We start from the raw sequence: 1,130,534 nt of genomic DNA, 5'->3' as shown, positions 1-1,130,534 counted from the left end.
CGCTGGGCGCCTCCAAGAGGCAATACTTCCCCTCTCGCAAGCACATAGTCTGAGTGTAGCAAAAAGCCTTTTAATAACAGAGAGAAACCATGTGGCATTATGTTGGGGAAACACCACCAACAGGATTCATAACACAACCCATGAGCAAAAAACCCACCCCAAGCAAATTGGGGCATGTCCTTTCCCTTTAGCTCTTGAGTCCAGCAACCCAAAATCACCCAAAGTCCCAAAAGTCCAACGCCTCAAAAGTCTCTGTCCCTGGTCAGGGCAGCCCCAGAGTTCAAAAGTTTATCTGCGGAGTTTTACCTCCCAACCTGGGTGGAGATGGGGGAGGGGTTAAGGGGCACCTTACGTGGTCCAAAGCTGATGGCCCCACCTCTCCATGGGGTTCTGCTCTGCCAGCCACCCCATGGGCTGCTCTAGGCATCCAACAAACTGCTCTGCTCCACCAGCCGCTCCGCTCGCCGTCCCACGCTCTGCTCCACCATATATCTTCAGGCTCCCCCACTACTTAACACAACACTCAGTGATTTCAGCTCTTAGTAAATTTAGCTCTTTTGTGATTTCAGCTTGTAGTAGGGGAGCCTCAGTGCTGGTGCACCATTAGCCCAAAGTGAATTCAGCACAGCAGCCTGTAACTAGACTCCTAATGGAATCAGAATTAGCTCTGCTATTCCACAGTGGAGAGAGGAGGAAGTGCAATTAGCATGTAAGGCCCTCACCAGAGAGCCCATGACACCAACCATCAATACTTGTTCCTAGCCTCTCTCAATTAACAGAGTTTTGGAACCCATGTCCCTTGCCTAGAGAGTGCTACTTAGTTGATGGCGAGTCCCTCCATCATAACAAAAGGCCAAGTACAGTTCCACTGTCCATGATTCCCATAATCAGGGTAATAACAATTTATTCTTCCTGCCCCAATAACAGAGACACTGGGGATCCCACAGCAGCCAAAGTGACCATTTGGGCAGCTATGGCCTCGTTCTAGGTGGGGTGAGTGTGCCTGTGCAAATGAGATCGGCCCCTGAAGTTCATTTCCACAACTTGCCACACCTCACCACCAGATGTCAGGGTGGAGCTCATCCTGACTCTGCTTACATCCCCAATCAGTGCCTGCACCATGACTAAATGTTCCCTGGGCCCTGTCTCTCCGTTCACACTGACTCAACATCCACCCGTGAGGTCTCTCCTGGGGTTGAGAAGGAGCAGACAGATTCTAAACTTTTCTGGGTCGATTCTTGCTCTGCGCTCATCACCATAGTATCTGAGCGCCTTCCAGTAGCGCATTAAGCGATTCGACTAGCATCTGTCGCATGTTTTCTCAGTCCTCTCCCAGCGGAAGAAGTGGAGTTCTTTCCCTTCCCTACAGTGAGCATGTCACAACCCCTTTTTGCTTTTTAGCCAGGAAGGAGATCCAGCTCCCCTTCCTCCTGAACTATTCAAGGTAACTCAGGAGAGGGCAGGAAAATCCCCAACAACCCAGGAGGGTCTCCACAAACAGAGTTTTTTGAGAAGTTCCCTTCCCACCTCAGGAATTGTCAAAACAGCTTAAAACACAAAAGGCCCAGACTCTGTTAGATACAAGTACCCATCCCTTGCCTTGTTCCTGGAGAAGAATAGCTTTAAATATAATAAATTAATGCATCCACCACTTTCCTTGGGAAACTATTGTATAGGTCAATAGGACTCACTATAAAGAAGGCGCCTTTTCTCTTTATATTCAATGTAAATTATCCCTTAATTTCATCCAGTTGTTTCTAATTATACCCCTTTTGTATGCTAAATAAATCCCCCCTGTTTCAGGTTGCTTATCCTGCTACAACCCTTTCTTTTGTCCCTTGATGTGTAAGTTAGAGCAATTTACACTCATTTAAGCAACATATAACATATAAAACAGTTAAGTCACCTCTTAATTTTCCCCCTTTCATTTAGTTATTTATGGATCATCTGAAGGGTAAATTCACACTGAACTTTAAAAATAAGTAAATAATTTTCCAGACTTTAGGTTGTAACCATAGGAACATAGGAATTGCCAGATTGGATCAGACCCAAGGTCTATCTGGTCCAGTGTCCCATCTCTGACAGTGACCAACATCTGTCAGACAGGATACTTCAGGGGAAGGTGCGATAACCCCAAAATCAGCAGATCTGGGATAATCTTCTCCTCCCTGCAACTCCACAGGTCTCATTCTGGTCTCTGATAGAGAGTGGCTTAAACCCTGACGCATGAGAGTTGAAGCTATGAAGCATGAGGTTCATGAGTACATACTGAGACGAGACCACCAGCATTCGCTATCATATGCAGAAAACTACTATTTCCATTGGCAGAAGTTTTCACTCGGCCTGTAGAGCACAGGAAAAGACTGAGCCAGCCAGTTAAACACAGGAAAATTATGCAACAAGTGCCTACAGCTCTTCTGAACTCTTTCTGTTAATTATAGAAGACCAAGAATGCTTTAAAATTGGAAAGTAAAATGCATCTGTTTTCTATTTCCCAAGGGTAGCTGTTTTTCCTCTTTGGCAGATTACTTCATAGCATGTGCTTCCCCTTTGATCTCTGGCATCCCAGCATGGCAGACTTCCTGCATCTTGATCATATTGGGTGTGTGGCTGATCTCAGACACACCTTACTACCTATTTCAAATGGAGGAATAAAACCTAGTACAGCCACGTGTAGGAAACAAATGCAAACCTCTTAACCCTGAAAGAGAAGAAAAATGCCAGGCTCTGGTCTAGCAGTAAATGGGAATTTGGACCCATCACTCATATCTATTAGTAGGATTTAGAAGCCAGAGGGTGGGGTTCTCAAAAGGGCTCAATGTTGGTTTTAGCTCTATTCCCATTTAAGTCAACGGTGTAAAACTCCCATTGGCCTCACTTGGAGCAGAGTTAAGCCACGGCTGAACTTAATTGTCTTCACCGTTGAAAATCCCATGTAAATGGGCTCATAAATCTATTGGGAATATTGTTACTGTAGAGGATCACTGAGGAGTATTTGCTTGAAATTTCGCACAGGATACATTGCTCAGCAGCTTCTTTAAATATCAATCAGATACAAGCTTTTAATCGGTTTGTCAGGCGCTGGCCTATCTTATTTCAGTGGCAGAGAGACGAAGTATTCAGCAGAGACACACACACACACACCTCCCATACACATATTTAAAGTGTTATATTTATGGCTTATTTTTTAAGCCCTTTGCTTCTTTTGCCTGCTCTTCTTCTGTATTTTGCTGAGCACCTTCAGAGCTCAGATCTGCATTAAGATCTACATATCCTTTGTAAATCCAGAAAGAGACCATATCTGCTGGTCTATTTGTAACATGTCAGACAACATCATCCCTCTGTGCAGTAGTTTGATCGTCAGTCATCAAAAAGGAACTGCAATGCAACAGCTGAGGAGTGTGAATTAAATGCAGTGGTGGTGGGTGAAAAAATTGCCACCAGAGGGCAGCATTGCATGTCATTTTAGCTGGTTGCTTTTGAAACTCATCCTTTTGAGAATCCAGGCTTGAGTGCAATTAAGTAGGGCAGCAGCAGTCATGCAGGTTTAGCCGTGCAAATATTCAGAGCACCAGTAAGGAAAAGGCTGTGTTAAAGTCCTTTTAAAATGTTTATTCTTGAACAATGAACATCCCTTTGTGCTTGCAGCCTGTGTCACTGGGCTATGTGCAGGGAACTAGCAAAGGTCTGAGGGATGGATTTTTACCCTCTCAATCCATAGGCAGATTGCAAGGCTTCACTGCAGCCCTTCTTCCACGCTATAAGCTGAAGCACCAGCTACTGCCTCTCTGCCTCCCCGTTTCAGGGAGTCCCCAGGGTCTCATCCCCAGCAGCTCTCTACACTGGCCTATTCAGAGCCAGTACCAAGATAATCTCTTGGTACCCCACAAGGGTTACAGAGACTTAAATGGGTCAACACTATCCCATGCTTCTCCGCACTCCAACCATCTCATGGCTCTCTACACCAGTGATGAGGCACCTTTGCAACCCCTGTGTCCATCTGTTCAGCCTTTGTTTTACAGTACATCCGAAAAATGAAAACTAATGGAATTTTTGAAAACTTAAAATAATGAAATCCTAAGGATAAAACGGGGGTGAGGGGAGCTGGTTCTCTCAGCAGTGAGGAGGCATGGGTGAGTTGGGGGGACACGGTTCTCTCAGCGGCAAGGAATATGTGTGTGCAGGGCAGCGTGGGTCTCTCAGCATGGTTCCATGTTCACAGCCCCAAGTTCCTAAATGACTAATCTCCCTGTAGTGTTTCCTTATCTCTGAATAGCCATTTAGGGAAAAAATGGCACATAATAAAAATAAGTGTTACTGCTTTAAAAAAAACACAAGAATCTTTTCTTAGTGCAGGGGTGGTCAAACTACAGCCCATGAGCCACCTCTGGCCTGTCAGACCATTTAATCCAGCCTTCAGCTCCCACTGGGGCAAGGGGTTGGGGGTTTGCCCCGCTCCGCGCAGCTCCCAGGAAGCAGCCGGGATGAATCCCCTCCAGCTCCTACGTAGTACACGGAGGCGTGGCTAAGCAGCTCTGCGTGCTGCCCCATCTGCAGGCACGGCCCCTCAGTTCCCATTGGCCATGGTTCCTGGCCCCATTGGTACCAGCCCAGAGCACCCTCCTCCACCCCAAACCCCTCATTCCTGGCCCCACCCCACAGCCCACACCCCTTTCCCATACCCCAACCCCTGCCCCAGCCCTAATCCTCCTCCCACCCTCTGAACCCTTCAGTCCCAGACTGGAGCCCCCTCCTGGACCCCAAACCCCTCAGCCCCAACCCCGAGCCTCTTCCCGTACCCTGAACTCCTCATTTCTGGCCCCACCCCGGAGCCCTCACCCCCTTCTGCACCCCTACCCCCAATTGTGTGAGCATTCATGGCCCACTGTACAATTTCCATACCCCGATGTGGCCCTCAGGCCAAAAAGTTTGCCCACCCCTGTCTTAGTGTATATGGACTAAAGGGCTGAGATTTTCAAAGCTGCCTAAGGGATTTGGCTGTCTGATTCCCACTGGAAATACTGGAAAATGGTGGTTCTAATCTTCTCAACACCTTTGGAAATGACAGGTGTAAAACTGTAAAACTTTTTTAAAAGTCATGGAAACATAGAAATTTAGGGCTGGAAGGCACCTTGAGAGGTCATCTAGTCCACTCCTCCTGTGCTGAAGCAGGATCAAATAGACCTAGACCATCCCTGACTGATTTTCCAACCTGTTCTTAAAACCTCCAATGATGGGGATTCCACACCCTCCCTTGGAAGCCTACTCTACAGCTTAAGTAAACTTATAGTTAGAAAAATTTTCCTAACATCTAACCTAAATCTCCATTGCTGCAGGTTAAGACCTTTTACTACTTGTCCTACCTTCTGTGGACATGGAAAATAACTGATCACTGTCCTCTTTGTAACAGCCCTTAACATATTTGAAGACTTATCAGGTCCTCCCTCACTCTTCTTTTCTCAAATCTAAACATGTCCTGGTTTTTTAACCTTTCCTCATAGGTCAGGTTTTCTAAGCTATCTCTTTTGTTGCTTTCCTCTGGTATGGCTCCAATTTGTCCACCTCTTCCCTAAAAACTGGTGCCCAGAACTGAACACTGTTCTCCAGCTGTGGCGTCACCAGCACTGAATAGAGCAGGAGATTTACTTTCTAAGTCTTATAGATAACACTCCTGTTAATAATATATGATATATTTTTTTTACAACTGCATGGGCTTGTTGACTCATTCATTTTGTGATCCACTGTAACCCCCAGACCCCTTTCAGCAGTATTATTGCCTAGCCAGTTATTCCCCATTTTGTAGCTGTGCGTTTGTTTTTCCTTGCTAAGGGTAGTACGTTGCACTTACCTTTATTGAATTTCACCTTGTTGAATTCAGACCAATTCTCCAATATGTCAAGGTCTTTTTGAATTCTAATCCTGTCCTCCAAAGTGCTAGCAACAGTCAGTTCAATACTAATAAACTCAGCAAACCCATAACAACAACATAAAATAAAATAGATTTAATAACACAGGTGTCAGCCAAAACTATAGCAGAAAATCATGTCCAAGCAGCTATTCAGAATACTGATGATGTAGTTGTTGACTTGTCCAGCAACAATCGTATCAAGTTCGAGAATGACTTCAGCAACTCATACGTAGTCCTTTGTAATGGCTTGATCCAAGATGTCCCATCAGAAAAGCTTCACTTTCCTTACAATATTACATTCCAAAACATGGGAGGTGGTAAACCGGTTCCTGACGCATTTTACGGAGTATGGACATATCTTAGTCCCATCACTGTTGATTTTCATTCATGCAGTGTGCCCCGCCACCAATCCACAGCATTGGATATTATTTTCTGAGATCTTGTATATCAATCACAGGATCTGCCATCTTTTGACCTTTTATTTCAGCTAATATTTTCCTTGTTACGGCAGCATATTCTCAGCCATTGTCATTCCAACCTGTGTTTCCAATCTTCCAATTTTGGCCAGGTCACCAGGTATCTCACTCCTGTACACACCAATGTGTGATGGAATCCATTGACAAGTCAGTATAATGACTCACTGTTTGATCCTTTGAGCCTCCTTATGAATTATATTCTATTGATAGCATTCTGGTTTCTTCTAAAGGAACCAAAGATCATTGCCTGGGAGTCAACAAACATCACACCATCCACCTCTTTCTGCTCTGTGTACTTCTTGCAGAGTAGTGAGAATAGCTTTCAGTTTGGCCATACAGATCAAACTGACATAGCCTGAACTAGGGCCCTTTCTTGTTCTTGCTCTATTAAGCCACAGGATGAAGACACCACAATCACCATTCTTGAAGGATTTGTTTGATGAACCATCCGTGGACACAAGAATCTGTAACACATACTGGTGTACTGATCCCACATTAGGTCTGTAATGGTGGTGGACCAGGTGCCAGCTCATGTCAAAGTCCCCAATTCTCAACTGAACACTGGCAAATACATAGCTGGGATCAGTCTTGCTCAGAGGTGGGTTAGTATTGTTAAAATAAGTAGTAGAATGATAAGAATATGTTTAGTGTTTAGACTCTATTGAATGCTCGTGAGTTGCTTCATTCATTAATCTCCCTTGTAATCTCACTGTATCCCATATGATGAGGTAACATTCGAGAGGTTGTATTTTGAGTCTCTGTGACTGTAAGTCAGGAGAGAGACATTAACTAGTGTGACGTGCTCATTGCCAACAAAAGCTGTTACATTTGTTTCTTGCCCTCCCCCTGTGAAGATGAGTCATGCAAGTGGATTCTTCCCAACAGCTGAGTTTACAGCCCAGATTGCAGGGTTAGTGGGGGATAAAACCCTCAAACAAAAGGAACTGATTACCTCTATGCTGCTTGGACTTTGGGCATGGGTAAGGTTTCTAGGCATAAGCAAGAGATCCCAGCTGCTTAGCCTGCATTATCCCTAAGAGACAGATGGAGCTTGTTTATTATAGAAGCTTCTATTTCCTTTTGAAACTTAAGATAGAAACTCATTTGTGTATGTATGTTTACCTGTTTTAACCTTGTAAATAACTCTTATTTCCTTTTCCTATTTAATAAATCTACACATAGTTTATTATAGGATTAGCTACATTGTCTTTGGTGTGAGATCTAAGGTGCAATCTACCTGGCATAAGTGACTGGTCCTTTGGGGCTGGGAGTAACCTGAATATTGCTGTGATTCTTAGTGTAAGAGACCATGTATTACAAAGGTACACTCCTGTGGGTGGCAAGATAGATCGGTATACCCAAGAGGATGGTCTGTGACTCCATGTTAAGGCTGTTATAATGCCTCAGGCATTTACACTTGAAAGCTGGTTGGTGAAATCAAAGCCTAGAACTCACACCTAAGTTGGGATTTCTGCCCTGCTTCTTCAGTCTCCCCATGAGGTTGGTATTTGTGCTCTTGAGCCACTGCAGGCAGCATTACATGGTCTTAACCTTCCAGCCAGCCATGCCAAGAACCAGGTGTCTTGTATTTAACTGAAGAAGGTCTAAATTGATGTTCATCCCAGTATCTACGCAGGGAGCAGATTTAAGCTTCCAATTGCTCAGAATTAGCCTTTGGGTCTTCCTGGCTCATCCCTTTTCCAAATGGCCAGGTATGGGCAATAATAGAGTATTTCTAAAATAAGTGTCATTGAGTCCCAAAAGTCATGGTGGTTCTTCTCCATAAAGCTCTTTGGGATGTTCCAGCTTGTTGTTTTTGGTTTATATTATAGCAGTGCCTACAGGCTCCCACTGAGATTGTAGAAAAATGCTTCTCTGAGCACTTCAGAACCTTCCAGCAAAGGTTATTATCATGATTATTTGTATTAGAGTAGTAACCTACAGGATCATTCTCCATCATGCTGTCCAAGAGACTTTACAATCTAAATAGACAAGTCAGACAAAGGGTGGGAGGGAAAACAGGTACAGAGAGGGGATACTGACTTGCCCAGTATCCATCACACAGCAGCTCAGTGGCAGATAAAGGAGTAGAACTTGGTTCTCCTGATGCCTAGGTCAGTGCGCTATCCACGAATCCACCCTCATTTCCCTGACAATAATGCGGCCACACTTACTCATCCTGGGACCCCCATCGAGGGTGACTAGATGTCCTGATATTATCGGCTTTGTCGTAGATAGGCAACTATTACCCCTCTCCCCATCCTGATTTATCACACTTGCTATCTGGTCACTGTGACATTGCACCCCACAATACTTTATAGAAATATGCTTATGAGTGTACATATGACATAACTGGAATATGTTTTATGCTAGATATGCCATGTAACATATCTTTGCAAAGGCTATGTTCTACTGCATGTATTCATCCTATTCATATGCATGTATCACCTTTATATCTGGAGTTATACGCGTTGGCTCTATGCTTGTATTTAAAGCGTTTGCTGTAGAAAGCACCTAAGGCAGATTTGGTCAACATAGTGTGAAGGGGTTATTCAAGTAATTGGGAGTACTTGGCTAACAATGGACCTTGATAGATGCCAATCCACATCTGAGCTTTTCTGGGAATGTTTGGGCTAATGTGGGCAATGGCATCTGCCTGTAGAGAACTGAGTCATGCATGGACATGTGACTTGCCCATTTGACTCCGAAACTCCATCTTGTAGCTGTGATTCTACACAGGGGGAGAGAGGGGTTTCCACCCACAAGAGACAGACTATATAAGCCCCTGGAAACCCCTCCATTTTGTCTTCAGCTGGCTCAAGAGATAGCCTCTCCACCCCAAAGAGATGCCTGAAAGAAACTGGAACAAAGGACAGTAACTACAAGGGTGTGAGTGATTGCCGGACCCAGACTAGGAAGGAGTCTAGTCTGTCAAAGAAGCTTATTGGAACATCTCTGAGGGTGAGAATTACCTGCATTTAGTTTCCTACTGTATTAGGCTTAGACTTGCATGTTTTTGTTTTATTTTGCTTGGTAATTTGCTTTGTTCTGTCTGTTATTACTTAGAACCACTTAAATCCTACTTTTTATACTTAATAAAATCACTCTTTACTTATTAATTAACCCAGAGTAAGTAATTAATTCCTGGGAGAGCAAACAGCGGTGCATATCTCTCTCTATCAGTGTTATAGAGGGCGAACAATTTATGAGTTTACCCTGTATAAGCTTTATACAGAGTAAACCGGATTTATTTGGGATTTGGATCCCATTGGGAACTGGGTATCTGGGTGTTGGAGACAAGAGCACTTCTTAAGCTGTTTTCAGTTAAGCCTGTGGCTTTTGAGGGACATGGTTCAGACTTGGGTCTGTGTTTGTAGCAGGCTAGTGTGTCAGGCACAACCAGGCAGGGTTCTGAAGTCCCAAGTTGCCAGGGAAAACGGGCTCAGAGGTAGTCCCAGCACATCAGGTGGCAGTCCCAAGGGGGTTTCTGTGACACAACCCATCACAGTCACTGTAACCCCATCCCACCTCTCTCAAAGCATTACACTTCTGTCCAGCTGTTTATGATAAGGACACCCGTGGCCTGTCAGTAACTTTTACTAAAAATATACATAACAAAATGGGGAGCTCAGCTGCAGAGCAACTGTGAGGGCCCGCTCCATGCTCTGGGGGTCCCTACCCCGCTGTGAGGGCTTGGAGCTTCAGAGTCCCCCACCACTGGCGGCAGCCAGGAGCTGTAGGGCGCCGCCTGGCAGCCAGTAGTGGCTTGGAGCCCGTGGTGGACCAGAGCTTTGGGGGTACCCCCTGCCTGCAGTGGCTTGGAGCTCCGGGAGGTCCCAGGGGGTCCTGCTGCCCACAGCAACCAGGAGCTGCACCACTGCCACCCCCGGCCGCTGGGGCTGAATTCACGGAGGTCGCTGGAAGTCATGGATTCTGTGACTTCTGTGAAAAAATGGTAGCCTTAATGATAAGTTGTCTCTCGTTTTCCTTCATTTTAAGATTTGGAGCCTGATCCAAAGCCCACTGAGGTCAATGGAAGTCTTTCCACGGCACAGGCCCCAAACTAATCTCCATGCATGAACTGGGTCTCATCTCATTGTCAGGATAGATTCTTGACTTTAGGTAAGTGCTGGAATGAGAGGCTGAGATTGTAGAAAAGTTTATGGACCTTTAAATGATTCAATCCAATATTCTTCCAAGGTTTCTTCTCAAGCATCTTTTATAACCAGTCTTTCATTTGTAATACTTATCCTACCTTTTAATAGTTAGGGAGGCAGATTAAAAGTTTTGGGCCTTGTCTTGGCTGCTTTTCCACACTCTTGTCTGACTCCGTATCTGATTTCCATGGTAGAAAGTCGTATTAGCTCATTCCCTAACTGATGAATTCCTGTCCTACAGCTCTGTTTATTAGAGAGACAAGCAAACTATTAAGAAAATTGGTAAGTCCTTTTCCAGTGCAGGTTTTATTGAAAGGTGCAGTGCCATTATTGTCATTTGCAGTGAGGAATTTATTTTGTAAAATCAAATTAACGGGAAGCAGTTTCATTAGTGAGTATTGCCGCTTAATGAATTATTTTGATTTCAGGCTTTTTTTTTTAAGTGTCCTTAAAAGCTATTTGGAACAGCCTGAAGAGTCGTCGTTTATTCAACTAAAATTGCTTTAATTAGATAACTGAGACCAGAATGTCTGATAACACCATAAATATATTTAAAATGCCACAGAGGCATCTTAAGTTGGGGTGATGGTTCTCCATCAGGACGTGGGTTGGATTCCACTTAGCCCAGAGTGAGTGATTTGAACAGTGCAGTGAGGGTGAATATAGTACAAATACCCTTTCAGCTGCCCCTCGTTACAAGAAAGCCCTCATGTTAGATGCATTTTCAGCTTCACCCAAACCTGAGGTTATCCCACTCCTATTATTGTAGATTTGCGTCAGAAATACTGATGCATGAAACTGAGGGTGCAGGCAAGATTAGTTATACGAAATAAAATGACTGCCCTAGCATGTGATGCTTCCTGTACTAGTCTTTTTATTTTCCTGTCCCTCTTCTTGGGCCTTTGTCACATACTGGGCCTGATTGTTAAAATTTGCCTTCCCTATTTCTGCAAATACAATTTGGTGTGGAGCAAATGAGGACCCAGAGGCCTTTAGTTACCAGATTCTGGCCACAGCTAGGGCTATATTTCCTAATTTGATCTTGTAGATAACTCTGCCCTTAACATTGTTCCCATTATTGTTTGCAGGCTTAAAAAAGAGCTGGCTGAGTGTTAAAGATCAGCCCTTGGGGATCACATTGAGAAGGCTACGTTTACTCTAGATGGTAAGAATGGTTTTGTGGTGAAAGCAAACGCCTACATGCAAGAGACATGACATCTATTCTCACTTCTGCTACTCGCCTCCTTTGTGACCTTGGGGACATTAACATCTCTGTTGAATTTTTAATCTGTAAAATGGGAATATTTCACCATCATCCTAGGGGTGATGTCAGGTTGGTCATTAATGTTTCCAAAATGTCTGTGGATAGAAAGTTGATTAGAAGTATTAAGGCATGATTCACAAATGCAAGCTGTATTATCCTTGCAAGCCAAATTGTCCTTGTTGCATGATCACAGTCTTTATGATGTTGAAATACCCAAACTGCATGTGTGTGCTTTAGAGGCTGAGTGTAGATTAGATGCTGTGTCAGGGAAAGCTGCAGGAACCAGGAGTCCAATAGTCCCCAATCAGTACGATATCTTTCTTCATGCATTTAAAGCCAGAGTTTTGTTTTGTGAAAGGAAAATTGAATCTCCTGAAAAGCCAGTGCTAGCAAAGAATGATCAGGATGTTAAAAATCCAAGCGGGTATTGAACCCTCTGACTGAGTCAGATTCCTGGGGAGAACACAAGTGATCTTTGTAAATATCCTTCCCTATCTGTTGGGGATGCTATAAAAGGAAAAAGGAATGATAGTTCTATTGTGGATGTTTCATACATTAGTGTCACATTAATTATAATGTTGCCCCTTTGGTCTAAGTGGTTAGCAAAAATACGGGTCTTAGCTGGGTTGTTTCTGTTTGGATGAGAAATTAGTGATACACATTGGGTATATGTCTGGTATAATCTTGTTTGCTTACCCAAAAAAGTACACAAATTTCTGTTTCCCAGAGCACACTAGAAACAGAGAACAGGATGAGGTTTTCTTGGTCAGAAATCCCCAGATGTACCACTGCAGCAAGCTCTGTGCCTGAGAAGTTGTGTCTCTTTACTTCTTTTCAGGGTCATGCTGAGAACTCCTTCTGCTTTGACATGCTCCTTCCAACACCCATAGCCTGTAACCAGTATCCTGTGTTTGGAGCTTGGAAAAACCCCTATTAATGCACAAGGTTTAGCTCTGGCTTGGCCATGTGACTTAGTCCTTGGGTGGTAGCTCCTATCATCTGCAGCTGGTTTACTTCATAAAAGGGCTAGGCTGCACATTCTGTTGAGCCAGAAAGTGTTTAGTATATCTGTTGGGTCTAATGAGGTCTGTGATTGTCTTTGGATCCTAGACACACACTCCTCATGGCAGCGATTATAGCATATTATTATTATTAGCTAGCTATTAATAGCTATTATTCAGCATAACAATATTTTGGATCTATATAGCAGTTGTTCATCTGTAGATCTCTACACGTTTTACGAAGGTGGGAAAGCATCATTATCTCCTTGGTATAGAGGTAGCTGAGGCTAAGACTTGCCAAGAATTGGGACTAGAACACCAGGTTTCCTGATTCCAAGCCTCATGCTTAGTCTACTAGATGTCACTTGCCCTTGCCCAGTTTGGAAAATGTGTGCAATAACCCCACTATCTCTTGCTTGCTAAGAAAGCTCTCTAACTACTCCGCACAGCAGTGGGATGCAGAGTCCTGATTGATAAAGGCCTCAGTCCAGAAAAGCATTAAAGCACATAGTTAACTTGAAGCTCATGAGTCGTCCCAGATCCAGGGGCTATAGACAGGAGATGCACTGTACAAGGAAAATAGTTGAGACTTGAGCCTGGAGCACCAGCCCAACAGATTGAATGCTTCACGATGAAAGAAGCATTTAGGGGAGGGTAGTGTTTTTAACAGGTACAGGCATTCTGTGGCCTGCCACGAGCTTACCTGTATAATGCTTGGTCTCCTCTGAAATGGAAATCAACAGGCTTTGAGGTGTATAAGGCCAATAAGACCATGGAAGATGCTTAGAGTGAGGAGGCTAATGGCTGAACCATGGTTTGTTGGTAAAGCCTGTACCTGTGACATGCTTCTACGTCACTGACATTATTTCCATATGGATATTGCCACTTTCCCTTTTCATTGGGATTTCTGGTTTATTTTTCTCTCATCTCATATACAGGAGAACCCAGGGGAAGGAAGGTCTTGTGCACACACGTGCTCAATCATGCATTCAGACAGAATAGGAAGTCTATGTGGTCCATTAGGCAACTCATATAAGGCATTTTTCTTAAATTATCTTGTCTATTTTTCTTAGATCCTTGGGGAACTGATTCAATTTTCTGCCAGCCAATAATTTATTTGTTGTGATGTCCATGCTCTAGGTAAGCCCCCAACAGCTGAGAGGAGAGGGAGAAACAGAGGCGGGTTGCTGTTGCAGTGAGGTTGTGGCTTTTAATGTCAACTATTCATCCAAGTCTTTTCCCCTTCCTTTCCTTAGGGAGTTAGAGTTTTATTAATGACTGTGGTCTCCTGCAGCTGTTAAAAGGAAACGAGATGTTCTGTGTTGGGATAATGTTTGAAATCTATTCACTCTCACCTCTGAACTCTTTTCCTAGCAGATGTTAGACAATAGGTTTGCTTGATACGTTTCCTGTTTTACATACAACTTCCTAGTGAGTAATTGCTTTTCTTATTGCTCAGCTGCAGCAAAGTACCTAATGTGCCCTCCTGGTGTTTAATGTGGAGTATATGCTACATCAAGGCAAAGCATTATTGGCTGCACTGATTTTTTTTTTAATTAGATATACTGCACATACATGATAGGGAAGGAGTAGGAATAAGGCTAGCTAACCTAGGGATATGTTCTAAATGCTTATACAGGAGCATGAGAATAGATGCCAACTACCCAAAAGTGTGAGCTGAGGGTGAGGGAAAGAAAGGTTTGTTAATGAATGGAAAAAGAAGGGAATGCATTTTTGCGTTAATAAATTATACTCTGCACATACGATACGTCAGTGCATTTGTCAAGGGATCTCAGAGCATTTAACATCCATGCATACTTCTCAATGCTCCTGTGAGGTAGATGAACATTCTTGAACCCCTTTTGCACATTGGTACACTAACACAGTTGCCCCAGGTCACAGAGTGAGTCAGCAACAAAGCAGAGAGAATACTGACCATGAGTTTTCATTCATTCATTTGGCCACTAGACAGACTCCGTGCCATTTAGTAGCATTAGTAACATGAAAATTAGGATCATGTATAATATTTAAAACCAAATCAGAATCAGTCGTGTAATTTACAAAATCAGCTCCTACCCCTGGAGCTATCTTGTTTTCCATTTCCCAGGTTGTCTGTTATTGACTATTTTGGGAGTGGTGCATTGGTGCTTCTTTATTCAATATGCTTATTTCCTCCAGATCTGCTGAGAAACTATCACTGTACAAAAGAACTGTCGGTCTAAGTTTGAGTTTCATTCACCGAGAGCATTCAACCAAAATATTTTCTAATTTTCTGCTGGAAAGCAAGTCTCAATCAGATTTTACTGGGAAGAATTAGTAATTGCTTATTACACTGGAAGAATATCACAGTTTTATGTGTTTGAGGAAAAGTCAAGAATTGCCTCTCCAAAGTAAATCTGAAAAGGAAGATTAATCCTCCTTAAAGCACAAAGGGGGAATAGTGCTAATTTAACAGATGGTGTTGGCTAGAAAAGTCTGTTTCCTGCTTGCTATTAAAAATAAACTTCGAGATGTGAACAAAACTATTCCTGACAGTTGACAATACATCTAACACCTGCTTTTCTGCTTTCCCTTTCTTCCTCCTCCCCCAAATTACTGCTCTGCTCAGTGGGGCTCCTGTAAAGGTTTGCAAGAAATATTGGTAAGGGGTCATTCAGTAATTTATCAGGAGTATAAAGTACTCCAGGAAGGGAGGCGGAGGAAACAGCATTAGAGCTCAGTGTACCCTGCTAGGATACACAGTGCTGAAAATCCCTCCTTGCCTTTGCTGGTTGTGTTTGATTCATGGACTATTGGAGGGGAAAAAGAATACTTCCTCCTCTTCTAAACCCTGTGGCAGAGATGGGTGGGTGCCCCTCTAAGGGGAAGAAGGACTCATCCAGCCTGCTGTGACTGTTTGTTCAACACAGGCATCAATTGCGGGGAGAGGCCTCATAAGGGAGTTGGACCTAGGAAGGGGTTAATGGGGGTAGCTGTTACACCTGGTGGGCGGGGGATGGGGGTGGGTCAGGCAGGGTGGAAGTGAGAGGTGGGGGAAGGGAGCACATACAGGTTTCTCCTCCTTGTTGGAGCAAGAGGGAGTGCTGAGGAAGGCTGTGGGAAGCAGGACAGCCAGCTGCAGTAGCGGTCTTTAGGGAGGGGAAAGGAACTGACAAGGACTGCCGGAGAGGAGGTTCTCTTGGCAGTGCGCCCTGGAGAGGGGCAGAGGACAAAATAAGAATCCAGAGCAGACTAAGGCTTTCAGTCTGCTAGCACAGAACATGCTGGAGTCAATTTACTTAATTACTTACATTTTGAGGGGCCTCAGGGGTCCTGGCCTAGGAAAGAGGGGCTGAATATCCATTTGTGGTATGTTGTGTTTTCAAATCTGGATGCTGGGACACTGTTACCCTGGAAGGGGTGAGGCTATACGTGACATGGCTGGAGGGCAGAGTCACTATAAGAACTGGACCACCAGAGCCTGAACGGCTATCTGAAGGAGGTGACCTAGGGGAAGGTCCTGAAATTCCACACCTTGGCCACAAGGGGGTGTGCCAACGGGTGAGTCACACTTCTACACCCTGATTCAGGAAAGCACATAGGGCACCTGCTTTACTTTGGGAAAGCACATGCCTTACGACTGTTTTGCTAGCTCTTGTGATTTTATCTCGGCTGTCATATCTTGAGTGTTTCTTAAAGCCTCAGCTCCAGGAAGCAGGTGATGATGTGAGACTCTCCGCTTTCGTTTAAAAAATGAAGTACGTTTCTCAGCCTCACAATTGCGGAGAAAAGACTGGCAATCAAAAGAACCCAACACTTACTCTTTTTTTAAATAATTCATTATTTTGCAGGGAGCAGGCTCCTGATTTTTGAGTGCTTGGGGTCGGCAGTCCTGTTAAGTGCTTTCCCGAATAATGGCCATAAAGCTACAGAATGGCTCCACACCTCTTCCCCAGCTCAGTTTGAATCAGCCTTGTGAACAAACAATGGAGAATGATCCTTTGTGTTTGTTGGAATCTTCCACTAGAGGTGGGTTAGCAACAGCCCTTTATCCTTGTCCTGCGTTAGGTGACCTAACAGCTCTTTCCCAACTTTAAGTTCGGTGATTCTTTGAAACATTTATGCCATATCTGATTTTCTTTGTTGTCCTCTAGTTATTTTCTCTTTTCTTTCTTGTCTGTCAAGCAAATGGCCTGGTGATTTATTTTGTTACATTTACTTTTGATAGAAACAGGGAATGCAGCTCTGGTCATCCAGGAAGTTGGTTTCTGTCTATTGAGTACAATGGTGACATGAGTTAACTTTTTTCAGTTACCCCAGGATGTACCACAAGACATAGCATAGTATAATGCAGGGGTGGGCAAACTACGGCTCGCGGCCTGGGTCCGGCCCCTCAGGGGTTTGGATCTGGCCCGTGGGATTGCCCCCCGTGGTGCCGCAGGCCCCGTGCCACTCTCAGAAGTGACCGGCACCACGTCCCTGGGGCCCCAGGGGAGGGGGGGGGCAGAGGGCTCTGTGTGTTGCCCTTGCCTCCAGGCACTGCCCCCCCAGCTCCCATTGGCTGGGAACGGGGAACTGCGGCCAATGGGAGCTTTGGGGAAGGTACCTGGAGGCGAGGCAAGGACAGCGCGCGTAGCCCTGTGCCGCCGCCCCCGTCCCCCACAGGCCACGCAGGGACGTGGTGCCGGTTGCTTCCCGGAGCAGCGCTTTGTGGGGCCAGGGCAGCCATGAAGGGAGCCTGCCCTGGCCATGGTGCGCGCCGCTGCCACCCCGGAGCTGCTATAGGCAAGCGGCACTGGGCCGGAACTCGAACCCCTCCTGCACCCGGCCCCCCAACTCCCTGCCCTAAGCCCCCTGCCGGACCCCGCACCCCACCCCCCTCCTGCACCCCACCCCCCTGCCCTCAGCCCCTGCCACACCCCTCCTGCACCACAACCCCCTGCCCTGAGCCCCCTCCTGCACCCTGAGCCCCCTCATACACCCCGCACCCCTCCTCTGACCCAAGCCCTTGCCCTGAGCACGTTCCTGCACACTGCACCCCCTCCCACACCCCGCACCGCAACCCCCTGCCCCGTCCCTGCGTACAATTTCCCCACCCAGATGTGGCACTCAGCCCCAAAAGTTTGCCCACCCCTGGTATAATGTAACAACTAGTGTGTTACTGCTGCCCTCTGCTGGATGGAATATCACTCTGCTCTGGTCCTGTGTGTTTGAGAGACTTCGGCTGAGATTTTTAAAGGAATTGAGGTATTGCTAAGCTCAGTGTTGATTCACCTAACTGATTTAGGAGTCGAACTCATTTTTGAAAGGGATTTAGGCACTTGAGACCCTAAATCCTATTGACAGCAATCCCTATCTGGCTTTAAAAATCTGGGCCTTTGTCGCAAATATTTTTACAACCTTGGATGAAAAGTGCTGTATAAGTGCTAAATATTATTATTATTAATTATTTCTGTGTCCAAGGAGGATTCTGGTTTAATCCAAGTTCAGGATCCCTGAGCTTTTTGAAGTGGAAGGTCCTGAGTTCTGTTCACACTGGGAGTTTGACAGCCAGGGTATCACCATTAAAGGAGAGCATGAACTGTATTTTTGGAAAATGACCGGATGTTTTCCGTAAAGGGGCAATGTCTTTCCTCCTCAGTTCTTGCCCCAGCTCATCCTTCGATGGTCCACACAGAGCTTGGTGGATGGTGTCAGGGAATAAGAAACCACCTTTCTTTACCTGCTATTGAATGCTTCTCCTGGGGGTAAATAGAAGACCTTTTTTTTTTTTTTTTTTTTTACTGCCCTGCCAGTTCCTTTGCTTCTGGAAGCCTAGAAAGAATTTTTTTATTTGTTTGAGATGCATGCTAAACAGGTTCCACAAACATTTCAGTTCAATTCAGTACATTCATTAGACGAGTAGAGTAATTACCAGTATGACAAGTCTGTAGGTCAATCTTGGCTTTGGAGATAAGAGGAAAAATGATAACTCAATTTCAAATGTAGATCTAGTTGCATTTAACATTTATGAGTGGCAATAAAAGTGAAGGTTGCAATTGTATCTGCAGCATCAAGCCACACAACCTAATTTTACACACTCAAACATCTGTTTCAGGATCATAGCTGAGAGTGTCAGATAATTGGCTTTTTTTTTAGACCTATCAGTTAGGCACCATCGAGTTTATTATAAATTCAAACTAATTTATTAGTAAACAACACTTGTGTTGAACAATGTTACAGTATAATAGTCATGGGAATTGTAAGTATGCAAGACATTTGGAGCAAGAAATTTACATGCTGCCAGTTCAGGATGATGTTGATACATGATGGAATTAACTATTCTGCGAAGAGGGGTCAGTTGGCAATGCTAATGCTGTGTAAGGATGCTCCAAGGAAGATGCCAATGATTTACCAGCTTTCCATTAATTCCTGCCAATTAGCATCTGGGAAGCATGGCAATGAATAACAGTGAAAAGATGTTTCAGCTTCCTTGAAAATAAAAGCTAGATTGAGCCCTCCTGCCTTTGTATCCTTTGTAGGGATACTGTGTGCACCATATCTGTATGTCAGTGTTATATTTTTGAGATTGTACAGTAATACAGTATTCCTGTGCTAGGTAAATAGCTGATCCCCCTATGAAGGACTAGCAACCTAAGATCACAGGCTGGGATGGCACAAAACAGTAAAATATGATACCAAAACAGGTACAGAAAGAGAGTGGCAGGTAAGGTGTGTCATAGAACAGGGGAGTTTTAATTATGCATTTCACCTTGTGCACAAATATTGCTACTAACCTATCAGAGTCCAAAGAACAGTGAAATGAAAGATGAGAACTCTTTGCATACCCTTCCCCGCTGATTACCAGTTCACCTTGCTCAGTAAGAAAAAGTGTTGCATGAGTCTGGAATTTCTAGCATCATTTCCATCACAGTGAGTTGTTAACACATCAAGAAATTAGAGGCAACCCACTTCTGTAAAATAAACATCAAATATGGCACCCACCACATTCAAGCACTACTTTGCTTCTTCCTCCACTTAACTTCCTTTTAACTTCATCTATGCCATTACCTCTTTCCTTTCCACCTGTTCTCCACATTGGGGCAATACGGTTGGGTCATGAAATAGAGACCAAGGAGGGTTTAGGATGGGAGTTGTAGATGAAGACCTCGGTTTTCCTCTCAGTAACCTCTGTGACATTCTGGGTTGCAATCCATACCAATCAGGGGTTGTCACAACCTGCCCTGCAATCTTGGGTGCCTCACAATACTTTACTGGTGTAGCTCCCACCCCGGCCTCTCACAAACAGCCTGCCAGCATGCAGATCACATGCTGAGTGTCTGTGTACAGCTGCAGCCTGCCAGCCACACATCAGTCACACTGGTTTCCACCAGCCTGGGTTACTATTTTCAGGGCAACCACAACACACTCCCAGTCTCGTATTTCCCCCCAAAATGTGTTTTCTTCACTGTCCGGCCCTCTCTTGGATAGCCCAGATATTGTAGGTCTGTTGTCACTGATAGGGGTCAATGTACAACAGTTTGCTACTTTAAATTGAGTTACCCACACAATTCAGTTTAAAGACAATACTGGATTAGTTTTGATTAAAGAATAAAATGAGTTAATTTAACTACAAAGAGAGAGATGTTAAGTGAGTACAAGTATAAAACATTAAAGTCAGCAATGGTCACAAGAGAAATAAAGATAAAACACTTTCTAGTAACTAAAATTTAACAAACTTGATTTGATTCAAGGTGAAATTCTTACCACAGGTCCCCAGCAACATTGCTGACCAGATTCTTAAATCAGGATCTGTCCCAAAGTCCAAAGGGCTGGTTTCTGTTGTCTTCTTCAACGAAATAGAGATGGATAGGGAGAGATACCATGGGTAGAGTTGCCAACTGTCTAATCACATGAACACCCTTACACCGCCCCCTTCCCTGAGGCCCCGTGCCTTCTCTGCCCCTTCTCTGAGGCCCCGCATGACTCACTCCATCCCCTCTCCCTCTTTTGCTCACTGTTCTCCACCCTCACTCACTTTCACTGGGCTGGGGTAGGGGGTGGGGGTGTGGGCTCTAGGCTGGGACTGAGGGATTTGGAGTGTGGGAGGGGGCTCAGGGATGAGCCTGGGGCTAGGGGTTGGGATGCAGGGGGCATGTGGGGTGAAAGCTCTGGGAGGGAGCTTGGGTGATGGAGAGAGCTAGGGCCTGGGGGAGGGGCGTCAGGGTGCAGGGGGAGATGTGGGGTGCAGGCTCTGGGAGGGGGCTCAGGGTTTGGCACAGGAATTGGGGTGTGGGAGGGGGTGAGGGGTTCAGGCTCTGGGAGGGAGTTTGGGTGCAGGAGGGGGCTCTGGGCTGGGGCGGGGGTTGCGGTGGAGGAGGGGACTCAGAGCTGGGGCATAGGATTGGAGTGTGGGAGGGGGTGAGAGGTGCAGGTTCCAGCCAGGCGATGCTTATCTCTGATGGCTCCTGGTCGGCGGTGCAGTGGGGCTAAGACAGGCTCCCTGCCTGCCCTGGCCCTGTGCCGCTCCTGGAAGCGGCCAGCACATCCCTATGGCTGCTGGTGGGGTCAGGGGTCTCCACACACTGCCTGAGCACTGACTCTGCAGCTCCCATTGGCTGGGAATTGTGGCCAATGGGAGCTGTGGGGGCAGAGCCTGCCTTAGCCCCACTGCGCTGCTGACCAGGCAGCTCCACGTGCTGCTCCCAGAAGTGGTCAGCACATCCCTATGGCCCCAGGGACTGTGGAGTTGGCACTCGGGGCAGGTGCAGAGACCCCCTGCACCTTCCCGGGGGCGCAAGTCATGCTGGGCGCTTCCAGGAGTGGGGCCAGGGAACACAGGAAGCCTGCCTTAGCCCTGCTGCGCCACCAGATTTTTAGCTCCCTAAAATCTCCTAGTTTGGCTTCAGTAGCCTCCAGGAGATCGAGCCCGATTTTGGGAGACTCCTGACGAAACCGGGAGGGTTGGCAACCCTAACCATGGGGTGTTTTTGCCCCTCACTTTTATGGGCTAATCACCCTTTTTCCTGAGGGTTATCCCTAGATAAAGTTCATTCTCGCTATGAGGATAGAGGCAAGGAGGCTCATGGTGAAAGTGGTTCCATGCAGTTGGTTGCTAAAATGCAGACTGGTCTGTTCCTGCCCCCTTGCTGTCTCAAGGACGTTGTTTACTACTTACATGTAAACTAGGTAAACACACACTCCTTTGCTTAAAATAGACCTACTTGACCCTTCCAGCCTAAGGCTACAGGGTTTGGACATGTGCTATCAGGGCTACAGGGTTTGGACATGTGCCACCAACATCATTCGGGGGAAATCATAACATTACATATAATATTGCTATACATTTTGCCATAATATATGTGTGTATACAGGGATGCATTTGGTTACAATCTCACCATCTCTTTGTCCACCAGGACTGATTGAACTGCAGTACAGTAGAACCTCAGAATTATGAACACCCTAGGGAATGGAGGTTGTTTGTAACTCTGAAATGTTCGTAACTCTGAACAAAACATTACAGTTCTTTCAAAACTTTATAACTGAACACTGACTTAATACAGCTTTGAAACTTTACTATGCAAGAGAAAAATGCTACTTTCCTTTTATTAGTAGTAGTTTGGTTAACACAGCACTGTACTGTATCTGCTGGGTTTTTTTTTTTTTTTTTTGGTCTCTGCTGCTGCCTGATTGTGTACTTCTGGTTTCAAATGATGTGTGTGGTTGATTGATCAGTTCGTAACTCTGGTGTTCATAACTCTGAGGTTTGAATGTAAATTTTTTTCTGTTTCTTCTCTGTATATTGCTGTTGCAGAAATTGTTTACAACTTGTCTGTGCAGTCTTTGCCATTCTGCTGATACATAGGTGATTTTGTGTGTGATATTTCTGAGTTAATCCGCAGTGGAGTTTTGGAATCTGGAATCTGTTCTTAACTCTTTTATTGGATTTAGATCAGGCAGTTTTCAACAAAGCTGTGCAGCTGGCTAATTATTGAGCCTCTGTATGTTACTGGCCTAGTGGATGCAAGCCGTAGATGTGATATAACTTGGTTTTAGTAAGGCTTTTGACACAGCTCCACATGACATTCTCATATGCAAACTAGGAAATGTGGTCTACGTGAATTTACTATCAGGTGGGTGCAGAACTGGTCGAAAGACTTTATTCGAAGAATAGGTCTCAATGGTTTGCTGTCAAGCTGGGAAGGTGTATCTAGAGTCCCACGGGGGGTCAGTACTGGGCCTGGTACTATTCAATATTTTCATTAATGACTTGGATAATGGAGTGGAGAGTATGCTTATAAAATTTGCAGATGACACTAATTGGGGAGGGCTTGAAAGCCCTTGGGAAGACAGGATTAGATTCAAAAGGACCTTGACAAATTGGAGAATTGGTCTGAATTCAACAAGATGAAATTCAATAGAGCAGGGGTCAGCAACCTGTGGCATGCATGCCAAAGATGGCACGCAAGCCGATTTTTACTGGCACGCTGCTGCCAGCCGGGGTCCCAGCTGCCGGCCCAGCTCAGTCCACTGCCTGCCTGGGTGAACGGAACCCCAGGCTGGCAGCAGGCTGAGTGGAGCCAGCGGCCGGGATCCCGGGAGGCAGGAGCCGGTGGACAGAACCTCAGACCAGCAGTGGGCTGAGTTGCTCAGCCCGCCGCCAGTCTGGGGTTCTGTCCGCTGGACCCGCTCAGCCCGCTGACAGTCTGGAGTTCTGGCCACCGGCCGCTTGCCAGCCTGGGTCCCAGCCATCTGCCCCGCTCAGCCTGCTGCCAGCCTGGGATACCAGCCGTCAGCCCCGCTCGCCTCGCTGCTGGTCTGGGGTTCCAGCCGCCCAGCCCCCTGCCAGCCGGGGTCTGGGCATCCGACCCTGCTCAGTCCTCCTGCCGGCTTGGGGTACTGGCAGCCAGCCCAGGGCTTTGCTCCTGGCCTGGGCCCAGTGCTCTGCAGACCTTATCAAAAATTACACTACAATTAGCTTGAAAACTTGAAAACTTAAAAACTTAGTATATTACAGTAATCATTAAAAAATGTATAATGTTAATAAATACATAGGTTTGATGAAACAAAGTAGCTGTACTTATGTGCCTGTGCTTAATTTGTGGTTTTGATGATTTACCTTCTAAAAAAATCTCATGTCTCGCACCCCCAGAAAGGGCATCTCACACCCCCAGGGGGTGCATGCACCCCAGGTTAAGAACCACTGCACTAAACTGATAAGATCTGCATTTTAATTTAATTTTAAATGAAGCTTCTTAAACGTTTTAAAAACCTTGCTTACTTTTGTAGGGAGCCAGGGTGGCTCCCCTCCGAACCAGAGGGTAAATAGCCACCCTCTGAGCCTGAGTGGGTGGGGCCAGGCCAAGCTTCCGCCAATCCCCGGAAGGGGAAGGGTGGGACAGGAAGTACAAAGGGCGGGGCCCTCTGCCCAGTGAGAAGAGCACCAGGGAGGGAGACAGAAACAGGCTGCTGGCTGCTCCCTCGAGATCCTGCTGTTGACCCAGGCGAAGCCTGTGGCAACCAGGGCTGCCGGCCGCTGAATACCCAGAGGACCTGGAGGGGCCTGACTGCAGCCCAGGCCAGCGTGAGTCTGATACCAAGGGAGAGAGGGGGTGGCCCGCAGCGGAATACCCGGAGGAACCGGAGCTGCCCGCAGCGGATTACCCGGAGGAGATGGAGGATCCGGAGCTGCCTGCAGCGGAACACCCGGAGGAGATGGAGAGACCGGAGCGACCCGCCTGAGAGAGACCAGGTAGGAAGTAGTCCAGGAGCCCAGCTACACTGTGGGCTGGGTGTGTTTGGTCAGCGGGTGCAGGACCTTCGCCTCCCGCCACTGTCAGGGCCCTGGGCTGGAACGCAGTGGAGTTCGGTGGGCCTGCTTTCCCCTACCCCGGCGCTCCCCGGCCGGAGGGGCGTGCTACTGACTCTGGCCGGCACTCCCCAGCCGGAGGGGCGTGCTACTGACTCTGGCCGGCGCTCCCCTGCCGGAGGGGTGCGCTATTGACTCCGGCCGGCACACCTTCCCGCTAATTCCCCAATGCCCAGGAGGTGGGGCCGAGGCCTGCCACGGAGACCATTGCTCTCCATCGCCCCTAGGGGCTCGGAGGACCGACCGACGCCTGTCACAACTTTACATACAATAGTTTAGTTATATAATATATAGACTTATAGTGAGAGGCCTTCTAAAAACGTTAAAATGTATTACTGGCGCGCAAAACCTTAAATTAGAGTGAATAATTGAAGACTCGTAACACCAATTCTGAAAGGTTGCCGACCCCTGCAATAGAGATAAGTGGAAAGTACTTCACTTCAGAAGGAAAAATCAGATGCACAACTACAAAATGGGGAATAACTTTCTAGGTGCTAGTACTGTTGAAAAGGATCTGGAGGTTATAGTGGATCACAAATTGAATATGGGTCAACAGTGTGATGCAGTTGCAAAAAAGGCTAATATTCTGGGGTGTATTAACAGGAGTGTCATATGTAAGACATGGAGGTAATTGTCCCACTCTACTTGGCACTAGTGAGGCCTCAGCAGGAGTCCTGTGTCCAGCTTTGGGCTCCACATTTTAAGAATGTGGACAAATTGGAGAGAGTCCAGAGGAGAGCAACAAAATTGATAAAAGGTTTAGAAAACCTGACCTATCAGGAAAGGTTAAAAAAACAACAACTGGGCAGGTTTAGGCTTGAGAAAAGAAGACTGAGGTGGGGGGACCTGGTAAGAGTCTTCAAATAATGGAAGGGCTGTTATAAGAAGGACTGTGATCAATTGTCCTTCATGCCCACTGAAGGAAGGATTAGAGGTAATGGGCTTAATTTACAGCAAGGGAGATTTTCCCCTCATATCTAACCTAACTTTCTAACTATAAGGAAAGTTAAGCACTGGAAGAGGCTTCCAAGGGAGGTTGTGGAATCCCCATAATTAGAGGTTTTTCAGAGCAGGTTGGACAAACACCTTCCCAGGTATAGTCAGGACCGTCTTTAGGCATACGCAGAATACAAGGCTCCGTAGGGAACCTGAAAATTTGGGGCACCACTGGGTCTTAGTGTCCACCCTCCTGACTTTCCTATCCCTCTTCTGACCCTTCCTGCAGGCTCCCACAGTTAGCTGCTGCAGCCTGGTGACTCTTACTCCGGTGGGGATCTAGTAACTTAAAAGTGAAAAAGCCTGCCAGACCTATTAGCACAACATTGAAACTGGTAAAGAGCCATTCAAGTGGTAAAGAAGCCATTTAGCAGGCATTTGCCAAACTGCAAGTATACACTGTCAGTTTCTGAATTTACTGACAAAAACAGTTGTGCATTACTGTAATATTTACTCAGAACATGTTAGTCTACAGGACCTTAGTTTAAAATTTGCTTTAAAAATATTTCATTAGTGAGTTGGTGAAGTTTATAAAATCACATCCAAAAAATCCTTGCATAGATTTTTAGGTGCAGAATCATCTTTAGCCTTAAATGCTTGGATCTTCAGACATATAGTTTTTTAAATAAATCCTTCAAAAGATCACCCTTAAATAAAATACACATTTTAATTTTAATTACTATAGTAAAAAAAACTTGCTTCCAAAGTCTTCCTGTCCTTTCTGTCCATCCCTTTCTCCTTTCATCCCCCACCCACCCCTTGAAGAGAGCCCTTAAAGGGAAAACACCCCCTTCCTTCCAGATAGCTGGACAAAGAGTTTCCCTTTCTTTACTTCTGACTATCTGATGAATTACTTTTAAGAGAACCCTCCAGCAAAATCAGTACCTTAGTAAGATACAAAATCCTTTGTTATGCCTAAAATCTTTGGAAACATATTTTTTAAAGTTGGTGGGTTTCAGAGTAACAGCCGTGTTAGTCTGTATTCGCAAAAAGAAAAGGAGTACTTGTGGCACCTTAGAGACTAACTAATTTATTTGAGCATAAGCTTTCGTGAGCTACAGCTCACTTCATCGGATGGATTTAAAGTTCGTGAAGTTTCATAAACATGTCTATTGTTATGGAGATCACAAAAAGTAAATTAGTGTTCCCTTTTTCTATAAGCAATGAACATTGTTATGAACACACTAAACCTCTGTGACTGATTAATTTAAAATAATGTCTTATTTCAGTGAGTTAAATATGTAGTAATCTGGAATGATTACTTTATGAAGGCTTAAGAGTAATTTAAAATATAAAATCAGCTTAGAGATACTGATTAAGAAAATGTAAAACAGAGAAGAGCTGCATCATGTGTTCCATAATATTTAATGTTGTATTCAGCAAGACAGCTGACTCGCCCTTACTACAAAGTTTTTGCAAATAAATTTCTGACAAACTTCAGGGCATATCAAAAAACCTGTGATTGACATTTTTTATTCCCAAGTTTAGTGCTTTTATTTAGGTACGTTCTGCATATTCATTCTGTGTGAGGAGTGGGTACGCAGGTCTCTGCGGGGAACTGGGACTCTCCGCCACTGTGAGGTGGGCCGGGCGTCTCGCTATCCTTTTGTCAAGGTTCCTCCCCCACTCTGAACTCTAGGGTACAGATGTGGGGACCTGCATGAAAAACCTCCTAAGCTTATCTTTACCAGCTTAGGTCAAAACTTCCCCAAGGTACAAAATATTACACCCGTTATCCTTGGAATGGCCGCTACCACCACCAAACTAATACTGGTTACTGGGGAAGAGCTGTTTGGACACGTCTGTCCCCCCAAAATACTTCCCAAAACCTTGCACCCCACTTCCTGGACAAGGTTTGGTAAAAAGCCTCACCAATTTGCCTAGGTGACTACAGACCCAGACCCTTGGATCTTAAGAACAATGAACAATCCTCCCAACACTTGCACCCCCCCTTTCCTGGGAAATGTTGGATAAAAAGCCTCACCAATTTTCATAGGTGACCACAGACCCAAACCCTTGGATCTGAGAACAATGAAAAAGCATTCAGTTTTTACAAGAAGACTTTTAATAAAAAATAGAAGTAAATAGAAATAAAGAAATCCCCCCTGTAAAATCAGGATGGTAGATATCTTACAGGGTAATTAGATTCAAAAACATAGAGAACCCCTCTAGGCAAAACCTTAAGTTACAAAAAAGATACACAGACAGAAATAGTTATTCTATTCAGCACAATTCTTTTCTCAGCCATTTAAAGAAATCATAATCTAACACATACCTAGCTAGATTACTTACTAAAAGTTCTAAGACTCCATTCCTGTTCTGTCTCTGGCAAGAGCAGCACACAGACAGACACAAACCCTTTGTTTGTCTCCCTCCTCCCAGCTTTTGAAAGTATCTTGTCTCCTCATTGGTCATTTTGGTCAGGTGCCAGCGAGGTTACCTTTAGCTTCTTAACCCTTTACAGGTGAGAGGAGCTTTCCCCTGGCCAGGAGGGATTTCAAAGGGGTTTACCCTTCCCTTTATATTTATGACACCTTTGATGCCCCATCCCCCACCCCGCCTCCCGGGGCTGCTGTCAGGCATAGGGGCACAAGTTTAATAATACAGCATAGGGCCCCATAAATCCTAAGGACGGCCCTGGGTATGGTCTAGGTTTACTTGGTCTTGCTATAGTGCAGGGAGCTGGACTTGATGACTTCTTGAGGTCCCTTCCAAACCTTACATTTCTATGATTCTGTGTTCTCTCAAATTGATTTTCACCATATATCATTATTACATTGTATTTATTATGTACAGTATTTCCTCGCTTAACGTTGTAGTTCTGTTCCTGAAAAATGCGACTTTAAGCGAAATGATGTTAAGTGAATCCAATTTCCCCATAAGAATTAATGTAAATTGGGGGGGGGGGGGGTTAGGTTCCAGAGGAATTTTTTTCACCAGACAAAAAACTATATTTTACACACACACACACACACACACACACACACACAGTATAAGTTTTAAACAATTTAATATAGTACACAGCAATGATGATTGTGGAGCTCAGTTGAGGTAGTGAAGATAGATGGTGGGATATTTCCCAGGGAATGCCTTACTGCTGAATGATGAACTAGCATTTGGCTGAGCCCTCAAAAGTTAACACATTGTTAATGTAGCCTCACACTCTACAAGGCAGCAGGAATGGAGAGAGGGGAGACAGCATGGCAGACAGAGACACACACCCTGTGTGTGGGAGGGAGAGAGAGAGATGCGCATTTCCCCTTTAAGTATGCTGACCCCACTCTAAGTACACTGCCTTTAAAAAGATCAGGAAGTTGAGGCAGCAGCTGCGGCCAGCAAGCTCCCTCTGTCCTGATCCCTGTCCTGTCCCCACCCTGCTCTCTATGGAGAAGGGGTAAGCGGGGGGGTGGAGAGGAGTCAGGAGTGGGGAGGGACACCCTGACATTAGCCCCCCTCTTCCCCCCTCCCCCCCTCAGCAAGCAGGAGGCTCCGGGACCAGCTCCAAGGCAGAGGGCAGGAGCAGCACATGGCAGTGGGGGGAGGGACAGCTGAACTGCCAGCGACTGGTAGCCTGCTGGGCGGCTGCTGCACAGGGAACTTAGAGGAACGGGGAGCTGATCGGGGGGCTGCCAGTCCCCCCTGGTTCCAAGCCCCCACCAGCTCGCTGCAACGGGCTGCTCTTCCTGCAAGCAGTGGACAAAGCAGGTGGCTGCCAAACAAACTTATAAGGGAGCATTGCACAACTTTAAACGAGCATGTTCCCTAATGGATCAGCAACGTAACAATGAAACTATTTTACATTTGGGGACAATGTATACCTTCAAATCAGTGGCACTGCTATGGGTACCCACATGGCCCCACAGTATGCCAACATTTTTATGGCTGACTTAGAACAACGCTTCCTCAGCTCTCGTCCCCAACGCCCCTACTCTACTTGCGCTATATTGAGGACATCTTCATCATCTGGACCCATGGAAAAGAAGCACTTGAGGAATTCCACCACGATTTCAACAATTTCCATCCCACCATCAACCTCAGCCTGGTCCAGTCCACACAAGAGATCCACTTCCTGGACACTACAGTACTAATAAATGATGGTCACATAAACACCACCCTATACCAGAAACCTACTGACAGCTATTCCTACCTACATGCCTCCAGCTTTCACCCTGACCACACCACACGATCCATTGTCTACAGCCAAGCTCTGCGATACAACCGCATTTGCTCCAACCCCTCAGACAGAGACAAACACCTACAAGATCTCTATCAAGCATTCTTACAACTACAATACCCACCTGCAGAAGTGAAGAAACAGATTGACAGAGCCAGAAGAGTTCCCAGAAGTCACCTACTACAGGACAGGCCTAACAAAGAAAATAACAGAACGCCACTAGCCGTCACCTTCAGCCCCCAACTAAAACCCCTCCAACGCATTATTAAGGATCTACAACCTATCCTGAAGGATGACCCAACACTCCCACAAATCTTGGGAGACAGGCCAGTCCTTGCCTACAGACAGCCCCCCAACCTGAAGTGAATACTCACCAGCAACCACATACCACACAACAGAACCACTAACCCAGGAACCTATCCTTGCAACAAAGCCCGTTGCCAACTGTGCCCACATATCTATTCAGGGGACACCATCATAGGGCCTAATAACATCAGCCACACTATCAGAGGCTCGTTCACCTGCACATCCACCAGTGTGATATATGCCATCATGTGCCAGCAATGGCCCTCTGCCATGTACATTGGTCAAACTGGACAGTCTCTACGTAAAAGAATAAATGGACACAAATCAGATGTCAAGAATTATAACATTCATAAACCAGTCGGAGAACACTTCAATCTCTCTGGTCACGCGATTACAGATATGAAAGTTGCGATATTACAACAGAAAAACTTCAAAACCAGACTCCAGCGAGAGACTGTTGAATTGGAATTCATTTGCAAATTGGATACAATTAACTTAGGCTTGAATAGAGACTGGGAGTGGCTAAGTCATTATGCAAGGTAACCTATTTCCCCTTGTTTTTTCCTAACCCCCCCCAGACGTTCTTGTTAAACCCTGGATTTGTGATGGAAATGGCCCACCTTGATTATCATACACATTGTAAGGAGAGTGGTCACTTTAGATAAGCTATTACCAGCAGGAGAGTGGGGTGGGGGGAGAGAACCTTTTGTAGTGGTAAACACCCATTTTTTCATGGTTTGTGTGTATAAAAAGATCTTCTGTACTTTCCACAGTATGCATCTGATGAAGTGAGCTGTAGCTCACGAAAGCTTATGCTCAAATAAATTGGTTAGTCTCTAAGGTGCCACAAGTACTCCTTTTCTTTTTGCGAATACAGACTAAGACGGCTGTTACTCTGAAACATTAACCAGGATGACTTTAAGTGAGGAGTTCCTGTGTGCATATCCCCATCAAGTGCCAGTGTCTCTGAACTATGCTCAACTACAAGAGGTATTCGTTTTATGCTGTTTCTTCAGTGTATCTCTGCTTGGAAGTCACCCTCATTTAGTAACTCTGTGTTTAGTAGTCACACCTTTGACATCTGCAGAAGAAATTAATTAAATTTAATAGAAGTCGCCCTCAGTTTTACACTGGTGGGGGAAGTAATTAAATGTAATTGAAGATGTGACTTCTAAACAAGGACATATGGCTTCCAACCATAGAGTTGACATCAGAAGGAACAAACAATTAATTAACAACAATTAAAATTAACAACAATTAAAAACAATGTTGTGGGCTAAAGGCATTATTTCTTGCTTGCGCTTTTCATTGCACTGGTAGGGCAATAGCCTCTTTGCTTAATTGAAAGCTACTACAAGCCAAAAGGGGGGAAATCCATTGGTATTAGAATAGTCTGTATGGTTGTAGGTAAGTGTTGTGCACGCTGGCCAGTACCCATGTAATGACTTTATTTATTTATTTCATAGTAGCACTATAAGCTTGGGAGATTCTTGAATTTCTGCTATCCTTGTTTCCTGAAATAGAATGTTTAACTGCAGTTCTCTATGCAAAAAAGATTTGAGGAGGAAGGTGATTAGTCTGTTGCTACAGACATATGTTTTGCCGACAGATGTAGCAGCATTGCTAGTTTGAAAAGCCCTTAATGACCGAATCATATATTTAAAAAAAAAATCATTGTCATCCAGTTATAAAGTGTAAAACTTAAAAGCTGATCTTTGTGAAGCCATAGGCTTACAGATCTCGAGAGCCTGGTCAATGAAAAATTAGCCAATTATATTATTAAATGCAGCGTTGACTGTTATTTTGTTAAAACACTCCTCTTCAAATCCAGTAAAAATACTCAGTAACTGCCACTTGGCTTAATAATATGCTCTCCCACCGTGTAGAAATGACATCTTACGTTGAAGAGAAGTTGACATCTCCCATCAAGAATACCAAAGTGTGCTAGGGAAAGAAAAAAGAAAACTCCTGCCAAGTCCACTATGACATTAAATAGTTGTCAGGCAACGTGCTTTATTATTTACAACAATTATTATTACTACAATAGAATCCAGAGACTCCTAACTAGGATCTGGGCCTTGTTGTGCTAGGCATTGTAAAAAACAAACACACACATTAAGAAACTGTCCTGCCCTAAACAGTTAAAGACAAAGTATGGGAAAAAGGAAGTATGGGGACTTCCATGCTACAGATGGTGACCAGAGACCCTGAAGAGTCTGTGACTTGCGTAAGCTCACCTAGTGGTAGAAACAAGAATTGAACGCACATTTCATGAATCCCAGGCCTTAACCACAAAACCGTTTTGCCTCTGCAGCAGTTGAGCTGTAAGTAGTCCAAAGACAGTAGCTTTACCAAGTGGGCTAAAGTGGTAGGATTTTGTGAAGCTTGTCTTCCTTCCATTTTAATGAGATACATGAGAGAGCCCATCTCATATTTGTCACCAGTTCTTATCTAGTGGCCGGAAATAAGAGGTCTGATTTTCTGTGCCCTACTTCGTAGAACAAGCAAATCCCTCAGTTTGCCCGTGCCTCTCTGTGTATGTGCACAATTTACACAATTTACACATGTGCTTGTTTGTGCAGAGGAGGCACATGTTTGTGTGCGCTAAAGTACAAACACACACCTATTGGGGCAGTGAGAAGTATTCTGGCTGCATTATCTTTTGAAGAGAGAAATACTTCACAGTTAAGAGTAATTCAGCTGTGTGACCTATGTTCATATACTTGATTCCCTCCTTTTACGTGCAGTGTGTAGACTAGATAAGTGGTGCAAAGAACTAGCTGCAAAAATATTCCAAACACTAAATATATTTGTCCAAATACCTGTTTATTGGATCTTGTCGAGCAATGGTACTGGCCGAAACACAGCTTTCGGGAGTTTGTGTTGAGAGGTCTTGTTGTTCAGTGGATACTGCACTGGATTCATCTTCAGGAGACCTGGGTTCTATTCCTAGTGCCGTCACTGCCACCTTAGGTATCCCACGTCTTCACCTTGTGCTTAAGTATCCTGATCCTTAATGTGGGGATAGTGATTCCTTCGTAAAGCACCTTTGCGCTGGATGGATGACAAGGGCTGTATATCAGAGAAAGGGAGTTGAAGTGAGGAGGCATGGGTCCTATTCCTGATTCTGCCTCTTATGTAATCTGGAACAGGTCATTTAACCTCGCTGTGCTTCCTTTTCTCTGTGGATTACAGGGTGGGGACTCCTTTTGTAAAACTCTTTGATATCTTCACTTGGAAAGTGTCATGTGTGTGTGATTATTATTATGATATTCTCATAATTAGCGTTTAAGTGGGAAACATAAATCTTAACAATCCAAAAACAGAGTGGGGAAACTCTCTAGAGTCAGTTGCATTGCGTTTCTCTTTAATTTATTATATATTTCTCTTTTTCTTTCTCAACCCTCCTTAGGCTATAGGAAAAACTATTTTAAACGTACTTTGCTTAAATAATTTGAGTACACTGCTCATTTAAGTTTCTGATGAGTATGCAAGCTGTTTCCATGAGATGGTTGAACCAGATTCCTTCCTCTCATCATACAGCAGTAAGCATATTTACTTGATCTTGTTGAAGAATATACTTTGTCCTGGATAGTATAGATGGTTCTCTGCTGTCTTCCATCCTTGGACCTTGTCTCATAGTTTGGGATGCAAACATGATCTCTTTTAGCAGCAGAGGACTTCAGTTCATAGCACAGAATAGAAGAATATCACAGTCCCAGAAACTGTATGTATCCTCTGTTTGTTAACCAAAACCACGCTACAAAGCCAGGAATTCTAGCTGATCATCCTTGGATTTCCTTCTTCCTTGTACTACATGTTTTGAAATACCTAACAAAACCATGAACACATCTTGTTCTGTTCTGTGCTCTAAACAGCAGTGTCTCAGTTATCTTGCAGATGTTTGTTCTGTGCCTACCGATGGCTGTGACAGCAAGAAGTACTGCATTCTGTGAGTGTCAATAGTGTGCCAGGTTTTTTCAATGGGCAAATGATGTGTGGCCAACTAGAATTCTTCAGATCAATAATTCAGTGACAGACAGCTAGAATGGAAAATAACAGTAGTTCTGTGTAGCATAGTTCTGTATAGCGCAAAGAATGAAGAGACACATAGCTGGATTCTATCCACATGTCAGTTCTGCCAGCGAATATTAAGTAGTATGAATAAATGTTGTATATTTCTCTTTATAGATTAACATGAGTTGGCTTGCATAGCTGTGTAGGCCAGTAATATACAAGAGTTCTGAGACACATCTGCTGGAGAGGGAAAATTGCACAAGTTAACCAGCTCCCAGAATGAATTAATTTTCATTACCAGGCAATGACGGAGCTAGTTTGCCCTCAATAGAACTTTAGAGCTGTCAATCATTTCTCGAACAGCCCATTTCACCAGGGCTGAGCTTTTTTTAATGTACAAATAACAGCTCTAAAAACATAGTGTCACTTGCAAATGCACCTTTAAAGATATGTTAGGCCCAAATCCTGCAATTCGATGCCCCTAGGAAGCCGTGTTGAAGCTAGTGGATCTCCACAGGGGTTTGCCTGCAAGGATCCAGTGGAAGGATACACGTACAGTGGAAAGTACATTCCTGGCCCTTTAAAATTCCTCCTGTCCTTCATTGGGTTTTCTATCCCACGGCACAGGGTGTTTCTGTTGAGTTCCTGTTAATAATACACTTCTTTCCTGTTGTACGTGAGGAGCTATAAAGTTCTAGGACTGTGGTTTTTACGTCCGTTCCAATATTCTTTATGCTCTAGCAAACCTCCCCATTGTGTCCACCAGATATCACTAGAGTATCTTACTTGGGCAGTATGCATTTTAGCAGCATTTAGCTGCCTGATGGCATGGCTTCTTCTTCCCTTCCAGAGACTGGGGTCACCACCTCCACAACACAATTAACCTCTACCGGCCTAACAAAGGGTCCCGCCTCTTTTCCTTCACTTGGTCTTTGGCCGGGGGAATTGTTCTGCATGGAATTGCTAAGAGCTTTTACTGTGTTCACTACTTTAATGTTAGCCTGACCTTGCCTTTGTGCCCTGAATTACCTTCCTATTACTATCCTAACTCTTTCTTTGTATTTCAAGCCTAGGATTGCTTTATGGTGAATTTTGAGAATGATTAAAATATCTTTAATTGTGAGGTTTTTGGTGATTCAAAGCCATCGAGAAATTCAGACCCCACTCCACCACTCCTTCCATTCTATGTCCCTGACCATTGTGAGAGCCTTTTAAAAACATCCCAATGGTCTGAATCATTCAGCTGCTATTTTCTTGTAACTTCATCCTTCTGACTGCATTGTATGGTTTCATGCTCCACCAACTTTGATCACAATGCTGTCAATGCCTCGTGAATCCATCACCAGAAGAGAGCACAGATACGATGAATATAGAGTATCACTTTGAAAGCATTCCCAGTATTTGTCAATACACTCGACTTTTTAAGGTGGAAGTCCACAGAGAAAAATTGTGATGTGGCCTTTTGGCCCATCACTTATTCTGCCTATGTGTTGACTAACTGTCTTGCATCCCTGAGCCTCACTTTATTATGTGGGTGATCTTTCTGCCTCAGTAAAAGGCTGCTGTTGCAATATCAATTGAGCTGCCATTTTTGGCTCTTGCAGAGAGTCCTATGATGGATTTATACCATTTCTAACAAAATTAGGAGAACTCTAATGCTTGGCTTTTTTTTTTCCTTTTCCTCATCAATTTGCATCTTTTTGAAGAACTGTGACTTCCCCCAGTGGACTGGCTTGTTGAGTGAATTTACTCCAGCTGCACTGCAAGTTAAGCTGATGTTCAACAGCAAACCACACAACATGGGGTGTGATTGTGAGAGGATTTTCCTCATTTAGTTATGCTACGAAGCATGTGTGTGTGTGTGGGGGGGGGGGGTGGGGCGGGCAGGGAGTGACCTGAGTTGTACACTCCAGTCTCTGGTGAAGATTATAATATGCTTCACTAAACTGTCAAGGAGAATTAGTTGGAAGTTGAACATCTACTGAGGAGTATCCTCAAATCCTGTTTTCGGTTCTCACAAAAATCTAGTGTTTCCATGGCAAAGTAAAATCCATTTTGACATGCTTCATGTTTTTTTTTCCTCCTCATTTGGTTTTGTCATCTCTATTTCAGACATAAGTAAGGCAAGCTGACAAGACAATAAACCATGTAGCTTAATAGCTGCTTCTTGTTCGTCACATTTTACGTCTTCATGGGATTTTTGCAATTGGTAGAGCTAATCCTGAACTGACTTCGCTTTAGTGTAAAGATGGGCCAAGGCCATTTATTTGAACCTGCTTAGGCTCTGGTTAGAAATAAAATGGGACCTAAATATGGAAAACCTCCTATAGTTTTCCCAAACTTTTGCATTTTCTCTGTGTCCTTAGTTAGTGGTCTGTCCAAGATGGTGTTCCACAACTATTCTCATGTTGCCCCAATGAACTTCAGCCTAGAAGCAATGATTGCTCGTCAGTAAGCTCGTCAGTACCCAGTACTTGTATTGCTTTATTGCTGTGGGATTAAATGTTACCATTTTCGCTACAAAAAGCCATCTCACTGGTGAAAATGGACAATATTCAAAATTTGTTGTGAACGCTGACATTTTTTTGTAAAAAATAGATACCACTGGTCCAAGAAACAGCTCCATGCAGCTGATCAGTTTGGAGTGGCGCAGATACCAGGCAAAATGTTTAAAACCAGTCTGTGCCATTGGCTTTCAGTGTGATGTAGGCTTCAAAGAGCCAAATTTTCATAGTATTTTTTCATAGTTACTTAGGTGCCTAAAGATTGCAGATAGGCACCTACTGGGATTTCAAAAACAGGCATCTAATGTCCGCTGATTTCAGTGAGACTTAGGTGCCTGACTTAGGAACTTTTGAAAATCCTACTTGGTGCCTATCTGCATCTTTAGGTGCTCCAATGCCATTGAACAATGAGCCATATGTTCAAGGCCATCAACTAACTGGTAACAGACTTCTTGGGCATGGTGCTGCAGGAGCAGAGGCTTACAAAAAACTAGGCAGCGACTTTCCAAGGAGCCGACTTCCTTTGGGCAGGTAGGTAAGTGCTGAAACTGAGATCTGAAAGTGGTAGAAATCTCTGAAGCTATTAACAGTCGCTTTTCTATTTCTAGGACAGTAAGCCTTGGATAGAGAAGGCAGTCCTTTTAGGATGCAATATCAGTTGTGCACTTCGGGCAGTTTGCCTTGTGGACAAGATCCTCAGTAAGCTCCTTTCCCACTTAGAGGATAATATTTGTCATTCCTCAGAGCATTTTTTGACACTCATCTGTGGCTTTTCAAGGGTTCCCACCAACACCAATCGCACCACTTAAGTTTACATAAGTGAAATTCAAATGAGCTATGAGCCAAGCACAACAAATATTGTGCTATGAAGTTTGGGTGTGAGTTACAGGGGAATAATCTACTCTTTTAGTTCCAGTTCTTTAAAAAAAGAAAAAACTCTTCCAGATGCAGCATTTAATCCAGTGTAGCTGGTACTTAAATGCCGCTGTTCTGAAGGACCAACTGAAAAGAGTTTTTAGATTTTTGACAGTTTGTAGCTTAAAAAAGCATGTAATGATTAAAATGGTATTCTGCCGGCAGCTCGGTTTCTGCTCCTTTTTTGATATTTTAGATTAACTGATTTCTGATATTTTGTTACCAAGTAGCTTTTAAGAACCCCAAAACAGTTAACTTTTATTCCTTGTGCATTTGATTTTCACTGTCATGGATTTTTTTTAGTTGTCAGTGAAGTGGAGTTGAGACCACGATGTAACAGATGTAACTGGCAACAGATGAGTCATTATGAAAGTGTAAATGTGATACCAGTGGAGATGGTTTCCCATGCACTTTATCATTGTTGCAACAGATGTGAAAACTGGAGTACTCTTCTATGAAGAACAATCTACGTGCCTGTTCCAAAGCCCATTGAAGCCAATGGAATGAATCAATGGCTCCCGTTGATTTCTAGGTCTCGGAGAAGGCCCTAGATTATTGCTAATCCCATTCATAATATCTTCAAGCTCAAAGGAAATTTCCCATACAGGTTCCGCTTCTGCAAGAAAAGCCAACCAAAACACCATGCACACAAAAATAATATATACAAATCCATATGAAAAACCCCAGTAAGAATCTGATGTTGAAACTGAGAAGAACAAAGAGAAGTGGAAGGAGAGGTTGACTTTCCATCTTTAACTCATCCCTTTGGGCCTGGGCACTGCAGAACTTGGTCCACTGGACCAGTGAAACTTATTTTCAGAGTCAAACTGCTTTTGTAATTCTAAAATTCCAGCCCTGGAGAGGCCATAGAGAGGTAAAGTAAACCTGAATTAGAGCAACATCAAACTCACACACAGTGCTTTTTGGGAAAGGCCATGTGAGGCTAACGTTGGGTTAGGGAACTGGCCCTATGTATTCATGAGTTCTACAAAAGAACAGTGTAGTGGTTAGAGAAAGAACAAGAGAGTAAGGACTTCTGAGTTGAAATCCTGCCCCACTGAAGTCAAAAAGTTCCGGTGCTGCATACCCTCTTTTTCCTGGATGACCTTGTGTATGACTAAAGAAGTGGCAGGATTATAAGATGCAAGGGAAAATTAAATGGGTGAATGATTTTTTTATTCAAACTGGTTAAGAAACTGTTGTTGTTGTAAAAAACCTCATTGATGAAAACCTCTGCATAACTCTTGAGAGAGAAGTAGTTTTGTTAAAGTTTCAATTAACTTCAATTAAGTACTGGGATCTCACACGATCCATATCACTGGGACTTCCATGTCCTCTAGTAAACACCAGGAAAGATATTTCTGACACTGCTAATCAGGCATGAGAAGGAGAGTTAGGGACGGAGTCCAGACACTATAGCCTAAATATCCTTTCATTTGTAGAATTAAATTAGACCCAGAAATTATTTGTGGGCTTTGGTAAAATTAAGGCTCTTCAGGCCTACATCTGGCTAGCGCTGCATTCGTATTTGTATGTATAAGGCGACAAACTATTTACTGTGTATAGTCAACCAGTTACTGTTCTGAAATAGGTCTTTAGTCCAAAAGATGGCAGTGTTTTTCTATTTCCGTGTGAAGCAAATTCCCTTTCACAAATGAGCTTTGTTCACTATTGAACTTCTCCCCAATGCATTATTTTCCAGGGCTTTACGTACAGTAAAGCCCATTATTGTGAAGGCCAAATCAGTGCCTAAAATAAAGTCTGTCTGTCTATCTATCTATCAAATAATATCACAACATTCTGATGAAAAATAACACAGGGAAGGAGCTTTCCTCAGTTATTAATGGCCAGTATTTGTAATATTATTGTGTTTCATTCTGGAAGCCTTGGTGGAGAGATGCAGCTTCACAGAGTGAATGTCACTTCAGCTGGTATTTTATACATTTTACAAAGAAAACCCAAGCATATTTTTAAAATTTAATATTAAAAAAGGGAAGACATGTTTCCTTCAGTCCTGTTGGCCTTGTAACAAAGAGGCTAGGTCCCTGGCAGCGTAAAGCGGCCTTCAAGCCATCTGAACTAGCTTTCTGAGGATTTCCCCAGGCTAGGGAGAATCCCTCGGTGGCCCAGAGCTGGTATAATTCTTTCTGCAACCATGGTAAGGTGATGAAGTGAAGCCTGGCTTCTGGCATGCCCCCCTGGAGCCATAGACAGCTAGGAGTAACTGGGAGTAGCACTGAGGCTGCTCTAAGTCGTGCTAGGGAGAAAGCCAGCCCATGCTTGGTCCCAGGATCAGGAAGCTACAAAAGGGGCATTAAGTAACCTTTCCTCCTCCCCTATCCAGCCCCCTGAGCCTGCACTGAATGCAGCTTGGGTGGGCCTGAGGATATGGTTACATGATCAGGTATTCAATGGTCACCCACATACCTGTTACCTCAAGGCTAGATTACTATGGTACACTCCACCTGAGGCGAGCCTCAAAAGCCTGCAGCTAGTGCAGAATGTGGCTGCCAGCTGGCATCTATATAGGGAAGGGGGATGGGTGCAACCTTGTAGGAGTGGGCCCTCCCTTCTCTCTCAGTGGATCCTCGTGCTCAATCTGACCACTTTTAAAATGAGATGTAAAAGAGCACTTTGTGCAGGGTTTCCCCTGCCTGTAGATCTTGGATTTGTTGGACACTTAGGTCCAGATCCTGAGCCCCACTACAATTGCTTTGTGCTGCCAGAGTGGCGTAAAGCTGTCTGAAAGGGATAGCTGAGGGATCCCAAAGCATGGAGGAAACCTGGGTCGGAGTAAAGCTGGGATTGCTGCCATTGCACTAGCCCTTCCTACCCCTGCCTCCCCACTCCTTAACATGAAAGGACAAGACTGGAGCCAGAGGACTGGGGAAATGACATTCTAGAGAGGGAAAGGGCTACGTGACATAGTAGCAGGAAATGAAAATAGTTCCGACCCCTTCTTTAGCCAGGTGAATATCAGCTGGTAATGACCGCAGAGCAGTCATGGCAGAAATAAGCAGAATATTACTGCAAGCAGCTTGCCACTGCATCATGCTTCCTTTACAAGCTAATAATATTGCTCCCCGACAATATGCTTCTCCCATCTTCTGTATGGGACTGACTGGCTGTGACCAGCTTAGTTGCACCTAGGGTGACCAGATATCCCGATTTTATAGGGACAGTTCCGATGTTTGGGTCTTTTTCTTATATAGGTTCTTATTATTCCCCCACTCTCTGTCCTGATTTTTCACATTTGCTGTCTGGTCACCACCACTTTCTCTATTCCTGAGACCTATTGTCACTAGTCCATTAGGTACACATCCCATATCTTAAACAAGGGGAGGCTGTGATTTACTAATGCAATGCAAGCTCAGTGCTGCTAATACAAAACTCTGCAGTTTTAAAAGGCATAAAAATAAGATGGAGTGGTAGAAGGTGGGATGAAAGTAGCTGCTTGTGTAGTATAGTTATTTTCCAGCAAGAAGCTAAGACATACTGTAGGCTACCTCCATAATAGCCAGTCAGGTCTTGCTGTGTTGTTACATTTTTCCCCCTCCCTCCTGGGAACTCTATAGGATAACTGATGGCAGTATTTCAGTCCCCGCATAATGTCCATATAACTGCCTGTGGCAACCCAAGAAATGAAAATATAAAACTACAGGGAGTTTAAAAACAGGTTGAGTGATCTAAATGCACCTCCATCCCCTGGTGAATTCACTTAGTCGGATTGCTTAATTGGAGGTGATAATGCAGGATTATTTGATTGGCAACATCTATACTGCAGTTTATGAGACAGGAATAGTCAAGCAAAGATCCCAGCAAGGGAGAGAGAGTGAGAACAAATTGTTTTACTTCAGTAAGAAAATGCAAATAGAAAAAGATGAGAACTTTTAAGGCCATCTTCAAATAGAAACCTCCACAAATCCGTGAAGTTGTGTTTTATTAAGTGTAATACTCCTAAGAACAAGAAATAACCTCCTATAATAGACACACAGAAACAGGACTAAATAAAGAACGAGTGAAGCCGTTTTCTAAGTTCAAAGATACTCCTTGAACACAAGTCAATGGGATCTCTGGATACGTACCCCTTTAAAAATTAAGCCATTTATTTAGTGGCTTAAATCTGTGTTCAGATGGCTAACTTTAGGCACCCTTGTTTGAAAATGTTGGCCAAAACACTTGGGCAATTTTAATAACCTCAGAATAATGTGGACAGTAAGAAATATTTTCTATTAATACATTGCTGCTGAGAGATTCACACATGGGTGTTTTTTAAAAACTAATTTGCAATGGTGCTTCCTGAAACATATACAAGTGCATACATATTGATTCTATTAATGAAAATTAAGCATATACAAATCTGCTTCAATGGAGACTGCGGGATATGGAAATGGAAAGTTAATCATACTTAGCATTTATATAGTGTCCATTGTCAACATTCCTTACACATATCCAGTCAGTGTCAGACCCTTAATTGGAATGCTGGAGTTACCAGCTGCCAGGCCTTTACTTATATATGCAGACCATGATACTCAGTATGAGGGAGAGAAAATGGAAATATTAAGTGTCAGAAATAAAGATCTAAAATCCAGCTGATCTTGACATTAGATCAAAGTGGTTTGGGCCCAAAAGTCAGATACAGAAATATTGTGAAGCTTTTCTATTTTTAAAAGTGAAAATAGTTTTTAGCTTGGATTTGAACATTCCGCTGTGGGGTTAGCAATCCAGACAATGCAGCGTTGTGCTAATGCACAAAGACCAGGAAACAAAACTGACCAGAAAATAAATGTGATGTTGGCTAGTCTATTTTCAATGCTTAAACTTGGCTAAATTGGTGACATGTAAATCAGTTTTTTTTAAATAAATCACTGTTTTAATAATCTAAAGCTTTATTGGTTATGCAGGCAAGGAATTTTATTTTTAATATGCTTTTTAAGTGAGTGTCTCGTTAAATGCTTGAATACAATGGCAATGAATAACTTACAGATTGATGAATGGAGCTATGTCCTGCACCAGGGCCTACCGCCGTAGTAGTGTTTGCAGGATTAGCACAAGTACACTTCCTGCAGACACTTAGCGCCAGGTTTTCAAAGGTATTTAAATGCATAAAGATACAGATAGGCACCCAGCAGGATTTTCAAAAGTATCTATGCAAGTTCAGGGCCTAACTCCCATTGGTTGCTAATCCTACTAGGTGCCTAGCTGCATCTTTAGCCACCGAAATACCTTTAAACATCTGGCCCTTAGTGCTTGTCTGAAATGAGCCGGCAACGCATTTGATGCTTTAGTCTTCAGATAAAACAGAGGGATGCTATAGGTTCCGATGGTTGATAATTAAACAGTTTCGGAGAAGTAACTGAATGATAGGACTTTTCAGACCTATGATGAGTTCAAAATTGCTCAAGCCAATGAGAAAATAATTGCTGCAGATGTGCTGGTTCTTTTATGCAGGAGGCATGCTTCAAAGGCCTTTAGCTGTTGTTGTTTTTCATTTATGCTGGAGTCAGAGCAGGAGAGACTGCTATTGGCAGCAGTACATGAAGCATATTGGGAATTGCCTGGGTCAAATAATTCCGCACTCTCTTATCAAATGGTACTTTTAGGAATATTATTCCATATATTGGTTATATTAGTGATCTGGTTCATCCAGTAACTGAAAGGCAAGTGTAGCCTGTCTGTATTGCAAGAAGACAACCTCCCTTGACAGAGACAGAGTGGAGTGGGTTTATTCAATTCTGCATATAAATTACTTACTTATTTTGATAAGACTGTATTGAAATCCAGAAGAGAGATTTGAGCTATAACTGTAAAATGTCTATCACCATAAAATAATGCCTGCATTTTATGCTTTTTGTGCTGAATAGCTTATATGTTACATTAAATAGATAGATGCCATAGATGGGTAATATATATTATCCTTTGTGTCTACATATATACTGATAACCTTAAAGGATCAAGGCCTTTTCTTCCTAGTCAGACTGGACATAAACAGAGAAAATTGCCTGGTGGATCAGCCAGCTAAAAGCGTGCACACATTGCAAGTCATTGTTTTTCCTTTTGACGTTGATACTATTAGTTCATGTGATATTAGGGGTGCTGGAACAATTTTTATAGTGGGGGTGCTGATGAGGGAAACTGTGTATTTGGTGTTTGTTATTATTACTTCAAGCCGGGGCTGCAGCAGGACCTCTAGTTCCAGCACCATTGTGTGATATTCTTTATTTGTAAGAAAAGGCAACTCTCTTTTTTTTTTTTTGGTATGTATTTTGTATTTTTTATGGGTCTGTATATAGAAGAGAAAATGAGTCACAGTCATTAGGGTTCCCCACAGCAGAACTGGCTTTTCTCCTGTGGAGGGTTTATGGCTCATTGGTGTCTGTACTAGCTAATAGCAAAAATTAAGGATTGGAACAGACATAAGTTGTTTACAGAATGACATTCATATCTAGAGGAAGTAGCTGCAAAAACAGGGTTAAACTCGGAGTTATGCCTTTTCAAAACACTTTTGAAGTGTGCTGCTATGAAATGGTCTGTACTTTTAAAAAAGGAAAAGAAAACAACCCTGTGTCTTTCAAACAACTAATTAGCAGGCTTCCGAAAAATATATTACTCAAATGTTTGGTACTTCAAGCCTGAGAGAATGTTGCGTGAGGTTGCCCAGTATTAGCTCTGCTCACTTAATGACTAGCTGGGAATCAGTCTCACTAAAGACAAGCAGACAAAAGCTTGAGTTTAAAGAAGGGATGCATGGGGTCTTCCAGCTGGATTTGATTTGCACATGGGGCAATTTAGAATTTGACATAATTGGAAAAAAATTCCTATCCTCTCCCATCTGTTTACTATCCTAATGATATCCCCTTAGTGATTCATGCTTCCTCAGGTCATATCCTCCTTGGCCTTCTTTTTAAAAAATGTGGTTCCATTTGAGTAAATCAAATAGTTATATGATCCTCATCTATTTCCCGGCCAGGTCACCTGCCCTGATTGCTGAGTGTTCTAATTATTCAGTCCAGGTTTAAAATCAGCCAAAGTGAGCTCATCTGGTATGAGCTTTCCAGTTTGAATCTTTGTAGGCAGGAAGAATCAGAAAAAGGGAAGATCTGCCTCAAAGTTTTCCCAAGTCAGTCAGGTAACTTGTTAAAGTTGACTAAAGTCAGTAAAGTCAACATTTTAGAGGCATTGGGCTTATACTCAAATAAATTGGTTAGTCTCTAAGGTGCCACAAGTACTCCTTTTCTTATTGTTATCACTGACTACTCTACATCTGTTGTAAGAAAGCAGATTGAAACCAAGTACCTAGAAACTTATGCAAGCGTTAATTAGAGCTTTCCACAAAACCCACCTGTGAAGGACATCTGTTTGTTTGTTATTGTGTTTTTTGTTATTGTGCAGAGAACCAACTCCTTTCAAGTCTATCCCCAACCCCAGTGGTGGTTCAAGAGATACAGGGAGACAAAGAGCTTGGGATTGATAAATGGACACCCCTGAAATTCAGGTTAGAGAGACGGAGGCTGTGGAGGTGCCAGCCACACTCACTTACACAGTCCTGGAGCTGGAGTTGTCTGGATAAACTAGACCTGCCTAATCTTTAGATAAGTCAATCATACATATACACTATTGGGTTATCCCCTCCCTCCCTTTGCTCTTGTTATGCTTTGTTCCTAGTCCTGAGATTAGACAATACTTTGTTTTCGAAAGACTGTTTTTATATTGTGTTCACAGCTCCCAGGTGGCAGATTCACAAGGCTTGAGCCTACTCAGGCCTGCTGAGGAATCACGGTTGGTACACAGGATGCGGTATGTTGGGGCTCTGTCTGAGAGTGGGAGAATCACAGGATTCCATCCTGAGAGGTGAAGTTGCAAGGTCAGTCACCTAAAGAGGATGCTCCCGGATGAGGAGCCAAAGGTGAAAATATCCCCAAACGGTCCCACCACAGGCAGCAGGGAGCCTCACAGAGAGCTACAGAGCAGTGCACAGCCCAGGAGAGGCCATGGAAAGCAGTTTTTCTGCAGACATGTACCATAATAAAGCAACATTTTCATACAATTTGCAACACTGCAAACTGCTTCTCTCAGCACAGATCCAGAATACTTGAGTTCTGATCCAGTGAAGTATAGGAGGAGCTATCTTGGTGTCCAAGGTCTGCACCAATGAGCTGCCTCTGTGGGCCCAGATGGGCATGGTTAAACCAAAAGTCAGATTCTAGGCTGGTGGATTGACTGTGTATGAGAATACCCTACACAGGGAGCAGTTGGCCCCTTAGTCTCACAGAAAGCTAGGACAGCACTTGGCCTGCATGTCTTTCTGATACACTGTAGAGATTTTAAAAAAACATTCCATTTTAATAGAATGAAAAGGATGATTTCTTCACAAATTGATGCTTTGCCATGTTTTATTAAATTAATCCATTCTGCATTGGGTATTATCTGAGTTTGTATTCAGTAGCCACCCTTTTTTGGAGTCAAATAAGTGACTAACAACTAAAAACCAAAATAGATCCATCCCAGCTCTTGTATAACATCCACAAAACGTGCTTTCCTCTAGTATCCCAAGCCATGTTCTTTGACTTAGTTTGCGAGGGTGCAGTGCATGGTGTGCATTTACTCAGTAGTGGTTGGCATTCGCCCTAAAGCCAGTTAAAGAGAACTGACATGAGAGTACAGCAGGAAATCCAAATTATGTGCAATGTCATTACATTTGTGGGGCTTTTTACTGCTTCATGTCATGTGGTGCCAGACCACCTGTTTGCTTCCAATTGCACATTTGGACTTTTTTTTTTAAATGATTACACTGGCGTAGTCAGTGCTGGGGACTTTTTGCCTTTCAGAAGGGTAGCTATATAGAGCACCAACAGAAATATACACAGATGTTGGGCTCGTTTTTATGTGTCTGTGTTGCTCCCAGAAGTACCACCTTGAAAGGACAGTACTTTGGGGACAGCATATGCCAGTTAATTGTTGGGTGCTTTTGGTAACATCATGTGTTGTGGTAACTGCTTCAAAGCGGGTGAATTAGGAAAACTGACCTTCTCGCAGAACTCGACATGCTCTTTTTATCTCTTCAAGTGGTAGCCCTGGTGCTGAAGACATTTTAAAATGTTGATTGAACACAGCACTCAAGAATAAACTATGGGGAAAGAATCCTGCGCTGGCAGAGGGTGGAATAACATTGTTTTTCACATCTAATTTTTGTGGTTTACTTCTGCCCTCAGGAGTAGTTTAAAATAGTCTCTCCCCTCTTTGTATTTCCAGGGTGGGACCATTCAGTGGTGAACATTTTCCATGCTCTAATGATGTATGAAGAAACACTTATTTACAGGTGTCCTGATCTTGCAGAGGCATCATTCCCATCAGTAATGCCTGGGCCCTTTGGTTTGCTTAACATGAAAGCTTTGGTGGTGGTCTGGTATGATTCCTCAGACTGTGTACGTCTGGGGCTGTAAAGATGCTCAGGTGTGTCTTTGTCTTGAAGTTATTCTATGGACCTTTCTGGCCATTGCTGGTGTGTGTGAATGGTTTAGTAAATGAAGGCACATTTTGAGTAGTTCTTGGTCCAAATTCTATTCCATGAGTATAGGTCCCTAGAATATCTAATGATTTCAATGGAGTTACTTTATATTTATATTCATAACTGAAAGCAGAATTTGACAGCAGCGTATATAATTTTTGGCTGCATTATTCAGCAGCATGAATAGCTTCAGTCACATCAGTATTCGCAAAAAGAAAAGGAGGACTTGTGGCACCTTAGAGACTAACAAATTTATTTGAGCATAAGCTTTCTTCATAAGCTCACTGCATTGGATGCATTCAGTGGAAAATACAGTGGGGAGATTTATATACATAGAGAACATGAAACAATGGGTGTTACCATACACACTGTGACGAGAGTGATCACTTAAGGTGAGCTATTACCAGCAGGAGAGCGGGGGCGGGGGGAAACCTTTTGTAGTGATAATCAAGGTGGACCATTTCCAGCAGTTGACAAGAACATCTGAGGAACAGTGGGAGGTGGAGGGGGGGAATAAACATGGGGAAATAGTTTTACTTTGTGTAATGACCCATCCACTCCCTGTCTCTATTCAAGCCTAAGTTAATTGTATCCAGTTTGCAAATTAATTCCAATTCAGCAGTCTCTCATTGGAGTCTGTTTTTGAAGTTTTTTTGTTGAAGAATTGCAACTTTTAGGTCTGTAATCGAGTGACCAAAGAGATTGAAGTGTTCTCCAACTGGTTTTTGAATGTTATAATTCTTGACGTCTGATTTGTGTCCATTTATTGTGTTCTATTTATTCTTACCCAAGATCCATAAACCTGGAAATCCTGGATGCCCCATCATCTCAGGCATTGGCACCCTGACAGCAGGATTGTCTGGCTATGTAGACTCCCTCCTCAGGCCCTACGCTACCAGCACTCCTAGCTATCTTCGAGACACCACTGACTTCCTGAGGAAATTACAATCCATCGGTGATCTTCCTGAAAACACCATCCTGGCCACTATGGATGTAGAAGCCCTCTACACCAACATTCCACACAAAGATGGACTACAGGCCGTCAGGAACAGTATCCCCAATAATGTCACGGCAAACCTGGTGGCTGAACTTTGTGACTTTGTCCTCACCCACAACTATTTCACATCTGGGGACAATGTATACCTTCAAATCAGCGGCACTGCTATGGATACCCGCATGGCCCCAAAGTATGCCAACATTTTTATGGCTGACTTAGAACAACGCTTCCTCAGCTCTCGTCCCCTAATGCCCCTACTCTACTTGCGCTACACTGATGACATCTTCATCATCTGGACCCATGGAAAAGAAGCCCTTGAGGAATTCCACCATGATTTCAACAATTTCCATCCCACCATCAACCTCAGCCTGGACCAGTCCACACAAGAGATCCACTTCCTGGACACTACGGTGCTAATAAGCGATGGTCACATAAACAACAACCTACACCAGAAACCTACTGACCGCTATTCCTACCTACATGCCTCCAGCTTTCATCCAGACCATACCACAGGATCCATTGTCGACAGCCAAGTTCTACGATACAACCGCATTTGCTCCAACCCCTCAGACAGAGACAAACACCTACAAGATCTCTATCAAGCATTCTTACAACTACAATACCCACCTGCTGAAGTGCAGAAACAGATTGACAGAGCCAGAAGAGTACCCAGAAGTCACCTACTACAGGACAGGCCCAACAAAGAAAATAACAGAACGCCACTAGCCTTCACCTTCAGCCCCCAACTAAAACCTCTCCAACGCATCGTCAAGGATCTACAACCTATCCTGAAGGACGACCCATCACTCTCACAGATCTTGGGAGACAGGCCAGTCCTTGCTTACAGATAGCCCCGCAACCTGAAGCAAATACTCACCAGCAACCACACACCACACAACAGAACCACTAACCCAGGAACCTATCCTTGCAACAAAGCCCGTTGCCAACTATGTCCACATATCTATTCAGGGGACACGGTCATAGGGCCTAATCACATCAGCCACACTATCAGAGGCTCGTTCGCCTGCACATCTACCAATGTGATATATGCCATCATGTGCCAGCAATGCACCTCTGCCATGTACATTGGCCAAACCAGACAGTCTCCATGTAAAAGAATAAATGGACACAAATCAGACGTCAAGAATTATAACATTCAAAAAACCAGTTGGAGAACATTTCAATCTCTTTGGTCACTCGATTACAGACCTAAAAGTTGCAATTCTTCAACAAAAAAACTTCAAAAACAGACTCCAATGAGAGACTGCTGAATTGGAATTAATTTGCAAACTGGATACAATTAACTTAGGCTTGAATAGAGACAGGGAGTGGATGGGTCATTACACAAAGTAAAACTATTTCCCCATGTTTATTTCCCCCCTCCACCTCCCACTGTTCCTCAGATGTTCTTGTCAACTGCTGGAAATGGCCCAACTTGATTATCCCTACAAAAGTTTCCTCTACCACCCTCCACTCTCCTGCTGGTAATAGCTCACCTTAACTGATCACTCTTGTTACAGTGTGTATGGTAACACCCATTGTTTCATGTTCTCTATGTATATAAATCTCCCCACTGTATTTTCCACTGAATGCATCCGATGAAGTGAGCTGTAGCTCACGAAAGCTTATGCTCAAATAAATTTGTTAAGTCTCTAAGGTGCCACAAGTCCTCCTTTTCTTTTTGCGAATACAGACTAACACGGGTGCTACTCTGAAATCTGTCACATCAGTATTGTGAGGGGATTCATTGGTACCTCTGTCTGTGTGACTTGGGCTTGTGAGGCTATAAAATTGCAGAGGAGATGTCCAGGCTGGGGCTGGCACCTGAGCTCTGGCGATAGCATGACTAGAAGTATTCCCCACTCTTGGTAGGATGCTCTAAGCTCTCAAGTCAGTCATTGGAAGATGCTACAAATATTTTTTAAAGATCTGCATTTACTTTAACTGTTGCAGAATACTCTGCATGTTTCTGGAAGCAATGGTTAACAATATCTTAGTTTTGGCTTCGGAAAAAATTCTTCCAGAGAATGAAAAATTGCTTAAAATATACTTTCAAAATAGCAGTGCCATAATGCCACGTCTGCAATAACACCCGTCGTGCATGAATGATGAGACTTCTGGATATGAGAGAGTTGCCCTTAGTTTAAAGTACAATTTTTTCTCACTTTACAATGATCAAGATCAGCTATAATGTATCATAAAAAGATCACAATTCTTAACTATAATATAGGTTGAACATTGATACATAAGCAGCAGCATGAGTAATACTTCAGAATATTCAGAATTGACGGGTATTCTATTAGTCAGATGGTTTAACAGAGGCAGTAATTTAGGGAGCAGGCTTAGAATAAATGCCAAGGATCCCACTATGTTTTGATGATCATCTTTGAGGAGCTGAGCAGTTGAAAGATAAGTCGGAGTAGTACAGGGCAGGGGTTTAAATGCATGCTTTTCAAGCACTCTCTGTTTTTTAATAAACTAGGAAGATGCTGTACTATAGTATATGGAATTTCTGTGAGGCAAACTTGCAGCCAAGCCAGGGCTGCTCGCTCAGCGAGCAGAGTTTCTCCAGGCTGTATCCACTGCTTTCCTGGATGCTTTCAAGGAGCAGTGGGCGCTGTCCAGGGTTCTCTGCTCAGTGTCCCCTCTGCATCTCTGGGTCCATCACTCCTGTCCCAGTTTTTCATTTGTTGTCCCCTGAAATTATTTGATGTCTGGGTTCAGTGGCTCCTCCCCTTAAGATGGGTTGGGCTTTAGATATGAGCAGGCTTATGCCCACGTGACCCCAGTGCTTCAACAGGTGCCCCTCCACCGAAGCTGCAGTGAGTCAGGATCCAGGCAGCAACACTGACTTACCACTCCAGCAGAGCTTGCAGTGACTCAGCCCTCCAGCATGCATCAGCAACCTATCGCTAAGCAGAGTCTGGGTCAGCTGATTCCCAGAGTCAGGTACTTCCACAACCCCACCAGAACTGCAGATCAGTCTGAGCAACAGCGCTACCCAGCCAGGAACCTTCCTGTTGCCTTGCTGCACACCAGACTCTTGTTTGCTCCTGTTTCTGGTCCTTCCCAAGGCTTGCCTGAGACCTGTCCCAGTATTGTCTTTGCCCTACGCCAGCCTCACTCCAGACCCTTTCCAGCCTTGCCTCCACCTTCTGCAGACCCTCGGACTCTGACTACCTGGCTTTGACCTTTAGCCTGTATCTGAACACTGGCTTTGATATCAACTTGGCTTATCTTTGGACCCTGACTACCCAGCTTCGATTTCTGGCCTGCACCTGGACTCTGCCTATGGCTCTGATTCTGGTTTATCTATGGACTCTGATCTCGGTTTTGACCTCAGCCTACACTTGGCCAAGGCCCAACCTTATGCCTAGCTGCAACCTGTGCTCCAACCAATAGACCTGACTATCGGAGGCAGCGCCTGACAGTTTCTGCCAACTGGCCAGCTGATCATGGAAGAAACTACATAAACATGTAGAAATCTAGTTATACTACAGTATGTGATACATAAAAGGTATATGCTATTTTAAGCAGAAGTCTAGGAGCTTGAGTTGGCTTTAACCAAGCTACTTGATCTCAGTTTGTGCCTCACTTTACTCCTCTGTAAAATGGGTATAAAAATAACTCGTGGTTTTTGAGACTTCCTGTTTGTAGAGAACTTTGAGAGCCTCCTATGAAAGGCACTGTGTGAATCATAGAATCTCAGGGTTGGAAGGGACCCCTGAAGGTCATCTAGTCCAACCCCCTGCTCGAAGCAGGACCAATTCCCAGTTAAATCATCCCAGCCAGGGCTTTGTCAAGCCTGACCTTAAAAACCTCTAAGGAAGGAGATTCTACCACCTCCCTAGGTAACGCATTCCAGTGTTTCACCACCCTCTTAGTGAAAAAGTTTTTCCTAATATCCAATCTAAACCTCCCCCACTGCAACTTGAGACCATTACTCCTCGTTCTGTCATCTGCTACCATTGAGAACAGTCTAGAGCCATCCTCTTTGGAACCCCCTTTCAGGTAGTTGAAAGCAGCTATCAAATCCCCCCTCATTCTTCTCTTCTGCAGGCTAAACAATCCCAGCTCCCTCAGCCTCTCCTCATAACTCATGTGTTCCAGACCCCTAATCATTTTTGTTGCCCTTCGCTGGACTCTCTCCAATTTATCCACATCCTTCTTGAAGTGTGGGGCCCAAAACTGGACACAGTACTCCAGATGAGGCCTCACCAATGTCGAATAGAGGGGAACGATCACGTCCCTCGATCTGCTCGCTATGCCCCTACTTATACATCCCAAAATGCCATTGGCCTTCTTGGCAACAAGGGCACACTGCTGACTCATATCCAGCTTCTCGTCCACTGTCACCCCTAGGTCCTTTTCCGCAGAACTGCTGCCTAGCCATTCGGTCCCTAGTCTGTAGCGGTGCATTGGGTTCTTCCATCCTAAGTGCAGGACCCTGCACTTATCCTTATTGAACCTCATCAGATTTCTTTTGGCCCAATCCTCCAATTTGTCTAGGTCCTTCTGTATCCTATCCCTCCCCTCCAGCGTATCTACCACTCCTCCCAGTTTAGTATCATCCGCAAATTTGCTGAGAGTGCAATCCACACCATCCTCCAGATCATTTATGAAGATACTGAACAAAACCGGCTCCAGGACCGACCCTTGGGGCACTCCACTTGATACCGACTGCCAACTAGACATGGAGCCATTGATCACTACCCGTTGAGCCCGACAATCTAGCCAGCTAGAAGTACGCAGTATCATTATAAAACTCCTTTTAAATACTGCTGTGTATGAGCCTTTTTGCATTAGCTTTTGTCTGGAGTGTATTTACAGCTCATGTCCCTCAGACTGCAATGTGAAATCTTAAAGATCAATGTCTATAATAAAAACAATTAAATTCAGAAAATAATTGTTCAGGATAAGCACTGATTTCTTCTACTGTGCCCACTGGCATGTGGATCTGACAGTCTTTCGCTTTTTGTTATTCTAAGGAGCGCCACTTAGCGATCTCAGATATTCTACATTCAGTGTTTGTGCACTTTAAGTGGATTAATGTAGTCAATTCTGTACTGTGCAATCAAGAAGCCATTACACAGCATTCAGAATTGCAGTGCTGCAGTCATCATAAATCTCTGTTTTTGTTTTTGTGTACAGCAGCTTGGTTGTTCAGAATGTTTGCAGTAGGCACAACTCATTCAGCCTCTCACTGAAAGATACTGATTTGTTTTTATTCCCCCTTTCCACAAACTGCTAAACAAAAATGTTCAGGTTAATTGAAGAGCCATACACAGAGGAGGAACACAGCATGGACTTTTTAATTATTAACAGAGAAGCCAGTATTTTGAGTAATATATATACTGGAAATTTTGTACGGTCATAGGACAAAATTCAGCTGTTGTCACATGCTAAAGCAATATAGATATCTGTGTCTGTCTATTTTATCTAGTCTAATCTATACATCCATGGAAATAATAATTACATGATGATGGCAGAGCCATGATAAATTCCTTTATCATGCACTCTTGACCTATCTCACATGCATTGTGGCTTTTGTAGCTTGATGGAGTTCATTGAGGCTTCCCACTCAGTTATTAAACCCTGCAGTCTTCTCCTGGCAGACTCCTCAGCCCACCTGGAGCTAGGGGCTATCTGGGTGTATCTGCACTGCAGAGTTTCCTGGGTCTGGGCACCTGGGTAAATCAAACCTGCCTGCAAACATCCGCACTTAGGCCTAGGTGGTGGTGTCCACACTGGTGCTGCCGTAGCCCAGGTTCAGCACTTGGATTTCTGGAGACAGACCCCAATGTTCTTAGCACCTGACTAAGACTGAGATGTTTTAGGAATTGTTTTGTGGTATATTGTGGGACAACTTCTTTGTCCTCCCCAAGCCCTTGCATGGCAGTGTCCTTAGCTCACCTACGCAGTAGCATAAACTGTCTCTGGCTCAGCATGTTCCTCACCTCTGTCTATTCCAGCTTTTGTTAAGGCATGAATCCAGGACAGGTGAATGAACTGTTCCTTGCTTTTGGCTTTGGAGTTGTTGCAACAGGATGCAGACCGAGAGAATGGGACATGGTGGAAGGCATTTTAGCAGTGACTTGTGACCCTCCGAAGGTGGTGGCGGGTCTTGGCCAGGAGATCATGCAGCCTGGATGCTGCCATGGTGGAGCGGGAAGCAGCTTATGCATGCTACCATTGCTGCAGATTCCCCTTATGCAGACTGGCACTTCTGATACAGGAAAACTAGCACAGAATGGTGGGATCACCTCTTCATGCAGACCTGGGAGGGCTACAGAACTTCCTCATGAGGAAGGCCACCTTCATGGAGCTCTGTGAGGAACTTGGCCTGACTCTTCAGCACCAGGCCATGCAAATACAGGATGCCATATCAGTGCAGAAATGGGTAGCTATTGCCATCTGGAAGTTGACTACCCCAGACTGTTACAGGTCAGTGGACGACCAGTTTGGTAGAGGGCAAACAGGCCAGAGTGTGGTTACCAATATTGGTTTTAATCCTCTTTCAGGTTGGAGAAGTCTTCAAGGATGTTAATGTACTGGATATCCCTGATTAAAAGAGGGATCAATTTTTCCATGCCTGTGGTAGAAGACCATTTATATGCAAAGAAAATATTTTATCTCTTGTTGCCTGATCAATGAATGGAAAAGACTAGTAAGCTTGGCCATTGGAAGTTTGCCCAGGCCAGGAACCTCACTCATCGTGTTGTGTTTCTCTTGCATGAAAAATTCTCAAGCATCCCCTGAAAAATTCAGGGAAAAATTCAGAAGAATATTAACAGGAACCTAAACTAGGATGAAGACGCTTGATAAGAACAGAACTGCCTTTTCCCCTGACCCTCACCCACCTGGAGAGAGTGCCAAGAGGTCAAGTACCACTGTCACCAAGGGACTTTTTCACTTAGTACAGCCACTGGGACGTATAAAGCAGGCTGTCTGGAACAATGCTGTAATGCTACTATTGTATGACACAATAGCGGTACACAGGTATGATGGACTGACTGCTCTTTTTATAACTCTGTATGGAAATATGCACTCGTGATTGCAATCCCAGCTTTGATTCTCTTTGTCTCCAGTAATCAGTTCAAATGTAGCTAGAATAAATCAATGGCTGCATGTTTAAATCCCTCCCTCACCCCACCCCCCCCCACACTTGGAATCATGTTGGGAGAAAGGAGGGGGCAGGGAAATGGCCAACTGAAGGTTACCCCAAACTACACAATATCCTCTACAATATTTGCATTGCGGGGAAACCCTCCCATTTATGCTGCAATTTCCCCAATAATAACAACAAAGATGGCAATTTCCCACATAATAACAACTTTTGTGGCTGCGATTCTGGCTCTGATTCAACTTCCTCTGCAACCCATTCCTGGATAGATCCTCGGAATATGGCCCTTAGGACATCACCCAACTCAGATGGTCACATGGTCAGTTCTGTAGTCTGTTTCTGTTCTTCTGCTCCCTCTGCCAGGGTTTTTTTCTTTGGTTTGCAGTTTTGACACCCCACTCATAAGTTGTACAAGAACAATGTATGTTCCACATTTAACTTGCCTGCAGAATGCACTCATAAAACCCCCCCAAATGGGTGAAGATGGAAGGATGTTGATGGTATATGGCACTTTATCAGAATAACGACTTTTCTAATTTTAAGGACCAAATAAAATGCCCTTTACCGAAAAAGTAACACCTTTACAAAGTACAACAGAAAGGAAAATGGGGAGGCTAGCACTGTAATGGGGACAGAGTTAAGGGTGTTTGGCAGCCTTATCTGTCCATTTCAATACTTTCAAATGTTTATGGAGTCGTTCTTTTAAGATTAACATAACTCTGAATTTCCTGTGTTTATAAAGGTGATTTGTTTGACAACTACAATCATCTTGTTAGATAATACTTTACCCTTGAGTTAGGGATATATCATGATGAACACAAACACACACACACCACGCACATTTTAGAGATATGGTAACAGGAGAATTTGAAGTGTCTATGAAGAGTTTTGGTACCTACACTGGTGGTACGTCATATTATTTATGCCTTGCCAGTTTTATAGTCCCATTCTGATGGCATCAGAGCAGGCTTGGCCATCTGTATATAATTGAAGGCATGATTTGTCCCCTGTAGGAAATTTGGGTCAGATGCTTGATCTTGTATAAAACTAGCAGGCCTGTGACAGAAACAGCAAAAATCTATACTCCCCTGCTACATAGACTCTAAACTGAGAGTTTATGCTCACTCAGGCCATTGCTTGGTATATAGCTGCACCACCATAAGAGCAGACCAAGGGATGAATTGTGACACACAGTCACAGTTTGTTCGCTGGTTCACCCCTTACTCCAAGGTCTATGTAAACTGCTGCTGGTCTACACCAGAAAGAGATTGTTTCACTCTCTCTATCAGCTGAGCTCTGCCAGCCAGTGCATTAGGACGGGATGGAGCTTTTGGGTCCCCCTTTCCCTGCCCCTGCACACCCACTCCTTTATGTTTGCACTAGAGTGTACTGCTTTCCCTGCTGCATTACATAAGGGAATAAGGGCACCCTATACCACTTTACTTCTCTGCATACTCCTCTGGGATAGCTCAGTGGTTTGAGCATTGGCCTGCTAAACCCAGGGTTGTGAGTTCAATCCTTGAGGGGGCCATTTAGGGATCTGGGACAAAAATCGGGGATTGGTCCTGATTTGAGCAGGGGGTTGGACTAGATGACTGAGGTCCCTTCCAACCCTGATATTCTATGATAAACCAAATCTTGTAAAACATCATACCATGGTTGTTATGGAATAAGCATTTCTCAGTAATTTACAAATAGTATAGCATAGTACAAGTGCCTCTTAACTTTATTTTCCTAGGTACATGTATGAGTGTCTGTCTAAGTGAAAATTAGGTGCTTCTTTTGTCTACATCATCAGTGGTTGCAGTTCTGTACCACAGAATAAAGGCAGATTGCACTTGGAAAAATCACACCTAATCATAGCACACAATGTCTTGAAAAGGAAAGGAAGGAGAAATGCTCTAATCTAGTAGTTGATCATATTTTTTTCTGCTGTACTGTCAGAGGTGGGGATGGTAGTTAAGGTTTCTGGATTCTATTCCCAGCTCTACCCCTGCCAAGTGATCTTAATCTTTTGTCAGGCCTCTGGCGAATCACTTCACCATTTTGTGCCTCCAGTTTTCATTTGTAAAATAGGTATAGTGAAACCTACCTGCATTACATAGGTGTTGTGAGGTTTAGTTAATTAAGGGCACTTTGGAATCTGCAACTGAATGATACAACGTCAGCGTTAACTAGTATTGGTTATGGGTTTAAATCAAGTACTTTCATTAATATGATGAACCTATACTGAAAATATTAGCTGATCACATGAAGCTATAAACTAGTAACGGATAACAAAAAGTGAGCGAGTTAACTATACTACAAATATTTTGGGGTGAAAACAATGGCTTAACACAAAGTAAAGTATATTTTCAAAGTGCTAACCAATGACTTGCCAGAATTCTGTGGGAAATAACATCACAGAGTTCGTTTATTGTTTTGAAAGATAGGTTTTGAGTGCTAATAACAATCCACCCATGCTTTATTTTTTACTCTCCATCCACAGCCATCCACAAATTCCTGTTTAGGATTCTGGCTGGTGTAATTCAAGAGGTGTTTCCTTACTAAGAAATACTAAAATTACGACTACCACTAGACAGCATTTTAAACTATGCACCAATTAGTACATTGTGGAACTGATTCTTCCCTCAGACTAGTTTTCCCCCATTCTATCTCCATTGACTTCAACAGAGTGATCCTTTATTTATGTGAGCGCAGCTAAAAGAATCAGGGCTACAGGTTCAGTCACTGTGTGCACAGAATACTTACACCCACTTAGTGACTATTGTCTAACACTGGTACCTTGAAACCTCCCTCTCTAAAAAGAAGGAATTGAAAAGCCAGTGCACTGTTCTGAATAAATAACCCAATCTAACTTTTGTTCATTAACATTGACTCCCGCCTTCCCCCCAAAAAAAGAAAAGTACTGTTTTAATGTGGTAACCAAACAGAATATTTGCTAACACTGGGTCTCACTACCCATCTGGGCTTTCCCATGATCATCCAAGGAGATTTGGGCAGGGGACAGCACTTACCTCAGGTGGTGTGGCTCCCAAAGCGACCGGCACCCCCCCCCCTCCAGCAGCGGCTCCTAGGCAGGGGGGAGGGGGTCTCTGCACGTCATTGCCTGCAGGCTCTGCCACCCTCCTGCAGCTCCCATTGGCCGCAGTTCCTGGCCAATGGGAGCTGCGGAGTTGGTGCTCAGGGTGGGGGTCAGCGTGCAGAGACATCCCTGCCCCTTCAGGGACATGCCAGCTGCTTCTGGGAGTGAAGAGGCATGGAGGGAGGGAGGCAGAATGGGCAGGGAGCTGACTTAGCCCTGCTGCGTGGCTGCTGGCATGTCTCTGTGCGCCCCTTGGTCGGGGGGGGGCAGCGGGTCTCCGTGCGCTTCCCGGAGTGGGGGCAGCGTGTAGAGCCACCTCCCCCCTGCCAGGGGCACACAGAGACGTGCCAGCAGCCGTCCGCTACTGGGAGCGGCGTGGGGCCACTGGCCACGGCATGCAGGCAGCCTGCCTGCCTGAACCCTGCTGCGCCTCGGCTGGGACTCGGGGCAGGTTGTCAGATATTTCTCCTGCATTTTGGGGGGCCCTGTTGTTGGAGGCTCCTTGCTACCACACGGTTTGTTTTATGGTAAATCCGCTCCTGTGTTACAGTAATTTCATAATGCCTTTCTTTTTAGGCAGGGAGATCCTAGATCAGAGGTGGTCAAACTGTGGCCCGCAGGCCACTTCCAACCCAGTCCCTGAGCTCCTGGCCTGGGAGGCTAGCTCCCGACCCCTTCCCTGCTGTTCCCTCTCCCCTGCAGCCTCAGCTCACTGCATGGCTGGCACAATGCTCTGGGCGGTGGGGCTGCGAGTTCTTGCCGGGCAGCGCAGCTGCAGAGCTGCGGCCTGAGCCTGTGCTTGGTGGTGTGGCTGGCTCCAGCCGGGCAGCACGGCCGCCTGTTCTGGTGCTCTGAGTGGCACGGCTGTAACGCCACCAGCCACCGGTGCTCCAGGCAACGCGGTAAGGGGGCAGGGAGCGGGGGGGGGGGGGGGTTAGATAGAGGGCAGGGGAGTTTGGGGTGGTGGTCAGGGGGCGGGGGTGTGGATGGGGTCAGGGCGGTCAGAGGGTGGGGAACAGGGGGTTTGAATGGGGGCAGGGGTCCCAGGGGAGCAGTCAGGAAGGAGGGGGGGTTGGATGGGGCAGCGGGGAGCAGTCACGGGCAGGAGTTCTGGAGGCAGTCAGGGGACAGGGAGGGGTGGATGGGGAAGGGGTCCTGGGGGGGCCGTCAGGGGATAGGGATCGGGGGGGTTGGATGGGGCAGGAGTCAGGGGTCGAGAAGCAGGCGGGGTCAGATGGGGAGGGCAGGGCCATGCCTGGCTGTTTGGGGAGGCACAGCCTCCCCTAACTGGCCCTCCATACAATTTCAGAAGCCCGATGTGGCCCTCAGTCCAAAAAGTTTTCCCGCCCCTGTCCTAGATGCAGCGACAGAAGAGCAGGAATGCACAGTAAAAACACTTTTTGTTCATCTTCGAAGAAAACAATATTTAAACTCACAGCTTGATATTATGGCAGAAACAGAAACAAGTGTCTGATTTATTCGCTTTAAGCTTATACATTTGTATTAGTGAATGATTCTTAGGATTAGATTTGAGTAGTTCTCACTTCTCTTTGTGCATTTTGTCTTATTTGCACCCTTAAACATTAATATTTGGATGGAAATTGCTGAGGAACAGCCTGGCCTCTATACATATGTCTATACTGCAACTGGGGGAAGTGTGATTCCCAGCATGGGTAGACAGATTGGAGCTCGTGCTAAAAATAACACTGGGGTCCATGCAACACTGGTGGCAGCTCAGGCTAGAGGCCTGAGCTCTGACCCAGGGGATTGGGGGTGTGTGCCTTGGACTTGGGCAGCTGGCCTAACTGCTGCTAATGCAGCAAAATCCACATTGTTATTTTTAGCACACTAGCTTGAGTCTGTCTACACCTCCCAGCTTCAGTGCAGACATACCGGAAAGTGTTTGTCACTTTAAGCTTGCTAAGAATCTGGCCCATTGTGTTTTTGTATGTGTGATAGGGCATGAGAATCTAGAAAAGATGTCTCTTGGGTAAGAATCATGAATTAATAGATAATGTATCCTATTGAAAATTAGGGTAATGGCTCCCACATGTATGTTAATAAGCATTACTTTATTATGGGGCCTCATACTGGTTGGAACCTATGGAAACAAAAATGCAGTTCTCCTCAATTCTTAATTGATAACAGAACCTCCTTTAACTGCTGTAAGTCTTAATACCCATCTTTAATTATATTTCTGCCTAATACTTTGAATACCAAAATGCAGAGAGTACCTGAAGCTACAATACATCTTACAATATAGCATAAGACTGGGTAAAGCACCTGTACTGGCCAGAGTGGTATGATCTCACCACTATTGCAATCCCTGAAAGAAGCTGTGAGCAAACACCAGAGTAGCTCTGTACAAGATAATGGCAAGAAAGACTCATTTTCTAACTATAGGTTTCAGAGTAGCAGCCATGTTAGTCTGTATTCGCAAAAAGAAAAGGAGGACTTGTGGAAACTTAGAGACTATCAAATTTATTTGAGCATAAGCTTTCGTGAGCTACAGCTCACTTCATCGGATGCATCCGAAAGCTTATGCTCAAATAAATTTGTTAGTCTCTAAGGTGCCACAAGTACTCCTTTTCTTTTTTCTAACTATACTATCCCTACAAACAAACACAAATGGGAAGTACCTTTGGAAAGCAGTTGCCTTAAGCAGTGATGACTAGTGACCTGCTGAAAAAACCCATCACAGCTGACCTCCACCTCGTTAGAACTTTCTGAACAGACACTCCAAATGCATAGCCGTGTGTGTGTGTGTGTGTGTGTGTGTTGACCTTGAAAGGTAAACTAGGGCCAGGATTTGTGTAAAATGATTAGTGATTTTGGATGACTAAATTTTTGAAAGTCAAACCGGGGTTTTCATAGGATTGGTGCTCAGAATTTGGCCCCTGAAGCACCCAGAATCACAAATCACTTTTGGAAATAATTTGTCTTGCCGGACAGGAATAAGCGTTCAATAGGAAACAATCCTGAACTGGCAGTAGGATGGATTTGATAGATTTAACTGGTCTTCTCTCTATGATTTTGGGTCTAAAACTAATCCTTCACAAAAGTCCCTGTGAGCTGGAAAAATACTAAGCCAAAAAAGCACTTTGAGACTGCATGAAGATTTGTAACAAATAAGCCAAGAGCCACTCTGAAAAGTAATGATTTAGGCAAGAGGTGTATCACATTTTCTATGATCATTAGCTCATCAATTGTGTTGAACTGACCAGGAAGTGCTAGAATGGAGGGAAAAAGTTGATCCTCCGTCTAAGAGACAGATTTGATTTCTCAAGTAAAAATCATATTATTAAAGATTTGGCACCTTCAGTTGATCATGTTGGATATACATTTGGTAGCACAGGCAAATACACTGGACTGCTATTTATCCCATTGACACAGTGCTACTAATTTGCTTCAGGAGCTATGCAAAATAATTACATTGTAAAAAGAGAAATGAAAGGGCAAAAATGAGTTGAGGTTTTAGGTGACTCAAACTCTCTGGGCTTTTGATGTACTTCAACATTTTATAACATCCTGCGTTACTATATCTATATTGATTCACATCATTATGCAAATACCATAAATTGCAATAAAATCAATTAATGTGCCATTAACTCTCATAAAAATGTGTAATCACCAGTTTGCTGAGACGGTATTTCTGGTTTGATTGCTGGCAGTCTAATGGCCCTGCTAGAGGAGGCCTGTGAACAGCACAGTTGCTGAATGATCAGTGAGAACGCTAGTTTCTTTGTTTCTATGCTGCAAAAACGTGGGCCAAAAATTTCAACTTCAATGTCTCAAGCCAGGCACCTAAGTTCGTATTTAAGCGCCACTAAAGAAAGGCTGGGATGAGACTGTGCCACTAAGAGCTCCGGGGGAGGAAGGACGATGCTGGCTTTTAGCTATCTTTGTAACCCCATGATTCTTGGCTGCTCCAAGAGTAATTTAGATCGGCTCTGTGGGCCTGCCTCAGTTAAGACAGCCTCCCCAGGTTACCATGGTGGGCCACAGCACAACCCCAAATTTCTGCAGCATTGCCACCCCAATGGGCTCCTCCAGATCTGCTTCAGTATGCCCCCTATGCTAAAGGCTTGTGAGCAGGCCCTCAGAAGTCAGTGGCATGGCTGTCTCCATCAGTTCCGACACTGGAAGAAATCCTCCTCTGGCTAGATAATGGGACTTTCCAGGTCCCTTTACTGCTTTGTTAACCAGTATATTGTGACTGGAGCAGGTGTGAGGCTCTCACCCCACTTTTCAGAAGTGCTGAGTGGCAGGTAGCCTGGCTTTTTAAAATTATACCATTTTTGTTTAGGCATCTAACTTTAGATGCCAAATTGGAATATTTTGGCTTGGGTTTTTAAACGTCTGAAGTTTCTGTGTGCTTGCCTGGTTTGTTCTCTTTAGGTGTAGCTATTCACAGGGACAGCTCTTTAATTTGTCTTGCATAAGAACCTGAAACAAGCCTGCCAGCAAATTGACATGTGAAACAAGTGTGACCAGGTCTTCTGAGATCATTAGTGCTGATGTGGAACTTCAAAGTGCCTTTTAAATAATAATGACATAGTACTTGGTCTAGGCTCAATCATCGAGAGGTAACAACTATTAGCAAATCCTGCTATGTCCAGATTTGGGTATCAGCAGGCTCTGACTGCTGTGAAACCATTGTAGTCCCACTGTGCATGGCAGAATGGGGCAGGATTTAGGCAGCTTGTGCAACATGGGATTTGCACCCTTTGTGAGCTGCAGAAGAGAACACCATGACTTCTTGCCTCTCAGAAGGAGATTTTTGTTTGGTGGGAGGGAAGGTGAGGATTAGTACTTCTTTGACTGATTATGCAGCTCCACGGGAGCTCCATGGGAGCTCCTTCATGCTCCCATGCACCAAAGCCATAGGCATCTTCTGCTGCTCAGCCTTGCCCTGCTAGCAGCAGGAGTCAGAAACCTGCTTGAAGAGGCTGTGCAAAATCTGCTGACTCTCATGGAGTTAATTTAACAACAATCTAGTTGTTAATTCCATCCAGCTTTTAGAAGGGTGGGTGCGACTCTGGCCAGAAACAATGAAGTTCTGTGGCAGATAGGTTTCAAAGGGTGACTGGCCCATTTAAGGAGAGATGCACCCCCCACCCCCACCATGTGATAGTCTGAAGAGCCCCTGATCCTCATAAAGACCAGGAAGAGCTTAAAGGAGCTCTAGGACTTCAGGGAGCAGAAAGTCTCCTGCAGTAGCCACTGCCTTGGGAGAAGGGAGGAACGCCTGTTAAGTGACTTCTGGGAAGATAGCTCAGGAAGCGAGAACTGCAAAGGGTATGAAGGCTCCTGCAGGAGTCCCCGGGTCAGGACATTACCTAGGAGAGATGAGGGAAAAGCCTTTGGGAACTGTAGCCCATACAGGGCCGACAAAGTTCTTAATTTTAGTATTTTGCCTAAGTTTCTGTTTAACCAGTAATTTGTTCTCTGGCTCTGAAGTAAGGTTGCCAACTTTCTAATTGCACAAAACCGAACACCCTAGCCCTGCCCCTTCCCTGAGGCCCCACCCCTGCCCTGCCCCTTCCCCAAGGCCCCGCCCCCACTCACTACATTCTCCCCCCCTCGTTGGCTTGCTCTCCCCCACTCCCACTTACTTTCACTGGGCTGGGGCAAAGGGTTGGGGTGCAGGAAGGGGTGAGGGCTCTAAATGGGGGTGTGGGCTCCTGGGTGTGGCCAGAAATGAGGGTTTCAGGGTGCAGGAAAGGGCTCCAGGCTCGGGCAGGGAGTTGGGGTGTGGGAGGGGTGAGGGGACTGGCTGGGGGTGTAGGCTCTGGAGTGGGGTTGGGGATGAGGATTTGGAGTGTAGGAGGGGGATCCAGGCTGGGGGATGGGGCCAAGGGATTCGGAATGTGGGAGGGGGCTGCGGGTTGAGGCAGGGGGTTCGGGTGTGAGGGGGTGAGGACTCGGGAGGGGGCTCTGGGTTTGGGGGCACTTGGGGGTTGGGGTACAGGAGGAGGTACAGGCTTTGGGCTGGGGGATCAGGCTCTGGAGTGGGGATGGGGATGCAGGGTTTGGGGTGGAGGAGGGGGCTCTGGGTTTGGGGGGCTCTGGGCTGGGGCAGCTGGTTGGGGCATGGGCTTACCTCAGGCAGCTCCTGGTCAGCAGTGCAGCGGGGCTAAGCTAGGCTCCCTGCTTGTCCTGGCTCTGTGCTGTGCCCCAGAAGAGGCCAGCAGGTCTGTCTCCTAGGTGTGGGGGCAGGAGACTCCATGGCACGCGTTGCTCTTGCCCGCAGGCATCGCCTCCCCCGCCCCACAGCTCCTATTGGCCAGGTGCGGAGCTGATGCTTGAGCAGCGCACAGAGCCCTGTGGCCCCCCACCTAGAAGTCGGACCTGGTGGCTGCTTCCGGGGCGCAGCACAGTGCCCCAGCAGAGGTAGGAACTTATTCCTGCAGCATGGCTCGGTTGGTGGTGCTGACCAGAGCCACCGGGGTCCCTTTTCGACCACGTGTTTCGGTCGAAAACCAGACACCTGGTCACCCTACTCTGAAGCATACTTTGGCATAGCCTCGATCCTTGCCAGGCCAGTGAGCTAGCTGAGTGGCTTGCAGAAGTCCTGCAGGAAATCCTAGCACAAGTCCTGGTTCAGTAGAAATTGTAGGCTGAATATTCCTTTTTTACCATTAAAGCTGAACCCTAAGATTTGACTTTGCCTATCAGTTTGTTCTGATGAATTCTCTGTAGTGATGTAGCATATGATTCTCGGTAGTATCTGAGTGGTTCCCGGTAAACTTAATCTTCATGGTAAGATTCCTAATGGACTCCATAGAGTTTTCCGCTCTTCATCCTTGACTGATTAAAGGAGGCTCTTCTTGGGGAATGATTTCTCAGAGAGGAGGCCCTAAAGGTAGTCAGTTTCTGCACTGGCTAAGGGAATCCTCTGTTAAGAGAACTTTATCTCCTACTCTCACAGGCTTTGTTCTGGGCTTTGAGAGCTGCTTTATCCCAGAAAAGCACAGGATTTACTCTACAATAAATAAAATAAAAAAAAAAAATCCAGAACGTCATTGTAGCTTTCAGCACTGCTCTGCTGGTTCCACGTTCCCTGGGAATGTGGCCTACGGACAAGTTATTCCTGGCAGGTGCTATTGCTCAGAGAATGGTTCTTGATTCACTGTGATTCTTGTTTGTGGTACTGCTGGTGAGCAAATTGGGTGCTGTGTCCTTCTCTGACCCATCTTCAAAACTACTGACCCTTCCCTTAGACCTTTGCACTTAAAGGGAGGAAATTCAGCAACCTGCCCTAAAAGGGGGAAGAAAAGGAACTTACGTAGTTTTTATGGGAACTTATTTTATGTCCCTAAACTGGGGAACCTAGTCACATCAGTTTGAAAACATTACTGTGAAGGATTTTTACCTGAGTGCAATACTTTTTTTTCCCCCCTGAGTGCAATATAGTATTTTATGTAACACTGAAATATCTTCATTAACTTATCGAGCCTCAACTCTCTGTTTGGCCTTAACAAGATCTTAAAGTGTGTGTCAAGGCCTGACCTATCTGAAGGGTAGTTTAGGAGAAAGTGCAATTGGCCTATAAATAATTCACTTCAGTGCCTTGGCTACCATTCACCGTAGTCCCTTTTAATACCCTATAAACTCAAATGTACCATGCTATTTCTCTGTTTCCAACAGCTCTCTGGGGGACAGAGATAGGAATAGCACCATCAGACCGTATGCTGTGGCGAGCAAAGCATATGAAATTACAGTGGCACTGACTCACACATAAGTGCTTGATTTTCTAGGTCATAAAGTTCATGCGGTAAAACATAGCTTATTTCTCTGTCCCTGTATTATATATATTATATAGATATGTTGAGAAAGTTTTAATGTCACAGGTCTTATTCAGAGTGCGATACCTTTTTAAGCATCAGACTGCGGCAGGGCGCTAAGTATGTTGTGAGGTCAATTTCAGATTGCTGTGTGTTTTGGTGAGCCGGGAGCCCACCGGAGTCTGTCTGTCTCAGGGAGTTTTCTCATACAGAGGTAATGTCACACAAAAAGGGGTGAAAGAGGAGCAAGCCTTGTTCCAAAGCAAGTAGTTTAATTTGAAACGTTAATGCAAGGTGTCTCTGTAAGGCCCCCTGCCTCTCCTGTTGAGAGTACTCTTCGGAACACTTTTCTGTGCTCCCCCCCCGAGTGACGCAAGTTACAGCAACCTAAGCGCTGTCCACACTGGTGCTATGTCGGCAGGAGGCATAGCTTCCACGCTCTTCTGTTGGCATAGGCCGTCTTCACCAGACTTGCTACAGCAGTGCAGCTGCACTGATGTAGCGCTTCTAGTGTAGACCTGCCCTATGTCAGTGTCCTATGGGAGTGGAAAATAAAATCAGGAATTGTCTCTGCTCAAGCTCGCCGAAGAATGTCTGAGCAATCTTCTGAGATCAAAATATGGGACTCCATGGAGGCACAGAGACCCAAAATGAAGCACACATCCAAAAGTAATAGTGCATTTCTCTTTCTAAATGACCTGAGCTATATCATTTCCCACAAGCACTATACTGCTTGCTTCCTACCAGGACACCAATGACTGTCACTCAGGTAATGGTCTAACACACAAGATGTTTAATATAGTACCCCTATGTAACATACATGGAGCTAACATTGAGCAAAGCAGCAAACTCTGCAATGTCCACATCCAGGGATTTTAGGTAGGGCCCACCTCTGTAGCTACACTCATGGAAATAGACATGGAGAATCCAAAGCCAGCACTTATCTAAGTGTGAATCTTTGTTTTGACGCACCATATTTGTTTTATTGTAATTGATAATCACAAAATGGTGGTTACACTGGGCTTGAGAGATCACACAGGGCATCAAGGTGCAAAGGAAGTGCTTGTCAGATTTTATCATTGGAGCCTGACTCTCCACTCACTTATACCGATATTACATCTGTGTAACTCCAAAGACTTTGGTGGAGATACTCCCGATGTACACCACTGTAAGTGTGAAGAGAATCTGGCCCTTGGGCACCTTGATTTTGTAGATAAGCCATCCCAAACTAGTCTATCTCTTTCCTTGGTTATAAAACATACATTACCTTTAAGGCAGTTGTCCCAGCTGGCATGAGACCTGGAATCTCCAGGTCTGTCTTGCACAAGGTCTTCCACTAAGCAGTACAAAATTGGTCCATTTATAATTCATTTTAAGGTCTAAATCTCAGGATGATGTTGAAATGACTACAGCTCCCTGGAAGGCAGCTAGGATTTGTTCTACCCTTCTCTTGTTCTTCAGAAAGAAATTTATTTTCAGCACAAAAACTCAATTAGAACAACAAAAGTGAGAGAGACAGCGCAGGGAACAAAAGCTTTCTCCTTGCTGTGACCTCCTTTCAAGAGCTTTTCAGACAAGGGGTCGGCTTGGGCGCTGGCATATTGGAGCTTGCTTGTAAATGTATACTGCAAAAGCTCTCCAAAGTCCTGCATGGCGGGCATGGCACTACCTGGGCTAATTGTACAGTCTACTTCCCTTACTTTAGGCTCCATCTACCGTACAAGCTAGGTGTGTGATTCTTCTGCTCTCATGCACACACTCATGTTAGTGCTCATTGAGTTAGTGAGTGTAAATAGCAGTGCAGCAGCAGTAGCACCAGACGCATGGCTTAGCTGGGTGGAGTATGTGCCCATGGGGTTCAGCTGGGATTGTGCTTGGCATAGCTAAACCATGCCGCTGCTGCCAACCCTCTTCTACCATGGCTACAGTGCTATTTATACTCTCACTGGGGAATCATACCCCTTGTCCGTAGGGTAGACATAGCACATGTTGAATTAGTTCTCCCTTCCCCACCTTGACGAGTTGTTTATTATGAGTAAAGCGGGGGTAAAGCTTTCATGTATTGATTTACCAATTCCCAGGCTGAGCCAAAGAGCCATTTCCATTCCACAAATTTCCAATGTCCAATAAGTCAGTGAATTGATAATATGACTGTGAGTAACTTGAGAGGTTTGAATCCTCCCATACCAGAATATTTTCCTTAGCTAGCCTTTCTAACTAGCCTAAGATCTGCAGGTTCTGTTTTCTGGTCTTAGTAATTCTCACCCCGCCTCTACATTATGTCCCACCACCACCAATGTGGTAACATTTCCTGAGTTCTCTCTGTAAGTATCCATTTGCATCGCTGATGACCAAATAGAAATGTTTCCTCTATAATCACCTCCTTCTCCTGTTGCCTGATTCTTTCAATAGTGTTGCAACCCAGGGATTGTGATGTGAAATATGCTGGACTGTGGCATTACTAGATGAATCTGACAGGAAGAATAGGTCAATTAGCAAGGGGAAAGCTTATGTTTACATGCAACTAACCAGGTCATTAGAACAATGGTAATGGAAACAACGTGCACAGGACGTTTAATAGGGCTTGGGGAGAAATTTAGAAAAATCATTCTCTGTTCTGCCTTAAAGATCTCTGCTGAATATTCAGCACTGGTTCCATATGTGGAATTTCAGTTGGTATCAGTAGGATTTCCATGCGTGGATTAATGTGGACTATAGACACTTACACTGGAGAAGGGAATTTTATCCTTAGGTTTTATTGATTTAGTTGGGGATTGGTCCTGCTTCGAGCAGGGGGTTGGACTAGATGACCTCCTGAGGTCCCTTCCAGCCCTGATAGTCTATGATTCTATTTCCTTTTTGTCACTAAATGACTAGTGAGAGAATACAGCCCCATTTCTACCAATAGAAAATGAGCTAATCCTTGCTCCTCTGAATCTCTGCAAAGAGAAGTGCTATGGTGTCTCCATCAACATCCTCCAGTCTGTCTGTGACACCAAAACAATCTGAACTATACCATTTCAGAAACCCAGGTACCAGCAAAGTGAATACCTGCATACTCAACTTGAAGCAGGTGTCATCACAGTCATGATTCCAGTGCTGATTTCCCTGGATTGGGAATCTAGAGGAAACAGACATTTGAGAAAAACTGACCTTTTTAAAAGCAAACCATGTCCTGGGGTGGCCAACTTTATCACAATCAACCTAGTTCAGTTGGGTGTATAGAGAAAAGGCTTTGGTTGCAACATACAAACAAGGGTGGTTTTTAATTTTGTAAAACTGACAAAATAGTCTTGTCAAGCTTCTCAATAACTGTTTTTCCTTTACTTTTTTCTAGTTGTCCTTTGAACATAGGGTTTGAATGAACCCAATATCTCAAGAGTAAATCTCAGTTGACCCAGCCAAGGTTTGCCTACATTTGCAATTGAAAAAACCAGGAATGTTGCATTATTTCAATGGAAAACAATAAATCATCTCCAGATTCTGGCTACTGGGATGTTAGGAAGATGAGATTAACTTCTTGTCATTGTTTTCACAGGTTATTTTTTATAATTTGAAGGAAGGCAGTGTTTTGATGTTTCAGCCCCAATTCAGCAGTGAGCCTCCCAGGACATGGTCTGATTTTAAAAAGGTCAGTCCTCCCCAATTAATGAAAATTAAGCAGAGAACACATTCCTTTCTTTGAGACTGACCTGTTTGCCAACCTCAGTTTAGAACATGTTAATAACATCACACAATGGAATCTTATAACTTTACATACAGTGTTGAGACACATTGGATCAGGATGCTAAAAACCAGCAAATTATGTTTTCAGATAATATATTACAAGGCATACTTTGTATAAAGATGATTACAATAGTGTGTTAGGGTGTGGACACAGGTATATACTGTCACAGCAACCCCTACATGCCTTTAAAATACAGACCTAACTCAGGTTTCCTGGATTCTGTTCTACTATTGCTTCACTCTGTGACTTCAGGGAAGTGTAACTGCTTCTGTGTGCTAGTTTATCCAACTATAAAATTGGGTATAATGACAAGACATATAGTCACAGTTTGGTGGAGGGTCCTTTAGTTTGTAAAAAGTATCTTGCCCCAAATGGAACAGAGAAGTCCAGTATCGCTAAGCAGAGCAAGATAACTACCTTGCTTGTAGAATGACATTCCAGCCAGTGAGTGAAGGGGTTAGCAGGAGAGGCCATGTAACAAAAGGACAACTATCTTCAAATACCTGGAATAAACATTGTGATGTCTCTTTATATGGCAGTTACTCATAGTGGCCAGTCCATTGTGTGGAAACCAGGTGGTCTGTTGTTAGCCATGTGCATCTATTCAAGCAAACTTGGCAGGGACATCTTGCTCAGCAAAGCGGAATACAGAATTCATCTGAGTGATGAAATGTCGCTCTTCCACCCTAAAAAGTACAGTTCCTCTTGAGACACTTGTTTTAGTTGAGCTGCCCCAGGGCTATTTTGTTTGGTTGAACTGTTCACTTGAGTAAAAGCTGTGGGAGGGTTGGGGAGGGGGGAGGGTTTTTTTTTTTAAGAGTACCAACATTAATCACCTTCACAGGATGATTTATAATATGAAGCAGTTTTAAAGAGCATGGGGTATGGTTTATCTTACCATAATATTTTCTATTTTGTGTTTCGTTTGCTGCATATAAATGCAGGTGGCTGTGCACAGCTGTGACGGGGGGCCGGGGGGGGGGCTGGTCAAAGGTTTTTCAGTTATTATTACTTATTAAATACTTATGTTCCATTTGTGCCAAGAGGCTAATCAGGGTAGGCCCTGTTGTGCTAGGTGCTATATCAACAAATACCAAAGAGCTTAGAATCTAAAAGACACAACATGGAGAATGAGATGAAAAAGCAGGTTGGAGGAGGCAGGGTAACAACACCCCCGCACCCCACCAAAACCAGCGAAAAAGAATAACTCTCAGCCAGTGAGTACCTGTGTTCACAACTTGCCACCTGCTTACCTGGATGGCGAGAAGAGAATAAGAAGGAAAAATTCCTTTCTTTTGAAGTCAATCTCTGAAAAATGTTAAGGCTAGTGACTTCTCTTAAAAAGACCAGTCGGAGAACCAACTATTAGCTGCAAAAATGCTGGAAAGAGCCCCAGTTTGCTATTAAATTTATTCACAATCTACATGTGACTTAAAAGTTTGCATAGCAAGCCCAAACACTGCCTGAAACCAGCAGCCTTAGATGAGAATTCATTGCCTAATTTAAGATGATCGTCCTTATTTGGCATTGCACAATAAGAGGTGGCATTATGATTCTATAAACTGCAACTAATTTCACCATTGAAACTAATAATTTTGCATGATTCAATGTGGTACTTAAGACCATACCAAGCATTTTAGTTCTGACAGGAAAAAAAGTTACAGATTTACAGAGTAAATTCTTCTGCACTGCAGAAGAGCTACAATTTTCTGTTTGTTTATTGTGATGAATTGCAGTTGTAGTCACTTTAATACTGAACATTGCTATAAAAATAGCAAATACAAAAATTCTTTAGGTGTGTGTTTGGTTTTAGCAAATTACAAAGTCGTGATTTTAAGTTTCTGCATTCAGGTTTACTTCTGCCTCACAGTGGGATAATGCAATTTACAAGATGTACTCTAGCTTTTGTTTTCAAGGGATGATGGATAAACTCCCCAATATGTCTTGCAGCAAGTTAAACTAAAGGTGAATTTTCTTATTTTTTGCTTCAGTAACAAACTGATACTATTTAGGATCAAGACCATAGACTAACATTCCCAAAATTGGGCATAATTTAAGGTTTAAAACTATTTTAAATTAATGGACAGCCCTCAAATTGAAGGTGGATTCCTAATTTCCCATTTTGCACATGAAGTGCCTCTGAACTGTTTAGGCTGCTAAAAAGGACATCTAAATTATTAAGTTTATGGCATGTAGCTGACCTAGGGATCAGAGAATTTGCTTGACCACATTTTAAATACATTTGATGGCCAGATGTTTGAAATCTGCTCATTAAACCAGGCAGCTGTAACTGATGCCTCTTTCTCATATCTCTGGCTGTGCTGAAATTTTCCAAGAAAGCATGGTGACAGAGCAGTGGTGTTGCCCCATATCTTCCAGATTGTGCCACATGTACTGGAACCTCTTACTCCTGGGAGGGCCTCACTAACATGTAAGTGTATTGTGGGTGAGTGTTGGAAGGATGCAGAAGCTTGGCAAGTGGCACTGAGAAGAGAAAGGAAGATAATTTAAGACTGTAGGAGGAAATGTCCTGGTATGTTAAGAGAGGTGAGACACCGGCTTTTATTCCTAACCTTGTCACTGTATCACAGTATACTTTGAGCAAGCCACTTGATCTTTGAGCCTCAATTCACTCTTAAATATGATTATACCAAGGAACTGGGAGGGAGTCTTAGAAGTAGAAGGAAGATTTTCATTTGGAAAAGGGGCTAATTTAACATTGCAGACATGCAAGAAAAGGGAGGTATCCTCTACTGAGCAGGGAGGAGCCTCTGCACCCCGCACTAGTGCTTCCACACACTCATGGGAAATGGTACATTTCTGCTACACCAGGTCCTAACTATGGCCCCAGTTCAGCAATCACACATCTCACTGTCAGCCTGTGAGCAATCCCATTGACTTCAGTGGGATTACTAAATTGCTTATAGCTAGGAATGTGCGTAAGTACCTTGCTGAATCAGAGCTATAAATGTAACCATATTGGTTTGTTTGTTGTATGAAAGTTTCCTGGGTATGCTCTTCTAAATACAGCTCTGAGAGAAGTAATCAGACAGAATAGGAATTCTCTATCCTCAGTTACTGAAATTGCTGCAAACTCAGGTATTGTTTGGTGTAAATGAAGCCTACTTCAGGCTCCCTAGGATAGCAAAATAAAAAAAAAAATTGCACTGCTCTGAATGACTGTTCAAATGCTGTTACCATATATGCAGGCTCAAGGCATTTTTGCATAGATACCAAAGCCCTTGTCAAATTTCCTGTGTGTCAGCTGCCACACAGAAAGTGGTCTCTGATTTATTTTTGTGCTGAAAATTTAATTAAGGGAAAGAGAGTCCAATTATTACAGTGCTGTCTCCCAGAGTGACCTGATTATTTTGGTTGCACCTTTTGTGACAAGCCATATTTTCTGAAGAAAAACTTTATCGATTCTAATATTTCTTGGGGCCTTCCTACAGGTAGAGTCCTCCAGCTTTATGCTGACTTCCGAACACAGCCCCACACACTGCTCCCAGGCCTCGGGAAGGCCCTGCTCTTTTTGAAGGAGCGACTCCCATTCCTCTCATCAGATAGCTTGTATAGCTATGAACATAAACACCAAATACAAACCATACAAACATAATAATAAAATACTCAAACAAAATTACTATTAAATATGTGTAACCTGATCCCATGTCTAAAACAACCTATCCCAAGCTCTTCATACTCACAGACATTTTCAGAGGAAAGCAAGAATATTATTAAGGGCTTAGTATATGTCAGTAAACAGTCCGGGCCTTGGCTGTCGAGGGGAGTGCCTGGCTTTCCAGGTGTTGTGGTCGTAGGTGATTTCAGCTGAGGCACTCAAGCTCGTACCCTCTTTTTTCAAACAAACAAACCAGCACCAGTTTGGCTGGATGTTCTCAGTGAGGGTCACCCTCAGCTTTGTAACTCGCTCCTCCGCTCTTGCTGACAGACACCGAGTTTGGTAACCTCTAGGGCATGCTGTAGAGCAGGGTTGTCAAACTGCATTGCTCCTTGGCCCCCTTCTGACAATCAAAATTACTACAGGACCCCAGGAGTGGGGACCGAAGCCTGAGCCTGCCCAAGCCCTGCCACCCTAAGAGCTTCAGTCCCAGGCAGTGGGCCTGTAACCTTAGCCCAGCAGCCCAGGGCTGAAGCGCTTGGGCTTGGGCTTTGGCCCTGAGCCCCAGCAAGTCTAAGCCAACAGTGGCTACGCCATTAAAATGGGGTTGTGACCCACTTTGGGGTCCTGACCCACAGTTTGAGAACCGCTGCTGTAAGCTTTCTTTTTTCTTCTGCGCTTTTTATTTGGAAACATAAAAGCATGAATGGATCTAGGTAGGTGAGTCTGAATCGTCCAGTGGTTTAGATGAGTGAACTCATTGTGGAGGCAGAGTAATTTGTTTTGGTCTCTTCATTTGTGGTGCTTGTTTACTTTACTGTAAATCTGTTGAGAGTTTGTTGTATTTTCAAAAAAATCAAAAGCCAAGATTTACAAAAGCATCTTGGGTGCTCAACTTGACACATCTTAAAGAGGCTGGAGTTTCAGAAAATTCTGTACATCAAAACCCCTTTTGGGAATGTCAGATTGGGCACCAAAGTACAGACACCTCCAAATCACTAGTCACTTTCACAAATCTTGGCCTAAAGAGATACATAACAGGTGAATGAGTTCAAAAACACTTCACAGTAGGTCAAGGGGCTGATCTTGTGAGGTGCTGTATGCCTTTGACTCCCAATTAGATCAACAGGAATGAAAGACACTTAGCTTCTTAAAGGAGATGCCAAGTCATTCATGGGACCAGCCCTAAAGACTGCTGTGCCCAAGAGGTATCTGAAACAAATCTCTGTAGTGTTCAGGAAATATTTGACCCTGAAACCAAATAATTATAATAAAACTTTGATCCAAGACAAACTGCTGATTTATTTTAGCTTTCATTGAATTGCCAAAGGAATCACTGAAAGTATTGATCATTGATGAAACATTCTATAGTGAATAGAGGATGCACAATGCTTGCGTATTTCTTCAGATGTGACAATGGCTTGTACCAACTCTGGAACTCCCTGATCACATGTTGCTCCATCTAATTCCCACAGATTCATTTTCTTAGCAAAGAGACGCTACAGCAATCCTGGAGTCAGCCAGCCTCACATAAATCACAGCTCGGTTTAAAAGAAATGAAATGGAGTGCACGTCTCTTGTCTCCTCTTCAGTTTCCAGGTTAGCTGAAGAGAGCAAATCCCACACACCCCTCTTTTTTTCTCCTCATGGAGGATTTGAAATTGTTTTTTCTCTATTCACTTTTCTCAAATTCTTTCTTTTTCCAAGAACTCATCCTGGACATACATTAAAATTGGTTTTCAAGCCATGAAATTGAAAATTGATATGTTCACACTCAAAATGATAAAGCAATGTTTTGTTACTTTCATCTTGTAACTTCCGTTCTTTGGTTCTTTAGATCGTCTGTGAATCTCAAAGTGTTTAATATTTTATCTGCAAAGAAACTAATCTGATTTTAAGAAGTAGAAATTTAAAAATAACTTTAGAATTTAAATCTATACAACTTAAAAAATGGCTTAAAATGACTAAGAACATCAGAATGACTATACTGGGTCAGATCAAAGGTCCATCTAGCCCAGTATCCTGTCTTCCAACAGGAACCAGTGCCAGGTGCTTCAGAGGGCATGAACAGAACTAGTTGCATGTCCTGAAATTAATAGCAAATGCCACATAGGGCACTTCTAGTTTCCATTTTCATAATAATCTAACCACTAAATACTCTTGGGGGAAAAGTAAAAACCAGGGTCCTGATTCTGTATAGCTGCTAAAGTCCTGCCACTTAATCCATAAGGACAGATCTGGGCCCAGATATGTGAATTGATCACTTGAATCTCATGTATAATTTGCATGTGGTCTTTTCTCTCTCTCTCTCTCACTCTCTCTCTCTCATATACCAGTAACCTTGGCGCAAAAGTAAAAGTAAGCTTCTCTTTTACTATAGTTTAAAAGTACAGTACTCAAAATCGTTTCTATTTGCTTGCAGAGCTTTTTTTGTAAATTGTCTCATGCTGCCAGCAACATGTCTGAAGATATCAGGGTAGACCTGTATTGCGATTAAGTAGGGCTGTCGATTTAATCACAGTTAACTCATGCAATTAACTCAAAAAAATTAATCACGATTAATCACAATTTTAATTGCACTGTTAAAGAGTAGAATACCAGTTGAAATTTATTACATATTTTGGATGTTTTTCTACATTTTCATATGTATTGTATTCTGTATTGTAAATGAAATCAAAGTGTCTATTTTTTATTACAAATATTTGCACTGTAAAAATGATAAAAGAAATAGTATTTTTCAAGTACTGTAGTGCAATCTGACGTGAAAGTGCAACTTACAAAAAAAGATTTTTTTTTATTACATAACTGCACTCAAGAACAAACCAATGTAAAACTTTAGAGTCTACAAGTCCACTCAGTCCTACTTCTCGTTCAGCCAGACATTCAGGGTATGTCTACACTATGAAATTAGGTCAAATTTATAGAAGATGATTTTTAGGAAGTGATTTTTTACAGTCAATTGTGTGTATCCCCACTAACCACATTAAGTCAGCGGAGTGCATCCACAGTACCATGGCTAGTGTCGACTTTCGGAGCGTTGCACTATGGGTAGCTATCCCACAGTTCCCACAGTCTCTGCTGCCCATTGGAATTTGGGGTTGAGCTCCCAATGACTGATGGGGCAAAAACATTGTCATGGGTGGTTTTGGGTACATGTTGTCAGTCGCCCCTCCCTCCGTGAAAGCAATGGCAGACAATTGTTTTGTGCCTTTTTTCCATGCAGACGCCATACTACTGTCAGCAGACAATGCAGTAGGACTGCTAACCATCGTCATCATCCACTGCTTCCACTGCAACTCTGCTCTCCTGGCGCCATGAATCCACCTCGCAGGTGCTTTCATCATTCTGTATAAATACCTCATGGCATCAGTCGTCATCCACCGCTTCCGCTGCAACTCTGCTCTCCTGCAGACGACATACCACAGCAAGTATGGAGCCCGCTCAGCTCATCGCTGCTGTTGTGAACATTGTAAACACTTCGTGCATTATCCTACAGTATGTGCAGAACTTGCAAAAGCAGGCGAGGAGGCGACAACAGCATGATCATGATAGTGATGAGGACATGGACACAGACTTCTCTCAAAGCACGGCCCCTGGCAATTTGGACATCATGGTGATAATAGGGCAGGTTCCTGCTGTGGAATGCCAATTCTAGGCCCGGGAAACAAGCACAGACTGGTGGGACCACATAGTGTTGCAGGTCTGGCTTGGAAACTTTTGCATGTGTAAGGGCACTTTCATGGAACTTTGTGACTTGCTTTCCCCTGCCCTGAAGCACAAGAATACCAAAATGAGAGCAGCCCTCACAGTTGAGAAGTGAGTGGCGATAGCCCTGTGGAAACTTGCAATGCCAGACAGCTACCGGTCAGTCGGGAATCAATTTGGAGTGGGCAAATCTGCTGTGGGGGTTGCTGTGATCCAAGTAGCCAACGCAATCATTGAGCTGCTGCTATCAAGGGTAGTGACCCTCGGAAATGTGCAGGTCATAGTGGATGGCTTTGCTGCAATGGGGTTCCTTAACTGTGGTGGGGTGATAGACGGAACACATATCCCTATCTTGGCACCGGAGCACCTTGGCAGCCAGTACATAAACTGCAAGGGGTACTTTTCAATGGTGCTACAAGCACTGGTGGATCACAAGGGACGTTTCACTGACATCAGTGTGGGATGGCTGGGAAAGGTGCATGACGTTCGCATCTTCAGGAACTCTGGTCTGTTTGAACAGCTGCAGGAAGGAACTCACTTCCCAGACCAGAAAATTACCATTGGGGACGTTGAAATGCCTGTAGTTATCCTTGGAGATCCAGCCTACCCCTTAATGCCATGGCTTATGAAGCCGTACACAGGCAGCCTGGACAGTAGTAAGGAGGAGTTCAACTATAGGCTGAGCAAGTGCAGAATGGTGGTAGAATGTGCATTTGGGCATTCAAAAGTACGCTGGCACAGTTTACTGACTGGGTTAGACCTCAGCAAAACCAATATTCCCATTGTTATTGCTGCTTGCTGTGGACTCCACAATATCTGTGAGAGTAAGAGTGAGACGTTTATGGCAGGGTGGGAGGTTGAGGCAAATCGCCTGGTGGCCGATTACGCACAGCCAGACACCAGGGCGATTAGAAGAGCACAGCTGGGCACCCTGTGCATCAGAGAAGCTTTGAAAACCAGTTTCATGACTGGCCAGGCTATGGTGTGACAGTTCTGTTTGTTTCTCCTTGATGAAAACCTGCCCCCTTGGTTGACTCTACTTCCCTGTAAGCCAACCGACCTCCCCCCTTTGCTCACTGCTTTCAGGGGCAATAAAGTAATTATTGTTTCAAAATCATGCGTTCTTTATTAATTCATCACACAAATAGAGAGAAAATTCGCAAGGTAGCCCGGGAGGGGTGGGTGAAGAGGGAAGCACCGGGTGGGGTGGTGGATGAGGGGAGGAGGGAAGGACAAAGCCATACTACAGTTCAAAACTTATTGAATGCCAGCTTTCTGTTGCTTGGGCAATCCTCTGGGGTGGAGTAGCTGGGTGCCCATAGCCTCCCCCCCCGCGTTCCTTATGAACCTTGGGGAGGAGGGCAGGCAATTACATACGGGCTGCAGCGGTGGTCTGTGCTCCTTCTGCCTTTCCTGCAGCTCCACCAGAAGTTGGAGCATGTCAGTTTGCTCCCCCATTAGTGTCAGCATTGCATCCTGCCTCCTCTCAGCATGCTCCTCCCTCCTCTCATCGCGTTCATTTAACGCTTTCCTGGACTCTGCCATTGTTTCCCTCCACGCATTAGAAACATTTGCAGCTGCGGGAGAAAAAAAAGGGAGACTAGTATTTAAAAAGATACATTTTAGAGAACAAAGGGAAGACTATTTCACACTGAATCAAGCGATTCACATTACATAGCACATGTGCTTTACCCCCCCCCCCGCACCGTGTGGCTAGTATCAGGGAAGATCCCTCTCAACCAATCGCAAACAGCTCAGCATGAACGGGTCTCCCCTCACCATGTCGCAAAGGCTTTTAGAGTACCTCCAGGAGAGCTTCATGGAGACGTTCCTGGAGGATTCCCGCTCCATCCCCAGACACGTTAACAGACTTTTCCAGTAGCTATACTGGCTGCAAATGCATCCCAAGTCTTCAGGGCAAATTAATCATTAAACACCCTTGCTTTTAAACCCTGTATTGTATTTACAAAGGTACACTCACCAGAGGTGCCTTCTCCGGCTTCATTGTCCGGGAGCCCACCTTGGGAGGGTATTGGCTCTAGGGTGATGAAAAGGTCCTGGCTGCCGGGGAGCAGGGATTCTCCGCTTGCCTGCTGCGCGCTATCCTCAACTTCCTCATCCACAAAATCCTCATCCCTGTTGCGTGAGACTCCCCTCTTGCAGGCTCTGACCCGGAGTGACCGTTTGCATCCTTTGTTTTTTGGTAGGCTTGCCTCAGCTCCTTAACTTTCATGCGGCACTGCTGTATGTCCCTGTTGTAGTCTCTGTCCATCATGCCCTGTGCGATTTTGGCAAATATATTGGCATTTCGTCTTTTGGAACGGAGTTCTGCCTGCATGGATTCTTCTCCCCATACAGAAAAGGAGGACTTGTGGCACCTTAGAGACTAACCAATTTATTTGAGCATAAGCTTTCGTGAGCTACAGCTCACTTCATCGGATGCATACTGTGGAAAGTGTAGAAGATCTTTTTATATACACACAAAGCATGAAAAAATACCTCCTCCCACCCCACTCTCCTGCTGGTAGTAGCTTATCTAAAGTGATCACTCTCCTTACAATGTGTATGATAATCAAGTTGGGCCATTTCCAGCACAAATCCAGCTTTTCTCCCCCTCCCCCCCCACAAACTCACTCTCCTGCTGGTAATAGCCCATCCAAAGTGACCACTCTCTTTACAATGTGTACGATAATCAAGGTGGACCATTTCCAGCACAAATCCAGCTTTCCTCCCCCTCCTCCCCCCCCCCCCCACACACACCACACACACAAACCCACTCTCCAGCTGGTAATAGCTTATCTAAAGTGACCACTCTCCTTACAATGTGTATGATAATCAAGGTGGGCAAGTCATGATGCTTGTATGTAAACTAAAAACTCCCCCAAAGCGAGAGGCAGTTTGGAGCTGGTGTTCCAGTTCAGGCCCTGCCATATTGCAAGGAGCAGAAATAATAGCAGTAAGATTCTTCAGCTGGCAGCACAACAGAATCTCATCTTTTCTGGCAAAACAGCAAAGGAAGTAAGCTCTCCAGTCCTCACAAAACTGTTCCTCCTTTCTGTATATTGCTAGGGGTTGAAGTGTCAAAGCTCTTTCTGCTCCCTGTCTGGGAGGAAGCAGCACTGCTCTATAACTTCTGCTTACTCTTGGCTGGTGTGGTGAGAGAGCTGCTTTGTTGATTCAACCTACTTTAACCATTATGAATGTTAAATGGAGTCTTAAACTCCACTTATCGTTCCAGCATCAATCTTATTTATTCAACCCAAGCCTATATCTCATTTGCAATAAAAGGAGATGCAGCAGTCCTTGCTGCTGCCATAAATAGCATGCTGCACCTCCAATTATATGATCAGGACCCCTTTTGTAGAAACTCTGGAGTCATTCTTTGTGTGAACTGCTTCATGTTGCCCTGCAGGGTCAAGCAACGTTGCAGATGAATATGTAATGATTTCACTCTGGCTATATAACATGCAGTTTCTCATCCTGCTTGAAATTGATTCTCTGCTGTGATTATGATGGCTGCCTTCTTGGCAGACACACTGGGGATAGAACTGGGGACCTCCAGAACTAAAAGCATGAGCTGCTAAAGCAAAAGAGCCCAAACTCTGTGGCTGGGGGGTTATAACAGACTCATAATTTCTGTGCACTGGTAGGGAGACCTATAACACCTGCTCACAATATTCTGCACGTGCATAAAAGGGTCTAGGTCAAATCTGGCCTTTTTCCAGTTTCATATAGCCCTGGATTGCATGCAGTTCCCATGAAAGTAATTCAAGGGAATTACTTGTATGAGGGTGACTTGCTGAAGATGCCCTCCCACAGTCACCTCAAAATGAAACTAGCATCCAGTCTGAATGGCTTCATGCATTTGATTTGACTTGATTTATTTTTTACCTAGCAACCTTTGCTGCTAGGAATTAATTGACCTCTGTAAGAATATCATTGAGTAGCTGGTGTATAGGGAGAACTCCTCTTCCTCTAGCTACTGAAAAGGAGCCTCTTTCTCTAAGTTCACCACTGAAAGTGAGAACACTCCTACTTGAGCAGTGTCCAAAGGCCCATATGAACACAGAGCTCCTCCATCAATCATATACTGGCATAAACAAGAGAATGACTGCAGCTTTCTATCATTAGTGAAACACAGTGGTGTCTGCAGGGCTGGCCTCCTTTCCCATGTTTTGCTCAAAATTTATTTTCATGCTCATCGCATGAATTTTAATGTGTGTTTCTGTGTTCTGTCTATTCCCTGCTCTGATGCTGATTCATTGTTGGGGTCTTGAATAAATTGTTTACCTTTTCTGACTCAGTTTACCAAGCTGTAAAATTTATTTAGTACCATATAGCTCTGGTGAGGTTTTCAGAGGTTTAACTTCCAGCACTGGTAGTAACTTTTGTGAAGCACTTTGATTGGCACCCTGCCAAGTTTTTTATAAGTTTTTAATAATAAAATGTGTTTCACACCAAGGAGAAAATTAATGAATACCTCCTTGTAATTGAGAGGATGCTTGTTTTGGTATTGCGATCATTCATTCAGTGAACTTACTGGAGAAATGTTTAAATTAATACAATACCTTCCAGAGAGATCAGTGTGCTTTCTGAGGGGTGTTGCTCAGAAACACGAGGTTTCTATTCCCATAGCATCTTTGACCATTTACAGTTATCTCTAATTCTATCATAATCTCTCATTAGTTTTTAACAAACAGTTCTCATTGCTATAGCAACTCTACTGAAATCTCTCTGCCTAAATAGCCATGCCAATTTCATCCGATCAAAATCTGACCTCTACATCTAATTGTCTACATTTGACTGTGGTTTTTCTTTTCTCCAAGTAGAGAATTTGCTGTAAGAGAGAGCCCAGAATTATTAATAAAGTATTTTTTCTTCCTCTTCAGCTTAAACTGTATTTTATCTTCAGTGTATTAAACTATGCATATAAAGGAAAAATAAAAACCCTCTTGAGATGTAATCATCTTGTTCCCAGGCATATTACTGGTGGCAGAGCTGTATATTACAAAATGAAATAAGTGAAAATTCATCAGCGTCATAAAAAAGATGCATAGTAGAGATTTAAAAAATAGAGTATAAAGCTATGCAGAGAACATGGAGCGTCATTGACTATAAATTATACAGCTATGAATCACTGTGTTTAAGATATGGAAGCAGTGAACTCTCTGATTGAAATGATTCATTCAATATTGAAAATCATGAACTGAATATGAAAGCAAATATTTAGGGGTAATTTTTTCTTTGTATCCCCAGAACATGTACTGCAGCAGTAGTGTTAGCAGGCTTCCCAGCACTACCCTCAAAGATGTGTCTTAGCTTGATCCTGAAGAGGTGGTAGTTTATCCGCTACGTGAATTTTTTTGTTGTTTTGCCAGAACCTGGGAATGGGCCACAGGGGATGGATCACTTGATGATTATCTGTTCTGTTCATTCCCTTGGGGCACCTGGCACTGGCCACTGTCGGAAGACAGGATACTGGGCTAGATGGACCTTTGGTCTGACCCAGTATGGCCGTTGTATGAATTCACTCCTTCTTCTAAAACTAGCCAACACAGGCTGCTAGCTGTAATGGTGGGTGATTTTTTTTGGTTTAAATTATTAGTATTTAGAACTGCACTGAGACCACCATTTCATTTCACAAAGCTGATGATGGTGTCAGAAACCATCATCCTTTTCAGATCTGGGCTGGGTGTGAGCCACCGACCTATACAAATGAATCCATGTCATGTTACCGGTGCCCTGAGGCATTCAATCTCCCCTTCATTTTTACTCTGGAAATCTAACCATGCGTATGACAGATGCTTATGTCTGTGTGCATAGCTGGATGGTGGATGGCCTCTGTTTTGCCACTTAGCTTCTGGAATAATATCTTTTGTGTAAACAGCAAATTTTCTCCCAGCTGCAGCTTATGAAAGAATTTTATAGGCAGGGTATTTTTAAAACGTGTTTAATTTTCGGGGACATGAGGCATATGATAAAAATAAGAGATCAGCAGCGCAGTATAACCCTGAATTTTGATTGGCTGGCTGAATAAAAGTGTTATACATTCCAGAACTGTGTAAAGTTGAACAACTCTGGAGGCTAAATTATCTTCTGCCTGACAAAGGTTTTCTTGCCAAATGAATGGCCTAAGTTGGGCCTGTGAATGATGGTGCTTTAATCATAAAAACCATCATATTTCACAGATTATAACCAATAGTGAAAGGAAGTTTGAATTAATTCAGAAGCAGAAATGGTCTAGCTAATGTGTATTAAGATGCTTTGCAAAAGGTATTGTGAAACTTCCATTATATCCTTCTGAACTCAGGTCTTCGAGATGGAGAGCTTGTGTTCTGTTCATCCTGTGGAGAAACATACAATATTTCCCCCTAAGATAAAGAGTCAAGATGGGTAAAAAAACTGCAATAGCTTATAGTTCCCTAAATCAGAGAAGTGCTTAATGAGCACAATACTGTGGCATTTGGGTTAATTTAATGTTTCTACCCTTGTTTTCACTTGTGACTGCTGAACCTCAAAAGTTCTGGAGTCTGATTTTCATTAGGGTTGGGATTTTCAAAGGAGTATAAATAAACTAAATGCTCGAATTTCATTGAAACCAAGTGGTTGTTGGGTGTGTCTGTTTTATTCTATACAGGTTCATGAACCATGTTCATCTCCATAGTATCTTAATGCCATCTAATAATGCATTAAGCGATGTGACTAACATCCATCATTTGTTTAGTTCTCCTTGGAGAGACATGTATGTAGTGGGGTGTTTTGTGCTTGGATGTTTTTCATTACCATGCACACACTTTGCTGTTTGTAAGTTAGAAGACAAGGTTAAAGAAATGTGCTCTCCACTTAGCCTGGAAGGTGGTGAGGTTCTTAGTTTCTGGGAGAGTTCATTCCACAGTCTTGGGCTAGGTCCTGAGAAAGCTCCATTTCCTGCATAAATGAGCTTTACCTGTACAGGGAGATTTTGGCAAACCAGTAAAGTGCCTGAAACCACGATGGCTTATTGCTAAAAGCAGTCAAGTCAGCAGGCTGTAAATTGGCCATGTCACAGCCTCGGTTTGACCAAGGCAGGAGGGGAGGGGGTTTTGGGTGCCACAGAAAGGGCAGCTTGACCCCGCATCCTTCTTGATAAGAATTGTGTTGAAGTTGCTGATACATGCACCTTAGAAGAGCAGGATGTGCCCTCAGGAATGTGTCAAACAGGGTCTCCAGGCTGCAAACTCTGGAAAAACCCACACCAAGTTAATCAGTAATCAGAAGGAACCTCTTGCTTGATCATTGAAACTGCTTGATTGACAAGTTTTCTTTAAGGGACATGTCATTCTATTACTAATGTATAAATAAGGGGAAAAGTTTGAGGCAGTGGGACTCTTCAGGACTGGACTCTCCCTCTGGATACATCTTGTGTTCCCCACCGGCAGCCACTGTGCCACTCGAGAGCCACACTCAGCTTTGGTAATTATTGAGGGTTGGGGGTGTTTTATTAACCTGTTGCAGACATGTGTAAGTGCTTGAGACTAAGTAAAGTTTAGCTTTAAGTGAAAGCATTCTTGTGTTGTCCTGTTTGCGCCAGCCATCAATTGGTCGGACAGCCGTGTCTCCCTTGATTTATTTCCTGACACCACCTCGCACAGAGTAAAAGTTACCAAGAGCTTTGCGTTGAAAAACCCCCAGGTAATATACACTTGTTGTAGAAAGTTCCCATGCACCAGAGGAGTATAGCTGTCAACCATGGTTTTCATCCTGGAGCTATAGATCTTTTAGTTGCCTTGGGTCCAGGCCATGGAGCTCCTTGAAGATAAGGACTTGGATATTCTATGGGAGATGAGGACTGGTTTAATGTGTTTTGAAGATCCCAACCATCCATCAGGATGGATGTCCCAACCTGATGAGTGTGTAAAATGGAACTTGAAAAGTCTTCAAAATCCTCTCTCATAGAATTTTTCAAGATGGTTGTTTCTGGTTGCAGCCAGAAAAGCCTCTCACACAAGACTGCTAGCTCAGGTCTAGCAGGGGGCGGGAATAGTACTTCTCTGAACATTTCATAATCCTCCAAAAAAAAGTACATTACAGTAGCCCCTGCAGGAATCATGGCCTCGTTGTGCTAGACTCTTTACAGGCACCTGAGAGGCAATCACTGCCCCAAAGACCATGCAATCAAAATAGAAAAGGCAAAGGCAAAGGCTTGGAGAGGAAATGGCGTCACAGACAGAAGAAGTGATTTGCCCAAGGTTACACTGTCAGTTGGTAGCAGAACATGGAAGAGGAAAATGCAGTTGGACAATGTGTGATTTAACTTCTGAAAATGAATGAAGATTTCAGGGAATCCAAGCTGTTTTTCAGCCCTTAGTTTGCCCTGTTACATATGCAATTATTTCTTTAGATGTTTAGGAATATAATAAGCTATCTAAATGTAGACAGCATCTTTTCTATTTAAAGATTAAATGCCTGGTCTTGCATTCTATGCACCACCACATCAAAGGGCAGTTTGGGTACACAAGGAATGTATTATTGGGCCACTAAAGGCTACCAGCCTTCATAAGTAATTGCAAACCAGAAGAAAAGCTTCTGTACGGACCTGAACAGCATGAGTACATTCACATTTGATGAGAAAGATTCTGTAAAGTAAGTCGGCAGAACTGTGGGGGTGTCTAGAATGGATACAAGAAAAACCAAACTGATAAAATGATAAAGCTGTTCTTTACAACATTAGCAGCTGTTTCCCATCATTTAGACTTTCAGATTAGATTTAAATAGCCAGACCGTATGTTTTCCATTTATATGGTACACTGAAAATATTGTCATTGTCAGTCGTGCTCAAATGTACCACACTCACATTGGGTGAATCTTTCTTTGTTTGCAAACATGTTTAAAAAAGTAAATGAAAACTGAGTTTCTAGAATGATCTCTGCTTTTTCTTTTTTTCCTATCTTTGCACATTTCTCCCTCCCTTACACCAGGAGGGCCCACTGGTTTTATAGTACTGTCACAGGTACTTGGCTAACTGCACCTCTTACTTCTCCTTTGTTTCTTTGAGTGCACCCCCTTGCAGGCAGGAGAGAGAGAGCTATGGATAAAGCCGTCTTGGTTGCAGGGCTTCTGCTATGGAACAAACTTAGAGGAGATCAGACAAATTGCAGTGTTGTTTTAAAAATTCATGACTGGTTGTATAACTCCTAACACTGTGAGACCCTGATCCTTAATCAGAGCCTCTAAAAACTACTACAATACAAATAATTACTATCTCATTTCAAGCAAACATCCCTGGAACTTTTTCTAGTGAAACACACTCTCCAATTCTTTTTTTGTTACTCTTAGTTACAAATTTTTAGAGAATGATAATTTTTATTCTGTTACATGTCCACTTGCTAAATTCATTATAACAACCTTATATCTACTCTGTTTTATGGGCATATCCTGGTCCTCTGTACACTTTTGTCTCCTTTTAAAGTTGCCTGAGCTTATTGTATATTTAGTAGATGTTGCTGTGACTAGCCAGACTCTTTTAATTCTTTCCATCTATCAAATATTCTTATGATGTAGCTTTTCTTCATCATGACAACCAAACCTTCTCAGATTACCTAGTTCAGTAATCTCATGAAATAACTCAGTAATACTTTCCAAAGCAGATAAAGAAAAAGTAATTGCTCATTTATAATTGCCATTTATAATTATAATGTTTTCTAATCAGAAACATTATTGTTCAAAAGTTTGAATCCCTGAAATAGAGAATAACAACTTCCCCTTCCATATTTTTTCAATGAAAGATAATACATGGGGAATTCAAGCATCCGTATCACTCAGGATTACATTAAAAGAAATGAATCTACAGCTAAGAAATTCCCCGAATAGCTTCCATTTGTCTAATGGGACTCTCATTTCAATCTCCAACTGCTTATTTTTCTTGAAGTTTCTCTCTCAGCTTTTGGGAAGTTGGAAATGAGGGGGAAGTGTCCTTCTAAAAATAGTCATTCCAGGAGACATGCCCCACTCTCCCCAAAAGAAATGTATCAACTCGTTTGATAAGTTTGCCTGTCTGGCTCTCTCTTTCTGAATGGCTGATTTGGAACATAGGAGCTGGGATTGAGTAACCTCAGGACAAGTTCTTCATCGTCAACATTTCAGGAAACCAGTGTTTATCTTTTTCTTTTTTTAAGGTGCTGAGCACAGATGTCTGGATTGGCAGCAATTAGCCCAGTTAATGAATGCATGGCCCTCTATGAAGTGATGGATTATTTTGTGCAAATTCTGTACAGCCACTCAACCCTATCAAATATCCTGATGGCACAGGTCAGACGAGTTGTGCTAGTAAACACCAAACGATTAGCTAATTAATTAATTGTAAGAAGACTGCATAAAAAGAGAGCTAATCTGTCTAATCTACTCTGTCCATCATCCCATGTTTGTGACTGTGTCATCTGAGCACTTGGGATAATCTCACCCCAGTACATTGACAATGATTTTGCCTGTGAATGAAAAATAAAGCATTTTCGTGGGTTAGAAACTGGAAAAGAGGGTAGGATATGGGTAATGTTCAGTATGGCAAAAGCTTAACAGTGGGGTGCCCCAAAGTTCCATACTGGGATGTGGGTAAGTTTGTGTATCTGGAGAAACGGGGTTCTTGCAAAGCCGAGGCAGTTAGGCAACAGCTCAGTCTCCAGTTGGCTCTTCAGCTCCTCCCCTATGTGCTTATTTCAGTGCCTGTTTCTATTCCAGCCAGAAGCGGGTGGAACAGGGCAACTGGAGCTACAGCTGAGAAACACTCAGCCTGCAGGCTGCTCAGCATGCAACTTCTAAACTAACTCCATTCTCATTACCTTTCTGCAGAAAGGGAGCTTAACCCAAAACCGCCTCTAATCACTGGAGGGGTTGTAACGTTCTCTGGCAAGTTAGTGGATACATGGGGTGAGGAAGCATGGATGAATTTGTTGCAGACACTGAGAGAAAGGGTGGGCAGGCATGCATGTGTGTGTTGCCAATTCACTCTTGATGGTTGACTGCTAAAACTCCAGCTTCTGGAATCAGGTGATTACCTGAGAATCTCAGCTTTCATTTTAAAAGTAAAACAAGCTTCTTGCTCTCATATTTGTAGAGAAAAGCTTGAAAATGGGAACCCTAAATGCTCCTAGGGAGTTGGTAGAATCTCCTTCCTCAGAAGTTTTTAAGGTCAGGCTTGACAAAGCCCTGGCTGGGATGATTTAATTGGGGATTGGTCCTGCTTTGACCAGGGGGTTGGACTAGATGGCCTCCTGAGGTCCCTTCCAACCCTGATATTCTATGATTCTATAATTCTCCAGACCTAGAAGTTACTGAGCCCCAACCAGCTGCACCTGGACCCCATCCTACCAAGTCCTAATCACCCAGACCCCCAGGAAGAGCCACCTGCACCCAGATTCCCCTGTCGAGCACCATCCCCGCCCACACCCAGATCATCCCGCTGAGCCCCAGTCACCTTCAGCTGGACTGCCCCCCCCACAGACTCCAACTCCCCCTGCACCTGGAACCCCCCAAACAAGCTCCTGTGCATCCAGATCCCCCTACACTGGACCCCCCCCCAGTGAGCCTCCTACATCCATATTGCCCCACACAGAACCCTCTCACCCCACACCTGGATCCTGCTTGGCTGAGCCTGCATGCCCCACACCTGGATTGGGGATCAGGGCTGGGCATGTGTGTGAGACTGTCCCTCTCACTCACTATTGTGGTGTGCCCAGCATGGAAGGCCAGGGCCTTGGGGTGTTTCTGGGGCAGGCCCAGCCCTCGCGCAGTGTCAGGGTTGGGGGCAGCCTCACCGCAGTGTCCGTGTCCTGGAGGGGAGGGGCTGCAGGGTGACCCCTTCTCCCTCTGGGCAGCCAGTGGCCTGGGCTCCCCACTGCTGTGTTGGAGCCTCCATTCCCATTGCCCTTCTAATCTATTGTCTGTAACCCTTTCACTTCTAGTCCAGTGACTGTACAATGCCAGCCAACTCGGGCTCAAGGGCTTGGGCTATTTCATTGCTGTGTAGACTTCTGGACTGGGGATGGAGCCCAGGCTCTAGGACCCTGCAGGGTGGGAAGGGCCCAGCGCTCTAGCTGTAGTCTGAGGCCGGAAGTCTGCACAGCAATGGAGCAGCCTCACAGCCTGAGCCCTGCAAGCTAGAGTCGGCTGGCATGGGTCAGCTGCAGGTTTTTCTTCACTGTGTAAATATACCCTTAAAGTCTTCTGTGCTTGACATGCATGGAAATATTAGTATTTCCGTCTGCTCTGTGAAGCCATATAGATGTACTAATATGTCTAGCAAGGAATCTATTTGCCAAAATACATTTCCTAAATCTTTTTTGTTGTCTGTATTGTAATAGACATACTTGCTGACAGGTATTTTGAAATAAATTACCAAAATAATTGAAAATTATATGATTATATTGTGTTATTTTCACAAATAAAATATGCAGAATTTTGTAGAGTTTTAAAATAGAGTGTGCAGAATTTTTAATTTTTTGGCACAGAATTTTTAATTTTGGGGCACAGAATTCCATCAGGAATAATATATAAGGAGTCTCCTTGGGGTCCTCTTTCTCTGCTGGGGGATGGAGGTAGCTGCTGTTGTACCATTAAAAAGTGTATTTTTCAATGTGAACGTAACACAATTTTTTTGAGTGTGTGTTCACCACAAAACTGGGCAATATGCTGGAGCTCTATATCTCTACCTCTCTGTCTTGATGTTGCCAGCTTGCATTAGTTCATCTCTAGTCTCATGATGTTTAGTGTTTTTCTTAAAGCTCCAGCTCCTGCATTTTCAACTTTCTTTCTTTCTTTCTTTCTTTCTTTCTTTCTTTCTTTCTTTCTTTCAAATGTCTCAACCTTGTGGTTATGGAAAGAAGCTTGAAAATGTGACAGTTAAAGGCTCAAAAACAGAAGGCAGAAAAAAAAATTATTTTTAGACTCTCATGACTTTTGCAACCAAGGCTCTGACTTTTGTGGGGAGGCAGGACTGATCTTTGTTGGGGTTGGCAGCGTGGCTTTCTCGTAACTAAAGATGAAATCCTGGCCCTACTGAAGTGTATGGCAAAACTCTCATTCTCTTCAGAGTCCAGGAATTCACTATAAAAATCTGTTACGGGTGAGTCCAGCTTTAGGAAGCAGGAGGTGGTTTGGTGCAGGAGGATTGAGCCTCCTGTAATGCATCCATAGTGAGCTGTGTCTTTGAATATTCAGGGGTTATAATCTTTTTGTTAAGATCTCGTAGTTATGCTAATTTGTGGGGTTTGTTAATTATTGAGCTTTAATGTTAATCACAGAAGCAGAACTTGCAACCTATGAATGCTTTCTAGACTCAGGAAAAATGCTGCAGCATGTAATTATAAAGTAAAGCACACAAATGTAAACATTTTGATTGTTTCTGTTATGTTGCTTAGGTAACCCCTTTCCCATGGCTGCATTATCTGCTTCACAAAGTTAGTTAGTTTTTATATTAGCACTTTTCATCAGTAGATCACAAAGTGATCTGCATTACAAAGGAGGTAGGCATCATTATCCTCATTATACAGAAGGGGAAACTGAGGGACAGAGTGGCCACGCCACAACTAGAACCTAGGTCTCCTAAGTCCCAGTGCAGTGTGCTAGCCATTAGGCTACCTTGTCTTCCATGAGTTCATCCATTTATCTGTGAATCAGGGAAGTGTCATTGTCCTGATTTTACAGATGGCTATTCTGAACATTCGTGGTTCCCTGGTAAATAGTACACAACTCACCGTCCTGAAAGTTTAGAGATAGTTGTACAGAAAGAAATTGTGAATCTGTGTTTCACTGAAATCTTTAAGGATAGCAGGATATAAAGCAATAGATAATATACTGTACTGTTACCCACTCAGAGTAAATTGAATTTAATCTTTTCCTCTGTGGCTGCACCACATAATAAATTTAAAATAAGAGATTTATTTCCCCTTGATATTCTCTTTTGCCCACTTGCTCTCCCTGCTGCTTTTAGGTTTCTGATTTTATCACAGAAAGGAAGTATTCTAGCTCAAAACTTTTAAATTCTTTTGTCGGCTCTGATGACTTGCCAGAGTAATGTTTTCTCATTTCAAGGCTCTCTCTCTTCCCCGCTGGTATTCAGATTCAAGACTTCAGGGATTCATTTTGAAGACATGCCTTAAAGGTTACTCCCTTCAGTTTCTTAATACCTATTATTTTAAGGTTAATCTGCCGTTTTTTCCTTAGAAGCCTTCAATTTTTGTTTTAAAGGACAAATGTCTTTTCTTGCTATTTTGATGGGAGCTCCTCATTTTGTACCAAGCCTCCAGCTTTTTGCCTTTGTGTTTCTCATTTTGATTCCAAGCAACTGTAATAATTCTGAAAAACTTCAGACCTCTCTCCTAGCATACCTAGCAAATGGGTAGATACCTATTAACACTGAGACAATGGAAGCAAATATTCCCCCATGCATAGTCCTTTGAATTCGTAAACAAGTGTTGATTTGACCCTGTTCATGAAATTTTTTTTAAGTTGGCTTTCTATGATCAACTGAGAAATTGAGTTTTACAGAGATAAATTCACATGAAATGTGAATTTTAAGCCAGAATGTTTAAAAAACAATCAGATTGAGTTGATGTACCACAGTGATTCTCAACCTTTTCGTATTGGGGATCCCCCCTGCTGTACCAGGACCCATCTCCCATATAGCCGAGGCCCCCACATCATTTATCATTATAGGAATGGTGGGATGGATGAGGAAACCCCCAGGCAGAGGACCCTTCGCATATCAAATTATAATATTCAAATTTCACACTCTGCTGTTTAGTTACGTAAGTCATCAAGGAACAGAAATAATATGACATCATTTATATTGCTGGCCCACATCGTGCAGATTTCAAGGTTTGAATAATGAATATTCACAACCAACTGTTCGCGAGCTATTTATATAAAAGGAGAAAATGTCGAGAATAATTTCGAGATCTCCTCTTGAACACTTTATAAGACATAGAGATGAAGCTTGATGAATAAATTATTACTTATCAATTATTCACTCAGTTTGAGAACCGAGCTAGTTTTTAAAATTATTTCTAGAATCAGCATAGTTGAGACCAACGTAACTCTTTGCTTGTTGTGTAATTTATTTATTAGCATACCGAGGACCAATTCTGTATTCCTCTTGAAGCATATACATGCATGTATGCACAGAAAAGAATTTCCAGTGTAGAGAAGGAATTAGTTATTAAAGGATAATATCTTCAAGTTCTTATTGAGGCATAGAAATGCAACTCCACTCTCCTATTCCTCTAAACAAAAAATCCTTAAGGGAATGGCAAAAACAAACCTTTCTTTGCCCTGCTAGTTTTGACAGCTCATCTTCCCTTTAGAGACTTCAAATACCTATGATTAGAGATAGCTTAGTAATAATAAATACATAACAGCTTCTTATAAAGGTAGACCACCGTGACACAGGGAGCTTTGCCAAGTAAAGAGTGCAGGCCTTTCTAGTTTTCATCATTAACTTGCCCCTGATGAGAAGCTACAGAGATTTAGTTTCCAATTCAACTATGCTTTACTAAAGATTTCTTTCTCTGAAACATGTGTCTCACTATAATAAGCAAAATTCTCAGCTCATCTCTTAAATAGTTGGCATGCAATTTTTACATATACTTCATAATGTAAGTATTCTTGCACCAAACTAAGAGCTTAAACCAAAACCTGTTGAAGTTGGTGGGAATCTTTCTATGGACTTTGTATCAGGTCCTTAAAGTCAAATATAATGATAGTGTGTATACCTTCCCAATCCTTTATTAATTTTAAGTTCATTCTATGGTAAATATTAGGAATGAAAGTTACAGTAATCGGACAAGTATTGGTGGATCTGGTTTAAATTGCCAGCTGGTGATGTCGTTTCTGGAAGGAAGACAAGTCATATCACCCCTTCCGTATGTGAAGTTCGATCCTTGAAATTAAACAAAAGCCTAACTCTTCTATTGTTTTCTCCAAGCATACAAAGAAATCCATCATATTGTGTATCTGCATGGTTATAAGGGACAAGAAAATAAAAGGAGGGGAGATGGATTTCAATCTAAGTGTCTCTTAGAGAAGCTGGTAAAGTCAAGACACATGTTCTTACTGAGTTTTGTCTTTCTCGGCATCAACTGGAAGACATATTTCCTGAGAAACTTCATAAAAAAGAAAAGAAGTAAGCACTTTCAGTGACAAGAAGGTCAGCGTGTGGGAAGATAAGCAGAGAATGATATGCAGAGAATGTTACAGAGCCATGAACAAACACAACCTTCTACCCCTGTGGGAAGGGATTCCACGCACACATTTGAAGTTCACGTGAAAGCGTTTAATGAAATAGCAGCATAGCCACGGCCTCTTTTAGGGATCAATAGGCGATTCTCTCTTTCTCTCTAAAAAGCCATTTGACTGAAGTGATTGAATCTCACAGTGACCTTATGATGAAAAAAGCCATGTAATGTGGCTGTAATCAAGTTGGTAGTTGATTCGGATGCATGCACTGTTCTATAGCAGTAGCAAAGGAGAGTTTAAAACTTAACTTCTAAAAACATAACTCAACACATTTTATGAGCTAAAAGTTCAAGATAACTTCAACACAGTAGCTGGCAAAACTGTTCCCTAATTTTGCCTTTACTATATTTGCTCATGCTTTTTGACAAACATGTTTTAACAAAGAGACTCTGTCCCAGAATCTGAACTCCTTTCTCTCTGCTATTGCTCTAACACATAATTTAACATCTAGTACCTATTGCATTATGTCCCGCATACCATGCTGTCTTTTGTTTTGTTTTTTAGTTTAACAGATTTCAATTGGGTAAGGCATCTTGAATATTAATCATTTCTATTTTCCACCATATTCATCTTTGCTTTGGTTAATATGATCTGAAAAATGTAAGGAAGTGCTAGAGACATTTTGGATTCTATTACTGAGCTGAATATGCTGTGATAAGAAAGGCTATGACAGAGATTTTCCATTCATAGTTCAGAACTGCTCTGTATAGTACAATTTAAAGATAAGCTAAGCTGCAAAGTTCTTTTTTGGAGCTAGATACTGATTTGTTGATGTTTAGGGGTTATTGGGATATAGGGGCTTGGCTTAGGACCATCTCTCTTCTGAGTGCTGCCTATAAATACTGCTGAGGGATTGCATTCCTCTGGAATCCTGGAGTTAGTAGGCAGGAAGAAATGTCTTCCACGACAATACAACTTTTCCACTTATTCTGACATTGGACATCTTGCTCAGTAATTAGCCCGCTTTCATTGTTTCCCTGTGTTATTTGATCAATCCCTCGCAGTGTTTACTGTGGGAAACAAAGTCAATACATAAGGAATATAAGAACTGTACTTGTCACTCCCCTCCGTTGGCTTGTCTGTATCCACCTGTTGTCTCTTGTTTTGTACTTGGATAGTAGACTCCTTGGAGCAAGGACTGTTTATTGGTTATATTTTTGTATCCTTTGGGGCCCTGATTTCTGATTGGGACCCCTAAGTGCTACCACAATACAAATAATAATAATGATTAATAATATAATAATGTGAAAGAAGTATAGGGGTCAGGGGAAATGTACAGTATCCCTTTAATGTATAGGCTGGGTCCTGCACCCTGGGGATAATCAAGGAGGCCTTTTTCTGCCTAGAGGCTGAGCCATATAAACAGAAAATGGAGCAAGAGAGAGGGGAGTAGAAGCCAGGCACCATTAGACACCCTAACCCGATTCAGAGACTTGGGTGTGGACTGTAAGTGTGGGAGCCCTGAACCAGTATCTTAATGAACTGTTTTTTTTTCAATTATTCCTGTCCTGAAACCTGATTAAAAAGGGGATATGGCATTTTGCTAATGTGTCAGTCTTTCCTTGCCCTGGCCGATTAAAGTAAATCTGCTGCTCCAGTGGGGAAATGAAGGGGAGGGACACATCTGCGCCACCACATAGTGCCACAAGGATGTGCTCGGGGGCTGCCTCCACCTTTACATGCAGCATCTGAATAGAGACTGAAAATCCCTCTCCCATCAAGAAGGGCCGAGAAGGCAGAGAGGTGCCTATGCTATCTGGGGCTGTGAGATGTCTGACCTCCCAGATAGGTGGAGAAACTGCAATGACCCCATAAGTTCTCATCCCAGGGCTTGGCAGGGAGCCTAGTGGCTGCATTAGGGATGGGACAGGCCACCTCTGCATGAACATCAAAAAGGAGGGGGACTGGGGACATATGGTCCTGCCAATCAGGTGTGCGGACTGTTGGCAAGAGGGGCACACTGGTTGGGTCTGCCCCTGGGCAACCAGAGATGATCTGAATTGCTGGCTGACATGGGGCTCTGAGATTCATGGGGAGGTCTGGACTATTAAGGACATTGGGACCCAGGCAGCTGCAGAAGCTGAACAAAGGAGGCGACCTGGGGACAGGGGACTAAAGGAACACAGTTTTGGGCCATGAAGAGTGGTATTCTGTGGGTAATTTGCTTTAAATATGGGGAAGAAAGGCATGTTATAAAATGCTGACCTAAAAGAACTTTGGACTGAGGGACTGTCATTATGGAAATATATGAGATTGCACTCCTGGGCTAGCCCCAGATGCTTGGGCCAGGGGGCAAGCTTCAGGGGTAGGGTCGGCCATGGGTTTTAGACTTTTCCCTGCTTGCCTGGGATGCCCTGACTCAGTCCTCGGCCACAGAGGATGAGTGTGTGAGGAGCTCAAGTAGCTTAATATAGGAACCTGAAGAGCTCTGATAGGCAGCAGGGTACCCAGGTTGGGGGAACTGGGACAAAGACTTAGAGGAAGTCAAAGGTTCATGGGGGTGACAATGGCTCTGATAGTCTTACTGAACGGGTAAGTAATTTGCAGACCCAAATGCAGGTTTTTCTACCGAAACCGGCTGAGCAACAGGAACAAATCCAGTGCCTAGAGGGCAGGCAGAAAGTACTCATCATGAAGAAGAGCAGCCAATTGATTGTGGCTAAGATGAGTGAACGAGTCCACCCACTGGCAAACAAGCATGGCGTTCATCGGAGAAAACTCCAGGTTAGCTTCCAAGAAGCCCAGCGGTTGAAGAGGGGCATCCAGTATCTGCATGAGTGCATGAAGGCTCAGCTGGAGGGGGAACTGAGCAACAATGATATTGTGAACAACCAGCTTAAGAAAACAAATCTCCATGTCAGCCAAGTAGAGACAGATTTGAAAGCCAAGTTACGGGACTTGGAAAGAATGATGACGTCCAAATACCAGTCTTCCCTTGAAGCCTTGATAACAAGGATAGCATGACTCAGTGTTTTCCCGAGGAATTGAAATGGGGGAGGGGTGTTCAAATTTACGGGTTGGGGGGGGGTCAGGGCCGATGTGGGGTGAGACCGTGAGGGTGAAGGTGGGTTGTATGGCACCAAAGTAAAAACTGAAAAATGTTCCATGACCATTTTATTAGATTTTAAAATCATCACACAAATTAAAGTTGGCTACTCAAGCCTTCTATGAAGCACTACATCTATATCCTTCTTGGTTTCTTGTTATAATTTTGCACAACTCTGTTAATGAACTTCTTGAATGCAATGCATCCATTTTTGTTGGCTTCTCATGTTTCTGTACTTCCATTCCTTCAATTGATATGCGTATTAGTTCATTCACACGATCAGGCAGAAGGCGACTTCTTTCAAAACACAAAATTCTATTCAATGATGAAAAAGAATGCTCAACTGTAGCTGTTGTGACTGGGAGTAGCAAGAGATTAACTCCTACTTCTTTCAGCCCAGGAAAGATAGCGTAAAGATTGGATCGAGCCACTAGTGATAATAAAAAAGAAGTTGAAGTCAAATCTTCATTCATTCATCGTATGATATTCCACTCTGTGTTCAAATTCTCTATTCTGTCCTGAGCACATCGCAGCCCCATTGCTGGTAGTGCCTCACTCCACTCAACTGTTAGTGTTTGATAAGACAGGGATCTGTAAAAGCTACGCAGAGATTGAGTAGAATCTAGAAGTCACTGTTGTAGATTTTTAAGAATCAAGTCTGTGTACTTTTTCAGTTGTCTTAACAAACACTTCTTGTCCTCTTCACTTAAGGATTCAGTATAAATGCCTTCTGGACTGAAATCTTTGCTTCTTCCAGTGCTTTTTCAATGGATAGCTCTCTGATTGATCCAAATGTAGCTTCTATTGCTGGACAAAGATCTACTACTGTTGTAGCAGATGCCTGGATGGCATTGTTTAATGACCCAAGTGGTTTCAACAGTAGACTTACAAGAGAGAGAATGGCAGTAGTTTTCTCTGAATGTAGTAGCAAAAGTAATCCACCAGCCTCACTACTTCGATCCATCCCATCTTGGTAGATACTTTCTAAAGCCAGTAATAATGGCTGGAGTAATTTTAAGACAACAGCCAAAGATCGCTCATGAGAAAGCCAGAGGGTTTTCCCAGACTAGACTAATTTGAACTTCAGTCCCAGTGTATCTTCTATATTTTCCAAGATATTCAGTTTTTTTGGACTCTTGCTGAAAAAAGAATGGATTGAAGACATTACATTTATAGCTTTTTTTAATGTCTTTTGAAGAGTCTGCAGTTCATACTTGCGCTAGTTGGAGTAGATGGCCTCTGCAGTGTGTATAGGAGAGACTAGGGTTACACTTTTCTAGTGCTAGTGCTCCACCATGTCTTCCAGAGAAGTTTGCAGCTCCATCAAATGCACAAGCAGCCATCTGTTTGGTGTCCAACTGACAAGCATTTAACTCTTCTAAGATGTGGGTTGTCACAGATGCAGCCAATCTGTCTTCTATAACTTGAACATCTAGAAATGCATGTACTGGCCTACTACTGACATCAAGATAATGTACACATTGACTTAATACTTGATGACCATTTGCATCGGTGCATTCATCAGCCATGTATGCAAATTTTTTGAATGTGTTGAGAGAGTTCTTCACTTTTTCAACTGTTAAATCTTTCACTGTTGCACCACACGTATCTAGCCAGTCAGTTGAGTTTCTTGCAGAAAGATAGTGAGCATTTGCTGGTCTTGTTCGGAACCAGTGTTCAACTTCAGGATGAACAAGTGACAATGCACTTAACATTGGCCTCCAGTTTGTAGTGTGTGGTATCTCTTGCCTAAATAGAAAATATGATGCCACAGCCATGTTTGTTTGCATGAACTGTGTTGTATAACAGCCTCATTAACACTCACCAGCGTTGTCCTTGGTCAGTGGAGACTTAGAGTTCAGAGGTGCTTTCACATGAGTTCACCTCCCAGGTGTGGGTGCAAGAAGACACCTTTCTCATTCCTCCAGCTGCTCACTGTTGTTTGTTGTGCCACCGTTCACTCCATTGTTCTGTTGCCAATGGCCCTGTGCCGTCACCTTCTTCTGCCACCTGCCACTGTGACCTCTGTGAGTTGGTCTCTTGAGGTTCCACCAAGCTCTCCGTGATTTCAGCTGAGCTCTCAGTGGGGGGACCTCACTGTTAGTGCAGACTGGGCCATCTCTTCCACAGAACTACTGTCCCACAGCGGGCCTAAAGCACTTAGACCTGATTATCAGTGATTTCAGCTGTAGTGGTCACATAACAGAACAAAAGACTTTCTATGGAGCCTAATTATCTCTGTCTTTAAACAGTGGAGAGGGGCAGGTCTAATAGTACTTGTGACTCAGGCAGACCATCAAGCAAAACACCTGTCCCCACCCTCTCTCTCAATGCCCTAAATCAGCACAGGCTAAGTACAGTTCTACTGCCCTTTACTCATACAATAAGAATAACAACATTTCATTACACCTCCGTCCGCCCCCCGCCCCCCGCATTCAAGTGATATGTAACCCAAACCCAGCCAAAATCTATCACTTGGGCAACACAGCTCTGTTTGCTGGATACCTACGTAGATTAGGTGTGAATGTAAATACAATCTGGTCCTGAAGCCTTTCCCCCCAGCCCCCAGCTCATCACTAGCTGTCAGGGAGAGCTCATTTAGACTTTGCTTATAAATCATAATTTGAAATTATTAGGTTGACCAACATCACCAAAATGAATGCACTGACATGGTCATAAAAACAACAGCTGTACAAGGAAGCTAGTCTATGTTAATACTTTTCAAATCTATTGTACCTTTTCAGATACATGTATTTTATCATACACTGTATATGCTTTTAAAGTGTGTATTAATGTTTCAATTTCAATTCAAATTTCCAAACAATCACTAAATTGGCAACACTGCATGTAACTAGTTCACAAAACTGGGGGCGGGAGGTGTTGGGGAAATTCAGTGTGGGTGTAGGGAAATCCCTGGCATGACTGGAGAATAGCCAATAGACTCTGAATCCAAGGAACGCCAGGTTGCCTGTCACTAGGAAACTCAAGTGGAAAAGGAGTTATGCAAAGGGAAACCTTCCCAGGAATTGGAATGGGAGAGGCTTGAGGAAACCCTACAGCTTGAGGAGCCACTCCTTAAAGGGCAGCTAGATATGATTATTGTGGTCAATGAACACCATCAACCAGCTGAAACAGGAGGTGAGGGACGCTGTGGACAGGCAGCACATCCTAGAGGAGAAAGACAGTACCATGTTGAAGGGTGTAAAGCTGCTGCCACACCAAGAACTGAAGCAAGCAGACAAGGAGCAACTACAGGAGATCCTGACCAACAGCAAGACCCAGACATCAGCACCTCCCAGGCCCAGCAGCTGCTGTCAGAAGTGGAACTAAAATGGGAGGTGGAGGAAGAGGAGACGAGTCTGCTAAAGGAACAATTGTGAAGAGGTCAAGACCTCTTGTCTCCAGGAAGAGCTGAACAATAGCTGAGAAACTGAGAAGGCAGCAAGAGTTTCCTGGGGCTACAGATGGAGAAAGAAGGTCTTTACAATGACAGCAGGACCAGAATCGAGGAGATTCAGCACAGGATGGATGAGGAGCTGAAATCTCTGCAGATCTGCAACCAGAACTGCAACAAGATATGCAATCAGCTATGCAAAGTTTCTTCAGGATGCAGAACCAGCTGCAGAGATGGCAGAAGGAGCATATGATGGCTCTGCAAGCCCTCTAGGATCGGAACATAGTGCTCAGTCTGGAGCTGCAGCAATGGCAGAGCAAGAAGGAGATGCTTGTGGGGCAACAGGATGACCAAAAAATGTTCAGCTGCAAGAGTCCTACTGAGACAAGAGCCACCTCCAGGAAAAAACTTATGTCTCAAGCCCTCTCAAGGTGGCTTGATTTCTCCGTAATGATGCCTCAAGAAAATAACTTCTGTATTATTGAATATTAATTTTTAAAACTACAGGTTTAAAGAGGTTGAGTTGTTTGATGGATGAGCACAGGACTGTGAGCTGGGATCTCCGAATGGTAAATGGGTTACTGTAGCTTGTGTAATGCTTTTAATTAGCGCATGTCATTTCTCTTATGCACGCTTGCACTTCATCCATAGGCTTTTAGTTTTAGAAAGGAAGCATAGAGTTGCTCTGTGGCCTTGCTGGATGGCTTCTACTGGCTTAGACGTTTTGTTTTATTATTGCCTTGCACTGAAATTGCAGTGACCCAGTCAAGGACTGGAGCCCCATTGTGCTAGGCACTGTGCATATACATAACAAAAGGTGGTCACACACAGTTTACAAATGAAGTCAGAAATGGTTTGCATGTGTGATTTGACATTTCTTTGGCCTGTCCAGGATGGGGATGATCATTCCTTTTTCCCATCGTTCTCCTCTTCTGTTTCCAGCATGAGGGCTGCCCTCCTGCATCCTGATTGCCTGGTTACTAGGTGACTAATCTATCTTCTTGAATAATGATGAAATGGTGCAACGGCATAAGAGAAAATATATCCTTTGAAATATTCCCCTGACTACATGCATTTTGGGGGTTCTGTTTAACATATGCAATATTAAAAAACCTTTATTTTTCAATTCTCCTTTTTCACCGGAGATGCAAAAGTTTGAGAAACTCTGCTTTTGAGCACAAAATGCCTTGTAACTGAATGACCAGCTAGAAAGCTACCATTTAATTAGTCATGAACCTGCTATATGTATTAATTTAACAATTGCTGCTTAGGGATTTGAGAATACAAATCACTGTAATAAATCCAGGGAACACTTCATTTATGTTTCACCTTTGGCTGGTGGTCTCGTAAATTATATCCTCAAATTATACCCTAGGATGTTTCCAAATTATTACTGACTTTTACTTGCTAAAAGAGTGTGGTTCTAGTCAAAACATCTCTTCACTTCGATTGTTGGGGGGAGGGGGGAATGAGAGAGCCAATAATGCTGACAATAGAAGCAGCCACATGAAGGTTAGAGGGACAGTGAGAGGCTGTCAGATATAATGTATGATGTTATTAATATGAAGTCTTTGGGATCAAAATAGGGCTCACCCTTCTTGATCATTGGGTTAGAAGGAGGAAGTGAGGGAGCAGTGATTCTTACTTCCAGAAGAACATCATTTGCTAAGACATACGCAAGTAATTCATCTTCCAGAGAGCGGAGGGGGAGGGATAGCTCAGTGGTTTGAGAATTGGCCTGCTAAACCCAGGGTTGTGAGTTCAATCCTTGAGGGGGCCATTTAGGGATCTGGGGCAAAAATTGGGGATTGGTCCTGCTTCAAGCAGGGGGTTGGACTAGATGACCTCCTGAGGTCCCTTCCAACCCTGATATTCTATGATTCTATGAGGGGAGAAGAGAATGGAAGACAGCAATACCAATATCCCAATAAAACTTAGCATTTATATAGTATATTGTATGCATAGCTCTCCAACAGCTTTACAAAGGTCTGTGGTGGTATATCCCCATTTTACAGACTGGAAAATTGAGCCACAGAACTGGTAAATGGCCACCAAAGACTATGTGGTAAGACAATGACAAAACTGGGAATAGAATCTCGATTTTGACTCCCAGTCAGGTGTCCTATTCACTGGGCCATTCTGCCTCTGAATGCGCCAAAGAACTCAGGCAGCCACACAATCTGGATTTAATTAATTATTTACTCATAATGTTTTCTCTTTCACAGTATTCTACTTACATATTTATTTAAATATTTGACTTGTCTGTTTTAGCTGTATGATCCCAACCAAGTAGCGGAACCACACAGGAGCTGTGAAGTATAATTTCCAGCTCAAATGTGTAAATCTGTTTGGAAAACAGGAAGCTCATAGAAATTTTCATAGAACAAACATTCAATGCCTTTAGAATGTGTTGCTTGTAAATCAAGGGAAAGCTGTTTGACAGTTGTAGCTACTCTTATAGTTTGTGAATTATCCACACAGGAAAGCTGTAGTTTCTATGTCTTTGGTCTAAATAATTCACCAGGTCGGTATATGGGTTGCTCAAAAAGTTTCACCGATAGATAGTCCTTTAAGTATCAAATGGACATATTGGCTACATGTCATGCTTCTGTTCCCTAATTGGATGTGCATAGCTCTTAGAAACAGATTTCTGCTGCAAATATTGTCCATTATAAATGTCTCTTCATTAATATTCTTCAATTATTGCTTAAACTTGGCTGTCTCCATGCCTATTTCTGCCAGGAAACTTGTTTGCTTGAATATTCACAGAAAATAAAGACGAAAGGGGTGTGAATACAGTGAAAGTGAAATTGTTTAAAACTTGTGGTGGATTTTCAGTCTCTTCTTTGATTGTTCCAAAGTCCTGGTCAGAAATCTGGAAGATTTATTCCTAGGGCATTACAGTTGGTATTATTCCCATTCAAAAGAAAGTGAGTCAGTGGCAATTTCTGGCATGCAGACCTGAGCTCACTTCACTAAAGTGAACACGAGAGCCATCTGAGTTTTTAAAAGCCTGAACCGTTGTGTTACTGAGGGTCTCCTGAAACGTATCCATCGTCATCCTCAGATCACTGATTTCACTGGGAGTTGAGGATACTCAGCACTTTGCAGGATTAGGCCTCTAGTCTAGTATTGGGTACTGTGTGGGGAACTTCTGCTTTGAAAAGCAACATTTGTTCTCTTGTGTAACACTGTATCGCCCAGGCTGGCCTTGTATAGTTGAGAGCTGGGTCCCAACGCTACCGCAGTCAGCCTATTTCCCTGATTTCAAGAACTATTTCCGGATAGCATCATTAGGGCCACTTGCCACCTTATTGAGGGTGGGAAAGGGCTAAGGAGATGGAGCTGTGATCCTGCCCATCCTGTGTATTGGCCAGGAGAGGGGAGAACATGCTGCAGCCCATGGAGGCGTATAGGTAGAGCTAAGCTGTCTCACATGCCTGGGAGGTCTAGAAGGCATGTTGCACAGTGCCTGCTGGCTGCCTGCTCTGGTGGTACACTTCTGTCCTCTCCCAAATTGTGGATTAAATGCCATCTCGTCCTAGGACTTCAGAGTGAATAAAGGGGGTGAATCACAAGCCATTGTGCTAATCCTGTAATTTTTAGGCTGCTCCATTTTGGATCTGTAATGATTAATCAGTTTCAAGGAAAGTTAAGAAAGGTTCCTGGGTTTTTGTATGTTACTGTGGGAGTGAATAAAAACCACTTATATAAAAGTTTATTTGGAGCAATGTATGTACTGGCTTGTTCAGACTTTTTGAAGGCAAGGTATAACTGCACCACTGTAAAAGAAAAGAAGGCAGTGCAAACGTAAATCTTTCTCCTTGATTTTTGTCTTAAGTGTAATCATAGGTTCCTTTGACTGGCCAGATTTTATTCCTGTAGTCTTACTCTCACTGCCATGGCAACATTTGTGGTGAGCACTGAGTTTATTCACTTCCATTACTGATAGGTGGGAAGGTTTTTGACAACGCTTCTGACAGGAAAAACACTTAATACTACAATACAGACTCATCATATGGTCATTGTAGCTCTTCCGTATTCTCTGCTCCGCTTATCTGTTTGAACAGTTCCCTCCCCTCTCTGTAGGATTCCCATTCCCTTTCTTTTCAGCTACATCTAAATTATTAGCTACATGCCATTTGTTTTTATCATGGGGCTACAAAATGTGCTAGGAATTATGCTTCCAGAAATGATATGGAGCTTCTTATCCTGAGGAGTCTAGGAAATAATTATTTTAATATTTGGTGTTTTATGCAGATAATATATCAACATCAAATGTGTATATGAATGTACCACTTCCTTCTCCACCCTCTTCATTATCCGGGATCAATCATAATATAAACTGGAGAATTCACTTTCTCTCTTGGGTATTTTCCAAGCTTAGTAATTGATTAACTTTCTTTCTCGGCACCATGCAATAGTTCTTCGTCAGCTCAATTCATGTTGAGCTCAATTCATGTCGAGCAATTCATTCACAAAACGAGCTGAAGGATTTTCTGTGATTTGTGCCTAGGATGTCCTTTTAATCAAAGGAAATCTATTAGTATTTAGTTCCAAGAATACTATCCCCTTCCCATCTCTGTGAACCTTTTTGGACAAGGAGGAAAAATAACCGTCCATAGGTTCATATGGTGTACGCTGCACGAGTAAACATTGTTCGTTATTTTGATGGTCTTGTTCAAAATGTCATTGCTTCTTTTCTTTAAAGACATCCAAACCTCTTAACATATGAATTGAGCTTCCAAGTACCTCTGCTTTGAGCACTTTGTGCAATAAAGTATGTTTGACAGTCATGTACTTAAAAAGGTAAAAATGAAATGTCCATGGGATAAGAGGGAAGGTTCTCTCATGGATGGGTAAATGGTTAAATAATAGGAAACAAAGGGTCGGAATAAATGGTCAAATTTCAGAATGGAGAGAGGTAAATCGTGGTGTCCCCCAGGGGTCTGTACTGGGACCAGCCCTATTCAACATATTCATAAATGATCTGGAAAAAGGGGTAAATAGTGAGGTGGCAAAATCTGCAGATGATACAAAACTATTCAAGATAGTTAAGTCCCAAGCAGGCTGCAAAGAACTACAAAGATGCAAAACTGGGTGACTGGGCAACAAAATGGCAGATGAAATTCAGTGTTGATAAATGCAAAGTAATGCACATTGGAAAACATAATACGAACTATACATATAAAATGATGGGGTCTAAATTAGGTGTTACCACTCAAGAAAGAGATCTTGAAGTCATTGTGGATAGTTCTCTGAAAACATCCACTCAATGTGCAGCGGCAGTCAAAAAATTGAATGTTGGCAATCATTAAGAAAGGGATTGATAATAAGACAGAAAATATCATATTGCCTCTATATAAATCCACGATATGCCCACATCTTGAATAACTGTGTGCAGATGTGGTTGCCCTATCTCAAAAAAGATATATTGGAATTGGAAAAGGTTCAGAAAAGGGCAAAAAATGATTAGGGGTATGGAATGGCTGCCATATGAGGAGAGATTAATAAGGCTGGGACTTTTCAGCTTGAAAAAGAGGTGATATGATTGAGGTCTATAAAATCATGACTGGTATGGAGAAAGTAAATAAGGAAGTGTTATTTACTCCTTCTCATAACATAAGATTTAGGGATCACCAAATTAAATTAATAGGCAGTATGTTTAAAACAAACAAAAGGAAGTATTTTTTTTCACACAACGCACAGTTAACCTGTGGAACTCCTTGACAGAGGATGTTGTGAAGGCCAAGACTATAAAAGGGTTCAAAAAAGAACTAGATAAATTCCTGGAGGATAGGTCCATCAATGGCTATTAGCCAGGATGGGCAGAGATGGTGTCCCTAGTCTCTGTTTGCCAGAAGCTGGGAATGTGTGACGGGATGGATCACTTGATGATTGCCTGTTCTGTTCATTCATAGAATCATAGAAACATAGAATATCAGGGTTGGAAGGGACCTCAGGAGGTCATTAGTCCAACCCCCTGCTCTAGTCCAACCCCCTGCCTTCTGGGGCACCCAGCATTGGCCACTGTTGGAAGACAGGATCCTGGGCTAGATGGACTTTTGGTCTGACACAGTAGGGCCTTCTTATGTTCTTATGTCCCTGTCCATGGCTTATACAGAGTACAAGAGAGAATTCTGCCATGTAACCAAAATACCTAGCATCCTCTACAATGTGAGAATATAATGACTAAAATGTGAGGCGAAATGAAAGATTACATTAAATTTTCTTAAGGGAAATCTACTTGGTGCATTTTTGAAGTGTTGTTTGTTTACTGTGACATTATAACATCAAAATGCTACCACCTACTGATACGCTAATGGAAAATAGACAAGCTGCCTTGTGTGGTGCAAATATTCATTGTGTGGTAATTTTAAAAACAACAACAACAACAGAAACTCTTCTAATGGCAGAAACGCCAATCCAGTGTACTTTCAGCTTGCCTTATAACTTAAGATTAAAGGAAGACTCCTAAGGAAATTCATTTATTAATGTTTGCATCCCTGAGGACTACAGTTTGAAGTGACTTGAAATTGAGAACTAACCTAGTTTGGTGATTCGTTTCATACTGAAATCAACTATTGTTTTTGTATTGTGGTAGCTTTTAGGGGTGGAGCTCCAGTCAGAGATCAAACTCTACAGGGCTAGGCTTTGTACACAAACAAGAAAAGGGTGTGACCTGCCCCAAAAAGCTTATCATCTAAGTAACTATATCCTTTCATTTTGCCTCATTTCACTCCTATACTGTATATATGTGTCTTAGTGTTTTGTACCTTACACTCAGTTCTTTAGTCAATCTGCCTTTACTGAAATGAGACACAATAAGCTATAAAAGTCTCTGTTCCTTTGGTATATTCCAACAATGCTTTCATCTGGTGCTTCTATTCTACAGTGTTTTGATGGACTCTGGTGTATCTTTATTAACCGAGTGTTTAGCACTTTGGTTAATCTTTATTATTGTATTGCTAACTGTCTCTGGATTGATGATAATTATATTGCAGTTCATTTAGGCTCCTAACCACAAAAGTACTTAGGTGCCTAATGCCCTGGTTTAGGCTCCCCTGTGAGCCACAAAACACCTGTGAATGCTGTAGGTGCCTAAACTTACTTGACGCCTATGTTTTCAGGGTAAAAGTTCCCTTGGCCCCTAAGTTTCTGCCCCTGGGCATGTGCACTGCTGCTTCATGCTCGGTGTTTGGATGCCTATACCCTGCTTAAGCCCTAGAGCGACCCACAAACTTAAGTGCTTTGTGGATCTGCGCTTAAAGCCAGGAAGTTATCATGGGCAAGATGATAACTTCACTGATTTGGGTGAAGTCCAGAATAACTCCATTGCCGTCAATGTAGTTACTACAGATTTACACCAGATGTTATATTTCAGTTCAACTGGGGCCTCATCCAACCACAGCTTTGTTGGATAGGTTGCCAGCCATCAACCTTAAGCTAACTAAGGCTCTGATCCTGCAAAGATTTATGCAGCTGACTTCAGTGGGCCTATTCACAGTGCATAAATTTAGGCACAGACTTAAATCTTTGCAGGTCAATGATTTTCCAAGTGTGTTCTGCTGCATTACTTGTGTTATTTCAGGGGCATACACAGCAAATGTGGGCCTATATTTCAGATATTCTGTTTGCTAATAAGTGAATTAAAATTTTTCAGAGCTTAATTATTGGTAAAATGATAAAAAGGGACCCAACTCTTCACATTGCACAAGTACTTTTTTTTTTAGTTTTTGCTGAAGGCCTGGTTAATTTCACTGCAGTCAGAAATCATTTTTTAGGCTCAATCCTTCCTGTAAGGTGTGTGTTTCTGTGAACTCTGGCCATTCATAACTGTGCTTCTTCATACTGTGCTACTTCCATCAGATTCTGTATTCAGCTATGTTCTCTCACTGAACAGCCGTGCGCGGGAATCTGGCTCATTGTAAAATTCGTTGGAAGAATGTATTATCAGGTTGGATCGAGTCACTGCTGTTAGCACGTTACCGCCTTTAGAAAAGGGATAAGGCTGCATTTAAAAAGAGCAGAGAAGAGATGGGAGTCCAATTTTATAATAGTACAAAGTGAGCAAACAATGGTGCAATCATTCTGACTAAATCAATGAAGCAGGATGTTGTACGAGAAGGTGGGAGAACAGTACAGAGAGCTGGAGGATCTGCTGCTAAGGAGAACTTTCCCCACATATAAGGGGTGTATTAAATCCATGGGGTCTAGTACAGCCTCAGGGTTGCAGTGGTGACTACGAAGTGACTCTGCATCTAACAACAGCTCCACAGTTGGTGACTGGGTGCAGGGAAGAGAATTCCTTGCCCTAGTGCTCAACCAAGCTATTCAGCATGGGCCCTGGGGAGTCAACTTTGCCTGAGGGCACAACAGTTTAATTAGAATTAGTTTAAGAAATGCACCTAAGGCATGTACCGTCACGTCCCTGAGAAAATTCTCATTTTGCATGTATACTTTTGCACATCTCAGTCCCTATAGAATGCTTTAGGGCTTGGAATGCCGTTGCAGATATGCTACGTGAACCAGATCTGAAGAAGAACTCTGTGTAAGCTTGAAAGCTTGTCTCTCTCACCAACAGAAGTTGGTTCAATGAAAGATATTGCCTCATCCACCTTGTAACTTGCTTTACAGTTAGTTTCACAATAAGTAGTCTTGTTTCTTATGGCAAGAGAGATGATTAGCAACATTCAAATAACCAAGTCTAGATAGTGAATAGTGTCAGATGTGTCATAGCGGAAAGCTGAGATGCCACTGGCAAATGATCAAAGCAGGCACTGATTTACAAAGTGGTCCATAGTTTGTGACTGGTGCTCACACTCACATTGTGCATTCTCTGCCATCTTCCAGAGATATAAAAGATGCCAACATCTGCCATGCAATGTTCTCAAATGGTTAAATGTGGACTATTGTTTCCTAAATAATTTGAAGCCTGGAAGTTCTTCTGTGGGGTTGGCAATCAAGTATTTGTGAGGGACATTAGCATTATCCCAGTACTCAGGATTGAATGAGGATGCTTTGAGAGCTTTAGCCTGATTCCAGAAAGGCTTATGAGATTTAGGCATGTCTTTGGAAAGTTCTGGAGGTGCTCATGAATTGGTAAAGTTTAAGTTGGCCATGGTTCAATTATGCTGATAAGCTGTATGAATGTGTCTCTGGATTTGGGGTAGGTGTACATAAGCCACAGAGGGAAACGATTGAATGGCTGTTGATATTAATGTTCCAGTTATGATTCTCCTTGCAGCAGCAAATTGCATAGCTAAAGATTCACTGAGGCAAGGTGGCAATTTTCATGTGGCGCTCCTGTTACATGTTATTGATCAACAAAATAAATAATCAAAAAGCTACTGGACATTGATTTGTCAATGTGAAATTTGTTAAGAGTCCTTGTCTGAGACAGCACAGACAAACCATAGGACCAACTCTATGTGTATATCAACTTAATGTGGAAGGTTTGTCACATGCTAAGTGTGACTGTCTTTCCAGAGTTCTCAAGGTGAACAACCTTGACGTTGCTGCTCTGCAAAGGACAAAATGTATGGCTATGAATTTGTTGTTATCGTGCATGACACAATGCACACCAGGCACAGTCTTACAGATGTCTCAGTCCTGGAGGAATCCAGGACCATGGGAATCTCTTCACAATAAATGAGACCAGGCACAACTGGTGCCTAATGGAGCAACCCTCTATAGATGAACTGCACTGACTACACAGGTTCTCATATAATTTGACATGCCTTCAAGGTGTCCATAAATTGCAGTGTGCAACTGTAGTAGGTACACAATGACTTAGTAAGAGCTCTGAAACTACATTGGGTTATGCTATGTTTGTACTTATGGCCAAATCTTGGTCCTATTCAGTCAATGATGAAAACTCCCATATGAAGTATAATTGGGCCAGGATTTCTCTCTCTCTCTCTCTCTCTCTCTCTCTCTCTCTCTCTCTCTGTGTGTGTGTGTGTGAGAGAGAGAGAGAGAGAGAGAGAACTGTGTGCAAGGAGATCATGAACCTAAGGATCTGCCCACATAGATCTCTTTGCAGGATCAGGTCATAGTTTTGATACGTCTAAAAGAAGCTTAAGGATCATCTGCTCATCATTACTTACTTTATTTTGTCTAAACTGAATTCTATTACCAATTGGCCAAATGTAAAAATGTCATAGCTTTGCAGAGGAGGTAAACATTATTTCTGACATACATACAAATTCAGACTAAGCTCTAGGAAGTGAGGAGTGGGGGGAAAGGAAAAAGCAAAACCCTAGCAGGAATGGCACAGCTTACCAATGAAGTAATCAATTTATCAGGAGCAAATGCACACCCATTGTGACTCATGTTTATAGTGGTGAGAAGAACAAAGTCCCAAAGCTGTTCTTTCCAAAACCATGTCTGCTTAATTCAGTTACTTTATAACTTCAAATTATATAGATTCCCTTCCCCCCTCCCCGTCCTTTGTGTTTGTTTAGGAGAGTGCAGAGAAACTGAGCAGTGCCGTGTGTGAAGAGACTGACGCTCCTAACTGATGGAATAAATTTAGAAAGGAGGAAGATAAATAGACAAAAACAGTCTAGGCTAAAGAGAGGGCAGGAAATAGAGAAAAATCAGTGTGATTAGAATAAGTAATAAAGAGGTGCCTCTGAGAACAACATATCAAGATGATGTGTAAGCACAGGCACAAAGAAATAGTAAAGTCTGAGGAGAATAGAATACAGTATCTCTGGAAAAGCCTTACTTACAGCTGCTTTCCAAACACCTTGCCTAGCATAGTCTGTGCACTGGGCCCAATACCTCCATGTCCTCCTTCTGGGGCAGTGCAGCTCTGCACTATCCCTTTATCAGGGGAGAAGGTTATATTAGATATCTGGCGTATAAGTCCCATATCACAGAATCATAGAGAAAAGATCAGTTAGCTATTTTGTCCATTGCTTTGCCAGCCACTGTGTTGTGGATCAGGATTTAGGTGGTCAGACCTAGAGATCAGGGCAGTGATGGTCAGGCCTAGCAGTCGGAGCTGGAGGGTCAGAGTTGGAGACAGAGTCAGGTGTCAAGCCAAAGGTCAGAGTCAGTCAGTCAGCCAGCCATGGATAGGGAGCAGGAACTGGGAACAAGGCAGGGCTCAGGAGCCAAGTGAGAAGGCAGGGTTTGATGTAGCATTCATACAAGGATTCACCTAGCTGTTCAGATAACTTTCTATGCCTCTTTCTGGTTTAAATAGAGCGTCTGAGCCAATCAGAGAGGCTGGACATCTCTTCCAATCAGCAACGTTGTGGGCTGTTCCTGTGGTGATCTTGGGTCCACCAGCCCACCCTCCCTGCTGGTACCAGTGAGCTGTCAAGTGGTAATTGTGGTTTGAGGACTGCCGAGGGACCAGGGTTTGAGACCGATGATCCCTCACATGCTGTGGGATCATTGATCTCAAACCACTGGTACCTCACATGCTGAGGGATTCTCTCTTAGTGGTTAAGAGTGGTTTTTCCACAGTCTAACAGGGAAAACTTCCTGACAGTGGAATCTGGCATTCAGCCTGAATTTTTGCTTTTAAAAATTCCATCCCTTTACAGCTAATGCCATCTCATACCACCTTAAATTATTTTCCACTCTATGTTTAAACCCTTCAGAAGCTAGAATGGGTTATCATGTCTCCTACTCCCCTGTGTCCTATAATTGTCATCAGCCAAGCTCTACGTATTTAAACCTATTAAAATTTTTCTCCCTGTGTTCTAATTTTGGAACTATAATGGTTGAAGGAGTCAGACACATAAAGACAAAGTTTTTAAAAGACAGGTTGATCTTCAGGGTCTTTCCAAGACTGGAGAATATAAACAAAGCATCTAAGTTTTCAGTTAGCAAACTGTGTGTTAGGACAGCCATCTGCACTTTACCCTTGGAGCACCACTAATGGCTTTCTTTTCTTTTCTTTTCTTTTCTTTTCTTTTCTTTTCTTTTCTTTTCTTTTCTTTTCTTTTCTTTTCTTTTCAATACAAGAACTTTATATGATATTGCAACACATCTAGTCTCCAAGGGTACACCTACACTGCGATAAAAGACCACGGCTGGCCCAGGTCAGCTGACTCGAGCTCATGGCGTTTGGGCTGCAGGGCTATAGAATTGCAGAGTACACACTGGTCTCAGGCACAGAGGTTTTCAGAGCCTATTTCCACTGTACATTTTAGCCCCGCAGCCTGAGCCCTGTGAGCCTAAGTCAACTGATATGGGCTCTGAGATGTGGGGCTGCTGCTTTTTTAATGGCAGTGTAGACATACCCCAAGTGACCAGAACAACAACTCTGTGCTTCATATTTCTGCTGACAATGAGATAATAGCTGAGTGGCTTTCAGCTTCCATTATTCTGCATAGCTTTTAAGGCCACAGAAAACAACACAGGTGTCTCCTACAGAAATACCCAGCCTTCTTAGCTATTCACAATAATAGACAAATAAATCTGGAACAAAATTTGGATACAATGGCCTGCAATCTTTTTGGTTTATGTGGCTTAATGTATGTGATGTGTGTTGTACCAGTTCTGCGTTAGGTCACCATATATTTTTTCTTGGAGAAACATATGCCAATGTGCTGCACTCTTTCCACAAATAAATGTAATTCAGCAACATCCACCTGAGGCTTTGCAACTTAAGCCTTACAGCTTGCTTTATAACAGACAAGCAAACATGGTGCAATGTGTTTTTAATTCTCTTTGGTGTTAAGGTTGAATTTTTCTGTAGCAAGTGGATCAGGTTGAAATACATGTAATGTTATGTCTAAACATAAACTCTGAAGGTACAATATGGTCATCTGCTCTCCCCATCCCTCTTCAGCTACTGCTGTCACAGTCTATTAAAAAGTCTTCTGTTCCCCCACTTTAAAAATATGTAAAATATCACTTTATTTAAGACTCAAGTCCAATATGAATATGGACTCCATTCATCCTTAGGTCACTGTTAAATTAATCTTAAATTAGAAGCAGTGTTGCCTGGTGGATCGATAACAGGAATGGGAGTCAGAAGAGCAGAGTTGTGTTCTTGGCTTTGCCACTGACTGTCTTTGTGACCTTGAGCAAGTCACTTCACCTCTCTGTGCCTCTGTTTTCCCTCCCGCCCTTTGTCTGTCTTGTCTATTTAGATTAGAAGCTCCTTAGGGCAGGGATTCTCTGTCTGTCAAACACATGTTAGTATAGCACCTATATGGGATCATGATCATGATTGGCGATGATTGGTGCTCCTATAATAACAAACTTCGCAGCACCTAATGGTGATTTGGTGATGGGAAATGATTTGGTGGCTCAGTCCGAGAGTGCTAAAGGAGTTGGCGGATGTGATTGCAGAGCCATTGGCCATTATCTTTGAAAACTCATGGTGATCCGAGGAAGTCCCGGACGACTGGAAAAAGGCTAATGTAGTGCCCATCTTTAAAAAAGGGAAGAAGGAGGATCCTGGGAACTATGGGCCAGTCAGCCCCACCTCAATCCCTGGAAAAATCATGGAGCAGGTCCTCAAGGAATCAATTCTGAAGCACTTAGAAGAGAGGAAAGTGATCAGGAACAGTCAGCATGGATTCACCAAGGGCAAGTCATGCCTGACTAATCTAATTGCCTTCTATGACGAGATCACTGGCTCTGTGGATGAGGGGAAAGCGGTGGACGTGTTGTTCTTTGACTTTAGCAAAGCTTTTGACACGGTCTCCCACAGTATTCTTGCCAGCAAGTTAAAGAAGTACGGACTGGATGAATGGACGATAAGGTGAATAGAAAGTTGGCTAGATTGTCGGGCTCAATGGGTAGTGATCAATGGCTCCATGTCTCGTTGGCAGCCGGTATCAAGTGGAGTGCCCCAAGGGTCGGTCCTAGGGCCGGTTTTGTTTAATATCTTCATAAATGATCTGGAGGATGGTGTGGATTGCACTCTCAGCAAGTTTGCAGATGACATTAAACTGGGAGGAGAGGTAGATAGGCTGGAGAGTAGGGATAGGATACAGAGGGCCCTAGAAAAATTGGAGGATTGGGCCAAAAGGAATCTGATGAGGTTCAATAAGGACAGTTGCAGAGTCCTGCATTTAGGACGGAAGAATCCCATGCGCCGCTACAGACTAGGGACCGAATGGCTCGGCAGCAGTTCTGCAGAAAAGGACCTAGGGGTTACAGTGGACGAGAAGCTGGATATGAGTCAACAGTGTGCCCTTGTTGCCAAGAAGGCCAATGGCATTTTGGGATGTATATGTAGGGACATTGCCAGCAGATTGAGGGACGTTATCGTTCCCCTCTATTCGACACTGGTGAGGCCTCATCTGGAGTACTATGTCCAGTTTTGGACACTACACTACAAGAAGGATGTGGAAAAATTGGAAAGAGTCCAGCGGAGGGCAACAAAAATGATTAGGGGACTGGAACACATGACTTATGAGGAGAGGCTGAGGGAACTGGGATTGTTTAGTCTGCAGAAGAGAAGAATGAGGGGGGATTTGATAGCTGCTTTCAACTACCTGAAAGGGGGTTCCAAAAAGGATGGATCTAGACTGTTCTCAGTGGTAGCTGATGACAGAACAAGGAGTAATGGTCTCAAGTTGCAGTGGGGGAGGTTTTGGTTGGATATTAGGAAAAACTTTTTCACTAGGAGGGTGGTGAAACACTGGAATGCGTTACCTAGGGAGGTGGTGGAATCTCCTTCCTTAGATATTTTTAAGGTTAGGCTTGACAAAGCCCTGGCTGGGATGATTTAGTTGGGGATTGGTCCTGCTTTGAGCAGGGGGTTGGACTAGATGTCCTCCTAAGGTCCCTTCCAACCCTGATATTCTATGATTCTATGAGTCTATGATTCCAACTGTTAGTGAAGAAGAGTCCAGATCCTAAAAACACCCACCACATACACACTTGCCAGTAATTTTGTTGACAGTAAAGATGCCAAAGTCTGAATGGTCACAAAGACTGACCTATCCTCTAGTCCTTGGGAGTGGGTGTGGGTGGGGTGTCCCTCAGGGTCAGGGTTATGGCACGTTGATGGAGAGGTGTGGGGAAGCTTTGCATGCTTCATTGAATAAATAGCAGGCCTGTACATCCAGCAGTTTTCCTAGGCATTAAAAAAAATCACTTTAGAAATGAATGGCCCAAGTCTCCCCTGACCAAGAAGGCTTGCGCCTCCTTCTAGAAGGTTCCAACAAAGGGGTAAAATATGCGATCTGTGTCTTTCTCTAATACCTTGCAATTAAAAACTACATATTGCCCTCCTCTCCCTGTCCATGGGGTTAACAGGCTGACTAAAGGCGTTCTGCCACCCAAAATTATTTTTTTAGGTTTGTTTGTTTTTTAATGAAGCATTAAGTACTCTTTGGAATCAATCAGCGGGTTGTAAAATTTAGCAGATGTTGCACCCAAGCCACTTGAGGGAGATTCAAATCAGTACGCTTTCAGGAGTAATGCCACGTTGTGAGTTCATACACTTGATATCTTGCGCTGGGGCTTGTGAGACAGGCACCCTTATTTATTTATTTATTTATTTATTATTTTAATCACTTTTTCTGGGTGCTGCATCTGCAGTGTTCTCTTCCCAAATGTAATGTATCTTCTTGGAGGAACAGAAGCAAATATTTATCTTTTGCAAAAATGTATATGAGTATATGAAGCTTTCTGTCTAAAATAAAACCACCAAACCCTGATCTTTTAAAAGCCCTCTGTTCTATATATAAATGTTGAGAATATGGTCTGATGTCTGAATTCTCTTTGATGCAAAGCTTTTGTGTTAGCAATTGAATCAGTTTGATAGACATTTTAATACTGTATTTCAAACATAAACTATGAAAATCAGGAAATTGTTATGTTTTCTCAAATGTTCATCTTGCCAACAGACACCCCTCCGACTTGGCAGCTAGGTGGTGGTTTTGTGTATGACAGAGAATATATACTGAAAGCAAATAAAATAATGGATTCTGTGCTCTAAACCTAACATATAAGGGCAAATTGATCCCTTGAGCAACTTCATTGATTCAGATGGAGGAATAGCAAGGGTGCATTTGGGCCATAATTCCACACATGGTTAACATATGGAGTCTGGAGCTGAGATTATGTTTTTCTAGGTAATTGTGATCAGACTTGATTGGAGCGTTCAGTCTGAGAATAGTGTTGCAAGCATTTAGAAGAGTGTGTGAAAACATAGCTATGTGTTGTTCTTACACACATACAAATAATGGTTGTGGTGTATTGAAAACTGTGTTAAAATTACAAATGATCACTTTAAGGGGCCTCCTGGTCCTGTTTGCAGGTTAGGGGGCCCTGCAGGAAAGCATGCAATATGAGCCTTAAACAGTCAGCTTGTAAAGAGACATCCTATAGCAAGATGGGATGAGTTGTGCCTCTCGGTCTTCAGGGAGCAGCCTGCTTTGTCTCTCTTTCTTTTTAGTTCTTGTGTATCAAGGATTTGGATTTTAAGAAATAAAGTAGTGTCATGTTGCAACCTTCCAAAAAGATTAAAACCATAAAATACTCTAACTTCTCTGTGTGGTATGCTGAGCTTAACTTAAGGAACGAGTAATGGTTTTCTGCTTTTTTTAAAATTATTCTTCAAAGCATCCTGGAAGTGGGGAACAAGCAGACAAATATAAGTCAATTACTGCCTTTGTAGTTGACTATGTTCTATGGTAATGGATGGGAGAGAGAGGTGTTTTCAATCCAGAGTCAAAGGATCCCATCAAGGAAAACATAACCTTTGAGCATGGCGAGCGAACCTTTAAAAGTTTTTATCCACTGCATAATAGTCAAAGCATGTACTGTAAAGAGAGAGTTCACTGATGGCAATTCTGCCAGGTCAGGAACATCCTTTGTTTGGGAATAAAAAAGACAAATTACTGGGATTTGTTTCTGATCCTTCCAATAGGTTTGTAAGAATGAACGACCTTACCTTTGTCTCTTTTGGTGTTTATGGTGTTAACGTCCTTTGTATTTCTTGAACTTGTGCATTAGTTGTGAAAGCTATTATATAAAGGAACTGAATTGTGTGTATCCAAGCAGAGGAGTTCTTCTGGTACTCCAGTGTGGACAAAGGTACTGGTCTGCAGCAAGGATTGGGGTAAATCCTCTCTTACACTTTGGGCCTATGTCATTACACAGAGGGGCAGCTGCACCCCCATAGTGGGTAAAGAAGCCATCTGAATAGGGATCTGTGCTAGGTTCTAAATCAATATCCAGTGTTGAGGATGTAGAACATCTTATGATATGAATAGAAAGGAGGAGGAGTAACCAGAACCACCTATCCTTTAAATTCTGGGGAGGGGAAAGGAATTGGATTCAAAAATCCGCAGGTAAATCCAATTTGGTTTTGGTTCCAGATCAGAGCTATTTTTTGGTTTCCATTAGGTTGTGGAAAGTGAAAATCTCCTGAGTTCAGAACAGCTTGTGAGAATCTGGTATTTTCAATCCTGACCCTTCCCCTGGTTCTGCCTCAAATCTTTATTCCAAACAGAAATCTGACCTAGATCCAGACCCAAACTTCACTGGCTCAGCCCATCTGTAAATATAGCAGTATCCTCTTGTGAGAAGTGTGCAGTGAGGCTAGGATGGGAGAGAACTTGAGGAAAACCTGCTTGGCAAGCAAACCTACTTACCTAAATAAAATAAAATGACTACAAATTGATGAAGCATATGCATCTGGGTGATTAATGGAGCCAGTGGGGAAAGAGTGCTGTTTTCCGTGTTTTTTGTACTCCCTTCTCCTCTCCTCTTCATCTCTAGTTATATAGCTAATATATCACATCTGGCTTTCATTGCCCCCTGCCCAAAAATGATATTCAGCACAAAATCAAGACTCACTAATTCATTTTCACTGAGTTAAGAAATTTCAGCCAGAAGTCACAGAAACTCTGTCCCCATCCCTCTGAACTAATAATTTAATAAACTGTTAAATCTGGCTTGCGCAAGCCAAGAAGTGGCAGTGTGCTTGGTGGGGTCAGGGTAAGAAAGGTCATGAGGAGGCAGCTGCCAATACATGGGATACCATCCAAAGAGCTTGTTGGAAGCCCTACTGAGGCGGCTGTAAAGGCAGGGTGGCTGCAGAACTTATAACATTCACAGGGGAGAAGGAAGACCGATGATCCCTGTCAGGGATGCTGTGCTAAGAATAATGGAAGGAACGCTCTCCAAGGGACAGGTAGAAAATTAGATGGAGTTGTCTTCCTGGAAGACAAGACACAAGATATGACTGAGATTGGATCTGAGGTCAGTGGGCAAGGCTCCATTGATAATGGTGCATTATTGGCACTAGTGACATTGCTTCACATGATATCTCACAGATTATAGACAACTTCAGGGAACCTGGAAGAGTGCTGAAGGAGAGAAATATTAAGTAACCTTCTTGGAGATTCGTCCTGTTCTGTGAGTGAAGAGATACGGAAGATTCTGGAAGTGAACCACTGGCTAGGTAAGTGGTGTAAAGTAAAGGGTTTTTGTTCTGTGCAACATTTAGTCTACCTTCTATGGGGAGTGGAGCTGTACAGTTTGGATGGGATCCATCTCAGTAGAACAGGAACTGATCTTCTAGGGCTATACTAGTAAGGAGGTTGTTAAACTAACAACAAAAAGAGAGGTGAAAGGGAGGAACAAATGAGTACTCATTTAGCACAAAATCAAGATGTCGAGAACAAAATTTAATCAAGGCACCAAGGGAGATGAAGAGAAGAAATTCTTTAATTGCCTATATACCAATGCTAAGAGATTGAATTTATGTTAATAAATTAGACATTTCAGTTCCTCTTGTTTAATTATTCAAACTGGTTGATATAACTGAAAGGAAGATTAGCACAATTGGAATGTTAAAATCATTGGTTATAACCTAGTTAGAAAGGCGAGGTGGCACTCTCAAAAATGTCATTACCTATTTTTGAGTTACTGGCTGTTCAGAAGTAAATGTTCTTGAGTGCTTGTGGATCAACTGTTCTAACAGATAAAGCACAATATGGGATCCTAGCCGGTGTCTGCTATAAAATGCCAAATCACACTAGAGAACAGGTTGGTTGACTCCTTAACTACCTATAATGTATAGGGGGATAAAAGCTCCCTTTTCACGGGGGATATCAATCTGTGTGACATACTGGAAGTTTCATGCTGTCAGTACTAAAACATCATAGGAATTTCTAAAAAAAAAAAAAAAAGTCTAGATGATAATTTCCTAACTCAAGAAGTGTTGCATACAGCATAGGACAATTCTGCATTAGATTTTGTCTTAACAGAATTGATCACAGGACTAAAAATTGGTGATAGCTTGGTTATATTTGTTATGTGCAAACATCATAAAGTCCAAACCAGTTAAATAAATATAATATAATATAAACTAAAACATATAAAATATATACTTGGTGCTTTAAAAGGGCCAGTTTCACAAAGATGAAAACAATTGTCAGACAAATCAGCTGGGCAAAAGCATTTAAACAAAAAACTGTGAATGATAATTGGGAATTCTCTAAGAACATTTTACTAGAGGACCAAATAGTCACAATTGAGAAAAAAGACTACACTACTAAAAAACCAGCCTGGCTTAAAGGGGAAGAGAAAGCAGCTATAATGTATTATCAAACATTATGGGGAGTCACGGCAGGGCCCAGGGCGATCCCCCATTGCAGGGAGAGGGAGAGGGGGGGAGGGAGAACCACCCAGTGCCACTCTGCCCTCAGCCCCAGCTACAGCTCCGTCCATGGCCTCGGCCCCTGTCTCCCAGCCCTGACCATGGTGCAGCTCTGCTCTCAACTCCGGCTGAGGCTTTGCTACCAGCTGCAGCCCCAGCCACAGCTCTGGCCCCCAGCCACAGCCCCCGGCTCTGGCCATGGCCCAGGGCCACCAGCGGTTCTGCTCCCAGCTCTGGCTCCTGCCCCACTTCTGGCCCCAGCTCCCCACCATGGCTCCCGGGAGGCACAGATAGATTCCATTACAGGTAAAGGGTGTGGGGCATGTTTGGGGACTACAGATATAATGTATAGAAATGGGATGGGGGAGGGAAGTTGATAGGAATAAATATAAATAAGAAGTTAGGAATGATAAGGGAAGCAGGACACAAGGAGAAATCTATGGCCAGTAGAGTTTATGGCCATAAGGAGTTTAAGTATATGGGAACAAAAGGAACCTAAACAATGGTATTGGTTCACTATTAGATGGAAATTATAGAATTATCAATAATAATGCAGAAAAAGGAGAAGTGAGCAATAAATGCTTCTGTTCTGTATTTGGGGGAAAAAGCTAGATGTATTAATCTCATATGATAATGATAAAATATTTTCTATTTCAACAGTAAATTGAGGAATTTAAAAGGTAGCTACTAAAGTAAGACCAAGAGGTCAGATAACTGAAATCTAAGACATTTAAAAGAGCTGGCTGAGGAGCTCTCTGAACCATTAATGTTGATTTTCAATAAGTCTGGGGAAAGTCCAAAGGACTAAAAAAAAAAACAACTAATGTTGTGCCAATATTTACAAAGGGTAAAAGAGGATGATCTGGCATCAATCAGCCTGACATCAGTCCCAGGAATAATAATTGAACAGCTAATATGGGACTTAATTATATTACTCTCCTTTAATTCTTTATTAATCAATATTGGTCAACATGAATTTATGGAGAGTAGACCTTGTCAGACTAATCTGACTTTTTTTTTTTTGAGATTACAGGTTTGGTTGATAAAGGAAATAGTGTTGGTGTAAGAAACTTCTGTAAGGCATTTGACTTGGTAACGGGGAATTTTGCTTAAGAAACTAGAACAATACAAAATCAACACGGCACACATTAAATGCTTTAAAAACTGGCTAACAGATACGTCTCAATATAATTGTAAATGTTAAATCATCCTTGAGCGGGTCCTGCGGAGATCAGTTATTGGCCCTATTCTCTTTAACATTTTTAATGGTGACCTGGAAGAAAATGAAATTATGGATAAAATTTGCAGATGATGTAGATTAGGGGAGTGGTAAATAATGGAGAAAACATGTCACTTGTCCAGAGCAATCTGGATTACTTGATAAACTGGGTACTAGTAAACAAAACGTGTTTCATAAGTCTAGGAACAAAGAATGTAGACCATAGTTACAGGCTGGAGGATTCTATCCAGGGAAGCAGTGACTTGAAAATAAGTTTGGTCTCACAGTGAATAATCAGCTGAAGATAAGCTCCCAGGATAGTGCTGTGGCCAAAAGGGCTAGTGTGATCTTTGTATGTATAAACAGAAATATCGTGTAGGGAGGTTATATTTAGAGGCAGTTGAAAGTTTTCTACTAGAACAGTTTTCCTTTGGAAAATGGTTTCAGAGTAGCAGCCGTGTTAGTCTGTATTCGCAAAAAAGAAAAGGAGGACTTGTGGCACCTTAGAGACTAACCAATTTATTTGAGCATAAGCTTTCGTGAGCTACCGCTTTATGCATCCGATGAAGTGAGCGGTAGCTCATGAAAGCTTATGCTCAAATAAATTTGATGTGCCTTGAATGTGCCTGCCTGGCTTCCATGCTGTCTGGACTGCCCAACTCTCCATTGGCCCTCCAGGTGGGCTTCCTGGGTGGCCAGCTCCCTGCGTTGTTCACTTCCCTGATAGCCTGGCCAGATTTCCTGGGCGCAGCGTGGCTGCTTGCCAGGCAGACTGTCCAGGTCGCTGGGGAGCGGGCCCAGAAATGTTCAAATATTTCTTTTAGTTCTTCAAAATTTGAAGGTGGATTTTTTTGAAAATTATTTTCTGTGGACTATTTCACATTTCCAGTTGTATTGTTCCAGTTTGGAATGAAGATGTTTTCTGCAGGACTGAAATTCTGTTTCCCACACAGCTTTAGTAATATTACCTACATCCTGGGTGCTCGTGCGACTGTTAGTGGACTACTGTGTCCTGTTCTGGTGTCCAGAGTTCAAGAAAGATGTTGAAAAACTGGAGAGCATTCAGAGAAGAGCCACAAGAATGACTGGATTAATACTAAACATGCCTTGTAGCAAGAGACTGAAAGTGCAATTCATTTTGCTTATCAAAGAGATGGTTAAGGGATGACTTGATGACATTTCACATGGTGAGCAGAAATTTGATAGCAGAGAGCCCTTCAGTGTCACACACAATGGACAACAAGATCCAATGGCTGGAAGTTGAAGCTGGGCAAATGTAGACTAGAAATAAGGTGGACGCTTTTTATATGGAGGGTAATTGACAATTTGTACAATTTACTTCTCCATTTCTGGAAATTTTAAAATGACGATTAGCTCTTTTTCTAATCTTTTTCTACTGGACGTGACCCAGTAATAAATTCAGAGAAGTCCTATGACCTCTGTTATGCAGGAGGTCAGACCAGACGATCATAATTGGCCTTAAAATCTATGAATCAGACATATTCCAATAATAGAAGGCATGATTTGTGGGTAAGATCTGATTTGTATATTGATCTGGGTCTGGGGCTTGGTCCTTTGGGATCAAGAGAACCTTTTTTCTTTTACTGGGGTATTGGTTTTCATAACCATTTGTCCCCATAATGAGTGGCATTGGTGGTGATACTGGGAAACTGGAGTATCTAAGGGAATTGCTTGTGTGACTTGTGGTTAGCCAGTGGGGTGAGACCAAAGTCTGATCTGTTTGGCTGGTTTGGTTTGCCTTAGAGGTGGAAAAACCCCAGCCTTGGACTGTAAACTGCCCTGCTTGAAGCAATTTGTCCAGAATTGGCACTCTTAGTTGGGTCCCGCCAGAACCTGCATTGTTACAGATGGACACCCAGCCAGTTAGCTGTAAAATTCCTCTTGGTAGCTGTTCTTTACTTGCTTTACCTGTAAAGGGTTAAAAAGTCCCCCAGGTAAAGGGGGGAAAAAAGTGGGCACCTGACCAAAATGGCCAATGGGAAGGTAGAACTTTTTAAAATGGGGAAAAAAATCTTTTCTCTTTGTCTGTTGGGCTCTGGGCTGGAGGGACATGGAGCAGCATAAATACAAATTATTTGTATAGAAAATGTTTAGTTAGACACAATCAGGTTTATTTCTTATTTTGGCTTGTGGCTCTCCTCTGTGCTAACCTGGATGCTTTTGTTTGCTTGTAACCTTCAAGCTGAACCCCCAAGAAAGCTAGTTTGGGTGTTTAATTTTTGGAATTGCTCTTTTAAAATCTAGCAAAAGCCTAAGTTCCACATGTATTTGCTTTCTTTTTGTTTTAATAACATTTACCTTTTTAAGAACAGGATTGGATTTTTGGTGTCCTAAGAGATTTGTGTATGTTGTTTGATTAGCTGGTAGCAACAGCTAATTTCCTTTGTTTTCTTTCTCAGCTCTTCCCTGGAGTGTGTGTGTGTGTGTGTGAGAGAGAGAGAGTGTGAAAGGGCTTGAGGGTACCCCCCCTCCCCCCCCCGAGGGAGGAATTTCCAAGTGTTTCTTCCTTGGGCCAAAGGTTTTGGGTTTTTTTGCATTTGGGTGGTGGCGGCGGTTACCAAGCCAAGATCAGAGAAAAGCTGTAACCTTGGGAGTTTAATACAAGCCAGAAGTGGCAAGTATTAGTTTTTAGAATCCTTGGGGGCTCCTATCTTCTGCACTAGAAGTGCCAGAGTGGGGATTCAGCCCTAACAAAGCTCTTCCCAAAAGAATCACAAAAGCTAAGTTGGTGAATGAGCAAATTCCTGTTGGGGCAATATTCCTATTCCAAATTCCTGTTGGGGCAATATTCCTATTCCAAATTCCTGTTGGGCCATTGATTACACACACAGAGCATAATTTATTGTCTCATAAGCTCTACTTCTGACTTTTATTTCTGGCAACAGGTGGCTGTTTGTCATAGTCAAGAAGTTAATTGTTATAGTGCAGATAATTAGTAACACTATCTGAAAAACAATAGATTTATGACCCACACTTTCATTATCTCACTGTGGGAAATACAAGGTACCTCCTTTAAATGGTTACAGTTGCAGGAAAAATACTGCATAGAACTGCTTGGTTCTTCAAGTTGTAAATGGATGGATATTTATCTTTACAGTATGATATTAATGTAAAAAGCAGGACAGGTTAATGGCAAGAGGCAAGGGTCACAGATAGGTCAAGATCCAGACAAATGGAAAGTTACTTGACTTCCATGTTCCTCAGTCACCTGTGCTGTAAAACCGGGTCAATAATAGGAACTTTACTGAAAATGAAGATGTATGTATTCTGGATAAAGAAATCAAAAATGTCAGAGGCCCTATCAGAGGTTCCTAGGAAAAGAGAGCATGTATTTTCATGTGTGGTACATTTTATAATGATTAATGAAAACTAATAACTTCCAGAAAAAATAGGTGGATATCCTGGGTGCTGTGCAGTACGCAGGAGGAATTGCCTTTAAAGTTAAGAATGTGATTCAGTTTCCGTGGCCATTCTCTTCTTGGCATCTCTCCACTGAGACTGCCAACAAGCATGCCAGGTGGGGAGCTGGTCTTTGTGATGTGGATTCCTGTTCAACAGGAATTTCTGCAGGTCCATTTCAGAGCTGTATGATAACTGCGTTCCGTCACTGTTAGCCTGGTTGGATTAGAACCGGCAACCAATTGATGACAGGCTCTGTACTGCATTATTGATCTCCTGAACCATCCATCCCCCTTCTCCTGTTATTGTAATGTATAGGAAATGATATTAGGCTAAATTTTTGTGTCTAGCTTTGTCACAATGTGACTACCTGAAACGACAGCCAGATTTTTAAGAAGGTCTTTTAAAAACGTTGCTTCTAAAACAGAATGAGCCTAATTTATCCCTGGTTTAACTCCATTGACTTCCATTGAGTTATACCACAGATGAATTTGGCTCATTCTCCTAGAAGCAACAATTGTAACAGGCTTCCTTTAAGGTACTCATACTGTGCTACCAGTTTAACTTTGCACTGCTAATCTATCAATGTGTTTACTGGGTCATTAGTAATGTATAGCATCAGCCACTTTTATTTAATATTTATAGATTGTTTTCTACCTCTCTTTGGCTCAAGCTAGGAGTTCACTTAAACGCTGTTTTCACTAATGCTTTGTTGCTGGGGGATTTGTGATGAACGTAGTTTACCAATCTGCATTTGTATACAAGCCTTCCTAATGAATTGGACCCTTGAAATGCAGTACTACTTCTGCTCGTAAGAAGCAATAGTAGAGAATCTTGAACCACACTTATTTAGTCTGCAATAAGTATCTAATTATTTCCCTTAAGAATAGCTGTGAAGTGTCTGAGTGAGTCAAGAATCCCTTTTTGGAGGTGGGGGTGAAGTGTGCACATTTTATGAACAGTATACAGTTGTTCAGGTTTTCTGCCCTGCATAATTTGAACATAGTGAGCCAAATTTTTCCATGAAGTAACTTTATACATGCCAGTAGGATTGGAAGATGGTGAATGTTGGAAATGGCAAATTTCTCATTCTTTTCCAAAACATAGGGGATACAACGGGATCTTATACAGACTGGAGATTGACTAACAACCACCATTCCCTAAGTAACAAATTCATTATAGAAACAAGTATGAGAAACAGTCAAGGAGCTGGTTACAGATCTAGTCGAATGGCCCTTCTTGGGCACACAGACTACAGAAATGGTACAACCACCTCTACATTGGTACCTTCTTAGTACAACTACCAACCCCCAAAACTCTTATGTTGAGACTTCTAAAGGCACCTACAGGATTTAAACATCCAACTCCCATTACCACTAATGACTTTGAACATCTCAGCCGTAGTATGTTTCTATACAGTGTGTGTAGCCATACCATGCATATGTAAAGCATGGACATGTGTGTTAAGGGCTGTTATAAAGAGGACTGTGATAAACGTCTGCTGAAAGTAGGATAAGAAGTAATGGGCTTAATCTGCCGCAAGGGAGATTTGGGTTAGTTATTGGGAAAAACTTTCTAACTGTAAGGATAGGTAAGCACTGGAATAGGCTTCCAAGGGAGGTTGTGGAATCCCCTTCATTAGAGACTTATAAGAACAGGTTGTACAAACTCCTGTCAGAATAGTCTAGATATGATTAATCCTGCCTCAGCACAGGAAGCTGGACTAGATGACTTTTTAAGTCCCTTGAAGTTCTGCATTTCTACGATTCTGTGACATGCAGTCTTGATAATTACTTATTCCATGAAAAACCAGGATATTTGGAAGCAAAAAAAACCTCATGCCCCAAAGCCTGATGTTTTGGTAAAATGTCTTTCAACAGCAATTCATCTGTTCTTTCATGAGTGATTTTTCTGGTAGTAATTCCTCCTAGAATGGCATTTTATTTTGTGTTAAGGGAGTGCATGAAATCATCCGACATAATAAAGACCCTCCGGGAGCAGAAATCACCAGTAAAATTTTCAAATACAGGAGTTTCTTCTTACCAGATATTTCATGTTATTTACAGTGCCTATCATAGACTATCTTTATAAGGGAGCCTTTATGGGCATTTTTCTGCTAACCCAGTGAAGGTGGAATATAATTGTAGTCTTGGAAATACTGATTATATTAAAGGCCCTGGTAGATCTTTTTCAAACCCAGCTGAAATATTGAACCTAACAAGATTCAAAAAAGGTATTGAATATATACATGGATATTAAGAATAGCCAGAATTATCATAATTTCTGATGACAAATTTTGGAAGAGATATTAAAAGTTGTGCTTCAGGATTTAAGGTAATCTCGAACTATTATAGATGAGGATTAGACATATGTGGGAGTTCTTACTCTGCCCTGTGAAGTGCCTGGTTCTTGCCACTGTCAAAAACAGGACATTGGACCAGATGGACCTTGGGTCTGATCCAGTCTGACAATTCATATATCATATATCCAGTATATAAAATATACTGAACCCCAACTGGCAATAAAGCTGAGTTAGATGCTGAAGAATGGAATAGTGTCATGTTTAGCCAAGGAAATATAATAATGGTCCTTGTGATGGTGGGAGAGATTCCCCACCCAGTCCAAAGTTACACATCTTCACAATGTGGGGGAAACAAGATTAGTCCAAAACACTGCGGGGTCACAGGTGACAAAATGTTCATTGTGGCAGTTGCACCGTACGATGTAGCACCCAGTGGTGTCTAGAAAGAGGGGGTTTGTATAGAGTAAATGGAAGGAAAGGAAGCTGATGACTTTGATTTCAGCTGTCATTAGGTCCAGGGTATTTCCAGGAGGGCTGTGACAGATCCTGATGGGATGATGTCAAAGCGAGGTGCTGGGCCACATGGATCACAGAGATTTTTTCATCTTTATTATAAAAGTGTCCTGATGCCACATCCCTTGAAACATGTTTCCGTTTCACTGATTCCAGCAATAGACAATAAACGCACTGTAGCAGTTATCCCTCTGACAGGGGTTTTTTAGGTCACTGTTTTGGCCTGGATGTATTTCTGTTGATTCTCTTCAGAGGGCCGGTCAGTGTAATTGAATTTCTTATGTCTATTTCTTTTGCCAATACCATGGTGGAAGAACACAGTTTTATGACTCCCTCCCATGAGCTTTTTGAGGCAAGTCTTGCACAGACAGTGATTCGTGGGCCTCTGATGGTGAAAATTGATCTTTGCTCCTGTCCTTTCTGAAGTGGTCTGTCTCATAGCACTGTAAAAAGTGTATAAAGAATTAAACATCTCCAGCATGACGCTTTCCTGCCTTTTAGGAATACAAAATTGGCTGTGGTGGGGTACAATACAGTCACTATGTACATGGGAACCTATTTCCCAACCTGCAAAGAACAAAGCCGAATATTATCTTTGAGAAACTAAATTGTGCAGCAGCCCAGAAGCTAGATACTAAATGATTACACAGGGGACAGAAAAAATTACCTGGACAATGAATAGAGCAAAGCTGAACATACCTTCCTTACTGTGGTGATTGACGGCCCCAGAGTTCGAAGTTTTCTATTTATCTGCAGAGCATGGGGAATGGTAGTACAAATTTCCACCATACCATCTACCCAAAGTGCCTCACCACTGACCTGTGTAGACCACCTTGAAGGGTCAGAGGGTAGTTCACATCTAATCACTGCTTTAGCTCTCTTATGACACTGCCACCCAGGGTGCCTATTAGTGCCACTAGAGATTTGGATACCTGTTCACTAGGTAAATAGATTGTTCTTATTTTATGTTCATTTGAGCTATGAAAGAGAGAGGTATTATTACACAGACCCTTGAACTCTCACTATCATTCTGGGCCAGATTTGAAAGGGTAACCTGTAGAGGTAAAAGGCTGTCATCTTTCATCAGTTCCCCAAGCCATCCAGTCCTCTTGCTATCTGCACCTTTGAACATTTGCATTAAGATCCAGATAGCAAATAACTGGTCTCAGAACAGCTTACGAAACAGGGATTTTAAATGTATCTGGAATGGAAAATGTGGCATTCTGGAATCTAGCTTATCTGAATGTGCAGTAAACACATCGCATGCTGTAAGCAGCTCCTAGCGCTCAAAAGGCCATGTTGCAAAACAAGCCAGGTGAATTTGTCCTAAACTGAAATGCAGGCAGCCTTTCTGCAATCTTTCCTTCATAATGTGTTTTAATCAAGTCACACTGTGGAGAGTTTGTGTTCTTCACCGTTGATCCCAGCCAGAAATCTATAATCTGATTCCGAATTTTTATATATATATATAAATAGAAACAATTTAATACTTTATAGAAAAGTTGTGCTCACCATGTAACTTGGATTTCATGTGAAATGTGTTTTCTATGCACGTCGACAGGAAGTGCTTAAATGAAAACTGCAGGAATGATTAAATTTGTATTATCATGATCACGCTGCATGTGTGTTAGTCATGATAATTTCTCAACACAAGCAAGCCAATTAATGAAGCATTTTCTCTTACGTTCTCCATAGCATAATCCCATTAGTTAAACATGGCACACAAATAGAAGCAAGTCATATGCACTGAGAAAAACAATTAGTGCAGCAGCCATTTTGATTGAACTAAGAATTACCATGAAATAGGAGTCAAGTCCACAGTGTTTTCTGACCTTCTGTTCTGACTGCCCTGGTGTTTATGCCCACAGTTTATTGTGGATGCAATAAATGTGCGTGCAGAAGTGGAAGTCACATTAAGGCCCAGTTACCCCTGAAAACTGGGCACTGACACAGGTGAAATCCAATGCAAACTGGCTAGGAAGTAAAAAAACAGTTTGATTCATGGGGAAATAAATACATCAAAATATCAATGTAAAGATATGGCTGAAAATCTATTGGTAACAAACGGTTTATAGAGGTCATAACTCACAAAGGCCTGATCATTTAGTCATTGAGAGAGAATACATAAGCTGTTCAGGGAGGCAGAAGTTTTGATCCACCAGGGGAGCATCCTAGCCTGAGTCTTCCAACAAAGGGATATCATTTTTAAAATTAATTTCTTCTCTGTTTCCTCTTTGCACACATTACAGTGAGAAATAACATTTTCAACATTACCTAGGCCCTATGTTCTGAGTGTATTTCCAAACAAGCATACAGGGAGCGGTTGGTTTCAATCCCACTGTCATGGAGTTAGTCTCCCACCGTGTGTCCTTTTGGTATGACTGGGTCCTGGACTCACCAGCCTTGGGTCCTCAGTGTGGAGGCAGTTGACAGCATGGGTCCAGCTGTGGGACACTGAGCTCTCTGACTGAATCTCATTGGAGTGCACCCCATCTGGGGCTGTCAAAGATCCAAAGGGAAAAGAAACACACGTGAACTAACACAAGCCTGTAGCCAGCCTTGCTTCCTTCAGACAGCCTCTGTCAGGCTGTGGTCCTGGTCAGCATCCACAGGTGAGTCACTGGTAATAGCTCTGAGGTAACTGATCTGCATGAGGTCCACCTTCCCCTTGGGAGGGAGGAGAGAGGGTCTGACAGGCAGCTGTCCTTCAAGTGGTTTCTGCTCTGAGTCTCTGCTAAACCCTCACCAGGAACTACGGACTGAAGGTCTGCTCTCCTCTCAAGTCTGCCTACAGCTTTGAGCTGGGCTTCTCCCCTTTGGATCCTCCCTTCAGGTCTGATGCTCCTTGCAGAAGTGGCAGGGATCATCAAACACAAAGCAGTTCATGAACCTGCGCCTGACTGATGTGGGGTTTGTACATCCCATCACACGTACATATAAGCATTTTCTTTGACTTGGACAGCTAAAACCAGACTTAATTTAATGTCTCTGCTTTGGAGTTGGAATGCAACTGCAGAAAATGAGGTAACCCGTTGTGACATTGTGACTTGTACATCCAGTCTTTCAGTTTAACAGGCATTTATCAGGCCTATGGAAACCATAAAACTAACTGATACATTGCTGCTGAGCTAAAGGTCAGAAATTAAGGCTGAGGGATTAGGCATAGAAAAATTATGGTAAATAAAAGCAGCACTGACAGCAAGGGGAAATGAATCATTTCACAAAGCCGAGATTGCTTAAAACTCTTGCATAGGACCCAGGGAGCAGAGACATAGAATTACAATGGGACTCATTTTATGCTAATTCAAAATTACAGTTTGAAGCCCTGGCAATTGCTGATAAGAATAAGATTAGCAAGAATCACTTCTACATGAATGCATTCAAAACAGGCGTAGAATAGCGAAAGGAGGAGGACACCAGCTCAGCATGTAGGACAACAGACTTTTTTCATGTCAGTTACTCTGCTACATGATCTTTGGGCTTAGCGATTTAGTTTCAAACAGGGAACCAGTTTGTCTGGTATTTCACAGGCCTATCAGAACCCTATTCACTAGATAATACACAACCTTTAAGATAAGCCAGTGGACAGTTTGGAAATTCGTTTTTCAGAAAAAATTACTTACTCCTAACATACCATCAATATTCCTGGATTTCTTAAGCAAAGGTGTATATGCGAAATATTTTCCTTTAATTCAACTGATAATTCCTGAAGTGACTAGCTCATTTCATAAACCTTTGAGACTAAATAGTAAATTTAGTCGAGTTAAGCTTACGCTTGGGCAGCAGATTTAAAAAAAAAATTAATTTCCAATACAATGCCTCCAAAATCGCTTGACTGTAAATGCAACAATTTTGCCTTTTCTGCAAGTTTCATGTTTTTATGACTCCCAGTTGTTAGTCTGAAGCTTTTGTATTAGTTTTGGAAATCTGATTCCCTGGGGAAAATTGTTAGTTTATCTCTATGTGTGACTTCTAATCCAAAATCCTAACAGAGAAGATAGCATCCCAAGATTTTATGTAATAGCCTCGCTTATTATATTTTGGGAGGCATTGTGCTAAAAAGGTTGTGGTAAAGATATAATACTTTTATAAATAATCGCTGTTGACAGAGGCGCTGAAGGACAGCTATCTCACAGTGCAGCTCTCTCGATAGGTCTTGTGGGAAGGGAGGGGTGAGCGGAAGGCATTCTGGGTCTCTGCTCAGTGCCCCCGATGCACTGCTTCATGTCCCAGCAGCCCTATTACTTCCTTATTTCTTTCGTGGCATTTTTTTAACACTCCTTGCTGTCTGGCTACTTTCCTCGCCACATCTACAAGCAGGAATGGATCCTGCACTGCAGTCCGCTACGCTGACAGCTGTCACGTGCACATCTCTTAAACTTGCAAAGAGAACTGCAGTCAGAGATGCCTGATGAGCTGCCTGAAACGGAAATAAGTAACATTCGTTTGCTTTTGGCACTAACTGAGGAGCTGTGCACTGTGCAACGGCTTTTTCGGGCTGGGGAAACTAGCTCTGAGCGGTGGGATCGTATCGTTATGCATATCTGGGATGACGATCAGTTGCTGCAAAAGTTTCGGATGCGGAAAGCCACCTTCATGTCACAAGGACACCAAACTGAGAGCTGCACTCACTGTAGAGAAGCATGTGGCAATCGCATTGTGGAAGCTGGCAACTCCAGACAGCTACCGGTTGGTAGCGAACCAGTTTGGAGTGGGGAGATCAACCGTCGGTGCCATGGAAACTCGTGTTCAAGGCCATTAATCGCATCCTACTGCGCAAGACCGTGCCTCTTGATAGTGTGCGTGACATGTTGGATGGCTTTGCAGAAATGGGCTTCCCTAACTGTGGTGGGGCGATAGATGGTACGCATATCCCTGTTGTTGCCCCAGCCCACCTTGGCACCGAGTATATAAATCATAAGGGGTACTTCTCCATGGTTTTGCAGGCGCTAGTGGATCACCATGGGCGTTTCACTGATATTAACGCTGGATGGGCCGGAAAGGTGCATGACGTATGTATCTTTAAAAACACTGGCCTCTACAGAAAGCTGGACTTTCTTTCCAGACCAGCAGATCGCTGTCAGGGAAGTGGAAATGTCCATTGTGATCCTGGAAGACCCATTAATGCAATGGCTGAGTAGGTGCTGAGTAGTTGCTGTGCATTTGGCCGTTTGAAAGCTCGCTGGAGATGTTTGTACAGTAGTGGAAATGAGTGAGGAAACTATTCCCATGGTTATTGCGGCGTGCTGTACTTTACATAACATTTGTGAGGGGAAGAGTGAAAGGTTTACTCATATGTGGAACATGGAGGCTGAATGCCTAGCTGCTGAGTTTCAGCAGCCAGACACCAGGGCTATTAGAGGGGCATAATGTCTGGCAGTTAGGATTCGGGATGCCTTGAGGGAAAAGTTTGCAAACGAAAATCCTTAAACTTTGCTGCTGTGATTGGGAAAGGAAGTGTTAACAGCATGTGCTGGGCTTCATGGCGGTTCTGTCTGTAATTTCAGTGAAGATGAAGTGTGCCTCTCGTGAACTGTGTACCTCTCGTGAACTGTGTGCCTCTCGTGAAGGTCATTTTCTTTTTGCGGTGAAAAGTCTGAGTTTCACCGCAAAAAGTCATTAACAAGTGTAGACGCTCCCATGGTTTTTACTCAAAAAAGGGATGTTTTGCACTTCAAATGGCAAGTGTAGACATGTCCTTATTCTCCCAGATTCATGACAATTTACGCAGCGGACAAGAAGGCAGGCATGATCCCTGAGCTGAATAGGAATAGGCAGGATTCTGGGGGATGAGAGATGGGGTTTCTCCCCTGAATAAGAATTAAAATTCAGGGAAAAGTATCTGGGTAAAGTTGTATTTGTTAATATGAATCCAATACAAAGCTGTATGCAAAGTGAAAAGGTAACTTACTTTCCCTGCAAAGCTGCCTTTCTGCTCATTCAAAACATAGAAGGGCTGCATCTTGTTGATCATTCAGGCTTAGGTTGCTTCTCTTCAAAGTTCCCCAGTGACCTGTAAATTGGGGCAGGAATGTGGAGAAGAGCTTTCAGTTCCTCCTCCTTAGCTCTCTTCATCCCGGTAAGCATTTTATCAGCCTATTTTCTGTTTAGTTTTCCTTGGGGCTTTTTTTGTGGCCAGTCCAAGAGGGAGCATGGACCAAAGCTCCCAAAAGCCACTTCTTTAAAAAAGTCCACAATTCAGTAATTATGGTTGTGGTTAAACATGCTCTGGTAGATAAGATTAAGCAGGATTTAATTTGATACCAGGTGGTGTCAATTCCAGGAAATACAAGGCTACCTATTGAATTATTTAATTATTTTAATTTATGGCCTTGGCCTGGGAGACCTGTTACTAAGGAACCTTAATGTGGAGAAGTTTGGGGATAATAAACCCTATAGGATTTGAATGGTGTCACCTTCCTTTTGGTTCCAGGCCCTTTATTGAAGCTCTTGTTCTTAATAATATGATTTTTGTTTCATAGATTTATAGATTCACAGGCCATAATAAACCTATGTGCTCTTCTAGTCTGACCTCCTGTACCACACAGACCATAGAACATCCTCAAAATAGTTCCTCTGATCTTGATTTAAAAACTGGCATTGAAGGAGAATCCACCATGCTCCTTGGTAAATTGTACAAATGGTTACTTACCCTCACTGTTAAAAATGTATGCCTTATTTCCACTCTGGGTGCTCCCCCGGGGTACAGAACGTCACAACCATATCAAAAGCTTTGCTAAAGTCAAGGTATATCACGTCCATCGCTTTCCCTGTATCCACAGAGCCAGTTATCTCATCATAGAAGGCAATCAGGTTGGTCAGACATGACTTGCCCTTTGTAAATCCATGTTGACTGTTCCTGATCACCTTCCTCTCTTCCAAGTGCTTCAAAATGGATTCCTTGAGGACCTGCTCCATGATTTTTCCAGGGACTGAGGTGAGGCTGACTGGTCTGTAGTTCCCTGGATTCTCCTTCCCTTTTTTAAAGATGGGCACTATATTTGCCCTTTTCCAGTCATCTGGGACCTCCCCCAATCACCACAAGTTTTCAAAGATAATGGCCAATGGCTCTGCCATCACATCAGCCAACTCCCTCAGCACCCTCGGATGCATTGCATCTGGCCGCATGAACTTGTGCATGTCCATCTTTTCTAAATTCAATGAGTGAATTTGCCAATTTAGAAAATTAGTACTGCAGACTTGATAATCTTTGTTAATTTTTAATCCCTTCTGTTCATTAAGTTTTTTACCCTTAGACTAGCTTCATTTACCTTTTTGACATAAGGTTAAAATGTGTATATATTTTTAATGGGCATAATAATGTTCTCATCACAAAACAATGTGGCAATAAGGCATAACTATTCAGAATGATCATTGCATTTGCAGCTATTAATTAGTGACTGGTTTTGAAAAAATTTTAGTAAATGTGGGAAGCATGTTAATAAGCCATTATGGTATGTGTTTGGATCAAATAATGATGTTATGTCAAACAGTGGATTTATTGCTCCATTTTAATCATTTCAAAATAATTAAGAAGTGTGTGCATTTGACTGCGCAGACATGAACTAGAAACCATATATCTAAATTATGAACTGAATGAAGCATTTCCAGCAAAAATGAGAAGCAAAATACTTTTTTTCATAGTCATTTGACAGGACCAAGTGAATGTATGGTTTCTAACACAAATGACTTTTCACTGTTCATTTGTTTTTCCTCTGTTTGAAAGTTGCTGGGGGGCAGGGCAGAGGGAGCAAAACATAAATCTAAACCATGTGGACAAAACTTCAGTGGTCATTTCAAGGTATGCACAGGCTATAGGTTGCTGAGCACCTCTGTCTCTCATTTAAAATCAATGGACGTTGAACGTGCTCTGTATCATGTTGGAGTGGGACTTAACGGAGGGTAGTATCCTCTGTGATACGTGATGTTGATATGAAACCAAACCTATTGAAGTACCTTGCTGCCGGTTTTCGGTTTTATGCATGTATGATAGCAAAGGATTACTTGGTAATTACGTTACAAGCTCTCTGAGCCACCCAGTCACTTAAAAATGAAATAATTTATTCTTCTGTTCTTAAAAAGAAAAGGAGTACTTGTGGCACCTTAGAGACTAACCAATTTATTTGAGCATGAGCTTTCGTGAGCTACAGCTCACTTCATCATCTGATGAAGTGAGCTGTAGCTCACGAAAGCTCATGCTCATGAAGTGAGCTGTAGCTCACGAAAGCTCATGCTCAAATAAATTGGTTAGTCTCTAAGGTGCCACAAGTACTCCTTTTCTTTTTGCGAATACAGACTAACACGGCTGTTCCTCTGAAACCTGTCTTCTGTTCTTATAATTCTGAAAAGGCCAAACCAAATATTATCAACGAGAGATGGAAAAATTCACAGCCGTAAATTCTGCTTAAAACACCTGGTGAAATAATGCAATGGAAATATTAGGAATGTGGGGGTGAAAATCTTATTTTTAGAATAAAAAATGTTGGCAGCAATGGGATTATGTGAAAGTTGATAATTTCGTGCAGACTTTTGATCATTTCTCTGAAGAGCTGAAATAATTAAAATCCACTCGTAACTTGAATGAGCTGACAAGTATAATCAGTTGCACTTCAATGCATTTCCCATCATCTTGCTCCAGTCAGAATATACACACATTTAAAAATAACAATGTTTACATAAACCCAGGGAGAAGAAGCTCTGGTAGAAGCAGGGCCTCAGAGAGCTCCTTTGTGGTCATGAGCTGCGATGCTTCACTCCTTTTACTAAAATGGGGGGCCTTTGCACTTCTATCTGGTGCCTTTCATCTGAGAAACAAATGATGCTTTAAAAAAGTGAATATTCCCCCCCATTTTACAAAGGGGGAAACTGAGGCACTGGGTGGAAGTGACAGCTTCAATGTTACACAGCAAGTCAGGACACATGTATTGTATAATTATTTCTTATTTGTATTGCAGTACCACAGAGGCCCCGGCCCCATTGTGGTAGGCACTGTGCAGACATATAACAGAGAAAGTCCCTGCCCCAAACAACTTCCAATGTAAGTGTAAGCTAACAGGTGGGATATAACAAGAAGAAAGGGGAGCACAAGGTAACCCTGAGATGTTGTTGTTCCCTGTTTTAACCATTATATGAAACTGCCTCAATAATAGCTCTGTTCTTGCTCGGAGAGGTTTGTGTGAGAATCCATTTGAAAACAAACCTTTTGAGATTCACCCACTGCTACTTATATCTGTTACAGATAATAATTGCAGAAAGTTTCACATTCACTTCAATTCGCAAGTTCAGTATTTTCCAGCTGTGTAGCTGAGAGATCTTTAGTTTTGTGCTTGTTAACGGATCAAAAGTCTGATACTCTTCTCTCACTGTTACTTAGTTTAACCTATTGGGGCTCTCCGGCTCTACATTTGAGATTGAAAACCAGCATGGAGAATTCTTTGCAATCTGTGTTGTTGCAGCACTGGGGGAGCTCATGCTATGAATGCTACTTGGGGAAGAGAAAATAGACAGTATGTTCTACTGAGCTGAAGGAAGGGGTAGACTTTGTGAAGGCTATCTCCTTCAGTGGCAACACTAAACCCCTTTCAGGAAGGTTTGAATGGCAATGCATATCTCTCTTTTGAATGATATCTTACTTTTCTAAGCTTTCTTTTTTTCCTGGTTAAATTCAACTATATTTGGATGGTTGACTTCCATTTATTTTTGCACTGCTTACCCTGATCAGATGCACGTAAAAAGATCCATGTACTGCTGGGATATAGCATCCTCCATGATGTTGTCAAGAATGTCACACACCAGAAATCTAAGGTGCTGTCCTCTGAATAAAGCTTCGTAAATGCTTTGACTATCTGAATCCCAGTCAGTGCTCACTAAGCTCATTAAGCTTTTCTGGGAGAGCTGTAAGTGGGGGTCTCCTGCTCTTCCCCACAGGCTTCGCTGCCACTTGTTTGGCTTTGCCTGGTAGTGCAATATTTGCTATTGCACTGGCAACAGGAAGTCCATCATGGTCAAGTGCCAGCCACTAATATCCATAATGAGAGCTCAGCACAGATCCTCTTGTTGTACTCCTCCAAAATTTGCTGTTCCAGGATGACTGTAACCTGATTGTACAGCACACAGGAATCTGTAACTGACTCCTCTTTGCTTTAATAGGGAGCTGACGCTTCTGTCTTGAGTAGTACCAAGCAGAAGAGTAATAAGGAAAACTATGTGAAATGTAGCTACACAGTGAGATCCTCTTGGTGTTCTTTCCAGGTTCAACTGTGAATATTTGGATTGGCATAATAAACCTTTTTTCTTGATCCTGTATTTTACAAACCTCTTAGAAATGGTACAGAGAGAAGGAAAAACACATTGAATTTGAATTCCTAGGGACTAATATGGGTACATTATTAAGGGAAAGTCTAAAGTTCTATCATTGGGGAAATGAATTCAAAAGCATTTCAGTGGTTAGCCAGTCTGAAGCCAATTTATGCCAAAAATATTGCAAACACCAAATAGTCAAATGCTCAGTCTATAGCACTGAAAAGTGGGCTTTTTTCTTCTGTGGCAGGTAAACTTATGTGTAAGGTGACTAGCTCTGTAGGAACCATTCTATTATAGGCTGTCAGGAATCAGAAGTGAAACATTATAGGAAGGAAATTGTAACATGGCAGGCATAATGGCTTTTGAAAGCACTTTTATCCTTCTGAAGACATGAAGAATCATTTCTAATGGCTAAAGAACTGTTTTACTTTAAAAAAAAAACCCTCCCAAATAATCCTTCAAACTGTTTCCATTTTAGGCAGGTTCAATGATGACTATAATCCCCATCAAGTGCTGACATTAAATATAAATAAGAAAAATGAGAAATGAAATGTAAGTTTTGTTAAAAGAGTTCTGGGAAGCAGAGGATGACTGCATTGTTCTAATGTCCGGAACTAGGGTGTGACACAGACAACTTGAAATGCAGCTAGTCCTGATGGAATAAGCGGCTTGTTAAAACAATGCTTCTGCTGAGATGAGTGTGTGCCAGTCTCCCTGTGTTATGTATAATGCATTCTTAAATCCTCTTCAATAAGGCTTTTGGGAGACAATAAACACATGAAATGGATCAAGCCTCATGTGTCAAATAGAGGCGTGCAGTGACTGCTAGACCAAATATATAACTAAACCTTTTCAAGGGATAAATCCGCTGCATCAGTCCATGCTGATGCTACCTACAGTGATAATCTTCTTTATAATGACTGAGCCAGGAGTGAAACTCTGGCAGAAACGTACGTTTCTATACATGGGAACTAGAGTATGTGTTCACAAAGCCATACAGACTGGCTATATGTTTTCTCTCTTTCTGTGTGCTGTCAGAGAACTCGGTGGGCCTCCCTGTCCGTGTACTCCCTCCAGAAGTGTTTGAAATACAAATATGTCCAGTCTAGTAAAATCTTATGAGATAAGGCTCTGGATACCTCAAAAGGGCAAGGGATATTTTATTTGCCAGGATTTTTACTTGCAATGAATAAATAGTGTCATTTGACGATCCACATTTGAAATTTAGAAAGACGTAGTTCATATTGGTAGGATTAAAATTTGACATCACTTTTCCTTCCGTATTCTATATGATTGTAAAGCCCATGTAACTTGGGCTATCAATTTCACACAGCCAGTTCTTAATCCCCTGGAAATACCCTGTTGACTTATTGTTGCTTATATAAATACAGTTGGAAAGCTCACTAGCTGTTGGTGGAATTGAGGTCAGGAAAATATCTTCCACATGGGGCTGCTGAATGGCTCCACAGCAGCTGAAGTAAATCCACTGTTCCTCCTCTCCAACTGGGGGATATGCATAGCAGTGGGTTCATTATTCTTTCCTGCCCTCCTCCCATGTGATCATGTGCAGGCAGATCACTGGAAAGTCAGCTGCTGCGTGCTTGAAGTTAGTGTTGGATTGTGAAGGCTTCCAAAAATTCTGCTATGGTGTTATTCAGACACGAATAGGTGGTGTGACAAAGTTCCTCCTCTGCCTTGGTGGGTCCTATGCATATTGGCGGATTTTCTCACCTCAGAGGTTCACGGCAGTCCTCAGTTTGGCCACTTTCGTGGCCCAAATCTGCCGTTCACTCAGTTAGCCTCATCACTGGCCAGCATGGGGAAAGGAAGAAGAACAATACCCGCCGTCTCTGCTGATCCACCTAGTGGATCGGGGAACAGGCCAGAGACCTTCCCCTCTGGTGGAACCCACAGTCCAGTTCAACTCCTCTGGTATCAAGTAGGGAGTTGGGGGGATGGAGGGATGGGGGGAACCCAGACCCACCCTCTACTCGGGTTCCAGCCCAGGGCCCTGTGGATTGCAGCTGTCTACAGTGGCTCCTGTAATACCTGTGTGACAGCTACAACTCCCTGAGCTACTTCCCCAGGGCCTCCTCCCAACACCTTCTTTATTCTCACCACAGGACCTTCCTCCTGATGTCTGATAATGCTTGTACTTCTCAGTCTTCCAGTAGTGTGCCTTCTCACTCTCAGCTTCTTGCTCCTCTTGCTCCCAGCTCCTTGCACGCACACCACAAACTGAAGTGAGCTCCTTTTTAAACCCAGGTGCCCTGATTAGCCTGCCTGTCGTAATTGATTCCAGAAACTTCCTGATTGTTCTGGAATCTTCCCTGTTACTTTACCCAGGGAAAAGGGACCTACTTAACCTGGGGCTAATATATCTGCCTTCTATCACTCTCCTGTAGCCATCTGGCCTGACCCTGTCACAGTGGATTTACTTACTTACTGCTTCAAATATTCCTTTAGATCACAAGTGAAATAGACTCTCTGCTCTTCCAGTGGACATACTAAAGATAGTTGATACAAAAGTAGTAAAGATAGTTAAGACCCAGGCAGACTGTGAGGAGCTACAAAAGGATCTCTCAAAACTGGGTGACTGGGAAATAAAATGGCAGATGAAATTTAATGTTGATAAATGCAAAGTAATGCACATTGGAAAGCATAATCCCAACTAAATATAAAAATGATGGAGTCTAAATTAGCTGTTACCACTCAAGAAAGAGATCTTGGAGTCATTGTGGATAGTTCTCTGAAAACATCCACTCAATGTGCAGTGGCAGTCAAAAAAGCGAACAGAATGCTGGGAATAATTAAGAAAGGAATAGATAATAGGACAGAAAATATCATGTTGCCTCCTTATAAATCCCTGGTACATCCACATCTTGAATACTGTTTGTGGATGTGGTCGCCCCATCTCAAAAAAGTTATATTGAAATTGGAAAAGGTTCAGAAAAGGGCAACAAAAATTATTAGGGGTATGGAACGGCTTCCGTATGAGGAGAGATTAATAAGACTGGGACTTTTCAGCTTGGAAAAGAGACGGCTAAGGGGAGATATGATTGAGGTCTATAAAATCATGACTGGTGTGGAGAAAGTAAATAAGGAAGTGTTATTTACTCCTTCTCATAACACAAGAACTAGGGGTCACCAAATGAAATTAATAGGCAGTAGGTTTAAAACAAATAAAAGGAAGCATTTCTTCACACAACGTCCAATCAACCTGTGGAACTCCTTGCCAGAGGATGTTGTGAAGGCCAAGACCATAACAGGGTTAAAAAAAGAACTAGATAAATTCATGGAGGATAGATCCATCAATGGTTATTAGCCAGGATTGGCAGGAATGGTGTCCTTAGCCTCTGTTCGCCAGAAGCCGGGAATGAGCGACAGGGCATGGATCACTTGATGATTACCTGTTCTGTTCATTCCCTCTGGGGGCCTGGCACTGTCCACTGTTGGAAGACAGGATATTGGGCTAGATGGACCTTTGGTCTGACCCAGTAGGGCCATTCTTATGTTCTTATGACATTGGCACAACTCACAAAATGGCAACATCTGGCATACTTAATATTTGCTCAGAATGAAATATCAGAGGCCTTCTGGCAAAGCAGTGGAGGACACTGGCAAAGTCCTGTGTGTAGACCCAGGACTGTAATAACAGGGACTAGGACTAAGATGCAAAGATCGAGCTGTGTGGGGAAGAATGCATGTTGCTTGCTTACACTGTGCCTGACTTCAGTCATTTCTACAAGTTTTGGGTTTCATGATAACCAAACTCTGCCCATTTTTCAAAAAATACTGAGAATGTGGAAAGAAATTCAAAAACAAGCAACCGATTCTAACTCATCACTGTGTATTCTGTAGGTAGCACATGCTCTTGTTACAGACAGGCCCCACCACTTTGTATATGTGTCTGGAGAAGGGAGCATTTCAAAATTCTGGTCCCAATTTCGATGTTTGGGTCCTCTTTGGTTTGCCCAATTTTTGAAAATTCCTAATTTCTGAAGCTCTGGCTTATAGCATTTTTGCTGACTTGATGGCAGTAGTTGTAGCAAACACACTATTTATTATGAGTGAGCAGTTTGTAATTGCTTTATGTTTATTTTCAGTTCTCAAATTAAAACCATTTACGGGTTGGAACAGATGTTAAATTCAGGGCTCTTGTCAATTGTTGGTGCTCCACACATGCACAAAAAGATGTTTAAAACCAGAAGCCTGATTGAATTTTAAATAAAACCACTTACTCTGGTTGGATCCAAAATAATTGAAACTGTAAACATTGCCTGCAAGAAGAAATGAGTGAGTCACGGAGCTGAAGAGAGATCCCTGATTTTTTTAAAACCTAGGATGGTGTTAAAGGGACACTAAATAATGGCTAGATTAACTAATGCTAAATTATAGGAGAAATCCTCCAGCCAAATTTAATTCGTGCTTTGCTGTATATTAGTATTGTGCCAAATACACAGAGCTTAATGGCTGTTACTTCAAAATGTTAGTAGAAAAGCTTTTAAAGATGGAAGGTATATTATTTAAATGTATGCTTCGCATTTTATCCACAAGTTGCAGGAGATTTCAACTCTTTTGGGGCAGGGGGATTATTTATTAATTGTATCCATTTTCGTTACACAAGGTGAGTGTGCGATTGGGTACCACCGTTTGTGTTTGTACATTGCTATACAGCTACCACTCTGCAACTTGCTACTTGGGTCGCTCACAGGCATTGTGTGTTCACCGACCCCTGATTATGGCCCTGGTTTAGCAAAGCATTTAAGACTGTGCTTATGCACTCTGCTTAATCAGGACTTAAGCCTCATTGAAGTCAATGGGGTTTAAGCACATGCTGAAAATTAAATATATGCTTAAGTGTTTGTCTGGATAGGACCTAGCACATTCTCATCAGGGAAGTGTGCATGCCCAACTTTAAAAATCTACTGCTGGTAATTTGTGGGTGTTGATTGTGATGAGCTTTGTTTCCTAGAGCATAACATGAAAACAAAGGTAATAATAGGAGGACTTGTGGCACCTTAGAAACTAACCAATTTATTTGAGCATAAGCTTTCGTGAGCTACAGCTCACTTCATCGGATGCATTCAGTGGAAAATATAGTGGGGAGATTTATATACATAGAGAACATGAAACAATGGGTGTTACCATACACACTGTAACGAGAGTGATCACTTAAGGTGAGCTATTACTAGCAGGAGAGCGGGGGGGGGACAACATTTGTAGTGATAATCAAGGTGGGCCATTTCCAGCAGTTGACCAGAATGTCTGAGGAACAGTGGAGGGTGGAGGGGGGGAATAAAATGGGAAAATAGTTTACTTTGTGTAATGACCCATCCACTCCCAGTCTCTATTCAAGCCTAAGTTAATTGTATCCAGTTTGCAAATTAATTCCAATTCAGCAGTCTCTCGTTGGAGTCTGTTTTTGAAGTTGGTTTTTTTTTTTGAAGAATTGCAACTTTTAGGTCTGTAATCAAGTGACCAAAGAGATTGAAATGTTCTCCAACTGGTTTTTGAATGTTATAATTCTTGATGTCTTATTTGTTTCCATTTATTCTTTTACGTAGAGACTGTCCAGTTTGACCAATGCAGAGGGGCATTGCTGGCACATGATGGCATATATCACATTGTAGATGTGCCGGTGAACGAGCCTCTGATAGTGTGGCTGTTGTGATTAGGCCCTACGATAGTGTCCCCTGAATAGATATGTGGACATAGTTGGCAATGGGCTTTGTTGCAAGGAAAGGTTCCTGGGTTAGTGGTCCTGTTGTGTGGTGTGTGGTTGCTGGTGAGTATTTGCTTCAGGTTGGGGGTCTGTCTGTAAGCAAGGACTAGCCTGTCTCCCAAGATCTGTGAGAGTCCTTCAGGATAGGTTGTAGATCCTTGATGATGCATTGGAGAGGTTTTAGTTGGGGGCTGAAGCTGATGGCTAGTGGCGTTCTGTTATTATCTTTGTTGGGCCTGTCCTGTAGTAGGTGACTTCTGGGTACTCTTCTGGCTTTGTCAATTTGTTTCTTCACTTCAGCAGGTAGGTATTGTAGTTGTAAGAATGCTTGATAGAGATCTTGTAGGTGATTTTAAACCAGTCTGCATGCATGTCTATCTGACCTAAACGTCCTGCTGAGCCTGGTGGCAACCTTGCGAGGCCTGGCTTCTCCAGACATCCCCAGCAGGATCCTGCATCTGGGCGTCAGCATTACCAACTCTCACGGTTTAGGCTGGGGCGGGAGCCGGTCTCATGATGAGGCAAAAAGTCCCAGCCCTCATGTGAATTTCAGTCTTGTCATGGCAGTGGTGGGTGAAACTGATAGGCAAGTGGGGTAGGCAGCCAACCTCCTTGGTAAGAGCAGCAAATCAGAGCTACTGCAGGAGGCAAGCAGAGCTCTCCCACTTCCCTTCAGGAGAGAGGACTTTTGGGATAGGGGAGAGGGAGCAGCTGACACCATTCTCACAGGAAGTGGGGAGAGCAGAAAGAGCCCAACAACTCAGGGTGGCCTTGCCCCTCCTGTGAACAATGGGTCAGTGTGCTCCCTGTTCCCCCTCACCTCTGCCCCCCTGCAACATCAGGCCTAGCACAGGGGAGAGGGGGGTGAAGAACCTGTGGAGCTTCCCCACTTCCCCAGGAAGGGCAGGGGGAGAAGAGCACCCAGCTTTCTTGCCTCCCCTCACACCTTAGGACAGGGTGATGAAGAATCCTGGAGCAGTGGATTGGGGGAGAAGGGGCAGGTGTGGAAGGCACAGAATTAAATAGAATTTGGGGGTTTGAGGAGAAGCTGAGAACTCTACATCATCATGAAGCAGAGAGAGCTCCTGCACTGGGGCCCAAAATCGCCTTACTCCGTAAAATTGGCAACACTAAGGCTATGTCTACGCTACCGCGGTAAGTTGACCTACGCTATGCAACTCCAGCTACGTGAATAACGTAGCTGGAGTCGACGTACCTTCGGTCTAGTTACCACGAGGTCTACACCACGGGGGTCGACGGGAGAAAATCTCCTGTTGACTTACCTTACTCTTCTTGTCGGGGGTAGAGTACAGGGATCAACTGGAGAGCGATCTGCAGTCGATTTGGTGGGTCTTTACTAGATCCGCTAAATCGACCACCAGTGGATCAATCTCAGAGCATCAATTCCCGAGTGTAGACCTGCCCTAATTTGCGTCCTCTGTCTCTCACACACGTGCAGAGAGAGACAGAGAGAGAGTCTAGTTCTGGTGTCCACAATTCAAATAAATTTGAGAGGGTTCAGAGAAGTTCCACAAAAATGATACATGGATTAGAAAACCTGTCTTATACTAGTAGCTTCAAAGAGCTCAATCTATTTAGCTCAACAGAGAGAAGGTTAAGGGTGACTGAGTGCAGTCTTTTCATACTACATGGGGACAAATACTTAATAATGGGCTCTTCAATCTAGCAGTGAAGGGTATAACATGATCCAATAGCTGGAAGCTGAGAGCTAGGCAAATTCAGAATAGAAGTAAGGCGTTAATTTTTAACAGTGAGAGTAATTGCCCACTGGAATATCTTACCAACAGGTGTGGTAGATGCTGATAATTTTAAAATCAAGAATGGAAGTTTTTCTGAAAGATCTGCTCTAGGACTTATTTTGGGGCCTGTATTATACCTGAAGTCAGACTAGATGATCACATTGGTTGTTTCTGGGCTTGGACACATTGGGAGGGGGAGTTCAAAAAACCAAGACTGATCAAAACACACCATATTATCTTTTGTTTAAGCTCTTGACATTGGCAATGCTGTGGTCTGGTCTCTGCACCAATGCAGGAGCCTTTGAACCCTGACAGAGTTCTTTGTTCTGCTGCACGTCTTGGCCATTCCTGGTCAAACTAGTTTAATAGCCTGGCTAGAAACTGGCATTGTCCCTTAATGACTCTTAAAGACTTTTAATGATTGGCTATCTTGAGCCATCCTTCTCCTTCCCGCCGGTATTACACACAGACCCCTACTGAATTTAAATCAATACATTCATATGGTAACCACCGTCCCAATAATCAGGCTGACACACAGTATTCATAAATTATTACAGGGCAGCTCCATATGTCACCACCTGATGTGAGAAACCTTTGAAAGAAGCTTGCTCCTTTTTCTGGGATCCCTGTTGTGATGTATTTCTGAATCAGGTCCCATTTTTGATGTGCTTGTTAGTAAAATGCCAGTTATTTCAAGAAAATGGATATTAATTACTGAAAGATGAGTGAAAATTATGAAGGAAGATTGGTGTGCAAGTAATTGGCATTTAAAACCATTAAAACCAAAAAAAAAAAACCAATGTCACATTCCCAAATTGTCAAATTTTATGGCAGGTTAACTCAGCAGCAGGCTGACATTGGTGAAAAAGTCCACAAGTAAAACTTTCAGAGGCAACTATGTGACTGAGGCTCCTAAGTCTGATTTTTAACAGCCACGTAAAAGGCTAACTTGGGTGAAAAAGTCAAGAGACTTAGACACTTAGGAGCCCAAGGCTCATTGACTTTTTCACCCAAGTCAGCCTGCTGAAATGATATGTGTAAAACACCTCCCCTCCTCTATATGAAACCCATGGCCAGTGATGAGCTGCCAAAATATTCACAACCGGTTCCCGATAAAAAGTTCTGATTTAAGGGATGTGTCCCAGTATGTATTTTTTGTACCAACAGGGTTACCATACGTCCGTATTTTCCCGGGAGGAATTTTTTTCCTGGACAGCAATTTAAGAACCAAAAAGCCTGACCTGTCTGGGAAAATACGGACATATGTTAACCCTGCCTAAAGTTCTTTTTTAAAAAGATGGGCCTGAACTAGAAATGAGCTCCGTTTTACGTGTGGGTCCCCGCCACTCCCTAGGGGTGTGCTAGGGTGACCAGATGTCCCGATTTTGGGGGCTTTTTCTTATATAGGCTCCTTTTATGCCCCACCCCCCATCCTGATTTTTCACACTTGCTGTCTGGTCACCCTAGGGTGTGCACATGTGTGGGTCCCAGCTGCTTCCTGCCTTCCTCATTGAAGCAGGTGTACAGGTTTACTGCCCTGGGAACTGCAGGGCACCAGTGGATGTGGGGCCAGCTGCAGACAGGGGCGTGGGGCAGGGCTAGCTGGAGGCTGGGGGTGCAGGGCTGGCTGCGGGCAGGGCAGCGGGTGCGGAGCTGGCTGGAGACAGGAGGGTGCGGGGTTGGCTGGAGGCAAGGGGCTGGCTGCAGGCAGGGCAGGGGTGTGTGCGGCAGGGGCTGGCTGCGGGCAGCGGGTGCACAGGTGGCTGGAGATGGGCTGGCTGTGGGCAGGGCAGGGGGTGGCTGGATAAAGGGGCTGGCTGGAGGCGGGGGGTGCGGGGGTGGCTGGAGGCAGGGCAGGGGGTGGGTGCGGCAGGGGCTGGCTGTGGACAGGGCAGGGGGTGCAGGGCTGGCTGGAGACAGGGCAGAGGGTCCGTGCGGCAGGGGTTGGCTGGAGGCAGGGCAGGGGATGCGGCAGGGGCTGGCTGAGGGCATGGGGTGCGGGGGTGGTTGTGGGCAGGGCAGGGGGTGCGTGCGGCAGGAGTTGGCTGGAGGCAGGGCAGAGGGTGCGTGCGGCAGGGGCTGGCTGCAGGCAGGGGGTGCAGGGCTGGCTGCGGGCAGGGCAGGGGGTGTGGCAGGGGCTGGCTGCAGGCAGGGGGTGCGGGGCCGGCTGTGGGCAGGGCAGGGGGTGGCTGGAGACGGGCTGGCTGGAGGCAGGGGGTGCGGGGGTGGCTGGAAACTGGCTGGCTGCAGGCAGGGGGTGCGGGGATGGCTGGAGACAGGGCAGGGGGTGCGTGTGGCAGGAGCTGGCTGTGGACAGGGCAGGGGGTGCGGGGCTGGCTGGAGATGGGCTGGCTGCAGGCAGGGGGTGCGGGGGTGGCTGGAGGCAGGGGCTGGTGCGGGCAGGGGGGCAGGGGTGGCTGGAGGCAGGGGCTGGCTGCAGGCAGGGTGGTGGGTGCTCACGGGGAGAGCGGCTCGGAGCAGCCCGAGCAGCAGGACGCAACCCAGGCCCAGCAGAGCAGCCAGGGACCCACCAGGCAGCAGCGGGAGCCCCAGGGTCAGGGTTGCAGCAGCAGCAACAGGGCTCGCGCCCAGGGCCAGGCGGCAGCCCAAATGGCTCCCGCAGCGCAGCGCCCCCGGTGGCCGGAGGAGGAATTACATCACTTCCCGGCCGGAGCCCATCAAAGCCTCAGCGCCCCCTGCAGGGAAGCGGGTTAACAACCGGTTCTAAAACTGCTTCAAAATTTAACCACCCGTTCGCGCAAACCGGCCCCAGCTCACCACTGCCCACGGCTGTCAAAAACCTACTGCCTTAATGAGCCGTAATGTTTAATTTTTATGCACAGACTCATAACCTGTACATTTATTTGCAGAAGGATGTAAAAGGCCAGATACAGTTGGTGTGAAAAATGCTTTATGTTGACCATGCAGCGATATCTTGTAGTACTGTATGGTCTTGTAGCACCTTATTGGTTTGAGCATGAGTCCACTGGAAAAGGAGTATTTCTAATGGTTATATTAGGGGACAGATACTCTATCTCCACCTCTGCCATGAACTTGCTGTGTGATCCTGGCTGAGTTCCATAACCTCTTAATTTTTCAGTTTAGCCGCCTGTGAAATAGAGCTGACATTATGTTCCTATCTTACAGGGGCATTAAGAGACATTAAGAGACTTAATTGTTTGTAGAACACTTTCAGGTTTTTGAATGTAAGTTGCTATTTTTTTAATAACCTAAATTTGGTTCTTTTATTTTATAAAATAAATTCAACTTTACGAAAATGAGCCAGATTGAAAATTTGAAATGTGGAGTCTAATGTACGAGCAATTACAAATATTGAAATGGAGTACTCTGAAACCTACAAATATTGAGTTGACATTGCTTTGGATATTTTTTTTTTTAAGTTTAAGAGGGAAGGAATTTTTTAAGTAGGGTCGATTTTTTTGTAGGGGGCATTTCCTTACCTAACAAATGCCCTGTCTGTAAAACCTGAAATGTTATAGCCATTAATGTGGACAAATGCCTTAGGGTAACAAAATTGTGCGGGATGCTGTGGTTTGTACTTTGTGATGAAGCATTTCACTACATATGTACTTTTTTCAAGTGCACAATATAATATACAGATTTATACCACTTGCTGTGTTTTTTTAAATCTGAAAACTCCCATTGAGACAATAGACTGTAATTGTATTATAGTAAGCGCTAGATGAAAATTTCCTATTAGTAATAGGAGATTAAATAATTTACAAGAACACAACTCTTCTTGGGCTCTCATGGTTTATTATGTTCCTAATGCATGGATTAAAGGTCACTAATACTGCACATTGATATATTGGTATGATTGCTTTGCTGTAGTAGGTCAAGTCTATCATTGTAATGATGAATGGATGAAGCTTCCTGAAGAGTTGTTAACTGGGTTATGCCGAAGCTTTTTAAATTGATTTAACGGATTGATTATTTATTTATTTAGACATTGATAAAATGCACCACTTGCATAATCTGTGGGCACCTGCCCAGAAATGAAACAGTCCATCTAATTAAGGCAGTGTGTTTGTTACAGGGCTTTCATGTCTAAAATCAGGACTTTTGAGGGTTTATTTACATAATGAGTCACGGTCTGGTTTCTTTCATCCAAGTCAGCCTGCTGCTGAGTAGGATTCTGCCATAAACTTTTCAGTTTTGCTCTAATGGAGTATGGGAGGGTGGCCTGGGGTTTTAAATATTTTTTTATTGCATATAACAGCATAATTCCCTGCAATTAATGGGACCCAGCCCGCGACAATTTGCATATTTTCCCTATAATTTGTGACACATTCTTTGTCAGGACAAAGCCATGGCTTTTCTCATTGGAGTCAATTTAAATCGACTCCCTCCTCAGTCTATTCTCTCTGAGGGCCAGGTCTGTCCCAAATCCCCAGGTACACACATCCATGACCTCTGGGAACAGAGGGCGAGGTAACTTGCACTTTCCTCAGGCTATTCAGAGCCTGAGGCTAAGTATACTACACACTTCTGCTGGCATAGCTTTGTCAGTCAGGGTATGAAGAGGGGCAATCCCTGACTGACATAGCTGTGCCAGCGGAAGTCCCTAGTATGGAGGCAGCTCTAAGGGCAATCCCAAGTACAGTCCCATCCTAGGTACAGAGTAGGGCTAGCCCAAGCCAATGCCTCTGCTGGTTCGGCCACACTGCCATTTTTAGTGCACTGGCTTGAACAGAGCTATGTGTCTATCCGAGCTGGAAATTATACCTCCCCGCCGTAGTGTAGACAAAGCCTATGTGTTGGTGACTTTCCTTGTAACCCCAGGGGAGTTCGTGCAGCTTCATTCATATCATAGTAAATAACTGCTTATAGTCAGCGGGTCTGGATATAGATTCACAGACGTAAACATCAGAAGGCACCACCAGAACATCTACTCTGACCTCCTGCATGACACAAACCATAGAATTTCACCCAGTTACTCTTGATTTCCATCCATTAATTTGTGTTTGACTAAGACATATTTAGAGTGTTGTGCACGTCAGAGTGATCTGAAGTATCCGTGTCCTTCCTCCACATATAAGCAGTATCTGTTCTGCTTCTGCAATGCTCCTACCGCCTTTCCCATTTCAATGTATTTCTAATATACTTTTCATTCCATGCCAAGCTGTTTCCAGGCCGCATCAAAGAGCGGTCAAAGACTCAGATACCGCAGGCAAGGCTTGCAGTCGTATCCAGTCATACAATAAGGACCCCCTCCGCCCTCTCAGCAGTCTCCGTGAAACAGGGGGTCTCTGTGAGACAGGGAATACAAACACTACACCAGATGAACCAGGGAAACACTTTTTTGTCACATAGCCTTTAAAAAATGGGTGCTTTACCACAGAGCCAGCATTGTTCTCTCGTATAGTTAAAAAAGAAAAAAGAAAAAAAAGGCAAAAACAGATGTTTGTTCTGCTTTCTACAGCTGGAAGGAAAAACACACACCTATCCATCTTATTATTTACTGGATAATGCAAATCATGGGGAAAAAATTCCACCCCTCAAAGGAGAAGTTAGTGTTTTGAATACCTCAGTTCTCTTCAGTTTTTTTCCCCAGCATCTGTGTTACCTAATAAAAAAGCAATAAGATGGACAGATGAATTTTCATGGTTCTTTTTTCTTCAACAGACCATGGGGGGCAACATCTGTTTCTTCCAATCTTCTCCCCCCACCCCCGTACAGGAAATTAAATACAAATTACTATGTTAAGGTGACGTAAGAATCTATCTTTATTAAAAATTAGGAAGTTTAGGCTTTAATTTAAAGTGGTGCCAAATACAGAGGACCAACTCCTCAGCTGCAGCTGAGGAAGGGAGACAAAGATGCCTTTCAACTACAAATCCTGGACCATGTATGCTTTAAGTGAAACTGGCCGCCAATGGCTCTATAGACCATAATAGCATCTGCAGGAAAAACCCCAGCAGTGGCCTCGCCTCTAGCCACACTCCCTGATATGTGTACAGGGAGGGCAGTGGTGTAGCAGCCCCGAGGGTAAGCCTCTGTGGTTGGCTTCAGGGACTATAGAACTGCTTTGGCCCAGAGGTGCAATGCAGGGCAAATGCAAAGAAGAATTTGAGCTTGTGTTTCATCTTGTAAAGCTTAAGTTTAAGCTTAAGTTTAAAGTCTAAGTCTGCAGAGCTGGTGGACTAGGTAGAAGGAAGATTTTCTAGAGTTTGAAGTATTGGCAAATTGAAAGGCTTGCATTTATTTGAAATTAAGCTGGAATTGGATAGGTGAAAGCTTTCATTACATTTGCTGTCATTTTAATGTTAATGAATTAGGCTCACATTTGTATCATATTATTTTGGAAAATACCATGTACAAGAGGGCTACTGATGGAGAGACCTTGCAGAGATCCCAGAAGTGGTGAAATGTTATGGAGGTCGAGATTCTACAAATCTCTGGAAAGTTTTTGGGGATCAGAAGAACCACTTGGAGATTGTGAACAGTTTTTATTTTGTGATTTCAATCCATGTTTTTTTGTAGGAACATTGAAAATTTTAAAACAATGTTTTTCTACCTAAAAGGAAGCATGTGCTCAGCATTAGCAATAGGAGAATCTTGCCAAAGGTTAAACTGGTATAAGTGGGTGCTACTTTGTTTCTATTCAAATTCTCCTCCCCTCCCACCCAAGCCTCCAGTTCTACGGTATCTTTGTGTTTGTTTTTAATTCTGCTTACTCTTCCATTTCTCACCTTACCTTTTTTCAAGGGATTTTTCCCTTTCTCTTCTGTGTTTGCTTCTTCATTATGGCTTTTGCCTTTGTGTAACACAAACCTAAACATTTGAACTAATAGTTAGACAAGTTCAAGCTGAGCTTTCAAATAGGCAGTGTTGAAGTGAGGTCAAAATTAGGGGTAAACAAGTTTGTCCCTTCCCTGTAACAACATCAGTCTTCCTTCAACCTCGTCCACCCACTCTGCAGACTTTACAGAGAGCTAAGCTTCAAAATGGCAAACATGATACAACCTTCTTTAAGAAGAAGGAACAGGTAAGACAAGACAAATGTAATACCTTAGCCAACAATAAAAAGACATGAAATGCTACCTGCAATCTTTACATGGTCATGGAATTTTGTCCTGATTTGCAGCAATTCTGTATAGGACTATTTAGAGCTACGCCATTTTTATTTTAAAGTATGAGATACAACTTCTGTTAAATTCCATTTAACAGTTTGCAATCTTGATTCATGTTCTGTCATATTCAAATAATAAAAGTCCTACATATAGAGCATATTGTTAGTCACTGTGATGTTTAGGCCTCTCCATACCTGCTGAACAGAGAAATGCTTTAAAATGATTGCTTTAATAGAAACAAACATATATAAAACTACACTCACACATGTACACACACCACACTTCAGGCCTGATCCAAAAATCATTGAAAAAATAAATGGGAAACCTCCCATTTAGAGTCTTTAAATCAGAGCCTGAATGACTTTTTCTTTTAGTTTTAAATTGAAGATGTCTTACTGGAACAGTCACTTTACAATGGTTGGTTCATAATTAAAGGGTATTTTCTAACAACGAGTCCCTATTTATTTTTTGTTTGTCTCGTTGTGTTCTTTTTGTGGCATGAACTGTAATAAAGCCATAGTGTTTCTATCTCTACACTGGTCAAAATTTTTTAGCTCAGATGCATATAAAAAGGTGTCATCAGGGAACAGAAAATGATACTTCTGGATTACAGGCAAAAGGTCTGGAGTCTGTGGTAGCCATGCAGGCTGACAGCGAGCAAGTTATGCAACCAGAAGAAATGGTAATTAAGTCACTGAGGCCCTGATTCAGCAAAGCACTTAGGGCCAGATTTTTAAATGTGTTTAGGTGCGTAATTGGATTTTCAAAAGCTCCTAGATGCTTACAGTACATTGATTTCAGTGAATGTTAGGTGCCAAGATGCTTTTGAAAATTCAATTAATGCCTAAATTCCTTTAAAAATCTAACCCTTAAGCATGTATCCAAGGTCCATTTAATCAATGGGACTTAAGTATGTGTTTGTGCTTTCTTAATTATACGCTTTGAAGTTAAGCACATATTTAAGTGCTTTGTTAAATTGGAGCCTGAATAAGATAGCATTGTAATTATTTACAGAGTACCATAAGTGTGAACAGTGCATTGGAGACAAACCTGCCATTTTTTTGTTGTTGCTATTTTGTGACATATTTTCTTGTCTTTACATGTTTCAGAGTAGCAGCCGTGTTAGTCTCTATTCCCAAAAAGAAAAGGAGTACTTGTGCCACCTTAGAGACGAACCAATTTATTTGCTTAGGTTTCAGAGGAACAGCCGTGTTAGTCTGTATTCGCAAAAAGAAAAGGAGTACTTGTGGCACCTTAGAGACTAACCAATTTATTTGAGCATGAGCTTTCGTGAGCCACAGCTCACTTCATCAGATGTGTAACGTGGAAACTGCAGCAGTTTCCACGGTACACATCTGATGAAGTGAGCTGTGGCTCACGAAAGCTCATGCTCAAATAAATTGGTTAGTCTCTAAGGTGCCACAAGTACTCCTTTTCTTTATTTGCTTATGCTCAGATAAATTTGTTAGTCTCTAAGGTGCCACAAGTACTCCTTTTCTTTTTGTGTTTACATGTGTCTTTCCTGGCACTGAAATGTCATCTATTCAAGTGCTGAATATTTTGTTCTGTTTCATTTCACTATAGGAGAAACTAGGGTGACCAAAAGAATTCTATTCTCTTTTTGGTGATGGTTGTGTTCTCATTAGCATTTCCTTTATTCCACTTCTCATTTCATTCACCCAGCCTGAAATTGGTACTTGATTGTCATGTAAACCACTTTGCAATTGCACTTGTGAACTGCAAAAGTACAGTACCAGGCAATACAGCAGATTTCAGTAATGTTAGTTCAAAAGATATGATTCTATGGATGTTAATAAGGTCACACTTGCCATGGCAATCCACCTGACTGATGCTTTTTTGTGAGTTGTAGAGAGTTTATAAACACCTCTAAACTCTGTTCAAAAAAAGCAATTTTGTCACAATAATCTGATTTCACTCTACCATATGGCCTTATATCACTGGCATCCTTTTTTCCCTGGACAGTTTTTCCCTGTGCTTGCTATAGCAACTTCAGAATGTATTGCAAAGCTTGAAGACTGCTCCTAGTAGAAGAAAGTGCCTTGGTCAATGATTTTGCACTACGAATAGGCATGAATCTATTGCATGAGCAAAAGACGCAAATATTTAAATAACCATGACTCTCTGTTAATGTCTGTTTGCCTATTAGAAGGTCATCGGGATAGTGAAGAATGAAAAACACTTCTGAGTTTTGCTTTGTAACTTTCTCTCTTCGAGAAGGCAAAAAAGGGACACAACCTGGTGCAATTTGCACTGTGAGTTAATTGGACCAGACATCGAAGTCTTAGATAAATCATGCACGATAGCATTTGACACACTGTGTTACTTCAATTAGTATGACTTATGCCATTATCTAGACAAAAGGAAAGATGTACCGTGCTAATCAGGATATTAAAGTGACACTACTTAACAAAATGTGCATGGTAAACCAGATCCAGAGAAAAATCTCAAGTCTGCAGAGTGTATATGGATTCATTTTTTAGGAAGTCTTGAGCATAATTCTGCTACCAGAGCTGTAGGTTATCTTTCAACTGATATCCAGCTTTTCCATCATATGCAGAGCTCCCGTTGCTGCTTACACTGGGAGTTGTGCACACTTAGGAAGCACAGAGTATGCAAGTCAAGATCTTCTGCACGTCTTGTGGGAGCAGAATTTTGCCATATTTGTCTAGCACCCTGGGATTCCATCCAGGACCTTCAGCCTGGAGTTTTATAAATGGTCTCTCTGCTAGTTGAGCTGACTACAAGTCAGTAGGCCAAAATCTGAGCTCAGCTTCATGTGTGCGAAGAAGTACTGATATAACTGAGAGCATAATTTGGCATGCTGATTATTAAGCATGTTAAAGGGTCAGTGTTAAAATAGGTAGGCCAAAGCAGCTGTGATTTGGTTTGTGGACATGTACTTGCTATTTTATTCTCTGAGGAAGAGTCTTGTACCTTTCAATACCTTGCTGCCTGTTTGAGATGGAGCAGGAAGACAGAGGGCAGCCTGACCTGCGTAGGTATGCCTGAATCCACGATAATGAAAGCATCTATCATCCTCCTGAGTGTGTGCGCAGTAAAGTAAGTTCAGTCTTTTCCACAATAACTTTTATTTTGGGGAATAAGCGCATTTTAGGGATCAGGAGAATGGCAAGGCTAAAAATATCCTCTATAGCATGTATGTTACATTTTGTCATTGGAAGGCCTAGAACTCTACATACAGAGACGTATAATTAGGATGTGCCCCTTAAAGTGCCATCTTCCCTTAATGTGGAATATGCCCTTAAATATCCTCCTAGAAAGTCTTTCAAGCACTGAAGAAATGTTTTTTTCAACCAATTTGCAGAGTATAGTAGAATACTCGGTGAACGGAGCATAGTTTGGTTCCCTGACACTTGTCATTCCTGAATAGCCTAGAATTTTTTAAAATCAACCATTCCATTGTGGGAAGAAAGCATTTTCAGGAGGCAAATAATGAATCATTTATAATAGCGCTCCACTGAGTACAGCACCTCAGTATATTAATCAGCTCTCTGCCCATACTGATATTTATCCTTCACTACTGTAACTTCAAAGGTTTCTGTGCTTCGTTTAATAATTTCTTGAAGAGCATAGAGCTTTGGTCTATGTGTACTAGGTACCTATAAGTAGACCTATAATATATTCATTATTATTTTTACAGCCATTTACGGTCTGCCCATCAATGTCTTATGTGGGCAAACTACATATAGTTCAGACTTAAGAGCAAATAACATAGCCCAGTAGCAAGGAAGTTTGATTGTATCTGACCTAGAGCACTGTATGCTCCCAGTTAGCTCCCAGTTTATTTACAATACCAATTGACTCTCTATCCTTTACATTTTCCTAGCATTATATTATGGAAACCATAATAGCAACATAGTCATGATGAGTCACTGTGTGTGTGTGTGTGTGTGTGTGTATGAGTTGGGAGTTGGTAAATAACTTGCCCAGATAGATTTTTCAGTTTGGTGCAATTTGCCAAATCTAAGGTCCCCTACAACATTTGAACAAAATTGGTTTGGTTGATTATTATTTTGTCAAGTTCAACTCCCTCCTTCCCAAAGCCACTGTCCTCCCCAGAGATCAGTGGCCACAGATGACTTTTTGCATTGCTACAACTAAACTCTGGATTTATGCTTTTGAAGTGGACATTTTCCAGGTTGGAAGCGTACGGAGTAGACTTGCTTTATTGCGTCTGTAGATGAAAACCTAACAAAACCACCCAGATGTCTTTGCTAATGTATCCAAAGAAGCGCCTACACAAAGCATCAGAATGATCAGAGACTTTTGTTGTTTTTTCCCCTCCCAAATTATAGAAAGAAAAAGCCAGGACTGGAAAGAGCTGGTTACTGTTGGTAGAAGTACAGAAAATACTGTCGCCATGACGAACCTACAACTAACTATATAGCAGTAGCACCAGCAAAGAATACCATTATAGAATCATAGAAACATAGAACTGGAAGGGACCTTAAGAGGTCATCGAGTCCAGTCCCCTCAAGGCAGAACTAAGTATTATCTAGATCATCCCTGACAGGTGTTTGTCCAACCCGCTCTTAAAAATCCCCAATGATGGAGATTCCACACCTCCCTAGGCAATTTATTCCAGTGCTTAACCACCCTGACAGTTCGGAAGTTTTTCCTAATGTCCAACCTAAACCTCCCTTGCTGCAGTTTAAGCCCATGGTACCACGATCATGGCTCTCTCCTAGTCTGGGTCTGTTTATTATCAGTGCAGACAGAATTCTGATCATCAAGATGTTCACTTATTATTTCTACCTTCTGTGACTTCTTCTCCAAATGGAGCCCTTGGAAACTAACCAACATCGTTCTGGGCTTATTCTACTGGACAGTTATGGCGGCGAGTGACATGGATCATATGGAGAGTCTGACGTGGTAGATTAGTTTATAGTAGAAATATGACTCTCAAATCAATATCATCATGACACCATCCATGCTATTCTTTCTGCCCTGAGGGACAATGAGGTTTCTGTTACTGTTCACATGCACAGTGGCATTCCTGCGTTTATGTTTGTTTTGCTATCAGTTGTTACAAATATGTTTAGCCTGTCAGTGGCAATAACAACACCCATCCTCTTAGGTGTCCTATGTTGAGCACCAAAAAAATGAAGGTACCTAAAATCACTACTCACTTTTTGGACCTTAGTGTGTCAGCACCATCTTCTTGGCACTTAACTGTAGCTCTTCCTACTGTGCCAGCAGGCAATATGTTTGCTTTTGGATATAATAGGTGGCACACTTTTAGAGCATGCAGGATGGTGCGGCCTGCTTTCCTGTCGTGTCCCCAGTCTGCTCCTTATGCCACGAAGGGGGCACAGTTATGACTCTCTCTTTTCCGTCTTTCCTTGCCTAACCCACTAGAAGTGCATGGAGGGAGCAGTTCCGGCATATTCCTGGGCACAGAAAATTCAGATTACCCTATTCTTTGTATGGGATGCTCCATGGAGAAAATTCTGCTGTATTTGTTGCAGAAGTTGGTAGGTGCATACTATTTGTAGTACTGGGCCAGGCAGGTCTAGACCCACCCATAACTAAAGGGCCCACTCCCTTCAATTAAGGGCCCACTAAACCCAGGCCACAGCTGATTTCTTGGGACAACAGATGAAAACAACAGAGCGGGAGTGGGGTCAGCACCACCTGTGCTAATGCCAACATGGAGGTTTTCGACATGGGGTGAGGCGGCCATGCCTCCTGGTTGGGGGGAGGGAGGAAGGGGCCCCAGCTGCCATTGATGGTAGGGAAGGTTGTGGTGGCAGTGGTGGGCGGAGGGGCTGTGGGCATTGGTGATGGGGTGGCAGCCATGGCCAGCTGAGCGTACTCTCTGGAGGCTGAGGAACGAGCAACCCCAGAGCTGGTGGAAGGTGGAGCTGCGGTTGATGGCAGGGTTTGCAGCAGTAGAGGCCATCGCTGCAGAGGAAGCCTTCCTGGCGGGGCTCTTGCCCTTTTTCTCCCCTGCCCCCTTCTGTTGATGGGGGCGGGGGTTCCATTGATGGTGGCAGGTTTGGCAGCAGAGTCCCTTGCTGTGCCTGCTGCTGCTGCCCCATGGGAAGGGGGGCCGGGGGGGGGAGGGGGGCTGGTGGTATCGCCGGCAGCATTGATGGTGGCAACTGCAGGGTCAGATGTGGGGGAAAGCTGGGGTGGGGCAACAATGGTGGCTGGGTCCCTGGGCAGGACAGGAGAGGCAGGTAACAAACAATAAGGGGGAAGCCTTGGGTGGGAATCAGGTAACAATCAGTGCAGAGGAGACAGGGGAGGCATGTAAATGTGTGTGTTGGGCGGGGGTGGCGGGACATCAAGAACTGCAAGGAGAAGGGGGCCATTGAGACTGGAGTTGAGGGCTGCAAACCACAAGTGGGTGGGAGTGCCTGGTGGGCAAGCAGGGGGATGAGGAGGCCCTCCAGCCCAATGCAAACTGAGTGGAAGTCGAAGGGGGTACATGCACCCAGGCGTGCTTGTGAAAGAGTCTGTGCTGAAACAGTCCCAGAGAAGGTGAGTGGAGGGAGGCAGGCAGTCCAGCAAGCAGATGGTGTTCCGCAGCAGGAGTGATGGGGGAGTGGATGGAATGGGTGAGGGCCCCACGCAACAACAGCAGCGTTGTTCTCCAGAAGGAACAGGTGTAGCAGCAGAGGCTCTGGTGTGTAGGAGCGAGGGAGGGGGTAGCAGGCAGAGAGGGAAGAATCTCATGGTTAAGGTAGTTGAATGCTGTCCTGGAAAATTCAGTTATATCCCTGCCTCTGCCATAGTGTTCCAGTGTGATGCTAATTCAGTCACTTACAACCAAACTTTTCACAGTTGGTCACTATATGTTCTGGCTGCCCAATTTGAGATGCTGAGTCTGATTTGCAGAAGTGCCGAGCACGCACAGCTGCGACTACAGGAGCAGAGTTTTGAACATATAAAGTGCAATATAATAGTAAGTATTCTGAAAAATCTGATCCTAGGAGTCTTAAATTACAATTAGCGTATACTTATGACCTTAATCTTTGTGTCTGTTCCCCATCTATAAAATGGGGATAATAACATCTTCCTGAGCTCATAGAGGTGTACTCAGAATAAATCAGTGAATATTTGTAAAGCAGTCGGATACTATAGAAATAGATGCCAGAGAAAAATCCATGAGGAAATTAATAATTCAGTTTTTGGAACAGAGATTGAATACTGTGCAGTAAATCAGGTCTGGGGCCACACATTCAACAACAAGGAGAAAACTAAATACTGAATTCCTGCTCATTAAGCAAGCACTGTCCATTCGGTGCACGGAAGGAGGCAGAACTCCTGTATAAAAAATAGCATGTGATCATGTAAGTAAAGACTGTACCATAATGCAAATGAACAAAGGGGTGGGGGTGGGGAGGGGTGTCACATTAAGGTAGCACAGGTAATCTAGATTTTGGCATTTCCTGACTTTCCTAACTTTTCCTGCTTGACTTTGCATCCTTAATATTCTTTTTAATGCACTTTTTGTATGCAATTATATTCACATGTGAGTAGAACTGATCCAACTTTCGTGATCTCTTTTACAGTTTTCATTTAAATGTTCTTAGCATTGGGCTGGGATGAATGCAAGAATAGTAGAGCACAGATTGGTTCTCATGTTTTCTTATAGACTGCAGAATATAAATCTTGAAAAATGTGCTTTGAATGGGAAAGGATACAACTTAATGATACACTTACTCTATCTGCTACCTGGGCATTCAGTGAATTGTAATGCATATTGCAAACTCTCACTTGTGACGGAAGTTTTTCTGTGCTTATAAAGTAATTTCATTGCATCAACTGCAGTAAAGCCCTGTAAGCATTGTGGTTCCCTCTTTAAAATTATCTAATTGTTATCTGATTTAATAGAATTTTGAGCCCCCAAAATTACAGTCTGCCAAAAATTACACATATATATTATAACAATAATATTGCAAGCCAGCATGGTAAAATTATTTTCTGAGCTCTAAATAGCTATAGGATATATAAGAAACTTCTTTAGATATCATATATATCTAACCAAAGAAAATTACTTGAATGGGCGTAAAATGAAAATTTTGTGGATTATAGTTTCTATTTATAAATTTTGTTTCTTGCGTCCCTGTTCCTCTTCCTTTCTGTTCATGTGGATACATTATGTGTGTTATCTGGCAGGGGGCTGAGCGGTAGAGATAATACCTCCTCTGTGACTGTTCGGATTTCTGCTCTCTGGATGGGCTTTGAGAAGGCACTTTCCAAATTTTATCATGATCCTTTGGATATACCTGGGCTCCACCAGGTCAGAACTGTAGGCTCTTCTTGAGTTTGTGTCAAGTCTCTCACAGAACCAGGAACTCGTTAGGGAAGAAGTGAGATAAATATTAAAAGCATGGTTTGAAGACCTGGACTGTTTGTAATATTAGCTGACTCAGAAGAAATTATATTTTAATTATTCATCCTTGGGTTCTCTCCATCCATATAGCCTTCTAACTGACCACCTTGCTTCCAAGTCCCCTAATCTGCCACTTCCTTCCTGAACTCCAACCACCCCAGTACTTGTCTTCCAGCCTCTCAGTTCCCATCTTCTCTCAAGCAGCAGTGTATCACCAGGAAAGCTAGAGTTTGAGAACCACTTCCCTAACCCCATTTCCCTTACTTCTTTCACAGTACAGCACAAGGTTAGAAAAGAAGAGTATCTGATTTTATTTGCTAGAAATTCTCTACCACACAGGGGGAGCTAAAAGGAACTCTTGTTTCATTTTAATGCTGGTGCATATTTTTTTATCCTGTTTCAGTCTCACACACAGTAACAAATTACTTATGCCAGTGTCACTCATTTCCCCCATAGACCTTTTAACTCCCAAATCAGCATGTAGCAGGTTGCAAATGGTATTTGAAAAGGAAAACCACAGGCATTCTGTGGATGTCATCCAAATAAAGCAGCATGGATTACAGGCAGAAATCAAATTGGAACACATGGAAAGATCCCACTGAAAGTTTCCTTACTCACTCAACATATGGTAGCCTTGTCACAGGAATCAGGATTTCCCATTTGACAACTGCAGACCACCATCAAGGGGTTAACTTTAAATGGAGCCTTCTATAAAAACTAAGAGCAGTAGCAGGAAAGCTGCATTCTCACAACATTTTGCTTGATATAGAGAGGATACCCCAGACATACATTGTGTGCTCTATTGTCGTGGAGCGTGCTTACATTTGTTCTTTCCTATTTTGGTCTCTCTGTGTAAAAGTCATTCGGACTGAAAGTATATGGTTGGTTTTGCATAATGGAGAAACACCGTAGTATCTACCTACTGACATCGTGTTAGTGTATTCTAGATCAGTGGTTCTCAAAGCCGGTCCGCTACTTGTTCAGGGAAAGCCCCTGCCGGGCTGGGCCAGGCCAGTTTGTTTACCTGCCGCGTCCGCAGGTTTCGCCGATCACGGCTCCCACTGTCAGCGGTTCGCCATTCCAGGCCAATGGGGGCTGCGGGAAGGGCGGCCAGTGCGTCCCTTGGCCCGCACCACTTCCCGCAGCCCCCATTGGCCTGGAGTGGCGAATCGCAGCCAGTGGGAGCCACAATCAGCCTAACCTGCGGACGCGGCAGGTAAACAAACCGGTCCGGCCCGCCAGGGGTTTTCCCTGAACAAGCAGCGGACCGGCTTTGAGAACCACTGTTTTAGATCATGTGTTTATGGGAAAAATTGCTTGCTTTGTCACAGTTTAGTCTAAATAAAATACATGAATAGGTTATTTGTTTTGTGGAAGCCTTGTAGTAGTGTCTTCACAGCATCATCATCGGCACATAGCTCAGTAAATATGTTTGGGCTTAGTGGTCAGAGTAGGGGGCTAGGAGTCAGGATTTCTGTATTCCCTTGTCCCATGCTTTGCCACCGACTTGCTTTGTGTCTTTGGACATGTCCATTATCTCCTGCCTCAGTTTCCCCTTCTGACAACCCATCTGTGTCAAGCACTTTCAGACCTATTATTTAAAAGTGCTATATAAATATTCAGTATTAGAAGCCAGAGTCAGGATACAATGTGATCTCTCATAATCCCAACATGTAAAACATAAGTTACTTATATAGCATTCACATGCAAACTATGTCTATTTTGGTTCCACATGGGATGTGAACATTTGATTAATTACTCAGAAGGAAAAACACCATTTATCTGTAAGATTTTATGGATTCAAAGTGCTTAGGGAAGATAGGATCCAGAGGTCACATAGGCCTTTCTTGGATAAAAATAAAATAATGGGCAATGACTGATTTGGGGGCTGGGGCCTGTCTGTAACCCTATGTGTGTGCATAGAGGATACTGCACACTGGAACTTTCAGAGTATGCCCAATATTGGACTTAACAGCAAACATTTTTTTCAGAAATATAAGGTCAGAAATGTTTATGGTAATTATCTCCCATTCCCTTTGTTAACATGTTTGCAGGCAAAGCATTATAAATAGCATTGATAATATTGCCTCACAAGCACCATATCTTGTTTGTTATAATAGAAAATGGCAGGGATGTAAAAATTGGAGGTTTTTATTAACAGGGTTAATAAAATCTTGCTTTGAGCCTAGATTAAATCACTTTGAAGTGCCAATCTTTCCTTTGCAATATTTTGCTTCTAGACAGTGACTTAGAATGGAATTCCCAAGATGTACATGTGTTAGTTATGAAAACACTTTTATAAGGTCTCTAAGTTTTAGTACAGCATCTTGCTTGCATTTGGCATAGCAAATATAGCTGTGGAAGTTTTATGGGGCTGGGCTTTTTTATATATCAGTTTGTAATTGATAACTGCTTAATGTTTTAGTCATAAATTTACTGAATTCGTTTTGAAAAGCTTCTTTTCCCAGACAGCAGAAGAGAATACAATGATAAACTAAGCTAGGTCAAAGAGAAAAAATAATTTTAAATGAATCCAAACATCTAATTTATCTGGATTTCTAATTAATTGAAAAGTCTAAGTTGCTAAAGACAACAGTATTGTAAATCCTATTTATCTCTACTAAGATTTCCTTATTTCTTCCAACTCTTTCTTTTGCACTCATACATCAAGTCAATGTAATGTGACTTGCTCTAGTAAAGTGGAACCAAAGGTCAAGGTTTTCAATCTCAGGGTACCCATGGGGACACCTTTTTGTGTAACACCTGACTGATTCAAAAATGGAATTCTGGTTACCCAATCTATCAAGGCATGGAATAGTCTAATGTTCAATCTTGGCGGGGGGGAGTTCATAGTGTACAATGGCAGAATAAACACAGCAAATGGAGTTACTCCATGGATGATTTTGGCCCACTGTGACTATTTTCATTAGTATCTATTACCTTCTGACACTTTGTAATAACAAATGTATAAAATTGTTTTACAGTTGTGTAATACTCACTTGGTTAAGACCTTTCAGAACGCATTCATAGGATATCATAATGAATTATATTCACTCCTCTGCCAAATGACAGTGTAATGTAAAACCTCAGTGGATTGCTTTGGTCGACCTTTTTATACTCAACTGTACTGGTTTTGAGGTCTTTCCAGTTAGAAGCGGGTGACCTTGCGAACAATCTTGGGGAGAATAGCTTGTGGGGGTGGGTCTTTGAACAAAGGCCTCACATGTTTGTTTGCTGCTGTTTGAATGAAGTACAAGGGCTAAAACAAGTGTGAGCTTGATTACAAAATGCTGATTAAAGAGGTTGCAAGGGACAAAATGTGCCGATAAACAGAGGAAATGACAAAGGACCCATACCAATCTATTTGCTGTGTTGGTCTGTGTGACAGGTTTCCAGAATGGAGAGACCCATGTAACCATTCATATTCCGCTCCCTCAGCCCCATTTTACTTTGCTGCCATATTTAGGAACCCTTATCTCTTAATCTTTAATAATTCTCCTGGGAAGCAAAGATCCTTTTTTCCTTATTAGCTACACAGAGAGCAAAACGGGTCTTAAACAAGTTTTTCCAGCTCTTGAACTCTCTCTAACATGTTTGTGCCATAGCAGGAACTATGAAGTGGACTGCAGAGTGATTTTTTTCCCTCTGTTACCATTATCAAAGCTGAGACAATACCGGAGTTTCTCCACCTTCTATCTGGATTGTGTCTGCGTGTAGAGGATAGTTTCCTGGGTTTATGAATGTTCGCTTCACCCGTTTTCGTGTCATTAGGGATTCTACCTGCCGAGCACATTGGGGCCCAACCGAGTTGTGGCTTTTAGGAGCTTCTGTAATATAAACATTTAATAATAATAATCATTAATAAGTAGTAGTAGTACCAACAAACACGTGTGTAAGTACATACACGTGCAAAAAAAGCAGCTTTTGGTCATGGAGTTGCAGCACTGGCCAACTGAAGTTACCTGCTTTCATTATTATTACCCACAGGATTTCAGGGAATAACAGCCACTGGATCACAGGTAGATTGAGGACAAAATATCTAATCTAACTGTGGTTCTGGGTACACATTTGTATCTGGCTCCAACGATGCTCTAATTTTTCTACAGTAACTTTCCCTGATTCAAATAGCAAAAGTGGCTCAGAACAGAATAGTTCTGTTTGTTTTGCCTTTGAACATAGTCTAATGTAATGTACTGCAAATAGCAGACAGACAGAGGATGAATATGCTCATATACTGTATAAGAACATGGACACTTCTACTTTGAAATCGGTTAGGGCCTTAGGTCAGCTATTAAAAGGCTAGGAGTATTTGTGGCACCTTAGAGACTAACCAATTTATTTGAGCATAAGCTTTCATGCGCTACAGCTCACTTCATCGGATGCAAAAGCTTATGCTCAAATAAATTGGTTAGTCTCTAAGGTGCCACAAGTATGTCTTTTCTTTTTGCAAATACAGACTAACACGGCTGTTACTCTGAAACCTATTAAAAGGCTGTTCGGGTGGATGCAGTGTTTGAGCAGAAAATGCTAAGGTATCTGTCTCAGGGTGAATGCTTCCTCAACTCAAGGGCATTTTCTTGAAGTTCACCAACTTCAGTAGACTGTAACCCACTGAATGCCAGGAACAAGGCACTGGAAACTATTCAGTTAATGCAGAATTACTTATCCAAACAAGATGATGTGTCTACAGAGTGACTAACTTCACATATTCTCACATAACATACAGGGTGAAATCCTGGCCTCATTGAAGTCAGTCACAACTGGGTCAGGATTCCATTCATGGTGTTGTTCACAGCTGTTGCAGATCTCATAGCATGAATGGGTCAGAGAGACTGAACCACTAAGCATGGCATGAGGCTATTTTGTATGGCAGTGAGGGGAATCTAGCCCTGCCACTGCCTGGGCTGGAATGGCCATGCAGATATAAATGATAGGCATATACTGAAATGTAGCTTCCAGGAGATATTTACCCAGTTAATTGGCATTGGCCCAATAATAAAGTAAGACACATAGTACACTTCTGCCAATGCAGCAGAGTTCACTCTGCATGGCCTTCAATCCACCATGTTTCCTATAAATTAAATGCAGACAAAAACAATTGTAACAGCCCTTGGCATCAGACAAAGCTTGAGATGTTCCATCATTTCCCCCAGCAAACTGCAGAATGAATTCTCATCCTATTCCCATAGATCACTCTCATTTCTCTGCCCTTTTCTTTTCTTCTATATACAAGGGACTGGGTTCATTCCCATCATTGGCCAGGAGATACAACTTTATGGAAAAACAAATCTCCCAAGAGTAGGCATCTGAGGTGATTTTTTTTTCCATCCTATTTCTGCGAGGAGGAGAGACAAAGACAAACACTGCATGTATTCATGTTTGTGTTGCGTTACCTCTGACAGACACACTCATGTTCAATTCTGATGTATTAAATTGGTCTTAGCACTTGGCTGTGAGGTTTCTGAGGAAGTGCGGAATGAGTGGTAACTTGAACACACACATGTTGTAAGAAATTCAGAAAAGCATAACTTCAGAGAAGCTCAATAGAATGTAGCATATTGGAAACAATGTACTCTAGTGCATACCTTTCATCCTTGCCTTTTGAATGTGCTTTAAAAACAATGATGTTCCCTTTAGCTGTGTCCTTTTGGTTCAGTAGGCTTCATCGCATGAGAGAGAGCAAGCCAGATATGAAAGGGCAGCAGAAGAAAGGGAGAGGAAATAAATAGCAAACCTGTATCTCTGATGATAGTTTAAAAAAAATAGAAAGGGAATCTGTATTTTGTGAAAGAGAAAACAGGACGCACTTTAAACATTGCAGAATTTAACTATTGCACATATGCACAATCTGTATGTGAAGTGACTATGATTGTGTCGGCTGCTATGGTAACTGAATGGGCAAATGCCTCGTTATACCTTTTGCAAATGGCGTGGTTCTGGTGCACACCCTTAAATGTGACCACCCCCACAAGACAAGCTTCATTGGCCCAACAGGTGCTCTGCCTTCCAGACCTGCTCATCAGAGCGAAATCATGAGCCATATAATGCTTTCCTCCCATAAAAAGAGAGCACGAGAGAGCTGCCCTTAGGACAATCCCTGTATCTTCTACCAGTGGTTTTCACACATCTTATGTGTCTTAAATAATCCCTGCCCTATTCCATCCTCCAGTGTGTAATTTCAGCCTAAAATTGATTGATCAGTTTAAGCCCCTTGGAAGGACACACACCATCTGGCTTTCAGAATAAAAAATGGTGGCAGCAACATTCAGAATCAGTGAAAACAAGAAATCAAGACTGTCTGGTAATTGAGTGCTCCCTTCTTCTTAGCATATGGGCAATGTGGCTCAGCAACGCATGACCAGGATTCATCACCGAATTTGGTCCGCTGGTTGGATTATTCACTTCCTCAGCTTGGGCCAAGTAGTGACGGGGCATGCAACATGAATGCTGATCCATGCCCCCATTCAGTACTCCCAAAACAGAAGGAGGGAAACAACTGCTGGTAATGGAATGACAGTGTCCAAGAGTTAACGTTCCTTACTGAAGAGTGCAACTTTACAGTGTCCTTGACAACTAAAACATTGCTGCAGAGACAACAGGCCCAGCCTTGTGTTCATACTCTTAGCTAAAGAGGGTGCTCTTCATTGAGCTGGGCAATCAACATCCTCAGGCAGAGTTACCGGTGCCACCATCTGCTTTGGTAACTTGGGAGTTGTGACTGACTGGATTAGTAACTGGAAACTGCTTCCGTTTCTCCCATGCATCCCTAGGCAAGTTTCCTAACATAGGAAGCAAGAGGGGAGGGGGTAGTTGCTCATTAGTTTCGCTAGCTCTGGGAGTTTTCTACAGGGTCCCAATAGTGACAGTGAACATCTGTATGAGACATCCATCCTCTGCCTAAAAAAATAGCAGGGTTTGTTGTCCATCTCTCTAGTCATAGAATTATTTTACTTCACAGAATGTTCACAACAAAAACATTTTAGATCAGAGGAAGGCACAGGTGATTAACTAAAAGAACCCACCCAATGAGGCAAGCTAAATCAATTACTTTTTCCACCCTGTGGATCTCCTGGTAAACAGGTAGGGCCAGTTTTCTCACCAGCGATGCATCAAATGTTGGATTAATCAGAAAGCCACGTTTGTGAATATTCATTAGAGGGCAGGCAAGTTTAACAAAAAGCTGTTTAGTTAAAGCTGTGTGTAGCAGCAAAATGAAAGGCCTAAAAATCATCGAACTCATAAAACATCTTAAGAAAGCCTTGAGTATTAAACTTTTCTTTTTACCCATTTATTAAAGTGTTGCAATTCTGAACTTTGAGCGTGCTGTGCATGCTACTTCACTCCACAGCCCAGAAGAAGACGGGCTATACAGCAGAAGGGGCATGTTCATTATCTAAGAGTGAGAGAGCAATTTGCATCACCTCTGAGTGGAAATTTACCTGCCTCACTGTAATTAGCTTTAATGGGCATTAAACATGTAAATCCCCATACATAGGCATGAGGATATTAGTGATTGGATTATAAATACTTAGAATAATCATCAAAGGGATGGTTCTACCTAGGGTTGCCAACTTTCTAATTTAAAAAAACTGTACACCCTTGCCTCGGCCTCTGCCCTGTGCCTTCAACAAGGCTCTGCCCCTGCTCACCCCTTTCCTGCTTCCCGCCGTCGCTTGCTCTCCCCCATCCTCGCTCGTTTTCACCAGGCTGGGTCAGGGGGTTGGAGTGCAGGAAGGAATGAGGGCACCGGCTGGGGGTATGGGCTCTGGGGTTGGGGTGAGGAATTTGGTGTGCAAGAGGGGGCTTTGGGCTAGGGCCGAGGGGTTCAGCGTGTGGGATGGGGCTCAGGGCTGGGGCAGTGAATTGGGATGTGGGATGTGTGTGTGGGCTCTGAGAGGGAGTTTGGGTGTGGGAGCAGGCTCAGGGCTGCAGGCTCCAGGTGCCGCTGACCTCAGGTGGCTCCCAACAACATGCCTCTCCGGCTCCTAGATGGAAGGGCGGCCAGAGGGCTCTGCGCACTGCCCCTACCCACAGGCTCCACTCCCGCAGCACCCATTGGTAACTGAACATGCCTGCTGCATCCCAGGAGCAGAGCACCTGGCAGCCCTACCCATCTCCCACGAAAGATTTCAAATAATGATCTATTTTTCAAGGTTGCAAAACACTATGCATTTTGCGGATATTTTATACTTAGAAAACAGTTGCTTATTCCTATTATTTTTAGTCCAGTAGCACTTGTGCAAAGTGGTGTATAAAAATACAGGACAGTTGCTGTTCTGAAATGCTTAGACTCTACATAGAAAGCCACGTGAGGAAGAAAAGGCAGCAGTACACAAGCAGGACAATTAGAGTGATGGGTGCCAAGCTTCACATCAGTCCCGTGAGTGTTGTTTTTGTTTTCAGTTTATTTATCAGCAAATGTCTCTAGGAACCAAGTGCTTGGACAAGGTGAATTATGCTTGACATGTAGGTTTCCTCTTCACTGGAGTGTTGTTTGGCTTCTTGTAATGCTTGATCCTGCTATCAATGGGAGTGTGGTTAAAGAAGCAAAACTTTCTAGGGTGGAGAAAGCCTAAGTTTGTGATTGAGTCAGGACTACCAGTCTTATCCTGTAACTACTAGTTGTTGCTTCCACCAAACATAAAAGCTCAGCATAAGATTTCTCAATAAATTGCAGAAGATCATAGAACATTTTACTTCTGATAGCAAGAATGAACTATAAATCCTCTGAAGCTGCCATATTCACTTTATGGAGTGTGCTGGAAACAAACCAGCTGTACTTAGGCACAGGTGACCTGGGATTTGTTGGTACTGAATTTTCAACACAGAGAATTTGTTCGACCTTCCCACTCTTGCTGAGCAGGTGTGAAAGTGACATTAAATCTTGTTGACTCGCATTTCCACAATGGTCTCATGGCAGTCGGTGGCAGTTTGAACGATGTATGCTACACAACGAGCATCCATTAACTGTCTTCCTAGTTTCTCCTGCAATGTAGAGAATACATTATTCCCCCCCAGTGAGCATCTCTTCCAATGCTGTATTAGTACAATTGCTACCTCATGAGCCTAATTTATTAGTATCGATAGTGCAGCTGTGGTTTCGCTCGCTGCAGATGATGATTCAGGGTTTGGTAAGATGACTTAAAGAACCAATCTAAATCAGTCTCCTGTGGCTTAGTTTTTAATAACTGGAAGCCTCAAAGTAAAAGCACATTTAACACATTCTATATGATCCCAGTTCTGATAGGCATGAGAGCGTGAGCAGCAGTCTGCCTCTGTGTTTAGGACCAGAAGTTCAGATGTTCCCAGTGTTTTTGAATCAGTTTAGATATGCAGGGCATTGGAGGACAGCTCTGATTGTGTTTCACAATACAAGCGAAGTGAAAACACCAGCCACTTTTTAGCTGATTACAGTGCTTTTCACCATGGACCCAAAGCAATGGAAAAGTATAGCTTCAGAGCTATGTGTGTTTCCTCTCTTAGGGGATGGGGGGAAAGTGAATGGCAAAAACAGTTACTTCTCTCACTTTAAAAGTGGCAAAGAGTCCTATGGCACCTTATAGGCTAACAGACAGACTGGCGCATAAACTTTCTCTCACTTTGAGCCTTACCCAAAGCCCATTGAAATCTGTGGAACTATACCCACAGACTTTGGCTCAGTGGGAGGCCATGAACATTGAGCTGTCTGCTTCTGCTTATAACCTGTCTCTCCTCGCTATTGCGTTCTATTGTTAGAGTGGTGCAACGTATTGAAGTACTGAGTCCAAGGTGTCCAGTGACATGGGGGGAGGGATAGCTCAGTGGCTGGCGGGAGGGATAGCTCAGTGGTTTGAGCATTGGCCTGATAAACCCAGGGTTGTGAGTTCAATCCTTGAGGGGGCCATTTAGGGACCTGGGCCAAAAATTGGGGATTGGCCCTGCTTTGAGCAGGGGGTTGGACTAGATGACCTCCTGAGGTCCCTTCCAACCCTGAGATTCTATGAGTGCATCCCTGCTGTAAGTTCATTGATTTCAATGTGGTCACATGGGGCTTACTGTGGCCTAGAGTATTTGCTTTAAGTCACAAGTAGTTGTTCAGGGCTGAGGATGGAAACAATGGAATGACCACTGCAAGGTAATATGGAAGGCAGTGGGTTTCCTGTCTCGATGTTCAGTCAGAACATGGAGCGTCACAGTGAAGCATCCATGAACTGAATGTGCTTGGAAACTTTAAATTCCCTTTCAGCTTTGGAGGTGAAGGGCAGGTTCCATTACCAGTGCAGTGTGGAGGAGGCTGTTCTGTGAATAACAGAGGCTTTCCATCTCCAAAGATTATCAGCCTGAATCTTTTCACTAGCATTAAGTTGAATTTATAAAGTATAAAAATACTAATTAAAAATGGCCAGCTTGGCTGTGCCATAAAGGGACCATGGAAATACTTTGAAGGGCCCCCCTCCCCTCCGGTACTGTTAAGGTCTAGTCAAAAGCGTAACCTCTGGCAACGTTTGCTGCAGTTAATATTGTTGATAAGCTAGGATGTCTGCCACCTCTCGTGTTATGTCTTAATTAAGAAGAATTTGTTTCAGCACATAATGTTTGTCAAAAGTGTGTTTTGCCTTAGGACTACTTTACAGCTGCTGTTAGAAAATAAGCTATTCAGCCATCTGTGTCTTGGTGTTGCCCCAGTTTCATGGAAAGACAGACTAATTTCCCCTCGACTAAAAGCATAAAGATTAAAACAAAAGTAACAATGCAGAAAGGGCAAAGTCAGCTTTAAATATGTGCAGAGAGTATTATGGCACACTGTGCCTGAGAAGCGCATGTCTTACTGGGCTCTAACCCAGATGGTTTTTCCAAGAACGTCTCTCTGAGGTTTCACTGCCAAATGCAAGATGGCCCTGATCCTGTCGCCTAAGGAACTCAGAGGTTATGGATGGTTCTAAGCAGGTCAGACAGAGATGTACAATTCATTTACACCCTAACCTCTCCTGTGGGGCCTTAAAGCACCTCCTACTTTAGCCTTTTGTTCAGAGAGAGCCTGAAGGTGGAGTTTGGCTCTTAAAGTGTGGCAAGAGGAGTGCAAAGGCTGAATAGGTAACACGTTACTTCCCCTCTGGAGAGCATATTATATTATATATGGAGTACCTAGCGCCTTTGAATGTAGAGTCCTCAGTTAATCTGCTTCGTTAGTCTATTCATCAGAGTTAATTACCCAGGATGGCTAAGTAGGTCCATGGCCAGGGGAGATGTCCTGTGTTTCATGTGCCTGAGCATATTAATTGTAATTTAAGATGCATTTTGCTGTTAATTATTTGCATTGTCCTAAACCACGGACCCCCTTTTTGGTTATAGATTTCAGAAGGGATGGCTTACATGGACACCTGATATCCACAGCTTCAAATGCAAGCAGAGTCAGCAAGGTCCTTTGTCCTTCCTGGTAAGATATATTTGTTCATATCCTTGGAGCTATACTGATTTACACAAGTTGAGGATCTGGCCTGTTGCTTCAATGTAATGTCTTATGTGTGTTTGTCTTTCAGAATATACCTTAAAAACCAAGATCTGTCTGTTCCACATGGACATTAAAGAGCTTCCGGTTCTTCTGGGTCCTAGAGTAGGGATTTACGCAGAAGGGTGTGGCCAAAATTTCCATACGTTCCCATTCCCATTGGATTGCCCACCTGGCTGCAGCATTCTACCAGAGGTGGGTGTATCCTAGCTAGGACACCATATTAAATATAGTTATTATTATTATCCACAGTGAAATCAAGAATCATCCTGAGGAATAATTAAAAGTGAGACAATAAAACAGGTAGCAAACAGGCAATATTAGATCTTGAAACCATTTCAGAATCTGAAGTACAGTATGCAGCCTTATAGCTTTGATGCTGAGTAGCAATTAATTAATCACATTACTGGCCCAATGCTGCTCTGTTATGCCAGTCTAAATTTGCAGTAATTCAACTGAAGACAGTGGTGTCACTCCAGATTTACCTGAGTGGCTGGGGGAGAAGATATATATTTTAAAAGGATTCTCCCTACCTTGCCTCAAAAAGAGTGAAAAGAATATTTTGAGTCAGGTATTAGCTTCCTCTGTTTTCTCTTTTAATTCCCATTAGAGTAAATGACATGTGTGTAATTAACTATGGGCAGTCACTTCTATCTAAACCCCGCCCCCAGTATGTTTTCCTCCTACAAAGTCTGCCTGCAAATCATTTGTTTTCATGGAATAGTTTTGCCGGGTATTGGAAATTGTGGAAGATATTCAGCAGGAAGGGTATTCAGCCTTTTATTTTCTAAGCCCCACAGAGCTAGATAAAGTGAAGGAGTGAGAGACTGCCTTTTGCCCATTAGCAATTACCTGAGCTTAGTGGTGACATGGGATTACAGGAAACTTGCTGAAAAGACGACAGATTTCAGTGAAACGTTTGAGAGAACAATATTAAAGTGAGATTTGTAGAAATATACTTGATGAAAAATGATGCTCTCACAGTTAACTGCTTTGATGCAAGGAAATGTACCTGGGGAGGCATCATTCCTGTTCCATTATCCAGTGGGGGCCTCTTTCATTGGCTGTCATAGGTCTTCCAGAGCAGACCGATTGACATTTCAAATGTCTGCCTCGCTTGGTGAACTAAGGGCACGCTGTACTTGCCGTTATTTCTTTAGACAAATAGGCTTGGGGAAGTGCTATTGAGTTCTATAAACGTTAATGTGAGTCTGAGCCTGGAAAGGCTGGAATGGGGAGGTGGCAGAAGCTGAGGGAGAGGAGCAGAGTTTTTGCATTTAAGGTAGAATTTTGAATAGCGGGTAATGCAGTGTTGTGCTGGGAAACATTCAGGGCCGGCTCTAGGATTTTTGCCACCCCAAGCAAAAACATTTTTGGCCGCCCCCGCTTTTTTTCCGTGCCCCCCTGTCCCCGGCTCCACCCCAACTCCGCCCCTTCCCAATCCCTTCCCCAAATCCCCAGCCCCACCTCCTCCCCTGGGCGTGCCACATTCCCCCCCCCATTGCTTCCTGCGGCTCCCCCCTGCAACCCCCCACCCTAGCTCACTTCCCCTCCGCCTGCCCCCTGAACACACCACCGCTCCGCTTCTCCCCCCTTCCTCTCAGGCGAGGGAGAGGCAGCACGTTCAGGCGAGCAGGTGGAGAGGAGGTGAGCTAGGGTGGGGGGGAGCGCAGGAAGTAACGGGGGGGTAGAGGAACCGCTCCCTGTCCCAGCTCACCTCCGCTCCACCACCGCCGCCTCCCCCGAGCGCGCCGCTGCTCGGCTTCTCCTCCCTCCCTCCCAGGGTTGCCAGGTGAAACAGCTGTTTTGTGCGGGGCAAGCCTGGGAGGCACGCTCAGGGGAGCAGGTGGAGGCGGAGCAGACGCGAGCTGGGGCGGCCTGGCCAGCGCCGGAATGCTGTCCCAAGCGCCTGCTTGTTTTCCTGGTGCCTAGAGCTGGCCCCGGAAACATTGTGCAGTCTAGAGGCACAATGCTGCCTGGTGTTGCTGTAACACCATCGGGCAACATTAGCAATGTGCAACCCTTCAGCTCAAGGGATCAAGCATGGGGCAAGTGCCACGATGCACTGGGGAAGTGGGAGCAAGTAGCTCTTCCACTTTCTCACCTCTGCATATCTGCACAGGGACCAGCCACAAGGGTGCACAAAGTTGCAGCTGAGATGCCATTATTCTTTATTCTGTCCCCAACACCCTTTTCTTATCCTCTCTTTTGCATGAATTATATTCCAATCTCTACTCTAATCCTCTCTGATGCTTCTGTCCCTGTACTGTCTTTCTCTTTCGTCTTCCACCTCTTTTCAGTTCTATTTCTAGACTCGTCTTTCCCCCAACTTTCACCTTTAAAACTTTTAATCAAGTTTCTGTTGTTTTTAAAAAAGAGGGAAAGGCTGATTTTTATGACTAAAGCCGAGGTTGGGATTCAAGTAGTCTGTGTCCTAATTCCTAGTTCCTCTGACCTAGGCAATTCACCTAGCCTCCATGGGCTTCCAGGTTTCCTACATCCAAAATGAGGACAAAGCAGTATTCTCATTTGCAAAATGGAACTATTATCCTGAGGTTTGCAATGTGAATTGGAGGAACTTTCTTTTCTCTGATACGTTCCTAGTTTGTGGTAGTGACGAGCGACTAAGTATAATTTCATTTTTAGCTCAAATTTTGTGGATTTGGACAATTTTTCCCCCCTATTTTTCATGTTCATCTGAAGTTCAGGCATGTCCATATTTCCAATGAACCGTACAGTAATGGAAATGCTAACACAAGTTAAACAGTTGGATGAGTGAATGTGAGTTTTATTTAAATTTGCCAATAGTTGGTGTTGCCACCTCATGCTATTATATCCTGAAACGTGTGATATTTGGTGGTTGTCTTGAAGTCCGAGCTGCTAGAGGGATGTGATTAGGAGACTATCTTTAGTTTGTTTGTTTTTTAAAAATAAGCTTATTGTCCTCATGATTGCAGAGAAAAGCTGGAACATATGACCCAAGTACAGCTTAGAACGCTCAGAAACCGGGAGGCAAAGAAAACTGGTTCCTTATCCCAGCATACATTTATCAGACACGTTACTCATCTCTAGGTTTCAGTCTTGTCAGATGTCACATACTGTAAAAGTGAGATGCTTCAACCTGGTGAAGTCTGAACTCAGGGACTTGAGCTTTATCAAATTTTTAAAGGGCCTCAAAAAGTTCGAGGCTGCTGTACCTGAACATGAATCGGTACTTTGCTTTTCCTCACAATTAGTACATCTCAGTCCTACGCACTGGTAGAGAATCCAATTTTTAAAATGTATTTCTACATGTTATACCTGAACATCAGCTGAACCAGCTTAATCGCATCCAATTATACATAGTTGTGTTATGTGGTCAATCATAGACACAATCAATAGTTCAGTTCTAGTTGCGGTTTCCTCCATTTATAGTTAATTTCCTACTTTGCATCCTTTTTAGGGAGTTTCAGAATGGATCTTCACACTCCTCCCATTATTCAGGATAATTTTTTTCAAATATTAGTGATGATTATTTATTAAAAAGTTGTGTCAGTGGTTTTAATAGTTGCAGGGAACTGTTCTCTATCAGAGACTCCAATAAATGGGATCGAGAGAGTACGTGGTCTTCCTCTGGCTCCCCTGTTGCGTTCTTAGCTGTGTTTATACAAATTAGCATGGAGGCAATTTTTTTATCCAGTCTAAAGATCTGTCTTCTATCAGTGCTTCTTGAATGTCGTATTGCTTGTTGGCAGTTCAGAAAGAGCATTTATGGGTCACTGGATGTAGTGCCTTTTTTCAGCCAGTGTTCCTTTAAGTACCAAAGTCAGGGGAGCAAGGCAGGGATGTTTTCTGCCTGGTTTAGCAGCCACTTATTTTGGCATGGCTAATTTAAACATTTAAATACACCCTTCTACTTTTAGATACTTGAAGGGCAGCTGCTTGCTTTTGCCTCTGCCTCCTTGCAATCTGGTAAGGGTGGTGGAGTAGAAAGACCAGGGTCTCTTCTGAGACTCTGCTTCTCAGCTTTCTGACTTCCCCTGTAAGGTAACTCCAATGTTTGCCTGCAGTAAGAGATGCACTTACTGTTCACAAAATACTGTGAGCTTGGAACCTAGCTGACGGACTGAAATAATTTTTAACTTGAGGCGCCAATCAGGACCTTTGCTTTGACTGAGATGCATGTTCTCAAACAGAAAGACATGCAGTAAGTGGACCAACTTTACCATAATGCATCTGAATCAATCACTAAGGATCAGAGTCTTCCCTGATTTCAACCCTGCACAATCCCATTAACTACAATAAGATTGTACAGGGCTTGGTCTGAGTTCTGCAGCGCTAATCAACTAGAAACGGATACCTTGGCTCTCATGCCTGTATATATTAGGCTTTATACCCTTAAAAGAAATTCACAGGTGTCCCTATACTTGACAGGTACTATGCATGCCTAGAGTCATTCGTAGGCCTTTCCACTAGACTGTCTCTAAGCCTATAGTATTTGTCCAATCTAGATTCTCAAATGAGCTTACAAAAGGAACTCGAAAGATAGGATGGGCCAAATTCTGCTCTTAGCTTGCAGTGGGAATTGCACTGGAGTAAATGTGCTCAGAAATTGGCCTGCTATACTTATGCACCTCATAAACTTACTGGGAATGTCAGTAAACTCCCTTCTTTACAGCACAGCGCCCAGATCCGCCAAGCCAATGAGCTGTTTTGTTCCTCTCTCTAGTTATGTTAGCTCAGCTTAATGTAAGGGACCTGATCCTGCAAACCCTAAGGCATGCAAGAATTCCCATTGCAGTCAAGTTCTTTGGTACTGGCACATCCTCATAGTTTTTTGGTTTGTAGAGCAACGTGAATATTTATGTCCCTGAATAATAAATAAATTGTGAAGATCTCAATCTAAATAAACGTCAAGGTTATAAAGTTGGTCATTTATGTATTATACATGTAAATACATATTCCCAAACAAATACCAGACTGCTCCCCACCCATTCTGCCACCTTTACTCATGGGGCCTAGCACCTTATTTATTGCATCTCATTGACTTCAGTGCGACTGCTGGAGGAATAAGATACTATTGCGTAGAACCCTTATTCACATGTGGGGACTCATAGTTAAAAAGAACTGGGTCCAAACTGAGTTCTGATTCACAGTTTACACCAATAGGATTGCATGGGCTGTGCTGGTAAAATGAAATGTAGGTTGTGGGAGGGCAAAAAGTGCAACTCTGTGCTGTTAACATCTAAAGGAACGTTTTGTCTTCACCAAAGAAATTCAAGACAAATACTAAAAATATAAGCACAATATCCTTGGGGGGAAATTTTCCTTCCTGCATGCTGGTTTACAAAAATTGCTTTGGATTGCTTCTGTGACCTTCCTTCTATTTTTAATGAAGTAGAAAGACAAACATTGATTAAAATCTTTTTCAAAAGTGTGTGTGGGGAACTTTGCTAGTTCAAGGAGGAACAGCCGACTTCTGTATTTAAATTAGTGAACTATCTGCAGCTTTGTTGTTGGTTCCCCGCATCCCCCCTCACGCGCTCACACAACCAGGCTTAAGGGCACAACAAAAAACAGTTTGATCTCTCTCACGCTGTAAACCTTTCAAATATATATTGCTTTGTCCATCTTACTAATAGTAAGGCATTCAGTGGCAAATAAGGTTTTTTCCTCCATTAGAGGTATATTATTTCCTTTGATTTAGGCCCACAACACTTATAATCATGTATAGGAGAGGAACAGAGTGGCTTAGGGGATTGGCAATAGGTTATTATTATTATTCTTCATACTATTTGTATTACAGTGGTGTCTTGAGGCTCCAATCAAAATTAGGGTCCCATTGTGCCAGGCACTGTACCAACATATAGTGAGAGAGAGAGAGAGTCCCTGCCCCAAAGAACGTAGTCTAAATAGACAAGCCGGACAAAAGGTGGAGGAGCAACAGAGGCACTGAGAGAGGAAGTGACTTGCCTGAGGTCGCACACAGAGAGCCAGGAGCAGCGCCTAGATCTGCCGAATACCATATGCCCTATCCACTGGCCCATACTGGCATCCCTTGTTTAGGGCTCCGGTTTTAATTGGGCCCAAGTTGGAAGTGACAAACCATGAAGCAGCTGGGTTTGCTTGTGTCTGGCCATATCAGCAAACAGCACCATGATCACTCTTTGCAGTTGATCAGTCAGGAGTCAATGCAGGCGACAACGTCATGATACAGTTATTATTGTGGTTTACGCTGTTCTCGCTAATGTGTGCATTCAGGGTTTGGGCTGTGGCTTTCGCATAGGTGCCTCAAATTATTTGTTGATGGGTACATTCAATAAATTGAAAAACAAATAAAATAGTCCAGTATATGAAGTGACAATAAATGAAATGGATCTGTCACATATTTTAGGTAGAGCTTATACAAAATCTTTTGGCTTATCCTCAGGCCAAATTGTGACTGGTACTTGCATGGGTGGATGATGCAAGGCGCTTCCCCACCAAAGCATCACACAAAAGGGGCAGGGAAAATTGCATCTCATGAGCCCAGGAATGTGGAGGAACTGCTGCCTCCTACAGGGGTAGGCATGGAGGTGCAGAAAGGAGATGTGGCTGTGAGCAGAAAGGAGATATGGCCCGGCCTCCTTCCTGGCATGTGGAGTAAGCTGGGTGCACTGGAGTGGCAGTAGGGAAGCAGGCTGTACCAGCATAAAGGTTACAGCTGGTACATTTCCTCAGCCAATACACCCAAACTCCCTTACCCCCCCTGCAGAGCCCAGCTGCAGGACCCCACCCGCCCAGATATGGGGGCCCGTCCGGCCCAGAAAGTCCCCCACTTTGCCCAGACAGCTACCCACCTTCCCTGCTCTGTACCTCAGGAATCCGGAGGGAGAAATAGCCTGATACTCGGTCCCAGGCTTGCACGGAGTTTCCTGCACACTGCTGCCCTGTCCTTCCCTCAGGGCATGCTGGGAACTCTAGCTTCCCCCCAGCAGTGTCTTCTATGTGCGAACTGGACTCTGCTGGGTCCATCAGCCCTTAGTGGTGGCTAGGAGTACTGCAGCCCATTTCTGTGGGGGAAAGGAAATTCTGCATGCACAACATTAATTTCTGCAAAATTCTGCATTGTGCAGTGGCGCAGGATTTCCCCAGGAGTAATTTTCAAAAGAGGGGTCTAAGGAAATTCAGCATCAACTCCTGTTGAAAATCTCAATCTTAAGCAAAAACTGTTTTTTGTTTGTCTTAAATGGCCCCTTTTACTGGCATTGCTGAATGGCTGTAGTGAATGAAGTACCACTGTGCACCCTTGATCATAGCTGAAGGCAGCTCAAACTACTACTATCCATGGTGTGTTACTGCTGATACTAAATACAGCAGATTTTTAAGGCTGTTGGGCACTTTTTTCACCAGTTCTATTTTTTTTGTTTGCTTTGAAAAGAGCGAGTGGGAGGCCTTACACACATCCAATGTAAAAGTGCGTATGCCAGGTTGGGAATTCCTGAGACTAAACAGGGATAAAACCGAGCTTGTCAAGATAAGTTTTTATAAGTTTTATTGTTAAAAAAATCCTCAGAAAAAGAGCATTTACGAGTACAATAATTTATAGATAGCTTTTGTGGCTCATAGACCAAGTGTTAATGCAAATACATTGTGTCATCATTACTATATAATACATCAAAGTAAACACAAATTTATTTCAAATGTCACAAACTGTTACTGTGTCGGTACAAATTGCTCTCTACTAAAGTTGATGTATTAAAAATAATGTATATTTATTTTATAAATAAATAAGGGAAAAGGTCACATGTATAGTAATTACAACCAGGAGGCTTTTTGAGCTGAAAATGACCATTTTACATTGTTTGCGTGTCACTGCTTAAAATGACAATCTGCCTGGAGACACACTAGAAATCTTGTTCATCTTTGTATGTGTGGATGCGGGCAGGGTATTCACAATATGGACCAGAGATGCTGGGTGTTACAGGACTAACTGGATCACAGAAGTTAAAATGTGAGTTGAATGAGCTAAGGGTGGGAAACCAGCCTAAGCGAAAAAACAGCCAAAGTCCTCTGAGGTGTACAGTGGATCGGTGATCTTTATATGGGTTTGTCTGTACAATGAATTCACAATCCCTGATTTACAGAGAGAGACTTTTTTCTGGAGTTAAAAGAGATTGATTATAAAGTCAAAGGCGGGACAAAATGTGCAACTGGGAGTGCTTTCCTGAGGCAAAGAGAAAAAAATGCAACATTTGAACTATCCAATGAGCAACAGTGGTGGGTTTAATTTAGGAGACATTATTTTGCTCAAGTTGTGCTGTACCTTCTCTCCAGCTGCCTCACAAGGACACATGGCAGCCTGTCCTTGAGCTCATCTCACATGCTTCAAATTAAAGTCATGGTCGCAAGGAAGTCTTGGCATTACTTTTCATTTTCATAACTGTTTGCTGCTGTGGCTGCAGCAGTGTGAATTTCCCAAGAGCTTTGTGATGCTATTTCTAGACTTGTGTTTAATGGCAAAGTTAATGGACACTCTGAAAGCCAGGATGAAGAATGAACCCACACGGGCAAATGGCAGTAAGATCGAGTGCTTCAAAGACGTTGCTTTGGCAAGCAGTCAAATGCGGTTCTATTAAAATGCAAATTAGCGTTCAAAATGAACCTATTGCCTTCTGCCCTCTGTGAGTTGAACTTTGGCTACCAGAGAAATTCTGGCTGAGATTTTTCAAAGCCAACTAATAGATTTAGTCACACAACTCCCATTCATTTCAGTCCCCTACTTGGCTTTGAAAATCTCAAGCCAGAGCTCCCTCACATTATATGCACTCAGAGTCTATTAACCATCAGGTTATTGCATAAGTCCTATCTATATAATCTTTTGCTGATGAGGGTGAATAAGGGGCAGTTGATTGTTGGGAGTGGATAAACTTCTTGCCTCGGTGGGAGTCTCATTAGTTTATTTGTTATCAATTAGTTATTCTGTTTCCATGTGCCCCCCAGAGACCCTGATGCACACATCTTCAAAATATGAAAGTAAAAAAGAAAAACCCATGGGAAACAACTCTTACTCCCATGTTATGGTCCTGCCCACCTCCCTTCTGAGGTTGAGTGCTGCTCCCTGCCTTGTCTTTCTTTGTTCTCAACTTTTCCATATAGCTTGGGTAGCTCTCCAGCTGGAGAGAAGGGAAAGGACTGCCTGGAGACAATATAGTTTAGCACTGCATCTCCCAATGCCTTTGCCTCCTTGCTTGTCAGTGCCATAATACCAAATAATCTGAATGCCTGATGTAAAATGGAAGATGAGAACACATTTTGAATTACAGAAATATAATAACCCTCAGATATATCAATGTTTATTAATTATTTGGGACACTGTGCATGTAACACCAAAGCAAGCGATTCTCATTCTTTCGAAGGGACAAATGGCCTGTATTTTTAAAACAAATGTCTCCCATGCAGTTTATTAGATTTTGCAGGACAATGAAGGTGTTTTCAGGCTAGAGTAAATTAGTTTTACTGAGTTACAAGGTGGGTTGAAGCACACATTCTATATGGAAACTGTGTGTAATTAAATAGCATCACTAGACTCAGTGTTGTATTGCACGTATTTCTTTTTGATTTGTCCCTTCCACAGGAGACTATTTGGCCTTCTAGTGCAGCAGTCTACCTTTAATAGTGGTCAATTCCTTGTGCTTTAATAAGATAGCACTACAGTGCTCCTGATGTGTAGCAGCAAACACCTAAGGAAGATGGGGAAGAAAAAGGGTGAAGTTATACTGCGGTGTTGCAGTGAGATACTGAACCCTTTAGAAATTTTGGGCATGTTTTCTGATGAATGGTCTTGAGCCAAAGCCAAGTGAAGTGAAGGATAATCCTTGCATCGACTTCAATAGGCTTTGCGTCTGGCCCTATGTTATTATGAACGAATGTGTTTTTTCAGTTCCTATTTTCTTTATTTATTATTTTAAAAATTCTGCTTCTTTGGAGATGGGAAACGCTTGGGACACCTATGGCTGAAAACCCATCCTGGTTCATCAGTGAAGGCAGCAATCAGATACTAACAAAAACACATTTAAGAAATGGAAACACAGAGGACACAGATAGAAATCCATATATATTAGAAGCTATGGATTGTAGAAAATTGTTAAGAGAAGTGAACGATATCAAGGAAAAATACACCGCTGGAAGGGCTAAGGACAATACAAAGGAGTTTTAAACTGCATTAGGAACAAAAGAAGTTTTGCTATTGGTATAGGCCCTTAACTCAGTGGAAATAGTAACATTGTTAATAATGATGAAAAAAAGGCAGAAGAGTTAACTAAGTATTTCTGTTCTGTATTTGGAAAGAAGCAGGATGGTCTACTTGTATCACACCAGGATGATTAATTCCTTTGCCATACAATTATAATCTAGGTGGATGTTAAACAACATCTATGACGGATAAACATTTCTATATCAGCTAACTTGCTCTCAAACAGTTACCAGAGGAGATCTCTAGGCCCCTAGTGTTAAATTTTAATAAACCTTAGAATACTGGATAAATTCGAGAAGATGGGAAGAGTGCTGATGTTGTGCCAATATTGAAAAAGGGGAAGCAGGATGATTCCTGTCATCAATGCTGGGCAAAATAATTGAAAAGCTAATACAGGGTTCAATTAATAAAGAATTAAAGGATAGGAATATAATTAATGCTGGTCAACATGGTTTTATGGAAAATAGTTTACTTATCAAACAGACCTAATTTCATTTTTTGAACAGATTACGTTTGGTTGATAAAGATAATGCTGTAGCTATAATATATTTTGCCTTTTTAAAGACATGTAATGTAGTAGGGCATGACATTCTGATTAAAAAATTATCACGCGGCAATACCAATAAAGCACATGTTAAATGGATTATGTATTGGGTAACTACACATCTCAAAAAGCAGTTGTCATTGGGAGTCCTCGTCTAAAGGAGTTGTTTCTAGGCACCACCATTGGGATTGGTAGCAGGCCCAATTCTATTCAACGTTTTCATCAATGATCTGGAAGTAAATATAAAATCACTGCTGATTAAAATTTGCGGATAATACAAATATTAGCAGAGTGGTAAATAATTATGAAGATGGTGTCATACCAAGTGAGCCAGATCATGCTGTAAGATGGCCCCATTAAAACAAAATGTGTTTTAATACAGCCAAATATAAAGTTATGCATCTAGGAACAAGGAATGCAGGCCATACTTATAGAATGGGAGACTGTATCTTGACTCTGAAAAGGATTTAGGGGGTCAATGTGACCCTGTGGCAAAGAGAGCTAATCTGATTTTTAGATGCAAAAATAGGGGCGTAGTGAGTAGGAGCAAGGAGCTTGATATTTATCTCTGTATCTGGCATCGGTGAGACTGATATTAGACTACTGGTGTCTTGTTTTAAGTTTCAGAGTCGCTAGAAACTGCACAGCCGTAGTATATGGATGGGTAGCCATTGGGGGTTCAGACAGTGACATGGGCATGAATAGACATGAAGTTCAGACTACAGGGATGGAACCCTGTGGTAATCCAGAAACATTCATTTGACTTGCACTTCTGAAAATGCCAGTTCTCTAACCTTTGTGAACTTGGAGTGGCTTGTTTGACTAAGTAAGTGCTCTTTTTGGTTGCTTTAGTCATCTGGTTTCCTGGCCTCTTTTGTGTTTATGGGCTTTATCCGATGGTTTCAGGCAATTGTCAAAGACATACTATATAATGAGAGAGGTTATATTGCAGGGGCAGGATTTTAGAATTGCACTATAAGAATTAATGTATAATTTGATTTCATCCTGCTAGCCACCCCATTTGAATAGCAGAAAGGAATGACCCTTTGGGATTATGAGATTCTGTTTTCCCATATGCATTACAAATTGGGCATTCTTTGTTTTAAGGTTTAGTTAGTAAGAGACAGGATTCTGTATTGTGTCTATGTTAAGTAGATTAGAGGAACACTGAAGGCCTGGGTCTCAATGTAAATTGTCTTGGTTATTGATTGTAAAACTTAGCAAGGTTTAATTTGCAATGCCTTTTTGCGCGATATTAAATACTACTGTTTGTATTCTCAAAGTCTCTGTAAAAGACTGTTTGTGTGAATGAGGAATGCATGCATCATGAAAAGATAAGGTGTGAAGGCCATTGTTAACCAGATGCTCAAGAAAGGAGGAGCGAAGACACTTATCGAGATTTGTTGACTCCAAAGAACCATCAACGCATATCCATGATTGAGGAAGGGCAAATTGACAACCCTGAGGTGAAGGCTGGCACCCCTAAAGACAGTTGATTAAATTGAAACCAGGAGAGGATGACCCTCTCAGAGGTGTTTTGGAATGTTAACACCAATCAAGGAGTAACTGGTCAGAAACTGACACTTCAACAGAGAAAAAGGACTATAAGAACAGGGTGCTTTGCCACGGGACTTTGGGTTCATCTTGCCACACTCCAGGAGCATTGGATTGCGGCCGACAGAGCCCTGCTCCCCATCTGGCTGGCCACTAGATTGATCCAGACTCTGGACTGGTAACTATAAACATCGACTCGCAGGACTGTGTGTGTGAGATTGACAAGCATATGCTAAGTGTTGTATTCTCAATAAATGCGGCGTGCTGCCTTCTTCCCTATAAAGCTCCTGTGTGCTTCTTATAACAATATGCTGAAGTTAATAATTAAGCTAGCTTCAAGGCAATGGCAGTCTGTGTGACAAAATTATCACAGTGAGAGTGATTTTTTTTAATAGCATTTTGAGCTGTTTTGAAAATGGAAAATAAATTTGCAAACTTTTAATGCAAATGTATTTTTTTCTGTTTTCCAGTATTGTCAACCCAAACATTCAAAAATCACGTGTCAGCCCCACTCAATGCCAAATCCTGAGATGGGCTTAAAAATCAGTTCTTTTTAAAAAAAAAAAAGCCACTTTGAGGAATTTAGTATTTGCCTTTAGGGTGTACTCAGGGTCAAGTTTTCAAGATCTTCTCTGCAACCAGGAGGGCTAGAAACTTACTTTTTGTTTTAAATGAAAGCTGAGCTTCATCACTGGTTTCAGTTAGCCCGGGCTCTAGTTAAAGGACCAAATGTCCGGGGACTTGTACAAAAAAAATCACACGAGTCGTTAACACTGGTGTTTGGAAGAAATTTTGAAAAATGTCCAGCTGGGTTGACTGGGGTTTGCCCTTTCTGGGCAATGCATTTCTGTGAACAGGGTGCAACTGAGGCTTGGATAGGGCAGCAGTGTAGTCTTTGATATATCTGGCAGCGATACATAGGTATGGTTAAGGAAATAACCCGCACCTCCACTGACATGTAAGGTCCACCTATTTTGAGCAGGTGAAGATGGGATTTTAATATCAAAAAATATATCAGACTAACTGTTTTGCACTGATTTCTTTTGATTCACAGGTGCTCGTGAGTAGATGGTGGCTGTAACATAGTAAAAAGAACTGCATACGCTTTATTTAGACGGCTCATTCATTTGCAAGGCTGTCTTTCAGTGGAATAAACAAAAGCTCAGGCCACTCCCTTCAATTAGCAACAGTTTTCTAGTGCAATCCCCAAAGATTTAACACCATCTTGATTTCTTAGGCACAGGCAGGGCTTCAGAGAAGTCCCCTCTTTCATTTTGGATTTTGCCTTTTTCCTACAAAATGTGAACGTGTACAAAATTCACCAGTAGGCCAGATTTAAGCCTCTTCTTCCCTAATCCCTTATCTCTCTCTATTTTTTTAAACAAAATCTTGATGTTAAAAAATGTTTTTGCAATGTCTCCACTGGCCTTCCCTTTCCCTGTGGTTTTGTTACAGTCCATCGCATAGGAAATAATGTTTAGTTGCAGCATTGGGTTATTTAAGCCAACATTTTTCTTTGCTTATGCTCAAATAAATTGGTTAGTCTCTAAGGTGCCACAAGTCCTCCTTTTCATTTTTCTTTTTAGGCATTTATATCATGCTTGCTACTGTAATAGCTGAGCACCATATAATTGCTTAAAGAAAGGCACAGGTTCTTCTTTCCCCCGCTGCAGAGATTTTTTAATGGTTTTGTTTTTGTCCGGTCATGGCTCAGAATGCTAACAGCAGCAGCAAAAACGTCCCTGTACCAAGGGGACTGGGATAGGCAATGAAGCTACTGGATGGCATGATAATTGTGGCTGACTCAGACAGGTATGATGCAGAGGTCGTTGTGTATGTGTGTGCATCCCAGAATAAGTAGTTTGAGCAGCAGCATCAGGCTATAGCGACGTAGGAGCGGGATGATGCAATTCACAGAGGACAGCCCCTGGCATTATCTATCTCAGAGGCTACTAGAAGTATAGCAAGACACGGGTTGAGGGGAGGAAGGGACGGGGTAGGCTGCATGGTGTTTGGGGTGGGGAGGGGGGAAGACAGGTTGGTAGTTAGGATGAAGAATAAACTCTTAGGAAGTGGCAGCATTGGCAGAGGGGGTGACTTTAAAATTGATCTCTGGCCTGTTTTCTATAGCTTAAAGTGCTTTGCTGCTTCTGAAAGAGAGACAGTGTCCCTTTTGCAAAACAGCGAGTCAGGAAATGCAGTAGCTTTCAGATCAGAAATAGGGTGGGATTAGTAATCCCATCTGGAAATCAGCCACCACCTACTTTCCTTTATCAGACGTTGTGTAAAAGCAAGGCAAGTGGAATTTGGCCCTTTTCTTTTCACAACATAAGAGGCAAACTATGGGGGTATAAAGTGGCATGTTCTTAGATACACAGTCCATTTAGGCCAACTTCTGACTGGCTCTGGCTGCTCTCATGTTGACATGAGAAGTCAATAAAAGTCACACACAGAATTTGGCTGTGTGGAAACCTGCTAATCAGGAAGACTTGTCCAGTCCAGTGGAGAGAATGCTAAATGAACAGAAAGCAACTGTACTCAGATCAACATATGGATATTTTTCTCATTTAAAATCCTGACAGGTATGAGACAGAGGGACATCATAGAAGAGACAGAACATTTATTTACTCCATCAAGCTGCACCCTTATTGACTAACCATGTTCTCATATAGATGTCACCCTGTACCTCTGCCCAACCTCCATCTTGTTAACGCCTTGTAAGATCATGTCTGATATTAGCATGTGAGCTCATTAGGGAACACAAATCATGGTCTTTTTACCTGTATTGGGAGACACCCAGCAGACTTTTGAGCACTGTAAGAAATAATAATCATGATATAAAGAAGATGGAGAGTTCCAGTGTAGATTTACTGCTCAGTGACCCAAACTGCCAGGTCAAGATTTTCCAACACCCCCATTTCTATTCAGACGAAATTTCTGACTCGGTTTAGTGAACAGACATGAAAGTCTCCTGCTGCCACATTTTCACGGTTACCTGTAACAAATTACAAGTGTGCACCCATCCTAAGTTTGAAGAATGTCCAAGGATATTTAGTTGATTTATGCAGTGCAGAGGTTAAAAAAATCTCAGTAATAACAGGTAATTCACAGTTTCTGGTTCTAAATCTTAGTACTCCTCCTCTTTCTTTAGCTTGTACTGTTTCAAAACCAGCTATATGCCCAAGTCTTGGACTGAATAGCTAGCACTGCTAAATAAGAGGCCTTCCATATTTAGAAAATGAAAAAGAAAGGGGAAAAATTACTGATTAGAACAGCCATGTTATTTCTTTTGTATTACCATTTAATCTAAGCAGTGAATGATCAGGGACTAGATTCTTACTGAAATCAGTGACTATTGTCTGTGATCCTAGTGTCCATCAAATAGACGCCTAAGTGATACATCAGCATATTCAAGTAACTAATTATTTGCTAATCCAATTTAAATTCATTTCACTTAATCATTGTGATTAGTAATTCATTAGCCAGGAAAAATGTGAAGTGGTGAAGCACTTGCTACTTACATACCAAAGAAATGAAAAAGAAACTGCAATCAAGGAGATTTAATATGCTTGCAATCAAAGGCAAACACAAGTTAAACCTTTTTGGTACAGAGAAATGCGTGAGCGTTGTGGCATAAGAAAAAAAATCCAGAATAACAAATGTGCAGCACTTTAATGTTAGATTGACCATGATTGGAACGGTTCACAAGTAGCGTGGACAATCTAAATTGTACTTCATTGCCTAAGTATGCTAGAACCATTAGGATAATTTAGAAAACACGTCACCAGAACTTGGGCTGTGGAAGGAAAAATGGGAGCATCTTTGGAAGGTTAAAGTGGGAGTTGGAGTGACTTCTAGTCCAATATTTTGAGACAAACAGAAAGATGTGAGGGCTATTATACATCCTTCACAGCCTATTTACACCAGTTGTAAGAATATTTACCTGAACAGATATTTACATTTTTTAAAATATTCTTAAAAAAGTAATATTTGCTTGATCTATGACACAATGAACTTCTCTACAAGGAAACTTACAATAGGCATAATAAAATATTCAAGAAGGCATAAAAGATAACACTAGCGCAGTGGTCTGGCCTAATAAAACACATTTAGGATGACTGCAATGTATGGATACAGCTTTGTTCTAGAAAGGAGTTGTGCATATTTAAAAGTACTTACAAAGTTGATCTCCTCCTTTCCTTACAGGTGTATGTTTCCTCACTAGATGAGTAGAGAATCATGAGCACCACGCATTTCTAAATGAAGGTATGTCCATGTTTTAATGATGGGACAACGTCTTCTAAACTTTATGGCTCATAAGAGAAAATATGTAGGTTTCATCCTATCGATGCTAAAGGGCAATTTAAAGGATTTCATATCTAATGAATTCATAGGATTCATTGCCTTTTTTCGTCTGTCCAAACAGATTTATAATAATCAGAGAACTAAGATGGTTATAACTTACTTGATGTCTATTGCCAGCCTATAAAATGCAATTCTTTCGGTAAAAGCTAATGCTTAAAGGAATGTTATCAGTGTTACTCTGTGTCCTTTCAATTTAAAATCCCTTTTTTATGAGGAGAGTGACAAACATCTATGTTAGAAAATAGTTACTGCACCTTTAAGTATCACCGAATATATTCAACAACTGCTTTCGTATAAACTCTGGGCAGTCAAGGTCACGCTAGAGCATAGTTATACTTTCATGTAATTCAAAAGGCCAGGTGCAATGATGTAACAGATGCTGTCCCTGGAAAAGGGAGTTTGCACTAACATCAAGATTACATTTTCAAAGCAGTTTGTGGGATTTAGCTGCTCATTTCTTACTGTTTTAATAGTACTTGTCTGGCTTGCACCACTTTGGAAAGTTACCCATAACTACTCTTGTCCTAATTAGTTCATGATGATGAACACTGACAGCTACGAAACAGAACTGGAGAAAAGCTTTTTATGTCTATAAAAGTGCAAACGGAACTTAACTTTCTCACTGCCAGCTGTTGCATTCTGGGGTAATTTATTTGATTTTTACATGAATCTAATTTCTCATAACTAAATGGTAATTGAAGATAAAAAGGTGTAATATAAATGGGAGGAAAACGGTAACACAAAAATAATCTTTTCCAGAATCTTTGAAGAGAAACATGTAAATTAAGACTAAAATTATAATGGGTGAATGGGTTGCTAAAAATATGTTACTGAAACTGGTGGAGATGGAGTTGGCTATGTAGCCATTGTTTTATGAAGAACTAAGTCGCTTCAGTGTTGGTAAATTGCTAATGAGGGAAATGAATAATTTCTAGAAATGTTTCTGCCTACATTGAGCACAAGCCTGGCTATTATGCTATCTGGCAGGCAGGAAATGATTTTTCACACTATGTCCTATCTGACTTGAGTCACATGGTGCTGAGGGAAGAGTGCTTTATCTCCTGATACGATAGATTCTGCATATCTGACTACCAGTGTTTTGTGGCTTTCAAAGTCACCTTCCCATCCCCAATTTTTCCACTAAGAATTTTCTCGAATACAAACAGACGATGTTCTTTATACACCCTGCATTCCAATAGCAAAAGAGAGAAAAGAAAAAAACAGAGAGTTGACCATAGATACTTCTGTCATGTTTGGTACTGAAATTATATCAAAGAATTCTTCTCACACCATCCCTCAAAGGAAACTGATCATTTTCCATTAAATTTATCACCTAGATGTCTGCATTTTGAAAACTGCTTTCTGTGATTTATTTTCCTTATTACAAACGTCAGTTTTAAATGTGTTTTTACTGCTTACATGTTCAGGAAATGTTAAGGGTAGTATAATCAGGGCCCTACAGTCAGAAGTACAGTTGATTTGAAGTTAGACTGACTGAAAGAAAACTGATGACTTCAACATAATGGAGAGACTCATCAGTACTGAAACTCAGAAGCTGTTTTGTTCTACAGAATCATCAAGTTATGCATCTTATTCAATACCTTGGTAGAGAAATTATTCTCTTTCCAGGTATACATTCTTTTCATAAGCCAAGCCGTAAATCATACTTCCAAAAAATATCCCAACACAACCCAATTTCTATTAGCAGATCATACCTTATACTATAAAACTTGCAAGTATACCAGTGTTGCACCATGAAGCTTATACAGGTTTTTTTCCCCAGTGAAAAAATATACAATGCGACTGCCTATTTGTTGCAGTGTAAGGTCCAATCAGTACTTGTCTGCTGCAGGCTCTAGTTTTGTGCCCTTTCATACTTCTCCAACCCAGACCACTGTGTTACCCCTCCTGATACCTGAAACCTCACAGTGTAATGTGTTTTGTCTCCCATTAATAACAAACAGTGAATTCTTAGCTGGTGTAATAAGATACTGTCCAAATAACCCACTGTCTTTCATAATTCTGGTGTAGCTGCTCCAGGGCCAGTCTTTGGACATGATAGGTTCCTTTAAATTCTTCAGTACATTCATTTTCCCTGTTGACAGCTCTACAAAAAGCACATCTGTTTGCAAATGTGACGTAGCATATATATAGTACTGATTGCCTTCAGTGAAAGAGGGTTGAAATGTCAGATCAGATACGTGTACATTTGTTTGTAAGTCATAAATCAACTTGATTTCCCCTTGGATGGTTATTGCCTGGACTTTAATCCTGCCACTGTCTTCAGCTGCACTGACCAAATAGCGTCCATCAGGGGAAATATAGGGCGTACCCGATATGTCACTGTTAGGGCCAATCACAGAATCTGTAACACTGTCAATAATGAGCTGGGGAGAGGCTATTACTGATGTATTTTTTTTACACTGGACAAAGAAGTAGCCGCCCAAATGGGTATAGGCCATGCTCTGTGGTTTGCAGCTATAGTTTCTGAAGCGGATAGTCTTGATGTGGGTCACAGTTTCCAGGTCAATTTTGTGAACTGCAGATTTCGATTTGTTAAAGATGAAACCGAACCTGAAATATAAAACATGACACTGCCATCATCTCTGGAGCTGTGGCAACATGCTTGAGAGAACACTGAAACCAGCAGAAGTGGCAGACTCCATGCTGTTGTTTTCTATTGTGTGTAATAATGTTCGCTTTTCTCTATGAAACCGCTCACGTTTTAATTCTTCTGCTATGTGCTAAAAAAAAACCCCTACATTTTTGGTTAACATGTCATTACGAATGCGGGGCATGATCCCACGAGCCGTTATACATGCAAGAATTCCTGGCTCGCATGAACAGTCCCATCAACCGTGGGAGCAGTGTGCAGGATTGGGCACTTTATGTGTTATGCTGGAGTCACTTGCGTGAGTGAAAATTAATTTTACGTGGAATATCTTTTTATCCATTCGATACAGAAAGAAGGAAATTAAGTGAGATGTTTGTCTGGTCTTTGAAAGATTAAGATTGCTTTATGAAACGTGACAAGAGACTTGTTTTCACACAGTTAAAATATATATTTTGCTTCAATCAGTGGGTTTATTTCTTTAATCTTAAACAGAATGTCAGTGAGACACTCAGCAGTGATTTCACTGCTGAAGAATTAGCCAATGTACCGTATGATCCCTTGAAAATCACTGAGCTTAGCCTTGCGTTTTCCCATTATGCTCGGATCCTTTAGAAACGTCACTTAAAATAGCTGCAGTAAAGATTTACATGGCATTAGGTGTGGAGGAAATAGGAGATGACACCAGTGTTTCTCCTGAATGAGCGCACTTGGACTATTAAAAAAAAAAAGCCTTTCTTTACAGCATTTCTTTCAAGACTCCCTTAATACTTGGCCAAGTGCCTGAATAAGAGAAAACCCAGGCTTTTATCATAAACTTTAATTTGAAAAAGTGGGTTAGAATGTATGTTACGTGCACACAGCTGCTGAAGAGGTGCTATGCCTGTGTGAAATTTGTGCTCTGAAATCTCAGTGAAAAAACTTGCTCTTCATATTCTTTTAATGGACAGCCATCGAGTCTGTAGGGCATCCTGGGAACTAGCACCCCCCCCCCCCCAAAAGAGAGAGGTGACTCACCCTGTGCAGTAACTGTAGTTCTTCAAAGATGTGCTCCTCATAGGGGCTCCACTTCTGGTGCATGTGCGCCCCATGTGCCTTTGATTGGAAATTTTCATTAGCAATGTCCGTTCAGCCCACACGTGAGGATATCAGCAGCATGTGTGATATCCTCACACATGCTGTTGATAGCCTCTCGGCTTGCACTGAGGCTTTATCAGGTTGCATGGGCACATTGCCGCTCAGTTCCTTTTTCACCACTGAGCCACAGAAGGAAACTCCAAAGCACGGGGAAGGAAGGTGGGTAACGGAGCAGTATTCCCATAACAAGGAGGGAACTTTGGAATCGATTCCAGCACAGAGGAAAAAAGTGCATTGCCAGCTGTTGCATCAGAACTAGAGGCATTGAGAAAGGCATATGTACCGAAAACCTTAGTGCAGCTCTCGGATACTGGACATTTTTAAGTACAGCCATAGATGTATGTAGATTGTGACCTCGTCAAGCAAACGGCGAGAACCCTTCAGTAGTGGTATGGCAGACTCTTAAGGCATCCAAATGAACCTTGAGAGAAATAAGTAATAGTCCTGTTTCCTTTAGCTGCAACACATATTCCAGAACAACTGGATGTAATGCAAATTTGGGGGTAGTATTTTGGAATTCACAACAGACACTAAATGTTCTCCATTTTTGAAGGTAAGTATTTCTGGATCTTTCCTATTTTTAAAATAATATCTGTTGTAACTCTGACGGACAGACCAACTAACCCCGCAAATCATTGAGGAGACACACCTTGAGGTGGAGAATGCTCACATTGGGAATACAGCATTCCACTGGCATCCTGGGATAGGAGCTGAAGAGGGATTGGAAGATTTATCTCTGGACAAAGAGCTAGGGGAAACCACACCTACCTTGACTATGTTGGGGCTATTAGGATAACTCTGTTCTTGTCCTGTCTGATTTTGTTCACCGCTTTGAGAATCAGAGGCATTGGGGAACCACATAAAACAGCTTCTTCATCCAAGTGAGGATGGATTCCTTCCCCCCAAGGAATTACGACCTAACTGAACAGAATAGATGGCATTTTTTGTTCGTAGTGGTAGTGAAGAGATCAACATCTGAAAATCCCCAAGTCTGAGCTACACCAGCAATAACTTGGGAATCCAACTCCCATTTGTAGTCTTGGGAACAAACACCTGCTAAGAGTGTTGACTTGAAATTTTGCCTGCCTGGGAGATAGGTTGAGGAAATTCTTATGCAATGTTTTGTGCTCCAGTTCCATAACCTTAATGCTTTGGTGCAGAGGGAAGGAGATCTCACTTCTCCCTGCCAATTGATAATAGAATATGCAGGCAGCATTGTCTGTCATGACTTTGCTAGACCTGTCTGAGGAGAGGCAGAAAATGAAGGGAGACATTTCTGACTGCTCTGACTCTTAACAGATTGATATGGAGGGTGGTTTCTTGGGGTGACCATCTGGGTGTGGTCTCAGAGTGAACATGTATTGTTAGGTTTCAGAGTAACAACCGTGTTAGTCTGTATTCGCAAAAAGAAAAGGAGTACTTGTGACACCTTAGAGACTCACCAATTTATTTGAGCATGAGCTCAATACTCCTTTTCTTTTCATGTATTGTTAGAGCATTGAGGTGTGCCTCCCCATTCTGACAGATGCATCTGTGGTTATGGTTAATGTTGGTGTCAGTTGGAGTAAGAGGACCCCCACCCCTACATTGCGATGAACCTTCCACCAGTCCAGGTGGCAGTTAACCTGTTGAGGAACTGACACCTGTTTGGCAAGAAAGCTGATCTGAGCCACCCCTGGAAACAGCAAAAGCATAATCTTGCATGTTCAGTCACAAAAATGCAAGCGGTTATGCGACCTAGAACTTTGTAGGGTTGCCAACCCTCCCGGTTTGGCTGGGAGTCTCCTGGAATCGATCTCGATTGCCCAGAGGCTACTGAAGCCAATCCGGGAGATTTTAGGCGGCTAAAAGTCAGCGACACACCAGGGCTAAGGCAGGCTCCCTACTTGCCCTGGCTCCATGCTGCTCGCAGAAGTGGCCAGCATGTCCCTATGGCCACTAGGCAGAGGCGCGGCCAGGAATGGGGAATGGCGGCCAATACGAGCTGCAGCGGCGTTGCCTGTTGGCGGGGTCAGCACACAGAGCTGCCTGGCCGCCCCCTGAGCCGAGGAGCTGCTGCCGGACATGCTGCCACTTCTGAAAGCCACCTCAGGTAGGCGCTGCCAGGCCGGAGCCTGCACTCCTCACTTCCTCCTACACTCCAGCCCCCTCCTGCACCCAGACTCCCTCCCAGAGCCTGCACTCCCTCCTGCACCCCAACCCCTTGCCCCAGCCCTGAACCTCCTCACAATCCAAAACTCCCTCCCGGAGCCTGCCCTCCCTCCCCCAGCACAGAGCCTCTTCCCACGTCCAAATTCCCTCCCAGAGTCTGCACCCCCTCCTGCACCCCAACCCCTTGCCCTGAGCCTCCTCACGATCCCAAACTCCCTCCCGGAGCCTGCACCCCCACCTCCAGCACAGAGTCCCTTCCCACATCCAAATTCCCTCCCAGAGTCAGCACCCCATCCTGCACCCTCAGCCCGGAGCCCCAACCCACACTCCCTCCCACACCCCAACCCCCTGCCCCAGCCTGGTGAAAGTGAGTGAGGGTGAGGGAGAGGGAGTGATGGAGGAAGGGGGGCAAGACAAGGGTGTTTGTGCAATTAGACAGTTGGCAACGATACCTAGAAGCTGAAGACCATTTCTGACTGAAGCCTGGGGGCTCCCTTGAATAATTCTGACAGAGTATGATAGTGTCATGATGTCCATGGGAAGGAAGGCCCTGGATGCGAAGGGGCACTAGAGTTTCCTCGGGACTGATGGCGAGGAGAGGGAGGTCTCCCGACCTGTCTCCAAAGTGAGGCAAAAGGAACACTCCATCATTAACAGTCACTGCTTGATTTCCTGGTTCTTCCGTGGCTTGGATTTGAGGGCTAAACAAGACGTTACACTTATGTGGCTCTCCCAGGCAACAAACACATAAAGTGTCCATTGCTGACTGGGATAGCCTCTTTACACACAAGGCAACATTTAAACCCCTGTGAACCGGGCATGCCCTATGCAGGGAAGCTTTCCCCAGAGGGAATAACACAATCTTTCAATAGCTAGTATCTAACTATTACTACTTACTAACAAACTACGTAAAAAGAACTCAGCGAGCAGCCGAGACAAGCACGATGCGGACACACTAAGCTCTGTCTCAGTCCAACACAGGAACTGAGGGCAGTTTTCTTGCACAGCCTGATATAGCCTCAGTGTGGGACACGTGGGTATCAGAAGCACCTGCATGGGCCAAATGGACACTGCTAATTAAAATCTCTGATCAAAGGTGGCTGGGGCACATGCACATCTGACGTGGAGCATCCATAGGGGCACTACTTGAAGAAGGTCTAGATATTTATCTGAATTAACAGACAGTTGGAAGTGTCAAATTACTGTTTGTTTCAGCAAGCAGAACTATTTACATTGGGTCAAAACCTGCACATAGTCACACCAATGTCAGTAATAGTGTGGCAATCATCAGTAGAACCCCAATCCAGCAACTAACTTAAAGGTAAGCATGTGCTTAAGTACTTTGTTGGATTGGGGTCTAAAAAGCAGAATATGGCACACAACTGAGCTATACTGGCTCCATAAAGTGATTAGTAGTTGTACTATAACGTGGTAGCAATAGAATCAATTACTATGTACTTACCATTGATTTCAACAGTTAACATGGAGTTGTCACATTAATGCCAGGAAATAGTGCATATTATTTTGAGTTAAGCGTGTTAGCTAAATTGTAATTCCCTTGGAAAATATTGTAATCACAATACTTGGTGCTCATTTTTTTAAAAATGCATGCACCATTTGTGCAGTTGCTGTTACTGCACACACATCTCATATTTCAGCATGCAAATGGTCAGTTATGTGTTCAACAGCCAAACTTTAGATGAGAATAAATTTTTTACCACTCAGCTCAATAAATCATAGGATATGTCTACCGAGTCCTTAGGGGCTTGTACTGGGATGGCTAGCCCATGCTGAAGCCTGTGCTGTCATGTGTTTGCTAGCTACTGTTGCAAACAGTACAAGCACACCTTAATTTGCAGTGTAGACATACCCTCAGCGGTACACTTTGAATCTTAGATTTCTTGTAGTATGGCTTTGTGGTTAAAGCATGAGCCTGAACCTCAAGTTTCTATTCCTGTCTCTACACAGACTTGCTGAATCATTTGGGGGCAATTTGCTTATCCTGTTCTTACATCAGTTTCCACATCAGGAAAATGGGGAAAATAATACTTAACCAGATCACATGTTCATTAATGTTTATATAGTACTTCAAGCTGATTAGACAGAAGGTTCCCTAGAAGCACAAAGCATGATGATGACGAGTCATTAGGACCATTCCTTACCTAATGTGATTAATAATAAGATTTGTAGGTGGTATGAAAAAATCATCCACATCTTCAAATGGCGTGCGGATGATATGCTGATTTTCCCCTGCACTTGCCTCTGATATTACCTACAATAAATAAACAAAATGTTGAGCATAGGGAAAACAAGAAGGAAGCGAGAAGTAAATACAGATTACAGAACTGCATTACACCAAAAAGATTTTTGCCATGTACCTAGGACATTCAAATTGATTAATACTTTCAAAATAGTGTTTGGAGTAGCTGTCCTGAAAAAATGTTAATTAAAATGGCATTTGAAGATTGACATTTGTAAGGTAAGTGCACAACTCTCTTTGCTGTCATATGATGATGTTTGTATCCGTAGACAAAGCAATCATGCACAAGTTGAAACACTAAACCTACAATAATGTATTCCAAACTGTTTAAAGAAAACATTTATTTCATATTTATTAACTCACTTAAATGCACAGTTTTAAGTTTTAATTCACTGGCTTGAATGGTCTAATGCTAAGTCCCACAGCAATTAATTATCACTTTGAAGGAGCAGAAATGTTCACCCATTGATTGCACCATGTAAAATACATGGAAGAGCAGAGAAAGGTACTGTCTCGAAATGCTGTCCTTCAGAACAAAGCAAACCTTCTGCTGCCATGGAAACTCTGATTTATTATCTCCCTTATAACCCCAGAAAAATGAGGAGGTAGAAATGTTCAACAATTAAAATGTTAAATACAGAAATTGTTTACTGGGATTGTTTTGATTCAAGATGGTTTAGGTCAATTCATTAGAAGTTTCTGCTAATGTAATGTGCTAACAGGAGTTCTTTTGAATGTAAGGCTAAATAATTCCTTAAAAGGTTTAGTTCAAACTTTCTGGTCATGCCATTTCGATTTCTTCCAATTAAATTGTTTGAGAAAAATGCCAATTTTTGCTGAGTGCTTTCATGAAGCCAGAAATAGTATTGTATATTTGCTTTCCCATAAACTAGTAACAACTGAACAATAGCAACCCCTTAATAGGCTGCATAACTTTGTTTAATAAACCCCTGATTTCTGAAGAGGGAGAAAATTAAGGTCAAGCTGTACAGCCGAATTTCTTTATTACAGACTGTGGGAAATCATTAAGGTTTTTGTTTGTGTGTGTGTGGGGAACCTCATCAAATTTGACACTGCAAACTTTTGGTGGAGGTGGGAGGGAGAGATCAGAAAAAACAAAGGTAGACTGCTGCTGATGTTAATCTAATGCTATCCATGCGTATCTGCACTTCACAAGATAACGGAAAGGACCATCTGAGAACTATAGCCCTATAACAAGTTTCCAGCTGTGCAGTTGGTGTTGTCTTGTTAATAATCACAAGTCTGTGCCATCTTTCCTTTAATTACAGAAACCTCTCACAGCTGGACGGAAGCTATTAAGTTCGAAGCGTAAAGAAAATCCATTTTGTCTTCCTGTATCTTGTCCAGGAACCCATGCTAGTCATCAGGAAAGTTAGCTGAGATTGCTTCTGAAACTTCTGTTTAGTTGCTGTTGTTCTGTTGCCAGAGGTTACAACGGTGCAGGAGTCCTCATTATTTAGCAGGGCCCAATTGGTTTGTAAAATCTGTATGGCAATATGGCAACTGCTGTAAAGAAGATGATTATTTATGTGTAAACGTCTGGCCTGAATAGTTTAACTGGGCACTTAGCTGCTGTGCGGGGAAGCAAGAAGAAGATCCTCCCACTCTCAAGTGCCAGCATAAGGGCTAGTGTAGACTCGAGGTGCCAGGTTCACAAGGTATTTGCGTGCCTAACTGCCTCTTTAGGCACCTAATGCCAACATTTGGTGCCACTGACATTTTCAGAACCACCGTCCAGCTGCTAGCTAACCCTGTAGGCATCTAAGTATCTGCTGGTGGGCCCACGTCACTGCTTGGAACCTGCACTCAAACTGAAACCCCAGAGCAATTCTCAGACTGGACATGCCCATATCTCTCCTAAAGCACTCAGTTGCATTAGTATGTGCTAAACATGCCTATGGGCTTGGGCCCCACACACAATCAGGGCCAAGCAAGTTGGGAATTTTTTGGCTTGTGCGTGTCCCTAGAATACTCAATAGCCCTGCCGTTAGGGCACTTGCCTGAGAAGGGGAAGACTCAAGTTCACATCCCTGCTCCAAATCAGGCATAACAGTCTGGATGGCTTCCTCTCTGGTTTTTCATGAGAAAAAGTTGACCTTGTTTTTAGGCGCCTAACTTCAGGAGAGGGTTTGTGGATAAGAATATTGGCACTTCCCTCTGGCCTGTCAGTCAGGTGTCTAAGGCCACATCAATGGGAGTTAGCTGCCTAAATACTTTTGATTGGGGTCTAAGCCCCACCCCTTTCCTTTGCATTTCAGTCCTGGTTAGGTTAGGCCATGCCCTGCTCAGCTGGCTCCCAAGAATCTCCTTCTTGGGCACCTAACTCTCTGTATGCAATGCATGGGTAGCCCAGGCAGCTAGCTCGGGGCTCAGAATTCCACTAGGTGCCTATGAGCTAGGCATTGCAACACCTAAGTACCTGTCTGTAGCTAGCCCTAGATTCATCGTGGGGAGAGGGGATTAGATCATTGAATTGGATCTCCCCTATATCACAGGCCTTAAATTTCATCCAGTTACTCCTGTACTGAACCCAACAACTTGTAAAGCATATCTATCTTCCAGAAAGGCATCTGTGATCCTTAAACTTCCTGCATCCCTATGAGGAGTGGAGGTAGGAGGTCAAGAGGATCTGTGCAATGGTAGATCTCCCAGTGCCTCACCACTTCCAGCCCACCCATCTCACTCTCTCTACATCCAGTTGATTATTTCGCTAGCCTCTTTTCACCTTGGAACTGATTTCCAGTACCTCATGGGGATTGCCCATCCCTTGCCTAGCCCTCCAGAGTCCTATACTGAATCCCTTCGTGTGGCAGAACCACAGTGGGGCCACTGCCTTGAGAGTCTCTGCAGACCAGAAAGCAAGGGCAGGAAGTGCCATTCAGGAACTTTTTTTTTTTTAATTTTGAGAGAAATAAAATCCAGTTCCTAGGACACTAGGGTTCCAATTTCAGGGGGGCTGTGCACACACACAGTGCTTACTGACGTTAGTTGTGGGTGCTCAGCATGCCTGAAAAATCAGGCCGTGTACTGTCGGCATAACTCGAGAGAGAGCAGCACAGTACTACAGCCGCTCATCCAAACAGGAGGCCGATACTGGCAACCTAATGCAGCCACATGGCTTAATTCATTTTTATGGTGGGTACCAGATGAAAAAAATAGATGTCAAAATAACAGCATGAAGCCAAATCTCTGCTCTCATGCTAAACTCCAGGTCGGGTTTTATTGCTGTATTATTGGTAAAAAGAAAAGGAGGACTTGTGGCACCTTAGAGACTAGCCAATTTATTTGAGCATAAGCTTTCGTGAGCTACAGCTCACTTCAACGGATGCATACTGTATGCTTATGCTCAAATAAATTGGTTAGTCTCGAAGGTGCCACAAGTCCTCCTTTTCTTTTTGCGAATACAGACTAACACGACTCTTACCCTGAAACCTATTGGTAAAATGTTAACTTTACATAACACTTACCTGCAGTGTTGGATGGGACTTCTGCATGTTCCCCCAGCTAAGGACCCAGACTTGGTCGTGTGATTTATCATAATGTAATTTGGCTGGTAGGGGGTGAACATCCATAGACTTCAAAGAAACAAATATTTGTATTCATATTTAGTCAAGTGAAGGTGGATTATGAACATTATTTATGTTAACATTTGTTTACAAAGATTGATGTGAACATTCCTGTAGAATCCATTATCCACCCCCCATACTTTAGGGAGATGGAGGCACAAATTTGTGTAGTTGGCTGAAAAAAATCACAGTGACAGAGCCAGAAATAGAAATTAGGTAGCCTGATTCCAGTCCTCTGATTTGGCTAATCAGACGACACTCCATCTTCCACCACAACTTCTATCTACAGGGGCCAATTTCTGATAGTGTTACACCTGGGCAATCTGGTTATAACTGAGGTCAGAAACTGACCCAGTAAGTGTAGGTCAGAAATACTTTCTAGGAAGCTGCAAACATGACTGCAGACTTATTCCTAGGACTATGAGAATCATGCCATAAAGCGGTTTTTTGAGAATGAGGTTATAGCATGGCAAATGACGCAGTATACCCCGATGAGTGAAAATAGTTTATCTGTCCGACACATGAGCTCGGTCAGAGGTTCACTGGGTAGGGACCTAATTCTTTAGCAGATCAAAACCGCTTTGCCATCATGGAATAAATAGATCTCCTGGTTAAGTACCTGCATGACTTTCTGTGTCTGGATATCAATGATGATTAGTCTGTTCTGCTTGGGCTGGGTCACATAAATATACTTGTCTCTGACATTGACAGCTGAAGCCCAGAGGCAGGACTGAACAGCGCCACCTTCAACTCTAGGACAGATCTCTTCCTGAAAGAGAGAAGAATAGGTTTAATTTGTGCAAGTTCAGGGCCATGCTCTAAGCAGCCTGCACTTTAGCCTGAAATCATAGAACAAAAATCCATGGGGACTATGGTATGCCTAAATTATCCCCCCCCCCACACTTTTTACCTGGAAAACATGAAATAATTATTGTATTAAGTAGCACACTGTAGTCTGGATCTGTCCCAATGAGATTAAGCAACTGGAGCTTGCTGCAAGCTCCCATTTATTTTCAAATAATCATGATGCTGCACAGAACAGAATCTTCTGAAGTATCCCCTGGTACAAGGGGACTTATAGTGCTCTCAACATTTATTAGCAATATAAATCTCATTTTGGGTTTAAAACACAGTGATTTATGTTTTAATGGAATTATTGCACTGCATTGTTCCTATAGCTTCATTCTCAGTTTTAGAAAATCTTGCTCTCAGGTCCTTGTGCATTTAGAGTAGCAGCAGAAGAGTCCAAAAGTCTCCTTAACTCCAACCTGGAAACATCTTGCATTTAAAAGTATCATATGCTGTGGGCTTGATCTTGTTGACCTTACTCACAGCTGGGTCATTTGTTGAAGCCAGTGGGACTAAACATCATTAGAGCCAGCAGGATTTGTCCTTTGCTATATTTTCTGTAATGCTGCTTCTCCTTTTTGGTGATAGCTTTCTCTTCATATGCCTGCTTTCCCACCTTGTGCATTATTATTGATGACCGGTAAGTTATTCCAACAGTAATGGTACTTTTCAGTTGGTACCTCTCAGGTGCCTAATAAAGTACAATATCATTTAGTTGGGGATCTAAAGCTCGGAAGGCCACATTCTTGTTGAGTTCTGGCCCCTCTTCACTACTTTGTGGGTACACAAAGGCTGGAAATCAGCTGGATTTAGCTGCTGAGAAGTCCTATGGTTTGGTGAACAGAGCTTGTGCATCTACGTCCTGGCCCACCACTCCCACCCGGTCCTGGCATAGAAGTAGGTTTGGGGGGATGGAGCTGGAGTGCACTGGGCCTTGGCTATCCTCTGGCGGCATGTGGTCCTTTGTGCACAGAGCTTTGAAAGTGAACCAGAAGGCAGAGCAAACACCACGATTTATTCTGTTCTTAAAATATCTCATAACTTTTAGGCCACTCTCATGATCTTTGAGCGTTACTTGTGATTTTCATAGGTGGGGGTTGGCAATATTCAGTAGCAAACTTGCAACCGGAGACTCAGGAAGCTATGAGTCTCCATGACAAACTTTTCCTTCCCCATTGCCCCCACTTTTGCAGCAAATGGAAACTTGGCACAGCAGAAAATCTGGGTCCAAGTGAACTGTCCAAGGTCCCGCAGCAAATCAGTGAGAGAGGTGGAAACAGAACCAAAGTCTCTAGACTCCCAGTGTGGTCTATTTTCCACCGGTCCACGCTGTGTATCTTAGAACAATAGTCTTCCTTATCTGAGATTAAGTAGAAGTGACTAGCATGTGAGAGGATACAAGCACAGCACAAAGAATAGTTTTAAGAAATGCACTAAAAATAACCTTTGGCCTGATCCTACAACCATTGAGGCCCCCAGCAAAACTTCAATGAGAGCTGTATAGCACCCTGCGTTTGCATTGTGGATGAGGCTGCAAGTCTATCACAGAGGTCACAGATTCCGGGACTTTCTGGGACCTCCATGGCTTCTGCACTCAGCAGCTGCGACCCCAGGGCTACCCAAGCATCTCAGATGGCCCTGGTGACTGACCCCAGGACAGCCTGGCAGCTTGGGTGGCGCTGGGGCCAGCTGCGGTGGCTCCCCTCCCCACAACAGTGGGCCACCAGCAGTCCCAGGCCACCAGCAGCTGCGGTGGCGGTCCCAGGCTTCCCCCTACCAGCAGCCACTGTGGCTGTCCTGGACTGGCGGGGCCACCCCGCAGCGGTAGTCGCTGTCCTGGGCTGCCCCTGCCCAGCAGCAGTGGCAGCAATCCTGGGCTGGTGGGCTGCCCCCTGCCAGTAGCAGCAGCAGTGGTCCTGGACCACCCCTCACCAGCAGCAGTGGGCACCCTCGATGAGTACCAGTGGGTGCACCAGAGCCCCCCCCTCCAGAACCTCCTAGAACACCCAAGATTTAATCAGGGGTATATAGTACAAGTCATGGACAGGTCATGGAGCCTGAATTTTTTTTATTGCCCATGACATGTCCATGACTTTTACTAAAAATACCCATGGCTAAATCTTAGTCTTCATTATGGGTCATCCTAATGGGTGAACTTGCAAAAGTTCACCTGCTAACTAGCCATTAATTACTTTTGTTTCTTAATGGCTACTTTATTTGAATGCATAGTTTTGGAGCAGATACAGGACATGGGGAGGAAATAAATGCATGTGTGTTTTTGTCAGTGCAGCTGTGGCTCTTAGGCCTTGTCTCTACACAAAAGTTGTACCACTTTAGCTATCCCAGCACAGTGAACGGGATATCCCTGCTGTGGGTTCTGTTATGGCTTATTTCTGTACGAGAAGGGGAATGAATAAGCTATAAGCACTTTTCTATCAGTACAACTTCACCCATACTAGGGATTGTACCAATATTACTATTATAGTAAAAGAATCAAACGCCTAGCACACATAGTTACACCGGTCCAGTCACTGTGTAGACCAGGCCTAAGTTTTGAAGATAAGGGGCCAGATTGTCTTGTTTGGCTGAGTTCTGATATATGCCTCCCACAGATCCTGGAGCCAGCCAGAGTCCAGTCTGGTTCCTGGTGTAAAGGCTTGTCTACACAGGGAAACCCCCCACAGCACGTGGTGCACATTAGCTACTCTACACTGACTCCCCGTGCGGATACTTACTGTATGCTAAGAATGCCTTTGTGGGCATCAGCTTAGTGCAATTTGTATTAACCTAACCTCCCTGAGGGCACTTTTAGTGCACAGTGGGTGTCCACATAGGGAACTAGTGTGAAGTACTTAGTGCACTTTAAATTCATACCCTAGCTTACTGTGCACTAACTTCCCCTGTAGACAACCTCTAAGTTGGAGCAGCTCAGAGCACATTTAATTTAAACCTGTCTACAGGCCCCAGCAACTGTATGCTACCATAGTGGTATAACTGAGCTGGAGCAGGGACCAGAATCTGTCCCTATGGGTCTAATACAGCACTCACTTCAAATTTAACACATTCAGCCTTCCCCACGCTAAATGTTCTTTTATGCCGATTGGATAGCAAATGAAGCTGTTTCTGTTGTAAACCCACCAAAGGTTGGCTTGTTTGTACAACCACATGACTGTTTACATGGCTAATGTTAAAATAATAAAAAGAAAAAAGTAATGTAAATCTAAGTTATTTAGAACTATCTGAACCAGGGTCTACTCCTGCACTCATTGAAGCCAATGGCAAAGGGCCCCAAGACTTCAGTGGGAGGCGGATCAGGTCTTTAGAGGTTTCTCTAGAGATCAGACATATAGCACTGCTAAAAGTTCCTTTTTAAACCCACCACTGTTTTCTTTAAGTGCCCTTCTTTCTTTGTTCTTTTCAATCTGAATTTCCAGTACCACCTTTCCAATATTTACAGCTCGTCAGAAAAGAAACCCAGAAGTCTGTCTTTGAGTTATAAAACCTTATTACCGCTGTTACAATATGTCCACATAGAGTGCTCAAAGGTGAGGATCAGAGTGTCGATTTATAAGGTGATATATTAAAAGGCTCAAATGAAGAGAAAATATTAATCTGAGAGTTATTGATATTTAAAAAATACTTATTTAACAGAATGATGCCCTTTCTTAGAATTATAGAATCATAGAATATTAGGGTTGGAAGAGACCTCAGGAGGTCATCTAGTCCAACCCCCTGCTCAAAGCAGGACCAATCCTCAACTAAATCATCCCAGCCAGGGCTTTGTCAAGCCTGACTTTAAAAACCTCTAAGGAAGGAGATTCCACCACCTCCCTAGGTAACCCATTCCAGTGCTTCACCACCCTCCTAGTGAAAAAGTTTTTCCTAACATCCAAACTAAACCTCCCCCATTGCAACTTGAGACCATTACTCTTCGTTCTGTCATCTGGTACCACTGAGAACAGCCTAGATCCATCCTCTTTGGAACCCCCTTTCAGGTAGTTGAAAGCAGCTATCAAATCCCCCCCCTCATTCTTGTCTTCTGCAGACTAAACAATCCCAGTTCCCTCAGCCGCTCTTCATAAGTCATGTGCTGCAGCCTCCTAATAATTTTTGTTCCCCTCCGCTGGGCGCTTTCCAATTTTTCCACATCCTTCTTGTAGTGTGGGGCATAAAACTGGACACAGTACTCCAGATGAGGCCTCATCAATGTCAAATAGAGGGGAATGATCACATCCTTCGATCTGCTTGCAGTGCCCCTACTTATACAGCCCAAAATGCCGTTAGCCTTCTTGGCAACAAGGGCACACTGTTGACTCATATCCAGCTTCTCATCCACTGTAACCCCTAGGTCTTCTTCTGCAGAACTGCTGCCTCACCAGTCGGTCCCTAGTCTGTAGCAGTACAGGGGATTCTTCCGTCCCAAATGCAGGACTCTGCACTTGTCCTTGTTGAACCTCATCAGATTTCTTTTGGCCCAATCCTCTAATATGGTAAATAAACAATCTTCAATATGGTAAATAAACAAATGACAAATGAAACATTTCTGGCCATATTTCAGTACCTGTATTTGAAGATATTTTATAGTTCAATAAGATTATACAAGCGATGCCTTATTGTGCAATAGCATGACATAAATACTGAAAAAACTTAATTCAAGGCCTTAAAGGCATGTGATATCTCGCTATTGCACTTGTCATGTTGTGTATCATTGCATTTGATCCAATACTAAAAGTTCACTGCCACTAGGACAAAATTTTCCTTTACCAGTTTTCTTTGAATTCAGATAATCCTGGATTTAAAAAAATCCCAGTGTTTGTAGAACATTCCAAATGAACAAATAGGGAGCCCAAGTTGTCTTTATTTGTAATGGAACTTACACAGAATGTTCAGTAGAGGTGTAAACTTCTCCACATCACTATCCCCACATGCTGCCACTGTATCTCAATTCTGACTTGGGAAGCCATTGCATGAAAAGCTTATATGCATGTGAATAAGGTAACCATAGTCAAAGGCTCTGTGCCACATTAATAATCCCCATGTCAGAATCATAATATGCATTATTTTTATTTTTAAAATCAGCCTTAGAAGCATAGGGATTGCCATAATGGATCAGACCTGAAGTGAAGACCAATTGCATATCTACCCTGCAGAAGAAGAGGTTACTCACTTTGTGTAGGAACTGCGGTTCTTAGAGATGTGTCCCCCTCTTGGTGCCCCTTGATCAGAGATTTTCAGTTAGCAATGTCTGTTGGGCCCATGCATGTGTCCTATGCCTCCTTGTGCCAGATATCGAGGCTATATGAACTGCCCTCAGTTCCTTATCCATCCAAACATTCCCTAAGGAACAGTCTGAAGCAGAGGGCAAGGAGGGAAGGTAGTGGAGCACCCATGGATACACATCTCAAAGAACTGCAGTTAATGTATGAAGTGAATAACCTGTATTTCTTCTTCCAGTAGTATCTTAATGGGTGCTCCACTTCAGGTGACTTCTGAGCAGCAACCCCAGGTGGAGAAGGGAACTTCGAAATAGAGTCCAGAACTGAAGATAGTACTGCAGAACCAAGTGCTGCATTGGATTTGACTGCATGGATCAGGACATAATGTTTCAAAAACATAAGGACTAAAGCCCATGTAGTGGCCCAACATTTTTCAGATACTGGCACAGTCTGTAGTAATGCCATAAATGTTGCCTCAATTTGGTTGCAGACCAGAGAGTCCCCAGACTCTTAATAAACCTACCTGATACCAGATGAGCAAATATGGAGGATCTTTCTACTAGAAGATGGAAGCCTGATATTGCAGCCAGAAGGACCTTAACTGCACTAGTTGATAACCCTAATTTCTTTAGATTCAACAAATAATCCAGGATGACTGAAAGGGGCAGCAAATCAGGCAGAAGGGAGCAACACCATCTATTTCATTTCTGCAGGTGCAGGTTGACCTCTTTCAACTGTTCAGTAATACCTGTTACACTTCCGTAGAGCAGGAGGATTCTAACCCCATGAGCCATGCCCTGAGGCGGAGAACCAATAACTTGGGAAGAAGCACATGACCTGCATCCTGTGACAGGAGATGAGGCATGGTTGCGAGTTTGAATGACGGTTGGACACACAGGTAAAGCAGGTAAAGGTACCAAGCTTGTCTTAGCCAGGTCAGCACTATTAGAATATTTCTGGCTCTGTCCTGCCTGATATTGTTTATCACCTTTAATATCAGCAACACTGGCGGAAACACACAGACCAGACAGTTCTTCCAAGATAGAAGAAAGGCATCTCCCAAGGACTGGTGGCCCAGATCCTCTCTTGAGCAGAAAAGAGTACACTGCCTGTTCCTGGAGGTGGTGAAGCGATCCACCTCTGGAAGTCCTCATTTTAGGAATATGTTGGGGAGAACTTGGGTGTCTAGCTCCCATTTGTAGACCTGCGAGAGGTGTCTGCTGAGGACATTCGTTGTGGTGCTCTGAATACCTCAGAGATAGACCACTGAGATTTGGATCTGATGAGCAATGTACCAGTTCCATAGCTTCATGACTTCAGGGCACAGAGAGGGAAATCTTCCTGCTCCCTGTATGTTGATACAGAATGTGCAGAATACGTTGTCCGTCATGACCCAGATTGATTTATCCCTTATGAGGGGTAGGAAATGAAGGCAAGCCTTGACAGCCCTGATCACCAACAGATTGATGTGGATACTGGTTTCTTGAGTTGTTCATCTGCCTTGATTTGTGCAGGTACTGAGGTGGGCTTTGCATCCCAATAGCGATGCATCTGTCGTTAAAGTCACTGATGGGGCTGACTGACAGAAAGGAATGCCTGCACAGATGTTGAGTTGGTTCTTCCATCAGTCTAAGGAGTTCATCATTTGTAGAGGAACTGTCACCTCTCTGTCCAAGATGTCTCTGACTGGACAGTAAATTGTTCTAAACCACCCATTTCCTCAGCCCTCAGCTGGGGAGACCTAGTTGCTTTGTGGCCCAGTTCTGATTTGGTAGCATTTTACATCCACTTGGCACAGCTGGAAATGACTACCCAAGGTGTTGGATATTGGCAAGCCAGGCCCGAGACACTCTGTGATTCCAAGGATAAACTTCCTTCACCTTTTGCATGGCCACAAATCCCCACCTTGCACATCCTCAACTGGACACCTTGAAAATGTAACATTTTCCTCGTACTGTATATTCTCTTCACAAGATCTAGGGAGCACAAGCTGACAGATGACTTGGATACTTTATTACAAAAAATCAAAACAAAAACTTACATAACTTGTAAAAATCCTCTCACTGGGTTTGATATGTCTTCGGATCTCACATTCGTTTGGCTGAATGATTGTGATCCCATCATTGGAAAAGACATAAAACATATTTCCCACACTTAGGCCTTTAAGAAAAGAAAAAACAAAGCTAAATAAGCAGAATTTAAAACAACAACAACAAAACCACATTTCTAGACTTTTATTTTGGAAGAACAACAAAAAAATCACTTTCCAGAAAAACTGGTAATTTGGATGCAGTTGGTGCATTCACAAAAATCAAACTTCATGTCATAACAAGGGCTTCAAGGTGTGAGGAAGGAGATACAGACACATTCAAAAACACATTGCTTTGGTGGCGGCAGTGACAAAGTTAGGGAAATATCCTGAGGTCTTCCATGATTATATCTGTGTCAGAATTTGAATGTGTGTGACATTCTAGCCTTGCCAAATCATGACTTTTTTTCTCTTTCCATTTACACTGGAAATAGTTTGCTAACTGTTATGCAACCAAGGAACTGTCAGCTAAAAACACACACACACACACACACAAAAAACCCTCAAAGTCACACAGTTACAATTAATTTGACCTTTTGCAATTTGCAAATTGTAAAGATGAATAAAAGCATTGCTTGATTATTTCATGAAATACATTTTAAAAAAATCCATCCTGTATTCTAAAACCACCTGCGTGAACCAAAAATAGCCACCAAAACAAATACATTTTTGAAATTTTGCAAACTGTAATTCACAAATGTGGAATATTTCAGCATTGCAATAGCACTCATCTATCAAAACTGGGGCATTCCAGGAGCTTTTGAAAAACTGGCTCCTTCTCAGTGGATTTCTGGTGTAAGGTTATAGTTTCATATTTCTGTTTAGCAGAAATGCCCTACAACACTGATAGTTTCTTCTTCAGCTACATGCAAATGCAGTAAATAATATCTTAGAAAATGGATTAGGGAATCTTTTCAAACACTATACTCAGAAAGATCCCAACACTCTTTAAATTTTTATACCACCCGCTAAATAAATTCTTCCAATGGCCTTTGTTATCTCAGATAATGTTGATAGTGTACTTATCTGCCAAACTTCCATGGCACTGGTGATATAGAATTTTGTCTTTAATAAAATTTGCTCCATAGAAAATAAGGTCCTGATCCTGCAAACACTTAGAAACATGAGCAACTCCACACTACTGGGACTAGGTTCTCCTTAGATTAGCATCTATAAATCCTATAGGACTACTCACATCTAAAGCGTTACTCCACATGCGTTAAGTGCTTCCAGGATTGGCGCCTGAATCATCATAGGAGATTTTTACAGCAAGAACTACGTATGATTGGGACTAACACAGTTTTAGCAAATTTCATAAAATATTTGCTGTATTTATTTAAATGAAATTTCAGCATGGGAGGGTGTTCCTTAAATCTAAACTATCTTGGTGTGAAATATCTGGCTTCAGAGTACAACTGCATGTAGAGAGACTTTTTAGCTTTTGATAGGTTTGTTGCTGAACTGAGAATCTGATGCTTTAAGATTAGCCTCTGAACCATACCAAAGAAATACCCCAGTTAAGGCATCAAGCGGATACGGGAGCTGTGATCCTTGAAGGTGATGCCACAGTGAGGGACCATGCATTCTGAAAAAAGCATAAATGTTGAATTTCTACTCAGGCTCTACCTAAGGACTAAGTAGCTTGGTAGGTGCTAAGGGCTAATTTTCCAGAAGTACATTACCAGGCCATTTTGCCCAGCCATTATAGCCAAAAATCTACCCTCACTGCATGCACATAGCTCCCACTTATTTGAATGGGAACTGAGTGTATGTATTGGAGAGCAGAATTTGGCCCTTTGTGCAATGAGTGAAGGAATTTTCATATGTAAAATAAAAGTTTCATTTTAAAAAGTGAAAACAGTCATGCAATAAATTATGACAATTGTGATAGATACATGTTATTATCTGCATGCACATTATTAGTGTTATTTTATTCAATGATTTGGTTAAGAATATGAATGCGCATTTCAGCTTTTAGTAGTCCTTAATAGCAAAAACACTGCTTGATAATGCCTTCAGTTCTGTGCAGATTTGGAGTTACTCTTCCAATTTACTTTAGTTACCTTGCAATGTTTTAACATGATGATCCTGAATCTACTTCCACTAAAGTCAGTGTGAGTTCTGTGTCTAACTTCAATGGAAGCAGGACCAGGCACTAATTAAAACATTAAGATGTTTGTTGAAGATAACACTCTTTTCAAGGTTTACAGGATATTAAATTAAAATGCCCTTATGGTTAGTAATTTTCAATCCATCTTTTGAACACAAAAGTTACTTTTCACTAGTTAACCCTTGGAGTTCGACTGTCATATCAAAAACGTGCACCTCAATCCTGACTGGTTTACACACAGGAATGGTCCAATCGGTGTCAATAGGGCAATCCATGTAATGGTTTTCCTCATTCTAATCCAAATTGATTGAAGCATTTAAATAGCTAAAACTGGTAATACAAGGCTTTCGTGTTTAAATTTATATACATCTATAATACTGATGATTATTTGCGTGCTCTCCCTGTCCTCCCTTGCCCCAGACATAATGAAAAGTATTCCAGCTTTGAAAATAGTGTGACGATTAATTCTATATCTGAGCCACCCACTCTTCCATCCACTATTTTCACTGTACAAGATATATGCACATAAAAGCATTAATTATTGCATATATTTTCAATTCTATGTGAAACTGGCTGAGAATGCTGTGTGCACTCATTATATAACTGGGTTATAGTTGTGTACATGAAAACTTTTGAAAATATAGCCCTCTTTCAATGATCAACTGTAATTATTTTAACTCTGATTTAAAGCAAAAAGCTTGCTTCATGCAGCACAACATACAGTCATTAACTCACATCATTAGTTTACTGCAATATCTAATTTATTGTAATATGACAACATGAGAATTTGATCACCTTAATGCAGCGGTTCTCAGCTTGTTCAGGGAAAGCCCCTGGAGCGCTGGGCCGGTTTGTTTACCTGCTGCGTCCGCAGGTTCGGTCGATCGCGGCTCCCACTGGCTGTGGTACGCTCTGCCCGGCCAATGGGGGCTGCGGGAAGGGCGGCCAGCACGTCCCTTGGCCCGCGCCGCTTTCTGCAGTCCCCATTAGCCTGGAGAGGTGAACCGCAGCCAGTGGGAGCTGCGATGGGCTGAACCTGTGGACGCGGCAGGTAAACAAACCGGCCTGGTGCGCCAGGGGCTTTCCCTGAACAAGCAGTGGACCACAGTTGAGAACCACTGCCTTAATGGACTCAGCTGTACCCATCCTTTTGGTTAATAATATTTATTAAATCACCAGCTTTAATTTTAACAGTGAGGAAAAATAAGTTAAATTAAATGTAAAAAAAAAAAAACCAAAAAGCCCTCTTTCTCATCCAGCCTTTTCTCTTTGCCAAGTTTTATCTCACTAAATTAGCTCCTTTCTCTACAATGAATTTGCAGATCGAATATTTTACAACTTAATTTCTAATATGGAGGGAAAGATTTATATAATCGTATTCTAAACACACAGTTATTTCAGGAACATTGATAGTAAATCTGCTATCACAAGCACTGTTTCTCCCTCTAAAATTCAGAATTTAATTTAGAAATGTGCAGGTTTGATTCTGATCAGTTTACAGTAACTACACTGTATTTAGTAGAACTATTATTCAACTTTACGTATTCCTTTAATTCCTTTATTCCTACACTTTTCTGTCTGCTTATTCTATGTAAAGTTATCTCACCCCCTCCCCTCGAGGATCTTTAAGGTAGAACATGGGATACACAGTATATAAACAACCATGCACCATTACATAGGTGACGCTTGACTGATTTAATTCAACAGCAATTTCAGATCTGAGCAAACTATACACTCGAATAGAGCAAATCTAAATGCCCACAGTGCAATTTACATGAAGCTCAGCAGTGGAGAAACAATCTCCATCATTGTGTATTACACAGTAGCTGGTGCTGAGTTGGGAATAGGGAACAACTGTCTCAGGACAATCTGCTCAAGTTAGTGATCCTGCCACTTCTAATGACCCAAAACCTAATGCTTTTACACATATGCCATCAGCACTACTGGAGAGAATGGGACAGTGGATACTTTCTGGGTGTTCATATGCAAGATGAAGAACTAGAGGTCACTGAAAACTGTCACTCTCCTTATGCCTCTAAAATCCTGAGGGCAAAGCCAAAGCAAAACAAAAAGCCCTAAGCCAAGTGAAGCAGTAAGATCCTCTCTTTGCATATGTAGAGGACCAGGTGTGAAGTGGTCCTCATACTCTCAGCTGGTAGGATGGAAATATATGCTTTGCCTGATGGCAGAAGGAAAGGATACTTGTGCCAGATACATTAAGGAAATTGCTCAAGTACAATGTATTCACTGGTGAAGTCTCGATCCATAATGCTAGTAGCCTAGTATGATCTAGGCTTCCTTGTGTGGAAGCTACACAAATTAAGCCTGCACGCAATGCAATGCCAGCTTATGACTGAACTTTAAAAAAAACCACACCATTCACATCTTTTTAGCAGGTGTTTTATAGTCCAGGGGCCAATTTTTCCAGTGCACATATGCAAGATCCATGCAAGATCCAAAAAGTGCACAGAGCCAAATGTCCACATTTGTGCATGCAGTTGCCATAACTACGTATGCAAGTGGATAAACTGTAAAATATCCAGTTGGGGCACAACTGTTTAGATACTTTTGCATATTCATTTACTGCCATAGCATATGCAAATCAGTATGTAGATATATTAATACCCATTTTTGCACATAACTACAGTACATGCACACACAAAATCAAATCAAATATTGGCCACAAGTGTCTCCTAAAGGAGTTTGAGTCCATTAGCTACTTAGGATGCTTTTTTCCTCTAATTTAGCCTTCAAGTTACAGAAATTTTGACCTTGTGCAGGACACACTATAAATCTGATCAGATTAGAGTTCTTAATTGCCAATTAAAACAAGAAGAAATGAGGCATCCTGTGCCCCGCATATCTTTAAAGGATTGGAGGGAGCAATAACTATGGTTTCACCCAACACATATGAACACAAGCAGTGGGTGTGTGTGGTTTACATAAACAGTTGTACATACTGTACTAGTAAAGAACAGGCCTAGAACAGCATGAACCACATGTTTAAAAATGGAACATACTGAATTTATATCTTACATTTGTTCATTTGCAATAAATTGAGATCATAGTTGTTCTGGAAATTCTGTTAAGCTATTGATATTTGCTAAGAATCTGACATTAAATTGCATTAGTGATTGTTTCTGCCAAATCAAGAATTTCAAATGTATCATGATCACCTATTATTTTATAGGGAAAAAAAATCAAAGGGATTATGTCCAGGATTTAGATCACGAAAGTGACATATATTATATGAAGCTTAATCAGACAACCGTGAGAGCCGATAAAGTTAGTGGCAAGTCAGTGGAGAATGGCCCATTATGGAATTATTGAAGCAGACAAGCACATTATCACTACAACAAAACAACTTTACTGCAGTACCTTCCTCTCGCCACAGTATGTTTGCAACTGCAGCATCAGAAAATTGGGAAAGCCAGAAAATAATCAAGAAAAGAAAAAAAACATACAATGTCAAAATTTTCATTGTAGCAGTTAACTGAATTAATACTTTGATTTTAAGTGAACTCTTTAATTTGTGAAAACTTCATAGCATTCATCCAGGCAAAGTATTTAATTTGAATAAAACATCAGGAAAAATAGACATTTCCAAAGTCAAACTTCTCCTTGTGGGAGAGTCCTGCAGTCCTTGCACTGGTAAAATTCCCATTACAATGAATGTGAGTTTTGCCTGCACCAAGACTGTAGGATCAAGCCTTGATGTACAAAATGTTCTCCTGAATGTAATTGTAGGTATGGTACAGACAGTGATTTCCTGTACATTTTCATTAAGCAAGTATAACATCTTTCTGAAGCCTAGAAGAGATAGTTATACCAACAAAATGCTTTCCAGTATTTCCCCTGGAAATGTTATGCAACAACAGTTAGGATTCAAACAACATCCTTAGGTATATTAATTGAATTTCAGTTTGTAATATTTCAAATTATTTCTCACCAGGATATAATTTCCCTTGCCCAAAGGTTCAAGTGAAAGTGACTGATATTTGCAAGAATACACAATTCTACTAAATGAACCAAGTATTGCCATGAGTGTGTGTATCTATTGTTAACATCTAATTCAGAATGTGGTGTATTTTTGGGAGGTGACCTAAGCAGCCCACACCTGTACAATCTGCAGAACCTTTAGAAGCGTCATTTGCAGAAGCACTCTGGAGAATTACTCCAAAGTGGCAACCAATCAGCTCTTCCGATATTGCAATTTCATGTTGGGTAGTGCCAATATAACACTGCTGCACTCTAACTGAAGACAGTGGCTAAGATTTGGATGGCAAAATATTTGTCTTTGTTATGGAAAATAATCTTAATATTTTAAAACCCATTTTGCTTCTTTTCAATGTGATACAGGAACACGAAAAAATTCAAGCAATCTGAACTGATGACATCCCTTAAAGTTAAAACAGTTTCACAGATCACTATTCTAGGCATCCAATATTTGTCTATTTTGAGTATTAATTGTCTTGAAAAAGGAAAAGTCTGTACAAACAGAACAATGAAATTTCATTTTCCAAATCAGGCAATCGTTAGAAGAAATCTCTGGGTTGTAGTCTTTTACAGCCAAAAATATTAGCAATGTGTTACTTTAGTAAAGCTATCTATGCTTATATCTCAACACAACCCTAACACACAAAAGACCCTCAACGATGTGATACAGTAAGTCGTCTATCATACCTCATGTGATATCTTCTCAAAATAGAGCCTGATTCTGTAATCACTATGTGGGCAGAATTCACCCTAGCTTCAATGGGAGTTCCACAGATTGTGTGGACTGATTCCAGGACCAAGTTGTAATTGCAAATATGTGGACTAAAGAACACAAAGCAGATTACATTCAGGTTAGGCCTCTTCCTGTAAATCCTTACTAAGGCAACATTTCCATTGAATGTGTTAAAACTGATTAAAACTAAAGAGGGGAAATGGTAACTTCAGATAAACCACATAGCATTAGAACAAAAATAAACAGTGGGTTCCTAAAAAGATAAAGGAAAAATTAAGCTTACGAGTCTTCCTGGCTGAATCTTCGATGAAGAGAGACGATATGTCCTCATCCACTCCCACTTCATTTTTAGCAATGCATGTATAGGCACCGGTGTCTTCATATCGAACACTACTGATATGAAGTTCACTTCCATTTGCTGCAACGAAGACATCCATAAACTGTTCCTCACTGTGATAACACAGCTGTTCAAATGCCCTAGCTTCCTAAAGAGGCTTGTCATTACAGGCTTGCAAAGTGACAAGTTTTTACCTGTGAATATTTTCCATGTTTAAACTGAGATTTTGAGGAGTTTGTGGATTGCTAGAAGATGGAAGTGTTTTCTTTTCCTAGTGTCAAATACAGACTTACCACAAAGAAATAAAGTGAAATTCCACACCCAAACAGAATGCAACATCTCACTTATTTGCCTCGAGTAAAAATTTGTAAAATTCCCCCTTTTTTTTGGTGCACAAAATCATACAAATACTACACATTTTTTTCATCAAACCAATGAAAAGCTGATTTTTCACCATTTTAGCAGAGGGTGTGAATGTTTTCTACACAATCCCACCTATTGTGTAGTTCTCCTATAATGCACTATCATTTAAAATACCCTTTTAACCGTGTGTTAGGTGAGGTCTCATTTCGTTATATTTCTATTGCAAGTACAATTTACACATGATCCTGCTCGCTGTTAGCTTTTGAAAATGGGGGTCTAAAATTAGCAATGAGAAATAATTTCATTTGCAGATGTTAATCTGAAAAGGGAGATACATGAGTCTGAGCCTGATTCTCAATAGACTTGCATCTTGTGTAGTCATTTACACCTGTACAAAGTGAATGTAATATATTGCCTTTCTGATTGTCCCTGATTTAAACCATGAGCGAAGCAGTGGAGAATCGGGTACATTGTGTTTTAATAGAATGCTGTTATTGTTTATACCAAGCAACATTGTACTTTATGGAAAAGTCACTGGAGAAAGAGATAGAAAAAAAGAACAGAGGTCATGGAACATAATTTTCATACTTTTGTGACAGCAAAAGAAAAAGAACATCTATTTTTAGGTACAACATAAACCATTTAATTCCTTTTTTTTTTTTTAACAGTACATAAGTTAGCCAGAATTCTGTCCTTACCTAGGAGTGTTAGTTGTTTGGATAATTTTGGCATGATATCAATGCCATTTTTTAGCCAGGTAATTCTGGGATTAGGAATGCCTTCTGCGTGACATTTGAGACTTGCGGATATGCCAGGTTCCTGTGCCTGAGTTTCGGGATATACACGAATCACTGGTGGCACTGTGGAAATAAGGAATTGGTGATCTTAAACTAACCTGTCAATTGTCATTTCTCTTTGTGCTTTGTAATCCACTGACTTTGATCTCTGTTGTAGAAAAAGCCTGATCCAAAGGATTGTGAAGTAAACAACATTCTCTTTTCCATTGTAAACTAGAGTTAAGGTTGCAGTGTAGAAAAATCATTACTGTATTCTGTTGACTGAATCAAAACAAAAATGCTCCAAAATTAACTTCAAGAGGTTATCCTTGAATCTGATTTTGTAGTCAAATCACCTTTGATTTTTTTGTTCACTAAGGCCTTAAACCAACTCCGACTGAAGTTATTGGAAAGACTCCCATCAGCTTCAATGAGAGTCGCATTGGGACCTAAGGATTACTCATGTGCTTAAAGTTAAGTATGTGCTGAAATGCTTTGCTGGCTCAGGGCCTAACGATCTTGCTCTCTAACATAAACTGGAAACATTGCCCTGAAATTGGTGGGAGCAGAATTGGATTCTCTGCCTGCACTTATTCAACAAAAGGCATGCAACTATTCAATATTTTTAATTATTAAGAATGAATTAAAATAAAATTGCTTAAATATTTACTACATAAGATTCTGAGCAAGTAGGCTATTTATAAATTATTGATTAAGTTGGAAGGTATCAAAAAATTGACAGTCTCTTGCAGGAAGCATTTGTGTACTGATTGGAAGAACTACTAATTATATTACAATTTCAAACAAGTTAATTGATTTTGAGTCATGTTGCGATCATTGCTCAATTCAACAAACCTTAGTATTACCCATTCACCATTCCTTCACTATCTACTCTGGTATGTTTAAATATTTTAAAATAATTTCATAAGTGTTTTTAAGTTTTTAATTATTTAGTTTTTCAGATAGGAAATTTTGGGAGTCAATGAAGTAACAGTTTAAAGACTCGCAATTCTGTAGGATGCATAGGCCCCAGGATGATAAAAGTACCTTCATCTAACAGCTGGTATAGAAGGAAACACCACCAAATGAACCTTATCTACGGCTTGTTAGGGTGCTTGATATCTGTCTTGGGGCAGTTCTAGTAATTAAGTTCAACAACACGCTCCTTAAAGCTTCTTTTTGATGAGCATAACTAGTGAGAGAAGATTCCATTCTCTTTCCCTTGCCTACTAGGTACCTAAAATGGGTATTGAGTTATCACCTCTGAGTAATCTTTTCAATGGAGTCAGACATGAAAGCAAGGCTTCAAGTCTGATTTTATGGATTTGAAAAAGACTGTTCAAGTGACTAGAGGCAATGAAGAAAAAAAACCACTCCAGAATTTACAACAAAGGAATGTTTTTAGAGTCTACCTATGCATTGGGTATTTAGATTCATTTTATTTCCTATTCATAAAAAAAGCACAGTGCACCATTAGTGCCCTGTCATCCATGGCAATAAGTAACACAAACCACAAGTACTTTTAACCAGACTGACAAGCTTAGTTTCTGACCCTGCCAAGTCTACTAATCATAGTCTGTCTAGAGGTATAAAATTGTTTAGATTTCATATTTCAAGAGAGCTGTGTGTAGAGGCTACTATAAAAAGCAAGCTTAGTTTTAGTCAATTAACATTAGAAGGGTGCAGTTCCTAAACAAATGGATTTATTGGCATTTGACTTAATCCTCCTCCTATTAAAATCAATGGCAAAGCTCCCATTGACTTCCGTGGGTGTAGGATCAAGCCATAGGATAGGAAAGATACATATTTTCTAATATAAATTATCCTGGGTTTTTTCAGCCCATTTCCTGCTCAAACGGCCTTTTAACTTTTGACTGCTCAAAGGACACTGTTGTGATAGGGATCTCCAAGCATGTCTGATGATTTCAGATTTTATTTTGGCATGGCAATTGCTGGATTTCTTTTGTTTAATGCAAAGCCTTAGGGTTAGATGAAGGCACACTACTTAACAAAGCTGAGACTTACTGGTCTCATCAGTAGGCTGCAAGCCAGAAACTCCTGAGCAACAACCCCAGTCTTGATATCAATTCCCCATGTAGCTTTCAACAAACCCTTTAAAGTTCTCTGATTCAGTGTTCCCACCTGTGAAATACATAATCACCTCACTGAACTTTTATGAAGACCTGGAGTGCAGTGTTTGTTTCATGGAGACACACAAAGGGTAACATTTTCGAAAGAGCCAAAGTGATTTAGGAGCTTAAATCCCATTTTCAAAAGCATCTAAGAAGCCTAAGTCCCATGACAGTCAGTGAGGTTTGTTTTGATTCCTAAGGGCTAGATTTGCTAAGATATTTAGCCTCCATGCAGATAGTTGCCTTGTCGGACTTTCAAAAGCACCTAAGCAAGTTAGACACCTGTCAACTGGCACACAAGCATTTTGAAAAGCCCACTAGGCACCAATCTTCTTTGTCAGGTGCCTAAATGCCTTTGAAAATCTGCCCTTTAGAAGCCTGAGTTTCACTGAAAGTTAACGGGATTTAAGCTCTTAAGTACCTCACTTCTGAAAACAAGACTTTCGCTCCCAAGTCAGTTAAGTGTTGCAATGCCGAGCAAAGAAACACTGAGATACCTTTAAAAATCTGGGCCTAATTCACTTTTGAAAATGGGACTTAAACTCCTAAGTCACTGAGGTGCATGTGAAAATCTTACCCTAAATCTAGTGGTGCTGTCTCAAGCAATCATTCTTTAACACATTCATAGCACTTTCTGAATATTACCCAGTTACCACTCACAAAAGCTGTGTAGATTGATTAGGTGTCATTGTACTCTATTGTACTACATCATTCGGGGATTTATCCAATTCCCATTTAAGTTAATGACAAAACTCTCACTGACTTCAAGGGTGCATGTTTAAGCCCTCTATGAACAGGGTACTAATGAACAAAGCAGAGGTTACTTGGATCTTCCTATTTCTTCACGTTGCTTACTTGGATTAAAGGCATTCACGTACTTTATTAGCAACCAGAGACTAGAACAAATTTACACTGCCAAATGTAGCCACTAGGTATCCTAGGCACTGAATCAATGTACAACACTAAAACTGGCTTAATTTGAAATTATGGCCTGCTGCACATCTTTCTCAGAATGGTTAATAAGGGAATCACATTACTCTCTCACCTTCAAAATAAAGAGCATCTACTCCTGCTTTTTCCCCACACCTTGCTTCCTCTGGCCCCATTTTAACATTTATTGCCTTTCTCGTTTCTCATCCTAATTCATTATACAGGCAAGTCATTATGTGCAACTGGTTTATGATAACCGGTAAACTACAGACTGCATTTCTATTGTCCTTGCTACAAATTAGTACTGTCCAGGTAAGCACATTTGTTCTTAAACTGGCAAAGATATCAGCGTAAGACTTTGGAATATATGGACTATAGTTTGCCATTTCCCTTTGTGAATATATATCTCCAAAATGATACTATGTCTACAGCAAAAGGCAACATAAAAATGCCATTATATTAAACAAAGTTGTAAAGGAACAGGACTCATGCAATAGAGAGATTCGCTAAATAGACTTGTCTGCAAAGGGCCTGATTCTGCCATCCTTACTCATGCCGTCTTACGTTGTGAGTAGACCCATTCATTTCTGTAGAAGAGCTCACAGTAATAAGGTGCAAGTCGCTATGAATAAGGATGACCAAATCAAGCCCCAAAGCAATACATTGCTGCTATAGTATATATGTGCTTTAGTGATTATTTTAATGAATGGATTAATCATTCCTCATATGTTTTAATTCTTTCAGTTCGCAAATGAAAAGGCTCTGCAGCCCTCTCTCTTTTCAGTTAAATGCCACACAACAAAACATTGCATTGTTCAAAACATGTCTCCACTGCTGGCAAATTTTCCTAGAGGATCCTCATAATTGAGCTGAAGAGCCAACTACCTATGGAAACTGTATTCAAGGAACACATTATTGTGAGTTATGCTGATGTTTTTCAGAGCATAGAAACAAAGGAAAATTATTCTCTACACCCAGCGGTCTCTTGATTTGCAAACTATCAGTTTTTGTAGCTGATTACAATTTTACAAGTGTCTTTATCCTCAGCAAAATCTTTTTGTTAGAAATGATAAACTGCTTTTTCTCCCACTAAACTCAACATATGCAGTACAGAATTTTCATGTGATTTCAGGAAATGGAAAAGAAAAAACATTTCCAAGTACTCTTCCTATCAAAGATCTATTTGCAAGGACAATGTGGATGGATTGGTTTTAATTTTAGATCCTTCAACATGTTCATTTCTTCATAAGACATTAGGAGCAAGCTAGTGTATGTATATTTGCTCTCTGCTTTTGCCACTGCTATACAAATCATGAGATACAGACACATCAGATCACACGTTACATGTGCCACATAGCCACTACATATGGTGTTGAGATTTTTGTGGCAGGTGCCTTTATGCTTGTGGCATAAAGGATGTTAGCTGACATAGTTTATCCAAGCCTGTATATCCTTCCTTGTACTAGCTTTCTTATGCATACACATCAAAACTAGCATCAGACTTTATTTACATTTCACTGTTAATAAACTCTTTGACCATGTCATTGGTGGTATTTCTAAGTGTGCCTTAGGTAAAATGTGACCACGATTCATCACTGAATTTGGTCTGCTGGTTGGATCATTAGCTTCCCTGGTCTGGGCTAGGTACCAATGGGGAGTGTGATGTGAATGCTGATCAGTTCCCCCCAAGCCATATTAATACTGCATATGTGGAAATGCTAACCATATACCACCCTTGATGTTCCCTATGAGAGGGGACTCACAGTCTAAACTGGAAGTCAGGAAATGCGGGTTTCATTCCCGGCTCTGCCACTGACTTTCTGCTTGACCCTGTGTCATAAATATAAAGGGAAGGGTAAACCCCTTTGAAATCCCTCCTGGCCAGGGGAAAGCTCCTCTCACCTGTAAAGGGTTAAGAAGCTAAAGGTAACCTCGCTGGCACCTGACCAAAATGACCAATGAGGAGACAAGATACTTTCAAAAGCTGGGAGGAGGGAGAGAAACAAAGGGTCTGTGTCTGTCTGTATGCTGCTTCTTGCCAGGGACAGAACAGGAATGGAGTCTTAGAACTTTTAGTAAGTAATCTAGCTAGGTATGTGTTAGATTATGATTTCTTTAAATGGCTGAGAAAAGCATTGTGCTGAATAGAATAACTATTTCTGTCTGTGTATCTTTTTTGTAACTTAAGGTTTTGCCTAGAGGGGTTCTCTATGTTTTTGAATCTAATTACCCTGTAAGATATCTACCATCCTGATTTTACAGGGGGGATTTCTTTATTTCTATTTACTTCTATTTTTTATTAAAAGTCTTCTTGTAAAAACTGAATGCTTTTTCATTGTTCTCAGATCCAAGGGTTTGGGTCTGTGGTCACCTATGCAAATTGGTGAGGCTTTTTATCCAACATTTCCCAGGAAAGGGGGGGTGCAAGTGTTGGGAGGATTGTTCATTGCCCTTAAGATCCAAGGGTCTGGGTCTGTAGTCACCTAGGCAAATTGGTGAGGCTTTTTACCAAACCTTGTCCAGGAAGTGGGGTGCAAGGTTTTGGGAAGTATTTTGGGGGGAAGGACGCGTCCAAACAGCTCTTCCCCAGTAACCAGTATTAGTTTGGTGGTGGTAGCGGCCATTCCAAGGATAACGGGTGTAATATTTTGTACCTTGGGGAAGTTTTGACCTAAGCTGGTAAAGATAAGCTTAGGAGGTTTTTCATGCAGGTCCCCACATCGGTACCCTAGAGTTCAGAGTGGGGGAGGAAACTTGACACCCTGGATAAGTCATTCAAATTGTCTGTGCCCTGTTTCTGCCTACGTAAAATGGGGACAATGCTTACTACATCATAGGTCTGAGTCTTCATTCATTAATGCCTGTGAAGTGCTCTGAGATCCTTGGGAATCATTTACAGAACTGCAAAGTTATGAAACCATTAGCCTGCACCCAGGGGCTGATGTTAAGAAAAATGCAGCTAAACATTGCACTGAGGTCCCCAAGCCTCGGATTACAAAAACAAGAAGACAAAGGCCCACATCCACCATGATCCTCAAAAGCCCGGTAGGGTGCCACCTAACCCTGGAGTTGACTACATTTCTACTGTTAAAGTTCTTGAGGTGGTTAGGGTTTCTGCCTCTGGGTATACGCACTGCTGCCTTTGTTCTGGTGCGTGAGGCCTAAGCCCCAGCAGATCCTCAAAGTAGGTATACTAGATGTTGCCCTGCCTATCTCACCTGTGGGGCCTCACCCAATAGGCGTTCTCAGAGCATGCCTAACTTCAGACAAAATGTGCTGGTGGGGGGTGCGGGTGATAGAGTAGGACTCTCTTATAGCCTTTAACCCAATGGTTAAGGCACTCATCCAGGACGTGGAACTATGGGATATTCCGAGGTGGAACTATGGGATATTCAACTCCTGTTGAAGCTGTTCCATTAATAAATAAACATGCACTGAGCCAGAGAGAGACTGAGACTGACTCATTAGTCCTGTGGCTAGGGCACTCACTGGGGAGGTAGGAAACCCAAACTGAAATCCTTTCTCCTCATCAGGCAGAGGGGGGAATTGAATTGGGGTGCCAGCATCCCAGGTGAGTGGCCTTACCTTTGGAATAAAGGTTATAAGGGAGCCCCCCCCGCTCCGCTGCCCCTTCACCCCCTCAACCAGCTAGTTTGTATGGAGTTAAGTATTGTCTCTGCTGTTCTTACAAGACACAGCTTAGGCACCAGACTTCAGGAGAGGTCCACGGCTCTGGATCTCAAGAGAAAATAGGCACTTCCCTCCAGCTCAAACTTAGGTACCTAATTTCTTAGGCATGGGGATCAGGTTTAGGAGGACACATCCCTCGCCTCAGCATTTGCTATTGGCTGTGTTAGGTTGCTCCCCATCTGAAGTGCTGGCTTTGGTGGATCCCATTCTTAGACAATTCTCTTTCCCCATGCCTCATCCAGGGTTCATGGAGTCCACGGGGTGGCTAAGCATTTAAAAGCTTGATGCTGCAATGCTGAGCATTACAGCCCCTAAGTCCCTTTGTGGATTTGTGTCAAGAACAATAACGTCTTTGAAGCATGGTTGGGTCAAAAGCAACAAAAAAAGAGCCTAACAGCATGCTACAAAGCCATAGAACCATTAATATATCTTACAGCTGAAGCTTCCTGTAATGGAAGTATATGTGTGGTGTGTCATTAGAGGCAAAACAAAATTATCTGACCTAATGAAGTAGAAAACCAATCAAATAATTGAAAGAGAGGCCTGAGGAAACATGTTTTTCTTTCTTTTGCTCATATATATTTGGATAGAAAGGGAAACATTGTGTTACAATTAGCAGTAATGTGAAACTAAACCTATGTTTATTCTAAGATTCAAATGAGATTCTGGAAAGGATCTTTGTCTTCAGACAGTGACATTCTCTCTGGAATGCAGCCATCTTCACTGTGACAAAAAGGGAACTAGTGTGAACAGTTTATTAACGTGGTTAGGTGAAATGAAACGTTTCCAGAGGTGGATTTGCAATAAATGAGATTATCCTGTAATACATTTAACTAACAGAGATCGGCCCCAAACTAAACCCTGCATTTGAACAACATTTAACTTTGGGAGATGTTTGGATCTGGATTAGGATCTGAACTTCATGATTCATGCCTATCTTTAACCTAATCAATGTGGCATCACATGGCAATGTTACATTCCTAAAAGAGACAAAGGAGATTCCTGAAGTTAATCAGAAGATTGGTGTTTCTGGTTGGATGGAGTATACACTGGGGCCAAAGGCATTTCCTTGTATAAAATTAAGTGGAGAAAAAGAACAGAGGAAACATGTTTTGAAAACTGGAACTGCGCATGCTTATTGGGTATAGTTGTAACTATGCATTTAGAACTGTTGCATATATGTGCCAGGATGTGACAGGGGATGTGTTAAATCAATACATCATTAAATAGGAAAGCAATGACTGACTGAGTGCAAAGGAAAGAAATAATACAAAAACCGGCCTGGCATGTTAATCGTGGAATGATTTAGAGTAGCAGAGCAGAACATAAGTTTGTTCCTTTCTTTGTTGCTTGCTGATATTGCCAAATGAGATCTGAAAGAGGACATGAAGGCCTGCAAATATACTAAGTACCACATGTGCCCCTGAAGAAACAACTTCATCCCCCCCTGCTTCCATCCTGCTAACAGTATTACCGGCTGCTGATTTAGGCAGGTGCTCAAGAGATTGCCGCCTTTCTTTTCATTAGGATCCTTCAGAACCTTCTGCTTTTTCACAAAAGTGTGTTGCTTTATCAATAATCCTAATCCAGACAAACAAAGACCAACCACATAGCACTATTACATTACATTTGATTATTCAGACCCCATCAACCCAGAGCGTAAATTTGAGGATATTGTTTTTCCACTTAATTTAGCTTCAGCCAAAATACTGTTTAGGATGTATCAATAATAGTCTTCGAAAATACCTTAAAAATGGTCATTAAACCTGGAAGGATGAGGAACGTTGTTTCTTTGTCTACTTACAGTTAAATGCATCTTCACTGCTTTAATAAACCAGATGTGTTGTAAAGCATTCAGTTGCAATAGACTGAGGCCAAATACACTGCAATGTTTCGATGCCCCTTTCAATCATGGTTTTCTCAAAAAGAATACACTTCATATTTCTGAGGTATTACCTCCTTGGGTATTACCGTCTGTAGGGGTTTGGGTTTTGTAACAGGAAAAATGTCAGTGGTTCAAATATTCCCTTCGGGCTGCATTGTGGTCATGAATAGAGTCAGTTGCAAATATACCAGCTAAATATTTTTCTCATTTTGAATTTGCTGATTTGTCAAAAATCAAAAAGTTCCATGGGGACAGTTTAATTTCAATTAAGTTCTTATGGAACCCAGGTTGGGTTATGGCAGAAACCAGCCTGCCAGGCTGGTTTTCCTTCTAGCTTGTCTGCCTGAGTCTTCAGCAGCCTATGATTCCTTGGAAGCCCACACTTTCAGGCTCTGAGGGTTCCCGGGTCCCATGAGGGACTGACCCAGCATCAAGGTTCCATTGCCTTTCATGGAGAAATTCCAGGATTTGGGGTTATTTTCCCAAACTGGGACAAAACCAAATTTCAGAATATCAGAATCCTCTGTGGAATGGAATTATCTTTCTCTGCCCATCTCTAGTATGCTAGAGTTGCAGTAGAAGGGTGCAGGGAGCTACCATGAAGAGTTTAAATCAGTGGTGTTCAAACTTTTTTTCTGGTGACCCAGCTGAAGAAAATTGTTGATGCCCATGACCCATTGGATGAGGATGGGGATGAGGGATTTGGGGTGTGGGAGGGGCTCTGGGCTGGGGCTGGGGGTTTGGGTGCGGGAGGGGGGTCAGGGCTCTGAACTGGGGCTGCAGCTCTGGGGTGAGGTTGGGGATAAGGAGTTTTGGGTGTAGGAGGGGGCTCCGGGTTTGGGGGTGCTCAGGGCTGGGGCAGGGGATTGGGGCCTTACCTCCAGTGGCTCCCAGTCAACGGTGCAGCAGGGCTGCAGAGGCAGGCTTCCCACCTGTACTGGCACCATGGACTGCAACAGCCAGCAGCAGGTCCGGCTCCTAGGTGGAGGTGTGCAAGCGGCTCCGTACAGCTTTCGCCCGCAGGCACCGCCCCCCAGTTCCCATTGGCTGGGAACCAAGCAATGGGAGGGCGGAGCTGGTGCTCAGGGCGGGGGCAGCACGTGGAGCTATTGAAGTCCTCAAATCATGAGGTTTAAACCACTGGTTTAAATAGGTACATATAAGACATCACTGACATATCTGACTGCTTCTAACATTCCCTCTCTGCCTATGGGCATGAGGGGTACAGCGGGTTTACCTGGTGGAGCTCCATGGCTCCAAAGGTGTGCAATCGTTTGGGTTGTGAGCACAATCAAGATTCAAGCCTCCTACCTACGTGTTTCACTGCAAGTAGCAGCAGGTGCAGGGCAGTGGGAATCACATGCTACCCTCTTCTGAAGCATTGCTGTTGCTGAGTGCAGTACCCTGGCACTCCTAAGCCATTCTGCCTGCAAGTACCCATGTAGGCAGAATGACTCATGGGATCTCAACTCAGCAGCTACAGTTCTGCTCCTTTCCTCTTCTCTGCTTCCCTGGGGAATTTCCAGAATTTCTCCCTAACTGTTAAGTAAAAAGACAAGAAATTCCTGAGATGTACTGTGTCTTGGGACACCCACAATGTCTTCTTTTGATGAAGCAGCATATTTCTGTCATCAGTTTTTGTTCCATTGCCCCAACATCAGATGCTGGAACAAGTAATCACTCAAGTATAAAAGCAGAGTTTTAATGATGTGGGAGAGTAGCCAAGCACATTAAGAACTACAACAAAGCAGCTTTGCAAAGCTCAAGAGCTCACATGGGAATACGGGACACTGCGTAAGACAAAGATTTCTACAGACTAGAGTATTACTAGGTCAAACTTGTGGTTCTCTTTGACATGAGTGCACATGACTTTAATATTAGTATTTGGGGAGGGCACTTTACAACATTACAAGGCAAACGAAGATGAAAGTTGTAATGTGAAGCCCTCCTTTCGATAAGAAAAACTTCAGAGCTAATCTGCAAAACTCTCCCCCCCCCCAGCACGTTCATCCACAAATACCACACATCCCTCCCAACAAGTTACATCTGAGAGACAAGCTTGAGTATGCCTCTCATTAGAACCACTGACTGAAAAATCCCACTTCCTTTAATCTTTGCATTTAGGTTTTAGTTTCAAAAGCCTTTGGGCCTTGAATTCTAAGTAATGACAAAGTCTACATTGTTGCCTGCCAACTAAACTCCATTCAAAGCTCATAATACATCATATAATGTACAAAAGATTACGTTGTTAGTCTGCTTTTTTCCCACCTGCCAGTCATCTCACAAGTAACATTTTGAGAAAGGAAACCTATTCTCACTCATTCTAGTTATCTTTATTCTAAGACATTGCAAGTTACCATACCAAAAGATGAGAAATTATTGTCCATAAACATTAGGATAGATTCCAGTCAAACGACCTGCAAGCTTCTTCCATTTGGCCTGCCCCTGTGCGTTGTATGATCTTGCAACAGAATGAACTGTCATTTGCAGGGGAAGGGGAGGAAGAAAAAAAAAGCACCTGAGTCCAGTTAAACAATCTTTCAGAGACGGCTGGGCCTACATAAACCAAACCAGCTCATTCTGAGAAGATGAAAGGAAGATGAGGCAACCTTCTGGAAGAATGAAGCAGTTACCCAGGGAAAAAACAGCTCCAGAAAAAGGCAGGTGAAGATACAAACAATGCTGGGAAAAATATAGACAAAGTGGTTGAGGTAATATCTTTTACTGGACCAACTTCTGTTGGTGAGAGGAACATGCTTTTAAGCTACACAGAGCTCTTCTTCAGGTTTGGAAAAGGAACTTAGGGTGTCACAGCTAAATACAAGGTGGAACAGATAATTTAGTATAAGAAGTTAGCACATATTCTAAGGGACCATTCAAGGTGAAGTGGCCTTTAACATCCTTGGAGTCATAGGACAAAAAAGAGGGTTAGTGGATTACAGATTGTTGTAATAAGCCATAAATCCACGGTCTTTATTAAGACCATGATTTTTAGTGTCTAGCAAACTTATGAATTTGAGCTCTCAGTTCATCTTCTGAAAGTGTTGTGCAGGTTTCCTTGGAGCATGGGGACTAATAGGGCAGATATAGAGTGATTGCTTTGTGAAAAGTGTTCACCCACAGGTGATAGGCTATTTTTGTCTTATTATTTTCCTGTGTGAGTTCATTTGAGAGCATAGTGGTTGTCTGGTTTCACCCACATAGTTATTATTGGGGCATTTAGTGCATTGGATGAGGTATATCACATGTTAGGCATGTGTAGGACCCACAGATCTTGAAAGGTGTGTTGTGGGGGGTGGTGATCATTGTAGCAGTGGAGATATGTTGAAGAAAAAGATACTGAGCTTGGGGACAGCTGGCTGCAGGCTGTGGCTTACCTCCCCAGAAATCTGTAGACTTGCCATAGAGAAAAGAGAACTACTCTCCTCCCCAATCCCACTTTTCTTTGTTGGTCAGGGTATCTTGACCCACCAGATGATAGCTTGGAGACAGACCTCCCTGAACTTATCCACAAGGCCCCTACCCTGATCATACTTAAGTTTCCCAAGAGCCCAACTATGGCTTTAGTTGACTTGCATAAAAATTCCTATTTATTATTTCACTTTGCTTTAACCTCCACCTACTGATTTAGAAAAGCTGGACGTGCACAAGTCCATGGGGCCGGACGAGTTGCATCCGAGAGTGCTGAAGGAATTGGCGGCTGTGATTGCAGAGCCATTGGCCATTATCTTTGAAAACTCGTGGCGAACCGGGGAAGTCCCGGATGACTGGAAAAAGGCTAATGTAGTGCCAATCTTTAAAAAAGGGAAGAAGGAGGATCCAGGGAACTACAGGCCAGTCAGCCTCACCTCAGTCCCTGGAAAAATCATGGAGCAGGTCCTCAAAGAATCAATCCTGAAGCACTTGCATGAGAGGAAAGTGATCAGGAACAGCCAGCATGGATTCACCAAGGGAAGGTCATGCCTGACTAATCTAATCGCCTTTTATGATGAGATTACTGGTTCTGTGGATGAAGGGAAAGCAGTGGATGTATTGTTTCTTGACTTTAGCAAGGCTTTTGACACGGTCTCCCACAGTATTCTTGTCAGCAAGTTAAGGAAGTATGGGCTGGATGAATGCACTATAAGGTGGGTAGAAAGCTGGCTAGATTGTCGGGCTCAATGGATAGTGATCAATGGCTCCATGTCTAGTTGGCAGCTGGTATCAAGTGGAGTGCCCCAAGGGTCGGTCCTGGGGCCGGTTTTGTTCAATATCTTCATAAATGATCTGGAGGATGGTGTGGATTGCACTCTCAGCAAATTTGCGGATGATACTAAACTGGGAGGAGTGGTAGATACGCTGGAGGGGAGGGATAGGATACAGAAGGACCTAGACAAATTGGAGGATTGGGCCAAAAGAAATCTGATGAGGTTCAATAAGGATAAGTGCAGGGTCCTGCACTTATGATGGAAGAATCCAATGCACCGCTACAGACTAGGGACCGAATGGCTAGGCAGCAGTTCTGCGGAAAAGGACCTAGGGGTGACAGTGGACGAGAAGCTGGATATGAGTCAGCAGTGTGCCCTTGTTGCCAAGAAGGCCAATGGCATTTTGGGATGTATAAGTAGGGGCATAGCAAGCAGATCGAGGGACGTGATCGTTCCCCTCTATTCGACATTGGTGAGGCCTCATCTGGAGTACTGTGTCCAGTTTTGGGCCCCACACTACAAGAAGGATGTGGATAAATTGGAGAGAGTCCAGTGAAGGGCAACAAAAATGATTAGGGGTCTAGAACACATGACTTATGAGGAGAGGCTGAGGGAGCTGGGATTGTTTAGCCTGCAGAAGAGAAGAATGAGGGGGGATTTGATAGCTGCTTTCAACTATCTGAAAGGGGGTTCCAAAGAGGATGGCTCTAGACTGTTCTCAATGGTAGCAGATGACAGAACGAGGAGTAATGGTCTCAAGTTGCAGTGGGGGAGGTTTAGATTGGATATTAGGAAAAGCTTTTTCACTAAGAGGGTGGTGAAACACTGGAATGCGTTACCTAGGGAGGTGGTAGAATCTCCTTCCTTAGAGGTTTTTAAGGTCCGGCTTGACAAAGCCCTGGCTGGGATGATTTAACTGGGAATTGGTCCTGCTTCGAGCAGGGGGTTGGACTAGATGACCTTCAGGGGTCCCTTCCAACCCTGATATTCTATGATTCTATGATCTGTCTGTATTTTTCTGTCCTTCGCTGCTCTCAGGCTATGTCTCTTTTTGAATGTCTGGAAAGTGCACAGCTCATTAAGGATGCTCCTGTAAAAATAATTTGTTGTGACAAAATATTTCCACAAAACTAAAGCCCTTAAAATATCAGACACACAAGTATTCATTCAGGTGGAGTGGAGTAAACACAGCTATATTTTGCAAAAAATTTGATTCTCTGGCCAAATTAATATATTGGCTGAAGCTAGAGTGTATCAGTCTGTGCACTAACAATGATCATTTTCAACAGTGCCAAGAGAATATGAAACGCTATCAAATCCAGACAGTAGTAGTAACATCCACTTTGCATATGGGGGAAGTAACATCCACTTTGTAAATGATGGCACAGGGGAAAGGCTCTGGAAAATCAGGCCCAGAGTGTTTAAACAAATTGTTACATTGCATGAGTTGGGGAGCTAAGGGCCTTCTAAAGGATATCCATGTGTGGGGCCAAAGTCTGAATCTGATGCTCAAGTTGAATATACCTTACTCACTGTGAATGAATGAAGTCAGTGAGCCAGATCCACCAGTTCCTCAGTAGCACCGATCAGCCAGACAGTTGCCTTAAAGGGACGGCCGAGGATTAGCCAGTGGTGAAGAGCTGACTCTTTCACTCCTCCTTCCTCCAGGTATGGGACAGTTAAGGGCAAGGAGGAATTGGGGCAGAATGCTCTTATGCTGTTTTAAACTATGCTGGGGGCCAATCCAGCCACTAGCCTTGGGAAAGCAAAAAGGTGATTCACAAGTGAATATAAGCTCTTCTCTGCTGGAGTTCTACTCCACAGCACTCTTTAAGAAGTAAGGTGCTATTACATCAGAGTAAGAATGTCAGAATCTGTCCCTACGTGATCACTCAGAAAGATGTTTATAGTTGTTGAATAGTTTCTCTTCACTGTGGAATCCAAAGAGCCAGATTCTTAGCTGACGAATACTAACATAGCACAGTATGATGATGTGAATGTGCAAACCAAGAGCTGTGTTTTTTCCTTTTACAGAGAAAATTCGACATGCTCCATTTCATAACTCTGTGAGAACAAGATTAACATTCAGCATTGCTTACAGGAACGTTTTCAGTGGATTGTCATATATGCCATTTACTAACCATTCACCTGAAGGATGTGGGTCTGATACAGCTCTTCATAGCCGTAGGCGTGACAGGTGTAATTGCCCATGTGAATAGTTGTTACCTTGGTGATGTAGAGGGAATCATCTTCTCCAAAATCCTATAGGTAACCAAAGACAAGAAAGAGGCCTTATTTAGCAAATTTATTTTAAACGTCACACAAGACTAGGCTATCTTTTTCAGCTTGTTTTGATAGGATCTCAACTTGGCAACACAACTTGAATTTTCAGTAGTAAATTTTGGAATGCATAAATCAGTATGTGGGAGGAAATGAGTGACAATTTATGAGTAAGATGATGCAACTAAAGTAATTCAATTGAGTGTGAACTTTTTTGCTTGGTGTTAAAAAGATGCTCGATGCTTGTAAAAAGATGACAGTCTCCAGCCATCTATCAGTAATTTATAGTGGAATTTAATATCTGTCTACTAAGGTTATAAAGCAATCTCTAACTTCTGGGTGAGTTAAAGACCGTTTGGATCTATGCTGATCGCTAACACAGTGCATCTTGACCTAGAGTCTCGATGAGAAAGAATTGAAACTATCAGTTATCTATAAAACACCTTATATCAAAAAGGATTTTAAAAACAGCCTAGTTAGGAGGTAAGGAGAAAGAGCATTTCTTTCAAAAATGTTTTGATATTTTTAATTGGTTATGTGCCTTTCCCTAGCTGTCATCTGCAGCAGCTTTACTTATATTTTCTCCATGTGTAAGTTAAAATGAAAGTTATTCCAGAGAATTCTCATGTCTGTGTTGCTAGGTTTGGGTATCTGGATATTTTGCCCTTGTGCTCTGCTTATCAAGTTATTGCAAGTGATCCCAAACAGGACTATATTGGGGAACAATATACACAGCAGCTTCTTTTCTCTCTTCATTAGCATTCAGACTTCTGCTGCTCTAAAATGTTTACACTTTTATGCAAAACCCAGAAGGAAACACGTAAAAAAACATAGTTAATTAGCTCAAAGAATGATTTTTCCTTAATTAGCTCAATGCATGAAGCATGCTAAATGAAATCCTTTGCAGAATTTCGCTGGAGAAGTACAGTAAAATTTCATGCTATGTAATAAGAGGAATACAAAATAAATACAACAGGATGAATAATAAACAGGGATGCAAAATTACTCCACTGGTTAAAACCCAAGAATGTTTGACCAAACTCCAAGTGTGGCTGGACGAAGGAAAGCTGCATATGCAATGTGCAACAGGAAAATCCCCACAGGAAGTTTTATCCGTTATGACAGCCTTTTTAAATACTCCCATTCAGAATAAAATACAATCCATCTGGTTTGTTTGATATGATCTTGAAAACATACAAAATTTAGTTAAGGGGCCAAATTTTGAGTTACATGTGTCAAACCCTCATAAGTGAGAACAGTGGAAATCTATGTAGGCCAAAATGTGTCTTTGTTCAGGACCAGTGGAGAAAGTTTCCATAGGGATGGGACAGATGCATCCAATGCTGCCCCCCAAACCACAGGCCTGGAGGTGCTGAGGGAAGCTAAGGTCTTGCAGTCAGCAGACTTTACCCCGAGCAAGCCCTTTATCCAGATCCTTCCAGCCACAGTTACTGGGCAGGAGGGCTCTATCATCTCCCATTGCAGGACTGCCACCCCAAGTGTTTCAAAAATTGAGTCAGGATCTCCTACCCTCCTTCAGTCATGAGATTGGTTTTAAAATAATGAGATTTATTTTGTTTTCTGGTTTATTTGTCTTTTTTTATTTGTTTTCTGGTTTCTGAGCCACTAAGGTTCCCTTCTTCATAAAGATTTTTCTCTGCAACCATGAGGGTTAGAAACTGACTTTATTACAAGGTGGAAGCTGAGATTCCCATTCAATCTCTTGATTCCAGAAGCTGGGGCTTAAAGAAAAATATTGCTAACTGACTCTTTTAAATCTCTGTCCCTGAACCACACCAGGCATCAAAGAGGGTTTACTATCAATACAGGGCAGACCATGAGTGGGTAGAAAAGGTGGCCCTGGAGCTCTGTTAGGTTTTGTACACGTTACAAGATGGAATAAGGAAGTGCGTGAAGCATGAGTGGAGCTTGCCAGTGGGACTAACATGCCCCTTCGTCCCAGATCATGCTCTTTGATGCCTACAACGTCACAGGTGGCAGAAATAACTGCGGACGTGGCTACTGTTGTTTCTGCTAGCATGACCTTAGCACATAAACTATGGTTTTGCCAATGCTTCTTTACAAAGTTGTGTGTCCCCTTCAATTTTTGGTCTGCCTTCAAACATCTACTCAGAATTTGGCCCTAAGGGTGAAATCCAAGCCACAGTGAAGTCAATGAGAGTTTTGCCATTGACTGCAATGGTGCTAGAATTTCACCCTAAGAGTTTACAATGTATAGTCTGATCTATTGGAAATAGCTAATGGAAAGTTAGGGCCTGAACTTGCAAATGCTACTAAGCATAGTGCATTGATCATTCCCATTGAGCTCAATCACTCTTCTATCATAAATCTGTATTCAGGGAAAAATGTCTGTCTAACAATATAACATGCAAGATGCAACTCAGAAAACTGTACTGCATGACTCCTGGAAACTAGGCCAGAACTTGCATTTGTATTGAAGCAAAGGTCTGTCTTGGGGCACAGCTACACTAGAGTTTACAGCAGCACAGCTGCACCGATGTACTTGAGCCGCTGTAAGATCTCTAATGTAACCGCTCTAAGCCAATGGGAAAGAGCTCTCCTGGCCTGCTCAACTACTCCAGCCTCCATGAGCGGCAGCAGCTATGTCAGTGGGAGAAGCTCTCCCACCAACATAGTGCTGTCTACACCGGCACTTATGTTGGTGTAACTTACGTCACTCGGGGGCTGATTTAGTCATAAGTTATACTGATTGTAGGGTACAATGTAGGGTAGACATAGCCTTTGGTAATCAACGTGCTGAGACTTTCTAAGGTAAAGGGCAAACTCAGGCCACAGATCTAAAAGACAGAAGTAAATCTATATAAAATAGATTCAAATTCCTCCTCTGAATGTGGCAGAAAGAAGATTTGAATCCACATCTGTTACCTCTCCCAAGTGAGTGCCCAAACCACCAGGCTTATGAGTCATTCTCTCTCTTGTTGGCTCAATGAATATTCATGTATTTATAAAAGGTAGAGCAGCTTCAACATGCGACACTGACAGCTAGCTACCTCAAAATAGACTATAGCCAGGTAGTTTGGGCCCTCACCAGAGAAGGGGGAGATCTGAGTTCAAGTCCTTGCTCCAGAGTGGGAATTCAAACCCACTTGAATCCCTTGAATCACAGGCAAGTATCTTAACCACTGGGGTAAAGGTTATAAGGACACACAGAAATACATACACCAAATATTTTCTGGTTTTTCAGATTGCTGGCCAAACCGAAAAAATCAACCATTCACTCAGCTCCAGGTGGCAACCATTGTTAATAAAAAAAAAAAATTGCACCAGATAAGCAAACTGCATATTATACAGGATATTTAACATTTTTGAAAGCTAATCCTAGATGCAGCTCAGATTGAGTTTCGATCAATAAAAGTAAGATGGCTACTTTTATGGAATGATTTATATGAAGTTATAGAAAAACAAAACAATAAAATCTTTCTTTCAAATGATGCTTCCTTATAGACATTACTGAATAATGTTTGAAACGCTTGGTTGGTGCTCTGTAATTGTCTTTTTATGGATGATATATTTTCTCTGATGCATACAAATGTATTAGTACAAGCAAAGATCCTTCCAAAAACAAACAGATGCAAGATTATACTATTATTCCTCTCCTCTAATATATTGTTCCTCTAAGAAAAGCTTTTTTCTTAAAAGCATGGTTTTGACTTTTAAAAGCTATTTTCTGATTCTTAAAAAATAAGTTTATCAAATATGATTGAGATAATACCATATTTTAATGTCAAACATAGAGGGGTAATATTTCCAGTGTGTAGGCGGTCATGCATATATAGTAAATCCCCATGACTGAAGATAAGAGCATTATTCAGGATGACCGATATCAAAACCTGGGATTATTACATTCTATCCCAATGAATTATCCCATTCTATCCCATATTGTCTACAGAAAGAACATCGTATTTTTGTAACATTAATGACTGTTTTTTCCTTTTTGCATCTTATGGTTTTCTCTGTTTTTTCCCTATGGACCTTATCAGTTAGTACATCAGAATTTTACATTTACGTATGCACATTGTAACAAACTGGGAAAATATCTGTTCCGTTTATGAATATGATGCATAAATTTGCTATGGAGTTAGACCAAAAGGGGTTGTTAAAAGAACAAAGGAAGAAAGATAAAATAATGGCCTAGATAAGGAGCATGCCCACAAACACTCTAGCCCAATAGCAGACTTACAGCCATGAAGAGGTGACTACAGCATTTTGCCAAGGCTGAGAAGAGGGAGATCAAGGGAACTAAGCCATTACAGGACCCAAGGCCTAGAAAAGGGAAGGCGTATGGGTGAGCTAAGGAAGGCTGCCCACGAACTGCCAGTGAGAGCTAGGGTGACTGTCCCGCCCAATTCGGGGCAGATGTTCCTGAAATGCAGAGTTGAAGTCCCATTCCCAAGCCGAATTACTGCAGATTTCCTGTGGCTCCACTCCATACCTGCCTGAGGCTCTTCCTGTCGTGGGGGGGCCTGAGGTGGGTCTTATTCTTTCCCCCCTCCCTCGCGAGAAGGCCTCCCCCCGCTCCTCCTCTCTCTCTGGGGCTCCATGCCCGACCAGTCCAAAAGCCGAAGCTGGGCAGTACTAAGAGACACTAAGGGAACTCCGGCTGTTGTGGGGAGCCCGGGGGGTGGGGGGGGGGGCGGATGGAGACACAGGCCAGGGGCTGCTCTTGGGCCCCCCAGCCCCCTGCCTAGGTCAGGTGGAGGGTCCAGGACTCCCCACAGAGGGACATGGTCGCTGGGTGGCTCTTAGCACGGCCTGGCTCTGGATTTCAACCTGGCCAGGGAGTGGGACCTTAGGGGGAAGAGGAGGAGCAGGGACAAAGCCTTGGGGGGAGGTGGGGGTTGGGGGCTCCAGGGGAAAGAGGAGGCGTAAGGGGGCAGGGGGTCTTGCATGTGTCCTGCTTTTGCCTTTTGAAAAAGTGGTCATTCTATTTGCGAGCACACAGCAGAAGTCACTCTTGTAGCTCGCAAGGCAACACACAGACAGAGGACATGCTGCAAGCAGGACAGTCTGCTCCTCCCAGCCAGACATGGAGTTTGGCTGACCTGAGGGGAACTTATAGAAGCTGTTAGGAAAGATTAAAGTGTAACTAAGACTCATGTATATAGATCGCTTATTGTTTTTACTCTTTGCTCTGTGTGCTTGGACCTTTTGGGGGAATGAATAAATAATGCTTTGCTTTGAAGAGACATTTTGTGAGTCACTTTAATCAGCTCACAGGTCCCCGAAGTGAAAGGGCTTACAGGTGCCTAACACAGTTGGGCCTGTTGCGTTATCATGGTTGAGAAACAGGGAGACTACTTCCCAGAGAGCCAGTCTAAAAGTGTCTGGACTGCATGGTTCCAGCAGTGAGGTACAGGAAACCAAGCACCTAATGGGGTCTAAGGTGCCATTTGCCCTAGAACGGTGATATGCATGCACCCACCCTATCTCAGAAGAACATTATGTAGGTTGAAAAGTCAAGCATTGAAAGTTAGGTAATGACAGAATTAAAGTTGCCTTTGTATGTGGTACATTCTAATAATCTCATTATAAAACAACTGTTAAATGTTTTAGTAAAAATCCTTGTTTTTCAGCAGGTTCATGACTGATAAGTTCAAGCCGTGACAGAGGGCAAACTGTCTTATTCTACAACCTGTATCACTTTTTCCCTCTTGGAAATAAAAAATGCTGTACTTCCTTGTGAGTATCATTTACATTTTGCAGGGACCCTTCAAAAAAAGGATTGATAATTCACTCTCTGGATACATTGAAACTTTGCAAAATTAAAAGCCAGTGTTTTAAATTGATCAGAGCCTGCTATTATATTTAGCAATCTTAAAGTCATGACCATACACAGTCAATTTTAAAACAAAACTACTCTAGACAAATGACACATGCCTTTTCTGTGTTCCATTTCCCTTCCATCTGTACTGATTACCAAGATTTTGCATGTTTATTTATCCTACTTCTCCTTCCCAATACATTCATTGACATCACGACCTGCTAAGGTTCTGAGACATCACATTTAAAGAAGTGTAAACTTTTGTTTGTAAATCCAGTTCACATTTTGCCACAGGTGAAACAATTTCATTCACAATTCCACCATGATTTCAACAATTTCCATCCCACCATCAACCTCAGCCTGGTCCAGTCCACACAAGAGATCCACTTCCTGGACACTACAGTGCTAATAAACAATGGTCACATAAACACCACCCTATACCGGAAACCTACTGACCGCTATTCCTACCTGCATGCCTCCAGCTTTCACCCTGACCACACCACACGATCCATCGTCTACAGCCAAGCTCTGCGATACAACCGCATTTGCTCCAACCCCTCAGACAGAGACAAACACCTACAAGATCTCTGTCAAGCTTTCTTACAACTACAATACCCACCTGCGGAAGTAAAGAAACAGATTGATAGAGCCAGAAGAGTTCCCAGAAGTTACCTACTACAGGACAGGCCTAACAAAGAAAATAACAGAACGCCACTAGCCGTCACCTTCAGCCCCCAACTAAAACCCCTCCAACGCATTATTAAGGATCTACAACCTATCCTAAAGGATGACCCAACACTCTCACAAATCTTGGGAGACAGGCCAGTCCTTGCCTACAGACAGCCCCGCAACCTGAAGCAAATACTCACCAACAACCACATACCACACAACAGAACCACTAACCCAGGAACCTATCCTTGCAACAAAGCCCGTTGCCAACTGTGCCCACATATCTATTCAGGGGACACCATCACAGGGCCTAATAACATCAGCCACACTATCAGAGGCTCGTTCACCTGCACATCCACCAATGTGATATATGACATCATGTGCCAGCAATGCCCCTCTGCCATTTACATTGGTCAAACTGGACAGTCTCTACGTAAAAGAATAAATGGACACAAATCAGATGTCAAGAATTATAACATTCATAAACCAGTCGGAGAACACTTCAATCTCTCTGGTCACACAATCACAGACATGAAGGTCGCTATCTTAAAACAAAAAAACTTCAAATCCAGACTCCAGCGAGAAACTGCTGAATTGGAATTCATTTGCAAATTGGATACTATTAAACCGATGTTCTGGTTTAACTTGGATTTAAACTTGGAGAGTGGTCAGTTTGGATGAGCTATTACCAGCAGGAGAGTGAGTTTGTGTGTGTATGGGGGTGGGGGGGTGAGAAAACCTGGATTTGTGCTGGAAATGGCCCACCTTGATTATCATGCACATTGTAGGGAGAGTGGTCACTTTGGATGAGCTATTAGCAGCAGGATAGTGAGTTTGTGTGTGTGGTTTTTGGGAGGGGGGTGAGGGGGTGAGAGAACCTGGATTTGTGCAGGAAATGGCCCAACTTGATTATCATGCACATCGTGTAGAGAGTTGTCACTTTGGATGGGCTATCACCAGCAGGAGAGTGAATTTGTGGGGGGGGGGGTGGAGGGTGAGAAAACCTGGATTTGTGCTGGAAATGGCCCAACTTGATGATCACTTCAGATAAGCTATTACCAGCAGGACAGTGGGGTGGGAGGAGGTATTGTTTCGTATTCTCTGTGTATATATAAAGTCTGCTGCAGTTTCCACGGTATGCATCCGCTGAAGTGAGCTGTAGCTCACGAAAGCTCATGCTCAAATAAATTGGTTAGTCTCTAAGGTGCCACAAGTACTCCTTTTCTTTTATTCACAACCCAATATGTGATTGTAATGTCACAAGTCCTGTACTGCTACATAAGTGAATGAAGCTGAGAGAAAGGGAATGAGTAGCAAAATTTGACTCATTGGGTTCAATCCTCAGTGTGACCCAGCTTTCTGCTTGTGCACCGAAGAGCAGGTGAAAGCTTCAAAGGAGGCATTGATGTTTTTCTGGCTTCCAGTCCTGGAAGGCAGTTTGGCCCACAGTGCATATTAGAATAGGCTCACGGCTGCTTAAAGTGTGTGTATCTCTGACACTGAGGTGGGAGAACTGGGTGACGTAGAACCAGCTACACTGACTCTATGTTACCTAAGAAAGCTTGTACAGTATACAAGGGGGAATGCCCAGCTGCCCTTCTAGGGCAGGTTTGAGGTCCCTTTGCCCTGCCAGAGTGATGCAAAGGGCAATTAGCACATATTAAGATTGTGTGTATTTTATAGAATGATTTGTAATTGTTTAAGCAAAAATAATTTGGCTTTACAAAAATAAAAAGGAAGAAATAATGGAAAAACTATAGCCCGGTGTCATGAGTGAAAGCATTCTTTCTGTGCAGGGCTAGTACCACCTAATTTTTAATTTTCAAATTTTCAAAGATAAACTTGTGCAATCCCAAGTATCTACTTTGTTGAACAAATACTCTGAGCATGTACAAACTGGTCTCTTTCTGTAAGCAAATAGCCAGGTAGACGCTAACTGCTAATCTGCCTGCACATCCATAGTATCATCATGTGCAAATGAGATGTTTGACCATATTTGAAAACCTGAGTACATTGTGTGAACAGACCAAAAATGTACATCATGTACTATTATAATTACTGAACAGTATTAGTGCTCCTAGTAGTGAACAAAGCAAACACAAACTCCTGGTTCTTTCACCCAGGTCTCTCATTTTGAGACATATAATTAATTTAATCACAGCTGCCTCAGTTCCACATACCTTTCATGTCCCCTTGCTTTTATTACTGAAAATTATTTACATCAGAAATAAAGAATCCTACAACTGTGGTTACTGAGTTATTTACACTAAAGGAATGAATCCCACAGCACTTTTCAGATTATCCTGCATGAATAATCATAGTAATGTACAGCTGGAAGGGAGCTTGAGAAGTCATGAAGTCCGACCTTTGCACTCAGAGCCAAGTAAATCTAGAGTAGACCATCCCTGACAGGTGTTTGTCCAACCTGTTCTTAAAAACCTCCAGAACTGGGGATGCCACAACCTCCCTTGGAAGCCTATTCCATGGCTTAATTACCCATCGAGTTAGAATTTTTTTCCTAATACCTAATTTAAATCTTCCTGGCTGCAGATTAAGCCTCTTTTCCTTCACAGTCTTTGTATGGTCTTCATTTTGGATCTTTCTCACACACTGTGCATCACTGGATGTGGGCTTTGGCAGGGTGAGAGGTATGCCTTTACCAAACTATTCTGTCACAGCCTTTACGCATACCATATTGTGGTCTAGCCTCACAGCAGAGAAGAATTTTATGCACATCTTTCTTTAGTGGGTTGTTGCTGAAATACTTCATAGGAAAACTGTATTAGAGATGGACTTGTATGTGGTATGGACGATCACTTGGACATATTTAGTTCTTTCCTCTGTCACTAACTCTTAGCAAAAGGAACCACTGTGATTCATCTTGAAAAAAGGGTGGGAATGGATCAGGGACATCACACTGGGAATATGCACTGTGTGGGCCACCGCCGTGCTCAAACTTCCTGTGTAACAGGGGCAGGTGCGGTGGGCCATAAGAGAGGGGACAGGAAGATCCATTGCTACATAGTGCATCATGTCAGACCTCCCTGAGTGGTGGGCACTTCTAGTGGAATATAGGGCTACTTCAGCATTTGGAATGGCTCTGCAGACTCAAGGGGACCATCCTTCTGCCTTCCTCCTACACATCTGACCAATGCCTGGCCTGGAGCTAGATGTTAGGCTAAGGTAGCAAGGACACAGAGGAAACTCCAAGTTACAAATACAGTTATGGCTTTGAATTCTGAACACCCCCAAGTTTAGTCTTTGCTGGTTTGGCCGATTGTAAAGATTTGTACACTTTCCATCAGAGTTTGAATTTTAAATTCACCCAAACTTCAGAGGAGATCAGATCTGAGGGTTTGGTTTGGGCCCAACTCTATTTATAATATTTATGTCTGAAAACATCTGGATTATCTAAAAATGCTTCTGCCTGCTGCCTTGTGTACCTAGTGAAAACATTGTGTGCCCCACACCCCTCCCATTGTGCTGACCCAGAGTTTGAAATCCTACTCATCCTTGATTTTAACTAGCATCAGCTTCCCAACGCTGATAAATACCTGTCTAAAGGGTGACTGAAAAGGCCCTGTGGATTTCTAATTCGATGATGATAAAGAGCTACCAATGCCAGTAATTACTAGCAGCTGTCAAAGGGTTGATATCAAGGCCTAGCAACATATACAACCTCAGCTAATGATATTCTTGTCATTTGAGTCCATCAGAACTTACATGATATGAAACACCCCATGTAAAAGCAAGAACAAAGGATCACCATTTGAGCTGTTAAATGCATTTCATAGACCGGATGAGACATGATCTCCTGTCCACTGTCTCTCTAGAACTGAGGTTTTTCAAACCCACTGATTACAGCATCTCAGGGCTGATTTTATGCCTCACTATGCAATGTATTTCTCACTAAAGGTAAAGAAACAGTGCCAGTATTTATTGATGACCACTATTGTGATTAAAATTTGGTGAATTCTTTTTTTTTGTATTCTGAAAATCTTGCTTGATCCTCAGAGTCCCAGAAACAGCCATCTGATAATTTTTAAAACAAAATGTACCCAGAAATTTAATGAGATTATAATTACAGTGCAAACTCTACAACATCTATCACTTTGAAAATAATTTCTCCACACTAACCAAATGTCTCATCTTTTTTACAATAGATTCATGACTGATTCATATAAAAACTAAATTAGTCATGGACTCTTAAATCATTTTCTTTTGCCCTTTTAATAATTCATTTCCAGAGACAAGCTGAGAATTTATGCTTCATTAGAATTATTTGTTCTTGATTTTAAACATGCTTATTGTGACAGATATGGCAATCTCCTAAAATATCTTTGAGAGATCTTACTATATTAACTTTATGTATCACTGTGAGCCAGGGATTGAATGTACTTTCATGGGGGAGGGTTACCACAGCCCATCAGGGACTAAGAACAGTGAAGGATGATTAGGCAAATTCACTCTGGTTGTAACATCTCCAGAGACGTATCACTACCTGGAGAGGCTCATAGACAAACACCTGTCAGGGATAGTGTGATCCGGCAAATTGACAGAACCCTCTGTCCCAGGCAGCTGGGTGGCAATCCTTCCAGATGGAAAGACTGATACCTACTAGAGCCTGAGGTTGGATTTGGCAGGGGTGATCTAATAAGCTTATTAGCATGAATATGGTTTCTTTTCTTATTTTTAATATGTTTTCTCTGTCATGCTTTAACTCTAAGAATAACTATGCTTGCTTAGAAACAGCTGTGTGGTAACTCATAACTGCTGGCAATTACATTGTTCATAGCCTTTGAAGAGTAAGCAAAGTGCAGATGCAGGCCTGTTTAGACAGTCTGGCTTGCTGGGAATAAGTGTAGACAGGGGACTGTGCAGCCTGGAAAAACCCCGGGCAAGAGGGAGAGACACGTAGGTCTCTACCCAGGAGAGGAGCTAGGAGCCTAGAATTGGGTGCCTGTGGTGGACCATGGAGGGGGAATACTGGTGCACTTGCCCTGAACTGTGACATTTATCATTTCAATAATTTAAATGGGGTTAAATTCAGCCTTTAACAAATGCAAGAAAGCTACTGCAAAGGCAGCCTGATGGAGAATTTAGTTTTTCTTTTTCTATTATTGTACTAATAAGACATTTTTTCTGATAGACACATATGGAAAGGGGGCATTTTCCGGAGCTTCTTTATTATACTGTAGATAATAACTGACTTCTACATGCTCCATGAATTTAATACATATTCAAAGTCAATACTATAATAATAATCAAGGAGCAGACTTCCTGATGAGTTACCTCGGAATGAAGGTGTTACCATATCAATAGTCTTAAGATGTAATGCCTGATGGCAGAGGGCAGGCAAGGGGGTGTTCCAGAACAGAAGTCAAGGGTGAGCAAGTGGTCAGGTAGCTGGCAGGTCAATCCGTGTCAGGGGCAATGGTCAGAATTCTCATAGAGGTGAGTAGCCAGAAGATCCAATCCAATGGGCCCAGTCAGTGGGTCTGGGGAGGTGACGTGGGGCAAGCCAGCAAGTCAACAGGGTAAGGTGGTCTAGGCAGCAACCAGCAGGCACCGATCTGTTGTTCAGACCGCTTCCTCTTCCTGTTATGGACTTTATATAGTCCAGACACCTAGTGAGAGTGCTGCCTATCCATCCAGTCAGGGGCCTGAGGTGTGGCTGCTGTGGGCTTGTAGATGTTTAGCACTAAGGCTGTTGGTCAGGGGTAGCGGTTCAGTGCATCTCCGTAACACAATGACTAAGGATGCCGCCAAAGGACCTGGCAGGACTGGAATCAATGCTGGTGTCCTGACAGATGCCTTTAATAGTTCACTGTACCAGAAATTCCAGAAGAAAGCAAATCACCAGTCCCAGATGATGCACTTGTGCAATGGTATATCATGGGAAGAGATTTCTTTTTGACTCCAACCAATAATCATCTTATACTCTGAACCATAAGAATTGACCGTCGTTGACATTTTTATTCAAGCTACTGTAACTATCTTTGTTCATTTGTGTGTGAAATCATTGAAGTCCAATGATCTCAATGGGTCAGGATTTCAACCTAAGATTGAATCAATTTTTTAATCTTATTATCCTATTTGCCTCAATACCTTGCAGCAGTGAGTTCCCTCAGTTAATTTATTTCTCCCTTTTAATTTTAGGAGATCTCTGTTGCGTTCATGGCTCTGCTTCTCTGGTATGTTGTGAAGCTTTAATAAGTAATGTTTTCAGATTAATTCAGATTCTCAGATGGAATGTGCTGTAAAAAACAAAACATGCGTGCATATTTGTATACTTACCTGTTTTTACACACACACACACACACAAAACAGAGTGTATCTGATCCATCTATAGCGGGATTACATCTGACATTCCAAATTTCTCAGAAGCTTCAAACACCTGCCATCTGTTTTTTAAACAAACCACAAGCATAATATTTTCTTCTTCCTCCCCAAATGTGGACTTTTTCTGCCCAAAATTACATAGATTTGATGTTAAGGACAGACAATAACCTGTCATTCAATCCTGCAGGTTTAAAGTCTGATATATTGTGACTCTTCTTGGCGAAAAATGTGAGTGTTCCAAATTTAGCGGCAAGTATCATATATCCCACTGGAAAGTGACACTCTTCCCATTTCAATGGCATAAACCTCTTGCGTGAAATCCTGGCCCTATTAAAGTCAATGTCAAACTCCAATTAACTTTAATAGGGCCAGATTTTCACTCAGGTAGGTCATGAAATCAGACCCTTTTAGATATTCTATCCCCCACTTTATCTACCATCTGCTTACCTAATCTAAGTGTCCACATAGCTCTATGTATTTCTAAAATTCTTATTAGTGATTTATTGTAACCGATATTTTATTACTTTCTTTGTACTCACACACTGAGCTATTTTCTCTGTAATGAATACTGGGATAATTATTTAAAAATGTGCATACAGAAAAGTCTCATGAAGAAGGAAGGGAAGAGCAATCCTAATTCACTACAAAGTCTCTGCTAATACACACCTCTGCTAACACATTCTGCTCCCTGGTTGCTCCTTTTGGGAATTACGATCAAATTATTAATGTTTAGATTGTAAAGAGGTTTGGAACAAACAAGGTATTGCTCTTATTTCCTGTAATCAGACAGTTTCTAATAATAGTTGTGATGGGAGGACTATGGATGGCAAGTGTTCAGGGATAGCATCAGGAAAAGAGATTTAACATCTGCTCACTAGTGCATTTGAAAAAAGAAAAGAGAAAAATTAAAGTCTCCTGAATAATATAAACAGTTCAGACCTCCTGGAATTGTGATGTTTCAGAATATGCAGAGATACACCTGCATCAAGTTTACCTTGTCTCAAAGATATATATTTGTTTCCCTAATGTAGTCTGGGAAAAGAACATTACAGCTGAACAACATATTCAAACAATGTGACTCACCATCTAAAAGTGCAAAACCCACAGATTCTGTTAGCTGAAATCATTAATTCAAATTGGTATTCACTCTCCTTGTCTACACTAGACATTGTGAACTTTATTCTGACATTTTATACTGACATGTACACACACCTCCCTGCCTCCCCAGCTTTGGAACGCCACAAAGGTCTCCCCACTGAGTTGACTCCAAGTTGCTCCTCATGGGGACGGCATCCTTCTCCTAAGGAACAAAGTTTCTGTTCACCTTCCAGAACCTATGGATTTCAATGGGTGTGTCTGAGGCACAGTGCAATGCTTGAAGAAACCCTTTGCCTTCCCCCTAGCTCTGTGGTCCACTGTCCCACTATTTTCCTTCCCTTTAAAGGAGGTGTGTGTGTGGGGGGGTGTATCTTCACTGCTGAGAGGGTACCTACAGCTTTATTACCTTTTCTGAATAATCTCAGGACTATGGAGGGAGTAGATGTACATCACACCATGGGCCTAGCTCTACTAGCTACTTACTTAGATTGTAGACTCTTTGAGGTAGGGAATTGGCACTACATTAGCCTGGAAAAGGGCTAATGTAGTGCCAATCTTTAAAAAAGGGAAGAAGGAAGATCCTGGGAACTACAGGCCAGTCAGCCTCACTTCAGTCCCCGGAAAAATCATGGAGCAGGTCCTCAAAGAATCAATCCTGAAGCACTTAGAGGAGAGGAAAGTGATCAGGAACAGTCAGCATAGATTCACCAAGGGAAGGTCATGCCTGACTAATCTAATCGCCTTCTATGATGAGATTACTGGTTCTGTGGATGAAGGGAAAGCAGTGGATGTATTGTTTCTTGACTTTAGCAAAGCTTTTGACACGGTCTCCCACAGTATACTTGTCAGCAAGTTAAAGAAGTACGGGCTGGATGAATGCACTATAAGGTGCGTAGAAAGTTGGCTAGATTGTCGGGCTCAACGGGTAGTGATCAATGGCTCCATGTCTAGTTGGCAGCCGGTGTCAAGTGGAGTGCCCCAGGCGTCAGTCCTGGGGCCGGTTTTGTTCAATATCTTCATAAATGATCTGGAAGATGGTGTGGATTGCACTCTCAGCAAATTTGCGGATGATACTAAACTGGGAGAAGTGGTAGATACGCTGGAGGGCAGGGATAGGATACAGAGGGACCTAGACAAATTGGAGGATTGGGCCAAAAGAAATCTGATGAGGTTCAATAAGGATAAGTGCAGGGTCCTGCACTTAGGACGGAAGAACCCAATGCACAGCTACAGACTAGGGATCGAATGGCTAGGCAGCAGTTCTGCGGAAAAGGACCTAGGGGTGACAGTGGACAAGAAGCTGGATATGAGTCAGCAGTGTGCCCTTGTTGCCAAGAAGGCCAATGGCATTTTGGGATGTATAAGTAGGGGCATAGCGAGCAGATCGAGGGACGTGATCGTCCCCCTCTATTCGACATTGGTGAGGCCTCATCTGGAGTACTGTGTCCAGTTTTGGGCCCCACACTACAAGAAGGAGGTGGATAAATTGGGAAGAGTCCAGCGAAGGGCAACAAAAATGATTAGGGGTCTGGAACACATGACTTATGAGGAGAGGCTGAGGGAGCTGGGATTGTTTAGTCTGCAGAAGAGAAGAATGAGGGGGGATTTGATAGCTGCTTTCAACTACCTGAGAGGTGGTTCCAGAGAGGATGATTCTAGACTATTTTCAGTGGTAGAAGAGGACAGGACAAGGAGTAATGGTCTCAAGTTGCAGTGGGGGAGGTTTAGGTTGGATATTAGGAAAAACTTTTTCACTAGGAGGGTGGTGAAACACTGGAATGCGTTGCCTAGGGAGGTGGTGGAATCTCCTTCCTTAGAAGTTTTTAAGGTCAGGCTTGACAAAGCCCTGGCTGGGATGATTTAATTGGGGATTGGTCCTGCTTTTGAGCAGGGGGTTGGACTAGATGACCTCCTGAGGTCCCTTCCAACCCTGATATGCTATGATTCTATGATTCTAATATCATTTTGTTCCCCATCTGTACAACACCTAGCAGAATGGAGTCCTGGTCAATGACTAGGTTTTTTAGGTCCTACCTCAATACACATAATAATATTAATTAATAGCGACCCCCCCATCCCTCATGCAATTACTGGACTCCACAGAGAACTCTCTTTGGGGTCCAAAGGACAGGGACAGTGTATGTGGCCGATCTCTATGCCTTTCCATGCAGGACACGAGAGGGGAACTGCCTGAACCAGTGATGCAATTTAGGTACCAGAAGTAGGAAGGCTCATCTTTCATTTAGGCTCAGCTCTCATCTTGAGAGCTTCTGGAACTTCTGGGGTTCTAATGCTTTGAAATAATTCCAACACCGGGCTAAACACCGTTGGGGCTAGAGTATATCTTGTTTTGCATAGACGCATGAAGTGGGGATGAGACTGGAAGGCAAGTTCTCCCCTGCCTTGCAGCACTGCAAAGGGTGAGGCACTCCTTAGCCAGGGACAACGGAAACGCAAAAGGAGAAAGGGGTGTTGAGGCATGTGCCTGTTTCTACTCAACAATGACTAGCAGGAGGCACTGAAGAGGGGAGCCTGACCTGTACTCTTTCAAAGCAGCAGAGACACTCCCAGAGACATTCTAAATAAATAACAAGGCCCCAGATTGTACTGTTCATGGTAAAGACAGAGGATGGTTCAAAACCCCTTGTTGATCTAAATTTTCATCATACATGTTGATGTTTTACAGAGAACAAAACGGTCTTACGTTCTAAGACTGTGCGCTTCAAAGGACAAAACAAACAGCCAGCTGTTTCTCATGTTGATATTTTTGTGGTTGCACTGACAACCTATTTAATTTTAGCCTCTGAACCAGAAAAGAAATATTCCATTGAAGGCACCAAATAGATACAAGATCTGTGAACCTCATTATGATGCTAGTACAAGAGATTATGTATTCTGAAAACATCATAAATATCAATTTTGCATTTAACCTTCACCATCCAGGGCCTAGAAGGACCTAATTCGCTTGCTAGGTATTGTATGACCAATTGCAATTTCTTAATCTTTGACTTTAAAGAAAGAAGCTTCTCTCAAACTGTACAACATGCCACAATTTCCTCACATCACTTGATTACTGTATAATCTAAGATGGCATGAGAGCTTGATCGTTTTAATAGCCTCTGTTCCATCAGCGAGGGTGTTCAGAAGGGTTACTCCCGTGTGACCTTTATATTAGTTAACAATGGAAACTACTTTAAGAACAAACAGGACTATTCCTCCTTCATACAGCCTGCTCCTATGAGAAGTTTAACTTAATTATCACATGGGCTGTTAACTCTAGAATGGATTTCAAAATCACACATTTAAGATGGATTTTTAAGAGCAGATTTATTATATACATCCTAAGGGGTCTGTGGATTGGATCCGGAATTAGCCAAAATAAGGTGGATGTGTATGGGGAATGGATCTTGCAAAATAGAGGGATATGCGTGGATGTGGGAGGAGAACACATATCTGAAATATGATTTTCCATCCTTGTCATCAGCAGCTGACTCAAGTGCATATCTTTAATTACTCCAGCAACAGAGTGTGAGCAACTAGTTACATGGGGAGCAGTTCCTGTGCACTTGCTACAAGGAATCCAGGTTTTGCCATGTCAAGGTTCCTTCCCCACTCTGAACGTTAGGGTACATATGTGGGGACCTGCATGAAAAACCTCCTAAGCTTATCTTTACCAGCTTAGGTCAAAACTTCCCCAAGGTACAAAATATTCCACCCGTTGTCCTTGGATTGGCCGCTACCACCACCAAACAAATACTGGTTACTGGGGAAGAGCTGTTTGGAAACGTCTTTCCCCCCAAAATACTTCCCAAAACCTTGCACCCCACTTCCTGGACAAGGTTTGGTAAAAAGCCTCACCAATTAGCCTAGGTGACTACAGACCCAGACCCTTGGATCTTAAGAACAATGAACAATCCTCCCAACACTTGCACCCCCCCTTTCCTGGGAAATGTTGGATAAAAAGCCTCACCAATTTGCATAGGTGACCACAGACCCAAACCCTTGGATCTGAGAACAATGAAAAAGCATTCAGTTTTCTTACAAGAAGACTTTTACTAGAAATAGAAGTAAATAGAAGTAAAGAAATCACCTCTGTAAAATCAGGATGGTAGATACCTTACAGGGTAATTAGATTCAAAACATAGAGAATCCTTCTAGGCAAAACCTTAAGTTACAAAAAAGATACACAGACAGAAATAGTTATTCTATTCAGCACAATTCTTTTCTCAGCCATTTAAAGAAATCATAATCTAACACGTACCTAGCTAGATTACTTACTACAAGTTCTAAAACTCCATTCCTGGTCTATCCTCGGCAGAAACAGCATATAGACAGACACAGACCTTTTGTTTCTCTCCCTCCTCCCAGCTTTTGAAAGTATCTTGTCTCCTCATTGGTCATTTTGGTCAGGTGCCAGCGAGGTTACCTTTAGCTTCTTAACCCTTTACAGGTGAGAGGAGCTTTCCCCTGGCCAGGAGGGATTTCAAAGGGGTTTACCCTTCCCTTTATATTTATGACATGCCATAAGGAGGCCTGCCCCTGCCTACTGCAGATCTGCAATTACTGCTCTCACTCTGGCCCCTTTTAGCCTAATATGTGCCAGTACACCAACTTGGGTACAGTGCAGCAGAGAGTAGCTATGTTGTGTGAAGTATTGCTTAGGATTCAGACTGAGTAGTGGGTACACAACTGTAGTGATGCACAAAACTCCTGTGGGGACTGATGCAAGGATAGTCCCTAAATATGGGTTTTTTTGGACACATACAAAACTAGAACCTACAAAGTCAATACAAGTTCCTTAAATATTGAACATTTCATCTGCAAAAGGTACAAACTGTAACTCCAGATAGTTTTCAGGATCTGCCCTCTCAGGACTCAACCTGCAGTCTTAATTCAGACAAAAATCCTACTGAGTCTTTGGAATCCAATCAAAGTTCCAGTAAAGTCCATGGAAATAACTCCATTAACTGCAGCTGGATTGTGCTCTTGGTGAGAAGTCCACAGATGTATGAGATGGTGCAATTAATTTTTTTTAACTTTCCTTTAGCCAGTTCACCAAAAAATAGTGACCAATTCATCAAAAAATATGATTGGCTTCTGCACTATTTAGAAGATGAAAATGAAGAAAATCTGAACCCAGGTAAAATTGGGAATTTGTCCAACTCAGTAGTTTGCTGTTCTGGCAGAGGAAAGAGTTTTCTGTAGCTGGAATGCTGGGAGACCAGGTGCCAGCTCTTGCCAAGCACTAACAAATTCATTGCTGGAAACCAGTCTGTTTCACGTATGTCAGGGTGGGGAACTTGTGGCCCGTGGGCCGGACCTGGCCCATTGCTTAATTTCATCCAGCCCGCGGCAAGTCTCGGGGCCCCCTTGCAGGGCTGGAGCCATGAGAGCTGGCTCGCCCTGCTGCGGGCGAGAAACCCTAAGCCTCCATGCCCTCCCCTGCCATGGGACTGGAGCTGCGAGTGCCATTTGCCCTGCCATGGGGGGAAGCCCCAAGACCCCCCCCCAGATGGATGAGTTCAACGTTTTATATTTTTCTCTCTCTCAAATCCCCCCACCCCCAAATTAAGTTGCTTTTTACTTGTGTGTGGCCCGCGATAGATTTTTTTCTGTGAGTCAATGGGCTGTGATAGAAAAAAGGTTCCCCACCCTGATGTATGTGTTAGTACAGTTAAGATGGCTATTATACTTATAACAATGTGTTTAGACTTTATGCAGTTTCCACAGTATGCATCCGATGAAGTGAGCTGTAGCTCACGAAAGCTCATGCTCAAATAAATTGGTTAGTCTCTAAGGTGCCACAAGTACTCCTTTTCTTTTTGCGAATACAGACTAACACGGCTGTTACTCTGAAACCTATGAAATCCTTGTAAATTAATGCATGTATTAATCTCACTTATGCTAACTTTATCACATGCTATAAAGTAATATTTAAGTTTTTGCTTTTTGACTGTAAAAATGTTTGCTCTGAAACCGTGAACCGAGTCAGGAGGGATCTTCTTCTAACCATCAAGAAGCCTATCAAAACTAAATGAGCCTTTGTGGGACATCACAATACACAGATGGAGAGGATACATGCAAAAGGGCTTGTCTCATCAGCTTGAATTCTGGAAGAAGGAAATAAAAATAGCTGACAAAAAACATTTCCATCTGTCTTTTGCTGTTTGGTCTCTCAAAGGGCTGGAGCTACAAAACAGAAGCACAGACCCCCAGGATCAACATGGTTAGTCCTAGTGTGACCAGATGTCCCAATTTTATAGGGACAGTCCTGATATTTGGGGCTTTGTCTTATATAAGAGCCTATTACCCCCGTCCCGATTTTTCACTTGCTGTCTGGTCACCCTATTTAGCCCTTAAAGACATTCAGAGCTGACAGAGGACTACAAGTCTGTCACCTATTAAAACCATAGACTGAAACTCATTTATGTATTTATGCTTACTGCTTTAATTTTGTAATAACTCTTTCCCAGTTAATAACTCTTTAGTTAGCCTATTACAGGACTGGCTACAAGCACTGTCTTTGGTGAGAGAAATAAAGTACAAATTGGGGTACGTGACTGGTCTCTTAGGACTGGGAGCAGCCTGAGTATTTTGAGAGCTTTGGTGTATAACAGCCAAGTGTCACTAAGTTGAGCTTGCCTGGGTGACAAGATAGACTGGAATGCCCAATGAGAGTGTCTGTGACTCCACGGTAAGACTGCTATAGTGCTTCAGGAGTTCACATTTGTTACTAGGTTGGTAAAATCTAATTATAGAACATACAACCAGGTTGAGGTCTCTGCCCTGATTCTTGACAGTTTGCCCTGAGGTTGGCACTCACGGTCATGAATCACTCCAGACAGCGTGACAGTAGCTAAAGGATGGTTTTCAATCGGCAAAAGCTTGCCTTTTTTGTTTTCATCTAGAGGGTAAGAACTTTTTACTTTGTTGTGAAGCAGTAGAAATGTGATTTCTTTTGGCTGGTTTTGCTGGCAGTGTGACTGACTATTTTTCAATCCGTTCAGTGCTGTGCTTTGCTCAAAACAGATGTTTCTTTACATGGGATTATTATTAAACCATATTCACAGCTGATGAGCACGATAGCCTGCGGTAGTCATATCACATGGCAGCATGTAATCGGAAGTGTCTTGAGTTTCTGAGGCAAAGTACCGTACCGTCTCATGATGGAATCATTACGTGCAAACACTGACCATCATTTTTAAAACTGGGTGACTAAAACTGGACATATATTTAAGCACCTAAAAAATGGCCTGATTTTCAGAGGTGCTGAGCCCACTGACTCCCACTGCAGCTGTGGGGCCATGTAAAAATCAGGCCACTTATTTATGTGCCAAATTGCGGGTTTAGGTGCCTTATTGTAGGTGAAAATAATATATTCCTCTGTTCTCAAAATTGTAGTGAAAGGTATGAGAGCTGAAGAAAGTTTGGAGAAAAGTTCAGTTATTTAATACATGGTACATAAAAATAATATTGTATCTAAAAGTCTTTGAGGCTTCTGGGTTTTCTCAACATGAACTGTTTGACCAAGTAACACTGTAGCTATTAGAAAAGGAGTACTTGTGGCACCTTAGAGACTAATCAATTTATTTGAGCATAAGCTTTCGTGAGCTACAACTCACGGAGCTGTAGCTCACGAAAGCGTATGCTCAAATAAATTGATTAGTCTCTAAGGTGCCACAAGTACTTCTTTTCTTTTTGCGAATACAGACTAACACGGCTGTTACTCTGAAAACTGTAGCTGTTCTAATATCTGTTTTACAAGGAGGGTGGTTAGAGGCTGGTCTGAAGGTCCACACATTGGATCTTTGAAGAGCTATTTTGTAAATGACTAACCAGTGAGCTGGCTGCAGCTCAACTCAGACAAAATGGAGGTGATGTTGGTGGTAAAGGGAAAACATACAGAATTGTTCCCTCTTTTGAGAGTAGTGCCTTTCTTTTGTGAAGGGGCTTCTCAGTTTTGGGGGTCTCTTGGATCCTCAATAGCTACTGGATCTCCAGTTAGCAGCGGTGACTGGAAGTATTTTTTTCACTTTGCCTGGCCAAGAGATTGAAAACTTTCCTCTCTCATCCAGACTTCATAACAGTGGTACAGTGGTAACTGGCACGCCAGTAGTGAGCAGGAATCCAAAAATTCCCAGACTGATAACCTTCTTGAGGAAGTTTAAACTACTGCAGTGCTCTCTATATGGGGCTACTGCTGAAGACAACTTAGAAAGTGCACTTATTTGATATCTCTTATTTGTCTCTTTTCTAAGGTAAACAATCCCAATCTTTTAACCTCTCTTCACATGAGAGTTATTTTCCATTATATTCCTCACCCTGGTCTAAACCGGCTCATATTCGGTAACCTCTGTTCTGAGATGAGGTGACCAGTACCGCACATAGTACTCCAGATGAGAGAGTGCCATCAATTTATATAATAGCCGTATAATCTCACAAATGTTCAGGGTAAGAAAATAAAAAAAGAGTGAAGTGTTGAATTAAGGTTTTTTCTTCTTTTAAGAAAAATTCCAATTAATAAAAATAAAAAAGCATAATGCTAGAGTGAATGTGTAGAACTGCTAGTGGACAGCTCTATAAAAGGGAAAAACTGGGGACTGTGACGGGGCAAGGCCAGATGGCTATGGAAAAGTAGTGGGAGATAGATATATTAGCTCCAGGCTAAACAAATCCCTGGTACCAGGATAAGTGAAATGGCAGCTGCTCCAGGTCAGTTAAGACACCTGGGACCAATTAAGAACTTTCCAGAAGGCAGGGAGAAGGCTAGGTTGATTGGGACACCTGAAGCCAATCAAGGGCTGGCTGAAACTAGTTAAAAGCCTCCCAGTTAGTCAGGTGGTGTGCATGTCAGGAGCTGAGGGAGGAAGTTGTGCTGTTGGAGAAGCTGAGTAGTACACACCATATCAGGCACAAGGAAGGAGGCCCTGAGGTAAGGGTGAAGTGGAGCTTGAGGAAGTGAGGGTTGCTGTGGGGGAAGTAGCCCAGGGAATTGTACATATTATGTTTCTAAAAGGTCAGCTACCATAGCTGATACTATTAGGGTCCCTGGGCTGGAGCCCGGAGTTGAGGGTGGGCCCGGGCTCCCACCCACCCCGACACACCTTTGCCCCCTGATTAATCACTGAGACTTGGAGACAACAGAAACTGTGCAAGGAAGGATAACTTCTCCTCACCTCCCTCTGGCTTATGATGAAAATGGCTCAGTAGACTGTGACCCATGTCTCTAGAGAGAGGAGGGTTATGTGCAGGGTCACAGTGAGCCTCTGAGGCTAGTGAAATCCGCCAGGAAATGCAGGATCCACGGAGGCAAGGACAGAGCTTTGTCACAGGACACAATGGAGAATTTAGCCCTACTGTGCTTGTCACAAGATAAACTAATTGATACACACAAGCTACAGAAGTAAACAAACTATATACTGCATTTTGTTAACTTCTGGGAGCACATTTTATAAGGGAAATTATTGATTTTTCATCAAACAAGTGGAAAGATGAGCCATAAACTAGCTACTAAGTACTCCTGCTTCCATGCATTTAATTGCCTGGTGTGTCTTCAGCAAGGAAGCACTTGGCTTTTGGGGTTTGCGTTTGTCACTAATCAAAACTTTAGACAGCACGTAACTTTCATCCTATCCAGCATCAGCATCAAACCTATATCTTAATGATGTGTAATAAAAAAAAACATATTTTTGGACTAATGGGGATTTAAATGAAAACTGTACAGATTAATGTGAAATGTGTAATGGAAGGCAGAGATGAATTTATGTATTAGCTATCCATGTGATACTTGGTAAGCCAAGAAGTTCTTGCTTTCTTGGATTCTGCAGTCCATTTGTTATAGTTAAATTGTAAGCCAAATTGTTTGCGTATCTGTTCTTTCCATATTTCTGGAGGAGGCACTCAGTTATTTTATGAATTTAGATAAATTCCAACATCTCTGCTGAAACATATGAGTTTAAAACCATTCTATGTGCCAGTTTTTTACACAGACCAATATGAAACAGCTCTGCAGATATTATAAATACAGTGGGATCTATAATTTGATTTATTATATTTTGGACTTAGGAGTGGTTTCCTAATTTAATATATTAGCAAATGTTCTAATTGTTCTTGGAGAGCAAAATGATACACTTTAGAAAGAAAACAATTTAATCAATTAACTCTTTATAATTAGATAACCTGTTGTCACTATCTAAAGCATCTACATTTTAACTAAGGGACAAATATAAAAAATAAATTTTCATTGTAAGAAAATGGATGTAGCTTCTACTTCATAGTCACAAAGGTTCTCCTTATGATTAAATATTATTTTGGTGTGTAAGGCAATCCTAAATGTTTTCAAGGGGAAAAAACATTTAATTACATATATCATTAGGATGGCATTTTGTAATAGCTATGTGACTGAATTCATTAACAGAGCTCTTAATAGATCAGACAAGATAAATTGTTATTGTGTTACTCATGAAAACTTCTCCTTAAATAAGCAGTGAAAAGTGATTAATATTTTGTTGCCAATCAAAATGTCTTAAAAATATTATAAATAAAAAAGGCATATAAATAACAAGGTTTTTTTAAAAAAAGAAAAGGAGTACTTGTGGCACCTTAGAGACTAACCAAGTTATCTGAGCATAAGCTTTCATGAGCTACAGCTCACTTCATCGGATGTAGCTCATGAAAGCTTATGCTCAAATAAATTGGTTAGTCTCTAAGGTGCCACACAAGTACTCCTTTTCTTTTTGCGAATACAGACTAACACGGCTGTTACTCTGAAACCTGTCATTATGCAAGGTTTTTTTAATCTTCTAGTTTTAGTGTCTGTGTAAATTCAGGATTAATCCACTCTTTTGTTGTCCATCTTTGTCAATTCCTATTTTAAGTTAGATCATATTTCTGTCTTCTCACAGTACAGTTATCAAGAGACTGAACAGAGCAGTAAAATACAGCTAAATCACTTAGTCATAGAGTATTCCTAGTTCCGTACTACAGCTTGCAGGAAGGATTCTGATTACCACTCATGGTCGGGTTTATATTTTGATCTGGTTCCCTGAATAACCATTAGCGTTTAGAGGAGGGAGAGTCTAATTGAAGTATAATATGTGGGTTTTTCTGAGTGCATGAAGATCCAGTAGGTTTGTGTGTGATTGCAACTGTGCCAGAAGCAGGGAGGATTTCCCTGAAGTTAAAAAGGTACAATTAATCTCTTGCTGCACTTCCAATTAGCCAAATTTCTAACCTTATTGTGAAAAGCAGAAATGCAATTGAGTTTCTGCTTGAGGCATACTAAAAGAAAAAACTGAAGTAATTAAATTAACTGACTTCAAGTATATTAAGAAGCATACTGTCTTTCCTTTCTTGCCCCAATGCCTTTAAATAGAACACTGAATAATGTGAATTTCAGTACTCACAAGAGACACTGCAAAGCATCACAGTCAACCTTTAAATTATCTAATGTAGCCCACATCCAACTGGAGCAATGGTACACAAATCTCTGAAAGAGTTGACACCCACATTGCAAACCTGAATGGCAAAAATTGCTAGCCTTTCCAATCCCATGTGCTCAATCACCCAAGAAATGCCTATGCATACATACCAAGATGCAACATCATCATCTCAAATGCAACTTCATGTTGCATGGGATGCAATGTTGTAAGATTGTGACAAAACAGAATGACCTTGGGAAGTGGTGTCAATGCCAGTATACCATGTTTTTGGTCCATGGCACTCATGGGCAAAGGAAGCGTTGCTGGAATTACCTGCAGAGACTCGTGCCTCATTTTCAGAACTGAGCAGCACTGACTCACTGCTGCTTCACATATTCACATCCCAGTTCCATACCTGAAGAGTGGGTTGAGAAAGACAATTGTATGGACATAAGATTCCCCCACTCAGAGGATGCTGATTTAATGATGTTTAGGGAGGGCGTGAGACATGCAGTCAGTTTCCGCAGATATTCCCTACACTTAGACCATAGTTACTGAAAGGTATCTAGTGGTAAATGATGACTTTCTAGTGGCAACCACTGTATTCATCCCTCAAATCTCCTCCTCCTGGGCACTACTTGAAACACACAGCCTCTCCCCACTTACTAGATGATGTATGTGAACCCACAGAGTCCTTTAGATTATTCTGATAAAGGGCTGGAGGTGCAAGATCATAATTCCAAAACCTACTGTGTGACATCACTAATAACAAGAAGGAATAATACAGATGCCAGTGGAGTGTCAGTAGTAGTAAAAGTCTTTGGAGATTAGTTAAAGGAAAAGATGTCAAGGTGTTTAATAGCTGTAAAAGCTGTTTACTGTAGTAACGTGTTAGATGACAAGATGAAAAAGATAGCAAACTGTAATGTGAAACATTAAAATGGAAAAACAGATATTGCTTCTCCTCCATGTAAGTCTTTGCAAGTGCCATTTTGATAAACTTTCCAGTGATGTCCCCTTAGCAAGAGGCCTAGCCAGCACGAATAACTGAGAGCAGAGACAGGTTTAAAATGTGAAGGATTGACTGAGATCATTTCAGGTCCAAAGTGAATACTAGTCAAAGGAGTGATGAGATTGTGCATAAATTATCCCATTTATGCGTTAGGACATATTTCCTCTTAACATTCAAAGACAAGTCTTGTTTATAATCAACTCACCAATACCAGGCACAGTTGTAAATCATGTAAACCAGGAGTCCACGTGTCCTAATGCTAAATTTATGTGATTTAAAAAGGAATTAAAGTGTTCTTGGTTTTGAAAGTTTTCTCTTAAAAATTCTAATTAATATAACAAAAGTTAGATTTTATCTGAAACCTCAAACCAAGCACCTTCTAATTTAAGGCTGTGTGGGAATTTAAATTCCTGGACTTTGGTTTTGGTTCCAGGTCACAAAGGGGGCCTCCAGTGTGGATGTGGACAGTATCTCCTAAGAACACCTGATCTCATGGATTTCCCCAATTTTTGGTTGAAATCTTGTTAGAACCTACTCTTGAGTGTGAAGATTCAAAGCAGTTAAACCTGAACCCTAGCCCTAGTTTAACCTTGAGCTTGACCACCAAATCCTGTCTTAAACCTAATCCAGAGCTGGGCACTAAAACAGTTTTCTCAGACCACATCTAGTGAAAATTATAGCCAAAAAATTCTGTTCCTGGACTCCTGATTAACATGACGCTGACTGACTTATGATTAGCTAAACTAAACATTTTGGTGAGATATGCCACCTTCACCAACTACAAATAACGAGCCTAGTCTGTGATTAGAAAGAGTCTAATTCCAGAAGATTATTTGTACCAAATAGTAAACACACAGTTATTTATTAACAAAACCACACAATGCATTTTGTTATGTCATTTTCCTGCTATAATTTTGAAAGCCACAATTCTGCACTTAGAATCTTGGCAAGATTCCATGCAATAATGACCCAAAAGTGGTTATTCACATCATACCATTGAAGGATATTTATAAGAAATCAGGTCAGGTATACTGGCTTCTGGCTAGCTTTGCTACCCTGCCTGTCTTCATTAAAGTTCCTCTACATTCCTATGTTAATATTATAGCAATATGTTGCTGGTTTCAAGTTGCATTTCAGTGTCATGTTCCAGATGGCAACACGAATTACACTTGAAAAGGGTAGCACTTGCTTTGATGGAAAGAACAGAATGTTTAGAAAGGTGAACATAGCCAGTTTGTGCTTGCAATAAAATAGTCTTTAGGCATACAGGTTCCCCGCATCTAGGATGCACACACACACACACACATGAACAACATTTTCATACAGTGGCAAAGAAAAATGCAATACAAAGGTGCAGCGTTCACTTATATCTTGCACTTTGTAGTTTTCACTTTTTAATGCAGACAATAAAACAATGGCTTCTCTACATTTCAGCAATCCAGATTCCACAACAATTTAGTGGGATATAATACTGTATATACCAGCTCTTAACCTAAATTAATAAATATTAGGATTAACAAGAGCTGAACAAAAATATAAATCAACTAATATTGTTCTGTAATTAAAATCTGATGTACTGCATATTTTAATGCTAAGAGACCAAGTTAATGTAAAAAAGCACAAAGAAAGAAAGCAGCTAGCCCACATATTCATAATTAGGCATCAACATAGGGTAGTAGGATGAGTTAATAGATACACTTCCTGGATGGGCATTGCCATGCCCTATAGAATGAGCTGAAACTTCAAACTTCCCAACAACCAACCAGCAGCTCATGAAAAGTTTAGCCCTGATCATCCCAAAATATAAGTGGAGAGTAGGAGAAAAGGGGGTTAAAATGTATATTATTTGACTGGATGTATAGGAGAGATTTCAGTCAACTACAGACTTGTGGTTTCTCATGATGGATAAATATGTTCCTTCTCACTGGGAATAAGATGGCTGAGAGATTCATGGCTTATGTAGCCAGTCTGCCCATGATTTTTAGGATTGGCACCCATTGGCCCTCGGTCTCATTGGACTGTCATGAACCATGAGGGATGAAATGTTGGTGGTAGGTGTACTACGTTACATGTACTACGTTGCACTACGTTATCCATGCTCCAGCTGTTTATTTTGTCTGACTCAGTTTCCTTTTCCTCCCTAGTCGTAGTCCATACTGAACAAAATATCCATCTTCCAATATTCCATTGTAATAAAACAGATCACTTAAAGGTATCATCTTTTAAATGAACAGTCATACGCAATCCACTAGAAAGCAAATTAAAATCAAAATTCAAAACTTACGTTGATATCTTCCAAATCTAAGAAGTTCAGTATGACTCCATTGCGTTTCCAAATAATTGGGGGCCTAAGGGTTCCATGGATGGCACAGGTCAATACAGCGCTCAGTCCGACTGTTACTGTGGTAATGCTAACCTTCTGTTCCTCCGGAAGAGTGAGTTGAACCACCTCTGGAAAAAGGGAGGGGAAAAAGGGAGAAATTATCAATACCAAAACGAAGCCATTATTTTCCCACTGATTCTTTGGGAAGATTTCAAGCTTTGACAAAGATATACACAGTAAAAAGGACCAGCCTAAGCAACAAAGCAAAACAGGATACATTGCAATGAAATCTTCTGTTATAACCAGCTCATGGTCTTTGGATGTCAGACAGCTTCCTTGCGAATTAAAGAAGAGCACTGATCTCAGATGTGCTCATTTCCTCCATGAAGAAGCAGAATTAAAATTACATATACTGAATCAACAAAATATTGTAACTGCATTTTTGAGTAAATCTATTTGTTTTGAATTTTTAAAGTAAAATATGGAAGCTACCAGTGATTAAAAAAAATCAACATTTGCCAAATATTACGTGGCATGTGAGGTACCACTTTTTTCCTCTATTAAGAAATTGCAACATCTTTCCTATATTTTAAATTTAAAATTTTAATTGATTTGCACCTACATCTAAAATACATGTCTAGTTCAGGCTCTAGGCACCTTTAATATTTCTTTAAAACCAAAGAAGGTCATACTGTTTTCCTGGCCAATGGTTATAAAGATGTACGGCTGTATGTATAGGTAAGACCTTTGATGTCAGAATTACTGCCAATGCAGATAGCAAGCAGCAGGGCAATCAAGCTGCAATGTCATCAAAACTGTAACCTTCACAATTTTATCTTTCCTATGATGGTTTTTTTTCACCCCCTTGTCCCTCTTCACAAGTCTCCAACAAGAAAAATCCGTGAAGCTATGTCGCATTGAAATGCTCAAAACTGGGCTTTCAAGTTAATAACCCATTAAGATAAATGTGGAAAGTTCAACACCACTTTTGGTGCTATATTGCTTCAGTCTCTGGCTGCAGAATGAACAAGACAGCAGTGCATTGATTTAGAGAGCCCCTACATCTACGGAATCCAGACATCTTCTGTGCCTGTGGATTTCTATTGCTTAATAGTTGCTGTATAATGCTAACTGAAAGGCAGCGGCCATGAGGGAAACGGCAAAACAAGATTTTTATTTTAAGCACAAACACTGACATTATGGAAATAAAAACTTGTGAAGAAACAGCAGGAGTCTCATCACGATTAAGTAACGAGAGTTATCAGACCTGGAATTTGATTCAGATAATAGCACTTCCCCCTTAAACCTGTCACTTCTCTGGAGACAATTTCAGGAATATGGAAACATTAAGTACTTTTCTTCATTTTGATAGCGATGGGGATGCTTTAAGTGAGACTGTTTAAATGGGTACACCAGACATATGACATGGGCCTGTCACTGGGCAGCTGAGTGGCCGTGAAAAACCAGTAACAATATTACAGCCACAGTGACTGTGCTTCCAGACAATCTGGAATTTGCAAGGAAGACAATAGCAGGAAAACACCCACTTCATCCTTTGTGTATGTTAGGGCTGATTAGCTTTTGTCAGAAACTCTGATTAGGGACAGAATCACTGGAACATTTGATTGCGTACCCTCTGCTGGCTGAATGTCTTTTTCCTTTATTCATAGCCACAGAAATTAACTAGCTGGTGTGAGATAAAGATCAAAGGAATTGAGACTGCCTCGGCCACACATTTTAGGAAAAACTTACTCTGACCAATGCCCAAGTTGGAATATGAAATGCTGGCGTGGGCCAATTTATTTCCCCTCAACCCTTAATTTTAATTGGCAACATAAACATCTATCCCTCTTTCCCTTTCCCCATTCCAATTAGCGAAATGGACCCCTGTGCAGAGGGCCAGCACAAGTCATCTAATAGAATTAAATTAAACTTAAGTGATACATATGCCCTCTTCTGGCCCTCTGAAGAGGGATGAATTTCATATAATCTGAACACTCATTTGTCCCATACTGATTAATGTTCTAGAAAACTGCTTGGGGGCAGGAACGTGTAATCGGTTTTCTTACTTAGAAAGCTTATGCTCAAATAAATTTGTTAGTCTCTAAGGTGCCACAAGTACTCCTTTTCTTTTTGCGAATACAGACTAACACGCTGCTACTCTGAAACCTGTACTTATTTATTGTTTGCTTACTATGTATCAGTACAAAGCCTAGCACAATGAGGCCCTGATCTTGGTTGAGGTCTCTAGGCACTACCATAATGCAAATAACAATAATAATTCAGCCGAATATAATTTTTATAGCTACTCTTTCTTGCCCAGAATTTGTGCTCTTTCTAAAGTAGCCCGAGGAATATGAAGTGGAAGAAGATCTGATCTCTTGCACACTGCACATGGAATGTTATATTGATTTTTTTACAGTCCTGAATCAGCCTAAGACCTCCAGCAGTGGACACAATTTGCAACACACTAGGCAGTAATTACCTTCTGACTTAGTTGGGGGGAATATGGACAAGAAGGATGCAGTGGTCATCTTTTCTGAGCTGCCTGTCTACTTTGATGCTGATGATTGTTTCATGCCACATGCCAGCCACCTGAAAGGCTTTTGCACACAAATGTTCACAATCATTTGATAGATTGACAAACAGTGGGAGCATATGAAGTAAATCCTTTTAGTCTTCCCAATGCTACCAGAGGGAGAAACCCACTAAACCAGAAAAGTCACCAAGTTAATTACTCAAAAGGAGCCAATGCAAATGAAAAAGTCAAAAGAAATTAAAAGACGTGGAAAATATTGTTTATGTTCATGCATAGGTTGCAACGATAGATGCTGTTTTCCTTTTAATTTAGCACATTGCATATGGTACAAGTCAAGGTAAAGGAGAACATTGTATCTTTAATACAAGCAGTGCAAAAGATATTCCTTATAAAGATTTTCATCAGAAGGGAAATCACAGCCAGTAGGGGAAATCACAACCATGTTCCTGCCCTCAAGCAGTTTACAATCTACATAGACAGGAGAGACAAAGAGTAAGAGGGGAAACAGAGGCACAGGCAGGTGAAGTGACTTGCCCAATGTCACACAGTAGAGCTGTGGCAGAGCTGGGAATAGACCTCCTGAGTCCCAGTTCAGAAAAGTTCCCTACCCACTGGATTACAATGCTTCTAAAATCCTTTTGTCCTTGTTCATGGAAAACTCCAATTGGTGTATTCATCTTAGGACTGTGCAATACGTAGCCACAGTTACTAATTATAACACCATATTCTATCACAGGAGCGGGCAAACTTTTTGGCCTGAGGGCCACATCGGGTTTCTGAAATTGTATGGAAAGCTGGTTAGGGGAGGATGTGCCTCCCCAAACAGCCAGGCATGGCCCAGCTGCCGCCCCCTATCCGACCCCCCCTGCTTCTCGCCCCTGACAGCCCCCCTGGACTCCTGCCTTATCCAACCCCCCCGTCCCCTCAGCCCCCCCCCGGGACTCCTGTCCCATCCACCCCCCGCTCCCTGTCCCCTGACTGCCCCCGGACCCCCCGCCCCGACTGCCCCCTGCTGCCCCATCCAATCCCTCTTCTCATTCCTGACTGCCCTCCTGGGACCCCTGCCCCAGTCAACCACCCCTTCTCCCTGTCCCCTGGAGCCCATGCCCCCCTGCTGCCCATCCAACCCCCCCTCTCCTTTCTGACTGCCCCCCGGAGCCCCTGCCCCCATTCAACCCCTCTGTTCCCTGCCCTCTGACCGCCCTGCCCCCTGTCCACATCCCTGCCCCCTGACCACCACCCCAAACTCCCCTGCCCTCTATCCAACCCCCTCTGCTCCCTGCCCCTCTCACCGCGCTGCCTGGAGCACCGGTGGTTGGCGGCACTACAGCCGTGCTGCCCAGAGCACCAGGACAGGCGGCCGTGCCACCCAGCTGGAGCCAGCCACGCCGCCGCACAGCACAGAGCACCGGGTCAGGCCTCAGCTCTGCAGCTGCGCGGCCATTCAGAGCATTGCGTGGGCCGTGCAGTGAGCTGAGGCTGTGGGGGAGAGGGAACAGCAGGGGAGGGGCTGAGGGCTAGCCTCCCAGTCCAGGAGCTCAGGGGCCAGGCAGGAGGGTCCCACGCGCCGTAGTTTGCCCACCTCTGATCTATCATCATTTCCTTACTTTCTGACCTGTGTATGCACGCTGGTTACATGTTTTAGTAGTGTAGCTGTTTTTGAATAAAGTACAGAGTTCCTTTTTATGCATTCTGAATGTACTTGACAGGATAACAGTTAATTAATATAATATGTAGCATGCAGTCCGGCTAATCAGGACCATCTTCCTTTAAAGATAAATGAAATAGAGGATCATTCACTAGAGAATTGGGTTTTATTTCTTGTTAAATTTTTTCCTTAATCTCATGCACTGGTTCTCACACTGCATTAAATTCTATGAAACACTCCTAAAACCTATCAACACCCTCTTCAGCAGGATTTTGTTTGAGTGATTTACCGCAATAAAAATTAGATGTCTTTGCAAATTGTAGCCAAACAGGCTTTAGTTTTGCATGTTAGAAGTGCACTAGTGGAAAACAGATCTACTTCTAGTAAAGGAGAAAACTTAATAGTTGCCAGACTTTAGTGAAATAATAGCCATGAGGTCACTTTGAGATTACAATGCATAATAAGTACAGATCAATTGAAAAACAAAAACACCATCAATTTTTGTTTTCTCACCGAGTATGTTTGAGAGCACGCGGTGAGTAGCACATTAAGTTCTAAATACTTTTACTTTAAAACAATTATAATTATTTATCATGCCTTTAATCATTGCTTTACCAAAGATTTTTATCATTATCCAAGATATGCTTATAAAATCAGGTTTATTCAGATGCAACTCTATGTTAAATGGACATAATCAACTTAAAAACCACACTTCTGTGTTAATGTATTTGTTTTTAGCTATTGTGCTTACAAGCAACAAAAGGAGTCGAGAGAAAAATTGCCGTTTGTTTGTTCATTTTGTATATTTGACAATATTTTGAGTATACTCAGTTTTACTGTATCCTCTGTTTAGGCCCTGATCCAGCAAAGCACTGAAGCTGACAATTAACTTTAAGAAAGAGGGTTGTCCCAGTGAGTATTCATGTCCACAGGACTACGCATATGCCCAAAGTTAAACATGTGCTTAACTTAGCTTTGTCGGAACAGGGCAATAGTGAGTTTCCCATGTTATTTGTGGGTCTTTCACACAACTGCTGCGGAGAAGAAAGATTTAAAAAGATAGGAACATATGTCAGTACCGGATTTACCATGGTGCCGGGCTCACGGTCCAAAGGGGGCCCAGCCTGCTCTGCTCCGCCCCCCGCTCTCTCCTGTAGGCAGTGATGAGCTGCCAAAATTTTAACAACTGGTTCCCTCCTCACCCCACAAGGGGGTCGTTGCCCACCCCTGCCCCCCGGGACTCCCGCCCCATCCAATCCTCCACGTTCCTTGATGCCTCCCCAGGCCACCGTATTGGGTCCCACCCCACCCCTGAACCAGAGGGACCTGCCGGGAGGTGAAGTGGGGAGTCCCAGAGGTGCTTACCTGGGGCAGCTCCCAGGAAGCATCTGGCAGGTCCCTCTGGCTTCTCTGGTGGGGGGGCGTAGCTAGTGGGGAAGCAGCCACTCCCCTCACTGTTCACATCAAAAGTGGCATCTTAGGTGCCGACTCTGTGGGTGCTCCAGGGCTGGGGCACCCACGAGGAAAATTTGCTCCCCACCATCAGCTCCCCACCCTGCGCCCGGCCCCAGCTCACCTCCGCTCCGCATCCGCCCCTGAACGCACTGCCCCGCTCTGCTTCTCAGCCTGCCCCGGCTTCCCGTGTGAACAGCTGATTCGCGGGAAGCCTGGGGCAGGGCGGAGAAGCAGAGCGGGGTGACACGTTCAGGGGAGGAGGTGGAGTGGAGGTGAGCTGGGGCCGGGGGTGGGTTGGGGTGGGGAGCTGCCGGTGGGTGCTTTGCACCCACCAAATTTTCCCCTTGGTTGCTCCAGCCCTGGAGCACCCATGGAATCGGCGACTTTTGGCCAGTTAAATTTAGAAGCCCTTTTAGAACCGGTTGTCCCTCGTGGAACAACTGGTTCTAAAAGGGCTTCTAAATTTAACAACCGGTTCTAGCGAACCAGTGGGAACTGGCTCCAGCTCACCACTGCCTGTAGGGGCAGAAGCTTGATGCTGCCAGCAACCAGGCTCCTCCCCGGCCTCTTCCCCCAGCGTGCTATGTTCCCTCCCCCTATCCCTGCCGCCGATCAGCTGTTTGCCGGCAGGAGGGAGGGGGAAGAGCAGATCCTCAGAGTGCTTGCAGCTCCAGGGAGGAGGCAGAGAAGAGGCAGGGACAGGGCCTTTGGGAAGGGGCTGGAATCAGGGCTTACCCCCTCCAGTGCCCTGCCATGAGCACCCCCACAACCCCAGCCCACACCCCCAGCCCTCTGCCCACCCTGACCCCTGCACCCACCTCACACACCCCCAGCCCCCTGCTCTGACCCATGCACCCCCTCACACCTCCCCAGCTCTGACTCCTGCACCCCCACACATAACCAGCCCCCCCCACACCCCATGGCCCTGACTCCTGCACTCCCCCATCCCCACCCCCATCCTGAGCACCAAACGGGAGCTCCTGAACCCCCCCCATTCCCACCTGCACCCATCACACCAAACAGGAGCTGCCCCAGGTAAGCGCTCCACACCTCAACCTTCTGCCCCAACCCTGAGCCCCTTCCTGCACCCTTCCTGCCAGACCCTGCACCCCAATAGTTTTTTTACAATATTTGGAAAGATGATTAAGTGGTCACACTTGCGGGGAGGGATAGCTCAGTGGTTTGAGCATTGGCCTGCTAAACCCAGGGTTGTGAGTTCAATCCTTGAGGGGGCCATTTAGGGATCTGGGCAAAAACTCCGGATTCGTCCTACTTTGAGCAGGGGGTTGGACTAGATGACCTCCTGAGGTCCCTTCCAACCCTGATATTCTATGGTCCGTTGAGACCCTCCGTGATTTTCAAGTGGTCTGTGGAAAAATAAGTTAGACTACAAGAACAATCAAGGTACCTCACTTTATTTTCATTTACTTGCTATTACTTATAGGAGGAGGATGAAGAAAAAAAGAATGAAAAACAGGGTCGGCGGGGAGATAAGAGAGAATGTTCTTTTTCTTGGCTGGGTCCCAAGGAGGGGCCCCAAAAATGAAGCTGAGCCAGGGGGCCCTCCTAACTCTACATCTACCACTGGTTGTCATGTCATCTGGGCTGGGGATACTGTGTTAGCTGATCCCCACAGTTTCCAACCTACCTTGGCAGGACAGCAGACATGGCCCTGCCCACTACCTCCTATCCACTCAAGGCTTAGCCCTCTCACTTTTAAAAATGATTGCTTCCCACCCCCCCACACCCTCCACCTGGCTTTTCTGGCAGCCCTGTTGCCAGGCATCCAATTTTACACTGGAAACTCCAGCAGAAAACGGGACCTGAGTGTCCGGTTAGTAGTGCTGACTGGAAACTAAAAGTCCAGTTATAGGAGTAACCACATTAGCCTCCGCTCCTCCCACTCCCAACACCCACCCGAGAGGGCTGGAAGAGAACCTGTCCTGCTGCTGTGGGAGGAGGGGCAGCTCAGTGCAGAGAGAGACGAAGATAATGGGCTAGAACCAGGGAGGTACCCGCTGTATGTGGGCAGGGGCGGGAAGGGGGGGGGGGGATTCTGTTTACCCCCTCCCCAGCCCTGGTGCGCTTGCAGTTTACCCCTGGCCCCTCCCTTGCTCCAGGGACCAACCCTAGCTCCCGCCCCACTGTGCTTTTGCTCTCAGCCCCCTTTACAATCATTCCCCAGCGGGGCCCACAAATATGTTTGGCACCGGGCCCACAAAAAGTTAATCCGGCCCTGATTGTAATACCACAAAAAGTAGATGAAGGGTCTGTTTGCCCTCTAAAATTGGTTTCTGATATCTCTTAAAGGCATCCGATGAAGTGAGCTGTCGCTCACAAAAGCTTATGCTCAAATAAATTTGTTAGTCTCTAAGGTGCCATAAGTCCTCCTGTTCTTTTTGCGGATACTGACTAACATGGCCGCTACTCTGAAACCTGTCTTAAATCACTGGCCTTGGTTAATACAGTGCCAGTAAATCAGTGCAGATTAATTTTGACTTGCCTTTTCTTTTAATTGGGTAACTTGTATTCAGAGCAAAAGTAGGATGGTTGCCTATAATCATTCTGAGCTGTGTTAAACATGCTGATTTCTATTTGCATGGTTTTGAGTGAAACTCCTGTGCATTCTAGGGAATCTGGGCACTTTCAACACGTAACCAGTGAGTTTCACCACTCTTCTTTGCAGAGATATAACAATCTCTCTAAAAGGCTGTAAGAAATAAGGAGAATTGGCACAAAAAGGAGGAGGTAAAAGGATTTAATAGTTGAGGAGAAGGGTTTATGTCTACTTAAGTCACAGACATTAAAAAAACAACAACAACAAAACTCAGCAACAATTGCACAGTTGTAAGAAGAACAGATTGAAAATTCAGCCTATATACAAGATAGGATGTTGTGATAGGATGACCTGCCAGTTGACACCCAAACTTGCTTCACTGAGTAATGCAAGTCTAGGATCCATTGCGGGCAATACAATGCAGCAGAGATAGGCCGTCATTACTTTAGACTTACCTTTAGTATTTAACTAATGAAACCTGAGCAATTGGATTGGATTTGGATCGATGTGGGTTTGGAAATGCACTGGGTGCCTTAACAGATCAATACATTAAAAAGGAAGATATTTTTTTTTCTTTACCAGAATAAGCCGAAGTATACAGTGTGGGTCCATTTCTAAAATATTTTAGTTAGTGGTCAGTGATATTCTAGATGTTTAGTATTGCTAGAGAAAAATCCACAACTGCTTTAATGATTGATATATCAGAACAAACATTTTTTAAAAATTCCATGAGTGCTTTTTTAAAAAAATATACTGACTCAGTGGCTTTCAGGTTCCTGTTTCCTTCCCAGTTGTTTGTGAATATGGTCCAGACTTTTAAATCTGGTTCCAAGCTGCCAAAAACTGCTTGTTTGCTGGAGTAGGTTCATTTTTCAGAAATGGTATGGAGTGGCTTCTAGAAGTCAACTGTACAGTACTGCCAACTCCAAGCATTGAAAAACCATGAGTCTGGTCTGCCAAAATCACAAGACTGGTTTAAATATCATGAGATTTTATATAAACAATACATATTAAAGAGGTTTTATTTGCCTTCTGGTTTTTGAGCCTTTTTTGGGGGGATGAGGGGGGGAAGAGGGGGCAGTTGGATCAGATTTTCAAACTTTTCTCTACAGTAATGGAAATACCATGAGGCTTGTGATAAAATTGTTAGTACTGGCAACACGATGAGAAGGGCAAAACAAATCCCCGAATTACTATAAAATATGCCTTGGGAGGACCCATTGTAGCTCAGCACTATGCTAAGTTATTTATTGTTATTAATATCAAGATACCTTTTCACATGTTTTCCCTATGCCTTCTCCTCTTTCCTACTTTATTTCTTAGATTGTTAAACAGGAGTTGTATTGACTTACACAGCAAGCTATGCATGCTAATGTGAGCAGGTATTACTTCTTGTGCTGTTTTATCATGGAAATCTTTCCTCTCCTCTCATCTGCAGCCCGCCAAAGGCAATCAGAATTTCACAATGAAGACATGTATAATTGAGGTCATTATAGGGAGCAACCTGGAATGAGCATCTACAGAGCAAAACTCATTGGTTTAGCATGGTTTAGACATAATTTACATAGTAAATGTGGGTTGTCAGCCCTCCTTTTCTCATGTGACACTCTATACAGAAGTTGATTCTATTTTTTAAAAATACTTTGTATCTTTAATTAGATCTTTTCAGTTTAAACCCTATAAATAAATTGTTACTACCTTTCATCATTGTTACATTTGTTCACAGATACCTTTTTCAGTGCTTGGAAAAATGAAACGGTCCACTTTATTGCTTAAGCTCTGCTTACAGGACAAAATAATTTTTATCCTATAAGTGTTCTTAATTAAGATCGGATGGATGAAAACTTAATTCTCACCTTAACGTAGGGATGGATGAACTGTTTTCCATGAGATAAGAATCAAATATAAACCTTCACCCAAAACCTCAGAATGAGCTTGAACAAACCCATGTGTTTTGGGGTGGAGATGGAACAATGGGTTGTGCAGCCCACAGGTGTAGGGCATTGTTACTCCTGTCCTGGGGGAGTTTAACATGTACTACATGGGACAAAAATTTATGCCTCTATGTACTTCACCAGTACCTGCAATTTGTTTTAGAAGATGAATACTTCACTAATAAAGTCTGTTCACTACCTTAGGGCCTGATACGGCACCACGGAATGCCATGAACATTTTGCCATTGATTTCAGTGGGAGCAGGATCTGGTCTTCTCTGTCTGAACAAGGCTCAGTTTAATAGCTATTGTCAGAAGGGAATACTAACCCAAGAAAACAAGAACATTAACTGGGGGAGGGCAGGAGATGCTGAAAATTATGGTAAGCCTTTTATCATGATTTTTCATTTTCACATGACCTCAGTGGAATTAGTCTCTGTTTCAACAGAGGCTTACCCAAGGAAAAAATGGCCCTTAGTTACATCTGGGCTGAATTTGGCTCATGGACGTTAGAATGGCAGTGGGATGTCTGACTAGGAAGAGCTGTCTGATGGTAATTGTAAACATGAGGCTGAAGAAGAGGAAAAGGACAGGCAGAAAAAGGATGAATCTACTGGCTAGAGAGACATTGGATGAGATGCTGAGGGAAGATGTGGTTATCTAATTAGACAATGTAGAGGAAGAGGAGAAGATAACCAATTCCTGTGTGTATATGCATGATGTGTTCTAGAGATAATAACTATAACTGACATAAAATCTATGGTATTAGGAAGATGTATTTGATTTTGTTCCCAGCCCCAGTGGACAGACCATGTAACAGTGTTGAGAAAAACTTTCACACATGATCTGTTTTTTGTTAAAAATTATTTGCATGTGTCATAAATATAAAGGGAAGGGTAAACACCTTCAAAATCCCCCCTGGCCAGAGGAAAAACCCTTTCACCTGTAAAGTGTTAAGAAGTTAGGATAACCTTGCTGGCACCTGACCAATGAGGAGACAAGATACTTTCAAAGCTGGAGGGGGGAGAAACAAAGGTTCTCTCTGTCTGTGTGTTGCTTTTGCCGGGAACAGAAAAGGAATGGAGTCTTAAAACTTAGTAAGTAATCTAGCTAGATATACATTAGATTCTGTTTTGTTTAAATGGCTGAGAAAATAAGTTGTGCTGAATGGAATGTATATTCCTGTTTTTGTGTCTTTTTGTAACTTAAGGTTTTGCTTAGAGGGATTCTCTATGCTTTGAATCTGATTACCCTGTAAGGTATTTACCATCCTGATTTTACAGAGGTGATTCTTTTACTTTTTCTTCAATTAAAATTCTTCTTTTAAGAACCTGATTGCTTTTTCATTGTTCTTAAGATCCAAGGGTTTGGGTCTGTGTTCACCTATGCAAATTGGTGAGGATTTTTATCAAGCCTTCCCCAGGAAAGGGGGTGTAGTGTTTGGAGAGGATTTTGTGGGGAAAGATGTTTCCAAGTGGGCTCTTTCCCTGTTATATATTTGTTAGGCACTTGGTGGTGGCAGCAATAAAGTCCAAGGGCAAAAAGTAAAATAGTTTGTACCTTGGGGAAGTTTTAACCTAAGCTGGTAAAAATAAGCTTATGGGGTTTTCATGCAGGTCCCCACATCTGTACCTAGAGTTCAGAGTGGGGAAGGAACCTTGACAGCATGGCTTCATAAAGCTGTGGAATAGACACTTTAACAATATATATTACAAGGAACATGGCCTTGCTGTCACAGGTTCTGCAGGTTGTTGAGGGTCAACAAACCAATCTTATTTAGAAGTGTTTTATCACCTCCTCAGCTGTAGACATGTCCAGAGTCAATGGAGTATCATCCATCAAACAAAAACAAACAAAACATTTCCTGAATAACAGTCTGGAAACATAGAAAAACCAGCCTTGCTACTGAACATCACCAGGGGTCTGTTTTGCTTTCTCTTCCCCCCTCCATCAATATCAGGTAAAGGATGAGCTGAAACCAGGATTTGCCAGAAAGCTGCCTTATGGAAAATCAAAAGAGTACTGAGCATCCATAATCCCTGTTCTGAGTGGAGGCAGGGGGAAGGGACCTCAGTAAGCCACTATATACTCAAAAGTAGGTGCCACTAACTGAGAGGATATTTGGCTAGGATATCTACACTAAATCAGTGGATCTCTGAGGCAGCCTCTACCAGTGGGGCTCTTATGTTTTCCCCTAGAGGAATCCTTGAGGGGGACAGCAGTTCGAACACTACAACCCTCCCCCAACAAAATTCCCCTCTTTGGTTTAGCTGCCCCATCTGGCATTAGGGGTTCTTGTTTCCACCCTTCTGTGGCAGCCAGGGAGAATCACGTCCCTTAGTAGCGATCAACCACTGTCTATTTTATTGCAACAATACATTTTCAGAGTTTGATTTCTATGGAAAGAAAATGCAGCAATGCAGTATTGAGATAAGGCTTGTAAGCTGAATTAATATATATAATAAAATGATTTCTATAGCCAAGTGAAAATAAACACACCTCAGCTTTATTTTGTAACTGCAATAATTCAAATTATTAATGTAATTTATAAATCCTCAGTATCTTGGGTATGCTACCTCAAGGAGTATTTTATTGTAAATCCTCCATTAAATTAGTAATGCTGTTTTCAGAGTCATAAAAAGGCATAACCATATTTCTAGAGGTATGAAAGAATTTAGTACCTTAAACCTTTTCTGTCATTACTCATGAAGTCCACGAGCTATGACTCTCTAAGATAGCTTTCTAATCTTGTACTGAAAATATAAAATGTATCCTGATGTGGAATTCAAAATATGAATGGGGACATAATCATCATTTTACCGAAGTGATTCTATGTACTGTTATTCTTAGAGAAGACAACTCCCTCTCTCACGCCAATCAAGTTTGGACAATTCTTCACAGTCCAGATGATAATGTATTTTAGATTAAACAAAATATGACAATGGGGGAATTTTAAAAAAAGAAACTAAACATTAAAACCCCATTTAACTGTTCTTCAGTAACTGACATAATATATGAACCCCACTTGCCCATCCATCGTGATGTGTATTAAAGTCAATTATATGGACAACAAAAATAATCAGAGTTATAGAAGTTAGTACAATCAAAGAGTTTTGAAAGGATAAAATCCTCATGCTTAAGAGTTTAAATCAAATTCTACCTATGAGGGATTCAGATGAGCTTTCATGGGGCAGATTATCCCATATCTGCCTACTGTGGGGTTTTTACACCTTCCTCTGAAACAGCTGGTGCTGCCCATTGTCAGAGGCAGGATACTGGACAAGCTGGACCACAGTCTGAGACAATATGACAAGTCCTATATTTCCATGTTCCTGATTTTTATGCTTACTGGGTAGATTAACAATATTCCAGCTAGTGAACATGTACATCTAGAAGAGCAGTGAAAGAGGAAAGTGAAGACGAATCACAACAAAGGTGATGAGAGGTCCCTCAACACATATTCCCATTAGCTTCAATGGATGTTAGAGTCAGAGATTTTCAGGCCAGAAGGGACCATTCATTTAAAAGGACATTGAGGCACTTAACTCCCATGGGAGTTAGGCATCTAAATCTTTCTTTGAGGATCTGGGTTTGAATGACTACTTAGATATTTATATGCTTTCTTAATCATATACAAATTCCTTTAAAACCATATTTTACCATTTAAATTTGGACTGACACTGTATAACTCTCCAGTTATTCACATAGTATGTACATTTGTTGATATCAATTATATTAAAGTTTAATCAAGCAAAAACTCTGTACATACATTTTTTGAAAGCTAGGTTCCCTTTTCTGTTAAAGGAGTCAGCATAACATATTTTCTATTGTAAAATCCTATCCTTCCATCCATGTTACTAATCAGAGGGAAAATATTAAGTGTACGCAGGAAGAGATCATTCATTCATTCTTGAAAGTACATGAATAAATATAAGTTGTTCACTGCTTACTTATCTAATCTCCTAAGGGTGATAAGTGAGGGATTTGTTATGTAAATAGGTGTAAGTAGACTATTTTAGAGAATGGTTTACATAAATATATTTGTTTTTATATTAAATTCCTATTTACCACAGATTCAAAGGGTGATGTTGATATGATTAATTTTTGGTGAAACATTCCCATGTTGTGTCAACAGTGCCATGCATAGACTATAAAGGCCTTACATTTTTCTAGTCAATTTATTAATGTCAAAGGTAAAATTGCTAATGGACTAATGGCTTCTCCTAATTACTCCTAACAGTCATCATGCCATTAAGACACTTGACTCGCAATTTTTGCCCATTTTAGTCAAAAAAAAAAAAAAAAGGAGGCAGAGACATACTGTAATTTCCAGCTCTGTCCTGCTCATAGAATAACATGGAGAAAGTAATTTTAAAGCTATTCTTTGAACCCAAAGCCAGGAGATTTATTTCTATGTTTTGACATTGATGAACGTGTGTTTAGTTGCTCTCCTCCAATTAATGTCAAGGACAGTTGCACTCGTAAATCTTTGAATATTGTTTTGGTAATGTAGAGGGTTAAAGTTAATGCTTCCTCTGAGTTCTTAATTCACCATGTTCTACCGGAATAAGGTTGTAGGAGTCTGTTATCTGTATATGATATTATCTACAGCTGTGTAAACTGCACAATCTCAAATAAGTCCCTTCAAGAACCAACAACAGGCCGTATTACTTTAAGCTTGTGGCTGCAATCAGAGCAAATACTATTAGACACGTGAATGTATCTGTGTTATCGCCTGATACTGGGAGTCTAAATGTAAGTCACTGATTTTGGTATAATCCATGTATTTCAGATACTATGCTGCACAATAGGAAAGTGTACTAAAAAGAAGTATGAAAACCTAACTATTGTACAGTTGCTAATTTTAAACCTTAGAATTTTCACTGTAATATTTTTGCTTTGAATTGTCTATTTTCATGGTTCTTACAATGACATCAGCCCTGTCTCTGAGTCTAGGACAGTAAACTGAACATGCCCAGAAAGTCAGCTGCAAAAGTAGCTTATTAGCTCTCCCCTAAACTGTTTTCCAACCCTTTCTTGCCTTTCCAGTTAAAAGCTGGTAGTGTAAAATAAAATTAGTTGTTTCAACGGTCTCTGTGCTTCTGTAACTCTAGAATAGCTTAGTTCAAATATATACACTTGAAATGTCCACTGCCTTTAATGCTTCTACTAGTCTTTCAGATATGCCCTATCTTTAAAATAGGAATGGAATTCAATTAGCATGGGCAGTCTTTCAAACTAAAGGAACTTTTTAAGGGCAATCACTGTATATATTTGAACTATGTTGTCTTTGAGTTATAGAAGCACCGAAAACACCTGAAAGTACTAAACTTTTTTTTAAAAACTCCTATAAGTTACAGTGGCTGAACACATTTATACCTGATTTGAGGAGAAAAAAAAATAGCTTCTAGTGTAGGACTTGGCATACCAAGTTCTCCATGGAGTGAATTTTTATGGCTGCTCTGTAAACCCCTAGGGTTTATCGTGGAAACATTGACAGACCATTAACTATAGCAGCACTTGTGGGAATTGCTATAATATGTAAGTAAATTACTTTGAAAATAGAGACAAGTCAGGCCATAGGGTATTGGGGGTTCAGCAAGCATTCAGAAATAGTTTAAAACTACTCAGATTTCACAAATAGCTCTATCAAAATGCTTCGATCCAATACCCTCCATTCCAATTTATGTTGTGACTTCCTAAAGGTTGCATCATACTGGCATCATGCAAGTAGAATAACGCATGTATGCAGAATAAAGACGACTAATAAATGATCCATGATGTTTCTAAGATTGCTGGAAAAATTCCAGGCATTTAAGTTTATATTTACACACTACTTTCAGCATCTCTAAGCATACAGTGTTAGTAAATAACCAATCTGGGATATCATATCTTTTGAGTTTGTAAATGAGCATTGCTAATATTATTCCCGGAACTTTCACTGCTGTTTCCAGGGTTGATTGTGAATTTATCCTTGATGTTTATGCTGGGTTTTGCATCCTTTCTGACTGTAACCATGCTTAGGCTACTTAATAAATACGGCGCTTCAGCTCTCTCCATGCCCACACTGACCAAAGGCAAAGCTTGAGCCTTTTCATCATTCTCCTATATGCTTGAACTTCTACTCAAGCTGTTACCCACATTGGATTCTGCCCTCACTGAAGACAGTATTTAGTTTCTCTCTAAGGCACTCAGTGATTGCCCCCACTAACAGTTTCCAAAGCCCCAGTCTAGGTGATTAAAATAAAAACAGATTTTATTGGTAAATTACAGTTATGTACAGAAAAAACAGAAAATAAAAGATAACTGAACATAAACACACATAGCTAGATACTTACAAAATGCACCCCGGGCAGGCATAGAGCTTGCATTACAATATATAGAAATATTACCTACAGCATTGCAAAACAAAACCTCTCATTTTAAAGGCTCTCAGGGTCTCAGCCTGCCACATGTCTCTAGGAAGCAGCTACTCTCCATGTCCCATGTGCAGTTCATTTTATGGTCTTCCTCTTGGCTGACAAGTGTTTAATCTAAATTAACATATGGTGTGACGTTATATCTGTGGATCCGGACCAGAATGATACAAATGGTTTGAATTCAGTTTGGATGACTACATAACTGCCACTGTCATCAAAACAAAAATCATTTGATGTTATCTGAACAAAATGGGTATAGACCTGCATACATTTGCATTAAATTTACATAAATCTGCATACCATGTCCTGGGCTCATGCTTTAGAGGAGGGAAGAGAAAGACACACACACAGATGGTAGTGGAAGGACTGGAGTGGCAAAATTGAAGGGTCTGAGGTGGAATGGGGCAAGATGGGAGAAGAGATTAGATGTTTTGTGGGTGACCAGAAATAAATTCACTAGAGGGCTGCTATATCCTCTCCACCTCTGTCTAGCTTTTGCTCTTTCCATCCCATCGTCTGCCTCTCTGTCTCATGCCATTTCCAATCCCGTCCCACCTCTCTCACTCTTTTTCTCCCTCCACCACTTCACTTTCTATCCTTCCAGCATTTCACTCTCTCTCTCTCTCTCTCTCCAACCAACCCCCCCAGCATTCATCTCTCTAATTATCTGTTACTTTCACTGAGCACCAAGTTCTCCACCCACCTCTACCTCCCAGACATGTAGTTTGGGGCAGCAGAACTTCACATCGCCTCCCAGACACTAGTGGGAGCAGCAGCTGATTTAAAGCATAACTGATATTCGTTCCTGTGACTATGGTCCCAGCTCCTGGAATACTGTGATCAGGAATCTCAGCTTTCAGTTAAAGAAAAAGTGTCAAGCCAACATTGTTGCAAAGAAAAACTTGAAAATGTGATGTCTGTCTGAGTCTGTAGAGAGCCTGAAACAATACCTAAGAGAGATGTGAATTGCTCCATAAATATCAGTGAGGTATTAATGCCCAGACTCCACTCTGGGGGGGGGGGGGGCTTCAAACACCACTTCAGCCAAAGACTGTGTGTGGCAAGAGAAGAGTGTGGGGGAAGGGGGGTGTCTGGCCTATGCACACATCCAGCTGATACACTTGGTGTCATAAATATAAAGGGAAGGGTAAACCCCTTTGAAATCCCTCCTGGCCAGGGGAAAGCTCCTCTCACCTGTAAAGGGTTAAGAAGCTAAAGGTAACCTCGCTGGCACCTGACCAAAATGACCAATGAGGAGACAAGATACTTTCAAAAGCTGGGAGGAGGGAGAGGAACAAAGGGTCTGTCTGTGTGCTGCTCTTGCCAGAGACAGAACAGGAATGGAGTCTTAGAACTTTTAGTAAGTAATCTAGCTAGGTATGTGTTAGATTATGATTCCTTTAAATGGCTGAGAAAAGCATTGTGCTGAATAGAATAACTATTTCTGTCTGTGCATCTTTTTTGTAACTTAAGGTTTTGCCTAGAGGGGTTCTCTATGTTTTTGAATCTAATTACCCTGTAAGATATCTACCATCCTGATTTTACAGGGGGGATTTCTTTATTTCTATTTACTTCTATTTTTTATTAAAAGTCTTCTTGTAAAAACTGAATGCTTTTTCATTGTTCTCAGATCCAAGGGTTTGGGTCTGTGGTCACCTATGCAAATTGGTGAGGCTTTTTATCCAACATTTCCCAGGAAAGGGGGGGTGCAAGTGTTGGGAGGATTGTTCATTGTTCTTAAGATCCAAGGGTCTGGGTCTGTAGTCACCTAGGCAAATTGGTGAGGCTTTTTACCAAACCTTGTCCAGGAAGTGGGGTGCAAGGTTTTGGGCAGTATTTTGGGGGGAAAGACGCGTCCAAACAGCTCTTCCCCAGTAACCAGTATTAGTTTGGTGGTGGTAGCGGCCATTCTAAGGATAACGGGTGTAATATTTTGTACCTTGGGGAAGTTTTGACCTAAGCTGGTAAAGATAAGCTTAGGGGGTTTTTTCATGCAGGTCCCCACATCTGTACCCTAGAGTTCAGAGTGGGGGAGGAACCTTGACATGGTGGCACAGTGGTGGGATTAACCTGAAATCATTTGAGATCCAGTTGAGATTTTTTGAACTAGAAATACAGATTTTAAAAAGGAAAATTTTTTTTTCTTTGGAAAGAAAGTCCAGAAAGCAGCTTTGAAACTGAAAGCAGCTTGGTTTCTCTCTGCTTTGTGGCCAAGCAGAGACAAAAGGGGATTATCTTGTGAATTGCAGGGTTTTTTTTGCCTGGAGGCAGGGTACTTAACTCCTGCAGGGAAATCTTCCAACCCAGAGGTTTTTTTTTCTTTTCTTCCTAAAAGTAAATAGGGGGTGTGTGTTCTACCCATTTGCTTTTTCTTTGGGCTGGGTAAGCAGGTTTCCAAGTAGTTGGAGGTTTTTTGCTTTAATTTGGGCCCAGAGCAGAGACAAGGGAATTGTCTTTTTCTGTAGGCTGACAATCACTATCAGAGAATAGGTATTCTATTGCAGCACAGCAAAATTTTACAGCCAAGTTTTGTTTGTTTATTTCTAAACCTCAGGTGTAAAGTTAGTTAAAAACAGAGAGGTTAGAATGACCAAATCCTCAGCTCAACTACAGCTGGAATTAGCCAAATTTCAGGCTGAGGAAAGACAAAGGGAACATGAAAGACAGATAGAACTCATGCGGCTGGAGAAGGAGGTACAGGAGGCTGCCCACAAGAGGGAAATGGAGGCAAGGAAGCATGTGGAGGAGGAGAAGGAAAAAGAGAGGAAGCATGTGGAGGAGGAGAAGGAAAAAGAGAGGAAGCATGTGGAGGAGGTGGAGAGGATAAAGGCCCAGCAGAATATACCAACAAACCCTAGCAATCCTTCTCCAGGTACCACTTCCCATCCCAGAAAGTTCCCCACCTACAAGGCAGGTGATGATACTGAGGCCTTCTTAGAAAACTTTGAAAGGGCCTGCCTTGGGTACAACATCTCTACTGACCAATACATGGTAGAGCTGAGGCCGCAGCTCAGTGGACCCTTAGCTGAGGTGGCAGCTGAAATGCCTAAAGAACACATGAACAAGTATGAACTGTTTAAATCCAAGGCGAGAGTCAGAATGGGGATAACACCCGAGCAGTCTCGTCGGAGGTTCAGAGCCCTAAGGTGGAAACCAGACATGTCATTTACCCGACATGCCTACCACATTGTGAAACATTGGGATGCCTGGATATCAGGAGCAAGTGTTGAATCTCCAGTAAATTTGCCCTTCCTAATGCAAATGGAACAATTCTTAGAGGGTGTTCCTGAGGAAATAGAAAGATACATCCTAGACGGGAAGCCCAAAACTGTAATCGAGGCAGGAGAGATTGGAGCCAGATGGGTGGAGGTGGCAGAGAAGAAGAAAACTGGCTGCAGTTGGAGTGGAGACCAGAAGGGACCACCCCAGACCACACCCTATTACCGGGGGCCGCCCAAAGCCCCACCTACCTCCCAAAGAGCCCTCCAGACCCCTTGTCGTCCCACCACCCCGTTCTCCAGCAGCCCTCCTCGCCCCAGTGACCCGTCAGCTGGACGATGTTTTAAATGTAACGAGCTGGGGCATGTAAAGGCCAACTGCCCCAAGAACCGCAACAGATTACAGTTCATTGCACCGGAATCACACCAGAGGTCCACAGGCCCAGATACCTCCCAGATACCCTTGGAGCGGAGGGAAACTGTGAGTGTGGGCGGGAAGAAGGTCACCGCGTGGAGGGACACCGGAGCACAAGTGTCAGCTATCCATGCTTCCTTAGTGGACCCCAATTTAATCAACCCAGAGATCCAAGTGACGATTCAACCCTTCAAGTCCAACTCTTTCAATTTGCCTACAGCCAAGTTGCCTGTCCAGTACAAGGGCTGGTCAGGAATGTGGACTTTTGCAGTCTATGATGATTATCCCATCCCCATGCTGTTGGGGGAAGACTTGGCCAATCATGTGAAGCAGGCCAAGAGGGTGGGAATGGTCACCCGCAGCCAGGCTAAACAAGCCGTGAGGCCTAGCTCTGTTCCAGAAACTTCTATCAGGACCCAGTCAGAGGTGATGGACCTGGACCCCAGGCCAATGTCTGCAACAGCAGTAGTGGATCCAGTCCCAGAGACCCAGACGGAACCAGTCCCAGAACCGGAACCAGCCGAACAACCAACACCAGACCCCGTGTCAGCACTGAATCCAGTACTTGCAACCTCAACAACAGAGGGCCCCACCGAACCTGAACTGGCAGCAGCCGATAACCCGACCCAAAAGACTCAGCCGGAGCCTGAATCCCAACATAGTGCACCAGCGGAGAGCGGTTCACAGTCAACAGAAACAGCTCCATCCCCTATATCGCTTCCAGAGGGACCAAGCCTAAGTCCACAATCCCATGAGGAACTGATGTCTCCAGCATCAAGGGAACAGTTCCAGACCGAACAGGAAGCAGATGAAAGCCTCCAGAGAGCTTGGACGGCGGCACGGAGCAACCCACCGCCTCTCAGCTCTTCTAATCGATCCAGGTTTGTTGTAGAAAGAGGACTTTTATACAAGGAAACTCTTTCTGGTGGACACCAGGAAGACTGGCATCCTCAGAGACAGTTGGTAGTTCCAACTAAATACCGGGCCAAGCTCTTGAGCTTAGCCCATGATCACCCTAGTGGCCATGCTGGGGTGAACAGGACCAAAGACCGTTTGGGGGGATCATTCCACTGGGAGGGAATGGGCAAGGATGTTTCTACCTATGTCCAGTCTTGTGAGGTGTGCCAAAGAGTGGGAAAACCCCAAGACCAGGTCAAAGCCCCTCTACAACCCCTCCCCATCATTGAAGTTCCATTTCAGCGAGTAGCTGTGGATATTCTGGGTCCTTTTCCGAAAAAGACACCCAGAGGAAAGCAGTACATACTGACTTTCATGGATTTTGCCACCCGATGGCCAGAAGCAGTAGCTCTAAGCAACACCAGGGCTAAAAGTGTGTGCCAGGCACTAGCAGACATTTTTGCCAGGGTAGGTTGGCCCTCCGACATCCTCACAGATGCAGGGACTAATTTCCTGGCAGGAACTATGAAAAACCTTTGGGAAGCTCATGGGGTAAATCACTTGGTTGCCACTCCTTACCACCATCAAACAAATGGCATGGTGGAGAAGTTTAATGGAACTTTGGGGGCCATGATACGTAAATTTGTAAATGAGCACTCCAATGATTGGGACCTAGTGTTGCAGCAGTTGCTCTTTGCCTACAGAGCTGTACCACATCCCAGTTTAGGGTTTTCCCCATTTGAACTTGTATATGGCCGTGAGGTTAAGGGGCCATTGCAGTTGGTGAAGCAGCAATGGGAGGGATTTACACCTTCTCCAGGAACTAACATTCTGGACTTTGTAACCAACCTACAGAACACCCTCCGAACCTCTTTAGCCCTTGCTAGAGAAAACTTACAGGATGCTCAAAAAGAGCAAAAAACCTGGTATGATAAACATGCCAGAGAGCGTTCCTTCAAAGTAGGAGACCAGGTCATGGTCTTAAAGGCGCTCCAGGCCCATAAAATGGAAGCATCGTGGGAAGGGCCATTCACGGTCCAGGAGCGCCTGGGAGCTGTTAATTATCTCATAGCATTCCCCACCTCCAACCGAAGGCCTAAGGTGTACCATATTAATTCTCTAAAGCCCTTTTATTCCAGAGAATTAAAGGTTTGTCAGTTTACAGCCCACGGAAGAGACGACGCTGAGTGGCCCAAAGGTGTCTACTACGAAGGGAAATGTGGTGGTGGTGTGGAAGAGGTGAACCTCTCCATGACCCTTGGGCGTATGCAGCGACAGCAGATCCAGGAGCTGTGCACTAGCTACGCGCCAACGTTCTCAGCCACCCCAGGACTGACTGAACGGGCATACCACTCCATTGACACAGGTAATGCTCACCCAATTAGGGTCCAACCTTACCGGGTGTCTCCTCAAGCTAAAACTGCTATAGAACGGGAGATCCAGGATATGTTACAGATGGGTGTAATCCGCCCCTCTGAAAGTGCATGGGCATCTCCAGTGGTTCTAGTTCCCAAACCAGATGGGGAAATACGTTTTTGCGTGGACTACCGTAAGCTAAATGCTGTAACTCGCCCAGACAACTATCCAATGCCACGCACAGATGAACTATTAGAGAAACTGGGACGGGCCCAGTTCATCTCTACCTTGGACTTAACCAAGGGGTACTGGCAGGTACCGCTAGATGAATCTGCCAAGGAAAGGTCAGCCTTCATCACACATCTCGGGCTGTATGAATTTAATGTACTCCCTTTCGGGCTGCGAAATGCACCCGCCACTTTCCAAAGACTTGTAGATGGTCTCCTAGCGGGATTAGGAGAATATGCAGTCGCCTACCTTGACGATGTGGCCATATTTTCGGATTCCTGGGCAGACCACCTGGAACATCTACAAAAAGTCCTTGAGCGCATAAGGGAGGCAGGACTAACTGTTAAGGCTAAGAAGTGTCAAATAGGCCTAAACAGAGTGACTTACCTTGGACACCAGGTGGGTCAAGGAACTATCAGCCCCCTACAGGCCAAAGTGGATGCTATCCAAAAGTGGCCTGTCCCAAAGTCAAAGAAACAGGTTCAATCCTTCTTAGGCTTGGCCGGTTATTACAGACGATTTGTACCGCACTACAGCCAAATCGCTGCCCCACTGACAGACCTAACCAAAAAGAAACAGCCAAATGCTGTTCAGTGGACCGGAAAGTGTCAGAAGGCCTTTAACAAGCTTAAAGCGACACTCATGTCTGACCCTGTACTAAGGGCCCCAGACTTTGACAAACCGTTCCTAGTAACCACAGATGCATCCGAGCGTGGTGTGGGAGCAGTTTTAATGCAGAAAGGACCTGATCAAGAATTCCACCCTGTAGTGTTTCTCAGCAAAAAACTGTCTGAGAGGGAAAGCAACTGGTCAGTCACTGAAAAAGAATGTTACGCCATTGTCTACGCGCTGGAAAAGCTACGCCCATATGTTTGGGGACGGCGTTTCCACCTGCAAACCGACCATGTTGCACTGAAGTGGCTTCACACCGTCAAAGAAACTAACAAAAAACTTCTTCGGTGGAGTTTAGCTCTCCAAGATTTTGATTTTGATTTCGACATCCAACACATCTCAGGAGCTTCTAACAAAGTGGCTGATGCACTCTCCCGTGAAAGTTTCCCAGAATCAACTGGTTAAAATCGTCCTTGAGATGTGGAAAATATTGTTAGTCTTTATGTACTTGGTAGTATATTTAGAGATGCATGTGTCTTATTAACTCTGTTTTTCCTAGAGCTCCAGGAAGAAATCCCAGCCAGTGTTTCACCCTAGCTGAGATTTGGGGGGCGTGTCATAAATATAAAGGGAAGGGTAAACCCCTTTGAAATCCCTCCTGGCCAGGGGAAAGCTCCTCTCACCTGTAAAGGGTTAAGAAGCTAAAGGTAACCTCGCTGGCACCTGACCAAAATGACCAATGAGGAGACAAGATACTTTCAAAAGCTGGGAGGAGGGAGAGGAACAAAGGGTCTGTCTGTGTGCTGCTCTTGCCAGAGACAGAACAGGAATGGAGTCTTAGAACTTTTAGTAAGTAATCTAGCTAGGTATGTGTTAGATTATGATTCCTTTAAATGGCTGAGAAAAGCATTGTGCTGAATAGAATAACTATTTCTGTCTGTGCATCTTTTTTGTAACTTAAGGTTTTGCCTAGAGGGGTTCTCTATGTTTTTGAATCTAATTACCCTGTAAGATATCTACCATCCTGATTTTACAGGGGGGATTTCTTTATTTCTATTTACTTCTATTTTTTATTAAAAGTCTTCTTGTAAAAACTGAATGCTTTTTCATTGTTCTCAGATCCAAGGGTTTGGGTCTGTGGTCACCTATGCAAATTGGTGAGGCTTTTTATCCAACATTTCCCAGGAAAGGGGGGGTGCAAGTGTTGGGAGGATTGTTCATTGTTCTTAAGATCCAAGGGTCTGGGTCTGTAGTCACCTAGGCAAATTGGTGAGGCTTTTTACCAAACCTTGTCCAGGAAGTGGGGTGCAAGGTTTTGGGCAGTATTTTGGGGGGAAGGACGCGTCCAAACAGCTCTTCCCCAGTAACCAGTATTAGTTTGGTGGTGGTAGCGGCCATTCCAAGGATAACGGGTGTAATATTTTGTACCTTGGGGAAGTTTTGACCTAAGCTGGTAAAGATAAGCTTAGGGGGTTTTTTCATGCAGGTCCCCACATCTGTACCCTAGAGTTCAGAGTGGGGGAGGAACCTTGACACTTGGTTGTTGGGGTAAGTACCAGGGGCTCCCCTCCTTGCTGCCACTTCACCTCTCCGGGGGGGAAGGGGGACCCTGTAGTCAGGATTTGGAGGAAAATATGGCCACTGCCCTTTCTCTCTGTAGGGAGAAGGGTCTCCTGCCATTGCTACTTCAAGTGGCAGATGGGGGTGGGCTTCTCAGTTTTGGATGTCCACTTTTGCTAATGTATTTTCCTGTTTCCAAACATACATGAGTACTTCGGTAATATTTTCCTTAAGCATGCATTATAAATATTGCTTTCATAGATGTTATAGGCTTTTGTTTAAATAATGACTCCAACTAAACAGGCCAAAGGCAAATCTGGGAGCTACCTAGCCAGTTAGACTCCAAGTTACTGTCAAGCAACAACACAGTTTTATTCAGATAACACGTATCTTGCATATTTTAAGAACATATTGGCTCATAATATCATAACTTATGCATCAGCTATTTCACATATGACCATACCATGTTCTAAACACAACCTGTATCTTAATAGAAACTCAGAAGAATGCAAAAATGTACAGACAAAATAAGCGTAATATTAGAAAGAAATATATTACTAAACAAAAAAACCAAAAAATACTGGAGTCAACTGAAACAAAAGAAAAAAGAATAGTAATCCCCCCAAGAGCCATTCGATTTATTTAATCAGCACATCTATTGTTTTGACCAGGTTTTCTTGCGGTTAAATCCTTTAAAATGAGAACCCCTACAGTTAAAAACCTTTTAACAGTACCACATAAACTGAACAGATAATTAATCAGCGCTCATCTCTGATTCTTGGCAGGCACCGAGAGCTTTTTACAAAATTTTGAATCAGCATTTCAAAGATACATGGCTTGGAGTTTCAGTGGGTTTAGTCTCCACAGGGAGTTCTAGTACTGACAAGCAAATCCTTGGAAGGGACCAGTAGGTAAATGGTAAGTACAGGTTTTATGTGGCCAGTGAGGCAGTTTATCCCACTGGAGCGGAAATCTCTACAGAGAATATTTCAAAGAACAGGGGAAGGAGGTTAGATGAAAAGAAATCACATTGTAGTTTTTGTATGACACATGATTGTTGTGAGTATACCTTCAAAATGGCGGTGTTGTCAACACCCATGATTTATTCATAAATGTCATATGGTTTGTTTTTTTCTTTACAGCCCTAGCTCCTGGAGTCATGATTACATGAGAATTTCAGCTTTCATTTTAAAGAAGTTTTCCAGCCCCCATGGCTGCAGAAAAAGGCTGATAAGCATGAATCCTAAAGGCTGAAAAAACAGAAGGAAAATAAAAAGACCCAAAACATTATTTTTTAAAAAAAATCTTATGATTTTTAAGGCAATCTCACTATTTTTGAATACTTGGCATTTAGAAATACAGAAATGGCTCTAAAGATTACACTGCTATAAAGTTTTAGTTGAAGCTATACTTACACTGATTGAAAATAAATATTATGGACCAAATTGTGCCCTCGGATATCCATGTGCATTTTGTAAGCTCATGGGATTTGCTTGTGGATATCTAAGGGGAAAACATGGTATTTTTTAAAGAAGAATTGTAGTGGAGAAGAGAGAATAAATGATACCTAAAGTCATCTCAAATTTAATTCATATAATAGCTTTTGGACAATGTGGTTTTATCAGTTGTAATATCCACTGGAAAAAGATTGATTTAAATTGGATCTATGATTGTGATTCCAACAGCTTTCCTCTGATAACTCTGATTTTCACCATCTTAAACAAAAACACCTCCTTTCCATCTCAATTTTTCATGTGTTGCTTCTAGCCAGAGAATAATTTATAGAGTAGGTTCTCAATTCTAGTTATGAATTTTGCCAAAATCTGGCAGCATTTATAAACTTCTTGTAAGGTCTGGTGGAATTTAGAAGCTCTGCCAACATAAAGCTGTACTAGCAGAGTTTCAAAACTATGTCAAATGACCCATCTGAATTCAAAGAGTTTGTAATTTTCATTAGCTGAAGAGGAAACCTATAAACTCTGCTGGTACAGCTGGTGGAGTTTGTATATTCCATCAGTAGAACCAATCAGGTTCAAGAAGATTACAGAATGCTGCTAGTGAAATATTGGATCCAAATCTATTTCATTGAATATTAGAAATTGTCTTTATACCACAAATGTACCTAGAACAAAATATAATGTATTAGAGAAAATGGGTGGTAATAATTTGCAGCAAGTTTTTGCATGCTGGTGTTTTAAAAAACTCTCTTAAAAATATAAGGGAATTCCCAGACGAAAATATTGCAGTTAAGGTTGTAATAGTGAGTAGACAAGAATGTACTAAAATCACTAATTATGAAAAACCAGATATTTTAAAGCCTGGAAATTTGTATGTTTGTCTTTAATTCTGGACCTGTATTAATGTTGATCCTTGACCTATCTACCTACATCTGTATTACCCCAATAACTATATAGCCACAACCTTCATAATACATCTAGGTTTACAATATGGACCACAAAACCTCTTTGCCTTGAATACAGTAAAGACAAAGAATCAGAGCCACTGATGTTACCACAATATGGAAGTCATATGCTTTTGACTAAATTTCATACTGAAAATACCAAAAACAATCATGTAAATTTATAATACACCCATTATATGTGGGGTATCCACTAGTACATTGAGTTTCCTACACTGCAACTCCTCATTGATAGTAAAACAAACAAACAAACAAACAAACCTGTTAATCTGATTCCTTATCCCTCTTTATACTATCTACTTCATGGGTTATCAGTAGGGTTGCCAACTTTCTAATTGCACAAAACTGAACACCCCTGCCCCACCCCTTCCCCGAGGCCCCACCCCCGCTCGCTCCATCCCCTACGCTCTGTCGCTCACTCTCCCCTACCCTCACTCACTTTCACGAGGCTGGGGCAGGGGTTGGGGTGTGGGATGGGGGTTGAGGACTCTGGCTGAGGGTGCGGGCTCTGGAGTGAGGCTGGGGATGAGGGGTGTGGAAGAGGGCTCTGGGCTGGGGCAGGGGGTTGGAGTGCAGGGGGGTATGGGCTCTGTGGTGGGGGTGTGGGTTTTGCGGTGGGGCCAGAAATGAGGGGTTCAGGGTGCGGGAGGGGGCTGGGGCTTGGAGGGGGATGAGCGCTCTGGCTGGGGTTGGGGATGAGAGGTTTGGGGTGCAGGAGGGATCTCAGGCTGAGGGGTTTGGATTGCAGGCTCTGGGGTGCAGGAGGGGGGCTCTGGGGTGGGGCAGAGGGTTGGGGTGCAGGGGAGGTGCAGGCTCCAGCTGGGGGTGTGAACTCTGGGGTGGGGCCTGGGATGAGAGATTTGGGGTGCAGGAGTGGGTTCAGGGCTGGGGCAGGGTGTGTGTGTGGGGTTGCAGGGTGCAGGCTCCAGGAGGGAATTTGGGTGTGGGAGGGGACTCTGGGCTGGGGCAGGAGGTTGGGGTACGGGAGGGGAAGCGGGGTCCTGATGGCGCTTACCGCAACTTCTGGAAGCGGCCGCCACATCCCTGCGGCCCCTAGGCGGAAGCACGGCCAAGAGGTTCCGTGTGCAGGCTCCCGGCCAATGGGAGCTGGGGGCACTTGGGTGGGGGCAGCGCATGGACGCAGCAGTTGGTTCCGGGAGCTGTGCAGAGCTAGGACAGGCAGGGAGCCTGCCTTAGCCCCGGGCCCCGCTGCACCACCAACTGGACTTTTAATGGCCCGGTTGGCTGTGTGGACTGGAGCTGCGAGGGTCCCTTTTCGACCAGGCATTCCAGTCAAAAACCAGACGCCTAGCAACCCTAGTTGTCAGAGACCTACAGAGGTTCAAATCCTTTTATAGGCTGCTACTTAGTAATGACCATTACAAGCTTCTATCATGAGCTGAAGGAGTAAAACCTACAACCGTAACAACAACAATGAACCCCGTTACTTTTACAATTTTTCCTTCACTCACCTCCAAAATTGATTAAAAGTTGGTTATAGAAAGATGTTTCTAGGCAGTCACACATCTCTCCTCCACCCCACCAAAAATAACTAAAGAAGGCAGAAACACAGGTACTTTCAGAGCCCTAGCATTGTACTGAAATATGTGAAAAATGTTACAGTGGGTTTTCTTATGTATTTGTAAGACATAAAGGAATAAGAAACCCCTATGTTAGGTAGATGATGATTCATTCCACATGCATCCTTAGGAAGGAAGATAAATTGTAAGCCCTGGTGTGGTCACTGGTAAATTCTCAAAGCTGAGATTGAGTGATTAAGGCACCTAGTTTAGAATTTGGGAATCTTGGGCTTAAGTCCCCTCTCCAGCTAAGACTTTTTGTGTGACCTTGGACAAGGAAGGCCAAAACACAACTGGAGTTGCAGCTAGCAAAGGATGTGAAGGGTAACAAGAAAGGTTTCTACAGGTATATTAGCAACAAGAAAAAGGTCAGGGAAAGTGTGGGACCCTTAATGGACGGGGGAGGCAACCTAGTGACAGATGATGTGGAAAAAGCTGAAGTACTCAATGTTTTTTTTGTCTCAGTCTTCACAGACAAGGTCAGCTCCCACACTGCTGTCCTGGGCAACACAGTATGGGGAGGAGGTGAGCAGGACTATTTAGAAAAGGTGGACATGCACAAGTCCATGGGTCCAGATCTAATGCATCTGAAGGTGCTGAGGGAATTGGCTGATGTGATTGCAGAGCCATTGGCCATTATCTTTGAAAACCTGTGGTGATCAGCGGAGGTCCCGGATGACTGGAAAAAGGCAAATGTAGTGACCATCTTTTAAAAAGGGAAGAAGGAGAACCTGGGGAACTACAGATTGGTCAGCGTCACCTCAGTCCCTGGAAAAATCATGGAGCAGATCCTCGAGGAAACCATTTTGAAGCACTTGGAGGAGAGGAAGGTAATCAGCAACAGTCAGCATGGATACACCAAGGCCAAGTCATGCCTGAACAACCAGATTGCCTTCTATGATGAGATAACTGGGTCTGTGGATATGGGGAAAGCAGTGGACATGATATATCTTGACTTTAGCAAAGCTTTTGATACAGTCTCCCACAGTATTCTTGCCAGCAAGTTAAAAAAGTATGGATTGGATGACTGGACTATAAGGTGGATAGAAAGCTGGCTAGATTGTCGGGCTCAACGGGTAGTGATCAATGGCTCGATGTCTAGTTGGCAGCTGGTATCAAGCGGAGTGTCCCAGAGTCGGTCCTGGGGCCAGTTTTGTTCAACATCTTTATTAATGATCTGAACGATGGGATAGATTGCACCCTCAGTAAGTTTGCGGATGACGCTAAGCTGGGGAGAGTGGTAGATATGCTGGAGGGAAGGGTCCAGAGTGACCTAGACAAATTGGAGGATTGGGCCAAAAGAAATGTGATGAGGTTCAACAAGGACAAGTGCAGAGTTCTGCACTTAGGACAGAAGACTCCCATGCACCGCTACAGGCTGGGGACCGACTGCCTAACTACCTATAGGGGGGTTCCAAAGAGGATGGAGCTTGGCTGTTCTCAGTGGTGGCAGATGACAAAACAAGGAGCAATGGTCTCAAGTTGCAGTGGGGGGAGACATAGGTTGGATATTAGGAAAAACTATTTCACTAGGAGGATGGTGAAGCACTGGAATGGGTTTCCTAGGGAGGTGGTGGAATCTCCATCCTTAGAGGTTTTTAAGGCCCACATTGACAAAGCCCTGGCTGGGATGATTTAGTTGGGGATTGGTCCTGCATTGGGCAGGGGGTTGGACTAGATGACCTCCTGAGGTCTCTTCCAACCCTAATCTTCTATAATTCTAAATCACTTAACCTCAGTTCCCCATCTGTAAAATGGGGATAATAGCACTCCTCTGCCTCACAGGAGTACTGTGACGATAAATACATTTTAAAAGATGGCTCAGATCCTAAACTCAGCTAACGTGATAAGATGGCTCAGGTATTACAGTAATTGGGGCCATATAAGTACCTAAAATAGAAACCATGTCACTAAATTTTAGCTTATGTGGATTCCCATTAAAGACCATAAGGTTTCACAGATAAAACCAGGTGTCACACTGAAATTTAATATGTGGAAATGCTTTTAAGGGGAGATTCCAGGCAACTGATTCGAGAAACATGAGCTTGTGGTATATGAAGAAGATAAAGTTTTAAACAGTGCATCCTCAAAAATAATAGGAAAAGAAAATAATCTAGTATATCATATTAAAAGATACATTAGAAACCAAAATGTGCCACTAGTAAAATACTATTCATTTAGTGATATATGCATACAACCTGACATAAGATCCTTAAGACTAATAAAACCTTGTAGCAAGATGATTGACTAAAGCCACTATGGATTTCTTTTATATTACACACACAAAAACTACATTAAAAGAACATTATTAAGGTTGCAAAGTCAAAAACTCCAAAGTTATGAAATGCCAGAATTACGGTTGCCTTTGCAACATTAATTCAGCCCCTTTGTGAGTATGCATTGTCACAGGGTCTTTAATTACGTGATCAAATATTCTTTGCACATTATTTTTGCACAGGACCCCTGCCTTATACAGTGCACAGAATGGATGATGCACATTTAAGGAGCAGCTATTCAATATTTTTTTCTCATTGTTGTTCAATATGTGGCCTCATGTTCTATTTACTGCATGCTATTCAATCCCTACTCTGAAAACAGAATTATTTTCCTCATGGGCTTTTCTATGGTACTTATCTATGTAGTTTCTGGGTGCTTCACAAATATTAATTAATTTATTTTCACAACATCTCTGTGTAGTGAGGGGGTGGTATTATCCTCATTTTACAGAGGGAAACAGAGTTAGAGTGTTTAAAGTCAAAAGTGTCCACTAGACTTGGGCACCAAATTTGAGATGCTTAGGACCTGATTTTACAGAATACTTAGAATTGTATGACACTTTATATACAACTCCCATTGACTTCAATAGCAGCTGTAAGTGCTCAGAATCTAGGTTCTCAAGTCAGGCACCCAGAGAATGAGGCACACACAATTAGTGAAAAGTTTGGTTTAAGTGACTTGACTAGCATCAGATAAGAACACTGTGGCACAGGCAGAAATAGAATACAATTATTTAAGGTAGCTGGCGTCCTTGCCCAGCCAATCCCAGTAACTCCAATTGGCCCCCAGTCCCAGTCTCCCTCCTTTTCCCACTCCCAATCTTCTCCCACCTTTGGCCTCCAGCCTTCTGTCCCTTGGCTCCTTGTCCCAATCCACTCCCCTCAACTCCTGCAAGGTCCTTCTCCCCTGTGCATTTGAGTCAGGCAGCTTTCTCCTCCATGTTACGTGGGCACCCGATACAGTATGCTCTCATATGGTTTGAACAAAAATAAAACATTCAACTGAAGCCATTAAAAATCAACATTTGCCAATTGCTACTTTACAGTTACTACAGATACACTGCACATGTTACACATATTTTAAAGCCAGAAGGGACCATTTAGGCAGCCTTCCTCCAGAAGAAAGGCCATGGGACTTCACCCAGTAACTCCTGCATCAAACCCAACAACTTGTGATTGAGCTACAACATATCTTTTAGAAAGACATTCAATCTAAACACATCACATCATGGAGAATCTACCACATCCTTGGTAATCTGTTTCAAAGGTTAACCCACACTATTAAAAATTCCATCTGACACTGTTCCCAATTAGAAACCTCACTGCTACAAACGTATCTCCATTTTTATTTTTTCTAGCTTCAACTTCAAGCACCTGCATCTTGTCATCTATTTGTATGTGAGATTAAATAGCTTTGCAGTTTTGGATGTCTCCTCCCTATATAAGTCCTTACAGATAATGATACAGAGATTTCTCCTGTTCTAATTCTAAAGTATAGGTCCCTCAGTTATCCGATGAAGTGAGCTGTAGCTCGCGAAAGCTTATGCTCAAATAAATTGGTTAGTCTCTAAGGTGCCACTAGTATTTCTTTTTGCGAATACAGACTAACACGGCTGCTACTCTGAAACCTGTCATGGTGACAAATGTTGACGTTTAGGGTGATCACTGTACATACATGTATTGTTTACATTTAATGACAGAAAATTAAACCCAACTAAATAAAATGCACATCTGATTAATACAATTACATGCATATTATACATTAAATAATCAGTTATTGCTAAGTCTATGATTTTGGCATGGAAATTTTAGTAAATTTCATAGCAGAGGTGTGGGAAAAATATGTAATGGAAAAGTCACCAAACAATGGGGGATGGAGCAGGTGGAGAGTGAACCCACTCTGTACTCACCTCAGAGAGGTGGCTCCTGTCCTGTGGGGCTGGGGCTGGCTTTGCACTCCGGCGGTTGCAATCTTGCACATGGAGTCGCAGCTCCACTCAGGTTTGCCCTGTCCAACCCTCCATATATGGAGACAGAAAATCAGACAGACCAAACCTGAGTGGTTTTGGAACCCAATATGCCAGGTCGCAGTGCCCCTCAGTTTCATGGACTTTATTTAAATTCTCAATTTCCATGACCGTGATTTCCATGACAAAATCAGAGCCCTAGTTACTGCCAATTTAGTCTGGAACATATTTTTAGAGATAATTTTTATATTAATTTACTGAAGCTGGGGACACATTGAGTGGATGGCCAATCAAATGAAAGCTGGTTTAACACTGAATTATTTACCCATACAGTACCATATGCAAAATGTCAGAAAGAACAATAACATTAATCAAATCAAGAGTCATAGCAATTGTTTCATCATATAAATATTTTCAACCAGATGGTTTGTTTTTCCAAGAAACCATTTACTCTTAATGTGGAGAAAAAACAAATAGAAAATACTTGAAGTGTGATTCTTTTCTGAAAGATTAAAGTAAAAATGTCACATTCTAAGTCAACAGATCTGCCCCTATGAGAATTCTGAACTTTATTTGCTGATAAAAATTTTTTGTAAGGCTTTACAGGTTCATTACCCCGGCAGAACCATCACAGCTATAGGAAAGTGAGTTGGGTTCATTTCCAGGTAATGCATCAACTGAATTATTAATTAAGTTGAGACTGCTATTGTTGGCAATGGGCAGTCTAGAAAGAACTCATCTTGACATTCAGATTGCAGACAAAATCTCAGATACTGGCAGCAAGGGGGCAAAAATCTTTTACTTGTAAACTGTGTTCAGTTAGGACGTGATCCCTGCAAGTAATTACAAATATGCTTAATTTTATGCATAAAGTTAAACATGTAAACAAATGTTTGTAGGTTTGGAGCCTTGATCTGTAAGTCATTGAGAGAGAATAAATATGGAGGATTATATCCTGACCCCATTGAAGTCAATCGGATTTTTAACACTGATTTCAATAGGGCCTGGGTTTCACCCTCAGTCTCTTCTAGTCTTACAAAATTAAGACTTGGATAAAGGAGTAGAGGGTATGCTTATAAAATCTGTGAATGACTCCAAGCTGGGAGGGCTTGCAAGGTCAGGATTAGAATTCAAGATGACCATGACAAACTGGAGAATTGGTCTGAAATCAGCAAGATGAAATGCAATAAAGATAAGTGCAAAGTACTGCACTTAGGAAGAAAAAATCAAATGTACAACTACAAAATGGGGGAAAACTGGCTAGGTAGTAGTCCTGTTGAGAAGGATCTGGAAGTTATCATTGATCACAAATTGCATATGAATCAACAATCTGATGCAGTTGCAAAAAAGGCTAATATCATTCTGGGGTGTATTAACCTAAGAGATGGGAAGTAATTGTCCTGCTCTACTTTGCACTGGTGAGGCCTCAGCTGGAGTATTGTGTCTGGTTCCAGGCTCCACATTTCAAGAAAGATATGGACAAACTGGAGAGAGTCCAGAGGAGAACAAGAAAAGTGATAAAAGGTTTAAAAAAACCTGACCTATGAGGAAAGGTTAAAAAAACTTGGGCACGTGTAGTCTTGAAAAAAGAACCCTGAGAGGGGGAACTTGGTAACAGTCTTCCAATATGTTAAGGGCTATTATACAGAGGACAGCCACCAATTATTTTCCACGTCCACTGAAGGTAGGACAAGAAATAATGGTCTTAATCTGAAGCAAGGGAGATTTAGGTTAGATATTACGAAAAACTTTCTACTATAAGGATAGTTAAGCACTAGAATAGGCTTCCAAGGGAGGTTGTGGAATCCCCATCATGGGAAGTTTTTAAGAACTGGTTAGACAAACCTGTCAGGGATGGTCTAGGTATCCCTGGTACCGCCTGAGCACAGGGTTCTCAAGTATATGAATTCTCAAGGTCCCTTACTTTTCAGAGAATTACCTTTTATAAAGTTAACTGCTTCAGAGACTGTGCTTGAAATACAAACTTCAGCTGAAATAAAGTCCAGAGGCGGGTTTTTCATTTTTCTCCCCAAGAAAATAGTTTTCCTCTGAAGTGGGACTTTCTCAAGAAACGGAGAATCAGAGACACAAAAATCTTGATGCCTACAGAAGTAATACATACACCCATATTTTTTCTCTCTCATACACATACACACACACATACACATCACACTACTTTTTGTGTGCCATTTGCATTCTTTGACAATTTAATTTTTAAATATAACTTTCATATGTCAGTTTTGCTTCAGACTGCAACTCAGGTACTGAAAGTGTATTATATTCAATGCCTCGGTAACGCTAAACCTTTTGTAATTGCATTTCACTCTCCTTTTCTTACCAAACCATTTTCAGATTGACTTTTACAAAACTATCCAAATTGTCTATAGTTTACATGGTCACATAGATTATGGAAATCTGTTTGAATAAACTTATGAATTCAATGAGAGTATTGTAAAAGAGTTGCATAATGAATTGAAGAGATAGTCTAGACTATGATAAAAGGTCTCCATAGACGACAAAATATTTTTCTCTCACTTGAAAAAGTTTCCCTTTTGAGAAGCTCTCTCTTGTATCATAAAAGAAAATCAGCAGCTTTATAAATGCTATTTAAATTCTACAGAAGATAATTATTCCTTTGGTCGGAATACTTTTTGTTTGTTTAAGTTACAAAAAAGAAACCTATACATACAAGGAGAAGACATTCTTTCTTGATATCATGGAATTCTTCAGGATATAACTTCAACAAATTGAGAAGTAATTATTATTTCACAGTGGTTCTCAATCTTTTTACCATTACACTCACACTTTTATCCAAGCAAATGAGATTAGGTCCCCACTTCACATGTGCTAGAGACAACATTCAAATACATCAGCTACCAATGAAACAGCAGAACACTGAAGGATAAACCATTATACAAGCTTTGCCATTATATGCTTCAATGAGATGGGGGAGCTTGCTTCTGGCACAGAACTTATCCAACTGGGCAAAGATGGACCCAAAATTGAAACTGGAGGGTGATCCGTGAGTCTTCAAAGGGAGGTCCCTGGGGAACATGATGGGGGAAACAGGGTCTCAAGAGGAATGCCTCTTCCTTCAATCTATTTCCCCCCCCCCCCGCTCTTGGGCCAATCCTCCCAGCCCGGTTCCCCTTGAACTTCAGCTACCTTAGCCTATTCCTCCATTCTTCCCCCTTCCAAGCATCTGTCACTCCATTACCTACTGAGGGCTCCTGCCATCCCATTCCTTCCTTCTCACCTCTCTGCTAGCAAGACCCTGAATCTGCTGCCACAACCTGCACCTCCTCCTCCTCCTCTTCCTCCTGAGGTGTCTGTATGCTGACTGGTCACCAGGAGAGTGAGGGGGGTCGCGGTTGCACTGAGAGTGGAGGAGGAGTGCTTAGTGCTGGTGCCTCAGTGGCTCCACTGAAGAGACTTGATGCATTGCTAGGTGCATGAAAGACTAGCTGCAGCTGGATGAGCACACAAAGAATCTTAACAGAAAAGTATGTTTTCGAGATTGCAAATAAAACAAGCACAGTTGCAGGCCCCACAGTTTCCTCTGGAATTATAGTTGGAGAATCAGTACATCCCAAATGACAATATTTATGTTGATTGGCCAGTTATGTTAAATCATTTCATAGATTTATTATCCTGAATTAAATAATTGGTCTTTGTGAAGAGGACAGTTCACTAGAAGTTTTGCTCTCAAGGCAATAGTCTTTTTTTTTTTTTTACAGCTTTGTGCTCTCTCTCTCCCAGAGAAACACATACAGCACTGAATTCTGAAACAAATGTGGAGCATGAGTAAAGAAATCCCCATCCCACCACTCTGGGAGAAGAGCCGCAACACAGTAACACTTCGAAGGGAAGCGTTCTCCCCTCAAGAGGGGAGGGGAAGGGATACGCCCAGGATCAGCTGGCAGGTCAGAACTCCACCCCTCCTGACTCCCAGTCCAGTGACCTACCCGCAAGACCACATTGCTTTCGCGTTAGTTCTGAGCCATAATACTACTAAGTGGCAATAGAAGGCATTTGTTTGACATAGATACACACACATTCTTAAATGCAGTAGGTGTATCTGTATTGAGTAGCTTTGTTTAAATGATTGCTTCACAACATGCTATAGCTATCAAAAATAAAATTATCATTCTGAGAGACACAAATGACAGGCACGTTTATATAAAAATTAGTACGCAACAGCAAGCCATAATTCTGTACAGAGCATAAGCATTTATGGCTCAATCACTTCCAACTGCAGCTTGACTACATAATGCTCATGTACGAGGAAAACCCCCACAGATAACTGTATTTGTTCTACATCATCAAGGTATATCTACTGAACATAACTTTAGCATAAAAGTTAAAAGCATTTCCAGATAAAACTTGCAACCCAATAGCCAATATTAATAAGATCAATAGCCAGTTTGTAAATGCCAGCATGTATTATCTATTGCTTAAATTATAGCTTTGAGAAAAAAAGGCTTTTCACAAACCTAACGTCACATTGATTCACTAAGGCATAATACATAACTGTAGGGCACCCACTGACAAGCTTTCTGCAAGCTTTGATGTATACTCCTTTATGATTTCTATCTATTCAAAGCAATCTCAAATCCTATATTTTTAATTGGCTCAACTATTTATTATTATTAATTTGTGTAAATAATTAATTGTAATTTATTGAGACATTATTTAACCAATTCTAACACTTCAGTTGTAGTACTAGAGTTAAGTTTTCCCAAGTTTTGATTAGATATTATGTAAAGCTGGGCCTCATTATTAATTATTATTATTATAGTATCTAGAGCAGTGGTTCTCAAACTAGGGCCTCCGCTTGTTCAGAGAAAGCCCCTGGCGGGCCGGGCCGGTTTGTTTACCAGCCGCGTCCACAGGTTCAGCCAATTGCGGCTCCCACTGGCCACGGTTCACCACTCCAGGCCAATGGGGGCTGCAGGAAGGGCGGCCTGCATATCCCTCGGCCCACGCCACTTCCCGCAGCCCCCATTGGCCTGGAGTGGCGAACCATGGCCAGTGGGGGCCGCAATTGGCTGAACATGCGGACATGGCAGGTAAACAAACCAGCTCGGCCCGCCAGGGGCATTCCCTGAACAAGCGCTGGCCCTAGTTTGAGAACCACTGCTCTAGAGCACCCAATCAAGATCAGAACTTCATTATGCTAGGCTCTGTACAAAGACACAGTAAGTTACAGTTCCTGCCCTGAAGAGCTGGCAATCTACACAGAGAAAACAAGGCCAAAGTGGGGATGGGAAACAGAGGTATTGTGAAGTGACTTGCTGAGACAGAAGTAGAATCCAGGATTCCTGATTCCCACTTAAGTGTCTAGACATGGCCTCCCATCTCCTGAATTTTATTGCAGAAACCAGAAGCAGCATCTGTACTGAGCTGTTCTGTAAACTTACAGATACAAGGCCAGCTATTTATACTTAACTGTATGACACTAGCATATTCTTCTAAAGAAGCATGGTCGTGTTTCCTAAGATCTTACATTTTTAAAAAGCACTAGGAGGATGCACACTTGCTTCTTGGTCTTTTGAGACAAAGCATATTTCTATTTACAAACTCTATAGACAGAGAAGATTTTGTTTTTTCCTGACAAAATAAAAAACTCTGAGTACCCCCACAGACTTGGAGAAATGTACTCATTCATATTGCTATGTTGTGGTACATGATACTTATTGTATGGTAGAGGTGGCAAATGTGATCATTCCACGCACTGCTTGTTTTTACCATTTCCTTCAAGCTCCATCAGCCTGTAGCCTCCCTGATTTTTGCATGCTGGAAATATGACCTGTCCTTTTGCCATCGATCACTCTTTGAACTTCTCGTTGAAAGACTTTGTATTTGGCCCCTGTGTGGTTGCTCAGAAATGGGAGGGTGGGCAAGCAAGCAGGTCCCTTCTACTTCTCGTGCTTCCAGAATGTAGGGATCACTCACTACTACTCCCCACTAGTGTGAGCAGTGAGGCCATAACTCCCACCCCAGAGTGCAGCCCGCACACTAGTGGAGCAATCTGTGTCCTAAGACATAGAGCCAGTCGCTAGCCTCATGTCTGTAATGAGCAGCACTGGGTTTCTGTCTCTGATGCACAATCTCTCCAGTGCTCCTCCTCAGGTGATGTGCTTCCACACCGCCCTCTGCACTGAGCTGTGACTTAAAAACCACAGTCTAACCCTTAAATGATGACTGGCTCTAAGTAAATAGAGAGAGATTGGCAATTTTATAGCACCATATAACCAAACAACCCCCAAATGCTTATCTGTCTATACCAGGGGTTCTCAAACTGGGGATTGGGACCCCTCAGGGGGTCGTGAGGTCATTACATGGGGGGTTGCAAACTGTCAGCCTCCACCCCAAACCCCTCTTGCCTCCAGCATTCATAATGGTGTTAAATATATTAAAAAAGGTGTTTAATTTATTGGGGGGGGGGTTGCACTCAGAGGCTTGAGATGTGAAAGGGGTCACCAGTAAAAAAGTTTGAGACCCACTGGTCTATACTACCTGATTGTACAGCTGACTTGCAATTATGGCCTGAATTTTTAAATATGGGTTTACAAAATTGTGCTCATGCTGTCATATGCACCTGTGTTATGCATTTATCTATTCAGTGTACATGCAATTCTTGGATATCAGATAGCTAGGTGGACATTTAAATGGCATGGGCATCAGCAAATAATCAACATGAACATTCATCCTGGGTATCTCTTCGCATAACATATTTATTTAGTTATGTGGCTTTTTCAAAATGTTGCCCATCTGGTCTCTGGGTGCACTTACATTAAACAAATCTTACAAATAAATCAATAACTAATTGTGAATTCTCTTAATCCCAGACGCATATAAGGAGTAACAAAAACAAACTCAACAACACACTCCCTTACACCCATTTCTAATCCATTTCCTATCAACAGCATGGGAAAGTAGTCTGCCTGAAAGTCAACAGATTCCATCTCTGTCTGAGGAAGTGGGAATGTAAGTTGCAAAGGTGAGACTTCTTAGCTGAAAATGACCTCTGTGGGTAAACAAGGAGCTGTCAGATTAACAGCTTCCATCTATCTGTCAAAATATCAGCTTCTGTCCTCAGATCTCTCAGGCAGAGAGGACCCAAACCACTTATGTGCATGTAACTGTAAGGCAGGGATGTAATATAATCTCCCATTCACATATGGGGAACTGAGGTACAAAAAAGAAGAAGTCATAAGTGATTTGCCCAAAGTCACACAGAATGTCTGCAGCAGAGCAAGAACCAAAGCCAAATCTCCTGAGTCCCAGTCTCATGCCTTACAAGACCATTTCTCCAGCTTGACCCTGGTTAGTTTACAATTCTGTTGTGACACTCATCACCAGCTGACGATGTTACACAGAGTCTTAAACCTTCTTTTTCTTAATGAGCAAGCAAGTTTTGACTCTTGGGAGGACATGCTGTGTTGGGTTATACTAGGTTTTGTGTAGAGGCAGATTTGGAAAAGAGAAGGCTCTTTGTGAGTAGCCAGAGAGCTTGCTCTCTTCCTTCAGGACAAGGTCTGAGAGGTCAAATACGGAGCAAACGCTTTGTGAAAAGTGTTTACCTATCATTTTTCTTTGTGAGTTCATTTGAGAGTGTAGTAATTGTGTTGTTTCACCCACATAATTGTCATTGGGGTATTTAATGCACTGGATGAAATACACCACATGTTGTGACAGGTATGTGTAGGACCCATGTATTATGAAAGATGTATTGTGTGGGATGTTGATCATTGTAGCAGTGGAGATATGTCTGCAGGTTTTCCATTGGTTGTTATGGCAGAGTATGATACCACTTTGAGTTGCTGGGTCCTGGTCTATGGGGAGCTTGCTTCTGATGATGAGCTTAAAGAGGCTTGTGGGTTGTTTGAAGGCCAGAAGGTGGAGTTTGGGAAAGATTCCTTTCAGGAAGTGGTCCCTATTGAGTGTGGGTCATAATTGTTTAATGGTATCCCGTAGGGGTCCCAGTGTATGGTGGGTAGGAACAACTAGGAATGTGCAGTTGGAAGGTTTTTTTTTTCCCCCCATATTGAAGCAGTTTCTCTTGGGGTATTTGTGTGGCCCATTGCACAATGCGATAGCTTCTCTGGTGGAGTGTCCTCATTTGGTGAAAATGGTTTTAAGTGTGTTAAAGTGTGTACTCTGGTCTTTCTCCTCAGAGCACATTCTGAGTGCTTGGCTGCAGATAACAAATTTCTTGCTGTGTTTGGGGTGGTTACTGAATCCGTGAAGGTAAGTGTGATGATCCATGGGTTTATTGTATATAGTAGTCTGTAGGGTTCCATCACCGAAGCTGATCGTGGGGTCCAGGAAGTTGATGCTGGTGTGGGAGTGTTCTAGAGGTAGTTTGATGGATGGGTGGTGGTGGTTGAAGTATCATGTATCTTAGATATCTCACACAGAAAACTGATAAAAAGACAAAATCACGGTATCATCCATGGGCGAGCACTTTTCACAAAATGATTTCTCCATGTTTGACTTCTCAGCCCACTTCCTCAACGGAAACCTACGTAACACCTTCAAAAGATGAGTGCGGGAGTTTAAATTCAAAACTTTGTCAGACATTAAAAATCATGGACTTAATAAAGACACTGGATTTATGGGTCATTACAACAATCTATTACCTACTAACCCTCCTTTGTCCTATCACCACAGAGGTGTTAGCCCTCTTTACCTTGAATGGTCTCAAACAACATGTTAACTCCTCCTACTAAACAATTTGTTCCACCTTGTCTATAGCTGTGACACTTTGAGGGCTTGTCTACACTTAAAATGCTGCAGCAGCACAGCTGCGCTGCTGCAGTGCTTCAGTGAAGACACTACATACACCAATGAGAGGGCTTCTTCCATTGGTGTAGGTAATCCACCTTCCCAAGAGGTGGTAGCTAGGTTGACAGGAGATTTCTTCCATTGACCTAATGCTGTCTACGCCAAGGGTTAGCTTTGTTTAATTGCATTGTCCAGGGGCTGTGGATTTTTCACATCCCTGAGCAACATCATCATACTGACCTAATTTCCTGGTATAGACCAGGCCTATGTACCTTTCCCAGACCTGAAGAAGAGCTCTGTGTAAGCTTGAAAGCTTGTCTTTTTCACCAACAGAAGCTGGTCCAATAAAAGATATTATCTCACCTACCTTGTGATAAGGTCACAGTTGGAGTTCAAGCCAGTTTACATTTATACTAACGCAAATCTTGAACTAACAGCTTAACACCACAAGAAATGTTATCTAAATACTTCTTGCATCATCATGCTGTTATACTGTAAATTCGTCACTAAAGTGGCTATTACTGGAATCTTTTGATCCTTTCCTGGCTTTCCCTGGGATCTGAAGCCTCATGTTGTCAACCTCTTCAGATAAGAAAATAGGCAGTGCTATCTCACCGTACTGCTTTCTTTAGGAATAGAAGCAATGAACCCTATCCTTTGTAATACTAACATCTCTCCTGGCTTCTCACATTTCTACTTGAGCAATGAGTAACACTCTCCCTGCCTGTTTCTGAATGAAGAAGCAACATTCTTGTTGTAGAATTCCAACCCACACAGGTGTATTCTGGTAGATAAAGCTGAATATTTCTGACCTATGAAGGCTCCTTGTCAAAGTAGAAACTAAGGGCTACATTGACTCCTGACTTTCTAGATCCTCACAAAGTTCCCTTTCAATCTCCTCAACCTGTCATCTTCAACCATATTTATCATCAAGAACTGTGCATAGATAGGAAACACAATGGACTTACTCTGGATACATCATTTATTTCGGCTTGTTATTGATGACCTTTCATAACTCCTCTTTGCTTTACCACTCATGAGTTATGAGGTCATCAATAAATCTAGGAAATAAATGGAGTACCCAGAGTCAGCCTATTGTATATCCTCATGTAGAGTGCCTTTTTATTATCAACCTCAAATAATTTATCTCCTGGTATCTTGTTTTTCAGTAGAATAATAGATACAAACACAGGGGCACATAAGAGATAGATCAAACAGTTTCGGCTCATTTTAGGTTTCATTGAACAAAATTGGTTATTCAGAGGTTTGTGGATAAGAGTTTAAAATATATTAGGAAGAAGAAGTTACTCACTTTGTGTAGGACCGGTGGTTCTTTGGGATGTGTATCCCTATGGGTGCTCCACTTCAGCTGTGCATACGCCCCTCGAGCCCTTGATTGGAGATTTACTATTATCAATGTCCGTTCACTCTGAGCATGGGCTGTATACAACCTTGTGCCGCTCTCTGAGGGCATACAGGGGACTGTGCGGGCAAACCGCCCTCAGTTCCTTCTCTACCTGAATGTCCAGCAAAGAACAGTCCGAAGCAGAGGGGAAGAACGGCTGATAGCAGAGCACCCACAGACACCCTACTCGAAGAAGCAGCAGCAAAAATTATTGAGCCATCGGGTGAAAAGTGAATCAAATGCCTCTGAAGTTCTACAGCTACCAAAATTCTGCAACTCCACTTAGGATCTCACCTCTTGCACTGAGGGAACCCTATGCTCGGTAATAAGTGAAACAATCAGATTGCTGGATGTTATGAGCATTCTTGGAAATAGGTTTGACATAGAAATGACAACAAAATATACAATGCAAATCGGTACAAGGATCCGGAGCAGGTTTTTGAGGGCTACACACAGGAAATGCTTTTTTATCCTTGATCCAGAATTGTTATACAATAGGTACAGATAATGACCCTTCAAAATCACCAGGTTGGCAACATTTCTCTAAAAGTTAAGTCCGCCTTTAAAAAATCATTTTTGTCTTTGACCATCAGTAAAACAACGGTCTGAAATGCCAGAAGATTTATATCACATGGTAGAATAATCCTGAAGGTAATACTTAAATTCTTCAGTTGTTTTTGTCTCAGAAATCACTGTGTTCCAATATCCTTTAATGACCAGTTTTAAAGGTCATATTAGTCTTTATTTTTTATATTTACTTCTCCCCCACCCAATTCTTCAGTTCAGCACAGGTTTTTCTTGCCACCAAGAAAACTGATGTGAAACAATACTCACTAAGGATCCTTAATTTTACAATTCGTGAAACAATGACAAATATTTGGTCATTGTTCTAGCTGTCAGTCAGCATTTCCATTCCAAATCCCAATCTGGAGAGGTCCTTAATTAGGCCATCTAAAGTCATGTTAGTTTGAATCTTGCTACACAGCTGCTAGTCCAAAAGAAAACTCTGGGCCAAATACTGCTTTTAGATATGTATGCACAACTTGAAGTTGGGCAGAATTTGGTTCTTTGTTTTTATATTATAAAAATATTTAATTTTATATTCTAAAAATACATTGCAAATCAGGTAAGATATTTTTACTTAAAAATGACAAATTATTTAGTTTTCAAAATCCAGAGGCAGAGTAAATAATGAGGAAAAGTGGACCCATTTTCAAGACATTATACGAAGGTTTCTAACCATCAGAGGAGTGAAGTTCTGGAACAGCCTTCCAAGAGAAGCACTGGGGGGCAAACGACCTATCTGGCTTCAAGATTAAACTCGATAAGTTTATGGAAGAGATGGTATGATGGGATAGCATGATTTTGGCAATTAATTGATCTTTAACTATTCATGGCAAATAGGCCCAATGACCTGTGATGAGATGTTAGATGGGGTGGGATCTGAGTTAGTACAGAGAATTCTTTCCTGGGTATCTGGCTGGTGAATCTTGCCCTCTAGCTCAGGGTTCAGCTGATCGCCATGTTTGGGGTTGAGAAGGAAATTTCCTCCAGGGCAGATTGGAAAAGGTCCTGGGTTTTTTTTGCCTTCCTCTGCAGCATGGGGCACAGGTCACTTGCTGGAGGATTCTCTGCACCTTGAAGTCTTTAAACCATGATTTGAGGACTTCAATAACTCAGACATAAGTGAGAGGTTTATTGCAGGAGTGGGTGGGCGAGATTCTGTGACCTGCATTGTGTAGGAGGTCAGACTAGATGATCATAATGGTCCCTTCTGACCTTAATGTCGATGAGTCTATGAGACATTTTGGATTTTATAAGTGATTGGAGTTGCAAAAGGCAGATCCTGATCGATGTAGACAAATGTAAAATAACTAGCCTCTGAGCAAAGAATCTGTCTAGGTGCTAACTATAACAATCACGCAACATACTGTTCAGGATTTGATTTGTTTTTGTAGAAATCTTTGAAACCATCAGATCTCAATGCACAGCAACAAGAAAGAAAAGTAAACTGATACTATTACTGTCTGAACAGAATGCAAAAGAACAGGTTGGCTCTTGCTTCAGCAAAAGGCACTTGGGTAGATCTTCACTGGGAATATTACATCACTGTAGGTTTGGAAAGCTATTGCCTTGGTGAAGGTGCAGAGCAGGGAAACAAAGAAGAACCAAATAATAAAGATTTGAAATGATGAGGAAAGTTTAAAAGACATAACTTAATTCTCATAAAGAAGAGAGAAGGTCAAGGTTACCTAATAAAAGTTTTCAAAAGCGTAAAAAGGTTGGAGAACCGTGATGATACTGGTATACTGTCACATTAGTAAGGGATAAAAATATCCCAAAGTTATTTAATAATCCAAGGAAACATGGACTGAGCTGGGAGCTCAGGTAGAACAACTTCAAACAAAGAAAAAGAAACCTCTGGAGAATGTTTTTGGGAAATGTATGTAAAGCAAAAAAAATAAAGGGGTCAGGAAACACCACCGCTTGTTTCTAAGGGGTGTGCTAAGAATGAGAGCTGTGTGAATAATGGATTTTTTGTTTCACTGGCAATTTGGAAATATAAATTAAAAAAGGGGGTTGGATCACACCAAAACCAAAATATTTTGAAATTTTCTGCAAATAGGAAAGTTGAAAATAATTTAGTTTAGGGTCATCTGCAACATTTGTTTGGCCCAAAATTAAATGCTTGGGGGGATTTTGAGCTTTGAAAAATTTTTTAAAAGTTATTGTGAAGGAAATTTCTAAACAAAGTCATTTTGAACAGAAATATTGAAATGTTCCCTTTTGAAAATGTCAAAAGGGAATGTTTTGACTTTGGGGAAATTTTTGTTTGTTTGTTTTTGGTATGAACAATTCAGTGAAATCAATGTGAACTTGCAAAACATTTTGGTGTTGTAAAATCTGCATTGTTTGCCAAAAATATATTTGGCCAAAAAATGTACCCAGCTGTAGTGGGAATCAGAAAGGTGGGCTATTCCTAAGAGAGATAATTAACGATCAATACGTGTTCTCTATTGGCTTCTTTGCGAAGATGCCTGAAATTCCCCATAGCTTGATGGCACAATTTCTGTTTTTTTTATTTTTAAATTTAGAATGGCCATCATTGGAAGCCTAATAGGCATATTCTGGCCTTATGATAATGAATGAACCTGGCTGAAGGGTAGGAAGCTCACAAACTGTAACTTACTTTCAGGGGCTTATTCAGCAAAGCTTCCAACTCTGACAAGCACTTTGCAGCAGCTCCACAGTAATTACATTTCTGAAGCTTGTGAGGCCCTGCGTGGTCAGCGGATAAGTATGTTGAAACCATATATTGGAGGGATTTGTGCTGAATGAACAACTAAACCAAATCCATCCTCTCTGAACTGAAACAGCGAGAAAAATCAATCCACTAACCCTTTTTTGTTATGAAACAATTATTAATGCTTTGTTACTTATATGGCACATATGAGGATCTGAAAGCATTACATAAACACTTACTAAGACTCCAAACATTTCTGCCCCCATTTTACAGATGGATAAAACTGAGGCCAAACAATTTCTCTCTTGGTTAAAAAAAAAGGTTAAATACTAAAATAAATGGTATTGTGAAATTGTGCTTACTTTATTGCACAAAAGCATAGCAATTCAGAGCAAAGAACAGTGTGGACTTGTGTCAGTATTGGGAGAGGATCTCCTTACAGGGACAATCACCCTATTTAATCTTACTGTTCTAGGTTACTGCAGCTTGTATGTTCCCTACCATATGGATCCTAGAAGAATGGATTATCTAATATATTATACCTGCAGCAGTGATGAAAAGAAGGAATGAGTAGTAGTTACCACGCATTCGGCGTCAAGCAAAGATTATTGCCATTTGTAAGACAGACAAGGACCCCTACAAAGTGTTGAGTTTCTGCCCAAAATTCTTGCTGTCTGTATTTCAAGGTGTTTGAGCCTCCAGCGAATCACTCCGGATTTGGATGATGTCTTGCAGGTCAACGAGTGGTCAGCGGTGACCATTGTCAGTCATTCTCTTGTCACTGACCCAACCATCTGTCCACCAGGTTTTGATCTGCCAAGGCACCTGTCGTAATCACTGAATTGGTTTCGAACAGAACTGGGCAACTGTGTGGCCAATCTCTTTCAATGGGGCTTTTCTGATGATCCGAGATGCAGCTGTGGTCAGCTTCAGACTTTGGCTATGTCTACACTAGCACTTTTGTGGGCAAAACTTTTCTCAGTTGTTTTTTCACACCCCGATTGATAAAAGTTTCACCAACAAAAGTGCCAGTGTGGACAATGCTATGTCGGCAGGAGAGCATCTCCTGCCAACAAAGCTGTGGGTGGTTTAATCATGCCAGCTGGAGAGCTCTCTCTTGCCAGCCTATAGCGGCTATACAGGAGACCTTACAGCTGCAGCTGTACAGCAGAGCCGCTGTAAGGTTCGTAGTGTAGTCATAGTCTGTGTTGCCTATCCTCAAAGAGTGTCCACTGACGTATTTCAATGGCGGTCTACCTGGCTGACGATGATGCCATCAAATGGGCAGGTGCATTGTGCATAGGCTGAGAGAATGATGAAAGAAATGCAGCAGACTCTTGGATCACTGCACGCTTAAATTTGCATTTCTCTCAGGCATAACAATGAGGTGTGTGACCTTGTAGAGCCTCTAAAAATTGGCTGTTCTGTACACAATCGTTTCATGTTCCAGATGTGGTCTGTTATATCCCCCTGACAGGCAAAGTCTTTACTTTGCTGCCATTACTTTCAGCTTGTTATGTGAATCAGCAACTTTTGAAGCAATGCCTCCTTTCAAGCACTGACAGGAGGACTGGGGTCCAGAAAAGCAGATTTGCAGAGTGTGTAACCTGCGGAGCAGTTTATTGGCAGCAGGGTAGCAGATTTTTACAATCTTTTACAGTTGAACGGGGAAAACTCAATACCATTAACTGTCATAATCAAGTATAGTTATTTGCTTCGAACATTTTTTAAAATAAGCCTGTCATTGAGACAAATGCCTTGTTATTGGTAGGAATTTCCCAACTGAAGCATTGAAAAACTAAATCATTAGCCACCTCTTAAAGCCTTTTTATCCAAGCTTTACCCCACCACCGTCATTGCCATCTTCTGCAGGTGTGTTTTCGTGTGCATTGCTGAGCTGACACCCTCCCTCTTGATTCCACAGACCTATATAAATAGGTTTATATTCACATTGTTTTCTACTTGATGTTGATTCATCTTGTCATAGGTCCTAGAACTAGGGGTGCTGCCACACCCCCTGGCTTGAAGCAGTTTCCATCATATCCAGGGTTTACAGTTTGGTTCACTTGTTACCCTGTACACAATGGCTCTCAGCACCCCTACTATACAAATTGTTCCAGCACCCCTGCTTCTTGGGCCATTCATAAGAACATAAGAATGGCCATACTGGGTCAGTCCAATGGTCTATCTAGCCCAGTATCCTGTCTTCCAACAGTGGCCAATGCCAAGTGCTTCCATTCCCTGTTGTCCTCTCCCAGTTTCTGGCAGTCAGAGGCTAAGGGCACCCAGGGAATGGGGTTGCATTCATTTTTCGTTATACTTACAGCTAAGGAAGAGTTCAAATTATCTGGGGGAAAATAGGGGTTCCTCCATATAATGTATAGACACATACATTATTGACCACCCTAACATAGCGGGAAATCACTATTTTGTAGAGATTGGTTCAAAGGCATTTTTGTTCTTTGATGTCATGCAAAACCCACCACCACTGCATCATGTTTTGTAATATTTTATTATTATTTACAATACACCTGTCATAAATATAAAGGGAAGGGTAACCACCTTTCTGTATACAGAACTATAAAATCCCCCCTGGCCAGAGGCAAAACCCTTTCACCTGTAAAGGGTTAAGAAGCTAAGATAACCTCGCTGGCACCTGACCAAAATGACCAATGAGGAGACAAGATACTTTCAAAGCTGGAGCGGGGGGGACAAAGGGTCTGTCTGTCTGTGTGATGCTTTTGCCAGGATCAGGTCAGGAATGCTCTTCAGAACTTCTGTTAAGTTAGTAAGTAATCTAGCTAGAAATACGTTAGATTTCCTTTTGTTTAAATGGCTGGTAAATAAGCTGTGCTGAATGGAATGTATATTCCTGTTTTTGTGTCTTTTTGTAACTTAAGGTTTTGCTTAGAGGGATTCTCTATGTTTTGAATCTGAGTACCCTGTAAGGTATTTACCATCCTGATTTTACAGAGATGATTCTTTTACTTTTTCTTCAATTAAAATTCTTCTTTTAAGAACCTGATTGCTTTTTCATTGTTCTTAAGATCCAAGGGTGTGGGTCTGTGTTCACCTATGCAAATTGGTGGGGATTTTTATCAAGACTTCCCCAGGAAAGGGGGTGTAGGGCTTGGGGGGATATTTTGGGGGAAAGATGTCTCCAAGTGGGCTCTTTCCCTGTTCTTTGTTTAACACACTTGGTGGTGGCAGCATACAGTTCAAGGACAAGGCAAAGTTTGTACCTTGAGGAAGTTTTTAACCTAAGCTGGTAAGAATAAGCTTAGGGGGTCTTTCATGCAGGTCCCCACATCTGTACCCTAGAGTTCAGAGTGGGGAAGGAACCTTGACAATACCAAAAGAGTGATCAGCACTGTCCAAACAAATGGAAGAAGACAACCCCTGAGCTAAAAAGGCTATGGTCTAAATGTGTGTGAAGGGTTGGGCACAGGCTGTGACATGACTGCATTGATATTCTGTAACTGAAAGCCGTTCTATCCATAAAAAGCCACAGTAAAGAGAAATAACCATTTATATTAGCCTAAAGAACACAATGTGTTATCCTCTCCTAATCTGAAGAAGTAGGTATTCACCCACAAAAGCTTATGCTCCAATATGTCTGTTAGTCTAAAAGGTGCCACAGGTCTCTTTGCCGCTTTTACAGATCCAGACAAACACAGCTACCCCTCTGATACTTCATACAACACTGTAATCATGTTTTCATATCAAAATATCAGTGGTTTAATATTTCTCTTGCCTTGGATACCAATAAATATTGCTGAAAGGGATGATTAGTAGGATTATATTTTTGATGGTATCTTTCCTCAGGACATTTAAATATTTTAAAGTTTTCTATTATTAAGTTCTGATTCATGTCCTGTGAGGTCTGATTTTAATCTGAAATTGCTGGTCAAAGTTTTAATGAAGAGTTAGGTACCTCTGAGCCCAGGACCATTAATAGCATCTGGAGCATGCAATAATAGTCTTGCACTTGAAATGACCTTCACAGAGTGAGGTCTACTGAAATAACTGGTTTTCCAAGGTTCTTCTTGAAATAAGAGAAATATATCTTCTATAATGTAATTTAAGAACTACTAGGCTGATGGCAGTTTTGATTTTATTGATATTAGTATAGTGAGTACTGTATATTGTAAAACTGATAGAGTGGGGAATAACTTCACTACATATCAAATTTGATGGAGCTGGTAGCTTACTGCAAACATAAGCATGGGAGCTATCACCAAAAGACGCATTTTGTATTTCTTTGTGGTGTTTCTTTTCTTTTTTTATGTTTCATTTTCAGAATAACTTAAAACAGTGTCCCTGAAAACAATAAAATATGCTTGTGTAATGCTGCCATTTATGTGCAGTTACACTTCATTATCCCTATAATCTAACACGGTGGCTCAGAAAGAAGAACATGAACATTTTCTGAGTGATTTAACAGTATGCTTTAATGATGTATTGAAAACGAACATTGACCCTATGTAATAGGTGCTAAACTGACACTTGAAAGCGCTCCATCCATTTTACTCAGACGGACTATCTTTCTTAAATCACTGGTGTGTCATTTTTATGATGTAGATCCATCTATTGAAGCTATGGGACTGTGAAATGTCATATAAAAAAGGCAATAAGAAAAAATAAAATTAAGTTGCAGGTGATGTGCATTAGCATTTCAAAAACGTTCTATTGTATTACACTATTATTCCCTCTCTGTCAAGGGGCAACAAGATTCCATTCTCACCTTAAAGAGTCTGTGTGGCTGAATGTATTAACTCAGTGTGTGAAGAACACTAGGTGTCAGCTGAAGGGCATTTTACAATAATGGTAAAATATATTTAGGACTAAATTTGATAGGACACTAGGGCTGGCCTCCTCCTCAAATGACAAAGCTGTGATTGCTTATCTTCTTCTTTGTTACATTCTGTAGCTTCCAGGCTTTTGACGAATTAATGTTTTCAAAGTTTCTACCCGCAGAAAAAGATGGAAATAAAACACACCAAGGCAAGGGAGTTAACTGTAACCCAAAAAGGTCAGAGTCTTTCACTGCCCAGTTGGCAAGGTTCACATACGTATTTATGTGGAGAATACTAAGCACATTCTGTTGTGAAAAACAACACAAAAGTGGCTCCCTTAGCTTATTTCCAACTCCATGGCCACTAAATGGAGGTGAGATTGTAAAGGGTCTTAAATCTCCTAAAATCACCACAAGACAGAGAGGTTGCGGTTTTGGAATACTATTTAAGGGCATATGTGAGACTCTTAGCAGCACTATAATTAAAAATTTAATTATTCATAATGATTTCCTGGAGGGAAGCAGGCCAGCAGCTCGATGGTAAGAATCCTTCAGATGTTCCTATTTGCTATGTGTAATGGAATCATTTGAGAGAAACTAGCCACACCAGTGGGTTTTTAGAGTTAGAGACCCTCAAAATGACTAATAGAAATACATAATTAAATAATTCAACAGACCTGGATATTTATATCTATCTATCTTTGGTAGTTATATGGCCCTCATTGCCATAGTATCTCAGTGCCTACTGATCTGTAATGGATTTATCCTCACACCTCTGGGAGGAGAGGTGGGCGGAAGTTCTGTTATCCTGCTCATACAGATGGAGAACTGACACACACAGCAGCTAAGTGACTTGCCCAGGTTCACACAGGAAGTCTGTGCCAGAGCAGGGACTTGAACCCAGGTTTCTCAAGTATACTTAAATAAAATTCACTCTTAGTCTAAAAATTTCAAAGCCACCTCAGGGAATTAGGAGTCCAAATCTTTTAAGTGGCTTTGCAAATCTCAGCCATAATTGTCATGAATGGTGGATTGTAAAGGTTTTTTTCCCTTTTGGTCCTAATAAAACCTTCATATCTCTCCACATCATTGTGGATTCTCTACATGGCACTGATCTCACAGAAAAAAAATGTGTAGAAATATTTCAGATTCTGTACTCCTCTTGTCCTTCCTCTGTCTCCTCCTTCCAGCTCCTGCTCCCAACCCCTTGCTCCTCAGGCTCCTATCCCCCACCCTGACATCCCTTGAATCTCACGTTGAGTCTCTTATCCCACTTCTCTCATCTCTGAACCCTCTGCATTCAAATCAGGCAACTTCCTCCTCCTCTATACTGCCTGGTTGTCAACAGGGGGAGCTTTGACCATGCAAAAGAGACAATCTTACTGCCCTTAATTCTGGTGCTAGGCATCACAGTGGCCTCCAGCTGAGGAGAAAAAAGCAATTGCAGGGAACATCCTGCTCAGTCTTTGCATGTTTAATCGCTCAGTGAAAATGGTGCACGTACAATCCAGTCACCTGTAGGAGCTGTGAGTGACTGGAACATACTCAATGCAGACAGAATTGCTAGAGAATTTAGCTGTCAAACTCTAACAAAATATTGGGCATAGAGGAATTACGTTTTTTCAAAGACTCATAGCTTGGCCAAATTTGGGTGAATTTTCACCGGGATGACTAAAAGCGCATCCCTGACACCAGTGTGATGCCCTTCCCAAATTGCAATTCCCTGCTCCAAAGCATGAGGGCACTAGAGCTTCTCAGTGAAACCGTTGTAAGAACTTTTTTTAACCCAGGCAAGACAATGTATTTTTCCCTAATCTTATTCCTGGAAACAGATGAACCATATTAGCTGAAATTTTCAAAAAAAAAAAAAAAAAATCAAGCGAACACCTGGCATGGAAAAGTTCAGGTTGAAAAGTTTAAGTCTAGTAGTTATAAGCAATTGACAACAGGGTCTTGTAAGAGAAAGTGCTGATCAACCTTAACTACATGTCGGGTGCTAATGATACATAAATAACAACATAGTACATAATAATTTTAGGAAGATTGATACACATACACACTACAGGGAGAGCTTGTAGTGACCCTAGATTTTGGTTGCCTAACAACTTTCCATTATTATGGTTTCTAACAACTTTTTTTTTGTTGAGATGCTCTCACACCACCATTGTTTGCATCAAGCCTTTGATATCTGGCAGCAGGAATCACCTCAGGCTATGGAACTGCTTTTTCTTTGTCTCACAAAATTCCATGAAGATTTAGCTCAGAGTATGCATTGTACAGTAATAAATAAATACTAACCCAGCTATACCAATTAGAAATCAGTTAAGGCATATTACATTTTCTAATAGATTGGGGCTGTATGGGCTGGTTTTGTTCAGTCAGTGCTTCTCACTTTGGTATTTATTTGTATGCCCCAGGGGTTCACAAAAGGTGTCAGGTGGCTGCAACCACCCTGCCTATTCTATACTGCTAAATGAAGGAAGATCTCAGCTAGATCCGTGCTACATAGGAGAGGGAGAGAGGGAGGAGGGGCCAGTGAAGAAAAGGGTTGAGATCCACTGTATTGTGTTACTTGTAGGGCAGAGCCAGAATTTGCATCTGTTTATGGGTATTCTAATCAATGCATAATTAGGCTCTATTAGTTTATGTTTATACTCTGTTCCTACTGCAGTTTGTTGCAAAACTCCTGTTGTAATAAATGGGGAAATGATTTGGCTCTTATTCTAGTCTACAAGGAAACATTTGACTCCCCAGGCCATATTTTATCCTCATTTATACCCATGTGTATAGAGTCAAGTTCAAGGTCTTGTCTTTTTATTTATCAATGGCCTGGGGCCAGGATATCTAAAAGAGCTGAAAGCTTCAGGAAGATGTCTGCAATCAATAACCAACTGTGCTCCTCTGGCACATTGGAACATTCTACTGTAAGAGTGAAACTCAGCTGCGTAGGGGACTGAGCTTTCTTAGGGACCAGCCAGAGACCTTGGAACAAACTCCCCCTAGAACTAAGGACCATCACAAACCTCACCACCTTTCTCTCCAAGTGCAAGGTGGACTTCTCCAACTTGCCTTCTCTGACATAAGAGAAGCAGCAGGTAATTTAAAGAAAATGAAAACAAAGACCCTATCAGAGCAAGACATGGCCCTGTACCTACGTTTCTCCCCTGCGGGAGAGGATCAGAAAAAGAACAAACCACAGAGATAGATGCAGTGTTGCTGTAGTCATGTCAGTCCCAGGATATTAGAGAGACAAGGTTGGTGAGGTAATATCTTTTATTGAACCAACTTCTGTTGGTGAGAGAGGAAGCTTTTGAGCTACACAGAGCTCTTCTTCAAGACCTGAAGGACAGCTCTTTGCAGCTCAAAAGCTCGTCTCTCGTACTTACAGAAGTTGGTCCAATAAAATGGATTACCTTACCCACCTTGTCTTTTACAGTGAGAGATATAATTCACGCCGCTTAATTTAATCTCAAAATAGGCATCAGACACAATGGTGATGAGGGCAGTGTAAGAACCTATACAGAATACCTTCACAATAGACAAAATCTACCACCCCCTTACATCCGAGCAGGCAATATGAAAATATGCAAGCTCTTTATAAAAAAAGAAAAATTCAACAAGCCAGCACAATCACAAACCCTAAAATACAGGCATTTTCAAATATCTCCTGATAGTTTGGATAGAAAATACTTTACCTGCAATTAATTAATGCAGTGGCATGGGCATGAAATTACATGTGGTATAAGGATTTGTGGGAAGAGCCTGTTTAGGCAATTCATCAAATCTCTAGGTCAAACAAAAGACATTTACATCACACTGCCAGAGCATAATATTAGCATACACAATATGTCAGGAACGGCCCTGTTCTCAAAGCACGTATCCTTCTCTCTTTTTCCTAGTCATTACAGAATGTTTAGCAATACAGTTTTAACAAGTATAGTTAGATTGCAGCTAGTATACGGATAGATAATTGACCAACACTTCATAAATAATATTACTATTAATAATTATGCATTTACAGTATAAAAAGTGTCTGTCATCTGAGGATCTCAAAGCTCTTTACAATCATTAGTCTTCCCAATACTCCCGTGAGGTACGATCTTCAAGTGTTATGCCCCTTTTACAAATGAAAGCATAAAGATGTTAAGAGACTTGCTCAAGGTCATAAAGCTAATTAGTGGTGGAGTTGAAAACAGAACCAAAGAGACCTGAGTCCCAGTCCTGTGATCTGATCACTACATCAACCTCCCTCCATCTCACTTCCACTTGCAGAATCATTCCAGTGTAGGACATTCAGAGTAAGACTACCCCTCCAAAGAAGGGAAAAAACTAAATCTAATATTTGTACCTCTCTATACTGTTGATCCATTGTGCACCTGTACAAATGCATAAATAATTGTACTAGAAGATGAATGCAAAAGATTATATACTTTATAATCACATTTACTATAACCTCCACTATTACTGGTGTTGAGATGAACTAGTTAACACTATGGTAGAGCATAGACTTCACTCACATGTAAGGGAAGAGCCTTATGGTAGTGTGCAGTGTTAAACAACAGCTAGTTACTTGACCATTTACCAAAATCAATTGCAGATTAACTTATACACCATGCATCCCTTTATCTGGTGCTATGTTTAATCATTTAATTTGATTAGAATTTTAAATATCTTTTAATCATCCTAAATATTCTTATTATTGCAATGTATTATTGGAATGTTAGATTGCAATTTAATTTTAAAAATATCATCCACAGATAAATTATTCCATGTTCATTCTACTGTAGTCTTTTTGGCATTTTCATGTAATAATATAACTCCTTTTATTACTCCAGGAGTGCCTAAATTATAAGAAGATAAGAATGGCCATGCTGGTCAGACCAATGGTCCATCTAGCCCAGTATCCTGTCTTCTGACAGTGGCTGGTGCCGGCTGCTTCAGAGGGAATGAGCAGAATGGAGCAATTATTGAGTGATCCATCCCCTATTGTTTGGCCCTGGCTTCTGGCAGTTAGAGGTTTAGCATGAGGTTGGTTCCTTGAATATTTTGGTTAATAGACATGGATGGACCTGTCCTCCATGAACTTACCTAATTCTATTTTGAACCCAGTTATATTTTGGCAATGAGTTCCGCAGGTTCACTGTGCATTGTGTGAAGAAGTACTTCCTTTTGTTTGTTTTAAACCTTCTGTCTATTAATTTCATTGGGTGACCCTTGGTTCTAGTGTGATATAAAGGGGGAAATAACACTTCCTTATTCACTTTCACCACACCATTCATTATTTTATAGACCTCTATCATATCCCCCCTTAGTCGTCTCTTTTCTATCTAACCAGTCCTAGTCTTGTTAATCTTTCTTCATATGGAAACTGTTCCATGCTCCTAATCATTTTTTGTTGCCCTTCTCTGTACTTTTTCCAATTCTAATATGTCCTTTTTGAGATGGGGTGACCAGAACTGCACACAGTATTCAAAGTGTGGGTATACCAGGGATTTATATAGTGGCATGATATGATATTTCCTGTCTTCTTATCTGTCCCTTTCCTAACATGGTTCCTAACAATTTGTTCACTTTTTTGACTGCAGCTGCACATTGAGATCTTTTGAGGGAACTATCCAAGATGACTGTCTCCACTGTGAAAACTGATCATTTATTCCTACTCCTTGTATCCTATCATTTAATCAGTTACTGATCCATGAGAGGACTTTCCCTCTTATCCCATGACTACTTAGTTTTACTCCTGGGGACATTCTGTGCCAAAAAATTAAAAATACTGCAAAATCCTGAAAATTTTGTTTGCCAAAATAACACTACATAATCACGCCAGTTTCAATTATTTTGGTAATTTATTTCAAAATACCTGTTAGCAATTATGTCTGTAACAACAGACACACACAAATTTCCCCCCGGGAATAGAGAGTTAACCCCCCCCCCCCCCCCCCGTCAACCCTGTTCATGTTTCCCTGCCTCCTTCCCTCCCCCAGAGCCCAGCCAGGAAGTCAGACCACAACCCCTTCCCCCAGAGCCCAGCCACCGCCCCCCCACAGCCAATACATCTGAACTCCTTTCTCCCCCACAGAGCCCAGCCACAAGACACCCCTGGCCCAGATACCAACCCCCCACCCCCCACGAACCCAGCTGCAGGCCCCCTCCTTGCCCAGTCTTCAGGGGTCCAAAGAAATGTTTGAAAAAGTGAACCCAGGGTAATTGATCTTCTCCTGTCTGTCTGTGTCTGCGGAGAGCCTGAAACAATAGCTCTGAGAGGAGTGAATGTCATGAATCTCAGTGAAGTGTTGATTTCAAGACCCTGCTCGGGGACATGCTGCAAACATCACTCAAAGGGCTCTGTGTATATCAGGAGGAGGAACTTGCAGTGGACCCCTCCTGAATAAACCCAAGCAGATATCCCCCAGCTGCTGGGGGATGCCCTGTTGACATATTTGGCTGTCCACAGGGAAGAGGGGACTCCTGCCTGCTACCTGCTCATGGGGAGAGAAGGTGCTCTCTGTTGCTGCCCTGCCTCTTTAGGAGAGGAGGAAGTTCTCCTGACCCTGCTGCTTCAAGTAGGGTCATGGTGCAAAGATGGGGCCCACGTCATAGTGCACCTAGGGTCCCAGACTCTCTTAAATCCAGCCTTGCTGCAATGTGGCTTCATTGCTGTGCTCTACTCATTCTTCTAAAACATTTCCTACCCATGAGTCACAGGGATGAGGTCAGCAAAGTCAACAGCACATCACTCACACTGCACAAGTGTTCTCCTCTGAAATGGGTCTGTGAAAAGCCTTTTCAGAACAGAATCACATTGTACAGAGTTCACAGCCAGATACCTAGTGAACAAAGCTCTGATACCTGGCTAGGCACTGAAATACCAGTACCTAGCCAGGTATCAGAATATGGGTACACGAATGGTAGAGAGGTAGAAAAAGACATAGGGGAAGATTTTCAAAGGAACAAATGGGAGTTACTTGCCCAACTCCATTGACTTTCAGTGGGATCTGGGGTATTCAACAGCAAAATTTTGTGCTGACTTAGAATGAGGTGTGGTGCAACTCAGTGCCAAATTTTGCTTAGCAAATATTGGAAATTCATATATTTTAAAACAAAGAAGACCCAAATCAGAACATAAGGGGGAGATTTTCAAAGGCACAAGGGCACTGACTTATATCTTATCCAGAACAAGGAGCAATGGTCTCAAGTTGCAGTGGGGAGGCTGAGGCTGGATATTAGGAAAAACTATTTCACTAGGAGGGTGGTGAAGCACTGGAATGGGTTACCTAGGGAGGTGGTAGACTCTCCATCCTTAGAGGTTTTTAAGGCCCAGCTTGACAAAGCCCTGGCTGGGATGATTTAGTTGGGGTTGGTCCTGCTTTGAGCAGGGGGTTGGACTAGATGATCTCCTGAGCTCTCTTCCAACCCTAATCTTTTATGATTCTATGATTTTAGGGATAATTGCACAGCACAGCTTATTCCAGAAGGGGATTCCTACACATCTCATCTGAGGAGCAAACTTAGGCCAGGTCTTTACTAGAAAATGCAGCTTTAGATATCCCAGCAAATCCTAGAGTACACACAGTTTATACTAGCAAACATGTGCTTTTTCTGGTATAGTTTAATCAAAGCTATATCAGAAACACAAGAATTATGTCTACACTAGGGCTTTGGCTGGTATAAAAATGTTTTTAAAAAATCACTCCCCCTAACTGACATTATTATACCGCTAAAAGTTTCTAGCATAAATCTTGGCTTAGAGTTAAGCTGCAGTGGGATTGATAATAAATTACATTCTGCTTTACAAAGCTGTGAAGAAAACATTCAACAGATGCCTGCCACGTAGGGTAACATTTGAAATATCATGCAGTTTTTGGCTTCAGCCTGTTTCCTTTAAACCATAGGCAAACCAGGTCTGATAGTGTTGTGTAAATGACAGATCATTCTGCAGGGGCTGGGTAACTACACTATCTAGTTGTGAGCATTCTGATTCATGCCATGGTATTAAATCAATAGGGTGCTGATGCTAAGCAACTGTTTATTCCTCTGTGGAGAAGAAACGTTTGGTATATTTTCTGCTGCCAGCAGAAAATTAGTTACATTTTTTTTCCATTTTGTAGTTTATGGGTCCACAAAAGGTGATTGTGTCACTACTGTTATCTAATGAAGGGAATATAGCTAAGAGTCAACCACACATACAAACGTCTTTCTTTCTTTTCTTTTCTTTTTTTTTTAATTTTAGGTGTCAAAATTTTGTTTTCGTTTTCTATCCCGCTTTACACATTGCAGATAAGTGGGACAGCTGACCAAAGAAATCACAATCAAACCACAAATGCAGCGGATCACTTATTGTGTTGGGAGTATATGACACTAGTGCTATGGGATCTGCATTGTTTGCCTGATGATTTCCAGGCAGCGATTAAGGTATTGTCTATGACTTCTAAAGCCTTAAATAGCTGGCACTGGCCTACATGGGGACCACTTCTTTCCCCATTGCCATGCTGCCACCTCTGTGGTCTGCAGGGACACTTGATCTGGACCCCTTCTGAGCGCTCCAAGACTCTGGAACTTGCTGTCCTCCCTTGAGATGGAATAGCCTGAAATTTGTGACTTTCTGGGAACGCAAAAGACATCCGTTTGAGAGGGGGCTTTGCAAGGGCTGAGGGTATAATGCTGAAAAGGCAGAAAGACGTTTCTGTAGGTGGATGGATGTCTGAATTCCTATTGAATTGATTATTCTAATGCTGCTGAGATTTAAATTGCATTGTTAATGGTATGTTAGTTGTGGCCTTGGATAAGCATCTTTTTAGTTCCACAAACATCTATGGAACTGTATGAGGGCCTAATCATTCCTATTCACCTAATCATTCCCATTCATTTCTACTCAGAACACCAGTTAAGCCCATAGGTACTGGAACTAGGGGTGCGGCGGTGCTGCACACCCCCTGATTTGAATCAGAGAATCATAGGACTGAAGGGACCTTGAGACGCCATCTAATCCAGTCCCCTGCACTCAGGGCAGGACTAAATATTATCTAGACTATCCCTGACAAGTGTTTGTCTAACCTGCTCTTAAAAATCTCCAATTACGGAGATTCCACAATCTCCCTAGCCAATTTATTCCAGTGCTTAACCATCCTGACACTTAAGAAGTTTTTCCTAACATCCAACCTAAACCTCCCTTGCTGCAATTTAATCCAATTGTTTCTAGTCCTATCCTCAGAGTTAAGAAGAACAATTTTTCTCCCTCTTCCTTGTAACAATCTTTTATGTACTTGAAAACTGTTATCATGTTTCCTCTCAGTCTTCTCTATTCCAGACTAAACAAACCCAATTTTTTCAATCTTCCCGCATAGGTCATGTTTTCTAGACCTTTAAGCATTTTGTTGCTCTTCTCTGGACATTCTCCAATTTGTCCACATCTTTACTGACATGTGGCACCCAGAACGGGACACAATACTCCAAATGAGGCCTAATCAGTGCGGAGTAAAGCGGAAGAATTACTTCTCGTGTCTTGCTTACAACACTTCTGCTAATATGTCCCAGAATGATGTTCGCTTTTTTTTGCAAGTGTTACACTGTTGACTCATATTTAGCTTGTGGTCCACTATGACCCACAGATCGCTTTCCGCAGTACTCCTTCCTAGGCAGTCATTTCCCATTTTGTATGTGTGCAACTGATTGTTCCTTCCTAAGAGGAGTACTTTTCATTTGTCCTTATTGAATTTCATCCTATTTACTTCAGACCATTTCTCCAGTTTGTCAGGATCATTTTGAATTTTAAATCTCATACTCCAAAGCACTTGCAATCCCGCCCAGCTTGGTACCATTTGCAAACTTTATAAGTGTACTCTCTATGCTATTATCTAAATAATTGATGAAGATATTGAACAGAACCAGACCCAGGACTGATCCCTGCAGGATCCCACTCGTTATGCCCTTCCAGCATGACTGTGAACCACTGATAACTACTTTCTGGGAAGGTTTTCCAACCAGTTATGCACCCACCTTACAGTAGCTACATCTATGATTCATTTCCCTAGTTTGTTTATGAGAAGATCATGAGAGACAGTATCAAAAGCTTTACTCAAGTCAAGATATACCATGTCTACTGCTTCCCCCATCCATAAGGCTTGTTACCCTGTCAAAGAAAACTATCAGGTTGGTTTGACACGATTTGTTTTTGATAAATCCATGCTGACTATTACTTATCACCTTATTATCTTCTAGAACAGAGGTGGGCAAACTACGGCCTGCGGGATCGTCCTGCCCAGCCCTTGAGGTCCCAGCCGGGGAGGCTAGCCCCTGGCCCCTCCCCTACTATCCCCCCTCCCCTGCAGCCTCAGCTCGCCGTGCCGCCAGTGTGGGAGGGGGCTGCACTGCAGGGGCAGGGGAGAGCAGGAAGGCAGGCTAACCTGCAGCCACAGGGGAGAAGGTGGGCGGTGCAGGAGCGTGGTAAACGCGGGCAGAGGACTCAGGAGGAGCACCGTGTGGCCGCGAAGCTGGCCAGAGAGAAGTGGCGCTTTGAAGGGGAAACCGCTGCTTCTCTCCGGCTGCCCCTGCTCCTCCTGAGTCCTCTGCCCATGTTTGTAGGGCTGCATTCTGAAAGGGGCTTAAATGGGGGGTTGGATAGAGGGTGGGGTCCCGGGGGGCCTGTCTGGGGGCGGGGTTGCGGATGGGGTCCGGGTAGTTAGGGAGCAGGGGGGGTTGCATGGGGGTGTGGTTCCAGGGGGGGCAGTTAGGGGCAGGGGACCCAGGAGGGGGTGGTCAGGGGATGAAGAGTAGGGGGGGTTGGATGGGTCAGAGGTTCTGAGGGGGGCAGTTGGGGGCGGGAAGTGGGAGGGAGAGGATAGGGTTAGGGTTTGGGGAGGCACAGCCTTCCCTACCTGGCCCTCCATACAGTTTTGGAACCCCGATGTGGCCCTCAGGCCAAAAAGTTTGCCCACCCCTGCATTAGGCAGTCACACTGGAGAAGGTGAAGTGGTGTGCTTTGCCATTGCTATAGCTAAAACGTTTGGGCCAAGTTTTCAAATGCCCATATTCGAAAATGGAGGGTGCATATCACACTCCTGGGTGAATTCTGCACCACTACACAATGCAGAATTCGCACAGAATTAAACATTCTGCGCAGATTTTCTTTTTTTTTTGCAGAATTAGCGCTCCAGAGTTGCTGGCCACTGCTAGGGGTCGCTGGACCCAGCAGAATGCAGCTTGCAGTGCGCCTGCATGGGAGTCACAGGCAGGCTGTGATTTTGGGGTTTTTCTGGCCCTGCTTAGTCATATGGTGTGGCCAGGCCCTCTCCCTACTCAGCACCTGCCAGAGCCAGCTGTGCCCCACAAGGAGAGGCAGGAGCAACAGCTGGGAGCTGCAGGGAGGGGCCGCTGCTTTCTGAGAGGGGAGACTGAGAGTAAGCAGGGGAGCCTAGCCAGGGGGAGGGGGTGACTCAAGCTGTTCTGGGGGTGGCCGAACCTTTAAATTGTGCCCCCCCACCACTGTCAGCAGGTATGGGTCGTCTCTGCCCAGTGGGACAGTAACAAAGCTGCATGGAGTGGAGCCTGTGGCTGAGCTTTGATAGGAAAAGGAGTGTGGGTGTCTGGGCCAGGGGGCCACCCGTGGCTGGGCTCTGGGGGAGAGGGGGTGCAGGTGTCTGGGCTGGGGGTGGCCGTGTAACCCCCTCCAACACCCCACAAATACCCCATCCCAATACACACACACACACACCTTCAGCACCCCCAAATACCGTCTCCCAGTGCACACACATCCCTCCAGCACCTGCCAAATACCCCATCCAGCCGCTCCCAACTGTATCCCACCAGCTCCCCTTCCTCTTCCCCCTCCCCGTTCCCATGGCACTGTCCTCTATTTGGGAACTTGAAATATGGTAACCCTACAGTAGCAGGGCTAAAAACCAAGCATCAACTAAGAGATGGAAGGGGCAGAGTTTTCCCCCAAGATGTGCCCAGCTGAAACGTGTGACAGACCCAGACTGAGACGCCTGACAAAAGCATAACAGAGAAACAGGAACTGGGTTGTCGTAGGGGTTTGTTTAACACTTGACTCCTGGGGGAATTTTTTTTTGGTGTCTGTCTTGCTACAGACATAACCGGGGAGAGGTATTTTGAAATAAATTACCAAAATAATTGAAACAGGTGTGATTATATTGTGTTATTTTGACAAAAAAAATTGCAGAATTTTAAATTATTGTGCACAGAATTTTTAATTTTGGGGCACAGACATTCCCCCAGGAGTAGCATATGTGCGGCTACCTGAATTAGACATGTAAATATACTGATGCATACATGCAGGTTAGGATTTGCTACACACTTGGCGCACGTGCACAAACCAAGATAAGAATGATTGCTCCAGGGTATTGGCAAATCTGACTGGCTGGCTCACACAAAAATACATGCATGCATTTTCACATTTGACCCCTTGCCGCTAAACATCTTTACACTGAACCTTTCTATGTTTACCGTTATCATTATCTCTGGATTGCTGTTCTGAGTGTGCAGCTGTAGAGGGCAGGGCACGCTGAGGTGGTTTGAAACAATCCGTCTGTGCCTTGCAACTGCAGGCAGAATAGATCAGAGGTTTGGGGACAGAGTACTTAGCAGTAACCCTAACCCATAAAGGAGCAGTATGAAGTACCCTTAGAGTATTTTTTGCAGCTATTAGCAGTGATGTAGGAGGGTGGCCTCACCCCTACCACACTTCTAGCCCCCTTAGGGGCTGCAGATACATGACACTCAGGAAGCACTCTCCTAGGTACTGGGCTGGGTGAAAAGACAGTTCTTGCCCCCTTTCTGTCCCCGCCTCAGCACATCTACAAACAATTAGCTGAAATTTAGCTCATAGTATCGTGTCAGTCACTTATTAATTGGAACCAGCATGCTTCATTTATTTGATTTCCACCCACCCCACACAACTTATGTACAGCTATTTAAGCACTAGAATATTTTCTGTTTTGTTGTTGTGAAGAGTGAGAATATTAACAGGGAATGTGCCTCGTTGCCAGTGAGTCTTGTGCGTGATGCAGTTTCTGATTGCTTGCGTGCCTTGTGGTTTAACGCATTGCAGGCATACACTGGGGCTTAATGCATGCATAGAAAGGCTTTCAGTGCAGTTTGGCTCACTGCCAAACCATTTTGTTTCGATGGGTGAAGCCCCAGCAGTGCTAATATCCCTGCATAGAAGGAAGTGTGAAGTTCGGGCTTTAGAAAAGAGGAAAAATGTTGTTATAGATTCTTTCATGAGTTTGTTTCAGAAGTTTCAACAGCTATCTTTTTAAAGGGAGGGGTTTTTGGGGCACAATGAAAGAAAATGGCCTTAGGTCCTGATTCAGAAAAGCATTAAAGCATGAGCTTAAATCCCTATTCAAGACAGCAGTTAAGCCTGTGGTTAAAATAATAAAAAAAAATCCAAAACAAAACATTCCTTACACACTCTTCTCACTCAGTCACCCAGCGGAGAGTATGAGAGAACAAACATGTGACTGATGTCAGTCATTTGCTTAATGTAATGTAGGTGCTTAGATATTGTCATGATGAGCATGGGATAAGACCTTCTATAGAATAGACTCGAAGACGTGGTCTTAATCAGGGGCGCTGGAACAATTTTTATAGTGGAGGTGCTGAGAGCCATTGAGCCAAATTGTAAACCCTGTATATAATGGATTGCGGCTGAGGTGGAAATAGGAGACAGACTTGTTGAAAGTCTCTGGGTATGGATAAAAGGGGTAAAAAAATAAGGGTGATGTCATGGTAGAGGTCAACTACAGACCACCTAACCTGGAAGAAGAAGTGGATGAGTCTCTTTTTAAACAACTAACAACATCATCCAAAGCACAGGACTTGGTGGTGATGCGGGACTTCAACTACTCAGACATCTGTTGGGAAAATAACACAGCAGGGCACAGATTGTCCAACAAGTTCTTGGAATGTATGGGAGACAATATTTTATTTCAGAAGGTGGAGACAGCTACCAGCGGCAAGGCTGTTCTAGATTTGATTTTGACAAATAGGGAGGAACTGGTTGAGAATTTGAAAGTGGAAGGCAGCTTCAGTGAAAGTGATCATGAAATGGTAGAGTTCATGATTCTAAGGAATGGTAGCAGGGAGAACAGCAAAATAAAGACAATGGATTTCAAGAAGGCAGACTTTAGCAAACTCAAAGAGTTGATAGGTAAGATCCTCTGGGAAGCAAGTCTATGGGGAAAAACAACTGAAGACAGTTGGCAGTTTTTCAAAGAGACATTATTAAGGGCACAAGAGCAAACTATCCCACTGCATAGGAAAGATAGGAAGTATGGCAAGAGACCACCCTGGCTTAACCAGGAGATCTTCAATAATCTAAAACTCAAAAAAGAGTCCTACAAAAAGAGGAAACTAGGTCAAATTACAAAGGATGAATATAAACAAATAACACAAGTATGTAGGGATAAAATTAGAAAGGCCAAGGCACAAAACGAGATCAAACTAGCTAGAGACATAAAGGGTAACAAGAAAACACTCTACAAATACATTAGAATAGGGGCAGGCAAATTTTTTGGCCCAAGGGCCACACTGGGGTTGCAAAACGGTATGGAGGGCCCGGTAGGGAAGGCTGTGCCTCCCCAAACAGCCTGACCCCCGCCCCCATCTGCCCCCTCCCACTTCCCGTCCCCTGACTGCCCCCCTCAGTACCCCTGACCCATCCAAACCCCCCTGCTCCTTGTCCCCTGACCGCCCCTTCCCAGGACCCCCGCCACTAACTGCCCCCCCTGTGTCTCCACTCCCAATCCAACCCCCCCTGGTCCTTGTCCCCTGACCACCCCCTCCTGGGACCACCCAGGACTGCACCCTCTATCCATCCCCCCCTGCTCCCTGTCTCCTGACCTCCCCCCACCCCGAACCTCCGCTCCGTCCAACTGCTCCCTGTCCCCTGACAGCCCCCCAGGTCCTCCTGCCCCTTATCCAACCTCCCCTCCCCCCACTCCCTGCCCCCTTACCATGCCGCTCAGAGTGGCAGGACAGGCTTATTGGAAAGCCTGGGAGGTGGGGGGGGGGGGGCGCAAGCCGCACAGCCCGGCAGGAGCGGCGGGTCAGAGCACTGCCCATGCAGTGGCGTGGCTGCAGGGGAGGGGAGACAGCAGGGGAGGGGTTTAAAGAAAACTTGGCACTTTGTGCTCAGTGCCACCTTAAATATGTGGTCACTGATTCATGGGTCTGTGAGACCCACGCACCCAGTGCAGAAGCTCACCACAATGCGTGAGAATAAGATGTACAATTTCTTAGATGTCTTTTGCAGTGTGAAACTGTTTGCACAGCTTACATTTCAAGATAAATATTTTACGTGATGAAACATTCTTCATTATGACAATTTGTGTCAGGATTTTTTTTTAAAAGTATTTTAATGAGTTTTCTTTAGCATGGCTCTTGCAGGTGTCAAGAGAGAGCCACATGGATTTATCATAAAAGCATTATTTCTGTTGGTCTTTTTTTAAACAGAAGGTTAACTAGCTCCTTTCAATGTTGTAGCATCTGCGGGTTGATGTATTTCTTAGTTTCTTTCTAATTAGAGGCAGATAATCATGGTGACAGTGATAAATGTTACTGCACATAGTAAATTTAATATTACAAATACCACAGTCTGATTTTTACTGCATTGTCAGAGCTCTTTGGATCAAACACAAATTAGGAAGGCAGGTTTTTAAACGTTTCTTTGTAAAAAACCTATCCAAAACCACCCAAGGTTATTTCAAGGCATACCAATCTAATTAGCAGGCTGCTGCTTAAGTGTAGCATCTAACTTTCTGGTAATGGATCTCACATATGGTTTAAACTTTCAGTCTATTCTGGTATCAGTACATGTAAATCAGGAATTCAGCATTATTAATGTAATGCAAGATCTATTGGCTATTACTCTTTTTTTATAGTTTATTTTAGGTTGTGTGAATTCAGGGAAATACCAAAACCAGAGGAAATATTGGGCATTCTTTGGTACGTAAATAAATGATATCTGTGTTTTTTTCAATTGTGCAAATAAAAAGGAGGGCTTTATAACAGAAATGAATGCATCATTTCATAAATTAAAGAAATGATACAATGTATTTGCATTTCACTCGCCATAGGAAAATGGTTTGGCACAAGTGTATGGGCTCCAGACCTAAAAATATTGTAAGACAATTACTCTTCTAGAAGACCCAATTGCCCCTCACCCATGGGCTCCAGCACCTAAAAATATTGTAAGACAATTACTTTCCTATATGACCTGATTGCCCCTCACCCTTCAGTGGTTAGACAAAGGAGACAGCACAATACCCTTTTACTCTCCTTGTGTTCACCTCACAAAGGTCAAGGACAATTGCAATCTGTGCTATCAGAAGCACTGGGACTTCTCTCTCCGTTTACACCAGATGCAAATTGACCCCTTGGGGGCAGAGAGTTGATTGGATAATAATGCTCCAGTCCTCTACCAACACCAGGTCACAGAGCTGGCCCACCACACTAGGGAAACAGCTTGCACCATCCCCTTTGCATAGTGGGGACCTCCTGAAGCATAACATCTTCTGGAGTTTCCCTTGGAGGTTGCAGCTCCACACCATTCCCCGGATAAAGACCATCAGCTGGCCCCCCACAAGCTCACAGGTGCTATATGTTCACTGATAATAAATCATTCGAGTTTCCTTTTCTCTTTACTTTTCTATGGACAAATCACATGGCCATTACCTTAAACACAGGCCTAGAAATTCAGCACTCCCTACATACAAACCCAAAGACAGCCATGTTCGGGGCAGGGTGCCAGGCTCACGTGTTCAGGAGAAGACTGGCTACATGAACAATGAGAAAAAATAAACTGAACTCCCAAGTCTGCAGGAGAAAAGGTGCTGAGGGGCAAGGAGTGTGGGAAGGTCACGGCCTCCTGGTGAGTGCAGGATTGCAGTGTTGGTGGGAAACTAGCTAAACAGGTAAAGCTCCTTTAGCATGCTCCCCAGAATCCAGGAGACACTATGGCTGAAAAGAAGCATTTAACATCTCCTTAACTTTGCAGCTGATCCTGCAATGAGCTCCAGGTGACAGACCCCATGCACCAATGTCTACAGATTTCAATAGGGTTCTATGCAGGTTCCAGGATCCATTATCATGGAGCAATGAGGCCATAGTTTGCTCTGTGTTTCCATCTTTCTATATATAACACTCACAAACACGCACACAAATAAATATATTTTATAAATATGAACAATATTTCTCTTATTAAACACATGTAATCAGACTTTTCATATTGTTATTCTGCCTAAGTTCCTACTTCAAATTTGGGCAGCTTGTATGATATTAAAACACAAAGCTTTGCAGAATGTACAGTTTGTGTGATTAATGTCTGCACTCTAGAGGCATAAATGTTCACCTTATTAATAAAATCATTAAATTATACCAGTGGTCTCATCAAGGGACCGATTTATCTCTCTACATACGATATGCTACTAGGTCATGTACTAGTCCACTGAGAAGACAGAGGAAAGTTTGCTCAGGTTTCTCTTAGATTGTACAGATGCTAAATGAAATTTCAATTTCATAGAACTTTGAGCAGTTAATTTCCTGTGTTCATAACTTCCATCTGTGTTAGCAGCAGACCCTTGAAAACGTCTAATGAAGGATTAATAGAAAAACCACATAAAATCTTAATGCTGATTTCCTTCTTCACTGTAGTTATATTATTAATGTCATACTTCTTGGACAAGATCACACATGCTTCTTTAATGGACAAGCAATAAAATAATTAAATTAAATTAAATTAGCAGATCTGTATGTGGCTCTGATATATTAGGGTGCCCTATTTTTCATAATCCGTTAATTTAAACTGCGATTGTTTCATCCAAATGACAAACAAATGCCTCCTGGAGATTAACAATATTTTATAGGTACCGCTTTTAAGTTAGTTAAGAATTATCACAAACAGATGTTACATGTAACTTGAGATTTAAGGAAAAAATTATACTGCAGCAGCTGCATGTAATATCTACAGAAAACGTGAAGAACATTGTGACATTGTGTAAATACCAGGACTCAGATGACTATACATTTATAGCTTGTGTAAATATACATTGAGTTGCTAACTGGAAATTTCATAATTTACTCCAAGTACAGGACAAATACAATTACTTTCTGAACATAGGCTGTACATTTTCTATTAAATAATATAAAGATAAAACTGTATCTAGTTAAAAATGTCAATAGTCAATTATATTAAATATTTAACTGGAAGGTTTGTTTCCTCTGTAGATGCACTGAGTATGTACAGTGTTATTTCTCTCTAAAGATCTGTCTCAGGGGAATAAAAAGAATTCCTCTGGTTCTTACAAAAATTAACCCTACTGTTGAGTTGAACAAGAAATCAGATGTCTAGGAAAGTATGCAGTGCCCCTAGTGGCTGTGCACATATGAAACCTCCAACTGGTCATTACTGTATAAAATCCATTCATATTCTAAGCGGGGATGATAGTGCTGCCTATTATCAAGGTTGCCCAACATTTTCCATTATAAGATCCTGTTTTCAGTTGCTTATAACTTTGCCCAATCTTTAATCACTGTGGCTGAAATTTTGCTTATCGGGTATCTGCCTCAGACAGAATTTTGTGAAAAATTTCAGAAAAACAGTTCAGCCATTTCCAAGATTGAGTGTAGGGAAAAATAAATTGTTTTGCCTATTAAAAAAATCCTGATTACCTTTTTATTTGAAAAACTCTTACTGCCCCCATGCTTTGAAATAGGAACTTGCAATTGACAGGGGTGGGGTGGGGTGGGGAAGGGGACTGGCCTTTGTACCGGGGATGTGCCTTTTGCTGTCCCTGTGAAAATCCATCCAATTTTGACCAAGTTATAAGCCTTTGAAAAATCCCATCCCCCTCTTGTGGTGGTCCACAAAGAGGATGGCATCCTACTACTGCTGTCATTTATTCTGTTAGCTTAAGTGGCAGAGCTGTGTGTGGTGGATCTAAAGGTTCCAATTCTGCTGATAACCCATGTGGGTATCAATATGATGCAACATGATATAATTTCTGCGTTTTTTTCAGTTTGCTTCTTTAAAAACCTAAGAAATTACTTACACACACACACACACACACGTACGTTAAAATAACATTATAAAGGTTGGCAAAGTCAAGCACACAACAGGTAAAAAAATGCCAAAATAAAAATTGCTTTTGCAACCTTAATTCTTACATATACGATATGATGGTCTTTAATTACATGATCATGTGCTATTTTTTTCACATAGCCCCTGCCTCATTCAGTGCAGACGATGGAGCTGCTCTGGGGATGAATCAGTGTTGGGGAGTAAAAACGACTCTTGTCCGTAGGACCGCTGCTTCATTTATTGCAGAAATTGGAAGGTGTTTTGTGTATGATGCAGGGGACAGCAGGAAGAGAGAAAGATGGTCGCATTGTTAAAACAGTTGAATGTTGCCCTGGAGAACTGGATTCTATCTCTGCTTCTGCCATAGATTTCCTATGTGATGCTACTCAAGTCACATAAACCACACTTTTCACAGGTTTTCACTAATGTTTCTTATTTTCTCGGTTCCTGCCTTGAGACTCTGGAGGCTGATTTACAGAACTGCTGAGCACTCACAGCTGTAACGGAAGTCAACGGGAGTGCTTTGAACATATAAAGTGCTATATACTAAAAAAAAATCTGAAAAATCAGCTCCTAGGCATCTCAAATTGGGCACCCAAAATTAGAGGATACATTTGCCCTTAAGTGTGGCTCAGCTCCCCATCTGTAAAATGGGGATAATACTTTCCCTCCAATCTGCGCACGGCTGTTAAAATAAATTCATTCGTATCTGTGAAGCTCTCAGATACTATATTGATGAGCACCATAGAAAAGCACATAAGGAAATTAACAATTCTTGTCTTCAGAGTAGGGTTTGAATGGTGTGCACTAAAAAGGGTATGGGGGCCACATATTGAACAATAAGCAGAAAACAAAATATTGAATGAGCATCGTTCATTCTGTGCACTGAATGAGCCAGGGAAAAAATAGTATGCAATCATAATGCATATACACAATGGGACCAAATTAAGGCTGAACCTTAGTTCTAGCATATCCTAACTTTGGAAACCATATTTTGACTTTGCAACTGTAATCATGTTCTTTTAATGTAGTTTTTGTGTGTGTAGTATATATATGGAATGCACAGCATTAGGTCACCAGGAATAACATCTTAGCAGCAAAGTTTCCATTATTAAACTTAGATAAAATATTCCACCTTCCATCTGAGAGAAATGATCATAGTTCAGCCTCTCTAGCACAGGCATAGACAGCTGGAAATAGGCTGCATTTTTAACCGAAGGTATTGCACTTGAATAAACAGTTTACTGGCAAATGTTAAGAAATTGTTCTTGATCTCTGCAGTGAGCTTCCGTTTTCAGTCTCTGTGTATATTCTTCTGTTAATTTAATTCATTCACTTTAGCAAAAAATTTCTTGTAGGGATCTGCTCTACAATTTAAATATGAATCCTACCTATGTTACCGTGATCAAATCCATATTATTACTTTGCTTTAAATACTCAGCAGTTATACTGTTCTACATAGGACCTGAGACTGATTGCAATATACTAGAACAAATCAGGAATAGGTCAAGTGAAGTCAATGGAGATACGTTGGGACTGAAGCGAGATTAAGTTCAGAATCAGGCCCATCATGGTTTATTTTTGGTAGTTTAGTATTTATAACAGTTGCATTTTAATTCTCCCCTCCTGCACTGAATCCCATTTTATGACATTAATAGAGGTGACCTTTCTAGTGCATTCATTTTGCAGTCTTATTGGCTTATTCTCTCTAGTACAATAAAAATATTTAAAACACTATTTCATGATTAGTTGTACAGTGTCCCATATGAAATCAATAGCATTTAGACGTGAACTAAGTAATGCAATCTGTAACAATGAACACAATCTGAACTTGCCAAAAAGCACACATAATTATTAGAATTATAGTTTGTATTTAAAGATCTAGCAACTTTCCCAGTTAAATTATGCACATATAGAACATAGCATAAATATCGTTACACCTTAGGCACAGAACACAGTCAGTGCAAATACAGGCACACAGCTTTTACTTATGAATACAGCTGCAGAGTAATTACGCAGCAAGAAAGCTAATGCAATTAAAAATAATGCAATATAAAATAGTGTGGAAATTTAATATGTTATGCTGTCTCTTTCCCTTGCTTTACTAGAAATGTGTTTTTTTCCCCCTCTTGGTCCAGGTGACAGGAGTAATGCAAATAAGCCAGAATACATAACCACGGTGTTTCATTAATGGGGTAATGAAGAAATATTGATCCTGGACTGTTAATACTGTTGAAACAATCTTTCTACATTGGTAACACTGCTATTCCATTAAAAATTTCCAGACTGTATTAACAATATCAGGATTTACTGTGGGTTCTTTTTGAGGCTAATGTATATGTGCATTTACCATACAAACCCTGGCAAAGTGATCCCCACACACAGCAAGACTCTTCTGCAGAATTTCCTTATAACATGAAGATTGAATTTTGTTTAGCTTGGTTAAAGAAATAGGGTCGGGTAGAGCAGGGCACTGTCGGCCTAGCCTACACTTAAAAGTTTCACCAGTATAGGGATATGGGTTCGGAGTATGATTTTTTTTTTTACTGAAATAGTTATATTGGTATAACCAATAGTGTGGATGCAGTTATACTGGTATAAGGGTGATTTACACTGTTATAGCTTGCTCCTCCTTCCCAAACCAGCATAAACTATCCGGTACAGGTATAAGTACTTTTATACTGTTGTAACTGCATCAACATGAGGGAGTGGGGTTGCTGCTTTCACTATAATGGTATAGTCATAGTGGCAAAACTTTCTAGTGCAGACAAGTTCATAGAGTGAAGACCCAATCATGAAACTTGTAGTCCTTTCTTCGGACACTTTCATGTCAACGAGAGTTTTTCTAGAGTGCAAAATTAGGACTAGGCCCTTGATTTTCCCTATTTTCTCTTTCTGGTCAGCAAAATATAAAATAATTTGGGCCACAAATCCCTTTCAGAGATTGTCCTCCATTGACCTTTCAGAGGATTGAGATTTGCTTCCCTTTGGCAGAGGCAGCATCCAGACCTGGAAAGTTCCAGGAAATTCATGGGAGACAACGGCTATCAGTGGAAGCCCTATACCTCACATAGCGTCTCTGGCCACTGGCGATTCTTCCAACTTTCTGCCATGGTGGCTTCCACACACAGTCCCACACACCCTGACACCTCCACTTGCTCTCTAACCAGGGACTCTGGACCACATAGGGCGCATCAGGGGTCCAGGGAAGGGTAGATGCTGCCACTGAGGTGTCTGATCCTTATTTCCATGCAGAGGAAGGGTTCTCCATTAATAGAACATGGTGAAAATGAACCATGCCTCTGGTACCAGAAAGAGTACAGCTTTGCAAAAGTCATGGTAATATGGATGTAGAAACATATTTTTGGATCTTGATTTATCCGAATGAAGGACAGATATTTTTTGTTTTTCAAATTTTAAATAAATGTTACTGTGTGTAAGCCTTGCTGGAGCCCTAGGCATAACTAGCAGTGTGAACCAAGAGCTATGAACCAGTGTAGGTCTGGCCTTGGCAGAATAGGAACACACCAGGTATTGGCTAACCAAGTAAGCACATTCCTGACTGGAGAGGATGGTATAAAAAAACCCACACACATCTCTCAAGTACCAATGTAAATGCATTCCTAAGAGATGGCACAGGAAGACGCCAACCCCTCCTAAGATAAGTATGGATGACAGGATCAGGGTGTTTTGTTCCAACTACAGGTACAAGGAGAAGGGTGGTAACTGAGAATGTCTGGAGTGTAATACATAACTTATTTGTATCAATGTAAAAGAGGAGAAGTCATAGGAGGGGCAACTTTGTAGAGCATCCTGGAGTGCTAACTGAGCAGGTACCATTGTTGCGGGCATATGTGTATTAGTGTACCCGTAGCTCCTATGGGGTGCGAGTACCCTGCTTTGCCAACAATGAACCTGGCTGAGCGCCTTCACCACTTAACCGAGCCTGTGATCGTTCTTAAGAATACTATCAAGGTCTGTGGAATGAACATGCTGCACTGTCTGCGAGTTCAGCTGGCATCACGACGCCAAGAACAGTAACACTGGCAGCAGTAACAATGCTGCAGCAGCGTTCCACAGCACTAACAATGGACTCCTACTAGTTAGCAGTTTTTAAAGACTAGTGCCAAAGTGCCATGTGCATAAATTACGTAACTATTGGGAGTTATTACAGTAATCCTGGAGTAAGTTACTGTGTAATTACCACACTTTCCAATGAAGTGACTATGCCAGATTTTCTGCTGGCATAACTCCACTGAAGTCAATGGTGGTATGTCAGTAGAAAATCTGGCCCAGAATATTGAAATGTTGTCATTAACTCTATTAATACCAAGGGCCACTTCTGTGCTGACTTGCACTGTTACAATCCTATTGATAGGTTTCAGAGTAACAGCCGTGTTAGTCTGTATTCGCAAAAAGAAAAGGAGTACTTGTGGAACCTTAGAGACTAACCAATTTATTTGAGCATAAGCTTTCGTGAGCTACAGCTCACTTCATCGGATGCAACTTCATAAGCTTTCGTGAGCTACAGCTCTGTAGCTCACAAAAGCTTATGCTCAAATAAATTGGTTAGTCTCTAAGGTGCCACAAGTACTCCTTTTCTTTTTGCGAATCCTATTGATTTCAGTGTGGTTGCTTTGGAGGGGAATGGGGTGATCCTGCTCCCAGTGTAGTCAATGGCTCTCAAAGAAAGTGACAGAAGGATTGGGGTCTAAATTAGGCAATAATTTAGATTCAAAAGTCAAGGATCTCTTAGAGAATAACAAATTTAAACCCACTATCTAGTTATGATTCCGTAAAATACTTTGATGGGAATTTTGCCTGAAAAGGGACATCAGGATTGGGTCCCTTAATTTAGTGACATGACTGAAAGCTCAATGAAATCATCACAGCTTTCTCACAGTTCCCAGGTCACCATCACAGTTTCCCTTTACTAAATCCCCTCTCTTTAAGTGTACGAGAAGGAAGTTTCCTCTTACCAGATCCCAACACCGCAATGGAACCAAATCTACCCTCAGATTATTCTTTCTTACTCGCAGGTATGCACAATGCTTTACAATCCCTGGGCACTACCTGGGTCCAAAACCATGAGTTTATAATCTCATTTGGCTAAAACCAGCACACACATTTAAAGCATCAGTCACAACAGCAGGAGCCAACAGGATCACAGAAAACCATCAATCAAACCAGGCAAGCCTAAAATAGTGGGCCATAAAGGGAGATTTGAAGAAGGAGATGGAGAATTCTGAGCATATAGGGGGGATGAAAGAAAATTCAGAAAAGGTGTGCTGCTCCACTGACTCCAAAGTGAGCCAGATGCGAACATCCAAGGTTAGGATTCTATTTGTCTGTTAAAATGAGAAGCACAGCATGCAGCTAAGAGCAGAACTTACCATGCAGGCGCCGAGGGCAGCACGAATGGCCAAGATAGAATATCATACTAAAAACAAAGGGGAACAATACATCTTACTGGAGGTTTGTGAAATCCAACTGTACAAAGAGGATTTAAAGATGAAGCAAAAGATGATTTTGAATTCTTATGGGAAGTCTGAGTTTTAGAACTGCGACAGGGTGAAGGAAGGACTGTCATTTGTAAGGGGGGGCTTTGTGAGCCGGAAGGGAGCAGGAGAAGAAATCATTATTTCCATTAATAAAAGGAAATTTATTTGTGAAATATACTCAACATAACAGGAGCTCTATGTTATGCTGGGAAAATTGAGATTTGGATCCAGGTGGGCTGGGGACTGCCAGGTGTTGTTCAGTCCATTAGAGTGATATGAAGCCAGGCGTCTGATGTCCGATTTGGATCATTGTCTAGTTGGTAGAAAAGTTCCCAACACTTTTTTTTAGTACCCAACTTGATATTAATTTCATGACCATTTTCTAAAATTATAGAAATTTGGTGCATTTGATATCAATGTTACTTGCTAAAAATGTTACAATCTGTTCAGATAAACCAGGTCAGCTTCTCAGTACTTGCCCAAACTGAACCTTTGGAGGTTCACCGGTGAATAGGGATAAAGCATTTTTTAGGAGTAGCTTATAAAGCAATAGCTTTATAGAAAAGACACATTGTATAGAGAATAGGAGCGTTTTCATGTGTTTTGCAGAAAAAAAAGAGTGCATGTTGATTAGAAATGAGTGAACAAAGGTTACAACAACATTACTAATGTATATAAATACTATTCAATAAAAATCATAGAAAGTGTTTGTTAAAATTCCAAGCTATCCTAGTTCTGCCACTGACCTTTTGTGTGGCCTTGAGCAAATCACCTCATCTCTCTGTGCCTTTAGCCTTGTCTGCTGAAAAAAAAAAAGTTTGCTTTTTACCTTGACAAACGAATGTGAGCTATCCAGAGGTGAAAACACAGTGAAGACAAGGCCCTTTCATTTTACTTAGGGAAACTAAGTGAAGTCAACCCCAGGCAGTTGTATAATACTGACACCTTGTCTAGTTTACCTAAGCAAAACTAAAGTCTCTTGTCTTCACTGTGTTTTTACCTTAGGATAGCTCATGCACATTAGCTACTCTGAGGTAAAAAAATGCACCCTTTTTAGCAGTGAAGACAAGGCCTTTCATTTCCACTCTCACCTTGTCTGTCTCATTTACTTGGATAGTAAGATCTTTGGGCAGGGACTGTCTCTCACTACGGCACTCATCCTGCACGACGGCACTCAGTTGCAATGATGCCAATGGGAAGGTTTAAGGTGTGTAAAGTTAAACACATGCATAAGCCTTTGCAGGATGTTTTTGTACAGTGTCTAGTGCAACGAGACTCCCAATCTCATTTGGAACCTCTAGGCACCACCATAGCAAAAATAATTAATAATAATAATGAATGCAATCACTTTTTTTTTGTTAAGTAATATAATTGAATGGAAGCATGATCTGTGCCAAAAGCTGTGAATGTTTTAGTCAGTATGTATAAAATCACTATTGTTTTTTCCCTTATATTAAGAGTTGCTGGAGATTTTCTAGGAAAACTCTTTGACTTGACAATAAGGAGAAAAAAAGCTTATTGTATGACTTATTGTGTGAGTGTGTGTGTGTGTGTGTGTGTATCTTTATGTATCTATATTGTAGTGAATTAATTAAATTGTAAATTAAATAATAAATTACTTGTAGGTTTTCCCATAAGTTTCATACTATAAGAATATAAGAGGTATTTTAAACTCTTTCAGAGTCTATCTGATAAAAATGCAAAAAAACAAAAACAAAACCAAAACACCAAGAAACATTACCAATCAGCACACCCTAGCAGAACGACAAATCATAATAAACATGCCTTCTGTACTATCACACTACCATTAAAGACTTCACGTTTAAACCCTAAATATTACTAGCACTTAACATCTACATTCTCAAAATATTAGGGATATTGCAGGCTTTCTAGTAATTTTGTGTGTGTGATATTCTCAGATAGGTTTGCCTTGTGTACATGGGATGTAAGCACAATAAAACAGAGCAAGCTTTAAATTACAGATGTGTGTTTCATACTTATGATGAATCAGTGCAAGACATAAATAGCCACAGAAGAAAAATGCTTAAAGTTGTACTCTGACAAAGTTGAATAATTAAGAGCCAGATTGTATCCCGAAACCCATGGGAAGTAATTAGAGAGGCTAGGAAATTTTGTAAGGTTCACCTTGTGGTATTTAATTCAAATTGTTCCCTCACAGGGAAAGGTCGGAGAGGGAGTGAATCTTCGAAGGAGGTGGGGGTACAGTTTCTCAACCTTGTGCAGTCATGATCTGAAGGAAAAGGGGGAAGAGAACCTATAGCTCTGCGGAGAGTTAGGAGCTTTGACTTCCTTCCTAGCTGACCAGGCACCATATGCTGTACACATCTCTGTGGCACTTCAAGCAGCTTTATCTCAGGTATGAATACCTGGGTGGACATCAACCAGCTTTGAGGGGTGGAATGTTCCTATTCCTACATATGGTGCTGATCCAAAGCGTATAGGGCAGGGGTGGCCAACCTGTGGCTCCTGAGCCGCATGCAGCTCTGCAGAGGTTAATATGCAGCTCCTTACCTAGGCACTGATTCTGGGGCTGGAGCTATAGATGCTAACTTTCCAATGTGCTGGGGGGTGCTCACTGCTCAACCCCCTGCTCTGCCCCAATCCCTCCTCCCACTCCGCCCCTCCCCCAAGGCCCCTGCCATGCCCTCACTCCTCTCCCCCATAGCCTCCTGCGCACGTGAAACAGCTGACTGCAGGGGGAGGGGAGAGTAGGTGCTGATTGGTGGGGGGCTGCGGCAGGAGCTGGGGGCTGGGGAGCAGATGGGGGGCTGCTGACGTATTACTGTGGCTCTTTGGCAACGTACATTGGTAAATTCTGGTTCCTTCTCAGGCTCAGGTTGGCCACCCCTGTTATAGGGTCTTCCATTGTATCATACCAGATGGGTTGAAAAAGACTGATGTCTGCTGTTTTGTTTGAATTTCTAGAAAGTATATTTGGAAATTGAAACAGAGGACATATATCTGTATGTCTTTTTGTGTTTCTGATAATGCATTCAATTTCACTCCAATGACTTCATCCTTCTTTCACTAGCCATGTAGCTGTTGTGGATTGTTTATAATATAAATGAGGATAAATGATGAACTCACTTCAAATGAGGAAGAGGTACAGTCACAGTTTCACCTGAAGCTGCGCAATCTGAATTTCTATAAAACAACAGTCTCTGAATGTATGGAAAACTTGACTCTGCTATTTTGTGATTACCTTTATCCCTGACTGATACAGAAGCATCATTACAGCAGGCCCCAGTTGGGATTGTTCATAAAGTATAGATTTCAGAGTAACAGCCGTGTTAGTCTGTATTCGCAAAAAGAAAAGGAGTACTTGTGGCACCTTAGAGACTAACCAATTTATTTGAGCATAAGCTTTCGTGAGCTACAGCTCACTTCAAAGTGAGCTGTAGCTCACGAAAGCTTATGCTCAAATAAATTGGTTCGTCTTTAAGGTGCCACAAGTACTCCTTTTCTTTTCATAAAGTATTTCAAACGTTCCAGGCTCATTTCAATGATGTAAACATGAGTATGTCAATTCCTCCAGGGATGTAGTATGATTCTGATGATAACATATTCCCTTAAATAGAGATTCCAAAGAAACAGTTTCCATTATTTCCATTTCTGCAGAATTGGTAACGTACATTTTATTCTTGTGATGTGAATCATTCAGCTCTAAGTTGGTGCATGTTACTGATGGAGAATCAGGGAAGAAAAACAAAACATGCATCATCCATCTTATCCTTTGCTATGAGGGTACTGTATCTCCATGATCTCAGATACCTATAGTTGGTGAAACAACTCCAATTTTGAAGCAGAAAAATAAAAACAAAATGAAAATAAAATTCTATTTTGAACTACTTATCTGTAAGGTGAGGGAGAGCTCTGTGGTTTGAGCATTGGCCTGCTAAACCCAGGGTTGTGAGTTCAATCCCTGAGGAGGCCATTTAGGGTTCTGGGGCAAAACTGGGAATTGGTCCTGCTTTGAGCAAGGGGTTGGACTAGATGACCTCCTGAGATCCCTTCCAACTCTGATATTCTATGAATCTATTTTAATAAAAGATTATTTTAAAAAAGTTAGCTGCAACTCATTGTATGTGTTATTTATGTACCACTATATACAGTACACATTGACCTAAATATGGTATCTCGCTTATTGTTGTGTTAACTGGGTAAATATTTTTGTCTAATATGACCTTTTCAGTAATGGCTGGCACCATCTCAGAGGTCATAATTTCTGCAGTAAGGTTTGGTTTTGGGCTCATCTGATGTTAGGTAATTAGAAATATAAAGGCTAGTCTCAGCTTTCCTTTAAAAAACAGAAAACGTAAGTCCACTCATTTAAACACTTAACTTTAGGTGCCTAACTAGGCTCTCAAGTGTGAAAATTTTGGCCTATTTTTTTCCTTGCAGATATATCTTGGAAGAGCAAATCAACCATAATGAAGAGGGATGAGAATTTCTCCTTGTGATTTTTCCTAAAGACCATGGATTATTTATAGTCCTCTTTCGAAATGTCCAAAAAACCTGTCTTGTCTTCTGAGTTGATGTGGCCTTTGGCCACAGGAAAGGATACCTTGAGATCTAATGGACTGCATGTGGGACTCAGAGCTGGAGATACCTGTGCTTTAATTCCAGTTTTACCCTACATCCCTCTGTGTCTGCAGTCAAGACACTGAACTTTTCTGTCTCAATATCTCTATGTGTAACAAACAGGCAAGACTTACCTACCTATCTCACAGTATGGGGTTGTGAGGATGTTAATTAGGGACAGACTAACACCCATAACTCCATTTAAAGTAAATGAGAAAAGTGGGTGCTTGACATCTCTGAAAATCAGATGTTTTGTGACTGGATCATATGACCACATCAGTGCTGAAATTCACCAGAATTCACATAAAATCCTCTAGTTACTGGGGCTCAAGCTGCCCTGAGATCCCCTGGTTATCGGGATAACTGTCCCGTCGAAATATTTTCTTTTTGTTGGCAACCAGTCACAGTACCAGCAGCTGGGCGCTGCTTCCTCATCAGCAGAAAGCTGGCAATGCCATGAAGATTGACTTCCCTCCCTCTTCAGATGAAATGATTCAGGTAAGCAAAGAATCATCTCAGTGATCCTCACAAAAGTCTGGAGCTACCACTGTATAATGGCTTGAGGACAACGGAAAGAAGAAGATTTGGAGAGGAGACAAAAACTTGTTCTGCAGGTCCACTCGAAGTTGCTCAGGTTCTGCCTTCCTTCCCCAGCCAAGTCACTTGTATTGCCTTGAACATTACAACTTCTGTCAATGCTGACTGACCATACAAGTGACAGGATTGTTGGACATGATGCCTGGAAAGAGTAACACTTTTGGAAATGACCTGAACATACAGCAGCTCAGTGTTCTGTTCAGATTCCAAAGTAGGCAGGTACCAAGTGAGTCTAGTCAGACCTTTTTTCACTTCTCCCACTGCAGATTGAGAACTTTGTCATTGATTTATACTGGCAGTTGAATTAGTGGTATTAGTAGGATTATAAATCATTTATAAATTTTACCCAAATGTTTAGACATGATATCCATGACCTTTATGACACATAATTTTGCTTTAAAGAACTTCAAGGAAAGACCTTCTAAATCAACTTGCTTTTTCTTTTTAAATGTAAAACTGTCAGCTCTAGGTGATCCTGGTTCAGTAAAGGTCACTTAAATTATCTTTCTTTACTATATATTTTAGAACAGGGTAGGAAACACAGATTGAAAAGTGGATGAGGAGTTTTCTGGCACATGAAACTGTCAATAGAATAGTTAAGCTTTGTGCTTCCACTTGGCCAGTTTCTATTCTTCATGAAAGGGTATCTGAAACAATTAGGCCTGTAATATGCTTCTATCAAGCATTTGTTCCTGTTTGATCTTATACGCATAAATAAAAACATAAAGCTGGGAATGCATTTTTATGACATTCACATTTTTTATTTTCTCAGTGTCCAACAATGAATTTTAATTTCAGTTTGTGGAATAAAAAAACCTCTGAACACCAAGATTTCACATTCAAAGATTTAACCATGCTCTACTATTTGCAGGGACCAATACCTGTAATAATGGTGATGACAATCTCAAGATTTGTACTCCCAGGACCTACATTTGGTCTGCAAATTCAATCAGTTCAGCAGTGTTCTTACATCTACAACTACAGGCCTGGCTCCAAGCGTGATAGTGGAGTACATGTACATATTAAGGTCCCAAATCAGCCAGGTACTTGAGCATGTGCCTAACTTTCGGGATGCAAATAATCCTGTTGACTTTAATGGGATTACTTTCATGTTTAAATCACATGTGCTTGAATACCTAGCTGAATGGGGTCCTAATCACATAGTGTAGTGTACTGTAGACCAGACTGTGTCTGACCCTTATGCAGGTGTACAGGAAAGGGGCAGGAAGAAGCCTACACAAGGGCCAATCAAAACTGAAGTCCCTTCACCCACAAGGAATGCTGGTACTGCTTCCTCTGTGCATTCCTGGGGATTCACATTGCCTCCAAGGGATTGGGAAGGAGCAGGGCATACAGATGCGTGAAGCCGATTCTCTCCAGTAGGAAAACGAATGAAAAAATCTTGGGGTTGATTTTTGCAGATGGAGACACCTGACTACATGTGAAGCATCTTGCACAATTCAAAATGGACATTAAACGTGGCCATTAAGAGGAGAATATTTCCCTACATCTCTATTTGTTTGAGCTCACTATGGAGAATTGTGATATTTGGTTCAATATCACAATGATTTGCCCTTGTGACAGTTGCCTATAGCATTAAGGACACAGACAGGGAACTGCATAAGTTAGCCTGCTCATACGTTGCAGATCTTATGCTGTTCACTTTTGTGTTGGTGAATTTGCAAAAAGGGACATGTTTGGACAAAAAAAAATTAATGGAATTATAAAACCCTGAAATTCTTCATTAGCTATGGCTTTCTCAAGTGGATTTGGATTTAACTGTGGACAAGTATTATTATTACTGGATTTTAATTTACTCATTTGAGATGTTGATGACTCTGGCTATATGTGATTTTAAAAGTTTCTCACACTTATTCTGCTAGAACTGGAAATGTGTCCATGGGATTTTGTCTGTTTTTATTCACCGGAGAATCATAAACCCAGAATTACCTGGTGTTGGTTCTATTTCAAGTTTGATTAGTTATGCACATGCGGCCAGATTTTCAAAGGTGTTTAGGTGCCTAAAAATGCAAGCGGATACTTAGTGGGATTTTTCAAAAGCGCCTAAACAGATTAGGCACCTAATTCCCATTGAGCTCAATAGAACATGGGAGTTAGGTGCTGAGGCACTTTTGAAAATCCCAATAGGTGCCTATCTGCATTTTTAGGCAACTAAATACCTTTGAAAACCTGGCCCATAATGTCCAGGATTCTCCATTAAATAATGGTCTCTAGGACTAGCAGCCTAGGATCTTGTAGTTTCATCAGCACTGATTGTTCTTCAAAATGCTATGCATATTTAGTAAGATGGACAAGCATGGGTTAAAAAAGCATGACTGTAATTAGTGCCTATAGCAGGGATCACAGAGAAAAGAAACTCTATTGATTAAAAAGGACCTTCTGAAAAGTAAGGGCAGAAGACCACGTTTGTCAGTAACAATAAAACTGTATATTTGTATTCAAAAGAAAAGCACTCATTATGAAAGAACTTGCTTCAACTGCTGGTCATCCTTTTTATTTTTCTTTAAAGGTTGATTTGCATAACAAATGCAGAACGGTGTTTAATTGGAGTTGATGAAGTAACAATTGTGAACTAAGTTGCAAAAAGCTTGTTTTAAATGTTGCACTTTTAACATATGGATTATAACACAAACCGCAGGATGCTACAAACTGCCTCAGGCTTTGCAGAGCTCCATATGCTCTGTCAGTAATTATACTGGGCCTAGAATGTTTATCACACCAAACTCTTGCACTGGCAGAACAATAGAAGCCTTCAGTTACCATAAAATTGCCAAAAGCAAATTTACACTTATTGCATTTTCACAAGACTGCTGTTGGTGGTGGCGATGATACCATTCAAGCCCCTACCTGCGCAGAACCTTTTTACAGAGGATTCAGAGCTTCGCTATTCACCTTTTGACTTGCCAGGAGTATATTCATGGTATGGTGCAGTGAAATGTTGGAAATGTATCGCATGACTGATGTCAATTAAAAACAAGGCTTGTTGAACCAAAAAGTTTTGCAAATGATGAAGCATACTCAAATGCAGATGCATTTCCTGTGGTTTATACTAATGGTGTGCAGGTAGTGGCGTGGGGGCGGGGGGGAAGGGAAGCTAAATTATGTAAAAGAAGATCATTGGATATTGAACCTTTCTGCCATCTGAACTTTATGGAAAATGTAATACAAATTAGACCATGCAAGAAGCAAAGAGTGCTCAACAACCAGAGAGCCATCCTCCCCCTCCATGCTCAACTGCCAGAAAACAGCTTACAGGTATCAAATATTCAATTCATTGATTACTTAATAAAGTTACAGACAGATGTTTAATATTTACATTAACAGAGAAGGACTGGCAGGGAATGGATCAGTTATTACTTTATTGTGATTCAGCATTATTGCCAAGGCAGGAAGGAGAAAAGAAACTAAGAACTACGAGAAGAGGAGATGCTAAAAGAAGACTAATATAAGAAAAAGGTAACTGCACTGTGGACTTTCTCACCCTAACCAATCAACTTCCTAACCCACCAATTATAAGTCAAACTATCCCACAAAGAACATGAGGAGCATTCTTATTTAAGATATGCTAGGTAGCAGTGAGTGATGTCCTGGAACTCTGGAGAAGGGCTAACATACCACCAATCTTTAAAAAAGAGGGAAAAGGAGGAGCCAGAGAACTATAGACCAGTCAGCCTGACCTCGATACCTGGGAAGCTACTAGAGCAATGTATAAAACATTCAATTTTTGAATACCTGGAGGATGAATGGGTAGCAGCCAGCATGGATTTACTAAGAACAAATCATGTCAAACCAGCTTGATTTCCTTCTTTAATAGGGTAACTAGTTTGGTGGATAGGGGGAAGGCAATGGACATAATATACCTGGACTTTAGCAAGGCTTTTGACACAGTCCTGCCTGACATTCTGATAAATAAGAAATGCAGGGTTCAGAGGAACTACCATTAAGTGGATACATAGTTGTTTAAACAACCACTAACAATGAGTGACTATTAATGGAATGATGTCAGATTGGAAGGAGGTTTCGAGTTGGGTTCCTCAGGGATCCACAGCATAGTTCTCAGTCCAGTGTTATTTAACATCTTTATTAACAACCTGCATGTAGGCATAGAAAACATACTGATCAAATTTGCAGATGACACAAAGCAGGGGGAAGAGTGCAAACGCTTAGGAGGATACAGCTACAATTCCAAGGGATCTTGATAAATTGGAAAACTGAGCTATAGGCAACAAAATTAAATTCAACAAAGATGAATGCAAGGTGCTACACTTAGGGAAGAAAAATGAAATGCACAAACAGAGAATGGGGAATAACTGGCTTGGAATTTTGGAGTTGTGGTGGGTCGCAACCTCAACATAAGTCAACAGTGTGATGCTGCTGCAAAAAGAGCAAATGCAATGTTTGGTTGCATTAACAGAGGCATTGCATGCAAGTCACTGGAGGTAGTGCTCTAATCAGTGCTGGTTAGGCCTCAGCTGGAGTACTGTGTCCAATTTTGATCACCACTGTATAGAAAGGATGTAGGGAAACTAGAAAGGATCCAGAGGTGAATGACAAAGCTGATCAAAGGGATGGAATGCCAGCCATATGAGCACAGGCTGAAGGAACTGGGTATGTTTAGTTTGGAAAAGTGGAGATTAAGGGGGGCATGATAGCAGTCTTCAAATACTTGAAAGGCTGCCATAAAAAGATGGAGAAAAGTTGTTCTCTCTTACCACAGAGAGCAGGACAAGATGCAATGAATTCAAAGTACAGCATAGCAGATTTAGATTAAATCTCAGGAAAAAACTTCCTAATTGTAAGAACAGCAGGACAATGGAACAGACTGCCTAGGGAGGTTGTGGAAGCTCCTTCGATAGATAGCCATCTGTCTTGGATGGGTTAAAAATGACAAATCCTGCATCTTGGCAGGGGGTTAGACTAGATGACCCTTGCAGTCCCTTCAAACCCTATGATTCTATGTCCCCAAAAGGGTGTTTCACACTGCTGGGGAGTTGTCTGTGAAGGCCAAGTGTGTATTGTTGCTAACCACAGTTTCTGAAATGGTGCGGAATGTGTTATGTCCTTGGCTTCATTTGCAGTTAAATCACAGTCACCACTGGTACAGTTGCACCTCTTGGTAACACCCTTTGCTGGCAACATTCAATTTTGCTAAAGTAGATAAGGCTCAAGAAAATGTGTGTGTGTTTTTTGAAATTCCTCAAGTGCTATAAATGGATATTTCTATTAGTGAAAGCCCAAACCTTATGTCGTAGAAGCAGTATGACAGAGAAATAACTGCATACATTCCATCTCAGATTCAATTAATTGCTCATGCAACACATTCCTGCCTTTCCAGAATAATGACAATTGTGTCAATTACCACCTAATGCCAGTATAGTATGTTTTAAAAACAGATCAGTACTTGGTGCATCTTCTTTTTCTGCTACATGAAGAGATGGCTTGCAACATGATATGGAACACAAGATCAATGCAAAACCCCCCTAAGGCATTTCCTGGCAAATGAGAATGAGTTACATTGTAATCATTGATACCACATATTTAAATACAGAAATTACAAAGTGAAACCTGTGTTCTGGGTGGATGCCAACTAACATTTTTGCTCTACACAATTTCATTTGGCATTCATGGAATAAGTGAAATATGCAATTGGAAAACTTGAAATGAATGTAAGTCAATTAGCAATGGAACAATGTTTTCCCCAAAATTTTGCATCTCTCTTGAGATAAAATAAATGCACGGGGTTCCATAGCATGTGTGCTGCCCTAGAATGAATTGCCAGTAACAAAAATATTTTATATTGCAGCATGCACAATAATCAGCAAAGCTAGGATAAAAAAAAGGATAACAGTTTGCAATCCATACTTGGCAAGTAGTAAGTACATGCAAACTTTTGTTGCAAGATCCACAGCTTTAATTTATAAAACAATAACACTACCTGACACCTACAGAGAATGGTTTTGTGCAGTTATTTAATTTATATATATATATATATATATATATATATATTCATAACATTAATACAGATATTGCCCACATTCTTCAGAGATACTATACTTAAATCTTCTACAGAAACATTGGAACATTGATTTCCTAAGCACCAATGAAGTACAGGGTCAGTTAAACACTTATAATGATGCAGAAGCAAATTAAATAACTACACCAAAAAGAACCCCATTCTGCATAGCTGACTGGTGCTATTGCTTTATACATTAAATGTTGTGGACCTTGCAACTAAATTTGTTTGATACAAATAACTATGGACTTGGTGATTATTATGATGTGTCTGGTTTTATGGAACCCAGGAGTTAATCCAAGCTGGTATCCACAGGTATCCAGGAACTCAACACTGATTTCCATTCAGTTGCCTAGTGCGTGAATGGACAACACAGTGAATCGACTGCTGACAGTCTGCCTCTGACCCACCTGCATTAAGAAGTCTGTCCAGAGGACAAGAGCCCTACTCAAAACCTCAGAAGTCTTTGGGAAGGAACTCTTAAACAAAGTAACTTTGAAATAGATAAAAGACAGTTTGTGACCTGAGCGAGCCACCCACTGAGTGGGGAGGTCAGACTAACAGAGAGGCAAATGTTGCAGAATGTTTGGGGATGCCCAGGTCAAGTGGGACCTACTTAAACAGGCAAGGAAAGGCTAAGTTTAAGTTAGACAATGTTCATTAAGTCTTTTGGCTTTTTAAGCCTTTTCTTTCTATCTGTTCCAGTCCTATGGATTAACAAATAATACTTCAAAGAAGCTGTCCTTAGTTATTGCAATTTCATATAGGTCATTAGTTCCTGAAGTCTATAGAAGAGCCAACCTAGTTGGGCCAGCTGATGTGATACAGTTGGTAAGCAGGGCATACTGTAGCCTGGTGATCCAGTTTATAAGTGGGGTGAATGACAGAGTTCCACTCAGAGAAGTGCTGGTGTAGGCCTGTCACTTGGAAACGATTCCCACGGAGAAACACAGCAAGGGCAAAGTTACAGCTCATCCTTGAACCATCACGCCCACTATGTCTAGGAATGGGATTCAATCTACATAGCTGTGATTTCTAATCAAGGCATATGTGTTGTGTCCAAGGGATACAAAATTTATAACAGGAGTCAGTCAATCACAATGTAATCCATTAACAGCGGTATCTATAAAATGATTGCATGTTTGTATTCTGCTAGAGTTGCCCACAACTGAATCTTGCTCAGTGAAGTGGTTTCTCCCTGGTTTGTATTGGCAGAAAAGGTGAAGTCAAACTGATTAAAAAAAAAAAAGGCTTTCAATTCTACTATAAAACTGCTCTCTTCTTCAACTTGGGACCCAGCTCTGCAGCCCTAATTCATGTGATTATCCCTCTGTAGTCACTGGATGCAACTGGAAATTACTAGGGCTGTCAAGCTATTAAAAAAATTAATCACGGTTAATGGCATGATTAAAAAATTTATCATGATTAATCGCACTGTTAAACAACAAGAAAATACCATTTATTTAAATATTTTTGATGTTTTCTACATTTTCAAATATATTGATTTCAATTACAACACTGAATACAAAGTGTACAGTGCTCACTTTATATTTATTTTTGATTACAAATATTTGCACTATAAAGAAATAGTATTTTTCAATTCCTCCATAACAAGGACTGTAGTGCAACCTCTTTATCATGAAAGTTGAACATACAAATGTAGAATTAGGTACAAAAATAATTGCATTCAAAAACAAAACAATGTAAAACTGTAGAGCCTACAAGTCCACTCGGTCCTACTTCTTGTTCAGCCAATTACTCAGACAAATAAGTGTGTTCACCGTTGTGGGAGATAATGCTGCCCGCTTCTTGTTTAAAATGTCACCTGAAAATAAGAACAGGCATTTGCATGGCACTGTTGTAGCTGGCGTTGCAAGATATTTACGTGCCAGATGCACTAAAGATTCACATGTCCCTTCACGCTTCAACCACCATTCCAGAGGACATGTGTCCATGCTGATGACAGGTTCTGCTCAATAATGATCCAAAGCAGTGTGGACCGACACATGTTCACTTTCATTATCTGAGTCAGATGCCACCAGCAGAAGGTTGATTTTCTTTTTTGGTGGTTCAGGTTCTGTAGTTTCCACATCAGAGTGTTGCTCTTTTAAGACGTCTGAAATCATTCTCCACACCTCATCCCTCTTAGATTTTGGAAGGCACTTCAGATTCTTAAACCTTGGGTCAAGTACTGTAGCTATCTTTAGAAATCTAACACTGGTACCTTCTTTGCGTTTTGTCAAATCTGCAGCAAAAGCGTTCTTAAAATGAACAACATGTACTGGGTCATCATCCGAGACTGCTATAACATGAAATATATGGCAGGATGAGGGTAAAACAGAGCAGGGGACATACAATTGTCCCCCCAAAGAGTTCAGTTACAAATTTAATTGACACATTATTTTTTAACGAGCGCTATCAGCCTGGAAGCATGCCCTCTGGAATGGTGAACGAAGCATGAAGGGGCATACGAATGTTTAGCGTATCTGGCACATAATTACTTTGCAATGCCATCTAAGAAAATGCCATGCAAATACCTGTTCTCACTTTCTGGTGACATTGTAAATAAGAGGGCAGCATTATGTCCTGTAAATGTAAACAAACTTGTTTGTCTTAGCGATTGGCTGAACAAGAAGGAGGACTAAGTGGACTTGTAGGCTCTACAGTTTTACATTGTTTTGTTTTTGAGTGCAGTTATGTAAAAAAAAATCTACATTTGTAAGTTGCACTTTCATGACAAAGAGATTGCATTACAGTACTTGTGTGAGGTGAATTGAAAAATACTATTTCTTTTGTCTATAATTTTTACAGTGCAAATATTTATAATAAAAAATAATATACACTTTGATTTCAATTACAACACAGAATACAATATATATGAAAATGTAGAAAAACATACAAAATATTTAATAAATTTCAATTGGTATTCTATTGTTTAACAGTACAATTAAAATTGTGATTAATTTTTTTGAGTTAATCTTGTGAGTTAACTGCAATTAATCAACAGCCCTAAATTACATTTGCAATTGTAGACAATGGGACTAATTGCATAACTAGGGATGATTCACATGAATGCGAGTTGGAAGATGGAGTTTCTTGTTTTGAAATTTGCCTTGAGCTACTAGATTATTATGTTGTCTGCTAACCTCTGTTCTTCAACCGATGACAACTAAAAGGAGTATAGGTATTTTACTTCAAGATTTTGACCTGAATTTCAGATTTTTGGAAGGGGTCTCACACCCTCAGGTGGCTAGCCCAAGCTATTGACCGTGCTGACGCAGCCATGCTGGTATTGTTAGAGACCTAGCTTGAGCACAGCGAGCGCACGTATGTCTACCCGAGCTGGGAATTACAGTTCCCAGCTCCAGCTGCTGTGCAGACATACCCTCAGATATCATGGCCACAGACATTACAACCATGAAAGTTATGGTGAATGGACTGAAACTGAGAGTCTAGACAGACTAAAAAGACATCTCCAGAGTTCTTGAGTCCCACCGTTATCCAGATTCCCCTACAGTAATGAATATTATTTTTCTCATTTAATAAAAATAATATCTGATGTCTGCTTCCCCTTGAAACAGTGCCAGGAGGGGGAGAAAGAAAATCAGGCAATTTCTGATTGTAGGCAGGAACAAGGGAGCTTTCTTTACAGTGCCCCTGGTAGCTTTGAATTTCAGACTGAGTCCTCAATCACGAGATCCACTTCTTTACCCCAGTGCTTTCCACTTATACAGGTGTGGGATGGAGCGGAGGGTAGTTTGATAAGCATGTATATCCTGCCTGCTGGGTCTAGAGTCAGTTCTGGTACTGAGTGATGTTAAGATGCTGAACTGTCAACTGAGATTTATAGACAACAAGTATTCAAACTTGCCAATTTCTGAGAGCGAGAATTGTTATTCACCTCTAGGCAAGCACCAACATTTCTAGCTGAATGCCTGCTGCTAGACATCAGAAAAGGAAGAAACTCTATTGTACTTTACATTCCGTCTTTTCATTGCTTTGTAGGGCCACTGTAAGAGTGAAGACATTGCAACCCAATTTAACATATTCCAAACAATACAAGAAGCCACATTTAGAAGAAGCAAGACATGTGTTAGTCTCAAAATACCCTGAACAATATATACTTCTCAAACCTATTTATCCTGCTTACCATTACATTTCTTTCTCTCCAGCCCAGCATTGTATTAGATGGTACTACATTGCTTTTATGTAAAATATTTACAGCAAAAATCACATATTGCTTACCTCAGTATTGCCTTTAACTGAAGCCCAGCCTTTTGTTAAGTTTTGTAGTGTGAATTCAAGGCCTTTGAGATCACTCAGCTTTAAAACAGTTTTGATTGATCTAGTCAATAAAAGGAATTAACAGCCCCCTGAAAGTTAGGTAATTTGTTTTAAAACATAAACACTATAGGGTTGTGGTGTTTCAACTAATAGCTTTGGACCTAATTTTCTTCCAGTGTAAATAAGGAGTAACACTTTTGAAGAAAACAGATTTACACTGATGTAAAACTGATGTAAGCAAGAGGAAAAAGAGGAGTTGACAGCAGTTGAACCTCATCAAACAGTGTGAAATAACTGATTATGAATGTGCTAAAAATGCCTTTTACAGGGCTGGTGGCAGTATACCACATTTGAAGTTGACAAGTTCAAAGAGGGCATGATTTGTTCCTTGTCGTGAAACATGAATCACTATTTTCTCAACAGATGGAGTGAGAATAATCACGTTACCTCTCAGGTAAGTTCTCATGAATTACCTGGATTTTGAATTTTCAGTTAACACGTAATTGCCAAAGATGGCTCCCCTCCATATTGTTGCTACAATGCAGTAAGAAAGGCTGAAATTATAACAGAGTGAAATATCATAAGCAGGTTGTTTTTGAAAGAGAGCAGACATCTTCTGATTTTGGCTTTGTCTTCAGGAAAAAAGGTGTATTTTAACGTTAGTTAATATCTGTTAAAATCTTAGTCTACACAAAGCAGGTTGTTGTTTTAATATGTGTTAGCTAGTTAGAGGGTTCAGCCTTTTTCCTAGTGTTGGCATGACCCTTATGAAAGGATTTAGGGACACAGTTTGATTTCAATTATGGCAAAAACCCCAGTCAGCATTTATCTACATCTGGTCCTTATTCTCCTACCAAGGCTCCCAGAGAATCACTGTGTGTATATATATATATATATATATATATATATATATATGAGTTTAAATACCCAGGTGGTAACCCAAAGCTAAATTCACTGACCTTTGAGATGAGGGAGATTCCGTTGAGTAGGACACAATGTATAAAAAGAGAAGATATGAACCCATATCTTCCCTTTGGCCTTTTAGACTTTGTATGAGAGGAATGAGAGATGACCAACTCAGGAGAGCAAACAGCAAAGGTCAAGCTCAGAGCTGGGTGAACAATGGGCTTTTTGGTTTGCAGGCAATTTTGAAAAATAATAATAAAAACAAGTTCCAGGTCAGATTAAAAATTTAATTTTTTGAAATTTTCAATGTACCAGAAAGTTTAAAAAAATCACAGAGGGTCAAGGAAAGTTTCATTTGATTTGAAATGAAATATTTTGTTTCAATTTCAAACATTTTAAAATGTTTTTGGAATATTTTAAAATAAAATTAAAGGAAATTTTTTAAATGAATTTTTTCCAAACAAAAAAATTTGAAACTTTCATTTGAAAATATCAAAATGAAACATTTCAATTTTTTCTGAATTTTTATAAACAGACAATTTGGCTAAATTGACAAGAATTGGCAAAACATTTTGGTGTCACTGACTATATTCCACTCTCCCCCTAAAAATATTTGACAGGTTTCAGAGTAGCAGCCATGTTAGTCTGTATTCGCAAAAAGAAATAAGGTGCCACAAGTACTCCTTTTGTTTTTTCTAAAAATATTTGGCCACCTAGCTTATTCAAGATATATATACAGATGAAACAAAAAGGCATTTATGTAAAATGTATGATTGCTCTCAGTTTTAAATTAAACACACACTATATAGGTGACATACAAGATTGTGTTGTGCCTTCATGTTTTGTTAATACGACAATTTCTCTAATGTGTTAAACGTAAAGAAAAAATTCCTCTGCTTTAGGGTTATAACTGGATTTAAAAATATTTGGATTAAACCAATTATGTGATAAAAGCTACAAGTCCCTTCCTGTAGAGAGAAGTGATCTGGTGAGCATGGCTAACATGTTTAGTGATTCAGTTTCTTCTTGATTCAATAAACAATAACCTAAAGGGTAAAAATCTCTGCTGCTGAAAGGTGAGAATAGTAATTGTATTTATCAAAGATACAGTAAGAAGCAATGCATTCGTATTTGTCAGGAACTAGATGAAATATGCTAACAGGTTTAGAATTTATTATTTTCTGTTAATACCAGGAGTATTATTTTAATTCCTTTTCGTAGTAAGTTGTAAAATGACCCTGCTGTTGATAATAATGTGCTGCTATGCATAATAGATGTTATTTTGATTGCAAGAGAATGACTTGGATAGGCCAGATTTAAAGTTGACAGACTGAAACAACAGGAATTTCTATTTAGATAATCCCATTCAAGTCCTGGGTTTTATTTATTTATTTATTTATTGACTTATTTGTATAGTAATATTTTGATATACTTTAGTATATTAATAGTGATGAATACTATATCTCCTTCTTCTCCTTAAATAAAACAAGAACAACCGAGAGCCCTACCCCAAGGAGAACATTCTATAACCTAAAAAGGGCGGAGAGCTGGAAGGCCCAGAAAATCTGCTATTGCCAACCTATTTGAGATGGAAGGTACTCAGATACTACAGTGTTACACAAAAGTCTTAGATTGCTGGAAAGACTCAGGAAGCCGGAAGAATTTTATAGCAAATTATCTTTTAGACTAATGACATATTTTTTTGTTCACAAATTGTTTCCAAATAGATTATTGTTTTCTCACATACTTCATTTGTTGAAGTTATTCAGTGAATCATTTTTGGCATATAGATTGTTCACAAGGAGATTATTGTGTCTACTGGATATCTCAAATTAGAAAGGTGCTGGTCAGTTTTGATTGAACACGTAAGTTGGTCCCCTCATTGAAAATGGATCAAATCTGCTATGATTGACATTGGTGTTAAGTAGAGTTGCTCTGGATTTACAATGGTATAAATGAGAGCAGAATATAACCCAATATCTTCATACTTTCTTGCACGTGAGTTACTATGCTGTATAACCAATTTGTCTGACCTAAACGGTGAGGAAACAAAAGATAGCTGGGATTTTATTTTTTTAAAATATGTTGTAAAGCAGGGTGCATTCTTCTGGTTCTGTAAATAATAGACAACAAGAAGTTTTTTTTAACTATTCTTCTCACCTCTAAGTAGAATGGAATTTTTTTAACATTACAGCTCTTGGGTAAGGACTGTTTTCCTGCAGTGATTTAAAAACAAATAAACATTCTTCTTTTAAATAAACTAATATAGTTCTTGGAAATTGGCATTTTACTTTTTTACTCAAAATATTTCTGAACACCTGGAAGTTATTAGGTATAATAATCAACTCTTCTTTGCCTTCAGCCTATATTTCTCCTCAGGGTTCTCATGAAACATTTTTAATCCAATAAAAGGAAAACCTGATTCAAGTAGTATTGATTATAGATATCTTTTAATCTTTCTCACTTAGACCGTCTTTTGACTGCAGATAGATGGCTGCGCATACAGCTTCAGTGTCTATACACCCTAACCGCACGTTCTAAACTGCACATTGTTAACCATTACCTTTTTATTTTTACAAGAAACACACTTGGCTTAAATGTTGCCCGCATAAAGATATGTGTACAGCAATGTGTCATAGAAATGCCAGTATTTCAAAAGAGATAAATATTGACAGTGTGAGGTGTGAATAAGAGCAGAAGTCCATTCTGCCAAGTGAGTAAAGATTGTGATGCTGTAAATGACTAAGAGGGCCCTGTGTATCAGTGCTTCTGGAAAGGCAAGACATGGCTTTCCTTTAACTAACATCAGTCTTACCTCCATTGGGTTCAGTGGATGAGAGGAGAAGATATAAAACTAATGTCTTGACTACTTGTAGTTATTAAAGATCCCAGAGCACTTCCAAAAGTGTTACGGTACAAATTATGGTTTCTTGGCCACGTTCCAGTTTGGGTAATTGTAGTATACTTTAAAATAATGTCCTATGTAATTTAATTGGATAATATGTAATGGCTTATTTATAGCCTTTGGAAGTTCTTACTTCTGGAATAAGAATAGACAGAGATGGTAATCTGAACTTAGCTGTTTATATACTTAGGGTCCATCTGAAAGTTTGCCCTGTAAATGTATGTTATTACCACCTTATCAATTATTTTACTTTTATAGTGATTATCAGTCTTAGGCAATGTTCCCTTTAATATTTTCCATCCATGTACAGAATAAATTTTGTTATGTGCACCGAGGTGTGTACGAATGTGCGCTATCAGCAGAAACAAAAAAACCTAGGATATAAAATATATATTTTTAAAAAGTTACCAAAGGGATAATTACTCCATCCAGGGCAGGTTAGGCATTTTAGAACTCACTACTCAAATAATTAGATTTAAGTGTAAGAGAAATAAAAATTATGAAATGTATAGACCAGTCAAAACACTAAAATAACACACTTTGAAGGAATAAAATTACAGAGAATATATGTGCATTCCAGGAAATATCAAGAAGTAACAACAATAATAATACAAGTATGTGTTGGGAGGTGGGTGTGAAAGAGACAGAGTGTATGTGTGACCCAGAGACTGTGTGAGAGAGAGAGAGACTGTGTGAGCTGGCTGCTGGGGAAATCTCAGAAACAGTGCACTGTTTCTTTAAGAAAGGTGCTCAGTCACTCACCATTCACCACAGAAGCTCTGAGTCCTGAGCCAGGCTGTGTCCCCTCTCCTCTGTAGAGATGGGTAACAGGGGCATGGGGAGGGGGACACCCTGACATCAGCTTCCTCCTCCTCCCCCACCCCCTGCACAGCCAGCAGGAGTGTCCCACTGCAGGACAGAGCAATGCAGGGGGAGGGGCACCTGAACACATGCTTCCGGCTGTGCTCTGCTAATCAGCTGGGCGGCATTTGAATCTCTCCTGAGCGGCCGCCCAAGCGCGCAGCTTACAGGGAACACAGGATTTAGGGTTTTATATTGCTGCCTGTCACTGTAGTGTTTGAGCACCTTTGACAATAACAAAATCCCCGGTGGACTTCATAATGAACTTACTAAAATTACAGTATGATCTGACATTTTGTTTCAACTCAGACCGTTAAAAAACCACTATCTCATCACCTCTCCCATACTGTAATTTTTATTTGACTTTCTTTTTTTAAAACAATGCAAACATTGGCCAAAAAAAAGCTTACTCAGTCTGAAGTCTGATCTTACATCACCAAAGCCAATGGGAGTTTTGCCATTGACTTCGATGACAGCAGAATCAAGCCCTTGGGGATCAATCAAATCAGAAATGGGGCATAACCACAAAGGCCAGAAACAGAAGTAGATGGAGTTCAAAAGGTTAATGGAGAGAAGTGAGTAAGTATTGACAATGTGATGCTGGAAATCAGTTAACAAAAGGAGGAAAACCCTGAGAGAAGCCACACTTCATCATCATATTACACGGCTGCAATGGGGGTTTTCCATCTATTGCTATAGCCGGATGCTGCAGGCCTGATACTGCTCTCTCTCATGCTGGTTTTACACTAATGTAGCTCCACTTACTTCAATTAACACAACTGACTTCAATTATGTTTTTCCTGATTTATACTGTTATAATCACAAGCAAACTCGGGCCCAATGATTTTGTGAACAAAGCACAGGGCAAAGGGAGCAACAACAAATAGTAGGAGGCTATGTTTGAGAAAGGTGAAATCAATCTAGGAATGGCCAGTGACGGAGGCCATATGTATTCCTGCCTCCATCCTCAGGGAACTACCATTCCCAGTCTCTGTGGGTGGGTGGGTGCGGGGAGAGTAGGAGCTCCCCAGGACTGCAGGAGAGAGCCCATCTTAATATGGGCACCCTCTGATTGGTGGTTTGTTCTCCCAAAACGCTCAGACTGAATATTCTGAGGTGAGTTAGGTGGAAAGGAGGCAAGCTAGGGCCACAGTAGCAGAAGAGATTGACTGGGGCACATAAACAGAGAGACGGGAAGTATAGGGAATAACAAGACTGTACCACACATCACAGCTAACATTTTGCTTTTGTGTTGTTTGTCTGACTAGCTTATCTATTGAGATTCCTTTGGGGCAGGGAACTGTCTCCCCCTAAGCAATTTTGCACAGCCCCTAGCATAATTTGGGCACTATCACAATGTTAACATAATAACGACTATAAAGGGATCATCCTCTTCTATTCATAGAATGGGTCTGTTTTATTTCCTGATGTGCAAAGTGCATGTCCTTTGTGCATATAGTAGCCACCTATGGTACTAACAAACATGCAACATATGAGTGGTCTTCATCGGTGCAAAATAAATCAGGTGCATTGGAGCCATGGCTACATCCAGCTTCACAATGTGCTTGTGCAGCAAAAGTCACACAGACCATTCCATAAGCCTGCCACTTTCATGCAGCAGTGCAAACACAATGGCACTTAATGGACAATCATACTTCTGAGAGATCAATAGCAACGTAACCCAAAGCAAAGAGTATCAGAGCTAATGCAGTGAAGGCTGTGCTATGAAAGAGATCATCTGAGGAGGATAGGGGGAGTAATTTAATCAGATACTATAGTTTGTGTAGTATAAACAATTACCTTCTCTTCCCTTTCTCCTTCTCCACAACCCCAGCTAAGAGGATTTAGACCAATTACAACGTCAATTAATTGCACCAGCATGAATATTACCCTTCCATCTCAATTATATGCCTCAGGTAGCTGTTTGCTCTAAATCACTGCACCACCCTTGACAAAGTCAACAAGATGTGCACAATACAGCCAAACAGAAAAGTGAAAGGAAGATTCTTAGAGCAGCCAAAATTTTAAAAAGGAGGATTGTGAATATGGAAGTGTAACTATCAGACTAAAACAGTAACAATGAAACAAACTGCTAATTGCACCCTGTGGGGTATAAAATGCAACCTGTGGGATTCGAAACCATGGAGGTCTGGGTATTTTTGCCCTGCCTCTTGTGGTTTCTATGTAGACGCAAATAGTATCTAAGTGAACCATGAAAAGCTGAATCCATCTGAGAGTCAGAGTCCTAGAGTTTAAGGGACCATCAGATCATCCAGTCTTGCCTCCTGTATAACTCAGGTCACCAACACCAGCCAGAGCCCACACACTAAATCCAGCAACCAAAATGAGACCAAAGTATTACAGCCCACAGTCCTTTGAGAGTAGCAACAATGTAAACTTGTTTCAGAGTAACAGTCATGTAAGTCTGTATTCGCAAAAAGAAAAGGAGTACTTGTGGCACCTTAGAGACTAACCAATTTATTTGAGCATAAGTTTCGTGAGCTACAGCTCAGAAGTGAGCTGTAGCTCACGAAAGCTTATGCTCAAATAAATTGGTTAGTCTCTAAGGTGCCACAAGTACTCCTTTTCTTTTAACTTAAACTTGGTAAATGCCTGCCTAGGCCAACAAGTAGCTTGTTATTTGTTCTTTTAACGTGGCATCTCTTACAGGATCCGTGATGGATGATCTGACAAAAGAGTCCTGACTAAATCTCTGAACACTGGTTATATTCTTAGTACCAGTAATGCACTTCCCATACTCTGCCTCTGACTTGTTTGTCTTTGCAGCACTCCTTGGAAGGAGCAGATAAAGTTCTCTTCCTGCTAAATACTGCTCTTTCATCTGCTGCTGGCCCAGAAGGGACTCTGTCCAGCATATGAACTATAGGGAACGGGGTGGGAGGGGAGGACAGTAGGGTCTGTCTGTGGGGATTGGAGAGGCAGCAGCAGGGACAGGTCTGAAAAGTGTTCCATGAATCAGTTCCAAAGCTAAATTTTGCCCCCTTTGTTTTTTAAGTCTCCACTGACTTCCATTAATCTAGCGTAAAATTCCTAGGCTAAACAACCAAGAATATATTTTGTTTTATTAAGAGACCTGTCTATCTTGCTTGATGGGCAGGTTCCACAAAGTTCAGTGTGTCGTACTAGATTATTTAAAGGGATACCATCAATTTAATAATCACACAAACAGTCTCATTTTTATCTACTATTGTTATAGGTAATGCCTAAGGCCAATCTAGCTCAAAGAGAATAAGGAAAATATTTCCCAATCTATTTTTACTTTGTTTGTGCATTTGACAAGATTTTGGGTACAGTCGGTTTCATTATTTCCCCCTGCCCTATTTGCATATGTTTGGAGGGGGAGAAATATACATTTTTAAAAAAAATTAAAGAAATGGATCATAAAACCACTTGGGGGCAAGAGTCCAACTTAAATTACTTTTAACTACATTTAACTTATTGTTTTAAAGTGAATAATTTCAAGTCAATGGCACCTCTTTAACCTGCTCATTTAAACTTCACATCAAACATCACAAACAGCAAATGGGAATAACAAGGACACCGTCCTACTACTCAAGAAAGCCAGGACACTCTTATCAAACAAAAGTGAACCTCTGCAATTGCCTTAGGGATGCAGGAAAAGTTCACACTTTAAGTCTAAATTTCTGTTTGTACTTTAAAGCTTTTTCTACACAAGGCAAAATGGAAACATGTAGTAATTATTATACTGTATAAGTGCATTACAAATTAAGGACCCATTCAGTCAAAATTCCCATTGACTTCAAAGAGTAAAAGACTGATTCCTAATTGTAGTATATTAATATTATTGATTCCTATTATGGTAGTGCCGAAAGTCATAAAATCATAGAATATTAGGTTTGGAAGAGACCTCAGGAGGTCATCTAGTTCAATCCCCTGCTCAAAGCAGGACCAACCCCAACTAAATCATCCCAGCCTGGGCTTTGTCAAACCGGGCCTTAAAAACCTCTAAGAAAGGAGATTTCACCACCTCCCTAGGTAACCCGTTCCACTGCTTCACCACCCTCCTAGTGAAGTAGTGTTTCCTAATATCCAACCTAGACCTCCCTCACTGCAACTTGAGACCATTGCTTCTTGTTCTGTCATCTGTCACCACTGAGAACAGCCTAGCTCCATCCTCTGTGGAACCCCCCTTCAGGTAATTGAAGGCTGCTATCAGTCCCCAATAAGTCCCCAATTTGGATAGGAGTCTAAGGGTTCTATGCATTATACAAACATATCAAGAGACAGCTTCTGCCCCTAGATGCCGACAGTCTAAAAAAGCATATGCCATGACATCAAGAAAGGCTCACAAACTTGTGGGAAGAAAGTTTGATTTTGTTTGTTCTGATTATTCTGCTGTAGTTTTTGATGTCAGAGGAAAACATGGGAAATGGCTCTTGAAAACAAAAAGTATTTACTTTCAACTGCATTTATATTCAAATGGAGTAAAGATAAATTTCATATTCTGTCCTAATATGCTGCCATTTGCCTGCATATGCAGAATATTGAAGCCTATAGAAAGCTTTTCATCCCTCCCAGAAAAAAGAGTCAAGATGAAAAATGAGTACTCTCAACAAATCTTCAGCAGTCAATTTGTTAAGCAAACATGTAAGTTCCTTGTGTTTGAAGCAACTGAGCAATACCAACAAGATTCGTGTACTACTGCAAAAGCTGCATGAGGATTAATTATTTTATATTCTAGCATATGAATGTAAGGATAGCAAATGAATAAAATAGAATTTTATCTTAGTATTTGGCCAATGAAGAGCTATTCAGGCTATTAATGCTCAAATGAAGAAAGCATTTAAAGTCTAATCAATCAAAAATCTTCTCACCTTGCTCACACAACGATTTAACCTCTTCAAAACCGAAGGCTGGGTGATAAGCAAAACAAGGATGAATGGTTTGAAATGGAGTCGTGAAGTGACATGCATAGATAGGCCTGTTTGCATGAACTATATGCATTGCAAACATTTTGAGCCTGGAATACAAATACAAGCTCCAACAAGCATAAAGAAATCAGGTTTTTTCCTTTCTCATTTTCCACCATTGTACACAGACGATGTATTCCATTGTGGAAATACAGTCACGCCGGGCCAGACTCTGATCTCAGTTTCATCAGTGAAAATCCTGAGTAAGTCCCCTGAAGTCAAACATTTACACCATTCTAACTGAGGGCAGAATCCAGCCCTCGGTGCTGAATATATGGCTGTAAAATTAAGAAAAATTATTTTTCAAGAGATTTATGGAGCTTACAGTTTGACAAGATTTCCTTTTTAACGTGACTGAATTGCACAATATGTGTTTAAGGATGCAGAATGCATAGAAGTCTATTTATAAGAAGCCTTTCATAGACGTGTTTCATAAAAATGCACTTAAATGATCAGTAATGTTCTGTGATTAACTAGTAACATTCTCTGAGGTGATACAAAAAGTAGTTCGTTGGGCAGCAATCTCTTTGGCAACTAAATACAGGAAGCTCAATAATTGGATTAAAAGAAACAAATACAAGTAGAAAGAACTAAAGTTTTACTAATTCCCCTTGGCTAGATCAACCACTCCCCCTTGGTTTTCTACAGATAAGTCTTTCTCTCACTACAGCTAGTGTCCCATGTCTGTCTCTGTCTCTTTTAAGACTTAGGCCTAGTCTACACTTACAAGTTACGTTGACATAGCTATGGCGCTCCGGGATATGAAAAATCCACACCCATGAGCACCACAGTTAAGCTGACCTAAACTCCGGTGCAGATGTGGCTAGAATTTCATTGACCTAGCTACAGCAATTCAGAGAGGTGGATCAACTACAGCAATGGAAACCCCCCTGTCCCCTTCTGTCACTGTAAGAAGCATCTGCACTATGGCACAACAATAGCTTAACTACAGCACTGCATTGCAGCCGTGCCACTGTGGTGCCCATAGGGTAGACGTGACCTTAGGGTCTCATTTAGCCATAGCATAAGTGAGGGCAACGCCCACTGACTTCCATTAGAGTTGTACCTTTATATCAAGGCTATATTTTGTGCCTCTCATTGCTGCTTCCAGGGAGCATACTACACCCCCTTCCCCCCCCCCCCCCGTTTTCATTTGCTTCAAAAGCCCCTCTGTATTTTGCTACTTGAACTATTCTTCATCTTTCTCTTTTTCACTCATTTCCTTTCTCCTTCTCCATTTCCAAATCATGTTTCTCTTTTGTGCTTTAATACTTCCATGACTAGATTAGTCTCTAATTCTAGTTCCCAAGCCCAGATCTTTTCCATCTAGGGCCCTCTTTTGGGGCCAGATAAATAACTGACTTCAGTGAAGCTACACCAATTTACACCAGCTGAGGTTTTGGCCATCTGTTCTGTAAAATATTTTATGTAAGACCAGGTCTACACCAAAAAGTTAGGTCGACCCAATTTCGTCACTCAGGGATGTGAAAAATTCCCCCCCCCCCACAACTCCCGCCTCCCATGTGACATAGTTAATCCAACCTAACTTCCAACATAGACAGTGCTAGGGTGATGGAAGAATTCTTCCATCAACCTAGTTACCACTTCTCAAGGATGTGGCTTAATTACAGTGACAGGAACCCCCCCGCCCCGTTGTTGTAGTGTCTACACTGACGTGCTACTGAGGTGTAGCTGCAGTGCTTCTAGTGAAGAAATAGCCTTATTTCCACGCCCAAAAATGATGATCTGAAACTTCAGAAGTGCGAATACCAGATGCACACATGGGAGAACAATAAAGCTCTTAAAATACAGACAAAAATGATTAACTGTTAAATATGCTAGCCAGATAGTAGACTAAACTGCATGGAACAACCTTGCAGTGTTGTTAAAATAAGTGTTAAGTGGCAAATGGCACACAGCTTCTCATATGTGTAGTAGCTTGAGTTCCTGTAGGTGAGTGTTCCTATTCCCAAACTTCCTGCACAAAATCTCTCTGTTATGATTTTCCGTTTCTTGCAAGGTGAAAGGGCAAAGGGAAAAAAATAAAAGATTTTACAGCAGCAACTGGGGATGGTGATACAAAGGAACATTGTCTCTCTCTCAAAATAAATTTCCACAAGGGAATCCACCTCTATAATTTCAGATTCACTGATGGAATGACAGAGCCTTGGTGCTTTGACCAAACTGCATTTCTCTTTTCATAGTTTCATACAGTCTGTTATTTTTCTAGGCGCCATTGAGGTTGGATAATAGTTCCCTTCAAAATGTCCCTTTGAGTTTTTGGAACCTGAAGGCTCTGGACATAGTTGGATAAGAACTGGTTAAAGGGGCCAGTACTGAAGAATGAACTGTTGGACTGGAGGGGAGTTACAAATGGAGTTCATCAAGGATCGGTCTTCAAAACAATCTTATTCAATATTTTTATTAATGACCTTGGCACAAAAAGTAGGAGTGTGCTAATGACATTTGCTGATGACAGAGTTGGGAGGTATCATCAATAAAGAGGAGGTTAGGAATATTATAAAGGAAAATCTGCATGAACTTGAAGGTTGGAGTAACAGAAATAGGATAAAATGCAGTAGTACAAAGTACTAGGAATGCATGTAGGGTCAAATAATAAGAGTTTCTGCTATAAGCTGAGGGCTCATCAGTTGGAAGTGGTGGAGCAGAAAGACCTGGGTGTGTTGGTCAATTACAGAATGACTATGAGCTACCATATGATGCGGCTGTGAAAAAGGCAAGTGTGACCCTTGGACATATTGGGCAAGCATTTCCAGCAGAGGTAAAGAAGTGTTGATGCCATTGTTACGAGGCACTGGTAAGACTCATTTGGAATGCTGTGTACAATTTTGCTCACCCATGTTTAAGAAAGATGAATTCAGACAGGAAAAGGTGGGGAGAAGAGCTTCTAGGATGATCAGGGAAATGTAGGTTCTATCTTATGAAAGGACATTGGAAGCACTTGGTTTGTTTAGCCTACTGTAACAAACCTTGAGATTAATTGATATGATTGATCTCTATAAATACATCTGGGGATAAACAGCAGAGAGGGTGAAGTTATTTAAGCTCAAGGACAGTGCTGGCTCGAGAACAAATGGGTATAAACGGCCTATTGAATATTAGCCTGGATATTAGAAGACAGTGTCTAACCATCAGAGGGGTGAGGTTCTGGAACAGCCTCCCAATAAGAATAGTGGTGGAAAACAACTTACTCGTTTTAAGTGAGAGCTGGACATATTTATGAGTCAGACATGATGGGGGATGGGGACTGGCAGCCCTGAGGGTCCCTTCAAGTTTATGTTTTGTGCTTCAAGGCTTCAGGTGGTCACCTGAAGGGGTCAGGAAAGGTTTTTTCCCCCTCCTTCCTCTGAAGCATAAGAGATGGCCACAGCTGAAGATGGGACACTGGAGAGGGCCAAGGCTCTAATGTGGTACCAAGCATTCTCTCTTTCAGGTGTACTTGTGGCACCTTAGAGACTAACCAATTTATTTGAGCATAAGCTTTTGTGAGCTACAGCTCACTTCATCGGATGCATACTGTGGAAAATACAGAAGATGTTTTTATACACACAAACCATGAAAAAATGGGTGTTTATCACTACAAAAGGTTTTCTCTCCCCCCCCTACTCTCCTGCTGGTAATAGCTTATCTAAAGTGATCACTCTCCTTACAATGTGTATGATAATCAAGGTGGGCCATTTCCAGCACAAATCCAGGTTTTCTCTCCCACACACACCCCCCCCCAAACCCAGAGGCTAATAACATCAGCCACACTATCAAAGGCTCGTTCACCTGCACATCCACCAATGTGATATATGCCATCATGTGCCAGCAATGCCCCTCTGCCATGTACATTGGTCAAACTGGACAGTCTCTATGTAAAAGAATAAATGGACACAAATCAGATGTCAAGAATTACAACATTCATAAACCAGTCAGAGAACACTTCAATCTCTCTGGTCACTCGATTTCTGATCTCAAAGTGACTATCCTTCAACGAAAAAACTTCGAAAACAGACTCCAACGAGAAACTGCTGAATTGGAATTAATTTGCAAATTGGATACAATTAACTTAGGCTTGAATAGAGACTGGGAATGGTTGAGTCATTATAAAAAGTAACCTATTTCCCCTTGTCTATTATTCCCCCCCCCCCCCACTGTTCCTCAGACATTCTTGTTAAACCCTGGATTTGTGCTGGAAATGGCCCATCTTGATTATCATACACATTGTAAGCAGAGTGATCACTTTAGATAAGCTGTTACCAACAGGAGAGTGGGTTTGTGTGGGGGTGGGGGTGGGGGAGAGAAAACCTGGATTTGTGCTGGAAATGGCCCACCTTGATTATCATACACATTGTAAGGAGACTGATCACTTTAGATAAGCTATTACCAGCAGGAGAGTAGGGGGGGAGGGGAGAGAAAACCTTTTGTAGTGATAAACACCCATTTTTTCATGGTTTGTGTGTATAAAAACAACTTCTGTATTTTCCACAGTATGCATCCGATGAAGTGAGCTGTAGCTCACGAAAGCTTATGCTCAAATAAATTGGTTAGTCTCTAAAGTGCTTTTCTTTTTGCGAATACAGACTAACACGGCTGTTACTCTGAAACCTCTCTTTCAGGTGCTTACCTAGCTGGATCTTGCCTACATGCTGAAAGTCTAATGGATCGCTATATGTGGGGTTGGGAAGGTATTTTCCCCCAGGTCACACTGGCAGTGACCTGAGGATGTTTTCACCTTCCTCTGTTGTGTGGGGGTTCAGGTCACTTGCCAGGATTATGTGGGTCTCTCTCATTTAATAATTTCTCTGTCATCGAAGGGGGCTCAGGTACTGGTGCACCTCGGTTCCTCCTATTCTCTGTGGCACATAATAGTTATGTCTCCTGTGGGCTGTAATACTTTTGTCTACTTTTGGGGTTTGGGGTGCGGGTGATGGGTGTTAGTGATATACAGGAGGCCAGACTAGATTTTCTGGTGGCCCCTTCTGTCCTTATACTCTATGACAAGAAGGGCAGAATGCAGGATGGGGACATAGGCCTCAATCAACCTCTCCTTTCCAGGTGTTGTTTTTCTCCTCCTTGGCCAGTCATCTCCTGTTTTCTCTTGCTACCTTTACATTAGGCCTAGACACGAGAGGAGGATAATTAATTTATTCCAAAATTATCATAAATGCCACTCCATGATAGGCCATTGGTGGTTAGTCAGCATCTTTGTAATGTCTTTAACTAACCAGGAGAGTCCTCAAACCAGATTATGTTATTCATCATAAACCACACATTCCCCATCACCAAGAAAATGTTCTTTTAAAGTATATGTGGGAAATAATTAGTCTGTTTATGGAGATCTTGGGAGGAAAAGGATCTTATCATCTGGAATGTATTTTCAAAAATTGTTTGACTTTCCTTTGGCAATTTGCAGTTCAATCATCAGAGAGAGGAATTCACATCTCCTATTTCTTACAGATGAGCTTCTTGAGATGAAAAAATTAATAGGATAACAATTATTTGCTGGGATAAAATATATTGGATTTGAGATTTATCATCTATATCTATCTTGCACTCAGCTCAGAAAAGCAAATATTTGTGCAATGCCATGATAGTCTGATAACTGAGGGTTCTGATGACTATGGGAGCAGGGCTATTGCCTTTTCTACAGTGAATGCCTTGTATACAGCTCCTCTGTCTCCCCTCCTATCTGCTTTCTAGCTTGCTGGTCTTGCATGCTCCTCCTTCCTCCATTAGAACCGCCACTGCAATGTGCAGATGTTTGAAACTGCAAGTCACAATGTCCTTAGGGTGTCCAGACAGCAAGTGTGAAAAATCAGGATAGGAGTGAAGAGGGGTAACAGGTGCCTTTATAAGACAAAGCCGCAAATATCGGGATTGTACCTAGAAAATCAGGACATCTGGTTACCCTAAATGGCTCCAGAACCCCTCTGAGCCTTTCTAAATTGAGAAAACAGATTTTGAATTTGCCACACTTTAGAACCAGACATCAATCATCTTCCAAGCTGTTCAAGAGAGTAGGCCTACTTTATTCATTCCCTATATACCATCAGAACTGTTGCTACTTGCAGCTGGATAGCTCCAGTAGCTTCTCTCTCCTCTTCATTCTTCATCTCTTCATCGAGGAGAAGCATGCCAGGGCTTGCAGCAAACCTCAGTGGCCACAGCTTGCCTCCTGACAGCTGAAAGTTGCTGTGCAATGGCAGTACAGTAATTGAAGTTTCACATGTCAGACTTCGTATACACCTGAAACAGACTAAAAGAGTTTTCCAAAAGACTAAATAGACCATTTGACTGATTTGAATGAGTGAGGAAGCAGTTAAGTATGGTATGGAATAAGCCCTCTATTACATATACTATAATTAACCAAATGAGTAGTGGTTAGGTGATGATTAGGCCACGTCTAGATATCACAGCGAAATGATGGTTTGTACAGGATTTAAGTCAGGGCACACTTTGGTCCTCTGCAGCTTTGGTTTCCTTCACTCTTTTCATGGCAAAGGTGTGTGTACTTCAGTTCCTTGCTTTACTGGTCTGGTTGTGACACTGTTGGATTTATATAACACAAATACCATTCTTCTCAATCTTAATGTGACGTGCTGCTCCCAGTTTGGAATCTGCTCTTCAGAGTCATCCTGGCATTAAAGTTACTCTAGTTCTTCTGCGTGTTACACCAGGGTGATCCTTTCACCCTGTAGTTGTTACATTTCGGACAATGATGAAGACTGGCTGGCAGTGATTTTACTGCACCCCAGGCTAAAATAACAAGCACATCAGGTGGTGATGAGCAAGCCACAACCACAACAGCAAGGTCATCCTTCTGGGGAAAAGTCATCCTGTGATATTCAAAAGTTTCCAGCTGAACTAGAAGCAGATGGGCTCTTTTGGAGAGGGAAAAAATGAGATGCACACTATGGAAAACGTTTGCAGCTGTAAGCAATAATTTCAGTGTAATGGAATCTGCGCATTGTCAATGGTAACAATCAACATTTCAGAATCCCTTGGCATAAACGGAACAAGCTGAATCAGGCTGACAAAAAGTTGCCGAATCCAATGCTGAAAGCTATCAGGTACCTTCAGGCACAGTCATGGCTACAGCTCTAAATAGAGGGACCTTAATCGCCACACATGCTGACACCAGCTGCAGGAAGTGGCTCTTGAAAGAAGGAAGGGACATAGGGAGTCTCACTCAGCCCTAAGAAGCAGAAAATTGACTATTGATAAGCAGAGTTTCCAGGAGAAGCAAGAGAAGCTTGTTTGCTGCAGGGAGCTACTCTGAGGCCTGTGCACCAAAACAAAACATTTATATTCACAGACCCTATGTCTGCAAGCCGTCTGCTGAAAAGCAAAATAAAATAAGGAAGGGTAAAAGAAAGCCAGCAGAAATCTCTGAGAGGAAGAGAATTCTGCTTAACTTTTTCTCACTAGCTGTTCAGAATTCAGCCAGTTCTTTGTACTTTATCTAGCACTTGAATTTCTAATTGCGGTTTTATTTTGCAGTACCTGTTAGAACTGATTGAAGAGTGGAAACAATTTATTCACATATAATTTATTAGAAAATGAAAAGAAAAAGTTGGTCAAATAAACTCTACTGATGAGTACATTTTAAATAGACAGAAAAACAGGAGACTGACTGGTTAAAGACTATTGTAAAAGAGATAAAGAGACATTTAACTCTAAGGGTATGTCTATACTACCCACTGGATCAGCAGGCAGTGATCGATCCAGCTGGGGGGAGGAAGGGTCGATTTATCGCGACTAGTCTAGACACGATAAATCTACCCCCAAGCGCTCTTCCATCGACTCGTGAAGACACAGTGAAGACACAGCGGTGAGTAGATCTAAGTACATCGACTTCAGCTGCGTTATTCACATAGCTGAAGTTGCGTAACTTAGATCGATCTCTCTCCCCTCCCCCAGTGAAGACCAGGCCTAAGACCCTGATTTGGGAAAGCATTCAGGAAAGCACAGAAGCATATGTTTAACTTTAAGTATGGACTTAAGTGCTGTTGGTTCTTAAGTGCATGTTTAAATGTTTTGATTTGATTAAGCACATGCTGAAGTATTTTCTCTAATTGCAGCTTAAGTCACCTATTCAAATTTAGAGCTGGTTGGATGTTGTGACCAACAGTCCTCACCTTCTGATGGCAGTTTGGTGGCACAATGGATTGGCAATATCAGTTCAGTTCCTAGTGGACAAATGTCCAGATCACAACCACCACTACTGCATTTGGAACCCTCATTGGCAATCTTAGCAATGGAGAAAGACTAAATGGATGTAGCAAATAACCTAGCCATTCATTTTGAGAAGTAGCCCCTGCAGATCAGAGATGTGGCACAAGGCTCGGGCAATGCAGAGAAGCTAGCACTAGTGTGTAAATAAAGAGAGGACTTCATTTATTGGAAATTTCAGATAAGCACTTTTCATGAGCCCTAAATCTACTTATAAATATAAAGGATGACTCCTGTTTAAGTAAATACTAAAGGAAAGCTATTAATTTCTTCACTGCATGCAGTGAAGTAAATACAAGAAGCAAAGTATGAACAGGAGGATGGGAAACAACAAATTTCTCATAGGTAGTAGAAGAAAGATTTTAAGGCATAATTTACAGGCAATTTTGCAAATAAAATATATTAATAGGAAAAATCCTAGAAAATATATTTTTCTACACCATTATTTCAAACATTCCTCAGAAACTCATTTTAATATGTCTGGCTCTTAAGCAAAATCTAACTCATTAAATAAACTTCTTTGGCTGGGGAGAGGGTTTTCAAATCCAAGAAAATTTCTTGTCAATCTGATTTAACTAAAAAACAGAATTTTGTTCAAATCTATGCTTGAAATACCTATTACTTTAAGTTACCCATGGCTCTCTCCCTGGATCTGTAGAAACTATGGACCAAATTCTGCTCTCCATTTCACCAGGGTTAATCCAGAGTAACGGGACTTCAGTGGAGCTACTCTTGATTAACACCTGTGTAGTCAAGATTAGAATTTGGCCCTTGGTCTTCATAACATCTGGAGCCAGGTATTTCAATTCCTCCAAATAAAGGTCCAGTTTCAATAGTACTAGACTTGTTACATATTTAATGGGTAATTGTAGAAGAGCTGATCTGAGCTTGGATAAGGACATCAAGTGACTATCATGTGAAATCAACGTCTGTTCCTGAGTTTACTGAAGAACAGAAGCAGAGAAAATAGAGAACACAGTTCCTATCCATCACATGATTCAGAAGCCTACATTGATAACCCTCTTTCTTCCTCTTAATCAGATCAAGCTCTGGATCACACAGAATCATAGAATAACAGAGTTGGAAGGGACCTCTGGAGGCCATCTAGTCCAACCCCCTGCCCAGAGAAGGACCAATCCCAACTAAATCATCCCAGCCAGGGCTTTGTCAAGCCTGACCTTAAAAACTTCTAAGGAAGGGGATTCCACCACCTCCCTAGGTAACGCATTCCACTGTTTCACTACCCTCCTAGTGAAAAAGTTTTTCCTAATATCCAACCTAAACCTCCCCGACTGCAACTTGAGACCATTACTCCTTGTCCTGTCATCTGCTGTCACTGAGAATAGTCTAGATCCATCCTCTTTGGATCCACCTTTCAGGTAGTTAAAAGCAGCTATCAAATCCCCCCTCATTCTTCTCTTCCATAGACTAAACAATCCCAGTTCCCTCAGCCTCTCCTCATAAGTCATGTGTTCCAGTCCCCTAATCATTTTTGTTGCCCTTCGCTGGACTCTCTCCAATTTCTCCACATCTTTCTTGTAGTGTGGGGCCCAAAACTGGACTCAGTACTCCAGAAGAGGCCTCACCAATGTCGAATAGAGGGGAACGATCACGTCCCTCGATCTGCTGGCAATGCCCCTACTTATACACCCCAAAACGCCATTGGCCTTCTTGGCAACAAAGGCACACTGTTGACTCATATCCAGCTTCTCGACCACTGTCACCCCTAGATCCTTCTCTGCAGAACTGCTGCCGAGCCATTCAGTCCCTAGTCTGTAGCGGTGCATTGGATTCTTCCGTCCTAAGTGCAGGACTCTGCACTTGTCCTTGTTGAACCTCATCAGATTTCTTTTGGCCCAATCCTCCAATTTGTCTAGGTCCCTCTGTATCCTATCCCTACCCTCCAGCGTATCTATCACTCCTCCCAGTTTAGTGTCATCCGCAAACTTGCTGAGGGTGCAATCCACACCATCCTCCAGATCATTAATGAAGATATTGAACAAAACCGGCCCCAGGACCCACCCTTGGGGCACTCCGCTAGATACCGGCTGCCAACTACACATGGAGCCATTGATCACTACCCGTTGAGCCTGACAATCTAGCCAACGTTCTACCCACCTTGTAGTGCATCCATCCAGCCCATACTTCTTTAACTTGCTGACAAGAATACTGTGGGAGACCATGTCAAAAGCTTTGCTAAAGTCGAGGAATAACACATCCACTGCTTTCCCTTCATCCACAGAACCAGTGATCTCATCATAGAAGGCAATTAGATTAGTCAGGCATGAGGACATCAAGTGACTATCATGTGAAATCAACGTCTGTTGTTCTGGGTGAATCCATGCTGACTGTTCCTGATCACTTTCCTCTCATCTAAGTGCTTCAGAATTGATTCCTTGAGGACATGCGCCATGATTTTTCCGGGGACTGTGGTGAGGCTGACCGGCCTGTAGCTCCCAGGATCATCCTTTTTCCCTTTTTTAAAGATGGGCACTACATTAGCCTTTTTCCAATCTTCCGGGACTTCCCCCGATCGCCATGAGTTTTCAAAGATAATGGCCAATGGCTCTGCAATCACATCCGCCAATTCCTTTAGCACTCTCGGATGCAACGCATCTGGCCCCATGGACTTGTGCACGTCCAGTTTTTCTAAATAGTCCCGAACCACTTCTTCCTTCACAGAGGGCTGGCCACCTCCTCCCCATGCTCTGCTGCCCAGTGCAGTAGTCTGGGAGCTGACCTTGTTCGTGAAGACAGAGGCAAAAAAAGCATTGAGTACATTAGCTTTTTCCACATCCTCTGTCAATAGGTTGCCTCCCCCACTTAGTAAGGGGCCCACACTTTCCTTGGATTTCTTCTTATTGCCAACATACCTGAAGAAACCCTTCATGTTACTCTTAACATCCCTCGCTAGCTGCAACTCCAGGTGTGATTTAGCCTTCCTGATTCCATTCCTACATGCCCGAGCAATATTTATATACTCATCCCTGGTCATTTGTCCAATCTTCCACTTCTTGGAAGCCTCTTTTTTGTGTTTAAGATCAGCAAGGATTTCACTGTTAAGCCAAGCTGGTCGCCTGCCATATTTACTATTCTTTCTACACATCGGGATGGTTTGTCCCTGTAACCTCAATAAGGATTCTTTAAAATACAGCCAGCTCTCCTGGACTCCTTTTCCCCTCATGTTATTCTCCCAGGGGATCTTGCTCATCAGTTCCCTGAGGGAGTCAAAGTCTGCTTTTCTGAAGTCCAGGGTCCGTATTCTGCTGCTTTCCTTTCTTCCTTGTGTTAGGATCCTGAACTCAACCATCTCATGGTCACTGCCTCCCAGGTTCCCATCAACTTTTGCTTCCCCTACTAATTCTTCCCGGCTTGTGAGCAGCAGGTCAAGAAGAGCTCCAACCCTAGTTGGTTCCTCCAGCACTTGCACCAGGAAATTGTCCCCTACAGTTTCCAAAAACTTCCTGGATTGTCTGTGCACCGCTGTATTGCTCTCCCAGCAGGTACCAGGATGATTGAAGTCGCCCATGAGAACCAGGGCATGCGATCTAGTAGCTTCTGCGACTTGCCGGAAGAAAGCCTCGTCCACCTCATCCCCCTGGTCCGGTGGTCTATAGCAGACTCCCACCACGACATCACCCTTGTTGGTCAGGCTTCTAAACTTTCTGCAGTTTTTCTGCAGTTTCATACTTGAGCTGTGAGCAGTCATACTGCTCCCTTACATACAGTGCAACTCGCTCACCTTTTCTGGCCTCCCTGTCCTTCCTGAACAGTTTATACCCATCCATGACAGTACTCCAGTCATGCGAGTTATCCCACCAAGTCTCCGTTATTCCAATCACATCATAATTCCCTGACTTTGCCAGGACCTCCAGTTCTCCCTGCTTGTTTCCTAGGCTTTGTGCATTTGTATATAGGCACTTGAGATAACCCGCTGATCGCCCCTTGTTCTCAGTCTGAGGCAAGAGCCCTCCCCTCTCACACACTCCTGCTCGTGCTTCCTCCTGGTATCCCTCTTCCCCACTTACCTCAGGGCTTTGGTCTCCTTCCCCCGGTGAACCTAGTTTAAAGCCCTCCTCACTAGGTTAGCCAGCCTGCTCGCGAAGATGCTCTTCCCTCTCTTCGTTAAGTGGAGCCCGTCTCTGCCTAGCACTCCTCCTTCTTGGAACACCATCCCATGGTCGAAGAATCCAAAGCCTTCTCTCCGACACCACCTGCGTAGCCATTCATTGACTTCCACGATTCGACGATCCCTACCCCAGCCTTTTCCTTCCACAGGGAGGATGGACAAGAACACCACTTGCGCCTCATGATTCTCAGCTCCAAATCCTACAGGCCATTTTCATGCCCCCTAGTTCTATTTGATATCAGGAACCAATGAACCTTCTTATCAATTCTAGTAACCCTACTTATTCTTGTGTTACAATCTTATTGTGGTTGTATTTTCCCTTTTTTAGTATTAATGCATTTCTTTCTGCTGGTACTGCTGGGGATGAGACAGGAACAGCAGACATAATACAGAGTGTCATGCCTGAAGAAGTAGGAGATAGCAAGTCTGTTGAGCCGTGTAAATGGAGAGACTTTGCCTAACAGATTTGAAATGACTGACATTCCATAGTACCCTGAATTTCTTCCTGTTGTGGAAATGGTTAAGAAGCTTCTCTGTGGTAAGGAAACAGCCTCTTTTAGAAAGATTGCTGTGAGATATGAGATTTAAATTACTCATGAAAGTTCAAGATTTCCAATGTTTGCAGGATGAGAAGTGCAGTGGACCAAGGCAGCTGAGGCCATGGGCATGTCCATCTGCTACTGAGATACAACCATTTCTAAGCAGAAGAAACTCATACTTCTCTCAGAAATTTGCAGCCCTGTTTTTAAAGCAGCATACTGGAGTTTATAAACTCCTTAATTTGTTAAAATGGCAATTGTGAATGTTCCTCCTGAGCCTTCATTTGAAAATGTTCATTAGCAGGAGGCTGGCGTACAGAATTAGTTAATTGAGAAGAAGTGAAGTTTCTCTATGAGGAAACAAGTTGTAACTGCAGGCGTGAGTGAAACCCCTCCTCCAAAGCACGGCTCAAGCCTCCTTCATGATGCTTGCAAATCAGAGTGTCTTCTTGCCCTTCCTCACATGGCTTGGGTCCTAGGTTCTTCATTTTTTCAGCACTTGGTGCCTCAACCCAAAGTGTCTCCTCTCTGTGTCTGACACACTGTGTCCTTTGGAAAATAACTACTACTCTGTTCACAAGGAATATAAACCAGTACACAAACAACACAATACGTGAATACAAGTTCCAAAACATGAAATGCCACACTTGGAATGACCAATATAACACAGGGGACTTTACTGGGGACACGAAACAAAGGGTCTAGGGAGGGAACAGGTTATGATAACTAAAATAATGAAAAACAACAATGTAACAAATCCCCACCTCCCTGCATTCACCACTTCACAAAGCCTCCCCCAGCTTCCTCCCTAGCACCTTTCCAGGCAAATGTTATGCTGAAGATAATACCTGTGACGAGTGTTGGCCAGCTCAAATAAAAAAGAAAGGTGTCTTCACCCCTGAGTGGGGCAGGGCCCTCTCCTGGCTCCTTGGTCTGGACTCATGTGGAGGTCTTGCAGTATTTAATTTGAAGTGAAAGTGCCAGGGCTTAAACAAGCAGTTGCTGGGGTTCAAGCATTTCTTTTATTTTCATAACAGATGCAGCAAGACTAAAGGGGCTGAGGCTCTAAACAGCCAAGCCTAGAGGTGCCTGTGCTCAGCCCCGGTACAAATTAAGCACTGAGGTCTTGGCTGGTTCTAGGTAGCCAGTGCCAGGTTGTTTTGCTGCCCAGACTCCTGGTATCTGCAAAGCTGGCGCTTCCTGATCACATACTAAATCCCACCATCGTTAAAGTCCCCCCTGTGTGGGGAGCGGGAGTAGATTAGAGACTACCAAGGCTGTGCTGTTCCTCTCCTCTCTCAGCTCCAAATCCAAACAGTCCAAAAGAGAAACCCAAACTAATCCCTTTGTCTCCGAGACAGCCTGCCTCCTCCCACTGAGGGACTGAGCAATCCTGGCTCCTCCTAGACCCAGCAAACTGTTGATACAAATCACTTGCTTGCCACTGGCTTTTTTTTAAGAGTTTCCAGTCTATTCCATCCCTGGCGCTGGCAGGGAAATGCTTTCTGGAGCCTTTGGAGTCATAATTGCTGTAGTCCAGAGGGTGGTACCCCTAGAGGCTCAGTTCAGTGTTCCAGGAGCTGGCAAGCATCAAAGGGTGTTACATAAGCAACTTACCTTTCTCTCTTTCCTCTGAAAATAATTTGGGGATTTGGAATGTTATCTGTGACGTGTACAGTAGGTTTGTTGTGTAAATTGAGTAATCTAGAATCAGCGCTCAAAGTGTGAGCATCATGGCATGAAATGGCATTTAGGGTATGCAACATAAGCCTGTGTTTGAGCCTAGGCTCAAATCTAACGCCTTGCATCTACACTGAAACTGCACTAGCCCAGGGCTTAGACTCAGAGTTGCAGGGCTCAGACCTAGAGTCCCAGGACCCTGCAGGGCTGGAGGGTCTGAGCTTGAATTAAGCTAGGACTCTGTGTCTGCGCCCCATTGCTTTGCAATGTAGATGCAGCCCTGCTTGATTTGGGTCCCAGGTGTCAGCCAGAAATATCCCATACTTCTATGGGACAACTTCCTTAGCCTTCAATATCCCAACAATCAGCAATCCACTTTATTGAAAATGGAAGCCACACCCCTGCTTTGCAAACTGATCACTGATCTAGAAGCACACTGTCCGAGAGCCTAGGAATGGAAAGCTACTTCCTGGTAACAAGCAGAGAGGGCAGTAAAATTTTCCCACAGTACTCCATAGTCTAGGGCTAGAATAGCCACATTTCCGGGAGGTGAGGGGGTGGGGGGAAAGGGGTATGCTAGAGATTCTGGGATATAGTTATTGACTTGGGTCTGCAAACTGCAGTATGGACACTAGAGCCCTGGGTTTGAGCACAGGTTAGAAAAGTCTTAACATAGGGATAAAATACAATGTAGACGCTCAAGTCCAGGGTTCCCTGACATGGAATAATGGGCATACATTGAAGTGTATACATACCCACAGGCACCTCTACATTTTGCTTTATCGACCTATTGATGGCAGGGAGGTGAAACAGCAGCTTCCATTGTTAACTGATTCTAGTCTAATCCTGACAATGTGCTCACTGATTTATTTTACCTAACTCTAGCTGCTCTGTCAGGAATCCCACTGGAAAATGCCTGTACTAGTAGGAAAAATGGAGCTCAAGATTTCCTAGCACCTGATCTGCAAATACTTACACATGTGTACCTTTACACATATGAGTAGTCCCACTGAAGTACAGTGGGCCTATTCAAATGACTCAAGTTATATACATGCATAAATGCAGACAGGGTTAGACATTCAAGAGTCCATATTATATAAACCTGTAAGAGAGACGGTACCAGAGTACTCAGAGTCTGAGGAAATGACATACTTAAAATACTCTGGGGATGCAAGGGGCACAAGACTTGGCATATCTGAATGGTCCCTGTAGTACAGCATCCTGTCTGACACTGGTCTATTATAAGATGTTTCAATAGAAGGTGAAACAACCCATCATACAAATGAGTAAATGTACAATGCTCTGATATGGGCAGAAATCTCTTCCTTACAGTTCATTACCAGCATGGGGATTCCAAGTGAGACATTAGCACTCAGATATCAATTCCATGGTCTTAATAGTTATGAAGCTATCTGTCACCAGTTCTAAGATGGAGCAGGGCCAGTGCCCCTGTGCCACATCAGTTGACCCAGATTAGGCTTTAAAAGAGGGCAGCTGGGCGTGGGGAAGGAGGAGCAGCCCAGTGTGAGAGACCTGATGAGTCAGAAAGCAGGGCTGCCAAAGTCTCCTGGGAGGGGAGGCAATGAGATCCTGAGATGTAAAGAGTGAACGGAGGAACTGTTTGTTTGTTTGTGTAAGTTTGGGCAATAAAACAACCGCAAAGAGATTGTGGGTGTGGCAGTGAAGTTCTCAGCAAACCGGGGAGGAGTCCTACCTTGTGACACTATCGTAATAGGGAATAATAAAGTTTAGCAGGCTAGAAGTAGGATATAGAGCCATTTTCCTCTAGACCAGTGAACTGAATCTTGATGGCTGGAATGACCCACCTTTGTTATCATTTGACAGCTCTTGAAACAAATGCAAACTGATCTCAGCCTAGTTTTTAGTGCACAAGCCCGCACATAAAAACAAAAATAAAAAAATCTCTTCCCATCTTAACTGGCCTCTCTGCTCTTCCTCTCAGCTGAGGTTTAACAGACTGAGTGAGCAGGATGACTGGACCATTCTCTCATTCCTAGAGGTAAGGAGTAAAGCACATTGGCACTGCAGTATGAGGACGCTTGAATCACAACTGCATATGCTGGACTTTTGCAGGGATTAAATAAAGGACTTCAGTTACCTGTGTTCTAGAAGATTAATGGCTCTAAGTAAGATTTACTGAAATACCTTTGTTTCAGAGGAAAGGAAGATTAGAAAGCTTATAAAGCAGGAATATTATGCTCAATTAATTGTTTGTTATCACATGAGGAGAAATGGTTAAATAAGATATACCACCCAAGTCCCTTAATTTTCTTTTCATCCCTTTCTCTTTCCTTGAAGAAAATTATACCGGCCAATTCATCCCCTGCCTAATATTTAACAAGGGAAATGTGATCGATGATTGCTAGGAGCTGTTGGTCTTATCCCTGGACCTAAAGGGGTGAAATTAACCCACCATTCTTCTCTCACCTCTTAAAAGCCTTGGAAGCAAGATGTTTATAGATAGCTGAGGAGAAAAGGAGAAATTTTCTATTCCCTAAAGGCTGCTTTTAAATAACTCTTACAGAGAGAAAATCTACCAGCTCATTACTTCTATATCCTGAGCATCTTCTGGAGAGAATTGTATTAGCACTTAGTTGCAGGGCCCAGGGCGAACTGGGCAAAATCTCAGGGTGCTGTTATAAATGGGGCACCTTTGGAGCAGGGGTGACCCTCCCCCTGCTGCTCTGCTGGTGTCTGCAGCTGCGTGGCTCCTGCCCCCGCCTTGGAGCTAGCCCTGGCCAACTGCTGCCAAAGCTTCCTGTTTTCTATCGGGGGGGGGGGGGGAAGAGTAGGGGCACTGAAGTCAGACTGTCTCCTGCCCCCCCCTCACCCATGTGCCCCATCTCCACAGAGCGGGGGGACAGGACTCACCAAGAGTGGGATGGAGCTGCTGTGTCTAAAGGTGCTGTGTCTTCAGACTGGTGAGTGCCACTCACTTAAAGGGGCAGCGCGCAGTCTCTCACAAGCTCCCCCAGCTCACACACTGTGTCTCTTTCACACTCACCCCTTATATTGTTGTTGTTACTTGCTGGTACTTCCTGCAAAGCACATATATTCTCTGTAATTTTATTTTTAGTTTTTTGACTGGTCTATGCATTTCATAATTTTATTTCTCTCCTATGCCTAAATTTAATTCTTTGAGTAGTGAGTTCTAAAATGCCTAACCTGTCCTGGCTGGAGTAATTATCATTATTACTTTTATGATCATATTGTGCTTTGTCATTCATTATTTAAAGTGGTACAATCAAATAATAGTATCCTTCTAGAACGTAACTTTAGCTTGTACTAACCTTAGCAGTGCCAGTTTAAAAAACATTAGCTAAACACGTAACTTTAGACACTGGGCAAATGAAGGTTGCTTATTTTCAAATTGTATTTTTAGTTATATCTGTAAAATAACTTGCATGAAAATCAATGCAGTTCCAACTATGATACTAATAGCAATGATGGAGTCAAATGTTAGTGAGTCACATACATGATTGTGATCAGTAAACATAAATGCCAAAATAATTAGAAAAATAAATTCCCTTACTTAATAAAAGAGAAAATAAAACTTAATCACATATGTTAAAATTATGTTTTTAGTGAAAAACAATTGACTAAAATAGATTAGATAATGGCAGTAACACAGTGTGTGTCTGTTAGAGAAAGTAAGCAGATTTTATTTATCTCTACTAAAGATAGTGTACAAAGTATCAAATGTGTGTTTCTAATATCTGTTAAAGCTCCAGAATTGATACCTCAAGGTTTGGGATTGGGAATATATTGCTGTATTATCTCCTGATTGTTATAAATTTACATATAAACTTTTAACATGGCTTTAATGGAGTTTGTACATATTTTGTTTTTTCTTTAGAGCGCTCCTGTCAGCAAATTCCTAAGTTATTATTTGCAAAAACCCTAGAGTTTTCAGGTGCCTAAATAGTCCCTGGAATCATGGTTAAAGTTTCCTCCCACCTCCCAAAATCTGAAATGGTGCCCCTTGTGAGCCAGGAGTTGCCAGAGGGCTGCAGGAGGGCCGTTAGCTCTGGCAAAACGCACAAAATTGAACACCCTAGCCCCGCTCCTTCCTCGCCTATTCCTCAAAGCCCCACCCCCACTCACTACATTCCCCCTCCCTCCATGGCTCACTCTCCCCCACCCTTACTCACTTTCACTAGGCTAGGGCAGGGGCTTGGGGTGTAGGAGGGGGTGAGGGTTCTGGGGTGGAGCCAGAGATGAGGGGTTCAGGGCATGGGAGGGGGGTCTGGGCTGAGGGATTCGGAAGGTGGGAGAGGGCTGTGGGTTGAGGAAGGGGGTTGGGGTGTGAGAGGAGGTGCGGGCTCTGGGATGAGGGGTTTGGGCTGCAGGAGGGGGCTCTGGGTTTGGGGGGGCTCAGGGCTGGGGCAGGAGATTGGGGCACAGGCTTACCTCTGGCGGCTCCTGGTCGCCAGTGCAGTGGGGGTGTGAAGGCAGGCTTCCTGCCTGTCCTGGCACCACAGACCGCACTGCATCTCGGAAGTGGCCGGCAGCAGGTCCAGCTCCTAGGCAGAGGCAGCTCTGCGCGCTGCTCTTGCTCGCAGGCACTTCCCCCAGCTCCCATTGGCAGTTCCCAGCCAATAGGAGTGCAGAGCTGGTGCTCGGGGTGGGGGCAGCACACGAAGCCCCGTGGAACCCCTGCCAAAAGCCAGACCTGCTGGCCGCTTCTGGGGCACAGCGCGGTGTCAGAACCGGTAGGAACTAGCCTGCTTTAGCCGGGTAGCACCACTGACCAGACTTTTAATAGCCCAGTCGGCGGTGCTGACAGCAGCCACCAGGGTCCCTTTTCACCTGGGTGTTCCAGTCGGAAACTGGACACCTGGTCAGCCTACCCGCCAGTATCAGGCCACCCTGCCAGTGCCTTCTTTGTGCCAGGGCTGAGCTCTGGCATCTTTCAATACAAATTAAACGCTGGAGGAGGCAGTAGGGCCCAGAGGTGATGGGGGGTGAGGGGGAACCCAGGGAGCCTGGAGTGATGGGGTGGGGGCACCAAAATACCAGTTCGCCCAGGGTGCCATTTTCACTAAGGCCGGACCTGGCAGGGCCTGAAAAGCAAAGTCCGAAAGGCAGCCTTTGGCCATTGGTTTATTCATTTGTTGAAGCCCTGTTTATGTGCTAGAACACAAACCGTATTACTTGCAACAGCATTTCATATAATTTGCTTAATGCACTAGAATCAATAGGTAACCAATGTTAACACATCGCAGGAAGAAGTGATGTTACTTGTTTACTGTATTAAAAGAAAAGGGAAAACAATGTTCAGAGCCAAATCCATCTCCTGTCAACAGGGAACACTCTGGGGCAAATTCAGTGCTTCAGGCTACGGTGCTGCACCTGCTTACTCTGAATTTGGCACACTGGGTCAGAGGAGCAACTGAGGGGATTTCTATCTTGGGGAGACAGAATGCCTCTGAGCGGGCAGAGGAAGTGCACCTGCTCCTGCACCCATTTGTGAGTGCAGCTTCCCCCCGCCCAGCTGACTGGTGCTTGGGAGATCAGAACCATGGCATTGCCTCCTCTATACTCCGGGAAGAGAGCAGCCCTTCTGCTCTCCAAAATACAGGGATGTCAGTTCTGCCCAGGGCCAGATTTACACCTTACATGCCCCTAGATACAGCATCTTCGGCGTCCCCCGCCCCAGCTGATCTTTGTGTTTTCCATAAAAAATTAAATGAAAATAAATATAAACACAGCCTCCCTGGGAAGGCATGAGACCCTCTGCCATGCACAGCACTCCCAGCCTAAGCCAGGACGTGGCCCACCTGTTGCCAGTGAGGCACAATGAGGAGGCTCTTTTCCACAGCGAGTGGTCCCCGGGTGTCTTCCGTCCCTCCTGCAGCCCAGCGCTCTGGCTCTGCCCATGCCTCTCCCTCTCTCTCCCTGGCACGGGGAGGATGCAGTGGGGCGGCGGAGATTGGGAAGAGGCTGGGACACCCCCAGGACCTTCAGCAACTGCCCTGCCCGGCTGTGGCTCAGAGCTCCCTCAGGTGGATTGATTCGGAGGCTCACCCTGCTCCAGCCCCACACGCTGGGTGGCCACCAATCCACATCAGGAGCCAGTAGAATCAGATGCTTTATTGAAACTCTGAAAGTATATTTTTAGGATTGTAGAACTAGTTCAAGTTCTCAATCCTTTGTATCTTGTAATTTAAAGCTTTTTATCTCACTGGTGAGTTCATATAAATATATATACATACACACACACACTCTCTCACACACACACACAGTATATTAAAACAAGGATCTATTTTGATGTTTGTGGATGAAGTTTTCACTCTCACCCTCTTTGCTCTTTTTGGCACAATAATTTTATTATTGTTATTTCCCTACCCCACTCTACTCCATTTCACCCTGTTTCACCATGGGAGTTTTCCTTTTTACCCCTTCCCTCTCCAGGTTCATTTCTCTCTAGAAATCGTTTGGAAGTTTTAATGCCAAGAGATGAAAACTGCTTCATACTTGTGCCATGCTTCAAATAGCCATGAAGAAGGTGGCTGTTCTTAATGCTTGTCAGTATTTAGGAGTGTATCTAATCTTTTGTAACAAATAATTCAGGTTTGTGTGGTAAACTGAATGACAGCTGAAAGATGCAAGTATGCAGTGTTGTTGTAGCCGTGATGGTCTCAGGATATTAGAGAGACTGGGTGGGCGCGGTAATATCTTTTAGTGTATCAGATTTGTGACCTTAGCTTACTAGGTAGATGAAAAATTCTCTCTCTAAGCATCAAATTTCCATTAATGTTGCATGGATATCAGTCCGTTGATTACAGGATCTGAATATGGCTTAAAATAGGAGGTGCTGTGACTATTTGTCAGTTTGCATGAATATAACAAAAATACAGCTGATGTATGATACACATAATAGGATTTCAGCATAGCTTCAGAAATGTGGCAGTACACACCGCAGGAGACATTTCTTTCTACATGTTGCTCATCACTTTCCCTTTGAAGCTGTGGACACTGGGAATCAAGAGGACACATGTTTAAAAATGACACATTACAGACACTACAGCAGAGGTTCCCAAACTTTTTTTTTGCTGTGCCTCCCCTTCTCCATGGGAACCATGTAACAGCCCCCTCCCCCCAGGAACTCCTGCCCGTCTGGGGCAGAAAGTGACTCATCAAGGGGAGCTGGTGGCTCAAGCCCAGGGTGGCAGTAAGATCCGGCTTGCTCTATCTCTGGAGGAGCCCAGAACTGTGCAGAGTGGACTGGGCTCCTCCTTGCCTTCCCTTCCCCTTGTGTAGAGCTTGGTGCTCTGGAGGGGTTTAAAATCCATAGGGCTGTGGCTGGCCGGGTGCCCAGGGCAGGGCAGCAGCAAGGAGTGTACAGGGAGTCCCTAGCACTCAGGGCGAGGGAGAGCAACACAGCAGGCTGCTGCTGCTGCTGTGCCCCTTCTCCTCCAACAGCTGTGGACTCCCTGCTAGCTCTCCCCACTGCTGCCCCGCCTGGCCACCTGGCCAGCTGCAGCCCCACATCTCCCTGATAGTCTCACTGTGTCCCCGAGTTTGAAAACCAATGCGTACAGCAAAACCTGCTCTTGGGGCCAAATCCCAGTGTCATCATAAAGCCTGAGAAGCCATACAGTTTGCTGAGGTGTTCTGGGAGAGAAATCCTCCTCTGCAGGCCAGAGAGGAGCTGCTACCACAGCTTTATTGCTCCTGTCACCCTGGAGGAATGGCCATTACAGCCATGGAACTGGTTCTGCAGTCACTCAGGTTCTCTTCCCTCTCCACCTTCATAGTCCCCCTGCACTGCTCCCTGTTATTCAACCCTATCCGCCAGGTAGAACAGCAGCACAAGTTCCAGTACACCCCCTAATAATTATTAAATGAGATAAAAGGCACAGAAGAAAGAAAACACACGAAAAAACGGTGGCAAAGAAATAAAATAAAGAAGGTATTCTCTTCAGTACTTAATACACCAAAACCCAAGATGGCCCACTTGGGCAAACATTCCTTCTGTCCAAAATGCTTTGGTACACGTGTTGCCATTTTATCCTTCTAAGTAGTATATAAAACTGTACACCTCCCATATATTTATTATCTCTAAGACCCCTTAGTGGAAAAGCAGGTTTCTTAAAACAGCCTCTGCCTCCCCCCTCCCTGGCCCCATTTTTATGTATAGTATCCAAAAATGCTTTTACAGGGTAGATTAACCATTTCTCACATTTGTCCTCTCAAAATCCTTAGCAAAACAGATAATTTCAGCAAAAATTTTAGAAAACTCGAACATTTTAGGGTCTGAATTTTAGAAAGAGCCTCCACTTCTGCAGAAAGAAAATTGTGCCAGCAAATAATTGTGCCTATAATTTTGCACTCACGGCTAATGCAAATTATAACAGACCTCTAACTACTTGAATACGCAGGAACAAATGTGTAGTTAGGGTTAGATCTGGATCCTATCATATGGGCCCACAAGTAACTGTGTTTACATTTAATTTTACTGATGCAATTTTGCATCCATAAGTAATTGAAACTACTATTATTTGCATGTGCAAAATTTCTTCAATGAACTCTGCTGGTATGCATCAAATAATTATTTGGGATATAGCATTCAGCCAGTTTTATGCATCAGTGAGTCACCCATACACATTTATAAATATTTAGATATTCCAATCTTGCAAGAGTGTATGAAGACATTTGACTACGTCACCTTTGAAACACTTATTTTACTCAACACTGGAAATTCTTACATCTAAAAACAGAGATAACAAATCAATGTCCCCGAAGAGCATTTTTAAATTACCAAAGCACTGTATTTTAATGAGTTTTCTTTGCAATTTGTACACAATAGATTTCCAATACCAACTTGTAATTAGTTCTTTTTCTCCAATCATTATGTATTAAGTCCACTAACATTTTCCAGCTGGTATCTTTTGAAATGAAAGGTATTTGGAAAAATTACTATGCTTTTGCAGTTGACATATAAATACATTGGCACTAGTGTGCAGTTGATATTGTAGAGTAAGAGAAAACAGTCAAACTGATACAGAGCATCAAAATTGGTTCTTACATCAAAGTCTCTGGTTTTGACTGCAAATTTTGTCCAAAAATTTTTGACCCCACAAATCTTAAAATAGTTAAAATAAATAAAATTTACCAAGTCTAAAAACTTCTTGGTGATTCTGTATAACAGTTACTTCATGAGACTCCCTGTTCATCCACAGACAAATCATGTTGTCACAACGTATAAGATTTGTATTGATCTAATTTGCGTGTACAAGCTCAGAATGTGAAAGCATTCCCAAATTTCGCCCAAGGAAACTTGTTCATTCCATTGGCAAACACAGCTCCCTTGTGCATTTTTAATTCACATTAGGGATGCGTGAAGAATTAGAGTTTTAGAACTGAATTAGAACCAGAAAGGACGGGGGGGAAAAAATTCAAAACTGATTTGCAAAACAAAGCATGGGAATGAGAGTCAGAATGAGAAACATTTTTACATTTATAGACAAGAGGATTCCTATTTGTTCCCCCCTTTTTTCCTGCTCTACTGCCACTAGTTTGTACTTTAAAATAGTCTGATCTTGTCTGCAATTTGTTCTTCGTTCATTCTCCTGCAATGATTGTTCCTCCCAAACTACAGCTGTGCATTTAATGTGGATGTACTTAGAGATATATGTATCTCTCTCTATAAAGTGTTTATATGTAAAATGTTTTGAAATATGATAAGAATGATCAATGCATTGACTGAACAGCAAGTATTTCACTTTTTTCTTTTGAAAAGTATTCATTCAAATCCTTTTTTCCTAGATAGAGCATCAAGTATCTCAAAATCTCACTATTCATGTACTAGAAAAACTATTATATAGCAGGCTTTCCCAGGGCTCCACTTTGACAATGCCCAATGACAAGCATAGGGCACAGAAGGCAACCTTTGAGAGCCATAAGTGCTTTGAGATTTGGAAATTATCTTGTGTCATAATTTCTGACCTGATCTCGTGACATATTCATACTGTATCGAGCAACTTCAATCAAAAGCTCTCTAAACCCAGTGTGACCTACCAGCAATAGTGGAACTGTTTTAGGATAGTCAAAGCAATCTCTAAAGGGCTGTTTTTTGCTTTCCTACAATCTAATGAAATGCAAAGCCAAGCTGTCAAAAATGAATGTCAGTTTGAAAAACCCTAATGAGCTAATGATTTCTATCTCACTGTTAATAACCTCTTATTAACTAAAGCAATATTGACAAGACAAAGCAATTTTGACTGAATACATGTTTTCCTTGTCTTTGTCATATTTGTATTACTAATTGACCTGTCCACATTGATGTTATAATATAGAGCTAGAGTTTTCCCAGACAGTTTTGCATCTGCCAACCTTCTACTCTCTCATTTGGGAATGACAAAGGTAAGGCCAGTAATGACATACCTAATTTTAATTACCTCCAGTCTGACACAGTTCCTGAAGAACTACCCAAAAATCACTCATCTGGGCATGTTCAACATCCTACTCAGCTGAGTAACATGCTTGCCAAATTACTAGATTGTTTCCATGCTTATTAATTAGATGTTTTCTCTGCTCTAGTTCTTACAACAGCTAGGCCTATTACTACTTGTTATTCATTTGTTGAGTTTTATGAAAGAAAGATAGAAAGTAAGAAGCAGACAAACACATAAAACAGCCAAGCTAGCACCTAACCAGTGTTCTTCACATTTCCTGGGATGTGGACATCTTGAAATAATCAAGTTACAGCTGGGATTTTTTTCACTATGTCTCTTGAGCCTGGATGTCTGATAAGGTTCAATAATCAGAGATTGGAAGACACCCACAATTTGCTCTTCTTGCAAGACCCACCAGGAAAATATTTATACTGCTTGACATGTTATTTATGTATGATCAGGAAGAATTTAAATATTAAGCATTTTTCTGCCTTGCTAACAGCTATTTAGAGCAATTTACATGAATGCAAACAAACTCAGAGGGATTGTACTCAGAGGATTAATTAAAAGGACAACGTATCTTTCAGAAAAGCAGAATAGAATGATTCATTTAGAGACAAAGTGAGATATCCATTATTTTGCCCATAATCCAAAAGTGAGAGTTAATTCAACACTTGTATGTAAATAGTTTATTTAAAACATCTGTTAAATTAGTACCTATTAGATACTAGTAGCTTGAAACCAGAACCATTCCACTTTTCAGGAAAGATAAGTTATGCAATTACTCTGGTGCATTCATTTACAACTGATCAGCATATCATAATGTTAAAAATGCTTTCTGGACAGTAGAGTGGGGAGGAAGGGAGAGAGAGAAAGCTACCAAGCAAGCATGAGAGAGGCAGACCGACAATTTTGTAGCTCTTACAGAAATGCCATGGGAGTTTTTAAAATGAACTATGATTTTAAAAGCAACAAAAGAGTGACACAGTGGAGAGTTCAGCTCTTCAAACCATCAAGGTCATCTTTGTACCTCCCTTGGATTAGAGCATTCTACAGGTAAATGGTGCATTGGGACAAATTTAACGGAACAATTTTGGGGAAGGGTAAATTTGATTCAGACTTTATGATGTCATTGAATTCTGATAATTAGATTTCACAGTCCGTTGAACAGCCATCTTTGCAAGCCTATTGCCATCATTCAAAAGTGATTGACTTAATTCATATGGATCTGAGCAAGAGAGATGCCAATGCACTGGGTCACACCTATGAAAAAGATGGGAGGACGTTGTACCTTTAAAAGCAGCACTTTGGCTTGGATTACTGACATTCTGGCTCATAATGAAGTGATTAACACAAAGTTCAGACACGCAAAGATTACAAAACCAAACTATGCACCTAAGACAACTACGTGAAGAGCAAACATTTTTGAAATGCATTCTACAAGATCATATTAATAAAATACATTTCCCAGGAAAAGTTGTACTTTGACCAGGATTTTCTTTTTACTTACAAAAGCTGCAAAGTTTCTACAGATACATAAACCATCCCACTTTCTAATTCAGGATGCTGACAAACCATTAACTTATCCTAATAAAAGCAGGTTTTTTGGGGAAATCCAAAATGGAGAATAAAGTCATAAAATGGGCTAATTTTGTTGTTTGGATGGAGAATATTTTTTCCACGGTAAGTTCTTTTGAAATATCTTAAAGAAAACCAAGAAGTAATACTACAGACATTTTTGAATACTTATCAATTACTGACTGTTTTTTAGGTAGTATCTCACACCTGTCTGATTTTCATTACCTATTTAAAATTCACTGAACTACAAATCCATTTAAAGCAATATTAGAATTTAGCTTAGGGTTCCTGTGACTTTGAAAACCCATTGATCCAGATATGCTCCCAAGTAACTGCATGTCAAGTCTTTATAGCTGGGTTAATTCACTTTATAGTCTTCTTAATGTACAAGGTTTTATGTTTTATTGCATATCTATTATTTGCAGCATGAGTTGATGAATTAAATGCATATGTGGTTTAAAACAGGTCCAAGGTGCCAGCTGGGACTAATTTTAGAGCACTTTAAAAATTATTATCCCAAACCTTTTTTAATTTAAAACTTGAAATGAACATAACAGAAGCCACTCACTTTAGAAAAGATGAGTATCTGTGGAAGCAGCAATTCTAAGGTGATTCCATTTGCCTTATTACTCTAGATGGACAAATAATACTGAACATTAGCATGCTATTTCAGGAGATGTCAAGTGACTCAGAGCCCACTTCTGCTGCCCTTACTTATGATGAGCATAGAATTTAATTCTATGAGTAGTCATTGGGACCACTCATGGAGCAAGGTACTATGTTTAATGTGAGTAAGGGGGGGGGGAGGTAGTATTGAGCTTTTACTTTGCAGTTCTGTAGTTTGTAAAGAGGAATAAGAGGCAGAAGCACCCGCTGAAATCATTTTTATCTTACAAATGTTAAACTGACAAGGTCAGAATCCTGTTAGAAATGCCCCTAGTTCCACTGATTTCAGGAGCACTACCTACATGCTTCAAGTTATGCACATACAGACATATCTTGCTAAAATAAGGGCCATAATATCTACCCTTCAGAGGGAGGGCGTGAAACTTCATTAATGTTTGTAAAGCCTTTAACATACTCAGATAAACAAGCTTTGTCTAAGCACAAAAAGTGTTATTATTTTTGGTAGAAATCAGAAGGGTGAGCTTTGAAGTACCAATACATGATTCATAATGGAATCTGTTAATTATTCAAAGAAGAATCCATAAAACTTACCAACCCAGGCAAATAACTGATAACTCAAGAGCTTAAAGTTGCACACTGCTTAAGTACACCTTGCTGAATCAGAGCCAGTATACATGTTGCGAATGGTTAAACAGGTACAGAGATTTGTCCCAAGATCACACGGCAATTCATTAGCAAAGGTGGAAATAAAAGGTATTGAATTCAGGCAGAAGATGCAGGGGAAAAGCCTTACTTTTCTCACCCCTAAAATAACAGCTATTCTCACTCTGTGGTTAGCCAGGTTTCCTGAAAAAAGTTCTTGAGAAAATTCAGTGGCAAATCCTACAAGCACTGTTCCTTCTGGCTTCCTAAAGACTACATACATGTTCTACTTACATTTCCAGTAATCCAGCAATATCTTTTAAATGCCATTAACAAGAAGCACAATGAAAGCCAACAAAATAGTCCATTGCCTGTATCTCTTTATCAAATCCATAAAATTCAGTTATTTCCTGGTAAGCACACCTTACCTTAAGGAAACAATCCCCCGCCAATGCTGACACCCTCCCCCCCCCGCATACACATATGATGGAAAGTTCAAAATGAAAACAGCTATTTCATACACACATTTCTGGAGACAGAACATTGTCCTAAAGGATATTCATATAACACCTGGACTGTAAGCCACATTTTGTCATTGCAAAGGAGAGGGGGGAAAGAGCATCATGACTTACGGAATGCAGTATAGAGTTCTTGCAGGGTTAAGTAACCATCATTGTTGTAATCATCAAATCGGAGAAGATCTTCCAGCGTGCAATCCAAGAAATCATCCTCTACAGCTTCTTTCTCCATTAGCTGCGGGAACAGAAAGTTATACTAATGCTGAGTTGCGACACATTGTAATTTTGAAAGAAAATTTACCATTTCAACAAATAAAAATGATATGCCCCAAAAACCGAGAATGGTGTAAATTTAATATTAAGGGATCCTAACAGATGTAGTGCACATCACAACTAGCAAGGGGTTTAAATTTGACAAGTATTAAAAACCATTATCTTGAAATCAATGCAGGTATTTTTATTTTCCTGTTTTTCATCTTTACAGTCCTATCTGAAATTTTTTGCAGCCATCTATTGTAATTTATGAGGCAACTGGTTGTGAATTGACTGTTGAGGGGTCTAGGATGTCAGCCATTCCTTATCAGCATGGGTGTAGAACAGGGCTTATCATAACTGTGACTTTTTTTCTTAGCAGTATAATTCTTGCACCCAGATATTCCAGCTGGTGAAGTGAATTAATTTGTTACTGAAGACTCCATGAAATGTAAGATACAAGGGTAATATTTTAGGATAATACCTGTCCTCTGATGAACTTGTTTCGAACAGTTGCACCTGGCACAGATGACATTGTTTCTTTGCTATTTACAGTATATTAGCGTAGGGGGCTAAAGCACAGGTAGCCCATTGCTTTGGCCACTTCTAGTTTATTGCTGCATGAATAGAAATAGGGGCTAATTTTATTTAAAGTGTTCAATTCACTTATGAGGCTTAAGTCTCATTTTCAAAAGCATCTAAGTCACTTATAGTCACTGAGGGGGAGATTTTCAAACTCAGTGGCAGTCGGGCACTTAACTGCCATTTGTTCCTTTGACAATCTCCCCTTATGTCACTAAGGGGAACATTTCCAAAAGTAATTTCTGCATGTCGGACCCTAAGTCCAGTTGACTCTCCTGTGTGCCTAAGGGTATGTCTGCACAGGGATAAAAGCCCTGCGGCAGGGCCATGGCTGACCCAGGTCAGGTGCATGGGGTTCAGGCTGCAGGGATAAAAGATGCTGTGTAGACATTTGGGCTTGGGCTGGAGCTTGAGCTCTGGGACCATCCACCCTCTCAGGGGCCCAGGCTCCCGCCCTAAAGTCTACACAGTGATTTTTCAGCCCTGCAACCTGAAGCCTGTGAGGTGTTTTTTTATCCCCGTATAGACGTACCCACTGCTCCTACATGATTCAGGCACTTTTGAAAATTTTACCAAAGATCCCTTCCCCAAAGAAACTTATGAACTCAACTGCCAATACTGCACCCCTTGAAATCAATGGGGACAGAATCTGGCTACAGGAAACAAACATTTGCAACCTGGGGGACTCAGAGGAGAAGGAGAACTTAGACCCCAACACTGCACCTTTACCTCTGTACAGATGCATTAAACTCATTGTGGCTCTGCACAGTTGCTGGAGTCCTCTGCAGGGCATCTGCTTGCAGGATCAGGTCCCTTAGAAAGATTTTTGTTTGTTAATAAATTTGGTTAGTATTTGGGGGACTGGTTTCAGAGTAGCAGCCATGTTAGTCTGTATTCGCAAAAAGAAAAGGAGTACTTGTGGCACCTTAGAGACTAACGAATTTAATTGAGCATAAGCTTTCGTGAGCTACAGCTCACTTCATCGGTGAAGCGAGCTGTAGCTCACGAAAGCTTATGCTCAATAAATTTGTTAGTCTCTAAGGTGCCACAAGTCCTCCTTTTCTATTTGGGGGACTAGCTGAAGAAATGAAGCCCACAAACGCTAACTCATGTCAATGTAATATCACCATCTCAGTATATTAATAAAAAGGAATTAAATGTCATAAATGGAATGTATATGCTTTATATCACTTGAGTAAATTCATATTTTGGTTGTTATTCCTTTGGCTTTTTCTGATAGTTATTACCGACTCACTGAACTCTTTTACCCTCAGTTGTTTCAGGAACATTCTCTCTTGTGACATGTGTGGACCTCTAAACTTGGAAGAAAGAAATAAAAAAGGCATGTCCTCCAACCCTTCGTTATAAAGTAATCTAGCCTTGCAGCAATTTACAATATGTCTATATGATGTGAAAGCATCAACTGCTCACAATATGTGGATCAAGCAACGCCAGTGAATGCTGCATTTTCTCTTGAACTCAAAGTACAGTTATTGGTCTTTCTTTTCAATATTTCCCAACCATGAAAAATCAAATTTAAGGTGTAGACATTTGCTTAAGATTAATAGAGGTTATGGGCCTGCTGCAGGAAGAAGAATCCTAAACACAATGGGAAGAAATTACCATATTTGCTTTATAATAAGATTCAACATAGGACCTGGATATTTGTGCAGCATGCGGTGTGTTAACATGAAAATGAAATCTTTTGCCAGTAAAAGTTGTGCTACAGTGCATTAGGAGATTGGAGAACCTATCTTATGAGAGGAGACTTAAAGAGCTTGGCTTATTTAGCCTAACAAAATGAAGGATGAGGGGAGATATGATTGCTCTCTATACATATATCAGAAAGATAAAAGGTTGGGAAGGGAGAAGAGTTATGTAAATTATGGGACAATGTTGGCACACAAAAAAATGGATATAAAAAAATGGCACACAAAAAAATGGATTGACAGGCCATCAATAGGCAGATCTATGGCTGCTAGTAGCAAATATCCCCAGTGGCTGGTGATGGGACGCTAGATGGGAAGGGCTGTCAGTCACTACAGAGAATTCTCTCTCAGGTGTCTGGCTGGCAGGTCTCACCCTCATGGTCAGAGTGTAACTGATCACCATATTTGAGGTCAGGAAGGAATATTCACCCTAGTCAGATTAGCAGAGCCTTGGGGCTTTTTTGCCTTCCTCTGCAGCATGGGAGACAGGTCACTTGTTGGTTTGAACTAGAGTAAATAGCAGATTGTGTGTAACTGGAAGTCTTTAAACCAACGGTGGGGAAACTTTTTTGTATCAGGGGCCATTGACCCACCAAAAAATATATATATATACATCAGTGGCGGGCCACACATGTTCAACTCACCTGCCTGGGGGGGAACGAAGGCTCGGGGCTTCCCGCCCATAGTGGGGTGAGCCCGCATTCACAGCTCCAGCCCCGCAGGCACCGGCTTGCCCTGCGGTGGGGGGCAGCCCTGAGTAGTCCATCCCACCCCTACCTCCCCTGCCCGCCCCCGGGCAGGTGAGTTGAATGTGTGTGGCCCACAGGATGGATGAAAATGAACCTGCCCATGAGCTGTAGGTTCCCCACCTCTCCTTTAAATCATGATTTGAGGACTTCAATAACTCAGACAGAGATTATGGGCCCATTACTGGAATAGGTGGGGGAGGTTTTGTGGTCTGCAACATGCAGGAGGTCAGACTAGATGATCATGGTGGTCCCTTCTAGCTTTAAAGTCTATGAAACTATTCCGAGGGCTGGCGCTCTCTCTGGTTTTGACAGGAAATGGCATGCTGAGGAACCTTCCCAACAAAAGTTTAGTTGAGAGTGATACATTTCCACCAAAAATTCAGTTTCCACAAATCAGCATTTTCCAAAAATACTGCCCCCCCCAAAAAATGTTTTATTTATACTAGTTGAAAGTGCCCTTTATGTACTACTCAAACTCTATTTAGCGAAGTGCCATCTTTAGGTGACTTGAAATGATCTCTCCACAGCGCTTCATGTGATGAGAACAGAGCTGGACATCTTTTCTCTAATGAAATAATATCTCCTTGCAAGTGTATCCAAAATATTCAACATGGAAAACTTAAAGGTAAAAATAATCTTAGATATGGACAAAATTGTATTACTTGTCTTTATGACTAGTATAGACAACAGCCAAAAGCATATGTACTATATACACTTATTTCTCAACATATGTTTTACCTCTGACAGTTGTTTCTTTAGAATATATATAAACCCTTTACACATTCCATTCTATATATGGACAGAGCTTTAGCAAACACTTAATTCAAAGATTAATAATTAAAATTAAGTATAATGTAAACGACAGGATCTTTCAATTTATAAGAGAGTATAAAGAAAACTGCTGAAATGTAGAATATTCAGGGCAGAAAAATCTTTAAGAATCTTTCCTTTATTTACAATTTTAGTCTTGGCCTTATTGTATTAAAGGCAATTTGAAGTAATAATGCTAAAAAAATGACCCTTCACCTAGCAAGTAAAAATGTTCAATAAAAGTGAGATCAACCATAACTTCAGAGCTCAATCTTCTAAAGATAGAAATTTCCCTGTCTTCTTTTATATTGAAAATGTATTAACTTTTCATATGACTGACAAGTTTTTACTAGCTCCTTTGATTTCATGTCAGAAGAAAAAAAATAACCCGTGTTAGCTGCAATGTATTCAGTAGATTTATGAAAATGACTTTAAAATACATTGGAGTTTTAAATGGAAATAACATTCCAGTTACCACAGTTGTTAATAGCTTTGTATATCCACAACTCTGAAGTTTTTGTGATATTTCACCGTAATGAGCTCAGAAGGAAACTTCAGTAGCGTCATTCCATTGACTATGGCTGGAGTCGGATTAGGCCCTAAAAGGAGAAAATGTGACCATACTTCTTCATTTTTTATTTCCAAGGATCTTCTCTCACTGAACAAGAATTGTTTGATTTGAATTTAATAAACAAACTGGCAAAGTTATTCTCCCTCCTCTTAGGGCTGGTTTCTGTCTAGCCCTTACATGAGTGCATGGTGGGAGTGGGATGGAATAAGGAGCCATCCCCCTTGCGGAGTTTATATAAGAGACTTGCAGAAGTACAATGCACAGGTAATGCTCCTCAGGGATGGATGATGCTCCAAAGCAGGAGGGGATGAGAAGAGAGTCGATGAGGCGGTGGGAGTGGATGACCAGTGGAGTTGGCTGGAGGCTCTAGGAGTTGTATGCTGCACTCCTCCAAGAGGCTGCATTCCTTCCACACTGCAGGGCTCTGGGACGCATTCTGCCTCCACTGCTCCTCCTGGGACAGTGCTGCTGCACATTGCCCCCGGAGAAGGGCTATGCCTAAATGCTACAATGTAGCCTTTAATCCTGACAATCAACTTAACAAACGAGCCTGGTTTTTACAGCAGTGCCTCTACCTTGCTGCTCTACCATAGCAGGTGAGATTGTGATTCCCTGCAGCCTATTTTCCCTTTTAAATAAATGAAAGGAAATGAGAAGTACCAACTTCTGTGCTGGCCATAGACAATGCGATCACAGTATCTCCCACAGCACCACATTTATTTTATTTACCACTTCTGCTTTGCAGCAAAGCGCCCGTCTTTGGAGTTTCGGATTTAAAACTCTTACAAATTAAAAGACCCAGCTCAGATCAAACACCAACCTACGTAGCAAAGCAGGCAAATTAGTTGAGTTCACAAAGTAGGGAAATTTAAATAGATCCCTCCCTACGAAATCCCTGGGAAAGAAACTGGCCACATAGCATACCCTGCAAGTCAGCGATGGCATGAGAGTTAAAAATAACTTTAAAAGCATTGTTGCAATGCCAGGAGTCCATTTCAGCACCAGACTTCCACTACCAGCGCTCTAGATCTTTTCTCTCTTGCTTCATCTGTTGCCAGTCATTTGTAAACAATAGGGAGGGGTGAAGAGGACACTGGGTAAGAGAATGCCTAGGTACCACTGTAACTGATACACAAGGACCAAAGATTACCATAAGGCCTGGTCTATATTGAAAAAGGTTTATTGGCATAATTCCGTCAGTTAGGGGTATGATTTTTTAACAGACATAGTTATGCTGGTAAAATCCCTAGTGTATATGCAGTGCAGTTATAGTACAGATTATTTCATGTCACTGAAAAAGAATAAGCTATTCTGGTATATAAGTATAAGGTTATATCGACGCTGCAACTGAAGGTTTGATTGCAACTTGGATAGGCATACCCATTCTAGCTTTGATTTAGATAGCATGGCTAAAAATAGCTAGGAAGACATAGCAGCACAAGGGTCAGCATGGGCTGTATAAGCCCCCCCAGAACCTTGGATCCATACTCATAGTGTCAGCCTGTGCTAAGGGTCTGGGCCACGGCATCTTTACTGTTATTTTGGGGCGTGCTGGCTAGATTCAAGCCAGTACAGTTACGCCAACGTGAGCTGCAGTCACACTTCCAGTTGCAGTGCGGGTGAATACATACTACATCTGCTACTATCAAGCATAGACAAGGCCTAAGCGTGTTCTCCTTTGGGAGATGTGGATACGCAGCACCCTGGAAAATCAAACCCATAGCAACTTGCCCAAAGCTGCCCAGCATATTAACGCTAGAGCTGATTTTAAAACTCAGGAGCTTCCAACTTCCACTCTTGTGCTGACTAGACCTTGCTGCTTCCTCACTGAAATAGTACTTCTTCTTAATTCTTAATTATAAACCAAACCCTACGCAAAAAACTAGCTCATTGAGTTTTGCCTTCTATTTTTTTCCCTAGAAATATGGAGCAAATGAGGTTACACTGTGTGATCTAATAACTATAAATGGCTAAACCTTTTTTCAGTGCAAGTTCAGTTTTAATGTCCTGATGGAATAAGCGTCACATAAATGGAGAATGAAATATGAGAGTAGAACAGACAATCAAGTGTCAGCCTGCGTAAAATAAAGATATTGTCTTACATCCATCACCTTTCCTTAAAAAAAAATATCAAATTTAGATCAGCTACTTTATATATTCATAGCTATGAGATCTAAGTAAATTTACTCTGACACCTTGAATTGTCTAATCTTATGTCATGTCAACTGCATTAGGATTAAAGCTACAGGAAACTGTTCTACCTACTAATAAACTCATAAGAGGAGTAAGCTTGCTAGCCTGCCATTTGTCTAGTGGATTCATTTTCATGATAAAGCTGAAAGCATACATGCTTACCCAGAAGAGTGAGAACTAGAGATACTTATCTAGAGCGAAGTGATAAAATGCTAACTTTTGCAACTGAAGTGGCTTCCTAAGAGCCATTTGCTTCTAATTATTCTCATGTAAAGCATAATAGAATAGTAAATATATACAGATAATTAATTACAAACATTCTGAGTTTGTTTCCCTAATTTTAAAATTCTCTTGTGGTTTTAATTAGGTGAGCTGAGACAAACGTGCTAAGAGACCTGTGGAACTGTTATTGTTTTCTGTAGCTTGCTCCCCTGTGGGCTTTTTCAAACTCACTTCTGCCCACGGCCCATGGCTATCATTTAACATTCTATGATGCACTCAAATCCAACTTTACAGCAGAGAATTCTTATTCTTTAACAATTCTTCGGAAGATGCTCACCTTCCATTCAGAATGCAACTATTTACTCTCTGAACACTTTTCTAACACCGGAGCTCCTAAAATCCCAACCCCAGTTTTTTCGACAGGCAATGCCCTGCTAAAAGTCTACGAACACACAAACAACTTTTCTCCCCTTTTCCTGGATTGGGGGGGGGGGGGGCGGGAGCAGCAATGTCCCCAAAATGGGCTGCTCTGAGGATACAAACGCAACTACTCCAGTGTCTATGACAAGTGACCATCACATCCACACCACCACTAGTTTCCCACTAGCATCCTCTGTCTGCCACTCCTGCATCACAGCAGGACTTAAGACTCGGGAGACAAGCTTCCTGCCGGCAGTGGGTTTAAGTGGGAGGGGTTTGTGCATTGGCCAATCCCACTCTCTCATCCCAGCCAGCCAAATGACTAACTGGTACAGAAACCTGCAGCAAGCAGGGTCACTGGCTTGGATGCAGCTATTTGACCCATAGCCAGGAGCTAATTTGTCACTTTGAGAAGTTATGCTTCTCTGCTCCAAAGGATAGCCACCTTCACCATTTAGTCTATGGCTGGGACTATTTATCCATGGCTGAGGCATGGTAGGTGAGTGCTAGGGCACATCCATCCATTGTGAGCTGACATACTACACCTCTGGGGCCCAGGCTGCCTGGAGATCCTTTACATGTTTAGCGGGTGATGGTGTTCCGGCACAGAACATGTGATGTATCTAATGCTGTGTGTTGTGTAGTGTGATTGCCTTCCTCTTCTTGCTTCATAGCCAGCAGCCAGCAAGCTTTGGCGAAAGGAACACAGAGTATATAAATCCTTCTTGCTGGTACATAGGGTACCAAGCTCAGGTCAGGGTAACCTCCATGGTCAGGACTCTCTCAGTACCTCAGTTCTGGCACCTGCTGGAAACTGATTGCACCTTGAGTACACATGGAAATCAGTTCAACTCTCAGTGCTCCATGTTTGGTTAACTTTACCAATTAGATTAATTCAAACAGCATAGCATGTTGGTAATTAAAGATTATTATTTTTGCAGACTCTGCATCTTCTCTCATTTTATTATGTTCAATAATCAAGACTTCAGTAACTGCAAAGAGATGTGGGGGGAACAAAGCTGTTCAAATATTTTAAACTTACTGTAACACTAATGCAGTGTTTGGAAGGTGGTGGAGGGGCAAGCTTCATTTTCTAATTTAAATCTATTTTTAAATGCAAATTAAGTCTATATTTGTCAGCAAACTGGAAGAATTTAAGGAATGATTGTAAATAGCGAGGGATTTATTTTTGGAGGGGATGGTGAGAGACCTGGATAAACTGCCATATTTTTCTTTGTAAAGTATCCTAAACTGCTTGAGAAAATGCCTCGGTCTCCCAAGGGAGGAGGGGAAAAGACCTTTTATATACTACAGTAGAATTTTCTTCCTTCACCTAATGTTAGACAAACAGTTACACACAACTATTCTCACAAGAATTTGGCTGTGTTATATTCAATTTACACTTTGAATGAAAAATGCAATCCATTTCATAATCCAATTTTCATTGAGCGATAAACCCACCTGAGCCAGTTCAGAGCTGCTGAGGTGCCCGTCACTGTTTATATCCAAGTACTTAAACATGTCTTCAACTAACAAGCGCTTCTGGGATGTTCTGTCCTCTACAGGGCTGCTCAGCTGGCTGTGGTGATGAGCTTGAAGGTCCAGGAGTATGCTTTTAAGACGGCTGTAGTCTGCCATTGTGCAAGTGTCACCTAAAACATAAGATTGTATTACTTGACCATGTATTTTTACCTTGATCTGTGTAAAGGACTGAACTTCTAAAGGGAAAAGTAAGGCACAATCAAAGACAGTCTGTCTGTGCAGACATTAGCTCTCAGATGCTATGCTTTAAGGAGATCCTATAGTCATTCCCTGTTGTAATAGCTAGCATTTTTAATAAATCCTACCTCAAGGAAGCTCTTAAACATGTTCCCATACAGATAACAAAGTTCTGATTAGCAGCTACATTACGCCTAATAATCTCCACCCATATTAGATTATATTCCTACTATATATTCCTTAACAACACTTATAAAATAAATACAGACACCCAATGATAAGGAAAAATAAATTCTAGCAAGCCTGAGTTTACAACACTTTATGATCATAAATAAATGCCACTCTAGAGCCCTGCACCATGTAAATGGTGGCATTGCCCTGACTAAAAACTGTACGGCTTTTTGGCAAATGAGGCATGACACACACTGTGATAGTAAGTATTTTATCTCACTGGCAACGTGCTACAAAAAAGAGAACCTTACATCCATCACAAGCTGATAAATTGGCCACCGGGAAAATAATAGAAGGTGACAACCTTAAAGACCTAAATGCAGCTGGGGTTCATGGCACTGATTGTACCTATCACCCTGCGTGGGACTGAAGCAGAAAGTGATCGTGCTAACCCCTGAGATACTATCCAGTCCAGGGCCAGATTTTGCTTTCAGTAAAAACGGTGGCCTCAATGTAATTATTCTGGAGTGACATTGGTGTATTTGAGCAAAGAATAAGACTCAATGTTTATGACCTAGAAATTCCTACTGAGGCAGCATTGTAAAAGCATGAAAGGCAGTTCTCCAATGACTTCCCTCTGTGTGAGTCTGGAGAGCATCTTACTCTGGCTTAAGAGGCTTATGACAGAGGTTCTTATTCAGTTTAATTCTAGACATCAGCTTTTAAAAAACTTTTTAATTTAAGGCCCATTATTGTCCTTTTTGGGGTCTGTTCTTAGCACAGGCGGAAATTGCTTAGGTAGATCTGGGGTGCATCAAGACAACAGTAACTCAAAGTAAATCTTCTTTCATAGAGAAGAGGCTCTTTCAAGGACAGATTTTCCATCCTCTTTGTTGCTAGATTGCATCGTTTGATTGGTCACTTTGATGGGAGAAAAAAACAGGAGGAAATAAGGAGCATTTCCCTATCTGTCCCCACTCCAATCAAAACTGGATTAATACTACAAGGTGGGATGTATTTCTTTGACAGTGGACACATCCATTCAGAATATTTTTTGGCACCTCTGTGCTCAGAGCCTCTAAAAATACCATGATTCGACTAGATGTAAGGCATACAGGCAGGACCTACCTTCATTGCTTCAGGTGGCATTTTCCAATCCATGTCCTAGAGAGATCCATGCTGAGACTAATATCAAGAAGATACTTTGGATCCCTCTTCCCCTTCTGTCAACCCCCTACATTTTCTGAAGGCCTCTCTCCCCCCGTGGATATAGACCACTCCAGCACCTGTCATCAAACTTCCTGCAGTGACCAGGAGGACTGCTGGAGAGCGATGCAAAGAATTCCCTCTCCTTTTTGTTATCTCCACAGAGCTCCTGGCCCTTCCTCCTTTTAATCTAGGAACGAGTAACTGAATTTACACCACCTGTTTACCCTGTTGTGCTAATACTGGGTTGCCAATTTTCTCTTTTGCTTATTTATATTTACTTTTTCCAACATCATATCAATTGATTCCCATTCTGAGTGGCACCTAGATCTCTGTTTCTTTCTGTCACACATTTAGTTAGAGAAAAATCAACTGCCTTACCCATTGTAATCAAACAGTTTTGCTATCCTGATATATTTTTGGCTTTTGCTACTGCAATCATATTTTTTCCTCTCCAGTGTTCCAGATGAATATCACAAGTAGGGAAAATAAATCTGTCTGGTTTGCTTCCAGATCTGTTTTTTAAATTTATCTTATTATTATAGGTGGGCCATTTGGTGATACTGATACTGAGTTTGCCCAAACAACCCTGTCCATAAGAGTCATAATCAGTTCCTTAGTCATTCAGGGCAGGGTTTGCATGGTGTGAAGTCTCTGAAGTATAAATCCACATACTGAAAACCTGGTTCAAAGCCCACTGAAGTCAATGCAAGTCTTTCAGTGGACTCTGTATCTGGTCCTACATTAAGAAGATTGTATAGCTGCTTCATTCATTGAGGAACATCCATCCTCTGCACTCACTGAAGCAGGGGCCCTGGGGTAAAAGTACTACGGGATCATGTAATTAAATACTATATCATAATGCATGTGCATAAGAGGGCAGAGTTAAGGTCACATGGGAAATATAAATGTTGGCATTACCTAACATATGAGTGCTTTGAATATTCGAATATAATTTTTGTATGTAATTAATTATAACAACTCTTTACTCATCTATAATGCCTTTCATTCAGAGATATCAGACTGTTTAACAAATATTCATTAATGAAGCTTCGCAATGTCCTTGTGAGGCCGGTTAGTGTTCTCATTCTCATCTTACCATGGGGGCACACAGAAGTTAAGGGTCAGCTGCTGCTCCCAATGAATTCAATGAGCCTCTATCATTGACCAGGGCCATCCCCAGCTATTCTGGGGCCCTACGCAGCCCCTCCCCCCTGCGGGGGGGGGTTGCATGTGGGGCCCCAGGTCTCTGGGGGGCGGGGCAGGCCTCTGTGGGAGGGAAGGGGGTGGGGCTGGCTTGTAGGGCGGGGGGAACCACCCCCCCAGCACTCACCAGCGGCACGGCTGGTGCTGGGTTGCTGCACTTCCCACCGCCATGAGTGCAGGTCCTGCCCTGCTGCACTCCTCAGGGGAGTGGGGGCAGGGCTGGGGCGGGGCCGGGGCCACGGGCAAGAGGTCGGAGCAGGGGCTGGAGCAGCACACCGCTGCGCAGGGCACCAGGAAATTTGGCGCCCCACATTTCCTAGTGCCGTCCACAGCTGCGTGCTTTGCGTCTGGGTAAGGACACCCCTGTCATTGACTCTTGGGGAGCTGGCAGGCTAAAAACAGTAGCATAGCTGCAGCGGCAGGAGCAGTGGCAGCATGTACAACCGCCTACCGGAGCCCCATAGGTACGTACTTGGGGCAGCTAACCCACGCTGCTGCTGCTGCCCGACTGTAACCACGCTCCTATGGTTAGCACGCCAGCTCAAGAAGAGTACGTCTACACGAGCAGGGATATCACCTTTCTGACAGTGAGGCAGTGGCAGAACTCTTGAATCCCGTCCCTGTGCTCGAACCATGCTTCTTTCCCATTTATTAATCTTAAAATTCATAAACTTTTCTGGCCTAGACTTAATCACCCTAGAATGACTTGGAATTTGGCAACAGATCACTGAGCCATTACACACCTATTTGCAAAATTAATTTGCTGTGGCGCAGTGCCATGAATGCTGTGACTTGAGCCAAAAAGAGAATCATAGAATCTCAGGGTTGGAAGGGACCTCGGGAGGTCATCTAGTCCAACCCCCTGCCAAAGCAGGACCAATCCCCAATTTTTGCCCCGTATCCCTAAATGGCCCCCTCAAAGATTGAACTCACAACCCTGGGTTTAACAGGCCAAAGCTCAAACCACTGAGCTATCCCTGTCCCCCCCCCCCCAAGAGAGCGCAGCTACGTATATAAAGAAACGTTATCATAATGTGTCAGTGCAATCAGATATATCAAATCCGAAAAGAATGGGAACACTGTACCAAAGTGCCATTCTTATACCAGGAGCTTGCTCTGAACATGTTGCCAGATGAAGCAGAGCAGACATTTACAGGGAATGAGTGTTTGAACACAAACACCATGGGGGCTGGCATATCTTGCCTTTGGAACACTTTGGAGCTAATTGGATGCTTCATTTGTTGTATAAATACCACTAAGCAATTAGACTCCTGAATAACTGGGTTGCTGGAAGGGATCTGCTGGGCAGAGAGCTCACTTCACAACCTCACCAGCTATTGACCCAATGTAATTTTTTACCCTTCCGTATGTGTTCTCTATCCCAAGGAAGTCTCATCTACTCAACCTGCTGCCATGTTTTTAAATGATGCTTGTGCCTACACCTACCCAGCAACCATCACACATCCACACGGTACCCCTTCCAATTATTTATGTGCACTGCTGAGCAGGTATAAAAATCAGAACTGCATTTGTGGCCAAGGTGCGGGTATGCACAAATTTCAGTGGCACATACATCACTAGGATTTTGTAAAGGGGTTTCTACCTGCCACCCACTCCTTCCTCACGGTCCAAGCAGCCACAGTCTTAAGTGGCACCCCATCACTATTTTTCCTGTAGATACTGCAAGGAATTATCAGATGGAAATGTAACAACTCATCGCACCTCGCCTCATCCTTTGAAAAGCCCATCCCCGCCGACATGGTGCTTGCTAAAGTATGGTGTACTACAGAGATCTGAGCACACACAGGATTTGAAACTCAGCCCCTTAAACTGCAGCACAGATCAGTTCCAAAACACAACACAAACCACAATGGAGACCAGAGATGGACAAAGCAACTTCCAGAGGCTTTGCAAATCCTATCATATCCAGCAAAAGGCATTTAGAAGAGCATCATGTTGCTTTTACTTCCACTCCTGCTGCTGCTGCCATGTCCAGTGTGGGGAATTGTCCAGCAAAGATCTGCCCTGAACAGTATTATGGTGTCACGCTACTGAGTACTAACCAAAGAGAACCAATATTATTGAACAACATCATAGCTGCATTATCCTTTCCTCCAGGTTAAAAGAGCACAAACTGATCACAAGGATAAGAACAAACCACCACCACCACCAGTGGCATTTATCATCACAATCAGCAGAATGAGTAGCAAACTGCACAATCATTGGGGAAAAGGGGAAATTATGGCATTTTTAACTAAAGGAACTGGGGCAAATTCCTATCCTTACAAACAAAACTATGGCATCTTTGATATTGACATCTAAGAAACAGAACTGCATTTTTAAGGCCTCGCCCACTTAGCTATCATTATTTCTTCTACAATGAAGAATTCAGTATTACATTTTCATAGCTTATATCACTGTTACAGGGCAAACTGTGCTTTAGACTCCTTGTATTGCCTCTTGAGAACACCACTTTGGAGATAGGGTTAATTAAATTCACCCCTCTCTGGGCATGAATCATGCAGTTCAGCCACTCTGGAATGGGATACCTGGCTGTCCAGTGCCCCATTTCCCAACTGCATGAATGCAACAGGCCCTATTGGGTTTGGCAATACGGTTGACAACTTTCTAATCGCACAAAACCATATACCCTGGTCCTGCCCCCTTCCCTGAGGTCCCGCCCTGCCCTGAGGCCCCTCCCCTGCTCACTCCATCCCTCCTCCTCCTGCTCTCCCCCATCCTCACTCACTTTTACTGGGCTGGGGCAGGCAGTTGGGATGTGGGAGGGGGTGAGATCTCCAGCCAGGGGTGGGGCCATAAATTTGGGGTTCCAGATGCAGGAAGGAGCGGGCTGGGGCAGGTGTTTGGTGTATGGATATGGTGAGGGCTCCAGTTGGGGGTGTGGGCTTTGGGGTGGGGCTGGGGATTAGGGGTGCAGGAGAGGGTTCAGGGTTGGGGCAGGGGTTTAGGGTACTGGAGGGGGTTCTGACTTGGGGAAGGGGGTTCGAGGCGGGGGCTCCAGTTGGGCAGCGCTTATCTCAGGCGGCTCCCAGAAGCGGCCGGCATGTCTGGCTCCTAGGCAGAGGGGCAGGGGACTCAGTGCACTGCCCGTGCCTGCAGGCACTGTCCCCACAGCTCCCATTGGCTGCAGTTCCTGGCCAATGGGAGCTGTGGAGCCGGCACTCGGGGTGGGGGCAGCGTGCGGAGCCCCCTGGCCGACCCTGTGCCTAGGGGCCAGACATGCCAGCCACTGCCAGGAGCCACACAGAGCTAGGGAACCTGCCTTAGCCCCATTGACCAGACTTTTAGCGGCCCTGGGCGTTCTGGTCAAAAACCGGACACCTACCAACCCTATCTGGCAACAGTAAGAGATTCTCTTCAGAAGCCTGTGACAATAGAAATTTGCAGTGACACAGACCCTGGCAGCAGCTTCACAAGGAAGCATTATTTAGTCATTCACCCAAAGGCACAAGGCATGCAGAGCGAAGGTGTAGAAGACATACTCATTGTTGTGCCCCTCCTGTGTTTGTCGCCCCTCTGCTGGCAGGAGCTCAGGCCATCTGGTGCTTTGTCTCTTCCTGTAAGTTGGCCCTCTGACCAGGTCGCTTAGAGCCTCCCCCCTTCCAGAGTAATAAAAAGTTCAATGAAAATCTGAAATGTATTGAATTTATACCAGGCCTTCAAGCCTGGTCTCAACTCAGTAATCCCTGCCCCTTTATTCACAAGGCTTATACCACCTTTCCTGGAGCGGTTGGTAGATCCCAGGCTCACCCTCTCCTCTGGGTTCCAGCCCAGAAACACTGTGCTAAGCAGCTGAGGTCTGCTTCTTGTGATCCCTCACTACTCCCTTGGGCTGCTCCTACCTTTGCTTGTTTGCAGGAGTCTTTCACAAAATGGTAAAAACAATAACCGTTTATTACATATTTCCCCTCACCTCACTCAAACTTTTCTTGAAGGCTTTGGTCCATTTAATCTAACCCAGTCATGTCCATCTCTGGGTTGGTATAAAGCAGACTTTCCTTCTCAAAGCATGCTCTCTCTGGCTCTGTGTGTTTCCTGACGCTCACTGGGACACACACACACACACACCCCTTAGCTCACCCCCTTCCCTTCTCTAGGCCAGGGATCCTGTAATGCAGCAGTTCTCAAACTTCATTGCACCATGACGACAAAAATTGCTATACTATCCCAGGATGGGGGAGCCCTGCTGCCCCAGGGGCAGGGCAAAGCTGAAGCCCAAGGGCGCTGGGAAGGGGGCATGTAACCTTAGCCCTGGGCAGTGGGGCTTGGGCTTTGGCTTCAAACTTTCTCAGCCCAGGGCCAACACCAGCCTTGGTGACCCCATTAAAATGGGGTTGAGACTCACTTTGGGGTCCCAACCCACAGTTTGAGAACCCCTGGTCTAATAGTTTATTCTTCTTCTTTGATCCTAGGCATAGCCTTAGGGAAAGTAAACAATTCTTAGTCTGGATGGAGTCAGGTGTGGGGATTCCCCAATAAACAGCTTTTCTATTGTTTCCTCAAGGATTCTTCTCTGTGTCATTGTTTTGCTTTTCCTGCTTGGTTGCTTTAACAGCCCTAATTGGTCTAACTTCACAGCCAGTAACCATCATAAACAGAAACACAGAGGCATGCACCATATGGATGAAAAATGATACAGACATTTCCCAATTCTCCATTACATATAAAGAAATTATAAAGAATGTTTATTAAAGTACAGGGGCAACATGAGGCTCCTATCCTCACATCCACAGGTACAACACCCATTGTATTCCAGGGCAGTTCACATTAGTCTGTTGGAGTCACTCCTAAGGATCTGAAGTTAGAAGTGGACCCAAGAAGGATGAAATATTTTATTAAAGTTAGAGATCAGTTTGAAGCAAACAACCCTAAATTTTGTGGATTTTCTAAATCCAAACCTCAATCCAGGTCCATCTTGCAAATGGCCCTCGTCCTTATAACTGGCCAAACCAAAGCCCTGGATTCAACCTCCTCTGAGCTCAGGATGTCCAAAATCCAGATTCTGATCCACTTTTTGTAGCTTGAGCCTATCTCTAATTAAAATGCTATTTCCACTGTTCTCCATAGACCAAACTCCTCCCTGGTGTGACTAAACTGAGTTACACCAGGCAAGACTTTGCACCCATATACTCAGTGGAGTGCCAAGGAAGGGATGAAAAGAAAAAGAGTACTTGTGGCACCTTAGAGAATAACCAATTTATTTGAGCATAAGCTTTCGTGAGCTACAGCTCACTTCATCAGATGCATACTGTGGAAAGTGTAGAAGATCTTTTTATACACACAAAGCATGAAAAAATACCTCCCCCCACCCCACTCTCCTGCTGGTAATAGCTTATCTAAAGTGATCACTCTCCTTTAGTGCATTTATCCCTCACCACATCCCTCTGAGGTAGAGCAGTGCTATTAGCTCCATTTTACAGATGGGCAACTGAGACAGAGAGAGATTAAGTGACTTGCCCAAGGTCACACAGGAAGCATGTTGCTAAGCAGGGAGTTGAACCCAGGTCTCCCAAATCCCAGATTAAACCACTGGGCACCCTTCCTTTCTGATACTCTACATCCTAGCAATGTGGTGTCTATAACAACTGCATGCAACTCACCCATATACAACTCTTCTGCAAGCTCTTTGGATTCATGTCTCACTCTCTCGAGTCAAAGGGGAAATGCAGACCTGGTGCAAGTCCACTGACATCAACAGAGTTGTACTCACTTGTGCCAAGTTTGAATTTGGCAGAAAACATTTCACAAAAAATTTCACGGGTGCTTCTCAGCAATTATTTTGCCATTTTCAATCACTCTGCGCATTGGCAGAACACGTTGGGAGTATGTGCTGTCACTGTTTTCTTATTATTTCTCCTGTCTACACTGTAACCTGGAAAATGTTATTACTTCAGTAGGCTTTGCCAGTCCTGATTTCATGGCCTGTTTATCAAAGCTATTCAGGAGTTGCTCTGAGATTCATTTAGCTCTGCAAGAACATTACAGTGTGCAGCTGTGAAAAGCTTACAGTGCATCAATTATTATTTGCTTTAAAAACTGACTCCTTTAAAATATGTGCTTGAGTCAAAAAACTCCAGAAGATTTTGGACAACTTGGATTCAGATGTGAACTTTGCCACTGAGGACTATTTCAGTAATGGGCTGAACCGGAGTAGCCTATCTGAGCACCTCTGAAATTTGTGACTCGGTCTTGCTTCTAAATATTACCTAACAGGAGAGCTTTGAAGCAATTCATACACTATATATGCATATACTACAACTAAGGACTGATTGCTAAGACTGAAAGCTGTTCAGGGAGAAAAGTCAGTGGAACCAGCTTGATACTCAGACACTCAAAAGGCATAAGGCACCACTAAATCAACTGAAAGCATTAAGAAGAATTATTTAAGCATCAGTAATTGCTATAAATTATCATTGCTTTAAGTCATTTCCCTTAGAGACATTCCGATTAAACATGTCCTGATTAAGTAAAGTGTACACTATTAGCTTTAGCATCACAGAAACTGAGAGAAAAGGAGACAAGGAGAATGTGAATTCTGTCCCGATGGAGCATGCATAAGGGGCTAATTTTTAATACTATTACTGAACACAAGAGGACAGGACAAAAAAGAAAGAGTTGATCAAACCATATGTGCCCCAGAGGAGAGCTTCAAGTGCTTTGCTTTTTTCCAGATACAGGAAGAGGGAACAAGACTGAGTGAGTACTTTTCACTTTCTAAATTAACGTCGTGTTTGGAAAGTTACCAGATAGCCAAACTAGAGCCTGAAATATTCCCATTATCCACGGGACAGGTACAGCATGGGCCGGGAGCAGTACCTAAAACTTCCCCCACACCTTGTTTTTAGTCTGATTAGCTGAAATTTAGAAATGAAGAGTCATTTTGAACAGGAAAAATGGAATTTTTCCTTTCAAAAATGTTGAAGCAAAACCTTTGAACGGTTTTGAAAAAATATTCTTAACCCTGTTCATAAATGGTTTCAGTCTCCGTGAACTGGCATTTGTCAATGAAAAATTCCTGACCAGCTAGCTCTAAAGGGGAAGCACCTACAGGGTACAGGAAGTCTGCTCACATTAGTTGATAGGGGTATGCCCACCTTTTGTCAAAGAAGCTCCTAAGACAGAGGTGCTTCTGGCATCCCAAAGCACCTCCATTCACAGACAGTGGTGGTGGCCAGAAACACTTTTTTCCAATCGGCCTCTGGCCACGAGCTTGTGACCTCTTCTCTGAAGTAAACCTTGTCACTGTTATCAAGGTTTTTGTGACCTCCAGTGCAATTCAAGACGTTGATGTATAAAATTGTGCTTGGTTTAGGTATTGGCTACTGTTAGGATATAGATATTCAGGCCTGTCTGCAAAGGCCTGTACTTTAAGAATTTAGGTATATTCTTATCACTTGGCTAGTTCTAGAGGTATAAAAGAAAGAATCAAAATCACTGTCTGCTGGTGTAAGGGCCTTCTCTTACTGTGACAGTCTGAGGCCCTGTTCTTAGGCTAAGGCCTTTGGCTAAGCAGCAGAGGCAGCCATAAGCTAGGAAGCGAACAGTCACATCCTCCCATTCCAAACGAGTCACATTGAAATAAGGTGCTATTGGGCTGTTAGGCACTATCAGGACAGGACTGTATTCCTATCACCTCCAGAGAAAGGGAAGTGCCTAGAAAATGTAAAAGGAAACTTAGTTTGATAGCATCCTGTCTGGCAAGCACTCACTTATCAATAGCTGGGATGTGAAATCCTCACTTCTGTATTGTTTTGTCATTATGGTTCCCACTTTGCTATTGTTTGTCTGTATAATCTCTGTCTGTTTCTGTGATTGTTCCTGTCTGCTGTATAATTAATTTTGCTGTGTGTAACCTAATTAAAGTGGTGGGATATAATTGGTTACATAATCATGTTACAATATGTTAGGATTGGTTAGTTAAATTTCAGGAAAATGATTGGTTAAGGTATAGCTAAGCAGAACTCAAGTTTTACTATATAATCTGTAGTCAATGAGGAAGTGAGTGGGCGTGGGTGGGGGGATGGGAACAGGGAATGGGGGTGTGGAAATTGGAATCATGTTTTGCTAAAGGGGAAAATGGGAACAGGGAATGGGGGTGCAGAAATTGGAATAATGTTTGGCTAAGGGCAAGAATGGGAACAGGGACACAGGTGTAAGGCTCTGTGGTGTCAGAGCTGGGAAGGAGGATACTAAGGAAGGAAACTGGAATCATGCTTGCTGGAAGTTCACCCCAATAAACATCGAATTGTTTGCACCTTTGGACTTTGGATATTGTTGCTCTCTGTTCATGCGAGAAGGACCAGGAAAGTAAGTGGGTGAAGGAATAAGCCCCCGAACAGCTACCTTAGCAATGATTTCTCTTTCACTATCTCTCATGACAGCAGATGAGAATAGCTGAGGCACATTTGCTAACAGCCACTAGGTTAGAACTTTGGCAGTCTGGAGGCAAGATATTTTTGGTCAACACTCCCTACACCTCTGTAATTTTGTTTCCCTGATGGTTTGTCAAAGAATTCATTGTTCATCTATTTACTCAGCTGCAGTCCCTTATATACATGACTAACTTCACACACTGATAGTCCCACTGACCTCATGGGACTACTCACCTGTATAAACTCACTCACATGCCTGTTTGGAGGACCGGGGAGTTATAACCTAATCAAACCTATTTGTTAATAAGGCACCAAGTATACCTATGGCACTGTATTATAGGGGAAGCTGGTAATAACTCCTATGTTTAGGCTGCCTAACACTTTCCCTTATAAAGGATTCTTGAGTCCTTTTAGACTCATAGATTTTAAGGTCAGAAGGGACCATTGTGATAATCTAGTCTGACCTCCTGCACATTGCAGGCCACAGAACCTCATCCTCCTGAAATAGACCCCGAACCTCTGCCTGAGTTACTGAAGTCCACAAATAACAGTTTAAAGACTTCAAGTTACAGAGAATTCTCCATGTACACTGGTTTAATCCTGCAAGTGACCTGTGCCCCATGCTGCAGAGAAAGGCGAAAACCCCCAGGGTCTTGGCCAATCTGACCCGGGAAAAAATTCCTTCCCGAACCCAAATCTGATCTGTTAGACCCTGAGCATGTGGGCAAGACCTGCCAGGCAGATACCTGGGGGAAAAAATTCTGTAGTAACTAGAGCCATCCCAATCTAGTGTCCCATCTCCAGAAGTTGGGAATTTTTGTTACTGGCAGTCGCTGACGAACCACATGTCATTGTAGGCAGTTCCATCATACCATCCCCTCCGCAAACTTATCAAGCTCAATCTTGAAACTAGTTAGGTTTTTTGCCCCCACTGCTCCCCTTGGAAGGCTGTTCCAGATCGTCACTCCTGATAAACTCACACCTGCATTGTTTGCAGCAGACCCTTGTTATTTGCCCGGGGAAACCCCTTAGTTAGGGTAGTGCCTTTTCCTTATCCCAAGAAATTCCATTCAGCTTTTGTTGTGAAAAATACTATTTTCCTTCTCTCATGTCCATTTCTCAAGAAAACTTCTTTTGTCCGCATGCCAGAATAATAACTAAGCACACCAACTTTCTATGACTAGACACATGTCACTGTCCAAGCAACTGCAGACACTGTACTGGGAACACCTGGGAGCAACCAGAGCAGCTGTAGGAGGGGTAGGGTGGAAGCGAGTTAGTTTGGGGTGCCCTCACTCCTAGACCTGTTACAGGACCCCACTGGGGATGTCACATGGGGCAGGAATCACGCTGGGCTCCCTGTCCCTAAAAGTTCCCCCCTGGTGCTTCCCAAACCCAACACCTGGCCCCAGCACTTCATTTCCCCCCCGTCTTTGAGGGCGGCATGTGGAGTTACAGCTTCCTTTCTAAGAGAGAGCTCAGCCAAGTTCCCACACAACCAAGTGCATAGCCCCAGAAACCCATCCCCTCAAATGGGACTGGGGCTCCTTCAGCCTTAATTGAGATCCCTTGTGCATTATGATGCTATCTCTAAATATATGATCACACACTACAGTACTTGTTCCCACAGAACTCTGATCTGATTCAGCACTCAGCAGGAGGAGGCAGAATTAAGGCTGTATGGGCAACCATCAGTCTGGGATTTTCTAATTTTTTACTTTGTAACCTAAACACTGTTCTTTTAACAGAGTATTTTAAAAAAAAAACACACACAAATAAATACACTTAATAATAAAACCATAATAAAAGATTCCATGTGCTCCAACTCAGGCGGACCATAATCTTTATTTTAAAAAAAAAAAGTCACCTTCCTCATTTAGGCAAATTTTCTGTAGCATCCATGTCGCTTCTAAATATTGCTGCTCATAAAATGCACAGGTAATGTCATCTGGTAGTAATTCTTTGTACAATACCGTAAGCCTTCTCCAGGGATAGCTTGCATGTTTTTTTCTTCCCATGATACGAGATACCAGGGGCGCAGAAATGCCTTTGTTTCCCTAGTACTGCTGGAGATCAGTCTGTTTACCTTCTGCGAGCTGTGCATGATGCTTACAAGGATCTTAAAAGAAATTGCTTATGACTTTCAAATAAATCCCACACAAGGTGAATCCCCTCCTGTGAACTTTGGATAAAACCTTGGCATATTTGCCAAGTTCAAAGACTGGGATTTCTGGCAAAAGTTTAGATAAACAATCTAAATACCTACTTATCCTCCAGGAACATTCTGAAATGACACTTCCACCCCCAATCCCAGCCTCCTTCCTGCAGCCTGTGCTGATGTTGCATTACTTGAGATGAAGCCGAAAGCGAGACAACACACTGTAAAATTATCATAACATAGAGAAGTCTTTGATTTCTCTCTTACTTTCTATGGGAGATCTTTGAAGAAACAAGTCCTTTTTGTCTGTTTAAAGCACTTACAAAGCTTCTGATGCCTAGCCATCCTTAGAATTAGGAAAACCAAAAAAACAATAAAAAAAAAAAACAGAGTATTAAGCTTCGATTGCAAAAATGCTGCAAATAACACCTGTCACATTTACATGTTCCGTTCACTCAGAGCTATTCGGTTTTTTGCTATGTTTTTGTAGCAGCTGCACAATTCATTCTGTTTATAACTTCTGCAAGCTTTGGCAGATAAAATATTGATCAGCCTGCCAAGAAACATAGAGTGTGATTCTATTTTCATGTCAGAACTTGGTAATGAAGTACATTTATCAAGCCAGTCCTTTTTGTGAAAGGTCAGTGGTGAATGTGGCTAAATTGTGATGACACCTCATTAATCTAGCTTCCACAATAATTGCCCCCTTTTGAAAACTGTAGTCCAGGTTTCGGTGAATTGTAGCAGATTATTACAGTGGGATCCAAAACCAATCCTCGATTCATTTTTGAATAAAGGCAGATAACAAGGAAATAAGAACTTTGGCAACTAAACATCCTTCAAAGGAACATTTTTAAAATAAAAACAAGGAGGGAAACGAAAGGCTTTCTTTGATGGAAAAACCTAATCTTGCTGCTAAAATATTATTCTGCAAAGGGCATTATAATGTGGTGCTTTTGAGAAATTTACCTGCAACTTAAATGTGAAGAATGATTTGATTCATAGATTCCAAGGCCAGAAGGGACGGTGACCATCTATTATGGCCTCCTGGATAATACAGGCCATAGAACGTCCTGAAAATAATTTCTAGAGCAGATCTTTTAGAAGAACATCCAATCCTGATTTTGAAATTCTCAGCAATGGAGAATCCACCAGGACCCCTGATAAATCGGCCCAATGGTTAATTAAACTCACTATTACCTGCAGTCTGAAGTTGCCCAGCTTCTGCTTCCAGACAATGGATAATATTATACCTTTCTCTGCTAGACTGAAGAGCCCATTATCAAATATTGTTCCCCACATAGGTACGTAAAGACTGTAATCAAGTCACTCCTTCACCTTCTTGTTACGCTGAACAGATGGAGCTCCTTGCATCTACCACTATACAGAAAGTTTTCTAACCCTTTCATCGAAGGCTAACCCTCTGAACCCTCAGCTCTTCTCTGAATCCTTTTACCAACACCTTTCTTGAATTGTGGACATCAGCGCTGGACACAGTATTCCAGCAGGAGTCGCACCAGTGCCAAACACAAAGGTAAATAACCACTCTTTTCTTCCTCAAGATTCCCCTGTTTGTGCATCCAAGGACCTCCTGAGCTCTTTTGGCCACAGAGTCACACTGGGAGCTCGTGTTCAGGTGATTATCCATCACAATCCCCAATCTTTTTCAAAATCACGGCTGTCACAGTTCAGAGCAACGGCACATGTATTTCCCCTCAGTGGTCACTTTCAGGCTTCCAGCTCTCCAGCCATTGCCTCTCTGAGTGGAGACCCACGTCTTGCTCCCTTCTGTTTGGGGTATTTCCAGGCTGCACAGTTCCCTGCCTTCACTGTGTTTTTCCCAGCACAGACAGTCTACCCAAGGAGACCTGCTTTCTCTTCACAGATAGTTAACAGCGGTAATTGCTACAGTTAAAAGTTACCACACTGCTAGGGTTGTCAAGCCTCCAGTATTGTCCTGGAGTCTCAAGGAATTAAAGATTAATCTTTAATTAAAGATACTGTCACATGATGAAACCTCCAGGAATTATCCAACAAAGTTGGCAACCCTACACACTGTTCTTTCTGTGCAAGCCTATTTTATTCTTAAGGTAAATACACCTCAGGGAAAATATATTAAACACAATAAAAGAACCTACACACACTAATACGCTTAGCAGAGTTCACCGTAACATGGATTCTGGCAGGAGCAATCCTTCAAACCTCCCCACCCCTTCCACTTACAGGGATTACTTGTGGTCACAAGTTCATCACAGCTTCAGCTCAGAACAAGCACTCAGTCTTATGGGTCTTCAGTAGGCCCAGTCCTTCCACCCTGCCTAAAGATCAGAGTCCTCTGTGGAACAGAGGTCCTGTCTATTTGCTGGAGCAGGAGGAAAGCATTGGACCAGATTAATACCTTGCTATTTAGCCAAAACCCTTTCTTTGTATGTTGTCTCTGGAGAATCCAGTTTGAACTAGTATATGCATCTCTCTGCAGTGGGTGGTTTCAAAGATACATGCAATGCCACAATAACACATACACAATTCCATTTTAATGTTCCTAGATGCATTCATTTAGTTTCAGAGTAACAGCCGTGTTAGTCTGTATTCGCAAAAAGAAAAGGAGTACTTATGGTACCTTAGAGACTAACCAATTTATTTGAGCATGAGCTTTCGTGAGCTACAGCTCACTTCATCGGATGCATACTGTGGAATTGTATTAAAACACATATTGCTTGCTTGCGCCCAGCTAACCAAGTGATTCAGATTGATCTGTATCAGTGACCCATCCTCTTTATTATTTACCACTCTCCCAATCTTTGTGTCACCTGCAAACTTCATCAGTGATTATTTTATGTATTCTTCCAGGTCACTGATAAAAATGTTAAATAGCTTAGGATCAAGAACTGATCCCTGCAGGACCACACTGGAAACCCACCTGCTCAATGATGATTCGCCTTTACAATTACATTTTGAGACCTACTGGTTAGCCAGTTTTTAATCCATTTAATGGGTGCCATGTTAATTGTATATCTTTCTTATTTTTTAATAAAAATGTCAAGCGGTACCAAGTGAGTTCCAAAATGACCCATGTGCAGCTCCAATGCTTAACTTGAACTTAATGGGGCTACTTCCAGTCTGTGAATTTAAGCATGTGCATAAGTATTTACAGGATCAGTGCCCTAAACTAGTACAGGCTGCTGGATCCATCCCAATTTGTATCCACAGAAGTAAGACATCCATTATAGTTAGTTGCCAGAACCAGACGCCGTCAAAGTCAATGGCAAAATGTTCAGTCTTGTCAGGATTCCAACTAAGAAAGTGCAAAGGTGCCTGATGATTCAACTAAGAAAAATACAAAGCTGATCAAACTTTTTTTGAACCTCAGAAAACACAGGAGATGAGGAGATGTTTTCCTGGAAATATGTGCTAATTCTTATTTTATCCAAATCAGATTTACCCATCCCTACTTGTAGTAACAACGTGCTTAATTTGTGCCGGGGCTGAGCTGGGGCAGTCCATAGCTCCAGCACCTCTGGGTTTGCTGCGTCAGTTATGAAAGTAAAAAAATTGCTTGAGCCCTGATCCCTAATTGCTTGAACCTGGATACCTCTTTCATTACAAAGTAAGCACTGTATGCAACCCAGAAGGTTCAAATGGCAACACACACAACTTTATACCCTTCTCCTAACCCGTGCTGCCATCTCCCTTTATGTATTTGCACGTTTGTAGCTAATCCTAATTCAGTACAGATTCTTCTGTTGCCTGAAGCTGGCGCGCTAGGATTTCATGATTGGGAATCGCATTAGGAGCTGTCTGCCTCTAGCCAGCAAGGTGAATTACACATGATTATTTATCCGCATGCTCAGCTGTAAAGCAATTGAGGGTGCTGTATTTGGCACAGCTGCAGTCAGATATTTGCCCTTAACTGCAGTATTCTGCTAGTGACAGAACTCTGGCCTCAGCTATTCCAAGGGGTGAAGCATAACAACAATACTTGAAGACTCTACAGAAGGTGAACTCCAGCGGCACTAATTTTCAGGGCAACCCTTCACCACCACCGAATGTGGTAATAAAGAGGTGTTTGGAAAATGTCATTTCTAACCAAGAAGGCAATGGGAGGGTCATTTCGTTGTCCTTTAGTTGTCAGTTACTTTAGAATGCATTGGCTGTTTTAGGCAACCTGTCAGACGGCAGAACCACAGCTCTTATGGTAATTTCCTAGCTTGAGGAGCAAAAACACTGCAGAAGAAAACAACACTAAGAATAGCTTTGTTTTCTTTTCCTTTTATAAGTGGGGAACAAAAAGAAGTGGTTTTTGCAAACTAGTCCTTCAACTGATAACATCAAAGGCATTTGAGGAAGGGCCCATCTCGTCAGTTGTTCTGTTCAGATTTTGTCCAGTATTTTGGCAACTAATCCTACAATGGGGAAAAAAAACCCACATTTTTTCGACAAAGGTGGAATTTTGAAATTTTCTATTCTTATATCCTCACATGTCACTAGCTTTGCCTACTAGGCTAATCCAAAGTGAAACACACTTCTGTAAGCAGGATAAGGTGACATACTGTAGGCTGTTTTATTGTTTCTTTTATAAATCATATTAAAATTTGATTATCTGATGGACAGGAAATGTCATAGACCTGAGGCAGGAAGCGTTAACAAAATCCCTAATTAAAATTTTACAGAATCTGAATTTATTTAAGAAACATTCTAAATTTCCTTTCCATTTATGGCCAAATTGCCAATGGGCCATCTGAGTGCATAAAAGAAATCAGTATTATTTGCATGCCTATGATTGTAAAAATTTGGCCCTTAAACATTAGGCTCTGGAATCTGACTAACCCGATTACACAAACTCTTTAGTTCTAAGAATACACTGATCTCAGTTTTTATATTGCCAATGGCTGACTCTACCAGTGTACTTGTTAGGGAGAGGAAAATAAGGGATGATTTGGGGGGGGGGAGTCTTATAAATACTTATTCTCCACATACAAATGCCCTACAACTCTCTTTCTACCATCTCCTTTTTTTTATTATTATTTACTCTTTTTTACATGGTCAGATGGGTGTATCCTTTCTTCTCTCTGACTGCCTCTGTGTAGTCATGAGGGAAAAGCTTTAAGACCCTTAAACGGGTCAGCAAAGAATAACTTGATCAGCACTCCACTGGAGACATCTAGCAAAGCGCCAATATAGAGCAGACTCTAGAGTCCTGTGGTAAATTCAGAGCTATCTTGCAAAGTGGAGGACCCTTGTAAACTTTGAGCTTCCCTCAGCTGTGGGATTTGCTGGGTCTAAACATTGCCTCTGGGGAAACTGGTTTAGAAAAAATAAAAAGTGACCCAAACCTCAGTCTAAGCAAAGCAATCATTCGACACCTCGATTACTTCAGATACATACTTCCCATACCAGATCAGTGTCCATTTCTGCTTCAGCAAGCCATCCCACGGATACCACTGCTGGTTGTCCACAAAATCAATCAGAGGCTTTGAAAAGTCCTTATTGACATTGATGGGCTATCTTTCATTCTTGTGTGTTCTGCTGCTTCTCTGGACACAGAGCTATGTATTGTATTCTGAGTATGGCTCAGCCAGAGAAGCGCTTGAGCACATTCAAACCCTCTGAAACCTTGCAATGAATTTTGGGTCAAGAATATCCAAAAATGTAATTACCTCCTCATTTTTATCTTTGAAATATGATTCTGTATTCATTTCTAAGAACAAGATGGATACTATTATCATTAAGCCAGTAATATGCTCTGCATACACAATCAACATTTACTTTTTGCTCATTTGTTTATTTTTTGACACCAGGATTCCTGCACTGTATTTTTCAATACATAGATGAGCAAAACTGCACAAACAAAACAAAATAAAACTAAGCAGCTTTTTATAAGTATTTATTTATATCATATTCTATAGTTAATTATTGAGGTTGCAGTTTAACTGAACACCTGGCCTTTGCATGCATAAAACGATCAATAGAACAAGCTCCCTCAAAGCACTCTCTCCTATTCCTCAAGTACTTGAAAAAGGATATACGTTATTACTGTATTTTCTTATGGAATTTTAGGACAGTGATTATCCATGCCCCTTCCCACAAAATCAAATAAACAAATTACTGTGAGATAAAGGCCTCAAATCCTATAGAGTGATGACAAGAGTTATTGGCATGGCAGTGTGCACACTACAGGGGAGTTAATTGTAAAGCCCACTGTGTTATGCATTAATTGGCCAGGATAAACTCTGCTGGCAAGCACTAAAAGCTCCCTAGTGGCCATTAACGTAGCACTGTTTCAATCAGCGTTACAGTAACGTGCACTAGGGAACTTTTAGTGTATGCCAGTAGGGTCTACCCAGGCCAGTTAGTGTGCAACATACTGGTCCCCTTAGAATTCATACCCCTTTAGTGTGCACTGCCAGGCCATGTGAACAAGCCCACAGTTACTGTAAAATACAGGACATTGTTTTACAATAACTATATTGTAGGCAACTTCACTGCAACATTTATACAATGTCAAACAACGTGGCAAATAACCCAACACACTGCTGCTGAAATCAAATAAAGCCAAAGACAATGATCTCTACCATCCATACACAGTGCAAGTTTAAGGCCCTACATTGGACATTTAAGTAGAATTTGGTTAATTTTAAAATGCTCCCATTGCAGTATGTTATCTGGCAGTCTACTTTACAAACCATTAATTCCCTCAGAGTCTAAGTACCTATTTTACTCCTGCTTTGAATTTGCATGTTAGCTGTAACTTTACCAGAGTTACACTTAAGAGGACCAGATGTTTAACATAATGTAAATTCATGAACAGTAGCAATCTTCAGCTGCTGCTACTAGAAAAATGCAAGTAACAAATAAATACCAAAACTAACTTGCCAATCTTAAAGATATTTTTCAGTTAATGCGATATCCATATTTTTCAGATAGCCATATTTTATAAAGCCGCAGAAGAGTGCACACTGAATAAATCAGGGAAATAGAACAGAATGTATATGATAGAATGGCTGCTATTAAGCACTGGACATTTACAACTTGAAAGAGTTAAATTTACCTCAGCAGCAGTGGTTTCATTTGATCACCAACAAAAGGAACCCATCCATTGCTCTTGGAGTTCTTAAAATACATTCAAATTCACAATGTTAAAATATATAGTCATTGCAACAAATAAATAAACTCTACCTCTGGCTGAAACATCATAAACCTAAGTTAATGCTATAGCCCTCCATCTGCCTCATCTACAAATGCCCAAGAAAAGAGATGAGCTTTACAGCTTTCATGGAAAGTTAATGAATCAGGACTTTGGTTTACCAAAGGGAAAAGGGAGTTCCAGAGTTTATTATGGCAAATGTTCTGTAAGTATAATTGAAGGTGCAGGGGTGTGGAATGTTTGAAGTAGTCCCACGGGACATGGGTTTCTGGGCAGCGTGCAAGTGAGAAGATGCACAACAAATGCAATTTATCACATGTCTCTATCACCACCACATCTGTGTATCCCAAACTTATAGATTTTAAGGCCAGAAAGGACCATTACAATACCTAGTCTGACCTCCTGCATATCACCAAACGATTTCTGCATCAGTCCCTTGACTTCTGGTTGAGCTACAGCATATCTTCTAGAATGATATACAGTTTTGATTTAAAGTCTTCAGCTGACAGAGAATCCTCCACATTCCTAGGTAAGTTGTTCAAATTGTTAATTACTCTCACATTAAAAATGTGAGCCTTATTTTGTGTTTCACTTTGTCTAGTTTCAGCTTCCAGCTGTTGGATCTTGTTTATCTACTACATTTATCTACTAGATAAAAGAACCCTCTACTGTCGGAAATCTTCTCCCCTTGCAGGTACTTGTAGATCATGATCAAGTCACCTCCTGGCTGTGTCTTGTATAAACTAAATATATTCACTATATGTCCCACTGCATGGCAGGTTTTCCAGACCTTGAATCATTCTTGTTATTTTCTCAAACCCTTCCACATTGTCAACCATTCTTTTTTTTTAAAAGTATGGATATGAGAATTGGACACAGTATTCCAGTACTGGTTTCAGGAATGCAATCACATCTTTCAGGTTCTATGCAACTTCCCGCTGCTTACACATCCAAGGATTGTTTTAGCTTTCTTAGCCACTGCATCGCAATTTGAGCTTATGTTCAAAAAGATTCCACCGTGATTCCCAACTCATTTTCGAGTCACTGCTTTCCAAAATACAGCATCTGTCTATATATGAGAGTTAGTCCAATACTGCTAAAACAATGTTCATCCCAATTCCATATGGATGTTCGTACAGCTTAATATTCATTACATGCAATTATTTGCACCAATCAGTTTTTGTTAACACTAATATTTGGGAAATGACTGTTCTCTCTCCATCAGCATTCACACACAAAAAAGGGTATTCCTACTAACTACAGTAAAAGCTTTTTTATCCGTGCCTCCACCTAGGAGCAGCAGAGACATGTCACTGCTTCCGGGGAGCCACGCAGAGCCAGGTAGAGAGCCTGCCAGCCCCGCGCCAACCAGACTATAAACTGGTTATGAATATGAAGATTAGAAATGCCAATTTATAGTGCTTTTAGTTGGTACAGGGCCAGATAACAGTTTTTACTGTACTTGTTATTCACTATCTGCCTTTTAATACTTATGCTCCTGTTAAAAAATATCTCAGTAATGCAATCAGAAAGATGACCTGATACCATGTGATTTAGGTGCCCAATCTCACCCTGTGAATAAAGAATACTAGATCGTCAAAGTGAACAGTTCATGAATGATTCTTAGGCTTAGAATTTTTCATCCAAGCTACTCAGTGAATACTTGTGAATAACAAATACAACAACAGAAATCATGACTCTTTTACAAATGATTCACAAACAGAAATAAGGGACACATTCACTGCTTAATTTATTCACAATAACAAATTTGACCAGCCCTACTATTTATCCATTCCTTGATCCACATTCACACAAAAACAAGAGCTTATATACATGTACTCACATTACACAATTTTGTGTCTCTTATGCACTCTCCAAATTACACCTTCTCTTTAGGTTGCATTGTTTCTCCTTGCAAGCTAAATTTGTCATACTGCATCCTAAGACATAAAGAGCAGGGGGAAAGGGAGACCAAATGGGCTTTACATAATGAGACAGGAAAATGAGCTTAAAGAATGTCTAATTACTTAAGATTCCAACCCAAAACAAATTCACAGCATAATGAATTGATTCAATTATTGAGAAACAGTATGTTCATAGAATCATAGAATATCAGGGTTGGAAGGGACCTCAGAAGGTCATCTAGTCCAACCCCCTGCTCAAAGCAGGACCAATCCCCAACTAAATCATCCCAGTCAGGGCTTTGTCAAGCCTGACCTTAAAAACTTCAAAGGAAGGAGATTCCACCACCTCCCTAGGTAACGCATTCCAGTGCTTCACTACCCTCCTAGTGAAAACGTTTTTCCTAATATCCAACCTAAACCTCCCCCACTGCAACTTGAGACCATTACTTCTCGTTCTGTCATCTGGTACCACTGAGAACAGTCTAGATCCATCCTCTTTGGATCCACCTTTCAGGTAGTTGAAAGCATCTATCAAATCCCCCCTCATTCTTTTCTTCCATAGACTAAACAATCCCAGTTCCCTCAGCCTCTCCTCATAACTCATGTGTTCCAGTCCCCTAATCATTTTTGTTGCCCTTCGCTGGACTCTCTCCAATTTCTCCACATCCTTCTTGTAGTGTGGGGCCCAAAACTGGACACAGTACTCCAGAAAAGGCCTCACCAATGTCGAATAGAGGGGAACGATTACGTCCCTCGATCTGCTGGCAATGCCCCTACTTATACACCCCAAAACGCCATTGGCCTTCTTGGCAACAAAGGCACACTGTTGAATCAGATCCAGCTTCTCGACCACTGTCACCCGTAGGTCCTTTTCTGTAGAATTGCTGCCGAGCCATTCGGTCCCTAGTCTGTAGCGGTGCATTGGATTCATCCGTCCTAAGTGCAGGACTCTGCACTTGTCCTTGTTGAACCTCATCAGATTTCTTTTGGCCCGATCCTCTATTTTGTCTAGGTCCCTCTGTATCCTACTCTCCAGCATATCTACCTCTCTTCCCAGTTTAGTGTCATCTGCAGACTTGCTGAGGGTGCAATCCACACCATCCTCCAGATCATTAAAGGAGATATTGAACAAAACCGGCCCCAGGACCGACCCTTGGGGCACTCCACTTGATACCGGCTGCCAACTAGACATGGAGCCATTGATCACTACCCGTTGAGCCCGACAATCTAGCCAACTTTCTATCCACCTTATCGTCCATTCATCCAGCCCATACTTCTTTAACTTGCTGGCAAGAATACTGTGGGAGACCATGTCAAAAGCTTTGCTAAAGTCAAGGAATAACACATCCATTGCTTTCCCCTCATCTACAGAGCCAGTTATCTTGTCATAGAAGGCAATTAGATTAGTCAGGCATGACTTGCCCTTGGTGAATCCACGCTGACTATTCCTGATCACTTTCCTCTCATCTAAGTGCTTCAGAATTGATTCCTTGAGGACCTGCTCCATGATTTTGCCAGGGATTGAGGTGAGGCTGACTGGCCTGGAGTTCCCCGGATCCTCTTTCTTCCCTTTTTTTAAAGATGGGCATTACATTAGCCTTTTTCCAGTCATCCGGGACCTCCCCCGATCACCATGAATTTTCAAAGATAATGGCCAATGGCTCTGCAATCACATCTGCCAACTCCTTTAGCACTCTCAGATGCAGTGCATCCGGCCCCATGGACTTGTGCTCGTCCAGCTTTTCTAAATAGTCCCGAACCACTTCTTTCTCCACAGGGGCTGGTCACCTCCTCCCCATGCTGTGCTGCCCAGTGCAGTAGTCTCGGAGCTGACCTTGTTCGTGAAGACAGAGGCAAAAAAAGCACTGAGTACATTAGCTTTTTCCACATCCTCTGTCACTAGGTTGCCTCCCTCATTCAGTAAGGGGCCCACACATTCCTTGACTTTCTTCTTGTTGCTAACATACCTGAAGAAACCCTTCATTTTACTCTCGTGACAAAATTCCTCCTCTACCTTGGTGGGTCTTGCGCTTATTGGTGGATTTGCTTGCCTTGGAGCTTCATGGCAGCCCTCAGTTGGCCGTTTTTCTGAATTCACAGTCCAGGTCGACTCCTCCTGTGTCTGACCAGGAGTTGGGAGGTTTGGGGGGAACCCGGACCTGCCCTTTATTCTGGGTTCCAGCCCAGGGCCCTGTGGAATGCAGCTGTCTAAAGTGCCTCCTGGAACACCTGTGCGACAGCTACAACTCCCTGGGCTACTTCCCCATGGCCTCCTCCCAACACCTTCTTTATTCTCACCATAGGACCTTCTTCCTGGTGTCTGATAATGCTTGTACTCCTCAATCCTCCAACCGTCTGCGTTTGCACTCTCAGCTCCTAGTGCCTCTTGCTCCCAGCTCCTCACACGCGCACCACAAACTGAAGTGAGCTGCTTTTTAAACCAAGGTGCCCTGATTAGCCTGCCTTAATTGATTCTAATAGCTTCTTAATTGGCTGCAGGTGTTCTAATCAGACTGGCTGTCTTAATTGTCTCCAGAAAGTTCCTGATTGTTCTGGAACCTTCCCTGTTACCTTACCCAGGGAAAAGGGACCTACTTAACCTGGGGCTAATATATCTGCCTTCTATTACTCTCCTGTAGCCATATGGCCCGACCCTGTCACACTCTTAACATCTCTTGCTAGCTGCAACTCCAAGTGTGATTTGGCCTTCCTGATTTCACTCTTGCATGCCCGAGCAATATCTTTATACTCTTCCCTGGTCATTTGTCCAATCTTCCACTTCTTGGAAGCTTCTTTTTTGTGTTTAATATGAGCAAGGATTTCACTGTTAAGCCAAGCTGGTCGCCTGCCATATTTACTATTCTTTCTACACATCGGGATGGTTTGTCCCGGTAACCTCAATAATGATGCTTTAAAATACAGCCAGATCTCCTAGACTCCTTTCCCCCTCATATTATTCTCCCAGGGGATCCTGCCCATCAGTTCCCTGAGGGAGTCAAAGTCTGCTTTTCTGAAGTCCAGCGTCTGTATTCTGCTGCTCTCCTTTCTTCCTTGTGTTAGGATCCTGATTCGACCATCTCATGGTCACTGCCTCCCAGGTTCCCATCCACTTTAGCTTCCCCTACTAATTCTTCCCGGTTTGTGAGCAGCAGGTCAAGAAGAGCTCTGCCCCTAGTTGGTTCCTCCAGCACTTGCACCAGGAAATTGTCTCCTACACTTTCCAAAAACTTTCTGGATTGTCTGTGCACTGCTGTATTGCTCTCCCAGCAGATATCCGGGTGATTGAAGTCTCCCATGAGAACCAGGGCCTCTGATCTAGTTGAAATAGCTAGGGAAGACTGTGCTTCTTGCAGGGGTTTCTCAGCAAAAGAATTGAACACACTTGCTGCTCTTCTCAGCACAGCAGCGTTTGCATAGCAACTATTTCCAGGTAATGGTATCACCATGAAAGTCCTTGATCATCGTGAATTGGCTGTAAGGAGTGCCTTACTGGACTCTGTACCAGCCTCCCTGGGAAACCCAGAAGTGGTGTGGATGGGCTTCAGAAGGAGCAGTGTTGTTATTATTGCTATTTATTATTTATTTATGGTGGTGCGTGCTATGGGAACTTTCTCAACACTCCAGAAGATTAGCCTCTTAGTGTTTCCTTGTGCTCCCCCATCTGTCTCCACCTGTTTGTCTCTTGTCTTTATGTATGTAGATTTGGGGCAGGGACTGTCTTTTTGTTGTGTGTTTGTACTAGGCCTAGCACAATGTAACTGTGATTTCTAGGCAATATGAAAAATAAATAAATTATAATGAGGCACAAACCATCTAAATCAGGGGTGGGCAAACTTTTTGGCCCGAGGGTCATATCGGGGTTGCCAAACTGTATGGAGGGCCAGGTAGTGAAGGCTGTGCCTCCCCATACAGTCTGGCCTCCTGCCCCCTCCCATTTCCTGCCCCCTGACTGCCCCCCTCAGAATCCCCGACCCATCCAACCCCCCCTGCTCCTTATCCCCTGACCGCCCCCTCCCGGGAACCTCTGCCCCTAACCACCCCCCCCAGGACCCCACTCCCTATCCAAAGCCCCCCCAACTCCTTGTGCCCTGACCATCCCCTCCCAGGACCCCACCCCCCAATCAAACCCCCCCTAATCCCTGTCCCCTGACTGCCCCCTGGGACCCCCTGCCCCTTATTCAACCACCCTGTTCCCCATACCAGCCGGAGCCAGCCACGCTGCCCAGCAGCAGCTTATGGCTGCAGGGAAGGGGGGACAGCAGGGGAGGGGCTGGGGACTAGCCTCCCCAGCCGCAAGCTCAAGCGCTGGGCAGACCTCCCCCCATAGAAGAAGTGACTGTGCACCACTCAATGTGGGCCTGTTCCTTGATGGAACATCTGGGCCAATAATATGACTTTCATATTTTTAAATCTTCACAATTAAAAAACAACCCAACAGGAAAAGACCTGCTGCTGGATTGCAAGAAGTGAGCAGGGCTCCTGAAAATGGAGAGAGAGGCATTCTGCATAAATTTAGGCTTGGATTTCTGTCTCGCTGCTTCAACAAATCAGAGGTAATTAGTTTAAGGAAATCCTACTGTGTAGAACTGACATCTCCATTAGTGCGATGCTTGCTATCTGTGGTTTAATCTTTTATCCCAAAAGTCTCATGATCCTGTGGGTTGTACCTTTTTTGAGTTGAATAGCGTGGTCTTGAGCAGAACTACAGGCATCTGCACTGCAAGGCTCCTTGCGTGTTTTGTACACGGATGCATTCTTAAAAAATCTTTTGGGCCTCCTGGGAAAACTTTTAAAAACACTTTCTAGAATCAAGTACACTTGAAATATATTTTCTCTACATATTTTCTCATGCTTTTATTACTGGGGAAGCTGCATGGGAACAAAGCATTGTTTTTCATGGAGTGAACCCTTCTGACTTCCAGTGGGGATAGGAACGGCCCCGAACATGGTGGAGTTGGTGTGTTTGAACAAGAGAGCGAGTACAGGCAGGTGAATTACATTCTTCGTGGAGGATCTTTCCATGGGTACTTGCTGGTGCACTGACAGTTGCCTCTGCAGCAGAGGAGTGGAGGACACATGAGGAGGCTTGTTAGAGCTCTGAGGAGGAGCACTGCTATGTTCTATTGGTGCAACACTGTTCACAACTTATTTACTTAGCCTGTTCAAAGAAATGAGGATGTGCCCTTAAGAAAAGAAGGATGGTTTTGTGGCTAAAGCATCGAATTGGAACTCAGGAGACCTGGATACAGTGCTTGACTCTGTCTCTTAATTTACTTTGTACCTCATTTCCCCATCTGTAAAATGAGGATAATGAGCCTTCCTTTCTCCCATTATTTGCCTGTCTTATCTATTTACTCTATGTATGTATAGCACCTGGCACAATATGGCACTGGCTTCAGTTAATCTCCATGGGCTACCATAACACAAATGATCATAATAAATAAGGAGGCTCAAGAGAACCTATCTGGCCCTTATATCTGTGATTAGTTGAACTGATTAGTATAAGATGTGAATGTAAGCAGAGGATTAAGGCTTCAGGTGAAGTGGGAGATAAACAGCAGAAGCAGATGGACGCTAAGGCTACATCTACACTACAGCAGGGATCGATGCTCTGAGATCAATCCACCGGTGGTCGATTTAGTGGGTCTAGTGAAGACCCGCCAAATCGACAGCAGATTGCTCTCCAGTTGACCCCTGTACTCTAGCCCCGACGAGAAGAGTAGGGTAAGTTGACGGGAGAGTTTCTCCCGTCGACCCCCCGCGGTGTAGACCCCGCAGAAACTTGACCTAAGGTACGTGGACTCCAGATACGTTATTCATGTAGCTGCAGTTGCGTAGCGTAGGTCGACTTACCACAGTAGTGTAGACATAGCCTAAGTTAAAAACCATATATCCTTTTTCTGTTGCAAATGTGCTTAGAAATCAAGGCCAAGGAAAGAACAAAATCAAGGAAAGAAAATATATGTAATCAGAATTGTTTCTAAATCAAATGCTTTCTGTTTTTTTGAAGGGAGGGAATAGACTATTTGGGATAGAAACACCTAGGAAGTTCTGTGTCTGTCAACCTGTGGATCCATACTCGATCAACAACCTGTAAAATCTTCGCCTGGCAATGTACATCAATTAAAAAAAAGTCTATGACATTCATTTGCTGTATTGAATTAAACCGGATTGCATTCAGTGAGCCAAATTAATCCTTGGCATAACTACACTGACTTTGGTGGCGCACACCAGGGATGAATTGGGCCAACTAGCTTGTTTTTTTGACAGTAGCTACCTTTTCATTGTAGCCCACCATTTGCCACTTCAATTCTGAGAGAAAAAAATCTCATCACAACCTGCAGTCCAAGTATCCTGTAATTTAAATTAGCAAAACCACATGGACCTTTGTTAGATAAATGGTATGTTTGCTCAGTATGTCTGCTTCAGTTGATGATGCTATACAATCTGCTGTTTGACATTTTACAGTCCTCTATCTTAGTCCTATTATCAAAAGCAAAATTGGCTGGATTCCTTTGAGAGGTATCCACTGCTCACTTTCTTATGGCTGAATGGTACATCTATCATATAGTTCTAGATAGCAAATGTAATATTTGAAAACTTTAATAAATGTTAAAGACCTCTGGCATTAAGAAAAAATTTACTGATATTGTTGTGCTCTTAAAATATATTTAACTTTCCTAACAATTCACCAGCTTTCTATTTTTAGAATCAGCTATTCACTATCATTTTGTATTGACTCCTGTGAATCATGCTTGTTAATAAGGATGCTTGTCTCTTTGATCTTGTTTGTTTGTACCATCATAAAAACAGTGAATTCCTATGCAGGGAAAAATTGTCCAGTAATATTAATATAGACCTGAATTGCCCCATCCTATGGAAACACCCATGAGAGAGGGGTTGGGTGGTGAACTCAGCAAGGATCCACTCACAGAGTCTGAACTGGATCATTCTGTGGGTGTGTATGGTTAGCTTTCCGCTATCCCCGCCATGTGAACCCTAGTGCTTGTGCCCACAGAACCCAGGGTCTTCTGTGCCAGCTCTAGGACCTCATGGTCTTCACTCTGGCTTCCTATTGGATTGCCCTGTTAGGAAATCCCTAGCCAGCAGCTGCCCCAGACCTCCCTTTAATGGTGGTTTGCCCAGCATGGAGGGACTGTGGATGAGTTTACACTGCCCCAGGCAGTATAGACTCTATTCAGGTTTTCCATGAAGATAAAGGGAATCCCCCAAGCCTATCACCAGTACCACTCACGAAGCGTGGATCCCTAACTCAGCAGGGAGGTCTAGGGTGGGGAAGAGGTTATTAGTTCTGTGGAGGAATCTGATTGCTGACCTCTCCCTCTACATGGGAAGGTTTGTGAGGAGGTTTAATATGGAAGTGCCCTTCCTCACTGGCCAGATGATTTGTCCCATAGTCATTTTGGTTTATCCATCATTACAGCAACATAGAGATCTGCATCGTTATTTCTATATTGTTTTGGTCAGGCTGATACTTATTAATCAATAAAAGTGACTTGATTTAAATCCAAAACATGCAGCTTTAGAGTGAGAGATGAGCAAGCAATTTCAGAAAGAAATAACACTTCCCCCTCACTAGCGGCATCTCCCTGAACCATCATCTGTTTTTACAGCTGAACTTTTTGCAAAGTTCTGAACCGCATGGTTAATTGTTTCACCCCCAATCATCTTTTATTTCCGTGCGGCTGTCCCCTTTCCTGTTGTGCCTGGGTGCAGAACAGGAAACAGGAAAGAGCAGAGTTCTCGTGATACTTCCAGTCAGACTAAAAACAGAAAGCTTCAGATATCTCACAAGGAAGCCTGCTCTGGAGATAGCCTTCCAAATCTTGCAGGCCGAAGGCATCCAAAGAACCCTCGTAATAAAACATTCAAGATTTTAGGCACTTCCCGAAACTGCACCCAGGATCTGAAATTTGTACTATTCACGCGTTAAGTAATAAGGCACAATAAGATTATTGTAAGTATGATTATTTCTTGTTTGTCAAGGACCTGTATAATGGTCTAATAATGACATGCTGTGGCTGTTATTCAGCAAGTTATTAGACCTCCAAGACATCCCATTATTAGATCATAATGTACATCCTAGAGGGCATTACTGCAATTTTAAAATGTTAACGTCTAAAGAAAAAAACTCATCAAAAGGAGGAAACAGTACTTCTAGGGTGAAGACGTTTTAAAAGAGAAATAAGGAACTTTAAATGGGGAACTTTTTAATTCATGCTGAAGGTTACATTTGATAATCTATAACATTTTGAACGGAAAATTTTACAAAACATGAGTGATTCCATCTCTCAAGCTGTGTGAATCTGAAACTACTCATTTTAAATAATTTGACAGTTTGTTAACATTAGGACCACTTTTTCACACCTTTAATGACGTTACACAATATCTTTTTTCCAGGAGTGGTGAAATCAAAAAATCAGCAGGGCCCTTTGTGCAGTAAGGTCCTGCTCACGATGAATGAAGGCATCACAATTTGCCTTGAAGTTACTGACGTGCAATGATTGCCTGAAATGAAGAAGGGCTTTAAACTCTGACCCTACCCTCTTTGGTCAGGATTCAGCCCTGGCAGTAGAACCCCAGGTCTTCCATTTCCCACCCACTAATTGTGCCACTAAACCATGTTGCTTCTTTTCAACATAACACAGGCCCTGGTCCTGTCTATAAATATGTAACTGCAGGTTTGGAATCTTGAAAACTGCAATGTAATAGGAAGAAAAATACACTTTTTTTTTTTACCAGCTACCCCTGAAAACACAAAAGCATTCTTTCTTTTCTCTCAAGGCAACAATTACGCTTGCTTTCTTTTTAAAGGTCCAAAATATGATGGGCAAAAATAATGAATTAGGAGACAGTAATTAAATAAAGGGTTATAAGTACAATAGATCTTTTGGACTGAATTCTCCGTGGAAATCTTCCATTCCTATTTTGGGATGTGCTTCTCTTAAACTGTGTAATGATAGATGATGAATGGGACAGTCATCCAAGCGCTACAGGTTCTTTGCTGCTGACAAGGCAAATAACCTTGGAGTGGCTCAGGGTACCAATTCTGAGGTTGATCAACTTGAGGCCTGTCAAGGTAACAATATCGCAAAATTGAGAAGTCGGCAGTGGAATTTTTCTTTATATGCTGCTGTTAAAGTACAAAGTGAAGCTTCTTACTGTAGAACTAAGGGGGGGAGGAGGAGGAAATGTTTTTCCTTATCTTTTCAGTGCTAAGAATGGCAGATATTCTAGGGTAACGTGAATAAAAATCCAATACCTGGATGTTAATTCATGTGTGTGCCACACTGAACTCTGGTGATGGAATTAACATAATTCAGGGGCCAGTCTGCAAGTGCAACAAGAGTAGAGGGTGGTGACAGAGGCACTCAGCACCTTACCAGATCAGGCCATAGAAGGGTTTGGGAAGTTTGTTCATATCGTCCCTACTCTTTTGTAGTATGCAAGCTCAGGTTCAGTTAAAAGAAGCTGTCTATAGCTATAGATCTTCGGGGAAAAACCTTTCCCCATGAGATTTCCATAACTTTTTGCTGCTGATCTGGCCAGGTATACTGTAAAAAGACTTTTCTGTAGCAAACTGCCACTTTCACTTCCTATTTCAGCCAGAACTCTGCAAATCAGAAGTGTGGAAAGTGATAAATGATGGAGGAGGAGAAGGGGAGCACATGGCATAACTATCAAGCAGTAACTCTGCAATGTTAACAGACTCTTTGACCTGGGGGATGAGTAAGATTTCTGGAAAGCAAGTGGGAGGTGAAATTAAAAGGAAGAAATCCCAGCGGACTCTTCCAAAGTAGAGTCAACCATTTATACAACCTTCCTCATAACATATTTGCCATCTAACCCATCTCCTCCCCAAATGGTACCAAAAACAAACAGGAAGACCTGATTATAGCAATTAATTCAGTCTGATTAGTTTCAGACACAAGACATTTCTTAATCATATTCCCTGTTCCATATTCATAACTCTTTCTATTTGTTTCAAGTACATGGAATATAGTCAAGTGTTTAGATACAATACAAGCTACATTTCCCATTGATGGATCAACAGACATATTTCCTTATGCTTATGGTATCCACAGTGCTTTTGTGGCTTTAAGAGAATGAATAGCATGTTCAGGATGTGGCAGCTGACAGTGGGAGGAGGCAGATGGTTTGAGGTTAGACAGATAGTTCTCGAGTTAAGATGCTCTGTATATATGTTACCTATGTATCTAATAAAGACTATTGTTAAGTTACTAGCAATGAATTATTATTAAAACTAGTAGATTACTTGAATATAAAACAACACAGTATCTATATATAGCCAGGAAGGTTTGATCCTATTAATGATTTACAGGCCAATTTCATTCACATATAGATCATCAAAAGCCAAAGTAGCTGTGTATAAACAGTACATGACATAAATGAAACCCCAAAAGGGGATAAATCTCTGAGGTTTATTGCAGTTGGAAGATTAGAATTCAATATTGCAGAATGGAAAGATGTTAAAATGTGCGGATTTTGTTTTTCTTCATTCAAATGAAGAAATGGGAGGTCTGGTGCTGGCATGTCCGGTGTAACACTTTTACTGGCATGGATTGTATTTGTTGTTGGCTCATAAGAAAGAAGTGATGTATATTTCCCACTCACTCTGAATGTCCCCAAGTCAGAAAGTCCAGAGAGACCCTCTTTTCTGCAAACACTTGAGAAATTGTTTATGATTAATCCATAATAAAGTAGATACAAAAAGACTGAATTTCAGTGTTCCATTCATGGGAAGGAATGCTGTCATAGTTAATTCTCAAACTGTCCTCTTTCTAGTTGTGAAGCAAAAACACACATGGCCAGGGTAATTAATTATATTGTGCTTCAAGTTAGCTGAGTTTTATGGAAAGTGACTTCTCTGGTATTAGTAACTTGATCTTTGCTCCTATGATAAGTACATTGAAAAAGTGATCTAATTAAAGCTTTATATAGGAAAAGTCCTTCAAACACAGCAGGTTCTCTTAGACAATAGGGCATGTTGATAACATGTCTGCCTCCATAGCAAAAAGTTATTCTAATTATCTTGTAAATTTGGTAGAACTTGTTACGTTTGTACACAAGAATTAACATTAATCAGACAGCCTGATCAGTTTGTATATGGAGATGTAATATGTATGTTTCTCTTCTTGCTGAAGACAGCATTGTAACTAATGAGGATAAAGTACAATTGGTTGTAGGAAAAGGAATGAATGCTGCTGCTCCTATGGAAATCGATGGCACAAATCCTATTGGCTTAACTGAAAGCACGATCAGGTCCTAAATGTTATAAGGTTTATCTCAGGTTTGAGAACCTAGTGCGGCGGTTCTCAAACTTTAGCAACCTGAGGACCCCCATTTTGATTTAAAATTATTTGGGGATGCCCAACCCCCTCAGCCCCTGCCCCGCCCCTGCCCCGAGGCCCCGCCCGCACTCACTCCACCCCCCCCTTCTCCATCACTCACTCTCCCCCACCCTCACTCACTTTCACCAGGCTGGGGCAGGAGGTTGCGGTGTAGGAAGGGGCATGGGCTCTGGGAGGGAGTTGGGTGTGGGAGGGGGCTCAGGGCTGGGGCAGGGGGGTGGAGTGCGGGAGGGGATGAGGGGGGTGGGGCAGGGGTTTGGGGTGCAGGAAGGGGCATGGGCTCTGGGAGGGAGTTGGGTGTGGGAGGGGGCTCAGGGCTGGGGCAGGGGGGTGGAGTGCGGGAGGGGATGAGGGGTGTGGGGCAGGGGTTTGGGGTGCAGGAGGGCAGAGCTTACCTCGGGCAGCTCCCAAAAGTGACCAGCACATCCCTCTGGCAGTGCTTCCTAGGCGGAGAGACCAGGGGGTCTCTGCACACTGCCCCTGCATGCAGGCACCGCCCCCGCAGCTCCCATTGGCCACAGTTCCCGGCCAATGGGAGCTGCAGAGTCAGTGCTCGGGCCAGGGGCAGCACACGGAGACCCCCTTTCCCCCTCTCCTGAGCTGCAGGGATGTGCTGGCCGCTTCTGGGAGCAGTGTGGACTCAGGGTCCCCGTTCCTCCCCCTCCCTCCCAGCTCCTCCTTCACGCTGGGGAACAGAGTTGATTAGCGGGGCCCACGGACCACTTGGAGTACTCTCAGGGGATCCTCAGGGGTCTGTGGATCCAAGTTTGAGAAATAGTGCCTTAGTGTAGTATAAATCCAAACTACCACTAGAAGAGTGCTTCTTGTTATATTTTCACCAGCAAGTGCTGATGTGCAAAATAATATTACAAAAATAAGTTAAACTGTTTAAAGCTCACAAAAAGTAAAATAAAGATTAGGTCAATCCAAATGTCAGGTTAGGGCTTATTTTATCTAGATCATATTAACACTAATGGGAGTTGATAGCTCAGTGGTTTGAGCATTGGCCTGCTAAACCCAGGGTTGTGAGTTCAATCCTTGAGGGGGCCATTTAGAGATCTGGGGCAAAAATTGGGGATTGGTGGAAGTTGGACTAGATGACCTCCTGAGGTCCCTTCCAACCCTGATATTCTATGATCTATGATTTGTACATACATTGCCTATGGTTGTTCCTCTTCCCCTAATCTCTGCCTATTGTCTATTTTTAGATTGACAAGCGCTCTGTGTAAACTCAGGTTTCAGAGTATCAGCCATGTTAGTCTGTATTCACAAAAAGAAAAGGAGTACTTGTGGCACCTTAGAGACTAACAAATTTATTTGAGCATAAGCTTTTATGATGCATCCAATGAAGTGAGCTGTAGCTCACGAAAGCTTATGCTCAAACAAATTTGTTAGTCTCTAAGGTGCCACAAGTACTCTTTTTCTTTTTGTGTAAACTCAAAAGCTTGTCTCTCTCCCCAACACAGAGAGAGAGAGAATACAAGATATCACCTCACCCACCTTGTCTCTCGAATATCCTGGGACCAACACAGCTACAACACCACTGCATATCTTTAGATTGTGAGCCTGTTCTTGAATGTTTTGAGAGTACCTAGCACACAGTGGGTGCTACCATAAGCAAATACTGATAGGGATGTAACAATTTTGCTCTGTGTGTTTAACTATATTTGCCCTTTCAAGCAGTTAAAGATTTCCTAACCTTTTCTTTTCCCATGGCACAGCACGACTACAGATCATGGCACTAATTCTGCTCTCTCTCTAGTTTCATACTGGTATAACTCCATTGACTTTAATGGAGTTACTCTGCACTCATATCAGAGTAAATAAGATTAGAATCAGACCCCATAGTTGCCAATGAAATTTATTTTTACCACTCTGTTTTTCCTACAATTAAAAAAAATCAGATGTATTTTCTAAATTTAATTTTTCAAACATGTAAAATACAAATACTGTCATTTCTTCACCATGTGCTGGAATGCTCCTGTCTTTAAGAAGACAGTAGAAGACATCAGACTATCATTTTATAGGTTTAGCTGTATCCACATAAACAGAATAAAAAAAATTAACGGATCCTTTTGTTTGCTAATTTGGTCCTTGATAATCAGTGAACAGTCATATTAACACGACTAAGCTTCCAAACTGAAGCTTAGTCAAGCAAATAAAATACACTCTTGATTTTTTTTGTTAATATACCAGCCAAACATCTGAAAACTTTTAAACTGATAATATAAAATTTTATGCTTCACATGCTAGGTTTTGTAATATCACAAAACGTTTTGAGTTACAGTCAGTCAAGTAGAAAACATGTCTATGGCTGGCCGATAAATTTATTGAGAGCTGTGAAAAAATTCTATCGCTATCTAATGGAATGTAACATCCTGTCATTCCAAAGATACCAACCTACACCCATTAGCTTAATTCTTGTTTCAAAGACTTTTAAAGTGACCCATGAAAACAAATAAACATTAGTATACAGAACTTGTGTAGTGATGGCATGCATGAGTCAGATTTATAGTAACAGTGTAACAATACTATGCTCTTAAAAAAACCAAGAAAGCATTTGTAGCCATTTAAATGAATGCAGAATGCCAAGGGCCATTCAAAGGGTGAAATATGAAAATGCATGGATGGAAACCTTAGAATTACTTTTCCACTATTTGTTTTATAAAATCATTGTGCCCATCATTTCTGCTTCACCTGCAGTATGTTTGTGTAAAATACAGCGCATGCTGACCCACTAAATAAAATATCCAGTACTCAGCAGACAGTATTGTCTTTTTTTAAAATCCTTGCCACTTATTGTACATATTTTGCCTACAGTAGCAAAAGAACTAAGACTATAATTTGAAATGAGCAATCTATTTGGCTAATTTTACTTTTTTCCCCCCGGTCAAAAGTTGTCATGGAATTTTGTCGTTTGTTACTCAATATAACTTGCAAATTTTGTAGGTATGTAGCTCTGGTCTGCAGAACATAAATCAAAAGTTAATTGGTGAAAACAGCTTTTGTATGTGAATGTATATTAGTGAACAGCTTTCCCCACTATTTGCTCAGCTATAATTATCAGGATGTTTCCTGTATTTTGTGAGCTTTATGACATATCACGTCATGAATTTGTTCTAGGAGATATTCAAAATGATACAAGAATGATGATAAAATGTGCACTCCATTGATTGCTTGTCAAAATACAGATCTCATACTGCCATTCATTAACTCTCATTAGAAACAAATTAAATTTCCTTGTCAAATGGAGTGAGATCTGCAGGTTCTGTCAGGTTAAAAAGTGCCTAGGAATTTATCTTCAGATCTGAGCTTAAAAACAGAAAACACAAATCTGTATCATAAGATGGAAGAAACTGACTGTACAATCAATTTGTTTTTTCAGGTTAACTCCAACAAAAGACACACTAAAAAGTTGATTTGGGAAATAGTTACATTCCATTTGTATGTATTTTCCTTGGGCATTTCTTTGTAAAATATGGAGAGTGAAGAAAAAACAAACTGGAAATTAATCAAGGAAATTTTCTGACATCCATATTCACTGTTACATTCAGTTGTGATTTTGCAAATGAGGGATGTAATAGAGATCAGAATAGTGCTTGAGCCAGGCAAAATATGAACAAGGTAGCTCAAAATGGCAACGACAGCACATTTAAAACATCACCGGCTAGAAACATCTACTGATGCGGTTCCCTCCATTTATGAAATAATGGTCTGCTGCTATGGCAATTCATTAAAGGCGTGAAATGCGAAAGAACTACTTTCAAATGAGGAATGGAGAAACATACAGCCAGAGATTGATGGACACTGTGAGGCTACCAGTAATCTTCTGTGTCATAACACCATAGCAGCACTGCTGTGAGACACCATCAAAACTGCAGATGTTATGTTAGTTAATGCAAAATGCACCATGGAACATGAGACTAACCTGTATGTTGGGGCAAAATACATTTCCTAAGCATGTATTTGATGTTCACATTATTGTTGATAACAACTGGAGATGTGCTTGAACAAAAACCTCAAGAATAAATATGCACAAAGCTGTTAGGAGGGTATCAAGCCTTTTAAATCAATAGTGGATCTTGCAATTTCCTGTACCTCTCTATTGGGCTGTACCGAAATCCTGGATCAGAATATCCTTGAGGTTTGGGATGTCTGAAACCCAGATCCAAATCTGCATTTTGTGGCTTGGTCCTATATTTAATATTAGCACTTTTTAATAACTACTGCTAAAAGCTTTACCACACTTCACCACCCTATTAGCTGATGCGCTTATAGGCGGTCATGAATATGGCTCATCAATTATTCCCTCCACACATGTGTGTGTATTTTAATAGGGAAGTAAGTTACCACTCTGTGTAGTGATTCCTTTGTAAATTCTGCCACAATAATGAATAGACTGAATGAGGTTTTTCTTCCCTTGGGGAACTGTAACAACTAATGCCTCTTAGACTTGCATGCAAAATTCGCCCCCTCCCCAAATTGTGTTGATGGGAGCTGTCAAGGTTCCTCCCACACTCTGAACTCTAGGGTACAGATGTTCCACCCTTTGTCCTTGGATTGGCCGCTACCACCACCAAACTAATACTGGTTACTGGAGAAGAGCTGTTTGGACGCGTCTTTCCCCCCAAAATACTTCCCAAACCCTTGCACCCCCCCTTTCCTGGGAAATGTTGGATAAAAAGCCTCACCAATTTGCATAGGTGACCACAGACCCAAACCCTTGGATCTGAGAACAATGAAAAAGCATTCCGTTTTCTTACAAGAAGACTTTTAATAAAAAATAGAAGTAAATAGAAATAAAGAAATCCCCCCTGTAAAATCAGGATGGTAGATATCTTACAGGGTAATTAGATTCAAAAACATAGAGAACCCCTCTAGGCAAAACCTTAAGTTACAAAAAAGATACACAGACAGAAATAGTTATTCTATTCAGCACAATTCTTTTCTCAGCCATTTAAAGAAATCATAATCTAACACATACCTAGCTAGATTACTTACTAAAAGTTCTAAGACTCCATTCCTGGTCTATCCCCGGCAGAAACCAGCATATAGACAGACACACAGACCCTTTGTTTCTCTCCCTCCTCCCAGCTTTTGAAAGTATCTTGTCTCCTCATTGGTCATTTTGGTCAGGTGCCAGCGAGGTTACCTTTAGCTTCTTAACCCTTTACAGGTGAGAGGAGCTTTCCCCTGGCCAGGAGGGATTTCAAAGGGGTTTACCCTTCCCTTTATATTTATGACAGGAGCACTATATAATAGCTAGTTTTTTTTTCTGATGTGATTGCAATGAGAATATCTTGCAGCTACCTAGCTGTCAAAAATGTGAGTATAATATGAAATAAACAGCTGCACTAAATGTGAAGTTGGAAAATATACTAACCTCCTGTATCGATGAAAGAGTACTGTCCCCTTTTGAATCTTTAATGACCAAGCTTGTTTCAAAGACACATAGCTCACCCACAGTGGTTCATGTCAGGAGACGAGATCACAGAATTCCTGTTCAATACTTCCTAGAAGTATTGGTTCTGTGAACCATCAGTTCATGATTTGCAACATCAATGAATTTATGAGCCTAAACTTTTCTGGATACGATGACAGTACATTGCTCGCTCCTGATCAGCTCAGCAGTGTGCAACATATGCGATCATGCTGTATAGTAACAAATGGCAATTCTAAAGGGGAGATCATAAGAGCCACAAGCGCCCCTAAATTATACCAGCTAGCTATTGAGTCCCTGACTAGCTTGAACCAAAAACTGGAAGTCTGTTGTGCACAAGAAAAATTGTCTTTGCAAAGCAGACACCTCAGATCTGAACATTTGGCCCTGTAAGAAAGTCAGAGTGTAAAAAATTGAAAAACTTAGGTATGGTGATACATTACAAGTTTGTGAATATCAGCTTCCTCTAATATTGTAAGAGTTCAGAGCACAAACGTAATACACATTTTCCCTATGACAGAAAGGCACGTAAGGAGGTAGCCAACAGAGTTATCAAAAGATCTTCCATGCCTGTGTTGCAATTATTTTTCAATATATTCCTTTTCCTTGCAGTCTGCATTCTATGGAGCCCTCCAGCTGGCTATGGGCAGGCATCTGTTTCCTTTTTCAGACCAACTTTATATGTAGCCATATTAACTCTTCTATAGAAAGGTGGTTCTGTTGTCACCTCTGTAGCTTTAAATCTTATCAGTGAGTGATTTATTGCAACACAGAGTCAAGCAATATATCTTCCCAGCAAAACTGCTCACACTTGACATTTATTATATTAGTGTGAAGCAGAAAGCAGTTTCTTTTTATTAAAATATATAATTGAAGATTTTCCCCCCAGTATATTATTGTTAAAAATCACTGTGTTGGCTTAGATTCTGAATTTTTATTACTTTGACTTGAATCAAAAAGCACCTTCTTTGGCTACTTAGTGCACTCAGATATCCATCAGCTGTTAAAAATATCTTGAAAGACAACAGGAACTGAGTCATATCTGCAACCAATTTGGACACATGATTTTTAAAAAATGTTATTAAACTAATTTAAAATCAGTGTTCTGAAATGATAGTTTAAGTATTTTAACATTTGATAGAAATAATGGAAAATATAGGTAACTTTCTTTTGGTTAGATGCATTCATACCCCACTTACCTACATGTATGCATGCCTACCAAAATAACAGTGATTATAGCTCTTAAATGACTTAATAGAGGTAATGAATCACAAAAACAGAACTATAACTAAATATAAATTTAAGTACTTTGTAGGCTAGACACCCAGACTGTCAAATGGTGACACAAGGGATACATTTGAATACACATTCAACTTGGGAAATCATCTTTTTTCTCTCTAAAGATTAGCAACCTGGATCTGACATGCTACATACTGTATTTCTGTTAAATCTATAGGATATGGCATTCCTGTTTGGTGCAATTACTTTACCATAATAAACTCTCTAGCGTGTAAAATTAACCTGAGGCATGTCGTTTTTAGAGTTGTGCTTGTTATTAGACACTAAGTCTACTTACACAGTACTCAAGCTTCATGAGCAAAACTCTCATTGACATTATACTGAGGGTGACATAAGGATTTAGATTTTCTGGGACAATGCCTGACGCTATCATCATGCTCTTTTCTAAATCTCCAGCGAATGCCAAGTTAAATTCCTCTTCTGTGACTTACCTCACATATTGTTTTTCTAGTTTCAATAAACAATATGACATACTCAGCTGTAATAAGGATGTGTTGCTCTCCCAAAACACGTCCACTCGTGCTTGATTTATGAGTCAAGAAGCATATGCATTGCCTATGTCATAAGTTCTGAGTGACAATAGCGTGTATCTTCATGGCCAGTCAAGCCCTTTTTAATCCTTGGGAATAACTCCAAGTACCTTGATGTTTAATTCTTACTTCTTTGTCATTTTCAGAGGTTCCGTATTGTGACAACCCACCCTTACGTTGAAGGGGGCTGAACAGAACTTGTTAATACTGCTCTCACAGTCAACTACTTGAGGGAAGGTTGCAAAACGATGGCCTCCCCTTGGAGAGTGAATGTACTACATCTTCAGTACCCCCAGACACTGCTAATATGGAGAGCCTGGAATGAAGCTTGGACTCTCCCTAAGGCAATATTATACCTGCTCAATGGGAAGCACAACTCTAGCATGATTTTTTTTTAAGACAGACAGACAGACATAGGGCCAGATTGTAAATCATGTGCTCACTTTGAGTACTACCTTATTTCTCAAATAGTCCCACTGATTTCAATAAGGCAGTTGAGCAGTAAGGTACTATACTCAAAGTGAATATGGGGTTCATAATCTGGCCCGTAGAGACTACTCATACAGATATTATAATATGACAATAGCATATTACCTCCTTGACCACTGTTTAGCTTTGGTCAAACTGCATCCCCACCCCATCTCAAAAAGAACACATGCAGCAGAAATAACAAAGGTTCTGAGAAGGACAATAACAGTGATTAGAGGTTTAGAAAGGTTTCCATAAATCACCAGGGACTTAAAAATATTAGGACTATTTAGTTTGGAGCTAAAATGAACAAAAGGGTACATGAAACTGGTATAAGAAATAATGAATGGGATTGAGAGGGTCAGCTGGACACTTCTACAGTATTTGCAGTCCCCTTTCCCATAACACAGGGAAAACAAAGACAATGAAATTGAAAGGCAACACATTTAAAATTGACCAAGGGAAATAATGATGCATCAGGCGTGGGAGAAAAAAAAGTAAGCTGTGGAACTCACTACTATAAAGTATTACTTAAAAATAGAGCATGATAGGGATTGCAAAAGAATTAGACATTTACACAGATTCTAAGAATATTGTTCACAGTTACAGTAGCTACAATAAAATGTATAAGGGAAATTAACTCTCCTGTTTCAGGATATAAGTCACCCAGAAGCTTCCCATATAGACATAGTTTTGAATAATTATTCTTTGGAGTTTTACACCTTGCTTCTGGCACTGGTCACAACTGGAAACAGAACACCAGGGTAGATGCATTATTGATTTGGTCCATTATGACTATTCCTGTGTTCTTATGTAATGTGTTGCCAATTGACTGCAAGGGCACAACATTTTACATCTACCAGAAAACTGCAGAAGGAATTGTATTGAAACAGAGCAAGTTTACAAAGATTTAGTCCACACATAAGGAAAGAATTAGGAAATCTCTCTAATTCTGCACAATTATTTGAAAATCAATATTCAGTTTATTCAAAGCCATCTAATAATCTACAGACGCCATTCCTGAACTCCTAAGCAAGTTGGCCAGTAGCGGGAGTCAAAAGGCTGTCCTCCATAGGGCTTACAGGGGAACCGATAGAAGAAGGAAAGGTCCTGTTAGAGCTGTGGAAGATATCAGAGTCTGAGAAGCATTAAGTTAGAAGATGGATCAGACGAGGAAAATACGCAACTAATGCAACAGCAGGAGGAAGAGGAAGGACTAATGCACATGAAGCTATTTATATCTGTACACAGTATATCCCACAAGGATCATTATCTTGTCCATTTACAAGGGCCACTACACCAAGGTAGCTCGGAAGATTCAGAGCAGAAATGGCATCTGAAATAAGCATACAGGCTCAGCTTGGGGAGTTAATGCACAAATACTGTGGAGCTCAGTGCTCACTCTCTGCAACTCAGCTGGAGAATACTGTGCTCCTATGTGGTTAAAATCTTTATACACAAACCTAGTTGATGTAAAACGGAATCAAACGATGAGACCAACAAACACCAAGTGGCTAACGGTCCCTCCTTCTAACATCCCGCCTCCTAACAGCAGGTGTTACATTGCAGCAAAGAACCTCCCTGACAAAATTCAGGAGATACCACACCCACCACTTTTCAAAGACATATGGGAAGCACCTTGCCACAGACTCATCAGCAGAAGACAAATCTGAACTAAGTTACTGACCACCTCTATGCTGGGTGCTGCCACATTATGGCAAATAGAATGCGAACAAGTTGCTCCCTCTCTAGGAAACTCCTCATTCAGCCTGATAAGAAACTCCCTGGCTTCAAGCGGCCATGCAATCTCTGGTGAAAGTTCAAATGTGTCAGATGCAGGGTGGTGAGGTGTACAGCATATGGCCACATCTAGGGACTCAGGAACAGCCCTCTGTGTAACTGTGGTGGAGTTGAGGACACTGCACACCTACTAAATGTCTGCTCATCTCATGCTGGTTTATCACGAGGACTTTCCAGAGTCCACACTGTTGATCCTGAGACTACTGGATGGCTAAAATGTGTGATGCCTGTCTAAGCCCTTTTGATATTTTCCCCATGTTGGATCCTAGAGACCAATCTTACCTTGGAACTTTATCAGGCCTTGATACCCCTCCAACTGTACAGAAGATGTCAAATAATGAACATTCATGATTGGATCGATAACATTCCACCTAACTTACTAAGCCATTAGCCACCAGAAGGCTAATATGGCTATTAAGTTTTGTAGTTTTTACACATCTCTGTTTTATCTCCCTCCTGTACATTTTATATTTTGTACCTTTTTCCATCTTTTTTTGCACCACTTGTGCATTTGTTAATAATAATAGCATATCCATGATACCTACTAGGAAATATATTTACTGTCGTGTTTTAACAGTGTTGAAAGAAAATGTCAACTCTTTCTCTCCCAGTCAAAAACAAAATATATATTTCTGGTGATAGAAATGGGGACTATACGCTGATTCTTCCCACTTCTGTTTTCTTAATAAAATAAATAAATATTGATAACCATAATTTATTAAAGTAACTTTTTAAAACAGCTTCCTGTTTCCCTGGCAGAGTTCTTTTCATCCTGAAGAAGCCCTATGGATCCTCCTATTTTTTTCCCTTTTCCCATGGTTCAGAAGAAGGAGCATCACACTTGCTGATCTAAAAAGGACTAAAAGGGCCTTCTTTTGGAGTGTGTGGGTCACTACCAAGCAACATAGGAGACCTTCTGCCTCTCAGCTGCTGAACTCATTGCTTCTGCTGAACTAAGAGGAATGCTGACAGCCAGGGAAACAAAGCTCCAGAAATTGGAAAAGTTTATTTTGACTTCTGAGCAATATTCAGAACATAACAAGATAACAAATGGCAATAGCACCAATATACTGAAAAATGGCAAGGTGCCAAAACTGGGAGATTCAGGCAACTGGATGGAGTGGGGCCAGATCCCTAGTTGGTATAAAATGAACTCAACGCAGTTACTCCAATTTACATAAGATAAACATCTAGTCACTTGTGTCTGAATAGTGGTAACTAAGTCCTGGTCTACACTGGGGGGCGGGGGGAGGAATTGATCTAAGTTACGCAACTTCAGCTACATGAATAACGTAGCTGAAGTCGACGTACTTAGATAGACTTACCGTGGTGTCTTTACTGCAGTGAGTTCACTGCTGCCGCTCCCCTGTCGACTGCCTGCACCTCTTGTGGAGTACAGGAGTCGACGGGAGAGCGCTTGGGGGTCGATTTATCGCGTCTAGACTAGACGCGATAAATCGATCCCCGCTGGATCGATCGCTGCCTGCCGATCTGGTGGGTAGTGAAGACATACCCTAAGTGTTTCATGCTAGGGATGCATAAACAAGTACTTCTGCTGGCAACGTCCTTAATTTGATCATGACTAGTATTACCAAATAAATAATGGACATACTAGTACTGTTCTCTTAGATTACTGACCTATGGAGAAGAAAGGCATGGAAAATGAAGTCCTGTTTAAGCACAGTCTTGGCTTCTGACAGCAGTAGATAAGTTGCATTATTGGAGCTAATATAAGATGTCAGCTGACACTCATATGGGGGATAGAAACACTGAAGTAATCTGTTACTGATCTGTCCCCCTCCCCAAGGGGCAATATTGCTGGAGAAATAAGAAGGTAAGTGAAAGTTATGACAGGTATGGTAGGCCAGAGGGAAAAAAAGGTAACAAAAGAGATTACTGACCAAGATTTGCAGCAGAGGGCAAAAAAAGCAATAGAAAGTAAGAAGTCCCCTGCGAGTTTTTGTCCAACAGCAGCAGGCCAGGAAATATAAAAAGCACTATAACCAACACTAAGTGTTCAGGAACAGGAAGGATGTGAATGTTATTTTTATATGGCTGCCATAAAATCATGCACATCATTCTGTGGAATTTTGTTAGGAAATCTACAATAAGGGACATATTTGTAAAACTTGGCCTCTGTTTTTGTGTTCACCAGGTGCAAGTAACTGGACTACCATTATGTGTGTGTGCCTTTAATGTCACTTGTTATTGCACCCAAAGATCAGATACTAAAATGTCAAAGTTGCCTTCATGGCACCCACAATTAGATCTCCAGGCATGAAAGTGGAAGCCTGGCTAAGGCTTATGTATCACACACAATAAGCTAAACTGTAGGTGTGTGAAATCGGGGAGAGAAAGGGAATATTTAAAGGGAAGTTAAGTTTTCCACTTTTCGAAACCACAAAAAAAGTTACATTTTTTATTTCAGCTTTGGGTAAAGACCCCAGGTTGGTTCTCAGGTTTTGGTGATGATAGAGTTCTTAATAGCGTAAAAAATATTCTTAGCTGATGGACAAAATGAAATGCTAAAAATGAACAAGAAAATGCTGAAAGAAAACTTGAAAGGCATTCGGTAACATCTTAATTAATATGAAGAGCTTAAGGCCTGAAAGAAACTATAAATCCAAGCTGTATAGATTTCTGATTAAGGTTTACCTTGTCATGTTCTGCAGGAGATTGGAAACACTTGTAATGTGGAAATACATTAGTAAAATGATAGGGCTTTGTTACCAAAGATAAAGCAGTAAATAATTCAATTAAGTGACCAAATCAGAGGTGCAAATCCACCCTGAGAGTGACGTGGAAAATAGAAATGAATGCACCTTATTGAGGCTAGAGTTGCAGTTTCAAACTCTGGTGAACAAAGCTTTAGCCTATAATCTTCCCAGCTCAGCAGGCTCACAATCTATTACAGCCTTCAAGTACCTCTTAGCAAGGCTTGACTGAAAAACGCTTAACAATGGGCATGTCACCTTTCTGTCTTGGTCCTGTGTTTATGAAACAAATATTTTCATTTAACCCCTATTGTGGGTCCCTCTCACTAGGAACCCTGCCCTGTAACATACAAGGTGGGGAAGAGCAACTTTCAGAAAAAAAATTAAACAAGACCAGGAAAACCTTGCAAATGATTGAAAGGGAATTTGAAGCAGCCTGAACGAAGCTGCTAAAACGGAAGGCAATGGCCAGAACTAGATGGATGCATACTAATCTCACAGAAAAAACACAGGGCTAGATCCTCTTTATGTGTGACAAAGTTCAGAAGGGAAAACATCTCCACATCTCCCACTGCTGCTGACCTGCCACGCTGCCTCCTCTGGGAGGTGGGTACATGACCCTTTCTGTCACACGGAGGCTGAGGCTCTGTGGAGCTTTGTGGGAATGAACAGCAAAATATGCAAAGGCCAGAACCCATGACGGCCAGAGCTGGGCCCCACCCCTGCTTTGTGCACTGACACATGCTTCAAGTTCCTTCAGCCTTCTCCAATCGCATTGCCCACGGTGATGGGGAAAAGCTGTGGAGGGGATGCTACTGATGAGTTTGTTGGTGATAACTTAGGATACTTAAACGGACTACAAAGAAAACATATTCATTTGTATGCTAGTCTTCTGATCCTTCCATCTTGCTCTCTGATCATAGCCCCCTTGGTCATAAGCCCTTCTGTAATGGCAGCAAAAGGAAGGAGATGTGGGTACATAAAACCCTTTACATTTAATCCCCCCCTCTACCCTCCTACAAGGGATTGGGCCATTACTCTCCCCTCCAATAGCACAAGCTAAATGGCTCATGGTTTGAGTGAGAAAAGATTCACACCATATTGAACAGTGAGTACGTCAAAAACACCAAGCATCATCCAAAGGTGCTTGTACACTGCCCTATGATTCTCATGTAACTCTGCCCTGTAGAGAAGAGCTGGAAATGATGAGAGATAGTAGAGAGTCTCTCACTTCAAGGTTGAGCAAGTGCGTGTGTGTGTGTCTCCTACATTAAGTCACATTCTGCCAGGGATGACAGCCCCCTAAGAATAGATTTGTATCTGGTAACCTGTGTATATATCATCCCTATTTCTCAGAAAACTAACGAATCTGCATTCAAACCAACTACTGCTTTGTGTTTGTCTTATCTCGGGAGGGGGAGGGGGTCATCATTCACGACAACGTATATAGGAAAACACGGGGAGGGGTGAGCTAAAATCCAGTGTACTTGTGAGAGAGACAGGCAAAAAGAAGACAGCACCTCAATACACTACTTTCAAAGGCTTCTAATGTCAAAATGACCCCTGAAAGTGAGAGTGAGAGCACAGAAGAGGAGCATTGACCAAGCAAAAAAGAATGAATGCCATGAAAGAAATGTGAGAGTCACCAATAAGTATATACATCAGATATTGACTTATTCATAAGATCCCATTATTTCTCTCAGGACTAACAAAACAGGCCTTAGTTTGTTGACTAAATCCAGCAGTTTTCCTGAGCTGGCCCAGCTTTACTCCCAATGAGCATGATTGAGCCAGCATAGTATCAATGCCTTACAGGCTTGGGTCAACCATACATAAGCTTACGGAACTTGCATTGCATTTGTTAAGACTGCACACACACACGATATGCAGTGTAGAGATGTGCTGAAATATGTATTAATGTGCCGACGCACAGGGAAATCATCACATCTTCTGCACGTGAACAGCAGGAGTCAGAGGAGGATGTATACAAGCTTTAATTTAGCCAGCTCTGTTATAAATTTAAAACAAGTTACCACCTAAAGGCAACTCATCCTGGCAACAGGAAAAGGGAAGAGGCAATAGCTGCAGTGAGCTGTTACTGTCCTGACCCTCTTTTTACACTCAAATCCAGACAAGTCTAACTTTCCAAGGCCTTATTAGTGTCCTTCAATCCATACCAACAGTCCAAGACCCAATGAACTGCAAGCCTTCTGCAGTTATCCAATGCACAGTGCATAACCCCATACACACAAAATGCAACACATGATGTCAACTCTGTGCATGCAATCACCAGCCTATAAGAGAAAGAGAGTGGGGTTTCTAGCAGGACGAGTGGAACAGGCCGGCTTTTGCCTACAGTCTCTTTTTATGGGAGTAGCCTGCAAGAAGTGCTGGGATTGGCCAATAGCAACCTCCTCATAGAGGTGTGGCTGCTGTTGGCTGTTAGGCACCACTGTCCTCCTCCAGGTGTGTGGACCATATTCCAAGCTCCCTTCCCCTCCCTGAAATTTCAGCACCAGCAACCTTTTGCAGACAGTGGAAATTCTTCTCCAATATAGTCCAGTTTCCAGCTGCCATGCATATTTGGATTAGAGACTTGAAGATAGTGAGTTAAAAGGACAGTGGGGGTAATGTTTGAAAGTCCAAAAATTTTATAACTTTGTCCTGAGCACACAGCAGGAGACCAAGACCTAAAAGTTTTCGTCTTTAGAATTAGATCCCTTCTGATTTCCTTTAGGCACATATATAGAGGGCAGAGTATCAGCTGAATAGCCAGATCCATTCAATTATTCACCGCTAAAGGCTCCAGATAACTTTTAAACAATTCATATGTCCTACACCACTGAGTAACGTAATAAAGGGCCCGTTTAAAAAAGGAGTTAATGTGATTAATCTCCCCTTGCACTTCTGGGATTTTGGAGGGAGGAGAGCACAGTGAGAAGTTGACCTGAAGCAATGCAACAGAATACAAAATGCATGGTATCAAATTAGAAAAAGCTAAAACTTCCAGCCAGGAAAGATGGTTGTTGAGCCCTTCTTAATTTATAAATATTTTTGAGGGGGAGGGTTTTTCTTTTTCCTTCTTTCTCTCTAAAAGGCACTGACTTGCAGTGTCTTCTCTCTATGCTGGATGTGTCATCCTATCATCCTGCCCCTTCAGCTACAATTAGGGTTGCCAGGTGTCCATTTTTTGACCAGAATGCCCAGTTGTAAAGGGACCCTAGTGGCTCCGGGCTGCTAAAAGTCCAGCTGTCAGTGCAGTGGGGCTAAGGCAGGCTCCCTGCCTGTCCCGGCTCTGCACGGCTCCCGGAAGTGGACGGCAAGTCCAGCTCCTAGGCACAGCCAGCGGACTCCGTGCGCTGCCCCCGCCCCGAGTGCTGGCTTCACAGCTCCCATTGGCTGGTAAAGGAGAGGTGCAGCGCGCAGTCAGACATGTTGGATGCTTGCGGGAGTTGCCTGAGGTAAGCACCGCCTGGAGCCCACACCCCAAACTGCCTCCTGTGCCCGAACCCCCTGCTCCAGCCCTGAGCCCCCTCCTGCACTCAAACTCCCTGCTGAAGCCTGCACCCATACCCAAACTCCTTCCTGGAGCCCACACCCCCTCTTATACCCCAACTCTCTGCCCCAGCCCTGAGCCCCCTCCTGCACCCAAACTCCCTCCCAGAGCACACACCCCCTTCCATACTCTGAACCCCTCAGTCCCACACCAGAGCCCGCACCCCCAGCCAGAGCCCTCACCCCTCCTACACCCCACCCAGTGCCCCAGCCTGGAGCCCCCTCCCACACCCTCATTTCTGTCCCCCCCAGCTGGAGTCCTCAGCCCCCCGGCACCTCAACCCCCTGCTCCACCCCACACTCTGAACCCCTCATTTCTGGTCCCATCCCAGAGCCCTCATCCCAACCCCCTGCCCAAGACCAGAGCCCTCTCCTGCACACCAAACCCCTCATTCCCAGCCCCACCCCAGAGCCCACACCCTCAGCCATAGCCCTCACCTCCTCCCGCACCCCAACTCCCTGCCCCAGCCTGGTGAAAGTGAGTGAGGGTGGGGGACAGTGAGCGACCGAGGCGGGGGGGATGGCGTGAGCAAGGTCAGGGCCTCAGAGACGGGGTAGGGAAGGGCGGGGCCTCAGGGAAGGGGCGGGGCTGAGGTGGGGCAAGGGTGTTCGGTTTTCTGCAATCAGAACGTTGGCAACCCTAGCTACAATCATAAGCCAGATGAGGTCAGTGACTAAGGCAAATCTTTTCCTGCATGGGCTGTCAGATACTGTTAGCTTAGCTCAGTCCCTGATGCCTAGAGTTTTTGGATCAGTTGTACAGATTGCAGGGAAACTGCAAACCCACCTAACCAAGGCCTACTTTAGCTGAACAAGATTAATTTAGACCCAGCTATTCTAAACACTCATCTCTGTGTGCAAGAGCGTCTGATACTTTTACACATCAGAAACTCACATGATATTGAACAGCAAGAAAAAACGAGTTAAAATGGGTTGCACATTTTGGGAAAGACACATCACATGATTCTCCTTTTATCTATCTTTAGTATTCACACTCAGTGCACCGTAGGGTGACCAGACTGCAAGGGTGAAAAATCAGCACAGGAGGTGGGGGGTAATAGGCGCCTGAATAAGACAAAGCCCCAAGTATCGGGACTGTGCCTATAAAATCGGGCCATCTGGTCACCCTAATACACTGCAGGACAAAGGCCTCTTCAGCAAAACTGTAGATTTTCTAAACTTCGAGAGCATTGGGGTATATTTCCCCTCTGTCCAAACGCTAGGTTTTATCGTCTCCTTTATCCAAAAAAACCCAACAACAACAACAACAAAAACCCCAGATATAAGCCACACCAAATCTGTATCTTAGGACCTGTGCCAGACTGAATACATTATATGAGTAAGTATCATAACAAACCTGTTACTAATAGCGCTGGTCAAAAATATTTGAAAGAAACTGTGTTTTTCTCCTCTCTTATTGAAAAATAACTTTGTGAAAAAAATGGTGCCCGTTTTATATTTTAATTATTTTCATATCAAAACATTACTGACATTATAATCAAAACAGTTATAGCAATTTATCCAGTTTTATTAAACAAAAAGCTATAGGCATCGTGATAACATTTTCGTTTAAAATTTCAAAAACAAATATTGAAAACATTTCACAAAAATGTTTAAAACTGGCCCACCTCAAACACTTTGAAATGAAAACAACTTAGAAATTTCCTCCTCCTTTTTTTTGTTTTTTTGTTTTTTCCCCTTTTTGAAAAATAGGTATCAGTTTTCAACCAGCTCTATTTACTAACTAAGAATTTTTCAGGTGTTCCCATGCTGCACACCTTGGTCACTAGGAACTTAACAATGACAACAGTACTAAAACACAGGCCTCCTGCTTCTAGAGCACAGACTTCTACTTTAGCTAAAGAAAACTCTCCATTAGCTAAAAGAAAAGGAGTACTTGTGACACCTTAGAGACTAACCAATTTATCTGAGCATAAGCTTTCGTGAGCTACAGCTCACTTCATCGGATGCTCACGAAAGCTTATGCTCAAATAAATTGGTTAGTCTCTAAGGTGCCACAAGTACTCCTTTTCTTTTTGCGAATACAGACTAACACGGCTGTTACTCTGAAACCTCTCCATTAGCTGTTAGCAATATAGGGCCTATGAGGACATGCAGTAGAGGACAATGTTACGTAGGCAGATCAACACGAAATCTTATCTAGAGGTGACCAGCTCAAAATTGAAACTTTCACACACATTGTTATTTGTCTTTCTAATACTTTGGCTTTTCAGATAGTATCGTCAACAAAAGACTAAAATGACAACAGATTATTTATTATGTCATTCACTATCCACAAATATTAATGGATTTAACTTAAGAACATATTCTTCCTCTTGATTAGAGAAACAGCTCTCTCCCTGACAGTAACTTGTTCCACATGCATATCACAGGGACAAAAATATCATTTGTGCCTTTTTCATTTTCATAGCCCTTTATTAAATTAGACCTAGGAGCCAGGGAACAACTTGTTTCATTTTGGAATATGCTGAATAATACAGTATTTGGTTTGACACAGACATAGAATATGCCTTTTCAAGAGGACAGCAGGTCAGAAATACTTGTTGATTCTAATCTCTCTTCTTGAAACACTTAGGAACAGACACATATTACTAAAAGGCTATCAAGACAGATATTGAGTCCCATTAAGAATGTAAGTGGCCACTGGATGTCACAATTTCTATATAAAATACAATAGAAAGGACTTTTTTTGGTAGTAAAAACGAACAATGATCCTCAATGACATTAGTACTGCAGAAGACATAGGTACAATGCTTTGCAACATTGTTAGTTGCAGAATTGCTTCTTCACTATGTTATCTATAACTAAAAAAAAATCATAAAATGTATGTTACGGTATGAATTCCAATAATAAAGTATTATGAGTAAATATTAGTAATATTTAATTACTAATATTAGTAAAGTATTATGTGTCCTATGCTACAATTCATCCAACATTTCCACCCCCTATGTGTTCTATCAATTTTTCAAATAGACATTCAAACAAGATATAGACTCATAGCACTGAAACAGAGCCACCTCTTGGGGGGAACTATGGCAGCTGTTTCATGGCACACAGCAACACTACACAACAAATGAAAAAGGATAAAATATCTGACTGAAGTGACAAGAAATTTCAAATTAGCAAAATGTAATTACCCAGTTGGGATCTAGCAGGGACTTTCTTAATTTATCCTTTAAAAATACATATCAGAGCAAGGGCCATAATGAGGGTAAACAATCCTGGTGTTATAAGTTCCATTATGAGAATTTATTGAGATTCAGATAGCTCATATTTATGGAAATTGAAAACTAAGTCCACAAAACATGCAAAAAGTGATGAATGAGCTCAACTTTATACACTGAGATTTAGTCCCATTGACATCAATGGGATTACCAATGGGACATGCAGAGTAATTTACATTAAGCATGTACATACATTTTTGCAGGACTGAGATCTAAGGGATGTATTCTACTGTTAATTTTCATGCTTAAATTAAGGAGCCAAATTTTCCCATTAAAATTGTCATGCTGCACTCTCTGGCTTCAATGAAGCCAGATTATATGCATCGAAGGACAAAAATTTGGTTGCTACATTTTCATTATTGACATATAGAAACATACTCAAATTTCTATCATATAAAATATACTAAAACATATGCCACCCATCTTCCATATGCAGTGTCACAGTGGGTATGCAATCTGATGGTCTGAGCAGCTGATTTATTTTTACCTCTATGTTGCTCAGACTGAAAAATATCCAATTCAGTGCACAAGCCGAACATTGCTACTTGCATATCTGTCAGGGAAATTTATTTTATGGACAGTTGAAGACATGACATGAAATGAATTGCTGGTAGAATTTCTCTGAAAGCAATCGTACATGTGGGGACTATGTGCCAGATACACCTATTGATAGCTGGTCTTCTTTCTCACAAACTGATGAGAGCTCTGCTGCCAGTGGCAATGATTAAGAACAGTCATTGTTTAGGAATCCACTGATTGTCTGCACAGCTTGTTCAGTGCATTAGTTCTGGTAAAGCATTTTCACACCAGTGTTTTCTGAAACATCAGAAGGAAAAAATGCTTAAGAGGGCAAGCATGCATGCCCAAAAGTAGCAATCAGTGGATTCCCAAACAGTGACAGCCCCTAAACATTGCTGTCTGTATGAAAGATTTAGCCCTAATATCAAATGAGTACCATAAAAGATTTGAAAATCTTAAAAAGAAAGCAAAAATGTGGCAATTGCCTTACAGCACCAGTATTTTTCTTCTGATCAGAGGATTTTCTATTACTGATCAACAGTTCCAAGAACATCCATTCCCTTCAATTCTACTCAGGGATGAAAGTAACTGAGGCCACTTACCGGTACTGGGCTGGGCGGCTCCGGCACCTGGAAGGGGCGGGGCTCAGGTGGAAGGGGCGGGGCTGGGGGTAAGTCTGGCTGGCCTGCGCCGTTCAGGGCTCTTGTGTTGATTTAAAGGGCCCGGGGGTCCGGACGCCGCTGCTGCCATAGCGGCAGTGGCGTCCGGAGCCCCAGGCCCTTTTAAATCGCCAGCCCCAGGGCAGTTCCTCCCTTTGCCCGCCTCCCCCCCCACCCGTCGGCAGCTGGGAGGGGCCAAAAGGGGCAGGAACATTAAAGCGCTGCAGGGTCCTTTGCCACGACAGCACTTTAATGGTGCTGCCCCTTCCCCCCGCTCCATCAGTGGCCCTGCCGGTATGGGCCCTACCAGCAGGGCCGCCGACAGGGGAGGCAAAAGGGGGCAGGGACATTAAAGCGCTGTGGGCTGGGTATGGGCCGGTGCGGGTTCTCACCGGTACACAGTACCGGCCCCTACCGGCTCACTTTTACCCCTGATTCTACTCTTGCTTAGGTGACCTGTATCTTGTCAATTGATACTGTGGATTTAACAAAGGCTCTTTTTGGCTAAATATACACACCAAGTGGTGAAACTTAGCTATACAAATGAAGCAGCTCTACATCACAAAAATTGCTAGCATCATTGTTTCAGCCTGCAGTCTGTCTTTGTATTGACTTCTGGAGCAAAGGAAGGCACTCAGGCATGTTCTACACTTTCTGGCTGAAGTAATGTGCTAGCCTGCATGTTTTCCTTGATATTCCATAGTCGAGTTTGGTTTGCACAGTCATAAGAAAGAAATCCTTGTTCTCCCTGGTTAGGGAAACACTGCTACAATCATACCAGCAGCTGCTCTTTGTAGACATCATTGCTGTGGGCACAACAGAAGCCATAGTGTGGATGGAACCTTTGTGTTGTCGATGGCTAACTCATTACCTAGAATTCGCTCCCAGCTAGTTCAGAAGTGAGCAGCACAGAAGTTTCTGGTTATTTGCTTGGCTCTTCAAAGGTCAGGGAGCCGCAGCTATTGTACCCTCAGAGCTAGCCCTAGGAGTAACAGAATGATCAGGGGATCTCCACAGCTGCAGAGCACCACTCCCCCACCCAAACTTCTCTGCAGAGCAGAGCTCCAGGGATTCGAATCTATGGGGACTCCTCTCTGAGCACTTCAAATCGTGCCTCACTCTGTCTAGCACTTTCTCATCTCCATCTCCGGAGATGGAAGAAAAATGACTTAAGATTCTCCAGTGCTAGTTGCTGTGGCGTGATTCTCCTGAGGAATACCACATTATTATATTTGCTGTGTTCTCTCTTTACTCTCCAGTCAATTGCTTGTTTTCTTATTTGTGTACAGTTGGGAAAACATTTGCATGAAAGAGCCTCAGTCAGATTTAAAAGGAGAGGAGAAGGGGAGAGAAATGCGAGAGTCCCAGTTAGTGTAATTGCTACTGTTTAAACAGCAACACTGAAAAGAGCAAGCCTTAATATTAGAGATGGTGGAGCACTGAAACTGATCAGCTGACTGCCTTCCACCGCCCCACATGTCCTATTTTAACTGAATTTCGAAACTGGTTTTCAACTACACAAGGTTGAAGTTGAATTTGCCAAAACCAAACCCACTGAACAATGATTTACAAAAATAAACAAAAGCTCCCTTCTAGTGCTCAATGTCTCCACTGTGCATTTTATTTCTCTCTATTTCTGTTCAGACATGGATATTTCACTAATCTGTATGAAAATCTGGTTACAGTCCAGTCAATCATCTTCAGAGTCAGCCTGCACTCCTGCAAGGACTTTATTTTACTAAAGCAGCCCAGTCTAGTTGCAAACCTCAGCAGTTACACTGTAATTCCACACAGAGGGAAATTGCTTGGGCAACTGTTTGAGATCCAGGCTATATCCTGAGGGAGATATTTTACAGTGGCAACAGGTTATCTCAGACAACCGAACAGGAACTGCTGTGCTGTCTGTGATGTATGTAGAATGAACTCCTAGAATCCATAAAAGTGACAGACATTAGATGGAGTGAACTCCTAGGCCTTCTCAAATTGTTTCTGTGTTATGAATGCATCTTTGCCTACTTCATAAACGGGACTGGTCTGAAAATAAAGATTTATCTGTTAATACAAATGGCTTTTTCACAACAGTAGTGGTTAAATGCTCCTACCTTGAAAATGTGTACATTTGTGTGTGTGTGTGTGTGTATGTGTAATACACGTGTATATATATATTATACACGAATATGTATCTGTGTAGATATACATATCTGTTTGTGTGTATATATGCATATATGTGTATGTTCACATTTATTTCTATACAACAGGCACACGTGCACACACACACTTTTACATATATTTATTGCAGCACATAGAGTGAAGGCATAAACAAGTAAGGTTTTATCCCACCCTCAAATACGCAAAAGCATTTATCAGAGGGGCAAAAAAATTACCCTAACTTCAACAGGCATTGTATCAGGCCCTAAAGTTTATTACTGCTAAAAATATATGTTTAAATGTACAACAAACATTTGAATCACTGCGACGATTTACTTTTGCTCCTGAGCTCAGACACCCATGCAGAGTGGGTTAAGAAGTTGTTCCTATTATTTCTCAGGTATCCAAAATTAAAAGGTTATTCATGTTTCCTCAGCCCCTTTTCTCCATTGGTTTCAATCCAGCTGTTTAAAAATATAGGATTGTAAATAGCATCCATGATTCCTGGAATGAATCTACTTCATGTTTTGGTTCCATCAGTTTCTGTGTGACCATTGCTGGCACTACATGATGATGCCTAGAAAAAACCAGCTTCTGCTGTGAAAGTATTAAAAGTGCCATGCACCATTAATAAATGGCAGGAACACTTTATTTGAGACAGGACAACTTGAGCCTAAGTTGCTTTTCTGTATCAATAAGGAAGAATTGATGAAGACGGTGCCATACGCCAGCTTCACTTAGTGAGAAGTAATTTCACAATCATTAGTCTGTACTAATGCAGGAGCTGTGGAAGCTGATCAACGTTTCTTCCAAAACTTGAAAATTACCTGTCAATTTTCACTAGCATGAACACAATGCTGTAAAATTGGGCTTATGACTTTGACATTGACAAAAGAACACTGTTTCTGTATTGCTTCAAAAGGGAAAAGCCAAAAAGGAACACTCCAGTGCGTTGCCAGAAAGAACAATGAACGTCCACAGCCAATAGCTTGACAAGCTCTAAGTGAGTTGTTCTTCATCTTGACTGTATGCCTCCTTCCCTAACTCACAATTGCATGAGAGAACCTCAAAAAATATGGCCACTTTTACAGCTCAGAAAAGCATCCAGATGTTTGGATGCTGTAAGGGACTGCGGAAGACTTTGTTACGGCCTAGTTAGGGAACTTCCGCTTTCTCGGAGCCGACGGGTCACTGTAGGACATGGAACACCAGCTATAACCAGCTTTAGGCCGGTTTTGTCTGCCCTGTATGGCCCTTTGCCCCTTTAGGAAAGCCCCTTTAGGAAAGTACCTAATTACATATTCATGAGCTGTTTCTGTGTACTGCTTATTATGGCTCGCTGGTCACCCCTTCTTCGGACTCCGTCCCAGGCAGAGCTCTGGTGCACTGGGTTCCCCGCCTCCGTGACAGCAACGCTTGGAGTCCCCGTCGCGGGTGTGTCACTTACCTTCAATAAAGCCAATACCTCGATGTTTTGCTGCGTGTAGGCCTCGTTCTTTCGGAGCACTCTTGATAGGCCTGTGGCCTAGCACAGAACAGATGCCTATTCATACCAGTTATGTATGACTAGTTAGAGTGGAGATCTCATGAGACCAGGATATTGTGAGAGATTTCAGGTATTGCTAGTTGGAAAAAAAATCACAAAGGTAGCCTCTCTCTTGGGATTTTCGTTAGGGTTGCCAAGCGTCCGGTTTTCGACCAGAATGCCCGGTCGAAAAGGGATCCTGGTGGCTCCGGTCAGCATCGCTCACCAGGCTGTTAAAAGTCTGGTTGGTGGTGCGGCGGGGCTAAGGCAGGCCCTTGCCCTGGTTCTGCATGGCTCCTGGAAGCGGCCAGCATGTCCCTACAGCCCCCAGGTGGAGGGGCAATCAGGGAAGTTCTGCCTGCTGCCCCCGCCCTCCAGCGCTGGCTCTACGGTGACCAGATGTCCCGATTTTATAGGGACAGTCCTGATATTTGGGGATTTTTCTTATATAGGTGCCTATTACCCCGCGTCCCACACACACACACAGTCCCGATTTTTCATACTTGCTATCTGGTCACCCTAGCAGGCTGGGAACCGTGGCAAATGGGAGCTGCAGAGGCGGCACCTGCTGGCCCCGAACCTAGAAGTTGGATGTGCTGGTCACTTCTGGGAGCCTGCCTTAGCCCCACTGTGCCGCCAACCGGGAGCTGCCTGAGATAAGTGCCACCCAGCTGGAGCCCGTACCCCAAACCCCCTCCTACACCCCAACCCCTGCCCCTGCCCTGAGCCTCCTCCTGCATCCCACACTCCCTGCCGGAGCCTGCACCCACTCCTTCACTCCCAGCCAGGAGCCCCCTCCCACACTCTGAACCCCTCATTTTTGACCCCATCCCAGAGCCCACCCTCCACCCCAGATCAGTGAAAGTGAGTGAGGATGGGGGAGAGCAAGTGATGGAGGGAGGGGGGATGGAGTGAGTGAGGGTGGGGCCTCAGAGAAGGGGTGGGGCAAGGGTGTTTTGTGCAATTAGAAAGTTGGCAAATCTAATTTTTGTGCCTCATTTTGTGTAGAATCTCTAAAATTTCACCAATCTATGAATTCATCTTTAAAATGTAGTTATTGTAAGCAAGCGAGCAAGCAACAGTGAACACTTTCTCTACCACTGTATTTTCCACTGAATGCATCTGATGAAGTGAGCTGTAGCTCAAATAAATGCTCAAACTTATGCTCAAATAAATTTGTTAGTCTCTAAGGTGCCACAAGTACTCCTTTTCTTTTTGCGAATGACTAACATGGCTGCTACTCTGAAACCTTTCTTTACCTCTCATCCCATATGGTGCCCAAGAAACAAGACATGCTTCCTTGGCTGAGCTTTTTCAGCTAGCTCACAAGAACTCCCAACAATCTGCAACTAAGCTCAAGGTTTTCCTCCATAGGTTAGTCATCCTCTCTCATGCTTTGCTTAGAGGCTCTTTAGAGCAACCCGTCTTCTCTGAAATGCAGCTGAACATTCTCTGTTACTTACTCGGCACAGACAAACTTTACTTTGCTGCATTTGGCAAGGAGCTCTACTTCCTGATGGGGAATCTCAGCTTTTCCTTAAGTCACAGATTTGATTTCCTACTGGTTGCAAGTCTCCAGTTCTAATTTTTGTTTACACAGAGCAGCACTGAGGTATCTTGATTGATAGGTTTTTGAACAGCTTTTTCTGAAATCTCATTTGAGCATCTTGGGTTGTTCTTTGTCCTTTCTTAAAGCTTGCCATAATCTGAAGATACTTTTCTCTTCACAACCTAAGTTACTTTTTGGTACCTATTCCATATCACAATTTAGGACTGAGCTATGTCAGACACCTTGGGGCATGTTCTCATGTCAATGCCTTTGACATTTGCAAGTGGATTGATGCTCATAGCAGTTACGAGCATAAATAAAATATGCTGAAATGACACATTAATACTCATCAGCAGCAGTTGGAGTAAATCTGAACAGTCATTTGTCTGCAGTTGAAATTAGTTTTGTATTCCTGAATCAATACCAATCAGAACAGCCTTACTCCTTACCCAACCTTACCCCTGTCTGTGTCTTCTTCCTCCCCACCCCCTGGTCACAGCCCTGCTCCTGGTCCTGGCTCTGGCTCGGTGCAGGAGAGCACAGACAGGAGTAAGCAGTGTATGACCCTCAAAAGTCTAACTAACCTCCTGGTTAGTTTTTGCATGAGAGACTCCTCAATGAAATCCCAGAATGCTGCAAGAACTGGTGATGGTAGTTTAGCTGGTTCTCTCCCTTCTGCCCCTCAGATGAGGTAGAAAAGATAGGATTTCACTGTTTCAGATCATTACAAATCCTCTGGGACTATCACACAGGATGTAACCCCACTGCCTAAGACAAATTCCACTTTGGGTAATAACCACATTTTGCCTACCAAATTCAGCTTGACATTTCAATTGGATGCACTATTAATCTTTATTCGTATGCCAAATGGTTATATAATTTTGTTTTGTGCTCTGAATGTTCCATTCCAGAGGCAGTTGTATTTTAGTAGCAGGTGAAGTAATTTCTGCATGTAGTTTCTGAATATCACTGCAGTCTAGAAATACAGGCATTTTGTAATTGTAAGGTATTATCAACAAGACATTTGTGTACATGCGCTGTCCATATGTGAGCTCCACCAACATCTCATTTAGGTTCAGATAAACCAGATGTTCATCCTTTTAGTCAGCAAGTGTATAAAAAGGTGTTTCAGAATAAGCAGAAAAAAATTTGTTCGTAAGCATTTCCCCTATGATTGCTGAGATGATGTCCACTAGAAGCTATCTGCAAAAGGGAATTCTAATCTTTTTAAGAAGGGTACTGTTTATCAAGAGAAGCAAGGAATGTTCAGTATATAATATCCCTATTTTGTCTAGTTGTACAGTAGTCTAAGGGAGTAATGGTCAATTTTTCAAAAGTTGGCTCCCGATTTGTTTCTGGGTGTAAATCTGCTGCCTGTACAAATCATATAATGGAGTGTAAAAGTACCCATTTGTGCAAACAATTATCTGACTCTTGTAGAAAAATACCTGCTTCTTAATACGACTATGCCCACAGTTTGTTTGTTTTTTTTGGGGGGGGGGGGATCGCAATTTAAACAGTTATTTTCTAATGTCAGCTTTTAGATCTTTATCTTGTTTTAATCCTGTTTTTACCACTACAAAGAACCTGTCCCTTCTTCCCAAAACGAAAAAAGGTAAAAGAAAAGTAACTACAAAGATAAGAATGTTTCAACGTTTGCAATAATATTAATACATAAAATAATAATAATTTGTATTGTGCCAGTGCCTGGAAGTCCCATTGAGAGATCAAAACCCTATTGTTCTAGATGTTGAACAGATAATATGAAGTAGCAATACAGTTCTTCTCCAAAGAGTTTACAATCCTGTTTATAACAAAAGACAACAGGTGAACAAAACAGACAGACTGGGATGGATGGGAAGTGAAGGACAAGGTAACAGTGAAATGTGTAAGTTTTGCATGGTAAGCAATAGTCAGAGCTTACCACCTGTCTAGCCAATCTGCTAAATTCTTGCCACCTGCTTAGCAATATCATGCTTTTCTAATTTATGCCCGGTATTACAGCAGTTTGAAAACTGGTTTATAATCTCTTACAATAAATCCGAGCTGCATACTGTCATACCTTGTGCCACTTTATGCTAAGGTAGCCTCCAAAAACACTAATGGCAATTATTTTCAAATGTTTCACAGTTCATTCAAGCTGAGAATTGCTTCTTTCCTTATAAAAATTCAGACTCTGGGCTGAGAAAAGTGTTGTTTTTCTTAAAGACACATTTTTTCAGACGTTTTAAATCTTACTTTTAAGGTTTTTCTAATCATTGTCATGTTAATTTGCTTTTGCTAAAACAAATGAGGTTTTCATGTGTTAGAGTCTTAAATTTACTGTTATGTTCAGAGTATTTCTTTGTGACAACAGGGAAAGGTATTTATAAATCAAAAGTTATTGATCTTTTTAATAACAGACATGAGTTTTTATTGGCTGCAGGGGATTTAATACTATATTGAAATTCTGAGTGTCATTACTGCACCTGAATTCAATCTCTAGGCTTTAAATTCTCCTAAATATCCCTGTTTAGTCAAGGATAAAAACCTCGTCTTACAGTAATAAATAACTGCAACGTGGCTGTGAAAAGCCCCAAATCACATCTTCTTATTGATCAGTACTGGGCTGCTTTAATTTAATAATTTGTATGCTAATTTACAGAATTCATAAAGATTGGCATTTTCATTACATAAATTCATCAACATTTTTCATCTGAGGGAAAAATATTATAGTGAATATCTTACAATAAAGTTCTATTCACTAAAAATTATTAAACAAAAAAATAGAGAAGTGTAGCTAAATAGTGTAGCTCACACCACAGGGATCTAGGGCTAATACGTATGTATCAAAGATGCGTGTGCATTAGTTATTATGATAAGGCTGTAATGCAAGGCCTACAGGCCTACAAGATCATAGCATGGTCATAAAAGGCCTCAGGTCTCAAAGAGATTGGCATGACTAGTTGACTGAGAGATAACCCCATGCCAGTAAAGTATAAGATTACAGAAAAAAGATGTGTTAAAGTGCTGATGTTCTGGAAGCTATGCAGGAATAGACTGGAAAATATGCCGCAAAGAGCCAGTTATTACGCAAGACCCCAGATAGTACCCTTTGGGGGATTCTGTATTAAGTTCAAATTGCTATGGTAACTCACTGATGTCTACATCAGTGAGAATAAGGGGAACTAAGGGGGTAGCCTATGAGAAATGGGGCACCCTAAAATTCATGGGAGTCAAAGTGCAAATAAGGAAAAAGGAGTTGACACTCTCATGTATATGAGTGTGAGTATATTACTTGTGGTTACGCATCCTCATGTGCTCCTAGAGTCTCCCAACCTGAGGATATTTCTAATGGTGGTTCTCACCTTGCTAATACCGATACTGTAGCACAAATCACTGTGGTTTAAGATACCATTGGTAATACCAACCGATCAATATTATGAAAGGCTACCGAAGACATGTAAAACAAATCAAGGTCATACAGAAGTAACAAATATAAAATCTTCCTAAATCCACATATAGTCAGGTGCTTTTCTCCCACATCTGAAAAAATCTAGCACTCCCCAGAATGTACTATATTCTAGAGCTCCTTTCCAATTTAGGCAGAATTCAAAGTAGGACGTCATATGCAATTCAGGAAGTCTTCAGACACATTACAGGATATTGCACAGCCCTATACAAATTAATTTTGCCAACTGCATCTGCAACAATTTGCAAAAGACCTAAGAAGAAGAGAAGATGGCACTGATACAGAACACCAATGAGGTGGGTATTCGGTCTGGCGTAAAGCAGTGCTGGAAATGAGAGGAACATATGTAGACAGTACAACTCAACATCAGGTTCTCAGACTATTAACACTAATTCATGCTACACGAGTCAGTCTCATTGTCACAGGGGGTGACACTAGGGTCAGTCTCATTCTCACAGTCATAGGACAATAGCAGTCTGGTACTAATAAAGATACTTTACTCCATGGGAACCTGCAGGAGTCACCACAATTCCTCTGACAAAGAAACCAGCCTGGCGTATTATTTTCTAACACGCACTCTGTCAGATCATACATTTCTCTTCTGCATACAGTATCATAATGTTGTGGAAAGTGAAATTACCTATTTTGTGAAGACAGCAGGAAGAAACATGGTAACTGCAATCAAATGAGGGATTGATTTACCTCCTAAACTATGATCAAGTATTCCACCAGCCTCTCTAAATGACTATCTGCCCCTTCCCTCAATTATCATTTGAACAAGAGAGATTGAAAATAGCTCTCACATTTCTTGCATCAGTTTAAATAACTAATGATTGCTGACTTCTGGAGTTGTACCACCTGGTGACAGCGGCTAAAGAGACTTATTTTTTAGACTTCTTAATGTCTACAGCTATGTCTACACTTAACCCACTACAGCAGCACAGTGCTGCCCCGCTGTAGCACTTCCGTGGAGCCACTCGCTACAATGGTGGGATGGATTCTCTCTGTAGTTAATCCACCTCCCCAAGAGGCAGGAGCTAGGTTGACAGAATTCTTCTGTCAGCCTAGCACTGTCTACACCAGCGATTAGGTCAGCTTAACTACATTGCTCAGCAGTGAGGATTTGTCACACTCCTGAGCAATGCAGTTAGGTCAACTTAACTTTTTAGTGGAGACATGGCCTATGTATTTTAGGGGTTTACACTACTTTTATACTTGTGTTTTAGGGTTTTATGTAGGGTGGCAGCATTGAGAGTGTCATTTTTATATTGGAAAGTCTTTTTTGAAGAACATACAGTTAACACATTTACAAAGCCAGGTTTTACAGCAGACTGGTTTGTGACATTTAGAAATAACAATCAGCATTCCTGAATGCCCCATCTTAATGACAGGGAGGAAGACAGAAACTAATCTAGAGAAAAAGTGTATAGAGGGGCACTTTTCCAGGGTAAAAGGTTTGCATGTATCAGAGTGTCCACACACGTGTTTGTCTTCCTGTTTTACCAGTCTCCTGGTCACAGATAATTCTCAGCAGACACTTCAGCAATCTGATCTTTTAATAAATATGTTCTTTTTCTTCTTCCAATCTTCTCATCCTTTCCACACTTTGTCTTAATTATTAATCTATTGTTGTCCAGTTCTTTCACTCTTGTTATAAGTGACAATATCTTTTCCTAATTTGTTCATTTGGGGAGGAGGAGAAAGGAGATGGGTAGGTGCATTGCTGAGTTTTTTCTCGCAAATGATATGACTAGTCTTCTGAGGTTTGCAACCTGCCTTGACACTAAGGTGTTCCTTTGATGGAAAACATACAAATAAAGACTGAGTAATCAGATTAGTTAATCAAGCCATACTAAAGAACACAGTAGCAGCTAATTAAAATATCCAGTTAATCATATTTTCTTCAGCACAGTCTGCTAAAAGTGAGCCAGTAAAGCACATGCTTTTGAAGGAGATATGGCATGAAATAAGACAAAAATATGCTTTTATTTCTTTGAGAACCAAAATGTTCAGAAATCAAAACAAAATGGTGAAATTGTTTATTTAGCTTCTTCTATTTGCACTGAGTGTGACTTCTAGACTTTAAATTCCATGGATTAAGCAGAGCATAGAACCCACACAGAGACAGGTATGGTCTTGTCGTCGATTGCTAATATCTGAGTGCAGTTTTACTCCTCATCACTATTGGTCCTGAGAGTTTCATTTTTATTCTTAAAATTCCTTTTACCTTGAAAATGAAAATGCTTCCTTTGAAGAGGAGGCAGCCTTTGTGCTGCCCATTGCCACAACATGCCTGCAAATCATGAAAGACTCTTGGCAGAGCAGAGCAAAACAGAGCCAATGTAACTGCTATTAAAGCCTTATTCCCTCCTGATGCTGGAGGGAAGATGACAGTGCATAATGTTGCCAACCATGACTTGGGTCTGCAGCAAAGCACTCAGAGCAACTTTCAAGTATGAATCAGAGCCTGCATGCAGGGAATATAAAGCAGCTTCTGACCCTGGTATGACAAAAGAGGTTTTCTGATTCCCAGAACAAGGGTTATGCATACAGCAAGAGTTATTACCATTAGAGGTTGTGATACAGTCAACCTTATGGTTGTAGGTGAAATAATTAACGGTTACTGCATCAATGTTACAGCTCACTCTCTGCATTAGCATTACTCCAATGCTAACCTCATCATGTTGATCCTGGCCCATGACACCTTATAAGGCTCTGTTTGTGTGTTCTGCTACTAAATTACATTGATAGCAGGTTAGCAACTGTGCCTTCCATACAAAACTATGAATCTCAAGATTCAGAGAGCTGGATTCTTTTCTCCCTCCAGCACTTCTTGCAATCATTGGTGTAATTCAATTGACTTTAATGCAGTTATTCCTGCCTCGCACTAGCGAAGGTGAGAGGACAATCCGGCTCAGCATGTTATACACATGCTAGAGTTGCCAGGTATCCTGTCAGATCTACTGATCGGACACCCTAAATCCAGTTACTGCAGGCGGGGGAGACAGGGAGGTGCCAGTCATCACCTGCACCATCCCCTAATCAACCGGGGCCGCCTCCTACCCACGTTCAGCGGCTGCAGCTCCCAGCCACAACTCCGCAGGTGAGTTCGACTTGGTGGGGGGGGGGAGGAGGAGGAGAGGGGGAAAGCAGTGAGTGACTGGGGGGAGGGAGGAAAGAGGAGAAAATAGGGGCGGGTCCTTGGGGAAAGAGGCAGGGCCGGGGCAAAGCTTCTGGGGGAAGAGGCTGGAAATGAGAAGTGCTGGAAATGAGAAGAAGGGGCAGGGAAAGTTCCGGCACGCCTGCTGGTTTTTAAATATTACAAATCTGGCAACCCTGTACACACCATGGGGGGCTCGCTTGGCTTTCGCAGTTCTCTGGAACGAAGTAGCTTTTTCTTTAAAAAAAAAAAAAGTGCTATGCAGAACTTGCATCCCCTCCTATACTGCTAGCTGTGATGTAGCTTGCTCAGGATCTTAAGGAGACCACTGTGTAACCCATGCCACCAAAAAAGTATAAAAGGGGGAAGCGTCACAAAAAAAGTTGCATTTGGCAACAGGCACCAGATGTAGACTGAGCCTGTATCTATAGGGTGGAGTGGGCAGCACAGAAGATGAGAAAACTGGGGTAGCAAGTTGGCTGGGGCACCTCGGAAGAGGCAGGGTAGGAGAAGGATATTGGGGTGGGCAGGAAGAAAAAAGAAGTTACTAAGAAGCTGAGTGACTCTTGTTACCTTGGACACTCTGCTACTGTGCTGTGTGTTTGTCTTGCCCATTTATATTGTGAATCTGCAAGCTCTCTGGCACAGGGAATGGGTCTTACTGTCTGTGGTCATAGCACCTAACATGCTGTGGATGCTAGCAAGTTATTAATATATAATTTATTATTAATATTAGCAGATTGGAAGGAAGTGAGTAAATTACAAGATTTCAATCTGGCAGCATTAAACTAATGGGTGTGTTGGGTTTCTTTATGAGCTGGTTGCTTTTATATCTGGGCCCCAAAACTCTACCTCTTGGGCAAACTACTACTTACTCTATCTGCCTCTCTGTCTTCTGCAATGGAATTTTACATGTTTTGCATCATTCACCATCTGCAGTAGCAATTCCAAAATGTGAAATCTCTTTTTTTTTGGAAAATTTATATTAACATAAAAATTTCAAATGGGACCAGATCAAAATCCCTGTACCCAAAGATCCCTGAACTTTGTGAAAATCTGGATCTGGATCCAAGCCTACCCCTAATGAAATCTACAGAAACCATGTCTTTAACCACGAAGAGCGAATGAAGGGAGGGTGAAGGCTTTGTGTAAATTAGTTTCCTTCCCTGTTCGACTAGTCTCCTGATTTTTAAATGAATGTTTTCCTCTCTCTGACTCTTCCTCTGCTTCTACATGCCTTCCAATGGCCACAGGGGATTTTTATTAAAGTTCATCCAGCTCTGATGAAATGGCGTGGACTACTGTGATCTCCACTCAGCTGTCTGTCGCTGGTTGGTAAAACAGTCTCTTATTGTTTCTTTTTAAAGTCTTGATTGTTTTTCCTTCCAGAGAGAATCCGATTGAGGACAATATCTCCCTCATCAACAAGGTACATTTTAATATTTCTTGAAGGACATTGAAACAAATTTTGTTTCCAGTTACAGTAGTGTAAATTCAGACTTATTCCATTGACTTAAAAGACAGTTTTAGGTTTCCCTTGAATGGTTGGTGCATATCACTGAGGCAGGAAAGTATATCATTAGATATTTGTGTTTTGTAGTTTACTGGCAGGATGTGAGGAAGTAAGTGTCTACAGAATAATAGGTGAGCGACCTACCATTACTATTAGCTAAAGGCCATTTTTACTACCCTTACTTGTCCTGAGTAGCACTTATTTAACTGAAAAGTTCCACTGAAATCATACGATACAATTTGAAATCAGTGGGACAAGTCACAGAAACAAAGAGCTTAAAGATCGCAGAATCCATCACTATGGTAGTTCCTTTGGCTTACATGATGGAGAACGTGTGTTTCTGGAGCTTGAGGACCAAGTTTCTAGTCCCAGCTCTCCTGTGTGTGTGATTTATGTACCAATTATGGCAATGAGTCTGCAGTCCATGGAACTGCTGCAGTGTGACTAGTTACGGAGGTATGACATATGAGCTGTGGCAAGGGAGGTCAGTATCTGAGATTCATACAGCCAATGCTGTGGAACTGTAGGCTCAGGAATCACAATTAGGGTCCTCTTGTGTTGTGTCATGGAAGACTATGAAATCCACGCGAGCTGTACTCATGAGGTTGGACTTTAAACTGGGTTCACTCACTGTCATGCTGAGCAATGCTTAATCATTGAGTTCACACACAGTTGTATAGTGAAAGATTGACAGCTTTTTCGGTACTGATGAAAGTGTATGTGCAAAATTATGCTGTTCTCAAGTGAGTAAAAAGGAGAAAAATTCACTGCACTAAGAAAAGACCAAATTAATGAGGTTTAAGAGTTTAGATTGCCAGACTTTGCTCAGTTCTGAAATTCAAGGCTTTGCACAACATTTAAGGACCCAGAAAATCCACTGCTTTAGCCTTTTGTCTGAACAAATTGGGTAATTATTGTGCCTGAAACATCAATTATACACTAATGTAGAAGTCTCTCTATTTGGATCTAGATGATTTTCCTCAAAAACTGTAAATGCCGGAAGGGAGATCCTCTTCCTAATAAAGGCCTCATCTTGCAAGGTAAGCTGGAGTGGGATTTGGGACCCTTAGCACTTTGCAGGATTGGGTCCCAAACTTGTGTTTAAAAAGGGATGTTGCAATCACATTTTATTGGATGAACAATGTATACAAAAACTTAAATCAGAGTCCAAAAGACATGTCAATTTCCCTGGCTGTTTTACAATAACTAAATCTATTTTCCAGTCATTTGTACTGCTCAACTTATTGATCTATAGCACCCAATAAACAATTGCAAAATGACTATTTTCATAGGTTGTTGAAGCCAATTTTGGTGTAATGCTAAAAATACAACTGTCCCTAGGTTGATACACACCTGCTTGTGTCATCTGTTATCCTTGTGACCTCATATCATTGCTATTTATTCAAATTTAGGAAGACTTGTTCATATCAAGACATAATGCCATGGGAAAGTCTGCTGGTTCTAGCTGTTGTATTTGCTAAATTAATAAGTAGGGTCTTTACTGATCATAAGTGACATCTACAGTGGAGCCTGCATTTTACTGATCCGATATGTCTCTGCAAGATGCCAACAGAAATATAGAGGATGCCAATAAAATGCTACATAATTCATTTAATTGCTTAGCGTCTGTGCTTTGTAATAGGTTATTCTGTGTTTTTAAGCTCTGAAAAATACCAATTGGGGGCATTATATCAAAGGAAAAATAGGGGTGGGATTTTTAAAAAAGTGCAGGGATCACCTAACTCTGCTCTAACTGATGGCAATGGGAGTTTTACTAGGCCAACACTGAACATTTTGAAAATCTCACCCTAGAAGTCCAAGATTAATTAAAAAAAGCTAAAATGCTTCTTGGAAATGTCTATTATTATTATTATAATAATTTATCAGCTACATTTCTGGAGTTTGATAAGATTTCTCTCTCTCTCTCCTCTGCCCCTTCCCCAATATATTTCCATGTTCAGAAAGCCTCATGGTATATTTTTTCCAGTTCCTTCCCTAGCTGTGCCTACACCAAGTGTTCTACTGAAGCCAGTATGGCTCATTTACTCAGTGACAGCAGTTGCACTATCCTGTGGCTGCAGGGAGTATGTAAACTCCCGGGCACACAGCAGGCACTTGGTGCATGTAGTCTGCCCATCCACAAGTCAGATTTAATAATGCTTTCATATTCACAACTGGAGAAGGGAAACTGGCTGCAGACCAGGAAGAAGGTGTCTCTAACCCTGTTGCTGCTGTCTGAATTTATTATTTGACTATAAATTTCCTAGATTATAATCATCCTTCCTGATTATCTGTGATTATGTGTGATGTACAGAACAGAAGACTCAGTAATTCTTTGTGTACATGGAGAGATACTCATGATGAGCAGCTTGGCACACCTGCTGCTGTGGCGAAAGATGCTATTCTGTATTGTGCATATATTTCATTATCCAAACCTGTGTTTTGTTTTGTTTCTATTTTCTGTGATGACAGTTGCATCAACATTGATTCTGACCTCTGTGTCCTAACAGCCTAAACTCCCTTCTAAATAGCCCCTTGTCCTCTTGTTTAATGCAAAGCTGCTGCAATCCCATGTGATATCTTTGGGGACCACTGTATTAAATTTATGAATGATTTATGTATGACTGTGTTCCACTGTATGTGGGTGGTGATTAAGGCAAGTCGGGGGGTGAAACCATAAACAACCTCAGAGAAGTACCACCCTAGGGTGGTTTGCATACACTGGTTGAAGTTGGGTTTTCCAGAGGTCATGAAATAAAGAAAGGGCTTTTGGAATAAATGGAGGAGTTTAAACAAACTCCTGGTCTTCCTTTGATTCAACAAACTGACAGGATCTTGGTTCCTAGGGGGACCCCAAACTTTGCTGAAGGATTGGAAAGACTGCCACCTACCACAACACCTGTGTTGGAGTTTGGGGTGACCTCTGGTAAGTGTTTAGTCAGTGTGTAGAAAACTTTTTTTCCTCTGTACTGCTTTTTTTTTGCCATATGAATAAATGTACTTGCTGAGAAAGAGCTATGTGGTACCTTGTAACCGTTGGCAATACATAGTCCATAGACCTGAGAGAGAAAGCAATACACAGGGGTTGGTCATTAGGTAGTCTGGTTTGCTGGTTTGACAGTGTATGTCAGGAAGCTTAGAACTCCTGGTCAGAAGATAGTGAAACAAGGGTCTCTGCCCAGAGAGAGATGATAACTGAAGACCTGACTGGAGTGGACCATGGCAATGTTCTCTCTAATTTTTTCCATCCGTGTGCGGAATGAATTTTGTTATTCCAAATTATCAAGATAATGTGTGGATGTGCGCCATCAATAGAAACAAAAAACCTAGATACAATATATATTTTTTAAAAGTCATCATAGGGATAATTACTCCAGCCAGGTCAGGCATTTTAGAACTCACTACTCAAAGAATTAAATTTAAGCATAAGAGAGAAATAAGAATTATGAAATGCACAGACCAGTCAAAAAACTAAAATAACACACTTTGAAAAAATAAAATTACAGAGAATATATGTGCATTGCAGGAAGTATCAAGAAATAACAACAACAACACCACTACGTGTGTGTGTGTGTGACATGCACTGCTCCTTTAAGTAGACTGGCACTCACCAGTCTGAACCCTGCTTGTTCAGATACAGTAGCAGCCACCAGCAAGCTCTGTCCCACTTTTGAGCCCTATTGTGTCCCCCATCCCCCCAGAACTCTGCAGAGATGGGGTACGTAGGTAGGGGGATGCAGGGGGAGGGGGACACCCTGACATCACCGCCCCCTCCCCCCAACTCTGCACAGCAAGCAGGAAGCTTTCAGGGTATTGAAGTCTTTCCAAGAAAAATTGTCCCAGACAATCCACAGTCCTCTGCTTGGTCTGTGCCAGATCCCCAGGGCTAGTAGGGGAACCTGCCCTCTACTCCAAGTTCAAGCTCAGGGGCCCTCCAGTTAGCAGGCAAGGCCTGCACTGCTATCCATTGTTGCTATTTCCCTGAGCTTTCTCCTACTTTCCTGGCTTCCCCGCATCTGGGTTTGCCAGCCTCCCAATTCCCTCCTCTCAGGGAGTGTCATAAATATAAAGGGAAGGGAAAACCCCTTTAAAATCCCTCCTGGCCAGAGGAAAAATCCTCTCACCTTTAAAGGGTTAAGAAGCTAGGATAACCTCGCTGGCACCTGACCAAAGTGACCAGTGAGGAGACAAGATACTTTCAAAAGCTGGGGGGGAGGGAACAACAAAGGGTCTGTCTGTGTGATGCTTTTGCTGGGGACAGAACAGGAATGGAGTCTTAGAACTTAGTAAGTTATCTAGCTAGATATGCGTTAGATTCTGATTTTTTTAAATGGCTGAGAAATTAAGTTGTGCTGAATAGAATGGATATTTCTGTCTGTGTGTCTTTTTGTAACTTAAAGTTTTGCCTAGAGGGATTCTCTATGTTTTGAATCTAATTACCCTGTAAGGTATTTACCATCCTGATTTTACAGAGGTGATTCTTTTTTACTTCTATTAAAATTCTTCTTGTAAGACCTGAATGCTTTTTTCATTGTTCTTAAGATCCAAGGGTTTGGGGCTGTGGTCACCTATGCAAATTGGTGAGGATTTTTACCAGACCTTCCCCAGGAAGTGGGGTGCAAGGGTTGGGAGGATTTTTGGGGGAAAGACGTTTCCAAACAACGCTTTTCTAATAAAAATAAACCCAGATAAACGTTTGGTGATGGCAGTGGAAGTCCAAGGGCAAAGGGTAAAATAGTTTGTACCTTGGGGAAGTTTTAACCTAAGCTGGTAAAAGTAAGCTTAGGAGGTTTTCATGCAGGTCCCCACATCTGTACCCTAGAGTTTAGAGTGGGGAAGGAACCTTGACAGGGAGTAAACGTGGACTACCCTCTGTTGTCCTTAAAACACCTCTGTCCTCCCAGCGAGTGACTGCAGCCTGCCTTCCTGCAGCCAACTTCTGTTGCCACCTCCTGGGCTTTATACAGCCCCCTCCCTCCCCTGTCCCTGCCCAGCTGAGCCACATTTAATCAGCTTGTGCTCCCTGGATCCTCCTCCAGGTGCAGGCTGGGGAGCTAATTGGCCCACTTAGCCCCTTCAGGCCTTGTGCGGGGTGACACCCATCACAGTGCCCAGCGGGTCAGTGGATGAGAGTAAGGGAAGGAAATGTAAGAATATGAGAAAGAGAAAAGGGAAAAACAGACTGAACAAACATACAAATAAATGAAAAGAAATGTCACATTCCATAACAAACATAGTCTTAGCTAATAATGAAGTTGTGTGTTCTCAACAAAAACTAATCTTTCTGCAGTCTTTTGATATTAATGTGCCACAAGTAAATATGTTCATATTTACTGAGATTTCTGTTTTCTGAAATGTCAGAGTTCCTTTTGCATGTTGCAGGGGAAGATAGTGATAGAGGATGTGGAAAAAGCTGAAGTACTCAATGCTTTTTTTGCCTCGATCTTCAAAGACAAGGTCAGCTCCCAGACTACAGCACTGAGCAACACAGTATGGGGAGGAGGTGAGCAGCCCTTAGTGATGAAAGGACAGGTTAAGGACTATTTAGAAAAGCTGGACACTCACAAGTCCATGGGTCCAGATCTAATGCATCCAAGGGTGCTGAGGCAGTTGGTTGATGTGACTGCAGAGCCATTGGCCATTATTTTTGAAAATTTGTGGCGATCGAGGGAGGTCCTGCATGATTGGAAAAAGGCAAATATAGTGCCCATCTTTAAAAAAAGGAAGAAAGAGAACCCGGGGAACTACAGACCAGTCAGCCTCACTTCAGTCCCCAGCAAAATCATGGAACAGGTCCCTCAAGGAATCCATTTTGAAGCACTTGGAGGAGAGGAAGGTGATCAGGAACAGTCAACATGGATTCACCAAGGGCAAGTCATGCCTGACCAACCTGTTTGCCTTCTATGATGAGATAAATGGCTCTGTGGATATGGAAAAAGCAGTGGATGTGATATATCTTGACTCTAGCAAAGTTTTTGATACGGTCTCCCACGGTATTCTTGCCAGCAAGTAAAGAAGTATAGATTGGATGAATTAACTATAAGCTGGCTAGATTGTTGGGCTCAACGGCTAACGATCAACAGCTCGATGTCTAGTTGGCAGCTGGTATCAAGTGGAGTGCCCCAGGGGTCGGTCCTGGGGCTGGTTTTGTTCATCATCTTTATTAATGATCTGGATGATGGGATGAATTGCACCATCAGCAAGTTTGCGGATGACACTAAACTGGGGGGAAAGGTAGATACACTGGAGGTCAGAGTGACCTAGACAAATTGGAGGATTGGGCCAAAAGAAATCTGATGAGGTTCAACAAGGACAAGTGTGGAGTCCTGCACTTAAGAAGGAAGAATCCCATGCACTGCTGCAGGCTGGGGACTGACTGGCTAAGCAGCAGTTCTGCAGAAAAGGACCTGGGGATTACAGTAGACAAGAAGCTGGATATGAATCAACAGTGTGCCCTTGTTGCCAAGAAGGCCAACGGCATATTGGACTGTATTAGTAGGAGCATTGCCAGCAGATCGAGGGAAGTGATTATTCCCCTCTATTCGGCATTAGTGAGGCCACACCTGGAGTATTGTGTCCAGTTTTGGTCTCTCCACTACAGAAGGGATGTGGACAAACTGGAGAGAGTCCAGCGGAGGGCAACGAAAATGATTAGGGGGCTGGGTCACATGACTTATGAAAAAAGGCTGAGGGAACTGGGGTTATTTAGTCTGCAGAAGAGAAGAGTGAGGGGGGATTTGATAGCAGCCTTCAACTACCTGAAGGAGGGTTCCAAAGAGGATGGAGCTAGGCTGTTCTCAGTGATGGCAGACGACAGAACAAGAAGGAATGGTCTCAAGTTGCAGTGGGGGAGGTTTAGGTTGGATATTAGGAAACACTATTCACTAGGAGGGTGGTGAAGCACTGGAATGGGTTGCCTAGGGAGGTGGTGGAATCTCCATCCTTAGAGGTTTTTAAGGCCTGACTTGACAAAGCCCTGGCTGGAATGGTTTAGTTGGTGTTGGTCCTGCTTTGAGCAGGGGATTGGACTAGATGACCTCCTGAGGTCCCTTCCAACCCGAATATTCTATGATTCCATGATTTTATAAGCACACTCTCCATTCCATTATCCAAGTCATTAATGAAAATATTGAACAGTGTCAGATGGAGGACAGATCCCTGCAGGAACCCACTAGTTTTCTCCTTTGTGCTTCTTCCTATTGCCTTTTATGTACCTTGCTAGGTGTCAACTTTTATGAGCTGCCTCAGGGCAGAACTCCTTTCTGTTTTCTCTACTTGTAGTTGGGTAGCACCCACAAAGAGAGAGGCACTATCCACATACATAAAGGAAGCCATAGCCCTTGGCCTACGGAGCTTACTATCTTTTCTCTGCTGCATCTTTGGACTAATCCTGAGTAAGAAATAAGTACTGCATATCTGAAGCAGTGGAGGACCCACCACTCTGTTCCGTCACATAGTTTTGTGACTTTGATCTCCCAGGGAGGTCACAAACACATTTCAGAGGGACACAAACAGCGTCCCTCTCCTTACAGCTACACGGAAGGAGGTTCTCAAACTGTTTTCTGTTGTAACATAAGGCCCTGGTATGGAAAAGGTTGAGAACCACTGATCTAGACAGATCATGGCAACCAGAAAGACGTTCAGGCAACCAGAAAGACGTTCCACATTTTACTGAGCAATTAGGCTCTTTTACAAAGTGATGGGGATTATATAAATGCAATGGAATTCTGATATACTAGGTGACAAGTTTGAAAAGCAATAAGGAGTCGTTCTCAGAGACAGAACTCTCATTGATTTACATGGATGCAGGATTATGCATGGATGCCCGCATGACTAGGGAAGAAGGAAGCTGTAAGCAATTCTATACAGTCGAGAGAAAAGATTAAGCAGCAAAAGTAAACAGATGGCTGGGCTTGGACAAATTTATATCAAACATTAAACTATAAAGTAAGAAAGAGACAAAAATCAGAAATGAGGGAGAAATTAAAAGTGCCATCATTAAGCAGACTGCAAAGAATAATTTTAAAGACATCTGTACATGAATGTAAAATGCCAAGCAACTGCTATATGGAAATTAGACATAGATTGAAAAGGGGGCTATTTATTTATATTAAAGGCGACATCAAAATGAGGAACTTGGAAGTTAAAAGAGTGTAAGTAATCTGAAGAATTTACTATTACAAGATACTATTGAAACAAAGAACTTAATAGGATCCAAAAATGACGAGACACTTATAGGAAGAGCTTCTGCAATTACTTTAGAAAGGATAAACCCTCATAAGCCATGAGTTTTCAGGATAGAAACAAACCTCTCGCTGCCTAGGGTTAAGAAGAAAAATTCCCTGCAGGTATATTATATAATCATCCACTGTGAGTTTTATACCTTTCTCTAGTATTCTGCACTGTCAGCATACTGCACTAAATTGGTCATTGGCTTAGCTGGGTATAACAATAACAATTCTTATGTTCCCATGTCTTCAGATCAAGTAACATGAGGGTAAAAGCTGACACCTAGCAAGGGACATAAAAGGCAATAAGAAGAGGTGCACAGGAGAAACTAGTGGGTTCCTGCAGGGATCTGTCCTCCATCTGACACTGTTCAATATTTTCATTAATGACTTGGAAAGGGGAAGGAAGATACAGTAAGCAGCCAAAAAGCAAAGGAGTACTTGTGGCACCTTAGAGACTAACCAATTTATTTGAGCATAAGCTTTCGTGAGCTACAGCTCACTTCATCGGATGCATACTTCAGTCCTTTTGATGAAGTGAGCTGTAGCTAATGAAAGCTTATGCTCAAATAAATTGGTTAGTCTCTAAGGTGCCACAAGTACTCCTTTTCTTTTTGTGAATACAGACAAACACGGCTGTTACTCTGAAACCTGTCATTAAGTAGCCAAAGATTCTGTTCATCATTCCAGAGCATATACGAAATTATGCAACAATATCAATAATCAGTTAGCCACATGTCTGTACAGCTTTGCTTCCATGAATAAAGTCTTCATCAATTGGAAAACAAATGACTTGTATGAGAAGAAATACACACAAAAACCAACCTCCTTTTGGATCACTGCCATTATACGCTGCCAACTGTTATCACTTTAAACAAGTGATAGACTCCAACGTTACACAGATGCTGCAAAAATCCCACCACACCCGAATGTGGCTCTATTTTAGATTCAATTCCTCAAAAGAAGCAAGTTTCTTTGGCAGTTTGAAAGTTTCCTTTTCCGTGGAGGTATGCTATATGCTTCATTGCCTATGCCCAAATCTGCTCTGGCAAACGAAAATGAAGCTTTTACTAGCTACATCTGAGAAGTGAGTCCAAAACTGCAGACTGCCACCTGCTCACATTTTTAGAGCGACACCAAAGTAACTTGTATTCTGATTTTGAACAACTCATTATGTAAAGTAAAATCTAATTGAAAGTCATCGTGGGACCACAAAAAGTCATCACTTTGTCTTCCCATTCCATGCCAGAAAATCTAAAGCCAAAAGTCTCATGGGCTTCAGAGAGGGTATGAGTTTTTCATCTTAGCTGCCGTTTACCCCAATTAGTGTGCAGTTCAGCCAGATCCTTTGCCAGTTTGTTGGAGTTTTTTTAGCTATTGAAAATCGGAAAAACATATCTAGAGCACAGCACATGACATAATAGATAACATCTACTAGCCACTGTTCTCCAGTGACCCCGAGACGGTACTGTGCTAGGCAGATCTAAGCTACAGACACAACTGAGGGATGATTTTCAAAAGGGCTCAGCATCTTAGGTGGATGTTTCTATTTGTAGGATATTCAACCATTTTTAATTTTTTTTTCTATTCCCAAACAAAACTCCCGCCCCGCCTCCAACTAATTTCCCATGAAATGAAATCCCCAAAAATTTGTTTCAAGTCAATCATAACTTTTGGTTTAGATACAATCAAAACATTTCATTCCCATTTAGAACTTTTAAAACTTTGTATTTAATATAAAAATCTATTAATTTAATTCTGATAAGAAAAATCGAAACGTTCCATTCCACAAATGTTACGTGTCATCATTATTGAAACACTTATTTTTTTCAGACCAAAAAAACCATCAAGGCATTTTTTGTTGAAAAACCGTTTTGATGAAAATTTTCCAACCAGCTTTCATGCTCACCACTTAAAAATCTGGTCCCAAATGTCTCTTGAAAATAAGTGGAAGCAAATGATGGAGCAAACCAGTAACTTGTCTCTGAAAATAAACCTGCAAGGAATGAATCTGCTTAACTTTCTTACTGATCTCGTCTCAAGCAGCTTTGCATAAAGATTTAAAATCATGAACAAACCCCACTTCTAAGTCCATTCACACCCTCTGGGGACCAAACCTACTGGCCCTGTCTTCCCCTCACCCCACTGAGACATTGTTTCTGGCTTCCAATTTTTGTTCCATTAGTTTAGCAGCATGAGAATAGAGGAAGATTAAAGTAAAATGACAGAAAAAAACATCTTCTAACTTAGAACTTATTCACAATTTCCTGTCTAATTAATTTTTTGTCATTTCTCCATTCAAGTGACATTTCTCACATTTTGAGAGGGCAACAAGCCCATGTTCAGGCTTTAGCACATTGGTGGGGGGAAAAGGGTCTGATGCTCACTGTTATATGGAACAAGTGGGAAAGTAATGGAAAGCTCATACACTGGTCGGTATGGTGCTGTGTCCATGACTTCCATGCTGCATAAGCATACACTTCAGATTCCAGACAGCTAATCAAATTTCATTAAATCTGTCTAGTATTCTGTGGTGCATCAGAAACTTGCAGATGATCATGCATTTCAGCAGCCAACCTGCCTGTCATTTTGTTAATACAATCTACAGACTGCAGAATTTTCAATAAAGAAGCAAAAAACATTGCTCACTGACCTGCCTTTCCAGTCACAGGAAGGTGATTTCAACTAAACTGTGCAGCAGAAGAGAAAACGAATAGCTGTCTTAAATAACTGAGATATTAACATAGACAAACATGACCCTCAATAGAGAAGTTTAGAACAACTAACTGCTCTAACTACAGGATACAAATTGAAAGAACTTGTTGGATGCAGTTTTAGAACATTTTATTTGCTGATATAAATATCTAGTAAAGTCTGTCAGTTTCTTTAGTCCAAGGCACATTCCATTTCCTCCCATAAAGTGGGTCAGAATTTGCCTCCGTTACAGAATCTTCCCATCTTTACATAGGTGGCCAAGGGGCCAGGCCTGTAACAGACCCAGTAAGAAAACTGGAATAGTAAAATTCCTTATTTTTCCTTCCCTTTGGTGTATTTTTCCTTCCCATGTGCCCCTAAAACGTCTGTTATGTAAATACAATGTGGTTTCCCTTATAGTCTCTTTCTGTGTCAATACTGACAGGCAGACATGAAGTTCCAGAAATATTCCTCTTTTCCACCTTCATCTTCTGCAAGAACCCTATGCAACAGTTCCCAGTCCCCCTCCACTTCCCACTGGCAGGTTCATTAATTACCTTCATTGAGGAATTAAATTAAGTTCCTTGTTTTTCCAGCATAGAGTGCTTGGTTCTTCAGTCATGCATTTCTGTAGCAGTTAGGCTATCTCAATCTAATTCCCAGTAGACATCTGAACACACAAACTCATTGTACAAATGAGCCTAATGGGTCATCTTTTGTCCAGGGAGATCCAAAACTGGACTAGAAATGATACACCAGTGAGGAGTAAAGTGAAGTAGTACTCTGAAGTAACTCACACACGGTTGTCTGCACTGTGTTTTGCTTTAGCTGGAGCTATCAGACCCTCACTTTCAGAAGTTCTAAAATTTACCAAACTTAAAGAAATGATCATTTAGAAAAGAACTGTTTTTCATTCAAGTGACTTCTTTACATTTTGTTGCCAAAACAAAGGAAGATATTTGCTGCAGGACAAAATTTGTATAAGCAACTGTGACAATCCAGGTCCAGATGGAGCATGACGGGGACGGGGAGGGAGAACAGAAAGTTTAAACGCCCAAAATAAACAGTTAAAAATCAAGAGATGGTATGCAATGATATTGTACCATAAAATGTATAGAGTAAGGTCTATTGGGAAAGCTTATAATGTTCTAAATTTGATCATCATTATGAGCTATGTATACAGGCTATGGTTATGGATTTATGCATTTGTGTACAGATAGAACTGTGCTCATAAACTTTGGCTCCACCTCTCAGCCGGGAGGCGAGCCATCAAATGGAGAGGCACCTCCAAAGCCAGGTGCTTATGCAAAACCTGACTCAAGTAATGATACGTTGTACAACCCAAGAAAAGACAAATGATGGGCCATTAGAGTTAATGGAAAGACGTTGAGACAACTGGGAATTTCCCCCTCTCTGAATAACCATGAGTCACAATCCAGGAGAGGGAGGAAAAGAAAGGAGAAAAGCCTTTTAAAAAGGAGACTTGAAACTGAAATTTTCATCCAGAAACTGAGGGACAGCCTCTAAGTGGGAAGCTGTCTGTGAAACCATGGATCCACCCAACAGTTAGGGGTATGCAGGGAAACTATTCAAAGGCAATAGATAACTTGTATTAGAAAAGGGATTTTTATCTAATATAGAAGCGTAAAGCTGGAGGTTGCATCTTTGTGTGTATTTTCTGTGTGACTTGTATGTGTTTGCTTCCCTTATTATTTCATTTTTGAAGGAGAATCACGAGTCTTCAAGCTTTTGCAATGCAAGTCAAAAAAAAGTTTTCTAGACTTGAGATGGAATCTTGCTGTTATTTAGGTCTTCTTGTTTTGGAAGATCCTTGTCCCCTTGAATATAATGGGATTCCCAAAGGATTCTCATGTCACAGCAGATTTGCGGGGGTTGGATATATATCCATACAGGAAGCCATGGCTGTGGCGCTAATTCTGCTGTGCCTGTAATGATCCACATGGCAATGTTAGGTTGCGAGTTGACAAGTGATGTGTGGGAGCTATGTGTCCAGACAGGAGAGCAGAAGCGGTCCATAGAATTTGTGGATCAGCTCTGAAGGTTGTCCCAGTCAGTTTCTAGACAATATTGACACACAGCTTTATTTTATCATGACTATTTTTCCAGGGGCTAGTCCTATGTGGGGCTTCGGTCTAATGTTTTGGGCTGGGACTGTGTCTTATCTACTGATCACAGAAGTCCACATGCAGTTCCACCCTAGTCTTTTGATTATTTAGATGGAATGATGACACAACAGTCTTGGCATGGTTTGCTTTTAGCTAACAATATAAGAAATATTCTGCCATTGTTTAAAGTCCATGGTTAGGATTTGTTCTATGACAGGTAAATTCTGTGCCTGTTTAGTCAGAGCAACATCATTAGCATAGACAAATTTCTGAGATGATGTTCTGGGAAGGTTGCTGGTATAAATGTTGAACAGGTTCAGTATTAGGACTGGTCCCTGTGGTAGGCTATCACTGGGAGTTTGTGACCTGCTGACGTAGTCACCAAGGAAAATGTGAAACCTATGCTCCTAAGAGATGGTTGAAAAAAAATAATTAGGCTTCTAAATCACCTAGGTGCTTTTGCAAATTTTGTCATTGGTCAGTCTTCTATCTTCCATAGAAATGTGCATTGAAAACTCTTTGCTTTATGTCTAGGCTACTGGTACTACTAACGGACCCATTCCAAGTAAGTTTCGCCATTTAATGCATTTTCTGAGTCTGTGGTACTCTTTAAACCGAAAACCGTACAGGGCAGAGACTGTCTCTTACATACATTTAGACAGTGCCCAGCACAATGGGCCCTCGAGGCACTACTATAATACATAACGATAATAATAATTTCTAATAAAATATACTTCTGGCAGTTCTTAGTTTAGCTTTTAGATAACACTCAGTAGTTGCACTAGCCTCCCTACCTCCCTTTATAGGATATACATGTATCTGAGGTTTTATGCAGTATTTCATGCTTTTCCTCTCTCTTCTTTTATAGTCACCTACAGTACTAGCCCAGGAGTGGGGAGTAACACAACTGAATCCTCCACTGCAGATCTGCAATGCCCAGTAGGACAGAGTTGATCAAAAAGCACCCTTTTGAAGTACCTCTCCTTGAAGGGATAACTGTACCCGATTGCCTGCACTAGGATCTGAAACTCTCACTGTCTGTCCAGTAACCCACAGAACTGAACCACAGCCACATGCTTCACACATTCAAATACACTTTTAAAACCTTTCATACAAAGAAGCTGCACTCCCTGGCACAGGGAGTCCCTCGGTTAACTGGGTGTCCAAGATACCTTGCACTATTTTAAAAATGCTTGCTCTAAGCTATTTGTAGAGCATATTTACCATATTAAAGTACCATGATATCTATTTTACAGAGTGTTTTATGACCATCTGGAAGAAAGCATCACTATCAAATAAACAGATTTTCTTATGCTAATGTAACTCACTGGTGAGTGCATTTTACAGGTCACCATCTGTGCCCAGTCCACAGAGAATATGAGTTTGCTACAGTGAAAACTAGAGTGAATTGATTCTTTAGCTCAACCTGTAGCAGCACGTGATTTTAGCTCTGGAGGTCCCCAGGTCAATCCCTAGTGTATCAGCCAAGACATTACACTAATCTCTTACTGAACACAATAGACACTCCTCAATTCCTCTCCTCCAGCCTATCAGGACATTTATCTAGGAGACAGATTCATTAATTTCAGCTAGATTTAAAAAGCACACTAAGGCCTTGTGAGTTAAATAGTTTCAAACCAGGAAAGAGTTAACTCACAGCCATGAAATTTAGTGTCAGAGAATAAAAAATGGTCAGAGATAAATAAGTGTTTTCTAGAGAATAGCCCTTAATATGAATCTGGAAGCCAAAAGAAAAGACTAGCAATCACACCCTCTTTATTATATGACTCCTTATGATCTATACAGAGCAAAGCAAATAATCTGAATTGTAATGAATAATTTATTTGGTGATTTATTTATTTTTTTCTGCTTACACATTCTCCACAAATGCTAAGTTAGCAGATTTATTGGTTATTCAGAATTAGTCACTAAATTATACACATTGAGCTAACGGGGAAAGAAAATGCCATCCCTGCTCAGATTGACCTGTAGTTTGTTCATGAGCAGTTTGGTGTGAGTATAAAATATTCAAAATGTGAGCTGTTTTGACAGGTCACATAGCATGTGTCTTCTCCCAGAAGAACTCAGACTCAGGTTTCCACAGCAAGTATTTGAGACTACAAATCTGAATCTAGCTTTCTGCAAGTATTCGGCAACATTTTCTTAAAATTGGCTGCTTCAGCAACATTCCTGCCTGTAACTCATTTACTAAATATTCATGAATAGCAAACTAAAGGTCCACGGAAACAGCTGAAGTGCCTTCATATAAAAATAAAATCAAATATCCACTAAAATGTTTTGTAACATTTGTCCCTCTCTAGATTTATTAGAAGAATTTGCAATAAATGCCTCACGTTCATACTGCAACTGTGACTTGAGACTCTCAAAACCTGCACAACAGGCTTGCCAAGTGAGGTAGAGGAGAGTGCTGTTATATCCATTTTACAGATGATGGATCTGAGGCAACTGAGGAATGAGACAACTGGCTTTTCAAGGTCACAAAGCAAGTCAGTAGCTGACTGGAATAGAACCCAACCCCCTGTCTATTTGTATCAGCGCAACCAGATTGTAAAGTCTCTGGGGCACGGACCAACTTTTTGTTTTGTGTTGAAAGAATACCGAGCACTATGGCTGAATGCTACGGTATTCAGAGGCACTAACACAATACAAATAAATACATACATACATGCATATATATACACACGCCGATGCCAATCATCAGTGTAAAGTGCTTTGCAGTGGGGCAATATAGGGCTTGCAGTGATCCTACTAATCATAGCAGGGTTCCATGTTGGTGCATGGGTCTGTCTGTAGAGAGCTCAAGGCAGCACTGGGACTATAATCCCTGCTCCTACCACACGCACGTAATGCATTTGACGAGCAACTGCGTTAGAAGTGGGTAACGATGTTTGTAAGTGAAACTGTTCTCTGAGCTTGGATACCAAACTGAAAGGCCTGCATATACTCTGGATGCAGTGACGTTTGTTTCTATGTGCTTTGCAATACATTTATCACAGTTCTCTGAAGAAAGATAAATAAATAAAGCCCCGTCACTGCCTCAATTATTTTTCTGTGTAATCATATTTTGGAAAAATAAAATCTCTTATCATTATTCCCAAACAGCAGCTGCCTTCACTAAATCTGATAAACGAAACCATTTGGGTGGCAGAAGAAATGAAAGAATGAATAAATACATACACAAATAAATAAATTTAGCAACAAAGGTCCTGAATACGTGATTACAGTTATTGTGGAAAAATAAGATGGCACATTTTACAATTGAATCTTTGTTTAGCTCAGCAGGATGTTTTCAATTAAAATAAGCCCAGCTCAAAGGGAAGATCCTATTTTCAACATTTAGTCTGGATTGGCTGTGATGATATTCTCTCTTCTTGAAATGTTACGTTTTATATAACTGTAAACTAGTAAATTTGTCATTCTTCTTTGTAAAGAGTATCTTCTGCATCTGAAGAGAACTCCCAAGTGAAAGATCATAACAATGATATATTCCTTTTTTCTTCATTTCCACATTTTTCCACGTTTTCCTTCAGCAAAATTACTAGAAAATGCTGGAACCCATAAATTGTGGATTTTGCAATATTCACATACCTCTCGACATTCTATTCCAGTGCCAGAATTGTGGGGGTTTGCCAGTTCTGTTATGTGAGTGAATGTACAGCAGTTAAATTGTTTTTCAAAATCCACTTCACTGAGCTTGCATCTACGTTTTATGTGCCCCTTCACGTAGTCCCTCCAACTTGCCTCACCCTCTGTTTTCTCCTGTAACTCCATAGCTGGGTGTCACTCTCTCTCCTTTGTTCTTCTCCTTTTCTCTCAAAAGGAGATGGATGGCCTTGTGGCTGAAGCATGGGACTAGGAGTCTGAAGACATGGGGTGAAGTCCTGACTCCACTGAAGTCAATTTTTGCCATTGACTCTCAGGGGATCAGCACATCACCCGTAGGTTCTGTACCCTACCTGTCACAGAACTCTTGTGAGCCCTCATTAGGTAAGTCATTTAGGGCTAGACTGGGGCTGTAGATCTGCCTAGTAGGACATGTAAAATGAATTGCCACAGTGGAAACTCGAGGAGGCATGGTGACTAACTCAGGCACAGTGCTAGTGGGAGCACAGGAAACCCAATCCCTGCTATACCCTTTTACAGGATACAGCATGGGCTTCTACTGCACCAGCTCCACCCACTGATGTCTGGAAGGGGGAGGAAGGAGCATAGCCCTGCCTCTTCCCCTCCCACCCCATCAGAGAAAGTAGCACTTCCTCCAGCAGTCCTAGCACCAAAGGTTGAACATGCCCGTCTCCCCTGGGGCTTCTTGTCCCAGCTCTCAGCTGGGTCCAAAGCCGCCCTGGCTTCTTGCCCTTGCTCCCAGCTCCTGCTGTGAAACTGACAAGACAGCTGATGTAAGTAAAGCAGTGGCTACACAGACACTGTGTCGCCCTAACTACACAGACATAAGCCTTATGCCTTTCGTGGAGGTGGTTATTATGTTGGTGTAGTAGGGCACTTACATCAGTGGGAGGAAGGCTGTAGTGTAGACACTGACATAATTAGGCAGCTTATGTCAACCTAACTGTAGCATAGACCAGCCCTCAGTTTCCAGATCTGTAAAATGAGGATTACTATTTCCCTGCTACTCAGTACTTTTGTGAGGCTGACTTCATTAATCTTCATAAATCACTTTGGAAACACACTATAAAATGAAAGGATTATTAGTAAAAGGCGTGTGTTTAGTCTCACCTGGCAATCTTTCCTTTTTTCTTTAACTTATGATTGATGCTCACTCAATTAGTGTTAACAGAATTTATAGGTATGCTTTACAGCCAAATAGACCACACAGGGAGATGCTCACATCAGATGTGCTAATTCATATAAAGTAGCCAGTCAAAAAGTACCCACTGTCTGCAGCTGTATTACTGTAAATTGCATACTCATCATCTCAATTGACTTCTGGCACCAGGGTCTTCACATGAGTCCATGAATTTCATGAGTCCCGAATTTCAGCTGTGCATTCAGCTGCAATGCATTGTGTAAGAACACTGCATTCCAACTGTGATCCTGGGTTCCTACTGCGCTATCAGTATGCAACCACCATAATAGCTATACTTTTAACAAACCATTCAATTTTAGATTGAAATTCCCCACACTCCCTCAGCTTTTTAAGCAAGAAAAGTGTCCACTAAAAGCGAGTTTTGAATTGCTATCAGGTAGTCCACATCTACAGATCACTCATTAGTGGAATGTGTCAAGTTTTAATGTGCTTCGGTGAAGTTTCATTTTTTAAAGAGAAAATATTCAGGCAGATAACCGAGTACTTAATAGACCTCAAACTAGAATACAGCTTCAAAACAAAATGCAAAAAAGCAACCTAGTAATTGCAAAGGATTTTATCAGTACCTCACACTGTAAGGCTCCTGCTGTGTGCTGATTTTAAATAGTATTCCACTGACTTTTTGACACCTCCTATAGGAATCATTCCTCTGAATGCACATTAGCAAAAAATGTTTGTTAAATCAGACAACAGACAGTCAGCAGCTGAAATGAACTCTGATGGAAGTTGTATCTTTTTATTTTTCCTGTAGCCACTTAATTGAATTGGCAGCATTGAGGCTTTTAGTATTCCCCAGTATTTAGAATTTCAATTTACTCCATGGATTTTTACACTGAGCACCCAATCAAAATTAGCATTTGTGCTGAATGGGTTTTATCAGCTATTCTCAAATGTCAGACGTTCTTATCTTTAAAGCATTTCTAAATCTCCTTGCCTCTGAGTCTTCTTCAGTTCTAAAATTTATTCCATGTATTCAGTTTCCCTCCTTCGGTTTCCAGTACCCTTTATCATGGTCTAATCAGATTAATCTTTGATGCTCATCTCTATCTTTTAATCTTCTCAGTTTTCTTTTTAAAGTGATCTCTCTGTGTCTCCCAGGGTTCATTAAGCTATTAAGATTTTCCAAAGCATCCATTTCATAGATCAAGATATTGCTATGTGGAGCGCTACCTGACAGAGCACTGGTTTAGCACACAGATGGTTATTTGTGCAGGCCTTAATTCAATTAGTAAACATTACCTGAAATCTGTTTGTGGAATTTTACAGTGACCGAAGAAGTAAAACCTCTTTGGTTTCACAAGGGGTTTGACGAAATGAGTGCAGGGGTGTGCAGGCTCATATATTTCCACAGGCTTCCCAGACCAAGGAAAAGCTCATTTCTAGAGAATATCCCTTCCTTTACTGAATATTTGAAAGATTGTTGCTCGTTTTAATTATTCACCATTTGTCCAACAACGGTTTAAGGGCAAATGTTCTTCAACTTTCTTGACATTTTTACAGCAATGTAGAAAAGCATTTGATTGGCAAAGCATTTGATTTATTGAATGGATAGGAGTATGTTTTCATGATGCATGTGTGCGAGTGCCATTAGGTGTACATAACATGGAAAAAATGTAGCCCATTGGGTGTACATCCTTTACCACAGGCAGAACATATTACTGGGAATATAGAAGAAGAGTAAGATAACATCCACTTAACACCTACTGGACTTGAATCAACACAGCAATTGTGTGTACCGACAGCTGCAAGACTGAGAATCCCACCTCAGAGGGCTAAGTAAATTCAAAGTCTGCTGAACCTTCTAAAAAAGAAAAGGAGTACTTGTGGCACCTTAGAGACTAAGCAATTTATTTGAGCATGAGCTTTCGTGAGCTACAGCTCACTTCATCGGATGCATGCAGTGGAAAATACAGTGGGGAGATTTATTTACAAAGAGAACATAAAACAAGGGTGTTACCATACACACTGTAACAAGAGTGATCAGGTAAGGTGAGCTATTACCAGCAGCAGAGCGGGGGCGGGGGAGGGGGGAAACTTTTGTAGTGATACTCAAGGTGGGCCATTTCCAGCAGTTAACAAGAACATGTGAGGAACCGCTGGGGGGGGGGGGAGGAATTAACATGGGGAAATAGTTTTACTTTGTGTAATGACACATCTGCTCCCAGTCTTTATTCAAGCCTAAATTGGACACAAATCAGACGTCAAGAATTATAACATTCAAAAACCAGTCAGAGAACACTTCAATCTCTTTGGTCACTCGATTACAGACCTAAAAGTGGCAATTCTTCAACAAAAAAACTTCAAAAACAGACTCCAACGAGAGACTGCTGAATTGGAATTAATTTGCAAACGGGATACAATTAACTTAGGCTTGAATAAAGACTGGGAGTGGATGTATCATTACACAAAGTAAAACTATTTCCCCATGTTTATTTCCTCCTCCTCTGCACTGTTCCTCACACGTTCTTGTCAATTTATATTTACTTCTGGAAATGGCCCACCTTGATTATCACTACAAAATGTAAGAAAAAAAGAAGTGCTCTCCTTGTATAGAAGGAAGTTCATGGAGGATAGGTACATCAATGGCTATTAGTCAGGATGGGCTAGGAATGGGCAACGATAGACCACTTGATGATTACCTGTTCTGGTCATTCCCTCTGAAGCACCTGGCATTGGCAACTGTCAGAAGTCAAAAAGAAAAGGAGTACTTGTGGCACCTTAGAGACTAACAAATTTATTTGAGCATAAGCTTTCGTGAGCTACAGCTCACTTCATCAGATGCATTCCTATGCTCAAATAAATTTGTTAGTCTCTAAGGTGCCACAAGTCCTCCTTTTCTTTTTGTCAGAAGACAGGTTACTGGGCTAGATGGACCTTTGGTCTGACCCAGTAGGACCATTCTTATGTTCTTATGAAGTGTACAAATAACAGGGCAGGAAAGGAAAAGTCAGAACAATATCTGGAATTGTTGATTCCTGAATATTAATATTGTTGGTGCTGAAATGGTTCTATCTAGTTCTATTTCCAGGAGTTACTTTAGGCTTGTTGGTATTGCCTCCTTTACCCTTTGCACAGCCATTTTATCTCACCAATACCATTACTATCCCCATATTCTTCTGAAAGCTAGTTAATAATCTTTCTTTTTTTGTTACCCCTGCTTGAATCTCCAAATAGTGCAGAATTACTGTAGTTTGGCTTTTCCCATTTCATGGTAACTAGGCCCAATGGCCTGTGATGGGATGTTAGATGGGGTGGGACCTGAGTTATTACAGAAAATTCTTTCCTGGGTATCTGGCTGGTGAATCTTGCCCATGCTCAGGGTATAGCTGATTGCCATATTTGGGGTCGGGAAGGAATTTTCCTCCAGGGCAGATTGGAAGAGGCCCTGGAGGTTTTTCGCCTTCCTCTGTAGCATGGGGCACATGTCACTTGCTGGAGGATTCTCTGCTTCTTGAAGTCTTTAAACCACGATTTGAGAACTTCAAACATAGGTGAGAGGTTTTTTCACAGGAGTGGGTGGGTGAGATTCTGTGGCCTGTGTCATGCAGGAGGTCAGACTAGATGATCATAATGGTCCCTTCTGACCTTAATATCTATGAATCTATTCATGATCATCTGCTTCTGAACAGGACATTTCCTGTAGTACTTGCTTGATGCTATAATATTACCAGTGCTGAGTAGGTCTTGGGGCAGATCTTCAGTTGGTAAAAGCGGTCATAGCTCTACTAAAGGCAATGGAGCTATGACAATTTACATCAGCTGAAGATCTGCTCACAGATTGCTACTACTCATAAAAAGTTCCGGTTCAATCTGATTCATGTTTTGTGCAGAAGTTTGGGTGGTTCTTATTTTATTTGAGCCAGCTTGTCCATCCTTAATAAAAATATGACATGCCTTGGAATATAAAGTGGAATGAATGTTTTATTGTATTCAAGGTGATTTGAAACAGTGACTTTCCTAGAATTTCTTCCCTTTTGTAGATTTCGAAGAACATGGGAAATGACTGTTCTGTTTGTGTTTTATTGTGAAACAGAATGATAGAATATTAGGTCCTGATTCAGCAAGGTACTGAATCATGACTTTAAGGGTATGTCTACACTACGAAATCAGGTCGAATTTATAGAAGTTGTTTTTTTAGAAATCGGTTTTATATATTCGAGTGTGTGTGTCCCCACAGAAAATGCTCTAAGTGCATTAAGTGCAGTAACTCGGCGGAGTGCTTCCATAGTACCGAGGCTAGCGTCGACTTCCAGAGTGTTGCACTGTGGGTGGCTATCCCACAGTTCCCGCAGTCTCCGCTGACCATTGGAATTCTGGGTTGAGATCCCAATGCCTGATGGGGCTAAAACATTGTCGTGGTTCTGGGTACATATCGTCAGGCCCCCGTTCCCTCCCTCCCTCCGTGAAAGCAAGGGCAGACAATCGATTCGCGCCTTTTTTCCTGAGTTACCTGTGCAGACGCCATACCACGGCAAGCATGGAGCCCGCTCAGATAACCGTCACAGTATGTCTCCTGGGTGCTGGCAGACACGGTACTGCATTGCTACACAGTAGCAGCAACCCATTGCCTTCTGGCAGCAGACAGTGCAATATGACTGGTAGCCGTCATCGTCATGTCCGAGGTGCTCCTGGCCGCGTCGGCCGGGAGCGCCTGGACAGACATGGGCGCAGGGACTAAGTATGGAGTGACTTGACCAGGTCATTCTCTTTAGTCCTGCAGTCAGTCCCATTGAATCGTCTTATGGTGAGCAGGCAGGCAATACGGATTGCTAGCAGTCGAACTGTACCATCTTCTGCTGGGCAGGCTAGCAGTCATATTGCACCATCTTCTGCCGGGCAGGCAAGAGATGAGGATGGCTAGCAGTCGTATTGTACTGTCTTCTGCCGAGCAGCCATGAGATGTGGATGGCTTGCAGTCCTTCTGCACCATCTGCTGCCAGCCAAAGATGTAAAAGATAGATGGAGTGGATCAAAACAAGAAATAGATCAGATTTGTTTTGTACTCATTTGCTTCCCCCCGTCCCCTGTCTAGGGGACTCATTCCTCTAGGTCACACTGCAGTCACTCACAGAGAAGGTGCAGCAAGGTAAATCTAGCCATGTATCAATCAGAGGCCAGACAAACCTCATTGTTCCAATAAGAACAATAACTTAGGTGCACCATTTCTTATTGGAACCCTCCGTGAAGTCCTGCCTGAAATACTCCTTGATGTGAAGCCACCCCCTTTGTTGATTTTAGCTCCCTGAAACCAACCCTGTAAGCCGTGTCGTCAGTCGCCCCTCCCTCCATCAGAGCAACAGCAGACAATCGTTCTGCACCTTTTTTCTGTGCGGACGCCATACCAAGGCAAGCATGGAGGCCGCTCAGCTCACTTTGGCAATTAGGAGCACATTAAACACCACACGCATTATCCAGCAGTATATGCAGCACCAGAAGCTGGCAAAGCGATACCGGACGAGGAGGCGATGTCAGCGCAGTCACGTGAGTGATCAGGACATGGACACAGATTTCTCTGAAAGCATGGGCCCTGCCAATGCATGCATCATGGTGCTAATGGGGCAGGTTCATGCTGTGGAACGCCAATTCTGGGCTTGGGAAACAAGCACAGACTGGTGGGACCGCATAGTGTTGCAGGTCTGGGATGATTCCCAGTGGCTGCGAAACTTTCGCATGCGTAGGGGCACTTTCATGGAACTTTGTGACTTGCTTTCCCCTGCCCTGAAGCACATGAATACCAAGATGAGAGCAGCCCTCACAGTTGAGAAGCGAGTGGCGATAGCCCTGTGGAAGCTTGCAACACCAGACAGCTACCGGTCAGTTGGGAATCAATTTGGAGTGGGCAAATCTACTGTTGGGGCTGCTGTGATGCAAGTAGCCCACGCAATCAAAGATCTGCTGATATCAAGGGTAGTGACCCTGGGAAATGTGCAGGTCATAGTGGATGGCTTTGCTGCAATGGGATTTCCTAACTGTGGTGGGGCCATAGACGGAACCCATATCCCTATCTTGGCACCGGAGCACCAAGCCGGCGAGTACATAAACCGCAAGGGGTATTTTTCAATAGTGCTGCAAGCTCTGGTGGATCACAAGGGACGTTTCACCAACATCAACGTGGGATGGCCGGGAAAGGTACACGACGCTCGCATCTTCAGGAACTCTGGTCTGTTTCAAAAGCTTCAGGAAGGGACTTTATTCCCAGACCAGAAAATAACTGTTGGGGACGTTGAAATGCCTATATGTATCCTTGGGGACCCAGCCTACCCCTTAATGCCATGGCTCATGAAGCCATACACAGGCAGCCTGGACAGTAGTCAGGAGCTGTTCAACTACAGGTTGAGCAAGTGCAGAATGGTGGTAGAATGTGCATTTGGACGTTTAAAGGCGCGCTGGCGCAGTTTACTGACTTGCTTAGACCTCAGCGAAACCAATATTCCCACTGTTATTACTGCTTGCTGTGTGCTCCACAATATCTGTGAGAGTAAGGGGGAGACGTTTATGACAGGGTGGGAGGTTGAGGCAAATCGCCTGGCTGCTGGTTACGTGCAGCCAGACACCAGGGCGGTTAGAAGAGCGCAGGAGGGCGCGGTACGTATCAGAGAAGCTTTGAAAACCGATTTCATGACTGGCCAGGCTACGGTGTGAAAGTTCTCTTTGTTTCTCCTTGATGAAACCCCCCGCCCCTTGGTTCACTCTACTTCCCTGCAAGCTAACCACCCTCCCCTCCTCCCTTTAATCATTGCTTGCAGAGGCAATAAAGTCATTGTTGCTTCACATTCATGCATTATTTATTCATTCATCACACAAATAGGGGGATGACTACCAAGGTAGCCCAGGAGGAGTGGTGGAGGAGGGAAGGAAAATGCCACACAGCACTTTAAAAGTTTACAACTTTAAAATTTATTGAATGCCAGCCTTCTTTTTTTTGGGGCAATCCTCTGTGGTGGAGTGGCTGGTTGGCCGGTGGCCCCCCCACCACGTTCTTGGGCGTCTGGGTGTGGAGGCTACGGAACTTGGGGAGGAGGGCGGTTGGTTACACAGGGGCTGTAGTGGCAGCCTGTGCTCCAGTTGCCTTTGCTGCAGCTCAACCATACACTGGAGCATGCTGGTTTGGTCCTGCAGCAGCCTCAGCATTGAATCCTGCCTCCTCTCATCACGCTGCCGCCACATTTGAGCTTCAGCCCTGTCTTCAGCCCGCCACTTACTCTCTTCAGCCCGCCACCTGTCCTCCCGGTCATTTTGTGCTTTCCTGCACTCTAACATTATTTGCCTCCATGCATTCGTCTGTGCTCTGTCAGTGTGGGAGGACAGCATGAGCTCAGAGAACGTTTCACCACGAGTGCGTTTTTTTTCTTTCTAATCTTCATTAGCCTCTGGGAAGGAGAAGATCCTGTGATCATTGAAACACATGCAGCTGGTGGAGAAAAAAAAGGGACAGCGGTATTTAAAAAGACACATTTTATAAAACAGTGGCTACACTCTTTCAGGGTAAACCTTGCTGTTAACATTACATACATAGCACATGTGCTTTCGTAACAAGGTCGCATTTTGCCTCCCCCAACCGCGTGGCTACCCCCTCAACCCTCCTCCCTCCCCGTGGCTAACAGCAGGGAACATTTCTGTTCAGCCACAGGTAAGCAGCCCAGCAGGAACGGGCTCCTCTGAGTGTCCCCTGAAGAAAAGCACTCTATTTCAACCAGGTGACCATGAATGATATCTCACTCTCCTGAGCATAACACAGAGAGATAAAGAACGGATGTTGTCTGAACGCCAGCAAACATACACTGCAATGCTTTGTTGTACAATGATTCCCGAGTACGTGTTACTGGCCTGGAGTGGTAAAGTGTCCTACCATGGAGGACGCAATAAGGCTGCCCTCCCCAGAAACCTTTTGCAAAGACTTTGGGAGTACATCCAGGAGAGCCGCGAATGCCAGGGCAAAGTAATCCTTTCACATGCTTGCTTTTAAACCATGTATAGTATTTTAAAAGGTACACTCACCGGAGGTCCCTTCTCCGCCTGCTGGGTCCAGGAAGCAGCCTTGACTGGGTTCGGGGGGTACTGGCTCCAGGTCCAGGGTGAGAAACAGTTCCTGGCTGTCGGGAAAACCGGTTTCTCCACTTGCTTGCTGTGAGCTATCTACAACCTCATCATCATCATCATCTTCTTCGTTCCCAAAACCTGCTTCCGTGTTGCCTCCATCTCCATTGAAGGAGTCAAACAACACGGCTGGGGTAGTGGTGGCTGAACCCCCTAAAATGGCATGCAGCTCATCATAGAAGCGGCATGTTTGGGGCTCTGACCCGGAGCGGCCGTTCGCCCCTCTGGTTTTCTGGTAGGCTTGCCTCAGCTCCTTTAGTTTCATGCGGCACTGCTTCGGGTCCCTGTTATGGCCTCTGTCCTTCATGCCCTGGGAGATTTTGACAAAGGTTTTGGCATTTCGAAAACTGGAACGGAGTTCTGATAGCAAGGATTCCTTTCCCCACACAGCGATCAGATCCCGTACCTCCCGTTCAGTCCATGCTGGAGCTCTTTTGCGATTCTGGGACTCCATCATGGTCACCTCTGCTGATGAGCTCTGCATGGTCACCTGCAGCTTGCCACGCTGGCCAAACAGGAAATGAGATTAAAAAGTTCACGGTTCTTTTCCTGTCTACCTGGCCAGTGCATCTGCGTTGAGAGTGCTGTCCAGAGCGGTCACAATGGAGCACTCTGGGATAGCTCCTGGAAGCCAATACCGTTGAATTGCGTCCACAGTACCCCAAATTCGACCCGGCAAGGCCGATTTAAGCACTAATCCACTTGTCAGGGGTGGAGTAAGGAAATCGATTTTAAGAGCCCTTTAAGTCGAAATAAAGGGCTTCATCGTGTGGACGGGTGCAGGTTTACATCGATTTAAAGCTGCTAAATTCGACCTAAAGTCCTAGTGTAGACCAGGGCTAAGTGTGTCAGTTGTTCCATTAATTTGAACTCACCTGCTTGAAGCCAGGCACATGCTTAAGTACTTTTCTGTTTCAGAACCTTAGTTAGGAAAAAGAAAGATATCAGAAGTTGGTGATTTAAAACATTTTTTCTCATCTGTTCTCTGGCACCGAATTCAATGTGGTGTGATACTCCAGATGGCATAGGAAGTATTGAAAAAAGAGGCCCAAGGTAGTTTCACATTCATTCTGCCAAGTTTGAAATGGAACTCAGTGAGATTGTCTTTCATTATTGAGCTTTGTCAAATATCGCTTTACTTAACGTAACAAACTAGCAAACCCCTGGAAATCAGTATTTTAAAATAAATTCAAATATATATATATACACATACACACACACACAGAGTTTGAGAAAGGTGCTATAGGTGCATTCAACTGCATAGGTAATTGCCTCATCTACTGCAATTGTGGCCTGGCAATTTAGCTTTCAGGCATGGAATAAACAACAAATTTAGTATAGCTAATCTTTCCCTTAATTTTAGTATAATGTAACTCTCAATTACTGATGGAAGTCTCACCATTTCCAAAATGTACCTGCTTGGCGATTGCTGAACAATTGCAGAAGTAATCTCTCTAAATGGCAAAATGGTCAGCTGCTCAAAACAGTCCATGGGAATTACCTGGAGTTCACTACTCAGAAAACCAGGCATTGACTACATATTTAGCCTGAGCTGCTAATTTTCTTTTTATTTCCTGACACATTACTGGCAGTCTGTTTTTATTCCACTGGCATGGAATTTTGTGTTTTCAAAGAGATTTTTTGATCACAGATGTTTGTATACCAATTCAAGCCTTTCCAACTGTAGGCAAGGTCAATTTTGTACTGAAATATAGAGGAGGTCTCTAAGTGATATTGGAGTACAATTAGCTAACATCACAAATTCTAACTTTCAACGTTACATTTACACTTAAAACTGTATTGGCAGGCACAATGGTGAGCCCACTGATATACCAACATCAATTTACATTCTCCCCAACTCTGGAGACAGCTAGTCTCTCTTTATAAATATTTTAAAAACACATACACACACTCACCAATTTCATATTTTTGTATGCTGAATGCACTTGGGAATAACTGAAAAATAATGATTTTTGTTTCCTATAAAAGCTTGTAAAGCTGTGACCTCAGGTTTTCTAGGTAAAATTTTGTCTCTGCAATGAATTGCAAATATCTAAGTGAGGGCTTGATTCTACAACCTTAACTCAGATGAGTAGTCCTATTGAAGTTAGTCTACCTGAGTAAATGTTGCAGAATCTGGCCCACTGAGTATCAAGCACAATCAGGTACATTTCTGTTTGGTAACATTTCTACCCACAATTCATTATGGGTAAAGAGAAGGTGTTGAGCATTCTTCATACAGAGGAGCTGACTCTGGAAGGAGCTGTGAATGTCACTTTTGGGGTTTGAATCTACAAAGACAAGTGCAAAGCAATTCAGGAAAGCATCATCTCAGCCATCTTGCCATCAGCAGGGAGAAAGGCCCTGCCCACAAAACACAACAGGGTCACAACATCACAAATGATATCAGCAAACCAGAAGAGCCAAACTGGATTGATCAGATCAGAGTTTCTTCAATAAGCTGCAAGACAGAAATGGGCAACAAGTTGCCTGAGTTGTCATATTCCGAATCAGTGCAGAAAGAATACACTGGAGAAAAAGCAGGTGTCAAACGCTTTCCTGAATACACTAAACACAGATCTCCCAGAGGCCTAAACTTAATGGAGGGCAGAAGGATGCTGTATGTAGTTATGCATCTGGAGGGAGACGTCGTTCTGTTTTCTGTGTACAACTGAGGAGTTTCGCCATCAGTTTCAGGCCAGACTGCAAACCAGTTACCATTGTTTGTTAGGCTCAGTTACTGTGTTTTCTCTTCTATGGAGGCTACTTTGGTTTTCTCTCTTTCTTTGTCCTTGCCCCCCAGCAATAAACCCCCCAAAACAAAACAAAAAAAATACATTTTCTAGCTGGAAACCTAAATATTGTGCTCTCTCTGCAACTAAGATAAAAAGCCCATAACGTTTATTTATTTTTAATTTTTGATGCTTTTAATGTAAATCAATTCACTCTCTCTTTAATTTCTATCCTGAAATACTGCCTGAGCAATTCCAGACTGAAGCACTTAAAAAGAGTGTGCCAGTAATGGCACATTACTGCACTGTGTGTATAGCCATTTGAAGCCTTTCAAAGTACAGTAAACACTTCAATTAAGAAGTAATTGGGTTTCTGATCTTTACAAGGTCTTTTTAAAAAAGGGTTTTTAAAAAATAAAATAAATTATTTTACATGTTTGTGCTACGTTCCTTGTGGTTTGCCTGAAGAATTCTACAGCAGTGATTGGGAAATGTCCTAGCATGTGGTCCATGTTGCTTCTTCAGGTTCCTCCAAAATATACAGCACACACTCAGCATCGAGGGTAAATTAATGGATTTGGTGACCGATCTCACTCTGTTCATTTTGATGGGATACCTGGAAGTACATTACAGCACTGGAAATTGTCATTTTTCTGGCACTTGATTGTTCGTTTCTGAATTACCACCTCACAGAACTGTAATAATGTCCAACTCTGTCTCACTGGTAAGTTAGCGTATGATTTTGTTGTAGCTAAGGGATCATTCCTCTAAATCTCTAAAGTTGCCATCAGTGGAAGCTGCAAATATTCTGACTGTACTGGAACAATTTTTAGACCTTTCATTGCTTATCCAATAAATAGTGGGTACCGGAATCCATTTAATATGGACCAACACTAGAATTAGCTGCTAGTTTATGCTAAATGATAAACCGCATAGATAAGAGAAACCTGCTTCTCCCTTCTGGCTTCAAATATCTAGCAGATCTTGTTCTGCTGCCCAGGCACATGTACATTCTGACAGGAATGAAGAAGTTACAGCAATCTATGTGGGACGGCTGGCACATGACCGCTTGGGAATCAATCCGATCCTGCTGACAGCAAAATGCTCCAGTAAAACAGGGCAGTTGCCTCCTGAGCATCCTCTTCTGGCCAGAGGTCACTCTGCAGCACCCTGACTCTTTCTCCCTCCTCAGGGCCCCTTATACAGACACTATCCACTTTTTTGTGGTCAAAATACCCCCGTTTAGGGTATTAAACCAGACAATCCTGCTTTTCTGGAGTTTCTCCCCTATCCAGGTTTCAGAGTAGCAGCCGTGTTAGTCTGTATTCGCAAAAAGAAAAGGAGGACTTGTGGCACCTTAGAGGCTAACAAATGCATCCGATGAAGTGAGCTGTAGCTCACGAAAGCTTATGCTCAAACAAATGTGTTAGTCTCTAAGGTGCCACAAGTCCTCCTTTTCTTTCTGCCCTATCCAGTATTCAGACAAAAGTGGACATGGTTTGTCTGGTATTGGATGGGGGACATCGTTTTCAAGAGTGCACTGCTCCGCCCCCACTGGTGACCTCACACTCAAGGTCACACTGGTGGGGGCAGAGCAGAGTACTCTTAGAAATGGCACCCCCCGTGTAGTGTGACCTTGCACATACCAGGCATGGGAGGTCACGCTGGCCGGGGTGGGATCACTCCAGCAGGGGCAGAACCACAGGGTTGCTGCAAGTACTGGAATGTCCGGTATTCCGGGGAATGCATGAGTGGCCACCCTATCTTGGGGTCTGGGTTTATTCACAGAAAGTAAACTCAAAATAAAACTCAAAGTCTTAAATTAAAGTCCAACAAACAAATGTTTCTCTTTCTACTCCTGGGCGTCTTTGCCTGCAGAGCTCTGCAGTTTTTTCACTACTTGTTCTGGGTCCCTCTCAGGCCTCCCTGCCTGGAGAGATTTTATACTTGTTCACCTGCTTGCTCAGAGTCTCAGGCTACTCCCAGCCCTTTCTGGTGGGAATCTTAGTCCCAAATCCTGGGGGTCTACCGGAGCCTGCTCACTCCTAGCAGTCTCTGTGTCCCCCTTTAACTGCAGCTTCCAGCTGCTCATGATAGGGAAATAACACCTGATCCTTCTCCGGTAGGGCCAGGGGGACTTAACCCCCACTCACCCCCAGGCCCTGCCCCCACTCCACCCCTTTTCCCAAGCCCCCAACCCCGCCCCACCTCCTCCCGCCCTGGCCCCACCCCCACTCCACCCCTTCCCCCAATGCCCCACCCTCCTCTTCCCTGCCTCTTTCTGCCCCTCCCCCAATCACACCACATCCCTGCTCCTCCCCCTCTCTCCCAGTGCCTCCTGTAGGCCAAGGAACAGCTGATCCATGGAGGGCAGGAAGCACTGGGAGGGAGGGGGAGGAGTTGATTGGCAGGGCCACCAGCAGGCAGGAGGTGCTGGAGTGGGAGCTTGGCTGCTGGTAGTTTTTTTCTGTGGGTACTCCAGCCCTGGAGCACCCATGGAGTCGGCCCCTATGGTTAGGGCTCATTCTTTAGTTAGAGTCAGTGTGTGGACCCAGGCTTCTCCAGCCTATAGGGCAAGACACCTTGTTACTGCCCCACAGTGGATTTCCTATCTCAAACTGCCTACTAGGAAAGACACTCTTTAACTAGGTGGCATTCTCTCAGCCAGCATGATTTTCAAAAGGGAGGTTTAGATTTATCTGCATATTCAAAACATAAGAATGAAATCTATAAACTCTGTTTTCATATACAAAGCAAAGCATAGCAAAAAATGAACTAGATATGAAGAAGCAATTTATAAAGTTACCTAACAAATAATGAGTCTTTGAGGAATGATGGAGAGCATCCGGGACCCTGATTTAATCACTCAGCCCACTAGCAAATGCAGTAAAGTTAACATTTTTAATTTTTTTTTTAAATAAATTCCACACCATAGTTTGGGCCCATTATGTTTTACAGCTCAGTTATTTAAGATCATTATGTCAGTATGAATATATTCTTTTTTATTGTAATAATTTCCCTTTACTGCCAGGAATGCTATCTTCGCTTTTCTACCTGTATAGAAGAATCTCATTAAGTAGACACACAGAGATATTATAGCTTTGACTTTAAATAATATATCCCTTTGGGCATTTCCTCATCTGCTTTTGGACACTCAGTTCCCATCATCCCTGAGCATGGATATTTGGATGTTGGTAAATCACTGTGGTTTCTTAATCATTCATGTGTAAGCAAGCACTGGGTTGGGTATATAGGATTGGGAATTGGAAACAGATACAACTAAAATCAATTACCCTGGCCAAGATGTCTTGAGAATGGGCTCCAAATGGAGTAAGAAACAAAAAGATGTGAGCAAATTTTGGTATTATTCCCTATTGGAAAATAGGAGAGAGAACAGCTGCATATCAGTTAGTAAATGTGGAGCTCTAGTCGAATAACTTTTTTCTTAGCACATCTCTTCTGTGTAATTGAGAGACTTCTCCGACTGTCTTCAGAGGACAGAAAGGAATTTATTCTACTAGCACTTATAAGAGTACTGGACAAATAGGCCAGTTTCACTATGGGAGGTTTTTTGCCTTCTTCTGAAGTATTAGGTAGCATTGCACCTGCCAAAGATCGGGCAACAGGCTAGATGAACTGTTGTGATCTGACATGATGTAGGAATTCATGCTTGTGTGTCAATTTGCATGAAATAATAAAATCGGGAAAATTGCAGTAAACTTGAATGCCACTAAACTGCTTTCAATGAACATCTGCAATGGGATTAACACAACTGGTGAGAATGAAAGTCCGATGTTGTACTGCTAGTGACATTTATAAATGTGACAAATTTTGAACATGTTTCAAACAATGATTCCTCTGCTTCTATATATGGGCTCTTTTCATGCTTTCTCAGGTGGCTTTCATAAATCTGAATTACAAATGCAGAGTTTTATAGACTAAAATGTGGTTCCATTGGGGAAATTGAAATTCATATCACTATGACAAGGTCGGCCTTTCACTGTAATTGTGCTCTGAGGGACAGTAGTTCTATGGAAAAGCGGCCCTTGTCAGGAACTGCTGCTTATTACTACTACTGTACATCTAGATTAACATCAGGTTTTGCATACAATGAATATGATTATTTACTTTGGAATGCATCTTTTGAAAAGCACTTGCATACAAAAGTCAACAGCAGTTATCCTCCACTACCTCTAATGAACGGAGACAATGACCCAGCAGGTTTTGAAAGCTTGTTATGTTGGTGTTGTACCTTTGTCACTGGCAATAAATTTTACTGGCAATAAATGTTCAGTATCATTAATTGATTTATGGGTTTTGGTCATATGAATAATTTAAAACTCACTTGCAACTGCTTTGTTAAAAATTAATAACATGTTTGTAAGTTGTTTTTATAGTAGGTCCCATAAGAGAAAACAGGTAGTTACTGTAGATATTGTTTAAATATTGAAGATGAATCCAAATCAACCCTCAGTCCACATATCTTTGATTTGGGGGAGATCTGGATCCAGATTCTAATCCTAATATTGTGACTGACCACTGCATAATGGCAAAATCTTTGATCTAAACACACTTGAGCATTAGGAAAATTCAAACCCCAATCCTGAATTTTGTAGCTAGACCCAACTCTATTGAACACATCATGAGCAATGTATTGTGGCAACATTTAAAGACATCATTTAGCTTCATGCATTCTTGAGGAATTTGAGTTCTAGATTTCCTCATTCCTTTGCCAGAAGAAATGACATCACAATCACAGGCCAATAAGGCTGAAAGAATAATTTCACTCTAAACCCATTATCACACCTTTGTAATTTTCCTTCTGGTTGGCATTTCTGAAGTTTATTCTCAATCCAGATGTGAACTGTTTTGAAACATTTTAATAAAATCATTTGTGCATTAAGTCATGCCAGAATGAAAAAACAACAGTTTTCTTCAGTGTCTCCTATCTAATGATCTCTAATTACTGTAAAAACATTGAATTAAGCCTCACAATTCAAGTACTATCGGTAAATAGCATTAACCCCATTTTACACATGGAGAAACTGCAACACAAACAGTGAAAACTGACTTACACAAATTCACACACACAAATAGAATTTAGATGGTGGTCATCATTAAAGAGTCAGCATCTACTAACAGTGACTATTCTGTAGTTTCTGAGATACTGAAGTGTGACCGGGTGCCTAAGATGGACCACACTGAGAATGCCACACGCAGGGCAGACTGCAAGAAATAGGGCAGTCAATCCTCAAAATGCTGGTGTTTTATTTTATAATTAGATTCACTAAACCAGTAACAAAAGAGCTTCCGCAGTACCCGTCAATAACCTGATTCACTATACGTGAGGTTCTTCTAATCCCAAAGGATCAGCCACTTATATGGTCAATATGTATCTCAAATCTTACCCAAATATCTCGCTGTCAGCCAATCCTTAGTAAATGAACTAAAGATTTATTCATAAAAGAAAAGAATAGAGTTAAAATGGTTAATATCATATATATACAAATTATGGCAAAGTCTTTATATCAGGTTTGTAGCAGTGACAGAATAGATGCTGGCTTGCAAAAATCTCTCTGATAGCTTTCAAAAGATTGGAAGGTCCTCATTACATAGGTCAATATACTCCTTTTAGTTATAAATTCACAGTCCAAAGAATTAGAGCACGAAAGAAGCAAAATGGAGATGTCTCAGGTATCTTCTATATTCTTGGTCACGTGCATGGCAATTTACTGTCCCAAAGAAAGCCCACAACGCCTGTGTATGGAAAAAGAAAAGGAGTACTTGTGGCACCTTAGAGACTAACAAATTTATTAGACCAAAAGCTTTCTATGCTCTAATAAATTTGTTAGTCTCTAAGGTGCCACAAGTACTCCTTTTCTTTTTACAGATACAGACTAACAGGGCTGCTACTCTGAAACCTGTGTGTATGGAAAGCTACTGGCCCAAGATGGAGTCTCCGGTCACATGAGCCTATCACATGTCCTTACATGCTTTGCTGACTCACAGGGGGGTGGCCATTGGCTCCTTGTCCTTACTGTATGAGGCATCCGGGCAGGAAGACCTACTGGGCGGGATGCAGTTCTTCAATGGCCCATTGTGAGAGTTGAGTGCCCTTAATGGGCCATCAATACATAGCTGTCTAACCCTGATGTAAATCTGCCTGGGGGTTGTCACCCAGGACTACAACACATGTGTAAGATACAAGTACATAGCTAATATTCATAACTTCAGGTACAAAGATGATACATGTATATAAACAGGATAATCATACTTAGCCATTCATAACTTTTCTGTTGATCCCGTATATGACATACTTTGTACAAAACATATGGAATGTGTGTGATTGTGGTAACAACAGTGATATAAATGGTCACCTTTCTGATACACAGCACCATATGCAGCCTTCCCTGTACAGAGACTAGGAAATAGCTATTGAGTGTTAGTTGTCATCAAGAACTAACTTTGCAATAATAAACCCTGTATATGCCTTTCTAAAATATTTTATTTTACTGATGATCTGAAAAATGCCAACATTCTAAAGATAATTAAGGACTGGGAGCAAAAAATGTTACATTTTTTTAAAGGATTCAGCTGAGGTCCAGACAGCCTATTCATTTGCCTATGTCAATGAATGTTCATAACTATCAAAAAGAGCATGTACTCTGGCCTCCAAAAATAAGTAGTACCAACAGGTTTCAGAGTAACAGCCGTGTTAGTCTGTATTCACAAATCAGATGTCAAGAATTATAACATTCATAAACCAGTCGGAGAACACTTCAATCTCTCTGGTCACACAATTACAGACATGAAGGACGCTATCTTAAAACAAAAAAACTTCAAATCCAGACTCCAGCGAGAAACTGATGAATTGGAATTCATTTGCAAATTGGATACTATAAATTTAGGCTTAAATAGAGACTGGGAGTGGCTAAGTCATTATGCAAGGTAGCCTATTTCCCCTTGTTTCCCCCCCCCCCCCCCCAAGACGTTCTGGTTAAACTTGGATTTATGCTGGAAATGGCCCATCTTGATTATCATACACATTGTAAGGAGAGTGGTCACTTTGGATGAACTATTACCAGCAGGAGAGTGAGTTTGTGTGTGTATGGGGGTGGAGGGTGAGAAAACCTGGATTTGTGCTGGAAATGGCCCACCTTGATTTTCATACACATTGTAAGGAGAGTGGTCACTTTGGATAAGCTATTACCAGCAGGAGAGTGAGTTTGTGTGTGTGGTTTTTGGAAAAAAGGGGGGGGGTGAGAAAACCTGGATTTGTGCTGGAAATGGCCCACCTTGATTATCATACACATTGTAAAGAGAGTGGTCACTTTGGATGGGCTATTACCAGCAGGAGAGTGAATTTGTGTGTGGGGCGGGCGGAGGGTGAGAAAACCTGGATTTGTGCTGGAAATAGCCCAACTTGATTATCATACACATTGTAAGGAGAGTGATCACTTTAGATAAGCTATTACCAGCAGGAGAGTGGGGTGGGAGGAGGTATTGTTTCATGGTCTCTGTGTATATAATGTCTTCTGCAGTTTCCACAGTATGCATCCGATGAAGTGAGCTGCAGCTCACGAAAGCTTATGCTCAAATAAACTGGTTAGTCTCTAAGGTGCCACAAGTACTCCTTTTCTTTTTGCGAAGTAGTATCAACAGTACCCCGAACTTACAGTACCCCCTAAGAAATCCTTGTTTATACCTTAGTCACAAACATTCCCTTTAGGGAGGAAAATAACAAGAATCCATTTGCACGAGGCAAGAAAATGCCACTGTGGGATATATCCATAGCTCAGTGGTTTGAGCATTGGCCTGCTAAACCCAGGGTTGTGAGTTCAATCCTTGAGGGGGCCATTTAGGGATCTGGGGCAAAAATTGGGGATTGGTCCTGCTTTGAGCAGGGGATTGGACTAGATGACCTCCTGAGGTCCCTTCCAACCCTGATATTCTATGACTATGTCATACAGTAGGTGAGCAGTGTTGACCAACTAACTCTGTTACTACAGTAGGGTCAGACACTTAAGGGAATTCTTGAAACTGTCTATTCCTTTAGAATAATCCAACCACAGTTTCCTTTCTCCAGCACTACCAGATGAATGCAAGAATGGGCTTTTTTTTGTCTTGTCTACCCAGTTAGAAATTGTATGCATTGTTGCTGTAGCCACGTCGGTTCCAGAATATTAGAGAAGCAAGTATTTGGGTGAGGTAATATCTTTTATTAGACAAACTTCTGTTGGTGAGAGAGACTTTCGAGCTTACACAGAGCTCTTCTTCAGGTCTGGGAAACGTACTTAATGTCACAGCAAAATACAAAGTGGAACAGAATATAAGTAGTTAATACATATTTCAATACATTCAGTCCCCATCCTCTAAGGAAACCTGCACACCACTTTCAAAAGACGAGGCTGGGAGCTTAAATTCATAACTTTGCTGGACACTAAAAATCACGGACTGAACAGAGACAGTGGATTTATGGATCTTTGCAACAATTTACGACTCATTAACACCCACACACACCGCCCAGCTATCTCCCTTCCCTTCCCTCCTCTATGACTGGAGGGGTGTTAACTGGCCACTTCACCTTGAATGGTCCCTTGAAATGTGCGTTAACTACTTACGCTAACCAATCTGTTCCACTTTGTATTTAGCTGTTTCCCAAATCTGAAGAAGAGCTCAACGCCAGGGCTTGTCTACACTGGCACTTAACAGCGCTGCAAAAAACCACACCCCTGAGTGCTGCAAGTTTCAGCACTGTACCATGCTGGTATAGACAGTGCACTAGTGCTGGGAGCCGCGCCCCCAGCGCCGGTAGCTATGTAGCTCGGGAAGGTGGGTTTTTAGAGCGCTGGGGCAGCACTTTAATGTTGCCAGTGAAGACATGCCCTAAGCTGGAAAGCTGGTCTCTCTCACCAACAGAAGTTGGTCCAATAAAAGATATTACCTCCCCCACCCTGTCTGGTTAGAAATTGGCATGCAAGACCTCAGTTTGCAGTCAGTTGTTGTTATTATCTGATGGTTGTTTGGTGGCTTACATTCAATGAGTGGCCTCAGTCCATTTCCCAAAGGCTGCAATACTTCAAAATCAGCACCCCATATGGGGGTAGGGGGGTGGGAGGAACCCTAAAAACCTTATCATAAAAGGATACTAATTGCACCCATGACAAACTCTGAGGGAAGAATAAGAGACTGATTGGATAGAAAGACTGCACTCTCTATGGCATTGAGGACACTCAGCACTTTCCAGGAAGTTCTCTGTGCTTCCCAAGATCGGACCTTTTATGCACTGCTCTGTTTCCATTTTTCTACTGTACGGAGAAGCTAGAAGTTAATTTTCTGTGTGTATTGTGGCTAATATTAGCCAGGTATGAAAATGAAAGACTAGCACCCCGTCAGATAACAAGTGCACTAGTGAGCAGTACAAATGTTTTTATAGGAACACCAGCTGGTAAGTGTGAGCCACATCCTGGCACCTTTTCCCACATCCTTTCCTTTTAATTTCCCACCTATTTCCCCACACCTTTTGCTTTTATTTCCCACCTCCCTCAGCTTTCATTTCATTTCTCATCTCAAGTGTTAATGCTAGGCATCAAAATAAGCTTCATTCTCCCCTCTCAGCTTAAGTGAAAGGAATGCATTTCAGATGTTCCAATGGTGGTGTTTGAGTGGGATGAGTTTATGCTACCCTAAAGAATAATTAACTGCATTATGTATCTCTACCCTAAACGATCACTGAGCTGCTGCTCCAGCTGCGGCCATCTCACACTTTCTCAATCTCCTACCATGTCATAAAAATTTAGAGTGAACTTTTCTTTTCAGATGCAAATGGCTCTGTTGTGTGTTTCGGTAACTATATAAACAGCAATGATACCCTCCCTTATGTTCATACGTACTAGTGAACTGCCAAACTGAGTTTAATGTCTAGTTTGCTCAGAAGCAAGGTTGACAGATTGCATATTTCATAAATGGTGGGCTTACGTGACCCCAGTTCAGCCAATCTGCTTTAAATTATAAGAGGGAACGGACTCAGAATGAAAAATCCTGAGGTTTTCTTCCTTTAACTGTTGGCAGTGCTGCAGGGACATCCCTTAATTATTTTGTCCACTGGCTGATGCACAATGTGATAACACTAGGATCAATTCTGCCAGGTGTTATGCATATACTGCAGGGTGCTATAAACTTCCACTCTTGTTGTCTTTATGGATATTATGGTCACAGGCCCTCTAAAATCAAGACTGACAAGGATTCACAGATAGGTACTTATATAAGATGAGATGAAACAGCTGAAATAGAAAGGAGTCCATGAGTTAGATCCACAGACGTGTATCAAGGATCCTGCTCATGAATGACTTACCCCACATTTAAAAGCAAACTTCATGCAACTTGGTAGAACAACAAACACCTACAAGATCTCTGTCAAGCTTTCTTACAACTACAATACCCACCTGCAGAAGTAAAGAAACAGATTGATAGAGCCAGAAGAGTTCCCAGAAGTTACCTACTACAGGACAGGCCTAACAAAGAAAATAACAGAACGCCACTAGCGGTCACCTTCAGCCCCCAACTAAAACCCCTCCAACGCATTATTAAGGATCTACAACCTATCCTAAAGGATGACCCAACACTCTCACAAGTCTTGGGAGACAGGCCAGTCCTTGCCTACAGACAGCCCCGCAACCTGAAGCAAATACTCACCAACAACCACATACCACACAACAGAACCACTAACCCAGGAACTTATCCTTGCAACAAAGCCCGTTGCCAATTGTGCCCACATATCTATTCAGGGGACACCATCACAGGGCCTAATAACATCAGCCACACTATCAGAGGCTCGTTCACCTGCACATCCACCAATGTGATATATGCCATCATGTGCCAGCAATGCCCCTCTGCCATGTACATTGGTCAAACTGGACAGTCTCTACGTAAAAGAATAAATGGACACAAATCAGATGTCAAGAATTATAACATTCATAAACCAGTCGGAGAACACTTCAATCTCTCTGGTCACGCAATCACAGACATGAAGGTCGCTATCTTAAAACAAAAAAACTTCAAATCCAGACTCCAGCGAGAAACTGCTGAATTGGAATTCATTTGCAAATTGGATACTATTAATTTAGGCTTAAATAGAGACTGGGAGTGGCTAAGTCATTATGCAAGGTAGCCTGTTTCCTCTTGTTTTTTCCTACCCCCCCCCCCCAGATGTTCTGGTTTAACTTGGATTTAAACTTGGAGAGTGGTCAGTTTACATGAGCTATTACCAGCAGGAGAGTGAGTTTGTGTGTGTATGGGGGTGGGAGGGATGTGAGAAAACCTGGATCTATGCAGGAAATAGCCCAATTTGATTATGTAAAGAGTTGTCACTTTGGATGGGCTAGCACCAGCAGGAGAGTGAATTTGTGTGGGGGGGTGGAGGGTGAGAAAACCTGGATTTGTGCTGGAAATGGCCCACCTGTTGATCACTTTAGATAAGCTATTACCAGCAGGACAGTGGGGTGGGAGGAGGTATTGTTTCATATTCTCTGTGTGTATATAAAGTCTGCTGCAGTTTCCACGGTATACATCTGATGAAGTGAGCTGTAGCTCACGAAAGCTCATGCTCAAATAAATTGGTTAGTCTCTAAGGTGCCACAAGTACTCCTTTTCTTTTTGCGAATACAGACTAACACGGCTGTTCCTCTGAAACCTGTCACATAATTCACCCACTCCTGCACTCCCAAAACACCACTGCCTTTTGTTGGAGTTTTAAAAGCACAAGGATGGGGACCATTTACCTAAAATCACTTTTTTTCCCCACCGTTTCATCCGTGGTGCATTTTTTTTATTTTCCATTACGGCTTTACTGACCATATCTGAAATCTGTCATCACACACAAGATTAGTCTGTGGCTGGCTGGATGCCAGTACACTGCAACATACATTTGGATTTCTTAGTGATGAACAGCATACAGACACCACACCTCTAGCGGGTTCCACTGAAGAGATGTTTTTACAATTAGCTTGAATAGTTTAACTTCCAGGGGTGTCTATTAACATAATTCTCTATCAAAGAGATAGAGATATCCTATCAGCCTGTAAATTATGTCAAATATTTGCTTCATTAACAATTATCCTTTTAGGAGGAGGGGGAGGGAGGAAAGAGGTTCACTTGGAGTCTTCATTAGCTGTTTGTTAGTCTCTAAGGTGCCACAAGTACTCCTTTTGTTTTTCCAATGTAATTGCATACTTTTCCTTCTTTTATCCACTGTCCGCCTATACTATATCTGATGAAGTCCTTTGATTCCAGTCCCTTTTTCACCAGTGGGGTTGCCATTATAGGATGTAATGTTCCCAGACAAAGGTTTCAGTAGTGATAATGTGCATTAGACTCTAATCAGATGCTTTTGTTCTTTTATGATTCATCTTTGTTAGTCCAATTGGCATATGCTGTTGCTCTCTGTTGGGACTTCATCCGTGTTGTTTCTTTTGATTTTCTTCGCTAGGTTCATATTTTCTATTCTATTGGGAATTGTTACTACTTTTAACTTTAAACATGCAGGGCCTGATTCTTACGCAAGTCAAGTAATATCTTACTATGTAAATAGTCCTACTGATTTACGTGATAAGGGCCTGCTTGACATGAATAAGAGTGGAAGAATTGAGGAAGTATTTATTATTTAAATACTGAGAATGTTACAGAAGTCAAATTATGTTGCTTACGGAAAAAAATGGGCAAGAGAAATTTGAGTTTGCATTTTTTTTTAAATGGAGACAACTTGTCCTCCTTTGTGAACTGATAAAATGACAGGTTTCAGAGTAGCAGCTGTGTTAGTCTGTATCCGCAAAAAGAAAAGGAGTACTTGTGGCACCTTAGAGACTAACCAATTTATTTGAGCATAAGCTTTTGTGAGCTACAGCTCATTTCATCCACTGCATGCATCCAATGAAGTGAGCTGTAGCTCACGAAAGCTTATGCTCAAATAAATTGGTTAGTCTCTAAGGTGCCACAAGTCCTCCTTTTCTTTTTGATAAAATGATGTGCACTGGGGGTTTAGTCAAGGACTTTTAAAAACTGAAAACCATCTGTTTGAGTTTCTGTATAAAGGATGTGATGATGTGGCTCTAAAGAACTTTGCCAAGTATTACTGCACCAGTCCCACGAGGAGCGGGAGCATGCTGAAAAACTCATGAAGCTGCAGAACCAGAGGGGCGGTCGCATCTTTTTGCAGAACATCAAGAAACCAGATCGTGATGATTGGGAGAATGGGCTGACAGCAATGGAGTGTGCCTTGCACCTGGAAAAGAATGTGAACCAGTCACTCCTTGATCTGCACAAGCTGGCAACTCACAAGAATGACCCTCATTTGTGTGACTTCATTGAAACTCACTTTGTGAGTTTGTGTGGGATTAATCTACAAGAGGTGTCAAAGGGCACTCTCCCTAGAAAAACATAATATGTTCATCCTTGTTTTTTTTTTATTGCTAACATTTAAAAATGGGTATAAAAACACAAATACGTAAAAGAAAATTCATGAAAATAACTGTAATTAAATAAAAATATATAAAGAGCAAAAATATTGGTACTTTGATATGAAAGGACAAGTCTAGAATCCTAACATAGCCTTTCTAATAAGGGACGGCGGGGAAGGGCGAAGAGAGGACAGGTATTTTGGACCCAAAGGAAGGGACCCACAGTGTTTCTTTGGTTTCTCTACTGAAAAGGGAAATATTTTCTTTGTGCAAGATGAAATCCTAACACCCCTGATGTCTATATGTGTTTTTTCCCACTGACTTCAATGCAGCCAGGATTTTATTCAGAGCACTTTAAGGCTATATTACACACCCTTGGTGGCAGCGTGTAGTATACATATAACTACACACAGCCGTGAAAAGCAGGCGGTGTCCACGCTGCAGTGTCTAGCGACATATGTCAATGAAAGGGGAGAGGGGAGGCAACGGGGAATGACTGACACCCGTGCTCCATGCCAGAGTCTTTCCTTGCAGCGGGGAAGGGTTCCAGCAGCAGGGAGGTGGCAGGACACGACTCCACTAAAAAAAGCCATTTAGACAGGAAGGGAAGGCTTCGGAAAGTAGAGCGCACGTAGGGCATGCAGTCGCATACATACCCATGCCCTTCAGGTTTGGCTGTACTCTACTCACCTGAGCTGCGTCTCACCACAAACACTACTATTTACACCTGTGCTAGGGTAGCTATGTGCTCTACATGCTGCTGTAGGATGAATAAAGCCTTCACAGAGGAAGCCAGACAGCTGGATTTACAGTAAATAATCTTCTTCATCAACACCTTGAAAAGGTCTATTAACTAATTCTAGTATTGGATACAGGGGGAAATAGCCTCGGCTGAAGCTACACCAAGTCAGAATATGGTCCAAGAAGGTTTTCTATTTCTTGGGAACCAAGCTCTTGATCACCCCTTAGGACAGGGGTTCTCACAACAAATTTTTGGGTGGCCTCAAAGTGCGGCTACCAACTCTTGGTGGTGGACGCACTGATAAATTTTTCCTAAAATATTTAATTAGCTTTAGGAAAAACAAATAAATAGGCACATACATGGGTCCAAATCATTCTAGTTTATTGAATCTTTTTGCAGACTCAATAATAAAAATAATGTAGTTGTCTCTGTTGTTTACTGAACCTACATAGAATAGAAACACAAATAAGATGCTCTGTGGGTTCTTGTCTTTTTTGTTGATGTTTCTTTTGCTTTTTTGGTTGCTTTTTTTAAAAGACTTTCTAGCTAGTAAGTCTGCTGCTGTGAAAAGTGATATTAACAAACATACAAATATCACTTTTCACATCAGCAGACTTACTCAGTCCTGGCAAGCCCAGGGACAAATTAAGCCTTGGATGGGGAGGTTGGTAGGGAGGAAGTGGGGGTAACATAACAGGCTGGTGGAGGCAGTGGGGAGGTCAGGGGCAATGGGGGTGTGAGCCCCACAACTGGGGGTTGGAGCCCGGTGGCCAGAGCCTGATGCTCACCATCCCAGGGCTGGAGCCAACCCTACCATCCCCAAGAAGGTGGGGAACTCACTAGCTGCCTGCTTCTCCGTCATTTGTCTTTCCAGAGGGGGTCAGTGTCCAAACCCTGTGATGGCCCTGTGGGAGGGACCACTGCTTTGCCATCACTGCCCAGGAGGCTGTGGCCACAAGAAAAGCCACTGGTGGCTGCATTTGAGAAACGCTGCCTTAGAAGCTTCTAGTATGCACCCTGAATAGCTAGAGAGTCAATCCCAAAAAGATGAAGTTAGGAGGGGGTTCCAGTTGAAGGGTTGGGGAGCAGAAGCTATTTAGCTTTGCTGGTATTTAAATGAGAAAGCAGAAGAGAGAAGCAGCTGTACATTGTACAATAGTGGATGCCTTTAATGTAGTTTATACAATTAATAAATATATATACCAGCTCTGTCGATAGCAAATAAATATTTTAAATGTAATTTTACTACACTAAAATATAGAAATACTACTATTTATTGTAGCTATCTAGTTTTACAATCCTAGAAATCCCTTAGATAGATGTCCTGGATACTGATAAGATCATTATTAATGAGGCAATCCTGCATTGTGAAGATCCGAGCCTCTTTCTAAATGGGATTAATCATATGCTTGCCACCAATTCTCAATATGCTTTAGTTCCACTGGAGGCATCTGAACAAGCAATATTGTAAATTTAAAGTGGCAGATACTAACAGTCAGCGGGACAGCGGTCATTGGATATCACACACACTGATTTTTCCAGCTGGACAGCTACATAGTGTGAAACCGAATAGATTTTCTGGAAGTTTGTAAACTCTTAAACAGAACTAGTTCATATGTATTGAATTCAACCAAATACATGACCGTCCTCTCAGAAATGTTTCAGAATGCTGAAACCCCAAAACAAGCTGCTTCTAAGAGTGCAAGGTACAGAAGCCGGCAAATAAGATCCAGCAGTAAAAACAACACCAGTTGGGGCTGAATCGGTCTTATACAAGGCCAGTCGAAAGACACATTCGTTATCTGCCTGTGTGTGCTTTTTAATCAGAGGCTTTGTAGCTTACCTGCACTCAAACACTAAGATTTCTGTCAGCCTACAAAGATTATCTTGAGCTATTCATAATTAGAAAGAAACCTTCATAGTGTTGCAGAATGGAGAGAGATCAAGATCAGAGAGGTTGCAGATGGAAAAGTCCTATTAATCTATCCTATCCACACTCTTTCCCAATAAAGAATTGTTCATGGTAGAACAGTATATTTTCTAGAAATGGGTCCAGTCCCATTTTAACCCTGAAACTAGTGTAACCAACATCCCTGATCAAATATATTATTTCAAAGCACTGAGGCATACTTATCTAAAGGCACTAAATCCATTTCCTTTCACCTGCCCAGAGTCCCAGGATAAAGAGCACATATTGGTAAATAGTCTGTATCATCATTTTGAAAATAGGGAACCCAGAAGCAACTACCTTCTATGCCCATTGAAGAGGCTATATGGAATTCCACACTGATTTTGTGCTAAATTCTGACCTTAGGCTCATGCATATGCTTCTCACCGACTTCATCTAAGCGCAAAATTTGGCAAAAGTTTTATGAGGATGCAAATTGCTGCCAGGCCTTTGCTGCAAAATAAAATGATATATTAACGTAAAGGCACAAAATCTATTTAGCTTATTGAAAAAATATTACCAACATTTTGGGGGGAGTGGGAGGAGAAGAGAGAGAGAAAACAGGATTGGAATAAGAATATTAGAGTTTGTTCATGAGCTCATACATCTCCAATTTTCCAGTTAAATTGCTGTCAGATAAAATAAAATTAGAGATGTGGTATAGACTGGACGGAATCAAAATATTGATAAGGAAATCAGCATAGTACAGTGCGTTTGTAATGGAACGGTCAAGAATTTGTCAAGCTAGTGGCACTGAATGCATACAGTAGTACAAATTAAATCTGACAAGCTGTGGTGTAAAGTCACTGCAAATCCCAGCAAGAAAAACTAAGGTTTGTATAATAGGATGAAGAGGGTATGTCAGAATCTGACAAAAGTATATGCGAAGAATGAAGCAGGGAAAGTCAATGCAGCTCTTCATTCTGTAACATAGGTTTGACTGACAGGGGAGCATTTCAAGACTGCTGATCTTGCAAAAAAATAAATAAAAAACCCATGAAAAGGCAACAACATACAGTAAATCTAAATGGAAGAAAAATCTTCTAATGTGGGTACATTGCAAGGAAAATAAATTGTTACCAAGTGTTTGAAGAAACCCCAAAATTAGGGGAGAAAATAGAAAGGAATTACAGCAAGAGGAATAGTGTATGCACAGTATTTGACACACAAAAATAGTGAGAGACAAATGAGTGAAGAGAATAAGTGGGTGTAAAGAAAAAGAAGAAAAGAAAAATGAATGGAAGTGGAAATAAAAGAACTTTTGCTATGGGAAAACAAAGTAAGGATGGCAAATCCCTGTGCTAAAAACAATATTTTGCTGTGTTGCCAAAGTGTGTCTGTGCATCTACTTAAATAGAAAAGTCATAGACCAAAAGTGCATTTCAAATAAGTGGAAAAACTGTGATTGTGTTTGTGGATATTTTTGACTGTCCATAATTAATATTTTTTCTAAAAGGCAAAGGAATTTCATTCTTGTATATTTTGTTGCCCAATTACAATCACTAAGCACTTAGTGCCCCAGTTTCAGGGCAACTGCGCCTGCATTGCCCTTCTATGGTTCACCAAGGATACCTGCCTTAGACTTCTGGCTTTCAGTCATCACCTTTCTTGGGCAGAGACCCATGTTTCACTCACTCCTGACCAAGGATTTTAAGGCTGTGTAGCTCACTCCCTTACACTGTGATATCCTCAGCAAGCCAAACTGCCTAAAAAGGCCAGGGCCTGCACTTTGCTTTCTCTCCAAGGGCTATGAACAGCGTATTGCCCACAGTTATAGGTTACCACACAGCTCCTTCTAAGCAAGCACATTTATTCTATTTGTACAACTGTACTATTAGTCAGAAAAGCATCAGAGTCCCACTGGCCCCTGTGGAGATCAGGAAGGTGAATTGTCATCCAGAGTCTGTTTTCAGATGAAGTTTTGTGGGGATCCAACTTCCTGTTGGGGAGCAGAATCACTCTTCTCCAATTCTCCCTTAGCCTGTGCCTAGTTTCCACCTTATTCTTCCAGTATTTCCCTAGAACTCATCTTTGAGCATCCCAGGTTCTCATGTAGATGTCTGTCCAGCTGGATCATCTCTTGGGTGTCAAATTGCTGATCAATTCCAATTTTGCAAATAATGTATTCCATGATACCTTTACGGTAAGGTCTTACAAAAACAAAATTTTGTTGTATCCTGAACATTTTTACTGATACAAATTAGTGGTTGTCCACACTCTCCACTCATTCAGCAAGTCTGTTTGCCAATCAACCAGATTACTTCCAGACAATTTGGTCCACCTGCAGTGGACTGAAACAACTTTAATACTAACCTAACTGCCGTCTGCTGGTGCTAATAAATGTTGTGATACTGGGACTGAGGAGCCAATACTGGGAAAAAGGGGAACAAAATATGAGTTCACCAGGATGAATCTTAAATCATCTTCCATGGATTTCCTGACATGAATGCCTCCAGGGATGATTAATTCTTCTCCATGAAAGCTTAGTGGAAAGCCATCAAACCCTTATTCCCTAGAAAGAGGTGGGGTATCCTTTTTTTGGGGAGGGGGGTGAAAAAATAAAAGCATAAGTCTAAGGTAGGAGAGCGATCTCTGCCTAGGAAACTAACAGCTTTGCATAAGAAATAAAATGACCCAAATCAGAAGGACACAGGCTGTCACAGAGACTGGTAGTAAGAAAAAATGCTCGGATGAAGACGGAGTTAGTTTAGGACTTTAAATATACTTTATTTTCCCATTGTCCAGATTCAATTCCAGTTGCGCATTCAGCCTCCTAGTAACTATAATAGTACAGGGTAAAATGCCAATGAGGTACTGTGAATCAATCAACCTGTCCTTATACACTACTATCCCCAAAAGCAGCACATCTGAGCACTTCACAGATCAAGAACATAGACAATTTTTTTTAAAAAATTAAAATAAAAATTAAAAAAATGAAGAAACCAACATCTTAGACACTATCTTTGAGTAAGTGAAATGTGGTTGATCTGTAGTTATGTGTAAAGGCCATCAAGTCTGACATTTAGATAATTGGGTAAACTGGCAGACCATAAGGATTCAATCTATAGTGTTATTCAGATACTGCTACTTGGGGATTTTAATCTTAATTGAAGAAGCCAACAGGGAAAAGCACCTTGAAGAAGTCCTCTGTCAACGTAATCTTACTCAAATAATTAAAGTATCTACTTATGTTGATTATAGAAAACAAATAGAGAGCCCTTGCAGACTGACTGAGATAAACCTCATCTCTAGTTCAAACAGACCATTTTGCACTTTCAGGCTCTCTTCTCCAGCCCCTAAGATGGAACAGTGCAAACAGCTAAATTTATTATTCCAGTATATACGTTTATCAGCCTAACAGTTTATTATTATTAATATTCTTGTGATCGTAGAACGGCGCAATCTCCGCGAGGGCTGAAGGACTGATCGATCAAGGTGATCAGGCTGAATATTATTGTGCTACGTGTTGTGGAAACATACATTAAGAGACAATCCATGCTCCAAAAATCTTGCAGTCCAAACAGATAAGACCGATAAAGGATGGATTAATGGAAGCATTATTATTCATGGTCTACAGATGGAAAACCAAAGCATAGAGAGATTAGGGATGTAACTGCATTGCAATCGGAGGTGTGACTCCAGCACATGTGACCTACCCAAGCTAGCTGTGCTCTAGCTAGCTCAAGGGAAGCCACAGCAGAATGGGCAGCAGCATAGGCTATACAGACCCACCCAGGACCCTGAGCATGTATGTACTCGAATGGCTAGCCCACGATGCTGCAGCTGCCCTGCTACTAGGTACGTCTACACAGCAATCGCTGGTTTGATTGCTTCTTGTGTACACATACCAAAACTCATTTTAATCTAGGTAGCCCAGCAGTGAAGCCATGGGAGCATGCCACACCTTCACTTACTATTGGTACAAAGTTAGCTTGGGGAAGTCAACAACATGCGGCAGTCACACCTCCGATTGCTGTGTAGGGATACCCTTGCCAAGGTTACATGGGAATAGAACCCAGGTCTTCTGCCTCTCAGTCCAGTGTTTTAACTATAAGAAGAAAAGGAGTACTTGTGCCACCTTAGAGACTAACAAATTTATTTGAGCCTAAGCTTTCGTGAGCTACAGCTTATTTCATCGGATGCTTTCAGTGGAAAATACAGTGGGGCATATTCTCTGTGTATATAAATCTCCCCACTGTATTTTCCACTGAATGCATCCGATGAAGTGAGCTGTAGCTCACAAAAGCTTAGGCTCAAATAAATTGGTTAGTCTCTAAGGTGCCACAAGTACTCCTTTTCTTTTTGCGGATACAGACTAACACGGCTGCTACTCTGAAACCTGTTAACTATAAGAGTATCCTTCCTCTAATGGACATATGGTAAGTGGCTCTTTATATGTTTTGACTGGAGAATTTTGTTTCCCAATATCTGTAAAATCTATTTTTTTTTTTTTGCTTGTCTTGTTTTTTGCCCAGGTGTGAAAGTTTTTTCACACAACTCCTATTCGCTGAAGAGTGACTCTAAACATTGCTCCATTGCTGAAATGTTTAAGGGTTTCTTGAAACCAAAACACAAAACTATTTCTTTCTGACATAATTTCATGGTTTATTCAGAAAACTATTCAAGCATGACACGGTATCATTAGATATTATGCAGCCATTGCAAGGACACTGATTACTGAAATAAGAACTCATTTTCTTTAACAGTATATAAAATTAAGAATGACTAAAAAACTGGTTCAAAAATATCATTTTAAAAGTGCAGACTATATGCAAGTATGAAAAAAAAAATTCCAACAACTTTCTAATGAGGAGGGAGAAGTATAAGGCCTAATTTTAAAGCTGCAATGAGCACTTGCAGCTGCATTGGCTTCAATTGAATTTGCCAGGGTTTAACACTTTGGGAAATAGATCACGAGCTCACTTGTTGAACCTGCTCTTTTTTAGAAAGTTAAGAGACACTATGATACTGTGTTTTCCAAACTGAGTATCTCTAATCTTGTAACTGGCTATGCTGTATGTGGAACTAGAGCACAGGGAACGGATATTCATCGCAAGGACAAAGTATGTAACTTGTTAATTACTTTGGCTCCCACTAATACGTTATTGAGGGAAAATGCCATAGATCAATTCATTCCAGTACAATATTTAATTAAATAAGGATCAGCATAAACTCCATGAGTAGAAACATTCGATTACTCTTCTAGGGCAAAATGAGACATCAGCTTGTTGCTGTTGCCCTGTTTCCAGTTTTTCCAAAAAGACATCAATAAAAATGAAGCTTTCAAAAATTAATTTGTATGCACAAAGTAGTTTGTTAATGGTTTATTTTCTGCAAATGAAACAGAATCAACAATATTTATAGAAATAGACCTAGGCAGATTCAAAAAGTTTATAAAACAAACTAATTCCACTGACCCACCTGTATTTTATTCTTGTATATCTGCCTTTACCCTCTCCCTTTTCACTCTTACTATTTAAAAAAATAATTCTGTCCCTTGTAAGACAAGATAAATTGATTTTGAGGCTAATTAGCTTTTAATGATAATGCATCACACAAGATGGGAATGGCAGCCATTTCTCCCTCATTAAAGATGGAAGGATAGCCCAGTGATTAGGGCAGGGTACAATTCCCTGCTCTGCCACAGAATTCCTACATGGCCTCAGCTAGTCACTTTGTCTCTCTGTGTCCCAGTTTCCCTTCTCTAAAAACTTCCCTAACTCACAGAGGGGTTGTGAGGACAAAGACATTAAAGATTATGAGGCATTCAGATACTATGGTGAGGAGGGTCATAGAAATACCAAAAATAGACGTATTTCTGCCATTGAATCCAACTTTTTTTAAAAAATACCCTTTACTATTATCATGTACAAACACTTATGAATAAACAAGGGGTGATGAATAGCTCTGCAGACATTCAAATACTTCTGAATATCAAGTGTCCAGTGATCTAAAGCTAAAGGAATTATTCTCATACTTGACCACCTAATTACCACTGGGAAATATGGAACACCCCACTCTTCTTTCTTCTGGTACCCGGAGCTACATTTGATAAATGTAATTTTCAGCTACACTTTATATTCAGTCGTATGTGCTCTGTACGGCATGTCACATTATATTGGAAATAATCTGTGATTGCTCCCAGTACATTGCGTTATATCACATGGCTTCTGCTAGTGCAATCTCACTTGATTTGTGACCCTGCGGCACACTACCTAAGAAAATATGCTTTAAAAATCATGGAGCACAGCTCCCTTCAAGATCTGACCCATTGATAATAATGGAAATATGTTTGGAAGGAATTGGCTGTAGTTATGAATAAGCCAGTTGAGTATTTATATTTCCTATTTGTGACTAGACTCTTATTTAACATCTTTATAACTTAATTATGGTAGCGTTTAAAGGCTGACCAGGGCCAGACCTTATTGTGAGAGCTGTTGTAGAAACAGGGAGTAAAAGAGAGCCGACAGACAGCTTATCGTCCAAACCCTTGATCCTACAAATGGATCTGTGTGGGGGTATCCTTTGTGCCTGTGTGAAGTCTCATTCACTTCAATGGGGCTCCACATGGACATAATGGGTCCAACAATGCAGAACTGATTGCAGGTTGGGGGTGTAATGTATGAAACAGAAATACCCATATTGTTCAGTTATCTGTACCTACAGTATGAGTTATTACAGAGCCACTAAATCTTTACTTTAAACCCATTCTAATCCTTTTGATAATCATGCTGCAATGACCAATATAATAATCTCCCTAAATTTCAGGCATATCAGATAGAAGGTAACAGAGGAATTAACAAAATAAGAGAGAACTTGGTAGACTAGTTGTAGAAAGGGTTTTATAATGCCATCTGACCTTCATTATATTTAAGCAGCAGTGTGAGTTATACCTCTAAACCTCTCCCTCTTTTCTCAGATTAGTTGCTCACACCAACTCTAATTCTTCGTTGGTGTAAACTGTTATCAATCCACTGACGTGAATGGAGTTGCGCCAATTTGCACAAGCAGATAATTTGGTCCACTTAATTTTCTTTCTCCTTTTACAAGGAATGCTGTTTGGATGGCTCATGATGATACTGGGGAAGCTAGATATAATCCCTGATATGGAAGGCAAATTCTAAAACGAACATTTATAGTTGCGCTCTGACAACAGTTTCCTAGTTGGTAGGTAGCTATCTTCCTACATGCTGGTTTTCACAATGTTTCTGTCTTGAAAATTTCACAGGTTAATGAGTGGAGAAGTACAGTTTCCAAAAGAGAGATTGTACGGCAAATCTAAATAAATACAGAAGAGACTACACCATTAAAATTATTTTAGAGCAATGCAAAGCTGATTGGATACACAGACCCAATGTCAGAGCTGTTGTAAGCAGGTACAACACTGTTAGGACTGGAGTCTGCCTACAAAATCTTCTTAGAACTCCTAATTTCTCTCAATTCAATTTCCCCCCATTTTTATGCTATCCCATAATTCTTAATGAGAGTTATACATTCCATGCATTCCAGGTAGGGCTGAAATTGAGAGTTCGTATAGGTACTCATTATGAACGGTCCCTGTTGTAAATCGAAAGGAACACCTTTCAAGTCAATGGAGTCATGCTGGTATAAAACTAGCATGAAATAGAATCAGGTCCTTCATCCACATAATTTGCTTTTGAACTGGTCCAAATGAATTCAGAGGTTAACTTGTATTAGACATACAACCAAATTGTCAGAAGTGGCCACTTGTTCCAAGTGCCTCAACTTCTGGATGCCCAACTTGAGACACACTGGTCCTGATTTTTAGAAGTCCCGGATACTCGCAGCTTGATGTAACAGACCATTTGAAAGCCATTTGCAGTAATTATCCTGCAGAAACTGTTTCTTCACAGTAATTATCTAGAGGTAGGTTCTCTGATCTCTGTCAATTAACCAGTTTCCAAAAACTTCAATGATATCTAAAGGAACGCCAATGAATCTGGAGCACTGCATGTATTCCCTGCTGCATTCATGATTTGCTCAATACCAAGGTCACTTCTGATTGAACTTGGAAGAAAGAAAAAACAGAAATCACAAAGATGATGAAGGACAATCCTAAGTGGGGGGTCTCTGGAGGAGAGTTCCATTTGTGTTAACTTTAGCTCTTGCCACTAATTCTGGTAGAATCCAGATTTTAATTGCTTAAGTGAATTGTTCACGTCCTGCATTTTGGCTATGTCAGATTTTTCTGCAGGGGACAAGCATTTATTCAGCCACGCAGCTGTTCCAAGACTGATATCACTGCTTCTGCCACTGTCAGAACAGACAACATTTGTGAATAGTGGTGTGTGCATTATAACTTATAGGGTCACTCTGTCTGTGGGAGCATCTCACTCCAGAATGCCTTAGCCTTAGGACATACTTCACTTTTTATTGGGCAGGTGTATTTATGAGTTAAATTGACCTGCTAATTATTACTCTCATCTTGTTCAGCTTTGGTCATGACAGCTTTAGCCTATTATTTCTCATATATACACTCACTATTTCCCCCCATCCCTCTCATCTCATCCCACTATTTCTTCTTCTCATTGCTGGCACAACAGCAGTGATCCAAATGGCATGGAAGATAATTAATTGTATGTATAGCCAAATACCACCAATACAATTCTTTCTTGATTGTTGCTGAAACATCCCTGGCACATCCACAAATCCTCTAATTCTCACCTACTGTGGAATCCATTGCCAAAACCCCAATAATGTGGGACACTAAGTTTCCACATTCAGTTATATGAGAAAATTATGACTTTCTGTTCCCCTCACAGAGCACTTATGATTTCCACTTCAACCCTTATGTAACAAAGTGTATTATTTCCAATGTGTTTGTCCCGTTCAAAGCGTTACAAAACAAATTCCATAGTAAAGTGTTATTACATTTGAAATTGTTAAGTACCTACTGACTACAATGCATACAATGTATACAATGATGTTCATTATTTACCAGTCTGATTTCATTCTGGGTAACAATGCTCATGGATTTAATAGCTTCATAAAGTGTCGTGCCAGAATAAATCACCCTCAAAAATGTATCTCTTAGAAATAATATGTAGCACACAGTCATTTATCACAACTGAGGTAAGATGGAAACATATAATAAATGATATCCTACCTTTGAAGAAACAGTCCTTGCTGTGGATAATGTAGATTTTCTTCCTCTGCAAGCATGAGGCTCGGTGGAGTTCACAGTGATTTTCATAAAATTTGCCATCAGATCCACAGACTGGCATATATCTGGGCTTGCAGTCTTCTAGGCATTTGCATTCAGGCTGATTAGTCTCCTTGTTCACAACACACTTACTTCCCCGGCCACAGTATTTTTTTTCGCATGATGCATGTAGGCCATCTTGCCCATAAAGCACTGAAAAAGTAAAAAGCTTAAACATTAACTATATTTCCTTAACAGAATTGAACAGTTCTTTTGTTTTAGCATGTACATTCCAAGCTTATAGAATATAAGGATTCCAAGGATACATGGGCATCCCATGGACAATATTGCATCTGTGATACAGAGAGTATCTTCATACACAGGCTAGCAGTTTTACAGCCCCCACTGAGCAATGCATTAAAGTGTGTGCTTAAGTGGTTTGCTGAATAGTGATTGGCATAAGAATGTGGTTAAAGGTAAGCATGTGCTTTGCTGAACCATGGTCTTCAGTTACTAAAACCTATCCTATGTTCATTCTGCAGTTCTGATGTGGTATTTTAAGACTTTGTTGGGATTAGATTCTTCCTTCCCAACTTAAACATTGAAAAATTAATGTCTATTGGCCTGTATAAGCATCGATGGCCAAGCTAGATGTGGATCTTTTTTTCTGGTAAAACTAAAGGTTCTTGAATTCAAAGAAGTCTACTCAGGTATCACTCACTTGGGCCCTCTCATCTGACACTGGCAGAACCCACAGTGGCTATCAGTGACGCAATTAAGACTCTGAGAGCTAGTGAAAATTAAAAAAAGAACGAAAAAATGTGTAGGACCGATCCATAGCAGGGGTCAAAGATTAATCTTTTTTGTGTAGGGTGGAATTAATCATATTAATGTGCTAGCTTAACTTTGTGGCAGATACTTTGGTTCACATTGGCTGTACCGTATATTAGGGGTGGTTAGTTCTTTAACTTCATTCTAGTATTTTGCATTACTTAGTTATATGCAGGATAGATACCTATTGGCAGATCTCTTATAAATGTATTAAATAGATATCAGTAAAGAACTCACTCTACAAAAGCAAAACAGATATTTATTAACTATTAGTTAATCCATTGCTTTTATTTCACTTTTATATCATAATAAACAAATCACTCAGATACTCTAACCATGCAAACCTCCATTTAGCACCCCATGTACTATGTGCCAGACACACTGGTATCCTCACCTATGTTGGCTATCAGCTTCCTACATGGGTGACATTTTCAAAAGTGCTCAATGTTGACCTAACTCTGCTTCCAGTGAAGTCAATGATAAAATTCCCATTGACTTCAATGGAAGCAAAGTTAGGCCAATACTGAGAGCTTCTGAAATCTCTCTCCTGCAAGGAGTCTCATCAGAGTCAATGGAATTACTAATGGAGTTAATTGCTTCCCAATATGAGTGAGGCCATCAGCACCGGGCCCTATGTAAATATAACAATAAATAATGTCTAGTTTCTTTTAGGTATTAGCACAATATGATGAACTGAACATTACTTGTATTTTCTATTGTTTTATGTTATTATAAGCCTAGGAAATTTAATTCTAGGCTGTAATAGCACAGCACCTAAAATTTCTGCACTGAAGGGCTTACAACAGACCTATTATTACTATAATTTATAGAGGACAGGATATTTTGAAATAAGCCACTGTACAAAGAGTAATAACTAGCATTATACTCAATTATGAGTTTTGGAAAATTAGAAGATTACTGTGCTGCATTAATTGCAATAAGCATAACATTGAGAATTACAAAGGGATGTTGCAGAATGAATAATTAAAAAATGAAGGTAGTTTGGTAACCAATGTTTTACTGCAAGCTTTAATTAATCTCCCTTGTTGCCCATTTATGATTTCCCAATACTACATGCTGATAGAAAATGCAACAGTGTTAAAAAGCAAGACCTCTGAATCCATTGCAAACACCAAGGGGTTAAAAATAGTTGTACAAAATGCAAGTCAAAGTTTCCACATGTAACAAAACCCATTTTTGCTTGCTCCTTGTTAAGTTTTTGTTTTCATCACTGAAAACTCGAAAGGAAAATAATCTGTTATTGGAGGATTAACTATTTGACTCAATAACTCATTAAAATTCCTACACCTTGGCAGGCTAAGAAATATTGACTTTTTCCTGACCCATAATAAACTAGAAGGCCAAAAGTGTCTCTGGGCAGTTTAAAAAGTACAGTCCCTCAGAGGGAGATCTGAATATCCTTTATTCACTTCACTAATTGTTCAGCACGTCTCTTCAAACTATTCACAGCAATACACATATTGTGACCTCTACATGACCTACTGTCAAGGTCATCTGTCATTACAGTATCTATTGTTCATTTGTCAGAACAAAGGTTGCGTGAGTGAAGAAACCCTCTTAAACTTTCATTATTATAGTTGCTTGGCTTGTTCAAAAGAATGTGGCACACTAGGAAATGCATATCAGCATTTGCTGGTGCAGTTTAAGGTAAAATATTTATTTTAGATTACATTTTTTGTGTTTTGTTTGTTGATTCAGGTAAGATCATTGATCTCCCACCCCTTCTACAAAAATCGGAACTAAATTAGATCTGTTTCTATGCTTTCTTCTTCGATCCCAGATATCCTACAGAGTGATCACCCACACGGAGTCCACAGGCATTCTTTTGCAGGATGGAAAAGGTTGCGTTCCTGCAAATCCTGGTTGCTCGCTTAACACGGTAACCTTTCCTGGATTGTGTGGATGTGCTGGGTTGTGGAGGGGATTTTAGTAATGTTAAACGATCCACCCCTACACACACACACCCATCCTTCAGCGAGGCTAGATTTCTAACTAGTACACAAAGCAGAGCTAGTTACTTTGCTCTCTGGTATATATTCTGCAGTGTGTTGCTAACACTAGCTGGGAGCTGCATGCTGCCCTTTTTGAAGAAAAAGCACACACTGCCCCCATTGCATATTTATTCCCCCCCCCCCCCACTCCCTGCCCCAATCCATCCTGAGCCATCCTTCACTACTATAGCCACTCTTAAAACATAGTAGCTGTGTGCCCCGCCCACCTCATCATTATGGCTGGATAGGCAAGGACAAGATTTCTACCTTAGCATCAGCTTGATCTTTTTTGTCTTTTGTTGGTTTCTCTCATAATATCTGCGTTCTTGAAAAACAAACATTTGTGTTCCCATTGTAATGCAAATATTACTGACCTTTAATGCTGTGACCAAGTTTGGGTAAGTAACGATATATATAAGACCTCTAGGTACCTCAAGCCTTGCCTATTCTACATACAACAAAATGATCATTTAAAACATTTCTGGCTTTTGTTCATGGATAGATTTATGCCATTCTACTGGCCATGGAATTCCTGATGGTAACTTTTGTGCAGGCTAGATTCCAGTAACTGCTTGAACCCCCCTGTGGTCGATTTAGTGAGTCTTCACTAGACCCACTAAATAGACTCCCCAGTGGATCCATCACCTCAGTGGCTATCCCCGGTAAGTGTAGACATACCCTAAGTTAACTTAGACAGCACTACTAATAAAGAATAGTTATGACCAAGATTTAGGTCCATCAAACATGAGTGAGTAAACATTAAGCAGTCATGAGATAAGAGGGAAGGTCCTCTTATGGCTCAGTAACTGGTTAAAAGACAGGAAAAAAAGGGTAGGTATAAATGGTCATTTTTCAGAATGGGGAGAGGTAAATTGTCATGTCCCCAGAGATCTGTATTGGTACAGTGCAGTTTAACATATTCATAAATGATCTGGGAAAAGGGGTAAACTGTGAGGTGGTAAAAACTGCAGACGATACAAAATTACTCAAGATAATTCAGTCCAAATCAGATTGCAAAGAATTACAAAGGGGTCTCACAAAACTGGGCGACTGGGCTAGAAAATGGCATATGAAATTCAATGTTAGTAAGCGCAAAGTAATGCACATTGGAAAAAGTTTCAGAGTAACAGCCGTGTTAGTCTGTATTCGCAAAAAGAAAAGGAGTACTTGTGGCACCTTAGAGACTAACCAATTTATTTGAGCATGAGCTTTCGTGAGCTACAGTAGCTCACGAAAGCTCATGCTCAAATAAATTGGTTAGTCTCTAAGGTGCCACAAGTACTCCTTCACATTGGAAAAAGAATTCCAACTATACATGCAAAATGATGGGATCTAAATTAACAGTTAACACTCAAGAAAGAGATCCTGGAGCCATTGTGCATGGTTCTCTGAAAACATCCACTCAATGTGCAGCAACAGTTAAAAAAGCTAATGGAATGTGAGGAATAATTAGGAAAGGGACAGATAAGACAGAAAATCATAATGCCACTATATAAACCCACATCCTGAATACCGCATGCAGATCTAGTCACCCCATCTCAAAAAAGATATATTAGAACTGGATAAGATACAGAGAGGGCAACAAAAATGATTAAGGTTATGGAATAGTTTCCATTTGAAAAGAGATTAAAAAGACTTTTCAGCTTGGAAAAGAGATGACGAAGAAGGGATATGATAGAGATCTATAAAATCATGAATGGAGAAAGTGAAAGTGTTATCTACTCCTTCACATAACACAAGAAACAGGGATCACCCAATGAAATTAATAGTCAGCAGATTTAAAACAAACAAAAAGAAGTACTTCTTCACACAACACACAGTCAACCTTTGGAACTCGTTGCTGGGGACGTTGTGAAGGCCAAAACTATAATGGGGTTCAAACAACAATTAGATTATTTCATGGAGGATAGGTCCATCAATGGCTATTAGCCAAGATGGTCAGGGATGCAACCCCATGCTCTGCGTGTCCCTAGCCTCTGATTGCCAGAAGCTGGGTTTGGACAATGTGGGATGGATCACTTGATGATTGCCTGTTTTGTTCATTTCCTCTGAAGCACCTGACATTGGCCACTGTCAGAAGATAGGATATTGGATCATTGGTCTGACCCAGTATGGTCATTCTTATGTTTTTATGAGTAGGAGGATCTCAGTCATACAAGAGGAATCCTCACAGAAGTCACCAATTGTGGCACTGGAACAATGGTCCCGGTGGCACAAAACTTTTGCTTGTTTCAGCTGTGATATTCTCTTCCCCTTATTTATAATTGGAACATGAATATTTATTTGCATTATAGTAGCACACAGAGACTCCAATCAGGAGCAGGGAATGACTATGGTAGGCAATGTAGAAACATAAGGGAAGACAAGATCCCTGCCCTAAAGACCATACAACTGAGTGCCATAGTTTGGTCACAGGGAAAAACTTTTACATACAATTTAGTTAAATCCTTGCAAACAGTGCTACAAAATGGAAATCCTGAAACAACCTTCAGTGTAGCAGCGCTTGATACTTTGGTTACCTTTGCAAATGGCTGCAAATTAAGTATTTGGTTAATGATAATGATGCCACTGGGACATTTCCCTACTTAGGAAATAATGCACCAGAACTTCAACTGTATAAGTTGGCACAATGCTATTGAAGTCAATGATTTGCATTGATTTATACCAGCTAAAGACTAAAACAAATTTAATGTCATACTAATATTTGTAGGTTTGCCATTCTCAGCAATTAACTTAATTGAAGGATTATCTAACTGAAGGGTCTACATGGGGAAGCTACTGTGGTGCCCCAGACTGTGTGGTGCATCCCATTACATATTCTTTAGCAGACAGACTTTAAAGATAAAGGCTTAAGATACACTGAGCAGTCCAGAAGCCACATGGAGGATTTTAAAAGACATTCTTAATTAATTAGCAGCTAAGGTAAGTACAAGTCCCCCATTAAACTTTTGACCTTGGTCATCCAGTGTAAAATCTTTCTGAAGTCTCAGAATCACACGACTGGAAGGGACCTCAAGAGGTCATCTAGTCCAGTCACCTGCACTCTTGGCAGGACTAAGTGTTATCTAGACCAGTAGTTCCGAAACTAGGGGTGCCGCTTGTTCAGGGAAAGCCCCTGGTGGGTCGGGTTGGTTTGTTTACTACCGCGTCCGGAGGTTCAGCCAATTCCGGCTCCGACTGGCAGCGGTTCACCACTTCAGGCCAATGGGGGCTGTGGGATGCGGCGGCCAGCACGTCCCCCGGCCTGCACTGCTTCCTGCACTTCCCATTGGCCGAGAATGGCAAACTGCAGGCAGTGGGAGCCACGATTGGCCAAACCTGCAGAGGTGGCAGGTAAACAAACCAGCCCAGCTGGCCAGGGACTTTCCCTGAACAAGCGCACCCCTAGTTTGGGAACCACTGATCTAAACCATTCCTGACAGATGTTTTTCTACCTCTTCTCTTGCTACCTTTTGTGATGGTAATTTAGAACACACTTCATAACAACCCAAAGAGCATTCAACTGTAAGTAAACATTGAATTTCCATGGCTCGTCAGCTAAGATCTGTGCTGTAGTAGGGCCAGATAATGCTGGAATGGCATACTGGCACTTTTGCCACCTGGAAGACACCATTTTGTTCTCAAGCATGCAAGGTCACACCACATGTAGAATGTCATTTGGTAGAGCAAAATGGTGTCCTCTGCACAGCATGATGCGTGCAAGGTCATGCTGGCGGAGTTATTCCAGTTGTTGCCCGTTCAGGACTACACCATTGCTTAAAACACTGAACTTCTCTGCTTTTGAGACAAGAATGAAAACTGGGATGTAGTTCACTAATTAAACAAGAACCCCCTCAATATTTTTCTTTCACATTATGAAAACTGAATGAATTTCCCACTCCTACAAGGATTATAAAAAACAATAATGGAAAAGGTAATCAAGTGAAACTACCAGCTAACTGCTTGCAGTATTTATGAGCCCCACAGCACTGCATGAAAAAGATATAATTCGTTTAATTTATTAGTCATAAAGAAAGTCATTTACCTAGGTTAAAAAATGATCATCTTGTAAAACAAGCCACTTTTCAACACTAATTAAATTTACCAAACATGGCCAGAGACTAAGGAGTTATATTATATTAAAGTTAGTCCGATGAGAAGTGGAACTTCATTTGTCTCCATCAATGACAAGATTCTGTTCCTCAAATGGGGTTTTGGCTGGAAACGTGAGAAGTTTGGGATTCTGACTGAAAAACAAAGGCCAGATGTGGTTGGTAATACAGCTGCAGTTCAGGAACTGTGTCAAGTCCTTTAACAGGGTTTTGTTTATTTCAAAATAAAAAGTTAAAGGCAAAATGAAGATGTAATTCCTATCCTCGGACTTATGAGGCTATGCATTCTCTAACCACTGATTAATTCATGAAGACCGAGGCCCTTTCTGCCTTTTATACATTGTTGAAGATATTACAAAGTACAGTCAACTTTTCATAATTTTCCCATCCCTAAACCCTATTCCTTACTTTGACAAAACTCCCAAGGAGTTCAATTCAAAGTTAGTTTGAATGAGGAGCAATATAATAAACTGGGCATCATCATCACACCCTACATTAAAGTCACAGCAAAAAATAGATACATTATATCAGCCTTGGACCAATTGTAATTATGTAATTCTGCACCTGTAAATCACAAAAATGTAAATTATAATGTTTGCATAAATAAAAAGATTGCAAATTATTTGAGATGAAAACTGGGCTTATTAATATCCATAGACACACTTTTGGAAGTTGTTAACTATTCCTGATTTACAATGTGGGAAACAATGCCACAAATCGCACAGCAAGTCGCTGTCAGAATAAAGATTATTTACTTCGTCTTCCTGGTCCTCAGTTTTCCCTTATTTAAAAGGGGAACTATCGTATGTTCCTGCTTCAGAGGTAGTGATAGGAGCTCAGTGATGTTTGCAAAATATTATGTGATTTAAATGTATTTTTATTGTACCTGCATGAAAATCAAATCCTCAGAAGTGCAGGAACTACTACAGTAATTTCTTACGAACCAACCTGGTTTGTCCTTTAGATCTCATGGAAATCTAAAAAAAACTCACAAAATTCATTCAGCCAGTGCTGAATTATGTGTCGGCATCATTTCTGTTTGGAATATATAGAAGAGGTGAATTATTTTTTTCTTTTTTAAGGAAACACACAGAAGCCCAACACAGCAGAAATTATCTGATAACAATTTAGATGAGGAAGATCCAACACACATATACTGAGCTGTGCCTAACCATGGAAAATTTACACCCAGAAAAAATTCATTTGAGAAAACATAAGCAACCTTAATTGCAGTGGTTTTCTACTACTAGAATATACTGGATAGAGGATGTAAAGGAAAAAAAATATAACCTCTACTAAATAAAAAACCTGCAGTAAATCAACAGTTCATGTATTACTTCACTGCAGTTTCAAGTTCAGATTTTTTTGTACATCTTGGTTGCTACCTGTAATAATCACGTACTATCTAGTCCTGCAAAAATATGATCCCATCTCTATTAGATATTAATTTTTTGGGAAGAATACAGATTGTAGATACATTTGTTGCTTGGAACTTCCCATACGCTTGGCTTAACATAATTTATTTTACTTGTGCTGATAATAAAACTGCAAATACCACAGCATGGGACCTTCCACCTTCTCTGACTAGCGCATATATATCGTATGTTCATAGGATAATTCACGCATTGAAGTAATATCAGTTCAGACATATGCAAATAGCACTGCCTCCTGTTCAGCTAACAAATATGAGTATCCAGTGTCATCGCTGCAGTAAAATGAGTGTAAAGCAATGGGCAAAAATTCATTAACAATTTGCATAACTCTTTAAGCAAATCTCTTTTTTTGCATTGCATGCCTATTATGAAAACGGAGCAGCAGCAAAAGGAAATTCACCTCAGAAAAACTACTTGGTATTGACTGAATCATTACCAACACAACCATTATCTCTGTTGCTAGTCTTTCCTGTTCTTTCTTTCTTTCTCTTTCTTTCTTAACAAGATGGTGACTCATCCTGGAAGAAAAATATAGAAAATGGGACATATGCTTCAAGCTGTTTTGCTGATGATGCAACCTGCTAAAGTTTAAGTTTGCTCATGACATTTGGCACTGCCGTACTATTGAAAAGATGAACAGGTTTTATAACTACAAGGACTGCCCACTCTTTCAGGTAATAAGAAGGTTTGGAGGTCATGTGCATTATTCACAAGCACTATCTAGGGAGAGAAATACACACTTCTCACTCACTTTTCCAAAGGAAAGAAATACAGTATCCTTGGAGGAGAAGGACAGAAAATTATCATCTACTACATTAATCTAGAGGCCCTATCAGAAAGGGAAGATACTGCATCTAAATGAGGACATGGAAATATTGTTCAAAAAGCCATAAAAGATAAAGCTATAATTGTTTCAGTTATAGTACACATTCAGATACATATAAACAAACAGACACACACACTCTCTTTCTATATCTTTATACATTGGCACCTCTCTAGATAGCTACATTACTTACGAGTGCCAAAGCCATGGATGGGTAATGCAAGTCATTCCAAAAGAGTGCCAACAGAATTTTATACCAGGCTGCACTATTTTATTTTCTGAGGATGTCACATATTAAATTAAAAAACAAAAACAAACACCTCCAAAATTACCTCACAATTTTAGAGATTTTTTTAAAAATTGATGCTCGTTACTATATCACTGCATATCATACAAGGTAAATTAGTGAGAATGATTCCAGCTGAAAAAGACTCTGATGGAGATGAAAATGATTAGGCACAACTAAGAAGTTTCTAAAACTGACCAAAAATAGCTCTTCTATATGTAAGAATGTTGGGGTTTTCAGATCCAATCTTTCAGACTTTCCAGGCCTACAAGCAAATACTGTCTCCCCAATGGAAAAGTAGGAATCTCTCCATTCCGGTGGTATAAAGCTTATACTTCTAGGTCCTGACTTTGGACATTAAACCGGCCACAGTGCAGAAAGAAGCAGTGTCTCTTCTGTGCCCCAATATATTGTTTTGCAGAAATGCCAGATTGGAGTGGAAGGAGGAAACATTTCTCTTGCAGATTTTTTACTTAACAGCAGCTGTTTGAAATTGATCAGTTGTTAATAATGTTTGAATAAGTCCTGGCAGAGATGGAGTGGACTATGACCAGACCCTACACTAGTGAAGCTGATAGGAATTTTGCTATTGATTTTTATGGTGCAGAATCAAGCCTCTCGTGGGCAAAATTCAGGGAAGCCAGTCCAAGGTGTCTGCTAAATCTAACTTATCAACTCAAGATACAAGTTCTACATGGCATATATAAATTTTAAACAGCGAATATGCCAAAAATCAAGAATAGCAAATAAAGCTGGCAGCCATGAAAGCAATATTTAGCTACACTGTCATAAAGTGGATGCACCAATATGAATCAGTGAAGGAAACAGCTGCTGATACAAGAAGAGATGAAACAAGCTTTGGATTGACACAGCTGAAACCCATAAAATAAGGACAAATCCGTAACAGAGAAAAAGTCCCCATAATCAGTATGCTTCTATGAAAAAAAGAAAATTTTGCATTTGTAACCAAAGGGCAGGATACAATCTGTTCCTATAAAGTGTCCAATTTGAACCTGATCAATCCTTTAAGAGGATTCCCAAAGTATAGCTTTGAAGGTACTTCAAAGGATTCCCAAAGTATAGCTTTGAAGATTATACATTATTAGGAGAGAGTTCATCCTCTAACAGTTATTCTGGTTGTCCATAACTGGAATCCAGTGATATGTGTGGAGAGTGGGAAGGAGAATTGCACTTGATTCAGTGAATTCATGGAATTCACTGAATCAAGTGCAATTCTCCTTCCCACTCTCCACACATATCACTGGATTCCAGTTATGGACAACCAGAATAACTGTTAGAGGATGAACTCTCTCCTAATAATGTATAATCCTCAGAATCATATATCAAAGAGACTGGTAGTAGCAGGGGAAAATATAAAATTGATACAAGAAAAGGAAAACCTATCCTGAAAAGACTTTTCATTATACGTTTTCTGTGACTGAACTGCAAAAGCCTGAAATCCCAATAATGTGCACCGAGGGAACTGCTTAATTTGTGTCAGTATTGTAATTATTTATCCATATAAAATCCATATTTATCCATATCTGTGGGATCAAAAGTTTGGTGTTAACACACATTATTGGCATGGTGTTATGTTTATGAGTATGAAACAAGAAACAGAGGGCATGGATACCAACAAATCAAAAGAGCAAATAATGTAAATTACACCTGGAGATAATTGCAGAAGAAAAATGTAAACCCGTGTTTGAAAAACTGGCCAAAACATCCATGCTATTAATGTGTGACAGCCAAGCTTTTGGGGCCATTCTCTTCTCTTTAGTGAGAAAAAACCTGAAGCAGATCAGTCATCAAGTCTTATTGGCTTATTTAGAGGATTATATACCATAGGTATTTAATAGTGAATGTAATTTTATGATATTATTACAATGTACCAAATACAGTTTAAAAGCTAAATTATGTTTGGCTGCTGTGTCATTAGGATTCATATTGATCCAAGGACAAAATTTGGCCCTGGGTTTCGTGACTGGAAATGTCATGAAAGAGATGACAAAATCCCTTTGAAAAAAATCACAGAAGTAGTGAGAAACATTACTGGACTCTACAGTTACATCCCCCCCATCCATCAGAAGGCCTTTCTTTTTAAAACTTAATTTATTCCAAGGTACCCAAATTTAAAGCTTAGTGAACAACTCAATACAGGAGTTAATGTTCATATCTTTCTGTTATGTTTATGTTATGTCTAGCACAGTGCTTCAAAATAGTGTGAAGCACACAGGAATGCATCCGATGAAGTAAGCTGTAGCTCACGAAAGCTTATGCTCAAATAAATTGGTTAGTCTCTAAGGTGCCACAAGTCCTCCTTTTCTTTTTGCGAATACAGACTAACACGGCTGCTACTCTGAAACAGAAATAAACAAACACTCCAGTATCTGATTGGTAGGTTCTGGATCACAGTAACTGTGGGAAACAGAACCTTTAAAGTTCAATACCCTACACACTTCTGAAAGAAAGATACGAAATCCTCATAGGACTTTGCTCAAGGTTGGTCCTGTTGCATTTAATTTCTTCCATTAGCCCTTCTCACTGCCCCAATCTTCAATCTTACTTTCAGGACCATCCTTCCTTTCCTCTTGTTTTCAGTTGTCTTTTACCCTTTGACCACTGCAATGAGTGCTTGCACTCTACGGGCTATTGTAAAAGATGTGAGCGATCAATAGTTCACGGTCATGTATCCACCTGCTATTCCTTAAGTGAAATTCCTGTGACAGAGTATATGAAAAGCTTAGAAAGTGATAAAGTAATAATTAGAGAGGACCTGTCTGTTTTCTTCAACTATATTCCCAGTGCAAAGAGCAGAAGCGAGTTGGAAAGATTAATTCTGGCTGATTATTTAGCTTTATTTGTTGATGCTTTTCTATTAAACTTTCATTTTGATGCCAACATTGGTGGGTTTGGTGTAAATTATCCACATAAACGTTTCCCTTCCCTTCTTCTGCTATTTTCCAGAACCCTATTTGAAGACTTTTTTCAAGTCGTGGATTGATCATTGCATTGGTCACACTTTTCACTTCCTCCTATATGTATTTATTTCTCTAAGGAAGCTAACTTTCTTTCTCAAAAAATTGCCTTCTTTCTTTATAAATTGCTGTGATTCTGTATACCTCCACATATAACTTTTCTCCCCTTCCCTGGAATAAGACAGAGTTCTCGCTTCACACTGTTTCAATAACTGGCTCAATAATATTTTTTTGCAGTGGTAGAAATAGATCTGGTGTTCTTGGTCAGATGTAAGCCTCCATAGCTTTTGAAGAAGTTCAGATCCAGATCATTTCTCTCTTTCTATTGGGTCCCATTAGAACAGCAAAGCCAAATACTCCTGAACTTTGGAAGAGTTTGGATTGAGAGACGAGTCTGTGTTTGAAATCCACAGCTTAGGCCCATCTCTTCTTGGAGGAGGATCAAAGCAATATCCATCAGTATGTTGCACCACACTGCAGCAAAAGGTGAACCTACCAACAGCCATCACTGTATGATTCCTATGCGTAAACAACTCATTTACTGTGAAAATTATTTTTTCTATTGTATTATTAGGCATGGTTCAGAAACAACAGAAGCTAAACTCTGATATGAGGAAGGACCTCACAGTCTTGAAATCTCATGGTCTCTGATTTTGGTCATCCACTGCCCCACTTTGTAGTCAACTCATTTACAAGAGAAAAATTACTTTTCTCATTTATTTTATACATATTTCACCCTGACACATGCATAAACCAGATGGCACTGCATAATGGATAGATTGATTTTTCAGTTTCCTGATTATTCATTTTCTCACTCAGTATATCAATTTATAAGACTCCACATCGAACCAAAATAGCTCATCAGCATATTTGTCCCAGAAATGGAAACATATCTGAATTGAATTTATTTTATTATTTTTTGGTTGCAGGATGAGCAGGTGACGAGATAGATATATTTAATGAATACCCATTTGGCCTCTTATTACATTATTCTCAAATGCTGCTCTTGGGGAAAAAAGATAGCATAGCTCAGGATGAGGGAGGATTTATTGCTCTGTGAGGTCTAAATGATGTGATTAATTATAGAGAGCTATAGACTTCACGATAGTGAAGCCTGTGTCAGCAAGTCCTTATTTTAGGTTTTGTGGTATGCAACGGTGTCTTGGCATCAGAAGTCTCATTCTTGGAACAATATTTTAAGTGCTCTCGGGGCAGGCCATATAGGTACAAAATGAGTGGCATTAAATTATCCCAAAATTCATTAAGCTTCCACAAAATGCTCTCACTGGTGGAGAACGAAAGAGACTGGCATCGTGACCTGGGCATCTCCTTACGAACAAATAAAATAAAAGCTATAGCTTTCTTCATTAAATTATCCCGCAAAATTCATTAAATTATCCTCTATTCAGTGGGAATAGAGCATACACAGTAATTTTCGGGAATGAAGAACTTAACTGTGCAAGCAAGAAAGGTTTAAAACCTGAACATTCACATGAACCTCACAAATACGTACACATATCCCTGCTCCTATAGTTTAGGTGGTCTCAAGAGAGAACAAGGATGGCCTCTTTTACAAGAGTCACTTTATAGTTTATTTTATTTTTTCCAAATTAGATTAAATTTCAGGTCATGTATCTAGAGAGACTAAACCAATAGTTTTAAATCCCAACAAATAATTAACAAAACCCATTAAGGAAATGTTCCACTCCATTTAGCTCACGAAAGCTTATGCTCAAATAAATTTGTTAGTCTCTAAGGTGCCACAAGTTCTCCTTTTCTTTTTGTGGATATAGACTAACACTGCTGCTACTCTGAAACCTTAGTTTCCTATGCATCCTATGAATAACTAAAGATAGATAATGGTGCTAAAAAGATAGATTGGGCATATACAAAGTTTTATTAAAAGTCTATTTGTGGGCTTGAATATGTTTGGATGTAAAAGTTGCCAGTTTCAGAAAACAAATGGGAAGAAAAAAATAAATAAAGCCATTTAGCTATAATGGGTTTGTATTAGTGCAGGTATTTTGGGGTGAAGGGGGAGCTTACTGCTCAAAGCATACTGCATGTTTGACTCACTATTGCATTACTTGATTGAAGAGGCTCGTTCAGAAATGGGATTAGGATCATTCTGACATCACATCCCAATCAGCACAAACTTCTTGCTGAAAACTGTTGAGGTTGCACAGTCTTTTCAGATTTTTTCCCTCCAAAGAAATTTCATTTATGTTTTCTTGCCTCGATGCTGTACAGCCTCATACATTATAAGCAAAAGAGACTTACCGTATAATAGAAGTGTGAGGCAGGAGCCAAACAGTTCCATTACAGGGAGAATTACAGTCATGTAACAACTGAATGAGGATGTATTACATCTGTGTGGGACACAGAAGGAAGGACATTTTTACAAATCAATCTTGAGCTGTTACTCAAGAAGGAAACTAACTAGTGGCAGTACCTACTCACCAGCTCAGTGTAAATAAGTCATTTGCCTGCCACTGTACATTCCCTAACTTCACCCTTAATTAATCATTTTATTCCAGTCAATAAGATTGCAGAATGCAAATGAATTGAGGGGGAAAAGTAGACAGATGACAGAAGGGTGGTGGTCCATATCTACTACTTGACCATCATTTGTGATGTTGAGGGGGCTGTAATGGGGGGGATAAAAGTGGAGGAAGAGAAAAACAGAAAGAGAGGAGAAGGGGAAGAGAGAGTTTCTTAGCCACCATGGTAGTATGCATGATGCAAATAGACAGACAGACCACAAGCTCTTTCATTACAATTGTGGGCCTATGACAGTAGAAATCTATCCCTCCTCTGCTTCCTTTTCCCTCCAATTATTTGATCTTGTCAACCTTCAAAATGCAGCAGTTAAGAGTCTAATGTAGTTAAATGTTCAACTCTCTCTCTAAAAGGAATCACTGGGCCAAATTAATCACTCATGTAAAGAGGCGCTTCAAAAAGGAGCTCCAATAACTTACACAAAGTGGAAGCATGGACCTGCCACTTGAAAGGGTCCATCAGGGGGCAGGAAAACTGTCTCAGCAGAGGCAGCCTACCAAGGGACTGTAACATTCTCAACCTGAGGGGTGAGCCTAAGTGCAAAAATATCGTGCTGGGCCACCAGAGAAATTCATAGATTCATAGATATTTAGGTCAGAAGGGACCATTATGATCTTCTAATCTGACCTCCTACACAACGCAGGCCACAGAATTTCACCCACCACTCCTGCAAAAACCCTCAAACCTATATCTATGCTATTAAAGTCCGCAAATCGTAGTTTAAAGACTTCAAGGAGCAGCAATTCAAATTGCTGTAAGCATGGGAGTCCAGGGGGTTCTTACAGCACTGTCTGAGACATAAAATAACAATCCAAATGAGATTGCTGCATCATGACCTCATTGTATACATTATTGTTTGTGTGTGATTGCGATTTGAACCTCTGAGGGAGAAGACCTTTCCCATTTTCTAAGCCCAAAAGGAACCCTTCATAGATCTCTTCTTTTGGGATTAGGGAATTTCAAAAATGAGGAGGCACGAGAGAAACCAGGAATTCCTTTAAAACCAATAGGGACAAGAGATTTCTTTAAAGTTTTATTGCTTTTGATACATATTTTAGAGCTCTTCTGAAAGTAGGGAAGTAAAGGAAACCCTGTGAGCCCAGTCAGCACACGAAGAGCTCTATAAAGTGAAGAAAATTGAAAACCAATTTCATTTAAAAAAACAATAAAAGAGAAACAGGCTGAATTAGAAGAAAACATTTGCAAAGAGAAGGAAAGTCACATAAGTATGTATGTGCACATATTTATAACAGTGGATGGTGTCCTAAGCAATGATTGTCTGCTTAGTCGAGGTGGCTTTTAACTAAAAGGTTGAACAAAATGGTATTGGAAACTGCATAGGAATCTTTTTAAGTCATTGTCAACCAGATGTACAATGGTGCACCCAAGTTAGATGCACTCCTTTTCAAATAGAACTACCTGATTTTATGGAGACCACTGAAACACCTACTAAATACATGACACGCTGTTAAAAAGTTCATAGAATGGATGTTGTTTTGGACACTCCTAATGTTCTTAAAGGTATGAGACTGGAGCGGCCATAAGGCCAATGGCATTTTGGGATGTATAAGTAGGGGCATAGCGAGCAGATCGAGGGACGTGATCGTTCCCCTCTATTCGACATTGGTGAGGCCTCATCTGGAGTACTGTGTCCAGTTTTGGGCCCCACACTACAAGAAGGATGTGGATAAATTGGAAAGAGTCCAGCGAAGGGCAACAAAAATGATTAGGGGTCTGGAACACATGACTTATGAGGAGAGGCTGAGGGAACTGGGATTGTTTAGTCTGCGGAAGAGAAGAATGAGGGGGGATTTGATAGCTGCTTTCAACTACCTGAGAGGTGGTTCCAGAGAGGAAGGTTCTAGACTATTCTCAGTGGTGGAAGAGGACAGGACAAGGATAATGGTCTCAAGTTGCAGTGGGGGAGGTTAGGATATTAGGAAAAACTTTTTCACTAGGAGGGTGGTGAAACACTGGAATGCGTTGCCTAGGGAGGTGGTGGAATCTCCTTCCTTAGAAGTTTTTAAGGTCAGGCTTGACAAAACCCTGGCTGGGATGATTTAATTGGGGATGGGTCCTGCTTTTGAGCAAGGGGTTGGACTAGATGACCTCCTGAGGTCCCTTCCAACCCTGATATTCTATGATTAGCTTTTATTTCAGTTTTGACCAATATGAGTGAGCCCTAAATATACCCTGATTTGAGATCAAAGCGAAACGCTGTCAAGCTGCAATACAATCAACAAGAGCATTTATACTCCTCCCTTTGACTCCTCTTATATCTTTATTGAAGCTCTTTCCAGGGCAAGTGAACATATAGAGAAACTTTATTTTCAAAATAAAAGCATCTAGCTCTGTTGCTCATCACGCTGATTTTGCAAACTCCTAGAGCTGCATTTTGTATGATTACCTAACTACAATAGAAAATGTTACTCCAGCACTATTATATGCCTTATGCATTTCAATTTGGTCCTCTTTGTCACTGTCTGACACATTTTGGGGCTTTTGTTATTTCACAGGGTCCTTTAGCTATGTTTAGACAAACCATTGACATTTTGACCTTTCTACTGGCTATGTCTCAAAGCTAACAGCCTCTAAGCTAATAGTTGCCTTTTATAGCTTCTTCCCTGGGGCATTACAGCTAATCAGCTCCTCTTCCTAAAGTATTGCACTCTCTCCTCATGAGAGGAAATTATTCTGATTCTCTCATGGACGATTTTTTTCTTTTTTTAAGATACTGTTTAGTGGTCCCTAGAGATCTAATAGTTAAGTACAGGACTCCTGCTTCTGAATATCAACTGTTGAGCTCTTTTGATTGCTCTTGTGGATGTGTAGGGACAAAGTTCAATGCTGGTAGAGAGGCTGAGAACATAGCCATCCTAGTAAAAGAACATCTGGTTGATAATACTGAGATTTCTCTGTCAACTTGAGCTGTCTAGTACCACTCTGAAACTTGAAAAATTCTGATAACTTCTCCCTACCTTCCACCATGCATCGGCTCACATTTTATCATGCCTCTGAACTTTCTGGATTTGGCCAGAACCAGAGGTGGAAACGTGGGGACATTAAGAAGCCTTTAAAATATACTACGCAGGCAAAAACAGAATATGTAACACCACCCTTAAGCACTTAAACAAGCAAAACAGCAGCAATAACTTTCCACCCATGTTCCTCCTCCCCAGTCCTCACGTTTACGTACTTCTAGGTACACAGGGAAATGGAGAGAATTAAAACTACTGCTCTTAGATTACAAGACTTTTTCTGTATTTTGTTCATAGCAAATATGTATTTGCCTGATGGAACAGTTCCAATTTGTTAAAAGATAAATGCATTTTTTTCAAAACCTTCTAAAAAGTAATTTTTAAAAATGGTGGTGGTAAAAGAACCCTTAAGTTTTAAAAAACATTCATGTTGTTACATAAAGTGACAAAATGCTGAACCTGAAAGTTAACACTGACACACCATCCTTAGCTCCTGCTGCTTTTCTTTTGTTCCGGTTTTATCCACAGTCGTAGGAGCTGGGGATAAAATGACAGCCTAAATTCTGAATGTCACGGCTTTGTCAAGTTTTGTTACACTCTTAATGCTCTTTTAAACATAGTCTTTGGGGGTTATAATCCTCTTCACAACGTAGAAAATTGAGGGGAGGTTGAGATGGACAGAACTTGCCTACCGTAATAATTTAGCGTGTATTTTATAAAAAGCAAGCATAAGCAGACTTCAGTGGTGCTACCCCAACTTACATCAGCTGAGGGTATGGTCCAATTTATATGAAAATAACAGTAAGGCTGGCAAGAAAACTCTAAGCTAAGGTTACCTCATGACCGTTCCTCTGTCTAGTCCTGCATCACTAAGACTACCTTTATGTCACAGAAGTCATGGAATCAGTGACTTCCAGAGACCTCCTTGACATTTTCTGCTTCAGCCCTGGGGGCTGTGGGACTGGAGCTAGCAGCTAGTGGGGCCCTATAGGTTTCCAGCGACAGGCGATGGCCTCCTCGGGGGGTCCTCCTCAGGGTTCCAGCGACTGGGGACAGCTTTGCAGGGAGGTGTGGGAGAGAACCTTGCTACTCCCAGCCACCATGGTGGCAGGAGAAACCATGGAGCCACAGAAGGAAAAGTCACAGACAGGTCACGACTTCCATGAATTTTTGTTTATTGTCAGCGACTTACTAAAAATAACCGTGACAAAATCTTAGTCTTATACATCACTTATCTATTAGTGAACTGTAATACTGTAGTGCAAATGATGGAAAATGAAAGTTCATCCACACACTTATTCTGTGATGATTAAATACCCTCGTCATATGTGTTGTTGGAGTGGATAGATGTAGGACCTCCCTTTTCTGCATAGCCACTCCTCCACACTGCCACAAAAGTGACAGCTAGAATAAAGAGGGAATATGGTCTAGGGGTTAAAGCACCACACTGGGAGTTATGAGGTGTGGGTTCTTCTCCGGTTCTGCCATTGACTTCCTATGTGATTGTGAGCAAACCAGAACGTCTCTGTGCTTTAGCTTCTTACTGTAAAATGAAGATATTAATACATGTTTATGTCATAGGGGATATTGGGAGACTAAATGCATTAATGTTAGTAAAGCACAGAGATCCTAACTTGAAAGGTAATACAGATAGAGCAATTATATATGTATACAGCACTCTCCCTTTCAAAATGCTGTATACAACAGAGTAAAAACCCATATGCTAAAAACTATAAGGCGGCACCATGTCACTTACAATATAAAGACATTAAAACAAATGGGGGGATCCAATTTAAAAAGGGGGCAAAAGGGACTGGGATAAAAGATTAGGAATAAACAGACATCATCAATCATCCTAAACATATTTCTGAGGCAGAAAAAGCTTTATGGTGATTTTTAAGAGAAGGGACAAATGAAATAAAATGAATTTCAGGACAGGACATGTTTCACACAAACTGAATGACAGCAACTTTGTACTCACCAGATGAATTGAGACAAAAAAGGAGAAAAACCTAAAGAGCACATCATGCATATATAGATACCCATGAGTACAAGGCTCAAAGAGTAACTCTCAAATGTAGCCAGGGCCAACACCATTACGGGCTTTAAAAAAAAACAAAACAAGAGTCCCAAATTCTAGTCAACCCCAACATAAAGAATGCTGTGTGAGGATAACATGACCACAAAAATGTAAACACCTATGCTTCTGCATTCTGAACAAGCACCAAGCAACTGAGCAGTCCAACCAAGAGAGTGAGTTACAACAACTTAGCTTCATGCTGCTATTGCAAGATCGTGACGGTGCAGCCAATGCACATTGCAGAATTGAAATAACACTATTCTACTATGTCCAACCAATGGCATTCCAAGCAAATGGCAGGGTCAAAACAGCAGTAAAGATTCTTAGAATGCTTCCCTCCCTTTCTCCCCTTCATAAGGTATAAACAAGGAAGAATGAGACATCTAAATGACTTTTACATCCCAACAGTGACAAAAATTGTTAAGCATTGCTATTATTGTGGGTGCTTTCCCAAGTATTAACACTATTCCTCTTTCCTTTAAGCAGATGATCAGAACTGCTAGTTTGTGTGAAGATCAATGAGGACAGCTTTTAAGATTACAGCTGTTGCTGGGCTGTCAATTTATGCATTTTTCTTACTCTGTCTCTCACATGGCAACTGTATTTATTGTGACAGAAAAACATCAAAAGGAACTATGTAGCAACCATCAAATTTTCTGTTAATATGCAAACCATAAAGTTGAACAAAAATTAGCAACAAATGAGCAAAGTGTGGACAGGGTTTTATATTTAAGATTTAAAGCTGGAACTCATCAGATTTCTTATTAACTTGCAGTTGAAACTAATTCCTTGGTGGCTCACAAAAATTGAACAAATCTATTTATTTTAAAATTACGGGACAATGCAAGTATCTACTCAATTTGTCTTTTCCTGTCAATGCCAGTTCACCACATTGGGTCAGAGCATTCAATTTCCAGGGAACATGAGGGGAAACAAGTGATGATGACTCAGATAGCGGCAAATGTAAGTGGGACGAGTGCCCAAGGCTGTGTCTGTACAGATGCCTGAAGCATGAAGTGTGTGTTAGTATCTGTGGTAAACTTCTTTGACCTGCAATATTTGCCAGTCTTTTGTGGTTGTTGTTGTTGAAGCCATGGTTTCCCCATGATCAGGATCAAAGACATAATATGGGAGGACAGATACCAGAACATGCTGCAAAATTATAAATGATAAATGCGGTTTTCAGCCTCGCTAAAATGAAATGACAGCAGTTGCTCCATAGTTAAGGTACAAATTGAGTTTCCGTTTTCAGCCTAGTTTTGCTGTCTCCATATCTCTCCTGCCCATCTCCCATCCTCCCAGAATAACTGGTCTTAAAACAGATAGGTTACATCTAGGGATGTGGTAGAATGTTTGCTGCAAAACTTGAGTGAATGAAAGAAGGAGTTCCTGAGCGACAACAACCTAACAACAGAGTTGTTAAACAAAGTTCCCAAATTCTACAGAACTCACTGACGGGTGGAGATCAGAAAGTAGAAGAGAGATTTATCCAGTTTACTCTACTAGCTGAGATCTAGTTGACAGGACCAAAAGTTCTTATTGATTAACATGAAATTACAAAAATCATTAACATTTTCCTCAGTTACATCACCAGAGAACATAGCTCAGGCAATCTTAATACAGGAGTCAAAGAATTTCTATAAAGCTAAGATTTTATTTATAAAGAATAAACAAAGGGTAGAATTTTCAAAAATTCTAAAACTCCTGTTGACTTCAATGGGATCAGAGTTATGCCACTTCTTTGTTTAATGTGAAAATTAGGCCCAAAGTATCAGTGAAACCAGAAATTTCCTCCTTTTCTAAGTAGAAGATCAATTTTTAGTTTTCTTTGAATACCAGCAATATTGAGTACATTGTAGAGTTGTTTCTCTTAATCTTTGGGACGGAGTTTAGTACAGGTTCACTGCTGCTAGAATATTCCTTCAGCAAACAATGAGGCTAACTGTAGAACAAGCCACTGATCCATGAGCTGACACAGTAGAATTGTGCTGGGAAGCTGTTTAAAACCTTCTTCTGATGGATTTACATGGGCACCTCTGTGCTGATGATTTAAATAGATTATGTTACATTAAAATATTACACAAGTATGATCGATACAACCATGCTGGTATAGGTGCTGCTGTTTCTGATGCACTTGGTAACAGAGAAGCAGTTTTGAAGCATGAGGAGTAAAACAGAATAAAATTATGACAGTTAAATATTACGATCTAAAACAAATACATATTTTTGAAAGAAACACAAACTTCCAGTCTGCTTTCCTCAGCACAATTCTACTTCATGGGTGTAAGTCACACGACAAGTGCCTAAATGTCTTTGAAGACAGAAAATGAGATATGGCAAAGAAAGTTGCCGATGCTAAACTCGTACTGCGTCGTCCAAAGGGAGCACACAGAAAAGTTCATGCAAGGGACAGACTAGAATGCATTAATTCTCAATTAGATCATAGCATACAACAAAGTACAAGGCATTAGCGTCAGATTTGTTCACCCAAGGAGTAAGTGGTTCATTTCACTTCAGAGAAGTCTAAACTAATGAAATGTCATGGGGACTAAAAGACTTGATTTTCCTGCCTGCATTGATTTGGAGCTGCATGCTCTGCTACTTGTTCTGACCTGCTCATGCTGTTATTTTCTGAACAGCCAGATGTACTGTAGTGGACATTGCTTCACTTGTATTTTCTGCTAAATAACTTTCTAGGGACAACACACAGTATACAAACGTTTAGAACTAGAGATGCACTGTAGGAGATATAATCCGTTGGATCACTCTCACTATTGCCTCCTAATGTTAATTTGTCTCTATCCAGTAGCAGAAGATTCATACTGTTACAACTTACTTCTTGCAGGAGTTCACCAGAGCCTAAGTTTGGTTTCCGTAAGGGCCATGCTGCAAGGTTTGTAAATTCAAGCTTTTGAAAGATTCTTTCCTTGGTTCACATTGGGGATTGATGTGAGGAGCATGCATGTGTACAGGACAGGGATTGCCCCTTGCTAGACTGTAAAATGAAAGATTACACTTTTTAATGGTGTGTTATTGAGGGGTAGAATTTTCAAAAGTGCCTGAATGACTTAGGATCGCCAGTTGCAGTGAAAAATCAATAGACCCGAATGCATAAGTGACTTTGGCACTTTTCAAAATCCCACCTGGGGTCAAATATCTGTTTTTAGATACATAAAATTAATCCTCATATTTCCTATGTAGACCCTGAAATACAGCAAAGACTCCACCTACACAACTTATGGCCTTTGCTAATTAAAACTTCATAGACATATTGATGGAGAATATATCGAACAAAATCCAGAAGGAGGATTTTTGTATGATACATTTTAAACAGTCTACTGTAAACTAAAAGAGCAGCAAGGATGCAAAGGGAGCTTTCTCTGCACCCCCAACTTAGTAATAGTAGTGGAGAATATAAACATTGCCGGATAACTGCTCCACTAGAGCTAGTTGAATTATTTACTGTGAATAATATACATTGTGAATTCTGCTCTTTATTCTGTTCATGAATGATTTATGAACCAATCCAGATTTCTACAGCTGTATCAGTTATTCATAAAGTTTCATCTAATAGTATAGTAGACAAATTTTAGCCTGTGAGCTGTTCATAAACTGTTCACTTTGACTATTTGTGAAGTGCGAATTTTCACCTCAGTCACATGATATTGCATCTGCTCTTTGATGGCATGACTGAAGCCTTTTAAAAACGTGAGAACACTGAATGATGACTAACTCACATTTGATACAATTTTTAGATGAATAATCATTTGTGCTAATCTTTGTGCAAATATCAGGCTTCATAAAATTTTTCACAATTACCTATTGACCTTGACAAACTGGAGAATTGGTCTGAAATCAACAGGATGGAAGTCAATAAAGACAAGTGCAAAGTACTACACTTCTTTTACTACTACCTTTAGTCTTGGCCATATGAGGTCAGCTCTTTGAGACCTTCTCCATTCACTCTATTTTGAAGCAGTTCCTCAGAAACTCCCCCGGTAATCAAATCTTTTAGTATAACATCTATCCATCTAGTTTTGGTCTTCCAAACCTTCTTTTACCCTTCACTTCTAAGTTTAACTCCCTTTCCTATGGATTCCCTCAGCTTTTCTATGTTTGATGTGTTCACACTTCCCCTAATTCATTTGTTCTGAACATGATCCATCCTTGTAACTCCAAGCATCCATCTTAACATTTTCTTCATTTCCACCATATTCAAGATCTGCTCCTGTCTCTTCCTCGGTGCCTGCCTTTGGGAATGATACAAAAGTGCAGGCCAAATTACAGTCTTGTAGACCTTCAATTTGATAGGTATTCCATTGCAGTTCATTCCACTCACTTTTCACCATTCAGTCCATGCTTTTCTTGTTCTGATGAAAGTTCGTCATTAAGTTCACCATTACGCTGTACTACTGAATCCAGGTACTTGACCTTGTGTACCTCTTGTGGTGGCTGGCCCCCCAGTCTCATTGTCATCCTGCAAGATATCATGAAATCTGCAAACCATGTACTCTGTTTTATCTCTGCTGATTTTCACGCCATTACTTTTAAGTATGCACCTCCATCTTTCTAACTTGTCTTCCGCTTCCTCGTTGATCTTCCCCACAAGCAGTACATCATCTTCAAAAAGCATGTACCAGGGTGCCACGCTCTGGATGTTCTCTGTAAGTGCATTGAGCAACAATATGAATTAAAAGGGGACTTAGTTCTGAGCTATAATGTACTCCAGCTCATACTAAAAAATTTTTAGTTTCTCCACCTGACCTTCTAGCTGTGGTTACAGCACCGTCATACATTTCCTGGAGGAGTCCAATACAGTCTGCAGGTGTCTGTTTCATTCATTCTCATACACGACCAAACGACTTTTCTCAGAACATGGTCATAAACCTTCTCAAGATCAATGAATACTATGTGCAGGGTTTTCCTTTTCTATCTAGATTGTTCCACCTGCAATCTCAATGCAAAGATAAAAAGAAAAAGAGTACTTGTGGCACCTTAGAGACTAACAAATTTATTAGAGCATAAGCTTTCGTGAGTAAGCTGTAGCTCATGAAAGCTTATGCTCTAATAAATTTGTTAGTCTCTAAGGTGCCACAAGTACTCCTTTTCTTTTTATGAATACAGACTAACACGGCTGCTACTCTGAAATGCAAAGATAGCATCCATTGTTGAATTGTCTGGCATGAATCCACACTGATCCTCACCGATCTTTACTTGTCTTTGTAGTCTTCTATCAATAACTTCCTCTCAGATCTTCATCATGTGGCTATGACTTTAATGCCACAGCAGTTATCTTGTATAGTTCCTTTTCTTTTAAATATTAGTACTAGCGTGCTTTCTCCAGGTATCAAGCATGTTTTCAGTCCTAATGATTAAATGAAGAAGTTGTGCCAAAATGTTCACGCCTATTTGCCCCAGGCACTTCCATTCTTATGCTGGTATGATAGTTGGAAAAACTTCCAAACTGTAAGGGATATAAGGATATTTAAGCACTGGAATAGTCTTCCAAGGAAGGTAGTGGATACCCCTTTACAGGAGATCTTTAAGAACAGGTTAGACAAACACCTGTCAGGAATAGTCTAGGTATACCTGGTTCTGCCTCAGTGCAGGGGCTTGATTACATGACCTCTTAAGATCCCTTCCTGCCCTACATTTCTATGGTTCTATTCTAGTATTCATGGCTCCAAAAACAGTAGTCAGTTGAACTCACTGCTTTCATATGTGCAAAATATCCAAGAATCATTTAACTTCCTTGCGTTTTATTTTTGATTTTATGAGAAAACTTTCAAATGAGTACCTCTCTCTCAAGTTACAAGGTCCACAGCAGGTCTGCAATAGATGACATTTTGGAAGCAGAGATCAGCTCAAAGAATATTGTTGCAGATTAACACCATCCAAGTATAAAACTCGGGTAAAAAAATCTGATCCTTTAATTATCCATTTTTTAAAAATTACATGCTCCATTTCCTAATTAAGAAATTCCATTTTCTTCTATACACAGAGACCAGGAAACAATGGGTGTTACCATACAGACTGTAACAAGAGTGATCAGGAAAGGTTCTATTACCCGCAGAAGAGCGGTGTGGCGGGCGCGGGGGCGGGGGGGGGGGGAACCTTTTGTAGTGATAATCAAGGTGGGCCATTTCCAGCAGTTTACAAGAACAGTAGGAGGGAAAATAGTTTTACTTTGTGTAATGACACATCCACTCCCAGTCTTTATTCAAGCCTAAATTAATTGTATCCAGTGTGCAAATTAATTCCAATTCAGCAGTCTCTCGGAGTATGTTTTTGAAGTTTTCTTGCCAAAGAACTGCTACTCCCAGGTCTGCAATCGAGTGACCCAAGAGACCGAAGCGTTCTCCGACCGGTCCTTGAATGTTATAATTCTTGACGTCTGATTTGTGTCCATTTATTCTTTTACATACAGACTGTCCAGTTTGGCCACGTGTTACAGTCTGTATGGTAACACCCATTGTTTCATGTTCTCTGTGCATAGAAAATCTCCCCACTATATTTTCCACGGTATGCATCCGATGAAGTGAGCTGTAGCTCATGAAAGCTCATGCTCAAATAAATTGGTTAGTCTCTAAGGTGCCACAAGTACTCCTTTTCTTTTTATGGATACAGACTAACATGGCTGCTACTCTGAAACCTGGCATTTTCTTCTAAAGGCTTGTCTACATGGGAAGTTAAGCCGAATTAACTAAAGGTGTTAATTTAAAGTGCATTAAATCTCTGTGTGGACATTCTCATTCAGAAGCAAAAGTGGCCTTAGTTCACTTTAGCTTAAATTAATGTGCTTTAACTAAAGCACTCCTAAAACTCATACCTGCAGTTAATTCAGCTTAATTTTCCTGAAGGTCCCCATGTAGGCATGCCCTAAAAGTCTAATTTCTGTAGTAGCTCATGAATGAAGCTTTGTCTCTTCCTTTGCAATTATTCTTCCTTGCCAGTCATCTGGAGTTACATCTAAAACAGAAAAAGTACTGCGTTTGTCCCAGAGACTTCAATGTGTCTTCAATATAGGGATCAAGGGAGTGCAATATACCCAAAGTGTGTGCAGTATCACCAGCCCCTAGCGCTGAAAAATCATGAGTTAGACCATGACATTATGAGATTAAAAAATCCTGATTTTTTGGCCTAAAGTAGTAAATATGAGGTTCTTTATTTACCTTATGGCTTTTGAGCCTGTAGGGTGCACCGTGGTTACATTTTTAAGGTTTTCTCCACAACCATGAGGGATGGAAACTCTCTTTTACGAAAGCTGAGATCCTCACATATTTAGAACACCCTTAAAAATATCTACTATCCCAAGACTCATGATAAAATATCAAGTGTGTGTGTGTGTGTGTGCGCATGCATGTACACACACATGGTTACATACCACAGATGGAACCATCAAGAGATGCTGTTGGGATCAATGATTCTTACTTGAGCCCTGGAGCAAAAAACTCTTGAGTAGTGGATGTAGGGGAGCAGCAGCCATTGCTCCAGAGCATCCTTTTGAACAAAAGTTACAGAGACAAGTAACTTACAGTTTGGTTATGAATTCTATCAGAAGATTACACAGCTTATTGATATGGACAACATGAGGAAGAGGTAAATTTCAGCTGTTTGTTGAATCTCGTCAAGATGGTTTCTTAAAAGAGCAACTGCAGTCAGAACAGTGACTATATATAACTAATACCGTGCAGGTCCACATTGTCTCACTCTTTTCCTTTAGCAAATGCATCCAGCTGGCAAATCAAATGAAGATTTTTCTAACAGGCTGCTTTTCAAACTCAACATGAGATCTGCAAATGAAGCCGGGTTCTTTCTTCCTTGTGCTCATTACCAGTAATAAACATGTTGTAATTTGGTATTAGATAATAATTTTGTTAATACGTACTAAGTAGAATGGAATCCGGATATTTCTCCACATCTACTTTGGTTCCAAAAGGAACTTGATTTGTCAACGAAGAAAAGAAGATATGTGTAGAATACTCACATAAATCAAGGCATTGTGGAAGAACTTTTCATTTTTACATAGTCACTTTTATGGCTTTAACTACACTTTAACCTCAGCAACACTTCATAATGATTATCTCCCAGTTAACATAGCATGTAGAAGACTGCCAACAGAATTATGTACAGCATCACTCTAGTTTTGCCTTGGATGCTTAGGTTAGATGGAATTATTCTGAGGCAACTCCTGCAGTGGTGATAATTGTTGGGTACAGTATTTTACAGTATAAATGACAACCTGAAAAACTGAAACATGAAAGGAACATAAGATTTGTCATACTGAATCATTACACTACATTACCAAATCCAGTGTCCTGTCTCCCACTATGGACAATACATGATGCTTTAGAACAAAGTGAAAAATTCACACACGCTCTCCCAAAAGCACCTTGCCAATTGTGGGATTCCTCCCTGAATCCAAACCTATTGGTTTATTCCCTGATCATGACAATTACTTACACTTATCTCTTCCTGCATATATTAAATGATGTCCTGGCCCTAATATTGTACAACTCTTTCTAAAAGCCACCTATAGAGCATTAGAACTTACTGAGTCACCTTGCTGGTATGGAATGTGCCATGCAGCTTCAGCACTGAATGTAAATACATCTCATTAGTGCTGATTTTTTCTGAACATAGTTAATCTCCTTTGATCCTTGAATTAGCCCTACCACTGTGTATGTGTACTTTGTTTAAATTCCAGTAATGGCTTCCACTGACTGATTGTGACCAAACCACAGCTAATATTTTGCCGTGTTTAAAAATACTATGACACTGATAGATAGCAGGAAAGCACTTTCAAATGCTTACAAGGAAAGAAACATGAGCTTTTCTTCCTTTTGATGCTAGGATGTCTTGAATATTAGTGCTGAGCTCGCTGACTTTGCAGGAGATTGGCAAAATGTGCCTTTTGAGATGGATTAGACACTTCAGCTTCACTTTGCCTATTAATCTCAGCAAGCACCCGCTGCTTTGTATATTACATGCACTACGGATTATCCCACAATATAATCCCAAACCTTCTAAGTGTATTGTAGACAGGCTGTCTTCTACTACGGTACTGCTGTAGTGTTTTGTGTAACAGGGGTACAGGTGCATAGTGACAAACATTAGCCTGCTGTACAAAGGATGCAGTGGGAGGAGATGAATGATGTGAGTCGTATGCACAGTGCAAGAACTTTCCTACTGATGCTACACTGATGATTCGAGGCAGGGGGTAAAGTAGGGGAGGAGAAAGGAATGTCCTGCTGATCACACATTACTGCTTTTTTGCAAAGGAACAGTGCACTCTGGGCTAACAAAGTGCTACAGACTGTGGCATACATTTTACCCAGCTGGGGGCCTGACTTTTGGGGTTGTGAAATACGAGCCCCAGTCTTAGTGATCTCCTGACACATAGCAGAGATCCAGCCATGCTCCCTGGAGAAAGGGGTTCTTTTCAGTGCAGCAGGGGACAGGACTTGGCCCTGAGTGAACACAGTTATCAGTGGGGTTAGGTGAACTGGTTCAGGGGAAGTAAGAACCATCATTCTCTATAAAAATCTTTGTCCAAACTCAAAGTTAATTCAGGGGGTTGTTTATTTAAATCATTTACAAAGGTACCCACCACTGAAATGACACCTGGGAGAAGGGAGAGGAGGAAGGACATCAAAATAATATCGTTGTTTAGAGATAATTCACAGGCTCAGTGGTTATCTACATCAATGCCCACTACCAGCTTTCAGCCTTCAACCCCTGCGTATAAGGTAACAACTGGAAACAGGGAGCTAAGTGTGCATGTAAAAAATTGACCCAAACAGGACAGACTTCCCCCGAGTTTGGAAAACTGCCACAGGTGAGACTGGTTTCAGTGATTTCTGTAGCAGTCTTGAGTGCCTCGCATTTTCCACACTAGCTGCTAAACTATTTTCAAGAGCAGTTCAGCAGGGCCCTTTGTGACAAATACTGTAGAAGAGGCTTGAGAACAAACTCTGGGACAACGGCCCAACCAATGATAAGACACTGTCCTTTTGGGTTCAGAATGAACCTTGAAGGAGCCCGAAAGGACAACCCAGCTGATATAAATTGTTTTGGAAGGATATAGAATGGATTTTCAAAAGAGCTCCAAACTGGCGTAACTGCACCCATTGTGGTCAATGAGACTTTTATCATTCAGTGGGAGCAGAGTTAGGCCAATACTGAGTGCTTTTCAAAGTCCTGTGCATAGACTTTAATAGAGTAAAAGAATCTGGCAAGTACCTTAATCCCAGGTTCGCAAATGCTTGGTTGGATACACTATTTGTTTTCCTCAGCCATTTGCATCCACATTCAGTCCAGAACCAGAAGTTTGTACGAAAGCCCACCCAATTTGCAGACTTAAAAGTCAAGACAGAGCCCCATCTTGTAAACCCCTCTTATACTTATAAGAATACGACTCTGCTAATTTAACAAGACCTAAACTTGCTCCCATTAAAGTCAATGGGAGTTTTGCCACTGACGTAAACAACAGAATGGATTCACCTTGCTAACACACCTGACTGTATTGCATTCTATGAATTATAATCCAATAAAACAAACTCTAAACACATTAGTGTTCTACCAAAAACAACAATAGCCAGGAAAATTAATATTAAGGAAGATAATCCATTCTTACCTCAGACAAGGGGGCTTTTTTATTAATTGGTTTTGTTGTTGATTTTGGTTGTTTTTACACACCATCCTAAATTAAACACAAAAGTGAGAGCCTTGAATTTTAATTACCTGGCTATGATTTATTTATGTCACAATCTCAATGCGAGTTAAACAAAAGGGTTGTTAATGCATTTAATGTACTTGAATGTTAAAAGAACAACATTTATAAAAGAGAAAAGGAAAAGAAAAAACCGAAATAAACAAAAACCCTGCAGCTTCTCTGTGAGGTTATAAAATTCATAAAATTTACTTAAGAGACCAGATAGCTCCACGTCTGTGTTACAGTCCCTCAGTTAAATGGGTCTCTAAGCAGATCTCTAGTGTATTGCACCCACTGAAAAAAAGTTTTACAGTTGAATTATTTCACAGACTTTTGTTTATCTGACAGGTCGTAATGGGTTAAATAGACATTCTGATCTCATATTTTTATAAGTGGGTCTGGACTAGTGTATCCCAGATATATTCTACTGGTGCATATCTAAATGTGCCTGATGTCTAAAATAGTAATGTATGTACAATATTAAGGAAAATCACAATTTGAAAAAAATTACTTAAGACCATTTCATAGTCAATTTACAAAACAATTAATCAGGCCACATTGTAAATAAATGTTTACAAATATATGCATTTTAAAATGTACCAGGATTAATATGCATCTAAAACCACATGCTATATGATCTATCTATAGTGCTATAAACATGCATCGTATTTTCCAGACAAAATTGCTAAGCCCTTATGTGAAGAAGCTTACTCCATAAAGGCCTATCAGTTTTATGTAGACTCAGTTGTAGGGACCATTGGGATTACTCACATCTGTAAGTCACTGTAACAATACACGATGTTAAGCATGTGCATAAGTCCTTAAAAGACCGGGCCTAAGCTGCAGATCTTATGATTGGAAGGGACCCTGGCCTCTCCAAGGAAACCAGTGATATCAGTAGAGCTCCATCTGGGCTCAAGGGTCTCCCTACATGGATCTGATTACAGAGTTGAAGCATGAGATATCCATTCTGCAGAGATTTATTTACTGCTATGTGTACATATTTGTAGTTTTTAAAAAAATATTAAAAGATGGAAGAGTATCCGAAATGAAGGGCAGAACAGAGCTGTGCAAAATATTTACCTTGAATCTCAAAATCACTTCCCAAATCCAACATGTATTCAGTTCATGTGTCCCAGCCCATCCTCACAAAAGCTTGCCAAGCAGGGGCTGAGCTTATTTTCCTTATTTGAACCAGCCTCCCTTGCTCCTTAAAACATCCAACTCCTCCCATTGGAAGCCCCAGGGCACGCCAACCCTAAGACACCTAAGACAAGAGAAGGGTGGTCGCAGGGGCTAGGACAGAGGGCCCAGATGTGTGGGGTGAGGAAAGAGAATTCATCTCCACCTCACATGACATGAACCCTGCACAATTTGCACAGCCATAATATAAATTATGACAGCTTCCCTGAAATCCCTTTCTACTAAATTGCGTTCCTTCCTCCAGTGAAATTTCCCATAGTACCTTCTCCCCATCCCCTCACTGCTCTCTTCCTGCATCCAATTATTTCCCACCTGAAACTCTCTGCTATCGCTATATTATCCCCAACTTTTGCCTGAGATTTCCCAACATCAAGCACTTTGAATGATATCAGCAATGATAGACTTCATCCAATTACCTATTGTGAGCAGTTTGTACTTTACTCCTACAGATCAGCTAATGCACTGAAAAAAATCAGTAATATTTTATTAAAATGATCATGCTTGAGGAGCTATTGAAATCAATACACTATGGAGTAGAACTTACCATTTATTTCTAAATTATAACCCTTTATTTCAGTGGCAAGTTTGTAACATTTCAAATAAATCTTTACTATTGAAGAATGTTTGCACTGTAAACAGATACAAATATCACAGACTTTTAATATTAATATTTTTAATATTAACTTAATATTTCTATAGTGCTATAAATGTTCTACATGCTTTACAAACATTTGCTAATTAATACATTTTAAAATAGGTACTAATTCAATAAACAGTAACCACAAAGTAGCATAAATATGATATATGTGTGGATTTGTTTTTGCAGAAAGCATATGCCACCTGTACAGTATATTAAAAATGTCTTAAATGTGTTTACTGTTACTTTAAGGAAAGGATATACTGAGCAAAATCCTGTCTCCACTGAACTCAGTGGCAGAACTTCCACTGACTTCAACGTGGCTAGGATTTCAGCCGTTGTCTTTTGATTGTCCTCACATAATTCCCATTTGTAGTATGAGGAGTCATATGGATACATTGAAGGCTCAGTTGATGCTACTGACTTCAGAACAAAGATTCTTGATTTCTAATGGCAAATCAGGACTTGGTGTTGCTGATACAGTAGTGCAAGAGCTGTTGCTTATTGCAATTGAAGCAGAACGCCAACCCTCTTTCGGGCCACACAACCCTACCAGTGAATGTAGACACACAATGTTTCAGTTTCCTTTACTTATCTCCATATTCACACAGCATTCTAGATACACACAGCATATTCTGACATCTAACCTTCCTGTCAGCAGTTGTACAAGAAGCTATGTTTCAAACCATTGCAAGTCATTTTGAAACTACTCTGTAAATGGGCGACCAGTGCTAAGTAACAACCTAGACTCTATCAGGTTACTTCAGAGCAAGCTGAGTTTAGACTTTTGAAAACATGATATCGGTACACAACCAAAGTTATTTATTGCTACACTTCTGTGTGCTAGCCAGCATGCGAGCACATTTAGTCAACTAAGTGCATTACTTTACTTTATAAAAACAGATCTTGACTGACATTCATGTTGACTTAAACTTGCAAGGACACTGTACAAAATACCTTCGTTAAAAATATGTAGCATTGGTTTTAAGCATAAGGAAATTCTGAAGGCAGTCGTTCTGTTTTCTCTATAGTGCGTTGGTCTCTCAGGGAAGAAAACTATTTTGGCTCTCAAAAATACATCTATGTGGGACACAGAGTTCATGTTTCTGAACCATGCTGTCCTTTCTAATTCTAGCCTTGAAGTTTTCTGCACAGACCTAGCAGCAAAGTGTTTTTTTCCCCTTCAGAGGAAATAACCACACTAACCAAAAATAACTTGGGAGCTTCAGATGTAAAAGCTGTCTTAATGGTTAGGATACAAGTTATATGGTCACAGCGCAAATTACATTATGCATCCCCTGACTGCACACACTGAGATTATGACTGCTCACTGCACTCAACACACAGATGGTCACAAGGGATCACTAAAAGCAAATTCTGGCCCTGTCTATCATCCATAATTCAAGAGAAATCAGGGTTAAAAAAAGTGCATGAGCAATCAACATAATTTATATGCTGCCATTGGGAGAGCTGGCAGTCTCCCGCATCATAAAGTTTAAATAACGGTAGTTTTAACACCAGATGTACCCACAGCTGTCCTGAATGTAATACCATTAGCTCCATTACTGCATGAAGTAATACTTTCCTTGGTTCAGTATCCCCAGGAAAACATCACACCTGTCAGCCTTACTTCACCAACAGCTGACTTAATGCAAGATTTTACCAGTAACTTTTCAAAACTAATCAGTCAAATACAGACAAAAGAAAGTACTCAGAAGGAAAAAAAGACCCTGAAAAGTTTTCTGAAACAATGGTCAGAAAGGATGTTTCATGTAAAATTAAAGGGGGAAAAGGGAAGGAAAGAGTACTGGGCATCTTTGATGAAAAAATTACAAGATAGTCTTCTGTGGATGGCACACAAATTCGGAAAGGATCTCCATTTACATGAGCCATTTTTGATTTTTGATCATCTGGACATTGTCTCCTGAGAGGGGCCATTTCCCTGCTGCTGTAAATGGACCCCTGCCCCACACACCAATTTCTTCAGACATGACTTTACTCAAAAGGTGGTCAAATGAGTTCAATTAGGAAGAATGAAGGTGATCATTGATTTGTTCAATCTAAATTAGCTATAGGCACAATGCTTCAGTTTCAAAGTCTGACTGAAACCATAGATGGTTAGGTCCACAGATGTTTAGAAGAGCATTTTTTCCCAAAATCAGAGAATTTTAAGCAAAAACGCTGAAAAAGCAAAACTTACCATTAAATGGAATTCTTTGGACATAACTCGTCCAGATGGAAAAGAATTGGAAGTAGAACTACAAGAGGCAACATTTGAGATTGTAAATTAGCCTTTAGTAAAGCATTCTTCACCTTCACTATCCCACTGCATTGACCATGGAAAAACTATATATACAACCACAAGGAGAATGCAGCTGATATGATACATGGATGTGGAATCAAATTTGTGCTTATACATTAAACAGTCACCAAGGCAGGCCTACTTTCTGACATTCTGAAAATGGCTGCTGCTTCTGATCTGAACCCTGGCTTTGGAAAGAACCATTGCAAGATGCCAGGCAAATCCTGGAGGTCTTGAGTGCCCTCAACTCTCATTGCAGTTGTTGGGTGTTGATGAGAATTGTTGTCCCCGTCAATTGCTCAGCAACTTGCAAACTCAGGCCTCATCTGTTTCGGAAGAAAAGGGTATATTCATTTGTGATTTCTCTCTCCCCTTCCAATTTCGAGAGAAGAATTTAAATCAGGTCTCTCCATAGTCTGCCTACACACCTGAACCCATATACACAAAGAGGCGAACATTTTTCTTTCATGTTTAATGGACACTATCCTTGGCTGTCAAAATCTTTTTTGGCTCTTGGCCTGCAAGAACTGAAAAAGAAGCAAGAGGCAGATGAATTACTGAGTCAACTCATGACTCATTGGAAAGAATGCTGGACAAAACAGACTAAGAAAGAAATTGCTATAAAACCATGTTGGGCAGTTTCCAGGGGTCTTACCATAAACCAAGTTTTGTTGTGAAAAGGGACCACCCTGGTTATTCCTGCATCACTGCAACAGGAAATCCTTGACAGACTGCATGAAGGACACCAAGGCATCACAAAATGTGGGGAGAGTGCTAAACAGTCTGTTCGGTGACCTAGGCTGAACAAACGGCAACTGAAAGTTGAGAAATGATATATTTGTGCTCACATGAGAACCAGTCCAACAGAACAGTTACTACCATCTTCTCTACCAGGCAGATCATGGCAGAAAGTCAGGATTGATCTTTTCTGTCTAGATTACACAACCAATCTTTGGTGATTGATTATTTCTCATGATTCACTGAAGTTGTCAGGCAGCTCAACACAACATCAAGTACAGCTGTGGAGAGGATAAAACCTATCTTTGTCCATTTGGGGATTCCACAGCAAATCAACTCTGACAGTGATCCTCAAGTTTCATACAACACGTTTAAGAGATTTGCAGATAACTATGGTTTCACTTGGGTCACATCCTGTCCATAGATCCTTCAGAGTAAATGGTGAAGCAGAATGTACAGTAAAGACAATAAAATAACTTCTTTCAAAATCTTCAGATCCTCATCTTTCCCCGTTGGAATACCAATCAACACCTCTAGCAAATGAATTCAGCTCTGCAGAACTGTTGATAGGAAGGAAGTTGCGGTCCGCTATCCTAACCATCCCTTCCAGATGGCTTCCCAAGACCACAGGAGAAGGAAGATCAATATAAAAGCCACCAGAAAAGGGACTTTGACAGGTGCCATAGAGTCAAATCCTTGGGAGTACTGAATCCAGGAGATCATGTTTGGGTGAGAGATTCTCAAGAAAAGTGGACAGTGCTAGGACACCTTGATCCTACTTGGCTAGTGTGCCAGCAGGAATCATTCATCAGAACCAGAGTCATCTTGTGTCACCAGGTAGCTCTCCAGTTCACCATGATCTCTACCAAGAGACTGAACTTGTGAACAGCACCCCATCTGCTCACATAAAACTGCCACAGGTCCTACTGCTCCTCTCTGCAAGGACAGAACTAGTAAAATAAAAATTGCCTCCTGCATTCCCGGAGGATTACATAAGATCTTGAGAATTCAAGAAAGTCAGAGACTAGTCGCCAAATATCTTAAAAGGGCAGAATAAATCTCTGACACGCGACCAATGGTTCAGACAGTCTACACAGTCCTTCATGGCGCTGTTTATTCGTGTTAATATTTTATTCTTGTTATATGTTGTTTAATATAAAATTTGGATAAAGGTTTTATTACCCTTCCCCTTTCAGAAAGGGATGTGGTGTTAGTTGTGAATGTTTACATTACAAAATGCTGCCTTCAGGGGGCATAAAGCAAGGAGGTATGGGTCTGTGTAAACAGAATAAAGTCAGTCTTGCATTCACTCCACCTATGGTGTGCTGGGTCTCTAATCTCTACACCTGCTGGGGGATTTTTTCACTACTGACCCAGAGGAAAGAGTCCCACATAGTAAGTCACCAGGAGTCCTTGAAGTACTTTGATTCCCCTTGGATATCTCCTTTCCAAGTATTGACTAGCCTCAACCTTACATAGCTTATTACATTTGACACGATCACAACCCAAAGTGGCATAGCTGTAGGTATTCCTCTAGCAAGACTTGTTATATGGATGAGTCATTTAACACAAACTTGTCTCGGCTTCATTTTGGATTTTTTTCTATTTGAGGAGATATCGGGGCACAGAAAAGACAATACTCGTTATCTGTCCATTCCAAAAGTTTTATATCTTCATTCCCACCCCCTTTCTACTTCCTTCTGCCTTTAAAATATTACATACAACCCTCCCCCCCTTTCACGAACATGGTGTCACGGTTCAGGTGAAAGTTGCAGCTGTGATCTCTCTCCGGGGGTACTCTTTCCAAGTGACAGGACTCAACCTGCACTTCCTCCAGAGTGGACCCCATGGTTCACCCCACTTTAGACGGGATCACCAAGCTACAAAATCTTCTGTTTTGCTAACTGTAATCTCATGTTTTAGAGTAACAGCCGTGTTAGTCTGTATTCACAAAAAGAAAAGGAGTACTTGTGGCACCTTAGCAACTAACCAATTTATTTGAGCATAAGCTTTCGTAAGCTACAGCTCACTTCATCGGATGCATACTGTGGAAACTGCAGAAGACATTATATACACAGAGACCATGAAACAATACCTCCTCCCACCCCACTCTCCTGCTGGTAATAGCTTATCTAAAGTGATCACTCTCCTTACCATGTGTATGATAATCAAGTTGGGCCATTTCCAGCACAAATCCAGGATTTCTCACCCCCCCCCCCCCACCTCCCCTCAAAAACACACACACACACAAACTCACTCTCCTGCTGGTAATAGCTTATCCAAAGTGACCACTCTCCTTAAAATGTGTATGATAATCAAGGTGGGCCATTTCCAGCATAAATCCAAGTTTAACCAGAACGTCTGCGGGGGGGGGGGGGGGAGGGGTAGGAAAAAACAAGGGGAAATAGGCTACCTTGCAAAATGACTTAGCCACTCCCAGTCTCTATTTAAGCCTAAATTAATAGAATCCAATTTGCAAATGAATTCCAATTCAGCAGTTTCTCGCTGGAGTCTGGATTTGAAGTTTTTTTGTTTTAAGATAGCGACCTTCATGTCTGTAATTGCGTGACCAGAGAGATTGTAGTGTTCTCCGACTGGTTTATGAATGTTATAATTCTTGACATCTGATTTGTGTCCATTTATTCTTTTACGTAGAGACTGTCCAGTTTGACCAACGTACATGGCAGAGGGGCATTGCTGGCACAAGATGGCATATATCACATTGGTAGATGTGCAGGTGAACGAGCCTCTGATAGTGTGGCTGATGTTATTATGCCCTGTGATGGTGTCCCCTGAATAGATATGTGGGCACAGTTGGCAACGGGCTTTATTGCAAGGATAGGTTCCTGTGTTAGTGGTTCTGTTGTGTGGAATGTGGTTGTTGGTGAGTATTTGCTTCAGGTTGGGGGGCTGTCTGTAGGCAAGGACTGGCCTGTCTCCCAAGATTTGTGAGAGTGTTGGGTCATCCTTCAGGATAGGTTGTAGATCCTTAATAATGCGTTGGAGGGGTTTTAGTTGGGGGCTGAAGGTGACGGCTAGTGGCGTTCTGTTATTTTCTTTGTTAGGCCTGTCCTGTAGTAGGTGACTTCTGGGAACTCTTCTGGCTCTGTCAATCTGTTTCTTCACTTCCGCAGGTGGGTATTGTAGTTGTAAGAATGCTTGATAGAGATCTTGTAGGTGTTTGTCTCTGTCTGAGGGGTTGGAGCAAATGCGGTTGTATCACAGAGCTTCGCTGTAGACGATGGATCGTGTGGTGTGGTCAGGGTGAAAGCTGGAGGCATGTAGGTAGGAATAGTGGTCAGTAGGTTTCCGGTATAGGGTGGTGTTTATGTGACCATTGTTTATTAGCACTGTAGTGTCCAGGAAGTGGATCTCCTATGAGAAAACCTGGATTTGTGCTGGAAATGGCCCACCTTGATTATCATACACATTGTAAAGAGAATGGTCACTTTGGATGGGCTATTACCAGCTGGAGAGTGAGTTTGGGGGGGGGGGGGGCGGAGGGTGAGAAAACCTGGATTTGTGCTGGAAATGGCCCAACTTGATTATCATACACATTGTAAGGAGAGTGATCACTTTAGATAAGCTATTACCAGCAGGAGAGTGGGGTGGGAGGAGGTATTGTTTCATGGTCTCTGTGTATATAATGTCTTCTGCAGTTTCCACAGTATGCATCCGATGAAGTGAGCTATAGCTCACGAAAGCTTATGCTCAAATAAATTGGTTAGTCTCTAAGGTGCCACAAGTACTCCTTTTCTTTTTGTAATCTCATGGCTACAGGGCCCTCTCAAGTCAGACCCCTCAGGTGACAGGTCTCACTACCTTGACCTCTCTCTGAGTGGAACCACATACAGCACTACCGTCTCTGTTCAACTGCTGTCTGCATACAGCCCCCAGACTACTGGGGAAAAAACAACAAAAAACCCCGCCCTCTCTTTATAGAGACTGTTTAGTGTCCTTTTGATCGTGTCCCCTCAGCTTTGGAAAACTGACTGTGTATTTCTGGCTGGTGACTGGAAATATCATCTTCCCAGTTAATGTTCTAGCTTTTGCTCCCTGAACGCACTTGTTATTTATCCAAAGATGTCTTATATCTGGCCATTGTTTAGTTTCCTACTTGTTCTTCGTAACAACCCCCTTTTGGGGTAACTCCCTGTACTCAGGCAGAACAACACCAAGCAGCTAAACCAAGGTATATATAACATTTCCCATACTCCACACATGGATACAACTAGATCATATAAGAGAAATGCATTTAGCCCCTATCCTTACTGAAACAAAATGTTAAGCTAAATGAAACATAACAAACGATGGAATATAGCCTTTTGGAAAGGTCAAATTCAAGTTTTGTGACCCATAATGTTTAGTGGTAATAAATAGTCAATCATAAATGCTTAGTGCCATCAGGATGCTTTATTAACTAAATGAGATGCATTTCTCGTTCCAATCCATGTAGAGATTTCTTGAAGATTTGAAGTATTTTCTCCTCCTGATGGGTACATAACTTGAGTGCCACTTCACTGGACTTGAGTGCTGCTTCACATACCTGGTACAGAAGACAAGACGCATATGGGGTCCTACCCCGGGTACCACATTCACTTTGAACTTCAGTATTTCAAAACGAATGCTGCAGTAGCATTCAATAGCAAAGGGGATAACAGAATGAATGATAGCTGGGCATTCAAGTCAAAGGGAGAATGCATTGCCACGTCTCTATTATAATCAGCGTGCCTCTATACTTTACAGAACCCAAAGCTGTGATTCTTCAGATTACACAGAGAAGTCAAACTATCCACTTGTTCAAAAGGACAACACAATAAAAACGATCATTTTTTCTGCTAATGAATAACTCGCAAGATTGAAATAAAGATATACTCTCCAGCAGCTAAGAGGTTCTGCACAAGAAAAAGGTTTATCTGATGTCCTCAAAGAGCTGATACTGGTAAAAGCTTCAATGTTAACAAAGGGACAGATAGGCTGATTTTGATGTTTTTGCTTTTTGTACTCAATTTTAAAAATTTTCAACATTGGGCTAATTAAAACCAAATTCTGTCTCATACACCCACACATTGCCAATGAATTCCTATGCACTTGGTACCTAGTGCAACTGGTAAAACTCCATATAGGCTGATGTCTAGTCACCCAGAAGGTAGGGTGATGTACAGTTACCCAGAAACACAGGAACATTTGAGGGTGATTTTGGACAGCAGTATCCATAAAGTGAAGTTCTCTCTCCTTCCAGGGAACCCTGGCATTGACTGGCCACCAACCATCCAGATACTACCGAGCCATAGTAGCCTATCTTCTGACTGATTGGTATCCCCTCCAGTATTTCTGGGCACTATTGCAACATTCCCAATCTTTTCTTCAGAAATACATATTTCATTATGAGTGGCAGAAATCATATATGGAGTATTTATATCGCACAGAGATGTTCATAACTAAGAATTTTGTAAGAAGCTGGTTATTTATTATATCCCTTGGTCAGCTGTGAATAATGCATTAAGCAGAATTTCAGTACACAAGTATATTTTCCAAGGGTACAAAACAGAGAGGAGCCCCCAGGGGTCTTATACGCCAGGTGAGTAATAATTAAAACATAATAAAATAGCTTGTAAAATTATTTCCCCACTCAACAAGGAAGAAAAGTGATTGATATTTCTGTCTGTTTTTGAGGCAGTTAAGTCATGTAAGAGCAACAACCTTCATTCTAATTTGGACAAAAGGGTTGTAGGCTGATTTGCAAATTTAATGCAACTTATTGGGGCTGTGACATGCTACCGTTCTTTTGCTTTTTGACTACCCATATACAAAATCAGTTATTTTCTTGAATTTTTATTAATTTGATCCTGGCTGAAACTTTGTCATTGTTGACAGCAAATATCGCAAATATCAGTGTGAGAGAAAAATTATATATCTTTTCTCCAGGCATTCCCCCATTCCCCAAACACACACACATTTTTCATAGGGAAAAGGTACCATTTTGGAATAAAAATTGAGGGGGTTTTGTGTGTTTTGTTTTTTGGTGACTAAATTGCAGACTTCCACCCACAGAAACTGCCTTTCATTTTCCTGTAAAGATTTTGAAATTAAAATGGAGTAGATATGCAACAAATATTTCATGTGGACTCAGTAGTATTAGGATTGAGATGAAAAAAATCAGCAACATTATTTAAGGCCCTGGGCTAGATTTACTAAAGTTAGCACAAGGAAATGTTAATTAAACATTCCAGCAGCAGCCAGGATCCTTCTACCCCCAGCTGCTATTGTGTTTCATCAGGGTTTCTGTGGGGGAAGGGCAGCTTTAAGTTGCATCATGCCTCCATAGGAACCAGTGTCCCCTCTAATGTTCCTGGCCACTCTTACCCTCACCAACCGCCTACACTCTCTTTGGAGCAGCACTGTGCTGCACCACAGCGGATGCAATGATCATATCACTTTTCACCACCAAATCCTCCTCCTCTTGTCTTTCCATTGCTGGCACGTCCTCCAAGGTCTACACTAGCAGAAACTACAGAGACCTAGCGGTGCATCAGGGCCTACAAATTTTGCAATTAGAAAATGTGTGTCATAAATATAAAGGGAAGGGTAAACCCCTTTGAAATCCCTCCTGGCCAGGGGAAAGCTCCTCTCACCTGTAAAGGGTTAAGAAGCTAAAGGTAACCTCGCTGGCACCTGACCAAAATGACCAATGAGGAGACAAGATACTTTCAAAAGCTGGGAGGAGGGAGAGAAACAAAGGGTCTGTGTCTGTCTGTATGCCGTTTCTTGCCAGGGACAGAACAGGAATGGAGTCTTAGAACTTTTAGTAAGTAATCTAGCTAGGTATGTGTTAGATTATGATTTCTTTAAATGGCTGAGAAAAGAATTGTGCTGAATAGAATAACTATTTCTGTCTGTGTATCTTTTTTGTAACTTAAGGTTTTGCCTAGAGGGGTTCTCTATGTTTTTGAATCTAATTACCCTGTAAGATATCTACCATCCTGATTTTACAGGGGGGATTTCTTCATTTCTATTTACTTCTATTTTTATTAAAAGTCTTCTTGTAAGAAACTGAATGCTTTTTCATTGTTCTCAGATCCAAGGGTTTGGGTCTGTGGTCACCTATGCAAATTGGTGAGGCTTTTTATCCAACATTTCCCAGGAAAGGGGGGGTGCAAGTGTTGGGAGGATTGTACATTGCCCTTAAGATCCAAGGGTCTGGGTCTGTAGTCACCTAGGCAAATTGGTGAGGCTTTTTACCAAACCTTGTCCAGGAAGTGGGGTGCAAGGTTTTGGGAAGTATTTTGGGGGGAAGGACACGTCCAAACAGCTCTTCCCCAGTAACCAGTATTAGTTTGGTGGTGGTAGCGGCCATTCCAAGGATAACGGGTGTAATATTTTGTACCTTGGGGAAGTTTTGACCTAAGCTGGTAAAGATAAGCTTAGGAGGTTTTTCATGCAGGTCCCCACATCTGTACCCTAGAGTTCAGAGTGGGGGAGGAACCTTGACATGGTGGCATAGCGGTAGGATTAACCTGAAATCATTTTGAGATCCAGTTGAGATTTTTTGAAGTAGAAATACAGATTTTAAAAAGGAATTTTTAGGAAGTCCAGAAAGCAGCTTTGAAACTGAAAGCAGCTTGGTTTCTCTCTGCTTTGTGGCCAAGCAGAGACAAAAGGGGATTATCTTGTGAATTGCAGGTTTTCTTTGCCTGGAGGCAGGGTACTTAACTCCTGCAGGGAAATTCACAGTCTTCCAACCCAGAGGTTTTTTTTTTTCTTTTCTTCCTAAAAGAAAATAGGGGGTGTGTGTTCTACCCATTTGCTTTTTCTTTGGGCTGGGTAAGCAGGTTTCCAAGTAGTTGGAGGTTTTTTGCTTTAATTTGGGCCCAGAGCAGAGACAAGGGAATTGTCTTTTTCTGTAGGCTGACAATCACTATCAGAGAATAGGTATTCTATTCCAGCACAGCAAAATTTTACAGCCAAGTTTTGTTTGTTTATTTCTAAACCTCGGGTGTAAAGTTAGTAAAAACAGAGAGGTTAGAATGGCAAAATCCGCGGCTCGACTACAGCTCGAATTAGCCAAATTTCAGGCTGAGGAAAGACAAAGGGAACATGAAAGACAGATAGAACTCATGCAGCTGAAGAAGGAACAAGAAAGGGAGGCAGAACAACACCAAGAGGCTGCCCACAAGAGGGAAATGGAGGCAAGGAAGCATGTGGAGGAGGAGAGGGAAAAAGAGAGGAAGCATGTGGAGGAGGAGAAGGAAAAAGAGAGGAAGCATGTGGAGGAGGTGGAGAGGATAAAGGCCCAGCAGAATATACCAACAAACCCTAGCAATCCTTCTCCAGGTACCACTTCCCACCCCAGAAAGTTCCCCACCTACAAGGCAGGTGATGATACTGAGGCCTTCTTAGAAAACTTCGAAAGGGCCTGCCTTGGGTACAACATCTCTACTGACCAATACATGGTAGAGCTGAGGCCGCAGCTCAGTGGACCCTTAGCTGAGGTGGCAGCTGAAATGCCTAAAGAACACATGAACAAGTATGAACTGTTTAAATCCAAGGCGAGAGTCAGAATGGGGATCACACCCGAGCAGTCTCGTCGGAGGTTCAGAGCCCTAAGGTGGAAATCAGACATGTCATTTACCCGACATGCCTACCACATTGTGAAACATTGGGATGCCTGGATATCAGGAGCAAGTGTTGACTCTCCAGTAAATTTGCCCTTCCTAATGCAAATGGAACAATTCTTAGAGGGTGTTCCTGAGGAAATAGAAAGATACATCCTAGATGGGAAACCCAAAACTGTAATTGAGGCGGGAGAGATTGGAGCCAGATGGGTGGAGGTGGCGGAGAAGAAGAAAACTGGTCGCAGTTGGAGCGGAGACCAGAAGGGACCACCCCAGACCACACCCTATTACCGGGGGCCGCCCAAAGCCCCACCTACCTCCCAAAGAACCCTCCAGACCCCTTATCGTCCCACCACCCCGTTCTCCAGCAACCCTCCTCGCCCCAGTGACCCGTCAGCTGGACGATGTTTTAAGTGTAATGAGCTGGGGCATGTAAAGGCCAACTGCCCCAAGAACCCCAACAGATTACAGTTCATTGCACCAGAATCACACCAGAGGTCCACAGGCCCAGATACCTCCCAGATATCCTTGGAGCGGAGGGAAACTGTGAGTGTGGGCGGGAAGAAGGTCACCGCGTGGAGGGACACCGGAGCACAAGTGTCAGCTATCCATGCTTCCTTAGTGGACCCCAATTTAATCAACCCAGAGATCCAAGTGACGATTCAACCCTTCAAGTCCAACTCTTTCAATTTGCCTACAGCCAAGTTGCCTGTCCAGTACAAGGGCTGGTCAGGAATGTGGACTTTTGCAGTCTATGATGATTATCCCATCCCCATGCTGTTGGGGGAAGACTTGGCCAATCATGTGAAGCAGGCCAAGAGGGTGGGAATGGTCACCCGCAGCCAGGCTAAACAAGCCGTGAGGCCTAGCTCTGTTCCGGAAACTTCTATCAGGACCCAGTCAGAGGTGATGGACCTGGACCCCAGGCCAATGTCTGCAACAGCAGTAGTGGATCCAGTCCCAGAGACCCAGACGGAACCAGTCCCAGAACCGGAACCAGCCGAACAACCAACACCAGACCCCGTGTCAGCACTGAATCCAGTACTTGCAACCTCAACAACAGAGGGCCCCACCGAACCTGAACTGGCAGCAGCCGATAACCCGACCCAAGAGGCTCAGCCGGAGCCTGAATCCCAACATAGTGCACCAGCGGAGAGTGGTTCACAGTCAACAGAAACAGCTCCATCCCCTATATCGCTTCCAGAGGGACCAAGCCTAGGTCCACAATCCCATGAGGAACTGATGTCTCCAGCATCAAGGGAACAGTTCCAGACCGAACAGGAAGCAGATGAAAGCCTCCAGAGAGCTTAGACGGCGGCACGGAGCAACCCACCGCCTCTCAGCTCTTCTAATCGATCCAGGTTTGTTATAGAAAGAGGACTTTTATACAAGGAAACTCTTTCTGGTGGACACCAGGAAGACTGGCATCCTCAGAAACAGTTGGTAGTTCCAACTAAATACCGGGCCAAGCTCTTGAGCTTAGCCCACGATCACCCTAGTGGCCATGCTGGGGTGAACAGGACCAAAGACCGTTTGGGGGGATCATTCCACTGGGAGGGAATGGGCAAGGATGTTTCTACCTATGTCCAGTCTTGTGAGGTGTGCCAAAGAGTGGGAAAACCCCAAGACCAGGTCAAAGCCCCTCTCCAGCCACTCCCCATCATTGAAGTTCCATTTCAGCGAGTAGCTGTGGATATTCTGGGTCCTTTTCCGAAAAAGACACCCAGAGGAAAGCAGTACATACTGACTTTCATGGATTTGGCCACCCGATGGCCGGAAGCAGTAGATCTAAGCAACACCAGGGCTAAAAGTGTGTGCCAGGCACTAGCAGACATTTTTGCCAGGGTAGGTTGGCCCTCCGACATCCTCACCGATGCAGGGACTAATTTCCTGGCAGGAACTATGAAAAACCTTTGGGAAGCTCATGGGGTAAATCACTTGGTTGCCACTCCTTACCATCATCAAACAAATGGCATGGTGGAGAAGTTTAATGGAACTTTGGGGGCCATGATACGTAAATTCGTAAATGAGCACTCCAATGATTGGGACCTAGTATTGCAGCAGTTGCTCTTTGCCTACAGAGCTGTACCACATCCCAGTTTAGGGTTTTCCCCATTTGAACTTGTATATGGCCGTGAGGTTAAGGGGCCATTGCAGTTGGTGAAGCAGCAATGGGAGGGATTTACACCTTCTCCAGGAACTAACATTCTGGACTTTGTAACCAACCTACAAAACACCCTCCGAACCTCTTTAGCCCTTGCTAGAGAAAACTTACAGGATGCTCAAAAAGAGCAAAAAGCCTGGTATGATAAACATGCCAGAGAGCGTTCCTTCAAAGTAGGAGACCAGGTCATGGTCTTAAAGGCGCTCCAGGCCCATAAAATGGAAGCATCGTGGGAAGGGCCATTCACGGTCCAGGAGCGCCTGGGAGCTGTTAATTATCTCATAGCATTCCCCACCTCCAACCGAAAGCCTAAGGTGTACCATATTAATTCTCTAAAGCCCTTTTATTCCAGAGAATTAAAGGTTTGTCAGTTTACAGCCCAGGGAGGAGACGACGCTGAGTAGCCTGAAGGTGTTTACTACGAAGGGAAATGTGCTGGTGGTGTGGAAGAGGTGAACCTCTCCATGACCCTTGGGCGTATGCAGCGACAGCAGATCCAGGAGCTGTGCACTAGCTACGCGCCAACGTTCTCAGCCACCCCAGGACTGACTGAACGGGCATACCACTCCATTGACACAGGTAATGCTCACCCAATTAGGGTCCAACCTTACCGGGTGTCTCCTCAAGCTAAAACTGCTATAGAACGGGAGATCCAGGATATGTTACAGATGGGTGTAATCCGCCCCTCTGAAAGTGCATGGGCATCTCCAGTGGTTCTAGTTCCCAAACCAGATGGGGAAATACGTTTTTGCGTGGACTACCGTAAGCTAAATGCTGTAACTCGCCCAGACAACTATCCCATGCCACGCACAGATGAACTATTAGAGAAACTGGGACGGGCCCAGTTCATCTCTACCTTGGACTTAACCAAGGGGTACTGGCAGGTACCGCTAGATGAATCTGCCAAGGAAAGGTCAGCCTTCATCACACATCTCGGGCTGTATGAATTTAATGTACTCCCTTTCGGGCTGCGAAATGCACCCGCCACTTTCCAAAGACTTGTAGATGGTCTCCTAGCGGGATTAGGAGAATATGCAGTCGCCTACCTTGACGATGTGGCCATATTTTCGGATTCCTGGGCAGACCAACTGGAACATCTACAAAAAGTCCTTGAGCGCATAAGGGAGGCAGGACTAACTGTTAAGGCTAAGAAGTGTCAAATAGGCCTAAACAGAGTGACTTACCTTGGACACCAGGTGGGTCAAGGAACTATCAGCCCCCTACAGGCCAAAGTGGATGCTATCCAAAAGTGGCCTGTCCCAAAGTCAAAGAAACAGGTTCAATCCTTCTTAGGCTTGGCCGGTTATTACAGACGATTTGTACCGCACTACAGCCAAATCGCTGCCCCACTGACAGACCTAACCAAAAAGAAACAGCCAAATGCTGTTCAGTGGACCGGAAAGTGTCAGAAGGCCTTTAACAAGCTTAAAGCGACACTCATGTCTGACCCTGTACTAAGGGCCCCAGACTTTGACAAACCGTTCCTAGTAACCACAGATGCATCCGAGCGTGGTGTGGGAGCAGTTTTAATGCAGAAAGGACCTGATCAAGAATTCCACCCTGTAGTGTTTCTCAGCAAAAAACTGTCTGAGAGGGAAAGCAACTGGTCAGTCACTGAAAAAGAATGTTATGCCATTGTCTACGCTCTGGAAAAGCTACGCCCATATGTTTGGGGACGGCGTTTCCACCTGCAAACCGACCATGCTGCACTAAAGTGGCTTCACACCGTCAAAGAAACTAACAAAAAACTTCTTCGGTGGAGTTTAGCTCTCCAAGATTTTGATTTCGACATCCAACACATCTCAGGAGCTTCTAACAAAGTGGCTGATGCACTCTTCCGTGAAAGTTTCCCAGAATCAACTGCTTAAAATCATCCTTGAGATGTGGAAAATATTGTTAGTCTTTATGTACTTGGTAGTATATTTAGAGATGCATGTGTCTTATTAACTCTGTTTTCCTAGAGCTCCAGGAAGAAATCCCAGCCAGTGTTTCACCCTAGCTGAGATTTGGGGGGCGTGTCATAAATATAAAGGGAAGGGTAAACCCCTTTGAAATCCCTCCTGGCCAGGGGAAAGCTCCTCTCACCTGTAAAGGGTTAAGAAGCTAAAGGTAACCTCGCTGGCACCTGACCAAAATGACCAATGAGGAGACAAGATACTTTCAAAAGCTGGGAGGAGGGAGAGAAACAAAGGGTCTGTGTCTGTCTGTATGCTGTTTCTTGCCAGGGACAGAACAGGAATGGAGTCTTAGAACTTTTAGTAAGTAATCTAGCTAGGTATGTGTTAGATTATGATTTCTTTAAATGGCTGAGAAAAGAATTGTGCTGAATAGAATAACTATTTCTGTCTGTGTATCTTTTTTGTAACTTAAGGTTTTGCCTAGAGGGGTTCTCTATGTTTTTGAATCTAATTACCCTGTAAGATATCTACCATCCTGATTTTACAGGGGGGATTTCTTTACTTCTATTTACTTCTATTTCTAGTAAAAGTCTTCTTGTAAGAAAACTGAATGCTTTTTCATTGTTCTCAGATCCAAGGGTTTGGGTCTGTGGTCACCTATGCAAATTGGTGAGGCTTTTTATCCAACGTTTCCCAGGAAAGGGGGGGTGCAAGTGTTGGGAGGATTGTTCATTGTTCTTAAGATCCAAGGGTCTGGGTCTGTAGTCACCTAGGCAAATTGGTGAGGCTTTTTACCAAACCTTGTCCAGGAAGTGGGGTGCAAGGTTTTGGGAAGTATTTTGGGGGGAAGGACGCGTCCAAACAGCTCTTCCCCAGTAACCAGTATTAGTTTGGTGGTGGTAGCGGCCATTCCAAGGATAACGGGTGTAATATTTTGTACCTTGGGGAAGTTTTGACCTAAGCTGGTAAAGATAAGCTTAGGAGGTTTTTCATGCAGGTCCCCACATCTGTACCCTAGAGTTCAGAGTGGGGTAGGAACCTTGACAATGTGTTTTGGTTGCAAGTGTGGCACTGCAGAGATACTGAAGTAATAAATAATAAAGAAAGGTTGTGAGGTGGTGTTAGCATGTTGGTGAGAGAGGGTGAGGTCCATCCACCCTTCGTCAAAAGTTACTGAATAACGAGGAGGCAATCCATCTGACTAGTAAACCTGATGGTTTTTTTCAAACCGTTTGATAGTCTAGGCACACTAGTCAAACTCTGAGGAGAAGTGCAACACAGTTAGGACAGCATTAAATCGTAATCATAGAAGTATCATGGGATGTCTGGGAAATGTTGCAGGGTAGCATCAATCATTACTACTTTCAGTGGCAGAAAGCGTCATGGACTGTGGTGGAGGCCTTCTGAAAAGTTGTAATTAAGCAAAATATTTGTGAAGTAAAGGTGCTACTCAACTTGAGTAAGGGTCTGAGAATCTGGACGTTAATGGCTACTTCACAGTACTGACAGAGTACCCCCAAAATACCTTTCCTCTACAACAGCAGTTTTCAAACTTCATTGCACCATGACCCCTCTTCTGACAACAAAATTAGTACATGACCCTGGGTGAAGGGACAGGGGGCCTGTCATAAATATAAAGGGAAGGGTAACAAGCTTTATGTATGCAGTAACATAAATCCCTCCTGGCCAGAGGTACAGAATCACTTACCTGTAAGGGGTTAATCGGTTCAATTAACCGGGTTGGCACCTGACCAGAAGGACCAATGGGGAAAGAAGATACTTTCAAATCTGGCGGGGGGAGGGGAAGGGAAGGTTTTGTTTGTGCTCTCTTTGTTGGTACCTTCTTGGGACAAAGAGAGAGACCAAGCAGGTAACCCAGCTCCTAAAAAAATCCTGAACTGATACAATTTATGTAATTTTAGATGTAAGTAATAGCAAGGAAATGTGTTAGATTATCTTTTGTTTTAGTTTGTGAATTTTCCCTATGCTAAGAGGGAGGTTTATTCCTGTTTTTGTAACTTTAAAGTTGAGCCTAGAGGGGAATCCTCTGTGCTTTAAATCTTTTTATTTACCCTGTAAAGTTATCTTCCATCCTGATTTTGCAGGTGTAACTTTTACTATTTTTTTAGATAAAATTCTTCTTTTAAGATTTTCAGTGTCCTAAAAACCAGGGATTTGGTCTGTGCTCACTTTGTTAACCTATCGGTTGGTATATTATTCTCAAGTTCCCCCCACCCTCAGGAAAGGGGTGAAGGGTCTTGGGGGGATATTTTGAGGGGGATAGAGCTCCAAGTGGCCCCTCCCTGAATGTTTGTTTAAATCACTTGGTGGTGGCAGCAATACTGTCCAAGGACAAGGAAAGGAATTTATGCCTTGGGGAAGTATTTAACCTAAGCTGGTAGAATATGAGTTTAGGGGGTCTTCCATGCGGGTCCCCACATCTGTACCCCAGACTTCAGAGTGGGGAGGGAACCCTGACAGGGCCAGAGCCCAAGCCCTGCCGCCCCAGGTGGGGATGGAGTTTGGCTTCAGCCCCAGATCCTAGCAAGTCTAATGCTGGCCCTGGTGACCCCATTAAAATGGGGTCACAACCCACTTTGGGGTCCTAACCCACAGTTCGAGAACCACCGCTCTACAAGAATTACTGAGGGTCCAATCCTGAGCCCACTGAAATCAATGGGAATTTTGCTATTCATTACAGTGGGAGAAATCTAATGTATTTATTCCCTTCCACTTTGTCAAGCCATGGATAAACTCACTCCATCTACAAAAGGGAACTTAACTGAGTTGCAAAACAAAACAAAAAAAAATCTGTGCTACTTGTTTTGTTATCTGTGTGGCTGCATTAATGCTGTGTCAGACACTATCAGTGTCAGAAGATATATCAGTGTTTGCTGGAACTGCAGCACTTTCTGAATGAAAAAAGAAAAGAAATGAAAGCCGCAAGGAAAATGAAAATTATTAATTACCCTGGACATTCTCTAACTGAATTCTCCCTCCCAACTTCCCTCAGCTGCTGGCACATGGCAAGCAATGCAGCTGCCTTTATAGTGACACAGTTGTGCATTTCTGGTTTATACCGTTCCTGTCCTATCAGATTTGTTATATAGTCTGTTTTTAGTTTTCTTTTTGTCTGGGTAGTGGTTTTTTGGAAGCAGGAATGGGAGGATCATTCACCACATTGAGGGATTATCCCTGTCCCACTGGCTGCATTCAGCAGAATGCTTCTCTCCTCTATAACAGGTTCAAATGTTCTAAACCACTATGCTCACTTGTAGTCTATTACTCTCTATCATAGTTGGATATTTTCCCTTACCCTACAGTTGGGAACTCTTGGTTGTTTGTCACCAGTTAAAACAATCTCTGAGAGGTACAGCTGGAAAGAGGCAAGCTCTTTAGTCTCTATTAGTGATAACAGATCTTCGTCTTTTCATGATATTTTCTTTGGATAAGGGGAAAAAAGTACACAATGGACCATGCAGTGGGATGAAGCCTGTGACTGACAACTCCGCTCCTCTGGAGCAATGGAACTCTACAATAAGTGTAAAGGCTGTCTGGAGGAGACACAATGTTCTTGTGGGGGGCGGTCGAAGACTGTGGAATAATTTCCTCTAGGAACATCACCACCTTCTGCTCCAAATGCAAGGCATGCTTCTTCGACCTTGCCTTCGCTAACAGCTCCCATTGTACGGGAATAGCGAACTGCGGCCACTGGGAGCTGCGGGCAGCAGTGCCTGCAGATGGTCAATGTAAACGAAGTGTCTCCTGGCCCACCAGCAGATTACCCTGACAGGCCACACGTGGGCCGCGGGTTGCCCACCACTGATCTAAAGAGTCACAACACCTTTAAATCTGCGAGGACTCAGAAGCTAAGCATCAATAATATGTTGGACACTCACAACATTTCATCTGCATCTCAAATGTGAGCAAAGAAACTGACAAATTCTAATACAGTGCTACTTACCCCTTATAATCCAGCTTGTGTCAGTCATGCAAATTTAAAAGGTGACCAAAAATGAACAGGTAACAGGATTTATGTTTCTGAGTACACAATTCATATTTAACCGTATCTTCATAATTTTTTTAATTAAAAAAATTAAAATTAAAATTATGTGCTAAAGCAAGTCATCAAGATGCAAGAATATTTTCAGGCTTGGATGCCATCATCATCAAACATTGCAGTACTGACAAACCCTAGCAATCAAATATCAGGTGTCAGATCCCCAAAAAATCAAGAGATTGTCCTACAATCATGGGTTTTTTAAAAAATAATTAAATTAGGGGTTTTTTTTTTAATTTCTTCCTAGGATTTGAGGGTTAATGTTAACATTTAGGGTTAATTTTTTCAATCTTCTCTCATCAATCATGAGGATTTGAAACTTACATTTTTTTAAGGAATGCCAAAATTTTCACATAATCACATGACTCCCAGATGGGGCTTTAAGAAGACCCCAAATATCAAAATAGTTGGCAGTACTGCACTGGCTGATGTAGCTCTAAAGTCCTCCCTGAAAACCAAGATAGAGCACCAAAATTAAGATATTTCTAATTGCATCAGAAGATTGTTCAAGTAAGTAGTATTGGTAGATGATACTCAAAGTGCTTTTCTACACATAGCATGTACCTCCAAAGTTACTCAGAAGATTAATACCATCTGCACTAATAAATCTACACTTTTTAACATTACTAAGATTTTTACAGGGGAAGATGGAAAGTCTCTATCACTCTCTTTCTGACACGAAGATCTGAACTTTATAAAAATCAAGGATACTCCCATCATACACCTTCTACAGACTTAATACAATCAGTTATGTTCTGCCCAATGGCAGTCATATGGAAAAATAAATATGTATTCCCCACTAAAGGATTTTATAAAGAAGTTCAGTGACAGAGGGCACTTAGCAGCCATTGAAGATAAAAGATATATGTGAAATTGAGTTACATTATCTTGTAGTCACAAGAAAAATGGAAGGATAATGGCAGAACATCAGAAATAAATCGAATTATCTTTACACCTTTTTTCCAGAACAAAATCTTAAATAGATTTTATTAGACTATACAAAGTTGAAACAACCAACTACAGTAAATACTGAAGATGCCAAGCAGCAGCTAATCTGTGCAACTGTGATTTTTCAATGAATTGCAATGAATTAAAAGAAACAAAGAAGCAGCAGTTTATTCCAGTAATTAATATATAGATATACATGGCTTCAAAATCTGCATACTAGAATTGGTAGATGAATTATATCTGCCAATGGACACCAGAAATATCTGTTTGTAGCAAAACATATATTACCCAGAAAATGGACATCTAGAACACTTTCGGAATGCTCAAACCCACCTTTCATGGAGAAAATAACATCACATGGGCAACAAAAGGGAGGAAAATAGACTATAATTTGCATAAATGTGGTTGTGATAAAGTAAATTCTTATACAAGATGTCATTACTAAAACCAGCATCACCACAATTATGGCCCAATGTTGCTCTAATTGCTTCCACTGAAGTCAAAGGAAGTTTTACCACTCATTTCAGTGGGAACAGAATTAAGCCAATGCTGAGCACATACATGTGAAAATTCCACCCTACATTTTGTAGCTAACATACACTGAACTAATATCCTTGTGCCGGACCTCATATTAAAACAAAAATAAAGTCAAAATGAATGAACATATCTTTAACTCAAAATACAGATTACTCAACAGATTAATGTGGTATTTGGAGATCAAATTCTTTCCATCAGACTGTTGGTCCATTTCTTATATTTGACTAGATGGTTCAATTTCTTTCCCTCCACCCAGCAAGAGTTTTTATCAGAACAATTTTATCCTGGCATTTATCTGGTTATAAAAATAAAATGAATTACATGGGGGGCTTTTGTTTAAGTTTTGGAATTTTTTATTTGATTTTTTAACAAAAAACAGTTAACTGAGCCTGAAATCATAGTCTTTTCTGATTTTGAATCCTTGCTCCAAGAAGGAAGCGGATTATCAAAAAAGTACATCAGGAGGACTTGCCACTTTGGTTTCTTTATGCCTGAAAGCCTACATTTTATCTTTGGAATCAAAATGTCAGGGCATTCAAGGTACATTTAAAAAAAATGTCCTGATCCCCAAATGTTAATATTAAATGTTTATACTCCCCCGCCCATAACCTCCACATTTTATTCTGAATCATTGTGGGAGTGCCTGGAAGAGCAAATTGATATGGTAGGTCTTCAGTTCCCAATGGCTCATTTAAGTATTTTGGGAGATTTTAATGCTTGAATATGTCCTCCAGCAAACGCATTATTAGGGGAAGAAAATATTAAAAAAATTTTAACTTTCCCTTGAAACTCTAGAGATCAAGTGGTTAGATATTAAATTAAAGGCTTTATTAGATACATTTAATCTGATATCTGTAAATGGAAGTAGTGGGGGGAGTGCGGGGGCAGAGAAGGACATTTTACATATATTTCATCAAGTCGATGAAATTCCAGGAAACTTGATTCCCTCTCCCAGGATTTCTCCATACTTTCTATACTGTGACAAAGTTCCTCCTCTGCATTGGTGGGTTTGCTCGCCTCAGAGATATATGGCAGCCCTCAGTTTGGTCACTTTTGCTAGTGGCTCAAACCTGCCATTCACTCAGCTAACCTCACCACTGGCCAGCATGGGGAAATGGAAGGAGAACAATCCCCACAGCTCTGCTGATCCACCTAGTGGGTTGGGGAACAGGCCAGGGACCTTCCCCTCTGGTGGGACCTACAGTCCAGGACAACGCCTCCTGTATCCAGTAGGGAGTTGGGGGGATAGGGGGAACCCAGGCCCGCCCTCTACTCTGGATTCCAGCCCAGGGACCTGTGGATAACAGTTGTCTACAGTGTTTCTTGTAACAGCTGTGTGATAGCTACAACTCCCTGGGCTACTTCCCCATGGCCTCCTCCTAACACCTTCTCTATCCTCACCACAGGACCTTCTTCCTGATGCCAGATAGCGTTTGTACTCCTCAGTCCTCCATCAGCATGCCCTCTCACTCTCAGCTCCTTGTGTGCCCCTCACTGACTGAAGTGAGGTCCTTTTTAAACCAGGTGCCTGGTTAGCCTGCCTGTCTTAACTGATTCTAGCAGCTTCTTAATTGGCTCCAGGTGTCCTAATTAGCCTGCTTGCCTTAATTGGTTCTAGCAAGTTCCTGATTGTTCTGGAACCATCCCGTTACCTTACCCAGGGGAAAGGGACCTGCTTAATCTGGGGCTAATATATCTACCTTCTATCACTCTCCTGTAGCCATCTGGCCTGTCTCTGTCACAATACGTTCTCGCCCAGATAGTGACCATCAACCTCTCTCTACAATTATGAATGATGTGCTCTTTTTAGAGAGAGTTTTAGTCCCATGGGTGAGGATGCCTTAATTAAAATTTCTGGAGCAATCTGGTTGTTAAAGACTAAAATGGACCCCAGCCATTTGTGACAAATTATCGAGGAAATTGGTGGACTGTGATGTTAGATTTCTTAGAGATGTAATTATTAAATCTGAGAGTTCCTCTCAAATTTGTGAAAGATATGAGTGCTGTGAAAGATATGAGTTCCTTACAGCATCTGTCTCTAAACAAATTGATTTTGGTTTTAATTATTCCAAAAATGCTTTCAAAGATGAGCGCACTTGGATTGATGCGGACTGTGTGAAGGAAAAAGTCTGCTGTGGTGCATACAGCTTATAGGGTAAGATGCAATTTTATTTCAGAATTTAGTAGGTGCCAGAAGAAGATATAAAGGTTTATTATATCATAAAACCCAAGAATATCTTAGATTCTTGTGGAAGGATATTGAAGCAGCATTTAGAGATAAAAATTCTTCCATATTTTGGAAGATGGTGGCCTTGGGCTTTGGTAGCTATACTCCAGTTGAGGAACCCCATATTAAGGATGAAGCCTGGATTGCACATTTTGGCCAGGTCTTTAACTATTCCCTCCCACCATTTTTTATATACTTCTCCCATAATTGATTCAATGACAAATCCTCTCTCTGATTTACCACTCTGGCCTTCAGTAATGGACAGTGAAGTCCACTCATTAATTTTAGCCAACAGGAAAAAAAGCTCCAAGGGAAGATTTTCTACCCACTGAAGTTTTCCAGGAGACTCTTGATAGGGGGTATTTAGTCTTGGCTTTTATTGTCATTAATCATACTGGATGGATTTTGTCTAGCTCTAAGTCTAGTTCTATAGCTCCTATTTTTTTTAAAAAGGGGGCAGAAAGAATCCTGAGTCATGCAGACCTACAGTAGAACCTCTGATCTACGAACACCTCGGGAATGGAGGTTATGTGTAACTTTGAAATGTTCGTAATTCTGAACAAAACGTTATGGTTCTTTCAAAAGTTTACAACTGAACATTGACTTAATGCAACTTTAAAACTTTACTATGCAGATGAAAAATACTGCTTTTAACCATCTTAATATAAATGAAACAAGCACAGAAACGGTTTCCTGACCTTGTCAAATTTTTTTTTAAACTTTCCCTTTTTTTAGTAGTTTACGTGTAACACAGTCCCATACTGTATTTGCTCTTTTTTGTGTGTGTGTCTGCTGCTGCCTGATTATGTACTTCTGGCTCCAAATTAGGTGTGTGGTTGACTGATAAGTTTGCAACTCTGGTGTTTGTAACTCTAAGGTTCTACTGTATTAGTCTGTTTGTTGTGGCAGGGAAAATTAATTCCAGATTTTTACTATCTAAATTTGAAATACGGGCTTTAGAGGCTAATTTACTATATGAAGAGCAGTCTGGCTTCAGGGCTGATAGGGCCACAATAGATAATTGTTTCATTTTATCCTATGTGATTTATAAATATACTGTGATTAAGGGTACTAGAGTGTATGCCACTTTTATAGCTCTAAGATGGCATTTGATTCTATAAGCCAAGACAAACTTTGTGTGAAATTAAGAAGGACTGATACGGATTTAAATTTTTTATGTATTCTGGAGGCACTACACCAGAGCAACATGGTTAGGGTAAGAACTAAAGACAATGGAGGACGTACGAACATTTTACCTGCTTGTAGGGGAGTACATTAGGGATGCCTTCTAACACCTTTTCTTTTTAATTCATTTATTTTTGCTGTGGCGTATGTCAAAGAAAGGTAATTTCTTTCTGCTACAAATTAAGGGTAGACCTCTCTCCGTTTTATTATATACCAATTACATGCTCGTCTTTATCACAGATTCCAAGAGGACTCTGTTGCTTATCTTCTTTTCCTTCTTATTGTAATTCTCAAGACCTGGCTGTCAACTATAACAAGACCAAGATCATGATTTTTAGGAAGAATCTTCCACAAGTTGAGTGGAAATAGAAGGCCACCTTGAAGTACAAATCATGCTTTTAGTTACTTATGGATAAAATTTCATTATTTGGACAATGGTCCACTTATCCTAAAGGCTTAAAACAAAAGGCCCTTCGCTCTGCTCATATGGTGGGTACAGAGTTGCCCCAGAATGAAGAATTTCTAATTCTGCTAACACAATATAGGAGAAGCTCTATGGGATCAAGGTTTGGATTATCATTAGAAGACAAATTTCGGTCTTAGAGATCATTCAAAAAACATTCAGGGGATTTAATTGTCCCAAACTTTACCCCTGCCTCATTTTTACATGCCAAGGTGGATATTTTTTTTCAGTAAGCAGGAAAGTTGTTATTGTTTTTTTAAATTTTGGTCTAAGATCTCTACTCCTCCAGATTATAGATTGCCCTGTTGTTGCATTCAGGAGATGCAGCAATAGCCTGTGTACTCCTTATTGCCATGGTATAAAACCCTCCGATTTATTATAGTTAGGTTGGGTGTTTCTATTAATCACTTACTGTCAACATCTTTTAATCATTGTAATCCACTATTTAAACAGAGAGTGACAGATATTACCCAACGAAAAGATTAATTATTCTGAGTTTGTCTTTTGGTTTTCTACTTTGAAGACGGCCATGGTTTTTTACTGTATTTGAATGAGTTATCAAATCCTCATTTATATAAGGCATACGCTAAGTTAAGATTCCAAACTACAGAAACAGCTGTTAAAGGTAGATATGAAAAAGTTCCTTCATATCTTTGTTTTTGCCCATGTCAATCTGGAGTGTTGAAAAATCTACCTCATTATTTTTTGGATTGCAGAATTTTCCAGATGCTGAGTTCTACCTCTTTTGTATAATTTTTTTTGTCACCACCTCAAAAGATAATGTTTTAGTATTTTCTCAATCCCTAATAGTAATTAAATCAGTGGTAATTTTTTGCCTTTTTAGCATTGTACCAAAGAAGAGAGTTTATCAAGTTCTGATTGGTATTTTGATGCACTATATGGATGTTGCTGTTGTTTCAGATTGCATATGGTTCTTGTTGTATTTGCAAAAGACATATGTCAGATGTGCTCTAATAAATGAAAATTGATACTTGATTCATAAAACAATATATCAAATATATGTATTTTTGCCTTCCTTTGTACTGATGCTGGTAACTATGATTGTTATATTTATTTAAAAGAAAAAAAATCAAAGATAAAATATCAAACATCTCTGAATCATATCAGAAAAATCTTGCAGAACCAGTGTATTGCCTGAGAATAACCTCCTGGCTTCCCACTAAACATGACAATTGCTGGTGTAGTGTTATAAGCTTTCAGAGCACTTTGTAGAGTGTGCTTCCCAGCTCGGACAGACAGACACATGCTACACCTGCTCAAGCTAGAGTGCTAAAAATAGCAGCAGAGCCAGGGGTAGCACAGTCAGTGGCTCTAGCTAGCTGCCTGACTACTTAGCCAAGCATTTAGGAGGGTTTATATTCAGCTGCTATTTTTAACATGCTAGCTTGAGCAGAGCTAGTGTGGGTATATCTACATCAGCTGGGGATCACACCCCTAGCACCAAGTGTAGACATTGTCTTACAGTCCCTTGTTCTTTCTGGGTAAATCCATACTAGAGAATTCGTAGTATGTACAGTTTAACTCAGAACTGATAGGTTAACTTGTGTAACTGAAGGAGATAGGCCATTTATTTGCATAAGTATTTGACTTTATAATTTACCACTAGGCTTCAGGTACACTCCTCTGTGGAATGTATGAAGTTCCAACAGAAGCAGGAGCATTAATACCACTTGTAAATTACTAGTGCCTAAGTAATTTGGACAACTGGGAATACATTTCAGAACATTTAAGTTTTAATCAATTCCTTCTCTGGAGCATTGCAGTGCAGTAGCATTGCAATCAATTTGCAGACTGACTATCAAAGCCCTACATGTGAGCTAGACTCTTACAGGATTTAAACCAGCCCCTTTTTTTGTGGGGGATTGTTTACTTCTCAACATTTGGGAGTTTCTCTTAATATGCTACTTTTATATCTGCATCTAGTTAAAAATGAAAAGGAGTATCGTGGCACCTTAGAGACTAACCAATTTATTTGAGCATAAGCTTTCGAGAGCTACAGCTCACTTCATCGGATGCATTCAGTGGAAAATACTGAATGCATCCGATGAAGTGAGCTGTAGCTCTCGAAAGCTTATGCTCAAATAAATTGGTTAGTCTCTAAGGTGCCACAAGTACTCCTTTTCTTTTTGCGAATACAGACTAACACGGCTGCTACTCTGAAACCTAGTTAAAATGGTTTGAATACCTTAAGGGGTTTTAATCTATTTTCCCAAGTGGTATTGCTCTTGTTTGAAAGATTTAAAAGTTTAACTAATTGTTTTTGCTCCTGGCAAGTCTCAGGTGAAGGTAGCTTTTCTGAGATTATATAATAGCACACTGAAATAATTGTTTCTCTTTATTATTTACATGATCGATTTTGGAACAAACAAACAACTGTAAATTATAGTCCTATTGTCTGACCGGATCAAGGGGCCTTGTAATACCAAATGATGAAAACATATCTGGAGTGGTTTGTGTAGGATCCTGAGATGGAATTATAACTTCACTATGACAGCTGCTATTTAATTTTTTTTATATATGACACAAACATGATACCTTCTTTATCATGCAATCTTTCCCCGACTACTAAGATCATCATTTCTGGTCTGAAGAATGAGAGCCCCAAATCTGTCTCTAAGGATGAATCTTCCATCTCAGTACCTATAAATACTACAGAAGGAGCAATACCTAATGTAGGAGGGGGGAATAAGATGGACAACTGGAGTCATTCATCCAGGCTGAGTGGGTCAGCGGGACAGATAACTCCAGGAAGAGAGTTAGATGGAAGGGAAGGATAGCATAGCGGGGGAGTTGTGACCTGATGATGTTGTGCATCCTCAACCTAGGGAACGAGAGCTAGAAAAAGAAAAATAACAGAAGGGCCTAGGCTGTAAAATGCTGATTCAGATCCTGGTTTTTCCAGTTTGGCGATGTTTGTATTCAGAAATTTGGTACTGGCTCATGTCCAGAAAATCATAACACTTAGCATTTTACTTTTTCCAAATATTCTAGAAACATTAGCTAAATACTCCTGTGCTAAGAGGAAGGTATTGCAAATGCTGTCACCATTTTGAGAAGGCCTAAGAAGATTTAAAGGAGTTTCACAAGCAGCCAAATACCCAAACTTGGCTAAACATCCAGACCATTTAAGTTTTCCTGTTGCAACTTCTGAAGTATTGTATGGGATTTTGCAATACAAAGATGAAGTGGGAGGAAATATACATTGGCAAATTATACTTATATTTTAAACAAGTGCTATCAATCACTTATTCATATTATCTCACAAACATCTTACTAAAATACAATGTTTAATACACAGTCGATTCATGGCATAGTGATGTATTTGGAACCTGTAATGTTTGAATACAGTAGGAACTATTGTATACAAATTAAGCTCCCATATGCCAGAGTATTTTTATAGCACAGAATTCATAAGTTTTCTCCCTGTTTAAGCAAACAGCAGGGTATTAATGTTCATAAATGAGTTGAAACCACATATTATTTGAGAGAAAGGATTATTATACATAATTTTCTATTGATTCTCTAGCACTCAGCTACTGGTACTTGTTTCATGTTCTCTATGTATATAAATCTCCCCCTGTATTTTCCACTGAATGCATCCAATGAAGTGAGCTGTAGCTCACGAAAGCTTATGCTCAAATAAATTTGTTCGTCTCTAAGGTGCCACAAGTCCTCCTTTTCTTTTTGCGAATACAGACTAACATGACTGCTACTCTGAAACCTTTCTAAAGAAACGCGGTTTTGATTTACACTTCTCACCTATCCAATGACAGAGGGTGGTAGGAGAGCAGAGTGTCCACAGAACCTTAATGTTTGCATCAATTCGATGTTGCTGGATCCTAAAACGGCGGGTAAATAGTTCAGATTAATTCTTGTTGGCAAAGAGAGGTGCAAATTGCATCCACAAGGCCCACTGCAGTTTGTGTTTTTGTTGAGGGTGAGAGGAATCACTCATGTGGGATAGCAGATGCAGCCACTCTGCCCCTAGAAAGTACTCCAGGGAACTTCTATAGAAGCTGTGCCAGCAGAGACTATACACTGAATCAGCCCATTCCCAAAATATGCTGGCTATCTCCCTTCTTCAACCAACGTTCCCACTTTCTGGGTGGATCAGGCCTCCTACAAGACCCTCTAAACGTCAGGACTTTTTGCCACAGTTTCTGTTAGCAAAGCTAACAGGTGTACATCCGGCATGTCTCTATCATCACAGAGTTCATGACTGTGTTATAGAATGTGAAAACCTCTGGAAAAGCAAAATGTCAATCAATCTTTCCCATTTATACATATTCACTGTCCATTGGCGGAGACTACTCTATTAATAGAGAACATTGGTCTACTTTTTATCTGCTTTACAGTAAAAAGAAAAAAATGAGTAGCATGCAGATAGAAGCAAGAGACAGTGAGATCCATATTTGTTTTCCCTTAAAGGATCCCACAGTTTTCCTTTCTGTCTACTTTGGCTTCAATTTGATTCAGCCTCTAATAATCGATTAGCATGAAAGTGACAATCAGGTCAACACAGTCTTAGGAGCCTTTTTGTTTAAAGATACAATTTCCTTTCATATTGCTGCGGTACTATTCACAGCAAATCAGACAAGGATGAAAAAATCTTTGAAGTGCTCTAGAATGTATCAAAATGTTTGAATGCTTCTCAAACTGAAGCTTGGATTTCTCTCCGAGCATATTTAATACATCCTCCCTCCCCCCCGCCCATTAGCCACATCAATGTATTTCTTTAGGCAAAACTAAAATTAATAAAACCTTGGCTAGAACCTCTTTATGATGGGAACTGTGCTTTTTCTGCACTCTCTGTGTGTCCATGCCTCATATTTGTATCTCCTTTTGTTTTCCTACATATCTATTCCTATCTTAGGTACCATGGGTGAAATTCTGGCTCCACTGAAGTCCGTGGGAGTTATATCATTGACTTCAATGGGACCGGTATGCCAACACAGGGACCTCTCTCTTCCTGGACCTATTTCTCTTCTCCAGCCTTCTGTGCCTCACCTAAAGTTATTAACTCAGCATTTCCAGGCCATTGCCACTCCTCACCTAACTGCTTGACATCCTTGACATCCTTGACATCCATGATGGCAGGATATACTTCCTGTTGTGCTCATAAATTGGTGCTGCGTGAACCTCCTGTTGTGCTAGCATTTCAGCACGATACGGTTAGGAATCCTTATTACTTTGGTGTTGCTACTAATGCTTACTGGAATTATATTCACAAATCCTATTATAAGGTCTGTTCAGTGATATGTTTTCACCTTATGGAATCTGAATGAGTTAAAAAAAAAAACAACCTTTCAAATGTCCCACAAACCATGAAGGATATGAGTTTTCCTGGTTTGCAAAAGTATCAGGTTATATCTCCGTAACTTACTCATTAACTCTGCAATTCTCAGGAGGAAAATCTTTGACTAATTTCAGAAATAAAAACCATTTAAAACTCTTTCCACGCAATTATTTGGGAGCGGCAGCAGCAGCAAATGGGTTTTTTTCCAATGGACGCAGATTTTCTCCCAGTGTGAGCCACTTAAGATACACCGGATACAGGTAGCTCCTGACCTTCAACATTTTTGTAGACTCCAATTCTCTCCGTGAAGCATTTGCTAAAATGTTAATAGGGCTGCTTGAATTGCGGCTGTCTGTGCCAGCTCCTGTGAAAGAGAGTGTTCTTCAAATTTGTGTGTCTCCTCCCATGTTTAAGTTCAGAAGTCTACCCTTCACTTTGGGGGATTCTGATTTTTGTAAAGAATACAGATAGAAGTTTACCTGTAGAACTGACCACCATATTCTCAGATACTGCGGCATCTCTCACATTGAGGGCATTGCACATAGTTTCATGCTTCAATTACCAAAAAATGCTCCTTATTGTCAGGCTTATGATTTCAATAGCAAATGACAGCCCAGACAAATATCAGTACAGGGACACCAGTGCTATACACTTCTTTCTGAGCTTTCAGAATGGAACTTGCTATTGTAGGAGATAATTTTTTGAGAGTCTAAAATTATGGTTTTCCTTTGATTGCCATGAAACAAAAAAGCAATTACTTCTTTCATGGATTTCATTAATTCAAGTGGAGTTGACTTGCATATTCAGTTTAGGGGCTTTTCTTTTAATCATATATATTAATGTAGCCAGCAGGCCACGTTTTAGCTTTCCAGACAATAGCACCTGCAACTTGACTGTCTATGATGCTCACATGTACACACACACACACACACACAGAGTTCATTCTATAAATATCTCAAGTAGATGTTTGAATCTCTGACTTTATTAATGAGCAAGAGAGTGTTCTGCATGACAACCTGTCTGTTTATTTAGCGAGCTGACACTGTCTCGGGTGGAGAAGGAAAACTCTGTACTTATTGTAATGTGCCTAGAATAAATTATACATTTTTATGTATACGATTCCCTTTCAGCTGTTAGAATGCATTTTGAATATCATGCACTTGCAACTTTAATAATAATTTCTTCAGTAGTTCTCTTTTTAAAGATTCTATTTAGATCCCTAAGGCTCAAGAAAATATAGTTTATCATTCCTCTTATCAACAGTGACTGAGTTCATCCAGTGAGTTGCTTCATCAGTTTCCTTTATGACTTTCATCAGATCAAATCTAGCTTTTAATTTTTCATGAAGAACAACATTGCACCTTTTTACATGGATGGATAACTGGAGTAATTTACTTATCTACATTAAAACTGTGTTTACCCAGCGAGAAACCACTGATCCTTTCAAGCCTCTCATGATAGATGTGAATTAACTTAAAAAAAAAAATGCATTCACTTAAAAAAAAAAAAAGCCATGGTTGATTTCCCCTCCCCCACAAACACATTTTCTGAATATTTGAGATGGGTCTGGCATTTTATGTACTGTATGATTTATGAAGCACACTTCCACATCACACATTCATGTGTAGTTGGAGGTCTAAGTGAAGGCACTGATCACCACAGCTAGGTGAACATTTTTTGTTTCATGCAGATTTCATGGTGCAACTTAATACTTTCAGTTACGGTGAACGAATGCAAGAGAGTTCCATGCAGTGTCTCAGATTCATCATAAGCTATTCAGGACAGGTCCTTCCTCTACATCCACAGAGTATCAAACACATTTTGGATGCTACTTTCAGTCTTTACATGGAGACTAGATGTCTTTCTAAAAGATATACTCTAGTTCAATCATAAATTATCAGTCAGGACAGCATTCACTTACGCAGTTAGAAAGCATTTGCATTAGGTGAAATTCCATAACATGAGTCATGCAGACTAGCTTATCATAGTCATCGCATCTCACCTTATAAATGTATTTACTTTAAATTCTATGCAGACAATAAAAATTATGTGACAGGAGCAGCTATCTTAAGGTAGATTGAAAGTAGCCTATTCATATTATGCAAATCCACACATTACAGGTGGTTGATTAAGGAACAAAATCTTGTGTGCTCGACACTGCATCGGGGTTGCAAAAACAACCTTTGGGCAAGTAAGAGAGAGCAAAGTATATCTGGGGCGGGCAAGTGGAGTTCTAGACATTTTATAATCAGATCAAGGGAATAGAGAGAGAGATTGGATAGACAGAAAAAGGAAGGATGGGAGTGACAAGTCAGACTATACTTTTGTTGGATCATATTAAAGAAGTTCTGTATTAAAATCACAAATGAGTTTGATTCCCCATAGTTTAAATTCCAGGGTATTACTAATTAAGAGGTCTCTTGGTTTTTGGTACTGTTTCTCTCCCTCTATGTGTGAAACTTGCAAGCTGCTAATTGTGTTAGTACATTCTAAGACAGAGTCTGTTCTCAAAGCAATTCTTTGTGACAACAACTACTCACACAGAGAGAGACTCAAAGCAATACTCTGTAACAATAGAAACAGCACCCAGAGACTCCCCGCCCTTTTGTTGTATTCATCTCGTCCCGGACAACTGGAAAAAGGCTAATGTAGTGCCCATCTTTAAAAAAGGGAAGAAGGAGGATCCTGGGAACTACAGGCCAGTCAGCCTCACCTCAGTCCCCGGAAACATCATGGAGCAGGTCCTCAAGGAATCAATTCTGGAGCACTTAGATGAGAGGAAAGTGATCAGGAACAATCAGCATGGATTCACGAAGGGCAAGTCATCCCTGACTAATCTAATTGGCTTCTATGACGAGATAACTGGTTCTGTGGATGAAGGGAAAGCAGTGGACATGTTGTTCCTTGACTTTAGCAAAGCTTTTGACACGGTCTCCCACAGTATTCTTGCCAGCAAGTTAAAGAAGTATGGGCTGGATGAATGCACTATAAGGTGGGTAGAAAGTTGCCTAGATTGTCAGGCTCAAAGGGCAGTGATCAATGCCTCCATGTCTAGTTGGCAGCCAGTATCAAGCGGAGTGCCCCAAGGGTTGGTCCTGGGGCCGGTTTTGTTCAATATCTTCATAAATGATCTGGAGGATGGTGTGGATTGCACTCTCAGCAAGTTTGCAGACGACACTAAACTGGAAGGAGTGGTAGATATGCTGGACGGTAGGGATAGGATACAGAGGGACCTAGACAAATTGGAGGATTGGGCCAAAAGAAATCTGATGAGGTTCAACAAGGACGAGGGCAGAGTCCTGCACTTAGGACGGAAGAATCCCATGCACCGCTACAGACTAGGGACCAAATAGCTAAGCAACAGTTCTGCAGAAAAGGACCTAGGGGTTACAGTGGACGAGAAGCTAGATATGAGTCAATGGTGTGCCCTTGTTGCCAAGAAGGCCAATGGCATTTTGGGATGTATAAGTAGGGGCATTGCCAGCAGATCGAGGGACGTGATCGTTCCCCTCTATTCGACATTGGTGAGGCCTCATCTGGAGTACTGTGTCCAGTTTTGGGCCCCACACTACAAGAAGGATGTGGAAAAATTGGAGAGAGTCCAGCAGAGGGCAACAAAAATGATTAGGGGACTGGAACCCATGACTTATGAGGAGAGGCTGAGGGAACTGGGATTGTTTAGTCTACAGAAGAGAAGAATGAGGGGGGATTAGAAAGCTGCTTTCAACTACCTGAAAGGTGGTTTCAAAGAGGATGGATCTAGACTATTCTCAGTGGTAGCAGATGACAGGACAAGGAGTAATGGTCTCAAGTTGCAGTGGGGGAGATTTAGGTTGGATATCAGGAAAAACTTTTTCACTAGGAGGGTGGTGAAACATGGAATGCATTACCTAGGGAGGTGGTGGAATCTCCTTCCTTAGAAGTTTTTAAGGTCAAGCTTGACAAAGCCCTGGCTGGGATGATTTAATTGGGGATCGATCCTGCTTTGAGCAGGGGGTTGGACTAGATGACCTCCTGAGGTCCCTTCCAACTCTGATAGTCTATGATTAACAATTGTGATTAAAATAGAGATAGAGGATGTATGTGGATGGATGCTTGGTGTGGATAATAACTAAATGATCAAGGAGGTGCCAGTCTAAGACTGCAGTGTCCATCGGCTGAAGAAGGCGTCAAGTGGAAATAACCAGAGGACCCCCGGAGGGCAGACTGGAATCCACCCAACAGCCTCAAGAATGGGAGAACCAAAAAACTAGATAACATCTGTCAGCACGGAGCCATCAGGAATGTGACATCTGCTGATTGATTCAGCAACAGCATGATGAAGCAATTCCCATAGACTGGCATAGGAAGAAATTCCTATAAAAATGGACTCTAGAAAGTGAGAACTTTGGGGTCTGATTCTGCAAACCAACTTCCAGGAGCATCAGATGTGCATCTGACGAGGCCCTGCTCCCTCCTCATGTCCAGGCCACCTGGCCAGTGGCTTGGCATGAGCAACTCTAAGGCTGGTAACTATGATAACAACCTTGCAGAACCTGTGTGTGTGTATGAATGAATGTGTGAATAAATATGAGATTGAATGGAATGTTATAGCTATAACTAACTGCTTACTATGATTCTTTCTGTATTCACAATAAATGTGGTATTTTGCCTTTTTCCCTTTAATAAGATCCTGCTGGTTTTTATTTTATTGGTATAACACTTTGAGTTGGACATGTAAATTCTAGGTCAAGGAGACATATCCACACTAGCTCAGATTGAGCTAATTGTGTGAAAAATACAGTGTCACAGCAACAGTACAGATAGCAGGAAGGTCTAGTCATGTTAGAAACACTAGGCACAAACTCAAGGCAGCTTGCCCCTCCTGTTACGTGCTTTGCCATGACTACACTCTATTTTTAGCATGCTAGCTGGATCAGAGCTACCATGGGTATGTCTCATCAACCTAGAATTTACATCTCCAGCTCACAGTGTAGACATACCCTTGCCTGAGCCCACTACATCAAGCCTGGTGCAAATCTCACAAGGACTGACTGAAACTGGAGCTGGACCCAAGCTGCAAAGTTCTGATCCAGAACTAAATTACTGGTAACCCCGAAATTGGAGGGGGCTGTCTAGTGATATTCTAGTTCATTCCTATCTCTATATAATCCAGTTGGGCATACTCCTGTGCCTATGCAGGGTCCCATTTAAATCACTGTAGAACAAGGATCTTTTCATGATGAACCAGATGCAGGATAAAGCAACAGTTTCTTTTCCTATTACAAAGGGCTCCTCAAGGAATCAATTTTTACTACTCACTATTTTTATATTTAATAACTGTGTTCTTCACATTCTAATTTTTTTATATGTTTTGTCCTGTAATTTATCACCAGACTTTTCCAAAATTGAAAACTGACAATTACTAACTTGGAATTCATGACCCTGTTATTTCCCCAAGAATGATAACTCTTACTATCTATTTTGCACTTATATTTTTATTAGGTTTTTTCATAAAGTGAACATAAAATATCACCCTGTTTCTTATTGAACTTAAAGTTTATATTTTGAACAATAGAATGAGCAGCAGAAAGAGCAGCTTTATTGGTTAAAAATGAAATTTACAAGATTATTTGGAGGATACTATTTATTGCACCAGCAAAGTAACATTGATAACACAAGCTCTGTAGACCTCACAGGTTCTCCCATCATTCATGCACTGGTCTGGCTTTGAAAAGAAATGTCAGAGCTGCTTTGTTTGTATTGTGAGGACAGTGGTGGATTTAAGAGGCACCATTATCAGTAAATTCCAACTTGCTCCCCCATGCAGGTAACATAAACAAAGGGAACAAAGGTAGGTAGGTAGGTAGGAACAGTAAGGGTGTGGAAGGTGGGAGGGAAGGGGAGGACTGAGACCCAGGATGGGACATGATGACTTGCCCTGAGATGTCCAAAACAGAAGGAATTCAGGGGCTGGTGGTGAGAGAGTTGGCTTATGTGATGATAGGCATGTTGTATGTGAATGGGACACAGTGGTGCATACGTGGATGTTTGTATTCAAGGCAAGTTAAGGGGAGCTAGGGCTGAATTTTATGAACTACTCAAAGCATTGTCTGGCCTACTGGCATTTGTTAGTCACATCCTACACACAGTCACTTGAGCTGGACAAGCCCACAAAAGTGAGTAAAGAAAGAATTATTTGCATCTCTGATAACAATCCAGGCTGAGGAGGTATGGGGTCTGCATCTTCTCACCTACAGTGGTCAGCATCTCCAAGATGCCTAGAGTCTCCTCCTATCTACCTATCTTTTGTAGGCCTCCTTTAGTTATGGCAGACCTCTTCCTTCCTTCCAACAAACCTCGTTGGGCTTCTCAGCGTTCTCTTGCTCACACAGCACTTATTTTAAAATCCACCCTAATGACAGGAAATGCTAGTGCACAAATGTAATACTTCATTATTAGCTTTTGCACAGTTTCAAAATTTGCCATCTAGGGCCTGATTATGGGGAGAAAATATGCCTTGCCTTTGAGTTACTGAAGACAATCTGGAGCATCCTTTGCTGCAGCAACTGAGCAGGGCATCCATTCAGCAAAGTATGTAAGCACACACTTAATCTCCAACATGAGTAGTCCCATAGAAGTCAGTAGGACTACTCATGTGCTTAAAGTTAAGCACATGCTTTAGTGCTTTGCTGACTCAGGGTCTGTATGATTTTATTAGGACCTGATCATGCAGCCCTTATTATGGAAGGAGTTCCATGTATTATACAACAAAAAAGCATATTTAGATTCTGTATACAGTTTTAGTTTGAAACACAGTTGCTAGGGAAATGATGGTACCCTCATTATCTCATCAACTAATCAATTTAAACTATTTTCTCAAGGTGCCCAGGAAACTCAAATTAAATTCCAGTTCTGATACCTTTATGTAGCAAATCCTCTCACAGTAAACACGATGGAGACTGTTCTGCCATTGCTTTATGAGGATTTTCTCAAGCAAAACATCACTCCACATTTGTGCAAGACCAGACATATCTGAACAGGTTATATCAAGTTCTACAGGGCCATATGATGCAATATATGTCCTATCCTATAGGGTATTAAGATGAAACCAATAGGGGTTGAAACTCTTTAGCATGTCTCAGGAAGCACTTAGCTCCTTTCTAGGAAATCTGGAAATTTTACAATAAAATGGGAGAAGGCATGTGGAATAACATTAGCAGATATGGCTGAATTACAAAGTCCATTTTGAGACTTACTAAGAGGAGTAGAAATAGACTAGAAATGGCACATGGAAAAAGTTCACTTATGTTCAGGCTTTTCTCTGCACCACCACCACCACCACCAGTGGAGTATTTGACATCTGGGACAATACAGTCACCAAATGACTCAAATGCAAACTGTATTTTCAGTTAACAGCGTTGTTTGTAGCAGCCGCTTTCATATTTATGGAACGTATTCCTTACTGGGAATGTTTTCATTGCAAGTGAAAAGCATTGCAATCTTGACTGAAAGCTGAAGCAAATATATTGTGACACTCAGGACATCCTTGAATCAATTTGAAGGCACTCACTGAGGTATTGAAACATATTTCAAAAGGACATAATTATAGATGCATTTTAGGAACTTAACAATTCTGACTGCCCAAAACATTTTGCTTTCATTGGCAATGTCATGATGTTTACAACATTCCGACCTCAGTTTAATTAAATATCTCCCATCGTGTTACTCGAATCGCCCTTTAATTAGAGATCAGTACACATCATAAACAGTTGAATGTAGTTATATGATGATGATTAGTTTTGGTGTAACCTCACTCTGGAATATATTTTACAGCCTCCTGTTTTACAAATGATTGAATTTAACAACTCTAATATTACAAGTCAAATAAACGTAATTGATTTCGGAGTCTTTTTTATTACTCATGTTTAAAAAATTATAATCAGGCCACGATATAAAAGCAAAACTTAAAAAGTTAAATAATTTTTAAATAAAAAACACCTAAAACAGGCAATTAAGGCTAGATTATAAAGAAGTGCTACCATAATCTGTGCAATTACTCACACAAATGAGCTCATTATTTGCATGCACAGTGATTGCAACTGTACTTCCCAGTCAGGATACTGTGTGTATAATAAACACACAGAGCCAGAATGTAGCTGGTCCTTATGTGAATGAAAGAGGGCACATGGCGCAGTTGTGAAGAATCGCTTTATGAGACCTGCTGCCTGGGTAGCACAGAGGACTCCTTCCTCCCTACAGCCCAGTGACAATCAAAGGGAGAGGAATGGGATGGTGGTAGGGCTGTGGCCTTGTTTCCCCTTCTGCATTGGTCCATGGAGTTCGAGTGGCATCTGAAAGAGTGGGGCAGGTTGGCACAGAAATTAAAGTTATTGTGTCCCTAACTTTTTAAAAAAATCTTACCCAAAAATATGGAGAAGGCTGACGGGGCGGGGGGGTGGGGAAGGGATGGGAAAATAATATTAATACAAATAAATCCATGAAATATCAGTGGAAATCAATCTCAAAAGAATTTATGAACTAATACAACGCCCCTAACTTACCCCAGTTTATTACAACTCAGCTCACCTGAGCTCACATGGCACTGTGCTATAACATTATTGGGGCTATAGTGGAGGGATTATTATATTATTTTTTCTACTTATGGCTAACCTATCAAGCAGCAGAGACTGACAACTATTTGTGTGTGTGTGTGTGTTGTGAAGCCACTATTTTCAGCACTATCCTCATTCCTCCCATTAGACATTCACTGCACAAGCAGTGTTAAAGTTATCCATTTAAAATGTTCTTGATTTGAGAACTTAAAAGAAAAGAACATTACAGACGTGCCCTTATGGACTTAAAAATTACTCCCCACTACAAATAGAAAATCGTTGCATCACTTCACATTTTGTATGAGCTCTTAAATACTCAACTGTAGAATGATTTAAAGTGATTTGGGTTGCACGTATGTTCCACACATGAAGATATAAAAATACTGGAATGCTCCAAAGTGTAAAAGAACACTATAAAAGCACATTTGATTGAAAGATTAATCAGCAATGCTAGGAGGCACCTGTTAAATCTTTCTTTGCTTGGTTTGAGTGATTGGTAATAGGATGGAGCCTTTCACTGGTTGTTTATTGTCTCCAATCTGGCCCAGGCTGCTAGTAACCAAAAGATGTCACACTCTGACAGCAGTTCAAAGGCTTATATAAAATTATCTTAGTCTGCAGCCTGGTGGAAAAGTATTCACAGTACAGCATAATTGTCATAATTATTCCCTTTGTTGGGAATCTGCGCAGAGAAGAGAGGGATTAAGTTGCCTCTGTAGTCCCTCCAGGTGCTAGATTCTGCAAGTTGCTCAGTACTCTGTCCAGACCCTTAATTTTCAGCACATGAGTAGTCTCACTGAAATCATATGGGGCTACTAATACTAGAAAAGGTATACACATGCTCAAGCATGTCCAGGATTGGGACCCAAGTCTGTAGACTCCATGGGCCTGATCTAAGGCCTACTGAAGACAGTGGCAGTCTATTGTCTTTGGTCCAGGCCTAAGATGTGGTCCTAGATGCTTAAGCAGATCAAACCTCTAAAGCCATTGAGGGTTTATTCATCACTAGCTGTCCTAAGTATAGTGAAAATATTGGTATTACACAGCTGGAATCCAAGCATTCCATTGGTCATATTTAAAGCTCTGACAAAGCAGAAACAAAGGGTCTTTGTGTCTCAAGGCCCTGTAGAGAATTTGGATCACTTTCCTAATTTTCAAAATCACATTAGTTTATTACTAGTGGAGTTAAACATTTGAGGAACTGATTTACACTGAATTCTTTTTCAACTTGATTTATTAATGAATTCTACCTATTGAGTTTATCCTTCTAAAATACTTAAATTTTACAAACCTACCAAAAGATTTGGTTTTGCCTGTATATTGCTTTCAGGGAGATCATTAATATCTTATGACACTAACATCATAGGTCAGATTGAGAACATCCTGTAAATTTAGCAAGCATTACCATATCTATCCAATGATATATACTGAAGTAATCACTGTGTAATTGTCTCGGAGGCGTCTTTTATATACTCACAATGCTCAGATTATGTATAGGGTTGGATTTTTTTATGTCAATAGCCTATTTCTACATATGCAGCTGTAGTTTCTGATGAAGAAAGGCAATAAAACCAAACAAAAATCCTAGCAAGAAAAAATGGACTTTAATCCTATTTAAAAAAATGACGACCTAATTTTTCTGGTCTAACATTCTTTTGTGGCAGTTCCATCTGCTAGAATCCAGCCTGTGTGTGATCTTCTTGGCCTAAACCTTTCCTCATTTAAGCTCATGAGCACTCCCTTATGCTCTCATTTCAAGATTTACCAAGTTTCCACTTTCTGACTCAAAATGCCAAGACCCATCAGTATATAATCTAATCCAGTCTTTCATTACAACCCCACCTGTAAAGCTGAACCTGATCTAGTCCAGTGACCAGCCCACCAAACAGTTATCTAGTTGGCAGAGCTCAAGGGAACATTTATAATCCCATGATGTTTACAGAACATATGCAGAATGCTTCCCTATATGGGAACTAAGCCATTGATATTTCATACCAAATGCCAACATATTAGGAAATGTTTTTTTCATAAATCCCCTTGGTTTTGCTCCAGCAAATGTCCCCTTTACTATATATATGTCCTTTTCCTTACTGATTTCTACAAGATTCAGTGTAAAATTTTCAAAGTTTTCCTGCCAAAGTCTCACTGAAAGTCAACAAGACTTAAGGCATGTCTACACTTACCTTCGGAGCAATCAATCCAGCAGGAGTCGATTTATCGCGTCTAGTGAAGATGCGATAAATCAGCCGCCGAGTGCTCTCCCGTCGACTCCGGTACTCCACTGGAGGGAGAAGCACAGTCGGAGTCAACAGGGGAGTGTCAGCAGTCGACCTACCACAGTGAAGACACCGTGGGAAGTAGATTTAAGTACGTTGACTTCAGCTACGTTATTCATGTAGCTGAAGTTGCGTAACTTAGATCCATCACCCCGTGGTGTAGACCAGGCCTTAGATTCCTAAGTGCTAAGGTGGGATGGCTCATAAGTCATTTAGGCACTTTTGAAAATGTAATCTACTATATATTTTACTTGGAGAGCACTAAAATGTGATGAGCTGCTGAAGTTATTTTTACTCTTAGAAGCCCAGCATAGCACTTGCAGCCAGGGGAGGGATGGCTAATGTGGATTTAAACTACATTTGCACCCTTCCAATCCTGGGCTGCTTTAGGAGTTGGAGAGCCTCCTGGCATAACTTTGGCAGCCCTGGGGCCCTGTATAATTTATAGCCTCCGCAGGGCTACTATATGTTCCTCAGCATTGCACAGAACCTTCAAAGAACAGGGTGCTGCAGCTCTGCCCTGCCACGCTTCTCCCCGCCCTACTCTTCTGCCCCAAAGCACACCCCTATGCCAGGGCTTGTGAGGTGGTTCTTGGGAGACAGCCTTATTATAGCTCTCTTCCATAGTATCTTCACTGTGAGACTCCTCCCCATGAAAGTTACCAGGCTTTTAGGGCCCCTTTACACTGCATTAAAGGTCCACCGCAGGGGTGGGGATCTCACCATACGTTGCTGTGAAACAATCACATCAAACCTTAAAAACCCTCTTGAATTTCACTGAAAAATCTTATTTTAATCCTCAGCAGAGGATGGTCAAACAGAATGACCAACATGCCCAGGGATAAGCCCTTCATTTAATTAAGATCCTCTAGAGAAGGAGGTGCTGTCAGGACTGAGGAGTATCCTTATCTCTGAACAAGTTTACCCTTCTCACTCCTCCACCCATGTGCAAGTCTCCTCTGCTCCAGGCCCAAGAAGTAGAAAGGAACTATAAGACTCCAAGGAGCTGGTAATATTCTTAAAGTACCTTGTGAAGAAAAAAAAAGCTTTTGTTGTGCCTAATGGACCTGATTCTCCCCTTGTTTATACCAATGTACAAATTCACTTCAATGGAGTTCCTCTTAATTTACACCAGGGTAAGTGAGAGGAAAAATCAGACCACGGAGTTTCAAAAGAGGGAACTGGTGTTAAAACAACAGAAGTATAATTGCATTGTGGGCAGGAAAGCTCTTTGCAGATGCCATCTGTCCAAAAAAAAAAAACCAAATAAGAACACAAAACATATACCTAATGTGATTTAAAAGCATTATGCACAGATCTAATTTAAGTATGCTTGGCTGGCCACAGCTTGAGTCATTGTTGGCTTGGTTGTGGTGCTTGTACTCCCAGCTCTGCTAGCTGGGACGGCTGACTTCAGAACAGACTTATAAGTTATAAATAGAGGTGACTGGGCTGAAAAGACTGGGCTGATTGGGTTGAAAAGAAACCTGGATGAACTTTCTCCCATTACGAACCCAAGCATTCTTCAGAGAAGTTTTCCCTACCGCTTCCAAATCTGCCTTTTATTCTCTTGTTCTGCTCCCACTGAAGTCCCAACTGACTTCCTACCCTGAATCAAAGCTCCTACTCAGCTCAGCCATTGACACATTGCTCCCCAATCATTGGCAGCTCCTACTTGCACAGCCCCACTGTAGGTTCCCACTGCAAGCTCCCACCCCAGAAAACTCCCAACCCCTCCTTCCCATTTCCACTCTCCTCATTTAATCATATTTTTGCCCTCTAATCCTAATCAGAGTTCCAAGAAGCATGGAGTGAGGCCTAGTATACTGATAGCAGGGGCTATCAAAATGGGGTGACTGATGGGGAAGGTGGAACCAAAGAAGAAGAGAGGAGCAGCCGCCAGAGGCCTCTGTGAGGCAGTTAGCTTTCAATAAGCATCCAGGTTATTTCTCCACATCATTACAGGGTTTGCCCATCTCCCCTTATAAACACACTGGTTTGTTGATAGAGATCAATGGTTCCATGGCAGTGGTGTTTTGAGTATCTACAATGAATGCTGAAGCCCTAAAATCATTCCTGGCCTGCAGGGTAAATTCCACTGAGTAACCCAAGGTTCTTATTAGAAAAGGCACTGCCTTCCTGAGAGACAGATGGAATTTTCAACCTGCAGGATGATAAAAGCCCACTTTTCACACATCATACATGCATGCATGATTCGATTTCCTCAGTGTCATACTGGGGGCCTGTCAGAACCATCAGCTTGCTTCAGGCTAGCCAGTCCATGCTCCTCCCTGTGCTGGGAGACCAGCAGGGAATTCCAAAGACTCTTCTATGAAAATAGATCATTAGATATTTATTTATTATTGCATTTCATTCTTAAAATAGGTCATTCATGCAAAACCATTTTATTCTATCAGTGAGTTTTCAAAGTCAGTGCGGTTGTCCCCAAATTAGTTATCTGAGTCAGTGCCAGTAAGTACCCTGATGCAACCATAGACCATTTTACACATTGTCAGTTGATGACTGGAAAAGCTGCACCCACTTTCTTAGCCATTTGCAAGGTACTTTGAAGGTGGCCACCTTAAGGACAGCACAGCATTGAGGAAAATGAAGAAAAACCAAAAGGTTGCAGAATACATTTTAGATGAACATATTTATATCCACATTTGCAAGAATATGCTATGTAAAACAGCAAACAGCAGTAACTAATTCCACTAAATCCTCTGAGAGAAGAGGAAGATTTTTCACTCTTTGAAACACAGTAATGGAAAAGCAATTCCCACATGCCCTGCCAGATGCAATCATCTTGTTTGAAGATATATATAATTATATATGTTAAATGCATCAGTCCACTTTCAAGATTAGTAAGAATGATCTTACATTTTAATACAATCTTTCAACCCTGAGAAGTCCTAAAGGGCTTTACAAACTTAAGCAGATACACACCAAGACCACTGCAGCTACCTCTGGGGTGAAACTCAGCAGTTGTTTAACAGCTACATATATTGCAAACTATATATTATGGACTAAATAATGGCTGTCCCATAATGAGTACACTGGAGGGAGGCAGAAAGAGGGCGCAAGGAAACCTGTTTCCTATCCCTGAAAAAGCTGTCCCCAGTCCTTGAGACATGATGGGCCTGCACATTCTTAGCACAAGGGGGTAATGGTATGTCCCACAAAACAGCACCACTACTTGCTGAGAGATTAAGACTTGGTTCTTCACATATAGGTTGGAAAGGCCTAGAACAGAGATCGGCAACCTTTGGTACGCAGCCCCCCAGGGAAATCTGCTGGCAGGCCGGGACGGTTTGTTTACCTGCAGCGTCCACAGGTTTGGCCACTCGTAGCTCCCACTGACCACGGTTCACTGTTCCAGGCCAACATTCCTCGACCCACGCCTCTTCCCGCAGCCTCCATTGGCCTGGCGGCGAACCACGGCCAGTGGGAGCTATGATTGGCTGAACCTGCGGACGCTGCAGGTAAACAAACTGTCCTGGCCCACCAGCAGATTTCCCTGCTGGGCCATGTGCCAAAGGTTGCCGATCCCTGGCCTAGAATCTTAATAAGATTGACTAGCTGCATGATTTAGACATTCCATCCACAACAGAGAATGTACTGGGATGAAATTCATCCCTGTAATGAAGGCCCAGGCAAGGTTCCACATGAGGGAAAGCATGGGGGAGCCATAGGTGGAAAGGTCTCATACAGGAACTAGATGCCTTGGGAAGTGGTGATGGGGGGTGGGGAGGGGGAGGCAAGACTACAGTTCCTGTGTTTATGCACAATCTAGTTGCCTTTATATCCTGCTGGAGACTGTTGTTGCTGCTATTGCAGGTCACAGCCTGGACTGTCTTGTCACCCTGGCTCTGAGTTGGAGATGGGAATTTTATAACTCTGTGCATTTTATTGGCCTAAAGCCTGGTATCTCAAAGATAAAGTGAATTTTTCCCTCAGGGCTTAAGTAACGTGGAGATTTTTGCATGGGCTGTGCATTGGCACTCAGGTAAATTTTATCCAAAATGAGAAATATTAGAAGTTACACAATCATTTTTAATATTGGCAGATAAAGAAAATGTGCTGTTTTTAGCAAGCAGGAAATCAAGATTCCACTATCCTTTATTGAATGCAAATCCAATACCTTTGGTATGATATTTTGGGACTTGGCAGTGGTATGGATAAGAATGATTCTCCCCAAACAAAATTTGTTTCATTATTTTGAAAGGGAAAAAAAAGATTGTAATTAGAGGATAAGGATTAGCTAAAAGAAGTAACTTTACAGTCTTTTGGGGCTTGTCTACACTTACCGAAGGATCGGAGAACAGTGATCGATGCATCGGCAGTCGATTTAGTGGGTCTAGTGAAGACCCACTAAATCAACTGCCAATCGCTCTCCCATCGACTTCTTTACTCCACCAGATCGAGAAGAGTAGGGGGAGTCGACGGGAGAGTGTCTCCTGTTGACATGCGTAGTGTGGACCCCCCGGTAAGTAGATTTAAACTATGTTGATTTGAGTTACGCTATTCACATAACTCAAATTGCGTAGCTTAGATTGACTTTCCCCTGTAGTATAGGCAAAGCCTAAGATAAGATTGTATTTCAGTGTAAGATAAGCTTGTAAAGGTCAATCATCCTCAGGTCTTTCCTCAGTATTTATGGATGGGATCGTAATATTGAATGTTGAGGGAAAAAAATACTGCAGTTTGCATATGAACATGTGGACCGTTGTGCTTAAACACTTGAGTAAGGAGGCCAGGAAGCTGAACTGGATAACTGTGTTACACACCATCTGAAACAGACTCTGGCCCCACCCACTCGCCGCTGTCCTATTGCTTACAAAAGGTATATGGAGCCCAACTCTGCCAGCCTTTTGTGGAGTAGCACCTTGTTTGATTTCAATGGGATGACTCACAGTAAGTTGCAACTTTCCAGAGAGAAGGAAGGTAGAATCACATCAGCACTTCCGTGAAAGGACATATCTAAAAGTAAATCGAAGTCTGAAGTTTGAAGTAAATCCAAGTTTTGCCATGTACTTCAATGAGAGCAGAATTTGGCCCTCAAACAGGGCTGCTATTGGATCACCCCATCCAGGAACTCTAAGTAGGAAGGGTTCCTATTTCTGGCCCTGTTCTTTACAGCTCACTCACCACCATGGTATGCAAGTAGAATATTGATGTTAATATATTATCCATCCATGAATACTGACCCAAGTGACTATTGTCTAAGGAATTGTTCTTCTCTTCTGTCTGACCCTCAAATGTAAGTTACAAGCATAACCTTCCTCCTCCGCTCTCAAGCATAGTCCTTGGCCTTTTTCATAAGCAACCTTAGCTGGGAGCAAAGAAAGCTTTTAGGAGAACAGGGTACTTTTAGAGGCTTTTAAATCATAAATAGCATCCAGAAAGTAATGATAAAATAGACAAAGGTTTGGCAAATCCCTATTTTGAGTTATAGAATAAAACACTCAATGATAGAAGATGAGTGAAAGAGGGAGACTTTCCATGGGCTTTAATGGGTTTGGAGTCATTATTCATTTAAGGTCAAATTTGTGGAGAAAGTCTTTGTGCACATTCTCCATGCTGGGGTAAATTTCACAAGTATTTAGGCTCAAATTGATCATGAAGAAAAAGGAATGGTAATAAATAATGTGACTGACATATGTATTTCAAACACAAGTAGGGTTTCAGTATGTGTGTTTTGCACCTATTATTTTATTTTTTCTGTGATTAAAGATGAACTGAAACCACAAAGCTTGGATCCTGATTGATATACTCCAAAGGTCAGGGGCATCTAGATGCAGAGTTTGGATGAAGTATGGGTGGTTCGGCCCATTTGCAGATATTTGGATCTGGATTAGAATTTCACACACACACACACACACACACACACACACCCTCCCCACCAAGTTCAGGGTTTTTTGGATCCAGTCTATTTATTCAGATCCATCCCTAGTCCTTATAAACCTTTAAAGATCTGCTGAAACAGAATCACATCATATGCTTCATGATTTAACTGCATGTCTACAATACGGTCAGAGGGCTAAATATGTGCACAGACACTCTGTCCCTGGGACACAGCAGTACTGTACAAAGCTGATCAATGACAGGTTGTTAATGCTCGTGAATTCAAACCAGACACCATTTTGTTTTTAAAATGAAAAATTACTGAAAGACAATGAACTACCTAAAAATCAGTTTAGTTGTAATAGCAATAAATAACAATAGCTACAATTGAAGAATTAAACGTATCCATAAAGAGAGGACATCATTTAACTAATTTGACCATTAAATTTCATAGAAATCATAGGTTTCAGAGGAACAGCCGTGTTAGTCTGTATTCGCAAAAAGAAAAGGAGTACTTGTGGCACCTTAGAGACTAACCAATTTATTTGAGCATGATGAAGTGAGCTGTAGCTCACGAAAGCTCATGCTCAAATAAATTGGTTAGTCTCTAAGGTGCCACAAGTACTCCTTTTCTTTTTATAGAAATCATAGAATATCAGGGTTGGAAGGGACCTCAGGAGGTCATCTAGTCCAATCCCCTGCTCAAAGCAGGATCGATCCCCAATTTTTGCCCCAGATCCCAAATGGCCCCCTCAAGGATTGAACTCACAATCCTGGGTTTAGCAGGCCAATGCTCAAAACACTGAGCTATCCCTCCCCCCATTTAGAAATACCAATACCACATTTAAGAGATGGAGCATATGGGAAGACAGGGAGTTACAGTGCTTTTCAGTCTGTCACCACACACAAACCAGCAAAGCAAAAAAAAACTATAAGATCAAACATTAGCTCTGGTACAATAGTCTAGAAAGAATAAGTAGCTGTTGACACCCAGATAGCAGCTATCAAAACAGCACCACGGCAGTTTCAAGAGAAGATGTGTTGGGTATATGAAAGTCATTTTATAAATCTAAGCAAGATATAGGAGAGAAAGGCAAACCAGGAGAAGTTATTTCAGGTAGAATTTTAAGGGCTATAGAGGGGGAAATTGGTCTGTGTTTTGTTCCTAAACAAGTCTGTGCAAACTCTGGAAAAGGTTGCCACACAGAATGGTATTGTGAAACTCTGGCTCTTAAGATGAGTTAGCATATAAATTAAATGCCCTGAAAACAAGCAGCTTCTATTATTCTATCTGGGGTTATACAAGCAAAAAATATGAAGTTGTATATTTCAAATGGATGCCTGTATATTTTAAATCTTAGGCCTTTTTTTGAAATGCATATCATGTGCAGCTTGTAGGCTCCTGGCACGTTGTCAATTTGGCCCTTGTTGCAAAATCTGAGGAGCTCTGCTTCAACTGAATCCACTGATACAGACTCCATCAAGCATCGACCAGCAATATTGTTCTTGCTGTCAGGCTGGCATTTCAGTAAGAGAAAAGGGCAAACTAACAAACACACAGCTATTCCATTACACCACATCACAGATGCATGGGTTTGCCTCTAATCTAGGCAAAGAACATCCATTTACAATTGTTGCCCATAAAATCTTTCCAATGTTGTCTTTACAATATACTGAAATATATAATATTGCCTGAACTTCCCTCTATTTAATAAAGGGGCTACATGAGGAAATACTGAAGTAACATTAGTTACCTCAGGCAACTGAGCATTTTTTTTAAAGGAAGATCATTGCAAATCTTGCAGTTATATGTCGGGCTCAGTGTAGAGGGCTGCCTTCCCCAGAGAGGTATACAAAGCTACCACACAGAGTTGTATACCCACCATAAGTCACAGAGAAAAGTCATATAAAGTTGGTACACATGACTGGAATTCTTTCAGAAAGAATTCAATACAGCTAAAAAGAAAAGTTGCTTTGACTTTGACAACACAGTCCTTCTATAAATATCATTCAGCTTCTGCGATATTTGGCCTTGTTCATTAAATGTGGCCATCGGCATGAGGAAATATTTGACACAAAAATGTTCAGCAAACATTCAGCATGACTCTCGGAGAACAAGACGATCTTCAGGTGCCGAGCATGCTTAATTCTCATTAACATTAAATGGGGCTTGAGGTCACATCTCTCTCGGGGATGGGGGAGGGGGAGGGAAACACTGCCTAGCAAGATTAGCCATTTAATAACTAATGGTGGATGAGCAGGTTTAATTAAAGTAACAACCAAACATTTTAAAGTATAAAGTTCAGGTACCTTTCCCCCCACCTCTGGTAACTGGTTTGATGAGGTCAGTCCTGATTTCCCACCTAACAGAATGGACCATGTGAAGGTCATCATCTTCCACACCAACTCGTGGATAGACAACTAAATCAGATGACGTGAACTGTAAAATCACTACCTCTACTCTGGCTTTCTGTATTAGCAAACATCAAATGTCCAGCTATCCATTGAGATATACCCACAGCACGGGAACTTAAACATGCAGAAAACTAGACAAAACTACTCATCTGGCAGATTATGGATAACATATCCCAACAATGCCTGAAATCACAAAAACCAACATGGATCACATGTGACCACCTCATGTCTCTGGATCTGGCCAGGGAATGGCAAAGTGTCTGGACCTCATCTATCATTCCAAAAAAGCACATTATCACTGACCCAACAAGCCACCCTCCCGGTTTCAACCTGCCATGCAGACTTTGGACCACATTGAACTGCAGACGAACAAACCATGGACGATGTGGTTATTTGATGTATAAGTGGAAAGTCAAAGACCTCCTTTCTTGCGACTGCAGTGAGAACATCCAAACCACTGAACACATCATAATGCAGTTCCCCAAATACGGATTCAAAGGTGAATTGGATGATATCGACGTCACAGAGGAATCCTTGAAATGGCTTATGGACCTACAACTGCATCTATAGAATGTTGCTACATGCAATATGTGTGCATGAGAGAGAGTTCTCTTGCATAGTTCTGCACTACTCGCTTCCAGTAGTTGAATCTGACATGGAAGGAGACCTAGTGACTAAGAGTCTGAAATATGTCTTATGGGAAAAGTGACTGTGAAGACATTTGTCATATACACATTGTATTGTCCTCTCCTCTTCCTCCTTGCATTCTATTTTACACAATGTTTCCAAGTCCATTTAACTTTCAACAAACAATATAAAAGTCCTTGGCTAGATTTATTGTAACTATTATTAGCTATAAATTAACAGGTTCAGAGTCTACAGCTGGAATCACAACAGATCCTCCAGGAATGAGATGTTGTATTTAACAGAGAGAAAACCTTAGCACGTCTATCTCTCACATAAGCATAGTAATTCTTTAGGGATATTGTTTTACTAAAAAGCAAGAAGGGAAATAGTGTGGATCTCTTCTTGGCCATCATTTCCATTGGGCCTGAGGGTAACTACAGAAGATGCAGCAAGATTTACGTGCATTAGTTCATGCTGCTGGCTAGAAATTAGATTAGGTCTTATTTGATTTTCCCCCTACCTCCTGACATCCATCCCATTTTTCTGTGGATGTTTCAAAGCTCACTGTGGAGTCCTGGAAGAACAGATATTTTAGGAAACAAGTTTTACATCACACCTGCTGTTTGGAGAACATATGCTAACTTTTGGAAGAACTTATTCTGTGACTTATAGAACTTAATGAGAAAAAAAATAAATAAAATCACTTGTGTGAAAAGTGGGCCTTACTCTAGTACCTATTCAGCACTCTATTCAAATATAATAAAGATCCTGTGCAGTGCTATTAAACTGTATTTCAAGATCATTCTCCTATTACATGGTCAGGACATGTGTTCTTTTCAATTTTCTCCAAAAGAAATTGTCAATGGGGAATCACTCCTGAATCTGGCTGTTTCAGTGGGTATCTGCAGGTATCTGTTCTATTTGATCAATGCTCTAGAGATAAATATAAAATCATTGTTCATAAAATCTGCAGATGGTACAAAGGCTAACAGAAAGATAAATAATAATGAGGACAGGGATCTGCATCACTTGGTAAGCTGGACACATTCAAACAAAAGGTGTTTAAATAAACTCAAATGCAAGGTCACACGTCTGGAAGCTAAAAATGCAGGCCATACCTACAGAATGGGGAGCTGTATCCTGGTAAGTGGTGCCTCTGAAAAGTATTTAGGGAACAAACAACTGAACATGACCTCCCAGTGCAATGCTGTGCTAAAAAAGGGGTAACGCAATCCTGGGATGTGTAAACAGGGGAGTACTGAGTAGAAGTAGGGAGGTGATTTTACCTCTTCATTCAGCATTTGTTAGACTGATACTGGAATACTGTAGCCAGTTCCAGCATGCACATTTTAAAAAGTTTTTTTTTAAATTGGAGGGGGTGTGGAAAGAACCAAAAATATAATTTGAAAGCTGGAAAAATCTCTTACTGTGAGAGATTTAAGGAGCTCCAATCTGTTTAGCTTATCAAAAAGATGACTGAGATGTGACTTGATTAGTGTATAAATATCTTCGCATGGAGAAAATAGCACATACCAAAGGGCTCTTTGTGCTTTCCTCCACTAGATTCACTAGAACCAGTGGCTGGAAGTTAATGCCAGACAAATTCAAGTGACAAATAAGGCAAAAAAATTTAACAGTGAGGATTGTTTAACGATTGGAACAAACAACCAATGTAAATGGTATATTCTCCATCTCTTCAAGTCTTCAAATCAAATGTTATGCTCTCGTCAAACACAAGTTATTGGGCTCAACACAGAGGTAACTGGATGGAATTTAATGGTCTATGTTATACAGGAGGTCAGACTAGATGATCTAATGCTCCCTACTGAGCTTAAAATCTTTGAACCAGTGGGAGCTTTGGCTCATTAAGGACTGTAGGAGTTGTTCCATGGTAAGGAGCGAGACACAAATGCTGGTCACTAGTTTGAAAAGCAGTTTTGTGCACCTTTTGAAAGCACATACTGCTAAATTGAGCTGTGAAGACAAACATTCATCTCAAAGGCATCTGTGAGAGATTAGCATCCATTTATTGTGGCCACTAAGTACAAACAATTCTGTACAAAACAAACGCATTGCTGGCATTGTTCCACTGAAAGTCATTGAACATATGTTGATTCACACCAGCTGAGGAGCTGACTCGTCAGAACATTGCTTTAAAATGAAGGATGGTTGAAGCCCAGTTTTCTGTGCTAAAAGTCCCCAACTAACCAAGCTTTTAACTTATCTTTGTTTAAGCACTCTTTCAGGGGTCAGCTACTTCTTGATATTCCTGGCAGGACTGTAATGAAAAATAGTCCACCTTGCCTCTGTTGTTGTACCCCACTGCTTTCCCTTCTGTCCCTGGCTGAGTCACAAATCAAATTATTTACACTTCCAAAATAAATTCAGCATAATGGACTGGCCACAGCACTAGCTGGGAAGCCTTTTGTTTTTACAGCTTTGCCTGCAAATTGCCCAGTCTTTTCGGCAGGAAAGTCAGGACACAAATCTCCAGGGCATTCCTTTCCAGAATGCTGTAGCCTCTAGCTGACATTACATATTATCAGTGTTAGAAAGGCTACCAGCACCTGGTGCAGTAGCATCTTGATGAAAAGCCTCCACATTTCCCTTGAATGTCAAATTGTTTTCCATTCTCAATGTTCAGACTTGGGCCTGTGTGTTCACCTTTAAGAATGTCAGTTGATCTACCTTCTCAGTATTCAGAGTTCTTCATTATTTAGCAACATTTGCAGATGACACTAAACTAGGAGGAGAGGTAGATACGCTGGAGGGTAGGGATAGGACACAGAGGGCCCTGGACAAATTAGAGGATTGGGCCAAAAGAAATCTGATGAGGTTCAACAAGGACAAGTGCAGAGTCCTGCACTTAGGACGGAAGAATCCCATGCACAGCTACAGACTAGGGACCAAATGGCTAGGCAGCAGTTCTGCAGAAAAGGACCTAGGGGTTACAGTGGACGAGAAGCTGGATATGAGTCAGCAGTGTGCCGTTGTTGCCAAGGCCAATGGCATTTTGGGATTTATAAGTAGGGCACTGCCAGCAGATTGAGGGACGTGATCATTCCCCTCTATTTGACATTGGTGAGGCCTCATCTGAAGTACTGTGTCCAGTTTTGGGCCCCACACTACGAGAAGGATGTGGAAAAATTTGAAAATGTTCAGTGGAGGGCAACAAAAATGATTAGGGGACTGGAACACATGACTTATGAGGAGAGGCTGAGGGAACTGGGGAACTGGGATTGTTTAATCTGAGGAAGAGAAAGAATGAGGGGGGATTTGATAGCTGCTTTCAACTACCTGAAAGGGGGTTCCAAAGAGGATGGATCTAGACTGTTCTCAGTGGTAGCAGTTGACAGAACGAGGTCATTACTTGAGTAATGGTCTCAAGTTGCAGTCGGGGAGGTTTAGGTTGGCTATTAGGAAAAAAGTTTTCACTAGGAGGGTGGTAAAACACTGGAATGCGTTACCTAGGGAGGTGGTGGAATCTCCTTCCTTAGAAGTTTTTAAGGTCAGGCTCGACAAAGCCCTGGCTGGGATGATTTAGTTGGGGATTGGTCCTGCTTTGACAAGGGGGTTGGACTAGATGACCTCCTGAGGTCCCTTCCAACCCTGATATTCTATGATTTTCTGATTCTCTGATTCTATGATTCTCTGACACTGCATGTAGAATAAGCAGTGGAAACAGAACTGCTTAAATAACTATTACCCAGGAAACATCTAACGAGTGGCAACTCCTCCAGAAACCAATCTAGGTGTCTGAGCTCATCAGTCTGTCCCTCACTTCCATGACTATCAAATTTAACCACAAAATTAAATACATAAGATAGGTTTTGTTTTTTAATAACCTGCAATTGGCTTTATTCTCAAGACCATCGCACCTACCACATCTTCTACTTTCCAAACTATGAAAATCTGCTGCATCCTGACCCTTTTGCATGCCCTTCCCCTCCTTAGCATTAGCTTGGAACAAGTTTGGCTCCAACAAACAAATGTGCTCTCCATTACCCCTTCACGCCTGCTCTTCCTCTGAACGGATGCAACTCAATCTCCATTTTCCTTTAAGCAGGGAATCCAGGGCCATCAGACAGAAACTGCTTTGAAACATAATTTTGAAAACTTCCTTTAAAAAAATTCCGTCATGAAGTCCTCCATTATGTTAATTTAGATTTTTCTTGTTTTACTCCTGTCACTTTATCCTCTGATTTGGCTTTCATTTAAGTGCCAGTCTTAATAACTATTTCACACTGAGCTCTGCTGGCTGTCCTGGATACATTAGCAAGTAGTAAGTGAAATTAACAAAAGAAGCTGTCATTGCATCTAGTAACAAAGGGCTTATCTATACTACCAAGTTCTGTTGACAAAACTTATGTCGACACCCAAAAGTCTACAAAACAAAAATGGCTAAAGGGTGTTCACACTTGCTCACAGATCATGCCCACAGTGGGGACACCATCATCGACAGGGTGAGCAATGCACCATGGGTATGCATTCCACAATGCAGCATTGTGGGAAGGAAGAGCTGATCGCGGAGCATCTTGGGATTCTCTCCGAATTCTCCCACAGCCCCCTCAGCTGCAGAGAGCAGCATCATGAGTAGCTCTGTGAGCTCTCCGTGCTGAGGAATGGCAAAACAGCACAGCAGTCTGTCCCCCTTCCCCTGCAGCAGCAGTCGGCCTGCTGCTGTGTTCCTAGCGCAGGGCAGAACAGGAGCATTCCAATGATTTGCTTCCTGTTTGTTCCCCAAAGGGAGCAGCACACAGATACTTCCCGGAGCTTTGAAAGGGGAGGGGCACATGCCTGCAGGGCAACACAGATCAAAACACTGAGCAGAGCAATCAGGACAGGCATTGTGGGATACTGGCAGAAGCCAGTTCTGTTCACAAAACAATCAGCAGTGTCTACACTGACTTTTTGTCAACAATAAAGGGAGGGGAAAAGACAAGGGGGTGGAAGTTTTCTGTCGCCAAAACAGGGCGTTTTTCATGACACAAGTCCCATTGTAGTGTGTACGCTCTTGCTGTTTTGTTGCAACAGGCAGTTTTTGGCGACAAAAATAGTTAGTGTAGACAAGGCCTAATTTCAAACAGAGCTATGAAATTTTACCATTAAATATTTGGTCTCACAGCTTGAATACCATACACTTAAGGCTCACGGTTATTTATATGAGTGTATTCTATGTAGCACTCTTGCTACAGAAAGCTAGCTATTTTTAAAAATGCATTAAAGCATGAAAGAAAAAAAGATTAAAAATAATGCTCTAAAGGTCGTGAATAGCTGCAGGCCTTCCATCCTTACATTGACTGACCAAGAGGTAAAATGTTTCAAAAATGCTTAAGTGGTTTAGGAGCCAAAGTACCATTGGCTTTCTATCAGACTTTGGCTTCTAAATTACTTTGTAAAATAGGACACAGGCTAAATGACTTTGGAAAATGTACCTTATATTTGTAATATTCATACCATATATATGTATTCATTTGAAAAGTTTGAAAGCAGCAAGTAAAAAAACCATAATGTCCTAATCTTGCCACTTAATCGAGAAAAGTCTCAGTGCCATTAATCTTATAATTTTCTGGTTTAGTGCAAAAAGAGTAGGGAGATTGGGAGTTGAAATTGCTTTATTTAGTTATCTCTTGTGAGATACAATTCTGAACCAATGGGAATTTCCTGCATCGTGTGAGAAGAAGTTGGACCTCAGGGTTCCAATCCTGACTGTGTCACAATATAACCTTGGTCAAGACATTTAACCTCTCTCTGTCTCAGTCTCCTGATGTGAAAAATGGGGATAACACGTCTCTACCTCAGTGAATTTAACTTCGCCACACAAACCTAATGTGCTTTGTAAAGCACTTTGAGATCCTTAGAAGAAAGGTGCTATATAAATGTCTTCCACTCTCTTTTTAGTGCCACTTGGTAAGAATCGAAATCAGCCTTCTCTTCAGGTTTATCTAGATAATGCTCAGCTCAGCTATATGTTATTTCAGCTACTTCAAGACATTTTAGAAATGCTCATTTGGTTAAAGTCCACATCTCTTATTGGATCAGACATTGCCTTTAAAAAACTCCCACCTATTGTTAACATAAATTCCTAGGCAGAGGTGCATTTGCAATATTTGCTCAAAGCTCATCTTTACAACAGACTCTCACAATTTATTTAATCGAGCAGCACTATTATTAGACCAGCTATTCAAGCCTGTGCTATAATACTATGGAAACATTCAGGAAGATTAATTTCCTCAGCAGAAGGAAACAGACTCATCCTTCTGTCCAGGTGGTATCACCTGCTTCAGGATTTGGGGTCTCTATGGGAGCTGCTTGCATGGCAGTGCACCGGAGGCATTTAAGGGTGGGCCGGGGCAGAGGATCCATCAATGTGGATTCTCCAGCCCTTCATTCCATGGTGGGCAGTTCAGTAGTTTCTGCAGAATAGTGCTGCTCAATATAAATGGCTTGTTTAACGCACTAATTTTCATATTCAGGATCATGCCTATTAAGATTGTAAGCATCTTGGGATGGCGGCCATCTTTTTATTGTGTATTTATTCAGTGCCTCGCACAATGGAGCCCTGAACTGGGATTTCCAGAGCAATGCAACTAAATAAGAACAGTTTCAACTGCAGATTTTAAAAATGTTTTGACACCTCATTGTTTAAAAGCAATAGTTTTAAAAATTCCTTGCTAAAAGAGTTGAGAAATCCTCCTCAGTCCTTTTCAAAATGAGACTGGCTATCACCTCTTGGAAAACTTTTCTATCCCTGACCTCTGCATTGTCCATTGTGGTGAATGGTGAGGCATGATCAGCTTTTGTTTTTTATTTTGACCCCAACTGCAACAACTGGTAGGGCAAATAAATGATCAGCTGTACAGGCTGGCTTTGATTTAATTTGGTCCACTACCAAATTGTGCTAATACTGAACATTCAAAAATAGGATGACCATTTTTATCCAGTGGGATTGGACTGAAAGGTTAGACCCATAATGGAATATATGGAATTTATAAGTCCAGTGTGGGATAATCACAACTGCCTAAAGGATCTAGGCACCAAATTCCTGTTGAAAGTCAACTTCCTTTGGCACTTTTAAAAATTCTGCCCCCAGTGACACAATCTGAAATTTGGGCGACCAAGGCCTTCCAGTTCTTTAGGGTCCTATATTACTCACTATTTTAACCAGGGTGTCTCAACTCTCCAGATGAGAGGCATGTTAAATTATTGAGCTTCCTAAAAAGTCATTCAGCAGCACAAGCAGCAGCAGCATGGTGAGACGGCGAAAAAGAGGAAGAGTGACTTTTTAATTGTATTTATAATCAATAGCCCATTTTACATTCTGTACAATTGGTCCCAATCCCTAACACAGATGATTTTCCTATGTAGCTATGGAACCCAAACCATACTTGCCATACTTCTCCATTACCTACAGAGTATTGGTTATAGATTGTTCAGGATGAGAAAGAAATAGCTGGACATCATCTGTGCAGTCTTGATTTCTATACTCAGTACGTTCCTTATTGCTCTGTCCCAACAGTCAAAGGGCTTAAGTGATATATCAAAAAGAAAAGCTGAGAGAATGCAGCCCTGTCACATCCGTCTTCTAGTGTTAAAATTGTAAAGTAGTGAAAGTTAAAAAAATGGTCTGGAAATCTAATTCTTAGTAGAGTTTGAAAGAAGAACTCCCACCTCATCCTGATCAAAAGCCTTGGCTGCATGCTCCAAGATTAACTGTAGTTAGGCCCTTCAATTGAGCCATGTAAAATCACATTCATCACCCCCTAGCATTATCTGGTCCATGAAAGCCTTGTAAGAATCAGCTTCATCATAACCAGGTCTAGGTAGCTAGCTAGCACATTGGTCAATATTTTAAAGTCAGCATGTACAAAATACCCTACTATTAGGAAAAGTTCCAAGGGGTCTAAAATGTCCACATTAAGCCATGACACATATTGTGGTACAGGGGAACTATGAGGCAATGGAGTCCTGGGGTATACACAGAGATATAGAAGTCTGACAACCCATATAGATTTATATAGCTTAAGGGATCTGTTTGATGATTATTTCCCTGAGATATTTTCATAAGTATCAATTTTGCTTCCAAGATTGAAAGTGCTAGTAGCACCAGAGGAGTAGACAGTGATCTACAGACTGCAACAGAGTCAAATTAATGGTGGTTTTGTTCGCTTTTGCAAGAACTCTAAGAGTTGGTGCTACTATGTTAAAAAACGTGGGTGTTTCCTCTCAATGTTTTCATCACATTTCACAGCTACTAAACGCTGACTCATTTATTACATTTCTGACATTTAAAAAACAAGCAAAGCTCAACTAATGGTGCTGCCAACCGCTACCTGTTTCTTTCCTAACCCAAAATGGATTCATTACCTGTTGACCATGTCCTATGAATTGTTCCAAATTATCACAGGGAAATGCTTTCTTGCATGTGGAGTCACAAGATGGTTGTTAACAGCAGAGTAGGGTGAGATTCCTTTCCTGACTTCCCACTGCTTGGATGATTTCCTCCTTGTTAATGGGATTCCTTGCAACTTTTCTGGGACCCAGTATATTGGGGAGTAGGTCATTTTCATCAGAACACAACCTTATTTCAGTTGGAAAGGTTTGCAATTTTAACTCTCGAACCTCATAATATAGCCCTGAAGAGAGGTTGGGCTCAAAATGTTTGGTGATGAAAGGTCAGAAAGCTAAACTACATGTTGTTTCTGCTTGTGGGAGCTGATGGCTCTTCTTGAAGATTTTATATTTTTCATCTATGCATTATATTTCTTTGTAATTTTGAGGGAGCAACATTCCCAAACAGTACTGCTGCAACACTGATGCATCTACCCTGTAAATGTTAGCTATTCACCATCATAGGTGCTGGAACGAGGGGCGCAGGGGGTTGAAGTGTTTTCCATTATATACAGGGTTTACAGTTTGGTTCAATGTCTCTCAGCACCTCCACTATACAAATTGTTCCAGTACCCCTGTTCATCATAAGATTGTATTGCCTAAGGAATTAGTTGATCTGCACACTAATTTCAGCAGAATATGTTCCATTTGCACATTTCCTGGATTTGTTATTTCCTGGACAAGTGGCGTATTATGAAAAGTATTACAATTACAATGAAATCAATTGGTTGGATCTGTGTAAGAGAAGCCATGGTGTGGCCAGAGATTTATACCAGGTTGAAAGCTATGTAAATATTATGAAAATACAGTTTAAACAGATAGTACTATCAGAATAACACCACTCACCACATCTTCATCCCAATGTTTATCCCCCTACAACAGTGCTGATAAAAAGAGAAAAAGTATCCAAGGGTATGGCTGGAAAACTGGATATAAAGTATTAAATACTCCCATCACAATTAATTCTTATAGTTAGGGCAAGAAACAAGTATAGAATTGTTGCTATAAAGAAAGTTAACTGCTCGTTGAAATATTTATAGAACTGTATGAGCTGGCAGGTCAAGACACAGCCTTACCACATTCATCATGTCTAAGAGCAGAGAGCTCGGATCTGCAATAGTAACCTCATCTGCTGATAAAGAGATTGTTGTCTGAACATTCTGCTACTTGGGTTCTAATTTAGAATAGCCTAATTCGCTCAGCATGAGATGGAACGTTGTGTAAACCAGCATCTTTGAGCAGATTTATATTTATATATATGGATTGCATGTGGTGACCAAGAATAGCCTATACACCTGTAGATTCATGTACAACATATATTGCATATATGCTCGCACTAGTTAATTGTAAGTTCTCTGTCACATCCCAAGGAGAAAAACTATCAAATCAGTGTAACGTCCAGCTACCTTGTGTGTTCTCAGCAGGGTTTGAACCCGGAAAATGCATCTTCACAGCACAGATCTCTATCATTTGAGCTAAAGGAATAGCTCAACTGGCCAGAAGCAGCAGGTAGGCGTACAGTGGACCAGTTACTCAACTGGGGGGGGTTGTTTCATGTTCAACCTCAGCCTGGACCAGTCCACACAAGAGATCCACTTCCTGGACACTATGGTGCTAATAAGTGATGGCCACATAAACACCACCCTATACCAGAAACCTACTGACCGCTATTCCTACCTACATGCCTCCAGCTTTCACCCAGATCACATCACAAGATCCACTGTCTACAGCCAAGCTCTACGATACAACCGCATTTGCTCCAACCCCTCAGACAGAGACAAACACTTACAAGCATTCTTACAACTACCAGACCCACCTGCTGAAGTGAAGAAACAGATTGACAGAGCCAGAAGAGTACCCAGAAGTCACCTATTACAAGACAGGCCCAACAAAGAAAATAACAGAACGCCACTAGCCGTCACCTTCAGCCCCCAACTAAAACCTCTCCAACGCATCATCAAGGATCTACAACCTATCCTGAAGGACAACCCATCACTCTCACAGATCTTGGGAGACAGGCCAGTCCTTGCTTACAGACAGCCCCCCAACCTGAAGCAAATACTCACCAGCAACCACACACCACACAACAGAACCACTAACCCAGGAACCTATCCTTGCAACAAAGCCCGTTGCCAACTGTGTCCACGTATCTATTCCAGGGACAGCATCATAGGGCCTAATCACATCAGCCACACTATCAGAGGCTTGTTCACCTGCACATCTACCAATGTAATATATGCCATCATGTGCCAGCAATGCCCCTCTGCCATGTACATTGGTCAAACTGGACAGTCTATGTAAAAGAATAAATGGACATAAATCAGACGTCAAGAATTAGAACATCCAAAAACCAGTTGGAGAACCCTTCAATCTCTCTGGTCACTTGATTACAGACCTAAAAGTGACAATTCTTCAACAAAAAAACTTCAAAAACAGACTGCTGAATTGGAATTAATTTGCAAACTGGATACAATTAACTTAGGCTTGAATAGAGACTGGGAGTGGATGGGTCATTACACAAAGTAAAACTATTTCCTCATGTTTATTTCCCCCACCCCCACCGTCCCTCAGACGTTCTCATCAACTGCTGGAAATGGCCCACCTTGATTATCACTACAAAGGTTCCCGCCCCCCTCTCCTGCTGGTATTAGCTCATCTTAAGTGATCACTCTCCTTACAGTGTGTATGGTAACACCCATTGTTTCATGTTCTCTGTGTATATAAATCTCCCCACTGTATTTTCCACTGAATGTATCCGATGAAGTGAGCTGTAGCTCACGAAAGCTTATGCTCAAATAAATTGGTGAGTCTCTAAGGTGCCACAAGTACTCCTTTTCTTTTTGCGAATACAGACTAACATAAGAATGGCCCTACTGGGTCAGACCAAAGGTCCATCCAGCCCAGTATCCTGTCTATCAACAGTGGCCAATGCCAGGTGCCCCAGAGGGAGTGAACCTAACAGGTAATGATCTAGTGATCATAGTAACAGGTAATGATCTCATTGTTTCCACTAGTTACTCCACAGCCATACAGTCTGCTGATTTGCAACTATTACAGGGAACCTCCAGTAGCTTTTCCATTTCACTGCAAATCAAGGTAATTTACGTTACTGTCTCTCTGAAGTACAATACTGCAGTAACTGGACATGCCCTAAAGTGTTCTCCATCAATATTGTCAGATTATTCCTTCAACCAGAGAGGGACGATAAAAAAGAGAGACAAACAAGGGAGATAAGAAGGGAGACCAGAAAGTCATTTTATCACAGCAAGTGACAAACATATAATTACATTTTTAACAGACAGCAAGTAAGGAAAATAGGTTACATTTATAGCGATTTTTAAATAACAAATTCAGCTAAAGAATAAAGTGATGACATCTCATATACTTGTGATCAATAAATAATGAGCATAGAGAACACAGATATTTATCTTGATGTTAAATAGACATTTCTTCAATACTCACCAAAGGCTAAATGAATTTTGCATTTATTTCCTCCCCAAACCCCAGAGATTTTTCCCTAGACCTCATGTATAAGTTCATAAAAACCTCAGACTTCCTTTGTGCCATCAAGCATGCTAAAAGGGAAATGATAAGTTCTTACGTGGTATTTGTAATATTTCTGGTTTTAAAAAAATATGAGTATAGTCACTAATCTGAGTTAAATGATACATTCACCATTACAGTAAGAGATGAGAAAATGTTTGGATATAATCCATTCAGGGAATTTTGTCTTTGTCCGTCTTTGAAGTGTTAGGAACCAGATCTCAAAATTATCATATTTGCTCATTATTTGAAATTTTCAAAATTCTTCAGCACATTCTTTACTTGCACATTGTGAATTTATAGTTAAAAATTCAAACTGAAATGTGTTCTATGTTGGTTAATTCCAAAGACGCAGACTGACACAAGTTACATATTTTTACAGTCAGAAAGTTAATAAAATTTGCTTATGGAAATTTGCTTTTTACAAAAAGCCTCAGTAATAAAGCATTGAAGCACAGTAAGAAAGTACTGAAATGTTTGAAATAGGGCTGTGAAGAGATTTAAAAAATTCATTGCACTCTTAAATAATAATAGAATACCATTTATTTAAATATTTTGGATGTTTTCTACATTTTCAAATATATTGATTTCAATTACAACACAGCATACAAAGTGTACAGTTCTCATTAAATATTTATTTAAATCACAAATATTTGTGCTGTAAAAAACAAAAGAAATAGTATTTTTCAATTCACCTCATACAAGTACTGTAATACAATCTCTTTATCATGAAAGTTTAACTTACAAATGTAGAACTATGTACAAAAAATAACTGCATTCAAAAATAAAACAATGTAAAACTTTAGAGCCTATAAGTGCACTCAGTCCTACTTCTTGTTCAGCCAGTCACTCAGACAAACAAGTTTGTTTACATTTGCAGGAGATAACGCTGCCCACTTCTTGTTTACAAAGTCACCTGAAAGTGAGAGCAGGCATTCTCATGGCACTGTTGTACCTTGCATAGCAAGATATTTACGTGCCAGATGCACTAAAGATTCGTATGTCCCTTCATGCTTCAACCACCATTCCAGAGGATATAGGTCCATGTTGATGATGGGTTCTGTTCAATAATGATCCAAAGCAGTGCAAACCAACAAATGTTCACTTTCATCATCTGAGTCAGATGCCACAAGCAGATGGTTAGTTTTCTTTTCAGTGGTTTGGGTTCTGTAGTTTCCACATCAGAGTGTTGCTCTTTTAAGACATCTGAAAGCATGCTCCACACCTCATCCCTCTCAGATTTTGGAAGGCACTTCGGATTCTTAAACCTTGTCTCGAGTGCTGTAGCTATCTTTAGATATCTCACATTGGTACCTTCGTTGCGTTTTGTCAAATCTGCAGTGAAAGTGTTCTTAAAACGAACAACATGTGCTAGGTCATCATCCAAGACTGCTGTAGTATGAAATACATGGCAGAATGTAGGTAAAACGGAGAAGGAGGCATACTGTCTCCCCCAAGGAGTTCAGTCAAAATTTAATTAAAGCATTTTTTTTTAAAATGAGCGTCATCAGCATGGAAGCATGTTCTCTGGAATGGTGTCCGAAGCATGAAGGGGCATACAAATGTTTAGAATATCTGGCCCGTAAATACCTAGTAATGCTGGCTACAAAAGTGCGATGGGAATGCCTGTTCTCACTTTCAGGTAACACTCTAAATAAGAAGAGGGCAGCATTATCTCCCGTCAGTGTAAACAAACTTGTTTGGCTTAGCAATTGGCTGAATAAGAAGTATTCAGTGGACTTGTAGGCACTAAAGTTTTACATTGTTTTGTTTCTGAGTGCAGTTATGTAACAAAAAAAATCTACATTTGTAAGTTGCACTTTCACAATAGAGATTGCATTACGATACCTGTATGAGGTGAACTGGAAAATATTGTTTCTTTTGTTTATCATTTTTACAGTGCAAATATATGTAATAAAAATAATAATATAAAGTGAGCACTATACACTTTGTATTCTGTGTTGTAATTGAAATCAATATATTTGAAAATGTGGAAAAACATCCAAAAATATGTAATACATTTCAATTGGTATTCTATTGTTTAACGGTGCGATTAATCACGATCAATTTTTTAATTGCGATTAATTTTTTCAGTTAATTGCATGAGTTAACTGCGATTAATCGACAGCCCTAGTTTGAAGAAAATGAGCAGTATCTTTTTTGCACAGCCACCCCCACTTCTTTCTACACAGCTGTTTGGCTTTCCTTGCCACAACCAGCAGCTCATTTCTTGTTCCTCCTTCTTTTGTGTGTTTCAAGGCAAGCAAATGGCTTCCAGCATTTCTATTCTGCTAGCCTAAAACCTGGGAGCTTCCTGAATCAGAGTACAGCCCGTAGTCAACCACAACCCCACCATCACACTTTTTGTTCTTTCCTTCTGGTTTCAACTGGGAATGCCAATAGTTAAAAGCATGACATTTAAATGTGTTGTCATTTGTATTAACAACCAATCCAGCATCCCATTGTGATAGACATTTTTAAAACCACTTTTCCCTGCATTGAAAAAATACAATCTTGTGACACCGGCTTCATTTCCTAAAGGCGCCCAAAAAGCAAAAGACAGCATGAATTATGTCTTCAGTACCACTAGCACTGATGAGATTCATAATCTCTCTAGGATCAATGATAAAGATGCTATTTTATTCTTTGCAATCTCATTTCATTTTACTCCAAGGCAAAGACACTTCCCACAGCTGTCCCTAACATTTTCATTCAACCTACACCTCCTCAGAACCGGTCGCACTGTATCTTCTCTATTTAATTCATGGCTGAGCCACAGGAATGTGGTAACGTTAGTGAAAAAACAAACAAGAACCCACCAAAATTCTAAAACTGCAATGTTCTTTCAAAGAAGGCATTGGACTGGCACTCAGAGATCTGAGTGCAAAATCCAGCCCTGACACAGATTTTTGTAGGAATTTGGCCGAGTGGCTAAATTTTTGACAATCCGCCCCCACCCCGCATTGTGGGTGCCGAGTACTTTTGAAAATCTGGCTTGATAGCAATGAACGAAAGGCTTCATTAAGCATTTATTTGCACAAAACATTCGACCTCTCTTTTCTAAATACATTTTAAAGGGGATTTAAACTCTCTCACCCTCATTCAGAGTCTGCAGCTCAACAAAAAAAAATGACCCCATGAGACTGCAGACACAGGTTGGGGCTCCAACCCTGAAGAGGAGAATTTTAAGGAGATTTATGAAAAAAATTGGTATACTAAGTAAAAATTAAAAGCATAAAACAAGTATAAAATAAAACCCTTTGCTCATTTCCAAGGAGATCATAAAAAGTGGCTGGATATTGCATCCAAAACGACTCTCAGTCTAGAGCTATCCTTCTCCATCCTCTGATTAAACCTTCAAAGGTCAGACAGTACCAAAAAAAAAAAAAAAAGGCTCTTCTGTTTTGAACTAGTTACCTGAAGGAAACTGTTTTGAGAATAGTCCCCTTGGCCCTAGGAAAGTAAGATCCAAGACCTACTGCTCGAAACACAAAAAAAGTAAAATAAATGGAAACTCAGAAGAGGAGAGCATGGCATTAGAACATTTAGGCAAGTTTCAGTTCCCTGCATGAAAAGGTAAATTATCAAGTAAATTGCACTACATTAGCATCCTTTGTTGTGGTTCCATTGTCAAATAAATGAGATAAAATGCATTTCAATTTGCTCATTTCCACCATTAATCATTGTGATATCTGATTCTGAAATAATCCTTTTACCTTTTCCTAGGGGAAAAAACCCAAAATTGGATTCTAGGAAGTTACTGAATGGCTACTTGGTAACACTGGGAACGAGGCTCTTACATAAAATTTATGTGAATATAATCAAAGCCATTGAATCATTAACAAAATAGCAACATTTACTAACAGGGAAATATGTTTTGAGTTTAAATAAAATGTAAAGGAGGACTTGTGGCACCTTAGAGACTAACAAATTTATTTGAGCATAAGCTTTTGTGAGCTCCAGCTCACTTCATTGGACGCATTCAGTAAGTGAGCTGTAGCTCACGAAAGCTTATGCTCAAATAAATTTGTTAGTCTCTAAGGTGCCACAAGTCCTCCTTTTCTTTTTGCGGATACAGACTAACACAGCTGCTACTCTAAATAAAATGTGTATGCCAAAATGGATGTTGGGTGACATTTAAGTGTCATACACGCATGACACACCGCAAGACAAGTCTTGTTACTATTTCATTTGCATGATTCAGATAAGACTAGAATGGGCAAAGTACTAGAAAATGCCACATGTAGGAAACAATATTGAATTGGCAAGATGATGAATGACTCAACAGGTATTTTCTATCTCTTTCTTTTATGAGTCTTTAAGCCTATTCTAGGAGAGTATGGACTCAGTTTTCTAGAAATGTAACTACACTGACTTAAATGAACTCCTGATTTACACCAGTGTTAATAGGTGAATCAGACCCCATAATTCTATGTTTGCAGTGCACCATTTGTATAGGGACTGAATTTAAGACTATGGATTAACATCCTAAGTGACTACTTGACTCCCTATTTTCAGAGCAAACTACAAAACGTGTGCGCCCATGTTTGTGTATATAAAAGAAAGCAGAACTCTTTCAGCTATTTCAACATTGCTGGTATCTAATGGGGCACACAAACTGACAGACAGTGAGATTGCCTGTCTAGCAGGTCTGTCCATGGTCTCATCAGGTTGGCTAAACCATTTGGCTATTCCTAAGATACTTGTTTAAATTATTTTTCTACAAATCCCTTCTCTCTTTCTCTCATGCATGCACATTAAATAAAAAATAAATCACCCCCTCTCCCGCATGAACTAATAATGTAATTGCTCCTGCATGCATGGACGGGAGGAAAAAATAAGACAGAAGATTAAGAATTTTTTCTCTTTCTAAAAAGATTAAAAAAGAGCTCAGGAAGGAACGCTTGAAAGATAATTGAGATATCTAATCAGGCAGATAGAAGCCATGTATTGCTTAGCTCTAGCAAACAATTATCAAGGAATACAGTTCCTTGTACAGTGACTTACACTGCCTGATATTGAAGGAATCAGCATGGACCTATTCTGATGTGATTTGTAGTGTCTGAATGTCAAATGGTGTGAAGAGACATTTCCAGTATGCTCCATGTTCTTACCAAGCTCTTTGAAGCCCACAAGGCATGGTGACTTTTCAACATGTCTCCATAATGTCTGGAGGCAGACTTTTGTTAAGAAAATTTGCAGGGGTATCTACATCCAGTCAAGACCAAGACATACCAGGACTTTATTGAGAATGCCCATTTTAAGGAGGCCTCCAACCTAGATTTTACTTGCCGTAAGACAAGTAGACCAATTTAGGCCCACACCCAGAACACATTTACTGAAGCATTTTACAGCCCTATGTAGCCACCTCCTCTCCCACCACCATGGCGACTACCCTGCTTTTATTGTATTCATTTCCTACAGCATTTTCACCTAGCCCTTAACATTATGTGCGCCAGGAAAATTTTCATGACCACTTGCATCTAAAGTATCTATGAACTCAGTTAAATCTTTCAGCTATTTTAACATTGCTGGTGTCGAATGGGGCACACAATAAACTGACAATGAGATCTCCTGCCTAGCAGGTCTGTCCATGGTCTCATCAAGTTTGGCTAAACCATTTGACTATTCCTAAGATACTGGTTTAATTTTTTTTCAACAGCTACATACTCCAGCCATTGAATTTTCATCCTGGAGTGTGTAGGGGGCTCTTGGGGGTCATTTCAAAGTGTTTTTGAAGACAATCATCTCTTCTGGCAGCGTAATGAAAACAGAACTGATATTTTTAAAGTCAGTCTTTCGTCCATAAACAATATAACAATATTCAAGTCTTGCACTGAGCATGCTGGGTGCATGCTGTCAATATTCTCTCACATCCAGGGTGTGGAGTTGTCCATCCCATATACACAGCATTGCATCTGCTCTAATTGCAACTCTGTTCCTATGAATTGCTGTTTTTCCTCATGAACCTTTTTGGCACTGAATCATCTCTCATCTGCACTGATGCCAATGCAGAGTTGGACAGGTTGATAAGAACACAGAAGCCACATAATACTGCATCCAATTTCTAGCTTCAGTGACTCTATTCCCAGAGAATAAAATTTGCCAGTGCTGCCTCTGCTAAAAGGTGACAATGAACCAACAGTGTTTAGTGGGTAATAAGGAAGAGATGAAAACCAAATAAAACCATAATAATTTAGGGAAAAATAAATAAGGAAACATGAAAGAATATGGGAAATATAAAAGTATGAAACAGGAAAGTCAAGAGGTATGATAACAATAAGTATGTAACTTCTAAACAGAATGGAAAAATAAATGCATCATGACAGGAAGAAAAGATTTTTTTTATTAATGCAAATATAAGAAAGCATTTTTAAAGGACAATTTTTGAAAAAAAATTATATATATATATAAAAATTGAAAAAAAAATTATATATATATATTTTTTTTTTCAAAAATTGTCCTTTAAAATCTGCTTTCTTATATTTGCATTAATAAAAAAATTTTATATAACCCTTCTGCCTGTCAGAGTTGGCAGCAACAAGGGCCGGGTTCAGTATCTAGGGGTTCCATTCCAATAACACAATGCAAAACCGGCTCAAGCCCCCACCCAGTGACCTGGGACAAATATAAACCACCCTCGCTGGGTGCCTCCAAGAGGCAAGACTTCCCCTGTCGCAAGCACATAGTCTGAGTGTAGCAAAAAGCCTTTTAATAACAGAGAGAAACCATGTGGCATTATGTTGGGGAAACATCACCAACAGGATTCATAACACAACCCATGAGCAAAAAACCTACCCCAAGCAAATTGGGGCGTGTCCGTTCCCTTTGGTTCTTGAGTCCAGCAACCCAAAATCACCCAAAGTCCCAAAAGTCCAACGACCAAAAAGTCTCTGTCCCTGGTCAGGGCAGCCCCAGAGTTCGAAAGTTTATCCGCAGTTTTACCTCCCAACCTGGGTGGAGATGGGGGGGGAGGGTTAAGGGGCACCTTACGTGGTCCAAACCTGCTGGCCCCACCTCTCCATGGAGCTCCGTTCTGCCAACCGCCCCATGAGCTGCTCTAGGCATCTGACAAACCGCTCTGCTCCGCTCCACCAGCCGCTCCGCTCCCCAAGCTGCTCTGCTCGCCATCCCACAAACTGCAATGCTCTGCTCCACAAGCCGCTCTGCTCTGCTCGCCGTCCCGCAAACTGCTCCACCATATACCTTCAGGCTTCCCCACTACTTAACACAACACTCAGCGATTTCAGCTCTTAGTAAATTTAGCTCTTTTGTGATTTCAGCTTGTAGTAGGGGAGCCTCAGTGCTGGTGCACCATTAGCCCAAAGTGAATTCAGCTCAGCAGCCTGCAATCAGACTCCTAATGGAATCAAAATTAGCTCTGATATTCCACAGTGGAAAGAGGAGGAAGTGCAATTAGCATGTAAGGCCCTCACCAGGGGGCCCATGCCACTAAGTATTAATACCTGTCCCCAACCTCTCTCAATTCAGAGTTTTGGAACCCATGTCCCTTGCCTAGCGAGTGCTATTTAGTAGATGGTGAGTCCCTCCATCATAACAAAAGGCCAAGTACAGTTCCACTGTCCTTAATTCACATAATCAGGATAATAACAATTTATTTTTCCTGCCCCAGTAACAGTCAGTGGGGATCCCACAGCAGCCAAAGTTACCATTTGGGAAGCTATGGGCCCATGCTAGGCGGGGTGGGTGTGCCTATGCAAATGAGATCAGCCCCTGAAGTTCTTTCCCACAACTTGCCACACCTCACCACCAGATGCCAGGGTGGAGCTCATCCTGACTCTGCTTACATCTATATATATATATATACACACACACATATATATACACACACACACACACACACACATCCCTATATAAACATCATAAATATCCCACAAAGAGAGAAATAAGAACAAAATAATATATGTAAATACTGAAAATGAATAAACTAGTTCAAATAAACTGTTGATTAACCCCCCAAAATTACATACTGCTTGAACGAAACAACCATAAAATGTTCAAATATATTAAGTAAGCTTAAAGTAAATATATTCCCATAGGAATCCAACCCCTTAGGGATTGACTGGGATGGAAAGCAGAAATACCACAAGGGGACAAAGCACAGTATTTCTCATTTTGCAGCTGAAACGAGAAGTTAATTGAAATCTTGTAAGAAGCAGCATTTTGTGAGATTTCCTGTTCAATTGTGCAGACACAAAAGGTTCGAAGACAAATCCAGGTTTCAGAGGACTTCACCTGGGGCTTTGTGTTATTATCTGATGATCTCAGTGAAATCAGTCAGAGGTCTTCCCATAGGTTTCCATAGCACAACAAACCACTAGAATTGGTAACCTCAGTGGCAATCTCAGTTGAGAGGCCAAGTACTGAATGTGCATAGAGGTTGGACTCCCCACTAGAGAAGTGGTCTTTTCAGATTACAATTTTGACAGAGCAGGGTGAGGAAGCTCACGCTGCCAGACCCCATGCTGTGCAGTTAAGGAATTAAGCATCTTGGGCCATCAATTACAAACACCAATTTCAATTTGGCAAAATTTATTAGCTACTGAGATTTCCCAATCTGAGTCCAATAGTTTTATAATTAATTGGAAGGCGTTGCTGTCTCCAGATCCAATCCTTGGGACAGGTTAACATGTGGCCACATACAGCCATCCCTTACCCATGGCCCACTTTGCCAGCCAAATAGCTGGAGCAGAGATCAGTGGAAGGAAAGTAAGTTTTTCCTCTTCTAAACAGAGCAGCAGGCACCTCGTGAGGACAGACAGTGAGTAGTGAGACCCTCCAGCTAGGAGGAAGGCAAAGAAAGTGAAGGAACTGGTGCTGCTGCCTGACAATTTTCATGACATCCCTACATATATGCAACACATCCTCTCCCTATCCCAGCTGCCTAGCAAAACAATCAGATATAAGAATGCTACTCTGCACTGCATTAATGTGCAAAGGTTCTAGAGTTCTATAGTACTCATCCAACGACCGCTTTAAATATTATAAACAAGTGGAATGGTTTAGGTAAACAACAGTAGGGTTGTGACAAGCAAGGAAACACTAATGGAAAGTTATTAAATTTGTATTATTTATCTGAGAGACTTGAACAGCTCCAGAGCAGCCAATGAGATCTACTGACTAAACACATATTTATAAAAGCTTTAGAAACCTGTTTTATTTACTCAATGGACCAAAATGGCTTATTCAGATCTATTCTGGTCTATTGAATACAGTAAATGTGTATTTAGGCACATAATAAAAATCCTTATGAAATTTCTTTGAAAAGTAATTACATTACCATACGTACAGTACATTTTTCTTTTCCAAATACCAAAAACAACTGAACCATTTTACAGACTCATAACTTATTATTAATATATACACACACACAAGCGTTAATTACTGAGCTGGGACATCGTCTGCAAACACGCAGCCTGGACTGAACATTTACAAATGAAGCAGAAACCCCCTGAAAAATAAGGGTCTACAACAGAAAATCTGACGCAGTCTAAGCTCTGGAACCATAAACATGCTGCTGCACCAGTAATCATGCCCCAGTATGACCCCCAAACCACAGACACCAGTGATTCTTGAGAGCTGTGTTGATGGGATAAGATAATAGACCTGCTGCTGAGTATTGCAGACTGTGGGCTAGTTCCTTAGCTGGTGTAAAATCAGTGTGGTTCCATAGACGTCAAAAGATCTATGCCGAAAGAGAACAACTGAGGATCTTGCCTTGAGTTTTATTATTTGCTCCAAAGGGGAATATATTTCTCTTTGGACTAGGATGAAGTAGATTAAAATGATACACCAATATGATGCTTTGTTTCATGGCTGCTGGGTCTGGGGAGATTTTCCAAACTTTTTTTTTTTTTTTTTTTTTTAAAAGATGAAACTTTCCCTTACATGATAAATGGTCCCCTTACCATCTCCAGGCATTGCCAGCTCTTCATCCTGCCAGAGTTCTTCAAGAGCTCTCCTGAAACACTTAAGTCTGGATGCACAAAATGATGCCATGTCTACACTACAGGCAGGATGGTGCCAAAGCTATGCCATTGTAACCTTATAGCGAAGATGCAGACTACAATGATGGAAGGTTTTTTCCTGTCACTGTAGGAACTCCATCTCCCCAAGTGGCAGTAGCTTGGTCGACAGAACTTATTTAATAGTGATGAGGGAACTCCCTCTTCCTTTCCAGCCCCCCTGGCTATTTTGTGTGAGCTCGTCTCGGGGCCCAATCTGGTAGGCATGCCAGAGGCCTATCTTCCCCCTAGTTTGTGAATTGCCCTAGGGCTTGGGCAGGAGATAGGCATTCAAGCATCTAGGCTTCTAGGGAACTTTTATTGCAAACATTTAGGCAACGAGTGAGTTTAGGAGTTCAGCACAAGTTCTGGAGAACACAGTGGAGCCTAAAACAGGAACTTAGGCACCTAACTCCTTTTGTGCATCCAGGCCTTAGTGTAATCAGCACTCCATTCCCAGGTCTGCAAACGCAGAATCTCCTATTTTCTAGTGGTCCTAGATAGCACGTCCTTCATGACATGACATGTGGTAGAGCTGGCACCTTTCAATAAATGCCTGGAAGATGACACTGAAATACAAATGAAAAAAAAGTAGAGTTTACTTTTGATACTTAATGCAGGTCTTCCTCCAAGGAAGTGCTCTATGCACCATAGGCGTCAGGGTGTACTGTGTTCATGCTGACAGTTCCATGAATGCCAGATCCTCTGAAGCATTAGTGAAGGTTTGGGCTGGTACGCTGGAACAAAGCTTCCCTAATGTTAGTTTACCCAGCCAGAGGCAGATCTCCCTTGCATATGGGGCTCTTCTGATGGTATAGACGCACTGTAGTGGTTCCTATGCCACCTCTCCATGGCGAGTAAAGGAAGCACGGCCAGGAGAAAAGTGTGATCTGGATTTCCCAGTGCTCTGACAATCCCCAAGTGCTCAGTTGACCCATTGGGTCCATAAATTAGAGCAGCCTTCAGTGCTTTACAATCATTTGCTACATTATCACTGCCTTTGCATTCATGCAAGTTACTCCGGATATGTTACCACTGGGGTTCCACTGTGTAGCCACATCGAACCAAATGCAGAATTGGGGCCAAAAAGCTCACTTTATCTATGATGATTATTAAAACACACATACTGCATTTGTCATAGGTAAAAGCTGTGATCATCTGTTGATAGCCATCCAAATTAAGTAGATAGGAGCAGTATAATTTCTATATTTTAGTGTTCTCATATGTGAGTATCAGTTGCAGCTCAGAAAACATTAACCCAATTGATTTCCCTCTGAGTTAAAACGTCAATTGAAGACAGAAATGGCATTTTACATTAAAATGTCCTTGGCCCCCTACAACGTAAGGCCCTATTTTTTTTTTAAGAGCAAATAAGTCTACAATTGAAAATATAAGCTATTATTGTGTAGCAGAGAGACTGCTGGGGCCTGGCGGGGGGTGGGAGGGTTAATCATGAATCAGAAAATCTGACAGAGTCTATAAACTATCCTGGTTATAGGGTTTTGTGGCCTAAAGTCTGTGTAATTCATTTTACTAATTTCAGGAGGATGCTGGATAACCTGGTTTGCTGGTGAGTATTTACACACTGTACTCCATGTGGACCAGCAGAAATAGCTGTTGCCAGCTTTTCATTTAACCCTTAGAACAAGGATAGCTTCTAGACCGACAGTCAGATATGTTTAGTATATGTCACTAAGGCTGTTCAAATCAATTTGTACCTTGCAGCAGCCCCTGCACACAAAGCAGGTGTTGTACTGGAGATCCCAGTTACCCTGGTCCAAGGTTTGCATCACAGCAAGACATTTAAGCAGGCTTATGTGGTAGGGGAGAGAAAAGGAATCTTTCATATGGATAGCAATGCACTCCCTGGGATAATCAAAACCAGATGCCTTCAAGTCTGGCTCTCTCCTTGCATTTTAAGCTGGCTATTGATAATAGCGAAGATACTTGAGCCAACAGCTCTCCACCTGCAAGCAGGCCATTCTATTTTAATTACTTCCTCCTTCCTTCAACTCAGGCTAGCAGAGAGCCTGAGTGCTGAGCTTCAGGGCACATTGTAATCATGTCCTTTTCTACCCAGATCCTGAGAAATGGGCTGAATGGGGAGTGCTTCAAGTTTTGTGGGGAAGGATGGAGGGGTTTTGTGCTGACATTGTGGACAAATGCATACGTTTTATATAGTGAATTGTTATGAACCCAGAGCTCTGAATGGTTTCATTTTATAAATTAAAACAACATGTATTATTCCACTGCTGAGTGTTAAGGTTTCTTTAATACTGTAGTGTCTTGGAGAAGTAAAACCAGACAGGCACACCAACACAGATAGAGGGCTAATGTTCTTTATTTGAGAAGCTCCAGCCATCTGCTCCAAACAACTTATACACCCAACTGGCCTCTAGCAGGTGCTGGAATTCTCCAGCTACTTTCTACAGGTCACCTCCCTACCCCAGTGCTGTACAAACCCCTAACAGGTTAATACACACTCTTACAAAGGTTCCCTATTCTCACAAAACATAAGAACGGTCATACGGGTCAGACCAAACAGTGGCCAGTGCCAAGTGCCTCAGAGGGAATGAACAGGTAATCAAGTGATCCATTCCCTGTTGCTCATTCCCAGCTTCTGGCAAACAAGAGGCTAGGGACACCATCCCTGCCCATCCTGGCTAATAGCCACTGATGGGCCTATCCTCCATGAATTTATCTAGTTCTTTTTTGAACCCTGTTATAGTCTTGGCATTCACAAGATCCTCTGGCAAGAAGTCTACAGGTTGACACTGTGTTGTGTGAAGAAATACTTCCTTTTGTTTGTTTTAAACCTGTTGCCTATTAATTTAATTTGGTCACCCCCTAGTTCTTGTGTTCCTTATTTACTTTCTCCATTTTATAGACCTCTATCATATCCCCCCTTAGTCATCTCTTTTTCCAAGCTGAAAAGTCCCAGTCTTATTTATCTCTCTTCATCTGGAAGCTGTTCCATACCCTTAATCAGTTTTGTTGCCCTTTTCTGAACCTTTTCCAAATCCAATATATCTTTTTTGAGATGGGGCGACCACATCTGCACACAGTATTCAAGATGTGGGCTACCATGCATTTATATAGAGGTATGTTTGGTCTAATTATCTATTTGGTCTAATTATCTATTTGGTCTATTTGATATGTTTGGTCTAATTATCTATTCCTTCCTTGATGATTCCCAACATTCTGTTCGCTTTTTTGACAGCCACTGCACATTGAGTGGATGTTTTCAGAGAATTATCCACAATAACTCCAAGATCTCTTTCTTGAGTGGTAACAGCTAATTTAGACCCCATCATTTTGTATATATAGTTGGGATTATGTTTCCCAGTGTGCATTACTTTGCATTTATCAACACTGAATTTCATCTGCCATTTTGTTGCCCAGTCACCCAGTTTTGTGAGATCCTTTTGTAGCTCTTCACAGTCTGCCTGGGACTTAACTATCTTGAGTAGTTTTGTATCATCTGCAAGTTTTGCCACCTGTTTACCCCTTTTTCCAGATAATTTATGAATATGTTGAATAGGACTGATCCCAGTACAGACAACTTTCAAGACCTTCCTCACTGGGCTTCCTCCTCCTCCTAGGATAACATTAAAAAAAACAATTGCCCCTCTAGGGAGGTTGAGACTCACCGGTGTGGCATGTCCTGCTGGTGGTATGGGAATTAGCTCTTTTCCAGCTTACAGAGCGCCCTCTGCAGGCCAGTGTGTCTCCTGCCGCTGGCCCCATGTCTCTTCCGGACCCTGGTGCCCTTTTCCTTGGGGTTCTGCCCCCCAGCAGTACCCCCTTACTCTGGGTTTCCCCTCCCAGGGGAACCCCCAACCCTCTAAACCCACCTAGCCTCAGGGGCTACGGCCAGTCATCATCTAGCCCCTGCTCACTGGGGCAGACTGCAGTCTGTAATAGCCACTCATCATTGGCAAGGGATTAGGACCTGCTTCCTTTGCCTATCCCCAGGCTACCCCTCTGCAGCCCCAGTACCTTTTGTAGGCCTTCAACAAGGCCTGGGGGTTTACCAGGCTGGAGCTCCCTATGCCCTTCCCCAGCACTGGTCTGGTCTGGTCTGGTCTGGTCTGGTCTGGTACCTTGCTCCCAGGCAGCTAGCCCTTCCCACTCCAGGGCTAGAGTGAGACTCCTCCAGCTTCTGGCCCACAGCCCTCTTATAAGAGCCCTAATTGAGCTGGCCACAGCTGTGGTCAGCTACTCCCTCAGGTGCTTTCACTCCTTTTCCCAGCTGCAGCTCTCTCCAGTGCTGCTTTTAACCCCCTGCCTACTGGAGTGGGGCAGGCGCCCCACTACAGCCCCCTATTCATTTGAAATATTGTCAAGGACATTTGTTTTTCACACATTTTAATGAGCTGCTGTGATTTGGAGTCACTTCAAAATCAACAGACGTCCTGGATTCTTTGTGGCTTCTTGCTCCTTTAAGAAGTTGCTTATTTCCCCTCCTCCACCCCAAGATGTCTGTAAAACAACCCAGAATGGTAGGTAGGATGTATTTGCCTCCAGGTTCTGCATTTTCTCCTTTGTACCATCAATCCAAAATCCCTCCAGCAGTTACTTCATTGCGTCCTTGTTTATATTTGCCACAAGAACTTCAGTTGTATAGTGAGCCTCTGCACATTTTAACACCTTTTCACTCTTCACATCTATAAGTCCACCAGTTATTTCTCTTTGGAAGTTCTCTCTCAAGCACTTGCTTTTCAGCCTGGGAACTCCCTGAAATCTTAAATCTGCCACCTTGCAACATCCACCGATTTCTTGAATTAGGCTTCCAATTTGCTCTTCACAGCACCACTTTGTGTAAAAGAACAATGCATATAGTGTGGCAGAACTGCAATTTGTCATTTTGGACTTGCAACTTCAAGTGGAGCCAACAGATTCCTGAGCCTGCTTTTCCATTTCTGATATTGCTGAGCCACTGCTGCATCCATGGACATCAAATGCTGGGAATGTCTGCAGTGCAAATGCCAGGCAGCTTTGATTGAGTGCTCGTGCTTTGTCTGCTTCACATTCTAACAGCTCAGACATCAGACTAACCTCCAGCATGTTCAGGTTAGGATGTGGTGATCTAAAAGGGACATATCTTTAAAAATATCACCTGTACTTTGTCATCGCTGCCCTCTTGCCAGTCAGCCCATGGATTTCACTAGGCTGACCAAAAGAATGTCAGTCCCCAGGTAAGATTAGTATTTCATAGAACATCAGGGTTGGAAGGGACCTCAGCAGGTCATCTAGTCCAACCCCCTGCTCTGGAAACATTTTTATTTTTAGGATCCCTTTTAACCATAGGTTTTCACCAGAGAAAAAGTGTGATTTCTGAAGCTGCTCTTATTAAGTATTATGGTTACCTAGCAGGATCCTTCTTGGAGACAAGGCTACTCTTGGAGACAATGAAAGGAGTTCAAGAGAAAAGGAATACGTTTGTTTACATGCTCAATCTGTGTGTCTCATTTTCACTGGGGACAGGAAGCTTGGTGTAGCAGCTAATCATGCCAGGGAAGAAACCTGTATGACGGGGGTGTTTTTATTCAGCTGCCAGTACAGTTCATTCTGTATTCAAATGGAAAAATTCAGCTGCTTCCAGCCACATCCAAACAGAAGAGAAAGTAATTTCCAGCAACTAACGATCTATACATTAAACTGGAAGAAGCTTTATCACATGACAAGGAACCTTTCTTATTTGGCCTCTTCTAATTTTTCCCACAAATCCAGTGGTTAATTAGTGCCAGGGCTTGGCAGTTCATAGCCCTGGCACCTCTGGGCTTGCAGCATCAGTTGTAAATGTAAAAACAAAATTGCTTGAGTCCTGGCACCTCTTTCATTACAAATTAAGCACTGACAAAATCTCTCAGCTCTCTTGCACTGTTGGTGCATATTTCCTGCCCTCTAGGGAGTCAGGGACATATTGCGAATTAGGCTTGTCTGCATGCCCCATTCTAATATTTGGTTTGCTTGTAGCAGCTACCTTGTTTCTTGCTGTTCGAGGAGGTTTTTAAACCCATCTAGGGGGTTCATCTAACTTATGACACAAACAAAGTTACGTATCTGAATACTGTATAATGAAGGTTCACAGCCATGGAAAGTTACCTATTCCCTCCACCCCAACCAGACTATCCAAATGTGGGAAATTATCAGTGCATTTAGTTCAGGGAACAACTCCTTGCTATTTCTATCAATAAATACACCTTTTCTGAGGACACATTTCATAATCATTTTACTGTAACCACTGGAAATGCTGGAGCTGACTATGAATGGATTTAGATTTTCAAAGTGTGAAAAATAATTTGAGAGCCAAACATAACAACTGGAGTTAACATTGCTTATATTAGAAAACGGGACTTAAACTATTTGAATTCACTGAAACTGACCACTCTGGTACATTTCTGGCTGGCTCATCCTTGTCCAGAATTCCACATCTATGCACATATCAGAAGCAACTAAAGGATGATCTATCTGAGATCAGCTCTACTGTCTGTTTAATATTGTGCCTGACACTGGCTAATGAATTGACTCTTCTACTATTGCCCCCAACCCCCAGGCTGTTTTAATTTTAAACCAAGAAATATGTCAAGTGATAATTAACTCTCACTACAGACAGGTTTGTACAAAAGTAATTAACTTCACCATTTCTTCACATTGGGAAGATCCTGACTCCAGAAAGAGTGTAAGATTGTCTTTGACAGCTGCTAGAAGAGTTGTCTTTACCTTCATTAATTTCCATCCATTCCCCCACACCACAACCTCAAAGCTAATTACTCCATTGCATCAGACTTTTTAAGGGTATCGCACATGAAGGAGGAATTGGAAATACCATTTTGAGTATTATAATTTTACAGCACTGGTCTATTTTTTTTTAATGTGAGCCTCCCCTTTGATTATTATTGTGACCTCGTCCAATTCCCCATCTCCAGGCAATCAGATTGCAATTTTGTGACAATATATGCCCTGAAAACATCCAGTGATGATAAAAATTCATATGAAATGATAAAACAGTTGGAGATTTATAGTGATGTGAATTCTTGCTTCAAGCAAAGAGAGAATGATTGTTAAAATTAGTAAAATAAGCAATGTACAAGGCAATTTCTCCTCCTTATGACCTTGCAAAAGATAGGCATTTTTGTTTAAGAGTTTTGAAGTTTGGCCACCGTTTAGGTTTTTTAAAAGGCAGGTGCTGCCATGGAATATGGTTTCCAGAGCTGGCCCGAGACAGTCCAACAATTCAAGAAATCCAGTTCCTGGGATAACCTCCAGCCCTTTGGCCATCATAACTAAGAGCTTGATCCAAAGGCACTAAAGGCAATAGCATGACTCCCACTGCTTGTAATGGGTCTTGGATCAGGCCCTAAGGATATTTTGTGGCTCTTTGAAATGTGCAAAGAAGGAAGGAATGGCAATTCTTTACATTGTTTTTAAACTCTTGAGCCAATTGTACATCTAGGGCATTAGGAATTGCTATTAAGTGATAGGAAATTAAATGTTCCTGAAGTTCTCGGGCCCAGCCACTGCTGGTACAAACTGGTACAGCTCCACAGACTTCAATGAAGCAATGCACATTTACACCAGCTGAGGATCTCGTTCATTATGTTATCACAGTGGGGAAATCATTTAAATAAGCACTGTACTACTACTGAACAAAATGAGAAAAGCTCAGTTAACACTTTAATTTTAAATCAATGCAATATAAATAATGCAAAACTGCATACGACCATGGAGCTGTTCATAATTAACACCTTTTAAGTAGGGTTTTAACATTTTAATGCAGAACCAGACGTCAAAATTGTGATCTTTCTGGTAGATTGTTATTAGTCTGTGAATAAGTCTTGACATGCATCTCATTTAATAGAGTTGTTTGGACAAAGCGTGGAAGAAATCAGTTTGATTATTTCTTGGGTGGATGACTTGAAAAGCAGTTTTGACACTTATTTATTGAATGGATGAATATGAGCAACATAAAAACAAATTAAGAGGATGACTAAAGTCTTTGGGCTAGATCCTGAGTTGGTGTGTAAATTGGTGTAGCTCCATTAACTTCAACGGAGCTTTGACAATTTACATCTGCTGAAGAACTGGCCCTTTAGGCTTGTAATTAACCGTACACTTAGGCACATATTTTATACTCATAACACAGTTTCAACATTAATGGATTTATCCTTCAAGGTGCTGAATGCCTCCACTCCTGTGAAGTCGGGGGGAAGGGAAGGAACCTCCAGAGATTACGCAGCATCTCAGGATTGGGGCCTAAGTGCTTGAGAAAACCAGTAAAGGGTATAATAATAAATCAGTTGGATGAGTGGAAGTTGATTGGGACAAATCTTCAGGCTTTAATATGCTAAATCATGCATGGTCTAACCTACTGGAACTCTCTATAGACCTTTACCAAAATAGTAGATACATTAGAACTGGTGGGTGTGATTTATTTATCCATGCTCATTATGTGATGAGAGCTCATTGACATTTAAAGGTAAAACGTCCCACCCTTAGGCTAAATGCTCCTTCTCTTCATTTGGAAATGCTCCTTAGGAAACAGTCAATGGACATTTTCACAAGTCAGACGAAATGCCTCCTTTCTTGTCTACTTATGTGAGCCCATTTCTAATTCCACCCAACTGTCCACTCAACTTTCTCAGTTACCCTTTTAGTCTGCTGCATCTTTGCTCTCACTCTCTCTGGGCGCAGGATTCCTCCTCCTATTTGCAATGCCTATAGTTCCTCTTTGTATTCTTCTTGAGCTGTTGCTTTCCCTTACCTCACCTCTCTGTCTACTCATTTGTTCTCTTGTCCCAATTGTTCTCTGGCAATATTTCACTCTTTTACATAGTTCAGCAGATTTCAAAGTCAAATTTATTTTAAAAATGTATTATGTTTCCCTTTATAGCCTGTAGTGAGCACAAACGAACTTGCAAGGAAGCTAACAATTTAAACTTACTAAGGACATTAATAAGTTTCACTTTGAAGTCCGCTGCTCAGAGAGCAAAACAGAAAGGATGTGTGGCCTAGGTCAGACACTGATCACACTGCATCTGGCTCAGTGAAGATGTCTATGCAATTCACTTTGAATAGGATGCTCGGCTGTATTAAGCAGGGGATAGAGAACAATACAGAAAATGAGAATTGTGTGACTCAATAGTGCATCCTCATTTCAAGCATTGCATGCAGTTTTGGTTATACAATCATACAAAGTAGACTAGAAGGAGAAAATGTCTGGAGAAAAGCAATGGATATTTTTAAAGGTAAGCCGCAAAAGGCTTCTTTATGAAAGGAAATTAAAATTATTAGGATTATTTATTCTACAAAGGAGAAGCAAGGGTTATATAAAAAGACTACTAGGGTATAAACAAGTCAGTCTGTTCCAACTTTTCCCTTAAAATGAAATCTAGGGGACATTCAGCTAAAAAAGGCAATATGTCAAATTTTGCCCTTATTTACCCCATGTGCCTTTTCTGAAATCCAGCCCTCCAAATTTGGTTCAGTGCCCCGTATTCTGCTTTCTATTACATGAGTGCAACCCCCATGGAAATCAAAGCGAGTTGCACTCATGTAATAGACAGAAGAACAGCTTAATATGTTGAAAATTGAGAATGTGGAAATATTTATGCAGCATCTAGTCAACTTCTAGAATTTACTTTTTTTCAGTTCATAGATCATTTTTATTCGAAATGTAGTAAAATTCAAATAATGGTTAAACACATGAATAAAAATTAATCTGCAGTTACATTAACTAGAATTAAGATGAAAATAAATGTTCACACTTTAGAGTATAAAACCATCAGCAGCTGTGGTCAGGAAAGAATTGCCCCTCCATAGCAATTAGGACCTGATCCAGTGCCACTGCAATCCACGGAAATACATCCATTGACTTCAATGGGTATTGGAGCAGGGACTTAATTTCTCTTTGGTGCTAGCCTGGAGACGTCCTCACACACACGGAACTCAAAGACTGTCCATTTAACTAGAACTTCTACAGCTACACAAGGAAGACTTTTTTGTATCTACTTTCCTCCACCTACTCTCATGCACCTGTGCAATGACGGGCACAACTGAGCCTTCGACGTTTGTAGAAAAGTTTTCAGTAAGTCTAGTTCAAATATTTCCATCGAAACTGTTTTTCATCTGCCACCAAAATGGAATACCTTTTTTTCCACAAAAATTGTCTGCTTTCCACAGAAAATGTAATTTCTTAGTTGAAAAACGGAACCTCAGAGATCAAAGAAAAATTTCCACCAAGAACTATTTGGAAATGTCAAAAAGTTTGCTTTGCTTTATGGAACTAAATCAAAATTTCATTTCAGTTCGACATAAACAATGTCCTTCTGAGCAACCATAGTGCCTCACTGGAGCTGTCATTCAGCTATCCCCTGCCCCATTCTCCTCCTTGGGGTTGGCTCCCCAGATGGACTACATCTCACATGATGCACTATGCCATTTGACTCCCATCACAGAGGCTCAATGGGACAGGAGACCATGGTGGAATTTTCCAAATAGAAATTCAGTTTTCAGCCCAAAAATTCAATTTTAATTTTTTTGCCAAAAAGTTGAAGTTTTCCACAGGACATTTTTTTTCCCAGACAGCTCTAGTTTTGAGATCCTCAGATAAAAGCCATTGTGTCAGTGCAAATGGTCATTATACAACAGACCTAAATCTCAGATTGGATCATCCTATTTCTTAATACAGACATATAATAAATGTTTCTATGCAAGGCAGAAATCCTATTCTTTTAACACTTTTCATGTCCTATTCTAATGCCATTTTTCCTCATTGTTTTACAAACACTATTACAGGACAAACTGTTTTATTCAGGAACAGCTGAAGGGATTTTCTGGAAAGGAAGACATTGAATAACATATGTGGAAGCACTGAATAAAAATGTCCATCGAGTTTAGAAAATCCTTTCACATTTTTCTGTGATCAGATATATATCATCTGCCATTCCTGGTAACATTCAATTCTTGACTTCTGTGCTGTTTGTAATTCTACAAACATACTTTGATTACAGATAGGCTGAATTACCCCAGAACTGGAGAATCACTTTACGTAGACGGTTTGTATTGCAGTCCGACATTCTGGGCAATTCACGTTGACAGATCATATTCATGGCACTGAGACTGGCTTGGAGAAAATGAATGTGACGCACCAAAACATGCTTGTGACCAGAAATACTTATCGGGCCTTATTCTAGACTGCCATGTTCCTCATGTAACCATTTACACATGTGTAAAGTGGGCATAAAACACTACCATAATTATTTAGGAGCATTTTACACCTACTTTGCCCAGTGTAAATGACCACAAAAGATGCAAGGCAGTGGTGAACCAGACTTAAGTAAAACTGACAGGGCCAATAACAATAAGAGAACTGTAGACAATATTAACTGATATTCAGGGGAGAGGGGGATTTCCAAAAGCACTTAAATAACTTAGAAGCCTAAGTCCCACAGTTTTCTAAGTGATTTGAGTCTAAATCTCAATGATTTTCAGTGAGACTACGTCTCCTGAGTCCCTTTTGAAAATGGTGGTTAGGGTCCTAAATTACTTAGGGCCAGATTTTTAAAGGTATTCAGGCACCAAGTATGATTTTTCAAAAGCACCAATGCACCTAACACTCTTTGAAGTCAGTGGGAATTAGGGCCTAGAAGCTTTTGAAAATACCACTCCGTGCCGAAATACCTTTAAAAATCCGGCGCTTAGGCAATTTTGAAAGTTTTACTCATGGCCTTTATTTTCATAAGCACAGAACTGAATTATTACATTAATAGACATCTAGCAGCTAATACCTGCATCCTCAATAAACAATGGGCATAAAACTGTGGTTCAGTGATTTTAAGTAGTAAAACTGCCCCAGAAAAACAAACAAACAGAAAATGGCTGAACCTTATACCTTGTTGGCCTGAATTTAAAAAAGAATAATATATGGTTTACTAAGGGGTTAATTTCAAAGCACATAACCTCAGATTTTTTTAGGGTGATCTCATATTCAGCACTGACTCAAAATTGTCAGTCAAGCGAACAGACAGTTTTGTTTGGGCAACAGCATACCTTCTTTGGCAGTTTTGGTACTTTATATCTATATGGATAAATAGCAACAGAACTGGAAGTGCAGTTATACTGTTACCCAATGTGTTGTGAGGTAATATGAGTTATATGAGTAAATGTCTTCAACCATCTCACAGAGTTATGTAAAACCTCCATCTGCCTAAGAGATGTTATTGTCAAGTCTGAGATTTTCAAAAGTGCTCCGTGTTGGGCTAATTCTGGTCCCACTTAAATCAATGTTAAAACTCTCATTGACTTCAGCGGAAACAGAGTTAGGCCAATGGTGTGCACTTTTGAAAATTCCTTCCTAAGGAATTTCAATCACCTATGATTTATGGGTACCTGATATAACTTGATATCTTGATTTTTTTTTAAAGGAGCGATACACTTTTTAGCAAGTTAACTCTGGAGTGCCAGCTACTCTTGAGGCAGGTACATGCACCTCAGTCAATCAGAGTTCTCCTTTAACAATGGTCATATAACAAAAATACATCATAAAGTCTCTCTACTGTCTGAGTTTGACCTACTTCCTCGGGAACCTACAGAACTCCTTCTTATACAAACCTACTGCAAATTAAAACAAGAGCTCAATATTTGCCCAGATGGCAACATACATTTTAAATTGACCTTTTATTATCCAACATACAATAAAACCCATGATGGTTTACAGCCTGCTTCTCAGAATTCTGTATGTCTGGAGCAATTAAAGAAGCTAAGGAAATGAAATTAGGGAATTTATTAATCTGTTTAATGGATGACTGTTACCCACTTCACATTATACCAAAACAGATTAGGCAGGTGACTGAGAGATCCAGAAAACATCTGCTAAACAAAATCAAAATTAATGATAAACAGAATGAGTTCTTTGATAGCTGATTTTCCTCCATCTGTCTATAACAATAAAAGAGCTGCTAGAGACAGCTGCCAATTAGTTGCTAATTCAAAAACCCTTTTAGGAAGTGGGATCTGAGCTCAAGTTGCAGTACAGCGGCATGACTCTTTTATTTAACATTTATGTACCTTTGAACAAACTTGCTAATTGCTGTAGTTGTTATTACCCATTTGGTGATGGCCTTCCCCCATCACACTCTTCCTTCTCTCCTGGAGTTTATAGCCACTGGCTGTATCCATGCACTTGTGGATGCATGTTAAAAAAATCTAGTGATTATCCATCAGTATCTCCTGATGGCGTTCTCCCTTTCTTTTTTAAACCCTGGATGGTCTTTATTCACAAAGCAAACATATAATTGTCTGTGACATCTTGTTGACGGTCTGGAGAGGCAGCTGACAAGAAGTAATTAAACTGGCCACTCATTGCATCCATTGTGGTTCCCCCTTTCACTGCTAAAGCTCAGAATGATGTTACCAGTTCAGGTAAAATGCCAGTTTTAAAAACACCTGTATAGATGGATTTTAGCGATTACAATAAGTAACCTGCTCACAGACCTAATACTCTGATGTGTGCCATTTAGTATCACAGTTTTGACCAAATCCTGAACCAAAGAGAGAGAGAGAGAGAGAGAGAGAGAGACTGCATCTGTGGCAGTACAGGGAAGGCAAAGCATCAAATGTTCCATCTTTACTTCTAACCATCTTCATCCCAACCTTAAAATTTTCTCTTCCCCTCTTATACAACTGGGCCACCTCCCCAGGCAATATTTACAAAACATCCTCCTCCTTTACTGTTCCAAAACCGCTCTAAGCTATCAGGTACCTTCATGTGTTGCTTCCAACTAGTTCGCTCATGGGGAATATTCTAGCATCACGATTTGGGTTAAAAAACCCAGACCCCTATATACAGATATCTTTTTGAGAAATACATTAAAATGGCAACTTACAAGAGCAACAAGGATAACAGGATTTTCAATTTCATTTCAGTAAAGTATAATGGGATTTATTCATAGAATTTAAAGTACCTTTAATTGAATAGATAAAAGGCATTACAGAGAGCTACCGTGTATATACATGGTACCTTTTTGCCAGCTCATGGGAAGATGGATATTTACTTGTCCTAATTATTCATAAAGATGATGTCCACAGCAAGCTTGAGATCAATGCCCACCTCTGTTATTTTCAAGCCTGCCTTAGTGGGAGTACCTCAAACACTGACATTCTCTTCCTGCAATAGAGATTCTCAGAGCACCATTCTGCAGTGGATTTGGGCCAAGTAATTCTTTTTTCTCCCTAGCAGATTTCAAAGTGTGAGTCTGAATCCCTAGTCAGCTAATGTGTTTATAAGTGACACTAGGAGGACAGAAACAAAAACAAAAACATCTCACACATCCCCAAGACTCTGTCATGCTACTTTGCATTGAATTATTTTTCCATGAAAACATCTGCAGGTGGGTTTTCATAAAATCTGACAGACAAATGTTATGAAGCAGGCTCTTGAAAATTTGGACAACAGTAGCCTCTTTCAAGTTTGTAGATTCACGTTTGTTTCAACATGCTACCTCAAGATCACTCAACAGTGACAAACAAATTGGAAAAGAAAAACCTATATTTTTCCTACCTTTTTTCCTTGTGGCTTCAAAGCCTCTCAATTCCTACAAGAAAAAAGAGATTTTTTTTAAGTATACAGGAATAGTTCATACGTAGCATAAAAACAGACCCACTAAAACATAGTCCCTGTCAGAGTGAAGTGCTTATGAGGCTTTAATCAATAACTAAACAGCTACAACTTCAAGTATTTAATGGATCAGTAGGTTATCCATCAGAGTCATCATTTTTGATCAAATTATAGTGAAAAGCATAAAACCTTAATTCAAATAAATATTTTTTTCCCTTTTGGGTTACAAGATCACAGGTCGAAGGGATTTTGTTATATTAACTATGTTGGTTTTACTTGTAAAACAGATACCAATCCTGGAAAGACTTATGTGCTTAGTTTTGAGGAAGTGAATAGGCCCAGATGAATTGACTGCATTACTCGTGTTTAGAAGTAAAGATGTGCTTAAGTCTTTGCAGGATCAGTGCTGTTGACAGCATCTCTTGCAAAACATTAATTACTGCCATTTCTAGTAAAGCAAGCTTTTTTATTTTAATTTGATGCCTACAGAACAGTCACCAAGAGACCTATATTCCCAGACTATATGCCATCTCTTGAATCTCAACCATAAGTAGGTGTGTAACCATAAGTAGGTGTAAAAAGAAAAGGAGGACTTGTGGCACCTTAGAGACTAACAAATTTATTTGAGCATAAGCTTTCATGAGCTACAGCTCACTTCATCGGATGCATTCAGTGGAAAATACAGTGGGGAGATTTATATACACAGAGAACATGAAACAATGGGTGTTACCATACACACTGGAAGGAGAGCGATCAGGTAAGGTGAGCTATTACCAGCAGGAGAGCGGGGGGAGGGGAGGGGAGGGGAGGGCGACCTTTTGTAGTGATAATCAAGGTGGGCTATTTCCAGCAGTTGAAGAGAACATAAGTAGGTGTGTGACAGACCATCTAATTTAAAGCTGAGCTAATAATTCATGACTACACACAAACATATTTTCATGAAAATTCCCAAATAAAATACCACCTCTAACAACCAATACCTGAGACTGAGGAACTGGGGAGGATGCTGAGAGAAACACAAGCTACATCCTTTATTTACAATGAGTAGGACTCACATGACTTTACTAGTAGCCCCACTGACCACAATGGGACTGCCCACCTGAGTAAAGGCTGCAGAATCAGGCCCATTGATTGTAACCTTAAAACACAAATAAAGCCAACTCACAGAGACCTGCCTGGCTCACTGCATGTTCTCATATGGTGATTTATCACTTACACTAGCAGAAAAAGCATATGGGTGTTCCCTTGAGACAGCAGAGATTAGTGCCAGATGCTGACTTCCACCAACTTGGAAGCTAAGATCTCAATCCTTGCTTTGTTGCACCTACTTGTGCAGTAAAATTAGTTTTTGATGATCCACCCTCAGATTTTGAGAGCTGGTTCTCCTCCCTCTTACATCTGCTGCTGTGCCCTTGGTTGCATAGACAGATCGTACATCTGAGTTCCTCAATCCTCAAACATAGGTTCAAAGTCCTCTGTTGTTACAGATGGTGGCCTCTCTAACCTCATTTCATTCCCTTAGCACTCACTGTTTGTATAAGTTTATTTATCTAAGCATGGAACTAAGCAAAGGTTTACTTCTCTTCTTCCTCTGAGAGTGAAGTAACACCTGGCCTCCCTAGATAACAAGAGTTTCATGCTCATATGATGCTTATTCTGTTTTCGTATGGACCTTATTATTTTAATTTTTAAAGTACCATGGTCTACATTTAGACAAAGCAAAGTAAAATATAGCACCATATAGCTAATGCCATGTCCACATATACCGACTACCAGATGCAGGCAGGGAACTCCTGCCATATGGTAAGATACCAAGAGAGTGCACTCTAAAAGTAAAAAGATGTTGAAACTGAGAGGAAAAACAACAGGGTATAGGAGTGATGACAGGTGACAGTTCCTACCAAGCTAAATCAAGACTTAAGATGTAGTGGACAACATTATTAACTACCTCAAACTAGTTAGCAGGAAAATTTAGCATTGGATCGAGTTACGTTATGTAACGAAGCCACACGGTACTATATTTAGTCATATATTAGATACACAGAACTTTTTACTGTAGATGATTTTGTGTCTTGTCTTCATCTATCTTAAGGGCATAAGAATTCCAAGTAGAGGTGGTTGAAAATTTTCTGACAAAACCAAGTTTCTTTGAAAAATGCTGATTTGTTGAACCAGAAATTTCTTGTGACAGTCAGTCAGGTTTGACAAACTTGCTGAGTCATGGACAGAATTCCCTGCCAGATCAACTGGCAGGCTATCAGGCAGCCTTGCCATGAAGGCTGCTCCAGGGCTGGGGACCCTGGCACATAGGGACCACAGTGCCAGATTAGCTAGTCACTCAGATTGAACCCAAGTCCTGAGTTTCAGCCAGCTCTAGTTCCATATTTGCTTATCAATTTATAGAGAGGAGGTCCCTTCTAGTGGGCCCAAATTTCTCCATCCTCTGTACAGAATTACACCATTGCGTTCACAGATTGACTTGGAAATTGGTGACACAACCAATATATCCTACCTACTCTGATCAGTGCAAAGCAATTGTTACCATTAACATATATGGATATGTACAGCCAGGAACAAATTCTTGTCTGGTGTCTAGTTGCTGTGTAGACATACCCCAAGTGACAGAAGCTCCTTGGCAAAGGGTCATTGGAAACAACTTCACTTCAGACCTGAAAAATTCATCTTGCAGGATATTTATCCATAAAGAGTAACATTAAGGTATCTACAGAAAGCACATAAATTGTCAAGACTCAATCATTGCAAGAAGTATGGAAAGATAATATATAAGGAATAACATATTCAAGTTGAACATATGCTTTATGGGCTTGGAGTGAAAATTAGTCACCAGGGTAATGTGTGTTGGAGATGACCCATTCAAGCAACAGGAGTTATTACCCCTCCCTAGTCAGCTGCTGATGTAATACGAGGTTCTATTGTCTAGTTTTGCTATACCCTGAACAGTCAATGGAAAACCATCAAAGAAATTTGCAAATGATCAAAAGCACTTGGAGGTGAAAAGGAACATAATAGCAGGCAGGAGATTGCCCTGGCTATGAACAAAGGCAAAAGGTTGTTTCAGTATAACAGAGTGTAGAGAAAGGCACTCAGTATTCATTCACTGAGGAAACCTCTTAAGGAGCAGGGGGGGTTCATGACTGTTTGGATTTTGGCCCTTGTGAAACCAGTTAGTTCTGAAACAGACTGAACTTGGGGATGGGGTGGATTAGTTTATTGTATAGGAAAGGAGACTATTGATAAGTGTACACTTATCATTTGCATTTTATTATTTTGTTTTGTGTTGTAACAATTTTCCTCCATCGGTTCTCTTTTATTTTTAGTTATATCTTCATTTTTTCTTATACAACCCTACTTTTCTTTCACTAAAAGTGCTCATGAATGCTGTGTGGTTTACAGAAGTGGTGGTTTAAGGTAAAACAGGTAAACTGGGTTGTGATACTGACAGATCAGCTCAGATCAGAGCCCTTGGGCAATTCACTGGTGGGTGAACTTCAAAGGAGTGTTAAAATACTATTTTGTACCTGGACAATTCACTTGTTAAAATGGATGTTAATTGTATTTGTCTTCATCTACCTACATCCTGTCTGATGTACACTAGTGTAACTAAATTAACCTGTTGTTGCTCTATCCTTTTTCATGTCCTGTAACTCTGTAATTACCTTTACATTATGTATACGACTCTACTTAATTAACATTACGTCAAAAGGCCTGTATTTAGTGTTTAGAAGTGAACTTAATTTATATGCAGATGATATGAACGCTAATGAAGAATTGTTCCTGGCTATCCCATTATGTACTCTGGTAACTGGATAACCTTAATTTAAAGTGTGTTAGTTTTAAGATAGGAAAGTACTGGATGTGAAAGCTTCATGAAAACTGGCAGTTACATAGACTGATTCAGGTGGAAACTTAGGATGTGAACCTTGTCCTTGTAGAAAACTGTATATGGCAGATCTGTGACCAATGCATTCACTTTTCCCACCCTCCCTAGCGGAGGTGATGGCCACTAAAAAAGCTACCTTTGCTGAAAGATGTAGAAGCAAACAAGGTATGAAGCTAAAGGTGTGAAAGGGGGATCCATGAGAGCAGGCAATACTGAATTCAAATCCCATAATGGTGCTGGATCCCTGATAGGCAGAAGCAATCTATCTAGCCCTTTCAGGTTGTGATAGGGTGAGTAAAAACAGTCATTGATTTGAGGGAGAAACTCTGAGATGGCCACCAGATGCACCCTAAAGAAACTAAGGGCTACACCTGACTCCTTAACATATAAAAGATAGTCCAGAATGTCTGAGTAGGTGACATATTGTGATAGGCTGCCCAGACAGAAAATTACGTCCGTTTCCACAGCTTTTGTGGGAGGTTTTCTGCTTTTAAGAGAACATTTCGGACTGCAGCTGAGCAGTGAGCCTCCTCTGTATTTTACCAGTGATGAACTATGCCATGTCATGCAGCATTTTAGGATTCAAGTGCAGTGCCCAGCTATGGTTCTCTGTGATGAGGTCTCTGGTTATTAGTAACAGCAAAGATTCTCAAGTCAACAGCTTGCATAGGTTGAATACTATGGCTGTCTTGGACAGGCTGGCACTATTAAGATCATTCTGCCATGATCTTGTTTCAGCTTGAGAATGACTGAGGATTAGAGGCACTGGTGGATGTCCATACAAATAGGTCCTTGTCCCATGGAAAAAGGAAAGCATTGGATATTGATCCAGGGACTGGAACTGACCCTGGAACTGAAGTGGAGACACTGAGTTGCCAACAGATCCGCAAGTGGAAAAATCTCTATGTGGAACACTGAGACTAAAATGACTGTGTTGAGGAGACTATTTGTGGTCTAAGTTGAAGGACCTGCTCAGACAATCTGCCAGACCATTTTGAACCCCACGACAAGTGAGACACCCTGAGAGTAACCAAGCTCTGAATGAATAAATTCCACAACTTGACTGTCTCCTGGCAGAATCTGTCTGACCTGACATGTTTGTTCCCGTAAAATACAGCTGTAGTGTTGTTGGCAAGCTCTTGGATGGCTTTCCCCTGAATGTGAGCCAGGCACTGCTGACATGCACGAACTATTGCTCATAACTCAAGAATGTTTATGTGCAACCTGGCCTCATGCACAGTTCACAACCCTTAACCCTAAAGACTCCCCAGATGCACTACCCACCCATGGCTGAAGCATCTGTCACCAACCTCAGAGGGGAGAAGTGGCAAAATAGGAGCTCACATGCAGACATCGTCTTGACTCATCCACCAGGTCAGAGACAGCAACAGGTGGGATGCACGCTAGCTTGTCCAGGTGGTGGATGTGGTAGACAGATCTGAGCCAACCTGTAACACTCTGTGGTGCAGCCTGGCATGAAGGGTCACATAGGTACATGCAGCCATGTGGCCTGTGAGCCTGAGGCAATTCCTCACAGTAGTCTGCATGTGATCCTTGATGGATACACAGGGGTTGTGTATAGTCTAAAATCTGGGAAAATGCAGAAGTGCTCTGGCAGAGGTCGAAGCCGGGACTATCCCGATGAATTCTATCCTTAGAAGAAGAGGCAAAACCATCCACTATTCTTGGTTTAATTTCAGGCCCAGAATGTTGAACAGTCAGTCTGATAGAAGGGATAATACTCCTACCTAGGCTGGTATTGAGGATGATATTTTGTCTCATGGTAGCCAGAGTGTAGAGACCCAAGGAATTCTAAGACTCCATGCATCTGAAGAAGTGGGTATTTTACCCACAAAAGCTAATGCCCAAATAAATGTTGTTAGTCTTTAAGGTCCACCAGACTCCTCGTTGTTTTTAAGGACTTCTAAACCATTTGAGTTCTTCCACATGTGCAAAGCCTCATCTGTTTTAGATGAGAACAAGGATAGGTTCTCAATTGTGCGTCATACCTCCACAGGAATCCCTGAGGACTACAACCAGGAAGAACAGTGCATAATTACTGCCTATGCCATGGCTGCAGAATCCGTTGTGTCCGAGGAGACCTGCCGAACTGATTGAGAGAAGAGGCAGCAACAAGGCACTGAAATCTGTTCTTTTGGAACCTTCCGGCAGTTTATTCCCAAATTGAGAGACTGCCTCCCAGGTAGAATAGTCATATCTTGACAACAGTGCATGATGATTGGCGATATGGAGCTGTAAATTTGCTGCAGAATAAATCTTTCTGCCAAAAAGATGTTCGCATCTTTTTCTTTAGGGTAGCCTTAGCTTGGTCCTGACAGTTTTCCTCCTTCACTGCAGCCACAATGAGGCGAACCTGAGCTAGGATGTAAGTCAAACAGTGCAAACCCCTGGGACAGAACCTGACCGCATTCCATTCCTTTGGAATGGAGAAAGGGGTTTGCCACAGTGCTTTGATGGGATGCATAATGGCATCATTTTTAGGCAGAGCTACCTTTCCTGCCACAGCAGGATGGAGAATATCAATCAGCTTTTGGGTATTCTCCTCCACTAGCACCATCTGAATGCCAAAAGCAGCTTTCATTCTCCAGAGAAGCTCTTGGTACACCTTAAAGTAATCTAGTACCGGGGAGGATGCCTCTGGTATCTGAGCCTTGTCAGCTGATGAGGATGCATGAAGAGGAGACCAGAGGAGAGTGCTCCTAAGGGTGGTCCTGTGGAACCAGGGTAGGGTCAAATCTGGTACTTGAAACACCATAGGCTGATCAGTACAAGTTCTCGGTACCATCAGAAGGCGGCTCCCTCCCAGGGACAAGATAGCAGCGATGTTTATCTGGATGCTGGGGACATCCAATCGGGCAAATGAAGGGGCTGATAAAATACTGAGCCCCAGGTATGTCTGGCCCAAACATCCCAAACCCTGTCTGTTCTCTTTTCAAACCTATACAGATGAGTATGGGAATGGGACTGGAAGAAAGCTCTGGACTCTTGGTATTGTGAAATCGAGAGTCTACCTTGGAGTCTGAATCCTACACCCTAGATTTCAAAGAGCTGACCTCTTATGTTTCCGAGGCCAGGATTGCTCTGAAGTCCCAATAATGGGGGATCTTCTTCAGCTCCTATCTGCAAGCAAAGCTTGGGAAGCACTCCAGAAAGGAGTCGTCAAAGAGCTTGCCTTGGATGACCAAAGGGGGGTTTCTAACGCTGGTCCATAGACAGTCTCCATCAGGATGTAGTAGAGGTGTTCCTCCCTCAGCTTCTTCATCTTGGGTCTGGAAGCTGTGAAAAATTTAGCACCTGTCTCTAATATGGCCTCACCTAAGCTCTTGAGACAGGACAAATGAGGGTCATTGACCAGTACAGGCTTTCTGAACCTAAGCAAGGTTTGAAACCTTGGTACCATGGTGTATGCTCCCCTAGGACCAGGTGAGGCCCATCTGACTGGGGGAAAGAAAACAAATTAAGAATACATTTTTTTAAATGAAATAAGAAATAAAGACACAAAAAGGAAAAAATATCAAATGTCAAATGATGGAAAATGAGTATCACTAGGAAGCAACCAAGTAGTGAAGAGTTTGTTCACAGTGAACACGTACGTTCTGACCACACACGGTAATAAGGAACTGAAGGAGCAGGGAGAGCTCCACCCTTTATTTCTTTGGCTTCAGAGCTGAGCAGCACAAATGTGGATGGGGCTGTCCCTGTACGTATTATGAGGGAAACCTCTCCAGCACCAGTGGACAGGCACGCACACACACCTACAGTGGAATGGACATATGCAAGCACTCGAAGAACTTCTTCTAGTTTAAATCCCTGGCACTTTGATTAAAGCTGTGACTATCTGAGACAATTAGAGACCACTCTAGTTACTAATGCAAACACATCTCTCTCTGTTGTTATCTTGTCCTCTGTCCTACTTGTCTATTTTTTCATCTCTCTAGTACTTAGGTAATATATGATAGTAAAATCTCTGGGGTAGGGGATGTCCTTACATTATTTGTTTGTATAATGCCTAGTACAATGCGCCGTAATTCCTGATTAGGGTTCTTAGGGATACCATAATAGAAACAACAAAATAATGATTTATCCCTCCTTTGGGGAATATTGTCCATATGCATCGAAGGATTAGATTTTTATCAGCAAATGTTGGTAAACAGCGATTTCACTGTAGGCACGCAAAACAATGAAAAAATATTTCCATCTATAATCATCAAAATTTACAGACAGGCAATGCAAGAAAAATACTGCTTGAGATCTTACAGAGGAAAATCCAGTGATTTAGACTTGATTTAGGCTTGCTACAAATGAACTAGGGAATGAATAGTATATCTTTTTTAAAAAGGTATGATTTGTTGATTTCAAGATATTTACTTTGTTAATATCACATGTCAAAAAACAGTTTGTGTTTTAACAGTTTATAAAGCTTAACTTTTTAAATCTCACTGTACACTGTCATTAAATAATTCTCACCCTCCCATAATTTCACAACTGTGAAAGTTTAGAGAGAGACACCTAAAAAAGTGCTTAAAAATAAACATTGATATTATCTGTCAAAACTATAAAAAACAAAAAACAAATTCTGCCAAGCCTGATTATCCAACATTCAAGCTGGACAGACTTCAAAAACAACAAAGTATGCTGAGGACTTCCAACTATTAAAGCTTCTAATCCCAAATCCTTTTTTATTCCCCCACCCCAGGCAAATGTTGCACTGAACCTTATGGGAAATTTGTTCAAATGAAGGCTACAGGATTTGGAGCTTTGTTAGTTATAGGTTGTGTGCAATGTATTCATTAGTATGTGGTAATTCCTTCGGTGACACCTTCTTCCTCTTCTGTGACACCCCTTGAACTTGAGTTTCCAACCTGAACAGATGCCACAGAGCTGTAGAATCTTGGCCGGGTTCCTTAAATAATAATCCTCAATAAGACTAAAGGACTGGTTGGAAACTTCAAGTGCACTGTTAGAAACAGATTATTCACCAGCAACCACACACCACACAACAGAACCACTAACCCAGGAACCTATCCTTGCAACAAAGCCCGTTGCCAACTCTGTCCACATATCTATTCAGGGGACACCATCATGGGGCCTAATCACATCAGCCACACTATCAGAGGCTCGTTCACCTGCACATCTACCAATGTGATATATGCCATCATGTGCCAGCAATGCCCCTCTGCCACAAGTGGATGGGTAATTACACAAAGTAAAACTATTTCCCCATGTTTATCCTCCCCTCCCCCGTTCCTCAGACATTCTTGTCAACTGCTGGAAATGGCCCACCTTGATTATCACTTCAAAAGGTTCCCCTGCCCCCCCCCCCCCCCCCCCCCCCCGCTCTCCTGCTGGTAATAACTCACCTTAAGTGGTCTCTCTGGTTACAGTGTGTATGGTAACATCCATTGTTTCATGTGCTCTATGTATATAAATCTCCCCACTGTATTTTCCACTGAATGCATCTGATGAAGTGAGCTGTAGCTCACGAAAGCTTATGCTCTAATAAATTTGTTAGTCTCTAAGATGCCACAAGTACTCCTTTTTTCTTTCTGAGATTATCCTCAGTATCATTAACTAGAGTGAAGGGAAATGTAAATAAAACTAAGAGTTGACAAGGCTCATCTAACCCCAGGCCAAAGTAGAAAAAACAGCTATGTTTGGATATTTTCTTATAATATAATTCTCAACAGACATAACCTGTGTGATCAAGAGGGATGTCTAAAATGGCAGCCAGGATTAGGATAAGACATTTTAAGCATTTATTCTGTTCATACAGTGAAGTTCTGAAATATGTAGACAGTTACACTCCCAGGGGCCTCTCAATGCTTTCCCCAATATTGCTGTTTGAGAGATGAGGCACAAGGTAGAAAGATCACAGATACATTCCTATATCATTCAGTCTGTGTACATATAGTATGTGCAAAAATGAAAAGCGCTTTTAACCTTACCCTGGAGCCCCGTCTTTTAACAAGTTGTTTGAATTCTTCATAGTTTAAAGGTTTAGCGACTAATAGTAATACAACCATTACATTGATCAAAATAAAATGAAGACATGAAGCATTTAGAAAGGTCAATTCCCTTTCACCCACTCTTTTTGGTATATCAGTAAAAACATAGGCTCTGTGAAGTTTACATGGAAGCTCCTTTTCTTCTTGTAACATATTGGCCCTTTAAACGACAGCTCTGATTGAACCTAATATTAAACAAACAAAATGCAGGTGAAAATATGTGGTGGAAAAGCAATAGGAAAATGTGACATCATACTTCAATCCATCATTCCTCGTTAACTACTAGAACAAGGGTGCTTTATGTTTTCAAAAAGCTTGAGTTAAATCATCTCTTTCTATAGAGAAACCACAACACAAGAAAAACTAAGGCAAAAATTGAGCCTGGTTAATAGGTAGGGCTTGGACGGAGACCACAGGCTTTTGCCACTGCTGGATGGGGAGAGAGGCTTTGGAAGGTTTTCAGTGTTTGTGTTGGTGAAGCCACAGCGGGGCCAGTGTTCAAGTTTATCTTATTTGCCTGCTGGGTGACCTCAGGCAACCCACTTTTCCTTGTGCCCCAGCAAAATGTAAATGGAGACTGTGATGCTGACAGGCAGGTGCCAGCCCATGTGAGATCCTCAGGACAATTCACTGGCATGTGAATATCAAAGGAGATGTAGACTGTATGGTTTTCATCTGCCTGTATCCCATAGTTTGCTATTACATTACTAGTACATTATGTATATCCTATAATTAAATAACCCTAGATTAAAGGTGTTAGAACTTTGTGAAAATTAATGGAATATTACTTGTATCGTTCTCACTTATCTATTGCTATGTAACAGTGGGTATTTGCATTATGTATATCTCTGTAGCTACATTACTCATCAAAGAAGATGCTAACTTCAAAGCAAGGGCCATTGAGTTCACAATGGAAATTCACAGACTCATTCTGCATTCCTTGTGCACAGCCAACAAAGAAAGGCCCACATGGGTACAGAAGCTGTCAGCTAGCTTTTTGTGTGAGGAAGATATAAAAGGTGGATTCAAAGAAAGATCCTTCATCTCTGAACTGTTTGGACACTGACAGGGAACTGTTCCAGATGCTATGCGGAGACCCCCCAAGTTACTCTGGGTGACCCTGAGAGACATTTGGAAAACTAGAAGATTACTACATCTCGGCTATCATTTTGGACTTGCAAACTTTACCTCACCTGTCAGCACTTTAACCTCTCAATAACTCATTTCTTTTTCTTAGCTAACAAATCCTTAGTTTACTAGAAAACTGGCTACCGGTGTTGTTTTCGGTGTAAAATCCAGAGTACCAATTGCTTTGGGACAAGTGATTGTTCCTTTGGGATTGGGAGTAACATGAGGTGGTGTAATTTTTGGTTTTAAATAACCTTTTATCACAAAGTTCAGTTTGTCTGGGTGGCAAGATTGGCTGGAGCATCTAGGGAGACTGTCTGTGACTGGTATAGTGATCCAGCAGTTCACATTTGTTACTCGATTGGTGAAATCTAATGACAGAATATACCATCAGTTAGGGGTGTCTGTCCTTGTTTTCTAACAGTCTGCCCGGAGACACAACTGAGTGCCTGAGCCTCTCCTTACAGCATGACAAAGACAATCACATTTCCTTTGTAAAGCATATTAACATCTATCGATGAAAAGCCCTAGGTAAAAGAGCTAGGTACCATTATATATAATAGATTATTAAATCTCATCAGGGAACATCACCAATAAGGCTAGTTTAAATGGTTGAAAGCCTTGTACCTGTTGCGTCCAGAGGTACATAATTATAGCAGACATATTCTAATCTCAGGTTTCAGAGTAGCAGCCGTGTTAGTCTGTATTCGCAAAAAGAAAAGGAGTACTTGTGGCACCTTAGAGACTAACAAATTTATTTGAGCATAAGCTTTTGTGAGCTACAGCTTACTTCATCGGACGCATTCAGTGGAAAATACAGTGGGGAGATTTATATACATAGAGAACATGAAACAATGGGTGTTACCATACACACTGTAACCAGAGTGATCACTTAAGGTGAGCTATCACCAGCAGGAGAGTGGGGGGGGGGGGAAGGGACGGGGGACTTTTGTAGTGATAATCAAGGTGGGCCATTTCCAGCAGTTGACAAGAATGTCTGAGGACCACTGGGGATGGGGGGGGATAAACATGGGGAAATAGTTTTACTTTGTGTAATGACCCATCCACTCCCAGTCTCTGTTCAAGCCTAAATTAATTGTATCCAGTTTGCAAACTAATTCCAATTCAGCAGTCTCTCGTTGGAGTCTGTTTTTGAAGTTTTTTTGTTGAAGAATTGCCACTTTTAGGTCTGTAATCGAGTGACCAAAGAGATTGAAGGGTTCTCCAACTGGTTTTTGAATGTTATAATTCTTGACGTCTGATTTGTGTCCATTTATTCTTTTACGTAGAGACTGTCCAGTTTGGTCAATGTACATGGCAGAGGGGTACTGCTGGCACATATCACATTGGTAGATGTGCAGGTGAACGAGCCTCTGACAGTGTGGCTGATGTGATTGGACCCTATGATGGTGTCCCCTGAATAGATATGTGGACACAGTTGGCAACGGGCTTTGTTTCTAATCTCAGTTACTCTAAGGTCCACAAAGTCAGATGAGTCACAAAGGTGTAACTGAGATCAGACCTTAGGTGTTCAACCAGCTCCTTATAAAAGAAGCACTTCAGCTCTCTTTAAAGAATTTTTTATTGTTCCTCTTAAGTAAAAGCACAATGAAGTTTGATAATATACTAGTGCAGAACCAAACTACTTTGACAGAAATGACACTAAAGTACTTGGATGCATAGCCTGAGGAAGAATAATTTTCCACAGAAGCTGTAAAGCAGATGGTTATAAATGAGCCTTATTTCATGGGCATCATTTAATGACTGCAAATTTCTTTAACTAAAAATGTAATTTTATCAAAGCATAAATCATATGTTTTGAAGAGGGAATTCGCTTCAGATTTTTCATTCACTCTACAAAACCTTTACATGAATGTGGCTTGCAAATCATTTTAAATACCATTTACCTAATACAATACAACAGCTTTAGTCATCAAGGTTAATTTTTAGCACCTATTATCCTCCTTTTTAATGATAGTTAATTGAACTAACTTAAAATTAAAAATGAAGTTCTGTAAAGGTCTAATTTAACTGTGTATTTGAACTGCATGAATCATTGTTTATTCTGAAATCAATGTAATACCTATTATTCACAAGGCATTTATCTATTGGAGGGCTGCCCTTCTGGAGGACTAACCATTCTTGTGACTTGAAAGTAGATGTAGTGTCAGCAAGTGTGAATCACTATTACTACCTGAGATGGAAAAAATATAATGGAAATAGCATATTTCTTCAGATGTTCCCCCTGCCAGCTATGACAACACAGCTTTATTTTGTCTGAGTCTCCGTATAACACCGACTTACTTCAGACACCTGGATGAACATACATACAATTTGACAACGTTTTTGCACAAAACTTTTCTGCTGCTATAAAAGAAGGGTCTCCAGCTGCCATGCAAAGAAACAATGGATACTTTGTGTAACAATCTTCTGATTAATGTTGAACCATGGCTTTTGCCAATAAACTGAGTATTTTGAAATGGACTATCATGGGGTGGCCAACCTGAGAAGAATTTACCCATGTACATTGCCAAAGAGCCACAGTAATACGTCAGCAGCCCCACATCTGCTCCCCAGCCCCGCTTCCAGAGCCTCTCGCCCACTGGCAGCCCTGCCAATCAGCACCTCCCTCTCCCGATCAACTGTTTTGTGGCGTGCAGGAGGCTCTGGGAGGGAGGGGGGAGAAGCGAGGGCACGGCAGGCTCAGGGGAGGGAGTAGGAAGGGATGGAGTGGGGGCTGGGCCTGTGGCAGAGCCAGGGGTTGAGCAGTGAGCACCCCCCGGCACATTGGAAAGTTGGCACCTGTAGCTCCAGCCCCGGAGTCGGTGCCTATACAAGAAGCCACATATTAACTTCTAAAGAGCCGCATGTAGCTCCGGAGCCACAGGTTGGCCACCCCTGGACTTTCAGATTTCCTTGAGAGAAAAAGCAAAACACAATTCTAGAAAGAATGTATTCCTTTATAGTGACCGAGGCAAATACTCTCCAGAGTGACAGAGAAAAGTAAGATCTAGCTATATAACATGATGCATATGCAGTCTGATGCATGATGGCAATGTGGCATAAAGGTTTTATTGATGCGCTTTGGGGATGGATTGAGTAGCAAAACCACGAGAGTTATGCTGGTTAACCTAGATGAATGCAAATGAAGCCTTTGTACAACAAAAGGATATTCAAAATACGTATTTGTTGTGTGTGTGTGTGTGTGTGTGTGTGTGTACAGTGAAATATACACATTGATTATCAATATATCTCCACATACACAAATTGGCCTAACACTACAAGATGCTGTTCTGTCCAGAGCAGGGTGTGCAAATTTCTTTTGCAGATGGAAGCTATGTGTATGGATGCAGTATGGTCAAGAACTTGGCACTGACCTCTGTACTGAGCAGAAATAACTTAAGACCCTGCACGTCAGCTCCCTTACTCAAAAGGGCACAAGATAAAGAGGGGCAAAGAGTGAATGTCTCTAAGTCAGAGCCTAAGTACGGTCCTCTGTGACGTTATCTGATTAAAATATGACCATGTACATCATTGCTGCTACCACTGTTATATAATTGCAACAGATCTTGTACAAAGTATGTCAAGTAAAGGGTCTATGGAAAGGTTATGATTTGCTGAATATGATTATGCTATTTGTATGTATGTATCATTTTTGTATCTGAAGTTATGAATATTAACTCTGTACCTGTATTTCAAATGTTTTCTCCTGTGGTAACACCACAGTATTTAGCCTGCACATCTTAAAGGGACTATTCAAGTTAAATGAATCATCAAGGAACACTTAACTCACAATGGACCATGGGAGATACCTATCTACACTTAATGGACTTTCCTCTGCTGGCCTCTACTATGACTAAGCAAAGCATGCATGGACATGTGACTTGCCCATGTGACTCCAAACACCATCTTGTTCCTCATAATTTTCTACAGTGAGAACAATGGGTTTCTCTTCACTTGGCAGAAGCTATAAAAGACCCTGGAAACATCTCCATTTTGCCTCCTTCCTGCTCAAATCTCTGGATTATGAATTTATACTAATGGGAGCATTCTAACCATTCGACTGAGACCCTTCCAAAGATTTGGAAGCAACCAGAGACTTCACAAGCCAGCAGTTTATTCCATCATTGCTACGAGCATGATCCAAGAACTTTGCATTTATTGTACTTATTTGATTCCTTTTAACAAATTTTAACTCTCACCATTTTCCCCTTTCTTTTTATAAACAAACCTTTAGATTTTAGATATTAAAGGATTGGCAACAGCCTGATTATTGGGTAAGATCTGAGTTGTATATTGACTTAGGTATATGGCTGGTCCTTTGTGATCAGAAGAACCCTTTTGTTTGATTAAATTGGTTTTAAATAACCACTCATCATTAAATCTAGTGTTCTTGGTAGTGATACAACAGGGGGTTCTCAAACTGGGGGTCGTAACCCCTCAGGGGGGTGTGAGGTTATTATGTGGGGGGCTGCGAGCTGTCAGCCTCCACCCCAAACCCTGCTTCACCTCCAGCATTTATAATAGTGTTAAATATTTTTAAAAGAGTTTTTAATGTATAAGGGGGAGGGTCGCACTCAGAGGCTTGCTGTGTGAAATGGGTCACTAGTACAAAAGTTTGAGAACCACTGTGATACAAGGACGGGAATGCCTCAGGAAGCTGCTTTTCTGACTGCTTGTTGGCCAGTGTGGTGAAACAGAAGTTTACATTTGTTGCTGCTTTGGTTTTTCTTATGGGGGAATAACTACCAGTTTCAGGGTGTGCCTGCCCTATTTCTCAGCAGTTTATCCTGAATTTGGTATTTTTAGTTGTGACCCACAGAGGCACGGTGACAGTCCTCCACAAACAAATGAGGTTCTCAGCTAAACGTTCCCCTCAAGCCTTTTTCCTGCAAACAAAACAACACTCAATAATACAGGATTGGGTTTCCTCATGATCCCGTGTCCTTCACTTAACAGCAGTAAAAACAGAGCCATGTAGGTTTCAGCATGGCTAATATAGACCCGGCATAGACCCTGGGTGAGAATTCAGTTCAGTAGCCCGCTCTGAATCCAGAGTTGTGCTGTGTTCACTGTGCTAGATGGATTTAAGCTAGCTTGGGTTGGGTAGGCTAGCATGCGTGCGTGCAAAACTTTTGCTAGATAGACATACCCTAGTCTCACTAGTTTCACAAACTAGGTCACTACAACTATCCACCATTTGTTATTCCTGGTGTCCCTAAGTGGATGAGAGGTAATGCTAGCCCCCCCCAAAAATATTGAAAATGTGTCCTGCAGGAAATTCCAAGATTTTGACATTTGTCTTTGTCCTGAAGTGGAATGAAAAGTTGAAGTCTTCTAACTTCGCATGAAACAAGATATTCTAAACATTTTGTTTTGATCTTATGGAAATGTTTTGAGAAGGTAAAATTTCATTTTGACTCATAATCTATAATAAAATATAAAAGTCAAAACGTTTACTTATTACATTCCATTATATTATAAACTATTATGAGAAAGTCTAAATGGAATGTTTCAATAATTTCCTGTAAAAATTGAGAAAAAAAATCAATACTTCTCATGAAATGTTTTGATTTAGTCAAATCAATATTTTGCAATGGAAAACTGTTGTCAGAAAAAATGTTGACCATCTCTAATGACAAGCTTGTTAAACAAGAGACTCACAAAGAGCAAAAAGACAGGTTTCAGAGTAGCAGCCGTGTTAGTCTGTGTCCGTAAAAAGAAAAGGAGTACTTGTGGCACCTTAGAGACAAACAAATTTATTAGAGCATAAGCTTTCGTGAAAATTCCCTGAATGCATCCGATGAAATGAGCTGTAGCTCACGAAAGCTTATGCTCAAATAAGTTTGTTAGTCTCTAAGGTGCCACAAGTCCTCCTTGTCTTTTTGCAAATAGCAAAAAGACACTTCCACCATGAATTAAGGAAACTTTCATGATGTGCAAATGTTCTTGGGAATCATATGAATATTCACAAATAACGTATAGTTTGATTAAGTGGCTCAAATTCCATTTACTGCTATTTGTTTGCATATTGTTCAGAAAAATACATCATCTATACATGCTCAACTGTTTCCAAAGAGTGCTCAATACCTCACTGGTTTGGGCCCTTAATTCAGTCTTTGGTGGAATGATATAAGACTTCAGTTTATGTTGGAAGTCTTTGGTTCTTCAACATTTCTTGCTTTGCTTATATATCCCTGTGGTATATTCCAGTCTCTGTACTGCAATTTCAAAATCTGAATGCATTTTACCAGAAGTAATATAAGAAAACAAACACAAAGTTAAAATAAATATCAGCCTTTGTGTTACTGTCACATAAAATTAGCCTTGTACATGTCAGATTAACTTTATTAAATAAAAGTTAATTAGTAATTGACCATTTCAACTTGTTATGGCTGTTAATCTGTGCACAAGTTACATTAAGAGACCAGCAAACACACACACACACACCTGCCAGCAAAATAAATTAAAAACTAATTAACATTTTGATTTGGAAGGTAATCAGTGGTCTATCACACTGAACAAGTAATCTACCTGCCCTGGATTGTCCTAACAGTTAGCAATTGATGATCTAATTCCAGTGCCCCATGGGAATTCTTTCTTAACATGTCTAAATTTTCCTCTACACTCGGGGAACAACTAAGTGAAATAAACCAGTTCTGTGTGGAACTGCTTACCTACATAAAATAATATGATTCCAGTGTCACCTCCAATAGGATCATTTGGAAACAAAGGCCATTCAACCCTCAGTCTACTGGTGAACATAATGGACCCATGCACATTTAGAATAGAGATTGGCCCAAATAACAAAGTTAATATACAACTGCAAACTTTCCAGATGTTCAGTTCTGGAGGTTTGGTGTTTTAGAAAGGTAAGATCTAGCACCAAAGTAGGGTACATTCATTAGCAGCTTGTAAAGATGATTAATAGATATTGTTTATTTATATATTATATACGCACACACACACTTATGGAAATGAGCTGTATGTGTATATACATAGAACTGTTCTACATGGTTATAAGCAGCCTATTGACCCAGAGTCTATCATAATTGATAATCATTTATTAACCTTTCATAAGCTATTTAATATAAAAGATGCTTTTTTAAACAAAGTGCAACTCAAAAATCTATTAATACAATGTTAAAGTTACTCATGCTTAAAAAAAAATCACAAAAAGTCAAGAAATAGTGTTGTCTAAATGGAATCTAGACAACTTTTTAAAACAAATTCATATTTGGTTTTTGGCCCATCTCCTAACTTCTGCCTGTTTATCTTTCCTTAAACTGTGAGCCCCTCCAGGCTGGGACCATCTCTTCTTGAATGCCTAGAAAGTGCTTTGAAAGAACAGGCAGGGATTGGTATTGCAGAATCACATTTTCTTTTTTTAAAATTAATATGAAACAATTACATTAAGGAATCACTTGCAAAATAATACATTTCAATTATGACATTTTGCTATGGTAAAGCCACTAAGTCCCCAAATCATGGCAGCAAATGCAACCCTTTTAGCAAAGGTGACAGACAGTGGGAGCAATGTACTACATAATGCATTGGTTGAGAATTATAGATCAGTGTAACGTACTTGTGTTTTTACAATGATAGTGTCAGAGTTCCCTTCAAAGAGTAGGTTTCAGAGGAACAGCCGTGTTAGTCTGTATTCGCAAAAAGAAAAGGAGTACTTGTGGCACCTTAGAGACTAACCAATTTATTTGAGCATGAGCTTTCGTGAGCTACAGCTCACTTCATCAGATGTTTACCGTGGAAACTGCAGCAGACTTTATATACACACAGAGAATATGAAACAATACCTCCTCCCACCCCACTGTCCTGCTGGTAATAGCTTATCTTTTTTTTATCTATTGTTTCATATTCTCTGTGTGTATATAAAGTCTGCTGCAGTTTCCACGGTAAACATCTGATGAAGTGAGCTGTAGCTCACGAAAGCTCATGCTCAAATAAATTGGTTAGTCTCTAAGGTGCCACAAGTACTCCTTTTCTTCAAAGAGTAGTTAATGGATTCGGCTCAAGGGTCAAATAATGAGCAGAAATCCTGGCACCAGTGAAGTCAATTAGGGCAGGACTTCTCCCTGACAGTATATTTACATTGGTGGGGGTGGAGAGGTCAGAGTGTTCTTATCTCAGGTTAGACAAGTCAGGTTAAAATAGAAGTGACGACAATGCCTCTTGGATTTTAACTCAGGTTTAAATTGAGCTGCTAACCCAAATTAAAATCCAAGTTGCATTGTCTTCATTGCTATTTTATCCTGAGTTAAGAATACTGGGTTGTTGAGTTTTTTTGTTTATTCAGGTTTCAGAGGAACAGCCGTGTTAGTCTGTATTCGCAAAAAGAAAAGGAGTACTTGTGGCACCTTAGAGACTAACCAATTTATTTGAGCATGAGCTTTCGTGAGCTACAGCTCACTTCATCAGATGTATACCGTGGAAACTGCAGCAGACTTTATATACACACAGAGAATATGAAACAATACCTCCTCCCACCCCACTGTCCTGCTGGTAATAGCTTATCTAAAGTGATCAACAGGTGGGCCATTTCCAGCACAAATCCAGGTTTTCTCACCCTCCACCCCCCCACACAAATTCACTCTCCTGCTGGTGCTAGCCCATCCAAAGTGACAACTCTTTACATAATCAAGTCAGGCTATTTCCTGCATAGATCCAGGTCACCAACAACCACATACCACACAACAGAACCACTAACCCAGGAACTTATCCTTGCAACAAAGCCCGTTGCCAATTGTGCCCACATATCTATTCAGGGGACACCATCACAGGGCCTAATAACATCAGCCACACTATCAGAGGCTCGTTCACCTGCACATCCACCAATGTGATATATGCCATCATGTGCCAGCAATGCCCCTCTGCCATGTACATTGGTCAAACTGGACAGTCTCTACGTAAAAGAATAAATGGACACAAATCAGATGTCAAGAATTATAACATTCATAAACCAGTCGGAGAACACTTCAATCTCTCTGGTCACGCAATCACAGACATGAAGGTCGCTATCTTAAAACAAAAAAACTTCAAATCCAGACTCCAGCGAGAAACTGCTGAATTGGAATTCATTTGCAAATTGGATACTATTAATTTAGGCTTAAATAGAGACTGGGAGTGGCTAAGTCATTATGCAAGGTAGCCGGTTTCCTCTTGTTTTTTCCTACCCCCCCCCCCCCAGATGTTCTGGTTTAACTTGGATTTAAACTTGGAGAGTGGTCAGTTTACATGAGCTATTACCAGCAGGAGAGTGACATTGTGTGTGTATGGGGGTAGGGGGGATGTGAGAAAACCTGGATCTATGCAGGAAATAGCCCGACTTGATTATGTAAAGAGTTGTCACTTTGGATGGGCTAGCACCAGCAGGAGAGTGAATTTGTGTGGGGGGGTGGAGGGTGAGAAAACCTGGATTTGTGCTGGAAATGGCCCACCTGTTGATCACTTTAGATAAGCTATTACCAGCAGGACAGTGGGGTGGGAGGAGGTATTGTTTCATATTCTCTGTGTGTATATAAAGTCTGCTGCAGTTTCCACGGTATACATCTGATGAAGTGAGCTGTAGCTCACGAAAGCTCATGCTCAAATAAATTGGTTAGTCTCTAAGGTGCCACAAGTACTCCTTTTCTTTTTGTTTATTCACTGATCTTTGTGGGGTAGGAGGTGTATTTGTGCACGCAGTGGACATAGTCCTGGAATAAGGTTTGATGCTGAGCACACACAAATATCACTGGTTTCAATGGGAGATGCAGGTCCTCAGAAGCTCTGAAAATTGTCAGATCCCAGAATTCTCCCATTTGACACCCAGAAACTAGGCGCTCAAAAATAAATCAGTGGCCATTTTTGAAAATTTGGCTGGATGTATTTGTCCTTTTTCACCTTCCCCCATTTTAAAGTTTATTTTATTTAAATTAAATGTTTTAAATGAAAACCTGCTTTGATTTGGTCTGGAACCTCAGCAGAGTTAGTCAGTCTGTTTTTTCAATTAGATTGTGTTGGGTGGCATTTTTATTTTTAGAACTGCCACTGTTTTGATGTAAGCACATTGAAAACAATGTGTCAGAACCACCTGTTGCTATTCTGGAGCATTACACTAATGGACGCTTTTCTCAGTGCTATAAAACATTCCTGCTGACAGCAATTGTCTGGGTAGTAGAATTAAAGCAAATAACACTATTACTCCTATAAGCTTTTGCTCACTGGAACAACCTATTGAAATATGTGCACTGTTTTCCGTGGCAGTCCTGGGGGACAAGATGGGTGAGGAAATATCTTTTACTGGACCAATTTCTGCTAGTGAGAGAGACAAGCTTTTGAGCTGCACAGTCATTCTCCTACACAGTTCAGTTTAACTCAACAAGATACAGGATGCACAGGGGATAAATTCAGCATTGGTGCCATCTCCGATTATTTTGATCCTAAATAGCAGACAATAAGCAGTCTTCTTTTCAGTGCATTTTACATCTAGGAAGCTCCTTTAAAAAAAGAAGTTTCTAAAAACTGAACAACATGGGTGCCTCTTTCATTGGGGTAGGCTGCTTACTCTAGCTGTTTTGAACTGCAGCTCCCAAAACCAGTCTCCTGTGTTGTCCCAACCCTGCAATATATAATGGGCCATATTCTCTGCAGGCATAGCTCCATGGAAAGAAAGGATGGCATGGAGAGAAGTTGTATTTCCAAACTTCTTAAGAGAAAGGACAATAAGATTGGAGGCTGTATGGGTGCACTAGGATGGGAATGGTGCAAGGATAGGTGTGCACACTGGCCATCGCAGCAATGCTCCATGCTTATGCTAGGAAGAGCTCTAGGACGCATAATGCCTCCAGGATCTTTTGGAAAGCAGTATAGCTCTGCACTGCCCTATCACAAGCAAGAGGCCTGAAAGGCATAGTAGAGCCCTGATGTTTCAGTAGTTTGCCTACAGCTCGTTGGCTTTGCAACGTTTATATAACTTTATTTTGTAGCTTTGGTTTAAAACGTTAGGATTTTTATTGTTTACAATTATGAACTTACTGCAGAGGCACCAACTCCATGGGCGTTCCAGGGCTAGAGCACCCATGAAAAAAAAAGAGTGGGTGCTCAGCACCCACTAGTAGCCACCCACCAATCAGCAGTTTGGCGGGCCCCACCAACCAGCTCCTCCCCCTCTCCTCCCCAGTGCCTCCTGTCCGCCACCAATCAGCTGTTTGGTGGTGGGTGGAAGGTGCTGGGAAGAGGGGGCAGAGTTGGGTAGGAAGAGGTGCAGCGAGGGTGGGGCCTTGGTGGAAGGGGTGGAGTAGGAGTGGGGCCTCGGGGCCAAGCTGGGGTGGAGCACTTCCGGAGAAAGCTGAAAGTCAGCGCCTGTGACTTACTGATTTCACGAAAGATGCTAATGAAGCACAAAACATTCCCTCACTATCTTCTGAGCCAGGCTGGGGGAAAAAAAAACAAAAATTCACTGTTCTTTGAGGAAGCTGGGTTTCAGTATAGAAGTTGAAAGGACAAATTTTAAATCGCCCTTTCTGGTAAAAACATTCAGAGAAGCTTTGATGGCTCAAATCATATAGTGTCATCTGTTCACCATACGGTATCTAATTGAGATAACCGCTGCATCTCTGATTTTACTCACTACTGTTTCTAGAATTCAGATAATAAACCCAGGTATAGCTCAATAAATTTCTACACCATCACAGGAAAGCTCATCGGAAGCTTGCGTTAGAACACACCTGCATTTTTACAGTTCCTTTCTCATCTAAAACTCCTCTTCTTGACGATACAAAAATCTTGACACACTGATGGGAGATTTCCCCATCCCCTTCACACGTTTCCAGAAATATGCTATGGACATAGACTTTACATTTCAGAAATAAACAGGCACCATTTCACCTGCTCAGGTTACATGGTTTATCAACAGGAATGTCAGAAAGCGTACCCCTCCATCACATAACTGCCTGATAACTAGATAAGTGAGGGGAATTTTATTTTCAACAACAAACATTTTAGTTTGATTTTAAACTCTCCTATAAGAATCTACCTGCATTTTCCAACCCAGATGTGATTTTTCACAGCCACATGACTGGGACACTACTGGAACTTATCAACATTTGATTCCTGCCCATGTCAGTCTGTGCTGCAGCTCAGCATGAAGCAAGAGCATCCAAAATCTAGCTACTTTTATTTAGAGCAGAGATGGGCAAACTACGGCCCGCGGGACCATCTTGTCCAGCCCCTGAGCTCCCGGCCAGGGAGGCTAGCCCACAGCCACGACGCTGCGTGGGCAGCGCGGCTTGCACCCACCCACCTCCCAAGCTTTCCAATAAGCCAGTCCTGCCGCTCTGAGCAGCATGGTAAGGGGTAGGGAGGGGGTTGGATAAGGGGCAGGAGGTCCCAGGGGGCAGTCAGGGGACAGGGGGTGGTCGGATGGGGAGGAGATTTGGGGAGGGGGTGGTCAGGAGACAGGGAGCGGGGGGGGGTTGGGGTCCGGAGGTGTTGGGGGGTCCCAGTGCGGGGGGGACAAGGAGCAGTGGGGATGGATGGGTCAGGGGTTCTGAGGGGGGCAGTCAGGGGGTGGGAAGTGGGAGGGTACGGATAGGGGGCAGGGGCCCGGCTGTTTGTGGAGGCCCCCTCCTCGGGGGGTTGGGGGATCCCAGGAGGGGGGGGGGACAGGGAGAACGGGGAGGTTGGATAGGGGGTGGGATTCCAGGGGGGCAGTTAGGGATGGGGGTCGCGGGAGGTGGCGGTCAGGGGGCAAGAAGTGGTGGGGGATGTGGATGGGGTCAGGGCAGTCAGAGAACAGGGAGGGATTGGAGTCCCGGGGGGGTGGTTAGGGGTGGGGGGTCCCGGGAGAGGGCGGTTAGGGGACAAGGAGCAGGGGGGGAGGGGTTGGATGGGTTGGGAGTTCTGAGGGGGGCAGTAAGTGGGAGGGGGTGAATAGGGGGAGGGGGCCAGGCTGTTTGCGGTAGCACAGCCTTCCCTATCCGGCCCTCCATACCATTTCACAACCCCGATGTGGCCCTCAGGCCAAAAAGTTTGCCCACCCCTGAGTTAGAGCATTAATATTACAAATGTTCAGGATCATTAGAATCCAAGCAATCTCTAATGCAGCTGCAGTACAGTCACATTCCTGTATTCACTTGGTGGTCCCAGTTATTATCAATAAAAATATGACAGTCTCCCTAGTGGACTGAACATTGCAACATCCTGCATGGACAGAACACTTAGACATTGCAACCGTCTGCGTGTGTTATCAAAACTAAACAGAAACAAGGCAACTGCAAGCACTAAAACTTGACTTTGGATCCACAAGACTACTTGATGTGCACCAACTGACCAAGTATCCCACCGACTTTACTGTGGACTTTGCCCATTTCCATAGACTTCAACAGTTTAGGTTCTGTGCAGTGTCAGGTATACACTGATAAATGTATATCAAGTGATATGAAGTGATAAATAATGGGAAGATGAAACAATTGTCTTGTTTCAAGCAATTGAATATTTGCATTTTCTACCCTTCCACCCATCTGAATGCTCTGCAGGCTGTATTAGTAATTCAGGCTCTATAGGTGTTTGGTTTTGAGGGAGGAAGGACAGAGTTCATCGCACTTTGATATGTAACTACCTAATCTGCAAGCATAGTCTAGACTTGTTGAGCAGAACTGAGAGCAGAAGTTTGCCATCTCCAAATAATTACAACAACATAATTGTTTTAATTGTTAGGATTATCTAGAGTGAGCACAGGTACAATTTGCTGAAGATAACAGTATGAAAAAGATTATACTCGAACTGCTCCACCAGAAACATTAGGCTTAATTATGCCCAATTAATGCTGAATGAGCAGTAAAGTGAGAGAGAAATCTGGCCCATTTTGTTTAAAATCAAGTCTGATTCAAGTCATTCCCTTGCGAAAGGTTTTCATCAAGTTACCTGCAACAAAAAAAGAGCATGACATATGCATGACAGAGAATGCATTACTGATATTAATTCTTTATGTAAATGCCAAGCCATTAAGTCTACTGCTGCCTATAAAAATGAATGATACAGTATGCCAGTCCTACTTAAAGCTCATGTGCAAACAATGGAGAAATCAACAAATCTTCAGAGCTGAGGGGGGAAAAAAAAAATGTATGAAGTACCTAGAAAACTTGTTACCTACAGCTGAGAAAGGTCAGATTACCCCCCTTTGGGGGGGGTGGGCGGAAAGCGTTCCGAGCTACCTACTGAATTTTCCTAAACTGAAGTTAAAGATAAGGAAAAAACTGTTTGGATGAGGGAACACAGTTGAATGGATTCAAAAAACATGCCAATATAAATTCAGTTGTATATTTCTGAGACTCAAAGGAAAGGGAGAAACAAAACATAAAATGGATCCAAGGGATGAAGATGCAAACTTGGAATGAAAAGCACACTCACTGTATTGTACATACCTTATGTGCAAGCAAGTATATTATGCAAACTCACTTTTTTCATTCAGAATTTAGCTGTTCCTCAGGGTTCTCCTGTAGGATCATTCTCTTCCCCCGTCTCCCCGCCCCTCCCCCAAGCATGTCCTCTGCTATAAAGTGTTTCTCAATCCTTAAAAGTAGAGCTAGCCATAAAACCTGGTTCTTTCTACCTCACATAGAATTTCAAAACACAAAGTTCAAATTCAAATGTTCTGACACAAAGGTGGTGACAAAATGAGATTAAAATTTTAGTATCAAACTCAATTTTCATCTTTGTTTCCTTGCGGAGGAGGAGGAAACCAAATCATCTAACTGAAAACCCAAAACAAGAAGAAGGGGGGAAAAACAAAAATTCTATTTTAAAATTTTAATTTAGTCTTGAAACTTCCTATTAACATAATTTTAAAAAACAATTAAAAGTGACGTCTTCCTGCAAAATAATTTTCATTTTTTTGATTGAAAAAATGTCAGCTAGCTCAACACAGAGTCTTTCCCTTGTGTAATATAAAAAGGGATTTAACTAGCATATGCTATATAAACAAGGTAAACGGTTCTTTAGAATGTGCTAGCTAGTTGAGTGGAAATCGAAGGAGAAACTTGATCTTCTCTTTGACCAGCACTGTCTACATTAGAGGTTTAGAAGGGTTAGTTAAAACACACTAACATGCTCTTATAAGCAAAAATCCTTTTACCCTAGTCTAGAAATACACTTATACTCCTTATCTAGCACTAATTAAGACCAGATAAGGCTCAACTACTCTCCTATGCTAGACCCGAGACTGCTCCAAACACTACTGAAAAGCACCTAAACATTTCTACTGACCTTATTTTTCCTATGTGGTTAACCATAAGAACCAAACAAACAATCTGAACCTTCACACATCCCACCAGGTGAACTCAAACTTCACCTTTGTTATTCCAGACAGTTTACAAGGCTTCCTCTCCCTTGATTTTTTCTTGGCTCTGGATTTGTAGGTATAGAAACTGCAATTTCAGAAATCTCACAAGCAAGCTATTTTCCGTCTCCCACACACACACAACAGAGTCAAAATCACTTGATATTGCAGCTCAGTATTAGCTTTAAGTGCACCTCAGGGCCAAAGCAAAGCAAAGCAAACCAAACAATGTTCTTTGTGGTTATACCACAAGACCAAGATTCAAGAGGCCTGAGTTCCATTCACTTTGGCCTACATTTTCACAAGTGTTCACAGATTCTATGTACTTTCTATTCCTTGACCTCAAAGTACCTAACAAGTATTGATTGATTTACTCCTCAAATCTTCTGTGATGCAGGAAGCATGCTTCCTGCTTCTCGGATAAGGAATCTGAGGCAGAGAGAGAGAAATCGTAGGATTTCCAAGTGTCCACTAATTTTTGGCACCTCACTCTATGGGTGTCTAACCTGTGACAAATGGGTCTTCAATTTTCAGAGATGCTGAACACTCCCACTGAAGTCAACAAGAGCAGAATCTGTCCTTCCAAGCTTTTACCAAAAAACACATCTTGTAAAGAACGCAGTGGGAGCTACTTAGTCAAAGATTTATATTTAAATGAAAATAGTTCTGTTTTTGTCACTCATATGTAGGAAATTAAATGTTTTCCTTTTTATAGTATAAAAATTTTATGCATGTAGGTGAATTTCACCCTTTTTAAAGAGAGCCAGCACAGGTCTAGGTACCACCTTCAGTTCCTTTTGGAATAATTTCTCCCTTTATTTTTGGCCCTCCGCATAGTGGTAAATTACACTCAGCCATAACAGTACAATACTCACTGGATTTTGAAACACTGGAAGGATAATACAAAAAGTGAAATAGGCCTCTATGTTGTTTAAAATAGCAAGCTAGGATCGTCATCTGAAAGAGCAAGCACAATGACCTTTAGACCTTCTAGGTAATTTGAGATCTCCAACAGAAGCAATCGAAACTCCTAGACATGGACCGAGACAAAAACTATTACGTCGGTTCCAGATGGACAATTCACTCTGCCTACTTGCGTCACTGACGTCTGGTGTGCACATATAACTATTTATGGTTGTGATGAAGACCAATGTGACATTTGTTGCCTTCTGAAATTTTAAGTGACTCAGATGCCATGCAAACAGTAAGGCAAATGATTGGTGCGCTGGCAAGCTGATGCCTGCCAAATGCCAGAAAAGAGAAAATCATGGCATCATTTAAGATGTATGACAGTTCTGTTTATGAGTATGAAACATTTTCTTTAAGGCCACAGTTTAAATGGCAGCATAGCTATGAATGGCAGTTATATTCTTTATCTATCTAAATAAATAGGTATCCAGGACACGAGGTGATACAAACATTGTAAAAGTCATCCACACAAGTTATCAAGGAAGTTGGATTCCTTAGATGATAGATTTTAAAGCTGCCACACTCTTTTATTTACAGTTAGTTATTATGTCTACACTCTGATCCCTCATTCACATTTAGTAGCAATCACTCCACAGGTAAACTCATGCATTTCAGTGGGATCACTAACTGAGTAAGGTACTCCTCAGTATGAGCAATCTAGCAGTATGGAGGAGGGGGGGGGAAATCACACCAGTCTACACAAGACTTTTCAATTCACTTAAATCATTACACATAACATAAATGGTGTGTAGAGCCTTATGAGTCCTCTGCACTGGGGTAAATTTCACCCAAGGGATTATTCATTATCCCAATAGCATGTCATTATTTGCACTCAGTGGCTTTCATTTGAGTAGCTCAACGTACTTTGCATTTTACAGATGTGGCAAAAGTAAGCCAAAAAAATTAAATGATTTCCCCAAGGTCACACAGCCGTTCAGTGGCATAGCCAAGAACAGAACCCAGTAGTCCTGTCAATAAGTCTTCTATGCTAATCACTAGACATTATGAGCAATCAGTGGCATTTAAATATTTCCTTTGCCCATTAAACAAAAAGCCACAAGCAATACCTGTAATGGTACAAGAATATTTTCCATTTTCACATTGACAAAGGATGATAATATTGTCCAGGGCTATTTGCCAGTAATGTACCACAAAACATAATACAACATTTCCATTTGATATGCAGTGTTGCGTGTTCTTTTGTTTGAGGAACTCATTAGCGGATGGAAGTTCTGCATGTAGAATATCCAGTAAAGGGATGCAATGAAAATCTCATCCGCAACACAGATCAGAGGGAAGATGTCTGGCCATTACTTGAAGGAATATGGCAAAAAACTTTTCAAACCACATTAGCAATGTGTATAAAACCTGCCTTTCACTGATATAATTACTTTCACTTAACTCCCCTCTTCGAACAACATCTAAATTTAATGCTCAATAAAACATAGCTCTTCCCTTTTTAAAAGCCTACACTGATGGTGGGAATATTAGGTGTTTTTTGACCCACTTGGAAAACTATAATTTCATCTGGGCTTGTCATAAATATAAAGGGAAGGGTAAACCCCTTTAAAACCCCTCCTGGCCAGAGGAAAAATCTTCTCACCTGTAAAGGGTTAAGAAGCTAGGATAACCTCGCTGGCACCTGACCAAAATGACCAATGAGGAGACAAGATACTTTCAAAAGCTGGGGGGAGGGAAAAACAAAGAGTGAGTCTGTGTGATGCTTTTGCCGGGGACAGAACAGGAATGGAGTCTTAGAACTTAGTAAGTAATCTAGCTAGATATGTGTTAGATTCTGATTTCTTTAAATGGCTGAGAAATTAAGTTGTGCTGAATAGAATGGATATTCCTGACTGTGTGTCTTTTTGTAACTTAAGGTTTTGCCTAGAGGGATTCTCTATGTTTTGAATCTAATTACCCTGTAAGGTACTTACCATCCTGATTTTACAGAGGTGATTCTTTTTTACTTCTATTAAAATCCTTCTTTTCAGAAACGGAATGCTTTTTCATTGTTCTTAAGATCCAAGGGTTTGGGTCTGTGGTCGCCTATGCAAATTGGTGAGGATTTTTAGCAAACCTTCCCCAGGAAGTGGGGTGAAAGGGTTGGGAGGATTTTGGGGGGAAAGATGTTTCCAAACAACACTTTCCTAATAAAAATAAACCCAGATAAATGTTTGGTGGTGGCAGTGGAAGCCCAAGAGCAAAGGGTAAAATTGTTTGTACCTTGGGGAAGTTTTAACCTAAGCTGGTAAAAGTAAGCTTAGGAGGTTTTCATGCAGGTCGTCACATCTGTACCCTAGAGTTCAGAGTGGGGAAGGAACCTTGACAGGGCTAAATGTACAGGCATAGGTTGCTGATCTTGCAGGGACTTCTTATTCATGTGAGTAGTCCCACTGGCTTCCAAACTCCAATAAAAACCTGCCCAGAAATTTTCAAGGAGTCTTGGGTGCAAAACTCCCTATATGATTTTGGTTCTGGGTTTGACTTTACAAATAAGCCTATTTTCTTGTTCCAGTTTGGGTTTGACTAATGTATCAGGAAATAGTTGTGCTTGTAAGATTTCAATGCAAGAGGGCGGACAACTCACAATATCCAATCTAGTGATATTTCCATCATTCAAGGTAATGAAACTATAGTGCAAGCCCTGATTCAGTCTCATACTCAAACTCTAGTTTAAGGGCAATCCAGAGTTGAATGACACCTCCTGAACCCATTACTAGTTCTGAGGTCTAATCATCTTTGGATCTGTCTGTAGGGCTGGTTGGAACCTAAAACAGGGGGAAGCCAGCTAAACCTAGGTTTAGCAGCATTTGTGGCATATGGTTCTGGCAGCAGGAGCCTGAATAGCTTCTCTGGCTGGATCATTTAAGGTGGTGTCTCAACACCGAACTAGTTTAGAGTGGGAAAATATACTTCCTCCATTTTTCATTTCAATAAAGTTGTAGCCTTTTCTTGACATTCTGAACTAAATCACATCATCAAGACCTAAGGAACTAGAGCAGTGTAGAGAATATTGTACCACCAAAGACAACAATTATATTCCCATTCTTAGATAAGCCAAACTTCAAAGACATTATACATTGGCTCAGATGTGATCTGCAGCGTCTAAGCAACGTTAGAACTTGGTTGTTATTTTGGGGTGCTTAAAATTTAGGATGAAATCCTGGCCCCATTGAAGTCAATGGCAAAACTCTCTAACTTCAGGAGGGTTGAAATTTCACACTTAAGCTTCATAACATTCCAGATTGATTGTGTGTGATTTTAAGTCTGCAAATGTTTAAATTTCATATGTTATGATCTAGTCTTAAATAACTCACTCAATAATTTTTTGCTGTCTGTGAAAACAACCTAAATGTTAAGAGCTCAGTTGTTTAATGTTTATTTTTTAGTAATACCTCTCCATTAATGTGACATAATTTGTCAGTAGCTTCCTTGTGACTAGAGCTGGTTAAAAAATAAAAAAAAATGTTGACAAATCTCTCTCTCAAAAAAGGTCATTTCACCAAAACCTTAACGTTTCATGGGAAAACATACCTGTTTTGATTAAAATGTTTCTCAGGTCCAGGATGGAATTCCAGGTCTGATTGAGAGAGATCAGAATAGCCAATGGCCCAACAGTCAGGGCACCCACAGCAAATGTGGGAAACCCACATTCTAGTCCCTGCTCTGTCTAATTTGGAGCAGGGATTGAATTGTGCTATTCTAGGGTATCAATGTCTTACGGGAATATTTTGCAATTTTTTTTTAAAGGTCTTGGTTTTGCTCCATGTTGGAATGAAAACAAATTTAGAAACCTCAAAAGTGTGTGTGAAATGGAATTGTTTTCTGGACAGCCTTACTTGAGACTGAAAGTGAAGACATTATAATTTTCTTAGGTATGTGGATTTTGGATGGTTGCCTTTTTATTTCAATGGGTAAAAGAGCAGCAACTTCTGGGATTCCAGAATCTCATCCAATGTTTAAGTCTTACTTCCTCCACAAAACCCACCCCTGCCAAACTCAGTAAAAATGCTGTCACCTACCTCATAAGTGTTCTAAGAGAGAAACTTCCTTTAAAAGACTCAATGCATTTTGCTCCTGTGTCCTGGCCTGTTGACTCTTTTTGATCCCATGCAAGGAGAGTGAATTCGCTAAACTCCAATGGAAGTTCTTGCAAGAGCTAATAGACACTTTGTAGAATCAGGCTATTGAAGATTGAGCTTCTGTGACTTGCTGGATCATGTATATTGCTGAGCACTCTACTGCTGCTTAATAATAATGTGTTTTTAAAATAAGTTATGGTATTAGTTTTAATTCATTATGCATCCATAGGCACTTAGACCCGATAAATGTGTATGTATATTGTTACTATTCTAATTAAAGTACTACTCAAAGAAGAAATATGATTTTATTTTCTCAAGAATGTCCTATAATTTTAAGGAGAGGGATTGCTGAGCATCAGGAAAACACACACTGCCAGGATAATATAGATTTAGATTTGTTAGACATAAGGGTGACTACACATTGCACATGTAGGGCGCAGTCAACAGCCACAAATTTTGCTTTAGTTTTATAAATTCAAAGCACAAACACAAGAAGTTCTACTATAGACCAGCAAGAAATAGATTTAGAAATTTGAACATAAATTAAGCAATATATTTTTGATTCAGTAAACTGGCGTCTATGAAGATCAGAGCAAACACTTGTAAAGGTGGGGGACCCTTACTGGGTCCCGTACCCTTGTTTTGATATATTTTGAACTAAACTCTCTACAAAATTAACTTGAGATCATTTCACCTGTGAAATAGCCCTTTTCTTATTCTAAGAAAATTAACTTTAAAACATAATTTTAGTTAGTTACAGCTTAGGAATTTTGCCATTTATCATTCCACAGTTAGCATGTCTTCTAGTAGAATTACAGCAATTATATATAAATCAGAAACAATTTGTTTGATAATTAACAGACATTTCTTATGAACAAGCCACCACCATGTCAAAGCAACTGACTGTCACGGGTTCTAAATCCATGAACTGTGAGAAACTATAATGTTTCCATTTCTAGAACAGTAAAGTTGCTGATGTTATAGGACAGGAAATAAAACAGAAGTTAAACAGAAGCAAATACAGCCAAGAGAGAATAGGAACTTCCCGAATAGTTTCTGTTGTGATAAACAGTGGCATGAACAAGCTGTACTTTCTGAAAGGGTGAAATGCATTCACTCTGAAAGAAATTAAAAGAGAATGGCAAACTATTTCACAATTCCACTGACTGTCTGGAATAGAGTTGCATGTAATTTGTTTTCAAATTCCTATTGGTATTCTACTCCTCACTGTACAAACAGTATTGCTTGTTCAACAATCCTTCTGTGCTGCTACTTTTTTATTTAATCTGCATTTATAAATGTTATACCCCTTGAAGCTATTTCAACTACAGCCTTTGTACATAAAAACATTTCAATGTTTTAATAATATTCACACTTCTTACAAATCTTTGAACAAATACATCAGGAGCTTAGATCTTTTCACCCTGAGCAAAATCAAGTAATTGGTGTAATAACTTTATGGTTTTAGAGTAAGATCAACTGAATGAATGTCTTTCGAGTATTTTAATATAAACTATAAAATTATTATACTAAATCATTTGATTAATGAATTTCACTCCTAGGAGTAACATTCTTTAAGAAAGTCAAAATTTCTAACAAGCACGTACTTCATGAAGAATGGCACAACAGTTTTTAAATCCAAAAAACGTGCAAGATAGAATTAGTTATCTTTAAAAGAAAGCAAAAGCAATTTGAAACAAAAGACATGAGTGGATCTTAAAGCACATATACAAAATTAATTTAACATTACAAGCACCAATATCTTGCATAGTGCTCCAAAGCAGAAAAGAGATGGTATGATGGGGGGCGGGTATAGAGGTAGGACAGCTCAAAGCAGTAACAGATTTGTGTTGCTCTAAAGATCAAAGAAAGAGTGCCTGTGAGTGTGAGAGAGAGTGCCAACCTTTGCAATGTCATCACAGCTCGGTCAGAATTGATTTTTTGAAGTGATCCCCAGCAGTGAATAATAAGTGTACTTACAGTGTATCTTGAGAAACACATCATGTAAACCATCTGATTGCGAGAATGAATGTACACACACACACACCAACATTCTTAAACATAAAAATGTCTTGGTGGCTGTTCCTTCATAAAACTACTTTTAATGGCTAATATTTGGTCCAGAATCTGTGACGTGACAATTAACATGCTTCAAGTATGCCATTAAATAACTGCTTCAAGAGTCTGCCAATTTAAAAAATAAAGTCACTCATTTTGAAAACATAAGGCAATTTGTTAGAAAGTTCATGATAAATCAGAAGTCAAAAACATAATAAAATAAAAAGAGTTTCATCATTCTCATTGTACTTTTAAAAAAATGTTCATGTTATCCCCACAAGTTTGGTCTGGGCCTCATTATTTCAAAATAAGTTTAAAATCTGAGCTTACTAGATATTTACATACCTATTATGATGAACAAATTCACTTCGAGAACTCTGATCAGGACACAGTCTGAATATTTTTTACTTGAAATACTGATGCAGAATGCTATTCAGAGTTTATAGAGAGTTGCTGTTTAATCATTGCAAAGAAAGCCAACTTTTTAACTTCAGCAATGAAAACATAGATTCAGTTACTTGCACAGTTCCCAGAAGCCTAGTGCCTGTACGGTTAAGATTGCATTGCAATTATATAACAATGAATGAGAAGTCATGCCTTGTGATCAAATAACCCACTATAAAGTTACTCGGTTGACTGTATGCAGTCTTAGTAATAGTAAGCAATGATGACCTATTATACCTTTAGAAATCCTTTCCATTTTCCCATATTACACCACAAACCTCAGTTTGGGGGAATCTAGTGAAATGTGGGAAGGTTCTGAGTGAGGATCTTGGCAAGCCACTTGAAAACAATTGTGGATTAGCGTCCCCTTTTGTAAAATGAGAAAACCAGTTTCTAAGATTTTAGTTCCTCAGGTGAATGTCCATGTATAGTGGCAAAATATTAACTATTACTACTTATACGAAAACATTTTTAGACCCAAATCTTGCAACTGGTTTCATATGGGTACAGAGTTTCACCAACACAGAATGAGCTGGAGGATTGAGAACTTGGACTGTAAACTTTTTGGGGTAGGGACAAGGTCTTCATGCGTGTTTGCACGACATTTGGCAAATTGGGGACTTTGAGCACTACTGTAATATACTAATAAAAGAAACTACAGGTGGGGAGAAGAAGTGAAGCCTTCTGTTTTATAGAACATATAGCTCAGAGTTAGTAATTCCATTGTCCCCCTCAGCAAGTATTTATCTTCACAATATGACCCTCACCACTTTTCCCATACTACACTGAAAAAGCTGAAAGCAGCATTAGAAAGAATATGAAATGACAGCTGATTCACAGTACCTTTTGTTGCAACCTCCCTGCATCCGCATAAAGCCTTCTGATCCTGTCCGATTCTGTCCACCCCCAAGTGACTGACAGGAAAACCTCAAGCAACACCAGAAGTGACCAAAAGCTTCTTGATTTCATTATTTCAAGTCTGTTGAGAACAAGATGACAGCTATCAAACCATTATGTGAAAAAAAAAAAAAAAAAACTACAGAAACAAAACAAACAGCCCCCCCCCCATGCAGCTTACAGATTCAGTAGTTCAGCTGAAATTTCAGCTAATTTATGGCAGCTATACATTTAAAAATTACTTGTGGAACTATTTACACTCACATGGCACAAGTAATGGAATAATGAATTCCTATGGGTACACTTGTCAAGTTATGTGCAACAACAATTTCCAAAGGAAAATGCTCCTTTATTTTAGTAATTTGATGTACGACTGAATGAAGGAGACCTAGCAAAGATAGCATGGCAGAATAGTGTGGTAGAAAAGAGACCCCAAGGAAAGCTGAGGAAGCAATGGATGGATTGCATAAAAGAAGATGGTCAACAGGTGGTTCTTAGTCCCCCAACTTTGACAGACATGACCCAAACCTCAGTTGATGGGATAAAGAGAAGAAGATGGTTTATCCCTGCCCTTCACGTATTGCTCATCTTCACAGGCCTTGATCCTACAAGCTGCACCACATGGGAGGAGCTTTGTACTTATGCAGAACAGATTGCAGAACCGGGGTTCTTTAGGGCAGGAGTTGTCCCTGTGTGTACAGGAAGGGCCTATCCCATTACAGCCTCTACAGGAATACATAGTGTGATGTGACGCTCTATATCATAAGCGTATTTCTATAAAGAATATGAATACGGCATAACTAAGATATATTTTATGCAAGATGGCTCACGTAAGATATCATTGGAAAGGTTATGGTTTACTGAATGTGATTATTCAATTTGTATGCATATATCACTTCTGTATCTGCAGTTAGGAATATTGACTATATAACAATTACAACTGTGGTTATACCAGACAGTAAGCAATCAGCCTTAATGAGCCATTAGGAAAAAGACAATGGGTCTTTGAAGATATGTATCTCCCATCTTCCGGGAGTTCCTTCCTGTGGACATTGCAAATAAACTTGGTTTCATGGTTGCTTTGACACTGCAAGGTCAGGTGATGATGTCACCTGGTAAAAAGTACCACCTTGGACTCTGCTAGTACTTTCCCACTAGAAACAAAGGCTTCCCACCTTATGTAAATTCTATTTAAGGCTGGGGAATAAGGCAAACAGGTCTCTTTTCCATTGCCTTCCTGCCCAAGAAGAAAGACTGTTGAAAGTACCTGAAGATCCAAAGGAACCGAACTGAGGCCTGAGTCCAGATGAAGACAGGAGTCTAGTCTGTAAAGAGAAATAACTGGAACTCTAAGCTACAGAAACTCTACAACTTGCCTAAAACAACATTTAGGGTGAGAAATTACATTTTGTAACTTGTTTCTTGTGTGTATTAAGCCTAGTTTGGTGTTTTGTTTTATTTGCTCAGTAATCTGCTTTGTTCTGTTTTCTATCCCTTATAATCATTTAAAATTTACCTTTTATAGTTAATAAAACTTGGTTTTAGTTTATTCCAGAACCCAGTTTGTGCAATTCAGATCTTGGGGGGGGGGGGGGGAGAAGAGGGGGCAAAAAGCTGTGCATCTCTCTCCACATTGAGGGAGAGGGTGAATTTTTATGAGCTTGCACTGTGCAGACTTTCTATACAGTGCAAGACAATATTATTTGGGGTTTACTCCCCTAAGGGGATGTGCACATGAGTGCTGGGTGAATCCTCTCACACAGAGCTGACTTTAATCTGTGTCTGCAGCTGGGTGTGGCCTTTTCTGTGCATATGTGCTATAGAAGGCTTGAGAGCCCGGCACAGCCAGGACTGGGTGAGGAAACCCAAGCTGGTCGAGTGGGCAGAACCAGTGGGATCCCAGCTCATCTGAACCAATTAGTTTGCAGAGGAAGACCCCAGCTCCTGTGTGGACCCCCAATGGTTTCACCGGGACTCTTGGTATAGGGAGTCAATCTACACAGATCTAATTGCAGGATCTTAATGTATTTTACATGTACCTGCACTGAGTTGATAAATTAATAGAGAGTTTTACTTCTTAAAAGAGTGCTTATGAGATTATTTCCCAAGCTATGGCCCAGATCACTTCGTCCTGTGGCAGTGTCCCAGGAAGGGGAGACAACGCTTCCAAGATTTCCTCACAGCAGATCCTCCAAAATCATTCCATGGTGGACCATGAAATGGCAGTAGTTCTGTTTTCACACTGCACCAGCTTCTCCAGGCATGTGCCTCTGAGTTGGCTTTGGAACCCTTCCCACCTTCCAGGCTTCCTCCTAACTCTTGAGCAGCATAATTTAGTTGGCAGTGCATTGCCAGGAACTCCCAAAAGATGCCTGCCCCATTAAAGGAGGAATTTCTAGGTATGGACAAGGGCTCCAGGCAAAAAGCTGAACAGTCCAGGGTGGCATTACCGTTTGCCTGGTCTTCAGCTTGGGCTTGATGCATGTTCCCCCAACTTCCTGAGGTTGGTTTTGTTCCAACCTTAAATTCAAATCAAAAGTTTCCTCAAAGCATGATGAGGTGAAATTGCCAGTTATTCCTTGTTTAGCATTAAAAAACAAACACCACCTGCAATATTGTGTTTCAGGGGAAAGCTGGACTAGATTCCATAGAAAGATGCAAGCATACTGGTTAGGATAGGACTGAACACCGTACATTATCAAGTTACATGGCAGTCGCCAAATTAAGCTCAGGAGTAAATAGAAGTGACTGTATTGAAGTCAATAGAGTTACACCAGGGTAAATAGGACCCCTGAAAGATAGCAAGTGAGTGATACAAAAATGTTGTATAACAAGTGAAGGACTGTATCTGGTCCTGGTCTAACACCATGGATTTCAAAGCTTATGCCCCTTTACACCAGGGCAGAATTTGGTCCTAGATATTTTGTCTGCCCGAATGTGTACTGTCAATAAAACAAACACCAATTACACTCTGCACACTCATCAGCACCCTTAAGTCCTCGCTATTCCTCAGTACTATTCTAAACACCATCAACTGAAAGAGATCAGGGTGAAATCAGAATTTATTAGGCTTTCTAAATTCTAATTAGAAACTCTCAGATGTAATGCTATTAGAGCCGTAAATAAATGTGCAATAAACCAAAGCCACTATATCAATACGCTACAAATATATATTATATTATAAACCACTCTGGCACAGCAGTCCTATTCCTTACATTTTTATAGAGGCATTTTGTATCATTTGTTGATACAATCACAGCAAATAGAACAATATCATTTTGCAATTCTGGAGATTTCTGACTTATCTGCAGTTTAAAGTTCTGACTCCAGAGCTCAAACATCAAAGAACTAGCCATGCCCAGTTAGAATTAGTAACTAACCACATGGAAACAGGATGTTAAATTGTTCAGATTAGGTAAGATAATAGCTGCATATAACATCAAAAACTACCAGCAGAATAACTGCCTTCCAATAACACCAATAGATTTTAATGTGATTTGAACAACTTGTATCTTTCTCAGTTCAATTTACAGATTACTTATTTTTATAGCAACAGTGCCTGGCAATATTTTAATTAGTTTTACTCATAATACTGACATTTATATTAATACATAGTATAGATCTGTGCGTTCTCTGAGTTAGCTCATTCAGATGCCAGAAATACAAATGTGGGCCAAGTTCTATAATCCTTAATTGAGCAAAAATTCCCATTTTGTCATGAGTCCCAGATGCTAGGAATTTAATTAGAACCAAATTGTTGGAGAAGCTCAGCAGCATTGTCTTGTACGGAGTTGCTTCAGTGAAGGGTTGAGATAGTTAAATGAGAGGGGCTCGCCTCCTTGCAGAATCGGGCCCTTAATTCTCAAATACTGCATCTTAAATGGCTGTATAATGCTCAATTAAATTTAAAATAAATAATGATCCAAAGTTAATTGAATTCAGTAGGAAGACATCCATTGATTGCAATGGGCTTTGGATCAGGCCCATCATTGGTGATGTGCCACCAGTTTTTTCTCCTAATTTGGGAGACAAATATGTAAAACATAAACCCACATGGGCAGCCCTTCTCCATGTAAGTCTCTCAGTCTGGACTTGCCTAGGCAAGCTGATCTGTATAAAAAGAGCAACTACTGGACAAAGTGCTTGGCTGAACACTAGAAATCTCTTGAGAGCTCAGAAAAAATCTGTCAAACACCTACCCTTCATAACCTGTGTGCAAGCAAGGAAAAAAATGATTCCAATATATTAGATAATTTTAAATTATCTGAAGTCTCAGTAAATCTGATTTTGTTTTAAGAATGGATGAATTTTTAGGGGCCACATTCATGATTGATGCACTAGCTATTGTATAATTACAGCTGGGATAAGTTTAGCCCTAATAATTTAAGTTGAAACTGCAATATGAAACCTATATAAACATATATAATTTACGATTCCTTCCCCCACACTGAGATAGATTTTAAAATGTTTGCTCCTGGACAGCAGTGCTTTACCCCATGAGTATTTACAATGCATAAGGGTGGCAGAAATCTGCCACAACTAAAAGAAAAACCACTCTAGTTATAAAGAATCCCTTATTTGGATAGTGTCTGGCACAATGGAGCCCCTGAATCATGACAGGGTCCCAGATGTGCTGCTATAATGCAAATAAGAGCTTAAGAATGACCTTTCTTAACGCAGCTGTTTTCAGGTTTTTAAGCTGTCTCTCATTCTAAAAGGTATAAAAAGACAAGAACTATTGTAAGATACTAATCTTTCTGCCAAACCTACATTAGAAAGAAAAAGCTATTTTAGCTTCCTAAAATTATGACTGTTGTTATAAGAGAAAATGTTAGGGCCAAATCATTAGGTGTCATAACTTGGATCCATTTACACCAGCTGAGAATCTGGCCCTTAGCTCCTCCAGTACAAGATTCAAGTTTGCTTTATTATATAATTAGCGAGCGTTTCTGTGACCTGTAAAATCATTTTGATACCCATCATTTTTGTAAAATGCTACTAAAGCTAAGAAAGTTGTCATGAAAAATCATTCTAAGGTAACCTTTCAGCAAACCATAATGACGTTAAATTACATTTCCAATTAATTATTTACACTATCTCTGATTAATACTTCAATTTTGATGAATGAGGTGCCTAAATGGTACCAAGTGCAATGTTAAAATTGTGTCACACATCCTATTTAAGACAGGGAGCATTTGTACAAATTTTAAACAACAGCGGAATACTTTGTTGAGAGCTGTTTTGATCGCTGTCTAAAGCTCATTCTTGCAAGGTACTACATGCTACTGGAAAGATTCTGAAAACCTCAAGTCCTGCTGACATCAACTGGAGTGAAGGACATTCAAGAGTCCCTCAGAACCTTGCAGGACTGGACCTTCTGTTTGCATCTTCAACTGTTGCATCACCTCTGATGTGATCTTTCCACAAGGTTTAGTCCCTTGGTTTGTTTTGTGGTTATCTACAATATCACTTCATTACCCCCACAGGACTGACTAGTTAAATGTCAATAATACTAGAAAGCTGTTTGCACAATCCATAAATAAGACTTTTAAAAGGGTGAAGTGGGAGAGGAGTCAGATATTTTATATATTTCAGCACTCTTCAATGTCAGTTGCAGGGTAAGTGGTGGTAAATCATGAATGCAATGATCACAGGTTCAAGGTCATCCTCAGCTGAAGAAGTGATGTGCAATTCTACTATTATTTTGGGTGGGAAAGTAGCCCCTTTTCTGAACACACAATCCCTCTTCTCTTTGTATGCTGCATTACACAGATGTTGACCTTGGTTAAGGGCAACAGCAATAGACTATGGCCCAAGGTTTAAGAAAGTTCCTGAGAGTCAACTTCTAGCAGTATTGATTCTCATTGACTAGCTGTGTTGGTTCAACACATCTTTTTAGTTGGGTGACCACATTTGATCCAATAAATTATTTTTTAATTTTTTAAAATATCTAAACTTTTAACCAAAAGCCCTCTCACTCTGGTTGGTTTCTCTACCACAGCGGTTCTCAAATTTTTGTACTGGTGACCCCTTTCACATAGCAGCCTCTGAGTGCAACCCCCCTTATAAATCAAAAAACACTTATAATATATTTAACACAATTATAAATGCTAGAGGCAAAGCAGGGTGGAGGATGACAGCTTGAGACCCACCCTGTAATAACCTCGTGACCCCCTGACAGGTTCTGACCCCCAGCTCTACCATTTATCAATTTAACTATCTATAAAAATTCACTCACTGTCACACAGAGAGCTTGAAAGAGCTAAATCTGAGTATGTTCAACTTTAACCACACACACACACAGACTAGCAGGTAGGTACTGTCTTCTTCACCCTAGTTCCCCCTCCCCCCCTTTTTCCCCTATTACCCCCCATTTACATTTTCAAACTGTATGCTTTTCAGGGCAGAGACGGGGGTCTTACTCTATGTTTGGAAAACACCAACCACATTTTGGATGTTACCATGATCTAAATAACCCAGACCTATAGGAAAAAAACAAAGTTTGTAAATACACACACAGGCAAATTACACACACACACACCCATCCATTCCCAGTACTAATGACATTTATGTAAGGGGAAAACTTGATTTGAATGCATGTCTCCGCGTTCATCTTCCTAGCTTCTCTGAAGATGATCATTAACGTCCCCTTTAGTCTGGCAGGAAGCAGTGTCTCTTTCGAGCTATGGGGCAATTTCCCATCTACACGACGCTGTGATGACGGTTTTCTACCCTTAAATGTGCGGTGTGATACAGCTCCCTTTGCAGTTAGGAGCGGAATCCCGTGTAGCAAACGCGGAGTTGCGGGGAGCGGCGGGGAGAGACTGGGTTGTCACAAATTCTTCACCTGGCACGGGTGGATTTTGGTAATTTCCAAGTTGTCGTGGGGTTTTTGTAAATTGTTAGATTATTTATTTAAAGAACCATTTTGTTACAACGGTAAAAGGCAGAACAGCCACCGAGGCGACACCTAGGGGCCACAGACCGGGAACAGACGCAGCTGCAGCTTCAAGGGGCAATGTCAGGACCACAGCCCGGGGACAGCTCCTGTTCTCCAGCGAAGCCCAAAGGGCGGCTGTGTTCTCTTCAGCCCCCCGGTCCCGCACACCACCCGATCTAAGAGGCGCCGGGAGAGATCTATGGTTCAGCTATTTCGCACATGATTTTCTGCCGGGAATGGAACAAGCTCACTCCCCCATTTTCCGTTTCCAAATATATACACACAGTCTTCCTGGATTCTCGCTCAGCAAATAAGAGGTTTAAAAAAAAAAAAAAAAAAAAAGAACCCGAGCCCTGTGAAGTTTCTCATATTTCTTTTGCGCTGCAGCCTGAATGAGAACGACCCAGGAGCCCCTGCCCCCAGGCCTCCCCCGCATGCCAAATTTGGAGACACGATCCTAAAGAATCATCAGACAAACGCTAAAGGGTTATCCCCGCCCTCCCCCAAGCCTGATCTCATCTAATAACCAAGGAGAGAATGGGCAGCTTTAAAGCTGCATTTTTAAGCGAGCGTTGTGGCCTTTTAATAATAGGAGAAATATTTTCAAACTAATTAAACTCCCCCCCCCACACACACACACACACACGTGTAAATACACTTTCAGAAGCCCCGGGGAAGAATTCTCTCAGACGTCAACCTTCTCCACAGTTCGGTGCTGTGGAAATTCAGCCTCCCTCTGGCTTCCCATTTCCCCCTTATTAAGCTAACTCCTTGCCTTAAAGTACTGCTGATTATCTCAAAAGCAAAACAGCGTCTGAAACCGAATCCACTGCCAACAAGGGGGGGAGGGGGGAAAGGGAGGTTGGTGCGGACGGGAAGGGGAGCACAAACAACAGAAAGGAAAAAAAAAATCCCACCCTCCCATAATTTCAGGAGTCCATTGACAAGTAACTCAAGAAAGACCGGGTTAGAGGGCACGGAGTTAGCCGTGTGTGCGGACGTGGGCAGGAGGCTGGGTTGTGATGGGGCGCGGGGGAGGGGGAGAACCTGGACGTGCGTGACCAAGGTTTCCTAGCTCCGTTACCAGCCCCCAGAAGGAAAAGGCCAGGCTGCCAGGCGAGCTCTCGGGGCTGGGAACTCGCTGCTGGAGAACGCACGGCCACCCGCGGAAATGCGGCTGGCTTGAAGGGTGTCTCCGGACCGCCGCTTGTTATAACTACTGCGTAGAGATGCGTTCAGTGGGGAAACCGACCCAGGCAGCTCGATTAGCCTGCGGCCAGAGGATCCCACGATCCCTTTTGCAGCGCTCCACAAAGGGCAAGGCAACCGGGCCGCCGCCTGGTCCGTCCCCTGCTCCCGGGGGCCCTGTCAAAAACTCTCGCTGCTACACCCCGGTTTCCATCAGGGCCATCTGAGAAGATGAAGAGGGTGAGCCCAGCGCTAGCCAGGGAGCGAGTGAGGAAAGCGAGAAGGGGAAAGAGCAATTCCACAGCAGGAGCGGGAGCGGTTCTCTAGGATATGGTTAGAACCAGCTCTTTTTTGGGGGGGGTGGGGGGCTGGCGGTTTTTGGCGGCCCCCTTGCATCGGAGGCTCAACCCCTGTTTCCTGCTCCACGCAGCTTTGCTGCCTCTGCAGTTGCTTGTAACACATTCAAACTTGTAAACACGAGCAGGAGCAAGGGCAGACCCATAGGAAGATGTAGGAGAAGCAGCTTTTGCAAAAATGAACTGTCAGATGCAGTAGCGGCTGCTCATCCCCGTCTCCCCGTCCCAGCCTCTGGTGCTCATTCGCCTAAGCCCTGAGAGCGTACGATGCCCATCGGGAAATGCTCCCCGGGAAACCGGAGAGAGATGGCAAGCCTGGGATCGCATCCCACCGCCTCCAGAGACTGCCCTGGGCTGCGGGGTCCCGGGTCCAGTGCACCGGGGTTAAAGTATTGCACCTCCAAAGCTGCTCCTCCTTCCCCCTACTGCCTCCCCCGCGCTGCATTCCGGGGCAGAAATTGCTCCGTGCAACCAAGGCTACCATCCGCCAAGTTAATGTTGCAAACTCTGTCAGTCATCGTTAGGGACTCTGAATTACCACCACCACAGAGCTCAGCAAGCCCTCTGCGAGCCTACCTGTGGCCGGACACTGGGAGGAACAGGAGATCGCTTTAAAACCCCACAACACTGACACATTAACCTTACTGGGGGCGGGGGTATACTGCCCATGCATAACCCTCCCTTACCCCCACACCCCCATGGAATCAGAGGCTTCTAGCATGTTACTTACCGGTAGGATTCCCGTGGCAGAGACTGAGCACAGTTTAAAGCCTGTGGCAGCTGGAAGAAGAAGAAGAAGAAAAGGATGTCAGAGTTTTGGTGTGTTTGTTTTTTTTTTAAAAAAAAAAATCTCCTTATGGGGAAAAAGGATACAGAAGTCTGCAGGAGCGTTTGTGGGGGAGAGGGAAGGAAATCATGAAAGGCTGGAGCCTGAAGGAGGAAAAACCAAGGGAGATTAAACAAAAGACCGGAAAAAATATTTATATATATATAAAAAAAAAATCACAACACAAGCTTGGCGCTGGTGTCGGTCGCAATCCAGGAGCTAGGAGGTGTAAATGCTGAATCCTGCCCTATTTCTGCTGCTTGGACCAGAGCTGCCTGACGTCACCCAGTCATTTGCATATTCCACCCAATAGCGGACACCTGTGTGGGCTCAGCAGCGGGGCTGGGAGCCGGGGCGGAGGGAGTCCCGCAGCAGCCAGGCGGGCGCTCCCTCTCCAGGAGAGCCAGGTAGGACGGGGGAAGGGAGAGGGGTCAGAGCCAGACGGAGGATCCATCAGCAGGACTTCCTGAGCAGAATGCTGAGTGACCATCCGTTTTTGTGCAGGGCTGGGTAAAGACAGAGCCAGCCCCATATCCAGTGTGACTAGAGGGCAGGACTAGGAACCAGGTGCTTCTTACTAGCTCCAGTTCACTTTGTGACCTTGACCCAGGTGCTGCGCCCCGTTGTGCCTCAGTTTCCCTACCTGTACAATGGGGATGATACCACCCTCCTCGGGGTATAGCCAGGCTTAATTCATTATTGTTTCTAACCCACGTTGGCCGATAGAAAGTGCTTTTAATAACCTTCTCCTCTTCAGTAGCATTTGTCACTTTGCCTTTCAGTTCCACCTCCTATCAACTGGAAAGTCATAGTATTCAGACTAGTGTATTGACAGCAGGCACGATTTTCCATTGCCCTGCATCTTGTGGCCATTTACATCAGGGCCAAATGCTTGTAAAAGAGCTACTGAAATCAGAATACAGCATGTCACACCCACTTTGCTCTGGTGTAAATGACTGCACGACGTGCAGAGTAACTGTGAATCAGGCCGATTGAGACCACAAGAGGAGACTTTATCTTTAGCTTTCATATCTGAAGCGATCACTCAAGACAATAGATCCAGGGTGAGCAGAGGTTAGCTCCCAGGCTCTGAGTCGCTGCTCTCAAACTCAGCTGATCAGTAGGGGACTCTCTGGCCTTTGAATGACTCAGCCAGAGTAATAAGGATTGCTGTAAGGGCTTACCATGGCAGACAAGAAGCAGGACTCAAGTAAATAAATGCTGAGGGAAGAAATGCATGACAAGACTGAAACTTTTGTCTTATCTGCAGCTGATGCCCCTGCTGCTGAACTTCAGTTTTCAAATCTTATTTAAGTGATGGGGCAACCCCCCAAGGGATGGAGGTGATGCGAGGTTGTTATTAGGCTCCACATAGTTTAGAATCACACTGGCTGTGGCTGCTGAATGTGGAGCCATTATTCCTCTCTATCCAGAAAGGTGCCCAAGCAAGTCCCCATCGATACTGCTGCAGACTAAACAACAAAAGCCAGGGTTTAAAATCTCCAAGAGGAGCTGGAATATGGGCTTGGTGGGATTATGAAGACCAGCAGCTGCGCTGCTTAATGAAGACTGGGACTCCCTGACAGAAGCCTGAAGGAACAGCTCTAAAGAAATTCCTAAAGAAAAAAATAGACGTATGAGCAAAAAGAAAAAGCATGCCTGGTGAAAAATCCTCTGAGAAATGGGTTACTCCTAAAGTAGTTTGAAATAGTCACCCCCAAATTAAACACACCGTGACCTTATCCTTCGTCAGGTTTGAAAAGCAGCTGTAAAAATGTGGCACTCTTTACCGGTTTTGCAGCAGCAAAAGCGGAGTTTGGGCACCATTACGATTATTGGGATGGGAATGAAAGTTCTGAGGCATTTTCATCCCAAGAACGTTCAGACTTGGGCTGGACTGTTGCATTTTGACACAAGCATTGAAGTCACATGGTATTTCTTGGGGATCCTTCACTGAATGACGCTACTTCATGCGCTCAGCAGAAACTATTTTAAACTGTTCCCGGAGGCATGAGAAGGAAGGGGAAGTGTTACACCTCCAAATGTCAACAGATGGGGAGAGAAGTCAAGTGGCCTATCTTCCTCAAGTTAACTCCAGATACTATTGATACTATTACAGGGCTCGGAAGAGGATTGGTTGGTCATGGAGGTTCTGAGGGGCCTGATGTGAAGACTCTATAGAAATGGACCAGAGATACAAAGTATAGATCAGCTTCAAAGTTCACAGGTATTCAGGTTTCTATATCTTCTCCAAGCCAGGCTGACCTTTTCAGTATGCATGTAACTTAATATGAAAATCTTGGTTTCTCAAACCTTGAACTAATTCTTTCTTGAACCTCGGACACATTACCCCACCATTGCATGCATCCAAATAGTCTTCCATTCTCTTCTCTACAACTCATTTGATTCAAAAGAAAAACAGTAAATACACAAGTTTTGGGATTGATCAAAATTGTTCTGTTTGAACGGTCTAAAATTGGATTTAACTAAACAAAATTTCAAAAAAAGTATCTGCTTTTTACAGAAAATGTTGATGTTGAAAAATTGAATGCCCCCAAAACAATTTTTCAGCTGAAAATAAAAATAGTGTTATTCTGAAATGTCACCACAGTGCCTCATGGGAGTTGTTCAGGCATCTCATGCTCCCATTCTCCTCAGCTATACTTCGTCTCCCTTGATACACTAGAGCCATGCAATTCAATGATGGGCCACCTCCTCTCATCAAGAAGGGAAACCCTGGTGCATCATCTAGGATTTAATCTGACCGGGGGCCATGCTAATAGAATAGAATGTGAGCAAGAGGAACCTGAACTATAACTCCCATGATGCACTGTACCAACATTTCAGAGTCAAAATACTTCCAGATTTGAGTTTTAGGTGAGAAACTGAACCCTGGAGGGAGCCTTCTGTGGGGTCAGAAGTTGTGAATGGTGGAGGGGCTGGTATAGGAATTGGGCAGACCTGGGACAGGAAGTCAGTGCTCAAAAGCTGGGAAATTGATGGCACCCCTCGGCAGAGTTTACTAGGAGACTGGCAACACAGAGAGGACCTTTTCACAGAGCCCCCATCAAACAACTGTCCTGGGGAGCTGTCGGGGAATTTGGGAAAGTCATATGGATAATCCGACCATGGCTTCTTGCAGCTCCATCAGTATCTGTGGGTTTTGGCACGCAACTACTGTTCATTGCATAGGTGGGAACACACTGTCCACTAACATGCAATAGAATGAAGGTAAATTCTGTTGGGGGACTGCTTTCTGCATCCACAGATATTTCAATGGGATGGGACTGTATTTACATAACAGCAATGTGCCAAGGGGAGCAAAAAGTGCCATGAAGGATATGGATGCCCTTCCACATTAGCAATAGTGAGTGCACCAAGTGCAGCTTTCCAGGGAAAAGCAGAGACATTAACACAATGCTGCACAATATTCATGCACCGACTCTAATGTCCTTTTAAAAACACACACAAATATAAATTGACTCACACCAAATTCACTCATGAACCACTGAAAATAATCAGGACCATACAATTTCCTACCATCCAGAAAGCTACATACCCCAGAAAAAGACCAATATTTTTAGACTTAACTCCATATTTAGGCACATAAATGTGTGGCCCTCTTTTCAAAGGCACTGAGCACCCTCAATTCCTATATTTTCATGGCAGACCAGGGTTCTAGGCATCTCTGAACATTTTACACTAAGTATTTTGTACCTTTCTGTATTTATATTTTGCCACCTTTTTAAAATAAAATTTTAATAATTTTTTTAAAAAAATTAAACTACTGTCTAACACTCTTCTCTGTCCCCCAGAAGCCCTCCTCTGATAACTTAATGAGCTGACATCTTCCCCTGCTTACCTTTATGCTATATAGGGAATAGAAAGTTTGTAGTTAAGCTACAGCAATTGGCATCTGTGTGACTGAGCTGTATGCTAAGATCTCCATTGGATAATGTGGCACTTTTTGAAGGGTGTGATCTGTAAAGCTCTGATGTGCCACAAGATACTCTTTACTGGTTCACACAGCTTACATGTGTGGGCAACGAAAATGACTTTCAGAGATGGGGTGGGAGAAATAAACCACTATCACCGTTGGTGATGAAGAATGGATATATTCTTAATATTTAGGGATGGATGAGTTTGAAGCAATTCAGTGCAGCAACTATCTTTAACTGGGAATGAAAGGGACCAAAACATTTTTATTAAAGAAGAAAATGGTGATTGTAGGAAGCAGAAAAGAAAAACGGATTATTTTAGGTCAGACACAGGGAATGGGGAGTTTCCTGATGCAGAGAAAAAGAAGCAAGACACCGCAGTTCCTTGTCAGACAAGGACTGGACAGTGATCTCTAATGCTGACCTGAAACCAGCTCATTTGAAGATGAGAAAATTATTTTCTTCAGGCTCAAAGTGTGTTGGAAACTAAAAAGCCAAAGGAAAGTTCTTTGGAAACTCGGAAGATGAAACAGCGAAGTAGTATAGCTCGTGCTCTATAAAATAAATATGAGTAAATACAGTGAGAGTAAGAAGAGGGAAAGACAGATTAGTCATGGAGGAAGCCACAGAAGTTCAGGCTTTATCTACATTCACTTAAAACTGAATACATTTGTATGTTTTAAAAAAGAAGGCTCCGAAACCAATTTCCATCTCCCAGGCTTCAGATCCTTGCACTGCAATTTAGGATCATATTTTTAAATATAGCAGGCCTGAATCTCATTTACACTAAGGCCTCTTTACGCTACACTGGAAGTGCTCCTAAATAAGAGGGGAGGGGGAAGAGATAAGATTATCTTATTTGAAAATTTAGGTTTAAAGTATAGCAAGTCATTTCCTTTAGTATTCAAAATCCTATGGTGGAGGTAATTTGAACCCAGGTCTGTTACGGAACAATTTATTTGCTATACTACCAGGAAGCTGGAAGTGTAACATGACAGAGGGATTTATGATGGTAGAACCAAGAGCCTGAATCAATACTGATTAAAAGGAGAGACACAGAACTAAATTCAAACAAAACTAGACATGTATTAAACAAATACAAATGTGACAAGAGACATGATTCAATTATTAGGAGTCCGTCTTTTAATTTCTTATTAAGATGACAGCATCTCTCTTTGCCCACATACATTTAGTTAAGCTTTTTTGCTTTGACAGTGCATGAAATTATCCATGCTAACTCTGTATCTCTTACTTGTAAGTCAACTTGAAATTTGTCATCTTTTCATTATCCTCTTGGTCAAAAACTAATAGGAAGGAACAAGCTTAATAGCAGCTTCAAACCTCTAGGGATTATGTCAGTCTTGTGTACACATGTCAGTACAATTAGCATTGATCGTCACTTAATCCTGTAGCCACTGACACACAAGCTCACACACTTAGGGCCAGGTCCTGGGGTGCTACTGAAATCCACAGAGCACTGGTCAGTGGGTGCTATGCAAAGGTGGTTTAAAGCTAATATTTGTGCTCTTCTGACCAAGTCACTACTCTGAGCAGGGCCAGTTTCCCAACTTCAATCAGAATGCAACAGTTAGATGTAGCCAAAATACAGCCCAAGACAGAAGTGGCATAAAGACATTCTGGCCGCACCCTCCCAGTTATGCTGGCAGCAAAGAGTATGGGTAATATATAAGCCCTTACATTAGCTACACCACTGCTGCTGACACTGGAATGATCCTCCCTCAGCTGGTTAAAGTGGCTTCAGAGTAGCCACAGTGTATCAGGAAATCTCACCCAATATTTCATTGCCACATGTTAGTAAATTATCACACATTTGATGAAGATACTATGCCACTGCATTCCAGTTACTTTGAATGACCTGGCTGTGCTATACTGTCTAACAGCAATTACAATGCTTCATTCTTGCTTTGATAGCTGTAAGCCCCCCAAAAAAGGTAACAGATGTTTTATACCAAAGAAAATACTAAATGTAGAAACAGTGGCTTGATTCATTTCACAGCTGTAGTCTTTTTTGATTTGTTTGTAATTTTCTACACTACTGCTTCCAATTTGATACTGTCTGGACCTTGGATGACAATAAGAATGGGATAACAGATGATGAGCTCAAAATACTGAACACAGTCACACTCACCCTACATGTACCTACAATCAATATGTCACTTTGAGGAAGAAACCGTCAGCCACTGGGCAAAGTTTGGAACATAAAATGTCACAGCACCCAAGCTATATTTCTTATGTACTTAGAAGCTGTCAGTACAGGTAGCTTGTTTCTGTGTAGGAGACACCGGACAATGGTTCATAATAAATAGTCTCAAATTAAAACCAATATGGAATATACATACATTTTTCAGCAACTCCCTCCACAACAAACATACACAGGGCCAAGGTCAATGCTCGTGTGAACACATGCTATTTTCATTGATTGGACTTGTGTCAAAAGGAGTGGCACCTGCTTCACTCAGGTCAGATTTGGCTCTAGATTTATGAACCAACTTCTTCCCCCAGACGCAGGGGAGAGACTGCTGTTGGAGTCAGTGGGAATTATGCATATACAGACAGGAAGATATTAGGCCTCTAAGTACTCAGAAAAATAAATTTGACTACGTAGTTTTCTGAACTCAGTTGCTTTCATAATTAAAGCTAACTCAGACAAGAATTCAGTGCATACACACAAGCTCATAGAATATCACGTTTGGAAGGGACCTCAAGAGGTCATCTAGTCCAACCCCCTGCTCAAAGCAGGACCAATCCCCAACTAAATCATCCCAGTCAGGGCTTTGTCAAGCCTGACCTTAAAAACCTCTAAGGATGGAGATTCCACCACCTCCCTTGGTAACCCATTCCAGTGCTTCAGCACCCTCCTGGTGAAAACATTTTCCTAATATCCAACCTAAACCTCCCCCACTGCAACTTGAGACCATTACTCCTCGTTCTGTCATCTGTTACCATTAAGAACAGTCTAGATCCATCCTCTTTGGAACCCCCTTTCAGGTACTTGAAAACAGCTATCAAATACCCGCATCCAACTCTTTCCCCTTGGTCTCATAAGAAAGTTAAACATCCAAGAACTTTCACATATTTTAAGCCAGATTGTTTATTATATATATTATAGTAATTTTCAGGAAGCCTAATCAAGGGTCAGGATTCCATTGTCTGTATCCCAAATGGTTAAAAGTCCAGAGGTCAGACAGGATGCAACAGACAAAGGTCTGCAAGTAGGTGAGAACACATAGTACTAAAATAGAGTTTAGTAGAAATAACAGAGGTCTCAACAGGCCGCTAGCATAACATATCTCAGTCAGCATGAATTCAAGCTCAAACAATATATGTGAGCAAGGATGAACGTGCTGTGTACTCTTTGTGTTGTCCCTACAGTGAGATGGCTGGAGGGAAGCCTGGAAGGATGTGAACATTCATGGAGGTCACAGCTCTTCAAGAAAAAAAAATATATGAAACAAGATCGAAATGAGGCTCTAGAGCTGCAGAAAAAGGTAAACCTTTACAAAGTAACAGTGAGGATAGAGTAACTTGACTCGCCGAGAGATCAAGTGATTTAGTGCAGGTCTTCGGCCATTTACAATTTTTAAAGGTGAAAGGTCCAATTTTTGTAATTCCTGAAAATTAAAGGGCCAGCCACTCTATCTTTGAAATGATAGTTTCTTTCCTGGAAGAGTTATCAGTCCATTACCAGCCAGCTGGAACCCATCCACACAAAAGTAATTGGCTATTGATATACACTAATGCTGAAAAGTTATTGTTTTTGTTCATTGCTACAGAAAGATGCCCTTTCTGTATAGCATTTAAAGTAATTATAAATGGTTATTGCAAAATAAATAAGGAAAGAGATGTTTCTCAGATGGATTAAGATCTATTCCTAAAATAGATTTTAAATCACAGAGCGATGTGACAAAAAGTCACTGGTATTGGATGTACTGTGCATACATGTCCATAGGACAGACCTCTTATACTGAACTTTCACTCTGTTTAGAAGTTAATTATAACTCCCTTATACAGAGTCTCCTCTGTATTAAAAGGCATGGAATGTAGGTCTTAATATCTTCCAGCAGATATTAAGTGTTACATTTGAAGGAGATCACTTTGTCCTCTTCTCTGAATGAATAGGAAGGGAGAAAAAGATACATCCTTGGCTCCCAGTCCTCGTGTCAGCTACCAGTGAGTACTGAAGAAGAGCGAAGCCAATTTTGCTACAACTGCTCTGTACTGGGACTAAAGCTTCCAGCACTCCCAGTGACTGCAGGGATGAAGAAAAGCTCTGCTACCACTCTCAGCAGAGGAAATTTTTGGTCAGTACTCCTCCTTTTCCAGTATTAAAAAATTAAATTAAATTAAAAAAAAACCCTTAAGCCTTCAGTTTTGTTTTGTTTTCTTCTCTACGGTAACAGGTTTCCTGTGCATATATGAATGTGTAAAAACTGGTTAATACGCAGTCCAACTTGCAAAGATAAGGGTTACAAGACCCTACGTGCAAACATGAATCTTTTAATGCATACAGACGCTGTTCTTATTTGAACACATGGGAAAGGTCATTATTTTTACTTATTGCCCCTAAGGAAGAAAAGAATTTACACTGAAACTTCACAAGCTGGTCCTTTGTGTTGCCATCACTGCACTCCAGCTCTCAAGGAGACTAGCCATTTCCCTGGGCCCCCCCATCCACAATTTTTTAAAGCTCTTGTGCACGCAGCCTGCATGCACATCTACACAACGTAGACCCCTGCCTTACAGATTTGCTCTCACAAATCCAGAGACTGATCCTGCAAGCTGCTGAGCATTTCCTGCAAGGTACAACGGGTCTGCAACTTCCCCTGGCTTCAGAGAGATTCTACAGTGACTAGCATGCCACAAACACCAAAGACAGATAGATGACACATTGCAGGATCACAGCTGTTCACAAGCCAGTCACTCGCTAAATATCACAGATGAGCAATGATGAATAGAACAGAGGACCTTTTGCTTCATAATGCTGCCCGCTACCCAATTGAGCTAAAGAGATTCTCTGCTATGAATAACTTCAAAGCTGATAGCTGCCTATGAGCAGCCACTAGACAGTACTGCTAAATAAATTCTTAAGCTGATCTGATTCCAACCAGCAGAGGGTGATGGGACACAAACACAACCTACAACAATAGGCAGGAAGAGAGAAAAGGACAACATTGGAGGAATGGAGTAAGTGGGAAAGAAGTTGATCATGATGTCAGAGCAACTTTATGGAGATTTTTTTTAAAGCCCTGATGTGAAGGGGAACACTCACAGCCAGTGCCGTCTGGTGGTCAGGTGGGCCAGCCTCCCAGGCATTCCACTTTCTCACTACTGCTCCACCCTGCCATGGTCTGTCCGCTCAGTGACTCAGTCCCCTTGCCAGGTCACATTTGCAAGTCCACCCATTTCAGGGTGTATATATAAAGGGTCCAATAATGAGGAAGTCTTCAGGATCAAGTGTGGCGTTCATGGCTTCCCCCTTTGGTCAGCACCCAATGGACTGGACCCTTGTATCTTCCGGGTCTTCCACCAATCAAGTTCCCTGCCAAGGGACAGGCTTTCACAGTTGTCCCCCTATAGGGACTGGTGGGGGAGTACAGGCCCACTCTCTCCACTAGGCTCCGAGCCAGAGCCCAGTGGTAGACAGCTTAGCCCGGCACACTGGAGTGCTGTGGTTAAATCACTTCCTACAAAGGCCCTCTCCTCCCACGAGGTTAAGTAAAGAACTGAACATAAAAGTAAAGACTTCAAGACTTATTGTTCCATAGACAAGTTACATTCAATGGATCAACTCCCAGTCCCACTGAAATCAGTAGTAAAGCTCCCCTTGAATTCAATGGAACCAAATCTTGGCCCAGCAGATTCATCTTCGGTATTACTTCATTTTCATATCTTAGACACCACATATGGTTTTTACAGACCCTTCACAATCTATGGTGTAGCAAAATAAAATTATTGGTATTTTCTGTTTCTTCCAGCAGCATTACTACCATACAAAGCAGCTTTGGTGGGGCTGTTTTAGTCTAAAATTAAAGGCAAATTTCATCTTCTACTTCTTCCTTAATAAACAGTACTGCCCTGCCACAATTATTGGAGTGGTATTGTTGTATAGCTCATCTAGGCAAGAAGGGGAATGGGTCAGGATGATGGCTATCTAGCCATATGCCAGGTGCTATATCCTGCCTTCATTCTGTGTGTGTTACTCACTGAAGTTAATGGAAGTGTCACATGAAATCTTATTGCAAAACATAGCTTCATATCATCCTATTACATGCAAACATGGAAAGAAAATCTATCACAGTGGATGGACAAGAATTAGAAGTCCTTTAAACTTACAGTATATTAACCTGGATAGGTTGACACTTGTTATTCTATACCAGAAATGAGACAAAAGAAAAGATTCAAGCTTTAGAGAGCCTTAGAATAAATACTATGATCCTTCTCTAATTAAAATCACATAAATACCTGCCAGCTGTGACATGTACAGTAGAAACATGGGCATAACCAAGCAAAAGCTAAATGTTGGTTTTAATCACGTGACTGCTGTGACATTACACCCCATATTCTTCATAGAAATATGGTATGAATATAGCCTAAGATATATTTTATACAAGATGGGTCTTGTACGGTATCATTGGAAAGGTTATGATTTACTGAATGTGATTATCCAATTTGTATAGCATGCATTATTTCTGTATCTGAAGTTAGGAATATTGACGATGTAACAATTACAACTGTGGTTATACTTGGAGATGCACAAGACAATATACCTTTGGGTCTGCACTCCAAGGGAGGTGGGCACCTGAGTGCTGGGGCACGTCCCTTCAGCTGAGTCTTCCCAGAGCTGATCTCAGTGTCGGTGTCTTTCTGCAGCTAGGTGTGGCCTTGCCAGTGTGCGCGTGCTAGAGGAGGCTTAAGAGCCTGGCTCAGCAAGATAGGATAAAGGGGGCCCAGGCCGGCGGAACAGGCGGGCTCAGGGGCTTCCCAGTAAAGAGGGGCAACCTGTCACAACTGCTTTCAGCCAATCATGAGCTAGTATTTTCCTCTTGTATGTAATATCATTGAAATCCAAGTGACTCAGCATTAAAACATCAGGACTACAGACCCCACACTATACACCTTTAGTGACATTAGATCCATACATAACTATTAATGCCAGTACTTATGTAATGCTTTTCCTCAGTAGAGCTCAAAGCACTTCACAAGGGAAGCAAACATCATTATCACCATTTGGGGAAACCAAGGCAAGGGGAGACCAAGTGACTTGCCGAAGGTCACTCAGACCCAGTAGGTCAGGGCCAGGGCCAGGAATAGAATCCAGATCTCCCAAAACCTAAGTCCAGTGGTTTAACCACTAGGCAGCACTGTCTTAAAGTAATTTTCTGAGAGGAAGTTAAAAATCAATTGGACATCGCATGTAGTATAAATTCAGTTACTTGATTGATAATCTAATGACTACTGTACCTTAATTAACACAGTTTTATCATTTAAGATGTGAATTCAGTTTCAGTTTTTATAACACCGCTGGAGATTTAGAATATGTAATACACACACACACACAGGTTTTAACGTGGAAAAACTGAGTTCTGTTTCTCATTCTGGCTTTTTTACTGTCACCTTCACTTATATCTACAGTTTCCAAGGTCACGCTCTCACAGACGTGGTTGATACTCTTACGGCAATTCCTTAGGCTACTGTCTTCCCAAGACTTCGACTCTCCTTACAGCTTTCCAGGTCAAACATTCTCACTGTCTATTTTTGCTTAGCCTGAGGTGCACAGATCAGACCTCTCATACGTTGCTGCTACTACAGCAGATTCCTCAAGTCAGTTTCTTCCACAGTTTAATGGTACTTTTTCCTCGGAGAATATTCCCCTTCCATGGATGCATTATGATATTGCCATTAGCTATATGATCACATACTATTTCTCAAATAGAGAAAGTCATGAGGAAGTCACCTAACTTAGCTGTATACTAATGCACAACATAGGCTTTTAGCTGTAGTTAGTGAGGATGACAACTTAGCTGGCCTATATATACTAGCAGATGTTCACTTTTGTTTCTATCCCAGGCCTGACCCAAGAATGTAGATATGCAAGTTATATTGTTGCCCTTTCTTCTGACACCAGTGTCATCCCTCTGCTGAGAGTTAGCAGATGACTGTGGTCTCTCAGGGGAGGAGAAATCAGTGACAGTGTCTGGGTATATTCAAAGACCACCTGAAATGAGGTGATCAAGGGGCAATCCCTTTTCCCAGAAATATCAGCCCAACACCAATGCTCAGTTCCCAGGAAGCAACTCTGTCTCAAGAATTGACTCTAGTCAGAGCCCAGAGACAGCAAACTCACCTGCAGCTCATGCATCTCCCTCTCTTCCCAAGCTACCTCTACACAATACATTGTATACCCCAAACTAACACAACCACAGCATGTCTTCCCAAGAGTCAAAGCTCTCTTGCATGTTAAGAAAAATGACTGGTAAGACTCTATGTAGCAGCTCCAGCAGGTGACACCAGCCATAATATATCCATTGAACCTGTTAGGACCTCAACATTTCGTGTACAATTTAGGGTGAATGTTTGGAGATGAAAGGACAGGAGTTTTCTTATTTTTTCATCTTACCTAGCTTACTCATCTTCACGAAGCCATCACTAACTCAGCATCATTCAAAGCGTTTAATACTTTGTTTCTTTCTTCTACAACAGCAGAAAGAAGTTGCGCTCTTTTTGGTTTAACACTTGTACCTTTAAGTGTCTGTGGCACGATAAACATCCCCATTGATAGTACAGAATAACTGTAGCACAGGGGCCAAAACTAACTAAGAGCAGATCAGAGATATACTCCCTAAGGATAGATTGTACAGCCCTTTCTCTTGCCTACAGTTCCATTGAATTAAATGGAATTGCGATGTGGGTGCTCACTATTTGTGTGTACGTGTTGTACAACTGGGTCCTGAGTAATCCATAGCCGTGAATTTCATTAACTTTGATGGGTAATTTATTTCTCAGTGTTGTCATGCAGTCCTTTAGAGACTAGCAGCCAATACTAGTCAAGGTAGATTGGCACTCTGAGATGTCATTTGGTACAGTGGACAGGAGTAATAGCTATTGCTCTTTTTACCTCAGATTACTTGGAGTAGAAAGTGGAGAGGTATAGCATGGACTACAGGTGCAGTTGATGCTGCCTTTGCCTCTCCAGTTTTTTATATATACTTAATGCACCTCATCATCATTTTTTCCCTCTACTTTTAAACTGGAGGGACCAGCCCAAGAGGGCTGCCAACTTCCTTTTCTCCCTTTGGCTTCGCAAAAAGAAAAGGAGGACTTGTGGCACCTTAGAGACTAACCAATTTATTTGAGCATGAGCTTTCGTGAGCTACAGCTCACTTCACACGGCTGTTACTCTGAAACCTCCCTTTGGCTTGTAATCCTACCACCTGGTTACCCACTCAGAACTTCACAGTTTCAATGTGTTCAGATTCAAGGATTTGGGTCAAACCCATAGTTAGTTTTCAGACAATATGCTTGTCTGAAAATTATATAAATAGAGGTCTCCTTATTTGCCTCCTCCATGACTCCTAAGGAGTATGCTGTAGGAACATCAAGCCAATAACACATAAGTAAGGCTAAGATTTTGTCATGGCTACTTTTAGTAAAAGTCATGGACAGGTCATGGGCAATAACCAAAAATTCACGGAAGCCCGTTACCTGTCCCTGACTTTTACTAAAAAGAGCCATGACAAAATGGGGAGGAAGGAGGGCCCAGCACCTGCAGCAACTGAGAGCTCTGGGGTCCCCCGCTGCCTGTCGGAGGGGGTCTCTCACCCATAGGGGAGAGGAATCTCCCCACCTCCCACAGCAGCTGGGAGCTGCATGGGGAGGAAGTGGGTGCCTGCAACAGCTGGATGCTGCCCCTGGGTGAAGCAGAAAATGGCACAGAGGTCTCTGGAAGTCACGGATTCGATGACCTCTGTGACATAATCGTAGCTTTACACGTAAAGCTTCACCCTCCATAAAGCTACACCCTGCAGATGTATCTTTCTGAATCAGACCTGTCTGGAAATTGTTTGAAAAGGAAATAGCTTCTTTCAAATTTCCTGATTGCTAGTAAGTGTGTAGCCAGAGCCAGCCTTAAGATATTTATGGCGTCAACAACAACGAAGGCCACAACTCCAGTTGGAAGTGGCACTCAGACTCTGAGGTTGGTTCTTCTTTGGTGGGCCTGCTGTCAGGGAGAGGGAACAGGTAATCAGTTTTTTCTTTACTAGTCCTGCTGCCATTGGTGGTTTGATACAGAAAACAAATCGCTGACACCCGTGCAGCTAGAGCGAGAACCCATGTTGGCCAGTGAATTGCACAGCCCTCCTAGAATAAAATGCCCCCAACAAGGATAGTTGGGGTTTAGGGCAGCCATGTGTAACATTTAGTTATACTTTTGTATTTGGACTCAAACAAAATCAAGTTTAAGGATAGTGGATAACTATTTGCTGTGCAGTATTGTAGTTCTTACAAGTTCTTGTTGTAGATTATATATTACAGTCCCGTAAATTCATTATGAACACTTCATGTAAGTGCTTAATTCATTGTCATCTATATAGCACCACAATCTTTTTCATCCCCTAAACTTACTAAAGAATACCAGATGTACAGGGTGGGGGGTGGGCACACCCACAACAGGACAAAGCTTTTCAGCCTACAATTATTACAGTAAAATGAAAACTGCGCCTTGCTACTCAGCAGGTCAAGTCAAGCCAAGCAATATTTTTTCAAATCAAGAGTACATATACACAGAGAAAAGAAGTTAGGTTTACCTCAGCCTACCCATTCGGGCTTGCTTCTAACTCAGGAATAGCCTCCATTTCCCTCCTGAGCCCCTTTCTCCACTCAGCTCCCTTTTGTTGGAGCCAGGCACTGCTTTCCCCACAGCTGACCTCACTCCACTCCCTTGCAATCCCCACAGTAAGGACAAACAGCTGTGGCCCTTCTAGTTTGAGATAGATTAACCCCCTCCTCACTTCCCCAGTGATAAGGAACAGGACTTTTAAAATTGTTACTTAAAATTAGGCTTCAAATGCCACATACCAGCTTGCATTGAATCACTTTAAGTACCTAAAGAAGTGGTTGCATTGTCAAAGATGGAGTTAGGAGCCTAATTCAAGCACCCAGTCTTTAAAATTTTAGCTAGGAGTATACACACCAGCACTGTCATTTCTTAAATCATAAGAGCAGCATTCCTTACTGGACTGTTTCTAAAATTTTACATTCTATGAACTTTCTAGATTGCCAAGGAGGTAAGACAACTACGCCTGACCTAGACCGAAACCATGCACATTGCTGCTGTTTTTATCACTAACAGTACAGCAATGATTTCTACAAACCAACAAGAATTGACAAGTAGTTTGTATTTTTAAAGGGTCCATGGAATTTCCTTTTCAATCTAGAGCTATACCTTCATGTGAACATGCCCTTCCCTGTGAAAATAATACTTAACTACTTATACTTTAAGCACATTTTGAAAGAGGGTTTCACTCAAAGTAGTCCAGATTTTTATCTCTGCCAGGTAATTTCTCTTTGTGAAATAGATCTGAGTAAAACTCAAATTTGAGTAAAACTCCTGTTACAGTTCAATGGGAGTTTTGCTTGAGTAAATACTGAATAAGGACATCAGGATTTGGGCAATACTTTAGATGACTCACCTGGAGTAAACTTTTTACTTAATTTGATTTCAAGTAGTGACTTTGTTAGCAAAAGTCTGATGTACCAGGATATATTAGCACAGTGGGGAATGAGCAGGAGGAGGAGGGGGATCAGATTGACAAATACATTTATGAATAAATGTATTGACTTTACTGTTATTTGTGGGGTTATTATACGTGGTCTAAATACTCACAAACAACCACAGAGTATTCACAAGTGTTAGTACAAATGAGTATTCACAAATTCGTACCAGACATGCTATTCATTATTCTCCTGATTAAAAGTTACAGTCATCCAGAAACAATGCTATCTAACTTACGTGACGAATCACAGGCAATGATAAACAAATAGCAAATTGTTGCAGTAAAAAAGTTGTGAAAAACTCATAGGCTGAAAATTATTCAACTAATACAGTAATAGTTATTAATAACAAATACAATCACACACGTTGGGGATTGCTCACAAATGATTCACAAACAAAAAAAGGTACATTTGCAATTAATATTATCCACAATTAATAAAGTGACTTGGTATAAACAATGTGTTTTCAACCCTGACATTTTCACAAACAACAAATCTGATAGCACAAGTGAATGTCAAGTTTAGTCACTCCTTTATTTTATAGCCATATTACAGAAGAGACTGTTTACTCATGAGTTGCATCTTATCTAATATTATTCAGAGCTTTGCTTGCGTATGAAATGACTTCTCTGTATTTTGATATTTTGATAAACAACCTCATTGTTCCTTTGTCATGTCCTTTTCTGAGCAGGAAAGGTATTCAGCTCCCAAAATGGTTTCAACCTCTACCACAGCACTTCTTTGTATATCTGATCCGAACACAATTCATTTCTCTTTGGAAGCTTTGTCAGTGTCTGGGTTCCAAGCTTAGTTCTGAATGAACTGGCTATAACACAGCAGTTACAGCTCCCCAGAAAATGACACTGTAACTCTGTCAAATTTTTTTTTATTAAGTTGGATAGGTCTTTTATTTTAGCAAGGTCTTTTTATTACCTGGGATAGCTTTGAACCAGTTCTGATATGGATGAGAGAAGACCAAAAGATCCAACTTTCTATCTAGAGCTATTCATTTATTTGTAACCACGATCTCTTGATCAGTGATAGTTTTTTGTTTTTACTGACATTGCACAGCACACAAACATATCCAGACCTTTCACAATTGCTTCCATGTGATTGGATACCACGTATTAGCTGTCAGGTAGAAAAGCGTTCAGCATTTTGGAATGAAAATAGATACAACCAGGAGTCTTTACTGGCATCACAATTTTCATGTCCACTACCACTCATAAAAAGCAGCATTTGTAAACAAAGCAGGGTTTTCCCTGGGTTATTTATGAAGCTATTTTATTTTGCATGACACAACAGTTTAATGTGTTAACTAGTAATGGATAAGTCTGAAAAGACTTGGTTTAGACAACACCCAGAAGTTTGGGGGCACTGACTCGTGATTTTGAGTCCCTGAATTTTTGGATGTGCAACTTGAGACACCTGAAAGGTTGTCTGATTTTCAAAAACAGTTAAGCATCTGCCTCTTTAAATCAAGCTCCTTTCAAATCTCTTCCCCCAAAATGGAGACATCCATAATTATTCGTCATTTTTACAAATCTTGGCCTGGTTCTTAGCTTATCTGGTCCTTTTTCAGCAGGAAATATCATGAAAAGGCTATCTTATGAGATTGTAGACACTTCCATCCATCTTCTAGGCCATATATACACGAAAAGCAGCCTTGCTTATGGTAATTTAGCATTGCTCCTTTCATCTATAAGCAATTGGTTCTGATCTCACTAACAACAGTACACATCAGAATGAACACCATTGAAGGGAACAGAGTATGCTTGTGTAAGTGAGGTCAGACAAACCCTGGAAGTGAAGACACATGAGAAACTGAAAAGTAATTAATGAAAGCTAACTGAAAATCTTCAAACCTGAAAAATGGTTCATTTCAAGTTCTGGACAAATATTCAAGGTAATTTGTATTTCATTTAAACCAGTTCAGCCATCTATAGTATTACTGAAGTTAAATAACATTTCTTCTTATTTACATTGCTTGCAAGCGAGTGACATTTTATAAATATGACCTGAACACTCAAGAAATTCCATCTGATTGCATCATGAGGTATCCCTTACCCAGAAAGAAAAATACAAAGATTTTGGCTATCCAACAAAATACCCTATCCTGGGGGTTAGCTCAGCTACCAGACACTTTTAATAACCTTTCATTGTATTTCTGCAATTCAAACTCTAAGAGCTTTACAATACTTGAACCCAATTCTGCAAGCTGCTCTGTACAGGTGGATCCCTGCACCTGTAAAGATCATCCGGTAGAGGGTCTGCCCATGTGCATCAGTGTGCAGAATCAAGGCCTTATATTTTGCTAGTAAGTTTTGTGAAACTGTGCTGTTAAGTAAATTATAAACCAGCAAGACAAAGTCACTTGCCTCTTTAGATGTCTATAATCTGAGTCTCCATTTCCCTTTTGGCATCAAACCACAACCTTGATTAATTATAAGTAGAATTAAATTCTCATGATTTCATGTCCCATTACGCTATCCAATACTTCTTTCAGAATCTGCAAGGAGCTGGTGTTCTGCACCGTTACATGAATTCTAATGTTTCACTGGGATCTGCTGGCATTTTAGTCATATGTAAATTGGTACATCCAATTCAAAAGCCTCATGGTTAAAAAGGATCTTTAAAATCATAGGAGCTTTTTCCTCAACTGTGCTTCTTAAAAATCCATTTACAAAACTGCAGTGGCTTTTATATGCTGTGAGTTTTCTAGTTCTTCAAATGCAGAAAATCTGATTTTATATTCAACATAATTTCCCCATTATTTGTCTTTAAAACACTTTGAGCAATAGCCACACTCTGAAGGTCTGAATGTTATTTTTAGGCATTTATTCTACATCTATCTTCCCTCCTCCATTGTAGCAGTAAATTTCTTCTCTTCTGAACCAGTGACTATAATCACTCATAACAGGTGGTACTTAGCCACAGCCCAGCATCTGGAAGGATGCTGAGCTCCACCACTCCAGGGGAAGCACTGGAAGGCATTCTACCTCAAGGAAGCACAGTAGCTTCACAAGTTCCACAACCACTCTGGTGTAGGGAATAAAGAGTAATAAGCTGCAGCCCTTTAAACAGCAAAGCACATTCCTTCCGACGCAACTGGTAAGCTCTGCTGCTGGCTGCCACATAGGAAGGGCTTAGCCAGAGGTGAAAGTAAGCCGGTACGCCCCGGTACGGCAAGAGCCGGTGCGCCGTACCAGGGTGGATCAGCTTCCCAAGGTGCAATTTAAAGGGCCTGTGGCTCCCAGCAGCGGCTGGAGCCCCTGGCCCTTTAAATTGCTGCCACAGCCCCGCTGCTGGAGCCCTGGGGAAGCGGCGGCAGGGCTGGAGCGGCGATTTAAAGGGCCCAGGGCGGTAGTGACGGCCGGAGCCCCGTCCCCTGAGCCCCGCTGCTGGAGCTCTGGGGAAGCGACGGCGGGGCTCCAGGGACAATTTAAAGGGCCCAGGGCCCTTTAAACTGCTGCCAGAGCTCCTGGCTGCTGCTGTTACCCCGGGGACTGGGAAGGAGGCACTTGCCGGTACAGGGTGGGCTGCGGCTGGCTCTAACCTCCTTCAGCCCTGCCCCTTCCGGGGGCCAGAGCTGGCCCCAGCCCAGCCCCATACCGGTAAGTCCCTAGACTTACTTTCACCCCGGGCTTAGCCATGGTTCCATCTCCTGCCTCCTTTCCAGCAAATTGCTTCCAGTGGCGTAGTGCTCAAAAGCCCATTAGCTGTGATTGTGGGAAATCCTTATGCCGTGTATGGAAGGTGGGGAATACAATCCTAACTCCCTCTAACATCCCTGTATGGCCTTGTGACAAAGTTCCTCCTCTGCCTCGGTGGGTCCTGCGCTTATTGGCAGATTTTCTCACTTCAGAGGTTCACGGCAGCCCTCAGTTTGGCCACTTTTGCTAGTGGCTCAAACCTGCCATTCACTCAGTTAGCCTCATCACTGGCCAACATGGGGAAAGAAGGAAGAACAATCCCCGCAGTCTCTGCTGATCCACCTAGTGGATCGGGGAACAGGACAGAGACCTTCCCCTCTGGTGGAACCCATAGTCCAATTCAACTCCTCCAGTATCAAGTAGGGAGTTGGGGGGATGGAAGGAACCCGGGCCCACCCTCTACTCCGGGTTCCAGCCCAGGGCCCTGTGGATTGCAGCTGTCTACAGTGGTTCCTGTAACAGCTGCGTGACAGCTACAACTCCTGGGCTACTTCCCCAGAGCCTCCTCCCAACACCTTCTTTATTCCCACCACAGGACCTTCCTCCTGATGTCTGATCATGCTTGTACTGCTCAGTCTTCCAGCAGTATGCCTTCTCACTCTCAGCGTCTTGCGCCTCTTGCTCCCAACTCCTTGCATGCACCACAAACTGAAGTGAGCTCCTTTTTAAAACTCAGGTGTCCTGATTAGCCTGCCTTAATTGATTCTAGCAGCTTCTTGATTGGCTGCAGGTGTTCTAATCAGCCTATCTGCCTTAATTGTTTCCAGAAAGTCCCTGATTGTTCTGGAACCTTCCCTGTTACCTTACCCAGGGGAAAGGGACCTACTTAACCTGGAGCTAATATATCTGCCTTCTATCACTCTCCTGTAGCCATCTGGCCTGAACCTGTCACACCATGTATTGTTAATCTGTGACAGTAAAATGTCATTCACTTTATGCTCATATTGTACCTAGCTCAAGAGAGCCCTAATCTGGTTAGCGTCAAGATATTGGAATATAAATGTTAAATAATAACACACAGACATGGTAGTTAAAGGTAATATCTTTTATTGGGACAACTTCAACTGCTGGAAAGGACAAACTTTCAAGCCACACAGAGCTCTTCCTCAGGTCTGGACAAGGTATCCAGACTGTATGAGCTAAATACAGGGTTGTACAGATTTGTTAAGCATAAGGGGTTCAAACGTGCTGTCGGAGACCACTTAAAACGAAGTGGAAAATTAATGGTTAGCAGGCACGTGGCTGTGTTATAAGTTGTTGTAATGAGCCATAAAACCAGTATCTCTGCTAAGTCCATGGTTTTTAGTGTCCAGCAGAGTTACGAATGCAAGTTTCCAGGCACATCTTTAGAAGATTATGCAGGTTTTCTTTGAAGATGAGAACTGAGAGGTGAGACATGCAGTGATTGCTTTGTGAAGTATTCGCCCATAGGTGTTATGCTGTGAGATGGGTTGGAACCCCTAGGATGTCAGCTGAGGTGCTGAAGATACCACTGAGCCCACCTTTTTCTGGCAGCCTGGGCCCCCTTGAATCCTGTCTCGCTGAGCCAGGCTCTTAAGCCTCCTCCAGCAAAGCACACAGGCAGGGTCACCCCCAGCTGCAGAAGATACAGACACTGAGATCAGCTCTGGGAGGATGCATCTTAAGGGAATTACTAAAGCAGCCAGATGTTCACCTCGCCATTGGGATACAAACCCAAAGTTGTATGAAGTTCGCCTCCTCCCTCCATGTGGAGGAAGGCATGAACAGCTTCTCACCCCCCAGTTAGAAATTACATAAACTGGGTTATATTATAAACAAGAGATAATTTTATTAACTACAAAAAGGTGTATTTTAAGTGGATAGAGAGGTGGCAAACAGAGGAAAGCAGATTACTCAGAAAATTATACAAAACACGCAAACTAAGCTAGATTCACTACAGAAAAACTGGTTACAAATAATAATTCCTCACCCTAGATATTGGTTCAGGTAGAGTTCTTCACAGGCCAGAGGTGTCCTTTCTAGCCCGGGTCCAGCAGTTTTCCCCCACCCTTTCAGTTAGAGTGTTTTTGTTTTCAGGTGTTTTCAAGTATCTCTTTGGGGTGGGGAGCAGAGGTGAAGCAAGCTGAAGACAATCATTGTTTTCCTCCCCCACCTTATATAGAATTTTCATAAGGCGGGAATCCTTTGTTTGATTCCTCACCCCTCCATGGAAAAGTACATCAGACCAAGGAGTTGGTTAGTATCAGGTGACCAGATCACCTGACTCTGTCGTCCACGAGTCAGTAGAATTATGGAACATCCACAGGAAGGCCAAGCCTTTTCACAGTCCATTGTATTAGTTGATGGGCCATTAGCCCTGTCTGGCTTTTCCATTGTAGTCCCTGAAGTGTCAGCAGTGGGAGTGACCCAAAGTAACAAATATGAAATACAGATACACAGGTCAATATTCCTAACTTCAGATACAACAATGATACATGCATGCAAATAGGATAATCATATTCAGTAAATCATAACCTTTCCAATGATACCTTATATGGGCCATCTTGCATAACATATACCTCAGTTATGGTATATTCATAGCATAAGCATATTTTCATAAAGCATATGGAATGCCACGTCACATGCTGTTTATGCCTTTTATCATTTTTTCTGTGAGAGTTCATGTGAGAGCACAGGGAGCATCAGGTTTCACCCACACAGTTGTTTTTGTGGCATTTGATGCCCTGGATGAGGTACCCTACATGTTGTGATAGACAGGTGTAGAAGCCAGGGATCTTGAAACTAATGACATACCTGAGATACATGCCCTCAAAGGAAATCTGCATAACACCTTCAAAAGATGAGCCTGGGAACTTAAAATCATAAATTTGCTGGACACTAAAAACCATGAACTTAACAGAGACACTAGTGTTATGTCTCATTACAACTTATAAACACACCCTAATGCTTGCAACCCCTTAAATGCCCAACTCATTTTTAGTGGTCTCCTACAGCATGTATGAGCTCCTTATGTTTAACAATGTGTCCCACCTTGTATTTAGCCTAGGCACTCTGGCTACCTTCTCTAGACCTAAGGAAGAGCTCCATGTAGCTCAACAGCTTGTCTTTTTCACCAACAGAAGGTGTTACCTTGTGAAATGCTGAGACAGATAAAAGATTGCAGATCTTCTCCAAGTAGCCCACAAAAGATGGATAAAGTAAGTGTGGAGGAATGGGTTCCATTGTTGAAAATCAGATTCATATAGTGAAAAGCACTGAACATGACGCTATTGGAATTTTTCTGCAGCTCTTCGTAGTCCTACAGCTCTTCGTAGTCATCATCTCTAATAGCTTTGTCAATACAAGCCTTAACGTCTGTATGTTGTTCCTCCATTGCTCCTCTACATGATATTATTATTATTATTTGTATTCCAGTAGTACCTAAGGGTATGCCCACATGGCAATTAAACACATCCATGGCTGGCCTGGATCAGCTGATTTGGGTTCATGGGTCATGGGCTGTAAAATTGCAGGGACGCCCCCCACATCACAGGGTGCCAGAGCTCAGGCTCCAGCCTGAGCCTGAACATCTACACTGCAATTTTACAACCCCACAAGCCCAAATCAGCTGACCCAGGCCAACCATGGGTGTTTAACTGTAGTGTAGACATACCTTAAGAGCTCCAGTCACAGACCAGGGTCTCACTGCGCTGGGTGCTGTGCAAATGCAGAACAAAAAGAGGATCCCTGCCTCAGAGCTCACAATTTAAGTATAAGACAAGAGACACCCAATGGAGACAGATTGATGGGGTAGTACAAGAAAACAACGAGACAACATTGGTCAGCATGATAGACAGTGTATTAACACTTTTTGTACAGTCAGATAGGTCCCCATTTTTACAACCACGCTTTTGGCTATGCTGAAAATACCGTGATTTGTTTTTAACTGAGACTTAAGATCAGCCATCTAACACTGAATTACGTGGACACCAATGGACAAATGAGTGTCTCCCATTTAGTTATTTTTTCCCGAAGGAAGCTAATATTGCACAAAGCACATGATAAAATGTCTTTAACGGTCCTATTAAAGCTAACCTAGTTGTATATCAAAGTCAAACAAAACACTGAATATACTTTAAATCAAGGTCATCCTGATAAGATGGGTCTGAACTATCACAAACTGCTATCATGTCCATTATGCTGGCAGTAAGATCAGTTTTCATTTACATGCTCTTTCCACTCTGAAATTCTCTATTTTCCAGTCTGCTGTCTACACCTTCCTTCTTCACAGTTCCCCATGCTCATCTTCTTTTCATTTCCCTTCAATAATAGAATCATAGAAATGTACAACTGAAAGGGACCTCGATTGGTTATGTATTCCAGTCTCCTGCACTGAGGCAAGACTAAGGATTATTTAAACCATCCCTGACAGTTTGTCTAACCTGTTCTTAAAAACCTCCAACAATGGAGATTCCACCCCTCCCTAGGTAATCTGTTCCAGTGCTTAACTACCCTGACAAAGTTTTTTCTAATGTCTAACCTACATTTCCCTTGTCACAATTTAAGCCCATTGCTTCATGTCCTGTCCTTAGTAGATAAGAACAATTTATCACTGTCCTCTTTATAACAATCTTTTATGTACTTGAAGACTTATGTCCCCCATCAGTCTTCTCTTCTCCAGACTACACAAACCTAGTTTTTTCAGTCTTTCCTCGTAGGTCATGTTTTCTAGACATGTGTCATAAATATAAAGGGAAGGGTAAACCCCTTTGAAATCCCTCCTGGCCAGGGGAAAGCTCCTCTCACCTGTAAAGGGTTAAGAAGCTAAAGGTAACCTCGCTGGCACCTGACCAAAATGACCAATGAGGAGACAAGATACTTTCAAAAGCTGGGAGGAGGGAGAGAAACAAAGGGTCTGTGGGTCTGTCTATAGTCTGTCTTTGTCGGGGATAGACCAGGAATGGAGTCTTAGAACTTTTAGTAAGTAATCTAGCTAGGTATGTGTTAGACTATGATTTCTTTAAATGGCTGAGAAAAGAATTGTGCTGAATAGAATAACTATTTTCTGTCTGTGTATCTTTTTTGTAACTTAAGGTTTTGCCTAGAGGGGTTCTCTATGTTTTTGAATCTAATTCCCTGTAAGATATCTACCATCCTGATTTTACAGGGGGGGATTTCTTTATTTCTATTTACTCCTATTTTTATTAAAAGTCTTCTTGTAAGAAAACTGAATGCTTTTTCATTGTTCTCAGATCCAAGGGTTTGGGTCTGTGGTCACCTATGCAAATTGGTGAGGCTTTTTATCCAACATTTCCCAGGAAAGGGGAGGTGCAAGTGTTGGGAGGATTGTTCATTGTTCTTAAGATCCAAGGGTCTGGGTCTGTAGTCACCTAGGCAAATTGGTGAGGCTTTTTACCAAACCTTGTCCAGGAAGTGAGGTGTAAGGTTTTGGGAAGTATTTTTGGGGGAAGGACGCGTCCAAACAGCTCTTCCCCAGTAACCAGTATTAGTTTGGTGGTGGTAGCGGCCAGTCCAAGGACAACGGGTGAAATAGTTTGTACCTTGGGAGAAGTTTTGACCTAAGCTGGTAAAGATAAGCTTAGGAGGTTTTTCATGCAGGTCCCCACATCTGTACTCTAGAGTTCAGAGTGGGGGAGGAACCTTGACAACATGTAACCATTTTTAGTCCAGTGGAGGGCAAATTCTCCAATTTGTCCACATTTTTTCTTGAAGTGCGTCCATAACTGGACACAATACTCCATGTGAGGCCTTATCAGTGGTGAGTAGAGTGGAGGAATTACTTCTTGTGTCTTGCTTACAACACTCCAGTTACTACATCCCAGAATGATGTTTGCTTCTTTTGTGACAGTATTACATTGTTGATTTATATTTAGTGTGTGATCCACTATAATCCCCAGATCCTTTTCCACAGTATTCCTTCTTAGGCATTGTGTGTGTGTGCAATTGATTGTTCCTTTCTAAGTCTAACACTTTGCCTTTGTCCTTATTAAATTCCATCCTATTTATTTCAGACCATTTCTCCAGGTTGTCAAGATCATTTTGAATTCTAATCCTGTCCTCCAAAGCACTTGCAACCACTCTCAGCTTGGTATCATCCACAAACTTTATAAATGTACTCTCTATGCCATTACACAAATCATTTTAAAGATATTGAATCCAACCAGACCCAGAACAGATCCCTGTGGGACCCCACTTAGGCCTGGTCTACACTACGGGGGGGATTGATCTAAGATACACAATTTCAGCTATGAGAATAGCGCAGCTGAAGTCGACGTATCTTAGATAGACTTAGAATCACTTACTTTGCGTCCTCGCAATGCAGGATCAATGGCTGCCACTCCCCCGTTGACTCTGCTTCCGCCTCTCGCCCTGGTGGAGTTCCAGAGTCGACAGCAGAGTGATTGGGGATCGATTTATCGCATCTACACTAGACGCAATAAATCGATCCCCGATAGATTGATCACTACCTGCCAATCCGGCTGGTAGTGTAGACGTGACCTTAGTATGCCCTTCCAGATTGGCAGTGAACCATTGGTAACCACTCTCTGAGTATGCTTTTCCAACCAGTTGTGCACCCACCTTATAGTAGGTTTGCCAAGGCTATATTTCCCTAGTTTGTTTATGAGAAGGTTATGTGAGACTGTAGGACATCACTACAAGTTGAGATATGACATCTACTCCTTCTCCTCTATCCACTAGGCTTGTTACACTGTCAATAAGGATACTAGGTTGATTTGACATGATTTGTTCTTGACAAATCCATGTTGACTGTTATTTATCACCTTATTATCGTCTAGGTGCTTACAAACTGATTTTGTGATTATTTGCTCCATTATCTTTCTGGGTAATGAAGTTAACTGGACTGGTCTTTAATTCCCTGATATGTCCCTTTTCCCCTTGTCATGGATAGGTACTATATTTGTCCTTTTCCAATTCTCTTGAATCTCTCCTGTCGTCCATGAGTTCTCAAAGATAATTGCTAATGGCTCCGATCTCTTCAGGCAGTTCCTTAACTATTCTAGGAATTCTTTATTTTAGCATCAGATTCTACTCCATTTACACTGATGTTCACTATGTTAGTCACAATCACTGCTAACCTTTTTGGTGAAAACTGAAACAAAAAGGCATTTAACACTTTGGCCACTGCTGCATTTTCTGTTACTGTCTTTCCCTCCTCATTAAGTAATGGGCCTACCCTGTCGTTGGTCTTCCTCTTGCACGCAGGGTTTTTTTAGTTTTGTTTTTTTTATTTACACCGCACAACAGGAAAGAATGCAAAACAAATGCCAATTAGGTATTAAAATGAGTACTTCTAGATCTTAAGGACAAATTCTAGCCACTAAACAAAATCCAAATACACAAGGAAACCACATGGAGGAAAGAGGTAGGTCACTGTACCTTTCATGCCTACTTCAGCAGCATGTGTGAGAGAGACTAGCTGAGAAAGCCCATAGAGTCAGTAGCCATACCCCCATCCCTTTACTACACCATCCTCAAATAACTCTTTTAGATGGCCCTTGGGCAGCTATTTGACTAATTGTCCTTCCACATACAAGGCAAAGGCACCGGTTCTGCTGCATGCTAGCCCTTCCACAGCCATTACATTAGCCAGAAAATTTGGCCCTTAGCAATTACTAGTGGTGTGACTTTCTTGAATTTATTCAGTAGAAATTATGTGCTAAATCATTCTTGGTCTGTAAGAGATTCATGAGCAGTTTGTTGTAAGTATTTGATATCAAATTCAAATTACCATTGGTGTGTTTTGAGTGGACACACAGATCACTGTAAGGTTTTGTTACTTGATGCCTTAGAATCAGCATTCCAGTGAAAGCTGTGCAGGATGCTTTCAGTGCTTAAGAAACTCCAGCTGCTGCTGCATACCCCCTCAGCAACACATGCTGCCACAAACACATCAAACCTCTCCTCCAACTCCCTACACTGGCTTCCCAGGGGATATCCAACTGAGTTCAATGTCTTGGTCCTTCTCCTCACTAGCATGGTCCCCTGGCCTCTAAACGATTGGCTAAAATTCCAGGATGAAGACTATGCAGTGTAAACAACTATGCTCCTCTGGAATAATGGAACTTTCTACCATAAGGGTAGGATACAGAATTTTTGCAAGGCCTGGTCCAAGACTGTGGAATGAACTCCCATAATCTTGCCTTATCTAACATGAACATATAGCTGTGTGTGTCTGTGTGTGTGTGTCTGTGTGCATGCTTCCCCCCGCCCCCAAAGCAAAACACTTCACTGCACACACTTCTTCTCCTGGGGAGAGGATGAGAAAATAAGCATGTGACAGATGATAGTCCCATTGCTCAATGCACTACTGGTAGGCGCTCTGATACTAGAGTGATGAGTGCGGTAGAAGAATCTATATAAAATAGATTTTTTGGGGATACCCACCCACTGTGAATTATATATAATTATATAACAAACTGAAATATTAATAAAATAATATCCATGGGGTGTCTGGTTTGTGGTGTTAAACCTTCCCATGTATTTCCAGTATGCAGTCTGATGGACAGTCAAGATGAACAGGAATTTTAGTAGCAAATTCATACACTGCTACAAAAATGGAATCCTCTCATTCAGGTTAAACAATATGTTTTGTTTCAAACTGATTGAAAGAAAAATATCAAGGTATTCTGTACCTAACAAAAAAATCTTTTATTAATTAGTGCTCTTGCTAGCTCTCAGTTTTTCCCAAAGACTCTTTAAAGGGGGGTTGTCTTTGTTTCTTTTTTCTAGAGGAAATGTCTCTGCATTATGAAAGTCCTTTAGTAATCTAAGCTTTACAGTTAAAACACATTTTGAAAATCCTTAAAGTTCTTCATTTTACATAAGTGCTGGGAATATAAAGAACATTTGAATTGGACACAAAGTTCAGTTTCTTTACAAGCTCAGATGTTCAAAAGATACATTATTCTGCTAACCTTTAAAGTTCAAACTGAAAAGACAAATGTGTTTTATGCTTGAATCAATTTAGAAATTTCCAGGTAATTGAAGACTATGAATGTTATTTGATAATGTTAAATCCTTTTATATTAATTACTCTGATTTGCAAATCAAACAAAACTCAGATCTTAAACTGACTGATTCCATATTTAGCCCTTTTAAATTACAATTTCCTCCCCTCTCCCCCCATTAGGCTGCGTTGTTTGGCTTTTTGTTATGTTGCTTATTATTTGTACTGGGATTTTTATGTTGCTGCAGCACCCAGTACTCTTTAGTCAAGAGATGAGGAGGGTCCCTGCATAAATAAAACACTCAAAATATTGCTAATTTAACAATTATTTGGAAAAACAGTAGATTTAGTGGTCTATCGTTCTAATCCTGCAATTGGATCCTCATGGGCAGACTACTTCCCATACATGGAATCCCATTAACATCAGTGGGAATCCATGTACAGGCTGGGGTCAGCTTAACATGAATCTGATTGCAGGAGCGGTGCTGAAGCATGAGTCACAGTCTAGTACCACACAGCTACAACCTTTATGTACCACTAGCATTTTAAACCATATTCTTGTTCCTCACTCTTTGCATCTGCTGCAACATGTGTTACATTTCTCCAGTGTTAAAGATGCAGGTAGAAAGACCTACTGAAGACGCATGATCACAGATGCTGTTCCAGACGACTCACTCCTGCAACATGCTGAGGGGAGAAATACCTCTTCAGAGATGCTGAGTGCCTTCCCTTCCCCTGTATCATAAGGGGGTAAGGGAGAATCAGCACTTTTCAGGATCTGGCCCTCAATCTGAAATATCAGTGGCCTCAGGACTTCCTCATATGTCAGCATTTAAATTGCAAGTTTTAGAAGTTTCTATTTTCATTATGGACTTTATTGTCAAGATTATGCAGATAGACCAAATTATACTGTGGAACAACTAATTATTTTGGGGTCATTTAAAGTTACATCTTGAAGGATGGGGTCTTTAGTACTAGTATCTCCTCTAGAGCTTACTGTTAGGGAAGCAATAAAGGCTAGTGCTGGTAACTGCTTTGAAAATAGGCAGGTTCTGATTTTAGACTCTGGTCATAGGAGACCTTGTGACGTTCAATCCAGTTCAAAGCAGAGAGGAACAGAAAAAATAAAGCTTTCACACAGATTATCACAAATAAAAATGGAACATAATGTTCGATATGACCAAAGTTACACCACAATACTTTGAAAATGGCAGCTGACCTTCTATACTCCTCTGGGGCCAGATTCTGATACCCATACTCGCACTGAATAGTACACTACTCTGAGATTAAACTAATATTTCCATGGGACTGCTCATAGAATAAGGTCCTATACAATGTGAGTAAAAATTGCAGAATCTGCCCCATGGTCATTAGATATGGGTTATGACCAGCAAGGGGGCATCTTGGAATCAGTTCTCAGGTTTATCAAAGCTGATTATTATTTAAAATAGAGGCAAAAGCCCTGGGTCGTGGGTGGAGTGGAACATAGATGCAGCTGTGGATGACTTCTGGGTGTGTGATTATTGATGACTGTTGCCGTACAATTGCTTCATGAATTCTAACAATCCTCACAGAGTTATTTAAAGAGAACAAATAGCCCTAAATGTCAGATCTCTTTTCCTTCCCTTCTGTATCTACATGGAGACATTGCTGAATACTAATTATTCTTTTAAAATATTTTTTATTAGATTTCAATAATATAGTCTAAGCTAAAGGTAAAAATAAATACACAATGAATGTCAAGGTTTGACCAATTATGTAAAAATATACTGTACTCATATGTCATATACTTTAAAAATATTTATTCACTGTACATATGGTGTATTACTAATTCAGTGAGAGAAGAAGAGGAAGAGAAAGTAAAGAGAAGAGAAAACAAGAGGCCAGAAAAACAATGAAGTAGCTAAAGATTTACACACTTGCTTAACTTCCCACTTGTGAATAGTTCAGTTGGCAGCGAAAGTTAACCACATGAAGAAGGGTTTGCAGGATCAGGGCTTACATTATTTATATATTCACAAAATTTATATATCCACAGAAAAGGCAAATTAGCAAAACAGATTTTACCAGTGACACTAACTTTTAGGATTTCACAGGATTTTGAATCATTGCTCTAATAAATTAGTGTGGGCAATCAAAGGTCTAGTATTGTGTCTGTGAAGTTTACCTGGCACAAATTATTCTAGTTCTAACATTTTGTCCTTTTCCTTTTTCAAGATAGTCACAATCCATTACTTCATCATTAGCCTCAGAATCCTGTAGCCTCCTAAGGGCTGATCCAAAGCTCACTGATGACAGTGACAGCTTTTACTTTGAGTGCAGTGGGCTTGGGATCAGGCTCCAAAAGCCTGTAATAAGCTTCAGTAAACTAACTTCTTAAACCTGAGCTCTGCTGACTTCAAAGAATCATGGGCAGAGTCAGTATGCCGTGGGTTATGATGGCTCCCAAGTCCTGCACTATGCCAAACACTGCTGCAGGCTTTAAAAGGAAAGCTGCTTTTCACAGGGAAACAGAATTTCATCACCCATTAAGTATACTAAAGGCTTTAAAACATTTCATTTTAAAAACAATATCACCCTGATGTATACTAAGAACTCTTTCATCAGGTTATCCACCACAAGGGTCCTTTAAAAGTCTGTTGAGTTTCTGGGATTCTTAATGATTTTCCAACTATGCCAAAAAACAAACCACCACAACAGACAAGTCTCTTATAAGGATTAAGATTGCATTTGCAGGCTTGGTGTTTCTGTCTCAGGGACACTGAACTTTTGAGCATTTCTAGACAGTCCTCTAAACATTTAGAGCTGGAGCAATTTACATCAGGATGGTGCTTTTTGTGTTTTGAAAATCTTGGAAGTCCACTTTTCCCTGTACTAGGCACAACTAATGTACTCTTAAAAACAAAAAGAAAAGGAGGACTTGTGGCATCTTAGAGACTAACCAATTTATTTGAGCATAAGCTTTCGTGAGCTACAGCTCACTTCGTCAGATGCATCGGAAAGCTTATGCTCAAATAAATTGGTTAGTCTCTAAGGTGCCACAAGTACTCCTTTTCTTTTTGCGAATACAGACTAACATGGCTGTTACTCTGAAACCTGTCTTAAAAACAAAACATCACAAATGTGCACTTGAAGCACATAATCCATGGTGTAAAATCTGTAAGAGGAGAAATTGTGCTAAAGAGTATTAGAAATCTATGATTTTATAAAAAACAGTCTGAGACTGGCTTGTGTTCCACAACAGAAATAGACAGCAACTGGAAGAGGTCAGAAAGGAAATAATAAGGGTATTTACTCCATTTCAGAAGATTAAAAATCCTTGGTGAAAAGGCTATAGCCTGTCCTCACCTGGCACCTACTAGCTATGGTTTGGGCTGCCTGCTGTAGATTATCATGGCATTGTATGTGATAGAAATCAGTGCAACAGGAAAAGAGTAAGTTTCCTGGTAAAACCCATGAAATTGCAACCTTTTATCCCAGAAATAATATGGAACTTACCAATAGTGAAGAATGCATCTCTGAGTTGACTGAACATTAGAGACATAGCTCATTGGGCCCCAAGATCCTCCCTCCTCATGTTATTCCCTGTGCCCAAAAGGCCCCTACTCATCATACTTGTGCTGAAAGCTTGCTGCGTGCTCTGGTATTCTCGTTCCTCTCCAACAAAGCCTCAGGCACAATTACCTGACTTCAGGGTTGTTTTTTGTCATGAGGTAGCCAGCTAGCCTTTTCTACCCAAAATCCACTATCAGGTTTCAACCATTCTCAGCCAAATACTTCTCACAGAGGAGATGGCTCCTCTCTCCACTGCCAGTCTCACTTATTTGCAGGAGCACCTCTAACTACAGTTGCAAGGCCAAACACACTCTTCTCCTGTGTCCAGCGGCAAATCTTGCTTTCAAATTTAGCAGCAGTTGTGTTGAAGGTAAGAGCATATTATGGTAACTTGAAATATCGGCGCAGGCATAGTATCTCCCAGCCTGGCTGGTGAAAGATTGAGGTAGGGGAGAGTTAAACTAATTTTCTTAGATTCACCCTATTTCTTCACCCCCACCCCCCCATTTTAGATACACTTATTTCTTTACAAGTTGTAGACCAACAACTGATAGAGGTACCTTAAAATCACCACTTCCTCTATGCATAGCTCACTGAAAAAGGAAATCTTGATGAAATAAAGGCACTCTTTAAAAAAAAAAAAGTTCTTACTCTGACAGTCCATCATACATTTAACATCATGGAACACCAAAAGGTCTTGGCTTCATATCAATCTCTGAAGTGCTTATGATTTATTTCCCAGAATTTCCAGAATGTACCCCTACCAAAAGGAAACAAACAGTGATTCAGCAGGCCTTTGAAAATCAAAAGAAAAAAATATTTTACTGGGGGGGAAACCCCCAAGCCTGTAACTGTAATTGTTAATGTAATTGCACTTGACCTTCTGCATTTTTCTGCTGAAAACAACTGACTATTTTTAGGCTGGATTTGATCGGTCTACTTCAGATTTGAGAGGGAAAAACAGACACTGTAGAATTTAACACACTGTATTCTAGGCTACCATATAAGATCATACCATATAGACCTTCATTTTCTCCCAGCTACTCACTAGACCTCATTTGATGGCAAGGAGGCTAACTATTGTCCTACACCCACCAACTGTAGTTTGAACAGGGAAGCACACTTTGTACAACATGTGATGCATACGGAGCCATTAACAGACAGGACCTGTGCAGCTAAATTCGATTGACACGAACAATCCAGCCTTCAGAATGATTTGTCATTGACAGGAAGGCAAATGTAGGGAGGGCAAAGGTGACTATAGCAAGTTCACCAGCATTAAATTTTGTGGTGCATAACATCTTAGATACATTCGGTGCTGTGTCTAACAGTGTTTCAGCTGCTTGTAACATTTGTTACCAGCTCTTCCAAGGCCAAAGGTATTTTAGAAAAGAAAAACAAAGCATAGCCCTCATATATCAGTATGTGAGAGACAGAGGCTATGGAAGCAACGGCATTCTCCTGCTGGATTTTTTTTTTCCTGAGTAGCTTCATGTGACATGGCCTTTTACCATAAATCCAGTACATCTAACATCCTGTACTGCTACAAAAACCAAATTGCACTACTGAATGCTTTCAGGAAATCCAACAAAGTAGTCATGGCCTGATCCACAGAGGTCCTGAGCACCCACAATTGCTCCTGAAGTCACTCATATAGAACTTGCAGGTTTTCAGAATCTTGTGGGACAGCCTGAAATAGTAGGTCTGATTCTCCTCTTGCTTACACAAATGTAAATCAGGGGTAACTCACTGAAGTCACCAGAGTTACACCAATGTAAAACTGGTGAGAGAGCAGAACAAAGCCAATAGCTCTATGATGTGAACTGTCCCATGTGCATATGTAAGGGTATTAAGTGAGTATACAAGGAGATTTGGGTTCAGGAATCACCTTTAGGGGGAGAGACATTTCATTTGTACTATACCTGGGATCAACTCTACATTTCATTTGTACTATACCTAGGATCTGCAGTGTCTGTGCTTTCCTAGAGCCTAATTAGGACACAAATTAAAGCCAGCTGAGTAAAGCTCAATCCATATGAGACAGAAGGGATTTTAGAGGGTTAGGAGAAAGATCCTGTGTATTGGGCAGGTTTCTTGAACCCATTATTGTCTATCTGTTTTAGGTCCTTCTTTACTGCCAGCAACCATGGTATCATCCAGCCTTTGTCAAAAAGATTTGCAACTGACTGGTGCTTTTAGGAAGCATTTACTGCTTTTGGAATGAGAGAGACAAGGTGGCCAAGGTAATATCTTTTTAGTGGACCAACTTCTCTTTGTGAGAGAGACACGCTTTGATGCTATCAATGGACAAGAATGTCTTTTTATATCTGCTGCTAGCTAGGCATTCCTAGCCTGGTTACAAAAGCATGAATTACTGTGAGCATCAGGCTACACTTGAAAATGACTTGGAAGCACAAGCTAGTTCAGAATATGGCTTTTGAGATCATGTGGGATGTTCAAGCTAAATTTAAATATAATGAGGATGCTAACTGGGATCTTCCAGTGGGAGGGCAAGTTTTAAGTGAACTCGGGACAACTTTCAGATGCATGGAAGAGATTTATGGTTTCATTCTGGATCTACGCAAAACTCAGCTTCATCTGAGTTTTAATTTGAATCAGAAGTCCCATATGAAACTTAGAATATGTAATCCAGAAAGAACCTAAATTCCCCTTGCTCCTGCAGAAGCCACACTAAATCCCTTCAAATCAAAACAGCAGAATTTCTCCCCGCTCTAGAAAACAATCCACAATTCATTAAAGAGCTGCTACTTTATTCATTTATCTTCATTATTGCATAAAGCCTATAATGAAGAAAAAACATAATGTGCCAACAATAGACATTCTTATTTTTAAAAAAATCCATCCCATGACCTGCAATATTGACAACATGAACTGGAACTAAAACAAATTCCTTAACTGTTTAGTGTGGAAAGACAGGGTAAGTAATATTAACTTTGCTAATTGTCTACCTGTTTAGCTAATCTAACATAATCAGCCTTGATTAGCTTTTGATTTCACACTGCTTGTGTGTGCCTTTTGCTTAATTTGTGGACCATACAGAAAAATCATTTTTATCATTTGTTTCATGCACAGAGGCGGACAGAGAACAGCAGATAGATATAGGAAGATTAACTGTACTGGAATTAAAAGGATAATTAAGATCAGAATTTGGGAAAGGTCTTTTTTGGGGCTTCATTCCAATCTCTAGATTAAAAATGAGTATAAGCAAGAGGTATCCAAGAGAAATATTCATATGCAAGGTATTATACAGATTCTCATTTTACAAAACTACATAATGAATGACTGATACCCATATTCTCTTATTAAAAACAAAAGTTTCATTTGTGCTTTAAAGATCTCAGGGCATCAATTCTTAAGACTCAGTTCTTAAGATTCAGTGTTTTAAAAGAGCATGTTTAAAATGAGTGTAAGAAGAGATCACTGTCTGTACATCTCTCGCAACTATCAGAGTATATCAGAGATGTGCCCAACGACGTGTTATGATTGTACATGTTTGGGGCAGAATCTACCTGGAAATATGTGTACTTATGGGGGAGCAGAAGGCGGTGAGACGTAATTAAGGGTTCAAATGTGATCTCTGGAACCTTAAAAATCCCCCTTTATGAGAATGATTTCTTACCACATACATCTTATTCCACTGAATAACACAGAGTTACAGTAAATTAAATAGACTTCCTGCAGTACAGGTAGAATTGCTAAGTTCCAGGACTGTACACGTCTTGCAATAAATGAAAAAGGAAGTCTGGATGACTCAGTGGATTTGTAAAAGGTTGCGGAATTCACAGACTTCACCTTGAAATCATCAGTTCAAATTTAGACTGATAGAAATTACATTGTCACTATGTGATATCTCATATGACAAGAATTGGCAGTCTCTCACATTCTAGCGAATGTGTGTCCAGATCGCAGAAATCACTTGCACAAAAAGAAAAGGAGTACTTGTGGCATCTTAGAGACAAACAAATTTATTTGAGCATAAGCTTTTGTGAGCTACAGCTCACTTCATCAGAAGCTTTTGCTCAAATAAATTTGTTAGTCTCTAACGTGCCACAAGTACTCCTTTTCTTTTTGCGGATACAGACTAACATGGCTGCTACTCTGAAACTTGCACAAAACAGATTGGCCACAGAGTGGTGTTATAGCTCCTTGAGTCTATCGCTATAAGGCACATTTTCCAATCATGTAATCATTCTCATGGCTTTTCTCTGAACCCTCTCCAAATCATCAACATGCTTCTTGAACTGTGGAACACTAGAACTGGACACAGTATTCCTGTAGTGGCCACACCAGTGCCAAATACAGAGGCAATATAACATCCATACTCCTACTTGAGATTCTCCTGTTCATACATCCAACAATTGCATCAACCCTTCTGACCACAGCATCGCATTAGGAACCCACGTTCAGCTGATTATGCACTGTCAAATAAAAAGGGAAGGGTAACCACCTTTTGTATACAGTGCTATAAAATCCCTCCTGGCCAGAGGCAACATCCTGTTACCTGTGAAGGGTAAAGAAGCTCAGCTAACCTAACTGGCACCTAACCCAAAGGACCAATAAGGAGACAAGATACTTTCAAATCTTGGGGGAAGGAAGGCTTTTGTTTTGTGTTCTTTGTTTATGTGTTTGTTCTCTCTTGGGACAGAGAGGCCAGACAGAAATCCATCTTCTCCAACCCATCCTAATCCAAGTCTCCAATATTGCAACCAGTATAGATAAGCCAGGCAAGGCGGAATAGTTTATCTTTTGTGTAATGTGAATTTTCCCTGTGTTAAGAGAGAGGTTTATTCCTGTTTTCTGTAACTTTTAAGGTTTTGCCCAGAGCGGGATCCTCTGTGTTTTGAATCTGAATACCCTGTAAAGTATTTTCCATCCTGATTTTACAGAGATGATTTTTACCTTTCTTTTTTTTTTTTAATAAAATCCTTCTTTTAAGAACCTGACTGATTTTTCCATTGTTCCAAGCTCCAGGGGTTTGGGTCTTTGATGATTTTGTAACAAATTGGTTAGGATATTATGCTCAAGCCTCCCCAGGAAAGGGGGTGTGTAGGGTTTAGGGGATATTTTGGGGGAAGACATCTCCAAGTGGTCTCTTTCCCTGTTCTTTGTTTAAAATGCTTGGTGGTGGCCGCATACTGTTCAAGGACAAGGCAAAGTTTGTACCTTGGGGAAGTTTTTAACCTAAGCTGGTAAGAATAAGCTTAGGGGGTCTTTCATATGGGTCCCCACATCTGTACCCTAGAGTTCAGAGTGGGGAAGGAAATATCCAACCCAACCCTGACACCTAACCTGCTTCCCAGGCTAGCATCCCCCATGCTATAGGCATGGCCTGCATTCTTGGATACCTGATGTATGACATTAGATTTGGCTGTATTAACACACATTTGCTTGCACCCACTTTACAAAGCTATTCAGATTGCTCTGTAACAGTGACTTGTCCTTCTCATTATTTAGCACTCCCACAATTTTTGTGTCTTCCACAAACTTTATCAGTCATGGTTTTCTTCTGAGCCATTGAAAAAAAAAGTTCAAAAGTATAGGGCCAAGAACTGATCCCTGTGGGACCCCACTCGAAACACATCCTCTTGATAATGATTCCTTCTTTACAATTACATTTTGAGACCCATACGTTTGCCAGTTTTTAATCCATTTTATGTGCCATGTTGATTTTGTATCATTCTAGTTTCATCTTAAAAATATTGTGCAGTACTAAGTCAAACGCCTTACAGAAGTCTAAGAATATTCCATCAACAAAATTACCATTATCAACTAAATTAGAAATCTCATCAAAAACAGATGTTTAGTTAGCTTGACAGGACCTGTTTTCCATACAGTCATGTTGATTGGCATGCAGTATATTACCCCTTTTAATTCTTTATTAACTGAATCCCATCTCAGACATTCCATTATTGTTCAGGATCAATGTCAGGTTGACAGGCCTTTAATTACCCAGGTCATCCTGTTTACCCTCTTAAAATATTGGGACAACATTAGCTTTCTTTCAGTCCTCTGGAACTTCCTCAGTGGTCCAAGACTTATTGAAAAACTCTCCCTCCTCAGTCAGGGTACAGGTAAGCTGTGGTGAGAAAGAAACCTGAAGTGATCCTATGGGTGCAATACTTGTTTTGTTGATAAGCAGATAACTGATCTCTAGGGCAGTAAAATTCACCTACATTAAAAAAAATGCTGGTTAATGTCTAAAATACTTTGTTTTTTCTTTTAAGCTGTAAACTGAATGTTTGGTTCATGTAAAAAGTTTGGACATCAGTGTGGAAACTCATTCATAGAAGGATAAAAAGTCTAATGAATCCCAAACTGGAAAGTGAAGTCAAAATAAAATGGTAGGGCACAACTGCTTACGAAGTAAAATATCCAATCAGATGTTGCTAGCAACTGGTGTTCTTCAGTTTATAACTAATATCCTTTTGCCATCCAAACATGTTGAGACATACACCACAATGGAGTAAGTAGAACCGCAGGATACACCATGTCTCCATTATAATATAATAGTTGTAGAAACTGGTGCTTCAAAAAGTCCAGTGCATGTTGGAGACAAACAGAAAACCATATTAAGTACTTCTTTCAAAGCTGAGTGCTCTATCCATTGGAATCAAGAGGAAAGAATTTCCATCTGAGTTATTGGAACGTTCTGCTTGTTCACAGGGACATGGCTAACTCTGTGCGGAGAACTCAAAGGTACCCACTGAACTGGGAGATAGTAACTGATGGGATCCATTAATGACTTTTCCGATATAAACTTGGACAAAATGTTTAACATATTGCCTTCTGCTAAAAATCCAAATATAGACACTTGATAAAATATCCACTTTATCCAAACAAGATCAGACCACATGTTAAAACATATGGAGCTTGGTTACTCAGTCTCAGCTGCCACTGAAAAAGTCCCATAGAGCCCTTCATTTTGAAACCAATGGGCAATCAACTGTCAGCTGCCAAAGTAGACTCTTACAATTGCATAATTTGGTCCGCAGAATGTATCTCCCTCTATTTAATTACATTTTATGTTTAGTGGTTTTTAGTGGAACTGGGTGCATAACAAACAAAAAAAATCTGCAAATATTCATCCAAATTTTGAAATTAATTATTTCTAGCCACATTTGTGCCCTCTTTGTGTTTGGTTTCCCAGAACAATCAAGCAATGGAACTGCATTGACTTAAATGTTTGTGGAAACTGAATTTCAAAGTCACACATATGATAATAATGGAAATCATATTGTAAATCTGCATGAATATTTAATTCTGAACTGCTTGTAAGATTAGGAACCTGAAATGTCATGTGACTTCTCAGACCATTCACAACTAATAATATTCATAGAATGGCATAACAGAAGGGAAAAAACAATAATTGATTCAACAATAAATAAGAGGATATCGTGGTCTGTTAGTAGATATTCGGGGCAGAACAGTGGATGATTTCATAAAATACATTGCTGGTTGCAAATTATTCCCTCAGCTTAATATTTTTAGTTAAATCTAAAGTTTACCATTGCTTTATATATCTTTAATATACATACTGAATATATGAGTAAAGCCAATGAAGTTGTGCTTAAAAACCTGAACTTTCTCTCCGATTGCCCTATTTGATCGTGATACATCATATAGTACCAAAAAAATGTGTATGGAGCAAATGAGACTTGATGACCCAAAGTAAAGCAAATCATCATGACACGATTGATACCATGAAGGGGGTGTATGGGTTGATTTTGTGCAAAATCTGGGGAGATAATTCATGTAAAGAAAAAATTGCATATAATTGAGAAATGAATAATTTAACGATAACCTGGGGAGCTTTAAATTATTAACCTTTTTACATTTTATTTTTATGGTGCAGGATACCTGCATCTTACTCTTCTGAGAAAATGCCATCTTTTTTCTCAGCTAAGTCCTTGTTCCGCTTCCAGTAAGACTATGGGTGAAATTCTGCCCTTAGGTGAGTGAGAATGGCATCCCTTCTAGGCAATGAGAGTTGCTTGCATACATCTGTGACACTTTGGGGGTTAAAGAAGTTAAGTTTGTTGTTCCCTTAAACAAACAGTACCCAGCAGCTTATTACCTTAGCTGGGGTTAGCAAACACTGTGTTTTAATCAAAGCACTGAGCTGGTTTATAGTAAAAGTAAGACAAGTTATTAAATAAAAAGTCATATGTTTAAGTGATATCAAGTATAAAGAATAAGGATAGATATGGTTACAAACAAACAAAAGTAAAATACACTTCTAAGACTAAAACTTAAATTTCAGCAAGTTACAATCTTTGCCTAAACAGGTTTCTCACCTATGTTCAGTTCACAGAGAGTTCAGCCCCTGTGGTTGAATGATCCAACATTCTGCAATTTCACAAGCTGTGGCCCCTGTGCCTGGTACTGAAGTTAGGCTTATCAGCCTGTAATTGCCAAGATTGCCTCTGGCATCTTTTTTGCATCACATATCTATAAAGTCCTTGGTGGGTTTACTGTACATACATCATGCAAGAATATGAATGATCAGTGAGTTCTTAGGCCTGGTCTACACTGGGGGGCGGAATCGATCTAAGTTACGCAACTTCAGCTACGTAAATAACATAACTGATGTCGACGTACTTAGATCTACTTACCGCTGTCTTCACTGTGGTCAGTCGACTGCTGCCACCCCCCATCGACTGCGCCTGCGCTTCTCACAGCGGTGGAGTACAGGAGTTGACAGGAGAGTGCTCAGGGGTCGATTTATTGCATCTAGACTAGACTCGATAAATCGACCTCCGCTGGATCGATCGCTGCCTGGCGATCCAGCGGGTAGTATAGACATACCCTCAGTTTTCCAGAAAGATATATTACATGCCACCTTTTGGGTGCATATCATGACAACTGTGTGCCAACTGGCATCAGGGTACTGTTAGAGATGCAACATCAAAGGGCTGCATTTATCCCCAGATGTAGCAATCACTTCAACTGAATTATGCCCTATATTTTCATTTAAATCAGACTCACGTAAATTATGCACTAAGATGAGCTGTGCAATGTGAGCATAAGGGTAGAATAATGAATACATTTAAAGGAAATTATTTTGTTAGGTCAGGAAAAAGTGTTTATTTCCATGGCTACCCAGAAACTGTTAATTGCCATAATAGAGTCCTTTGTTTAGAAAGAAGTTGTTAGGTTTGCAGTCTGCAGTGGAATGTCCCATGAGAAAACCAGTAACTTCAAAGAACAGTTTTCAAAATGGAACTAAGAGATGGAACTGCACATGACAGCAACTCAACGTTAGTGAGTTTGGTCCATACAACATCCTTATTCATCCATATTCTCTGTATTAAAAAAAAAACGAGAATAATATTTGTTAAATTCTAGGACTCCCAGCAGTCCACAAAGCCTTGCTGCTCATCATCTTTTTTGTGTGTATGTACAAGACCATCATTCATATAAAAGACTTCAGACCCCCCACCCCCTCCAGCAGATCCTATTACTGCTTATTAGGTTAGTGGAAACCTCCTGGATTATCAAAATGGAGTTTCCAATTAGTCGACCATCATTTATTGGCTGCACATTTAATGGCACCCACTGTAACTCTAACAGAAGGCTATTCCATCGAGGGCTCATTGGAGAAAATAAATGTCTGAAACTGTGATGTTGGAAAGAACGATAGCTGATCTTTGCACTAAATAATGCAGAGTATGAACTCACTTGGGCTACTCTATATGACAATTAATATGGATTTCGATTTCCCCCTCCCCAAGGCTAATGCTGATCCAGCCATAGGTAACATGCATTTTATGTAATGTTGAAGGTACTTCCAGGTTTTTAAAGTTTCTACATGAGCAAATTATGCTGATGGCTTCTTGGTTTTGATGGTTCTGTGTTTCTAGGATAGTTTAAAAAATTATAAAAAGCTGAACTCCAAGGATTATATTTCTGCAGCCCTTAATGAAGACTCCAAATTCGTTAAAACAGACCATGACAACAGCAGCACCACTTCAGAGACTGTAAATATGGTAAAAAGAAAAGGAGGACTTGTGGCACCTTAGAGACTAACACATTTATTTGAGCATAAGCTTTCGTGAGCTACAGCTCACTTCATTGGATGTAACACAGTCTGTTGCATCTGATGAAGTGAGCTGTAGCTCACGAAAGCTTATGCTCAAATAAATTGGTTAGTCTCTAAGGTGCCACAAGTCCTCCTTTTCTTTTTGCGAATACAGACTAACGCGGCTGCTACTCTGAAACCTGTAAATATGGTGAGAACAAACGGATTACAGGGAGATTACTACATACTGTTTTATGCTAACTTCCAAGTGAAAGGAGCTCTTGCCATAGGCTCCGACTCCATGGGCGCTCCAGGCCTGGAGCACCCACAAGCAGCCCCCCTATCAGCGCTCCCCTCCCACCCCCCGGCGGGCCACACGGATCAGCACTTCCCCGTGCCTCCTGTGCACCACGAACATCTGTTTCGCAACGTGCAGGAGGCTGGGAGGGAGGGGGGAGGAGTGAGGATGGAGCTCGGGGAAGGGGCAGAACTGGGCAGAAAGAGGCAGGGCAGGGGTGGAGCAGGGGCAGGAAGAGGCGGGGTGTGGGTGGAGCCTTGGGAGAAGGGGTGGAGTGGAGGCAGGGTCTGGGGCAGAGCCAAGGGTCAAGCACTCCCTAGCAGTTTGGAAAGTTGGTGCCTGTGGCTCTTGTCCCTTAATTTAGTAAGCAGTAGTCCTACAACATATGGGCTACATCTGTCTGAATGTACCAGAGGTGCCTATTTGTTCTCTTCTCCTAGTTAGCAAGTCATTGCTTGTGCTTCCCAGTGCTGTTTGCTAGGATGTCTGGATTAACCTGAAAGCTATCAGACTTCATAACCACTGCTTTCCCTTTTCTAAACATAGTCACTAAATAAAATTGTAACCAGTTTTAAACATATCTTAAGGAAATCAAAACACCATCAATGACAAAGTCATTAGAAGTCTGAAGGGTAGTTTGAGCTGTCAGACTTTCACTAGGTTATATATTTTAAAAGCGTTCACGTACTCAAAGATACATTCAATCTGTCAATAAGAAAATTATTCTTGCTAGGATTGTGTTTTGATGACTAAAAAAGAACTAAAGTAAACATAGAGTTAGCCCTACTAACATAGTTACACATGACCTCTGGAGCACTTTCCTGAACAGAGCATTCCATCTTTACTCACATATGGGTTTATTTGAGGAAAGTTACTCAGAAAATTCTGCAGGTTAAAAGAGTTACAAAGTTAAAGTTAGAAGAGTTTCCCACTCTTCTTTCCTTAGCAGAATGGAGTAGGGGAAAGATGTGGGTTCATCATTAATTTAGCAGATAGCAGGGATCTTGGAGATCATTCCAATAAATCCCTGACCATATCTGAAGGTCTCTTCTTAACATAATGGGGCAGGGGATGCCACACACACACACAGTGGATACATTGAAGCCATAGAAGGAACATTACAGGTGTTTAGTTTCTACACAAAGCTCTGTAGAGTCCAAAATGCAGAAGATAGCTGCTGGCTGACTCCATTTCTTTCTGACTCGGCAGCAGTGGATGCCTGGTGTAAGCAGGGAGCAGTGTCCCTGGACTTTAGTAAAGATTATCTCCATGCTCTTACATCTTGTACCTCCTCTTCTATGGATTTAGGACCCTTAGTCATATGGTTCACATGCTTTTGCTCCCGTCGTGGCTTCAAATCACCAGACTGATAGGACTGTAAAGCAGACCAGTCCTATGGCACTTGGTTTCTGTATGGAAATAGACAGTTCATTAATCCTTCACGTCTTGTATTTATGTTGGTTACAATCAAGAGTGAAGGCCGCACCAGGGATTGAATTGGGGAACCTCCACAGCAAAAAGCCTGGGTCTCTATAGCTTGAGATAAAGAGCCAGACTCTACAGCTAAGACCTGTAACAGACCTACATCCTCTGTGGATCAGGCACGGAGGGGGACCCACAACACACTGACCAAAGAGTTAACATGCTCTTTATTTATTATTTGCTGCATATGTGAGCAACCGGTGGACATGCTTAATCACCTAAATTATATTAAGAAAAATGCTATTGTTGTTTCAACATATGAGATTGGTCATGCCCCTTTCTATGTTACTATGATTAGAACTCCTAGGAGGGATTCTTCCTTCATCTCAGCCTTGTGGTGTTAATAATACTGATCTCTATTTAAAAAAAAACTCAGATAAATCCTTGGTTCTCCTTTCACTAGATAGGTAATGATTCCATAACATTCTAATACACAGGAAAAAAAAAAGAAAATTATTTTCCCACGGTAGGCTATTTTTACAGTCCCTGCACTGGACAACATCCCATTGAAGCCAATGAGAATTTTCATAGATACGTAGATATTTAGGTCAGAAGGGACCATTATAGTCATCTAGTCTGACCTCCTGTACAACGCAGGCCACAGAATTTCACCCACCACTCCTGCAAAAAACCTCACACCTATATCTGTGCTATTGATGTCCTCAAATCGTAGTTTAAAGACTTCAAGGAGCAGAGAATCCTCCAGCAAGTGACCCGTGCCCCATGCTACAGAGGAAGGAGAAAAACCTCCAGGGCCTCTTCCAATCTGCCCTGGAGGAAAATTCCTTCCCGACTCCAAATATGGCGATCAGCTAAACCCTGAGCATATGGGCAAGATTCATCAGCCAGATACTACAGAAAATTCTTTCCTGGGTAACTTGGATCCCACCCCATCTAATATCCCATCACAGGCCATTGGGCCTATTTACCATGAATATTTAATCACCAAAACCATGTTATCCCATCATGCCATCTCCTCCATAAACTTATCAAGTTTAATCTTAAAGCCAGATAGATCTTTTGCCCCCACTGCTTCCCTTGGAAGGCTATTCCAAAACTTCACTCCTCTGATGGTTAGAAACCTTCATCTAATTTCTAGTCTAAATTTCCTGGTGGCCAGTTTATATCCATTTGTTCTTGTGTCCACATTGGTACTGAGCTTAAATAATTCCTCTCCCTCTCCGGTATCCCTCTCCTCTCAACCTTCTTTTAGTTAGGCTAAACAGGCCAAGCTCCTTGAGACTCCTTTCGTAAGACAAGTTTTCCATTCCTCGGATCATTCTAGTAGCCCTTCTCTGTACCTGTTCCAGTTTGAATTCATCCTTCTTAAACATGGGAGACCAGAACTGCACACAGTATTCCAGGTGAGGTCTCACCAGTGCCTTGTATAACGGTACTAAAACCTCCTTATCCCTACTGGAAATACCTCTCCTGATGCATCCCAAGACCGCATTAGCTTTTTTCACGGCCATATCACATTGGCGACTCATAGTCATCCTGTGATCAACCAATACTCCAAAGGTCCTTCTCCTCCTCCATTACTTCTAATTGATGCGTCCCCAGCTTATAACTAAAATTCTTGTTATTAATCCCTAAATGCATGACCTTACACTTCTCACTATTAAATTTCATCCTATTACTATTACTCCAGTTTACAAGGTCATCCAGATCCTCCTGTAGGATATCCCTGTCCTTCTCTACATTGGCAATACCTCCCAGCTTTGTATCATCTGCAAACTCTATTAGCACACTCCCACTTTTTGTGCCAAGGTCAGTAATAAAAAGATTAAATAAGATTGGTCCCAAAACAGATCCTTGAGGAACTCCACTGGTAACCTCCCTCCAGCCTGACATTTCACCTTTCAGTAGGACCCGTTGTAGTCTCCCCTTTAACCAATTCCTTATCCACCTTTCAATTTTCCTATTGATCCCCATCTTATCCAGTTTAACTAATAATTCCTCATGTGGCACGGTATCAAATGCCTTACTAAAATCTAGGTAAATTAGATCCACTGCGTTTCCTTTGTCTAAAAAATCTGTTACTTTCTCAAAGAAGGAGATCAGGTTGGTTTGGCATGATCTACCTTTTGTAAAACCATGTTGTATTTTGTCCCATTTACCATTGACTTCAATGTCCTTAACTACCTTCTCCTTCAAATTTTTTTCCAAGATCTTGTATACTACAGATGTCAAACTAATAGGCCTATAATTACCTGAATCACTTTTTTTTCCCTTTCTTAAAAATAGGAACTATGTTAGCAATTCTCCAATCATACAGTACAACCCCTGAGTTTACAGACTCATTAAAAATTTTAGCTAATGGGTTTACAATTTCACGTGCCAATTCCTTTAATATTCTTGGATTAAGATTATCTGGGCCCCCCGATTCAGTCCCATTAAGCTGTTTGAGTTTCGCCTCTACCTCAGATATGGTAATGTCTACCTCCATATCCTCATTCCCATTTGTCATGCTACCATTATCCCTAAGATCCTCTTTAGTCTTATTAAAGACTGAGGCAAAGTATTTGTTTAGATATTGGGCCATGCCTAGATTATCCTTGACCTCCACTCCATCCTCAGTGTTTAGCAGTCCCACTTCTTCTTTCTTTGTTTTCTTCTTATTTATATGGCTATAGAACCTTTTACTATTGGTTTTAATTCCCTTTGCAAGGTCCAACTCTACTTGACTTTTAGCCTGTCTCACTTTATCCCTACATGTTCTGACCTCAATAAGGTAGCTTTCCTTGCTGATCCCTCCTTTCTTCCACTCCCTGTATGCTTTCTGCTTTTTCTTAATCACCTCTCTGAGATGCTTGCTCATCCATCTTGGTCTACAACTCCTGCCTATGAATTTTTCCCCCTTTCTTGGGATGTAGGCTTCCGATAGCTTCTGCAGCTTTGATTTAAAATAATCCCGGGCCTCCTCTACCTTTAGATCTGTAATTATTCAGTCCAATCCACTTCCCTAACTAATTTCCTTAATTTTTGAAAGTCAGCCCTTTTGAAATCAAACACCCTAGTTGCAGATTTATTTTTGTTAATCCTTCCGTTCAGTTTGAACTGAATTAGCTCATGATCACTTGAGCCAAGATTATCCCCTACAACCATTTCTTCTATGAGGTCCTCACTACTCACCAAAACCAAATCTAAAATGGCATCCCCTCTAGTCGGTTCAGCAACTACTTGCTGAAGGAATCCATCAGCTATCGCATCCAGGAAAATCTGAGCCCTATTATTATTACTAGCACTCATCCTCCAGTCTATATCTGGGAAGTTAAAGTCTCCCATGACCACACAGTTTCCATTAGTATTTACTTTATTAAAAACATTAAAAAGGGCTCTATCCATATCCAAATTAGATCCCGGCGGTCTATAGCACACCCCAAGCACTATCCCAGGGGAGGCTCTAATAGTTTTTTTTCTTTTGACTGCAAGTGATGGAGCCCATTGGGAACATTTCTCAGATATCCCTCCTTTTGGTCAGGAATAGGCTGTGCCAGTAACCAGCTCATCTCTCAGTATTTAGCTTGAATTTTACAATTTCTCTGTACAGACTGCTGAATGGATCCAAATCTCAGACAATTTTGTGTATGACTCAAAAATACAAAATCCAATCTCAAAGAAGGTACAAACAAAATTAGTCATTTTAAATGCTGAGGATCCTTTGCAAGGAACAAAAGAACCAAAGCAGCTCGTGATTATAATATATTGAAAAGCTGTTATTGAGTGATGCATCCATCTAATGATCTGAAAAGGAGACACTATGTAGCTTGACCTATCTAGTGCTCACTTCAGGCATTTAATCTAAATGGCCATTTCAGAGTTTTAAAGACAATAATACAGAATCCAATGCAGTGCAACAGCCTTTGATGACAAAAAACACAGACACACAAGGTAATCTTTGCAGTTTAACAATGTAGATAAATGGATGTTTTTATATTTCCAAATGATTCATGAGGCACAGGTGCTTCAGACAACAAAGAAATAATGCAATACAGCTTCTCAACAATGCATTTTTATTTCTTATGTTGAGGTATTGATTCACTGCTGGTGCTTATTCTCTACCAACTTAACAAATCCCTTTTTTGTAAATGGTCAGTGTTCAATAAGGAAACAACACTAAAGTTAGTGGGTAAAAAAGTAAGAGTAGTTATGAGACTAGAATTCAAATTGCCCCCTTGCTCCCATTAGTTCTTTCAGAACACAAAATCTGAACACTCTCATGGCTTGTTTCTATTGTCTGTCATCTCCAATGAGTTTTTTCAAAGCAATCAAGGAAAACACACCTATTACCTTCAGATAATAACTAACTACCTTGCGAGAGGGGGAGAGTGAGAAGGAAAGACATTTGGCTCTAACAGGTCCTGCAAGGTTGTAGAAAACTACAGAAGACAGTAGTGGTGTCCAGTATTCTCAGTTCACCAGACAAAGGTTATGTCTACAGCAGCACGTACCCATGCAACTCTCTCATGTGGCCACTCTATGCCGACGGGAGAGAGCTCTCCTGTCAACATCATTGAACCACCTCCAACAAGCGATGGTAGCTGGCCAACACAGCACTGTGCACACTACCACTTAACTTATGCTGCATATGCGTAACAGAGGTGTCATTTTGTAGACGGTTCCTTGTTCACCATGAGCAGCTGCATCCTCTGCTTGTGTTGCCAGATTATCAATATAATGCCGTCTGTCCGCTCTCACAAGGTGTTTGACTTCCCAGTGTGCCTTGCTATACTGCTCGTGGTATTTGTCCTTTAGCTTCTGGGATTTTGTGTCTAAAACTTTTCTCTTCAGGCCTCATCTGGTTTCTGTGGCGTTTCATGTGTTGGGTGTAATCCACTTCTTCCTTCTCTTCTGCCTGTAGCTTAGACGGGCTTCACTGCTCTGTTTATAAATTGATGTTATTTTGTCCCACTTCTCGTTCATCTCCTCATCTGCATTCCCCTCCTCTTCATCAAGGTCTGCAAGTGCTTGAAACCTGTTCTTTAACTGCAGAACAAAGGCTTTCTGTATTTCAGGGGACTGTAGCTTGTCAATGTCAAAGTCTATGTCCCTTGTTTGGTGGATCCACACTTCTCAGTTTTAGCTTGATGGAGGCTGTCACAAGGTGGTGGTTGCTGCCAACATCTGCACCCCTTCTCACTTTCACATCTGTCAGCGAGCATTGCCATTGATCATGATATTGTCAATCTGGTTCTTATCTCTTATTTCTGCTAAAACCAGTAGCAACGTGCGGCAGAATCAGGCTCCACTGGTGCAATTCACGTGATGTAATTTTGGAGCTATGGTAAGGATTGGTGGGGTAGGAGGGCTGAGGAGCAGTGGGATCTGCCACTATAAGAATCCCCTGGCTATCATCCCCGCACAGCCTGAGCTGAGGAGCAGTGAGGGGCTACCGCACCCATATGTAGTTCCAATACTCTCATTAATGCAAGAAATAGCAGGCACCCTATCCTGCTCATCCATTTTTACTATGGCTTACGTGAACATCATTCCACACATTCATTTTAGAGATGTGGAAACCAGTGTTCACAGTAATTAAGTGACGTGTCCTTGGTTCAGCATCAGAACCAGTATTAAGACCAAGGGTTTTTGATTCCCAGTCTTATGACCAATAGTTCAGTGCCTTTCCCTCCCTGGGAAAGACTCTTATCCCTCTGTACCTGTTTCCCCAATGTACTGTAATCATATTTAAGTAGTAAATGAGGCTCCCAGTATCCATAGCTACAGGTAAGTAAATATTATTACACAGTTTTGCTCCACTCTCAATAAAACCCAGATATCAGTGATCCAAAGCTCACTGGAGTAAATATAAATTTACTGGACTGATTTGGCCCTCTTTGCTTTAACCACGAGTATTTCATCTCCCTGGGCACAGTCCTGCATTTCTTACTTAAGCAATACTCCCATTCACAGCACAGGATGCAGATGGAAGAACATTAGCATTGTATCCTGCCTTTTCGGATGAACTTACATTTATATAAAACGTTTTTAAAATTCTTTTTTTTAAATTCTTGACCATCTCTGAGGACATTCAAGAAGAGGCAAGAGAATTCTTTCAGGATCTGGAAACACATACCTCATACTAGTAAGTGGCTCTAGTGAAAGAAACAAGCGCAGTGGCAATCTATAAATGAGCACTCCCAACTCCGCTTTGTAGAACTGAAGTGCTGAAGGGAGATCCCATTAAAGAGGGAAAAAATGAAGAGCAGGATCATGAACTTTGTCAGTTCAGTGGGACGGTCCATGTATGACATGGAGCAGCTCAGGGATAAGTGTAATAACCTCAGTGGAACAAAGCAACTGGAATGTGACTATCATGGTAATATAACCTTGTTATAATTGCTCACTGGTGTTGCATAGATTGTTAAATAAGAGATATGTAGTGATGCGATTTGAAAGCTTGTAAGTGTTTTGTTCCCTCTAACATGGATATGAGGCTATAAGCCGCAGCCTAGAAAAACTAAAAAGTTTACAAACCCATCTGTAACCCCAAATCAATAATACAAGTCAAAAATGATATTGATCATTGCTGAAGGAGATCCCTTGTTACATGATAAATTTAAATCATTAATGTTAAAAGAGTGATTAGCTCCTCCCAGTCTCATCACACTGAATTTGATCAACTGATGTAATTAAAGATGCAAATTTAAGGGATATTTTTAGTTAGTCATAGGTACTGCCTAATTGCTATAAGTCATTTTCTTCCTGCTTTGAAGAAACTCCTGGCTCCCCTGTGATTTAGAATACCGACAGAAATAAAGGAATCATAGAGGTTTGGCCTTGATATACAAGCCTATTAAAATCCCTGAGGTGAGACACACAGCTAAAGACTACTCTTCCAAAACAGGCTGCACAGGACCATTAAGCAGCACAGTAATAGCTTGGAATAGGTTCCTATAGTATAGGATGAAGCTATAGTAGGTGTGCTGGAAAGAACAACCTCTATTATAGAGGGTTGAATAAAACATGGGACACAGCAAGCATTTCAAGATGCTGAAATATTGGCGTTGTGACTGACTATGTATCAATCATTCCTTACCTAAGAGATTAGAACATAATGAAAGTTAGGAAACAACAAAGTCTGAAGGAGTTTGTTTGTCCAAATACATCCTTTTATGGTTGATGGTCAAACAAGGGAAAGAACCAAATGGATCACCACAGAGGATCTATATAGCAACATTCAACATATGATATTAATATAACTAAAACACCCCCTTAATATCTAGAGCAGGCTACCCAATATTGAGAGTCACAGTGAAACCCAGTGCCAGTACGCAGCGCTTTGACTATGCCCCTTCAAACACACCAGACAGTAGATCTGAGCCAGCACAGAGGAGAAAGTAATCTGTGCCAGGGATAGAAGTGATACGGTTCTTTAACTTCCTTCCCCAAGGCTGCAAGGGAGCACGGCAGAAAACAGAATTGAGAGTGTGACCCTCCAAGTCCTAATCTGGCTTCTCATCAAGGCACACCATAACTACAAGCCACAATCTAACCATGATCGAACTAAATTCCCTTGAGCATTAATGCATGTGGTAAGTTTTCTTCATATGAGTAGTCCCCCTGAAGAAAACAGAACTACTCAGGTGAGCAGAGATAAGCATGTGTGTAAGTTTTTGCAGGATCTAAATTTAAAGCAAGCACCTCTGGTAATTTGAGAGAAAAGTCAAGGGAACCACATTGTAACATTTTGGAACAACTGTACATTATGACCACTCGCACAGCTAGAGCTAGTCAAAATGCTGTGTGATTGATCAACAGAGTCACATGGTATTCTTCCTGTTCCCTCATTCAATAACTGAAACTTTTAAAACAGGAGAGTGATTAATGACAAATAGTGAACAATGTGCTTCTGATTTGGATTTTCGGATGAATTAACATTTGGGCTCACATTTAAGAATCGTATGGGTTATTGCCCAACAACCACCCACTCACAGCAGCAAAACACTCCCCATATTTTTGCAGTAGATGATCAACCCTTTCCACCACGTTGGCCCCTTACAGATAAGACCCTTTCGGTATGTTTTTTAGCATATCACACAATGCCTCTTTTGTCAGGTCTTTTTTTTCCCATTAACAATTACTATGTAATAAACTATTTCATTGGTTTTGCTTACCGCATGTATTTCTGAAAACAAAAACAATAAATGGCAGTAAAAGACAATAAAATACACAACACTGGTGTTTCATTACAAACAAGCCAATACCGTACACTGCAGCATATTTTGCAGCTCAATGCACCAGACGTACTGTCCAGGTGAATGTTCCCTGCTGTAAATTGCAGCACTACGGTTCTTTTCTACCACACTCTAAAACTTCTTTTGTATGATGTGCCCTAAAACAAGTCTAGTCCTTGGCCAAATTTACAGGGAAGATAAAGGCTGACAGTTTTATGCAGAGGCATTTTTTAACTTGCTTGCCACGCCGGAAGCACATTCAGACTTTGCACTGGAAAGAAGCAGCTTTAACCACTCCACATAGTCTTTGCAGAAACTACTCTGTGCTTTCTAAAATAAGTTAGAGTAGATTAGATTGATCATAATGGATCATATTACGGTAGAAACCTGATCCATTATGTGGACTGTTTGCTAACTTGAAGAATATGAAATAAGAATTCTGCAGTTATCTGGACAATTGTCAATTCAAAGCATTGGAAAGCAAAAAAAAAAAAAAAAGTTCTAGGTTTGCTCTGAACACAGGGGTATTTAGAAGCCAATGGTATGATAGTTGCACTGACCTTTGATACTCACTGTCTTTGGTCATTCCCCAGTATTCTACATCCAGAAAGTTACCCATTTGTTTTTGAAATCTGAACACAGCTGTGGGAGTACCCAGAGACAGGGGTTCTAGTGCAGCTGCATATTATAATGTACATCACTCTACACCCCCTTTTACACAGGTCAGTTTGTTGAAATATGCTTCTTTAAAGGGAGGAAGTGTCAGGTTAGAGGGGTGGCTAAGAGTCTGGGTTCTTGGGTTCTGTCACTGATCCAGTGTGTCAAGTCACTGATTATTTCTGGACCTCAGATTCCCCATATGTGACATAGGTATAGTAATACTTACCTACACAACAACCAGTGTTGTGAGCCCCCATTCATTAATAATTGTAACTGGAGGCCCTATATGCTGTATAACTATAATATGCTAAGTATTGTTTTTATTATTTTATACTTCATCTACACACATGGTTATTTCCTGAAATAGTCTTCAGTTCTGTGCACTGCAAATGAAGTGGCAAAAGATTGCTGGAATAATTTCACACCCAAGAGAAGACAGGTTCTCTTAATATATCTCTAACCTTTTCAGCAACACTCTGGGCCAAAGAGATATGTCCTATCTATTCTCTGACAAAGAAACGGTCATAACAAATTTATAACACTGTCATAACAAACCCTTCTTAGGTACCTCCCTACCACAAGATTCAGGTTGACCACTGAGATGACCAATTTACATGAATAAAATCAATATTACAATCTAGGTAAGAGGAACCCCTCTACGCATCCTAGCTATGTCACATCAACATTTGCATCACAGCGGATTTCCAGTAATGTAGCTTGCCTTTGTGGTTCCAATTTTATCTTTTCTTGTTCACTATCTTAAAAATTAGAAGCCATACAATATTTCCTAATAAAGGTAGTAATGTAGCTTCCAGAGAAAATGACAAATTGCATTCTCCTGTGAGCTGACAAAAGCAATTTCTTTCATTGTTCTCTGTGACATACTCTGTGAAGCAAAGAACTAGGTTCAATTTTTCCCTCTGTACCATGCTGAAATTCACTTCCTCATATACTTTTACTAGCACATGGCCTAGTTGCTCAAAGTCGTCGTCCTCGGGGTTCATTTTCAGCTCTCTCAGCCTTTCATAACTCAATGGATGGCTTCCAGGATATGGGTCATATCAAACAATAAAGCAAAAATTCCATATAAGGACAACATTTTGTGAAGTTAAATCTACTAAATGAGTTTCGTGATCCTTTGTGGATCTGCATCTACCATTTGGAACAACAGGGAGTCTTTGTTTAGTAGAAGACAAGCTCTAGTGGGGCTTAATATTGCACTATTTACAACAATTACCATTGGTCTCAGTGGAGGACAGTTAAGGGAGCTGAAAGTGGATTGTTCTGTTGTTTCTTCTAGCCACACAGCTGTGGCAACTCTGTGTAGAGGAAACTACAGTTTCCCTGCCCCCATGGGTGCAAAGGTAAATTAATCCTTGTGCTTGCTCTGAAACTGCCCATAAACGCTCAGTTGCATTAGCTGCAGTGTATTGTGAACACAAACACTTATCTGCAAGTCACAGGATTGAGAACAACCACCCATTTCACACAGGCCATCATAGGACCTTTAAGCAGTATGAGATTATCTCACTGTCTGCCTGGCCATTTGCCCAAGTCAGCATAGTGCACTTTTTGGAAGAGACAAGACCAAGTTACAAAGTCAATGTGTGGATATGAACATCTCCAAAGTCTGGCGTTATGGTTTAGGCCCACCTTTGCTTTCTGAAACTTGGTTATCCACAGATTAGCTTATTTTTGTTAGTCAATGCCAGGTTTACGTTTTATTCAACTCCCCCCACCCCCCTTCCCCCCGTCTACTGTCCCAACACTGGATGAGTTTACTGTGTTCATTTATGTAATATATTTGAATTTGTACTCCACAATAAAAAGGGTCACTTATCCAGTGCTCCAGGCACCCTGGCCATGAATTACTAACATAGAAATAATATGAAGCAGCCAGCAGAACACTTAATTCTCCCTCCACCCACAAGAGATCCGCTCCCTCAAATCCCACCCTAACAGCAATCTGTCCAAATAGATGCACTTTACAGAGTGTCCTGAACTGTTCCAGAGCTGAAGGCCCCTTATGGTGAACGCTGTACTGCCAGTCCCCTCTTTTTTAAATTGAGGGGGAATCCAGCTCGAACACCTTTGCCAATCACAACTATGGCAGTACAGTACGAGGAAAAATGGGAGTCTCTCAGGAAGGAAGGTCCCAAGACATTTGGGGGTTTTGAAGGTCAAAATAAACACCTTAAATTCAATCCAGAAACAATGAGGGAGCCCGTACAGATCACAGAGCAGCAGTGACTGGTGGTGCCACTGAGCAGCACTGCTGAATACCAGCCAATCCTCACAATGCCACGATTACGCAGCAGGGTATCCTTGCTGCACAGCTCTTTACAAAACTTCAAGGAAAGTACAGAGAGTTCTGCCCAAAAGTGGAGAAATTCTCAAGGGCAAAAGTGTCACTGAAGTCAACCTAAATCAAACAGGTGATAACTCCATTGGGAGAACAGAAGACCTCAGTCACCAGTGTGCTTGCTTAATATCCCCCGTTTTGGAATATTTCAGTCACTCTCTTCATCTGCACAGCAGCCAGGAAGATGAACTCTTAGCAGATTAAAGCTATGGACCATTGAAAACAGTCTCTAACAAGAATATTTAACAAGCATCTTTAAGACTAATGATTTATCACTTGTGCCCTTTTTATACGGATACCTGGTTAAAAGTATCAGATTACAGCTCTGGAAATAGGAGACTAAAGCTCTCCATCCCCAGAACAGGCACAGCATCAAACTTCAATCATTCAACATCCCACCCAAATGTGCCTTGCTCAAGTCAAGGGGGACAACTTTCATCAGTGAAAGGGTAGTTCCTTTTCCATGCTCTTTCAAAGACTGGCCTTCCTTTTCCCCCTCCTAATTTTTCATTTGTGCGACAAATAGTACTTAGCTTTTCTATAGCCCTTTTAATCCATATATTTCACAGTATCCTGGCATCACATCCCCATTTTCCAGATGGGGAAACCCAGGCACGGAGCTATAACATGACTTGCCCAAAGTTAGTTGAGTTGTCCGTAGCAGAGCCAGAAATAGAAAGTAGGTTTCCTGAGCCAGTTCCCTACTCCCTAGACCATACTGACTCCAAAAGTAAGGACAAAACCAAATAGATACGATAAGAAAACATTTTTCTGGCCCTGTAACCTTGCTCCCTTCAAGTCTATTCCGAATGCTGGTGCTAAAATCATCTCCTTGGCTCATCACTCTGATCGTGTCAAACTCCTCTTTGAGTCCTTCCCTGGGTCCTGCTTCATCTCCACATCAAATACAAGCGTACTTCTAGTCTTCACCTTCATCTAGAAAAAAATCCTTCAGAAAATCTCAGCAGCCCCTATTTTATCCTCCTTCAAAACCCTCCTACGACTCGCTTCTTCTGTAGTCCCTACAAAACCCAGACTTGACCATAGCTGGGCAGGTGACAAGATTTGACTGATACTATCCTTTCTTTCCTTTTCCCTTCCTTTACCCCCATTAAACTAAAAAGTAACTAAAAGGCTAAGTAGATTCATTTGTTCATACACTGCACTGAACATTAACTATTCCTCTCCTGTTTATGTCTTTAGATCATAAGCCTTGCAGGTCAGGAATTATCTCTTTTTTATGTTTGTACAGCACCTGCACATTGGAGTCCCAATCCTGACAAATGAAAATTGATATGAAGAATAAATACAATATGAAGAATGAATAATAAATAAATAATAATAATAATAATAAAGAAGAATGAATACAAATAAAATATGAATTATTGAAACAAAACCATCTTCTTGCTTGGAAACTTTCTTCAAATTTTGTTCACAATCAATGACAACAATTGGGTTTCTTTCTTTATTTTTTCGCTGAAGTAGGCCATAGTTTAGGATGATTTGACAGAGTCTTGGAAGTAAATATAATGACTGTTTTTGATAAAAAGCAACAAATGGGGCTGACATTTACTCTTATTACATTTCCTAGCATGACAGTATTTGTAGCCTGCACAGCTTCAGGTGTGTACCTAAGTAAGGTTAATTTAGTAAAGTTGGTTCTGTTGACGCTAGGAAAGTTTAGGGTCATCGGTTTTAGAGTATGGGAACCAATCTCCAAGTTTTGTGTTTGGCAGCTCAGGGTTTTCAGATTGTTTAGGTCACAAAGTACAAATAAATATCTTTTATACAGGGATGAAAAGCACTTCATGAATTTTAATTTAAATGTATAGTTCACTACATTCCTACTTACACAGGATGTACGTCATTCATGGAGAGGACCCTTTAGAAAGGAAAATTAAAGCAAAAACTCTCATTACACAGCATAGTGAAAATGAAAGTCTTTCTAGTGCTGAATAATGATTTAGAAGCTTGTACCATCTTTTATTTGTCCTGTATCTTTCCTCCTGCATATATCTCTGATTCGCTTTCATTCATGAGCTCCTCCAGAAATTTAACAGCTATTGCATTTGACTTGAAGATCAAATAATCAAGAGATGATAACAAATATTGAAGTATCTTCAAAGTACATGACAAAAACCCACCTAGGGCAACAGTGGCTCTTTTATAGCCAGAACTGATGTCTCAAGAGCAACAACAGCTTTCCAGACTGGGTGGATCGCTTGTTCCTTTTCATTCCACCTTTTGGATTTGATTTTATACCCGTTACTAGCTGCCTACTGCTTCATAACTACAGCATCTTCCCTTGTATACTCCCGTGCAGCCCCATAAAAGTGAGGTAGAATTAAATCCAATGTCCCTAAGTCTGCACCCAGCAATAGCTTTGTAAACCCAGAGTAGCTCAATTCATTCAATGGAGTTACACTCACGTTGGTTGAAGAGACCATTTTTACTACCAGCAGAAATACCACTGATTTTTTTTATTGATAGATATGATCTTCATTTTTCCTCTGATATTGTTATTCTCCTCCCCAACTTGGTCTCCCTATTTCTTTTATCCTATACTTCTTTCTCCCCTCTGTCCCCCTCTGCTGCGTGTTCCTTCTCCTCCCTGCGTTTTCTCTTCGCTTCACTTCTAATTAACTTTACACTGTGGGGGATCCCAAGGGTGCTTGTACTTGTTCTGAGTTAGGAAAGATCTTCACCCACTATTATAAATCAGCTCAACGTACATGTCAATTTTGCCTTTCCATTTTCAGATTCACCAGCCTTCTTTGCATTTAACTTCCCCCTTTTCTTTTCTCTATATTTCTTCATCCGCATTTTCTTACTCTCATGCACTTTTCTTGAGCGAATAGAAAAGTAACAGAGAGAAGACATGCATCAGATTCTCAATGAGCTTTAAGGTGCTAACGTTCAGCACGTTAACACTACTTGTGAGAGCGCAGTAGGACGGCATCTAAGTCTCTCAGCCTGTCATTTGGGCGTGATACACCTATACAGACACCTTTCCAAGTTTAGACAAGCTGGGAGGGAGGATGCCTTCAATTCCATATTTCCATGCAGACCAAAAGTGTCAGATCATTGCATATTCCTAATGAACATCTTAAACTTTTCTCTTAACACCAAAGACAAACAGAGGGGAAAGGACGTTACCATGCTGGCAACTCCATACCACATTAACAATATTTTGTATTATATGAAAGCAAATTTTCCTTTGTGTCTTGTATTAAATGATAAATCGATATTAATGTCTCATTCATATCTCTGAGGAAGTGACAATGAAAAAGAACAGGAGTGAGACTGGCTATATAATTTACACAGACTTCAATAAGGCTGTTAAAACAGCATGGCTGGTGAAATAATCAATTAGACTAGGGACTGTCCAAGGAACGGAGGCCTAGATGTGATGGTACAAGGTGAAAGATGAGCAAGGAGTTCAAAAACAATTGGGGGCTTGCAGAGATTAATAGAGAGGTAGGGCAGATTTTTCATGCTCACTTGATGGCCTCAAAAAGGTAACATGCATTAAGGTCTGAACATTTGCAGATGACTCAAACAGGGATGGACAATGCAGAAAGTGAGAACAAGCAGATTTACTTGATATCACTGAGAGAGGGAAACCAATGGAGGGATTCACTTTGAAGGGGTAGTCATGTTGCAAGGTGAACTTTGTGCATTTTGTGTGAACTGGATAGGTGGAGCTGTGTGTTAGGGTATCCAGAGAGGAGGCTGATGAGAAACAAGGGGGGCCTGGATGACAGTTACAGTTGCATGGTCAGAGAGAAAAGACCAGAGCTAATGAATGTGATTATGAAGGAAGAAGCAGCAAGAACTGGACATAGGGAGGATGTGACGGGGACAAAACGGCAGGTTGCCGGTCTGAGTAACTACATGGTGGGGTCATCAATAGTCACTGAGAATTCAGCACTAGGGAAGGGTTCAGAGGAAAAATGGGGAGTTCAATCTTAGCCAGGTTAAATGTAATCTGACAGTGCAACATCCCAGATGTTGTGTCCAAGAAAATGGCTGAGATGGGAGGTTGAATGGAGGGAGATAGGTCAGGAGTGGCAAGGTAGATTTGCAAGCTGACATCACAGAGATGGTAGCTGAATCCACAGGTGGCCCAAGCGCATGGTTCTTAGACACCAGGGTGACAGACAGATAAAAACTAAGGACATAAAGTAGCCACACAATTGTAAGTACCTTGTAGTGGAAGCTGTGCTTTAGTGGTACGAGCGAACTAAGGAGCAAGGGCCTTCTGCCATTTAGACACGGAAGACTGGGATCTGAGAAGTTAGAGACAGACAGAATCTCTGCTCTGAAGAAATGGTCCCAGTTTATCCCCATTTTTCTAGTAGTTGGATAATGAGTAGATACCAAAGGAAGAGGCTGGTACACTGAAGACACATCCAACTGAATAAGCACCAGGAGGGCATAGAAACTCTGCAGCTTGCAATCAGCAGGTCAGTCACATGATCACCCAAACTCAAAAGGGTCTTACCTATTCTTTCCAGTAGAAAGCGACAGTGCAGACACACTATGGGAGGATAAACACCCACACACACACCCCGACCAAGTATATTGTTATACTGATAGTGAACCATATTGCCTGTGTGGTTTTCCAAGCTGCTAATTAGACTGGCAGGTCACTGGATCAGCCTGATGCCCTAAGGGTTAACGCTCTGCACACGACAAATCTATGCTCAATTCCCAAATCCTGAGTCTCACTCCTAGGGCCAGAAGAGGATGGGTTTGCTGTGGAGCCAGTGCCTGAGGAAGCCCTTAGAAGACAATGAGCATGGTAGTGTTCAAAAAGTCTTAATGTAAGCTGTCCTAATTTATTAACAAGAGACTGATAATATCTGACAAAGGACGGCAGATAAATTGTTAAGCAAAATGCAACTATGCCAGCAGCAGAAATGGAAAATTATAATAAAAGCTTTTATGACTGCAGGAAAATTCAAAGCTAATTTGTCCATTCAACTAAAATTTCAGTGTCATTCTCTTAGCTATGTCAGAATGTTACATCAGTTAACATTCTAATTAAATCATTGTGGAGTGGTGTACATTGTAGATATTAGCTTAGATAGAGTAAAGAACCTGCCACAGGTTAGAAACCTGGTGTCTAGTTCCTGCAGGGCAACGTTGATTTAGACTGTCTCTTCCTTTAATGGACCCATCTTCTCTCCCATGCCCAATGGGAAACTTATATACTATACATTAGGTCATCTCTTTGGTACTAAACAGCTAATACAGCTGATGTGGATATGATTTGCTCATTGCTCATCTATGACTCTACAATTGCATCTGTAATATTCTTACTTTCAGCTATTACAGTTCAGATTTAAAGCCCTGTATCCCTTATGGAGACGTTAGCAAAGGATACACAAGGCATTACCAGAAGTTAAATCCTAAAGTCAGTAGAAATAAGTTACAATATTTTAGCTGCTTTCCCCAACAAAGCTCTTCAGTGGATCTAATAATTTCATTTTCAAGGTAAGATCAAATTGATATGGGCCTAAGGTTTGTGACAGACTTTTGGGAATAATTTGCACTTAGGGACAAATCCCAGCCTGTCCTTTGTGAGTGAGAAGAGCCTTCTTGTAACAGAACTATTGCGTTTCCACTGGGCAAAGAGTGGGGAAAGGATAAAAGACTTCTCAGAGGAGTAGTGACCAGAAATAGTTCTGCTGGGGCACTTGTTGTCTAATTACCAGAGTATCTAAGCCATCAAGAGAGTCTTCAAAGCATAACAATAGTTAACTTCATCAGTTACCAATAAAATGTGATCAAATATACAGCACACTTCAGTTCATTGTTCAATGCTCAGCATACCTTCCATCAATCCTGTCAGTATATCTTAGGAAACTTCATTTTCAGGAGCAAACTCTTAAGCAGACTCACAATTAAGAGAACAGATACTTAGAGACCCATCCTCAGCTTGTGCAAATCAGCACTGTCAGTGGAGCTACCCTAGTTTACACCAGCTGAAGATGTAGCCTGAAATCTCTATTCTCTTAACTGTGGGTGCCTTATGCTTGTCAAAATGGATCTCCCCTTTTGTGAGTAGCCCAGACAAAGCTTAGCTTTATTAATGACCACCAAGGGACATTATTTAAGTATCGGTAAAGTCTTATTAATGTTCTTTAAGGCCCAAACTCTCTTAAGATAAAGAGGCTGGAGCAATTATTTCAAGAATTAAGCTTGAACAATTATTAATTGCAATACATACTATTTCTTTTCTCCTCTAAGTCAGAATGGCAGTTCCCTCCAGATACAGGTATCTTACCCTCATGGATAGAGGCAAGGAACACTGTGCCTACCCCAAATACCATGCAGCCTCTTGCTGAGCAGGGAACAGGCAGGAGAAAGTACGAACAAGAGCAACAATATTAAAAAAAGAGGGCAAAAAAATTGGAAATACAGAAAGGAAAAGACAGATGAGAACGATAAAGAGAAGAGGGAACAGAGACAGAAAGGGAGAGGAAAGATTGGATTGAAAAATAGAATAGTGGCAACTGTTCTGAGACATGGCACAAAAGGGCCAAAGAAGGGAAGTGTCCACCCATCCACCAAGCCAACACAAGAGAGATATCAAAGGCAAGGATTAGGAACCACTGCACTGTACTTTTTATGGACACAAGGTTCATGGACACAAATTGCAAATAGAATACTCAGGGCTAATTTTTTAGCTTTGATTCAGGTTTCTCACTAAATATATTTCATTGAGACAGAAGCCTTAGTAATAAATAATGATGCAGAAGGAGTTGAGAAATTAGAAAGTCAGCACACATCCTTTCATAAACAGCCTAACTAAAAATAAGTGTCTCTTTCACACACACACACACACACACACACACACACACACGGCTATTTTGTATTCATTTTCATTAGACATGTGAAGAAAAGTATGATCATTTTAGAGACAATGAAAGTACCATTCCACCTTGCTCTGTAGAAGTTATTTGGACTGGCTAGGAGGAGGAGAGCTGCTTATACACTATGCTAAAGCATACTATGTTTTCCAATTGGGATACTAAAACATTCAGTGTTTCCTCATGCTGGGGGAATTCTTAGATGGCTAGATTTGCCAGTTGGATGGCCCGTTTGTGTTGCGGTGGTGATCAAGAACTGGCTCAGGATCACTAGGCAGCAGCTACAGCATGGCTGCCATTTTAGTAATGAGCTGAAGAGCTGGCCAATAAAAGTACCAAAGACTCCAAATTTCCCTGTCCACTTAAAAGTTCCTCATTTTCATCAGTCATTTCAAGATATTAAATAATCCCTTCTGCTCACTATTGGTGGTGGGTGGGTGTATCTATAAGTGTGAAAAAATGTCCTACAAAATTGCTTTTGCTGTCTTATAATCAGCTGAGAGAACTGTTAACCTGATGGGCTACAGTAGTTGAGAAGTAGGTTGTAAAAGCTTTATATTCAAATGAGGAAACAGTAAAATATTACACAAGCTGTTTGCTTGCAGTTCATGTAAACAAAAGAAGGCCTGAGCTAACCTTTGCAGACGAGAAAACAGAGAATAAATAGATCATCATCCCCTGAAGAAAGTGTTCTGCCAGCTATGGTGGATTTATGAATTCACATTGAGGAACATCTCTATATGGGCTGAACTGTCTAGTCATTTTAAAGATAAATATTACAGATGAGTGAATAATTCACTCATACAAATGTCTGGAAAAAAAACTAAATGGACTGTGAGTACAGGTAATGTGAAATTGTAATGGTTATTCCAAGTTGTATTTGTAAATAAATTTTTCCAGTATTCACTCAGCCCTTCTCAGTACGTACAGAAACCTTTGAAATCACCCAAAATGGGAACCGTTGTGATTCTCCCAATGTTAGCATTCATATTAGAAAAAGTTTCTTAATTTAGTCATCATTATGAATAAACAGCAGAGTGCAGCATATGGGAGCTGATACTGATCTTCCAAGAGGTCAATCAATCACTATATTCCCCATAACACCTTCAATGTCAACCCCTTTTTTACAGTCACAACACAATATACATAGTTTTATAATTCAGGCAAAAAAGGGTATCTTTAACAGGGCTGTTAAGCTGCCAAGAACTCTGTACATTGTTTCTTCAAAAGGTAAGAAATTTTGCAGTTGACTCAAGCGTTAAAATCCTTTTGTACATAAACAGATTAACTTCATAAAAAGGGGGATTATTCAATTTATCATATAATCCCTTCTGTTCATTATAGCATCACTGTGTGGTCTGTGAGTAGAAAAGTGTGTCCATTCATGGTTGAACACAGACATAAGAATATAATCAGTTACTAAGATAAATAGGTAAAAGGCCATGAAACTCTTGCATACAAAGCGGAGGCCCAGTTTTAAGGTCCAATATTAAACATTAAAAGTTAATATTTAAGTTTTCCTCCTGGCTCCCTGTCTTACTGTAGTTCCCTTCTGAGCATATGCACAACGTGCCTCAGGTGGCACATGACCAGGATTCATCAACAAATTTGGTCTGCTGGTTGGATCATTAGTTTCCCTGGGCTGGCACTGACGGAGAGTGTGACATGAACGCAGATCTATGCCCCAGACTGTAGTTTCCTACCAAAGCTAGAAGCAATTTCTAGATCTTAGAAGTGAAAGAGTAACATCAACCCTTCACCCTTAGAATTGTCTGTTCATTTTCAGGGCTCCTCAGAAACGCTGATATCCCTTCATGTCTTGTTCCCACCTTCACCAGCATAGTAACTGAACTCATAAACATTATCATAGGAAATACTGGTGTGTACTGGCACCAAAGACCAAGAGGAGGAAGCACCATTGTCCTTTATAATGTTATTCTCCCTCAGTTTGATCCCGTCCCTAGCCTCTCCTGTTAAGGACTATAAATCAGGCCCTATTCTGATCAGATCTCAGAAGACTCCCAAACCTCAGTATGGGTTTGATCCCATGAGTTTTACCACTGAGTTAAACGAGAGCAGGGCCAAACTCAGTAAGTTTTTAAAGCAGCTACCTGCATTTTTAACTCAACCAGAAAAGATGACATGACAACAAAAGCAAGCCGCCTTCACTAAGTAGATCTGCCTTAGCTCTATCCCATTACAGATAGCTGCACTCCTGCAGAGGTAATTGAAATATTCTACCATGACATGGCACAAATTCTATCAAAAGAAAATGGATTGGGAGAAATCGCACAGGGTTTTACTAATTCGCTCTCTCCAAAAATGGAATCATTTTTAGTATGTGATCTATACATTGATGAATGCTTGCAGCTGGCCCATTAGCAGAGCTCTGCTGGAAATGTCACATTTTATTTTGCCAGCCTCGTTACATGTTCTTTTCTGTAACATTTGCATTTGTCTTTGCTCTAATACAAGGCGGAAAGCTCTGAATCAAACTTAGCATTCACAAAGGAATGTTTCCAAGGCAGACCTTTGTAAATTTACAGTGTCTCAACTCCCCTCCAATAGCTGTAACCTTTTCCGTTTGAAGTCCTGGCCTTTGATGGCCTCCATTGTCCTTATTCATCGCAATGATCCTTCAGAGGCCTTCAATATGCTAATAATATCAAAAGCACTTTTGCAACACCTCTCCCACTATAAGCACCGGTGGTCTTTGCTGTCCTCAATATATACTGAATGCTGAATACAAATATTTCACTTTCAGTCATGCCAATAAAAGTTACATAGCTACATAGATTTAAATAGAATTCTCAAACTTCTCAGTCAGAAGAGAACAGATTTACTGAACATTAATGTCTGATTTAGCCAATTTTCCTGCTAAAAGCGTATGCCCATATTTTGCATGTTTTCTCAAGAGAATTAAATCTTTTGTATTTTGTATGTGGGTGCATATGCACATGCAAGATCTTAGATATCTGAGCATCAACTTTTGCTTGCCCAAAATTCACACATGTACAATTTAACATTAATTTGAGGTTGAGGTCTCTATGAAAATTGGCCCATCATGTGCTTCGTCCTGTGTGCAAATATCAGCTCTGACACTAACTCAGTCAGGCTGTGGCCTTGGAAAATTCACTTAACCTGTCTGTAGCCCTGATCCAGAGCTTTATGAAGTCAGTGCAGACTCCCATTGATTCAGTGGACTTTGGATCAGACCCTAAATCTCTATCTCACAACCTGTAAAATGGGAGTATTGTTACATACCTACATGTAGTGTATAGGAATTGAATTGTATCCCTTTAAATTGTGTGTGAGCCCTCTGTAGATCAGGCTTAGGCAAGCCCAGGTGCAACCTTAAATTATGTCCCATAAACATCATCACTTCTGTCTGATTTATAGTCTTAGTATGAACGGCATTCCCATAGGCCAATAGAAAATTTGTAACTCTGTGCTCTAAACTACTGTTACCTAGAGCCATAGCATGAATCGCTTACTTCAGTCCCTGGGTAAATCTTTCCATCAACCCATTTGTGGCAGGATGGCAAGGAACGGATATGACAGGTTTGATACCATTTCTTTTGACTAACAATTTAAACTCTCTGGATGTGAATTGAGTTCCATTGCACTTAAAATCTGCTCAAGAACTCCTATTCTGGAAAACAATAGGCTTAACTCCTCCATTATCTGAATTCACACAGAATACTTCTGGATATCTACATCAATCAAAAATATACATTCCCATAAATGACAGGTTTCAGAGTAAAAGCCGTGTTAGTCTGTATTCGCAAAAAGAAAAGGAGTACTTGTGGCACCTTAGAGACTAACCAATTTATTTGAGCATGAGCATGATGCATCCGATGAAGTGAGCTGTAGCTCACGAAAGCTCATGCTCAAATAAATTGGTTAGTCTCTAACGTGCCACAAGTACTCCTTTTCTTATTCCCATAAATGGTCCATTATAGCCTATATGGATTCATTTGTCATTCCCAGGGATGCAAAGGAGCATTCTCAGCATACGTTGCATTTGCTGACAATCAGAGGAACTGGCAAAGCAGTATCATATCTGTGTATCAACCCATAGCCACCACACAGAACTCCTAGCCAGGACTTTCATTTTTACAATTCCCAAATGACACCTCATGTAATTCTTTGAGAACACGTGGCTTGAGCTTTGTAGGAATAACTACCCTGGCTCCACACACAAGGCAACTTTGACACTCACTTAACTGCTCTTTTTCAGCAAAGAAAGCTCAAAACAGTTGTTTGCGTGCCGGGGGGGTGGGGGGAGGGCGGGGAGCATCCATTTAATGCATCATTTTAGCCAGCACTAGATCATTTTTAGTTTTGAATTGTACCATGACATTTGTAACTAGCCAGAGTTCAATTTGTGCCACATATAACATTTCAATGGTCTCTGGTTCCCCTTCAGTATCTTTACCTGCTACATCCAATGGCAAATGTGTCAAACAATCTACATTCACATATTGGTTGGTACTTTTGAATTTAATAGAATAGTGAGCACCGAAGAATATCACCTACCTCTGTAATCATGCTGCAACCATTTCTGGGATGCCTTTCTTTGAGTTAAGGAATGAAACTAGAGGTTGATGATCTGCAGCCAGAGTTAACGGTTTCCCATAAAGATACGGAGGTGTTTTTTTTTAACTCCCCAAAATAAGCTCAGAGCTTCTCTATCAATTTGAGAACAGTTACATTTCACAGAATAGGAATCTGAAAGCAAAGCAACTGTCTTTTAATGTGATTTTCCATCACATGCAAAATTATGGCTCCTATTCCATATTAAGAAGTGTCACAAGCAAATTTTATAGAATCACAGGGCTGGAATAGAGGTATAGGGCAGAATGGGACCTTGAGAGGTCATCTAGTCCATCCCCCCATGCAGAGGCAGGAACAAGTATTCCTAGACCATCCCTTACAGGTGTTTGTCCAACCTGTTCTTAAAAACCTCCAGTGATGGGGATTCCTCCCATGGACCATCCTCCTCTTAAAAACCTGTTCAAGTACTTAACTCCTCCTTCGTCTATCCCTCGATGCGAGGATGATGTTTGCCAAGGGGATTCATTGGTGAGTTTTTAAGTGTCTGAGGAGCCGAATTCTTGCCCTGCAGATTTTTTTCCTAATATCTAACCTCCTTTGCTACAGATTAAGCTGATAACTTCTTGGCCTACGTGCAGAGGAAACGGAGAACAGTTGATCACCATCCTCTTTATAGCATTCTTTAACATATTTGAAAACTTACCAGATACCCTCCCGTCCCCACCCGAGTTGTCTTTTCTCAACACTAAACATGCTCAGTTTTTTTAACGTTTCCTCATAGGTTGGGTTTTCTAAACCTTTTATCATTTTTGTTGCTCCTCTGGACTCTCTCCAGTTTGTCCATATCTTTCTTAAAATGGGGTGCCCAAACTGGATGCAATATTTCAGCTGAGAGCTCTCACATGATGCATGGAGTGGAACAATGAATACACCCCAGAGTAGTATCTGCCTTTTTCACAACTGCATCATATTGTTACTTATATTCAATTGTGATCCACTAGAACACCCAGCTCCTTTCAGTAGGACTACTTTCTGGGTATCAAAGTTAGGCTGACTGGTCTATAATTCCCTGGGTCCTTTTTGTTCTCCTCTTTAAAGATAAGTATTATATTTGCCCTTCTCAGTCCTCTGGGACCTCACCCATCCTCCATGAGGAGACAAAGATGCATTGGTGTAAGAACCCCTTTGGATGCTATACACTTCTGGGCCTCATCAAAAGCCCTGGTATGCTGTGTGGATCAACAACATTTGTTCATTGTTTCCATTCAGAGGATGTGTCACAGGTTGGCTGTCCCTTTAAGACAAGTTGGGCTGAGCCCCACCTGTGCTGACTAGATACTCCCCACCATCCATCTGGTCCTGACCAGCTAGGTGATTTATTTAAAAGGGATAGAAAACTCAGATTGAGAGTGAAATCACAGAAAATGGGCAGGCTTCTGTGGAAGGCCCTGAATGATGTTCTGCAGGAGATTGTGAGGGGACTCTAGGAAAGGAGCCTGGGAGTCAGGACTCCATTTCAGAGCCACAGAGAGACTGAAGGTAACTAAGAAGGGACTGCGAACCAAGCCAGAAGCCCAAGTGGGCTGAAAATACTTTTGGTTTTGTTGGGACTTTTGTTACCTTGAAAGAGGATTGAACTCTGTGACCCAGCCAGAGGCCCTAGCCCCAAGAATGTGCGGAGAGACAGAAAACCATGGGAGGAGGAAATTGAAGCAGTGTGCCTGCAGCATCACACTGAGCCAGCAGGGGGCACTACAGAGCAGGCATACCCTATGACAAGATGCAACACTGCTGGTATGTTAAGCAAGAAACTATGGTAATAGCTGACCATCCCCAGAAAGGAACATAATGACAAAATACTTTGTGGTTGGGGTGCTTTAAGATAGCTTCAACCTTGTCTTGTAGCTTATGCAAAACTTCTTTATCCATGATAATGCCACAATCGATAACTGGAAAAATTCAGATTTTAACTTGTTTGCTCCAAGACCATATTCAGATGTCATCACAAGTATCTTTTGGAAGTTCTCAGGGTGCTCTTCATTGGTAGCTTCTATGACCAGCATATTGTCCAAGTAACACTGACAGCCAGGAATACACTTTAATACCTGTGCCATGGTGTGGACTCATTGCCATAGGATACTGTGAATTTCCCGAAATATAACTGGGTTAGATACGTTCTGGAGGAAAGGTCCATCAATGGCTATTAGCAAATATGGTCAGGGATGCAACTTCATGCTACAGGTGGCCCTAAACCTCCAACTGCTAGAAGCATGGTCTGGACGGCAGGGAATGAATGACTGGATAATTGCCCTGTTCTGTTCATTCCCTCTGAAGCATCTGGCACTGGCCACTGTTGGAAGACAGGATACTGGGCTAGGTGGACCAGTATAGCCAATTTTTATGTCTCACTGCCAATTGGATGCTACTCCAAACACTTGCCTGCTATACTGTAATAAGCTCATGTCTGTTAATTGTGAGGTTCTTCTGGTCATTTTGTTCAGTCTCCATTTATAGGTAGGGCTTCAGCAAAGCTGATGTTGCAGAAACATTTATTTTAGCTTAATTCATTAATGTTTGTAAAGTTCTGGGAAGATGTAAACAGCATATAATCCTTGAGAATATTAATATTATGACTTCAAATACTACACAATAAAATTGGATATAATTGTTGTCCTGTAGATATCAGTGGGACTCTATTATAGGCATTTAGAGCCAAATTCTGCCTTTAGATTAAATAACTTGACCTATATTTGGCCAAATTGTAACAGAATTTGGCCCTACGTTATTTTATTTGCTGTCCTCGACTGCAAAGGTATCATCTCACCAAGGGATTTTTTAAAAATCACTTTTGCCAACATTGCTTTGCGGTTTTTTTTGTCATTACAAATTTCATTCACACTCTAAAAATGCGCAGCAGCTACTTTGTCCAAGAATTGTATTAAAAAACAGAGTGTTTTGCCACCTCTCTACCAGGTCACTAAGTGTGTCAGCCAACGAGAATCTCAGCGTAAACAAAGTTTTTCTTTGGTTGTTGGAGCAGGAAGCCTGTCACTGGACACAGTTCAGCATTTTTCTAACTGCCAGAGCCAAGATTCTGCACCTTGGCCCTATCCAGATGGCCTAGAAAATGCTGCTCCTGACTATCTAAAGCGCCAATTTTGGCCATTGGCCATGATAGCCGTGTAAGCCATTCAAAATGCAGCTAACTACTTCTTCCTTCGCGAATGGTTAAAGGGCTGAGCAGAAACTTGCATAAAACCTGGCAACACTTCATACAACTCCCATTTCAAGCTCATCTTGCACTAACATCAACTGAGGAAATCCAACCTTCCACCCAATCAAGACTTCACATCAATTAAGTGAAAAGCAGGGTTAACACATTTCTTAATTACCATTACAAACACATTGTAGTTTTTCTAGTGATGAAAGCTCATCCCATCTCATCAGGCTAAATCATCTTTGGGTTTTTTGACAAACTAAATAAATGCAATGGGATGTCAGCAGCACCTCACGCTGCTTTATATAAGATGAAATGCTGGTAGTATATTTGGGGCTTTTGGTCTCCAGGCTGGCAGTACATAGGCATAATGCACATAGCCAAGAGTTAATGCTACAGGGCAGATTAGCAATAGTGTCACTCTCTTATAGAATTCTTTCCTTGTTCTATTTAAGAGCTTGACACCAGTTTCAGGGCAACTGCTTGTCAGGCTCTTCCAGCCGCAGGCTACGGTGATGAGTTTACAGCTGGGGACGGGGAGGGAGGGAGAGAGAGAGAGAGAGGGGTCAGGCTAGAAAGAAGTACTTGCTAGCAACAGTGGCCAGGAAAGAAGTACTATAAGGCCCTACAGCTCTAGCCTATAAATAAAAAACCTGCAACCAAGGGCGGCTGAAAAGCGATATGATTAATCTGAGTCATTCATCTCATACTGAACAGTCAACTGCATTAAAAATGTAACACTGTCATGAGATTTCATATACTTTAATACCACAATTTGTAGCCTATGCAAATCTTAGACAGCAACAAACACTCCACACTCAAATTTATTTCCAAATTTGTTTATCCTGATATACAGGTGATATCCATACACTGTTTAGCACACTAGAAGTGTCCATCGGATAAATTCAACTGTCAGTTACTTTCAGTACTTACCAATAATATTCTGACAAGGTGAATATAATCATTACTACATGTATTTTAGGGGTATATTTTCTCATCTCTGTGTGGAGGATTAGTACAAATTGGGAGCTACGTGAATACACCAATGTAGCAACTCCAAACAACCCCTTTTGATATATATCCCATTACAATCAAGAGTATTTTGAAGAGAATCTATATTACAAGTCTAGTGCTTGGTTAAAAAAAGTACAATGACTGTTAAACATAATGAAAAGTAACTACTTGGTGTGTGGCGTGGTGGTTTCTTACACTTTAGTAAACTTCAATAATATTGTCTATTTCAATTTTAGCTTTCAAAATATTACAGGAACCTACTCCACACTAAAGGCCAATCTGAGCCTTAGTCTGTGAAAATCAGTGGAGTTACATTGGGGATCATAGAATATCAGGGTTGGAAGGGACCTCAGGAGGTCATCTAGTCCACCCCCCTGCTCAAAGCAGGACCAATCCCCAACTAAATCATCCCAGCCAGGGCTTTGTCAAGCCTGACCTTAAAATTATCTAAGGAAGGAGATTCCACCACCTCCCTAGGATGAATTTGGCCAGTTGAGCTAACCATCAACAACATTAGAACATTTTGAGAGGTGTAATGGGATGACTCCTATGTGTGTAACCTCTTCAACCATGGTTCATTGGGATTTCTTCTACGCACTTGCAAGACACTGGCTAATCCTGTGGGATCATGTCTGTCTAATGATTGGTCCACATAGAAAATGAAATCTTACCTGGTATGGTATGGAGAATTAAGAGTTATTCGATTAGCTCAAGAGGTTGGGCTGGTGCTTTTGGTACCAAAGGTCAAGAGTTCTATCCTTATTGAGGAATGTAGCACCTGTAGGATTGAAGCCATGGAACTATTACAAAATGGTACTCCCAATGAGGTTTAAAATCTTGTGGACATAGGATATTTCAGAACTTCATCTAACACAGAATATGTAATACACTGGCGAAGTATGTATGACCCTGTTTCCCTGTCTTGATCAATTCACACAAATGACAAGGGTCTCCTACTTAGTCACAGTTAGTAGAGTCACTACTTTCTTTCAAGTGGTAGAGGCCAAAGGATCATTATCAAATTACTATTATGGGAGAGAGTATGCAAATATGATTCTATATTGCTGGTAGGGGTATGGCAATGCGAATACCTGTATTACATTTCTGAGTATGCCTAGTAAAAAGTAGGGATGACATTTACAGAGGCACTCAGCACTGACCTAACAGCACTCCCAGTGAAGTCCGTTTATTTCCTGTACACACACTAGTTTGACGAATAACGAGCACTTTTGAAAATTCCACCCTCAATGTTTCCAGAAGCCAGAGCAGACTCAGATTAAGCTGAATGCTTGTGCAGTTAAACCCTCTTCTCTCCTGAGGACCCAGACCCTTGAGTGCTAACTGAAAGATTAAAACATTTTGCATTTGAAGCCTGACACCATACCTGCACAGTCAATGAAAGCTTTGCTATTGACTTCAATGGGCACAGGGTCTGTGCTGAAAGTCTTCCATCTTTCCCTGCTGATAACCATGGTCCATGTATATTTGTGTAACCACAGATTCATTATATATTGATGGTTTTAGAAATATTTCACCAGATGAGCATGAAAACTAGAAGATATGCAAGCAACAGGAAGTTGGTATAAAAAGGCTCTCAAGCTACGATTAAAGGAGTGAGCATTGGTGTCTGTATGTTTGTAGAGGCATTCTTAACAGCTACAAAATGTCTTTTTTTTCCCTCTTACCTAAACTTTTTTAGAAAAGCAATCCCTCAAGTTCTTAAACTGAGATGTTAGGATCTGATACAGCATTCACTCGTATCCTGGTTGTATCAGTCACATTATGTTTTCTGTGATGTGACTAAATGCTACATGACTGATAGGATTAGACAATAAAAATTAGATCTTTTCCGTGAAACCATGATTGAAAACTAGGGTGAGGGTCGTGTGTTTGCTTTTTAAGGAAAAAGCACTATATCAAGGAAGATAGAAAGGGATCCACAGTTGAAAGCCCACATTCAAACTCTTTCTAACTTAAATGACACTTGGATCTGAACCCAGATGCAAATTTAATCATTTGGGACAATTTCTTTTGGAAACAAGAATATTTAATCCAGCTCTAACCCATCATCTACAGATCAATACATTCTATCTAGAACTGTAGAATGCAATTTACCATCTGAGCTTGAAGCACCTGTTTGGATACCCAAGTCAATATTCTTAAACATGTTCCCTAGGAAAATTAACCATTATCTGTCCCACAACTGAGAAAGTCTGCATGTTTATTTCCAGCAATGCCACTAAATATCAACATCCTAGAGATCTTGTCCTTAGTAAAGCAGAAGAGGAAGGAATAAAAAAAATTGCAGTGCAGATGCAAGGCAGAGTTTTTCCTGAATAGTTTTTCACAGGGCATAACAGTTCTTTACAAACATTCCCTAGCTTGTTTCTTAACTGGCAAGTGAATATAAATTGTCCCAGTACAATGGACTGCACAGTAAGATATGGTGCTTAGGCAAACTACCCCATGTACAGATGCTGTAGGCATTATGCTGCAGTACAACACAATGCCTCCAGGAGAAAGGAGAGATGCAGCTTCTGCACTGCCATGGGATTGCATATGCCACTGCCATGGTATATGCCCCCCCACCCCCTCCCCAGTATGGAGCCAACTCTGCTTTCTGGTGCAGGGGCAAAGGTACAGTCAGAAACTGGTTCCCTCTGGAGAACCTACTGCCTAAAGAAGTGCGAGAATCAAACACACCTTGCACAACCATTGTTACTGGCCCTTAAGTGGATGTGTAAGAAAAGGGAATTCTCAGCTCCTCATGCCCTGCAGGAGCAATTCACAATATGGCCCTTACTCTCATTTGAAGCTGAAGTGTCAAATAAGTGCTATTATTATTAATAATAATAATAATAATGCAATTAAATTGGTTCACTTCGCAGTGATCTGTTTAAAGGAAGTGGCTAGGGTGTCATTGAATCATGCTGCCTAAAGACAATTGAACCTGGCCATGGCATGTTGATGTTCAGTAATTTAGCCAGCTAGACCTCTTTCTGTTTAGTGGATAATGCTGAACAAAGCTTATTGAATAACTGGGTGTAAATCTGAGAACTCTGAAAAGCCAGCATAAGCATCTGGTACTCAATAAACCAAGGCTGTCCACAGGGACCAGGTCATAAAGAAGTCATCTGCTGCTAGCTTTCAAGATATTATAGGTTAGCCCTTCCTAGAATTAAAAAAAAGATAATAATGGGGTAATTGAAAATTGTGTTCTGTGTTAAACAAACAATCTATAAACCGGATAGATTTACCACAATCTTACATCAGCAACAGGAATGGGTGGTCCAGCGAGCAACGGGTGCTGCTTTGTGCTGATGACAACTGCAGTTAAAGTAATTTCTGATCTGATGGGTGATTAGAATGAAATTTGTTTACATGCTCTATTGGTTGAATTCTTAGGAATAAATGATACATTGGTAGGAGTCATGACAGGTCCATAAACTACTCTCAAATGGGAGGGGGGAGTAATATTATTCACAGTAAATAATCCAACAAATTCTGTCTTTCAGGATATGTTTAGCCTGCAAAAAATGGTGTATTTTGAACTCCAGTTAACTAACTTTAATTAGCTAGTAGTGAAGATATAGCTTTTAACTCGTTAGAAGCTCAAGTTAAAGCCAGGGGAGCTGGGGTTTAACTTCAGCTGTTAACCCAAATTAAAAGCCCAGTTGTCGTGTCTTCACTGATACTTTAACCAAGGTAAGAACACTATGGAAGGCGAGTTGTTTGCTTTGCAGTGACGTCCTACCCAAAGTAACTGATTGATCCCACAGGTCAGAGAACTACACCCTGGGTGAAAGCAAAGAGGCTCATGTCTATGATATATTGTCACAATGAACTGAATTTACTGCAAGCGATTGCACCCAAAAGCGGGGGTGCAGGTGAAATTTTGTAACGGTAAGTACCAATTTTACTATCTGGCTCTAGTAGTTTTCCCTAATATAATCCCACCCACATTCCTGAATACAGGCCTTACAGCACATTTATCCTCCGGTAAGTGTTCTGAATACACAGTATACCCAGCAGGTGCTGAGCAACACAAGGCTCCGAGACCAGATCCTTGAGAGAGAGCCCCTCCAAATGGCCACAACAGTTCTAGGTGTCTGACAAAACAAAAGCCAAAATTTATCATGTTCACTGTTGTCTGTCATCTTCTTACATTTTATTTGCCACTAGATCTAAGCAGATCCCAAACTAAAGGTATTTAAACATTAAGAACAGAGTTGCTTTAATTAAACTATATACAAACAATTATGCTTACATACAATGGCCACAATTTTCACACATGCTAGGTCTCTGAACCCATATTTACATATCTAAAGCAGCAGTCTTATTTTCAGAGGCGCTGAGCACATATAATTCTTCTGAAGTCAATGGGCTATGTTTACTTAAGAGCATAAATCCAGATTTAGATGCCTAACTTCTGGCACCCAGGCCAAGAATTTCAAAAATGATTAGAGATTTGGGGTGCCTCAATTTTAAGTGCCCTGCTTGAGAAGAGATAAAAGTAACTGACTTTCAGAGTGGATCAATGTACTTTCATTTTAGCACTTTCCGTAAATCAGGTTTTTTAAGGGACCCAAAAATTGAGGCACACTTCTGAAAATTTTGTCCCATAATCTTTCTGCCCTTCTATTTAACCACTGAGGACCTTTGTTTTCTAGAGTCCATCTGTTTCTACTGCCTATTCCCACTCAAAGTCATAATCACAATGGGTACTGCAGAAACGCCTTTTTTCTTCTTCTAGCCTTCTGTAGGTTTAGCTCTTCAAGTTCTTTTCTCCATTCCAGTCTGTCTTGAAGTATTTCCTCAGAAACTCCACAGCTAATCAGATCCTTTTATAGGACATCCCTCCATCTAGTTTTGGGTCTTCCAGCCCTTCTGTTATCCGCCACTTCCAAGTTGAACACCTTGTATCCTATATCTTATTCTGATCTTCTTTCCACACCCCTAAACCATCTAGGCCTAGGTTCTATCAGCTTTTCTATTATTGGTACCACCTTCATGCTTGCCCTAATTCATTTGTTCTGAACATGTCCCATTCTTGTAACTCCAATTATCCACCTTCACATTTTCATTTCCACTGTATTCAAGATCGGCTCCTGTCTCTTCCTCAATGTCCAGCATTCACAGCCCTACAAACATGCAGGCCTAATAACTGTCTTGTAGATCTTACTTTTCAGTTTGATAGACAATCTCCTATTGCAGATCATGCCACTTTGTTTAGTCTATGCTTTTCCAGTTCTGCTTATCAGCTTGCTCCTGAGTTCACCATTTTCCTGTACTATCAAACCTAAGGGTGCTGTTCTAGCCTATCAGGCACAATGATAACTTCAGAGGGGTGTAGGTATGGGCATGTGGAGCAGGGAGGAGGAGGAAATAAGCAGGAAGATCAGATAAACTCTTAAGAAACAAAGATTCTGTTTTCATGCAAATTCCCTTTAACAACAAAGGCTGAGGAGAGAGCTGTACAAAAAATACTGTGCATGAAGGCCTGTTCAAAATATAATTGTGTCTAAATGCAATATCTTTAAACCTTTTGCACTATGAACACCTCCTTAAATATTCTTTTTTTCCTGTTGTACATTTCTCCATTGACTTTAATAAAGCTCTTCATAAGCCTCTGAGGTTGGGGAGCTTTTTAACAGCTTACTCCTGAGGGCATTCTGTGCCAAAAAATGAAAAATTCTGCACGAAAAATTAAAAATTGTGCAAGTTTTAATTGTCAATAAATAAATGCTGAGGCTCCAGCATGGCAGTGGGGTGCACAGGCCACTGGATGCACAAAGGTGGGAGATCACCCTGCAGCCCCCCACCCCCAGGACACAGACTCAGCGGTGAGGCTGCACCCAACCCTGACACAGCACAAGGCCTGGGCCTGCCCCAGAAACAGCCTGAGGCCCTGCCCCTCTGCACCAGGTGTGGGACAGGCAGGTTCAACCAGGCAGGTTCCAAGTGTGGAGGGGCTCAGTGTGGGGGGATCCAGGTGTTGGGGGAGAGGATTCTGTGTGGGCCAATCTGGGTGTCTGCCAATAGGCAGTTCAGCAGGAGCTCTAGGTGTGTGGGGATCTGGATGCACAGAGGCTCGTTGGGTTGGGGGGGGGGGTGTTCCAGATGCAGGGGCAATGGGACTCTGCAGATGTTTCCAAGTGAAGGTGATTGGGGTTCAGCGGAGAGGTCTGGGGGTCTCAGCGGGGGGAGTGAGGCTTGGTGGGGTCATGGTCTGGGTGTAGCTAGTTGGGGGTCAGTGGTGTGGGGGTCTGGATGTGGGGGCTCAGGGTGGTGTAGGGGGTGGAGTATCGGGGGGATTGAGTGCAGGGAGATCAGTGGGGGGGTGGTCTGGGTGCACGGGTGAGAGTCCAGAGGCAGGGGTCTCCAGATGCAGGGGTTGAGATTCAGTGGGGGTGCGGTTCAGGTATGGAGAGCTAGGGGAGTTCTGTATGTACCCAGTGAGGCTTGGCAGGGGTGTCTGAGTATGGGCAGTCCAGATGCATGGGGGTTGGGTGAATGGAGGAGCAGCTCCCTGTACAGTGATTCCTACACACACACAGAGCTGAGGAGCATTGGGGGCAGGAAGCAGGGAAGGATGCTGAGCTTCCTGCAGCTGGGTGAGGTTTCTGGGGATGTGTCTGACACAACCCCAGCAACTCCTTGTAGAGGAAAAGGAAGGCCCGTCCTCTCCTGCCTCCAGCCCAGCCAGGACTAGCAGCTGATTCTGGCTCAGGGTAGGAGCCACTGGCTGGAGTGTCCCCAGCCCCACAGATATTTACCTCTCTGACAGCTGCTCCGGGTGCCTGAAACAGTGTACCTGGACTGCTAGGGAGTGGTGCGTGACTGCTCTTGCAGCTTCCCTTTGCTTCCCTGTCAGAAAGTCATTTTTCTGGGGGGGAAGCAAAAAAATCTGAAGGAGACAAGAATTCTGTACACGCGCAGCAGCACAAAATTCCCCCAAGAGTAACAGCTGCTACAACAACAAACAACAACCTGCCTTTTCACTGCTAGGCAGGTGTTTCTAACCATTTGCAGCCTTCACAAACAATCTGGTTTTGTAAGATCTCCATGCCACCTCATAGTTGGTCATGTTTAATATTGATATTCCATATGCTTTACGCACACCAAAATAGCACTTTAATGAGGAAGACTTCTGAATTTGTGAAAGGAAACAAATTAGGTTAGGGTATCTTTAAACAACCAAGTCAGTGCCATTTTTCTCTTTTTTTTTCCCCACAGAAACATTAAAATAATAAAATGAGAAATGACTTGGGAGGGGGTCGGAAATCACCATTTACCTTGCGGTCTTTAGAAGCTAAAAACTAAATTACTGTAATTGGCAGTTTATTAACAGGAAAATTATGCTAAATAGCTTCATGTTGCTGTCAGGAATTATATTCAGTAAGCTATGAAGATGGGCCCCTTAGTGTAACATTTGCATTTGCTCATTTAGGAAGAACAATGGTAATAGATGAGTGAAACATGTATAAATTATATACCAAAGAACATTTGCATGGCTGTAAAAAGGATATCTTGATACCAGCATGATTAAGCCTTTTGTTCATTAAGCTACAGTATCTACTTAAGGAGGGAGAGGGAGGGGAAAAAAACACAGTAACTTTATTTAGAGGCGTGTAAAAAATGAACTCTAGTCCAAATCACTCGGATTTCAAGCAGGACTAGACTATAATGGCAGTGATCATTTTATATTTATTATGCTGCACCAGTACCAGTTTTCCTCATTGTGGATGGAGACTGAAGATGTGATAACAACATGCTCGTATCCCACATCAAACTGTGGATATTTCTTTCCCAAAACATTCACATGCCCACACGCAGTTCTCTAATTTCAGGAAGGAAGGTGTGGGGGGCATAGTACATCCCCACAGATAGGAGACAGTGCAATGAGCAAAATGGTCTTGTTATTGGGTTCTCATGACTTCATGCTGGCAGTCTTTATTTGATTCTTCTTCTCCCTCTTTCTGTTAGTTGTTTTCATTACCTCTCCTGTCTCCTTTGCATTTGACATTTCACAATAAAGGCTGACTTTAAATATCACCCGTACCCGTAAGCTGCAGGGAAGACCATAGTAAAGCAGAAGAAAACTGGGTCATTTTAATGTCCTGATGAAAACCAGCAGGGACAGCACATTAAGTAACATGGACCGCCTTTGTAAAACCAGGACACAATGTCCTCCTACTCTCTACCTGTACATAACTGTCTATTCTACCAGGAGTCTCTGAAGCATTGAATAAAGAGAGTTCAAATAAGTTATTTAGTAACTCTTGAATTCAACTGGTTTGGGAAGAAAATTGTTGCTTTAAATATATTGCTATCAGGATTTGAAAAGTCCCTGGAGTTAGCATCATTCCTACCTGTGCTACTTTTCTGGGAATTAGTGACACACAGTACTATTATTTGATTAATTTGAATTCATTTATGAAGATGGTCTAAGGCAAAATGGCTTTGGGGGATGAAATGGCAAAACTACACCTTCTGGGAAAAAATCATGAATTATCTTTTGTGGCAATTTCCCATTCTGGTCTCCTCTTTCATTAGCAAGTGGTCCTACTGGACCAGATCCTCCACTGATGTAAATCGTGTAGCTCCACTGACTGCAATGGATTTACACCACCCCAGTCTTCTACGGGAGTATCTCCATGAGTAAGGGCTATAGGGCCAGACTTTTATTCCAAACCCCTTTCCATAACACAAGGAAGTCTAGCGGTCAGAGATTATATTTGCAGAATACTTCAGGTGAGCGCTCTTCTTGCCCAACAATGCTAATCACCTGTTCACACAGACAGAGGTATGCAATTATTTGGGTAGGTTGAAACTCCCTAGCAAGTCCATAGTCATTAAAATCATTTACAGTTTCTGGTATGATACTATCCCTTTGATGAAACACAATGAGGAAATAGATATTCAACACGTTTATACAAGGAATAGTAGTGTTTTATTTGGCTTGATCATATAATAATTCCATTTATTGAAGCCACTTAGCTCAAATAGATTGCTCTCTGGCAGTATTATACCTCTGTATAATACAAGATGGGTGCAAGACACCTTTACTGTTTATATGAGGTCATTTATATCTAAGTCTTTAGCACATGCACTGCTGGTACAGAGAACAGGAATGTCATTTCAGGCCTGTCATAAATATAAAGGGAAGGGTAAACACCTTTAAATCCCTCCTGGCCAGAGGAAAAAACCTTTCACCTGTAAAGGGTTAAGAAGCTAGGATAACCTCGCTGGCACCTGACCAAAATGACCAATGAGGAGACAAGATACTTTCAAAGCTGGAAAGGGGGGGGAGAAACAAAGGTTCTCTCTGCCTGTGTGTTGCTTTTGCCAGGATCAGAGCAGGAATGCAGGTCAGAACTCCTGTAAAGGGCTAATAAGCAATCTAATTAGATATGCGTTAGATTCTGTTTTGTTTAAATGGCTGAGAAAATAAGCTGTGCTGAATGGAATGTATATTCCTATTTTTGTGTCTTTTTGTAACTTAAGGTTTTGCCGAGAGGGATTCTCTATGTTTTGAATCTAATTACCCTGTAAGGTATTTACCATCCTGATTTTACAGAGGTGATTCTTTTACTTTTTCTTCAATTAAAACTCTTCTTTTAAGAACCTGATTGCTTTTTCATTGTTCTTAAGATTCAAGGGTTTGGGTCTGTGTTCACCTATGCAAATTGGTGAGGATTTTTATCAAGCCTTCCCCAGGAAAGGGGGTGTAGGGTTTGGGAGGATTTTGGGGGGAAAGATGTTTCCAAGCGGGCTCTTTCCCTGTTATATATTTGTTAGACGCTTGGTGGTGGCAGCAATAAAGTCCAGGGGCAAAAGGTAAAATAGTTTGTACCTTGGGGAAGTTTTAACCTAAGCTGGTAAAAATAAGCTTAGGGGTTTTTCATGCAGGTCCCAACATCCGTACCCTAGAGTTCAGAATGGGGAAGGAACCTTGACAAGGCCCATGAATTCAATGGGAGTTTGCCACTGGCATCAATCGGAGCAGAAGAAGGCTTTAATCTCATTGCTCATACTGTTTTGTGGCTCAAAGAGGAGAATGTTTTGTGCATTTATATGAATTAGGCATTATGGGCAGGGTCACTGCAACATAGGTGAATTTTGTAGACTGGGAAAATATTGTATTTTCAGTGTCAGTATCATTCAGTATATTTCAACATTCTTACCACGTTCTCCAACTATGGAAATGTTGCTACCTATCATTCTGCCGTGCAGGGGTCAGTACCATTTTGATGAGATTTAGCAGAATGAATGCAGACTAGTTGAGTCTCAGAACTAAAACTCAGTGCATTACTTACAATGAACAACAAATGCAACAAATTTGGCCTCATTCTTTGCTTGCAGATATCCAGGAGCAAATCTCAGTAACTGCAAAATATGTCATTTGATTAACATTTTTGATTCTATGACTGACTGGAAATAAGTCTTCGGAAGTGCTCTCTACTTCCTATTCAGCTGAAGCTGGGTCATTAGTTTGATTGACCAGACAAATCACATAGTCTTTATTATATTTCCTTTCCCTGATTGAATCAGTGTACTAAACATTTTGAGTGCTAATACTTCCATGTAAAAATTTTAAAATTTCTTTCCATGAACTTTAGTTCAGCATCTGATATCATCAATGGCAGACAGATGCTATTCTTTGAAGCATATCAGAATTTTTTTTTCAAGGTAGGCATGCCAAATATATACTGTATGCAAAGATTTTACTGTTGCTTTTGTGAAACATTTTATGAGAGAATAAACCACATATGTCTGATACGAGTCACCTCACGTAATGCATGACTTGAAAGAGTCCAGATATACAGTGATGAAGGCAGGATAGGAATCTATATAGAGTAGAATAGAATCTATATTTTCTAGTAAAAAAAATCCTTAAGCTGTCCTTTGTTTTACATTTAAGATCTAAATCCACATAGATACCTGTGTAGCATCAGTACACTTCGGGATTTAGTCAGAACCATAATAATTTTGAAGCCAAAACCATATTAACATGCCACATGCAGATATAAACAGGAGGAACATCCTACAAATGGACTGGATGGTTGCAGTGATTTAAAGTGGGTAAAATAAACTTGGAGACATTCAAATTATTTGTGACGGTTTAAACCTGCTTAAGCAAAAGAGTCACAATATGGTTCCTGAGTCTGCTCCTTAATCCAGAGCAGGCGGCCGGGGGGGCGGGGAGGGAGTAATCTGCCTCAGCCCTACACCTGGAACAGATTTACTTTACCCTCCATGCCAACTTGGTTGGGGGTAGTCAAGTCAAGGCTCCGTCCACCTACTCCATGTCCAGCTACATAGGAGGGAGAGTAGTGGACCTACAGAGGCTACAGGGAGGGGTCTGGTTTCCTAGGAGCTATGTTGGGGATGTCTGAGGTATGGGCACCTCTATAGAAGCTAATGGCATTACACAGCTGTGAGAAGCAAACCTTCAGTTGTTGCAGCCGCTGGGAGCTTCCATGGGTGGTGGGGTTTGGAGGTGGTAATAATGGAAACCCTCACCAGAAGCTGGGAGCACTTAATTGCAGGGGGGGGGGGGCAAGAGAAAGAGAGAGATTGCTGAGCACCCTACAACTCCCCCAATAGGGAATGTGAATTTGTGGGATAAAATTGCTGCCCCCAAGACAGCTGTGGGGCAACAGAACACTAAGGGTGCCCCCATGGTCAATCACGAGCATGGTTATGCTGGGGTAGATGATCTGATGGGAGTTCACCTTCTTAGTAGTACTAAGGATAACATTTTGAGAGGGAAATATTATCACACATTATCACTGTGCACAGGGAGATGCTGACAGAGAGTAAGCCTGGGCAACGAAATGCCCAAGCAGCCAAGGATGGCTAGAACTTGGGGAAATTGGGAAGCCGCCTTCCTAATCTATGCAGGCTTTATTGCAGAGGCTTACCCAGACAGAAGCCCAGCATTATTCAAAAATATGGATATAATCAGGCAGTCATAAGATATGCTTGTTGGCTTGGTTTAACTATGTCAAACAGTTTAGATTGAGGGCACCAACACAAACCAGAACCTGGTAGTGGGACATACCACATCATATGCTGTGGTTAGAGTGGTTGGTACCACGGAGGGCTGGTTTTCATGTTGACCACAGTCTGTTCATTCCACCGCAAGCCCGCCAGGGGCCTAAGGCTCATAACAACATTTGCTGCGCATTTCATGAAAGCAGGGCTGTTTTCGTAGCATCTGCAAATTTAGGCATGCTTGTGGAATGTGCTTTGGGACCCCTACAGCCCCCAAGTTGCACTGCAGTCAGGGAAGGGTGCAATATGGAAACAGAATGGGGTAAGTCAGGTGCTGCCTGCATACCCAGGAGGGCAGGAGCAGAGTATGGAGGGCACAGCAGAGGAGGGTGGGGGGGACAAGCTGAAAATGCGGGGGCTGGACAAAAGCACCATCTCCGCTTAAGTTGGAGGTGTTAAGGGTTCTCCTTTGCAAATAACCCTCACAAGATAGATGGGGCATATTAGCGGAATGGGTTTGCTGTGGGGTTTAGGAACCCCTTTACGGAGTAAAGAAGTCATGCGATGTCCAAAACTTTGAAATCCTTAGTGGGAATGAGTCATATTGCAAAGGAAAAGATTACACAAGAATTAAAGGAGAAGAGAGTAGCAAGGCCATTCAATTGCTTATCTATATAGAACTTCCAGGTGTCTCCCCTAAGCTTGGCTCCTAACAAGGCTTCAGGCAAATATCACTTAATTGAGCATCTTTCATACCCATGGGGTAGCTCAGTTAGTGATGGAATTCCTTGTGTTCCACGCACTGTTCTTCCACTGATGAGGCTGTGTGCATAGTTAGGTCTTGTGGCCCTGGGGCACTGATAGCCAAGTATGATATCAAGTCTGTTTTTCGAGCACTTGTGGAGCATACCTCTGTCTTTAACCTTTTGGGGGGTCTTCTCTGAAGGACCATTTTATACACTGGAAGGGGAGTTCGGTGATATTAACCTTGAGGAGGTCAAAGACAGATCAAGGAAGCCAGGGTGAATCCATTATTTTAAAAGAGGCTGGTGAGCCCAGGATCTGCCCTGCAAAGCTGTTAGGACACGTGAGGCAATAAGGTCAGGGAGCGATGGGCCCCTCTTAAATCATGGTGCGGTCACTCCCATCACCATGAATCAAACATACCAGATTGTTACAGTTTTAAGACCGGGACTGACAAGATTGGGGCTTCCAGCACATGATTGTGGTACCCACTCATTAAGGATATGGGCGGCAACACCAGAGGCCCAGCTGGGTCTTGGGGCTAATGCAAATTCAACCGATTGCCATTCTGAAGCATACAGAACATATGAGACCCCCCCAGGTGGGGAATCAATGTTAATTTTCCTTTGTATTTGCATTACAGATGCTGGCGTAGCTCTGCCGGCAGAGTATTGTTTACTGGGAGCTCAGGCAGGCTTCCAGATTGTCAGGTGGTTCACAGCTGGGCTTTGGTAATGAAGCAGTCCTGATCTAACGTGGGAGGAGGGGCATGTTATGGGACCAGCTGATGCCCCTTCTGTACAGCGTTGTGGCCCATGAGAAGGCACCAGATATGACTATGGTTCACCTGGGGGAAATGATTTGGGAATGTGTAAAGGAGTGGACTTAGTGCTCAGAGATAAGAGGGACTTGGGGAAGATCCCGCAACTTTTTCCAAGAGTAAAAATGATTTGGTCGGATATGTTTCAATGCACGGTGTGGCAGGAAGCTGTGAAGCCCCCTCAAGTTAAAAGGTGAGGAGGTATGTGAATAGGGAGGTGGCAAAATTCACCATTGGCATACATGGGTTGGTAGTTTCTTATCCAACATAGCATAAGGGTACCAGAATTATTTAGGGAGCCTGGGTTGGACCTGTCAGACTTGGGAGCTGTCACATTTTTGGCTGATATAATCAAATTTCAATATCTAATGAGATAAAAGACTGACCTCACACTTGGTAAAGGAACCCCCTATCCTTTCATGTATTTATACCTGCTCCTGTACTTTCACACCATGCATCCGATGAAGTGGGTTCTAGCCCACGAAAGCTTATGCCCAAATAAATTTGTTAGTCTCTAAGGTGCCACAAAGACTCCTTGCTTTTGCTGATACAGACTAACAAGGCTACCACTCTGAAACCAGTAAAAAGTTAGCAAATCTCTGTCCTTAAGATTCAGACACCACCTGCCACACACCTCTACTGATCCACAGCTTAGATTTATGCAGCCTCATATTGACATGTGGGTGGCACAGTTGTAAAACAAAGAGAAACAAGTTTGAATAGCTGCAAATATTGATGTACATTTTCAAGACTGGTTTCAGAGCAGCAGCCGTGTTAGTCTGTATTCGCAAAAAGAAAAGGAGTACTTGTGGCACCTTAGAGACTAACCAATTTATTTCAGCATAAGCTTTCATGAGCTACAGCTCACTTCATCGGATGCATACTTCATTTGATGAAGTGAGCTGTAGCTCACGAAAGCTTATGCTCAAATAAATTGGTTAGTCTCTAAGGTGCCACAAGTCCTCCTTTTCTTTTTTCAAGACTATAAATCTGAACAGTAACTCACTCCTGTACCTCGGAAGCTTTGCGGCAGTTTTGCCAGCAGCTTTTTCCTATGAGCCAGAACGCAACTAGCATTTTTGTTTGATTTGTGACATTAGGCATCCAAGGTTACAGAAATGTAAAATATTATTATATATATACACATATTCTGAAATGATTAAGAATTTAACCTTGCCTTTAATTTTACATGGTGTCAGTGAGGGAGATTTAAAAGCAATAAACAAACTTCTTTCTGCAATAGAATCAAATAGGAACCATAAACAATACAGTCACACAGTGCTAAACTGAAGCTTGGCGGGTGGACAGCCACAACATTTGTTCAATAAAACTCATTTATATGTAAAAGATTGAATAAAATATCTAATTATGCAGACGTAAATTATATAACTAAAAAGAGATGGACTCTATGGGGGAGATGTTTTATATTATGCATGCAATTATAATGGTACAAGGGTGTTAGCTACATGTGCAATCTAGCTCTAAACTGCCAGAGGAGTGATGTGAATTGTGGCATTATCAATATAACTGTTGACATTTTAATAGTTTTCTATAATAGGCTAATTGTTGCTAGACCCACTCATTATTTACTATTTGTCTTTCTGCTGAGATATAAAACCAATGTCCTGACTACTGATAAAAGCTAAATATCCAAAGGCACTTTTTGAAAAACTGATGATATGTTAACCTGGACATCTTAGTCAAATTTCAGTTTGCGTAGGTATATTTCTGCCAACCTAAAATTCTCCCTATAGTTTTCATTTGAAGATGTTATTATTCAGTTCCTGCATTATACTGTTGGGCAAAGTTACTGTACACTCCTAGGCCTTGTCTTCACTAGGAAAAACAATGTATTTTAGCTAACTCACCCCTAGGACTAACCCAACATGTATCAAAATTAAAACTGCCTTATCTAAACTAGGATTTTAATCACGTTAGCTAGTACAGTGTGACAGAGCAACAGCTACGGGAACGTCACTGAATATTCCTATTCAGGTACATCTGCACTAGAGTTTTTAAGCCTAGGGATCAGCCTAGGGACACAAGCCAAGGAAGAAATGTTTGGGGAGCATCCAGATTAGCCTTTACAAAGAGGTTAACGACCTTGTGGAAATCAATTAATTAACAATCAGTTAACTTGAGGTAAAAAAATTCTTGTGAATACAAGCCCTCAAACAACAAGCCCTCAAACATTAAATAAGGACTTAAAATTAGCTGGATGAGACTCATGGACTGGGGAGTGAAATGCTATTCTAGAGAGCCCCAAATGATCACCTAAGAGAAGAGTTTTCTTTCTTCCTTTGTTTTATTTTCTTCAGGCTCAGACTTTCCATAAACTCCCACTGATTAGAAATGAACAGGGGCAGAAAACATCAACTCTTGTCTGCAAAATTCTGTCTCTCTTGCCCTATTGTTTAAAGTAGACAGAAACATGCCAAATGCACAAAGATATGACTCCAAGATATGTGTGTCTTGGTCTACATCTACACTACAAGCTGTGGGTGTTATTCCCAGCTCGCACATACATATTCACACTAGCACACAAAAAGTAGCATAGGTGTGGGTAGCATGGACAGCAGCAGCCGCCCCAAGTACGTACCCAGGGGGTTTAGGAGCATTTGTACTCAGAACAGCTAGCCCATGTCACCACTGCCCATGCTACCACGGCTACGCTACTATTTTTAGTGCGTTAGCTCACATGAGAGCTAGTGTGAGCATGTGTACGTGAGCCAGGAATGACACCTCTAGCTCATAGTGTAGCTGTATCCTTAAAGAGAAAGGCCCAGGCCATACAGTTCTGATCTGGTACCAAATCTCCCTAATTTGGGTGGGGTTGGGAATGTGGGATTTCGCATCAGGCTACGGTAAAGAAAAGTGGGTCATATCCTCAGTAGGTGTTCATTAGAATAACTCTCTTGGATCCAAAGGAGCTACACTGATTTATACAATCAGAGGATCTGGCCAAGGAGGTGCTGCAAATTTTGAACATGGATTCATGGTCAGATTTTGAACTCACCTAAAGGTCAGTGGATTTTGGATCTGAGGTTTTGGTTCATCTCAACTTTAGTTTAATCTACAAAGTCATTTCCCCCACTACCACCTGAACATTATTTTGCTATTTGTGAGATAATAATTGTAAAATGGCTAGTTACAAATAGTGGCTCATTACTTTGGGTGGGGTAACAGACTGAGCTGCAGGAGGTAAACCACTAAGAAACAGAGACCCTGTTTATAGCCAAGGTCCCAGGTAGGAGACAATGACAGACCAAACTTATGTCAAAGAATGGTCTAAAAATGGAATCCTTTCCACTGTTGCGCATCAGACACAACTGGCCCAACAATAAGGAGAATTGTTTCAAAATAGACTGCTTTTCATTGTACAGCAGACACAAGCAGCCCATCAATATTTCCAACACTGCTGCATACTTACTAAAATCCCCTTTGTATCCCACACATAGGAAAGATTTGGCATGTGAGTTTTACCGTAATCCAGATGGACTGGCAGTGCCATACACAGAAGGAGCCATCTGGAACCCATGTGTTTCATTTTGTATTTGCAAGCTACCCAATAAGAGTCAGATGCGACAAACAGAGAGAGATGCATTTTCCCAAAAGCTCCTAATTTATGATGGTTTATAAAAAAGTTTCTCCATCTTCTCACCAACCCCCGCAAAAGGGAGTTAAAGAATGTTTCCCCTGAACCATGTGCTAAATTTAGCCTAAATTAGATGCATGCAGCCAATACTACCTGCTGCAATGTAAAAATAACTGTGTATTTTTGTAATTATAGCTTCCTCTATGGAGCTTCCCATTTTAACCTGCTTTAAGTAACAGATCGTTCTCTGCAGTTCCTTTAATGTGGCTGTTGATCTGTCAAAGAACTTGGTTATGTCTCACAAGCCAGTTGGCTGAACCTACAGAAGAAGGTGAAGGACAACTGGGGAAAAATTAACCAAACTCTCAAGAAAGCTTCTGTTTAAGTTTGGAACAAAGATTCAGGTCTGTCTGTATTTTGTACAAAATGGTCCGCCGTCTCCAGGTTAACAGCTGCTGAGGGGCAAACAGCTTATTTCTGCCTTTAACACAAAAATATTTTAAGTTTGTGCTAAATAGCGTAGATCAGGAAACAGAGAGATGAAAGGGACAATTAAAATAAAGGACACGTTAAACTGAAAAACTAAACCCCACACAGCAGATCTGGTTTGTCCCACATCCTCACTTTGTGCCAACATTTGTAAATACAAAATGCCATGACTAGGACGATGGGATGTCACCAAGGGATGCCAATATTCAAAGAAGAATGACTATAAAATACTAAACTAAAGGTTAACTTTGTCTAGTGACAAAGTTAATTAAGCTAGACTAAAACCATAGCATTCTCTGCCCATTGTAGGCTGGCAGGTACAAGAATAGGCCAAGTCCAAAAAAAATGCCAAAACAACACACCAGCACTACCCCAGGACTTAATTCTATCTCACCTATATGGATGCGTGCTGCTACACATAGTATCCTAAAAAACTGGTTATTGAGCATCAGCTACAACAGTTCCTTTGCGGATATGTTACTGGACGTTTGTGTTTAGAATTCAGCCCAGTGACCTTCCAAAAATGGGTCTCTCTACGGAAGTGTTGCTGCACATGAAGTCTGACCACTATGATCTGGAGACTACACAAGCCTGGGAGTTTTTGCTGACAGGCAAACCAACCAAAATGCAGTGCTTTTCCCATTCAAGGTAATAAACTACAGGGGTGTTGTCAGTCACCATCTGAGAGCCTTCCGTGATGTATGTTTATATGGTTAAATGAGTCCTTACTAGTGATTATTGTGGACCACCTTCCTTATGCTATATTTTGGCAAAGAAAAAGGCATGTCTGCCTCTTTCGGTCACAAACCCAGGATTCAGATCTGTGCACAAAAAAACGAAGGGGATATTTTCGTCTCCGCAATCAAGATTAGGCACAACAACTGAACCAAGAAGTGTCATGAGGACTTTTCACGAGTAGCACAGAGCTCCATGTTTCTGCTGAGCCCTATGATAGAAAGCATCAGAAACTGGACTTCCCCACTAACCCTGTATGAAAGATACGCTCTTCTATGGCCAGTGTAACAGCTAAGGCTTTAAACTTTTGATCTCTTTTCACATAAATTATGCACTATTTAGCTGCTTATTTAATATTTATGAGGCTTGAGTTTTAAGCTGTTGGTACAGTGAGTTGATTTTGTTGGCTCTATTTGCTTTTTAATTGAAAGAAAAAAAAAGTAAAATTCCTAGGCACTAATGCCAAAAGTGAGAGCCTGCCTTAATAGATTATCTGTTGCCCAAGAGTTGGGGGGCAGGGTGGGGAGGAGAGAGAGAAATAAAATGCTTCAGATTACAAATTTCATAATGACTTACTGCTCAGTTAGCTGAATAATAGTTTGAGTCATAATTAGCCAGGCCTTTCATCGCTTTAAGGGGCAAAGATTTCTATCCACAGCACACCTTAAAATTTGCATTTTAATGGGCAAAAGATATATATCAGTAATAGCACTGATTGATGCTCTCTTATCGCTGGTAATAATGCAAAATATAGCTGAGGAGAGCAACAGTGCACCAGGATCGATCAATAAAGAACAAATGGTGGCCAAAAGATGTCAAACCTAAATGTCATTGTATTGACATGTTTGTAAATAACTTTACAAAGCTCACACCACAGGTTAAGACAAAAACATATTGATGCCATGAACACATGGAGTAGCCAGTTAATTGTAGTAGATTAAGGGTCCATTTCTTCTTCTGCAATTATATGAGGAAAAGGTGAATATAAATGTGACTATCTACAGATGGAATAGATTAAACATGAAAAATAAAGTTTCCCAAACTCATCAGCATCATATCATCCATTTCTGAGAAACACACCATCAGATTTTGAATTGCTTTGCACAGCACATCAGCTGTGCTGTAAATCAGACAGCATTGTGTTCTATTCCTTAGCATCACTGTTCACCCTAATTCAACAGTCTCAAACAAAACCTGTAACTATAAGAGAATTTTTTTTTTAAAGGACCAGGGTATTATGGATGGGATGTTTTCACTTTTTGTGGGGAAGGTATGTTAAACTCATTGTGACCAGCATTTAGCTCTTGGTTTGTATGTTGTCTAACCAAGAGGGTTAGCAAAATAAAGGCAGGTAACAATGTACTACTTGTCAATACTTCCATAGTGTTCACTCGGCCATTGCAGGTGTTTCAGCTGCATTCATGTTGACTAGAATAACCCTTAGAGGTCATGGTCCTATGCCACCTACTGGACTGGATAACCGTTGCAATTTGTTTGGTAAAATTAAGAATGACTATCTTAATAAAAGTTTAATCTTTCCTTCCCCACCATCCACCTCAGATAGCAGAGGCAATTGCTTAAAACAAAACAAAACAAAAAACCCCCACACTGCCACCACTGAGAGACAAAACAACAAATAAAGCAATCAAAACATAGCACAGAAATAAAAACAGGACAGAATAAAACAAAACACTACTACGGAATTCCTCTTTCCAAAAAATAGGCATGACAATTAGCAACTAACATGGTGTTAATAGGTTTGCTTGTGGCTATAATTACTGTTTAATTCTCCATGCCAAGAAGAGTTTGTTGACAATAGACATGATTACTGGAAGTGAGCCACTGGTAGATTGTATGGGGAAATATATATATGGCATTCATGACATTATAAATAGTTAAGTGCCCCAAACCATAGATTAATATCAATATTTCAGGAATATAAGCATTCCCAAAGAATGTTATGTTCCAACTTGAAGCTTGTTTACCACAAGCCTACAGAAGCGAATTCTTTTTCATTCTCCACTGACACAACTGAGGGGGACAGGAAAGGGCAGCTATATGGGAAGGCATGAAATTCTGCAATGGGTTGTGGAGGCCTTTTGACTCAAACAGCTGCATTCCCACATGATATATGTCCCTGACAAAAAAAAGAATGAGAGAAAACACCACTTTTTACTCTTTAACCATCAAAAAAATAGTTCAGGATGATAGGATTAAGAATGAATTAAGTTGTTGAAACTAGTGGCACCTTAGAGACTAAAGGTGCCACAAGTCCTCCTTTTCTTTTTGCGAATACAGACTAGCACGGCTGCTACTCTGAAACCTGTTGTTGAAACTGTCACTCTCTCAGTAGAAAAAACCTGGAGAATTGAATAGTTTGTTTTTTTGACAGCCTCCCTACACTTTTAGAAAATAGTGTTCAATTTTAACATTACCTAATTTTAAAGTATATACATGAAATGGTTGCATGACGAAGACACAGAGTTTGCATAATGTTTTCTCTTGTTTTGAAATTACATTGAGTCCATGGAGCAAATTCATTCCTAGAGTAAACACATGCAACTCCCATTGACAGTAATGGGATTTGCTCCAGTTTATGCCAAGAGTTACTTTGGCCCCATGTCTTCTATTGTGTTCCACAGAACACCAAGCACACCGTTAGCACTCAACAAATGGTAATGCATATACCAATGATAAGAAAGGGTCAGATACTCAAGTTCTTACTCAGTTCTTGATGAGGCAAAATGCTCAGTGTGTGTAATTTCTTTATCAGAAAGTGTTGACTACTTTAATCCCTTTAATCAAAAAGGCCCACCATTTCCTCTCACCAGCAATTACTAACTTCTCCAAAGGAGCCTGGATACCTCTTACTCACAAATCTGGGACCATATATTCGTTGCTGCCAATTATTAAAACACATTGTCTTGTGAACAAAAAAAATCCTTCATTCAAAACAAATTGGAAGGTTGCTGCAAAATGTCATTCTTATCTAGTTATAATCATCCTTCAAATATGATATTAATTCTTATTGGAAGTAGTGCTGAGGTGTATAAATGGAATGGGGAACAGCAACACTATTCTTGAAAATGAAATTCACATTTGAAGCATAAAAACGAAAATGAAATTCACTAGCTAGATGTGGACCTCCCCACTCCATCACTTTAGAATTGTATCTTAGTTTGCAATTTTTACAAGTTCCTGTGTTGGCTCAGTACAGCGCAAACATGAACCACAAAGATTATAATCAGAAAATTAAAATTTGCCATTAGTGAACATTTGAACATTCAACCAAAAAGTTTGCCTTTCAATGAGTATTTGAGCAACAAAGCTTGGATGTCGGAGGAATTTGAACACAGAAAGGACCATGAACATGAGGAAACCAAAATTTCAAATTCAAGTGGAAACTGGGTCAATTCCAGGATTTAGCTTTCGTTATGTCTGTGGGTGTCCAGACATGTGGTGATAGAATGTCATTATGGGTTTGCAATTAGTTTTTTTTTTTTATTTTTTAACTATTTTTACTATTCAGTACTATTTTCATTACTATCTTAGCAAGGACAATAAAGATCAGATATGATCACATTAAAACAATCCCAGTCATTGGCTTTCTTTTCACACACCAATCAGCCCTTCCATTTGTGCAATCAATTGTTCACAGTTTTATAGTGATTGAAGTAATGCAATTACATTATATGGAAAATCCATATCAAACAGTGCCATCTACATCTGCTTCTGACAGACAAATTTATAAACTCTCTGGTAATCAATAAGCACATGTAGACTGGCTGTTAAATTTCTCTTGGTTTTGCCATCAAAATTTGCTAGTGAAAAATATAACCTTCCATTGTAGACCCTGCTTTACTGATAGCCTGGTGGCCACCTCTGACTCCTTCCTGCATTATAACTGAGATTGGGAAGGAAAGACATGTATGTCATATCCTGTTGAAATCATTCAGTCATGCTCCTACACTGTGGGGCTGATTCTCTTCTCACTTATGCCAGGGTAAATCAAGGGCTTCACACCAGTGTGAAATCAGTATAAGTCAGAGAAGAATTTGGCCATCAGATGATTTCAGTCATGCTTTTTTCGTCCAGGTACATCAGACTCTACAAACGGATGCTGAAGGGGTTTTGAATGAAATCAACTGTAACAGGAAGATAACAGATTTCCTTATGTCTGATCAAATTTTGGTGCATCACCAAAAGGGGAGGAAAAAAGACTTTGTCTTTCTAAAGTAATTGAACTTTATGCTCTGCTACTGTTGAGCCCACTCTGGGAGCTCAAGTTACTGTAATTTACAAATCTTATTCCCTGACCTTTTCTGACATCACCAATGCTGCTGTCACACAAAGAGTGTATTAAATGGAGCAGAAGTCATGTTGGTTTGTGTGAAAATCATAAGGGAAAAACATCAGCGTTAGCCATATACAACAGGAGGAAAAAAATTATTTCAAAGATCGGAAGGGCAACACGCACAACAGAGAGAAAAAAAATCATCAAAACCTATCTTCACAAAATACATTCTAACATAAATACAAACCCACTGATCTTGTCTGAACATACTCAAAGCCTAACACAGGAAAGATTAATGGCAAATAAAAATGTGCAGTCAAAAGTTCTCAGAGACTTCTTCCCCCGTCCCACTAAGCGGCCATAAACCATAGTTTGGTCATAGGAGCAAAAAAAGAGAGTGTTGGTATTAGTTTGTACGTGTAACACGTCCCCCTCTAATGAATAATCCACATATGAAGATGAGATCCTACTACTGCTAATGGAGTTACTCCTTTAGCCGTGCTGGCAGAGGCCCATGCTTTTAAGCACAGATGGTCCTAGGTTCAAACCCCACTGATGATCCATGGAAAGGGGAAAGGGTTTGTTTCACAAGTGGTTATCTATGGCAAGTCACGCAGAAAAGAATGATATAAGCTGTCACATGATCTCCTGCTAGCTTTAGGCCCACAGAAGAGCTTAGGAAACAGGAGGGAGGTTTTCATAAATACAAATGGAGTGTAACTGCAAGTTATGCCTTTGAATATCTCAACTGGGTGCTTAATATGATGCTCCAATGTCCAAATTTAGGCTTCTAAATAAACGCTGAGTGAACATCCAGCAGCTCCCATTGACTTTATTAGAACTATTCCAATTTATACTAGCTGAGTGTCTGGCCCCATTTTTCTTTGCTTCCAAGCTGATTATATTTAAAACATTTTTTAGCTACTGGGACATCTGTGGTACATATCAGAGACTGGAGAACCAACCGGGATGTGCAAGGTCCCTACATATGGTATGAACACCATTAAAAAGACATTTCCATAGTTATCTCCAATTGTACGCAGAGGGGGAAATTGTAGTTGAGATACTACCATGTGGTAACTGTTGCAAGTGCTGCTTTTTTAATGGCCATCACTGCATGTGTCCTGGATTGTATTTACTTTTTCAACAGAATTTTCTCTTTGCCCATCCCTGATTTTTCCCCCCATTTTCCTCTTTTTCATGCTGCCTACTTTCTCCATTTTTCACACATTTTTCTTGCTTTGCAATTCAACTTTCAAGCCCACATTATGCAACTGATTTCAAAATCAGATAAAACAAACTTATTTTCTACTTAAAAAAGCAAAATGTATATAATTGGTTCTATAACTGCATAGTTCTATAAGTGGTTAGTTTTCCACAACCTTAAGGTATAGCTGAGCTTCGCACAGAATCAGACAAGCTGAACGTTAGCCACTGAATGCCAACCTTCCTCCAGTCGCGACTTCAGGTCAACTCCATTGAAGAGAATACAAAAACCCATTAATGGTTATGGGGATGGAGCTCTGAGTGTTCTGAATATAAATGGAGATGTTACACAAAGTTCACAGACAGAAAGCTTTTGTCCAACATAGAAAAGTAGCAGGTTTACAGCAGGAACATCAACCCTATGTATAAATAAAGGCTCCCAGTGGTTTATACAGACCAACTTGATACTGGTAAGGGTAGTGAGATGCAGACTCTCCAATTTATTTGATTTTTACTTTATTTTAGCTTTTGTTTTAGTTATGTTCATGTGTGATATTACATATCAGCTCTGATTATGGATGTGCTACAACTTATTGGGCATGATTTTTAAAAACCTTTAGGCACACAATTACACATGTACAATGATCATAAATGCAAATCAGGCAGCAGAGTTTGCAGATAGACAGCTCTGAATATCTGCATGGCAATAACGTAGTTGCAGTAACTGCATGTGCAATGAAGATAAGCATTTTGCACACAGCTTTATTACCACAGGGAAAAATACAACAAAAATCCAGGTGTATAATTTTATTTATGGATTCCTTCTTCCACAATATTGAAACCCCTCCAAGATAGGGACCATAGCTTCCTGTGTAATCATGTCTCTGCCCATGACCAGGGCCTACACTGACAGCTACATTCCATCAGAACAATGCAACTCTTCACCAATTGTGGGAGGCTTGTGAGTGTAAGCAACAGAATGTTCACAGGAGCTGTACCCAGACTGGACTACGAAAAGGACCTCACCACTTCCAGCAGTTAATGAAAAACACAACTTAATTCCTCCTCAATAATTTATTTGTACCACCACCACCCGAGACACACAAATGCACCTACTTACTCACACATATATACACGAGCAAACAAGCGGTTATTTTAGGAGGGTGAATCACTGACACCTCTCCTATTACTGTCCCCATTTTACATGGTTTCTAAAGAAAATGCAACACATTGAACAACTGTTTCCAGTTTTCTTTCCTGTCCTCCCAGGCTTCATCCCCATTTTGATATGCTTTGCTATAGGAATTGTGAAGAGCAGCTTACAGGCAGGTTCTGGTTCTGGAAAGCTACCATTTCTTTTCTTTATGGTTATCCCCTTGCTACATGTGCACAGCATTTCTTAGATTTTGCTTTATGCCCATGTATGAAAAGGGCATCGGTCTCCAATTAAATATATAGGTAGACACACAAAAATACTGGATATAGCTCATGCAATGAACTCCTGTTCTCAGTTTAATCTAAGCCGCTATTACAAGATAGTCATGAAACGTTGCTGCATATTAGAAGGTAAAAAGAAAACAATACTGCCCTTATAATGATGATGCTATCTATAATACCCTAGCTCATACAGAAGGCTACACTGCTAGCTTGGTATCCAAGTATATTTAACCTCATTTTACAGTTCTTATGACAAAGCCTGTTTATGACGTACCTCAAAATAATCGGCTTCCAAGGATGATGTTATAAAAAGGATACAATGTACTGCAGGAATTGCTAGGCTCCTATAACTCGGTTGAGGAAAATATTTCTTCACATGCCTATTTTATAATTGCTCTTATGTCTGCAGTGACCATGTCAGGCGATGAGGCTGTTCCAGCTTTGCATCTGCCTCACCCATTTCACAGTGGCAAACTATAGGCTAGTGAGGTGTATTTGTAAATATGGCAAAATGCTCTGTGCAAGTTTGGGATGTACATAAAAACCAGGCCACAGAGTTACAGGAAAATTTCTTTGGAGTTTCCAGAATGTAAGCCCGCCCCCTACAACTATGCAAGAACAGTTTAAGCACAGAGCACTTTGCTCTGGGAATCTGAGTTGTGGCTAGCTTGGATCCACAGATCCATTAGGTCAGGGTAGGGAACCACTATATTCTTCTATCCAGGAGAAATCAAAGCTTTGGATCTCAAACCTATACAATTTGTACCAAACCGTTAGTTGACAGAAGAAAGAAGCGAAAAATCACCTCTTCTTTCCTTTTTATTTTACTTCTCCCCAATGAAATTGAAAAAGTAGATGGCAGCCTGTAAAGTTACACTGGTTCGAAATGGAGTGACACAAAGCATCTTGTGAAGAAGAAAAAAAATAATCCCAAGCGTCACAGAAATATTTCTAGAGACAAAGCAAAAAAGTAAGAGAATCTTTAAAAATTTGAGTGTTTTAAGAACACAGATCAGTTTCTGTGGTAACAGTTTAACTTTAGAGAACAGGTAAGGCAAACACTAATAGATTGCACTACTCTGTCCTACTCTGTAGTGTTAAAACATTACCACAGAAATTGATCTGTGTACTTGTAGGGGATAGATGGAAAACTAAGGTTTGGGATTGTTTCCAGTTTTGCTAACATGTGTTTACCCAAACTGAATTTGGATTCAGGTTTGAAATTGTACGAGAATAAGGGGGCAATATTCCGATTTTTACATTTTCCTCATCATTTGCAAAGATGAATGGAATTTTAGGCATCAGATTTTGAGGTTGTAAGCATGAGATGGCCTGTGTGAAAGCAGAACTATGCATGAAAAACACAGAACTTAGGTTATCTTGCTTGCCTTAAACTCACCTCTTCTTCTTAATGAGATTTTCAAGCCATTCGCCATTCAATTTGAGTTTATAAGGAAATATACAGTCACTTTATCCTCTGTGGGTGAAATTAACCCCTGGGCGGAGGACCACTTAAATCCTACTTAAACCACTACTCTTCTGTCTGTCCTCCATAATCCTGACAGTCATTCCTAAGTCTGGTGAAAGGAGGAGAAATAAGCATACAGCCATACATGTTGCAGGGGACCCCAATTAAAGTCAAAACACCTGATGTTCAAACATCAAAAGGTTCACTTGGGACAAACACCTACAGGTCTGGATACTTTTCAGAACCTTAGCCCAACTATCCATCTCTCCAGTGGCCAATACTGTTCAGCAAATTTAATCAAAACAAGCTGTCTCACATGATCCATGGCTTCCATGTGCAGTCTCTCTCCTGATATTTTGACTCCACTGATTCTGATCCCGATGGAAACCCACATGTTGTGCAAAAATGAAGTATTTTTGGTTTGTTTTTTAAATAAATAAACTGGGCTTTTATGGAAAAAGTTTGCGTCAACTAAAGTGGATTGCGGAGGCTCCACGGTTAATTCTCAAATGGTCACCCTTCTCCTAACTACTGCAAAACCAAGGCCAGTAAAAGTAGGAAAGCGTTTGCTCTGTCATATTAGAAAAAAAACCTAGAGTTGAAATACCCAGTGTGGATCCATAGGGCCAAAGAAAATAATCCTTTTGAGTGTATTTTCTGACCTATTAAAAATTAAGCACAAGAAAGAACAAGCCAGCAGGAAGTAGCTAGGCAATTAGCTGTTTGGTAGTATTTTTTAAATTTTTACATCATATCTGGCAAAGCTTTGGAATATTTAACCTAACTTTCTCTTGATTAGCATTTTAGCAACAAAATGAGTATTTTTTTTTAATCTAGATGGCATTTATGCTTCAAAATGCAATACTTGGCTCGTTTGCTGTGTGGAGGAATGAAAGAAATTAACTGTGTTTGTGGAGGACTGGTGGCTTTATGGTAATGACAATATGGAGCCTTTTATTTTTAGGTCACCAGTTGGAACTGGCCCCTGTTGATAGTGAATGAAAGTCATTGATACTGCAAGGGTTTTTGTTGGCCAATATGAAATGGGTTGTTAGTTTCAGTCCTGTTCCAGTGATTTTCCACATCACAAAACCTGTACACGAAGAGGGGAATTTCAAGGTCCACAACTCGCAACCCAAACAAAGTCAGTGAGCTTGCAACTGGTATATACCGAGGCAGAATTTAATAATAATACACATTAAAGGTCATCGCTAAAATGCAGGCCTCCACTCCTGAATTTGGCTGGCAATTCCAGATGACCAGTAAGCGTGAAAGGGCAGGAAGTACTATTTTACTATTTTATTCAAGTAAGCAGATGCTTTCCTCTCAGAAGTAAAGGCTTCATATGAGACAGCTCCATTTTTGTTGTCTTTGGTTACAATGAAGTGATAGAACAGATAGGGTTTCCGACACCTGCAGCAGAATCATGACAAAGTACAGCCAGGAAAAGTTTCTGAGAACTAATCATTTCTTCTGCTTTCTTAAAAAGCAACACCACAGCATGACTCATTATAAGTACACAAAAGGTAGGCTTTTATGGTTTTACCACAGGTACAATGAAAGCCATCACAGAGGAGGTAAGCTATGTATTTCAATGTCAATGTAAATTTGATATATCACTTCGCTTATAACAAAGCTTTCTTCCTTGCAAATGTACTCTTCAGAAATTAACAATACTTTTTTTTTTGTGTTGTTATCCAGGACAATTGTAGATTACTTGAATTTAATTGCACAGTTGTTAAAGCGAGTTTTGGAGTACATCTTATGGTGAAAATTAAATCTTTTCATCACCCAGCCATATTGAATAGCTAAGATTGCCAGTACTAGTTATTAAAGATACAGATGCTTTAAAGTTTGATTGGGGAGTTGTAGCGAACAGCTTGAATTTCAGTGGCATACGGGGAGGGGGGAGTAGGAGGGGAGAAAAGCAAAGCTGAGCATAACCAAGCAGGAATTGTTTGCTGTCTGGGAGCTGTTTTTTGAAAAGAGCATTAGAACATTTTGGAAGAAAAAAACAACAGGCAATATAATGGTGTTTTCTTTCTTCAACATCCAAAATTCATGAGACATATCATCTAATTTACCCAAAATGATTCTGTTAAAAGCTAATCAAAACCACTATGGTGCTCAGTATTTCACCTAGACTTATTTTTCTAGTTATTTTCCATTTCTTCAATGTCAAACCACTCCAAAAGATTCAGCATGAAGCAGCGACATCCAGTGGACTGGGATTGAGAAGACCTGGACTCTGTTCCTGGCTCTATTGCTGACCTGCTTAGTGACCATAGGCGAGTCAATTAATCTCTCTGTGACTCGGTTTCCTCATTTGTAAAATAGAGATACTGATATTTATCTTCCTCTGGAAAATGCTTTGACAACACTATGTGGGTAAAATTCACCCATGTGTATGTGGTCAGTGCAAGATCTATGCACAAAGTCCCTCTTATGCCTTCAACCTAGCACTTAAAGGCTTTGGCAAGCCCTCAGCACATGTATGAATTTCACCCTTAAAGACCTAAGTATGTTGCCTTCAAGAAGTGAATCAGTGATTTAATACCACCTTTAAAAAGAATCCTTGCTATTGCCTTCTCTTCCCTCTGTGCTCTGCCTAGTCTGTCAGGTCTTCAGCTGTCTGGATTCTGTCCAGCACCAAACACATTACCAGCACTTAAAATACATTAAAAAATTTATTTACTACTCATGAAAGGTACCAAAGTCTTCTGTTTATACACAAAACAGACATAGCACAGAAACAACCAGGCAAGCTTTCCAACAATGCATTGTGGGAACGTACCTCAATCCTGACCTGGTAATAAGAAGTTAGATCAGACTTCCTGGCCATAACAGGGAATTATGCTTACATTAAACACATTTCATTTTGTGACTTGGCTGATCAAAAGAAAAGCAGACAAACCACCAAAATCACAATTGTTTTAGCATATGAGAAAATTGAGCTTGCCAGTGTAACCCTTCTGCCCGTCAGAGTTGGCAGCAACAAGGGCCGGGTTCAATATCTAGGGGATCCATTCCAATAACACAATGCAAACCGGCTCGAGCCCCCACCCAGTGACCTGGGACAAATATATACCACCCCCGCTGGGCGCCTCCAAGAGGCAATACTTCCCCTCTCACAAGCACATAGTCTGAGTGTAGCAAAAGCCTTTTAATAACAGAGAGAAACAATGTGGCATTATGTTTGGGAAACACCACCAACAGGATTCATAACAAAACCCATGAGCAAAAACCCACCCCAAGCAAATTGGGGCATGCCCTTTTCCCTTTGGTTCTTGAGTCCAGCAACCCCAAATCACTCAAAGTCCCAAAAGTCCAATGCCCCAAAAGTCTCTGTCCCTGGTCAGGGCCGCCCCAGAGTTCGAAAGTTTATCTGCGGAGCTTTACCGCCCAACCTGGGTGGAAATGGGACGGGGGTAAGAGGCACCTTACATGATCTGAAGCTGACCGCCCCACGAACTCCTTCGCACGGCTGCGCTGCGCTCCGCCAGCCGCCCCACAAACTCCTTCGCTCGGCTGCGCTCCGCTCCGCCAGCCGCCCCACAAACTCCTTCGCTCGGCTGCGCTCCGCTCCGCCAGCCGCCCCACAAACTCCTTCGCTCGGCTGCGCTCCGCTCCGCCAGCCGCCCCACAAACTCCTTCGCTCGGCTGCCCTCCGCTCCGCCAGCCGCCCCACGAACTCCTTCGCTCGGCTGCGCTGCGCTCCGCCAGCCGCCCCACAAACTCCTTCGCTCGGCTGCGCTCCGCTCCGCCAGCCGCCCCACAAACTCCTTCGCTCGGCTGCGCTGCGCTCCGCCAGCCGCCCCACAAACTCCTTCGCTCGGCTGCGCTCCGCTCCGCCAGCCGCCCCACAAACTCCTTCGCTTGGCTGCGCTCCGCTCCGCCAGCCGCCCCACAAACTCCTTCGCTCGGCTGCGCTGCGCTCCGCTCCACCAGCCGCCCCACAAACTCCTTCGCTCAGCTGCGCTGCGCTCCGCTCCACCAGCCGCCCCACAAACTCCTTCGCTCAGCTGCGCTGCGCTCCGCCAGCCGCCCCACAAACTCCTTCCCTCGGCTGCGCTCCGCTCCGCCAGCCACCCCACAAACTCCTTCGCTCAGCTGCGCTGCGCTCCGCCAGCCACCCCACAAACTCCTTCGCTCGGCTGCGCTCCGCTCCGCCAGCCGCCCCACAAACTCCTTCGCTCACCTGCGCTCCGCTCCGCCAGCCGCCCCACGAACTCCTTCGCTCGGCTGCGCTCTGCTCCGCCAGCCGCCCCACAAACTCCTTCCCTCGGCTGCGCTGCGCTACACCAGCCGCCCCACAAACTCCTACGCTCGGCTGCGCTCCGCTCCGCTCCACCAGCCGCCCCACGAACTCCTTCGCTCAGCTGCGCTGTGCTCCGCTCCGCTCCGCCAGTCGCCCCACAAACTCCTTCGCTCGGCTGCGCTGCGCTCCGCTCCACCAGCCGCCCCACAAACTCCTTCGCTCGGCTGCGCTGCGCTGCGCTCCGCCAGCCGCCCCACAAACTCCTTCGCTCGGCTGCGCTGCGCTGCGCTCCACCAGCCGCCCCACGAACTCCTTCGCTCGGCTGCGCTGCGCTGCGCTCCACCAGCCGCCCCACGAACTCCTTCGCTCGGCTGCGCTGCGCTGCGCTCCACCAGCCGCCCCACAAACTCCTTCGCTCGGCTGCGCTCCGCTCCGCCAGCCGCCCCACCAACTCCTTCGCTCGGCTGCGCTCCGCTCCGCCAGCCGCCCCACAAACTCCTTCGCTCGGCTGCGCTGCGCTCCGCCAGCCGCCCCACAAACTCCTTCGCTCAGCTGCGCTGCGCTGCGCTCCGCCAGCCGCCCCACAAACTCCTTCGCTCGGCTGCGCTGCGCTCCGCCAGCCGCCCCACGAACTCCTTCGCTCAGCTGCGCTGCGCTCCGCCAGCCGCCCCATGAACTCCTTCGCTCGGCTGCGCTGCGCTCCGCCAGCCGCCCCACGAACTCCTTCGCTCGGCTGCGCTCCGCTCCGCCAGCCGCCCCACGAACTCCTTCGCTCGGCTGCGCTCCGCTCCGCCATCCACCCCACAAACTCCTTCGCTCGGCTGCGCTCCGCTCCGCCAGCCGCCCCACAAACTCCTTCGCTCGGCTGCGCTGCGCTCCGCTCCACCAGCCGCCCCACGAACTCCTTCGCTCAGCTGCGCTGCGCTCCGCTCCACCAGCCGCCCCACGAACTCCTTCGCTCGGCTGCGCTCCGCTCCGCCAGCCGCCCCACAAACTCCTTCGCTCGGCTGCGCTCCGCTCCGCCAGCCGCCCCACAAACTCCTTCGCTCGGCTGCGCTGCGCTCCGCTCCACCAGCCGCCCCACAAACTCCTTCGCTCGGCTGCGCTGCGCTCCGCTCCACCAGCCGCCCCACAAACTCCTTCGCTCAGCTGCGCTGCGCTGCGCTCCGCCAGCCGCCCCACAAACTCCTTCGCTCGGCTGCGCTCCGCTCCGCCAGTCGCCCCACAAACTCCTTCGCTCGGCTGCGCTGCGCTCCGCTCCACCAGCCGCCCCACAAACTCCTTCGCTCGGCTGCGCTGCGCTGCGCTCCGCCAGCCGCCCCACAAACTCCTTCGCTCGGCTGCGCTGTGCTCCGCCAGCCGCCCCACGAACTCCTTCGCTCGGCTGCGCTCCGCTCCGCCAGCCGCCCCACGAACTCCTTCGCTCGGCTGCGCTCCGCTCCGCCAGCCGCCCCACAAACTCCTTCGCTCGGCTGCGCTCCGCTCCGCCAGCCGCCCCACAAACTCCTTCGCTCGGCTGCGCTCCGCTCCGCCAGCCGCCCCACAAACTCCTTCGCTCGGCTGCGCTCCGCTCCGCCAGCCGCCCCACAAACTCCTTCGCTCAGCTGCGCTGCGCTCCGCTCCGCCAGCCGCCCCACAAACTCCTTCGCTCGGCTGCGCTGCGCTCCGCCAGCCGCCCCACAAACTCCTTCGCTCGGCTGCGCTGCGCTCCGCCAGCCGCCCCACAAACTCCTTCGCTCGGCTGCGCTGCGCTCCACCAGCCGCCCCACGAACTCCTTCGCTCGGCTGCGCTGCGCTCCACCAGCCGCCCCACGAACTCCTTCGCTCGGCTGCGCTCCGCTCCGCCAGCCGCCCCACGAACTCCTTCGCTCGGCTGCGCTCCGCTCCGCCAGCCGCCCCACGAACTCCTTCGCTCGGCTGCGCTCCGCTCCGCCAGCCGCCCCACAAACTCCTTCGCTCGGCTGCGCTCCGCTCCGCCAGCCGCCCCACAAACTCCTTCGCTCGGCTGCGCTCCGCTCCGCCAGCCGCCCCACAAACTCCTTCGCTCGGCTGCGCTCCGCTCCGCCAGCCGCCCCACAAACTCCTTCGCTCGGCTGCGCTCCGCTCCGCCAGCCGCCCCACAAACTCCTTCGCTCAGCTGCGCTGCGCTCCGCTCCGCCAGCCGCCCCACAAACTCCTTTGCTCGGCTGCGCTCCGCTCCGCCAGCCGCCCCACAAACTCCTTCGCTCGGCTGCGCTCCGCTCCGCCAGTCGCCCCACGAACTCCTTCGCTCAGCTCCACGGCCCACAAGCAGCTCCTGCCATCCACAAACTGCTCCACCAGCCGGTCCGCAAGGCACTCCAGCCGGCCCGCCAACTGCTCCACAATATATCTTCCGGCTCCCCCACTACTTAACACAACACTCAGTGATTTCAGCTCTTAGGTGAATTCAGCTTGTAGTAGGGGAGCCCCAGTGCTGGTGCACTGTCAGCCCAAAATGAGCTCAGCAGCCTATAACTAGACTTCTAATGAAATCAAAATTAGCTCTGATATTCCACAGTGGAGAGAGGAGGAAGTGCAATTAGCATGTAAGGCCCTCACCAAGGGGCCCATGCCACCCAGTATTAGTACTTGTCCCCAGCCTCTCTCCATTCACACAGTTTTGGAACACATGACCCTTGCCTAGCGAGTGCTACTTAGTTGATGGTGAATCCCTCCATCATAACAAAAGGCCACGTACAGTTCCAAGCACAGTTCCCATAATCAGGGTAATAACAATTTATTTTTCCTGCCCCAATAACAGAGACACTGGGGATCCCACAGCAGCCAAAGTGACCATTTGGGCAGCTATGGTCTCATTCTAGGCGGGGTGGGTGTGCCTATGCAAATGAGATCGGCCCCTGAAGTTCTTTTCCACAACTTGCCACACCTCACCACCAGAGGTCAGGGTGGAGCTCATCCTGACACTGCTTACACCAGTATTACCCATCCCAAGAGTTCTAAAATCATGAGTCAGGCCTCCTAGAAAAAAAAAATCACAAGATTGACTTCAGAATCATGAGACTGTTTTAAAATAATACATGTGGGTTATTTTTATTTGCCTTTCAGAGTAAACTCACTTTATATTTTCAAACTGTTCTCCACAACCATGATAATTAGAAACTTAACCCTTCTCACCTTTCTCCCCCCCCCCCCCCTTATTTTTAAATGAAAGCTGAGATATTAATACAGTCTGGAGTCCAGTACCAGGCCTGGCAGGAAAATATCAAAAAAATCACAAGACTCACAATAAAATCATGGCATTTAGCAGCACTGAGTAGTTTCTAACACATTAGTCACTGAAATCATATTCTAGGACAGAGAAATTCTTCTTACTGGAGACCCTCCCTTTTTATGAGCGTTAAACCTCAAGGTCCTCATAATAGTGTGGCGTCTTTCCCTTATCTGGGATTCAGTCACTGCATTTTTAACCTAAGTGTTATATATTTTTATTTTCTGTTAATCTTCTGTATATTTCTTTATGGAATTTTGTACTGCGCAAAAAATAGAACACTTTAAATTTTAAAAAAAGTTAGGAAATCGTTAACAAAATGAAAACCGCAATTTAGTCTATTTCACTGCCTTACCATGCATTTTTATGGTGCTTGTGTGATTTTTTTTTATGTCCCAGGGTGCCCAGGCAAGCTGCTTTGTTCTCCAACTGCCACCATTCCTGAGTTGGAACATGAATGACCACGTAGAGAAGACTTAACCAGTGAGAACCTGCTGCAGCAAATATATTTACGCTCTGGACCCAATCTTGCTCCTGATTAAGAGAAATTCAAGATAACTGTTGACATCAATGGAGACAGTTTGGCCTTTATATTATATCCTCCACTGGGACATGTTTTTTTCACTGAGACAAAGGAGGCAGGAGGAGCAGTTTTGCTCGTGGTGAAATAAAAGTAAAAGAAAATCAACAGCTGAAAAGTGACTATTCTTGCATTTTATTAGCCATAGTGGAAAACGAAATCTACTAGGTATTGATAGGATCCTCATCACTGTAGCCTTTCAGCACCTCAAAATCATCAACGGATTTTATCCTCACAACACCCCCGTAAGGAAGGATCATCTCCATTTTACAGATGGAAAACTGAGGCATGAGGTAGCTAAAGGGATTTTCCAAAGTCACACAAAAATTCTGTGGCTGAATGAGAAATTTAACCAGTGATCCATCCACTAACGCATTTTCTCATCTCTAGAGGATCCAGCCCCCACACTCTTTGTCTAGACTCAATCTACCACTGAAGTTATAGGAGGCATTCCATTCCAGTGGGCCCTCAGTCAGGCTGAAACTTCTGGCTTTGTTCCAGAATGCAAATAAAATTAACGAACATTGATTGTGCTGAGATGCAAAGTGAAAGAAATTTTACTAGGAAACACATTCTTAAAATCCTATGTAAAAAGTATGAGGGAATTAAATTTAACATTGATTCTCCTGGCTCCCTGATAACCTTTAAGACTTTGATTACAATCATTGTTCTCCCTTTAACAGGCTTTTCCCTAACAGGAAGAGGAAATATTGGAGATTACAAGAGCTCACAAAGATCTCTGTTAGGTCCAACTCTGCTCTCCTCTCTGATCTTGGTGAGCAGCTAGTTTTTCAGGCCAACTTACTTAATTACTGTCAAAGTGTTGCAAAACACAAAAATCACAGCACAGAAACTTTATAGTTTATTGAGACTTGGGTCAGAAAGAGAGGAATTCAGAGAAAAAACATGTTCACTTTGTCAGGTACCCTCTCAGCAATCCGATTTTCTGTTAGCTGCTTTAGTCTCTGCTAAAACGATAGAACACAATCAGATTTAGAGAGCCTGTTCCTTAATTACACACATACTTAACCTGAGCTGCACTTCCATTTGGAAAACTGCTATTATCTTTTAGTATTTGTTACGTATATAATAATTTGACTCAGTTAGGGTTATTGCCCATTAATTTAGCTCTCCCATGGTCTTGGAAAGCATCTATGATATCCCACCTTACTTGCTCAGGACTTCTAAACCCAGGTCAAGACTTAATCTAAATGGATTCCTGCCACAGGCAGCAGTAAGATGCTAAGATCCATGTAGTTTTCCATTTTGTCACATGTTTGTATTGTATATGTTACAGGGGAAATCCAGCCACAGGAAGCGGGTGGGGTTTCACTCCACCTTAGTTTTATTGTATATTATTTTACCGTACCAAGTCATACTGGCATAAAGAGAATACCTCCTCTCTTGATTTTCTGAAGGCTTTTACCTAAACATAATAGGGCATGTAATCATGTAGAAAGAAATGCATATTAAATATTACATTTACTGGTGTTTCTTAATCACACGCCATAACAAGCTCATTCTATTAGCAGTTTTCTAACTGCCCTAAAAAGAAAAAAGGCAATTAAATTAAAAAAGCAGAGTAACACAAGTTCTCAATCTATGGGGATGTTAGTGGGCCAGCGTCCAATACAAACTAATAACAAATGAACTGGAGCAAATTCTAAAAACACACTCTGAATTATTTTGGTTGAACCAAGAGAAATGTGGCAACCTGGGAATTTTATTGATTCAGTTCAGAACTTCATGACACATATTTTCATAGAATCATGGCGCATGGCCTCCTCCCAACACCTTCTGTATCCTCACCACAGGACCTTCCTCCTGATGCAAGATAGCGTTTGTACTCTGCAGTCCTCCAGCAGCACGCCCTCTCTCTCAGCTCCTTGCGCGCCACTCACTGACTGAAGTGAGGTCCTTTTTAAACCAGGTGCCCTGATCAGCCTGCCTTAATTGATTCTAGCAGCTTCTTAATTGGCTCCCAGTGTCCTAATTAGCCTGTCTGCCTTAATTGGTTCCAGCAAGTTCCTGATTGTTCTGGAACTACCCCTGTTACCTTGCCCAGGGAAAAGGGACCTGCTTAACCTGTGGCTAATATATCTGCCTTCTATCACTCTCCTGTAGCCATCTGGCCCAACCCTGTCACACCCCCTTCAGGTAGTTGAAGGCTGCTATCAAATCCCCCCTCACTCTACTCTTCTGCAGACTAAACAAGCCTAGTTCCCTCAGCCGCTCCTCGTAAGTCATGTGCCCCAGCCCCCTTATTTTTGTTGCCCTCCACTGGACTCTCTCCAATTTGTCTACATCCTTTCTGTAGTGGGGGGCCCAAAACTGGATGCAATACTACAGATGTGGCCTCACCAGTGCCAAACAGATGGGAATAATCACTTCCCTTGATCTGCTGGCAATGCTCCTACTAATGCAGCCCAATATGCCGTTAGCCTTTTTGGCAACAAGGGCACACTGTTGACTCATAGCCAGCTTCTCATCCGCCATAATCTCCACATCCTTTTTTGCAGAACTGCTGCTTAGCCAGTCAGTCCCCAGCCTGTAGCTGTGCATGGGATTCTTCCGTTTTAAGTGCAGGACTCTGCACTTGTCCTTGTTGAACCTCATCACATTTCTTTTGGCCCAATCCTCCAATTTGTCTAGGTCACTCTGGACCCTTTCCCTACCCTCCAGCATATCTACCTCTCCCCCAGCTTACTGTCATCTGAACTTGCTGAGGGTGCAATTCATCCTATCATGCAGATCATTAATAAATATGTTGAACAAAACTGGCTCCAGGACCAACCCCTGAGGCACGCCACTTGACACCGGCTGCCAACTAGACAACGAGCCGTTGATTACTACCCTTTGAGCCCAACAATCTAGCCAGCTTTCTATCCACCGTATAGTGCATTCATCCAATCCATACTTCTTTAACTTGCTGGCAATTATACTGTGGGAGACGGTATCAAAAGCTTTGCTAAAGTCAAGATATATCACGTCCACTGCTTTCCCCATATCCACAGAGCCATTTATCTCATCATAGAAGGCAATCAGGTTGGTCAGGCATGACTTGCCCTTGGTGAATCCATGACGACTGTTCCTGATCACCTTCCTCTCCTCCAAGTTCTTCAAAATGGTTCCCTTGAGGATCTACTCCATGATTTTTCCAGGGACTGAGGTGAAGCTGACCTGTCTGTAGTTCCCTGTGTTCTCCTTCTTCCCTTTTTAAAAGATGGGCACTACATTTGTTTTTTTCCAGTCATCCAGGACCTCCCCCGATCACCATGAGTTTTCAAAGACAATGGCCAATGGCTCTGCAATTACATCAGCCAATTCCCTCAGCACCCTCGGATGCATTAGATCTGGACCCATGGACTTGTGCGTGTCCAGCTTTTCTAAATAGTCCTTAACCTGTTCTTTCACCACCAAGGGCTGCTCACCTCGTCCCCATACTGTGTTGCTCAGGACAGCAGTGTGGGAGCTGACCTTGTCTGTGAAGACCAACGCAAAAAAAGCACTGAGTACTTCAACTTTTTCCACATCATTTGTCAGTAGGTTGCCTGCCCCATTCATTAAGAGTCCTACACTTTCCCTGACCTTTTTCTTGTTGTTAACATACCTGTAGAAACCTTTCTTGTTACCCTTCACATCCCTTGCTAGCTGCAACTCCAGTTGTTTTTGGCCTTCCTGATTACACCCCTGCATGCTCGAGCAATATTTGTATACTCCTCCCTAGTCATCTGTCCAAGTTTCCACTTCTTGTAAGCTTCCTTTTTGTGTTTAAGCTCACTGAAGATTTCGCTGTTAAGCCAAGTTGTTTGCCTGCCATATTTGCTATTCTTTCTGCACATCAGGAGGGTTTGTTCCTGCGCCCTCACTAAGGCTTCTTTAAAATACAGCTAGCTCTCCTGGACTCCCTTCCCCCTCGTATTAGCCTCCCATGGGATCCTGCCCATCATTTCCCTAAGGGAGTCAAAGTCTGCTTTTCTGAAATCCAGGGTCCATATTTTGCTACTCTCCTTTCTTACTTTTGGGAGGATCCTGAACTCAACCATCTCATGGTCACTGCTCCCCAGGTTACCACCCACTTCTATTTCCCCTACCAATTCTTCCCTGTTTGTAAGCAACAGGTCAAGAGAAGAATGGCTCCCGGTTGCTTCCTCCAGTAGTTGCACCAGGAAGTTGTTCCCAACACTCTACAAAAACTTCCTGGATTGTCTGTGCATTGCTGTATTGCTCTCCCAGCAGATGTCAGGTGATTGAAGTCCCCCATTAGAACCAGGGCATGTGTTCTGGAAACTTCAGTTCATTGTCCAAAGAAAGCCTCGTCGACCTCATCCTCTTTGTCCAGTGGTCTAATAGCACACACCCACCATGACATCACCCATTTTGTCCATAGTTAATTGTTTAAGTGCTCAAGCAATGACTGTCAATTTCAAACACCAAACCTCTGGGCTACAAATGTTCCTACCAGAAAATTCAGCATCAGGACAATTTGTGCAGAGGTGTTGTTGCTGTCTTTTGTTTCTGTTTGGGCTGACTGGGAGACTTTGGGGATAAGTCACTTAGGCCAAAGTTTTCAAACTTGGATGCATAAAGTTATCAGCTCCCATTCCCTGTGCGCACTCAACACCTCTGGAAATCAGGACACTGATTTAGGTGCTTAAATATCAATTTATGTGCTTCACTTTAAACTCCAAAGTTTGAAAAATGTTGACTTAACAGATGATTAAACTGCCACACACAAATTAACTGGATAGAATATTAACCTACCTTACACGTGTGTTAGCGAGAGAAGGTGGATGAGGTAATATCTTTTACTGGACCAGCTTCTGTTAGTGAGAGACATAAGCTTTCAAGCTACACAGAGCTCTTCTCAGGTCTGGGAAAGGTACTAAAAGGGTACAGATAAATACAAGATCAAACAGATAGTTTAGCATTAGAAGTTAGCACAGATTCTAAGTGACCATTCAATGTGAAGTGGCCCATTAACAGCCCTGTAGTCCTAGGACAAAAAGGGGAGTTAGAGGGTTATGGATTATTATAAGAAGCCATAAATCCAGTGTCTTTATTAAGGCCATGATTTTTAGTGTCTAGCAAAGTTATGAATTTAAGCTTCCAGGTTTGTCTTTTAAAAGTGTTGTGCAGGTTTCCTTTGAGGATGGGGACTGATAGATCAGATATACAGTGATCACTTTGTGAAAAATGTCCACCCAGAGGTGACATGAAGTTTTTGTCTTATTTTCCTGTATGAGTTTATTTGAGAGCATAGTGTCTGTCTGGTTTCACCCACATAGTGGTTATTGGGGCATTTAGTGAACTGGATGAGGTTCACCACATATTGTGATAGGCATGTGTATGACACACGGATCTGGAAAAGTATGTTGTGTGATCATTGTAGCAGTAGAGATACGTCTGCAGGTCTTGTATCTGTTCTTCTGACAGGATCTGGTGCTGCTTTGAGTTGGTGGGTCTTGGGCTGTGGGGAACTTGCTTCTGATGATGAGCTTGGAGAGGTTGGGGGGTTATTTGAAGGCCAGAAGAGGGCATTCAGGAAACATTTATTTTAGGATGCGGTCCCCATCAAGTGTGGGTTGTAGTTGTTTGAGGATACCCCACGTGGGTTCCAGGATGGGGTGGTAGGTGACAATAAGGGCGCATGGTCACAGGGGGTTTATTTCTCTAGGGAAGCAGGTTGTCTCAGGGTATTAGTCCTCAATCTCCAAAGAAACCTGGACCATCTGGAAAAATCTTTCATTGGATTAGATTCTCATCCAGGTCTGAGCTTCTTGCACCTACTGGGTGGGGAAGGAGGTAAGAGAGGAGCTCCTTAATCCCATATGTAAATTAAAGCTGCTTCTCAGAAACTCTAGCTTCCCTCAGTGACCTTATTCCAGTAGAGGATCAGCACAGTGAAGTCCTGCTGTACCATGTCCCTCCCTGCCACCAGTCTACCACCAATATGCCTCTTCCTCTATGCCAGAGGTGGTGAAAGGGTTGCCTTTGGCAGTTACATGGCAGTAGAGTGCTACTCTACACAGAGGAAATTCTCCCATGGCCAGCTCTGACCAGTTTCCATGCACTTTGTACAGCTTGAGCAAGCAGTGCAAAATGGACTTAGTAGACTGGAAAATGCAACCCACTGACTCAGCAGGAACAGGATTGGGTCTGTTTCACTATGCATTGCTGGCAGATTTCTCTCAGGGAGGTCAAATGTGCATGCATGGTGGTACCCCATTTATGCAGAGTATTTTAGAGATGTGCAAAACATTTAGATCAATGAGAAACCAACCCATTGCTCTCACTTATGCGGGAACTAGATGTGAGATGGGGCTAACAAATAGAATTAGTTGATTTTTACCTATATACACAAACCCAGCCAGTTTCCAAATAAAGCAGCAGCCTGTATTCTAAGTGCAGCCCCAATTTTCCCTTTTCAGGGTATCTGCCTGGGTGTGAATTTTTTCTTTTGCGCATATTTGCTGCTTGAATGCTCTCATGGCTGTTCGGCTTGTGGTACTGACAGCCATCCGTAAATCCCAGCAATACAGCTCCCTCCTCCTGCCTCCATAAATTGCTCTCCTCTCTGCTTTCTGAATATCCCTGCTGTGTGTCTCAGGGTATGTCTACACTATGAAATTAGGTCGAATTTATAGAAGTCGTTTTTTTAGAAATCGGTTTTATATATTCGAGTGTGTGTGTCCCCACAGAAAATGCTCTAAGTGCATTCAGTAAAATAACTCGGCGGAGCGCTTCCACAGTACTGAGGCTAGAGTCGACTTCCAGAGTGTTGCACTGTGGGTAGCTATCCCACAGTTCCCGCAGTCTCCGCTGCCCATTGGAATTCTGGGTTGAGATCCCAATGCCTGATGGGGCTAAAACATTGCCGCAGGTGGTTCTGGGTACATATCGTCAGGCCCCCGTTCCCTCCCTCCCTCCATGAAAGCAAGGGCAGACAATCGTTTCGCGCTTTTTTTCCTGAGTTATCTGTGCAGACACCATACCACGGCAAGCATGGAGCCCGCTCAGGTAACCGTCACCCTATGTCTCCTGGGTGCTGACAGACGCGGTACTGCATTGCTACACAGTAGCAGCAACCCATTGCCTTGTGGCAGCAGACGGTGCAATAGGACTGGTAGCCATCATCATCATGTCCGAGGTGCTCCTGGCCACGTCGGCCAGGACCGCCTGGGCAGACATGGGCGCAGGGATTAAATTTGGAGTGACTTGACCAGGTCATTCTCTTTAGTCCTGCAGTCAGTCCTATTGAACCATCTTACGGTGAGCAGGCAGGTGATACGGATTGCTAGCAGTCCTATTGCATCATCTTCTGCCGGGCAGCCATGAGATGTGGATGGCATGCAGTCCTTCTGCACTGTCTGCTGCCAGCCAAAGATGTAAAAGATAGATGGAGTGTATCAAAACAAGAAATAGACCAGATTTGTTTTGTACTCATTTGCTTCCCCGTCTAGGGGACTCATTTCTCTAGGTCACACTGCAGTCACTCACAGGGAAGGTGCAGCGAGGTAAATCGAGCCACGTATCAATCAAAGGCCTGACTAACCTCCTTGTTCCAATAAGAACAATAACTTAGGTGCACCATTTCTTATTGGAACCCTCCGTGAAGTCCTGCCTGAAATACTCCTTGATGTAAAGCCACCCCCTTTGTTGATTTTAGCTCCCTGAAGCCAACCCTGTAAGCCGTGTCGTCAGTCGCCCCTCCCTCCGTCAGAGCAACGGCAGACAATCGTTCCGCGCCTTTTTTCTGAGCGGACGCCATACTAAGGCAAACATGGAGGCCGCTCAGCTCACTTTGGCAATTAGGAGCACATTAAACACCACACGCATTATCCAGCAGTATATGCAGCACCAGAACCTGGCAGAGCGATACCGGGCGAGTAGCCGACGTCAGCGCGGTCACGTGAGTGATCAGGACATGGACACAGATTTCTCTGAAAGCATGGGCCCTGCCAATGCATGCATCATGGTGCTAATAGGGCAGGTTCATGTTGTGGAATGCCGATTCTGGGCTCGGGAAACAAGCACAGACTGGTGGGACCACATACTGTTGCAGGTCTGGGACGATTCCCAGTGGCTCCGAAACTTTCGCATGCGTAAGGGCACTTTCATGGAACTTTGTGACTTGCTTTCCCCTGCCCTGAAGCGCATGAATACCAAGATGAGAGCAGCCCTCACAGTTGAGAAGCAAATGGTGATAGCCCTGTGGAAGCTTGCAATGCCAGACAGCTACCGGTCAGTTGGGAATCAATTTGGAGTGGGCAAATCTACTGTGGGGGCTGCTGTGATGCAAGTAACCCACGCAATCAAAGATCTGCAGATATCAAGGGTAGTGACCCTGGGAAATGTGCAGGTCATAGTGGATGGCTTTGCTGCAATGGGATTGCCTAACTGTGGTGAGGCCATAGACGAAACCCATATCCCTATCTTGGCACCGGAGCACCAAGCCGGCAAGTACATGAACCGCAAGGGGTACTTTTCAATAGTGCTGCAAGCTCTGGTGGATCACAAGGGACGTTTCACCAACATCAACGTGGGATGGCCGGGAAAGGTACATGACGCTCGCATCTTCAGGAACTCTGGTCTGTTTCAAAAGCTGCAGGAAGGGACTTTATTCCCAGACCAGAAAATAACTGTTGGGGACGTTGAAATGCCTATAGTTATCCTTGGAGACCCAGCCTACCCCTTAATGCCATGGCTCATGAAGCTGTACACAGGCAGCCTGGACAGTAGTCAGGAACTGTTCAGCTACAGGCTGAGCAAGTGCAGAATGGTGGTAGAATGTGCATTTGGACGTTTAAAGGCGCGTTGGCGCAGTTTACTGACTCGCTTAGACCTCAGCGAAACCAATATTCCCACTGTTATTACTGCTTGCTGTGTGCTCCACAGTATCTGTGAGAGTAAGGGGGAGACATTTATGGCGGGGTGGAAGGTTGAGGCAAATCGCCTGGCTGCTGGTTATGCGCAGCCAGACACCAGGGCGGTTAGAAGAGCACAGGAGGGCGTGGTACGCATCAGAGAAGCTTTGAAAACCAGTTTCATGACTGGCCAGGCTACGGTGTGAAAGTTCTCTTTGTTTCTCCTTGATGAAACCGCCCGCCCCTTGGTTCACTCTACTTCCCTGTAAGCTAACCACCCTCCCCTCGTCCCTTCCATCTCCGCTTGCAGAGGCAATAAAGTCATTGTTGCTTCACATTCATGCATTCTTTATTCATTCATTACACAAATAGGGGGATGACTACCAAGGTAGCCCAAGAGGGGTGGTGGAGGAGGGAAGGAAAATGCCACACAGCACTTTAAAAGTTTACAACTTTAAAATTTATTGAATGCCAGCCTTCTTTTTTTGGGGCAATCCTCTGTGGTGCAGTGGCTGGTTGGCCGGTGGCCCCCCCCACCGCGTTCTTGGGCGTCTGGGTGTGGAGGCTATGGAACTTGGGGAGGAGGGCAGTTGGTTACACAGGGGCTGTAGTGGCAGTCTGTGCTCCAGCTGCCTTTGCTGCAGCTCAGCCATACACTGGAGCTTACTGGTTTGATCGTCCAGCAGCCTCAGCATTGAATCCTGCCTCCTCTCATCACGCTGCCGCCACATTTGAGCTTCAGCCCTGTCTTCAGCCCGCCACTTACTCTCTTCAGCCCACCACCTACTCTCTTCAGCCCGCCACCTCTCCTCCCGGTCATTTTGTGCTTTCCTGCACTCTGACATTATTTGCCTCCATGCATTCGTCTGTGCTCTGTCAGTGTGGGAGGACAGCATGAGCTCAGAGAACATTTCATCACGAGTGCGTTTTTTTTTCTTTCTAATCTTCACTAGCCTCTGGGAAGGAGAAGATCCTGTGATCATTGAAACACATGCAGCTGGTGGAGAAAAAAAAGGGACAGCAGTATTTAAAAAGACACATTTTATAAAAACAGTGGCTACAGTCTTTCAGGGTAAACCTTGCTGTTAACATTACATACATAGCACATGTGCTTTCATTACAATGTCACATTTTGCCTCTCCCCACCGCATGGCTACCCCCTCAACCCTCCCCCTTCCCCGTGGCTAACAGCGGGGAATATTTCTGTTCAGCCACAGGCAAACAGCCCAGCAGGAATGGGCTCCTCTGAGTGTCCCCTGAAGAAAAGCACCCTATTTCAACCAGGTGACCATGAATGATATCTCACTCTCCTGAGGACAACACAGAGACATAAAGAACGGATGTTGTCTGAACGCCAGCAAACATACACTGCAATGCTTTGTTCTACAATGATTCCCGAGTACGTGTTACTGGCCTGGAGTGGTAAAGTGTCCTACCATGAAGGACGCAATAAGGCTGCCCTCCCCAGAAACCTTTTGCAAAGGCTTTGGGAGTACATCCAGGAGAGCCGCGATTGCCAGGGCAAAGTAATCCTTTCACATGCTTGCTTTTAAACCATGTATAGTATTTTAAAAGGTACACTCACCAGAGGTCCCTTCTCTGCCTGCTGGGTCCAGGAGGCAGCCTTGGGTGGGTTCGGGGGGTACTGGCTCCAGGTCCAGGGTGAGAAACAGTTCCTGGCTGTCGGGAAAACCGGTTTCTCCGCTTGCTTGCTGTGAGCTATCTACAACCTCATCATCACCATCATCTTCTTCATCCCCAAAACCTGCTTCCATGTTGCCTCCATCTCCATTGAAGGAGTCAAACAACACGGCTGGGGTAGTGGTGGCTGAACCCCCTAAAATGGCATGCAGCTCATCATAGAAGCGGCATGTTTGGGGCTCTGACCCGGAGCGGCCGTTCGCCCCTCTGGTTTTCTGGTAGGCTTGCCTCAGCTCCTTAAGTTTCACGTGGCACTGCTTCGGATCCCTGTTATGGTCTCTGTCCTTCATGCCCTGGGAGATTTTCACAAAGGTTTTGGCATTTCGAAAACTGGAACAGAGTTCTGATAGCACGGATTCCTCTCCCCATACAGCGATCAGATCCCGCACCTCACGTTCAGTCCATGCTGGAGCTCTTTTGCAATTCTGGGACTCCATCATGGTCACCTCTGCTGATGAGCTCTTCATGGTCACCTGCAGCTTGCCACGCTGGCCAAACAGGAAATGAGATTCAAAAGTTCGCAGTTCTTTTCCTGTCTACCTGGCCAGTGCATCTGAGTTGAGAGTGCTGTCCAGAGCGGTCACAATGGAGCACTTTGGGATAGCTCCCGGAGGCCAATACCGTCGAATTGTGTCCACAGTACCCCAAATTCGACCCGGCAAGGCCGATTTAAGTGCTAATCCACTTGTCAGGGGTGGAGTATGGAAATCAATTTTAAGAGCCCTTTAAGTCGAAATAAAGGGCTTCATCGTGTGGACGGGTGCAGGTTTACATCGATTTAACGCTGCTAAATTCGACCTAAAGTCCTAGTGTAGACCAGGGCTCAGTATTTCTTGAAATAAACCATTCCAGTTTAAAACCAAGTCTTTCCTCTGTGTCTCACCTTTTTACCGAAGAGCAAGAAATGGCTTATTCCTTCCCTATATTCTTCTCCCTAATAACCCTGTGTAACGGCGGGCACTCACCCCTGGAGCACCCCTTAGCAGTGTGGTGCAGAAACACAGCAGCATCCCTGTCTCAGTTTCCCTTAGTGTGCTTTCAGTAAGTCCAGTGATGCCTGCATACAATGAACAATGCCCCTGAAGACATCTAGTCTATTTAATCACCACCAAATGTGGTATGCAAAAAAGCACAAGGAGAAGGCTTGAAGTCCCCAGGCTTCTCTGCTGCCTGGAGCTCTTCAGTCTCTCCCCTGCTAACTAAGAGTATCTCCCAGACTTCCTTGTCTGGAGAGCTCTCTCTTTGTGTTCCGGGGGCTGTTCCTCTCTCCAGCAGCCTCTGCTCTCCAGGGAGACACCTCTTGGATAGCTTCCTACTCAGCTCCCCTGAGGACCTCTCTTCCCAGAAGCATCCTCTCTGTGTTCCGAGCCCATACCTAAGCCTTCATAACCCTATATAAGGCCCAGGTGCTCCTTAACTAATTAACTACCACCCAGGTACTTATCCAATTTACTGTGCACAGGTGGATCTGGGTTGGCTCATTCTACTTAGCAGAGCTTATCAACAGGGAGGCTGGGTGCCTGATGCATCAGAGGGACAGTCCTCAGGAACAGCCTAATAACTTTATCAGCAGCAGCAGTTGGTACTTAGAATCTAGTCCCCTCTTTGGGACACATAAAATGAGCTCAGCACAGAGTTCATCAGTGTACAGCACCAGCATTATACATTGGACTGGACTGATGTAAGTGACAGGTAAAGCTTAGAAACACTGGTCCAGTTAACTATGTACAAACTTCAATATTTTTTTAGAAACTTATCTGAAAATTTTGAGGGTCTGGAAATCTTGAGGGACTTTTTCTTATTGGGAGATATATCACATTTCCTGGATTCTTTATCCCTCCCCCAGCTTTAATAAAAACAAATTTATATAGTAATTTTAGAGTTCAAAAGGTTTGACAAACATTGATTTAATTTTAAAATAAAAGAATGTAATAGCCATAATACTGACAAGAGACTTATTAATTCTCCACAGAATGGGTTTTGTAGTACTTGAAACATATATGGTACTTCAACCTTCAGTCATACCATTCCAGGTATCCTGAAGGAAGAGTATCTTTATTACAGGAAGTCAGAAAAATGTGCACTCATACCGGATTTATTTGCAAGTGACATTGTGGGAGCTTGGAACAGTTCTCAGGATATAATTAAAGATGACTGAAAAAAGTTTGGGGGTTCAATTTATTTGTTCTAGAATAGAGGAAGTCTTGTAACAACAAAAATGGCCCAGCTAATTCCTTTCTCTTCCCACCTCAAAATAACCAATGTTGAAGAATAAATCAATTGTGCTGAAAAGACGGTTTGTAAGAATTTTGAGGGAAAACCAAAAAACACCTCTTTTGTGAACTTGAAAAATGACTTCTAGTTTTCAGTTATTAGAAACATCAGTATGTGAAGACATTTAAAGTGATCATTTAAATGGAACAGCTTAATATTCATGTTACATTTTAGAAACACCAGTTCTTGTGCACTTTTATACTCAAATTGTTCAAGCATTTGAAATGAATCTCAACACTTTGATTATTATTCCAACCAAGTACAGCAGATTTTTATCTAAGGTTACAATTTGGAGAGATTCATAAAATAACTTCAGCAGATTTTTTTCTGTGACTATACAAAAAACAAAATACTACTACTGAGCAATCCTTTCATTTAACTTTGATTTTCTTACCTACTACCTCACCCAACAGAGAAAATTATGTTGTTACAGAGGAACTTTAGGCCTATTTTGCTTTCTGTTTTCTGGTAATTGGACATCAATATTGGATGCAACTATGTAAAGTAGATTTTAAAAAAACAACAAAAAACCCTCTAGCATTCCTGAAATTATTCAGACCTCAGGCCTTGAGAAAGTACCAATATGGAATCATGTGACCCAGAAGAAAATGTTTTAACCTCACTGTGCTTAGTGAACTTCGGAGACCCCCCATCCAAGCTCAGAAAAAGGAAGCAAGAATCTGTTCCTTTTTTACCAGTATTAAACCCTCATCAATTTGTTTCCTTTAATTCGTTTCTCATAGCACTCCAATTGGTCAAGGACACCAGCAAGCTTCAGCATCTGGGATTCATGCTGTGTTTTCTGAAGAGTAAGAGTAAATGGAAGGAGGTGTTGACATTGCATAAAAAGCATGATATTTCTCTAAAGACCTAATGGATTAATGGAAAAACTTCCTAACTGTCAGAGTGGTTAAGCACTGGAATAAATTGCCTAGGGAGGTTGTGGAATCTCCACCACTGGAGATTTTTAAGAGCAGGTTAGACAAACACCTGTCAGGGATGGTGTGGATAATACTTAGCCCTGCCATGAGCGGGGACTGGACTAGATGACCTCTCGAGGTGCCTTCCAGTCCTATGATTCTATTCTATCATTCTATGATTAATACTGTAACCCTTCTGTCAGATGGAGCCATCAGCAACAAGGGCCGGGTTCAGTATCTAAAGGAGTTCCTTTTCACCAGTACAACTCAAAACGGGCTTGAGCCCCCACCCAGTGACCTGGTACAATCACACTCCACCCCCTGGGCACCTGAAAAAGGCAATACTTCCCCGCTCGCAAGCACAGAATCTGAATATAGCAAAAACTTTTATTAAAAGGAGGCAAGTAACTCAACATTAATTTGGGAAAACTCTGCAACTAGGGTTCATAAACATAAACCATGAGCAAAAGACCCACCCCCAAGTAAGTTGGGCAGAATCCTTTTCCCCTCATGTTCTTAAGACCAGCAACCCAAAAGTCCCTTTAACATGCTCATCCCTTCTCTGCACCCCACTCACAGTTGCTGCTTAATTTTTAAAAAATAACAGACTTGATAAAACCTTGAGGGGCCATTTAGGGATCTGGGGCAAAAATTGGGGATTGGTCCTGCTTTGAGCAGGGAGTTGGACTAGATGACCTCCTGATGACAACCCTGATATTCTATGATAAAACCTTTAAAGCTGATCAGCGGCCAAATTCACTCTTGGTGCAAACTGGTGAATTTTTGTGAATTCACCACAGCTTGATATGCACAGATTTATGGTGAAAGGTGAATTTGGCCAAATGAGATATTTATCTCAGATGAAAACCTGTCCATTTGAATCGTTTCATGTTCATTGGTATTTATTATTTTATTTTTATTTTATGTGTTTTACAGCCCTGATAATTATGTTCACATGCATCTCTCAATGTCAAAACCCCAACTCCCTACGAGGTGATACGGTACATTGATATAATGAGCCAAGTAGTCACTTGCCAAGAGCAGTTAAAATTCAGCCTCATGAGCTCTTAAAATAATCAGCATGAAGGTGACGATTAGACAAGTGACCCTGCTGTGCAAAGACACTGCAACTCTCAGAGTCCTCCTCTGAAAGGGAGGGTCATGAAACAAGGACATTCTGCAGTCCTTAGTCACAATAAAGTTCTGTTACTTTTAAGAGCCCGACTGATTTCTCTATTGTCCTAAGACCCAGGGGCTTGGGTCTGCGATCCCTTTGTAACCAATTGGTTAGGATATTATTCTCACGCCTCCCCAGGAAGGGCGGTGTAAGGGCTTGGGGGGATATTTTGGGGGAATAGGAACTCCAAGTGGTCCTTTCCCTAATTCTTTCTTAAATCACTTGATGGTGGCAGCGTACCCTCCAAGGGCAAAGAGTTTGTGCCTTGGGGCAGTTTTACCCTAAGCTGGTAGAAATAAGCTTAGGGGGTCTTTGATGCGGGTCCCCACATCTGTACCCTAGAGGTCAGAGTGGGGCGGGAACCCTGACACAAGCACTACCTCTCTATCACAAGGGCAGAAAGTAATTACAGCTGATAGTACAAATATGAAACTAGCACCTGGCTAGAGGGATTAGTGCGGTTAGCAAGAGGTGGTGAAAGGAATGCTGGCTATTTAAATGTGTTTTACAATAAGAGTTGCAACAAACTAAGGGGAGGGAAACATTCAGATGAACCAAAACCACAGTTTTGACACCCAAAAAAATTTAGTTACACTTTGATTTTAATTTTGTTGTCCCCTGCCACTTCCTGGTTTAGGTTGGGACACAACAGGGAACACTAAAATTAACCAGACACACATTGTTCTTATGGTATTTCTTATCTAGGCAAGTGGGAAATCTCTGAGAAAGCCTGACCTTGCTATATTTTCAGCCTAATCACCAATCGAGCTTCCTCAGCGATATCTGGAAAAGACCTGAGGTAAAACACAGATGCCTGTACAAATCAACTCTCTGAAACCTCTTGATTTTTCATGCTACTGTTTCTTTTCAGACCACATCTACAATCATTAGTAAACTTAATAAAGGAATGTGGTGATTTTGGCAATTGCAAGTATACTTAACATTTTATCCTAGCTCTTTTTCATCCTGTCCCTTCCAACAGTCATTACACATTTATTAAGTGGCTCCTACAACTGACTTTTCTCACTTCTAAAAATGACTAGCTCATCAGCATAGAACATACATCTAGGTTCAGTCCCTCTTTCCTTATCTTTCCTGACAAACCATTCTCCTTCACAGTTTTATCTGTATAATTGATGAACCACCCATGACATAATTTATAACCCTGCCTAGCAACCTTCTAAGCGGCACACCAGTCATTTCAGAATTGCACTCTCAACTCTCCTTGCTTGCAGCACTAGCCAGGTCCTATAAAATAATTTTTTCCCTAAGCCATCGAAAACAATCTACTGGACTAGACAAAACTGCAGCAGCACAATTAAGAATAGAAAGTTATAATTAATATTTCAGACCATGGAGGAATGTGTTGAACGTTATTAAAACTGGGGTTCGGAGAAAAATATCTTAAGTGAGAATTTTCTCAAGCACAAGCACGGATCAGCCCCTCGCTGCTTTTATATGTTTGGAGCAGATTAAGGTCTGGTGGATCTGGGGGAAAAGGGATGGGGAAAGGATAATGCTACCTCTGCACAATCATTTCTCATTTACTCTCAGTCCATGGTTCCCCTCCTGGGTGTCCTATGGGAAAAGTTACCTACAGCTAGGTCAGTGGGCTGGGCTGGAAGGGATTGGTTAAAGCCACTCTCCATGGCATTTCTCAACACTGCTGGGAAGCATAAAAGATACTGGAACAAATAATTTAAAAAATCAACTTGAAAGCACCTAGAGGATAATAGGATTATAAGGAATGGCCACCATTGATTTGTCAAGAACAAATCATGTCAAACCAACCTAATTTTCTTTTTTGACAGGGTTAGTGGCCTAGCGAATAGGTGGGAAGCAATGGTTGTGATATAAATTGATTTACTAAGGCTTTTGACAGTCTCACATGACATTTTCATAAGCAAATTGTGGAAACGTGGTCTAGCTGAAATTACTAGAAGGTGGGAGCACAACTGGTTGAAAGGCCACACTCAGAACAGTGCTCTATCAGACTGGGAAGGCATATTTAGCGGGTCCCCTCAGGGGTCAATCCTGGGTCCAATATTATTCAATATTTTCATTAATGACTTGGGTAATGGAGTAGAGACTATGATTATAAAATCTGTGGATGACATCAAGCTGGGCAGGGTTGCAAGCAATTTGGAGAACAGGATTAAAATTCAAACAGGCCTTGAACAATTGGGGAACTAGTCTGAATTCAGCAGGATGAAATGCAATAAAGACAAGTGCAAAGTACTTCACTTAGGAAGGAAAAGTCAAATGCACAACTACAAAATGCGGAATAAATGGCTAGGTGGTAATAGTGCATAAAAGCAAATGGGATTTATAGTGCATCACAAATTGGATGAGAGACAACAATGAGATGCAGCTGTGAAAAAGTCTAATATTCTAGGACATATTAACTGGAGTGCTGTATGTAAGATACCGGAGGTAATTGCCTCACTCTACCTCAGAGATCAGCAATGTTCGGCAACCATAGGCTGGGAGCTGCAGGAGGCTGTGCCTGTGGATGGTCAATGTCTCACGGCCCGCCAGCGGATTACCCTGATGGACCATGGGCTGAAAGTTGCCAACCCCTGCTCTACCTGGAGCTGGTACCTCAGCTGGAGTACCATGTCCAATTCTGGATGCCACACTTTAGGGAAGATATGGACAAAATGGAGAGAGTCCAAGGGAAGGGGGCAACAAAAATGATAAAAGGTTTAGAAAACCTCACCTATGAGGAAAGGTTAAAAACACAGGGCATCTTTAGTCTTGAGAACATAAGACTGAGGATGGACTAGATAACAGTCTTACGTTAAGGGCTGCTAGAAAGAGGATTGTAATCAATTGTTCACCATATCCACTGAAGATAGGACAAGTAGTAATGGACTTAATCTGCAGCGAGAGAGATTTACGTTAAATATTAGGAAAAACTTTCAAACTATAATGGTAGTTAAGCTCTAGAACTGGCTTCCAAGGGAGATTGTGGAATGCTTATCAATGCAGGTTTTTTAAAAACAGGTCACCTGTCAGATATGGCCTAGATCTAATTGGTCATGACAGCACAAGTGGCTGGAATTGGTGATTTCCTGAGGTCCCTCCCAGCCCTACATTTCTATGATAATATGCATCCCTACCCAAGGGATATAATGAAAGCGCCAATAGGAACACAGATCCCATTTGAGCAATGCTGTCATGGAGGGGCGGGCAAGCAAAAAACAGTGCTTCCACATGGTTAGCTATGACCAGAGACAGATTTAAAGATATCTGCAGATCTAGGGGAAGGCATCCTTCCCCATTCCACAGGTGTGGTAGAAAGCCTGCCTATAAGCTTTTTTTAAATTTTATTTTATTTTTAAAAGGCAGAAACTCCATGAACAAAATGACCGTTTCCCGTACCGAAGGCTGTGAAAACACATCTCAGGGATGATATAGCCTCTATTCTGCATTTCATCATAACTTTTTCATCACAGAATTTCAATCTGAACTTCTGATGTTCAGATTAGTGTAGTTCACTTTCACCTAGTCAAGAATTAGCAGACTCTCTCTTCTATGGAGTAGTACTGAATACATAAATTTCCTCCCAGTTTCATTCAGATTATTTTATGTTTTTCTGCCATGGTAGACAGGATCCTAGTACAATGAGATATACTCTTAATTATTGCATCTCTTGCAATTCAGCAGAAAGTTTCAGTGGGACATCACCATGACCTGCAGACATGAAGCAATCTGTATCGCTCCAGCTGTAAATGCATCAAAAATGTCCCCTGCCGTTTCCCAAAGTTCTAAAAGACAAAAGCTTAGAACTGTTCAGTAAAAGAAATCTTCTCTCATAGGCAATGCCACTGTTCCATTTCTTAGAAATTCAGAGGGGTCTTTTATTTTCCTCAAAGAGTCTTTCATGTTCTTATATTTTATTTTACAGCATTTGCAACACCCACCATCCTCTTCTGCTCCCCACACTACGCCGAATGTCCAAAAATAATGCTGAAAAGGACCAACAAACTGAAAATCTAATAAGTCTTTATGCTTTTCTTCTTCATTTTTCAATAGCTATTGCTAAAAAACTTTGTAGTCAGAATCCATGAAAACTTCTAAAAATAGGAGTGCAATCTGATTTATTGCCAAGTTGTACTGGAAAATACATTGTTCTTAGATAAAACAGACCCTGCTTCTATTTTTAGTAGTCATTCATCAAAACATGCATGAATGCGTACACATCTTTTCCATTTAGTGGCCCCAGGCATATAGGTTTTGGTATATACACCACCACCCTGCAGTCTAGACTTCCATTAAAAGCTTAGAGGGATGTCTACAAGATCCAAAGAAAGGGATGGAAGAAGCTCCAATAGAATAGTTTGCAGGAGTGTCATGTACAATAAATGGTGATTAGAGGTGCAGTCATAGATCCACAACAATTACCAAGAGCCTCATTGCTCAACTCCTTTGTCCACATGCTCTGGGATGCTTACAGAGGATTCTTTCCCCTGAACCCATATGAAACCTCTACTGAACAAGCTTATTATTTGGACAGGATGAGGATTTGCCCCCTTGTAAATAACCTGCTACTATGTGGTGCTGACTTTGCAATTGCATAGTCAACACCATGTGTTGGAAGAGAGTTGGCTCTCCAAACTTCTTATATGCAAGTCAAGAGAATGAATTGCATTTATGTTTCCACCAGCCCCAGAATCACAACATGTATGTATCCCTCACTCCTCACCACTTCATCTGTTCTGAGCAGTTTCATTCTTTTGCTACTGGCTCAATGTATGGGTTCCTTAGAGTCTTGGGCCTACCACCATTAAACACTATGGAAGTTCTGCCATTGAATTCCATGGGTGGGGAGCTGTAATTTTGTCATGTGATAAAGTCTTCTGCTGTTTTTAAGCCACTGTATTTCATGATACTGCCTCCTCCCCCACCCCCACCCCCCATTTCTTTTTTTGTTTTTTTGTTTTTTTAAAGAAGACACCATGTTCAAGTGAATATTGAAGTCAACAGATAGTCTCATATTGATATCAATGGGCTTTGGATCAGACTCTACAGAGAATCACCTTCTATGGTTCTATCTGGTGCCACAGATTCAGCAACCACATACAGTACCTCCTTTCACAGCTCTAAAGCAAAGATCTTATTTCCTTGACATGATTTCAAATTTTTAATGTAGCCACTTAACTAGTTTATAATCTGAATTCTGAAATGTCCCCATCTTCTCTTGAAGATCATTGGGATGATTTTTTTTCCTTCCTTTTGTCAAAAAATGCATGTTCAGATCCAGTCAACTAAAACAAAACAAAACTGGCTAACAACTTCTAATTATCAGTCTCATTGATATTGGCATGAAGACTTCCAAAGTCACTTGAAAAGGGTAAATTAAAGAGGAAGAGGCAGGGCATTTACATTTAGATGTCCTCCTTGTTGCACCTCAAAACAAGATCCTTGTGGTATTGGTCACATGAAAAAAACATTACCTAGTCATGATGAATGTGTCCAAGTTACTTTGAATAAGCAAGGGCACAGGGGACCAGAATTACTTACTTGATAATTTTCCTTTCTGCTTGTGGTGTGTCCCACAACTCTGATACATATGGTCTATTTCCCTCCTATCTGCATTTTCTGAAGGTGGTTCAAATCTACAGCACAGTCAATGCTAGCCATGATTGCTACTAGATGATCTCCAGCTTGCTACCAGATGATTCATTCCAAAGATGTGTAAAACCTCATAGAAAATTATTAATACCAATAGCTTTGATCCCAATTAACTCTGTACAGTAGGCCACTACCTACCTACCTGGTAGCTATCCAAACAAAATGCTGACCCTCGGTTGTGAAGCCATCCAGGGTGGATAGAATTATGGGAGATGCTGCTAGCATAAAGGATATTATTAGGTGAGAAATTTTCCATTCTGCAGCTTAGAGTTTCCCACAATTCTGATACTGTACATATGGGAAGTAGCGAGCAGTGAACTGGAATAGGGAGAGATAGGACAATGAACGGAATGAGAAAGGAAAGACCCCCTTTGAGGAATGCTCAAATGGCAAGGTTATGACTGGACCACCACCTGCAGCACCTTCCTACCAAAAGAGGCCTCTGCAGAAGACAAAGTCCACTTTATAGTGTCTGATAAAGATGTTAGCCAATGACCATGTAGCTGCTCTGCATATCTCTGTGATGGAAGCACACACTTTGTCAGCCTACAAGGTCATCATGGATCTTGTGGAATGCACCTTGATTCCTGGAACAGAAATGCCAAATGCCTTGTATACAACAATGTATGGTCTGACCCATCTAGCATGATGTTAGAAGCTCAAAGGGATGGTGGTCAGGGCTTTCTATACCAGTGGCAGGTCCCACTTTTGGAAGGTAAGTCTGATCACTAGTCTGGTCAGTGTGACAGCTCTGAGAAACTTGGATACCTAAAGATTCTCTGCCAAGGTACCCATGAATCTTGAGAATACTACTGTACTTCGGGCTGACACCTGGAACACTATGGTGTTGGCCTGAACCCCGTTATCTACACCTTCTTGAAGGAAGTCCAGAATAACCAGAATCCCAGGAGCTCTTGGATTTGTGTTGCATTTCTAACACTATGAACTAAGCGTAGTCCAGATGGAGGAGTAGGCTTTTAGCATGGAAACTCTCCTGGATGCAGGCACAGTCCTGATGACATTGGGAGAAAGGCCAAGTGAAGCTAATGCCTCCCTTTCAATAGCCAGGCTGTCAGCTGAACGCTGTCTGGGTCTTAGTAAAGGATGTCTGGTCTCAGCAGTAGCTGTAATGGTGGTTCCACCTTCATGTCTATCAGATCAGAAAACCAGGGTCTCCTTGGTTAGTATGGATTTAGCACTATCACTTTTACTTCTTCTCACCTTATCTTTTGGATCACCTTTCCTAGGAGGTGAAAGAGCAGGAATAAGTAAAACAGCCCTCTGTGTGCCAGAGCATCTGTATTGGGACTGCACCTGGACTGGGGTCTGCTTTCCTGGTGAAGTATTTTGGTCATTTTGAATTCTTCCCATTGGCAAAAAGGTTAACTGAGGAGAGACTGAACTTCTACAATATGAGAGTGTAAGAATGGTATCTGAATGAAGACTATTGTGAATGTTGAGACAGTCTACCTTTTGGTTCATCCCGCATTTTATAGGTATTGCCTTTAGGGAAGAGAGAGTCCTTTCTGCCCACTCCATTATCACCATCATGTCTTCATGTAGAGTTATACTCCTTGTTCCCTCTTGCTTGTTTATATACGCCACAGTTGTCCGACTGGACCAAGACATGGTTGCCCGCTAGGTAGCTCTGGAATCTTAGGAGAGCTAGTTTGACAGTTCTGAGCTCCAAGAGAGTGATGCTGCGATTCTTTTCCCAGGAGTTCCAGGTATCTTGCATTGTTCTGGATCCCAGATGTGCTCCCTATCCCATTAGGCTGGAGTCAGTTGTGAGAATCGGAGGGTCTGGGATTCATATGGGAAAATCCATGATGATGTTCTCTGGCACTATCCACCATTTTAGGAAATCCAGCAGCTGGTTCAGGATCCTGCACCTGCATGCACTCTGGGAAATTATCCCATACCCTTTAGAAGAAAGGCCTGAAGATGCCTGATTTGTGACCTCACCCATGGGGTGACCCCTATGCACAAGGAGGCCTAGTTGCTGGAGACATCATAGGTGCTGACTTCCCCTCTGCCCAGTGGGTGCTCGACACCCACCCTGCTTCTTCTCCGCCTCCTCCCCTGAGTGCACCATGTCCCTGCTCCTCCCCCTCCCTCCCTCCTAAGCACCGCCAAACAGCTGTTAGGCGGCGGGGGGGCAGGAAGCACTGGGAGGGAGGGGGAGGAGCGAGGACGCAGCACGCTGGGGGATGGGGGGGTGAGAAGGAGGTGAGGATTGGGGAGCTTAGTTGCCGGTGAGTGTGGCGCACCTGCTAATTTTTCCCCATGGGTGCTCCAGCCCCAGAGCACCCATGGAAGACACTGAGCTATTGTTGGCATTAAACACTCACCCAGCATGGGCATCAAATCCTGGATCTTCTGTAATCTGTCTAATGATGAGAAGATTTTTGCCACCTATCTATCTCTGCTACCAGGTGAATTATCTTTTTTGAGGGAATCAAGAAGCCCTTTTATTGTTTAATACAAAGCCATGCACTTGTAACGGATCATGAGTCCAGACTGTGACACTGTGTGCTGTGGCCTGGGTTGAACTCTGATCATAATGTTGTCCCAAAATGGATATAGGTAACTACTCTGAGCTCTGGGTCTGACTGTGGTTATCCCCAGTATCTTTGTAAAGACCCTGGGGGCTAATGAGAGACTGAACAGGAGTGTTAGATACTGGTAGTGATCTGTGCTTCACGCAAACATCAGCAGTCTGTGGCGGCATCGACACATGTGGAGAGATGTGTATACCAGATCCACAGAGTTCAGAAAGTCCCCCTGCGACAGAGATGTCACCACTGAAGCAAGGGTATCCATTCAGAATTTCATTTTTCTTCACTTAGTAGAAATGCTTGAGGCCAAGGATGGCTCGGACACCCCCAGTGCAATTCTAAACAAGAACATGAAACAAAGTCCTGCAAGCCATTCTTCTGAGGGAACTCCTCCTATTGCTCCTATGTTCAGGAGACGAGGAGAGCTCATTTCAGACCATTTTGTGTTTGGTGGGGGCCGCTGGAGATGGGGGACTGGATGAAGAAGGAATGGGGTAGAGCCCTTAACTCAAGAGAATATCCCTGACTCATTCTCTCTCTCACCCACTTGTCTGTGGACAGTACAGACCATTCCTCTGAAAAGCAGGATGAGATTCAGCCTCCTAAGTTCAGATCTGGGTAGAGGCACATTTGCTCATTGCCATAATGGGCTCTTAGAGGCAGGGAAACCACCTTTTGACTTTCCATCTGATCCCTGGTTCCAGGGCTGCCGGGATACCTGTTGTCTTTCCTCTGATATTTTTGTGAGGAAAATGAACAAGAGGAATGTTTCTATTAGTAGGTTTATAGTCCCTCCTTAAAGCACTGAGTGGGGAGGGGAGGGCCTGTTTCAGTTTGGCAGTGCTTTCTACCACTATCTTATCCAGTTTTTTCTCCAAAAAGAAGAGATTCTGTGAATTTAGGAGGAGCACAGGATTTGTTTGGAATGAGCATTCATCTTTCAGGGACAAAGCTAAATGGGGCCCCTGGCCGAAAATCTTCTTGCTTCCACTGAGGGATCTGCACCAAATGCTGTTGCTATGGAGATTTTCTGAAGAGTAGACTGGAAGTGAAAGTAGATTCTGTCCTTCAGGGCCTTAAGGACCTCCATCCAGGACACTAGCTCTTGCAAAGCATATAGCTGCCAGAGGTGTTCTGAGCGTGGCTGAAGAAGCTTCAGAATCCCATCCGAGGAAAGCTTCAATCTTCCTATCTACTGGATCTGTGAGAAAGAAATCCCTTTCTGATGAGATAACCATATCTCTTGCTAATGATGCCATTGGAGCCTCGACCTTTAGAGTAACAGTAATGGCAGGTTTTAGCTCTGAAACTCGTAAAATCTATGTGTATGCCTATGTATAAGTTTACCCTTGTCAGTAGTTTCCCACTCCTCTCTGATAACATCCTCAAAGGATGGGTGCAAGCAAATCATTGCCTCAGGGATGGATTTGGAAGGAAAGTATTTGTTTTGAGGCTTGTCCTCGAGGGCCTGTTCAGCTTGGATTTAAACTGTGAATACAACCTTTTTGCACCTAGTTTCAACCTCTTAAGCAGAAGAAACCTTTCTTGTGCTTTTTTTTTCCATATCCCACTCAGAATCAGAATCTGAGCACTCTCCATCCTCAGTGGGAGAGGTTGAGTCAGAGGAAAAGGGAGGCTAGATATGAGCCCTGCTTCTCTCCCCAAACAATTTAAGGCCCAATTTAGGACTTGGGGCAAGGAGATCAAGTGCATTTCAAGGTCTTATCTTTCTAGTTTTATGGGACCCAGGCACTTACCCCCAAGCTATCTGGATGAAGTCCTCCTCATCCTTACAGCTTCTCCCTGTTCTGCTGTGTCTCCTGGTTGGGTTCTTCTATGTTGGAATCGCAGCTTCTTGGGGCATTAGGGGACCCAACATGCCTGTCCAACTCAGAGCACTGTGTCCTAGTAGTACCAGGGTTGGCTGACTGAGAACAGGCAGAAATAGCATAATTCACCCTCTGAAGAGACTTTAAAAGCTGCCTCACGAACAGAACATCATTTGGACTTAGCCTGGAACTTACATAGCTGTTCTGCCTTTCCTGAGTGTGTGTATGGGAGAGGCAGTATCCAATCTACTATGGTCCGATTTTCAGAAGTGCTGAGTACTCGCTACTACCACGGGAGTCATAGGAGGTCAGCAACTCTGAAAATCATGTCCCTTCTCACTAGCCATCCTATATACCTATTTGTCATATGACCTTATGCAAATGGTCTCACTTTTCGGTGCCTAAATTGACCCATCTGTAAAATGTGCATAATGATACAGAATTGTTTTGAAGCTTAACTAATGTTGGTGCAGCTCTGAAATTCTTGGATGAAAGGGGCTATATTAGTGTGTAATTGTGTGTAATTCAGTGATACAACAAATGAGATATTAAAAGTACAGTCAAAAGTTATCATCTGACTAAAATGTGTAGCAAACATGGAAGAGATATGAAGAGATCAAGAAGAATGAAAGCGGGGAAAATGGGAGAGAAAACAACATGCAAAATGTAAGCGCCAGAGAAGGAAAGAAGGTTTAAAAAACTAAACCAATTAGGAGGTTAATAAAAGGTCAGTATAAAAATGAAAGTAATGATAAGATTAGAGCATTACCGAGGCAATTCAATGATAGTAGCCATTTAAGAAAGAGAGAGTGTAAAACATTGACTGAAAAGAAGATTGAAATGAAGTTTAAGAGTGAAAATTTACAGAGTGAAAAGAATGGCTGGGAATGATGCAATGAAACACTAAAGTTGGTACACACATGGAAAGCCAACAAAAAATAAATTTGCAAAGGCATTCTCTATAGCTGGCAGTGGGAGTTGCAGAGAGTGGTTTACAGGCTAGTCCAGCACAACAGGAAAATCAGTTGGTGCTTTGTTTGTTTTCTCTTGACCCCTTTTGCCCTGTAAACAGGTCACGATTAAATACAGACTTTCCACAGGTTTTACACTTACGTGTATCATGGCAGTGTGGTAACTAGCCACTTGGTAATCTTTTACTCTGCATGTTCAGAGAAAGTACAAGAGAAGCTTGGGGGAAATTATTTCTGTATGCAACCTAACTGCCACACTTTTATTAAACTCTGTAGATCCTTGAAAACAGAATCTAACGGGCTTTCCAAAGGGCCATACTTGGAACAACGCACTGGAATCTCCTTTAGCTATTTAATTTAATCAGCGTTAGAGATACCGCTTCAGTTCCCTCTGCTGCTGGGTCAACTGAGGGATGAGGAACAAGAAGATTCAGTGTATCTTCACTTGCCTATTTCAGTGTCCAAAAGGCAAAACTACTAGTAGTAGAAGAGGTCACCAGCTTCTTAATGTAAGAAGACTGGGGGGAAAGTTGAAATAAAGGTTTTGAAGAAGACACTGGACTGAATTGTTAGTTCAGCTATGGTAGGAGAGAGAGAGAGAGAAAGAGAGAGAGAGAGAGAATAGAAAAAAGGTGGTGCAAAGCAGATGACACACCCACCTGATCAGGAATGTGTTTATGCCTAAAACACACCGAAAGACCTATTCCTTCCTTTTTATAAAGATTATACTAATGCCAGGACCTGCCGAGGTTCTTATAGGTGGGGACGGTCACACCACCTAGAGTTAAGGTTACCTAACACGTCCCATGATAAACTTCTGTTTTCAAATGCTTATAAAAACTTTCCAAAATTGAACCCCTTGGACTAAAATTTTCCATAGCAGATGTTTGTCTCAGGCTGAATTTTTTTTGGAAAGTTTCAGCCAAAACAGTTCAGCCCTTTCCAAGAAAGAGATTGGGGGAAAATATGTTATTTCGCCCATGTTAAGAACATTTTTTACAATCGTTTGATCAAGAAGCTCTACCAGCTCCATGCTTTGGCCAGGGATTGCACTAGTGTCAGGGATGTCTCTTTTGATGCACTTGTGAAAAAATGCCCTAATTTAGCCAAGGTAGCCTTTGGCAATTTTCAGTTCTCACATGCTCAGTAGAGGGTTTTTTTTGTTTTGTTTTGTTTTGTTTTTTAAAGAGTTCGTTAAATTTTCTGTAGATTTCATCTGCACCGAGCATGGTCCATCCTGAGGCAGCAGCAGCTGAGAAGGACTATCCCAGCAATAGCTGCTTCCAGCTGGCTAGGACTGCTGTTGCACTGAGAACCAGAATAAAGAGCAGGGAAACTGTATTTTCAATTATCCCTGTGTGCCGGGGCTCCCACTTTCTCCAGGGTCCCAGACTCCCAGCTCCTTGGCAACCTTCCTGGTAGAGAGCTTGAGAGCCAGGCCAGGGCTGCCAGACTCCCAGATTCTGTAGATGATTCTCTCCCCAGGCTCCCAGCCTAGGAGGTAGCTGGGAAGCTTGCCAGCTGGGAAGCTGATAGGAGGCTCAGCACCACACAAGATTGGGCCCTAGATTTGGAATGAAGCAAAAATCCCATTTACACAAAAACACTGTACACTATTTAGCAGGTAACACAAATGCTCCCACTTCAGGTGGTGCCTAAAATCATTTCTATGCAGCAGAAAAGAAAATTAATTCTGACAACCGAATACCCTGAAGCATTTATTACAGAGATTTTTTCTTCATATCTAAATAGGATTTTCCTGGTCATTTGATGCATTCTATTGATTACAATAGTTGTCCTCACAAGGGCTGCAATGGCAAAACTGCATTATTACTAAATAGGATAAATACCATGTTTGCAAAGTGAGAAATCAATAGACCTTTGCTTCCCTTCAATGGCCTTCTTGGTGCCTAGTAATTTTTAATGGCTTTTTGTCATTATTTTTAAATGTATGGAAAGAACATATTACCTAAAACAACATTAAGGGTGTTTTGTCACTATTTTCTCCTGAGGAAGCCTTCATTTCCTTTATATAAAAGGCTGAGAACCTTTGTTTCCCCTAATTCACCCTCCCCCCACTTGGCCCTGTGCCATTTCAATGACATCCTGCTGACTTGAGAAGGAATGAATAGGATTCCCCTTGAACTTGGCCAGTCCTTTTCTCCAAGGGCTGAACATGCTGGTTCCACAGCACTGTCAGCTTGTATAGCAGGAAATCAGAACTGAGATTTAAAGGTACCAGGAGAGCCTAGAACGGTCCAATGCCTATAATTGGGGCCAGGTTTTCCGAAGAGCTAAGATCCTAGGCACCAAACTAAGTGGCCAAATTTTCAAAAAAAAAAAAGAACAGCACATCAGCTCCTCAGTAACCTTCACCCAAAAGAGTAAATTATAACACAGGGTCATAAGATGAATGTTTGCATCAGTCAGTAGATGGTTTCATTAGCAAGGGCCTAAACCAGTGCTTGTTTAAGAGATTTTAGCACCCTACCCTGCCCAGGAATGGCATTGGCAACCTCATAAAGAAATGGACTCACTACCTCTCTATTTAACTTTACTAGTCATAATGGTAAAGATCCAACTCCCAGATCATAGCGTGATGGGTTCTTAGATTCCCCCAGCAACACGAAGAGCAAAAAAAACATCCAAAACTCAAACACAGCAATTGCAGTCCATCCCGAGACTGACCAGTCGAACAGGAATCAGCCAGACTCATCTAACTAGGACTGATCGTGACTATGAGGTGAAGATATCATCCTCCAAGTGTGAAAGATCAGATACCAATGCCAAGCAAAACCATGCCCATCATGGTTTAAAAGGTAATTAGCTGCATTGGTGGGCAACAGTGATGACTTTCCTGAGGAGATTGAACCCAGTAACATGCATGCCATAGCTCAGCTGGTCATAACATGGCTTTAAGCTGTTGTCATGATCTATTTTACTCCATGCTGTATAAAACAATATATACTTCTGCTAATGCAAATCTCTCATGTTGTATGAATACCAAAGAACTTCAGATGCCACAACCAATACACAATGCTTACCCTCATTTCTCAGAACTTGCAACGTGAAAATATATATTTTAGATTCTCATTTGCATTCAAATCATTCTTGATATGCTATGGGAGTATAGACAAAGGGGAAGCACGAGGGAAAATTCAGTTGGAATTCGAATGCTGGGGGAGAGGAAGGGAGAGAGAAAGAGAGTGTGTGAGAGTGACCGAGTGTCCGTCCATCCACCCACCCATATGATATGTTGCAAAAGAGGTAGTGTGTTATTATTTATATTGCTATAGACCGATAAGAATTTAATTTTTTTTAAAAAAGGACATCGTGTATTACTTAAAATCATATGTCTTTGTTTAGCATTCATGGCAGCTTTAAATGCAGGGTGTCTTCAAAACAAGGGCAGTTCCTATTAAATTTAATTACATTCTCCTTCAGCCTGAGCACTAAAGGAGCATGGTAGAGATATGCTTACTAACAGAGGGTGACTTCTAAATTAAGACAGAGTACATGATAATTTTATTTGCTGGGCCCCCATCTGAAGTTTCTCATTGTATCTCATTTTATAGATTAGATGGGAACTATACGAATAATTCAGACTTCCTTTACATGAGGCAACTTTGGGAAAAATCCAATCCTCAAGGTGCATGTAGGGAGTTCTCATTGTCTTCTACCTATCAAACAACAAAATGGCTCTTTATGTCTGCAAATCAACTGTAGCAAGGTCAAGGTTTGAATATTCTCTGGGTTATTCATTCATTTTTAAATAAAAGAAGGTATCAGCCTCAGTAGCAGCATGTTAATATTTTTCAGAAATAATGATGACTTTTCCCATTCATTTGATTTTACAACAGAACAAATGGATTTTCTGTTCCTAAAACTGTTGCATAAGAGCTGCTACAATTCATGCCAGAGGTGATTGCTCTTCAGTGGTAGACAATGTGATGTTTTCCACCTAAAGATTGCAAATGTGTTGTTAATTTGCCAAGTACTTTGGAATTCTTGATAAGAAAAGTCATTATATAAATGTAAAAAGAAAAGGAGTACTTGTGGCACCTTAGAGACTAACCAATTTATTTGAGCATGAGCTTTCGTGAGCTACAGCTCACTGAGCTGTAGCTCACGAAAGCTCATGCTCAAATAAATTGGTTAGTCTCTAAGGTGCCACAAGTACTCCTTTTCTTTTTGCGAATACAGACTAACACGGCTGTTCCTCTGAAACCTATATAAATGTAAGATCACCCTCATTCAGCCAAAAATATTAGCAGCTTGTGTAAAAATTGAATACACACACAGATAAAAACAGGTGTGGTGGAAAGGGGCCCAAGACTGTGGATTAAACCCCAGCCCCAAAATGCCCAGGATTTCACCCTCTCTACACTAACCAGGTTCATATACCACATGCATCACCTTACTATCTTTCAGAATTGCTTTACATGAAGTGACTATCCTTTTCATTTCTTCCCCCAGGGTGAAAATTGTGTTTTATTTTTTTAACTGGCTTCCATAGAGTTGTGCCCATTTAAAACAGCTGCATAGTTATCCTATACAATGCTCTTAGTTCTTCATTTGTGTATTTATTGTGGCTGACTGACAATTGTCAGATATATTTAAAAACTTCTATACACCAACTATGTATTTTTTTGCACTGAAAAAAGATGGGATTAGATCCTACAGTTCTTATACTAGGCAAACTCTCAGAATCTGCTTTTTAGAAAATCAAGAACATACCACAACATGCAAAATATGCTTGCAACTGCATATAATTTGTTCATGCAGGTGTCACAAATGTGCACAAAATTGGGGAAACGTGCTAACGGGCAATGAAATAGCTACCTGTCCATTTGCACTTGCATGTACCTAGTTTGCCAGCAAAGTCACTGTAACTGGAAGCACAGATTATAGATATAATTCCATCTTCATTTTTGTGAGTGGGTTTTGACCATTTGAAACACCAGACACCCACTGATTTCACAAAAAGTTTTGCCAAAGGAAGGACTGAAAACTTGACCCAGATTTATCTAGGCACTGACCATGTAATGTGGGTACTATTTATGTTTACATGTCTAATATGCTGCTCAATAACCAAACATTACAGGCAGTGCTCATATCACTGACCTTGAAAAAACAGATTATAACCATATGCCTAAATCTCAGAGTAATGGGGCAAGAAATTGTGTTGCAGTATAGCCACCCAGAGGACAAAATCCACAACGGCCACTCATTACACTCTTAGAGAGTGAGGAGAGCTAGAGTGTGCTTAACAATCACAAAGACTTCTCAAACAGAGATTGTATATGGGAAGGAAGGATTATTTACAGAGAGCAGTAGAATTTGCCCTTGCTCAGTGTCCAGGGCTGAAGGAGAGAACAGAGCAAGGAAGTAAAACAAAATGTCCAGCAATGTCAGAACAGAAACAAGTGTTTCTTTTTTAAGCAGGGCAAAACTGCCACCCTCATCACAACTCTCCCTGCACCCCAGAAAGTTTTCCTCGATTTGTTTTTCCAGTTTGTTTTTATCACCACCACCAAAGGAAAATAATGCAAAAGCAAAAAAACGTGGACATGTCTGTTTTAATTCTACAGAAGGAAATATTTCATTTTCATGATCATTCATACTGAATTATTATATATTTGTTTCTGGCAGCACTCTCTGCGTATGAGGTGCTTTACAAAACACAGCGACATGGTCCCTGCTTTAAAGAGCTTAGTCTTTACAGAACTGCTGTTAGCTGCATGCCATTGGAGATTTTTTTATAAAATGATGCCCAAGGACGATGGCTATTTTTGTGCAGGTGCATCAGACCATATAGTTTCATATATCCAGACACAGGAGATCAAACCAGAAATGTTCAGCACCAAAGGCACACTCCTCTGTCACTTGAGATAAAAGAGAATGCTGTCAGTAGAAACAGACCACTGTAATCACTGGGACCAACCACTAGAAGGAGACATGATTCATACAAGAAGCTAGCTTACAGATCAGTGATTTTCAAACTTTTTTCATATGCGGACCCCTAAAAAATTTCAAATGGAGGTGCCGGACCCCTTTGGAAATCTTAAGACAGTCTGTGGACTCCCTGTTATAGATGAAGCACTGGAAACCAGGGGAATGCCGATGCATATGGCTAAAGAGATGCCCGTCTAGCCATGTGCATTTATGACACAAAAATAAACCAGCCTGTGGCCCTCATTTTAAGAAAATCAGATCCTTGAGGGTCTTTTCTGTGTGCTTTCCAGGTCATTGGTGCCTTCCCCTTCACTGGAAAAAGCATTGTTCTTTCTACCTTTTTCTGGCTTTCAAATTTTAATTTGTATTCATATTACTCACTCTTGCAGTTTTTATCACAGCAACATCTTTCCTATGCCTCTTACCCAGCGGTGAGTCAAAAATGGTGTTCATCCCCTCCTGCTGCTTATAAATCTTTTTCCTAGAATACCTCAAAATTACCATGATAATTCACTACTCCCAATTAGAGTTATGGTAGATCAAGACTGGGAAAGAAATAAAAAACTGTTGTAGCTCACCAGGGTACCAAAAACAACCTGAATAGTGGATTTATGGGGTAATGTAAGTCTATGGCTCACATGGTAATCATCTTTCACAGTGCACTGAAGACCACTTTTTTGGGGAGTTTTTCTTTAAATGTAAGGCTATATAGTTTAGTTCAGGGATCTCAAACTCAAATCACCAGGAGGGCCACATGAGGACTAGTACATTGGCCTGAGGGCTGCATCACTGACACGACCCACCCCGCTAACCGCGGCCCTGCCCCCACTCCACCCCTTCCCCAAATCCCTGCCCCTGCCCTGCCTCTTCTCTGCTTCCTCTCCCGAGCACGCAGCTCCCCGCTCCTCCCCCCTCCCTCCTGGGAAGTCCTAAGCGCCACCAAACAGCTGTTTGGTGGCGGGAAGCACCTGGAGGTAGGCAGAGGAGTGGGGACATGGTGCACTGGGGTTGGGGGTTCGGCGGGTGAGGGGAGCTTGGCGGGCCGCAGGAAATAACTCTGTGGGCCACATGTGGCCCGTGTGTTTGAGACCCCTAGTTTAGTTCTATAAAAATGACTTGCTCACTTAAAGTGTACTGCAAAACCATTAAGGATATAAAATGTTCTGTTGAACAAGTCAATATTTTTTTTAAAGTAGAATCTAAAAATTCATATTGGTGAAACACATGCAACAGCTCTGCATTTCCAACCACAACAGTTGTAAGAGCTCATACTAATTTTCCTGTTCATGGACCTAAAAAGCAAGCAGCAAAGTCCTGTTCAGGAAAGATGAACCTTTCCTGTTTACAGTTGCCTGTCATCAACAGCATCATTAATTTAAGCAATGTTGAGGTTAATTTATTTATTTCTACCTTTATTCATCCAAACCATCACTAATAGCTTCACAGCCTCCTATCTCCATTACATCCAAACACAGCAAAGCATGGAGGTTACAGGATAGCACACAGCTATCAGGGGTACAGAGAATGAGGGACGTGAGTGTCAGAGAGAATGAGTCTGTGCAAGAAACACCGGGAGAGACAGTGATTTGACTGCCATGTCAAAGAGGTGTGAGATACATTGGTTAGGCAGGGAAACTTGCCCTTCCTGCTGGCTGTGCTATACCCATTCTATATTTTAGTTTCTAGTTTAGTTTATCTGGCACCTTTCATTCATGCTAAATTAATTTGAATTTAAAAAGACATTTTATTTCTTTGCCCCTTTTGCAAATAACATTCTTGAGGGACCATGTTACCTTTTTTTAATCATTTACCTGTACTTAAGATTATGGAACCTTTCACAGTACAAGAAAAAATAAATCTTGACACAGTATATTAACACATGGTATTGTCCCTCTGCTACGCAATAGCATTGCGGATTGCCCATTGAGGAGAAAACAGTGACACAGAGATGAGGTATTTCTAAGTGCAACTTGTTTATTCACACTGTACACACCAGTCTTTGAACAGAGGCGTTCACAAATGGTGCACAGGCAATCCTCCATTCCAGAAGTCTCAGACCAAACACCAGTGCCCAGGTCACCGGAAGCAATTCTGCACCAAGAGTTGACTCTAGTTACAAAGATGAAGGCAGAGAGCAAACTGTTTTCCACAGCTCCTCCCAAGCAATCCACATTACAAAAACAACAACACTGCTTCAAAGGCTATACACTGCTCACACGCGAACAAAAAGAACTTTTAAGACTATGTGTAACAGCGCCAACTGGTGACTCCCATCAAAACAGCCTGTTTTGTTACCCTGATCCATACATTCCACGTCACACAATGAAGTCTATAAATCAGTAGGAGCTGCTGAGTGCTGTGCACACTAATTTTGCTGTCTAAATAGGAGCTGTTGGCTTTTTCATCTGTGTATAGGTACTGTGAAATAAGTGAGCCAGGTAAGACAGTTTTTATATCGTACTTACCTGCAGAAGCAATACATCAAATGTTGCTATGAAGTTTCCATGCTATTGGCTTGCTGCTTACAGTCTCTAAATTGAAGTTATGTAACGTGATACAATACCCAATTACACTAGTTAGCCACCCTGCTGTAGTCATATATTATTTGTCTTTGCTGTTATAGAACAATCATATTCCGTTACGAATTGTGCTGACACAGTTGTTATTCTAGCCAGATTAGTTTCTGAATGCGTACAATGAAATGTAAGTCTTGTTGGGTAGTTTATACCAGATCTATATTAAATATTATGTTAATGCTGATGTTTTGCCATACATGAAAAACAGAAACAGCCAATAACAAAACCCACCAAGAACTAAATCAGGTTAAAACTCCCTGGAGAACGTTCAGCGGCAGGGAGTAATGTAATGATATGAAGTCTTACCAGTAGTTCACTATTTTAAGTCCACGCGGGGTACAATTTTCAAAAGCACTCAAGTGACTTAGCAGCCTAAGCCTCATTTTCAAAAGTGACTTAGGCTCTGAGGAGCCTACGTGCTGCAAAAAGTCAATGGGATGTAGGCTCCGATAGAGATTCACAAGAGTTCGGTTTCTTGTGCTTGGCACTTAAAAGCAGAAGTGTAGAAGCCACACCATGGTGTTGCTCTGCAGCAGAGTGACCATGGTTTTTCCAATGATAAAATCAAAGGTTTAGCAAATATGAACAGGACATTGTTTTCAACCAAAATAACTGGTGAATGGTAAGCTAAGACAGACTCTAGTTCCCTTAAAAACCCTACTATTATTAATTCTCCTTGATGCAGGGAGCACTTCACCATTCACTATTCCACAACTTCCAATGAGATGATGAAGGCCAACTATACGGTCCCCTGTATCAATACTATCAGTTACAGTGACAAATGATGTTCAGTTATTTCAGCACATGCCACCTTAACGTTACTCTACGCAATCAACGTTCGTGAATTTGACAAGTCACAAAACAAGGCAACATTGTCCAAGGAAATACATTTTGAGCAGATGTATTGTGTAAGATCATCAAGATAAGGAGAAGTATGAATAGACCCAGCACAAAAATTCTCCTGATGTCAGATAATGCAGTGTGTATCCGTGAGCTTCGTTGTCATTTACCACTGAGCAGCTGAAATTCCCCTTCATACTCTTGTAGAGTATGAAGCATTCAAATTGTCCTTCCAGGGAAAATACCATACCAATTGTAATGTGTGAGGACAGACTGAGAGTTTGTGTATAGTTTGGTATAATTCTGTGTGCTTATAGATGGATTAAAATCCCCAGATTTTTAAATGTGTGCATGCAGTGGTATATACAATAAAAGTAACTGCATGTAGTAACTGCACGTGCAAATGACCAGTGAGACATCCAACTAGTCACTTATTAGCTCAATTAGCACTATTTTCTTTGAAATGACATTAACCGCATGCAAAATTTGTAGAAATTGCAGTGCACACCTTTTAAAAAGATGCATTCCTATAAACATTGTGCTCTTCATTAACTCTTTCTAGGGTACCTTTATAAACTTCTTATCGCTTAGCGCTCTCAACGTGTTCTTTCAAATCTCATGCAGATTAGCAAGATAACGCATTCCCTTGAGAAATTTCTGCTTTATAGAGTTCAGCAGGGTTACTTTGTCTCACTAATGACAATTCCCAGACATTGCTTCTATTTTACTTGAGAAATGGAGATTTTTCCATCTAACAAAGAACTGGCTTTAAACACTGATTAAACAGAGAAGGAAAATTTGCATTATTATTAAACATTTATATTTACTGTGGTTCCTAGAGGCTTCAATCGGGTTGGCGCCTCAGCCTGCTATGAACTGAACAAACATATCTGAGGCACCAGGTGAGAGCCATGAGGCTGTTTGTGCATTTTGGAGCATCATTATATGGAAAGCCCCAGAAAGGCTGAATTCTTGTACAAATTAAGCAGATATTCATTGCACAGGATAGGATGAATATCTGAACCACAGGCAATGTATCCATGTAAGGGAGATTTTCAAAGGCATAAATGGGAGTTAGGCAGCAGTGTCCAACTTCTATTGCCTGAGAATTGGGAACCTAAATGCCCTTTGGGCCTTTGAAACCAACCTGGTAATTTTATAGTAGCAAGAGTCAGTATATACCACATTCTATTTCTATCATACATACAAGGTGCTCTTAAATCATTTGGAAAATCCCACAAGTCCCCTGGATTTCCCTATCTACATATCCATCCACACTCTGAAGGCCATAAGGGAGAGACAACAGGAGGAGAAGATTCAAAATGAGGGCCTGGGGGAAAAAATAACAGTAGTAGAAATTTCACAGAATTTGGGATTTGTGGCCTAAATTTTCAGAAGTGACTAAGCATCAAAAACAGTGTCACCATGGATCACTAAAGGGCCTGATGATCAGAAAATACTGAGCACACTCCCTCTAAAAAATATCAGACCACGTAAAGGTGTTACAAGTTCAGCACTCACAGTAATTAGTCACTTTTGACACTTCAGGCTATTGTCTATAATCTTAGCTTCAAACACTGGTTGCCATTAGCGCCCAGTAATGAAAGTAAAATGCTACAATATACTCACAGAAGTAGATTTGGGTCTAAAATAAGGGACTGCTCTCCAAAGGGAGAAAGTGAATGGCATGTTGATGATACATACACTAATATTACAAAATGGGTAAGATTTGGTATCGTGCGGAACACACAGTGTGATGTAAATTACAGCACAGCTAAACTATGTTGGGTCGTTATTATGTAGACAGTGCTGACTAGCTGACAGAACACTGGCTTGGACCTGACTTCTATTCTCTAGCTCTCCTACTAGCCAGCTGGGTGATTTGGGGTAACTCACCTCTGTGCCTCAGATTGCTCATCTATAAAATTGGGAGTATTGATATTTTCCTCCTTTTGGAATGCACTTTCAGATCTCATTAGAATTTCCCACTCCATACTACCTGGTTGGATAAAATTTAAAGTTGCTGGGTTGTTTTTGTTGTCGTTTTTTAATGACTTCAGCACAAAATATACCCTGTTTATGGGTGGCAAGATTGCATTGCCTAGCTACTCTGTTCACATGCAAGGTAGGTGTGGTTGCAAGGAGCCTTCTCCTCCAGCTTCACCACCCAAAGGATAACTCCTGAACACAGAGACCACTCCTGGATAGGTTTCAGAGTAACAGTGTGTTAGTCTGTATTCGCAAAAAGAAAAGGAGTACTTGTGGCACCTTAGAGACTAACCAATTTATTTGAGCATAAGCTTTCGTGAGCTACAGCTCACTTCATCGGATGCATACTGTGGAAAGTTTAGAAGATCTTATTATATACACACAAAGCATGAAAAATACCTCCTCCCACCCCACTCCTGGATAGTGACCTTGTCAGTACTGGTCACATTTCCTTACACCTAAGAGCTCCTTTCCTGGGGCAGTGCAAGCTTCCAACCTTCCCCTCAACCCTTCCCGTAACATGGGCCAGCGCCTAGCAAGCACAATCTGCTCCTTAGTGAAGTACTGAGTTTTGCTCAACTTTTATTTGTTAATAAACAATAAAGACCTGAGTGTGGGAAACATGCTGTCTGCGTGGTGCTATTTAAACTAAAATGTAGGAGTGTGCTTCTGTGAACATCTGTCTCAATAATAAAGATGGAAAAAATATATTTTTATGTGAGTTCTCATGCCTCCCTGATGCGATTCCATCCGCTGCCCTAATCTCACCAAACTTCGTCTCTTTCTAATTTGTTCTGCTTTATGTGAAACCCCCATCCTGATGGCCTGAGCTCAGAGACAGATCCTTTTCTAACTCTTCTCTCACTCAGCAGCAGCCACAGAACCAGTGACACAGGAAACAGCAGACACAGAGCCAAATGAAAGGTGACAAGCAACAGTGGCAGCTGAAGTGTGGGCAAGGGAAACAGCAATAAGTGGAAACAAACATGGCAGTAATTGGAAAGAGAGAATACACCGAGGACAGGGGAATACGCCAAATACCAAAGACAACACACAAATCGAAAGACAAAACAAAAACAAAGTGACCTACAAAGATAACAGTATATTATTAACTGGCTTAGACTGAAATGCAATTAAAAGACAAGAAGAAAACACAGGCAGGGAGGGAGGAAACCTAAATAAAATCAGCTAAACACCTAACCAGATAAGAACTAGCCGTGGGATCAGGCAACAGTACGTAGATAAGGATCCCAGACAGCTTTGGTGTGCTTAGGGATTCTAGAGTAAAGCTTGAATTTGTGCCCCTTTCTTGTAAGAACTGAAATTAACGCCATCTTCCTCTCCTAAGATATTACCCTTCTGCAAAAGCCTGATGGAAATAAGTAAAACAAAAATAAAACTCTTAGCAATCTGTTACTGTAGTAGTGTATGTACAGTATAGCAAAAATGGGTCACGTTTAAATTCATACTGTAGGACAATTGATTTTTCAGATACAGTTTTGGTCAGTGCATCAGTAACATTAAAATTTAAAAAAGGGAAATGGAATGCAAGAAGGAAGGGCAATTGATTTCTTATATTAGAAAATCTTACAGGATATATTCTTCTTTTCTGCAGAAATGGGTTGCTTTGTTTACATAAGGGAAGAATGTAAGAGCTGCATCCGTTTACGCCAAATGTTAGCATGTCCCTTTGTGTTTAACAGCATGTACAGACACATGCAAATCATACCAGTTACAATTCTAGAAATATAACCAGCTCAACAGTTGCTAATCAGTTCATTGATTCATGCTCACCCTGTAGGACAAATTCAGTCTGACAGTCCATGATAGGAGAAAGCTTTTTAGTTAACTAACCTTGACAAAGAGATGTGGATGGCTTATAGCAATGCTGGCCAACCACTGAGTCATAGCCACCTTCAAGCATCTCCTCTGGGAAATCTCAATTAGTCCTTTGCTCAATGATTTCCTTTTCAGAGAAGTCTGAACAGTTTTAGAAATAACTGTAAAACTAATGGAAAATCCAAGAGACAGGGTGACTTAATCAGAGCATTCTAGAAATGAAGAGCCAGGGACAGATTCCCTTTTACAAGAGGGTACAGAACTATTACGAGAAAATGGTAGTGTGAACTCCTATGTAAAGCTACTTGTGAAATTTAGACTCCATCATTTTATACATATAGTTGGGATTATGCTTTCCAATGTGCATTACTTTGCATTTATCAACACTGAATTTCATCTACCATTTTGTTGCCCAATCACTCGGTTTTGTGAGATCCTTTTGTAGCTCTTTACAGTCTATATTCCTATTTCAAAGCTGTTTTATTTCGGTTTAACATTGCCACCAAGGCCACAGCATTAAGGGATTATGGTCACAAAAGAACCATTTTATTTACCACTTTAACTTGAACACTGCATCCATCTGCTCCAAAATATTGTGCGTGCAAGGGAGTTTTAGGAGTTAGTAGCAAAGCTCCAGATGGACTACAATATGGCCTGATAGCATGTCTTGCAAAGGCATTCAAGGTGGACCACAGCAGGTCTTTCAAATGTTGATGGCCTGGAAGAGACTGAGGTAGGGGAGGGCTGGAAAATAAAGCACCACCAGCTATTGCCCCGTGTTCCTATTTCTCCAGCTGCCCAAGTCAGCCAATGTCAGTGTGCAACAGGCTATACTGGCCCCCTACCACTGTTCTGTTACAGTTACAGCACAGAACCAAGGCCTGGCATGGGCTGCACTTCTTAGAGTCTCCATGGACAACCAGAAGCTACAGCAAAGAATAGTCTATATTAGGAAGAATTGGCCCCTTTGGGGCATCCAAACTCTTATTTTATAGCCATGTGGTTTGGCCAGGACAAATTACCTACAAAAGGAACATATTTTCCAATTCACAAAGAAAAAATGTCAAACATATCATTTGAAAACACATGAGAACTAATCAGTTGAAACAAAGAGCTAAATCTCCCCAAGAGTAAAATTTAAAAACTTCCAGGCAATGTGTATAGATTATATGAGTCCAGGCTGACAGACACTATGAAAAATAGCCACTTTCCTTTTTATAGTAATTTTACTTAAGTACAGTGATCATCAATTTGAGGCATGATTCTTATCTCACTTATACTGGTGCAAATCAGGAGAAACTCTGTTGAAGTCAGTGAAGTTACACCAATGCACATCTAGTAGAAGTAAGAGGAACTCAGTACATTGGTGAGGAAAAAAGAGATGAAGAGGACTGGTGCTTTTTGGACAGGAAACAAGACATTTTACGATATCCTGTTAAGACATGGACAAAACTGCCATGTTAATGACTACTTCAAATGCCCACACTCTCCATCTCATGATATTTCACTACTACATCACACAATATCACAAACTAAATCAGAAATTAAAGCTTTGTCATCTAAGTGGGGAAAGAAATTCTGGGTCCAATAATAATAAAAATATCATGGGGAAAACATTTTTGAATGTCTATATATAATAGTTTCATTATATGTTTCTATAATTTTCCCATTTTAATATTGTTCATTAAAAACATCTACATCAAGAATTAGGTGCCATTCTTATTTCCAACTGCAAGAGATTTTGAAGCTTCAGGTGTTAATTCCATGGGAAGTCATATTTCTTCTGAGGCTGAAAGTAGCTGATATGATTTATTTTAATGGCCACAATTAAAGGTTTCATGGGCTAAAGCCGAGACCAGATCTCTTTATAATAATTCTTTAGGCTACTGCATAATTTATGGCCCTTATGCACTTTTCATGATCTAATTTACCTTCCTCTTAAAATATTTTGTAACTGTGTCCCATTTATAATGATATATATCCCATTATAAAACATACCCAATACTTTGCTACCAAAACAGCATTTTGTGTGTATAAACCAAGATGCATTACTACAAGCCAGAATTATTCCCAGACACTCACTGATATACAGAACATAATGGAATTATGCACAATTTCGTATATACTGTCAAAAATACAAATAGAGTGAGAATTTAATAGCAGAGCTGCAAAGAATGCTTCATAAGAGATGCAAACTTCTACAAACAGTATTAAGCAACAGGGTAAAACCTTGAAGTGAGGTAAATGGAAGATCTGGCATAGAATGAACTTTAAAAAAAAAGTGTGATCTTATATTTTGCTATGTCTAACACAGAGAGAGACTTCATAAGCAATGTACATCATAAAGATTGCCCCAAGACATGAGGGAATGAAAACGCCAAAAAAGGGGAAAGATTGCAGCTTTACTGAAGGCAAGATTTACTAAAAATAGTCAAATTAACGAAGACAAACTCTCCTATATAACTGAGGTCATCACCAAACCTGCTTCTAACAAGGAAACAAAGTGCTCTCTGAAGACTCCCACAACTCAGGGATTGCTACTCATCTTCATATGATTTAACCACCTCCACGTTCAAATAGAATTCTCTTGACCGCCAGTGGACTTCTCTGGCTACACTCCTACCCTGCTATATAAAGCATGGAAATAATTAATGAAGTTTAAAGATGAGCTGCCTTCCTACAGTGCCAGGGGAGTGACTAGCACATCTTTTCTTTCCTAATTCACGCGCTCCCCTACAGAAACTTCTCTGCAGCCTTCTGACCATTTGAAATCTACTCCTAGTTTGCCTCCATAAATGCTGCTGTGCCAGATAATTCTCTATCACATTAGTGAATCATAGAATCATAGAATATCAGGGTTGGAAGGGACCCCAGAAGGTCATCTAGTCCAACCCCCTGCTCGAAGCAGGACCAATTCCCAGTTAAATCATCCCAGCCAGGGCTTTGTCAAGCCTGACCTTAAAAACCTCTAAGGAAGGAGATTCTACCACCTCCCTAGGTAACGCATTCCAGTGTTTCACCACCCTCTCAGTGAAAAAGTTTTTCCTAATATCCAATCTAAACCTCCCCCACTGCAACTTGAGACCATTACTCCTCGTTCTGTCATCTGCTACCATTGAGAACAGTCTAGAGCCATCCTCTTTGGAACCCCCTTTCAGGTAGTTGAAAGCAGCTATCAAATCCCCCCTCATTCTTCTCTTCTGCAGGCTAAACAATCCCAGCTCCCTCAGCCTCTCCTCATAACTCATGTGTTCCAGACCCCTAATCATTTTTGTTGCCCAGTATAACAAATACTGTATGGTTTATGCCATAACTCAGTCACACAGCCCTTATTTGGGCAACATTATTTTCTGTAGTTTGACAATGTCTGCATTTATATAAAAATAGGGTGGGAGAGTGTGAGGCTCACTCACCACAGTGGCACCTCCCGCTGGCCATCTTGGGGATTAGCTCTGCCAGCCAGTGCACTCTCTCCAGGTAGTTCCTCAGTCCAAGTTCTGCAGCATCCTCTTCATGTCGCAGCCCTCCGGCCATGTCACCAGCTTTATTTATTGATTTATTTACTTTAGTCTCAATAAATTTGCGTTTTTATGCCAGTGCTACTATCAGTTCAGAATATTCCATCCCTCCTCATGATCTCTGAAACACCTTGCTCACTTGAATTTACAAAAGTTGGTGTAAATCCAACAACCTCATTCAAACACATAACTTTTGCTACTACCTCTTTTGATATTAACAGAACATTGTATAACAGCAATTCAGGGAGACATACTGACAAACTGAAACCCAGAGTTGTGTTTGGATAGCCAGCCAACACTATGCCATCTTTTTGATGCTAAGAGCCGCATCTCTGCATATTCCAGACTCATATGCCATACTTAGCAATACACATCCACTCTGCAACTGTGCCACCAGATAGTGCTGAAGTTCTGTGTAACACAACATTTGCTGGACACCTTGGTTCCTCTTACAAAAGAATACTTTACACCTCAGTTTAAAATGTATCTTGATTTCTGTATGACTACTGAAAACAAGATGGCATATTGCTTTTGGCAATGATAAAATCAGACTGTTATTCTTACTGTAAATTGAGTACAGCTCATGTGTGTGCTACCTTTTAAGTCCATTCTATGCAAGCTGTAGCACAAATAAAGATGAATACTATCTCTTTCAAAGCTAGCACAAAAACACTACTCAGTCTTTCAGGAACTGAACAATGCTTATCACCATTGCACGGCAATCTTTTAAGCTTAGAAATACTTTTATTATTTCCAGATTTCATTTAAGATTTTTGTTAAATCCGTTCTTTGAAATTTCTCATTTCAAACTCTGCCTATCAGTGTAAAATTTGCAACAATTCCTAACAGAGAAGCTACCTGCAATGCACAGATTCAGTATCAATTTACAGGCGCTCAAAAACAGTTGTCCAATTTTATATTTATATATAGTCAAGAGCTTTGGTTTGCTGTGCAATGGGGAAAAAAGTTAAGCCACTGAAAACTACTAAAGGCTTAAATCCACCAGCCTTCTAAGCATCAAAAAATCCGTTTGAAATATATTGTATATTCATTTCAAACCTCTTAAATAAATAAGTAATCTGTACTCAAATACTGTGGAGGGTATAACTGATCTATCCTCTGAGGTCACTATTCAATTCTGGTTCTTAGCATAGGCAAACTGCTGATATTCTTTTACATACAAGGTCTAGGCAAAAATAGACCTTGTATGTAAAAGAATGTTTGATGTCCGTTATTGTCAGTTTCTGCTTTTTGATGTCCGTTATTGTCAGTTTCTGCTTTTTCCATGTATAGTTAGATTTTTGGATTATAAACTTTGAATTTTCAGATACCAGAAAGCAGAAGGAAAGCAAATGGTCTAACCGTTAAGATGACTGGATCTGGGCTGTGTTCACATCATGATGTGAAATCCACTCAGTGCACAAAGTCCACATTCTATGTAAGTCCTCTTTAAACTCTATGTTGAACACTCAGTCTGCACTTGGGCTTTATGCTGGCCCTCTACACTGGGTGCTCTGTGTGTCTTTCCCAAAATACACAGGAGAGAAAGCAAGCACTTACTTTAAAATGCACCTCTGGGGAGGTATTGGACAGTTTGGGTCAAATGTTCTTCTAAGTTACCAAAAGTACATGGAGAGCAATTCCACTGAAGTCATTGGAGTTATTTCATGTTTACACCGATTTAACTGAGGGCAAAACTTTGCCCTTTGATTTCTCTTGTGTAACAAGTTACTCGTCTGAAATTCATACCTCTTGTATTATTGTTTTACAGCCTTCCTCATTTTTAAGATTAGGTTTTTTTAATTGATTTTCATAAAGAAACAGTGAAAAATACAAAAAGGTAAATGACTTGTGGCTTGTATATGGTTACAAATATTGCACACTTCACAGCATCTCCAACAGAACTATGGAATTTCACAATTTTAAGCTTGTCAAAGCTGCAAGACAAGACAGTACAAAACCAGTCAATACTACATAGACTTAACATGTTAGGGCAGGGGTGAAGGCCTTTTTCACCGGTATCACATTGGTAGTTTGTTTTGTGTAACCTGAAAAATATTCTAGATTCTCAGATTGGCCAGAGCTGTCCTTGGCACACTTGAGATGTGAACAAAGGTGGCATCACACCACTTTTCTGTCTTTCCCTCCATCCAGTCTTTTCTGTCTTTTCCACTCCATCACCAAAGTGGTGCAAAAGGAATGGAGCAGGGTCATGGATCTGGCTGACTGTATTTTCAAATTTATAAGAGTACACTAACCCAAACCAGAACAAGTAGTGATGCGCTCTGTCTGAGGTAGATAGTTTTTTATCTAATATTCAAAAGTATGCTAACAACAACAACAACATTCAAGCCCATGATCCCAAAGTTCCATGCTAACCAAGCCTGAAGTATTAGCACTGAGGTATCCTTGGATCTCAATATATGTTCTTGGCAACTGGATCACTGCTTTAGATTTTTCAGCTTTTATCATTCTCTTTAAAAATGTAACTCCCCCCACCCCCCTAAGAAGTTTGAATCTGGGTACTTTTGAATAATGTTCAAAATAAGTTTTCTGGAAAAATACATGCAGAGAGACCTAATTTGCTCATTCAGAATGATTTTGATTTTTTTCCCTATTCTTATTTTAAATATATTGATCATTGTACAGGCCAACTCTAGCACATTTTTACTAAGCCAAAATTCACATTTGTTATTATTTATTATTGTTCCTATCCAGTGCAAGCTTTGCCTAGGTGAGGGCTGAATGATTTAGCACAGCATTTTTGTCATGGGCAGTTTCACTGTTTCTAAAAAATATCTGCAACATTACAACAATCTAAAGCATTTCTACAGTATTTCACCATCTAAGATATAAAGTCTCATTTCTAAACTTACAAAATGCTGTGTGAAGTATAATTTTAATGGAAGTATATTTTAATGAAAAAGGACAATGTGAATGCACCCTATTTTTTCCATAAAAATAATTACAAGATCTAAGTAAAACAATAGTAACCTCACTGGAGGTTAAGAGAGTAACTAGGGTCACCTCAGTTTTGAATTAAATTTCCAATTTATGTGCGTATCTTAGAATATGAAATGTATCAGAAACCCATCAGGAGGCAAATGTTAAAAAAGAGATTCACAAGTTACATCAAATTAGATGTCCATAAATGTACAGTCCTAAATGATCCAAGAGCCCAATATAGCAATTTGCTTTTTATTTGCTCATAAACATTAATGGGAAAAAGCCTAAAGAATAAAAAGCAAAAGTAAAATGTCACTTGAAAGCAAAAGGTGCTATAAAATGCTTCTTCAAGTAATGCTGCTTTCAGGATATAATGTTCAACTAGTCTTGGAAAAATCATGGAGCAGGTCCTCAAAGAATCAATCCTGAAGCACTTGCATGAGAGAAAAGTGATCAGGAACAGCCAGCATGGATTCACCAAGGGAAGGTCATGCCTGACTAATCTAATTGCCTTTTATGATGAGATTACTGGTTCTGTGGATGAAGGGAAAGCAGTGGATGTATTGTTTCTTGACTTTAGCAAAGCTTTTGACACGGTCTCCCACAGTATTCTTGTCAGCAAGTTAAGGAAGTATGGGCTGGATGAATGCACTATAAGGTGGGTAGAAAGCTTGCTAGATTATCGGGCTCAACGGGTAGTGATCAATGGCTCCATGTCTAGTTGGCAGCCGGTATCAAGTGGAGTGCCCCAAGGGTCGGTCCTGGGGCCGGTTTTGTTCAATATCTTCATAAATGATCTGGAGGATGGTGTAGATTGCACTCTCAGCAAATTTGCGGATGATACTAAACTGGGAGGAGTGGTAGATATGCTGGAGGGGAGGGATAGGATACAGAAGGACCTAGACAAATTGGAGGATTGGGCCAAAAGAAATCTGATGAGGTTCAATAAGGATAAGTGCAGGGTCCTGCACTTAGGATGGAAGAATCCAATGCACCGCTACAGACTAGGGACCGAATGGCTAGGCAGCAGTTCTGCGGAAAAGGACCTAGGGGTGACAGTGGACGAGAAGCTGGATATGAGTCAGCAGTGTGCCCTTGTTGCCAAGAAGGCCAATGGCATTTTGGGATGTATAAGTAGGGGCATAGCGAGCAGATGGAGGGACGTGATCGTTCCCCTCTATTCGACATTGGTGAGGCCTCATCTGGAGTACTGTGTCCAGTTTTGGGCCCCACACTACAAGAAGGATGTGGATAAATTGGAGAGAGTCCAGCGAAGGGCAACAAAAATGATTAGGGGTCTAGAACACATGACTTATGAGGAGAGGCTGAGGGAGCTGGGATTGTTTAGCCTGCAGAAGAGAAGAATGAGGGGGGATTTGATAGCTGCTTTCAACTACCTGAAAGGGGGTTCCAAAGAGGATGGCTCTAGACTGTTCTCAATGGTAGCAGATGACAGAACGAGGAGTAATGGTCTCAAGTTGCAGTGGGAGAGGTTTAGATTGGATATTAGGAAAAACTTTTTCACTAAGAGGGTGGTGAAACACTAGAATGCGTTACCTAGGGAGGTGGTAGAATCTCCTTCCTTAGAGGTTTTTAAGGTCAGGCTTGACAAAGCCCTGGCTGGGATGATTTAACTGGGAATTGGTCCTGCTTCAAGCAGGGGGTTGGACTAGATGACCTCAGGGGTCCCTTCCAACCCTGATATTCTATGATTCTATGATTCTTTACTAGAGTTTAGATGGAGCGAGGATTGCAGGAGTGGGCCCGAGAAGTGTTTGTTGGTTTACCATAAGAACTGAATGGAAAGACTGAACATTCCATTCAACTGGGCCTCTCGCCTCTCCTATAGGGTCTAATCATGCTCTCACATGACTGCAGTGGTAGTCAGTGGCAAAACTCCTCATGATCAGATGGGCATAGCATTGGGAGCATCTCACTGACTTCAATGCGAGAGAGAGATTGAGATCGGTCCATTAATGAAATCAGAGATGTCCTTAGCTACTTTGTGCTCACTTTTCTTTCCCCTTGCTGGTACTAAATGTATTTTCCACTTCAGAGTAAATACAGTAAAAGAGGTCTTGTCACAATGGCTCCACGACTAGAGACATCTGCCATTCACTCAAATGTATAACTAATGAGGAAGCTTAGGACAGCTGGGAAATTCAGAAACCGCACAACTATTATTATTAATCATGACCCTGATCCTGTGAGGTGCTGAGCATCCTAAATTCCCATTGCCACTGGACATCAAGGGAACTCAGCACCTTGTAGGACTGGGCCTCATTGTTACGGCAGTCTACCTGGTGACTGAGTGAAACAGAACTTAATTTAGTGGCAAATTCTAAGACCATTTGTGACGTCATCCTTAGAAATGCAACATAATCAGTTTGGTCCCTCCCTGAACATATATTCTTGACTTGACTGGTATTTGAGTCCTTTGTTAAATGTAGATTTTGCACATTTCATGGGGATGAAAAAGATTCAGTTCTACGTCTCTGGTGTGATTTTGATACTGACTGAGACCTTCACCAAAAGACTCGTCATGTTCTTTCAGTCTCTTGGAAATTGAAAGTGCCAGGGCTTTGATCTCAGATAGATATTTCTGACTTCTTCAAAACTGCTTCTGGTGCCTCCTCCTTATCTGACTGCTAGCAGTGCACCTTCTTATCCACTGAATGCTTACTGAAGTCTCCCATGGCTCCTTACAAACTACATTTCAGCTTTTCTACTAGGGAGCTGGAACCCGAAGGAAATGTTATACTGATCCATAAGAGTACAAGCTGATTATCCATGTCTGCATTATATTCTTACACAGTAATCTGTTGGGGGTTTAAAAAAAAAAGGCAGCAAAAAATTGTAGCAGTTCAATTTTCAAATCATCACTTTAGCACAAAAGTGTGTACATCTATTATACTTACAAATTTGTGTCTTCAAGTGGATGTTGGATGTACAAATTAGTGGCTTGTGGAATTATCTACTTATTTGCAAGTGCATGTTCCTGATTTGCAAAGGTAAACTTTGCCTTTCTGCATGTGAAGGTGGCAGGGTGCATTGCATATTCATTAGTGCAAGCACATTTTGTGTGTGTCACCTATTTATGCAAGTCTTTCAAAATCTGACCCACAAAATTACAGTTTATAATTACATATATATTCTACTTTTCTTGTTCATTTACGGATTTCTTTTTCTGTGCAGAAATTGAGTTGCTGTGAATATTTTCACTAGTTGTGTTTTGTTATTTTCTTTGAAAGACACATTTCTTTCTATTGGGATTTGGGAAGAGTAGCCTGGGAATTTTATCTCTTGTTAGAAATCAGAGTAGAGAAAAAATACCAAGGATATTCAGGGGAAATTTGTCTACTATAGGTGAAAAAATGTTTAAGAACAGTTTATTGACATGGAAAGACTACATTGGTGACAAGGCCATTGTTTGCATGGAATAGACTATCTGCAACTTCTGCATAACGTCTAGAGCCATCAGAAACTTGTGAGCCAAGCTCTCTCTCTTTTCAAAGTGAATTTAGCACTTTACAAGAGTAATAGACTGCATGAATTGTAAGAGGAATACTTCTTGGCATAGAATAATTATGAGTCAGGCAGTAGGCAATCCTTAATCCTTGCCCTGTATACTCTGAGCCATGAAACAGAATAGGATTTTCAGTGTGTAATTGACTTACAAGCACAAATGACATTGCTTGCCACCTCAACATAAGGAAGCACGTTTAACCTTGAGTGGTTGGTGTGAATGGGACAAAATGTTAGAATTAAAGATGGTTCCAAGCTGTAAATTGCAGATCTAAATCCAGATGTAGATTTCAACATTCCCAAACGTCAGTGCTGTTTGGATCCACCGTGTTCGTGCAGTCCACTATAGGGAGAGGGGTCCCATATGAATTTGAAATGCAACATTCTGAACAGCCCTCTGCCCCAAGATTTCAGGATTGTTTTGATACTGGTGTCCATTTCTACTTACCACTACCACCATGTTTTTAAATGTTTCTATTCTAAGTAGGAAATAGTAGCAACTCAAATCCTGGTGAAATTCTACATGAGACGGACTTATTACTTTATTTCGTGCGGGTGGCTGCAGCTTCCCTGCTGTTGGGTAGACGAAAAACCATACAGCACAGGCATTCTAGTCCCAGAAAAACAAAAATCAAACAAAACCCCATTGAGTAAAAACATGTATCCTTAGGCCGAATGAAAATTAACCTCTGAACTGACACCTTCACCCCTCTTACTCACCCTTGGGCCTGCATCTAACATTTGAACCTTCTTTATCTGTTTATGCAATTATATGTCCCTCATCACTATGATATCTGAACACTTCCATCCAAATTGTACAAATTGAGATTCGCTGGTTTGCAACAACTGTTTGGCACAAGCACTTAGATGTGCTAAGAAACATTAACAAACACGAAATAAATATTTAATGTTTTGTGTTCAATAATAACCACTACTGATAATTAGCTGTCTCTTGAGTGCCTTTTTTTTTTTGGGGGGGGGGGGGGGCTAATCTACAATCTAGGCCATGATCCCCTGCTCTCCCAACAGTCTGCCCAATCTTCCCTCACAAATGCTCTCTGTTCCCACTCTTGAGTCCATGCCTTTTGGCTCATTGCCACTTACAAGTGGTATAACCACTCAGGCCTGATCCTACATGATGCTGAGCATTTTCTGAGAGGTGATGTAGGTACACTTAGCACCTTTTTGAGGATATTCAACACTGTGCCTAATTAGGTCTTCCCTGTGCACAAAGCACCTCCCATGTCTCCTTCAGATCAATTTAAATGGAACTAGTTGCAATGAAAGGTACTACTTAGTCTGAGTAAAAGTAGTAGAATTGGGCCCTATAGTATTATTTTATCATACAACATACCACAAGAACGACCTTTTTTTTTTTTTAAGTGTTTTCCAGCTTTTGCTTCCAACCCCAAATGAGAGCAGGAAGTGCAGAGGAGCATAAATATTTTTATAAGCATTTAAGTAACAAACTTTTCCAAGCTTCCAGAAGGGTTCATTTTTTGGACTCAGTTGTTCTTATTTGATTCCAACAGACCTCTTGGGCAGGATGAGGAGACATGAGGAGAACAAGAACACATGTTTATATACATGAGAGGCTAACACAAAAGCTAGAATATTGATCACAGAAATTTTAATTATCTTGATATTGATGGAAGTAACCTTTGCGGAATCGGTAAGAAAGCATCGTTTTCTAAAAGATGGACCCATTTTTTTTTCCTGGAGACAAACCATTAATGCAGGACACTGATCTACAAAAAAGATTAATTCTACAACCATTGAAACCAATGTAGAGCCTGCCACTGACACTTCAGTGGGGGCTGGATTGGGCCCTAAATGCTGTAATGTATACACAGCATGGACACCTTATTTCAGGGCATATTCGAGAGAGAGAGAGAATATACAGAAGACACTTCAAACAGAGGCCAGCAGCTTCTGCTTTAACTTAACACTTATCAGGAAATTATATTTTTCAAAACACAGTATTTATTGTCTTGTTACAGCTGGCTCAACTTTTACACATTGATATTTTAGGTATTTTATAGAAAATGTCGTCATTATGAAACATTATGGTAGAGTACATAGCGTTAATGCTAGCTCTCTTCTGAATTAATCCATCATCTGACACAGATGCGCTGTTGATCATTTAAAACTGTCACCACTTGCTAGAAGGATAGCTTTTTTTCCAGGCTAAATAAATTCACTTTTTACTCTATGAGAGTAACTCTGAGCATGTAGGGTCAAATTCATTCCTATTAAGAGAGCCAACACAAGGCTATGCGCCACTTATGTCCTTAAAATACAGCATTTTGAAGACATAAGTAGTGAATAAGCCTTGTACTGACACTTGGCACAGGAGCAAATTTCAACCCCAATGATGAATTTTGCTACCACCACTTCCTGGGGAATTTTCTGTGATGGTTATCATATGCTGTAGTAGTCATTCTTGTATTTAATGCATCACAATGCGAATTTTGGCAGAGGTAAAGGATGAGGTTAAATAGCCTCTGCAGCCTAGCATTCACTTTGTTTTGTGCCCATATAAAGACATCCTGTTACTATAATGTCCAATAAAAAGTATCTTGTTGTTAACCAATGTCTCACCCAAGATCATTGTTGAATCTTGAGCAAACCACATTGAAACTTTTCCTCTAGAATTCAAAAATAGCTATTTACTCTTTTCGATACAGTGTTCAGGGAAAATAGAGACCTCCAGACTACTAAAAGTAACACCGAACTATGGTGTTAAAGCAACAGTTATTTTCTACTGACAACCAATTTATACATGATCCCGTACTTCATTCATCGGCAAAGTCTTATGGTCTCTATTAGTTTTTACCTGCATCAGAGATGTATCACCAAAAATGAGACAATTCAGGGAAAAATGCAGTCTACCAAGCTGAGGACTTACACAGGGATTTCACATTCAATATTCTTTTCCAGCATTAATTAAACAACGGCCTGACCTGCTATAGCAACTCCTATGTTCCTACAATAACTGAAATGCTAAGCATTCACTTACAGCTCCTTGATTCTAAGTTAATGGATTCCCAAGTCTTTATGAGTTTTTTTCCATCTATTATCTAACTGCTGAAAGAAAGCTCTTTCCCCTTGTTATTTTTGAAAAATATATTATAGACAGGGGAAGCCATAAGGGAATAGTGAGAAGTTTTATTCGAATGGGGAAGGGTGTAGGAGCTGTCAGCAGCAATGTAAAACAATCATTGGATCTTAAATGCTAAGTGTTATAGTAATAACTGATAATAAAATGTTTTTAGGTGTCTCAGTGGTCTAAATTTTAGCTAATCTAGTTTAGTCTCAATAGCCTTAAAAATAGAAACTTAGAATAGGACCCAGAATCAGCAACATATTAAATGGTAACATTTGTGTATTTGCATTGCTCAATGGAGAGTGACAGTTACATTTAAAACACACTTGTCCCCACTGAACTCACATACCCTGCCTTGGACACCAAACCCTATCACCTACTACCCATCTGGTCAAACTTCCAAGTCTCCTCTTAGCATTGCCTTCCTTCTGCCTATAGTTCTGATCCCACTCCCCTACCAGCATACAATCCACCCCATCAGCAACGGCTGCCCGATTCCTGATCCCTCCTGGCTCAGTGCCATTTCTCTCTGTTCCCACTAGACTGGACATGCCTCCTTTCTCCTTCTGTCTCTCCCAGTCAGTCACTAGTTTGCCTCCTCTGCCAGTTCTTCTTTACCACGTGCTTCATGAGGTCTGACTGCACTGACCTGGTCCTCCTGGATCTCCAGTGTCTCTACAGGACTCCCGACTAGTCTCCTGAAATTAACTAAGTTTTCATCCCTTGGTTGTTCCAACCCTCCGAGTTCACCACACAAAGGCCAGTTTCTCCCATTTGAAAGATGCTGTATCACCCTTTCCTTTCTCCACAGCCCTCCCCAATGGATGTGTCAGCCTGGAGCATGTATATGATAGGGCTCTCGGATTCCAGTCACCTTGTTCACTAGGGCACAATTTCTCAGGGAGGGAGAAGCACATGGAGAAAATTTCAGAGTAACAGCCATGTTAGTCTGTATTCGCAAAAAGAAAAGGAGTACTTGTGGCACCTTAGAGACTAACCAATTTATTTGAGCATAAGCTTTCGTGAGCTACAGCTCACTTCATCGGATGCATACTGTGGAAAGTGTAGAAGATCTTTTTATAAACACAAAGCATGAAAAAATACCTCCCCCCACGGGTATTTTTTCATGCTTTGTGTGTATAAAAAGATCTTCTACTCTTTCCACAGTATGCATCCGATGAAGTGAGCTGTAGCTCACGAAAGCTTATGCTCAAATAAATTGGTTAGTCTCTAAGGTGCCACAAGTACTCCTTTTCTTTATGGAGAAAATTCTACATCTCGCTCAGACAAGGGTTTCTATGGGCTTGCTCCATAGACAAGCATTTTGTCCAAAGACAGATCTTTGCAAACATGAGAAATCGATAACACTGCTGGGGTTCAGGAAATTAAAGGATTTTTTTTTAAATGTATGGGAAAGCAAACATTTTCTGTAACACAGTGTACATGGAATTTGAGCGGAGGTAAACAGAGTCCTGGGCAAATATATCAGAACTAATGCTGTGTGGTCTTCGAAACATCTAAACCTGAACGGTTTCTTTAGTAAAGCCTGAAATGAGCTAAATGCAATGAATGTCGCAGTACTTGAGGACTGTGAACTTAAATCAACTGCACCAGCTCACATGGGGGGAAATTCATGGCAGGCCCATTTAACAATCCAGTCATTTTATAAGCTGAAAACAGCAAAACTAACTATATTCTGGACCAAAGAGAACCCTGTTCTCTTAATTCCATTCGTCACAGCAATGGAAGCATAGCAAGCATATGGCGACACTTACATATAACCAGTCTAACATAATGTCAGTATCAGAAAGGTACACACTATTGTTGGGCTGGCTGTATTTAAATACCAAATATCTGTTCGGTTATGTCATGCTATAGAAAGTAAGTAAAATGAGTCAGGTAAGAACAGAATAATTCATACAACTGGGACTAACATCTGAGTAAAGCAGATGAAGGTTAAATGGCTGTTTTTCATTAGTTCAAAATTGTATTGATCTCTATTAGCAGTTATATTCACTAGGTATTTGGAAGACATCATATTATAATGCTGATACAGAGTTAAATCTTTGAACATGACCAAGCTGCACTATACTTACATAAAATCACATGCTTAATCTTGGCTCCCAAGAGGTACAATTATTTATCTACCAGACTACTGATATGGAAAAACTCAATAGAATTAAATAGAAAATAGTAACTTTTTTGCACCATCATATAGCTTGGAACAGAAAATTATATCCCTGCTTTAGAATTCTAGGGGGTGGTTAAAACAAGCACCCTGCAGAAATGATCTCATTCTCCATTAAATTATACATGTTTTTAAAAATAATTTCTGTAGTGCCCTATCAGTTTTCTATAGTGCCCCATTGATTAAAAACCATTTGAATATGCCCCAGCATAATTTATAGCAACCACAGGGTAACAAAGTCTATAGGGCTTTTCCATACAAGTGACAAGGCACCTGGTCCTTACACTTTTGCATTTATTGCTTGGATTTTTTTTTTTTTCTTTTGTGGTTGCAGTGTGTTCCAGGCCCTGCATGCCTTTGCATCAAAGTGCACTTTTGTGAGTAACTGATTGGAAGGGGATTTTTATTCTCTATCAAGCATCTCTGCTTCTGGTGGCAAACCCAATGCTGGCCTCACCAGGAACAGCAGCAGCAGAACTGAAGGAGGGAGAGGGTGATACCCTCACACACTTCGGTTTCTGCTATTCCACACAGGTACGTGCCTTACGCTTGCTGCTAAAGGAAACAACAAGCCAGTCGACAAAGCCCCAGGTCAACGATGGCACCTTTCACGCTGATTTCAACAGGATTGTTTTGATTAAGGAACAATCTGCTGCATTTTTGTCCGGGTTAATCAAAAGCACCAAGGCATCATGCTCTCCCCTCGGCCTGCCCCTGCAAGAAGGAGATTCTCAACGCTGCATATTGAAAAATGCTCTTTGAACATTTTACATTTCTGCTAAGTTGCCTTAATGGATTTGAAAGCCTGAAACTACCTAAAAATTTGCCTTCGCAGGAAATTAACTCACTGAGCAAAACAATAAAGGGGTGGGAGATTTTTTCCCCAAACACTGATAAAGTGTTTTGTTTTTTCTGTTTATTCATTTTTTTTCTTTCAGGTTAAAACTAAATGTTATTTCCTTTAATTTCAAATACATGATTTCACAAGGACCAGACATGAATTTTACACATCTTACTACAGCTGTGCTGGTGATGGGAGAGAAAGAGGTGCCGGAGTCAAATTCATCCCAAGAACTTGGTGAGCGAAGGACAGCTAAGCAGGAGAAAGGGAAAATACATTGCACCCAGCTGTAATATATAAAGCTGTATCCATCTTCAGCACAATAGCCTGGCTACCTCACCACACAGTGGCTCTATCATTATTGATTCTGATAAGAAAATGAAAACCGCTATATTTAAAGTGACAAGCATTCCTAGTTCTTCTAGTCCTGTAAGTCAAGCTAAATGTCTCTGTCCGCTTTGTTCACTGCGCCTGTATCACTGCTCACGTTTTCTTAGCTGCCTTCAATTTTTTTTCTTTTTCAAGTTTTTCCCCTCCCTTTACTTTTCTTCTTTTCCCCAGTGTAGGACAGAAAGAAGACACAGCCCAAAACCAACAGAATCTATACCTGCTAAATTAATTAGGCATTTCTAGTCTTTCATAGAGAGCACCTCAGAGCCCAGTTGTGACTTTAAACTGTTCTGAAGGATGGCATAATTATTAAAATCTGATTTTTATATTACATCCCAGGCACCTTCCTTTACCATCTAGCTTTGGACAATGAACAAAATCTGTAGAATTAAATTAAGCCAAGTGTTCTCCAAACACCACCTATCCCCATCACCCATCCCCGCCCCCCTTCAAACAGCTATGGGTCTTGATCTCTGATTACACAGGGTTTTTTTAAAAAACAGCTAAACCACTGAAACATATTTTCCAAGCATTATATGAAAGCAATTTTAGAAGATCACTCATGTGTAATCAAAAAAACTTAGCGTAATAATAAGCTCACTAACACAGATACTAAGTTGACATACAGTGCACAATTTTCTTGTTATATGCATCAAATACAGTCTAGACAGAATATTAAAGGAGAACATTTGTTTATTTTTAAATATCCTAGACATAAGTGGTAAAATAAGCCCAACTTGCAAGCTACGCTTAGAATATAAGTACTTAGAGCATTTAACCCTCTGTACTCATTTTATCATCTTTTTATGTCACAGGGGAAGATAATGCAGAAAACCTGGACTTTGCTTTCCACAAAAATGCAGCTATCAAGTCCATCTGCACTTTCCTTCCCCTCTTCTGACTCCACTGAGAAAAGGCAGTTCCAGTAAGGACCTGCTTAAGACACTAAACAATATTTTTTTTAAAATACCATCTTACCAGGACTAATGTTTTACTGGAGTTGAGGGACAGACTAATTTGAATCTTTAGGTATAACTCCATGATTGGGGTTTAGCGAACTCATTATTTCAGCAGGAGCAGAGCAGCTGAAACTGAAGACAGCAATTGGAACATTTAGGGATGAATAGCCACCATTTCCCCATATGCATCATCTGAACATGCAGGCGCAGTGACTGAACATACAAAGGATAGGTATGCACTTGTGTATGTGCACAAATATGAAAATGCTTAATGCTGAAAAGCCAGATTGTGAACCCCTTGCTTCCACTCGTGAGCAGTTACTTACGATTAGGGTATGTCTATGCTGCAATTAGACACCCGTGACTAGTCTGCACCAGCTGACTCAGGCTCACAGGGCTTGGGCTGCAGGGCTGTTTAATTGCAGTGTAGACTTCCAGACTCAGGTTAGACCTCGAGCTCTGTGAGGTGGGAGGATCCCAGAGCTCTGGCTGCAGCCTGATCCCAGAATTCTACACTACAGTTAAAGAGCTGAGTCAGCTAGCACAGGCCAACTCTGGGTTTTTAACTACAGTACAGATACACCCTTAAAAGGATAACACCTGTACTCGATGGATCAGAAATAGCAATTTCTCTTACAATTAGGTATGAAAATCTAGGCAGGGAGCCTTTTCCATGTGTAATGCATTTTTTAATACCAGTGTATTTTGCTATGCAAAAAGTGATTCCCAACAGTGACCCTGAAGGAGGCACGGAAAAGTGTTTGCACAAGCATCTGCAATTTTTTGACTCTACCAAGTTAACATTCCATATGTGCAAATATTGGTAATGTCTTTTAGAGTCTGAGTCAAACTCAGCACTGCCGTAAGAAGAGGTACCTCACTGTCACCAACAGAATTATGTGCCCACTTACACCGGCAGTAAATTTGGCTCTCTGGCTAACACTGTTTGTCCCTACGTGGCTCTGAAAGACAGAGAAACTAGCTCCGTGTTCTGACTGGATTGCCAATAAGAGTATAATATTATACATTCTGGTTCCCTGTTTTGTATGAATAAGCACTTTGCTTTGTTTGACGGCAGAAGATGCATGTGATGCTTATTGGTTGATGAAACTCTATGAACAGCTCTTCTACCCCAAAATCACGTTTGCTCATGAGCATCTAAACTCCAGTAATAACTACCATGAACCATTTCATGAGGAATACAAGAGCCACTCAACATTTATAGAGGCCTTACAAACTGCACTCTATGAACTAACGCAGTGCCCAGTATCATCTCTGGAATAACTGTGGCATCATGAAAAAAGAAAAGGAGGACTTGTGGCACCTTAGAGACTAACCAATTTATTTGAGCATGAGCTTTCGTGAGCTACAGCTCGCTTCATCGGATGCATACCGTGGAAACTGCAGCAGACTTTATATACACACAGAGAATATGAAACAATACCTCCTCCCACCCCACTGTCCTGCTGGTAATAGCTTATCTAAAGTGATCATCAAGTTGGGCCATTTCCAGCACAAATCCAGGTTTTCTCACCCTCCACCCCCCCACACAAATTCACTCTCCTGCTGGTGATAGCCCATCCGAAGTGACAACTCTCTACACAATGTGCATGATAATCAAGTTGGGCCATTTCCTGCACAAATCCAGGTTCTCTCACCCCCTCACCCCCCTCCCAAAAACCACACACACAAACTCACTATCCTGCTGGTAATAGCTCATCCAAAGTGACCACTCTTCTCCTGACTGATTTCATTTACAGAAGTTCTATTTCATTATACCTGTTAGCATGTTGATAAAAAAATATTAATCATCAGTGGCCTCACATAGAAAGCCTTATGCTTTCTAAGGCATTACAAATAGGGTCGGAGCACACTTTGTATTGTGTAGCATTTACCAAAAATGAGAAGCCAGCCATACCATCTCAGGGTCTGAGCCTGTAAGATTCTGAGTGTACCCAGATGGGTGCTGAGGCACCCTCAGCTCTCTTGAACATAAACAGGAGTAAGAGTGCTCAGCATCCTGTAAGAGAGACTCTGAGCACTGCAGGATTGGGCTCTACTAACTGGCAAAGCAATCAAGGAGAAATAAAACAGATTACAGAAATTACATTTGAATAATTCATAATGATTTGCCTTTCCATAGCACATTATTTCTGGTGATCTAAAAGTGCTTTGTAAAGGTGGGTAATTTATTATTCTTAATTTACAGATAGGGGAAATAGAGGAATATAGACATTATATTACTTACTTTAGGTCACACAGCAAGCTGGTTTCCATTCCTGGACTCTATCCACTAGTCTCGCTGTTTCCCAATTTATCAAATTAATTAAAAATAAAAATAGTAGAAACTTCAATTTTCAGGAACTACTGAATTGCAATTATAATGTACAGTACCCAAAACATGTTCCTGCAATTCAAATGCAAGTAGTCCTGTTTTAGTCAATGAAATAAGGCAAGGAATAGTAAGGATTGGACTCTTACTTTCTAGTTATAATGATCACATATTTAAGTAGCTAGGCAAGACAAAGTACACCTAAGACAGAAAGATCAGATTCTCTAATGCAGTGACTAGCTGAACGGGTCTTCAGTAAAAGGACACACAAAAAGGAGTTACACATTAAATGTCACACTGAAAAGAAAACCTGCAATGGTGCTCTAAGTGGAATAGCGGGTTTCAGGGAAATTGAACATTATTTCACTTTAAATGTACCAAGGGACATTTCCAGTACCGGGAAACTAAGCCTTTAGTCCATGCCCTGATAAGTCAGAACAAATTGACTGTAAATAAACATGACTGTCATCATCTTGTCATAAAAGACATTCCGGTTCGGCAGCAAGCATGGGAAAATGGGGAACAAGGTAAAAGTCTTACAGCTGGAATCCCAGATGTTAAGGGACCTTAGTGTGAGAGTGGCTCAGCATAAAAACCAAAGACAAAAGTTAAACTGTACTGTACCAAACTGAATACTTCAAGATGACTTTGCAAATGTTGATGGTGAAACAGTATGAAGACTACTTCTTGTAATAACTCTCAGCCCCCAGATGATGAGAGAAAAAAGTCAGTCTTGTAGTTAAGGCACTTGACCGGTTCTTGAGTGATCAGGGTTCAATTTCCACTGCCATCTTCCTGTGTGATCTTGGGCAAGTTGTTTATTCTTTCAGTGCCTCGTCTCTAGAATTGGGATAATACTACGTCCTTTCTCCCACCTGTTTGTCTGGTCTATTTAGCATTTTAAGCTCTTCAAGGCTAGGGCTCTCTCTCACAATGTGTTTGTTCAATGCATAGTACACTGGAACCCCTCTCTAGGCTGTAATATCTATAATAAATAACGCATAGATACATGTAACAGGTGTGGGCATCTTAAAATTTACACAGCTTGTGTCTCTCACCAACAGAAGTCAATCCAATAAACGGTATTACCTCACCCATCTCGTCTCTCTAATATCCTGGGACCGACATGGCTACACCACCACATAATGCAGCACTGTTCTACTGACACTAAGAAAAGTTTACAGCAATATTCCTTATTGTGTTCAATTTGAGAGAGCATTTATTTGTGCATGCAAAATCCTGCATATGCCCGCATGGTTACAAAGCTTGCCTGCAGAAATATGATGGTTTATATGCTTAAGCAGGTGGGCTCAATTTCCGCAGGGGCAGCTAAGGAGGTCATCTGAAAATTTAGCCCTTCAAACAACTTTAACTTGAAGGGCTACATTTTCAAGAGGTGTCAAAACCCAGTTCCTAAATTAGCATGAGCAACACTGCTTACTTGTGATCACCAAATCCAAGTTGGGCATGAAAATGCTGTTGGAGAATCAAACTTTGAAACTGCTTTGGAAGATTTCAGCATGAACAAGAAATAGTACAAGTCAAAAAAAAAGTCTGTTTTTATGCACAAGTGTCACTGGCAGTTTTTGTTTTAATAAAAAAAAATCAACCTAGCACAGATCATTGATGCAGAAATGTGTAGGTAAAGGTCAACGCAAATACGAAATAGACATCTCTTAATATCATTTGATGTGGAAAAAATACCGATGCTTCTCTTTTGACTTCAGATATCAAGATGATTACAAACCATGTCTATTTTTGATGCCATAAAATTAAAGGAAAAAGACAGTCCTATTTGGAAATGGATGACAGAGAAACAGTAGATAATAAGGAGATGTGGCCAAAAACCACAATAGACATAGATTCTGTAAAGACCGATAAGATCACTTAAGACCTACAATAAGAGATGCCAAAGACAGTCCACTGCTTACACAGTAAACAGAATAATGATGGATTGGCTATGTCAGTATAACCCAAGTGAAAAGGTGATTGTGAGGGGTGTGATGACAGTTCTGGGTTTCAAGAAGCGATTGTTTTCTTTTAGATTTTGTTTTTATTACTCAGTTTTAGAGCTGTACTAAGCAGGTAGAGACAAAAGGCCATAAAAGGGGGAAGTTAAAAACAGAGATTAAGAAGTCACATTAAAAGAATGCTGAGGAGTACGGCTACGAGAACAACTTAACAGCATTCTTGGTGTTATTAGGACACTTACAATGGTAAGTCTCTTGCATTCTCAGAAGCTCTTTCTATTGGGTATTGGATGTAGTATCAAAATCATCCACGGCAGAGAGGGGAAGAAACAAGACAACATACAGCCTAGTGGCTCCCTCAATAAAACAGGTAGCTTTGTGTTTGGGGATACCTGAACAGTCATCTTCTTAGCATATGTGCAATGTGCCTCAAGTAGCACTTTACCAGGATTCATCACCAAATTTGATCTGCTGATTGGAACACTAGCTTTCCCAGCTTGGGCCAGGTACTGACCATGCCCCTCACCTGAACAGTTACTAAATTGTTTAATTCTGTCCTTTGGAGCTAGTGAATAATATGCAAATAACTCATTATTTGGTGAAATTTAGCCTTTAGGGGGACATGTCAGGAACCTTCACATTGGAGTCCTCCATTGATCCCCCAGGATGGGGAACACCAATCCTGCAAACTTGGCCACTGGCACTCTACCAATCTTATAGGTGAATACAGAGGGGATCTTTGCCCCCTAAGAATGATGTTTTTCAGCAGCAAGCTGCTAACGTGATTACAAACAGTTTAATCCTCCAAGAAGCCCATTCCACCCAGTACTCTCAATTAGAGTTATCATATTGCAGCTACTATTCATCAACAGTTCAGAATTTGCACTTATATGAAACTCAGACTTGAAGCTTCAAGTACTTGGACAACCTGAGGAAGGCAACATCGCCTGGCACTACCTACCTGTAAATCTCATGAATGTTTACCACCCTTCTTCTTAACAGTGGCAACATCCTCCGCTCCCTTTTTTCCCCCCACATCCTGCAGTGGTGTGCAGAGACTTCAGTTCACCTTACATGAATGCCGGCCATGCAACCGATTCTGCTGATGGCGGAATGCTTCTTGATTGAGCAAGTGCTTTCAATCTATCCTGCCTTTATGACCCCAAGCAGTTTCATACTTTCTACTTAAACCCGTTGGGGTACTGAGTCATCATCAAATCTTGTTTTCACCTCTTTGGATGCTCCATTTTCCATCTCTCAGCTTGGAAGTTACCACTTGAAAATTACCCATACTCTCACCATCGCCCCTTTAACAGTGATAGCAGGGCTAAAGATCATAGTGGCTGAAGTATACATATACAAGAGATGGAAGTTTCAGTGTGCCAAGTGGCACTGCTTCAGAGAAGAACAGACTCACTCCTCAGAGTCAGGGAGTCATGGTTTGTGACTGATGAGATGAACTTGGCTTACATGGTCTTCTGTGAGATTGTGTTAAGTGTGGCTAGAAAGTCGATTCCATGTGGTAGGGTATATATCTCCTGCTAGGATGATGTCTGTGACAACCGCTATAGAAAAGTCAGACAGTCTGCCTCTCCTGAGGGAACAAAACAAGCCACTAATAATGTTAATGGAATGTCCTAGTGTGTAGAAACAGGAAAGATGGCACAAATGTGTTAAAAGCCTGGACTTCACATACTGAAGCCACAGGACTTGGGACCTCCATCACCTTCAGGCAGAGAAGCCTAGATACCCTACCCATCTCAGCAAATGCTTTGGCAGCCCACCTTGTGGCGAACAGCTGACAAGTAATGACAGATCACAATCAGAAGGTATTGACTGCTCTCAGAAAGATTTGGTCAGCCCCCTCAGACAACTCCAGCTCATCCCAACCATTCACTAGGGAAGAACTGGAATCAGTGATTTTGTTCTTAAACAAGGGTCCTTGGCTTGACAACATTGATGCGGAGTTCCTGCATCACATGAGTTCATCCTGTTGTGACTTGCTGCTAAGACTCTATCATGCTTCTCTGGAATGCTGTACAGTTTCAAAGGTCTGGCAAAAGCCACACATAGTGGCATGTCTTAAGCCTGGAAGGAAGGCTGATGATCTAAGGAACTATTGCCCAATTGCTCTGATCAGCATCACATTTAAACTGCTTGAGAGAAAAACTGGTACTTAAATAACTGTTGTCTTTAAAAAAAAAAAGGAGTACTTGTGGCACCTTAGAGACTAACCAATTTATTTGTCTTTAATAGGCCCATGATTACCTCATTACCAGACAGGGTTCCAATCAAGCCATAGTGCTGAGGATCAAGTGATTTGACTGACATCTTGTATTGAAGGACAGAAGGTTGTCACTGTTTTTGTTGACCTTTCGTCAGCATAAGACAAAGTTTGGCACCATGAACTGGTCCTAAAATTATATTCCATGGTCCCAGATAAGAAACTTGTAGAGATCTTTATGCAGATGATTTCTAACAGCAGCAATCATCAAGTGTGAAGTGTGATTAATATGAACAAAAGTATTGTCAAGATTAAAATGGACCAAAGGTATTGTCAATGTTAGGCCTCAAACTTCTGGAAGCTTCAGAAAGCAAACTTTGCAGAATTAAACTGAAACTTGTGGTCAGGATGCGCTGCAACCAGATAACACTTTAGGCTGACTCATATGTATTGAGATAATCTATGTGCTTGTACATGGATTACTGACACACATTGACCACATTTGAGACAATTGGCTACATGGAGATAAGCTACACATCCACCCATAGCTTATAAAATCAAAGCAACCACACTAACAACACTAAGAATTTGGCCCACCCTGATTGGTTGGCTTGTTTTAAAACACGGCCGACAGATAAAATAAAAAGTACAAAGGCACAGGACTAAAGGTGTGTGTTTTGGTCATAAGGGGATCCCTTTTTGATTAGGAAACCTGACCCACACTCCCTGAACTGAAGGGACGTGCACTTCTCAACTGTCTGTACCGGGCCAGTGCAGAAAACGGCCGACTGAAGGGTAACGTATTTTCGGATGAATGCAGGGTAAGATTATGGAGTAAAGAAGTCTAGTTGCTTGAGCTGAATTGATCTCGTTTGTATCGATACTATAGTGTTAAGAATCAGAGGGGTAGCCGTGTTAGTCTGGATCTGTAAAAGTGGCAAAGAGTCCTGTGGCACCTTATAGACTAACAGATGTTTTGGAGCATAAGCTTTCGTGGGTAAATACCCACTTGGTCAGAGAGTGTTAAGAAGAGTAGTAACTACTTAATAAATAACAACTTTACATGTACTTGTGCTTGTCTTCAGCTACGTGGGTTCCCATAGCTGTCCCGCTGACTTGAAGATATGTATTGTCCCCAAATGTGAAATAGTTGTGGGTGAGGACACAGTCACAAACGTCAGCCACCAGGTTTGCCGTGACATTATCTGGGATACTGTTCCTGATAGCTTGTAGTCCATCTTTGTGTGCAATGTTAGTATAGAGGGCTTCTACATCCATCTTACATCTTACAGACAGCCCCCCAACCTGAAGCAAATACTCACCAGCAACAGCACAAGAAAAATACTAACCCAGGAACCTATCCTTGCAACAAAGCCCGATGCCAACTCTGTCCACATATTTATTCAAGTGACACCATCATAGGACCTAATCACATTAGCCACACCATCAGGGGCTCGTTCACCTGCACATCTACCAATGTGATATATGCCATCATGTGCCAGCAATGCCCCTCTGCCATGTACATTGGCCAAACCGGACAGTCTCTACGCAAAAGAATAAATGGACACAAATCTGACATCAGGAATCATAACATTCAAAAACCGGTAGGAGAACACTTCAGCCTCTCTGGCCACTCAGTAAAAGATTTAAGGGTGGCAATTTTGCAACAGAAAAGCTTCAAAAACAGACTCCAATGAGAAACTGCTGAGCTTGAATTAATATGCAAACTAGATACCATTAACTTGGGTTTGAATAGAGACTGGGAGTGGGTGGGTCATTACACATATTGAATCTGTTTCCTTAAGTTAAGTATCCTCACACCTTCTTGTCAACTGTCTAAATGGGCCATCTTGATTATCACTACAAAAGTTTTTTTCTCCTGCTGATAATAGCTCATCTTAACTAATTAGCCTCTCACAGTTTGTATGGTAACTTCCAACTTAACTGTGTGTGTGTGTGTGTGTGTGTGTTTTTATATACACACACACACACACGGATATACACACACACACAGATAAGTTGGAATATATATATACAATATGTTCCATTCTATGCATCCAATGAAGTGAGCTGTAGCTCACGAAAGCTTGTGCTCTAATAAATTTGTTAGTCTCTAAGGTGCCACAAGTACTCCTGTTCTTTTTGCGGATACAGATTAACACGGCTGCTACTCTGAAACTTGCCATTTATATTAATCCTTATTCGGTGCTGGTCTTTAATCTTTCTTTTCTTATTTTGTCTGTGTTGCCTTTTTAGCCAGAAGTAATTAAAAACCTTTTTTGAGGAATAATTAGTAGTTTTAATTTCTCTTATATGGGCACTACTCAACCTCATTACATCTGTGTTGGGTGGTGGGAAGTAGTGATCACCCAGGGCACAATTAGAGCCCTGATGCGTGTCCCCTTCTTCCTTCATCTCTTCATGGAGATGGTTCAAGTCACCCATGTCATATGAATAACGGACTTCCCCAGGGATCTGTACTCACTCCAATGTTTATATACACAGCTGACCTGCCATGTACCTCGGCAACTAAGTTGTATATGATAATGACATCTGTTGGGTAATAGCCAGAAGGAGCTTGAAGGAGCTCAAGTCCTTCTTGTTGTTTGACCTTGATACCTTGGCCAAGTTCTTTTTCAAGTAACAACAAATTAAACACACTGAAGACTGTCATCTTGTTTCCATCTCACAAATCAATTAGCTCATTGACAGTTGCAGGTTTTTCTGAACAGTCAGCCAATCATTATTTAACCATAACCTACTTATTTGGGGATAAAGCTTGATCGCTCTCTGTCCTTTCGACAACACATTGAGAAGACACAATGTAAGAGCCATTTTTCCCTGCCATATATTAATATATATATTAATTGCCATATATATAAATGCCATATATTAATTGGCATTGTTATTGAGGCAAGTTGGACTTAGCAATTAACTCTGCCTTTCATATCACTGGTATGACCAGGACAATTCCAGTCTCCAACCTTCTGGTGCTGGCTGCCATTGCTCCCCCAGCAATGAGGGATAAAGGCAGAGCCCTGGACAGACTACTTCATGGAGCCAACTATGGAGACAGTTTACTTCACAATTTCATCTCAAGCCACATGGCTAAAGTCAAGGCACTCCTTTTCTGAAATGGTTTCACTTCTCAGTACATCAGACACAACCTTCCTAAGTGAACTATAGCAACCAATGGCATGGGACTATATCTGGGCTTGATGGTGCATTTCTTGGCTGATAGACAACTCAGACCTGCACCTCTAAACTCTCTGGGTCAGCTCTCTCATGCCCTTCAGACCAACCATATGAACCCAAAGATCCTTCTTCATTACAGCAGGATACCTTATTGTCATGGGTAGTTTAACTTACGTCATTACAGCTGGGGTTTCTTGAGTTCCCAGGCTGATTGCTGAGAACAGACATGTATTTATGGAAGGAGAAGAAACTGATGCCCCGGACTCCAGCTACTCTTGGGATGCAATAGGGGCTCCACTGAAGGCAATGACAAAACTCCCATTAACTTCAACAGAGCCAGAATTTCAGCCTTGATTGCAATCTTGGAAATCAAACTCTATATGTAGGGGCCTTGGTATGTGATAGTTGTCATTGTTACTTACATTTAATGTTTATATGCCAATAATTTCTTCACTGTAAACAGGTCCACAAACTAAAATGTCTAAATAATTACCTGTTTACTATATACTGTAAACATAAAGAATGCACATATTTATCTTCCACAATGGTGTGTTTTGCAAACAAAACTAGCCAGAAAAAGAGAAAAAAACAATTACTCCGAAAATAGTTATAATCTCTAAATAGAACGTTTATTCCATTTGATACTTCACCTGGATAACAATCACAAATTTCATTTCATTTCATGATATATGGTAAAGCATCTTCAATTCAGACAGGAAAATCAATTCTCAGACGACAAATATATAACTGAGTTAGACACACTTTTGCAGTTTTTTACAAATAAAAGGGAAAATGACAGTTCCTAATCTAGAAAAATTTATTCATTATAAAATTAAACTGCAAAAACTCACGAGTCATCATAACCCACTGCAGAATGACTATTTTTGAATAAAAGACCCCACCGCCCACATAGAGCCCCATGGGTCTGCCCATCAAATCCAATTACAGGATTGGAGCGCTAGTTTGAATAATTGTGCATATTGTTTCCCAATCCTATGAAAGAGTGTATGACCACCCGTAACAAAAAGAAATATACTGTCTCCAGATTTCTTCTCTGCCTGCATTCTTTCCTAGTTTGCTTTCCATACTCAGATACAGGAAATTCATACCTCAATGCATTCTGTAATCTCCCTCTTTACACCTCTTTGTGGGAAAGTTTCAGGGGAGACACCAGAGGCACTATGCAGGCAAGGGTGATCCACATAAAACGAAATGGGAGAACCTGGAAGGTGTACACAAAGGTGATCCCCCCTTTTCATTGTATTAGATTAACAAGAAGTTAGACAAGACTGGCTTTTCATAGGAAAATCTTTTCATGTGGTCTTTTGTTATATATAATTATTGGCTACAAACATATTCAGTTAGTGAGATTCTTCACAGCAGCATGCACTTGAATGATCAGCTATCATACCAGAATGCTTCAAACAATCTTCCTATCACCATCACAGAGGAAGAATCTCACCACGATTACACACTCTGCTAACAGCTGTCTCTTTTCTGAAATGTTGGCTTTCTGGGTACAAGTGGGCATTGATGGGAAATATCTGCTTTCAATAGGTAACCAAACCTGTAAATTAATCCACTTAAAGAATAATAATAAAAAAATTAAAATCAATCATAATGCCTTGTACTTATGCCAGACAGCACTTTTCATCCTAAGATTTCAAAGCACTTTATAAACATTAACTCCCCCGCTGATGTAATTTTATCTTCATTTTGTAGATGGGGAAATAGAGGCACAGAGAGATTTCATAGATTGATTTTCAGAGGTCCCCTCAAGTTGCCATTATTATTTTAATTGGGCCCACTATGTTTAATTGTCCTCTGCACTTTCATTAAGGCCACCTAAGTTCAGTTCCCAGTGCCCTGCTCCCAGAAATGGCAGGGGTTTAGAGTGATGCACAGCTCTTCTGTTCGGTGCTTGTCAGGAAAGAGCAATGTCCTGTTCAGCAGCCACCCCCAGATAATTAAGGAGATGCACTGATGGACACTGAAAGGATGGTAGCCAGGGCCTTGATGCCACGAACAATCATGCTTAAGTAGCCCCCAATTCACCAACTAGTAGGGCATGTCTTCACTGCACAATTAGCCCAAGTGATTGGCACTTGGGTCTGAGCACCCATGTTAGCCTAGACTCGGTGCAAGTGTTCCCACTGCAAAGCCCAACCACTTTGCTGTGTCCTCACTGTTTCTACACTCAGTGTGTGCCAGGTGGCATAACTCATGGTTCTTTGTGCCAAGACACTCTAGGACTCTTTTACAGTCCATTGTGCCAATTGCAGAAGAACCTGTCTGCCCTTCAGATAGAAGGGCATTAGAGGACTATCAGCATTCAAATGATTTCGCTTGAGTCCTCACTGCACACTATGCAGATTCTAGACCAAGTTAAAGCAGAGCCTGGGATTTAACTTATCCCACCAGCCGTACCAGCTTTCCCTGACTTAAAGTAACTCTAAACCTAGTCAGAAGTTCTTCTGTGTGGGTGGTACCAGAGCTTGGGCTAAAGCCCAGGTGAGAGCCCAAGTTAACTGTGTAGCAACGACATACACCTAAAGTTAAGTATGTGCGTGAGCATGCCTGGCGAGGAGCTAGAGTAAAGGTGGAGGATGAGCACATTGCAATCCAACATCTATACAGGCTGTGTGTGCTGGGGTTCCACCTCTAAGAAATTGTGCTGACTTCTGTGTAGGTGCCCGGCAGCCACTCTGGAAACTTGGCTTCCCATGTATGTCCTGTACAGCCAGCTACTGTAAAATAAAAACACCATCCTATTTCACTGCTGTAATAGCAATCAAAGATTGAATCATGACTTTTATGTCTCAACCCAATTCTTATTTCTAAAATTATGCCTGCCTATTGGCCTTAACAGCACTTACCTGTGCTATTACTAACATTTACTTTTCATTTAAGGGAGTAATTGTTTGTTTAGTGGAACATCTCAATCATTTTAAGATAAAAAATGAAAAGGTTGGAAGATTTCCTCTACTAGGAGATCCTTAGGAGTAGGGTAAGGAGCTTCAACATGATTGTTCCCCATTGTTATTTTAAAATATCACCTGTCCATTTCCCTTACATTTTTTCCTCATGTTCTGCACATTCTAGCCATTTCAAGGTGAATCCAGCCAAAGTTGAGTCTAAAAATCTTGCAGTGAGAACTTGAATTTTTTTCCTCTTATCTAAAGTGTAAAAACTGAACATAAAAATTCTGTTTTCTAATTTCTGGACAAATTAATGATGTGGCAGGTAGAGGCTTTGACTTAAGGAGTAAGAAAAACAGAGCTGGAAAAAACTTTTCAAACATTACACTGAAATTATGAAATTCTTGTGCACTTTAACAGTGCCTCATTAACCCACTATTGATTTGCTTTCAAGATACACCAAACTTGGCCATAGCAGCGAACGCAGCAGAAACTCAGCACAAACAATCATCTTCTGAGGAATATAATGAGTCCAATGATAAAGCCATTTTAACAGCCGAGACTGGGAAAATTACATTGCTGTCATAAATAAGGGCAGCTAGCAATGAGTCAAATTCCACCATTGGTTACGTTGGTGTAAATCTGGACTAGCGTCATTGAAGTTATATTGCGGAAATTATGTTTTGAGTCAGTTAAAACTTCACATCTATTGTATGCTTTTCTCCCTCTTCGATTAGTTTAAACTATAAAGTGACCTTAAAGCTAATATGATTTTTTCCCAGATAGCTAAGAAATCTGAAGACCAATATTTCTCCTTCAGAAACAAACAGTGAACGCACAAGAGCAAATGCTGAAACTCTTACTCAGGGCTAGATGGTTGAGAACAGCCCAGGGTAGGGCAGCGTGGCACCACATCATGCGAGATGGAGCACAAAGAACTCGTCTGCTTCAGAGAATCAATTCGTCCCCGTGCTCCTCAGAGCCCAGGGCAAATGTGTACATGACTACAGCTCTTTATGGGGTCCAACCTGCACTCCCCTATGCACCTGTCCTGTTTTGCAGGCTGGTGTGTAAGAGGGACAGAATAAAAGGCCTCACAAATGTTCATCCAGCCCTATTTTTCCTGCCCTAGTTGGGCACTGTGCACCCCCACAGCAAGGACAAAATAGTGGCTGAATTGACCTGACTACAGGGACTGCAATTGTATTTGGCCTTTATATACAGCCCTCAATAAAGTCCTTAGGCCTTCCTCCGATCATTACACACTTGTGAAAGAGCCAAGTAGAATGCAGCCCTGACTTTTCATTCAGTCTAAGGCTAAGGCAATGGGAATTTCCCTATGCACCAAACAAAGTAATGAAGGACCTCAGGGTTTGAACCATTATCAGACACATCCTTTACACCATATTTAAATTAAAGTAAGAGCCAGGATTCCCACTCGCAGAAGAATACAAAAAGTTTTTGTTTTATTTTGCCTGTCTGCATTGTGGATGAAAATGCACAAAGGGATTTCGAGAGCTTATTAGCTGGCTTTAATAGTTGTATTAATAAATCCTCCAAATTAATTGTGTAGTGACAAAGTTAATTACACTCAAATGAGATAGTATATTTCTCTACAAACATGATAAAGAATATACGAAGAGATATGCTGCTGTCTGGAAGCGTAAAAAGAACATTCATCCACCAGTACATATCCAGCTGTAATATACAATTAAATTGAGGACTGTAGGGATAACGTAAGAGATTATGGGAAAATATTCACTGGCTGATTTACCCAAGGAAATATTGAAGGAATATTAAACTAGGGTCAGATCCTTCAAGATGCTAACAGCCTCATCGCTTGCTGGAGAGCAAGAGTCAATGGGAGTAGAGAGTGCTCAGCGCTTTGCAGTATATGGCCTTAAATCTGCTTTATTTATTATTTGTATTGGTGTAGCATCTAGGAGCCCTAGCCATGGTCTGGGACCCCACTGTGTTAGGTGCTGTACAAATACAGATCAAAAAGATGGTCCCTGCCCCAAAGAGCTTACAATCTAGATGTAAGCCAAGAGACAACAGATGGATACAGATAGATGGGAGTACAAGGAAACAATGAGATCATATTGGTCAGCATACAGACTGTGTTCTCAGTACCACAGCAGCCTAATCATTGTCACTTTTTTAAGGCATCATGGCAAAGGAGAGTTCTAAGGAGGGATTTGAAGGATAATGAAGAAGTGGCTTTGGACACATTTACAAGGAGTTCCTCCCAAGTGTAGGGGGCAGCATGGGAGAAAGTTGTTTGAAAATTTAACAAGTAGGTAATGGAGGCTGGTATCATGGGCTGATCAGAGGCAGAAATCAATCTCGCAATAGTGAATGAGAACTGATAGGTAAACTTATAGACTTTAAGGTCAGAAGAGACCACCATGATCATCTAGTCTGACTTCCTGCACATTGTAGGCCACAAAACTGCACCCACCTACTCCTGTAATAGGCCCATAACCTCTGGTTGAGTTACTGAAGGCCTCAAACCATGAGTTAAAGACTTCCAGTTCCAGAGAACCCATCATTTACTCTAGTTTAAAACCTGCAAGTGACCCATGCACGATGCAGCAGAGGAAGGCAAACCCCCCCCCCCCCCCCCGAGTTCCTGCCAATTTGACCTGGGTGGGAATTCCTTACCAATCTCAAACACAGAAATTAATTAGACCCTGAGCATGTGGGCAAGACCCACCAGCCAGATCCCTGAGAGAGAATTTTCTGTAGTAACTCAGAGCCCTCCCCATCTATGTCCATAGGAAGGGTGGCGATAGGCCATGAAGGGCCTCAAAAGTGAAGACATGGAAGTTGCAGTAATTGAGACATAAGATGAGCCCCTGGATGAGAGAGCTGTAGCCATGTGGATGGATAGGAAAAGATGTATCTTAGATTATACAGAAAGAATCTGCAAGAGTTAGGGTTTGTCTACAGGAACATTTAGTTTGTGGAAAGCTGGGATGTGAATCTACCCTCACTAGCCTCTTTGAAACAGGACTAAACCAAAGAGCATTAACAAACGGTTAATGTGCATGAGTAGGGCACAAATGCACAGCTAGAGCATGGCTGCCTAGTGCACTCTGGCTTGCATCAAACCAGATGGTTGTGTAGGCAAGCCCTTAGACATACCCTGCATGTGAGAGAGGTTCAAGTCAAACATGACACCCAAGTATCTGATCTAACAGACTCACCATTTTTTTCAGCTGGTCTTACAACCAGCTTCCAAACATCAACCCCAATTCACCAGGGTAAAAAAAACTTTGGTGTGGCAGGCAAGGATCCTTGGTCAACTCTTGCTCCTCATCTTTATTGGCCCCATCCAGCTCCTAAGGCTGTCTGCTTGGCCCAGGAGCATCATTCCATTGACTACCTGTCTGCTGGGCTCAGCACCACCCCTCCGGCTCCCAGAGGATAAGCCCTTACTCTCCCCTCACACAAATGCAGATTTTGGTTTGCTTGTTGGCCACGGGTGGTGTCAAAGCTCTTTAAGGAAGCACCAGGCTTCCTGGAGTTTTTACAACTAATGAGCCTGTAGGAGGAAGAGCTATGGAGGAGTTCCAGGATGAGGGGATGATTAGCTACCCCTTTGCACCAGCCACGCCTCTTTTCCAGGTCTTCTGGGGAGCTTACTTCTGCAAGTGCTACAACCTTCACATATGGCCCAATCCAGGACCTACTGAAGGCAAGGGATAGAGTCACACTGGACTTCAACAGAAACTGGATTAGGTTCACAGAGGGGGAGGGGCAAGGATTATATTGTATGCAGCCCTACATAGCCTGCCACTTTGCTCAGTTATCTCCACCCTAACTAAGAGCCTAATCCTGCAAATACTTACCACTGAGTGAGTCTCTTGACCACACATTTTACCCTTCCAGAAAATTATGCACACAGAATACATGACCTCACAAAAAACTAGCAAAGATTTTTCAAAAACGTAACCTAATGTTAAGCTTCTAAATACATTCATTAGCTCTTAAATAAGTGCTCTTAAATAAGAGTACTGAGCATCCTATCAATGGGAGATGCAAGGATCTCATCACCTTAAAAACAACAGGTCTCTTAGTTTGGAGCCTAAATATGGATTTAGGAGCTTAATTTTGGCTTCTGTTTTTGAAGATATTGGTTTAGAAGGCTTACACGTCTGTGCCCTACTTATATAGTGCCCATCTGTGGAATGTCCTTTATATGATCCCTGTATTTATGACACAGTTGACAAAAAACCTCAAGATTTTAACTCTATTGGATTATTTTATCCCTAATATTGACAAACATACATCTATACACATGAAAGGTGAAAGGTAGGAGGTGAGGTACGGAGTAGCAGTCCTGGTTGTCAGGACTATCATTTAGATTGCAATGGTACTGCACTGCATTGATATGCTCTCGGTGTGTGTTATATTCGTGTGGTTTCTCTATGTGTTGAACTTTAAAGCAACTTTCTTAAAATTAAAAATATAAAACACGAATGAGCTTCCTGGCATATGGGCAAAACCTACTTCTGAGCAAGTATCCTGTAAATTAAGTGTCGGTTCAGAGCATTTTGAAATTACCAAAAACCCCCAAAAGATGTATAAAATAGAAATGCTGACAAAAGTTTTACTCAGGCAGCTTGAACAGTGCTGCTATAATGATAGAAAGCTATTGATTGTCACTATTGTTCTATTCAATTGACTAGGTCCTGCAAATCTCAGATAACACTCATGTCATTAGTAGTCTGTATTGTGCACTATGTGGCTATAACTGATTACAGTGCTATCACTGCTTTGATTGTCTGATAGTACAAGTGTTGGGGAGCTTTGCTATTGATTTGTAGATAAAAAATATTTTGGTACCTTGAGAACTGTCAGTGGAATTCTTTGGCCAGAAAAGAGCATTGTACTTTAATGTTAGGTCATTTGGTAATTAAGTTAAATTAATTTATAAGTAACTTTTGGGCGAGAGGGGTGAGGTCACTCAGTGGGTTACTGCACAATCTTTTCACTACCAGACACCAGATTTCAAACTGCAGTTTATTAAGGTAGAAGAGTCTAGTGATTTCATTATACTAGGGGTGAAATTTCTAATACAAGGCCTATGCCCCACTTAAGCCGTTGATTAAGGATTAAGATATTGGTTTGTAAATTAAAAATATAATCTACAAATCAATAGCTTAATCCTTAATCAAGGGTTTAAGCGGGATTTAAGTGGTGCATATAGGTGAGCAGCAAACACCAGTGACTTGGTGAATTTAATGTACCCTCTCTACATACACACACCCCATCATTTGAAAACTTATGTCTATTTTAAGTAGAGGTATAATGTGGAACTGCCAGGGGGTGCCATTACCGTAGAAACAGGGATAAACAATGACACTATCAACAGATTAAAATGGCCACTTTGAAATAGTTGCATTCATTTCTGTTAGTTTAATGATTATGTATTATTTCTAAACAAAATTGAATTTCTTTGTGACTTCAACACATCACAACAACAATCTAAAGGGTAAAACAAAATCTAATAATACATTTGTGCAGGTCTCATTGAAATATAGTGGTGGTAATGACATTTCTAGTCAACATCATTCTCATCATCTTGTTCATCAGTATGATCTCTTTTGCAAGTGCATGGGTTATCACAGTCTTCATTGCTTTGGCAGGTACACAGTTCTGTGCAGGGTAGGTTGTTCTGACTATAGACAAAGTTGTTTGCGTAGCGACCCCTACTGGTGCAGTCACAAATAAGATCTTGGCTCAGATCCATTTGGTCTTTGAAGAATACAAGTAGTAGTTCATCATCTACATTTTTCCAAACAGGTTTCAATGGTGATCCAATATCTGTGCGCATGAAGAGATCCAAATCTTTGTTTGCCAACGTGCTCTTTTGGCATGCTCTTCAAAACTGTCCTCATATAGTACATGTTTGGCCAATGACTTGCTCTTTTTTTGATAGCTAGATTGAGGTGCAAACAATTTAGGTCTCTGTGGGTGTCTCTTCTTTTCTTCTCTTGCTCTAGTCACACACTACTGCTACCAACTTCCTTGCTTCAGAAGTTGTGGCTTGTCCGTAACTCTCCCCCAATTTGGCAAGATCACTGAATCAGTAAGCTTCCTTTGGTTTGACAACAAACAATTTTTTTTCTCAATACCAAATAGGAATGAGACAGAGTCATAACCTGTTGATGCATGTAAAGCAGGAAGTATATTGCAGAAGTCAGGAGTCACAAATTGCATGCACAGATATGAAGTGACACTCTAAGTTTTGCGGGTAATGGTGCCTGTTTCAATCCACATCTTATCTGTGTATTCTTTTTTTGGACAGTAGTAAACAGGGAAAGACCAAAACATCTGTATTAGCTGACTTAATTACCAGTATTCCTTTGACACTAAGAGACCCAAAAGCCATATTAGCACATACAGCATGCTGAAGTATCCTTGTGTCTGCTTCCTCTTGAATACTGTACAAGTCTTGAGCTTTTTCAGCACCTTTACTGGTGATGAACTTCAATACTTCATCATTGGAAAAGCCTCCAGCAAGAAGGAGTATTTATGTTGGGGATGCTCCTACACACTCAGGTGCCTTCTGAACCATATATGAACAGAGGAATTTTATAAGTGACTGTTTGCTGGAAGTCACATTCAGAAACATTTTCCATGGAAGTATAGGGCATCCACCAATCCCCTGGTATTTCTTGGACATGATCTAAGGTTGGATGCAACACTTTCTGAAGTTTTCACAGTTACTGTTGTCATATCTGTCAAACAATTCAATTACAGAATTAGCTTTGTCAAATGCTTTTAGGACCCATCTCCAGTACTCAACAGCCAATTCACTGAATATGTGGAATTTGTCTCCAGCCATCATTTGTGTGACAGCAATGACATCTCTCATGTATCAGAGTAACCGCCGTGTTAGTCTGTATTCGCAAAAAGAAAAGGAGTACTTGTGGCACCTTAGAGACTAACCAATTTATTTGAGCATAGGCTTTCGTGAGCTACAGCTCACTTCATCGGATGCATACTGTGGAAAGTACAGAAGATCTTTTTATACACACAAACCATGAAAAAATGGGTGTTTACACTACAAAAGTTTTCTCTTCCCCCACCCCACTCTCCTGCAGGTAATAGCTTATCTAAAGTGATCACTCTCCTTACAATGTGTATGATAATCAAGGTGGGCCATTTCCAGCACAAATCCAGGGTTTAACAAGAACGTCGGCGGGGGGGGGGTAGGAAAAAACAAGGGGAAATGGGCTTGAATAGAGACTGGGAGTGGCTAAGTCATTATGCAAGGTAACCTAAGTTAATAGTATCCAACTTGCAAATGAATTCCAATTCAACAGTCTCTCGCTGAAGTCTGGTTTTGAAGTTTTTCTGTTGTAATATCGCAACTTTCATGTCTGTAATCGCGTGACCAGAGAGATTGAAGTGTTCTCCGACTGGTTTATGAATGTTATAATTCTTGACATCTGATTTGTGTCCATTTATTCACTTACGTAGAGACTGTCCAGTTTGACCAATGTACATGGCAGAGGGGCATTGCTGGCACATATCACATTGGTGGATGTGCAGGTGAACGAGCCTCTGATAGTGTGGCTGATGTTATTAGGCCCTGTGATGGTGTCCCCTGAATAGATATGTGGGCACAGTTGGCAACGGGCTTTGTTGCAAGGATTGGTTCCTGGGTTAGTGGTTCTGTTGTGTGGTATGTGGTTGCTGGTGAGTATTCGCTTCAGGTTGGGGGGCTGTCTGTAGGCAAGGACTGGCCTGTCTCCCAAGATTTGTGAGAGTGTTGGGTCATCCTTCAGGATAGGTTGTAGATCCTTAATAATCCGTTGGAGGGGTTTTAGTTGGGGGCTGAAGGGGACGGCTAGTGGCGTTCTGTTATTTTCTTTGTTAGGCCTGTCCTGTAGTAGGTGACTTCTGGGAACTCTTCTGGCTCTGTCAATCTGTTTCTTCACTTCCGCAGGTGGGTATTGTAGTTGTAAGAATGCTTGATAGAGATCTTGTAGGTGTTTGTCTCTGTCTGAGGGGTTGGAGCAAATGCGGTTGTATCGCAGAGCTTGGCTGTAGACAATGGATTGTGTGGTGTGGTCAGGATGAAAGCTGGAGGAATGTAGGTAGGAATAGCGGTCAGTAGGTTTCCGGTATAGGGTGGTGTTTATGTGACCATCGCTTATTAGCACCGTAGTGTCCAGGAAGTGGATCTCTTGTGTGGACTTGACCAGGCTGAGGTTGATGGTGGGACGGAAATTGTTGAAATCATGGTGGAATTCCTCAAGTGCTTCTTTTCCATGGGTCCAGATGATGAAGATGTCATCAATATAGCGCAAGTAGAGTAGGGCCGTTAGGGGACAAGAGCTGAGGAAGCGTTGTTCTAAGTCAGCCATAAAAATGTTGGCATACTGTGGGGCCATGCGGGTACCCATAGCAGTGCTGCTGATTTGAAGGTATACATTGTCCCCAAATGTAAAATAGTTATGGGTGAGGACAAAGTCACAAAGTTCAGCCACCAGGTTAGCTGTGACATTATCAGGGATAGTGTTCTTGATGGCTTGTAGTCCATCTTTGTGTGGAATGTTGGTGTAGAGGGCTTCTACATCCATAGTGGCCAGGATGGTGTTATCAGGAAGATCACTGATGGATTGTAGTTTCCTCAGGAAACTACAATCATGTAAACTGTGATGTCTTTGCTGCATGCTCTTAATTCATGGATTCTTTCAGTTTGAGCTTCCAACTGATGCCCTAATTCAGCTTTCTCTGTTCTTCTCATTGTTCTATCATCATGGAGAAGGCATATAGCCAAGATCCTATTGGATGACTAAGAACAGCTGCCATTGAAACATTTTCTAATATTCTGAGGCTTTCACTTTGGCTACTTCAGACTGAAGGATTGAAGCAGTATTATATAAAACCATTTGTTCATCAGGCTCACAGAAGATCATCCACAAAACGTTTGGATGACTTCAATTCCTGCTTCAGATTACTAGCAGCTTGAATAGAATCAGCTAATGTTATTGTGTTGCATAGAACAATGGTAGTCTTGCCTTGTCCGTGCTGTGCATAGACTGAAATGTAGAACGACAATGTTTTTCTAATCTTGCCTGTAATTTGCTACGGTTTCTATATCTTTGTAGCAGCTTGGACAGGAAAAGAGCCTTTTTGCTGTACATAAGATCATTGTCTATTCCTTCAATCAGCTAATAAAATGCAATGTCATAAGGTGACTGTATTGTTGCAGTGTAACTAGATGGTTTTGGTCTAAGATTTGTTTTACTCAAATTGGAAGAAAGGCATGTTGAGCGATAAACTGCGTTCTTAGCAATCAAGTCTTCCACAGATATTTTGCGCAACATGTAATCATCTCCTCTTTGAAGTGCTGCCTCCCTTACACTGGTTGCTCTCTCAAATGCTTCTATTTCATGAAGTTTCTTGTCTTTCCTGTGTGCTTATCTCCAGCAAACATTGCAACAAGACCAATCACTGAAGGTGATCACTGGTGACTTTTAATACATTGTCCTTTGGTAGCTTTGACCAATAAAGGCCACATTAAGGTGTTGAAATTAATGTAAAACTGGTAGTCATAGTCATGTTGCAGTGTTTCTGGAACTGTGCAAAAGAGGACACTCATCTTGGGTACCATTGTTTAACCTCGCCTACAGGCTTACTTGACAGCTCCATATCATACATCATCCAAATGTACATAAAATAAGCTTTCAAATTTTGTATGATGTGGGATATGTAGGCTGAGTACATTAAAAATAAAAAGTGTGGCCCTTTTTGGAGAATTACTGCACACCTTACCCTATGTGCCAAATTCATCCTTGGGGTAAGGAATAATTCTGGTTATTCCAGGGATAAATTTGGCCTTGCTTAGCCATTGTATGAAAGTCACCATAGATTTTGGCCCAATTAAGCATTTTGTTCTTAAAAGCATCTCAGAACAATCACGGCAGGGCTGGGGAGTAGGTCAGGATGGAAGTAACTGATGCAAGTAAGCCTAATTAGTTTATAAAATGATGGAATATCACATAAGGTGAAATACCCTGTATATACTCAGAGCTGCAATCTAGGCAGAACACTGTATCATAATTGACTGTCATTCATTTCAAATGCTATAATTTTCTTATGATGCAATCTAAAATGATTTCTAAAGAATGTTAGCTGATAACTCTGGGTCAAATCCTGCCGTCAGCAAACTTGACTAAGCACAAAGAACCAAAGAACATACCAAAGACCTGCTCCTGTATCTGTTACCCACAGAGTTAGATCCTTTCTTTATTTAGACCCATTTGGCAAAACTCCCTGCTGGTGTTACTACACTGACATCAATGCTTTTCTTTGACCCCATTCTTCTCTGGAGTCTGACACTTTTAGTTTTCTTCACTGACAATCTGGAGATTTGCAGCCAGGAGCTCCTCGGTTCTAATCCCAACTCTCACACTGACACTCTGTGTGGCCCTTTCACTAGTATTGTAAACTTTTTGGTCCTCTCTTTGCTCTAAGGAGATCCAACATGGGTCTGCTCTAAATCAAACATGAATGTCGTTTGGCTGGTACAGAAAGAGCCAAACAGTTTTCCAAAAGTGTGATCAAGATTAGGTTCTAGCTACATGTTTGAACATCTCTTTTGAAGACCGTTTTGAACATGACTTGGCCCTCTGTGCATTGGCAGCCAAAACTGTCAAAAACTGTAGGAGGGAGCCTTGCTCAAACAATATATTCAAACTGCTTTCAAATACAATTCTTACTCTCTCTAGTGTAGACGGGGGCTCTGTGTCCTAGTTTTACCCACCTGCAACATGGGGATAACACAAGAATGTCAAAAGAATTAATGCTATATGTTTGCACAGACTTCTCTGTACCAGTAAGTACTGTGTATTATTTCCATAATATTAATGTTAACAAATCTCTTTCCCTGCGGAACCACCTTTGGATTTAACCCTTCGGAAGAAGCCAAATCTCTCTCTGGTCTTTTAGCAGCCAAACTCCAAGACATACGAGCAAGTTTTCAAATTCTGAAAACATATCACTGTATCACAATTGCACTGGAGAAGTTACTTTAAAGGAGCTGCTGGCGTGTGCAGATGATTTTTGTCGGGTCCTAAAAAGGTCTTTCTTGAAAGCATTCCTTTTATGCTTATAGCACAGATTCTTCAAGAGAAAATATGCACCTAAAATACAATGAGCCATATGACTTACTAAATATAAGGGAGGTCAAGGGGAAGAGCACACCCACAACCCTAAGGATCGGTTGTCTCCAGGATATAGAATATTAGTGGGGATATTATGAATCCCTTGATTTGGATCCCTCTGCCCCAATGTAGATCAAATTACCTTTCTCTAAAACGTGCATGCCAAAGTATGTGTGCTCTTAAATTGAAGGCAACAGATTGCAAGGCAGTGGTGAACGTTGGACATTCATTAATAGGAGAAAATCTCTATTCTCTGTTCCAGTTTAAGATACTTTCTTCAAAGAAGAAAACTAACTCCTATTGTCCCATGTCAGCAATTGAAGATTTGGGTCATTCATAACAGCCTGTGATTTTCCATTGTAAAGTTGTAAGGATACAAGAAATCAAGCAAAGTTGTGCTTTCTCGAAGGCAGATCAATTTCAGAAACTCTACAACAGCTGCTTGTACTGCAACAGCTGGGTACAAGACTATTAAGAAATACTACAAGCCTAATGGTAATTCTTGCTACTTTTCATAGTAACGAAGTACAATTTTGGTTTAAAAAGTTGAAGTTTCCATTTTACACCCCCTCCTTGATCTGAGATGATGGGTTTGTTTTTTTAGTGTGAGGTTGCTTTGTTTTTATGACTATTGCAGTGGAATGGCTTGACACAAGTTAATTTCATAATGATTGGATGATCTCCTACAATCTCCTCTGATTTTTAATGACTGCTATGACCCTCCCTCCATTTCCTGATGAAACAATCATCTATATCTAGAACATTTAATATATTTAAAAATATTCTGGAGCAGATTCTCTTGTTGTGATACAGTTGCTTTGCACTCCGGCCCTAAGACTGGTTCAACCAATAAATGGAGAATCACCCCCATGTAAGAGTCTTCAGAGACAGCAAAATTTTTAAGCCACTCTCCTCCCTGCTTTTAACAGTGCTATATTAAAACTTGCAACGATTAAATTTTGCATCCATTTTTACCTCCCTTTGAGGTAAGTTGCATCTTTTACATCTATTTCCCTCCTACTAAATGCAACAAAAGAAGATTATCTTAAACTGATAACTTTTGGACCTTGAAAACCTACCACACATTAAAAGAAGCATTTTAAGAAGTCCTGAGGGAGCTTGGCTTATTAAAACAAAGTATGCTTCAAATATGAAAACCCCTGAATACAGGTGGTCTCACCATTTATTTTCTCAAAGTCCTATACCTTTTAAGTCAGAAAAACCTTTAATTCAGACAACCCCATGGGACATTACACACTTAAAATGTTCCAACCACCTCTTGCAAAAAAAAAAAAAAAGAGAGTCAGAATACAAAGGCAGTTAAATATCCTATTATAGCACCAAAAAGCCACACAAAAGTCATATCTGTTGGCTCCTGCTTTTATTGTAAAAAGACTTTTCTCTCTGGGAACCCCATACCCTTCACTTACAGAACCTCTGCCAAAAGGTTTAAAACAAATAAAAGAGAATTGAGCACTTTAGAGTGATTCCCTGCTTCTCTTATGTCAGAGATAGACTAAAACTAGAAAGTATGTTCTCTCTCACCCCCCATTACCCTCCTCTTTCTTTTTAACTTTTTCTCCCTTAACTAATGTGTTTCTCACAAATACACTGGCCCAATTTTTGCCCCTGTGTAAGTGCCTGTAACTGTGACTTCTATGTGAGGGCTGAAATTGGTCTTCTGTGAATAGCAAACAGACCAACTGGTTTGGCTAAAATCCAAACCATAACCAAACACTTTGATAGATCTAGTCTTTTTCAGAGGTTCATACATACTATTAATATAGGCTGGTTTTATTTTTTCATAATCCCTCTCTCCCCTCTTCCTAACACAGAACTAAAAGTAGCATGAGATAGGTCTAGCCTGCAAATAGAAGTTCCAGAAGGCTCATGATCCTATAAGATTTCCAGTTATTTCAAGTTTTACCTTTCCTCTAGTATTTTTTCTTGTGGTTTATTTTTCACCCATAACTACTTAGGAGCGTTCTGCTGCTACTGGGACCGCTAATCTGATCCATAGCCTGGATCTCAGGGAAGAAGGAGAGCAGATGGGGGGTAGGGAGAGACAACTAATGACATACAAAAATCACAAGGGGTTTTTAAATATGAGGCATTTATTAAACAAAAGAACTATAGCTACAGATAAGCAAACAAGCTGCCCTAGAGCTCCTATTCCAGTTTTGTCTGTCTCGTCTTTTAAACCAGGAACCAGACCCTGACTGAAATGTTAGACAGCATACAGCCACATCGAGGGCACATCTGCTTAAGTAAAACCAAGTCATTTTTTCAAAAAGGATCTAGGATCTTAAGAGCCTACATCCCACTGAAAGTCAAGATGATACGCATCTAAGAGCCCGATAGAGCATCTTCACTACATAACCTTCATTCAGATTCGCTAACATGTGGCAACTAACATGAGATAAAATCCTAATGAAGACAAGGCAGTTCATAGTTTTCACATGAATTTGCAAGTCAAGGTAAAGACTATGGAGAGTTTCGTTCTACCAGCTAACTCATGTTAAAACTACAAATTACCTGGTCTTCAATAGAATTTTGTCTCACATTGGTAATTATGTGTTTGTTCGAATGAGTAAAGAGCGCATCTTTTTTCCTAGTGAGGACAAGGGCCAAGCCGCTTTTGAAAATGGGATTTGGGCATATTGAACCTTTTCCCCCTAGTGGCTAAATAATACACTGCACATAAGCCTGGGGATCATGTCTCCTATAATGCTAAGTATATTCATCTGCCCTGATTAAGCCAAGGGTGGTGGTTTAAAACACACACGCACACACCCCTCTCCATCCCATACCAATTTATTTCCATGCAAAGAAAAGAGTTTGCAGAAAGAGTCTTGTCTAAAACTGTTCACAGCCAGAATACAGGCATAGAGCAGAGTCGCTCTTACAATGCATGTGTGCTCTTTTGAGGCAGTAGCATTCTTCCTGGCTTTTGTGGCTACCGAGGACAGTGAACAAGCAGTACTGATTTCACCATTGGAAATTACACGAAAAAAATGCTTTACTATGTATTTCCAGTTAGTTGCCATTTGAAGCACATTCTTCCCCAAAAGTCCTCGTTCATAAAGTCCCTCATAGTTAAACCTAGCATACTCTGTGATATTACAGCTGTGCTGTCAAACTGCATTTCCCTCAATTTTTTTCTGCTGCATTCTTGACCCGAGTTTCACCAAGAACACGGTTTTAAATTAGATCCCATGAGAAACATCAGAGTAAATTCCTAGCCTCATATTGTTTATAGAATTTGCAGCTATTTGTACATCATTACAGCTATGTTTGAGGTATTGAAAGCTGTGCCAGTTACAGTTCTTGTGTAGTTTATTTACCAACCACACAAGAAGCAAAAGGGTAAGTGTACAGCGGGCATAAGCCAGTGTAACTACATTCACTTAAACAAAGTGGTACTTCCTTATTCCAGGTTTCAGAGTAGCAGCCGTGTTCGTCTGTATTCGCAAAAAGAAAAGGAGTACTTGTGGCACCTTAGAGACTAACCAATTTATTGGAGCATAAGCTTTCGTGAGCTACAGCTCGCTTCATCGGATGCATTCAGTGGAAAATACAGTGGGGAGATTTATATACACAGAGAACATGAAACAATGGGTGTTACCGTACACACTGTAAGGAGAGTGATCACTTAAGGTGAGCTATTACCAGCAGGAGAGCAGGGGTGGGGAGGGAACCTTTTGTAGTGATAATCCAGGTGGGCCATTTCCAGCAGTTGACAAGAACGTCTGACGAACAGTGGGGGATAAACATGGGGAAATAGGCCTAATCACATCAGCCACACCATCAGAGGCTCATTCACCTGCACATCTACCAATGTGATATATGCCATCATGTGCCAGCAATGCCCCTCTGCCATGTACATTGGCCAAACTGGACAGTCTCTACGTAAAAGAATAAATGGACACAAATCAGACGTCAAGAATTATAACATTCAAAAACCAGTCAGAGAACACTTCAATCTCTCTGGTCACTCGATTACAGACCTAAAAGTGGCAATACCACAACAAAAAAATCTTCAAAAACAGACTCCAACGAGAAACTGCTGAATTGGAATTAATTTGCAAACTGGATACCATTAACTTTAGGCTTGAATAGAGACTGGGAGTGGATGGGTCATTACACAAAGTAAAACTATCCTACCACCCCCACCGTTCCTCAGACGTTCTTGCCAACTGCTGGAAATGGCCCACCTGGATTATCACTACAAAAGGTTCTCCCCCACCCCCGCTCTCCTGCTGGTAATAGCTCACCTTAAGTGATCACTCTGGTTACAGTGTGTATGGTAACACCCATTGTTTCATGTTCTCTGTGTATATAAATCTCCCCACTGTATTTTCCACTGAATGCATCCGATGAAGCGAGCTGTAGCTCACGAAAGCTTATGCTCAAATAAATTGGTTAGTCTCGAAGGTGCCACAAGTACTCCTTTTCTTAATCCAGGATGTATTTAGTCGATTGGATTTAGAGATTTAGGGTCTCATTCTCTGTTCTGTTACACTGATTTTGTACCAGTGTAACACCATACACTGATGTTGGGACTTGCAGAATCAGGTCTTTAACGTCCTATTCATATTTAATGCCCTTCTTAATTTTGAAGATGTCTCATTATGGCAATATTTTTCATCATTTTAGGGAGAAAAAGGCAGGAATAAATCTTTTCCACAATTCTGTATTTCAATCATTTAATTTATTTTCATCAGTTCTGAGGGATCAGAATGTGAAAGGATGCAATTTCAGGCTTGTACAGTGCATATAAGCATCAAAAGTGAGAACAGGGAAACACAAATCCTGCATTAATGAGAGCACTGCTGCACAGAACTGGTCGGGAATTTTTCAACAATTTTTTTTTGTTAGATATACCAGCAAAGCTTTTAGAATGTAGTGTAGGCCAGAGTCTTTTTCTCTTGATACAGATGGCATCCAGTTCCATTTACTGTATCTGCTTTGCTATTACAAAGTTTCTGACACAAAAGAAAGATTCAGAACATTGGAGCCATTCAACTTCAGAATATGTTGTCTGAAATAAGACCTACAATAATGTATTTGGCACAAGAAACTTCCCAGTGTTTTTCATTGTTAGCATTTTGGGCATCAAGGATATCTTTCCCCCGAAGATTCCAGATTAATCCTAGTAAGAGAAAAGATATTCCTTAATTCCAAGGGGGGGAACATCCTTTATTTCCAAAGCAGATCTGTCTCTTTAATTCTGCATAAATAAGGCACCATCTAAGGTCCATTCCCTGCATTCTATCTCCAATAACTGATGGAATCATTAAGGTTAAGGTATGCCCCTTCTTACAATCTCAAAACCATTTCAATTTAAGAGGCTCAGTGGCACTTCACATTAATTGTTCACTTAACCTTTTAAGACCCCAATTTAAATGGTGTTTTCAGCCTCTGAACAACATGGAGGTAGCAGTCCTTAGTAAAACAAAAGCAATGGTTTTGACTCATTATCAGAGAGTGTTTATATTCAAAAACAACCGCATTAATAGATTCACTTATTCACTTCAAAACAACCCTGGACCTTTCAAGCATGCAATTAAAATCTGTGTCATTTTATATGGAGCAAAACAAAAAAAAAAAAGGTTTGTTTTACCATCTAATCACCAAGGGATGACATCTCCTTTGGCTGACTATGGCACTGAAATTCATAAAACAGTCAAGATTCATGAATATTTTCATGGCTTCCCAGCAGGTGTCTGAATCATATTACCCTGGGAATAGTGACAAAGCAAAAGTCATGCACTTATAATGTATGAATCTGTTTTTTTTTCTTTATTTGACCAGCTCCAATTAGAACAGTAACTTTAATCCATCAGACTTTTTTTCCCCCAAGCACTGAATATTTACCCTCAAGATTTCTCAGGCTCGTGACCCCTAATCATTTAAGGAATTTAAGCACGATACCTATCACAGAGAATTTTCAGGAAAAAATAATTCTTTTTGATCACAAAAAACATCAGCCATTAATTATATTCTCTTACATAGATAAATAATTGTGTATCAGATAAAGATTTATGCTAGTTTTAAAAAGAATTTTTGGAACTACCTGTCAATATGGCATCTTCATAGCTGTGCCTGTAGCTCTCAGCAAGAGCAGCTATCTACTGATGTAAGCAATGCAGTTTGATAATGAATTTTGAGGCACGAAGAGCTAGATTTTCAAAGATATTAAGGTGCATAAATATGCAGATAAGAATGAAGTGGGATTTTCAAAAGCACCTAATCTGCTTCAGTGCCTGTCTTCCATTAAAATCAATAGGAGTTATGAACCTAAGCAAGTTAGATGCTTTTGAAATCCAGCCAGGTATCCAGCTGCATATGAAGATGCCTAAATACCTGTGAATATCTAGCCCCAAGTATAAATCAGCATTTGAAGGGATGAGAAAAGCAGGGGACTTTCAGGGTTTCAAGATTAATTCAGTTTCTTGGGGTGGGAGGCGGTATTAGTTTCATTTTATATATGGTAACAGTAGATTAACTAGCTAGAGTAACACAAAGGACCCCTACAAACCTTGCAAAGAGTGACGGGGAGATAAAAACTAACTCACTGTTCTAAGGTTTCAGAGTGGTAGCTGTGTTAGTCTGTATCAGCAGAAAGAATGAGGAGGACTTGTGGCACCTTAGAGACTAACAAATTTATTTGAGCATAAGTTTTCGTGGGCTAAAACCCACTTCATGGGATGCATGATGCACATGATCCATTGTCGACAGCCAAGCTCTAAGGTACAACTGTATTTGCTCCAACCCCTCAGAGACAAACACCTATGAGATCTCTCTCAAGTGTTCTTACAACTACCAGACCCACCTGCTGAAGTGAAGAAACAGATTGACAAAGCCAGAAGAGTACCCAGAAGTTACCTACTGCAGGACAGGCCCAACAAAGAAAATAACAGAACGCCACTACCTATCACTTCCAGCCCCCAACTAAAACCTCTCCAGCGCATAATCAAGGATCTACAACCTATCCTGAAGGATGATCCCTCACTCTCACAGATCTTGGGAGTCAGGCCAGTCCTTGCTTACAGACAGCCTGCAACCTGAAGAAAATACTCACCAGCAACCATACACCACACAACAAAAACATTAACCCAGGAACCTATCCTTGCAACAAAACCCGTTACCAACTCTATCCACATATCTATTCAGGAGACATCATCATAGGACCTAATCACATCAGCCACACCATCTGAGGCTCATTCACCTGCACATCTACCAATGTGATATATGCCATCATGTGCCAGCAATGCCCCTCTGCCATGTACATTGGCCAAACTGGACAGTCTCTACATAAAAGAATAAATGGACACAAATCAGACGTCAAGAATTATAACATTCAAAAACCAGTCAGAGAACACTTCAATCTCCCTAGTCACTCAATTTCAGACCTAAAAGTCACAATACCACAACAAAAAAATCTTCAAAAACAGACTCCAACGAGAAACTGCTGAATTGGAATTAATTTTCAAACTGGACACCATTAAATTAGGCTTGAATAAAGACTGGGAGTGGATGGGTCATTTCACAAAGTAAAACTATTTCCCCATGTTTATTTTTTTTCCACCTACTGTTACTGTTACCACCTTCTTGTCAACTGTTGGAAATGGGCCATCCTGATTATCACTACAAAAGGTTTTTTTTTCCCCTCCTGCTGATAATAGCTCACCTTAACAGATCACTCGTTATAGTGGGTATGGCAACAGCCATTTTTTCATGTGTATATATCTTCCTTCTGTATTTTCCACTCCATGTATCCGATGAAGTGGGTTTTAGCCCACGAAAGCTTATGCTCAAATAAATGTGTTAGTCTCTAAGGTGCCACAAGGACTCCTCATTCTTTTCACTATTCTAAGGGATTTACTGGATACGGTTAGCCTGATTTTTAACTTTCAAAGCACCCCTTCTATTGACTGGCACAGGGAGCATGGGTTTTATTTTATTAAACTATCGGCTCCACTAATCCAAAAGCCAAACAAACAAAACAAATCCTTAATCTACTCTCCTATTACAAGCTTCACATTATTTTTTTCCCCAGGAAGTTGCTTTGAAATTTGAGTCCACAGAGAGGGCACTGTGATATAGTGCTGAAGGCAGTTTCTGGCTACATCTCATAGTGGATTTAATAGCACATTTCTCTGTGCCGCTTACAATCTTTTGTCAAAGCAGTAGACAAGTATTTAATTTTATTATATCATAATGCACTTTGATCATTTTAATGTGACAAAGGGTTTTGATTTGTGGGCTAGATCTCATTAACATCCAGGCAAAGCCATTGAATATTAGTGTGGAAAGAAGGAAAAATATAGCAAGAAACAGGAAAAAAAAAGAAGAGAACCTACCCCCTTCTTTGGATCCTACTTCTAAAGGCAATATAATAGCCATCAGATTGAGCTGGAGGGACATGGCACTGCTGGCACTTCTCTTCAGATTTGTGGGTGAATGTACTGTTTTTGACATAGGCCAAAGTTTTTAAACTTGGGTCCAAGTGCAGGCACTGAAAATCCTGCCCTCAGTGAACATTGGCTTAAGCTAGGTATAGCATGGGATGGTGCTGTGGCACTTAGCATATAGGTACCAGATCAGCAAGGTACTTAAAATATGCTTAACTTGAAGCACTCGTAGTGCTTCGGTACCCTAAGCACTTTACTCTTACTCGACTGTTTGCTTCTATTACACCTCACAGCAATAAGCACTACAGGTGGGGAGTGGGTTGACAAGCGTGCGAAGCAGGCAGAATCTTGGCTCCTCCCACCTACACTCCAGTCACGGTCTCCGCATCAGTGAGCTGAGGAAGTAAACTGCACCAAATATAAGGCTTATACAGATTATTTCCCCAGCGCTCACCCCCCTGAAGCAGGGGGAACAAGGAAACAGATTGTGACTTGATCTACTTCAGGGGCAGCACAAAGCCATATGGCGAAGCTATGATTTAGCTCTTAATATTTTTTAGTAAAAATATCTAGACCTAAATAGAGGCTTCTGGGTCAACAGAATTACAGCTTTCTAAAATCAGAAAGGCAAGACAGCGTGGGCTAATCAATGCAGTGATAATAAACACAAGTGAGGCAAGGCAGATGTTACACTTCTCTTTAATCTGACTTCTATTGTTAGCTTGCTCTCTATTGTCTAGCAATTTGAACTGGTCAGAATGTCAAAACCAGTGCCACAATTTCAAGACAGCATTACTGTTTGTCCAATGCAGTGTCTGCATGTCATGAACAAAGAAAAATAAAGGGAGTTGCATATTAGATGGCAGCACATCCCAAACTGATCCAATCGGGGGAAATGTCTTTCACCCAGAGAGCTCTCCTTTAAGGCTGTCATAAAGTTTTGAACCATAGTCCAAACACCAAAAGTTCAAGTTTGCTTGGATGTGGCTTGTTTTTAAATTAAAGCCTAACTAAGAAAAATCTAACAAAGGCTTTGGATACAAATCGGTTTTGGTATGGCACTCAGGAGCAAAAACTGGAGCAGAGCCTGTTTGCCATGTAACACTGAGCACTCAGCATAAAGATCTTTTCCCTACAAATCTGCCTGTCTGCCATATTTCTTATCACTAAAGACGACATTTTATAGAGCCACTCACTGTACTCAGAGAACCTTCAGCCCAGGTTCCCTTGCATCCGCAGCGCGCTACCGTACTGTGTGCCATGTCTTGATCTGGGCCTCCACATCCTGTCACCCTCTACCATCAATATCAGAGAGACCGCCTTCCAAACGGAAGTGTTGCCAATGTGGCACCAGATTACGATCTCCCACATGGAAATACAGATATAAAGTGTCCCCATAACAAAGTGCTGCAGGCTGTAGCATTGTCTTTTCCCTCCATCACCCAAGCTGCCAGAAGCTACGCACACATGTTGTAACAAAAGACACACATTTTTTTAAAACATAAGAGCATAAAAGAAACTAGGGATTGGTCAGTAATAACCACTTCAAAGTCACTCCAAAGCATTGCAGGGGGGAGAGAAGGGTCCCTATTCCTACAGCATCTAGGAGTGCATTTAAGCATCCCGACTAGAAACATCAGTAGCAACTGCAAAACCTGTTAGTACCTCTGCATCATTTACGAGTGCAACTGAGAATATTGGTTTATTAGCTCAGGCCCTTTTTCACTAGCCTAGACAGAAGCCACAGTATGACAGCAAAGGCAAGCTGTGGGCACATATTTATAAGAAAAATGTCTCCATGTTGACTGATCTGAGAAGGTCAGATAGAACTAGTGTTTTAGAAACTGAAAAGTCACCAACTGAAGACACCTTTGATTTAAAAAAATGGTTACATACTTGTGCAGTAGCTGTTGTTCCTGAAGATGTGTTGCACATGTCTGTTCCACTTCAAGTGTCTACACACCAGTGCACCAAAACCAGGTATTTTTCCCATAGTGGTACCCATTTGGGCAGTGCATGTGCCCTCTGCACACCTGTACTGCCATCCAAAGGCATAAAGGGTGGATCCACCCTGACCCCCCTCATTTCCTTCACATCAGAAACCCAAATTTTCTGACTGATTTAGAGGGGAAGGAGGATAGAACAACAATTAGCAAACAGGTACATAATCCTTTTTTATTTCTTCATTTGCTTGCAACATTTATTCCACTTCAAGTGACTCACAAGCAGGACGAGATCAGGGCAGTACTGGAGTCTGCATGAACAAGGATCAAACAACTCTCTCACATCTAGCATGATCTCCTGAGGCTTGGGAGAGAGCGTAATGAAGGTATGAACAGATGACCTGCTCACAACTCTGCAAATGTCACTGAGGGGCACATGACCAAAGTTAAGCAGCTGACGCTGTTTGTACTCTTGTAGAGCGTACTGAAACTCCATCACATGGAGGAACCTTAATGATACCATAACACAGCAGGATGCAGGAAGAGATCCATGAGGAAATCCTCTGAGGAAAGACAAGTTGCCCCTTCACCCTGTCAGTGAGGGAGACTAACAATTGAAGAGACATCACTGAAACATTTAGTCCAGACCATGTAAAAAGCTCACACCCTGTGGACGTCCACAGTATGAATTCTTTCCTCATCTTTATGAAAAATTAGGCTTTGGAAAAAAAAGATTGGCAAGCATATAAAATGATGGAGGTGAAAAATCTGTCGCCACTTTGCATCCACATGCTAAATTTCTCATTAAAGAGATATTATCTTTAGAGAACACCATATTTGTGGTCAGGAACTAAAGCCTGCAGTTCTGCTACTCTACTGGACAAAGTAATGGCCAACAGGAATGCTACCTTCACTGAGAGATAAGAAATGGAGTCTATAGGCTCAGAAGAGGGTCCCATTAAAGCTAAGATAAAGTAAAATTTAGATCCCATGATGTCATGGGATCTCATCAGTGGGAAGAGCCTGTTCAATCCTTTCAAAAAAATCTAACACTCAAGGGTTGGAAAAGACAGATCTCTCTTCTTCTGCAAGAGGATGGAATTCAGAAATAGTCACCATGTGAACTCTTCGGAAATAGAGTCCTTTTCCCTTTAGGTGGAGCAGGTAATCCAGAATAAACTGCATAGGAACTTGCAAGGGAGGAGTACCCTTCATCCTGTCAGAATGCCATTGCTGTGACCTCAATCTGCGCGAGGATGAAACCTGAGTGTGTCTGGAAGGGGATCTTGATGCGTAAGAGCCCACCCCCAAGAATGAGAAGTTTAATCCGAAGGCCAAAGTGGCTGGGTGGTGTTGCAGGACATCACAACCTGGATTAATAGTATTAGAAGAAGCACTGGCGGCTTTACTATTGATAGTACCATTCATCCGCCCTGCTGACCAGCAGAGCTTTCAGCTGCCATCAGTACTGAAAACTGTAGAACCCCGAAGAGCACCAGGTGTGCTGCTGCTGAGGATGATGCAGGCACCAGAGCTTGCATGGTGGGAACAGACGGTGGCAGAACCTCAGTGTCTTGCAGCAAAAGTAAGCCCGGAACTGACAGGCAAAGAAAATCCCTGGCTGCTGCATTTATGGGTGCCAACATTGTCCTTTAGGCTAAATAGCTCTTTAATTCTCCCTGGTGTTTACCCCTCTGATATATTTATAGAGAGCCATCATATATTTAGAGATGCATGTGTCTTATTAACTCTGTTTTCTCCTAGAGCTCCAGGAAGAAATCACAGCCAGTGTTTCACCCTATCTGTGATTGGGGGGGCATCTCAAATATAAAGGGTAGGGTAACCACCTTTCTGTATACAGTGCTATAAAATCCCTCCTAGCCAGAGGCACCATCCTGTTACCTGTAAAGGGTTAAGAAGCTCAGCTAACCTGGCTGGCACCTGACCCAAAGGACCAATAAGGGGACAAAATACTTTTAAACCTTGGGGGGCGGGGTAGGCTTTTGTTTTGTGCTCTTTGTTTATGGGGTTGTTCTCTCTTGGGACTGAGAGAGGCCAGACAGAAATTCATCTTCTCCAACCCATCCTAATCCAAGCCTCCAATACTGCAACCAGTATAGGTAAGCCAGGCAAGGCGGAATAGTTCATCTTTTGTTTTATGTGAATTTTCCCTGTGTTAAGAGGGAAGTTTATTCCTGTTTTCTGTAACTTTAAGGTTTTGCCCAGAGGGGGATCCTCTGTGTTTTGAATCTGAATACCCTGTAAAGTATTTTCCATCCTGATTTTACAGAGATGATTTTTACCTTTCTTTCTTTATTTTTTAATAAAATCCTTCTTTTAAGAACCTGACTGATTTTTCCATTGTTCCAAGATCCAGGGGTTTGGGTCTTTGATGATTTTCTAACCATTTGGTTAGGATATTATTCTCAAGCCTCCCCAGGAAAGGGGGTATGTAGGGCTTGGGGGGATATTTTGGGGGAGGAAGACTTCTCCAAGTGGTCTCTTTCCCTGTTCTTTGTTTAAAATGCTTGGTGGTGACAGCATACTATTCAAGGACAAGGAAAAGTTTGTACCTTGGGGAAGTTTTTAACCTAAGCTGGTAAGAATAAGCTTAGGGGGTCTTTCATGCGGGTCCCCACATCTGTACCCTAGAGTTCAGAGTGGGGAAGGAACCCTGACAGGCATTAATACTTCTCTGTCTTTACTGGAAATGCCTTGCCTGATACTTCCTAGGATTGCACTTGCTTTTTTTCGCAGCCACATCACATTGGTGACTCAGTCATCCTGTGATTGACCAACAAACCCATGTCTCTCTCCGCCTCTGTTGCTTCCAACTGATGAGCCCCCAACTTATAGCAGAAATTTTTACTATTATACCCTAAGTGCTATTGAATTCCATCCCATTTCTGTTACTCCAGTCATCAAGGTCATCCAGATCTTCCTGTATAACACTCCAATCCTCTGTATTGATGATGCCTTCCAACTTTCTATCAGTAAATGTCATTAGCACATTCCTAACTCTTTGCACCAAGAGCGTTAATAAAAATATCAAATAAGATTGATCCCAATACTGATCCTTGAGAAGCTACACTAGCAAACTCCCTCCAGTCCGATAGATTGCATTTCAGCACAACCAGTTCCTTCTCTTCAGCTAGTTCCTTACCCACCGTACAATTCTTTCACTAACCCCCATCTTCTCTAATTTAACTAATAGCTTCCCATGGGGTATTGTGTCAAATGCTTTACTGAAGCCCAAGTATATTAGATCTACTGTATTTCCCTTACCTAAAAAATGCATTTTCTTCTTTGAGATGGTAAATCAGGTCAGTCTGGCACAATCTACCTTTGGTAACTCATGTTGCATTAATCTCCTTTTCCTTTTACCTTCATGAATTTAATTGTTCTTGCCTTCACGGTTTGTTCTAAAGCTTTAAATACTACTGAGGTCAGACTAATGAGCCTGTAATTGCCCAGATCATTTTTTTTCCCTTTCTGAAATATAGGTACACTGTTAGCTATTCTCAAGTCACACAATACTACACCCGAACAGACAGCTTTATCAGAAGTCCTTGCTAGCATACTATCAGGTTTCAGAGTAACAGCCGTGTTAGTCTGTATTCGCAAAAAGAAAAGGAGGACTTGTGGCACCTTAGAGACTAACCAATTTATTTGAGCATAAGCTTTCGTGAGCTACAGCTCACTTCATCGGATGCATACTGTGGAAAGTACAGAAGATCTTTTTATACACACAAACCATGAAAAAATGGGTGATCATCACTACAAAAGGTTTTCTCTCCCCCCACCCCACTCTCCTGCTGGTAATAGCTTATGTAAAGTGATCACTCTCCTTACAATGTGTATGATAATCAAGGTGGGCCATTTCCAGCACACATCCAGGTTTTCTGGAGGTTCTGCTTCTCCGCCCACCCCCTGCCCAGGCTTCCCGTGAATCAGCTGTTCGTGCGGGAAGCTGGGGCAGGCTGAGAAGCAGGCCGCCGCTTCCCGCTCAGGCCCAGGGAGGCAGAGGTGAACCGGGGTGCGAGGAGGGCCCCCCACACTGCAGCAGGTAACTCGCGGGGGAGGGTGCGCAGGGGAACCGCTCCCCACCCCAGCTCACCTCCGCCACCCTCGGCATGAGCAGGAAGCCGCGGCCTGCTACTCAGCCCTCCCAGGCTTCCCGCCAAACAGCTGATGCGCAGGAAGCTGGGGGAGCGCGGAGAAGCAGAGCGGGGCAGCACATTCAGCGGAGAAGGCGGAGCGGAGGTGAGGTGATCTGGGGCCGGGCGCGGGGTGGGGAACTGCCGGTGGGTGCTCTGCACCCACCAAATTTTCCCAGTGGGTGCTCCAGCCCCGGAGCTCCCAGGGAGTCGGCACCTAAGGCACCACTTTTGATGTGATCAGTGGGGGAGCACCCGCTCTCCCTGTTCTTCCCCCCCCCCCCACAGCTATGCTCCACTGCCCCTAGGAGCCAGAGGGACCTGCCAGATGCTTCTGGGAGCTGACCCAGGTAAGCACCTCCAGGACTCCCTACTTCACCCCCCGGCAGGTGCCTCTGGCTCTTAGGGGCGGGGCGGGCATCCACTACGGTGGCCCACGAGACCCTCCTGCCCAGTTCTGGCAGTCATGGGACAGGGGAGCAGGGTGGATGGGGCAGGGGAGCAGGGTGGATGGGGCAGGAGTCCGGGGGGGGGGCATCAAGGAACGCGGGGGGCTTGGATAGGGCAGGAGTCCCAGGGAACGGGGTGGGCAACGACCCCCTAGTGGGGTGAGGAGGGAACCCGTTGTTAAAATTTTGGCAGCTCATCACTGGCTCCATAACGAACACATTGCAGTAGTCTAGCCTTGAGGTGACAAAGATGTGGATAACAGCAGTGATATATGAACGGGGAAGAAATGGCTAGTCCCCTGGACAGATAAACAAAAAAGGCAGTCTTTGGGTATTGCTGGAAACTGATTGTCCAACCATGACTGGGCATTATACTGTGCATAATTTTAAGTCATTACCTATAGAAAGAGTGTATTCAAAATCTGCAGTTATTGACAGTTTAATGTTCACTCTGTTATGGTATTTTACAACTATTTGCCTTACACTGGTTTCTCATACAGCTTAATTGTTATCATTAATCACAGTGCCCAGAATTGCACTAGGCACGTCGTTCTTTTCATGAACTATTGTGTGCAGGCAGCGTTCTGCTCATCCAGTCCTTTCAAACAAATCTAGAAAATGTTCATAATTTTGTCATTTATGCTCTAACCTCTGCTTTCTACCTTGCAGGAAGAGACTAAATAGAGTTGAAGGGAAGTGTATTGTTCCAGTCGCTTGACAAAGGGATGGTTTGTGACTATTGCACAATTAAGAAACATTTTTACTTTTTATTTCATTTGCTTTTCTCCAATATTCCCTTTTACACTAAGTTCCAAGGAGATACAATACTTGCACCCATTCCCAGTCAATTATGTGGTCATTATACAGTTTTTCATGTAACATGCTGATGGGGTAACCTTAAAAACTCCTAAATACCCTACAAATCATGTTCCCATATAAACATCTTACTGTCATTTGGAGAACATACCAGTCACTGAATTACTTTGGGTCTGATTGTGGCCTTGCCTAATTCAAATGCCCACAGAGGATAAGGGTGAGTAAAATCCTACCCCATTCCCCGTGTGTGGCTGCATTAGAGCTCCCCATGTCCATGCAGAAGAGAGCAGGGAACGTGTGCCTGATATTCCCCCATAGCAGGTGGGCAGATGGGAGATGGAAAAAACACGCCAGCCAGCAGAGCTGAGCTGGTACAAGGGGTGAGTGTAACCTCCACCTTTTAAAGGATGGACTATGTTATTTCTCCATGGAAGCAAAAGTGGGAATGGAGAAGAAACAATATCTTCCTAGGACTCCTCTTAGGGTGGCCCAGCTATGCACCACTCCTTATGCAGAGCATTGACAAAGGTTCAATAACGTATCCCTTTGTAGTCAACAGCAAATTCTTGGCTCTATGAGAGGGTTAGCACAGGGACAAGCCTGGGATCTTCATATACAAGCGTTTTACAGGAGAGGCCAAATTCATCCCTGGAGTAACTTCAGTGCAGTGGAGTGAATTGCACTAGGGATGAATTTGGCTCCTGTGCTGAGGATATCCATTTTCAGCTCTATCCACTGCCATTCGGTTTGTAGCTGAAATGTAGCTTCAGCAGCCGCCTTAGAGACCTGAAAAACTCAGTGAGCTAGCAGAACTGAATCTTTAACTAAATGTCAAACAAAACTGCACTGGAATCTTTGGGGGCACTTTAGACTAGTTGCTGAAGACAAGGTGTCACCTGTTGGAGGTGGCCTTTAGCGAAGGTTTCATTTTACTGAGGATATAATTTAGGTTACACTCTCCTCCTTGTAGGGAGCCTGTCTATTTGCCTGTAAAGCTTCAGGCACACCTATGGCACTATATAAATAATACATATATTTATTTAAATGTAGTGTCTTTAAGATGAGCTAAAAATTGCCTTGTGTTTGCAAGCAGTTTTCATCCAGCTATAGACAATTGATGGAATGTTTCCAGCAACAGCATGCCATGGGCCAGATCTTCAGCTGTTATGAGTCAGCAAGTCAACTGCGAGATGCCAATTTACACCACCTAAGCATGTGATCATAAATCTGGATATAGTGCTATTCCTCCCTCTGATTCCCAAGCCAAGAAAAGAGACTCATGCATACCTCTGATATGCTGCCCCACATTGTAAGGGTTGCTGTAGTTATCCTCATCCTGCAGAACTACTTGCAGTCATGATGATTTTTGTAAGCTAAGAAGTTTTAAGGATTGAAGAGGCAAGCATCATTTCAGCTGGAATTAAGGGTTTAACCATCAGTAGAAATGATACAAAGGTATTATATGCATTTAACTTATACTGATGTCTACTACACCACACACAGAAATAGTCATCAATATTAGGCAAAAGGAACGTAAAATAGAATTCAACAGCTAAGGCCAAGAAGAGCTCCCTTCCCATTTTCATTTGGGGACTACAAATTTAACAGAAAATCTGAATCTCTGTCCACATCTTAAAAATAGGACAATACATATAAACACCCATGTGTAGGAGGGTGGGGGAGTATATATATATAAAATAAAGAAAGAGTAATAATACAGGTCCTGCTGTTGTGCATGTATGAGCCATCATCTAGTCAGCAATTTGTAATTTTTATTCATATTTAAAATGCAGAACATGTTAACATGGCCCAGCTGGTAGCATCTTGCTTCAGGAAGCACATGAGAATGCAGTCTACCCTCCTTCCATCGTTTTCACATCCTCACCTTCTGTAGCCTCTATAATTCATTCAGCAAGTTCACCAGCCCTCATCGGTTTTTCACTAGGTTAGGAGAACTAGTTCAGAAACTCCCGCAACTCGAACTTTTATCCATTTTTAGATTTAAATCTAAACTGAACTTTAAAAGTGTTTGAAAGGATCATTTCCAATTTCTTTGTTTAGTTTGTTATTGCTACGCTTACACAGAAATGAATGTGCCAAAACATGGCAAAAAAAGGTTCTGAGACTAAAATCAGAAGTGAAAGGTCTGAAAATGTCATTAAAAAGCCTATGATCATAACATTTCAGCCTGATTCTGCATACTCAAAAGATAGAGAAGATTCAGAACTAACCCAAATTTGAACTCTCAGGGCTAAACCGTCATGGTTCTGAGACCAGGGAAAGAGTCCTGGGAGACCTTTTCTCCTCCAATAGAACCACAATTTGGTTACTAGTGATCCAGCTGTGCTAGCATGGAAGCCAATCAATGCTGACTGTAGGACTCCAAACCACAAAGGGAACATATTGGGGCAAAGAAAGACACACCTGCCTTCCCCCAGTGACTAAGTGTGCTCCCCTGAGCATACACTCCCATTGTGCCTGCACCTCCACTCAAGAAGGGGTCTGTTCAGGCGGACATGTTCATCATCAAGGCCCTAGCCCTCCGGCTAATAGCCATAAAAACGTGTCTTAAACTGTTTGACGTTTTATTGCATCAAATAGGAACATTTTTCTTCCCAGTGTTCAGTTTGAAAGCCTTCCTTCAGCTGCTCTACTGCTCCATTTTTAATACCTGGGTAGAGTCATGCAAAGCTACCCATGTCCATCTGATTCTCATGTATATGTTAACACTAACATGTCTAAGTTTTCATATATTTGACCCAAGACAAAAATCTGGCAATTCCATGGATAAGCAACATTGTTTCCCATTGAAAATGGCAAATTCCAAGCATCCCCAGGCAATATAAAGTTTTTTTTTTTTTAAAAAGTGCCTTTTTCTAAGGCAAATTCCATCATTTTGACAGCAGAAAACGAAATTCCCTTATTGGATAATCGTTTTCTGATTCCAAACCATCCTCTGGTGTTTGTTTCAAGCCAAAAAATTTTAGAGGCAAGCAAAAATATTTCATTTACCTGCACAGTGAGAATTTTTGCCAGTGGTTCGAATGTTTTCATTCAGTTTCACTTCTGACCAGAGAGCTTTTCCTGCTTTCCTCCCCAGGTTTCAATCATAAATCTTATCCATCAAAAGTGATGGTGGGAAGCCACTTCCTTGCAAAATGTCATTTAATTCCTATTATCTATGGGACCTGGAACGGACACAAAAAATCTTCCCCAGAAATTCAGCAAAAGACTTATTAAAAGAGAAGATAAAGACGACAGGTAAGCAGGATACCGTCCTTCATACCAGCCTAGACTTATTTTTACAGAGAATGTTATTCATAAAATTGATACACGTGACAAACAAGAAGAGGGAGAGAGGACAAAGTCATTGTACTGAAAAACTTAATCTGATAAAAAAAAACCCTATAAAATTGTTAAAAACCTAACAGCTCACTGGAGCTTTTTGCTGGAGCAAGTACTCTACGTCCAATAGCGCTTAATGACATTAAAAAATGAAAGGAGTTTTAATGCTCCCTAAATTTCTGTTCCTTCTAGTTTTACAAGGGGTGATGTGGCAATCTAATTATATTGCGTTGTGAACAGATATTATGTCCTGCAAGTAAAGGTAAAGGAAGCTTCTTTTTTATTGCTCTATTATGCAATTGTCGCTACTTTTTATATCTGTTTGTTTTGGTGCAGTAACTTGGTATTCTAACTTAGCCTGATGTTTTCCTTTACTGTTCATTGCTTTCTGCTGAAAAAATAACCTGTACAAACAGAAACATCTTACCCAGACAATAAATGAACAAGGCCATTTCTTTATGTCTAGCTCCCTCATACAGTATGCATGCAAGAGAGTTTACAGAGAGTTGCTAGGACCAAATTCCTACTCCCTTAAAAAGGAAGTTACATAATGGATAAGGCTACTCTCGGAGATAACTAAACACTACTGATGGCTTTTGGGATTGCACAACGGGCACATCATTCTTTGAGACTCCGCAGATGAAGCAAGTTACGACTCAAACCCTATCCTTTCGTGTAAAAACTCACCCTTTGCCCTTTTCAATTATGTATGGCCAAGCATCTAAAATAGCTTCCGCTGTCACTATGATTTAACAGTCAGGTTGATCTTAAAAGATCACTTGTTTTCAGGACCAACATGGCCTGTCTAACCAGCTAAATAGGTATATAGTTTTGAGAGCTCAGGATTTATTTACTGACCCAGAGCCTATCACCTGAATCTCTCTCTAATCATTTCAAGGCTATTCGGAAGGTAGTCCTTGAATAATTTTTAGCTTAGCATAAAAAATTGCCTAATTGTTATTCATTTGACTTGGCAGCTATTATGCACTGAAGTGACCTTTGCTTCTCTGTTAATTATAAATAGTTTTGTGTATTGGATAAATTGAACTGAATTAGCTCAGTTTTAAGCTCCTATCAATAATTTCAATGGCTATTTCAAACAAATGAAAAATAAAACAGCCCTGTGTGGAAAACGTAGACTTTGCAGTTTAAACTAGGACAATTTGTTGATTTAGTAGTAAAGCTGGAATTTAATAATAAAGTTAAATGCCAACGGGTTTTTTTTTTCCTCTACATTAAGGTCCTCACACTTGCTGTGGAGCATAAAGAATTTACAGGTCTGGCCCCCTCACAGTATGGCAGCCCATTAACTGCAGCTGTCAGAGATATCTGCCTGGCCTGATTACTGTCAAAGCCAAGCGGAAATAACAGCGTATTCAGCCCCTGCCTCAGCACTCCTTTCCTCTGCACTGAACTGTCATCAAATGATAGTACTTCTGCTACGATACACTTAAAACAAAGCTCAGGAACTGTTTACATTCTCAGGTGAGGTCACATTTAGGTGAAATGTATGTATGAGGGTAACAATAAATCCAGCCTTAAAGGAGCAATCTGTCTTACTTTCGGCTACTAAATATAAGCCAGAATTACTTTGGGTTGCAAAGTCAGCTGTAGAAGGTTATAACCTAAGCTCTCTTCCTTTTAAAAAAAAAAACATACATACAGCATAAGTTTGGGTTTTGTTCTGTGATTTTTTTCTTTTTTTAAGACTCTGGAGCCTCAGAAAGGAAATTGCAGTGTCTGTTTTAGGCAGGAGTGTACGGCAAAGGGATGAAGCTAGCTGAGCATTGATTTATCTATGTAATTTAATTATAGGCATGAAGAAACCCCTTTTATGTGCAAATAACTTACAAGGTTCAGCGATGGGAAAATTTGTCATAATAGATCACACTATTGGTCTGGGAAGTCCAGTAGCCTATGGCAACGGTCTACACCTGATGCTTCAGAGGAAGGTGAAAAAACCCATAAAGCATCTAGCCAATTGTGAAATGATGTCCAGGAGACTAGGGGGAAATGGGAAATTCTTTTCTGAGCCCTGTGGGTCTTTGCTGATCTATGTAATTACATAAATACTGATAAAAGTGTCACATATTTTATGCTCTCACCAAAATCTTGACTACGATGTTGCTTAGAAAGGAGGGAACTGACACAATCAGTCACTCATACATACATATTTAAAAGGCTGCCATGAGACATTGATGTGCATCTACTTTAAAGTGTCTGAGGATCTTTTTAAGTATTTATATCTCAGATATACAGGCAATTCTGAGCAGGGAGATTCCTATCACCTCGAAGATATTGCTGCTGTAACTATTAATTTGAAAAGGCAAAGGTGACATACTCCTTATGGAAGTAGCCACACCAAGAAGTATCAACTTCAAACCAACGATGCCACCTCTGAATACTGATTGGCTAGAACTCTCACACCCCCCTTTGGAGTATGACAGTACAGTACTTTAGGAATGACCGTGCATCACCAAACAGTACGTCAGTGGGAATGAAAGCAGTGTGTGCACCCAGGAGTATTTTTATACTCCTATCAGACAGTAAATGCACGCTGTCACATTATGCATTGTAAAACCTCAGAGGTAGTTATTTCAATGACCAAACTAAACAAGATTGAAATAAGGCAAGTTTAGCCCTTTCTAGGATTCATACACCCACCCTTGGGAACTTTAAGGAGAAGGTCAATTACCAGTAAACAAAGTTGCATGATGGAACAGGGCAGCCATGGCTTTTAAATATCTATGATACCATTCTCATTTTCAGATCTTAACCTGTTGGGTAGTTTTACTATGCAGTGCTGAATTACTGCTACATTCCACCACAGAGGCAGTTGGATTTCCGTAGGAGGTAAAGCAAATTCCTCTCTCTGTCTCTTTCTCAAAGAGCCAAACAGCTACACAGACACACACCTTGTTTACTCATACTTGGTACCTCAACTATCTCGTTTGATGCATGGATTGGTTAGGATGGATAGGGAGGCGAGACAGTATGCTAATGAACCCAGCAGCTTGTCTTCATTTCTACTAACAACCAATGCTACTGAATTCTCTACCCAGTATAGAACACAAACTGAGCATAGATGAAGAAAAAATTAGTTGAGAATGGGATCTGGATAAGTCTAAAATGATACTGATAGGTTGAGGAAGTCAAGACGAGTATCTGCCATTTGTGATATATGTGGCAATATGGGAGACTGGTTGGATCTCCAGATGCTGCTAGATGATCAGATAGCACCTATAACAAGGATATTATTTTTCTATCTACGTGTAGACAGAAGGTTGGGCATTTTTTCTGGATGTGGATGAAGCTATTATAATCCATGCTTTTGTCCCTTGAGATCAGACTATCTCAAAGCATTCTGCATGGGGCTTCTCCTTGAAGCTGGTACAGAACCTGGTAGTTTATTTGTTAAATGACATATGCCAGACTCACACATCACTAATCTCCATGATCCGTACTTGCTGACTACTGAATAGACAGCAAAAAGAAAAGGAGTACTTGTGGCACCTCAGAGACTAACGAATTGATTTGAGCATAAGCTTCCATGAGCTACAGCTCACTTCATCGGATACATTCAGTGGAAAATACAGTGGGGAGATTCATATACACAGAGAACATGAAACAATGGGTGTTATCATACACACTAACGAGAGTGATCAGGTAAGGTGAGCTATTACCAGCAGGAGAGCGGGGGGGGGGGAAAGGGAAGGGGAACATTTTGAAGTGATAATCAAGGTGGGCCATTTCCAGCAGTTGACAAGAACGTCCGAGGAACAGCGGGAGGGCGGGGGGGAAACAAACATGGGGAAGTAGTTTTATTTGGTGTAATGACCCATCCACTCCTAGTCTTTATTCAAGCCTAAAGTTAATTGTATCCAATTTGCAAATTAATTCCAAATCAGCAGTCTTTCGGACTCTGTTTTTGAAGTTTTTTTTGTTGAAGAATTGCCACTTTTAGGTCTGTAATCGAGTGACCAAAGAGATTGAAGGGTTCTCCGACTGGTTTTTGAATGTTATCATTCTTGACTTCTGATTTGTGTCCATTTATTCTTTTACGTAGAGACTGTCTGGTTTGGCCAATGTACATTGCAGAGGGGCATTGCTGGCACATGACGGCATATATCACATTGGTAGATTTGCAGGTGAACGAGCCTCTGATAGTGTGGCTGATATGATTAGACCCCATGATGGTGTCCCCTGAATAGGTATGTGGACACAGTTGGTAACGGGTTTTGTTGCAAGGATAGGTTCCTGGGTTAGTGGTTCTGTCGTGTGGTGTGCGGTTGCTGGTGAGTATTTGCTTCAGGTTGGGGGGTTGTCTGTAAGCAAGGACTGGCCTGTCTCCCAAGATCTGTGAGAGTGATGGGTCGTCCTTCAGGATAGGTTGTAGATACTTGATTCGTTGGAGAGGTTTTAGTTGGGGGCTGGAGGTGACGGCTAGTGGCGTTCTGTTATTTTCTTTGTTGGGCCTGTCTTGTAGTAGGTAACTTCTGGGTTCTCTTCTGGCTCTGTCAATCTGTTTCTTCACTTCAGCAGGTGGGTACTGTAGTTGTAAGAACGCTTGATAGAGATCTTGTAGGTGTTTGTCTCTGTCTGAGGGGTTGGAGCAAATGCGAAAGCTTATGCTCAAATCAATTTGTTAGTCTCTAAAGTGCCACAAATACTCCTGTATCTTTTTGCAGATACACACTAACATGGCTGCTACTCTGAAACCTGAATAGAGAGCATCCTCCATGTGGGGCCTTCACCTTGATCAAAACAACCCAGATTTCTTGACCTTTCAGGCACACTGCAAAGCCCACTTATTTTCATAGGTTTGGGGTCAAGGGGAAGCTCAGTGAGAATTTCTTATCCATGTGACAAGACTGGGTACAATTTTATTTATTAAATTTATGGCTTATTTCTGGCGAGGACAGACTGCTGGATTTGTGGACGGCTTTAAAAGACTGTATTTTTAATTCTTCTCAAAAATTGTGGATAGGCACTTTTTCTCCTTGTAACAGAGATAGAAATAAACAAAAATTATTTAATTCCCTATTTATGTCCGCATGTATATTTCATACTACATCAATTAAACTATGTTTAAATCCTCCATTTGCAGGTGAAATCATGCATTTAAATGTCTGCATGGTCAACATTGTGGTCACAATTTTATTCATAACTGAGGGTTAGATCATTAAGGTTATATTTGGAACTCCTGAATATGAATGTCAATGGATTTCAATCTTCACCCTCTAGCTCTTCCACAGGTCACAGAGAGGCTGGAGTTGGCTGGTCTTTTTTCCACCCGTCCCTCTGACACAGGGAAATTTGATCTCAATCTCTTGTTTTGTTTGTTTTTAATTACTAAAGCAGCTTACTGAAAATATAAACCAATGATGCATACACTCACCTGCTTACCCTGGATATGGGATGTGCTAAATAACATGTAACAGTGTTCAAGGTCAGATCTTCCTAGAAGAGAAGCATTATTGATTTAGAAGAGTCAACATTACAGGCTCTGAGGTCAAACTGAATTGAAAGCATTAACACCGATAACTATTGAGCGTCCTTATATCTGTATTCAATAACCTCTGATCTTGGTCAGTGCTGGTAGAAATATTATATATCCCCTATCTTCCATGTAATTCTTATTCTTTGACCATTAATTCTCTTGGATTTGAGGAACTGGAATATTATCACTCAATGGTCCTTTCTTTATCCAGTTGAAGATATATTTAGGATTTTGAATGTACCATGTCAAATAAATTGAGAAATACAATACAAACAGTACTGTAATATGTAATTAATTTAAGTAATGTAACTGGTTGCATTCAACAGCAAAAAACTTCCTTTGGTCATCAGATATCTGGTTTGTAGAACCTGACCAAAGACAACGATCAGGTTCTTTTTAACCAAATTAATAAATCATTCCTGCAACGATCTCTCATACCAAAATGACATGCACTTAATCCAAAATGCAATCTTATTAAACAGTTAGATATGCCCCTTCACACTCTGAGCATTTTTTGTTTCTGAACATCGAGAGAGAGAGTAGAGTAGACAAGGCCCTTGTCAGATGGCAACTCACAGATGCCTAAAAATAAATCAAAAGCAGCAAGTGTAAAGATCAGTAAAATGGACGTGAGACATTAAGAAATGGACAGATACCCAAGATATAACTTTTGCTAGCAAAGAGAAGATTGAAAAAAGATACAAGTTTTAGTTAAATCAGAGTGAAACTTGGAAACAAGAGGAAGAATCCTTCTAGCTTGGTCTCTATCACTTTCTATTCAATCTGAAAATGTATGCAAATACACATGCTCCTCTAGGGCTGGTCTACACAAGGAAATGTAGTCATTCCACACATGGTCCAGCCTGTCTTGGGTAAATGAAATAACCATTCAGATTTGTTTTAAAGACCTCTTACCTCTTGTTCTCTCCCCTAGTTAGAGAGAAACAGACACCTCTGATTGCGTTCTGAAAATAATAGTATGAATGAGGTACCACCCTGTTTATTTCACAGGCACAACTCATGTGGAGTCAAAGGACTTGTCTACACTACAGGCATTACAGCAGCACAGCTATGGAACTGCAGATGTGCTGCTGCAGTGCCACAATGTAGATACTTGCTACTGCCACAGAAGGAGTTTTTCTGTCTCTATAGTGAATTTAACCCCTCGAAAGGCGGTACTTAGGTTGACAGAAGAATTCTTCCATCCACCTAGCAGTGTCTATACCAGGTTTTAGGTCACCTTTACAATGACTCTTGGGAATGTGAACGTTTACACACCTCAGAGTGACATAGCTAAGTCGACCTACATTTTAGGTGCAGACCAGGCCCCATGTAAGTAGCTCCAGGGGAGCTGAAACAATTTTTATGGGGGCGGGGGTGCTGACAGCCATTGAACCAAACTGTAAACTCTGTATACAATGGAAACCACTTCAAGCCAGGGGATACAGCAGCATCCCCAGCACCTATGAGTAACTCCAAAGAAATATATGACCTTACACTCTATCTAAGCAACATTTTCTAGGGAACACCCACCACCGACCCACTCCCACTAGTTCAATACTCTTCCCTCTCACCAATAAATCTATCCCACCACTCTCCACTCTTTGGTTCAGTCACTTCCAACCCACATGCTTCCTCCTCCCCAGTTCTCAATGAGGCTTCTCCAGGTGGCTCTTATCCCTAGCATCTGTTCCTCGTAACTGTAAGCAAGTTGTCCTTCAGTAGCCCACACCACTCTCCACAAGTTGGAAAGATAGTCAGTTGGGATATGGGTTCCCTTTGGTTCCTGAGGTGGGCAGGTTCCCCTAAGCTCAGAGATTTGGGTGAAGGATCAAGAAGCTGGTGCAGAAGTATTAAAAGCACAGAAAGAAGAAGATCTCCCCCACTTCGTGAGTGAGGCCTTTCCAGTACCAGCTCTTCAGATTCCAGTCTGGGGCTAGAATAGAGAGAGGCAGGCTACAGAATTCCCACTCAGTGCAGCAAAAGCTTAGCCCAGTCTCCTATCCCAGGCTACTGGAGTGGCTGAAAGGCTCGGATGCTACGGGATCACGTACACAGCCCTCATGCACCACAAGACGCATTGGCAAGGGCACAACAACAGAGCTCCCTTTCCAGCAGTTGATTGTTTTGTAGAGACACTGGGTGAACCCTGCATAGGGTGAACCTATTAAACAGAGCTTACCTTAGCATTTTTAGGCGGGTCACAAAACAATCGTTTGCTTCTTTGCAAAAAAAAAATATCAAACAAACCTATAATTATCACTATACTATGCAAAGGCCAGGTTAAAGATTTTGAGGGGAGGGTTAATGAGATTCTTTAGCACAGCCCAAACTTAACTTGCATAAAAATTATGAGTAGCATGGAAGAGGACTGGGGAAGAGGAGTCTTAAGATCCTTGAGCCTCCAGCTGAAAAAAGGAAAACCGAGATGCTTCTCTCTTTCAGTCTTGGCAATCAACTTGTATAAGTCACATCAGTCAGGCTCTCTTTGCAAGGAAGTCCATCTGGTTTTAAAAATAAAAGCGAGATTTTCCTTTGCTAACTCAAAGGCCAGTTACCAAGAAGTTCACAAAAGCCCCCCTCCATTTCTCCAGCTTCTAGCACACAAACAAGTGATTCTACCTGAAAATAAACATGAGGTTCCAAATACATTTGTTTACCACATTTGCTATTAATCCAAGTATATTAGATATTCCATACATCACTTGACTGCAGAGAAAAATTGCTGGCTTGATAAAATAAAAAAACAACCCAAATATGTAAATTGTAAATGTGCTTAGTTAATTAAACAAAGAGCCTTTTGAAGTTGAGACTCAATTTATCTTGACAAAGTAGGATCAGAACAGGTATAAAAGAAGCACATCGTCTGTGTTTACCAAATGCCTCCGAATATGGTTGTAGGTAAGATTTAGGATAGTGGTCTTGTTAGAGCAATTGTCTGATTAAGTGTGGCAAAAAGCAGAGATACTGGACAAGATGGACCAATGCTGATCCATGTGGCAATCCCTTTGTTTTTCCTCATTAATATTATAGGGTTTATTTCAATCCCAGGGACTACAGAGCACGCTGCACTCACAGACTGTTTGACACAACCTATAATTCAAGCATATTCTAATAATCTCTGATGCATTAAAACATTTGTCAGTCTTCAGCTAGAATTTGGGAAAGTCCCAGCTTTGTCACTGATTCATTGCGTGAATCATCTCACAGGGATGTTTTGAGGCTTAATCAACATGTGTAGGATGCCATGGGATCACGCACATGCACCTTTTGTCTGAAGATCTCAAAATGTACAATGTAAATGCAATGCATTCATAATTATATTAATTTTCACAGATCAAATTAATTAATAGATTGTGATTCTCCCATCGATAATGCATTCACTGTGCACACAGAAGTAGTCACATTTTAGGGGAAAACAGGATGGGAACTTGAACGCAAAAATTTTGTTACGCAAAACCAGAAAAGGCTAAATGCAAGATCCGTGTTGCTTAGCAATGGAACACAGGCAGGCAGGCAACGTTTGTGTGTTCATGAGGTGGTGACATTTACCCACTCAATCAAGCTGTATAAATTAGCATAGGTGGCAATGTATGCCACTCTCGTCTCAAAGGAACAAGGCTAGTCTTGTCCCCTAGCTACCCTAAACTAGGGCACAAATGTTGTTGGCAGGGCAGATTGTAAAGCACTGCAGAGCCTGCATTTGCAAGAGGCCCCAGGAAAGGACAGGCCACCACAGGAAGGCAGAGTTTTGTGCTTGCTCATGCTACTCCTCCTCCCCAATCCACACAGAGTGTTAATGGAGCACCCCTCTCTGCCTGGCGTGGAGAGGAAGGGCAGGTGGAAACACATGCTGCAGGAGGTGAAGCAACCCTGGCCCACAGGAGGAACCCAGGGGAAGACCTGCCAGCTCCTCACCCAGCCTGTGGGGGAAAGAGAGAAGTTCCCAGCCCCCATAGACAGAGGAATCGGCACAATGAGTTGGTGCTGAGAAGGAGGGAGACTGGGTGTCCAGATGTGAGACACAAACTTATTTCACTCAGACCAAAGAACCATCAGATTGTAACAACTTTCCATCACTACCAACCTAGGCTGAATTCAAAAACTGAATTAAATTTTTCTAATCCACAAACCATCCAGTCCTGAGTAGCAGGATTTTCTTGTTGTTTTTTAACAAAATCTATAACACTAACTATTGGGAAATATTTGTGATGGGTTCCCCCCAGAGTGCCACTTGGAACTGGGGTACCACTGAGCCCGCCTGACTCACTAGCTGGGGTTCCCTTCTCACTGTACTGCTGAGGCAAGCTAGCCAAGCCTTCTCCCAGGCTTCAGACTGTACTTTTCCAGTACACACACAGGTAGCGACGCACCCCACTGCAGCTTTACACACAGACACTGAGATCAGCTAAGGAACTGCCCTGTACGCAAGAGCACACACCTCTCTGGAGTGCAAATCCAAAATTATACCACCTTGCATTGCACAGAGAACTGTACAGTGTAAGCTCATGAAAATCGCCCCCTCCCTCAATGTGGAGAAAGATATGCAACAGCTTTCTGCCCCACCACCACCCAGTTATGAATTGCAGACACTGGGTTTCAGACAAAACAAAAACAAGTTTAACAACAAAAGGTAGATTTAAAGTGATTATAAGGGATAGCAAACAGATCAAAGCGGATTACCTAGCAAATGAAACAAACACGCAAGCTAAGCTTAATATACTAAAGAAACTGGTTATAACTAGCAAATTCTCACCCTGAATGTTGCTTAAGGTAGACCGCAGAGGTTCTTGAAGGCAAGCTGCTCTTGCTTGCAGCTTAAAACTCCAGGTATTTCTTTCACACGCCAGACCCCTCTCTAGCCCGGGTTCAGTCCTTTCTTCCCCAGTTCAATCTTAGGTGTTTACAGCAGTCATCTTGGGTGGGGAGACAGTGAAGAACCAACCATGTTGAGGTCACTCCCCTGCCTTAAACAGCTTTTGCATATGGCAGGAACCCTTTGTTTCTAAACTTAGTTCTCACGGCAGTCAGTGGAAAAACACTGGTATTCCAAGATGGATTCCAGTACCAGCTGATTTGATCACATGACCCTGAAGCCATAACTCAAAGCCTGGTTATAACATCCTCAGGAAGACTTCCCAGGAACGTGGGAGATTAGCATCTTCTAAGACCTATTGTTCTCCCTAATGGTCTATTGACTTGTTCCCAGCTAGCCCTAGACTGATTGCATTCTGTCTAGTGGGCATTCCCCATGTGTAAACACAATTTGCAGTACAGATACATAGTCAATATTCCTAACTTCAGATACAGAAATTATACATGCATACAAATAGGATAATCATAATCATAACCTTTCCACATGCCTACCTTGCATAAAATACATTATGATTATGTCCAGGGCTTTGGAGCTGTGCTCTGGCTCCACTCCAGCTGTAGGCAAAAACCTGCAGCTCCACTGCTCCAGAGTTGCTCCACGCTCCAGCTCCAGGCTCCGCTCCAAAGCTCTGATTAGGTCAATCATATCATAATATTACTATGAAAAATATGGGAAGCAGCATTACAATATTGATACTTTCATTTATGTTAAATCTTATCAGTAAGTATCCTTATACACCTTGTCTATAGGCTACTTAGTTACAAGAACCATAATGAAGTACAGAAAATCTCATGCAAACATTCCTTATGGGGGAGAGATGTTCCAAATACTTGTTGTCAGGAAATATTCACTAACTAAAGAATAAAAGTAACATTTTTTTAAATGTCAACAGTATCTGTAGGAGGAACCACTACTATAGACACCTGCAATAAAAACGTTTATTTTTAAGCAAATCTGGTCTTCAAGATTACATTTGTCCTTTGTAGTAACTAAGGCCACAAAATTATGAGTTATTACTATTTAATAACTGCCCACGTACCAAGGCCTTTAAGAAAAGATAGAATACATGACTCAGAATAAAAACCCAAGGTCTAATGGCTAATTTTTTTCAATAGACTGAGGAAACAGTCACTGCAGGCTTTCACAAGACTGTACTGCTGGTGTAGCTAAAGAGAATTCCTTCTTCCCCCCCCCCACCCCTCCCGTCTGTGAATAAATAAATGAATTTAAAATCATATTAATATAAAATATTGATGGTGGATCACATTCCAAACACAGCAGGAAAATGGGGAACCTGAGGGAATCTAACCATTAAAATGTGTAGAAAGTCAACTATAAAGGAGGCATCCTGGGGCAGAATATTGCAAACTTTATTGCATGTCTCCCTCCGGGTCAATATGGTTAGGAAAGAGGGGTTGTGTTCATAGTGATGTCTTTTAGTTTAAGTGGTATGAAGGAGGATAATGTTTGCCATCAAGAAGGCTTGTGATATCAAGTTAGCAAAACACACCTGAGCTGAGAGGGGAACTGAAACCATATACCGTTTTTAGAAGGACACTTGACCACGGAGTGAAATAATCAGAAATGTAACTCTTTGATTAACAATGCACAGACCCAGCTCAGCCATACATAGCAAGATCCCACCATTGTTATTCTAATGAGGAGACCAGAAATGGAAGATGCATACGGCTGTTCTGGCCTCTGTATAACAGCTCCTGAGTGACTTTGCATTGTATAATTGTACTGTTAAAACCAGTTTAAAGAGCATCAAAAGAATGTGGAAGGACTTTGTATAAATTATATGAATTTTAAACTGGGCATTTCATTAACTAGCTGAATGTTAATGGAAAAACTGTAATTTGAGCAAACATACTTGCAAAGACGGTCAAGGGATGCACCACAAAGGGACCTAACAAAAGTTACTTGTGGAATAAGTCACTAATGGAGCAAACCAGCTGGTGTACAAGGTATGTCCGAAAATGGCTGTACCAACTGTTATGGCCTAACTTGTTTTACCCAAGCGTGCGAGACAAAATGTGTCACACTGGACCAAATTCCAGTCTCAATTGTAAGAACTCAAATTGATGTCTCATTCCCTGATTGGATGGTGTCATTTTGGTTGGATATTTTGAATCTTCAGAAGTACTATGGGTCACCATTTGATTGGTCCACTGCAGCATCTCCAAGGTGAGGAACCAAGTTGGACCACACAGCAGAAATAGGCTAAAACAGCTTGTCTTCTTCAGCACATCACTTTGTGAAAGCCAAAGAGACCTGGAAAGGCGAAGACTGGGGTCCTGGGCCAGCTACCTGGGAGTCCTTCTCATGACACCAAGTATGTATCCGGGATAGGCACCTTTATTTTTCAGCAATTCGGGTTGCCCATTACCACACTAGGAACAGTCTTTTGTCGTGTCTATCTTTCGCTCCACCTGTTCTGAGTGTCAACTCTTGCTTTGAACAACAATTGAACTGAAAGCTGATGGCTGAACAAACATCTGGTAATAAATAACACACAAACTTTCTCTTGGGTGATGACCAACATCTGTCACATGACCACTTTCTGAAACTAAGTACCTAATTAATGCAGAATTGTACCTGCTTATGTATCTGTTTTAAAGAGTCACTGTTACAGTGTGTGTTTTACTTTTGTAACAAGTTCCAAACAAGATTGTTGTACAGTAGCTTTAAAACTGAACAAGTTACTGTTAACTAAGATGTAGAACACTACATGTGTCTACCACAGTTAATGATTCCACACTGCTTTCAAATTCTAGGTGTTTATAAATACAAAATGAGACCAAGTTTTTTGAACTGCACTCAGTCTGTATGGTCTGTCAGTCATAAGTGTAGTTTATGGTAGATAGTTAGGTGTAGTAGTCAGATTCTGGGGCTAATGTTCATTATGAAATAGGTAACAAGGATTGATTATTATAGAGCCATTGGCAAGAAGACCTTGGTAAACTGGCATGTAGGTGACTGACCCAATTGTTTTGTGATCCAGCTTTGGATTGTTTTTCCTCTGTTGTGTAAGCAGCACCAGAGCTGATAACCAATTGGCACAAGTTAGGCTCCATTCTAAGAGATCCAGTCAAATATCTAAACAAAGTCACCTTCCCTGGATAGCAATTGAACATATTTTCTATTGTAGTTATGTGATCGGAGTCTGAAAACCTGAATGATTATAGCAACAAATGTTCTAGTTTGTTAGCCAAATCATAGTCCAATAGTATTTGTCTTCTCATATTGTATACGATTATTTGCTGTTTTTAAGAATAGTTAATAAAACTTAACATTAAATTCAACTCTCAAGTCCTTTTCTTTAGTTAAGCAATCAAAATTAAAATTACCATAAGAAAGCAGGTATGGGTAGTCAGTTAAGCAGTTGCTTAACTAAGGTTTGTTTTATACCCTATCTTTCTGTGTCTTCAAGGTTTTTAATTTTAAAATGGGTGCCAGATTTCCAGAAGCTTCGATTTGGAGCACAGCATGTGATACATGTAAAATGTAGTTCTTAGCTAATGTATCGTTGTTGAAAATTAACTGGTCCTGTAGACTTCAGGGCTCCCTATTGGAAATCTGAGTGCAGCTTCATTATAAATCTGTTAGGTTTGAAGCCCATCTGAACTAAGCTTACATGCTTTTAAGTTTTTATTAATATTATGGTTTTTTATTTATTTATTTACTGGTGCTTACGAGCTTAATTTATGGTTGACAAAGTCCAGTGTTTTCTGGGATTTACATTGCAACACAAGGCATTACACAGCATCAACACATGGGAAAACACTTGGCTTGCCAAGTTAAACACTTCCTTGTATGATTTTGTAAATCTTTTTCCCAGACAAGAACTTGCCGCCATTATTGTTAGATTCTATATCAGTGAGTATATACAAACTGTTCTCTGTTAGGCTTAGCTCAGTCAATTTGCCTAAGTATCCTGGTGCACAAAGTGGTTTTTAAAAAAGCTTGTTCATATGGTTGCTACTATATTCCTTTAGTTATTTTTATAGCGGTATAGGGCCTGATTATGATCTCACCTATATTGATGTAAATTTGGGAGAAACTGTTGAAGTGAATGGAGTTATACTGGTACAAAACCACTATAAGTATGATCAGAATCAGGTCTTTAAACCACAGTTATTCGAGTAAGGCAACTACAACTGGTTATTTTTGGCATCATGATTTTTGATATATACCATGTAAGCAACAGGAAGCTTTTTGACAAGAACAGCATAATTCCTTTAGAAAATTCTTCCTCTTATTTTTTAAAAGGTTAATGTAAAGTGCAATTTCTTATGGGACCCACCTCTGATATTTCTCATTTTCCCCATAATCTGCAAACTTTATAGTTTAGTTTATTCCTTTACTATTGGCTATATTTGAGATGAACACTAACCTGGGTTGGAATCTAATCTTTTTTAGTGTGTACTTGCTTGCCTCGTTACTTGCCAGTGGAATTGATTTTAAAAATAAAGAGGATGCAGATAGAAAACGGCATGGAAGATGAATTTCCCAAACAAATTTGGAATTGAAGAATGTGGTAGTATTGTTTTAACCCTATATTTAACTAATTGTTCTTTATTTCAACATCCCAGACTTTTCTCTCTAAAATTCCTGCAGTTTAACTTTCCCTTTAGTTCAGTTAACCGCCACCTACTGTTTTACCCAAGAACTGCACCAGTTTTTTTTAAATTATGAATGTCTATACCTCACTCATGAAGCGACCATCCCTGCAGCATCTGAGCACCTTACAGATATTGAATTTATCTTTACATCATTAGGAGGTTAGGAACTGAGGCACAGAGAGATTAAGTGACTTGCCAAAAGTAACACAGGATGTGTGTACCACACAGCAGGGAATTTATCCCATTTCTCAACTCCTAGAGTAGTACCTTAACCATGTGACCATTCTAAAAGAAGAAAATATGATATGCACTTAATGCCTTCAGAAAATTGACTCTAATTACCTTCAGCCAAAAAGCAGGTGGAAGGAACCCAATAGCTAGGATAAGTACACAGCAATGCAGCAAAGCAATTTACATCACAGAATATGCTCTCATTCAGCTGAACAGCGCTTTGTAGGGAACCGTGGGAGTAGCCAGCAAAAGGTACATAAGCATACACAAATGGGGCAGAAATATAGAACATCAGCATGAGCGCCCTTACAGCAATTCCTATGGCCAGAGCAAAAACCAGTCTCATCTCAGACACGTACTGTGATATGTAGAGTTTAAAAGAGGTCCATTGACTTCAATGGATGTTGGTGCATGACCTATGGCAGCCCAAATTTCCATTACTACTGTAATGTATGGAATACGTGTGCCCCCTCAACTCCCTCCATAGCCTAACTTGTGATTTTTGTAGATTTCTCGCAGATGTCTGGCCTTGTGCTGTTTCAGGCCATTGCTTTGGGATAGGACATATATTGTACCACAGACACTTTCTTTCACTATAGTCCTGGAAACATTTTTAGAACTAAGTTCTGGTTCTTTGCTTCTTCCCATTACAACAGTTTAGCTTTAAGACAAAAGAAGATTAGAGATAAATCAAAATTTGTTGATATTTAGTTGAAAGAAGGGACCTTTTTCTAGTCTGGGTCCTACTCTCCCTTTGCAAGCATCATCACATAAACAAAAATGGGGGCTCATCTCTGTTTCACATCTCATCCAAAATCATTTTTGGTGAATTAGAGATTGCTGCAAAAATGCTAGACAGCCGTGGTATTTCCTTTACAGCTTCCTTTCCCTGTGGCTGCATGAATCATATCACACTTTTAGCCGATTTCTTTCTGTCAACTGTAAAAATATAAGTGTCACTAACTTTAGATTTCACTAATTTTTCCACTTGCAATTTTCAGTTTTTCTGATGTCTGCAAATTCCAGCTAGTCTCTCTCTTGATTTTAACAGTGAGCTATTGTAGCACACCACACCCATAAATAAGACTTTCAAAGTAAATACTCTGGTTGTGTAACTTCTAAGGAGAGAAAGCATGCCAGACCACCAACAGGTGTTAATCAACATAGCTGCATTGATTTAAATTTCTGCCAGTTTACATCAGCTGAGAATCTGGCCCATAGAATTTAAAAGCTAAGTTATTTTGGAATGCCTTCTTCATAAAGCATAAAGGCACCTGACAAAGCCTTTGTCTGAGGTCAGCCAGATAGTGCATTGGTTACTGTATTAATTAAGCCATTGAATATTAACAGCAAATTAACACAACCTTTGAATAAGAACCAACATTTTTCAATTTAATTAATTCACTGTATATATATTTTCCAATCAGCAGCAATATGACAGACAGGATTTTTATTTAATTTTAATTTTATTTAATTTAATGTGAGATTTTATTTACCCCATGTGCAGCTACTAGTAACCTTGAGCTTTTCCTTCTAATCTTATTTCTATCATCTAAAAGCTCACTGACTACATTTTTAAAGGACACAGTTCACAATCATAGCTATATCTTATTGATGTCCTCAAATCGAAAGATTAGTTTAAACATTATACAATCATTTCAAGATTCATTTTAAATTCCTAAGGCCAACTTTCTCTTTTTTAAAAAACAAGTCTAAAACTTCTGAACAGAAAATGTCTGTCTTTAGAGAGAACAATCAAGTCCTGTCAGAATTCCTGCCCCAATTCCTGCATTTGTTCCCTTTAAGTTCCAGCAATCACTTTACGATAATTTTGTTGTGTTTTCAATCTTGTATTGTGTTGTTCAATAAAGCACAGACAATTGACTGTTTGGGGGGCCTTTGTAATAGCCTTTGTGTGTGTGTTTACTTGGGAAGAAATGCTCTTACAATTTCTTCAGGGAATCAATATCTTCCACTGCATATGCACTGCCCTGTTCGGGATGCCGATTGCATGGAGAGAAAGGAAATTTATTGCATTGTAAATGTAGGCAAAAGGTGGTAGGTAAGCTGTAATTAAAGTTTGCTGATAATAAAAAATGAAGGAAATAAGCAGACTTCATGGTCCATAAGTGTTAGCACTTCTGCACGATCACACCATTCTGCAGATGAAACTGCACTACGGTGCTCTTTTTCTGCACAATTAGCCTAAGGAAGCATAGCTCACATATAGCACCCAAAAATGCTAGCACCCTGCATGCACTTTGAAAATGCTTAAACATCTCCTTCCTTCAAGCACTTAAGATTCTTAATCTTTTAAATCTTAAACATTAGTAAAAAGTAAATAACTATACCGCATGATTTTTAAAGATAAAATCACATACACAAACTAGCTGTGGATGGTCAGAAATATATAACTGGTACACTTTGTATTTTTTGCTTTTAAGATGGATGCCCAATGTAAAAGCTAGCAGTTAGCAAGTTACCTTAATCAAAAGTCAGTGAACCATCTTGCAAGGGTTTGCCTGGCAGGCAACCATAATAAATGGCTTGAGATGGACACCTATATTACTTTGCATTTATCAACATTAAACATCATTTCCCATCATATAGCCCATTCATCTAGCTTGGTTAAATCCCTCTAAAGTCCTCACAGTCCTCTATGAATTTGACTTACCTAAATAACTCTCTCATCTGCATATTTGCTACCTCACTGTTCACCGCACACTTTCTACAGTAAAGCAACTGGCTAGCAAGCGAAGTTAATAAAACGGTGGCGGAGGGTTGACAAAGAAAGGGCGAAATAATCACTGCAACCAGATCAGTGTCCTCAGATATCCAGCGAGTGTCAGACATGTTTTAGTGGTGACCAAGACTTTTTTATGAAACAAGCTTTTAAGGAAAATGGTCAAAGCCATGGGTGACCTTTAAAAGTAGACTGGGCTGTAGGCACAATCCTGTACTATTTGGAGTATTTTTACAATATATTTATCAAGCATTCTTAAAACTACAATACCCACCTGGGGAAGTGAGGAAACAGACTGGCAGAGTGAGACAGGTACCCAGAAGTTACCTACTACAGGACAGGCCCAAGAAGGAAAACAACAGAACACCACTAGCCATCATGTACAGCTCCCAGCTCATACCTCTCCAGCACATCACCAACCATCTACAACCTATCCTGGAAAATGATCTCTCACTCTCACAGACGTTGGGAGGCAGGCCAGTCCTCGCTTACAGAGAGATCCCCAATCTGAAGCAAATACTCACCAGCAACTACACACCACAGAAACACTAACCCAGGAACCAATCCCTGTAACAAACCCTGTTGCTTAATCTGTCCCCGTATCTACTCTAACACCACCATCAGAGGACCCAACCACATCAGCCACACCATCAGCGGCTCATTCACCTGCATATCTAATGTGATATATGCCATCACGTGCCAGCAATGCCTCTCTGCCATGTACATTGGCCAAGCCGGACTGTCTCTATGTAAAAAAATAAATGGACACAAATCAGACATCAGGCATGGTAACATACAAAAGCCAGTAAGAGAATACTTCAATCTCCCTGGACATTCAACAACAGATTTAAAAGTAGCGATCCTTCAACAAAAAAAACTTCAAAAACAGACTTCAAAGAGAGACTGCAGAGCTACAATTCATTTGCAAACTTAACACCATTAATTTGGGCTTGAATAGGAACTGGGAGTGGCTGGCTCACTAGAAAAGTAGTTTTCCCTCTCTTGGTATTGACACCTCCTCATCAATTATTGGGAGTGGACCACATCCACCCTGACTGAATTGGCCTTGTCAACACTCATTCTCCACTTGTAAGTTAACTCCCTTCTCATCATGTGCCAGTATATTTATGCCTGTACCTGTAATTTTCACTCCATGCATCTGAAGAAGTGCGGTTTTTTACCCATGAAAGCTTATGCCCAAATAAATCTGTTAGTCCTTAAAGTTCCACCAGACTCCTCATTCTTTTAGAAAAGCATCCAATCTTGATTTTAAAATGGTCACTGATGGAGAATCCACCAGGAGCCTTGGTAAATTGTTCCAGTGGTTAATTATTCTCACTATTAAAATTTTACACCTTATTTCCATTCTGAATTTGTCTAGCTTCAACTTCCAGCCATTGAACCATGTTATACTTTTCTCTCCTAGACTGAGGAGCCTATTATTAAATATTTGTTCTCCATATAGGCATTTATAGACTTATCCAGTCATCCCCTAATCTACTCTTTGTTAAACTAAAGAGACTGAGCTCCCAGAATCTATCACTATAAGGCAAGTTCTCTCATCCTTTAATCATTCTTGTGGCTCTTCTCTGAGCCCTCTCCAATTTATCCACAGCCTTCCTGAATTGTGGGCACCAGAACTGGAGAGTGTATTCCAGTAGCTGTTACACCAGTGCCAAATATAGAGGTAAAATAACCACTACTCCTACTCGAGAGTCCCGTCTATGCATCGCAAGATCACATTAGCTTTTTTGGCCACTTAGCACTCATGTTCAACTGATTATCCACCATGACCCACAAGTATATTTTTTTAAGAGTATCTGCTTCCCAAGATAGAGTCCCTAATTCTGTAAGTATGGCCTACATTCTTTGTTCCTACATGTATACATTTAGCTGTATTAAAACACTCATTGTACCAAGTGATCCACAGTAGATCAGTGAATTGTTCTCTTCCTTATTTACCACTCCAATTTTTGTGTTTTTTCTTCCAGGTCATGGATATAAATGTTAAATAGCCTGGGGCCAAGAACCTAACCCAGAGGGATCTCACTAGATGCAGACCTGCTCAATGACAATTCCCCATTTACAGTTCTAATTTTGGGACCAATCCATCATTTTTAATCCATTTAATGTATGCCATGTTAATTTTATATCATTCTTGGTTTTTAATCAAAAAGTCATGCAGTACCAACTCAAATTCCTTACAGAATCATAGGACTGGAAGGGATCTCAAGAGGTCATCTAGTCCAATCCCCTGCACTCATGGCAGGACTAAGTATTATCTAGACCTAGTCTAGATAATAGAAGTCTATGTATACTACATCAACACAATTACCTATATCAACCAAACTTGTCATCTCAAAAAAAATACATCAAGTTAGACAGGATCTATTTTCCATAAACCCATGTGGATTAGCATTAAATACATTACCCTGCCTTAGTTATTTATTAATCAAGTACCATAACATACACTCTTTTACCTTGCCCAGGATTGATATCGGGCTGACAGGCCTATAATGATCCAGGTCATTGTGTTTATCCTTTTAAAAATTAGCATAACATTAGCTTTCTTCCTGTCTTTGGAAGTTCCCTAGTGCTCCAAGATTTATTGAAAATCATCAATAATGTTCCAGCAAGCTCCTCAAGCAGCTCTTCTAAAACTCTTGGATGCAAGTGATCTGGATCTGCTGTTTAAAAATGTCTAACTTATATAGCTTCTGTTTAACATCCTCCAGAGATGCTAGTAGAATGGAAAGAGTACTATCACCATACAATGAGACAGTATCACCTATTTTTCCCCCAAATACAGAACAGAAATATTTATTGGACACTTCTGCCTTTCTTGCATTATAACTGATAATTCTACCATTTTGATCTAGTAATAGATCAATACCATTGCCAGGATTCTTTGTTCTGAATATAAAATATATAATATAATATTTAAAAACCTCCTTTTTGTTGTGCTTAAGTCTGCTGGCCATATATTTCTCTGTGTCCCCTTTGGCTTCCCTTATTTTTCTACAATTCTTAACTTCTGATTTATATTCATTACTATCTATTTCCCTTTTCTTCCATTTGTTATTGGCAGAGGTGGGACTAGCAGCCAGAATGAAATCTGGGCCCCATTAAAGTCAGTGGGAGTTTTTGCCATTGGCTTCAGTCATTTAGCTTACCCATGAAACCACACTGCTGGAGCATAGTGTATTCATCTTTCCAGTTGATCTACGAGTGATCCAGCCTGAGAAAGTCAGTCATTTCTAAGGACTCCTTTTTTGAGAACCTCTTCATTCAATTAAGGGCCATAGAACCATTGAAATGCTGGGATGGAAGGGACCTCAAGAAGTCATCAAATCCAGCCCAATGTGCTTAGGCAGAACTAAGTAAACTTAACCCATCCCTGACAGGAGCGTTTGTCTAACCTGTTCTTATAAACCTCCAGTGGTGGGGATTCCTCAACCTCTCTGGGAAGCCTATTACAGAGCTTAACTATCATTACAGTTAGAAAGTTTTTTCCTAATATCTAACCTAAATTTCCCTTGTTGCAAATTAAGCCAATTACTTCTTGTCCTACATTCAGTGGACATGGAGAACAATTGATTGCAGTCATCTTTATAATAGCCCTCAACATATTTGAAGACTTATCAGGTTCCCCCCTTCAGGTTTTTTTCCCCCTCAAGATAAACATGTCCAGTTTTTTAAACCTTTCCTCATAGGTCAGGTTGAAGTGCGGCACCCAGAATTGGATACAATACTCCAGCTGAAGCCTTACTCGTGCTGAGAAAAGCAGGACAATTACCTCCCGCATCTTAGGTATGACACTCCTGTTAATACACCACAACATAATAAGAAGTCTTTTTTTTTTTCGCAACTGCATCACAGTGTTGATTCTCATTCAGTTTCTGATCCGCTATAATCCCCAGATCTTTTTCATCAATACCACCACCTTTTATTGGTGCTTATTCAGAACCATGTCTGTTCACACAACAGTTTTCAAAACAAAAAAACAGGGCCAGGTGCATTGGATTCATTTTTCAGTGTTCACCCAGCTCCTTATTTAGTATTCATGGAGTGCTGAAAGTGTAGACAGCTCTTTACAAAGAACATGACGGACAGGGCCCCTGCCCTGAGAAGCATACAATCCAACCAGCAAATGAACAGATCTATACCAAATTTGGGAACATATTTTGCTAAGATGTTTAAAAAAAAATCACAATGAACAAAATGATAGAAAGAAGATTTTAAAGGGTTTTTCTACACAGCCCTGCAATTCAGAATTGCAGCACACACTGCTGTGGTATATATCCCAGTGGAAACTGAAAGGTACCTAGTTCACATTAACTTAGTCCCAGAGGACTACATTAATACAATTAGGTACCCTTTCATTTACACACATTGCATCCACACGGGAGAGTTATAGTGCAGCACACCAATTCACACCTCCACAATCTGAGTCCAAACTGCAGAGCCACGTAGCCTTAGCCTAAATGTAAATAAAACAGAAAACTAGAACTCAGGTACTTAGTATTCACAGCAGCCCTATCCACATTTAAAATAGCAAAGAGCTAAAATTAGCCCCAGGAAAACAGAGACAGAAATAAATGAACTGAGTCACCAAAAACACAAGTGTCAATAGCATTTGACAACCTGCAGAAACGCAAAATCTAGATTAAAAGAGAACTGTGTATAAATGATGCCTGGGTATAGAAGAGAATTCAGCGTGTAACAAGTTGACCGTCAAGTTGATAGAAAGCGGTTAAGGGCTAGATTCTCGCTTGAGGGAAGTCAACACATCTATGTTGCTGAGTTCCATTCACCTAAACATGGGCGTCCCACGGCTCCGGCATTTGGGGAAGCTGGAGCAGCACTGGCAGGGCCACAGGGGAAGAGCGGCAGCAGGGCCTCAGGGCGCAGTGCAGACAGGCCACAGCCCAGGTGTCTGCGCTCTCAAAGGGGGGCGGCTCTGAGGCCGCTGGTGAGGTTTAGCCTCCCCTAGCCTATTATACCCGCTGCCCATCAACCTATACCAACTTAGAGCAGTTAAGGATCTGGCGCTTTAAATCTAAAATGCTGGCTCCCAGAAGAGCATCGTGCCAAACTGCAGGTGACTATTAAAAAGACAGAAGGGAAAAAAATAAACCTGCTCCCTCGTGGCAACAAGGAAGCATTCAACTTTTGTCCTTTTGGTTTCTTTCTGTTCCTTTCATGCCTTCCTTCATCTTCACAGGGTCGTTTCTGTCCTCATACCACCTTTGGGATTGCTCACCACTGAGTATCCAATAAAAACATAGCTGAGCCATTAAATCTATCCCCAGTTAACCCAAAGTCTTTAATAAAAGAAATTCTCCACAAGGGATAAATACAGTGTCTCATTTTCTGATTCTCAGCAGTCTCCTGTCACTCTACACTTATTAAAACCGTTGCTAATATACTGCTCCCGGTTAGCAACTAAAATAGTTCAGTTATTCCTATTAATTCACCAATAAAACATGGTCTCGTGGTGCAATAAAAAGGGTTTTGTCACTTGTTTTACTGATCTGACCAAAAAGTTTTCCAAGTTTCCCTCTGCATATTATCATTAAATATTTTATATTGTGGGTGGGTATAAATGTGATTTAAAAATAAGCATCTGATCATGTTACAGAAGTTACCAGAATGCCCCCAGAAATTTCATAATGATTGATGGTACAGCTTTTTAAAGTGAAAGCCTGCCTGATATGAAAGAAAAACAGACAGAAAGAAAGAGCAACTCGTAACAGTCCATTCAGAGAAGCAAACAGCTCTGCAGCAGGAGAAATGGCCTTGGTCTAAGGTTTATATGTCAAGAGACACAGAACCCAAATAATACTGTATTAAAGACACATATAGCGACAAGAAGTTTGAAGGTCCTTGTCAAGGTTCCTTCCCCACTCTGAATTCTAGGATACACATGTGGGGACCTGCATGAAAGACCCCCTAAGCTTATTCTTACCAGCTTAGATTAAACACTGCCACCACCAAAGTGTTACACAAAGAACAGGGGAAATGCCCACCTGGAAATGGCTCCCTCCCAAAATATCCCCCCAAACACTACACCCCCTTTCCTGGGGAAGACTTGATAAAAATCTTCACCAATTTGCATAGGTGAACAGACCCAAACCCTTGGATCTTAAGAACAATGAAAAGCAATCAGGTTCTTAAAAGAAGAATTTTAATTAAAGTAAAAGAATCACCTCTGTAAAATCAGGATGGTAAATACCTTAAAGGGTAATCAGATTCAAAACATAGAGAATCCCTCTAGGCCAAACCTTAAGTTACAAAAAGATACAAAAACAGGAATATACATTCCATTCAGCACAACTTATTTTGTCAGCCATTTAAACAAAACAGAATCTAACGCATATCTAGCTAGATTACTTATTGACTTTTTACAGAAGTTCTGACTTGCATTCCTGCTCTGGTCCCAGCAAAAGCATCATACAGACAGAGAGGACCCTTTGTTTTTCCCCCCCTCCAGCTTTGAAAGCATCTTGTCTCCTCATCGGTCATTTTTTGGTCAGGTGCCAGCGACATTATCTTAGCTTCTTAACCCTTTACAGGTGAAAGGGTTTTTCCTCTGGCCAGGAGGGATTTATAAGTGTTTACCCTTCCCTTTATATTTATGACAGTCCTGCACTTCTTTACTATTAGACACAGATGTAACCACAGTGCACTAAAGATAAATAATAAAATCAGGCTTTTAGGCAGAATCTCTGGTATTTTGTCCCTCTTGAGGGGAAAAAGTACCCTCTTTCCCAACAAAATTGTCAGGACCTCCAAACATCTGGAGTCAGCCAGCCCATGTGGGTCCCAATTTATATCACATCACTTCTGGTTCTATAATGTACTTTCAAAATCTAGCCCTGCTGGAAAGCGTGGCTCATCATTTTATTTATTACATAGGTCACTTCATTCATTACAGTAACTGAGCCACTGCATCCATTTATCAGTAAACAGCAAAGTAACACTATACCACAGATTATAATAGAAAGTAAAGATCCTATCCAATCGAAACTGTGGGAGCATTTGCAAGCAGAAAGAATGTAATGACTAAATTTGAATTTGGACACCAGGGCTCAGTTCTCTCCCACAGGCTACAAATAATTCTCTTTGGAGCTAGAAGTAGTTATTTATATCCAGCAGCAGAGAGATCCAGCCCTATGCAAAGATATGCAAAAACGCCATGCAACCTTTAATTGCCACAGGTGTCCTGGGACCTTGATTGTGTGTTCCATTCAAAAGACACCTTCAGGTGCCCAGAGATCCCTAGCACGATGCTCAGGAACAGGTTCAACACTCAGGGTTTGTCTACACTGCAATCAGAGGTATGACTGCAACACAGGTAGACATACCGGAGTCTGCTAGCTTGAACAATAGCAATGCGGCCAGGGCAGTGTGAGTGGCAAAACAAGTTGTTCAAACTCACCTGGTACTATATGTATGTACTCAAGCTGCTATCCTTGCTGCCATGGCTTTAATGCTATTGCTATTCAAGCTAGCTATATCAGATAGATTTACACATGCTGCACCCATAGCTCTGATCTTAGCGTAGATATAGCCTAAGATGCAACAGCATCACTTACTGAATCACCAACACCAATTTTTGCAGCACTTTCTTCACTGCTGCTCATCCCTAGCAATTTGGCCTGATCCTGCTCAGGTTGAGAAACTGGATGCAACTCCATCATAAGGACAAAGTATTCGCAGCAGGCAGCAATGCCCAAAATCTTCACAAAATAGTTTGAATTCCACAGTGTTAGGGATTCTAAGCCAAAAGCCAAAACAATAAAGTGGGGTTTTGAAATCAAGGGAGCTATGCCAACGTACATCAGTTGAGGATCTGGCCCAGAATTTTTAAACAAGTTAATTTTTATTACACACAGGCTCATTAGGTAATAGAAGTGGTAGTGCGTCTAGGCAACACTGTCCTGAACGGAAAGAATTTATCAGACCAGCTACGTGTTGAATAATTTCCTCCGTTGGCTCCTTTTCCCTCGCTGGGAAGAAACCTGTCATTCTGGATCCTAAAGTCACATGAAATCTGCTCCCGATGTGGATCACCGTGCTGTATACATCATCATGAGTTGTTACAGAGTATCACTGTGCTTTGACTTTTCTTTGTGTTTACTCAATATCTGTAGCAGTAAAAATGCTTTGCACGGCAGAGCCATTGAATTAATATGAGCAGATTTATTGTGCATTCTTTATAATATTTCATGTACTCTGGACTCAAAAACTCTAACACAAATATTAGGAAAACAGATTCTGACAGAAAGGTGGTGAGAAGCCCCATAAATATCCTAATGCCCCTGTGCATGAGGAACCCGCTGACCATGTAAAATGGCTGTTTGTGTGGATATTTGTACCTACCCACAGAGGTAATGGCCAGAGTAAGGCATCACTTCTAGAACTACAGCCTGTGGAGACTTGTGGGGGTAAAAAAAGCTGACACTCCGGTTCTATAAAAGAATGACGACAATCCCTAGTTCCACAGCAATGGAACAGCGGTATGAGGCAGTGGTTGGTGGGCATGTGGCTATGGCACATCTTCATATCTCCAGCTTCTGGAGAACATAATAAATAAGGGTGCTATTGGCACACTGGAAAGGGGTGATTTATACCAGGCACAACAGCATTAAAACAAATAAGAATTAGAAGCACAAAAAACATGCCCTTCCCTGCCCTGCCCTCTCTTCCCAAACACACACACAGAAACAAAAAACCAAAACAAATCCCTGCATTTTTGTATGGAGTTAAAAATTCCCTGATATTTATTACAGGATTTGTCATTCCCCTACCCCCCCCCTTTTAAAATGAATTTTCCCATTTTAATTCCCAATCCTTTTTCCCTTTTGACAGCATCATTTCAGAGTGGGAAGCAGAAAACAAAAATAAAATATGTTCCTCTAAACCAGCGTTCATTCTACCCTATCAGTAGATTTTGTTTTAGAGAGGCTATCAGATGTGATTAATTTATCTGCTTAAATACCAACCAGATCTTTTCTCCCAATGACAAGTGGCTGGAGTCCACTATACTAAAATACAGAATGTGAGAGAGAGACCACATTGAGGTTTTTTTCCCCCCTCTTTTGTGGTTTGATTCTAAGTCCATTGAAGTAAATGGAAGGCTTTCCACTGATTTCGATAGACTTTGGCTGAGGTTCTAAGTGAATTAATTTATGCTAAATGAATGCCAAGCTATATATTGACATTGCTTTAACAACTTTGTCCAATAGATGTCACTGCGGATGACACCATCCTGAGCCAGACTTGCTGTAACAATAAAAGGTTACTCCTACTATTGTGAGGGGCCTTGCAGTCATTAGTCTCTGAAATTGCTTTCTGTGGTATAAGAAGAGACACAACAACTGGCTAATTTAATAAAAGTGTTTAGGTTCATTCAGCCAGAGAGGCAAGGATAATAGCAATGGATTCTGAAAAAATTCAGAGTCACTCAAACATCATGGGCTTGAAGTTTTCTTAATGGAATCAGCCATTTTTCAGGTTGAAGTTCATGTCCTCCCCCTCTCCGCAGCCATTCAGAGAGCGTGCAGGCTCCAGAGGCAACGACATTGGCACCAAAAATGCTGAGAGCGAATGCAGCTGAGCTGTTGTATACGATGTATAAAGAAAAGGAGGACTTGTGGCATTTTAGAGACTAACAGATTTATTTGAACATAAACTTTCGTGAGCTACAGCTCACTTCAGGATGTATAGGGCTACCAATCTCTAATTGGTACCTATGAACAGCTGCCATTCCTGATCTCATTGAAATCAATGGAAGTTTTACCAGAGGTCTGAATGGAGACAGGGACATCGTTTGATTCCAGACCGAAAAAGTATCAGGGAAGAGAGAGGCCTGATGGCAGAAAGAATGACATCTCTAAGCAAGCCTGCCAGCTGAGGTCACAAATACATACACACACAAACATGTCCAATTCAAGCCAATTCATTCACAAAACGGTGCAAAATTCAACAATTACTACAACAGAACAGATTGTACCAAAACAATCAATAACATGATGCAATATGATTTGCATCATTCATTCAACACCCTAGTGGAAAGAAAAAAAGATAAATAGTAACAGACCAGATTGTTTATAAAGGTTCCATAATGCTACAGTAAAAAAAAAAAATCCGTTTATAAGAGCAAGTCTGTAATAGCACTCAAGGTTGAACTGACAGGTTACACATTACCTTAAAGGTGAACTGAACTGTTAAAAGCTGTTCAAAGTACAAGTAATTAAAAATAAGTACATCACTTCTGCCCTCACTGACACTACTGTAAATCTGGAGTAACCACAATGACACCTGCTACAGAGTGAGAGAAGAACTTGGCCGTGTACGGTTAGAAAATATTAAAACTAATTTTTTTTAAATCCGTTTTTACCCACTGACCTTTAAACAAGCTGTAGTTATTACTTGCAAATTCATACTTTAAAATGTTTTATAGCTTGTACAATTGATTGTTTTATTTGCATACAATTTTGGTTCAGAATAAAAGATGCCATTTTAACTTTACAGCAAGTCATTGTGCTGATGGCAATAATTGTTTTGCTTACCCTGACAGTGGTACTTTCAGGTTCACACAGCTGCCAAAAGCTTTCCGGTGTCTGCTGCTCTTAGGTCTCTGAGGAAGCCAGAGCTCAGCCTAACCATGGCAAAACAACATTTCCCTGTGATGAGCCATGATGCCAGCTGCTCTAAAGGAATGACCATCAGACATGATATCAGCATGAGTTCTCTCTCAATTCCAGGATCCTATAATGAGGAAAAAAAAAAACAGACTACTTGACTGGATAGTATAGTTGAGAAAGCTCCAATTACAGGATCCCTTTATATTGAAGATTTACACTGCACTATTTGGATTTTAAAAGGAAAAAAGTGATTTTTATCTATCAAAGAATAAAGAAATTAAATAATTTTTATTTAAATTAAATACAGAGTTTAAATAAACCTATTGACATTAAACTTGAAATCAGCTTATGTTAAGGCCTAGACTTACTAAAAACTATTACATTAATTTATATTAAATACAAAAATATTAAACAGTAAAGGTATGTTGCCAAGCTTTAAAGAAAGTAAAACCATAGTCACTGGCTAAGTTTTTGGAACCTTTTTTGTTTTGGAAGATTTTGTTGAAGTGCTAAATCAACGTTTGAAAGCAATAGTTTGTTGTTTTTCTTTGGGGGGGGGGCAGGGTGGTGCAGAAAGAATGTTTTCTTCATTTTGTTTTATTCAACTAGCTCAGTTCAGTGATTATTTAATTCAAAGTTAAGAAGTCAGTGGGAGTTGAAAAAAAGCAGGAAAGCTTGTTTTCTTCTTCAAATCTATGAATAAAAACTCAGTATGAGAAAATGAGATCTACTACTTCTAAAAATCTTGAAGGACATGGTGACGAGAAAAAAAAATCTGTTCAATTCATTAATTAGAGATCATACTTCCTTTGTTAAATAAATCAGTTAGTTTGAAATGCAAAACATGCTTTGATAAACTTCGTTTTTCCTTCTGTACCCAGCATATTTAAGGTAGCTTTATTTAATAAGAAAAAAAAATAAATGTGGTTTTTGTTTTTTTAACTGAATTTCCATCCAAACAGGGCTTGACAAAAAAAAATCAAGCCAAAAAAAAACAAAACCATCATTCACCACTTTCTAACATAACAGAAAATCTAAAAATTAACAATCTGCATAAATGTAAGTTAAGCTATATCATTGCTTAAATGTGTATAGATATATAGTGTATGCTCCCAGCTAGTAAAAAGAAGCACCAAATTTAGTGCAAAGGCTATATTTAGTTGCAAATCAACATGTTTTAATGTTGACCAGCTGACTAGTTACTTAGGAAAAGAACTAAAATGTACAAACGCAAAGTATGATTAAAATCAACTATTTAAAATCAGGATTTCCTGCTTGCTAATTTAAATCATAATTAAAATCATCTACTTAAATCAATACACCCTGCTATAGGGCACAATTCGCATTTACATATATGTGCCAGAGTGGTGTAAAGGGGCCTTAGTGTATACGTTCAGGTCAACAGTGATGTAAACAGGCCAAAAGACTATTAAATGTTTCTAATGCTGGAGGAGTATAACAGCACGGGTTACTTCTGAATATCATTGGTCTTCCAAGAGGCAGCACCTAAGAAAGTGCAGCGGCCGAGCTACTCTGGACCAAAAGATCATTGAGGCGATAGTAGAAGTACAAAGCAGAAAGGCCGACACTCCCTCCCCAATTAAAAAAAACAAACAAACAAAAAAACACAACTGCCATCCTTCTGTGTGTTCGTGTCTTTGCAAGGAAAGCAAGTCTGCAGTCTCAGATGTGCCAGGATCCTCAAGAGCCTTGAAAACTAAAATGTTTGAAGGATGAAACTCTCTAATCAAGAGAATTGGGGCGGGGGGGGGGGGGTCTATTGTACTACCATACAGGGATTAAAGGACCTAGCTCATATTTTCAAATGGATTTTTATTTCTCTCAAGAGCTGGAGCTGCCACTGGTTTGGTGTGCATCGGTAAAGAAATAGTTCCCATCTCTGGAAAAAACTGGATATGAGAGCAAGCAACATCAAGCCGTTCCCCTGTTAATTCAGTGACCAGTAACAGACAAGGGTGTGGGGGGCCGAGGTCAGGAACAAGTACAATTGGCCAGAGATGGAAAATGTAACCTTTGAGAAGTGACAACTGAGGTTATGTGGATAAACGATAATGTGAAAGGTTTGAATTATTCATGTGTGATTCAAGGTAAAATAGTTTAACCTGATAATATCTCACTTGTTGTGGCATCTTGCAGGCCTAAGGAAGTTTAACTCAAGGAACAAGATCTGAACACAGCATGGGTTTCACATGTTAATTTGTTTGGGCGCATTCCAATCAAAGCACAATCTCATGGGCGTTTTAAGAGTACAACACAAGCAATATAAACTTGCTGGCCTCCCTTCAATTCTCCACCCTTCTCCCCCACTTCTTTGAACACGTAAATGTTTTATTTTGCTGTTATTCTTAATTTCAAGCTGCCCTTTTACCTAGAAATTTAGGAACTCCTTATACACAAAGCCAAAACTCACTGTACTACTGGAGATTTGTGGGAATGATCTTAGCCTTATGGAACTATTACAAGAAATTTGGTCTGTTATTGTTGGTATTCTTTCTTCTCCAGGTTGTCGAATGAGTGGTGCAAATCATATTGCACCATGTTTTTATCGTTTTGGTACAATCTGTTGTGTTGGAATAATTACTGAATTTTGTACCCTGTTGTGGATGAATTGGCTTGAACTGACATGTCTGTGTATATATGTATTTGTGACCTCATCTGACAGTTTCCAGGTTGTTTATTTCACCCAGCTCTTTATAAAAACAACCCAAGTAGGTCAGAAAATTAGAATTACATTGTTACAGTTTTCAGAGTAGCAGCCGAATATGTATTCGCAAAAAGAAAAGGAGGACTTGTGGCACCTTAGAGACTAACAAATTTATTTGAGCATAAGCTTTCATGAGCTACAGCTTACTTCATCGTATAACATTCTCTATTGTTGAGTCTGTTAGGATATAGATATTCAGGCCTGTCTGTAAAGGCCTCTACTCTAATTTAGGTGTATTCTTATCACTTAGCTAGTTATAGAGGTATAAAAGAAAGAATCAAAATCACTGTCTGCCGGTGTAAGGGACTTCTCTTACCGTGACAGTCTGAGGCCCTGTTCTTAGGCTAAGGCCTTTGGCAGGCAGCCATAAGCTGGGAAGCAAACAGTCACATCCTCCCATTCCAAACTAGTCACATTGAAATAAGGTGCTATTGGGCTGTTAGGAATACAAACCGGTCCTGATAATGCCTATCCCCTCCAGAGAAAGGGAAGTGCCTAGAAAATGTAAAAGGAAACTTAATTTGACAGCATCCTGTCTGGCAAGAACTCACTTATCAATAGCTGGGATGTGAAATCCTCACTTCTGTATTGTTTTGTCATTATAATTCCCACTTTGCTATTGTTTATTTGCATGGTCTCTGTCTGGTTCTGTGATTGTTTCTGTCAGCTGTATAATTAATTTTGCTGGGTGTAAACTAATTAAGGTGGTGGGATATAATTGGTTAAATAATCATGTTACAATATGTTAGGATTGGTTAGTTAAATTTCAGGAAAATGATTGGTTAAGGTATAGCTAAGCAGAACTCAAGTTTTACTATATAGTCTGCAGTCAATCAGGAAGTGAGGGGGGGAATGAAAACAGGGAATGGGGGTGGGGAATTGGAATCATGTTTTGCTAAGGGGGGAAATGGGAACAGGGAATGGGGGTGGGGAAATTGGCATCATGTTCTGCTAAGGGAGGAATGGGAACAGGGACCCAGGTAAGGCTCTGTGGTGTCAGAGCTGGGAAGGGGGACACTAAGGAAGGAAACCGGAATCATGCTTGCTGGAAGTTCACCCCAATAAACATCAAATTGTTTGCACCTCTGGACTTTGGGGTATTGTTGCTCTCTGTTCATGCGAGGAGGACCAGGGAAGTAAGTGGGTGAAGGAATAAGCCCCCTAACAGAGTCCATTCACAAATTCACTTTCATTTTCAAGTTGTAGAGTAGTAGGTGTGTTAGTCTGTATTCGCAAAAAGAAAAGGAGGACTTGTGGCCCCTTAGAGACTAACCAATTTATTTGAGCATGAGCTTTCGTGAGCTACAGCTCACTTCATCGGATGCATTCACGATGAAGTGAGCTGTAGCTCACGAAAGCTTATGCTCAAATCAATTGGTTAGTCTCTAAGGTGCCACAAGTCCTCCTTTTCTTTTTTCATTTTCAAGTGAACTTGTTTCTTGTGACAGATTTCCAATTCAACAGCCCTTAGGAAAGAAGTCCTTTTTTCACAGAGCATGTACAGTCAGGACAGCAAGTTAATTTATTTTTAACTGCACTATAACAGGTTGATACCAATTCCATTTTCACACATAGCCCTTAAAATGATATAGAAATGACAGCGTATTGACACCAATGTCGGCACAGACGGAGTCAAAAACTTTGCTTCCTGTCACTGGGCTGTAGATAAACCTTGCATGACAAATTTAGCACCATAAATATCCAACAAATGCTGTATATAGACATGTTATTTAAACCGGGCATTCTCATACTTAGAGAGAGAATGCTGCTTCAGATATTGCGCATAACAGGAGTTTTCACTAACCTGTTGTAATAATACCTTGCAGTTTTATGGGTTTTTTTTAATCTATAGCTCTCCCAATTCTTTACAAAGTTGGGTAAGCCGCAGTCTTATTCTGAAGTAAATTTGGCTCATGCAATCTGGTATTTATACAGCAACTATGTATGAGCAATCCCCATAGAAATAAACAACACAAGTATGTAGGGACAAAATTAGAAAGGCCAAGGCACAAAATGAGATCAAACTAGCAAGAGACATAAAGGGTAACAAGAAAACATTCTACAAATACATTAGAGGCAAGAGGAAGACCAAGGACAGGGTAGGCCCGTTACTCAGTGGGGGGTCGGGGTGGGAAATAACAGAAAATGTGGGAATGGCAGAGGTGCTTAATGACTTCTGTGTTTCAGTTTTCACCAAGAAGGTTGGTGGTGATTGGACATCTAATGTAGTGAATGCCAGTGAAAATTAGGTAGGACCAGAAGAGGCTAAAATAGGGAAAGAACAAGTTAAAAATTACTTGAGGGCATCTGATTTGTCCAAGTCACCAGGGCCTGATGAAATGCATCCTAGAAAACTCAAGGAGCTGACTGAGGAGATATCTGAGCCATTAGTGATTATCTTTGAGAAGTCATGGAAGATGGGAGAGATTCCAGAAGACTGGAAAATGGCAAATATAGTACCCATCTATAAAAAAGGGAAATAAGAACAACCCAAGGAATTACAGACCCGTCAGCTTAACTTCTGTACCCAGAAAGATAATGGAGCAAATAATTAAGCAATCAATTTGCAACATCTAGAAGATAATAAAGTGATAATTTACAGTCAGCATGAGTTTGTCAAAAACAAATCATGTCAAACTAATCTGATAGCTTTCGTTTGACAAGGTAACACGCCTTGTGGATCGAGGTGAAGTTGTAGACGTGGTATATCTTGACTTTAATAAAGCTTTTGATGCTGTCTCACATGACCTTCTCATAAACAAACTAGGGAAATGCAACCTAGATGGCGCTACGATAAGGTGGGTGCAAAACTAGTTGGAAAACCATTCCCAGAGAGTAGTTATCAGTGGTTCACAGTCATGCTGGAAGGGCATAACGAGTGGGGTCCCGCAGGGATCAGTTTGGGTCCAGTTCTGTTCAATATCTTCATCAATGATTTAGATAATGGCATATAGAGTACACTTAAAGTTTGCGGATGATACCAAGCTGGGAGGGGGTTGCAAGTGCTTTGGAGGATAGGATTAAAATTCAAAATGATCTGAAGAAATGGTCTGAAATAATTATGATGAAATTCAATAAGTACTCCATTTAGGAAGGAACAATCAATTGCACACATAGAAACTGGGAAATGACTGCCTAGGAAGGAGTACTGCGGAAAGGAATCTGGTGGTCATAGTGAACCACAAGCTAAATATGAGTCAACAGTGTAACGCTGTTGCAAAAAAAGCCAATATCATTCTGGGGTGTATTAGCAGGAGTATTGTAAGCAAGACACGAGAAGTAATTCTTCCATTCTACTCCATACTGATTAGGCCTCAACTGGAGCATTGTGTCCATTCTGGGTACCACATTTCAGGAAGGATGTGGACAAATTGGAGAGAGTCCAGAAAAGAGCAACAAAAATAATCAGAGGTCTAGAAAACATGACCTATGAGGGAAAATTGAAAAACCTGGGTTTGTTTAGTCTGGAAAAGAGAAGGTCGAGAGGGGACAAGATAATCATTTTCAAGTATGTAAAAGGTTGTTACAAGGAGGGGGGAGAAAAATGGTTTTTCTTAACCTCTGAGGTAGGACACAAAGCAATGGGTTTAATTGCAGCAAGGGAGGTTTAGGTAGGACATTAGGAAAAACTTCCTAACTGTCAGGGTCTGTAAACACTGGAATAAATTGCCTAGGGAGGTTGTGGAATCTCCAACATTGGAAATTTTTAGGAGCAGGTTAGACAAACACCTGTCAGGAATGGTCTAGATAATTAGTCCTGCCACGAGTGCAGGGGACTGGACTAGATGACCTCTCGAGGTCCCTTCCAGTTCTATGATTCTATATCACAAGCAAGCACTGAAAACTAGGGACACTTGTCTATGGTTTCTTTTTTCCCCCATTTGAACTTCACATCACCTTAGATACTTTATCACTGTGCTGCATAATGGTGATATGTCTCTCTCTCTCTCTCTCTCTCAAAGAACGGCTGGGTTCATTTAAAGCTTCTAATGCTCTGTAGAAAGTACTGCACTGTGCATCCATGTGGAAGGCCAATTTTCATTAATCAAATATTCAGAAAATTCAGGCTTTTCCTTACAATAAAACTACACAGAAATCAAAGCCTCAGCTAAAAAAGCACAAGTTAAAGCGCTGACATGTGACAACATGTAAACCCCAGGGCTTCACCGCATAACAGACATCTCTGAGCAGCCCTGTGGATGCTCCCTGTCCCACCCCTTGTATTCCAAACGAGGTTACATGTTAAGAGATACCTCCACCTGTCTAATAAATTCTTATTGTCCCTGCCTTTCAAAGACCCCCAAAGTACTTTTACAAACTGGGGACGCATCACTTGGACGGAACAGAGGAGGAGAAGGACCTCAGAGTATCAGTTGATGACAGGATGACTATGAGCTGCCAATGTGATATGGCTGTGAAAAAAGCTAATGCGGTCTTGGGAAGCATCAGGTGAGGTATTTCTAGTAGAGATAAGGAGGTGTTAGTACCGTTATACAAGGCACTGGTGAGACCTCATCTGGAATATTGTGACACGTTCTGGTCTCCCATGTTTAAGAAGGATGAATTCAAACGGGAACAGGTACAGAGAAGGGCTACTAGGATGATCCGAGGAATGGAAAACCTGTCTTATGAAAGGAGACTCAAAGAGCTTGGCTTGTTTAGCCTAACCAAAAGTAGGGGAGATATGATTGCTCTCTATAAATATATCAGAGGGATAAATACCTGGGAGGGAGAGGAATTATTTAAGCTCAGTATCAATCAGTATCAAAAACAAGAAAAAATGGATATAAAACTGGCCATCAGGAAGTTTAGACTTGAAATTAGATGAAGGTTTCTAACCATCAGAGGAGTGAAGTTCTGGAATAGCCTTCCAAGGGGAGCAGTGGAGGCAAAAGACATATCTGGCTTCAAGACTAAGCTTGATAAGTTTATGGAGCGGATGGTATGAAGAGATAGCCTAATTTTGGCAATGAATTGATCTTTGACTATTAACAGTAAATATGCCCAATGGCCTGTGATGGGACACTAGATAGGGTGGGATCTGAGTTACTACAGAGAATTTTCTCCTGGGTGTCTGGCTGGTGAGTCTCGTCCACATGCTCAGGGTTCAGCTGATCGCCATATTTGGGGTCGGGAAGGAATTTTCCTCCAGGGCAGATTGGCAGAGGCCCTGGGGGTTTTCGCCTTCCTCTGCAGCATGGGGCACGGGTCACTTGCTGTAGGATTCTCTGCACCTTGAAGTCCTTAAATCACGATTTGAGGACTTCAGTAGCTCAGGAATAGGTCAGGGGTTTGTTACAGGAGCGGGTGGGTGAAATTCTCTGGCCTGCGTTATGCAGGGGATCAGACTAGACAATCATGATGGTCCCTTCTGACCTTAAAGTCTCTGATTCTATGAAAAGATAACTAGGCCTCAGCCCTGTGTGAAGTAGGACCAGAATGGGCTTAGTGAGCCAGTGGCAGCTACCCCCTTTTTTCCCCATCCCTCTTTTTAGGCCATCCCCCATTCTGCCACTTCTCTCCCTGCCCCAACTCCTCCCACCTCCACACTAGCCTGGTGATTATGTGAGATCAAAAAGGGGCAAGGTGGCCTGACTCCCTAAAACCACCCACCACTGTCTGGAGTGCTTGCCCAAAGCCCATTTGAATCTACGAGAATCCAATTGGGCTGGCAAAATCTGACAGGGCTGCCAAATAGGTCGTGTCATGCAAGACATCCGACACTTGGTAGCTTTGCACTGCCAGAAAGCCTCAGAGCCTTAATTAGCAGCTATTTACCTCAACACCTTGCTTCCTTTTAATTCTAGGGTTGCGGGGGCTGGTTTAGCCTTTCACACTGGTTAGAGGTGCTCTATAGGCTTTGGGGCAGCTGGGGGATAATCGGGATACAGGAACAGAGAGACACAAGTGTTGTGTATAAGGAGTTTGTGCTGGCCAAAAGTTAGGGTAAAGGAGCTGAAAAGCTACCTTGTATTGTTTGCGTATATTGTTTAAGTTTATTGCTTGTAAACTGCCTGGTGGGTTTGCATCCAGTGACTGTTACCAGACTGGGATTAAAACAGAATTTCTTCAATAAAACCCTAAACTCTGAGCAATGCTGCATTCAGACCAGAGCCTCCAGAGAACCTCTCTCTTTCTTATTGTGCCACCCCTTGTTTGGTCACTGGACAGCTTTTGTGTTTAACCATGTAATGCAGGTTCCTACCTCAGCAACTCTGGTCAAACTTATTTTCCAGCAATGGAAAAGGACATGGGGAATGGGATTCCTAAAAGATGTCAGAACTAATATCAAAATAATGGACAAAACACTACATGTCTCAGTCCTGGCCAATGGCTGGAGTCCCTCCAAGTCCTTGCTATCCACTTGCCAAAATAAGCCATTTTCCAAATGAAAAGGATCTAACCAAATTCTAAATAATTCCATTTTATGCAATACCGCAGAAAAGTGGACACTGAAAAATTATCTGACTGGGAGCTTAGCAACAGAAAACCATAAATCTTCTTGGCACTTATATAGTTTTATTGCTAGGTGGTGCTTATGGAAGCAGCTGTTAACTAACCGATGCACAAGTTTGGCTCAGTGGCTTTTAGATTCTGAAGTCAGTAGTAGGTGCGATGACTATTGATTTGACTGCAGTGTTGTATTTACAATCTTTTCTCAAGTGAGACAGAGGGGCAGACTGAAAGGCTGTCACTCCCAAAGGTCAATCTGGGACCTGGTGAAGGATTTATGAGTGGGGTGCCATGTGAGTACAAATGAGAAATAACTGGCAGCAAGAACACTCAGATTATATATTGTTAATTAAATATGCAGTGAACACAAGGACATGAGAAAAATAGGAAATTAATTCACCGTCTATACAGTACATGAAACTAATGAATGTTTTTGAGTCTGAAAAATATATGGAGCCGGAAATTAGAACACTTTTCCAGATCCTACAAAACTCCATTAGGCAAGACAGTTGGCAAATCTGAATAAATGGCAATAAAAGAATGTGAGGTCCCTGGTGACACTGTCTGTGTCTGTCTCTCTCTCTCTCTCTCTCTCTAAAGGCCTCTGAAAGGTTTTATTGAACGTACTGGGCCCATATTCTCAACTAGTGTAATCTGGTCAAGTTCCACTGAAGTCAAAGGAAGCTATACCAGTTTACATCAGCCAGTGTATGTACTTTTAGCTTTCAAAATCATTCAATGTTTGTTTACAAACTGATCCTCATAACATAAAAGGGCCAATTTAAAGTGTTTAAATGATTTTATAGGCTCAAGAACTGGTGGGCCAGCTACCTCAAATTTAAAGCCCCATTTACCTCAAGTTAGAGATTTTTAGGTGTTTGTGGGAGTCAGGTTAGAAGCCACATTTGAATTATACCTCGAGCTATGAATGCAGTGTAGGCATAATAGTTATCCCACAGACATAACCCATATAAGAATGAGCAGGACTGTTCACCAAAGTCACTCTAGAGTAAAAGTGTACAAAACCAATGACAGACTAAGATCTTTGATCTGAGCAACTACCTCCTGGATTACATACCTTCAACCCGCACCCTAAATCAACAGGTTTTCCACAAATCTAAACAGATGAAGCTATAGAGCAAAACCCTGGTTTTACTATGGCTAACTTTTGGGCCCATTACAATCAAAAGGTTCTGCAGCTCAGACTTAATTCAAAGAGATTAGGTGTAATTATTATCAGTATCAATATGGAAATACCCCACAGTTACCAACTGCTACAACTTTCAAAGACTAAAACTCTACCTGCTTCTGTCAAGTTAACGGTCTTGCTAATTACCAATACAAAAAGAAACAAAACAGTAAGTCTCCCTATAGATTATGTCTAACAAATTTTGAAGTGGCTAAACATTTTTGTTTTTGAGTGTTTGGATTAATAATGTTATTATCACGACTCAGATTGTTATGGATTTCTGCCATAGCAAAGTCTACACATGTTCCTACCATTGAAATTCCAATTCTGCAACCCTTTTTCTTTAAAACATAAAAGACCAAAGACAGACCAGAAATATTCCTGAAGCCAGATTAACTGTACGTTTTTGGGGGCAGGAGATTTATGACATTTACAATGATAGCGATGAGAACTAGTCGAGAATTTTCTGTGTAAGCATTTTTTGTTGGAAAATGTTGATTCGTCAAAGCAAACTGTGGAAAAGGGTCGGTTTCGACAAATCTCTCAATTTGAGAATTTTTAGAAAAAGTTTAGAAATTGTTGAAACATTCTGTTGTGACATTTTCAAAATGAAAAGTTTCATTTTTTGCTCTAAACTTTATTTCAAAATTTCAGCCGTTTTACATTTTAAAAAGTTTTAAAAATTGAAAAAAGGTCAAAATTGAAACAAGAGGTTTCAACTAACCCAATCTGAACTTTTTCCAGAATCATGAAAATTTGAGATTTTGACTTGGAATGGGAAAAATTTTGAAATCTTGAAAACTCTCTCAGATGAAAATACCATTTCTGACCCACCTCTAATAATTATGTACATTGGATGGGGATTTTCTTGTTAAAAGGAGTGGGGAAAAACAAAATTATGTTTTCTACTCTACAATGAAAATAGGTTGCTTATACAGAACTAGATTCCATTTTTCCCCCAAATATTTCATGCAAGAGCACATTAGGGTCAAAACCTGCAATGGACTGAGCACTCTGGCCCTGATACAACTTAAGCACATGCTTAAATTTTAGCATGTGAGGAGTCCCATTACTCACTACATTCCTGACCTAATCCTAGAAAGCGTTCTCCCCAACCCCACCACATGGTGGTCCGGGAGACCAATGGGACTCTATACTGGCAAAATTATTTGCCAAACTGCGTTCAGAATCAGGTTGTTGAGATGCATAGATGACAAGGTATCTGCCATTTTCTACTCACTGCTTTACCTGCTGACCTGCTTCTGAGAAATACCACCTCTTTAAGCATTGCCTGCCTGCAGAATAGTTCCTATGATGCTTCTCATCCAAAATAGTTCATCAAATGGAATTCACAGTTATATATGCTTTTAAACAAGTTTAATAGAATCCTTCAACAACTAGGGTCAACAACGATATTAGTTTAAAGATTCTGTTCCTTTAAATTACTTAGTAGAAACACTATTGATATGCAACAAGGAGGCCAAAACCAACATTATTCATGTCAAACAGGGTGAGAGTTTATTTTTGATTGGTAGTACTATCTGTCAAGACTGTATTACATTTTTATAGGTTTTTAATTCAAACTTGAAGAGCATTATTTGGAAAACACCTGTCAAGGAATACAGACTATTTGGTTGTAAAGTCAACTCCCAAGACAATTTTAATGGAAAAACAAAATGAAATTAGCTGTCAAATGTATATGTATGCATAGCCTGCAGACCATTTCTACGGAAAGCAAGAGCATCTTGCACACAATAGCTATTTACAAAACACATCTAAAGTGAAATATTGCATCCCAGTGAGCTAAAACACTGTATAATCCATTTTATTTTAAAGTAATACTAAGCAAGCCATTTACAAGTAAACCAGTAAGTGATGGTAGACAAATTAAGCATTTCTAGGCTTTGATACAAAAGTCACCACTTTTATGGTATATGATCATTTCTCCATTGTCGTTGCAAAGATATGAAAATACAAAGGGATCATATTTACCACTGGCAAAAGCAAACATCTGGAAAACCTATTCATTGTGGAAATTTAGTCTTTGCAACCAGTTAGGGACCTGATGTGTCTTGTTTTCCAGATGGGTGCTTCAAGATGCTGATGTGCCAATTGAGCAAAGCCCTTAAGCACTAAACTTGAAATTCCACTAGGTCTCAACAGGGCTGGATTTTCTTATGGCCCTTCTCATAACCCCTGATCACACAGTAACCAGCCTGAATTCTGTTGGACAGATTTCTAAAAGCACTCAGCTTCCAGTTTCACCCATTGTTCTCAATTGTAGATGCTGGGTGCTGAGCAGTTTGAAAATCTACGCTTTCAATTAGGTAGATTTCAATTACAGAGATTCCAAGAATTTTTGAAAATCTGTCCCATTCAGAAAGCAAGGCATAAATTGTCAGAGTATTTTTGGGAGCTACTATTAGATTTAAAAAAAAAAAAAAAAAAAGCAAAACAGAAAGACCAGGGAAAAGCCAAGAACAACACATGAAGGAGTTTTGGTATCAGAACATCTGGACCTCACTTGAGGTTTAATTATTTCCCCTCTCCCGGCAAGTGAGGTCAATAACAAGTTTCATTTCAGATTGGGGCTTTGATGTGTGCTTTCTATTAGTTTTCTAATGTGAAAGAAAGGCATGTTATCCTTGTTTTTAATAATGGCATAGTCAGCGCTCAAAACCTGGCTAAAAACATCAAAACACTTTTTTTAAAAACTGGAAAGCACATAAATCAGAAGAAGAGGTTTTTCCCCTAATACAGCTTAACATCCTTGCCAGCTTCCGTTATGTTCTGACATATGATTAAAATGGAAGGTTAATAATAAATGTCCATCACAATCATTTGACTTTATTAGCGTTATCTTAAAAACACACATGCTGTACATTTAGAATGAGGATTATTACACAGAAGCCTGTACCATGGCATTTACTGTTTGCCTTCTCCCCACCCCACTTTTTATTGTTATTCAAACAGAAAACAGATAGTGAAAAAGAGTAATACAAATGTTAGCCTTATAATGCCATCAAACACAGCTCTAGAAAATAAAGCAGAGTAACCAAAGCCTTTCTAAAGTATTTTGTGCTTGTTTTTGCTCATATAAAAAAAGACGTAAGGTACAAAATGAAAGAGACACAGAGAAAGAGAGAGAGAGAGAGAAAGAGAAAGAAAAGTTCTCCAGCTCATCTTAGTATTAGCCCAAGTCTAGCCAGCTGTCTCTGAATAAGAGAAATGTTCTTCAGGACCAGGAGTGTGATGACTGGCATGAAGAAAAGATCCCAGCTCTGAAGAGCTTACAGTCTAAAGAACAAATGTATCCAACACACTTCTGAATGGCAGGGGGGAAAGCTAACAGTGTAACAAGGTTGTGTACTGTTTAGTATAGAGGACTAGATGCCAGGACTCTTAGGTTGTAGAAGAGCCTATCTTGGCCACTAACTCTGTGCAGCCTTCCAATAAGTGACATCAGAACCCAATCCTACATTATTAAACAAAAGGAGAGTTTTGCCATTTACTTCAGTGGCTGCAGGAGCAGTCCTTTAGGCATCTGATTCTGCAAACTATTACTCAAGGAAACAATCTTTGCTCACAGTTGAAGTGCCATCAAACTCAATGGGATTATTCTGATGAACAGGGATTGCTCAGGGGTGTAAAGGTTTGCTGGATGGCTTCTGTTGTCCTCTTGATATTCATCCACCACAATTCTAGCAGCATGTTAAGTAGTCCTCTGAAATCAACAGGACTTATTGTGTACTACTTAACATGAGTAACAGGAGGGCAGAGTTTGGCCTTCGGAGAACTGTTTGGGACTATCATGATTTGCCCCAACAGTGGTAAGGGGCAGAGTACTATATGTAAAGTTTTACTGCCATACATGCTGCATGCATATTTTCAGCAACAAATCTCAACAGCTGTTGCACAGGAGACAAAACATTTCACAACCCCAAGAAATATAGGTAGATAGACCTAATTTTTAGATGTAGACGAGGCCTCAGTGTCCCTCTTGTCCAATGAATTAACCCAGACTCAAAAATCCAGGTTTTTTTATATTGTCTAAAAGCTATTAAAACATTTTACCTCCAATCTGAACAGAAAAGTTTGAACAGATGGAGCCACCAGCTAGAAGTTAGATTTATTTTCCTACGTAGCATACCGCTGGACATGAACATAGTTGCATTAAATTTTCATCAGAGAATGTCAGCTGCAAAATTAGACTCAAGTCCATGACTTAACTTTAGTGCACGAAATAAGTCTTCATCCATAGATGCCCTTTTATTGGGGGGAGGAAGTTTGGTTAAATAAAAGTAGTATTTTCTCTGCTTCCCCCTAAAAACGTTGTTAATTTTAGATCAGAAAAACAGAACATGCAGGCCAACCAGACAAGATCTTTCAAAATGGAAACGTATACATTCTTTAAATAAAAAAGTTTTTAAAAAGGAGTCTCCAACGTTCATCTGATTCCTGTTACCAGATCTGTACTGTAAAGAGTCAAACACGTTCATATTGTACAAGAACAACGAGCGGTTAACACCGCCCTAATCCGAGTCTTCTAGGAGAGTGCTGGGCCTTTGTTGCCTCACATTTCACACAACTCCTTACCCTTTGATTTCTGCGATGCCTCTGATTAGATCCTCCTCTTATCACTGGGGCCTGGTCTACATTACAATGTTTAGCTAACGTGATCCGTCTCATGTTGACCTAGTGGTGCACACGTCTATGCTTAAATCTGTCTCCCACTGATGAAAGTGCCCCATTACAGCAATAGTCACATTGCCTCACTGAATGGTGTTGAGCCACAGTCACTGTCCGGAGGTCGATGCAGCACAAGCGTACACACTGCGTTACTGATGTCAGCCATAACAGTACTCTCCAGCAGCTGTCCTACAATGCCTGTCACGGACTGCTGTGGTCACAGCTGTGAACTCCACTGCCTAGGAGGCATGGATATCGGAGGCCCCCTCCCGTTTAAAGCATCATGAATTTTTGAAATGCCTTCTCCTGGTTGTCCAGCTTGGTGAGCACACCTACCAGCTCTCTACTGCTGTGTGCTACTGACGAGCTCAGCAGGTCAGCTACATGCTCCAGGCATGCTCTGACTTGGAGTAGACAGGTATAGCCCTGCACGGACACACAATTTATATCCACGGCTGTGAATATCCATGGATATAAAGTGGATATCCACGGAGTTGCAGGGCTCTAGCAACAACGAGCAAGACCCGCAGGGCCATGGCCAGTGACCGGGCCAGGAACCAGAGTGGTGAAAGCAGCAGCATGTCAAGCTGCCGCTCGCAGAGGTCAGCACCCAGCCCGGGCAGCTCATCTGGCACAGCTGTACCACCCCCCGCCCTGCTGACTGGGGCGGGCACCTGGCTCACTGTCAGCAGTCCCTGATTACGCTTGTATATGCGAGTGGCTTCCATTCTCCTGGACAGGAGTCCCTTCTACGCACTGCTTGGGCATGTAGAGAGCTGTGTAGGGTACATACCCACAGAGTTCAGCATGTCTTTACTTCCCTGAACAGAGCATCACCCTCCGCACTGCTGTTTATACCCATGCTGGGGGGGCATGTATTGTATGTACTCTATGCACACCCACTAAGGAGTGCGCAATGTAAGCATACCCTAGGAGTTACTGAAGAGCATCTCCTTCAGCTCTTGTGATAGGAGCCTGTTTTTACAATGGAGAAGGATCCAAAGTTAATGTTTAATCACTTACAGGGTTCTGAACATCCACGGTGTGCAGTCCACTGAAGTCTGTGAACACCGAGATGCTTGTGGATTTGTTTCAATATAAACCCAGGTGAACAGGGATTCTTAAAGGAATCCGCTGGCTGAAGGTCCCTAGTGATCCAATGTCCCATGGTTTAAAATAACTAAACTGTACCCCACGGAGCCATCATTTGGGAGAGGAAAGGGAGGAATTCTTTGCTCTCTGAGCAGATTCCACTTTATTTGGCATGCTTAGAAAAATCATACAACAGACAAATTCTCTGATCTGTGTTTTCTCAATATTTGCCTGCATATGCACTTTGAAGGACTGGAATCTCATGAATCACATTAAAAACTTGAAAAAGCTCACGTGAACAAAGTATCCTGTGTGATTATAATTTCCACTCCCACTGAAACCTCTATGATCACTACTGAGGCCTCATCTACGCTTAAAGGTTTTGCCATATTTAACTATGCTAGCATAGTTTAAAGGGCAAAACATCCTAGTTATGGACACAGTTATGCCACTATACAAGTGTTTATCTTGGTATAAAACTTATTTGGATTAGGCAAAACAAAATAAACTATACTGATATAAAGCTTCTTATATCAGGATAACTGCATCTACATAACTATGTCAGTTTAAAAAAAAAATCATACCCCTGACAATTACACTGCTAATACTTTTTAAGTGTAGACCAGACCTGAATAGCCCTAATTTCCTGAGGACCCTCTAGATACAAATCAAGTCCCTGGTCAAGAGATAGCACAGGAGATAGTAAAATGCATGGACTAAAGATGGACCCTAGCCTCAAATCTCAGATCCAGATCCTCTCCGGAAGTTCAAGGCTATTCAGAGGTAGAGGGTTGCTTTGAGCCATTATTGCGATTAAGAGAAGCCACATCATCTTCATTCAAGATCAAGAGTATCCAGGTCTGGGTTTTTTCTTGTCCCCAGACAAGAAAAGCATTTGGATACACAGATAACTGTGGGTTGGTAAGAAAACATCGCTATTTTCTGCAAGCAGGTGCCCAGCCAGAAATAACTCTACTTTAGTAGAAACATCTGGCACACCTTTCAGCAACATAGCACCTCCAAGGTCGAGCAGGTAAACCTGGGTATTCTTACAAAAGAAAGGTCAAAATTTCTAATTCTGGACTTTGATATAGACTCTTTCTGTGGAGCTGGGCAAATAACTTAACTGCTTTATCTTATTTTCCTCACTTGTAAAAAAAGACCACCACCTACCACAGGCACGCAGTGAGGATGAATTAACTCTCTGTATAACACTTTAAAGACAAACAGTTGCTACATAAATGCTACTCGCCCACATCATTCCATGTATTGATCAAAAAGCGGATTCACCCCAATACTATTTTCTCAGAAACAAATAGTCTTAGCCTAAGTCTCCGCAGTAACTAAGCTCCTCTAAATGTACAGTGCTTGTTTTACTGTATGTTAACAAAAGAGAGGGGCAAAAGATAGTATGTATATGGCTAATAAAATGGATTTTTTTACATTCACATGGTATATACTGAAGGCTTTGATTATCCAGAGGATTAGCTTTTACAATAAACACTCATCTGTCATACTCAAAATACATATTCTTCACATCTTGCATGTCCTATAAAAGAAGCAAAAAGGTTATGCTGTCCTCTCTTTCACAGTCAACAGCAGAAAACAAACATGGGTCATTTCATCTTTTATAATTCTTCTCTCCCTACCTGTTTTGTCAAATAAGCCCTCCTCAGGTGCTCCAGTCTAGTGGTCATGGGGTCTATTTGAGCAAGCTGCATGTACACCAACCAGCCTTCCTATTCATCACAGTCTGGCATGAAGTCTCTTGATAGCTTCTGTTCATTTGTCCATAGACTCAGAAGACGTGAAAAGTCTGAAAGGGAGATCGGGAAAGGTTAATTGGTTTCATTGACCATCTGTTTGTGCTGTGAATAAATGCTGAGAATAACGTGTAATAAATGGCATCTACAAGGATTAAATAAATCAATTCCAAGGATTAGAAGTAACCTATAGATTGTGTTAATGGAGCAGGAGTCTATGTAACAAAATCAGTCTTACTGAGATGTAAAGCCTTAAGACCTGTGGGAGATACCAGAGCAAGGTTTCCCAGGAAGCCTGAAGGTGAAGTGGGAAAAGAAAACAACTAGAGATATCCAATCAAAATTTGAGCAGATACTGGAAGGATTACAAAAGGAGGACACAGACTAGACCCCCGTCATTGAAAAAACAACAGCAAATGTGTAATCGCTTTGCCTTTCTTGTTTTCTCTTTGTTACACTCCACTTCCATGTAGCACTTGGAAGTTCCTGCACTGAAAGCATCCATTTTAGATACTTTTAATACCTCACTAGTGCCTCACTAGTGCCTTCCATTCAAGGCTCTCAAAGCATTTAAATACTTAATTGAATTTGGCCTCACACTGCCATGAAGTAGGTGAATCGAGATATCACAGAGCTGGGAACACAATTCCAGTCTTCTTACCAGTCCTGTGCTTTAACTGCTAGACCACCGGTACAATTTTCAAAAGCACCTACATGATTTAGGAGCCTGATTTCCAGATTTTGAAGATACTTAGGTGCCTTCAGATTCAGGTAGGCACCTAGTTGAATTTTCAAAAGCACCTCGGTGCCTAACTCCCACTGATTTCTATGGGAGTTAAGCACCTAAATACCTTTGCGTTTCTGGGCCTACAGGCTTAAGTCACTTTTGAAAGTGGAACTTAGACCCTTTTCAAAATTTTACCCCACACTTCCTCTCCCTCTTCAGCTCATCTAAAATCTTCCAAGTCCCAGTTTAGAAGTGTGGCTCCTTTAAAGATTAAAGGAAAAAGAAAAACTCACAGCTTCATACATATATCCGGCATTTTCCAAAAAAACCCAACCCGCTCTAAGGCCAACCCATTTTCACAAGAGGGGAAAGAAAAGGAATGCGCAGACCTGCCCCAAGTTGCTAATCTCTTTCTGCTTCTTCCCCTCTCTCCTTCTTAAAAATAGTACCAGCTGTTCTGAAGAATTCTGGAACTATACAGCAATGCAGCTGAAGATACTACAAGTTATAATCAATTACCTCTTACAACAAATTGATCACATTAAGTAGCTACTGTATTTCAACATCTAAATGCATCCTTATTACCACCTTTGATTTAATTTTTGTTAGTGGGATCATGACAAATTGTTGACAAACATTTGAATTATGTATTAATAAGTGATTGGTGGTACACTTCCCTCTCTCCCACCCAAAAATGGCCTAATGCCATCAAGGTAACTGAAAACTACTACAAAAAGAACAGGAGGACTTGCGTCACCTTAGAGACGAACAAATTTATTGGAGCCTAAGCTTTCGTGAGCTACAGCCCACTTCATTGGATAACCTGAAAACTACTATGTTAGACTAAAAGATGTGGAATGAAGAGCCGAACAAAAAGGTCACAGTTCAAGGTGCGAAGTGATGGTGCAGCTCCCCAGCTGCATGGGGGAGGGGAGGTGCGGAAGAGGATCTGTAGCTAACCTAGCAAGGTGTGCTTTGGAGTTACTTTTCTTTATGTAATTGTCATTTATTATAATTATTATTTCTACGGTGGTAGTCCCTTCAAGCCCTGGTCATGGATCGAAGCCTACACACACACACACACACACACACACACACGCTGGTACCTGTCCCCAGAAGCTTACAATCTAACCATTAGGTGTGCATTAAATCAATGAGTGAAACTGAACCATTCTATAGAGGGCACTGCAGTACCCACCATGGGATGAAAGACTGGAGGTCTCTAGTTGAAAGATCATTTTTAAAGCACCTTTAAAATTACCATACTGGATCAGACCCAGTTGTCCATCTAATTTAGTATATTGTTTCTGACACTGCCAGAATCAAACATAAAAGAAAGATACAACGCAGTGGATAACAATGAATGAAACTGCCCATAGATGAAGTTTAATTCTAACCTCCAGCAGAGGCAATTTTCAGTTGTAGAAATAAAGCCATATTGGTTGTAGAAATAAAGCCATATTGTCTTGTGTATAGCGTTCTCCTGATGTGTGGCCCATACTCTCTGGGCGATGTTTCAACAATAAAGCAAAGGCGAATTTGCACTGTGCTTGCATTTGCAGAATGTTGATATGCGTGGCCACCCCCTATAGGCATAGCCACAAAGTCTGGTCCAGGATAGCTTCCTGAAAAGAAAGCTTTGGAACCAATATATTGAACAGAAATTGAATGATTTTAAATTCAGTCTCAAAATGAGCATCAGGGCCATCCTTAGGCATATGCAGCATACACAGCTGCGTAGGGCACCCCAAAATTTTGGGCAACCCCAAGTCTTAGTGTCTGCCCTCCCGCCTCTTCCTATCCCTGTTCTGACCCTTCCTGTAGGCTTCCACCACAGCTGGCTGCTGCAGACTGGTGAGTCTTCCTCGGAGGAGATCTAGTATTTAAAAGTGAAAAAGACTTCCAGCCTGCCAGGCCTATTAGCACAACATTGAAACTGTTAAAGAGCCATTCAAGTGGTAATGAAGCCAATTAATAGGCATTTGCTAACCTCCAGGTATATACTGTCAGTTTCTGAATTTACTGATAAGAACAGTTGTGCATTACTGTAATATTTACTCAGAACATGTTAGTCTACAGGACCTTAGTTTAAAATTTGCTTTAAAAATATTTCATTAGCGTGTTGCTGGAGATTATAAAAATCACATCTCTAAAAAACCCTTGCATAGATTTTTAGATGCACAATCCGAGTATTCATCTTTAGCCTTAGATGCTTGGATCTTCAGACACAGTTTTTTAAATAAATCCTTCAAAAGACCACCCTATCTAAAATACACATGCTAGCCCGGGCTGCCGACGGGCATAGGGGCACCAGTTTAATAATACTGCATAGTGCCCCACAAAGGACGGCCCCGATAAGCTGGATCCTGCTGTCACTGAAGTCAATATACAACTCCACTGGCTTCAGTGGGAGCTGGCTCAGACTCAGACAGTTGTTGGATGTTTGTTAAGTCATGCTTTCCATCATGTGTACATGGGGTGCCATAAAAAACTCCCTAATAACTGTGGCACTGCAGTATTTTCTACTCTAACTCACGAAAGCTCATGCTCAGATAAATTGGTTAGTCTCTAAGGTGCCACAAGTACGCCTTTTCTTTTTGCGAATACAGACTAACACGGCTGTTACTCTGAAACCTACACATACAGCAGTAACTGGCAACCACTAGACATGTGACTTTAAAATATAACAAGGGAAAATGAAGCACAATAGGGTGCATCATGGCAAAAATATATTTCCTTTCCCTTTCACTTCCTCAGAGTTTACAGTCACATCAGGTGGCAGTGGTATAATTCATATAGAAGCGATGTCAGAAAGAACTGGGGGGGAAGATATCAAATATACAGATTAGCAGAAAGAATGTGAACAGAAAACATTTAAGAAACTCACTCTCTGGGGAAGAAAGTTCCTACTGATCACATTCACATTAGAGCGCTTTCAGGTCTTTTATTTTTGTTGAACTTCCCTAGATAATTCAGATAGACCAGGACATTCAGTAGAGATGAATGGACTGACAGAGTTTCAGATGAGCTACAATAGGTCATAAAATATGGCCAACTTTCTTGTAATAGATTGTCTCTACACATATCCAGTGGCACTCAGAATTACCTCAGTGAAAGCCTGATTCCTCTGAATTTCATTTTCAGAATCATAAAAATGGTTCAAAAGAAATATTTTGTATGAATAGGAAGAATTATTCATGTCAGAGTAAATTTGTTACTCAGACTTCATCAGCGGATTTCAGGCATTGTACATGCCATGTGTAATTAGGGTGACCAGATGTCCCAATTTTATAGGGACAGTCCCAATATTTGGGGCTTTTTCTTATATAGGTACCTATTACCCTCCATCCCTTGTCCCAATTTTTCACATCTGCTGTCTGGTCACTCTGTGTAATATCTTGCTTAAAATACACCTTATTGAGACAGTAGTGATGATTCATTGGCGATCCCTCGATTAAAGGATGATCTCTACCACGGATTTACGTATAGGTCCTGAGATGACTTAGGAGTCCGATCCTGGAACTGCAATCCGCCCGCAGTAGGTACAGACATTTTGTGGCCTGCTGGGAGACAGTTATTTCCTTCCTCCTCTCTCTTTTCAGCTTAGAGGGCAAAGCACTTCTCCTCGAAGCGGGCCACTGCCTGATGGAGAATATGGTGCCTTTGGGGTCAGTTAGTGGTTTGCTCTTCCCATCTTGTGATGTCCACATCAGTTTTCTTATATGCTTTCAGTGTGTCTTTGTAGCATTTCCTCTGACCATGGGTGAGCTGAGAGTAGAGGACTTGTTTGGGAGGCAAGAGTCTGGCATCCACACACAATGTCCAGCCCAGCGAAGTTGGTGCATGAGGATCATTGCTTCAATGCTGGTGACATTGGCTTCAATGAGGATGCTGGCATTAGTGCAGCGATCTTGCCACTTGATGCACAGGATCTTCTGGAGACATTGTTGGTGATACCTCTCCAAACTCTTCAGGTGCTGTCAATAGATCAAGGTTTTGCATCCATAGAGCGGTGTAGGAACAACAATTGTCTTATAGACCTGAATCTTGGTGTCCTGCCATAGGTCACCGTCCATGAAAACTGCATTGGATCAATTTCCCAAAGGGAGCACTTGCGCACTTGATCCTGTGCTGGATCTTACTGTTGATTTTTGCATTTTGAGAAAGTTGGCTGCCACCTATACCAATATTGAGTGAGAGTCCCAGGCTTCAGTAAACTTGTGCAAGAAAATCCAGTATGGACTGAAGGTTATTCTCAGTGTGCACAAGGATGACACAATCATCAGCATACTGAAGATCAGTAATGGATGCCCTGAAGACTTTAGACTTCGAACGGAGACATCGAAGATTAAAGAGCCAAACATCCATTCCATACTGAATGTCAACTCCACTAGGGAGATGATCTTTAATGAGGACCAAAATGACTACTAAATAGATGGAAAACAGGGTTAGGGCAACAACAGATCCTTGCTTAACCCCAGTTTTGATGATGAAAGATTCCATCTCAAGGCCACTACAGACAACCGTGGCAGTCATCTGATAATGGAGAAGCCTTAGGACCTTAATAAATTTTGGAGGGCAGCCAAATCTAGCCAACACCTTCCACAGAGCTTCACAATTGACAGAGTCAAAGGCCTTTGTCAAATCAATGAAAGCCATGTACAGGTCCTGATTTTGTTCCCAAGACATTTCCTGGATTTGGCGGGTAACGAAGATCATGTCAGTTGTCCCGAGAGACAGTAGCATAGGATATACAGAACGCCTAGGCTTGGAAGGATTCAATTTGAGTCAGGAAACGCCGATTTCACTGAACTCACAAACCCATAAAAAATATTTCCATCTATAATCATCAAAATTTACAGATAGGCAAAAGTACGAAAAATGCTGCTTGAGAACTTAGAGTTTAATTTAAGGATATTTACTTTGTATATTTTGACATGTGATGTTGACAATTTATAGTTAAACAGTTATAAAGCTTTAACTTTTTAACTCTGTGTCTGTCATTAAATAATTGTCCATCCCCACCCAACCCCGTTGTCTGATCCCCTGATAATATCCCACCACTGTGAAAATTTAAATGAAAAATGGAAAAAATCCTTTAAAAAAAATCAATGCTATCTAGCAAATTTATAAAAAATAAAAATCTAATTCTGCCAAGCCTAACTATGTCTTATATATGTGTGTCTTTGAAAGAGAGATGAGAGTCTGGAGGAATGAACTGTTTCGTTCAGATAAAACGAAAATTAACAAATCTTTGCCCCATCCTTGAGCCCAACCCTGCCCAAAACTTCTCTGAAGTTTGAAAAAGTTTACTAATTTAAAAAAAAAAAAAAACAACCTGTAACTGATTAATAGCATTATAAATGGTCTGAACAAGAAGATCAAACCCTGATACATACAGAAAACATCTCTTTGTAAACTTAACATCAATTGATGGAGAAGTGTGTCCAACGAAGGGGAGTGGGGAAAGGTCACCTTCTGACTTTGACACTTTAAAAAAACTTCAAGTTTGAATCGACCCACTGCTCAAGAGGAGTTGATAGAAAAGCCAGAACAGACATGTTCTTCCTCTGGCCACAGGGAGTTTCATGGGAACAGAAAGTTCCAAAAAATTTCAACTCCGAAATATTGAATTGTTTTGTTTTGACATCTTTGATCAAAATTACATGTTTCAACATTCCCTAATCTAAATATTTCATTTCTACTTGTTTTGAGATTAATCTATGTCCCCCTGAGCTGCTGGAGTGCTTCATGGTATTTGTAGTTCAGGTGTCTCATGTCCCCATTCTCCTCTATGGGTTGGGTTCTGGATCTGGACTACATGTCCCATGATGCCCTATAACAGTTCAACTGGCAGGAATACTGTGGTACATCATAGGAGATGTAGTCCACCCAGGCAGTCTGGCTCACAAAAGAAAACGCAAGCATGAGGCACCCAAACTACAACTCCCATAAGGTACTGTGGCCACTCAGGCAGACAATTCAATACCAAACTGACCCAAATCAAAATATTTCAATTTGTTTCCAAAAAAAATGTTTTGATGTGGGTCAACATAACATGAAACAAAAGTTTGGCAAAAATCAACATTTTTCCTCCAAGGAAAATGTTTAGTTTTGTAGCGATTACATTTTAAATCCAAAAGGCATTTCCACAGGAAATTCTGAATCAGCTATAGCAGACGTTCCCAAACAGTGTTCCACGAGCTCCATTCAGGTGGTCCACAGATAGTTCCCTCTAAGGTGTGCACCTGGGTGGCTGCAAATGAGAGAAAGAAAAGCCGCCCATCTAATTAGTGGAGCCATGCAGGTGTGGCTCCATTAGGTGCCTGGACCCTGGAGAAGATGCACATGTAAGGTAAGGTGGTGGCCTTGGGGGGAATAGTGGGTAGGTGGGAAGGGGCAGTGGGGTGAAAAGAGGGGTGGGAAGAATTTGGGACATGCAGGGCTGTGGTGGCCAGAGAAAGAGGTGACTTTCCCTAGTTCCAGGGCTGCGACTGCCGGAGAGTGATCCCACCTCGCTTTCCCAGCCCCAGCTCGGGCACTGCTGCGGCGGGGGAGAGAGGGCACATCCATCGCATTAGAAATGTAAGACTACTGATATTAAAATATGAGTTGTGTGCTTTTATTTGTAGAACAAAAAAACTATTATTAAGATATTTTTTATATAGTGCTTTTATCCAGAGCGCTTTATATAGTTAGCTAATGGTACAAACAACATTTGGAAAGATCACTAAGTGATCTGCCGAGACCCTCAGCAATTTTCAGGTGGTCTGCGGAAAAAAATAAGTTTGAGAACCACTGAGCTATAGAAAACACCATCTTATAGGGCAAGGGTAAAAAGTATAAACATTTTATTTCCTCTGAAAAAGAAACGCTAATTGCTTTGGTGCTGTTCACATTGGCCTTGTTTTTATGTCTTTTTACATCTGGAACCATTAAAGATTGGTTAGCTAAAGTGTGCCATAAAAACAGGGGAATTCAACTTCACCAGCTTATGGAGGCATTCAGACAATACCTTATCCTAAGCCCCACTAACCCCCTACTTACTTTGCGATATTGCATATCATGCAATATTAGGCTTCCACCGCAATTTTGATTTTAATTAGCTTACTTTGCACAGTCCACAATTTTGCTTACATTTTAAGGTTTGCAACACACACTTATTTCCCTCATTGGTTCAGAACAACCCCATTTACCTGAGCTGACAGCAGCTGAGGCTCAGGCTGCATTAATAATTGTATTATAGTTGCAGCAAAATGTCTGGTTATCAAAAATATTAGCAAGCCTAACATATACTTGAGTGTTTATATTGCTGCGGCAATTTCTTCTTAAATATGTTCTCTCTGGTTCTTCCAAATTACCACAATTAATAAAGGTCCATTATTAATTTTGCATGATTTTCCATGTCTTGTCCGCAACTCAGCCGCAAATATTTGATTATCATCCCGCAATTCAAGTAGGGCTTTAGTCCATACCAACATAACAGGGAGAGAGACTTTTTTTTTTAAAAGGAAAATCTGACAGAAAATTGTGCTTTTGTGGCCACTTGTCTTTGTAATAATACACCATGAGACTTAAGATCTTCAAAGCACTTTTTAAACACTGCACTCACATGAGGTAAGTAAATTTTTATCCTCATTTCACAGACGTGCAAACTAATATTAGAATCATAGAATATCAGGGTTGGAAGGGACCTCAGGAGGTCATCTAGTCCAACCCCCTGCTCAAAGCAGGACCAATCCCCAATTTTTGCCTCTGATCCCTAAATGGCCCCCTCAAGGATTGAACTCACAACCCTGGGTTTAGCAGGCCAATGCTCAAACCAATATGAAGCAGCCAGAATAAAATGACACACTCAGAGAGCTGTTACTAGAACTCAGGAGTAGAGACGAGTGAATAGCTGAATTTTTGGTTTGGTGACCAAAAGTAAAAAAAATTGTTTAACAGAATCACAGAAATATAGGGCTAGAAGGGACCTTGAGAAGTCATCAAGTCCAGCCCCCGCGCTGAGGCAAGACAAGTAAACCTAAACTATCCCTGTGTGTTTGTCTAACCTGTTCTTAAAAACCTCTAATGATGGGCATTCCAGGACTTTCCTTAAAAGCCTATTTCAGAGTTTTTTAAGTACCCTTATCATTCAAAAATTATTCCTAATATCTAACCTAAAATCTCATTTGCTGCAGATTAACCCAATTTCTTCTTGTCCTACCTTTAGATGATCATAGACCTCTTTATAATGGCCCTCAACATATTTGGGCTATGCCTCCATAAGCTGGTGAAGTTGAATTCCCCTGTTTTTATGGCACACTTTAGCTAACCAATCTTTAATGGTTCCAGATGTAAAAAGACAAAAACAAGGCTAATGTGAACAGCACCAAAGCAATTAGCTTTTCTTTTTCAGAGGAAATAAAATGTTTATACTTTTTACCCTTGCCCCGTAAGATGGTGTTATCAGGTCCGCCCCTCCCACATCTTCTTTTCTCAAGACTTTATAAGCCCAAGTTTTGTTAATGTTTTCTCATAGGTCAGGTTTTCTACTTTTTTTTTTTTTTTTTTGCTCTTCTCTATCTACACTCTCCAGTTTGTCTGCATCTTTCCTGAAGAATAGTGCTCAGAATTGGACACCCTATCCTAGCTGAGGCCTCACCGGTGCTGAGTAGAGTGGGTCAGTTATCTCCTGTGTCTTACATACAGCCCTCCTGTTAATACAGCCAAAATGATATTAGCCTTTTTTGCAACTGCATCACATTGTCAACAAACACAATGTTTCATTCGACCCAAATTTTTTTTTTATTTCATTGTTTTCATGTGTTTTGGTACCGCTTTTTTTAAAAAACAATCTAAAATCCAAAACAAAGTATTGTTTCAAAATGAAAAGCCAAAATGTTTTTGTTTTGACCACTTCAAAATGGAACCATTTTACTTTTTCAAAAATGTATCTTTTTTCAGATGAAACTATTTGCAAATAGTTTCAGTGCCCCCAGAACTGCAATATTATTTATTTATTTATTTAGGACAAGCTTACTATTAATTGAAAAAACAATATAGGCCCAGCTTTACTCAGAAGTTTCTGGCTTTCAGTCCTGTGCGTGGAACACTAGGTCTAAGGGCTCTCTCATTGTGCTTACCCACTTTTTTTTGAAAAAATAAGTGCATACACAGGTAAGAATGTGTGGTCTGCAGTTGTTTTACTGGGTATAAAAACAACTACCAATGCAATAAGACCCTAGGTCACGATGCTGGCTCCAAATCAGTTCTGACTTCCACCACGAATACAAAGAACAAATCAGTTTCACAATAACTATCCTGAAAAGAACAAGCTCAATTCAGCAAATCCAAAAGGTTTCAGAGTAACAGCCGTGTTAGTCTGTATTCGCAAAAAGAAAAGGAGTACTTGTGGCACCTTAGAGACTAATAAGGTGCCACAAGTACTCCTTTTCTTTTTGCAAATCCAAAAGGTTTCATTACTGGAGATATTTTTATTACTTTTATACTTTTCCTCTATTTTTTCTTTTCCCTTTCATTCCTGTGCCTTCCAGAGTGCATCACTTAAGAGCAACATCACAAGTAGGGCCTCATCTCACCAGAGTCTAGCAACTTTCACTGGTAACCAGCAACCTGTGTGAAAACAGCACTACAAGGTCACTCAAATGATTTTTCCTTCAAGATTTTCTACCCACTTCACTACAGGCAGCCTATCTGATAAATGAATCCTTCAACTGAAGCATCAGGGCTGAAGTGCCCACTACAGGGAGCTTACGTTCCCACACTCATTTCTAGGAGTTCAAAATTAAGTTCTACATAAATAAGTCACTTCAGAATAACCTTGTGCGGAGAGCAATACCACCCCCACCAAATCCAAAAACCCACCACATCCCTCCAACACAGAGAAGCACCACAGTTACTGATATTTTAACATGCTTAAGCTCTGGACACTGATGCTACCAGAACTATTGGGAAGGAATTATTCCAGCAGTGATTCTAACCTTTGGATACTACTGCATTTTGCAATAGTATTCAGTACATAGGTTGACTAGGATCTCAGTTAGGATAATCCCTGGAACTCCAGTCCTTAGAGGCCCCATGTGAATCAAGGGTCAGATTTAAAATGTATAATGCATTGCTTGCATTAGACTAGAACCCAATCATGCGCTCATCGAAATCCATGGGAGTTTTTGCCATCATTTCCACAGGGAACAGGAGCTGGTCTTTGCTCTTTGCTATTCTGAGAGCTCCCTAAAATGCCTCACTGAATGTCATCTTAAAAATCCTACCACCTCCACGAGAATAGAGGAAATGTTTTATCCCAAACCCCACAAAAAGTTAAACTGAAAGATACCACAATATACACTAGCAAATTCTCTAGCTGTATGTGACATTACAGATAATCTACTGAAAATATTGTCAGTATACATCCATGTTCCTGCTGCTCTAAAGGGATGAAAGAAAAGTACATAACTAAAGAATAGCATTTTTCTCATAGTGAACTGAAATAAATAAATAAATAAATAAATATAGTGATGGGACACACTGAATCTGAGCTCACTTTAAAATAGATGCATTGGGTTTTGGTTTTTTTTAAACCCAGAGTCGCTTGGAAAGAAAAATAATTTCTGATTCACCAATTCTGGCGAGTTCTTCGACATAATTTGAACATGAGATTACTGGGGGATTTAATTGTTTTTGGTTTTTTGTTTTTTTTTTTAAATTAGACACAGATTTTAACCTTCAGATTCTAGATGACTGTTGGATCATATTAAAGAAGTTCTGTATTGAAATCACAAATGAGTTTGATTCCCCATAGTTTAAATTCCAGGGTATTACTAATTAAGAGGTCTCTTGGTTTTTGGTACTGTTTCTCTCCCTCTATGCGTGAAACTTGCAAGCTGCTAATTGTGTTAGTACATTCTAAGACAGAGCCTGTTCTCAAAGCAATTCACAGAGAGAGAGACTCAAAGCAATACTCTAACAACAGAAACAGCACCCAGAGACTCCCCGCCCTTTTGTTGTATTAACAATTGTGATTAAAATAGAGATAGAGGATGTATGTGGATGGATGCTTGGTGTGGATAATAACTGAATGATCAGGGAGGTGCCAGCCTAAGAATCCAGTGTCCATCGGCTGAAGAAGGCGTCAAGTGGAAATAACCAGAGGACCCCCTGCCCCCCACCCCGGAGGGCAGACTGGAATCCACCCAACAGCCTCAAGAATGGGAGAACCAAAGAACAAGATAACATCTAGCAGCATGGAGCCATCAGGAATGTGCTATCTGCTGATTGATTCAGCAACAGCATGATGAAGCAATTCCCATAGACTGGCATACGAAGAAATTCCTATAAAAATAGACTCTAAAAAGTGAGAACTTTGGGGTCTGATTCTGCAAACCAACTTCCAGGAGCATCAGATGAGCATAACAACTTTGCAGAACCTCTGTGTGTGTGTGTGTAAATATGAGATTGAATGGAATGTTATAGCTATAACTAACTGCTTACTATGATTCTTTCTGTATTCACAATAAATGTGGTATTTTGCCTTTTTCCCTTTAATAAGATCCTGCTGGTTTTTATTTTATTGGTATAACATGATGACAGCTAGACTTCAACCTAGGTCCCCCACATCCCAGAAAAGTGTCCTAACCACTGGGTTATTCAGAGGTACAGTCTCTCATATTTCTTTGCAAAAAGGTCTCAGTTTTGTTCCAATACGAAAACAAATTCTGAAACCCCAACATTTCATTAACTGGAATTTTTGTTTTTCCAGCCAGCCCTAGTATTTCTTGAGATTGGATAGGGACATATTAATGTATGTGGTAGAACTGCTCTCTTTTCATATTGCAGCTGGTAGTATGATCTGACACTACAATGTGTTCACATCTGTCAAGTAAAAAGTTCTTTAGAACAAATGTAAAAGGACAAAGCCTTTGAGAAAATGCTGTGATAATTCTTCATGGTCAATGGGCTCATACACTTGTATTTTACTTTATTATCCCACTATATTAGGGACACTACGATATTGCCATCTATGCTTGACCTAGTAATTAGAGTCATTCACAACACATTATTAAATGGTGGGAGTCCTCTGTTATAAAACAGAAGGGCAGCCAGGCAGTTTATATAGAATAAAAATCCTCACGTGATCAGAGGACCTTTCCACTTTGAATCACCACATTTAATATTATGGATGTGACCAGTGGCTTGCTCCCTTCGTCGGATTTCTGGTTGATTGCTTTTGCTTGAGAATCCACATCTCCTTTCTTATCTGATCTCCTTCAATTCTCCTAAACCCAGAGAGCAGCGCTCCACATTTTAACACTGGCTATGAGCCCAAAGTAGCAAGATCAATTAGTCTTCATTTTGTGGATGCCATTTTTCTTTAGTCCCATTGGCTGGATGAACTCTTTGTGTGTTATATTGTTCCCAAATACAAGGCCTCTTCGTATAGATAAGATACTTTTGCTAGCTATCAGACACATCAAATCCCTGCTCTGGTGCCCCCTCAATTTGCACCATGTTTAGTCAAAGATGTGAGGAATAGAGAATTCAGTTGAACTCCTAGGACTTAATTCTTATGGGGTGCAAAGCTCATGCACATTGTAGTTCAGAGAAAGCGGAAGATGGTGGCTCTGGGCTAGGTTTTCCACCTCCTGCAATCCTGGGTCTAGACTGCACTCACCCCCAGTATAACTTAGAGTAGCCACAAGTCTGCTCTAAGTTATGCCAACTGGAACAGGCTGTTGGGGACCATTCACCAGCTCCGACTGTCTGGTGTTAAGTGCACTTGGTCTCTGCCCCTCACCATACCATCATGCCCCCTCCTCAACCCAGAAAGCCTCTCTTACACAGAGTGAGGGGCAGAGGGTGGCATAAAGCCAGTTTTATACCATCAGAGATTCCCCAGTTTCCCCTTTAGGGCAGCTCTAAGGCCCCTTTCCACTGGAAGAATGGCACAAAGGAGAGTCATCATGGGCCAGGGATCTGGCCCACAATAAAGATGTGTAAAATATTTATTAATAGACAGAAGTATGACATATGCCAATAAGGTTGGAAGCAATAGGATTTTGTCTGTGCATGCACTTATACAGCTAATTCACGGGCTGTACAGATAGAATCATATGTACTAAATACATCCAGTGATGTAAAGGCAATGGGATCTACTGGCATGAGGTTTTATCCCTGTGTGGAGGGAGACCCTTCTGCTCCCTAACAAATCCAGTTGCAGGATCAGCATCTAAGTTTGTACAAGAAACGTTTCCTTGTCAGGAACGGAAGTGTTCCTCTGTGCAGATAACAGCATCATTTTGGATAGAAAGATGTAGGCTCACTGCATTTTGTTTGTTTTCAGAGACTGGAACAGCTTCAAGGTTATCGAGTTACTCAAATCTCAGGATCAGTATGGGGTTAAATCCATCCTCCTTGAAACGATTAATGTTTGGGGTAGTTGATGCTTTTGAAGAAATAAAGACAAACAATAGCTGCCTACAACTTTTAATTTTCCATAAATGACTCAACTCTGATTCAAAAATACAGGCTAAATTCGGTTCTCTGGAGATGGATTCTTAACAGCAGTGCCTGTATCTGTAAGATTCTATTATGTCATGTGTAGGAAACATTATTATTAATTCCAGTTCTGCAGTTTCTCGTTGGAGTCTGTTTTTGAAGTTTTTTGTTAAATTGCAACTTTTAGGTCTATATTTGAGTGACTAGGGAGATTGAAGTGTTCTCCGACTGGTTTTTGAATGTTATAATTCTTGACGTCTGATTTGTGTCCATTTATTCTTTTATGTAGAGACTGTCCAGTTTGGTCAATGTACATGGCAGAGGGGCATTGCTGGCACATGATGGCATATATCACATTGGTAGATGTGCAGGTGAATGAGCCCCTGATGGTGTGGCTGATGTGATTAGGTCCTATGATGGTGTCCCTTGAATAGATATGCGGACAGAGCTGGCAGGGTTTGTTACAAGGATAGGTTTCTGGGTTCGTGTTTTTGTTGTGTGGTTGCTGGTGAGTATTTGCTTCAGGTTGTGAGGGGGTGCTCTCTGTAAGTGAGGACTGGCCTGTCTCTCAAGGTCTGTGAGAGTGAGGGATCGTCCTTCAGGATAGGTTGAGGGCTGGAATTAATTTGCCAACTGGACACCATCAAATTAGGTCTGAATAAAGACTGGGAGTTGTTGAGTCATTACACAAACTAAAAACTATTTCCCCATGCTAATTTTTCCCCCTATTTTTACTCACACCTTCTTGTCAACTGTTGGAAATGACTATAAAAGTGAGTTTTTCTCCTGCTGATAATAGCCCACTTTAATTGATTTGTCTCACTAGTTAGTAAGGCAATCCACATCTTTTCATGTTGTGTGTGTCTCCCTAATGTATTTTCCACTCCCTACATCTGATGAAGTGGGTTTTAGCCCACGAAAGCTTATGCCCAAATAAATTTGTTAGTCTAAGATGCCACAAGTACTCCTCGTTCATTCTACCCATAGCATCGCATTGTACACAAAAACACATTTATATAACAAAATTTTAAAAAAAAATCTTTGCCTCCCACTGCGAAGTGTTTTTGTACATCCTTTTGAGATCTGTCAAAACCTGTGAAAAGATGGAGGTTTTTCTATACTGTGTATTATTAAACGCAACAGTCAGCCCTCTAGAACTCATCATTGATTGAGATAGATGAAGCTATTTAAAAAAAACCCACCTAATGAAGTCTCTTTGGAGCCTCTGAAACTCCACAGTAAAGATAAATGAGAAAATTTCTTGATATCTGTAATTTAAAATAATGGCTATCAGGCCTGATGCTGTTTTCAAGGTTTATTGAATTTTTATATCAACTTCTACATTCTATATGTAATTGAAACTCGAGATTACTGTTTTTCTCTTGTGTCACATTTAAAATGCAAAAAAGATAGCCTCTGTCACACTGTTACTTCACAGGAGGCTGATCACTATCACAGCTGATTTGATACTCTAGCTGCAATTGCTGTGTACATCAGTGGGGACATACAATGGGATAACTTCACCTATGGACATGTTTATTTGCCAGAGCATCAGGCAAGCATTTCAATAGCTCCAGGCTAACAATGACATGTCCCTTGTGAATTAATTTCTATTTGGACTAGCATTAGGACTGTTTAGATTAATCAATGTTGCCAACCCCCAAGCATTCAAATATCATGGGTCAGGCCCTCACAAATTATGACATCAGTTTAAAAATCACCAGATTTTAAAAAACAAATAAATTTGTGGTTCTTTCTATCTGACTTCTTGGTTTCTGAGCCTTTAGGGTGCCCTCAGTTCACATTTTCAGGCTTTTCTCCACAACCATGAGAGCTAGAAACTTACTAAAAGCTGAGATTCACAGTGTTACAACCTGGCCCAATAGACCACTGTATGGTCACCAGTCTGTTGCAAGTAGACCCAAGTGCTGGGTCACACACGCAGGGCCGTCCTTGGGATTTATGGGGCCCTACGCAATATTATTAAACTGGTGCCCCTATGCCCGACGGCAGCCCAGGCTTGCAGCCCTGGGGGGAGGGGGCGGGAGGCAGAAAAGGATACCGAGCCGCCTGGCCTACCTCAGAGCGGTGGAGAGTCACAGTTCTCCGCAGAGACCCTTGTACCCTCTCCCTCACGCAGACTGCACGGCATCGGTGCATCCGGCTCTGTGAATATGACCTCTGCCTAAGGAGACTGCCGCAGGCACTGGGTGTGCAGGAGCAGACCCGTTCTTACCTGTTGTCATGGGCGGTGGGTGAAGCTGCCACTTGGGGAGGCTAGCTCCCCAGTCACCTCTTCTGCCTGTGGCTCCGCACATACTCCACCCCTGCTCTGCCCCAGGCCCCGCCCTCTCCCCACTGTCTCCCTCCTCCTCTTCCCTCCCTGCTCACCCCCTTCCAGCCAAATCCCTGAACCCAAATGAAGCAAACATTTGAAAATACCACTCTTCTGCAATTTCTTTCTAAAGAAAATGGAGCATGTTTTCCACTGCATGCCAGAAGGTGAAGACTGGACATGCAGAAAGTACCCAATTAAAAGCACTAAATTTGGGAATAAAAAAATGTTAGTCACGGGTTTTTTGATATGCCCTGAAGTTTGTCAGATTTATTTGCAAAAAACTTTGTTGTAAGGGCAAATCAGCTCTCCTGCTGAATACAAAATTAAATATTATGGAACACATGATGCAGCTCTTCTCTGTTTTATGTTTTCTTAATCAGTATTTCTAAACCGATTTTATATTTTAAATGTACTCTTAAGCCTTCATAAAGTAGGTTTCAGAGTAACAGCCGTGTTAGTCTGTCTTCGCAAAAAGAAAAGGAGTACTTGTGGCACCTTAGAGACTAACCAATTTATTTGAGCATAAGCTTTCGTGAGCTACAGCTCACTTCATCAGATGCATACTGTGGAAACTGCAGAAGACATTATATACACAGAGACCATGAAACAATACCTCCTCCCACCCCACTCTCCTGCTGGTAATAGCTTATCTAAAGTGATCACTCTCCTTACAATGTGTATGATAATCAAGTTGGGCCATTTCCAGCACCTCTCACCTCCCCCCTTTTTTTCCAAAAACCACACACACAAACTCACTCTCCTGCTGGTAATAGCTTATCCAAAGTGACCACTCTCCTTACAATGTGTATGAAAATCAAGGTGGGCCATTTCCAGCACAAATCCAGGTTTTCTCACCCCCCGCAGTGGTCACTTTGGATAAGCTATTACCAGCAGGAGAGTGAATTTGTGTGTGTGGTTTTTGGAAAAAGGGGGGGAGGGGGTGAGAAAACCTGGATTTGTGCTGGAAATGACCCACCTTGATTTTCATACACATTGTAAAGAGAGTGGTCACTTTAGATGGGCTATTACCAGCAGGAGAGGGAGTTTGGGGGGGGGGGGGCGCGGAGGGTGAGAAAACCTGGATTTATGCTGGAAATGGCCCAACTTGATTATCATACACATTGTAAGGAGAGTGATCACTTTAGATAAGCTATTACCAGCAGGAGAGTGGGGTGGGAGGAGGTATTGTTTCATGGTCTCTGTGTATATAATGTCTTCTGCAGTTTCCACAGTATGCATCCGATGAAGTGAGCTGTAGCTCACGAAAGCTTATGCTCAAATAAATTGGTTAGTCTCTAAGGTGCCACAAGTACTCCTTTCCTTCATAAAGTAATCATTCTAAATTACTACATATTTAACTCACTGAAACAAAGACATTTTAAATTAAATCAGTCACAGAGGTTTAGTGTATTCATAACAATGTTCATTGGTTTTAGAAAAAGGGAACGCTAATTTACTTTGTGTAATCTCCATAACAAGACACATGTTTATGAAATTTCACCAACTTTAAAAAAAAAAGTTTCCAAAGATTTTAGGTATAACAAAGGATTTTATAATCTTACTAAGGTACTGATTTTGTTGGAGGGTTCTCTTAAAACTAGTTCATCAAATAGAAGTAAAGAAAAGGAAACTTATTTGTCCAGTTATCTGGAAGGAAAGGGGTGTTTGTCCATTTAAGGACTCTCTTCAACAGGGAGGTGAAGGAAGAAAGGGATGGGCAGAAAGGACAGGAAGACTTTGGAAGCAAGTTTTTTGTACTGTAGTAATTAAAATTAAAATATGTATTTTAGAGAAGGGTGGTCTTCTGAAGGAGTTATTTAAAAAACAGTATGTCTGAAGATCCAAGCATTTAAGGCTAAAGATGAATACTCAGATTGTGCATCTAAAAATCTGTGCAAGGATTTTTTTAAGAGATGTGATTATATAAGCTCCAGCAACACACTAATGAAATATTTTTAAGCAAATTTTCAACTGCAGACTAACATGTTCTGAGTAAATATGACAGTAACGCTCAACTGTTTAGTCAGTAAATTCAGAAACTGACAGTATATACCTAGTTTCAGAGTAACAGCTGTGTTAGTCTGTATTCGCAAAAAGAAAAGGAGTACTTGTGGCACCTTAGAGACTAACCAATTTATTTGAGCATGAGCTTTCATGAGCTACAGCTCACTTCATCGGATGCATACCGTGGAAACTGCAGCAGACTTTATATATACACAGAGAATATGAAACAATACCTCCTCCCACCCCACTGTCCTGCTGGTAATAGCTTATCTAAAGTGATCATCAGGTGGGCCATTTCCAGCACAAATCCAGGTTTTCTCACCCTCCACCCCTCCACACAAATTCACTCTCCTGCTGGTGCTAGCCCATCCAAAGTGACAACTCTTTACATAATCAAGTCGGGCTATTTCCTGCACAAATCCAGGTTTTCTCACATCCCCCCCACCCCCATACACACACAAACTCACTCTCCTGCTCGTAATAGCTCATCCAAACTGACCACTCTCCAAGTTTAAATCCAAGTTAAACCAGAACATCTGGGGGGGGGGGGGGTAGGAAAAAACAAGAGGAAACAGGCTACCTTGCATAATGACTTAGCCACTCCCAGTCTCTATTTAAGCCTAAATTAATAGTATCCAATTTGCAATGAATTCCAATTCAGCAGTTTCTCGCTGGAGTCTGGATTTGAAGTTTTTTTGTTTTAAGATAGCGACCTTCATGTCTGTGATTGCGTGACCAGAGAGATTGAAGTGTTCTCCGACTGGTTTATGAATGTTATAATTCTTGACATCTGATTTGTGTCCATTTATTCTTTTACGTAGAGACTGTCCAGTTTGACCAATGTACATGGCAGAGGGGCATTGCTGGCTATGTATGCTATATATGCATCATGGCACATGATGGCATATATCACATTGGTGGATGTGCAGGTGAACGAGCCTCTGATAGTGTGGCTGATGTTATTAGGCCCTGTGATGGTGTCCCCTGAATAGATATGTGGGCACAATTGGCAACGGGCTTTGTTGCAAGGATAAGTTCCTGGGTTAGTGGTTCTGTTGTGTGGTATGTGGTTGTTGGTGAGTATTTGCTTCAGGTTGCGGGGCTGTCTGTAGGCAAGGACTGGCCTGTCTCCCAAGACTTGTGAGAGTGTTGGGTCATCCTTTAGGATAGGTTGTAGATCCTTAATAATGCGTTGGAGGGGTTTTAGTTGGGGGCTGAAGGTGACCACTAGTGGCGTTCTGTTATTTTCTTTGTTAGGCCTGTCCTGTAGTAGGTAACTTCTGGGAACTCTTCTGGCTCTATCAATCTGTTTCTTTACTTCTGCAGGTGGGTATTGTAGTTGTAAGAAAGCTTGACAGAGATCTTGTAGGTGTTTGTCTCTGTCTGAGGGGTTGGAGCAAATGCGGTTGTATCGCAGAGCTTGGCTGTAGACGATGGATCGTGTGGTGTGGTCAGGGTGAAAGCTGGAGGCATGCAGGTAGGAATAGCGGTCAGTAGGTTTCCGGTATAGGGTGGTGTTTATGTGACCATTGTTTATTAGCACTGTAGTGTCCAGGAAGTGGATCTCTTGTGTGGACTGGACCAGGCTGAGGTTGGTGGTGGGATGGAAATTGTTGAAATCGTGGTGGAATTCCTCAAGGGCTTCTTTTCCATGGGTCCAGATGATGAAGATGTCATCAATATAGCGCAAGTAGAGTAGGGGCTTTAGGGGACGAGAGCTGAGGAAGCGTTGTTCTAAATCAGCCATAAAAATGTTGGCATACTGTGGGGCCATGCGGGTACCCATAGCAGTGCCGCTGATCTGAAGGTATACATTGTCCCCAAATGTGAAATAGTTATGGGTAAGGACAAAGTCACAAAGTTCAGCCACCAGGTTAGCCGTGACATTATCGGGGATAGTGTTCTTGACGGCTTGTAGTCCATCTTTGTGTGGAATGTTGGTGTAGAGGGCTTCTACATCCATAGTAGCCAGGATGGTGTTATCAGGAAGATCACCGATGGATTGAAGTTTCCTCAGGAAGTCAGTGGTGTCTCGAAGGTAGCTGGGAGTGCTGGTAGCGTAGGGCCTGAGGAGGGAGTCTACATAGCCAGACAATCCTGCTGTCAGGGTGCCAATGCCTGAGATGATGGGGCGCCCAGGATTTCCAGGTTTATGGATCTTGGGTAGTAGATAGAATATCCCAGGTCGGGGTTCCAGGGGTGTGTCTGTGCGGATTTGATCTTGTGCTTTTTCAGGAAGTTTCTTGAGCAAATGCTGTAGTTGCTTTTGGTAACTCTCAGTGGGATCATAGGGTAATGGCTTGTAGAAACTCGTGTTGGAGAGCTGCCGAGCAGCCTCTTGTTCATATTCCGACCTATTCATGATGACAACAGCACCTCCTTTGTCAGCCTTTTTGATTATGATGTCAGAGTTGTTTCTGAGGCTGTGGATGGCATTGCGTTCCACATGGCTGAGGTTATGGGGCAAGTGATGCTGCTTTTCCACAATTTCAGCCCGTGCATGTCGGCGGAAGCACTCTATGTAGAAGTCCAGTCTGCTGTTTCAACCTTCAGGAGGAGTCCATCTAGAATCCCTCTTTCTGTAGTGTTGGTAGGGAGACCTCTGTGGATTAGTATGTTGTTCAGAGGTATTTTGGAAATATTCCTTGAGTCGGAGACGTCGAAAATAGGATTCTAGGTCACCACAGAACTGTATCATGTTCGTGGGGGTGGAGGGGCAGAAGGAGAGGCCCCGAGATAGAACAGCTGCTTCTGCTGGGCTGAGAGTATAGTTGGATAGGTTAACAATATTGCTAGGTGGGTTGAGGGAACCATTGCTGTGGCCCCTTGTAGCATGTAGTAGTTTAGAAAGTTTAGTGTCCTTTTTCTTTTGTAGAGAAGCAAAGTGTGCGTTGTAAATGGCTTGTCTAGTTTTAGTAAAATCCAGCCATGAGGAAGTTTGTGTGGAAGGTTGGTTTTTTATGAGAGTATCCAGTTTTGAGAGCTCATTCTTAATCTTTCCCTGTTTGCTGTAGAGGATGTTGATCAGGTGATTCCGCAGTTTCTTTGAGAGCGTGTGGCACAAGCTGTCAGCATAGTCTGTGTGGTATGTAGATTGTAATGGATTTTTTACCTTCAGTCCTTTTGGTACTATGTCCATCTGTTTGCATTTGGAAAGGAAGATGATGTCTGTGGGTTGGCAAATGCCTGTTAAATGGCTTCTTTACCATTTGAATGGCTCTTTAACCATTTCAGTGTTGTGCTAGTAGGTCTGGCAGGCTGGAGGCTTTTTCACTTTTAAATACTAGATCCCCCCTGAAGGAAGACACACCAGGCTGCAGCAGCTAGCTGTGGGAGCCTGCAGAAAGGGACAGAACAGGGATAGGAAGAGCGGCGCGTGAACACTAAAACCCAGGGGTGCCCCAAATTTTCAGGTGCCCTACACAGCTGCCTATGCCTAAGGACGGCACTGCACACGTGCTTCCAAGTCAATTGGAGTCTACTCACGGTTTCTAACTCTGGGTCTATAGGGCATGCTCCCGGGCTCAGACTTCTTATTTGATCCCCTCCCTTGGGGCATGGGACAATGCAACCGGGACACCCTAGATGCCAAAAACAGATCGGAGTCTTCCCAAATCAGACCTCTGTAACTTACACGCACTCCCCCCCTGAGCTCCACCTACTCTGTGAGCTCTCTGGGCTCCTAGTTTAACCCTTTTGGGGACTACACTGCACGAAAATAAGGAACACAGACTTAGCGAAAGAGTTTCTTAACCACAGACATATTACTCTTAAGGCATTCAAGCATTAGAGATCTTTGAAAACAGGAGCCCTAAGACCCACCTTCCCCATGTCTGATCTCACTCCTGCAAGTCTGAGATTTGTGAGCATTTCAGGCTGGGCAGAGTCCCTCCTGTCCTCTAACACGTGTTATGGTCAGCCCCCCTGAAAAGAGCAGCATTCTGCTCTGCTGTAAGACCTCTTTCAGAGTAGCAGCCATGTTAGTCTGTATCCGCAAAAAGAACAGAAGTACTTGTGACACCTTAGAGACTAACAAATTTGTTAGTCTCTAAAGTGCCACAAGTACTCCTGTTCTTTTTGTAAGACCTGTCTCTCTGCTGTGTGCTTCACTGTGACGATCCAGTCCCCTCCTCATGTCATGCTTGCCCACCATGCTAGAAAAACCATTGTTCAAGGAGGGTGGGCAGGCAGTTGAGTCTTCTGTGGGCAACAGCCCCCAAAATTCCATCTTTGTGGCTTCCCAAAGACTATCCTTCAAGGAGATAAAAGGTGCCTTTCTGAGAGAGAGGCAGTTGTCTGCCTTCCTCTGCAGCATGTGGCACGAGTCACTAGTAGGTTTATACTAGCGTAAATGGCGAATTCTCGGTAACCTGAAGTCTTTAAACCATGATTTGAGGATTTCAGTAACTCAGCCAGAGGTTGGAGGCCTATTACAGGAGTAGGCGGATGAGGTTCTGTGGCCTGCAACATGCAGGAGGTCAAACTAGATCATCATGATAGCCCCTGCTGACCTTAAAGTCAATGAGAACGTAGTACAACAGCTTGCCCTCAGGCAAGCTGAGACATGCTCAACACAATACGAAAAGGAGTCTATAATTTGACACAGACGGATCCCACTGTCACTCTCCGCTCTGGCTGCACGTTCTTTTCTTTTTTAAAAAAAGGCAGTACATAGACTCACGATAAAAAAATCAGAGGGACTGCAGTGTTAGTCTGGGTCTGTAAAAGCGGCAAAGAGTCCTGTGGCACCTTAAAGACTAACAGACGTATCGGACCATAAGCTTGCATGGGTGAATATCCACTTCGTCGAATGCATGTCAAAGAAAAGAATCACTGGAGCTGGGCAACACTTGTGTGCTGCAGGTAAAGGTTTTCTCTTGCTTCGGCATGAGATTGCCTCAATGGTGTAGTTTCTCCATGACCGTCTAACGTTGCCAGGGACCACTTCAGTTGACAGAAGGCCTCAATTTGTGGCATTGTCACTTTGGGATCAAGAGGTGAGTGTTTCGGGTATCATACAAAACTTGAGCCCAAACCTTATGCTGCTTGGAATTTCAGCACAGTGTAGTGCTTTTGTTAAGTGGATAACAGACCCGCCCAACATTCCCTCTCTTAGGAAAGCAGCTACTAACATCCACACAGAGTACTGCATAGCACATAAATTCTACCAGAGTAATCAACTCCTCCTGGCCTTTCTTTGATGCACTGCTCCTTTAAGAAGATAGTCAAAAATGCTAATATACACAACCAGACCCCTTATCAGCTTACGGAGCTGACATTCCAGTGTGTGTCATGAATATCACATGCGAGTCTGAAGGCGGACAATTCTAAGAGGGCTACCGTATGAATAAACTATTCCTTATGGTTATCCCAACCCAACTGATTATCTGCCCGTACAAGTCCAGTGCTTGTTTCCAAGCAGAAAGCTAGCTGAATCATTGCCTGTCTCTCAGAGGACAATGGTAAACAGTGTAGCCTAGGGATCTTGCTGGGCAGATCATTTAATCTCTGCACTTTAATTTCTCCATCTGTAGGACAGAGATTATATTTACACACCTCTGTCAGTCCCATATAAAAGTTGCTACGTAAGCAGGATCTATTACTGAAGCCACTGCAGTCCCAGTGTACAGCTTACTATGCTGGAGTGTTTTGAGATACCCAGGGATGTGAATGGCACTATACAAAGTGACTCTCTTGTCATGCCACATTGCCAAAGTTGCGATCAGTGGAAGTGCTCAATCTGAAGAGAAATAGCATGTGTCAGGCCTCTAAGAAACCATATTAGTTTTAAAATCATGAGCTTTTTTTTTTTTATTTAAAAAAGTTAATTTGCCTTCTGGTTTGTGAGCATTTACGGTACTTCTTGGATCATGTGTTCAAGCTTCTCTCCACAACCAGAAGGGCTAGAAGCTTCCCCCCTACACTTTTTTTTTTGGGGGGGGGGAAGTGGGGGGGGGGGGGGGAGACGTAAATGAAGCCAAGATTCTCACATAATTGCTTGACTCCAGCAGCATGGCCTTTACAAAAAAAATAAAAAATAAAAATAAATACCTTCCTTCCAGCCTCTTTATGCCAGATAAAAGAGACCAAAAAAGGTAGCGTTGCCAGGTGTTCTGTTTTGGACCAGAATCTCAGTCAAAATAGGGTTGCCAACTTTCTACTTGCACAAAACTGAACACCCCTGCCCCGCTCCCTGCCATGCCGCTCCTTTGAGGGCCCACCTATATCCTACCCCTTCAAGGCCCCGCCCACTCCACCCCACCTCCCTCTGTCGCTTGCTCTCCCCACCCTCACTCACTCGCTCATTTTCACTGGGCTAGCTCAGGGGGCTGGGTGTGGGAGGGGGTGAGGGCTCCCTGGTGGGGCCAGGGATGAGGGATTAGGGGTGTTGGGAGGGGGCTCTGGGATGGGACAGGGATCAGGGCTGGGGCAGAAAATTGGGGTACGAGGGGGGAGTAAGGGCTCTGGCTGGGGATGAGGGGTTTGGGGTGAAGGAGTGCACTCCGGGCTGGGACTGAGGGGTTCAGAGGGCTGGGGCTGGGAGTTGGGGCCTGGGAGGGAGTCAGGGGTGCAGGCTCTGGGCGGCGCTTACCTCAGGCAGCTGCCGGAAGCAGCAGCATTTCCCCCCGCCGGCTCCTATGCACAGGCACGGCCAGGTGGCTCTGCAAGCTGTCCCATCCACTGGCACTGCCCCTGCAGCTCCAGTGGTTCCTGACCAATGGGTTCCTGTGGTTGTGGTTCCTGGCCAATGGGAGCTGCTGGGATGGTACTTGGAAGAGGGGCAGCATGCAGAGCCCCCTGGCTACCCCTGTGCCTAGGAGCCAGAGAAGGGACGTGCCAGCTGCTTCCTGGGAGCCACACAATGTGGAAGCTAGCAGGGAGCCTGCCTTAGCCCCGCTCTGCGGCACCACCAACCAGACAGTCAACGGCTCGGTCAGCAGTGCTGACTGGAGCCACCAAGATCCCTTTTCAACCAGGTGCTCTGGTCGAAAACCAGGCATCTGGTCACCCTGGGTCAAAAAGGGACCCTAGGGGCTCCAGTCAGCACCACTGACTGAGCCTTTACGAGTCCAATCAGCAGCACAGTGGGGCTAAGGCGGGCTCTCTACCTGCCCTGGCTTCGCGTGGCTCTCCAAAGCTGTGGGCATGTCTGACTCCTAGGTGCAGAAGCCAGGGAGGCTCTGCACGCCACTCACAACAATGTCATCTGCTTGCCAGCACTCAAAGTGGTCAAATGGGATGGAAATGAGCCCAAACCAAAACCTTGAATAAAGGGACAAACCCCACCCCTAAAACACACACACGCACACAGGAGCAATCTGAAGTCTAAACCAAATCAGAAACCCTGCCAGAGCAGACTGAGGTACAGTAGGAGGGAGTAAAAGAAAAGTGATATTGCAAAATCCAGATTTTATGTTTCAGGCCCATTTCTAAAAGGGACCATGGTTCACAAAAATGATTACTATAGAGTTTTGCAATAGGAATATCCCCTGGCTACCCCTTTTGCCACAGATCCATCACAACTTCTCCTAGCAGATGGCACTGTTTATATTACTTTGATTCTTTCTGCATTGTACTTTACTGAAACCCAGGGACATATAAAATCCATGCACTCAGCTGTGGTGCATTCATGCTTGATTTCTCCATATGCCGGTGTATCTGAAAGATTTCATTTACTCATCCATCCTGCAGCATGTACAGTAGTTTTAGATTTAAACAAAGTCTTTTATACCAACCTATTGTTGAGTAATTTAATCCCAAAGCATTTAGTGATATCTTTAAAGGCAATGCATGTGTGTGCGCATTAGGTGGTATGAACGCTTCATCAATAGAAAAACCATTATGGGTAAATTGCAGGGCTACTTTAATAAAATTGTTGCAGTAAAGTGATTTTGTATAAAGTGAACACTTTCACGTAAAGACCAAGTGGGATTTGGATTAATATGGCAATTTCACAATCATGGAGAAAATCTAAATTGTCTGCGTTTCAGCAATAATCTTGTATCACTGAACTAGTTAATGTGGGTTTTTTAAAAAAATCCAAGTAAATGTGAGTTTGCAAACTGATGCGAATTAACTTGGCCTGACTTTTAAAGCTATATAAACACACACACACACACACACTATATAGGTATATGGATGGAAGCAGCAAGCTCCACCCATCTGCACTGAAGGTAAAAAAAAATAAAGTGCTCTCAGTTCCACCTGTGTTGAATCAACTGAACACATCAATGGAGATGCTCTAAACGATATAAAAGAGAAAATCGAGTGCTCCTACATGAGGGACCCATTGACCTTATGTAATTACACTAAGCTTCAGATGCACTTAGGGGCACGTTACCAGAAGTGCACTTTTCCAATTTTTTCTGTAGTTTTAAATTCGTATAATCATAGGATTTTTTTCCAACTTTTCTCCAGTGACCTGATCTGGAAACTCACTGGACTGCAACGTGTAAAGACAATGGGTGTATTCATCAGAGTAAACACTACATTCATTAGTGAGGTCTGGACTCAGCAAAATTCTTATGCACGTACCTATCTTAAAGCATGAGAGTAGGTTAGGGTTGCTAGGTATCCGGTTTTCAACCAGAACGCCTGGTCAAAAAGGTACCCTGGCAGCTCTGGTCAACACCACTGACCGGACCGTTAGAAGTCCGGTTGGCAGCGCAGCAGGGCTAAGGCAGGCTCCCTTGCCCGCCATGGCTCCGTGTGACTCCCAGAAGCAATGGCATGTCCCCCCTTCGGCTCCTACGCGTAGGGGAAGCCATGGGGCTCCGCATGCTGGCCCCACCCCAAAGTACTGGCTTTGCATCTCCCATTGGCCAGCAACCGTGGCCAGTGGGAGCTGTGGGGGCAGCACCTGTGGATGGGGCAACATGCAGAACCACCTGACCACACCTCCATGTAGGAGGCAGAAGGGGGACTTGCCGCTACTTCCAGAAGCTGCCTAAGGTAAGCACCACCCGGATCCTGCACTCCTGACCCCCTCCCATGCCCCAATCCCTGGCCTCAGCCCTGATCCTCCTCCCGCCCTCCAAAACCCTCAGTCCCAGCCCAGAGGCAACCGCCTCCACCCCAACCCCCTCATCCCCAGCCCCACCCTAGAGCCCCCTCCCTCAGCCCCAGCCCAGAGCCCCCTCCCACACCCCCATGCCCTAACCCCACGCCCCAGCCCAGAGCCCTCTCCCACACCATGAGCCCTTCATTTCTGGCCCCACCCTGGAACCCACACCCCCAGCCCAGAGCCTATACCCCCTCCCACACCCCAACCCCCACCTCAGCCTGGAGCCCCCTCCCATACTCCGAACCCCTCAGCTCCAGCCTGGAGTCCCTTCCTGTACCCCAAAGCCTTCATCCCTGGCCCTATACTAGAGCCCATACCCCAGGCCAGAGCCCTCACCCCCTCCCGCATCCCAAGCCACCAACATAGCCCAGAACCCTCTCCTGCACTTTGAACTCCTCATTTCTGGCTGCACCCTCTGCTGAAGCCCTCACCCCTAACCCCTGAGCTAGCCCGATGAAAATGATCAAGTGAGTGAGGTTGGGGAGAGCGAGCGACAGAGCAGGAAGATGGAGTGAGCGGGGGTTGGAACCAGGGTGTTCGGTTTTGTGTGAATAGAAAGTTGGCAACCCTGAGTAGGCCCATTGAAATCGATGAAGTAGACGTTTAAGTGTTTGCAGGACTGCACCCTATGAGACTTCTGTTTCACTGCAACCAATTAAAAAGAGAATCATAGAAATTAGAGATACCAAAGACCTATTTTGTTTATCTGATCCTGATTACTGCCTCCACAGGATTATTTCCAGGTTTCTAGTGTTTTTTCCTAACTCGTTCAAAGTGGATACAGCCTAAGAACTTCTAAACTCTGAGGGGGCAGGGGGACTTTATTGTATTTCATTGAATTAATGTATTGTATTTATTCAATGATATTAAAGATGTGGTGACCTTTTGAAGCCTACATTGAACCTTCTAGAATGTTCCTGAATAGATTTTCAGAGCACCCTAACCTTCCCATCCAAAACTCTTACTCCTGTGCATACTTTTAAAATTGTGAATAATCCCATTGACTCCAAAGCACATGCTGAACCTAAGGGCCTGATCCAATGCACACTGAAATTGGTAAAAAGCTTCCCATTGACTTCAGTCAGCTTTAGATCAGAACCTAAGTACACTATACAAACGATGTCCTAAAGCATTTACAATTTAACTGGATTAAAATGCAACCTTAAAAGGGCCACACAAAAGGAAAACCACATATTAGAAACAGCAAGATTAAAAACAGCCCATTACTGATCATGATCAAATCATAAAACATTGAGTCCCATCACAGCATCTCCAGAGTCCCAGCTGGTTGATGTTATGTCATGAATGGATCTAACAGCCAGTTTAAAAAAAACTACAGACAACAGCTATAACGTATATAGTTTACTCCTGAACTATTTTGGAATCAAGTACATAGAATGGAGGGGAAGGGGGGGGGGGATAGATCCTTTGGAGTAGAACCTTGGAATATCCTTCCCCTTGAAAATATTTTGCAACTGCGTCCACTTGAAAACTGGAGTATTCTAGAGGCAAATCATAAGGGGCCAGATTCTCAATGGGTGTTAGGATATAGATATTCAGGCCTGTCGGTAAAGGCCTATACTCGAAGAATTTAGGTGTATTCTTATCACTTGGCTAGTTATAGAGGTATAAAAGAAAGAATCAAAATCACTGTCTGCTGGTGTAAGGGCCTTCTCTTACTGTGACAGTCTGAGGCCCTGTTCTTAGGCTAAGGCCTTTGGCTAAGCAGCAGAGGCAGCCATAAGCTAGGAAGCGAACAGTCACATCCTCCCATTCCAAACTAGTCACATTGAAATAAGGTGCTATTGGGCTGTTAGGAATACAATCCTGTCCTGATAGTGCCTATCACCTCCAGAGAAAGGGAAGTGCCTAGAAAATGTAAAAGGAATCTTAGTTTGATAGCATCCTGTCTGGCAAGAACTCACTTATCAATAGCTGGGATGTGAAATCCTCACTTCTGTATCGTCTTGTCATTATAGTTCCCACTTTGCTATTGTTTGTCTGTATAATCTCTGTCTGGTTCCGTGATTGTTCCTGTCTGCTGTATAATTAATTTTGCTGGGTGTAAACTAATTAAGGTGGTGGGATATAATTGGTTACATAATCATGTTACAATACGTTAGGATTGGTTAGTTAAATTTCAGGAAAATGATTGGTTAAGGTATAGCTAAGCAGAACTCAAGTTTTACTATATAGTCTGCAGTCAATCAGGAAGTGAGTGGGTGGGTGTGTGTGTGTGGGAATGGGGACAAGGAAATTGGAATCATGTTTTGATGAGGGCAGGACTGGGAACAGGGACACAGGTGTAAGGCTCTGTGGTGTCAGAGCTGGGAAGGAGGATACGAAGGAAGGAAACTGGAATCATGCTTGCTGGAAGTTCACCCCAATAAACATCAAATTGTTTGCACCTTTGGACTTCGAGTATTGTTGCTCTCTGTTCATGCGAGCAGGACCAGGGAAGTAAGTGGGTGAAGGAATAAGCCCCCTAACAATGGGTATATACCAGTGTCACCTCACTTAATTCAGCAGAGTGCACCAAGTTCAGATGTGACCCTTTGGGCACAATTCTCCTTACCCTTTATCTGGTGTCAATTAGGTGTAAACTTCATAGATATCACTGGGATTATACTAGTTTTACTCAGGGTAAGTAAGAGGAGAATCAGGCTCTTGCTCTTCAGAAGGAGCATTATGAATTATGAGACCGAGACAAGTCATTCCCAGCAAGGATAGTTTAGCATGATCCAGAGACACTGGGAACCTTCCCTTATTTCCTCTTTCAATCTGAACAGGACTCCAAAACACTAGTTTGCTGCTGACCTTGGCTTCTGTCAATTGATGCACTCATCTTCCTTGTGAAGTTACTTCACCACATTCACCGTTGCACTGCTAGTCATTTTCCCAAAGCATTTCCCTGAGACACTCAAGTTGTGTCATTTTTTGAAAGAATTGTTTCTCACTAGATCTTTACAGGTGATGTATCATTGCTGATCAAGCCACACCCAGCCTCCTGTGGCTCTTTTGAAAGCAGTTGCCCTGCTCATTCGTTACAAAGTCAAGTTAATTCAGGCAATCTTCCTAATCCATGGCCTTGCACACCCAATTGTGATATTTCATGTGATATTTCCCTGTAATAATGACTTCACCCTTTGAAGATGCAGATAAAGGACACCGAGACATTTTTGGTAATTAGTGTTCTAGCAAGATTCAACAATCCCTTTCTGTAGCAGAAATGAGCAATGCTACTCAAGCAATATAATCTGTCACTCCACAGCAGTTGAGGGCTAATCAGCATTTCCATTCAAATCCCTTTTTTCTCAAATGGCTTTGTTAGGGAAAAAGGGTTCCCCTCCCGTCTAGGGTTAGGAGGGTAGCCTTCCCTGGACTTCTGTATTAGCCAAACAAAACACAGAGTCTTGGCTCTTTGATAAAGTGAGGCACTTTATTGCTAGCAAATACGACAGCTGAAGGGCTCACCAATTCCTTTTCAGAGGAAAATGGTGAAGCCCCGAACAAAGAACAGGGATGAGCTTTTATAGCTTGGTTCAACATACATTGTGATATCTCTTCCAGTTCGAACCAGTTAACCCAGTCTGTTTGAAGTTCTGGGGTAGGTACGAGCATGGAGGCTTATCTGTATAAGGAATTCTCTTCCCAAAAGCAGGGAGTGCAGGTTACACACAGTTCACATTCTTTCTATCCATAAACAAAGTAGAAAGGACAGATAAGCATAGAAAAAAGACAGCAGCGTAGCTTTACATGATTATAGGGTCGTTTTCTGGGGTTTTTTCCTATCAGCTTCATTCTTAGATGTAAAAACATTGACTGATTTTCTTCTCCTTTAGGATTATCATCTAGTTGCTAAAGCAGGGAATGGGAAACAAATGTTCTAATTTCAGTTCAGATGCTCATTCTGTGTGATCTGGGTCAGGTCCCCTAGCCTCTCCATACTTCATTTTTCCATGTGTAGAATTGGGGTGGTAATTAGATCTGGTTCACATTTTTCAGAAAAAAAAATGCAGATTTGGCTACACCAAAACGTTTTGTGAATGTGGCAATTTCACCAAATGGTTTCAGCAGGAAAAAAAGTCTGAAGACAATTAAGAGGTTTTGTTTTGATTTTTCAGTCTGAAATTACTTGGTTTCAAAATTTCTTTCAATTTTATTTAAAAATTCAAAAAACCAAATACTTGAAATCTAAACCTAATCTAAAATTGTTGAACCTGAAACAATTTTTCTTTTTTACACTTTTAGAATTGCGAAGCGAACCAAAAATCTCATCATTCACACAACTCTAATAGAGATAGTGGCTTCACAGCACTGTGGAGATAAAATGCTTGGATTTCATCACAGGAAAGATGCTTCATACATAACAATTCTTTTAACAAAAAAAATTCTCAAGTCTGACTTTATTTTAATATGAGAAAGAGTTAGACATAAGCTCATCAAACTGCATATTGAACTCTTACAACTTCAAAAAAAAATATTACAGGTAATGTTTGCTGGTAATTAGCCCATGGATAGATGTGTTTCTAAAGAAACGCATTCAGGGTTCTAGTCTCCCCCCCAGAACATAATCCTAGTCCCATTCAAATCAATAGCAAACGTCCATTAACTTCAGTAGTGCCTCAATATCCATGAGCATTAGGAGACACTATATGCATATATTCTGTAAAGTCACAGCTTTCCAAAAGTGCTTAAGTGACTTAGCAGCACAAGTCTTACTGGCTTTGTGGGCCTTGTGTTCCTAGTCACTTAAAAATCCCACCCTATGCCTTTAAAGTATCTGGTTTAAATTAACAAAAGCTGAAAAATCTGAATTAATTCTCAAAAATGTCCAGAAATTACACACAATCACCACCACCTTCATGTACAGAAAAAAGCTGTATGAATGTTCAAAGCTTCAGCCTGCAAGATATTTTGGTTTAGCCAGTGATATCGCCAACTGAATCTCCAATCTCTAATTCCTGCAACAGCCTAGGCTTTATTTTTTTAAATATTTACTAGGTCCTGATCCTGTCATTGACAGAGGCAGGCAGAGTACTGTATCTGCAGAACAGAACTCCACTGTTGTCAGCTGGGCCCTGGGCAGGAGCTCCTGTTCACCCATGTGCAGGATTGTGGTTTAGGTGCTAACATGCTTCGCTAAGATTCAACAGGATCACAGCCTAAAGGGATATGACTGCAATCCACAAAGCACTTTCATGTGCCTGAACACTGTAGCTGTTTTAATCCTCTCATTCACAGGCTTCAGATCAATGGGCCCGGTCTCACATGCCTCATTTATTCCCCAATGAGTAAACTGAGAAACTCAAATCTCTTACTAATTTAAACTAACCTTTTAAACATGTGTGCTGGTTTATGAGTCAAAGACAGCCAGCAGCCAGAAAAATCCATTACAAACTTTCTGGTAATTGACAGCAGCACTGTAGAGAGATTCATACAATTCTTAAGGACATTTTGTAGCTGAAATTTTGATGTAAATTCCTCTCATCTCCCTCTTCTACAACCAGCTTCTTGGTTGCCCTTTCCTCCTGGAAAGACACTCCACATGAACACACGAATAAGTCCATTATTCCCTAGTGTAAATACTTTTTCAAATAATTCTTATCACACAGTGGCAGCTCTTGGTTTCCACGGGTGCCTTTATTCAGATGATTCCTCCCTTACAACTTGTGTCTTGAGAGGCAATGAGGAAGACATTACCATCTTCAACCTCTTACAAGTTTAGGTTAGAACTGTTTGAAAATGGACATTTCCTGATATAAAGTAGCCATTTTCCACTAAAAAAACAAAAAAAAACCCTACCTTTTGATGGAAAATTTTCCAACAACAAAAAAAATAGGCTGTCATTGAAAATCCAAATATTTTTCTAACATTTTCATTGCCAGAAACCAAACCATTCTGGTTAAACTCAAAAGTTCCCGCAGATAATTTTTTAAATGAAAACGGAAAAAAGAGTCACCTTTTTTACAGTCAAAAACCAAAACATTTCCTGACCAGCTCTAGTTGAGTCCCATAGTGAGTTACAAGCGTGAGTTATTTCAATGATACGCGCATTACCAGACTACTAATATATAGTCTCCACTTACACAAATTCTAAACTCCCAATGGGTCCTCCCTAGCAGTTCTGACCCATTCGGCTTTCCCTCCCAGCCATGTCCCAGAAGTAGAGAAGTCCTGAACTAAATGCTTTCAGATGCCTAAGCAGACTGAGCATAGTGCACTTGTTTGATAAGAAGTATTGTGCCTTCTATCACTAATGTCTGGGTGCTTGCTAGTCACGCTGAAAATAATGCATAGGTCAAACAGAACAGTGAGGTATATTCTGATATACAACTGCTGAAGAGGTAGCAGAGTGAAAAGAAGAGCAAGAGTTAGAGGTAAATTACATGATTCTGTAAATAATTCCTCTCCCACCCACCACTTCTTGTTTGGCCAATTACAACAACAAGATCAGGTTTGCATGCAAGGGGGCAGGGGTTGGGGGAAGAGGGAAAAATAAAACAGCTAGTGCAAATAGATTGATATCGAAGCTAGCTACGCAAGGATACTTGTAGGCATGTGCTAAAACTACAAGAACTTTGCCCAGGTGTACTATTGAAAACATGGTCTCTAAAAACAAACAGGCAAATTAGAGAAAATTCAAGAAGTCTCTTAGGAATTCTCAGTCTAACTTTACTTCTGTAAATTACAAAGGACACCATGGCTAATAAGATAAAGACCTGGGGGGCGCACTATAAGAACGGGGTGGGGGGAAATGAATGAGTGATGGCTAGCATGAAGAGCAGCCCTGTTTGCTCTTCACCACCAAAAGGCAGCTAGCTACTGCACAATACCACCTACATTTAGAGGTTCTTGTCCTAACACCATGAGCCCAGTTCCCATCAGTTTCAATAGGAGTTTTACACATGCTGCAGCAGCAGCTAGAGTTTTAAAATTCCACGTGTCCTGCAGGATCTGTATTGCCTGGCAGGGTGAACTCCACTGCATAGCACAGTTCCTGTAAAATGGAAAAAAAATTGCTCCTTTTTCCTCACCAGACAGGTAGCAATCTCCTGATAATAGCACCACTGAAACAAGACAAACTATAGACCACCACTGGTAAATTCCTCCCACATTTTAACAACAAAATATAAAATACCATTCCAGACCTCCAGATTTTGTGGCTGTCCAAAAAAGCACAATACTTTTAAAACTGAACTAGGAAATATATTTCAAAAGCTAGGAATTTAAGAATTATGGCATTATGACCGAATTCACTGGAATATGCCAAAAAGGATCATTTAACCTATTTGATAGCTGTAGTTACTGAACACAGTGTATTACAATCAGCATGATTCGCTGCATATCCCATCTGCCCCACCCCAACACAAATTCCCATGTTTAGAGTCTTCTGATAGGACACAACACAGCTTTGTTTTCCCAAACATTTGCCTGAGAGAGATTGCTGGGGAAGAGTTTTAGTTCTTTGAAACAAGCCTGGCTATTCCGACAGCTACCTCTGAACTGATCCTTTTTATTGAGATTGTTGCAAATTAGTGGTATGTCCTTTTCACAGCCACCAATGGGAGAATTTAAAAAGGTCACGCCTTAAGTCAACCCGAGTGCCTAACAAAGCAAAGTAAGCACGTGAAGTTATTGTTCTAGCTTCCCCCCCCCACCCCTTCTCTGAATTAGTCATATACCTTCCCAGGTTCTAATTTAATGATAGATAACCGTCACCTCTCCTGTCCCATGCCTCCTTCCCTGGACATAGACATCTTTGTAGAGCCGGACTAGAGTGGGGGGGTGCAGTCAGATTCATAGATATTTAGGTCAGAAGGGACCGTTATGATCATTTAGTCCGACCTCCTGCACAATGCAGGCCACAGAATTTCACCCACCACTCCTGCAAAAAACCTCACAGTCCTCCAGCTGTAAGTCTTAGGGAGGCAGTTCCTTCTCCTTGTGGGCAGAACAACTGTCCAGAATAAGACAGACAAAAAATAATTCTGAAGCCCACAAAACACTCCAGGGCTCACCCTGCTGTAATCCGCAAGGCAAAATGGCAAAATAGTCTCTATGGAACGGCTCTGGGCTCCTGACCCATGTGTCTGAGGGGCGCACAGGCCGAGCGCCCTGGGCTTCGAGAAGGAGAAAAAAAAAAGATAATCCCTCTACCTCTGCAGGGGGTCCAGGCAATAGAGGGTTCTCAGCAGCTTTCCTGATAAGCAGGCCCTGCTCTGTGGAGCTAAGGAGGCTCTGTGTTCTCGCTCTGCTTCCCTCCGAGTGTGACCCCTGCACTGGACTTGGATTCCCCCCCTTTATTATTAATTATTAATAATTATTATTATTATTAAAGAAACCTACCCCACTCCAGACTTTCCAGGTCTCACAGGTGCACTGGATTGGGACAAATTGTGCCCAGAGGATCTCTTTAACCCCTTTCTGACTGAGGTGGGAACCTGCCCCACCACACCATCCAGCAAACATATTTAGGCATCATTCTGGACAGCTCAACAAAAACCTCTGCAAAATGTACAGTGGTGGTCAAAAAGAGAAAAAATGGTTAGAAGGAATAAGAAATATCAAACTATATACCGAAAAACATTTGATGTCATTGCGTAACCCAGTGATGTACCCTTATCTGGAATACCGTCTTCGGTTCTGGTTAGCTTATCTCAGAGATGATTAGCAGAATAAAATGGGTTTCAGAGACTGCCAACAAAAATGATTAGAGGTATGTACATGAGGAGAGACTGAAAGAAACTCTTTAGTTTAGAGAAGTGAGCTGAGTAAATGGGAACATAACAGACATTATTGAATGATACACCCTCTCATAATACCAGAACAAGGGGACATTAAATGAAACTGGACAGGAATCAATTTAAAGATGATAAAAGGAAATGCATCTCTACCTTTATACTGTTCACAATCAATTTGTGAGAACTCATTGCCACAAGATACCACTGTGGCCAAAAGCTTAGTAGGATTAGTGAAAGATTAAACATGATGACATCCACAGCTATATTAGACAACACACACATATTTTACAAGGATATAAACCCTCATGGTTCAAGGCAGAAACCAACCACCACTTTGTGGCAGGCTATTCCACAACTGTATAGTATGTGGTTTCTAGAACATCCCTCTGAAAACACTAGAACTGGCCATATTACATTAGAAAGACCACTGGTTTGATCCAGTATGGCAAATCCTATTGTCCTATGTGTAACTCATCAAATTATGTCTAAAATTAGACTGCACTCTTTGGAAAAGAGAGACTAAAACCAATATTTTCAGAAGTGGGTACCTAATGTTAGGGACCTAAGACTATTTTGGCACCTCAATAGAAAAAACTAAATTTTCCATGAACACTGTCCATTGACTTCAAACATATCTGCTTTATTTCATGGGGGGGGGGGGCTGCCAGACCCAGACAATTACTGTAGTTCTTTTGTTAAACACGATTCTGCTGCCATTCCTTGACCACAAAGCGAATCTCCCTCCCCAGACTGCACAAAGCCCCCTCTCTCTCTGCTTCCGTCTACATTCAATATCATCTCCTGGTGTCCCTCATCCCAGCCCGAACGGGCACTCCTCCAATGAAGACTGACTTGATGCTATTTTGATCTCCTCCTGCAAACAGCTTTGACCCCTGACTCTGCAACTCACACCATGTCTGCAACATCCTCCCTGACCCTGTGCACCCCCATTTGTTTCCTAAAAGGGAAATTATGAGGAGGGCTTTAATCAGCTTGCTTTCCAAACAGATTTTCACCCCCACTCTTCCCTAAATCCCGCAAAGTTTTCCCTTGACACCACTTCAGTAAGCAGCAGCACTGGAACTAACATGAACCACACAGTATGTAATAAGCTTCTCTCATTATCTACACTTTTGTAAGTCATCCTTCCTTTTCCCCCACTCCTATTCATTCCCTGTTTATTGGCTTTCCTTGCAGATTTATGTCTAATTTAGATTATAAAATCAAGACAAGAGGACTATAATTTTTTAAATTGTCCATAAAGTGCTACGCACAGCTAATGTGCCGTATGAGAAACATACATAATTAAAAATACTAATTAATGTCACCCTCCTCGGTAAGAGGAAAGCCAGACAGATACCATTTCTTTATCTGCACAGTTAGAGTCTGTTATGCTCATTGGATTAATTTTCTTCAAGCACAGATACTACTACTGCTGCTATTATGAACACACGGACAAGTGCAGGTTCCACTTCAGTTCACACACTACTGCCTCACCCTAAAACAGTAAGTCCCACTTAGTCCATCTAATCCACTACGAGAACTTCAAAGGTTTGATATTATTTGCTTCCCTTCCCTCTTGCAGCAATGATACGATCAACAATTAATCAACTCTAGCTATAAACAAACAATACATTTTATTGGGAATTAAAAACAAAATTTAGTGGATTTTTGCACACTTTTTCAACATGCTGTAGTACTTAAGACAGACATACTGGGCTTGATTATATATCAGGCTAGGTCTACACTACCCTGCCTGTGTCAGGATAGCTGTGCTGGAAAACCCCCTTGTGTAGACGCAGCATAGACTGAAAGAAGGCGTTTGTCCACAAGCATAGGAACACCACTTCCCCAAACAGCGGTAGCTGTTTTGACAGAACCACTCCCCACGCTCCTGACCAACACAGTTATGCCGATATAAGTTTTCAGTGGAGACCAAACCTGCGTTATATAGATGTAATGCCAGAGTAGCTACTTTTAAGGCCTTGTCGGCATTAGAAAATGGTACCATTTTAACTCATGGAACGCTTTGGGGAGGGTGATTCTGCGCCAGGCAATGCTGGCTGGCTGGCTGTCCACCAGGGTCTGCAGAGGGACTCTACCCTCCTGATTCTGTTCCTGCAGTTCAACCAGACGCCTCAACATGTCTGATTGGTCCCTCATAATGCACCGCACACTCATGCTCATGGGAAGCTTTTCTGCTCTTCATGTCCTTGTCTAACTTCTCAGACAGAGAAATCCTCCACCCTCTCAGCTCTGTGTCTGCTGTCCCGGACGCGTTCATTATCTCAATGAACAAGTCCTCCTGCGTTCTTTTTTCTCTTCCTTGTAATCAGCGAAAGTCTGCTTTCAGGTGTTGACACACCAAAGGACATATTTCCAGAGGTCAGTCATGGGAAAAAAGAAAGGGACCATTGTACATGCATAAATATTTCCATAGGAAGGCTGTTTTCATAAAAAAACACCTTATTACACTAGGTACAAGCCATAACAATCAGAATCCATAACCATTCACTGTGCCATTTTGCTGTTCTAGCCATGGTGAGTAGGCCCTCTCCCGAGTCATGGGTGACCACACTTTTAATGAGTTTAGGGCAGGCTCACGTTGGGAGCAGAAGTAGCTAGGTGAACAATCACCCCTCCCCATAGCACCACGGGAAGCTGTTTACGAACGGGATGGTGGGGGGACGTTTTCACTCCCAAATTGTGGAATCTCTTGTCTGGGGCCCCAGTCCCCTATCAGCCACTTAAAATACTTGCTGACCCATGCCGAGCACAGTAAAGGTATATTAGACGCCGCATGGTTTGGCAATCCGAAATGTGGGGGGGGGGCGGATCCTACATGCTCTAAAAGCACTTTTAATGAGAACTTCCCCCATATCCGCTAGGCGACCTTATGTGATATCAGTTTCCTGAGGGTAACAGAGGCAAAAAGGAAGGAGATGCTGCAAGCGTCTGTGCATAAACCTGGCCCTTATGTTGCTATCCTGTGTACCACAATGATGCCAGCCGAATTAATTCAGGAGTTGCATGGCAAAGTGTCCTACCATGGTGGAAGAAATAAGACTGCCCTGCCCAGAAACCTTCTGTAAAGGATTGCAGAATACCTCCATGAAAGTTTACTAGAGATCTCCATGGAGGATTCCCGGGCTATCCCAGTCCACCTAAACAGTCTTTTCCAGGGGCCACCCTCTGCGTAGCTGGAGCGGCCTCTTATAACCACAGAGCTACAGCACCTCCCTTTTTCTTCATACTAGACATACAATACCATCGAATATGCGTGCCTGCTAAAGTTTAACTGGACTTGGATTGTAACAGTACACTCACGAGAGGTGCCTTCCCCAGCATCACTGTCAGCCACCATGATGTCCTGCAATCCACAGGGCTCCAGCGTTAAAAATATTTCCTGGCTCCTGAGGAGACTGGATCCACTGCTCGCCTGTCTCCCATTCTCAACCACCATATAGTCCTCCCTTTTGTCCCTAGACTCTCAAACCTGTGAGGTGTCCACATTGCTTGTGGGGGGGTACTGGTAGGGTCACCCCCGAGAATCACACGCAGCTTGTTGTAGAGCCAGTACGTGTGGGGCTCAGCACCAGAACGACTGTTCGCCAGGTACACCTGGCAAAGTTTTTATTTTCACACAACACTGCTGTGTGTCCCTCGTGTAGCCCTTCTCGCCCATTCCACGAGCGATCTTTGCATAGATGTCAGCGTTTCTTCTGCTGGATCGGAGCTCTGCCTGCACAGACTCTTCTCCCCACACAACAATGAGATCCACCACCTCCTGTGCAGGCCAGTCTGGCGCACATTTGGGGCGTGTAATCTCCACGATTAGCTGTGCTCAAGCTCGCACGCTCGCAATGCTGATCAAACAGGAAATGGGAAATCAAAAATTCCAGGGGCTTTAGCAGGGGAGGGGCTGTTTCCTGTGTACCTGGCTGCAGTGCAGCAGAATTGAGAATGATCTCCAGAGTAGTCACAGATGAGCATTATGGAACACCACCTGAAGGCCAATTACATTTAATTACACAATGCTGCATCACCTCACAGTGAACCCATGAAAATCGAATTAATCACTGTGTCTCTTGCAGAGGTGGATTATAGAAGTCAACATTAGAGGCGACTTAGGTCAGCGTAAAGAACCCAGTAGTGTAGACACATACATTAAGAGGTCGACTTAAGGCAGCTTCCTTCAACCTAACTCTGTAGTGCAGACCAGGCCTGTGACAGAGACGCAATTGGGAGAAGACAAAAACCAGCAAGGGGAGCCAAAGAAAAGCTGCTGCAGAAAGAAAGAGAAAGAAAACTGAAGTGGAGCAAAACTGACTGACCAGGAGCTGAATAGAAACAGCGATTAAAGAAGGATACTAAAAGATGTATAAAGCAGCAGCGATTTTAAAGGGATGCCAACGGATTTATGAAGTACGTTTGCCATTTAATATGTGTAGGCTTGAAATGTTTGTGTGTTTTAAATGTATTTCACTTATGTAAAACAAAATATAATTTAAGAACTGCTGTCTGCGATTTGTTGCAAACTGTCCACTTGTCCCAAATCGTTTTGCTTAAAATCATTTAAACTATATGCTATTGCGGTTTGTATGCTCTTTAACTTGCAATAAGGGATGTGTCTCTCAGGGACTGCATGTTTGGTTCAGAATTTTTACGATCTACAGTATTAGGGATTATTAGTTACACATTAATAAAAGATACTTTGTTTTGGAAAGAATACTGCCTATGTCAATTACTTTAATCGGAAGGTTATATCCATCTCCTTTAGTGTTTTCCTTAACAAACACAGAAACTTTTACCTCAGGAAGAACAGCTTAGGGGGCAAGAGGCAGATTATAACAGCATCCCAAAATCCAATTTTTGGTGTAATGCTACCATATTTAGGAATCAGATCAGATAGGATCCTTTTCTTAGAGAGAGATGACATGAGTAACAGATCTCCTGCCATTCATCCTGTGTATTTCTCACAGAGAAAGTTTTCAGTCATCTGTTCTGAAGTTTAGATTAGCGTCAGTTTGCAACTGGAGTAATGCAATGTAGACGAATACAAAAAACTCCCAAACAAATTGCATCCCGAACGAATGGGTTGTAGATGCCAATGGAGCACTAAGACTGTGAAAGACAACAAAATATGCATTATTTGGATTTTTTCCCCCCATGTACATGAAAAACCACTCTAGTTCCATTATTAATGCACTTCTGTTTCATTTGTCAAGACTTTCACAAAAGCGAGATCAAAAAAGAAAACCTCCAGCTTTTTTATGATAATGTTGGTAAGTCTGTGCCATGGAAGATTAGGCTGCATGCTGTGCTTCTTTCCAACAAATCCCTCCCCATCGTTTTAGATTATTTTAAGTCAAAATGAGGGGGAAATGAGCTATTTAGAGCATTAGTAAACAAACAAAGACCTCTTACTACTGAATCTTTACCCTCAAATTTATGCCGCTTTTAGATTTTGCTTTAAATGAAGATTAAAGTCCCTTTAGCCTACCAACTTTGCTGCGGGTGCTTTTGACACTTTTGCTCATTCATACAACCATTTATTTTCCATTCCCATTTTTGTTTTCAATTTGAGGGAGGAAAAATGTATTTTTATCAGTTTAGAGAGTTTTGGTAAATTGATTTTTCCCCTATATGGAGAGTTCACAGACAGAAATATTAATATAGATTAACCTCATCTATTGGTTTGAGTTTCCAAATTCTCCCTATACTTTCAGAAACTCTTTCACAACACCCCTCATATTACAGATGTTTGTACAGGGCCTAGTCCAATCAGGGCTCAATCCTGGGCCTCTAGGCACTACTGTAATAGAAATAAATAAGTACACAGAGGGACAGAGTGGGTGACTTGCCACATATAACAGAGCCAGTATTAGGGCTTGGGAGCTCCTGGCTGCCTGTCCTGTACTCCTACTTCAGGACCGCACTGCCTCTTTGGAACAGTTTATTAATTACCATTCCCTACAGTAAGATCTAAGGGCTTGTCTAGATGGCACAGCAAGGTGCAGTAGAGGGGTGTGATTTCTAAAGCACCCCAACATGCTGTGCACTACCTGGCCCATGCAGACCCTGCTGGCACACACTAAAAAGTTCCCTAGCGTCTGCTGACGTAGTCCTGATTCAAACAGCACTACATTAAAGAGCTCTTGGGAACTTTCAGTGCATGCCAGCAGGGTCTATACAGACCAGTTGTGGCAAAAATGTCAGAGGCCCTGACATGCAATTTCTGCTCTACTAGTCCTCATTCCCTCCCTTTGAATTACTGTTTTTGCCTTTAGGGGAGGCTACAGCTTGCTCTCCTTTTACCAGCACCCGTATGGATCACCACAAGTAGGATCTTTCGTTCTACTTCCAATCCAACACCCATTGGATAGACTCCGATTGACTTCAGGCATCGGATAGGTCCTTACCTGAGTGAAAACTCAACATGTTCTGTACTTAAAATTTCATGAGTGTTGAGGCTCAAATGGGAATCAAACAGATCTGGATGAAATGTGTTATATTTTGGCACTGACTTAAGTTAATAAAATTCATGAATATCCTTGGAATATTGTATGCATTTTTCTCCCCCAAACAAAGGCCAGTTTCCTCTAATATAACCCAAACGTATGCCTGGTAACATGTAACATTCTATATGTGACCCTTAAGTTCCTTGAAATAAACCAGTGAACAGCATCTTGTGAGTTTGTTCTCAGGATGACTGAGCTCTGAAAAAAGCCAACCCCTCCAGGGTATACGGCATTTATTTGATTAGTGCTTGGACAATAGTTAAAAATATTAAATCACATTCCCAAAAGATTATTATTAATACTGAAAAATATAGAAACCTATTAAGGGATATGGCTGCAGTTCAGAAAACCATCCCTATTCAGGACAGCACTTTTGCACATTTAATTTTGAGCAGTGCTTAAGTGCTTTCCTGAATAGGAATGGCCTTTAGCACATGCTTAATTGCTTCCTTGAACTGGGATTTAGTGTTCGTTAGAATTATCAGGAGATATGCACCCAAATCACTGCATCAGGATGCAAATCCTCTACACCTCTCTGGCTTAAATTCTTCCCTCTAAATAATACAATGTCCAGAAAGACAAGAGTAGTGCAAAGTATTTTGCAAAATTGTAAATCACCGTAAAAACTCCTTTGTGATTTTGCCCTATTAGAGTAATTCATCAATCTATTCCTTTAAAAAGTAACTAATAGAGATAGATTAGATAGTCAGACATGATACACAAAGAATAAGAGTCCATTATTAATAAGTTTCCAATATATTATAATTTTATATGATTGATTAGAAAGTCCATTTTACTCTAACACCTTTTTTAAAGGCTTCTCAAAATCAGTTCAAGATTAAAACGTTAAAGGAAGCTTAATCTGTTTTAAAGGCAACTTTGAGTAGCATTAGATTCTGGAGCACTTGAAATTGCTGAAGGTACTTTGTACAACACCGTATTTAGTATCACTATGTCCCAACATGTGAATAACGTAGCTGAAGTCGACGTACTTAGATCTACTCACCGCAATGTCTTCACTATAGTGAGTCAACTGCTGCCGCTCCCCCGTTGACTCTACCTGCGCCTCTCGTGGGGGTGGATTATAGGAACAGTCGACAGGAGAGCGCTCAGGGGTCAATTTATTGCGTCTAGACTAGATGCAATAATTCAATCCCTGCTGGATCGATGGCTGCCCGCCGATTCAGCGGGTAGTGTAGACATACTGTAGGTGATCTCAAGTGCCACTAGATGGGACAGGTTTCAGAGTAACAGCCATGTTAGTCTGTATTCACAAAAAGAAAAGGAGTACTTGTGGCACCTTAGAGACTAACCAATTTATTTGAGCATAAGCTTTCGTGAGCTCACGAAAGCTTATGCTCAAATAAATTGGTTAGATGGGACAGAGCACCACACCCAGGAGGATCCCTGAACAGGATCAACTCAACAATGCACTGCAATAAAACTGCTATGGGCCTGATTCAAAGCCTAATGAAGTCAAAGGGAAGCTTCCCAAGAGACTTTGGATTGAACCCTATATGTAATATACATGTATATATATTGCCATTTAATCTCAGACAAACCACTTCTAACATTCACCCTTCCAATCACCTTCATCCTTCTAGCCAGTACGGGAAGTGACAATGCTCCCTCCTGATCCTCCACTCACTGCAGAGCTCCATTTGTATCTTCTAAATGACACATGATCTCATCAGCTGGCAGTAATCTGACAATGTCCCTTGGCCAAAATTCAAATGAGCAGTTTGTTTAGTTCCCCCCTCTATTCAACCCATTCTGGGAGCTGAGCCTGCAGTAAGTTGCAAGATGATAGGAAATGGATCTTCTTGATTGTCAGGTAGCTGCACATCCATACATACCACCCAAGGCTATTCTAGAAAATGAGTTCATGTTTCAAGTTATGAAATTAATATATTGGCAATGGAATAAGCTATTTCCTTGTTTATTGTCTTCCACATCAGTTCTATTGCCAGAGGTCTGTCATCTTAACACTGAGAAAATTAACTTGGAAGAATTTAAAGTAGCACACAGTTTGGTTGTTGGCGGCCAGTAAAGGATCTTTTCCCCAAGTTGCAACAACGTGACGGACACACAAGAGTAAATATGGACTGAGAGTACAAGGACTCTGGGCTGCTTCCACAACTTAAGACTGTTTCCTTATACAAGTCTATGCATTCTTGGCTACAGACTACCTTATTCATGTCTTATGTGCATTAAAGCAAGGAAATCTGGAAGTAATACAGAACTGAATCGTTAAGTCGGGGGGTGGGGGGGACGACACACTCTTTTTCAGAAGGACACGAATTACATCTTCTCTATTACAAACTTTGCAAGAAGAGAAAATGATAATTTGGCCAATATGCCTCTCTCAATAACAAAAGAGACCAAAGCTATTGCTGAGCACTGGAGCTTTTCAGAAGTTTTTTGTCAGCATAATTTTTCAATGGAAAATGCAGTTTCTGCCTAATTGAATTTTTCCTTGGGAAAATTCCAATGTTGACAACTTTTTTTATTTTTCTATGAGGAAAACAAAAACAGGTTGGTTTGACCTGATTTGAAATATTTTTATTTGAACTGACCTGAAACATTTCATTTTGAGGCAGGTCAACTTTGAAGTGTATTTCCCCATTCTGACACACTGCCTTTTGGGAAAGGCATGTTGCCTCCATTCTCCTTTATGGGCCAAGATTTCTGGTCAGACCAGATTTCCCACGATGCAATGCTGTCCCTTCTCATTAAGTGCCGTGCTGCATCATGGGAAAGGTAGTCTGGCCAGGGAGCCCAACCGAAGGGGAAAGCTCTTGGCACAATACCAGAGAATAGCTGCATGGACTTGTGTCGGAGGAAGCGGTGCTGGTCAGCACTCCTCCTAGAAGAGTAGCCATCTCCCTGAGCCCTGGAATGGTTCTAGTTGGTTTTATGGGACCTCTTCCTTGCCACACCAAAAGAAGGCAAACCACTCCTTTGCTTCTTGGAGAAAACACCAGCTCCTGAGCACAGACCAGCACCACTTACCGGATCCAAAGGCAACTGGTGATCAGCCAAGGGCCTTGTTACCAAAGTGGGCCTCATGGTCTACTCCAGAAAGTGCTACTTCAATCACAAGTCTCTCACCACCGGAGTCTTCTTGGTGAATGACTTGCAGATAGAGCACCTCTCTTCAATGTGTCCCTTTCTAAAACCCTCCAAGCACCTCACGTGGGGGACACTGTTGGGGGATAGCCACCCTACATGACAGAACGCTTGAACCCTGGTGAGGGCATCATACAGGCAGCCAACTACTCTATCAGCACTAAACTAACCCGAAACCTAAGGTACTGCTACTACCATAGACAAAAAGAGTTCCCCGGGAGGGAGAAGAGTGTAAAGTGAAGACCACACACAACTCCAACTGTAGCCACAAATGGTGAGAAGGAACTGAGGAGGTCTGGGTGGGGTCGCCCTTGTACAGCTGGGGAGAGGTTATGGTCACAAAATATGGTCACTTCTTGTATGGTCCTGTTAGGCAAAGTTCTCTGGCAAAGCTACATAGGAGGAGACACACGTGCATCTACTCAAAGGAGAACACAATATTTTCCCAGCCTTTACAGGCTAATGAGAGTAGTGTGGCTCTTGCCACCCCCCTAAGCAAATAATCCATGGCTGCTTTCTCCATCCCTTCTTTTATGTGGCTCTGAACACAGAATAGCCAACTTCTAGTCTCAGGACCTACATTTTTTAAAATTCTGTTTCAGGCCTAATTCACGGATGCAAAACAAGAAAGCACATATGTTGTTCTCATGTTCAACCGGTATCTGCACTTCTCTAGCAATTATATCCCTGACACCTGTACATTAAGTAATTTGCACAATATTATTGATTCATTCGAGAGACTGCAGGTAAAATTTTGTGACATCTGGCAAAACAAAAAACAAACCAACTTTCTTGCATAATAAATATGTCCAGTTACCTTATGAAGAATGTAAGGATGTTTATTTTAAACTGGTGAGGAGTAACACAATGCCAGCAGCAAATCCTCTGTGAAGGCGAGACATGTCATAACATCTTAAACAGGCAAACAAGAAATGAAACTTGGATTCATGTTTAAGCTCCGTGATATAAGCAGGACACAACCAAACGTATCAGTCCTCTCAACTATTCCAGTAGTTTCCAGGTACTTTAGTACTTCAGACATTGCTGCCCCAAGTGCCAAAGGCAAATACTTTCATTTTTGTTTCATGACATTTATGTCACTGCACAATTTAAGTTTATTGACAAATCCATTCTGCAGCTCGGTTCTGAAGTGATAAAAATATACCTTTGGTTTCTTTCCGACTGTACAAACTCACAGAATAGCTGTCAGTAACTAACAGAGGAGGCTTCATCATTTTTGTTTTTACAGTTTGCCCATATTTATTTAGAGATTTGAAGGACACCGTCAAAACTATCTGTGGGCAGATACAGACATTTTAACATAGTTGTCCAGATTCAGCCATGGTGTAACAATTTACTTATGCTTTTACCCAAGGGATGAATCTGGCCCACTATGAAGTTATTACATATCAATCCAAAAAGACCCCACCTCAGAATAAAGCTCAATATATTTCCCACAATCCTCCCTCCTCAGACAAAAGCCAGAATGAATAGATTCGCCTTACACCATGGCATTTCCCTACAAACCACCTCCCCCCGCCTCCCGAGCTACCCCAGCAGTCAACTTGTTACATATAGTGTTGACAATTTAGTCATTTTCCAACTAGATCTAGTTGTTTTAAAAAATTTTTAGTTGGAAAAAGATTCCATTTAGTTGTCAGCTGGAAATCTGAATTGAAATCGAAACATTAATAAACACTTTAAAAGCATATATATGATAAAATACTTGTACTTGAAAAAAGCATAATAGGTTTGAAAAGTATGAATAAAGACTAGCTTCCTCACAGAGCTATGCTTGTTATAACAATGTCAGCGCATTCATTTTGGGAATGTTGGCAGACCTAATAATTTCAAATTATGATTTATAAACAAATCAAATTCAAATGCTGATATTTATTGGTGTTTTATGATGTTTAAAATGTGGGGCCAAGCGTTAGTGCCAAATTTCGTTGGCAAGGCAAACATACAAAAAGGTACAGCCCACCTTTGCCCTCATGGTCTCATCCCTCAGTTCTTACCCCCCCTTTAATTTCAATTCCTGAGGAAGATACTTCACCTTGGTCTTGACAGACAATAAAATATGGATCAGTGCAGCAAATTCCACATCCAGCAGCTCTTCACCAAGACTGCCTTGCTTCCAGTCTGCAGACAAAATAGGAGTGTTAGCAAAAGCACCTCAGCTGTCCTACACTCTCACATTTATCTACAGTTGCAATGGCATAGGGAGAGGGAGAGGGAAAAAGCCCCATGGGATAGCCAAAACCCACATCATTTACAACTGAAGTGAAACGTATGCACTCTATGGAATATATAGAAACCTACAGTTGCATACAGAAATGTATGGAAAATAAAATAAAAATAGTAATTACTTGCACAATACACCTGTAAGATAAATACATCATCCCCATTTCAGAGATGGGGAATTGAGTCAGAAGGCCAAACGCAGAGTTGACCTAGAGGCCAAATTACATGCTGGCAAGTCAATGTGAATCAATGTTAGGTGTGACATGGTATAAGTTTACACACCCAGTGGTCAAAAGAAAACACGACAAAGTAAGAGAAAGCATCCCTACACCTTCTTGCTGCATTGCCTGACCTTCCACATATAAATTAGGCTTGCTTATACTCAGACTAACAGACATATTACTTATATCACTATTTACTCTGTATTTGTTTGGCCCAAAGAGTTAAGCAAGTAGCCCAAGAGGAAATTTGTGTCAAGGCTGAGAACACACCCCCATGTTCCAAGCTCGTGATGTATAGGGGCCATAAACAACCTGAAAGGGCTGGGGAAGAATTCCCTTAGTGTAACGCTGACAGACCCCAATCAGCAGCGGGCGGGATCAAACCTGGGACCTCTGGAACTAAGTGCATGAGTCCACTGCAGGAGCTAAAAGCCACAGGTGGGTGAAGCGGGGGAAGGAGACAGAGAGAGATTAATGAGTCTGCTACAGCCTTAGCATGCGCTCTCTCATATATAACACCACAGCCAGGAGGTGTGAGAGTTACATAAGCACAAACCATACATTGGGCTGCAGGTGGTGACCTTATGCTGGCACCTTGCACTGGGACCATGCTGGAAGTGGGGCACTGGTAGGAGGCAGCAGGGGCGGGAGGTGGCAGGGGCAGGCTAATAGGACATGCCACTATAGACATTCTGGCTTGCACTGCAACCCACAGGTAAGGCTGATGTGACTAGGAGCAGCCACCCATCCTGTCTAAATTACACCAGGGCCATTTAAGCTGTGCTGGGAGCGCAGAATCACAAGGGTGGCTTAAAGCCATCTTTGCCCCCCTTCTCCCCAGGATGCATCTTCTGTGCTATGCTCCCAGAGGAGGAGCACAGAATCTCAGCCTAGAATACCTGGCTGCCATTTCTCCCCCACTAGACTTCTTAACTTGGGAAACAAATCAGCAATACATCTACATAGAAGGCATCTGGCCATAGCGAGAGACCATCTTACACTCTTGCAATCCCTTTTCTATTTGTACCCAACTCTACTCAAGGATCACAGAGAGGAAAGTTACCAGAGCTCTATTTACAAAAGTTAATACATTTGCATTTGTGATGGGCAGCCACCTTGACGGATGCATCAGGAACCTCCAGAGCTAGAACACAGTCTGCTACAACTTGACCTAAAGTTCTCTATATGGTGCTGTAACAGACGCACATCCTTGGCAGATCAGACACAGAAGGGGACTGGTAACACACACACACACACACACACACACACTCACTCTACACATTAACACTTTTCTTATCAATAGTTACGGGCCGATGTGCACTTTCTGACTTCCAGCACTTTTAGTTGGATATACTAAAACTACTTCAAGAAGAGCCGATATCGCTCAATATTTCCCAGCCACTAGAACCACTGACGTACTCCAAAATTTCATAAGAATGCCAACCTTTAGGAGGCCTATTTATCCAACTTATGTCTGCCTAAGATCCAGGTAAACAATGAATGAGGATGAAGAAAGCTTACTTTTGTCTTCATCCCGCTGCCCCAGTTCTCAAGCCCATTCGCAAAAGAGACTATAGTAACCAGATATAGGCTCAAATCAGATGAAGAACATAATGCTGTACAGCTGCTGACAAACACAGCTAATGGACAACAAGACACCAAAATACTCCACTGAGGCACAAAGTCTCCATACATTCAAAGCACAGCTGAATAGCTAGTTCTACCAAAATATCCATATAACTGTCATTTTACATTCTTAGCAAGGCCAGGAGAGCTATTAGCCAAATGTTCAATAGTTCTGCAATGAAAACAAATGGTACTCTGTGAACTCTCAAGGGTGATGGAACTAGGTTTACATTTTTGATTACACTCCTTTTCCTTATGGCTAGGACATATGGCCTTTGCTGAATATATACTGGAGTCTCATCCCAAAACAGTTCTGTCCTCTTGTAACTTCAGTGCATCATTCAAGTCTTAATGCCTTTTCAAGGTTTTGAGAATGTCCTCCTTCCCAAGGTTTGTGTCCCAGGATTTCCAACCCCATTAATTACATGTTACACTATCCAATAACCTGCAAAGCCTGTTACTCTCAGTAATGTAATTTATACATTCACTATTAAACAATACTGTGATTTAGCAACCACACAGTTTTTGAAGGCTACATTTTGATTTGACAAGGGTAAAACATTTAATGTAATTTAAAATTAATGTAATCTATACAGGTGGGATAAAGTGGATCAGACGTCACCATTTAGCACACAATGAATACAGTCGCAGAAATCATTTCATTTTCTCCCAGTAAGAACAGCAGATGCACGTAACAGCTATACTGGACCAAGGGTCCATCTAGCCCAGTATCCTGTCTTCTGACAGCAGACAATGCCAGATGTGTCAAATGGAACAAACAGAAGAGAGTAGTTTTGAGAGTGATCCATCCTATGCTGTCCAGTCCCAGCTTCTGGCAGCTGGAGGTTCAGAGAGACCCAGTCTTTGTACTGTCTCCTCACATGGAAGCTATTCCATACCCTGATCATTTCATTGCCCTTCTCTGCACCTTCTCAAATTCTAATCTCTTTTCTGAGATGGGTGACCAGAACCGAAGGCACCCAGAGGCATGCTCAGTCTTTTGCAGACAGGTCCCTGTCCACAAGAACTAAGAATGTAGGTAGACCGGGGATCTCAAACTGTGGGTCACAGTCATCAAAAAGGGTTAGAACAGATCCAGAGGGGTTGCAGCCTCTCCATCTGTCTTTATGGCTAGACGGGAAGGGGGTACCAAAAATGTTTTCTGTTTTAGCAGAGTCACAGTATAGAAGATATTCAGAACCACAGTACTGGAGTATACAAGACAAATGACAAAGAAAGGAAGGATTAGGAAAGAGAAAGCACAAGGGAATTTGTTACAAGGATTGTCTTGTACTCTGTTTCTACAGTGTCTAGCACAGTGGCGCCCCAATCATAAATGTGGCTTCTGGACACTAACGTAACAAAAATAAAATATTCTTTTGTGTATTTTTTAAATCCTTGGCTTTTTCTGTTTAACACCTTTTCAATTCCTTAACCTTCATTTATATTCAGTTCTGGGAGTGGGGGTGGGGGGAAGGGAGGGCTTAACCCCTGCCCATTTACCTTCCCTAGCCCCAAACCTGTAGTTATTTGGTTATTTCCCCTTTTAACCCATTTGTTCAGAGCACCCTAATGTCCAGGGATTAAGAAGTGGGACTGGGTGTCATGAAACCTGGGTTCCACTCTTGGTTCTAAAACTCACATGCTGTGTAACTTTTGGTAAATCACTTGCACCAAAATTTTCCCAAAATATCCACAAGTTGATTCTTCCATTTATGGGTACTCAGCTTGGCAACTGTAGAAATTAGGCATCTCAAACCAGGCCTCAGATTAACAGACACCTATAAAAATGTTGGCCTGAAATCTCTTAGCTTACGTTTTCCCCATCTATAAAATCACTATGGTCAGAGGAGGACACTAACCCATTGCAACCTGTGCCAGTCAGTTGATCCTAATTGGCCTTAAAAAGGGTACCTGGGCCTAAAGAAGGGAAGAGACCTGACGATGGGAAGCCTGTGGCCTGCAATGTGCAGGAGGTCAGACTAGATCTCTTCTATCCCTTAAAGTCATGAATAGAAGCTAAGGGCCAGCGGGAGCAAATGTTGGGCTCTCACTGCCTGCTCCCTGATAGTAGGGAGACCGACAGCTAGAGCTGCCAGATTCCCTAGGAGGTGAGGCAGTGGGCACCTAAAAGGAAAATGGACCAGGGAACCATAGCCCAGAGTGAGCAGAGGAACTGCTTTCTTTATTTAAGTTTGGACAATAAGCTTGCCTCCAAGAGACTGTGAGGGTGGGGCCATAAGTCCTCAGCAAGCCAGGGAGAAGCCATGTCTTGTGACAGGGACAAATGTCATTTACCTACCTCATTGGGGTGTTGCAAAGTCTAACTAATATTTGAGAAGTATTAAGACCAAATAGCTGAGAAGAAAACAGAACACATCCTGGGCTCCCAGCCCTGTGCTCAACCATCTTGAACGATGGTTCTCAACCAGGGGTATGTGTAGCCCTGAAGTTATGCAGAGATCTTCCAGGGGGTACATCAACACATCTAAATATTTGCCTAGTTTTACAACAGGCTACATAAAAAGCACTAGCGAAGTCAGTACAGACTAAAATTTCATACAGATAGTGACTTGTTTATACTGCTCTATATACTATACACCAGGGGTTCTTAAACTTCATTGCACTGTGACCCCCTTCTGACAACAAAAATTACTACATGACCCCAGGAGGGGGGGACCAAAGCCTGATCACACCCAAGCCTCGCCACCCCAGACAGATGGGGCAAAAGCCAAAGCCCAAGGGCTTCATCCCTAGGCAGGTGACCTGTAACCTGAGCCCCCGCCAGCCAGGGCTGAAGCCAAAGCCTGAACCCTGGCACCACCTTCCATCATGCACAGATGCAAGCATTAAGGCGGCTATATACTGATTTGTAAGACCTTATTCACTGGTTTACATTCAAAAGCACATAAGCCACCTCTTTATTTTTTTCTGTGTGACCATAAGAAACTGATAGACATTTAGTACTTAAGAAATACAGCACTTACTGCAATTTATTTAATAAAAGAAGTCCATTTGGGAATTACACTGAGCTTGAAGCATATTCAGGTTACATTCTCGGAAGGGTGGAAGTGCTTTGACCTGTAGCAATTACCGATTACTGGTGGGCTGGTTCTTTGTGGATAACAGTCATTGCAATACAACCATTATGGTGCTGCTTCGCTTGTTCAATTTGGTACTCTTCTCTCGCTTCCATTGCCCCCCACCCTCCAGCAAACACCTTACTTCTACTAATGGTATCTATTTTGCTTCCCTCAAACGCTAATGGAAGCTTACGATTTGCATATCCTATTGTCAGGCATTACAAAAAAACATTTCCCTGCTCTCAGCTGTGTGTTACCAGTTTCAAGGAGGCTCGTCACAGTGACACTCGTCAGTACACTCATTAATCTGAGCAAGCCAGCACCATGGAGGGCCAGTCAAGAGCAATGAATCCAGGAAGCAAGAGGCTGCCAAGTCACTTAAGATGACCCTACTCATGCACCATATTACAGATCTTTTTTCATAGGACTCAGAGTGGAGGAAGAAATGTCAAAATTGTCTAACTGGCTTGGCCCTGACTTGCCCTCGCTAACTCTGAGCCAAACCGGAATCACTCAGCTTGAAAAGGTCTCATTGTTTTTCATTGTGCCTGTGTATGCTAAAGGGATCAATATTCCTTGCTTGAACGAGGAATAAATTAAATATAAACAATGGGCCCTAGTCATGAAATTGTTTAATAATTGCTATTTGATGTGCGTAGCTCCATCAAATGCTACCAGGGAAACCATAACTGTCAGACTGAGAACCACTTACCTCACACAACTCATCCCACTAAATTCAGTAGCTTTGCACAGCAACAAGGAGAAAAATTTTTAGGGCTAGCACCAGTGGGATGTAGAAAAGGAACCATTAGGCTAAATATTAGGGAAACTTCTTATTGGGGAGAGCTATTAGACCAAAGGGAATTTGTAGAAGCCCCATTGCATTTACAGGGTAGCTCTACTAGGTAGCTACTCCAATAAATCTTTTCTCCCTGTAGCATTGCTGATTGACCCCATCGTACTGCCTCACATAACGACTGTTGTATTAGTCAATGCAATTACAATATACACATTAGTATGGATGGTGAACATTTTGCTGAATCCCATCATTTTTTGCACTATTGTAGAAGATAAAAATAATGATAGACAACTTTGTGAAATTCTATCCACATTACAGCCATACCTTCCATAGATATTGTAAATTACTGTCATGCACTTTAAAAATAAACATAGTACTTTATGGAACAGAGCACTGGCTCAACATACAATGCTGCCATGCTTTCCTTTAAATTTCCATAAGGTTTTTTGACTCAACAGAACAGCAGATGGTTCAAATACAGTAAAATACATCTAAAAGCATCCTGGCCATCTCGAAACTGCAGATAAATGCTAACTGACATTTATACACACATTAGGCTACAATATTTCCAATAAGCAAAACATCTACTGGAGTGGACAGTTTAGGAGATGAATGTACATGTCGATATCTTGTGCATTAACTGACCATACTCTTTCAAAAAGCAATGCAATATGCACCCAGAGGGCCTTACGGTTCAGCCATTATTTCATTCTGCCGGTTGCAGCATTTTGTTCAGATGTGTGTCTCTAGTCTCACTCTTGTCTGATGAGTAGGGAGGGATGCAGGGAGAGGTTGCGTTTGTAGATATTGGTAGGCGCCCTTATAGAGTTTTTGACAGAAGAGTTTTCCCCATCAGAAAATTAAGTTGTTAAAATCTAAACATTTTGCAGGACTGTGGCTGATTAAGTATGACAGGAGAAAGTCAGTGATTCATTTTAACTTAATCATCTGGACCCATGGAAAAGAAGCCCTTGAGGAATTCCACCATGATTTCAACAATTTCCAACCCACCATCAGCCTCAGCCTGGACCAGTCCACACAAGAGATCCACTTCCTGGACACTACGGTGCTAATAAGCGATGGTCACATAACCACCACCCTATACTGAAAACTTACTGACCACTATTCCTACCTACATGCCTCCAGCTTTCACCCTGACCACACCACACGATCCATCGTCTACAGCCAAGCTCTACGATACAACCGCATTTGCTCCAACCCCTCAGACAGAGACAAACACCTACAAGATCTCTATCAAGCATTCTTACAACTACAATACCCACCTGCGGAAGTGAAGAAACAGATTGACAAAGCCAGAAGAGTTCCCAGAAGTCACCTACTACAGGACAGGCCCAACAAAGAAAAATAACAGAAAGCCACTAGCCATCACCTTCAGCCCCCAACTAAAACCTCTCCAATGCATCATCAAGGATCTACAACCTATCCTGAAGGACAACCCATCACTCTCACAGATCTTGGGAGACAGGCCAGTCCTTGCTTACAGACAGCCCCCCAACCTGAAGCAAATACTCACCAGCAACCACACACCACACAACAGAACCACTAACCCAGGAACTATCCTTGCAACAAAGCCCGTTGCCAACTGTGTCCACATATCTATTCAGGGGACACCATCATAGGGCCTAATAACATCAGCCACACTATCAGAGGCTCGTTCACCTGCACATCTACCAATGTGATATATGCCATCACATGCCAGCAATGCCCCTCTGCCATGTACATTGGTCAAACTGGACGGTCTCTACGTAAAAGAATAAATGGACACAAATCAGATGTCAAGAATTATAACATTCAAAAACCAGTCAGAGAACCTTTCAATCTCTTTGGTCACTTGATTACAGACCTAAAAGTGGCAATTCTTCAACAAAAAACTTCAAAAACAGACTCCAACGAGAGACTGCTGAAGTGGAATTAATTTACAAACTGGATACAATAACTTAGGCTTGAATAAAGCCTGGGAGTGGATGGGTCATTACACAAAGTAAAGTATTTCCCCATGTTTATCCATCCCCTTCCTCCCCCCCCCCCCCCCCCCCCGCTGTTCCTCAGATGTTCTTGTCAACGGCTGGAAACAGCCCACCTGGATTATGTTTATTCCCACCCCCCGCTCTCCTGCTGGTAATAGCTCACCTTACCCGATCACTCTCGTTAGTGTGTATAGAAACACACGTTGTTTCATGTTCTCTGTGTATATAAATCTCCCCACTGTATTTTCCACTGAACGCATCCGATGAAGTGAGCTGCAGCTCACGAAAGCTTATGCTCAAATCAATTTGTTAGTCTCTAAGGTGCCACAAGTCCTCCTTTTCATTTTAACTTTGTTTCATTTTGATCAGGTTTATTTAGACTTTATTTCAAATCATTTTGTTTCAACCATTATATTAATTTTCATGTTTGATATAGTATTGAAGCATCTCAAAAACTAAACATTTTACTTATCAAAACTAGACATTGACATTATGGAAAAGAAACAATTCAACATGGAAATTTTTTGGCCTCTTCATGCTTCCGGAAATCTCGACTTTTTCATTTCATTTGGAATGAAAACAAGCTTCAGGATGTTGTAATTGGCCACAGAATGGAAACCAGAAGTTCCAACAGCTCTACTCCCTTATAGGAAAGGCCTCTACTCATAATTCATAATGAAGTAATTAGGAAACAGAAAGAAACAGTCATTAATGATGCTTTGCATTCATTTGGCATCTTTGAGGAATTCATAAACATTTGGCAATTAAGCTTTACAGCATTGCAGAGGAATCAAGTAAGTATGGTCAGCCCCATTTTGCACATGGAGAAGTTGAGGCAGAAAGAGAGAGATTAAAGGCTTGGTTTTGAGAAATACTTAGCACTGAAGCAGCTCCCATTGACTCAGCTGGAGTTCTGGATGCTCCATCCTTCTGAAAAATCAAGCCTTACATGACTTCTATGGTAATGGACAGGCAGTCTGGAAATCCAGGAATAGAAACCAGAGCTCCCAACTCTCATAGCCAGCTTAACTCCACTTAAGTCAGCAGACTTACATCAGCAATGAATTGGTCTCTGTCAAAAACCTAACCTTACTCTTGGTCCAAAGCGGCCTCAATACTAACCCAAGTCGGTGGGCCAAGTGTGGCATAATTGTGTTAAAAAATTATCACTTTAAATTCTCAGGGTTTTTCCTGGTCCTGCTTGCAGGCTAAGGGGCTCTGTAAAGAAGCATGCAATCTGAATCAGTTCTATACAGTCTCTAGCACGGTCAGGTGAGTTGCAGCTCTATGTTTTAAGGAGAAGCCTGCTTTGTCTCTCTGTTTGAGTTCTTGTGTGTTATTGTTCTAAATTCTAAGAAAAGATAGTTTTACATTTCAACCTTCCAGCAAGAGCATCTATGTTTTTAATCTAACTTTTCTGTGCGTATGCTATGACCGTAACACCAAGAAACTGCCCTAATCTAAATCAATAATCACAAATTAAACCCAATCTGAATAAACTGCTAAAGGAATTGGCGGCTGTGATTGCAGAGCCATTGGCCATTATCTTTGAAAACTCGTGGCGAACCGGGGAAGTCCCGGATGACTGGAAAAAGGCTAATGTAGTGCCAATCTTTAAAAAAGGGAAGGAGGAGGATCCTGGGAACTACAGGCCAGTCAGCCTCACCTCAGTCCCTGGAAAAATCATGGAGCAGGTCGTCAAAGAATCAATCCTGAAGCACTTACATGAGAGGAAAGTGATCAGGAACAATCAGCATGGATTCACCAAGGGAAGGTCATGCCTGACTAATCTAATCGCCTTCTATGATGAGATTACTGGTTCTGTGGATGAAGGGAAAGCAGTGGATGTATTGTTTCTTGACTTTAACAAAGCTTTTGACACGGTCTCCCACAGTATTCTTGTCAGCAAGTTAAAGAAGTATGGGCTGGATGAATGCACTATAAGGTGGGTAGAAAGTTGGCTAGATTGTCGGGCTCAACGGGTAATGATCAATGGCTCTATGTCTAGTTGGCAGCCGGTGTCAAGTGGAGTGCCCCAGGGGTCGGTCCTGGGGCCGGTTTTGTTCAATGTCTTCATAAATGATCTGGAGGATGGTGTGGATTGCACTCTCAGCAAATTTGCGGATGATACTAAACTGGGAGGAGTGGTAGATATGCTGGAGGGCAGGGATAGGATACAGAGGGACCTAGACAAATTGGAGGATTGGGCCAAAAGAAATCTGATGAGGTTCAATAAGGATAAGTGCAGGGTTCTGCACTTAGGACGGAAGAACCCAATGCACAGCTACGGACTAAGGACCGAATGGTTAGGCAGCAGTTCTGCGGAAAAGGACCTAGGGGTGACAGTGGACAAGAAGCTGGACATGAGTCAGCAGTGTGCCCTTGTTGCCAAGAAGGCCAATGGCATTTTGGGATGTATAAGTAGGGGCATAGCGAGCAGATCGAGGGACGTGATCGTCCCCCTCTATTCGACATTGGTGAGGCCTCATCTGGAGTACTGTGTGCAGTTTTGGGCCCCACACTACAAGAAGGATGTGGATAAATTGGAAAGAGTCCAGCGAAGGGCAACAAAAATGATTAGAGGTCTGGAACACATGACTTAGGAGGAGAGGCTGAGGGAACTGGGATTGTTTAGTCTGCAGAAGAGAAGAATGGGGGGATTTGATAGCTGCTTTCAACTACCTGAGAGCTGGTCCCAGAGAGGATGGTTCTAGACTATTCTCAGTGGTAGAAGAGGACAGGACAAGGAGTAATGGTCTCAAGTTGCAGTGGGGGAGGTTTAGGTTGGATATTAGGAAAAACTTTTTCACTAGGAGGGTGGTGAAACACTGGAATGCATTACCTAGGGAGGTGGTAGAATCTCCTTCCTTAGAAGTTTTTAAGGTCAGGCTTGACAAAGCCCTGGCTGGGATGATTTAATTGGGGATTGGTCCTGCTTTTGAGCAGGGGGTTGGACTAGATGATCCTTCCAACCCTGATATTCTAGGATTCTATGAAATACCCTTGACCCAGAAATCTTGTATTAGGACCAAGCCTTTCTATGGTTTCATACAGACTGTGAGCCAGTGTGTAGCACAACTGTATATCATTCATGTACTTTTCCATTACTAACAAAAAAAAAAAAACCCTCAACTTTATAGAGTTCCTCTGGTTTACTAAAACATTTTGCAGTTGAAATGCTTTCTACCCAAGCTTCTGAATTAGTGATTAGTAAGGAGTTGGGGTTGTGTCAGGTTTTGTTAAACTTTGATGTGCGGTAATGTTTCGCAGTAGGGCAAGCCAGTGCTGGAGACTTTGGGCCTTACTGTCACAAAAAGGAAATCTACAAATTTTAATATCATGGAGGCATCTTTCACTAGTCCTTTTTGTTAATAAGATGTCAAACCCCGACCACGTGGTACTATTTACAGGAAGAAGGGGAGTGGGAGTGACAGTGAAGGGTGGACTCCTGAGGAGGAAACGAGATTTAGGTCTACTTACCCAGATAGTGAAGACAAGTCCAAAGTTACGCTACTCCAGCTATGCAGCTTAGGTCGACTTACCCCGGTGTCTTCACTGCGCTGCATCGACAGGAGATGCTCTCCGGTCTATTTCCTTTATTCTTCTCCGAGAGGTAAAGTACTGGAGGTCAACCGGAAAGCGCTCTGCTGTCAATTTAGCAGGTCTTCACTAGACCCACTAAATCGACCCCTGCTGCATCAATTGCAGCAGCGTCTATCTCCCCATGGTGAAGACGAGCCCTTTGAGTCTGTACAGGAGCAAAACAGGTGCTTAGGATTTCATTTTCCCTCTCTAGCCTCCAAGAGGCACCAGACTGCAGGAGTCCTGGGGATTCTGTGCCATGGCAAGGGCAGCAGGCAGGATTTGGTCACTCGTAAAAGGAATAGTGTACGCTGGGCTTTTCCCCTAGTTCTGGTAAAAGCCAAGCTAAAAATTAAATATATAAAACCAGATCTCAATCTGAACCACCTTTGTGAGGGGATTTTAAATTATGAGGCAGAAGGAAGGAAAAATTAGCTTTCAGAAACATTTCTTAGCAACCCATGCTAAGTCTACTGAGCATGTACAGCAACTAGCTAATAAAGATTTCACTCTGGCTGGATGGGAACTGAACAGTCCGGTACTGAAAAGTTCTAAGAAGAGAGTGTATGTTCCTTACTTACAGAACCCTTTTAAATTTGTCAATTTCTTTTTATTTATTTTGTTTTATATAAAGACAGATTCACCACGGCTCCAGACTCGCCCTCCCACGGATCGTCCAAAACTTGTGAGCTGAGAGCTGAAACTAACAAAATTTATAAAGTGAATGCATTCATGACCTAATGCACTAGAAAGCTTGATCTTTAATGTGGCATATAAATAACAGATAGCAAAAGCCATTAAAACTAGTCACATTTATGGATTAGTCCATAAACTCTTTAACGTATCCAATATTCTCAAATATATAGAAAAAGCAACAATCAACAAACTGATGTGTTCACACTATTGTGATTTGGAGTTTCACTGACTGCATCTTCAAGCTTTGCTGTCACAATTTACATCATCACGGAAACTGTGTGATAATTCCTCATAATAAAAAATGTATTCTTAACACATTTTGTATTTTCAGATTACTTAATGCTAAAACATTTTCAAATACTTTTCATAATGGCAGAATAATCAAGCATCAATTACACTGAGCATACCACTAGAGAACACACAAGCAGATAGTGTGGACAGACAGCTTTATAGAATATACTGTCCCTATGGCCTGCTATGCTCTTTTTGCACCATTCTGGAAGAAAAGAAGGAACAGAAAGCTAGTCATGTCTCCCTCTGTGAGCAAATAACCAAGGGGCATAGAGAACACAGCTGATTCCTCCACCACAACCCTGTTCTCCCCTGACAGATGTTGAGGGAGAAAGTGTGGCTGGAATGCCTTATACTTAAGCTATTGCTGACTAGTAAAAGGCCCTTGGGAGCCAAATCCAGCTAGTGTAGTTTAAAGCAGTCTGCTGTGAACTATACAGAGGCCAGGTGAGGCACAGATCTGGTCCCAGAAACAGAGAGCTGCAATCAACTCTCTTGCCACCAGGCACAGTGCAGAGTCTGGCCTTTCCTTTGCACTTTGAATTGGTAACGTTCCCAGGAACTTTCCAGAATATTAGAGCGAGCTGGGAAACAAAAATTTCCATTCCAGGAACAAGGCTGACATTTTGCAGGGAAAACTAGTTTGTTCTGATTTGGAACAAAAAGCCAAAATTTCAAAGAGACAAAAATTCCACAAAGAAGTGTTTCTGGATCGCTGAAAAATTTCATTTCAACTTTGTTTTATCTAATTTCAAGCTTTATATTATATTAAAATGTTCAATATATCTCCATATTATATTGAACGTTTTAATAAAAAAAGAAAATGAAACAAAGGGATAAAGTCAGAACAATAAGTTCCAATGTAGTCAAAACTAATCTTCCCCCCATGAAAAATTGACTAGTTTCCATTAGACATTTTAATTAAAAATTGCATTTTTTGACAGAAAACTGCTCGGTTGAAAAATTTTCAATCAGCTCTACAGGATAGGACAGAATCAAGCTATGTATGAACAAGACTAGCTATATTTACAATAGGGAGGTGTCACTAATGGTAATCTCTCCCACATTTTTAACGTGTGAGCAATGTATTTGCACATCTGGGAAATGACAAATAGGCAGAGCTGGAATTATCTCACATATACTCTATGCGCACAGTATATCTGTGTATGTTGGAATACTTTGCATAGTTCTCTGCACATCTGAACAAACACTTTTGACATAAATTAAATTATATATGTTCAATTCTTTCTTCAGTGCCAGAATGATGATATGTAAGTAATAAAGAAGTATGGATGAAGATTAATTGTTCCATGGTTTTAAATCATTCAACCAGGAAAAAAAACCCTACTAATTTAACGCATTGCACATACTTTCCCATTGACAGATGCACACCAAACCCTACTTGCAGGGCCAATTTTTCTTCTGACCACCCATTACACAGGAGAGAAATCTTTAGATGCCAACTAAGTATTTCTTCTGTAAATAGTGAGCTTTATAAATGTTCTAGATGAAGGATAGAAAGCTTTTTGACTTCTGGTCTATGCTATTACCTTTTAAGACAGCTTTACAATCAATAGTTCTAAAATCTGGAAAAAAACTTCCAGAAGAGACTTTGTACCTTAGTTTTTAGAGATAAGGAATTTAAGAGATTGTTAAAACAAGCATCTGCATACCCATCTGTAGGGTATGTAAATTCACACAATTATTATTCCCCATAATCTTACTGCAACAATTTTTCTTCAAAAGTATATTCATTTTCAAGAAACAGCTTGTACTGAAAACACTTACATTTTATTATTCCTAAATGCTTAACTACCATAACGAATGCTTTATTAATAAATAGCTATCTAGTGCAGCTACTTTAAATTTCACAATTTACATGCAATTCTCTCTCATGGTGAGTAATGCTCTCTTTAAAAGAGTTGCATGGGATGACAAAGGATCAAAAATACGTAAAACAGGTTTATTTCACGTTATCCCATAAGCAAAAGTTGGTTATAGCCAAGATAATTAAATGTTGTGCAAAGCTGTAAAGTTTATAGGCCCTATTTAATACTCAAATTGGGTACAAAATCTTAATGTGCTCATGTGGACAATCTTCTGACTTGAAAATCTTTGCTGGACACATTCATTTCACAGGTTTCTTACAAAACAACAGCAAATTAATAACACGATAGAGAGGTCTGCAACTCAGTCCACACAAAAGCATATCTACAATAACTTGCATCAACATAAAGGCCATCAGCACCTGGAATCAGTCTCCAAACAGTTTCTTTTTAGAGTTCTGATGTTTTTTTATTATTATTTCCACAAGCCAATAACTCACCCAGCTTGTAGTAACTGAAGCATGAAGGCTTCTGGACTAGTCTGAATTAAAATGAAACCGCATGCATGATATTTGTTTGTTTCTGGGACCTCAAAAAGCAACCGATAAAAAAGTAAAATATATGAATTAGACGCCAAACCCGTTTAAAAAAAAACTAAACAAATTGTGACCAAAGGCCTCACCTAGAGTGACTGCTTTTTCAAATGCAAACATCCAAGACATTTTGCTATGGATGAGACAGACCTCAAATGTTTTCCTCTGCTTTGTATGTTCTCTCTCCAGGTCCCTTTTTCCTTAAATTTCACGTGGTTTATTGGTTTACCACTTTTTTTTTGGGGGGGGGGGGGGGGAAGAGGGGGTTGGGGGAGGAGGAAAAAAACACATTCACTCTTGGCTAGAAACAGCATTGCCAACACTGCAATCGGTTCACAGATGTGTCCGTGTCACTGTGCAGCTGGCTCTGCCTCACCTGTGACTGATCATCTACCTCCCAGCCGACATGGATCACGTGTCTAGAAGAGCCAAAGAGGCTCATCTGAGGGGAAAGCTGCAAGAGGGAGACTGGCTCCTGTGGCAGGCCCCTGAGCTGGAGGAAAGATCTCCAGGCCCCTAAAGAAGAACCCAGGTCAGAAGAGAGGCAGGATTTATATGGAGAGCAATTTAGACAAACATCAGGGATAGTTGAGATTATACTTAGCCCTGCTTCAGTGCAGGGGACTGGATGACTTATTGAGGTCCCTTCCAGTCCTATATTTCTATGATTCTATTAACTGTTTTATTGTGTTTGAAGAATAAACTGTGCTAGGAGGAAGGGCTTGTCAGACCTTGGGAGCTGCATTAATCTTTCCTGGGCTGTGGGGACAGGCCAGCAGCCCTACAAATCAGCCTAGCTTTGCTCCATGACTTCATGCTTTTAATAGTCTACAAAGCTCAAGAAGTTGAAACTTCCTCCTTGGCCCAGATCCTACAAGCTGCTCCATACCAAGTCAATTGATGTAGTGTGGACACAATTTTCGTTGAATACAACTCGGTTGGTTGGGGTGATAAGGTGATACTAGAAATTGAATGGAACACAGAATAAGAAATATCTACAAAAAGGAGAAAACATGGTTTTGGTGTTAAAGGGGAAAGTGAGGTTGATGATACAGCAAATGGAAATTTAGGAAAGTTGCCAGAAGGGGAAAAAAAGCAGCTCTGCAAGCCAAGAAAAACACATTTCTGTTAGACAGGGGTTTCACCTTCCTTGTTTTGCTAAGAATTCCATGAAGAATCTGACCTGCTTCAAATCAGCCATCAAATAAAAGATGGTTTCATCACTAAGAAAAGTTCTCTCTCTCACAGTTATAAGTGTTTATGGCAACTCACAAGTTTACATTCTGGGATTTAGATGAAGGAAAAGCCAATATTGCCTAGACAGCCCTATATAGCTGCACTCCCCCCCCCCACACACACTCCACTCCATTCTGGAAGCAGAAGCTGTTATGACTTAGATGAGCTGAGAAGACTGATCCCAGCCATGTGCATAATAGGCTAGATTTGCACAGTTCTGGATATGTGGATCACTAATACCTGATATTAATGTAAAGCTCCTTGCCAGCCTTTCGGAACTTGTTTGATGAAGTACTATTAACAAAATCTTGGAAGACGGTAGCAAATTTATTTCTCTCTCTTCAGCCTGTAACAGCTGCCAATCCATATAGTAACTTCTCAGGCTCTTTTCTGGTTTTGAAGCTTTTCAGCATATGGCATTGTAGAAAGGCATAACAGCATTCTATAACAAAAGCCTCAACCATGCAAACAGAGTAGCACTTCTGCCAACCCTTCCCAGAACATGAGTCAGGGCTCCAAAAATTATGAAACTATTAAAAAAACATCATGGTCTCTTTGCCAACTTTAGGTTCTTTTTATTTCCTTTCTAGGTCCTTTAGGTCACACTCTCCACATTTTCAAGCTGCTTGTTTGCAACTATGAGAGCTAGTAACTTACTTTTTAAAATGAAAACTGATATTCTGATATAATCTCTTAATTCCTACATCTGGGATTTAAAGAACATCAACAGTAGCAACACTGGATTAGTGCCTTTAGAAACTTCTCACAATCATCAGCACTATGCTCCACAGTAAGAATTTACAGGAATGGGTCTTAAGGCCCTACTACAGCAAAGTCTTACACGCATGCTTAACTTTACACACCGAGTAGCACCATTCAAATCAGCAGCACTACTAACAGTGCATAAAGTTAAGCTTTGATGCATGTCTTTGCAGGAACACCAAAATTTTAAACCCATTATAATTACAATATCTCTCTCTCTGCAAATCTCTCTTTATTTTTAAACTTTGTTGCTGATGGTATGTGTGTCATAACCAGCAGATGCCTACATACTGAAGTGGCAGTAATCTTGGACCTCAGGTCAAAGAAGTCTAAGGTGCACTGTGGAGATGCTTCCTCTTTAGTCATGATCTTGAGGGGGAAAATATACGTTCTAGGAGTAAATTAAGACTTCTGCTTGGTGCAAGTGAATGAGCGTTAGCACCAGTGGAAGCCCTTACATAGACAAGGGCCTGGCACCTTTGCCTACCGAGGCATTCTACCTAAAAAGTCATGGTTCAGGCATGTTGATAGGTAGTATGGACGAAGCTTGCACTGTGGCTACTGATCCTGTAAATTTAGGTCTTAGTTTTGTAGGGCAGACATTCTAATACATTTAACCACCACCAAAGTCATTCAAAATTAAAAATTTTTAAGCAGTAAATTCAAAGAAAGAGCATGTTTAATTAATGGTTTGGCAAAACCTTCAGACGCTGCTGAATTTTCTCTGCAAGAAGGCTTCCAAAAGTGATAACCTGAGTCAAGCAAGTTAACATTAGTGCGGGTGGGGATTTTCTCCTGAAATTCTTTAGTGGACATTAGGTTTAAGGAAGAACAACAAGGGGTTATGTCATCCCAAAGTCAGGGCTGGGAGAACTGCAGACACAGAGAAGCTTCCCATATTGTTTGGGCATTCTAGGGGGTTGAGGATGGGAGTTGAGTTTACTGCTTATATAACTCTCTGGAAGAAATTTTCAGCTAGAGACTTGTCAGAATGGATTGGTAACTGATGGGTTCCCCTGAGGTGCCACTTGAAACTGGGTTACCACAGAGTTCACCCGACCTACTAGCCTGGGTTCCCTTAACACTGTACTGCTGAGGCAAGCCAGCCAAGTCCTCCCTCAGGCTTCATTGCACTTTACCATCACACATACAGGTAGGAATACACCCAGCTGCAGCTATATACACAAATGTGATGATCAGCTCTGTATGGGAAGGCTTAGCTAAGGAATTGCCCAATATTCAAGTGCACACCCCCCTGTAGCCAGACAGCCAGCCCCCCCCCTCAGACCAGCATTGCTGGAAACACAGGAGGAAGCCGGAACAGGGCACTTAACATATATTCCAGCACAGCCTTTGAAGCTGTGAAAGCACAGGTGTGCTGCTACAATGTGCCTCTGGGAGCAGATACAACGATTAAGCTCACAGCAGGCAGAGGCCCTGTGACAGACATGGCTCTTAGCCCCTACTAAATAGTGTGATGCACACACACCAACATCCTAGGTGGGAAAATATTTACCCTGATAAAAGAAATGTCCAGTAGTCGAAACTTATTGTTTCTCTTCTTTGCAAGTGTAAACTACTCTTGCGAAAGCTGGCGTCACCCAGACAGACCAGCCTCAATTTGGCATAAGAAAGGAGAAAGAGAATAAAGGAGTACAGAGGTATAAGTAGGGGACCTACAGCACCATGATTTTTGAGTGCTTTTCACTATCTATCTGCTGGTCAGATAAGTGACAGCCTCCCAAGGCTTCTGCAGCTAAGAGGGTCCCTAAGCCTTGTCCCTTATTCGTCTTTCCGTGGAATTGAGTGACCGATCCTGGCTTGGCACCGCTGGAATCGAGAGATGCAAGGAGGGTAAGAAGCACCCACACCTGATCTCCTATCTTTAGTGTACACATATTTTGAAATAGAGCTCTATACTTTGTTTTCTTTCTTTGGGATTGTGGCTTCAGTTTTGTAACTGGTTTGTGTGTGTAACATCTCTACATTTAAATAAGTAGGCACTAGCAATTTTGTAACCACATGATTAGAATCTAGCTTAATAAATTTTGGTAACCATTTATGCATAAGCCTGACTTGTTTTCTCTGGTTTACTGTAAAGCAGCCAACACAATTAAAGAACCTCAGCCGTTTTGGCTCTAAAGCCTGGCCATTAGGTGAGAGTACTAAGAGCCTAGTGTTGAGTTGTGCCGCCTCCACGGGGCAAACTCTTGGGGCACCTGTCAGTCAATCCTGGCTGCCCGCTGCGAAGGAGCTCTGAGCTCTAGCAGTTAAAGTCACGGGTGGTTAGGACCTTGGGGCATCCGTCAGCCTAGCCCGGGCTGCCCGCCGCGAAGGGACAGTGCGTCCTAGCGGTTAAAGTCACGGATGGTATAAACGGGCATAGCTGGCACCTCACCAAACATCCTTGGCCGTCGGCTAACACCCCCTCTAGAGGATAAACCCAAAATTGTAGTGTCTTACACTGCACAGAGAACTATACAGCATAAGCTCATTGAAATTTGCCCCCTCCCTCAATGTGGAGAGGGATATGCACAGCTTTCTGCCCCAAGTTACAATTTACACACACTGGTTTAGACAAGACAAAAGTTTAAAATCTAACTTTTGTAGTTATGTGATTATAAGGTTTAGCAAACAGATCAAAGCCGATTACCTAGTAAATTTTAAAAAAATGCTATCTAAGCTTAATATACTAAAGAAACTGCTTACAAGGAGCAAATTCTCACCCTAAATGTTGTTTTAGGCATATCAGATTTTTTGAAGACTATCTGCATTAGCCTACAGCTTAAAACTTGAGATTTCCATTCAGACTAGACTACCTTCTAGCCTGGGCTCAGTCCTTCCCCCTTGTTCAATCTTGGTCTCTTAGATGTTCACAGCAGTCATCTTGGATAGGGATTCAGTGAAGAATGAACCAGGATCATGTCACTCTCCTGCCTTAAATAGGTTTTACATATGACAGGAATCCTGTGTCTTCCAGTGTCCCTTCTAATTTTTCCCACCCATGTATGGAATGAATTTTGTTATGTCCACCAACATGCAGGTGGTATGACACACATGAATTTTATGTGCACCAATATGAAGGTGATGTGTCACACCACCTCTATATTAGTGCACATAAAATTCATGTGGGAGGGGGCAAGAGGTTTGGTGAGTGGGAGGGGGCTCAGGCTGGGGCAGAGGGTTGGGTGCAGGGGTATGAGGGCTCCAGTTGGGGGTGCGGGTTCTGGGGTGGGGCCGGGGATGAAGAGTTTGAGGTGCAGAAGAGTGCTCTGGGAATATGGTGGGGAGAGAGGACTCCTGCCAGCTCTCTCCCCACAGAAGCACCTGGGCTGGGGGGGATGGGGGGGAAGATGCCTTCCCCTGCCACAGCACCTCCGGGGCTAGGGCTGCAGGATAGGTGCCCCTTTCCTGGGGCCAGAAGGGACAGGTCACCCCAGGTGTCTGGGGATAGGCCGCAGCAGAGTTGGGGCTGGCAGAGGGGCAAGTCCAGGCCGACTTGGCTGCAGCAGGTTGGGGCAGCAGGTTGGGGCAGCAGATTGGAGCTGGGGTAGGGGGGCCCCCTCCTCCAGCCGGTCCCCAGCCATGGCAGGTCCCGGGCGGGCAGATTCCCTGAGCGCTTGCGCAGCACTAAATAGGCAGCTGCGTGACCATGTGGCTTACAGGGAACTTAGATTCCCATCCCCCGGTGAGTGGAAAAAAGTACTACTATGATTCATGGAGTCCGGTATCAGGTGACTTGCTCACATGATCTTGCAGCCATAACTCAAAGGCTGTTTGCAGCATCCCCAGGAAGGCTTTCCAGGAAGGTGAGAGATTAGTATCTTCAAAGACCTATTGTTTTCCCTAATGGCCCTTCCAACCAGCAATCTAGACCGATTGCATTCTGTCTTGTGGATGTTCCCCAGGTGTAAACACATTTGTAATAGTTGAAAATATTTCTAACTTGAGATACAAATATGATACGTGCATACAAATAGGATAATCCTATTCCACAAATCATAACCTTTCCAATGATCTCATATGACCCATCTTAATTATGCCATAATCATATTAGAACAATGTCTCTCTGAAGAATATGGGGCATAATACCACAGTAACCATTTGGAGTAACTCAGAATCCTGCACTAAAATCCTACCAAGAAAGGGTAACAGTGCTCAAACTCAAACTCCCCTTCCTCCCCCTCCCCCATCATTCTGCCCCCGGCCCTGGGACAATGCCACTTCAACCTTTTTTGGCGGCCTCAGCACATGTACAAACACTGGAGTGAGTCAACCTGTTTGGCAACGAAACATTTCATGAGAAGTTGCTGACATCAACATTTTCCATTTGAGAGTTTTTTCCAGGATTGAATTTTTTTTTAAAGTGTCTCATTTACCACAAACCCAGTTTTCAGTAAAAGAAAAGAAAAACTTCAGTAATTTCAAAAATTGAGACAAATTGCAAAAAATTTTTTGCAAAAAATGGGTCCCTTTAGAAACTTGTGAAATAGAAACCACTTCAGAACTATTTTTAAAATCATTTTGCTGTTTTTCAACAGTCTACTGCTTAGTATCAATTTTTGTCTAACTAATATTTAGTACCAGTTTGGCTTCTGTGATGTGAAAAACTGCCTCCTACTTGTGTCAGACAACTAGTAATTTCACATCGCTACTAAACAGTGTTCAGTCATTTCTGATGTAGGCCTGCTTTGAACCGATGGCCTAGAGACAAACTTCCAAATCCAAACACATAATTACCACTTCATCTAGCCTCTAGAAAATGTTGACATACTGCAGCACCCTTTAGCATTGTGTTTTTAATCAGCCAGCAATTAGTCTCACAAATGAGGGGTCAGATTTATAAAGATATTTAGGTGCTTAAAAAGAAAAGGAGGACTTGTGGCACCTTAGAGACTAACCAATTTATTTGAGCATAAGCTTTCGTGAGCTACAGCTCACTTCATCGGATGCATACTGTGGAAAGTACACAAGATCTTTTTATACACACAAAGCATGAAAAAAATGGGTGTTTACCACTACAAAAGGTTTTCTCTCCCCCCACCCCACTCTCCTGCTGGTGCTTAAAGATACAGATAGGCATCTAGGAGAGTTTACTAAAGCATCTAAGGCTTTGTCTATACTTGCAGCGAAACGTAGCTCCAGGCTGAGTGAAAGGCAGGTTGCACCCACAGCAAGGTGTGCCGCAACATGCGGCGGTGAAAGGCTCTGGCAAGGGGGAGGCAGGACAGAAAGACTCCAGCAACAGGGAGCTGACAGATCCTTTCCCTGCTGCCTCTCCCCTGTCAGCTCCCCCCCACACACACATACCCCAGAGCCTTTCATTGCAACAGGGAAAGACGCTTGCAGAGGGATGCTACACTGCTAAAAACAGCAGTGTGGATGTGGGAGGCACTGCTTTGGCATGTAGAGAGCCACACAAGAATATTTTAAGATGTTAGTGTGTCTGTACTCTACTTGCCTAAGCAGTGCCCTCATCTTCGCATGCCCAGCTAGCAGGTGTGTAAATACCAGTGGGGTCTATACTCTACACGCCAATATAAGTGTAGACCTACACTAAGTGAGTGAGGCATGTAATCCCCACTGTCAGACAGGTGCCTACACATGCAGATACCTAGGGACTTTTCCAAATCTGACCCTAGAACTAATATAAAGCCATGGATCACCAGTAAAGACAGAGAAAAAGGGCGATTTTAAAATCAGGGGGAAAAAATGTAGTTTTTACCAATATCTTTATACTTTAAGGCACCTTTTCAAGGTTAAAAAAGCACCCTACAGTTCCATATGTAGGCAATGCAATTTCAGTGTTTAATAATAGAAACTGATAATTTTACACAGACAAGAGTACAAAACTAAGTTGTCTGGATATTTAATTGAGATTATACTTAATTATAAGATTAACAGTCCCCTAAAGTGACATGATGAAGCAGTACCCATAAATGAGACATACAGGTTTGATAGGACTGCAAGGTCATTAAGCATGATGATATAAATGGTTCTCTTTTTGGGAACAGTGTTAGTAGCCTATAAAGTTGACCAAGGTAAACTATAAACAATATGGTTTGTTATCTGGTGTTATTCTGTATGAATTATACAAAAAAATTCGATCACATCTTTTCTGTGTGCAATATCTTGGGAATTTTGTCTAAAGGAAACATCTATTTGCCAAGTGCTTTCAGTAAATTCTTTAAATACACCCTAGTGCCAAGATTTGCAAATTGTAATCAAAATCTGGCGCGTTCTTTTGTTTATTTCTTCTGCTGCTATGTAAACACTGAGGGAGCCACATGGGATGCTAAAATAGCCCTTGTGTGTGAAGGCATCATAAATTTTTTGTAATAAAGACATATTTCTCTAGGGGTCAAATCCCAGTCCCACTGAAGACAATGGAGTTTTACCATTAACTTCAGCTGAGCCATGATTTGGCCTTTAAATGAAAACTAACTACTGACTGCAGATTTCATGTAAGTAACATTACTATTAGATTTGGTGCCCAAATAAGTTAATTTCATACAAAAATCCCTTCCAAGAGACAGTTTCCAAGATGCTTCTAAATATTTCATTCTTGCTTTCACTATGAAACACGCAGTTTTTGCTGACATTAAGGATTCAGTTAATTAAGACAAATTATTCAGACTACTCCCGCCTCTTTCAGTGTTAACACATCTGAAGTCTGGTCAAAGTAGAACACTGTTAAAGAATTAACTGTTCTTTCAGAGTTAAGCATCTACAGATCTTAATCCTGATGAATCAGATGAGCAGGAGCATATATTCCACACCAGTACATAGGGATTTTGCCACGTAACTCTTGTTAATGCCAGTGGAAGAATCAAGATGCAACCTAAGTCCCCTATTCAAGAAAGCACTTAAGCACATGCTTAATTTTAAATCAACAGGACTCAGTTGCTGGGTCAGGAAAGGCATTTAAGCATGTGCTTAAGTGCATGGTACCAAAGTATAACATAAATCAATTTAATACCACCTAATTACCAGCTAGGTTATTTTAACCAACATGAGTTCTTCGGATACACCATTTACCATGCCCATAGACGTTACATCCGACATTAGCAAGCTCATGAAAATAGATTTCAGTGGTTTTCAACTTATTTACCTTTGCGGGACACACATGCAGCTGTCTGTGTGTTATGTGGGCCACATCGATGCAACGTATACACTACCTGTACAGCCCTGCGGATGTCACATGGGCCACAGCTATGTGCTGATTGGGCCACAAGCAACCCGCGGGCCACACATTGAGAACCACACATTCAGGAGTAATGGTCTCAAGCTGCAGTGGGGGAGGTTTAGGTTGGATATTAGGAAAAACTTTTTCACTAGGAGGGTGGTGGAATGCGTTACCTACGGAGGTGGTGGAATCTCCTTCCTTAGATATTTTTAAGGTCAGGCTTGACAAAGCCCTGGCTGGGATGATTTAGTTGGGGATTGGTCCTGCTTTGAGCAGGGGGTTGGACTAGATGACCTCCTGAGATCCCTTCCAACCCTGATATTCTATGAACCACTGGATTAGATTCATAGTTTTTAAGGCCAAATGGGAGCAGCATGAGAACCTTATCTGACCTCCAGCATGACACAATCCATAGAATTCAGCCAAATACTCTCAGTTTCAATACACATGCTAGGATTCTCCCAATTGACAACTTTTCTATGCTCAATCCAGGAGAGACTTTATAGTTCAATCCTACGAAGTGCTGAGCACTCTGAACCCAATCCAAAGCATTTAAGCAATGTGCAATTCCACGGAATTCAATGGGATGATGCACACGCTTAAAATAGGCGTACGCTTAAGTGGTTGATGGATCAGAGCCAGAGTGCTCAGCACCTTGCAGATCTGAGCCCTTAAAATAGAAATTTAACAAAGTTTTAGACGAATCTTTTATTCAGTGGGCTAAATCTACTTACCCAACAGCAGGAGGCTAGTAACTAAAGCCAACTAACTAAAGCATTTGTTAAGTTTCTTTTATTGCTGCTACACTGTAAATAAGATGTAAAACTCCTATGAATGGCCATGCCAGAATACAAATGGCATTAGACATTTTTTCAACCTCAATTTCCCAAGAATTTTTGCTGGTAGAAAAAAAATAAAATAAAACTAGAATCTAAATGGGACCAGTTGACCCTCCCTCCCTCCCCCCCCGACCTTTCAGGGTGCCACCTGATGTATTGGGGTTTCACTGAGCCTGCCTCCTCCACTAACCTGGGTGCCCTCTCCCTGTTTTGCTGAATCAGGCTCTCTGGCAGCACACACGCAGATAGGGACGCACCAGCAGTAAAATCGGAGTCTGCAAGCAGCTCTCGATGGGAAGATTCAGAGAGGAAATTGCCCAGCACTCAAGTGCAGCTCCCCTCTGGAAAGTACACCCAAAATAATATGGTCTTCCACGGTAGAGAAATCTTACAATGGAAGCTCAAATTCTCCCCATCCCTCAACGTGGAGGAAGATATGCACAACTTCTTGCTCCCCGCCCCAGTTATAAATTGCACAAACTGGGTTTTATAATAAACAAAAATAAGTAACTACAAAGGCAGATTTTAAGTGATAAGGGACAGCAAATAGAACAAAGTAGATCACTAAGTAAATAAAATAAAACACGCATACTAAGCTTAAGATCTTAAAGAGACTGGTTTCAAGAAGTAATTTCTCACCCTAAATGTTGCTTTGGGGCAGGATGCAGAAATTCTTGAAGGTTAGCTACCCTGCTTGCAGCTTAAATCTTCAGACACCATATTCACAGACCAGACCCCTTTTCCAGCCTGGGTTCAACTCTTCCCACCTCCCCACACCCAGTGTCTTTTTTTCCTCAGATCTTTCCTGCTGTCATCCTGGGTGGGGATTCAGTGAAGAGTGAATGTAGATCAACTTACTCCCCAGCCTTAAATAGAATTTACATCAGGTGGGAACTTTTTTTTCTCCAGTCTTTACCTCCCCCCTCCTTTTAGTGGAAAAATCACTAGAAGTCCAAGATGGTGTTTAATACCAGGTGACATGACCACCTGACCTTGTAGTGTCAAAGCAACGTCCCAGCCTCTCAGGAAGGAGAGAAACTAGTATATTCAAAGTCTTATGGTTTCTTCCTAATGGCCCAACAAGACTGATAGCCTGCTAGGTCTGGTGGGTGTTTCCCATGTATACACACAGTTGTAATTGTTGCATAGTCAATACTCCTAACTTTAGATACAGAAATAAAACATGCATACAAATTGGAAAAAATCATATTCAGTAAATCATAACCTTCCCAAGGATCTCACATGACCCATCTTGCATAAAAACGTCTTAGTTATGCCATATTCATATCATAACAATATTTTTATGAAGAATATGGAGTGTAATGTCACACTAAACACAGCAAAACAGCTACCTCTAAATTTTAGGATTATATGCTAGAGAATCTATGCCTTGCAGACGTTTTCTCAGTTGATTAAACAAAAAATAAAGGGAGATTTGTATCTATCAGTTTTGCGGTCTATGTGCCTTCTGTAAGTTGTGGGAATGCTCAGCACTGGATTGACATGACCTGTTTTACCTCCAGTTGTTTCATCGTTTGTATGTAAGCACATTCTGTACCACTGATATAGTTACACTAGTGTTGATTAACAAAAATTAGATGAAACAAACAAACAATGCTGCAAGTGTCATCCAGATTTTCATAATGGTATTCTTCCAGTTTCACTTACAACTCTTAGCTTCAAAGTAGGGACTTCAATAGGACCATTTGCGTGTGCAAAGTCAGAAGGATCTGGACCCGAATCCCCTTCCCCATCACTACTGCTGTTGTATACATACATTTGGAAGTTTCTAGTCTGGAAGAGAGGCAGCTCAAAGAGACCAACAGAAGCAGCCAACTGTTTAAACAAAAGATGAATTTGTCTCCTCAAATAAAGCTGCTTTACTCTTTCATGCAGGATACACCTTTTGGTGTAATGTGCCCTTTGGGGTTACAATGATGGGCTAGCCAATTACTCAGAAGGAAACATAAATTGATTAATGGATCATTTTTGGTGCACTCTGCACTTTTGAATCATAAATTCCACAGAAAACCAGGTAAATGGAGCATAACTTATTAATGAACAGAGTCCTAAATATCAAATGTTCTGCTGTGAATCATCAGCTGGAAATGTAAAGCCTTCATATCACACTAGTTCTATCATGCTGCAGTGATTTAGGAATGTACAAACTCTGCTATCTAGTACTGCAAGATAATCTGTAAAACAATCTACCGTGCTTTAAATAAAACCAGTATAGCTGCAATGAAGAGTCAGCCAGACCTTCAAACTTTGACCTCCAAAGAAGGTGAGCTTACAGCCCTCACCTTGCTTTGTAAGCCTGAAAGCATCATTAAGCTTGTGATGTATTGCAAGACTTACTAAAGACACACACACACACACAAAATCTCGCCACAAAGCCAGTGGAAATTCAAACTGCTTCTAGTGAGGAATCCAATAAAGCCACTGATCTGTAAAGTAACTTTGGAACGAGGTCCCTGCGTGCTCCATAATTTCTGCTCTATGGTTGTTGTGGGAAAGGGATGATCTGATGGCCCCAGACTTTGAGTGCACTGAAGTACAGATTAAGCCCTGAAGCACCAGTTAATTGACTTTTGAGAGTGAATCTAAAGTGAGGAAGAGAAAATGGTGGACCATGGAGTGAATCTCCAAATTGCTCTGGCATGTACTTTCTATTTCCAGGAATATTTAGAAAGGGGTGGGGCGCGGGGGGAAGAGAAGAAAGGCATAAGAAAAAATGTGAGCAACATATATGCTTTTTAAGCATATGAAAGAGGGAGAGCTGGGCATGCTAATATGAGCTATTCACTTAATATTGCCCTATCCCCATTTTCTGTCCTTGTTGCTACCACTGTTATATAATTGCAATAAATCTTATACAAAGTGTGTCAATAGAAAGGCTTAAGTGGCTCACAGGCTAAATGGCGCAGAGCCAACCTTTAGAGACATGTTAGAAAAGTATGTGAATCATAATTAGGGCCATTCATGGCAGATAGGCTAGAACTTTGAAATGCAAACCTACATGGTTAGAAATTGGAGGCAATACTAATTATGTGTGTGTACTCACATCTTGTTAGAGGTTTACAGTGTAGTCAAACAGTCCCTGTCTCTGCTGTATTCTGTTACTTCAGAGATCAAAAGGACATGTTAACATTTAAATGAACTGTAAACATAGTAATATCACTATATTCATCTCTCTTTGAAATGTATAGCAAATCACCTGTGAATGATGGAAAAACAGTCAAGTGTCTTATGTTAATCTATGTAGCTAATTACCAGTGATGCTTAGGAAATAGGTCTACTTCAAAGTCTCCATGATTGCCTATTGTTCACCTAAGGACTCCAATTTGTCAAGAGAAGGCCTGGAACTGTATAAAAACCCCTTGGGTCCTGATCCTTTTTATCTCAGATCTGCTTAATGCTTCATGCAGGGGAAGCTTAAGCCATAAGGCTGAGATCTCCATTCCTGATCTGGATCACCCTGAATATGAACAGTGGACTATAGCATATGGGCTAATTCTGAAAGACCTCTTTCCAACTACAAAGCTCACCAGCTCTACTATGAATCTGATCTCAGAACTGTACCCATGCCTGTATGTATGTTGATCCTTTAACCAATATTCTTTCCTTTTTTTAAAATTTGTGGTTTAGTTAAAGAATTGGCTGTAAGCGTGTATTTGGGTAAGATCTGGAATATTCATTAAACTGGGAGGTAATGTGTCTGATCCTTTCGGATTGGTAGAACTTTCTTACATGATGAATAAGATTTTCAGCAATCCTCATCATATTTGACTTGGGTGTTTGGGTGGAGGCCTGAGGCTGGGTTACTTTAAGAGAACTGTGTTGTTAGCTTCTGCGTAACCAGTAAGGTATTACAGAAGCTGTTTTGTGATGGTCTGGTAAATCTAAGTATTGGAATATCCACCAGCTTTGGGGATTGTCTGCCCCATTCTTTGCAGTTCACCCTACTTGAGCGACCTCAGTGCGGCTCCCCCGGGACTCTGGTCACAGCCTATATGAGAGTTATTTTTCACTTAATATTTCCCCACCCCCATTTTCTGTCCGCCACCAACACCCGTTTCTCATAGGTTTCCCTCCCTCAAGCTACCACCAGGTTCTCCTCACTGACTCAAAGAGCCTAGTATAACCCTCCCGACTGTTCACGTCTAATAGCCGTAAGAACTTTTACTGACTTCACATCTCCTGAAGTTCTCTTTTGTTTTTTAATATTGAATTCTTTGATGGAGGAATCAGTAGCAGATCAGACTAGTTGTCTATCTGGTCTGGCACCCTGTTTCTGACCATGACCAAAAGTTACAGAGGAAGGTGCTACAATCTATATAATAGACAGACAATTATGGAATAACCTGGGTGCAGGGGAAGTTTCCTTTTAGACTCAAGTACTTAGTGGTTGGTTTTTGCCTTGAAACATTAAGTTTTACATACTTTGTATATATTTTTATCTTGACTAATGTAACTATGTATGCTCTCATGGTCTATATTCTTCTTTCCTCTTCTCGCGAATCTTGTTAAGCACGGAGACAATGATATCTTGTGGCAGAGAATTCTACAGGTGAATTGTGCACTGTGTAGGTTTCCTTATCAGTTTTAAAGGATTACCTTTCATCTTCACTGACTCCCCTTTCTATGTTATTGAGAGGATAAAAAAGTGTGCAATTTACTGTCTCAATACCATTCATTATGAGACCTACTTTATCACTTCCCCTTTCAATCCCATTGATTTCAGTGGGAGTTGATACCTAAATGTCTTTGAGTATCTGGGTCCTCCTCGCTAAATAGTCCTAAATCAAGCTCTTACCTGAGATTTCTAGGTCTCTACTTGTAACAATAACCCTAGAGATAATCTGGTATAGTCTTATTTTCCCCCTGCATTTCTTAATGTTCTAATAAGCCTCTTCAGATACTCCAAGCCCAACTTTCAACAGTAAATGAGAAATTAGAAAATAAAAAACAATATATACTGACAATTGTCCGATCCCCATGCCAAACACAGAACTCATCATCCTGCTTTATATATCTGTAAGGATCCATGGGATTAGAACCCAGGTCTGTGGAGCCCGGGGCGGCTAATGTTCCCATGTTGCCACTGGGAAGCCTTGCAGTGCCATGTACAAGGAGCACTGTGGAGATTAGGAGCTCAGAAAGCACTGACCTAAAGGGCCAGAGTGACAGCACCCTGCATCCCTCTGATTAGATCACACTTACCATCTAAGCCTGGAGGGTGCTCCAAGAAGTTGTTGGGCAACCGCACAAGACTTTCAGCTTGCTGCAGCTTCAGGCCTCACCTCACCTGCCAAGCCTCAACGCCAGCCTGACTTCAACCCTGACTCCTGCCTACTGATTTTGGCTCTCAACTCTTCTGACCACCACGTCATGGCCATACCTTGAGTCCGTCGCGCCAGCCCAGCAGTAAGCTCAGGTCTGAATGCCTATGCCATTGTCCCTTACAATATCCTCTTATAAACCAAATGTGGGGAGCCAACACAATGCCCTCCTATCAAGCTTCTGGGTGAGAGACCCTTCACGAAACACTGAAAATCTTCTGGGACTATCAAGTAGGGCAAAACCTGCAGGCAGATGGCAACAGCCAGACTGAAAAAGACCAGCAGCAAAATCTTTGCCTCACTGAAGTTTCCCATTCACATTAATGGGAAGTTGCAGGTTGCAATATTATTTTTAAAGTTCTGCCCAGCTCAGAATTTGACATTGTCCTCCTCAGCTAGGACAGAGCTACCCAGTAAAACTCAGTCTACCGCCTACTGACGTAAAAAAAATATATAGGATATAAAAAACTTGATTGGAATAAATATCAAAAATGTATCTGGTGAAGACCAGTATTGTGAACTACAAAGTCAACTATAATTAACGTCATCAAGTATTCAACATTTTTCTATTTCGTTTGTCTATTTTTATCCAACACGGATTTACTGTGTATCTTCCTGTGGCTGTCGTCACGGATAAGTGCTCCTAGTGTTGAGTATGTTTAACCTAGAGGATTTTAAGAGCTCCCTTAGACTATGCAGTGGTGCTATTTAGTTATCTGTGATCAGTTGGCTAAGTAAGATTCGCTAGTTAATCAGTATTTATGGTAACCAAGGTATTTCCTGTAAGGAAGCATACTAGGGACTAGTGCAAGCATTGCAGTTACCATATCTATTGCCTTTAGATAAAATATGCAAGTGTTCTGGTACCACCATTCTACTTCTGCTCCTCATGTCCTCCAGCAGAACCGTGACAGGGAGGCAAGTAGGGATAGCTTATGTAACTTAATTGTGCAGAACAGTCCATCTTTCTCAGCAAAAGAGCAGTTGGGTAAATTCCCCACATCTCCAAAGTCAAATAAAAATTCACTAGCTGTTGAAAACAAACAATACTTGGAGTGCGGGAAAAATATTCACAGTTCTAATTATGTACATGGTCTAACAAAAGAAAGAATTCTACTAGTCAGATTCCCCAGTAGTCACCTGCCTAGTAGCAGCATTTTGAGACAGATCTGCTCAAGCACATGTCTTGAGCAAAGAAGAAAACAGCTCCCACCCACCTGCCGTTGGTACATTTTAAATTTTGTGAACCTTGTCTACCTCCACAGCTTTCTTCTAAAATTAATGCACTGGTCAAGTGCTATGAATAACCTTGTCAGTGGAAGCCAATTTCTTTATTGTCACAAACATCATTAATTTTTTTTTGTGCGTGCGCATATGCTTAGAATAATGGCTTTTCTACAAACCAAATGGGAAAACGTGATAATGTATTTCCATGGGCAAAGCTTGAGAACATTGTAAATTACCTTGCTTAATGGACTTTGGAATTTAGTTATCCATTCGAAAACTTCAGACCTTCAGCAGGACCAAATCAAATGGTTTAGTCCTCAGAAAGCAATCACAATTTTACAGCTCTTTGGATGCAATTATTTACGTCTGTTCAATTTTATAAAACAAATGTCCTTTGGAATAAGGCTTACAGAGAGTCCACTGTCATTTCCTTTGATAAATCACAGATACCACTACTCACTTCAAGTAAAACCTTATTCTGCAAGCAGTCCCAATGATTTCAAGAAACAAAAACTACTCAAGGGGATTGGTGGTGTGGAGGTGGAGCCTGGCCCTAAAGTCGTGCCACAGCATAAATACTTCCTAGGGGTTCCCTCCCCCCCGCCCCTGGTAGTTAAATCCACCTCTCCATTAGCTGTAGCTACACCAGAGATTATGTTGACCAAACCACAGGCTCAGGGTGCAAAATTTCACAGCTTTAAGCACCGTAGCTAGGTTGATTTTTTTTTTTTTTTTAAAAGAGTAGACCAGTTATCACACTAAAAATTTGGTGAAATTTTGAGCAATATTGTTAAAAAACAAACTTTGATAATTCTTCCATATCAGGTAAATTCCTTCCAGGCCTCCAAAATGTGCATAGGCTCACGACTGAGCAGCATGCTGCCGCACCCCATCATTTCGTCCCCCAGAACCAAGGCATGTGCTCAAGTTCTCATTCTAGCACACTGATTTCCTTGATTGTACCAATCAAGCAGTTCAGGGACCATGCTAATTTCAGTGCTCTTCAAGGCTAAATTTTCATCCTCAAACAATTTTACATCCCCATTTTTATACAGGCAACTGATAATCTTCGCAAAAGGGGGTGTGCACCAATGTTACAGACACATAGGCATATGCTGGTTCCCAACTGTAACCCACTGGTCAGTGGGTTTTACATGTATCCCCTTTGTGCCTGATCAACAGAGGATGACAGTCTGTTGGGGCTCCACTCAAGATCTTTAGCTCAACCTGTAGAGACTCATGCTTTCAGCACTGGAGGTGTCCCTGGTTCACATGGTATCTTGAAAAGATTAACTATGTGGAGGCAAATGGACCTGGAATTTTTGCCTTGACAAGCTTTCATATTAATCCTGGAAATAAGATCAGCCCAACCCTAAAGTATTTTCAAAGTTTGGTTAAAATAGGACCATAGGAATGGCCACACTGGATCAGATTAGCTTAGCTGTCCTAGGCCAGTATCTTGTCAGTACCAAATGCTTCAGAGGAAGGCAAAAACAAACACTGCAGTAGGCCGTTAGAAAATAACCTATCCAATGGGAAGTTTCTTCCCAACTCCCATTACATAAAGGTTGGCTAGGCCATGAAAGCATGATTGTTTATAACCCTTCCTGAATTCTTGGGTTTGTTTTAAATCCTTATTGTAATGTTAGATGTTCTCATTATTAGAAATTATCCAACCTTTTTTGAATCTTGTTAAGTTTTTCGATGTCAATGACATCTTGTGACAATGAGTTCCACAGACTATTTGAATAAGGGAGGGGAGGGAATATTTCTTTGCTTATCTTGCAGGCAGGCAGGCACACACCCACCCGTCCACCAGTACAACATTGATTTACAAAAAAAGCTACACTGCGGACTAATGTCTTTCAGGGCATTATGAAAAGTATAAAACATGGCTAGAGTGCAGAGGTTTCAAGACTGAATTCTGTGCATGCACAGAACTATATATATTTACACACACCTATATATTCATATGTAATAAAACAGGTACCCACAGCATTTATTTTAGCTGGCAACCTGGAAGCAGCAGCATCATGAAAAGATCTATTGTTTTGTTGTGTTTTTTTAAATGCCAGCGTAACAACAACTCAGTGGGTTTTGTGGTTATTCAACTGAAATAAAAATCAATTCTGGGATGAGTTCCTGTGAGCCAGATTTCTCTGGGAACTCAAACGTCTGCAAAGCAGTGTTTATAAATGGAAGTGTTAACACAACTTTAAATATAGTGTCATCAGAAACAGTTATATGGCAGCAAGTCTAATTGCAAGTCACATGGTAAGATACTGGATTTGTCACATGACCGGGACCCATTAGACACTCTACAGACTGCTTTCGTGTTGTTTGTTTTATCGCTCTCCAGTTTGAACAGTGGTGTTCGTTTGTGGACTATGCTGGGATTAGCCCTTTTTATCTTCCCATGCTTTGTTTCCCACATGTAGATTTTATTGGCCTGTATTTGTTTCAATGCATCAGAAACTGTGTTGTTTTGATCCATTTCTGTATTGGTCATACCTGAACACCCACCCTCAGGAGAAACACTTGTGTTCCAGCAGGTGTCCCCCACATCAGCAGGACAGAATGGGAACACTTATAATTGCCCACCCAAGTCTGAAATATTCTGATGTCCCAAAACCATCCGATCGTTAGGGTATGAGATGTCTTCACAAGCACAGTCTGAAGAATAGAATGAGCTATTCTTGAGGATGGTTTCTCAACCAAAATGGTCTATTTAATTTCTTCTTTACTGAGCCTGGTTAGAGCTGGCTTTTTTCTCTGGCGCTAGCCTGATTGCATTTGTCCATGCACAGCACATACTGCAATGGAATTTACTCCACTTACAAATCTTTTAAAACGTGACTGTTTTTGTTTTAAGTCAATTAACCTCAGTTGCTGCAACTAACTAGGGTGCACAAATGGCCGTCGGGCGTGCTTAACTAGTTCAATAGGCCATTTAACGCCTTTGCACACATGCCTCTCTGCACAACTGGTGCCCGGATGTTAAACAGGCTCGTGACCCTAATGTAGCAGCAAGCAAGACCTTCACTCAGTGAAGGGTGACTGTGGAGACCGTGTCGTTATTCAAGACAGTGTATGGCTTAAAGCAAGGAAGGAGTTCATTAGGGAATGCAGCCAAAGAATTCGGAACACAATATGCCCTTAAGAGCCTCTAGATCAGGGGTGGGCAAACTATGCCCCACAGGCTGGATCCGGCCCCTCAGGGATTTGGATCTGGCCCGCGGGATTGCCCCCCGGGGTGCCGCAGGCCCTGCACCGCTCTCAGGAACGGTCGGCACTACATCCCTGGGGCCCCGGGGGGGGGGGGGGGGGGAGGGCAGAGGGCTCCTTGCATTGCTCTTGCTTCCAGGCACCACCCCCCGCAGCTCCCATTGGCCGGGAACGGGGAACCGTGGCCAATGGGAGCTTCGGGGGAGGTACCTGGAGGCAAGGCAAGGACAGCGCGCGGAGCCCTGTGCCCCCAGGGGCCATGCAGGGACATGATGCTGGCCGCTTTCCGCAGCAGCACAGGGCCCTGGCCGGCGGGCAAGGAGCCGGCCCTGGCCCCGGTGCATGCCACTGCTGCCCCAGAGTCACTAAGTAAGTGGCACTGGGCCGGAGCCCAAACCCCTCCTGCACCCTGCCCCCCAACCCCCTGCCGCAAGCCCCCTCCTGCACCCTGCAGCCCTCCTGCACCCCAACTCCCTGCCCCAAGCCCCCAGCACCTCAACTCCCTGCCCCGAGTCCCCTCCCACAGTCTGCACCACTCCTGCACCCCAACCCCCTCCGGCACCCTGCACCCCTCCTCTGCCCCAATCCCTTGCCCTGAGCCCGTTCCTGCACACCGCACCCACTCCCTCCCACACCCCAACCCTCTGCCCCAGCCCTGCATACAATTTCCCCATCCAATGTGGCCCTCGGCCCAAAAAATTTGCCCACCCCTGCTCTAGATTGATGCTTTACTTCTCCAAGGAAGGATCTGACCAAGACTCAGTTTACCCACTGGTAGGTAGTTTACCTCCGCTTCTCACTGTGGAAAGTTATACCTGAAATGTCCACCCATACCACAGTGACACCAAATAAAAAGAACCCAGCCCTTTGCAAGCCATAGCTCCTTCTCGAAGGTCTGAGAGACCATCCACCTTAGATTTCCAGTGTTCATAAAGTACTGAGCCTCCCTGGCCTGCAGCCCTCTTTCATGGGTCTGTGCAACCTCCTTCCCCATGCTTTGCCTTAGGCTCCAGCACAGAGGGCCTATACAAGGAAGCAGCTGTCCATCAAAAACTTAAACCATCTCCTGCTTCACTTTTCCCCACAGGTTTGCTTCCATGCTCGCCTGCCTCTTAGGCCTCCTTTCCTTCCCCATCATTCTGCAGACCTCTCTCCCCAACCCCTCCCAAGGCATTCTCCACAGGTCTGTCTTCGTTCTACCAGCAGCTACTGCTCTCTCTCTCTCTCTCTCTCTCTCTCTCACCAGCTCTCTTCCACTTGTAAAGGAAGGGAGCCTATTTATAACCTGCATCTTTTTTCCCAGCATGCCTTGCTGTCAGCCTATAGTTCACATCAGTTCCTCTGTTAACAATAAGCCCTAGAATGCTGGACCAGGATAGTAACAAGATGGTGCTGAGCCTGGGCCTTCCCTTGTGGTGCCACCATACCCCATTCCCAGCCTTTGTCCATGTCAGGGTAAATACTTGGAATTCCACGATACTAATGAGAACAGTGACGGCTGACACTCAAAATAAAGAGGATAGGAACACAATATTTAAATAGTTCCTTTCATCTAAGGATCAGAAAGTGCTATAAGAAGGTATTTAGCAATTGGAAAACTAGGCCCATAGATTGTGGAAAAGATTGTGACCAGTTCTGCATGTGTAATGCTGACAGACCCTGGTCATCGGCGGGGGGGATCGAACCTGGGACCTCTGGAGCTTATGCATGAGCCTCTACTGCATGAGCTAAAAGCCATATGACTGTTAGTTAAGACTGTAGAACAAACTCATTAATCTCTCTAAGTGGTCTTGGTGCCACTAGATGCAACAGAGCACCACACCCAGGAGGTGTGTGTTACACACATGGGTGTGCAGGATGGGGATTAAGAGGTCCCCCCCCCCTTCATACCTGTAACAGCAGCAATCACAAACTTTGCACTGCCTGTCCCAGAGCAGGGACAAAGGAGAGCACATGCAGAACCATTTTTGAGGGGGGTAGGGAGGGGTAAACTAATCTACCAGAACATGGCATTTCAACAGTTCTAAAACTCCCATTAAAAAAATCAAGTCCCATGTTAAGGGTAACTGTTAAAAAAATTTTTTTAAACAGAACACCAAGACTTAAAATATGAGCTTAACTTTGGGCTCCTGATATGTAGGTTGCTAAACAAGTGACCTGAATTTCATAAGGGCTGAAACAACCTGCAGCTCCCCCTGACTTCAATGGGAACTGCATAGTGCTCGACACTTGGACCCCAGTTCTGCACTCAGAAACCATTGGGGTTTCATGCGGGCACGGGGGGGGGGGGGAGGAGGGGAGGGATCTATTTCCCTGAGCAACTCGCAGTGCGAGACTGTGGCCTCATTAAAGGGCAGCTCTACACTAGATGTGCTACATCGGCGCAGCTGCACTGCTGTAGTGCATCAGGTGAAGACCCTCTATGCCCACAGGAGAGCGCTCTGTCGGCATAATTACTCCACCTCCACGAGAGGCGGAAGCTATTTCGGTAGGAGAACGTCTCCCGCTGACATAGCACCCATGGGGACAGTACTCAGGTTGCTGTAACTTCTGTTGCTCGGTAGGGGCGGGGGGGGGGTGTCTTTTTCACACCCCTGAGCAACGGAAGTTAGGTCAACTTAAACAGTAGTGTAGACCTGCCTTTAGGGATTTAAATATAAACATAGGAGCCTAACCTTGGGCTTTTTTATATATTAAAAAAAAGATCTTGGTCCCAACTATTTGAATCCTTATGAAATAAAGTCTTACCAACAATGCTACATCCATTCTGCGGAAGCCACTGATAAATACACCTGTTAACATAAGCTTTTAAAAGCCTACCCCATCTCATCCCTGATATCAGAAGAATACTTTTTGATTGTATAGTTTTGATCAGAGAATACAGGACAGTGGACAGGCAGGCGATATGCTGAGGACACTGCCTCTCATGCTAACCCATAGTTTGTCATTGTTTTCTTCTGCTCTCCCATCTGTAGCTCTATGGCCACCTGTTGTCTCTTGTCTTATACTTAGATTGGTCCCTTCCCCAAAGAGATTACATCTTGCAATTCTGTGTTTGAACAGTACCTAGCAACATGGGAACCCGGTCAATGACTTGGGGCTAGTAGGTGTTACAACACAATTCAGATTTTCTTTTGTTTTCATGTTACAGTTATAGATTTGATAGTTTAAAAAGTTATTTGATGGCTTTTCCCCCCCTCTGATTTTAATAGCACCAAATTACTGTGTCCCATTTTGATCTAAAAACTTATTTCTTTCCTTGTTTCATCCTTCATAGATGTATTTGCCCATACATCATGGAAATGCAGTCACCAAAGTCAGGACTAAATGTAATTGCTGTAAATATTCTAAAAAGGTATCTTTTTAAAAAAAAGTAAATGAATGAAAAAATAAATAAATAAACCCTGACAAGCCCAGCATTGTTTCTCTCAATTTAAAGATCCATTTATTATCAGGAATATACTGTGTATATTTACAACTATAAACGTTTGTTCATGTTTTACTAAAGTAATTAAAAGCTGTATGACTGTATTTGGGGACAGATTACACAAATACTTAGAATAGAAATGTTTCTGAGTCTATGTTCAAGGGTATTTACATTTGATTCTAGAGTCACTTGTTTTACAACAGTATAACTTCATAGAGCTCAGTTGAGTTATTCCTGACCTAAGTCAGTGTTTGAATCAGAATTAGGCCCGAATGCCTCAGTTTCCTTCTCTCTGAAATGGATCTAACATGGGTATAAATACCCATGTGTTGTGAAGCATACTTAAGGTTGCTAAAGCAAATTTGATTTACTGATTAATGGTAGTATATAATTATAAAGCCACACACTCAAACCCAAAAAGAAAGCCCTCTCTTGCTCGCTCCGTTTCCTTCCATGCCACACTTCACAGGGTTGTACTGCTCCTTAAAGCCCACCGGTTCCTGCTAGTCAGAAGGAATTAACCTGAAGCATTAAGACAAATGAAATGACCAACAAAAAAAAAAATAAAATCAAACTACAGAGCAGTGCAACCATCACCATCTTGAGAAGATACAAGGAGATGGAGCCACCCCTCTGAAAATGCTTTTTCCATTTAGCTTATGTCATAGATGTCACAGTTTGACTTCAGGAAAGTTTATCTGAGAAGCTAACATTTGCTCAGATTACACACACACACCCTTCACAGAACACTATCATTCCAGAACTGCTTGGATGGGAAATTTACCAGACCAGCTGCTGCTTTTGTAGTACAGGCAGTAAGGATTATGGAGATCTCTTTGTTATGAGAGAGAAGCCTGTACTAGAACCCCAGATCCAATCACCCTCGGAAAGTGCGAGGGTTCAAAATCCAGAATAGAACCTGGGATCTGAATTTCATAGCTGTGGCAGCTCTCTAGTTACTAGTATCATTAGCTGCGCAACCAGCAATTATAGTGATTACCTTTGGCAACAGAGAGAGCGAGCTTAGATTCGGATTTGAACACAGCAGGCCTGACTGCCCACTGCCTTACATCTGGAGAAGTAATTTAAATACTACCATTCTGACTGGTTAGTCATTTACAACAGCTTTGCATCAGTGTAAACGGCTGTACAAAGAAGTGGAGAATCAGACCCAAAGATTCTGTTTTGTAAAAACAAGCAAGCTCAGTGACTGACAATGTCTCAATAGATTTCACACTTTATCTGAAACACATTGATCTCTGCTGATTCTGTGCTACCGCTCCCTTGGACAGAAGGAACGCAAGTGCATTTCCAAGTTACGTATCTAGATTTAGTGCCCTGTGGCACCAAACCACTGACCCTTTGAGCTAAGTAGTGCCCCTACCAGCCAGAGTCTGATATCCTTGGAGCATAAAGGATCACTTGTCTTCGCTGCATCCCCCTAGTCTCTTGACTGCAGCATAGCATGATGTTATTCAACCTTTATGAAAGTACTACGATACTGACAGACAAAACTACATGCTAGGCCATCTGTTCATTCAGACATAACTGCTATTTCCCGAAACACTGTCATTTTGTGGGAGGCGAAAGCATTACACTTTGCTAAAAATTCCCACCGTTGCTACCACCTTTTCAGCAGCACTGGAAACAGACAAGATATTAGCTGCTGCCAGTGTCTACAGCGCCATGGCACCTAATTCTGCTCAGAGGAAGTCTAATGAACACGATGCTGAAAAAGCCAACAGCAGCCTGACCATACCAGGGCTCCCAGCATTCTTACAATCAACACATGCAGCAGTGGGAAAAGTTCTGCAGAATTTCTCAAGTATAGACAGGGCCTATGTTTGCAGGTAGAAGACATGCTTTGGTTCTGTACCAGGTTCACAGAGTATCGACCTTCAATATGCCCAACTGCCCTTTGTGGTTTTCAAAGTCTCCCTCAGTATCTAAGGAAAACAGGAGACAGACATTAAAATTAGAAGCTCTTCGGCTTGTAGAAAATCTGATCCTAAGCAGGTGCCAAAAGAGATTGTTTTATCCTTCTCATTCTACATTTCTCCAAACCTCCTTGCTGTATCCGTACAGAAGGATTATACACATTTCTAAATGTTACACTCGACATAGCCACACTTTCCTGTGATAGGCAGGCAGACCCCAGAATGTACAGCATGAGTTTAGATCTCAAAAGACTGGATTAAGAAAAGATTGGGAGTAATCCCAGTAATTAAAGATGAGCACATTTAACCATCTACTGGAGATTTGCATTTTTAAATTAAACAAATTGAGGTCAGAGAAAGTCTTTGTAATGTACTGAGACCTCTCTCAGGTCTTTTATATTCTAAGAGGAGTTCAGATACTTGCTAAACTGCTTTGACTACCAGGCATGCGTGTCAATGACTACTAGAAGGTTGCAATATCTATTGAGGAGGAAGTACCTTCACGCCCTTTGTTTTCAGAGGCTAAGCAGGTTCCAAGTGTCACTATCGGACAGGGCTTAGGAAGAGGCTTCCCCTATGAGCAGTTATTCCATAAAATTTTCCATTGCAGGGATTTCTCCACCCTCTGCTTTCCTCTCACTTGTACCTGGTACTAGTTGCGGTCAGACACGCTGGAGGGGACACTGCCCTGATGCAGTATGGCAATTACAGGCTGGAACACCTGGTGCTTACTTTAAAAATAAAATACAGCTGTGGTCTGAAACTTTGATGAGAATCTGCACAGGGTGAACAACAAGAGTCATTTAGCCTCTTTGGGCTAAGAAGCTCGATAATCCTTTTTTACAAAGGTCTGCTCTGATCTTTCCCTTCTGTTATTGCGAGGAATGATGATGGGGGGGGGCTCTCTTCCACTCTCTCCAGAGGTCCCAAACAATCCTCAGGTGCCCATTTAGGCCTCAGTTCCACATTGTATTGTGCCAGGGCACCTTCTATATCCTGACTCAAAGTCTTCTCCCAGGGCCTTTTCCCTCAGCCCCTTCTGTACTACTTCCCTGGGTGGAGACCCCCATACCAGGTGTTCTCATCCATTGTCCCCTCTAGACAGGGCCAAGAAAGCTAGAAATGACCTGGGTAAGTCCATCCCAGCATTCCTTGCTGCCCCAACTCCCATGTTGATGCACTGATTTGGAATAAGAGATCAATCACATAATCAGGGACCTCAGTAAAGTCTACAGAGAAGTGGAAGCTTCTGTCTCTATTATTATAAAGTCTCTACCCTGGTAACATGATGATGGGGGTGGAAAAAGGACAAGGTGTGGGGCCTCCTTTTCAAAAGAGCTTAACTTCCATTTAGGAGCTTACATGACATGGTTGGGTGTTTTCAAAGCATTCAGCACCCAGCAGCTCCCACTGCAGAGAACAGGAGCTGCTGGATGCAGAGCTTGTTTGCAGATTTGGCCCACTACTGAGGGTATGTCTACATGATGAAATTAGGTCAATTTTATAGAAGTCGATTTTTAGAAACAAATTTTATACAGTTGATTGCGTATGTCCACACTAAGCGCATAAAGTCGGCGGAGTGTGTCCTCACTACCACGACTAGCATCGACTTATAGAGCGGTGCACTGTGAGTAGCTATCCCACAGTTCCCGCGGTCTCAGCTGCCCATTGGAATTCTGGGTTAAGTTCCCAGTGCCTGATGGGGCAAAAACATTATCGCGGGTGGTTTTGGGCACATGCCATCAGGCCCCACTCCCTCCCTCTGTGAAAGCAATGGCAGACAATCATTTCACACCTTTGTTCCTGGGTTACCCATGCAGATGCCATACCACGGCAAGCATGGAGCCCGCTCAGCTCACCATACGTCTCCTGTGTGCTGTTGGCAGACCTCTGTGAGGTCGATCAGGGGCACCTGGACCTAGACATGGGTATCCTCCTCTTAGGGCACCAAATGGGAGCCAGAGATTCCAGGTTATTCTCTTCTTTAAAAGTTTTGTCTCATGGAGATTCAGTCCTGCCTGGAATATCATGCGAGTTGGAGGCTTCTGCCACAGGGTGCTCTCCCTGCTGGCAGCACTGCATGGTCACACCTACCCCAGCCTACCCCTTCCTCCTATGGCTCATGAAGCCTGGACAGTAGTAAGGAGCAGTTCAACTATAGGTAGAATGGTGGTAGAATGTGCCTTTGCACATTTAAAAGCTTGTTGGTGCTGTTTGCTGACTAGGTCAGATCTCAGCGCAACCACCATTCCCATTGTTATTGGCGCCTGCTGTGTGCTCCATAATATCTGTGAGAGTAAGGGGGAGACAGTTATGGCGGGGTGGGAGGTTGAGGCAAATCGCCTGGTGTCCAATTTTGAGCAGCCAGACACCAGGGCAATTAGACAAGCACAGCAAGGTGCGCTGCACATCAGAGAGGCTTTGAAAACCAGTTTCATGATGGGCCAGGCTTTGGTGTGACAGTTGTGTGTTTTTCTCCTTGATGCAAACCCACCCCCTTTGTTGCTTTTAATTCCCTGTAAGACAACCACCCTCCCCACTTCAAAATAACTATTGTTTTGAAACCATGCATTCTTTATTAAAAAAATTAAAAATGAGATAACTGACAAGGTAGACCAGGTTGGGGGGGGGAGGAGGGAAGGACAAGGCGACATTGCTTATTGTAGCCACACTCAAATAGTTTGATTTTTAATGACAGCCTTCTGTTGCTTGGGCCATCCTCTAGAGTGGAGGCCTCCACGCCACCACCACATTCTTGGGTGTCTGAGTGAGGCGGCTATGGAACATGGGGAGGAGGGTAGGCGGTTATATAGTGGATGCAGCAGGGGTCTGTGCTCTTGTTGGCTTTCCTGCAGCTCCAACAGATGCTACATCATGTCCGTTCGCTCCCCCATTAGCCTCAGCATCGTGTCCTGCCTCCACTCTTGGCACTCACTCAATTCTTTCCTAGCCTCTGCCACTGAATGCCTCCATGCATTAGGCCATGCCCTATCAGTGTAGGAGGACTACATGAGCTTGGAAAACATGTCATCATGAGTGCATTTTATTTGCCTTCTCATCTGCACTAACCTCAGGGAGGGAGATGATGGGGGGGACTGCATGGTCACCTGTGCTGCTGAGTTCACCACGCTGACCAAACAGGAAATGAAATTCAAAAGTTCCTGGGTACCTGGCTAGCGCATCGGAGTTCAAAGGGACAGAGTGGTCACAATAGAGCACTCTAGGATCATTGCTGGAGGCCAATACCATTGATTTGTGTCCACACTACCCCAAATCAACCAGGAAGGTTGATTTTAGCGCTACTCCCCTTGTCAGGGAGGAATACAGAAGTCGATTTTAAGAGCCCTTTAAGTCGATGGAACAGGGGTGGTTGTGTGGATGCAGTCATTTTTAAAAATCGACTTAACTTCAGGGAGTAGACCAGGCCTGAGACTAATATAAAGAAAAGGAGTACTTGTGGCACCTTAGAGATTAACCAATTTGAGCACAAGCTTTCCTGAGTTACAGCTCACTTCATTGAATGCATCTGCTGAAGTGAGCTGTAGCTCACGAAAGCTTATGCTCAAATAAATTGGTTAGTCTCTAAGGTGCCACAAGTCCTCCTTTTGTTTTTGCAAATACAGACTAACACAGCTGCTACTCTGAAATCTACCAATATAGATTGCCATCTAAACCTACGCTCAAGGGGAGCTTTCCACTTCCTTTAGAGTTAAAGATGCAGAACCATTTTAGTTACAACTCTATTCTAGTCACTCAACTTTCAGAAAAGTCCACATTTCAGAGTGATATGTTTACATGTGAGGTCTTCCTAAGGTAGATTTTGGGGAAGTCTGATGTAAATATTAGATGGCATGAAAGTTTACACAATATAATACAGAATGCAACGTAACCCTCTGCAACAGTTTCCGAGATCCTAAATTCCAACGTCCTGGCTTCTTTATATGTAAAATATCAGTCATATTTCTGCATTAATGCCATGTATTTCCACAGGTTTGGTCCCCAAATATATCCATAACTGTTAAGTTCCCCCTCTATTCACAGAAATTACTTCACCCTTGACCTGTTAGAGTAAATTGTTTATATTTTCAAGGCTGGTGACACCATAAAATAAGACAATTGTTTCTGAAGGATGAGGACAGATTTACAGTCAACTAGGCCTTGTTTCAATAAGCGGAATGCTCTTCTTGTATATGGTTAAATAAAGGTCACTCTCAAAATGAAATCAAGTGATCTACCCTTCCCCCAATGCTGAAAGAGCCCAAATAAAATAAAATACACCTACACACAAAATACATAGACTTTAATAAATCCATATTAGCTTATAAAAAGAAAAATACAGGTTTATGCAATCACCTTTCAAGGCAATCAGCATTGCCAGCCCATGATTTTGTCATGAATCTCATGATTGTTTTCATTGAAGCCTGAACTCCTGGAGTGAATGTGATGATTTCAGCCTTTGTTCTTAAAGAAAAAAAGTTTCTAGCACTCCTGGCTGCAGAGACAGCTTTAAAATGTGATCTAGTGCACACTAAAGGCTCAAAAAGCAGAAGGCAAATTAAAGATACCAAACCTATTATTTTTACATAATAATGATTTTTGAACATTTGGGGTTGGTGATACTGTGTAATACAAGTTAGCTGGAAGTACTTTTTCCTTTTAGCAGAAATAAAAAGCCATTCCACCCAGTTTTCAGGTGAATCAAGTGAAAGTCTTAATTATGAACATTTGCAAATATAATTCTTTCAACTTGAATGTGTGCATGGGAAAAAGTGAAATTATTCAGGCTCCTCTCAAGTACAAACAGTATGCATTAAGTGTATTGGGCCAGATTCTCATTTACAAGGTCCTTTACAACACCACAGTACTGTAAAGAGACCTTAAATAGGTGCAACTTTAGGGGCTCTTCACATAATCAAGGGCAGATTCCCAGCTGATGTAACTTATCATAGCTCCAATCCCACACTGGGATGCATGAGCAGATCCTGGTGCAAGCCTGGGCCATGAAGAGCTGACAGGATACAGAACTAAATTTACTCATAAAACATGACTTTTAAAGAGCTTAAGATGCTTCCACTGCAGGTTGAAAGCCACTATATTGAGAAACAGCTCCCACTGAAATCAATGGGAATGTGCAGTGATTTAGGACCACAGGAAAGGTAGTTTCCTGTTTTGCTTTTATTCACTTTTCATTTTAAAGGGAATTTTGATTAATTTAAAAAAAATAAAACCTGCTGTTTACTCAAGGTGAAGCCCTTTGTTTGCCATTACCACATCTGGATCTATGATGATGAATGCACACAATTATTCCGACTTCAGATTGAGAACAAGCAACAAATTCTCTTGAAAACAAGTGGTCCTGTTTTTGTGACACTGCCCCTTGTAACCAGAAACAAGAAAAGAAAATTTCAGTAAAAGCAGAATTGCAGCAGCATAGAATATGGACCGGTTTCAAACATGAGCCATCAGCAGGTCTTTGATGCCCTGACTCAAACATATGCAAACTTTATGCATACAGTAGTCTCAAATGAGAACTTTTCTAGGTCAAGACCCAAGTCTTCAAAATAGGTCAGCCATTTTTTCTGAAGTAAAGAATGGAAATAGCAATTTGGGCCAGATTTTCAAAGGTATTTAGGTGCCTACAAAATAGGCACCTAGCACTCTTGAAAATCTCACTAGGTGCTTTTTGGCATCTTTAGGTACCTAAATACCTTTGGATATCTGGCCTTTTGTCCTTCAGCTTTTTCTTCTGCGGGAAATCACTAATTACAGTGTCCCACTGAAAGGGGGGAGCTTCAGGAGGAAAAAACATCAGAAATCAATAGTCACAATGGATTCTGCAATTAGCAAGGGGCTAGAGATTTGTATGAAAAATAAAATTTGCAGTAGTGTAGAAAATGCTAAACAGAATTTAAAAAAACAAACACACCTGAAAGCCATCTGAACATTTCCATAGATTCTGGAGCCAGAAGGGTCATTAAATCATCAAGTGTGACCTCCTGTGTAACCCAGGCCATCGTACCTCAGTTGGACTTAAGCATGTACTAAAGGGTTTTGCTGAGTCAGGGCCTATCAGTTTGCAGAGAACTTTAATTACTAGTAGAATCCTTTCTTGGCTTCAGAAAACAGAAGGCACATGAGATAAATACTGTACAACGTGGTTTGTTTTAGTTCAGTACATTTACTAACAACCTGATGAGGATGGTCAAAACATTTTGATGCACTGTTATGAAAGTTTGGAGGAAATGTACCATACAATAATTACACACTTGGTTAACTTTTAGGGAGAAACTTCATTTCTTTCTTAAGAAAAAAGACTGCAATTACTACTTTGACACTAAATAATTTATCCTACAAGGTGGTATTTTTCCTTTTATCAGTTTAATGCTTCAAAATTATTTCTCATTTATCTGCATGTTTGTTTTTGAAGGGAATCATTGTGCCTTCGAGCCACTTTATTCATTAGATCTTTAGAGTGTGTGTCCTATTTCATTATGTTACATCCTTTACAGTTAATTTGCATCTCTTTTCCTGTAGAGACAAAGTTACCTGCAGAAAATTATTTTTGTAAATATTAAATACAAGGCAAGTGATCATCCAATCCAAGGAAGAATTTTTATAACAAATTACCCTAATCTAAAACAGATAATTACAAAGCGGACCCTGCATCCCCTCAGAATTCTAACTCAGGCAATCACAAAAAGATTTCTATAAGACACAGTATTATGTTTCCCCCTCCCCCCCAGTCATCTAACATCTGTCAGTTTTGATTTTTGACTTCATCTGCTCCTCAGCAGTTATTAAATAGAAGTTATTTAACATTAAGGCTGTAACCCTCACCCACAGCAAGCAACATGAGGGTTGATGCTGTCCTTCACAGTTGGCACATAAGGTACAAAAACAGTGTAGAAGTCATGGGCACGATAGAGCGAGTGAACAGAACAGAGTGTCAGGCTTCACCTCATATGTCCTGCAGTCTGTCACTGTGTCCTCACCTCAGCATTATTTACATAAAACAAGTTTATTTTCCCCTTCCATTTTTTAAAAAAATATGGTGGAGATGTTCTCATGTCTACTTAAAAAGTTTAGATCACTTTAGATAAGCTATTACCAGCAGGAGAGTGGGGTGGGAGGAGGTATTGTTTCATGGTCTCTGTGTATATAAGGTCTTCTGCAGTTTCCACGGTATGCATCCGATGAAGTGAGCTGTAGCTCACGAAAGCTCATGCTCAAATAAATTGGTTAGTCTCTAAGGTGCCACAAGTACTCCTTTTCTTTTTGCGAATACAGACTAACACGGCTGCTACTCTGAAACCTACTTAAAAACTGACTCAAACCCTACAGCACTGCCAGTCTTCTGGGTAATTACCACTACATAATAGGCCCTGGGGCCTATTATTTTTACACATGTTCACTATTTCAGCCTAACAAGACAACTTTTGAATCTGTACTATACTGACTAAATGCCACGGGCCAGCCAAGCTGCATTTACTCCAGAATGGCAGTTTGGCAGGAGAAGTATCTCTATGCCATTCTTCCCCCAATCCTAGGGCTGACTGGACCCAAACATAACTTAAAAGCAACCTAAGGGCTGATATAAATTGTGCCAGCAAAAGTGATTCTAGGCAGCATTTTGCTGGCTGGGGACTGCCAGAGCGTCCACATGCTTCCACCTCAGCCCAGAGCTAGAACCCTCACCATGTGGGTCTGGCAAAGCAGGTGGCATAGACGCTGCTATGGCAGCTTTTCACCACTCCTACATCAGGGAATTTTCCAGTTGCCCCTCCATGGCAGGTTTCTGACCGCTTTGTGCGGTCTGGACAGACCATAGCAACTGAACTGAGTGCAGAGTATGCAGCCCTGTATGTATTTAGGTCAGCTTTTTTTGAGATGCATCATCCTCCCAGATAAGTAATGAAGTCAGGCTTGAAAGTCCTTTTGGGTTTAAAGGGGAGCAAGTTTTATCCAGGTTAAAGAGAAAAAGGAAGAATGTCCCTCATGGGACCCCAGGTATTCTCCCAGTGATATGCTGAGGGAGCTTTGAGAGGGACCAGGAATTTCAGGAGCCTCTTGTCCAAAATCCTCCATGAAACTGAAAGAGGGTTGAAGTGATTCTCCTAATTCACTCTTCTCTGGCTGCTGCTTGACCACCTCTGCTAGAATCTCCATTTTACCACAGAATTTAGGCCCAGCTTGTCACACAGTACATCGGGTCTAATATACAGAGGCCTAAAGAGGGGAGGGGGGAGGAAGAGAACCACACCACTGTATGAACAGGCGTGTTCACCTTGTTAGCACCAGCTAGGAAAGCCCGGTCAAGTCCTGCAGTTCCCAGATATTCAAATTCTTCACACTTGCTGTGCTTTAAGAAATCTTGCAATTTTAATCATGTTCAGTGAAGGGGCTCTAAATGGACAATAGCTTTCTCTTCTATCCATCATAACAGCACTTAGATCTGCTGCACACACAGGAAATAAGGTAGTTAAAGGAAAGTTATTTTTGAGGGTTAAGCCCTTTTATGGGTCTCATCTGAGATTATTAAACTGACTATCCCAATTGATTTTATTGGGACAGATTCGCCATTGCACTGTGGCTGCTTTGCTGTTGCCACCATAGATTGGGTACTTTTTTGGGGTACTTGTTGCACTTTTGTGTATGCGCAATGTGCCTCAGGTGGCACATGACCAGGACTCTTCACTAAATTTGGTCCACTGGTTGGATCATTAGCCTCCCCGGCTCAGGCCGGGTACTGACAGTTCAACGTGAACGCTGATCTAAGTCCCCACCAGTTGCACTGACCCATAGCGCCATTTGCAGCTGTCTTGAATTAGAGTGGTCCTCAGAAGGACCAAGATGCTACACTAGCATCATGGGAGAGCAAAGAGAAGCTTTAAACCAATCCTACTGCTTGCACCATCTGTACTTTGGGCCAGATTCTCTACTCTGCTGTGCCAATTTTACACCAATATCAATGGTTTTATATTGGCATAAAACTGGAGTAACGCAGTGTGAATCAAGGCCTTTGCTCATAGTGAGAATCTAATCCATTAGATGCTCCCATGTCACTATCTTTCATCATGGACATAATCTGAGCTTCATATTACTATGTGTCTAATGCAGTAGGGATCTTTAGGCCCTGTTCCTGAAATCCTTAAGGACAAAACACCTGCTGCATTTCACCTGGGCAAAGACTTAAGACTAGTCCCTAATTCAGCAAGGAGGTAAATCAAGTAGGTGAAGAGCCAAACAAGCGTGGCTATAAAAGTCTTCTAGAACACACCAATGTAAAATTAGGTGTCAATGAATGGGAAGCATTCCAGTGCCAGTAGTGTAAATCTTTAGTGTTTGTAATTAGGGTTTGCTACCTGGGAAGAGAAGTCACTGTATATACATCTTTCAGAGTAAGAGTCCTGTTAGTCTGTATTTGCAAAAAGAAAAAGGAGGACTTGTGGCACCTTAGAGTAACCAATTTATTTGAGCTGTAGCTCACAAAAGCTTATGCTCAAATAAATTGGTTAGTCTCTAAGGTGCCACAAGTCCTCCTTTTCTTTTTGTATATCCATCTGCCATCGTACACTTCACACCTTTATGGAGTCTCAAAGCAAAAGAAAAAAATAGCCTATACGGTTGCAGAGCCAAATTTTCATCTGTTACACCAATGTAAATCTGGAGTAACATTACTTTTAATGGATAGCAGAGGGAGGATGATGCAGTGTTAGGACACCAGCTGAGAATGTAGGAGAACTAGGTTCAAGCTTCTGCTCCACCAGGCTTGCTGTGTGACCTTGGGAAAGCCATGTAGGAGCTGAAGCACAGAGAGGTTACCTATAAAATGGGGACACTAGCACCTTCCTACTCCAAAGGGATGCTATGAGGATAAATACATTAAGATCGTGAGGTCTCTGCTACTGCAGTACTGGGGGTCTTACCACCTAAAATAGGTACCTGCAGCAGTGTCGGAACTGGGCTCTGCAGCTGTACAATTATTCACTTGTTTCCATATTATACTGACAGCAACATATTGAACAATAGGTTATAATTAAGCACATGAGTAGTCCCATTGAGATGAAAGCATGGCAGTGTTTTTGTATGTCAGGATGAGAGTGCTCAGGACCTTGCAGGATCACAACACTGGCAAATGAAGATGTTCAGCATCCTGCAGAAAAAGGCTTTTATTGATAAGACAGTTTCACCATTGACTTTAAAAGTTGAGCTGTAACCCTTCCCTGAGCACACACCATCGTTTTAGAACACTACTTTACAAGTTTAAATGGATTTCTGCACAAGATTTGCAACATTCATGGCTTTCTATAAATTTTAGCGTCTTCCCCCTTCCCCCCCACCTTCTTACAAGCCTCCTGATATTGCTTTATGCAGCTGCCTCTGATGGTGGGGGTGGAAAAGAAATGGTACTGATCCTACCAAACTGGCAAGAAATGACAGGCCTGCTGTTCTCTGCTGATTGTACAGCTTCACGAGGTGTGAAAAAAACACTGCAGTGCTGGCCAAATTGGTATGATAGGCATCTCCCATTAGACAAGTACTTGCAAGTTTAAAGGGGCAGATTGATAGCCATATGGGAAAAGCTAATGTTAGGAAATTAGAATAAGGAAGTGCCAAGTAATGAACCGTTTGCAGCTGCAGACTTCAAACTACCCAAGGGTGAGATAATTTTCACATCCTTCACCTACTTGAGGAAAAGGCACCAACAAAGGGAACATTTACAGAAGTATAAATACACAGCATGCATGCTGCATACACTCCATTCCTTTGGCGATTGCCTGGCACACACAACCTGCCCAAAAGGCTGCTACTTAACCCAGTTTTTACTGGCTTCAGCCAAAATTATTCTGAATGGAGGCCAGCTACTGGTAAAGCAGCAGTAGCTTTACTGAATTGCTTTTAGTTCATAAAACTCTTTGGAAATAAAAAGCAAGCAAACTTCCTTCCTATTCACTCTGAGAATTAATAGGCCAAATTCTGTTCACTGGTGTGAATCCAGAGCGACACCTTTATACCCAGTTAAATTTGGCTGCATTTTGCAACAATGTATTAGAGCAGAGAAAAAAATAAAGTTTTGTCCCAATATGTCCATAATTTGTATTGATTATCTTCATTTTACAGATAGGGAAATTGACCCAAAAAGACTATATGACTTGCCTATAGCTACACAGGGAGTCAGTGTCAGACTTAGAGAGAACTTAACTCCTAGTCCTGGATTATTCCTCTAGGTCATGCTGCCTTAAATACTGTTATTCAGGAAGACCATGAATTAGACTCAAATTAATGTACGTACGCTGATGTCAGAAGCAACAAGTACCCGTAACAGCAACGGGGAAATACCCATGTGCCAGAAATAGATTTTAACGACATCTTAGTTTTTAAAAGTGAAATGTATTAATTCCCCTCTAGTAATCAGGACAAGGCCAATACCTTAGTGTTTCAGAGCTTTAAGATCAAAATAAAGCAAGATCAGGCAATCTCACCTGAGCTCATTTAAAAAATGCCAGAGGAAGGGAAGATTTATTTATATACCACCATTGGTGAGTATGGTGTTGTACTGGGTGAAGATGAAGTAGTCCCTGCCCTAATTAAAATATATCTACTATCAATATTCTGCAAGCAGTTCTAATGTTTGATGAAAACACTTTTTAAAAAAAGAGACACCATGAAATTCTATACCTTATTTCTTTATCAACATGACATGCCCTCAAAGGAGAATGTATTTAGAACCACTAGAGGTTTTCAATACTTAGGGCTAAATTCTCAGCTGGTATAAGCAATAGATTCCCATGTAAGGTGATGTAAATGGACACAGCTCCATCTAGAGAGAATTTGGCCCTCAGTGTAGACAAGTTGCTGTAATTTCCCCAGTTGTCAGTAATAGTCAAACCCACCAGTATATTTGTATCACAAAGGGATCATTAGTAATTTCCCAGCAAAAAGTTTGATGAGTGAACGATAAAAGCAAATGTGACAATAGTAAAATCGGGATTTATTTATAGCTAGGTAACACCAGTGTTATAATTTTTACAAAGTGACTTTGAAGGAACTTTTTAAGGAGATATTGAGAACACTTTCCCATTCTGCTTACAAACAACCATAACCATTATGGATAGCACTTTTGAAATAGCAGGAACAGATTTTTATTCCATGTCAAAATTGTTTTATGGCATCATATTTTTCTGGTGTTTAAGGAGGCACTGCTCATTGACAACATTAAGCAATGTGATTTATGTACTTTAAGAGCTTACTACATTTAAATGTTTTAGGCATTTCATTTTTACAACGTACCTTGTTCCAATATAATCAATGTGCTTTTTTTCTTGGACTGGGATAGAAATGCAGTTTGTGTTTATAGCAAAATCAATATAAGAATTAATGGGTGCCAAAGAAAGCAGATTGTAAAAAAGTGGGGGAGAGGTTGTAAGCTCTGTTGCCACGTTGATTCCATTAGCATTCGTCTGGCCAAGTGTATGCATATTTTTATTTGATTAGCACAAGATAGACCTCATTTTGCCAAAGACGCAATGGGCCAGGTTCATCCCTGGTATAAGTCTACTGAAGTCAATAGGGTTAAATGAAGAATGGATTTGGGCCAAGGGAGAGATTTGAAACTCAAAGCTCTTTATAAAGAATGTGCACCAAACATAAAATGGTCATAAAAGTGTGTGCTCTGATTTTATGTACTGCTGTACACCAGAGATGACATTGTGGGCTATGTTCATATTTTAAACTGCTGGAATATGTGTTTTCTAATCTAAGTAAGAGAACCACCACAAAAACAATAATTGCTTTCAAATTTGCTTTCTGGTAGAGAAAAAGCAACCTTTAAAAAAAGATATGCCACTAATATTTCCTATTAAAGAGGCATTCGGAGAGTAACTAGCAAGCTATGAAGAGCATATCCTGAAGATAACTTTTGGCTGATCATTACCTCTTTTCTTTCCTGTCTCCTAGTTTTATAGCTCTCTCGATACCTTTACTTGAATTATGTGCCAGATATTCCTTCCTCCAATCATTTCCAGGGTTTTCTATTCTAACAGAGTCAAGTGATTCTCAAAGTCAATGTACACAGGTAAATATAGTGTTCTTGTAACAGGAGAGGGTCGGAAAGGTTTCACATTTCCTTAGGCTTTCTATCTCCTATTCCTGTAAAATTCTACAGGGGAAGACAATTTTTTTTTTAAACCCAGACCAATGTCATGCAACAGACTCCGAAAACCAAGCTCAATCTCTTACCAGCCTTCCCATGCGTGTTTTTCTTACTACAAAAGTATCTCTAAGACAGACTTTTTGCTACTAGAGCATGTCTCCTTTTCATTGCTGTTCCTGCCAGTCATCACTAAGGGTATGTCTACACTTCAAGCTGGGGGTGCTATTCCCAGCATGTGGCGAGATACTCACAAGCTAAAAAATAGTGTAGCCACAGTTGTGCAAGCAGAGGGGCTAGCCACAATGAGTACATACTTGGGCAGTTAGCCCCACCCAGCCCTCATGCTGCCATGGTAATATTTTTAGCACACTAACTCCATCAGAGATAGCACAAGGATGTCTCCACCAGCTGGGAATCACATCCCCAGCTTGAAGGGCAGACATACCCTAAGTGCTGGTGTTGTAATTGTGACTGGTTGCCACCCCCCGCACCCCACTTTGGAGTGCCACCTGATGAACTGGGGTTCCAGTGAGCCCATTTGTTCCACCAGCCTGGGCTCCTTCACCCTGTCCTGCTGCACACACAGGTAGGGACACACCCAGCTGCAGAATGACACCAATACTGAAATCAGTGCTGCATAGCAAGGCTTGCAGCTAGGGAATTGCCCAGCACTCAGGTACACACCCCCTTTGGAAGGTAAACCCAAAATGGTACTGCACAGAAAACTGTATAGCGTAAACTCATGAAATTTGCTCCATCGCTCAATGGAGAGGAAGATATGCACAGCCTTTTGCCCCACCAGTTCTGAATGGCACAAACTGGGTTTTAGAAAAAAAGTTTATTCACTTAAAAATGTATTTTGTAGTTATAAGGGATAGCAAACAGATCAAAGCAGATTACTGAGTAAATAAAAAACAAAACATGCAAACTAAGCTTAATACACTAAATTAACTGGTTAATAGTAGCACATTCTCATCCTAAATATTTTATGCAGGGTGCAGAGTTTCCTGAAGGTAAACTGCACTGCTTGCAGCTTAAACCTCCAGGTATTCCTTTCACAGGCTAGATTAGACCTCTCTCGCCTGGGCTCGGCCCATCTCCCCCAGCTTAGTTCGTTTGTTTAAGGTGTTTTCAGTAGTCTTCCTTCTTGGGTGGGGAGGCAGTGGAGAAGAACAAAAATCAACTCACTTCCCATCCTCAAATAGGATTTGTTTATGACAGGAATCTTTTGTTTCCCAGATTTTCCATTAAGAGGGTGTGGGGTCAAACACTAGAAGTCCAAAATAGTGTCCAGTACCAGGTGACATGATCACCTGACCCTGCAGTGTCAAAGCAGCATCCCAGGAAGGCAGGAGATTAGCATCATCAAAAGTCCTAGTGTCCTTCCTAATGGCTCATCCGAGCTGATTGCATACTGACTGGTGGGCATTCCCCAAACGTAAACACTGTTGTAATGGTTACATAGTCAAGATTCCTAACTTCAGATACAGAAATGATACATGCATAAAATAGGATAATATTCAGTAAATCATAACCTCTCCAATGATACCCCATTACCCACCTTGCATAACACATCTTAGTTATGCCATATGCATATCATAATATTTCTATGAATAGGGGTGTAATGTCACAGTAATCACTAGCTTTCTCAATCTCCTAGTCTCCCCCTAGCACCCTCAGCTCCAAAATACTCTAAGCCAGAGATGTAGGGGTAGTGCGTGAGTGTGTGCTTGTACCAAAAGTGGCTGCACATCAAGCTGCTCATCCATGCATGGATACCTGTATTTGCCTGCATAAAGGCCTGCTCCCCAGGACATCTGTAAACCTCAAATGAACAACAAATAGAACGAACAGGAAACTGGCCCAAAAAGATGTTCAAACAATGAGGCAAGTCAGATTTAGCTAACATGTTAGTAGACACGTTCGCCAAGTGTCCACTCAGCGTTGATTGGTATTTAGTGCATTGACTAATGTGACTATTCCTTGCTCTGTACCAACAAATTGCAATAATGAGCTGTCATTCTTGGAAGCATCTATCAGAACTCTTGATTTGAATACCAAATTAGATGCATCTGTTTCTTTTGCTACATTACTTTCCAAAGCTATGACCCAATAAAGCAATTACTGTTCAGTTCAGAATTTAGATCCCCTCCACAGCTAACAATAAAGCATTTGGGTGCATGTAGCATCTGTTACTATCCTTATCTTTTTTCCCCATTGGCAAGATTCTTCATTTTCACAACCATTGACTGTTTATAATAGAGCCCAGGAACTAAGGCCAAGAATAGTCAAGTCACAATGTACATGTTCTCTAAATTATCAGGAGGTATCTTTTGTTGGTTCTATTATTTGCAGTCTGACATTTATTCCTCTGAGAGAAATATTTAGAGCTAAAGAATCTAATTATATTTTATTTCAAAACAAATTGTTGATACAAACTTGACATGTCAGTAATTAGATAACTATTTCACCGTGCACATTCCATTATTGCCATATTTAATGATGGTTTATTTCAAGAATTGCTCCTGTACAGTAACTATCCCAGCACTAATTAAAAAATAATAGATTATACAATTGGTAAGGGTTCACAATTGCTGTAGTATTTGAAGTAATGTATGCAATGGGGACATTTCCATTCAGATTTAGAGGAATTAGATGCCAAGCATGAAAACCATGGCTACACTGAAGTCAGGGAAAAACTCATTGACTTCACATTTTAAATAAAATCAGATCCTTACAAGTGATCATTAGAGTAAATAACCTTAGTTTATTTACATTGACACTCTCAGATGTGAAAATAAAAGTTCCTATCCATATGCTGTAGACACCATAGACATGGCTTAAAAAATACAAACTTTTCTGTTGCACATAGGATAATACTCATCAGTAGGCCAGGCAATTTATATAAACACTATTCCTTTCCCCTTGCAATTGCCACCCACTTGCAAGAATGAGATTATACAGACCCTACTGATGGGTGGAGTTTGACATACCTCAGCCAGCTGGATATGCTTCCAGGAGCATGCATAACAAAGCAAGGGCTGCCACACCCTTTGAAATGGTGAACCACGTGTTTCCCCCCGGTATAGCTCTGCTCCGCTGACCACTGCAGAAAGGGCTGGACCCGTGGCCTTATGGCCTCACTGTTACCCAACCTCCACTTGGTATCTCGTTCTGTTATTCTAGAACTGCCAGATAATATTGCCCATTATTTAGTACATGATTCAATGAACTTCTGAGAGACCATTGTGAAAAGCAAGTGCAAACAATTTTCTATTCTGGTTTTTCCATTTTCTTCTAAAAACATTAAAAAAAGGTAAGTGTCGTGTTTAGCTACCTTGTCCATCTGTTCAGTCACTCGCTTGCAGCAAATATTTTGAATGTTTCATGACTACTTAAATAGTTGTACGCATAGTTGTAGCCATGGTTGGTCCCAAGATATTAGACAGACAAGGTGGGTGAGATATTATCTTTGTATCTGTCATGAACAGAAGTTGGGCCAATCAAAGATACTTACCTCATCCACCTTGTCTGTTAAAAGTGTAAAAAAGTTTTCAATCCATTTTAAGTTAGAGTTTTTAAAATGCCAACTGTACTGTCTACAGTAGTCACTTCCTTGGCTAGAGGTTTCTGTTCTTATATAGAGAATATAAAATTACATTCATATACTAAGACACAGAATGTAATTTGAGTTTATATAGTGATTCCATAATAAAGGCTGTAATGTGCAATAGAATAGGTTGGGCTCAAGTATTTATCAATTGGCACCAGTCACATCTCCTAGTGGCTGGAAGATTAAAAATGAGTTGTAAGCACTGTTTTGCACTAGCATTTGTAACACATCCTATTGCCTGTTAACTTAAAATGAAGTGGGCAAGTAATGGTGGTCTCCTACAGCACTCCTTGTGCTTAATAATCTGTCCCAATTTGTATTTAGCTCAGTCTGGTTTCCTTCAGCCCAGTCCTGAAAAAGCTTTGTGAAGCTCAAAAGTTTGGCCCTTCCACCAACAGAAGTTGGTCCAACAAAAGATACTACCTCACCTGCCTTGTCATTCTCAAAACCCCCTTTATGTATTCAGCCATGACCCCTCAAGCTATAGAATGAGATAGTCTATCCTTTACTGTTTGAAAAAAGAGCCTATGGACCAATGCACCAAGATCTGAGTATTGAAGGGTAACTCAAGGAATCAATTCTGAAGCACTTAGGAGAGAGGAAAGTGATCAGGAATAATCAGCATGGATTCACCAAGGGCAAGTCATGCCTGACTAATCTAATTGCCTTCTATGACAAGATCACTGGCTCTGTGGATGAGGGGAAAGCAGTGGACGTGTTGTTCCTTGACTTTAGCAAAGCTTTTGACACGGTCTCCCACAGTATTCTTACCAGCAAGTTAAAGAAGTATGGGCTGGATGAATGGACTATAAGGTGGATAGAAAGTTGGCTAGATTGTCGGGCTCAACGGGTAGTGATCAATGGCTCCATGTCTAGCTGGCAGCCGGTATCAAGCGGAGTGCCCCCAAGGGTCGGTCCTCGGGCTGGTTTTGTTCAATATCTTCATAAATGATCTGGAGGATGCTGTGGATTGCACCCTCAGCAAGTTTGCAGAGGACACTAAACTGGGAGGAAAGGTAGATATGCTGGAGAGTAGGGATAGGATACAGAGGGCCCTAGACAAATTAGAGCATTGGGCCAAAAGAAATCTGATGAGGTTCAACAAGGACGAGGGCAGAGTCCTGCACTTAGGACGGAAGAATCCCATGCACCGCTACAGACTAGGGACCGAATGGCTCGGCAGCAGTTCTGCAGAAAAGGACCTAGGGGTTACAGTGGACGAGAAGCTGAACTGAGTCAGTGTGCTGTTGTTGCCAAGAAGGCCAATGGCATTTTGGGATGTATAAGTAGGGGCATTGCCAGCAGATAGAAGGACGTGATCGTTCCCCTCTATTTGAAATTGGTGAGGCCTCATCTGGAGTATTGTATCCAGTTTTGGGCCCCACACTAAAAGGATGTGGAAAAATTGGAAAATGTTCAGCAGAGGACAACAAAAATGATTAGGGGACTGGAACACCTGATTTATGAGGGGAGGCGGAGGGAACTGGGATTGTTTAATCTGCAGAAGAGAAGAATGAGGGGGGATTTGATAGCAGCTTTCAACTACCTGAAAGGGGGTTCCAAAGAGGATGGATTTAGACTGTTCTCAGTGGTAGCAGATGACAGAACAAGGAGTAAATGGTCTCAAGTTGCAGTGGGGGAGGTTTAGGTTGGATATTAGGAAAAACTTTCACTAGGAGGGTGGTGAAACTCTGGAATGCGTTACCTAGAGACGTGGTGGAATCTCCTTCCTTCGAAGCTTTTAAGGTTAGGCTTGACAAAGCCCTGGCTGGGATGATTTAGTCGGGGATCGGTCCTGCTTTGAGCAGGGGTTTGGACTAGATGACCTCCTGAGGTCTCTTCCAACCCTGATATTCTATGATTCTATGAACTTGAAAGGTTTCATCTGAACATTCTTCTAAACAATTTAGAATACTGCAGCCCTGTGTTGTAGGTGTTAACTGGCAACCCTCTAATGCAGAGGTGGGCAAACTATGGCCCGTGGGCCACATCCAGCCTGCAGGACCCTCCTGCCTGGCCCCTGAGCCCCTGGCCCAGGAGGCTCACCCCCCGGCCCCTCCCCTGCTGCCACAGCTCACTGCACTGCTGGTGGAATGCTCTGGGCAGCACAGCAGGGCTGCAAGCTCTTGGGGCAGTGCAGCTGCAGAGCCGGGCCTGACCTGGTGGTGTGTGCTGTGCGGTAAGGGGTCAGGGCGGTCAGAGGGTGGGGGGGTGATGGGGGCAATCAGGAAGGAGAGGGGGTTGGATGGGACAGGAGGCAGCCAGGGGTTCCAAGGGAAGTCGGGGACAGGGAGAAGAGGTGGTGACCAGGCCACGCCCCCCCTCCCCTACTGGTCCTCCATACAATTTTCAAAACCCAATGCAGCCTTCAGGCCAAAAAGTTTGCCCGCCCCTGCTCTAATGCAAAAAGGAAAGAGTGCTGTCAAAGTGAAACTAATACTATATTTTAGTCATACGAGTATCATTCTTGCAGCTGAGCACATGGAGGATAGCATTTTCTGAAGCATAGAGTAGCCACACAACTCCTTCTGGCTTTGCAAATGTATATCAGATAGGCTTAAAATGTAACCTTAGATGTTCATTTTGAAGACACACATTCAAACTTCACCAAAACCCCTGTGATTAACCATTCATGGCTATGTTGCTTTGCCTGGTCATTCCCAGACTTCCATTTCATTAAAGAAAACTGTCAGCTAATAAATATATATTTTATATCCATTTGAGTCTGTAACTGTAGTGTAAACTAGGCTTTAAGATGTATATAATCTCTCCAATAATTTTAGATTGCTCTATCCTAGACATACTCAAAAGTGAATATCGTATCTCATTTTTAATTAAATATTTTTCACTGCAGACCAAGAGAAGGGAAAGCAACATAAAAGTAATCAAGACTTCACATTTCATATGTCAAATCAGGAAAGCTTTTTAAATTCACTCATGTGCCAAGTAAGTATACATAACAAGATCTGGAAAAAATTAGGTCTTCACAATAACTATATCACCAAAAAGCAAAGGATGAGCGAATTGGGCTTGGATAAAATAGGAACCAATTTATGCTGAAACTGAATCCCACTGTCAGAATGCTGTATCTCTGTCCAGGCTTGCAATTCACGAAAGCCAGCCATACTTTATTGAATATAACACAGGGCTTTACCTTACATAGGTTTCTCCATGCATTTCACAACATTAGACACATGAACACAACAGTTGTTTTTAACCTTGTTGTGACACTGTACACCATAGTCTTCAGTGATCTATTATGATGCATTTTGTACAAGGTAAGTCACATGAGGGGTCATTGGAAAAGTTAGGATAATCATATTCAGCAAATCATTTGTATGCATGTATCTTTTTTTATCCAAAGTTATAAATACTGACTATGTATCTGTACTTCAACTGTAGCTACACCTGGGTAACCCCCACTCGACAAGATGCTTTCAGTCTAGAAAGATAGTTGAAAAGGCAGCTTTAGGAGATGCTTATCTTCCACCTGATGAGCCTTCCTGAGAGCACTCCAGAGAGCCTGTAAAGTAACGGCTATGACTCTTAAGGACATGTGACCAGGCCACATTATTCTAAACTCCATCTTGGGAGGTCAGTATTTTTCCACAATCTGGTCTGGGAACCAGTTTTGAAACAAAGGGTCCCCGCCATATACTAATGCTATATAAGGCAGGGAGTGGCATCGGTTGGTCTTCACTCCCCACACAAGGGGACTCCTGGAAACAACTGAGGAACAAAGACTGAACTGGGGAAAGTGCTGGACCCAGGCTAAAGGGATTTCTAGCATGTGTATGGAAGACATGAGGATTCCAATCTGCAAAGCAAGGGTAGCTTGTACCTTAATCTGCAGCCTGCTTGTACCATCTCTCAGGGTGATAAACTGCTAATTCATATGCAATCTAACTAGTACATTAAGCTTAGTTTGCATTTTTGTTTATTTGCTAGGTAATTTGCTTTGATTGGTCTGTTATCACTTTATAATCTTTTTTCAGTCATTTATTTTATATTTTAATCTAAACCCATGAGTTTAGAGTGAGGTATGGGAAACTTAGCTCAGGGGGCTGTTGCATATTCCTCTCCTCTTAGCTCAGAGGGGCATGAACTCTATGAGCTTGCGCTGTACAGTTCCCTGTGCAGCACAAGATGGTATAATTTTGGGTTTATGCTCCAGAGAAAGTGCGTGCCTGAGGAGCTGAGAATTACCTTGGCTTTAGCCTTCCTACTGTTGGTTCACATGCAGTGGCTAGTGAGAGAGCCTGCATGTAAACTGCAGCTGGGTGCGTCCCTACCTGTGTGTATGCTGGTGGAAGTGTAAGACTGGGAGCATGTCTGCAGCTTGTCACAGCAGCACAGTGAGTGTGTGTCCAGGCTGGTGGATCAGAGAGCTCAGTGGTACCCCAGTTCCAGGTGGCACCCTAGGGGGGAACCCACCACACTTGTATTCAGCAATTAATGCCCTAATACCTGGGGGTGGGATCAAGCCATACAAGTACGCTTCATTAGAGTTTAGCAAAGTATTTTGTTGTAACCTTTCTGTGAACTGCCTATATTTCTAGTCTGTGTTTTCAGACACGCACGCACGCGAGAATACCCTGCTTATGAAAAGGCATTGGAGGGACAAATCTGGAGACTGACAATGGCTCCTTTGTGCTGCGAGTCTGGCCTATAAACCATCTTCAATGTTACCAAGGGATTCACCTGCATTTGTGGAATCTCTGCATGATGAAGAGCTAGCCTAAAGATTCCATGCCACCCCAGTCCTTGCCTCTGGTGTAGGGAGCATTCCTCAGAGGGAAGGACTTGAGCCAGAGTGCCTCTCCATTCCAGAAATCCTAAGATGGATGAGCCACTAATAGCCACGGAGAGATGGGCACAATACAGGAACGGCCTTGAGACTGCTCTTATTTGCACAGAGGGCAGACTCAACCATTGGCTAGGACAGAATCAGGGAACACAAGGAGTGTCAAAAAGCAGCCTTTGCTGCCAACCTTCAGCCTGTAGCTTGGGTGGAGGAGAGAATTGGAGCCTAAATACTTTCAGAACAGATACCACATTGGCAGATCCCATACCGCCTCACCAATAGAGGTCTTTTTTTTTTTTTAAAACTTACACTGCAAAGCGTGCTGTAATAGAAAGGTGCCTTCCTGTGCAGTAAAGCCTCCTCAACTTTAAGGTAATTCTTTGGTATATTGCTATGCCAACTTTGAAAACACCGCACCGAATGGTGCGGAAATAAATTATTAGCTGTATGAGGTCTGGAAAAAACCTCGAGCACTGTCTCGGAATATTGAATTTGTCCATTACAGCAGCTTAATGGAGCACTTTCAAGCCCAAACAATTCCATTCTGAAGGCTCTTAATGGCTTTCTGAAGATCAGAATACTAGCACGGACTCCCAGCATCACTGCATCTCTCCTCTGCTGGACTTTCAGTCAGTCCAGGGAGAAAAGCGACAGAAAATAAAGCATGAGACGTGTAGGAAGCGTAACTTAAACTCTTAACAGCTAAAACAGGTTTCAAAAGCTGAATATGTAGAAAAGGAGTGTTACTGTACTGTACCCAGTATATTAATAATTAAAAAGGCATCTACTTTCCTTATTGCTGTCACCTGTTGGTTTCAAACACTAGCATAAATCTGAAATACGTACTAAAACAGCCTGACTCAAAATTCCAATCTGATCATGCCTGGTTTGTGGGTATTTGGAATTCTAACTCAAAAAAATGATTAAGACCCACACTTAATGTGCTCTGTCTCATAACTACAGAGAAGTTATGGTAAATACAAAACCAATGTGGCCTGACATTCTGGCAAGAGTTAGAAGACCAAGAGACATAAAATGCATGAGTTATTTTTGCATTAGGTACCAAACTGGGTTCCACTTTAACCACGTAATTACCTTCAGCTGACAGGAAAAAAACATGGGTATGAAAATTAACAACATCTTCAATGTGGATATGGTCCTGAAGGCATTGGTACACTGACTCATACATCAGTGCAAGTGGACTGGAAACAATGAAATAATTCTACCTTATGAGTGGATGCAAAAGGATTAGACTTTAGCTGAGGATTTATTATGGAATGTAACTGTCATTACTTAATATCATCTGCTTTTTTATACATACTATAGCATATCCATTTTCTTCTTTCATCCCTGTGTATTTTATCTTTACATAAAGAGAGAACAAAGAGGTTCACGGTCAGTGAAACTTAAGCTAGTCCTAACCAGCCATATGCAAGTCTGCCAATCACAAACCAAACTCCTAAGAGTTCATGTTTGACAGCCTTAACACCAAGGTGTGATAATGTGTAGCCGGATATCATTACACTGCAATGACAAAGGGAAGGGTGGTCCTGTATTTAAAGCAACAGACTGGGAATCAGCACAATCTGGGTTCCCTTCACAGCTGTCACAAGCTTTGAGGAAGCCATGTCATCTTTCTGTGCCTCCATTCTCCATCTGTGCAACAAAGGACAGTTTTTTTCCTCTTTGACAAATGGATGCATATGGCTAAGACCTTGACAGTCAACTTCCCTGTGAAGGGGAAATCAGTAACAGATGGCTATATCCTAAGTGTGACTTGTTTGTTTATATATATTATACACACACCCCCCCCCCCCCGTGAAACAGAGGAAGTCGAACTGCACGCAGTCATTCCCTTCCTGTCAGCATCAATTCCTGGTTACCCAAGAACAAGAGGAGGCTCCAACCAGATACCAATGCAGCTCTCCTGCTGCTCACACAACTCCACCAAAACTTGGATAAAGCTAACAGCAGCCCTGTCATAAATATAAAGGGAAGGGTAAACCCCTTTGAAATCCCTCCTGGCCAGGGGAAAGCTCCTCTCACCTGTAAAGGGTTAAGAAGCTAAAGGTAACCTCGCTGGCACCTGACCAAAATGACCAATGAGGAGACAAGATACTTTCAAAAGCTGGGAGGAGGGAGAGAAACAAAGGGTCTGTGTCTGTCTATATGCTGCTTTTGCCGGGGATAGACCAGGAATGGAGTCTTAGAACTTTTAGTAAGTAATCTAGCTAGGTATGTGTTAGATTATGATTTCTTTAAATGGCTGAGAAAAGAATTGTGCTGAATAGAATAACTATTTCTGTCTGTGTATCTTTTTTGTAACTTAAGGTTTTGCCTAGAGGGGTTCTCGATGTTTTTGAATCTAATTACCCTGTAAGATATCTACCATCCTGATTTTACAGGGGGGATTTCTTTATTTCTATTTACTTCTATTTTTATTAAAAAAGTCTTCTTGTAAGAAACTGAATGCTTTTTCATTGTTCTCAGATCCAAGGGTTTGGGTCTGTAGTCACCTAGGCAAATTGGTGAGGCTTTTTACCAAACCTTGTCCAGGAAGTGAGGTGCAAGGTTTTGGGAAGTATTTTGGGGGGGAAGGACGCGTCCAAACAGCTCTTCCCCAGTAACCAGTATTAGTTTGGTGGTGGTAGCGGCCAGTCCAAGGACAACGGGGGGAATATTTTGTACCTTGGGGAAGTTTTGACCTAAGCTGGTAAAGATAAGCTTAGGAGGTTTTTCATGCAGGTCCCCACATCTGTACCCTAGAGTTCAGAGTGGGGGAGGAACCTTGACAAGCCCACTTCACAACTGAACACTAAATATAAACATCCAGGAACAAAGGACGTAGGCCATACTTACATAATGGAGGACTATCCTGGGAAGCAGTGACTCTGGAAAAGATTTGGTGGATAATCAGCTGAACAGGAGCTCCCATTGTGACAGCATGGCCAAAAGAGCTAATACAATCCTTGGATGTATGAATAGGGGAATCTCAAGTAGGCTGAGAGGTTATTTTACCTCTCTGGCACTGGTGGAATGATGGGTCAAGTTCTGGTGGCTGTTAATAAATTGGAGTGGTTCAGAGAAGAACCATAAAAATGATTAAAGGATTAGAAAGCATGCCTTATAGTGAGACTCAAGGAGCTCAATCTATTTTAGCTTAACAAAGAAAAGGTTAAGCAGAGACTTACAGTCTACAAGTACCTGATGGGAAACAAATATTTAATGAGCTCTTCAGTCTTGCAGAGAAAGGTATAGCATAATCCAATAGCTAGAAGTTGACACTAGACAAATTCAGATTGAAAACAAGGCATACATTTTTAACAGTGAGGGTGGTTAACCATTGGAACAGTTTACCAGGGGGCAAGGTGGATTCTCCAGCCCTGACAATTTTTAGATTAACATTGGATTTTTTCCAAAAGATGGTCTCCAAAATAATTTGGAGAGTGTTTCTGTAGCCTGAGATATACAGGTCAAACTAATCAGAGTGAACCCTTCTGGCCATGGAATTTATGAACATTTGCTCAAAAATTGAGAAAAAGAACTAGCAGATTTACATGCAACAGCGCTTACTGACACCTGCCATAACTACATGTTGATAGGATAAGTTAATTAGGATTTGTGAAGAATTTAGCTACCACTAAGATGGAGAGTCTTAGTACGTCAACAGATAGAGCCCTCCTTCAGAAAGTGAGAAGCATTGATCTACTATCAGCTTGTTGTGAAGACCCAGTGTACCCTACTCAGTTTAGAAGCATTTAGGCTTCATTCTGTCAGCCTCTGGATGCATTGGCATATCAGAAGTCTATCAATATAAGTAACTGATTTAGCCACCAATTTGCACATCTCAACAGCAGTTCCCCTGTGGTTTTCTATACATCTTCAGAATAATCTTTTAAGATATGTGAGCCATGTAATCTTTTGCTGTTGCAAACAGACTGCAGAGTTTTAAGAATAGCAAGTATATGCTGTGATGGGTTCGACCCCACCCCAGGATGCCACCTGATATACTGGGGTCCCACTGAGCCCACCCATTCCACCAGCCTAGGTTTCCTCATCCTGTCCTTGCTGTGCCAGGCCCTCAAGCCTTCGAGGACACATACTGGTAAGCCAACACAGCTGCAGACAGACTGAAATCAGCTGTGTGGGAGGATTCAGCTCAGGGATTTACCCAGCACTCACATGCACACCTCCTTTAGGGTGTAAACCCAAAATAATATTGTCTTGTGCTGTATAGAGAAATCTGTACAGTGCAAGCTCATAAAAAGTAGCCCCCTCCCTCAATGTGGAGGGAGATATGCACAGTTTTTTGCTTCCCCCCCAAATATGAATTTTAGAAACAGGTTTATAGAAAACCAAGACAAGTTTATTAACTACAAAGGACAGATTTTAAGTGATAAGGGATAGCAAACAGATCAAAGCAGATTATGAGAAAAACAAAACAAAAACATGCAAACTAGCCTTAGTACATTAAGGAAATTGGCTACAAAAAGTAACTTCCAACTGTAAGTGTTGTTCTAGGCAGGTGTCAGTTTCTTGAAGATAAACTGCCCTGCTTATATCTTAAATCTCCAGATATACCCTTCACAGGCTGACCTCTCAGCCTGGGTCCCAGTCCTTCTCCCCAGATCAGTCTTAGGTGTTTCCAGCAGTCATCCTGGGTGGGGATTCAGTGAAGAACCGGTGACTGTGATTAACTCACCTCTTCAGCTTTAAATAGAATTTACTTATGGCAGGAATCTTGTTTCCCAGTCTGACCCCCTGCCACCTCCTCTTAGTGGAAAAACAAAAACAAAAACCACACACCGAAAGCCCAAGATGGGGGTCCAGTACCAGGTGACATGATGACCTGACCCTGTAGTGTCAAAGCAACAACCCAGGAAGCTTCTCAGGAAGTGCAAGATTAGTATCTTCAAATTCTTATTGTTCTTCCTAATGGCCCATTCAGGCTGAATGCCTACTGTCTGGTGGGAGTTTCCCAGAAGCAAACACTTTTACAACCAATATAGAGCTTGTATTCATAATTTCAGATACCAAATATGATTATCCTTTGTATGCATGTATCATTACTGTAAATCATAACCTTTCCAAGGATCTCTCACAAGTACAACTTAGTTATACCATATTCATATATAAAGAATATGGGTGTGATGGGACATAGGCCATGAAAGTTCCCAACTTTACTCAGTGTGGGGGAGGGGACAGTGCTTATGGTCACCAGGGAAGCACCTCAGCCAATATAAAGTGCTGCTGAACAGCTAGCTGAAATGATGCCATGTCCAATAACTCTGATCCTACAGAGAAAAATCATGTGTAAATTCTTCCTTTCATCAGAGTTTTGCTTTCTACAACACCAACTCAATGCCAGCTCCTATTCTATAATTCATAAGAGTTAAACAGCAATCATGTGGACAAATGTCCTTACCTTGAACGACAACTTTTTCAACACAAGTAAATGCATGACCTTCCAACTAGCTACACTAAGCAAATAAACTCCATAGTATGCTGGCATTTGAATACGTTGGGTGGCTTTCAGTTTTAACCGAGTTAGTTCTCTGCTAAAAATAAGTCTACAATTTGAGGCCATGCCCAAAGAGAGAGAGAGAGTTATAGTCATAACATTGAAGCCTAGTTTCAGAAACTCACCACCACTAAGGAATAAGTGGCCTCATTTAAATAGCATTGAGGAATAGAGAATTGGAAGTGGGAGGTTTTCAGTGTTTATGGTTTTTTGTTTAAGATTTGTTTAGTTTAACTCATTGATTTAATTTAATTCAACTCATTACCTACACTTACATCTCCCTAGGCCCCAGTCCTGCAAGCAGCTCTATAGAGGTGGACCCCTGCGCCCAAATGCAGCCGGTTGAAGTCCATGGGGTGCAGGCATCTGCAATTGAATTTTCATAGGTAGGACTGGGATCTTTAGTTATTTAATTTTAAAGTTCAGATGTCACTGACTTAAGGTGAGCATGTGACAATTCATTGAATTTTATATCTTAAGCATGTAGGATTATAGTGATTGCACAAACTTGCCTTAATTTAAAAGGTAAACCAACTGGTATGGAGAGAGTCAGGTGGAAACACCTTGTACAAGACAGACTAATTGTGCAGTGTTTTATTTCCCAAAATAAGAAAGGGTAGCAGAATCTGGCCCACAGTTCGGCGTCAGATGTATCGTACACAAAAAAATAACTTTATGTAAGCCTGCGTGTTAACTTTGCAGCTTCCACTTCCTACAGATATTTTAGAACAGGTTTACAAGTTCTGGTCTTTAAGATTTAAAACCTTTCCCTGATGGAGGGCATTCAGCAAGCAGAGACATCTAGATGGAATTTTTTTTAGAAAGCTTTGGATCAGGAGCAATGGAAATAAAGGCTTCTTTGTGAATCCTTTGGAACATTGCTCTTATTCATGAAATATAGGGAACAGTGGTTGAATCAAACTGCTCTCAGATTTTCAGACCAACACTCATTGGAAGTTTTCCCCTAGCTTTCATGGACTTACAGCTTCAAGTGAGCAAAGAGCTGCTTTTTCTATGTGACAAAATGCATTTCAATATAATGGAATTAGTTCTATTTAAATGGCTATTCAAAGATTGTAAGTCAATTTCTTCTTTCCCCCACCTGCTTGACAGATTTCTTGAAAGAACAAAGAGAAAACATCTTATTTACATACCCAGGGTGAGTCTTTCCTTCTGGTATTGCTAGGTCTGTATTTTGGGGGTAAAAAACCCACAAGTCATTCAATGCAGCTTAGCTAAATAAATCTTCCTTCCCATTGTTCCTTTGAAGTTAAAGGTATTCATGGTATGTGCAGTGCAGAGTGTTTCCTTGCTTTCAGCTTGTGCTGCACAGAAGCAGTTTTCATTCAACTCACAGGGATTGTTCCACTAAACTGCTTGTGCAGGAGTGTAGTAGTCCATGAACTTGAGGTGAGTCTGTGTGAGGTTTTTTTGAGGGGGAAGAGTTTGGGGGGGAGGGGAGGAGAGGAGAGCCCTAACCTCTCCTGTTCCAGACATGTTACTGAACTGCCTAATTCCTATATACTGAATCCACTTCTGAAGCACAGCATGGTCTGAAAGGGTTAGAACTGGGATAGCTCAGTGGTTTGAGCATTGGCCTGCTAAATTCACGATTGTGAGTTCAATCCTTGAGGGGGCCATTTGGGGATCTGGGGCAAAAACTGAAGATTAGTCCAACCCCCTGCTCAAAGCAGGACCAGATGACCTCCTGAGGTCCCCTTCAACCCTGATATTCTATGAACTGCCCAGTGCTTAATGTGTGCCAGGGCTGAGCCTTGGCAGTTCGTAGCCCCAGCAAAAAATAAATAAAAATTGCTTAAGCCCCAGCACCTCTGTCATTACAAATTAAGCACTGGAGGAACAGCCATTGAAAATACATCAGCTTTTTCACTGTAACATTACAAGCCCAAACAGCAACTTAAAAAAAAAGATGTGAGTCACCCCATTGATGAAAAGAGGGGTTTCAGCACACTGATTAAAGGAAGAAAAGCAACAGGGACTGAAAGAGCATGCACCACAAAGAGCCATCTCCTCCTCCCTCCCAGGACAAGTCAGCATGCGTGCACAACACACCACAATTTGCACTACACAAATCTAAAGACAGGCTGCAAAGCACGATTTCCATCCCTGATGGTCAATAAAGGAGGCACAAATCTCAACCATTGCACAGGAGCCTTGTGTAGTGTAACCCTTCTGCCAGGTGGAGCCGGCAGCAGTCAGGGCCAGGTTCAATATCTGGGGGTTCCTTTTCAACACAACACAGAACTGGCTCTTGCACCCACCCAGTAACCTGGAAGAAGTACACCCCACCCCTGGGTGGCTGTGAGGGGCAATACTTTCCCACCTGCAAGCAGAGTCTGAATGTAGAAAATAAACTTTTAATGAAAGGAGAGGTCACACAACATTAAATTAGGGAAAATGCCACAAGCAGGATTCATAAACACAAAACTGAGCAGGACATGCACACCAGAGGGCATGGGGCAGAGTCTTCTGCCTCATGTTTGTGAGTTCTACAACCAATGGTTCCTTTTCTGTGCCCCTCATCATACCCCACTCACAGTGGTTGTCCTTGGTCAGTGAGGACCCAAGGTTCAGAGGTGCATTGAGTGATTTCACCTCCTACCCAGGGAAGAAGGCACCTTGCTTCTTCTGCCATCTGGGCCCCTGCAGGCTGCACATTCCACTCCTGCCAGCTTGCCACTTGCCAGACACCCATCAGTCAGTCACCTTCTGCTGCCACTTGTCTCTCTGTGAGCTCTGCAGATCAGTCGTAGTGATTTTTAGGTCACAGCAGGCTGGGCAGAAACACTACCCCACCACAAGTGTTTTCATCTCTTATTGAGTACTTCAAATAATAGACAGCTCCTAATGAAGCCTATTTAACTATCTTTGAACAGCATGGAGGAACAGGTTAAACTGGACCAGGGACCCATAGGGAGAGTCCACACCTCCTGGCTGGGACACCTGTCCCCACCCCTCTCTACTTTCACACAGGGTCTGGCATTCGAGTCCCTGGTTTAATGAGGTCCTTTTAGCGGAGGGTGATCTCATTTGGGTTAAGTTAACAGGTTAAGTACAGTTCTGCTGCCCTGCTTCCCTTTACTCAAACAAAGACAGCAACATTGATAATATTTCTCTACCCCTGCATTCGAAGTGATTCGTAACCCAACACCAGCCAAAGTTGATCACTTGGAGCTACACCGCTCCTGTCTGCTAGATAGTTACGCAGAGTAGGCGTGTTCATGTAAATACTGTTGCTCCTGAAGTCTCTCCCTCTCCCCAACTAGCTGTCAGGGGAGAGTTCATTCAGACCCACTTACGCTTATAACGTACAAAAGTCTTTGGGTTGGAACAGAAGAGACTTCTCTAAAAAACACAAAAATAGCATGTTGAGCAAATTAAGCCTTAGAAATGTACATAAACATTTCTTAAACCTTTATGGCACTGGAAATAGCAGTTTGGAATTAACGGGTTAAGCATATCCTGGGGTGAAAAAGCTATACTGAGCTCCGATCTACCAAAACTTTGTGCCCCCTTTAAAAAGTCTTCAGCCATCCTAAAGGGTACTCCTCACATGCTAGGTAAGTCACAGTCATCACTATTTGTACTATAGTAACAGAAGCCCCAGTGGAGATCAGATCCCATTGCATCATTAGGTGCTGTACAACGCATATGAGACAGTTGTTGCCTCAAACAACTTACACTCTAGATAGACAAAGCTGACAAAGGGCAGGAGTATGATCCCTATTGTGCAAATGGGGAAACTGAGGTGCATGGAGTCACATGATTCTCATCTGCTGCTTCCCCTCTTTTCATTTGGGTCACATGATATGGCCAGAGAGGTTGAGAAAAAACGTTTACAGAGAGTTTTTGAAGCTAGAGAGTACCCTCTGAGACAACTTCTTTCCCACCTTTACTCCCCAATACTTCAACATGGAGGGGGGAGGTGACAAATTAAATTGAAAAAATATCAGAAACATGGGCTGGGTCCTTCACTGTGAAGGAAGTGCTTACATTGAACTGAGACTAACCTACCCCTAGTGCCATCTTAACCAGACCACTGCAGAGGAACAGCGATTCCCCAGTAGCATACAGCCAACGTAGGAGCTCTCACACTACACTACCTCCCGGTTACCGGTATAAACAAAGAAAACATGGAGGCAAGACTGGAGGCAAAAAGAAGGTGGCCAGACACTCCTGCACTATGCTAGTACTCTCATGTGGTTTTGGCCCTAAGGGGGCCATTCACAACCTGATATAAGTTGGAACAGTTGCAAACTGCTCCAACTCAATATGTGGGGACCAGGTCCAGACAGAGCAGCACTGGTGGTCAGGTAACATAAAATGAGCTTTCATCTACCATTACCTTTCCCAACCAGTGTTCTATACAATTTGGCCACAGTGGAGGATCTAGCCCTTGGCATCTTCAGCTTTAGATGAATCTAGACCAGTGATTCTCAACTGTGCCTCCCCCCTTACCCCCCCAAGCAATTTTGAGGGGGTCTGCCAAGCAGTGCCAGCATTTGATTTGCTGTGGCCCAGTGCAGAAACCTGAAGCCCCACCATATGGGGCAGAAGCCTGGGGTTCCAAGCCCTGCCACCCAGGGCTGAAGCTGAAGACTGAGCAACTTAGCTTCACATGACCCCAGGCAATTGTCCTGCTTGCTACCCCCTAATGCTGGCCCTGACTTTTATATGTAGAAAAAAAAACAGTTGTGGCACAAGTGGGCCATGGAGGTTTTATAGCATGTTGGGGGGGCTCAAAAGAGAAAGGTTGAGAACCCCTGGTCTAGATAACAGAAACCCATTTTCAAATGCCACCTTGCTTGTGGCCTGCTTAGTCTCCTCTCACCTTGAGAGCCCACAGACAAACAAATCTGGATATTTTGGATGCTATGCAGTGGGCCTGAGAGATTGTACAAAAGCCTGAGGTGAGGCAAGTCTGGTTAAAAGGCACCACAAACCCAGGATTACATCTCCTCCCTAGGACTTGCACTGCTCCCCACATGGGAGCCTCGCTGCCTGCCACTCACAGGTTCACTGCTGCTTTGTAGCCCCCCCCAGCAAAGCCATGAACCTCAGGTCCTTAATCATCCTTGAGTGCTGGCAGACTGGTCCAACTGTTGCTCCTTCCATCCATCCCTCTGATTGTGCTTCACGTGCTTCCTTTTCAACAAGAGCCCTACAGATCACAACTGAATCTGAAGCTCAGTCTGGGACAGCAAATTCAGTGTGACCCATGTCTGAACCCCACTTCTGAACTGAGCCAGTTAGAATTGAAGTGGGTTTATGGGGGGAAAGAGGGAGGAGAAAAAATTAACTAGGGATAGAGGAACAACTAAATGGTGTGTAAAAACTAAATCACTGCAGCAGAGCCTCAGTGCCCAGTTCAAGTCTGGGCATTATCAGCCTTTACCACACAAGCCATTGACTCATAAGTGGTATGACAGTTAACCGCTTTCCTGACAATAACAAATCTATTCCACCACTGTTTTGTATTAATTAGGGGAAAAGGCTGCATTTGTAGCATGTCAAAATGGCTCATCTACCAGCTAATGTGAAATGTTTCAGTCAGCTTGAAAAATTAAGAAATTTAATTGTGTATCAAGGTCATAACACATGGGCAGTTTCACTATCCATTTAGGCATTTCATGTGTGGATGGACAAGTTGGGAGCTCATACACTGTATCTTTAGCTCCTGCAAATAAACTTTTGCTCCATAATGGAGGGGACACAGATGCTGCTTCAACGCGGTTCCCACTCCCATCACCTGAAGCGCCTCCAGCAGCAGCAAATGCTTTGCCAGCCCTCAAAGTCCCAGCTGCATGCAGCAGGCTGAGTGGTTTGCAGCTTTGCTGTATATCCCATACAGCAGATCTCTTTGCTTCCCCTTACCTAACCCCCTCCTCATTGCCTACAGCCCAAGAATGCTCATACTCTGGCTGTATCACCCCCCCCCATCCAATTACCGCCTCCACCCATCACCAAACATTCCCACCCCAAGCTCCAACTCCCCTGGCTCCTGTCCCTGAAAAACAAACATCTCAGAATTCTGGAATATAGAAACCCTCATCCAGCCCTCCAATCAGGCAAGGCTCAAGGCCATCCTACTGCTAAATGTTCACTATTGCACCTCTACTACTGTTTTGTCCCACCTTGATTGAATGAGTTCAGTATCTTTAAATTATGCCCTTAAAATAAACCTCACAATCAGCAATATACAAATTATAATTTCCTTCTCGCCATGCTGCCAACTATTATCTTAATCAAAGCAATCATGCAACTTCACATATTGCCCCTCATTATCCAATTTGTGGCCTGTGTATATTATATTTTCCTTATCTGATGGCACATCAGATGATGAAACTGAGCCTCAAAACTTAATGGCAATTCTCCCAAAATGTTAAAGTGTCAGAGATAATAGTTTCTCTAAAAACATGCCAATTCTGTAGTATAGTCCGAGGCCTTTGAAATCTAGGGTGATATTACCCGTCAGAGATTGTTTCTAAAATAGAACAAACAGTTGCAAATAGTAGCTATAAAGGAAGCAGTCTTATCCAGAATACATGTGTAGGAAACATGAAGTCAGAAGTCCTTTGTTCATCTCCAGTTAGCACTGAGACCTGGAAAGAAGGAAAGCCACAGAAGGAGACAAGGTGGACGCTCTGTATATACAGTACTCCAGTTAAACTGCTCATCTTCAAAAAGCAGCTCTCTCCAGGCCCAACTGTTTTCAAATCAGTGAAATGGGCAAATGCCTTCTCTAATGTTTGGAAGGTTGCAGGAGGATGATCACGTTCTTATTTGCAAGGTAGCAACATTTCAGGCTGTGTGTTCCTCCCCTCTTAACACCAGAGAGGTGTTGTGCTCATGATGAGGGCAGCCACCTTGCTTATTTGACCACTATGAATCTGTATCTAATTAGTCAGCTTGCAATGTCCACAAGATGGAAAGCAGCACTGCAGTTGAACACCAAGAACTGGACACTATTTTCAAAAGCAAGTAACTTGATTAAAATTACAAAGTTATTACAATCCCGAGATTTCTTCTTCTGGCTTCCAGGAGTCAGACACAGTTGCCTGTGATATTCTTTCAGTGACACCATGTGCAGAACTATTTATAAAATGGAAAATTTCACATTTGTATGCTCTGAATCAACCCGCCTGCTCTCCCAGTATTCTGCCCCAATCTATGCATTATTAATAAGCAACATTAATTTCCAGTTTGCAGTTAGCTAATTTGTTCCTACAATCCTGATTCCAAACAACTTACTGAATTATTCATGTGATATTTTAACTGTAGTTAGATAAGCCTGTTAGCCATCGTTCATTTAAATAAAATTATCTCTTGCTCACTTATAAAGGTGCAAAAGGAGAACACCTTAGCAGGTGAAATTACCCCTCTGCATTTTACATACAAGATCTTGTATTTGCTAACACACAGCCACCTGGAATGCTGTTTCAAAAGGTAAGATACAGAAATCTTTGACTATGGCATGGTTAACAGGATGTGGAATTGGTCAGTTACTAGCTTTGATTGTGGTTTTAGAGAGTTAAATGGTGCACATGCCTTGTGCTGGCCAGCTGCACAGAGGTTAATTTCACCCCAAATGAAGGTGGTCTGAAGTCTCAGCTTAATTTACTAACCCACCCACCAATTCTCTACCTGATACCAAAATAATGGCCATGTTAGTTTCACTAAAAAATCTGTTACAAGTTGATCTCTCTGCCAGGGGATGGATCACTTGATGATTACCTGTTTGGTTCATTCCCTCTGAAGCACCTGGCATTGGCCACTGTTGGAACACAGGACACTGGGCTAGATGGACCATTGGGCTGAAGCAGTTGGCCATTATGTTCTTACAACAGCAATATTAACTGCTACTGAAAGTTACTGTGTCCTGTCCATATCTCAACCTTCTAAACAGTGAAATTTTCCTGATGCATGTATAATAATAGAGGAATGCTTAACTCTTTAGATGTCTAGGAAGGAGGTCTAATCGTAAAATATCAGAAGGCACTAATAGTTACATTATGTAGCATCTAGAGATCTGAAATAAAAGTGGTCCCGTGGTGCTTGGCGCTGTACAAGACAGTGAGACAGTCCCTGCTCCAAAAAGACGACATTCTAAATAGAAAATACAAAGGTTGGGAAGGGAAACAAAGGCACAGAGAGAAAGTGACGCCCAAGGTCATTCCATGGCAGACCAGGGAATATACCCAGCAATCCTGACTCCCACTCCACTCCCCCCTCCCATTTTTATAGACAAAGTGAATGGAGATTTTTCTTCCAGTTCACGAAAGGATTCAGCTGAAGTGCTGATTAATCAGTCATTTGAGCTAGAAGGGCCTTCTAGTCCACCCCCAAGTGACAAAGTACATTTGCCAAGAGGATTGAATCTTGATTAGGAGGACCATAGATCCCGTTTTGGCTGGGGCAGTCCCTTTTTTTAAGCCCCATCCTGGCCATCCTGTTTGCTGGGTTTTTTTTTTTTTTTTGGGCAAAACTGGGCATTTGTCCCCTTTGCTCTTGATGATCAGTTGGCAAGATCAAAGGGGACAAATGCCCAGCTTTGCAAAAAAAGTGGGATGCGACCCCTAGTGGGGCACAGAGGAACATGCAGGGGGGAGAAGGCAAATGGAAACGCCAGCCCTGCACAGGAGGGAGAGGCTTAGGAGAGTGGCTCAGGCTAGGCCAGCCCCTCATGGGCAGGTGGTCTTGCGCCAGCCCCGCATGCAGGTAGGACTATTTTAATATAAAAAGTCCCAGCTCCCACCCACATACTTGCGTGACTTCACTACCTTGGGCTGTTGCCCTGGATTTGAGGGGTATGTATACCTCAGAATGTGATCAAGCTTATTGCAACCATATTATGTGCATTCAGCCATTGTGAAGTAATGAAATGGAGACAAGCTTTCAGAAGCAAGATCAAACAACCACCTACACACTTTGTCCCCTCCTCCCACTCTGATTACCAAACATTAAACAACCGAGACTGAAAACCTTGGTGGCTGGAAAACCTTGGATCTAGATGCTTCTAATATTAAAAAAGTTTACTGAAATTTAGAAAAAATTTCTAATGATCAAGTCAGGGTCATTAGGACTTGTTTTGTAGAAGTTAACTATGAAAGATTAGCTAGTAGTGTGTGCTTTGGAGCAGTCCTCTGAAGACATCTTGAGACTTTCCTGACACCCTTTCACCCTGGTGGGTGAGCAACTGGCCACTGCAAACCTGCTGTTAATTACTCAATACCATTCCATGTGTTATGTAACTATCTGGGAGGTTCTAAACCTAATGCTTATGTTTGCATGTGTGGGGGTAAATCTAATAAACAGCAGTGTTAGACAAGAGTGTGCTGACTTGCATTCAATCCTTGAACAGATAAAACCACTGAGTTCCTGTTGATTTATTCCTTACACTGCCTGCAGTGAAATAGTTATGTTGCCCCTGGTGGGGGTTCTGAAGATGCTGAGGTAACAGGGCCACAATTCCTAGGCACCTTGCCTCTTGGATTACAACAATCTAACTTGGCAGTAAATTTCAAGAAGGTCCAAATTCTTCCCCCCATGCACAATACGCCAGGCTTCCATGGACTGTCTAATGGCCCTTTGACTACTTAGAGGTGGTAGGACACATTTAAAAATGGAATACGTGAATCTGAACATTGTCACTTTAAATTCTAACTCCAGCCATAAGTGATTTGTAAACTCACTTGACCTTTGCATTAGTGATGTGGCCTTGATAAGTTTTCCAGCCTTTAACGAGGTGGACTCAACTATAAATGATTTACAGTAGTCTAAAAGAAGAGAACTTTCAGGTGGCTGCTCTTGATCTAAATTTAGAAAGTTTCCTTCCAAGACTGAAGCTTTTTTTACCACCTAAAGAATCTTAATACAGATCCTTGCATGAGAACTAGCCACACAATCCTGTTGCCAGAAGAATGCCACCCTGATGCATCCATAGACTATCAATATTATAGATGCCTGCTTTTTAGATCACTGCATATACAATTGTGCCCAGAGAAGTACACATTTTTATGCACACAATTACCATCACTACATTTCGATCTAATGGCCATTTGTACTTTTAGTTTAGTATTTTTTTTCAAAGTCTCGTACATCTTATAAATTCTCGCCGATTTGCTGCTCTTAGGCCATTTCCTGTATGGAGAGTTATAGTATACTATATATTAAGCAGCAAAACATTATAAAGTAAGTCCCTGTCCTGCCCCCGCTTTTGCATGCGGAACTCCCCACTCCCGATCTTGGTCAAAGTCATACACACAAGCGCTACAGGGTCATGGGGTGTAGTTTTCATCTGTTTCAGTATCTGTGCTGTTGCACCTAGCAATGTGTGTCTCAAATACATGGAGGTTTCAGTTAGCATTAATTATTCTCCTGGTAATATTAAAAATTTTGCTCTTAAACACTTTCACTGAAGTATGAGGATATTTTCAAATTATACACCTAGACAAGTCTGATGCTGCTTTTTTCCCTTTCTGGGGTCTGCTTATTTGAAAGTGTTCATGTTAACCGATGACAAAGGTTCTCAAACACCCTCTTCAAGAAGCATTCTATTCATCATATTTTTTGGGTTACAGAGTTGACCACTCTGTTTCCTATACAAATAGGCGAAGGTCACTTAGATACTGGCATATTAAAAACTTACTGCACTCCCAAATAGGATACACCAAGATCTTAGCACACTCCGGAAATAGCCACTTAAAGTGCTTCCTAAGCTTAACATAATATGAGCAACTGGACATTTCTTCCTGTAATTAATGCTCTAAAATGTTTAGTGCTTATATCGTGCTTTTCATGCATAGATTTATTAAGTTTAATTCCGTGTTAACCCTAACATTCATCCACCAATGACAGAGTGAGTGAGAGGGGTTTGTTTCTTTAAATGAAGACTTTTTGCAGCACTTTTGATTTGTATTGTACAGGAGCCGAGTTTGCAAGGCCAATTCCCATGGACATCAACAAGAGCTGACAGCACTAAGAACTTCAAGGTTTGGCCCCATTTCTGCCTTGAAGAGTCTATTTTAGACGGTATGTTCTTTGGGGCCAGGACTACATCTCTTTGTGGTGTACAGTGCCCAGCACACTGGTGGCTCTAAGTTAGTGTGGGACTTTGAAAAGCACTCCGGGGTGGAGTAACTGAAATCAGTGGGAAAAACTCATTAACTTCAAAGGGAGTACAGTTAAACCAATGCTCAGCTATTTTGAAAATCCTGCTGTCAGTAAAAACAGGAATAACCACCAGTAGTGTTATCACTGAAGGATATTGCCAATAGCAAAGCAACAATCATACATGTGCTTGGATCTGGAGATCCTTTCATGTGAAGCTGTGCACACCCCTCTGCTACATAGTGCTGGAGGGGCACACAGTCAGGCAGAAAAAGCTCTAGAACTAGCAAAATGGAGGAAAGCTGCACCTCTTCTGAATGTTTTGCCCCACTACCTGGTAGGGTTTGTTTGGCTTTGGTGGTTAGGTATTGGGAGTGGGAAAGGGAAGTGGTTGCTGGCTGCAAGATATTCCACTTAGGAGCAGAAATCCAGTTGGCCCAGCAGTCACTCTTCTCTGTTCCAGCCATCTTCTCAGAACGGGGTTAGGGCACCGGCATGGAGGGCATAGCCAATGGCAACATGGCTCCTGAGCTAGGCATGCATCTGAGAGGGTTCAGGCACCTTGAAAGGATGGGTGTAGTCCACAGGCTGCAAGGTCTGGCTTGGTTCTTCTCCCCCACCAACCCCCAACAGGTGACATTGGTTTTTATTGCCCACACACCTATTTCCTATGCAAGGGCCAAACTCCTCTCCCCTTGAAGCAACAATTTGCTAGTAACTCAGAATTTTATAGTCATGTATTTTACCCTCACACCAGTTTCCTGTGGCTGGGTAGGACATCTGGAATTTTGGATGTGTTTGGGTCTCTCCCTAGGCTTTTTGAAAGAGTAATGGAGGCATCCTTCTAGCATCACTAGGCTAGAAAAGGAAGGTTGTTCTGTAACCATCACTATTGGCTTTGATCACTATGCTTTGTCTTGAGGACAGCCAAATTTTTCCATGGGTTTTCAAATCAGCTACACTGAAAATGAAGAGGTCTTACAAAGAGCAGTGTGCAGACAATTCCCCTGAACCAGTTATCTAGCACCAATGTTCATTTAAAATAAAAAACCCACCAAATTCAACAGTAAATGACACATCTAAGATGCCTATCATTTCTACCTTTCAACTCTCTGGGAGCCATATAAGAGAGCATCCTTACACTGACAACCAGATTCCTGCAAGGACATGTTATTCCAAACTGGCAACAGACTTCTGTGGCAGAAGCATGAGAGTGTTGTGTTAGTCACAGCATGACAGACAAAACTGTCAGGAAGCCTAATTTTAGAAGAGGTGAAAAAAAGTTATAAAATGCATCTTTGTTTATATCACTGGTAAAAATGGTTACTCAAGGATTGCAGTCAGGTGGAGACACTCACAACTGAGCAACATTAAAAATATCCAGAGTTAGCATATTTAACAACAAAAGGTTTGGAAGGAATATCAGACTATGCTTAAACTGATCTATAACTATTAGAGATGAGGATGAGACCTGGTGTGAGAAGAGTAGGCAGCAGATTATCCCACATCTGTCTCCTGTGGGATTTCAGATGTACATGTAAGAACATCTGCTACTAGTTGCTATCAGAGACAGGATACTGGACTAGGTGAACCCTGGATGCAATCCAGCCTGGCAATTCCTATGTTGCTAATGTTTATGCCCATACACTTTACTCAGTCCATACACAGAACAATGGCAGTGGGAGGTTCTGTAATATTAACCTAAGAAGCAGTTTTAAAAGAAAATGTTACATATTAACAGCACTTTCTGCATTTCCCACCAGAGAAAGAAAATGAAATTACTCAGGTGTTGTATTTTTTGGTTTTTTTTTTTTAAATGTCTTGCTCAATGCATGAGAGAACAAGTATTTCAGTTTAGGTGTCTTATTTCAGATTATGGAAAGCACCAACAAAAAGAGTCTCCATAAGAAAGAGCCTGTAAGTAACATTCTGCATCTGAATTGAACACAAAATGGCAGCTACTTCATTGCTGGGAGACTCAACTAGAAAAAAGTTACATTGCTACATACTGTACAGGTGCAAGCAAAGCTGACATGACATTGATAAGGTCAATATTTTTCATTAGTAGACTGGAAAAAGCTAGAGAACAACTTCAGGGATATTGGAATCACTCACCTTAGAAAGGGATGTTTCTAATGGCTGAGTTTTGCCCTGACTCACTCCACACAATGGATAGAGGCAGAATTTCATGTTAACTTGGCCCACCAATAACATTAGCTTGGAAGCGAGAGTGAGAACCAATACCAGAATAATCATAACCAATCTTTCCAGTTAGAACCTCTGAAGATAGGGAATAGAGGAGAGAAACTGACTCAGTTATAGTAACTGCACTAACAGAATGCTTACATATGGTCTTTCTTGGCAATCCATATTCCCACCTCATTTCCATATTTCCTTGCATGTCATTTCTTCTGGCCCTTATGTTTATGTAAAAGGGAGACAAGGCAAATAGGAGTGGAAAGTGAAAATCTATCCTTCCTTGCATTCTGTTGCTTTTCTCTGCTTCCCTTTTTGGTCTTTAACTCTCCAGCTATTTCAGTTCCCTTCTTCCCACCCCCAGGAGAGGACCTCAGAATTGCGACATCATTTTTGACCTTGTCCTCTATTTCAACATATATCTTGTCCACCCAGTGTTTTTAAACCTTCCCTTGTGATTATTCATGAAAATGCATGACTTAGCTCACTTGTCTTAGGTCCTCATCATGTAGGCTATCTTAAGTGTTCTCTTTACTCCAGCAACACTGAAGGTAGAGGAACTGCACAGGAGCTACAGAGTGAGCTGGCAATGTTAAATCCCATGGTGCCCTAGGAATGGCCAAATAAAAGTATCAGGATGAAAGGACCAAGAACAGCAGCCTGCAAATGCCTAACAGCCAAGGGAGTGGCTAGTGCAAAGGGCTGAATTGGATTCGAGGGCTGCATCAAAATTCATAAAGTTGAGTCACTTGCAGCCACTCTCACCTTCTAGCTAGAGATGTGGCTTGTGGGATCCACTCGTCCGTGCATGCAATTCTCCAAGCAGAAGTCTCTTCCAATCAAGATGGGGCAACACATGCTGCCACCTCTAGTCTCCCCAGCCCATATTCTCTATTGTGAGTAGGAAAGCCTCTGGCCACATTTTAAAATTCAGAGGGCCAGTGTCCTGCAAGCTACACTTTGGTCACCCCTAATAAGGGGCAAAACTGGTCCACTCCAGTGCTGAAATGCCTGCATAGGGGAGTGGAAGGAATGAGAAGGGCTAAATGGGGGCTCCACACTGCTCCACTGGGGCTCCTTGTACAGCCATGCACAGGGGGAAGAGTTAGGAAGGTAGCAAAGATGGAGTACCTGCCATATTCAGATCCTCTAGTCTTCTCTGTGGATCCTAGCCTAGGGCCATAGAGGTTGTTCTAGCTATTAAAGGATTAAATACACAGCAGCTTCACTTTCACTCTACAGTCTGGGGACAGATTCTGCCCCCCCCTTCTTCCTGATGAAAATCCCCTCCTTAAAAGTGATTGCTGTTCTTCTTGCTTTACAAGTGCTTTCTAAACAATACTTCTAAAATTACCTTGCATTGATTAGTGTGCTTGTTAGCATCCGACCAATATTTTAAAGGAAAATTACAGCCATTTTGTTTAGCTCAGCAGTGTGAAAGTTCACACAGTTGGAACTTGGGAATGTCACTGTGCACTGGTGAGAGACATGTACGTGAAATGAGCATTCTTAATTACAAATGGCATCTATTTTTCTTCTGAGCCTAATAGTGCTATTGCCATGGGGACTAATTTATTCAAAATGCAATATCAAGATTGCTACTGACAACGTGCCCCTGCATCAGATATCCAAAACCAGTTTCCAAACAACTGCAATATTTCTTTAATGACCAGTAGACACACAAAAGCTAAATCCCGTAATCCTTGAGCAGCCAGACCCCCTCCTGACCCACACAGGAATCCTGGAGTGTGCAAAGAATGCAGGATCAGGACCTTAAAGTTTAATATGTAAACCAAAGTCTTAATTACCAAACCAACTTGGGTTGGGGTTTAATACAATTTGACACTGAGCTCTCATACAGGTAAAAATCACGTGACTTTTTTAGCAAGATGGCTGCCACCAGCTGTAGGCCCCATTCCCAACAGATCAAATTTAATTAGACACTATCATGTCAAAGACTGTCCGCAGTTTATTCCTAATATGAAGTGATTCTTACCCCTTTGAACTCTCCGACTGCTGGTCTGAGCAAGACAGGCAGTTCTTACTTCTAAAGAGCATCAAAACAGAAGCAGCTGCATTTCAGCAAGGACTAGAGTGATCCTCAGGCAAAAATATCCTGTCATCTCAAATACTCAGTTAGCCGATCAAGTTTAGCCTAAATGAGCTAGTTTCTGCTGTCCTAGAATGACCACCACTAGAGAAGTGTAGTTTTATTATTCACCACTTGATGATAAAATTGAGCCTCAGATCTCCTTGAAGCTTGGCTCAGAGGAATAGATCATCCAGTCACTAGGGTCACTCCAGATCACAAAGTTTGAAGCCAGTGGATCCTCAGACTCTTGCATGAGGAAGTAAAATTCAAAATATTTTGAGATTGTTCCAAACAAAAATTTGCTTCTACACAGCTGCAAAGGGTCCCGACTCCCTGGCTGCAGAACCAGTTTTACTGCATGAGAGCTGGGACAGCCAGTGGGTACACAGACCTCCTATGCAGCATTGAATCTTAGCACCATGGGAGCTGTCCTCTACCCTGTGAGCCCTACCAACTCACAAACATGGGGCCAAAGGATTCACTGCGTTGTGAATCCTTCTGCCTCACCTACCTGCTTCCTCCTTTCATTCAGCAAATTTTCAGGGGTGGGGGGGGGAAGAGAAGGGATTGCACAGGACAGTAGCCAGTTTCATCTCTCAGACCTTGGTCACATGGCTAAGGTGATGGTGGCATTCTGAGGCCATATTCTGATGTTTCCCTGCTGCATATCATCATGCATCACTGAGCCTGGGTGGCTAGCCCAGAACAGGAAGTGTTTAGTAACACTGGACATCATACTTCACCCACAACACCGCATTGCAAATTCCATCCGGGGATACATTTGGATCTGCGTTACACAAAGCCCTTTTAGAGGTTAAGGAAAATCAGCCATCACAGAGGCTGGCCATGTTGAAAATATTTGATGGTGCCCTCAGGTCTCATTTCACCATGTGCTCCAGCTTGTACCTGGGATCTAGGGAGACTAATGCTGGACAGAGCTACAAGGTTTTAACAAATCTGAGGGCACCCAGGTCTTCTGAAGGACCATAATGTACAGCATAACATGAACGAACCTCACATCATCCCACCCCAAGATCTCTGGTCCTGCTCACTTAAGCCAAAATAATCTGTTTGATGTTAGTGGTATAGAACATGACACAGTTGAGCTGCTCTACTTCCTTCTACAAAGAAGTATTGACTTTCCTGGGCTAGATCCCCAGATGGTGTAAATAAGCTTCGCTCCCTTGCCTTTAAGGGAACTATGCCAATTTACACTGAGTATCTGACTAAAAACTTCACCCGGACTTTATACACAAGGGTTGAATTTGGTCCTCTCTCATTTCCCAACTATCAGTGAAATACCTTTGCAGTGAGCAACCTACAAGAGACCCTTTGCTTCCATTTACCTCACCTACAAAACAAAGGCTGTGCAATGCCTTTTCTTCCAACTAAACACAGGGATGCAGTAAGCATCTTTGTTTCCTAATTGAAATCATGCCCTGCTGCTTAAGTGATGCTACACCAACAAAGTCCAGCCAAAATTCAAATATAGCTCCTCTCCTCCATCCTCATTCCCCACACCAGAGACCATGAGAGGCCAGATTCTTAGAGGGTGTAAATCAGACTTGTTCTCTTGAAATCAGACATATGGCAATTTATACCAACTGAGAATCTGACCCTTGGTTCCTATAAAGGTCATTCTCATAAGAAATACAAAACAGGGCTATGTTAGTTTTATGACAGCTGGGCAAGAGGCCAATGGGAACAGAGAAAGTAGCATGGGCTAAGCCATGTTAAGTGTTCTAGGCTGACTTCACCAGGTCAAAACAACAACATTAGTCTTTCGGCAACTCTGGGAACAGAGCTCAGTTTGGTTTTGCCATCTGTGGGATTGGTGCCCCAAGGAAAGCCCTCTATGTAGCTAATACATAGGGAGAAGAGCAGATGTCTACCTTTGTTCTGTCTCCGCCTTTCCCATACAATTACACACTCTGAACCAGTCTGCTAGATATATATCTGGGTATCTATCTATCTGCAGTACTCACACAAGCCCTCACCCTCAAGTTCAGGAGAGTTGCACTTGTGGCAGGATCAGAAGTTATGGAAAGAACAGGTGATGGTATACCATCTCTGGGCTCCCCAAACCCTGTAGCACCCAGAGAATGGTAGGGCCCATAGTGTAAGCTAGAGCAGCCCAAGTATGCTCTCACATACTTCTGCGTACAACATCCCTTGAGGGATAACTGTGGCAGTGGGGATTTCTGGAAAGCAGCATGCTCCAGCCACAATTTCCTGCACACCCTGACACACACACCCCCTACCCCAGAGACTAGGCCATTTCTACATCACCCAGCTATTTCCTATGGCAGGGGAATCCCAACCTGGAAATTTAGATGATCTTTAAGACTGCTTTGACCTGCAGAAACCGTGCAAAACCACCTTATCAGGGCCAACAATCTGGCCCACAATTATGAAGAGCAAGAACTGATTGTGTTTCATTGGAGACTAGAGATTTTAAACTTTGCTTGTGGAGAAGCTTTTTATGGCAACCAGAGATTAGTTATAATTCCTCTTTTAAACGTGCTTCTTTCTTACAGCTTCTTCCTACCCCCTCCCCTCAACAGCTGCTGCTCAGTGGCTTTTAACTGATTTTGAGCTCCCATTGACCACAAAAGCACCACTGCTTGAAACATAAGGAAAAGGTCACCTCAATCCTATGCAAGACTTTTCTGCTCTTCCCCCCCCATTAATTTAGCCCTTTCTACCCCAAGAGATAAAGAACCACCAGTTTCTTTTCAGTCCCAAATGTGGGTGTAAGGGGAGCTGAGCAAATATTTAAGCAGCAAATAATATAGCTTAAGAAGTTTGTCGTTCTCTTCACCTGTGATCTTATCTGGTCTGGATATCTGGGCTTGCAGTTGTCTTAATTTAATCTATTCGGTGAATTTGTGCCTGGGTTATCGCAGAAGTTTGTTTCATGCATCAGAGATGGGAAATTAGAAAACTGGTTTTTATTAGTTTTGACTGGAGAGAGATCTTACAGAAAGATCCTCTTCCCTCATTTAGTGAGTATAGACTCAGTTGGAGGTTTCTCAGGCTTACAAATTCAAACTTTACCTTCCATAAGTACTCTGAGCAATAGCCTGTTTAGATCCTGATCCTTCAAACAGGCCTGCCCCCACATGGAACCCAACTAAAGTTAAAGTTCATTAGGTACCCCAAACCCACAAATGAAAAGCCTACTGCCACATCTGTATGGAGCCCCATCCACTTCAGTAGTGTTCCATGTGCTGTAGGGGTCTGCTGACTAGAAAAACTTGCAGGATCATGGGTGAAATCCTGGTCTCAATTAGGTCAATGAAGTCTGTGGCAAAACTCCCAATAGTGACAGGATTTTACCCCAGGACCTTAGATTGTAATCTCTTTTGGGAAAGGGACTTCTATTAATTTGTTAGACTATCCATAGAAAGTTAACCAAAGGGTGAGGAAGGGAATCTGTTGAAGCAATTGAAAAAAAATTGAAAGGAAGTGTGACAGGTTGCCCCCCCACTCTGGGGTGCCACCTGATGTATTGGAGTCTCACTCAGCCTGCCTGTTCCATAAGCCTGGGCTCCCTCACCCTGTCCTGCTGTACCAGGCCCTCAAGCCTCCTCTAGTGCATACACACACAGGTAGGGACATGCCCAGCTGCAGAAAGACAGACACCAAGGTCAGCTCTGCATAGGAATTGCCCAGCGCTCAAGTGCTCACACCTCCTCTGGAGTGTAAACCCAAAATTGTATCATCTTGTACAGAAATCTGTATAGCATAAGCTCATGAAAATTGCCCCCTCCCTCAATGTGGAGGAAGATATGCACCGCTTTTTGCCTCCCCAGTTATGAAATGCACAAACTGGCTTAAAGAAAAACAGAACAACTACAAAGGATAGATTTTAAGTCATTATAAGGTTTAGCAAACCAATCAAAGCAGATTACTGAGCAAATAAAACAAACATTAAGATCAATACATTAAAGAAACTGGTTACAAGTAGTAATTTCTCACACTAAATGTTTTAGGCATTTCTTTCACAGGCCAGACCCCTTTTCCGGCCTGGGCTCAGCTCTTCTCTTCTCCCATACCCCACACTCAGTCTGTTTCTTTGGACACATCTTTACTAGAAGTGCTTTAACGTGGCTTGTTTAGTTGCAGTACCATCACCGGGAGAGATCTCTCCCAGGGCTCTTTAAAAAGAGACAGACAACACACACCCTCCACCTCCATGCGGGGGGGGGGGGGGAGGAGAATAGCTCCCAGCACTGATGCACTGTCTACACTGGCACTTTACAGCCCGGAAACTTGCAGTGCTCGGGGGTGGGGTGTTCACACCCCTGAGTGAGAAAGTTGCAGCACTGTAGAGTGCCAGAGTGGCCAAGCCATTAGGTGTTCTCAGCAGTCATCCTGGGTGGGGATTCAGTGAAGAATGAGCCCCGATTAACTCACTTCCCTGCCTTAAATAGGCTTTACACATGGCAGGAATCCTGTGTGTTTTTTCAGTGTGATCCCTTACCCCCCAGTGGAAAAATACTATTAGTCCAAGATTGAATCCAGTACCAGGTGATGACATCACATGACCGTGCAGTGTCAAAGCAGCCATGCGTAAAAGGCCATTTGAAGCATCCCAGGAAGGTCAGCGATTAGCATCTTCAAAGTCCTATTGTTCTCCCTAATGGCCCAGCCAGGTTGACTGCCTACTGTCTGGTGGGTGTTCCCCAGGTGCAAACACTTTTGTAATAGATAGTCAATATTCCTAACTTCAGATACAAAAATTATACATGCATAGATAGGATAGTCATATTCAGTAAATCATAACCTTTCCAAGGATACCTCACATGATCCATCCTGCATAAAAACCGTCTTAGTTATGCCATCTTCATAGAGATATTGTTAGGATATGAGTAATACAGGGCATAGTGTCATAGGAAGATTCAAGTTTGTGACTTCACCCAGTATTAACTGGGATGCAATTAATTTGCCAGTTGGATCTCCTTTGGGAGGAGAGGTTCATCTCACTGCAATTATAGTAGAATTCAATATTCAACATTCAACAAGTTATTTCTTCCCTCCACCACAGAAGACTGGGTGTTTTTCCCCTTGCTTTGATTTCCATTTCCCATTCAGCTTTTAGAAGCAACGCATTAATCAAAACTATGGCTTCTCCCTCTGAAAACCTTCAACATTTAAAAGCTTCTGACTGAAATATAACACATTAATAGGAACAATGATTGCACAGCCCTCTGATGACCTTTCATATGCTGAAAATTGCTTATTTTGCTAAATTTATTTGCCTCCCATTTATCAGTCAAAATCTAAGGTGGTTTTAAAGGCCATAAACCAAACATTGAGTGGAATAGGATTAAAGAATATGGAAATAAATTACAAACTCAGTGTTATTCCTTCCTGTGACTTAACAGCAGCAGCACAGATGAAGTACAGGAACTTCATTAACATCTTATGTTCTCCTACCTCCAGAGGGCATCTGAAGCCCTGTTTATTCACAGTGGGTGGCTTTGTGTGCACTTTAAAAAAAAAAAGAAGATTATGCAAGGCAAACTTGAGGTCACAGTGAAACTAAACACAGGCTATACACTTCCCTTGGAGGGGAAACTCTGCCCTTGATGACCAGCCTCTATTTATTAAAGAGAGTTTAGTTTAAAGCTGTGCCATAAAGTTACTTCCCATTCTATAAATGGCTTCTGTTTCAGAACACTGCAGTCCTAACGAGGCATAGTTCCCACACCACCTTGTACTGCAGGCCTCCAAAATAATTAACAGGGCACTAAGTTGCTATAAGGCTGCAGGCTTCACATTGAACCGGCTGAAGGTTACACGAAAATTATGCAAGTCTAAATTTTCTATCTGGAAAAGCCAGGTAAAGGTGACTTCACTTACAGCTTCAGGGCATGTTGATGAAATTTGGTTAAGGCAAAATAATTGGGTTCAGATAAACCATTTATCATAACAATTCAATCACAAGCACCAGTCAGCAGCAGTTACTTAATGTGCTGCCTAGCTTCAACCTACAGAGAAAGCAAAGAGATACCAATAGACTAGTAGCCACCTACAGTTGCCCAAATGCCACTGGCTATTTACAAACATAAGCCAGTAACACCCACGAGCACCACATTTTTAGTGGGCAGATTTAGGGATAGATTATGAACCCTTTACAGTAACTCACATCAGTAGCTCCATGGGGGCTATAAGCCATGTGGGCTTTTCCTTCACAAGCAACCCTCCCACAAGACAAAGGAGTCATACCATGGTAACAAATGACTGTAGCATCAAGAGTGCCACGCTGGGATTCAATCCTGCACACCAAAGGAGTTTTTGCCCAAGTAAGAGACTCAGGAACAGGCAAACAAAGCTACATCTGGGAGAACAAGGGCATGTCAGAACCTTGAGCTTGGAAAGGAATGTTCCAAACCTACCTGCTGTCCACTCCTGCCGTGAAGGCATTAAATACAAGGGGGAAAAGTGATGTTTCAAATGACTTCATGACTGCCTCCTGCATGTTTTCTTTAATAATGAAGCAACCAACCCCTTTCATAAGTAGTCTTGCTTCCGTCTCAGTCACATTGCTGGTTTCAGAGCTAGAGACTCGAAAACAGAAAATGGTGTGAATGGGTGCAATTCCAATGAAGTCAAGGGAGCGCACCCATTTATACCAGCTCTGACTTCAGCCTCTTTCCTGGATGCACACCAGTCATAATAAAATGACTTAGGAACTGGTATCCCAAGGAAAAACTTCTGATTTGTTCAGTGTTTCCCCTCACTGGTCACTAGACTGTAGAAGAGAAACTCGGTAGCTATGGGCTCATTTTGCTTTTGAGGCTCTGGTCCTGGTTCAGGATGGTGCTGCATGACCTCACCAGGAGATTTGGAAGGTAGGAAGATCCCAAATATTCCAGGGAAGCACAACCCTCCACCTGGCATTTGTGCACAGGTACAAAGTGCAGAGAAGGACGCAAAGTATTCTGTTACAATATGGTCCTGTTTGTGTACCTATTACCTGGGAGTTCTAGCAAGTAGGCCACAAGGGAAAGAAAAAAACCATCCAGCCATGCATGGAAGATATACCTCCAAGGGTGGCAGCCTGAACTTCAGACAGAGGGAGACCCTGTGGCTAGAAGGCACGCTAAAAATAAATGGCATATGATGGTTATTTGTTTTTAATAAAGTGACCTACTCAGAATTAGACATTAATTCACCAATTGCACCCAAACGATTTTAGATGATCTGAAGTATCAGCAAGAGGATGATAATCACTGGTGAATTTCCTCTATGTTGTTAGACTAATTGTCCTGCCCTCAAGCATGTGCACACATGCACAGCCACACACTAACACATATACTCTCCTTCAGAGACAAGGCACAGGGCTAGAAGCGCAGTGTGGTTGCAGCTTGATAATATCAATCTTGTTTCCCTGGGACATTTCTCCCCAATACAGAACTACCACACAAATTAGCAAACACAACGGTGTCTACGCAAGAGCAGCTCAAGATTAGCCTAGTAGGGGCACTGCAGGTTAGCGTGAATGTAGTGGCAGACCTGTGTGTGATTTTTGCAGTGCCCCCCTCCACTATGACCAGCTGCAACTACTGCTGTGGGTCCCTCATTTTCACAAGTGTTAAAATTAACCAACGAGAGAGACAGAATGAACACACACTCATTACTGATGTATAAAGTACCCTTCATAGATAACAGGGTGCTGTGTAAGCTTAAAAAGCAAGGCAGCAAACCACAAAGACAAAAGTAACCAGGAAACATTTGTTAGACTGACCTTAATACTAATGGATTCACAGATATAGCTGAAGGGAAGAGCAATCCACAGCCAACAGAGCCCTAGATCACACACACAGGTATATAAATGGCAGAGTGCACATTCACAACACACCCATGTAAAATCCAGAAATATACCCATATACAGCACACCCACACTACTCCAGAAACACAGTGTGAGAGACTCTGACCTCATTTACACTGGTATAAACCTGAAGTAATGCTTCTGACTTCAATGAAGTTACTCTGGATTTATACCAGTGTCCATGGAATCAAAATAAAATTCCTTGGATTTCTTTTACACTCCATGGTTTTTGGTTTTTTAAAAATGGTAGCAGGATCTGAGATGGACTTTGAAATTCCAGTTCTAATCTCCTTTCTTCATTTATAAAAACACATTGCCACATGCGGCTATCCCACTGTTTTAAATTCAGAATGGTTTTTGAGACTGCGCTCTACACATACCCACTGTTTAGAAAGACTTATGGGGGGAGGAACAAAACACTTGTCAGCCCAGTGATTTCAATCCAGTTTCATAGGCATAAAACTAGATTAACTCACTAGAGAATCAGCACCATTTCTAAGTCCAGTTTGCCTCTGCTTCATAATGTGGGCTGAAAGCCTGAGGTTATGGAGCTTTTCCTTTTAAATTTATCCTGAGTTAGGGATTTTTTGGCAAAAGGTATTTTTAAATGATATTTTAAATAAGGTTCAAATGAAGGAATAGACAAACATTTGACTATTAGTAATAGAGAGAGCAATAAAAACCAAGTAAAATTGAAAGAAAATGTAGCCACTCTGTTCTGTGATGAAAAAGCTATTTCTTGATGGACTCCTTTCCTTTAAGGCTTACATTCACCAGTAGTTATAATCTAGGAAAATATGCAAAAAGAAAAGGAGTACTTGTGGCACCTTAGAGACTAACCAATTTGAGCATAAGCTTTATGCATCCAGTGAAGTGATCTGTAGCTCACAAAAGCTTATGCCCAAATAAATTGGTTAGTCTCTAAGGTGCCACAAGTCCTCCTTTTCTTTTTGCAAATAGAGACTAACATAGCTGCTACTCTGAAACCTAGGAAAATAGGATCTACCTTAAATTAAAGACAAATGCATCCAGCTTTCAAGTTATGAACTGCCTCTAATTTTAGTTTAGGGCGACCAATCACATATCCAGGCCAGCACCTATGGTGTTCATTCTAGTATCTCATTTCTTTCAAGACATTATTTGCCTGAATTTGTTTTAGATGAGGCTTTAGGGCCTGATCTTGTGACCTACAGAGTAACCTCCATCTCCCACCACTCTCAACACCTCCTAGGATTGAGCTATTCTCTCCCTAGGCTCTCTGACTAATAGAAAGTAGGCTCCCACCTCACCCCCCTGCAGAGAAAAATTACAAAAATAGGCAACTGTCAAGGTTCCTCCCCCACTCTGAACTCTAGGGTACAGATGTGGGGACCTGCATGAAAACCTCCTAAGCTTACTTTTACCAGCTTAGGTTAAAACTTCCCCAAGGTACAAATTAATTTTATCTTTTGTCCTTGGAATAGCCACTGCCACCACCAAACTCTAACTGGGTTTACTGGGAAACTAGTTTGGACATGTCTTTCCCCCCAAAAATCCTCCCAACCCTTGCACCCCACTTCCTGGGAAAGGTTTGGTAAAAATCCTCACCAATTTGCATAGGTGACCACAGACCCAAACCCTTGGATCTGAGAACAATGAAAAAGCATTCAGTTTTCTTACAAGACGACTTAATAGAAATAGAAGTAAATAGGAGTAAAGGAATCACCCCTGTAAAAATCAGGATGGTAGGTACCTTACAGGGTAATTAGATTCAAAACAGAATCCCTCTAGGCAAAACCTTAAGTAACAAAAAAGACACACAGACAGGAATAGTCATTCTATTCAGCACAGTTCTTTTCTCAGCCATTTAAAGAAATCATAATCTAACACATACCTAGCTAGATTACTTACTAAAAGTTCTAAGACTCCATTCCTGGTCTATCCCTGGCAAAAGCAGCATATAGACAGACAGACCCTTTGTTTCTCTCCCTCCTCCCAGCTTTTGAAAGTATTTTGTCTCCTCATTGGTCATTTTGGTCAGGCGCCAGTGAGGTTACCTTTAGCTTCTTAAGCCTTTACAGGTGAGGCTTTCCTCTGGCCAGGAGGGATTTTAAAGGGGTTTACCCTTCCCTTTACATTTATGACAGCAACCAATACATTTGACTAAATACCAAACGCACACAAGAATAGCTTGTGCCCATTGAAGTCAATGGGGGCTTCCTTGGACTTCAGTGGGAGAGGGAATATGTTGAAGGTAAGTAAATCTTTGATAAGTTTCTGCAGCTCCCATTCATAGAGCCACATACACATGTGCACCTGAAGGTATACAGGCCCCCCTCAGAGCCTAGTTTATCCCCACATAACTGCTCTGTATCTGAGATTTAATCACTCACTGGTGTCAGGATCCTGTCTGACTTTTCTGAACCAAATGAGAACCTAGATCTTCAACCCTCCAACTTTCAACAAGAGGGACTCAGTAGAATCAAATCAAATACATGGCTCCAACATCTCCCAACCAGCATCCTGTTAGAGCCACCTATGAAATCCTTAGTCTTCAAATGCACACATTCAGATCTGACAGCAACAGGCTTCATTGTCTGAGCCGAAGGAGAATCTCAGTTAGGTTCCACTCACATGAGCACTTACAGCCAAATGCCTTCCTCAGTTACAGCACTGTGGTAGCTAATTGGCCCATATGCTCTTTGAAGGCTTTGAGCTCCTAGTGAGAGGGACTGTTCCACAAGGATCACAGCGATGGTGCCATGATGCTCTGCACAACATAATGCCAACACCCTTAGACTTTAATCCCAACAAGCAGATCTCAGCAGACTGATCTTGAACCCATGTGAGCAGTTTGCTGAATCATGGCCCTTAAATTGCAGGCTGTCAGACAGTTTAATGAGGTCAGATTCCCAAATGGCAGTTTTCAGATAAAGAAACCCAATGAGTGTTCTGTCTGCTAGACTGTGTGAGCTCAGAACCACACATGTGTTCCAGAAACAGGAATCCATTAGGCTGCTGGAGAAAACAACTGTAGTGTACTGGATCATTCTCCTGCTAAGAATTAAAATGACCAACTCAACTAAAAAACTAAACTAGAACTAAATATATGAGCTTCCAGAGCAAGAGACCTTCTACACAGCAGCTGAGATTTTCAAGCCCCAATTTGCAGTAGAAATTAAGAAATCTGGTGAGATCAAGCATTTACAGCCAGCGTGTAGCATCCTAATAGCTCAGGTACTAAGAGAAAACCCTGAAAGGCCTTTAATACATCTGTACTAGTGAGCTCTGCACTGATCAAAGTGTTGTTAAAAAACGAACAAAATCCCTCTTCCTGGGAGGTTTGCAATCTGATCAAGAGGGAAGAATACAACAGAAATTTGATGGTTTAAAGAGATTCTCTCCAAAGCTCATGACTGCAGTTTAATGACAGTAAGCTACTTGCAATGCATTTGGATCCCAATCGTATACATCCCAATTGTCTCATTAAAGATTTTGTACAAGTTTCGAGAATCAACTTTCATGCATGTTACAGCTAATTGCCTTACTCTTTTAATGTGCAACAGCCCTGACTGAAGTACAGCCTCCCACTAGTGCCAGGCTGGGATTTGTTAATTGGTTAGAAAAAAAGATTTTCTTGAAAGAATATTATGTAGATAAATTAAAGGGAAAAATCTATGTCAAAGAGAAGAGCATGCTTTTCTTCCTAGTGAGGCTCCAGCTTTGTTCATTGGTTATTCCCAAGGTCAGACAGCCTCTTTTCTTGTTAGGCCTGACAAAGTTTTAGAACTGGACACATCCAATTACATAATCAAGTATGGTTTATTCTGATTTTTAAGGTCCAAAGGAAAATTTGCTTGGTTACTTTTATCCGATACTGGAAGAGTAACCCAAGGACCATTGAATGGCTAAATACTGTCCATGATGAAAACCATACACCCATCATGGCTTTCTCTATCAGTCTATGTACTACTGATGTCATTTACCAGCTCCTTTTATTTTAACCAATAAGCTAGCAGCATGCAAAATCATTGTGATGTGAGCAGATGAAGGAGAGCACGCGCGAGGGGGGATTTTATCTTGGATGTCCCAATGCCACTACTCAGCAATGAACTACCCATTGGGCATTAGCAGCAGAAGGGACAGAAAATGGGAAGAAAGGAGGAAATGGTGGGAAAGAGGAGAGATGAAGGTGCAGCAGAGAGAGAACTGATCTCTGAAGTTAAGTTTGATCTGGTAAAATTGTCAGAGGCATAAGACAGTCAGCTACACTAAGTGATATTTCTACTGGCAGCTTGGCAGACTGAAGCTGTGAAGATGCCCATAAGGCATTGCTGTTACCAGTACAGCAGGGGCTTATACAGGCTCTCATTTCCAGGAAAATCTTCACTGGGACAGAGTTTCAGTCTGATGCATTATAGATGCTCACAGCTATTACCTCTACCTGCAGCCTGAATACATTTTCTTTAAGCAAGTGTTTTCCTTAAAATCAATTGCATGATTATTCCCCCAGTCACCAAAGACAGCTGAAATGATGAGTGAGTGGCAACAGCAAAAAGTTGAGGTTGCTTATCAGGAAGATCTTTGTAGCTGAGAGAAGGATTAAGGCAATGAAACAAGCTGCCAAGAGAGGTTATGCTGTGATGTTATCTGATTAAAATATAACCATATAGAGCATTGTTGCAACCACTGTTATATGTTTGCAACAAATCTTGTACAAAGGTTGTCAAATAAGGTGTCTATGAAAAGGTTATGTTTATGCTATCTGTATGCATGTATCAATTTTGTACTTAAGTTACAAGTATTAGCTCTAAATCTGTATTTCAAATGTTTGCTCCTGGGGTAACGCCTACAAGGTATTTCGCCTGCACATTTTGAAGGGACTATTCAAATTAAGTTTCTTGATGAGCCACTTAACTGACAGTGGACCATGGGAGATGCCCATCTACACTGAATGGAATGTCCTGCAAATGTTCCATCTGAACTATAGGAAATGGCTTCCTGCAGTGACATGTGACTTGTCCACATTACTCCAACCACCATCTTGTTACAGTACTTTTCCATAGTCAGAATAATGTGTTTCCCTCCAGATGGCAGAAGATATAAAAGGCTCTGGAAACTGCTCCATTTGTCCTCTTTCCTGCTCAAACCTCTGGAATATGGACTTCTACTAATGGGAGCATTCTAACCAATGAACTGAGGACCTTCCAATGATTTGGATGCAGCCAGAGACTTGACTTAAGACAGCAGTTTAATCCATTACTGCTACAAGCCTAAACCACAAACTTTGCAATTATTGTATTTGATTCCTTTAACCAATTTTAATGCTCACCTTTTTCTTATGAATAAACCTTTAGATTTTAGATACCAAAGGATTAGCATCAGTGTGATTTTTGGGTAAGATATATTGGCCTGGTTGTGTGGCTGGTCCTTTGGGATCAGAACCACCTTTTATTTGAAGAGACTGGTTTTAAAGAATCACTCATCTCTAAGTCTAGTGTTTTTGGTGGTAATATAAGGACTGGAAAGCCTAAGGAAACTGCTTTTATGACTTCTTGTTAGCCAGTGTAGTGAAGCAGAAGTTTACTTTCGTTGCTAGTTTGATATATCCTATGGGGGATTTGTCACCAGTCTTGGGGTGCATCTGCCCTATTTCTCAGCAGTTTGTCCTAAATTTGGCACTCAGTTGTGGCCCAAGAAGGCATGGTGACAGTGGGATCTCCAGGGATAGAAATAAGTATGGGCTAGACAGTCACCTGTTATAGATGAACTAGGAACAAGTTCTCTGTTCCCCAGCTTACACATTTTACAGAGGATTAGAATAATGCTGTGAGGCTGCATTAAAATGTCTGCAAAAAACCCCACCACTTTAAAAATCAAGTGAAACGCTCCCTCTGGGAGTGAACAGAATTATTACTCACTGGTGGAAACCAGAAACATGCTCAGTTTGGCCAAAGGGTAGCACCCCTCTCAGTTGTCCCTCTTTGCCTTTAGAGTCCTATTTGCCCAGGTCTTAGATGGCATCCTGTTTTCATTAACCCCAGGCATATTATTTATTGTCTGTAAGGTCAGGTTCAGAGTTACATGAAAGGAATTCCTCCTCCCTCCCCCCGCATAATGCGGAAGCTTGCTATTAAAATTAGCCAGATTTAATTTTACGTCTGTTTCCCACAAGCATCCAGTTCAGAGGTCTAAACCCAAGAACTACTCTACCCAATACAAAGGGCAAGAAATGTTTTGCAAGGTGATAGTCGTTTATTTTCCCAGCATAGCAACTATTCAGTATTAGCACTAATTCATTTTATACTGATTGAGTGATCTAGCCTGTGAGATCTCACAGGCTAGCATATAAAAGCCATGGAATATGTTTGTTTGTACCTTCACAAACCCTTCTATTGACCCACATCCCTCACAAAGAGGCAAAGCCACAAAGGAACACATGGCAACAGAGCTCTTAATTTGTACCAAATGCAACTCTGAGTCAGAAAAGGTAATATCAAATGACAAACAGGTGGAAAAAACTATAAACACCAATCACAGCTCTGGCACTAAAACCTGCCGAGAGAACATGCAACAAAAATGCATAGTTTGATTGCATCAGAAGGAACCAAAATAGTGTCTAAGCACCAGACCTATCCCGTAACATTTGAAAGACTGACTATGCCCTTCAAGTTCTACAACGGATGCAAAATTTGCCAGTGTCTCATTATGATCTTAGTAACTTTATGAGATCAGGGGATGTGTGGGGGAACAAAGAATGGAGAAGGTGTTTTATTTCAGCTATGTGCCTGTAACAAATCAGCTCTATTATGTCCCAGGGCTTTCTCTTTGGCTTCCCTAATCTCAGTGCCATTGTATAACCTCAAACTGGGTCTAAATCCACCTGCCCAGTGCTGCTTTCCTATTTAAATCTCTGCTTTTTATTGATTTCATTTTTTTAATGAGTTGAAGTTACATTAATTCCAATGGCTATAGTAAAATGGCTACATGAGTCACTCTCACCATCTCTCAATAAGACTAGGAAATCCCCCTGACTTTTCTTCACATTCCCTGAGTTCAGGCAGATAATAAAAAGTCTCAATCTAGGTATGTCACAGGTTTTGGAACTGGAGACTGTTCTGGTTTCACAGCCTGATCTGGTTCTGTTCAAAGCCAGGGAGAGTGGAGACAGAGGGTTCTCTTCTTCCATTAGAAGTGCTGACTTGATAGCAGCAAAGAGAATGCAGTATCAGCACACAGAGGGGACACCCAGAGACTGGCTCTGAAGTGCAGCCTGGCTAAGTACATCTATTCTTCCAGCTTCACTCTGAGCTGCAGGCCCCCAGCAGTAAAAAGTTTGCTAGGAGCAGGGACACTGTTGCTCTAGCAACCTCCTGCCTGTCTTCTGCCAAAGTGGCCCAGGAGAGGGGCGCAAAGCAGCCCACAGAGTGGGTGGGGCTGGCCAAGGCTGCATGGCTAACAGATGTGCTGCATCAGCTCCTGAGAAGCCCCAAATGGAAGCAGTTCCTATGCAATTTCCTTGGATTGTAAACTGTCAGAAGAACCCCAAGGAGAGGGTGGCAGCAGTACTGTAAGCTGCTCTTCCCCGATGTGACTCACTCTCCCTGCTAAGCCCTGAGGTGCAAGGATGAGTAATCTCAAACCCCTATATCCTCAGAGGTAAATCTGGCTCGCTATCTGTCCTAGGGTTTTATACAGCCTCCCAGTCACTGTCGTATCTGAGCACCTTCCAGTAAAAATCAGTAGCAACAGCAAAGTCCTTAGTGGACTTCATGGAGTCTCTGGCACTTATTTGGGGGGGTTGGGGGGGAGAGAAGGATTGAGGTGGGGGGGTGATAAGGAAGGGGCGTCACTGTTACAAGTATCATTCTTACAGTGGAAAGGCTTTTTCAATGCTATGAGGTATCCAGTGATCCCATCATTTAAAACAACTAGCGTCAAACAGTTCTCTCTGAAAAGGATGTGCTTACTATTTGAATCCATAAGGTAAGTCGAGTTCAACCCAGAGCTGCATCAGGATGGTACGGGAGATAACAATGACCCCTGTCCACTAGGAACTGGACTGATTTAAAAAGAGTCACTGCTGCCTTTAAGCTAGAAAATGGGAACTAGATCTACAGGATTCTGTAACCAGATTTCCAAGCTGTTATAAGGGCAAGTTAGATGTTTAGGACTGGATTCATCATTGTCCTGCATCTTGCAGAGATGTTCACACCAGTACAAAATGAATGTGAACTGTTCCCATTACAGTTTGGTAGTCACACACAGGGCAATGGTACATTCCACTGTTAAACATTTTAAAAGGCCCTTTTCTCCAGCTTCTTCCCAGACTAACTCTCATTTGGAGCAAACACCTCCAAGGGTTTTCTCCCTGGAAATCCAGTTCCTACCTTTTTATCAAGGCTCATCACAGCAGCTCACTCTACCCTGTGGCTTCTAAGTGTCCCTCCTGCCCGATGGTCAGCATTCCCCTCCCAAGAAAGGATCCTACACCCTTCCCCACCCCAAGTCTGTCCTTTATTTTAGCCACCCAGCTCCTCCACAACTGGGTCTCATCCTTAAATGAGCCAGACACATCCTGAAGTTGCCACCAGGTGACTTAATTAAGCTCCCCTTAACCCTTTCAGTGCCAGTGGGGGACATCATCATCATAAGTTATCAAAATCATTTAAAATTACAGCTATTGCTTCGAAGCCAAATTCCATCACTCTTGCCATAAAAAAATACGAACTGCCAAGTAAGTACAGAAAGCAAATGCAGTGACAGCATGATTTGCTACCATCTTTTCAATAACTAGATAGCAATTACAAATTAACACAACTTCTCTCATGGAGCCCTTTTAGGGCTCCACTTCCAATTTTGGCCTTTGGGCAATACCATAATACAAATATTTACTACTAATAGTTGTGAAGAGAATGCATATTGCCACTGTGGAAACAGATGTAATGTTTATTTTTCTATAATTTGCCTAATGTTTAAAGCCCAGCGGAGGGGCTCAAGTGCTTGGCCCAGATCCTCAAAAGGTATTTTTATTTTGAAAGAAGTTAGGAGCCTAAATACCTTTGAGGATCTGGGCCCTTATAACTGCTGCTTTCCATGGAAGAGCTGGTGTGCTACCAAGAGTGTAAGAAAACAGCCCATTGCCAGCAGAGCTGGTTTAAGAAACTCAACCAAATTGTGGGTTTCCCCCCACACACACACACAGTGTCTCTGGGACACATCCAGAGTTTTATTTCATGCATTTTTCACATGTCTCATTTAAGTCATTTCATTACCAATAATGACCGTGTTTGTGGGTGCTGGAATTTGCCACTTTACTTCTGGTTTAGAAATTGCTACAGCTAGAAAAGGCACCCAAAGTACCCTGTGAAAAGTGCATCTAAAATGACTGTCTTTTCCCTCCTTCAGTGGTATGAAGTCAGGTATGATGTGCAATTTTACTGAAAACTCATCTCATCTATCCCTAGGGCTTCAAGATCAACTGTAACTCAGTTCTCACAGGAAGTCATCAGAAATTTCTATAAACATTTTGTTGGGGAAAGAATGTCACTTTAAAGCAGGTCTGAGTTTAAAAAAAACAGACAGGTTTCATAAAAAATGCTGCAAGTTATGTGAAAAAAAGTTATTAGTTTCTTGGAAAAGCTTGTAAATATTTGCTAAAGTAAACACTTCCACTAGATAGTCAACCCTAGTAAAAATATTAGCCTTTCTGTGAAGGCACAAAGAGTTAGGAATTTTTAGTTACAGGATGCATATGGTAATTTTCTTCAGAAGAATACAGACCTATTGTAGATATTAGGGGGCTTTACTGCTGAATTGTATGGGAATCTAGGTTCACATTGACTTGTAAAGATGCAGACAACAGATGACTAAGTCATCCAGTAGAGGCATGAGCATGTATTGTACTGCCAATTAATGGGTCCCAGGGCTCAAGCCTGAAAACCTGCACAAGTAGTTCTATCAAAGTTTCTGATATTACCTGCACAAGGATGTGCAGAACAGGCCTGTATTACAATTGGCGCAGAGATAACCACAGGAATTTCCACAGGTTGGTATCAGAGAAAATATGTTACTGTCATGTTGCAAGAGTCCCATGAAACATTCACACAGCACAGGGAAAGCTACTGTACAGCTTACCCCCACAAGTCCTTTCCTTTTCCAGGGCTTTAATAATTTCTCTTCTATTTATAAAATATGCTAATTATTTAAAAATGAAAAGACAATGTCCATGTGTACGCCTTAAAATGCAGTAAGATAATTCGCAAAAAGAAAAGGAGTACTTGTGGCACCTTAGAGACTAACCAATTTATTTGAGCATGAGCTTTCGTGAGCTACAGCTCACTTCATCGGATGCATACTGTGGAAACTGCAGAAGACATTATATACACACAGAGACCATGAAACAATACCTCTACCAGCAGGACAGTGGGGCAGGAGGAGGTATTGTTTCATGGTCTCTGTGTGTATATAATGTCTTCTGCAGTTTCTACGGTATGCATCCGTGGAAGTGAGCTGTAGCTCACGAAAGCTTATGCTCAAATAAATTGGTTAGTCTCTAAGGTGCCACAAGTCCTCCTTTTCTTTTTGCGAATAGAGACTAACACAGCTGTTACTCTGAAACCAGTAAGATAATTAAACCCATAAACAAATCAGGTTTAATTTATACACCTTTAACTTCTTTCAAATGCCACAGTTATTGAAGGTTGTTTTGGGGAAAAAAAGTTCAGTAATTATCAACACCACCACTTTGCACTGACAGTGTCTTTCATCTGCAGCACACTGTATAAACATAGAAAACCAGAATTTCTCTTGTGCCAAGAGCCACTTAGCAGTGCAGAGGGGAAAAGATGGGGGTAGCAGCACTGGGCATCTGTCACAGGGTGCTGCACTCACCACTTGGCTGGTGCCTCCTTCCTGCTCTGGGGATTAGCAGATGAGGTAGATACTGTCACTCTGGTCTGCAGCCTCTGTCTTGCTCCAGGAACCCTTACAGCATCCTCTTCATGACTCAGCCCACCAGCCAGGTCACTCAGTGTTTCCCCTCTTCCAGGATGTAGTCCTTTAAAGTCTCAATCACTCCCACAGGGAGCCCAACAGTCTTCCCGTTCACCACACTGCCCACGCCACTTCCCCAGTGGCAGGCAGGGAAACCTGGGCCCATCCTCTACTCTGGGTTCCAGCCCAAGGAACTTACAACATACAGCCAAGGAGCATTCCGTTCCCCACCTTGCTGCTTACTCCTAGGGCTACTTCTTACCTCAGCCCACCCACGCTTTCTAGGGTTTGCCAGCCTCTACTCCCTCCTTCAGGGAGTAACTATGGGCTACTTGTCCCTATAGCCGCCAAACATGCCTCCTATCTATCAGTAAACCATTACAGACTGTCTCCCTAAAACACACTTCCAGAGCTCAGCTTTATAGAAGCCCTGCCTGTTCCCACACAGGTGAGCTTCCCCTAATTAGGGCTTTCCTCTCAACCTTCAGCCTAATAGGTTAACTGGTCCAGCTGGCCTCCATTAATCCCTTCAGGGCAAGCACAGGGTAGACACCCCATCACAGCATCAATTTGATTCCAAGGGCTAGTCTGCATGACCCCAGCACAAGTAAGATGTCGCCACTATGTGCTAGCTGAAAATCAGTGAGTACAGCTGTGCCCCTCCTCTACCCACCCCAACACAGAACCTGCTCCACCCTCCAAGCCAGCAGCTTCATCCAGTGGAGCTAGCCCTCCCACCCCACCAAAGGGATTCTCAGCTGGCAAGCTATGGCCGATCTGTGCCTTTGTGCCTCCTCAGTAGGACAAAGGAGCCAGGCTGGGATAAGGAATCTGGCTTTACGTAGCTAGATTATGAATCTTTAAATAGGATGCGCAGAGGTGTAGTGAAGTGCAGTTAACGGACACACTTAAATGTCCAAAGATGCCCTGCAGCTGCCTTTTGGGTTTATGGCATACTGTGTGTTCTGAGACTACAGCCTCCCCAGGGCAGGGACTATGTCTTTGTAGGTGTTTGCACAGCACCTAGCACAAATGGGGTCCCGTTCTGGATTCAAGCTTTTTTTTTTTTTTGGAGCTATTTTGAATAAAATAAACAATGAAAGTTATAGCATTAACAGTGTTGAAACACTTCACACCATTTCTTCCAGCAGTGACACAGCTCAAGAAATCCTAACGCCCGTCTTTGGCCCACAGCATGGCAGTAAGATCTCTTCGCTTGAGGCAGAAGAGGACAGGGCTTCTTCTTCCACTACAAGGAGTAGCTGGGGCTGTGTCAGACCCACTCCCAGAAACCACCCCTAGCTGCAGGAAGGTCATCATCCTCCCCTGCTTCATGCCCCCCTCACTCCTCAGCTATGTATGGGGAGCTGCTCCCCCATCCTCCCAATCCCCATGCATCCAGACCTTCCATACCCAGACACCCAAAACTCCCCCTAGCACTCCATACCTGAAACCCCATCCCACTGAACCTCACTCCCTGCACCCAGCCCACACCCACTGAGCTCCCTGTACTCAACCCCCTACCCTGATGAGCCCCTCCACATCACCCTGAACCCCCACATCCAGACACCCGGGCCACTGACCCCCAAATAGCAGCACCAAGACCCCCACCCCACCAAGCCCAACTCCCCCAGCACCCAGAGTCCCCCGCTGAGACCCCCACACAGTATCTGAATCTGATATGAAAGCATAAACACTTATACTTGCTGAAATCTCACTGATTGCATGTACTTCAATGGAGCTGAACAGGGGGATGAAGTGGGCTCCCAGTGTTTCAGATGGATACATTTATTGGGCAGAAAGTTATGAAGGGCCAGACTGATTTTACCCTTACTTGAGCATCCAGCTCTCCCCTCTCCTCACTTGACACAAGCGCCTGGGACTGTATCCAGCAATAGCTACAGAGGGCTGCATTGAGAGTGGAGTCACGGGAGGAGGAAAATGTGCCTTCTCTGAAAGGATAAAAAGGGGTACACAAAATTAGTGGCCAGGCCTGGCTGTTTGGTTCCTGCTGTGAATGTAGTATGAATGGCCTTTCTCTGTATTCTGCTTTGCAAGCTCCTGCACCATCTCCCCCGCTGCTATTTGTAGGTTTGCTAATGCCCTGCCTGTTGTGGAGAAGGGAATACATGTGGGGTCATGGGTGAGGAGCTGTTTGTTATGAAAGGAGGAAAAAGAAGCCACGTTTTCACTATCCGTTAATCCCGGCTCTTCAGGGAGCTTTCTGCAAAGCATATCTTTAAAATGACCAGCTGACTAAAGTTGTATGCAGTGTTGTAGCCATGCTGGTCCCAGGATATTAGAGAGACAAGGTGGGTGAAGAAATAGCGTTTATTGGAGCAACGTCTATTGGTGAGAGACAAGTTTTTGAGCTACTGTGAGACAGAAGTTGGTCCAACAAAAGATATTTCCTCACCCACCTTGTCTCAGCTGGCTGAAGGACAAGGCTGGCTGTGCTTGGCTTGTAAATAGGGAACATTTCTTTGTGCAGTTAAAGCCATTAATATTCTAGGCAGGAGTTGATAGGCTAGCTCCTGCATACACAATGCACATGTGAAAGTTTGGGCTTGTGAGTATTTAGGCTTCACCAGGCAAGCTTTTCTAAACATCTTGAGAGCGTCTTTGTAGGTCATATGACCTGGATGATTTCAAAGCCAGAGTGAGCACTAACTTTGCAACTTTTATGGATGAACTACAGCATTTTTAGTAGCTTCTCTGTCCTGAAGGATTACGGAAATGTTAGTTTTTCTTGTACGCAGTGTTGTTGTAGCCCTGTTGGTCTCAGGATGATAGAGAGACCAGGTGGATGAAGTAATCTTTTATTGGACCAACTTCTGTTGGTGGGAGTCACATGCTTCCAAGCTTACACAGAGCGTAAAACAGAAGTTGGTCCAATAAAAGATATCACCTCACCCACATTGTCTCTCCAGTTTTCCTTGTGTTGGAAATCATAGAATATCAGGGTTGGAAGGGACCTCAGGAGGTCATCTAGTCCAACCCCCTGCTCAAAGCAGGACCAATCCCCAGTTTTTACCCCAGGTCCCTAAATGGCCCCCTCAAGGATTGAACTCACAACCCTGGGTTTTACAGCATATGAGCCATTTCCACTGGGGTTTGGAGTATTAGTTGGTATTTCAGATGCTGTTTATTATGTACTGCTGTGGGGATGAACTGTGACTGGTTAAGGCCTTGATTCTTCAAGTCTCTGCATAGCTAAGAGCAGGATGCACAAAGGTAGCTGGGTTCTTGTGCAGGTGTGAATAAAGGCGATGTGTAGGTACAAGTAAAATTAAGCACCAGACATTATTAGTATCAATCCGCTGCCCTCCTCTTCCCTTGCAATTTTGTCCTCGGGGAAAGGAGAAATGGGAGTGTTTTAGCTTCCAGTTACTTCTGAGCAGTGACTGGGAAAAATAAATTCTGCAGGCCAGTAAATGAAAAAACCTCTACTCCTGAGAGAATTCTGCGCCAAAAAATTAAAAATTCTGTGTGCAATATTTTAAAGTTCTGCGAGTTTTATTTGTCAATAAATAAATGTGGAGGCTCCAGCATGGCAGTGGGGAGCACAGGCCACTGGCTGCACAAATGTGGGATATCACCCTGCAGCCTCCCCATCCCCAGAACATGGACTCAGGTGAGGCTGCACCTGACCCTGCCCCACCACAAGGCCTGGGCCTGCCCCAGAAACATGCTGGGGCCCTGCCCCTCTGCGCCAGGTGCACCAGGTGTGGAGCAGGCAGGCTCAAGCAGGCGGGCTCAGTGTGGGGGAATCCTGGTGTGGGGTGAGAGGATTCTATGTGGAAGAATCTGGGTGCACGCAGTTCAGTAGGGGCTCTAGGTGTGGGGGATCTGGATGCACAGAGGCTTGTGTGGGGGGGTACTAGGTGCAGGAGCAATGTGACTCTACAGGGGCTTCCAGGTGACGGTGGTTGGGGCTCAGTGGAGGGATCGGAGTGTGGGCAGTGATGAGCTGCCAAAATTTTAACAACCAGTTCCCTATAAAAAGTTCTGATTTAAGGGATGTGGCCCAGTATGTATATTTTGTACCAACAGGTTTACCATACATCCGTATTTTCACGGGAGGAATTTTTAAATTTTAAAAATTTAAAATTTAAAAATTCCTTCCCGCTGGTGATTTAAGAACCAAAAAGCCCGACCTGTCCGAGAAAATACGGATGTATGTTAACCCTGACTAAAGTTCTTTTTTAAAAAGATGGGCCTGAACTAGAAATGAGCTCCGTTTCACATGTGTGGGTCCCTACCAATCCCTGGGGGTGTGCTAGGGTGACCAGATGTCCCGATTTTGGGGTATTTTTCTTATATAGACTCCTATTACCCCCTACCCCCTGTCCTGATTTTTCACACTTGCTGTCTGGTCACCCTAGGGTGTGCACATGTGTGGGTCCCAGCTGCTCCCTGCCCCCCTCATTGAAGCAGGTGTGCAGGGTTACTGCCCTGGGAACTGCAGGGCACCAGTGGACATGGGGCCAGCTACAGACAGGGGCGTGAGGCACGTCTAGCTGGAGGCAGGGGGTGCAGGGCTGGCTGCAGGCAGGGCAGGGGGTGCAGAGCTGCCTGGAGACAGGAGGGTGTGGGGCTGGCTGGAGGCAAGGGGGTGTGGGACTGGCTGGAGACAGGGGCTGGCTGTGGGCAGGGCAGGGGGTGTGGCAGTGGCTGGTGCGGGCAGGGCAGAGGTTGTGGGGGTGGCTGGAGACAGGGGCTGGCTGCGGGCAGACCAGGTGGTGCGTGCAGCAGGGGTTGGCTGGATACAGGGCAGGGGGTGCAGCAGGGTCTGGCTGCAGGCAGGGGGTGCAGGGCTGGCTGGAGACAGGGCAGGGGGTGCATGCTGCAGGGGCTGGCTGCGGGGCAGGGCAGGGCAGGGGGTGCGGGGGTGGCTGCAGACAGGGGCTGGCTGCGGGGCAGGGCAGGGGGTGCGGGGGTGGCTGCAGACAGGGGCTGGCTGTGGGCAGGGCAGGAGGTGCGGGGGTGGCTGCAGACAGGGGCTGGCTGCGGGCAGGGTTAGGGGGTGCGGGCGTGGCTAGAGGCAGGGGCTGGCTGCAGGCAGGGCAGGGGGTGCGGGGGTGGCTGGAGGCAGGGGCTGGCTGCAGGCAGGGCAGGGGGTGCGGGGGTGGCTGGAGGCAGGGGCTGGCTGCAGGCAGGGCAGGGGGTGCGGGGCTGGCTGCAGGCAGGGCTGCCGGGGTGGCTGGAGACAGGGGCTGGCTGTGGGCAGGGCAGGGGGTGTGGCAGTGGCTGGTGCGGGCAGGGCAGAGGTTGTGGGGGTGGCTGGAGACAGGGGCTGGCTGCGGGCAGACCAGGTGGTGCGTGCAGCAGGGGTTGGCTGGATACAGGGCAGGGGGTGCAGCAGGGTCTGGCTGCAGGCAGGGGGTGCAGGGCTGGCTGGAGACAGGGCAGGGGGTGCATGCTGCAGGGGCTGGCTGCGGGGCAGGGCAGGGCAGGGGGTGCGGGGGTGGCTGCAGACAGGGGCTGGCTGCGGGGCAGGGCAGGGGGTGCGGGGGTGGCTGCAGACAGGGGCTGGCTGTGGGCAGGGCAGGAGGTGCGGGGGTGACTGCAGACAGGGGCTGGCTGCGGGCAGGGTTAGGGGGTGCGGGCGTGGCTAGAGGCAGGGGCTGGCTGCAGACAGGGCAGGGGGTGCGGGGGTGGCTGGAGGCAGGGGCTGGCTGCAGGCAGGGCAGGGGGTGCGGGGGTGGCTGGAGGCAGGGGCTGGCTGCAGGCAGGGCAGGGGGTGCGGGGGTGGCTGGAGGCAGGGGCTGCCGGGGTGGCTGGAGACAGGGGCTGGCTGCGGGCAGACCAGGTGGTGCGTGCAGCAGGGGTTGGCTGGATACAGGGCAGGGGGTGCAGCAGGGTCTGGCTGCAGGCAGGGGGTGCAGGGCTGGCTGGAGACAGGGCAGGGGGTGCATGCTGCAGGGGCTGGCTGCGGGGCAGGGCAGGGCAGGGGGTGCGGGGGTGGCTGCAGACAGGGGCTGGCTGCGGGGCAGGGCAGGGGGTGCGGGGGTGGCTGCAGACAGGGGCTGGCTGCGGGCAGGGCAGGAGGTGCGGGGGTGGCTGCAGACAGGGGCTGGCTGCGGGCAGGGTTAGGGGGTGCGGGCGTGGCTAGAGGCAGGGGCTGGCTGCGGGCAGGGCAGGGGGTGGCTGCAGACAGGGGCTGGCTGCGGGCAGGGCAGGGGGTGCGGGGGTGGCTGCAGACAGGGGCTGGCTGCGGGCAGGGCAGGGGGTGCGGGGGTGGCTGGAGGCAGGGGCTGGCTGCAGGCAGGGCAGGGGGTGCGGGGGTGGCTGGAGGCAGGGGCTGGCTGCAGGCAGGGCAGGGGGTGCGGGGGTGGCTGCAGGCAGGGCTGCCGGGGTGGCTGGAGACAGGGGCTGGCTACAGGCAGGGCAGGGGGTGCGGGGGTGGCTGGAGGCAGGGCAGGGGGTGCGGGGGTGGCTGGAGGCAGGGGCTGGCTGCGGGCAGGGCAGGGGGTGCGGGGGTGGCTGGAGGCAGGGGCTGGCTGCAGGCAGGGCAGGGGGTGCGGGGCTGGCTGCAGGCAGGGCTGCCGGGGTGGCTGGAGACAGGGGCTGGCTACAGGCAGGGCAGGGGGTGCGGGGGTGGCTGGAGGCAGGGCAGGGGGTGCGGGGGTGGCTGGAGGCAGGGGCTGGCTGGGGGCAGGGTGGTGGGTACTCACGGGGAGAGCAGCAGGACGCAGCCCAGGCCCAGCAGAGCAGCCGGGGACCCACCAGGCAGCAGCGGGAGCCCCAGGGCCAGGGTTGCAGCAGCAGCAACAGGGCTCGCGCCCAGGGCCAGGCGGCAGCCCAAATGGCTCCCGCAGCGCAGCGCCCCCGGTGGCCGGAGGAGGAATCACATCCCTTCCCGGCCGGAGCCCCTCAAAGCCTCAGCGCCCCCTGCAGGGAAGCGGGTTAACAACCGGTTCTCAAACTGCTTCAAAATTTAACCACCCGTTCGCGCGAACCGGCCCCAGCTCACCGCTGCCGATACACTTACTCATGTCCAGTAGCACCTGAACTCCTCAGGCAGTCTTTCTGAGGTGAAGTAAGGTGCTACCCAACTTGAGTATAAGCAACTGCCCCATTGTCTTTATGGCCCCAGTCCTGCAAATGAACCTCCCACCAAACAGAGACCCATTAACCTCCATTGAAAGTTGTGGGATTTGTTACAGAACAAGGGCCCTAGTGAAGGGAGTCTTATTATGGTTGCCAGGTGATGTCTCATCTGTCTAGGTATTTGGTACTGAAGTATGTAGATTAAACTATAGTTTATCTCAAAGACACCTAATCCTGCTACGTCCATTGCAATGTCACCCTCTAGCAATATTCATCTTACATTCTAATTCTGGTGCTTGGCCCTATTCTCCTGTCCCCTATTGTCCAAGATCTAATTTAGGAGTTTTCGGAGGCAGGGATTATCTGTGGGTTATTTGTTTGCTAGTACAACAGAGCCCTAATGGGGTTCTTAGGCATTACTACAACAAATAATGAACTGGAAGCGTTACAAGAACTTTAATACAAAGAAACCCCAGAGAACAGGTCATTAGTATTGTATGCATTTCTAGAGCGAAGTTTAATACAGCACTTGGAAATCAGGTAGTCTGAATGAAGGCACAGCCCTTTTATTTGATGCAGGGGCACACCCTGAGACTAAGTCTGCTAGGACTTCTGGAGATGTCTGTCAAAGTAGCAGCCGTGTTAGTCTGTATCCGCAAAAAGAAAAGGAGGACTTGTGGCACCTTAGAGACTAACAAATTTATTTGAGCATAAGCTTTTGTGAGCTACAGCTCACTTCATCGGATGCATGTGATGAAGTGAGCTGTAGCTCACGCAATCTTATGCTCAGATAAATTTGTTAGTCTCTAAGGTGCCACAAGTCCTCTTTTTCTTTTCCTGGAGATATCAAGTTCAGACTAGGTATACTCACACTTAATACACACATTAGAGTCGTGATAAGTCACCATTCTAATGTCACTCCAAAGCGATCGACATGCTACCTATCCTTGCACATCTTGATGGCTCCAAATGATCTGGAAAAAAATGCATTTTTAATAAACAAAAATCAGCTCACCTTGAATCTTCCCACCATTCTGCGTTCTACTCTGCATTGTCTGATAGGTGAGTGTAGAAGTGGGAAACCTGGAAGTCAAGCAGCAGGCATGGAGGGTTGGATAATGGGCATTTTCTTTTAATGCTTACAGTTTGATGAATGCAATTGATTTCGAAACAAAAGTTAATCTTTGGAAAGAAGCCATGTTAGTGTTCTTGTCAATTTAGTCGGTGTTTTTAAAATTCTTTTGCATACAGCTTGAAAAGTATTCAGAACTCTGACATGCTTCAGAGAAATATATTAGACTGCTTTGAACTTTAACAAAGCTCCCCCTTGAAGACTTAGTGTTTGGAATTACAATCGATTTTAAAACAGAAAAAAAGTGGTACTGTAAACATGAAAAAAAGAATCTCCAATACAAGGTTTACTTTGGACATTCTGAGATTAAGGATCCATGCTTCTAAAAAACAGGATATGTAAAGAGACACTTACAGCTCTCTTGTTTGTCATGAGCTGACTGTAACATCTGCACTGTGCCATAAAGCCCTTAGGAAAGTTCAGCTAGTCACACAGCATTAGAAAGAGAGAGAAAAATATATATACTTCAAATTTGTGACTGGAGCAAGTGGACCAAATTAACAGGTCCTAGGAGAGCTATGTTAAATGAGCATGTGTCCTCTATGACAGGTTGTGGTGTACGGCTCCTGTCGCTCAGAAAACATTGGCTTAGTCTCACACTACCCGACAACACATTTTGAAATGTACATGCAAAAAAAATGTGTGCGGTTCACCAGGGAGGCAACTGGCAGGGGGGGCTAAAGCTCTGCTCAACTGTGTGTAACAGAACAGGGTTCTTCTGCTTATCTTCTCGGGGGGCAAGTGTTGGGACCCTGCAATGAAAGCTGATGGGCTCCTAATGACTTGATGCAATGGGGTTCATTAGTCACACCCTGGATATAAATGCACATGAGATCATCTGAGTAGAGAAGTTCTAAGCAGAACAGTCCAAAAGAAGGAACCATAGAAGTAGCTAAGCCTGGGGAAGGAGACTGTTGTTGTGTTATAGTTAATTGTAAACAAAGTCAAACCTCAAGAAGACTATTAGTTGTGTCCCTGCACAGCATAGTGGGCTGCATTTTGTAGTAAATTGGTACAATTTGTAACAAACCTGATAACAGCCATGGAATAGCAGGCATCGTACCTGTTTGTATTCACGGGGCTGACTTAGACCAGCATTTGTCATTCTAAATGTGAACTGAGAGGGGTTTGTTTTTAATTGTTGATCTTCACAGAAACAAATAGACACAGACCATGTCACAAACTAGGTCACAGTGTGGCAAAGAAGGGGGTAGAGGTTGAACAGGAGTGGAAAAAAAAGGTTGACAATCGTTAGTAAGTAGGTTACTCAGTAGGAGACATGGACGGACCTCTCTGGTGCTATCGAATTGCGGTTTTTTGTTCATTTTTTAAATTTGTAATTTCTCCAAAATGACGAGCCGGGGTGAATGTGCAGGAAGCATTTGAATAAGCTGTCAGATTTTGAGAGACAATGCTTATGGACAGTCATGAAGCTCCAAAAAGATGCACAGTGGCTCTCATCTGTGGTGATTACACGCTACAGCCATTTCAGTACTGTTGCAACTGGGGAGGGGGAGAGCGGAGAATGAAATCTGAGACAGTGTTTGGTTAATTAATTTTCATGCCTCCAAGGTTTACCTCTCTGAACTTGAGGGAAAGGGGTGGCTCCTTCACAGAACTGGGACTGTCCTGCAACTTCAAAGTGCTCTACCCTGACACTGCAACTCTTCAGCCCTTGGACACTTCCATGCAATTACTGCATTTCTGTGCTTAACTGCAAGGAAGCGGGGTTAGCCACGTCATTAGCCGAGCAAACTATATACAAATATAAAATAACCACTGTTCAGACACCCAGATCAATAAAGAAATGGGGGGGAGGGAGAAATTGATTAGATATTAGCAGAACAAATTAATTAGTCCACGAACCAGTAATTTCGATAGTCTTTCTAAATCTATATTTACTAGAATATCCAGCAATATCTCAAAAAGCTGTCAGGTAATAATAATCATATAACCCCATAATTAGCAACAGTTTCTCATTGCATTTATTGCTCTAGCATGCAGTAATATTTAGAGAGCTCTGTAGCTTCATATTTCAATGTTTTCCTTGAACACACAGTAATAGAAATATACATTCTGCTGAGAAAGCAGGTTTGTTTTCCCAGGGGTAAGGCAGAATATATTCTGAAATCAGTAAGTTAATGTGCTCACAAATGGAACAGGAAAGCCTATTTTAGTTGTACAAACTTAAATATTAAGAATCCAAGATAGACTACTATGTTTTCCTTGCATTACATAACTTTGCAGAATCATGGGCTCTAACCGGCAGGGCCTCGCATGGTGCACAGAAAGGTCATTGTGTTTGGGAGTAGGCTATGAATGGGCATAAGTTAGTTAACTGCAAGGAAGGGTCCTTTGCCCTAGGTAGTAGTGCAGGGCAGCTGTTGTGTAATGATGTGCTTACAGAGGTCAGATGGGCCACCTTCCATCTTGGGGCAGAGCTGTGGACTACAGAGGATGAGCTGAAGGCTCTGGGTTCTCTTGGGCTAGAGCAGGGGTGGCCAACCTGGGGCTCCGGAGCCCCATGCGGCTCTTCAGAAGTTAACATGCGGCTCCTTATATAGGCACCTACTCCGGGGCTGGAGCTACAGGCGCCAACTTTCCAATGGGCCGGGGGTGCTCGCTGCTCGACTCTGACTCTGCCCCCACTCCACCCTTCCCATCTCCTCTCCCAAGCCTGCCTTGCCATTGCTCCTCCCTCCCCCCCAGAGACTCCTGCACGCCACAAAACAGCTGATCAGGAGGGAGGAGGAAGTGTGATTGTTGGAGCTGCAGGTGGCTGGGAGGCATGGGGAGTGGGAGCAGGGAAGCTGACGGGGGGCTGCTGACATATTACTGACTCTTTGGCAATGTACATTGGTAAATTCTGGCTCCTTATCAGGCTCAGGTTGGCCATCCCTGGGCTAGAGTTATGTAATCCTTAAATATGAGCTTTTAACACGAAGAACAAAATACTCTACCTTAACCTCTTTGCCCACCTCCCCTTACCTACAACTACACTGGATAAAAAAGGGGGTAGAGTGTGGACAGAGAACAGAAATCAGGCTTTAAATGCTAATGAAACACTTTGCTTCACATTTCTTCCCTCTATGTTCTCATTCTTTAGCCAGCATCTCCTGTACCGCACCAGGTTGAGGAGGAAGACTGAGGATCTCTGCCTGGCTTTTCTCCATAATCATTCCAAGCCATCTGATCTCTCAGCATCCATTAATCCGGGGAGAAATGCAGGCCAGAGCCATCTGCATGGAGGCCCTCTGCTTCTGCACCAGCTCTAAAGCCCCACTCATATCTGTCCGTCTATCCCTTTACCCCCAGGCCCCAGAATTGAGGCTTAATATCAGGGACTTTCCCTAAAGGCAAATCTTCACCTCTTGGCTAGAGTTGGGAGTCCAGCATCATGCTAGAGCCTTACATTGGCAAAAATAATTCCTGATACAGAACTAATACATCTCTGTAATGGGGTCAGCAACCCCCTCTCTCAAGCACCCCCTTTCTCTGGGGGATAGTGCCTGCAAACAATTCTTTTTCATAGGGCAGCACCCACCTCTCACGGATGGCCCCATTTTCCCATTTGGGTGAGCCTGCTTTTGCTTTTTTGTCATATATTGGGATGGCACTCACCTCTTGTGAGAGCCCCCCCTCAGCAGGTCTTCAGCAGCTCAGCCCTCCGACTGAGCCACCCACCCACCCACCATCCCCCCTTCCGGGATACGCAGTCCAAGTTCTTATCTCGGCCTGGTATGGGGCCATAGATCTAACACTTCTCCCAGAGGCACTGCCTTCTTCAACCACCCAGCTGGGGCCCATCTCGGTACCTTCGCTGGCCTGGCCAGGTTCTATGCTTAGTACCCCTGGGCTTCAGCCTCCCCGCACTGACCTTCTGCTGGTCCTGTTGTTCTTCCTGCCAGCCAGGCACCTATTCTTCATTCCTCCAACCCCACACAGCAACTGAACTCCCTGCTCTGCTGCTTGTCTTATATAGGGCTTGTCTGGCCCCTGATTGGTCTCTCCAGCAGCATCTCTGATTTACTGTTCCTCTGCAGCTACTCTAGGCTGCCTAGAGACTTCTCGCCGCTCTTATTCTAGGGTGGGATAAGGCAAGGTTGCAAGGCCTCTGGACCTACTCCACCCTGCCACAATATCCAAGAGGTATTATGTAGTGTCAACCCACATCAGGCACTTGAGCGTTATGGTGGATCTCCAAGAATCCTTCATCCACTTTAGAACAACCAAATTTTTCGCATATTTAAAAAGGTGACTTGTTAAAAAAAGCACCAAGTATTCATAACCGCACTAATGGGGGGCCTGAACCAAAACCTCCCACACTTGGAAGACTAAGATCTGAAGGGCAGGAACTGCTGTACTTCATATCCATTCAGCACAATTTGGATCCATCCTGTAGCCATTATTCTTCTAAAGTACAAATAATAAGGTCAAAGGTAGGGTCCAGATGGGGGTCCCAAAGGAATCATGGGAACAGATGGGCCAGGCAGAATTCCAAGGTACCTCGTGCAAATCTGACAGTGTCCACACCCGTCTCAGTGGAACGGCAGGCTAAAGGGATTGAACCTCAACTTCCTATTATCTGCACTGTAATATCAATTAGCTGTCCCAGTTTGGGATCACCAGCCTATTACACTAGATGTGGTGCACAAGCTGCACAAAAGAATGGTCTCCCACCCAAAGAGTTTGCAAGCTAAGTAACGGGGAATGCAAGGCAAAGCTCAGCACCTACAGGAAATGAAAAGGAACCTTCACAAGCTATCAAGCATTCTTACAACTACAATACCCACCTGCGGAAGTGAAGAAACAGATTGACAGAGCCAGAAGAGTTCCCAGAAGTCACCTACTACAGGACAGGCCTAACAAAGAAAATAACAGAACGCCACTAGCCGTCACCTTCAGCCCCCAACTAAAACCCCTCCAACGCATTATCAAGGATCTACAACCTATCCTGAAGGATGACCCAACACTCTCACAAATCTTGGGAGACAGGCCAGTCCTTGCCTAGAGACAGCCCCCCAACCTGAAGCGAATACTCACCAGCAACCACATACCACACAACAGAACCACTAACCCAGGAACCTATCCTTGCAACAAAGCCCGTTGCCAACTGTGCCCACATATCTATTCAGAGGACACCATCACAGGGCCTAATAACATCAGCCACACTATCAGAGGCTCGTTCACCTGCACATCTACCAATGTGATATATGTCATCATGTGCCAGCAATGCCCCTCTGCCATGTACATTGGTCAAACTGGACAGTCTCTACATAAAAGAATAAATGGACACAAATCAGCTGTCAAGAATTATAACATTCATAAACCAGTCGGAGAACACTTCAATCTCTCTGGTCACGCGATTACAGACATGAAAGTTGCGATATTACAACAGAAAAACTTCAAATCCAGACTCCAGCGAGAGATTGCTGAACTGGAATTCATTTGCAAATTGGATACAATTAACTTAGGCTTGAATAGAGACTGGGAGTGGCTAAGTCATTATGCAAGGTAACCTATTTCCCCTTGTTTTTTCCTACCCCCGCCCCCCCAGACGTTGTTAAACCCTGGATTTGTGCTGGAAATGGCCCACCTTGATTATCATACACATTGTAAGGAGAGTGATCACTTTACATAAGCTATTACCAACAGGAGAGTAGGGTGGGAGGAGAGAAAACCTTTTCTAGTGATAATCACACATTTTTTCATGGTTTGTATGCATAAAAACGTCTTCTGTACTTTCCACAGTATGCATCCGATGAAATGAGCTGTGGCTCATGAAAGCTTATGCTCAAATAAATTGGTTAGTCTCTAAGGTGCCACAAGTCCTCCTTTTCTTTTTGCAAATACAGACTAACACGGCTGCTACTCTGAAAATTGTTACACCTGTGCAGGAAAGAATAGGACACGGATCAGGAGTGCCCAGTAAGCATTGCGGCCTTGTGTATCATCCACACCAGTTCTATTCCAGCTACTCAGAGCCCCACAGTTTGTGTGCTTGTTCAGCTGAATATTTGTATCTCGGTCAACACTTCAGTGCAAATCCAGGCATTCAAGAGTGATCAAAGCTGATGAGACAAACTTTTTTTATTATTATTATTTTTGGTAATTCAGTTAGCAATATTGCTCCTCATTTCCTAAGAAAACAATCCAGAACAAAGGCGTAAGCTTTATGGTATCACACAATATGTCTTACACTGTCAACTTTTATTTAAGGGCTCCCAGTGAACAATTTAAACTTACTTTGTTCTTTATTTTATCATCTCTGTTCAATGTGGTCAGATTGCCCCCTGCTGGATAGTCATAGGATTGGTGGAAGCAGTTATAGAAAGTGTGCTTTTAAAAGAGGATCTCTTTGTTTTTTTGTTTTTAAAAAGTAGACATTTTTCCTCCTAGCTATTACTCAAAATTTTTCTTCATGAATGGCAGTTTCACAGAAGCAGAAAGGTAGCTTCTCCACACTTACAAATGGCTGCTTGAGTTAAATCCAAACTCTTCCAGCCTCAGCTCCCTCCCTGGCACCTTCCCAAGGCAGATGGCATGGCCGAAGTTGCATGTTCTGAGACAGAGCATTGCAGCACTGAGCAAAGTGCTTGGGGTGTGCTATAGACCGCCGGGATCTAATTTGGCTATGGATAGAGCCCTTTTTAATGAAGTAAATACTAGTGGAAACTGTGTGATCATGGGAGACTTTAACTTCCCAGATATAGACTGGAGGACGAGTGCTAGTAATAATAATAGGGCTCAGATTTTCCTAGATGTGATAGCTGATGGATTCCTTCATGAAGTAGTTGCTGAACCGCCTAGAGGGGATGCCATTTTAGATTTGGTTTTGGTGAGTAGTGAGGACCTCATAGAAGAAATGGTTGTAGGGGATAGTCTTGACTCAAGTGATCATGAGCTAATTCAGTTCAAACTGAACGGAAGGATTAACAAAAATAAATCTGCAACTAGGGTGTTTGATTTCAAAAGGGCTGACTTTCAAAAATTAAGGAAATTAGTTAGGGAAGTGGATTGGACTGAAGAATTTATGGATCTAAAGGTAGAGGAGGCCCGGGATTATTTTAAATCAAAGCTGCAGAAGCTATCGGAAGCCTACATCCCAAGAAAGGGGGAAAAATTCATAGGCAGGAGTTGTAGACCAAGATGGATGAGCAAGCATCTCAGAGAGGTGATTAAGAAAAAGCAGAAAGCATACAGGGAGTGGAAGAAAGGAGGGATCAGCAAGGAAAGCTACCTTATTGAGGTCAGAACATGTAGGGATAAAGTGAGACAGGCTAAAAGTCAAGTAGAGTTGGACCTTGCAAAGGGAATTAAAACCAATAGTAAAAGGTTCTACAGCCATATAAATAAGAAGAAAACAAAGAAAGAAGAAGTGGGACCACTAAACACTGAGGATGGAGTGGAGGTCAAGGATAATCTAGGCATGGCCCAATATCTAAACAAATACTTTGCCTCAGTCTTTAATAAGGCTAAAGAGGATCTTAGGGATAATGGTAGCATGACAAATGGGAATGAGGATATGGAGGTAGATATTACCATATCTGAGGTAGAAGCGAAACTCGAACAGCTTAATGGGACTAAATCGGGGGTCCCAGATAATCTTCATCCAAGAATATTAAAGGAATTGGCACATGAAATTGCAAGCCCATTAGCAAGAATTTTTAATGAATCTGTAAGTAAACTCAGGGGTTGTACCGTATGATAGGACTATGTTAGCAATTCTCCAATTTTTAAGAAAGGGAAAAGTGATCCAGGTAACTATAGGCCTGTTAGTTTGACATCTGTAGTATGCAAGGTCTTGGAAAAAATTTTGAAGGAGAAAGTAGTTCAGGACATTGAAATCAATGGTAAATGGGACAAAATACAACATGGTTTTACAAAAGGTAGATCATGCCAAACCAACCTGATCTCCTTCTTTGAGAAAGTAACAGATTTGTTAGACAAAGGAAACGCAGTGGATCTAATTTACCTCGATTTCAGTACGGCGTTTGATACAGTGCCACATGGGGAATTATTAGTTAAATTGGATAAGATGGGGATCAATAGGAAAATTGAAAGGTGGTAAAGGAATTGGTTAAAGGGGAGACTACAACGGGTCCTACTGAAAGGTGAACTGTAGGGCTGGAGGGAGGTTACCAGTGGAGTTCCTCAAGGATCGGTTTTGGGACGAATCTTATTTAATCTTTTTATTACTGACCTCGGCCCAAAAAGTGGGAGTGTGCTAATAAAGTTTGCGGATGATACAAAGCTGGAGGTATTGCCAATTTAGAGGAGGACAGGGATATCGTACAGGAGGATGACTTTGTAAACTGGAGTAATAGTAATAGGATGAAATTTAATAGTGAGAAGTGTAAGGTCATGCATTTAGGGATTAATAACAAGAATTTTAGTTATAAGCTGGGGACGCATCAATTAGAAGTAACGGAGGAGGAGAAGGACCTTGGAGTATTGGTTGATCACAGGATGACTATGAGCTGCCAATGTGATATGGCATTTAAAAAAGCTAATGTGGCCTTGGGATGTATCAGGAGAGGTATTTCCAGTAGGGATAAGGAGGTTTTAGTACTGTTATACAAGGCACTGGTGAGACCTCACCTGGAATACTGTGTGCAGTTCTGGTCTCCCATGTTTCAGAAGGATGAATTCAAAATGGGAACAGGTACAGAGAAGGGCTACTAGGATGATCCGAGGAATGGAAAACTTGTCTTATGGAAGGAGACTCAAGGAGCTTGGCTTGTTTAGCCTAACTAAAAGAAGGTTGAGGGGGGATACAATTGCTCTCTATAAATATATCAGAGGGATAAATACCAGGGAGGGAGAGGAATTATTTAAGCTCAGTACCAATGTGGACACAAAAACAAATGGATATAAACTGGCCACCAGGTAGTTGAGACTTGAAATTAGACGAAGGTTTCTAACCATCAGAGGAGTGAAGCTTTGGAATAGCCTTCCAAGGGAAGCAGTGGGGGCAAAAGATCTATCTGGCTTTAAGATTAAATTCATAAGTTTATGGAGGAGATGGTATGATGGGATAATATGGTTTTGGTAGTTAAATATTCATGGTAAATAGGCCCAATGGCCTGTGATGGGATATTAGAGGGGGTGGAATCCGAGTTACCCAGGAAAGAATTTTCTGTAGTATCTGGCTGGTGAATCTTGCCCATATGCTCAGGGTTTAGCTAATCGTCATATTTGGGGTCGGGAAGGAATTTTCTTCCAGGGCAGATTGGAAGAGGCCCTGGAGGTTTTTCGCCTTCCTCTGTAGCATGGGGCATGGGTCACTTGCTGGAGGATTCTCTGCTCCTTGAAGTCTTTAAACCATGATTTGAGGACTTCAATAGCTCAGACATAGGTGAGAGGTTTGTCGCGGGAGTGGTGGGTGAGATTCTGTGGTCTGTGTTGTGCAGGAGGTCAGACTAGATGATCATAATGGTCCCTTCTGACCTAAATATCTATGAATCATCAACATCCCTTTGGGGCCAAAAGAGAGTGATGCTATAAGCTAGTCGTTAGGGCATTCAGCTAGGAGAGGTAAGATCCAGATTCCGGTCCCCCTGCTCAATGCATGCTTAATTATTTGTAGAAGAGTGAAAAAGCTTCACTGGGAGAGACTAAGGAAGACATAACCCAGTAGTTAAACCACTATCATAGGAGGGGGAAGACCCAAGCTCAAATCTCTTCTCCGGAGAAGGAAAATGAACCTGACTCTCCCAGATGCAACCTGATGTCCCTACCACCACTGCTTCATCCATGTGGGTTTACATGTGCATCACGCACACCTACCAGCTCAGGCCCCACAGGCAAGAGAGGGGTGGGAGAATACTTAGTTGGAGGATCCTGCTGGGGCTTAGGTATGAAACAGGCATCTAGGTGCCTAGAGTAAGGCAGTTGTACACATGCTCACTGGCAGATTTTCAAGCATTGATGGTGTTAGGCAGCAGCTCAACAGTGGTCTTAGGATCTCATTAGCACATACATGTTGAACTCAGACATTAAGTAGTTTTGTGGATCAAGCCTTAGACACGTCTGAATTTTTACCCAGCACCACCATTTTATAAATGGGGAAACTAATGTACAAGGAACTTAACTCATTTGTCCTGGGACATACAGCTGGTAAGCGGGAGAGGTAAAAATGGAGTCTAAAGAAGTCCTCACAATTCTCCTGCTCTAGCTCCTAGCCAACACTACTTCTCCATTTGAACCTGAGTTTAAAGCAGTGGTGGGCAACTTGTGGCCCGTCAGGGTAATCCTCTGGCGGACTGCCAGACAGTTTGTTTGCGTTGACTGTCCACAGGCACGGCCACGGTTCGCCGTTCCCGGCCAATGGGAGCTGCGGGAAGCAGCACGGGCTGCAGGGACATGCTGGCTGCTGCTTCCCATAACTCCCATTGGCCAGGCATGGCAAACCATGGCCACTGGGAGCTGCAGATGGTCAATGTAAACAAACTGCCTCGCAGCCCACCAGCGGATTGTCCTGATGGGCCACAGGTTGCCCACCACTGGTTTAAAGGCTATTACTGTTAAAGGATATCCACAATACTTGTAATTCCATGCTCCGAGCAGAATTAGTTGACCAACCCAGGAAAGTATAAAAAAATTCCCCTAGTTAATGTAACGTGAATTCAAAACACTATCTTAACATCTTTAGTACACCTATGCATCTGAATTAAAATCCTTGTCCTATTAATTTCCATAAATGGCTAATAATGTGCATTTCAGCATTGTTTACAGAATTGTGATAGGTCTGCTGATTAGATCAGGTTTCGATTTAATCTATAATAAATTAAACCATGATTGCTCCCCCATCAGAACAACGACCTTGGTATATTAATTTTAATAAAGATAAGAAATTGCCAAGGTAAGTAATTTTCAGTGTTAATAATTTAATAAGGCAATAGACCTTGTAATTAAAAATAAGTTTAAGGAGGCTGCTAAGTGATTTTGATAATGATTTAAGGACCAATTATAGAAAAGATCTCATTCTCACCATCCTAATTAAATATTGGGAACAGCGCAAAGCGGAAGATCTGAAATTAACCATTTTTATTATATTGAGGGCAATCACATACTATATTTATATCAGAAAAGTTTGACTGAAAAATGATATAATGGGATCGTTAAAGAATGCTCTGCTGCTTTGTAATAGCCCAGTAGGAGAATTGCAGTGGCAAGAGTTGCCAGAGTACACTCATCTTCCAGATGCTGCCTCACATCTATCCCTCAGGGACTTACGTAAATCCAAACTACACCAGCATCATGAGTCAAGGATTTCACCCACACTAGCAATACAAAAGAGTGACCTCAGCGCAGATCCAAATCTGACACTTCAGCAGTAAGCAAAGCTTAATATTGAGATTGCCTTTGTATGATGGTTGTTAATTTACTAGAGGCTACTAACTAAAAGAAATCTCTTTAAGATGAAGGGGGACGTGTGGGGAAAATAACTCATCCATACACCAGTACTTTTAAGAACGGAAGCTGACAAGCTGTAATTGGGGATTAAAACTGGTGTCCCTAAAGGGCAATAGGAGAGCTATAAAGCCTGGTCTAAAAGGCACCTGGAAAATACAAGCTATGAAACCATGTAATTGTTGGTTTCAGAGTAGCAGCTGTGTTAGCCCTGGTCTACACTAGGACTTTAGATCGAATTTAGCAGCGTTAAATCGATTTAAACCTGCACCCGTCCACACAATGAAGCCCTTTATTTCGACTTAAAGGGCTCTTAAAATCGATTTCCTTACTCCACCCCTGACAAGTGGATTAGCGCTTAAATCGACGTTGCCGGCTCGAATTTGGGGTACTGTGGACACAATTCGATGGTATTGGCCTCCGGGAGCTATCCCAGAGTGCTCCATTCTGACCGCTCTGGACAGCGCTCTCAACTCAGATGCACTGGCCAGGTAGACAGGAAAAGAACCGCGAACTTTTGAATCTCATTTCCTGTTTGGCCAGCGTGGCAAGCTGCAGGTGACCATGCAGAGCTCATCAGCAGAGGTGACCATGATGGAGTCCCAGAATCGCAAAAGAGCTCCAGCATGGACTGAACGGGAGGTACGGGATCTGATCGCTGTTTGGGGAGAGGAATCCGTGCTATCAGAACTCCGTTCCAGTTTTCGAAATGCCAAAACCTTTCTGAAAATCTCCCAGGGCATGAAGGACAGAGGCCATAACAGGGACCCGAAGCAGTGCCGCGTGAAACTGAAGGAGCTGAGGCAAGCCTACCAGAAAACCAGAGAGGCGAACGGCCGCTCTGGGTCAGAGCCCCAAACATGCCGCTTCTATGATGAGCTGCATGCCATTTTAGGGGGTTCAGCCACCACTACCCCAGCCGTGTTGTTTGACTCCTTCAATGGAGATGGAGGCAATACAGAAGTAGGTTTTGGGGACGAAGAAGATGATGATGAGGAGGTTGTAGATAGCTCACAGCAAGCAAGCGGAGAAACCGGTTTTCCCGACAGCCAGGAACTGTTTCTCACCCTAGACCTGGAGCCAGTACCCCCCGAACCCACCCAAGGCTGCCTCCTGGACTCAGCAGGCGGAGAAGGGACCTCTGGTGAGTGTACCTTTTAAAATGCTATACATGGTTTAAAAGCAAGCATGTGAAAGGATTACTTTGCCCTGGCATTTGCGGTTCTGCCTTTGCAAAAGGTTTCTGGGGAGGGCAGCCTTATTTCGTCCTTCATGGTAGGACACTTTACCACTCCAGGCCAGCAACACGTACTGGGGAATCACTGTAGAACAAAGCATTGCAGTGTATGTTTGCTGGCATTCAACCAAAATCCGTTCACGCGGTGGGAGGAGGCAAAATGCGACCTTGTAACGAAAGCACATGTGCTATGTATGTAATGTTAACTTTCAAGGTTTACCCTGAAAGAGTGTAGCCACTGTTTTATAAAATGTGTCTTTTTAAATACCGCTGTCCCTTTTTTTTTCTCCACCAGCTGCATGTGTTTCAATGATCACAGGATCTTCTCCTTCCCAGAGGCTAGTGAAGCTTAGAAAGAAAAAAAAACGCACTCGCGATGAAATGTTCTCCGAGCTCATGCTGTCCTCCCACACTGACAGAGCACAGACGAATGCGTGGAGGCAAATAATGTCAGAGTGCAGGAAAGCACAAAATGACCGGGAGGAGAGGTGGAGGGCTGAAGAGAGTAAGTGGCGGGCTGAAGAGAGTAAGTGGCGGGCTGAAGACAGGGCTGAAGCTCAAATGTGGCGGCAGCGTGATGAGAGGAGGCAGGATTCAATGCTGAGGCTGCTGCAGGACCAAACCAGTATGCTCCAGTGTATGGTTGAGCTGCAGCAAAGGCAGCTGGAGCACAGACTGCCACTGCAGCCCCTCTGTAACCAACCGCCCTCCTCCCCAAGTTCCATAGCCTCCACACCCAGACGCCCAAGAACACGGTGGGGAGGCCTCCGGCCAACCAGCCATTCCCCCACAGAGGATTGCCCAAAAAAAAGAAGGCTGTCATTCAATAAATTTTAAAGTTGTAAACTTTTAAAGTGCTGTGCTTAAAGTGCTGTGTGGCATTTTCCTTCCCTCCTCCACCACCCCTCCTGGGATACCTTGGTAGTCATCCCCCTATTTGTGTGATGAATGAATAACGAATGCATGACTGTGAAGCAGCAATGACTTTATTGGCTCTGCAAGCAATGATTAAAGGGAGGAGGGGAGGGTGGTTAGCTTACAGGGAAGTAGAGTGAACCAAGGGGCGGGGGGGGTTCATCAAGGAGAAACAAACAGAACTTTCACACTGTAGCCTGGCCAGTCATGAAACTGTTTTTCAAAGCTTCTCTGATGCGTACCGCGCCCTCCTGTGCTCTTCTAACCGCCCTGGTGTCTGGCTGCGCGTAACCAGCAGCCAGGCGATTTGCCTCAACCTCCCACCCCGCCATAAACGTCTCCCCCTTACTCTCACAGATATTGTGGAGCACACAGCAAGCAGTAATAACAGTGGGAATATTGGTTTCGCTGAGGTCTAAGCGAGTCAATAAACTGCGCCAGCGCGCCTTTAAACGTCCAAATGCACATTCTACCACCATTCTGCACTTGCTCAGCCTGTAGTTGAACAGCTCCTGACCACTGTCCAGGCTGCCTGTGTACGGCTTCATGAGCCATGGCATTAAGGGGTAGGCTGGGTCCCCAAGGATACATATAGGCATTTCAACATCCCCAACAGTTATTTTCTGGTCTGGGAATAAAGTCCCTTCCTGCAGCTTTTGAAACAGACCAGAGTTCCTGAAGATGCGAGCATCATGCACCTTTCCCGGCCATCCCACGTTGATGTTGGTGAAACGTCCCTTGTGATCCACCAGAGCTTGCAGCACTATCGAAAAGTACCCCTTGCGGTTTATGTACTCGGCGGCTTGGTGCTCCGGTGCCAAGATAGGGATATGGGTTCCATCTATAGCCCCACCACAGTTAGGGAATCCCATTGCAGCAAAGCCATCCACTATGACCTGCACATTTCCCAGGGTCACTACCCTTGATATCAGCAGATCTTTGATTGCGTGGGCTACTTGCATCACAGCAGCCCCCACAGTAGATTTGCCCACTCCAAATTGATTCCCAACTGACCGGTAGCTGTCTGGCGTTGCAAGCTTCCACAGGGCTATCGCCACTCGCTTCTCAACTGTGAGGGCTGCTCTCATCTTGGTATTCATGCGCTTCAGGACAGGGGAAAGCAAGTCACAAAGTTCCATGAAAGTGCCCTTACGCATGCGAAAGTTTCGTAGCCACTGGGAATCGTCCCAGACCTGCAACACTATGCGGTCCCACCAGTCTGTGCTTGTTTCCCGAGCCCAGAATCGGCGTTCCACAGCATGAACCTGCCCCATTAGCACCATGATGCATGCATTGTCAGGGCCCATGCTTTCAGAGAAATCTGTGTCCATGTCCTGATCACTCACGGGACCGCGCTGACGTCGCCTCCTCGCCCGGTATCGCGTTGCCATGTTCTGGTGCTGCATATACTGCTGGATAATGCGTGTGGTGGTTAATGTGCTCCTAATTGCCAAAGTGAGCTGAGCGGGCTCCATGCTTGCCGTGGTATGGCGTCCGCACAGAAAAAAGGCGCGGAACGATTGTCTGCCGTTGCTCTGACGGAGGGAGGGGCGACTGACGACACGGCTTACAGGGTTGGCTTCAGGGAGCTAAAATCAACAAAGGGGGTGCCTGTACATCAAGGAGTATTTCAGGCAGGACTGCACGGAGGGTTCCAATAAGAAATGGTGCACCTAAGTTATCGTTGTTATTGGAACAAGGAGGTTAGCCTGGCCTCTGATTGATACATGGCTAGATTTACCTCGCTGCACCTTCTCTGTGAGTGACTGCAGTGTGACCTAGAGGAATGAGTCCCCTAGACAGGGGAGGAGGCAAATGAGTACAAAACAAATCTGGTCTATTTCTTGTTTTGACCCACTCCATCTATCTTTTACATCTTTGGCTGGCAGCAGACGGTGCAGAAGGACTGCATGCCATCCACATCTCATGGCTGCTCGGCAGAAGATGGTACAGTACGCCTGCTAGCCATCCCCATCTCTTGCCTGCCTGGCAGAAGATGGTGCAATACGACTGCTAGCAATCCTCATCTCTTGCCTGCCTGGCAGAAGATGGTACAGTACGACTGCTAGCAGTCCGTATCGCCTGCCTGCTCACCATAAGACGGTTCAATAGGACTGACTGCAGGACTAAAGAGAATGACCTGGTCAAGTCACTCCAAATGTAGTCCCTGCGCCCATGTCTGCCCAGGCGCTCCCAGCCGACGCGGCCAGGAGCACCTCGGACACGATGAGGACGACTACCAGTCGTATTGCACCGTCTGCTGCCAGAAGGCAAGGGGTTACTGCTACTGTGCAGCAAAGCCGTACCGCGTCTGCCAGCACCCAGGAGACATAGGGTGACGGTTACCTGAGCGGGCTCCATGCTTGCTGTGGTATGGCGTCTGCACAGGTAACTCAGGAAAAAAGGCGCGAAATGATTGTCTGCCCTTGCTTTCACGGGGGGAGGGAGGGAACGGGAGGCTGACGATATGTACCCAGAACCACCCGCGACAATGTTTTAGCCCCATCAGGCATTGGGATCTCAACCCAGAATTCCAATGGGCAGCGGAGACTGCGGGAACTGTGGGATAGCTACCCACAGTGCAACGCTCCGGAAGTCGACGCTTGCCTCGGTACTGTGGAAGCGCTCCGCCGAGTTAATGCACTTAATGCACTTAGAGCATTTTCTGTGGGGACACACACACTCGAATTTATAAAACCGATTTCTAAAAAACCGACTTCTATAAATTCGACCTTATTCCGTAGTGTAGACATACCCTTAGTCTGTATCCGCAAAAAGAAAAGGAGTACTTGTGGCACCTTGGAGACTAACCAATTTATTTGAGCATAAGTTTTCGTGAGCTACAGCATCCGATGAAGTGAGCTGTAGCTCACGAAAGCTTATGCTCAAATAAATTGGTTAGTCTCCAAGGTGCCACAAGTCCTCCTTTTCTTTTTGCGAATACAGACTAACACGGCTGCTACTCTGAAACTTGTCCAATGTCACTCAAGAAATCTACTGCACATCTGGAAATTGACCCCAGATCTCTAGGGCTACAAATTAATCTGCCTCCCTCTAACAATTTTTGTTATCCTTTCTTATTTGAAGCATTATTAATTCTCTTCTTTCACAACCCATCCAACTCAAATAAACCATTCTCTTTTCACCCTGCATGCAGCTGAGCAGGAGCCAAGGACAGATCACTTAGCTGAATAACATGCACTGGTACTAAATGAAAAATTAAAACTACAAATTTTTTAGATATCTGATTTCCTGTAAGTGAAATGTATTATTTGTTTAAACTATTATTTCTTTCCTCATTTCATAAAAATCAAATCACCCACAAAAACCTACATAAATAGAGCTTCAACTCTCATCTTGAGAAGTTTAATAAGAAAAAACTCTTCAGGAATTCCATCAGTATTCTGATAAAGAAATAGAAGTCATAATTCACCTTAATAGAAGAAAGTTTCCTTTCTCCAGGGGAAGAATTCATCAAGACTTCTCCTGTAGGTAAGATTTGACACATTTGCTTGTTTCTTCCTCTACTATTTGATCTCAGTACTTTATGACTATTTGATTGTCTGTTACTAAATTTTCAACTGGCAAATTCAATTAAAAACAGAAAGCAACAGTTCCATCCTGCTTACCTGATCAGCAAACGGTTTTGTTTATTACACAAAGGATGATACATGCCCCACTCTTGTGGTGGCGAGTTGGATTATATGAAATATTTCTTCCTTTATTGGAGTTATAAGGCCATCAACTTAACAGGCCAGCACCAGACAGGTGTGACCTTATCCAATTAAAGTAACAGTCCAGGCAATATTGCAAGTGACAGAGAAAATTCCTTAATGTGTAGAGGGCTTCTGTCTACATTACAGATCTTTTTTCTCTACAAAGATGCATGTTTTGTCCTTTTACAGAATGAGGATAAGAAAAGCACTGCAACAAGTATTGTGGAAGGTACAGTCATTGTCTAGCTTTGAAGTTAATAGAAATGGTCATCTCAGTTTTTTTTATTCCATACCTCTGCCCTTATGCATACCTACAATCCGATGGAATATTCCTGCTGTCTTGGATACTCTCAATAGAATTCTTCCTTGGAATTCACTCTTCCAAAGCCCGGGTTTTGGGACACAAACTAACACAGTTGGTGCCACTTATTAACTCTCAGTTGGGAAGTGAAAGTGATGGCAATCCACTAATTGGCTTGTAATTTGTAGGATACAAGTATTACCTGATCATAATTTGAATGAGTTTTTGTAATGCTTAACAGCCACACAAACAAGGGAGAGCTTTCTGTCAGACTTCAACAGTTGTCTAATCTTATATTTTCAAACCTCTCTCTTGAGACAGCAAGCTAAAGCATTTGTCAATTATATGATTATTCAGCCCCAGTTGATAATGGATTAAAATTCTGAAAATGAATGTCTCCAGTGATTGCCCAACATAAAACCCAACGGTGTATGTTATTTAAAGAACTTCAAGGATTTCACATCCATGTTAATTTCTTGTGAATTTAAAAACATACAAATAAGTATCCCTTGAGTACCATTTGCAGGAGCCTTATTTAAAATTTGAATATTTGCATAAAACAGTTTAAACAAGATGAAAACTGTATATTACAGGCTAAACTGCTTTAAAAGAAAGGAGCAGCACATTTTGTCAATACGTATTCCCATCTCTGCATTAGAAGAGCCAGCCTGGTTGCTCACAGCATGGTGGGGGTGGGTATGTGCACGCATGCATGTCAGTTTGGGTGTCAACCTTTGTCAGATACTTTATAAGCCAATGTACTCTCTCAACGGCATAGTGTTGGGATGGGGTTATTTTTGTGAATCCAGTTTAAGATTCAAAGTCAGCCAGCTCAAGACTTCACTCCTCCCTCATCCGATTTCAGAGGATCAATAAGTTCAAGATTATGCAGTTTCTAATTTCAGGCCTATACTTGCAAGAGAATTTTCAGAGAAGACTGCAGACTCTATGCCTTATGAATATGAGCACTCCAGTCACAAGCTTAGGTTAAAAAAAGGACAGAATAGTAAGATTGAGGGACAAGTATCACGAAAGTTAAATATAAGACCAATAAAAATAAAGTGAATTCTATTAAATGAATTTTAAGAAATAATTTTAGTAATCCCAATGATGTGAAAGTGAGGGAACAGGATATGCTTTTTTCCATGAATCATGGCAGTGCCTTTCCCATACATAATACAAACACTATGTGGGGTATGAACAAAGGTAGCAGACGTATCTAACCACAAAACAAGGGGCGGGGGGGGGGGGGGGAGCTACGGCATTCAACAGTACATACATTCTTCTCTTTCATCCAGGAGCACACATCCCTCACCACTGCAACACTCACTGTCAACTTCACTCTTTACCCTATAGAGATGCCAGCTTTCTGGGACCTCCCTTCCCCAAACTTGCAGCCACCATAAACAGATTCAGCTCCCCAACCTACTCTCCATTCAAGGGCAGGGGGCCAGAAAACACACTGAAGGACTTGTGTAGTTTTTTTAAAGTGCATATCAGATACTCTGAGGGGCAGACCTGTTTGATTTCCACCAGGAGTTAAATCAAAGGAAAAACTGTTAAGGAAGAAACCAACAGGAAATGGCAAAGATAAGAGGCATCTTCAAAGGAGTGATAATGGCAGCCATAGATTAAGTAGCAGCTACCTAGCTGGCTCCATTGAGGCTGCTCTTCCCAAGGCGAAGCCTAGAATCAAAGGGGTTCCTAAACCTTGAAAATGGGGGCCTCAGGAAGGAAGATGGGTGAGTTAGTTGTCAGCCAACAGAGGTAGATACCAAAACTGACAGAATATGGCCACAATACCAAGACTATACTAGTATAACTACAGTTCTGTAGCTACACTGGTATAAGTCTATGCTATAGATGCAGTCTACACCTATAGAAGGGGTTGTTCTGTAGGACCACCTCCCTGAGTAACAGCAGCTAGGCTGACAAGCAGTCTCCCACAGACCTACTTGTGTCTACATTGGATTAGGCTTAGATAGGGAAATGAGAATAGGACTTTTAACAACCCATTTTCCTAAATGCCGGTTCCCTTTGGTAATAAAATACTACTTTGTTCTCCCTTTGAGGTAATACTACAAAGCTCTTTTTGAGTCACTTTAAATGTAGACCCCAAAAGTGAACGGGCTTACTGGTGCCAAATGGAGTTCAGCCTGTCCTATTAATGGGGCTGGGAAAACAAGAGGGCTGCAGCCCAGAGATCCAGTTTAACAATAGGTGGACTGCATAGTTTCTCGGAGAGTGAAGGAAGCCAGGCCTGTTGCAAGAGGGGTGCACTCAGGGAGGGACTGAAAAGGAGTCTCAGGTGCAGTTTACATTGGAACGATGACACAGATGCACACATATTTGAGCCTTCACACTTGAACCATCTTTGATCAGTTAGCTCAAAGACATTGTAAATCTTGGTCTCTCAGCTAACCATAGTGCATAAAAATTCATTTAGGATGACCAACTTTTTTTTGTTTAATTAACAAACCACCCCAGAGAACCCACCTTATGTGCAAATTGTTGGCTTTCAAAGTGTAGTTCTTAAGCCAGAAGAACAATCATGAAGTTCAGAATGTTTTGGGGAGGGGGAAGGGGAAAAGCTACTTTGTAATTAATGGAACTTTGAAATTGGCCAAGTTTTCTTGAAAGTCACTAGAAGATTCAAGGTTTACTGAATTTGTGTGCACATAAAACAGACAGGACACTCTGTACTTTAAATGCAAAACCAAAAGACAATTTCAACTATCGCATCACAATGGCTGTCATAGAATGAGGAAGGCACATTTTTGGAAGAAAAAAAGACAGCATTGTCAGAACTGTTACAGTTTTAATCATTTACATTTCAAGAAACCATTCTTAGTCTCTTAAGGAAAAGGGATGGCTAGAGGGTTAGTTTGCCATCTCATTTTCTCCAGAAAGCATTTGCTACAATACAGGCAAAGAATGCATATCTTGTAATAGGATATTGTTTTTTCAGCCCTTCTGAGTGGGGAGTTATAGAAGGCCTAATTAAAGCTATGGTTTACCAGTAAAGCTGAGAACTATACTTCACAGAACTGAGGATGGCTCAAAAGGAAGGAGAAAGTAATGCATCCATAAACTCCACAAAAAGTTAAAAAAAAGCTATTTTTGTTTTGTTTATAACTGTTTCAATACAAATTTATCATATCAGTGCTATGGCTTCAACACTTTCCTCTCCTAACCCCCTTCCCTCTCCATATTCTGTAAACTATAGTTAAGGTGGTTTAAAATAACCTACCTGACAATTTTTCTAATTTGATATTCTTACACATTTCTACTGGAAAAAAAACACAGCGATACTGCACAAGATGACACTTATTGAAAACCTGACTCCTTCACGAGACTGGGTTGAGATGAATGGCAGCAGAGGCGCTGGAAAGTGCAAATGGTTTGTCACACATACCATGCCTATATAGTCATATAAAGGATTCCATACATAGTGAATCCACACATAATGAATGGCAAAAACAGTCGTTTTGAGTGCCAAAAGATAGTTTGCAATGCTCTGTTCAACCCTAAACAGAAGATAAATTATTCACTGTCATTGGAATATGCTACATAACATGAACATGTTCAAACTGATCAAGATATTATAAAAACAAAAGCTTATATTTTCCCCATTTATTTTAAAAACATTATTCAAAATATTACGTGAAAGTCCAAATATGATAAAAATTACTGCAAGAAAATAGTTCAGGCATATTGTTTATGCTTCACTTTCTTATGGTTATCAAAAGAAAACATGTAACTGTAGGGGTTTACTATTTATGAACTATTTCACCCATAACATATCATGCCATCACAATTCTTCTCATGCTAACATCTGTAAAGTTTTGACCTTTTTCAAAACAGCACATTACCACTTGTATACCAAGTCATTAATTGTGGTTCTTATTCACCATTATTTACATGTTTATCAGCTCTGAAAATTAAATCAAACAGAATGTACAAAAAGAAAAACTATGAAAATTTTACATCTCATGGAAAAAACAAATAGCTGAACTACGTAGGACAAGGTAAAAAACCAAACATACCAGTAACTTGCTGTACACCTAATTCACGTGTAAAATTAATTTTGACAAAATTAAATAAAGGTGCAGTGTTGTCCACAGATTGTGGCAACCCATATGCTTTTAATTTCTACCCCACCTGCCAATTACTTGGGTATAGGATAATATCAAAATTAATCATACTAACATTCCCAGACTTAACATGTTTGTAGTATACAAGAAACCACATGATTGCATAGCATAATTGCCTTAAAATTCAGGGGAAATTTTTGTTGCACTTGCCTGCTAGGTATATTTTTATTTTATAAATTATACCATGAAGCTTATTTTCAGTTCAATAATCTTAAAATGACAGATGAAGTTTCCATAAGTAGAGTTACAGAGTAAATCTTGGGCAATCAAGAAACAGCAATACTTTCATACAAACTTGGGATATTCCAAAGAAATGTAAGGTATAACTTGAAGTCAAGTCATGCTTGGTACATAATTATACTTTTAATTTTAAAATACTTTACTGCATGAAGCATCTAGAGAAGAATATCAGCATAAAGTTTGTCACATTAGGTAGCCTAACATGAGAAGAGTCTGAGTTTGCCTAGTGCTGCAAAACTTTCATCTAGATATCTTTTGGCTATCTATACATGGAAAAACATTTAACTGTGTAAGATAGCTCATAAATCCAGCTATAGTAATGATTTGCAGAAAGAGACCATTAATTTAATTCAGTGATGGCAGACTCAATTTATCAGATCTAAAATGTTTTATGCCCACATTTTTATATTAGCCCTGTTGGCGCTGCTCTAGACAGAAGGACAGGATGCACAAAAGAAAATGAAATAAAGGAAAAAAACAAGTGAAATAAATTGTTTAAATCTAGTTTCTGTACATGTGATTTGAAATTTGACTGTCGACAAAGAATTTAATGCTAATAATATATGCCCTGTGTCTTACATAAGCTTTAATCTCAAACCCGTCCAGGCAAGAGAGACATCTCATTTCAGTACAAACTTTTTATGGCTGACACTGCACAACATTATAGAAAAAGTCAGGCAAAGAAAATAATTCAGCAAATTGATGCTTTTAAAAAATGTAATCATTGGTTATCTTCAGCGAAGGCATTGCTTCATTAACATTTTGATCTAAACGATGATATTCCACTGTTCTAGAGCAAAGACCATCACGCCACCTTCGGCTCTGGACCAACAAGAAGATCTGGAAGAAATCACAACCAATTTTGATACGGATGAAATGACAATGTTGTGCAAATGTTTCACTTTTGTCAGCTAACGTAACAGCTACATTTGTAATCACACAGCCCCATCCAGAGCTACCAGCATGACTGGTGCTAATCCACTCACTGTTAACCCACCTCTTGTCCACACCAAGACTTCTCCCACAACTTGGCTAGCACAGGTACAGCTCCATAATGGCAAAGGCATTAGTATTAACAGCATGCAAGTTTTCAGCACAGTCAGCGTTAGGTAACGTTGGTAAAAACCTTTGTCTGATACACCCTGAAACTTACACTGTTGTTACTGCCAGTCAGAGAATGCTGAAAAGATTCTGTAGTTTCAGCAGTAGAGTATTTTCTGCTGCTACTCTCCAGCAACAAAGGAGCATGCAGTATCAACCCAACCAAAGTCTGCGTACTCTCAGCATCAAGCTGTAGTTATGGGAGTTGTGAAGACAGAAATCTCTGTCTCTGTGCTGACACAAGAGACAACCAAGATAAAATTTTCAACAGCACCTAGCAATTTAGTCTTTGGTCCAAGTCCTATTTCCAAACATGTCATATGCACTTCTAAAAATTTTACCTATACTCAGCAATGCACTTGTTTTTGGTATAATATGGTGTTATAAGTTAGCCATGTTAGTTTCAGACCCAATAAAACATAAGACCAAATAAAGTTAGCTAAAGGGATAAAGAAAAAAAGAACAGGGAAAGAGAAACATATTTAAACTTCTTGGAGCATTAAATTAAGAAAATGCACACACGTTTGAAATAAACTGTGGGCTGTCACGTCATAGCTGTAGATTCTGAAATAAGATAACACTGATAAGACTGCAGAAAAATATTTCAATGATGATCTGATTTCATCATCAGATAGCTACAGTCAGAGATATGTTAGAACTGCGAACAAAAGTAACCCAACATGCTAATTATCCAGCTGTGATAGGGCAAGGGTTAAATCCTAGGCATACCTACAGTTCAAAAATGGTCTCAAATTGTAAGCATTATCACCATCTCAGGAACATTCTCACTTTACTGAAGATTAAATTTTCCTTAAATTGAGGTTTATAATCCTGTGCAGACCCAAAATTAGTTCATCAATCTCCTTGCCCTTGATCTTATTTCTAGAAACCATATATCATCATAGCATATTACTGAACTGATTGATTCTCGATGTTATCATTTAATTGATTTTCCCAACCTAAAATGCTGCTAGTTCTAAATTAGCTTTCTTTTTTGTACAGATATTAATGATCTGCACATTAAGATCACAAAACAGAATACTGTTTGTAAGTGTACTTAGACCATTAGCACAACTAAGTAGTTTTTATTTAAAACATTTTTCAAGGTTTCAAAGCAAAAATTACTTTGAAATATTAAAGTGGAATTTTTCATCTCGCTTTCATAGTATACCTACCTTTCTCTTATTATGATATGTGATATAAACAACAGCTACTAAGAAAGCAATAATAACCAGGTGGAAAAAGAAATGGGTGTCTTCTTCCAATCCTGAGACGGAGTCCTTTATCTTGGCATCAAGAGATTTTGTGTGCTCATAACTTCCAAAGCTATCAGTCTCCTCATCTTCTGGCAAATCTAGAAGGTCTGTATTATATCTGGAATTGGACGTCATCTCATAATGGCCATAGTCATCACGCCCATCAGGCTCCATAGTTTCTTTTGCTGCTGGGGGTGAACTATTCAGTATGTCTTTGAAGTCTGTTAGGAGACCCTCTTCCTCAATTTTAGTATCTTCAGAAGCATCCACATCCATTTGTGAAATGGGACTAACAGATGTGGCATGAGTTGCAACAGATGTGGCTGCGTCATCCTTCACGGTAGTTGGTCTAAGTGTGACAATATTATCGACTTTAAGAGTTGAGGACATTTCTTTTTTTGTTGTAGTTATCAAATTGTTCAGACTGGCTGTTGAACTCTGAGATGTACTGAACACTTCACTGTCATTTTTAATAGCATCTGCAGTATCTGGGCGAAAGGAGAAAAGACATTTTTCTAGGTTTGTTTTTGTTCTTTAGATTTGTGTACAAACATACTCACTAAGTCTCTTGACTTATTTTACAAGGAAGTCATACCTCAATGAATTAGGCCCATTTTGGAGTGCAATGGTTTTAAAACCAGAATATACAGTTCTGCCAGTTCACAACAGAGAAAAATGGAACAGGGATCATAAAGTATGCTACACTAGTATGTTAAACTGTTTAGTGACTTGAAATATAGGTTTTGGTTACTATTCAGTTTTACAACAGTAAAAGATCTCACTGTGGAGTTGACAAGTCTTGCAGTGTATAAACCCCAAGATTTAAACAGATATTACTCTAAAAACGTCAGACCCCTGTAAATAAAGTTCATTCTATTTTCAAATACCATATTCACACCTTTTCTGAAGAACTTCTTCTAGTATATTTATAAGTGGACGGAGTTGATTAGGGCAACAATACGACAGGCACATTAAATTTTCCCAATCTGCCATAGCATCACACAACCATTAGCAAAGAGGTAGATGCATTTACAAATTCACTCTGGACTGGTATTTAGAATAGAAGATCTCTATATTAAATTTTAATAGTCTCAAATATTTACTTCCAAAGAACCAAAAAACAAGTCTATCAACCTCAGAAACCACTTTTCATCTTTAAGTGAAAAATGGATTTCATTTCAATAACTCATTTTAAAAGACCCACATGAATCAAGAGAAACCAGGAACTTGAAAGCTTAGCCTGACACTTCACCTGCAGATCAAACTGTTCCCTTTCCACTTTGCCCACCCGTGAAAGTTACTCAACTATCAGCACTAAACTTTGATTGTCCTTATTTTCAGTTTTCAGAGGAACAGCCGTGTTAGTCTGTATTCGCAAAAAGAAAAGGAGTACTTGTGGCACCTTAGAGACTAACCAATTTATTTGAGCATGAGCTTTCGTGAGCTACAGCTCACTTCATCAGATGTTTACCGTGGAAACTGCAGCAGACTTTATATACACACAGAGAATATGAAACAATACCTCCTCCCACCCCACTGTCCTGCTATTACCAGCAGGACAGTGGGGTGGGAGGAGGTATTGTTTCATATTCTCTGTGTGTATATAAAGTCTGCTGCAGTTTCCACGGTAAACATCTGATGAAGTGAGCTGTAGCTCACGAAAGCTCATGCTCAAATAAATTGGTTAGTCTCTAAGGTGCCACAAGTACTCCTTTTCTTATTTTCAGTCTGTGTCATGATATTGAAAGGTGATATGCAAAGCAATGAAGTGCGTTGTATTCTTATGGTGTCAATGTTGGGTTTAAAAAACAACCCTACACAAACATCAGAGTTTGAGACTTGCCCCACCTTCCTAGAAGATAGTAGTAATCTTTGGAGAACCTGGGATAGGTTTCATCCTCAAGCTTTGATGTCCTAAGGTGCACTTGGCATCCCATTCCTACTCATCTAGGGGCCAGGAAAGCTTCAACTGAGGTTTCAGCCTGCACCTGTAGTGTTATTTTCCTGCTCCTCAAGATTGCAAAACTCCTCACTCCTCAGGGCATAGCTTCAAGAGATTCTTAGGAGGAGAGAATTTGCATTCCACTCACATCCAGGTACTTCCTAGGAAATCCACTTCATATGCATTGTTCCAAAAAGCCCTCTGAAATTCCTAATAACTTCCAGAGTAATCTTGTCTTCCTGCTATAGCGTTCCATACAATCTCACAGTAGAACATAAAAATTTTAATTTTTAATACAATTAACTCCAAAAGATATTAAACTAATTCAATAAGGTTTAATTTAATTCAATAAAATTAATTCAGGATATTGCACAAAATGGTCAGTATGTCACACCGTCTTCCACCAGAAGTATATAACTTAGCACAATTCAAGAAGAACACTAACTTACATCATTTCTCTATGGAGTATCTGCTTAAACCCAGAACACTATCTGGAAGTTCAGCAAACAAATGATGAAAAAGACTACACTTACAGAAGAAATGAAGAATTAATCTATTAATAAATGTAATTTACAGCCAAAGAATCACAATTCACCTCAAAATTATGGCTTTTATAGGGCCCCCACTTCTTCAATGTTTTCCACTGAAAAAGGAAAATTTGTTTTCATCTGAGAATTTCCTTTCTTGAATTCCTCATGTCACACGATCACAAAAGTGGGTTTTTCCACTCTCTTGTAAGTGATCAGGGGGAAAACCGACCCCTTGTTCTGGCTAGGACATGTGACTGCATCTTCTGCACCTTTCCCAGAAGGATCTCAAGAAAGCGTGAAGTGGTAGCAAAAACATGCAGATACCTACAATGATACATGTGGATACGAATGTGGAGGTATACCTCTTTCAGTCCTTTTGATGAGGAAATCCCAACAGAATAAGGCAGGTATCAGAATCATGGAAGAGACCTCTTCCCCAAAAAAAAAAAAAAAAGTAATTTTGTTTTTGTTGAGGGAACCAAAGTTCCATATGAAACTGGGTAAGGAAAAGTTACTACTTTAAGAATTAAAATACTGTCAAAGCTCCGTAACAAGTAGAGGTCCATAACCTACCATTTGCAACAGAGGCAGAGAAATCTGGGAAAGACTCAGAAGGGGCTGTCCTGTTCCCTGGGCAGGACAAAAGTCTGGCCTGCCTCAATCATCCAAAAGAGAAGGGAAACCCACTATTAATTAAGACTGTGAGAAAGAAAGGGAGCAAGAAATTATTTTCACCACTTGCAAGTAGATCTGAAGTTACGTATAAGCAGCACAAGCACTGAAGGACACTGTCAAAGCTTACAAGGTCTAAAACGATCAAGAACCCAAATTGAAAAGATCCGAGCACTGATTTTTTTCCAGAGTCTGACCCATTTAACAAAATAATCAGCACTCCAATAATTATATAAATAAAGTCAGATAATATCCATATTCCAGCTAAACATTCTAAATGGGCACAGGGTTTGTGTGATGTGCACACTATGGCTTCACCCTGCAAACGTGCTCAACTGCCAAGACAATGAAATTAGTTTAGGGGAAAATGTTGCTTTGCCTGCTTTATGACTGGTGGTAAAAAGGGTCTCTTTACTCATCAAACTATGAATTCACTAACAATGTTACAGGGCAGAGGTCACATGACCATACATAAGCACACAGAAAACTAATAGAGAAGTTCTATTTTAAGATGTGATTAAGACATTTTTCTTCATTTTCACTTCCAGCAGTTTTACTGTTCAATATTTTTGTGTGTTTGCAACTGAAATGTTTAGCAGGTTTACAACACAGTACTAAAAACCACATACCAAGCTATTTAACAAAGTAGCAGATTTCACTGCATTTATTCGTAGTACATTTTTCTTCGTTAATGATTACGCTGTTCAAGGCATGGCACATGAAATAAGGTTGACTGACTTACAATTATACTTTTTACTCCATGTTAAAATGTCAAAGTGCCTTTCTTGAAAGCTGCAATATAAAACTGCTCTGAGTTTTAGAGAAAACTGAAAAATTCTGTGAAAAGACTTCCTTGGCACGTGACAATAACTTTCGGGAGCTACAGCAGAAAATTTAGCACAGATTTTTAGCGTGTCAGCAAAACTTCACTATACACTAGATTTTAAACCAAGTACAACTGATAAAATTTCTCTATGTATTTCACATGAAAACTAATCAGTCTGACAATATCAGCAGTAGACTTTACTTTTTAAAAGTCTTCATGTCTACTGCAGAAATCTTAAAATACTCCAATTCACCTGCATTAGCATAATCTTGCAGTATCATTATGTCCAGGATCACAATTTTGTAACAAGTGTATAGATTACATTTTAAAAAAAACTTAAAGTGGAACATAGGAACTACAAGATTGGATCAGAGCCAAGATTTAGTCCAGTATTCTGTGTCATAGTAGTCAATACCAAAGGCTTCAGAGGAAGGCATAAGAACTCTGCAGATGCAGGTATCATAAACCTGGCCCCCACATTTGGTCTCAAATTGATCTCTAATAGTTAGAGATTGTAAGCCTTTGTGTTTCAGGGCATAAGCCAAAGTCCTAAGAATATTTATATTACGGTTTGGAAGACTTATTGTTTAGAATAAACTAAGTTGGCAGAGTCACTACATTCTGTTTGGGGAAAAAAAAAACTTAATACATTTCAAGCCAGAACCTTTAATTCAAAGTGATTTTGGGTGGGATTTTTCAGTAAAAAAAATAATAGAGTGACCTAGAAGCACAAGTCTCAGTGAAAGTCAACGGAACTCATACTCCTGAGTGAATTTTTTTGATGAATATTAAATTCACTGAAAAATGCATTTTTCAGAGCACTGAAACTATTTGTGATTTTAGGTAGAATTCAGCAGATTCTGAAATGCAGAACCATTTCATTTTGACAATTTTAAAACAAAACATTTTGAAGTTTCATCCTGAAATGAAGTTCTCTTGAAATTTATCTAAACAAAAAAAAAAAAGGGGGGGGGTGAAACACCAAAAAAGTTTCAGGTTAACTAAACAGTTGCTTTGACTCTACACAAAACAGGGGAAGGGGGCAAGTTCAGATTTGGTTTGAAACCAACCAAAATTATGGAATTTTTCCGTCCTCCCCCCCACCCCCCCGGGTTTAAATATGTCTACACTTGGGCTTTTGGTCACATGGTTACATTGGTTAAGGGTGCAATTTTTTTTCACTCTTAACTGACATTGCTATGCCAGCAAACTTTCAAGAATAAACCAGCTTTAGGTATTTCTAAAAATCCCATACCACACAAGATGTGTTTTACCCAATGATTTTAAAAGTCAACATGAGCATATCACCATTCAACAATTTCCACATTATCCCGTAAGTTTAAATTCTTCCGTTGCTGTTATCTTAGACTACTACAGTGGACTAACATAAATCCTATAATATTAGGATGTTATGTAATCATTATCCATGTTAGCTTGAATAAAACTAAATTTTTCAGAAGACTGCAATGCCATCAAGTTGTTCTTAAAGAACCTAATTGGGACTCAAAACAATTTTAATACAAGTGTTTTACCCCAACTAGACAAAGGTGGAATTTTAGTGGCACAACTCATATTAAACACAACAACAAATAAACACAACAAATAAATACTCCGCACCGTGCTTGAACATTCATTCCAGAGGAGAATTGGAAGTACAAAAAAAAAGAATGATATTGCAAAACAGTCCATCCATGAGAACAAAGCTAATGACAAGACCTATGCAGGACTGGGACAATTTTGCAAAGTGCTGCATAAAAGCAGGATAAATATGAAAACAACATGAAGTCCTGGATTGAGATGCATCTGTTTACAGAAAATCAGATTTCCCTCTGTAAGGAGGGGGGAAAAAAAAAAGCTCATAATGGCCAATAGGTCTAAGTGTGCAAAATAATGAAAATTCTCAACACCTTGTATCAGATCAGGATCAGACCATAGAACTGCTCATTTTATGGCACTTTACCTCTATCACAAAACATGAGGAGACTGCTTAAAAAATAAAATCACATTATGTACCGCAGTTTGAAAAAGCATTTGGCATGCCAAAAATACATAGGAATGTATGTTCTAAAACAGTGCCATTATTTATGGTTATTTAATAATTTATTAGTTCTTTGGCATATTGAAAAATTACGAACTTCGGCACCTAAAAAACTCTAGGACTGAATCATTCACAACCAGCCACTTTTTGTCAGATTACTTATCAATAAAATGTTATACAGACGCTAGAATGAATCAAGTTACTCACAGACCCAAGTACGTTTATAAAGGACTAAAGCTGAACAAGCTACTCTTTGTTTATAAGGCAAACTTTTACAACATGAAATAGGCTTTAACCAATTGTAAAAACAAAAATCCCTCAGCTAACCCCAGTTGAGTTAGACATCATGGAGCCTTCTAGCTCCTAAAATAAAGGAGAGTCACAAATAATCTAGTCCTGACTAGAGGTACCATTTACCAAATATAAGGAAACTATTTCTTTAAACTACTACCTTTGCTACTAGTGATGGAATTTTACATAAAATTTTTTTTTAGTTTTTACTAGCAGAAAAAATAAATACTTGATTGGTGATGCCAAGATGAGCATTCCCCAGATCTAAAGCTACAGTTCTGCCAGGAAATCCATCAATGCCCTATTTCTGTTAGCTGGCACTGTAACTGATGGCATTAAACAGGAAAGACTTTCCATATGGACAGTCACATCTTATGTGAATGCCTCCAAAAAAAAAATCATTACACTTAAAGGCTTCAATAGAGAGCCAACGAGCTACAAGGAAGAAGTCCATACAGAGAGCCAATAAACAATTTATCCCACATTACTCCATCATAACAGATGATTCATTCAACCAAGACTTATACCATATGATAAGTTTACAATAAGATCAAATAGTGTATTATTGAGACATTCACAGAGGTCACACACTGTGACAAAGTCTGACAAGGAAATCAGTATAGCCACTGAAAATTCTTTACCTTTTTGTAAACAGACAGAACAATACTGGCAAGTGTCAAACATTTAACACGTTATATGAAGAAAACGGAAAAGAGGAAATATGGCTTACTGTTCAAGGCACTTCCTTTTAGATTTGTTTGTATATCCTTGTAAAGGAGATATTTAAAGAGATACCATCAACCTGAAATCTAGTCAATAAAAACAAAATAAAAATAATTCCTCCTTCTCCTTATGACAGATATTGCAACCCCATGCAATATCTTTGGGAACCAGGTTTATTAAGTTTATGTATCACTAACTCCAGAAGAAGAGCATGGACAGCTCGACCAGGAACTAAAGACAGTGGGGGGTGTTTAAGGTGAATCACTTAAGACCGGTTATAAACACCTCCAGAGAGGTACCACCCCTTCAGAAGCCAACAGGAAAATCTTTTGATCTAAATGGCTGGATTTAAACAGACTCAGGACCTTCTATCCAATGGAGGCCCTGACCCTTGCAGAAGGGCTGGAAAGAGTGTGGCTTACCCAGGGCTCATATGACTGAGCAGTGACCTCTGGTAAGCTTTTAGAATGCATATAGGAACTTTTATTGGTTTTTATATTTGTTTTCTCTAATTCTTTTACCTTAAGAATAAAGATCTTTGCTTACAAAAAGCAAGGTACCTTGTAACTGCTAGCAATACCCTGTTCATAGCCCTCAGAGAGAAAACAACGCATGGTTGTTGGCCTTTAGGCAGACTAGCTTGCTGGAGATATCGCTGTATAAGGCAAGGAGCTCCGCAGCCTTAAATCCCCCATCAAGAGGGAGACAGCCACAGGTCTCCACCCAAGAGAGGTGATGGCTGGGAGCCAGAAACCTTAAGTGGGTATCCTTGAGGGACCACAGAGGAGGAACACGTGCCCTGAAAGTGAGACACCCCTGAATCTCCCTGCTATTTTTGTGAGGCTCACAAAGACAGTTTCCTATTTTTAAGAAGGTTTCTCTGTCCCTTGTTGTTTATCTTTCATACAAACAATGGGGGAAACGGACTATACACAAATATTGGACAAAGTAAAATGGAAAAGCGAAGCTCATTAATCATTTTCAATTGCAAGAATATTACATGCAACAACAGTAGACAAAAAAATCAGAAAGGATTGTGATAGTTAAGTTGACAGTGTCCCTTTCAGTAAACTCTATGGCATACTGTACTAGGATCATATGAATGGCTTTTCTGGACATGCAGAGTATTATTGACTATTGGCTCTAAAGTGGTTAAGACATTTAAAATTCATAGCATAGTAGTTGAACTATAATCAACTTTTTGGTTTAGGAATGTAACCAGAGGTCTAATCCAACACAACAATCCTCAGCAGCCAATGATACCATTGACAATTCATGCCATATCTTAAAACTTCTATTCACATGCATGGTGAAAGAAAATACATAGTTTATTTGCTGCCACTACATGTGGCATGGTATTTAAAGTCAGACACATGAATATACAGGTGCAGTGAAGTGCATACTATGAAGCACCAGCTTGCTTGCTGACACTTTGGGGAGACCTATATGAAGAGGACCTGGCTGCAGCGATGGAAAGAGCCATCGCTTGTGCACGGTTCTGGAAAAAATCTAGTTCATGACATGGGCACAAGAAAACAAAGAAGGCAAACGTAAAAACTTTTCAGGGCATGGGCCATATCTTCATGCGTTTGCACAACATGATGAGGCCCTATATATAAGCTGAAGTGTATCACTTTATATTTGAGGCATTTGTTCATGCTGTAAGACAAATGTATTCATTTGTATTTTCACCTCAAACTATGCCTTTTTAGCTCACTGCTTGAGAGAAGCTTATGAAAGTCTGCTCCTCAACTGAATTTATATGGGTGGACCCTGCACTGAAGTCAATAGGGCTGAACTGACTTGGATGAAAAAATTAGGAAAGAGTTGCAAAAAAAATTAATTTTATCCAGTTTCATATTTGTAGTTACTGGTCATGGGATATGCTGGGCAGCTAACTCTATGAAGTGACCTCACCTGATAGAGTTGGATTTTGAAGGACCCTGAGGTAACTGCTAAAACTAATGAAATGCATATGTAGCAGAATTTAGCTTTCCCTTTGAACTATCAAGTTTTGTATATCCTCACATTTTTAATTCTCACAAAATGAGTGGTTTTGAAACAAACCTTCCTAAAGCCTACACATATGCAGAAGGAAGAAGTTCTTATTAGCCAGCAATTATATTTATAGAAATGGACCTCCCTTTCAGAACTAAAACTATCAAGCAGTTACTACTGTGTACGGTATAAAGCATTTGACTTTTAAGAAACTCAAATCATACTATTTGTGGAGTGATTCAGAAAACAAAAGAGTTTTTTTCCCCCCCATAAGCTATTTTTACATCAATAAAACAGGTAATAAACTTTAGGAATAAAGTTTAAAATTCTTATTAAACATACATCATTCAATTGGCCATATATCTTTGAATTGTGATCTCTGGGCTTGTCTATACTTAGATTTTATAGCACTCTAACTTGCTGGCTCAGGGGCATGAAAAATCACACACACCCCGAGCACAACAAGTCTGAGCGCTTTAAAACACTAGCGTGGACAGGCTCCGAACGCTGGGAGCCGCGCTCAGGGGCCAGGCAGGATAGTCCCACGGGCCGGATGTGATCTGTAATTTGCCCATCTCGGATATAAACAGTGTGTTCACATTTACCTTTTAACTTTTAAAAAAAATATTTTAAAGGTTTACTTTGTGCATAGGACAATGCTGTTAAATTAAGCAGTCTGTCAGCATTCCTTATTCTCTGGAATACACAACATTAAAAGCAACAAAGACAGGTTAAAACTAGATGTTGCTGAACAGAAACAAGGTGAGAAACATCTGGTGTATCAGCTGATGGGAGTGACCTATATATTTACCAAGGCCTGGGCTGGGGGGCAGGTCCTCCCCCTTGGAGCAGAGAAGAGCAACAAAAATTATTAAACGTCTTTAAAACATGACCTATGAGGGAAAATTGAAGAAATCTGGGTTTGTTTAGTCTGGAAAAGAGAGGACTGAGAGGGGACACAACAGTTTTCAAGTACATAAAAGGTTGTTACAAGGAGGAGGGAGAAGAACTGTTCTTCTTAACCTTGGAAGATAGGACAAGAAGCAATGGCCTTAAATTACAGCAAGGGCGGTTTAGGTTGGACATTAGGAAAAACTTCCTAACTGTCAGGCTGGTTAAGCACTGGAATAAATTGCCTAGGGAAGTTGTGGAATCTCCAATCACGGAGATTTTTAAGAGCAGGTTAGACAAACACCTGTCAGGGACGATCTAGATAATACTTAGTCCTGCCTCACTGTAGGGGACTGAACTAGATGACCTCTCATGATCCCTTCCAGCCTTAGCATTCTATAATATCTAAAACATCTGAATGATACCAATGTTTTAAAGGCACACTACCAATTAGAAATTATGGGAGAAGTGTGTCTTCAAAACTACTTCACTTCGTCTTTAGGCAGTATGTCAAACTAAAGCTATAGCTACATTACGAGGCTTTGAGCGATATGGCTGTGCTGCTACAGCCAGGCCGCTAAAAGGCGCACAAAAACTTCCACCCCGCACGAACAGCGGCGGCTTTGTCATCAAGAGAGCTGACAAAGTGCTGTTCACACCAGCACCCTGTGTCAGTAAAACTTTTGTCACTGGGTTTTTTTTAACACCCCCTGAATGACCAAAGTTTTGCCGATGAAGTGCCAGTGTAGACAACACCATACTGTAGAAAACGTAACGTCTGCCAGTAAAGTTAATTGTGTGAGATTCCTGTCATCAACACCTCTCTCTAGAGGTAAAATAGCAACAGGAATCCTCCTAATTTTATCGGGATAATATCATTAGGCAGTAGTTCACAAGACACAGCTTTCTGGGTTCTTTGCCATTCATGATGAGACTGGAAAAGAAAAGCACCTGCAGCAGATTTTCAAACTTCTGAACTCAAAAATGCTAAATTAAAGCCCTGAGAGGAAGGAAGGCAGGAAACGCAGAACTGGTTTAGCACAGGATGTGGGGGGAGAAACTACTCATGAAAACACACTTGAGTAAAATAAATGGAGTGTCTCCCCGATTTAAACATTTTCCCATTAACGGAACAGGGGTCCCCCCCACAACGCCGTCTCCTCCTCACCCCCCGACAGGTGCCCCCACTTCACCCCGAGCCCTTCTCTCACCTCTGGTGAAGGGGCTGTCCAAGGGCCTGTTTGCCCACAGCAGTCTTCCCAGGCGCCTTCTTCTGACCCTCCCTCCGCCGACCCCGGCGCCCCTCCCTGCGCAGGTTCCCCCCATTCCCCGAGCCCAGGCAGCGCCTCCCCGCTGCCCTCCGCGCCCCCCGCACTCACCGTTGCCCAGCTGGCTGCAGGCCGGCACGGCCAGGCCAACAAGCAGCAGCAGGAGGAGGGAAAGGGCCCGGCCCGGCGGGGACGCCGCTCTCGCAGCTCCCCGCAGCCTCTCCCCGGCAGCGGCCATCTTTGCGGGCACAGTGGGGCGATGGGCTCGGAACCGGAACACGGACGTGGCTAGGTCCCGCCTATCGTTGCTAGGACGTGAAGTTCCGCGACGGTGACGCGCTCCCCCCCCTCCACCACCAAGCGCTGTCAGAACCTCGCGCCCCTGCGCCGTGGCAGAGAAAAGGCAGGGACGGCGCATGCGCACCGTAAGGGGCCTGATTGCGCACGCGGCGTAGAAGGCTCCGCATACGCTTGTTTGAAGGGGGCGGCAACTTCCAGGCAGACTCGGCGGCGGCCGCCAGAGAGCTGGAGTGCGAGTGCGCATGTGCCAAACGGGGCGGTTCGTGTGCGGCGGTGCCCGGACCGTTTATAGGGCCGCGGCCGGCGGCGCACCTGTGAGGAGGGTTGGTGCGGGGCTAAGCGCTCCCGCCGGGGGGCGGGGCCCTGGCAGTCCCGTGGGCGCCCCACTGAAAGCGCAGGTCCTCGGCTCCGCCTCAGGATCCTGGGCCTCCGCGCACCCTACCTAGTACCGCACCGAGACAGGCGTGTCCACCGGCAGCGCCGCCCCCGGGGGCCCCGGGCTCTCGTGTCCGGCCCCCAGCGGGCCTGTGGGGCCGGGCGAGCTGCTCCCTGACTAGGGAGACTATAAGAAAAGGAGGACTTGTGGCACCTGAGAGACTAACTAGCTGATTTGAGCATAAGCTTTCGTGAATTACAGCTCACTTCATCGGATGCATCCCGTGGAAAACACAGTGGGGAGATTTATACACACAGAGAACATGAAACAATGGGTGTTACCGTACACACTGTAAGGAGAGTGATCACTTAAGATGAGCTGTTACCAGCAAGGGCAGGAGGAGGGAGAGAGAAAACCTTTTGTCATGATAATCAAGGTGGGCCATTTCCAGCAGTTGACAGGAACGCCTGAGGAGCCGGGAGGAGGAATAGTTTTACTTTAAAAAAAAAGGAGTACTTGTGGCACCTTAGAGACTAACCAATTTATTTGAGCATGAGCTTTCGTGAGCTACAGCTCACGAAAGCTCATGCTCAAATAAATTGGTTAGTCTCTAAGGTGCCACAAGTACTCCTTTTCTTTTTGCGAATACAGACTAACACGGCTGTTCCTCTGAAACCTAGTTTTACTTTGTGTAATGACCCATCCACTCCCGGTCTCTATTCAAGCCTAAGTTAATTGTATCCAGTTTGCAAATTAATTCCAATTCAGCAGTCTCTCCTTGGAGTCTGTTTTTGAAGTCTTTTTGTTGTAATATTGTGACCTTTAGGTCTGAAATCGAGTGACCAGAGAGATTGAAGTGTTCCCTGACTGGTTTATGAATGTTATAATTCTTGACATCTGATTTGTGTCCATTTATTGTTTTATGTAGAGACTGTCCAGTTTGACCAATGTACATGGCAGAGGGGCATTGCTGACACATGATGGCATATTTCAGAGTAGCTGCCGTGTTAGTCTGTATTCGCAAAAGGAAAATATATCACATTGGTAGATGTGCAGGTGAACGAGCCTCTGATAGTGTGGCTGATGTGATTAGGCCCTGTGATGGTGTCCCCTGAATAGATATGTGGGCACAGTTAGCAATGGGCTTTGTTGCAAGGATAGGTTCCTGGGTTAGTGGTTCTGTTGTGTGGTGTGTGGTTGCTGGTGAGTATTTGCTTCAGGTTGGGGGGCTGTCTGTAGGCAAGGACTGGCCTGTCTCCCAAGATTTGTGAGAGTGATGGGTCGTCCTTCAGGATAGGTTGTAGATCCTTGATGATGTGTTGGAGAGGTTTTAGTTGGGGGCTGAAAGTGATGGCTAGTGGCGTTCTGTTATTATCTTTGTTAGGCCTGTCCTGTAAAAGGTGAC

At 41.9% G+C, this 1,130,534-nt stretch overlaps 2 protein-coding genes and 1 long non-coding RNA gene across 3 annotated transcripts; 1 reads left to right on the top strand and 2 right to left on the bottom strand.

Moving 5' to 3' along the window:
* Positions 1-186,457: 186,457 nt before the first annotated feature.
* On the bottom strand, positions 186,458-1,051,934 carry FSTL4 (follistatin like 4). Its single transcript, XM_048861817.2, is given in 21 exon segments — positions 186,458-190,858; positions 196,346-196,455; positions 199,932-200,039; positions 200,650-200,799; positions 208,137-208,255; positions 213,673-213,699; positions 215,307-215,441; positions 216,422-216,583; positions 231,465-231,585; positions 260,232-260,398; positions 389,811-389,931; positions 398,666-398,856; positions 520,068-520,316; positions 639,461-639,494; positions 674,303-674,438; positions 683,571-683,620; positions 917,292-917,315; positions 917,317-917,490; positions 935,164-935,330; positions 983,358-983,443; positions 1,051,677-1,051,934. Coding segments are annotated over 19 exon segments (2,853 nt in total). The 5' UTR covers positions 935,236-935,330; positions 983,358-983,443; positions 1,051,677-1,051,934; the 3' UTR covers positions 186,458-190,155.
* LOC125641626 (uncharacterized) lies at positions 682,421-691,993 on the top strand. The gene is made up of 4 exons (XR_007358104.2): positions 682,421-684,073; positions 685,786-685,893; positions 690,998-691,113; positions 691,745-691,993. It is a non-coding gene; the product is annotated as an uncharacterized LOC125641626 (long non-coding RNA).
* Positions 1,051,935-1,113,321: 61,387 nt separating the features above from the next.
* Positions 1,113,322-1,129,012, bottom strand: C8H5orf15 (chromosome 8 C5orf15 homolog). Its single transcript, XM_048861847.2, has 3 exons — positions 1,128,565-1,129,012; positions 1,117,194-1,117,762; positions 1,113,322-1,115,757 (listed from the first exon to the last, which is right to left on the bottom strand). Exons 1-3 carry the CDS (start codon positions 1,128,995-1,128,997, stop codon positions 1,115,626-1,115,628), a joined length of 1,134 nt encoding a protein of 377 aa, XP_048717804.2. The 5' UTR covers positions 1,128,998-1,129,012; the 3' UTR covers positions 1,113,322-1,115,625.
* Positions 1,129,013-1,130,534: the final 1,522 nt, after the last annotated feature.

Source organism: Caretta caretta, chromosome 8, assembly GCF_965140235.1.
Source record: "Caretta caretta isolate rCarCar2 chromosome 8, rCarCar1.hap1, whole genome shotgun sequence".
NCBI lineage: Eukaryota > Metazoa > Chordata > Testudines > Cheloniidae > Caretta > Caretta caretta.
This window is presented reverse-complemented; position numbering and strand designations above follow the sequence as displayed.

Excerpts from the sequence above, each read along its gene's own strand:
- C8H5orf15 (XM_048861847.2), bottom strand. The coding sequence starts at position 1,128,997 with ATGCGCACTCGCACTCCAGCTCTCTGGCGGCCGCCGCCGAGTCTGCCT. Across the intron at positions 1,117,763-1,128,564 it reads CTGCAGCCAGCTGGGCAACG|ATACTGCAGATGCTATTAAA; the intron begins GTGAGTGCGGGG and ends CCTTTCGCCCAG. Across the intron at positions 1,115,758-1,117,193 it reads CATATCATAATAAGAGAAAG|ATCTTCTTGTTGGTCCAGAG; the intron begins GTAGGTATACTA and ends GATTTCTTCCAG.